The 1153433-nt window shown below is 40.8% G+C and overlaps 13 protein-coding genes, 13 long non-coding RNA genes and 1 other non-coding gene across 97 annotated transcripts; 13 read left to right on the top strand and 14 right to left on the bottom strand.

Moving 5' to 3' along the window:
• Positions 1–809: 809 nt before the first annotated feature.
• Positions 810–899, bottom strand: TRNAY-GUA (transfer RNA tyrosine (anticodon GUA)). Its single transcript is given in 2 exon segments — positions 810–845; positions 863–899. It is a non-coding gene; the product is annotated as a tRNA-Tyr (tRNA).
• An 8896-nt stretch (positions 900–9795) lies between these two features.
• On the bottom strand, positions 9796–11085 carry LOC137479249 (uncharacterized). Of its 2 annotated transcripts, XR_011002090.1 has the most exons (3): positions 10955–11059; positions 10228–10389; positions 9796–10114 (listed from the first exon to the last, which is right to left on the bottom strand). It is a non-coding gene; the product is annotated as an uncharacterized lncRNA (long non-coding RNA). The 2 variants fall into 2 exon arrangements; XR_011002087.1 differs by having other exon boundaries at positions 10228–11085.
• Positions 11086–50194: 39109 nt separating this feature from the next.
• JARID2 (jumonji and AT-rich interaction domain containing 2) lies at positions 50195–261548 on the top strand. Of its 12 annotated transcripts, none has more exons than XM_068182904.1 (18): positions 50195–50345; positions 142103–142238; positions 171138–171279; positions 201880–202049; positions 216175–216351; positions 225806–226035; positions 233875–234892; positions 238857–239359; positions 244351–244443; positions 244880–244998; positions 245131–245201; positions 246041–246155; positions 249428–249533; positions 250302–250484; positions 255373–255503; positions 257561–257744; positions 258779–258886; positions 259613–261548. In XM_068182904.1, the coding sequence occupies exons 5-18, from the start codon at positions 216198–216200 to the stop codon at positions 259787–259789; spliced, it is 3192 nt and encodes a 1063-aa protein (XP_068039005.1). In that variant the 5' UTR covers positions 50195–50345; positions 142103–142238; positions 171138–171279; positions 201880–202049; positions 216175–216197; the 3' UTR covers positions 259790–261548. The 12 variants fall into 12 exon arrangements, with proteins under 12 accessions (XP_068039005.1, XP_068037379.1, XP_068035814.1 ...); XM_068181278.1 differs by lacking the exon at positions 50195–50345 and adding an exon at positions 50583–50606; XM_068179713.1 differs by lacking the exon at positions 50195–50345 and adding an exon at positions 50931–51607.
• On the bottom strand, positions 156597–160109 carry LOC137469550 (uncharacterized). Its single transcript, XR_010996592.1, has 2 exons — positions 157283–160109; positions 156597–156759 (listed from the first exon to the last, which is right to left on the bottom strand). It is a non-coding gene; the product is annotated as an uncharacterized lncRNA (long non-coding RNA).
• Positions 259901–324955, bottom strand: DTNBP1 (dystrobrevin binding protein 1). Of its 4 annotated transcripts, none has more exons than XM_068179714.1 (11): positions 324812–324955; positions 321995–322045; positions 318991–319041; positions 318229–318289; positions 315522–315669; positions 309095–309227; positions 297493–297515; positions 267487–267642; positions 265489–265632; positions 261844–263118; positions 259901–260424 (listed from the first exon to the last, which is right to left on the bottom strand). In XM_068179714.1, the coding sequence occupies exons 1-10, from the start codon at positions 324865–324867 to the stop codon at positions 262871–262873; spliced, it is 1071 nt and encodes a 356-aa protein (XP_068035815.1). In that variant the 5' UTR covers positions 324868–324955; the 3' UTR covers positions 259901–260424; positions 261844–262870. The 4 variants fall into 4 exon arrangements, with proteins under 4 accessions (XP_068035815.1, XP_068035901.1, XP_068036058.1 ...); XM_068179800.1 differs by having other exon boundaries at positions 315522–315654; XM_068179957.1 differs by lacking the exon at positions 324812–324955 and adding an exon at positions 324652–324685 and having other exon boundaries at positions 321995–322047.
• A 45253-nt stretch (positions 324956–370208) lies between these two features.
• LOC137469272 (uncharacterized) lies at positions 370209–378370 on the top strand. 3 transcript variants are annotated; one of them, XR_010996436.1, is made up of 4 exons: positions 370209–370370; positions 373073–373299; positions 374734–374794; positions 375294–378367. It is a non-coding gene; the product is annotated as an uncharacterized lncRNA (long non-coding RNA). The 3 variants fall into 3 exon arrangements; XR_010996450.1 differs by lacking the exon at positions 370209–370370 and having other exon boundaries at positions 372566–373437; positions 375294–378370; XR_010996433.1 differs by lacking the exon at positions 370209–370370 and having other exon boundaries at positions 372566–373299; positions 375294–378369.
• Positions 378371–419351: 40981 nt separating this feature from the next.
• Positions 419352–430375, bottom strand: LOC137479247 (uncharacterized). The gene is made up of 5 exons (XR_011002083.1): positions 430261–430375; positions 428152–428281; positions 422227–422407; positions 420419–420511; positions 419352–419996 (listed from the first exon to the last, which is right to left on the bottom strand). It is a non-coding gene; the product is annotated as an uncharacterized lncRNA (long non-coding RNA).
• A 1506-nt stretch (positions 430376–431881) lies between these two features.
• Positions 431882–442950, top strand: LOC137479239 (uncharacterized). Its single transcript, XR_011002079.1, has 3 exons — positions 431882–432885; positions 440952–441061; positions 442765–442950. It is a non-coding gene; the product is annotated as an uncharacterized lncRNA (long non-coding RNA).
• Positions 442951–473976: 31026 nt separating this feature from the next.
• On the top strand, positions 473977–490402 carry MYLIP (myosin regulatory light chain interacting protein). Its single transcript, XM_068177462.1, has 7 exons — positions 473977–474197; positions 475169–475359; positions 485190–485375; positions 486105–486302; positions 486641–486805; positions 488250–488670; positions 489017–490402. The coding sequence occupies exons 1-7, from the start codon at positions 474111–474113 to the stop codon at positions 489104–489106; spliced, it is 1338 nt and encodes a 445-aa protein (XP_068033563.1). The 5' UTR covers positions 473977–474110; the 3' UTR covers positions 489107–490402.
• Positions 490403–525909: 35507 nt separating this feature from the next.
• On the top strand, positions 525910–568171 carry GMPR (guanosine monophosphate reductase). 6 transcript variants are annotated; one of them, XM_068180441.1, is made up of 9 exons: positions 525934–526352; positions 530295–530414; positions 531073–531156; positions 532772–532945; positions 540600–540681; positions 543573–543679; positions 549201–549243; positions 555375–555534; positions 562158–562345. In XM_068180441.1, exons 1-9 carry the CDS (start codon positions 526266–526268, stop codon positions 562180–562182), a joined length of 882 nt encoding a protein of 293 aa, XP_068036542.1. In that variant the 5' UTR covers positions 525934–526265; the 3' UTR covers positions 562183–562345. The 6 variants fall into 6 exon arrangements, with proteins under 6 accessions (XP_068036466.1, XP_068036542.1, XP_068036181.1 ...); XM_068180080.1 differs by lacking the exon at positions 562158–562345 and adding an exon at positions 563292–568171 and having other exon boundaries at positions 525937–526352; XM_068180163.1 differs by lacking the exons at positions 525934–526352; positions 562158–562345 and adding exons at positions 527166–527201; positions 563292–568171.
• Positions 535223–538394, bottom strand: LOC137469230 (uncharacterized). Its single transcript, XR_010996419.1, has 2 exons — positions 536552–538394; positions 535223–536221 (listed from the first exon to the last, which is right to left on the bottom strand). It is a non-coding gene; the product is annotated as an uncharacterized lncRNA (long non-coding RNA).
• A 185-nt stretch (positions 568172–568356) lies between the features above and the next one.
• ATXN1 (ataxin 1) lies at positions 568357–880371 on the bottom strand. 33 transcript variants are annotated; one of them, XM_068190009.1, is made up of 14 exons: positions 878999–880371; positions 878825–878911; positions 814111–814249; positions 813131–813195; positions 798158–798222; positions 790604–790733; positions 790101–790381; positions 783540–783658; positions 761637–761735; positions 729990–730112; positions 715678–715817; positions 660428–660551; positions 584338–586378; positions 568357–576922 (listed from the first exon to the last, which is right to left on the bottom strand). In XM_068190009.1, exons 13-14 carry the CDS (start codon positions 586216–586218, stop codon positions 576392–576394), a joined length of 2412 nt encoding a protein of 803 aa, XP_068046110.1. In that variant the 5' UTR covers positions 586219–586378; positions 660428–660551; positions 715678–715817; positions 729990–730112; positions 761637–761735; positions 783540–783658; positions 790101–790381; positions 790604–790733; positions 798158–798222; positions 813131–813195; positions 814111–814249; positions 878825–878911; positions 878999–880371; the 3' UTR covers positions 568357–576391. The 33 variants fall into 33 exon arrangements, with proteins under 33 accessions (XP_068046110.1, XP_068043893.1, XP_068045345.1 ...); XM_068187792.1 differs by lacking the exons at positions 878825–878911; positions 878999–880371 and adding exons at positions 802216–802272; positions 803697–803759 and having other exon boundaries at positions 814111–814197; XM_068189244.1 differs by lacking the exons at positions 878825–878911; positions 878999–880371 and adding an exon at positions 679809–679914 and having other exon boundaries at positions 814111–814197.
• LOC137469521 (uncharacterized) lies at positions 666708–672580 on the top strand. The gene is made up of 2 exons (XR_010996572.1): positions 666708–667642; positions 669178–672580. It is a non-coding gene; the product is annotated as an uncharacterized lncRNA (long non-coding RNA).
• A 3912-nt stretch (positions 880372–884283) lies between the features above and the next one.
• Positions 884284–885748, top strand: LOC137469483 (uncharacterized). Its single transcript, XR_010996560.1, has 2 exons — positions 884284–884976; positions 885014–885748. It is a non-coding gene; the product is annotated as an uncharacterized lncRNA (long non-coding RNA).
• Positions 885749–886235: 487 nt separating this feature from the next.
• Positions 886236–908652, bottom strand: LOC137469133 (uncharacterized). 4 transcript variants are annotated; one of them, XR_010996400.1, is made up of 5 exons: positions 907436–908652; positions 891363–892350; positions 889408–889486; positions 888600–888752; positions 886236–888146 (listed from the first exon to the last, which is right to left on the bottom strand). It is a non-coding gene; the product is annotated as an uncharacterized lncRNA (long non-coding RNA). The 4 variants fall into 4 exon arrangements; XR_010996388.1 differs by having other exon boundaries at positions 891363–892315; positions 907436–908651; XR_010996367.1 differs by lacking the exon at positions 891363–892350 and having other exon boundaries at positions 907436–908633.
• STMND1 (stathmin domain containing 1) lies at positions 900088–907594 on the top strand. Its single transcript, XM_068203716.1, is given in 6 exon segments — positions 900088–901783; positions 901785–901838; positions 905689–905811; positions 906325–906379; positions 906382–906488; positions 906491–907594. Coding segments are annotated over 6 exon segments (537 nt in total). The 5' UTR covers positions 900088–901672; the 3' UTR covers positions 906578–907594.
• An 11524-nt stretch (positions 908653–920176) lies between the features above and the next one.
• Positions 920177–939148, bottom strand: LOC137469397 (uncharacterized). Of its 3 annotated transcripts, none has more exons than XR_010996515.1 (3): positions 938418–939148; positions 935992–936046; positions 920177–922413 (listed from the first exon to the last, which is right to left on the bottom strand). It is a non-coding gene; the product is annotated as an uncharacterized lncRNA (long non-coding RNA). The 3 variants fall into 3 exon arrangements; XR_010996490.1 differs by having other exon boundaries at positions 920177–922316; XR_010996530.1 differs by lacking the exon at positions 920177–922413 and adding an exon at positions 930907–932678.
• On the top strand, positions 935215–946778 carry RBM24 (RNA binding motif protein 24). Of its 2 annotated transcripts, XM_068181091.1 has the most exons (5): positions 935215–936419; positions 936960–937083; positions 938188–938242; positions 943772–943823; positions 944666–946778. In XM_068181091.1, exons 1-5 carry the CDS (start codon positions 936252–936254, stop codon positions 944819–944821), a joined length of 555 nt encoding a protein of 184 aa, XP_068037192.1. In that variant the 5' UTR covers positions 935215–936251; the 3' UTR covers positions 944822–946778. The 2 variants fall into 2 exon arrangements, with proteins under 2 accessions (XP_068037192.1, XP_068037109.1); XM_068181008.1 differs by lacking the exon at positions 943772–943823 and having other exon boundaries at positions 935413–936419.
• On the bottom strand, positions 939595–968684 carry LOC137469354 (uncharacterized). Its single transcript, XR_010996468.1, has 2 exons — positions 967817–968684; positions 939595–952946 (listed from the first exon to the last, which is right to left on the bottom strand). It is a non-coding gene; the product is annotated as an uncharacterized lncRNA (long non-coding RNA).
• Positions 968685–974585: 5901 nt separating this feature from the next.
• CAP2 (cyclase associated actin cytoskeleton regulatory protein 2) lies at positions 974586–1043314 on the top strand. Of its 2 annotated transcripts, XM_068199565.1 has the most exons (14): positions 974586–974900; positions 980693–980802; positions 986592–986716; positions 990314–990414; positions 1007428–1007505; positions 1020221–1020364; positions 1020578–1020663; positions 1022368–1022473; positions 1034610–1034799; positions 1035648–1035823; positions 1037045–1037168; positions 1037392–1037474; positions 1040025–1040165; positions 1041748–1043314. In XM_068199565.1, the coding sequence occupies exons 3-14, from the start codon at positions 986593–986595 to the stop codon at positions 1041829–1041831; spliced, it is 1437 nt and encodes a 478-aa protein (XP_068055666.1). In that variant the 5' UTR covers positions 974586–974900; positions 980693–980802; position 986592; the 3' UTR covers positions 1041832–1043314. The 2 variants fall into 2 exon arrangements, with proteins under 2 accessions (XP_068055666.1, XP_068055665.1); XM_068199564.1 differs by lacking the exon at positions 980693–980802 and having other exon boundaries at positions 974589–974900.
• Positions 1022517–1033992, bottom strand: LOC137479234 (uncharacterized). Its single transcript, XR_011002073.1, has 2 exons — positions 1033947–1033992; positions 1022517–1022754 (listed from the first exon to the last, which is right to left on the bottom strand). It is a non-coding gene; the product is annotated as an uncharacterized lncRNA (long non-coding RNA).
• LOC137479233 (uncharacterized) lies at positions 1040032–1041754 on the bottom strand. Its single transcript, XR_011002068.1, has 2 exons — positions 1040997–1041754; positions 1040032–1040956 (listed from the first exon to the last, which is right to left on the bottom strand). It is a non-coding gene; the product is annotated as an uncharacterized lncRNA (long non-coding RNA).
• Positions 1043315–1049964: 6650 nt separating the features above from the next.
• On the top strand, positions 1049965–1059477 carry FAM8A1 (family with sequence similarity 8 member A1). Its single transcript, XM_068178163.1, has 5 exons — positions 1049965–1050754; positions 1055147–1055267; positions 1057531–1057654; positions 1057878–1058017; positions 1058334–1059477. The coding sequence occupies exons 1-5, from the start codon at positions 1049980–1049982 to the stop codon at positions 1058476–1058478; spliced, it is 1305 nt and encodes a 434-aa protein (XP_068034264.1). The 5' UTR covers positions 1049965–1049979; the 3' UTR covers positions 1058479–1059477.
• A 2114-nt stretch (positions 1059478–1061591) lies between these two features.
• Positions 1061592–1105817, bottom strand: NUP153 (nucleoporin 153). Of its 3 annotated transcripts, none has more exons than XM_068190008.1 (22): positions 1105513–1105817; positions 1088958–1089174; positions 1086503–1086751; positions 1085085–1085224; positions 1084874–1085002; positions 1082989–1083105; positions 1082817–1082861; positions 1082666–1082719; positions 1079842–1079985; positions 1079053–1079105; positions 1076405–1076543; positions 1074702–1074836; positions 1074227–1074319; positions 1073907–1073997; positions 1073489–1073608; positions 1071260–1071874; positions 1069642–1069836; positions 1068303–1069145; positions 1067362–1067721; positions 1065460–1065732; positions 1063219–1063378; positions 1061592–1062757 (listed from the first exon to the last, which is right to left on the bottom strand). In XM_068190008.1, exons 1-22 carry the CDS (start codon positions 1105612–1105614, stop codon positions 1062673–1062675), a joined length of 4359 nt encoding a protein of 1452 aa, XP_068046109.1. In that variant the 5' UTR covers positions 1105615–1105817; the 3' UTR covers positions 1061592–1062672. The 3 variants fall into 3 exon arrangements, with proteins under 3 accessions (XP_068046109.1, XP_068038580.1, XP_068053791.1); XM_068182479.1 differs by having other exon boundaries at positions 1074702–1074839; positions 1105513–1105816; XM_068197690.1 differs by lacking the exon at positions 1079842–1079985 and having other exon boundaries at positions 1074702–1074839; positions 1105513–1105816.
• A 2288-nt stretch (positions 1105818–1108105) lies between these two features.
• Positions 1108106–1120818, bottom strand: LOC137468644 (tRNA selenocysteine 1-associated protein 1-like). 5 transcript variants are annotated; one of them, XM_068180619.1, is made up of 9 exons: positions 1118183–1118269; positions 1117072–1117148; positions 1116839–1116972; positions 1116119–1116250; positions 1115096–1115215; positions 1112791–1112986; positions 1112189–1112234; positions 1111452–1111622; positions 1108106–1108318 (listed from the first exon to the last, which is right to left on the bottom strand). In XM_068180619.1, the coding sequence occupies exons 2-8, from the start codon at positions 1117099–1117101 to the stop codon at positions 1111486–1111488; spliced, it is 795 nt and encodes a 264-aa protein (XP_068036720.1). In that variant the 5' UTR covers positions 1117102–1117148; positions 1118183–1118269; the 3' UTR covers positions 1108106–1108318; positions 1111452–1111485. The 5 variants fall into 5 exon arrangements, with proteins under 5 accessions (XP_068036720.1, XP_068036888.1, XP_068036793.1 ...); XM_068180787.1 differs by lacking the exons at positions 1108106–1108318; positions 1115096–1115215 and adding exons at positions 1119662–1119822; positions 1120681–1120818 and having other exon boundaries at positions 1111220–1111622; positions 1118183–1118263; XM_068180692.1 differs by lacking the exons at positions 1108106–1108318; positions 1117072–1117148 and adding exons at positions 1119662–1119822; positions 1120681–1120818 and having other exon boundaries at positions 1111220–1111622; positions 1118183–1118263.
• Positions 1120819–1120892: 74 nt separating this feature from the next.
• PAK1IP1 (PAK1 interacting protein 1) lies at positions 1120893–1129114 on the top strand. 2 transcript variants are annotated; one of them, XM_068179510.1, is made up of 10 exons: positions 1120893–1121019; positions 1122311–1122473; positions 1124345–1124465; positions 1124555–1124629; positions 1125243–1125295; positions 1125722–1125867; positions 1125958–1126055; positions 1126736–1126835; positions 1128016–1128142; positions 1128753–1129114. In XM_068179510.1, the coding sequence occupies exons 1-10, from the start codon at positions 1120957–1120959 to the stop codon at positions 1128911–1128913; spliced, it is 1107 nt and encodes a 368-aa protein (XP_068035611.1). In that variant the 5' UTR covers positions 1120893–1120956; the 3' UTR covers positions 1128914–1129114. The 2 variants fall into 2 exon arrangements, with proteins under 2 accessions (XP_068035611.1, XP_068035693.1); XM_068179592.1 differs by lacking the exon at positions 1120893–1121019 and adding an exon at positions 1121501–1121661.
• Positions 1129115–1131966: 2852 nt separating this feature from the next.
• LOC137468928 (transmembrane protein 14C-like) lies at positions 1131967–1137892 on the top strand. Of its 3 annotated transcripts, none has more exons than XM_068181360.1 (5): positions 1131967–1132106; positions 1132537–1132620; positions 1135076–1135177; positions 1137049–1137136; positions 1137320–1137892. In XM_068181360.1, the coding sequence occupies exons 2-5, from the start codon at positions 1132545–1132547 to the stop codon at positions 1137375–1137377; spliced, it is 324 nt and encodes a 107-aa protein (XP_068037461.1). In that variant the 5' UTR covers positions 1131967–1132106; positions 1132537–1132544; the 3' UTR covers positions 1137378–1137892. The 3 variants fall into 3 exon arrangements, with proteins under 3 accessions (XP_068037461.1, XP_068037380.1, XP_068037302.1); XM_068181279.1 differs by lacking the exon at positions 1131967–1132106 and adding an exon at positions 1132297–1132423; XM_068181201.1 differs by lacking the exon at positions 1131967–1132106 and adding an exon at positions 1132325–1132427.
• The last annotated feature ends 15541 nt before the right edge of the window (positions 1137893–1153433 follow it).

Genomic DNA, 1153433 nt, shown 5'->3' with positions numbered 1-1153433 from the left:
AACAGGTAGCAGTGCCCTGTTTTCTATTCTCTGAAAGTTTCTGTATGAATGAGTCCTTAAATCCCTTCTTAACCTGGCCTCTGGTGTCCTTTCTTAGCGCTCTTTCTTAACCATTTCCTTTGTACCAGCCCCAACCTTTACAATTCTCCATTGAAATGGACAGTCTTTGGAAATTATATACGTCAGGACAGCGTGCCCAGTGGTATTCACAACCCTTTCAGAAGGCCGATGATTATTGTCACATGTAGCCACTGTCTCAGACAGGTATCAGGACCTGAATTATCTCAGTGTTCCCATTTATCTTCCCCAGCTCTCTTAGCTCCCCACTGCCCCACTCAAAGCCTCAGAACTTCAAGATGAAAGAATGAGACAGGAAAAGGGGTGAAACCAGCAACAAGGGTGCTCCAGTAACTGGACCTAACCCCATTTTCCACACTCCAGTCAGGTAAAAGAGGCTTTGCAAGTTCTGCACCATGTGTCTGCTCCAATTCTTGAGGGTCTGTAGGTTTTGAAGCCCCTGCAGGAACAGAATCTCTTATGATGGCCATCAACTGATTAGCTAGATTTCACTGAATATTCTGAGTAGGAAGGGACTCACAAGGATCACTGAGTCCAGCTCCTGAATGAGTGGTTCATAGAGAGGTGACAATGGTCACAGCACCACAGTTGTAACAATCAACTGAATTAGACAAGGAAAATAGACTAAATTTCTCACAGGGTATAGAGTGGTTGGAAGGGGATGTTCTGCAAAGTTGTAAACTCTGGGAAAAAAGTGAAAGACAAAACTGAAAACAAACCTCAAAAATCTTTCCTTTGAGCCGGAGTTGAACCAGCGACCTAAGGATTACTTTTCAGAGGCAGCCTACAGTCCTCCGCTCTACCAGCTGAGCTATCAAAGGAAGGTAAAGGATTGCCAAGAATGAGTCAAGACTACATCAACAATAGCCTTAGGCTCTCATGGGCCTCCATATGTATTGCTTTTCACAGCAGCAAAACAGTATCCAAAAAAAGTCACAAAGCTCACTCTCCTGCAAAACTGGATTTTGGTTACAAAACTGCCAGTTTCCTTTGCCAAATAGTTCACAGCTCTTGTAAGACTGTTGGTGGTGGTAGCATTAAGGTTGGAGATCTTCTCATGACCCATATAAAATCTGTCTACGGCCTGACAAAGAAATTTACCCACTCTTTGGTGACCTTGCCACATTTCCTAAGTTGAACCAGAAAGAGAGGGAGACCTCCCCTCCACACAATTCTCCCCAACAGTTCTCCAGCCAAATCCAATAACAAAATAGCAAATGAAACAGTTAACACCTCCCCAGCAGCTTCTATAGTGAATGTAGAGGAACAGAAAAGAAGGACAGAAAGGAATAACTACTGTGGTTTCAATTCAAATCCCACCAACTCCTTCAGTGCATCTAAGACCCCTCGAACACAGATGAGGTTGCAATGTCTGGCATTGCAACCAGTGGCCTCCCCAGCCCCTGGGCCTGGAAGGCTGAACCCTTTGTGAATCATCTGAGCGCTGCAGCTGTGGCAATTGAAAGCAAACTACACTCTTTTTGAATTATAGTGATTCACCAGCATTTGTCTGTCTGAGCAGCAGGGTGGGGCACAAAGCTGTGAGCAGACACCCTGTTTGCCGAAACCATGCCATCCTACTTGTGATGGGAATGTGTGCAGCAGCGTTACCTCAGTGCCCTACAGCATATCCATCCTTAACCCATGCTTACCTCCACCTCTTCCTTGTGACTCAACCCCAAACACCGGGCTGTTGCAGAAAGTATGTAGCCAGCAGGCTGGGGGAAGTGATTATTCCTACATAATCAGTGTTTATGAGCTTGAATTGGGAACGCTGTTGCCCACCTTGGCTCCTCGGTATAAGGCAAGCATGGACATCATGGAGCAAGTCCAGTGGAGGGGCACCAAGATGGTGAGGGGGCTGGAGCACAGGGTGGAGGAGGGAAGGCAGAGAGAGCTGGCCCCATTCAGCCTGCAGAAGAGATGGATGAAGGGGGATCATCCTGCAGTCTGCAACTCCCAAATGGGAGAGTATGGGGAAGGCAGGGTCAGGCTCTGCTTGGAGGTGCACAGGGAGAGGTTATAGGCAAAAGATGCCACCAGAGAAATCTTGCTGAGATACAAAGGGAGAAAAATACCATGAAAATAAAAAATTTCACCATTGCAAAGTCTGTGCAGAGGATGGAATTTCCAAAGCTTGACTTACACAGCCTTGAGTAATGTGCCCTAATTTTAGTCTACCCTGCCTGGAGCAAGAGGTTGGACCAGATGCTCTTCAGAGGTCTTTAGCAAACGAACACAACAGTGATGTCCATGTGAGGAGGCTGACCCCTCAGAGCAGATGGACTCACAGCAAAACTATCACTGTGTACATCTCTGTTTAGAAAATACAGCTTTGTCTTAACAACCAAACATGCACACACATTGTATTTATTTTCATACTAACAAACATCTTAATGCTCCTTCACTGCTAAAACCAACACACATCTCCAAACAAACTCAATGAGATGTCTTCCCGGTTTTGTTCCTGGGAATATAGGAAGGTCAGGAAATATTTAACTTATCTACAAGGTACTGTTGCAGCTTCTCAGAGGCCTAATCCTGGGACCTGTGATGTGTCATGACAGTCACCCACCAGCAACATATCGGCTGGTGCCGTAAAGAAAAGCATATGGTAGAGACAAAGAGAAAAGTGAACTGCTGTTTGCCTGAAGGGGCAACATTTGCACTCTCTGGGGTCAAATGGCCTAGGTGGAAAGAGGACTCCTATGAAAGAATGTGGGGTTAATCTTGCCCTGGAAAAAGAATGGCACAACAGATAACAAGGACCCAAGCTCCTAAATCAGAGCAGATAGCATAGCCCCAGGGATCTAATCTTTTCCAGTTTGCAATCCCTACAGCATTTTCAAGGGATACTTCAGGCTCCTTTCAAGCCAATTTAAACCCGTTGTCATGAGTTGCCTTATCTGAGTTACCTTTCACAGACCCCTTAAAAATAATCCACTGATTCTCACCAACACATTCAAGGACCCCAAACCTGAAAACTAATGCTCTACCCAGTTTCAGTCTTTGGCACTAACATCTAATCCAAGGTAACAAACACAGACATTTTAGGGCTAGTATCGCCATCTCCTCGCTGTCAGAAGTTGTTACTGGTGAAGATAACCCTAAACAATTTGCACTCTCCTGTAAGAAATCAGTAGTGGTTATAGTCAAGATAAAAATTCAAATGGATCAGATAAAAAGTAGATGCTGTTACTATCTATGCATGAACAAATGGGATGCAGAAACCACAGTGTTGCCTTGACAATAAAAAGCATTGGAGATGTCTTTTTGTGCAACTTGCTAGCAGTGATATATGGGTGATTTGTGAAAGATATTCTAAACTACAAATGTACCCTTCAGGGCAGCTTTTCAAAGTAGATATTCCTAGGAAAAATTAATTAATTTTTTCTTGATTTTTTTTTTTACTTGGTAAGCTTTGAATGCTTAACAGAATTAAAATTTGGCATGGAGTCCATGAAAGATCTCTGATTATTTCGATTCTTTTAACTGATTAAATGAAGATACCAAGCTTTGAAAACCATGTGACTGAAGCCCTGAGCTATATAAAGGGAACAGCTCACCTGTTTCATGTGGTGTAGAATAAGATGAAAGGAAAGGATGTAGCTTGAAAGCAGGATGGAGAACAGCCAGAGGTAAAGCTACTAATAGCTGGACTGTATAATTACACTTGGTAATGCTGTGTGTTTTGTTAAGCTCAGATTTGCATATGATGGTCTCCAGTGTTTTGTATACTTACAGAGTGACTTTCTAAGGTGGCCTTAAATGGTTTAAAGGTTTTTTGTTTGGGTGTTTTTTTGGGGGTTTTTTTGTTTGTTTTTTTTTTTTTTCCCAGTGAAAAGATTTTTTAAATCTGATTTATTCTGAGGCACTTACAGGAATTGTTTTCTCTTCTTTTGAGGTGGAAATATGCACATGCTCTGAATAGGAGCATTAGGCTGGACTTGCAATAAATTTGTGAAATCTCTGCATTCACTTTATTCCTGTCTGGTGTGTACTGCATGCCAGCAGTTTACTTCTGTGGTTTCTGCACAACCAGCTAGGGATGATCTCAGGGTATCTCAATTTGGCAGCATTGTGCTGTTACTCCTACCAGAGAAGAGGAGGTTTTCCTAAAGACTGCTACTCACAGCAACTTGAATTGAGTCTGAAGCATCAGGGAAACAATCATCTCCCTCTGGTCTACCTGTTAAAATTCAAGATAGAAATCTATTTGGGCCAGGGACTACCTTGGTACTTAAAGGCTGAATAGCAACTGGCACAACAGACCCCCAGCCTTGTCTGATGCCCCCAGGCTCTGTTGTGATGTAAATAATATGTAGGGCTTCTTGGGCCAGCTTCAGAGACAACTCTAATAATGCCAGTGTGAATGAATGCCAAGGGACAGGAAGGTGGGAATGAAGAAAGAAAAGAATTTGGACAGTACATGAAGGTTTCATATAAAGGTAGTTTGATTGCATCCCCACAGTGTGGGCTGCATTTCAGAAACTCACAGTTTATAGGACATTACTTACAGCTACCCGTTTTTGCTGCGCTCAGAGGATCCATTTAATATTTCTGATGCTGCTCTGTTACCAGCAAGACATTCAGAGAGAAGTATCCTTTGGGTATTCAACACCTGAGCTGTGTATGCTGAATTTTGCTACATAACAACCTTATAGGTCTGTGGTGGTTCTTAATAAAAATAAAATATTCTCTTATCAGACAAAATTTTAATTCCATTTTCTTCCTATGTATGGTCAGTTCCATAAGCAATTAATGCACAAAAGTTGAAGTCCCAGGGCAGTACCCAGAAACAGATCCAGATTGCACAACCCAGTAGGGGTGATACAAGTACCTGAGAGCTCACCCCATCAGCAGGCATGGAAAGAAGTACCCTCCATGTAGTTATCAAACTCTTCTTCAACATGTTAAACATTCAGCCATGTTAAGTCGAGTTACAATATGCAGTGAGCAGCATTCCTCTCTCCCACAAAGGGTTCTAAGTCTTGCCCTTCTCCTGGTGAAAGACAAGACTAATAATGAGTGAGCTTTTCTTCGATGATGATCACTCCAGAAAGTTTTGATTCTTGGGTGGCAATTAACCACAGCTGGGACGTGACATTACACAGATACAATGTACTAACTCCTAGCTGCTGCAATTGTAAATCAGAGTCTCACCCCTGTGTAGGTTGGCTTAGTTTCCATACAACAAGTACCACAGTGCACTTTTTGTTTGTTTATTTGTTTGTTTAAGCAGTTTTTCCCTCTGTGTGTCCTTACTGCTTTACCATAACAGTTGTAAAGGATGTGGCCTCACTGGAAGCTTTAGTGGCAGCAAAATAATGCATCACCTGAGGGAGGGCAGTAGTGCAGAGTACAAAAGTGGCACTATTTGGGGCACGGGAGAGCCCCCCCACCTCCTGTGACTACTTCCCTTCAGGTGGCCATGCTTCCATCCAGCCACTTCCCTTTCCCTGCTCATCAGGCCTCTCAAAGTATAAAAGCCCTAATGAAAATGAAACATGCCTGTCATATATAACGAGGAAAGGCTCAACTGCTGGCAAAAAAATAGTGTGAAATTACAGTATCAGTGTGAGAGGGAGAGATATGAGCCCTCAGTCCCCAGGAGAGAATTTGAAAGTGCATAATTTTCTCCATTCACAAGTGGCATTTAAGGGGCAGCTTTTGGAAGCTGAGAGGAAAACCCAGAAGAAAAAGAGCATTTACAAGGGGAGTGAATATTTCTGTCCTAAATATTTAGGACCTTTTTTGATATTTAGGCTTGGTTTAGCACTGGGAGATGTGCATGCACAGCCCTGATGAACTGGTGTGGTTCCTAATGTGTTTTTCTACCCACAGCTAATGCTTTATCTAACCTTTCTGAAGACTCAAACCCAAATACTTAAAAAAAAGGAAAAAAAAAGTATTTGGCTGTTTTTTCTCTTCATGGAAGAATTTAGCAGTTCTGAGTAAGGAGAAGACTTGCTTGTGTCAGGTCTGGTTGTGGTAGGGGATATGTGTTTCTCACACTCATAAAAATATGATTTATTTTTAAAGAGCACTTTAATATAGCATAACAATATTACCACACATCTTGCTTAAGCAAAGAATTTTTCTAATTTATATTCAGTGCCAGATAGAGTGACTATAAATTGAGTTACTGTACCTTAAATTTCTGGCTTGGCTTTCGTGATAGGAAGTTAATTAGACAAACTCTGACCATGTCTTCTTGATCCAAATCCGCATTACTTGGACATATGAAAATTACCAGCTGCATGAGAGCTCATGTTTCTGGAAGGAACTGTACTTAAAGGATGAATAACAGGTAAAGGAGTGGAGAAAGATGGCCACTGTGGGGCCCAAACCAGTGAAGCAGCAGCATTTAAGCTTTTTTCCAGCTAAACTTTAACACCTCACAGTGCAGCCAGAATATGTTAGACGCATGTCTGAGGCAAGATTGCTGGCTCAGACCACATGTAAAACAAAGCTCTAAACACAGTTTGACTTTTTCAGGTTATTCTTAATTTTGGAGAACAGCAAATTGGAGCCAACTGCACACACTAATCCTGATGGAGCAGACCATACATCTCATAGCCCATGAGGTTACTGACCTCCTTGACTCTGGCAAACTCTGCTGGGCCATAACAGGCCTGGACCTACTAGGATTCAGCAGGCCAGGCAACAGCAGTTTCAAACCTGGGCTTCACCTTTGGCATCAGAAGCAAAACCTTTGATCAGTGTTTTCTGATGCCTCTTTTGCAAGGATCAGAATTTCTGGGAAATTATTCTTGAGAACTACTGTGATCTTTAAAAAAAAAAAATCTGTGGTGTTCCCACTTCCTTGTCAGGAGTTGGGTTACAAACTATGCTCAGATAATATATGGTCCTGTTTTCTGGTATTCCTACCTTCCTACATGTCAGAGCCAAACATTCCAGATATCACTAAGCATCAAACAAGGAGTAGGGCAGTATTAATATCAAATTTAATTTCAGGTCCTTTCTGAAAGATATGAGCAAACTTCAAAAAGTAAGAATAAACACCTAAAGTAACGGTTACATCCCTACAAGCTGTATAATGCTTCCCTTTTCTTAGCTTAGGCTTGGATACAGCACTAAGAAAGGCGCTGGGCTAAGGGATCTTATTGCTACTACTTTGTGTGTGTTATTTGTACTGCTACAGGACACTGGGACCCCAAATGGGGATGAGGGTCCCATTGAACTAGGCACTATAAAAACAAACACCACACAGACAGTTCTCTGCCCCTGGGAGCTAATACTTGGCCATTTCTCTGCAGCATCTGGGAATAGGGCAGGGCACAAGGAAGTGTATTAGGGTATACAGCATATATGCTGCAATGTTATATCATAACATTGCAGCATATATGGACTGCAAATAATCTTATTTCTGTAACCCTTGTCCTTTCTTATCCTACTGCCTCTCTTCTGTTTGTTAGTCTGTCTTACCATCTCAGTTTAAATTTAGTTTGTGAGCTTCTTGGGCAAAACTCTGTGTCTTTTCATTTTTAATGTTTATTGTGGGGTTTTTTCCCTTTTATATGGTTTTGAGACACAAAAATAATATGCATTATTGAAAACACGAAAGAAAACTTCCTTCCCTCCCTAAGAAAATAAATGGATATGATCAATTCAAATGTGCCTCTCAGAAGCGTTATGATTTTATACCTCTATAGAGCCTAATGTAAAGCCTGTGGAACAATGAGTAACACAACTGGTATGGCAATACAAATAAAGAAATCTGGTCTACATGTATATACACACCAAGTACTTCTCCAGATGATATGCAGACAAAGGAGGTATAGCCGCAAAATAATTCCTACTGGTTAAATACAAAAAAAAGCTGCTGCTACACTGCATTGTGATTGATAAATTTGCAGGACCCCATAAAGATAAGGCAATGTGACAGAGTCAAGGGAATACAATCTCAGCATCTCCAGGATCTGGAATGAAATGTGGACATTTTCCCACCTCTGTGGCCATTCCTTCCAGGCCAGCCTCATGCCTGCAGCATCCTCTTCCCTGCCTACAGCCACAGCAGCTTCAGTCTCACTTGTACCAAGGGACTATTTCTTGGGCAAGGGAGGCGTTGGGGCATTGGCAGTTTCTAACATTCCCTAGGGAAGGGACTGCTTGGCAGAAGAGGCTGTAAGGCAATAGCTACAGCAGCGCAGTGGGCCCAACAGCTCTGCCTCTGTCTCTCCAGAATCTTACATAACTTCTGCATGCCCTAGAAGAGGAAAAGAAAGAGGCATTTGTTAAAAGCTTGTTTAAAAGGCTGTGCTGAAGAACTATAAACAATATGGTGTGTTAGTTTACAGGGACGGAGTAAGGAAGAGGGTACAGACAGTTTAATGGTGCTACTCACCCCTGCTTCCCCTCCAGGCCACACGTATCCACTCGACTGCCATCTCTAAATACACCGACTCACCGCTGGCTTGCAAACCTCAAATTTACTCTGTCCAAGGCAGCGGAGAGTGTGATATAGTCTCCAAAGGGCCCAAGGCTTCCCTCAGACTTCACTCTGCTTCTTCTCACAAGCAGCAGGGAAAGGTTTGGAGCTTTGGAGGTGTATTTGCCAGCAGTACAGACCTTGTGAGCGTGGCCTGTCCCAGCCCGAGCCCCGCACGCCATTGGAGCAGGAGATCAAGGGAGCCCCTTCACATTTCCACAGTCAAGGCTGTGAACTATTTGGATTAGATGAGGAATTTCAAGTGGAAACCATCAGAATGTGTGTGAGCGCCTGTGCGAAGCTGAACTATGTTTAAAGAAATCAAATGGCTTCTTAAGAGTACCTCTGCAAGGTCCCATTCTAAAAGGGGGCATAAGTAACTCTCGTTTTTCCTGCCACTGCTAACTTAAATGGGATCATGGGGCGGGGAGGTCCTGAAAGCAGAAAATCAGGAAAAACCCATGACAGCAACTGTATGAATAAATTGGCAAGATACGCTGTAAATAGCTCTGATGCTGAACAAAAATAAAACAAAAAAAAAATCATATTGCAGCCATTTTAAGATTTCTGCTTCCTTCTTCACCCCTGCCACTAAGCAGACTTCTTCAACACCTGACAAGAAGAATTCAGAGGGATGCTTGCCAAGTGTTTTCTGACCCAAATCCTAGAGGTATCCTCCATCTGCAGCAACAGACAGCTTGCTGTGGTCTGTCATTACCTTCTGTTTGGTTTTCAACACCAGCTACCCTAGTTAATGAAAGAAGATGCAACCACCAAAGAAATTGAACAAACTTTAGCAGCATTTCTGGGAAGCTTAGAGGAAGACTTCTCTAATCTTGAATAGACCAGAATGCAAGACAATAATGGCTGAGGCATGCGTATGTAAGTGCATTGCTAATAGCAGTATTAGGAAAACAGGCCACATAATGCTAGGTAAAGAGGATTTAAGGACAAGAAATGAAAGGCAGAGCTAACCATTCAGTTTCTGTCACAACATCTCACCTACTTACTTGGCCTCTATCTGCAGGCAATAAATGTCATAGCTTGAAAGAGCCAGGCTGTCAGAAATATTTTTTTCCTGCAAGACTGAGACCCAGCTACACATCCACAAAGTTCTTCTATGCAAATGTTTGCATGTGGCCGTTCACATCTAAGGTTTGTAGCAATGCATGGTATTTAGCAAAATGCCATTCCCCTAAAAGGCAGCATATTTTTATTCTTATAATTTTGCATGGAAATTAAAATGAACATATTTTAACATGGGAAAAGAAAACACTTTTCCCCCCAGCTAGGCACTGCTGCCTTACTGTACTGTACTGCTGCTGCTGATGGTGGCCTGATATTTTTCTCTGCATATTCAGAAACAATTCAAATGTAACAAACGCCCATTTACCTACCACATAAACACAGAGGTACTTACAATGCTTGTCTTTGATAAACCATTCTCCCCTTTGAGGATCCATTAGACCCAACATGAATGAAGCCTAAAAAGCTACTTAAAGCTTTTGGAGAATTCTCTAGATTTCCAGCTTCACATTTCAGTTACAGTGATGTTTGCATTAAGATGCTTGTCTGAGTTCTGCCCTGCAGGATTCAGAAGAAGAAAAATGTTCCATTTGTATTGAACACAACCGGTAGGTATTTAGCTATTTTTTGTGTATTATGACAGTACCATCTGGCATTCATCTGCTGTATACCTCAGGAGAATGTCCCCTTCCTACTTGCCTGTATGACGCTGGACAAAATGACAGAGTACACCAAAGGTTAATTTCCTGTAATGCGGTCTCTTGGCTTATCTTGAGTAAGACAGTAGCTCCTTTATATTCCTAACTTTGCATTTCACATGTTCTCCTGCCTGCCTGGAAAAACGGGTCATAGGAGATTCTTATGGGTCAGACACCTCCTAATGTGAAGCCAGGGTAATCCTAACAAACTTAGTAACAATAATCTATAAGGCCAGTTGGCACTGCACATGCAGAAGGAAATGTGACATTGAAATGGAAACTTGCCCAGTTAGGTTTGTTCTGTTCCACTGGAAAGCTTTGTACAGTGGAAGCATAAACAAACCACTGCTTTTAGAAGTCATGGTTCACCTGCTGACTCAAACACTCATGTCTGTCAGCCAGCATGAGAGAGGCCAAGGGGACTATCTGTTTGGGCTTCTCTTTTGGTTTAAGCCTAATTTATCTTGTCAGTTCCAAGATCTCCATTCCTTTCTTGAAAGGACTATAAAAGAAGTTTGGCTTAGCTGTGTCCTCCAATTATTTGATTATTTTTAAGCTAACTAACAAGAACTTCTCGTGGACTAGTTCAGATTGCCTAGTTCAGCTCCTGAGTAACTCTTAAAGCTATTTTCATCCTAGCCCCTTCCTCAAACGGCACTTCCTTCATCCCTTTGAGGATATATACTTTAATACTCCCAACCTGCTTCTTGCAAACAGCCTTTTCAAGAGAAACAAGCCAGTCTTGAGCAATTAAGACCTATAGATCTCCCTTCACTTCCTTCAAAGCCATTGTGGAGGTGCAGCTGAAACCCATTAAGTTCAATTGAGCCCAAATGGCCCATAAGTCATATGGAAACTTCCTCTGGGCTTTTAACAAAGAGCCTTGCTTTAAATTCCAAATTACAAACAAATTCAGTGTGTTCAGCTTTCACTTAAAACATAAAAATTAAAGAAAACATACAGAGGAAAAGTTGCATCAAATCACAGAAAGCATTATAAGAAAACACAAGCAGCTCTTCTTGTTCTGAAGTTGCATTCTTCAGTAAGAAATGTCATATTAATTCAAGGCAATATTTTCTTTAGTCTGGACTGCGAGCATGCTTCCTCAGTGTGTGACTAAGAAAAACTGGTGGAATTCTTGACCCTATTCTCTTCTCTGACTTTACCTAACAATGGCTAAAAAATATATATTTTCACATTATTTGATGTGTATATATGGATAATTATACTTTATTGTATATAGCTACCAGACTAATCTCAAGTTCCTCTAAAATAAGTAGATAATAAACATTTATAGACTATATATACTCAACATTAAGTATTGCTTTATTGTGAGTCAGTTTTTTATCAAGTTGACAAATTTATTAATGTGGCTTTATATTAGAACTCTCAATATGTCTAATATTAGGGATCAGTATATGTACTGCAGGATCATAAGTCAGCTAAAGACTGAAAAGATACAGGCAGATACTGAACTTGAAAATTATACAGCAAAATTGTTCCATAATACATCTTTATTCAGACCCCCCCATGGGACTGGCATGCTGTAAAAGCCTTAAAAGAGCCTCTACTTGAGGGTTAATTTCACCCTAAGGGCTCTAGGAATAACTGGAGGCCCAGATCTTTATGGCTTTGTATCAATTAATGTTTTTTACATTCTTTTTAACAAGAACTTGATGAAAAATATCCTGCTCTACCTATTCCATTTGGCACCCAAGTTACAAGTCATTAGAAGCGTCTGAATCAGTTTTAAAAGTGCTACTTTGTAAGTGGCGTGATATTTTCTGAAGGTAAGGGCTCTGAGAATGGAGACACGCACATGCTCCCGAGGCACGTGAAATTGAACCGAAAAGCAGCAGCGGCTTTTGCTTTCAGGGCTAATCAGGACCGTGCCAAGCACTGCTGCAAAATGTAAGGGCTTGGCCGCGGCTTCCCGTACAGATCCAGCGCCTTTGTCACGGTGGGGCAACGCTCCCCACAGCGGGAGCAGGGCTCCACTATCCATCACCCGATGGACTCTGCACCACCGTGGTAGGTGGGTCAGCGCACTGACACACGGACTTTGCCTCCTCCCCATATCCCTGTGGCAAATCCTTTCAGCCGGCTTTGCACAGACGCTCTGGCAAGGGCAGTTAAGACTGTGACAATTAAACAGCGAGCTCTGTTTCTCCCATCCCTTCTCCTGCTCCTCTCCTTCCCCTCTAGCCCCCTCTCCCAAACTCCTCACGCTGCTCCCTCTGTGACAGCCCAGCACCACTTCAACTCACTGAACTCAGCAAGAGCAAACACTCGAGCAGAGCCTCCTTCGACAAGCAAGAGGGATGACAGTGCAAGGAAGGTACGGCTGCGAAGCCAGGAGTGGAGAAAGGAGGAGGAGAACTGAATTGTGGCAACAATCTGCTTCATGGACCCACATCTGAAAGGCATCAAGTCTGTTAAATTAGCAAGAGAAAAGGACAGCTGAAACGTGTCAGCCTGCATCTAAGAAAAAAAATAGAAAATAGGTCAGCATAGTATATTTTTATATACATAATGAACTATGTATAGTGTATTATATATATTTATATATGTAGCAGCTTTACTTACACTCCATTCCTTTCTCAACATCTCCCAGAATTCATTGGTATTTAAATCTCACTCCTGACACAGTGATAACAGAAACTACAGAACTTCTAAGATGGCTACTGAGGTCTGGAAATATTAAACAGACAACCCACTTCACAACAATTAATTAAGTACAACTTATTAGGAAAGTTTTACGGGTGCTAGAAAGTGGGAAGGAGATGAACAACCGAAAACCTAGAAAGGAAAAATTATGCTGAAAAATGATACTTGCTTGAAAGAAGTATATTCTCTGGTTTATGTTTTTTCAATTGTCCCGAACTGCATATTCCACTGGAACACTATAAATCAGAAGAATTGTGGACAGAGCATGTTGAATTTTGAGTAAGAGGGAAAAGGAGAGGGGATTCATTCACTCTCTGCTGATTCCCCACTGTCAAGCAATAGCAAATCAGGACTGCCTGAGAAAATAAGCGTGTTGAAACCTCCTCTTCTGGTGGATAAAAGTTATCTGAGGGCAAATTCGCCCCCATAGCTATAATGGGGTTACCCTAAGCTTCACAACCCTGAAAATGGCAAGAATTAAAGTAATAATAAAATCCCCCGAAAAACAAAAGCCGATATTCAAGCCATGTGGAAGGAAATAGTCCAGTATGATTCAACTGATGTTTGAGGGAAAAGACAGGAAACCTCAGGATGGGTCTGCAGCATTAAACACACCAACAACATCAAATGCAGAGATGCCTGTAGAGCCAACACATCCCCATCTCAAGCCCAGCTCTGACCCAATTTGTCTTGGGCTGGCCCAAATATAGAAAAACACAGGCACCTGCCAGTCACTGTCAGGATACTTTTGTTTACAAGCTAATTCATGAGTGCTTTCCGTAACACTGTTTTTTTTTTTTTGTTTTTGTTTTTGGTTTGTTTTTTTTGGTTTTTTTTTTTTTTTTGTTTTTTGGTTTTTTTTGGGTTTTTTTCTGAACAAAACCCATGACTTCTAATTTAAAAGGGGATTTTAAAATGGTTGTTATTCACAGGGATTTATGGATGTTTCCCAGGGAGTTTCAAAAGCCTGGACTTTCTTCCCACAACTCCTAGGAAATGCAGTTAAAAGTCTCCCATAGGTCGTTAGTTCAGCGTGTTTGGACTGGTAGTGCGGGACAATCACCTGGCAACCTCTCTCCCAAGGAACAATCACCTGGCAGCCTCCATCCCAACACCTGCGTGGGGCAGAACCCTTACAGATGCTATCCAAGGCTGCGCCCAAAACTATTCCCCAATGTGGTTGGAACCAGCATTAACTTGGACAACAGCTACGTGACATTTCCATTTCTGCATGTTGCTAATTTATAGAGAAACAGGATATGACTGGAGGCCAACAGAACAAAGTGGGAAAGAGTGGGGGGATGCTCACTTAGGGAAATGAACTTAGGATATTTCTTAAGCCAAAAGCACTTTGAGGGCACCATTCTTTTTAACCTAAGCATTATTTTGCATTAATCCCGATTTAGCCACTGAGATTTTCAGCTCCAACTGGTTACAGTAAATAATGTCCTGGAAAGCCCTGGGTGAGGCTTTCTTACCCACCCATCTCACACGGGACTCACTTCCAAGAGGTCTTTAAATGTCAGCCCTTGAGTGATGGGTTTCATACACCAGAGCCTGTTGCCTTGCATAATTTGAAGGGAGACCTTACGTGTTTTACTTTCCAGCTCTTCTATTCACCCTGAACACTGCCTTCAGTGATAAAGTTAAAAAAACCCCACCCTTGCTTGTTATCCTGACAATATTTAATTCTGACAGCACATTCAGTATGCTTCATGAAATATGCAACCCTGTGACTAATGAGGTATTTGCACGTAAGAGCCATATACAGTAAATTGCAGGGCAATAAAAGTAAAGGAAAACCATGATCTGATCAGCCAGCTGTTAAAATGATGCAAAGTCTGCCTTATTAAATACGTTATGCTATACCCAGATGCTGACTAGAACTCAGCCATGGCTCCCTCAGTAACGCTTCACCTTAAAAAAACTATAGGTCTCCATTTCTATTACCACACATTAGCTTTCTGCTTTTCAAATACTGATGGAAGTTCACCTCTCTGCTGTCTCCCTCCTTTCAACTCATCATGTAAGGAAGCACTATTTTGATTTTATGCGTGAGATGGAGTCTGCTCCAGTGCTAAGCATCCTATCAGCATATGACCAACTAGCAAAGCTGACATTTTTGCCATGATTATCCACGAAAAGTGTTTCCTACCTCTGATTTACAAGAGCCCTATTCATGAGAAATGATTAATAGCTCACTAGTGCTGCCAAAAAGCACATAAATCTAGACATCCTCTATGCTCCTGACATGCCACTCATCTTGTAGATATGTTCAGATCTCTCTCTTCCTCTCTCCCGCTTATCTATATCTGATCCCCAATGGGCACATGCTCATGCTGATTAGGCAATACAGTTGCTGACTGGGACAATTTTAGGCTTATATTACTGATGGCACCCAATTAGAGGCTACAGAAAGTAGTGTCCTTCCTGGCTTGTACTAGACAACCATGATTAAGTGTTAAATGCCTTCTAAATTAACAGGCAGTATCACCCATGTGTCTGTTACAACTTATCAGGGTAAGAAACCAGCTCCACTGCCAAGTTTTCTCTGTTCCCAGTTAAGTCTCCCAGGCTGTAGAGTAACAGAACTGAGAAGAAGGCAAGCATCACCTGACTCAGCTGATGTTTAACTTACTCAACAAGGTTTCACACTCTTGGCATTAAACACGCCTCCAAGCGCCCCACTCAGATGTGATAGATGTAAACAAGCACTGTCTGAACCAGGGCCCACGGTATCATTCTCCATCCCCTCACTACCCCATCCCCTGGCCTAATAAAAGCTATTTCACAGTTCTTGAGCATCCTTCTTCTGAAGATCCTAGAGTGTTTTGCAATTACTAAAAAACGTGCCTACCCATTTTATTCCATAATTTCAGCAGGGCTCCTAGCACAACAAGACACACACACGCACATAACACACACAAAAAGCAGCTCATTGTGCCTAGTGTGTGAAGAGACTATCAAGGTTGCAGTGCTTTCGCTACGTGTATCCACTATGATACAAGCCTTTAATTGTTCAATCATGTTCGGCTTTACAAATAATACAGAGTACAACATGCCTTTTCCTCACTGACTTTGGTGAAGGCAGGTTACAGCTTGCTGCTGGGTTTTATTTCCTTATTCACAATGTTCACTGTGGTTGCAATCCAGTGAATTTTTTATTTAAGATGTTAGCATCACACCTCAGAACCATGCAGAGCTCCCACTGACATCTCTGGAAACCCCAGCTATTATCCCAGCTCTACTACTACTAGTACTACTACTACTACTACTACTACTACTTATTATTATTATTATTATTGTTATTATTAGTATTATTATTATTATAAAAAACAATTTTATTATTTTAAAAAATATAAAATAGCCCATTTTCTCCTAGGTGTGTTTTAATAAGATTACTGGCAGCCATGTTCTTCTCAGTTTTTTCCTTCTTAACTTCCTCATGTATAATTCATCTTTTGAGTGTGCCCACCCTGAATTTTGCTGGATCACACATTTTCAACAGATCCTATTTGCAGTCATTGGGTTTTAGTACTGCACAAACTACTTCTCAAGTAAATACCAGGAAAGAATTGCAGCAATGCAAATGGATGTCTTGTTTAGTTGGGCAGTCTTTACAAATGTAAATGCTGCTCCATTCTCCATACACCTGATCTCCAAGCTATCTGGTCCTTTTCCTACATAACAAATGCATTTTTATCAAAGTTTCTGAACTGCTTCTTTAAAGAGAGAAGAGAGGCCTCTGTTATTTTCATACCTGTGCCAAGGATTATCAAGTTATTTGTGTTGCTTCTCTGGCCATTGCATCTGAAATCTTTCAGAAGCGGAATATTTTGTCACTCAAAATAATTTGCTGTGACCTGGTGGCAGACCTGTATGCTGCCAGGCTGTTTGTGCACCTGTAGCCACAGGCTACATCCCTGAGAAGGAAGCAGATGATGACATGAACAGGTGTTCATTGCAGCTGTATTTTGTGCAATCCTGTTTGCAAAGTATATAACTGCACAAAGTTAAAAAAAAAAAAAAAAAAACAAAAAAACCACCACACAAACAACAGAAACAACAGCAGAACAGCAGCCATTTTTGTTGCTCAGCATGTCCAAGCCTCCCTGGCCAGTGAGTCAAAAGAGCCAAAGAGCCTTGACTCTCCCCTTTCTCCTAAGCCATGCTTGCATCTTCTTACCTGACATTTCTTCTGCTGCATTTGGAACAGGTCTCTGAATTCTGCTTAGCTTTCACTTTGCTTTATTATTGCCTTCCTACAAGCAGCTAAAGACATGTTTAAATATTCCTATCATTTAGCCTGAAGGAAAACTCTTTAGCACATTTAACATCTCTACCCAGAACCCAGACTTTCCATAGAAATAAGAACCATCTGATGGCAGCCACTAACACTTTAAAAAAATCATCTTCTAAAAGAACAGCTACATGCAATGTAAACAGAGAATTCTTCTATACAACAACATAACTTGCTGCCCCAAGTGCAAAAGGAGATGTTTAAAACTGTAAGTTAAAAATAGTGAAGGGTATTTTTCACTCTCATTTCTGTGAGGTGTGCAAAGCAGACCAGTAAGGACAAGGTACTAATATTATCATCTTCCAAAAGGCACAATCAAGGCAAATGGAAACTGTGATGAAAAGCCCATCTACTGGGTATATACCCACCTCTCAGCTTTCCAGATAGCACAAAACCTTTCTTCTTTACAACGGTGCTGAATAACCTAGAATTGAATACAACAAACACAGACTCATCTCAAAAGCTTTCCATGTGTTTTTTTACCTCTCCATATATTTTCTTGACCATTTCACTGGGAGAACAACACACAAACTTCTCTAAGGTAACACCCTTTGGTAGTGCACGTAGGAAACGTTATCTCTTGGGGTTGGCTGCGCTATCTAATTAGGAATCTCCTGACAGCTCATCTTCACTAAGTTTCATAATTATGTGAGTGAGCCTCAGCGATGATCTTCACTCAGCAGTTCCATGGAAGCTTTCTCAGTAGACACCATTTATTCTATTTATTTTACTGTCATGCTTATTTCACCATTTGCAGTACTCAGAATAGTTTTCAGATACCCTTTTTCCATAAAAGATGTTGTTTGTTGCTTTGGGGACTCATACTGAAAGCAGAGCAGAGAGGAATAAATGACATTTGGGGTATTTCATTACAGCCATAACCTCAAAAGGAGGAGGAAAAAAAGAGAGGTGTTTAAAATAACTTTTGTTCCTCTCATTCACAAAAACATACTGACAAGTTACATATTTGTATTCTGGCAGTAGACAACATATTTACAAGAGTTCTTCTGCCTGTCTCCTTTTGTATCATAAAATGCTCTTACTCAAGGTTCAGACTATTTCAAGGATTGTTCAATTCAGACTTATTCTATGGCTAACAAATGCATGATTTAACCAAGGAATGCTGAGGAGTAAGAATAGGAATCAACACTCAGGTTGACCTTATCCTCCTTTGGCAGGTGCTGTACTTCCACAGACACAAATACAGAGCTAGAACGACTCTCAGGAAAAGGGGAAAAAAAAAAAAGAGAAGGAAATTATTTTCATGGATCATTTACCCTAACTTTCCAAACTCATTTCCTATGTATTCATGAAAATAAGTATAACACAGCATTTAAATTCAAATTAATGACATAAAGAACCATGATACACTGAAGTTTCTTATGGCACCGTGCATGTTCTGGATGCTGTTTTGGTCCTTCTTAAATCAAAAGAGCAATCTGTCTAGCTGAAGTTTATGATGCCATTTTGTGAGTAAAGAAATTAATGGATATTAGCACCCAGTAAGACTTGAAGTGTAGGAAGCAACTTTCTCTGCTGTTCATTTTTCAAAAGCATGTGTTTAATCCTCAAACACTTAATGGGAGCAGTGAATACTCTCATCTGCTTGGCATAGCGAAATGATACCAAATAAATCGTGACATGTTTTGGGAGAATTTTATCACTAAATATTATGCATACACAGTCTTGATCCTTACACATTTTGATGAAGAAAAGCTCAAATGGGTAACATAAAAGGATTTTTTTCCCTAAGCTAAGAGAATCTTGCATGACCTAAGCTCCATTTTCTTTACTTAAATAAAGAAACTGAAAATCCACATCATGATCTTTCTGAATAAATTAATGCTAATTAAGTAAGGAAAGTAAAAGTTGTGTGGTTCTAGCACCAGAAAAATCAAAGCACATCCCATTATTTAGCTAATACAAGCAATTTTGTTAAACAAACTATACCTTTGTTCTGTAAATATTGGAAGTAAGGCTTTGGACAGATGTTCCCTGCTGTATACAGACATGCTAGGGAAAGGTTAGAGCCCCAGCTGTTGATCATCACTTCTTTGCAGAGGTTACTGCCCCCTCACATTTGTTGGGAGAACTTGCTTATAGAGACACTCCCGCAGCCATTTGAAGTTAAAGTGAGGGGCACTACTATTTAGACAGTGTAAGCTAACTAGCATGGTTGCTGAAAGAGTTCGTGCCTAACTGTACCTTTAAACTTCCAGTGTTCACAAGACTGCAAGTTCTCACAACTTCTTGTCAGGGCAGAAGCTTTTCTCACCTTTTTGTGTAGCACCAGAGATCAAATCCCTAATGCCATGCTTGTATATTTAACCTTAAGTACCTCCTAATTAAACACTGACAATCAGTCCTGTTTCTCCTCCATCCTTCTGCTTTGATTAGATTTCAAATCACTTTTGCAAGTCTGTGCTCTTCCAAACAACAATTAAAATCTGTGTTATTTCACTGCGAGGGCATCCTGCAGACCTGTTTGAAACGTGTAAGGATACACCATCTCAGGATACACAAAAAGCAGCTCTGATGCAGCGATATTGGGATGCACCAGGCTATGGGCAGAATACACTATGTTAGACATGCTATGATGCTCTAGACAAGCGCCTCACCTTTCTCCACTATTTTCTCACCTACAAAATAGTGAAACTTTTGCAGTGTTCTTTGAAATGAGTGAAAAGTGCTATGTGTCTGTGTATGATAACTGTTGTTAAGAATATAGATCCACTATTCTTTGGCTAGTTAAAAAAAGAAAATGCATCATTCAAGAATTTAATAAACAAAAAATAATAACAGTATGTGAATAGTTATGATGTTAGTATAAAGCAAGGTTTATTTTCTCACTCTTTTAAAAGTAATATGTATCCATGAGTAAATTCCAACATATCACCAATTAAGTGATGCATTGAATTTACAACTGGTTCTTGAGGGATTTTTTTCTGGTTTTTCTGTTTTTTTCATTCCTGGCATCCTAGGATATTGATTAAGCTGCAGAAAGTAGCATTCACAGCACACTATTTATGTGATGGTGTCCATATCCAAGTGAAATTACTATATCTAACACCTTTTGCCAAGAAAAAAATATTATTTTGCTGACAAAACAGAACTTATGCAAGGCTTTAAAAACAGAATTTTCTGCTTCTTTCCTTCAATGTAGAGTTACTTTATTTTCGTGCATTTGTCTACCTCCTCTACTGCTTGAGGTACAGATAATACCAAGTAGCAAGTACGCCAATAACCATATTAAAAGAACATTACAGATACAAAGTCAATCATTCAAAACTTAGAACCTTACAAGATTTCCCAGACAATTGCATTTCAGACCCCTTGGCGTACACATTACATACAGGATTGTGGATGACATGACTATTTTTCTCAAAGCCATTTCCACTATTCAGTGAACAGACTAGATGCTAATTATTACATACAGGGAATGTTTAGGGTTTTTTTTGTTTGTTTGTTTTGGTGGTTTTTTTTGTTTGTTTGTTTTTTCCCTTACTGTTCTCCATGAAACACCAGAAATTCAGATATTTACTGAGCTGTACCCAAGACTTGCTACAAAGGCAGACTTCTGAATGTCTGTTGACTTTTCTGTCATGCTATCCTCGCACTACTCGAGTGTTTTGCAACCAAGAAGTCACCTATATATGATTCTGTGAATAGGATGAGCTCCCCTTCATTTTCACAGGTGAAAAGATCATATCATGACAACTGGAGAACATATAGGTATTAAGTAGTTTTCCTTAAGTCTCCACAATTGAATTACTTTCCACCACATCCCTTCTATGTTTTAACAGTTCTCAAATTCTTCTTGCACATGTGCTGTGACATTTGGAAAGCTGGAACCGTGACACCATTGGGACACATTGCTTCTACCTCCCAAGTACTGAATTCTTTCTCCAAATCATTGGTTATACATTTATTTTTAAGAAAAGCAAAAAAGCAACACATTTATCTTGAACTCGTTCTCAAGAGAAAAAAAACATACATTTTTTGGAAGCTTTAGATATTCCTCCAGATGCAGTCTCCAGTCTGTACATTTTCAGTCTAAATAATATACATTTGACAAATCTATAAGCAACTGAAAACTGGGTCTTGTGATGAAAACTGTCAAGCAAGCTTAACTATAGGTGGCATTCACAGCTTCACCTATAATTGGTATCTCCTTCTGGTAATCTAGACGAGGCCTCAGCACAACAGCTCTCTGCATATCCACACAAAAGACTGAGACTGTGCTAAGAGGTCTCATTCATTCCTCTGATGATCTGAAACAGGCATCAAATGATTTTTCTCATGCAATCACTGTTCACAGCTTCAGCAGAGTACCTGAATATAGCACAGAGGCACAAATGAGCATCTAAAGCACAAATGAGTATCTAAACCCCCTTCTTGACATTCCTACATAGGAACAGTAAGCTGGTGAATTATTACCACATAAGGAAGCCAGAATGGAAAACTTTACTTTCAGATAAACCACTTCTAACTGGCTTGGAAGAAATACATGACTGTGATCCAGCCAGTTCTTACCCTGGTGAGTCATGGCTACATCTGTCCTGATATGGCCAGCAGTATCTTCTCATGGTCGACACTATTCCATAAAGGAAAAGATAAGAATGGAAAAGGTCTTGTCCCTAATAAACCTGGCTCTGTGTCATTGTAAGGAGCACCTTAAAATGTGACTGGCATCTGCATTCCCCTTTGTATTACTCTGCTAGTGTTTCTAGAGCCAGCTTTTCTCAAGCTCAGTTTTTATGTGTGTCTATGGACTACAGGAGTAAATCATTGCTCTATCACAGCTCATTTACTCAATGTACTACAACGTATGTAGTCCCATAAAGGGCTAAGAAATCCTTGAACATTTGAAACCCTGTAGTATACTACTCTACTTAGCAGAATCACTAAATAATAGTAAAATACAATCTGTCATTAACTGAATAATTGTTTTATTTCCCCCCCGTGGAAGTTGAAGGAAGCATATAAACAGTTCATGTTGTTTTATGGAAATGAAAACTAACACATTCAACTAACTAGGGGGTGGTTTCCCCCTTTTTTAAATCAGAAAAATATTTTTCAGCACGTATTTACGTTTTCAAGATTGTCTTGACATCTGTTCTTAAAAAGCACAATGAAAGGCTTTTAACTACAAACACTGATAAAATATGGTAATGCTCTGTTTTTCCCTGCTGCAGAACTGCCAAGTAATAAGGATTTGCATGACTAAGCTTCTATTACGCTGACATATGCAAAACCGAGGAACAATCAGTCTTTCTGGTTTGACAACATTTAGAAGGCAAACACTCCTTTTACTCTCCTCTAGGACATGTTGGGCCCCAGACAAGATGAACAGCATTATTCAACCAAATCAATTTTTAAATGGACCTTTAAATGCTGAGTTCTCTTAAGCAGAGACACTTGGATAGCAACTTTATTATGTAAGCTAAAGGGCACTAGGGGTTTGACTGACACTTGCAAACACAGAGAATTTCATTTGACATGCCTCTACATATGTCTCTGCCACACCGTCCAGAATCTGCTTCCTAGACCTTAAATAAATGTTCAGTTAAGCTTCTTGAAACACCTTTGCAAAACTCCTGAATCTGTGATCAGTATATTGGAAAACAATATCCAGCTAAAGGATAAAAATGTTAATAAATATTTCCAAACTAAGGTGCCTAAGGTTGTTTTCACACCAGTAACTTCCATTGGCCAACTTTCCTTTGGAAACAGCATCTGCAGGTCCAATTGACTTGAAGTGACTGTCAGGTGCTCAGTTGCCCAGAAGAATATGATTTATTGGTCTAATTTAAAAAGGTTGTCCTCTTAAAGAATTAAATTTCTCCCTATTTACTCGCTACCTTCCATTGTACTATACAGTATATCACAACTTATATTTCAACAAAAATCACAACAACTTGCAAATAAAATGTAGTTCCAGGCTAAGGTACTCAGGGATAGTGAGGTACCATTTATTTTCTAGACATCTAGGCCTACCACAACTTTCAGCATACATCTCCTTGAATGGCAATGTATCAGTGTGTATCTCCAGCCTACCTAAAGTGTCTAGATACCACACACAAAATAAGACACATCCTTACCATTTCTACTAAAAAAAAAGATGGTGTATTTCTGAAGATAAAACTGTCAGCTGCAACACATCCACAAGCTGACTAACGGGGTACAACTATTATGCCAATTCTTACTATAACTATCTCCCAGACAGGGTGAATAGCCTGTGGAAGTCCATGAGAAAGAAGCATTTCCATACTTCCATAGGATGCCCACATTTGTAAAGATGCAGAAAGAGAGCTAGAATTCAACACACATCAATCTCAGCCTCCTGCAAGGAATTCAATGGACTTTGAATGGTGAGTCCAGCTTGGCCAGCAATTACAATTTTAACAAATAGATACTGAAAGTTACTAGAATTGTGATTAAAACGGGGAAGTGGGAGGAAGAGGCCACTATCACAGATCCTGAATGCATCACTCTTGTCACTGCACCTTTGACATCTCATTGCTGCCTTCTGGATAAACTTTCATTAATGGTAATCACCAGCAGTCATCTTCAGCTTAGTTTTGCACATAATGAAGCTTAAATCATTGTGTTATCTGCCTCTTTCCATCTGTTTACCTCCTCCTACTCCCTCCTCCTCCCTCCCCCAACCTCCCTCACAGAAAACTTTCTGAGCTGTTGGCCAAACCAAATCAGTGATTGCATTTTGTACATACCACTGATAGCACTGATACTGTCAGAGCAGAACAGGTGGAAATGCCCTGATGAAAAGACACTATCTCCTAGTGACCTGTTGGTGGTCACTTGGGACAAAAGAAAGATTGAGATGACTGACATGAGGAACAGAAAACAAATTTAATAATTATACAGTAAGGAAGTAAGCCTGTCTTTCTTACATAACTATATATGTACATACAAAATTAGGATACTTTTCTGCTTACTGTTTTTTCAGCAACTCACCAAGTATTATCACATGGCAAGAATTATAATTTCCATTAAAACTCATCAGTAGGCAGCAAGTGTCCTGAAGAAGATGTACATTTCCTTCCTTTCTCTTTTTTTCCCTTCCAGAACCACTCTCCTCAAGCAGGGAGTCTTTTTTACTAGAATTTAAGCTGAGAAATGACACACTCACAATCACAGGAAAATCAGATAAATAAGTGTATGGAATTAACACCTGATTTAACTATTTGGAAATGCTGTCCTCCTGATTAATGCCTCCTTTGGATTATCTGATGAATGCTGCAGTTAACTAACTCTCCTTTGATCCTCCTACTGGGAAATATAGAAAGGATAAGATGATGGGGGTGGATAATTACACTCAAGAAGATGAGAGTATCTGATCCATACTAGGAATACTAAACTCAAGTAGTTCCTTCTCAAGACTCCTGCTGCAAACTAGAGATGCCAGTGTGAAGCCGTTTAGCCAGTTTCAAATTGGTAGATGTGCTCATATTCTTGCGACATCTGGCATATGGTGAATGCATTGAGACCTGTGAAAAAAAAAACAGTGATTCATGGTTAATCATTCAGAAAACAGCCAGAGATTCACGGTAACCCTGTATTTCTGGAAAAGTACAACTACACCCCAATTTTTTATCTGTTTTATGAGACAAAAACTGCAGGCGGGGTTGAGAACAGAATCTGAATCCTGATCTGTTTTACAGAATTCTGGGGAGTGAACTGTGTAGATTCAAGGAGTGACCTCACAGTTGGGAGATTGGTATGAACTGTGCACTTTTCAATGATGGGCTCAGCCTTGCACAAGCAGGATGACCCTGGGTTGAGCTAGATCTCTTCTAATGGCTGAATTCTAATCACCTAGTTTGACAAAATTTCTTTTTACAAGACAGGCACACTCCACGTGAGCCTACTCCAGGAAAATATTGATTTGTCATTGCATAAGGAATATTTTAGGTAACTTTTTAATCAAAAACTTGCCATTTCACTCTACTGCCTGTGATTTTCCATAGTTAAATCTCAGGGTCTGAATCCTCACTTTGATCTCCAACAGAAAGGCATGTTAATTACTTGTCTTGTTTAAAATCACTGCAGTGCTGCTCCAAGCTTAGCAGGAGAGATGCTCATATTCAGCCATGCCTGCTACTTTCTTTCTTTTTTTCTTTCTTTCTTTCTTCCTGTCTCATCACCTCTGCTTAGCATCAGAAGCGAGCCAAAGTGAAGGCTGACCCTGTGGAAGAAGCGGACCTCATGAAAGACACGGAAGGGATAGGCACAGCACCTAGAGGATAGGTGGACTGAGGAGGGAGTTGAGCAGGTCTTTGGTGAGCTGAGAACATGTAGAGGCCAGTATGAAGAGCAAGGATGTGAAAGCATGCATAGCTGTGTAGTGGGAGGCCAAAGTAGGTGAAGGATGAGCCAAAATGTCCATTCCTGGACCTCTGAAGCAGAGAACCTGCCCTGCACTGAGTAACACAGACCAGTGCTCCAGGCCCTAGGCTGTTCCCTCTGTCCTGCAAAAGCAGAACACTTCAGCATCAAATTATCAGTGCAGCCAAGGAACAGCTGGCAGGATGCCCTTGGGAGCAAATGCAATAGCACCTGGGACTCTCCTCATCAGGTGCTGTCCCTGCCATGGGAAGAAATTAACTCCTAAGAGACTGCATGTCCACATGCAGCAGATAGAAAATGTACAGCTAAGCATTATAAAGTCTTGGATCAAGCTGGGTAAACCCTCATGAATTCTGGGCAATCTGTGGATTTGAAACCAAACTTCACTGGGCCCTGGCTCAGTTCTGCTGTAAATCAAAATGGGGAAGCATCACCAATGGATAAACAACATCATAAATCCTGTTGTTTGGCTCCTCTTTACATTGCAGCACAATGCATGTGGTGCCCCAGTCACTGAATAAAAATGTACCCCAAAAAAAGGGTAATAATCTTTAAAATTGTACTCCTCTCTGTTCATCATTTACATTAATAACACACTCAATACGCCAGCAGACAGAGCTTTCTTGAAGTAGAGAAGACCTAAGTCTGTTTTCAACAAATTAAAGCATGCCAATAAATTAAGGTATCCTATTGGGGCCAGCTGTAAACTTCATCCAGGCCAGCAAAAGTGCTAGTAACCAGGAGTAAATTCAGGGTCTATGTGAGGAGCACTGCCTGCATTTTTTTGTACTTTGTTAACAATGCAAAATATAGATGTTTTTATTTAAACATATTTTCCAAAGAATATGGGAAACAGTGGAAAATCAATAGATAAATTATGTGATAGGGAAGAAGTTTACACTTAGATCTGTTAGTTACACTGCACCTCCAGATTCCCTGGAAAATGTAAAAAGCAGGCGAGTTACATGGGGCAAGACAGGAAGGAGCATATAAGCCTGGGTTTGTTCAAAAGTGCTTCCACAAAAGAAACAGCTATATAGCTATCCAATCCAACTTTACATCTGTTTCCAATTTCATTGTCTTCTGTGTCTTTGATGAAAACCCAATTTTTCCCAAAAGGAATTGCAGCACAGTTGAGTAAAGAAAGGTCTATTGATAAATCTAATGCATCTTTTACAGAGTGTGATGCTTCAGGGGTTTGGTGGTGGTGGGGAGAAGGGTTTTGTCTCATAATGTTTTGCTGCATCTCTAAAGCTCCCTTTACATGTCACCACCTTCTAACCTAAGAGGCAATCTATTTCAAGCAAGACTGAACTGCCTCCTTTTTTTTATTAGGATCCCTAGGCATCTTAGACACTCGCCTCTATCTAAGCAGACAGTCTGAGATTTTTTTTTTAGCTCACATTTTTAAGCAATGTGCAGCAGCACAGTTTCAAATCCACTTGACTCTAACACATCCTTTTGACACCCACTCCAAAGAGAGCAGTAAAAAAATAATAATACATCAACAATAAATAATGCTTAATTTATCCTGTTTCTTTCATAGAAGCTCAAGAAAATTACTTATCCTGCTAAGAGCACTGCTCAGATAGTTCTTACAGTAATGCTAGCCCTAGCTATGGGCTAGTTCACATTCCAGCTACTTGTATTAAATTCTTGACCCTTTCAAAATTAACGAAATCAACAGGGACAAGACACACTGCTCATGTTTCAAGGGACACAAAAACTTTGGGGTCTTGTCTGTCATCAGCCCACTATTTTCTGCTCTGCAGCCTTGTTGTCAAAAACAGTCCCCCGGGTACGCAGGACACATAGCTTTTCAGGGGGACATGAAAGGTACTATAAATTGCTATCCAACACAATTGAGCCTGAAATCTGACTTGTATAAGGATGCAAAATTCCACTGAAGTCAGAGGGCCTGTGCTTATTAATGTCAAGGCTTCATTTCACCCATTAAAAAGTGAACTGTCAGCTCAGCTATGCTCTGTGAACTCTTGTGGGATTTCCTGCCTTCTTAAGTTACGCATTTCCAGTTGCTTGGAGTCCCATTAAATGTACGAATTTAAAATAAATGCATTTCTAGGGACACAGGATAGTCTGCCTAGATTACATGATGTTTCCAATGTAAAAAAAAAAAACACACAGAAATATAATGCATTTAGTGTAAGAGCACACCTATCCTCCTAACAAATGTGTGCACAGGAAAGGTGGAGTATTCCTACATGAGACAGGAAGGTCAGGTCACCTATAGGACAAAGGCCTTAGTGCTGATCTGGACTTTTTTGCAGAGTCAGTACCAGTTAACATGATGCTTAGACAGACAAAAAAAAAAAAAAAAAAAAACAAACCCAAAACAAAAAAACAAAACCGACCACCCAAACCAAATAACCCCCTGCAAAAAAAAAAAAAAAAACCCAAAAAAAACCAAACCCAAACCAAACCAACAACAAAAACAAGCAAACAAACCCCCCCGCCAAAAAAAAAAAAAAACAAACCCCAAAAAACCCAGCCCAATAACTTTTTCCCTTCCTACAGCCAAAATGCAATAGAAGAGCTAATTTACTTAACATAGTTTCTTATTTCAGCACCTGTCTGGGGGTCTGTGGAAGCATTGGGACTGGGTAATCCACCGAATGATCTTCAATCAGGCAGTAATATTAGGTGCTAATAGCTCTGATAAAGGGGTTGTTTAACCCAACTGTTAACACAAATGCGTGCCTGCCACAACGACTATTTCAACAATGCATTTGCCACTCATATTAATTAAAACTAACTCCTTGCAGGCCACAGAACGCAGAGAGTAAACCCACACGGAAAATATCTAGATTCTACTATGACAAATCACATTAAAGAAAAAAAAAAAAAGAAAATTATCCTAAGGCAATGAAATTTGTCTCAGAAAATGTACCCTCTTGGAAATACTCAAACTATAAATCCATGGCAAAGCTCAAAAAGCCTTTAACAGAGTCTTCTGAATGTATAACTATACATCTTTGGCTCTGTCCTGTGACTTCATAGAAGTAATTAAAAGCTTCTTGCAACTCAAACAAAAAGCACTGAGCCTTCCTAAAGGTCCTGAGGAGACTGTCATTTATGTGTCATTTAGACGACTGTCCAAGGCTAGAGTGGTTTAAGTGAAGCAGCAGAGTTAAGTCTCCTAGATAGGTTAGCGGTATTTTATATTTTTCTATTTCTATAGAGAGCTTAAATAAATTTTAAAAATATGTTTATAAAGCTATGAAAGGGTAAATTCTTAACTCTCTGCATACAAATTTCACGTATAAAACTTATAACAAGTTCATCTGGAAAAATCTTAGTTAGGATTATATAAATGATGGTTTATTCTTTAGAAATATTTAGTCTTGAGAAAAGTGTTTATCTATCCAAAAGTCACAAAATACTAACAGGAATATGCAACTTAAGGGCTCCAGAATTCAAATGAATTCCCAAGGATATTTTGGTTGAGGTAAAATGCATCCAAGTTAACTCCTCAACTCGTTTTCTTCTGCAGTCTGCTCCGATCAATGTGAATGTACAGCCCCAAAGCTGTACTCAGCTGTGATAACATTTGCCAGGACCTGTAGGAGCCATAACCTGGGAGGACAGAAGAGTATTATGAAAAACCGCGCTCCAGAAATCTGTGCCATGCTCAAGCACTCCTTTATTAAAATGGGAGCAGCGGACATAAGCTTCCAATATTGATGTGTTAAAGTTTTCTTGCTAGCAGATCAGTGTCAAGCTATGTGTATCTGTCTCCGGGGCAAAGAAGATTAAAAGCCATCTGGACTTAATCCTGGGCAATCTGCTCTAGGTGACCCATCTTGAACAGGTAGCTTAGACAAGATGACTATCAGAGACCACTTCCAGCCTCAATCTTCCAGTCATGAAACTAAAAGGAAAAAAAAAAAACAACTCCATTAACACCTACTCAACTATCTCACTGAGAAGTTAACAGGAAAGGAGTACTAGCTTTTTTTTGAAGGTGATGCTGCAGTGTTTGTGGAACTCTCTTCACTTTCAGCAGTTAGTAAGGAATGTGAGAAAGCTTTCCTTTACAGGATTTTTGCAAACCATTAGCATTATCTAAATGCAGTTTTGTTAAGTGAATTATTTATTAACTGATACTCTCATTGATTCACACAGGGAACTCCCACAAAACCAATCAATTGGGCTTCTGAATGCAAATCAATAGCAAGTATTTAAAGGCATATTCTTCCTTTGATGCACATAGGAAATCCCTATGAAACAATGTAGGAAGGATACAAAGGCTTATCTTGCTAAAAATTATGCGAGATAAAGACAACTTTTTAGTATGTCTGTTTTGATGCTGCTGTCAGGCTTTGTTTTTAACCGCATTTACATTATGCATTACTGAAAGTTAGCCTGGACTCTGTTGCAGCTTTCTCACAAAATATAATTTGTTCTCTGACTGGCATTAACAAGTTCTTCTACAGTTTATTTGAAAGTACATTTATTCTGGAATCACACCTCATTTAATAAAAAAGAGTATCTGTTACGGGATTTAAACATAATCTCTATTCTGAAATAAAACATCCGTACAAGACACTGTTGTGCAAAATAGTTTGTCCCATAATAGCTGTGTCACTTAGTTTCAGCATTTGGATATGTTCTGAGCTTAGCTGGGCAGAATTTTAAATTTGCATAAACAGAAAGCCAGGCTTTATTGTTTTATTAAGATTTACAAGCCAATCACTTCCTGGTTCTTAGTAAATTTACAGCCCAATATTCAACGGACTGTAAATTGCTAAATAGACTTATGTTAGCCAGGTACTGGTTTGAGCTATTTTATTGTTTGTAAGGCAGATTCATTTTGTTCTGGAGTAGATTTTTTCCTCAAACAAAATGCATTAAAGGTATTGGAATTGAGAAATAAAAGAATCCTTGTATCTGTCAATTATCCTGTGCAAATGTTGATGCTTTATGGAAGTAACTTGTGTTAGAAATGCTGCTGTCATACATTAGAAAGAAATAGTACTGTAGAAACTTAAAAAGCATCCAAATTTTCCAGAGTAGTTTGACTCAAGAGGTGTCAAATTACGTTGCACTTTTTCTTGATACCAGCACAATGCTGGTGAATCATGGCTATAATCAATCACGTGACCACAATTCTCTGTCTTGATAAAATATTTCAAATAACAAAGAACAGACAGCTGCTAATCACCATGGCAGAAGGTTTTAGACAAAGGGCATTTCTTTCACAGTTATCTGAACTATGGCACTTAAACTGCCCATTTTCTTTGTCACTTTATCCTTAACTTGATCAGCATTCCACATCCTGCCCAGAATCTGTATGGAGCCCAGCAATAGATAGATCGAAAACATTAAATGAAAATCCATTTAATTTAATGCAATAAGAGTGGCTTTGGGTGGAGGCTTTGCATCCAGTAATTTATTCTCTCCCCACATGTAAGACTTTGCTGTTTAGAACAAGAATCTCTCGGGTATCTCCTCATTTTCCACAATTGTTGTTAATGAGTGAACTGCCATCCTCACATAGACATCAGCATCAGTAAATATGATCACAGATCATCTTTTTCAATAAATATATCCATTCTACTGCCCCCACCAAAAAAGGGGTGCAACATTATGAGATGGTTGGAACACTTCCTATGAGGAAAGGGTAAGAGAGTTGGGATTGTTCAGGCAGGAGAAGAAAAGGCTCCAGGGAAACGTTATTGTGGTCGTTCAGTACCTACAGGAGGCCTATAGAAAAGAATGGGAAAAAACTTTTTATCACAGCCTGTTGTGACAGGTCAAGTTTGGGGATGATGTTTTTAAACTGAAAGTTTTAGATTAGAAAATGAAGTTTTTGGTTGGGTTTTTTGTCTTATTTTTGTTTTGTTTTGGTTTTTTTGGTTTTTTTTTTTATGATGAAGGCAGTGAAAAACTGGGACAAGTTGCCCAGAGAAGGTGGTGGATGCCCCATCTCTGGAAACACGGGAAGCCAGGCTGGATGGGGCGCTGAGCAACCTGATCCAGTTGAAGATGTCACTGCTTATTGCAGGGGGATTGGACTACATGACTCTTGAAGGCCCCTTCCAACCCAAACCCAAAATACGATCTTGGCCGATGAAAATGCAGACACACACGGAGAACTTGTTTAAAACAGCATTCATATTCTCCTGGGATCACCAGTGAATTAGCCCTCTCTTTAGACTGGCACAACCCACAATCCCTTGTTCCTTCCTCTGTGGCACAGAGCAGCCTGCTAAGGCCATCTGGACAATTTTGCTGAACTTTGGCTAGTGAAGAAACTTACTTACCATGCTGACCTTCCTTGTTGCCTTATGCTTATGCTATATACTATTGATCCTAAGCTTTCTAAAGGATTCTCAGAAATTACTTTTGCCCACACAGAGAAAGTGTCAGGTCAGATTGTCTCTGTACCCTTCTGGAATAAACAGTGTACTTATAATCAACAACAAAACCCAAACTGCAAGACTGACTCTTATCTTTTTCTGTCAGTATAAATATTTTCTGGGGATATCATCCATATCTCTTTGTTTTAATGGCATGTTTCAACATTGTGGTAGAGATGGAAGTAGTCCTCTTTGGCAACTGGAAGTTACTTTGTTTAGAAAGATCCGTATTTGATTTTGTTTTACAAAGAAAAGGCACTATTTAATGGCACTGAGTCCTCATTTTAAGGGATCCTCTGTTTCACAGATTATTGACCTGTTAGAAATTTCTATCTGATGGTGAAGAAGGCAGAGACCCATTGTGGGAAGATGGGAACACATTGGAGATTTCCTATTTGTAGCATGAGCCTCTGTACAATGACTTTCAGATTACAAACTGAAGAAGGTATTAAGGGGAAAAAAAGCTTCTTTGGAAGTGAACAAAAGTGATGCAAATTTCTTTTACTAAGATTCTCCACATGCTTGTGCATACCACATTATGGCATTACATCCCAGAAACTGATTAGAAGCAAGGAAAAAGGTATACAACTTGTCACAAGCAAGTATATCCATAAAAAGAAAGAGAAGGAAGAAAACTTGACTGGTCAACTTAGAGTCCTGTTTCTGGATTCTGCAAGCAGGAGCACTGACAGAAAATTTCTAATAGAATGATTTCCCATCAAAACATTCTGGACAGAGACTAAGGATGACAGGCTTCCTGGTTCTGGCTTGACATTATCTTGCCAGGTGGGCAACTGGCGGCTGCATTTCATGTATTAAAGTTATGAGGAATGCTAGGTGTGTAAATGGTTGCATTTTTAGCAGTTGATGCATTACAGAATGTAACAATAGACAAAGTTATTCCAGAGTGTGCTTTTCCCCAGCTCACATTGAAAACCTTTGCCGAAGTCCAGCTTTTCCTTTTTCTTAGTCATATGCATGTCTTCTCAAAAGAAAAGTTCCATTGACTGCAACAATTGGAAATTACACCAGTAATTTCATGTTGTGAAAGGAAACATTTCCAATCCTGCTAAATTCCGTTGTCTTTGTGACTTCCTGGGCTTTTATCCCTCTAGCTAAGGGAGTCCCAAAGGTTCAGGGGGAGACAAAGGCGAGGTGCTCATGGTCAAGCACTGCCATTGTGCTAACAACTCTAAGGTAACAAATGAATGCCTTATCTTAACTCATGGTTTCCTTGGGAGAGTTGGCTGTATGGGTGGCTCCTTTTCCAAGGAGGCCTCAGTCAAGTTAAATCAACATATTCTTAGAATTAACATAACATCTATTAATTAGATGTTAGTTAACATCTAGGTAAACACGAGATATTCTTACATTATTCCTACACTTCAGTAGATGATTCTGCCTTTTGTAGTAAAAAACCCGGACTCCTACAGTGTGAATGAGAGAGGTGCTGCACTCATGATCTAAGCAGGCCCATCTACCCATATCCTCCTTTCATTTCCAAGATGTGATTTTCATATCTCTGTATACAAATGCATGTGTAAATAGGTATTACAAACACGTAAAGGTTGTGGTGAAAGTTGTCATGTTATTTTTATAAGAGTATATTATGAAAGTAATTTTTTTTCTCATCCTAGCGAAGAAAAAATATACATACATATATGGGTCAGCATCTTAGCACAATTCAGCTGCTCTCCACCACTCCTTTGTTATTTGTTTCAATGAAAGATAAATTATGAGATCCTTGTATGTATTTTGAAAAAAAAAGAAGACTATAAATATTTGACACAAAAATTATACCTACAATGATACTGCGTGGTAACTGGAGATTTTGATTTTGAAGTTCTCTAGTTATTTCATACTGCAAGATATTTGTGCCAAATGTGTATCCCGACTGTGGCAGTAATTCTGAAATTTTTAGTTATTTGTTGATGAGAAAGAGTCTATCTGTAGCCTAATTTTGTATTCCTGCTGATGACAGTAGCTATATTCTCAAAAATACACTGATAAATATTACAGCATTGTTTGTTTCATCAGAATGTAAGTGCAAATGAAACATGTGGATCGTTTAGAGATAAATGTAATTATTCCTGAAGAAGGCTGATTTCTGTTTTAGCACTTTTCTGAGATCTCAGCTTGTTGTAAGACTCCGCAAGATCAGGGTCTTTGCCCTGCCTCTCCCTTCTCTTTTACGGTGTGACTGCCTTATACAAAGTGATATTCGTATGCCAGAAGGTAGTATGTGTATGCAGCAGTTACCCGGACCTGACAAGTACTGTAGTGTATTTCTTCTGAAAATTGCCCAAGGTGGGGTTATTTCGCCTGCTTTGACAAATTCTAGGAGCACTATCAGCATTACGCTGTCACATCTACCTTAGGTTCATCAGCATCTTATTACCGATGCTGTTGTTTTCAACTCTAAATACATTATGGAGAATGCAAGGAAGCATACAAACAAACCTATCTTAGCAATCATTTTAAAAACAAAGCCTTAAGCAATGACACTTTGCAATAGCCTTGAGTGAGGTTTTTTTTTTTTTTTTTAATAGCTGTGTTCTAATTCTTCAGAGAACAGAAAGGGGAGCTTTGAAAAGGTGCTAATAGACCATGAATTTGCAGCAGAGTGTAGTTCACAGCTAACTAAGCACACTCCCTTTTCTCCCTTTGGAGAAAAAATGAGGGCAGCACAGAAGTGAATTAAAAATCATGCTGACAGTCCCAGCAACAACCAGGGCAGTAGCAGCTTATAAGATCAGCCTTGTTTGGCAGGGTGCCCGTCACACCATGACCTAAGAGGGCCAGGGCAGGAGGATATCTCATGCCTTGTAAAAAGAGGATGGCGTGGGGTGCCGGGGAGAGGGATGGGTGCACAACAAACATCTTTTAGGCCTATGTTGAATTAACTTGTTTTACAGAACACTGACAGCAAACTTCTATGTCTTTTCACTTTGCTTGGAGAGTTATATAATTTATTTTATACTCTAGACAAATATTCTCTCTGGATCAGCTGTCCTACTGGGAGAGATTACTATCGCAATGCCCCTCCTCCTGCCCAGGGGTATTGTCCCCTCCAATCACCCAGAGATGCTCATGTGCCTTCTCCAAACACAGCCGAGGTTCCATGACAGTCTAATCCGATGTAAGCTGCGGCTGCCACAGTCCCTCCTTCCCCAGCTGCTGCCCTTTCCTGTGCCAACAGGGATTCTTGTCTGGTCTCACACTGAACTGGTTCAGAGAAGACAGAACGAACTTTTAAAAAATCTTAACACTGCCGTGTTAGTTCAGCTCCCCGTGGAGTCAGACAAGCACCAGCGCTGGTGCAATACATGGGGTGGGGATATGGATGATTCAAAGCCAGGCAGCCACTGCTCCGATTTGGATCAGCTTACACCATCTTGGAACCACACTCCAAGAGGAGCCACCCAAAGCCTGCTATTTAATCTGCTTGTGATGATCTAGCTCTTTCTGCCTGACCCAAGTGTGTGAGTGGTCCTAAAAGGAGCTTCCTCATCACATCAGAAAGGGTGGGCAGCCTCTCCTTGCTACCAGCAGCCCTTTCCTCAGACACACCTGCACACAGGGTTTTGTGTGATCCCTGAAGCCCACAGGGAGTTCCTGCATTTCCTGTGGCAGGACAGGCACTGATGGGCAGTCCTCTGTGTTAAATCAGGAGAAGCTCATGTCAGGGTCAAAGCCAACCTCCAAAGAGCCCTCCATCCAGGGCATTCTGGGCAGCTGCAATGAACCACCAGGATCCACGCCTATTGTTACAGATTATTTGAATGTACAGATGCCAAGGAAAAATGGTAGAGACACACCAAAGTCTCTCTGGATTATAAATTGATATTTTTTTTCTTTTTTCTCCCTTTCTGAAGTTTACAATTTTTAAAATCAGATCTTGAGTAATAAGGCAGTAAGCAAAGTGGTTTCAAACTCCTGACTTTTTGCACACATAATTGCATCTTATGTGTGCGTGCTGGTGAGGAACATGCAATAGCAAACAACAAACACATACTTAAGACAGTTTTACTATCTCCAAAGGTCACCTGTTTCTTTACAGTAGTAGCTGTAGAACAGTTTAGAGCCAAAACTCTGGAGGGCAAAATGAAGGATACAAAAATTAACCACTAGAGAGGAGAATATCCCACAAGATATATTGTGCCTTTACTTGAAAGGTGAGTTTAATTGCCAACTCTTTCATGGTCTTCCCCCACCACCTTAGTTTGATGAATATTTAGTTATGCTGTACCCACATTCATCTGTGAAGAGTACATTGTCTAAAGTACCGTGGTGATAGACAATTGTAAATGAAGATGCTCAGACAGTAGAGCGATGAGGACTATACAAAGTCATCAAGAGAGAAAAAGCCCCTAACTTCCAGAAATGAGAGAGGATGGACTGGGAAAAGACCATGAGCTTCTGAGGAAACAAAGGGAGGAATCAGTTAAGTTAGAAGAAAACCCTGAATCCACCTTTTAGATACCAGACCTGGTACTGGGAAGCATGTCTATACCTACAGCTTCCCAGCCTGTGATATTTTACTTACAGCAGGGCATCTGAATGGGTGCGTGATGTAGCTTGGGAAAGGAGCAGGAGTAACATTGCTCAGATTTCAAATTGCACGATGCAGGAAAATTTCTTAATAGTCTGAAACTACTGCAACACTTTCTGGGAGCGGGGGGAGTGGGGAGGGAAGTGAATAGAAAACATACAGGGAACGGAAAGAAGGTAAGTTCAGTAAGGCAAAAATTCTAACCTATATGGTTGCAGAACGGTGTGATGGTCTGAAGACACTGGAACTCAAATTTACTTACTTTTAAAGTAGGTAAAACTGTTCAGCTTATTGTCAAACACTCACCTGTTTATTGCCAATTGCTTGATTGTCAGATGCTAATTTGCACCCTAAATATCTTTGGGTTGAGATCACTGCCCTGTTCCGGAGGTAATCATGTGGCCAGCAGAGAACTATCCCTTAGGTGCAGTTCATTTGTAACACAATGGAGATTTGCATGCTATGTATTGAGAGAAGGACTCCAAACTGTAGCAACGCTCAGCCAAGAATGTTACCTGTGCCCTCCCCCCTACCCTTCCCCTCGAAAAAAACTCCATGGATCCAGTTCTGCTTTTTCACTGATTCTCAGGAGAAATATAAAGATGTTCTCTGCCAGTTGCAGATGTGTTCTATTTTTTCCTACATCAGATTATGAATCACTCTAAACAATGAGGAAAGGCTATTCATCCCAAATGGGGAAGATCTCACACACTATGTGATGATAAAGCATTTCACCCATTTGCAATAAAAAAAAGGAGAAAACACTACCCACAGAACTGCAACATCACATCATCTGCACTTTGCTGAATGTTCACAGGACAACATTGGAAGTCATTGAAGTGTCAGATAGTGATTTGATCATGTGTCAGGCCTCCCACTAATAAATGATTCATCTTTCTCAGTAATGACACCTCAAAGAAAGAAGAAAGAAATTAATAAACTTTAAAGTGAGAAGTACTCTACTGATATTATACTTCCCAAGTAAACAGAAGCTTATGCACATACAAAGAATGTGTGCATCAATAGAATTTAACCTTCCATTTATCTGAAATATACTTTTCAGTTTTAAAAGTGAATCTCTTACAGAATTAAAAAAAATACCATGGAATTCTCTGTGTATTATACCACCACAATACAAATGGAACAAAAATTGTTCAATTTACAAATATGAGATTTCACAGAGCACACTACCCAGAGCTGTGTACTGATACAGGATTTGGGAAGAAATCTTTTCTAGTTTACATATAAGGGATTAATAGTACACTGGTGACAATAAAACAGCCCCAACCTCTTAATTCTTTTACAGCTGTAAAAGAACTCAAATTCCTCTTGAAGGTGATGAGGAACTTACTTTTGACTCAAATGAAAATGGGACTGGGAAGAAAATCTGTCATTTTAATAGGAAATTGCATAATAATTATTTGATGCTTCATAAAGCCAGAACATCTTCCATTGATGACAGTAGCTCTTCTGGATGAGCAGGACTAACTAGAAAACCAAACATAAGTCTCCCAGAAGACATGAACTTAAATACAAACCCAGACTGGGCAATGTACTTAACAAGATACTACCATTATTGCTTGGTTTGCTACAACACTGAAGTTTGGAAAGTCACACACTGAGTTTCTCAGGCTTTTTTGTTTTCTATTTTAACAAAATGCAATAGATACACAGAACACTCAAATTTCCACGTTCTTTGTAAAAAATAAATAGTTAGGGGAAGAAAGTGATCCTAAAAGTATCATAGCTGGAAGAAAAAAAAAAAAGCTGTAACATGAATTTAAACCTTATAAAGCATTAAAGAATTCACATGTGAGAGAGACCTAACAAATGACCCCTCTGTAGGAAAAAAGAGAAAATTGTAATTCACTATGAAACCATGCAGCACCAACCTACAGAAGACCAGGCTTTGCTGGTTCTGCCACTAATAGAGCTCTTTTGACTGTAGGAGATTTTTTTTTCCCTCGTCAAAACAGCATCTATTATAAACAAAACACTTCAATCAGTAGACTCAAAGCTGGATAGCATACAGATACAGAATTTATCCACTTGATTCCTCTCTCCTGGAGCGGGGAAAAGAATTAGACGAAGATGATAAAGTTTGGACTTGGACTTGGAGACCCATTCTCAGCAGAAATAATTAGGCTGGTAGGAAAACTGCTGGGGACAGAAAAAAGCCACAGACTTCTAAGGTCTCACATCCTACCTAAGCAAGTACTTATTTCTTTGTCTCACTCTGAATATGTATACCAGAGTAAGCAATATGATGAATAGAGTTCTTAAAAGCAGTAATACAGAAAGGCAAATTATTCTTTGCTGTTACCCCACCTCTGTTCTGGTAGAATTAATCTGGGCATTCAGGGTAAAGATGATGTCCAGTTTCTCCATCAGTTTGATTTAGCATGACCTCTTCACTGCCAGCAGAGAAATGTGAAAGATGGCAATGAACATTTGTATGTAAGAAAATTTACATGGCTGTGGGGCAGGATGCCTGGATGATCAAAAAGCAAAGAAAATACTAAATACTTAAAACACTTCACCATGAAATAATTTTCTTCCCTTTCCCCCACCCTCCCCCCCATGTTAAATCAGGTAGAAAAGTGTGATAATATTAAGGCTTAATCCAATTTAAATAAATTATTTTCTTGTAAATGTTAAAACAATCATTACATGCATCATTTACCCCCTCTTCTGCCCATAGTCTTAAATTATGCTCCATTATATTCAGATGGAAAAAATATGCAGAAAATGTTTCTTAAATATTGGAAATTTTGTTGTTGATTATACTCAGAGGTAAAAGTCATTAAGGAGTTCTAGCAAAAAAAAAAAATCTTAAAAAGCATTATGAGTTTTTGTGTAGCAAACTTAATTAAGAAATTTCTTTGCTAGGTAACCAACAATATTTTATTACAAGCTTAAGGTATAAAATCATTATAGTTCTCTGTCGTGCTTGGCAGCAAAGAAAAAACACATGCAAAGAACAATCTTGTTCCTACAATTAATTACAAATGTACAAATGAGTGATATATCAGGCCCTGTCTACACTGCACAGTCGTGCATTTATAACGATTTCACCATACACAGTTATTAAATTCATGCTTTGCATCTACAGTAGCTAGATACCACATCAGAGCCACGGGTAATTATGTTTATTCATGCACAGCTACCACCAGCCAGAACTGTATGTATGTGTCAGTCCATTTTAGCAAAATCTACATCAAATAACCAGTAGTGCAGGTCTCTTCAGATAGCTTTTTTTCCTTTTGAAGCAGGCAGACTACAAGCAAGATAGGAGAAGGCAAATCAGAGAAGAATAGGTGGCAAAGACCAGGTGGTGACATCCAGCAGGCTTCAGCCACGGCCATTCTGGGTCAGTTGATATGGTGACAATCAGGCAACTCAGAATCCCTTAGCAACCCATCCTGTTTATCTCACAAATCCTTACTGTCCCAAAAAGGGTCTGCTACAGAAGAGGTGAGAAATTCTCTCCCCACCGGCAACATAAATGGCTGAGGAGGAAACACCAGGGTGCTGGGAAGTGCCTGGCTGCTGGTGGGGACCTCCACCTGTGGTCTGAGGATTGCCAGTGGAAGAGCCCTGCAGGAAGGCTTCTGCAGCACAGCAACCTGCAGCACACAGGACAATGAACAACGGGACACCAATGAATTATCCTCAGTAGAGAAGTCCATCCTAGACCCTCCCCTCATAAAATTTCAGTTGATCCGGCTGAGCTACTGGATCACAGTGCGGTGCCAAGTCTGGGTGTCCAACAAGAACAGAATACAGATAGCTACAGAAGAAAGCAGTTCAGAGTGTGTTCATTTAAAGACTGAGCCAAGTCACAAACCAAGCAGAAATCCCTGCTGTGACTACGAGGACACAGCACCTACACACACTTTAGACACAGACCTAACCACATTGCTCAAGGCTTTTAACACTGATCTCACAGGCAGGATTTGAAAATCACCACTCTTGCTATTCTCTTCCAAGGCTAGCAAAGGATATTTTGCTTTAACCTCAAGCCTTCCATTCATGTTTCTCCCTAGGAACATTTGTTTCACTCGGCTGTCCAAAGTCAGTCCTAGCCAGAAAACTGAATAACATCAGTCTCACTGAGAAGTGTGTCAACAAACCCAAACCACTGCAGCTCTGAGCATGTTAACTCACCAGACAGATTACTGGTTTATACAGGGAATTCCAGTCTTTGACTCACTGGTCCATAACAGTCTTCCCACGCCATTCCCTCATCCAGATAATTCAATTCCCTCATCCAGAATGGTTTGCTAAGAAAGCCCGAGATTATTTGTGTTACGTTCCATGCAGAGAAACTACAACATAAAAACATATAATTATATAGTGATGAGATGCTCCAGTTCCAAAAGCCATAAATTCTGAATAAGATTAGCTTGGGTTTAAAATTCATCTTCCTAGGCTCACAAGAGGAGCCATCTCATATCCCAAATAGGCAAGTTGACATATTAGTTTATGTAACCATATGTAAGGCACACACTTACTAGAAAGGGCTACTAGGGCTGTTGCCCACACTTTTTGTGACAGCTGCAGGTGTAGTATTCTCCTGTCAGCTGATGAAAGAAGAGTATAGAAACTCAATATGACAAATAGGTTTTTTTAAAAATTTACTGGCAGTTTCAAAACTTTTAATTAATGAACACAACTGACTGGGTACATGCATGGTGCAAAGCTGGCAAAACTGTCATTAATGAACACAACTGACTGGGTACATGCATGGTGCAAAAGCTTGGCTACTAGAGGCAGACTGGGCTTTCTGCATTAATTTACCATCTCAGGTTAATTTACTTCCAAGAGTAAAAAAATCATACCTTTTAGTGGTATAAATGAGCACATCCAGACCCCTCTAATTCATCAGCTAGACTGCCAGAAGCACTCAGATTGGCTTGTTCAAAGCTAGCTTTGGTGCCCCATCAATCTGGAGTACAGATCTAACCTCTTGTTATCAGAAATGCCACAGGTGGAGCAACTCCCACATCCCTGTCCCCCCTGCAGAGATGCAGGGAGTGATGACTACAGCAGATCCATCAGAGTTCAAGTGGAAGAGGGAAGAATGGAGGTACCAGGACATTGCCCACAAAGATCTGCAAAGCTGCCTGTGTACTTGTGATCCTAGGGAAGCAATAACCTGATAGTGCTCTATCCTGCTCTCTTGGCAATACACAGCTTCAAAAAACATGTTTCTATTGTTACCAGATATTCACTTCAATAAACAAACTTTAATACAACAAACAATTGAAAAGAAAGGCCAAGTCCTCTCACACAGCATTCCTCACAAGCCAATTATGGAGAACCACTCTCCTGGGCCAATGAGCAATCTCTTCCCAAGCCAGGCGCTGAGCAGGAGTGGAGCCTGCTGCAGCTGCTAGGCAGGAAGGGTTGGGCCCACTGGGGCTTTGAAATGAAACAAACAGCTTGTTTGGCAGATAGCTATTTCTTCATGGACTGGTCAGCAGGAGGGATCATGGAAGCTGGCTGGCTGCTGGTGTGTTGCATCCACGTCAGTGAAGAAGGCAAGTATTCAGTTGTACCCAAATCCCTTAAGAATTACAGTGATGTGTGACCGACACTTGGTTGGGCTATCTATTCTCTATTGTTGTTGTTGCTGGTATTTAAAACCTAAGTCAGCTTTTACCATGACTCACTAGTACACAATATCCTTAATCTACAAACACTCAAGGATGATAATTCAGCTTTATTACCCATATTCCCTGAACCCACATTTCATAAAGCATAAGTACACTCAAGAAAGAATGATTCCTAAAATAGCCAGGCATGTACATTTCTACCTTCTCTTCAGGAAAGCAGTTCAAAAACATAGTCCCTTGTAACACTTAAAATTGCTAACCTGAGCCTCTTGATAACAGCGGGCGGTATCTTAAGAAACAGCTGGGGTTTTATCTTAGCCTCTCACACCAAGTTACTACATACCATCAACCCTGCTTACACAGGCACTGAACTGACAGAAGACATGGCATGAACCAAACAGGGCACAAATTCCATCTCAAATCAGCAGAAGACTCAAACTGCACATCCAAAGCCAGCACATATTACAAATTCAATAAAAACAGAGACCACCACTGAAGTTATTAAACTGTCTATCACAAACAAGAAGTATATATACCCCAGTTTTTGGGCAATAAAAGCTATTCCTAAGAACAAGCAAGCTGTTCTCATACTTCATTTCCTACACTCTGCTTAATGATTTCATGGTGTTGACTCTGTGCATTGCAGAGGTACCTCAAAAACTGTCAAAAATCAAAAGCAATTGAGAGCACCCAGCACTTTGTAGGATCAGGCCTTTTCTATACTGTTACTGAATGGTCTGATAACCTTCCTTATGACTACAGCAACTTGCTGCTTCTGGCTTTTCAGTAGGAGCTATCACTTTGTGCATTACTTGATTAGTTACAAACATAGCCTTTTATTAAAAACGCAGCTTCCACCATGCTCAAAATTAATTATACTTGGCTATTACACAAATGATGCTTCAAACATCTGAAATTTACTGTCAGTTACAAGGTAAAATTATGGCTAATTTTTGGCTAGTAAATTGGATGCCAGCAGCACAGACCCTGCCAGCACTGGAGCCAAACTCAACGCCTGATTCACCATTTTTCCATGCTATTCATTGGCTGGAATCAGCTCTGGGCAACTGAGCTGGGTGTTTTTCCCAACAGGAAAATTGAGTGTGTACTGTGCTTGGGAGGAGCATCAATACCATGCAGATGGGCTTCAGCATGCAGCATCTCATCTCAGAGCCCTATGTAGAGCCCTCTCTCTCTTTGCAAATTAAACCCTGGAAGACAGGCTCTGCCCAGACAGCTGATGTGCAGACAGGAAAAGCAGACATGCAAATGACAGATTTATGGAATGGTACTGGCCGAACTGGGAGTCTCTAGAGCCTCCGGTCCACCCTGGAGCACCAAAACCTCTGCTGCCTCTTCCCTTCCTCCCACAAAATCACCAGATTCAACTTCTACAGCAAAACCAGCCTTTGCCCCTTTCCATCTATCTACTCCCTGCCCTGTTCCCCAGTCCTTCTTCTTTCTCACAACCTACCTGCTTCTGCACTCCAGTCCCACCCTCTACTTTCTTCTCTCAATTCTTCTCCCATTCACATGCCACTTTTCACCAATAAAATGCAAGGCAGTCATCTTTTCCTCCCCTGCTCCAGCACTGCCCCATGTGTCTTTTGGCCACAGAGAGGATCTCCCCTTGCCCATCAACATTGTCCTCTGATCACAACTTTGAGAATATTAGTCCCACAAGCCTGATCTTCCCCATGGCTCAAAGTAAGCATCATAAGGCTGAGGGAGAGAAGGGGGGAGGAAGACAGACTTTCAAACGAGCACAGAGAAGTAAGAAGAGGAGGAAGAAGGATGGAGTGCTTCTCTCCACCCCCTCTTCCTTTCACTAAGACACCCCTGTTCCCCTTCTTCCTCTTAGAGCCCTTATCTCCATGTAAAAGCCTCTTACTTCAATTTAATGAAATGGTTTAAACTACTAACTCAGCTACAACAGTTTGCATTCATGCAAAAATAGAGTTTATGCAGCAACTTACACAAACAAAATCAGAAGTTCAAATCAATTTGACAATTTTTGTTCAAGCTTGTGTACTTCTGAGGATTTTGTTCCAGCTTCTGTGCCTCGGGGGTTACTGTCCCACAATGCTACATCTCAACAGATGTGGGGCAATTGCACAAACTGCAGTAAATGCTGAACAATGTGACAAGGACAAGCAACCTTACATTGCTAGCTGTAAAAAGGAGTGAAATAAAATTCAAATAAAAGAAAAGCTGACAAAGTACTAAAGTACTAAATTCAATAGAGAACAGGCAGACAAAGAGCCAAATGAAGAGATTTGTGGTGCTTTTTCTGTGGTGCTTGCTCCCAGAATATCATGACAGTCCACAAGTGATGTTTCGATCAGTTCTATGTGCTAAAGGAATGTATTAATTCCATTTTATAGTCTGTAAACTGAGGCAGTCAGAAAATAAGATCTGAAGAGTCTCAAAATACCTAAAATCCAGGTCTTGCTAGCATTAAGCACTGCATATTCTGTATTCAAAGGATACAGCTTCCAGCAGCCTTTGGTACAGATGCACATGTGTAGTCCTAAGGGAACCCATAAAATGAGGAACGATGCAAGAGCTACAACAGGAACACTTTAGCAACCATACACATACTTATTTCCCCATCTCCTCTTCTATGTTTTCAAGTGGGAGAACAAAGTAGCCTGCACACTAGGAGATTTGGATCCAAGAGCTATGATAGTCACAAGCCACAGCTCATCACCCACCTGACAACTGTAGCTATTTATGTACAAATTAGTAGTGCTGACCTGGCCACTATTAAAAGATTGATGTAAATGGCTTACCCAGCATCACACTCCTTGGCAGAGGATCAACTTCTCCAAAGCAACATTCAGCTGCCTTAACAATGAGATTATGTCTTCCCTTCTTACAGTCACAGGAACACAGGAGGGTAAGAGTTCAACAGACAACACTCTCTCTCCTTCAGTATGTACTCTAATTCATCCCCAGAGTAGACTCAATGCACAAATAAAACCCAATCATTCTATGGGTGGGGGGGGGGGGGTGGGGGAAGGTATGTAATCTATTTTAAGATTATTACAAAGCAATATATAGATGTATGGATAGAATTAATACTGCATAAGCATTTCCTCAGTTCTGGCATTTCATAATTTTTCAGTGTTTAACTTAGCCACTTTAATATCCTTTCACTCTGACCATCTGTGTAGTGTCTGCCTGCACGTGCATGTATGGCCGATTCAAGGATCCTGGAGATGCCAGGCACCATGTCTCAATCACCCAGAGGACTTTAAATCATGTGCATAAATCCATGGTGCGTGAATCCACCCTCTATGCATGTGATGTAGAATCTACTACACATGTAGAGCCTAAGTGCATGCTGGAAGCTGCCTGTTGGGAAACCCTTAGACCCAGATGCAGAGGCAACACCTTGCATGTTCACCAGCTCTCTGTGTTGCACGGTCATTATGTCTGCATTTTACGTAAATATATAACAAACACATATATTTACACATATATTTAACCAGTAAAAGAGGTTGGGGGGAAGTGGCCAACCTGATTACCGGTAACTGGCTACTCGCATCTCTATTTCCCCATGGGAACAAATAAAAGAAAGTTCCACTTCCCTCTTCCCCAAGGGATTCATTCACTGCAGTAGCTGGTTTTCTCTTAAGTAAGTATTGCAATGCTATTTTTAATATTCTACTCCAATATTACTGCAATGTATTACAGAGCTTTAAAGATCACAAAAAAAACCAATAAGGCAGACTATGAATACAGGGCAGCTAGGATGTAAAGCATGACAGGAAGTGGAGGGGAACACCAATTAGGAAATGTGGAAACCAGAATGTTGGGACTAGGCATCAACTCAAGCCAGTGGCAAGGGATCTATAGGCAGAGGCCTCTCTCTGATGGCCTCCACATCCCTTTTAGTTGCTAGAAGGAAGAGCTGTCTGCCTGTGGTAAAGTTCCATCTTCCCAAACATGAAAAAAAAAATGCTATACATAAATGCTGTCATTGTTTGTTGCATAAAAAGCTACTCTGTAGGAATGTGTATTGATTTGACAAACCTGGGGGTCCACTTTTAGTCTCTTTACCTACTCCACCAAGCTTCCAAGAAGTGATTCAAACCTCAAAAAAAAAAAAAAAAAACCCTGAGAATTCCCCACACATCTCTGCACATGCCAACCAGATTCTAGGGCTAGAAGTTCTGTCTCTAGCAGCAAAAAGCAGCAAAAAGCAGCAAAAAGCTACCAACCCACTCTCATCCTTCTCAATGTAAAAAAACATTTTGCTTTTATCCACACAAGATAGAAGGTCTCAGAATTCAAAGCTGCATCACTTTCAATTGCAGAAAACCTGTTCAACACTAGAGAATTCAATCTTGTCTTTTCTGAGGCATAATTCAGGTAAACATGAGTTAAAGAAAAGGTATCCAGAAGTGATCTTTATGAACTGGTAAGCAGCCATCTGTTCACAAAGAATCACAACCTGCCCCCAAGTCAGGGCTCTTTTATGGCCGAACTTGTCTGGCATCATGCCCTTTGTTTGCCGACTGGTGAACTGTGGCTCACAAATTCACCCCATGTTCGTTCTGCCTTCCCTGTACTGCTTGTGCCTATTGTTTTATCTGTTTGACCAATAAGAAGAGATAAGAACAAAAAAACTTTGAAAATTATATAATTTTCCTTATGAACTACATGTTCTTTTTTATTAATTTTGACCTGTGTTGGCCAGCACCCATGGAAGGACCTTCCACATTAACTTACTAAAACTCTTGCCCCAGAATTCTGAGGACACCACAAACCAATCTGCACATATATCTGCCTTCCAAGTCGAAAAGTGCTAAAAACAGTAGTTCCTAATTGAAAAAAAAAAAAAAAAAAAAAAAAAAAGAGAAAAAGAGTCATAGGTAAGTCAGCCATGATGAATATTCTTTTGCTATAACCTCAGAGGGATTTTATCTTCATTGAGATGCAAACTAGGCAAATATGTAAACTCTAGTAGCTGGAGAGGTATCACCAAGGTTCCTTTTGAATGAAGTTTCCTTTCAGTTTTCACTGAATTGTGTGCTGGAAAGTTATATTATATGCTAGAAAGTGACCATGTTTCACCTCTTGGTCAGAGATAACTGCACCTAGGATGCTTAGTATGCACAAGTCCAAATGAACAATGTATAAAATGTGTTATGCTCATGCAAAGAAATATTCCACAATATCCTCACCCCCCCAAAAACCAATCCTAAACAAACCATGCTTCCCACACAAAACAAAAAACCCCAACAAACCCAAAGAAACAAAAAATCCCCAAATTGTTTTTGTACAATAGTAATAGACCACTGAACTTATTGGAAAGGTTGACAGTGGACAGTGAATAAAAACTAGTTGTAGAAGACATAAATCCAGTTTGGTAGCTCCTTTGCAAATGTGTGTCATTCCTGTAAAAATATTATTTACAATGAAGAAATGAATGAGATGGAAACAAGGAAAGAAAGGATCAAGGAATCTCTATCCTGCTAACAGTAGCCACTTCTCAAACATCTTCAAGCAGAGTTATAGTTGGAAGTGACCATGATTAAAGTCACAATGAAACTAGAAAAAAAGTGATCAAATGTAATTGCAAACACCGACATGAATAGCACTTAGCCTATGATACTAAATGCTGTTGTACCAGCATTTAATTAATTTTGCAAATCAGTCCAGCATCAGTATTTAAAAGGTCAGTCCCCAAAATGTACACAGGCCAGAACTGAAAGGCAAGACCCACGGTGGATACACGATACCCAGCATGTGCACAATACAATGCTCTGTGTAACAGAGCACAAATGTAAATAGAGCCACGGATCTATGGGAAAGGTTTCTGCCACCCAGCCTCGAGAAGAAAATTCATTAGTTTGCACTGACAGTAAGCTCTTGTTCAACACATGGCACAAAAGCCAGTAGCAAACATAGCAACACCGAGACTTTTAAGACTACTCAGGAAGTAATCTCCAAAGTAAGGGGTGGGGGAATAGTTGGGTTTGCTACCTTATGCCATCTGAGAAAAGCCAGGTAGGTTTTCAATGAAAACCTTTTGCTCAGTCGTTGACTCAGAAATACATGAATAGCTATCTTTGTCTCTTCTGGCTTTCCAAAATGTCTCCTGGAGAAGCACACACTCCTTGCTACTAATTGAAGAAAAGCCAAGACAAAAGCACTTTCTTCTGAGGATGTCCTAGACCTTCATGCTGCATAAACACCTTAATAAAAATAAGTGAGGGCAGGAAGTTAAACACTCCTATGAGCAATATGTGTATTTCCAATTTCAAGGAATAAAAACCTCACTTTAGACTTACTCTTAAGAAGGAATATATATTTTCCTAAAACAGGTTTCAAAAGACTAACCTGATCACAAGTAGTATATTATCATAAAAGCTTTGATTCTGGATGAGGCCAAGCACAGACCATTTTATACCCCAATTTTTATTAAGCAAGATTAGGAAAAGAGTCCTGAAGCAATTAGCAATCAACATGAAGAAGTTAAGGGAAACTAGAGAAATTATGACATAACTTTATTTCTTCCATGTAGCATCTTAAACATTATTTGCATTGTATTTCTAAGACACAGGGAGAACATGATGGTCACTTATTTACATAAGTGAGGAAGGATGGTCTCATGGTGAAGACTCAAGGCTAAGTACTAGTGAGTGAGGTTCTGGCAAGTTCTGCGTCCTGTTCTCCTGTCTTTGAACACTGCCACTCAAGAATCTTGCACAAAAATTTTCAATCCTATGGGGCAGATATAATATGCTCCAGAAGGGAACTGAACATAAAAACTGCATGTGGAAGACAATGTAAAGCCCCTAAAGCATCACCCAAGTGTAGTCATTAGCATAGAAGTACACCAGCTCATAGTTTATGGTGAGTCCTACAGAAAAGCACAAACACAAACTGGGTACAGTGATGCCTCACACCAAGGGAGAGGATTCATGACTCTTTCCTCCCTTTCCCTAGAGAAGATGTAATTATAGAATCATAGAATATTAGGGGTTGGAAGAAACCTTAAAGATCACCTAGTTAAAGCTCCTGCTGTCCTGGGAAAGGACAATTCCCACTAGATCAGGATGCTCAAAGGCCTTCTCCAACCTGGCTTTGAAAAATATGGAATCTCCACAGAATATTTTCTTTTCCAGGCTGAACAGCCCCAAACATTCCCAGCCTGTCTTCCCTGTAGGGAAGATGCTTTAGTTCCTTTACCAACTTCGTGACCCTCCTCTCTGCTTGCTCCAGCACCTTAACCCACCATTAAGGAACTGCTGGGCTTTTGGTGGAGGAGGACATTTCATTTCCGTAACAGTTTACTTTCTTTTTGTTTTAATGAAAGAAAAAATACATTTGAAATTAATCGAGAATTGGAACTTCGGGATTTCGCACCGACACCGGGTCGAGCGGCAGAGCCTCCCGGGGATGGGGCAGCAGGCGCTGGCCAGCCCCGGGCGAGGACGGGCCGCTGCTCCTGGGAAGCAGGACTTAAAAGCACACCTCCATGCGCACAGAAAGGTTATTCCCGGGCGCGCCGGGCCACCGGCCCGGGTCCCGCGGGGCAGCCCCGGCGCAGGAGGCGCGACCTCGGACACCTTGGAGACACCGAGCGGGCCCCGCACGGCGCAGCCCAGCCCGCAGCGTGTCCCGAGCTGACACCGCCCGCCCGGCAGGCAGGCAGGCAGGCAGTTCCTCCGCCCGTCTGTCTGTCCAGCAGACCCAGACCGCCGCCTCCTCGGCGGGCGCTGCACACAGACACGAAGTTTTCGGGCCGCCACTTCCCAGCCCAACCCAGACACATTAATCTCCGTGCTCTCCCCGCAGCCTCCCGCGGCGCCTGCCTGCCTCCCTACGCCCTGTCAGCGATTCCCAATAAACTTCCCCGTCGCCCTTCTCCTCCTCCCTCTCCTCTCGTACCTCTCCCCCGGCCTCTGCCCCCCCGTCCCCAGCCTCTACCACCGAGCGCCGCGGAGGGGGGGACGTTGGGGGAGACAAGCGGGAGGGGGGAACCAACATGGGGGGGGGGGGGGGGGGTTGGGGAAGGACGAGCGTGACGAAGGGGGTTCCTGGCCCAGCAGCCAATCGGCCGCCGGGCGCGCGGCGCACGCCGGGAGGTGTAGTTCTCCGCCGTTCGCCATTTTGTGGCGAGGGAACTACAACTTTCCCCACGAGCAAGGACAATTCTTGGGGCCTGCGCGGCCAAACGTGATTTTCAGGTGGTGCCAGCGCGGCGGGCCCCCTGTGCGTGTCGAAGCCGGGGGAGGCGCGGCGGGCGCAAGGACGGAGCGGAAGGACAGCCCTTGGCAGGCGGGAGGAGAGAGGAGGCTGCAGCGGGGCGGGGAGGGGGGCAGGGCACGGCGACAGAGCGTGCTGCGCTCTTGAGGGACCGTCGTCAAACTCCCCTCTCGGGTTTCGGCGTAGGGCTCGCGGCGACCTTGGCTGCCGGCTGGCCACGCTTAAATGCCGAGAGAAGGGAGGTGGGAAGAGGGCTGGGGGGTGGGAGAGGGAAGCGCATGACGCTTGACCCGCATGGAGTGTTTAGCGAGGCCTGTTGCATGAGCTGAGCGCGGCGAGGGGCCGGGCGCTGCGGTTGCTGCCCCGGTTGGGAATTAAGGGCGAGCCCTAGGCGCTGTATGCATGTATGTGTGCGTGCCGTGTGTCCGTGTGTGTATATATATACACACGCATACATACATATATATATATGTGTGTGTGTATATATATATATATAGATACATACACATACACACGCGCGCGCGCACACACGCACGCAGACATAGATATTAACAACAGAGGAGGGGAAAAGAAAAAAAAAAAAGAGCCAGGTCCATTTAAAGTTGCTGGCGGAGAGCTGTTCTCATTGGTTAGGGGGGGAGCTGGAGGAGCGGAGACACACACGGTGCGTGCAGCCCTCGCTGCCGCCGCCGCTGCTGCCGCCGGAGCCGCCACCGCTGCTGGAGTTGTCCCTGCCGCTTTCCCTGCTGCAGCGGCACAAACGTGACTTCCAACGTCCCGATTATTTATCTTCTCCTCCCGGCCCCTTTCCTCCTCCAAGATGTAACTACAGCTCTGACACTAAGGACCTGCAGATCGCTTAGGCGGCTTGAGAAAGAGAAAAGGGGATATCAAGGGCGTCGTTTTTTGTGTTTAGGGGGAAATTTTCCACTATAATGCTTCACTAAAGTGATTTTTTTTTTTTTTGTTTCCTTCGCATTCGTCTTTTTTTTTTTTTTTTTTTTTCTGTCCCCCATTTCTCGGATTTATTGCTAGGAGAATCACATTGTGAGGAAAGAAAGTCGGATTACAAGATACCACTACAAACAACCCCTTCCTCCCTGGATTTTTTCGGTATTTTTAATTTTTTTTTTTTATTGTCTCGGCTTTAATTCATGAAGCAATTGTCCCCTTTTGCAATCAGAATTTGGATACCAGAATGAGCAAAGAAAGACCCAAGAGGAATATAATTCAAAAGAAATACGTAAGTGGTCATAACATACATCGTTTGACTCCCAGTTTTAGGAAATGGCAGTGAATGTCAAGTTTATAGCTAATCTTGCAGCCCTAAGGCTTTGGGAACAAATGTGATGCTGAATTTGATTTTTCTGTGGTGTGGTGGGGGAGTTTCAGAGGCCCCTTTTAATGGGGAAGCCTGCTATCCAGTTCGGTTATAAAACCAGATTTGTGTAGCGATTCCTCCAGTGAATAAATGTATTGACCTCAAATGACACAATCATAATCTAGTTTTAGATGAAACGCGAGGAGCTGGGGGGGCTGCCACGATAGTGTCACCGAACTGCATTTTCAAGCGGTTTTCTTAATTCTGTGCTTTTGCATGCTAAAATATGTTTGTTGTTGGGTTTTTTGTTTTGTTTTTTTTTTTTTTTTTTTTTTTTTTTTGGGGGGGGGGGGGGTTGGTGGTTTTTGTTTTGGCTCTTTTTTTTTTTTTTTTCTTTTTTTTTTTAAATTATCTACGTGTGTCTATCCCCGTCTGGTGAAGCGGCGGCGGTGGCTGTTGGAAGCCTTTTAAGTTGAAACCGAGTGTCTGGTTATGGCGAGCTGGTTTCTCGCAGTACCACATCCCCTTCTCCTGTGTGCGATCTTCGGCTGCTCTGCCTTGCGATAGACACCGGAGCAGCCGCGGATCGCCTTACGGGCAGCGCGTTCCTCGGGATTGACTGAAATAATGAGGAAAATGTTTTAAAAATAATTCATTATGATGGCTCGAAAATTTGGGCTAATCCAGCGCAGCCTGGGCTGTATTTCTGCCTCTCTTTATTCAGCCGCTTAACCAATCCCTCCTAATTGTCTAATCCTTTAAACATATAAATGTGGATGGGTAGTTGGGATTTTTGTTCGTGCTCCAGTTACGTTTTGATTGGCACAGGACAGTTTTTCCTTACGTTTGGAAAAGCGGAGGGGATTATCCATATATGCAGTAGAGCGAATAATGATTTTTATCTCCATGTTTAAACAAAACACAACACCAAAATTTGGGGGGCGGATATGGGGGGAAATATATACAAATCCTCGCTTTTGGGCGTGTTTGGTGCGAGGCTTTAGAAGTTGTAGTTTATATCGCGTCTTGTCGTCTGCGCCGATTTCCTTCAGCGGAGGGGTGTCCCTTGGCAGGGAGGGTGACCTTCGGGACACTTTGCCTCGGTATTCTATAGATTTGGTAAAAACTGCAGTTGACTCTAGCTGACTGCCGCTATCGATTGCTCGCCCCGCTGCAGCGCTGCCCGGGGGAGGTGGTGGAACGATGTGTGTGTGGTTTTGGGGATGAAGGGGGGGGGGGCTGCGCGCTATGTCGAAGCTGCCCCGCTCCTCCTTTCCACCCCCCCTCTAAATTTCCGAATTAAAATACATCCGCATTGCAGAGGAGAGGGGAGCCCGGGGCCGGCGAGTTTAAAGTATGGCATCGAAACGGGAACGGCGGGTGGAAAGTCTGGCGAAACACGCGAGGCGTCCACGTTTCCCAGGCAGGCAGACAAAAGCGGGGTGGGGGAGGAAGGAAACCGCGGTGTTATTAATTAAAGAAGGGGGAAGGCGAGAGGAAAAGAGGGAGAGATCACCCCAAAGCCCGGCTCCCTCCGGGCTCCCCAAGGGCGAACAATGCGGCACCGCTCCAGCACCGCCGGGCAGGGGCCGAGAGCGCGACTCCCGGGGGAGGAAGGCAGGGGAGACGAGGGCGGACAATGTGCAGGGGTGCTCGCTCTCCCGCTCACAACTTCGCGGCGGCGCTTTTATTTAACCCTTCTCCCCACTCTCGGCTTTTCCCCCCCAGCCCCTCCCCATTTTCATTCCTTGCAGGGGGCGGCGGTTCCGGCGGGGCGGGCTGGCGGCGGCGGCGGCAGCAACAGGTTGCCGGGGCTGTGACGGAGCCCGCGGGCCGCTGGCCACGCCGCCGCCCGGCCAGGTTCGCCCCGCTCCCCGTGACGTCACAAAGGGACGGGCCTGCGCGCCGCGGAACCTTCGGCGCCCCCCCAGCACCGCGCCCCCTCCCCTCCGTGACGTCAGAGCCGAGGCGGGGCGGGGGCGGGAGGAGCCCCCGGGGCAGCGCTCGGGGGCGCCGCGGGGGAGGGAGGCAGGGACGGAGCGAGGGGGCGGCCCGGGCCAGGTGAGCAGGTGCGGGACCGCCCTGCCGCCTTCGGGGTGGGAGGAGAGCTCCGGTCACGTCGCTCTGTGGCGACACGCGTGTTGGCACGTCTCCTGCCCGTGACCTTCGGGCGCTACGGCAGCCCGGTGGAGCGCGCCGCCGCCTCCTCCTCGCCGGTGCCAGCACACGCTTCGCCTGCACCTGGAACAATGCTCCCGGTGTCGGGCCCTGTTGCCCACCTCTAGTTCCTGGTTCCCCTAGGCCGGAGGTGATGCTCTGCCGAGAGGAGCGAGGGCAGAGCTGCCGCACGGGCACCAAGTTCGTGGCCCCGCTCCTCTCATGCCACTGCGAGCTGTCACAGAATCATAGAATCACAGAACGGTTTGGGCTGGAAGGGGACCTTGAAGATCACCTAGTTCCAACCCCCTGCCGTGGGCAGGGACACCCTCCACTAGTTCAGGTTGCTCAGAGCCCCGTCCAACCTCTGCTTAGATTGGCCTTGTGTCAGGAGTGGAGCCTGTTCAGGCTGCTGCTTCTGCTATTTTTTTCTTTTCAGCATTTGCAGAATGAATTCTGAAAACAAGAAGGTAGTGAGAACAATGGAGTAAAGCCTCCGTATTGTGGGCTGCCGTCGCAGGGCTTGGCTCCCTGCTCCCTAAGTGCTCGCAATTGAAAGTTTTCTTAAACTTAGGGAGGGAGCGTTATCTTTTGCGATTGGTAACCCAGGAATGAGGAAATCTGTGTATGCATCTTTTCTTCCTGTGGTTTAAAAACGCTATCACTTAATTTTTAGAAGATCCATGGCTGACTCATACAACTCTTTCTTCTCACTTTACCCTCCTCCTTCTCAAACATCTTCACATATCAAATATTGCCTTTTGGCTCCAGCCTCACAAAACTGACAGCTTTGTAAAGCATACACCAAGAAGCCAGACTGCCTTCAGTATGCGTTTGGAATTAATAGTTCTTGATTCAAAAGCTTTGATGCCTTGAACGTAATTTCACAGGTGCATTTTTCTGACCGTTTTTGTGATGCTCCAACAGCAAATCTTCTGTTCTTGCTAGCTTAAGTCTCAGAGTATCAGACCTGGATTACTGCCTTAAAATACCTGCATGGTTCTGCCACGGTAGCAGATGGTGAAGTGTAATTAAGGGGTAATGTCACTGTGGTCACCTCGTGTGATTTGTTTCCTTGTCCTTGCAGAAGTAAAAGTGCTGTAGTCTGCCATGAGGTGACACGCTTCACCTACGGATGGCCTGGTAAGCCCATCAGACAGAGGGCCAGCAAGGCCTGGCCAGGATTGGCATGCTGCAGACATCTAAGAGCTCCTGTGCCTGCTGCAGCCTTTGATACAGTACTTCTTGTTTGAATGTGCTTGATGTGGGCTCAGGGAGTTTTGGGGAGAATGGTAACTCTGCAGCGCCACCACCTTCTTCTGCATCAGGGGCATTTGTGCAGGAGCCTGACCCTGGGCACTCCAGGGCTTCAGCTGGAGCTGCCTGCCCTGCTTCTTCTCCTGTGAGCGGTTGCCATTTCTTTCCCCCATCTCCACAACTGATGACAGGCTCTAAGTTTGACCACTTCCTACAAGAAATAATGTAAATAGGCTGCTGGCAGCAGAGATAGTATTCAGTGTAAGTTGCATATTCGTTCTCATCACCTTTTGGGGCTTTATTCTGTTGAGTCTATTTCACACTTGCAATAACAATTCCAGCAGCATAGCTGCTCAAGTCTTTCTTTTCCAGTAGGAAAAACTTAAAAGATGCTAGCTGCACTCGAGAGCTACTTTTGGGTTCCTCTTAACCTTCTTCTGGTCTCTTGAAACTACAGCATTATGTTGTATGTGGCTATAGGATAGTACATAAGTAGAAACTAATAATTAAAATACTTTTTTCTTTAAAATAATATTTTGCTATCAACAGATGCTTTGCCCTGAGATACTAATAGACTCCTGCTCACTCTGATGGTCTGCAAGCCAGGAGCAGTAAGATGCTGCCCAGAGTGAATTAGAGTGAATCAAGGCCCCTGTGAAGAGTTTCTAATGTTCATTAAGCACTTTCACCTTCCCTTGTGAGGCCTACTAAGCCAGCATTAAAAACATATTACCCCTTCCTTTTCTGTAGTAATAGCTAATGTTATGCATATGCTAAAGTGTGGTATAAACGTCAGCTGATTCTGTAAGGCAGTAGCATTCCCTTTATTTTATTGTTTGATGAAAAAGAAGAAGTCTAAATTACTTGCCTGAAGCTACATGCTGTAACAGCAGCAGAGTTGGAACTAATCTGTATTTCTGCTGCCTTCTCCAGTATTCTATCCTGTATCTTACAGGCTGTTGCTACAAGGCATGGCATTTACATTATAAGAGACTACTTTATGTACTTTCAACTTTCTTCAAAATTTTCTCCCTCCCCAGTTACGATCTAGACTGTTAGATTAACGTTATATTCTTAACATAATAAAGAAGGCATTTCAGTATGGATGCTTCTACTTTTTTTAAGACCTGTTCATACCCTACAGCTGATAGAGACCAGTTGATACTGTGATGACTCAGCTGTGGGAGTATTACATAAAGTAGGTCAATTTTAAAATCTCATAGTCTGAAGCTAAAGAGAATCCACGTTAAAATTTATGTTTTGTTTATACACATTACTGTTATTTCCTGGCTTGAACCTAAGTGAAAGCTCTTGAGGAGGCGGGACATGTTTTTGGGGGTTGATTTGGGGTTTGCTTTTGCCCATTTTTATTGTATAGTGACTGAATTCAATCAACTTGATGGTAGGGGAAAGACCAGCTGCTTTCATTTCTAAAGTTTCCAGTTTGCAGCAGTCAAGTGAAAGAAAGGCTTTAAAGGCAATTTTAAAGTAGGGAAAGGAAAAGTAGAGACGCGTTTATTTTTTTTTTTTTTATTACAAGCACCCAGCTTTTGTGTGATCTAGCAGATGTGGAATTTGCAGAGGAATACTCGATTCTTCAAAATCCAAATTTGCATTTAAACCATTCTGGTTTCTCCCCCGTAGTCTTTTGCATGGCTTGCTTCCCAACTATAAATGTAAACCAAGTGTAAATGATGCATTGTTTGCCTTAGTGGGCAGACAGTCTGAAAACAATAGTGCTGATGGATTTGACTGCCTCTGTGTAAGATTAACGGGACAGACATTAAAATTCAAGTCTATTAATGCAAATTTCAGTGTTGCCAAACCTGAACTTCCCTTAAGTGTTTCATGGTGCTGATGGCTCTAAATTTCCCTACCCCACAGGCCAAAACTTCAGCTGGACAGTTTTAAACCTCTTGTTAGGACTTTAGAGAAAAGGGTAAAGTGTACCTGGAGTTTAATGTTCACATTGAATGATGGGACATGGTACACACAGACTTGTTGTACTTAATCACCATTTTTTATTTAAAGCATTTTTAACGGGTAGGAAGCCGCCAGTAAACTTAAAATCTGTAAATCACTTGTAAAATTCATGTCTAGTGTGTGAGGATTACTTGGCACTGAAATTCAGATACAGGAAATAATATGATTGCCAAAATCTATTTGGTGTTCTCTTAGATCTTTGATGGGTTGGTTGTTTTGCTGGCTCATTACTGCTGGGAGTATTGAATGCAATCCTTCTTGGTTTTTAACAGGCAGGTTTTATTTGGGAGCTCTTGGTTTTCATTTGGAAGGGTGAGTTTATTTCAGTCAGTCACAAAAACATTTCCTCAATGAAGCAGTAGGTAGAAGGCTTAAAACCATTTGCTGTTTCACTTGCTCGGGTTTCACACTTTCCCTTGTGTAATGACATCCTGCTCTGAAGTTGTTCCTTCAGTAATCTGACAGAGGCCTGGTATTTCCAGTGTGGGCTGTGGGAAAGGGATAAACCCTTTAATTATAGCAGTGAAGTCTTGTTTGAAAATAGGCTAGCTCTCCTCCCCTCTGCGTGTCCTGTCTTTTTGTCTGACTCTTCCCTATGCAGAAAAGGGATCTGAAGCTGTAAAATGCTGCTGTTGAAGTTGCTCTACAAGGGTGGCTGGCCATGATGAGTGGCAAAGCTGAGCAGTGGCTGGGAGCATTGCCACACCGAGCACTGTGTCTCCAGGCTTGGGATCACGGCTCCTTGGTCTGTGAGGAGATGGATGCTGGGAGTGCACCCCATCTGCTCCCGTGCCAAATTTATTGGCTTAATTTATGCTTCTGCAGGAAGCCATTCGGAGTGACCAGCTTGGCCAAGTACAGAAGCAGGGAAAGAGACACAGGTGGGAATCATTTTTTCACTGGTACACATAGGGAAAAGATGTAAAGCTGCTTCAGCATTTGTGCAGCAAATGTCTCATCCTGGACTAGTGTTTGATGCGTCACAAACAATGTCCCCTATTTTAATCTGAGGGACAAAAATCTCCTTTTACTGGGCATAAAAATGGGATTGTGTGATTAAAAATACACTGAAGATGAAGCGAGAAAGCTAAACTAAGGTCTCTGTATACTTTCTGCATCTAGGTCAGGCCTTTATAGCTCGTGTAGTTTCTGGTCAGGTTCAGTTTTGTGCCTGTAGAATTGCTACAGACGGAATTGGACATTTTGACACTGCTAAAATCAGTTCAGCAGAAATGTGATGATGCCCCCAGAAGTGTTCATAATTGCATCACTTGAGGGGCATGATTTAATCCTTTCTAAATGTCTCTCCTCTGTAATCTCCTTCATCTTTTCTGCATGGCTTCTTGCCATCTTTTCTGCCAGGTTATTCCCTTGATTTGCTCTGCAAAAAAGACATCCTTGGATCTGTGACTGAGAAGAAATGCAAATAATAGGAAGTTGAGAAACTGTGGCCTGCTGCTGTACTCCAGGAGGTTTTGTGGTATTTGAGTCCCTGGTGCTCTGCTTTCAGTTCTTTAAGCTTGCCTTTCTGGTCTGACATCTTTTGGATGACGTGATAGTTGCAGGAGATTAGCGTATTTTGGCACACACATGCTATGATGACTGGCTAACGATATTTACAGCGTTCAAAAATAAACCATGGGAGCTCATTCTGACATAATCTACTAATCTTAGTTTTGCACTTTGATACTGTGTTGTCTGAGCCAAGTTAGGATAACTATATTTTGCAAGCAATTCATTTTTAGCTTTGCTTGCAGATGAGTGTTGAGGCAGTGCATGCTTTTCAATTAAAAATGATGGGAGTGAATTTGGAGAAATTATCAGCTCTTTCAACTATATGCTTATTCTGTGCCTATTTTTGAAACAGTTTTATGTGCGTGGGTAAGGGATACATGCTCCACAATATTTCTGGATATGTTGTGTACTGGCATTTTGATGAGGTTATTTTTTTCCTTCACTGCCCACAAGAATGGGATCGTCTTCTCTGCCCTTTCCCACATTTGTATGTTATGGGGAGGACTTTCTTTTCTCTTTGAGGATTGTACTTTATAATTTTTCTGAATAACAAAAAAATCTATTACCGCCTTGGGTAAACTTTAGTCTTGTGCTAGGCATCTTGCTACTTATGCTGCATTTGGGGGAGTCCAGCCAAGAAAGTAAGCTTTTGAGGCTCCCAGGTGGCAGGAAATCAATTTGCCCCGGACCTTGACAACTCCATTTAAGCAGCTAAATTATAATATTCTAGCCCCATTTTGGAATGGCCTGCATGTTTAAGAATTGCAGTGAGGAACTTGGTGATGTAAAGCCTGTGAATCAAGTCAATGGCGATGTACAAATATTTTTTCAGGTTGCTACTATTGAAGTGGACAGAAACCATGAGTCTTGGAAAGGAGTCTGTTCAGTCTCTCACTCTTCGAGATACTTATCATTATTTTTATTAGTTGTTATATTTAGCATATAGTTTCCTGTGCTGTTCTAAAACTAGAAGTCTTTATGTTCACATAGTTCATTGCATTTAGATTTTTACGGTGCTGCAGGCTACCACCTCTTGTTTATAGTTATTTTTCTTTTTATAAGGTACCTATTAGACAGACTGAGAGTGACTTAGAGAAGGGATATGTTTCCTTCTTTCTCGCCTTTTTTATTTGATGGGTATTACTTTCAGCCACTTTGTCCTACAGTTCTTTTTGGTACACTGAAGTTGTAAGCCAAATCTCTCAGCTGCAGCATGTATGTTAAAACCTCCAAAACACAAATTTTCAACCATGCACATAATGCCAGATGAATTAGCTTCTGAACTCATCTTGGGCTGAAAAAACCCTAAAATACAACCTACTTTTGTTTTGATTTCAGCCCTAGAAAACTTGATTCAGACTTTTGAGTTCATAAAACTCAAAGCCAAGTGAAAAGAACGCTTTCTGTTACTGCTTTTTAAGTTGACTGGTAACTAAGCTGGTGTTATATGAGGTTCCTTTTTGGGTAGGTTCCAGGTGACCAGCCTTAATTTGAGTGTATTTCATATGTGGATGACCTATATGGACACCTGAGATGTGGTTTTCTGATTGATAGTCACTTTTTTACCCCCTCCTGAAGTTTAGTGATAATGATGATAGTTCTCATGGCCTGTTGCCACCTTGCAGACTGGCAAAAGCTTTTCAAACTTCAGATTAAGGTTCCAGCAGCAGCAGCAGAAAGACTGCCTTCTTGTTACAATGTTGTTTGGATATAGTAGAGCTTTTAATAAGTTATTAGAAGAAGTACTACTCCGACTAACTTCTGCTTTATAGCCACAACGGAAAGGTACATTCTCTGTCTCAGAAAGCCAATGTTAATTTTTTTGTTGTAGTTATTCAGTTTATAATGGAGACATATTAACATCACTTTGTAAGACAAGCAACTTCATGTAACTTAAAAGCTGGACTTGTGGCATGTTATAGGAACTGTAACTTGTGAATTATTTATAATTTAGAAGAAATAATGGTTATCCTAATGGCAAATAATTTTGAAGCAGTTTTTTTTTCCAAATCTGTATTGCCTTGAACCAGTAAAACAACAAAATAAGAAGTAGTTGTCAAGAGAAGCTGTCCTTTCCTGTTCTACTCTTTTTCCTGATCTATGGTTGGATGTCCTGTGTTCCACTTAAGTTTTTTGCCTTCAGTAACAGCGTTTTGAATGTGGAGACCAGTGAGGTGCCTAGTGCTGTGATTCTGTGGTTACTCTGAGCCTGCATTGCACTGGAAGAAGTGGTTCAGCCTTCCCTCTGGCTGCTTGTTCCCTTTCTCTTCTGCAGGCTGAAGTGTGCCCGTGATCACTCCCACCGTACACTGGGGACTTTGCAGGTAAAAACTGAACTGACAAAATGTGGTTGATTTTTAATGTGGATTCATTTAATATTGCAGTTTGTGATGTAGCTGGAAAAATACTTGGTCTTGGGAAAATGTTACAGGGACACCCAGTAAAGTGGCAAGGGAGGGGTAGGATTGTATCTGTTACCAATAGAGTGAGTTTAAATGGACTGCGAAATTATGACTAAATAGGAGTCAAGATACATGTTTTATTTCATAGCAAGCAAAATTAGCTGTCCTTTTCTGTTTTAAGGGTTGTTAAGATTTAGACTTTGCTGTACTGCCTTACTGCTGGAAGCATGATGAATATTAAACAACATTCAAACAAAGTTAGGCCTCACAGGTGAAAATGAAGCTAAAGGTATTTGTGCCCATGGCGATGGCAGTGCTATAATCATTTCAAAGTGCTAAAATCAGTTAAAATAGAATCTAAAATGTTCTGCTGTTACACACTACGCTTGCTTAGGTAGGATTTGAACAATTTTGTATTTCAACAAGAGAAATAAAAAGAGGAAGAAAAGAAAATTAAGATAGCTGTGCTACTGGAGGCTAAGTTCTGCTGCTAAATGTGGTAGAAGAACTGCTGCTCTTTTTCAGCCACACACACCCATCCCATATGCAAGAGCTCTGCTGTGGAATTGAAGCCAGTGTACTGTTCTATTTTCTGCATCTCAGGATAAGAACCTGCTTACATAAGGGAAGTCATCCAGAGATTTCCCATGGCTTTATTTGTTTTATTTTGTACCACTGAATAATAAGTTCAGATAACTTCTCATGTTAAAACTACTCATGTCTATTGAATGTGCACACGAACTGAAGTACTGATGTATTTTTGCCCTGGGTTCCCAAGTAGTGTGAGAAGGCCAAACCATGTCAAATCAAAAAGCTACAAAAACCAAGACTTCCTTTAATTATAGAAACAGCAGGATGTGGCATCACATGCTTTTTTCTCACCATTGAAGCCAGCAGTGGTGACCCTATGAATCATTCCTTCATGGTATGGTGCTTTGGCCGTATCAATACAGCCAAAGAGCTGCATGTGAAATAGGGTCACTGAAATTATGAGACTTAAAGAGTAGTTATTCCCAGGCTCTTTTTTCTTCCACCTTCTCATCTTGAAGTGGTCTGGTTTCAGTGCAAGCCTGCAGAACTTTTTAGTGGCACAGTTAAGGGAGCAGCAAGGCACAAGGACCTCTTTTGCTTTGCTGTGGATTAAAAAGACGTGGAATTGGCACTCTCAGTTTCGATCAAGCAAGGCACTGAAGCACGTGCCAGTCTCAAATGTATGGATACTCTTACTGACGTCAATTGAAGTACTTGGAGCTTATGAGTTAAGCACATGTCGAAACGCTTTTCAGGGCTTGAGATTTTGTTGTTTCTGTGTAAGAGTGTGTGCAAGTATTTGCAGGCAGGAATGTTAGTTTTCTAAAAGGTTGATAGCCATTTAATGGTTTTAATGGCTTTACTAAATGTAATACTGCCTGTTTTGGGGTTTTTTTTTCTGAAATGTTTCAGGTTTTTTTTTTTTTTTTTCTTTTTCAGCCTCTTAATGTTTTATTTAATGGTAATAACTGTTATTTTTCTTTACTTAGTCTTCATTATAGTGTGCATGTGTGCATAGTGCTGGCATTTTTACAGTTCACTCTCCCCTGTGTTCTTGTCTTCTACTGCTGTGCTTTTCTCTCTCATTTCTGTGTAATCCTGACTGAGGTCCTCTATCCACTTTGTCCTTGTCAAAGGAAATCAGGTCTTGAAAAGTTCCTGCCATCTCTTTGCAAGAAAGCAAAATGGACTATCATTGCAGTATTATTTTCTTTTCCTGAAAGCTGGACAGGGAGAGGAGGCAAGGTTCATGCAGCTCATTTGGGGGACCAGATCCATAGGAAACACTTTGGAAGGGGAGGGATTGTACTGTTAATACTTGTATCTCAAGCCTGTGTGCAGAATTTGAGAGTTGTTTATAGAAAATACTGGCTGTGTGTTTGTTTTGCAAGGCTTAACAAACTGTTAATGCACAAATACTGTGGAGGAAAGTAGAACGTGGCTCTGCTCATTCCTTTTTACAGTCCTTTTATGAACATTTGGGAAATCAAATCCTGCTGATGTGAGCATTCAGGGAAAGCTAATTTCATATTTCGTGTATATTAAAGACTTTTATTTATAAGCCATTAATATTCATGTTCTTTGAGTCAAGAGCAGCATTTTGTGACACAGCTGACCAATGATAAAAGCCATTGCACAGTTTCCATTATTGAAAGGGGGTCTGCAATCTTCGTTTGAGTAAGATCGCCCAAAATAACTAATGATGGTCAGATTTCTTGCAGCCTGGGTGACAGATATATATATATATATATATATATAGATATAGATATAGATATATATATAGATATATAGATATATAAAAATTATTTCTGGACCCTGTTGCCTTTGAGAGCAGGAATATGATTTGAAATATGCTATGAAAAATATGATATCCGAAAGTCTTCTGGGTAATATAATTTCTTGATCTCATACTTAGTATTACATTACATACTACTTGAGCTGGCTCCTGTGAAAGCTGGTTATCTAAAGATAAGAAATGCAAAAGATGGAAATGTGTATATCATGTACGTAATTATGTGTGTCCCCATATCTCCCCTCCCTGGCATACTTTTTTATATACTTGTTGATTCCTTTTCCTTCCTTGGTGTTTATTGCTTGCACTCTACAAGCATGACTGCAGCTTCATCTCGGGCTTTGTTGGGAGCAGTACATTCAGCTCTGGAGAGCTAACCTGCCCTCCAGCACAGTTCATGAAATCAAGGCTAGTATAATGTCAGAAAAATGGCCAAGATATTTATCAGTGGTTGGAGTCCTGTTCATGTGGTGGAGGGCTTGTCCTGAGTTCCTGGTCCTGAGGTCCTACCACTGTCCTGTCTTCAGCCATCTTTGTGGTATTTTTGCTGCTTTTACTTGTGTTGTGGTCATGTCTTCAGAAGGTCAGCTACAGCTTGTCTGATGGACATGATAGTGTAGGAGGGAAATGCTTCTCCATCTTTTACAATGGAAGAATATATATGAGCACACTATGGTGTTGCCTTTGGAATAGAACTTTGAAGGTATCTGTTCAGTCATGCTTTTGAAGGTGTTCTGAAATTCCTCCCAACCATCCTCTGTACAGGTGATTTATCGCTATTCTTCTGTTCTCATATAGCAGTAAATTGCATCTTGGCTGAAACGTTATCCTTTCTTCTTAAAAGACTTCATGGTGCTGTACTGCTTCTTCCTTAATTTCATACTCTCCAAATGTCCAGGTATTTTTTCCCCACAAGAGAAGACCCAGTATTTTAGTCAGGAACCCATGTTTTACAGAGCTGAAGCAATGCAGTGTAGCACTTCCGCTTTAAAAGGTCACTCCTCTGTAGAAGAATGCCATTAGGAGAGTTTCAGCTGGTTTCCAAATTTCTAATCCATTAACTTTCTCAGTAATTAGATCATCTTCAATAAAAGCAAAGATCTGCACGTGATCTAGGGGATTTAATACATAGTTTAAATTCAACATATGTGAATAATGTTAAGCCTGTGCATAAACTAGTCTAGTTAAGGAGAACAAAATAATAGGTGATCTCTTGAGGCAATCCTTTGAAACAAGAAGTAGTATCTTATAAATTTTTAAGTACGTAAGAAGAAAGATTGAATAGCTGTCATTATTTAAGACAAAGACTGTAAGAACAATGCTAATACTGGTTGACTGATCTACCATTCAGCTTAGAAAGTAGGACAACATCTAGTAAGGGAAATCTTGCTTATAGTGGACTTCTTATCAGGGCTCCTAATCCTGTCACAGATAAGAGAATATAAAACTGTCAGAAATGGGGTTTTAAATCTGCATCTCCCAGGTTGCTGTAACTTGCATGGCTGCTTGCTTTTTTTTTTTTTTTTTTTTTTCTTTTTCTTTCCCCCCTTTTTGTAAATTGGTTTGATTGTTTATGCAGGAAGTCCCTAGAGAGAAACCAAGAGAATTTCCACAGTGATGTGGCCTTTAGGTTCTTGCAAGTGTCTGTTCTCAGGGTTACCTATCTCAAAACTTTGTCTTCTTACATTGATGTATTTCATATTTGGTTCATGCCACAGCATGAGAAAGTTCTCTGGAGCAAAGTGTAATGCTATATTGCCTCATTTCATACATTTTTCCAGTGCCTGGCATGTCTTAATGCCCATTGAAGTAAACTTGCACAGTTATTGTGTTGGCAGGATTGGTAATCTTACAGCTCTTGTTGTAGAAGATTCATGTGTCTGGCTCTTCCTGGACTAGGTTGTAGAGCTGCTTTATTGTCACTTCTGAAAAGTGGTTCCGCGCACCTTTTCTCAGTACAGTGAATCTCCTTGTTATTGTCAGTTTTTGACTTTCTCATGTGGAAGACCAATGCAAATATTACCAGGGTTTATTAACAGCCTACCTTTGGATGAGTATTACTGTTGTGATAAAAATGATAGGAGGTTGGTTGCTCATTGATTTGTGCTTTTTGGCCATTTTCCAGGGTGAAACTAACGTCATTACGCAAGAGTTTCAGAACACTGCAGAGTTGTTCATTTATATCCTTTGACTGTTATCGAGCTGACAGCTTGCCTTTGCAGGGTCATACGTTCAAAAGCTACCAATCGGATCTTGCTTCATTTAGCCAAATGTGGCACAGACTCTAAAGTGCATTTCATCCCTGATATCCCACCACCCTTTTTTTTTTACCTCCTTAACTTTTTTACCTTTTGCTCTCTATTCCTTTTTCCTCAGTTCCTCCTACTAAAAATAAAAATGATCTGGGAACAGAGGCAATGCCACAAATAAAGCGAATTAGGTTTTTTGTTGTTGCTGCCTGTAATTTTGGTTTCTCTTAATAAGACTTTAGTTTCTCTGGTTAGATAGTTCTGCGTTGTGGAGAAATGCATGTGTTTCAAAAATGGTAAATGGAAGATATTTTACATCTTGCTATTTTTGCTAACCATACTCTGACCTCTAAGTTGTCTGCTTATTTCCAAATTGTTCCCCGTGACTTTTTCCTCCTCTTGCTTCATCAGTGCTCTTTTCTCTTTGGGTACCTTTCCTTGGTAAGTCTGTATGAAGTTGGCACTGGAGAGTATATGCACTCAGCTGAGTAATCCTCTAGATGAAGGAGAAATGGGGGGGAAGACAAACCACGTGTAACACCCACCTATGTACTACTTGAAATCAGAAAGTGTATTTTTGTTGTGGGACCCAGAGAAATGGCTTCCTCACACTGAGCAGTTGTGAGGACAGGCATAAAATTTTTTCATGTCAGTCGGGTAGCACCTTAAATTCTTCTAAGTGTTTAATACAAATTAGCTTCGGTTTTTTAATGTCTTTATGCATACCTGAAAAACAGATGGTTTTGTAGTTCAGTCTTTAAAAAGTGTTCTTAATAACTAAGTGAGATGAGTTGAATAGTCCATTTTACAAAGTAGGCAACTTTTATATTGGTTTTTCTGGCCTCTTAAATACAATGTTAAATGCAATGGAAGAATAGAGTTTCAATTTTGAACAAATGTATTCTGTCTGTGAAAACGTTTTATGTTAATTACTTTCAAATTTTTTTACTGAGTTATTCTTGACTCTTTTTTCATTATATATTTATGTCCTTGTAAAGTGGAAAAATGCTACCTAAGTATTACTGCTTTAGTCCTGAAAGAAACTCTTAAGATTTCTGTTAGATGAAAGCAAGCATATGTCCATTTCCTCTAATATTTTGTTTCAAATTCCTTCTCATTTCAAGGCTGGTAATTTTGATAGTTATTTGAAATTCACACATATGTTTATACATTTATTTTATAAAAGTTTGTAATGTATTTTATACTTTAATGTGGATTATTTCTTAATTTTTGCCTTGTTTCCTGCTTAAGTAGTATTCTGTAATTACCTGATTCACTCTGGTTGTGGGTAAATGAAACTATGAAATTTGTTGTCAATTAGCAATCAATGTGGTATCCATATTTTTAAATGTTATAAATTGCCTATTAAAGCTAATTTTCCAGGGCATCTCTATCTCCGTTCCTAATGTAATGCAGAATATTTTACAATAATGCCTAGGTTAACAATGATAGTCTTGCTGTATTGTGCAAAAAAGGCTTCTGTGCAGACCCAGCTGGGTTTCAGGCTTAATTCATTGCTCTATGGTGGGATCACCACAGCTGCTGTGGGGCCTTTACAAATGCAAAAAAGCTGTCAGTGTTTGTTTCATCAGATGCATAAATGATGAGGCCAAGTTGAGGAATCCATTCCAGCGCGCGGTGTTCATGCTGGAGGCATTATTGTTTATAGAATTAGTTTCTTAATGCTTTAAAATACGTGGTGCGTGTTTTACCTTAGAGCAAAATATTTTAGGAGTAAGATGGTTTAAGGATCCTCTGCAATTTAGTCCTTGCTTCTAATAGCGTTTGCCCTGACTTGTGTAAATGTGCATCTGAATTACTGCTCTGTACCTGCCTTGGTCACGAGTAATTCAGTTCTCCTGTCTTGCACATCTTTTTTGCTAGTACTTTGATTATCGTAAGGAGTCACAATTAAATAACTGCACAGCTTTAACACAGATTTTTGTCCCCCCCTTAGCTGTCAGTCACAGGAGTTGTGCTGTCTCCTATGGTCACCAGAAGTCAGTGTACTTCTTTTGGCTGTCAAGGCTTGAGCGAGGTTCCTTCCAGCCAATTAGCAAGTAAAGATGATTGGTTTCAGAGAGGGCTGCTTAAGAATGCAAAGCATGCCTCTGTGCTGGGGCCGAGCACACAGTTCCTCTACCAATTCTCCTTTCCTTTGCTTGCGGCTCCAGGAATGTAACATGAAGTAGGGCTTTTACTTACATGATGCCAGACTGGCTTTTGGGAGGCAAGGGTGACAGGGTTCGGGTCTTAAATTGTTTTTCTGTGGGAGCACTCATGTGATGTTTCAGCCTTTGTTGCAGTCTGTTGGCTGCGTGCGAGGTTTCATTAGGGCACGCCACCTTTCCCATATCATGTAACTCCACCGATAACAGGCATTGCAGGAATTTTAACTAACGCGCCGTTTAAGCCGTTGTCGCTATGATTTTATTAAATGTGCTTGCAGCGTGGAATTTTGCTAATGCTGTAGAGTGATCTGTTATGCAAATTGAATGTAAGAATGGGCTAGTGGGGATTTGTTGTCTGTATGTTGGAGACCTGTCTTGTGCATTTGGAAATGAAAGGAGCTAAATAGTCTTGATGCAGACTGCAGCTGAAATGTTCAGGCAGCCTTTGCTTTCCTGCTTGGGGGTGTGATATTGTCACCCCAGAGGCCAAATTCAGTTTGTAGGGAAGGGTGATGCTGCAAGCATTCTTGCTGCTGGTACATGCTGGCCATGTATGGATGAGCTGAACAACATGAATGCAGGATACCTTAGGCACAGTCGTATACAAATTAGATATGAAATTTATTCTGGCTGGTCGACATGGCGAGTCAAAGCTGTGTTCTTGCTTAAGCTCTTCTGCCATAATGCAGGCAGATTCCTCTGCTGGAGCGAATGATGTTTAGTTCAGTGCACGACTGGTGGTATCCATGTTTGTTGGCTAAATTGTTGGCCTGTAGCTAAAGCAGCACTTTTCCAGGTGTCATGTGTGACAGGGTACTCTTGAGTCCTGCCAGGTGAAGTGGGAAGGCAGGGAGTTCAGCTTCTTTTCTGGATTTGCTGCTTCACTGAGGCACATGTGTTGCTGTAACCCCAGCAGACAAGAGAGAGTCACCTCCTCCCTGCGCTGCTCTTGTGGCCTCTATTATCTCTCGGCTCAGGCTCAAAAGGTGACCAGCCTTCTCATGCTGTTCCAGGGAGCAGGTTGTTTGCAGCTTTCCTTCTGTCAGCACTTTGTAGCTAGAAAAGCAGCAGCAGCCTAAAGAAATCCCTACCTGGCAGACGGTGCCCTATGTCCCTCCCTTCCCTGCTCCTCATTCACAGTCGCCTAAGCGTTGCCATTTATTTCCCTTGGAGTCTCTATTTTATTATTTGCTGCTGCCTGGGGGACTGGCAGCAGTGTGGGAGGGCTGCCCTGGGGGTGCTGAGCTGGGGTGTAGCGGCAGCAGGTGCTTAGGCAGGACCTGGAAGAGCTGTGCCGGCAGTGCTGGCTCTGTCCCCATGGCCCATAGATCGAGGGAAGAAAGGCAGTGGGCTTTGACTGCGGCTAAAGTATCCTCAGCATAGTGCTTTCTCTAAACAGTGGTGGAAATGCACTGAATGTTTTTTAAAGAGGCTCTTTTCGGCAAAAGCAAAACTTCCTTGCAAAGGTATGTCCTTTTTTTAATGTGTAGGCCCTTAGGCCTTGCTTGGCCTCATGATGCAGTAGTTTGGCTGTGAAATGTGGACAGAAATACAGTGAACACACATTGGGCATTTGTATTTTGGGGGCATGGTGCATTTGCGAGCAGCCTTTGGTGATTCCTGCACGGGAAAGGCTGAGCTGGGAAGCTGCTTTTTTGGTGTGGGCACGGTGTGCTGAATGGGCAGCTACTCTTATCCCCCCATCGTAGAAATGTTCTTTTTTGAGAGACAGGGAGTATTGTCATGCAGAAGAAGGTGTTGCAGCACCAGGAGGTGGGGTTTGTACCCATGATGTGGCTGCTCCTGTGCCCCATCCCTGCACCGAGCAGACCAAAGTCACAGTCGTGCAGGGATGCAAATTCTGTGCTGTGGGTGACCCTAGTGAGAGGCCAGATTCCGTCCTGCATGCTGCAAGTACTCTGAGGAGACGGGAGTCCTGCAAATTTGTCTCCTAAGGTCTTCCTCCCGTTTTCCTCTGATTCCCTGGTGTTCTTTAGGTCATGTGTCAGAAAGAAGGAAATTATTATTAAATTCAAAAGGGGGAAGGAGCAGAAGGGGAATGTGACTTTTTCCTCTTTTCCCAGGGCAGGCTTGTTAGCGACCTACACTGCTTGTTCCAGGAGCAGCTGCTTCTGCATCCCTGTCTACCACAGCATCCTTCCTTCAGCTCTGAGTCCCGTCTGACCCTTGAGTTCAAGCTTAGAGATAGAGCTGCTTTATGGGAATATTTTAGAAGTTAAACCAAATTATGTACAGTATAATTCTTGTTTTCTTTTTTTCATGTATTTTAAAAACAAGCATTGTTGTAGAACCAGGCTTTAGGAAAACGCAATTTTTGAGCCAAATCATCTTTGTGGTTTCCTGTTGCCCTTTGGGTTGCTGGTAACATGCCAGGTCATGTTGGTAAAGAAAACACTTTAGTAGTTGCGTAAAAACTTGGATACATTTAGCTGTGTTGAAAAATGCAGTAGTAATGTTTTAGATGTAATAAGCATTTTTTTTTAAATCTTATTAAGTTTGCTCCCCCTACTCTTATGTGTTAAGCCACTAATGAGGAAGTAATGGAAACTGGGATTCCAGTTTTTTTATTTTGACTCATAAATGCATTGGCTTTGGAAATAGTCTTGCAGTGCTAATGGGAATGTTTGCTCTACCAGTATCAGGAATGTATTTCATGATAGGAGGCTGTGTGAAGCAATTGTCTCCTTCCTGGTGAATTGGCTCTTGATGGAGATTCAGAAGAGCTTATTTTAATTAGGCTTTGTTGGAAAACATGGCTCAATGTACTAACTGAGGTAGCTGCTAGTGGCCCGTGGACTTTTCACAGTGTTAATGCAAAATTCCAGGATACTTGCTGTTAGGGCATGATTCTTCTAATACTGTTTGTATGAGAAAAAGACAATTGTTCAGTGATAACATCGTATTTTGTATTAGGAAATGAAAAAAAGGATCACATGGTTAAAATCAGTATTTCAGAATGTTCTGCTGGGAAGTTGGATTTTGGAAGAGGAATGTGGAGGTAATGTGCTGTTGCTAACAAAGCACCTAGGCTTTGGAAGCAACACATTTGCCTTTGGAAAGCAGTGGTGAGTACTGAAAACCCTGACACGCGCTCTCTGTGGAGACACGGCTTCTCTCTCTCTTGATACCCAGCCTCGCTGGCGTGCTGAGCTTTTCCTGTGGCAATTGTAAAGCAGGGGAGAGCTGCTTTCGTGCTTCGGTTGGCAGAAGGCATGTTAATATGTGGCTGCCCTGTCTGCTTTTCTTTTAAATAGATTAGCTGTCGTTCAAGGCTGAGGGAAGTGCAAAACAAACTCTGAAAATATTTCAGATACTTCCACCGCTTTAATTAAAAGCGGTGGAAGTGGAGAATTAGAGCTGCTTCTGTGTTAGGATGGCTTATTCAAACATGCAGCTTAACCAGTTAGACTGCAAGGTGGAAAATGCTAGAGACTGTGTATCTGAATTAAGCAATTTTAATTTGGTCTTTCATCTCTGTCATTACCGAGGGATATCCTGCAGGCTGGTTTAATGAACTCAATCTAGAGGTGTGCAGAGGCACATCTCTTTGCTTGACAGCAGCAAGATGGCATGCTATGACTGGCAGACATATCTTCAGCTTGTGTAATTGTCTGCTCTTGTCATATGATGACAAATGGAGCGATGATCATATTAAACAACAAAAAAGTTCAAAGTAACACGAAGGCTCTGAATAAACTCTTGGAATCAAAGAGATTCTCACATGACAGCATGTCAGTAGAGGTATTTTTAGCCTGAATTAATGCAGCTATAGGAAACTCCCCTCCCCCAGAGAAGTATTACGATGTGAAGTTAAATGTCAGTCAGAATTTTTAGGTTAAATTCTCCACTTCCTACAGGTGTGGGTGCTTGTCTTGTTAGCGCTCTGTCTGTTGCACACACAGGCAAGGAGAAAAGTGTCTCAGGTCAGGAGTTTAAAAAAATAAATAAAGTAGTAACTGGAGTTTGTCTGTAGACTGACAAAGCTGAGTTTTTTTGAATTAGTGTCTTCCAAATTCAGATGCTATAAGGATGAGATCATGCAGAAAAAATTCATCAGGAACTGAGCATAGTTAGGAGTTCTGGCAATTATGTTAGAGGATAATGTAAATTCCCTTCTTCCCCTTGTATTTATCCAGTTTTTCATCCCATCCTGGGTGAAAGCTAATGCACTTCTGTGCATTAGAGTACGAGGTTTTAGGTTTTGCAGAAGAAACTGTCTTTCTGATAAAGTCTGAAGTCAAGTATCATTTTTCCTTTTGTGACTAAGAGGATTCTGCAGAGGGGAACTACCATTCTGAAAAACCAGGGAAGTTGATTTAAAACAAAATGCAGTATTAGAGCATTAGGAAACAGGACCTAAGGGGACAGAAGCTTCTCTGTGTGGCTCTATCCCCCACCCCCCGCCACCCCCCGCCCCCTTTTCCCAATAGAACTGGGACTGAATGTAGTTAACCACAGTGGAAAATGAGTGATACAGATTTTCAATTTTATTCAATTATTGGTGCTTATAGGTTTTCACTTTGGTTGGTATCTCTGTCACAGTTTTAATTAACCTTTCCTCCCCCCCCCCCCCCCCCTTTTTTTTTCCTTCCCCCCAAATATTTTTTTCTTCTGACAGGGAAAGAACCAATTTCAGCATTTAAAAAAACACATATGCTCCCACACATGGCCAGATTAAAAATTTCCTCCTCTGAATGCTTTATTCTTAAACATCATAGAAAATTGCTTTACTTCTGGATTGCCATTCTTGTGTGGTATCCCAGCCCTATAAGCACATTTTAAACGATGTTTTCCAAAAAGGCTTTTTTAGCAGCTGCCCTGGAGCTGGGTTTTGTTGCCAGGGTGGATGTGGGGAAGTACAGAGTGCCCAGCCCAGAATTCAGCAGTACTTATGTCAGAATGGGTCTGAAATACATCCTTTTTTCTTACGTGTAAAAGCCTTTTTCATTTGCTAGTTGAATCAGTAAAGTATCAGGAAAATGTTTTGTCTTTGTGATATCTGAAATATCCTTAGTTTAGTTTTGAATTAGGAAATTTTTACCATGGTGGTCCTGTTGTGGTTTAATTGTAATGAAAATAGAGCTTTGCACATGTAGGCCTCAATTCTCAATTTCATCAATAAAGTAATCTTAGTCAAAAGAATGCCTGCGTAAAAATAGCCCTGTAGAACTCAACAGTTAAACCTTGTGTGAAATATGTCATTTAACGAAATCTCTGTGTGTCAAGTCTATTAACTGCATTGACAGAGCTACTTTTTATTAGCTGTTTTATTCTTAACATCATGCGATTTCCACCTCCTGCAGAAACTGCACATAGCTACTGCTTTGGTGCATGTATGAGTAAGGGCATATTTCTATCAAGAAAATGTGCAACGTTAAAAAGCTCGGGTATAATTCTGTTCATGGTTTTGGATGCCATTTTCTTTTCCATTTATGAAAATGTGCCAGTAGAGTATTTTCCCATACAGATGAGACAGAAAAGGAGTAGTAATCTTTTTTGACTAGTACTCATTTAAGCATTGAATAAGCATGAATCTTAAGAGTTGTTGCAGGAAAACCAGTTGTACTTGCAGTCTGCAGAGCTGCACAAAAATCATTTTACTGTTTTTGTACTTGTATGTTTAGATGTAAGGAGCCATGGAGAGCTGTCAAATATGGACTCTACATTGCTGCCAAAGCTTCCTTCTGAGTATAAACATACCTTAAGAAGATGTACTGCTTTAACCAACCCTATTCTCCTTCTAGTAGAGATAGAAATTCAAGGGTAGAGTTGATGTAGCTTTAAAAAGGAATAAAGCTAATTGGGCCTATTTGCTTGTTTTATGGCTTGAAAAATAGGCAGTAGATTAATCAGAGGTGCGATTCAACATCTGGACTGTTCATGCAAAGATGACAGGGAAGATGGAGATAGATTGTAGAGGGCTTTTAAGTGTGAAACAGCAGAGAAAAGGGAATTAGTCGAGAAATGCAAAGATAGAAGTGACCAAGCCAACACAGTAGTTATAAAAATGATTTCTGTGAAATATTCTGATGGGATTCATCACTGCAGAGTAAAAGAATATTGCAGTAATGGGGGAAGAAAAGAGTGAGAGTCTTTCACAAAGCGTTTTGGCACTGAGGAAGATTTGTGTCTTTGTGACATTTTGCAGGAAGAATTGGCAAGATTTGTCCCTGATAGAGCACTAGTGCCTGCAGAGGGGTGTGAAACACTTGATAGCCATATTGTATTTTGAGTGACGGTTAGTCAGGCAGCAAGTAGCAGCCTTTTACAAAACTATTCATGCAGTTGTGTACAGAAAGGTGGGGGCTGGTTCTCAGTCTCTTAAACAGTAAGGGGAAGAGACTGTCGACTCTTGAAACATCTGTCTTCATTTCGACTACAAAAAGTAAATGTTTGGAAGTGATACAGGCAGCATCTTTGGGAGGACTAGAAAATAGCCTGTTTATTGTGGTAAATAGACTTACATCTCAATGACCATTTCCATGTTGGTTTTAATCTGAGATTCCTTTATATGCAAACTGATGGCTTATATGTGGTGGATGCTATTGTTGACTGGCTTGCCAGCATGCAGTCAAATGCTTGATTAGCACCAGTCATCAGCAACTTCTGTAATTGCCATGGGTTGAGTAAAATTATTACTTGGTATCTTTAAGTTGAGCAGAATAAATCTGGGTTTAGCTGTGCTGGAAAGGATGCATCTTCTCTGATCAGCCTCTCCTTTCCCCTATTTCTGTTACTAGTAGAGTATGTGTGAGTGGATCTTGCTGATCCTGAAGCCGTGTATGTGGACCAGGGTGATGACAGTATTTGGTGGAAAATCCATTTTGTAGGCAGCTTTGCTTAATCAGAATCTCAGTAGCTGGTATGAAGTGGCAGGATTAGTCCTTGCTGTAGCCTACAGTGGAGAGGTTTAGTGCCTGGAGGATGTAAGCAGTACAGCCTAAATGCTTCTGCTACCTACACCAGTGTCATTTATAGAATTTTGAACTGTATACTAAGGAAGAATAAAGTGAATGTAAATGTATTATTGCTCCTATTATAACACTTCAGTAGGATAAAAAGAGAGGGAAAAACTTCAATAGCTCTGATGATAGCCTGCCAGAATAAATGTTGGCTCAGAAGCAACTGTGGTAATGTAGCTTTTTTTCTCAATCCATTTGAGTTAAATGAGAGTGGGGCCAAGCTGAGAAATTAGTTTCTAAGTAGTGCTGGCTCTGATGCTTCCAGGGCGCTCCAGATCTGCCATTTCCCTGTCTTTTCCATTCCTCCCCTGGTCTTAGCATAGCTCAGTGGGTCAGGTCAGGGCTCATCAGCACCAAGAGGGTTTATGCTGTGCATGACACTGAAGGGAATAAGTGGTATCTGAGCAGGTGTGATTTTGCATTTAAATGTGAAGCTTACTAGTAGCATGGTAAAATAATTTTAATTTTAAAAATATATGGTGTGAAGAATGCAGATTGGCATGGGTGTCTGATTCTTTGGTATCTGACTCTGGCTTTCCTTCTGAGTTCATGGGCACGAGTTCAACTTACATCTGGTCTTGCAGCTAAGACAGTCGTCTGCTTTTAAGCCTGTATGAATAGAGGAGTTGTTTATAGGCAGCTTCTAAAATACATGGGGAAAAGGCCATTTTTAGAATTCTAAATTTGAAATGCATATAGATGTGACTTAAAATCTTAGCCATTTTGTCTCTTTTGGGATTAGAGGGAGAGAAACACCTGTAATAAAGGCAGAGGGCTGACTTCAGACTATGGAAAGATATTCTCACTGCTTGTGCCTGTGGTGATGGCTTTACCCTCACTGGGCTGGAAGTTTGCCGCTGCTTTTCAGTTCCTTTAAACTTATGGCCCAGGAGGTCTGGGCTAGTCTTAAAAAATGTTTAGTGCCAGTTTTCCTATGTCATAGGTTTTAGGTAGGGGAGGGTGTATTTGGATGAAGAAACTTTCCTCAAGAGGTTGTCAGATATGAAGGTAAACGTGAGACTGTTTGGTTTTGGGTTAAACATTGTGATTGTTCTGGCAAATGCTCTGGTTGTCTCTCTTTTTACTTAGCAACCAAAAGACACTTTGGACATCAACCAGTTACAAACCCAAGCATCTGATTAGAAACAAAAATTGTAGTAGGCCTTTTAAGGGTAGACCCATAGATGTTGCATTGGGCTTGACCTGATCCTGGCTAGAAATAAAATGCCAACAGAAATTCCAAAGATGGCTTTGATCTTGCATCCGTGTTTGAAAATGATGTCATTTCCTAATGTGTAAGCATAGTAAAGCTGCAAGAACCACAGGTGTTGTACTCCTGCTTCATTGTAGATTCGGTGCACCTTTCTGTCTTAATCCCACTCAAACTTCAGGTAATTGGGAGGTGAGATCTTCATCTGATAGAAGCTGGCAATTGAATTTTAATGGATCTCTGCTGAGTACATTCCTCCTCATTGGATTCTTTGCTTTTAGTTCCCTGTACCAGTTTATATACCCAATGCTGCAACATAATTTTGCAGGGGAGGGAGGAGAAGAATAAGAAAGGAAGAGGCAGCTGAGATGCACATGCATTAAAAAATACCACTTATATTATGGGTTATTTAAGTTGAAGGATACTAAGTAAACATAGAAAATTAGATCATTTACCTTAGCATCGCAGAATATTGCTGTTAAAGATTTAGTTGTAGCAGAGATGATTTGTTGGAGCTGTGCTGTGGTGGCATTGTTTAATTTATATATGCTCCTTCCTAATAAAATGTGTCAGTACAATTGTATGTTGGTTTGGTTTCCTGCCTCTCTCTTTACAGAATTCTAGTTGGAGACAGGATTACAGTCTTGGGAACCTCTGTTTTGCACATGTCTGTGCACTGCTCACGAAGAAACAATCACTGTAACTCATAAATATGTGCACTCATCCTCCAAAGACATATAAAACATGTTTGAGCTATAAGGCTATACAAACACGGAGCAATGCTGATGACGACATGCAAACCACAAGGGGGAAGCTTGACTGGCTCGATCTTTTTAGAACCTGGAAATGTTTGCATAGCCTTGTTGTTTGGCTGCGTTTCTTCCTTCATAGATAGATGGGTAGGTGGGTATCAAAGACTTGAGTGAAAGGCTTTCTTCAGCTGTGTGATATATTAAATCCCATCCTATTGTCCAACTTTTTAGCCTAAAGTCTGATTTTCTAGTTTCTTTCCCTTTGCTTCTTACAGTTGCAAAAAAACCCCAAATGTAATGACCCAAGGACCAGAACACAGAATCTGATTCTTGGTGTGCAGCAGTTCTCTTGTTGGACAGTGTATCAGAGGAGCTGTGTAGCCTGGAAGAGATGCCTCTGTATTCTGTAGTGCAAGGCCCATGCAACTTTATAATCAGTGCATTCCTGCACCAGAAGCAGTTTCAGGAATGTTGGATCATGTGTGGAGTGAAGCTGGACATGATTATGGCCAGGAAATTATTGCTGTGTTGTAAGGAAGACACTGAATGAGTTGCTGTTTAAAAAAAAAAAAAAAAAAGTATTTTCTTTCCTTTTATGTAATTTACTTTCTCAGATTCACTTTCTCGGGACAAAAGAGAGGGAAAGTTGTTCTAGTGTCTTTTATACCTTTTCGTTCTATTTTGCATGTTAAAACAATTTGCTAATACTTCAATTGCCAACAGCTTTTTTAAAATTTTGTTTGTTTTTTTTTCCCCCCCTACCCTCTCCCATGACTACAGTAGAAATTTTACTTTTAAAGTGCTATTTTCCCTACCTGATGATTCTGGTCTTCTGGTGGTGATGGAAAAATTGATTTTGCATAGCCATGGGTTCACACAAGTCCAATACAGCAGGAAATACCACTTTAAAATTTTATAAATTTGGGATTGTGCATCTTGAAGTTGAGGGGTGTGGCGGGTCCAAGGACTAGACTGTTTTTTGGACAAAATATGGGTTATTGAGGCAGAATGTGATTTGACTGTTGTTTCTACGACCTGTCAGAAATGACATATATGTAGGTGCTAGTATGTTATCAATTAATGTATGATTAAATAGAGGATTTGAGAGCATATGTTTAATTATGTGTGATTTCCTGTGGTAAGGATGCCAAAATTCATGTTGCTTACAACAGGCAGATGGAGTTAAGGTTGGTCCTGACTATGTCTAAGATATGAGCCTCTTTCTCAGAAAAATAAAACTGTGGCTATTTCCAAACAGCTACTGGTGCCTGGCTCTGCAATGGGTAGAAAAAGAGGCTTTAAAAAGAATTCCACCATGTGCTGTACGATGAGGCATGACAAGTGTCGTGGGTTGACAAAAATAGTTTATGCGGTTTTGTGACGTGTAAAGGCAGGATGATTTTGTTTTCTGTGAGTTTGGAACAGCACTTGGATCTGTTTGTCCTTTCTTGCAGGAGTCTTGCAGGAGAGTGTGACTGTGTCTTTAATTTCCCCTGAGTGACTGCCAGAAATTACTTGTGTAGCACTCCAGCACGGGAGCTGCCCCTCTAACCCACTTCCTTGCTCTGCCAGCCTGTATCGAGTGTTGTCTGTCTTGGCTTTCCAAAGGAGATGCAGTGGCAGCGATGCCTGAACCACAGTTCACCTCTCTTCTCAGTGACCACAAGGCTTCTTGGATGATGGACTGGACCTAAGTGGGCTGTGCTGTCAGCTTTGGTGTTTGTCTTATAATGATATTTCATAGAGTATTTATTATGTTGTTCTGTCCCATCTTGTATTTATGAACGGAGATGAAGCATTGCTTGCATGCTTCACTTGACAGACCTCTTGAATGTCTTAAAATTGATCGCAGATTCATTTGGAAGTGGTTTTGCTTTCGACCATGTGCATCCTGATCTGGTATGGGGTAAAGACATCTCATTAATTTTTGCTGAGGATGTTATGTGGCTTTTTATTTCTGTAAGTGTTGAAAGGGAGAGCAGAGACAAAATAGCACAAAAAATGCCAGAACTAGTGAACTGGAGTTGTGAGAAAAGTTATTGACATTTGCTGTGTGCATTTAACTCTTTTGGTTGACTTTCTATGGATGTAATTGAGCATTATGTGGGGTTTTCTTTCTGTGGGGCCTGTACCATAACAAAACTTTTCCTGTTGGCACCTAGCACTACTGAGTACCTGCTCCTTACTGACAGAACACTGGGTTCCATCCCTGCCAGGCTTGTACCTAAAGATCTCAGAGCATGGCTGTTCATGCATGCGGCATTTGTAAAATCAGGTTTGGGTTAAAAAAGCCATGTTGCAATGGCTTTGCTAACACCTTACTTCGATTTAAAGACAAACATGTTTAAAAGGAAAATATGCTTTATTGTAACAGCTGGATTTGAAAAAAAAATTACATATATGTTTTGTTTCTCCCTATACTGTGAAATGTGGACTAAGTTTGGGTGCAAGCCTGTGTTGGGGAAAATTTTGCTTGGTGTCACATCCTGTAAATTCAGTCTAGAGAGTTTCTTAAGCAAATAATGGGTAGATTTAAGCGACTAAAACTCTATGTGCTGTTGAACTGAGGCCTATTGATCTTAAAATACAAAGAATTAATTCCGCAGTCTCTAAAAAGAAGTACAACATTTGCTCTACTTTCCAACTTGGCAGCTAAATGAAGGTGGTGCAGTCAAAAGGAAGTGGCTACGAATAGATGAAGCATATTGGTTGTGACTCTGCCAAAGGTGGCCAGCTGTATTGCTATTTTCAGCTAATTCTATGCACTTAATCAGAGTTTTTGCGTAAATTAAAGACTAAAGGTATATTTAGTGATCATTAGGCCCTCCTCTGTAGAAAAGCTTGTTCTGTGGATTAATAATGGGGATGACAGAGAAACAGAAGGTAGCCAGCTAACCATTATTGTCTCTTTTCCTATGCTAAAATACATCAGGCCTCTGTGATCCTTATAGGTTTTAATTTGTACTTTCATATAAATGCCACTTTAGGTACAGTCATATCATGCAGATTCTTGACTTTTTCACTTTGGTGGGATGATTTCAGAGAGAGTGAGCCATAGACAGCACTGTACAAAAGCTTCTGTGAAAACTCCTGCTACCACATGAGCTAAATTGAGCTAAATACCCTGTAAGTAAACCTTTCAGTCTGGGTTTTCCAACTCTGTCTGGAATGAAGGGTGCCTCAGGTCAAAAGGCTGCTGGTCATGCTCCTGGTTTCACAAGGTTTTGGAAATACACTTTGCAAAGCTGTTACTGAGGGAAAAAATAGAATAGAAACCAAATATACAGGTTTCTCATCTATATATGCAATATTTTAACGTTTCTCAGAGACTTAGAGGAATTAAAAAGGCAAGCAAAAAGCGGTGGATTTGAGTTTATAAGGGCTAGTAGGAAAGTGTACATAGAGCATTTATATACTAAAAAATATTAAGTCACTAAAAATAATTAGAATTAGTCAATAGGCATTCCTACAGTAATTGCTGTCTGTTTTGTTCGGTTTTGGTTTTTTTCTCTTGTTTCATGCCCTTATCTTTGCCTTGAATTCCCTGAAGGGATACTTTTCCGATGTCCTGAGTCTGGAATGTACCCTGTCGGTTTTGAGCCCTACAAACTTTTGGGTATTGTCAGACACAGCAAGACATCTTGAAATGCTCTGAAAAAGATTCATCTTACATCACAAGATAGCAGATTCCTTGTAAGTGTGAGCAAGGCAGCAACCACAGCATGTTGGCACCAGTGGGGGTGGTTCGGGGCACACTAAGCCAGCAGAATGAACTAACACCTCTTTGGCAGTGCCTTTGCATCACTCCTGCTGCTCTGCAGTGGATGGGCTGTCCTTAGCGTTGGGGTCTGCTTTTGACTTCATTCCTGCAAGAGCATGTAAAAAAAGGAAACTACCTCCCCCGTGCAGCAGCACAATAAATATCCTGGAAGGTCTCAGTCCATAAAACCTGTTATAATACTGCAATTTATGATTATGTTGTTATTTGTCAAGAAGACCATGAACAAATCTTTTGTAAAGGAATGCAAGGCACTAAATAGGGAAACTCAAAGGCGCCGATGCATTTCAGAAGGAATTTTTTAGGAGGTTCGTATTGATCGCCTTGCACCAGAAGTTGAAATGGGTGATCTGTGGTGTGCTGGAAGCGTGACTGAGAGCATTTGCGCTCTGCTGATTTATTCTGCAGAGGTGCAGGTTTGGTTAGCATGGCCTTAGCGCTGCTACAAGCAGTTGTGCTGTGCTACCTTCTTAAAAAGAAATCTGTAGTCCTCAAGATTGCTCCGTGGACTCAGTGGGGCTGGAGAGATGGCCCATGTGTTGTGGGACAGGACTGTGAGAATGGTTTGACCTGTGAGTGTTTGTGCATTGATGCCCAGTGAGGCTGTCATTTGCTAAACAAACACACATCTCTCACCCACATTTTCGATTACAGATAACATCCCTTGAGGAAATACAGGCTTTCAACAGCCCTGCCAGGAGAATGAATGTTGTTGGGGTAGTATCGGGTAAACCTTTGCAGAACAGATGTGCTGAACTACTTAGAATCAGTGTATCAGTGTATTAAAACTGCATGTATATTCATTTGAACTTATCATGTTATTGTGTCATACTAGAATTGTGTGTTAAGATAGTTTGGCATTCTCTAATAGTTGATTAGCAAAGTCTTTTCCTCGCATCAAAAATATTTTTCCAGTTGGATCACCTTCTGTTTTTTTGTTAGCTTGTGTTTTGATCTTGAGAGACAAAATAGCTGTTTGCACACAGCAAAATAGCTGGATATGGTTTCTTGAAATGTGTGCTTAGAGGGTGGTGTATCTGTCTCCCTGAAGTATTTCCTGAGGTTAAAGCATACTGATAACAAAACTACTCTTGACCTGGGCAAGGCAGAGTCTGTGGACAAAGTCGTGTGGAGCCGAGGTGGCTCAGGGACGAACATCCTTCTGCGAGGCGGCACTTGAAGCAAATGGCCGAATAGGAGAAGATGGGTTTTCTTCCCTTGCTGCAGCAACTGGAACTGAAATTAATTTTAAACTGCTCCCTTGCCTTTCAAATGTGTGATGTGGCTGCCTTACTTGGAAGATCTGAGAAAGCAGGCTTTAGAAAACAAAAAGCATTGTTCCCTGTAACGAACCGTCAATTGGTCCGTCATGGTTTTCAGTTGTATTCGTGATTACCCTTGTGAAAGAGATTAAAATACTTCTCTTTTATTATCAGCAAAGTGAATTCCCCTGCTGCCCGTTGCTAACAAAGCCTGCCTGGCCCAGCTCTGCTCTGCCTTGGGCTTCCCTTCTATTCCCCACGTGCTTATTCCTGTTCGGACTGGTGTATATGTGACAAGATCTGCTCAAATTCAGTATCTTCGTGGTGGGTTTAAATTTGCAGATTTCTCACTACTTCTAGATTCTGTAATTGTATGGAGTCCTTAAGAAGAATTTTGCTTCTGTATTTATGAATATTTTTTGAGCATTCTTCATATTAGTTAAAGCCACAGAGCATATCAGTGAAACCAAGTCCTGAAATGCATTTTATGGTTTTGGGTTTTTTTGTGGTTTTGGTTTGTTTGTTTTGTTGTTGTTGCTGTTGTTAATGCATTTCTTCTATCTACTCTATGAACATAACTCTGGTCAGGAATGCTTATTGTTTCATATTTGGGTCTGTCTTTTGGTTGTCTAAAGAGGCTCTTTTTGGTGTTGTGGTACAGTAGTTGACTGGGTTTTATCACATGTGTATTTCTCATCTACCACCTCTATTTTATACCTGCAAATCAATTTGAAGACAAAATACAGACCTATTGTCGCTTTTAAAATTATTTGACATACTTACTGCCTATGGTGTAAGTTTATTCCCAAACTGCAGAACTGATGTGCGTAGCTTATTGAAAACAAGGACTGTGCACATTTTGCCTCACTGATTAATTTGTAATTGATCCAGGAATCCTGCATTTGAACAACCTGTTTTGAAGAGATGCTGGCTGCATTTCTCCTGCATAGAACCATAAACTCCTAATCAGGAGACCCAGCATGATGCTCTCCTTAACTGTGTGCAGTCAGAAAAGTTACAACAGCATTTAAAATACAGATAGCTTGGTTTGATGCTTTCCTGTTTCAAGTTAGGGACAAAATTTATGAACCATATATGGGGTGGAGGGGCCTGCCTGTCCCTGTCCCTATTGGGGGTCAGAGGGATGATGTCGGGGGATGCAAGGTTCTCCCAGCTCCTGGTGGAGGTGTTACCCCAGCATCATGTCAGCACCTGGGAATCTGGCAGTGCCTTCTGTAATTAACAGCATAAGGTCCACATTCTCTGCTTGGGAGGATTTTGAGGAGAGGTTAATGCTGCCCAGGCCTGTAACCTTACTGCTAATGAACTGTTTGCAGTAACACAACAAGCAGTTTAAGTGTGTGGGTTCAGCAAGCAAAGCGCAGTGTAAAGTTTTATGTAATTAGTGTTAATGTTTGGTACAAAACACCCCATCGACAGTATCAACTGACTTATCTCATTATAAGCTATAGCTGTTTCATGAATCTAATAAAACATGAATTTTTAAGACAGGGTAGTGAGAGAGGAAAGCATGAAATTAGATTAGAGCCTATAAACATAAACTCTGGCTTCTCTGCCCCTGTCCAAAGTAGCATTTAGGCTTGTCTTTTACAGCAAGCATTGGCTTTATATTTGAGCAGTAAGGGCCAGGATACTGTCATTCTGGGAAAGTCCTTCTATCAGTCCCTTACAGAGAGAAGCGTTTTTCCAATTTCCTTTACTGAGATCGGGAGTTTCTGACTCAGCTGTAGTGAAAGGTTTAACCGAGCTCTTACTTAGTGTTATGAAATACTGAGAATCCTGCTCTGGAAGAATAAGCGTTGTTCCGATCTCCTCTGCTTCCATAACACGTTTCCATGATATACACTATGGCTGTGTGGTCGCTGTCTCTGTCTTCTTCCTCTTGTATTGGAAGGCAAAAGGGTCATCTGTGGAAAGAGGGGGGAAATGATAAGTGCTGAGAACTGCAGCGGTAAGAACCAAACAACCTTGGTTTGTGGAAGGATAAGGAAAGTCCAGAAGTCCTAAATTGCTCCTGGCACAGCAGTGGCTTTGGCAGGGTGAGGGATGGGCTGCAGCGTGAACCTGAGCTGCATGATGTCATTCAAGCTGGTGGTGAAAGGGGTGACTTCCAGGTGGCAGCCAGGCAGGACTGAGTTGTTGGGAACACTTGTTAATTTCCTGACTCTAGTGAAATTTAAAATCCTTCTTGAAACAATACTTAAAAAAAATTGTATTTTTTTATTTAGAAAGTGAATAAAACTTCAGGGAGATTAAGCACATTCCTGGAAGAAATGGAGTAACTTCTTAAATCTGGAACATGAAATAAAACCAATGTTAGGGCACAGGGTTGGTAAGCAGGAGGAAGGGCTGGGGCTGGTTTCTGCACCCATCAGAGCCTTTAAACAAGGCAAGAATGAACATGCTGTAGAGTTATAGGATGTCTGAGGTTACCTGCTGTGAAAGAGCAGATTAGCATGCTGTGGTATTTTGTTTGAGGTTTCAAGAAATTATCATATCCGGATAGCAAATCCTTGTATAGAAATATACTGCTGTTTCTTCCTGAGATAGTTTCCTTTATCCTGAGGCATTTTATCCTCCCCAAGATGGAGTTCACTGAAACTGTCTTCATTCAGAAAGTGAAGACATTTATGGTATGATATTTTTTTTGAAGCAGCCCCATAGTCTGTAAATGTAATGTTTTCACAACAGGAGGACTGACAGATGACTAACTGGATTTTCCTTTTGCTTTTTACAACATTTCATAAATGCTGAATAATTTCCATAGTATGAATTGTTTTCATACTGGTGAGGAGTTCAAGTGGAAAAATGCCAGGTATTGGTAACCTACCTGGTATGCATAGTGCCTCAAAATATCTTCAGTTTATATGTAATATAAATACTGTAGGCCAGTCATCATCTTGACGGTCCTGGCTGTCCTTTCTGTCACGCAAATACCTGCAAACACTCTCTTAATTCCTACAACCCCACATGTCTTCAGTGTGGAACTGGACGCAGTAACCTCCACGTTTATCCTACCTTACTCCAAAGTGCCGTGAGAAGGACTTGCCCCTTCAAACCCAGCATGACAATGTACTTGAGCTGGGATGATGCCTTTAGCTCCGTAGTTTATTATGAAATAAACTTCTCTTGCTTATTTAGGAAAAAAAAAGTTTTCTAAATTTTGCATAGAGATCTATATGAATTACAGATTATTTTTTAAGTTTTGCTGAAGTTCTTTGTTATAGTCTTCAACAGAATGATTCATTGTTTTATTCATGATACATCATCTATACAGAAATGTCTTGATTGCATTTCATAAGCCCAGTAAATTGGCCTCACAATGGGAGAGAGTTAGTTTCTCCTCATTAGAGATGTAGACCCTCACCAGCTGAGGCATTTTTGTTATTGCATCAGCAGCAGCATTGCAGTGGCATGGTAGCGCTCTGTGTTACGTGTGGAGAACATGTAGAGAAACTTTCATTTTCTCCTCTGCCAGTACTTGGCTAGGGGGAATAACAGAGTTTGCCACATGTTGCTAGTAGTTGCTAGCTAGCTTTTGTGCTCAGTGCTTTTCTCCTGTGGGTGTAGGTAGTCTTGGAGGATGCTGACAGTCAAAAAAATGCTCCTAGGGTAGTTTACCCATAGTAACTGAAGGTGGAAATACAAACACAAGGCACAGTTGTAGCTGGTCGAGCATCATCCCGGCAGTGTTTTGTAGAGGTAAGGGAAGGACTGTATGTGCACATCTATTTGTTTGCTTTATAGCATTTAGGTTTTCTAAACGTGTTACGATGAGAAGATTAAATATGTTAAGTTTGGGGTTTGCTTTTTGTTTTAATTCCAAAAGCTTATGTTACTGAGTGAAAGTTAAATAAGTTACTGTGTTTTGGAATATTTGTTAGGCCTTATATGTACTGTAGAGCCTCCAGGGTTTTAGGAGTAAGCTACTTTCCAGGACCTCTGATGACATCCAGATAATACATGATATTGGCCAGAGGTAAAGCTGCTTCTTTTTAATAAACTGTTGCAAATTTCCACTACTTGCCTTGGAGAAAACCTGTCTTTTGGGAAATGGAAATTTATTTGGGACTTACTCCAAGATAAGGTTATGTTCAAACCTTGAGTCTGGAACGAAACACAGACAAGAAGAATATAATTGTAATGAGTACAAGATGCCTGCAAAGTGCTGCTCTGAGTTCATCAGTAAATGAACTATCCCGACCCCAAGAGCAGTATTTGGTGGTTTTGGCTCCGTTGAACGTCTGTGTGGGACCGGCAGGTTTTCTGATGGATAAATGTGGTGAAGTGGCTGAGGGCAGGAGCCAGGGAGGGTGCACAGGTGAGAGGGAGAGTTTGGCTGCTGTTGGGGAAGATGTGATGATTTGATGTATTTTGCTGCTATGAAAATGGGTGGTGTAGGTCAGATGAATCAATTGGTTTGGTCCACAGAGGTGTCTGGTGAGACCAGAGCCAGCAGAGAAGGAGAGGTGGGATGTGTGGCATGACTCTGGGACTCTCAGTGGAAGAGGAAGCAAAGAGAGGAAAAGGCTAAGAGCGAGCAGAGGAGTGAACCTCCCCATTTGGCAGCAGGGTGTTACAGCCTTGAGGAGCTTCATATTAGGGCTTTTTCCAAGCCTGAAGTCTGTTTGCTTATCAGGTCCCCCAGTTTAAGGGTGCTCACTGGGTTTGGTAGACAGCACATGGTTGTTTCCTTGCATGCCAGCTCTTCCTGAAATCCTTGCTACATCCTGCAGCCTGAAGGGCAGGAGGGGAAAGAATGCCATGGGAGCACTAGCCATTTCCAGTTGTTGGTAGGAAAGGATAAGCAGATTTAGGACAGGGGGGAGAGTAAAGCAAATTTTTTGTTGTCGCCTGCTCGCATTAATGAGAGGGATTGTGAGGTGCTTGTGTATGAGTTTAGATTTTGCTAAGCCAACTGATCTGTAAAAGCAGAGAGTAAATCCATTTTCCCCCCACTACTTTAGTAATTGGCAGAAGGCAGAAAGTCATTGTTGACTGAGAATAAACAGATTTCAGGCATTCCTAGACTGAGAAACCTGCTTAGCTTTCTAAAATCGGTCTCCCTGGTGCTCTGCTAAAAGCTTAATTGGCTGACATTTTGTATGTAAGAGATTTGCTCTGCTGGCCTAAATTGAGTTATTTTGTGTAAATGTTTTTGTGGGGTTTATAAAATACTCTCCTCTGACCATACGTGTGTGTAAACTCTGGACTGTTTCTTTTGAAAGAGTAATAACGAGTACTAGATGTTGTGGCTTTGGCATACAGGGGATAATTTAACATGGAATTCAGTTTACACTTCCAGTTAACCTTGTGAGGGATAAATATCTGCTTTTTTCCCCCTGCAAAACCAGCTGCTAAGACACAGTCTTCCTGTAATTACGAAAAATGATGGCTGTGGTGGTCATGCCAAATATTAGGGATGGATAGCCACTCTTTCCTTTCTTAACTGTGTCAGTGCTGCAGCTTCATCATAACAGGTACAACACAAAGCTTTGCAAGCACTTGAATCCTCTACAAGTTGAGAGATCTCATTAGGAAGGAGTTAATGTTGTAGCAGGGCCGCTCTTGCTGCATGTCTCTGGCTTCAGCAGTGACCAAACTGTCTCCTCCTCTCTTCCTTATAGTGCTCGAAAGTCATCTCGCACACTTCCTTGCTCTGTTTTTAGTACATTGTAATTAGTATTTTCATTCAAGCTTTAAAATTCCTTGGAGATTTGCCTAGGAGAGGGCTGTGCACTTTTAACCCAGCTGCAGAAAAGGGATCTGCATCGTATTAACCGTGAAATTTGCAGGTCAGCGTTGGAATTTCAATATTTGGTGTTTATAACTTGCTGCCTGGTTTGGTCTTTTTTATTTCGCATTAATTTCCACCTCTTGTGCTCCCAAATGTGACTGTTTCTCTCCTTTTAAAATATTTTTTTCCCATTGGAATCAAGTGCTTACTCCATCCAAGTATTTGATGAACTTTCTTGGCAGGGATCAGCAGAGCCGCAGAGTTGCTACTTGGGGCTTTCTTTGTTGGAGATCTGGAATGAGTTTAAACATTAAAGTTTGTTTAGTTTTGGGTATGACAAAGGCTCCCCTTGAACCTTTTTTTTTGCATGCTGTTAGTACAGTAAACATGTGTAGTACAATAAACACCTCCACCCCCGATTTAGGTGTCCAGCAGTTCATGCTGGGGGTGGATAAGCCTAATTTCTTAGGGTAACAGGGCATGTACAGTAGCTTTGTTTCTGTCGTCTTGCTCTGAAAACTTGTCTTCCAGTTCCTAACCAGAAGAGGATTAGGAGTATTTTGAATAATTTGCTGATGGTATTTTTTTAACATGGAAGTGATCTAGAGTGATCCTGAACTGGTGGCCCTGTGAGCAGAAAGACAGGCAAAGCTCAGCAGTTGTCTTTGTGTTGCAATGTGCCCGTGCCTCAGGCCCAGAGGCTGGGAGAGCTGGCAGGGATGGAGGAAAAAATGTCATTGCTGCAGCCAGATGAGCAGAAGATCTTTGGGAGCAAAGGCCATGCAGCCAGGGAAGAATCCCACTCTTCCCATACTGCAACCCCGGCTCAGTTCTCCCTTTCTGTTCCCCTGCTATTAAACTTTGACTGGATTTTATTCTATTCAGATGTCCTGGTCAGAGGGATTGGAAACAAAAGGCATGGTTGAAATGCCAAAGATTGAGACTATTTGAGGAAAATGTAATTAAATTGTTGAAGGTGCCAGCTGTGTGAAAGAGGGCTGGTTGAGTCAGGGAGGCTGGGCTGCGGTGCAGCCCCAGGGGAAGGAGGGTGACCCAGGGGAAGGGGAGGAAAGGCTCTGGTGCATCATCTGTGAGGGGGAAGGAAGAGCTTCAGCCAAAGGTTGTTTCGCTGCAAGTTGTGGTTGTGTGTGTATTAAGAAGGTGGCTACAACAGGCACTTTCAATAAACATTTAATGGAGGGTATTCACTCTCTCTGTGTGTTGGTCTGTGCCCTAGCAGGCTGTGCTGGTCTCCCACGCCTTCAGCTGCATCTCAGCCTCTAAGTGATACAGCCTATCTCTGTGACTCAGTTGTGTCAGGAAATGCTTGGTGTTGCAATGTGAAGGAAAAAAGGAATCCTGAACACAGTTCTTCCTTGTCTGCCACAGGAGCACCAAGAGAACATCTGAGAATTTTTTTGTGGGGCGCTGCTTTTCCTGCTTTGTTGTAGAACAGTCCTGTAGTGCCTACCCTGCATGGCAGCCACCTCTGGAGTAGGTGCTTGTGAACCTTGTGAATTTGTGGATGCCGTCACTTAGATCAGGAAGTAACACATGTGCCTAAAACAGTTAATATTCTGGGGTGCATGCTGTATTATTCACTCCAAAAGGTTAGTAATTGGAAATACAGTTTTTGAAGTTAAATGGTATGGTCTGAGCCAGACCGATAGCTTACTTATGCATAAAGGACTGTTGTGCTTCCTCCTTCTTCCTAATCAGCTTCCAGTTGCTGGCTTCTGCTTTGCCCTTTGTACCATATGAACCTTTCATCTGTTTGCAGAGCAAACATCATCAATTTTCTGATTTGTTAGACACCCAATCAAAAAAAAAAAAAAAAAAAAAAAAAAAAGAGATGAGGGAGGAGTGGGAATGGAGAGGAGGGTGTCAGACTGGCCAGCAAGGGCAGGAGCTTGCTCAATCACATTGTCTGACCACACCCTTGGACAAACACTGGCTCTCTGGCTGCCAGAAATCATCCATTGGCCTTTCACTGTAAAGGCAGCAGAGCCCTTCTGAAAAGCAGTGGGCACATGGGCTGACTGGAAGCAGGGAATGCTACCAAAGTGAAACTCTACCTTGCTTTGACACTGATGCACGGCTGTGTGCACAGACGTGATTTTACCCAGTTTTCCTTTCCAGACTCTTATGATGAGCTGTGGCCTTGTTACAGCTTCAGGGACTGGGCATCAAACCCAACAACCTGGATGAGCCAGAGGTGTGAAGGTGAAATCTGTCCCAAATTTACCATTGCTCTGTAGGGGTTACAAAGATGAGAAGTATATAGTAGAGAATATCATCAACCTGATGTAGTAGAGAATATAATTTATTCTAGAACTGATAGATATTTCCCATCAACACTAGATATGCTTTATATTATGGAAATAATGCCAAAGTCTGAAGACTAAACTATGTTCTTCCTGTAAAAAATACAACATTTCATATTGTTTCCTAGAGCATATTTTGACAAGGGTTATGTTCAGTGACAGCAAATAGGACTAGACAGGGTCATACACTGAGCTGATCAGTGACGGGCCTGAGAAAGTGCTGTTGAATCTTTGACAGCCTTTCCATGTCAGGAATTGGTTGACCTAAGTGCAGGCTGGGGAAGAGTCTAAGGGAAGGCTTCAGGACTGACCTAACCGGTTGCTAATGTGGTGTTACTGTAGTTGTTAGAAGGGCTTCCTTTGTATCAGAAAGTACAGCTTGTGTAGGTACATTTTGATAACATGCTACTTAAGAAAATGAGTGAGCTGGGATTTTGCCAATGTGAGCAGGCTTATTTTCTTGATAAGCTCCTAGAAGCAGTAACTGCATAAAAAAGAGAAAAACAGGAAAAGTTTATAGCAGAAGAAAGTTTTTACTCCATTCACATGATGTTGAGGAGCTTCTAAAAACTTTATTCTTCGATTTTTTTTTCCCATTGCTTTACAAAGCTTGTGTTGCATTGTGTTGCTTTTGAGACCAGTATAAACCCACTGTAAGTGCTCTGGTGCCCATTTTATGGTAGGCAGACCCATCAGCTGGGCAGCCTGAGGTTGGTATTTGCAGCAGGGACTTTGCTTATTTGGGAGGGATGGCAACAGTAGACGGAAATTGCAGAATAATTCAGGTGAGCTTAAGTGTGTGGGTCGAGGTGTCTATACTTTGGTGCTGAGGGCCCAGCAGGAGTGGACTTTTCCAGACAAGATGTATAGGGACAGCAGTTTACCAGCTGTCCTGGAGGGCTTTTTGGTTGTGATGGTCGTGGTGGGAATGGTGGGTGCCAGGAACAGGCCACCCACCGCCACAGCAAATTACCTGGCTTGCAGCCTGCTCCTAGCTCTTTACAAGAGATACCCAGGGCAAGGGAGCAGCCAAAAAAGTAAGAGATTGAATTATTCTGGCAGCATGATTTTACCTTGGCTGGCTGGTACTCCGAGAGATCTGTGGATGGGTGGAAACTTATACCTGAAAAAAAAAAAAAAAAATTGTGGTTTATGTGCCGCCACCTAAGTGATGCTTCCAGCACATCCACATGTGTAGGTTTGGTGGGGTGGTTGGGCATGGTGAGCTGAGTGGCTCCTCATCACCAAAGTAAGGCCTTATAACCTGCCAGAGAGAGGACTCAGTAGGGATGAGGATTAACTGTGGAGTTCTTGTTTGGTTTATAATTTTGAACTGAATGGTTTCTGCCAGCTCCTCCCTTCAGAGCGTTCAAAACTTTGTTCTTATGCAATGTCTGCCATGAAAAGATATTCAAGGGTTTTGCGGACATTTACATCCTTCTTCCACAAATGTTATCAGGCAGGAAGGAGGGGGACCATGTTTCTGTAAATAAGTAGTCCTTCAGCAGCTTGCTAGGAGTTGTATGGAAACAAGGCAAGAACTTTTCCTGGACGTGCTTCTTGCTCCTGGGTTTTTCATGCATGACCTTCTCCTCCAGCAGTCCTCTTAGGTGGCCCACTTACACCCGTAGTTCTCTTCTGGGCAGAGTCAGCTGGCCGCGTATGCTGGCTTTTGAAATACAAGGTGTTTTCCTTCTTGCACAATTGACAAGCCATGTTGCAAGTACCAGACCTGTCATGGCAGTCCTGCTCTCCCCACCCTGTTCAGCATGCACTGAGGTGGAGGATGCTTGGAGGAAATACTTTCTGTTCACTCAATGCCATGTATTAATCATAAGTGGCGATGTCACAGTAGCTAACAAATTAGATGCATCCTCCTTCTGCTTCCTCCATGGTTCCTGGAATAGCCTCTGAATGGTGTCTTGTCTCAAAGTGCGGTAAATCAGCCCGGAACAAAGGCGTTATGAACAGGACTACCCACAGATGTCATGGGAAGAAACGAAAAATTGTAAGGCTTTACTTTTGTGCTATTGTCACAGAACTTCTTCTTTTTCCCTTTTCTTCGTAAATGATTCAAAGCTCTGAGGAGGGTAACATCCTCTTTTTAAAACCTGCTGTCAAAACAGAAAGGAAATGTACAATGCAAACAAAAAACCAAATTCTGTTTAGGTAACAATGACCTGTCTAAGTTGTCCACAGTGTGTGGTCCAGAGAGCCGAAGTAGCTTCTGTTTAATTTATAATATGTATGTGTTCTGCAGAGTACATCAGGAAAAAGGAAAAGGGAAAAAAAAAAAAAAAAAGAAAAAAACACCCTTCTGGAAGAGGGGGGATTAGAAGCAAACTGACAGACTGTTTATTACGCAGCGTATAACTTACCAAATGGCTTCATTTTTCTTAGTGGTCCAGACTTGTCACTTCCATTTGGCAAACTCCAACGCTGCAAATTCTGAAAGCAGCTATTATTGGCTTCTGCCCGAACTGTGCTCAGCTCATATAAATTTGGTGTCTGATCTTTTATATTGAGATTAATAAATATTTATATAAGCAGACCAAATATTGCCAGGCCTTTCCTACAAAATGTGAATTTGAATGCACTGTTAGATTTTCAGGTGATTGCTTAAATATGTATAATTTAGCTTCACACATTTATACCTTCTTTTTCCTGCCTCAGTACCTCTCTGTTCTGCAGTGCTATATGTAAAATGTGTAGCCAAACATATAGGCACAAACATATAGGACTGTTATTAGATAATCGTGTTAAGGATGTGCAAAACTGCATGGTTTAATGTGGAGGAGAACAGACAAAGTAACTCTTGTTCAGCACAGCATGTGCCTTTTTCTTAGTTAGGACCATTACTCTGCTATATTAGCTGTACTAAGAGTTTATATTGTCTTGTCTGTATGCAACTTGGACAATCCTGCAGAATAGGTCTAAAGCGCTTTCTTTTAATTTGAATTCATCTTCTCTTTTTGATTGTTTCTTTACACAGACCAGCCATCACACACCATGGTGTCATCATTTTACCAAAAAGCATGTGCAGAAAAAACTTCCAGGTTGCTCTTGAAGGGGTATTGTGCTTTTTGGGTTGCTCTCATGCTCTGTCACTTCCAATTCTCAGATTTAGTATTGGCTCCCCTCATTTTATGTGTGCAGAAGCACCTGGGAAGTAACTGGAATACTACCTGACAGCCATCTATGCAGCCAAGCATGGGGCTTTTTTTTCCAAGGGTATTTGGTGTGGCAGGCTGGAAAAATGCCCTGTGTGGAGCCTGCTGCCTCTCTGGCCAGTCAGTCCTGTCTCCTGCAGCCCACCCCAGTGGCCTGTCCAGTCCTTCTCCTCACCAGAGATGTTTACCACTGCTTGGTTTAGAAAAGGGAAGGTATGTGTGAAAGACGCGTGTGTTGGCAGAGAAACAGGGAAAAATACTCTGGATCTTCAGAGGTCATTGAGTATTGAACTGCATTTTGCTTACAGTTTTCTTATGCCTTCCAGGAGGTTGCAATTAACCCTGTGCCCTTTGCCATTAACCTCCTAAGGCCATTCCACTCATTCCCATCTGTTTCTTCCTGTGCTTGTTCATTGAGTATTGGGCAAATGCAGGGTTGGAGACACTGTTCTTGGAAAGACTGTGTGCCTCATTTGCTCTGTAGAGCACCTCAGGTTGGAGTTTGGGAGCGGAGGTTGGGAAGGGAACACATGCACTATCCTACCTTTCCCAGGCTCCCGTCCAGGAGGTATTACACTTTGTCTTGATGGAGGTTTCAGCAGGTGGTGAATCACATCATTGCTTAATACCTTAGAAGCTGAAATTTTCTGCTGCCAGTTTTCAGGCATCTGTCAACCTAGTTGATTGATTCATCTGTCCTGCATAACAGCTGGAGATATTTATATGATTTTCCCCCATATTACTATCAGAATTAGCAGGGAGATTCAGAGTGTACTGAGAAAATTAATAATTTGCTATTATTTTTTTATTTCTTGCTTTTAAGATACCTGTCCCATTGCCTGATAAAGGAATTTATCTGTAACACCAGTTTGCTCTTTATTCATAGTTTTCCTCTGTGGTTATCCCCTGTTGCTTGTGAATTTTCAAAGATTTTCTTTTGAAGTCCAGGAATGCTTTTATTTTAAAAATGCTCTGAAGAGCTCAGAAAGGCTGAACCTTATGGTCCATATTCATAGGCTATTGAAACTTGTCCCTTATACCTTATATAGAAAGACTTTATTTTGATCTTCTGCACACCATTCTCTCTTGAATCCGATGATTATGGAGTCATATTTGGCTTTTTCCTTTAGTTTTTTTCCGGGGCGGGGGGGGGGGGGGGGGAAGAGCTGATGAACAACAACAAAAAATAGTCCCCAAAACATCAAGTCACACAGATTTTTCATTACTTTTGCTTCAGAAAATTGTGGTAGGAACATATATGTGTATTGAAACCTCTCAAATATTTTATGATAGTGGGTGGGATATGGAGCCTTCAGTGAAGGCATTCATACTCCTACTCCTTCATCAGTCACCAGTGGAAGGGGAAAAATAAGCACACAGCTGTAGATTAAACTCTTCTTTCCTAGTTCCTGCAGCTTTAGTCCCACAGGATAGGCTGCTGTTCTGCACTCTGTAAATCACCAGGAGCCTTTTAGGGAGCACGAGCCCTCACATTTTGTGTGTACTTGAAACACAAATCCGCTCTCCAAATTTTCGACAAGGTTTCTTTGTGTATTGCAGAGAAACAAAGGGCATAATTTAATTTTTCTGTAGATGCTGCCAATTTTCTTTTTCTGTACATGCTACCTTAAGGGCAGATTTAGAGGGAAGGCATTTTGGCATCAGTCGGTGTGGGTCAGCGAACCTTTCCATCGATTTACAAGTTCTGACAAAACCTGCTTTTCAGACAGTGCTTTTGATGCACTCCAGGGCTCTGGTAAAGTGGATTTCATTCTGTCTGGCCATTTCTGTCATTAGATGAACCTGTTGGGAGAAAGAGGTTTTTCTGTTGCTTCAGGACAAAATGCAAAACTGGCTTCTTTAATTTGTCCCTGTAGATAACGCGGAAGTTCAAACTGATCCAGGACATTTCTTCCATTTTTATTTCTTCAGTTCTGGGTGAGCATGGTGTCTTTGCAAAGCAGGATTTACATAATCTGGATATTTGGACAGATGTCAATTTTTTTAGAATGTAACTTTAAAGAATGGGAATAACAGAATGTTCTTTACTCTATTTCAGAGCTAAAAATATTTATTACATTTTTTTTGTTTGGTTGGTTTTTTGTTTCTTTTTTTGTTTGGTTTTTTTGGGGTTTTTTTTTTTTAATCAGAATATTTAATCTTTTGGTTGGCAGTGCTCCTGGCATTACTGGAGACAATTTGATCAAATGCATGTTCAGTCTAGGTCAGAAAAGAGTTTTGTGCAGCATAACAGCTGTTACCCGCCATTTATTCACTGAATACAGGAGACTGATGTGCTTTATTGGGCCAGCACAGCTCTCGATTGCAATGTCCTTTAAGTTACTTTCCACAGAATTTGATTTAAAATATGCATAACTAATAAAAGAGCTCTTGGAACAGGGTACGTATTTAAAACCCCATTATAATTTATGTTTCTGGTTGGAATGAAAGCACCTGGCTTGTTTATTATGACCCATTACTGGCTGCTCCTGTTAAAGACATTCCCTCAGTGGTGGGTATGATGTGAAAGACCAGGGAATCAACTATGGGAGGAGTGGAAAAAGTTTTGAATTCTGTACTCTGAGTCCTGATCTCTTTTGCTAATGCTTGTTGCAAAGGGAGGCTGCAGTGTGCTTACAGAGGATTTGATTCTGTACAAGTATCTTCACGGGTTTCTGTATAATTTTGAATTTCTGTTAACTAATGTGCTACTACTGGAGAAACCATCTTTTGCCATTTGGAGAAACTGTATGGACATTACCTTTTTTTCTTGTGGTACGAGTAATAGCATTAGGACAGACTTACCCCCTTTTTTCCATCTATTTCTAGTTGTGCTGACTGGATACGTACTCATTTTAAAATCCTCTTGCACTGGAAACATCCATGTTTTGCAACAATTCAGAAACAAATATCCCTGCTCTTGCACTTCTGTGTCTTAGCATGTTCTGTGTCTTTGGGACCAGAACATGGCCTTTCCACTGCTGTAACTGGGAGCAGCATTGGTGTAGCTAAGCTTGGTACAGAAATCCAGAACTTTGGAGCAGATGCATTGGTCATTGCTTGGCTGTCTGGCTGCCCAGGCAGCCCACTCTTAATTCTACCACTCAAGCTGGAAAATACTTACCTTTTGCGAAAACTACGTCTTTGGCCATAATAACAACTCACACCCCCGTCTCTGACATGTGCTCCCCGTGCAGGTCTGGTGCCTGGAGTGGCAGTAGCTGCCCTGGGCAAGGCTGCTCTGCAGTTCTGGTGTCAATTAAAAGTCATAGGTAACACAGACAGGGTGGATGCAGGGCATGGTGTGCAGTGGCTGTGGAGGTGGTGGTGGGCAGAGCAGGAGTGCATATTGTCATGGGAGAGCTGTATGGACCTTTTCACTTCATTGTGAATCGGAGGAAAAGAAAAAAGTAGCAATTCTCATACCAAGATGGTGTCATCATCATCCCAAGACAGAGCTGTGCTTTCAGTTGCTTTTAGGAAATCTGGGCCCTTGCTGGTGCAGGTGGATTTGAGGAAGAAGTGTGTGGGTTTGAGAGCTGGATTTGGCTTAGTCTCAATCTTTAAACTTTCTGTTTTAAATTTAAAATACTGACCTTCAATAATCAGCCTTTTAGGCTTGTTTTCTTGAACTAATGGAAAGAATAAATTGTTAAAGCAAATTTAAAAGAAGACGAGGACCATTCACATTAGCCAGACACAGTGCTTCTTTCTCTGCTGACTTTAAAAGCAATGCTTTCCTTTCCCATTATAGAGCTGGATTTGTAGCAGTTGGCTCCAAGTTTCTATTGTATTCCTTTTAATTTTTAAGCAATTTGTTTTCACCACAAGTCTGTTTCTGGAGCAGCTTGCATGGCAGAGTGGGAGATTTTTTTAATGGAAAGGTATGAGCAGTGCTTTCTACATGCTGTGAGGTGTGGAAATATAATTACTGGTGTTCAGACCGGAGGAAGTGGAAGCACGGAGCCATTCTGTGTGAGGTTGGCCAGGAGAGCCAGCACAGGCTTGGATGAGAAACATCAGCACCCAGTGCCCCTCTCAAGCACTTGGGAAAGGCTTGGCATGTCATGCTGGGCTGGCTGCCTTGGTGGGAAGACAGAAGGAATACAAAGGTGACTAGGACAGAGTACATTTGATCAGAAATTACTATTGTTCAGAATCAATGGCATCATTTATTTAATGCATTATTTCAGTTCATTCTGGGTCCCATTTTCTTTTTGCAAAGGCACACAGAGGAAGTTTGTAGATGTGCAAGATTGCATCGTTGCTACTTCAAACCAAATTTACCCGAACACAAAGGCGTCACCCCATTTTTAAAAATCCGTGTACATAGGATTTCTCATGTTCAAACAGTTACTAACTTTAATGCTGAGAAACCTCAGCCTGAAAGGAAACCTTTTTATAGTCACCATGTGAAGGAGTATAAATAGATCTGTATATTGAAGGGCTCTTTCATCCCCTGTCTGGAGCAGCCAGGACAGCGGCTGCTTGTGCTGTGGAGCTGGTGGGTTTTCAGATTCCTTGGAATCTGCAGAAGCAGATTAAGAGAAAAGTAGTTGGTGCTTTAAAGTACAATGCAGTATATAAGTTTTCAGATGCCTGCTTCCTTCTTCCCCAACATTTTTTTTTTGGTAGTTTAATGAACAAGTCCCACACTTTCAACAAATTCATCTCCATTGTCCTTTTTGTGTTTTGCCTTTTTTTAGTGGAAACTGTGACTCATAAAATATTTTAATCCCTGTTACTGAGCATCATTAAAATGAAGATTGTTCCCCAACAGTGTGTTTTTGATTTAAGAACTCTTCGTGCTGTGAGTGCTCTCTGCATTGAAGAATGACATGTAATAAGTTGATGAAATTAGAAGTTTTATAAGACATAGTAGTCATAACTTTTTCTTATGTAAAGTAACATACTTTGTGATTTTTAATTCTCTTTGCCTTTATACGCACATGCGCATCTTGCTTGACAATATATGAAACACATTAAACTACTAGTTAAGGTAGAGAAGGGGATCAGAAAAACAAATTACACGTCTGAAAAGTAAGATTGTCTTTCGGAAAGTGCCCAATGCTTACAAGCAGATAGGATGAGAAAAATGTATTTCGGGAGGACCGTGGGGATGCTGCTTAGTCCCTCTGCCTAACATACTCTTGTTAAAAGGTGACAGATGAGCACTGAGCTCTTATATATGTTCAGTGCAGGGATCATGGGCTGGGAGGGGGTCGGTGGCTTTGGTGCCATATCCCAGCCTTTGGCCAGAAGCCTGTGTTGGGCTGGCCCTGCCTTTGGGCACAGGTTTGTGTTCTTGGTTGTGGGATTCCCTGCTTTACAGGAGACAGCAGAGGAAGAGGAGTGTGGAGTGCACATGGCTTGTTAACACCTGCATGCTGTATTTTGAGAAATTTCTTCCACTGTTTCTTCCAGGGGACTACTTAGCATATGCGTATCTTCCCTTCCCTTCCCTTCCCTTCCCTTCCCTTCCCTTCCCTTCCCTTCCCTTCCCTTCCCTTCCCTTCCCTTCCCTTCCCTTCCCTTCCCTTCCCTTCCCTTCCCTTCCCTTCCCTTCCCTTCCCTTCCCTTCCCTTCCCTTCCCTTCCCTTCCCTTCCCTTCCCTTCCCTTCCCTTCCCTTCCCTTCCCTTCCCTTCCCTTCCCTTCCCTTCCCCTCCCCTCCCCTCCCCTCCCCTCCCCTCTCCGTCATGTCATTTAACAGTGACAGGAATAACAGTGGCCCTAAATTTTTAAATACAGGTTGTGAAAGAAAGAAAACAAAAACACAAAAAAGGAGAGGAGGAAAGAAAGTGCAAATAAAGCAGATGCTTGCAACATCCTGTGCACTTACCCAACACTTAATTTTTAAAGGGCTTTTTCCTTACACATAAATGCCTCTTCCCTTAAAGAGAACTACTTTAGAAGCTGCACACTCACAAATACTGGACACATCACTGGGAAATGAAGATAGACCATAAAATGCATAACAGCATAAATCCTTCAAGTTGGTAATTAAAAAAATGGCAGGCAATTTTTTTTTTTACCTTTTCATGCACTACCATTTTGCATAGTTAAGATGGAGAAATTTTTCTTAATTTCTTTTAAATTTCTCTGTGTCGGACTCCTTGGCTCACCATGGCTATAAACTCATAAAGGGTAGAGGTTTCACTTAGAAACCATCCAATTTAAAAGGGAGCTGGGCGGGGAGGTAGGAAACAATGCTGAGTGGGATGCTTAAATTGCTCAGGATGTTGTAAATAGAGCTGCTGCCTTTTGATCTTGTGAACGGCTGCAGAGATGCCTTTGCTTTGACCAAAGGATGTTGGAAGCAAGTGTCAAGAAATCACCCACCTTCCATCCTGTTTTCCATGGTTGTTACTTGGCTTAGGGCTGGTGTTATTAAGGAGGTGTAAGGAAGCAGCTCAGACAAGGCTTCCCTTTAGGGTCTTGTTGCGGCTGGAGAATTAGAGAGCGTGTTTGTTTTGTTCAGATGTTTTATGGCAGCCCGTTGTTGCTTGCTGCCTGCTCAGGCTGGCTACTGGCTCTCATTAGGTGTAACATGAGGCTGCTGCTTAGGAAGGAAAAAAGAGATGAAAGCTCCTGCGTAACTGGTGAGAGAGCCTGAATGAAAAGTTAATACTGGGAGATTGCCCGTATGTTGTGCAGAGAAGAAAGTAACTGGCATGTAAAGACCTTGCATAGCTGAACTGGAGAACACTTATGTGTGTGTGTGTGTGTATATATATATATATATATATATATATAAAACAAAATATAATACATGCACAGAATTATTTTTTTAAAGAAATACTTTCAATTTCCCCCTTTCTTTAAAATAAGGATTTAGATGTAGGCAGTGTTTCAAAGATGTAAATTGGCTGAAGCCTGAGAGACAGAGGCATCTCTAGCTTTTGGTGAAGAAATTTAGTGGTGAACAAAGAGGACCCTGTCTCAGCATGCTGCTGCCTGCTGTGCACTGGGGAGGCAGAAGTGGCTTTCTAATGTCACCCATACATACAGCCTTGCCCTGTGCAGAAACTGTGGCTTTCTCACTCTCACGGCTCAGTCCTTTCTTCTTCAGCTCCTTGTCCCACTGGGGGAGAGCACCATCAATAAACAAAAGGACCTCTGCTGCTGGATGGTTACCTGCCTCATGTCACAGCAGTTTGAAACCACAGCCCGTGCCTTCTCTGAGAAGGGAAGGCAGCCAATTTTGATTGAACCAGATTCAGCTGGGGACAAGTGGCTTCTCAAAATGCAGTGCTGCAATCATTCAAAGATGCTTTTAATTGTCATAAATTAGAATTGCTGTCTCTTGCCTTATACAGCACAATGTCAGTGCTGGTAGATGGACAATTAGTTGTTTGGATGTTTTTTATATACAAGACATTTCCTGCATTATTTAGACAACTGCATATGGGGAAATTAGTTTATGAAAAACCACCTCTTCCTGTGGAGATAATATCATGTCTTTACGGCAAATATAGTAAACTGGTTTCTTAAACATTCCTGGTTATTTACAGAAGCAATCTTTCCAAGTATCAGGGAGGTTGTAAACTAGAAGAGCTGGTGTTAACCTGCACTGAATCCCAGTGAAGTTGGGGACAGAAAATATTTTCAAGCTTTTAGTAGAAAGATACATATTGTATGTGAATAATTGCATTCTAATAATAATAATAATGGATTTTGCAAGCTAACTGTATTTTAACTTGTCTGGGGTCCCTTATGGTGTGGTTCATAAACAAGATGAAACTATGTGGCTAATAACTTGAAATGTTTCCTACTTTGATCTAATCAGATGCCTGTCTCGAGCTGGTGGTTTAGATCTTCATCTGAGGAGAGGAGGATGTCGGAAATAAGTCCTCTGGAGTGTTTCTCTCTTGGCAATTAGCCACAGGAGCTCCATTATTACTTTTCGCCTGGATCAAATGAGGTCAATGGCATGAGCTTCCTGCATGAGATCTTTCTTAGAAGCAGCAGCAGATGGTAACTGTGAACATCTCCATCCTGCAGGTCTGTGTCTGTACAGCAGCCACAGGATCAGTCTAGAACCTTGGAGGGAGGGGTAGGAAAAGCAGACAAATGACTGTGGGGCCTCTGAGGAAAACAGCAGTTTGACAGTATTGCTCTGCCTTAAGATAAATAGTCACACCTTTCAGAAAGTTCTGATGATGATGGGAAAAGAACAAGACTTGCATGAGTGAGAGACATGCTCACTTCAGGATTTAAGATCACAGTAGCAACTACCTGAAATTCAACTTAATTTGTACTGTGCCATTTTAAAGGAAAACTGCTTCAATATTGATTAAAAAATAAATGTGTTAAAAACAGTGCCTCCATGCCTGTATGCAAATATACAAATATAAGTTTCTTTTTCTTCTACCTCACGATGAATTTCCACTATATTTTTATAAATTAAAAAAAAATAGGTCTGCAATATTAATGGTGAATTTGTGTATAGAATATTCCCTTGAAGTGTCTGTAGGAGTTCCCGTAGCACCAGTGTCCTGGTGAGGGATCGTGGTCAGATGAATAAGCCACTGTCATCTTTGGCAAATGTATTTGTTCAGTTCTAGTAGTGGTATAATTCATTCTAGTGGTGTAATTCTTCTATCTCTCTAGAATAAACAGTAGAAATACAAAAATTGTATATTTGATAATGAACTACTGAAGGAACAGATTTAACCCTGTGACCTATCATGCAGTTTCTGCTATGCAGTATAATTAAGTTGCTTGTCAAGTGAGGAAACAGTCTTATTTAAAAATAATACTCAAATCTGTAAATACCTTTTGTGATAGTAAACAGTGAACTTCATGAGTATGTCTACAAATAATTTGATTTGTTGAGGGTTTTTTGGGGTTTTTTGGGTATTTTTGTAGAAGATCCTGATTGAACTTGAGTGAGTCCATCCATTGAGTCCTTCCCTCCCAAATTTAAGTGCATTTAATGACAAAAGTGAGTTGAGTATTTTAACTTCAAAAGCCAGAGTTTTTTAGTTGTGTGGTTCTTTCTGGAGCTGGGACATACTAGTCAGAGTTCTCTTCTGACCCCCGTCACTGTCTTCACTAAATGCAGCTGGAGACAGGCATTTGGATTTGGATTCCAGCATATCCTCTAACTTGGTACATTCCCATCCAGTTAGATTGCATAAATGGCTTTATTGGCCTTTATTCCTTCTCTTCCCAAAGAGAGATGTGCCCTGCTGCAGTGGCTCAGGAGTGGATCCTGGAGTTTCTCTTAAGTGCAACAGATGTGCCTCGGGATGTAGGAGAGGATAGCAAAGAAAGATAGGGTTTAACTGAGAGAATTCCTCAGACCTGGCACCCAGCCTTGCACCTTGGTACACGCTAACCAGGTTTTTCTGGGCAGAGGCAAAATCGCTTAGTGGGAATACAGTTTTCAGCAGTTTGTGTGGTATTTGTGTGGATGTTTTTAGAATCTTCTGGATCCCAAAACTATTCACTTGTGTGGGGAAATCAGCATTACCTGATCTTGTGGTTGTAGAGGAAAGTTTGGAAAATGTCAACTCTGTGGCTGAACAAAATGGGGGAAAAACAACACACACACACACAGAGAAAAGCCCAGAATATTTTCAGTTTTTTGGTCTTTGTGAAATCTGGAGATACAGTATTAGTTTGTGAACCTTGTCCATAGTTAAGGAATCCTTTGCACGGGGTAACTGGTGTAATGAAACAACATTGAAAAAAGATAGGTGGAGAAATCCGCCTGAGAAGAGAAATGTACAATAATATCTCAGGCAATAAAATGACTTCAGTCTTTCAGTATGCTGATTCTGGTGGCTAAAGATAATCTAACACTTGTTGCTGAGGAGTGTGGTTTTCTGATGAGCCGATTTTAAGAAATGAGGATATGAAATACTTAGAGGATATTGTCTTCTGTCTCTGAAAGGAAAGATACCATCTCACTCATATAGGCTGGTTGAAATTTTAATTAAACTCAAGCCAAAAAGCATTGCTGAATAGACGAAAGCAAATTCATTTAGAGAGTGAAGAGACTGAGGTTGAGGGATTTCTATATGAGAAAGATAAGGAAACATTATTTAATATGTTTATGCCGTGTCTATAGTCGAAATATTTCTATGCCAAAATCTTTTAGCAAAAACTGGGTTTCAGTTGGGATGTCCTTGTCAGGGATGTAGGATGCAAAAGAGTCGGAAGGCAGGAAAGGAACATGGTCACTACAGGAAGAAAAATACTCGTGAAGGGAAGAAGAATAATTGTCTCTCCTCCTGTCATGCCTTGTTTTCCTCCTGCTCCTTCAGCTGACTGAGTTGGCAGACATGTACAAGCAAATGCTTTTTAATTTTTGTTTTGGTAATCCCTCCTCCCCACCCACAGCTTTCTGTCACAGATGGTTCCTGCCTCTGATTGCTACTGCAAGGCAGGCTCTGGGAGGGGAGTGCAGTGGTTGGCACTGGCCAGGCTCGGTGGAGCACAGGATGGAGTGTGGTGGCGTGGTGGCTGCGGGGAGCAGTGCCTCCAGTTAGGCATTAGAGGGATAACTGACAGCATGCCTGCTCCAGTACAAAGAACAACGTTTAGGCATGGTTGCGATGATGTGTTGAAGTAAACTGTGTTATGATTATACTGCTGCATTCTTGGCAGGCTTACCGTAAACCATAGTGTGCTTTTTGGTGTGTACGTGGTTTTTTTTTTCCTTTCGTATGGGTAAGCAGATTAGTTAATGCCTGCCTTTAATGAGTGTAGGCTTTCATCCTTAATGCTGGGGTTAAACTGCATTCAAGCTGTCTATAGCCTGTGAAGGTCACACTACCATTTTGATTTCCTCTCCCTATGTTATGAACCTCCTCTTGCAGGAGCGGGTGCAGAAGGGTCACGCAGCCCTGATGCAAAAGCTGAGCCTGACCCCACTCCTCCAAAACCACCCTGTCCCCTTCATTGTACTTACCTGTATGTCATTAAATACTTGGCGATAAAGGCACCAACTCAGAAGTAGGACATGCATTTCTCTCCTCACTTTAAGATCTTGTGGGTTGGCTTTAACAGGCAGCCAACTCCCACCTTGGCATGTCTGAGTGAAATCGATTGCCGTGAAATAGGCTTCTGCTCCAAGGTTTTGTGCTCAGGAGGACACTACTTGCTTCAGCTTATCCATATTTACATATGCCCAGCCTGGACTAGGCTACCTTTCCTCTTCCCTCCCCTGTCACAGCATTGCTGCTGTCTCACCCACTGGCTGCCTGAGCATCCACCATCTGGTCCTAAAAACCAAATGAGAGCGGTGTGTTGTTTTAATTATTTTCTACTTGTGTGGTCAGGAGGTTATTTGGTCTGGTGAGCTCTACTTCAGGCGGGCCCTTGCTCTCATTAATACCACCTTGCATACATCCTGCACAAGTACAGGATGGTTGAGTTATCCACTTGTGTGGCCGGCTCTTGATACAACACAGTGGCCAGTATTTACAATTGTGGGAGGAAGCTGTTAGATGTGGATTATCCTGTATTTTTCTCCAGTGATGGTAATTATCTACACAAATTTCAATTTAATCCCAGGACTGAAGTCTCGCTAAAAATTTACACATAAAAATTATCCAGAAATAAATTTGGCTCATTTAGATTTTGAAATTGTATTTCTTAAAGAGCTTCTTTTCTGATTTGGAGGAATTATGCACAAGTCTTTGTAAAACACAACAGGCTTATGAAAAGGTGTAAAACTTGATGGAAGAAGAGAGTATAAGCTACAAATAAGAAAAATAGTTTTGTCAGCTTCTCGGTCAAGGGATCATTTTTCACTTGAACAGACAAAGCAAATGCAGCTGAACACTGAAGCTGGAAATGCCTCTACACGATGTTCAGCATGACTTTTAAGTTTTTATGCATCCATGATAGAGCCCTGTGGTAAAGACAGTCCATCAGACAGTCACAGCAGGCAAACTCCTACCTCCAAATCTACACAGATAAATGGCAGATTCAAAAATACTTTCACTGTCTAATTATTGATACATACTTCACTGCAGCAGCTTGGTATGGTGCAGAAACAGGGCTGGACAGTGTTTTGTTTCAGTCTGGTTCCCATTGTGTTTCTTGATTTCAGAAAAACAAACCCTAAGGGGATGTAGCTGGAGGAAAACAGTGGTAATTAGGGGCACTGTGCACTGAATTTGGCTGGGACTGTTGAAGCTGGCTTTACTTCCAGCTGCTGCTGCAGCAGAGACAGCTCCTTTCATTCATGCTGGGGATCATAAAGGACTTGTTGCACCTTGAGAGCAAGAATAGCTGCTCACGTTGTCGCAAGATTAAGCTGACATGCCTCCAAGTCACTGCAGGGCTTCTGAGTCACTGTTTAGATGGTATGTTTAGTGAAGGCCCTTTCAAAATGAATAAGTCCCTCTGGATGTGTCCATGAGAGTTCAGTATTGTCAAGTTACAGTTTGAAATGGTGGAGATTTCTTTTATCTCTTGGGAAGCTAAATAGCTCAAATTCCTGGGGCTTTGTAAATGAAGATAATGTAATTTTTTATATTTACTTTCATTTTTTATTTAATAGCAGAGGTCTTCTCAAATATGCTGTTCATATGTCCCAGTCCCATATTCAGAAATATGGAGGGGGGGGGGAAGTGAAAAGAATGCAACATCTTTACATGTAAAAAGGAATGTTCTCCACGTCATCAGCATGTACAGAGCCCTTGGACATTTTGTGGTTGATGATAGGACACAAAGGAAATTCAGACTTCTGCATCTGAGTTAGGCAGCCTGGGTTTCACAGTGAGCTAATACACAGCTACTCCTGCGAGAACTGTGTGAATGGTGTAATGCGCAAATCTGTGTTACAAGGAAACTCCAAAACATGTTCTCAGTAAATTAATTAGGAGGTTTAGTGTAGGCTTCAGCATGCATTTCAGAAAAAAACCCCACCCATCCAAAAGTGTTTGTGGTTTCTGAGTTCTCTCACACCGCCTCTGCAGATCCCTGTGATGCAAACCAGGTTTTGGTGAATTAATCTTCCTTCTGTCCATGTGTTCGCCACCTCACTCAGAAACAGGGCACAGCTGGGGAAGAGGGGCTGTGCCTGAAGGGAATGATGAGTAAATAGGGTGGGGGTCATGAATAATCGTTATTTCCCACAGAATAATTCAGGTGTGGTTTTGGATGAAAAGGGTATTTCTTGGCAATTCTTTAGTTGATAAAAATCATATATGTATCGTTATGTTAAGGGTCCTCATCTGTGTTTTTGTTTGTTGGTTCGGTCTTTTTGTTTGGGATTTGTTTTAGGACATTTTTAGGTGGGATTTTTGTTATTTGTTTGGAATACTGCAACTTGAACACATGCTTCCTGTTGTGCAATTTTTCACTGAACTCATGAGAAGCTACCTCCTGCCATTTCCCTTTGAAACCGATATAATTGACAAATCTTTCTCCAGTTTTCTTCTACCAGCGTAATTTTTAACTTTTCTGTTTTTTCTGTGCAAGAGGCTGCAAGATATGTTATTTTAAAAAGCGTAGGCTAATTTTAAAAGGCCTTGGATTGTCTCATTTTGAGAGAACTCTTCCTTACAACTTGTTCATAACCTTGTATATAGGCTCCAGACTTCTGACTTCAGTAGCTGGTACAAGGGTATACTGATTGGAAGGAGAAGAACTTTGAAAGAAGTATTTTGAGTATTTCAGAAATAACCTTATGTATGGTGCTAGATAATTGTTAAATGGGAAAATTTTGTGTCCTCAATAAATTCCTCTTTTAAAATAAAAATATTTGATACATCTGACATATAAATCCTGTGTGTTGTTTTGTCCAAACAAGGCAAATGTTTCCACTTTTCAGGTATTTTAAAAGAAAACTGTGAAAACAGCACGGATTATCTCATCTTACTATACCAGAAGATATTTTTAGTATTTCTTGAAATATTGCTCGTTTGTTTTCTTGTATCTTTCCAGATGGACTAAAAATACTGTTTTACATTTTCAACAGTTTGCTACTGACCGAGTAGTGTAGTATCACAACAGCTGATCTGCAGGTTTAGCCTCCAGTGAAAATCATTACATTTTGAAAGTAAACATTTTGCTATCCTTAAACCTTAATTTTGACGTCAGATTTCAGCTCTGAAAATATTGTACCAACTGTAGTTAAGTTAAATAGTGAAGACCTGGGCATTCAGAAAAGGTAGTATGAATTACTAATTTCTTTTCTTTAATTGGGAAATATTTATTCCTGGCTTCCCTGAAGCATCATTGCTGGATGCACTGCAGTTTGAAATTGTGAACGTTGTGCTTGACATGGAACATAGCCCTGAAAATACAAATTTTATAAGGGGAATATTGGCAGAACACAAACTTTATTAATACTTGTGGTTAGTCTGCTCTAGTGTTTAAAATCCCTAGTTTCCATGTTACTTTGTAAATACAGCTTTGCTTAGTTCGTGTGAAGAGTGACCCTTTGTGACTTTTGGATTTCACTCAGGCTTTTTAGTCCTAAGGAAAACTTGGGGACATTTTCTAAGATTTGAGATGAGAAGTGCTGGTTTTGCCTTGTCCAAGGAGAATTTGGATGTATAGTAAGACAGCCCTAAAATATCGTTTCTTTTTAACCTCTTCAATAAGTAGAGACAACATTTGCAAGTCAGTCTTGGCAGGAGACAAGGCGCTTAAACACTTGACACTTGAATTCATCTCTGTTGAGAAAGTATTACATGTTTTAAAAGGTACAGCTTGTCATTAAGGTGCTGTGTTCTGGTTGTAAATACTGTCTGGAGCACAGGTAGGGAGATGGTTTGGCTGCGCTGGTCCGTGGTGGAAGAGTCTTGCAATGCTCTGGCAGCTCCTGCATCACTAAGAGCGGAGTCGTGGGTAGGCCAACTCATTCCAGAGCAAGAGGTTAGTAAGGGCTCATGCCCAGGGCATCTGAGGTGATGTCTTTCACTCTTTATTGGATATGAGTGAATTGACATGCCTGTATTTCTCTGTGCTGTAAGTCAGCAAGTAAATTGAACTCTTGGTGATACTAATCCCAGTTGATGGCAGAATGTTGGGGATACTGTTGCCTTTGCTCTCACTCAAATATTGTGCTTTCTGTTCTGCCAGAGGATGCCTTTGGTGTAAGGTCAAGCCCACAACTTATCTTTTAAGTCCTCCTTCCCTTCAGGGTATCATCAGGCATTCAATTTACAAATCCTCTAAATCTTCTGAGGCGTTTTCCTATGTGCACTTTAAAAAGTTTACGTAATCTCAGTGAAGAGCTGCTTCTGTTAAGCTGGCACACCTTATATTTGATTAAACTTTTGCTTTGTGCTTGAAGGACAGCTTGGCTCGCTTCACAAATCCACTGGGTTTCCCTGTTGGAGACACAACAGTCAACTAGAGTGATTTTTTTTTTCCCCATCTGATTTATGGTTTGGGGGAAAAGGAATTGCAATGTATGTGCTGGAGAGGGCAGGTCATGCCTTCTGTCTCCAGCTGATTGCAGAAAGTAATTTTGGCAGAGCATTTGGTAACATCTGCCATTTGACATGTCGTCAGTGTTTCCTATTTTCACTTTGCATTATTTTGCCTTTTTACTTAGTGAAACACTTTATGCCTAGTAATCCTTACATTAGAAACCCAGGTCACTTTTGGTACAGTTTTACATCCTTGGAGCAATCTCTACATCAGTTCATATCTCAGTATTTACCTGCAGGTACATTCCTTCTGACTGCAAAATGGTTTGGCTTCTTTCTTCTGTCTCTCTCTCATGGACTCTGCAGGGGCTGCATCTCTCCAGCATGGGTTTTCCCCCCATCTTTCTTGTGACTTGGAGATTTGGCAGTTGTCTCTAGTTGCTTTACCAAGTCCTATTCAGGCTGCAGTTTTTGTGTTAAAGGTCTGGGATTTTATGAGCTAATAAGTGGTGATGTTAACTGCTGGATCAGGAGGTGGCTAGGGGATGGTGCTTCCCTCACTGACTTGCTGAAACCCGAGGCAGAAACTCTAGAGCTTCATTCCTGTGAGTGCAGAAGTCCATGCTGAACAGTAAAGGCTTTGGGGTCAGTATCGAATTTGTACAGCTCGGTCTCACTTAAATGTGGTTTATTTTATGTAGACTGCAATGCCACTCCATTTTGTTGTCCCTTTCCATGAAGTTTGTGTTGAAGTGCCAGTGGTTTGGCCCACCCCTTCTTCCAGTTAGGCAGTGAAAGAGCTCCTCCATATTGTCTTATGGCATTGCAAAAGTAAAGCAACTTGTGTTTGGTCCCTGCACTGTCTGGTGAAGCACTGGCCTAGAGGGACTGAAATCCAGGACAATCTACAGTTTTTTTGTATGTTCTGTGTTTTAATATAGAAGAAGATAATGGAAATACATTAGGACCAACATGTCTTCTTTTGTGCATTGACTTCATAAATTATTTTTGAGGTGATATCCTTTGAAATTCATATTAGAAATGATTTTTGACCTTTTGGAAACTAAAGTTTGACATGCAGTTAGGAGGAATTTATTCACCACTGAATAATTTTAAAATTGTGTGTTACATTTTTGATTCTCATGGCAAAGAAATCTGCTTGTTTTGTGCGACCACAGTTGGAAAAGTTCGAGTTTAAAATCTGGATAGATATTTTAATTCCTGCTCTGCTGTTGATGAAAATGTTGATAGCAGGCTGTAGTTGTTATTTCATAATCTGAAAGAGTGCCTGTTGAGCAGATAACTGTATGTATATACAGGCATTTGTAGAGAGATGTTTTCAGACAAATCTGCACATGCTTCTTCTTTGTCAGCTTTTTCTCAACAGTTACGTGGTTCTGCAACCCGTATCCAGCCTCCCAGATTTCTTCTTTTGACAGGATGCCCCTGCAGGATGGGTCAGCTGGAAGAATGCTGCCTGCCCCACATACTCCAGCTCTAGATTTTCCCATGTGCTGCTTTCCCTTCATGATTGCAGGTTATGAAAGCCGAGGCCTTGAAAAAACACTGCTTCCTCTTTGGCAGTTCGGTACTGGAAAATTGACCTAGAAAACATCTGCCTGCTGCTGGAGATAAAATAAGCAGAGGCAGCATAGAGGTGCTGTATGAGTTGATTGGAATTTCATTTTGGTTGGGGCATGGATGGGGGAATCAAAGGGAAGAGGTGCAAGGATTGTGGTGTAGGATTTGGGATGTGATAGATGCTAGCTTGAGATCTGCTTCTCTCCTCCTCACTGGCAGTTTGTCCTCCTTCCTGTGTTACAGTCAGCATTTGGCTACAGATAAATGTAGTAATATTTCAGTGGAGAGCAGGAGTGCCCCTGTCACCAAAAACCTGCTTTTTGATCAGCTTAAGTGAAGCATGAAACCATAACCATAAGTTTTAGCATCCCTGGAAGCTTTCTTTCCAAAGGTGTTTATGTAAATGAATGAATTAATGGGGGAAAAAAAACCCAGCTGCAAGCAACAATTGTAAACAAGTGGATTTTAAGCTTGTTGATTTCTGGAAGGCTGTTTCGTATTTTGTTCTATTCATCAGTGGAGGTGGCTAGTTTGAACTGATAGAGAGGACTTGATAAGAGCTAAGGACACTCATAAAAGAGGGGGCAAACAATGCATAAATATGCTGCATCCTCATCCCTCTTAAATTTATCCATGAATATTTGGGAATTGGTATGTACTCAGTGACAGGACCTAATTGGGCTAGTGTTAATGTGACCCAAAGAACAAAGCTTGTGTGTTGGTGAAGTTCTTTAAAGATGGATTATTTATATTCACATTGCAGCCAGGTGAGTGTTTTCTACTGATACTCTTCAGTAATGTGAGGTTCGTGTTATCTAGAGGTCCAGACTGTAAAGAATCTAGGAGTTACAGGGGGTTTTATGTCTGATCTGCAGGATGTTGTAGATCTCTTGTTTTTACATTTCACTGATAGCATTGCTGGCAAAGGAAGGGCTTTTTTGTATGTGTTATAATTTTGGGGTTCCCTCTGCCCCCATTTTTTTTTAACTGATATTGAAAATGGTGTTTCATCTGGCCCTTTAAATGATGGCATTTGGGAGTCAAGCTTTATGCCTTGTTTTTAGTTTGTCCCTCCAATATTGAGCAGATGTTTCTAAGAGTTAATGTCGCCTCTCAGTTATCTCTGACAGAAGTAGAGTCTGCTCTCCATCACAGAGTTTAGACTAATGCACATTGATCTTGGCAGGGAGAACACAGGCTCCTTGAGCTCACTAGGCAGTACAGGCCTGCAAATTATTGTATTAACAAGCCAATTAATAAGCAAGAAATTGATGTGAACCCTGAGGCAGTATTTACTGATACTATATTCTTAGGTTTTGAAAAATAGATGTTGCTTTAATACATAACATGAAGCATTCTTCATGCCTTTAAGGTTCAAGTGGGGAAAAGCTTTTAATATTTCTTTTCAAACCAAACTCCTTTTGACAGTTGTCACTGCCAAAAATTGCTCTCCCTGTGCTTTTCCTCCTCTCTCAGCTCTGCATGTTTTTCCAAGGAAGCAAGTGGAGGAGATAAGATCATTTACCTGCTAAGTGGAGTGGTATAATGGGCTATTTCTCTGCAGCTTAACTACTTGCTGCCGTTTAATAGACTTGTATAGGTTTAATTTTGCCTCTTTACAGATGCAGCACAGGCAGCTGCATAGAGGTTTCCAGGTGTGCAGAGGGTGAGCGCATTTAGATCAGTTGCCCTTTGGGAAGCAGAGTCCATCCCATGGCATAGCTGGGATAGGCAGAGGGATTTCTTTCTCTCTGGCTTGAGACATAACAATACTTGGGTGGAAGAGAGAGCAAAATACCAGATTTGGGGTTGAGTTCATTTATGTTTCTCATCAGTGACTTTGTACACTTCAGGAATGTGTTGCGTTGATCTAATCTGGTTTTCATTCAGTAGCTCAAAGCCTCCTCTGTGCTCTTCATTTCTTGATGGGCACTGTGCATCTGTAAGAAGTAAAACTCAAGTTGTGCTGCACCTTGAATTAAGACTATTCTCTGTAAATGGCTCATATGCCTCAGAAAAATTTGATCCTCAGCATTAAGGAAGCAAATGTAAATCTCACACACTTCAGAAATAAATCACCTGAGTTTATAAATGAGGTTCATTTCTACAGTCTTGGTAACTAGGTTTTACAGAGTTATTTAAAGTTGTAATATTAGTCTTTAGGCTCTATAGGTTGTTACATACCTGTCCAAAGGAAATTTACATTTGTTTGCAGTTGGCTGAGATTTTCATTGTTTTAACCTGCTATCCCAAAATTTTGTATGCCCAATTTAGTCAATTACTTTTCTAAGGAATAAGGTATAATTTTACTCTGAGAAAGAGTGATGTGCAGATGATTACTTTAATATTTTTTCTCTTTTGAGACCAAACCAAAGTGACAAGGCAGGAGGAATAAGAGCACTCTGTCTTGTGTGTTGCAACTGTGACTCTTCTATCACCTTGCCATCGAGCAGTGTTTGCAAGATGGGTTTGGGTTTTTTTCTGGAAGGTTTCATGTGGAAAGCCACACTCTTGGCACATGCATCTCTCCAGGCTGATTCTGCCTTCAAAGCACTGCAGAAATGCCACATTCAGAAAGGTTCCCCCCCCCCGTCAGGATATCACTTGCTGTGCTTCCTCCCTTTTCCCATGGTTCTGGTGGTAAATCGCAAACTCTAAATTAAAGGCAGGTTTTGATGCAAGGAAGTGCCCAGTTGTGTGCGAGGGGCTTTGGTGTCTCCCCAAGGTTAGGTGGGTAACATCCATCTGTCTGTCTGTGTCCATCCAGCCCTGTGTCTGCTGCTTCCCACTTGTGCCCACAAATTACTTCTTGGGCTGCTCTGTGGAACAGAGCATTGCATTGGCCTGGCTTAAAAAGAACCATTGGAAAGAAAAAAGCCCCTCAGAGCAAGAAGTGTTGTGAGGAGGAGGAGGAAAAAAAACCCTGATCTGCAGGTGTGCAGAGAGCTAGCTCCTCTGGCATTACAGTCTGAAGGTGGGCTGGGTTTTCCAATCTCCCTTCCCAGGCTGTGCCTAGAGACAGGGAAGAGTCATCCTAAATAACTTGGGTTTGAGACTAAAAGTCAGCAGTATGTGCTGGACCTCAGCAGAAACATCTTAAATAGAAGGTGGCTTTAAGAATTAATTTTGGAGCCAGCCTAGATGAAAAAGAAGGCAAATATCTTATTGTGCTAAAATGATGGGGAACCACCTTACAGTTAACACCGGTGATAAATATCAGACTGGTTTGTATTAAAAATGCTTTAATCTGATTTGGCCCCATTAATTTTTAAACTAGCAGAGGAGGTCATTAAATCACAAGTCCCTTTTCTGTAACAAATGCTTGCACCTTCGTGTTCCCTCTACTTCCATGGATTCTGCTTCTAATTAAAGTGGCAATGTGGTTCATGGCTTGTCAAGCAGATTAATGTGCTTTTCAAATCTGGGTTTTTCTTCTTTTCCCTCTATATTGCTTGTCTTCCTGATGGCTTTTTTGGGAGGGGTGTTGCTACTGCACCTGTATACAAAGCCTACAAAAAGGTTTTGGTTCTTACTGTGTGGGCTTGGGTGAAGCATTGAAGAGCCGGGGGTGGAGAGGCGAGGATCTCGAGAGAAATCTGCTCGTCACAGAATGACACATTCAGTCTCGTTTTCCCTTGCATTTGAGTGACGTGCGTTCTTTTTCCGAGGGCATAGATGCGCCGTGTTCAGAGGTTTTGAAACCCGCAGTCCCTTCCCTCCTGGTTGCATCCTCCCCTGGATGGGACTGTTGTGCTTGCCTTCTCGTGACTGAACTCGAAAGTGGCAGGTCACATCCCATCAGTGATGCAGAATTTGCTGTACCAGGGGCTGAGCTGAACTGGCACCCTGCCAGCAGCCTGAGGGTTGCAGTTAATTTGCATGTAAATTTACATAGGAGTTTAATTGGAGATAAATGCACATGGTTTTTATTTATAGAGCTGTGCAAGTGTATACACAGATTTACTTGAAAAAATTAATGAAAAATACAACATACCAAGCTCACCTGCTTTAAAGCTGAGTGGGATTAACGTTATAAATGGGGCTCAGACCCCATCACATCAACAAGCCCCTGACAGCTTGTGGCCCCTTTGGCCAGGGGCTCTTCATCTGCGAGGCTCCTGCCAGCCTGCAGCCCCATCTCCGCAGTGTGCCTTCCTCCGTCCCTGCTTCCACCAAGAAGGTATGGAGAGACCATAAAGCTTGCTTGTTTCAGAGTGGCTTTGGAGCACACCCTGCTCTTCGTATCTGCAGCAGCCTGTGCTGTTGCTGGATTCTGTGGACATGCAGTTACAAGCTGTAGCCCAGAGACCAAATAAGTGTCTTCCTTCCTCTCCCTCCTGTGTGATATACAGCCCCAGCTGGCTCTGTGGGCAGCTTGCTGGAAGATAAAATTAATTTTTGAGTAATGCACATTGGAAGGAATAATCTGAATGAGACATGCACGTTACTGGGTTATAAATTAACTGTAACAACTGAGGAAAAAAGACGTGGGTATCACGCAGCCCGGCTCTCGCAAACCTTTTCATGTTCTGTTAAAGCGTGACAATAGTCAGGCAGAAATAAAATAAAATAGTGCAGAACAGAATGAAATACAATTATGAAACTTCTCTGTTGTTCTTACAGAATTCGGTGGTCTGATGTCAGCTCTAAAACGGTTTAATTTTGCTCATCTCAGAATACTGACGGAATAAAAAGCTGGCCGGAAATGAATCATGCAATGAATAGAGGGATGGATTTTTTAAAAAAATATTTTAAAGTAGTTGGGGAGGTGGAATTAAAGCAATTGAGATGAAAAGGTAAAATGCTTGCAAAGTGTAGGCAGGTGGATTTAATGAAGGAATGCGTAAGCCACTTACGTATGGGTAGAAATTAAATGGCAGAAGTGTGCAACATAATAAGCAATAGAGAAGTAAATGGAGCACTGCTGTCTTTAACCTTGCTGTGCAATAGGTCCTGCTTCTCTCATGGCTCCACCAAGACTTCTGACATGATCCTTTAACCAGGGCAGGGGCAAATGCCACGCAGTGAGACATTTAAGTCAAATGAAAGGGCCGTGATTGAAATGGTTCAAGGGAATTCTGTTTTCACAGTGAATAATTAAACTGGGAACTGATTGCCTTCTGTGCAGGAACATCCGTGTCTCTTTACAAATCAGCCTTCATCCCCTGCAATGCATTGTTCATTAAAATAGACAAACAAAAGCTCATAAGGCATGTTAAGCCATTTTTTCTAAATCAAGTTCCCTGTTTTGTTGCGGTTTTGTAGGTTTTTTAAAGCTCTATTCTTGGATTTTGTGCTGTCTAAAATGGCTGTGATAACTCCATGATCTTGTGCACTGAGCTGTTAATGGGCAGCAGAAGCTCTCACTGAGAAATTTAGTATGGCTGAGAGTGTGCAGAGGAAAAGGAAGAAGATGAAAATGTTGAGTCTGAAAATGCAGGTCTACTTAATGCTTAAATACATAGATTAGAATCTAAATTATATGAAGGCTTTGACAGTGTAATATGCTTTTAAATGTATTTTTTGAGTTTATGTTTATGGATTTATCAAGTAAATTACCTTAATCTTCATCAGATCACTCTGAAAAATGTTCACTCTGACAATCCACATATGTGACTAATAAGCACATGCAAATCAGTAACAGTATGGACTCTTAGGCTAAGCAGAATTTAATTTGCCAGGTCAGAGCTAAAAAAGAGAGAACAAAGCTCCAGCACAAGAACTGATTTAGGCCAATCTTGCCACTCCTTTCAGGTTTCTGATGCAGGGCTGATGTATCTGTGTGGGTTAGAGCAATGTACAATATCTGATAGCCCAATATAAGGTAGAAACTGCAGAAATCTAATGAGCAAAAACTGAACAAAGCCTTGCCTTCAGGAGAATTTTTAAAAGTGCCATATAAGTTCCAGCAGCAGCTTTATGAAATATTTCTCTGTCACCATGGCCAGTTTGACTCATGTTTAGCTACAGATACCCCCCTCCCTTGCAGTCTTTCTTTTCTTTTAAAATCTCTGAAGTACTTTCCCCAACCCATTCTTCTGTCAACTTTGGTGGGGGAGGGGGGGGTAAGGGAGCAGGAAAATTTGTTCTTTCTAAAGATACTGCTCTGTGTAACCCAATTTAGGAGCACAAACTTTGGCTCTCTGTTGTGTAGCTGACCCCGGTGAGGAGGGACCAGAGTGTCATGGGTCTGCGCTGGCTCTCCTGAAGCTCATGGGGAGACTATGCTGCCCTTACGTGGCTCCAGATCTTAGCCTGGAAATGCAGGCTGCCAGGGTAGTGCCCATGTACTCTGTGTGTGTGTTGTGCCATCCTATCTCAGCGCGGGTGAGGGATGGCAAGACCCTTGGGAAAAAGGATGACCTGTCCTTCTCTGGGAGAAGCAGAGCCAAACAATTCCTTTTGGCGAGCCATCTCTCTCTGTCTCTAGATAGATGTCTTCTGTAGGCAGCCTGGGATGGCTGCCTGCCATTCGTCTGTTTGAATTATGATAGAAATGATTTCTTTTTGTTCTTTCTTTGAGATCCCAGATCATCTGAACGCGTCATGCAAGATGCTTTATGGTTTTGATTTTCAAAGGTGTTTCTTCTTTGGCTTGTGCAATGCTGTGGTTTGCTGGCACTGTGAGATGCCCCTGTGCTGTCAGGACTGGTTTTGTTCTGCTCTGTGAAATATTGACATTCTCGGTGCTGGCTTTTGCTGGTGTTAGCAGGCATTGAAAAAATGCCTGATTAAAGGTTTGCCACATGTTGCTCATCTGCGTGAGTTTTCTTTGTTCTGTGACTTTGGGCAATCCTGTGTATCTGGCAGTATTTCTGGTGTGTGAGAACAGGATCTGTCTGTCTTTCTTGATTCTCTTGGATATGTGTGTGGTTTCTTTAATGTAGTAATTTTATTGAACAATTTTAAATGCAGTTCATACGTGTATATTATATATGTATACTTGTTAAAAAGAAAAAAAAAAAGTAGTAATTCATTCCAGAAGGGGAAAGAAATAGGAAGAGCACATTCAAACTGTGAAATACTGTTTTCCCAAGGGATTTTCATAGCTGTTGAAGTAATTCTTTCTTTGTGTTTTCTCTCTGTATAATGTACATTGCCTTCTTTCTTTTAACTCCAAAATGTAAATTGCTGCCATTATGTTCTGTATTCTATAAGATTCTTGAAACATTTTTCTCGACTTAAATGCTAAGAGCCCCATAGCCTCTAAAGCCTAGCAGAAATTGTGACTATTTCCCCCAACTTTTTAAGCATTATTTTCAGATGCAGTCATTTTTTGGCTTCTTTTGTTCTAAGTACATTTTAGCAACATTAACCACGTAGTGAATTTTCCATCACAGAAGCTTACTGAGAATGAATAAATTTGATAATAATTTAAAAAATTACCCATGGCTGCTCCCTGTTATTTGGTGACTCTAGAAATTCCCTGATAAAGTTCTGCAGTATTTTAACCTCTTCAGGCAGAAATTTTGGTCTTGAAAATTTGTAAAATTGTATAAAGAGCTATTCATCAGTCCATGTTTTGCAAGAAAGATGTAAAGGATCATTCCAGTCTGGTGTTTTATGTCTACTGGAAAAAAAATCCCAAACCCCTCTGCTAAAAAATAAATATTTCTAAGCTTTTCCAGACGTGAGCATCATGTTGCAGCTCTGAGGAAAGTACAACTGGAGTGATAAGAGAAGCAGCTGTGCTGAAAGGAAAATGAAGTAGAAAGGTTTAGCTTCATTAATCAGGGTGAAAGGGTTTTTTTGGACTTGAAAGACACAGTTGACCACTTTCAGGTTGAATGAAAAGTAGTCATCTACAGAGTATATCTCTTTGGGAATGGAAAAATAATCTCAAGTATATGTGTCACAGACAGATGCAATGATGTGAATATTTCAACCAAGTTTTTTTAGAAAACAAAAAAAAATTTAAAAGTGAAAAAAGTATGCATGATCCTAAGGGGTCCCTTTCAGCTGGATATACTTTACAATTCTGTGATCCCCAAGGTTTTTCTAGTAATAAATTGATTATATTTGTCCTGCTTGTTTCATGGGCTGCTAAGTAAAACTAACCCTGTCAAAGAGGGTACATACTGTGGTGCCCCAAATGAGTAACCTTTCTGGTTGGCTGGATCTGGCTGGGGGCTGTAAGCTGTGAATAATTAGATTGTAATTAAAATCTATTTATCACCTTTTCTCTTTCCATCTGATTTAGGCAGTGATGTTAGGTAGATTATTTTGTTCCTTCTGGTGTCAAAAATACAGTGTGCTAGTTGCAAATACTGCAGGCTTTTTAAAATGCTCCCTCCATGCAGTGATAAGAATTCTTTTACCCCTATATATATGTATATATACATATTTTTCTGTATTTTCTGTTTCACAGATGAGTTATGAAAGCATTTGTAAAAATCGAAACTAGCCAGTCTTTTCAGAGGAAATACATTCTCTACTGGGATTTTCCCCAGTACATGCTGTGATCTGGCTTGGGGGACAGTGACGCATCCGTGTGAGAGTCCCAGCCTCCTGGCTGAAACACGGGGTAGTGCCACCGCTTCCCAAGCTGCCTGTTGGGATCTCTGATCCTGCACAGTTACTGACCCCCTGACCAGCTGACAGAAACATTTTGAGTAGGAGTTCCCAGCAGCCTTCTTGTGGCATTATGCACAAAACTCCTGATGGAAGGTAAAGACATTTGAGGATTGATTTGTACTCTTTTTAATAAAGCAGTGTCTGGAGTTACTGAAGCCTTAGGGGAAATTCAGAATACTTCTGGAAGAACCAGACTGATTCCAGATGTCTTTCCTTTTAACCCGGATCTCTAACTGACCATGCTTTTCTGGTTAATTCCTCATAATAAGCTACTACCTAATTTGGTGGATTTGTGAGGAAAGGCCTTGAGAGGAAATGTATCCTTTTTAGAAATACTTGTCTATTTCCAGCAAATAGCCTTATGTAAAGGGTAGGCTTAAAAAAAAAAAAAAGTAAGAAGAGTTAAGTTGTCATAGAAATAAAGCAGTATTCTGGCATCAATTGTCTTTAGAAGTGTAGTGTTGGACAAAGTTTATAGGTCTTGGCTTGTGAGACCTAAGAGTATCTCCTGTGGAACAGCTGAATGAGAGAAAGGATACCATAAAGGGAAATAAGGCCTGAGAAGAAAATGCCAACACTCTCCCCGCCCCCCCATGCAGACAGGAGTTCTGGATCAGCTAAACAAAGAAGAAAAATATGCAAGGGACTCAAAAAAGCACTTTTCAAACTTCCAGGTCTGGTTTTAATCTTTTGCATCCTTCTGTGTTTCCTTGCCAACACCTAGAGGCCTCACAAGTGCTAAAGTGCATGAGATTTCCAGTGGCAGTAATCTTAGTAACGAAATTCACTTGATGAAGTCACACTTGCCAAGGCAAAAAAAAGCTTTAACAGCTTCTCCTGAGCTGAACTCCTCCGTGCCTGTCTTGCTTCTCATGCAGACCTAGGGAAATGCTGCTCTGGGATGTGAACACTGTACAGCCAGATGATAGACATCCTCAGGAATCATTAAGGTGCAGTGTGTAGTAATCAGTGTGCTGTCCTGGATAGGTGTGCAGACTCCTTGGAGCTGCCTGGCTGAGGAGAGAGCTGGCCATACTGCCTTCTGCAACAACTTCTTCTGAATGCAGCATTTGTAACAGGCTGTTTCCTGCCAGTTTGGTTACTGGGCAGATAAAATGCTTTTGATACCCTCTTAATTCATTGCTGCTTTGATTTTTTTTTTTAAGTCAGGTTTATTGCTTCTGAGTAGCAAGTGTATAGTAAGAGGAGTATAATTTTGTCACTTTCCCTGCTTCTCTTCAGCCTGACTTCCTGCTGAACTACTTAAATATAACCACTGTATTTGCTTCTCCTGACTTTATGGCAATGTTATATATGCTTCTCAGTGAAATCCCCAACAGATGAAAATCTCTTTGACATCTGCCTTTGACTTCCAAAAAATCTATCATTTTATACTGTGCATTTTTTGGATGTATATGCCTTCAATTTTACAAAAGTGAAAAGCATCTTCTCCCACCTCCACCCCCAGCCATTAAGGTGATTAATGTGTATGTGGTGCTTGGTGTGTCTGTGAGTTTTTAAATTTTACACCATGTGTAAGGATTTGCGGATGAATTGAAGTGTAACAACACAAAATTTATTCCACTTTGCTTTATGGACTTCTGTTTTTATCTGTCTGTTCTAGCAGTGCCAATGATCATTCAGCAGTAAGATAGTAGAGGACTGTCATAACCACACTGCAGAATCCCTAAATTGATTCTCAACTTCCCAGGCTCCTCCATTGTTCTTAATCATGTTGTTTCCACAGTAAGAAATCTAAATCTCTTTGCTTTGCTATTCACAAGAGCAGGAACATTAATCAGATTTGCAAATATGTGTCTACCTCCATCAGTTTTCTTGCCACTCCTGTGGCTCCAGCTCTTCTTGCATACCTTGGTGCATCTTGAGCATTTCTGTAGCCCATCTGGTTTTCCCATGCTTGTGAGAAGCAGCCTTCGTGCTGCAGCCACTGTGCCAGAGCTGGAGAGTTCCCTGTCTGCACAGAACCGCAGTTCCAAGCAAGCCCTAGATGCAATCATAAAAAAAGTTTTCCCAAACATGAGGTGGATTGCAGGGGCTGATTTACACTTCTGTTTTCATGAGGGGTTGGACTGTTGTGCCTTCATTGCCAAACTAGATTGCATTTGTAATGATGTGTGCCTGTGTAGTAACAGGAAGGTGCGATATTAGCTCAGGTTGGTGTTGCCTGCTCTGGCTTCAGCCTACCAGCAGAGGTGTAAATATGTGAAAGAAATGAAAATGCGTGGAGATGCAGCAGCGTGGGTTTGAGCCTGGCTGAGCAACTGGAATATGAGCCTTCTGGGTGTGCCCAAAACGTGTCATGGTGGTTGGTAGCTAAAACTCAAGCCCGTGCTGTCACATCCTTAATGCCACTTCTACTTAAATTTGTTAAAAACCTTTACAAAATCAGACAGACATAGTGAGGGTCTGTTTCAAAGGTTCTTTTAGTTAGGAGCATGAGGCACTAGTTGATGTTTGCTTGCAGTAAGAGAATTTTTCCATACATATGGGTCTGAAGGGAGCTCATGCTGTATCTAGAAGAGAAATCAACTCTGCTCTCAGCCCCGGCATGGAGGTAAGACTCAGTTCTCAGATTAGATTGGAATGATGATCTGCATTTTCTTACAGGTCAAGTACTTTCCAATATGGAAAGAAAAAAAAGGTTTGCCATGAACTTCTCCAAGTTCTGTCAGGAGTAGCAACATGAAATCAGTTTTAGTACTTCCTTATTTAAAAAAAAAATACCCCAAAAAACCCAAACAATGAAGCCCCCAAAGCTGGTGTTTGTTGGGATCAGCTGAAGCAAAGGGTTGGGAACTGGGGACAGAAGGAAAGGAGATCTTGAAACAGATTATATTTAACTTCTCTCTGCCCTTGATAGATGCCCTCATTTCCTCAGATTTTTTATTTCTCTCTCCAGTCACACTAACCAGTTGATTCCTGATCTTGTTATCCAGCTACTAATATTGCTCAAGGCTGTTAATGCCTAAGCTGTGCTGTTTACCTGTTATGCTGAATTTGGGGGGGAGGAGGTTGGGTTAGGAATTTTTAAGATTATTTGAATAATTTATTCTTGGTAAAAGGATTGGGAAGAGAAGTCTGATTTACAGAAATAAAACCTTATATTTCAGCTAGACATGGTGGTTCTTGATGTAAATTCTCATTCAATAATTAAAAAAAATTATTTATATACTTAAGGTGTACCTTTGGAAACAGTAAGTTTTTACAGAATGGAAAAGACTTGTTTTTAGATAGCTGGCTGTTTGCTTGCTTGAGTTTTTAGTAAATCATTCCTGGTGAATTTGCAGTGTTTGCATTGTTTGTTGTTGAATGTCAAATTGCTAGTATGACTGCTTGAGATGTGGCTCCCTACATTTCCAGTGTTGCAGAAATGAAATCTGTTTGGACCTGTCATAACTGAAAGATGAATCCTGGTTTTGTTACAAAGGCCTTCAGAATTTCCACAGTGCCTATGAGAAGTGAAAATTTATTGAATTGTGGTAGGTGCTGGAAAGCAGGTAATGAGCTCTGCACACCAATTCTGATGTCACTTGTCACTCTTCTGATCAGTGCACTGAAAGCAGCCTCATGTATCCTCCCTTTTGGAGACCACAATTTGATGAAAACCATTTATTTTATATTTCCTTCTAGAAGGTTGTTTTCATCTGTGTTACACACACACATTGTTCAGTTTTGTGTCAGTTGACTTTCTTGGATAATCCTGTTCAGAAACTGTCTTGTCACAACAGCTCTGAAACCTTAAAAAATATGAAAAGTTATATGACTGTGATAGTTGTCAAAAGACAGAAAGAACATCAGATCCCTTATATATAGTATTTATGAACTCCACCTTACAGATGTCCTAGTATTTTGATTTAATTTTCCACTTCATCCAGATTCAAGAATAAGAGCCCTCTCTCTATAACTGACCAGTTTCTTTGACCTCAGCCCTGTGATGCATTTTAAAGTGGATATCATTGTTGTGGTGGATTTTTTTTTTTGTGTGTTCAGTTTATTAAGGACTATATAAGCATAGTCTATCTTAGATAGACTAAGATGCCTCTAATACTTGTACGTTGTCCATAAAGGTGAGTCAGGTGATACAGAATATGCAGGAAACATTGGAAAAAGGAGCACTGGTTCTCAAGTACTTGATTTGTAGGATTAGGTCACCTTACTCATAAACTTAGGGTAATATTTCAAATGTTGTATTCTCCCCTTCTGTTGAGAAGGAAAAGAAAATTGGACTTGACACAAGCTGAAACTAAAATAGCAACAGCCATAGATTACATTTAGACAAGTATACACCAAAAAGATGGTGAAGTTACTGGAAATTTGTGGCTTCCATTCATAAAATTATAAGATCTTTGACTTAGTTTGCAGATATTTGCAAGAGTACAGAGTTGCAGGTATTGTTTGCAGTTGTGCTATTGGATTATTTTGGGCTGGGCCAAGAGTCTGTTCTGTAGGGGAGAGATAATGCTGAGATCAGATGAGCTGATGTAGTTTCATTGGTTTTGTGAGCTTTCTAGCAATTGCATGCTTTTCCTCTCTTCATTTCCTCCTCCTTCTGGAGGTGTAATGCTGGTAGATGCCTGCCAAGCCTTTGGAAGAAAATCTGGGAAAATTATGACAAAGTGTAAGCTGCTTCACAGACATCTTGAATGTTGTTTTCAGTGGAGACTGGAAGTACATGAGCAGAAATCCAGTGTGCTCTGTTAGCAAGGAGGAAAGCTGGTGAAGGGCCTGAGGAGATGACAGCCAGCATGAGGCTGGCTGAATGCATGGAGCAGCAAGGCAAGGATTCCATGAAGGAAGAGGGCGTCATGCGTGGGGAGTAGACTAGCATGCTTCCATCACCGTTCTGCCCTTCACCAGCCAGTTTGTAATCTATCAGCAGATGTCCAGGAGATTGCACACAAGGGTAGGATTTGTAAAGGTAACTCCTACAAGTTGTGTAGCTGAACTGAGGAGCGGGAGGAAGGCTGGTGGCCCTTCCTGGCCAACGGGTGCTGTGTGCTGGCCGGCAGCAAGCACAGTACTGGGGAAGCTGAGCACAGGAGTCCACAGGCAGTCAGATCTCATTAATTCAGCTGCTCACAAAGCAACTTGTTTGAGTAGCTCAGATTTATGTCTGTGAAAACAGTGCGAACGATGAATTTTTACTTGTGTTTCACTTGGTGTGGCAGCTGGGGAAGCTCTTCTGAGAGTATCATCCTGCCTTTTCCCTGATAGTGAATGGGAGAATGCCCATGCTTCCAGAGCAGTATCCAAACCTGATTCTGATAAATGAGTAATTAAACAGCCCCACCATTATTTCTTAAATGCAGCAATTGGACCCTGTAAGATGCTTGGCTAAAATGAAGATGTGGTGGTTCTGTTTGCTAATTGATTTTTTAAACTCCCTTTATTGCCTATGTGTGGCAATAGAGATAAGAGGGAGAGTAGGGAAAACAAAGTACAAATCAAGTGAAGCCATTTTGTCTCCTCCTTTCTGGGCTGGTTTCCCGTGTACCAGTTTGGACTTCTCGGGGGTGGGGGGGCTCTTTTGTGCATAGGGCAAGTTTTTGTGAGCCTGCCTCCCTGACAGCACGAGCCTCAGTGGGATGGGTGCCCTGCTTCTCCTTGCTACATGTGACTGGGCTTGGGAGCAGAGCGGTGGTGGGCTTGGGCAGTGGGGTTGGTTTCTAGCACTGAGACACAGTGGCCTTTCAGACATGGTGGCCCTTGGGACCTCATGCTGCAGAGTTCATGTGGAGGCACACATTTGTTTGAAGGGATAAGCAAGTCTCTGTCCCTGAGAAGTGAAATTTCACTGCCCTGGTCCCAAGGTGATATGGCACCTTGAGTTACTGCTCAAGGAGAAACGTGTCTTTTTCTCTCTTTCATGTAAGAGAAATGCCATAACATAAATTTGAGGGAATTAACCCATTTGAGGTGTTTGAGATGCACTGTAGAGAAAAATGGTGAAAACATTTTCTGCATGGGTCTCCTTCTCAATGTCCCTCTGTGATTTATGTCTTTCCATGCTGGCCCAGGACCACTGCTGTGGCCACAGCCTCACCACATTCTGTACCCAGTCCTGAGGACAGTTTGGTAGCCTTTTCTGTATTCCCATTTCAATGTCCTTCCTTCTGTCCTTCCTTCCTTGGCCGTGGCACTGTACAGTATGAACAAACATAAGCAGTCATGCCGACTACCTCTGGTTGTGCCAGTGTCTGTCATGAACTCATTCCACTGCCTGGGAGGCTGCTGATCCCCCCTGAGCTTGGCCCATTTGCCCCCACTCAGTGTGCAGGGTCCTGTTGTGCAGGTGCCAACGCCTGCAGGCGCAATGGATGGGTCTCTCTCCCTGAGCATCTCCTCCTCACAGTAATTAACGTGTCCAGGATCTTAAAACTGTTTCCTAAATTAAAATAAGATTTATTATGGAAACAGGTCATGGTGCCATCTGCATCATAGATGGTTCTGTGTCCTTGAGTGCTTATCCTAGGCCAGCCATGTTTCTAGTTAGGCATGTCTGCAGTGCAAAGAAAAGGACTAATTTCAGCACGAGCAGACAAGCATGCATTACTTTCTGGAAATTCCACATAAAAACGATTTATTTGTGGGTGAAACTGGACATGGCGTTCAGCAGTGGCGTGCTGTATGCAACTTTGCAGTATTAAATGCTTTGAGGTCTGTGATGCTTAATTTTTTAGACTTAGTTCTGCACACTCAGAGATATGCCGGGGATTTCCCAACACTGCGCTGGCCTTTCACCCAGCGCTGCTTTCCTGCTCTTCCCCTCTCCGTGGGTCTCCACTTACAGCACACTGTACACCAAATGCTGGTTATTGCCCAGAGGTAAAAATTGTTCCTCAGGTTGGTGTCTTGGCATAAAGTGAAGACTCTGGTCAGCCTTCTCTCGCTGCCAGTTTTTTTTTTCCTGTTTCTCTTAACTGTATTTTTAAAATTAGTATTTCATGTTTTTTACCTGACTGAAGAAAAATGTGTGGGGTGTTTTTTTCTTTTTTTTTTTTTTTCTTTCTTTTTTTTTCTTTTTTTTTTTCCCACCAGTAACTGCTTGTTTGTTTGTTTTTCTCCTACTGCCCTTCTCAGTCCTTCTGGAGATGAATTTTGAACTTTTTGTTTTCCCTGTCCATTTTCCAAGTTCCAGTAGTTTTCAGCTCAGAACCTATTCTGCAACATGAATAAGAATGTTTATTATTATAGAAAGTAGGGGTTTTTTGGTGAGAATTTTGTAAGATTGACATCCCTGGCAAGTGTCACAGGCCAGAAACACAGAAAAAAATGCAAATTGAATGATTGCTTTTGAACTTTATGATTTATGTCTTTTTTTATCCTCCTTTTCATTGCCTTGGTCTTTGTATATATTTTTGGTCACAAATCCAAATTTTTACCCAATGAATTTTGCTGTAAATTGCACTAGGTTGTTTAACTTTTAAGTAACTTTCACAGCATTTTGATTTGCTGCCTTTTTCATTTACATTTCAAAATATTTCCAATCTGAAAATCTCTTTCTACCTTCTCATCCTTTTGGCACCATACATTTTTGATGAGGTAGCTGGAGCAAAAAGATCTATAACCTGAGAAGTAAATATTTTCTTATTCCACATTTGAAATGTCCCATGTTTATTGTTGCATGGTGGGGGTTTTCCCCCTGCTATCCAAGACTGGCTGTAGAAGGTAAACACTGGGGGAGCTAAATGAGATTACAGCATCACTTTGGTAACCTTCCTTAGTGAATAGGCAGATGATCTGTCCATTATGCAAGGCACTTAATGTATAGAAGCATCTAAGAAAAAAAGCTACTAGTTCACCACTCAGGGTTCAATTTCAGAATAATAACATTTATTTGTAGGGAAAAAAAGAGTTAGTTCTGCGATGGCAAAGTAGATATTGTGACTCAAAGCATGGTCTTTTTATTAACCTCGGATTTATATGGTTAAGTAATTGTTGTATTAGTAGTGTTTCTTGACTGGTAAGGTGGAAAATAAAAGGACAGATGTCTGTGTACAATGTGCTCCTTGTTTATTTATCTGTAGTAGGCTGGGGCAAGAGAATTGGCCCACTGTCAGGGGGCTGTGAGTGACAGAGAGCTTCAGCTCTGCTGGCTGAGGCTTGAGACCAGCAGCTCATGGGCAACACGTGTCATGTACTTCTTTGTGTATATGTCTGTCTGTCCTTGCCTGCACATAGCAAAAGGTAGGGTAAAGGCTTGTGTGAAAGTGACACGTACTGAATTTCGGTTTTCTTGAATAAACCACTTTACAAAAAATTGTTGCTTCTGACTTTCTGTGGAAGTGGAGCATATTTTTCCAGAACAGAAATGCACATATAATGACTGAATGCATGGCTTGGTGGTAACACATACAGAATGCTTGGAGGTACTGTATTTTTCTTAGTATGATACTGTTCAGATTTTGGAAGTAAGGAAAATTCTTCTAATATATCCTTTTCTACTTCGTTATTCCAATTTCCATAACACTTTAGATTAGAAATGTCATAAATTTGGTCTGAAACTAAAAGCCTGTTACTAAGAAAGGAGAATATTTGTAAAAGGAAAAATATTTAACCTATCTTCTTCCTGGCCATTTTCTTAAACCTGAAGTAAACAAGGTGAAATTCAGTGAATTTCTATTAAGCAGTCTCCTCTGCCTTCGTCACATAGGGAACAGACAATTGATGGTATATTTCCAGCTGGCAGAGCTGTTGAAAGGTAGCATGCAACTTCAATACCTTTTTTATTCCTTTTCAACATATGACTGTGCAAGTCTAGCTAAGTTCATCAGAGAGTAAATATTCCTTCAGTGTGTAAAATAAAGAATAAATCTGCGAGTTGGATTCAGTGAGTAAAGAGATAATTATCATACTACAGATTTTTCTTCAATACTGTGAGTGCTTTAGACACTCAGATTTTTCAAATGTGATGATCAACTTGATATCAACTGTTGGAGTTGATATGAAGTCCCATAAGTTTTTTTTTGTTTTTAGGGTTTTTTTGTGGGGGAGAAGAGGAGGGACGGGATAAGGGGTTTGCGCAGTATTTCCTAAAGCTTGTTTGGAATACCAGGCCATTTAAATCTGTCATCTTTTTAAGAAATAGAAAAAACTTCACCACATTTTGGTGGCTGTTACTTTTTCCACATAAGGTACTTTGAGACTAGTAATGGTGTTTGTATTTGCTGTTGGTTGTGTGTTGATCATGTTTTGCCAAGCATTAACTGCTTGTCTGAGCTTTAGCAGCTTCTCACGGCCTTCCCCTCTTGTGAAATAGAGGGAGGTGATACTCTGACCCAAACAAGTAAGTGACAGACTCTCCTTGCTTCCTCGTGTGACTGGTGGCTGAAATCCTGTTGGTCCAGTACCCCTGGGACTATTTTTGAGCTTGAGGACATTGTAGCATCCTGGGAGCACCTTACAGGGCTAAAGTGACTGCAGCAGTGCTGTGGATGTAAGGTCAGTGGGCACCAGCAGCTTCCCAGATTCTGAGCAGAGACTCTGTGTTGGGAGTACATAGCTCCCAGTGTAGGCTGTGCTGGTTGCATCATATTTTCAGAGCAAGGTGCATTTGTGCAATGCTTTCCCTGGGAGCATTGTTGCCTAGTGTTGCCAGTTAACATCAACCCAAAACAAGCCATGTGACTGCCTGTGGTTTAATTTGGTCACACAACAGAGACAGAAAATCATTGAATTGCTCCTTCCTGACAAGTACTCCTTCAATGGAGTTGGTGTAAATTTAGTCAGTTCACTTTGTTGAGTATCAAGAGCAGTGTGATATGTAAATAAAGCTTTATCAGATGAGATAGATTTAAAATTCCACAGTTGGTGAGGAAGCGTTAGCAGTATAATATAATACAAATATTTACACAGTAACTTCTAAGTCTTCAATAAGTGCTTAATATTTGAAATATGTGTTGTGAAAACATTGACTGATTAAGCCATACCATTGCTGCTACATCTGTATGCAGCGACTTGCAATGGCTAGGATGCAGGAGTCACAGGCAGGAATAGGTCACTCAGCAATGCAAAGGCATTTAAACAAGTTACACTTTTTTTTTTTTTTTAATTTAATTAGGATTCGGCATGATCTGCTCTCCCAAGGCACACATAGCTCCATCCTTGCATCCTGTTGGAGCTGCTGCTCTCAAAGGGTGTTGCATTCATGTAACATGACTGGATGTGATCACGTGCTCAGTGCATCTGAGACTGCTCCAGTCGGAAAACCGAGATACCAAATTTGTGCCTGTCCACAACATGAAGTGTAACCATCACTAGTCTGTTCCTCCTCCTTGTATCTGTCATGGCCTTTTGATAAGGATTTGCAGTGGGCTGAAATTACAGGTGGTTAATCTTTTGCCTGCTCACAGTGTCACAGGAATGGTGCTGGTCTGCTTGTTATACAGGGCAGAGGCTGGTAGCCAAGGAGGTTCCCTCTTTGGGTGGATATATCTGCTTTGCCCAGTCCATCATTGCATTCAGCCTCCAGTTCCACCATTACTCTCGAATGAGCTAACAAAACAGTAGACTCAACAGACTGCAAATTAAAATAAACAGAACCACAGCTCCTAAACTTGCCTGGATGATTCTCTGTTGCCACCCCATTTGCCAAGAGACTGTAAGAGCTGATCCACACCTAAAAATATAGGGCTGCTCTAATCCAGTCTTCATTTTTTTTCCTGCCCTTTTCTGGCTACCCTGTTTTGCCTTCTGCAAGCACAGAGCAAAGCTGAAAACCAGAGTGGTTTGTGTGCTTAAAGTGTGAAGTTTGGGTTGAGTTTATTATCGGTACTGTGGGTAGGGTCAAGTCACAGACTCAATTGCAAATGGTCTTCGTAGCCATCACTGTGGTGTTGCTAGATACAACTGAGCCAATTCCTGCAATGTTTTGGCAGAAATCTGTTTTTGATAAGCCCTGCTCTGTCTAGACACCCATGACAATTTCATTCCACTAAAACTATCCTTTTCCACAGAGAAGCAACAGACAGCTTCCATCAAGCCCACAGTCTTTTCCCTTGGGAGGGCTGAAATGATATGGATGGTCATGCAGGAAATCCAGCCCACATAATGAAGTGCCCCCTCTTTTCCTACAACAGGCTAATGCAAACAACCAACACCTGATGCTGTGTGGGGGAGATGTATATCAGCCTGGGCTTCTGCCCACTCCCTGGGCAGCTGCAGAGGTGCTTGGCTCAGCCTTTGGGAGGGCTGAAGGTAGGTACTGCTGTGTGGGGCACCACAGAGTTATCCCAAAATCTCAACTTTGCATTTACTCCTTCTCTGGTTGCAGAAGTTTCTTCATGTCTGGATCAGCTGTGGTGGTAACATGCAAAGCTAGATTTTGTGAGAGAAAGGTGAAGTAGCAGATGATTTCATCAGAAGCTGATGTTGGGGATGGTGCTGTTGATGGTTAGCAGGCAGGTGATGTGTTGTCAAAATCACCTGCAAAGGTCTTTCTCTGAGGTAAGGCTGTAATTCTTGCCCATCCCTTAGCTTGATGCAGATGAAGGATTGGAGAGTTTGCAGAGAAATGATGCAATTCTTGTACTGCTTACGATGTTTTTGCAAGGCTAAGAGCAAATAATCTTGAAATGAGCTGGCAGGTTTATGATTGGGTTTTATGAGCTTTTACGATGTTTATAATCTGGCATTGAACTTGCAGTTTAAGAGGTGAAAGGTTTAAAGGAACACAGTAGCAAAGGTGTACTGCTGAATTTCTTCTGGGTGTAATTTTAACATACATCTTAGATGCTTCCCTGATGTGGCAGGTTTGTTGAAGTATGGCCTGTACAGTTCATAGTGAGCTTGTCACTGAGTAAAATGGACTCCATCCATATCACATGTTCCACAGAGGGAAGAATTGAATGGAAAATGTGATTTTTGCCTTCCCTAAGGAAGGACTTGGATTTGAGGCAACTGCCTTGTGTGGTGTAAGGCCCCAAAATGCAGCTTTTGCCATTTCCATTTAAATCCCAGCCTCAGAAATACTGTACATTTGCCCATGCCTGCTTCTTTTCTTTGTTGCTTTTCTGCTACCACTAAAAATGTGAAGTCCCCTGCAGTCTTTAAACTGGAATTCCTAAATTATGGCCTTCCTCCATGGTACTTTTGGAGAAAATGAATACTTTTTTCCCTACTCCTTTTCTTGTGATTATGCATCCGCTTCTTTTGATGGACGTGTGCTTCAGAGGTCCTGCTAGCAGATGTTTGCATACGTACAGCACAAGCCTGTTCTTACTTAGCTATCCATTTCTGTTTTCCTGTGTTATCTCATACTGCTCCGCAGGGCTCAGTGAGCAGCAGGTTTGCTGCTGGCTAGCTTTTTGAGGTTTCTCTTATGCACAGTACTGTATTTGTCTCCTGGTTCTTTGATTTGTAGTGTTTTGCCTTTGATTGCTGCAGAAGGTATAAACAAGCCTGTCAAAAGCCTTGTTTAGCGCGCAGATTCTGTGGGGGTGGCTGGCAGCCTCAGACCCTAAAATAGATCTAGCAATGAACTGAACGGCTTAAAACCCTGGGAATTTAATTTGGTCTTTCTTGTTGCTATAATATTGGGACTGCATGAGAATTTCTCTAACAGAACAGAAGGTGAACATGTTGGTATGTGACAGTAATAGAAGAAGGGTCCAGACCTGCTCTCATTGAGATGCTCTTCTGTTATCAGAGGCTGGGCTTGGCCGTGGGTAGCGGCTTGTCTGCTCTAAGTCACCATACCTGCGGAGGGGAGTGCTATATCCTCTGATTTTACAGCTTCCATGGGGACAGTTGTTCTGAAATGCTTCCCTGGATCCTGTTGTAGGATAGTCATTGCAGGAAAACCTAAAGCAGTCTGCCATGGTTTTAGCATCTGTTTTATGCTGGCTTTGTGAAGAAAAAAAAAAGGAGCTGCAAAATCACACAGGGGTTCCTTTTTTCCCCTCTTCTTTTTCATGTAGCACCATGCAGTTAGTAATATCATAGTTGGGATTTTCAGTTGTGGTGGTGAGAAGGTAACAATGATTTGGCTTCAACGTGCTGCAACAGCTGCAGAATTCATTGGAGTTTAGAAGCCTGTGAGTTATAGCTGTGATACCATTTACAACTTTTATGGAAGAGCTCTTAAATTTGTGAAATGTGTTACTTTTTGAAGTGCATTATATTTGTAATTTGAATTCTCTAAAATCCTGTCTGAGGGAAAAAATAGCTTTGAAAATCCCCCTCTACCCTCTAAAAACACAGGGAACTTTTACAAGGCAGGGTATCAAGTCTTTTAAATTGCATGATAGAACACATAGATGGATTTGTAAGTGGCTAAAATGTCAGTTAGTGCACTTAAAAGCTTAATGGGTGTCTTTGATGTACTTCTAATATCTCCAGTAAAGTTTGACTGTTGCCATTGGTCAGGGAGTGGAGGAGGGATGAGGGGATTGAATGCCAACTCAAACAGGTCTCATGGAGCTTGCGAGTGGCAAAGCAGCACTTCGGTGTTGCTCAGTCTGGAATTCGTTGACTTGTTTGCTGGGTAATATTTTGGAAGCCATATGTATTTAATACTGAAGAGTGAGCTTGGAAAAGCCTTAGAGTGTAGGTGGCCTCTGCTTATATAACTTATCTTTGTACAGAAAATTTACTGATATAAGTACACTGACCTGAAAATACATTTAGAGTAGCTTTAGAGTCTCTTCATACTTGCCCTTTAATTGGCTTAGAAGCAAAGAGTATAGGTCTAATTTACATCTCTGAGTTTCAATGGATACTTCCCTCCTAGCTTTAAAGGATATTCTTCCAGTTGGGAACATAAACAAGGACAAAAATATTCTAATAGAAATCTCCCTTTTTGGGCAGTACATCAAGTAAAATCATCGTGTCGTACTTTTAGTGCAATATCAGTGTGTCCGTCCCAGGAGCCTGTGTCAATTCAACTGATTTGGTTCCCCATCAGGCTCACTAAATTTGATTCAGGCACCAGTATCCTGAGGCTTCCCAGCAGTAGGTTCAGCATATTTGACTGTCATTATCCCTCCCTGGGTTAAAAGATTGACCAGGTTGTTTTTTGTTTTTTGTTTTTTGTTTTTTGTTTTTTTTTTTTTTTTTTTTTTTGGTTTTTTGGTTTTTTTTTTGTGTTTTTTTTTTTGTTTTTTTTTTTTTGTTTTGTTTTTTGTTTTTGTTTTTGTTTTTTTGTGTTTTTTTTTTTGTTTTTTGGTGTTTTTTTGTTTTTTGGTTTTTTTTGGTTTTTTTTTGTTTTTTTTTTGTTTTTTTGTTTTTTTTTGTTTTTTCGTTTTTTTGTTTTTTGTTTTTTGTTTTTTTTTTTTTTTTTCATTTGTTTGGTTTTTTTTGGTTTTTTTTTCCCCTTAAATTTTATTTTTAAACCTGATGATTGCCTGAAATGCAGACATCCTGTAGACTGATGTGAAAGGGGAAGAAATCAAGTTAAACATTTCCAAGCTAAGACAAGGGACTCATTGCATCACCCAGACCTGCGTTGGGTCACAAGTATGCAAACTTGCAGGTCCATCACAGTGCAAGTTATTTGTGGGTCGAATTTGCCACAGCCCAGCTTTGGCAATACCACACTCTTCACTGCTAGCCATGGTCTTCTTGCAGGGCTTCCGTGGTGGAGCTACTCATGTAGGCATGAGCTGCTACAGTGCCATCAAAGTGAGTCAGATGAGCCAAAATTTCCTCTTTGGTTCTTTTAAACCAGTGAAACCCATTCATACCGGAAAGGTTTAAAAGGGGGTGAGTACAGAGTCATCCAGCAGGGATATGGTGTCTTTCCCAGATTTTCAAGAGGTCCTCCACTCGCAGCCTCAAGGCTAGAATGCATCAGGTTCCTGGTGGGCACAGCTCTATTAAACAATGTATCTAAACTATATAGCCTTTGGGCTGGTGTACTTATTTCACTGAGGGAGCAATCTGAGTAGTGTGTTTCCAGGTGTACATTTTTGCTTACAGATATGTATATATACACACACACACATACATATACTGCTATAGTCCTAGAAAGCAGATAGATGAGCAAAACCTTTCCTGTGTCATAGGCAAGACTTCAGCATCCAGGTAACACAGTCCTACGAAAGAAATGGTGTAAACATTGACTTCCTGTTGTACATGTGAGGATAGATGCTAAACACATCAACAGTTCTTCAGCTTCTCTAAAATACTGATGCCATTGACCAACCTTTCAGACACTGTGAGACACCAAAAAATTAGATCTCTTTAAATTCCCATCTAAATACTGAAGGCAAATTTATAACACACCAGTTTTATCTTTCTTCCCTACTACCTATACACTATTTTGGCATGCAAAAATGGTTAGTATTTTTCAAGTTGAGGATCAGGCTTTCTAGTTGAGGGTGGAGAAAAGTCTTAATATAATTAGCAATATGCAGCAGGATTGGATTAGCCATAGATATCTGTAGGTCTTACTAGCAGACATTTAAACTGCAGAAAATGTTTTTTCTTGGACTGTATTCATATGACTGCATTCTAGAGCTTGAACACCTTTATAAAAATATGAACTGAATCAAAATGAAATTAATTAGAAAGAATAGATTTGAATTTAATTATCTTGAGCTGCTGAATACTCTTTGCATACATGGTTTTATGTGTCTATCTGAAGTGTATTGGATGGAGAGTTTTAATTGGAACTGGAGACAGAGTAAAAATATTTGGAATATGAAATTTATAAATGGCAGTGATTTTCAGCTAGGTGTATAGACATTTTTGGAGCTTGCTATCTTTCTTGCTTCTCTTTCCCCCCCTTCTTAAGCTACTTTTATGTTCAAATTAATACCAGATCGTGAAAAAGAAGAAATCCTGTTGTGGCTCTTGGTCCTCTGCAGCATGATCAGAGTTGTCAGATCTGCAGCTGCAAGAGATTTTTTTTTACCTTTGTGTGTTTAATGGCTCATACTTCTCTGTTCTTTGACAGTACCATTTAACCGTAAAAGTGTGGGCCTGCGGATGGCACGGGACATGTGGCTGCCTTGACTACTGTCTCAGATGTCAGACATGCCAAGACTCAAAGAGCTGATTTGGCAGCTGCCCAGCAGATTTTTATAAAGGCTCAGTTGGTGGCCAGAAACCTAGGCTGTCAGAGTTGTGTTATGCAATAAATTGTTTTTCAGCAGAAGTTTCTAATCCAATTTCAGCTGTATTTTTTATTTTTTGTACTATGTAATCAAAGATAAATATACATTTTTTCATGGTGTTTCAGAGAAGTGAAGATGTGTAGTGTAAACATCACCCATCAGGTTCGTTTGTTTTTCTTTTAAGAAAAATTTAGACCAGTTCACCGACACAGGAAATGATGCTTAAATTATTTTTGGTTTCTGCCTGGGAGGGATGTATTTGTATACAGCATACCTTTTCAAAGATCATTCAATGTATGTTTAAGGAGGTGTTCCCTTCATTTGAAGAGAGCACCAGGTGAGAACCTATTTATCAAGTCAGAGCTTTTGCTCAGGCATAAATTGTCTACAAATGATGGTCAGACAGAAAATTGTACCTTGTCAGGCTGTGACGTACCTGAATCATTGCAGGCCCTGCCCTTGTAACAGATACCCTGCCACCTCTTTATATTTCTCTTTCACTTCTCTAGAGTACATAATCCATTTCTTAAAAAGTGGGTAAGGTTCATCAGAACACAGTGAGATACTTGGGGCACACAGTAGTTATATTTCAGCAAGGTTGCTTTCATTTCCTGCATACCTGTGATTCCTGAAAATCTGTGATTCCCTCCTTTCTCATGGTTGTCATGTTTCAGTGTCATGATGGGCTTGCACGCCTCCAAGTGTGAGTTGCTGTGCAAAGGGACAATCACTTTTTTCTCTGCCCCAGAAGTAGTCACCATTTGGTCATGTGGTTAGGAATGAGGAAGCTGGTGTGGATGAAGACAGTAATTTTTCTTGTATTGGAATGAGATTTTCCCCCTTCTGATCAAACTGGTCAAATAGGCACTTAAGGGCTAATGCTGGCATTGGGTTTGGAGCAGGTGCATCCAATATGATGCCAGGTGAATTAAGCTGGTTATCAAAACCACTCCCTCAGTCTGAATAATTACATTACACCTCCATACCTGTTTCCACCAGCACACTACCACCCTTGGTTCACGTCAGGTCCCAAAACTCAGATGATTAGGGTGCAAAATTATTGTTTAGATTCCTAATCTGGCCTAAGAAAATCATAGCTGTGGAGTCAGTGCTATCAGTGAGATGGTTCGAGTTGAAGTTGTACTTTAAGTCAATAAATTAGGAAACTTTAGACCTGTCTTTATTCTGGATATTTTTTTTTTTTTTTTTTTTTTGTGTTTATCTTGGCAGACCAGTATGGAAAACAATTGACAGCTTGTAAGCTTTTACTAGTTTCATACTGAGTAATAGTTTTCTAGAGGTGCAGAAACATCTTCAAGGCCTCTTAAGTTTATGTAAAAGAAGCAACTAACATACAAACCAACTGTTCTTAATTATTTCATTATTAGGCCTAAGATAAATTTAGGAACTATATTTTATGCTTCAGTTCTGGGAATGACTTGTATTTGGAGATTTAGACTGTGACTCTTCTACCATAATGTATTTTTGCACAAGCAGGTTGAAGCTCACTGGGCTTAAAAGTGCCCAAGGCCTTTAGTGACCCAAAAACCAGAGCGTTTCTCTCCCATGCTGCTCTTCAGAATTCATCTGAAAGGAGGAAATGCAGTCCCTGGTGCAGCAGAAGGCAGTGAAAGAGTGCAGACCAATAGGAGATTGCAGGGGATGAAAGCTGTAGAAGTGCTAAGGCAGGAAGAAGAGATATTTTTGTTTTCTTCCACTTTTTCTTTGCCATGATAACATTGTTTCTTCAAGTCGAGAGCTGTAATATAATGTGAGTTCTTTGGGGAAGTTTTCTGGAAGGACCAGGGGAAAAAGTAGCTATAATTACCAGATAAACTTAAATGCTGAAACAGAGCCATTAATAAAGGAAATTTCCCCTTTCTTCATGTTAGTTAGCACATTTTTTAAACATGACCTATTTTCCTAAACTAGACAGAACAGATTACATTTTCCAGAAGGCATGAGTCACTCCACTATAAAGTCTCCAAGCTGTATCAATCTTCATCAACTTAAGCCATTCATGAGGTTTTATTTTTTCTCACTGAATATAAGCAGTTTGTTTTAAATGAGAAACTGCTACATCTTCTCTGGATAGTTAAACTTGATTAAAAGGTTAAATATTAAATAAGTGTGAACTTTATTCTGAGAGAAGGGAGTGGAGGGACCTTGATAGTAAGCGGAAGACTACAAGGATATTACTGTGGATATATATGAGTATAACTAGTTTGCACCGTGCTCTGCTTGGCTGTAAGAAGTCCAAGCAGCGTGATAACTGCCAGAAGGAGGCAGATATCTTTACTTATGGAGCTTCAGTTGAATATATTACAGTCTGGTTTCGAATTGTTACCCTGGAAGTTCAAACTTCTGCAAGGAGTTTGTGCCGAGAAGAGCTTCCACTGTCTGGTGGTGGAACAGCCCCCTGGGTCCTGCAGGTTATCAGAGAGGAAGGTTACACTAGGGGCCAGCAGTGGGGTTTCCCTCTGCCATGTGCGATTGGGGTGCTGAGGAGGCTGATGGAACTTTGTGATACCATGGAGACCTCTGCTAATGCAGCAGCAGGGGAAGTATGTGTGTTCATACAGCAGTAAGACTTGGCACTTCCTCATGAGGTTTGCTCTGTGCCATACACATACTGAGAAATTAGGCTTTGTAAATGAGTAAGGTAATTGCTAATAAGTGCTAAGCACGCTTAACAGCAGTAACTCACTCAAGACTGCACGGAAGGATCTCTCTCAGCTTCTGAAGGTGAATCTCAGTTTTCACTAATTCCTCTTTGGTCTGACTTTTAGAGAAAAACAGGTATAACCGTTTTCCATTGATAATATACAGCCAAAAGGCAAAAATCTGTCGCAAGTCTTAATCTAGTAAACAAACATTTCCATCTCGGTTCTTTAGCTGAAAAGTAATTTGTATGATCTATGAAAATGTGTTGTCTGTTTTTCATGCAAAAGACATATTGTTTTAATGTTGCTATAAATGCAGTAAAAACCACCCTTTGAAATAGTTCTCCTTCAAAAATATCCTTGAGGAAAGGGTAGAAACTCGTGGTTTATTTTTCCCATTGCTTCAAAATGACCTTCTTACATCTGCAGGAAAGACTCTCTGGGGGCTGTTGAACCATGAAAGCATATTCATTTAGGGCATTGGGTGCCACAGTGATTTTTAACCAAGTGTTGGATGCAGTGCTGGAAAAAGAAAAAAGAAGGAGCTTGTGTTTTTGTTGTTTTGCTTTTTGCAACCTGGCATGAAGAATAAGGTCAGGAGATGCGTGCTTGGGAAAGACCCAAAGAGAGAGCTGGAAGCATGCCAGCCTCACTGAGTCATAACACACAAATGCTTATAAGTATCTTTGTACCTTACAAAGTCCTGACTTTTCAAATAAAACCATCACTGCTGTAAAAGTATTTACATAAAAATTAAAGCAAATAACATGGAGTGGTGCATGCATTCTCCCTTGCTCCAGTTTTGTTTTACCCTGTGAACTATGGCTCCTGTTTGCTTAAGGCAAGGTTGGGCCAGGCTGAAGAATGCTGTAAGTGCAATGAATGAAGGGAGAAGCCCAAGGGGCTCAGAAGCGCTCATGATTTTAGGATGACATTTCACCTGCCCAGGAGGTGGTGTTAAACCTGCCTCTTGGTTCTGCTTTTAAAAAATTAATATTTGAATATAATTTTGGAAATAGGAAGGCCGTGTGCAGGCCACATGTGTACACCAGGCAGCTGGACTGCAGGGAACAAGCACTTAGGTGTAGGTGAATGGTGAAAGGTACAGGTGGTGCACATTTTGATTTCTTTGCAAATATATACACATTATGTATTGATGTGTGTGTATATATATATCATTATTATATATTGATTAAACATGTATTATGGTTGCTGCAGTTAAGACATAAATGTACAATGTATGGTTCCCTGGAATGGCATAACCAAGAAGGTGGCATGATTTTTTTAATTTTAAATTTTAATTTAAAGGAAATTATACATTTGTGTTTCTTAATTCTGCCACATGGTTTCCCTGGCTGTTTACGTCTGTTAGTTTTATTCTGAGTTTATAGGATAATCTTATTGTCATACTGGGAGGCAGAAATCACCTCGGCTAACCTGCACAGTGAAGATTGTGGGCTTGTGATGATGAACCTACAGTTTAAGATGTTATTCAGTCCTTTTTTTGGTCTGAGTCAATAATGGACAATCCATTAGTTCCCCATAAGTCGTTTCAATGGCTAATTACCTGCACAGTTGCAGAAATTGTTCTTTAATTCTGTCTTACATTTTTCTGAATCCATTTCCAGCTGTTGGACTGTGTTATATACATCTCTGCCAGCCTTGAGAGCCATCTATTAACAAATCTCTCTACTCCCTGTGGAAATATTTAAAGGCAGCAATTGAGTCAGTCCTTCTGAGCTTGTGGTGGGGGTGGCAGGGTGGTGTTGAGAGGTTACATAGATTAAATTCCTCAAGGCTTTCACTTGACTATATTTCTAAACAGTTTTGGATGTGTGTGTGCTTTGCTAGAGTGAGATAACTCTTGCAGTTGGTGGTGGTGTGAGTGCAGAGGAGGCACACGAGCACACAACAACTCTCCTTCCTCTGGGATGACGAAGCAGAGGCGATCTGACCCATGTAATTATGGTTAAATGTATCAGGAGCTGGAGCTGTGGCTCAGCTGTGCTCTGAGTCAGCTGCTCTCCAGCATTCGGCTGCTTTTGTGCCATAGGCTCCAGGGAAGATGCACTTGGCAATTGTGAAACCTTTTTATTGCTTCTGCAATATGGAGCCATGTGAATACAGGTGTTGGCAGCAGCTTAGCCCCTTATTTTGTTGACCTTAGATAGCACACGGTTTTGGAGAACTTGAGGACCTTTTTAGAAGCTGGGTGGTGTGTGCAGAGGAAGCCCACTGCAGAGCAGTGCACGCAGGTCAGTGGGTGCAGCTTGGACACCACTGGGCTGGTGGGGGCTCTGGTGGGGAGAGACTCTCCATGTGCATTTCCAGAGGCAGCACTACTGTCTCATGGGGCAGATGAAGCCAGCATGGTTCATCTGGAGTTTTACAGCTCCAGGAATTGTGTGAAGTTGCTTCAGGGGATGCTGAGGTCTTCGTTCCCACCTTTTGGGCCCCATCTCTTGGCTGGTGGCACTAATGCCCAGGCAGCCCTCAGGCTGGTGGGACCACGTCCTGAATGTTGCTGGCACTAGGGAGACACCTTGGCTGCCAGAAAATTTGGTACCAGGTTGTGCTCGTCCAACATATTGCCTGGGGAGACCCAACACGTGTCCTGGGAAGAGGGAGATGACTCCAGGCGCTTCATAGGAGGGTGGCCTAGACCAGAAGCCGCTGGTGTGCAGTGCCGTGCCTTCCCTTCCACAGGAGGGACTGTGGTGGCCTCCTTCCCTTCCACAGGAGGGGCTGTAGCCAGCTGGTGCCCGGGCACGGGTTCTGTCCTCAGCAGATGCTGATTTAAAGACCAGTTGATCAGCAGGTTTCACCCTGTCACTGTTGAAGCAACGAATGATGCCATGTGCTCCTTGCAGGGAGATGCTGTGACAGAGTGGATTTAATTTCTTTAGGGTTTCATAATTTTTTTAAACTTTTTTTTATTTTCTTGGATTTTTACCAGGGTAAAAGGGCCAGTGAGATCAGGAACCGATGGGTGTTTTTGTGCAGCTTCCATTACAATGCCAGTGAAGGGAGTGAGTTGTGTCCATAACGTGGGCAGGGTTGGAGGTGCTTGGTGCTTATGACTCTTTACTAACTGAGCCTGACTCCCTTAAGGACTTAAGTAGTTCTGTGAGCATGATGTCCCATTGGGCCTTTCGAATGTAAATGAGGGCATCCTCGGTCAAGCTTTGTTAAAATTCGGCTGTAGGCCCTCTCTGTTTAGTGTTGCTTCTGGTTAGGGCTGAAGCTGTGTTGGCAGCAAAATGGTAAGCCAGAGTTGTTTGTGTAAACCTTTGTTGACAAAATAACTGGATGTACTACTCCTTCTAAAATGCTTGCCGAGAGATTTTTTTTTTGTCCGTTTTCTGGTTGCTGTGGGTGTTGGGTTACAAAGTTTGATTTCTTGGCCCAGAGCTGCCTGTACTCTAAAACTCACTGGGCATAGCTCAGCCTTCTTCAAAGTGTAGTAGTTGTCCCTCGTGCGAAATGCACATCCTGCTGCCAAAATGCTGGCTGGTTTCACTGCACTCATTGTGTTGCTTTTTTTGTTTTTGTTTTGGGTTTTGGTTTGGTGTTTTTTTGGTTGTTTTTTTTTTTTTTCCTGTTTTGTTTTTTAACCCCTGCCAAGTAATTTGTCCTAGATTTTTTTGTGGTGGAGTGTGAGGGGTGGAAATATTTTTGATCACAATTCAGCAACTGAATGCAAATATGTCACTAGAGGAGCAAAGAAAAAGCTATCGCTGGTCACCCTAAACTATGGGTTTTTTTTGGAAGTTGACAATGTCCGTCTTTTCTTTGGCACGTGGATGGTCTTAAGCTCTCCTGCCTCCTGGTGGGGATTGCTGATGGGGCTTGTGGAGTTTTCAGTGTGTGGTGACAGTAACAGTACGCTGTGGTACACTTACCACTTAAGGTCTGCCTAGAAATGTTAATCTTTTGCTTTGGCAATGATGTAGCCCCTGAGGAATTGAAGGGCAAGAATGCTCTAATAGTGATTTCCAAAGACCCCAAGACAATTATGGGGCTTATGAAAATATGATGACTTACTTATGCTACTTAAGTATTTTTATCAATTTGCTGACTTAATTTATTTGAGTGCTAAAGGCTTTAGGGAAATACTTTTCCAGGGAGTTAATATTTTAACTAAAGTGAGTACTAAATTTGACGTAGACTAGTATTCCTTTTGATAAATTAGCATTTGTCTCCTAAAAATAAAGTAGAAAACATATGCCCCATGAGCCAAATTCCACTTGGCTTTATGCTAAGATAAATTCAGAATAACTTCATTGTTGTCAATATACAACATCATTATAACACTGCAATTAATGCAAAACACTCAACCAGAAAGAAAATAACCTGAGCCAAGAGACACAAATGAAGGCCAAAATGGCAGCAAGAGAAGTTGGTTCACCAAACTTGCCTCTTCAATTTCTGCATCATTCATTTTAGTGTTTTGTTGGGGTTTTTCCCCTCCTCTTAATTTCCTGGGAGAACACTTCCTGGCTGTAATGAATTTCTCCGTGAGGAATTAATGATAAGGACTTTAACAATTAAGTTTTACCTCCTGCCTAACACCTGGTACATGTCTACTGCTGTTTGCAGAATAAAGGATTAGAGGGACTAATGCTCTGACTTGATAATACTTATGTTTCTGTTCTCTGCCAGAGCTGATCAGGTTGCATTTTCTTACATGGTATTCTTCTTCAGTGGTGTTGTTTTTTTTTTTTTTTTGTTTTTGTTTTTTTTTTTTTTTTTTTTCCCCTTCTTTCAATGAATTAAAAATAGTCTGTGTAGCCTTAGGCTTTGGGGGTTTATTTGGTTTTGTCTGGATTTTTGTTGTGTTTCAGGTGCACGCAACTAACGTCTCCTTTCTGTTTCCATCTCATTCAGGATGACAGTGATGGGATTCCCTGGTCAGAGGAGAGGGTGGTGCGGAAGGTCCTTTATTTATCACTGAAGGAGTTCAAGAATGCACAGAAGCGGCAGCACAGCAATGGCATTAGCGGGAGCCTCAAGGCAGTGAACGGTGAGACACCTCTGTAGTACTGCTGGAAGGACTCAGTCCTTCTTCCACGCTGTAGCAGGGTGGCAGAGCATTGTACCATCTGGCATACACTGTGCCCTTTTGATCTGCACGGAGGAACTTGTTTCTGGAATGCTTGAAATGCCCGGGTAGAAGAATCTGTATGTTTTGGGTTCTGGCTAACTGATTTAGATGGGGATCAGGGTGGAGGGCAATTGGGAGGACTGGGACAGGCTGCCAATCCAGAGAAAAGGAGCCCTTCTAGTCAGTCTGCTTCCTGATGTGCTGAGTATGTCAGCAGAGAAGGTAACCATTTAGAGGTGATTGGCTTCAGTTGCCTTGGGGATGTACACTTGGACAGAATTTATATACTGTCACTTAGATGCAAGAAACTGGCTTGCTAGCATCTGTCCCTGGAGTGATCCAAGTCCACAGGTGAAGTAGCACAGGATCTACATACAGAGTTAAAGGGCTGAGAGGACAGAAGCGCTGTGACATTGGACTCCCCTAGTTTAGTAGCTCACAGAGCAGCTGTTTAAAGGTATTAAAAGGAGATCCAGACAAACTTAGATGACAGGAGCTTGAAAGGAATCGAATTTTATTTCTTTAATGCTCTAGTCAGTTATTATCTGTTGCTTCCCTTTCCCTTAAAGCTTGCTTTAAAAATCTGTGTTATCCTGAGAGGTGAATATAAAGTGTGTCTCTTTCAGATTCACTTAGACCCTTACTTGAAAAGGCTTTGTCATGCTAGCTTGAGTCTTGAAAGTGATGACTAGCAGGATTCAGATTTCTGGGCAGGCTTACAGTTTTCACTCACAAGAGCTTATTTGTTTCTTTATGGAGGTTTATGGCAGCTCCTTTTAGACATGTGCATAACTATACATGTGCTAATGCATTAAAGCAGCAGCTGGGTGCTTGCTTGGTAGGTTATTCATATTTATATGTAGCTTGTGTTGTTGACATGGGGAGTCAGATTCCACTGAGTGTTAATGTCGACAAGGCAAAAAGCTAGGGGATTGGCTGGATAACTAGAGGCAGCATGATAAAGCCACTGTATTGCGTAAGAAAGTGCAAACTCCTTAATGTGATTAAAGAAGACCTCAGACTTCCCAGTTCACTAATAATATCAAATGCTGATCTGATGGGAAGGGGCATCTAGGTTTAAAAGCAAGTCATTTATAAGCTTGGAGGTGTACACAAAACAGCATTGGCTTTTTTCCTTCCAACACCTCTGCATCATTGATCTTCTGTCAAACACAATTTCTCTTGGAAACTTTCTTATTCCATTGTGGGGGTTTTGTTTAGTCAAAGGAAAAAAAGTCCAAAGGCATGAAGCACAGTAATTGTGTGCTAGGAGGCTTTGATGGTGTGCCAGGTTACAGGATGACTGAGGTTTTCATGGTGTTTAGTTTTTCCAAAGGCAGCTTAGATAAAAAGTGAGTTGGCTGGGAATGCTGTGTCAATGCAGGTACCAGACATGGAGTATGCCACTGGCTTCCCCTGGCAGCAGCAGAGCTCACACCTTCAGAGCTTTGCTTCTTCACAGGAATAAATGACCAGTTATTTGAGGGTTGGTTTTTTTTTATTTGAGCCAGAATGATATTCCATGTTGCTCTTTCTGTTTGCTAAATGATTTTTTTAAAGTCCTGTCTTGGCATTGCTCTGTTTCAACATCTCTGTCCAAATGTATTTTTTTAAGCCGTTGATACTTAGAAGAGTGTTTCATTATGCAGAGAAAAATGAGCAAAAGGGAGGAGGATTGATACTGTGCAGTGACATCAAGAAAATCAATTTGAAAATGCAATTTGTTCATTACATTAAAAAAAAAAGTAAAAAATTCAAATCCCTGGGTCTCTATGGACTGGGAAAAAAGCAGGTCATCCTGAGAAATTACTGAGCTAATTTGAATTCAGGGAAATGTGTAGTATTTTAAGGATGAGTCTTAGAACTGAGATTTCATACTGTTGGGAAGAAAAAAATGTTTCCTCGTATGTGTCCTTCGTTCAACTTTAAGGCCACATCCATTGTTTTTTGCTTGTTGTTCCAAAGGGTAGCATGTGGTTAAATACAGTTTTATGTGAGCAACCCACTTTAAATTCATTTATTTATGTGACTGTTGAAAATCAAATATGTCCCCTTTCAGTACCTGGAAAATTTAACCATTTTCAAAAGTGGAAAGGAAAGGTGTGAGGGGGATTCAGGCTCTCTCAACTCCCTGCTCTGTGCAGGAATAGGATTGATCTTGTGTGTTTCTGGTAGCTGAGGGGACTGCAAACAGCTGGGTAGCAGGATTTCATCTTTGTGCCACCATCTGTAGTGCAGAGAGACTTTCTCTGTTCTAGTTTTAGAACTGCCATTCCTTACATTTACTCATTCATAGACTTGCAGTCTGTTTTAGTAGAAGGTATTTATTTGTAGCAATAGAGGAAGGTAAAAGGTACACCTGCTCCTTGCAACTTGTGTCTTTAAGAAGTTTTTATGCATTTGGAGCGGCTGAAGTTTGATCAACATGCTACAAAAGTTCCTTTGCCAGTGTTTGTGAAGCTGCAGCTAAACTTGTATGAAAATGATTGTCAATTGTATTTCATCTGATGAGTTCAGTAGTATCATTAATGATTTGGTAGCTGGAATAATGGTGCCTCTTTGATTGATAGTATGAAAAGCAAATTAATTTTAAATGTGGAAGATGAACCTATTAACAGAAGTCTTTTCTGTATTAACGTTTCTGCAAACTCTGATGTGCTGGTGGTGGCACAGAGACAATTAACTTATGTGCCGCTGAATAATAAAAATTAAATTTAAAATAAATAAAAATTGAAATTACTTCTGGCAGTTTTATGTATGATAATACCATAGCTGTCTCTGTCTCAGTACTAAATCTACTTGTTATCCTGAAAATAACCCTACCATTTTCAGTTTGTGTCTGAAACTGTGTTACTTAAATAGTTCCGATTAAAGGGAAGGGCGAGTGGGTCTATTTTGGTTATAGTATCAGTGGTTACATTGTTTATGTGTTTATGTTGACTCTGAATATTTACAGAGTATAGATCAACACCATACAGTATGCCTTTGTTTATTACATGTTCCTCTTCGGCCCTTGGGAATATAAAATTTGAAGGAGGTGCTTGTGCTGGTTGTCAAGAAACTCTCTGCAGCCCTAAAAGGGATACTGGATCTCTGATTATGGAAACAAGGTCATGAGCTGGAAAAACCCAGTGGGACTTCCTTAGTGATTTTGATTACTGCTGCTTGTCATTTGCGTTAGGATTTTAAGAATAGGGATTGGTGTTCGTAATAGTGATACCAATTTTCAGAGATCCTCATCTAAAAGGAGAACTAAATGCTTTAGGAAATCGTTTTCTTCTTGTACAGCTTAAAATGTGAGATAGGGCTATAAAAAAACAATGAAAGATGTAATAATGGCTTGCATTCTGTTGATGAGAGTAAATCCAGTACCCTCAAAAGACTGTATCATAAATAGCAAACTTTTATGACCTAAGACTTAAAGTTCTGTTTATCAGGACTCGCAATAAAGAAATCTCTGATGCAGAAATTCATTTCTGAATGGAAAAAGCGACAAAGTTTCCTTATTTGTTTAAGATGCTTAGTTATTCTACGGAGATGAGAAACCAGATGTTAGAATTATTCAAGCAGATAGTTTGTTTTCACCAGCTATACTTTGTCCTGGAAAGGTGTCATGGCAGTTTCCAAACATGTCATCTAGGTTAAGCTCACAGCAGGTGTAATCTGTTTGGGAAATCAAATGCATGTGAGGGAGTGCTTTGGTTCAAGGTAGAAGTTGAAGTCTTGTTCATTAAGTAAATAAAGAGAGGAGTAAAAAAATGTAATTTTGCTATTCTGAGACATTTCACCTTACATTTAAGGTTGTTGGAGGAACTTATTTATTTTATAAGTGGAATGGGAACCATGTCAGCACATGAATGGAGGTGGTGGTTGGACCATAAAATCTCTGGTGCCCCTTTCTCCCATCACAGAATCATTTTGGTTGGAAAAGACTTCCAGCCTTTGTCTGATCACTACCTTGTCAGCTAGACCACAGCAGTAAGTACTACGTCCAGTTGTATTTGATCGCCTCCAGGGATGGGGATCGCACCACTTTGTACTGGTCTGTTTCTGCCCTCAGCCATTCCCACATGAAAGTTCATGTGACTTTTGTTGGAGAATTGTTTTTTTCCACAAATGAGGCAGCAGTCTCTGAGACGGTTATTGGTGGGACTGTGGTGCCAGACCCAGTAGCAGCACCAACCTCTTGATTCCTGGGTTCTGCCCATCCCTTGGCTTCCACACTGGCTGTTCAAGCCAGCTGGGGCAAGCAGCAGTGCAGTCTGAAAATAGCTCTTTTTGTAATTGATTAATGCATTTTCAAATGTCTTCTGCTCACTGCATGGGGATTTCTATCCCCCATGAGCCCATGTGAGCTCCCTAGTGAGCCATGTTGAAAGGAAGGTGCCCAGTGATAGGGTGGCATGAGACTGTCTTCACCTGACTTCAGCTTGTTGGTGAAACCTCTTTTCCCTTGCCGTGTAGATGGTACTCCAGGCGTGGCATGAAAATCTCAACAGATGTGGTAGAAATGCCTAAACACTGCTAAGCCGAGTGCTTCAGCTCAGTGCCATGTATTATCTGCCAAAAGCTAGCTAAGAGAGGATGGCAGCAGCTGCCAGCATGGCAACCATGTCTTCCCTTAGACCACGTCTCTTCTCTTTTGACTCCTGTAGACGAAAACACAGCAGCCCTTAGGGAAGTGCTGCTGTTTCAGCTGCGCCTCTGTGTGCCCAGAGTGATGTGGGTCTCCTTCCCTGGCTGGGTCGTTACTCAGCCTTCAGTTTTGAACAAGAAAACAGCCCTCTTCATTCACTGTGATGGTTCAGATATACTGATAACTTCATCTCTCTTATTTCTGAAGGCTGCAATTAAGTACTGCAAGAAGGTTTTATGCTAACGTTTGTCTAGGGAGCTTTTCACTCCATCAGTGATGTGAGATTGCATTTGTTGACAGTGGGTAATGTCTGTCTGTCTCCTAACCTTAATAGAAGATTGTAACTGTGCCAAGGACCCTTGTCTGTAAGTGGATTTAAAAAATGCATTTACAGAAATAGAAATACCTCTTCCAACTCTGCAGTGTTTTCCCTTTACATTCAGAGTAAACCTAGCCTTTTGGGCTAGTTTTAAATTGTGAATAAATATAGATGTTTTCAGCTAAAAGGTTCAGAAAATAAGCATTTGAGCAAATTTGTCATGGCACTCAACATCACTTTCACTTTGGTGCTTGCTGTGAAGTCAATTTAAAGATTAACAAATAAATAACAGGATATTTGAGTTGGGCTTCATTGAAAATTTCTGAATCTCTTTTCCTTTCTTTGTTTTCTAGAATAGAATTATTTTGAGTCTGCCAGGGACTTGCTTGTTCATTGGCTGACACAGGTTCTTCTTTGCTTTTTCCATCATCACTATTTATAAAAAAATTTTACAGGCCAATTTATGCCCTCAGTAATGTCAACTGAATTTGATTATGTCCATCCAAATTGTGCTCCTGTCTTAATAAAATTTCAGTGTTTAGCAAGACTGATAGAGAATTTTCTTTCACAGGACATTCCTTTTCCTCTCAAATGTAACTGAGATGGATATTTATTTAACCTGTGAAACAGAGAAATTGTATAATTAATTTTCTTAAATTTTATTTCATGACCATCTAAAAAGGGCTTCTGTTGCTCCTGAGTGCATTTGTAGGCAAACAAATTCTAAAAATAATCTTGTCTCCTTGCGTATTGCTAATCATAAGTCATAGAAAATTAAAATGGCAATGAAGAATCTGCAGATGCATGTGCATTATCTGTAGCAGACTTATTATAGGCCTAAAATAAATAAGTTGAGGAAAGGTGAGAAAGAGTTAAGCAGTAGCTGGTGAGTCTGGCCCCCCTCCTTTCACCTTGGGCCTTTTGCTGGCTCTGTCATTTTTCTGCCCATGCAGTCCAGCCAGTCCAGAGTACTAACATGGCAGAAAACTAGCCCAGAAAAAATGTATTTTAAAAAATTAATTTTTTTTCTAGTTTAATGAACTACACATGTTCATTAAGAGGCTAGGTGAGCACCATGTGCTCATTTGGTGGAAATGGGGGAGCCGAGTACCTTGACTGAAAGTTGGAGGAAGAGGATATCAAACTTCTCATCCTTTTTGATAGTAGCGAGCTGCCTGACTTGGCATATTCATCTTGTCTAACCACAGCCTTAGGATTGGCACAGTCATCTCGTCTAACCACAACCTCAGATGCTAGAAGGGACAACAGTTGCCAGGAATATGAGTAAAAAAAGATTCATCTTAAAAGTTCATTGAAAAGTGCTTCACAAGTGTAGGTGTTAGGTTTATGTTTCTCTTAAAAACAAAACAAAAATCAACCCATTGCCAGCTGCTCTAAGGAAGTGATTGTCCCACTCTACTCTGCACTACTGCAGCCTCAGCTCAAGTCCTGTGTGCAGCTTTGGATACCACAATATAAGAAATATATAAAGTTGTTAGAGAGTCCAAAGGAAACTACGAAGATGGTGAAGCGCCTTGAGGGGAAGCTGTATGAGGAGCAGCTGAGGTCACTTGGTCTGTTCAGCCTGGAAAAGGGGAGACCTCATTGCAGTCTGCAACTTCCTCATGAGGGGAAGAGCAGGAGCAGACACTGACCTCTTCCTTCTGGAGTCCAGTGACAGGATTCAAGGAAGTGGCCTGAAGATTTGTCAGGGAAGGTTTAGGCTGAATATTTGACCCACAGGGTGGTTGGGCACTGGAACAGGCTCCCAGGGAAGTGATCATAGCACTAAGCCTGACAGAGTTTGAGAAGTGTTTGGACAATGCTTCCAGGAATGGTGCGACTTTTGGGGGATGGTGCTGTGCAGGGCTGAGAGCTGGACTCGATGATCCTCCTGAGTCCCTTTTAACTCAGGATATTCTATGATTCTATCAACTATCTCGAGCACCCCCAAAACCCCACAAACAAATGCACCAAGAAAGCCCACCCAGAAAAAAAAAAAAAAAAAAACCCAAACCCACCAGTTACACAGTGGTGGAATTTGTTGCGTTGGCTCTCCATGAGAAAAAAATTTGATCTGAACATCAACAGAGAAAACAATTTTGTTTCCCTTGACTCAGGGTAATTCTGCATAGCTGCTGCCTTGGGTTTTCTGTATCAGCAGTCTGGAGAACACCCTTGAGTGTGGACAGACAAACTGTTTCATTCTCACTTTATCAACCATAAAATCTCCAGCCTAAATTTGCACCATAGCATCTTTTTGGCTGATATTTACAACCAAAAGAGTGGTGGTGGTTTTACGTCACAGGGTTGCCAAAAACTGTCAAAAATTGTACCTTTTGTCAATTCTAGTTTGCCTGTTTTGGAAATGAGAGTAAGACATACCACTGAATCTGTCATTAAAATAGCATACTCAGTTTTATTAAGAAAATAGGAATGTAATGGGAAATAAAATGAGCATTACAAGTAAGTGCAGAGAAAAGTTTCACTCATACACACAGACCGTGTAATGCAGTTTACTGTAGTGAATCCTAGGGAGCCGTATTTCCTGAAACTGTCTCTGCTTGGCTTTGAATTAGGCCGTTGCTAATTATTTTTATACTACAGCTTTGAGCTTTTAGTGCAAGACTACATTTGTGGAGTGCTTTCAGAGTATTAGAGAGAATATGTTTTCAGCCTTCAAGGGGCTGTCTTGTGTCCTAGAACCTCCACAACGGTTTTTATTGGTGTGGGGGTGTTTTAGAAATGACTTTCTGTTTTAAAGAGTTTGAGAACTATTTGCTCCAGCAGAACATTTCTAAGACCATTAGGCTGTGTTTAATTGGAGCAGGTGTCATGTGTGCTATAAGCCCTATTGTGTCAACCCTGGCAGTAAAGTGGTTTTAGAAGAAAAAGCAGAGATTCTGTAATTGCTGATGGGCACAGTAGCCAATTCAGCAAGTTGCCTGACACAGCTGCCCATGTACCATACACTTCACCTCAAATGCCCTACTGTGTTCAGAGGCCTTGACTTGTTAAGAATATGGGATCACAATCAAAATGGGTTTAGGGATCCTTGTAGTGATGTGGAGTAAACTGCAAGCACCAGTAGATTGGTGTCACGTTATTTTAAGTGTCATTGATCCACATCTGAATGTAGAATTTCTAATGTGAAAAGCAAGAAAAACAGTCCCTTTTTTAGAGCTATGAAACTCTTCAGGAATTAGTCACATTTGTTTCACGGCTCATAACAGCCTGGGAGATTGGTCTGTGCCCTGTGTGCATGCCTCCACATTTCAGTTTGGTTTCATTTGGATCATTTTGCTTTAAAATGTGCAAAAAACTATTCTGAAATAACTGCTCTCGTTAAGTAACTGATGATGATGAGAGGTTCATCACATAGCAGATCCGTTCCAGAGCTTGTGGGTTAATGTCTTCCAAAAAATAAATATAGCCTAGTACGTATACTGTTAAGTCATAGCAGATTGCTTTCCATAATAATAAATGTGCCTCCATTTTTAAATCTTTGTGTGTATGTCTGTGTCTAGCTAGCACAGATTTATTACAAGCAGTTAAGGTGATGTTGTATTCAGAATTAGTTGCATACATGTTTTCAATAACATGCCTTTGATGCCCTTTGTTTCCCAGTTTAAATGAATTTAATACTGGGGGCGTTGTTGATCAAGTCAAAGGTATAGATACAGAAGCCTTGGGCTTAGGGCAAGAAGGGCTAACAGTGACAAGCTTAACTCATAAGTGTTTTTTTCTGATTCCTCTGAAGGAATTTCCCATCTCTGAGTGCTAAAGACGGCTGAATTCCCACCCATATCCATCCTGTTTTCTCACCTTATGAGACTGTTAGTGAGCATTGCAGTCACAGTCAGGACCATGTGATGTTTCAGATCTGTCCACTAAGAGGCTAACTCATTCCAGATAAGCCCTGAACAGACAGCATTCATTTTTTACTTTGCTCAGAATTTCCTGTGCTTTGTTCTGCATCTGTTTGTGAAAGACTGCGTTATCTTTGAAAGCCTTCATCTTGTTTTCTTTATTCAAGCTATACGCTAAAATGGAAAAAAGGGAAGAGCTGGAAGGAGCCCAGCTGGAACAATCTGCCAAAGATCCCTCAGAGGGATGGAGCTGGCAAACTCCTGAAACCTCATCAGCTGACCTCTGGTACAGTTTGGGAAGCCAGGAGATAAGCCACTTTTCCTGCTAAAGGTTTGGCAGCTTCAGCCAGCCATTCCGAGTAATGCCTAAAGACCGCACCAGAATTTAATTGCATTTTTCTCCTCCTTCTTTCATCCCTCACTCAGCTTCTGTAGTGGTTGACCTGAAAAATATTCAGTTCAGCCTCTTCTTAGTCTTTGTGTGCATGTATGTAAACAGATGCAACAGCTAAATTGCATCTTGACATGCTCTCTTCCAGCCAGGTTGTCTCAAAAGCAGCTTCTCCCTAAAATATCTCCCTCAGACATTAGTTTTTGTCTCTGGTGCTGTGAAAGGTGAGAGTGTTCCATGGCCAAATGTTTTTAAAGATGCTCTGCATGCACCCCAGTTTTTTTAAGTTATACCTCCTGTGTATGTGGATGGATTGAAAGAAGCTTAAAAGTGATGAAAATGGCACAGAAGGAGTACAGTTCTTTCCTTTCTTCACAACGTGAGAAATTTCTTTCTGTTCAGGGTGGAAATGCTGTCACAATGTTATCAAGAGTGTGCAATGATAGAAGTGTGTCCTTTCCTATCTATGTATTTTTTCATTGAGAAGAGGCATCTGCGCTGGACTGTCACATTTGCATACAGGTGTATCAGATGGAGGTGGCTGAAGAGGAATTTCATCCCCTTTTGTTTTTTCCTGACCCCTGCTCCCTTGCTGGGATGTTGAGATCTTGTTTCAAAGCCTCAGGCTCTCTCTCAGTCTGTGGCTCCATATGCCAGAAGGAAATTATGAGATTGCATGGAGCCACAAACCTGAGGCTTGGTACGGGATTGGGCTGGGGCTAGGGAGAAGCATGTTCCTGTTACACAGCCTGCATGCAGGACTTAATTTCTCTTCCCTCCTCTTGGTTCCAGTGGTCTAGAAACCACAGGTCCTGTGTCTGTCAAGAAAAATGCTGTTTCTCTTCCAAGGAGAAGATACCTAACCTTTCTCTTTAATGTGACAATCTATTTGATGGGGCAGTAAGCAAATAAGTCTGTTTTGCCAAGATAATAAAATCTGGTGCTTTCTAGAGTAGTTGTTCTGCCTCTTTGCATCTTGGGAGGTCAGGAGCAATTACCTTCAGGTGGAAGTCATGAATAAGGGATAGAAGTTACAGGAATGTGGCTTGAATTCCAGATCTTCCTGAAGCATAGCTTTTTGCTACTCTTCTCCCCCTCCCCAAAATCAATTGAAGATGGCCTTTTGTGCAACAACGAGGTCTGTGGTTAGGGACTAGTTGTCAAGTTTTATTTAGATGGAAACCTGTCCCAGAAGCAGTACCTCATCTCATTGTCCCGCAGGGATGAACTTCAAATGACAGTTTACATTTGCCTGCAACTGACCTTCTCTAATTGAAATGAACAAGGCTGTCTTATCTAAGTAGATAAACACAGCTCATTTGCAATTGTAGATCTAAATGCACTCTTTCATAGATTACCTTGGAACAGTATGACGCTGTCCTTGAATATTTAAAGACTCATTAACAAGAGACCAGAATTGAAGAGTAAATGTTTTTTGTGAAAAAGAGTTTTTTGAACTGCAAACTTATGCTGATCTCTGCTAGGCTAGAGGAACACTGTTTGGTACAAAGTCCCCTTTATGCCAGAATGGAAGGCGCTCCAATAAAACTGGCATGCAAAGTCATGAAGGTTGATTAACATCCACAGCATTACACAGGGTTATATACAAGTACTCTGCTCATAAACTAGAATAAATGGGCCATTAGTCAAGGCATTGCTTAGCACAGAAAACCACCTTTCTTTCTGTTGTGGATCTAGGCTTCTGCCATTAACAGTCTGGAAAGCAGACCTTTTAGAAATAGTTGACTGATTAGAAAAATGGGTTTAAAAACTTCCTGCAAACTTGAATATTGGGGTTTATGGGGAAAGTTTTGCAGACTCTCAGATTCTCTGACATAACTGGATATCAAGATGGTGCTTGATTGCTATCTGGCTGGATCAAAATTATAATTGCTCAGTTATTTTCTATTTAAACCCTTTCAAACAATATTGGACCCACTGGGAATAGTCTTGTGAAAACTAGATTTGCAGGGAAACATAAAAACTCTCTCTCTCTTGTGAGAAAAAGTCTGCTCTTGAGTCTGTGCTTTCCCTCTTCCAGGAGAGATTCTGCCAGGACAGACAAAGGGCTCAGAAATCTTACCAAGGTTTTAGGAAAACAACTTTCAGGGGGGTTTTCTTGTGGCTGATGTCCCTCCTGACCTTTGAGGGATCTCACTGAGCTTTTGGTTGGTGTGTCTGTTTGCTCTAAAGTTGAATGCTGGTCTGCAGCTTGAAGGAGGAAGTTCTTAGTCCCAAGGTTTGGGAGCGGGCAGTAGTGGCAATTTCAGCAGGATTTGGGGAATTCTTGCAGTATGAGGAGGGGGGAGATGCCCTCTCTAAGGGGCAGATTTTGTCCTGATGTGGCCTTTCAAGCACAGAAGATTATTTGGAGGGTAGCACTACTTACACAGGTCCTGCTCTAAAACCACGTGAGGACATGCCAAATGAAAATACGACTTCAGCAGAATTAATTTGCTAAAGTGTAAGAAACTTCTGTTTTAGAAGTGCACACATTTCTCTCTGCCCCTGCCATGCCCACTCCAAAGCTTGCAGCTCAACTGACTGTAGATATTGTTTTGAGGAAAAACTGGGGTATGGCCCTTCTGATTGACACCTCAACACAGAGCTCATGTGAGAACTTAAAGAAATATGCTCTCTTAGTCAGAAACTATAGTAAAGAACAAAGGGAAAGCTGCTGGAACCTCATGGATTGCAAGAGTTTCCCACAATATACATTTTGCCTCTCAAAATTCACTAAAGTACGATCGATGTTTAAGTCTAAACTTAAGTTTAAGTTGCAGTTTTGCTGTACTTACTAACCAGCTATGTGCAGAACCATGCTGCTGGACGCATTTGTGCTGTCTCTAAAAACAGGGCATCCAGAACCTGCGTAGGTCCCTGAAACACTGATGCATGGCTTCCTTCAGAATTACAGAGAAACTGTTCCTGGTCCAAATCTAGCAGCATCTGCTGCCAGTGCCTATCGTGAGAGATATTCCTATTTATACCCCTTGCTCTCCATGAAATGTAGGTCGGGATTTTTAGCTTATGATTGCCCATAGGACAAATAATTTTCAGATACTTCCATGTTAATACCGGACAATTAGGAGTACTCCCTCTCTGTTTATCTGAGCTCTTCATATTTGTTGGCATCTTTTTTTTTCCTTTTTTTATTGGAAGGAGGAAATGGTGTTTTGCTGTTTCTCAATGAACTTTTCCTCTACAGCTACTTTTGTTTTTTATTCTGTCTTTGTCCTCTTATTTTCTGGGCTCCCTTTGAAGTGTGAGGGTCTGTTCCCATGCCATGCCGTGCCAGCAACTCCAGGCTGCTTGCTTCAGGCTCAGTGTTACAGCCATGGAGATTTCATTTTTCTTTTCCCCCACTGCAACTTCTGGGCCATCCAGCCTAATGTGAGAACAGATTGGCCTTAGTATTTGGAGAAAATATCTATAATAAGCACTGGGGACATGCTGGTAGAAAGCATCAGCATGGTATACCAGCTCTGTTGGAATACTGACTGTACATTAATTCTCTAACTTATAATTAACTATATTAAATTCCAATTTTCTGAAAGGAACCATTATCAAATAACACTCTGTTTGAAATCTCAAAGAAACATAAGGAATGAAAGCTTTAGTCCTCTTATGCTTTCATCTTTCAGAAGCAATCCCTATCTCAACATCTTGACCTACATTTTCTTTTTACCCTCTCCAAGAAACATTGTGTGGATTTAATGTCTCAGAAGGGAGGTAAGTTTTTTTTAAAATGCGTGTGTATGTGTTGACATATAAAGTTTGGTAAAAACAATGAGGCTTTCATGTCCCCAATGACTTTTTTTTTTTTTTTTTAAGGCTTGAAAGTATTTTCTATAGTATCTCTGAGGCAGATTTTAGTTTCAGAAAGCAATTAAATGTAGAACGTCCAACCTATTATTTTATGGTCCACTTGCATAAATCTTGCTTCTGCCAAAGCCTTTCCTGATTATAGATGGCAGTGCAAAAATAAATTTGCCTTTCATTCTTTCTTGCATCCTACTCTCCATTTGCATCTAGTCATACATTTTCTTTTTATGATGAAACGGGATGGGTTTTATGTTTGTTAGTTTATTTGTTTTGTGGGGGATCCAGTTTAAAATACTGGATTTGTTCCCATTGGTTTTCACCCTTACTCTGTAGCTGTTTGGTGTTACTAATAAACAGTTTTATATGGGAGTTAGCTTTAACCTGGGCGTCCTGAACGTGCACAGAAGTAAAGGCTGTCAGTGCTGCTTTTCCATTAGACTGGTCCATCGCTCCCTGTTCAAAACGTATTTCCAGTACTCAGGGTGTGCTCAATGCCATCCTCTCTGCTTCATCCCACCACATGGGGTAATGTCCTGTATTCTCCAATTGCAGGATGAATGTTGCTATAGCATTGCCCCATGTGGGAACAGGGAGAATTCTTCTGCCTTTTGTTCAGTGTTTTTTTTTCTTGCGGGGGGTGGGGTGTGCTGGTGGGTGTGGGTGTGTCTGTTCTGTTACCACTCTGAACATGTGAAGTGCTAAATGCTTGCTTAACATTAACACTATTTAATAGTCCTTGAAGCTTGAAAAACATTGTAGGGTGAGAATATTTTAACTCCAGGAACACTGTGTTTGAATTGTTTCAGTTTAATATGTCTCTCTAGCTTTTTATTCACAGGGTACTGTGAATGTACAGAGAGATTTCATTTGTCTTTCTTCCTCCTCCGCTATTGTCACGTCATATTGAAATAGAGTTAGGCAGTGTTTTGACTATCAATAATGCACTTTTGGCCCTAGATCAGGGAATTTTTTTTTATTGTAATGATACAATGGTGAACTTCAGCAGACTCACAGCCTCTCGGGTATATTTTGAAAGCTCATTTACCTCTTTAACATATATTTCTATGCTGTTCCGTTGCATGTACCTCCCACCCCCCTCACTCCCATTTCTCTGATGCTGTACTTAAAACAAGAAATATGCTAATGGATGTTAGCCTTCAATTACACCAATGCATGAAATGAACATTCTGTGTAATGAGTTCTTGGTTGGGGAGGAGGAAACAGTATTCTTTAAAAATTGCAAGATAGTACTTTATCTCCTTTGCTTATTTGGAAAGATAAAATCATTAAATGCACATCAGTGTATAGTCTTGACTATGTAAGTGTGTGTTGATGGTTGTTCTAAGGTTTCTATTAAGTCAGGAAGCAGCTAATGCTGTTTCACTTCCTCTTCTGATGCCCTGAAACCTGAGCAAAAAAAGCTGTTTAATAGCAGCAGAATGTTTTGTGGTGGTGGAATTTAACTCCTCTGGGGGCTGGTTTGTCGGGAAGTCTCCTTAACATTTCAGAAGCCTTCTCTCCAGCATCAGGTTTTCAAGTGGCTGGCCCCCTACCCCAGCTCTCATCTCTTCCCCCTGTGGTTTGCCTGTAGAGCTCACAAAAGGGAGGTGAAAGTAAGGTTAAGCTGCTGGTCTCAAGAGCTGCAAATAGAGATGGAAATTGCTTGGCTTGTGAGGAGCCTTTCCTTAAAGGCTGTTACAGTACTGATGTTTCCTGTGCTGATGCTTCAGAGATCTGCAGAGATTATGCTGGCAAGAATCAGTTGCTGTCCCCGCAGTTAAAACGGGAATGGTCTCCATGTACAGTGTGTCAGGTGGCTGAAGTTGGTTACCGATGCCTTTGGCCTGTGCGCCATGCCTGCAGTGAGATCCTCGGAGCTCAGCTGATGGCTGAGCACAGGATCCTTCTGCTTTATCCCTTCACCGGCTCTCCAGTTGCTGCGGTGCTGGATCTGGTCTGGGAGGGATTTCTCCTAAGCATCTTGCAGCTACAGATTTTTTTCCTGGCGTGTACTTTTCCATTGCACGTTCCCAGCAGATAGGCGGCTGCAGTACATCAGAGAGATGTCCGCCAACCTCTGCCACTGCTGTCAGTGTTGCATGGGAATGGGCTGGAATCCCTACCTTAGGCAAGGGCTCCGTTCTCAAATAGAGGTGAAGTGTCATCGCTGACGTGCGCACCCATAGCAGGACAATTTGTTCATTTTTGTCAGGCTTTTCTATTGCACTTGTGCTTTCAGTTTGCTGCAGTTGGTCTCAATGTTTTACTGTCACGAGCCTCCTCTCCTCTGACAACAGATTACAGGGGACTGAGTGCAACAGCAGAGTAGTTCTTCATCTCAAGCATGGAGTGTACTCCTCTGACCTTTAATTTTAAAAACTGAGGAAATGATACTGCTCACTTGCCTGCCCCTACAAGAAAAAAAAGGGGAAAAAAAGGAAAAAAATCCCTTCCCCTGAGAAGAGAAAAATACAGATATATGACAGATTTCACAGTAAGATAGGTGGATTTTTTTGATTTGTATTTTTTTTAAAGCATCCTGGTTTTGCAAATATGGATGAAATAGGTTTACTTAACTGTCTGGTAAAAAAAAAATCTTTCTGTGAGTACATTGCTGTTTCATGTGTTAGAACCATGTCAAGTGTTTTAAAGAATATATTTTTATAATCAATTTAGTACGATAGAGGAGAAACCAGTGACAAGGAAGAATGCTCCTAAAAGATCAAAGGCTGAGTTCTGTGAGTTTTCCAGGTGATTGAATTTTTATGTTGCTTTACAATACATTGTAGATACTTTCTGTGAAGGAAAGGAAATAAATGCTGGGTTGATGGTATCAAGGGGAAGAGTTCTTTCCCAGGAAAAGCAGCTCTGGTTTTCCCCTGAAGAGAGCTCCCTTTCCCTATTAGCAGCGAGGTGCTGAGCATCATGGATGACATTTAGGGTTACAGGCAGAAGCCTTTGAAACCAACAGCTTAAAAAACATGTTTAAGAATTGCTCAGGCAGCTTTCTCCCCTCCCTCTTTCTGGGATGTCACAGGACCTTATGCTGGCCTGGTTGTCAAGTCTACGTTAAGGCTCTGAACAGACATGTGAGCACTGAGGCTGGCAGGGAATTTGATATCTGGCTGCAGGCAGTGCCGATGCATCCCTGGCGAAGCATCCCAGGCATTGCGGGGAGGCAGCCTCCCTCCCTGCCTGCAGTCCAACCAGACTGCCGTGGCCTCCTGCACCAGGGGAGGGCTGTCTGCCATGGTGCTGAAGAGGCTGGGGTATTATGTTAGAAGTGACTGTGACCTAATTTTTTAAAAGTCAGTGGATATTTAATTGCTGTGAACTCAGAGATCGAAATTCAAGTGCTTAGTAGAATGAGGTGACAGGCCAGAGGAAGGAAAAAAATCTTTGTCAGCAAAAGAGGTTGACAGCTTGTCTCCTGAAGCTGACTGATGGATGATCTGAGAGTTAGGGAGGGCACATTCACTAAAAAGTTATTGAAAATGTGGAGCAAAAGTAATTAAAGTGGTTTAATTCAAATATCTGTTATATGTAACTTGAGTTCATGTAGAATATGTAGCATTTAGCTCAATTAATTTTTCCCAGGACAGGATGAGGACTTTTTCTGTCTTTTTCTTTGAGTGAAAGTTCAGAGTACCTCCAGTGAAGGGAGGGCTGAGTCCATGCTCGTATCTGCTGGCTGCATGGGACAATCACTGTCGCTGCATCGACAGGCTGTGCGTTCTTGCAGCAAGCAGGATCCTCATCACTCATGTTGAGGGGAAAAAAATTTCTATCTGTCTGGAGGGCTGCCCATGCTCCTGGCAAAAGTCATGAAAGGCAAATCCTCAATGACATGCATTAAAATATCAAATGGGACTATGCAATTAGAAGTATGTCATTCAGCGTTTGCTTTTCACAGCTTTTGTCACAGAGGTTCAGAATTAGAGACAATTAAGCAGAGGATAACCTCCCCAAAAGGGCTTTCTGGCAGTTCTCGTCTTTTCCCCATCCTTTTTCTTAGAGCACACTGCTGTGCTGAAGCCTTTCTACTCTTTCAGAATCTGCTGTTTTGTTAACTTTTGAGATGTGTGTAGAAGCCAAGCCATACATTTATGTCTCTGATAATTTTATTTAATTTGGTTTACTTGAGAAAGAAGTAACTTGGGCTCTCTGTTCTTGCTGCTTCCCATTTGCAAATGGAGGAGGGCTGTCCCAGTCCGTCAGAGCAGTGTGGATCCTACCTAAGAGCTACGCTGCATTCTTAGCTTCTGCTGCCAGCACTTCAGGCTTCTCCAAAAACCTGCAGCAGAGGGCTGGCCTGGCCCCTGCCTGCTGCTGCTTTCTTAGGGAAGATGCTGGCTGTCCAGGACACCAGTTCCAGAAATGGGCTTTTCTCCATCTCCATCAGCCCAGATTGTAAGTCTGGCCTGTTTGTGTGATCCCTCACCACAGATCACTGGGAACTGTGCTTCATTAGAGGAAAAGCACGTTGCAAGTAGCAAGTGTTCATCAAAACGCTGCTTTACTGTTGTTCCCAGTTTCATACAGATAGGCAGTTTTCAAATTACACAATCTGTAAGGGTTTCGTAGAAATCCTAACAAATACAGCCAAGCCTTGCTAAGCCTCTGGGTTTTAGTAGCACATTTCTTCCTTTTCAGGCTCACAAGTATTCGTTGTTACTGAGACATTGCGTGTCTTCTTATTTCCCTTGTTGTTTTATTTGCACATTCATAGGTTGTATTTTCTTCCAATTAGCAGGCTCTTCCTTGCTTCACTGTGTTTGCCTTCACCTTCTTTCTTCCTCCTTCTGTTATACTCTGTGGAGACACAATTGCTAATTTTTACTTTCCAGTGTAGAATAGCTGTTGTCTAGAGACATGCTCTTGGCATAGCTTTCTTTCTCATGTTACTTAAAATATCAGAATGTCTTTTTTTAATTTTGTTTTTTCATATTTACTAATCTGTCTAGTCCCTAGGTGCCAAGGTATGGATATTTTTGAAGTGTGAATTTATTGTTCCTTTGTCCATCCATAGCTAGTGGAAGCTTAACTCTGAAACTGGATGAGTCTAAAAGCATAGCCCTGTGATGCTGGGGTAGGGGGAAATAACTTGATTGAAAAATGGGACTGCTGTGTTACATTACAGTTAAGCTAGCTCTGTAAAAGTGCTTCAGGAAGGGAAGGAATTGCCCTCACCTATTGACATGTGTGACAAAGACCTGAAATAGTGATTAGCTTGCTTTACTTAATTCTTATTTAGCAATGTCATCCATGTTCTTTCCCTCACATGGGGGGTATTTGTGAAGGACAAGTAAAAATACTTTGGAAATAGAGTCAGTAACTTTTCTCTAAATAGCTCTCAAATGGATAAAACAAAACAAAAAGGTGGAAAGAACAAAAGGAAGAACAAAACATTTAAAATTTAAAGTATTTATTTCACAGGTATAATGCAGTATTTCTTTACTCTCTCCCATGGGGCATCACCCCAGTGGTTTTCCATTCAGCTGTAAAATTTCCCAGGAAAGGCAGGATAAACAAGACCATGATGGTTTTGGCATAAAAACCAAAGAAGACTTTATTTATGCCTCACTGATAATTTTGTTAATACCTAACAACTTAGACTTTTCTCTCTCTCAGTGGTTATGCTGGTATTTCAGTTGCTGATATTCTTGAACTAAATGGAGAAAAAATATATTTTTTGTGGACCTGCTTGTGTCTTTACCGTCTAATAAAATGCATGTTTAACTCTGTTTCCAGGTTGCATATGAGAGGTGTCTTATAGGATAGATGCAAATCTAAGGGCACTTCACTCAAGAAATGAAACCACTCTGTCCAACACCAAATTCTACGCAAAATCTCACACCACTGAGGGATGTGAATAACACCAGTCCTGTGTCTCAGGCCATGGTTACTGCCTGTACCCCTCCCTGTGTTTCACTGCGGAAGCTGAACTCACCACCTTTATTTTATAGTTGGGTGAGCTGAGGTGCCTGGAGAGGAGGTGGCCTCTCCAGGGGCACCTGCTTGGTGATGGCTGCATCTGGACAGAGTCCAGGTCCCTGCAGCCTAACCAAGCTCTCTTCCTGGTTTTGGTGTTCCTGGTTTTCTGCTGAAGGCTTCATGCCTTTTCCAACTACATATCTGAACATCAGAGCTTGCATTGTAGCTTGCATTTCGAGTCCCCTTATTCCTTTGAAGCTTTCTGACTGCAGTCAAAGGAGGCTGTGGGACTGAGGTGGATTTGAGTTGTGTGTGTCCAATAGTGTGATTCCTTGTCAAAGTACAGGAAGAATATATGATGCTTATTTCCCTGGTGCTAAAAGGGAGTGTTTATGGTACCATAAAATTGACTGTGTTTGTTTGTCAAAACTTAATAGTTTTTACACAGCCTGGCACCAACCTTCCAGAAATGTTACTGCTGTCCCCTTATCATACAGCTCCAGGGGCAATTGGTAGGAGCTCAGTAGCACAGTGGCACAATATAACACACAGTGAGCAGCTGGTAGGGTGGTGATCATCAGCTCTCTTTCCTCTTCTGTGTTCTACTTCATTCAGGACAGCTCTGGCTTTTGGGCTTGAGGACAATTGTTCCTTGGGTTTCCTTTCCCCCAGCCTCCCCTCTGTAAAATTAGGAAAAATACTGGAAAAATCCAAGTGTAGCCATTTGTGATTTTAAGTTATGACTTTGTTGTCTGCATTTGTAGGAAGGGAGTTTAAGAGAGATGAGCTTGTTCCCTCAGATTTTTTTGGGTCAGCATTACTGCTGCTATCTCTTTCACCTGTCAGTGAACACCTACTTCTCTGCTCATCCTGTTTGTTAATCTCGTTCCCTCCCTCATCCGGGCCACACCATCATGGAGCCCAGGCTATGGCCTCCATTCTGCCCCTATAAAATATAAAGTGCCAGAAGAGGTCATGTGTTTACTTGGAGGAATGAGAGGTTCAGAGTTTTCATTGTATCCTTACAAGTGGAGAAATGTCTTTAATCAGAGAAGTGTGTCTTAAAAAAAACCCCAAACCTATAATAACAGAAGTATGGACAAGTATCAGGAGAGGTTTTTCTCTATTTATACAGTGCAGACATTGGGAGGCATTTTTCGGGTGCTTTATTGATTTCTTTTGTTTTAAATTTCTTTTAGGTGCATATTTCATAAATCATACTGGGGTTTGAACTATGTAATATGGCCTGGGGTAGTTTCCTGGCAGAGTTAAATTAGGTTCATTTTTGACTTTTGTATTCCTGTTTCTATGAGTTTAATAGCATCCCAACCTCAATTCGAACACCTCCAGATGAAAACAAAACACCCTAGAAAGTGTTGTGTGGAAACAGCAGAACAGTTAATTTCAATTAACACAGGTAATGGACTAATATGCAGGACACAAAGTCACAAAATGTATTTGATTGCTCAGTAGTGGTTTTGGATGGTGCTGTAATGGGAGTAAGGAGCTTCTTTCAACCTGTATTATTTAATCAGTTCTCTTTGGTGATCTGGTCTTTTGACAGGCTGACAAACACATCTTGTTCTGTAATGTCATTCATGCTTGGCTTCCATAGTAATGATGTATATCTACATATAAAAGCACTCTTCTAGTCAGTTATGAAGCCTGTAGAAGCTATTTGCTAACAGTCTTTGGCATAGTGGTACTGCTTTATGCATATGCTCCGTTATGTACCACAATCAACCTGATGTCCAGTGACTTGTCATCTGAAAAGCCCACGTACTGTTAATTACCATCATGGTGGCAGCACAGAGCATCGTGTGGCATAAACGATGATGGTTTCATGCTGTGGCTTTTTTATTTAAAGGCAGAAAATTGTTGTGGTCTTGCATTACCAAATTAGATTAAAATAGCCTTTATGATAACTATCCTAAAAAAAGTGGACAGGGAATTCATATCTCTTATCCCAGAGAAAAATGTGGTTTGTTTTTAAATTATGTTTCTATCATGAAAACCCCGTTCTTTAGTCTCTGAGACAACCAGAGCATGAAAATAGGCCTTATTTTTGAAGCATGCTGTCTGTTTAATATGTAATATGATACCTTGTCATGCTGTGACAATGTGACAGATGGCATTTGCACTATAAAACTAAATTATCTTTTGTGCATAGCTATACAACAGCTAAATACAGTAACTCAGTACAGTGTGCTGATTAATGCAGACTGCAGATGTTTTAGAGATACCGGTGTGTTTAAACTTAGCATCAAATGATTAATGTATTTATTTAACATGTCTACCAAGATTTTTGTAGTGTTTCAGCACACAGTCTAGTGTGTAAAGGGTGATTTTGGTAGAAGTCACATTTAGGATTACAGACAACGCAATGTAGATTTGTATTGCATTGCAGCTGGTTGTCTGTTACTTACGAAAAATGGTGAAAACTGTTAATTAATTATGCTATGCAAATAAACTTGTATATGAAAATATAGCTTATGAGAAACTGTAGCTCCCTGTAGTTCAAAATTGTATGGGTTGGAAATGACCTCTAAGGTAATCACGTTGAAGTATTAACCCAACACGGCCAAGTCCACCATTAAACCATGTTCCAAAGTGTTACATATATACATCTTTTAAATACCTTCAGGGATGCTCCCTCAACTACTTCCCTGAGCTTGACCAGTGCTTGACCCTCTCTACCATGAAGAATTTTTTCCAAATATCCCTCTAAACATCCCCTGGCGCAACTTGAGGCTATTTCCTTTTGTCATATTGCTTGTTGCCTGGGAGAAGAGACCTACTCCCCCCGGCTTTGCTCTCCTTTCAGGCAATTTAAGCATGCGATAAGGTCACCCCTGAACCCCATTTTTTCCAGGTTCAACAGCCCCAGCTCCTCAGCTGCTCCTCATCTGATCTATGCTCCAGACCCTTCCCCAGCTCCATTTCCCTTCTCTAGACACGTTCCAGCCCCTCAATGTCTTCGTTGTGGTGAGGGGCCCAAAACTGAGCACAGCACTGAAGGTGTGGCCTCACCAGTGCTGAGTACAGGGGTACAATCACTGCTCTGGTCCTGCTGGCCACACTATACACACACAGGTATCATCCTGGCTGATACAGGCCAGGGTGCTGTTGGCTTTTTGGCCACCTGGGCACAGACTAGCTCTTGTTCAGCCAGATGTCAACCAGTGACCCCAGGTTCTTCTCTGCTGGGCAGCTTTCCTGCCTCTCCAGATCCCTCTGCAGAGCCTTTCTACCCTCAGCAGATCAATATTCTGCCCAGCTTGGTGTTGTGTGTGAACTGACTGAGGGTGTCCTCAATCCCCTTGCCCAGGTCATAGGTGAAGATGTTAAACAGGACTGGCCCTAACACTGAGCCCTGGGGAACACCACAGGTGCCCAGTTGCCGGCTGGATGTAGCTATTCACCACCACTCTCTGGGCCCAGCCATCCAGACAGTTTTTAACCCAGCAAAGAGTGCACCTATCCAAGCCTTGAGCAGCCTGTTTCTCCAGCAAAATGTGTGGGAAATGGTGTGAAAGACTATACTAAAGTCTAAGTAGGCAATATCTACAAGATTAAAGGAAAGCAAGAGGTATATGTGAGACACCAGTCTATTGCTGGTTTTGATTTCTGTATAGAGTATGTGTGAAACATTCTGTACCTCTGTGAAAACAGGTGGCCAGAGTAAATATTTAAAGAGATTAAGATAGTGGTTTTTCCCCTCTCTGTACTTTAGGCATAGAATTCATGTTGGTCATCTTCCACGGTGTGGTTATGCTTAAGAGTTTGTCGATGTTCAGGTGGTGCTAAACTTCCAGACCGTGGTGTGGGATGGTTGACCTTCAGACTTTATAACACTGCAGTTAAACCCTTTGCTTTGTAACTTTTGTGTCAGCTCTCCTAAATGGGATGTTGCAGAAAGAAAAAATAACTAATACTTTAAAACAAAACTTTCCTGTACAACTCCCAAGACTGCACAGCGGAAGTTTGAACAGGCATGTTACTTCATAAGGGAACAGAGCTTTAGTTCTATGCCTATACAGTCCCTGCTATTTATTACATGCTCTCATAAGGAACTTTGTCATCCTAGCATGGTGAGAATGCTGTCTTGAGGAAATCCCTTTTTTAACTTACTGTAACTTGTGTTTGTTTTGCTGCTTGCCCTGGAAACTGGACTTTCTACCAGCCCAGAGCGGTTTAGCTTACAGGGATCAGGGAGGAAATGCAGGGAAAGGGTTGCCAGGGGGAAACCAACCCAGAATCTGTTGGCAGTGGAAAGAGAGTGTCCTTGTATAGTCAAGAAACACCCAGGAGCAGAGTTACACATTTCACATATTGTTGAGATCTGCAGGATGGCTCCTCTGGACTGCGGACCCTCTGATGTTATCTGATATAGAAAGCTGTGAATACAGTCATGTTGAAATTGTCTTTGTTTAGGTCATTTAATGGTTTTGATATCTTTGGCTTGTGTTTGTGGGGTGTTGACTGCTGATTTTCCTAACATAATGGCTTTGTGGGTTGCCCCTGACTGTGGAAGCTGACTGGAAATACAATTGAATGCATTTTTTCCCCCTAAGCTTCCTTAGGACTGGGAAACAGTGAGCTAAAATAGGTGTTGCTCTATTGTAAGAACATGGAAATGTTCATGCTGAGATGCCTTGTTGGCATTAGAGTTAAGTGATGTGGAAATAGTGTTTTGGAAACATTGTGAAAGTCTCTTCACCCAACCACTTAGTTAACTAACCACATGATGCTGAAATTTGCTCAGATGCTCTCCTTTGGTTTCCTGATTATTCAGTAACTTTAATAATGAGGAACATACCAGTAATTGCAATCTCATCTGTTTTTAAAACCAACTAATTCCAAACCCTCCCTTACATTTTTGCTATATTCTCTTATGTTGCTGCTTTCTGCTCCTCTCTTCCCCATCAGTTTTCCTTCTGTGCATTTATAGTTAACATCATGTTTTATTATACTGTGTGTTCCCAGGTATTGGGATTTTGCATCACATCTTCAGATGCTCCCAAGACCTGTCCTGCATGTGCCTGTTCATCTCTCCAGATGACCAGAGATGAGTTAGATCATAAGAAGGGTTGAGAAGAATTGTAGATTGCTGCTAAAAGTGTGTGTGTATCACCAATAACAGTAAGGTCAGCAAATGTGTACCAATGTAAATGAAGCCCCACCTGTGCTGGAAAAGTTGTCTTACTTGCTAGGGTCTTGTGAGAAGCAATCCACTTGAGCAATCCCCCATTACAGGGGCCTTGAGTCAGCACAAGGCCCCTGTAATAAGCTAACTTAAGCAGATTTAACTATTATTTACACACTGGTTTTGGTGAGCAGGATGTCACAGTTGCTGGGGTAGGCTCAGCAAGCCCTCTGCTCAGCTAACAACTACAGCCAAGAAGCAAAAGGGGTGGTGAGCTGCAGTTGGGAGCAGGAGGGAGCACGTTGTGTGCAGCTTGTAAAGCCATAATATCCGTATTCTGTGTGGATCACCCTAGAGGGTATGGCTCAGCTCTCATAGCAGAGCCCTTCCTGCATGTGAAAAAACAAACTTGTAGCCACAGACAGATAGGAAAACATTCAGTGTGGAAGGCAAATAAATAGTAGATGATAGAAGTCTCTGTAATAATGACTAGTATGCAGAAAGGGCTTTTGTGCTTTCTCTGGCTTGTAACAGAGTAGGTGAAAAAGTGACATTTGCTGCTTTTTCTCAATACTGAGGAGTGAATTTTTCTTTTTTTTTTTTAAGCAGCCTGTATCTAAAACTGTGATTTGGTATTGCGCTTTTGTGGAAGTTTAAAAACAAATTCAGCAGAACTGAGAAGCTGACATTTATGTGACTAAGATACATTTTAGAGAGGATGTTAAGATCTCCATGGTTTGGTTTTAAGCCACTCTTTTTAATTATTAGGAATTAGTAATAGGCTTTTCTCTGAAGGTGTCTAGCCTTGATCAGTTAGAACCAGAACAGTGTATTAAGGGAACATAGATGTCATTTGATACGTGAGTTCCTGTATTGTGACTTAATTAAATAATTCATTATTACTGACTTAATTAAGGCAGTGTTTACTCAGTGACTCTGAACCATTCAGTGTTTCAGCTCTTTTTAAACTTTGGCAGCAAATACGCACAGCTTCTCTGTATAATATAAATTATTATTTCATGTAAGTAATTTTAATATATGAAATCCTACACTGACTTATAATGCAAGTTGCTGTACTTTCAAATTTAATTTTAATGAGGTTTAGTTTTTTTTTCCCCAAAATCTAATTTTACTTTTAAAACAAACATTTTCTATTACAGAAATAAAGTCTTATTTTTATCAACCCTGATTTATTCTGCCTAGTTATTCAGGTCTGGTGGTTGGTCTTGATTCCAGCTGCCAAGGGAGAAGGCAGTGAGAACTGGGGCTGAGATGAGCCTAGTGGGCAAGGGACAGGCAGCCTCTGCCAGCTCTTCAACAGCTGAGAATGTCATGGGCTTTGACAGGAGCCAGGGCTTGCTGGCATCATGGTTTAGAGGTTGAAAGGCATAACCACAGAAAAGCAGTAGAGGAACTGTTTGTCCCTTTCATTTGATTTGGCTCTTGAGGGCTTGCTGATTCCTTAACTTGTTGCTGAGTGCTCTCAAGTAGCCACCCCTTGGAGTGGTTCAGCTTTCCAGACTATGCAAAAGAGTGTTTTCTCACTCAGCTGCTTTTCTCTCTTTATATACATACACAACTGCAGTACTCAGCTTTTAAGAAATATGAATGCCTGCTGCTTCCTGTAGTGTGGTTGGTTGGTGTTGGAGAGTCAGACCCACATAGGTTGATGCTCCTTAAGTGCACCAAGCAGACCTGTATGTCCTGTCCACTGCACTGATGCCAACTCATTATTGGTGACAGGAGTGCCTGAGTATCACTTGGCAAAGCTGTGGGGTCCCAATCCTGTCCTGGGGCCTCCAGACCTTTTATAGCTCCCAATTGATGCACAGCAGTAAAGAATGTGGCTTATTGCGGTTAGAGATAACAGGAATGGTATTTGAAGGAAAAGGTATCTGGGGGCAAGCTGAATGCATTTGATATAAAAATGATTGAGTGGCAATAAACTTTATAACAGCCAGCTTCAGCATGTACTTTCTCTCCAGTGCTTGAAAGGAGGCTTTGCATTGTGCCTTTCATCACTTCAGAGTGGATTTTGCAATTATGCTGGCCCTGAAAACCTGTAGAACATGACACCCATTCCCAGTATTTATCAGTATCTCTCATTTGTAGTTTTATGCCTCTCTTTTAGGGCACTTGTTTTAGTTGGTTCCAGTGGATGATAGCTAACATCAGTTATCAGCAATATTATTGCGTCTTGGAACGGTGCTGGTTATGGTGAATAATGGTTGGCAAACCAATACTTTTTTTCCTTGAGGAACACAAATCATGCTTGTCTCCCAAGTGAGCTGATGGTTTGGCAGCGTGAAGGGATGAATAAAAATTGCCTTCCAAGTGCATGCAAGTTGACAGGCTGAAAGGTGATTTTCTTGACTCATATACTTCAGGTTCCTGGGTTTTACATATGGCAAGTCTCCAGAACAAATATTGCTTTTGGAAAACTGAATCAAATTCTGCCATAAGAGTTAAGTTACTGAGTGTCAGGCCTCAAATGATATGCTTGATTTAGACTTCTCTGGAGTTCAAAAATTGTAATTTTTATCAGTAGTGGTTTCATGGAAAAATGCAAAGCAAAAGTTGAAACTTTTATAAGAATAAACTCAGGCACTAGGGCTTTTAGAGGGGGTGAGTTCAGCATAGAAATATAATCTGTTCAGTGTTTTTTCAAAGTTTGCCTTCATTTCCTTGGGAATGCTTTGAAGGGGATGCTGTCACCCCACGTCTTATTGGGTTCTTACACTACAAACCCTTTTGTAGTATGTGCTGATACTGAAATTTGTTTTATTTGGTAGGTCACAGTTTGAGATCCCTTTAATGAAAAGGAAATATCAAAAGGATAGAGAGAAAATGTAAATTGAGTCATTTTACTTCTCCCTCATAGTCTTATGCTGGCTAGAAGAGACAGTTGAATGCAAAAATTGGTGTGTAGTTTCAACTTGTGCTTTGTGGGCTGTGTATTAGGAAAAAAATTGAGCTACCAGTTCACTGACTCTTCCCCAGAAGAGAAGTGGAACATGTTTTTGCTCTGTAGGTGGAGTTTTTAAAACAGCACACACAAAATCTGCAGCATGTGGCCCCCACATAGCCCAAGTCAAGAGAAGACTGGTGTAGTTCAGAATTAATATGAGCAAACTTTGATTGGGGGGCAAAAAGAGAGAGATATGATGCAAGCTTTGGATTAGGATTTAAAAATGGGCAATCAGAGCAATTAGATTGGAACTGGGGAGGTTCAGAGCCTGCTGGCAGTCATAATGACAAGTGGGCGGTGAATAAATGGCCTTGTGGGGAAGGAACATTTGGCTTCAGCTGTGGCCCAGCTTCCAGGACTTAGAGACAGCAGCTCATTGGGGGAGGTGTCTTTGCTCTTGCTCTGGTTATGCTTTGGTGTCCCTTTCGAGCTGAGCTTGGTTGAGTGCTTGATTATGCAATGAGTAAGTGCATTGGTGGTGCTGGATGGTGATTTTCCTGAAAACTGGGTTCTGAAATGGTGTGCCACTGATCTAGTGCTGATGGAAATTCTTGAACTGCAATTCTTAGTGTTTTCAGTGCAGTACTCTGGTCAGCCTCACTGCCTGCCTCATCCTGGAAGGGGAAGCACAGCCCCCCCACCCCCCCAGCCACCTTCCTCACCACATTTTCTTTTCTAAGGTGCAATTACAGATACTGAATTGCTAAGGAAGGGAAGTCCTGTCAGCATTTTTCTGAGGAAATACAGCCGTGAAATAAAACTTTCTTATGCCATATCTGAAACCATTTGGGTAGGGAGATGAGAAAGGATTCTCCTCAATTAAATTGCAACTCTTCTGATAATAAGCTCTTATAACATTGAGTAAATAGTAAGCTAATAAAATTGTTTCCTGCCTCTCATCCTAAAGCCTGCTGAAGAATATGTTACTATTTTAATTCTTCCTTAAGTATGAGTGGTTTCATTGCCTATCTGCTGTTGTTTGTAAGAATCACATTATATTGCAGTTGTTTGGTGGCACAGAATACACAAAATTTATTAAACGTTATGCTTGCAGAGGTCCATTGCTATTTTCCATCTGTGTGACTGTGGGACTCTGCTTGCTGTATTACTGCTCAAGGAGAGAAAAGGCACAAAAGGGAAGGCAGCTATGGCCTGTGTACCTTTGCTGCCCTGTGTACTTTTTCTGGCAGTCTGGAGTTACTGTAGGTAGATGAGTGACACTTGGCCAGAAGAATCAAAGTCAGGAAATGGATATTTGATGTTCACTTCTTTGAGATTTAGGATTTTTTTTTCAAAGGATCATAAATGACAGTAGTTGGAAGCACCAGAATGAAGAGGATGTCATATTGAACCAAATGGCAGCTTAATTTATATCAGTCCACAGATAAATGCAAAATACTCTCACCTATGCTAGTCATAGGAATTTTGTAAAACAAGGATTAATTTGACTAAGCTGTGTCCCTGTTTTGAATGTGACAAGATTATAAACACTATTGCAAACACTCATATTATAGTTATTTGAGATTGGTGTGTTAGAGTTGGCCAAATCAGAAACAGGGAAGCTGGCACATTTTTATTGAAGTACCTCTATGCAAAATCAATGTTATCAGTCTATCTCTTTGCAAGACACTTGCTTTGGGCATCAGCTCTCTATTGTAATTGTCACATGTGAATTTTTATAAAATCAATGCAGGCTTTGAATATTGTGTACTCCTTTGTCATGTTTGCAGGACTTCTCACTAATGGCCAATCTAAAGGATTAGGACCAGGATCAGAACAGCTGGAGAATGAGAAGGACGATGCATCGCAAGTGTCTTCAACAAGCAACGATGTTAGTTCTTCAGATTTTGAAGAAGGGCCCTCAAGGAAAAGGTCAGTAGTGAATTATGATTAAAGTAGAGCCTTTCTTCTTTTTCCCTTTTGTCTAAGACTGTTTTTTATGTTATTAGAAGGGTATGGTTGCACCTACTGCCGTACCATAAATGGACTTTCCAGCATGGATTCCTTCTATGAACAGCAAAGATATAGCAAACTTTGCTTCTCCCATTGGTAGAGATGGTTCTTGTTACCGTTTTGGAAAGCATGGAAAAACAGTTGTTATTTTACAGTGGATGAATGCTAATTTAGATGCCTTAAGACTTTCTCCTCTCCTGGCTTTTGCCTCTCAGGCTATGTCAATATGTATGTGTGTGCAATTTCAAGGAAAGCATCACTAAAGTAGTTACTGTTACTGTTGTTATTTTTAGTTTTCAGTGAATTAAACCATGTAAAGTTAAAAAGATAGAAAAGGACAAAACATATACTTCTGAGAAGAGGAACTGCATAGTAATGTGGTGCAGTGGCTATTGGTTGCAAAGAAGTACTTTGAGATACTGCTGCAGCAAGCTGCCTTCTCTTTCCTAGAAGTCACTGAATGTGCAAAATGTGGGTTAAAATCATAGACCTCAAGCCAGTCAATTACAGAAAATATGCTGAGAATGCAGGCGGCTGGGAGTTGTCCTCTCTGTGAAGTAAGAACAAAACCAGGCTGTCTAGAAAATGCCACTTAAAAGAGAGAATCGGAAATGCTTCCTCAACCTTTTTTCCTTCACACTTCTCACATCCTAGTTCCAAACCAAAATGAACTATATAGTAATAATAATAGTAATAATAATAATACCACCACCGGTTATCTTTCAATCAAAAAAGTTTGAATCCCTGTTTTCTGTATGACCTTATAATTCCACTGAGAAGTCTGATGGGGTGAGGAGGACACTCTCCTGTTCCTGTTCCGGTGTTTCCCATCCCTGGTTCCCACAATCTTTTCTGGAATAAACTCAGACTCTAACCAATACGCCCTCTTAGCTCATCAGGCATATCAGAATATTAATTTACATTCTTTTATATTTATATTATTATATATTGATATATAAACATAACATTTATGTTATCTTCCATACTGGTAGAAATTTTGCAAGGCTTATTGCATCCTGCTGCTGCTCAGGGCAAAGATATTTGTGTTCTGATTTTGGGCTTTGTGAGATACAACAGAGGATTGAAAATTATTTCTGCTGAGCTGTTTAGGTGACATCTACTGTTGGTGTGATCCTGGGAGACCATGGTCATTATTTCATGGCCAGCCTCTTGCTTGCACATTGTCTTAAAGAATTTCTGCTTCCCTCTACACTTAGTTTGTCCCCTCATTCCTCAGCTGTGCTGACATAATAACTTGCAGGGTCTCACCATGAGTAGCTTCAAGAAGCTGGTTGAGATTAAAAATAATAGCAAGAAGAAGATTAATTGAGGCTTTTTGACAGGTTTCTACATTTCTAACCTGCATGAAACTTTTATCTCTTGTTCAGAGTATGGTTGTAGGAGCAGCTGCTGGTGCAACCAGGGGGATATCCTCTTCCTCTTTTGGGGCTAGCCAAGTGCAGGAGGGCTTGTCCCTTATGCTGTACCTTCTCCTGCTGCCCTGCACAGTCCAGCTTCAGAAATGAGAAGAGTTTCAATATTACCAGTCTCCAGAAACTGCACTTGAGTACTCTGGATGAAATGTTTTTGGAAGAGTATTTGGTAGGTTTGGGCTGGATGAATTCAGACCCTTGAGAGACAGCTAGGTGGTTCAGACATAGTAATAGGGAGCTCAGTGCCTTTGGTACTTTTCAGATTAAAACCAACAACAAAACCCAGCCCCAACACAGACCCAAGATGAAAACTTCTTCTGGCTTTCATGGAAGGCAAGGCATAATTTCACTACTTCTACAAGCATCATGAACTGTTGAAATAATATTACAGTTGTTACTTCTGTTGCTGTGAAGGAGTTCATTCTTGTTTTGTTTCCATTTACACCCAACACAGACCTTTACCTATTTTTTCTTCCTCCTTGAGGTTCTTCTTTGCAGACAGACCTTTTCTGGGTTCCTTCTCTTAAGCTGCAGTGGAGCATGTTGTGTGTTTTTATGTTGTCTTCTTACTTCCTTTTAGGCTTTTTGTTTTGTTTAGCTGAATATGCAGTGTTTCTTCAATCCAGGTTATCTTGCAATCCCAGAAGGAGTTGTGTCAGGAATATTGGGTAAATAAAAGACGTGCAGGATGATGATGAGGGGGCAAACGGGACTGAAATGGAATCTGTGGGTTGACTGCCTCAGCTTACCAAATTTTGAGAAGTTATGTCCTCCTTGTCTTTGCCCAGGGTTTCTCAAAATCAAACTTTTCAGTTGTCTTTTCAGCTGCATGTATAACTAAAGACACTCTTGTAATAAAATACACCTTTAAAGACTGTAGCTTTAGTACTTGGTGCTAAAGCTTGGTAGCTTGGTACTCTGAACCAACCATTATATGTAAGTTACTATTTTTTTCTTGATAGCTTGTGGGGTTTTATTGGGGTTTTGGTTGTTTGGTTTGGTTTGGGTTTTTTGGTGCATGGCAGGAATGGTTTTTCAGAAGCTTGAACTTGTCATCTTCTAGAGGAATAAGTCACCTGTATTTCACACTCGTGATGGAAAGAGGTGCTAAGCAAATAAGCATAGTGAATATGGGAATCTGTTGTAAAGGGCTCCAGGTTTTTTTTAGTAGTTTAAGACTGTGGTTTGACCTTTCAGTTCTTCAGTGTAGTGGCAGGCTGGTACTGTGGAGGCAATCTTTTCCCAGTTTCTTCTTCCTGCCTCTTCCCAGCTGCTGTGTCTAGCAGTCTTCTGGCCCCTGTCCATCAGTTCAGGGACTAACCTGGCAGCATTTTCTCCCCCTGCGTGGAGCAGGTCACCTTATAGAAAGGGAATAGGGATTCATGCATGTGTGCAGCGTGTGTATGGTTTTAGTTTGCATTTATAATTGATCCAAACTCCTCCAGTTTCAGAGACAATATGTACAAGAGCCTGCATGAGCAGCAAGTGTAAATTCTTGTAGCAAACTGAGTGGAGGGTGAATTTCCTAGCAGTGAACATTGCCTTCTGGTCTCACTGTGCCAATAATCCCTGTTGTAGATTTTGCTTGGGTCAAAACTAGGTAGTGGATGCTCCCAGTGAGTTTCTGGACTTAGCTGTAGATAGGTAGGTGCTGGCAGGCATCTGTGGGGGCGGTAAATCCCTACCAGCCTGGCTGCGGACCAGTGAAGACATCACTGACAAGTATGTCTTATTTCACACAGATATGCCAAACAAAGTAACACAAAAGTAAAACCCCCAGCCAAGCACACCTTAAGGTTTATCAATCTTACTTATTTTCAACTCCTTTTCTAGTAGCATAGCTTGATTGAAGAGCCATAAGAGCACTGTGGTGGAAGAGAGGAGATGGCTGTTACGGTAAAAGTGTGCAGATTTGATATAATGCTACAGATTTTGTTTGGAAGCTCACTTCGATACTTCGTTTGATGGAGCAGGGTTTTTGACTGCGGTGGCCTGACACTGTTAGGCTTCAAATGGTTCCAGTTAGTCAGTGTGTAGTCAGTAAATAATACCTTTGCTGTCTGGGGACTGGAGGAATCTTCTTACACAACCAGGTTTGCATCTGATGTAAAAATTCCCCATCTCCATTTCTTTTTTTACATGTATAATTTTCTACTGTAACAGTATTTGTGGCACTGCAGATTTCAGCTGCTGGTGGTGATGATGGTGAAGAGGAAAAGGAGTACATGTACAGTTTTTCCCCTTCACAGCCTCCAGATAAGGCCAAAAACTGTAAGCCCTTCTTACAGAGTAAATGGAGTTTATGGAGGATTGGTAGTGGCAGTAGTGGTAAGCTCAGTACTTCAGAATACTTACATTTGTTTGAGTTTACTCTCAAAAGGATGGAAAACACTTGCTTTGATCTGAGCTGTGTGTATTACTAGTGGCCAGGTCTGAGGGGGAAGCAACAGGGTCATGCTAAGTAGTAAATATTACTTTCAGCCAGTAAAGGTGAAAAGTGCCAGCATTATTCTAACATGTGGCAAAAGCCAAGCATTCACATGTTGCACCGAATCAGTTGTGCGATGGGTTGCTGTCTAGTTGCCATGTAAATGAGAGAAGTTCCTGGTTTGTTCAATGCTTTGGTGAGAGATGAGCAAAACTGTTGGTATATGGGCTTGATAAACTACCAGATCAGGTAGTCTTCACCATGTAAAGATCACACATTTTTCAAAACCTATGAAGAAAAGGTTATTGCTGAAGGAGGAGTGTAGCTTCCATGTAACTGCATGTTTTTGTTGTGAATCTCCAGTTTCCAACTATGATTCTTAGCTGAGAAAATCAAAGGGTAACGGGCCAAAGGTGTTTGATGTCTGTGCAGGATGCTTGTTCATTTTTATGGGCAACTCCAAAGACTACAACCACTGGCAATTAATAACAGTGTGCAGAGACAGCTGTAGGTTTTCTAGCATTGAGTTGCCCATCTTACCCAGTGTAGTGGTTTTAGTTTATTAATTTGAGATTTTGAGGAAGAGACATGCAGAGCAGACTTGATGTGATAGTATGTTGATTGTTGGTGGTAATAGGCTATAGCTTGCTTCCTGTTACTAATCAGGTGGCTACTCATTTACATGGCCTCCTTCCCAGAAATTCACAGGGGGAATTGCCAAATGCACAAATGCATTTCTCTTTTATTGTAAAGTTGTGTTAATATAGGGCTGTGTGAGGCAGGAAGAGGGTGACTGATTTTGGTAACTGTTAAACTTCAAAGTGGGGATTTTTATAATTTAATGCTAGAATATTCTCTGTCTCAAGGGGAAAAAAGATATTGGCTTAGTTTATGAAAAAATTAGGGTTAGGGAAATTTCCTCAATGGAGTGGATGGACATTGCCCACTGGGCCAAGGGTGTGCAGAGCACCTGGGAGAAGACAGTTTGTCCAGTTCTTTTGCAGGGAAGGCTGTTGGCTGCAGGAGAAAGGAACAACCCACTGGGGAGCAGTAGCATTTTAAGCTGTCACAGCTAGATTGGCCAGAAATTGCTTATTAGGAACCTTCTGAGGCCTTTAATTAATACAGCAGCTTTCTGCTAACGGTCTCAAGCATGTGACAGTCAGAAGTGTGATTGTGCAGTATAGCAAGGCCAACCCATGGGATGTGCTCCTGCTCTTTGCCTTGTGCTGCCACCCTGCTGCCTCCTCCTTTCTCCTGTTTGTCTTTAAAAAAAAAAAAAATTAGATGCCGGTTTAACTCCCTGAACTGGCTCATTGGGGAGCTACAGGAGGGTTAAGGTTTGTCAAATGAAAAGGTGGTGGGAGTATGTGTCCAAGGAGGGGTAGACAAGCATGCTGAACTCCCTTGGCTGGTGGCTGCACAGCTGCTAGGCTGGCAGAACTGTTTTGCACCCTCAGCACAAAAAAAAGCCAGTCAAGGGTAGGAAAGCTTTTGCATATTAGGCAAGCTGCTAATTTAAGTGGTTTCTTTTAGTGATACATCCTTTTCAACTTGATTTGCAAAGGACTTTCTTGCAGTAGAGCTGTCAGAAGGTTGAGGGGACTTAGAGATGGGGGGGGTTTTCCCTCTTTTTATTCCTTTTCTTTTTCTCTTTGTCAAATTGTTTTTATAGTTAATAATGAATCTCTTTAGCACTAGACTTAGCACCTTTCATGCAAGATGTAAAACAAGGTCAATTCTGTTCCCACATTTGTAAGTTTGTGAGGGATTTCTGCTTGGTATTGTAGGTTATGGAGAGAGCAGTGTATTATGACTCGGGTGTGAAAGCAGGAGACTGCTCGTAATATCAAAGTGTTTTTCCAGGACCTTTTTAGTGAATAGTCTTTTCACTAATTGGGGCACTATATAATGTATTTGTGTTCAGCTGTTGCCTGCTACAACACAATGTAAGCCCACTTACCAACCAGGTGCTTCTCTTATTTTTTTCTAATTTCAGTAGGCAGTAAAAATCTGCACTAGTTGTTTGCATATGAAGAACTGCATTAATCCACAATAAAACCAAAATGGCAATGAGATTTATGTGTAATAATTTTTTTAACACCCCCCTGGCCCCCCTTCTGGGAATGCTGATATGATTGGAATATATTTTCAGTGCTGTACATTTATATTTAAATAACAAGCCTTATAAACAAAGCAATAATAGTGCATTGGAGTGGATTTGCAGAGGAATAGTAAAAAGACAGATTACCTGCTTTATAATGCAAGTCAAGACGATCATTGTATATAGTTTGAATAGGAAGAAATGGGGTGATTAATATTCTTTCAGTATTTTCATAAGGAGCAAACAGAAGTTGTGACATGAATTCTTCTATCTGACATGCAAAAGTATAACAAGGTACAATAATCTGGGAACACTTGAACTTTGTGGGTAGGCAGCTATGTAAACAACTTGTTTGAGTAATGATTTAATGATTATGAAGATATGATTTATAGCAACCTGAGACGTGTTATACCATGTCCAATTCCAGTTTATTGTTGTCACCCGCCACCTTCTTTTCAGAAGTCAGACTTGCAGGGAAAGGTCTTCATGACCTTGAGTTTGGACTTATTCACTGAGGGATCAAGGAAGCTTCCAAACCAAATGGGATAGGTGGAGTTGTTTCTGTTGTACTGTCTGTTCTCCTTCAGCTGCCTGATAACCCATCCCTAACTGTAATTGACATAATTCATGTCTCACCCTTGTGTATGACAGGCCAGATGTTGATTGTTTTAATACCAGGGAGAGGTTGCTCTAAAATGATATAGGAAATAGCTGAAAAAGACACTTTTTAAAGCAAATTTGTTTGCCAACGGGAAAGAAATTTTTTTAATGCAAATACACCATTGTTGGTATAAAACTCTAGCCTGATGTTTGTGCTAACATAACTCTTTGCTACATCTGTTGTGGTCCTATGTGCTGTGCAAAGATAATGATACTAAAAAAGAGACTGCCGTTCCAATATTTTAAAGTGGAACTGTGTCCTAATATGCTGAGTTTTAAGAGTATTGGTGGTGGGTTGTTTTGTTTTGTTTTGGTTTTTTTTTTTTGTTTGTTTTTTTTTTTTTTAATACGCTTTTGAAGATTATATTCATACTGTATGCTGGTTTGGCATACACTGAACTATAGAATATCCTGTTCAGTATTTATTCCAGAGCAGGAATATATGTGGCTGATATGGACAATATATAGGTGATAGGAATATATTCCCAACATGTTCCTTGCAAATGACAGCATAAATGTGGGCTACTGCTGATTCACCAAAACTGACAGCAGTGTGGGTTTTAATGTTTTTTACAGGTTAGATCAAGATTCCAGGTAAGGATGTGGGTCTTGAGACTCTCAGATGGATGACAGAGGCTTGGAGTTGTATGAATACTGCTCAGAAATAGGTCAGTCCATGTCACCAGCATCTCAGATTGGGATTGCAGGAGTTTTCTAAGTCTGGACTGAATTTGAGGAATATAAATCTCCATATTGTAAATATCTCCTCTAGCATCATGTCAGGTCTCTTGTATTGGGTAGAATAATAACAGGAATTTTACAAATGTCACCTAGCCTATGCTTGTGTGGTGCTTTTCCTTTCTCTTCTTCCATTGTTGCATCCAGTAGCACAGAATTTCCTGAGGGAAACTAATTGTTTTTTTCTTCTTAGCCTGAGCATTTGTATATTTAGTTTTTTTAGCAGTATGTTTATTGTTAAGTAATTTGTACAGTAATGGTCATGTCAGCATTATGTTTTGATTTTATGCTTTTTTTCTTTGCTTTTCTCTCTTGGTATTTGTTCTTGGCTCTGATTAAATAAACTAAAGCTTAAGGGACCTTTGACCATGTGGAAAATTATTTGGAAGTTTCATATTTTTTTCCAGTTGTATTACAGTCGATTTTCTTTGGTAGCATCCTTCTTTCAGCTTTCAGACAAGTTCTCCCCTGAGTTTCATAGTTGTAGTTACTATGGAGATATCTGTCCATTCTTCCTTTTCTCCTCCCTTGCCCTTCTCCTTTCCTAGGAGCTCCTGCAGCTGTTATTTATCTTTTCAATAAAGTAAGTAGACTTTGTACAGACTTTTGTTTCTAATATCTCTTCTGTTGGAACATGTCATTTGCCTGTAATGCTTTCATTTTCATGAAATCCTGTAGGTATTTGTTTATATAGATGAAAAATCTGGCATATGAGTAGGAAGTGAGGAGGTCCCTAGTTAAAAGGGTCACTTCTGGAGCTATTATCTGATTTGATCTTTCTTCACAGTTGAAGAGCTGTTCAATGAAGTCACAATTCTGTAAAATGAATTAACTGGTAACATTTGTGTGTATGTATGCTGAGTGTCAAGGACAGCTTTTAGAATTCATTTATTTTAAATGGCAGCTTTTGGAATTTAATATAAACATATTCTGGTGCAAGCTGAAATTTCTCGGGTGAAGAAATGAAAACTTGAGACAACACATCGTTAGCCTTTTAAGTCAGAGAGACTTTTCTTTGCACCTCATCATAATTTGATAGTTCTTTATATACAGCTTTATATATTCCAGCTTAACAGAGAAACACGGATGTTTGGGTAGTCGGCTATTCTGCAACAGATATTTTCCTTTGCATGTGTGCTGCTGTATTTCTAAACCCCTTCTCTTGGGAAAGCATTGTTTCATTTGCTGTCTGTGGTTTGATATCACTACTTTGCTGAATGACTTAGATTTGAAATGGGCTCTCCAACCAAGAAGTTATACCACAACTGCCTGTTTGAGCAGACATCCCACCTAGAAAGGCAGTGTAGTTGCACTGCTCTTTTGATGGATGTGTTTCTTATGGTAGCTGTATCTTCAGAGGTTTGTGCTGGGTCTGGCGTGGTTTGTCACCTGGCCAAAGCAAAGGTAGGTGGTTTTCTGCAGGGTCCTTGGAACTGGTATTGAACAGATTCCCTGGGCACCATAGGGAGCACAGCAGAGGTGGCGTTGGGGAAAAACATGAACAGGAGCAACATCAGTCCTTCTGAGGGGTGGCTGGGTACCCTGATCAACTCAGCCTTCCAGGATAACATTGCTTTCAGTTTTATCCTAAACAGGCAAGCAATGTTTCCTTTGGCCATTCCTATTCCTTGTGAGGCAAGGGAGAGACTTTGAAACCCTTTACTTTTCGTCTCCTGTGCTCTTTTATTATGCTTTAGATTATTCCTGGCCTGCTGACAATTTGTTCTGCAAGTTGTCAAGCAAAATGTGCATTTTAAAATAAATTACTCTAAAATTTTAATCAACTCTTTTTTTAGAAGGGAGTCTTGTGTTTTTCTTTTGCATACGTCTAGTTCACAGTTAGAGTAAGCAGCTGGGACTTTCTTGATTACTTCTATTTTTAGTGACATCTTCTTTACACCTGCACATTGAAAATCATGAGATTTTCTAACAGAGATTGAGAAATCTTTCAGCCTCCCTGATTCTTAAGTCAGAAGCCTGAAATCAAACTGGCCCTTTAATTGCAGTGTCTTGATGGGGTTGGACTTCATATGTTTTTCTTACACTAGAAAAATTGACCACTATTGATTTTCCTTGAAAGTTAGTTGTCCCACCTGGTTAATTTGTAACAGACCAAGAAGACAAACTAGGTGTGGCACAATTTCTGAGACTCACTTTCACATCTCTAGGCCTGTGAACTTCTCTCATTGCCTGAAAATTAAAGTATTAAGTAATACCTAGGCGAATGTTACTGTGCAATCAAGGTTTGATTTTTACCCATTTTATTTCATTTCTCTTACATAGAAACCCTGCTGTTAAATTCACTTTTGATACATGTGCTATATGCCATCTCAGATTAAGAGTATTTAATTCCTTCTAGTTTCCAGATGGACTGCAAAATAAACTTTAAAAGGTGAATCAGATGAGAAATGGAAAAAGAGGGGAAATAGCATTTAAGTAAAGGTCACACACTTCTTATCAGAAGAATCAATTTAAGCAATTCAGAAAAAAAAAAAAAACCAAAACAGTTTGGTTTTTCCTTGAAGCTTTTGGTTGCAGGACCCTCCTAAAACATAAACTCAAACATTTGTTCTTCTTTGGGCAGTACAACCCACAGTATCTCTAGGTAGCCTAGGTATCAGGTAGCCTTGTGTTCAGACTCTTGTCTGGACTTGCACAGTACTTAATGGCTCTATGTCTCTTCCATCTTCCAAGTATAATTGGCAGAGTTTGAGCAGTTAAAGATTGGAGTAATAGTTTATTATTTTCAAGGGCAATTATAAGTAAATTATATTATTTATATCTGTTTTGAATATGTGTCTATTTTGGGCTTTATTTATTGCTCTTCCTTTTTCTGGTATTAAATTAACATAGATATTCATAAATAAACAAAAAATAAATTCTCTCCCCAAAGGAGGATTTTGAGAGTGCCTTATCAGCAAAATTGCATTCAAATCCATTTTTAAATAACACGAGTTAATTCCTGCATCCACTGAAAGTGCTTATTTATTATTGATTTCAGTGGATTGGACATTTTCCTAAGATGTCTGCAGGCTGAAGAAAGCTATAAATTAAGTGTCTGTGGTTTTGACTGCACTTGGACTACCCCTTCGAAGAGTCTTGTTTATTTTCCTTTACAATTATCATACCCTGTGTATGCCTGCTGGAGTTTTACACCACAGAAGGAGCCATCAGGAAGTGATGCCGTGTACCCTCTGCCATGTACTAGCCCAAGCTCTTACCTGGCTCACGTCATCTTGCTGCCGCTGCTCAAGGTGGTCAGTGTGAAGTCTGAGAAACTGTTCATTGACTGGATGGCTGCTGGCCTGGGTTTCACACTTGCTGGGTGCTTGATTGTTTCAGTGGCAGAGGAAGGTGTCCTCTTCACCCACAGGATTGCTTGTTTGAAGCCTTCTGTGCAGAAGTCTGCGTTGGAGGTCCTGCATTGCATCTTTTGCCCCGAAGCTGTAGCTGTGCAAGGTTACTAATTCAGTGGGACCACAAAGAGAATATTCCATTCATAGTAAAAAATGGAATAACCTCTCCTTTACACTTTTTTCCAGTGTTATGGGGTAATTCACTAAAATTATCTCAATATTTTATAATAAAATTACCCCATTGTATCCTAAGCCATCCTGTGTTCCTCTTATTTCAACTCATAGAAACTTTTCAATATGGAACTTTACTCCAAATTATGGTCATTATTTTCAGCTTCTTAGTTGCATCTTCTTGAGCACTGGTTCCCAGCCCCTTACTTTGAAACTGATTAGTTTCAGGAAACAGCAGCTTTTGTTGTTTGGTGTGGGTGTGTGTGTGATTCCATGGTGTTACCTGCTGTCTGTAGTTCAAGGCTTCAGATTGATTTGCTTCTCTATCAGGCTTTTACGTGCAATTCAAAGCCCTCTGCCAGCTTGGGGATGCAGCTGTATGCTAATTTCCCAGTTTGAACAAAACACTCATAGGTCACTACCAAAGTACTTGGTCTTCTTGATACAGAGGGAGGAAGTTTCTGGGCTGGGATGGGTGAGAAAGACAGTCTGGGTCTGTTGCTGTTTCTTGTTTCTTCTCAGCTCTGGGAGATGAAGTTTCTTTTCCTGAGATGGAGCTCTGATGTTAGAAATGCAGCTCTGTCAGATCATTATTTCTAATTTTTAACATGAAAAAGGCAAGTTGAAAGGGAATTTGTCACAGCTTCTTGTTACTCTGTCTTCAAAAAGGAAGTGTGAATGTAATCTTCACATACCATATCTCCATATAACGATTTTTAAAGGTCCTTTAGTCTGAAGTAGTGTTTGACATGAGGACAGGCAACAGTATTTCAGTATCTGGGCAGATTTCCAGACCCTGATAGGAGGTGCTTGTTCTGACCTATCCTTTCTTTGGGTCTTCTTTTTCCCCAAGATTTCTCACTGCTCTGGGGACATGTCTTTTACAACTTGATATTCCCAGCTTAAAAAGCAAACTGACAAAATTTTCTTTAAGTTGAGACTTGAGGACACACACACATTCAGGAATATTTTTTTCCCATCTCAACCAGAATATTCTATTGAGTTAGACACCTTTCTGGGGGAGGAGAGGGGAGCACAAAATTATGGAGAGCATTCTAGCAAGATGCTTCAAGGAAGTAGATCAAGAAGGCAGGTGCTGAAGACGTAGGGCAGTGTTATTCATGATTCCAAATAAAATATAAGAAGAAGAAAGTCTTCTCTTGCCTTCCTGGACGCCCCACACCCTCCCACCTGAGTTACTAATAAGGGTAGCAGAATCCCACTTTGCTTTTCTCACTCAGGTTCATCTTTTTTAACATAGTGTGAAGAATGTTTTGCTCTTCTGAGGTAACCTTTTCTCACAGTTTGCTGGTTTTTGTATGAAAAGCACAGAACCCTTAAGTCCTTAAAACAGAAATCCATTGTCTGTTTGTGTACTTCTTCACTGATCATTAGTCAGTCCAGGATGCATGAATTAGTTGTTGACTTTCTGCTTTGTTTTCTTCCTTGTTGGTTCTTTACCCTGCTGTTTCTCTGGACCATCCCAACCTTTTCTACTGAAGTGTTTTTCTGCTAGGTTTTATTCAATGTGGTTTCCCAATATGAGCCTTAATGAAAACAAATGTTTACAGCATTTTTCTGAGCATTAGGTGAGCTGCTATCTTTAATTACGAAGGGCTTGGAGATGGAGGAGGAAACCCACTTATTGGCAACAAAGGGCCCTAGGACTGTTTGTGCTTGGCTCATTCATCTCCCTCTGCTTCGCAGACAAGTGAGACTTTCTGAGCATTTGACTACAGTTTATTCTATCAATTAAAAAAGAACAAAACAAAACCTGTCTCTTACACTGCTTAAATACCTATTAAGCCCATGAACGGAATACTAATTTCAGTGGTTCTGTATAATGAGCTCTAAATTTCTGAGTCATGTCCACCATGGAACCTCTTAACAAGGATATGGAAAACCCCACAAAAGAAAAAATATAATGTCAGTCTCAGTTCCTTAATTATTTTGATGAGTGTAGAAATGAAAAGCTCCAAAGCATTGTGTCACAGTGGTTATTTTCCAGATTGAATATATCAGGGAGGATTTATGAAGATTTTCTGCTCTGTTACTGGGGTGGATGAAACACAGACCAAGAAGGTCTGAGCACTGGCAATACGCAATGCCAACAGCACACCTCATCAGCTGACGAGCCCTTGGAAGTTCTTAAGTGGGATGAGATATGAGATTAGATGGAGTTTTGTGTTTGTTTTCTTTTTGCCCTCCCCTCCCTCTGTTTGAATGCCAGCACATATAAATCACGGTGCTTAGCTGGTGCAGAAGGCGGGTGTCGCAGTGCGGAGCAATGCTCTACCAGCTCGATAGGAAGGCAGAGGTGCCTGTGTGCCTGAGGTGCATGTGTGAGAGTCCTTTACCTCTGGATGGGTGTTGCCTTGAGTTCCTGTGGATTTTAATTAGGCAATGCAGAGATGCTGGGCACTACCTGCATTTCAAAACATAGATGTTACTTGAATGTCATTTATTCTTCCTTTTAATACACCTACAGACAACTTGGTTCAGCTGCACAATCCCTGTAGAGGAGGCTGCTGAGTGCACAGTGACAGCTTGTATGCTCCCTGTGCATCACAGAAAGTGCTCTGCTCATTCCTCTGGAAAATGTTGTTATATAATGCAGCACAGTGCTTTGCTGTGTCTGCTGGGGGATCAGCCCTCTATTAGGAGGGTTGCGTTGTCAAGTTGGGTGTTTTAAGGATAGAATTCAGCATTACTTAATGATATGTGAAATGTAACTTAATGCATTTATCACTGCTTTAAATTTTCTGGCCTTGCACAATGAACATCCCACAGTGGGAGCTTCATTTTCTCCTTAGACTGTATTATTTGTAATATTGGCAACTGTGCTCATTTATACTAGGGAGAGAAAAATAAAGGCAGGGAACCTTGAGAAATGCCAACTAATAAAAAATAAGACAGTTGTGTTTTCTAATAAACAATGAACATAGTAAAACTGGTGATGCTACAGGCATCTTGTGTTATTGATGAAAACAAACTGCTTACTGACATCTGTAGCAACCAGCCCTTGAGTGGTGGCATCCCAGAGCCCCTCAGTGCCATGTGGTAGGCAGAATTGCTGGAATTCACAGTGTGAGACTTCAAGGTTTTGAAGGAGTTTGATTTATTTGGTTTTCCCCCTCAGGCTTTATTTTTCGTTGCAGATTTATATTTCTTATACAACAGGAAATATAAATAAGATAAATATAATAAATAATATAACTAAGAATAAGGGAATGGCCACTCTTTTCTTGGAGATGATGTGAAAAGCCGTAGGTATTTCTTTTGGACAGCCGATTACTTTAGCCTTCTGAAGTCCCCATTGTTAACAAGTATAATCCATCAGTACTGCTCTGGAATAGCATTTCACATGCTGTAGACTCTTCACTGCTTCTCCTGAAGAATTCCTTCTCTCTGCTGCATCCCACCACCTGACACAGAAACGACACATTTCTGCAGAGGACATTGTGAATGTCCTCTGCTTCACGAGCAAATTCACTTAAGTACCACAGCTTCTGCATCAAGTTGCTCTTAGCATGAGGAAACTTGGGTTCAGCATATATAGCTGCTGTAACCCTGCTGTATTATGAAGCTGATTATTTACATTTTCCTATTTATAATGCTACTTGTGCAGTATTTGTACATTGATCCCGCCCCCCCCCCCCCCCCCCGAGTTCTTTCTGAGATTGCGTAAATTGAGGTGCCATAGTTTTTATTCATATTTCTTGTCTAGAAACATGTAAGTCAATGGAGGGGAGAGTACCACCTTGTTCTGTAGTAGAATTCAAATGATTTATTTAACGATAAACCCTTTTGACGCATCTCACTTTTCACAGCATCTCTCTAGATGGGGGAGGTCGATGTTCTGGGTCAGCTGTAGCTGTTCCAAAGACAGATCCTTGAGCATGATTTTCCTCCATTAAGTGGAATGCAGAACATTAAAACCTTGCCAGGAAATACTTTTAGAGAATTCTCTCTTATCTGCTGAGAGAGGGGTGTAGAGGAAGAGCTGCCTTGGCTTGTTGTTTGTTCACTGACTCAGGGAACCTCATGGCCACTGTGGTGGGAATTGACACCACACATCATCCCTGCTGCATTTGGCTTGTAGAAGATGATAAGGCTCAGTATTCTTCTTTTCCTTCGTCCTCCTCCCCCCTCCCCCTTTCTGGTTTTCCCCCTAAAACCTCCTTTCTTCAGGGAAATGATTGTATAGTCATTAATTTAACACTCCAGTGCTGAGCGAATGTGTGAGCTACAACAGCTGCTTTGCTTTGCATCTGTACTTTGAGGGTGTTGGCATTCCACTGGTTTCTTTTGGATTTAGAAAACCTTCCTTAAAGGGCTAAAGCCTGAAATGATCTGAAACTCTTGAGTTCTCTCAGACTCATATTTTGTAGGTATTATGGTGTTTGGCTCACCAATTGTGGTAGCATGGGTTCCTAAATCTGGAGGACTGTTTAGTTTAGATTTTTGATTGCTTTTAAAGCCTTTCTTTTCCCTTGGAGGAGGGGAAAGGTATGTAAAATACAGTTAATTATGACAGTTTATTATCTCATTAAATTTTGAAATACTTTCTGCTAAGCTTATTATAGTAATCTAAAAATCAGCTATTCATATTTCTGATGTTTGTCTCCAATCATGGCTTTTCACTGCAGATAACATGCATATGTATATGTATGTATAAAACATTGAATAAGTAAAACTTACCTATATAGTTTAATTTTATGTAGCTTAAAGCATTGTTAACCACACCAGTCATGTCAGGCTGTCTAAGGTCACTCAAGGAAGAGAGATACTGTTAGTGACCCAGTTATTTCCAGTGTAGCTTCTGATCTTGCAGATTTATGTAACAATGATGCATGGAAGTGCTGGAACACATTTGAAGCTGCCTGGCTACGAGGAGTCCCTTGTGGGTAGGGAGAGAGCCCAGGAGAAGGCACAAAAATATAGATTAGCATGTTTGGCAAAATTCTTACTGAGATTTTGAACCCTGTATTAGATCAGGGATGTCTCTGTTTGGTATGGTTTTAATATTGCCCATATAGAAAATGGGAAATTGGAGTCATTACCTTTTCCAAAGTATAGAATTTGAATATTTGGAGATGGAATTGCAGCTTAAATTTCTTCTAAAGGCAAAATCTCCCTCTGTCTGCAGTAGGAAACCACCACAGAAAATAGCAGGTTGTAGGGTAGGTTGGCTAGAATCTGGTATAGCTTTAAAGGGGATTTTTGATTTCCTGATCCCGAATCATTCAAGTCTTAGTGGTGATGCTTTGCTGAGATTTTTAGACAGCTTATCTTAAGATAAATTAGGATGCAGCTTTTAAATTAATGAAGTTAAACTGGCACAAGAGGCTGTATGGACAGGCTGTCTTTTTGATTTATCTGTCAACAACGCACAGGTTTAACCTACTCTTAATCCATAGCAGTCCACATGGATTTGAACTGATTTAACAAAAATTCAATTGGGGCAGTCTTGTGTTGCCAGCAAGGCCTCAGGAGAAGCATCTCTGGTTCTGCCTTTTGGCATTGTCTTCCCTTGGTAATGGTGTGATAAAAGATGCATTTATTTTATTTGTTGACTTTGTTGACTTAATTCTCACCTTCAAGCTAGTAAGATATCCTCGGTGCTAAGGGCAGTCACTCACATCACCCGTTGTGGTTGCATTTGTTTGTTATTTTGAACAGTATCCCAAGCTACTGAGCCCATATTCAATATAATTTTAAACCAAGAAAATACTCGAGGGGTTTGTGAAATCCTCCACATATTTGTTTACCTCTGGCTCAGTGGTTGGCTGGGTGTGAAAAGGATTGTGTGTTTTGTCAGATTTCTGCAGTTTTCTAATCAGGCATGTTGTGGCTGCATTGCCATTTTCTCCTTAGTCATCTGGTCCTTACAGGATTCCCATTTTTTTTTTGGTCAACTTCCACTTTTCCTGAACATACCAACAGAATGCTTTACTTTCTCAATTGCTCCTGCCCATACTGCGTTGCTTTCTCTTGCTGCCCAAGCGTTCTTTCCAATTTCGCTGTTTCGTTCTTGGTGTGGAGTTTTGCATGGCATTCTCACCAGTTAATCTGACAGGTGTCTTTGACAGCTATGTGAACTGGTGTCGAGTTAATCAAAAGTTCACTGGTGGTCCCAGCTGAAGTATTTGCCAATTTCTTGCCACTCCTGTGTGGGAGCACTCTTGCCATGACCTTTTGTATGGCCATGTGGCAAACTGACCTCAAGCCCTCATCTGATTCAAGCAGGCATGGGTGTGCACATACTGTTTTTCATAGGATTTTATTCCTTCTGCCTGCCCTTTTTTAGTCAATGTTTAATTTCAGCCTGGAAAAGGGATAGAAAAGTTATTTGCCTGAGGACTGCCAGTTGATCAGTGACCAAATATTGGCTCAATGCAGTTGAGGAGAAAGAGAAGGTGCCAGGAAGCATCCCAGGATTTTGGGGGTTTTCAGACAGATTTACTGTGCTTAGTTGTCACTCCAGTGATTTATCATGGTCAGTGACCACACCTCAGGGACACTTCCAGAGGAGCAAAGTGCCAGCCAGTGGACTTCGCCCATGGGGCACCCATAAAGTGCTCACTGCACTTTCATGCAGTGTCACTGTCAGTGTAGAGAGCATCTGGTATGCCACCCTTTCCATTCTATTCTAAATGTTTGTAAGCTGAGACTTTGCTTGTGATTATACAGGGAAAAGTAGTGGGTGATCTGCTCAGGGGGACAGAAGTGATGGAAATCAGACCTTTTCATTACTTCAAAAAAAAAAAAAAAACCTCTTAAAAAACTCCCAAGGTTATCAAGTAAAAAAGCCCACCCAAAATTGTCTTCCTTGCTTGTCTTGGTGGAAACTAGGCTCCTTGTTGCACATTTTCTGTCAAAATTTTACAGTTCAGTAGCTAATGTGTTTCTTAGTCAGCTTAGGGTGATCTTAATGTGAGCTGCTAGTGGAAAAGGGAGCCCTGCTCTTCCCTCTAGTGTGTTTGTACCACCTCTTTTGTGCCAGCACCAGCGCTTCTGTGCTTATGAAACCCAACCTGAAAAAGGAAAAAGACCCAACCTAGAAATTAATTTTCAGCTTGACGGACTTCCTCAGCCAGCTGATTATAGGGTCTCAGGAGCTCTAGGGCTGGCATTAGCAGGAACGTGTGGCTGGAGGTGAAGGGAAGAATATATACCACACCTTTTTTCTGAAGCAGCCTCTCAGTTTTAACCAAACTGAACCCACTCATTCAGGGGGGTAGGATGGAGGTGAGTCAATGCAGCAGTAGCTGCTGCAGAAGGGTGTGGTCCCACTCCCTTTGTCCTCCCCAATCTCGGACTGTGCCCTCCCATTACTTCCTGGTCAGAGTGCACAATGGGATGCAGAACCAGAAGGAACATGACTTTCTCTTTCCACTATCATCAAAGCTCCAATTTTATCTGAGTTGTATCATCAAATTAGTTGTCCTGCTGCTCATGTACCACCGTGTATTCTAAAAGTAAAATTAAGGAGGGTGTTAGGGAAAAAGCACTGATAAATCTCACTCTTCTGTGAACAAAGTCTCCTCAGAGGAACTGTATTTTGTCACTTCCCAGAGAGATGTGTGGTGTGTACGCACAATTAGTGTGTGTCTGTGAGGGTTTTTTACTGTGATTACCTGGTACTAAAATGAACTCGATATGCACCATATCTTTTTACTGGAGTCTCCAGGGGCAGGGGAATGTGACACATGTGACAAGAAGCAAGAGAGTATTGAATACTTACTACTGCAGGTAAAGAAATAGAGTCTGCAGGAAAGGTAATAGATTGTGGTGGCACAGGAATTGTTACCATAGTTTCCATTCATATAATTAGTTCCCAACTACTTCTTCTGGCATTCAGGAGGGAGAGAAAGACAGCATGCTCTGGCAGTCCAACCAGCCCCCTCTCATAGGATTTAGCATCTATGTAAAGAAGGGGTTTGAGGTGAATGGCCCCTTTCCTTTTCAGGACAGTTTGACTGGTAGCAGGATGTGGCATGGTTTGAAAGAAGGCATGAACAGAGTTACTGGGACAATTGACTGCGTCTGCCTGATTGACTTGCAAGAATGGGCTGTTTGACTCCTGGGGAGGAAGCCTAAAGAGGGTTGTGGTTTGCTTCCAAGAGAAACTCAATGCAAAACAATACAATGATGAAGGAAAAGAGGCGAAAAAGTAGAGACAGCACCTGCTAAAGTTGGTATTTTATCTTCAGTTATATAAGAATAGCATAGATTTAACGTAATGGAATTCAGTATTATATAAGAATAGCATAGTATTAACATAATGGAATATACCGATTCTTATTTTATTTTCTTCTCCTGATAGCTCACTTGCATGTTTCTGTTTAGTAATCCTTTTTGGCAAGACAGTGAATGTGACTGATGAGTGTTCCATGCAAAAGTGATCACTTTGCTGCTTATCAGAATAAAGTCTGTGCAGCAGATACAGGATGTCTTGTGTCTCTATTTTCTTGCTGTGTGTCTAAACGTTGTAGTTTTTACAAGAGAAATGTTGAGATCCTGGTAATAGCCAGATGGTAGAGGAGCATTCTAAAGGCTGTCCCTGTGGGAAGTGCAGATACATGGTTTCAGGTGTGGTTAAATTGCAAGCTGCAACCCCTCTGCAAGAGGTTAAAATGCCCACAACCTATTGACTTTTATCACTTCCTGCCAGTAGATGGAAAATTTTATTCAAATGTTAGGGATTAATGCAGGGCTTAATTGACCAGGAAGTTTCTCAGCCATTCAGATGATGGCTAGAATGATCCATACACTGTTATTTCTGACATTTCTGCCAGAAGTAATCTGTGGCTTTCTGGCTAGTGCAAGTTGCTTTTAGGGCGAAGGTGAGCGATTGCTAGAGTTGAGGTATGCGTGTTTTTCTGAGATTGGAAAACAAGAATGAAATTATCTGTAAAACAACTTTTTTTTAAAGCACAGTTGTGGAGAAAAGGCTGCTCAAAATGAAAAGAGAATTTTCCTGCAGTTGCATGGCTTTGATCTTGCATCCTCTTGAGTTTTAGCAGCTGGTCAGATTACTAGGGAGGGAGCTGCTGCTATGTTTGGTATTATTTGGTTTATCATAGGGAACAAAGAGCAGCCCTGAATTGATCAGAGACCAGGGGTTTGGGTAGTGCCCAGGCATCTCATGAGCAAGGAAGTGGGAAGCTCTGTCATCTGAACTGTGCTGGTTTTGTTTAATGCCTCCTGCTTGGGAACTGGGAACTGAACAGGTTTTGCAGATGTCCCTCAGATGTCTGACAACACTGAAAATAATACTAGAAAAATAACGAAGCTGCACAGTGTGTTGTGCTAGAAGTAATTTTGACTTCTCTGTAATTAAATAGAGGGCAGTGCTCAAGTTTTCTCAAAATGGACAAGTTTTAACATTCTATAGGCTGTCTTCCATAGGATGGGAAATCTTTTTGTAGGGGTCAAAAACACTTTTGAAAATGATCCAAGCCTGCGTTGGTAATAAACAATAACAAAGTTAACAAAGTTGCCTGCAATTCCACACAGACAGCAGCATGGTGTTGCAGGGAAGTGATGGAAGGGGAGACCATTTTGTGCCCTTAGGCTTTCCCACACTGGCTTTACCTGAATATCAGAAGACACGTGAAGGTTGCATCATTCTTCCACCTTCAATGAGTGCCGGCAGCAGGACCTTGACAGGTTCCTTGCCAGTAGGTGGAGATTGTGCAAGTGAACTGGAAATTGCATCTTCTTTCCAGTGAGGAAGATGCCTATTAGCCCGGAGTTCAACCTTATTTACTTCCAGCACAAGGGACAGGGTTTAATGTGAAAAAATAACTTTGTTCTTGTGGTTTTCTTCTTGAAAAGAAGTTTGTAGACATAGTACACGCTCAGACATCTGGTAGTGATTATTAGAAACCAAGCAAATGTAAATGAGTTCCCTAATTCCTTTTTTTTGATGCTGTGGTTTTGCATTTTAACTTTCTAGCATGTGGTGATGCTCTTCTCTGTGCAGCAGCACAGCATAAAATGGCAGACCTGGCCTAAATTTACTCCTTGATGATGTTCTTCTTGCTTTCTGGTGCAGCATGGTGGTTCTGGCTCAAGCTGAAAAGTAGGCATCTTGGGTCACACTGCTAGAACAGAGGGGCAGCCCTCATTTCTGATGCAGGAACCAGAAACCCTAGTCTCCATCTGCCAAGTACTTTTATAGGTAGCTGTGCTCCACTGTGCTTGGTAGGCAGCTTGCAGAGTGCTCTGGTGAAGAGAACCAAGTAGCAGCCTGAGATGAGGAGTGGTGCAGAAAAGGAATGCCTCCAGAACATGGGTGTCGGAGCAGAAGTAAGCTGTGTACAGGTGCGAGCGTGGGGAGGAGTCAGAAGTTGTTGCAGCTTTTATGGTACTGCTGAAGTCAGTGCTCATCAGCTGGTGCTGGGCACTGCTTCACACCATAGCTTAGTCCTAAAGAGTCAAATATCATAAGCTAGGGTGCAATCTCTGTAGTATGCATAGCCCAAAGAATAGCAGGGAAAGAGATGTATCCAGGACGCAGCCCCCTCCAAAATGGACTTCTGGAATACATGCTTGTTCCCTGAATGAGGCTGGTTTTGCATTCCTGTGCACCTTTGTAGCTTCTGGGCATATTTGAGCTGGCTCAGCTGAATGCTGTTGGCTGTGGTATTGAGGGTATCAGCAATAACCAGGACTTTGGGAGGAGCATTTTAGGACTCACAGTCTACAACATTGTTGTAAGATTGATTTCCATGTAGACTGATGAATTTGAAGGCTTTATGCAGTGTGCAGTATGGAACAGTGTAGACACTGCTGGAGTACAACTTGGAGCAGTCAAAGGTTGAAGTACCAGTGCTTATGTTCTTAGACTAGAAATGAAGCCACTCCAGAATGGGAATTTTTAAGAACTGTGTTGCAGGACAAAGGAAGGGTGGCACCACCTGTCTCCAGCATTCAGAAGGATCTCTTCTGCCATCTATTGCCATGTACAGCTCACCACATGTCTGTATGGAGAGCAAAAATTTTTGTCCAGTCTCAGGTGTCGTAGCCCTGGAGAAAGTAGATTTAAGAGTCATTGTCTTTCTGATTGTCCAGATCCCACACTCACTTATAGAGGAATAAGGCTTTGGCCCCAGATTTGTGGAGAAGTCTCTAGGACAGTTGCTATAGTGTGATCTGATGACAAAGGCTGTAAGAAAAACGCTTTTTGAGAGCTTCATTCAGCTGCCATATCCTGATTTGATCACACTCCCACTGCTGCTTCTCTCTGGACAGCAGCACTTGCCACAGCCCCTGGCACATAGGACAAGTGAAAGGGTTTGAGTATTTGACGGTCATTAATGTATTTCAATCTAAATCAGCCTTTATCCAGCTGCTAGAGTCTGAGCTGGAAGCATGTAATTGTTGAGATATGTGAAGGTGGATGTGTGGCTTTGTAATTCTGTTGTGCTGGAGTTGCACCTTTGTGACTCAAAGTTAAGATCTGGTTTAAGCACGATGAGAGGTTGTGACCCTGCCTACAGTGCTGCAGTGATGCAAATTGGATGCAATAAGCATGGACTGTTCTTGCATCAAGTCCAGTATAAACCAGTTGCAGCAGTAAGGTGAGAGTGGACCCATTCTCCTGCAATTTTGACTAATTATGCTTTTGTTTTTTTGGATCATTTCTTGTTGCTCTTTGCTTCCCTGTATCCTGAAGGCCATGAAGGGCACTCAAGTTCACTGGGAAATCCTACTGCCCCATAAGAATAGTGTCAAAATTCCCTGACCACTGTGGATGTTTCAGGGCAAAAACCCAGGTCATTTAGTACCTAGTGTGATTTAGCCCTTTCAAGGTTGTCTAGACCACTGAAACACCTGCACTTCCTGGATCCACCGGTGAAACCTGAATGCAATGTTAGTTTTCTACAGCTTCTGTAAACTGTCTAGTATGGGCCTCAGCCTAGCAGGCAAGCTCTCCGTACCTATGTCATTGTGACTGCTTATATAGGCAATGTTGAATATGTACAAGGCTCATTATGGCTGGAGTTGTCCAGTTCCTCCTAACACAGTTAAAGTGGTTGGGGGATGGTAACAGGGCCCAGCATCTTCTAAGGACTCCCACTTTGCCCAATGCTATTTTTGTGTTGTTTGAACAGCCAGCTGTTTCCCTTAGTAGGTATAAGTGTTTCTACTAAACTGAATGACATGAGGAGGGTTTAGAGACTGCAGGTATCTTCTTGTAATCAGTGAGCGTTGCCAGGAAAAACAGGCGGTTCCAGAATTAATGATAACTGGAGCAGTTTTTAGCAAAAAAAAAGTTTGTGTCTAGCTGTACTTTGAACTACTCATGAAGCATATGGGGTAGCTCAATTATTGTTCATTTAAATGCCATTCCCAAACACCTTTCTGTTGTTAACATGAGAGGAGGTTCTCAGAAACCAACTGTTTCCCATTTAAAAAAAAACACACACACACACACAAAAAAAAAATTCTCAAAGGAAAATGTGCATCCATTCATTGTGGCTAAAGTTTTAGATCAAGAAGTGTTTTTTAAAGAAATGTGTCCTGTTAGGCTCAACAATCAAGGACTGAATGGGCTGAATATTGTGCTTCATTGGATCACTAGAAAATTTAAATCTGGTTCAAAGTGGTGTTGTTAATTTAGGCCCAGTTTTGATTTATTGGCCCACAGAAAGTAAAAAAGATTGCGTGAATAAAGGTCTTAGTAAAAATAGCTTCTGAAAATTGTTGCATTCAACCTTTCTTGAATGTTTAATTTACTGAAAAGAAGCTAAGGTTCTTTTAATCATATGACAGGGTTAAGAATTACACTCTTACCTGGTAATACAGGTCTAGACTGTGTCTTGGATTACATTATCTTGCAAATTATTTTGAAGGAGCCATATCTGAGAGTGACCCCATGCTTTCCAACAGTTACCTGTACTTGATATCTGCATGGATGGGAGCAACCAGGTCTCTTAACTTCTAGTCCCTTCCTGGTACACCATCATACCTGGTACACCCCACACCTGGTAACCAGTGTGGGGACACAGATGCCCATTTAATCTCCATTTCCCCTACTGCAGACTTGCTGGCAGTAGTGATGGAGTCGTGTTATCAAATGGGCAACAGATACCACTGATATGGGCAGAAAATACTATCCCAGTCGTTTTGGGGCATGTGGGAGAGGAAATGCAATTCAAGGGACTCCTTCACTCGCTGGCTTTCTTGCTCTTGGTGTGGTGCTGGTGAGTGACCTGACAGGGTAGCTTGGGACATAGTGGTGGCAGAGGTGTGTGAATTCAGATAGAAACACTGCCTAGTGCCATCAGAGCCAACACGTGCACTCAGGTTTGCTCCAAGGACAGCCAACAAGATCTTGTGTTCTGAGGAGAATTTTTTTCCCACTGCATTTTCTTGAGTATCAAAATGTTAACCATCACAGTCTGGGGGGAAAAAAGACTATTTTTCATATAAGTTTTGGCATTATTGTCCTAGAAAACTTGTTGAAGTTTGGAGCCCTGTTCACATGAACTGGTGTTCTTCTAGAAGGTCACTGTTGGAAGGGAATGTCTTTGGCTTACTCTGAAGATTGAAAGGGTAAAATGTAGCTTAGTCATGCTTCCTGCTGGCACAAGATTTCCTTCTTGTCCCATGAAGAAGTTTTTCACAGAAAGAGTGGTCAAATACTGGAATCATCTGCCCAGGGAGGTGGTGGAGTCACCATCCCTGGATGTGTTTAAAAAAAGACTGGATGTGGCACTTGGTGCCATGATCTAGTTGAGGTGTTAGAACATGGGTTGGACTCGATGATCTTAAAGGTCTCTTCCAACCTAGAAAATTCTGTGAAATTCTGTGAAACCTCCAGCAACATGTTTTGCATGGTTATCTCGGACTTGCCTAGAAGTGCCTGTAACATGGTCGACTTTGAGGTGGAAATTACACACTTGATAATCATCTGATTTCCAGCAGACACCTGGCTATTAAAGCCTAAATTACTTTTTAATTTTATTTTTAAATGAGGGCAGAACATTTCTGCAGCCTGTCACATTCAAGCAAGTTTACCTTACTGAACAAAGCTGTGCACACAAGTGAATTTTTCTGTACAGACATGCTGTGTGCCAGACAGAGTGCCACGTTGTATGGTGCAGTTACACAATTTACATACTGTTTATCACCTCCAAGGAGACCGAAAGATGGTGCACTTCAGACCTCATCGAGATCAGGGGCACAGAGCCAAGCAAACCTCAGAGATAAGTTTTTTACCATGCCAGCAAAATGTCACAGCAAGGAAGTAAATAACCCAGGTATTCAGCAGAGGGGAAGCTATAATGATGTTAGCATGGAGTGGTCAGAACAGAATCTGTGAGGTAGAGTGCCCAGCCGTGCCAGAACCGTCCCTTAGTAGTTAAGTGAAAAGCACTTTGCAGTGAGAAGGAAAATGGGAATTAGTCACAAAACTGTACGACTCAAGCAGCTGTTTCAGCTATGGTTCCTATAGTGTTTGGAAACCTAACTCCTGGTCCTGCTGTTATCAAGAAAAAGGATATAACAGGCTACAGAAAAGCAGGAAAAGACAAAAGCGAAAGTGGAGTTCAAGGAGTAAGTGAAAAGTAATGAGACCAAAGAGCAAGGACATATGGTAGCACATACTAAGCAGGAAGTTTGGTGGAAACCTGCAGATTGCTGGAGATTAGAGAAGTTTGCAGAAGATTGTTTTGCAAATCTCTTCCCAGTTGAGATGTTTAGGCATGAGAATAGCCTCTCAAACCCAGAATTTTCTACAAATACATAGGTGTGCATGCAAATATATTATGCATCTGTGCATATTTGGTTTTGTGTATGTTTTGTAGTACTTACGCTTTGTTTTAGCTTAAGAGTTATGGAGTAATAAACTGAAAAGAGTAAGATTTTTGTACTGACATACAACAAAATCTCACACACTGATAGTTTAATACTTGATTTGTGGCTAGCACAACATGCACTGTTATCTAGAATGTTAATGTTTACTAAATTTAACACAGACTGCTACTACTAGCCTGAACTTTGCTTTGTGAAGAAAAGACTGCCTTCGTGTATTAAGTCTTTTTTTTCTAAATGTGAACTTTTTTACAAGCTAAAGGAATGGTGTTAGGATATGCTTTATTAAAAGACATTCTGAAGCACTTTTAGTTAACACAAACTGTAGTGTTTTAATTAACAAGAATGCAATTTGCTTAAAATATTAATTAAAAATAAGTTCTACTCTAAAAAAAAACTTCAAAATTTATAATTTGCAAGAAAGAAATGTTTCGTAGCCTAGTCTGACTTTTTGCAGTCAGGATATTTTTGTTGGGGTGTTTTAGTCTCTGGCTGAAATTTACTTTCTTAGACCTAAAAAGCCAGCTCAGTAGAAGAAAAGCATACTCAAAGGAGCTGAGACTTCCTCAGGCTGAGGCTTTTTTGAACTTTGTGTCATAGGTATGTGTTTAAAGTCTCTCAAAAGAAGTAGAAGGAAAATAATATTCTGTTGAGAGAAGGTGGTTTACTGTTTATTTTTAAGTAGTCTAGATATTTCTGGCTGCACGTTGGGTGTTCGCATGACGTTTACATGTGGGATTATTTTAAGTTCTTTCCTCATCCTTTTCCGTCTTGTGAAGTTTTTTCTGTTTGCGTATTTGTAAGCCTTACACAGTGTGTACCCTTTCAGTGAGGACAAAGTGAGCAATTTATTTGGAGGACGGAAACAGGATTTTTTTTTTTGTTCTTGCTGCTGCTCATGCCAATCTGTCTGTTGTTGCCAAATGCATGCTAAATAGGTCATTCCAGCAGAAACCCTTGCATTAAGTAGCAAAGAGCAAAGTCATGTTGGTGGTGTTGCATTTAAACAATCACAGATTCATTTAGGTTGGAAAAGACCTTTAAAATCATTGACTCCAAACATTAACCCACCACTGCCAAGTCCACCTGTATCCTTAAGTGGCACCTCCATGTGTCTTTTTAAATGCCTCCAGGGATGGTGACTCAGTCACTTCTCTGGGCAGACTATTCTAATGCTTTGCAGCCCTTTCTGTGAAGAAACTTTTCCTAATACCCAATCTAAACATCCCCTGGCACAACATCCCCTGGCACAACTTGAGACCTTGGCACAGACTTGAGTCTTGTCCTGTCACTTGTTATGTGGGAGAATAGACTGACCCCCACCTGGCTACACCTTCCTTTCAGATGGTTGTGGAGAGCAATGAGATTCCCCCTGAGCCTCCTTTTCTCCAGGCTAAACACTCCCAGCTTTCTCACTCACTTCTCCTAGGGCTTGTGCTCCTGACCCTTCACCGGCTCTATTTTAATCTCCACCACTCAATGTCTTTCTCGTGGTGAGGGGCCTAAAACTGAACACAGGATTTGAGGTGTGGCCCCACCAGTGCTGAGTACAGGGGACAATTACTGCCTTGGTCCTGCTGGCCACACTGTTTCTCTCTAAATTTTAGATAGGCACCATCATACACTAAGCACTTTTATAATTTCTGTTCTTCCTTGTTCAGAAGTGCTGTGTGAGTACAACTTGATACGCTTTGTCTGATGCAACTGTAGTGAAGGAGGAGGGTACAGTCCTTCTTTGGCAGCCGCTTCACACTTAGATTGGATTAAGTGTAATGTGAAACCATACCTGAAATAATTGGTTTTATGCTGCTAGAGGTTTTCGTGGGGACGTACAAGTTTATTAAGGCACATACATGCATTCACAAGGAAGCAGTTTTAGTTGCTGCCAATGTTTTGAAATGTGTGTGTTTTTTCTTTGCTGGCCCACTGTTGAAACTGGTCATGCTTACATAAATCTGAAGCAAGGGCTACTCAAGAACATGTCTTTTGCTTCCTAATCTTGATTCCTCATCCCCGTATGCTGTAGCTACGGAACAGTTTATTTCTTGCTCGCATCTCACTCTGTATGCACTCTCAGGCACTGAAGTAGAAGCCTGTGGAGCACATTCGTATCCATGCAAGGAGCAGTAGTTGCAGAAACCTAAAGGATGCTGCAGTTGTAAAAGAGTTCCTTCATTTACTAGTGTTTATAAATTGAGTCAGTGATATTTGCACCCTGTAACTGCTTGTGGTTTTAATAAAAGATGGATATTTCATAAGGGGGCCTGATTTTGTGTAACTGGTGAGGTCAAACTGGGCAGATGGAAGTACAGCCATCTTTCAACTCTGGTTTGAGAGGAGAAGTATCTTGGACACATACGACCATATAGCAACAAGTCTCCACAGCCTCCCTGGGAGAAGCAGCGCTCATGGCTGAGGGAATACCTGGAATTTTCTCTATCCTTGCTGAAATCTAGGGCCTCCATGGGGTAGTGAAGAGCCTGTGATGCTGCCAGGCCAGGCTCCGTAGGGATTTTTTTTGTCCCAGAAAAGAACGTTAGCAGTAAGTGTACTTTGGGTTCCCGAATTCATTTCACACCTATGCCAAACTTGCAAGTCATTCTCTAATCCTGTTTCAGTGCTCTGGAGACTGATAATAGGGATACTGCAAACCAGCATGGAAGATTACTGCTGCAAAGGGTTAATTTTGAACCACAAAACAGGCTTAATCTTTACTTTGTGGTGTGGTACTCCTTACTTATCACTGATCACATGAGATTGGAGCAGGTACAGAGATGCAGAGAGTGGGTGGGTTTATGTTTTTAACAGCCTGGCTGATGAAGCACATCAATGGGAAAAAAATTGCTGTGCAGAAAGCCAGGATGCTCGCTAACCTTTATAGTCTGCTTTTTGCCGAGAGAGCATATGTTTTGTGCAGAACAGAAGCCAACACAAAGCATTTTTCTCTGGCTGCATGTATGGTTTTGGTGATAGAAATGTAGTTGCTTGAAATTAAAATACCATTCATCCTGCGCAGGAGTCCTTAGTCTGCTTGAAGAGATGGGGCTTTGCAAAACAATCTGAGTAATTTTTTGGAGATATAGGCATATCTGTACGAGACCTTCATTCTGGAAAGATAATTGTTCATAGATACGAGGAAATCTATGTGCTAAATAGTCTTTTAGTTCCAGTTCACAAATTATAAGCACCATGATAAAAAAAAAATGTAAACAGTGGGTTATATTTGCCATGGAGGAGATAAAAAAAAACAGTAGGAATGGCTGGTATGTTTTGTTGTTCAGGGTAATGGGGATTGGATAGTGAGGATAAGGACAATTTTATACATAGTTTAGGGAGAAAACTGCTGAAAGTTACTTTTGCTCTCTGTTGTCATTAGGGGACATGTATATTCATACAAACACTGCTGGGATTTTCAAATTTTTTTTTTTATCTTAGTGACAGGATTGCAGAAGTTTTAAATATAGTAACAAACCTCTTGTTACCCAAATATTTAAGGTTAATACCCGTGAAAAACAAGAGGTTTGCCAATTATGTGTTTCATCCTCACTGAATGATAATTGTGCTTTCCTTAAGTCACAACAGTCAAGGTTACCATGGAGTGACAAGACCTGGGCTTCCCTTCAGTGTTATTTAATATGTTTCACTTTGACATTATGTAAATGCTCTGCTATTAGGGAATAAAATTACATAAAATTGCATCCTTTCTCAACAAGGTTTTAAGTTCTTCTGTAGCTTCTCTCCTTTTTGAAGCTGTAATAAAGATCATGATTAGAATCCCAGTTGCTTAAGTGAGAAATTAACATGTTCTTATATGGGGAACTGAGCCAGGTTCCCAGTGAGACCCCCTCCGGGTATCTGTCCTGCCCCAAAATGCTTTCCCTAATAACAATTTATGTTCTAGACATATTAAAGAAAATCATATTCATTGCTACATAGCAGTTAATCAGAGCCTTCAGATAGGCTTGAAATAATTTGCAGCCAAGTGCCAAAATCACCTGCAGCCGCTCATTTCCTGCAGCCGTATCTGGGCATGTTTTAAAACTAATCAGAGAGTGTCAGTCCATTGCCCACTACAGGACTGAACAAATTCATTCCACGCATGTCTTTCAATCTTACAAATTTATCCCAAATCCTGCTTAACCCCACTGCTGACTTCCTTGCTTACTGTCTTCTGGGCTGTGGCCAAGCAAACAAAAATCTAAATCTAAAGGTTTTGACCTGATGTTTTCCCTGTCAAAAATATCTTCTCCTAAAGGTTTTATTTTTTTAGGACTGGGTACAAATATATATACCTTTTCTATTAATATATATTTTACTATGAAAATAAGATTCTAGCGGATTGGAATAAATTAAAACCTTAATGGGGCTAAAATAAACCTAATTTGTAATTTAATTAAAAACAGAAAGCAATGAGCACTAACACTTAAAAAAAAAAAGACATTTTCATGGTGCAAAATACAGATTTAATTTCCAAATAAATGAATGGTAAACTGTAATTGTATCATGTGCAAGAAGACACTCAGAACATATGAAACAGTAGTCACATATTTTGCAGTCAAGATGTTCCCTTTCTGATTTTCCAAATTGTAGCAGAAGATACCAAAGGGTAAAACAAATAAAATACTGTCTTCATTATTGACCCAGTTAGGGATTTGGTATTGATGGGAGATGGATTCAGATCTCTCGCTCTCGCTCTCTCTCCCTCTCTCTCCCCCCACCTCTTATATGGTGAATTTTTATGTTTTCACACATCCAGCAAGTTCTGCCTAACATGTTTTTGATGTGCTCTTGTTTCCACAGGCCAAGGCTGCAAGCACAAAGGAAGTTTGCTCAGTCCCAGCCAAACAGTCCCAGCACAACTCCAATAAAGATAGTGGAGCCGTTGTTACCCCCTCCTGCCACTCAGATTTCTGACCTCTCCAAAAGGAAGCCCAAGACAGAAGATTTTCTCACTTTCCTCTGTCTTCGAGGTAGGTATCTGGCAGCAGCTCTGGGGCACAGTCTCATTCACAGAAGGAGCTGTAGCACTGCACACCAAGCAGCAGCCAGACAGATGTACTGGAGCTGCACTTGAAAGTATTGTGTGCATTTCAGCTCTCAGCAATTTGACTGTATCTGCAGCAGGAGCATTCGAGTTCACGGTTCTAAAGATCATAAAATGAGGCTGGTAATAGTGCAAAAAGAAATTTCTTTTATGCTTGGCTCTCTGTTACCCTGAATGGGTTTTTGTCTAGCCCTCTTAAGTCCTCCCCATCCTCCTTTGTTTTGTCTGACTATAAACTGAAGAAGTGCTTAACTTGCCTGAGTACTTGTTCCTGCAAGAGGAGAAATCTGCTTGGAAATTCCCCTTCTCTACCTACTCACTGTCCTTTATTGTTCAATCTGAGCGAGGCTTTTCATCTGACAGTGGGTGGAGGGGTTGCCATTGTTCTTGTCTGCCTCAGGAACTGGATTGTTCCTGTGGTGATAATTAAAACGGGTGAGCACCTCCTCTCAGCAATCCAAGTACAAAGGAGGCATTTGAAACTGTGGAGTGCAATACTTGAATTACCTCGCAGTAACAGGTGCTTGAGCCTGGCCGGAGCTGTGTGGTGTGTCAGGGATCCATGGGCTGTGTGTCTGCAAGCCTGCATGTCAGACTTGGGGGGCCTGAGTGTGAGGTACAGCTCACTGTCTAGACTAAGCTACAGAAGGAGATGTTACTCGAGTGGTCATTTTTCTTAAGACTTTCCATGGCCCTGTGTCCCAAGTCATGTGCTGAAGATAGCACCTTTCAGTTAAATCCCCAACTGTCATGTTATTGCTTGCTGTATGTTTCTCTGCAGGTGTGTCCCCAGTCTCATTAGTCTGTGCTGGAATGAGGCCTCTTTCTGTTGGTTTGTCCCATTACCTGCTGAAAGGGCGTGCATTTACAGAAGGAGCTGGTCTGCAAAAGTCTTACCTAGTGGGTTGAATCTTTCAGAGCTTGCTTTGAGTTCCCCTTTCTTAGGTCTCTGCTGCATCGGTGGACAGCAGTGATCAACACCACCCATAGCTTCCTGCTTGAGGCTTTCTCACTTTAGTGTGAAAGTGTGGTTTGATTTCTTTTTCCTTCTGTAAGATTTTAGGCTAGTAGTTCCTTCAGACTGGTTGCTAATTTATCCATCTTATTTCACATCCAGTATGGAGCCTCCATCCTGTTGGGACCTCTGGTAAAGTGGGTGGGTGGAGGGGATAGCAGAGTTGCTAGCTTGTGTGTTTGTTTAAAGGATGGAGAGGAGAAGAATCTAATGGAGTTTAAAGTGGCATTACGGTCCTCTGAAATTTAATCTGTGGAAATGTATTTCTAATTTAGTGTGCCGTGAGGTTGATCAGTCTGTTGGCAGCGTGTCACTGCTGTGATCTGGGCCAACTGCCACAGTTGTTGGTGGGAAGAGTCAGATGGGGTTTGCGTGTGTCTGTGTGTGAGCACACATGGCTGCATTCACACACTCGTTTCCACTGCTTGCTAACCAAGCATGTGTTATTTATAGCTTTGAAGGCACTTGCACTTACAGAAAGGCAACCTGTGTGGGGGTGTCACTTATCTCCACTTTTATTTCTTACTCTCTTAGCAGTCTCTTAGTGTTCTGGTTTAACAATGCAAATGAGAAGCACGGGTACTTTAGTCCTATTCCAGTGCTTCATGTTGTTGTTGTTGTTGTTTGGGTTTTTTTGGTTTTGTTTCTGGTGGTTTTTTTTTTTTGTTTGTTTTTTTTTTTTTTTTAACATCAATGGGTGTTTAGCTCTTGCACCTGTAATTTTCTCCTTTGTTATTCATCCGTGGCATAATTGATGTTTTGTACTGTCAATTAAGAACTTGCAATTCATTCCTAATTCCTTCAGTATGCAGGAGAACTGGAACATTTCTGACAACGCATGAATTCAGACTGCAAGATCACAATTACAATTATGTTAAAAACCACAAGGGAGAGTCTGCTCTGAGTTTCACACATGGCATGTTCTTGGTCTACTTAAACAGTCTGAAGAAAAACTGTGAAAGGGAAAGCTGTCAGCTTTGTGTTTCAGCACCCCCACAAGCTTATTACTGCATCACCCCTGTATAAAACATGAAAAGAGCCAGTTAAAAAGAGGCAGGAGAATCTTCTTGGACATCTGCTACCTGGATGCTTCTCTGTGGAGGAGCAGGAGAGTGCTGTGACTTGGAGGGAGGAGTTGGTTGTTCAGATTTGTATTAGCATGGTTCTGACTTTGGTGCCTGAAATGCTGCATCCTTCAAGGGGCTCTGGCTGCCTCAGGTTGTGTTCATTTGGCTGCTGGGAATGTTTAGCAGGTGGTTGTCTCTTTTGATGAGTCCATTTCAAAAGAAGGAGATGGAAGCTGGTAGGGAGTTCATGTAGCAGCGTGCTGGTACATCCAGCTCCAGAAAGATCCCACAAGTGACTCTCCAGGGCACTGGCTCGCTTAGTTTGGTCCTACTCATCTGGTGCTGCCTAGTGAGCTTGGAGAGGGAAGAGCCAGAAGCTTACTAAGACCCTGCATAGGGAAGGAAGACTTGGAATTTTTTGGAAGGGGTTATTTTGATTTGGAACCTCCATGCTTTTATTTATTGAAGTGTTGAGGGTTTCAGAATTGTTTGCATGGTGGAACAGGTGGTTGTTCTGACTTCTGTCCAGCTGTATGTGTCCAGCGTTGGCTCTTTGTGCTTTCACTGTGAAATGCAACATGCAATTGCATGGAAATAAGAGCACACTCAAAGGGTTGAACTTCAACACTTCAAAAATCTTAAGCCTAGTAGTGATAAGATCCAGGACAGTAAATCCCTGTATTTGTTTAATTTAAAAAAAAAAAAGACTATCTGAGGTCCTAGTCCTTCAAATTGATCTGGTGATATAACCCCTGGATTCATGATCAAAGCCTTTTTTTGGGCAAAAGGAGTCTTTCCCAGGATTGGTGGGAATGCAGCTCAGTGGTCTTCTCTGCCCTTGTCCCACCACACCCAGCAGAAGTGTCAGAAGCACAGCGTAAATTTGTCACACCATAGAATCATGAATCACTAAGGGTGGAAAACACCTTCAAGATCACAAAGTCCAACCTTAGACTGAATTCCACCATGAATTCACATGTCAGTATGTACTTGAATTTTCTGTTTTTAAACAGAGATTCTGTTTTTAAACAGAATTTTCTGTTTTTAAGCATCCTGTCACCACTACATCTTCACTCTTCATTGTTCTTGAGGGGTTTATTTGAGTGGGAGCTGAATTCTGTCAGTGAAGGAGCAATACTATCATGATACAGTGTGGAAGAAAGGCCCTTGACATGCATAAGATCCCATACTTAGGAGAAGTCCCATTTACCTGTTCTGCTGTGTGTAAGAAAATCTAATGATTCAAATAATTTTAACTCCCCCCATCTCCATTAGCACCCTGTAATTTCAAAGGGAAATAATTTAACCAAGATGACCTGTTTGGTTTCATTATCCAAAACACAAAGGCTTTAGACATATTTTAATTAGTTTGTTTTTCAAACTCTTGATTTGATAATACACTGTACTAATTACTTCCTAAAAGGTAAGTGGAGCATGATGAAAAAGCTGTAACAGTTGATGAATATCTGAGACCTGGAATACATTTCTAGACTGACCAAACTTGGCAAGCCTCCTTTGCTTTCTATTATTTTAAAATCCTCCTTTTAAAAAGGCTAGTGGTTTTTCAAATTTTATTAAATTGTGACCTAGAATTTTCAACACAAGGAGGGGAATAGTACAGATATCTCCGGAGTGTTTGTCTGCAGTGTTCTTATCTTTAAATAGCTTCTTTGAAGAAGCCTGTATGCCCTTTGCCAGAGGCGTAATTAGTATCTTTCAGCAGCGTGTAGATATGAGTGTGTCATCTCCGTGTGGTTGTACAACAGCTCTCACTTTTACTGTGTTTTCTGTCTCTGATCATATTTTTCTTAATAGCTTCTGTTAGACTGCATTTAAGTTACCTCTGCTCTCTGTAATTATTTACAGGTTAAAATATTGTGAGTCAAATACCAGGCTAAAGGAAGGAGAAACAACTCCCTGTGAGCAATAGATCTTTGGCAAAAGGTGATAACAGGAAGGCTGTGATTAGGAGAGTACATTTTAAGAAGTTTTCCCATTATTAATTTTCTAATTAAGCTGAGCCTCTGGGAGTTACATGCTAGAGAATTTCAGGGATTCCAAAATAAAAATGGTTTAATTGAGATCTCAGAAACTGAGTTTTCAGGCTCTTCTATTCTGCAAAATGTGTGATTGTTTTTTTTTCCTTGAGTGCTGTGCTGACTTAATAATCTGGTGATTTATTACAATTGGGCAAAATCAAAACAGAAAGTTTCACTATATGAAATATTTGTCTGAAATGTGCATGTTTGTCTGAAGTTCAGTAACTTCTATCTTTTAGTGCAGTGTGCTCCTAAAGAGGCTTTTTATTCTTTTAAACACCTGTATTTGAGTGGTAAAAAGGGTCAGGGGCCTTTGATCTGAGTCTTCTGAGTCCTGACAGGAGAAGTTGACTGTGTCAGTTCATGCCTGCAGAGATCTCCGATTACAATGGAAGAGCCCCCAAAACCAAAATTTGGGAGTTCTTAATCTTGGACATGTTAGAAAACAACTGTTAATTTGCCCATCTTTTCAGTAAGGCAAAAAGGTATGTTTGCCTTGTTAGTTTGGTGTCAGTAGGCTCTGTAGACCAACATGTGCTGTACTTGGAGAGCTGCTGCCTTGCATCAGTCACATTCTTGAAGTACCAGCCATTGGCACTGTGGAGATTTGCTCACCGCATCAGAGTAAGCAGATTGAATAGCACAGCAACTTGATTAGGTTGGAAGCAAAGCAATGAAATGCTAACACTGTCCAAAAGTATGAGCTTCTTTGCAGTCTGGGTTAGTTTTTATAATTCCAAAATAATATTAAAACATGCAGACATAGAATAATTTGTTTAAAAGACGGGAAGAAAATTTTTTATTGATTTTGTTATTATATCATTTAGTATTTGAAACTAAAATGTTAGGATGGATTGAAAATTCAGGAATAAACTTTAGGGTGTTGAATTTCAAATGCACAAACCATTTAATAAAAATAAGTTTGCATTTAGTAATTGTAACCTCAAAATTTCTAAGTTCTGTTTTAAAGTTAGGGGTAACATTGAAATGTAGAATATAAGCTATTTCTCATTTATGCAACCATTTAGGCCACCTATGGAATATGAGCTACTAAGCAACTCATGTGGTAGTTTAGGACAAGAGCAATTTAATCAGTATTGGCAGGGAGAAATGGTTACACAGTCTCAGAGTGAACAACACTTGGTGAAGTGCAGAGAGAGAAGAGAGCCTGGTGACCACCACCATGGCATTGTTCCTTCCCAGGAGAACAGAGTGCTGCTGGAGTGCCAAAATTCCAGGCATCCAGTGAAAGGTGCAATTTCATGTTTGCGTGTGCCTACTGGGAGATTTAAGAAATGGGAAGAGGTGCTGAAGAAAGATAGAGTATCCTCTGTGTAGTACTACAGCTGACGGAAAGTTTTCTTGCTCTTCCAGTTTTTGGACCCTTGCTGATGTTAATGATTCCAATATCTACCCCTGCAAAAAGCTACAGGATGCAGTTAACTGATTGAAATGGAAGACTAATCTTGAGGTTTAGCTCTTGTATTTGCCAGACTCAGTCCGAGTCCCTCGGTGAGCTGCTTAGTTTTTTGTAAAATGAGGATAGATATTTAACTCTGTATATAGGCGTCAACATAGCTGGATATTGATTGTGGATGAGCTACTGGCATAAAATATGAGTGCTGTGATGGCAGTAGCAATTCAAAGCATTGCTGCCCAGGGGGGCAATGTAAACTGTTCTGGCAACAGCAATTCCTTCCCTTCATCCCAGCCAAAAACCTCTGAGCCTGCTTCTGTAACCCATGAATATACCATAGCTTCAGTGTTATCCAAATGACTGATGCTGTGCTAGGGGTGGGAGCCAGGATCTCCTGGGTCCCATCCCTAGCCTGGCACAGCCTGGCAGCTTGTTGGGAATGTCATCACAGTGGTTTGAAACTTCCATACTAGTTTTGTTCTTGGTGGGAGGGAACATAAAGTTGGGGGTTGAAGTACACCTGCAAAGGCTTGGTTTTGAGGTTCATTTTAAAATCCAGTCAGGCTGGTGGAGTTAAATTGCTTTGAGATTGTCAGATACGAATTGTAGATGTAAGAAGCACTCCTTTGGGTTTTTTTTTAATTTTGAGTACTCTGTTATTCTGGAGTGTTTTGCTAAGTTTGGAAAGTAGACCTTTTATTTTTTTCCTGCAGACTCCTGCATTTCCCCACCCTTGCTCCATTTCCATAGAAAAGGAAAAATTTTCTTCAAGATTTTGGGTTTAGCTCTACTACTTCAAAGAACAGACTGAGAAGAGAATGTGGGTTATGTTGCTACACTAGTCCATAAATTACCTGTAACACCAGGCACCTTGTGATTCATACAATGGCAGCAGAGGGAGGAGCTGGGGCTCAGTTTTACTTCTGTATTTGAGATGGCCTTTTCCTCCCTCTCGCTCAGGCACCGGGGAGCTCCCTCTGGGACCATTCCTGCAGGTGGAGTCAGACAAGTGAAGTGCAATTGCTCTTTCCTATAGAGTTTATGCAGTTTGTGCTCCTTTAGCCTGGCTTGGTAAAACAACCATAAGGTGCAGGCATAAATTTTTAAATATTTGCACTTCAGGCATTTGGCATTGTCCTGCCAAAACATAATATGGGGGACATATAATAAATGAGAAGCAGCCCCTAAATGTTAAGCATTGAGATGCCAGCACATCGGGAGCATTTGAGAGGCAAGGTTTTCCACCTGCTTACAGCCGCAAAATGGGCCTGTGTGTCAGGGAAGAAGCCAAACCTCTGGACGTGGCTCACTGAGGGGCTTGGCAAGCTGTGTGCTTTTTTGGGGCAGGCTGAAGTCCTGCATATCTTGACCTGCCCTGTGTGTAAATCATTCTAATGTTTTAAATGGTTTTAAGATTTTTCCAAAGCACATCTGGGTTGTGTTTAATTGTTAGGAGGGAAAAAAACAGAGGAGCTAGAGGGGGAGTTGGTGTAAATAATTCATGGAGAAGAATCCTCCAATTTTGCAGAAACCACAGCCCAAATTACAGAGAAGGCTTTTGGACTGAGATGATTTTTGTTGTGGTTGTAACATACCAGGGTTTGAATCCTGTCCAGATGAAAACATTTGGTTTGTACTTCAGTAAATACTGCAGAAACACTGCCAGCTAATTCTGAAGAGTAATGAAAATAGTATTTTTGGCAAAGAACATGCACTTTCCATACTTCTGATTCCACTCTTCAGATCCAAATTCAGAGGGTTTTTAAAACATGTTTAGCTAGTCCAAGACAAAAGTTAATGTAATTTAATGAGAAACAAAACATAACTGTAATTTAGGAGAGAGAACTACACATTTGTAAAAAAAAAAAAAAAAAGTAATATCCTCATTAGTCAAATAAAATGGGTGAAAAAGAGTATAGTTTATTCTATTAATCAGGCACTTGCTGCTGAGGTCAACACATCTGTATGTAGAGGCTGCAAAAGCATCAATTCTGCCTACTGTTTGTAGCGAGCCTGAATTTTGCACATGCAAAGGGTGACATCTTTCCTAGAAAATTGCTAAAAGCATCACCATAACTTAAACCCCCTATATTTTACTTTGTACTTATTGTTGTATAAGCACCAAATTATTGTAAAAGAGGGCATGAAATACATTTGTCATTCTTTCATATGGGTTAGGCCACACTTAGTGTTGTAGTTCTGGTAATCATTTTTTCCTATATAGTTAGGCTTTCTTTTGTGTTGCTCTTACAATAGGAGGGAAAACAAAATACTCGAGAGAATTTCAGTAATGAAACTGAAGATACTGATGGAAGCAGTTGCCAAACATACTTCAAATCTAATTTTTTAAAAGAGCTGACTGTCCTCCCTTTCTGTAATAATTCATAGCTCATAACTTTGATGAGTGATTTTTAAAAAAACAACTCATCATTAAGGATTTTTCAAAATTTGCTCCATGCAGTAGTATCTGATACTAGAAACTCTCGTAGTGGTGAGGAGAGGGTACCTGGGGTTGTGTCGGCTGTCCGAACTTCCTGTGTGGCTTGCAACCCCTAATCAGACATGGAAATTTTTTAGGCTTTCAAAATCTCACTGTGAGGTCTAGCTTTGTGATTTGGCCTTTCCCCTAGTGTTTTGGAGGAGGGGGAGAAGGCTGGGAAGTTCCCTCCAGGTTGCTGCCTGACTTTGGTCATGGCTTTTCTGCTCTCAACTGTGAGACTTGTTAAGCAGGAAGAGGTGAGTGGTGCATGTCTGGAAGAGGGCAGCAGGTTGACTGCACTATCAGATGGATGCCTTGTATTGAGCCAGCCTTAGCTGCAATGTCCTTTCCACTTTATTGTATTTGTTACTATTTCATGTCTGTAATCCCTTCCGGATCTCCTTTCTTCCATTGCTCCCACAGCTTGTGTCCATCTGCTAGCGCACCTCTCACCACTCAGCTTTTTCCAGCCCCAGCACATCTGGGTTCCTTCCTTCTGCTCTGCTGCTGCTGCACTTCACAGCTTTTCTTACAGCTTACTCCTTCTACCCTGGCTTCTCTTTCCTTCCCCATATATTGCAATTGCCCCATCCAGATCTTTGGTGACAGCATATTCTTTTATGCAAATATTTCTGCAAAAGAAATCAGCTGTCTCGCGAGGGAGGGGAGGGAAAGCATTTAGGAATCGTGTGCTTAGACATCATCAGGACACAATGTAAAATGTGCAGCACCTACACAAGATTGGAAACATACTGCATTTAATGTTTTGTTTAATAACAAAAAGTGATAAATTATGCTACACATTCAGTAAGAAAAAGTGTGCATAGAAATGTTCGAAATCTTTTCTTGCGAGCTTGTAACATTACATTACAGCTACAGCATTTGTTAATGGACTTTAATTTCCTTAGTCTGGGATTTTAATCTGAATCAGTTCCCTGATCCAATTCACCAGGTGGCCCCACAAAAAAATTACACTGCCACAGTTGAGGAGGTGGCACAGGTATAATAAGAAGAGGCCAGATGGAGGTAGATGCTCTGTAGGCCATTTTTGATGCCAAGAAAAATGTCCACCCAGCCACCAACACTCTAGATGGTTCCTTGCATGAAATGTCTTCTATAATGAGTGGTAAGAAGTCAAATCTAATTTCTAGGCTGCCATCAGATTTGCTGAGTGAGCAGGCTTTTCAGGCACCTGCTAATGGGGTGGGTGGCAGGCTGGGTTTCTCGAGGTGGAGGGCTGCTCATGTGCTTTCCCCAGGCTCTGAAGGGCTGCTCCCTGCTCTGCCCCTTCATCTGCTCCAGTGCCCATGGTAGCAGCTGCCTGCATGATGTGGGGGCTCCCAGCACAGAAGGAGACTTGTAAAACTGAATACAGCCACAGGCTCTTGTAACTCTCACTCACTCACTCTCTCTCTCTCTCTCTCTCTCTCTCTCTTTCTCTTAGATTTTTCTGCTGTTTTCTTGGGGATGGAAAGTGAGGAAGTGGGGAATTGTATACCTAGAGTGTTGAGACCTGGCAGGCACCATGTCCCAGGCACAGATGTTGCCCTTTATTAGTGGCATTGCTGCTCTTCTTTTTTGCTGTTGGTTATTATTTCCAATGTCACTCTTTATATTACCCTTGGTAGGCTTTGAGAATCACACTTTGGTGCTGGGGAGGGCAAGAGGAAGAGGAGGGATGATTGCTCATCTTTATTTACTCTTACTGCCTGGCTGGGAAATATGTGCAAGAGGGAGCCAGCAGAGCTGCCCTAAGGGTTTTTGTTGCTGAGTGTGTCCATAAAGAGATAAACATGCAGAATAGTGATCTGTGAATTTTACATATAAAGAAAGCCCCTACAACCCCGTGTTCTGTGAATGTGTGTGTACAGATGTGTCTGGTGAGCCTGCAGTTTTCCTTATTCTCAATGCCATTTTGGAGGGCTTTTATCATCGTGTTGTCACACATAATTTTCATGGTAAATATCTGTTACACATGGAGTAACCTGAGAGTAACAACTCTCAACAAAATCCGTCTGTAAGGAAAACCACCATGATCTTAACTTGCAGTGAAGACCAGACAGATTTTTGAGGAAGGAAGGGCAGTATATTTTATTTGACTAACTGATACAGCTGGAAAAAAAACAAATAGCTCTTGAGCGCACGTTCTTCTTCAGATTTCTAATGGTCTAGAACGTTTATAGCTACAGTAATGCTTCTTAATATTGTTTAGATAAATCAGTAGCTTTGAGTAACAAATGGGGTCCCCTGTAGAGGTAGGCTATGGCATCACATACACATCCCTATCTGATCTCAGAGAGAATGAGGGATATTTAGGACAGGAATCATTATTACACGATATTGAAAAAGGTGGGTGATTACATAGCTTCCACTCTTCAGAGTTCAGTCTCATTCATATGAGTTTCGTTATTTCATCAGTCATGAGAAGTCTGAGTATTATTTCCACAAGAGGAGGCTTAGGGGAGGGTGCTTAGCTCTTTGCTTGGGGTACACCAACAGTGCACATAAACCTCTCTCACGTTAGGTGTTGTTTAATAAGCATAATTGTCATTCTATCAGCTTGAATGAAAGCACAGTGTACTTACAGGCATGTTTTCTCTTCAGTTTGCTCATAAAGGGAATTCGCAGTGTCTTGAGCTTGGCCAGCCTGTTTCAGTATTTTAAACCAGTGTTTTCTCAGCCTTTTGGATATGTTTAGCTACATAGGCTTAAAGCGAAAGTGTTTTTTACCAGTTCATCACTTATATGTAAACAAATTATTTGAGGCTGTTCCAGAACTGAAATAGTATTATAAAAGATGAGGATAAATATAGTTCCAATATAAAAATTAAGCAAGAAAACCCAGAGCTTTTAAATTTCTTTCAGAGTCTTCCATCCATAACAATGCTTAAGTAGAACAAAAATGTGCAAGTCCAGACTTTTTTTTCTTTCTTTCTATTTGGCAAGTCAAGTTTAATAAATATGTAAAAAAAGCTGGAGGGAAGGAGGGGAGGAGACCCAGACTGAACGCCAGCTTTTCTCCAAGGTCTCATATTGCAGAGCACTTAGATCAATAAAGTGAACGTTAGCAGGACTCTCCTGTATTATTGGATGTTGCTAGTCTAATTTCTCTGGAAATGTACTCCCCAAACAGTCCCAGCTGTCCCAGGAATGCAGTTTAACCATTGTTGTTCATAGTTCTTCATTGGAAAGAATTAAAAACTGTCATTCTGACAAGAGATTTATGCACTGAGATTACAGTGATTGAATACCAGGAGTTAGGTGAAGTTTGTGCCTGCTCTCAAACTTGAGTAAGACTCTTCCTCCTTTCTAAAGAGACTGACACAGTACTGTGTTTTATTCTCTGCTTTAAGAAGAAAGAAAAAAAAATTGCTACTGTAATAACAACATTTGCATTGCAGATGATACATTTTTGTTGGTTGCTGTTTAAAGCAGCTGCCAAAAAAGCTCAGAGATGGGGAATTCTAACGAAGATGAAGCTGAGAGAACAGACACTATATCTAGACTCCTATTTTAGTGTCTCAGAAGGATCAATTTTCTGACTATTTCTTTAATTATAATAGGTGGCTTTCAGTCTGTGTTTGAATCTAATTTTGAGGGTTCCAAACAGTAAGGTTCTTTTACGCCATCATTTGTCAATGCACAATGGTGTCAGATGGTGTCAGACTTCTGATTCTGACATGGATGGACTTGCATCCAGTTTCTGAATCCATACTACACATTTAGGTACCTAGATGGAAGAAAAAGACAATTTATTTTTCAGGCAGCACTGTCCTAGGAGTAATTATTTTAGAGTCTTCTAGTTAGTTGCTGTTGAGACTTAAAACTTTCCTACGAGCAGAAGAATTAATGTACCTCTCAGCACCTCTTACCTACTATGTTTGATTGCTTAGACTGTGCCAGAAAGTTCTGGGCTTGCATAAAAAATGTGAAGGTTTTTTGTTTCGGTAAGTTGCTACAGCTTCCATGCCGTGAAATGTGTCAGCAGTCTTAATTTGATCATTAGTCTATATAAATATGAAAGCTGTGGCGTGCAAAGGCCCTTTTCCCTAGAATAACCATATGTGTCCATACGTTTCTGTCTAGGTTGGATGGAAAAATGCATGATTTCAGGGGGCAAGAATCATCATGTCCTCAGTGCTGCTGTAGTGTTTATCCTGGCTGCCCCAGGGCTACCACTCACACATAGCACAGGATACTGGTGAGGAGTTTCTCTCTGCTTCTCCCCAAGGCAGCCACAGTTCCTGAGGGGCTGTTACAGAGGCCAAAAGCCAACATCTTTACAGGTGGGGGCTAAGCCTTCAGTGAGATGGAGAAGAGAATTTGAAGGGTCAGTTTTCAGTAAGAAGACTCATGGATTGAGATAAAGGCAGTTTATTAGGCAAAGCAAAGCTGCAAGCAAAGTGAAGCAAGGAATTTATTTGCTACTCACTTTTGGCAGGCAGGTGTTTAACCATCCCCAGGATGAAGGGCTCCATTGCATAAAATGGTTACCCAGGAATACAAATGGTGTAATACTGAATGTCCCCACCTTCCTCCTCCACCTTCCCCCAGCTCTTTTTGCTGAGAACAGTCCTATGGTCTGGAATATCCCTTTGGCCAGTTATCCTGTCTGTGCCCCATCTAGCTCCTTGTGCACCCCAGCCTGCTTGCTGGTAGAGCAGCATGAAAAACAGGGGCAAAAAATGCTCTGACACTGTGCAAGCACTTCTCAGCAATGGCTAAAACATCCCAGTGTTATGAACCCTGCTTCCAGCACAAATCCAAAACATAGCCTTGTTCCAGCTACTATGAAGAAAATTAACTCCATCCCAATCAAAACCAGTATATTTAAGAATGGATGATTCATTGCAGAAACAGCCTATCCCAGTTTTTGTGCCGTATTTAGGTAATTCATTGATTAAAAAGTAATTTTTATAGTTATAAGAGTATTTTGTACAACCCTGGTGGAAGCAGAAAATATGCAGTCAAAAAAATAAGCTATAGTTAGTTGTTGGCAGTGGCAACACCAACAGCTCAAAAGCAAACCAAACACAGAATTGCAGTTCTGAAGAGCTTGAAGCTAAGCTTCCTAAGGAAGCACCAGTCAAATAGCCACTACCTTGTGTTGGTCTCTAGCCCAGTTCTCTTTGACCTTTTGTTTATTTAGCTGCAGGAAAATAAATGAAGTTGCTATTATCCAAGTGTTTTAACTATACTTTTTCCCCTTTCTTTAAAAGAAATTTTTCTTTAAGAATATCTAGAAGGCTCCTAGGGCACCTGTCCTTCCAGGAGATGGACAGGAGACTCATGTTGAAGTAGAAAGTGATACTGAGCTCATGGGAAGGTGCTCATTAGTTGTCAGTAGTATTTGTACATTTAAAAATCATGGGAGCATCATGGGAAGTAATCAAGAGATGAGAAGCAACATCCTCAAGAGGAGCACACAGGGAATCAGACCTTTCCTCTTTTTTCTTCTTTGCCAGGAATCCTCCATGAAAATAAGCTTTGGAATGTCTTGTCTATTTCTTAGTGCAGAACTCTGCAAAATATTGTGTACCTCTACAAAATACTGTAGAGGTCTGCAAAGTATTGTGAACTTTAAATGCTTTACTGTAATGATAATTTAGAAATATCACTGCAGTGCAGACTGGTCTTTTGCTCTTTTTTCTTCTGTTTGGAAAAGCCATAAGCTTCTAGTTGTGTGTTAAGATTTCAGCAAGGCACTTGAGCACACATTTGAAATTAAGCATGTGCATTAGTCCTTTTCTGAACACACAGAGTTATTAATTAGGGCTTATAGCAAGACTGTCTGAAGTATGAACAGAATGTGCTTGAGGGAGGGGAGAACCCTGCTTTTCAAGACCATGCATATCCTGTTGGTAAAAACTAATAAATAAAAACCCTCTAGTTAGTCATGCACAGGTCTGACCTCCCAGCTCCGAGTCCCGCTCTCCCCTTGCTGTGGAGGACACTGAAGTAGGTTACGATCGATACGGTTAGTGCAGTAAGTGAATGTAATGATGCTAATGAGCCATTTCTTTATAATGATCAGGTTCTCCAGCCCTGCCCAGCAACATGGTATATTTTGGAAGCTCTCAGGATGATGAGGATGAAGAAGAGGAGGAGGAGGAGACAGAGGACACAAAAACAGCCACAAACAATGCTTCATCATCATGCCAGTCAACCCCTAGGAAAGGAAAAACGCATAAACATGTACCAAATGGGCAAGGTAGGTCCTAAGTAGTGCTGTTCTCCTGCACCCCTAGTAAAGAAATCTTTGAGCTGAATGTGCTCAATCCTTGTCCGTCCTTCTAGGTCTGATTGAAGAAGTGGTGGAGTAAGGTGCAGTTTCAGCATCTTGTGCTTTAACCTCTTTCCTCTGACAGTCTGAACTCTGTGGCAGAACTACTGCAGGGCTGGAATTATACACACGCATATACACACACATATATGTATATACTGACATGGGGGGCAGTTTCTTCTCCATGTAACAAACAATAGGACCAGAGGAAATGGCCTCAAGTTACACCAGGAAAGGTTTAAATTGGGCATTAAGGAGAATTTCTTCACTGAAAGGGTTGTCAAGTCTGCCCAGGGAAGTGGTTGAGTCTCTATCCCTGAAGGTATTTAAAAGTCATGTAGATGTGGCACTTAGGGACGTGTTTTAGTGGTGGATTTGGCTATGTTAGCTTTATGGTTGGATTCAATGATCTTAAAGGTCTTTTCCAACCTAAAAAAATCCTGTGATTCTATGAGATGTATTTATCTAGGTACACAGATACACATGTATAGACACAGCCACACTCTCTGGCTTTTTTGAGATTGATGTTTAATTTAGAATGACCTTATTTTATCAAAGTTAAATATAAGCATTCATAAGTGTTATCAAAACACATGCCAGGGCAACACTTGATTCCTCTCATGCAGTATTGAGACCATACTTGCAGTAGGTTGATACCACATTCATATTGTTAATTGAAAAGTTTTATGGAAGAAACTTTTTCAAGTCAGTTATTTCTCTGCAAATCAGCAAAAGCTGCATTAATTGCACAGTAATTGTGTCACACTGTCCTTGTGCTGTATCTTGAAAAATTGATCCATTTATATTGCAACATTACCTACAGTATAATGGAAGATTTAAAGCCATGCTGAAAATTTCTTGAGCCTGCTGTAATGCTCCCCAGCTAGCATCTTGTGTGATGTGGTTCTTGTTCCAGCAGGACCTCTTGTTTCATAATTGTGCTATCTCTGCCTGACATAATTTCAAAATGTAGCCTATACGCTCTGTTCCCTTCCTCACTATTAGTTTTCCATGAGAATCTTTCTTTCTGGTGACTGCCTCTTCAGCTCTTCTGCTTTTAGTAGGAGGACTGTGAGGAAGGTCTCTTCACAGTGCACTTTTTGAGAGGTGACCTGTGCCTGCTCTGTTTGTTCTTTCATGCTACCTTGCTCCAAAGAAGAGATTAGTAGATCCCAGTTACTTCACTGTGCTGATCCTCATCTCTGCCTTTCAAAAGGAAATTTGCTATAAAGGATGCCTTTGTTATATATGCCAAAATTTTTTTCATGACTGCATCTGAATCTGTTTTTATTGCACACCCAAGCTCAAAAACTCACTTTTTGTGAATGATTTGTGGATAATTGTAAGGGGATGTTATGCCTAATAGCATTTCAACTGTCAGCTGTGACCAGGAGCTTTAATGCTTTACCAGCCATAGATCAAAACTTGGCACTTAAGATTGATTTCTAAGTAATCCCCCCAAAATAAGAGGCACAAAACTCTGCATATGGAAAATGAGGCTGCACGTAACAGAACTGCTCCCTTAGAGTTTTAAATGTGATATATCACTGCAAAAGGAGCTGAATGTGTTCTATGAGAATGTCCCAGATGGCAGCCACTTAGAAATTAGCTCAAAACCAGAGACACCTGAAATCTTAATTGGGGGTAAGTAAAGGCAAACATAATGAGCCATATAATGGCTTCATAGTCTTTATCAATATAGATCAGAGAGAGTGTAAATGAAGCTGCTGCTTTAATAGAGCTGCAAAAGACCTTTATAAAATACATAGGAGACAATGTGAGATGTTTTGACAAAGGTGAAGAAACAGGAATTCCCAGAGCAGGCAGCTGCTTCTTCTTCGTCATTGTAATTTCTTTTTTTTTTTCTTCCTTTTTTTTTTTTTTTTTTTTTTTTTTTTTAATTAAAATTTCCTTACCCAGGGGTATTCCCATTCTTCAGTGTCTGTTATGTTGGTTGACAGCCAGTAGTATTTTTGTTTCATGTGAATAAAGTAGGTTCTGGTTCCTCTGTGTCTGTTTTAAATGAGACCACACACAAAGGCAGACCAGGGACGGGTGCAGCAAATGAACTTAATCTAGCGTGAGAGTCTATTTTTAATGAATTAAAGTCTTTTGTTTTTAATATACAATGTCTAGTCAAGCACTTTGGACCTGAAAATGCTAAGCATTTGCTATGACATAAACAACAAAAGTTCAGAGCTTGATTAATGTCATTAGACAGTGTCAAATGATTGCTTTCTGCTCAGTGGGGGCCAACAATTTTTCTGGGCAAAGTCATTTGTCAGTATCCTCTTCTGACGTCAATATGGGGTATTATTAAGGTTGCACACCAAACTATTTGTTATAACTGAGCCTGTTGAGCCACCTTTTGGAGAGCTAACTCAGTCGAGAATGCCTGAGTGTGAATGGGAAGCACGTATAGCACGTGGCATAGCTTGCTGCACAAGATGAAATCATTAGCTCAACTGACTTGTTGCCTTCCAACCTTACTGCTTACACAGATACATTTAAAGCATCAAATTGTTATGTTTTCACCCTCCTTTCATAGTGCTGCTGATGTGCTGCACACACATCCATCTGTAAGAGAGCAAAGTGAAATGTTTGACAGGAGAAGTGTAAATCCCTTGCATTTATGGGAGTCTGTAAAAGGGAGTGTGCAAGTCTTTCCAGGGAGATACTTGGTCTAAATTGCATCTCCCCACTGCTCAGAGGAAATTCCAAGTTGTAGGTAAGAGGGTAGGCTTAGGTCTTTGTTCCTTTAAACCTAATTCTTTGAATTCCTCGCAACTAAATAAATTCTAGTTTGATTTCATTCTGTGGCACAATGGAAGGTTTTCTCTGCAGGCTCCTGAAGAAAAATGTTTTCAGGTGCCAAGTGTTTTGCTAGGCAGGCTGTGATAGAGAGCTGGAAAGGTGGAGCTGGGGATTTGTTGGGTTATCGGTCCCATCTCAGGAGCAAAGGAGGATAGGCATTACTCTACTTGAAAGGGCTTGTGGGCTGGAAAAGTGCCTCAGGAGGAGCAGCACACACAGATACAATTGTGTACACAACTTAGACATTGCATACAGCAGGCTACAGTTCCTCTAATAATGGTTGGCTAATTTTCTCAGGAAGAATGATTGAGGAATTAGATATCTCTCGCACCAGCACAGCAGCTCAAGGGCAGAGAGGAGTGCACATCTGGGCCAGCATACCTGGGAATGTCCTGTTGCCTCTGGATGCCAGAGACATCAATTAAATTCTAATTTACTTTTAGGAAAACAGAATTAACCATCATTATTTGTAACCAAACTTCTTCATGAAGGGTGAGTCTGATGTCCTTAGCAGAAGTAAACCAGCTTCAGTGTGCCAGCAAAACCTACAGGGTCAGAAATGATTGCTGGATCATGCTGTGGTTTGTTAGCAGGACAAGATAAAAACTGCTCTGCATGCCTTTTTCCTGAAATAAGCAGGGGAGAAAATGGTATAAATGTGGGGGTTTTTTCTTAATGTTTTTTTTCCCCCCCTCTCTTGGGGCCCAAATTTCAAAACAGACCTGGCAGTCGTGCATAGTAAGCAAGCAATGCTAGAAACAGTATACTTTGCTTCAGTGCTGTCCTACTCGCTTACCAGAAACACAAAATGTTTCACTTCTCAATTTGCAATGCATAATTTAGCAAGAGTAATTTCCTTACATGTGTAGTAGTACAAAGATGATGCAGGAAAGGATTGTAGATAGCTTTTTTTCTTATTTCAGGGTATAGTTCAATGCAGCATTTGTGTATCTTGGGCATGAATGTCATATCTTTTACATACATTAATGTTTGGGTGTGCTGTGAGAAAATTCTGATGTATGGTTGCAGTTCTTTATTTAGTTTTGGTTTTAACTAAATTTAGTATTTGTGGGTAGGTACACGAGACAGAGCCTTAGGCTTGTACATAATTTTTAGTGAAACTAATTGTGAAGAGGTAAACATTGACAAGAAAAATATATTTTAAAGAATGAGAAAATTTCAGGCAGAGTGCTGCAATAGTTAATGGGTATGCAATTATTTTGATGATTTACAGCCTTTTGTTGAAAGACCATGGAACCAGTAATTGTTGCAATAAACATTTTTGCACATTTAATTTTCCTGCAAAAATATGTAACACAAAAATTACCCGGTTTGCAGTAATTTGCATGCTTAAATATGCAAATCAGGCACAACACATTTGGGGATTTGCGGATTTTCAGTAGCGAGATGTATGACCTGTGGAGAAGAATAGGGGAGCTGGAAGTTGCTCAAAAAAAAAAAAAAAAAATTGAATTGTTATCCTGGTGCGAGACTCGTGATAACAGACAGACACTTCTTGTATGGACTTGCTGCTTAGTGAGTGACCCTTTTGATGTTGTTTGTGTTGTAATGGTTAGGTGAGAGTAATGAATTTGTGCTGAGACGAGACACTTGGTATTGAATTTTTGCAAGCGGTGGTGCAGTGTCTCATACCAATAACGCTTCTCCCGGTGGCCCAATATATTCCTGCGCATGCAGGGCTTGAGCTGTGTTATTGATGGTGTCAAAAAACGAATTCAGTGTTACCCCTCTGCCATGGTTCCCCTGTTTGACTCCTGCTAGCATGCAGCTATGGAAATTTTTGTGCTATGTTGCCCACTGATAAATTGAGTGGCGTTGCATTAGGGCTTGGGAAGTGCGGAAACAGCAATACCACATGTTTTCATATGATGTGGTGTCAGCCTTTTCTTCTGAAGTACACCTTTGCTCCTGACTCTGAGTAGGCAGAGCATGTTGGGGGGCTCCAGAAGACAGCTTCTATCCCTGGAAATGATTTATGGAAGTCAGAACATAGCCAACATTTAAGGAAAACGATTGGCAGTATTAAAATACTGTGTTTTATGGAAGTATAAGGTTGTTTTAGTTCCTCTGGGAAGGGAAAAGAATTATTGCCTGGGTCCTTTAATGCAGTTTGAGAGCCACGTAAATGTTTTCGCAGTGACTTAGAACTGAATTAAAGCCAGAGCATGAATGTTTTTGTACAGTAAGAGATACTCCATGCCAGAAAGTTGATTAATACATCATCTCTTCCCAAACGTGATGTATGTAACAACATGAGGCTTGCACTGGAATAGCTGGCTCGGGTTCACAATATTGGCAAGGTTCCCTTTTCTCCTTCTAAAAACAAAACTTCTCCCTTTCACTTCTATCTCCCCTCTGTTTTCTGGATGGTTTTATGAATGCGCAATCACTTGCTTTATGCGGTGCAAGCTCTGCAACATGCAGCACGTGTTTATGTGTATGGTCCATGCCTTCATCTCCCAGCCACTGGCACAGAGCAAAAGGGTTCTGTACTCTGCAGTCTATATTAAACCTCCCCAGTTATCTCAAGTATAAAGCATATCAGATGCAGGAATAACCTCCAGGAGGGCTCGGGAATTAAAGCTTTGTCCATCGAGTCAATAGCTGACTGAACCCAGTCCAGTAATTCTGCTGCCTCCACAGTGAAAGCCTGATTATTGTGCATATTATAAATTAGCTTCTGAATGGCTGGCTGGCTGTATCCTGTGAAGTGTTTGTGTGCAAATTAATTTGTAGGAATACTTCCGAAAATTGCTGAAAACACATTATGTTTATCGCCCACTACAGTGTCAATTCCTGTAGTAAATGCTTAGTTAATCTGTAGTAATTGAGCACATCTGTGGCTTTACTTGACCAAAAATTTTTTTTAGATGTTATTATAGCTGCACCTAATAGAGGCACAATTTGCACAGTTTGCATTGGTTTATATAGGGATTCTTTATCACAGTTTCAAATGAGATACCTCAGAGTCCCATTATGGCATCCTGGGTGAATACTGGTGCCTGGGGTCTAGTTCCCCTGATGCAGGAAGCACTATGATGCATCTGTAGGGATCACGCCTGCCATAAGGTTTTGCCCTGCTGCCATAAATTATATCAGTGGTTGAAAAGCCCCAGTGCTTGTGAGTTTTGAATGTAGTGGTTCAGTTTCTTTGCATTTGATCATCTCTGCTAACCAAAAGACCCACAAGTATTTCACTGTGGGACTCTTATTGTTTCAATTTAATAATAGTAATAGCTTTGGAGGACACAGCATTTGGAGAATAAGCATTCAAATAGACACAAGTATAATGATAACATTTATTCTGTCTGGAGTGTCTGAACACTAATAATTTACTTACACTTTTAATTACTTGTTAGTAGTGCTTCTTACCTTTAACTAAAAGCTGTTCTGGAAATATAGAGCAAGCTAGCATAAAAAAACATAATACAAGACTACACATAATTTCTGCTTCAGGAAAGCAAGTTTCACCACTCATGTAAGTTGGACTTGGTTTTTTATCTTTCTATCTTTTAGTGAAATTATTGCTTCAAGGGTGAAACCTTTATTGACTACTCTTTAGCAAGGAACCAAAGTGAATGGGAATAGAACATTGGATATTGGCATGTCACACTTATTTCTAAAATGGGAGATTTTCCTGGAACAATCTGTCGGGGTTCATAAAGCACAACATACACCTTTCCTGATTTTCTGAGTGCATCAGAAATATTTAGGAGCTGGCAGACATGAAGGAGAATGCCATTTGCTGCATAAAAAGGCACAAAAGAATTAGTAATCATTTCATTGTTTAATCAAATTTGGTCTCACTAATATTTATTGCAGAGGTTTTTGGGGTTATTGTTTTCTTTCCTTTGAGAAGAGGGTGTTGCTGGCTCATGATCAGTTACTCTTCAACAACAAGATTTTGAGGGGTGGGGGGAGGTCTTTTTTTGATGATACATTTTTTTCTCTGAACTGTCTTACTAGGTGTTGGGGCCAGAGTTTAATTATGTATTGTACTAAATAAATTTATTTTGTAAATAACTGGCTTCAACACTTTAAGTGAGATTGGAGGAAAATCAGTCTTGCAGATTTTTTCCGCCCCTAAATGCTTGGCTTGCAATAGCATTTTGTAATTAATCAAGTTAATATTTAGATAGTTGCTCACATAATATGTTTCTGTGAATTTTTCAGAACTTACTATTGCAGAAAGGTTTCATAGCTGGATATAAAATAGCTGGATATAACAGTAATCTAGGTGTTACAAGAAACAAATACTGATTTTTATATAAAGTGATACCATCTATTGTTTAACTAGAAGACAGTGTGGTAAAAACTGTTTTGCATCTACATCTCCCTTTTTTGTGTTTTCAGACACTAGCTTTTTAAGCTTTTCCTGTGAGACCGAACATTTTTTTTTCCTCCTCTATCTTTCTTCCCCCTTTCAAGAATCTTACAAATTAAGACAAAAGATAATTACTCAGAGGGTAAAACTGGCAGTGTTCCCACGACACTTAAATTTAATGAGCTGTTGCATATAAAATATACCTTGTCTCTCTCTTTTTTTTTTTTGTGAACCCGAGAAGTGCACAATTTGACTTTTTGGCTGTGTTTTCTGTTTCAGTAATCTCCAATTTTTAAAGTGGCAACTGATTACAGAAAATTAATCTCTCTGACTAGAATGTTTCTGTAGGAGCAGACCAGTATATACAATTTGTTCCCTTCAAAGGAAGATATCACTCTAAATGATTAAATACATATTAACAAAGCTGCCTTTGGTTGTTTGTGCTATGTCTTATTAAAAATAAATAGTCGTGCTTTGTGCATCTGTAGCGCCTTCTATCTGATGTGAGAATTCCTTACAAAGGAGGATGAATGTATTGTCATGAACTTCCTGAGTGGGGTTGGCAATTACTATCAGTTCCATCACTGAAAATGAGACACAAAGGGTTACACGATTTTCACAGAATCACTGAGAAATCCTTGGCTGGCTGGGGCAGCTCCTGAGCTCAGGAGTGACAGAACCATGGGGAAGTTTGTGGTGACTCTGACTGCTGACAGTTTTTCTCTCATTCTTACTCCATTTATGCAAGTTGGAAGGGAGAGAGGAGGAAAAGCAATTGCAGTTTTTTCTTTTTTGAGTAATCTGCTTATGACTGACTGAATATGATAAGGGAACTGAAAATATGATAAGTGACCTGAAAATCAAATTTGTCAATAGCTTGCTGCGTTTCCGGCTGCAGGAAGCTGGATAGCTGCTTGGGAAGGTTTGGAGGTAGAGTCTGCTCAAAAGCAGCTTAGCTGCCCCTCTTCTGTCCAGCAGGATCGTTTGGTTTTTGTTACTACTCTTACTGTTGCTCCTACTGTTAATACTCTACATCTGTAGAGACAGCTAAGCTTCACAGTTTAGATAAGAAGATATGTGTTTTAGGAATATCAACTGTAGTGACAAAAGAAGGCTTTCATTTCACAAGAAAACAGTAACTTCGTGCATTTAGTTACTATTCCTTAACAGATGGTGTGTGTTGTGTGTAATAAATCAGATTTTCACATAGTTGTGCTATCAAGTATTTATGAAGTTTCTTGTTTGCATTCTTGTTTGCATCCTAAACCGTGTCAAAGAAAGACAGGGGTAGAAATCAAGAGTAGAATGCAGAAGGGCATTTGCCATTGTGGAGGTTGGATGACAAGTCTTGGGGACCTCTGTCAAGTGCTCCACTGAAGAGGGTGCATCACTGACATGAATTCAGTGCATTTTTGATTAACAGAGAAATGTGATATGATTTTTTTGTTTGCTTTAGATTCAGCTTTTCATGTTCCCTGACAACAGAAGAGCAGTGACTTTTCTTAAATAAATTCAGGAGAGAGACAGAACAAAACTTGTTTGTATACATTCACATAATATTTATTGTACAGAAAATAAAGATGTCTGTTCCACACTTTCTTATCCCTTAATTTAAAGGTTACAGTGGTCAGCATAGGTCCCAGTGTTACTTCATGTCACATGTTCCAAAATGGTTTTAGTATTTTCCTTTTTTTTGCAGAAGTACCATTTTCTATTTGCAGCTTGTCTGCTATAGGCAAACTGCTGTCAGTTTGATTCGGCAGTTTGGGTATTGATGAAAACAAAACATGCTTTTTCATGGAACGTTTCATTTCTTCTACATTGGTATAAAAATATATTTTTTTCTGTTTAGGTTATGTTTAGAATTCCCTTACTGCAAGAGCAAAAAAATATAATTAAAACTGTCATAAGTAAAAATCCAACTCATAATTCTAAATCTAGGTCAATCAAAATAGTAATATACCTTGTATGTTTTAATTTGGATATTGAAGATAATGTGTGCTAACAAGCAGAGGAAATACTTTAGTAAATCTGTTCATCTGAAGAAATATGCAAAATAATGCTATTTCTAGATTGATTTAACTTTAGATGTAAGAAGGCATTCACTAAATATCCAACACTGAGAGCAGAGAAAATTGTGATGTTTTGAATGAAGTGTTTGGTCTTGCATACTTTTTCTTTTTTTTTTTTCCCCCTTAATAACCTGATTTTCTCTCTTCTCAGTTTTCAATGGGTCCAGCAAATCATCGAAGGAGAAAGAACCTGCTCAGAAACACAAAAGCAAAGAGGCCACCCCAGGGAAGGAGAGGAACAGCGAACATAAGGCTGAGAGTCGAAAAGACCAGGCTGCTGCTAATCACCACGCTACTACAAACACTGGCTCCTCTACGAAAGGGCTCACGGCTAACAACCACCACACTCTTCACAGATCGGCTCAGGACTTAAGGAAACAGGTAATAAGTTGTACTCTGCTGTGGACACATGGGAAACAAAGGCTTTTAAGGTTCCAAGCTCCTTTTTCCACTGCTTGGTGTAGATCAAACATGGCCATCCTTAAAAGCATCCTCGGGAGCAGCAGGGAGTTAATTTCCGATGATTTAAAAAAAAGGAAAAAAGAAAAATATATACATGGGAAGTCAGTATGATAAAGAGTGCTTTGCAGCCCTGTCTTTTTATTATCTGGTATATTCATATGAAAGAGTAAAGTTCACATTGCTGTTCATGAAACCTTTCTGAGTGGGACTCTGTGCTGGCAGTGCCAAGGCTGGCAGCACATGGAAGAAGGAGCTGGTCTGTGTGGCTTGTCTCAGGGGCTCACTGGTGCTCTGGAGAGCCTGACATTGCACTCAGGTGCCTTGGTTTGCACATGGGCAGCACAAACCTCAGAGTCTGGGAAAAATGTTTCATCTGATGCATAACAAGATGCTGCAAAATATTGCCTCCTTCACAATGGAGGTACCTGTTGGGAGACATTTTAGAGTTCCATATTACTTGGTTGAAAGCTAGCAAAAAAATTCAGCAAGAGCTTTGTTTCAACCTAACTTGAATTCAGGTGTAAAAGTTTAGCATATCATTTGTGCTTGTGATTGTCCTTACTCAGGCTGGGGCTGGGTTAGCAAAGTACCTGCACCAGGGCAGTGCAGTACGGAACACTTGCTGCACTTAAACCTTTTTTGGGGTGAGGTGGTTTGGTGGTGGGTGGTTTGTTTGGTTTTTTTCCTTTTTTTTTTTTTCTTTTTTTCTTTTTTTTTCATTTTTTGGTGTTGGTTGGTTGTTTTTTGTTGGTTTTTTGGTGGGTTTTTGTTTTGTTTTCAGGGTTTTTTTTGTTGTTTTGTTTGTTATGGTTTGGGTTTTTTTGTTGGTTGGTTGCTTGTTTTGCAGTGATGAATTCTCAATGAGCTGATTGGAGACAGTCTTTACTTGCTGACATGGAAAGATTTTTCTTCTAAGTAGGCTGACCTAGTCTTCAGTGGAGGTGGAATTGCCGTCTTGCAGAGGGCTGTCAAGGCCTTTAAATGGCACCTCTAAGTCACAGGCTTGGAAATTAAAAATGGCAAAAAGAAAAGCAGTGGTGCTCTTGCTGAGGAAATCTTTACTGCTGTGTGTTTCAGTGGTGGTTTAAGTTCTCCTGAAATGCCTCCACCAACTTTGTATTACATTCTAAATCAGATTTGAGACCCTGAAGGCTATTTACAGTGTGTCTGTACCTCTGTAAGACTTCAATTCTTTATTCCACCATAGCAGTTTGCACTTATCTAAGCATCAGTGTGAATGTCTGCCTTCTTTTGCATCCTTTTGGATTTCTTTTTTGTGATTACCAGTATCTTATGGTACTTGCTGTGACATGCTCTGTCATAAGCTCATGGTGTTGAACAAATTTCCCAAAATTAAAGAATGCAGTTCTTAATTCTTTTAACCTAATGGAACGCCTGTGTGAAATGCTTTAAAGTTGTATCATGAGAGTTTGGTTGGTTAAAACTTTTGTGAAAGTCAACTGCTGCCACTTCTGAAAGTAGTTTTGAAAGAAAAAGAGAAGGATAGAAAAATTTTGTCCACAATCCAAGTGGTATTGGTATTGCTTCGTAGAGTGTTAAATGTTTTTGATTGTGCGACACACAATAGAGAAAAATTTAAAGCCATGCAGTACAACCAGCAATCACACTACATGGACACATCAGCAAGGGTGGTCCCCAGGCTTCAGAAAATTGGGGGTGGGAGGGGGTGGTTTAAATCAAGATGGATGTGTGTTTTCTCTTTTTTTTTTCTTCCTAAGAAACTGGTAGGCACCTAAATTTTCTTCTGCAACCCTCAGTAGCATAAGTACTTTGTTACGAATCTTAATGAAAAGATGACTCTTGCTAATTAAATGTGGATTATATGTTTTGCCTGACACAAAGCCTTAGTTTTGTACAGGACCCTAGACTTAGTAGTTATGGGACATTGCTAAATTTCTTGCTGTTGTCCTGAGTCTTTGACTTGTTCAGTATTTTCCAAAAGGAGATTTTTCTCCCAGGATGCCAGCCACATGTTCTTCTTTCTTCCACTATATTTTTGCTCCTTGATCACTGCATTTGCATGGTTTATTTTTGTGTGGGTTTTTTTGGTTTTGTTTTTGTTAAGTCTTACAGAAAATAAAGACAGAACACTAGAAATTACCAGAGATTTTCTTTTTTCCCTCTCTTTTTCTTTTGTTTTGTTTTTCTTTTTCTGGTGTGTCCTTGCACTTGTCACAGGTTCCTTATCTCTTTTGCTTTCTCCTTTGCCATCTTCCAGTGTGTTCCTACTTCAGAGGACTGTGAGCAAAGGAAATGTAGTTCTATGGGGCCCTCTCTTGGCCTAATAGCGTATTCTACCTCTGCACAACTCATAAGCACAGAACTATTTTTATGAATGAATTCAAGATCAGTCACATAACTTTGATTTATCTGGGGCCAAAACTGTTGTCAGTGCTGCTAATGTTGCTCTTATCACTGTGGTTGCTATCTAGCAGGTTGGGGTTTTTTGTGTATGGTTTTGGAGGCTGAATCCTAGGTGCTATGCAGAGGTGTGTATGCAGACCAGTTCAAATCTAACAAACCAATTGCTGCAAGACAGTGCTGGTCCCAGGTTTTTTAAATAAAGACAAGAAAATTTAAAATTTATCATGCCATGTTTTACTGCAGGGCAAGTGTTCAGTAAAGAAGAGTCATCTGAAGATGATTATATGTCAGCAAAACTAGGAACATAGCTGAAAAGCAAAGATGAGATTATTCATATCCCTAGTTTCACCTTTGGCTCAAGACTTTGGATCATGTACGGCTAATGTCAGTCACTTTATTCCTACTAGGTGACACACCTAGTGGATGAATGAAAGACTGTGGATGTTGTCCCCCTGGACTTCAGTAAAGCCTTTGACACCACCACCCACACAATTCTCCCAGAGAAACAGGCTGCTCAAGGCTTGGATGGGTGTTAGCTAGGTTAAAAACTGTCTGGATGGCTGGGCCCAGAGAGTGGTGGTGAATGGAGTTACATCCAGTTGGCAGCATGGAACCCATGGTGTTCCCCAGGGCTCAGTGTTGGGGCCAGTCCTGTTTAACATCTTCACCTATGACCTGGGCAAGGGGATTGAGGACACCTTCAGTCAGTTCACACACAACACCATCAGGAGCAGGAGTATTGATCTGCTGAGGGTAGAAGAGCTCTGCAGAGGGATCTGGAGAGGCAGGAAAGCTGCCCAGGAGGAAAAAGACCTGGGGTTGCTAGTTGACAGTGGCTTAACAACAGCCAGCAGTGCCCAGGTGGCCCAATGGCCAGTGGCATCACGGCCTGTATCGGCAACAGTGTGGCCAGCAGGAGCAGGGCAGTGACTGTCCCCCTGTACTCAGCACTGGTGAGGCCACATGTATCGAATACTGGGTTCGGTTTTGCGACCCTCACCACAAAACATTGAGGGGCTGGGGCGTGTCCAGAGAGGGGGAGTGGAGCTGGGGAAGGGTCTGGAGCACAAGTCTGATGAGGAGCAGCTGAGGGAACTGGGGCTGTTGAACCTGGAGAAAATGGAGTTCAGGGGTGACCATATCGCATTCTACAAATGCCTGAAAGGAGGGTTGTAGCCAGGTGGGGATCAACCTCTTCCTCTCGATGACAAGAAATAGGACCAGAGAAAATTGCCTCAAGTTGCACCAAGGTAGATTTAGACTGGGTATTAGGATAAATTTCTTTGCTGAAAATGGCAGGGGTCAGGTATGAGAACGGCCTGCCCAGGGAAGTGATTGACTCACCATACCTGGAGGTATTTAAGAGACCTCTTGGTGTGGCACTTAAGGACATGATTTAGTGGTAGACTTGGCAGTGCTGGATTAATGGTTAGACTCCATTATAAGTTTGAATAAAAATTTGAAATATTGTGCTTACCATCTAGGATTGGAGGTTCTGTCTTAAAGCTGATGGTGCTCATGACATGTTTTGCTTTGAATAGAAGCTGTGAGGATATTTGCCTTTTTCCCATGAGCACTTTACTGTGTTCTGTTCTCAGCCCCTGTGTTACAAGTGTCACAAGCCCTTGCTGCAGGAGTGCCCCAGGTGGCCCTTCAGACTTCTGGTCACAACTTCCTCAGAAAAAATCATCAGCAGGCTGGAGTGACAAGTTGCCTCCATGCAGCCAGTTACTGCTCACACTGAGGTTTTGTCTTGATTATACCTCACAGCACAGTAATACAGCTCTAGCCTCCTGAAATCTTCTGAAAACCTCCTGTAGAGGAGACTCCACAATGTTCCTTGACAGCTTCTTTCCGTGTTTTCCTTTTCTACTAATGAGCAAGTTTTCCTAGTTGTGCCTCAGATCATTGTAGACATTTAACGAGATTTTTTTCCTCCTGATTTTCCCAGTGAACACAGAGAGAGCATTTACTGTCTCTTTTCAGAGGAGCTCCTTCTGCATCAGATACCTGTTACAGAGTTGTCCCATAGTGATCTCTTTCAGAGTAAGACCAGCTCTCTTGGCATTTCAGCAACAGTCTTATTTTCCAAATGTCTGAGCACTTTGTGTGCTTTTAGACTTGCTCCTCTATCTAAATTTTTCTCAGTGTGGCCTCAGTGCTGGGTCCAGCTCTCCTTAGGAAAGCCTGTGCTCCTACTCTTTGCTTTCAACATCCTTAATAATAGGTCTCAGAAAGTGATTTGTGCACTTTGTATTGCCTTTGCATTTTGCAGCTCACTGCAGTCCCCAAATGTTATTCTTCCCCTACGTGTATGTGATTTGTGCCTCCTAAATATAGCACCTCCTCTTATTGTAGAAATGTTCTGAAATAGGTTCTTCAAGAGTGCCTTTGACTTTGATCTTGTCCTGTGAGTGATTACAGCCTCTTCCTTCCAGGTGTGTTTCACTGTTTTACAATCATGAAAATACTCGGTAGAACCAAGGCAAAGCCAAGTCCCTGCAAAAATACACATGAAGTGCCCCTCCCAGGACAACAGTAAACTATAACAATGAAAACTTTTCTTGAGGATGACTTTATTTAGTCCCTTGTGATGCCACTTTAGAGTAATTACGTCTGGGATGTGTCTCAGGAGTTTGATGTAATATCCCAGGGGACAGTGACCGGAATCCTGCTGCAGCAGAGGTGCTTCTTTACCTGCTCAGCCAGGTGACTGTCAGAAGATGAATAAATTTGATTGATTTGCTATTTTGGCAAAAAAACTGAGTAGATTTTGTTGTTTTGTTTTTAACATTACCTTGTAATAATTTGTGTGGTTGCAAATGAACTGTTTGATGATTTGTTCCAGAATTATTCTAGGATTGGAAATTAGGTAGGCTCTCTGGTCTGCCCCCAGCATATTTCCAGGAGCCATGCACTAAGTCATTCACGTACCTTCTACCTTACTGGGGTTGCTATCCTACCCTTTTTGCTGAATGGATTATGTTCTGTACCTGATAAATATTCAGTCAGTGGCACTTCTGGTGAAGGTTAATGCAAAAGAAGCAGGAACACTTTAGTCAGGCTATTTGTTCTCCTTCCTTGTGTGCTGCTTTATCTCTTCCATTGTTTGTTATCTTGTATTTTTAAGGTATTTATAATTTTTTTCTGTTTTAGTTTCTTGCTAACTGAAGTTTCTTTAGCTCCTTGGCCTTTCTGATTTTAATATGTGCCTTTTCTTTTCCTATATAGTTGCCCTTAGTCACATAATTGTAACATAATTGTGTTACCACTTTTTACTGTGATCATTTTCTAATTTTCCAGTCATTAGAGAACTTTGTGAACAGCCATAATGGCATGTGCTTTATGCCTTTCCTTTGAGTGGAAATTGCTTCAGTTTGGATTTTTTCAGGTGGATTTTTCTTTGCTTTTGTTTTGTTTCTGGGAGCTTTTTGTTATTTTTTTTAAGTCTGCTGTCCTTTCTCTACTGTTATCACATCTTAGAGATAAAAACCCATTTCATGATCACTGTCACCTAGATTACCTTCCCCTTCCAGTTCTCAATCAATTCTTCTTTATTAGTCTAGGTGAAATCTGTAATCAATGTTCCTAGCTATTTGTAAATCCAGGGATGTTCAACGCTTGTTGTGACTGCTGCAGGCAAGAGGTAGTGTCTCAGCAGCTCTTTACCCATGTCTGTTATGCAGCATGAAAAAGTGTTGTAAAAGTTAAATCCAGGCCTGCATTTCAAATATGGAGTACTGCTTAAATTTCTAGGGAAATGGGTAAATGTATTTCTGTTTGCAAGTGTTTGCTTTCCAGACGATACCTCATACATCTTTGAAAAGCTCAAGGTAAAACCTCATGTCATCAGTTAACTGGATTTTCCTTAAGTGTTTCTACCTTTGCAAGCACAGAAAGGACAAGAATATGGATGATTTTTAAAAGATCATTACTCCTGCTCCAGTTTCTGGAGTACAGAGAAGAAAATGTGCATAAACACACTCACAAACACACATGTGTATGTGTGTGTTTGCAGAATCCTCAGGTTCCAGTTCCCCTTCCACAAGTCACTCCTTTCAAAACCATAGCACAGTATTTTCAGCTTCTATTTGGTCCCTATTTTCTATCATCCTTATTATATAAGAGACTGCAGTTTTTGCATTTATTTGAGAGAAGCTCCCATATTTATTGATTTGGCAAGGATTTCAAAATCCCACAGGAGAAAGTATTAACACTCTGCAGGAAACGGTTTTACTCACCTGAGTGCTGATCAGGGGTGATTGTACCGTATGCTTTCACTTCAAGCACTTTTATCAATGTTTCTGGCTTCTGGATGTGTTTTTCTGTGCTGACAGTTATTTAAGGAGGCAAGGAGTCAGTGTTTAAAGTTTTGTAAATGCTGAAATTTGTTTGAGTTTTGAACTTCGTTTTATTAGTAGTGTGGTTTAGCTTTGGCAGTGCTGAGCTGTCTCAATTCCCTTTGTAAATGGGGATTGCTTTTGATCCTTAACGCATCTTGTAGTTAAAATACAAATTCTAGTCTCATAACTGGGTTTAAATGTCTAACAGAAAGCAGCAGAGTCCAGCAATTCTAAGCTGCATTGACACAATATGATCTAATAGAATACGTGTCAGCAACATTGCCCAGATACCAAACTTTAAAAAAAATCCATTGGACTACTGTATACATTTTTTTATTTAAAAATAGCAACTTCAGCAACAGCATGCTGCCCAAGATTTAATATGTATGACAGACTGGATCCTTCATGGCCATGCTGATCTATGGGGTGCATAATGTGTTCCACATCTCTTTTTATATGTATGCATGAATAGAAGGTAAATTGATTTGAATCTCAGTGTGTTTTTTGCAAATGTGCAGATGCTAGTTAGAGTAGATAATATATGATGCCTATTTTGTCTGCTAAGAAGTGGTGAAATGTGTGTGCATGTAAAGAAAGTTGGGTGGGGGGGGAGAGAGAGAGTTTTGAGGGACAGAAAAAGAAGTAATGAAGGTATTTGTTTGTAAATCAGACTGTCTGTGTTTTGTAATCCCATAACAGTTTTCTGGTAGATAAGGATGGGGTAATGCAAGCAAGTGACCTCACCCTTCCTAATGTCAGGGGCTTTGTACCCTCTGAAAGCAAGACTGGGGGCTTTCTGGTAAATTTAAAAAAAAAAAAAAAATTATTTGATTATTATCAGTGCCTAGTCCCTTCTCTTGCCTGTGTAAACCATTATATGAAGATTGTATGATGAGGCCAGGAGTCAGGACTGCAGAATATGGTTGTCCAGCAAATGGGAAACTGGGGCTGAGTGGTCACATTATTAATTTACTTTTCTGTTTTGTGCTTCCTTCCTTCTCCTCCTCCTACAACACTTCTGGCATTTCAGGTTTCTAAAGTCAACGGGGTCGCTCGAATGTCATCTCCGAGTGCAAATGCAGCCAGTGCCAAAAAGATGAGAGAAGTCAGACCTTCACCGTCCAAAACTGTGAAGTACACTGCAACAGTGACAAAGGGAACTGTCACATACACCAAAGCCAAGAAAGAACTGGTCAAGGAAACCAAACTAAATCACCACAAACCCAGTTCACCTGTCAACCACACAATCTCAGGGAAAATAGAAAGTAGCAATGCAAAAACCCGCAAACAGGTGCTATCCCTTGGAGCATCCAAGTCTAACAATACCGCTGTTAATGGTGTAAAAGTCAATGGCAAGTTGAACCAAAAGACATGCACTAAGGAGGTGGGGAGACAGTTAAGGGAGGGGCTGCGCAACTCGAAGAGGAGGCTGGAAGAGACGAATCACATAGACAAAATACAGTCGCCCACCAAGAGAATGAAAGGGGCCGTCAACTTGGCAGAAGCTGTCAGCAAAAAGGCAGCAGTAGAAAAGCCTTTGCTGAATGGACATCTTAGAAAGGAAGTGCCAGAGAAGAGTTTGGAAAGAAATAGGCCGAAAAGAGCCACTGCTGGAAAGAGTACGCCAGGGAAACAAGCACATGGCAAAACTGAAAATGCCTCCTGTGAAAATCGTTCTACCTCTCAAGCGGAGTCCTTGCACAAGCCACAAGACTCAATGGGAAAGCACGAAAAGGGCAGTAGTAAGTCTGGGTGGGGGATGCTGGGGGAGATTCCCATCCTTAGGCCCTCCACCAAGGAATTTCATGACCCACTGATATACATTGAGTCAGTCCGAGCTCAGGTAGAGAAGTATGGGATGTGCAGGGTGATTCCTCCTCCAGACTGGAGACCTGAGTGCAAGCTAAACGATGAAATGCGGTTTGTGACACAGATTCAGCACATACACAAGCTAGGCAGGCGCTGGGGACCCAACGTGCAACGGCTGGCCTGTATCAAGAAGCACCTCAAATCTCAGGGCATTACCATGGATGAACTCCCACTCATAGGTAAGGGCTGTGATTCCTTGGCTTTTGGCCGCTGCTTGTAAGTGTCCATATATGACTTTATGCTCTGTTTGCCTTTATGCTTAACCAAACCCCTGTTCAGTTAACACTGCAGAGCTCTGAGTCTCTCTTTTTCCATTGCCAGGCACAATGCAGGTAGGTTGTCAGGGAGCTTTCCAGGTCAACTTTATATCGCCATTTTCATCCCTGTTTGACCCAGGGGAAAAAGAAACCACTCCGTGGGACCTTGGTCTGCAGATTTCAGAATCTTCTTCTTTCCCTGCTGTTTATTTATGTGGGTAGTATGACTGTGTATAGCGATAGCCTTGTTTTAAAAGGTTGTTTCAGTATATTTTTCAGACCTTTCCAAAGATGTTGTCCTAACAGGTTGCAATGCTGCCAGGCTTTAATACATTTTTTCTCCCCGCCTCTTCCTTTAAAAACATTTAACCAAAGGGGAAAGAAAATATCTCAGAACTGACTTGTGTTTGGGTACTCAGACACTTAAAATCACAAATTTGCAGTGACCTGCTGACATTTAACAACCATTAAGTGTCAAGAATAGGCAGTAAAACGTAGTTGATTGCAAAATGCAAGTTTCATTATTTCTCCCAGCAGGTGTCTGCCAGGGCTAATGCCTGAGTGAGAATCACTTATTTAACAGAATTCTTGGTTTATGGTCTGCTGTCAGATATGACACGTGACAAAAATGTGACAATAGTTTGTAAAAACATGACAACAGCAGCATACAAATGAACTATTGGATGAGCTACCTCCATCTCTACTGCCTTTGCAGACGCTGCATTGTAAAAAACCTGTGGTTTTAATTTTTGTAAGTTCTTCCCTTTGTTTTTGAGGTGTTTTGAGATACAAGCTAACACGACCTGCATGTTGCAACTCAAGGCTAGAGTTTTGCCTTTGAGGCATTATCCGACCCGAGGCAGCTTTCAGCACTGGTTGGATTAAAGGACACACTTTTCTGTTTAAGCTATTCACAACACTTCCTTCCCCCGCCTCCTCCTTTTTAAACTTCGTTTTATATCACATATGGTAAGTGAGGGAAAATGCATAAAAGCATACAAAATGATTGCAGACTTTGCAGTGAGCTGATGCAGGGCACAGCAGAGAAATAGCAGAATTTCAAGAAGGAGGAACGATGGGTTAGCACTTTGTTGCAATAGCCATGCAAAAACGTTCAAGGAAATCTGAAAATTAAAATCACTCAAGCAGCAATAAATGAACATTTTGTATGCCTAATGTATGCAATGGTTGTATGCTAATGGAAAAGAATAATGAATTACATTTACATTGGCAAGAGAGGGGAGAAAATGTGCAAGACAGCTCGATTAACGCTCCTGGAACAATGTTAACTTTTTAATGAAATACCTTAACTCGGCATTAAGATGGCATTACTGTTAATTATTTGTATTATTTAAGCTTGAAGAGCCTAATGAATAGGCAAGGATTTTATTCTGCTGGGTGCCATATAACCAGAGCAAGCAGTGGTCTCTTACAAATTTGCATCCTATGTATCCTTTCTGCAGTTAATTTCCTACCTATCCTGTGTTTAAAATCAAAAACAAAATGGAGAAAAGCTGGAGATCATCATTGCACAAAGAGGAAAAATCTGTTGGTTCTATCAGGAAGCATATAAAATAATCTGTGGTGATAAATGCACGCTTATTTAAGTAGACATGCATACCTAGCCCTTCTCTCCAGGCCAAATCACATTTCCATGGAAGTAAGCGAGACTTTTGCCAATGACTTGTGTAGTGCCAGCATTTGGTATTAAATGCATACCTGAAGAATTAAAATTTTCTTTTTTAAAATGAGCTTGCTCACTAAGCAATTTAAAAGTATTCCTAACTTAGGGAAATTAAGGCAATTAAAAATAAATAAAGTTAAGCACTGCTTCTGCATAACGTGCCAAATTTCCTATTTAACCCATTTTGCTATAGGTGCTTTTAAAGAACTCCTTGTTCTTGTTGTTTTTGTTGGGTTTTTCCCTTCTTTTTTTTTTTTTTTTCCTTCAGTCTTTTAGGGAGAGTTTAAGCAGCAAGCATAGGTCAATCCTGGTAAACATCAGTCTGAGATATAAATGCTTCCAAAAGTTATGACTGTGTGAAATGGAATTATAATTGAGAGCATTTTGCAAACCTTAGCTGTAGGCTCTGGTTGAATGAAGTGCTACTTGAACTCTAATATTGCAGAGTGATTATGAGTGATCATTCCATGATGCAGGAGAAAATTGAATTTTCAACAGTGCTGAAACTAGGATCTTAAACTGAGCATGTGATGGAGAAAACATATAATGGTAAATCTGGGCCACACTTCTTTCCAAGTTTGGGAGTATGTTACCCAACTTTATGCAGATTACCAAATCTGTTGGCAAGGAAAACCATCTCCTGAGTTACACCTTCAGCTTATTTGTGGCCTGCACATAGAAACCAGTGACCAAAAATGTAACAGAAACCATCTTGATAGTTACGTTTATATTATGTTATATATGGAAGATTAAAGAGGAAAGAAAGAAAACTTTCCAAACTAATTTTGTTTTTTCTCCCAATGGTGTTTACTTTTTCTCAGCTTCAAGACATTTTTAAAATCTCCCCCACCCTTTTCCCAAATGTACTAAATAGGATAAATCTGTTACCTTGTGGTCCTGCCTCCACCCATATCATATTCTACTCAAAGCCTTATGCTTGGTTTTGTCTGCAGCCAAATACCTTTGTCTTGTGTTGTGTGGGCCGTATAAATGCAGCACAGGGTGGTTTGAAAAAAGTAACACAGCAAGATGATATGAGTTAAGATGATGTAGCTGTGCATCCTACAGTAAATATTTACAATAATGCTGCTTCTTGCCCTCCTCTGTTGCAGTAGCATTTCTGAGTGCTCTGAAATGGTTATGGCATGATGATTCTTTACTCTTCTCAAAGACAAAGGCAAAGGGGAGACAGTGTGGCGGCAGAGATGTTGACGCTGGTTTCCTATTAATTCTCTTTCTTTTCTTGAACAGCGCCCTGTTGAATTCTAGGTGGTCTTTGGGCTGTTTCTTCGCTCTTTCCACTGATGATTTATTTCTGTGCTTTCAGAGTATCTATGATGTTTCTTTTATTGTTCCTCATCCATTTGGCTGCTTTTTTTATGCTGCAGTTTGGTTTTTTTTTTTGTTTTGTGTTTTTTTTTTTTTTTTTTTTTTTTTTTTTTGACTGGGGTGTGAAATGTGCTAGTCATCTTAAAACATACAAAACCAGAATGGAGTATAAAATATGGATAGCCTCAGACTGGAAGAATAATGTGTCTGGAACTTTTTATGCAGTTGCAGGCTCCAACCCCAAACAACCTCTTGCCTCCTTTTGGTTTTTATATGGATTTTATTACTTGTAGTGAAATTAATATTGTGCTCCTTTTAAATACTGCATTCAAGGTGTTGTGCAGATATTAGATAATTATTTCACCTCCAGAAAGGATAGATACTTGTCTTTCTGATGACCAATACCCCAGCTTGACACTGGTTTTGTTTATTCCTGGTATGAAACAGATGTGGGTCTGGTGGTGGGTGAGGGTGTGTGGGCTTTTATAGAGATGGGCAACCCTCATCTGCCCAGCCACTGTGTAATGAGCAGGGCACAGATGCATGTCAAGGAGATAGCTTGGGGTGCTCTGAGAAAAGAAGAGCATGAAACTCAAGAAGGAGAGCAAACTGAATCGTAGGGAAGGCTGCTGCCAGTGGCAGAATACGGCCTGTGAATGACTTAAGCTGGCAAAAGAGTGGTGTGTGCCTCTCTTTAGCAGGAGGCGTACAAGAGAGGGACATTGCTGCTCTGGTGCCCAGGTGCCTGGAGCTGTCACGTCCCCTGTGTGCCCAGCTTGGTAGCACATTTGACATGAGCTGCCCACAGCTAATCTAATCTACTCCTGTGTTTCCTTTTCACTTCCTCTGCTGCCTGGCACATGTGGACCCCAGGAGGCTGCGAGCTCGACCTGGCCTGCTTCGTCCAGCTGATCAACGAGATGGGGGGGATGCAGCAAGTGACTGACCTCAAGAAATGGAACAAGCTGGCAGACATGCTGCGCATCCCCAAAACTGCACAGGACAGGCTGGCCAAGCTACAAGAAGCCTATTGCCAGTACTTGCTCTCCTATGACTCCCTCTCCCCTGAGGAGCACAAGAAACTGGAGAAGGAGGTCTTGCTGGAAAAGGAAATCTTGGAGAAGAGGAAAGGACCTTTGGAGGGACATTCAGAGAATGCCTACAAGTTCCATTCCTTGCCCCGGTTTGAGCCCAAAAATGGACTCATCAATGGTGTGGTTCACAAAAATGGCTTCCGCAACAAGTTAAAAGAGGTCGATGTCCCACTGAAGACGGGCAGGCGGCGGCTCTTTGCTCAGGAAAAGGAGACCACGAAGGAGGACGAGGAAGATGAGGAGGAGGGAGTTCTTAGCGACTTACACAAGTGTATATACAAGGTAATGAGGCTGGCTCTGCCCAGTCTCTTCTGTAGAGCCAGTGATGCTGTTGTGTGGGTGGTGTCTGGGTGCACACCCAGCTGGCTGAGGGGAGCTGATGGGTTGCAGTGGCATCCCTGAGGCAGCAGTTGTCATGGTTCTCATGGCCAGGCAGTCTGGTGGCTATGTCCTGATATGCCATATGCCTGGTTCTTGCAGGATGTCTGGAAAAGCTGGGAGGCATTATTGTCATAACAAGATGCACTGGGCTCTGCCCCCTTTAATCTCCTTGCGAGAGGCTCCCTGAATACCTCTGCCCAATTATCCTTGCAGACACAGATTTTATTTTCATTTTCTAGTGACATTTAAAGCAATGTTCTGCTTTCTCATTCCTGCTTCTTGCAAATCTCTTGTTGAGTGAAGTAGTGCTGCACATCAAAACGAACATCACTAGAAATACTACTGCATTTAGAAAGGGCAAATTGAAATGCAGACAATATTTTCATCCACAATGCCAGACTTTGCTCAGCACTAACAGTCACATATCAAGTACATCCATTTACAAAGGAATGCTGACTCTTTCACTGTATTTTATTTGGCAGTCTCCTGCTCTGGAGCAGGACTTGGCACTGCAGCTCACAGTGCAATTTTGAGTTGAGTTGAATGGCGTAGCCGCACTCTGAGAGAAATACAGCCTTGAGTGTCCGTGCCCAGTAAAGAAATATGCTGTTCTTCCCCTTCCAATCTCACTTCCATCACCAGGAAATGAAGCCAGATATCCCAAAATGACTTATTGTTAAGCTATTTAAGGACTGCGTGAGCTCACAACTTGGGCTTTAAAAGCTTGTTTCAGTTTTATTTTGCAGCCTGTTATGATTTGTCAGCCCAAACATTCTTTTTACTGGGGACTCTGGCCTCAATCCCACCTTTGAATAGCAATCTCTTTGCCATGCTGCCCTTGGAGAGAAGCTTATCTAATGACAGCATTGTGAATTTGTGAATAGTGAAGTGGCATTTCTGTGCTTAATATCCTGTGCTTAATGATGGTTAAATGAAAAACTTGATAAACCTTACCCTGACTGCTGCATGAACAACCTCAAACTTAGTGGGGGAATGCCTTTTTCTTTTTTCCAGTGCAAGTCCCACTTTAAAGTTCAGTAGATACAAACTCACTTAAAAAGCAAGACTGAGATTTGTAAGAACTATCCCAATTGGATTTAGGAAGTAAAAAAAAGCAAGCATGCAAAGTGCTTGCTCTGTCTGAGTCTGACAATACCAGGTAGAAATACTTCTGTCCTGAGCACAGAGGCTGTTAGAGAGAAGCATCACTGTGCCCATGGGCTGGGGCTCTCCCCACCCACCAAAGCAGCTGCAGCGCATGGAGCCACTCAGAGAATGGCTTGGGTTGTCCACTGTGGTACCTGCAGCTGGGGCTTGCCTGTTTTGATCCCATCCCACATTCTCTGTAGTGCTGGGGGCTGCTGTCACAGACGATGGACTGGGGAGAAGGTGGGGGAAGAAAATCTCTGGTGGATTACTGGAGACATCACTGCTGTGGAGTGCCCTGTGGGATACCTGGTCAGCCTGAGTGCAGAGAGAGGAATGAAACTTGATTTTCACAGCACTCAGGGTGAAGCCCTGTAGGAGGAATGGTACACTAGTACTGGTTATGTCACTTAGAGCAAGCCTCAAGACACAGAAATTAGGCATCAAGCTTGATGCACCAGGGTAGTCCACAAGATGTAAAATTGCTGTAGTTCATCACTAGGCTTTAAAAGACTGAGGGAATGTGGTGCTGGCATCAGTTGTAAGCAGAGAGTGCTTTGTGGCATTTAATGAAACAAGGCTTTTAATCCCGTGTGTGTGGATGGGGGAGGGTTCTCTACCTAATAACATGTTCCTGAGAAAATTTGAATTTCATGAACAGAACCTGCCCTTATATTACAATTTCCACATATGATGGGATTGTAATGGTTTCTTTTTAAAGCACATTGCTAATTCTAATTAAACACGAGAAACACACATAAAACAAACAAAAAAACCCACAACAAACCCATGTCTGTGAAAAATGCCCAGATCAATATCTTGAGGGCTGGAGGGAGCACATCATAATCATATGGCTGTAGTCCAGTTTGGGCCACAAAGTCTGTTCTTCAGACTATGAAGAGGCCATACATTTAGGATTTCTCACAAGTCAGCACATGCTTGAGCTGTTTTTAGCATGAGACATCCAGTCTTCCAGGAGCAGTTACCACCATATCACATGTCAGGATTAGAGTAAATCTCCTTTGTGCTAGGCTGACTTTCTTCCAGGACTCCCAAATTATTTTCAGTGTCTCTCCTTCCCAGGCTGTGAGGCCTGCTGTGCTTTTAAGCATGTGCTGCAGGCTGCTGTGCTTGCTTGCTTTACTCCTAAATAAGTGGTTTTTCTACCTGTCCATTAAAATGTTGTAATTTCTAAGTGTGTGAAGTAAACTGCTCACATCAAAGCAGGATCTGATACAAGATTTTTCACACTTCTTTCCCCAGTTTTAGCTCTGAAAATATTTTAAAAATCTTTACTGGTGCTGACTGAAAGCAGCATTTGTTTCCATACAGAACAAACTGAAGGCATATTAGTAGACTCATTAGAGGGACACACAGAAGAAATCACAATGCAAGTTTTGCCAGCCCTTCCATAAAAAGTCATGGAAATCCTGTGCTGAGCTCTCTTCACCCAGAGACCTGGCATTTTCATACTCCACTTAATAGGAGCTCCTCCTTTACACCTGTGGCTATTGTGAGATCTCTGGTTTCAGCTCATATTTATGTTTGCTTTAATCTCTTTACCATTCATAGCTTTGCAGTGTCCTTCTCTCTGCCTTCCCTCCAGGCTTGGTGGTGGTGGTGATGCTCCCCCTGGGTTGGCCCCTGCATCAGATGTGAGAAGAATCAGGGGAGGAAATAGGAATCTCTTTTCTTAAACCTTCCTTTATTCTTGTCACAGCAACAAAGACTCTGCTTTGTAGCTTGAAGCTCCTAGGACAGTTGTGAAACTGCTGAGATACTTTTCAGGGTGTTGGAAGGGGTATTTTGCTCCCCTGCAATTAATTTTGTGTTCTGCTCCATTAAAGCATTTAAAATTATTTTCTGTGTTGTCATCAGAAAATGTTACAAGATTCCTCAGATCAAAGAAAACAACCAAACAGCACAGACAACCCTCAGCCATTTAATTTGTTCTACAGCTTTTAGGAGACTAAAAAGACACCAAGTTCTTGGCAGAGGAAGAAATGGTTATATGCAATTTTAAAGGGTGAAACTGTTCCAGTTTTCCACTTTCTTTTTTCTTGCTTGCTATATACTTCTACTTTATTTCTTGTCTATTTGAAAAATGGAAAGACATGGCTAATCTTGGAATATGAGGCCTTAATTTTGTTTTTCTCAGTAAGATGAGAGGAAGAGGCAAGTGACTGAGAGGAGGCAGCTGCTGCAGTGTTGGGTTTGCCCCCGGTGGCGGCTGTGCCCGAGCACGGTGACTTGGTGCGGGCCCTGCGCTTTACGAGAGGTTTTGTTGTAAAAGGCTGCCACAATAAACCATTCACGAGGGCAATAAAAGATGAAGGAAATTGCTTATTGGATCGCAGAGAATCCAGCTCTGAAGTTTATGGGAATCAGAGTGCCCCAGGCCCTGGGCATTTCACAAACTTTTTTTGCTAAAGCTAATTATGCAGCATTCAATTCAAAAAGTGACAATGTTACAACCATATGAGCACAGTGATAGACTTGGCCTGTGGGGGAAAGCAGCTTTTATAGTTCTTTCTAGTTTACTCTTGGACATCGTTATTAAATAAATTAAACACAAGAAAAGGCTGAGGTGGTTTGGCAGATCTGTTTCATAACTGAAAAACTAGAAAGGTAGCAGTCCAAATAAAACTCATTTATGTAGAGTTTTTAAGTGTCTGGTTGCTCAGATGAGCAGTCTGGGGGCACAGTGGGAAGGAGCAGTGGATCTGGTGAGGGAGCAAAGACGTTTTGTACTCCCCATTTGCAGGGTGCTGCTGGTCTCTGCCTGCAGCAGCGCCCTCAGCCCTCATGTTGTGCCTGCCAGTTCTTGTGGCATGCAGCTTCCCAGCGTCCTCCTTCTGCCCTGGAGCAGAGGAGGCAACAGAGGTGTTCCTGTCCGGGTACATCACAATGTCAGGGCTGAAGGGAACATGTGGGTTCTCATGCTCTTGCCTCCAAAGCCATCAGACAATGCTTCCCAGAGCTTCTGGTGGGTGTAGGTATGCAGGAAAGCAGGTGCCTAGAAACTTTGGGTTAACTCAAGCAGAAAACCAAGTCAGAGCCTTTTCTTGTACAGCTCCTGCAGCAGTGCCAAGAATGAAAGCACTTATTCAGCAATTTTACTGTGTTTTCCTTTTCCTAACTTTGTAATAACAGGTCTTGGTTCCTTCACATTTGAAATGCTTTTATTGAATTGAGCATAACTAGTTTTTGAAAGCAAGTCATTACAGTAATCCTGGCAAACTCTGCTTTTTGTGACACTCTTCCACCATATACAATATTTGATGCTGAGCATTTCTGTGAATTTTCTAAGTCTTTTTTCACCTGCTCCTTGTACATAAAGAGCCTGGCCGTGTGGTCCCTGGATAATGTATTGGATAATGTAAATTACTGTGTATTACTGGATAATGTAAATTTTGACTGGCTGCCTACTGGATTCGTTGCAACCTGTCATAGGAAGCTGGGCCATGTCCATCCTCAGTATTTATCAGACATCGAGTGTTGTGCTGGACAAAGCAGTGTTCCTTCTGGGAACATTCAGTTGCCTTTTCTCATGGTGGGTTTGGGAAGTTCATGTGATTGAATTTCTGTATCTTCTGAGGTATTTTCTCATGCCTCTTCCGGAGACTTCATTCTCTTTCCCTCTGTTGACACCTGGGATTGAGCCTGTAAGGAAAAGAGTGAGGACCTGGAGGAATGTAAGCGTGTTTTTTCATTTTCACTTTTAATTTTATTTAATTTTTCCACAGGGTAGGTCTGTTTCTTTAACAACCTTCTACCGAACAGCAAGAAACATCATGAACATGTGCTTTACAAAGGAGCCTACAGTAGCTGAAGTAGAGGTGAGGCCAGCACAAGGGGTGGTAAAAGTTTTTGTTTCAGGGCACTGAGTATGGGGATTCAGGATAGTTGATTTTCGAGCATTTCTCTAAAGAGTTTAAGGCTGTCTAGTTTAGAATTTTTTAGAAATGGTCAAATAGACACAGTGCTGATTCTTCCTTTTTAAAATTTATGAACATTTTTAATGAAGGTATTGATGAACTGAGGAAGAGAAAGAATTCTTAATCTGACATGTGCTGAAATACAAAAAACAAGAGAATCTAAATTTTGCCTGCCTTATTGTGACTTTCGATTATTTATATTCTTATTTTTAAGCAATATTTTATGTTGAATTACACTGAGGTCATGAAAGCCTTGTAAATTTCTGAGGTTTATATTTTACTGAGAGATACCTTGTTCAGCGAATTTAAAATGCATTACTGCTTTCTCTTACCACAGCAAGAATACTGGCGGATAGTGGAACAGAAAGATTGCCATGTAGCAGTGCATTGTGGAAAAGTAGATACCAACACCCATGGGAGTGGTTTTCCTGTGGGAAAATCTGAACCATTTTCAAGGTAAGATCCCCAAATCTATCCTCCTTGTTGCCTCACTCCTGAGCAGAGCCCAGCAGGGCAGCTTGGCACTGGGAGTGTTGGTACTGGCAGTGTGCACTGACTGTGTCTGCCTCTGTGTCACCCCGTAAACAGGCATGGGTGGAACCTCACAGTCCTTCCTAATAATACAGGATCCATCCTGCGACATCTTGGTGCTGTGCCTGGTAAGCAAGTCCCTCCTCTGTGTTTTCAGCCAGTGTCAGTGTCCTCTCAACATGGTGCTGTGGGCACCAAATGCTTCTCCCTCTTCCTGGTCCCCCTGTTCCCCAGATGACCGGGCAGACGTGCAGTTATATGTAGCAGGTGCTATTTAAAGGGGTGAAGGCAGCTGTGCACATAAAGGATTAATGAACAGTTGAGACCCTATTCCTGGGAGGAACCAGTTGTACCTGCAGTATCCCTTGCTGTTCTTGCCAGGCTGTCAGTGTTCTTGTGTGTCAGGACAGAGCTGTGCTACTTCCACACTTGCAAAATGTAGTCTGTAGCACTGGGAAAAGCAGCATGCACATTTTCTAAACGAATTGACACAAACTCTCCAGCTGCCTATACACCATTGCAGTTTAGTGGTAAGAAGCATTGGAAGCACAGTGGAATCTCCTGTTAAGATCAGGTGTGGACCCTGAAGAAACCAGCTGGGGAGCAGAATACCTGTTGAAAAGTTACATGTATGCTTGACAACATGAAGTGACCTCCTCTGATCAATGGCAGTGAACTTAAATTACGGGTATTTGTAAATTCTCCTAAGAATAAAAGTTTTATACACATACTAGAAAACAAACATGTTCAAGGGCACTGCAGTTGGCTGGTAGATATTTTCTTAGTGGAAAATGCTGAATTCGTTAAATTACTCCCTGGGAATTATTTAGTCTGATAGGAAGACTTAGAACTTCAAGGGTCAGCTAACAAGGAGAATAAGATTTTTTATTTAAATGCCCTCTCAAACTGTCTTTTACTGAACAAACTGAAGCTACTCAAAACTCATTTTTCAATCTCTTTGTTTTAGGAGTGACAATTCCTTGGCTAAATATTGGCATGGTCTTTTCTACCTCATGCTGGTCTCGAGACCAAAATCACCTTCCATACATTGACTACTTACATACTGGTGCTGATTGCATTTGGTAGGTATTCCCGTGGTTTTTCTTCACTTTCCCTGCAGTGGCTGCCTGTAGGCTGGTGTTAGTAGCAAATTGTGTAGTACCTTTGCATGAGGGAATTTCACCTAGAGGGTCCGGTGTGTGTGTGTGTTGGGGGGGTTTCCAGTTTTAATGGGAAAATGTGGTACAAACTTAGGAGATGAAAACTTCTTTCCTGGAAGAAAAGTTTCACTTGGTTTTCCATGGTCTATTCTGGTGTCCCCATGCTGGCAGTGGCATCACGGACTGCTCTTTATGTACATGCAAAGTGTGTTCTCACACATTTGTCAGATGCTGCTGATGTCAGGGGTGCTGATCCAGCTGTCACTGGGAAAGCACATGGCCCAACAAAAAGCATTTTGAGATCTGAAGAAAACCATTAAAGCAGGATCTCTTCTCTCCCTAAATGTGTTAAGTTGAAGAGATGTTCTGTATGTGATCCTTTCAAGGGGCAAAGGTGTAACTGGTGGATTATGCTGCAGACCTGGGAGTTTGTCAGTTTCTGTCATGGGCATTTCATGACTCTTCTCCCTGTACTGTGAATCAGGAATCTGTAATCTTTTATAATAGTATACTGTCAGGACAGATCACTGAGCAAACGACGTTGTCCTCAACCTTAGATGAGTCCGTTTCTCTCTAAAACATTAATCTAGTCTTAAATGACAGTAAATTCCAAACAGAAGGTATTCAAGAATTCCCTAATTAAGTTCTGAGGCCACTCTTCATGCTGTGTGTCAAAACATGTGACTCTTGGGACTGAACAAGCTTGCATGCAGACAGCTCAAATTTTAGGAAAGACTACTGTTCCTGTTTTTCAAATCCAAGAAGAATTAAAGTAAAGAAGCCATTTGCTTTATCTTGATGGACTTATACAGATGATTACATAGCTTAAGGCATCTTTGTGATGATAGCCTTGATGAAACAGGCAGAGTAGGCAGGAATAACTCATAGGAAGGAAGTGAAACTCCTCTGTCTGTTGAAGCTATTCTTCAGCAAGGCTGGCTGCCAGCCTGAAGTGTCAGGCGAGTATTCATTAGCTCATTACAACTTTTAATAGTGCAATAAAGCACCCAACTGTGTTGGGAGAAGATGAATTTAATATCTGCGGGTCTGGCGCAGAGTAGTCCTGATAGCGTTGCCTTCAGTCACTGCTTTGGGGGGAACAAAGTGGCCAGTGGGCTCCAAACATCTCCTTCCTCTTGCCAAGTCCCTCCACAACTCAGAAATCTTCTTCTCCAAGGACAGATCCCTGTGCTACTCAAACTACTTCACTTACCTGCAGATTGTACAGCTCACTCTCTGATCTCTCAGGTTTTACCTCTTGGAGATTAGACAGGGGAGAACTCAATTTGCATGCAGGGCAGAGGTCAGTGACCTAACCTTTTTATTCTGGAGGGATCCTCAGTGCCCATTAAAAAAGAGAGAAGGAAATCCTCTTCTGCCAAGACATTCAGAAGTCTACACTGGCTGCTCACTTCCCATTTTTATAGGTACATCAGGAATTGCAGATGACTGCAATTGCAGCATACACCAGTTGCAAAGGATCTCATTCCCCTCTATGCCCCAGGTACTCAGTTCCATGCTGCCCTTCCTCTTCACACAACCTTCACTTGCATTTTCCTGTTCCTGTCTTGTGAGGGACTGTGTGCTTGAATCTTCTGTCTGTTCCAGCCACATTTTCTGACTCTGAAAGAGAAGAGTGGGTTCTGGCATGATCTGGGTTCAAAATTAAAATATTTTCATCCCTGTAACTAGAGTGATACACCACACCTGGGGAGCTGTACTGAAGCTGTCACTGTTAGCAACAAAGTATTTGAGACATGGCATACTTTTAAAATTGCTGTTCGGACTTGATCCTTACTTGATCCAAGATTAGGTTCTACTTCACCTCTCTATAACCCTGGGAGTTCTTAGCAAGGTCCTGACCATTGTTAATATATATGTAAGGAGTTGGTCTTTGTACAGTTGGGCAACCAGCTCAATAAAACTCTTACTGTTGCTGCAATTAGCCACAGCAGATAATGTCATGTCTTCTGCCTCTTGGCTTGAAGATGAACAAACACAAATCAAAGTCATCATCAGTAGAGTGAACGGTGAGGAGGTGTTCAGATCATAGGAAGTGCAGCTTCCTACAGACTCTTTAGTCAGGCTAACCCTGTGCGGTGCACATGGAGTTAGTTCATGTTATTAGCAAGTACTCTGACAAGGTGTGTAAGGCCAGCAGAACACTTAATGAAGTTGCTGGAGAGATCAGATGAATGTAAGACTGTACCAGTTCCCCAAAATCTTTCCAGCTTCATTGTCTTATTCCAAGTTTGGAAAAATGCCTCTGTGTGTGTTTCTGGTGTGGGGGCAAATGGACTCCAGGTTGAGGTCTCATTGCCTAAAGAGAAAGGGTAAGTCATAGTAAAGCTGGAGATGCTTTTGACTTGCCTGAGCATCACCCCTCGGATAGGCTGCAGGCAAGAGCAGTGACCAGTTGTCACCCTATCGCCTCCCTGCATCCAGAAAAACAGCAGTTCTCTGGATGCATGGCTCTAAGACTCGAAGACTGCTGTGTTACTTCTTGTCATTCTGCTGAGGGGGGAGCAGTGCTGGCAGTGAGCACAAGAAGACTGCTGCTTCCTTGGCTTCTAAGGAGAGGAGGATGTGCAACTTGGCAGATTCCCAGCAGAGTTTGAAACCTCTCCTGCCACTTTGGCTGCTCTTAGTCAGGTCTTTTGTTGCAAGGGAGAGGAGGGATGTGGGATTTGCTAAGTAAGCAAGGCAAGAAAATCTTAAACAACTTCATGCACTAAGAGTAGAGGAAATTTGTGATTTCTTGACTGTTACAAACAGAAAATGTTACTAAATGTGAATATCCTTTGGTTGATAATAAGTACAGTCTTTTATGGTAAAGATAACAACATATATTGGTGCTCACAAGATGCAAGCTTTTGCCCATATTAGCTGCTTTGGTGCTGTTAAAATGACCATCAATCTATTGCTGGTTTCTCTCCTCTGACTCTACAGAGGACTGAGTTTTTACATTTCTGTTCTGGGGATTTTGTGTCTTCTGATACTTACTGAACATGATCAGACTGAGTCTGAATAAACAACTTCCCTCAGTGTTTTACCAAAAGAACTGTGTTTGACACCCTGTGTTGAATTTCTTTCTTCTAATCAATGTGCTGGTCTGAATTGTCTCTTACTGTGTAGCTGTGGACCGTTATTTACTCCACAGTAAATCTTTCTCTTTTGCTCTGACAAAACAACAGGTATTGCATTCCTGCTGCAGAGGAGAACAAACTTGATGATGTGGTACATACCCTGCTGCAAGCCAATGGCACTCCAGGGCTGGAAATGCTTGAAAGTAATGTCATGGTAGGTTAACACTGGGAGATGTTCCCATTTGAGAATCTTAGGCTAATCAGGAGGCTGGTTGGTTGGGGATTTATTCTGGTTTTGTTTTACACTGCAGCAGGGGCTACTTTCTGTGTGCAGTGTTTACCCACACGGTATTTTTCTAACAAGGCTGTTATTATGTATTAATGTAAAAACAAACGTCTAAGTGCAATAAATGTCCATTTTTAATACTGTCTATAGTGTATTTAGCCTCACAAAGGGTGTGGGATTTAATCACTTCATCTGCCATGACTGACATTTTGATGCCAGCATGGATAGGAGAAATCTAATAATTAAGTATTTTTGCCTCCTTTGTTTATCTTTTGGATAACAATTTATTTTTAGTGCATTTAAGTACAAATTGGGGACCGCATAACAAAACACCCTCCCTTGGCTACTCACGTTAACATCTCACAGCAGTGCAGTAGCACAATGGATTTAATGCCAAGTTGGAAAAGATCAGATGGAAAGCTGAACGATCCGCATTGCTTTCTGTAGGAGCAGACCATGTTCTGTCCTTGGGCACGTGGGAGTTTAAACTGTTGGTCTGAGGAGAGGCATTTCTGCAATTGTCATTCCAAACGCTGAGTTTCGGCACGTGCAGAATGGGAGAGGGAAAGCTACCGGAGCGGAGCTGTTTGCAGAGCCCAGCTTTGCTCCACGAGCAGGAGCGTGTGGCAGCACCCAGCCAGGAAGAAAGTTCCCACTGACTGCTTTTCTCTTTTTTTTTTTCCTCTTTCTTTCCAGATCTCCCCAGAGGTCTTGTGTAAGGAGGGGATCAGGGTGCACCGTACTGTACAGCAAAGCGGGCAGTTTGTTGTCTGTTTTCCTGGATCCTTTGTGTCCAAAGTATGTTGTGGCTATAGTGTTTCCGAATCGGTGCACTTTGCTACCACCCAGTGGACAAGTATGGGCTTTAAAACAGCCAAGGTAAGTTGAGAAAAGGAGTTAAACTGGATTCACAGCCCTGCCATCTATAAGAACAGCAGACATTCCAGGATTGGTAGCATTATGAGAGTAGTGCTACTACGTCTGTTTTTCTGGACTAATAAAGAAACAAAAGAAAGGATAAAATTCTGCAAAGCATAAGATGATCCAGTGTTGTCAGAAAAGTGACTGAGTTGTTAACTGACAGTTAAAGACTTGTGTATATATAAAAAAATTCAGAAGATTGTTGTGCCTGCAGACCGGTTTGCAAGGAAGCTTTTCAAAAATCCCTTCAGAGTTAATGATTATACATTGTATTATGCTTACTAATTTTTATTTTTAGGTGATGTTTTCTAGAACCCTTAGAATCTCAGGTGCAAATATCTGAATAACTGTGCTTGTTAGCTCCTATGGTAGGCAGAGTCAGTTAATACTCACAGCTGTATTGCTTGTTTTTCTCTGCCCCTTCATTCAGGAAAAGCTGTTGATCAGGGCAGTTTCAGTTTTAATTGACTTGAAAATCCTTAGGTTCACTGACCAGTCCATCCAATACTAGATGTAAATAAATAACCTTCCCATTCCCTTCTCACACAACTGACCAAGGCAGGTTGCCTGCAGAAACAGGTGTTTTGTCCAGTCATCATTATTCTGGCTACATTTCTGTGTTCTTGGACAAAGAATATACATCACTAATTGTGTTCCTAACCTTCTGAAATACACTCTGGGTTACAGATACTATTTTGGTAGTGTTTTATAGCTAAGCCACTAGTAAACTGTCCTTTACAGCTTCAGACCAAGTTACTAAGTAATTAACTATAATATGTCCACAGTTAGGGATTGCTTCTTTAGGGTAAATGGAATTCTTCCAGCCTGGTTATACTAACTGTATATTATCTTAGTTTGAAATAAAATGTTATTTTATTACATATTTATTTTGGGGGAAGGTGGGAATTGTGTATATCTATAAGTAAGGCATAAGAATCCTGAGCTAACCTTTCCTGTCTGAACGTACATGATTATATTAACTCCATGTGCTGTATTTATCTCTCTACTGAACACTTGTTTGATATCGTGAAAATGCTACTCCTGTAAGAGACAGAAATCACTATGCAGTAATTAAACAGCTCTTGGTGCCTCAAATTTTGAAGAACAGTTTCTTTTGATTAATTTTTAAGAGCTTTGCACTGGGTAAATATAAGATGGCTGAAAATCCAGCAGATTACAGTCTGTGATAACCTACCTTGGAAATTGAAGTCACAGCTCTCACAAACTTTACAAGAACCACAGATAACTTTTGAAACATCTACTGTGTTGTTCTTTTATTTTTTTTCCCTTCCCTTTCTGTCCTCAAACTCTTATGTTCTTAATTCCCTTTAATTTCGGAAATTATTCTTTGGTTCCTCCACTTTGCTAAGGCACGTTGCCATCTTTGCCACAATGCTGGCCAGGATTGTGCTTTCCAGAGGTGGTGAGACGTTGTGTGTAATGGGCGAGATTCCCCCTCTGGACTGTTAAATGAACTCTCTGATAAACAACTGTACCTTCTGTCTGTTCGTTCTCCACAGCAATACTGACAGTTTTTAGCATTTGATAAATTAACTTTGTTTTCATCCTGTGATACTGTGACCTGATTTTTTTATAGTGACACTCTTTATATTACTCTTTATATTACTAAAATGATGTTGTTTCATTTCTGTATTGAATGACTGCTCAATCTCCTTTAATACATGCAACAATGAAATTCTGCATCAGAAATTGCATTGATTTCAGTCTTACAAGCACTTTAGAAAAATTGTTGGAATAAAAGTGTTAATATAAACACCTGTGTAAAGGGACAGTCAGGTTTAAACTAGACCATATTTGGAACAAGGTTGCTGGTTTTAAAAAGCACCCTAAGAGCTCTTGAAATTTTAAGGTAAGGATAAGAAGAAGATTTAGAGTTGTGGTGGAAGAGTGTGTGTTTGTAGTGGCAAAGGGATAACTCCATAGCTTCAAATAAGGCATTGGGCAAAGTCAGTGAAACTCATTTAGGAAACCTAAGTATAGAATGTTGGACTAAATAAAGGCACTCTGGGTTAGAGGTTTGGAAATAAGAGGGAATGTCTGGTTTTAAAGGAGGGCTTTGGTGCTAGGGCCTACTAGAAATTAGGTGGGAAGAGACTCAGCTGGTATTGTAATACAAGAGGAAGAACTACATAGGAAATATGGAGTTAGTCTTCCAGCTGGAGCAGCACTGCTTCACACACTGGAGAGCTTACAGTCCATAAGCCAGGTTTAACTCTTGATACCAGTGACACAATCCCTGTGCACTGATCTCCCAAATAGAAAAGTTGTGGTATTAGCACAGTACTCCCTGGCCATCCATGGAAAGTGCTGGCAGGGGCTGGACACATATTTCCCCATCTCCAGTTTAAATTGGGGTGAAGAACATGCCTTTAAAATGCCACAGGTTTCCCACTCCTTGGCTTCTGTCACAGAGCTGTCCCATCCTGAGCACATGGGGCTCCTTCAGATGAAACCAAAGGGAAAGTGCTCCTACAGAAGTGTACCTGATGTCCTCACTAGAAAAGAGCTGTACTGTGGTGGAGAGTGGAGATTAAGATCCTTGGAAGAGCAGTAAAATGTAAAATAACCACTGCTGTGGAACTAAATGTACCAAAAAAATGAGAACAGGGCAACCACCATGGTGGCTTTTGCAGCAAGGTCATGGCGTCCAGCCCTAGAAACTTTTGAAAGTAGGTAAGGACAAGAGTTGCAGCTGAGAGAGTCGGTGAGCATTTTTAGAAGAAAAGGCTCATAAATAAATTGAAAGGTGCATTTCACACACCAAAACAAAAACTGATTTAAAGAAAAGCAGAGGATGGGTCAGTTTTTATCATGAATGTAGGAGGTCTCTTTCTGCATTCCTCAGGAGTTTGTACTAGCACAGTTTAATGTATCCATAAATAACCTAGGAAGGGAAGTTCATAGCAAAACAAATCCTTCATGCTGAGGGTATTAATGGTAATGGCAGCAAAAATTAAAGCTATGAAGTGTGACAGAAAGATTTCATGATACTGAGTGATGCAAGTGAGAAAATGGAAGATGAAGTTCACTGTTGATAAATGTTAAATTTAAATTTTAAAACATAATAAAAATGTGACAGATACAGAGATGGGCTCTGAATGATGGGCTCTTGCTACTGAGAAAAGAGGTCTTTGGATTCCTATGGAGCTGTCAGTCAAGTGCTCTGGAGTGGCATAACAAAAATATATTGAATGTTAAGAATTAGAAGGAGAGAATAGATAACAAAGCAGAAACTGCTCTGGCACTGTGTAGTCTCAGTGGTTTGTGCAATTCAGAGCCCCTAATTACAGAAGGAATGTAGAGGAACTAGAAAAAGCACAGCGGAGATCAATGGTTAAAATTATTAATTAGCCTCTGCATTAAATGCAAGAGTACTACTCAGCCTGGAAAATGAATGACCAAGAGATGTATGAGAGCAAGAGAGATCACAAGTGCTAGGCTGATGATAATTATAATGTGAATGTTCACTGACTTTCGTGACATTGAAAAATGTGTCACTAAAAGAAATAATCAGGGAGCAGTACAAGTCTGTTGTAAAATACTTACCTGTGTATTTCAATACTGTATGGAAGAGAAAAATGTACATAGGTTCAGAAATTCAGATAAATGAAGAGATACAATACAGCAAGTTGTACTAAACCCTGCTCGGGCTCAGGGTGTCCCTGAGCTGTCACCCAACTGGAGCTGACCTTGCTTTCTTGTCCAGCCACCCGCCGTGGCCTTATATTCTGGCTGTGTGTGTTGCCTATGCAGGATTTTTCCCTGGATTGGAATCTGTTCTTGTGTACACAGCCTCAGACTAAGCAAACTTAACATGGAAAAATTTTACCATACCACTCCTAACAGTGCAGCTGTTCCAACCACACACAGGGTCTAGCAGAGCAAATAGCTTCTGAAGAATACTTTTCTTACCTCTGAACCTCTTTTGAACCCTTTTTGGTCAGCAAAGGCTGCTGTTCCATTTTATGTGATAGTTACCACTTGAATGCACACAATTGGTGCTATTAAAAATTATTAGTTTTATTATACATTCATTGTTTGTGAAAAAGAAATACCCAGAGCATATAATTACAGTTATAGAACAGGGTAAAAAAAATTGAAGTAAAAAATAAAATCTTTGGAGTTGTGTGTGCTGAGGAGGTATTTGGCAGGTTTAACCACTAACCAGAAATGTCACCCTCACATTACAGTCCAGTGTTAGCTCATTTGAACTCCCTGACTCTACATACGCCAAAACAGACCTCTGTAGGTACTGGGAAAGTGCTGCACTTTTCCCACCTGCACATTACATCAAAGAATTTGCCTACTTAAAATTATCAAAAGGGTTTCAGCTACCAAAATAATTCAGTTTGTATTGAGTGAAAAACATAACTTTAAAAGCTTTCACAGAGAGGAATGTGTAACAGGCAGAACTGAACCCCCGTCTCTTGTCTGTTGTCTCTTTTCCCTGGCATCTGCCTGTTCTGCTGGGTTTTTTTATGTTTTAAAAGATGTGAAATAACACTAGTTCTGGGTTTCAAGCAGGTCATATGTATAGATCTTACACTGTTTGTACTCTGAGCCATCCAGTATTACTGAGCTTGAATAATGGTGTTGCTCCTCTTGGCCTCCATAGGAAAAAATTTTAGGGAGAGTATTTTGAGGTGCTTGGAACATAAACATTTAATTGGAGCTATGGAAAGATTTTACTTGTGGTTGTTTTAAAAGGCTACTTTTTGCTTCAGTTTATTAGTATCAATAGTTTAATTAACTGACACTAATTATTGGTAACATTTTATTTTCAAATTTGTTCAGAAACTAATGTGACATATTTCTCCTGTCCCAGGAAATGAAGCGGCGCCGTATAGCCAAACCATTTTCAATGGAAAAGTTGCTTTATCAGATTGCAACAGCAGAAGCAAAAAAAGAAAACGGACCGACTCTGAGTACGATATCATCACTCCTGGGAGAGCTCAGGTAATGAACTGGGGGTCTGCTTACCTCTTTTGTTTACATTGACAGACTCCAGAGGTGGATGACGTGACGTAAGTAACCCTTTCAGACACACTTTGTCCCTACTTATCTTAAGCCAAAGCCCAGCAGATGTACCTGAAGACAGGTACACATAGAAGAAGCAGCTTCCTTGGTTGTAGCTGATGTGACAGTGCCCATGGTTAGGATGTCTTAACTCTAAGAATTCCCTACTTTAGGCACCTTAAAAAAAGGAAGCTGCAGTTTACACTGGGTTTTTATTTTGTTAATTCTTGGTGCTGAGAGTTGAGATTTCCTGATGCATTATGTGAACTATGTGGTGCCAAGTGGTTAAACACCTTCCTTAAGTTTTTCAGCCTCTTGGCATCAGTAGTCACTGTCAATCCATGTCTGTAGTGGGTTTTGCACCAGGAACCCTTGTCTTCAGTATCAAGACTGTTATACTACAGGTGCAAAAGGTCCTTTGTATACAGAAAGTTATCTTGGTTTTAAATAGTGAGTAAGAGAGCAGTTGTGCATGCATGGTAACACATCTGGCATTAGAACTCCAGCGTTTTAAAGAGTAAAAGCTTCCACTCCTTTTTCTCTCCAGTATTAAGGACACACGTTCAGGATTTCTCTTAAGATAGGTGAGAAAATAAAATATAATGTTGCCTGGCTTCCTGTGTAATGATCTTCTCTTTTGTTCCCCACCATGTAGTTGCTACCTATCTTTCAAGTTTGTGACAACTGATACTCGAGATGTCAAGAAAGTTTTGATGAATGGAGTCTACAAACTGTATTTAACTAACTAGCATGTTCATTTGGAAAAATTCCAGTGACATATTGAAGGGGAAAACGGCCCATGTGTTGTTTAGTGTTCAGAAAGAAATGCAGAGGTGTGCAGACTGCTTTACCTGCAGGTGGCTCCCCTGTGGGAATAACCACTTTCAAGAGCCTTTTCTAACCCCTTGAAGAGGAAGTCTGCAAGTACAAAAGGCGAAACAAATGTTGGTGCTTGCTCTTAGACCACCACATCGACCTTTATCAGAGTGGTTCTCAAACTTGTTCTTATGCATAGGTTGGAATTCACAGGAGGATATGGATCCTTCCTGTGGCTGGTTATAGGAAACAAAAGCCCAGACAACAAAAAATTTAAAGGCAAAAAAAAAAAAGGGCCATCTGAAGTGGAGCACTGTACCATATTTTTTTCCTTTGTTTTGTTTTGCTTGTTTGTTGCGTCTCTTGCTGCCTCTTCTCCTGATATGCCTTGGTTGCTCAGTTTGCCCGTGCCATTTGCTTAGCTTGGCTCTCCACTCATCTTCAGCTGTTTCTGGTGGTGCACTTTTTTATCCTCCCCTTCCATCTGCTCGGCTCACTCTACACTTGCTGTCTTCCACTCAGCTCCCACCCAACTTGCTCTCCTAAAGCTGTAGAGTTCAGCACAGGAGGTATTGTCCGCCTTAGAGATGCCACGGGTGAAGGGCGGCCAGAGGGCTTGGTGGTTGTCCTTTATTGACATCTCCTTCTTTTTCCCTGGGTGTACAGCAAGATCTTCGTCTTTTGGCATAGTCACTTGCCCTGCTCCCCCTTTCCTGCCTGAAGCACCTTATGGCAGCAGGTCCTTGGTTCATCTCTGCCTCCTGATGAAGGGGCTGTTACTCCTGACAGCCACGGCTCCTCTTCCTCAAGGTGGCTTTTGGCAACTTCAGGAATGACAGTCATGTTAACCACAGCTCCCGACTCTCCACATGGCTCGAGCAACCATCGACCTCCAGGAAGTCCTCGGCAGTCCCCACTTCTCTTTGGAGCAGTTTGAGAACCATTGGCTTGATACAGAGGTCGCTGTTAAAATCCGGAGATAGCTTTTGCAATTGGGCAACGTTTCCTGGGCGCTGGCTGTGTCTGCCATGCTTAGGGAATGGCACCAACCTCCCAACAACACTCAGGGCTTTGCTGTGTGGAGCTCAGGTTTCAGTGATGAACGGGGTAAAGGGGTGACTGTATGTGGCTCTGTGGTGGCTGGAGGCAGTGCCAGTGTCTGATTGTGCCCCCGTTCACAGGGACACGGAGCTGAGGCAGCGGCGGCAGCTGTACGAGGCCGGTCTCCATTCCTCGGCGCGCTACGGCAGCCACGACAGCAGCAGCACCAGCGTGGATGGCAAGAAAAAGCCTCGAAAGTGGTTGCAGTTAGAAACGTCAGAGAGGAGATGTCAGATTTGTCAGCACCTGTGCTACCTTTCCATGGTGGGTACAATCCTTTGCCACTCCTGGGGTACTGTGCCCCTCCTCTAGCATTCCAGGGATCTATAGGCATTTAAGAGACAGCAGATGGCCACGGTGCCATGTCCTGCACTCCATGCAAGACACAGAGGTGTTGATGTGGCATTTACTGCCCTGGCCAGTGGTGACAGAAGACAACGGTGTCAGCTGGCTTCCCACCCTGCCAGAAGGGATGAACCAGTGCCCTCAGACACCTAAGAGATGTTTGCACTGCACTAGGAGGGCTAACAAACACACCTGCAGGTTGCCAGCAGCAGTAAGTTGTGACAGAGCAGGTCTCAGGATGAGCTACAGCTCAGACTCATGTCAAGAGCCTCAGGCATGCAGCCCCAGCCTGTGCTGAGACAGTGTCCCTTCAAGCCAAGTTGCAGGGGAGACGTATCCCATCCATCAAGCTGTTGGCCAGCCTGTCCAAAAACAGCACATAAACTTCCTCTCTGTTAAGGGGAAATGCCTACTGGCTTTTGAAGGTGTGCTGACCACTGCAGTGACACCTCCAGGCTTAGAGCTTTATGCAGAACACCTACAAACACAGCAATGTCATTAAAAATACCAGAAGCCACTCCCACAAGCTTATATACCATTTTAATCCCAAGAACATGTAAACATAATGCAGTGCATGCGAGTCTGTATTTAGTCCTTTTGATTTGGGAGGTCTTTTTCTCTGTCATCTTTTGGGGATTTTTTTGGTTATAGATGTTAGATTTTTAATGGAAATTAAATGGAACTGCATATAATCAGATATAGCTGCTTCCCTCCCTAGGATAAAATATGCTGAGTTTATACATGTCTTTAGACCACTTTTTAAGTAGCAGTAGTCTGAAGTAACTTTAAAATGAGTTTATTTGAAAAAAAAACCAAAATACTAACCAGAACCTCTTCATTCTGGTCCATTTGCTCTGGAATAATGGCCATAATTGAGTACTGTGTGGAGAACAGACCTACAATTTGGGGTTTAACTGAACTTCTTCCCCTCCCCTCCCTGCTCTTTCATGTAGGTTGTACAGGAGAATGAAAATGTTGTCTTCTGCTTGGAGTGTGCCCTGCGGCACGTGGAGAAGCAAAAGTCGTGCCGGGGGCTGAAGATGATGTACCGCTACGATGAGGTGAGCGTGACACCGCCTCGGGGCCAGGGTACCCAAAACTTGGGAGGACACTTAACTCTGCCTTTGTCCTACTGAGGCCTCAGGAAAGTGGTCTTGGGTTTGGGGGTTAGTCTTGGTTTTGTTTTTGATGTGGGAAGAAGGTGCTTTATTATGATTTAAGTGAAAAAAAACCAAAGGGAACATGATGACACAGATGAAACCTGAAGCACAAATTCCATGAATATGTGCCACAGAACATAAGAAGCCACTTAATGCTTTGGGATGGAACATGAGGCTTTGTTTTCTCTGGTTATGTTATGGTAACTTCTGTACTTTGGAATACTTTCCCTCTGTTGGTAAGCGGAAGTTCAGTGGACTTATTCCAGTCCAGCATGAGCATCCTTTGGGCAGACTTGCAGAGCATGTGCAGATGAGAGGTGCAGTAATGACTCCAAGCAAATGTGATGATGAATAAACTCAGAACTCAAGATGGGGACTTAGGACTGTGCCTGGGTACTGGGCTGAGGCTCCATGTCTTTAGCTGTGAGAGGACTTGGCCCCAAAGGTTAGGGGCAGAGCAGTGGGAGAAATTACATGGCAGCTCTCGGAGAGCAGCACTGGGTACAAGCAGCCTTTTAAGATGGGGCTTCCCAGCATTTCTGAGCACTCCACTGCACTCCTGTTTAAGTGACTCTGGAGGAAGAGCAGATACTAATTTGTGTTTTGTTTTTCCCACTTCCTGAACAGGAACAAATAATCAGTCTTGTCAATCAAATCTGTGGAAAAGTATCTGGTAAAAATGGCAGCATTGAGAACTGTATCAGCAAGCCTACACCAAAAAGAGGACCTCGTAAGAGAGCGACAGTGGACGTGCCATCATCCAGGCTTTCATCCTCCAGTTCATCCAAAAGTGCTTCAAGTTAATCCTGAAGATGCCAACACTCTCATTTTGTCAATTTATATATATTTTTTGTAATTACTATACCATAGTTTGGAGTACTTGCTGTAGAATACAAGCTGTCTTTGCACTAGCTCTAAAGAAGATTTTCTTCTGGTTTTAGAGAACTAATTTTGTTTTAGCATTAAACTGTTGAATTTTTTTTTTTTTGTACTTAGAGTAGATAGATACAGCAGTCTGATTTTTTTAAACTGCCGTATGTTCACTGTTTTAAAACCGGCAAGGGGCTGATAAAATATTAATTTGTATTGTCCCTATGGCTGAAAAAATAAAAAGCCTTTTTGGTAACTGTGAAAAAAAGGCTTTTAACCCATTTTTTGAATAGGTTAAAGTTTGATGTGTTTTATAATTTGTTCTCCGGTCATGTGAGCAGATTTTTCTAGAGAGAAAAGGGATAGGAGACAAAAACTTGAAAGAAATTGCTTTACTTTGGCTGTCTTTTATTCTGTCACAGCAAGATGAGTTTTGTAATTTTTTAAATTGGAGAATACACACTTTCTTTGGGAGGTAATGGCAGCTGAAGATGGACTTTGTTTCCTAACTGTAGGCAAAAGGAGGAGATTTGGAGTATGTTCTCTTTTACCAGCACATCACTATGCATCTGTTTTGAGGGGGAAAAAATTAAAAAAAAAAAAAAATTTAAAAAAAAAAAAAACTTTAAAAAAAGGAGGAAAAAAGACTGCCTGCCTTGAGGAGTTATGTGAGGGAAAACTGTGCCTGATTTCATTAGGAAATCCATTCTGTTATTTTTTGGTGCTGTTGGCTACTTTATCAAAAACCCTTCAATAGCATCCTTAAAAAAAACGGAGATAAAGAAAAAAAGTGATTGAAGCCATAAGTGCTTCTTTTGTCATAGACGTGCAATCTTTCTAACATTCCATTTCCATTCCACTGCTGTTTTTTACACCTTTACACAGTCAAGCATTAATTTTGTTTTGAATTTGTTTCATTATATGATCACATTTAGAGCCACTAGCAAGTCTGCATATTTCTTTTGAATGTGAAAATGCATTTGCTTTCATCTTGTCTATTTTTTCTCTTCATGTTGTAACAAAAAAAAAATCACACCTTTTGTACATATGCCTGTAAATTTTTTTAAATACTTGAGCCTTTTCTTGGGGTGGGGGGAGGGATGGCAGAGAGACAAGATGAAGAAAAGCCTTACGTTTCACTTTCTTCATCGGTTGGATTGGATGCTTACAGGGTTTTTCTTGTAACATTTATAAGTGCTGCTTACATCACTGAACAACAACAAAAAATAATAATGGAGTAGCTGTTGCCCTTTTCTGGTTGTGTGTACAGTATGTGTGGAATAAAAAAGGGAAAATGTTTTCACAAACTGTTTTGTTTCGTAATTGAATTCAACAATACCGTAGCTACCCATATTGCACTGAGCTTGCCAGTGGTGACTGTCAGGAAAGTCCTATAATACAATTTGTTGATTGTTGTTGCAGAAGACTGAACTGTTTTGGAATATTTAACAATAACATAAACAGAGTCAAGTGTTTTCAAATGTGGTTGTCTGGTTTTTATGGCCTTGCTGTGTACTTTTCCCTCTTGACAGTAAACTTCTGACTATGGCTTACAGTTTGACATTTAATTTATTAGCGCTGCTCTGCTCTCTTTCCTTGTTAGGAAAGACTACATGTTGTTTATTGCCAGTTTTTTGTTTACTTTCCAGGTTTGTACTACGAGGTTTAATAAAAAAAACAAAACTTTTTTGGACATTTTGTCTGTCTTCTGGAAAGCAAGAGAGTAAAGGAAGAAAATTTAAAAGATAAATTTCTTTCAACAGCTGCCTTGTTGAATAGTAAATCTCTAATTGTAGGTAGGGAGCTTCCAGCCTTCATTTCCCAGACAGGGATCAGCAAACACTTTGTCAGCTAACAAGAGAATCCTTAAGGAAACTGGCCAATGCCCATCTGGCAAGCAGCAAGGAGACAGCCCCCTTCCTAGCCATTGGCTTTGTCAGGGCAGGTCTTTGGAAGGGATCTGTATCACAGCTCATCCTTTTACTTACACTGGTTCTGATTACATTCCTTCCCTCCGTGCAGAAGAGCAAGAGCCAGGAGCCTTCGCAAAGGAGAGCAGATCCCTGAAAATAGAGCATGAGACTTGACAAGCAACAGGCGTTAGACATGGTCAGACCTCAAGTTCAGAGAGAAAAACGACTGCAGACAAAATGGGAATGAGATGATGCCTATAGGTTCTGAAGTTTCTAAAACATGTGCACCTAATAATTAACTCAGGTTTATCTCCCTAGTATAGTCAAACAGATGTTATCATGGAAAAATACATTACATTGGTGCTCCTAATAACCATTTTTTCCCCTGAGTTAGGCTCCTCTGTTCACTTGTTATGGATAAAATACCTGGGTAATCAAGTAAAAGACATGGTTGGGATAGAAATTCTTTATTTTATCTTGAAAGAGGAGTAAGTACACAGTGCTAAGATACCTGCTCCACAAGGAGTGTAACATTTCCATATGCATCTCTCCTCCTTCTGGGGTTCTTATTTTTTCCTTAACACCTATAACTAAGTTGGTCCTGAATAAGAAATGTGAGAACAGTAGACGCTGCTGCGTTAGTAGACAAAGGCAGGAGGCAGATAGTAGGTAGTAAAGAGTAGAAAATAACTTTTCATTTTGGTTTGGATCCTAAATCTTCAGTTGCAGCAGCTGAAAACATGCAAGGAACAATTTTGGTTCAGAATTAAACATCAACTCTTAAGTACTTCCAATCAGCCATTTAAAGGTTAGTGGTCAAAGTAACTTCTACCTTTCCCCTTAAATTCTCTTATACATAGTATATACAACAGTTTTACTGCTCCCCTGAGCCCCAAGACCACTGATAAAGTGTGTGTGCTTTAGGCATATATTTTTTTTTTAAAACCGACCTCCACGTGACTGGCAATTTTGTAAAAAGGCAGTATTACTAAGTAAAAAGATCTGGCTGTTACGCTTGGTTAGCATATTGTTACACAGGCAAGCTCTTCATTCACTTGTTCATTCATTCAGAAGTCATTCTTAAAGGATATGGTTTTAAGATTCAAATAGTTTGAGAGTCACTTTCATCACTGCCATCTGCAGCAGCCTTTCTCTCAGTTACAGCAGCAAGGGCAGTGTCCACTTGAACCTCCTCTTCATCTGACTGAACAACAGGGGACTCTCCTTCGCTCGCATCCTGGCTGGCGGAGTCGGTGCAGGTTGAGGACAGGGAACAGAGCTTTTGGCGTAACTCTGACTGGCTCGGCACCTGGAGACTGATCTCATTGACGTAGGTGTTGGAGTCAGGCCCTGAGAGTTGGGAAAACAACAACAGCAACAGCAGTCAAGCTCTGGCTCAGCAAGGGGATTGAGAAGTCAATGCATTAACATCAGCTCAGCACTGGTTAAGGAGTCACTTTCAGACTGTTTTCCTTCTTTTGCAGGACACCAAGAGGAAAACCTCCGAATAAACTCAGTGTAACACAACTACACAAATTGGAAATATAAAACCAAACAAACAACTAGGAAACAGGTAATAACAATCATCACCAATTTTGACTAAAAATGAACATGCAAAAGCAAACCAAATTTAATTCAGCATGAATGCAATCCTTTGGTAGAGCTGTGCCACAGCTCAAGAGCACAGGAGTGGGATTTTGAGACTCTGCTTCCTCCATATCCTGTGCAAAAAAGACTTTTAAGCAAGTTGAGTGTAACAGTATTTGCTTGCAGTTTGAAAGTTCAGGTTTCACAATTAGATCCTCTTCCCTGGGCAGTTCCTGACAGCAATAAAGTTAAAATAAGGAAACATCTAAACATTTTCTATGTGATCTGCCAAAGAAAGCCCTTTTTTCCTTCTCTCCTCTATATGGACAACAAGTGTTCTCCACAGTCAGAGCAGCCAGCTTCAGATGATGAGTATAGTGAGAAAATTCTCTTAAAAATTTTATTAAAAAGTTTTTCAGAAGGGTCAGATGGATATGAGCTACACCTTACCTCTGCTCAGACTGTTTGCAGAGCAGTTCAAACCACACTGTCTATGCCTGCTCCTCAAGTACCTGAGTTACATTTTAACATTAGAAATTTTAGAGAACCTGCCTTTTGTGGTGTGCACCAGCATGCATTAGATCAATTCAGACAACACACAGAGGAGGAGTTTTCAGAAGTGATAGACCTAATTCAATTTTGCAGTTTAACTTACTGCCATGAAATGTTGTGAAGCCAATGTCCATAAGCTGGCAATGTTTGTAGCAAGGCAAATTTGAAAACATTTCAATGTGTTGAGCTGATTCTCATTTTTACCAGTTATTTTAATAACTTACCTGTATTTTGTGGTGTTCAGCCCAATTGTCAAACAAACCTTGCCCTGACAACCTAGTTCTCCACTGACAGCAAAATAGTTACCCTTAAGCCAATCTCATTCTTCTGAGACTGAAGACTATTGCATATTTGGTTTGATACTGGGCTGCCAAGTTCTTAAAACAAGCACAAAAATCCCTTAATCAGAGGGAAATAGTATGTCTGGAACCACAAAAGCAAGATTCACGAGACTTACACTGCAGTAAGGTTGCAGTGCTGGAACATTATTACAGCACAGATACATTATATTGCCATGTATGTCCACATTTAGACACTGTATATGTATGCTGTAATATTTATATTACAGCATAAAAGAATGGGTTTTTTTTCAAAAGCTAATGTATGTATCTACTTAGTTTAAAAACTAGTTTCTGCCCTTCCTTAGATAATCCAGGTGAGAGTGTTTGCTGTTAAGACACGAAGCTTGGTCCAACATCTGCCAAACAGCCAGCAAAGGGAAAACAGTCCTAGATTCTGCAATTACTGGCAAGCTCAAATGATGATCAGCTCTAATAATGCATGAAGTGGATGCCAATCCAAAACCACCCATGTCAATTCAGTTTTTGCAATGAAACACAAAAACCTAAACCTTTAGTAGTCAGGTATGCCTTGACCATTTATGTTCACAGCAGCTGTTCATCACCTTTACATAGGGAGTACTGTAAGTACTTCCATAAAAATATTTCAATCTGTATTTTCAGAAGAAATCAAAAGGACCTTTAAAGGAGCTTCATCATCTCCCACAAGAAAAGTAATTTTGGCTCTTTTGAGGAAAGGCATATTAGCACTTAAGTTTTTAACTAGGAAAATACCTCCATGATAGGCAAAAGATCCGGGATTGAGACACTAATTCTCAGTGAATACATGAACTGCTGAATTGAACCTTGTCTCTCAGTATCTCTCACTGAAGATATTGCATTACACAACTGGTCCAACTCTGACAAGCAACATTCTGGACAAGCTCTAAGCAATCAGTATTAATAAAAAAAGCCAAACACTGCAAGCTTTCTGTTGATGTTTGTCAAAATGTCCTCTATTAACTCTATATAGGGAAAAATGCCCCTCAAACCAGTATGCAACACACCGCCTACCCAGACTGTGATGAATACAACAGGGAGCTGCAGTAAGACAAATGAAATTGTCTGGAAATATCACATAGTTTTGCAGCAACTCCCTTGTACAGCAACTAAATGTTAAAGTTTTGAGAAGCACTAATGAAGAACAGTCAATCTGCATCAAGTGTGATGTTTTATGATAACATCGCCCATTACAAATGAGAGCAGTTCTGGTGGTTTATCACTGTCACTACAAGTACCATACCCAGCATGGGAGAGAGCACATTATTGTCTTCGCTTCCTGAGTTTAAAAAGACATCGAGTGCTTCCTGGTCAGACATGTCCATTAGGTCCATCTGCTCCAGCATGTCCACGTTCACCTCCATGGAAGACATACTTCCAATCGGTTCTGCAGGAGAAACAGCACAATGAGCAAACTGACAATCAGCTACATGAGGTTTTTGCCTACCAAGGCTCCAGAGGCTGCTCTAATCATCTGCAGCAGCAATAATTAAACTTAGGAATGGAAGGAGCCCACCCACAGGAGCTGCTCAGCAGCAACCTCAGCCCAAATCCAAGAGCACTCTGTGCAATCTTTGTTGTGAAAGTAACATCCATTACTGCTTTTGTAAACCAAAACATTTTTAGCAGCAGTATTTATAGCAATAACCTTCTCAGAAATAAGCTGAGATGGGACTCAGGCGCAAGGATTGAAACTTTCCATTTTGGAACACTCCTTTTCAATTTTCTCAACCAGAAGTCTTTTTAGAGAAAAACAAACACATTTAAGCACACAGTCACTAAATGTCAATATACAAGAGACACAGAAATTCATAAACCAGGATTAATGTTAAAAGAAAGCAGCTGTTCTTCTCTCAGTTAATCTAAAATTACAGCAGTCTCTAAAACCCAGGCTCATGCCCAGTATCTTCTCTCAGCATGGGTATTTTCACATTACTAATTACTCGAGCATATTACTTATTACTGTCAATACAGTACTGACAATTTGCAAGGGAAGTAATTACTTGGATGAGCATCTTCTTCCTTGAACTGCAAAACATGCAAACAGGAAACAAGTAAGTTCAGGGCCACTCAGATTTAAGTCCAGCTGCTGCATAATATCAAATTATTACAACAAACAGTTTACTTGTTTATCTAAATGTAACAATTAAATTATTGAAAGCCTTCATAGGTGAACTGAGATGAAATTCTGTAATTTGATTGGGGGAATTTTTTTCAAATATGCTACAGATCCAAATCTTTCATTAAAACAGTTTCTTTGATACGCTTGGGCTCCACATTATCCTAAAAAGCTGAAGTTCCAAATGTTAGGCAGCTTAACACTCTAACAGAGCTGTGTGTCCAGTACCAGCCCATGACAATGTCCACTTTTAGTCTAAAAGACAACATATTACAGAAAGCAGGGGACTCAAACGCAGTTCCTCCCCTGACCATGAATTTAGATTTACATATCCCACCTCTCCTTAGCCACCCATACAGAGCATCTTGCGGATGAGTATTTATAGTTCTACTGCAGAGAAATGGAAACCTTGGATTGTATTCCCCACTCTGACATTACAAATTATAGCAGAACTGCACTTGGAGCAAGGACAGAATATCTACATTTTTTCCTGCCACATGAATGCTTAATTTCCCACTGACTTCCTTACCAGTCCAACAATCCCTACATTTTGGCCTAACAGATGGAAACCTCCCACACAGAATTCCCTGTAATCTCTGGCATTCTTTTGCTTTAACCAGTCCAAAGATGCCAGACTATGCCATTTCATAATAAGGAGAGCACTTAATGTGACTTCCTGTGTCCTAATCACACCCAGTGGGAATAGCTGCCACCCGGGAACTGCTCAGAAATGCTGCATTTTCTCTGCACTTCATAAAATTTTCTGAGGCATCTCCCTGGCAAATGACATTCCCAGGCTTTGGAACTCCAGTGGACAAAGCAGCTGCCTCCATCCATATTTTTACATAGATGCACTCTTCAGCTGCAGAGAAAAATGCTGTTCCATATGTAGTTCAGTGCTCTGCATTTCCTCAGACAAGGAGCAGAGCCTGACTAGTCTTCTAAGGTATCCAGTACCCCTGGGATGCAAAGTTTGTTTGAAAGGCTTATCTGAAGTTCCAGTTCTACTGGGGAAGAATTTGGACATTTTTGCTGTGCTTCCTCTATAAGAACTTCTGGCTCTGCCCACTCAACAATGCTCTCCAAGCTGGAAGTTTGTGCAAAAGCGATTTTACAACTTGCCTCTCCTCTCTGCTATCTGCAAGTAGCCTGTGGAAAGGTATTGCTCCATGTCCTGCTGGAAGGCTTCTTCAAAGAACTTCTGGCGCTCCTTTAGCTTCATCTGCTGGGTGTGCTCCATGTCCAAAACCTTCTGTGCATGTTCAGCATCGAGTTCAGCTGAGCATAAAACAAATAGACAAATCACATATTGCAAGTGTATCCCCCCCTCTCAGAATTTAAAACCTACAGAACCAGTTCAATAAATTCTGACAGACTGTTACTGCAATAAAAGGAGCTCTCTGTGCTTTGCAACTGTATTTTAAACCAGGATGGGAATACCATATTAGGCAGCATAACCTTCACATTAAAGTGATGTCAGAACCATTTATCTTGAGGCAAGATGCAAATTTCCTGAGCTGTATAAACAGAAACACCTGAGAGCACTGTCCATCAGCAACTGGGATTTTAGAATTCTGCCAAAAACACCTGAGGTAATGATGCTTCTGCAGTCATACGCACCTAATGCACACAAAAGCAACACTTTTCGTTTGAATACTGCTGCACATTTCCACCACAATGCAGGTGGTGAGATACATATATGTACTTATGTGTACATACATATAAATACACATAGATAACGTGTGTGTGTGCATGTGTGCCTGAGATTCTGGCTTTGCCAGTCGCCAGACAGAATGGAAAAACTCCTTGAAGAATCCTACATATACATGCAGCAAAGGGAATATTAGACAGAATTAAGAAATGCTAGACAGAATATCATTAGAGGAACTCCTTCCCCTCTGTTTTGCTCTACACTGGACAGAGGGGAAAAGAATTGTGCTGTTTATTGCAGAATAACATCTTCTACAGTAAAAATATGTAGTTGCTATTGAAGCACTGACTGCAGCCAGACTGTTAGAACATGCTTCAGAACAATTGCTTTTAGTAGGAATATATAACCTGGAACCCTTTTCCCAGAGTTCTCTGTTCACTTTTCTGGTGTCATGAGTGCTCTGCTTACAAAAAAAAAGGAATTTTCCAGCTGAGCTACTGATGGAAGGGACAGGGGTTGCGAGAAGAGCTGCTGGTCTGTTCTGTCCTGCCCATTAGGGAAAGCTCCAGCAAATACCACTGGGTGAAAAATGCCCAAGCTTTCACATGCCAGACAGACACAGCGGGAATATGGCATCCATATGGATAAATGCTGAGGGAGTGTAAGGCTTTCTAGGACAAGCATTGTGTCAGTCTTCCAGGAAAAATGTTACGTTAATGATATTCTATGACACGGACATTCATTAAAAGCATTTACTATTATGGAGATTGTTGCCCAAATGCAGAACATGTTTTATTAAACTAGGCAAAACATCAGAGAGCAGTTAATTCACTCTGTTGCCTGCATCAAGGTCACAGATCATACACAGAAGCAACTGAATTGTGGCTGATGCCAAAAGAAGCCAGCAAACTGGACTGACACACCAGATATTCATTAAAATATCAGTGAATAAGCAGAAATCTCTTTCTTAAAGGAGATTTCAGAAGTAAAAACATCAGTGTATAAAAGGAATGCATCTTTCCTGAAGACAACATGTCTTTATTATCAATTACATTGTGGTGTACGATGACTCCATGTGCCTTGGAGCAACTCCTTTACTGCAGTCCTCAATGATGAGCAATTATTAATAACATTATCTATGATGCAGAAATGCTATTCAATTATAATAATAAAAGCCAATGGCTCTCACTGACAATAAGAATTTTCTGTCTCTCTTATAATACGTTCTGACAGTTTTGCACTCTAGATTGGTAATTTGGGTTATTTTTAACCTCAAAACAGACATGGCATCCAAGTGACATAAGACTGATACAATCTCTTTCTTGACATTGAGCTCTTTGTTTTTAACTTTTGCCTAAAATGTCCTGTAAACTGTTGAAATTGTCACTGGCCAGAGCTGAATGCCAACAGCTGCCTGCTGTGCTGGCATGTTCCACAGCAAACTGTAAACTACATGAGCTGAAGAGCTGTCACAGACTTGTTCTCCAAAGTCAGATAGAGAGTTAACATCTAGAACCTTGCTGCACGATTTCACGCCCTGCCAGGTGTAGTAAGAGGTGCTTGGCTAAGCAAAACCAAACTGCTGCATTTGGGTTTTCTGTTTGTTGTCAGAAATGCTAAGGATGGGAGGTGAAGCCAACCATCAAATATGAAACCAAAGAAAACAGGTGCATTGTTTCTTTCACAGAGCTACTCAGAATTACATTTTCCCTAAGCCAAGTGTAGTTTATAAAACACTGAATAGACACAGAAGCAAAGGAGTTCCAAGAAAGACAAGAGTATCATCCATATGCCATCATATACTGCTCATACAAATTACTCCCAGGATGCAAACTGAGACCTGGCACACTTAAAATACTATTGCATTTTTCCTTTCACCCTAAAATTGTACTTTTCAATTAGCAATGAAAATTTCTCTATCACACTGTGCACAGAAAAGAAAAAAAGACTACACAGAAAATGTTAATGCAAAATTAGACGCAGACATACATGAGTTGCCACAATATAACCCAAATAAAAGATGACTAATTCCCCACCAGCTATGACTTTTAAGAGAGCAGACACTAAAACTAGGCAATTTTTTTTTCTAAAAAAGTGAACACTTGAGTGCTGAGGCACAGCCTTCTGCACCATGCCCAGGAACAGCCCCACAGCTCATCTTGCTCGCCTCAGAGTAGAACCCACAGCCTGACACCCCTGCCCGGTATCTTCAGTGTTTTAACCAGACACCAGGAGAATCCAAACTCCAAACGAACAAATGACAATAGCTTGTAACCATATACCTCAAGTGTAGAGGACACCATTTCCTGGTATCACTCCTAGACCTGGCTGATACTTCTTACAAATAAAAATTCTTCTGCCGCAGTACCTGAAGTTTCCATGCAACCAACAAAGTGACCATTTAATGCTTTAAACTAAAACATTTTCCAGCTATGCACAACAGATTTCCCAAGTAAGTTGGAAGACTGACTAAAAAAAAAACAAAAAACAAAAAAAAATCAGCAACAGAAAACACTGTCTGTTTACATGACTAGCACATCCCTTAGTCCCAACATGAAAGATGTCAAGTTGTCCAAATGGATGGCTTTTTGGTGCTTTTATACACAACCAATTTACTTCCCTTCAATTAATTTATTATGTAACTACTTTAAATTTCATGTGACATAGAACCCATAAATGCATCTGGTCTATAGAGAGAAACACAAAAAAATGCCCCTTTTTCCTCCCTCGACAGTTCATTTGCTTTTTGTAGACTCGTCCAACCAGACCATAAAATGCATACACATATTCTTTGTGGGTTTTTTTTGCTTTTTCTACAGATATCAAACATTCAAGCAGTCCTTCACTGAACTCACTGCTGGTTTTTGATGTTCCTCCTGCACTGGGAGAGCTTGAAACTGGACACGGCACGAAGACACACTGGGTAGAGGATAATCCCTTCCCTTGAACTCTTGGCCACGTTCCCGTTCACACGGCCCAGGGTGCTGTGGCCTTCCCTGCTGCCAGATGTGCTGCAGGCTGGCACCCAGCTCGCTGCCCATGGGACCCCCAGGGCTTTTCCACAGAGCCAGGGTCATCTCCAAGCTTGGTACCAGAGCCCTCCATCTCTCCTCCCCTGGGATAGAGCTCTGGCTTCTGGTCCCATCCCGCAGGTAGGGAATGACCCACAAAGCACCACTCTCCCACCCAGCCGGTCATTTGTCCACCCTGCTGTGCATCCATCCAGAGTGTAACATCATCACTCGGCTGCGGGAGCACTGTGTGAGATTGTCAAAACCTATCAGTGGGCTGGCTACTCACTGAACGACCAAAATTCTTCAAAAATCAGAACAGTAAAATCATACAAGCAGACAATGGAAGGCAGACAGCCAAGCAGCTTTCTGAGTGCATTATGACTTAGCAACTTATACTGCAAACTGCCTCGTTACAGACCTCTTCAACTAAAAATATCAAAGGAAGACAAGACACCAGGGAGTGCTTCAAAGGATGCAGTTTCCCTCAAAAATGTTTAAATTATTCTTGACAGAGTTTAGAATATATGTTGATGCTATAAGGGAGGAGGTGCAGAGCACTCTGGCACTATAGTTTGCTGACAGGTGGGGAGAGTGTGTCGGCAAAACTTGGGGAAAAAAGTAGAATAAGTGATCTAGGAGCACACAGTCCTTCTTCCACAGAAGTGTGAAAGGGAAACAACTGAAAACAAGTCCTAGGTGTTTTTAAACTCTTATTTAACATTCTCTTTACAAAATAATTTGGTTTTACTAAAGATATATTAAAATAATTACAATAAAAAATTAAGTTCTGATTCACTAGAATGTGAAGTCAGTATTTCACTCAATGACAGAAAGATCATCTGTGTTTGAAAAAAAGCCCACTGTTCCAAATGAGATTTACTGTCTGCCAACTCTCAAAAGCCTGCACTTGCATGAAGAAATGTTTTACTAAAAGTAAGATTATCAAAAAAATCAGTCATTAAAAATGACTGTACGTACTTCTTGATAATACCTAACTAGGGTTTTTATAGATTGTATCAGAATACGAAAACTCCAAGTAGCCCACAATCTAGTCGAGAAGAAAAGCAGAGGTTTTACCAGTGCAGAAAGATAATTTTTAACATTTCCCAGCAAGCAGTTTCAACAAGTTGGCTTACCTTAAAAATTCTCTTTAAACAAAAAAAAAAGCTTACTTGAAATCCTTGGAATACAAAGGATAAGCTTAAATAAATATCAGAACAAACAACAGAAAATAGGTGCCTGTGTGCAGCAGGATTCCAGTTACTAATGCAGCACCTGGAGGAAGAGGCAGCTTCCAACCAATGTGACAGGAAACAGCTTGGGAAAAGGTTTCCACAGAACTCCAAACTTTATCTGGCTACCAGGAAATCATCATAGTTAAGAGACACTAAAAATATGCTCCTCCAAATAGCAAATGCACAAATTCAGTCCTAAAAATGTAAATACATCTAGGATTTAAAAAAAAAAAAAATTCTCACATTTGTGATTAAAAATACACCAGGCTGAGGGGACTGCTCTGCAAGGTGGCTCACAGCATCATAATGGAGTCTCATTTTAGAACTATATTTGCTGCAGTTCAGAAATTTTTGCCCAGTTCATTTGTCACTAAAAACATCCCAAAACTTGAGTGCATTTGCCTATTTCTCAATTTTTAAAAAAATTTAGGAGCAGACAAAATTTTATGCCTGCAAATGTGGTAAGCAGGAACAAATTTAGAATAGTTTTAACTATAGTCAAAATCACCACGGATATACTGTTCTATGGCAGATTAAGGGTGGGGTTTTTCCACACTTGCTTCACGTCTTGCAAAACATGGAAATGTTACAGCAAAAGCTTTGGAAAGGGATTCTCTCCTTCAGGCACATGCCTGACTCCTCCTGGGTTAACAAATCTGCAATCCACCATCTCCCAACTTTTCTGGTACAACGTCCTTTATGGTCATTGGTGTTCATTGACCACATGTGTCTTTCTAGAAGACGGAATTTAGCAACGTGACTTCAGTGGGATGTGAGTACCACAAGGCTTCCTCAGCTTACACCAGGACAGGCTCTGTCAGCAAGAGGGTCTTCTACCTCCCTGATTTATCCTTTAGTCAGATTCCTACCCAAGTGAAAGAGAATAAAAAGTGACTTGCAAGGGAAGGAGGGAACGTAGCATTATGACCCTTGTTTCCTGCCTCCCTATAAACCCACCATCTAAAGTATGTAAGAACAATAATTCAGTTAGTGAGCTGCAAAGTATGTGTTTCCACTATAAATAAACCTGACAGTGTCATATGTACCTTCAGTACATTTAAGTTTATTTGTGAAGATGATCTGGCTTTAAAATTTAGCCACACACTGTTGAAAAATCCCATAGATTACAGAAATTACAGAAACTGTACCTGAAAACAGCTCAAATGATTCAGCACAATTCTACTGTAAATAAATAAATAAATGCAGTATTTAATGCATATGTTCTCCAGTTACTGCTTTTTCAGCCTTACCTCAAAAATACTAATTTTCAAATGGAAAAATTAATCGACAGCAAATCTAAACTCAAAGTACTTAAAATACAAACCACAGCACTGCAGCATTTTATTCATGTTTCCAAAGGTCCATGAAACTGTCCCAAATAAGATTAATAACATCCCATTGTCCGAGTACAAATTGATCTATCGAACAATTTAATGACTATTTTCCATTCCAAAAAGATAACCAGTCTTGCTTTGGAATTAGGAGGCTTTCAAAGACAGGCAAGTAGCTTCTGCTGCTACAAGAATAGTGCTAGTCTTAACCTTTGCACAGCTGTGAGCTATTTGCCTTCTAGATCAAATTATGTGCATGTGCAGACACGTAAATTAATGATGAGATACTGTTCTGCTGTCACAACACATTGTGCACAGGTTGAAAACACGGGTTCCACGACATGGCAAATCAGCTGGCAGGTATCAGCTTTTACTTGTCCTTAAGTCCTGCTGCAGTGGAACTACTTTTCACCTAAACTCAACCCATTTCAGACATCCAGAATAACACCACTGCATGCTGAACTAAATCTTGCCCCAGAAAGTGAAGGCAAAACAATGTTTGCCTTCTTTCCCAATAACTGAAACAAAATAAGGGTTTTACTCCTAAAACTGCTTTCAGAACAACCAGCTTTCTGACTGAACATGCAATCTCTACCTCTCTCTTTGGAGGGAGGGGTAGAGCCTGTCGAACCATCCTAGAGGTCTTCAGAGCCAAAAGGAATGAGCTGCAGATTTATAGTCTCAATACAGTTCAGCCTAACCTCACTTTACATTGGCAGTGAAATATTTTAGACCTGAGGAGGGATTTTGTTTTGTTTTGGAAGATAGATTTCAATACAAGTCTTAGGTTAACATGACCAATAACTGCTTAATCAGAACAGGAGAAAAAAAAAAAAAAAAAAAAAAGAATGTATACTACCTTATACAAAACAATCACATAACTATTTGAAAGAGAATTTGATTTTTTCACATGCTTGGTAAAGCATTCTATATTTATTATGTAGACTATATTTGGTAACAGATCATAGAAACATATCACAGAATCATAGAATGAATTCTACATAAAATGATTGAGCTGGAAGGGACCTCAGACACCATGTAGTTCCAATGCTCTGCCATGACCTTCCACTAGACCAGGTTACTCAGAGCTCCATCCAACCTGGCCTTGAACACTTCCACAGAATAGGCATTTGCAACTTTCCTGGGCAACCTGTTCCAGTATCTCACCACCATTGCAGTAAAGAATTTTTCCTAAAAAAAAATCTAAACCTACTCTCTTTCAGTTTGGATCCATTGCTCCTTGTCCTGTCACTACATGCTCTTGTAAAAAGTCAATCCTCATCTTTCTTGACTTGTCTTTCCTGCAGGCTCCCTCCAGGTTCTGGAAGGCCACAATTAGGTCACCCCAAAAGCTCTCTCTTTTCCCAGCTGCACAATCCCAATTCTGTCTTTTCTATTAGAGGAGGTGCTCCATCTCTCTACTCTTGGTGGCCACATCTGGACTTGCAATTAATTTCTTTCTTTCTTTCCTTTCTTCCTTTCTATTTTAAGCTAATTCACAGGTGAGAAACTGTACAAATTAAACTAAATATTCACATAGTCAAAACTGCAGGATCACCAGTGAAGTAACACTCCCACAGGTAGAAGAATCCTTATTTGTTTATGCCAAAATTTCATAGTAATATTTTCATAGTAATATTTTAAAAATACCGTAAGCCAATCATTTTATCAGCAGTGCACACAACATGCTTGAAATATTTATTTTTTCTTGACAATTCAGTGTATTTCTCATTAAATTTCTGTCAAAACATTTTCTCCAATGCAAGCAAAAAATCTGCTATTCATTCATGCAATTAATGCTGAGCTTATTTCTTAGAAATAGAACCATTAGATTACAAATCTAGTCCAGTTCAACACTGTTTGATTAACATCCCAAATGAATCACACTACAGATTTTCTTTAGAAATCCTAGTGATGAGCAAACACTTTTGTTTGATATCATTAGTGAAACAATATCTGAAATTCCCTCTAACAAATCCGCACCCAGGAGCATCCAAACACAAGGGGACTTATTTGCTCACAGACAGCTATTAGAGATGTGTTATTAGCTGAGGAATTTTAAATTACATGCAGTCTTCCACATTCATTACACATGCAGAATGAGTTATGACAGACCAGATTATTTTAAAAATCTGTATTTATTCTCCAATGCAAAGAAAAGATGCTATCATTCTTTTTAAAAAAGGAACACGTACCAGTGTTATTTGCTAGTAAAGCAAATTTGCAATATTAGAAATGGCATGTCTTTTCCATACTTTTTGTAACACCGTAAGACAGATCTCTTCAAGCTACGTTATAATAGTCTCTTATAAAAGTGTTTTTCAACCAATGGGTTGCTTTTAAATTCAGCCAATTGGACAGAAACAATTATATAGGCACAATAAAAGGAAGACAACCAAAACAAAAATTGTACTACATTTCAAACAGAACAATCTGGCTATGCATAAAGCGATACTTTCAGAATATACTATATTTTCACAGTTAAAATTCCTCATTTTCTGTTATGGAAAGGCATTATATAGCAAAAAACAGGGCATCTGACATTAAGTGCAGAAACATACACAGTGTGTTTTTTTCACTGAACATTTTTATCTTTAAAATTAAAATGTGAAAAACAGTTTAGTTAGCACATGGGGTGTGATTCAGAGGTAAGGCAATATTCAGTGTGTCAGTTCTAAGGAAAGGACATTGAGTTTTAAATTTTTAATGAATCCTTTTAAGCTTTCTCCTATGCATCTAGTTTTCATATACTCACAGCCAATTTCACTTTCTTCTTCATTTTTTACAGACTATTAAATGGTCTATAGCTGAGAAATAACAGACCATAACAAAAAAAGCAGCCCTGACAGAACTTCCGACTTGCAAAATATTAGCCGTCATTAAATAGATCAATTAAAAGAAAAAATTTCTTTTGATAAACTTGAAAAAATATTTGAGATAAATCTTTTGAAGGAGAAAAAAAAAAGTCTTGAAAGATGATCTGCTCCCACTGGCTTGCTGACTTATTTCTGTGCCATCTTCCAAAGCGTTCAAACTTGCAACACTAAAGGTCATCTTTATCTCCAGCGCCAAAGCCCTTCCATATTTTTACTGCCAATCCAGAACAGTTTCTGCAACTTTGACATCTGTTTGCTTTCTAAAGGATTTAAGGGCAAACCTTGAGGAGCAAACCATACAACATGGGCACACAGGAAGAAAATCAAAACCCTTCCTTCTTCACAGTTTGTAAATTACGACAGGAAAGTGCATGGCTGCGTTCACTTTCTTCTTTTGTTCAATCCTGAAGAATGATCTAAATCTCCCAGGATTTCATGTGGTAGCCAACGTTTGCTACTAATAAGAAGGGAAGCTACCAGGTCTCAACATACGAGTAGTTTTCAGATTTTTCCTCTGACACGCGAGTTTTACCATGATTTGTCTTTAAAGACAACCAGTCAAAACTAGTGCATCAATGTTGGCAAAGTGAAGGCAGACTACTATTCAACCAAACAATAAACCTGATTTTTTTGTACTAGATCAAACTGGCACTGCCACACTTAGGAAGCACTGGTGTCTGGGAACAAAAACAATTCTTCTAGATCCAACAGTTATGAAAAAAAAACTCTTCCAGAGGTGTGTGTTTGACTGTTTTTATGGAGTATCAGCTATCATGTGTCCTCCCGAAGCTGGCACAGAAGTGACATCAGGTGTAAAACCAACAGCCACCCCATTGTCAGGTCCAGCTAAAGCCACAACTGCAACCGTGTTCACTCAAAACTATTTTTGCTGTTTAGTCATTAATTCATCAATGGCAGCACTAGGCACTACTCAACAATGTAACTTTAAACTTGTGCTTATTCTGGTTTAGCTTGCAGTAACATAAATTGATTATAAAATTTGCTAATCAAATCAAACTGATTTAAAGAAGCACGTTATTAATATTTCAAGGACTGGAGTAGGCTGGTTTAAAGGTAGTACAAAAACTAGCAGGTCTTTTCTCACGTGTGCCTTATCTAAGATCGTAACATCATTAGGTTAATAGATTATTTTGAATAAATAATTTAATACATCGAAATAAACAGACTACTGGAAATAATCAGAGTAATTTATTAGGATTAAATACATCTAGACAAGTTCCACTGGTTAACATAACTAACCAGGTCACCTGTACCCTCCAAGGAAGAGCACACTTAATAGCTAAGACTTTTGTCTTATTTGATGTTCAGATTTACACCTACTTTTCATTGGGAGGAATTGTTACCACTAAAGCAGGACAAAAATTCCTAGGTCTCTCAGTTGCTTGACCTGACATCTCAATGAATATATGCAACAAAAAGAGAGACATCCATGAAGCAAGGGAAAGGGCGGAGCAGGTGGGTGATGTTACTGATGCTTCAGTGGAGCATTAAACACAAGAAATATGAAAGGGAAGGAGATACAAAGGAAGAGAAATTATGATGGGGCAGAGGGAGAGGAATAGGGCAACTGACAAATTGTTCAAAAGAGATAATAAATGAGATATGATCCTTCATCCTGAATTTCTCCAGGCTGGTAGAGATTAAACAGGTTGTGGGGAGAAAAAACAATACTAACTGGGAGGAAGAAATTTAAAAGAGGCAGAGAAGGCTTTGCCTTATCGAAACCAAACACCACAAACAAAAAGCCAGTACAATAAAACTGACCCTACTGAAGCTTCTCTGACAGACAAAATCCCAAGAGGCAGCAGGAACAATTGGGTTTGAGTGAGGAAGCACATCCTGCTTTGTGACCATCAGTGACTAAACCCTATGCCTACAGTGAAAACGACCTGACAGACGACACCTAGGACACAGTATCTTATTTGAGCAAACAAGGAAAATCCACCTAAAGGATGCAGACAAAGTGACAGTGAGGAGTGAATAAAAAGCAGAAATTCAGGAAGCTGATAAAAGCACTTACAAGGGGGAAGGGAAAAAAGAAGGGAGCTGACTGAAGAGGGAAGTCAGTGTAATTAGGACTGTGAAACCTGTAAAATACACTTCCTGTGAGATTATTCTTTTCAATATACACAGCTGTATGAAATCTCTCTCTCAGCTTTTCCTCCCCTCACCTTCTTTTCTTCCAGCACAGGGATGCCACACAAGTCTTCAACATCTCCTGCCACACCTTGGGACAGCAAGCACTGACTTGTGCCTGTGCTGCAATACAGTATAAAATGAGGCATTCATTTCCCCGACATCTGTGTCAATCAACTTCTGCCATTTGTAAGCACTTTAAGAACATTCACCTTCAGGCCAGCTAAAAATACAGAACACATAATTTATAATATTTTCCTTAACTCCTGAATATGTATAAGGCCTTGCTAACCTAATTTTTGATTTTGTTCTTCAGAGTAATTTAGCACTAATTAGTCACAAGTACCTTAAACCTCACAAAATGCCTGCACATTTTCTCCACAGGGCAAACATGCAGCTGATCTCTGAAAAAGTTAAATTTCCTAACTCTCACTCTCTTTCTCTAAACAGCAGCTCTCTACTAGGTATCATTATCCACAGCACAAAAATCACACATTAAATCTCTCCAACAGATACAGCCACCATACCTGGACCAATTCAAAGAGCCCCTACTGCATACTGATTCCAAAATAGGAAGTGGAAATGCTAATTTGTGAAGCATTAGAATAAACTATAAGCAGAAGTGTACTGATCCTACTCAGTGACCAATTTTTCCTCTTTCACATCTAAGCTGGAATAATGTGCTGCTTGAAATCTGAATATCAACTAATTTTAGAGGAGGGTATCATTAGAACACAGTATGACCTTTATTAAATATGAATTATTAGTTCACAACACATTTGGCATGACAGTGAGAAAAAAGCATTGCCTTCAGGCCAGCATTATATCTGCCCTGTTTCCTTCTCTTTCTTCCTGTCATCCTACATCTGCTTTGTCAGCCCCAACAGTGTCCAACTTCCATGGCAAAAGATATTTGCTGCCTCCTTTTAAAGTAACCAGAAGTATTTTTATTCGTTACTAACACAGAAATAAAATTACAAATTTTAAGACCTAGGCTTTCAAGCGCTTTAGGCAGAATATTTCTCATCTCTTCACTGCTGCTGTAGATTACAACAGATGACACAACATTTGATTTCACTGGCTTCATGCAGGGAAAATTTCATCCACACTCATTAAGACCAAAATTTATTTTTTAAGTAAAAGATAAAGCTTAATGGAAGTGGGTTACAAACAACATCAGAGGGTCTGAACATTTGATGCCCAGAGACTTTGGAATGCCTTTTAAAACACAAAAGAGACGGGCAAAGTGGGTTAAGTGAAGAGAATTTAAAGAAAAAACTCCTCACAAGACTAACACTGAAACCATGTAATCTGTCCTGGGGCTTGGGTGACAACAAAACCAGCAGAATATGACAAACAAAGACTGTGAGGTCTTTCAAGACAAGGACAAATACACCAGGAACAGCATCTGGCAAATCACCTCAGTATCAGTTTCTAAACATACCTGAAATTATAAACAAAGCTTGAGATGGGAATGGGAATGAACCAAGAACATTCCTGTTCCGTTGGAACACATTTTCTCTCTAGGATGGAATGAATACTATACCAAGGTGTCCAGCAAGCACTGAACTTCAACCTACAGATGTTCTCTTATAAACTATTAAATCTGTTTCCAACAGTGACTATCCAAGGCTAATGAGAACTGAAGCATGCATAAGGAATCAAAGTAACATCATTATTATAATTTCATGCTCTATAAAACTGTAGATATTTGGTTAAAAAGCCTTCTCTTTTGAAACATCCTTGCTGGTATTATTAATTCTAAACTATTTTTCATCTGAGCCTTATCTATTAAACAAGTTCCCTTGACAATATGTGTATTTCTATATACATCAAACAGTGCCTGCATCAGAGACAGATCTAATCATAACAAGACTAAAATCTTGGTAAAGAAGGAAGAAAATAAAGCCCTGGCACTTGATAATACATCAATGCTGTATTTTTGAAATAAGACTGGTAAATACAGAATCATAGAATTGTTAAGGTTGGAAAAGGCCTCTAAGATCTTCAAGTCTAACCATCAACCCAGCACCACCACCGTGTTCGCCACTAAACCAAGTTCTCAAGTGCCATATCCACGTTTTTGAGTGCTTCCAGGAATGCATTCACAAACATGTGGAAGATGACTGAACCTCTTCCCTGGGCAGTCTGTTCCAATGCTTGACAACACTTTCCACAAATAAACTTTCCCAACATCTAATTTAAACCTCTCCGCTGCTACAACTTGAGGCCATTTCCTTTTCTCTTGTCAGTTGTTACCTGGCAGTAGAAACTGACTCCCACCTCACCACAACCTCCTTTCAGGCAGTTGTGGGGAGCAATAAGGTCCCCCAAGCCTCTTTTTCTCCAGGCTAAATACAAGTGCATTGTACCCAATATAGTACAAATAATTTCATATATGAACATATGAAGTATTAAAGGGCTAGAATAAATTGCATTTTGATGAAGAAGTCTGCAAGGTAGAAGCTTCCATTTACTATTCAAAATAGGTCAGACATTATATACTTGCATACTGCTATTATAATCCATTTTTAAAAGTGAAAACAGTAATCACATCAGTAGCTATTAAAGTCTGATGGCCTGCTTTTTCTAATACCTGTCTAATGCTTTCTAAATAGCAAACTGAATGAGGATACTCAGCCTAGGGAAAAAACAGTAATAAAAAAGACTGGAAGAGATTTCATTTTATAAGCATGTATACTATGCATATAGAAAATAAACCAAAAAATGTTATTCTTAAACCTGCAAGTTAAAATGAAGAACATAAATTTACAGTAAGGCAGCCTATAATAATATAGATCACATCTGATGATTTTCTATTTGGAAAGATCCCATTTCAAAGTCTCATTTACGGAACACGTTAACTTCTTTTTTAAATATTCTTTAAAAGTGCTAAACAGTCAACCATACTTCACTCTTCACTTTCATTAACCTATGGGTTTGAGAGCAAGGCAGCCAACTAGTTAAATCAGCAGTACTGGAAGTATAATGTGCACCCACTGAGTCACCAAGGTTATATAAACTGACACAGCAAATTAATACCACTGCTTCCCTGCCTCCCAAAATACAAACCACTCAGCTATTCAGCCATTACAAATGATATATGTGATTCAGTGCTAAGAGAGCAACTGTCAGAGCCCAGAAACTGAGCTACCTGCTCGTTCAAGAAGAGATCTGGGGGTCATATCCAAGGTGTGTTAAGCACAAGGACGTGCCATTGGCACCTGCACTGCCCCCACTTCACCCATCTGAGGATGAACGAGGAAGCCAAGACTTCGCATATCATTCCCAGATATATGTGGAGTGATGAAAGTCCTGTAGGAAATCAGTTCTCAGGTGTTTCACAGACTGGATTGCACCTACCCAAGAGGTAACAGGGCAAAAGAACACTATGAAGTAGCTCAACTATAAAATATGGAAGAGCTATTATCAGAAGTACTCTGAAAAATACTTCTGTAGGTACACACACTTTTTGAATCTCAGAATTTAACAGTGTCTGTATGAACTTGGAGCCTCCAGAAGCATAAGACTCTTAAAAGAAACAAAATACTTGTTCAAAATAGCCTTAAAAAAGTCATAGCACAAAGAATTCTTAAAATAGAAGCTTGCAAAGTACATTATATTGTCAGAGCAAATCTGTCTCCATCCCGCCAAAGATGCTGGCGCGGTGATCCGCATGTAACTCCACCTATCTTCCAAGGCAAAAACTGTCTTAGTACCACTGCTTGTGGGCTTTAATGCAAAGTTCTGGCAATCATCCAGAACTCGAGAAGGGAGGGAAAGCAGCCTTTCAAATTTTCTTTTTAGGTCATGACATAAGAGATCACACTAATGGCCACTAATGCTCCATTTACAAATGCAGAGGGAAGTCAGCAACTTGTACTTAAAGAAAAAAGGAAGGCACTTCTAAAAAAAAATGCTACATTGTACAGCAACTTCATACTTACACAAATTATCTAATACTTTCCCCAGAGTTCAGTAAAACATAAACCAGAAAATATCACATACTACATGGAATTGAAAATCAAGGGTGAACCAGAGCATTTTTGTCCACAGCAAATAGGCAATCCTAAGAAACAGTGATGTTTTTAAACTGAAGTTTTTAAAAAAATGAAGAAAAACCCAAACATTTTAATAAAATTTTATCCTGTCCCCTATGCTTAGAACATGAAAAGGTATGCATGTTCATCACTGAAATGATCAGACTAAATTTGAGATCAGCTCACTTTTGATGTTAGTTAGTGGTATTTAGAGCTTCTATCTTCTATGAAGAAATCCCAGTTGTACTGGTGCTCAAAATGTGGTTAAGACTTCAAGCAATGATAAAAACAAAAACCTTCCCCACTCTTTTCTCAGTCTTGTCCTTTTAAGTGAAGTTAATGGTTCCATACAATTCTTTGGCTTTATACAGAACTCTTTACAGGAGCCTTTGCCAGCAAGACAGATGCCACACTGCCTTCTATATCAAAATAGCAACTAAGAATGATAAGTGAGGACATCACTGGAACATGGATCCAATTAGCAGAATATGGCAAAATTGTCATTTATATAACAAAGTTTCACAGGTTAGTCATCGATGACTAAATTTATACCACAGAGCTATTAATTCTCACTCTCTGTAGACAGAAGAACAGCAGATTACAAGAATCAGAAAACCAACAGACTTCAGTAGAATCACAGAATGACTGGGGTTGGAAGGGACCTCTGGAGATCATCCGGGCCAACCCCTTGCCAAGGCGGGGTCACCTAGAACAGATGACTTAGTAACATATCCAGGTAGTTTTGAGTATCTTCAGAGAGGGAGACTCCACAACCTCCCTGGGCAGCATATTCCAATGCTCTGCCACCTTCAGTGTAAAGAAGTTCTTCCTCATTTTGAGGTGGAACTGCCTGTGTTTCAGTTCATGGCCATTGCTCCTCATCCTGTCACTGGGCACCACTGAAAAGAGTCCGGCACCATCCTCTGGGCACCTGTCTTCAAGATATTTGTATGCATTAAAGAGGTCTTCTCTCAGTCTTTTCTCCAGACTAAACAGGCCCAGCTCCCTCAGTCTTTCCTCATAAGAGAGATGCTCCAGACCTCTATCTTTGTGATCATCCATTGGATCCTCTCCAGGAGCTGACTGTCTTTCTTCTTCTGAGGAGCCCAGACTGGACACAGAACTCCAGATGTATTGTTTGAAACTCCTGTATTCCTCTTTCCTAGTAACTTGGCAACTATGGTAGGGCAGAAAGCAACTGATGCCAGACATAATAAAAAATTGAGCAGTATCACAATATAGGCAGACAGTACTTTCATGCCTATTGGATTTAAGAAAGCCTCTTTGCTAAATTAATACTGGAACAATTTATACAATTAACAAGTAGCTGGTGGCATACTAGTTACTATGAAACAACCTCCCCAGCTCTCCCCAGTCCATCTCACCCTGGCCTTTCAGAAATTTTTCTTTTTCCTGATATTAACTCCTTCAATATGTTTACATGTAGAAGTCTCCATGTACCCTGTTCTGTCAAGCAAGCCAAGTCTCCTAGCATTCTGTGAAATAAGCTCTCTTCTTATAACTCAATTGTTTCTCTAACACCCCATTTGCAGCTGTCCACTGGAAATCTCATGATTGATCCATCCCTGAATGTTATTTACCCTGTTCACAGTTGAATAAATCCTAATAGTTCATTTCTCAAAAGAGACTTCGTAACTGAGATTGTTTTCCTCCTAAATCATTCTCACTCAATAACCCGTCACTTGCCGAACTTTTTGGTTTGCTATTTATTTGTCTGTGCTAGATAAAATCTTTTCTATTTTCTCTTCTGTTCTAGAGTTAGTCCACAACTCCTTCACATACCAAATTAGTTTTCACTCCATGGATTTTATTAGACTGAATAATCACTAGTATGCAGGATAAAACTTCATTGGTACAAAAGCACCCTGAACTCTACACAGGAACAGAGCATGCATGAGAAAGAGAGACAGATGTATCTCTGCCAGACTTCCACCCTGCAACTAGTGGACATATTCACACCCATTATGGCTTCCCAAATGTGCTGAAAATCAAGGACTTGGCTTTCTATTCTGTCAGCTTTCCTACAGGTTTGCATCGGAAACACACTCAATTGTAATAAGAACCAGACACTTAATGACTGGCAGCACAACCCTCTAAATATGTGCCAACAAGCAAAAAGGAGAAAAATACATATGTCACCAAAACCCATAATGTGGATAGATTGCTTCCAGTCACACAGTTTTGTGGAGACAGAAGCTGAAGCCGCAGGCCCTGCTTGGCGACCCTTGCTCTCCATCAAGAGACAGAAACTACCCTGCACCTAAGAGTAACCACATGGACAATGGTGCTCTTTAAAATAAAGGCTTAGGACATTGTATCAGCAAAATGGCAATTCCCACATCACTGGTGACCTGCAAACCCTGAACCTATCAAGTACCACTAGTTTCACTTCCTACCCTTGTAAACATACAAGGTAACTGAAAATAAATTGTGTGGTGTTCAGTGTTGTCTTCTCCACGAGGCACGGGCTTCCAGTTTAATGTTCAATAACCAGAGAGAATAAACCTATGAGGATTTAAGATTATGATCAAGGGAAAACCCTCCTGAGCCAATGGAAATGCTGGTGTGCAAGGTCTGGAGTGATTACATAATCATCTAATTAAGACAGAAATTTATTCCTATAAATGGCACCATTCCCGTTTGATTTAAAATGAGACACAGCCAACTACATTTTGATCAAGTCTCACTTATGCAACATCAAAATAGCACTAGCTGTCTTCTACGTAAAAGGAAAAAAAGGGCTGAGTGACATCTCCACAAGATTCTTATTTCACCCTAATTCACAGAGTAACCCAAGTGATTAAAAATGAAACAATGTGTAAGTCAAAACTGCCTCTTAACCTCTTTTGGTGTTAACTCACACACTCTATTAGAAATATGCAATCTAGAAATATTATATACATAAAAAAATGTGTTGCTGATTTTTAAAACTGGCTCACATTTTAAATATCTATTTTTATTGCACAATATTTCACCCGTGAAAGCAGATACATCCCGAAAAAAGACACCACACAAGCTATAATACCCAAGACTTATGTTTGTACAGTTTCAGCTCCACTGCCTTGATACAATTTCACATGACATACCTAACACTCAAATAAAATGGACAGAATAGTTTACCAAAATATCCACATTTTTGTTCCATTTACTGAAAAGAGAAGAGAAGCATTCAGAATTCCTACATGCTCACATGCACACAGCCATCCACACACATCATTAGAACCTGAGCAGAACAAGTAGTTTAATGGCACACTGCTGGGAAAGGCGGGGCTCAGATTTATGTAAGAACATGCTATATGGAAGGAATAAATTATTTCTACTGCAGCTTTTAAAACAATTCTACTATTTTTGAACACTGTAAGAAAAGAAAGAATACTCTCATTATAAAACTGTCCAAAAATTCATTTTCACCATGATAAAGTAACAGGCAGCAAGAGCCTACAGCATTTGGTCTTTCAGCATCCCCAAAAACACTACAGCTGGTCTTGTTAGAGAGTTTAAAAGTAGGTATATGAGTATTTTTTAACCTGTCATTAACCATAGCCTACATAGGTGGTAAGCAAAGAGATTATCAATAAATATGTCTTCCATTACTTTTTTTCTGTCACAAAGCAAGAGATGAAAATGTGATTAAAAAAATTAGAATAATCCTGGTTACCATAGAGGTGTTAACCTTTCCAATATTAATGTTCATACTAAGGCTTCTACTTTCTGCTACCTCTTCCCAGAAGTACTTGGAGTAATATTGCTAAGGCTTACATTTCAAACTATTCTCCAATCTCATATTCTAGTCCTTATATAATTTCAAGGTTGGCCCCCACCCCCCACACAAAAAAGCTGTTCTACTGTCCAAGATATGATGGTAAATAGGGAAAAAAATAAATACTTGCAGCTGTGCCCCTCTTTGCCCTTACTTCCACTGCAAGCACAAACAAAGAACAAGTAAACAAGAACAAGTAAAGAGGGATAACTTTTGCCAATATACACCAAATAGTTAAGAATACAAAATGGATTACCAGCAGTGTGTGTATATATATATATATATATATATATAGCTTGCAATACTGCACAATTTTGAGTGCACAGTGGTCACACCGCATTTAGCAAAACAGAGGGTAAATTTTCCCATCTTTAAGTAAGCAATCAATTGATCTGACTAGACTTATGGAAAACAAGTATTTTTACAAGTTAAGTATTTCTAGTCAACAGAAATGTAAAGAGTTCTCCCACATCAGATTAATTGCTTAAAACAAAATATTCAACTTTAAATAATTATTCAATGCAAATATCAACTTCAGTGGTCAAAATTACAACTTGTAGGTAGAGCCTTGATAAAGGCATGCTCCAACAGGTTATTAAAATAGCAAATAGCTCCCTTTACTCTTATCTTTTAGTCCTGGACATCCACTGAAAAAAAAATCCACGTGAATGGTAACAGAAAAAAACTCTTCCAGTGGTTATGTAAAAGAATATAAAAAGAATCAGAGTAGAAATCTACATTTTATTTCTACTTCAATTAGTGCACAGTTCAAAACACCATTACTTACAAATTACCAGCATAAAAATGTTATTGGTTGCATGATTAAGAACATGGTTTTATATGATAAAGGGGGCTTATATGGATGTAAATAGCATTAGCTGCTTCATTAAAAATATACCTTTAAAATGTACTTATTGTTTTATTTACCTAAAGGAAATTAGCATGACTATCTATGCTAACATTCACTGCTTTATTTTTTTATTCTTGGTTTTATCTTCAGTTAATTCTCTGTCTCCTCTCATCATCTGGTGCCACCCCACCCTTAGACACGCCTGCTTGAATTTTAGCTAACAAGATATCTGCGTATTTGTATTCTTTTACTAATTCTGATTAATATTACCTTGACAATAATGCCAAGCGACAGACAAAAGCAAAGCAATAAACAAAAGCCCTGAAAAAACAGACATTAAGTCACCATTTCTTTCCAATTTGCTAAATCAAGTTGATAATTAACCTGTCATTTACAGCACACCCTTTGCAAATCAGGCAATGGTGGTAGCTGAGGAAATTAATAAAGCTAACTTTAATTTCATTTTGCATTTTACATTAGCTTGGCAAGTTAAGGTGACAAATAACAAAGATGATAATAAAGTTCCACCTACGTGAATTCTTCTGAGTATTCTCAGTGCCTCCCGGAGATGACATGGCAGTAAGAAATAAGTAAAAAGAAACCCAGCACTGGTCAAGTGAAAGCTCCAGTTACCAAGCAGCCCCAGTGATGTGCATCTTCACTGATGCAGAACAAAGACCTTTGCCGAAGGCTGCTTTTTCAAAGCAGTGGTACCGCGGCGGGCAGTTTCCGATGGGCCACTCGCACGCAGATGCAGCTGCACACACATGGATACTTCAACTCAGCGCCTCCCCAGAACCTGAGCACAAGCTCCCAGCAGCTGGGCTCCACCAGAAACGCAGGCATGTATTTGGGAAGATACCACACGCTGCTGAACCAAGGGGTGCTGTGGAGACTGAAATCTTCCCAGCGGGATATAATCTGATGACACGCAGCTACAGCATGTGTTTATTTGGCAGAGAGCTGGAAGCGTCTGCAAATGATTCAGGAGCAAGGGGAAAGGTACAGAAGGGTTCTGAATTCTTTTTTTAATTAGGCACTGTTCACAAGGCTCACCCCTTCAAGTGCCTTTCCTTAATATGGCTTAGCTCAGATACCCCACAAACCAGATTACATACTATTCTTACTTCACACATAAAATATTAAAAGCCTTGGATGTGATTTTAAAATAAATTAGATATATAATACAGAAAATACAGTTTTCAGTGTTCTATGCTACATTTTAATCAAAAACTGAAAAAAAAAAAAGGTTATGCAGTTGAGAAAAAAAATACAGCAACAGCATATGACTGAGAATCTTTGGCTCTGCTGATGCTGCAGTTACACAACAGTGTATTTATGTTCAAAAACTGTAAGGCATTCCTTAGAATTGGGAACACTGGCACACGTTGCCTCTTCAGTTTAGGAGGGTGCACAGTGTTGCCAGAAACCAGGCTAGCCATAGCAATTCCTTTCTTTTACTTAAAAAGATCACATTTAGCAAACCTTCTCTGTGACAATTATCAAAATACAGAGTAGGGACAAAAGGCAATTATATTACAAATACTTCTTCAATCAACACCATTCAAAAGAAAAATATCCAGAATGTTTGGCCTACAAAACTTGGGTTTAACTGGTGGAAATAACACTAAAAATACCAATGTGAAAGATTAAAAGAATAATAATAATTGTGAGATAATCCGGCTTCAGTCTGGACTTCAGTAATTAAAGGATGAATTCAAGTTAGAGCTGCAGACAGAACCGACTTCTATTTTTTTCTACATCAGTCATTTAAGCATTAGAGAAAATTAAAATATTACACCTTTAAATATTTTCTGTTCTACATAAACTGAGTATGAGAGGACTTATGTTCCCATGAAATTGTTTCCTATTATCTACACAGTTTGCTCTTCACCCTGGCAATGGCTGAAGAAAATCCCTATTGTTACCCTGGCCTCCTCCATTCCTCACAAAACCAGGATTCTGCAAGGCTGATTCCAGCACAGAGTAAACTTCCACCACAGCCAACAGGAGCTGCATCTGCACACCCATGAGGCATCTTATTTTAAGCTACAGTGATGCCAAATTTGTCGTGATACATCTGACCTCTGAAAGGGCTTTTGACTTAATGCAATACTAGATTACAAAGAGAGTAGGAATCAAGGAAAAAAGAGAGAACTACATAAATGTATCACTATTAAAATCTGTTGCCCCCTCAAAACGCAATGCAAAGACAAAATGAGAGGGCATATGGGTGTCTCATGAAATAAAATCCTCGAGATTCTCCAAAAATATATGTAGATAAAGCAGAATTTAATAGAAAGGAAGGCTCCTGCTCTTCACTCTTATCCAGTCAGAATTACCATTAGAAAAACCCTGATAAGCACAAGGTTTCAGAAGTACCAGTAAAGTCAGCTCTCTATGGGTTATGCTAATTCATTGTCTGAATAGTACTTTCAGGTGACAGCCATCATCCAAAATCCTGAAATCTAGTTGAGCATGGAGGCTACAAACCGCACTATCACATCTGCAACACAGAAAGTTACATTACAGCCAAACAAACAAACAAACAAAAACATACCACCCAAAACAAACAAACAACACAAAAAACAAACAAACAAGAAAAAAGGCATTTAAAGCATTAAACCAGAACTGGTTTAGGACAGAAGTAATAAAACCAAAACTTATCTTTGGTCAGCCAAACTACAACAGGACACACCATTTATTCCAAGGAAATCTATCTAGTTTGCCCATAAATAGTCTGGTCTCTCTATAGCAGCCTTTTGAAACTTCCTTTAGAAACTCTAGTCCCTGTTTACAGCTTTGAAAATTCAGGCCTTTTTCCAATATATAACCACCTTAGTAATGAATGCCATTTTATCACTAAGATCCGCCCAAGGCTGTATTGACACTACCAAAAAAAGATTTTTGTTTTCACCTCACCATTTGAAAACTATTAAAAAATGAGTGAAAGGAAATAATTCCTCATCATATCAAATTATTAATAGCGGGGTTTTTCACTCTGGAGAAAAGATGACTTTGGAAAGACCTCACTGTGGCCTTAAGGGAGCTTATAAAAAGGAGGGAGAGGGACTTTTTTATGGGCAGATAGTGACAGGACAAGGGGCAATGTATTTAAAATGAAAGAGTGCAGGTTTAGATTAGATGTTAGGAAGAAATTCTTTACTTACTGCCAGTGGGTGGTGAGGTACTAGCACGGGTTGGCCAGAGAGGTTGTGGATGCCTCATCCCTGTAAGTTTTCAAGGCCAGGTTGGATGGGGCTCTGAGAAACCTGGTTTAGTGAATGGCACCCTAGCCATAGCAGGGGGATTGGAAATAGATGATCTTCAAAGTCCCTTTCAGCCCAAACCATTATATATTGAGTTAGTTGACAATGCAGCCTCTTTTGGGCAAAGCACCATGAAAATGGGCTTTCTGATGTAGTAATCAAAGGTAGAATTGTAGATAATTTTATTTCTACAGCTGAAATATGCCAAACCTCCCCTACTTTTCTTCTTCCATTGAAATGTAAATTCTATTTATTGTATAGAAAATATTATATGTCCTGAAGACTTGATGCTTATTAATATATTAGATAAATTTCTTTCCAGTCATATGCAAAATAAATACGTACACAAGATATTATCCACTGTAGTTTGCTTCACTCCCAGTCTTAATACTTAATCCATCAAATGTTTTGATCCCTTGGCAAAGGCAGCTAATACATTTTCAATTACACCTCATGCTCAATTTGTGTTGCCAATTGAGAACAAGGTCACATTCAGAGGGTCAGCGAGAGGCAATCAATTGCCTTTGTGTATTATCCCAGGAAACTGAGTTTCCCCTGTTCCTGGGTATGCATTCATAGATAGGACAAGTTCTTAAAGTATGCCATTAAGTTTGGTAACTCAGCCAAACAGAATCAGATGTGTGCAACTCAGCACCATCCAGCTGTGGGCTACAGAAATGTACATCTGAAAGCTCGTACATATATTTCAGTGTTGGCAATATCTGCCCATATGTATAAAGATTCAATTATTTACTGGGGAGGACTGAAACCAGTGAAAGACCAAGAGTGAAGCACCCTTAAATTCCTCTGTTTAAAAGGATTTTAAAACAAAATCACTATTTTTTAAAAGTTATTTGATTTTAAGGCCACACCATTTCAAGGAAGGCAAAAAAGGAGCAAAAATAGAAGATAAAAGCTAGATACAGACCTAGAAACTGTAAAAATGTTAAACAGATGCAAGAGTCTGCAAACTTGAAAACATAAAAAGTAAAATCAAAAGCAAGGTAGCTGTAAGGACACTTCAGAATCTTGTCTCCTCCTCCATCTGTCTCATCCTATTACACTAAAATGGAAGACTTAAAGTAGTTAAACCTTATTTGCCTTTCACTAAAGGTTTGACCAGAAGTGCCCAAGACTCAAGTCTTTCTGTTCCCTAGAGAATGGTTATCATATCTAAGAGTCTTGGTCCATTCTTGCTACAAACAACACAGAAGCTAGTAAAGAAGCTAGTAACACAGTATTAACTAAAAATCTACCAGGATATTTTCACCTCATAGCAAAATAATGAGGAAAAGCCCTGATATCTGAATATCAACCTGCAATTCTAATCCCATTTTAACTTTATTAAAAAAGAATTAAGCAATCCTCTCCCAATTGTTTTCTGGTGTGACAAAGCAAGAGTTGTCTGTGCTACAAGGTTTAAATATTGAAATTTTGGACCACAGAAATGTTAAAGCAATTGAACTCCATGTGGCTGGAATTAATTTCTACCACAATGTCACCTTACTCTTGCTCAGAAGAAACATACAGGATTATGTGCTCAAAATGACAGCTCAACTTCAAGAGTAGCTACGTCATTGAATTTATGAGCTTTGTCAACCACGAGCTGTAAAGACCTCCACTGCATATTATTCATGCACCTGGAAGGCAATATGAAACGTAGGAAAAAGGAGTTTTATTTTGACAGCCATCAGAACACAGCACAATAAAGAGGATCCCTAGACTGGATGAAAAAAAAACCAAAAAAAACCAGTTTGACATACTATTTGTTACAGTGAGTAGATTTCAAAAAAATGGCAAACAAAGAGATGGAGTCAACAGACTGCTCCAAATATTGTGTGTTCTTAGAGGAGGGAACAGCAAAAATCTGGAAATTAAAGTTTGGATATAAACATATTTAAGCTCCTGATAAAAGGACTGAAAAACTGCAATTCCAACAGCAGCATCTTAGATGCATGAATAGGGATGGCAAAAAATATGCGTATCAAATGTGACCCAATGACTTAACCTTGAAGGCAAAAGCAAGAAAAAACACCTTTTTACTTCACAGGTCAGTTTCCCAAGGAATATTTTGATAAAGCTCTTAAAACTTATCAGGCCTTGTTTGGAAGAGACCTCTGATTCAAAAGGCTGAAAACATATTTTGTTGTATTGTAAAGAGAAGTGCTGAAAATGGTCATATGACCTGTTTCCCTGAGCTTGAATCAAACTAATCCTGTTAAAGCTTAGAAATATGCATGACTCAGTAGCCAAAGCCATGCGTGTATTTGCCCTTGCAAAGTTGCTGCCACCTTTCATTGTCCAAAAGTGCTGTGTTGCTGATCTCCAAACAGCCTCTAGTGCTTTAGTTCTCTTTCCAGAAATGAACTCAAAATATTGCATCCTGAACTTTTTATTAAAAGGGACTTTTGCAAGCAATTTTGAAATCTAACATGTATATTTCCTATTTGGATAAATTAGAAGTAAACTCAACAGCATATGTTATTACCGTTGTGCAATTCTACTACTTTTAAAACGTTTTTTTTTTTTTTTTTTTTTCTTTTTTCCCCTACTTTCTCACAGCTGATTACCTACCCCATTATCTGCTCCACTCTTCCATCTTCTAATGAGATTAATAGTATTCTGTAACTATTTACTATACAGTCCTGGTTGCTCTGGAACTAAAGGGATGTTAACTCAAAAAAGAAAAAAATAGATTTAAAAATGGTATGATGTGCCTAGAAGGATGATGGAATGATTTGAAATCTCAGTGCAGTCCTAAATGCACTAGGTTTCAAGTATCAGGAGCAAATAACCACATATGTGCTATCAAATTTCCAGTTTCTCAGCTGTAAAATGAAAATGATACCTTCCGAAATGATGCAAGAGCACAACCCCTCAAATACTAAAATCAAAACCACACACAAATATGAACTAAACTAAACTCTACTATTGCAAGAAATTGCCAAGATTCAGAACAGAACACTTTTTTCTGGCATCTTTCTGAGTGACAGCCAAGACAGGACAGCACAGAGCATAAGCCAGTTTTCCTACAAGCAGTACTCCCAAGACTGAAATTGGTGCAAGCTAGAAAGAAACTTGCAGGCTACTCCATATGGCACACCAATGTTTTCCAATTCATAAAACCATCATCTTTTATAGCAAAGACCTCGGTAACATAAAGTACTAAAAAAAAGATAAGGAACTGGACAACCTTTGAGATATTCTGTCCTCATACTTCACATACACAAATGCCAGTGCTGCAGCAGTGTTGACAAAGACATCACATACTCATGCCCTGCCTACTTCGGAGAGAGTTGTTTAACACAAAAAAGCAGGAAAGCTTGTAACTTTCACTTTCTCAGCATCACAGATTATTAAATAATAATCAATTTCAATGACTCTGTAATAGAAAACCCTTGTGATTGAAAGAAGAGAGACTGGAAAGGTTTGTCCTGCTCCTGCACACTGTGGGTGCAGCAAACAACAAAGAAGAAGGTCTGGTCCTGTAAAAGTAAGTCTTAAAGCAAAAGGAGGACTAGTAAAATCTATTCCTCACAATGAAATAGAGTACAATCTGCAATACCAACATGAAAACGGCAGAAAAAAAATTCTAAAACACTGACAAATACAAAAATAATTCATAATTTCTTAAAGTAGTATTACAGTCTTATTTATTCTTATGCTTCTTAAAAGGTACTAACTTCAATGAGCAAGAGAGTTAGTCGATTCTCAAAACTTTTCAATGCTGCAACCTGGCATATATACATTCCTTGTTAGGGCCCCTTCTGGATCACCCCTTGTATCTTCAAAAAATATACTTAAAAGATCAATGAATTGCCACTTTGTACCTTGGCACACACAGTGGGAAGTTGTAAATGAAACCAGGAACAATTCCATTTCTCAGTTGTGTAGATTTTGCTTCAATATTAAAATAAATAAATACTAGGTATATATAAGGGCACTGAACATGTTTTTAAGGTTACAGACATTTGAAGAATTCACAAATTTACAGACTACCCCTATGCACCTATTTGTATTTACACATCCACAAAACTCCAGGGAAGTAAAGTTTTAAAACCGATCTGAGAGGTCTGTGAAGCTATTCAGCGGCCTTGTGAGTCACATCTGCACTCTCAGGGTCAGAGTCAACATAAAAGTTGCATTTTTTTCTGTATTCATTGTGCAATTGATGGGATGCATCACAGCATTCAAGTTTCTAGTGCTATGCTAATTTGAATCTCAGAGTAGACCATTCAGTTTCTTAACTCCCGTAAAACTCACTTTCTATACTGAGCAAGGTATAAGAATTCATCACTGGTGAAAGTCAAAGTTACATCTGGACACTGAAAAAAGTGCATACAACTCTCTTTTAACCCTTCTAGAAAACATATAGAAGGATTTTTTTTGGTGGTACTTTAATTTCTGCATATTCAGAAAGAATGATCTTGTATCTTTATGAAAGATATTTTTATGCAAGACATTTACCATCCTTATATCCTGGAAGCTATTACTTTTTAGCATATGGTATTCAAATTCACAAGTAACAAGTTACTATTATTAAAAAATGGCATTTTGGGTTTTTCCACTGGAACAGATTTTTATGTACAATGATTTCAAGTGCAAATGCATTAAAAGATGCTAGTGTATAGAAAGATATTTTAAACAGATCTTTTTTAGACCCTGCAATAGTTAGTTAATGAACAGAATGCTGAGGAGAACATTTCACTCTGGACAGTTATGCAAAGATAAATTAGTTGAGGATATAGTCTATACTTGCAATATTAAAACATAAAGAACCATCTACTCAACTACTTAACATGTTTCAGTTGGAACCAACTTTTCCCATCTTATTTTGCTTTTTAGATTATAGTGTTAGGCTGTTAACTTGGAACACACTGCTTGCCCTTGCTGCTGCCTTTTTCCTTCCTCAGTGACAGGATTCCTATAGACATCCACAGAGTGATCTCAGTATGCTTCATCAACCAGAACTAAGCCAACCAAATGACAGATCATTTCTGGCAAAATCTAGTGAGCCCTGGAAGCAGCTCAAACCAGAAAACCCAAGTAGGAGCCCCGAGTTAGATTGGGCAAAGTTGTCCTAGAACTGAAACATCTGCCTTTATGTAAAGAATCCTTCACAACTAGGAATCTCCTACTCTCCCTATTTCCAGCTGATGAAAGATAAGCCAGATACTAACGTAAGTTCCAAAAGGCCAGAAAAAGACTGACTGAAGCCAATATAACGAATACCTCTACTTCATAATCCAGGTTGACAACTAAAATTCCAAGATCTGAGAACTTAGTAAGTCAGAAACCCAAGAATATTTCTTCCAAGCATGTATTTTCAATCAATTGTGCACCTGGATTTTCAGTTGTTTAATCCCAATCTCCTGGGAAATGTCAGACAAAAGAGTGAAAGTTGTTGCCAAAATCAAAACACTGAATATATTGTTTATTTTAAACTTTCTTGTTGACATCATCTAGAAAGGAATTAGACTTGCTTGACAAGACCATTCTTGAAATTTTCTTAGCTATTACTCCCCTTCTCATCTGTCAGGTACAAGCTTGTCCACCAGTTCACTGTACAAAAACCCACACAAATTAGGCTGACAGATGATACATTTTCCATGATGCATCCCTCTATGCTTATCTAGCCTTCTCCTGGCTACTAAGACCAGTCTTTCATAACCAGTACTGGAAATCTGTATCCATTACAGAACCAGTTGCTTAGGTTGGTATACATTTCAAGGTCAACACACAGCTAGCATGATCCTCTTCCATCAAAATAATTGTCTTTGTAAAATACTTACTGTCAAGTAATGTTAAAGTCTCTATTGAAACAACAAGGGGCATAGAGAGAAATTACTTTGGAAAGCACTCTTCTGGCTTCCAGAAACTCACTTAAAACACCCGATCAATACAAACAAAAAGCCAGGATTCACTGTTCTCACAAGCACCAGGTACCACCTGGTAGCTGCCTTGCTTTGGATCAGAAGGAGCCTGGCATTACCTTCCATTTTGTATTGAGTTGGTCTATGTTGAAAGCTGACGAATCAATCAACAAAAGGGTTGGTTTGGTAAGTTACAGAAAAAGTGACATTTTACATAATCTGTGTTGATTATCTGTTACTGTAACTGTTATTTTCCTTTTGCTGCATCACAAAGATGAGATAGTCATGAACTGAGAAGGCAAAGGAATGCAGCTGATAGAAATTTCCATCCCTCCTTTCAATTTCAAGAGACAATTGATTGACATAAGTCAAGGCACCCAACTTCATTCTCATAAATACTAGTCACAAACCCACAGTCACATCCTATCCAAAGAAAGACATAATAGCAATTCTCAAGCTGATCAAACATTAACGTCAGTAGGTAGAGTAAGCCCCAATTTAGGATTTACTGAAAATGGGACTGTGTTCCATCTGTGTACCAGAGACAAAGCAATAGTACATGACAGAGTTTCCAGCCATTACATCATATATTGGACAAATATTTGTATGTATCATCAAGTATCTCCAACAAGTTGAACTATAAAAATTAAATTTGCATAATACTGTGAAAATTCCCTGGAAACAGACAGACAAAACCCTAACATGTAACAGCCTGCAACACACGCCAAAAATATATCAGTGCTGAAAAAGACATCAACTAGTTGAAGACAAAGCCCTTAAAAATTGAACACCAAAGAAAAGGCTTGAATTAGGTAAGGGAATATCTGAAACCTAGATAAGACAGTAAAATATCTGCGTTCTCCCTACACTTATGACTCTCTCAAAGAAAACAGTAGCAAGAAGAGGTAAAATGAAAAACACAGCCTGCTGGGTCAACATAAAATTAACACTGTCAAATGTAGAAGGGCAAAGTTCCTTCCTAGTTTCACTTAATACACAAATTACCATAACTCTTACAAACATTTAAGTAGAAAATAAAAATAGAATTTACCTTTGAATGTCTCCAGTTCCTTCCTGTTGGAGAAGAGCAGAATTTAAAAAATAATTAGAAATACCAGGTGTAGAACTACAGGATTTATTTTACACGCTTTAAGATTCACTAAAAGACAAAAATCAAAGAATTTGACTGTCACCATATATAAGGGTAATATTACTACATGTGTTTATCTAAAGCAAACAAAATCAACCTGTTTACAAATTAGGCCACCATCTCTTTATAAAAATGTACAATTATACAAATATTGCACATTTATATCTAGCTACATAATTTCCAGATACACTGCTCCAAAAATAACCAACACTTCTTAAGGCTTTAGTTACTAAAGCATCCTTTGCTTAGAGAGATTTTCCAATTTACAGCACAGTGAATAACAAATTGTGTCCCATTTTCATCAATGCTATTCAAACAAATCTTGGCAACAATTAAGCAGAAAAAATTGACAATATCACTCAGTTAAAACAGAAAGATAGGCAAAGAGACATACAGGGACATTCCTCAGAGGAGAGGATTTTCAAGTATGGAATATGACAGATAACCCACAGTACTCATGCACCAGAAAGCTAAGAAATTAAGAAAAAGATAGTAATATCATTTTTGCCTTCATATAAGGCAACTTTCCACTTTTAGTGGATATGCAATTGTGAATGCAGAGGCTATAAAATGAACAGAAATATCTTCTCTGTTTTAACAAAATTGCAAAATGCTCCAATTGTCATTACTACAAGGTAGTGATTCATCATAAATTTAAAGGCTAAAGAAGAATCAATGTAATAACTGAGATAAGGCAGAATGCTGGCCTTAAAAAAACACTCATTTACATCAAACATTTTTTCAGTCTGTGCCTCGCAGAATGCCTAGTTAAATTCTGAATTCTGAAGCAAGTGTGACTGTAAGAAAAAAAAATTAAAGACTGAATTCACAATTGTCCAGATAAATTATTCTATTCTCTATCCACTAACTAAAGCACTCTTCAGTCACCTACCAGAGACACTGTTTCATATACAAATGCTATACCATAGTAAATCCCTTTACCCCTTAACAGATTCAGCAATTCAGCATATATTCTTGCATCAAGTACAGACAAAACTCACTCAAAGTTGAAACAATTTATTCTCTAAGCAGCCCAAAGTATTCTAAAAGAAGCAAGAGAATGCATTTACCTCCACATTTTCAGAGAACATCCCACTTTTGCCACCAAATGTTAAATACAAGTTTTTGAAAGAATGGGTGCTTTACCAGGAAATAAGCTGGAGTGTGATTCACAGTAAAGAATTCTATTAGTTGCAACTTCCTGTGAGTATCTATTTCCTTTCCTGCTTCTCCTCCATCCCTTTCCCAAGGGATGTTTCTAGTTTCTCCCTTTTGTACCAGAGAAAAAAGCTACTTTACAATACCTGTGATTTGCAGGCTCATACCCCAAAAAAATCTTCCTACTCTGTATACTCTAAAATAGAGTTACAAAATTCTTAAAGTTACAAAATTCTCACAAGCTGCCCTCATTTTTTAATCATGGCAGAGTAGTTGAGGAAACAACAATTACAGGAAATGCTTGTTTTCCATGGACTGAAACAAAATGTTACTGGAGGAAACATCTTGTGAAAGTAAGAGGGGAAAAACTACATTACTTGCACCTAAAATCAGGAGATTTACTTGTCTACAAAAGGAAAGATGAAACAATTACTGCCATTGTGTTGAAAGAGGCTAGTAAACAAGATGGCAATACAGTAACCAAATGGCAATCACTCATTTTGTCTAATCCCCCAGAATTTTCCTTTTCAAAATCCATCAATATTTTTAGGGTTGAGATGCACTAAGATATTGTCCCTATATCCATATACATCATTACCATTCATTAATAAAGTTGGAAATTAGTATCTGACAAAAACTTTTTTCCCTCTGAAAAGTTAAAAGTATCTGTGATTAGCATACAGTAAAAATACAGATTTGAAATTTAAGGATCTGTACTTCCTAGTATCCTCATACAAATTCAGACCCAAAGACTGAAGATTTTATATTTTATATGGCATGAATTAATCATATCTTTTGGTTTCTCACAAGACTTTCAATAAAACTTCTATTTAGAAATATATAATAAAGCACATGCTTATTGAAACCATGTTCAGCATCAGCAGCATGGAAGATTTTTCTTAATTTATTAAGTCAAATTATCCAAATAAAAACTTGGAAGTTTAAAAATTTTAATCTTTAATCTCATTTATCAGCAGCTTTGGTAAGAACATGACACTAAACTGTGTAGTGGAAAGGAAACTGACTTGTGATGACATTGGAAAAACAAACGACTTAAAAGTATATCAGTACATTTTCTAGTTGGGTAATTAAGACCTGGCACTGATGTACAGAGAATAATGTATAATAGAGTATTACACTTCTCCCCTTTACAAGTAAATAAATGTTTTTGTATTTACTGATAAACTGACAGAAGGAAGATACCTCCTATGTCTTCTCTAAGAGTCTAGAGTCAAAAAGCCATCTGCAGAATACACTGAATACACTTCTCTAAGAGTCTAGAGACAAAAAGTCATCGGCAGAATACACTGACATTAAAAATTGAACTTCATATTCGGAATACAGACTATGTAAAGAAACAGCAATTTGTGAGAGTAAATAAAATGAAAAGGATTAAATTGAAAGCAGTTTTCGAAAAGTGGCCTTCAAAGCAAGGTTAAAAGACAAGCAGGAGGAAACATGTAAGGCAATTGAAGCACTCCATAGGGAAATGCTCCTGGATTTTAAAGAGTTTTCATGCAAATGAACATTCATGCACTTCACAGATGGATGAGATAACCCTTTCCACTACTATTAGAAGGAAAATACACACCTGCCTTGCATCTGGCCTCGCTACACATGAAGGCTCTTGGAGCCCAGTGCAAGCTGCTCAGCATCTGTCCAGGATTAAAGGAGCTCCCATGCTGAGTCCAACCACTGATCAATACAACTACCTGGCATCTAACTATATGCTATTCAGCTACTAAATTTTAGGTTACTGACAAAAAACCTGGCTAGTTACTCATATAAGAATACATTTTACCTTTTAATAGTTAACAGTAAGCTTTCAGAAGAAAGGACTGAATCAGGAGGCACATTATAATATAAATAGCTCTTTTCAGTGAAAGTTCAGCACCTCTGAGCCAGAAAAAAAGTCTAAAATAACAGACTAAAGTCTAACATAATCAGACTATAAAGGCATGGAGTCACTTCGAAAGTAATCTTGTTCTGTATGCAGAGCAATTTACAAATCCCAGATTCTTTCCTGAGAGGCAAGAGGCTGTACAGGCTCCACTGACACTGAAATTATGTCCATGAAAACTATCTGGCCACAGATATAGGCAACAGTGTTAATCCCTGCCTTTCCAGTTGCTTGTTTTCATGAAATAAATGAATATGGGGGAGGGGGCATTTAATTACTTTGTGAAATTCTGTACACGTTAAACTCATTTACCAGTTTTTAAGATACCTGGAATGTTCTAATGATGATGTTGTCAGTGGTCTCCACTTCCTCATCTACAGAAAAGTTAAGATTCAGGGTTTGTGGTGAGAAAATGTAATTGTGGAGACAACAGGTGAAACATACCATCTACAATATATAACTTGTCCCACAGGGTAACTGACATGACCAGTTAGAGTTAGAATCTAGTTAGAAGGCAGATACAAATTCCCAAGGACCTTCCCATACCCCTCAGGTTTTTCATTGCATTGTTGGATTAACCCTGCTCTAGCCACTGAGCAGAAAAAAAAACAACTAGCAAGACTGCTGGTATCACTGACAAACAAAAATAAATCTAGAAATCAGAATATGGGAGAACCCAGAGGCATAACTATCCTGCATTAAGTTACTGAGATCAAAGGGAATCTAATTTGTTCAGCAACAGTAAGAAAAAAAATCTCAGGTTCTACTGTATCTTGCAAAAGGCTGTAACATTAAGATCAATTTCCTAAGTGTAACTAAACATCAAGGAAGCCAGTTAAATACCTAGGAGACTACAGAAATAACACATTCCTTCAAAGATGCCACCAGCCAGAATTGACAGAATTTCGTACTTGATCTTCAAGAAGAAAATAAGCAGATAAGAAGGCAATAAAGTCCTAAATTAATGTCAGGAACAATTTTATAACACAAGCTCTGAAACTAACAGTCAGTAAACTCCCACTACTAGACTCATATATAAACAAAAGGCAGTATCAAGACAGCATATGAATACTAAAAATTGAGGATTAAATTTGAAAGATTTTACAATTATGCATGTTAATAAATGTTGAGCTCTAAATACTAGTAACAAAAAACATATTTAAAGAAAGTATAGATGCTTATCAGCAAATTAATCTAAAAAAAATTATGGCACCTAACACGATCCAACCCAGAAACTGAGAAATGCTGCATTTCCTCTGCTATGTCTGGTACAGTTAAGTTTTCAAAATTATGGATTAAAAAAAAAAAAGTCCTTCCATAAAAAAGTGGATTTAAAATTTCCTTTCAAGCTTTAGTAAGCTAAAAGGCCATGAGATCTCTCCTCTGGGACTTTCCTCTGAATTTCATCAGAAGTAAAAGCCAAAAAACGGAGAACTCAAAACCTATGCCACTTGTACGGTGCACAGAAATAATTCAAGTACTTTTTTTTTTGTAGTTAGGATTAGTACTTTTGTCAATCCTGACACAAAACTGTTTTCCCCGTCCCTGAGATTGGTTGAGCACCCCTTGGAGATACTTAGGCCAATTACTACTTTGAAACAGACTTCAGACTGAAGCAATGAAAAGCCTTTAAGTACTGAAAAATTAGTAAAAACCAACACTATTACTAAACTACTATTGGAATTGAACTGCAGGCAAGGGTTTCTATTCATCTGACAAAACACTGAAGACAGGTCAGGATTCTCCATCATCAAAAGTGATATTTCAACCACTAAAAGAGAAGAGCAGAGAACACATTTCAATAATATCGCAAAGGAGATTTTTTTGCTTCCATACTCATGCAGATACAGAAGTAGCTGGAGTCTGTTTCCAACACAACTTCTATGTTAAGTTCAATGCAGAAGATGGAACTGATTGAAGCAAATTTTTGCAACAGCAATCACAAACATTAACTAATAATCAAGTTAATAAATACAACCAGAAACAAGCACTCCCCTAATATACTCAGCAGTTCCAGGGCACAGTGAAAGCATTTCTGTTTCGATGTTTCAAAAAAAACCCAATAAATCTTAAAAACATGGGAAGCCAACTTTCAGGCACTATCATTCAAAAGAACAGTAAAAAATAAGGGAGATGGCCTTAAAATCACAAGAAAATGGTAGAAGTGAAATCATGAAAGGCAAGTTTTGTCCTCTGATAAGAGACTGACACAGGCCACTTACCATTAGAACCACTCCAAACTGGAATCTGAAATGTGGAAAAAATGCTTAGCTCCCTCTAAAAGTTCATGCCTTCAGGTGTAGGATTTTGCACAGGACACTAGTTACTAATGCTTTTGCTTTCATCCTGTTGTTATTCAAAAAACCCAACAGTTTTTACTTTTTTTTTTCATTTTGTCCTAGTATGCAACATCACTGGATCACTAAAACATACATGTATCAACACAGTTTGATCAACACAACCAAAATTTTATGAACCAAAGTTTAAAGCTGAAATTTGAGAATAGAAAATTAAGAGAAGCTACAATTTGAGAAATTAGAAAGAATGCAAGAGAAGGTGAAGTTTAAGAGAAGGTACAAACAATCCACCATCAAAGGTCACGCCCACCATCAACTCCACCATTTTTTCCTAGAAAGAAAAGGAGTTCCTGCAAATCTGTTTTTGCTAAACAGCCATACAAGAAACTGCAGACCTTCTTTTAACCTGGCCATCAACTTCCATAGCAAAAAAATGACAGTATTCAATACTGGCCAAGCTTTATTCAGTAAGCAACATATGGCAAAACCCCAATTCACAGAAACAAGTAAAAGCAGCTTGTGACTCCATGTACAATCTTCACCTAAAATGCTGAATGTGGTTCCATGCAGCATGAATGCAATTGTGCCAGAGAGAAGTTACAACTTTTATCTCCTCAGGCATCCTCAACACATCCCTTTGATGTAGGAACGTGAAATCTCCCTCACAGAAGCGTTGTCAATGAACGCATTTAATACTTTTTTTTAAACTACTTTTAAATGAATTCGTTTTCAGCGTAAGTGGAAAGGAGTTATTAAAGATCTCAGGAAATAATCCAGAGCAAAGAAACACAGAATTTATCAGGAGACACAGCACAAAGAATGAATTTTAATGTGGTAATGACAAGCATCTAAGTCCTGTTCTTCTGCCACTAGCCACAATGAATTAATTACACATATAAATAATGCATTTTCGAAGAGAGGGAGGGTACAAAATTATGATTAAGGCAGTCCTAAACCATCTGTTCCTATTATTGCTACAGTAAGTCTGGACAAAGAATGCCTGGTATTAACAGCTTGACAGGATTTGCAGATTATGCCCACTAACGAACACCACATAAAGGTAGAGCTAAATTATGCAGGATTGACATAATGTTTAAACATTTTCTAGATAACATTATTAAAAGGTGCTGTAGGATACAGAGGATCCAACACAAACATTCAGTCTTTAACCACTAGTCACAAAAGCCAAAGAAAAAAGTCTTTTATTTGCCTATTTGAAAGAAAACAAAACTATAAGGAGAAGGTAAGCAGTAAATCTCTTTGTAACAATGTCATTGGCTCTCTGTATCAAGCAAAGATCACCAGAGAAAGGGCGAAATTAACTTAAAAGTGACATAAATTATACCGTACATTCACACTTTGCAAATAAGAGAAAAAACTGCCAAAACCCCTGCAATCTTCAAATCTGCTGTGTGTTCAGTCTTGCCCAATGTTTCCAAATACTGGGAGCACTGAGGGGAGTAAAATTCACTAATAATGAAGCAGCATACTCCTTTGGGCTTTTGGCATATGCAGAATACTGTAATGCAAGAGTTCTTGTAAACAAAAGAAAGTTCAGAGCCTTCAAACTACAAAAAAAATGAAGCAAAATTATCCATTAAACTCTTCCAAAGCTTGTGCAAGTCTCTTCAGGATCAATAGGAATTTTCATTCCATGTGTCTGCCCAAAGAAGTGCAACAACTGATGGCAATAAAATTAATTCCAGCCAGTTATCACCCTGAAAACACGTGTTGCTGATTGTTCTATAGTCAAACTCATGAAACAGCATAGAAAACTTCTTTGCAATGTGAGTGCAGAAACTGATACAATGTCTAATGAAAACTCAAAGCCAGCCACCCAGTGCACAGTGAAATCTCCAAAAGATAATAAAAGTTCTGCATCCAATCTTGCAAAAATGTTTATTTAGGTATCCACTTACACAGAGGTATAGCAGCTCCAAATCTATACCACTAGGAGATTGATCCAAAAGAGTATGGCATGAAAATTTACACTGGTGAAAACTTTGATGAGGACTATGAAACATGTCACTGAGGTCTCAGAAATAATTCACAGTACACTTAAGGTCAGAAGGAAAAATATACTTGTTCGAAACATTTGCAACAAAGGGGCATATACACTTTTTTACATATAAAAAGTAAATTTTATAAATTACATGTAGAGCTTGAAAGGGTTATGAAGGCAAAATTTAAATGTATCACTGCCAGGTGGGAGGGAATCACCACTGAGGATGCTGCACAGTACAGAGTACTGTCCCAGCCTGTCACTTGAGATATACTATGGGATCTAAACAAGAGCTACAGATATGAAGTTCTTTTGTATCTACTTTTCAAATGTTTATGTTGCTGAGGCCTCAGATAAGTCACCGTATCTACATTCAACAGCTCTTACTGCTCCTTTTGTTCCCAAATCAATTAAAAAGAGGGATAAAGTCTACAGAAGAAAACAACAGTAACTAAGACATTTTCTCACACACATCTCTAATCTACACAGTGCAATTGCCATACACCCTTCTGAATGAGAAAGTAAATCAAGCATTCTTCTCCTCCAGACGCACTAAAGCACCATCATGGCATGGCAATGCATCCAACAAAAACTATGACAAGCTGTCCAACTCCTCACCTACTGCACTAATTATGAAAGCATGGGGTTACACTACAAGTAAACCTCTAAAATTCAAAAATTATGAATAAACACAAATTTAAAGAACTTATTTTTTCTTCAAGTAAAGCATTTGCTTAAATAACATCAAAAAGGAAAGAACAGTAGTCCCACTAAGGTTTGTATTTTAGATGTTTACATTTGTTTTCCTTCTATGTCAGTTTTCAAAGCTGACAAATACTGAAAAACAGAGCGGGTTCTTAAAAAAGACATCCTAAAAAATTATCATTCAGATAATTATGTTTTCAGTCAAATTACATACAGTAAAATCTATTCACTCATCTCCAGTGACAAGGACCTGGCTATTCCCAATGTATTCCTACAAAATGCTGCATTTGGGCAGCTCCTTTTAATTAACACAACAATCAGGAGCTGCTATTTTTCAAAATGTGGTGATCTCTCTGAAATGGATACAAATGGTACTACAAACTTCATGGCAAGTACAGCTTCAGGACAGAAACATTTTATCTTACACCACAAGGCTGCCACTCAGGGCACATTAATAGATGACACAAAAGTGAGCTTCCTAAAGGACACTGTGCACTTGGGAAAGCAAAAATTGCTACATGAGACGAAGGAGACACAAAGTTTTCTGCAATCAGAATATCCACGGTAGGAGAATGAAGGAAAGGGAAGAAGAATTGTGTTTGATTGAAAGAAGACAGAAAACAAAATTACACGGTTTAATGCTAACATACATCCTAACGACTGCAGAGAGATTAACCAGAGAAAACAAGGGTGGAATCTAGACTTCATACAACAGTACTGCTACTCCGATCAATGGATTTAAACACAAAAAAGAGAATATTAAAATTCCAGAGATAAGCTCACACAAAAAAAAAAACACCAAAAAAAACCAAACAAACAAACAAAAAAAAAACCCACCAAACCAATCCCCCCAAATACCAGGCTTTTAAATAGTTTGGAAAAGTTGCATATTGATGAAATGAAGTTGCTCTATTTAATAGGGAGACCTTTTTCTTAAAATAACTTCCCATAGTTACCATAAGGTGCATTTCATAGGTTTGATGTTAACCTAAAGCACCTTCTTTCTAAGCCTTTCATATAGGATTTTTTCAAAAGATTTGAAATGCATGAGCTTCTAGACTAAGCTCTACAGTGACGTTATAATGAAATTACATTTTGTGACATGCTTAAAATAATCAGAGTTTCTAGTGCTCAAATTCATCTCTGTTTTCATCCCTATATTGTCAAAACACATGAAATATTTTTTTTTCAAACACAAAAGCACTTACTCCCTGAAAATAATTTCTGTACTAAAGAGAGAGCATAGACTCCTGACCCCTTCCTCTCTCCTTGATTCTTTCAGCTTTCAGCTGGTATCACAGTAAAAACCCCAAGCACTAAAAAGACAGGATATGATTCCCAAACATACACCACAAATCACACTCACGTCAAGTTAATCGGCTGCTCGCCCTTCAAGCACCTACACTGGCAAGTGTCCTTCCTGTAATGAGCTAGCAGTTAATGTCTTACCTAAATAAATACAGTGGTAATGATCAACCAGAAATTACCTGCATTTTTCCTGTTTTGTCTAGGTCTGACCAAATGTAATCAGCTTACAATTACACTAAGTAGCTTGCTTAGCATTCTATTTATAAAACTGATTAGATGCTGCTAAGCAGAGCAGGCAATGTTTTAACATTTTATTTTGATACTGAAAGCATTGGCTAGGAGAAAGGGAGCAAGGATGGCAGAGAACAAAAACCATTCAGAAAACTGTAGAAAGATAATTATACGTGGCCAAATCTGTTGCTTTATATACATTTTAAAATTGTGTTATTATAGCATGTATTTAGAATTTTGGAATTATTACTCTTAGACATTTACTTAAATATTATTATTGCTCTTAGATATCTTAGATTACTCAAGTAGGTCTGAACAAGTGAATATTCAAGCCATACTGACTGCTGTTGACTCTTCCTGGAGAGAGAATATGGAAATTCCCTGACCTGCAAAAGAGAAAATCCAGGCTGCAGGAAAATTACAGACCATTGCTGAGGCCCTGGCCTGAGGTTAAGACAACTAAACAGGATGTGAAAAACTAAAGGGGCATAACATGAGAAATTGCCAGATGTGACAGATAACATAATAAGATACTGACAAAAGCCACAGATAGGACTATGAGGGATGACTGGATTTCACAAGTGTTTAAAGAGGAGTTAGGTAAGAAACAGCCAAATTTCACAGAAAATTGAAGGGGGATCTTTAAGGTATTGGAAAACTTTTGGGAGGTAGAACCTGCAACATCAGCATTCCTTCAGTAACTGGATCTGTAACACCACAGAAGCCTAAGATTCCCTACATAATAACTGGGAACCAGTAGGGAAAAAGCAATCGGGGTGAATAGATCTTTTGGGAAGAGACTAGGATTTTATAAAACCATACAAATAGATAAGGAGGATGAACACAGATAAGCTGAGGAAAATGTAGCCAGTGCTGTCTGGCACAGTCTTACCCTCGTTCACCACATCCTCATCAGAATTGTGAAAGAACCACTTGTTCTGATCTTACCAGAAGTATCAACCTTGCTTCCACAATCAAGGAGGCAAGGGGGATGCCAGGGTGCTTCCCCAGACTAACAGCAGGACTCCTGCCTGGACAGATCAACTAACCTGGTTATCCTCATGTCAGCCAACATCCACATCCCCCACCCCTCCCTAACAGGCCATCAGACACTGTCTTTGACAAACTGCTTCAATTCAACTCCTCAATTCCCAATTCATATAATAAATGTAATACTACTTTTTTAATCTCCTTTTATTAGGCTGTTTTTGGCACTGGTGGTAACAAAAATCAAGGAAGTCAACAGTTTCAGTTATTTAAGGGCTTAATATTTTTCTCTTGCCACTTTATCTTTTAGGTAAACGTGAAGCTCACGAGTTCAAAGTTCTAAATTTTCATACATATTGCTGTAAGTTGAAGTCTGATTCCAAGAATTAATGCCCTGCTTTTATAAGTAAGAGAATGGCAGGAGATTAATACCTTTCATACAGAGTAAAAGGTATTTATGGGATTGGATACTGATAGAACTGAAAGGAAAATAGAGGAAAATTCAGTTCCTAACCTGACAGCTACTTGGGGAAAACAAAAAACAAAAACAAAAAAAAAAAAAAAAAAAAAAAAAAAAAAAAAGGAATCCATAAACCAGGGCAAGGGATTAAAAGAAACAACAGTTTATCTCTGTTTATTAACAACAGCCCTTATTTCAATTCTTTGTGGAGAATAATAAACATGACTTAATCTTAACAACGATGTTATGATAATTTTCCAAACACATGTACACTTTGTTCATTACTAAGACATTCAATGAATCTACTACAAATTTGCAACGTCCTATCAAAGACTATTGTTTCTTTAGAAGAGGAAAATAAAAGGGATTACATGATATATTGGGGAGGGGGGGGGTTAATTACAAAATGCTTATATTGTATGCTAATTTATATTTATAACAAGTGTTTTATTTACCTTTTTGTTTTCTTGTAGTTTTCCAGCTGTAATGTCTGCATACATTTGTATCTTTCCAATTCACACTGCTCACATAGTTCCTCAAGACACAACAGATGATTCTCCATTTCCTCAAAGTTTGCCTCTAGCTGGGCTGTAAGAAAGACTTGTATGAATATCAAATAGCATCAATAGACAGCAATTCACCTGAACAGAAATAGGATTTCTTAAAGATAAATAATTAACATGGTGATAATTGCACACATATAAACGGCTCCAAAAGATAAACAAATCTCAGGCGAAATCCCACAGTGAAGAGTGGCAGCAGAGGCACGTTAAAGGGAGATCTCTCTGAGGTTCCCTTGTAGCAAGGTGCTGAACCATTCTATTTGTCCCAGCATTGTGGTGACACAGGCTCCTGGCTTGTATTTGAGGAAGAGAAGCATTCAGGACTCATACTTTTCCTTCTTGAGCAGACTGTTAGTTTAGCACTTCCTACACAGTACCAATCCAAGGAATAAAGCTGTGCTGGCCAAAGGCAGGTCAAATCCTCATTTATTCAAATGAAGCAAAAATAAAGCATATGAGGAGAATTTTAACTTTTGCATGATGCCGTGGCAATATAAAAGAACTTATATTTATGTCTCTAAAGACAGACCCTTTACTGATAGCTAAACATAGAGATTTACCTATTTTACATACACATGTAAATTTTACAATTAAATCTACCTATTTTACATATGCATCTCTTAATCTTGTCTTTAAACATAATTGCTCAGTCTCAACTTCAAACAGATCTTGTCTATGACATGTCCTGAGAAAACTGATCTCATCTCATAGCTCACATTGTTTTGAGTAGAAATTTGGATTAGACAATTCCTGAGGTCCCTCCTCACCTGAATTAACCCATGTGAACCTTGTATCAAAGGATTACTTTCCCTGACAGTGGTTAATGCTAAATTTCATGTCTCTCCTCAGGATTTCACTACTTTCCCAAACCCTAAACAGCTGGTCACTCTGGGATGAAACTGTGTAAACTACAGGAATATTATGCATCTTTCTGCCAGGCCTTCTCCTATACCAGAGAGAAGGTGAATTGCAGGAGCAAGAATAATTCACATTATTACAAATAAATAGCAGCCAGAGTTAAAGTATTTCAGACACTCAAAAACCAGGAAACAGTAAGCTGAAGGCATCAGTCAAATCTTCCATTCCGGCTTGGCCATTCTACTTGAAGCCTATCTTGGACAATAAATAATTTCAACTTCCTTAGCCATTGCTTCATTATAAATAGCCATCCTTGTGGCTCCCATAAAAAAGCAAAAGTTAACACTTCATAAGCAAATTTCCTAGGATGCATATTCGTATGTTCGGCTTCACTTAACACCATTTTTTAGTCCCTAACAAAGAAGATCCACAACAGGAAAGGGAAACATGAATGATCTAATCCGTAAAAAAATCCCTAAATTATTTTTCTGTATACAGATCACTGAGCGGAAGGGGGAGGGATTGGCAAAAACAAACAAACAAAAAAAGGCAGTTGACAATTAATGCAGAAACAAGTCTGAGGGGAAAAATGTTTTCAGTTTCATATCGTGATGTAGAACATTCATCGTTTACCACATACTCAATCTTCTCTCACAAAATTCAGATGTATTCAAAGTGTAATATCTTGATTACAATTATGACTGGTTGGCCCTTTCTCTTTAAGGAATGGACTTCTCTGAGTGCATTAAAATCCAAATACCTGTATTGTGCTAACTTGTTTTTCAGAATAATTGCTCCCTTATTAATTTGCAAAATTCTCAAACACAGCAGGACTGAAAATAATTTACTAAGGTACCTATCAACCACTGGTTTTTCCACTTAAAAACACCCACCACCTGCTTTGCTGTATTTGCGATTGAAATAATATTAAAAAACAACAACAAAGGACAGGAAAATAAAGAGGATAAAGAAAAATGAATTCTAGAGAACTGATTTCTAGCACTTGCATTTGAGCAGCCTCTAGTGGGAATTGCAGAAAACACTATGCTTCTGAAGAACAGGAATGGACACTAGAGATCTCTCCAGGAGGCAACAATCCTGCTTTACTGCAACAGAGGTTTCAGGAGTTTTTTTTCCTTTCTGAAGAGAAAGAAGAATTGCTTTTCACAAGAAAAAGTTGAAGACAAGCTCTGTTGCATCAACTACAGATGAAAATTAACATTTCTCTTACCCAAAAGAGAATATATGCACTGTGCATACAAAGGCACTGCCAAACAAAACTACAGATTTAATCAATTTGAAACTTAGGCTGTAAAAACCCCATCTCCTCTCAATTTTTTCACATTTTAAAAAATATATTTACCTTCAGAATAAGAATTTTCATGTACAGCGATATTTCTACTATTTGGTAGAAATACTATTATTTTATTAGATAGCTGAAAATAAAAGCCTTCTTCTTTGGGTCACATCGCTCCAATTATAGCAGTTTGGGCTGTATTTTTTATATTACCACAAGTATAACAACATTATTTGAAAACTTAATTCTTAGTTTTAATTATTTTGAAGTAATTTTAACGTTTGGTCAAGTGGCATTACATTGCATTATCTTCCATCAGCCTACACTGCTTTCCATAGTTTATCAGCTATCAGGTAATAAAGTGTTTACCTAGAACTCAACAACCACAGATTTTTTTCATCCAGAAAACAATTTCTTTCTAAAGTGTACCTAAGTTAAATTTACCACATAATTTTTCTAACTAAAACCTATGTTATCTGTAGTTCTGTACAAGTACAAAATTTGTTAAAATAGCTAAATCACAACTGTATGTCAGAAAATAGGTTTCCACTAACTTGAGATGTAGCTTTCCTGCACGGTCCCAGCCACTCAAACAACAGAAACCATGCAGTAGTACTAAAGACATTTCTACAAAGCTCATTTATTTTCTGAATAAAAGGCAAAAAGCAGAAAGGATGGAAGCAATTATATCAAAGATACTCCCTCCACCTCTAAGCCACACAGGGGCAGAGATCACTAAAAGCTTAAAATGAGCAGTGAAAAACATACATGAACAGGAAGAGCTCAATTCAGCTGCAACAAAAAAAAAAAAAAAAGAAAAAAAGAAAATACTTTATATAGTTACAGTTCTACTAGTGCTCAATTTTTGCCTGTTTTTACAGAAAGCATCTTAAACCCAGCTAGTATTATACCTCTTACATAAAGTTAAAGCAGCTTCTTTGCTGAAACTACATAGCAAGTACACTAGGATCCTTGTCTTTGTGTATTCAATCCTACCTAATACAACAACCCCCTCTGCTGAAGCGTTGTGCCCTGGAGCCTATGGAGAAAAATTCCCTGTTGAACATAGCTGTCTTTACACAATATTTTTCAAGTTCCCTGGTTTTACATAGATCTTCTCAACATTTTCTCTGATTTTCTCAGTAAAAGATAAATGCAAATTCTAAAAAAATTAGACAAATTCTGCAAAGCTAGAGAATGGCAACTTTCATACTTGATACATAATCTGAAATAAAAAGACTGACCTTTTACTCAAGGTATAAACAAGGATACTTCTAAGCAGTGCAAAAGGTTCTGTTTCCCCAGTGAATTTTCACACCCATCTAGCCCTCACTTCAAAAAAAAAAAAAAACCAACAAAAAACAAAAACAAAAAAACCAAACACCAAACCCTAAGGCTAAGAAGCAAAGGCTTTTATCTCTGTGACTGCATGCCCAGCCTTATTTTCTTCCCAGTCCCACCAGTAAAACATTTTCAACCTATGTTGGATCTGTCACCTATGTACAAGATCAGTGTTTCTGAAACCAGTATCAAGTTGACCTGTAAAGGAAAAAAAAGGGAGAAAAACTGGATTTGGATCAATGTTTGTGTGTATTGATTTGCTGAAATCAAAACCGATGTTCGAGCAAAATGCCACTGCTCAAACATGAAAATATATTTCATACTAAGTATGTCAGATATCAGCGAGAAGATATTTTCTACAACATCTCAACTAAAAGCTGGCTTAAGTGATGACTCTAATTCTGCACCTTGAAAGGGCAGTAACCATCCTTTTCATTTTTACATGAGTCATTTTTTCCTCAAAGTTCTCAGTAGCAGCTACAAGACATTGCATAATACAATAAATTTATCAAATGAAGACACAGACTTTCCACTTCACATGAGGGATGATTTATAATGTGAATACCTAGGCTAAAGAACTTTATAAAATTGCTAATGAAAATGTGTCTTGTAATACATAGCAAAAGCAGAAGAATCTGTACACGAGTCACACCAATTTTAAGCAGGTCACTAAAAAGGTTCATTTCCATTATCTGAAATTTCTTTCACCAAAAGCAGCCAGGGTCCCCTACCGACTTTCATAATGAAAGCATTAATAGATTTATTAGAAGCATACCACATCAGAAGAAACAACTACTTTGTTAAAATGATGAAGGTTAGCCAAATTACATCTTGGGTGCATAACCCAGCACTTTGTGATTCTATTTTAACTTTTTTTTCTTTTTTACAGAATATTTTACTCATATTGAAAATTTAGTGTCATCTCTTGGAAAACTGAATACAGTTTATATTTATATGAAGCAGTTAGTTAAGAGCTATAAAAACTAAAAACAATGAGCAGAGTATTGCAGAAAACTTCTGTTAAATCACCTTCACAAGGTTAGATGTTGAATTTGGTACAAATTATATCTCTTCAAATAGACTCCATAAAAATTATTAGAAGAAAAAATAAAACCCAAAACAAATTAAAAAACTGACAGATGCTAGGAGGAATTAATAAGAAACTTTAGATAAATTATTTAAAATCTGACACAAAAGGTAAATCTAGAAGGTTTGGTTAAAATCTCAGAACCTTAGCAGTACACCTCAAAATTCATTAGTTTCCCTGAGCAGGGATCTGAATGCTTCCTAAAATCCTACTTTTGCAGTATCAACAAATTACATAGAGACATACCTATCCAAGAAATTCTACAATCGGAGTGACATTAATTCTAGTTCATAAAACTGTATTAGGAATCAGAAAGTAGCCCCAATTCATCAGGATTTACAGCATTTGCAGCATTATGAACTATAAAGGCAATTCAATTATCTTTCTATTCTATGGTTTATCTTAGGGCTACCAGTGGACTGCACGATAATATTAAACCCAGTATTTTAATAAATCACTATTTGAACTTTTATTTCCTTAGAATTTTTTTTTCAAACAGCCAGTATTAAATGTTTAATGCAGATGATAAAGCCTTATTAAACAATATGGTATAAGAAAATCATAATAAAAAGTAGAATACATTCCCTGGTTCAGGAATAAATAGCAAAGTTATTATCAGCCTACCCAGGAACAAAAGCTGATTTGTGCATGTCCACTGACCACAGCAGAATGAGAAATTAGCCCTTGAAGACAGAAAAGAACCCTCCTTTTCTTCACATTGTGTCAGCACACAAATCCAGCCCACCCCACAAAAACACAGAGCTGCAATCACATGAGGAATTTCTGCATACTTCCCAGCTGTTGTAAGAAAGAGAAGTGCAGGCACAGTCCCTGGGGAACTCAGCTACCTAAAAATCCATGTGCAGACAGCAGTTTTTCAAAGCTTTAATTTGATACACCCTGTATAAATTTTCATGGAAGCATCAAGAGATACACTGTGGACAGACAGGGTTGCAGCTTGTCAAATGCTGCCTGCCCATTTCAAGGCTCAGCAATAGCACACATTTTCAGAGACTAAGTCTCCAACATTTTTTCTTAATTTAATTTTCAACAGTGGATCAACAGTTTTGTATGAGAGGTTCCAAAATTAGTCCACCAAAGCATTCATCTTTTCATCTTTTAAATAAAATGAACAGGTTAATCTTTGGTAAAATTTTAAAAATTGCAACCCACCTAACAAACATGAGGTGTTTGCTAATCTTAATAGGCAGCATTAATATTCACCTATAGAAAAGCTGGGTATCACTTCAAAATATCTTAACCCTGTACATTAATTCAAACTATGGAAGTTACCTTTGGAACCAACAATTATTCAAAACCAAAGGTTTCTGCCTTGAAAGTGTCCCTAGCCAGATAAATTTCCCCCCATCCCACCCCAAAGAGTAAGTTCAAACATTATTATGTAAAATTACACAGACTCCAAAAGAAGCAGCTATATACACGAGTGTTCATACTATCAAAAAACTTAATTTAATAAGACTTCAAAAATAGCATTTTTCACCTGTTCAAACATTTGTCAATTTTTTTTTTCAAATAACAACATATACAAAATTTCAACTGCTGGGAGAGCAACCACTGCTACTTGTCGATCTTTTTTAAAAAACAGTTTGTTTAAGAACTACAGTTTTACCACAGAAAGCAAAATCAAATTTTATCATCACAACATTCACAACAGCTGAACTTCAGTCTAATCCTCTGTACTGATCTGAATACTTGTGAAGTCTATCAGAACTTACCTAGGCTTGCCGTGAGGCATTCCAGATCTGCTAAGAACCCAGGTATTTGCTGAAGCTGATCCTGCAGTTCCACCAGACTGCTCCTTTTCTTCTCCCAGTGTGCAGAAAGCATCACAACTTCACTGTCGACCAGCTGCAACAAACAGGTCTTTAATTGCAAACTTACATACCTGTTCATGAGCATCTTAACTGATTTTTACAATTAATACATTTGGAAACGTAGGTCAGCACAGCAACCCTACAGCACTGCCACTCGTGTACTCCTCAAGTAAATAAACAACATGCTCAAAAATCCCCTGTAGTATGGAATATTTATATCAAAATGCACTGAACAAAAATATGGCAAAAAGCTATTTCTCAATGTACTAATCAATGCAGGAAGTATTTTATGGATGCTATTAACTGTAAGCAAGATGTACCTGACATTTTGGCAGCTGTGTTGCATTGGTGCACAATAACAACATTGCAGTGCTGCAATTTTGGGCATATTTATATCAATAGTTTAATGTTGCCAGTCATACCCATTTCATCTTAACAATAAAAATGAAAATTCTGCACATGCAAAGTAGTCTAGAAGATAAAGTAAAAGGAATGACATTTTTTAAAAAGTTGCCTTTATAACATTACTGCTCTTCTGCTTTTGTAATAAACTGCAGTAGTGCCAAGTGTTTATGAACACACTTCTACATTACTTCAATTCTTGTTGTTTCATTCTTCTTAACTTTTATTATATAAGATAAGGATACATTGCTTCAAAGTTTCACTTATATTTTCTATGAAAAACACCAGATCAAGAGATCTTGGTTAACAAATGTTTCCATTATATATAATTGAGATGATTCAATTATTGCTTCCCTGCTCTTAATTCCATTACCCATTCTTCCTCTTGCACACAACTACAACCTGTGGCTGTATCTGCATTCTGAATTCCTCAATTTCTATAGTCTTTATAGGCAGAAACTGAAAAAGTCTGAGCAATGGACAAAAGAGCTCTCAAATTTAAAATTCTACCCACTTTATATCAATTATTTCAAAACAACAACTTCTATCTTTTACAAATTCCTCCAGCTACCTAGCCCTGTTAAGAAAACAGACTGTTTCACCAGACAAGTTTTGAAAACTTATACCAAAGCCCAGTGGGAAATGGAGCACTTCAAAAGACCTAACAGTCTTTCTTAAATAAAGGCAGGTCTATTTCTGAGACTGGGATATGGTATTTATATCTGTCAAACAGTACAGCAAACAAAAAAATACCAAAACAAGCCACCATGAGATGGGGACAAACATCACAAACATTTCGGCACTGAGATAACTGAATGCAGCTGAAATGACAATCATCTAAAAGGACAATTTTGTACATGGAACTGGTAGTTAACATCTACCATTTAACATGGTAAGACTCTAAGCTGCAATTAAAGCCTGAAATTTTCCCTTTACTCAACATTTATAAATAAGACAGCACAAGTAAGCAGAAATAGGATACTGGACAAGTGGACCTTTAGGTCTTCTACAATACAGTCAATCTTCTGTGCTTACTGAGTTTTTATTTTCCCCTTTTATAAAAAAAATAACAAACAAAAATCCACAAGAAATACACATACACTGAGTTGTGTGTAAAGCAGATATCTGAATTTAACAGAAAACTTAAGTATTTTTGGACGTTTTTAATTCTCATTTTCCCAAGCAGCCATAACATGTGAAATTAGGTTATATTAGTTTAATATATATGAAACCTAACATTGTTTTCAAAATTACAATTTTTAAAGCAAACTATAACAAGTATTGTAAAATTGTGACCCATCATTTATGAGATTTTCTAGGAAAAAAAAAGAACATTATGAGCAGTAAAACAAGCTAAACTGGCAAGGAGAACTCCATCTCCAGTGCCTGAAGATTTTCACCTTCAGAATGCAGGGAAAAGCAGGGCCATACCATTAGGCAAGAGAAAGAAGAACCTAAGAGACCACCTTTCTTACTACAAATACACAGTGAGTTATTTATCCACTATAAAAAGATACAGAGAAGTCTCTAAGTGAAGAGAAGAGCCAGGAAGGATGCACTCAGCCAAAGTGAAGGGTTCAGCCAGGACAGAGAACCCCACAGCTCAGTCCTTCTTTGCATCATGGCCACCCAGATTACACTGCCTGCCCCTTAACCATAGCTTGAAACCGAAAGTCTGGTGCTGAGTAATGCATCGGCAACACTCACTGGAAGTTTCCTTTCCCTTCATTCCACAAATAAACCACACAACTTGTCACTTTGCTTCCAGGGCAGGAATAGTGAATGAAATTAGGAGAAAGCACAAACACTTCCCAAATCTTTTTGACTAGGTAAGTAATTTTTACTGTCTCTTGTGCACTAGGAGTGGGCAGCAGTGTCAGTGCCACAGCCCTGCCCTGATACAAACCACTAATGTGTCTCAACCCCAAATACATTCTGTACTTTCCCAGGCACCCCCCACTGCTTTTAAAGAGCTACAGCAATAACATGCAACATCATCTTTGCAACTGTTTACATTGCATCATGTTATTTGTTATTTCACATTTGTATTACATTGTTGTTTACATTACTGTGAGAGTGAACAAAGCTGTGTGGATGTTTACCTGAGGGCCAAGGTTAACTCTGTAGGCTGGTACTAAAAAATTTAGTTTAAAATTACTTACACATTTAAAAATATTTCATGCATGGCACTGTTATTTTTTCTTACCTCTCCAGCTTTTGCACAATCTTTGGCTCCTTTATGAAGGGCAGCCCAAGCATCTTCATATCTGAAGAGAAGACAAATTACTATTCTTACTGCACTCTCCTTACAACGGAAATCATGGATGTCACTGTGCTTATATTTACAGGTACTACCAGAAATTACAGCTTAAAAAGCTGTGTAATTCTTTCCAGTACTTACTGGTCTGCCAAGACAAATATACAATGAGAAATAGTGTCTTCTAAAGAAAAAGCGATTCATGTTTTTAAACCTGCTGACATTAAAAGCTAAGTGGACCCAACAATACATACAAGACAACTCACCACCTTAAACATCACTTGGAACTCAACTTAATTAAGAAAATGAAAAAAATTAACAAGATTGTAATCATACATATAGCCCTTGCAAAAAAAAAAAAAAAAAAAAAAAGAGAGACGGAAATAGTATCAAATATGTTTAAGTTATGAACCACAGACTGTGGCTCAGTGCTGGTGCTCGGTGCTTCACCCCTCTGCATTAGGATATGGACTAGAGTCATCTTTTAAATGAAGCTTTTCCTCCAGAACTTCAGTTTCATTAATATGACAGCACTTCAGAATTGGGCAAGCTTTAAACACATCATTTGGTAACCACTCCCACACTACCAACTGCAGAACAACCAAAAGCCTATTAGCAACACTTAGATCTTCTCTAATTTCTTTCTTAAGAAATTAGATTTTTTAATCTAATATAGGAAGCAAACACTAATAAAGAAAAGGAAGGTCATACCTGCTTAGTAATTCCAGTCCAGCAGAAAACTCTGGCAAACACTGAACAGTCCTATAAAGCAAATTACAAATGTACAAAATTGTAAAAGAAAAGAAGGCTGTTAGAAAAAATGTTTGCACACACATCTGACAGATATGCTGAGCACAGAAATGTTTCCTCCTGCTCCTGTTTTCACAAACATTTTGCCAATTTTGGTTTAAAATGCATTATACGGTATATCTTACAAGAATATTCCAAAGATAGGATTGCTTTTTTCCCTTGATGTTTTATGATAGCCTATTCTTACCTCTTTTCAACTGTGTCCATTAAAAACAAGTTTTATTGAATAATATGTAAGTACAGTTAACAAAGATATAGGATGAACATAATTTTAACCTAAAAAAGGGCACAGAACCATTCTGAAAAAAGACTACTACACAAGTTCATGTCCCTCTATACAGATATTCCACTTAATATATTCTACACTAAAAATAAATATTAAGCTAAGGAACCTTTACCAGTTTAATGCTCTAATGATCTCCTATTGGATGCATACACTTCCATTAATAACAGCTTGAAGTATAAAGACCTCTTATTTTAAGTTACAGAAAATTAACAATACAGTACTCTAAGGATGTGAAGATCTTGAGATCATCCAGAATTTGTCAATTGGAAGATCATCCAAATAGACTGTTCTGCACTATCATCCAAACAATCTGAATGGGAAAAAAAAAAAAAACAAAACAAACTACCTTAAATTAAATCTTCTTGTCCTTAAGGCAAGGGAAAAGTGACAGTATCTGTGAGGTGAAAAGGGACTTCAGGAAGTTTCTATTCCAATCCCCTGTTAAAACCAGCTTTGAGATCAAAGCAGCTTACTCAGGAAGCTTTTCTCAGCTTTTCCTGTCTGACCATCTCTTGTTTCAACTTATGCCTATCATCTTTTGAGATCCCACCACACACCAGTTTCCTCAATTACTACTTCATGTGTAATGACAGGCTGCTGCTGCTGGGTCTCCCAGAAGTCACCTATTCTCCAGGCTGAACAACGGCCCATCTCAGCCTTTCCTCATACACAGAGTTCCTGCCCCAACCATTTTGGTGGCCTTCCACTAAATTGCTCCAGAATATTAACACCTTTCTCACACTCGGGACTAAACTGGACAGGATAGTTAGTGGTCTAAGGTGTGCTGAATGCAGAGGACAATCACCTTCCTCATTCCCACTGTCTGGGTATTGTTTACAGCCCCATTAGCTGTTGGCCTTCCCTGCTACAAGGCATGTCCCTGGCTCACATTCCACCTGCTGTCTGCCAAGAACTCCAGGGTCTTTTTAGCAAAGTTACTTCCCAGATAGTCTGCCAATCCCAGTCTGCATACTTTCTTCCCAGGGAAACATGGAATTTGTACCTATTGATTTTCATGAGATACCTCTTGGCACATATGGTCCTAGGGGCTTTTATGGATTGAGTATCTTCAATCACTACTGGTCAGTATCCTTGATCCCTTTCACTAAGCACAAGGTACTGAAGCCACAAAGGCATTAAATAACTCAACAATCTCTACATTTGCTGTAATTTACCCCATTCATCACCAATCCCATGTTTTCTTCCAGCTTTTTATTACCAGTGCAGGGCTAGCTGCTCTTTTTGTTCTTGACATCTCTTGTAAATGTCAGTTCCAGGTGAGCTCTGGCTTTCCTAAGGCTATTCCAGCATGCCAAAGAGGTTATGAAGAGGCATCAAGAAGTTATCCTTGACACCTTGACACCTTCACAGGGCACTTCTTGATTGCATACTGATGGGTTGTCCTTTCAGGAGCTGGAAGCTAAAGGCCTCCACAAGAATGGGGGTTTAATGATACAGAGGATTCCTCAAGCTGTTTGGAGAAAACATCATTCTCTCCTTGGTCAGAGGGTCAGTGACAAACTCCCACTGCAACACCACCCTTCCTGGCCTCTCCTTGGCTCCCATCCATATGCCCTCAGCCATCCTTACAACCAAGCTAAGCTGGGTTTGTCCCTGAACTTTATCAGCAAAGCAGAAGCCACCCCAGCATCCCCCTGTTTCTGATTATTCAATTGGTTCACCCAGTGCTTTTCTCAAAAAGCAATGGATATTTATTACAGTACACCAGAAAAGCCATAATACTATGGACTGGAAACACACTAAGAAGGCAGTTGCTTAAAATAGTTTTAGTCACACCTTCACCCATCCTTAGTTTAGCCTCCATGCCTTGTCCATACAACAGGTCCTCTATTAAAAAAAAAAAATTATCTAAAACATCAGGACTCAGAACTTAGGAGAATTTATTTCAAAAGGTTTATTTTTAGCACTTGGCTTGTTTTTATACCAATTTGTGTCTACACAGTATGTTTTAACAAGAACATGCTTTACACTAAAGCATATCTGAACTGATTTTAAGAAGTACCTCTCACAGATGTCATTTACAGACATCAAGTAGTCTTTCCCTGTAGCTCACACAGGTTGAAAGAATGAGCAAAGAACTAAAATGCAGAGGACTAAAAAATATCCCCAAAACAATGAAAGAAAGAAAACCAAATCAGCACAATTCTCAAAACTTCCTGGAACAGAAAACTGAAGTATTTCATTACACACATATTTTCCACAGTAAAAAGGCCCCTATTTCTGTTTTTACATTAAAAAAAAAAACAACCCTGAGTTACAATTTTAAGACATGAGATTCATAGAGATTGTAAACAATTACATTCCAGTGTACTGCAACCTGAATCTTCATGAGGCACTACAATAACACTGCATATTCATTTAATTTAAGTAGTAATTTATAAACCGATTGACAGCCATTAGAAATTATTTAGGCCTATCAATGAAGGTTGTATTAAGCAAAGCATTTGCTTTTGTTAAGCTTCTCTGTTGTCAAAATAGTATTTTGTAAAATTATATGCAAATGTTCTTGCAATTGATTCATATATATGAGCCACTTCAAATTTTTCCTTAACAATAATATCTTATATTAACGCTATATATTGAGACATTCAGAAGTACCTTTGCCTACTTTTCTTTGCATCTCTTGATTTGTCACCCAAAGTCTTCAACCTACAAATCAAAACATAAATCCATCAGACATTTACAACACCAAAAACAGAGAACTAATTGCTTGAGCACATAATGCATTAAATCCAGTCTATCACAGTTAATTTTGTTTCAGCTTGTTTCACAAATAAATCAAATTTCCCTTAGTTTTGTGGAGACCCTCATATGAATTTATTTCCATTAACACCGCTGCTAAATCTTGGGATTTTTTGCAGAAGGGCATCAGACAAGCCCTTTGTGGTCACAAAAAAGTTGTATTGCCCAGGACAGTAAGAAGTAAATGACACAGACATTAGCAAGATGGAAATGAACTACAAGAGCCAAAGATATCCTCCAGACATGACAGAGAGATCTGTAATCCTGAGTGACCCAGGGACTGAGAAACAACCTAATATAGAGACAGATATGCAGGCTGCTTTGGGGGGTAGTCAAATCACTCCCCTAGTCTTGATCACTGTTTTCCAGGAACTCAAAGAAACATCAAAGCTCTACAGCACACCAGGTGGTTGACATTTTGAGAAAAGACATGCTAAGGCAGGTCTCCACTCCCTCTCAGAGAGCTGTTTATAACAGCCAAACCAAGTAGCAACAACCACAGCACACTGAGGAAGAACCCACTGCTGAGAGAAGCTGTGAAATTTGCCCTTCTCCACTGCCGTGTTCCCCAGTTATGCAGCCCAGCCTGAAACAGCAGCACTTCTGCATCCATTCTGGTTGTTTTTCCTATGCCTGCAAAAGCTTGCTAACCGGTTAATGGGTCAAAATTTATTTTACCCTGCTCACAGGACATGCAGAATTAGACTGCAGACACAAGAAAAAGGCCACAGAAATGGCAAGCAGAGCAAGAAAGGAGGTCACAGAAATGGCTAATAACTCTAAACTGCTCTCTTTAAACCACACAACTCAGATTTAATCTTTTTTCAGCAATACATACATGTTCCCATACTCCTTGGGAAGTGGTATTATTTTCTTAGAAGCCCTGGAAAACCTTCCCCCTCACAATTTCATGAAATTCAACTTGTTCTACTTTGCAAGCATTTATGTGTAGTTAACAAGTTGGCCACAATTTGACACCAAAAATACTTTCTTTGGGTTTTGAGAATTATACAATTTTAAGCTAAAGTCTCAACATCACACAATTACTTCTTTTACCACTTTGGTGGGGTGCAGAACAGAGTAATCCAGAACACCAAGAAATTAGGTCGCACGGTCTAGGAAGGAAGAGGGGGCAAACCAGGTCAGCTTATGTTCTGGCTACATGGGGACACTAAAGGAAAAAAAAAAAAAGCCTTCCACAGCCTCTGCTGCTGTGGTTCTGAGATACAGGTTCCCGATGGCAAAAAAAACCCAAAGAGATTACATCACAGATGAAAATACCACTTAAGAACAAAACACTGGAAAAAGGGCACATTAATGGAGCTGCCAAAATACAAAGATGGACATTATGAAATTAGGGACTGTTCTCAGAACAAAACACTGCAACACCAGGAAGAAAGCAAAATACATGGAAATATACTGACTCCACTGCAGCAAATATGGAAAACACAAATATGGAACCACAGAGTTAAATGACCATCAGATCTGGCATGTTACAACATTTCTGCTGTTCTTTTTCACTATGTTAAAAACACCCTTTTCAAAAGAGCCTTACACTGTACTAAGATATCAACTCCTCTGAGAAGCAAAAGAGAAAGACAGAAATAAAGCAATGCTTTTGTGTGTATCTTTCAGACAGTTTAATATTTAGTTACTGTTTGGTAAGATGAGACAGATAACATGTAAGCAATTTATCTGTTTGACTGGCAGTCTCTTCTATCAGTTTCTCTTGACCCTCATACACAGGTACAAGTAAGTAATGATAAATTGCTTACTTAAGTTTCTGGGGTACACAGACATTCCTCACTATATATAAATATTTCCCACAGGGGTATATAGTGCCAACATTGCCAAAGACTACAGAGTTTTTAAAAGTAATCAATTACAACACAATACTCTCCTATGGCTCACCATGAGCCATCAGCTCTTCAGCACAGGCATGACCTTGTCCTCCGGCCACTCGCTGGCTTCCAGTGACACTCACTTGGGCCACCTGCTTGTACTAAAAACAGCATCGACACGGGGCCTACCCAAATAAACCCTGTGAGACAACGTAGGAAGAATATCTTTCTACTTTTTAGTGCAAGCATGGGGCTGTTCCATCTGCGCTTTTCCCCAAGTAAAATAACTCATCTTCCAAGGAAAAGCAAGTTTCTCCATACACCAAGTGGCGTCCAGAAATGCTCTTTAAGGGATTACACTGATCCATGAAACCTTAAAGGTCGATAACTTCATAAAAAATTCAAGCGCGTCAATTGACCCCATTCACATCTTCTCTCACAACAACGGTCTGTCTGTCCCCCTCTCTCTCTCCTTCCCCTGACCGCAGCTGCTTCCCGGGCACCGCGGCTCCTCCTCCAGCTCCCGAGAGCTGCCCGCGGCGCCGCAGGGCTCGCCAGCCCGCCACCAGCCGCCCAGCCCAGCCGGGGACACGGCGGAATGCAGGACCCTGGAGCCGCGCTTCCAGCACTCGGGAGGGCACCCCGGGTGACAGAGCGGCCCCGGCAGTGGCTCCCGTCTGCGCAATCTCCTCCTCTTCCTCCCTCCCTGTGCCAGTCCACGCCTCCCCGGCCCCCGGTCACCTGCTTTCCCCCCCTGCCCCGGCCGGGCTGCGGGACGCGGGCCCTCTCCCGCTCCCCCCGCCAGCCCCGCGGTGCCGCAGGCGATACCCACCCGGCGGTGAGGTCCTGCTGAACGCTCAGCAGCCGCTCCCGCAGCGTCTCCAGCATCTTCCCGGCCTTTCCCGGCTGCGAAGGCCAGCGCCGGAGGGCGGGGCGCGGGCGGGGCTCGGCTGAGCTCCCGCCCCCGGTGCCGCCTCCCCTCGGCCCGCCCCGTTCCTTCCGCCCCTCCCGGCTCCCTGTGCGTCCTGGCGGAGTTGGAAGCCGGGGTGGGGGTTTGCCTGGGAGAGCCGCGCCTCTCGGTCTGCGTCCTCCGTGGTGCGAGGGTGGAGCTGCGCTTAAAGCCCGGGCGGTATCAAGGACAGATCTTGAGCAGCGTGCGAATCCCTGAAGTTGCGGCTCTTTAGAGGTTATTTTAAAGACCACAGGAAAGCACCTTGGCAGGTTGGGACCCTCCCCAGAGGGATTTTGACTTCAGCGATGGTAGCGTAGGAGTGACCTCCTTAGGGATACAAAGTTGATCAAGCGACTGGAGCATCTCTTTTAGGAGGAAAGGCTCAGGGAGCTGGGCCTGTTCAGTCTTGAGAAGAGGCAACTGAGGAGGGGCCATATAAATGTCTGTAGGTGTCTGAAGGGAGGGTGCCAATAGGATGTAGTCAGGCTCTTCTGGGCGGTGCCAAGCAACAGGACAAGAGGCAGCAGGTGTAAACTGATGCCCGGGAAGTTCCACCAGAATATGAGGAAGAACTTGACTGTGTGGATGACCGAGCACTGGAACAGGTTGCCCAGAGGTTGTGGTTTCCCTGTTTGGAGATATTCAGGATCCATCTGGATGCAGTCCTGTGCCATGTGCTCTGGGATGACTCTGTTTGAGCAGGGAGGTTGGACCAGGTGACCCACTGTGGTTTAGTCCAACCTGACCTATCCTGTGAACTCAGGGAATCAGGTTCTGTGATAGAATCTAAAAAGTACAGAAAGCAAAACCACTGGGTGTCCCTAGGGTTGCCAGGGTCTTGGAGTAAGGGATAGATGATAACCTTTCAAAGTCCTTGCAAAGAAGGTAGTTGAATTGTTTGTCTATGTGTCCCTCCACTGTTTTCTTTGGAGATGGCTTTATAGATTCTAGTGATTCTTACAAACAATGAGCTAAAAGAAAAAAGCCTGTTCTTACAAATAGTAAATAATCCAGTGAAAAGTTCAAATTAGATTTCTAGGTACTGTCTTCTCAAATAATAACTGTTAGGAGTAATTCAGCAAATCTTTCGACAGTTTAAGTGGAATCAAGACCATTTCAGAACAATTGGCCAGTCTTTCTGGGTGGCTGTATTTACAATTACAGTAACAGGAAGACAGTCTCACACCTTGTGTGTTTTCAGTTAATGTTTGAGTGACATGGACCTAGGATTTAGGTGGATCTGGAACTTCCATTTTATTGAGACTTCAACTTTTAGAAAAAACTGAGATTTCAAAGTGAAAATATTTTATTTTCTAACCAATTTAATTTTGGTTGAAAGTTCCAAAAATATGAAGAGAAGAGCACTGAAATAATTTGTTACAAGGAGAATGTATGCAGAGGGCCACTGCTGGATGTGTCATTTGATATTGCAGAAGTATATTCAGGAGTGGTTGGAGGTACTTTGAATCAACTGGAAAACTGACACCATAATCTAACACAGCTTTTAGAAGAGTATATGACCTATAGATTGTTTCTGCTTTGGCTTTTTGAAAAAAAAAAAGTATTGCCCTGTGGCATAAATTCAAATTAAAAGCTAAATGCCTGCTAAAAGAAAAATAGTTGGGTTGATATTCCAAACATTAAAATGGATGCAGCTTGCCTTGAGGTTAGAAAGACAACTCTCATGACAGACTGCATATAAAGTTCTGGAAAAAAAAGTATGACATTTAGAATGTGTTTTTCTCATGCTTGACCTAACAACAATATCTGAAAATAGAGACTTCCTACTTGCCTGGCTAGCTAATTCTTCAGAGAAGGAGGGGCAGGCCTTGAATCAAGCGTTTTCTCATGTATTCACAGACATGCATTGCAAATGCTGACAAAATCTGTGCAATCTGGTCTTATGTAATATATGATGTTACAGGAATTAAAGTGCTCAGAAGACAAGGGAGGGGTTTTAACCTTTAATTTTCAGCTTTCCTTTGAAAAATCATATTAATTTCTTCAGTGTTACATATTTTCAATTTTCTTGTGAATGGTTTTTGTCAGTGGTGGCCCTGCTAATTCACAGTGAATAAGCACTTTTAGACTCCATTGCTTCTTTTACAGTTAGAAAAAACTATTCATAAACTGCTGTACAGTTTTGTTTCACATGTCTGTGTAGGATTTGGGAGAAGAAATGTGTTGAGATAGTATTAACAGTCACTAATTCTAGAAGTACAAGACTGGAAGAAACTTCTAAAAGCACATCCCCTGCTCAAGGGCTGTGATGAATTATAAATACACTGTGTAAACTTTGTTTAATTGGTTCTTCGGAATTTTAAATTAAGGAGATTCTGCAAGCTCCTTATCAGCTCACATGTTTCGCTTCATCTTCTTTTTTGTTTTTAGAGTGAATAGGCCTGGTTTCTTTTTTTTCCCCTTGTAGTCACTTTCCAAACTTCTTATATGTGTTGGTCTGATCTGGATATTCCCCAGTTTGTCCAGAAAGTGCAGAGCTATAGTATTTCCATCACTAAAGCTGAATTGCATGGCTTCATTTTGAACAGAAGTTACATATTTATACTAGTTTATTAATATTTGTGTACATTAGCAATTAATTTAACAAACAGCTCTGAGACAGATCCTTCAGGTGTTAATTCAGCACAGTGTCACTTAAAATTCTGCCAGGGGCTTTGGGTCAAGTTTTCTAGAGATAAAATTAATGCTATATAAATTGTTAGTATCAATGACCTGTTCTGCTCATTTAGTAATTAAGTAGTTCGGGGCTGGTTATTTGATATTAATTCTGACCTGAATTTGAGCTAGAACTTCCTGGTTTATTCTTGTGCTTCTCTGATACAAGCACATGTAGTATCTTCTGCAAATTCGCTGTAACTGGCTGTACTGGTCTGTACAAAAAATGCATAGGCATTCTGTGCTTTGCACATCTATAAAGAACAGTGATATAAGTCAGTAGCAATAAATCTTTAGAGCAAAACACAGAAATGTATTTGACTGTATAACCCTTGTGTCAAATGAAGATTTCTTTTCTAGATCAGCCTCCCTTAGAGGCATAAGCTAGGCTACATTTCTGTAATAGATTTTGCAGTACAAAGTCATCCCTAGTCATGCCTTTCTATAATTCCACCTTTTCCTAGGCTTTAGGGACCCCCATTTAGATTGACTTATAGATTAAGACTGTTCTGAAAGAGTGATACTGCAGACACCAGGCTCATGCCGGTTAAGCTTTTCGGTGAAAGATGATTTTAAACACTTTCCCATTATGCTGATATGATGTGAAATGTAGTTTGTTTAGGTGTCTATCCAGTTTATGTCTTGATCTCTTCTTTTGAGTGCAGTTAGCTTGATAACCTCCAATATGACATTCTCAAACTGACTAGAATTAGTGAACAAAACTCTCAGCCCTTTCAGAATCTCTCAGGTTTGTAGAAGTAATTTTTGTCCTCTTCTGCTTAAGTCTTGCTGATAGTATGGTTTAACAAACTTTATATTTTGTGTGAAAATATAAGACTTTTTTGTTTTAATAATCTGTAGAATATGATTAAAACTCAACTAGTAGATATTATAGCTCTTCAATTCTATACATATTTTGTTTAGCTAGCTGGATTTGCACTGATAGAAAGCTTAAATATTGTTAGAAATACCTGAGACACACTTTAATTCTAAAAATCTGCTACTACCATTGTAATTGATAAAGACTTTATTGAATTAAAGTGTCTAAAGGTCTGATTCAACATTTCTTGCAGAAATTCCACTGCATGCTGAAAAGAAAGGTTGGCACCTATCAAAAAGTTTTATATGCCCAAAATTTCAGCAGGTTTACATTATATCAGTGGAAACTAAATTTAAACATTACATCCTAAGAACCATCTGTCATAGTCTCACTTATCCTGAGGCCTCATCACCATTTCTAGCATCTTCTAAGAGCTTCCTTTTCCAAATTAACCTTTATAGCTTTCTAAGAAGACTTAATTTCTGCTCTTACCTGTACTAACTCTTAGGGTTTAGCTGTGTAATAGTCTCTGCAGCTGACACAAAATGTTTATGTTATATGAATAGAGAATATTTTTTATCTCAATAAAGGAAGTTGTGAGGGAGGGTTTTTTTGGTTTGTGTAGTTGGGATTTTAACTTTTTTCCCTCCCTGTAACTGGTGGAAGAAGAAATGGACAGTAAACATTCCCAATCCTAAAGAGAACTAGAAAAATAATTTCTGCTTACCAAATAAAAATATTCTTAATTCATTTCACACAAGAACAGGCATGGGACCTAATCTTGAGGCTAATATAGGTTCAAAGACCTGGTTTAGATGTTCACTTTTTAATGGACTACCTTTCTGACGGCATGAAATTGAATTGTAATTTTTAAATAATAACCGTATCTTCCTTCAGTTTCACTGTTTCCATGAAAAAGAGTGGGGTGGGGGGGGTGCATTGTAGCAATAGATAAAAATAATGGTGAAATTCCTTGGTGCTCACCTCCCACTCTCCTTACATTGTATCTAGTGAATGAAGACATGATGAATTCCTACCTTTCTGAACTGTAGGGAGAAACTGGGGGTGGAGGGAATCAGTGGCTAAGCAGAGTTAGGAAGCTAAACAGGCATTAGGATCCTCCTTCTGCAGGACCTTAATTGCTGTTGGGGAGAGGACAAGAGCACATACCTTGGGACAGACAGATTCCAAGGGCAGCCAACAGTTATACCTGACTGGATGAGGTGGCAAAACATGTCCTGATGTGATGGGAGTGACCATCTCAACATGGCTGCTGTAACTGTCCTAATTCAGTGGGATGACTTTGTGTTTTCTTAATTTTTAGTCACAGCTGTGTGCAGTCATGGAGATGTTGATAAAAATTTTGCTGTCACCGCTGAAGCTGGCAGACACTGAAAACTATATAGTAAGCGGAATATGGGCTCCTGTTATCTTTCTCTTCATCTTCTTTTCTGCCTTCACTTTTTTCCAGGTCTTTAGTATTTTTACAGAATGAGATTGTGAGCTCTAAGTGTTTCTCCACCAGTGAGCTTGCAAGTGGAAGTTGGGCCTGAAACTGTAATTTCAACTGTTACTGAAGTTTTCTATCATTTTTATGTGCTTTCACTATGAAAGTATTGGAATAGGTTAGCAGTGGTCCCGGATTACTTCAGTTCTTTTTGTCTCTTCCTAAATTAGTTGACTTGACTTTGACATTGTGTAAAAGACCACAAAGCAGGATTTTTTTTTTTCTATCAAAAGAACAACTAATAGGAAGGCTACCTCAAAAATGAGGACTTTATTTGAAACTTTATAATTTGGATTCTCTCAGTATCTTGAAACTTCCGTACAACTAAGTTCCTAAATTTAATAAAACATCAGCCTCCAAAAAGAAAGTGAGGATCATAGCTCCTGCTGGTGAATGTAGTTCAGAGTGTGCTGATTTTTGAGAAAAGGAAAAAGCACTCAGCAGACCAGCCAGTTCCACTAGAGGGCACGGCTGTGCACAGAACAGCAAAATAGAAATGTGACAGTATTTCTTTCACTGCAAGGGCATGTACCACAGATGAGCAAAATTTTACCAGTTATATAAGTACAGTTCATGGCTGATTTCATCTCACAAGGACACCTTAAAAACCGCCACTGGTTTGAGTGGCAGCCAGCTCAAGTGTGTAGTGGCCAGCTGGTATTTGGGGTAGTCTCAGGGTTGTTTACATAAGCTCCTTTCTCCTGGCTAAGCTAGGTGGGGAGGTCTGTGTTACACTGTTTCACTTGGTATTTTAAGGACTGTGTAGATAATCCCATGAACTAAAGTAGACGCCAGAGTCTCGTGTCCCTGCCTCCTAGCAGAATACTGGTTTATACCATTTCCAGTGACTCTCACACTGGCACTTCTGTGGAAATGATCTGAGGGGCTGCACTTGGTAGCAACTGGCTTAAGAAAACATACTTGTGTAGACTGCATAGCTTGTGTAACTAACATTGACCCTGATGCCAAGGAAATGAAAAAGATGTATTAAGCATGAATGAAAGCCATCCAATAGTATTTGGAGTAGTATTAAGTAGTTACATTGTGTCTGCTATTTTTGCTGCATTTGTAATTTTGGGAGAGTAGGCATTGTATGATTAGATGTTCCCCATGGCTATAAAGCATAATTGGTTGGTTTGAGGAAAAAGTCGTGTGTTTTCTGTGTCATTGCAGTGCCAGAAAATACTGGTGTGGCTTTAGGAGCAGGCTTACAGGGACACTGGGGTGGGAAAGAACCTTAGCAGAACCTGTGTGTTGTGGAGGTGTTCTGGGAGGGACCCCCGCTACCACTGCTGTATTCCCAGTCTGCAGTAATAGGCTCTGCTGGAGTCTCTGTGTTGGTGTAAGAAAAGCACAGAAATGCTTATGGCAGAGAAGGGACTGCAAACATGTAGGAAACTGCTGTGAGTGGGTGGGATGTGTCATGAAGCACAAGGGGCTTTTAGTCAAATAAAATATACATTTCCCCAGTGCTTACTGCTCTGTTTAAGTTCTGTGTTACTTCCAGTTTTCTATGAACGTGACCAATTTCTGTTCCCCTGGATGTCAGAAGCATGATTTGAGGGAAGTGGAATGATACCCAGACTGAGATTCTTGAAAGACAAGTGTATTGTGTGTCAGTATTATTGATCCGAGGCAATTAGCTCAGCCAAACCCAATTAGGACACAGTTTTAGTTTTAGGCACACAGACATTAATCACTCATTATCCAAGTGAACTCTAAAGGGAATTACAACAGACTAACAGAATAAAATGGCTGTCCCTTTGCTGTTAATGGAGGAGTTTTCTAGATTTGTATTTGGTAATATACTGATTGTTTCACTGACTTCCTTTTACATTAAATCTGCTTTTGCTTTTTGCACTTTTTTCCATCAACAAGATCTTAGTCATCTGTCATTCTGGCCTTTCTGGTGACAAATATCATCCCATGAGTGATTTTAATGGATTTTTCCCCCTGTTATTTTTTTCCCCTGTTAACTCCTCCCCTTGGTTGCTGCTCTTGCTTAAGGCAATTTTTGTTGAAGCCTTCTGGCTGACTGCCTAGCGTTTGGCTAATAACTCTGCAATTGTCAACTTCATACTGTTTCAGCATTTGAAATCAAATTCTCTTGCCTCATTTTATATGAGTCTGCTGTTTACTAGTTCATTATGCATAGAATCTAATCCACTTATGCTGTAAGTAGCCTGGAGACAGAGCTGGTTTTTTTTTTATCATCATGTTGTATTTTATTTATTGAGCATAATTCAGTTTGAATGAAATGAAGTGAAATAGGCAGAATGGTTCTTGTACTTCTGCAGAACTTTCTTATCACAGTACATTTTGTCAGTTTGATTTATTTTATCTGTCTATTTACAGTTGTTGTGACAACCCAGAGTTGCTTTACTAGCTACAGTAAAAGTATCTCATCCTCTTGGAAAGTACTTCATATTTCAAATTACATAGCTTCAGGCTGGACCTGAGAATTACACAGGCGAGTTTTGATTTAAAGTGTTGTCTGCTGGCTCTCTCTCAGCTTTCTTTTGCTTTTTTTTTTTTTTTTTAGGTATGCTTTTTGCTTGGAAAGTAGCTATCATTGCTGAATATCAAGGTCCATTAGACATAGACAAATATTGTTTATATGAAAAACACTGAGACAAAGATGCCAAATGCTCATATTTAGGTGCCTGATTTATGACATAGGCTTTTGAGATCATTAAAAGTGGGATGTGCCCATTCTGCAACATCTGAAAATAAAAGCATTTCAATACCAAATTTAAACTGCTTTGTTTTGTCATTCTGACCCATTTAATCCAGCACACAAAATGGAAAAACTGGATTGGACCTGTCTGTTGATGCTATACTGCTGTGAGATATAGTATTGACTTTCTGTAGAAAGTCTTCATTGTATGGACTTTCCAGGAATGAGTGAGTGTGAGGTTAATGCTGTTCAGACCAAAGTTCTGACATGGAATGCATGGGAGGCTTAAAGAGCCTTCAGCAAAATATGTGTACTAAAATGAGAAAGAGGAAATACATTGCCTTGAGAGATGCATCTGAAATCATGCCTTTTCCCAGTAGCAGAGTAAGGGAACTCTGTAACATGTAAGGATATTATTTTTATTCTCAGAAGAGTTATAAATGTTATTCATAACCAAAAAGCTTTCCTAGTATATATACTTTAAAGATAGTCCTGGCCTTCAAATGTATCATACGTCCTTTCTATTGGGAAATGACAATAAAAATAAACCTAGAGTATTTCCAGCATGGCCTTGCAACAAGGAATTTTACTTCTTTCAGAAAGTATTTAAGTTCTTTCAGTACAGTGTATCAAACATTGTTACAGTAATTCACATATTCGGCTTTTAACTTTTCAATGTTAATATTGCTATATTTTTGTTTACATAGCAATGATATTCATGTCTAGTAGCCAAACATCCAATTGTTCTCATAGAGCAATTCTGTGCCATTCAGCATGGTTTTATTGTATACATTCATTCTGTATTCAAGCAGTATGACAGGGAGGTACAAGAACTCTGAACTGCTCTCAGGTTTTAACTAAAAACTGCTTTCACTCCAAAGATATGTATTCAAGATCTAGCTTTAAGTCTAGCTTAGAGCCCTTTGCTCTTCCATCTCTGAATCTCTGTTAGCTTCACAAAATATTAAGTTTTTATTTATTCTTTGCCTAGCTATATCCTGCATCCCATAGCTTCCACTAGGAAATTGTTTTTACTGAGTAAGCATTAAACAGATTGTCATGGTTTGACACTGGCACGATGCCAGCGCCCCCATGAAAATGTACTTTTTAAAATAATTGCTGTGAGATGTGATCAGGAACAGAGCAGAGCAGGCCCAAGCTTAGTAACAAAGAACTTTATTAAACTACTACTACTATAAAACCTACAAACACTAAATCCTGGATGAAGACTTTCCAAAACACCCCTCCTCCTCCCACCTAATTTCCAAACAAACTTAACAGTGAGACACCACCCAGGATCCTGATCAAGTTGCCACTCTTCAGATATTCAAATACTCAATCTTTCAAGGGAGACAGGAGTCTCTCCTGTGCCACAGACTCCCCAGGAAACACAATTGCCACCCTTGTGTTTCCATGTCACACATGGCAACCGCCCAGAGAAAAATCTGCCATGGTGACACTCTCCTTTCCATGTCACAGTGCTCTCACCACCGTGCATGGACAGACTGCTCATAGGGCTCCTTTAAGGATGCTTTGCCATGGACCAAAAGAGACAACAGTTCAGTTTCTCATTTTGGGACTACAGTCCCCCCCCATTTCCCCCTGGGGCTGAGGGTCCAAGAACAGAGGTCTTCTTCTCCTCTTCTTCTTCCTTGAAGATAGAGGGCTTCTCCACACCTTCTCCAACTCTCCTCTGTTCTCTCTACTCCTCTGCTGGTAATCACTGAAGCAAGTCTCTTGGCACACCAACGCACCCTCCTAAGTGCAGCTTCTGTCAGGAGAATTTGGTTCGGTCTATGGCTAACAAGAGAAGTCCAGCCACAAGCCACTCCATCATCTCCTTCCAACTCAAGAATTTTTTCTTCCATCATCTCGGATCCCAGACTGTCTCTCTTCTACTTCAAATCAAAAGAGGAGTAATATTTTACAAAGCCTTCATTTCTCAGGAAAGGGTTAAAAGCTCAGACTCCCTGGACGGCTGAAATCTCTGCCCAGCAGCCGATTCCCAAGGCCAAGGCTGGGCGCCTTCCCCACCCCCACCCCCCCTTCTCAGTGCCGGCAAAGTTACAGGTGCTGTCCGGACTCTCTATCTCTTCCCTCTGGGGGGGGGAATGACAAAGGCATCTCCGCTTCTCTCCACCCTTCCGTCCACAGGAGCTGGCTCGGTTCCAGTCCTTCTACCCCTCGGCTCACCTCGACCAGGCCGCATGGCTTCCCCTCCCCCACCCAGCCCCATGGCTGGGCAGGGGAGGTCTGCACAGCACCTTGACCGGAACCAAAGAGAGTGAGCTCTTGGGAGTTCTTGCTTTTAACCCCCTGTGTTCTCAGAGGCGTATTCCTATCTTCAGTGGTCACTTCAGGTGCCAATATCCAAACTTGACCACTGATTGGTTTGACTCAACTTCCTGAAAAAATCACTTCCATGTCAAACCACGACACAGATCTAAATGCTGCTGTTCATATTGGCACTGTCTGTACATATTAAAAAGACTTTGCTCACTTCTGCCTTGATGTTGTAAAATCACCCTATGTGTTTAAACAGTATGTTGAACAGGAAGAAAATATATTTTATGGCTATAATTGTATGTGGTGGGTACTGAGCCAAGAATGTGACCTTGTGGCAAAGGAGGTTATTGGAACCCTGTACTGCTGTAGGAGGATGCACAGCAGGTCAAAGGAGGTGATCTGTCCCCTCTTTTTAGCAGTAGTGAGGCCACACCTGGAGTACTGGGTCCAGTTCTGGGCTCCCCAGTACAGGGGAGATATGGCCATACGGAAAGAGTCCAGTGAACAGCCACAGAAATTATCAGGGAACTGAGGAATCCTCCCAGTGGAGAAAGGCTGAGAGAGCTGGGGCGCTTTCACCTAGAAAAGATAAAGTTCATGGAAGATGTTATCAAGATCTTAACAGGTATCAAATACCTGAAGGGAGACTGAGAAGAGCCAGGGTCTTTTCACTGGTGCCCAGTGACAGGACCAATGGCAACAGGCACAAACTGAAACATGGAACATTCCCTCTGAACATCAGGAAACGCTTTTTCACTGCAAGAGTGGCCAAACACTGGCAAAGGTTGCCCAGAGAGTCATTGGACTCTCCCTCCTTGGAGATACTCAAAAGCCATCTGGACATGGTCCTGGGCAACTTGCTCTAGGTGACCCTGCTTGGGTAGGGGAGTTTGGGCCAGGTGGACTCCAGAGGTCCCTGCCAAAACCAACCCTTCTGTGATTCTCTGATGACTGTAAAATCTCGTTTTCTTGGAACACCATACTAAGTTTTCAGTTTATAACTGTTTATTGATTCATCGGTACTTCCTTCTTACTCATTCATATAACTTTTGGAGGTAACCTGTACACTGCAGACACAGATCTTTGAAAATAGAGGTTTCCTTAAATTTTATGGGGAAGGCTGAGCTAAAATGTTGATTCTTTGATTCTTGCTATAATGAGTTTACTGTGTTGCTTTAATCAGCCAGTGGTATGTTTTTTGCTTCCAATTAATCATCAGTATCTAAGAGTGATTCAGTAATTTCAAATTAGCTCATTTGATACTGAGAGTTCTAGAGATGCTTTCTGAATATCAGTAAATGAAGATTCAACTAAATACAAACATACAAGATTTAAATATTCAGCAGTTACTTATGGAATTGTTGTATAATTAGAAATCAGGTCGCATCAAGATTCTTAGCTTTATATATTTATGTTAGTCCAGCAACTCATTTCAGCCTGAGGTTCCCTGCACTTTTTTTACTCTGACAATTCTAAATATGAGCAGGAAAAAGATGTCATATACGTAATGTTTTATATATGTTGGTATGCATGTGTGTGCATTTATGATTTCATGCAATGGCTGTAATACTTCCATTTTTGCAGTAACAGAGGAAAATATTAGATATCTAATTTGTATCAGACAATTTTATTTTTTTACAAAAGTTACTTTATTTTGAATAGACCATTGTGTGTCTTCAAATTATCAGCTAGGCTGAAGAACAGACACTAAAAAATGAAAAGCAATCCAGCTTTTTTAAACTGAAATTTAGTTAAAAAACTAGATTTTTCTATTGAGTTCGTATGATTTCAGTTTACATACAGGTATTGATGATTCCATTAGTCCATTCTGTCATTACCAGAATAAGAACGCATCACCTTTATTCTCCTGTTAGAAAATCCTTTTCAACGGCTCTCACTTTACATTTCCTTCACACTGTAGAAGAGAACAACTTGGTTTTTATGCTATTCACAAATGAAACATAGGCTGTCATAAAATGCATCTTATTATAAATATATCATCACTTAAAGAAATACAGACTAAAAGGCAGAATCCATATGTCTTTCGCATAAGAGATTCATACATTCCTTTATTCAAGAAAAAATGTGCAGTTTTAAGATACCAAAGATAAGTTGTTCCGTGAGCAGTGGAATTAATGAAGTTTTTAAAACTATGTTCGTCTTCCACATTCCTTGGTCCTTCTCATTCTCAGTGCTCAAGTACTTCTTCCAGCTCCTTCTCATGTCTTTTGCCAGTTTGGCTGAAAATGTGGCAACATATGCCGCTGCTGAAATAAGCATGTGCCGATTGCCTGTTCATTATATCCATGGTGATTGGCCAACTGGCTGATCTGCAACTGGCTTCTCCTTAGTGGGAGCACTAATTTCAATCCATCTCCAGCAATCAGTTTTCACAAAATATATGGGAATTTGCTGTCTTAGAGTACTGTGTATCTCTCTGAAGTTTGAAATGTTCAGTGGAGTCACAGGTTTAGGAAGGGGAGACCTTGAAGTACAGTGCCTTGTGATCTTCCTTCTTCACTTCCTTGGGAAAACAGGTCCAAAGTTACTGTCCCATAATCACATCTCTGAAAAAAAAAGAATCTCAAAGTCTGTCAAAGATAATAAAGTTTTCAGAATTGTTAGATCTAGGTAAAATTACTCAAGGCAACAGAATGTCTTTTAATTTTGTAGTGTCATTGGAGGGAGAACCATTTGCAGGAGGTTAAATGAATGTAACTTAATGGAATATTTTAAAATTTTAAAAGTTTTTAAATACTATTATGTTATCTCTTCCAGAACAAGTGAAAGATTAATCCTGATGCAGGAAAGCAAAATGCTCTAGATTGTAAAATGACTCTATAGCTATAGCTGTAAGAGGACTTTTGTAGTTTCATGAGGTTAAAAACACAGGTGGTGGACAATAAGATCTACTGAAATACAGGCACAAGCAGATTCTTCCATTTTTATGAACAGAACTCTTTTCTTTAAGGATGCCATGATCTGAAATATCAAAGTAGTACACTTTTTTGTCTAAAGCCAGCTTGCATCTAGAGTCTTTATATCCCTAAGGCAGGATTATTATTTTCACAGTACAGCATCTGTGTTAAATGATATCAAGGCACTACATTCCAGACATTGCAGAAGGATTTCTCACTGCCTCAGTGGCCTAGAAGTCCAAAGCTCACAGACTTCAGACATGGAAGCCCTCGTCATCTTCCCTGGAGCATGGGAGCTGTCTAACAGAAAGTCATCAGCCTGAAGAGTCTGACAGGTGAACAAGGTTCCTGCTGAGCAATTTCAGTGAGTAGATGCATTCTTCCATCAATTATCTTCTGTCAAATTGGCATTTATAATTTGAAACCTGTTTTTCAAGAATTTTTCAAGCCAGCTCTTGCAAAAAGAAAGAGTGGAGTTGAATATTAATATTCATTAATTTGCTTATTTGTTGTGGTGCCTTCTTTTAAGAAATGAATTTTTCATTTCCTCCTCTTCATTCAGCTTACAGCTTGGTTAAGTTCATTCCATTTATCAACTGTTAAAAGTTATTTGACATAAGAAACAATATTCTCAAATGAATAAATTTATTTTATTGCCTATAAACTGTAGCAGTGATCTGTGGCATACTGAAACAGGACTCCCTGTTGATAGTGGGAAAATTACGCTTTGTCTTGCCTAAAGACTTCTTTCATCAAAGCAATATTAAGGTGCAGTAACTATTACAAAAGCTTTTAAGAAACACATTGGAGCTGAAGTAACAGATTCCTGCTGATTTTTGGGATTAAAGAGGTTTAATCATGTGTTTCTGTGGTGGGTTAATTGTAGATAAGGACCAAATTTCTACACAGCTTCTCTCTTACTCCAGACTCCTCAGCAGGACAGAGGGAGAAAATAAGAACAACAGGCACAGGAAAGTTCATGAGTCAAGATAAAGGCAGGAAATTTACTTACCATTTACTGTTATGGGCAAAATACTCTTGGTGAAAATTAATTTAATTTATTCCCAATTAAAATATATTTGGCTAGTGAGAAAGAAATGTTACAACACCTTTCCTCCCCATTTCCCATGGTGAGCTTCACTCCCTTATACCAAACTCCTCTGCCCTGTCCTGGAGGGACATAGGTAAGGATGGGTGTGTGCATTACAGCCAGTATACAGTTATTTCTCCTTGCCATTCATCAAATCATAGAATCATAGAGTAGTTTGGGTTAGAAAGGACCTTTAGAGGTCATCTGCTCTAGTTCCCATGCAATGAGCAGGGACATTTTCAAATTGCTCAGAGCCCCATCCAACCTGACCTTGAATATTTCCATTTGCCACCTCTCTGGGCAACCTGTTACAGTGTCTCACCCTCATAGTAAAGAATTACTTCTGTGTACCTAATCTTAAGCTCTATTTTAGTTTAAAATCAGTACCTTTTGTACTATCCCAACAGGCCCTGCTAATAACTTTACACCAAATACAGTTTTTTATTCTCTTCCTTCCTCTGATACTTAAATACTGGTAATTGAACAGTATGTAAGAATAGTAACTTCATCAGAATAATCTCAGTGTTACACAGGATATTGCCAAGACTGAATTTTTAACATTACAGGTTGACACTCACAACTGACATAAAGAGGATTCCTAGTTCCTGGTCTCTCCTTCTCTGTGAGAACTTAATGTGAGATTCCTTTTTAAAGATGAAACCCAACCACAAGCTGTGGTCAGTTCCCTGCTCTACCAGTTCATGTCTTTAGCAAGTTTAAAACCAACTGATTAGTCATTATGTAAGTGATCCCTTTCCCTCCCACTCAAAGAATTCTTTGAGGAGTTCAGGGAGATTACACGCTCGCAATCACAGACATAGCTGTCTTCAAGAACTGTGATAGTGAAAACCCATCAGACCACTGCTTGCTTCTGAGAGATTTGATAAACTGTACTTTCCCCCAACCCACTTTGCTGTTTGATACTGGTCATATCCTGGATTTGTACATGCAGTGGGAGCTTATGTTCTTCTAAACTTCCCAGCTTATTACAGGTTGCAGGAAAAGGCTATGGGCTTTCTGGGCAGAGATGAGCTGTTCAGTGCGCCAGTGCAGTAGTGGCACCTAAAAAGCCACATGCCCTTGCCACGCAGGCCACCCCATGTCATAATTGACATCCTGACTGTCCTGCTTAATACAAAAAAGAACAGCTGAAAAAGGCCAGATAGGTAGTTATTAACTAAACCTGAACTTTCTATCTAAATGAAGAAACAATCTCACTGGACTCCAAAACTAAATTATTCCCTCTTCTTTTGAAAAACGTGCAATTTGTAATGCCTATTTTTCATGAATTTCATCTTTGTTAATAAGATCTATAATTATAAAGCAGGAAGGCATAACGAGATTGGCTGATTATAATGCAGGGAGCATAGATGAGTATTTCTAATTCCCCAGAGGATGAATCTTTCTGGTGATGGTGCTAGCATGCTTAGAACTGCTAAACTGCTGTTTCTAAACATCTTTATTTTGAAAGAATTGTGTTTCAAGAGATTAAATTAGTTTGGAATGCTCAGCAGCTTTTATTGTAGCTGCCATTTGCTTTCTTTTTGTCTTAATTTCTGTCTCTAACAGAAGTACCACAGTCTAGTAACAGAGACTCTTGGTGGAATATCTGTGGTACAGCTCCCTCCTATGGCTGTAATCTGTGGACCAAATTCTGCACTTATTTAATGCTGTCACTATTTAGATTTGTTTTAATATGGTGGTTTATTTGAATAAGGAAGGCATTGATGGGTGACCTGAAGCAAATTTTTCATTTCTCTCTGTCTTAATATGAAATTTCTGAGAAATTGAGATTACGTTCCATATCTTCAGTCTCTTTCACTTAGGATTCCCAGAATGTATCCCAGGTGCTTTCAGCTGAAGATTGGGAAAAAGAGCAACGTCTTGTAGAGTGGATGTTGTCCTCAGCTCTGAACTGATGTCCAGCTGATGGGAAGTTGGCAACCTACTGCTCTCACCCGGCTCCTTAAGGTAGATACTGCGTGCAAATTCACTTCCTTGCCCATCTCCTTAGCAATGTGCTAACATTCAAATGAGTATATAGTATCTATAGCTTATCTAAGAGCTGCTGTTTTTCCTATTCTAAGCACTGCCTAATTTATTCTTCCTTGCTCCTTATTGCTGTATGGAGGTCTTTGCATTTTAACGTTAAAAAAAGTTGTCCGTGAAGTTTTGAAGGGCTGACTGGTACGATGACGAACTAAAACAGATGGCTGTACTTGCAGAGTGGAAGATGCCAAGTACACAGCATGCAAAACTCCATGATCAGTGGACTTCTCAGTAAGCAGAATTTGGAAAGACTGTCAGCCGCAGGTTGGGGAGAGGTTAATGATGTCAGACCTCACAGGGTAAGGTTGTATCTCAGGGTAGCAGATCAAAGAAATCAAAAATATAATGTATTTCCATGTTTTATCTGTCACCACCTACTAAAGTTAAGACTGCTCAGGTAGCTTCAAGAAAGCAGCCTCAAAGCAAGCAAACTCAGGAACTGCTTTAAAAGGAAAGAGAATATCTAGGACATTGCCTCTCTCCATTCTAAAGGCATAGGGTAAAGTGCTTTCCTCTCCCAAGAGTGTTATCAATATGTGTGTTGATTCCTCTGGGCTTAGCGGGTAGATGCTGAAACATCAATTAGTGTGGACAGTTCAGAGCAGGGCCGCACTATCAGATGGTGTACAACGCTGACACTTTCACTTGTAATTTTACCCACATGATTGTTAAAAGGATCTGTTTTTACATGAATAAGGAAGGCAATGATTAGCCTTTTAATATGGAATTTATTCTATCCCATGATTTAGGTCAATTTTCCCAACTCCCAATAATCAGTAGACTTTTTACCTGATGATCTCACACTCAAAACAGAAAACAAAAAGAAAGAATGAGAAGGAAGTATTACATTTACTACAAGCCAAGGTGTGGCTGCAGATGATGTGGCAGTTTTACAATACAAAGAGAATTTTTCAATTAAACATCCAGGTTAAATTATCCTAGGAGGATTGTAAAAAGGAAGATGAGAGTGAAGAGAGACAACAAGATTAAGAGGTGGGGGGGAAATATAAAATGTGTGAATTAGGGATATTACAAAGAAAGCATCTTCTTCAAACCATTCAGCAGTATACAGGAATATCCCTACTGCAACATCTTCTGAGGGTGTTTCCTATTTCCATCTGAGGAGGAACTTGTACAGCTAAGTGTGAGAGAGGATAGGATTAGAAAAGAGAACATGATCATAATCCAGGTATTAGTGCCTTCATAATACAGAACAAAAGGAGTGTTTCAGTCCCATAAACAATTAGAGGAGTAAGAAGGAAAATAATATAAAATATACTTTCTGTTTCAGATAAGATCAACAGAGAGATAAAGAGTTCACAAGGTTATTATAGTGGTTTTCTGTTAGTCCCATACAGAGACAAAGGCTGCAGTGTGATTGCATCTCTGACTAGAAACATAGAATTACAAAGTCATAGAATCTTGCAGTATTCTGAGTTGGAAGGGACTCACAAGGATCATGAAAGTCCAGGTCCTGGATTACAAACTTGAAAATCCACGGACATAGAGTAAATAATAGACACAGACAAAATAAACACTGTTAAACTTAGAGAAAACCTGAAAAAGAGCTTTATCTGGGGATTGGAAGAGCATCTAAATAAATGTTTATTTTTTCTTTGTGTGATACATCCTTTCTGAACTAATGAATTAGCATGATTTAAAAGCAGGTGTAGCAGTATTTCAAAATCTTGGCCATTATATTGAGAGAATAGCCTTCATAGAGAGTTTGCCAGCTTGAAATTTAGGCAGTGCAAGAACATGTGAAGGTTTGGCTAGTACACTTTTCTTCATATGTCATTGTAAATAGTGCTCTTTAGACTCCTGTATTTCACATCAGGAGTTTTTTTCTCCTTGTTTTGTTGGAGTTACAGAGAGAGAGCAACTGCCAAGGGTAAATAGAAAATAGCACTCCAAATTTCATAAAATTAAGTGTCCTAGAAGCTGTGAACACTTTCACTTTTAATTTTACCCACATGATTGTTCAAAGGATCTATTTTTACATAAATAAGGAAGGCAATGATTAACCTTTTAAAATGGAGTTTCTTCTATCTCATGTTTTAGGTCAATTTTCCCAACTCCCAGTAATCAATAATGTTTTTTCAAGTTTCTGTGGAGACATGGATACCATCCACTTGTTTAATCTAGACTACTAATGTTTTTCCCTACCCTAGAAAAATTGTAAAGCAAAATAATTTTAGAAGCTTATTGTAAATTGGACACTATCATTTAATAGCAGTAGAAAAAAGAAAAAAAAATTAAAATATCTGAAATTACTGCAATTTCAGCAGTTTTAAAATGACAGCTGGGTATATTCTAACCTGCAAGCATGGGAATCAGGTCTCTTTCTCTTGCAAGATTTCACTGTCCTTTACAGATTTCTTTCAAAAAAGGAACAGGAGTCAAGTTCATGGAAATACTTCAGTGTTTGTGGTGTTTCACTGGGTATGTGAGCTGCAATGCAGAATTCCAAGCTGCATGGCAGCTTGGTTTACATGGCAATGAGATAACAGAGCTGAGTTGAAAATAATTGCTTGGATCTTTTAGCCTTGCAAAACAGAAGGACTAGAAATATTACAACCTGCTGAACTCTTTGACAGAGAGATTAGAATTGTGACAGTAACAATCAGGACAAAGAGCTTTGAATAAAACTCTAAAATAGTGAAACACCTTTCCTGCTCAGCGCAGCATGAGGCTGAAGTCCCTGAGCAGCTGCTGTGTTCTCCCAGAATATAGGCAGAGAACAACCGTCCAGGAATATTCCTGGAGTGCATTGGCCTGAGTGGCACTGGGCATTCTGAAGACTCTAATGTGGCTACTTTCAGCTCCAAGTTGATTATCTCTCTATGCCATAACCTCACATTGTGTGCACACAAATCCTAAGGAAAGCAGTTTTTCTACACTGTAATTTCTGTTGGGGGAAGTAGGAAGAACATGTACAATCTAGTTGATTTTACTTCAAGTGTTTGCCAAGTCAATGTTTGTGTTTTGATTGAATTGATAAGTTGCATTGGATGAAGCTAAAATAGTGAGGACAAAGGCTTGTTCTAGGGAAAGATATCTTTTTCTCATTCTACTAAAAACACATATGCTATTTCTAGAAGTTTGTAGAATTTAATACTTACAGAGTTACTTTTCTCTTTGCAAAGTGCATAAGTTTCAGGGTTGCTTTATATATTTAACAGTATTTTGAGCGAGGTTGGGTTTTTGCTTTTCTACGATCTGTGCACCAAAGAAACTACTTTTGGGTGGCTTCACACCAGTGGACTGTTTGTGACATAAAGCAGTATTATAGCTGTTTTGGAGAAGATGATATTGCTATTGACAGTGTATTAGGGATTCCTTTCTTTTGTTTTGTCTACCTCTTCTTCCCTACCTCAGTCCTTCAGGGCTTTTTTCACTTATTGTCTCCTGGCTTTAATGAATTTCTTCCTAGAAGGTGCATTCATTTATCTGGGTTTCATCACTAAAAGCAGTTGTCGAACCCAATACTGAAGCCTTCGACGCCAAAGATTCTGTGTGTCTTCAAAACTGCAAAGTGTTTGATACAAAAGGAGGAAGGGGTAATAGCACTTCTTTGGGAGAGGAGTAAATATGAAGAAGTATGCCCATGGTAGAGTCAGTCTGGGAACTGGTGTTGGACTGTTTTGGTACATCTAAGTTTCCCATTTCATGTCTACTTCACCAGCCTTTCTATCAGCTGTTAGAGTTGGGGGAAGTATGGGCAAAGTTCTTCAAACAAACACAGCAACACGGGAAAAAATGGTTCAAATCTCCTAAAAGGATTCTTTAGACAACAAAAATTTCTGTTGGTGGAAGCTCATGAATGCACCAAGTGATCTTTAAATAATAGCAGCTCCACTGATTGAGCTAAATCATATTATGTTAATATCCATGTTACTAGGGATAGAGTACTACATCCAAAGACTGAAAGTGTTCACTGAGAACTGATTATTCTCCCTTTTACAAGAGAAATACATTTCTTTTGTAATAAGGTACAAATCCTGATTTCCATGGGTTTATTCCATCTTTTATTTTATTACAGTTTACAAAACTGTCCAGACTTTCTTATAGATTAAGATTCCATGCGTCGTTTTCTGCATAAGCTGATTCTACTCAGCTGGCTTTGACTCTATGTCAAAATTTTCTGACAAAGTATTGCATGTCAAGGAGCTTTGAAAAGTCATGAGACTAAAGACATTTTGTAATATCTTCATGTGTGTAAAATGTATTTGATGGAATCAAATAAAGCTACTTTTTTAAATTCTTTCTAGCCTCTAGTAAAAGTTTCACCATCTGTTACAGCTTCACAAAATTCTCATAAAATATCCATGATGACAAATTACTTCATATACATAATGGACTTGTGATTTCTTTCACTGAACTTGTCTTTTTAGAGCTCCTAAATGAATTACTAAGCTTGCTACAAAATAAAGTGGTAGTGAAATATAAATTCAAAAAACCCAGCTAAGTGTATCTTTCCATGAGTGACATTAGTCTTTAAAATGAAATACAGTGAGCACTACAATTTTTTAAATTACTTCCCCTCTGTAGGGGCTTATTAACTAATTATATATTAATATTTGCAGGATGATCAAGTTTTATGTAGTTTTCTAACTTCCTGAAGATACATTTGATTGACATAATTGGGCTTTTGGTTACAGAACAGCATCTGCTTCCCATCTCAATTATATCAGTGTAAATCCAGAGAAATGTATGTTTTTTCAGTTTAGACACTTGCCTGTGAAAATATTCCAGAAACACTTTAATGTTTTATTTTAGTCCAGAACAAGTAAGAGCTTTTACTATTATTGTTACTACATAAGAAGTACTTCTTGTTAAAAGGTAATAGGCAAACAAAAAGAGAAATGGAGAAAAATGTCATTAGCTTCTGAGAGGTGTAAAATACTGTACAAAGTATTATATAGGAGTAGAATGGGGATGAAGGTATGGGGCAAAACACAGCTATATATTTCTTTTTCAAAGTTCTTTTATCAGGGTGTGTACACTTAAGCAGTGTTTTACTGTAATTCTACCTTTGTTTTCCCTCATTGCATCTCATAGTTTTAACAATGAGATCAGTCTGGCAAGAATGCATATTTAACATGAAGCAAAAAATGGAGATAGAATGAAATACAATATCAAGATTGGCAATTTTGTTGCCTGACTTCCTACATCAGTCCTTAGAGAACACCTTTACAAGAATTAGTGCTATGTCCGGATGTTGTTGCATTTTAATTCCATTTAACATGCCAATTCAAATGCCCTTTAATAACACTTTAGCAAGAACTGTATTTATAATGCAGTTTGCTCTCTTTGAGGTTTTCCCTACATATAGTAATTTGATACATTGGCTGAAAGCTTCATTTATTTCAGAAACTAAAAAATGGGTACAATCTTCAATTTATTTTTGGAAAAGTACTTGTTTGATGATTTCATAAAAGGCATTTCTCCTGTCTTCTTGCCAGAGGCAGGCAAAGTTTATGCAAATGGTAATTTGAATGCTGGCTGTGATTTAATAACAGGGGGATGGTCTCAACTTAGAGTGAAATAACTGGAAGGCATTAGTAATATAACAATTTACAAAAAAGAAATGCCAGTTATTACTGTGTTCTTGCCTGAAGGAATTAAATGTGGTTAATATTTTATAGATAGAATTAGTCTTTATTCTGCCTATCATAATTAAAAAACAAACAAATCTCAGCAATCTAACAATTATAGTTTTAAATCGATAACCTGGTTTGGCTTTGGGTTCTAGAAATGCTTCCCACCTGGTGTACAATCGTCTTCAGACACTGTATGCCTGTCTGTCTGTCTCAGATGGTCCTTCTGAGTCTCCAAAAAATGAAGGAAAAGCCAACTGTCAACACACAAGCCTTTACCAAGTGCCTGCTAGGGCAGCTTTTTCTGCTGAATAACCAGAAATTACTTATCTATGCTGCTTTCTAATGTTTTTTGCTCTCTTTCCTTAAAACCAGCACAAAATAAAGTTTCTGCAAATACCCACTCTGTTTAACAACAGGATCAAGGCAAGAATTAATTAAGAATAATTAGGCCAACTCAAGGCATAGTAGAGACACACGTTCACTCATTAGAAAATGAACTTTTTAGTCAGGCACTGGATATCAGCTTGCTGGCAGGAATGGAGAGATCTCATAAATGCACAAGTGATTATCTCTGTAGCATCACAAAGTATCACCATGTTACATGGTAGTATAAATTCCTGAAGGATAATAGCTATATATTTTTCTGAACTAAGTGGCACAGTATAATATTACACCTCCAGAGAGAAAAGTGGCATTAAAGTGGACTGCTTTATTGAGAGGTGATTACTCAGTAGTTGTTATGTTTGTTTCTGGTTCTGGTTTGAATGCTCCATTTGGTCAGATAATTTTCTGGCCTTATCAACAAAGGAGCAAAACTACAAAACTTTCCCACATTGGCTGGGATTAATGGAGATGAAACCCAAATCCTGTCTATGCTTTCTGGGTCAAAATTGAGATTGTACATAACGACTGCAAGTTATTCCAGCCACCAGTGAGCACTGACCCTTGGAAACAGGTTACATATAAACCCGATGTACATACTGCAGGGTGTCAAGTCAGCACCCTCCACTTGGCTGTTTAAATCTGCTCCTGCTGCACATCACTGTTTGCTAATGTGTCATGTTTTGGCCTCTTCATACCAGATTCGTGAAGAAAAGAGCTTATGGCAGCACTTTAGTAGTAAAAATGCAGCCATGTATTGTAAGGTAGGCAGTGTAATAACAGCTTCCCAGAATTACATTACCAGTGGAGCTGTAACAAAAAACATCAGCTGACTGAAGGGAATGCAAAGCAGGACAGATTTTTTTTTTTTCCAGTTTGCTCCATTTGTTCCTAGATGCTGTTTTGGATTGTTTTGTCCAGATGCATGTTCTTCTATTATTTTCTGCAATCAAGCAGTTCACTGAACTCTTTTGTCAAGGCGACAGATTGTGTTGTGAAGTTCTTTTAGGGTAATATCACAATCATCTTGCCAAATGACCTCCCTCTGATGCTGTGCTTGCTTGTATCCTAAATGCCCACACATAATAGCCTTTTCCTCCTGGCTGTAATAATAAGAAACTCCCTTGTTATGAGATACTGCACTTGTGTTTATTCACGCCATCAGCTTTACTCCCTTTTCCACGCATCCATCAAAAAATACTGTGTTTACTTTTTTTACATATGTGTCAATAGAATTCTCTGGATTTTTTCCCCAGAGACTAAGGTCTGCATCAATAAAATTTCCAGAATCTTGTGGGTCTTATCTTCAATGTAATTTGTTTGCCATGTAACCTAAATAATGTTCCTGATATGCTTGCAGGAATCTGAGCCTGCATTTCTGTGTTCATTTTAGGGGAGCCAAGAGCATAGCTCTGAGGTTTCAATATAGTTTAAGATTCAGGTTTTATGTGACTGATTTTTCTTTCAACTGAGGTACTTCTAATTTCACAGAGCAGAGAATCAGGCCTCGAAGCTAGGGACTGCCTCCAAATGCAACTGCTTTATATTGTAGAAACCATAAAAGATATATAGTAAATACTGCACCAAAGTGCAGTTTTAGGATAGAGCTGCAATGGAGAATAATTCTTTCTATGTGGTTTTTACTTTACATGTACTTTTTGTTTGTGATAGAACAATTGTTGCATTTCTTGACAAAAATGTGTACTGCTCTTCTTTATTGTGTAGACACTACCTGTGGCCTATCTCTCTCTTGCCTAAGCAAATTACATAGTAGTGGGTTACCTTTTATTTATGTCAACCTTCACCACTCTGACAATGTTAGGGGTCTAAGATAGTTTAAACAATTATACAAATATTTGAGTATTCAAATTCTGGTCTGTGCAGTTGCAGCAACTCATGCATATAAATTAGCTGGTATTAGTAGTAATACACTTTGTTGATGTCATCACCATGGCCTCTTAAATAAGGCCTTACATGTCTTCTGATAAAGAACTTGTTTTTTTCTTTAAAGAAAGGAACAATGGAGAAATATCTGCACCTAATTTTCCCTGGTCTGTTCTCTAACTGCTGTTTTTATTCCTTGTTACCACTGTTTCTCTAAATCAGGTTTTTCATAGTGTAGCACGTGAACCTTCTGCTGCTGATAAGAAAGCATTGGCCATTTCACAGTTGGGTGATTATTTATCACTGTCAAGAAGTCTGGGAGAAATGGCATCTCGTGTAGAAAGGAGTACCTAGTCTCCGTTACTTTATACACAGGAACGTCTTTCAGCAATTCTTATGTTTCTCAGTAATATGGGATGGTCTTTAAGAGTCATGTGCTTGCATGTTGTGAATGTACCAGTTTCCATTGCGAAGGTGGTTACTCATGGCAGATTTTGGCTGACACCTCAGTCAGAGCTTGAGCTATGTCCTCTCATACCTCCTCTTTGCAGTGTCCTGTATCTGTCCTGTGAGTGGAAGCTACCCCAGGCACCTTCCCCATCCTCCCTGCTCAGAACAGGGATCAGCTGGCTTCTCCATTAGTACTATCCCTTGGTCATTCCCAATATTTTCCCTTATGCATCACCCTTTATAAGCCAGTTTTCTCTGACCCTTCTAAACCATGAAACAAACCACGTGCACATCCCTGCAGCCAGTGCAGTTTCCTGAGGGTAGGACCTATTTCAACCTAATGACTTCAGCAAGTGTATTTCAAAGTGCTTTCAAAGGAACTTTTTAAGTCTGACTTTAAGTTTGGTCTCACATAATGAATTATCTCAGGCATTCTCCTATCCTACACACAGTAGGGGTGTGTGTGTATATGTTGTGGCAGAAACATGCTCCTGCAGTGACTTCCAGGAATTCGTTTCACACATGAAGTTGTCCAGCACTGAGCAGTTGTGTCTGTATCCTGTATGTCAAAAGATATAATGGACAGTTATCAGCAGCCTGTTACTGTCAGTGACAAGCTTCTGTTAAACAACAAGAAGTTTATTGTGAAAGCATCCTCTAGGAATTTGTATTTGTCTGGTGACTGGTACTTAGCCAAACCAGTCACATCTGTTATTGTTCATTGCAATGCTAGGTGTCTCTGTAAAGCAACGTAATTTAAGATGAAATATAGTAACCTAATGAAACTCCAGCAGTATTTGTTTTTCAACAAATTCTTGCACATTAGGATTAGAAGCAACATGTGTCAAAATATATATGTAAGGTTCTGAAGCACATCATCAATTTATTGATAAAGCAAATGATTCAAATGTGCTCTGCTGTAATGGTAGTATACATGGGAACTGAAACAATTTAGAAGTTGGAAGTCTTGTATATGGCACTGCCATAATAGTCTTTTGGTGTGAGTGAACATCACCTGGGGAGACAAAGCTAGTACCAGCCTTTCCTGGTGAGAGATAAATACAGCATCACTGGATGGTTAAGATCAGGGAAATCTGGTCCAGCATCCTCACTCAAGCAGGACTACATAGAGCCACTTGCACAGAACCATATCCTTGTGGCTTTTGAATATCTCCGAGGAGGGAAAGCCCACACCTTCCCTGGCAGCCTGTTCCAATTTTTAGCACGTGGTGGAGACTGTCACAGCAAGGGTGTGATGCAAGAAAGAAAGTCTTTTAAATACTTACAAAACCCCTCTCAACTCTATGGAAGCAGTTCTAATTGCTTGCTTGAAACACAGGAGAAAATATCTCTTTTTAAAGTAATGATTTTTCTAACTTTGACTTGCAACTTTTGGCAGTGTGGAGATGGTACCAAATCAAACCTCAGTCCTACCAGATGAGCCCTATTGCTGCAAAACCATTGCTTGTCATTGATGGGGAAGTATTTTTTTCTAGCTGCAATGTGTTTCCAATTTTTCTACCTGTGAAAATGCCTTTTGTGCCTTTTGAAGATTTCTGTATAACCTCACAGGGAATATTCTTTGGGCAAGCCTGTTAAACTTAACAGTAATCCAATCAATAGGAAAACTGCAACAACTGTACAGGGACAAGAATTATTGTTTTATAAAGAAATAAAAAATAATATTTTTTAGGTATAATATGAATCTTTATGCAGCAAATCAGTCAATCATATTTCTGGTTCTTCCCAGTATATCAAAGCCTCCCTTTCTTTCCTCTTCCTAGGTAACTTCAGGAAAATAGACACCTCTATGAAACAGGCCAAATGCACATCCCTGTAGTTGGTGTAGTTTCCTAAGGGTAAAACCCATTTCATCCTAATGACTTCAGAAAGTTATTTCTGCTAAAGAACTGGAAAATATTCTTTCCTCTCAACTAGCAGAACAGAATGATTCATTTTGATATCTATAATTCCAGCTGCTCTCATCACCAATCTACTTAGAAAAGGAGTCCTGAATCTGTTATGGTGGATTAAATTACTTTGTCTATGCCATAATTTTGAGGAGGGCTTGTGTTCCCAAAGCATCTAAAGTGCAGTTGCAAATGCCACACCACTCACACAACTCTGCTGGAAGGGACCTCTGTTCCTAAACAGCCTTATTTGCCATTTTGGTTTTGGAGTGAAACACAGCAGCTGCTATAGAGTGGATACGGATTATTGACAAAATAATTACCAGATATTTGAAAGGCATTTTTTCCCCCAGAAGATGTGGAGAACTTGGGGAATTGTTATTATTTATTTACCGCAGAGTAAGTTTCAGCGCTGGTTTGACAAAGTGTATCAGGCATACCTGTATATGTGGGCTTCTGCCCCTGGTTTTCTTGTGAAATAAATCATACCATCTTATTTCTGTGTCTCAATTTTTCAGCTCTGTGTGGGTCATTTATATAATGCTATGGTGTTTGACATGAATAGCAGTTTTCCTTCTCCTGTTAAATTGAGGTTAACAGTACTGCCATTTATGCTGTAAATTATAGACCCTATGTAGCATTTTTGTGTGCCTAGAACAGATGGGAGTTTGCTTTCAAAACTCTTACAAATTGTTTGTTTACATTATGTTTCCATCCCTTTATCTCAGTAATAGTAGTACTTCCAGAATTTCATTTTTGTGCTGCAGGCTGTTTCCACCCGTCCTCTCTCTGTTTCTGAGAAACTGTTAGGCTGAGGTGAGTAGTCTGAAGGTATGTGCTAGAAAGATAGGATACTTCCATTTTGGAAACGTATTAAAGAATCTTCATGATGTTCTCCAGTGTCTAGGAACTTGGGATTGTATAACTTGGATAGATACATGCACTTGGTATAACCCATTGCTACAGGAGGGTAGCAGTAACAGGATCGTGGTATTCTTATCTCTCCTTAGTCTTGTTTCACCACTTTCTTCCCCCATTCCATTAGGATTGTGGTTTAATGTACCCATCTGTTCTGCATTCACTCATTCCCATGACCCAAATACAAATAGTTAGAAATAGTGAAGTAGAAAATTCTCAGCCAATAAATGATCTGAGGAAGTGCAATGACTTTTCAAAAGTACCTTCTGGTCTAAATATTATGAGATTGTTTGCATTCTTAATTTTTGACTTCCTGATTGTGTCAATGGCCGTTCATTTGGAGGACCAAGGGCAGATGTCCTCTAGCATGTTTTGTCTTTCTGTGTGGAATATCCCTACCATCTTTGTTCACATGTTTGCTTTCCTATTCTTCTCTCCTGTTTTAGTCCCTGCCATAAGGAGATGGAGAGAAAACTTGCATTTCACTTGCCATTCACAACATGGAAACCAGATGAAGAGAATACTTGCAAAAAGTAGTCAATAACCAGCACCCTTCCCTAAGCTAAAATATATTTTGAACCATTCTGAAGGGTGGAAGAAATGTAAAAGAAAAAAGTCTCACCATTTGCCAGCCTCTCTGGCCATTGGATTTTTGTAAGTTCCAAAAGCTGGGAAAGTCTAAAATATATAGGTACCTGCCTGCAGGAAATTCAACAATCACTTAATTGTTTTTTCTTCTGAAAACAAAGCCATGAAAAACAAGAAACTTTCTAAAAAGTTCCAGCTCTTTTCATGGACATGTATTTCATCCAAATAAATCAAAATACCCTGAAATGCCTTCTGGCGTATGATGTATTGTGTTATAATATGATAGATTTGCAAGCAGAAGAAAAAACACATGATGGTGTGAATGATAAGAAGTGAGCCTACTGAGCCTCTCTTCAGTAGAGATTACCCTGCATAGTGGAATGGCTGTCTCTCTGTTGAGCACTTCCAGACACCAAACAGTCCATATTTGTCAGTGTCCATAGTGGCGTGTTGATCAGTACTCTCTGTGAGCCACAATTCTCCCAGCAGGGATGTGAAATCATGTATCTCTGGGAGCAAGAGTGGGAGTAGATGGGAGAACAGACCTGAAATGGCAAGTAAAAATTATTATTTTGAGCTCACCTATTAAAAATTGTGTCCCTGGAAATGGTAATTGATGACAGTGAATTAAGAGAACTTTAAACTAAAACCAAACATGAGCACTTGAAACGCGGTCTGGGCATTTTGCAAGTGCTAACAGAAAGTCCTCATCTAGAAGACTTGTTCTGAACTTAATTATGTATGCAAACATGCACAGATCTTTGTTAAACCTTATTAAATCAGTCTCTTAGTCTTTCTTCTATAAAAGAAAAGACTACAGGGTAAAGATACTCCCAGTGGATACACATAATTCCTATAAAAATAAAAAATGAAAGTGAAATCACATGGTTTAGGTTCTTTGTATATTTCTGCTATGCTCTCTGTGGCAAAACTGCATAACTTTGCCTCAAAGTTTTTGTGGCATCTCAGAAAACCCTGATCTACAAATGTGAATTCTCTTTGCTATTCAAATCTGTATTAAATTACAGACTCCATTTTGTATACTAAGCATTAATTGCACATATTACAGCTTCGCCTTTATGGATGTAGGCTGGGAATGCCAAGATAAATTTATATGCTCTGCAGAAGCCCATCAGTGAATCTGTTGGGCCTTGAAAATTAAATATTCAAATGAGAGTAGACAAAATACAGGCTATTGCTAGAGGGAAATCACTTTTTGAAGTCTGTATTTTACATGGCCGAGAATCATCATGAAAGAAAGCTGTGAGAAAGGGTAAGGGAGGCTATCTGATTTAAGGGTGGAAAATTTATGATTGAAATGGCCTTTTAGAAGAGGAATTGGATCCTGAGAAATAACTGCTTGGGAAGGAAATGGAGACTCAGGGGATTTCACTTTCTGCAGAACAGTTTCCCCACTTTCCTCACTCCTTCCTCAAGCTCCTTTCTCATGCTGTGTGATCCATACTCTTCTCCCTCCTTCCTCAAGTCTTGTTCACTTGCAGATTGTAGAAACATAATTCATCTGTGTTTCTATGACAATAAATATTGTCTTGAGAAGAAAATGAGCAAAACAAGTTAAGAAAAGTTTTTGTCAGTTGCCAAATAGACTTTTCCCACAGTCACAGGCACTTTCTGTCAGCCCACAGCTGCAGGTGGTTTTGCTGTACCCAGTCCTGTGTGTGCTTTGAGCTACATGGTATGAAACACTGCTAAATGCATAGTTATTTTCTACCTGAAAAGAACATAACATGAAAAGACAAACTTTATGTGATGGTAATGTGTGTTACATATTTGATTGAAACTCAAACATTGTATGTACTGCTGAGCAACATAATCTAGTGGAAGCTGTCCCTTCCCATAGCAGGGGACTTGGAACAAGGATGGTCCTTAAGGTCTCTTCCAACCTTGCCCATTTTATGACTCTGAGACTCCGTTACCAAACTGGGGAGCAAACAATTTTTAAACTTCTTTTAAATTTTTTATATTATAAGAAAGACATCATTGTCATCCAATAGAGAGAAAAGAGGTGTGTGGGAATGTATTCATAAAATAGTGCCTCTCACTTTTTCAGGTTATTGACCAAAAGTTAGTAGACTAGCTATTTGCTGCCACAGACTCACATCATTCATGTGTCAACCACCGCCATATCACAGGGTGATATGGCAAACTAAGACTAGAAGAAAAATATATTTATCTCTTTTGTCTAAAGCATTTCAAAAAAGCTTGTCTAAAAGCATTATCTAAATCATAGCTATCTCATTTATCTAAAGCAAGGTGAGTAGGGATTATTTTCTTTCATTTTGAGAAAAATTTACAGTAGTCTTCAGGACCTGTTAGGTTTTATTCTCTTGCCTATCATTTTTCCACACTGCACATACATTGATGTCTGCTTTTCCTTTTCCCTGCTTTTTGCTCAGCTGTCTGACCTTATTGTCTCTATTAAGTATGCTGTGGCCTGGTTTCTTTTTTTTTTTCCTGCTTTAATTTTCTTATCTTCCCTCTCCCGCTTCCTTCTCTGAGAACGTATTCCTGAAAGATTACTGCCAGTGAGTATGACCTAGAATAGTAGTACTTAGTGTATCAGTTACTATGCTACAGGCATGATTAAATCCAGTAAAATATAAATGCAGTTATCAAAAATTTTTGTAATTCTTAAGCTTTCTATGAAAAAATTAAATTGGATTAATTAATTCAGAAACTAGTGAGTAAAATTCTATTTCCATGTCAATTTGAGTGTGGGCAAAAGCAGTGTGTACACTTTCTCTGGGATGGTACTTTCAGTCTGTGCAATTTACTGACATATTGGGATTGACCATGAATTTGTCAGCGTGCAGCAGGTACCAGTGGCTACCTAAGGGATACAACTGATCTTTTCCATCTTAAACATTGGATTGTCATTTGCTTTTTGTCCTTTGTCTCTGCAAAGACACCACTTGTGAGGCTGTGTTCAGTAGGAATTGGAGTTGCACCTACAGTAAATTTACCAGTAGCTCATGAAATTAAGCAGAGAGCTCATATAATGACTTCAGAAGTCTTACTCATTTAACTTGGTAAAAATATCTTGCTTTTACATGAAATGAGTTCTACCCTTCACATGATCCAAATACTTGAAAGAAGACATTAATTTGGTATGTTTTAAAGCAGTTGATTCATTGATTCTATTGTTCAGTCATGATATGCAGTCTTTCTTTTCAGCTCGTAACTTTGTTATAGGTAAGACTGATTTATTGGCAGACCACAGGATTACTATTGTGCTCTGTTTACAGAAAATGTCATAAATAATACAGCCTGAAATGTCCCTCACACATACAGAGGACTATAAATTACACAAAGTCTTTGTGTAAGGGCATTCTACAGTGAGCTAATGAAAGCGTTCAGGCATAAAGCTGATAACACAATGAAAAAAAATTAAAAGATACAGCATAGTGTGAAAATCTATGCTTTTGATTGAGATTTGAAAAGAGAGAATGAATTGATGAAGCAGAGAGAAAGAGGCAATCTGTTTCAGATGGCAGGTTACAGATGAGAAGGTGTTTACAGCAAGCGCAGTAAGTGTGAAGGAACAGAAAGACGTCTGGCTCTAAACTGCAAAAGAAATAGAAGAGGGAAAAGAAGTGTGGTGAACTAGAGAAAATCCATGGGTTTGGAAAGTAAGAACAAGAGAAGGCATCTGTCTGGTTCGTATACTGCATGGAAAGCTGAGCTGAGCCAGACTTGAAGAATCAAAGTAGTAGTGAAGAAAAGAATAGGAGATAGGGTAAGTCTGCAAAGGGACTATTGCAAAGGAATGACATTCAAAGGTGTGCTTGTGGGGCAATGATATGCAGGCTCATGCACTGGAAATTGAATGCTGTCACGTGTTGTGCTATTGCACATCAACAGCAAAAGGCTGCCTAGTCTGTTCTTTCAAATATCTTTCTAACCACACAGGCAACTGAGTAGAATATTTTCTTATTGTCCGGGAACATCCTGGCTGGGGAGACTGACCAGCACAGAACTTATTCACTGTATGTAAGGTGCAGTTGTCTGTGAGTAATAACCAGTTGTAGGTAGAGAGCCCTGCTCTGCCACTGTTCTTTTCCTTCCTCACATTGGATGCTGCCCTTGCAGCATGCAGTGGAGCACCCCTCCTCCACTGGTGCAATGAAGTGCCTATATAAGCACCTGGATGGGTGCAGTGATGTGTTTTCTATCTCTTAAACTGTCTCCTAAGAAAGGACTAGGGTTAAGAGCTGGGATACCTGGAAGAGGGAGGCAGTAGAATGCAAGATTCGGGATTTTCACTAAGGGAGTAAAACCTCTCCCCAACAGAGCAGCAGGGCAGTTGCACACCACACCAAGTCATGCCATGATCACAGAGTCATAGAATAGCTTGAGTTGGAAGGGACTTTAGAGACCGTCTAATTCACCCTGCTGTCATGGGCAAGGACACCTCCCACTAGAACAGGTTGCTCAAAGTCCCATCCAGCCTGACTCTGAACACTTCCAGCAATGAGTCATTTGCAACTTCTCTGGACAACCTGTTCCAGTGCCTCACCACCCTCATAGTAAGCAGCTTCTATCTTATGTCTAATACAAACCCACTCTCCTTCAGTTTGAAGCCATTGCACCTGTCTGTACCTGCTCTTTTAAGTAATCTCTCTCCATCCTTCTCATATACTCCCTTCAGGCACTGGAAGGCCGCAATTCTCTTTTCCAGGCTGAACAATCCCAATTCTCTCAGTCTTTCCTTGTAGGAGAGATGCTCCACCCCTCTAAACAATAAGGTGGCCTCCTCTGGACTCATTCCAACAGGTCCATGTCCTTCCTGTGCTAGGACCCCAGAGCTGGATGCAGCACTGCAGGTGGGGTCTCACCAGAGCAGAGCAGAGGGGCAGAATCCCCTCACTCACCCTGCTGCCCACACTGTTTTTGCTGCAGCTCAGGACACAATCAGTTTTGTGGGCTGGAAGCCACACACTGCTGACTCGTGTCCAGCCTCTCATCCAACACTATATTTTTAGGCAATATATTTGCAGAAGTTGGTTCCTGCAGGACAGTGAAGGAATTAGTGCTGTCTGAAAATATTCTATGTTTATGAACCTTTAGCAAAGAAAGTTATGATCCTTTTCAAGAAGAATGACTTAATCTGTGTTAAAAAAAGAAAAAAAAAAAAAGAAAAAAAGAGAAAAAGAGAAACGCAAACTGAAAGTTCCTGCTAGCACAGCCACATGGACTGGAACAGATTTCCATAGAAGTGTGTTATTTCTGGATGTGAGTACTGTGTTTTTGAATAAAATGTTGAAAAACAGTATGGGTATGCTCCTTGTGCACATTTCCAGAAAGATAAAACTGATTACAAAAAAACTAGCTCAAATAATAAGTAGTTAAAAATTTTAAGGGAATCATAGAGGCCAAGCAGAACCAATCAGTCAGTCAATTACAAATAAATGAAAGCAGACACATAAGAAATCATTTATGTCATGTTCTCTCTGGAAGTCAAAACCACTTCATTCATAATGGAATGAGACTCCACTTAAGCACAACTCCTAGTCTGATCCTGGTTTGGCTTTTTTTTCCCCCTAAAGATCTCATTTACAGCCCTTTTTTCAATTTTTTTTCCCAACAATTATTAAAATTTTAAATTCAGAAAAATTGTATTACTGGATGTCTCAGTATTTTTTTCCTAAACTTCAGTGAACACATAAGAAATAGAAGGGTCGTTGTAACACAGATTAATTAGAATATTTTTCGGCTGTGGTCTTTCTTGTTCCAATAAAAGAAGATTGTCATGCAAAAGTCAGTAGAATAGAAATGTACCATTGACACCCGTTCTTTCTGACAACTGCAGGTTTCCCCTACAATAGGGACTCATGGCAACAAGGGAGGTAGTAGAACAACTTCTATTTGCAAACTTTGCACAACTCCTAAAAGCAAAAAAAGCCTGTAAATCAAATCTGTTCCATATTTTATGCAACAGCCAGCAGTCTCTGTTCGCCTATAAACCAGTAAATGGAGCAGTTGGAGAATAGTTCTCTCAGGTACTGCCACCTTACTAGATGGTAACAGCACTTCATTGTTCAGGTTCCCATAATAAATATTCATGCTTTTATGGGTTCCTGTATCTGAAAAACCTGGTGAGGTATGCAGTCTTTTTTATTTATTTCATTTTCTTAGGAAAAAATGTTTTGAGATTGGCAGATGAGTAATTGTGGCCTCTATCAGCCTGACACCTTTGTGAAGCTGGTGGCTAAAGAATAGATCCATAAAGCTATCATCCTGCACATTTGGAGTTTTTTAGTAAAATTAGCTGGCAGATGGCTCATTCACTTAACTTAAACAGAGGGTTTCTTCAGGTACCTCTACCATTATGAGTCTTTTTTGTACCTTACAGTTCTGGTCATGAGGTAAATGGAAGCCTTTGCATTGAAATCGTGCATAAGTTTTGGGTGAGGCAGAGTCAATTAACATTTATATATATAGAAAGCTTTAAAGACTTATGTGTGATAGAGAATATGTCTGTGGAAAACAAAGATTATACGTTTGGATGGAGGCTAGAAACAGTATGCTCCTTAACAGGGAGTGTGCTGTGGGATTTCAACACTTAAGAGTTCTATAAAAGGCACAAAATTTAACTGCTCACTGATTATATGCTGCACTTGAAACAGCAAACAAACATTAGAATGGGAAAAATATGCTCTGTAAGTAGGCAGTAGTGACTTTCTCGCTGAGGCTGCTACTGTATAGCAGAAAGAAAGAAAATAAGCTTTCATTTTAATAACTATTTGAAGTTTTGGTTTAAATGGATGAAGTTTCCTGCTAAGCAGCTCATATTATTTTTCTTTTCATCCTTGGTTGCCTGACAGATGAATTTGGATCCAAACAAGAGCTGAAGAAAGAAACCTGAAATATTGCAATTCTGACTGGCAGGGTCAATTACACTGTCTTGATCTGAAGAACTGAGAAAGTTCCATGAAAAAAAGTTGTAGGTCTAAGAAGGTGGCCATGATATAGATGCCATCCTGTTTGTGTACTGCCATAAATTGCTTCCCTCCATGGGACCAGGCATATGAGTCTCTGTATAGATACACTAACATTTCCAGGAAATCTCTCTAACTTGTTGTTTCAGGTGGAAGTGACACATATTTGGCCAAGGTACTGCGTTAAAAGTGCCAGGCATCAGCCATCCTGTGGGAGACTGACAGCACTGCAGGAGATAAAAAGACCTATTCAGCTGAAAGCACAGCCCAGTTCAGACTGTTCATGCATAAGCTTCGTATGGTATATGCCTCTGGGATGAGAAAAGATAGAGTCATGGAAGTTGTACTGTCCTCAGGCACCCCAGGAATTCAGTTGAATAGGCAAGATTTAAGTAGGAAGCCAAACCTGCTGCAGTGGTTTGTCATCTAATCTATAACTGGGGTTTACTCTGTGTATATGAAATGTGGCAACTATTTACAGGAACAGAACTTGTTTGCTGGCTCTCCTCTACCTTCTTCTCTTGGCAGGCATTAGCCTGGTGCAGTGACCAGTGTATTTTCTCCATTCTCTTCTGCAAGGAAGAAGATTTTTGTGTGTGCTATCCATGTACATGTTTGGATGTCTGGCTGTAAAGGGAAAGAACACCAAATATCTGCATGCTTATAAAAAGTGATTTTTTACCTCTCTTGTTTTTCAGCTCCCTAAGGTGAGTCCTCTTATGCGATGCTGGCAGTGCTACTTTTTTGCCTACGGAGGTACCACACCTGCCCATGCTGGATTGGTACTGATCATTCAGGCAGCAGAGGTGCCTCTGTGTTGTGATGGACTGTCCTGTCAATATGCAGATCTTTTGCTCTGGGCTTTTTCTGTTATGTGTGGTATTACCTCATTTCACAGCAGTTTTATATTTAATAGGGGATGGTTCTCAGAAAAAGGGGGTATGTTGAAGGTACAGCAACTCTCACAATAGGTAAAGCATTGAAATTGCAGTGAGTGCTCATTAATAAGACACAACTTGCAAAGTCATAATGATAATAGAAACGGCAGTGGCAATGTCCTGGGTCAGTGCTTTATGTGCATATGTTTCAAATTCATGCAAGGAATCCTATTAGAGCTTTAAAATAATTTGCTTTGCCTCAGCAAGTTTTTGTGCTCATTTAAACCCCTGGTTTATCATTATGAAGTGTGTTAACATTCCCATGTCCAGTGCTTATTTCTATCCTGAGAGAAATAAACAAATAATACTTTGCAAATGAGTTTCTTGGGAAAGGAGGATAAGCAGCAGCAGGGTATCATTTGCACTCAGAGCTGATTGCTTTAAAAAGCTTCTCAGGAGTTCAAAAGGTTAAAAAACAGACTTGGTGAACATGTGCATTTTACTTGTATTTTCCTTTTTTTGCTCAGAATGGATTTACAGAGCTGTCTTTTGACAGGCATGAGGCAGTGCCAGTTACTCAAGTCTTGGATGAAAGAGGAGAAAGCACTAAGTTGTATTTGCACAGTAATTCTGAGAGACTGCTAGCCTCAAGTGTGGGCTGCTCCCTGCTGCTGCTACTATATATACCCCATAAAAGACTGGTTTAAAGTGTAATGAAACCACAGTGGGAAAAGATGTTTTCCTTTTCCACAAGTATTTGGAAACAAATAAGCATCTTTTGAAACAGTAATATCTCCCCTGGCAAAAGATAGGCATGCAACTGCCCACAGCAAAGGTTCATGTAAGGCCATTTAGAAATGGGCATTACAGAAGTGAATGGAGCTCAGAGGGTGTTGTTGGAGTGGAAAGGTACGTGGAAGTAATGGAAGAAGAAAGTGGGAGTTCGTTGAGCGTGTGATCTTGAACCAAGAACATTGTGCTGTGGGGCCTTGGAATGGCGAAAAGAGATGTCTCTTGCTGTGCATTGTGTGTGAATGGTGTATTCAGGAAACAGAACTTTGTCAATAAGGAGGAATGCACCAGAGGTATTTTGTTCCAGCTCTGATTTATTCTCCTGAAGTAACTAATGTCTAATATGGAAATGCTTTTCATTTTCACTGAACAGTAAGATTCAGAAATTATTTCCTTCTGAACGTTTACTGCCCCTGGATACAATTAGAATTCAGACTTAATTTCTCCTAATCACCTACTGTCATTTGCAATTCTTTTTGGAAAAGTACATATTGATTTTTATAGAGTAGGGACAGTCAGTTGAGGACTTAGACAAAGACCATCACATTTCATGTGATGTAATCCACTTTTCAAGTGGAAAGACTAGTATATAATTTGACAGTGTTTTAATAGTGAAATTAACTGAATATGCAAATGTTGAAAACTGCTCAGTCAAACCAGTTCTTAATATCTTGGAGCCTGTTTCTTGTGATTTAAATAGAAGTGGCTTGGCTTTTCAAATAGCTCAATACTTGCATCACCCCTTGGCTTAATAAGCACATATTCTATGACATGATCACAGCACAACTCATTTATAAATCTGTCATGATAACATCCATGGAATTTGCTTGTTATAGAAATGTGTTGTGGCAGCAGGTGATGGAAAGATTATAAAAATGTATTATAGCTAGAGATTTGAATCACCATCAGGTTTCATACTAAAACTGCCTTGTAGGAGGTACTGCAATTCTGAACAAAGACTGTGCAATTTATAAATGGAAACTTTTACACTACAGCACTTTCTTCATGCATGGTTAGCCTTCTTTAGAAGAAAAAAAAAAAAAGATAGAATGATGCAATGCTAACACTTATGAGTAATGCATGACTGATGATCTCCTAAAGGCAATGAGAGAGAAAATTACCTCCTTCTCACATTTAAGGACACTATTAGAAGACTCAATGAGTTCAAAGCTCAGGAAATTATGTTAAGAGGACTGAATTAGGCTTTAAAAAAATCAGGATAAATTATTTTCTCAGCAGTTCCGGGCTAGGATTTCTTTTAATGTACTGTAAGAGAAGAATATTTTGACACACTCTTACATGGTTCTCTTAAAAAGTATCTGTCACTACATTTGTGATTTACTCTCACAGGTACAATTCTCTTCATGTACTAAATGTGCTGCAATCTGCAACCACTCAAATGAATAAATTTTAAATGCTATGTATGTCCTAGTACCTCAGAGCAGGAAGTAAAAGGATCCTTCTTTTGGCTGGGTAGGTAATATGGTACACTGGGAAAGAACAGAAGGAGAGAACACCATTTAAAACACAAGGAGTGTTTTCTCCTGCAGGGTTTGTGAGTGAGACTTAGCATCAGCTAGCAATGTACACTTCTACTGCTAGAGACAGGGAGAAGGAAAATGGTGCTAAAGAGATTTAAGGATACTTTTTTCTCTTTTTTTTTTTTTTTTTTTTATTTTTTGCCTTGTACCTTCTGTAATTAACTCTCTCATGGCATTGCTGTAGTATCTGTCAGGAGCCAGTGAGAGGTGTGCTGCAGCTGATCAGAGGAACATGAGACTGGATCTGTCCTGTCAGAATCCTACTGGGGTATGGCAGCTCCTTTTGAACTAGTTTCAGAAGATAACAAGACTTACAGTGTCCCTCTATGTGTCTGTCTGATCTGAGCCTGCTGACTTTAGTGGGACTTGCCTGATTTATTAAAAATTTGGAAGAGGTAGTTGCCTCAAATGCATTATGCTCTACACTGTTTTCAGCAGGCAGAGAAGAGGCAGTTTGAGCAGCCTTGTGAAACGAGTGCCCACTGTAACAGGACTCCACCCTTATGAGGCACAGGGGAGTCTATAAGAGGCAGTCTATATGTTGCAGGCACCTCAAATGGGAAGACTATCAGCTGGAACTGACCCTGTGTGAGGTGTTAGCAAATCCAGTCACAAGAGACATCCTTACAAAGTCAGGTTTCATAGTTCTTGTCACTTCTGAATTTTGTAAAAACATCTGTTCTCAGATGGACAAAACGTAAGATCTTGATTCCAAACGTGGCATGTTTCAACACAGCTTTTAAATCAGGGGGACATTTCACTACTTACAAAATGCAAAATATGTCTTGTGTGAGGTTCTAACCAAAATCCCCTATGGGAGTGGCCTCCAAGAATGACACAATTTATATCAGCATTCATTAATGTTATGCTGCAAAAATCTTTATGTTCAAAACATGAATACCTTTTTAATTTAAAGTGGATCACAGTGTAACATGCCTCTATCCTATAACAATGTCTTAATGCGGGTTTTTAGATGTATTTCTTGGGATATTGGAACAATTTTGTGACTTTTGCTATCGAGTAAGAGAGCAAAATTATTTCTGATCTACCTCCAGACAGGAGGGTAATTGGCAATTTTCCTATTGCAGGACCTTTATTTGCTGTAATAGAGAAATGTAACACTAAAATTCCACGTTATCCCCTTAATAGAGCAGTTTATTACAAATGAGCAGAAATGGTAAATTAATATTTTCTGTCTGGCTAAAAGAGCTGAGGTTGTTTAGCCCAGAGAAGAGAAGGCTCTGGAGAAACCACATTGCCTTATACAAAATGCGGAGAGTGACTTTTTACACAGGCAGGTAGCATTAGGACAAGGGGAAATGGTTTTAAACTAAAAGAGGAGAGACTGAAAAGAGATCACCGTGAGGGTGGTGAGGCACCACAACATGTTGCACAGAGAAGTTATGGATACTCCAGTTTAAGGCCAGGCTGGATGGGACTCTGAGCAATTCAGTCTGGTGGAAGGGTTCCTGTCCATGGCAGGGTGGTTGGAACTAGATGGTCTTTAAGGTCCCTTCCAATCCAAGCCATTCTATGATTCCATGATTCTCTGATTAATAATAGACCATCTAATTTACTTCTGTCTGTACCAGCTTTAAGGGGTTAAAAGCAACACTTGAGAGGCAAGGGAAGTAAATAAATTAACATTATCTTTTTGTTGCCTTTTGAGCAACTTAATACATGTCCCATTATTTGGCTTAACATCTTCCCTTTGAGCTCTTGAGATTACTTCACCAACTCAGACAAATTATCTGCATTTTAATAGTCACTTAGAAATGACATGCGAATTAATTCTCTGCAGTCTTGGTCAAGACTAATGCTTTCCTAACACCACAGCATTGTAAAATAATATGAATTTCAAGGAGTTTCTTGAATATACCAGACAGGGTTAACATTCCTGTTTTCCCTTTGCTGTATGGAAATAGATGGGTTTTTCTAAACACTAAAAGTATCCATTCTTTTTCAGACTGTCAATATCAAGATATATAAAAGTGATAAATTAAAAAAAAATAACAGTGATGTATCCCTGTTAAAATTGCTCTCTTATTACATTTCCTCAATTGCTCTCATAAAATAGCAGTTGCCTCACAGCTACCATCACAGAAGGACAGAAACTACCCTTCATTGCAAGTGCAGCAGACAGGAAAATGGCATTGGCTGTGTCTAGATTAACTGAGCCAGAGGCAGTTCTCAGCTCATTTGTATTAAGCTGCTAGACATTTTGTGATGTCCATGAGAGACTCCTTTCCTGTCCTCCTTCAGATTTGTGGTTTATCTGTGAAGGAAACAGGTGTGTAGGTGTGAAGGGTCACATTTGCTGCTTGAATGAAGCCTGCTGGTGGGACAGTCCAGGAGCATGTTTTTGATAAACAATTTAAATTTAACCAGTATCTACATACCTTCATATAGCTGAATATGCCAGTAAAAGCATTATGCTTCCACATGAACAGGCTTACTGAAATTTTGGTTTAAAAAGCTTAACACAAACCATTAAAGTGCTGGCTTCATCATAATTAAAAACTAATCAGGCCCATCACTGCTGAAACATCAGTTTCTCTTGTTTGTATACAGAGTACATCATTAATTTATTTAAATGTCAGCAACAGACTTCATCAAGGTTCCCTTAACTTCATCCTACATCTCTATACATGATGTGAAGTTATTGCTGCCAACCACTTCAGTTGGTTCAGCACAGTGTAATTCAGACATGGTCTTGGTCACATCCTTTGAAGTCTTTGATGCTCAAGTGTCACAGACTGTTCACTGGTGGCTTAACACTTTTATACCAGGAGTGCTTTTTCAGGATATTTACAGCTTTGCTGCCCACTGGGACTGAGAATCGCATCCTCTTCTATTCTGCCACAACTTACTTCCCTGGCTTCCTAGATTATTTGAAATTTCATGAGTGCCTGATGGTTGTTTTGTTGAAAGGAATTTTTTGACACAAACTACATTTTAGATAAAAGATGCAGATCATACAATTAGCATGAGAAGAAAAAAAGTCCCCGAAAGCATCAGATCCTTAAAAATGTAGGAAATTGAGTGTATTAACGTTAACTTCTGCATAATGAGATATACTTGATGTGTTGAATTAATGCATTAGCCTTTCACCCTAGAAACCTGTGTTCAAAACCAGAATCAAGCAGAAATTAATTTGATAACCTGATACAATTCTCTTTTGAACATTAACTGACCTTATACAAGTCACAGCACAGTCTGATCTGCCTGGATGCTAAAGAGCAGGCAACTGAAACAGCATGGAACACAGCTAACTCTCTTCTGAGCACCTACAGAGCAGTCAGGCCCTGTTGGTCCAATGCTTTCCCTTCAGTAAAGTTGTTGCTGCTGTAGGTTTTCCCATTGTTCAGCCAACTTCTGTGCTGCCAGTATATGTGAGTTGAAAATATGCCCCTATGGTTTTGCAATGTTAAAGCAATAGTTTGCTACTTAGATTCCATTTAATTAAGACACAAAGAAAAGTCATCTTGGCTAATTATTTTAAGATTACACGCTCTGAAGGAAAGAGATAGTGAAGCACACAACTTCAGTGGCCAAACATATATAAGCTGTGAAAAGAGGAGCTTTATTAGGGTTGCTGTTTTTCATCACTGTGCTCCATTACATTATGTCAAAATCAAATTGCATTAGGCTAGCAGAGCACCAGATGACATGCACATTCAATCAGGCCTTTCTAAAGCATGCTCCCATTTTATTATGTGCATTGTAGGCAGTACTTAAATATTAACTGAGCACAAATTACACTTAGAAGCATTTTAAAAATAACTCTTGATGCATTCTTTTTCACGCTTTTAACAGCCTGAGGCTTTGGGTAAGGACAGGAGACAACTACCCAAAGTGCTCAGTTTCTCAACTATGCTGAACCAGTAAGAATCAGCAAGAATTCGGTACAAAATCCTTATTGTTCAAGTCCTTAAACTATAAAGACATTGGGACAGTTAATTGTAAGCAGCTAATTCAGGTTTAGACCTTCAGACACAGGTATATTTTTTTTTAAATCCCAAACACAGATATTTTAATTTGCATGACAGCAGTGTACATTTATGTGAGCTAACGATGAATAGTCCTTCTCCTTTTAATATATAATCTCTCTGAAAATATGTCTGCATACTTGTGCAATTGTACAAGTTGTAAGAGGTATTCCTGGATTTGCATGATACTTGCCAGCCTGACTGTCAGAGCAGCACCTATCTTGGATCTGCTGTAAACTGGAGCCATGGAAGTGTGAGCTTGCTTTTCTTTCACTGATGAATCTCTTGAGTTATGTTTTGTTCTTACCCACTGAAGTGCATTGTCTACCCCCAGGTGAGGCTGGGAGGAAAAAACTCCCAAACACACAGTGTGTTTCTGTTGTATTTGGTGTGCTTGTGGCACTCTGGCATCCATCCTTGTATCACAAAACAGAGATCCATATTCTTCCTTCCCACCTTGTAGTGGGGGACCCTTCCTGAAATGTTAGACTCCCTTTTGGTAGCCGGCAGTTTAGGCAGCTCAGTGGCACAGGTTTAACATGGGAAGTGGAAGGTGCTCCACAACTCTTACACAATGCGGACGTTTACTGTGGAGTTGAAGGAAATATGGTTGAGATCCTGGCACTGAAGGAGAGCTACACACCAGAGCTCTCATTTCCTGAGCAAGGTCAAGGACTTATGGGCAATCAGTTAGGGAGACACTGTCTCTCATTATGACACAAGTGAGTTTTGTGAAGTACTTAACCTAAGAAGAGGGATGAAGTACTTAAACATAGAGCTCTAAGACACCTGACCTGGAGAGAATGAGAGTCCACATGCAACTTCTAATGCCTCGCCTATTCTCTTCAGTGTGCTGCAGTTGTGTTCCCAATTTTAGTAGTACCTATGGTATTCTTCTGTGTTTTGCCTTCAGACTTAAGGTATCCTTCCCATAAAAAAGCTACAAAACTTTGTCTCATCTACAAGTGGCTCAAGTCATCTCCATAGACTATAACCCACCTTTTGCAACAGGGTAATGCAATATTGAAGCTGCAACCCAGCAGTAAGCACATCATAGCCATTTCAGCAAGCTCATTTTTCTCATCATGCCTCTGTGTGGGAAGCTGTGGTGCAGCAGTGTGGAATGTCATGCAGGTATGATGTGTTCCCTATCTTGCCTTCCAAGCCACTTTTTTTTGGTCTTTCATTCTTAAAAAGGGATGTTGGAGCTGCCTCCTGAAGTGATGGCATTGCTGTGGTCAAAGAGCAATCATTAGTTCATGTCAGTGTAATGCCAGATGCTGCTAGAAGTTAAAATCCAGCCTTCCTCTAATGTCAGTTTATTCTGAAGCGAACATCTGTACATCTGTAATAAGGAAACATTTTCCCATGAAACATTTTCCTATGAATCTTGGCATTTCACTTCTTTACACTTCTATTATTCTTGACTAAGAAATGCAACAGGAGGATTCCAGAGGCTACCCAGTGGAATAAACAACAGCCTTTATAAATGCAAAGACGATAAATAGGCAGGTTGATAAGAGCTGGGTATCTGTCAATTTAAATGGCATTCAGCAAGTGAACTTTTAATTGAGATGAAGTATTGTGGCACAATGTATTCAATTTATTACTTTTCATTAACTTTCATGTGACCTATTTCTCTATCTCTTGACAGGTTCATCCTTCTGAGAACTTCACAGACAAAATGATATTTTCCTTTTCTGTCTGCTCAACTGTAATCTCAGTTTGAAGCATTGCTTAGCATTCAATGCTAAAAGAAATAATGCCAAAGGCATTAAACAGTGCCTCATACTCCCCCTCCTGTTGTTTAATTTTCCTCATGGTTTTTTTACCTTACTTGTCTTATAGTCTGGAAAAAAATATTTGGTGAGGAATCTTCATGGTTTTCTTTTTTGGCCTATTAAAATGAGACAAATGTTTTGCAGTTCTTAATCTCATGAAAGAACAGGAAACAAGAAATGCTAGAAACTATGGTTAACCTTAATCCTTAAACAAATTACAGGCACATGTTAAAGAAGTGATTACTAATTATGAATCATAGTCACCAACTTTTGCATTCATAGGAGTATTTTTATCTTCAGTTTCTCTCTGTGTTTACTTGATTTCTACTATAAAGGCAGCAAGAATGCAATTTCAGTGGTTTTGAGTGTAAATACAGATTTCTCTTAGATCTTACTATGTTCTTGCTGAATTTCATTTTCCTGAAGTGAGTGGGGATACTGATATGAATTCTGCCTGGTGAAAATCCGTTCCAGTTTCAGCTAAATAGTGGTTACTCTGTACCTCCAGTTTTTAAATTCTAAATTATTTCAAGTCCTACTTTAAAAACTAGTGATACAATAACAGAGAGTTTATGAGCATGTTAGTTCCTGGGGACACTAGCATCCAGATAAAATGAGTTGAGACAACTAAAATCCAACTAGGCAGCATCAGGAAAAGGATCTATACATCCATGAGGAAAGGGAGAAAACAAAGGTCTTTCCTTTCTAACCCATGTACCCAAATCCAATATTGAAGGTGCTTATGATCAGTGTAAGTTTAAAGCCAGTTTTGAAGAAGTGGCGACTAAATATTTTTAGATGTTCATACTAGTTTACAGAATTTATAGGATAATTAACATTCACATAAGACATGTTTCTTGTAAGAAATAAGTATCTGTTAAGAAAAAATGTCACTAGAATGTTGTAAAAATATTTTTAGAAATTTGAAGCATGAAAAATTTAAATGGTCATTTATGTGTAGGAATATAGTAATTATTTACTGCTGAGAGTTATACCTGGAAAGTATAAATGCAGATTTGGCTAAGCATGAAAATAATTTCTAGTGTATGATCAATTAGAAAAGTTATCTGATTGCGTTCAACTTGCTTAAATAGTTTTATAATTTGGTGAAAACATTTGTTTAGTTTAACTCAGTAATACTTGTTTAAATCTGCTCCAGTGTCCCATCCAGAAAATAGCACACCTACTTTAGGCAGCATCCCTTCTATATAAACCTGAGATTGCTGTAAATTGTTGTCCAGATGCTCATTAAGAGACAGACAGGTTGTTTACCTTGGGTTGGATAGTTCCCAAGAGCTAACATGAGGATTAACACTGGTACGTCAAATAATGGAGAGTGAATTCCCAGCCTCTAACATGCTCTGCATGAAAGACTATCTGCATCCTCTGTAACCTCTTAATCTGCAACCCAGGAAGTCATCAATTTAAATTCCTGTCTTGAAATAAGCCAACAAATACTGACATTTGCTTGCTATTTGATTTATGCTTATATTTACTTAGCTTTTTTTTCCTGAAAATCCCCTCTTCTTTCCCAAGTCACATAATATAGCAGCTCTTGGGAACAAAAAAATCACATGCAATTTTCTTACTCCAACAACTTTGCTTGGTTTTGTTGTAGTGTTACTTATTTTATTCTGAGTTGTAAAAGGAATAAGGCTGAATGGTAACACTTTGATTTCTTGAGAAGAGGGTCAGAGCCTAATGGGTTCGTTCCTGTCTCCACACTAGAGCACGTGGTGTAGGTAAGGTGTTATTGGAACGAACATAGGACCTTAATTTCTCATAAGAGTTTAGAAGTGCTGTGGGAATGGAGCACCTTTGAATGCCCAAGAAGAATTTGGTTCTTGCCCCTGAGCTGCTGTGTAGCAGGGAGCAAATGGGAGCTTGATTTGCTGTATTGTCAAGGCAGAGAGGCTGGTATTAAGAATGATCCTGTGGGAAGAAGCTGGTAGTCCATTAAAACACCAAACTATTAATTTTTCAGGAAAACACAGATTCAAGTTAAATGATTTCTCATGGATATTTTTGCTCCTCTGAGGCCTGTAACCCCTTCACTGAAAAGGCAACATCCAAAACACCCTATTAGATCATACCTAGATCTAAATGGCAAAAAAGATCACAGCCTTTTCTTCTAGAATAAAAGCCTGAGCAGGCATTTATGCAAGCTTTGTTACTGAGTTTCTTATTTCATAATTTGTTAACTCCAAGGCAAACAAAACTGAAGTGGGATCATAGAGGCATAGAACCCCAAATGTTATTTCACAGTGATATATACATTGTGTTATTGCATGCATTGATAGGTGTTACACATGAATTGTTTCCCTCTGTTTGGATTGTGTTCTATGCAGATTAGAATATAATTTCTCAGACAATTCAAGTTCCTAATTATTGTGCTCATTATTCCAATTTATTTAGTTGTGCTTAAACATCTACCAAAATCATGAAGTATGAGACAAATTGAAATTTACTGCTAATTAATTTTAAAGACAAGAGAACTACCTAACATAATCTCAAAGTAAACCTTTATAGTAGAGCTGTGGCAATCTGATTAAATAGCTAGTGAATTCTCTTTTGCTATCATTAACATATTTGTAATTAAATAACAAAATTTCATCTCCCACCTTCTCCAATTGACTTATAGAGTTGAATACCCCTGGCTTGAAAGCACCTTTGAAATTCAGGTCTTCTTCACAAGAGTCCTACAAATGCTTGTATTTTGCCACTACCTCTCACACAATTCCTACTCCAGTTACCATCTGTAGCTATCACACCATGTCAACAATGCGTGCTTTCTCACCAGCTGTGAAAAGTATTACTATTCATGTTCTTTATCTTCTTAATTACATCTTGCCCTTCTCCTTCTCTGCCTCAGGTATCGTAAGTATTAATCACTTCACAGTCACCTGTGCCAATGTGAGCTTGGCTGTCCACTTACCTCACTATCATCAACAAAAAAAAAAAATGCACTGATTACATATTTTAAAGCAGACTGTCTCACTGACTTTTCACTATGACACTGTTTTTTTTCAAATATCTGCAAACCAATCTCAATCTTCTGATCTTCTGTTCTTTTCCTCTCCTCAGGCATCTTTTGCTGTATTAATTTGTCCAGTAGGTATATTATTTATAAACTGACTTGTAGTCTCTCTGAAACAGTTTTTTATTTAATCTCCGGACTCATCTCATTAAACTTGTATCACATTTTCTTCTTTTGGAAAGAACCATAATTCCCTCTGTTTTTCACTGAAATATTGCTGGAAAGCCTTCAGTTTGTGCTCTTTTCCCATAGCAGAGTGATTCCAAGATGGTTAAATTTAGGAAAAAAAGCAGAAAGAGACTTTTCTGAGCTACCTAAGCTGTTGCAATTTGGTGACAGCATTAGAAGTAGGCAGAGGTGACAGCATGACTCATTTCATTTTACCGAGTACTGATGCAGCACCGGAGAGATGAGATCTACCTATTAAACAGAATTGGCTGGAGTCTGCTTTTAGGGTAGGAGTGTTGGTTTCTTATCTTTACTGCCCCCAGGAGGCTTGAAATTATTCAGAGCAGATAGAGTGTTTACCTGGCAGTTCTCACACAAGCATGCTGATCTTTGGCAGAAAATGATCTGGGGGTGCAGGTCGACAGACGGCTGAAGAAGATCCAGCATGTGCCCATGTGTCCAAGAAGGCCATTGTCATCCTGGCCTGTACCAGCAATAGTGTGGCCAGCAGGACCAGGGCAGTGATTGTCCCTCTGTACTCAGCACTGATGAGGCCACACCTCAAATGCTGTGTTCAGTTCTGGGCCCCTCACCACAAGAAAGACATTGAGGGGCTGGAGCCTGTTCAGAGAAGGGGAACAGTGCTGGGGAAGGGTCTGGAGCACAAGTCTGATGAGGAGCAGCTGAGGGAGCTGGGGGTGTTTATCCTGGAGAAAAGGAGGCTCAAGGGGGGGCCTTATCATTCTCTACAATCACTTGAAAGGAGGGTGTAGTGAGCTGGGGGTCTCTTCTCCCAGGTAACAAGTGACAGAGAGGAAATGGCCTCAAGTTGTGCAAAAGTATGTTTAGATTAGATATCAGGAAAAAATTTCATCATGGGAAGGGTGGTCAAGCATAGGAACAAGATGCCCAGGGAAATGATGGAGTCACCATCCCTGGAGGTATAAAAAGGACATGTAGATTTGGCACTTGGGGACACTGGACAAGTCCAGTGGTGGACTTGGCAGTGCTGGGTTAATGATTGAACTCAATGATCTTAGAGAGATTTTCCAGCCTTAAAAATTTTATGGTTCTTTATCCCTATTACTGTGTTAACATTAGTAAACAGTACCCTAGGTATTGCTAAGGACTATCACTTCTCTAGCTTTTCTTTTGCTGCTCAACTTTTAACAGAATGTATTTTATCAGCTTTCTGGAAACCTTCTATACCTAACAGTGTTGCTGCAATATTCCTGCTAGGTCAAGAAGAGAGCATTGCACTTCAAGGGTAAAATGAACACTTAAAAGTCTGTTGGGGGATAGCAATGAGAATAAGCACAAGTCTACAACACATGACCTTCAAAGAAAGACCAAGTGAATTGGTATTTCTGAGAGCAAGCAACAGAATACTGAACACACTTGAATTAACTTCAGGAGCATAAAAGGCTGCTTCAGAAAGAAAAAGGATGATCTGTTCTCTGTCCATGGTGATTAAGTAAAGGAATACTGAGCTAAAGCTGCAGCAAGAAGATTTGCTCTAAGTCCTAGTGTGAACTTGGCATACATAAGAAATCAATTATCACCTGCTCTCTATTGGCTCAGCCATTCTAGCCAGGTTCTTTAGGGTCTGTAGGCTGGTTCTGTGAAACACATTACTATAGCAGTTATTTTTTATTATTTCAATTTTGAAAATTCTTTGACCTTTTAATCCAATTATGACCCTGTTTTATTACGTGTCCTATAAACACAAAAATAGTCTCTGCCCTGAAGTGACAACTCAGAGTGTTGAAAACCACTACCTTTGATGTGTTGCTTTGTGGTAGGACTTAAAAAACACCAGACATAACTTAAGCTCCTCTGTGCAAGACAGAGTGTACAGACCTGACCAGCACAGCTATCCAAGGGTATTACAGCTAAAAAGCCTTCTGCTCTGGAATGCTATGGAACATGGTCTCTTCAGGTTCTCAAGCACTATTGCTAATGATAGAGCAGTATAATTGCAGTAGTTGGTCATCCTATTTTAGGCTTTATTTTACATAAAGTGTTAAATTAAGTGATGCTTTACTTTGGAAGACCCTGTGAAAAATAGATTGGTTACAACATAATTCATGCAACAAGAATAAGTCGCCACTCTGTTGCCACTCAGAATGGAAAAGATGCAAAATTTAAAACTACACAAACCCACTCATAACTTTAGTAGCTTCTTCAGATGCTTCTCACCATTTCTTGACATCTGCTTGGTTATGTTTCTACAGTGTTCAAGACTCACAGTGAAAATTATTTTTGTTTCAAGGGAGAAATTTTAATCTGGATAAGTTTTATTTTTATAAATAAGGAATTTTATTATATAGATGATTGAACAGGGTTACCAAGTGCTTCAGCTAAGAAACTGAGTGAAGAATAGTATTAAGTCATCGTTGTTGAGATATTAAAACAAAAATTATTGTCATCATGCTTTCCACTTATACAGCATCTCTCATTTAAGTCTTGTAATGCTGAAAAAAAATATTCTACAAGTCCTGCAAGAATACAGAGACACCAAATATAGTCTTACTTGAAGAGAACTTGCAAAGACAGAACAGAGAGAAATTCTTACTCACGTTCTTAAGAGCGAGGAATACAAGATCCAGTAAGAAGGTTTCTTGCTTGTATTCCTAAATTCCCATTTTTCTGACTTTTCTTACAGAATGATGGTTGCTGTTCTACTACTTCATGAAACTATCTAAAACATATAACATTCCTTCTATCCAGCTTGGTAGAGAGGATTTGTAATGTGCTGTATAAGTGTAGAGAAATAAAATAATTTGTTTCCAAAGTCAAGTGTATTTACCATGAGGAGAAGAGCTACTTCTTTAAAGTTTGGTATTAGAAAAGATAAAAAAGTCATCGAACTATGGACTAAAATTTCTTCCCCATTGCAGGCTTTTATTATCTAACCCACTCCCAAATGATTCCTGTGCCAGAACAATCTGTGTCTTGAAAGTAAGTTTCAAGGATACTTTTGCAAAATATGGATGCATTTCAATTCTGAAGACCTGAAAGTCGTGGGTTATATTTACAATACATATGCTGTATGCAGAAGATTGAGTGAGGAAATAACAGGCTTTCTGCTTCATTTATTCTGAGAAAGAAACTAATTTCTGCTGTAAATCTGTTTTTGTATGACTGATGTTTAAATTGACTAGTGCTCAAAGAGAAATACATGTCATTTGCTCCTGACATTAACTCAGTTTGATTTTAGAATGAAGTAAATGCTTGATTTTTAACTGCAACAAACAAGTGCTTAACGAGCAAAATAATGAAAAAAACTGTTTCTAGATTTCAAGTTTAAGCTAGTTTGACTGCAATTGCTAAGAAAGCGGTGACTCAACTTTGAAGATTTTTAGTTTGTCTTTGCACTTATAAGGTGTCAATATTGATGCAGATGATTTTGTCACAGGCCTTTACACTAGGATAGAAACTGCTTTTATTCCATTTGCAGATAAAACAGTGCTAAGAGAGACCACAGAGACCTAAGAGGGTAGATGAGAATTTGGAGAAGTCGTGACAAAACACTGAGTGACATGAAAGTGTGGGATGTGTTTGAGTAAGGATGAGTAAAGGTTCTGTTCTTACACAAGAAGAATCAGCTACACAAGCACAGGATAGATTTCAACATTAGTAACAGCTCTTCAAAAAAGGACCTGGCAGATGTAGCAGATCACAAGCTGAACATGAGGCAAGAGTTGCAAAAAAAGGAAAATGCTCTAGTACAGTGTTCAAGGAGCCTGCCTGGGAAGGCACATCAGCTGCTCTTTCTGATCTACTCCACACTCAGGGCCTGGGAGGTGGAATAGGCTCTCTACTGAGATTGCTTTTGGTTCTTTTCTGTGATTCAGGATGTCATTTTACCTGAATGGTTTTATGGGTTCTTCATTACAGTGGTAGAGGTATGTTATGGCCAACATTTTCAAATGTAGGTATTTAATCTGAGGTGTGTATGTAACAATGTTCTCATCAGCCACTTGCATGGTTTAATTCTCACAGCTTGTTTTTAAGTTTTGCACATGCTGTGGGTAGAGAAGAACATAAATACCAACATGACTTCAGTTCCCTGACTGACTGCAGCAGATGCTCCAATACAGATTCCTGAGATCCTAAATTGAGCAGTGATAGGATAATCTGCTACTAATACCTAGTAGCTAAGATTGGCTTAAAATCTAAAGCATGCAGTTTAGTGTTTCTTCCAGCTTCTGTATTGATAGCAATAATTTAAATTCCAAATGGTTTTGTTATCCTTTTAAATGTTCAGTCACTTCTTGTGTCATTTTCTGAACTGTAGCCACAGTCTCCGCAGTTCAATTGCATGTGGTGTGAAAAATAGTTCTAATAGTTTTTAGAAGTGTCCAGAAGAACTAGTGAATACTTTTGTGGTGGTTGTTAACATTGACAATCTTAACAAAACTATACAGCTGCCATGAAAACCTCTCAGGAGCAGACTGAATTTTCTAGAAACAAGCAGCCCCACCTCATAGCAGCCAGTAAGCCAGAGGCTAACATGGTCATCTAAATTAACACTGCACGAAAACCTGGATTTCGTACTTCCCAGGTGTATTTCATAGTTGCTGGCAGTCCATTTAAAAACCAACAGCAGATGTTCCACAGTGCATTGCATATTCATTGTGGTAGGGATGACTTCTACATCATGGCATTTGTGGAACTGGGTTGGAGTATGTGAGGCAAAGGCTTGGGTCTTAGGTGCAAGCCACATGCCAGAAATGAATTTTCTGTTTGATAGGTGAGCACCTGGGCACTCAATATCTTAGCATTTCTAGATGGCTTTCTCTGTTAAGTGTTGCCCTTTTTTTTCTGTCAGGGGAATTACGAAACTTGAACTCATGTAAGAATTTTTTTTTGCCTTTTGCAACAAAAACCTGGTTTTTAAATCAATAAATGCAATTGTTTTGCCTGTCAGTGGTAGGATATAGTACACCACTCCAGATGTTGTTGCACACTTTGTTTTATGTTAAGTTTCTGTACTGTGGTTCACTCCCTATTCCCATTTCTCTTTTTTTTCCGTTTTCCCCCTCTACTCTAGCCTTTCCTTGCATGAAGATGGGAAGCCACCATCTTCCATGGAACTTGCCAGCAAGTCCCATTCTCAAAGGCTTGAGTTGACTGGTGTCAGCAGAGGAAGCTGCTCACCTCCCCCACCCTCTCATATATATTAGACTGCATTTTGCAAAACTGGAGTTCATTTCCCACCTTGCCATCTACCAGAAGGCCCAGGGCTGTAGTATTTTTCCCTTTCATTTCCATCCTATGTTGGTACAAGGATGCCACTACAAGCAGCTATTGAAGAGACATTCTGGTTTCCCCCCCACCCTCAGCTCCCTCCTCTCCTAAGCACACAAGCAGGTTTTAAGAGATAAATGTAATTTGTTTTTTCTCTCGAGAGGCTGGGGAAAGCACTCCTGTGATCTGTTGAGCAGCTGAGATATAAAGGTGCCATACAGCTGGAGGGAAGTGGTGTGAGTGTTCTCGTCACCTGACCTGCATTTTACAATTCTCAGCACCCAACATGTGCCTAACACATTGAGCTCTGCTGACAGGCTGTTTCCCTTTCAAATGGAAAAATATGACCCCACTAGTGAGCACTGCTCTCTGAAATTCCAACCTTAGAGCAATGAGATCCTTCTTGTTCTCCTCTAGGTCTTTTCTCAGAGGGATATAAAAACCTCTGTGCTGAAACAGTTTTAGAAAGGTTAGTTCTGCTTTCAGAATGCCTTACCTTTTCTCCTGTGCCTGACTACTTCCATTAAAGTGTCAGACAGGTTGGGAAAAGCCACTTGTGCAGTCAGAATAGGGGTAAGTCTCAAAAAAATGGTTTGGTCTGGCTCAAGCTTATGACAGATGCTGTAGCAACACTCATAAATCTGATGTTATTGGCTGTCCTTTGCTAGAATCATGTGGTTCATACCATCATCCCTTGTCGCTGGAGAGTTCAGAAGAATGCTTTATCATTTTGTAAAACATTAACATAAGCCTATTAAAATGCAAAAGCATCACATTAATATGGGGTAAATCACCTAGTCTGGAGCCTTTAAGGCATGTTGTGAATTATTAAATACCATGATAGATTTAGCCAGCACAACACAGCAAGCCTCTGATTAGCCCCAGGATAAATTTTGAGAGGTCATTAAGATCAATATATTCCTTTAAATATACCTTCTGTGTGTGAGTGTATGTGAAAGTGAAAAAAAACAAGAAAAAAGAAAAGGAAAACTGTAGGCTTGCGAAGGACAATCAAAGAGATCTCAGTCTTACAGGTTGTAATAAAACATGGCTGATACTAGACCCAGCTGACATAGCCTGGAGGCAAAACCACCTCTTGTGTTGTCCTGCTTATAGCAACAATTAGGAGGATGGAGTTTCCAGTGAGAAACATGGTCATGAACCCCTGATAGCTGGGTGTCAGAGACAGTTTGTCAAATACCAGGTAAATAAACAAACCTGATTGCAGTGGAGCTGTTCAAACAAAATGGAAAGCAAACACACTTTCAGCAATATCCAACTATGTGCATAAGTCTCATGCACATAAATCTGTTCAGTATTTGTAGAGGAAGAAAACCCATACAAACAAAATAAACCTACGTAGTGTCTTTGTATGTTCAGCTGATTGGGTTTTTTTTCTTCTTTAATCACAAATTATGTCAAGTGCTGTCTTTCAGTCTCTAATTAGAAATATCACCAACTGGGGTGAGCCCTTACCCCTGTTAATCTGACCAGGAGGTGCATTATGAATAATTTTGTCTGTATATTGCCTGTCCTGCTTGTTTCTAGCACAGAAAGGAATGCTGTACCCACAAATGTCTTTGATCAGGTATAGGACCTTCTTGCTTCTGCATGTGTAATCAACTTCTGCTGTTAATGTTCCTCTGGGAGCTGGTGAATGAGTAGCATGTGTAATTTCTTCATTAGCATGCCTGTTTACTCCCAACTGTGCTTTGAAGTAGATTGGGGCAGGCTTCCCACCCGGCAATGCTGTTCCTGGACTGGATCCACCACAGTGGTAAGTGCCAACCTTATGAAACTTAGGTAACCTATAGTTGTTTATATATGTTTTGACCTCTGTCCAGCATCAAAGAGGAATGTATTGACTTTCTTTTGAGAGCTCGAGAGCACACTCCTAGCAATAGTGCATTGGAGGTTACCACATGCAGATCCACTGCAGAGTGTTCAAATTCCCTTTAGGATGGTTTGTGTGCACTGCTGGGTTCAGTGCACAGAGGTGAGATCCTTGCCACAGCTCCTTTCCTGCCCTCCCTCATGTGAAAATGTAGCATATTGGTAAGGTATATATTGATTTTTAAATTGCCAGAGGACCAAATGCATGTAATACTTTTACACAGATTTTCTGAGGCAGCTTTAATGTGCAAGTATAGTGAAAGGTCATGACAAATAGAGTATATATGTATATATATAAAGAAAGGCTGTTCTTTGGCTCTTGACCCACACCTCTGACACTTCTTTCCAAAAGAATTAGGGAAGATGGAGGACCTGCTAAGCTGCCAGGAAAATTTTAAAACTTACCATTTTGAAATGGGTTTCACATGAACACCTATTTTCTTATGCCTTCTTCTTCTCTGCTCACTTTCAGAACTTTATGGCAAAACACATTTCTCAAAAGAGCTCCTCCTCCAAAGCACTTGTATCTTTTTTTTGGTGTTCCTCCAAATTTTCTAGTAGCCACAAAGCTCTCTGTGATGCTTTTCCTCGAAAAGGCTTTACCTTCACTGACACTGTCTGCATCTGTTACAGTATCATCAAACTTGTAAGAATGCGGCCCTGAAAGATTTTAAGCTAGTTTCTAACTGTGCTCCTGAGACACTGGAACAACATGACTGGGTTTTTATGGTGTAAATTACAGAACTGACATGAAATCAGATGAGTTTATTAAAACAGAGTGAATCACTGATGACATTTAAGTCTAATTAAGTCAGGCTACCCAGCTTAATGATTTTGTTCCTGAGGAGGTAACTGTTTGGGAATTCATAATGTTTAACACAGATCTTCTGGAATAGGGTATTGTACCTAGGGGTGCCATTATCAGGGTCTGTAATAGCAAATGGTTTCACTTCAAATGCTGTGCCAAGGAAAATCACAGTGAAATTTATCCCAGTTTTTTGATAATCCTATCCCAAAATGTAGTCATGGTTGAATAAAAAGCAGGGGGTCAGAGCAGGGCAAACAGTGTTCACAATGGGGTTAAGATGGTTAAAGCAAAAAAGGTAGTTGTCATTCTCACCTATGAGAGTGCCCTGTAGTTTTATATCCAAAAAAAGACAGAAGTGAATCATTTCTTTTGGTCTCAATACCAAAAGTACCCCAAATTAGGGGAAAGCTGCTAAATGCTGACCCTCACAGTGGTGTCCTCCACACATTTAAAAAAAAAATTTCTTGTTAAATGCTCATGAGTGCCCTAGTTGACTTTTCTTATTTCTTTACTGGGCTGCAGCATTTCTGTCTCTATGCAGGCAAGACACGCTTGTAATTAATTTTGATTTGCAGTCTTCGCCTGCAGCTTAATAGTTCAAGGATATTTTGTTGTGTAAACTAGATACTGTTCCTCTGACATAACTGCTGTTGTACAGACAAGCTTCATTGAAATTAAGCCCTAGACCCCTTCCTTCAGCACTAAGATGACTGGCTGCTTGCTCTTGAAGCACTTGAATAGAAAATTATGCTTATTTCTTCAGCAGAGTGTGTTTAAACAGCCCTGTTATCACTGATGGCAAGCAAAGCTCAAAGGGGCTGGTACAACCCTGTATGCCATATCTGCACCTTCTGGGGCTTCCAGAAGTCACATCTTCATCTACATACTGGAGGGATAGATTGCATATAGAGCTTTTTTCCCCCGATACTCTGCAGTCAGGACAAAGTCACAACTTGATGACAACAAGGACCTTGACCCAGGTCCTCTGGAGGTAGCTGTTTGCTTTGGGGGTTTGTTTTCTAATTTTTTGTGTGGATTTTGCTGATGACAATATATGTAGCAGAAAGCAGAACTATGGATCTTGGCATTTTAAATGGTTTTTGATGATTGCACAGAACAAGAACTATATCTCATCAAAGGGCACCCTTTGCAAGTCCTTGGCTTACTGAAGTTCTTCATTGAGTCCTCTTGGCTAACATATGGCAAGGTGTTCTGAGGGCTTTGAAATGCTTTCTGGCAATGTTGTCTTCTAACCACAGATTTCTGTGTAGGGAGATTGGGCATTTTTATGTTCCTCAGTTCAAATATTTAAAATCTGTCATAAGGACTGCAGAGAGTAACAGTTCAGAGTTACAATTATGTGGATGAAACACATATGCATTTTTGCACACCATTTTATTTGCAAGGTTATCTTCTTTCCTATTTTGATTTGAACAGCATCACTGACTCAATTTACTCCTTATTACTACAGCTGTGTTGGAAGAAGCAATAGGCACTGGACTCCGAAACATCAAGTGATGTACTCAGTACTTTACTATTGAGTTCTTATTAGGCAATAGTGACCCATGTATAAAAACAAAACAAAACAACAAAAAACCCCAACCCAAAATCTGAGAAACAGGCAAAACAATTCCACATGCAGATAAATAAATAAGTAATAAACCTAGTTTCATTTCACTGCATCTGCAGTATATGAATACAGCTATCACATTTCTTGCTTCGTGGAGAGTTGTCATCTGTTGTGTCCTTGCTTCACTGTAAAGTTGTACTGGATCTGCCAAAGCATATATGCAATATTAAACACCACATGCAATGGATTCGTGCACAGCAAATGTTATGTAAACTGTTAAGATAATTTTAAGTCCTAATTTATGTCACTGCGCAAATCTCCTCTGTTTGTTTCTCCAGCTAACTTTACCACTCACACAGTTCATTTATTGTTTCAACTGGGAACTTAGGAACTACAGTCCTTTTCTAAAGTCAGCAGGGCATTCCTAAATGGACCTTGCTCAGAAGATTGGACATTTATTTAATTGTAGTGCATATCATTTACATGTTATATTGCCTGTAAATGCTGTTCCACTGCTAGATTTTGTCCCACACAGAGAAACATAAAATAAAGGGTAATCTGGCTTGATAGGCCAGGAGAGAGGTATATCCATGAGTGGCTAATATAGAAATAGCGAAATGTGTTTACACAGAGAGCTATTCTGGCCAACTGCCAAGAGTCCAAGCAGTACACTAGATTTATATAGATTTTTGCAATCTAGAATAAATGTTGCTGATATTACCAAATTTATTGTGAGTGGAAATAAAAGTATGAATACCACTGCAATGAAAAGCTGAATATTATTTGTTTTCCTTTCCTTGTAGATACAGCAGCTGTTTGCTGTTTCATTGGGAGTTCTTAGTTTCACATTACCCTTAGCATCTAGCAAGCTAGGTGCCTTGGACACTACTTGCTTGCATGGCTCTGAAGGGTATATAAAATACTGTGATCTGGTTTCTTCCTTTTTTTTTCATGCAAATTCTGTTAAAGTGTTTTCATTTTCTAAAAACTATTCTAAGAAAGAAGTTGCAGTGCTCTTCAGGATTCATCATGCTGCAGGGACTAGCCTGGTAGTCATGTTCAGAAAAATCATATGATAATACAGGATGTCTCAGCCCAGCCTCTGCTCAAAGCAGGGCCAGCTGAAGGATCAGTACAGATTGCTCAGGGATTTAACAAGCTGAATGTTGGAAAACTCCAAGGCTGAAGACTGCAAAACCTTTGTGACCAGCATGTTACCCATTGTTCCTATGGGGAAAATAGCTTTTCTTTATAGCCAGTCTGGAACTCTCTTGTTTCCATTTATGCCTTTTTCCTCTTGTAATCCTCATTTTCTGCTATTAGTTATTACTCTTGAGCACTTTTTCCTAAACAGTGAAGCCTGGGAAATCTTGTTTGAGAGGACTGAGGCAAAGAAGACATTGATTAATGCAGCCATGTTTGGGCTTGCTGTCACATATCCCATGTAACAAAGATCCCAACAGTTTCCCTGTTTGTTTTTTTATACTAAGGGTTCTTGTCACCCTTGATACCCCCTACAGGTGTCAGCTTTGAGTAAATTTTAGCTTTGCTAGTGTTGTCCTTGCATGCGCAGAAAACATTTCTAAATTCATTCTTCATAGCCTGTCCCTGCTTCCACCTCCTATACACTGCCATTTCACATTGAAGCTTCATCTCAAGCTCCCTGCTTCCCTTTTACTTCTATGAAAGTGTACATTCCTTTGTAGCCTTCAGGTCAAATGTACAGATTCAGAGGGCTCTCCATGATTAAAGCATAATAATTGTCTTGTACAGTCCAGTGTCTATTGTTAGGCATTTCGGGAAATCATTCATTTTTGTTAAGAGTGTACAGCAAATGCATGTTCTTCAGTAAAGGTTATATACCTGTATTTTCCTGTCTCCTATTGCCCTTCTTTTTAAGATGAAAGAATGTTTATGCTCAAAACTGACTTAAGTGTGTTGTATAAAGTGAGAATGCTATCTGTGGAAAGAAAAAGGGGAAATAGTGTAGCATAATAAAAAAATCTAACTCTTAGTCTTGAAATGCATATTAATTTCTTCAGGCCACTTGCCAGTATTTTTTTTTTGCCTTGTCTAACTGCTCTGAGGAAAAGCAGTAGTTATCCTTTTTTGATAATTAGAGAAGCAAGTAGTTCTGCCCAGGGAGACACAAAAAGAGTGTATTTCTCTTGTGTTTTGAAGGCAAGTGCATGCTCACTTTGCTCACACTGCAACACCCTAGCAGTTGTACAGATCCAGTAGTGGGGCACTGAACTCAGGGTGTGTCGTGCTGAGAAATGAATGAGTTCTGCTTGACTTGGAGTAAGAAGAGTGAACTTCTATTTGCTTGCAGAATGCCATGTAGAAATGAACACTCAGGTGAAAGCTGTGGGGTTTATTATGATCCTCAGACTACTTGTAGTGTTGATCTGAACCGTAGGGTTGATCTGTGAAAAAAATAAAAATATATCTGCAAACCTTCTCTCTCTGATCTTCCTATTAAGCAAACTAATAATTTGAGACTAAAGGAATTGCTAGTATGGAATTGCTAGTTGCTAGTATGGTTAATATAACCTTCCTCTTTTCTGAAAGCAAATCCCAGTGTCCTGTCTCAGTTCCTTCTCTGTGAGAATTAACCTTGGAGCTGCTGAAGTGAGAGAATTCTATAAAGGACTAGGATAAATGCTGATAAAACTGGCAGTTTTGAAAAGAGGAACAATTGCCCATTATTTTGGGGAGTAAAGTATAAATAATTTCTTTACTCTTCACTGTGATAGTCTCATTGAAATTGAGTCACTTGACTATGTGTAAGTACTGCATGTGGTCTATGTCTAGAATAATGGAGAGCTCAGATATCCATCTCATTTTTAGGATCTTATATATAGATTAATCTATCTTTTAACAAATGCTTTCTAAATAGTATGAAATGCCCCTGGGGGTGGAAGAGAGAGAAAGAAAATCTTCCTAAAACTCAAGAAGAGAGGAAGTTATTGCATGCTTAATTACAGTTATGTAATATTTCTCTATGTCAACTGCATGATCTGGGGAGAGAAGGAACTGAAAACTACTTTGTAGATGGACATTCCCTTTTAATTTACACATTCCTTAAAATTTCTCACAGAAGATACATATTCTGTACAGAAAATCTGAACTTATTGATTCTTGCTTTTACAGACTCCTTAGAAGTAATCCATGTATCCCCTGGGGTCCAGAAACCACAGGTTGAAGTATCTGATTATAAGTATAATTATAGTATAGTATAAGTATAATTATATAAGTATAATTACCAGATTCCTCAGTTGTTGATTTCAGCCAAAGTGGCATCTGCTAGGCACTGCCCTGTAGATTCCTTCAAAGAAGCCTTTTACATTATCAAACATGGAATTAATCTAACAAGTATGTTAACTTATCTTTTGATTGCATCTAATACTGATGCTTATGTCCTTTGAGCACATGCTAACTCTTGTTAAAGTCTGTGAAATGGAAAGGAAGAGATGAACCATGCAGCCTCTCAGGTATGATGCCAGAAAACAATATATTTAGTCTTATCTCTGGAAAATACAGCCTTGTAGGCTGCCTTATTTTTGACAACTTCCCCCTTTTTCTATTTTAAATTCATAGTTGCATCCACATGGTATCCCCTTTACTAAGAAGCCAGATTATGTTTGAACATCAGAGATGTCATCTTTTGCCGATAAACTCATCTGAATATAGGTGCCTAATTGTGTCTTAGCTGACAGTTCATTATCAAAATTTTCAGTGGTCACCAGCTCCTTGTATGTTTTCCTTTATTTGTCCATTCAGATACACCCTATAAGTTAAGGATATGTCTAGTGTCCCTGCAGCTCCTGGTCTCCTTATCCCCTGCTCCTTCTTTTGCTTTCACAAGTGCTCAATTACTTATTTAGGTTTCACTTTGTAATTTTCTCCTTTGTACTTGAGTGATGTACATGCAACTACAGGTTGTATCTTGCTTCTGCTTCTTCCAACAAAGAACGTCTTGAAAGGGCACTCAGGAGCCAGAGGGACTGTCTGTACTGAATTATTTCCAAGAGACTTTTCAAATGTTTCCCAAGCAGAAGTCCCAATGCTCCCACCAAGTTCCCCTCTGAAACTTTCATTTCTTTTCCTAAGCTGCCTTGTTGTCATTCTTCCTCCAAATGTTACTGATTACAAGAAAAAGATGGAAAGGCTCTCACAAGCTTTTCTCATCAACTCACCTTATTTTCTCCTGATAGCTTTTGTTCCTGGTCTTTTTCTTGTTTTTTTTTTCTTCCTCAGTGATGCGTGACAGCATGACTGAACTACTTCCTCCCCTTCCTTCATCCATTTGGTGGCTTCTTCTATTCATGCCCTAAACACATTTTAATGTTCTATGTCCTTAAACTTTTATAAGTCTTGTCGTTATAATCCTACTCTTTTTCATCCTGAGTGTCATGCATTTGATGATAACCTCCAACCTTTTCCCACCTTCTACACACCCTCATTATTCCATACTGCTATGTCAGAAATGCAGCTCCTACAACAACCTTCTGCCTGACAATCAAAATGTGTTTTTACTTTATTGAATCTTCTGTCTCTCCCTTCCAAGATGAAATGCTTCATCCCAACACCTCATCAAGCCAAATCTCTGTCTTTGGCTCCTTTTGTGCAGTCATCAGTGCCAACCCCATTGCTCTGTTCTCTTTCCTTCACTCTTGGTGGCTGCTGTTGTCTCCCAGCACGTGCATACCTCTTTCTTCTCATTCAAATTCTTCCTCAAAGCACATTTTATCAGAGTTGTTGTCACTATCCTATCTTCACCATTCTAGTATTATTTACAGGCCCTTTAATGATAAGAGAAAAAGTGGAAAGCAAAACCAAACCCAACATGAACATTGTAAGTTGTCACTTTCTCTGCACCTTCAAAAGAGTCTTTTGACATCTGTTGTTCTTCAGGATAAAGTAGGACAGTGTTTGTCTTGTAGAGCACCACAAACACTACTGGTACCTAACAAATGTTGTTAATAACTGTAACTGGTCCTTTCTTCTGAGCAGTCACTCAGAATTGTCTATGTACAGGGGTTGTATAATCAGGCTGCTGTCTCAAGGGGCCTGCTGCCAGTATCTCCATGTCCCTTGTGAGCAGCAGAGCATTACTATGTATTAATAATGAGCTATGAGATGCTTGAGATTTTCATCTCCTTGCTAACGAGAAAAAGCCAAAGTAAATGTATGTAAGAGATCCTTGTCTGAAGCAAAGACAAGATGACATTTTCATGAAGTTCTAAAATTCTCTTTAGACTCTTTCTTTGTATTGTGTAAGAAGCTGCTGTGACAATACACAGTCAATGTGGTTGAGAAACAAAGGGGTCACTTATGTGGGAATCCTATTTCCTGAGTTACTCATACTGTCAGTGGGAACCACAGTAACTCGCTGGCTGAAGAAGTGGGAGTCTGCTACCAGCTTCAGCAGAAGGAGAGTTTGGTCTGCAACTTCCCATTTCAAAAGCTGCTCAAGAAAAATGTTAAAACCTTTGAAAAACATGGATCCTTTGCTGAACAAAATAGATTACAGAGAGTGCCCAGAGAACTCAGTGGCTTTCATAAATGTGTTCAGCTGCAAGAGAGACCAGATCATTCAGTGGTTTCCCTCTCTCAGCATAAACTGGGAATTTGTTGGATGGCTTATATGAAGACTGAGTCTTTATTTTGCATCTGAATTCCATGGCAGAAAAATGTTTGGCCATGCTTCAACTCAATGTAGATTTTTAAGAGACTTGCAAATATCTTTTCCCACATCAGCCTGTAGTATGTAAGAGCAGCACCTCCCAGGTGCAGTTCAGAACAAGAGTGTAATAGCAATGTAACAACCTATTACAGTGGAATATGGATACAATAGGATCAAATTAACTTCTAGCAAGTGGGAACACTTACAAAGAGTTTCTGAAAGTCCACTTCAGCTACACTAAGATCTTTATTCTTTAGTAAGAATACTGTTAAATTACAAAACTCCCTTCATCTCAAACAAGGAGTTCTCTCTCCAGCTGGTGGGGATTTTTTTGTTGGTGGGATTTTTTTGTTTGTTTTTTTTTCTTTTCAAGAGAAGGGGATGAGTGAGAGGAGTAGTTGAAGTTTCTTTTTCCCCTGAGTACTGTTACCAGCTATTCACACACTTGAGCTTATAAAAAAGGCTCATTTTTCCACAGTCTGCACTCTCTTTTCCCAAAGATTTAAAACAGAGCAGTGCCAGAAACATTAGAAGCCTCCTTTCTGTGAGACTGCACGTTTTGTTTAGCAAAACAGATTTCTGAACAGATTAGGAGTACATTTCTGGGGTTTTAAAAGCAGAGAATATCTCATCTGAACGTGACTCCTCCACGTTGCTGTTGTGGTCACTTGTAGCAAAGGAAAATATTCAGTTTTAGTGGCACTTCTTGACTGTTCCATACAAATCTGAACAGCCATACACAGTTTGGGGAAGCTCTTAGCATGCAGCTTGTTGATGCTGTCTGCAGTTCACGTTGGCAGGGTTCCCAGGAGAGGTTATCACTGCTTTGATCATATATGGAATATCTCATTTCAAAGTGAAGGACAAACCGAAATTTCTACTTCTAATGGTAACGACTACTCCACTACCAAATGGAGAAAATAATTTCTTTTTTGCAGTGATTTTTTACTTTGTAAAGGAAGCGATACCCTGATACTTAGGTCTGCAAGTGAGTTTTCTCGTCTGTTGCACAGGAAACCTCTTGGGACATTGAACATGAGCCTTTGCCAATAGGTATTAGCATGCTTTGCTTCCCTCTCTTAGGCAACTATTTCCATTAGATCTTAATACTTTAGGCAAGAGAGAGAAAGCAAGAGAGCCAGTGTGAGAGAGCAAATTCCTCTTGAATAACACAGCTTGTTTACAAACCTTCCACAGCCTGAACTAAGCCAACGGGAGGTCTCTAAATTAGCTATTGGAAAGGCATTTCAGGAGGGTTTGTGTGCTGGAATGGAATTGATAATAAAAGTTTCTTGTCTGTACCCTGTGAGCTGATTAGCTCAGGAAGAGTACACACAGTGTTACAATTAGCATTCAAAGCCTATTCATCTGTACACTGGCACAGAGAACAGTCTCTGTGGGAGGCTTAACTGGGAGAATTATTCCTTCTTCTGTGGTGTTTATAGTTAGTTGAGCTTTAAAGGATCCAAAGCCTTTGAAGAGACTTGGTCTTCAGGAAATCATTGAAGATGCTAGAAGCTGAGGTGGTTAGGAATTGTCAGGTCTCAGAGGGGCTGCTATATTGCTCTCTATCAAGCTTGGCATTTTGCACTACGAAAACATTGTTTAATCAGTAACACATCTAAAGTAATGTCAGTAGTCAGGATTCAGTAGCTAAGACAATGGAACGTGTTTTATGTGACTTCTTTCTGCAATGTTGCAGTTGCTAGTACAAATGTGGAAAACCACAAAAAATTGAATAAATTAGTAGTCCTATAGCAGTATAGTTGTGCCTGTTTTTCAGGTATAATAATAGGCCCTGCATTTAAAGAAGAAATTAAAATTTAAATAAATGGGGCTGAAATACCATGGAGTACCACAAGCATGTGATTTCCTAACATGGGATGTTGCATTAACAGTGCTCTTGCATGCAGGTTTATCCAAACAAGGCCAAAGTCTGAACTTCCTTCTCACCCTTCTGTAACTGTCAATACCAGCAAAGATTGACAGAAATCCAAAGGATACTTACATTGTTTTCACTCAACCAAATGCTACATTGGGAATCCCAGACTCCCCTATCCCTGTGTAATGTGCGCAAAACAAGCTACCTTCAGGTCTCATCTGTGGGCAGGTGTGGGGGACTGCCAGTCCTGCCGGATGCAAGTTTTCATTTTTGTCCATGTGTCCTAAGAGCAAAGGTTTTCAAGGACAGCATCTCCATGTGAGAAGGGCTGTGGGCCAGGTCAGTGCTTTGCAAGCTTCCCCTCAACGAAAGGAATGAAGAAAAGCCTTAATGCTCTGGGGGGAAGCTGACCTCAAAATTCTCCTAAGTTCCCCAAGTCAATTTGGATTTTGTTGCCTTTTAGCTTCCAAAAGGTCTTTGTGTCTGTTTTGTTACCTCTGAGGTTATTTGCCCTCCAGCTACTAATTTGCTGTCACGTGGCAGGAGCCTGAGTGCTCTAAACACCTGTCCCAAGGGTTGAGAATCCATTCAGGCTGTTCCTGACACCAGGCAGATGTGGGAGCTAGGAAGGTTGCTTGTGCAGCCAGCTTGGCTTTCTACTCTTTGCAAGATTGCACCTTACCTGCCTTTCTTCCCACTAATGCCTCTCTGAATACATCATTATGTATTAACAGGATGGTACCCTCTTTGATAGTCTTCCAGGCTCCAACTGCTTTTAGCATTCAGAAATGCACTCTGAGCTTAGTCTCAACTCCTTCCTCGTTAGCCTGCTTCTGCATCTCAGCATCTGCTGAGATCAAGTAATTCCCTTCCTTCATTTATATTTATATTTTGAAGGTATTTATAGATTCAAGCTATGGCCCCACGAGTTTTCTTTTCTCTAGGTTATATTTATAGATCTTTGATAAGCATCCCCTAGTATTTTGTTCTTATCTTCCAATGCTTATGTGTTGATTGTAAGCAGTTGCTTTGCTGTCTTCCCCCCTCCCCCCACATGATTTTACTCTGCATTATTCCAAATGTGGTGATGCTAGGTCTCATTTTAATGTAACTATATTAATTGAAAATGAGGCAGCCCCAGTAGCTCTAATACATAATCCTTCAACAATCCAGCCCTGCAAAATATTCTTAAACGGTTACTATTTTCATACCTTCTAGAAGATCGTTGCTGTTTCTTGTGTTGCTTGGGATAGGGACTGTCTCTAGCTGTCTTTACAGTACTCAGTGCAGTGGATTTCCTCTTGCCTCTGGATTCCTTCTCTTGTTCTCTAATGTGAGATAATAGAAACAAAGGCAGCAATGACTGAAGAGTGAAGAATCACCAGAATCTCACCAGCTCAGCTTTTGTAAAACACTTAATTTTCACACTGAACATTCCCAAACTGCTGTAACTGTAAGAGAGTTAGAATTGAAGGTGATAATGATATGGACTGGTGCAGATTTCCCTGAACCATACGCAAAATCGGCAATCTAGGCTCATAAATTAAGTTCAATAGCTGTGAAAGTGCCTTGAATTATTTAGCTTACTTGTCCAGTGAGAACTGAAAATTATTAAACTCTTGCCAAATGATGTATGTACAATTTTTTCACAGCACATTTTTCCTTGTGTACAGATGGCATATTTTTAAATAAACATGGTCTGGCATCCTTCTGCCCTCAGATTCATTTTGAGTCTTTTTATAGATTTTTCTTCCATTTCCTCCAAATAACTTTGCTCTAATTTTGCCTCCAAGTTTCAGAGAGAACCTTGTTTGTATCTTCATGAGTATTCTGACCTTAAAATATCTTGACTTAAGAATTTGTCTGTGTGATAATGCAAGCTAGATTCAAGAAAGAAGAATATGATTTTCCTCTTAGTTTACTGTTTTTTTAACTTCTTGGAACAAATGAAAACTTAACTTGTTCTGAAACAACTGGGGATTTAGTTTACATCTGCCTGGGATTTCCTCTGGTGAGAAGGCATTTTCTTAAACAAGTAATTATCAAAAGGGAGACACTGCTGTAATTTCAAATAGTGGTAGATAACAGGAATTTTGTTACACAGTCTTACTGATTTTAGGAATGCCCTTCTCTCTTTATCACTTAGTAGCTCTTGATAATGGTTGAAAAAATTGATATTTACATGGACCTTACAGAATCTAGGAGATGTATAGCATATTAGAAGTATCCTGTTTTCTTAAGCACGTTTTTCAAAGGTTACCCTAGCCCAGAGTAACAAAGCTTAATACATGCTTGTTGAAAGGTTTGTTTGGTTTTCTTTTCTATTACCTCAAAAAGTTTAACCTTTTAAGTAAGTCAAAAAAATATATTCAGCATCAACATATCTCATGGGTTTATCCAGAATATTTCAGAACAGAGTAAAAGCACTTGTCACAGCAGAGGGGAGGATGGCACAGTGATTCTAACAGTGTGCTGTTGAGCCTGGACATCCTGTGCTGTTTTCACTTTTTGTGCTGTCTTGTGTCTCTGAGTGAGGGCTTGGGTTAGAAAGCCATAAAAGTCCAATGGGGTGGAATAACTGAAAGCTTGGAGACTCAAAACCTGTAATTTCAGTGACTAGTACACCTAGTACTCATAAGATTAAGTTACACTTTATAGGAGAACATTTCTGTGACAGACTCTTTACACATTTTACATGTATATTTTATAGTAGGGTGAGCAATTTCCCAATTTTGTCATCTAAGGCTGCATTTTAAAAGAGTCTCCTCTTATGTGTGCAAGAATGTAATGGCCATAGAACCCCATTTGCAAATAGGTCATTGCTGGCAAACCTGGAGGATGTTTGATGCATTTTAATTCTGTTAGTAGGAGCAATAACCTAATGATGGTAAATAAGATCATTCCTAGATGAGGAAATGAGGGATTATTTGCCTAATAAACCATTTGTATAAGGAAATGCTTATTCAAGGTTAAAAATGTTTCCAAACTTCAGCAAAAATCTTGGCATAAAAGCCTCCAATCTGCTGTCACTTTATCTTCACAAATCTAGGATGCTGCTGTAAGGTTAAAGTGTGGAGATGCTGTGTGAGCTGGTCTGCAGTACCATCAGTACCATAATCTCTGCTTACTTCTGTAGCTAAAAAAACAAAAGCCCCTTTTCTCCCCAGTTAGTTGTTGAGAAACAGTAACCTATTAAGTGTGCTATCACTAAGGGATTTCCAAAAGAGCATTATACTAGTGACTGTAAAAGCCACATGTGGCAGACTGAAAAAACACATAAATCCCCTTGTTTTATGCTGCTACAGCTTTGACAGGGCCCCCTCTTGGAACGGTTGCTCCTAAGATGCATTAATTATAGCACTTAAGTTCCGATGTTCAGTGGAAGAGAGGCATGAACTGACCTTTCCAGACGGAAAAGGTTAATGTTGAAACACACCGGTTTCAGCAATCTATCTTCTCAAAGTAACCCCAGAGTTTATGGTTTGCTTAACTATACAGTGTTGCTGTTCCCTTGAAAAATAACTTTCTTTCTGAAGTGATCTATGTAGCCAAACCAGTGTTCCCACTTATAAACTGAATTTTAATTGCCTGCTAGCTCTCTCGTATGTCTCTGTCACCTGAGAGCATGGAGCAGATGTTTAAATGCATCTGCATCCTAGGTGCTGCTGTGGTGGCAGCCAGAGAGATGTTCTCATAAAATCTTCACGGTAGTTCTTGTCTACAGTCATTCTGGGAGGGGCCTGACAACAGTGCCATGCTTCAGGAGATGGCTATAAGTGGGATAATGGGATGTCCTTATCCACTTGGCATCAGTTGTTTAAGTTACTCCACTTACATAACAGTGATGGTAATCAGACAACCATGTCACATCAGAAATGTTAATTGGGTGTTGAGTAGTAAATCTGAGCAAAGGAGAACTCGGGATCAGTATTAGGATCAATTCTTTACCGGGAATTTTTGGAGTAGACCATCTATGGAGAAACCATGGAGATTTCATTGCTTCAGTTACCTGAAGTGACTAGACAGGGCTCTGGAGCAACGTAGAAATTTATTTTCTATTGAGAATTCAGAAGCATCAGATGTATTATCTTACCTAACAGCTTGTGTCTCTGCTTGATATCCTCTGAATCTTTCTTTCCCAGGAAGATTGACAGCCTTCTATGGGGAAAGAGGACTTTGTGACTGCCAAACCCTTGGAAGTGCCCCTCCTGGCTGCTCTGTTCTGCATAAAGCAAGACCCGCATTTGCAGTTCCTCTTGCTCTGGCTCCAGGTAACCCAGCCTCCTCCTCCTTTCCAAATGGGAGTATAATGGGCATGTGTGGGATAGGTGAAGTACAGACACTACACCAGTTCCACATGTTCAGCTGAAATGCCAATACAAGTGTATTTCATTAAATGCTTGCGATGCTCTATGGCCTGAAAGATCATTGCTCCATTCATTGCTTTGCCTTGCCTTGCTCTAAATGAATGGGACTAATGATGCTTCCAACTCCTTCCATCAGGAGTTTATTTTGCAGTTTAACAAAGTGCCAGGACATCCCTCCTGATACTGTCTGACTTACATTTTTCATTGCTCAACTTCATCCAATTAATTTTACTTTAAAAATAAATATTTTATAGTTTTGTGTTTTTACATGCTCTGAATATTTTTAGGTTGTTCTTGTAATCCCCAAGTAGCCATTACTGGGAAATATTTTGTTCTTCTTTTTTTGGAAACTACATGCTGCATTTAATTGTAAGCTTGTGACTACCATGAAGATAATAAAAAGTCATTTAATTTAGAACTGATTGGAAATTATAGTCATGGGGCAGGAAGCCAACAGGAACAGTAGGCCAAATTCAGTAAAGTTTTTAGGTCATTAGTTTTCAACGAAATAAATGCTGGCATTGGTGTGAGGCTGGGACTCTATGAGAGAGTTAAAACCCTACATTAGGAGACAGGACCCCAAATGCTTTGCTGGACAGAAGACTTTGTATTTCTATATATTGAAAGTATGTCAGAGCAGGAAGCCCTGACTGCAGCGTATATGGGGACAGACATTTTCGCTCAGGGCTCTGGGGGATCACAACTATGCATCATGGGGTGTAGGCTGGTTCTGTATCTATTTCCTCAACTTTAGGTCAATGACCTTAAGAAAGTTTGAAAAAGCTTTGGCAACAGACTGAGGAGACAGGAGGCAAAAGGGTGCCCTGATCTGCCCAGGCCTACAGCAGTTCAGGGAAGGAGGACTGTCACAGAAGACAGCTTTCAACAAAAAGTAACATTAATTAGCTTTGTGTTTTATTGCTTATGTGTGTGTAAGTGGCATTGCAACAGTAGACATGTCTACACCACTACTTCTGTTAAAAGACTTTATTATATGCCTAGGAAATTGAAGAGGTGAAAATCTCCTTTTTGAAGCTGCTAAAAGGAAAATTGCCAGCCTGAAAACAACCTGGCAACCTGGCTTGCAAACCAAGAGGCCTACAGCTTACAGAAAGTGCCAGGAAAGCTTTTCAAAAGGAGCAAAGTGGTGTGGCACTACACAATGGCAGGAGGGCTTGGTGTTGTGCAAGAGATTTCCAAACACTATGATAGTGTGAAGTACATCCTAGCACAGACAGACATATTATCCAAGCCAGGCTGAGCCATTGGTCTAGAAGGCAAAGGAGGTTCTGAAATAACCAGAGCCTTCAAAGCAGTTTGTAGGAGGTGGTGCATGCCTCAAAAATTACAGACTTTAAAGCACTTTAAACCAGCCTTTTAAAAAGCTGGAAAAACAGTATAGTATTCACAATTGTGTTATCTGCAACATTAATTCTCATACCCAATGCTTCTATATTACCATTCCTACACAGGCAGGATCCATCATCCCTTGTACTATATGCAAAACACCTATCTATCGAAACAATATGGCAAGACTGCCTTGTGTGACTGTTCCTGCAAATGCAGGAACAGTTTATACTGACATCTTATCTGTCAATTTGGTCTGTTTCACAGCAGAAATGACACAAAGGACTTTATGTATGGTCAGATCCTCCACCCGTGGTGCCAATCAACACAGCAATACACACAGATTTTGCCTTTGGATAGATCTTCAAATCAGGAGATCCCATGGAAAATCTTCAGGACTGTTTGAAAATCCCATCTCTAGAGCTCTGGTGTTGAGTAGTCTAATGCTTGCTTGTGTTGCTGTCCAGAAGTTCAGACAGTCACCTGGTCAGCGTTCAGTCAACACGGTGTTAGTCGGCTATCTCTCCATTCCAGAGAGACTGGGGAGTTCCTGTCTCAGCCTGCCTGACTAGCTGCTCTTTCAGGAGCCAGGCAGCTGAGGGATGATGCTGCCTGGCTGGTGGTGCTGGGACTGATCAGCTCTGCCATACACTGGAAGGTGTAAAGGGAGGCAGCAAGGTTGGCAGCATGGTCACACACCCCTGGGGCAATGGAGGCCAGAGTGCTGCCCCATTCCTCCTAGGGCAGAGCGGCTCTAGCTAGGGGAATCCAGGGAGAACCAGGTTTCCTCTCACTATTGCCCAGGCCAGCACAGTCATCATACTCAGACGTGGCTGCTCCAAGTGAAGCAATGTTGGTGCATACCTTTGGAAACATGGGAGGAGCAAAGGACCAAGTGTCATGGCCTGGGAAAGCAAATAGGTTGATGGCCACATCATCTAGGGCAGGCAGTGATGCAAGGGAAGATGTCAAGGAGAAAGTTGGCCAAGTGCAGGGGTACAGAGTGCCTGGCAGAGGTCCCTGAGCTGACCCAAACTGTGTGCCAAGAGACCTTGCTCACAGAGCCACTGGTGCAGTGAAGAGCCTAGGCATAGTCCCAGGGGCATCCTCTAGTGCATGGAGGACCATGTGGTCAGTGCTGACAGAAGCATCTTTTCCCTCTCCCTCTTTGCAAGGTTTTCAGAAATCTGGCCAGACCAGAACTCAAACAACATTAGGGCTCTTAAGGGCTTTTGAGTACAATTTCACTGTTTATTGGCATTATTTTCATTACTTCTGGAGATTAACCATAGGGAGAGTCTTCTGTTCAACTGTCCTGTGTAATTCCTTGCAGGCCAAACTGAATTTTAAAAACTGGATGGCATTTCAAGTATTGCTATTTAAAATAGATTTTCTTTTCCTATTTTTTTTAAGATTCCTGCTTTTCAAAACCCTTTTTCATTTGACATTTTACAAAAATAACATTTTCATGAGAAATGTTCATTTTCAATGAGCCTGGTCAGATGACACAAGCTTTCCATCAAATGCAGTAATTTTAAGATGAGACAGAGAATGTGGAGAAAAACAACACATGAAGATTAGAAACAGTAAATTAGAAAAACAAAATATTTTGTTCTCAAAACCAGCCAAATATTTTTAAAGAAGTCTATGCTTGGTTTGTTCCTTTCATTTTAATGAACATGTGACAAGTATGTTTTTATCCTCTTTTCAGGTTCTCTGATAACCAGGATTGGCAGGGTACTGGAAAGGATATGCCCCTGCTGCTTGGACTTCTCCTGTCTGGCATTTCATGCCCTGAAACACTGTAATTTAGATACCCGCCTTCCATTGTCACTGCTGCAACACCTCTAATTTCAACCATAGTTTAAAGTGCTTTAGTAGCTCTCTTGGTGCTATTAAAATTCCTGAAGATGCAAACATACTAGAAGCTTGTCCATAAAGGAAAAGGTGCTTGATTTAACTCTTTCTAATAAGAGAACATTTGTAATTAGAAAACTCAAGAAAATTATGATGTGCCACTTCAGGACATGCAAAAGATACCAAACAATGCCTATTTTAGGACTCTGCATAGCCCAACCACTGGGATTTAGGAAATAGCATGCTGCTGCATTGGATGTTGTGGTTGGTCCCCTTTGCTGTCTCTACTTTAACATTTTAATTTTTTACTGTTGTTACATCAGGAGTTCTTCACCCAAACCAGAATTTCTCACTACGTAAGCTATACAGAAACAATTACTGTGCCAAGTGCTGGCAGTGTCCCAAGGTTTTCTGCTATGTCAGGACATCAGCCCTCTTCTTCTTGAAAAGACCTAAAATTAAATGCATTTCCTCATTATTAACTTAGTTCTATGAGAGCTGGCAGCACTGACCAGAGTGGTCTTTCTGTATTAAACCTTTCAACATTTTTGTGATCTTTTTATTTGGTGCTGCAAGGTGCATTTTTCTTTGCTCTGATTCTTGTGCTTAAAACCTGTTTCTGTAACTGAGTGTATATGAAACATTTTTCCTTCTTTCATTTTCGTGGTTTGGCAGTGAACAAGCAAATGCTTTGTGTCATTGGCTAAACTTAAATAGTATTTTATTGTCAGAAGTTAAATGGGAATGCCCAGAACATGAAAAGAAACAAGCATTTTACTTTTTTGAGCAGAATTAGAAATAATATAACAAATATGCATCCTTCTGCATTAATGGGATTTAACACGAGTATGATTGGTCAAATGATAATATAGAATGGAAATCCTGTATAATGGCACAAGTTCCTTGGAACGATTTCTTTGCTGGGCCTTTGCATCTTTTTTAGCTGGTCATTCTGATGGAAAACACACCCTTTCTACTTACATAAGTATCTTCCCAGCAGATCTTTTCTTGCTTCAATGGCAATAACAACTTCTTTCTGTTCCAGTCTCTGGAACTCTTGAGGGTATTATTTTCCCACAAGATCAGTGAGTTAAATTGCCTGCCATGACACATCTGAACATTATTCCATTCCCAAAGAGCAAGAATGAAGCACTTCTCATAGAAGTAGCAATCCTTTAAGGGTACTTGAAGTTGCATCTTTTGGACCACTACTTATGGAAAAATTGTCCCAGGGATTTTTGCTGTTTGAGTATTTTTTAGTTATTTTTCATTTCATTTTGTCTTGCATCTTTGGATAAACTGCTGACATTTCTCCAAGCCTGACCAGAACTATATTGAAGATGATATGCAACCAGCCTTTTATTAAAACTTAAAATATGACCATCAGGAGGTCAGACACTGAAGAACTGTATTTCTCTCAGCTTTTCTAATTAATTACATAATGGACAGATTGAATTGCTAAACTGTCTGAAGTGGCTGTTATGTGTTTTCCTGGGGTTTCTTTTAGCAACGGAAGATAAAAAGTTACATGACTACAGAAAAAAAAGAAGTGGAAAAAAATTTGAATTGAGACTTATAAATTGTTTCTTCAGAAGTAATAGTGACTCATACTTTTATTTCTTTTACAGGGGATAAATCGGAGGTGTTTTGGCTAAGAAACAACTCTTCCCTGGAGGGAAAAAAGGCCAAAAGCCAATTCACAGAAAGACAGGTTGAATACTAAAACTCAAGATGACAATCTGACAGCCACTTGGCATCTGCTCTCAGATGGCAGCCAGCTGGCTTCTCACAACAGTATATGCACCAGCAACATTGTTAGGAAGAGCTTGCTGAGAAAGGCAAGGCAGTCCCTGCTTCGACGTGACACCTCCTGTGAGGCTCCTCTTGTGCAGAGCCTGGTGGGTTGGTGCATCACAGCGGGGCTGCTCTGGCACTGCTGCCTTTCCCCACAACATGTGCACTCTCTGGCATCTGTAAGGAATTAGCAAATTACTGATGGGGGCTAATCACTATTAACCACCTGATTTTCTGGGCTTCATCCTGCTAATATGCAAGGGTTTATAGCTTTATGCAAGGCAGGGCCAACCATTTGATTCAAAGGACAACGTGACTGTGGGGTGAAGGCTTCAGAATGTTTTCTCTGTGGACTTGGAATTACTTTTGTTTGCACAGTGCCTTGCAGAAGATGAACCTACCTATTGTTTTGATTCATAGTGGTAGTATGGCTTTGATTAGATATTTTGTTGGGAGACAGCAAAATTTTCCATTCTTGTTCTGCTCTAGAACATGTTGAAAAACCTGTAGGTTGAAAAACTGTTGTCAGACAAAGCTGTCAAGCTCTGATCTGTCATGGGGACATCTTGCACCCCTATTATCAGGCCCCACTGACTGCAGTGCTGAAAATGTGCTAATGCTGGTGGTGTGTACTTCACTTGATGTGTAAGCCATTGTTCCCAGCAGGGATAAAAATAAGGGCAGGGAGAAATGCCTGCATCTACAAACAAGGACAGTACTGCATCAAGAATGGACCCGAGGAGTCTGAACAGCTGCCAAATGTGTATTAACTTCAGGTCTTTTTCTCTGTCCTGTCTGCACTAGCTTTTTCAAGTGCTCTTGTTTTTGCTGTGAGAATTCCTGTTCTATCTCTGGTTTACTGATAGCTGTCACAGACACACAATCCATCATCTTAAGTATTTGCATGATCATGAATTCAATGCACAACACTGAGAGCTTTCCACTTCTGGCAATTAACTTGAGATAAATAAAAGTGGTAAGAGGAGGTATTAAGTTACCCACCTGCAGAAAACTGGCTCTGGGCTGAGTGCTCTTGACAGATGAGTGCATCTGAGGAAGTGCTAATTGCAATGTATTCCTTAATGGTTTTTCGTTGATGCACAAAAGATTGAGAAAATGGGAAGAAAATAAAAATGCCTCTGTCTTTTGAGTCACAATGGAAAATATAGAGGAATTGGACTGTCAGATAAAGAATATGCTAAGAACAGGGGAACAAGTAGAGGATTGGTGCCATGAATAGAAATCTCCGTCTGTGCTCTGGCCATGGTCCAGACCATATGACATAGTTTACCTGATACAGTGCCCATTTGGATCATTTATATAACATCATAGGTGCTATGAGTAATGCAGGAAGATGCTCTGTGTGACCTGAGAGTCTCATGTTGAGAGTGAGACAGACACAATACAAAGGTTCATTTTTATGTATACACAGGAAAAAGCAGCACTGGATCAGATGAGGAACAAAGCTCAGGTAAAGAAGCAAGTGCTGATCTTGGCCATAAAAATGGCATGAGAAAAGACAAAGGATTGCTAGGTGGAGACAAAGTGCTGTGAAGTAATGGAGCCAAGGGTGAGGAGTGAGAGTGCAACAGAAAGAATGCTGAGATTAGACAGAGCTATGTGTCTTTAGGAAATGAAGTTACAAAGACTGTGAACTTGGAAGAAAATAGGAAAGTGGGTTATAGGAGTGAGGGCCTGTAATATGCATGTATAGTATGCAGCTGCTTAAGCAGAAAATCTGACTTGATATCCAGTATTTTCAAAGGCATGAGTAAAAATCAGAGGCAGGATAAAGGCTAAAGTGTCTGGCGTAGATGCAGCCAGTGCAGTGAATACCTGACATGATGGGAGCCATGTGAACTGGTTGGCACTGCTAACCCACTTTGCGTGAGTCGGCTTGGGATGAAGCAGAGTTCATCAGGTAGGAGGGAAATGCAATGTGGTGGCATCCCCATGGCCATAACTAATGGGAGTGGAGAGAAATCCATACCCCCACGCTTATCCTGCACCCTCTGTCCCCAAAAAGACCATCAAGTGCACCTCTTGTCTATAACACTAGACCTCTCAAAAGTGAGAGGAACAACACCAGATTGGAAATATATCCAGATTTAACTGCAACAGAGCGGCATTTAGCCCTCTAAACCGAATGATTCCCTGAAGGACAGTATCACAATTGTGCAATTTCCCACCCTTAAAAGGGAAAATGCATGCCATATGATACAGAAGGCACAGCAGCGAGGATAGATGTGATCTGCTGGAGACAATTGCTGTAAACCTGTACTATCTCTTCTCCATGTTACATTGCAGTAATTATTTTTTTCTCCATAGAGAAACCGTAAAAAAATCAAAGAACAACCAAAGGTTTTTTGCCAAAGGTAGAACAGATCCTTCGGCTCTTCAAATGCTACCCCTTTGGAGAAGGGAAAAATGCAGCCAGGATTGCATGTGGAATATCTGGGGGAACAGCACAAATGTTCACAACAACCTCTGACCTGCTGCACAGAATCTGCCCCATGCAGATCAGGAATGATGATTACAACACAGACCTGTATCAGCTGAGCACAGCATGTTCAAAAGTCTCATTTACAGCATTATTTGGGTCAGTAGAAACCAGGAAGGAAATGGTTACGTGAATGTTTCTTCTCTGTATTGTTTACAGGATACACAGGGAAATTTTTGGCTTCATATTTGGGTAGTTCAAAAGGCAGAGCCAGCATAGTTGAGAAGAAGAATTGGCAGTACTGAATTTGGCCATAGCAAAGGCAGATTTCAGTGTTGACTGCCAGAGATTACGTCTTTGTTCATCCTTTCAGTGGCAGCTCTGACAGGCTCCCACATCAAATCTCTCCAGCTCAGGCCAGCAGAGCTATTCTGGCAGGGTTTATCCGCTTACATAAGTAGGAAAGAGATGAGATGCGACCTTGACTGGCATAACTGAGTTGGGAGCACCCTCCAGTTCCGAAGCAGTTTTCTTGGCAGAACCGTGCAGTTACCTGGATGACCTGGTTTGTTTTGTGAGTCTTTTAATACCTCTATTTTGGCTGTACTGTGGGCTGCCTGCACAGACCTGCCCATGGCTCTCAAGTCTGGATTTAGTGGCCATTTTAGCCTGACTGGAGTTTCCTGGAGTGGGACAGCACAAAATATTGTTTCTCTACTGCATGTATTTGTATGGTGGCAGTGGAAATGCTACAGGGTGTCAGATGGATAAAATTTTCTGTTATAAGGAGCAGAGATATTCCAGTAACCCGTATCACCATCCTATTCTTATACAATGTACTTTGACAGAAAGTACAAAACATCTTTTGGACTAGGATTGATGAAGGAAGGGCCAGCATCATTCAAACAATATTGGATTTAGATTTTCAAAAATCAGGATAAACTATTCTTCCAGTGGCCTAATCCTATTTGCTTCATTAAAGGCCTGCTGCATTGCAGGGAACTGCAATTCAGGGGATAAAATTCTTCAAACAGAAGAAAATGGCTTTAGCCTTTTGTGTGTGAGAAAGAGGGCAAAGAAAAGATTATGGAAGAAAAATTATGACCCGTTTGTTTTGAACCATTTAAACAGCTCTAGGCACAGGCTGTATTTTTCAGTATTTTCAACATTTTTTTAATGCACTACAATAGAACTTGTAAGCAACTGATATAATTGGATGCTTTTATTTCTGTAACAGGGTCGTTTGCTAATTATTTATTCCGTGTTTTTAACACAAAATTATGGATCAGTAAAATAACAAATTGAGCACAGGTCTGAAGAATTCTAGGTTATTCTCCTGACTTCTACTCCATCCTTTCCATCTAATCAGACTTGGAGAAGCAGACAATAGAGAAAAGGTGGAATGCCAGCTGGAAAGAACTGCTAATGGCCTCTTGCCTGGGAACAGTCAATTGTTAAGCTCTCTCCTGGGATGGGCACTGATTAGTGACAGTCCTTGTGAACTGAGCCTGGTCTGTTCTTGAGATGCATCTAAATCAATGTGAATTTAAATCAGAACTTGAGGATCTCCAGAACAGAGAGTTGGGAATTTGCTTCATCAGTCCTTTTAAACTAACTCTAGGCTATGGTTGTCATCCACAGCTAAGAATCCTGAGTTGATCATGAGGAAAATACAACAATCAAAATCCTACTTAATCTAATATACCTGAAGTTAGGTCAAGTTCCTTTGATACCTCTCAGCAGAAGAAGACCAGAGCACAATCCAATGTTGCACTTTGACTGTTTTTCATAATTATTTGTTATAACTGTTTGTTCATAATTATTTGTCAGTCATGGCCATCATTGAAGCCAAACAAGGTCCTTTATAATCATGAAATATTTCAGCTTATTCATCATCTCTGTGTGTTTCAACTACAGTTTACCACCACTGGGCTCTGAATCCAAGCAGTTGCAATGACTACAGATGCACTGAAAGTTGCCAGGGAAAGTGGGAGAAGGAATTGAGCCTCAACACAGACTTATTTTTAAAATTTAATCCATTAAAGAGTGACAAATGACCTCATATCTTTTTTCTTGGCCAATTCTTTTCCTCTGAGATGAAAAAATAAAACAAATGTTGTGCAAGAACTATTGTATTTTCCAGTTTAACTTCTATTTTCGGTTAGTCAGGGAGGCAGATGCATGTGGTCTGACAGGAGGCATTAAGCTCAGTGAACATTTTTCAGTTCAAAAGCTTCACCCCTCCTTTAAGCAAAATATTTCAAGAAGAGGAGAGTGAGCAATTACCTGCTGCAGAAAACTTAGCAAATGTTTTTGATACTCATGGCACCATTTTTCCGGCACATCAAAGAAAAATATCACTCTTCATTAAATATATCAATTAACTTATCACAGGATCTAATTGATATTTCGATTCCAGCAAATAACACACTTGCTTTTTTTTTTTTCTCCAGCTGCACAATATCTGACAGCTCACTGAGCAGTCAATGTTGTGGAGAAATCATGATCAGTTTTGTAAAGTCTGTCAATCATTCAAATATTCAAATTCTCTTTAGACAGAAAAAGTCTCTGAATTATATTAGATATTGTGAGTTTCAGTCTCAGGCAAAGCCAGAAATACATGAGAAAAATAAACACTTGAACAAAAAATTTCTAACTAGTTTATATGTATTTTGAGCTCGGAAAAAGATAATTCAATTGATTGATTCATTTTTAGAAATGGTTATCACTTTTTCAGCAGGAGCTTCAGGATTTCGATGTGAGCAGAAGCAAGATCTTGTTCCTGTGTATGGGCTTCAAGTGGGAGTTTAGCCTGGAGTAGACAAGGCTGAAGGACACTGCTTTTTAAAGGGTGGGAGAGGAAGAAACCAGAACAGATTAGATCTTATTCCAGGACTTTGAGCCTACATGTTGATTGCCCTGTGACAAAAAGGGTGACAACTACTGTGGAAAATGGTCTGACATTTGCTTCAATTCCTGTAATTCAGTGTTATTTCTATGCAGGCCTGGTGCTGGTGTCTCTGCAAAAGTAAAGCAAGAAATCCACTTAGATGAAAGGTAACCTGACAAAGTATTTGATTGAGGCTCAAGAGACCTGGATTGATTTCCAGAGCTTTCACCTGTACACATTCCTCCCAAATTCACATTCTTAACTTTGCTATCACGAGTGGATGATATGTGATAGAGTCAATGTTTGTGTGGTGACAGGTCTTTAAAAATACAGAACAGCAAAACAGCACCACCTCCAGAATCTAAAATTAATCTCACTATGTCATAGAAAGGTTGCATAAATAGCAGGTTTTTTCTAGGTTTGCATATTTTGTATTAAATAAGGACTGATTTTTTTTTCAATTCATTTACATCTGAGTTATCCCAGCTTGAACTGCACCGAGAAATGTCTTTGTCACAGGTCAAATTAATGTTCTCCTGGGAACATGGCTGAGTCCCAAACAGAAGGCACAGTGCTGATTCTACAGTGAGAGTCATTGCTCTTGAAAGGTGGTGGATGGTGAAGATGAGGCAAATACACTTGCATTTGAACTTCAGACAACAGCTCACATTTTGCAAGGGAAGTTTTTAGAACATGTTATTTTATTTAGTCTGTTCTCTGTGGAAAATATTGTAAAGAAAAAATGTAACTTATCTCCCTAGGTGATTTAAGGTCTTAATTCTGATCTTTTTTCTTTATTTTTCTTAAAATCTGGAAGGATTAACTTTAAGGGTTTAATTTTAGTCTAAAGTCTTTCAAATCAACTTGTAAGTCTGTGAAATGACAACCACCGTTTTTGTAAAATTTTCTTTCCACTTTGTCAAAGCACATTTTTTCTTACATTCTTTTCTTTAGTATATACACCATTAATGTAGTCAAATCATCTCACTGGCTTTAAAGATTCCCTGTCTTCATGGTCCTACTAAACTTTAAGAATCACAGGTCCCAGCTGAAAAGAGTATCCTCCATTTGTTCTTGTGCCTTTCTTTGTCCTAATTCTGTCCTTTGTTTTCTCCCCAGAAAGCTCCAGGCTTGATTCAATTACCATTTGCAGAACTGCTAGAATTGATGAAATACGATAATAAAAATAGTAGATTGCTAGTGCAGGGAAGCTCCTTATGTTTGACATCAGGTGACAGTGGAAAGCCCTCACCCCTGTTCAGCTCTGCATTCCACCTCCCAAAACACTTCTCCTTTGGAGAAGAAGGGCCACATTATTCTGCTCTGGTACTTTGCACCAAAACTGGGTATCTCATTCTGATGTTGCTCATTCTGTGCCCCTCTCCCCCTCCTCACATTTCCTTTGGGCAGTGGCCTGCTGCTACTGCCTGTGTCCTTCAGGCTGAAGGCTGGTGTCCCTCAGACCCAGTGCCTGGGGACCTTCCCCTGCCCCAGAACCCTTCACTCCACATCAGTGGGTGGTAGTGGCCCAGGGTTTTGGCAGAAACTCAGGTTTTTGGAGACCCAAAGCCAATGATGAAGATGCCATCTATAGTTAAAATGTTGGGTAGTAACCAGAGCTGGTGAGCAAACTGGACTGTATTCAGCCTGTGTGAAACGTGGCTGATGAGAGTCATGGACATAGGCTGGGATCCCTGATTGCAGTGGAGTCTGGGGGAGCAACAAAGACTCTGATGGCCTTCAGGACAGGGACTTGGGAGCAGCCAAGGGGCGGAAATGCAATATCTGCAAAGGCCCTGCTGCCAGGGCTGGGGGAAGCCCTAAGCAGTTCTTCAGAGCTGCCTTTGTGATCTGGATGTTCATCTTGAGACCTACTTAATGAGGCTAAGCTAGGAATTGTTTTGACTGAGTGTCTGAGCTGGAATTCTTTGGATAAAATTTTTGTTTTTCTGTGCAGCCACTCAGAAGCTTGATTATTCCACTAGAGACATTTTGAGACCAATCCCGTGAACATATTTTGAGCTTATTAAAAGCCTGTCTTAAAACTGGCGCATACAAGCAGCAATCAATGAAAACTTGGCACTGCTACACTGAACCACATTGTGCTGGCCATAATATTGATGTTTGCTGAATATTTACAGCATTAAAGCAACCGCTCATTTAAAAGAAACAAGTTGGAAAGAGCTTACACTGAAAGCAGTAAGTAAATTATATCAAATACCATATGAATTTTGATGCAGCATAAGTAAATCATTAAAGCCAGCTAGGGCTGTTTTGATAAAAGATCTGTCTGAGAAGTTCTGCATAAAAGATAGTGGATTAATGTACATTTTGGTAGCATAACCTTTTTTTCTTCCCCCTTCCCAAAGATGTTGTTTCCAGAAGGTTAAGTGATTCAGAACTGTGTTGAGCAATTGCACACAAGAGGTTAATTTGGTTTTGTGACATGAGTGCTACATTTCACCTCATGGATGGATTCATGTCTGTGTCTAGAATGTCATTTGACTGCTGTGTGTCAAAAAACATATTCTTCTTTGGCCAGAAGAATAAATTTGTGCTCAAGAAAAGATGGCTTTTCTTGATTGGCAAAGGCTCAATGTGTTCTTGGGAACAGAGTGGAGAGAAAACCTTTTCTCCTGCTCTGATAACAGTAATAAATTGTAGGATAGTTGAAAAATGCAATTTTTTTTTGTTTGTTTTGTAGAAAAATAAACATAAAACATTTCTGCAATATTTTTATTATTTTACATATATTTCCAGCTAGGCAAAGCAAAACATCCTTTAAAAGTCTTGTTTTATTTTAGTCTTGAAAGGAAACTCACCTGAAATTGAAAACATTGAAAATGTTACAGTCAGCACTGAAAACTTCTGTTTCAAAATGCTTTTTGTATGCACATGTCAAGTGCACTAAAATCAGCAAATAACTGAGCTCCATGTATGTACCTAGGATAGAGTATCAGCTTTCCCAGATGGAGAAATGAAAGGCATAGAGCAAATGAACAACTTTCTTGGGATCATACAGTCAGTCAGTGGCAGAGTCTGGCCTTCAGAATATTCAAGCCCTTGTTTCAACCATTTCACAGAGAATCAGTCTAAGGCTAACATTGTTTTTTTCAGGAGTCATATTGAAAAACACTGTTTCTCCTAAGTTTGTCTGATGGCTATCTGCTATGTATGATGCACAAAAAGTATAGTCAGAGGGTAATTTATAAAGAACTTCAAGGCACAGACAACAGGAAATCTCCCACCATGGCAAGGACCTTAGTGTAGGCTTGTGCAGCGATCTCATTAAAGCCAGTCCATGCTCCAGCCTCCAAAAATACCAGATTGAGTTGATAATTTTTCTCAGTCTCAGGAGTTCCATGCAATTTGTACTAAAATCTTAATGGAATATTTAGGCATTTATGTAGTCGTAGTATGTAACTTTTTCATATTGTTTCTTCTGGATTCCATTTTAAGTGACCTGGAGAGATGGAAGATAATCCCTGCCTGTGGAGTAGTGAGGTTCAGTTCACTCACTCCTGGGTGAAATATTCCCCTGCTTATGTCTTGGCAGATGGGAAGGACCAGCCTATGGAATACCAGACTAAGCATGGGGAGGTAAGGGAGAAGAAGCTGGGTTCATTTCACTCGCTAATCAAGAATAACCACAAAGTTCAAAATTACTACATTAGTCAGTGCCATGACAGCGTAACAAACATGCATTGTAAGGTAGTTAAATAAAATATTTAAGGGAATGCACCTGGCAGTGGCATTTGGACCCACAAGGATGGGAAAGTTGGAAATGCACAGATAAATGGATTCTTCCAGCCTTTGTTCTAGGATTCAGAGTAATAACAGCAATAGCTGACAGTGGGTTTTCTTCACAGCAGGAGGTATCCATTTGGTTCTTACAGCTACTGACAATTCTTCGGTGATTTTTGTTGTTATATTTTTTCTAATCCTATTTGAGTACCTGTTTTTTATGAGATTAATGGCTCACAGTCTGTGAGACACTTATTTAAGATGCAGGAAGAGGGCTGTGTCTGGTAGACACATCTGTGCTCTGCAGTCTAAAATTGCCTCCTGTTGTGAGAGAGAGAGAGATAGAAAGAAATTACTAAAGTATACTTGAGCTGCTAACAAGCTACTTTGTAACCTTGTCCCTGGACTTTACTAGTTGCCATTAAAAAAAACAACTTTTACTGAGCTGTTGTTGGATTGAATTGTGATATTTTCTTTTCTAAGTGGGGCTGTCAAAAGCTATATGGTTTAAGAACTCTTGTTTTCTCTTAAACGATGCTACACCTGCAATGGAATAATTCTGCTATCCATTGAGGTCTGTTAAACTGCATTAGAAACCTTTCTAATGGCAAACTATTTTCCAGGGAAGCTAATTAATATTTGAATTTATTTCCCCTGGAAGTGAGACACTGACAGCAGTGACTGAAAACAAGCATTGTATCAGGCAGGTATTGTGATGGGCTTGCTCTCTTTCAGTCATACCTCGTGTGTTTTTATGGAAGGCATAGAGCCATGGCACCTAATGCTGCCCTGTGATTTCTTGAATGGCTGTGATCTGCATTTTGAAGAACTGGTTCTGACAGCTTGCAGGGTCTCCTGGAACTTCACGTTCCCAAAGCAAACTCAGTGTTATGAAAGAACACTGTAGCAGACATATGTACAGTAAGGTCCAGCTGCACAATGCCTAATTCCTGATGAAATCTGTAATGGACGTGGAACTAAATGTTCCTTCAGAGCTGGGCCCGCATGGCAAAGAATGAATCATAGGATCATAGGATCATCAAGGTTGGAAGAGACTTTTAAGATGATGCAGTCCAACTGTCCACCCAGCACTACTACTCTTACCCCTAAACCACTAAACCATCACCCAGTGCCACATGAAGATGCCTCTTAAACACCTTGAGGGATTGTGATTCCACTGCCCTCCTGGGCAACATATTCCGTGCCTGTTATGCATCCTAACAGTAATTTTTGGTTTTTTTAATATCCAATCTGAATCTCCCCTGTCTCAGTTTAAGGCCATTTCCCCTGGTCCTCTCACTGCAGGAGCAGTAGACAGACTGGCCCTCACCTCATTACAACCTCCTTTCACATGGTCGTAATGAGCAATGAGCTCCCCTCAACTTCCTTTTCTCCAGGCTAAACAAACCCAGTTCCTTAGCCATTCCTCATAAGGCATGTTCTCTAGTCTTTTCACAAACTTTGTTGCCCTTCTCTGGACTCATTCCAGCACCTCAATGTCCTGTCTAAAGTGAGGGACAGAACTCAAACAGTATTCAATGTGTGGTCTCATCAGTGCCAAGTACAGGGGGATGATCACCAGCTCTGGTCCTGCTGGACACACTATTCCTGATACAAACCAGGATGCCATTGTCCTTCTCTGCCACCTGGACACATGCTGGATCATATTAAGCCAGCTGTCAACCAGCACCCCCAAGTCTCTTGCTGCTGAACAGGTCTTGAGCCACTCATCCCACAGCCTGTGTCATTGCATGGGGTTGTGTGTCCCAAGTGCAGGACCCGGCACTTTGCCTTGTTGAACCTCCTGCAGTTGTCCTCAGTCCACTGACCAAGTCTGTCCAGGTCTCTCTGTAGTGTGTTTCTATCCTTGAGCAGAACAACACTTGCACCCAACTTCGTGTTGTCTGCAAATTTACTGAGGGTGCACTTGATCCCCAAATCCAGATCATCATTTAAACAGGACCAACCTCAAAGATGAGCCTTAGGGAACACCACTGGTGACCAGCTGCCAGCTGGATGTAACTCCATTCACCACCACTCCCTGGGCCCAGCCACCCAACCAGTTTTTTACCCATCAAGAAAAGAGGAAATAGGCTGGGTATGGGGGAGCTGCTCTATCTGTGCTTGTTCATTAGCTCCCAATCCATGTTTTTCAGACTGCAAGCCACAAAAAATAAAGCAAAATCTTTATCATACCTATTTCACCATATTCTGCACCTGCAAAGGGCTGTGAAATGGGAGGATTGGGGGATTTTTGCTTTTTCCAGCTCATTTCAGACTGAAGTCGCTGCTGTGTTGTGGTGCAAGGTAGGGATCCCTTGGCTGTCTCAGAGAGCAGCCGCTGTCCAGCCTCTGTGGTATGGCACCATGGCTGCAGTAGAAGTCTACTAAATTAGATGTGACCCTCTTGATGAATGCTCATTTTCATCATCTGCCAGAACCACTGGCAGCAGATCATCAGGATATCAGTCCCATCTGCAGTGATGCACAGGATTTGCAGAGAGCTTTTCCAGCTACCATACTGACTTATAGACTTACTCTGATGAATGGGCCCATCTGTTCCTTTCCAGAAAGCAGGCACAGATTATTAAGACTGCACCATACCCACAGATTTCAGAAGAAAAGGAGCCAGCTCTCAAACTTGTGCTACTAGGCCATTGCTGAGATGTGAATAAATGAAAATGAAGGAATGTCCTGAACACCCTGGGATCTATATTTTCTCTTCTTACAGTCAAATGGCTTCACAACTCTCTGTAAAAAGCAACTTGGTTTACTCTCTGAGATCAGTATAAATATGACACATCTGATGCTTCATGCTATTCTCAACACACATGCACTGGTGCTGCCCTCTGATAACGTTTTCTGGATGTCACAGTGGGACTGCCAAAGTATTACCACAGCACACTGATGAAAGTTCAATAATCCAGCACGTAGGCCTGGATATATGCCTGTATTTGAAAGAGAATAGCAAAATAGGTGCAGATGTATTTATTTTTAACGGTGTTTAATTTGATCTGGTCACAGGCATATGCAGTTAATACACATAACCAAAACAGGATCCAAGTTACCGAATACTCCAGATTACTGAAGAAGAGAAAAGAAAACTTGTTAACAAGGAGGGAGAATGCATAAATATTGTTGAGGAGAAAAACAGAGCTTTACATTGAAGTCTACTAGCAGATGACCTGCCCCATAAAGCGCTAGAAACCCATGAAAGAGAGCTGATGGTGGCAGTGATTAATTGAATACCAGCCCAACAGCAGAGGAGGTAGTTCTCTTGGTCAGGCAGAATTTCCCAATCTGGCATGAGCAGCCTCGTGAGCAGAGCCTTAGCAGTTCATTTCTCACTGCAGGGTTTTCAGAATTCATATGCTGACCAGCTGTTCATATTGCATAACCTCCCAGGCACCTGGGGATGTTGGTTTGGTCAGAAGAGTAAGATCAACACAGTGATATCCAAATACTGAAAAAAAGTTTCTGGAGTGGGTAACTTGGACCCTAACCTCTCTCCCCACTTCTAACATTTTTAGTTGAATATCCCAAGGAACATTTTTTCCCCCAAAGAGACCACATTTTATTATAGTTGACTTATACCTGGCAAATGTTTCGCCCCTTCCAAGCAGTGTTTTTCCAATTGTTCTTTTGTTGATTGCAAAAGCACCAGCAAGATATGGCAATCTACTGAGTGGATGAATACAGCCTGATAAGCTCCAGCATTTTGATTATGTAGGATGAAGAAGGGTTTAAGAGGTAGCTGACTAATCAGCAAGGAACAAACCTTCCAAGTTTTCTGAGCACAAAAGCCCTGTTGTAGTCTGAAGGAAACCAAATGCTTCCAGGGTAGGTTCCAAGTGGGATGGAAGGGGAAGAGTGGGAAACTTTCCTTTTTGGGGTACATACAATTTCTTCTTTTACATTCGTAATACAATTGGGGTAATTGAACTGGATGAGTGCTCTGTTTTCCTCCATAATGATCCCATTCCTACACTGAGATAAACTACAGGCTTTAGGTCTCATAGTTAGTCCCCTTGGAAACCAGATTATTTCCTTTTAAATTAGAGCACACCAATTATCCTCTAAATAGTTTCGATTATTGTTCGTAACCACATAGCAACAAAGGATGCATTATCCACTCCATCATGTACAGTTGAGTTTCACCCTGAAAGGATACTGGCAGATGTGTGTGAAGGACTGATGCAATGACCTCCTTCAGCCACATATTTGAGCAGCACAGAAACAGTGATGAGAGGTGTCTTTGGTATATCAGCATAGTGGTTACACATAACTGGATTTTCTGTTTATGTATCCGCTCAGAGTTGCTGGTGGAGAAACAAATAACTCTTACTGATACTGATGGCTGATATATTAAAAAATGCTTTATTTGGTGTTAGGTCCCATACTGTGGGGCATCTCAGAAGATATTAAAAGTATCTCAGGAGTTACTAATTATTTCATTTGCGAAGGTATTCATTACGTCAGGCGCTATAGATATAAGTGGGAAATACAGCCCTACCTCAGAGACTGACAGCCTAATGCCTAAACATTTCTGTCTTGTATGCTTTTCAGTGCAAAAACATGAATGCAAGGATCAAACACATTGAATTTTATCTTTCATGGGAAGACTTTCAGTCTTCCATATAAAATGCACCCTTTTTAAAGGTGTTCTCCCTTCCTCTGGAAGACTCTTTGGAGATGAAGCAACACAGCAGAGATGGAATCAGCTTACAAGAGTGTAACTGTGTTTTCTTCTCTCATTACCTGCTTCAAGGTGTTTAATCTGCCTTGCAATGGCTAAGATAACACTGAATTACTAAGAAAAGATCCAGTGGGTCTGTGTAAAGCTGCACCCTATTATACCTTGGCCAGCAGACAGTGAAGTCTGAGCTCCAATTTGGCAATGCTGTCTCTTCCCTCTTTCTTTAAGCCATAGAATCATAGAAGGGTTTGTGTTGGAAGGGACCTTAAAGATCATGACTCCATCCCTGCTGTCATGGGCAGGGGCACCTTCAAGCACTATGAGCTTCATAAAACACTTGTTGAATTCAGTGATGCTTTTGCTGAGCTAATCTTTTGCCATTGAAGTTGTGGTGCCAATAATTTGTGCTGGGGGGTGGGAAAAAGGAGTTCCTCAGTTGCTAAAAACAGAGTCCTGAAAGCTTCCTGCAGAGCTTGTGAAAAAAAACCATTGAGTGTTCATCTCCAGGAATAACCATATGTAACAAATTTCTCTCTCTCTGGGCTACTTATTTCTGGTAAGACATAATTACCAGTTCTGACTGCTGTCAGCAGTGCAGCGAGTGTCTTCGCCCCTGCCCCCAATCCTTTACTGTTCGCTTTCTGTGGTGGACAAGCTGTATGGAGCTCGATCACTTACTCTCACAAATGGTCTTTATTTGCACAGAATAGATTGTTTCCCTGCACTGTCATTTTCATATTCAGCAGATGATTAACTTGTCTGGCTGCTTTTCTGACCCCTATGAGCCTCCTCTCCTCCAGGTGAACTGCCGCAGCTGCCACGTGAAAGCAGCCTGCTAATCTCCATCAAAAGAGCTCAATTAGGGAAATGTGGTTAAAATGGCAAATGCAGAAGTGAGAGAGAATGTGTTTGTGTGAGAATATGACATTATACATCAGAGGCCTACAAAAGACTGAGGTGATAATTGCCTGTCTAAAAACCTGGCAAATATTTTAATGAAGCCTGTGCCTCACTCGGTGACAAGTATTGCTCGTTGATTCCTTTCAGCCGTGATCCCTTGGCTCCTTTCCTACAGTCATTTGAAACCTAGCTAACCTGAGAATGAAGGGGCAGATCATTCCAGTAAGCATTAATTACCTGCAAGGAATACCTGGGTATTCTGTTAGCCAAACTTGGTGCACTCCTTTTAGCCTTGCACACTTCTTAAGAGCAGTTAGAGGTGTTTTTAAAACACTAATGACTTTATTCTCCTTGAGATGTGTTGATTTTTCTTACAGTCCCCTCTCCTGTTTTTCAAGGTACTGTAAATGTCCCCAGGGTAATTGTGAACTGACTAGAAGTGCTTGATATTGAGCTCTTCCCCTTTAATTACCATCGAAAATCTCGACCTACATTCTGAAACTGTTTTCCTCTATACACATGTGGCAACCTGCATTTTTGCCCAATAGACAAATTCAGAGGAGCATCTCACCTCTTTGGAGCACATCAACCGGCACTCAGTCCAAACATGTATCTTGAGACATAAAAAGTTGTCTGGATTAAATAAAATTTTCGTTTAAAAATGAGAAAGGGAAAATGGTTTTAAGAGGGGTGGTGAAAGTACTGTGACTCCTAGAGAGAATACCTATTTTCTAATTAATTAAGCAAACTATTCTGCTTTTGAACTCTTCACATTGGAAAGCACTGTTTCGGATAGCATTCTGTAATATATAAATAATTTTGCTCCAGAAAGGATAATTCGAGTGTTTGGTTATAGACTTTTCAGTGGCTGCTGCTCAGAAAATGCTGCTCTAAGACAACAGCCTTCACCTGTCCTGAATCCCATAGTTGTTTCTTCTTCTTTCGGCAGAAAACATACTGTCAACTTGTGTCACATGGACCTTATTATCCAAATTTGCTCCTCTATCAGTAGTCATAAGACTTTCCAAGGTCTTGAATTCTTTATCTTTTTCCCTCTCAGCAAGAATGGATAAATTGGGTATTTCTTAGATAGTGTAGGACATGAAAGACATCCTTGGTAGTGCAGAGGGAGATTACGCTTTGTCTGCTTAGGAAATCTTTTAAGTGGATGCCTGTCTTGCAGCCTAAAAATCACTCATGACATTCCCTGAGCACACTGCAGCGGAAAAAGAGCAAGGCAAGGATGTGTAATTTTCTCATGCTTGTTGGTCAGAAGTCTGTTAGCAGGGCCACGTGATGGTCAAATTCCATTTGGATGTTAGGATTGCACTATGGTTTAGGTAAACAGATGCACATGGATAACTAAGGGGCTTTCTTAGTTAGATACACTGAAAATGCTGATGGGCACAGAGCAAAGTTATATTAACTTAAATGTTAACTATCAAACATTTAGCTCTATCTAATTTGTATGCACAAATTTCCAACAAAGTCAAATTGGTTTAGCAAGACCCTTGTCTCATTAAAATTAATTTTTTCAAGACATCTTTTTTTTGTTTCAAAATAATGTTTGACTTAGACATGTATAATGGGGAGTAAAAACCACCTAGAAAAAAAAGCTATAGAAAATATAAAACTAAAAAGTCTTTAAGTACAAAACATTTTTCTGGGGAATGAAAAAAAGCTTTTCAGGTCTATTTAGAATTCTGTTATATTCAACCTTTCCTGTTCAAACACAATACAACTTTCTTTAGTGAATGAGCAGAACTAAGAAACCTGTGCTAGTGCTGTGTGAAAAGGTTTGAGGTGGATTGAAATAGTTTCTCTTAAATGCTGAAATCAATCTAATCACGTCAGAATGGGAGGATATTCTGGCTAATTTACATTGCTTTCTTTTATCTAGCCTGACTCAAGTTAGTTAGATGCTCCTCTGTTGGTCAGGTGCAAGTTGCTTTGGATCAATTGATTTAAAGATCAAAATAATGTTTGCTCTTACTTCTTTTTTTAGGTTATGAAACAACTTCTTCCTTTCTCTTGCAAGACTTTGATCCAGAAGTTTCTTTTTTTCCTACTAAGACTAATTCTAATTAATTCTCCTTTTCATCTTAGCCTGTCAGTTCAGTAGTCTGAGCACAGAGAGAGAGCTTTATGAAATGTCTAACAGATTTAGCATCTTAAATCTGAATATTTCTTGAAGAACTACAAAAAGAAAAGCTTTTCATAGCAAGTATTTTGTTTTACCTCCAGGTGAGCTATTTCACAGATCCCAGATACCTAATAGGCCCTTTGTATCTTTCACTTCATTTGCTCTCCTGGTGGTCTGATAAATGTACAAATGGTAAAATAAAACAGAAGCAGTTTTTTATATTTCAAGTAGGATAATGTGGGAACAGAACAAGACAAGAGATTGATGAATGAGGTAATACAAGCTGTTCATGAAATTTCAAATGCAGCTGAAGCCAGGGAAAACAGCACAACTTTGTACATGATGTGCATTACTTTCAGTGTTCTGAGGCATATTTCTAAGATTTACCTGAGCATCTCAATTATGTAGCATGAGAAAAGTTGCTTTCTAGAAGAGTAATTTATGTGGACAGACATTATTATTCATTTTGAATATTTGTTTTGGTCTGCAATATCCCTTTGTCTTCTATTGGTTCCACTTGGATATTTATTTTCAATTTAAATAATTTCTAGCTTCAGACAAGTTATGACTTATGCTGTCATGTTTTGTAGCTAAGAAAGTAGTTGACAAACTGTGTAAAACCTCTCCAATAAGAGGTTACCATGACAGAAATCATGTATGAGGAGACAAAAAGCACACTGCAAGGTTTTGAGTGCCATCTCTGGGGTGCAAGTAAAGCCTGCTACTGAGCAAATTGCTCTGCCAGCGTAAACATCATCCCTCTTCCGTCTTCTGTGAAGTGCCTCTGAAGTCTTAGAATTGTTCTGGTGCATTGTAGAGTTTTCCTGACCCTGTGCAAAAGAAGCAGTGTTGAAGGGACTTCAAGAAGAAGGCTGGTCTTGTGTCATCACAAGATAATGTCAGCTATATTTATGTATATTTAGGTCACTAACTTCATCTAGGACTTCAGTACCCCCAGAAAAGACAATCTCAAAAGCTATCAAAGGAAAGTTACTCCTGTGCTAGTGTGTTGCTGCTAGAAAGTTCATTTTACTAGTGTCTGACCTGATTCTTCCTTCCATTTAAACACATTATGTCTTGTCCCATCTGACAATAAAGAAAAGAAGCTGCTTCTTTTGCAGCAGTCTTTAATGTATTTTGAAGTTATGATGTTCCCTTTTCATCTTTTCACGTCAAGAATGAAAAGCCCCAAGATAACCTTTTCTTTCTTTTTGCCCCAAATACCAAACTGTATTCATTCACTGAAGCCTTCTTCCAGTTGCCACGTGCTTGTTGAAGTTCTCACATTTGTGGCTGCAAATTCACATAAACGTGATAGAGACTTCAGACAAAATAAGCCTCACCTGAAAACCACTGTCAGCTGAATGCAGACTTTTCAGAAGCTCCAGTCTGAGACTTTAGTTCTGTTTCTCTCTGGAAACCATCTGTACTTCAAGAGTTTACTGAAGTGTTGATTTCTTCCAGCAGGTACCCCACCTCAGGCAACAGCATCTCAGATATTCAAAAAGAGAGCTCTTGCACTATGAGGCAGTCTAGTGTCCTTCAGCTCTAACAATGTGATCCCTTCTCATCACAGAAATTTCAGGAAAATGTCAGAGAGTTTGATTTTTTAATCCCAAAAGGGCACTACTATGTAAAATATCTTTTGGAGAACAGGGAATAAATTTCATTTTTTGAAAGTTTAAGGTGTAAGTGGCTGACCCCTGGGAAATAAAGTGTACTGCTTCGCTTGCTGCTTTAATGAAGGTCCTCTGCCAGAGAACACAAAGTTCTTTATGGAGTTTGTTTTGTAATATTGACTTACTTACCTGGGCTGGCAAGGAGCTCATATCTCTTCCTCAAAAGTCACATTAACTGCTTCACTGCTGCCCAGCGTGAGGTGATGCTGATGCTGTAATTTGCAGCAGTAAGACAGGTAGGGGGTTGGCCCAGCTACTATCTCTCCTTGCTGCTAGCCAGGAAACTCAAAGACCTGCTACTGTCCTGCCTCCATGATCCCACCTTCCTGGGCTGCACAACTTGTCCTTAGTTACAGATCCTGGCCATCAGATCAATTCCTATGAATGTGTGTTATCCCCGATACACAGCTATTGCAAATGAAAAATATACAGACCAGATTGAGCACCTATTACACTTCTGCTCAATACTGTATAACAAGATTGATGACTCCTTCAGCTCCCAGTCCTGCTCCTACAGAAGTCAATGCATTCATTGCCAATATGAACAGGAGCAGCTCCCTATTTTGATAAAACACAACCCCCACCAATGTACCTCCCTCTATTCCTTGTTCCCAAGGACGGCCTCAGTGCCCTTGCAGGCTGTCACACTTCCCTAAGTAAGCATGAACTTAATGCCCGCTGCAAGGAGGAAAACACACAAGTGCAGAGCCACAGGCAGTAAGATGTTGCCAAAGTGTTCAGGCTGGGCTGCAGACTGGAACAGAGTGCTTTGCTGAGCCTGTTTGTGCATGCACTGAGCTAACCTATCTGTTAATTGCTTTGACCTGTTTGTTTACTTCCTGCTCGGGAGTCTCAGAATTTGCTGCACTCAAAATGACTTCTGGATTGCAGCACTGCACAAACATTGACTTAACCTTTTCCGTTACTCTGTGTCAATATTTCCAGTCTATTCATATGCATGTGCTATTGCACTGGATAAACCAGGATTGTGTTCAAAACTAATGCTCTTTTATTTATCTGGAGGTATCGTATTGTGCAGGTACACAAAGCACCCACATGAATGTCTTTAATAAAAAGCTTAACCCTTATCAAACAAATAACACGTACCCATGGAGCACTGGGCCAGAACAACTCCAGTTTAGGAAGCTTTTCTGGTCCTGTCAGTGCTCTCCTCACAACCAGAGCAGCAGGTACAGGCAGTGCCCTGTTTCCCAGCAGCAGCAAGCCAGAAAAGAGGAAGACACTTCCAGTGAGTTCTTTTTGGACATGACCTTCACCCTTGGGTTATACAATTAGATGACCATTCAAAGGACACCCTAAAATTGACCACTGAGCGTTCTGGGAACACGAACACCAGCAGTGAGCAGTGCAACCAGAACTATTAAGATCAATAGAGTGTTCAGGCCCTTACAGCAGCATTTTGTGTGTGTTATGTGATAGAGGAGCAGAATGGAAAATGAAAGTCAGTTAGAAATACTTAATTTTTTATTTGAGATGACAAAACCAATTATTTTATTGCTGATACCCAGCATTGCTGTTTATTCTGCTTAACTCTGCATACCTAACTTATTACTTAAGAGATGTATTTCTCAAAGGGCCCTTTTATGAAGCACTTTTGGAACTCTTGCATCTAAAGGGGACTTTGTAAAAACAAACTTTGATCCAACTTGTTTGATCTAAAAGCCAACCAAGATGAAGAGCTGTTTGTGCACTGCCTTTTTGAATAATTCTTTTCTTAAGTAGTGAAAGGTTCGACACAGTTCAAACTAATCATAGCATTTCTTTTCCATGGGTGATAATTAGAAATTTTCCTATTTGTAAGTTATGTGGTTCTCTCCTATGCAATATTTGCCTGATTAGCCTTTAAATCAAACTTTAAACTCTACCATTTTGCAACTATGTAGAGTTTTGTTTTTCTTTTAATGAGATAATATTAACATTTGTTTTAACTTTTAATATTTTCTTAACTTCTATAGCCAAGCAGGCGTACTCCACTACCCAAAGCCAGGTGTGGCCATAGGAGTGCATGCCCAAGAGATGCAAAGAATAAAAATCACTAAAACCCCCCTTGTATTCAGATTCTCAAACACACTGTAAGGAAACCACAGGAAGGGCGAGGGCTTGGGGATGGTTTTCCACAGAATAAGTCTTGTTTTACCAAACATACCTGTTGGACTAGGTAGAAATGGGAATTTGGAGAGAATCCTCACTTTACTTTTTGTTCCTCCACCAAAAAACTGAACTGCCTAGGCACATAGGCAGAAGCTGAATTTTCTCCAGTGATCAGACAGAATATATCTAGACAGATGACAACAAGCAGTACTTGTGACATGATTCATGTCCACCCACCTGCAAATTAAATAGGCCTAGCACCTAAAATCAGTGAAAATATTTTATTTTATTAGTTAGTATAGAAATTTATCATCGTCTTTTCTCGTTAGCTCCCAGAAAAGGTGTGCAACTGATCTCTTCTTTTTTTTAATCTTTCTTACACATTTTGCAAAATATTTTATTCTGTACACTGGTTCTCAGTATTGAAACAAAATTGGTTTAGGTCTGAAAAGAATGAGTTAGGACCTGCCTTGAGGGGAGATTTTATTTCAGCTTATGGGTTTGTGGATGTAGGATGGACAAACTAAGCAGCATCTCAGAGTATTTTTGCAGTCTCTGTGACTGAACAAGAAGCATATTTCACCACTCTAAACCTAGTTCTTGTACAGTCTTATTCAGCCAAAGAAGCATTTGGGACCCTAAAGTAGGACAGTTTTTTGGTAAGACTGTTGCAAGTTGGAAATTGGTAGCTGAAATCAGACACAAATTGTTTGTCTTTGCCCAGACATCCAATTGAGGAAGTTTAAATGCAGTTTCCCTTTGTTTAAAAAGTAAAACACATTAATCAAGCCTTTTACTTAAATCTTCCAGCTTTCTCTGAGAAACGTTATCCCTTTCAATGAGCCTCAGGCATTCCCACTTGACTCAGGTTAATGTGTTTGGTCTCTATAGAAACAGCAGCAGATCCCACATGTAACTTGGAAAGGTCATCTCACTTTTGTACAAAAGCTCACATTGTCTCTTCCTTCTGTTTCATAAAACAGCAGTAAAAGGAAGCAAAAGGCAATGCACTGTACTCATCCAGAGTCTCAGGGCTCTTCTGCTCTTGCAGACGCTGATGAAAGACCAGGCCCTTCAGTGCTTGTGCTTGCTGACCATCCTGGGTCAAAAGGAAACATGAGCTTTTAAATACAAACTAAATAATACCATTGAGTTGGCAGGAAATTCAAACTCTCCTGAACTGTCTGGGAGCCAGCAAAGCTAATGAGCTGTACCATTTCCAAATGGGCTGTTGGTAACACCATCTGAGAGCTTGTGTACATACAGAGTTGTGCAGGTTTGCCTCAAAGCATAATTCAAAATGGATTTAATTAAACAAGAGAAAAAATAATATGGAAACTTAAATAGATATCAAGCAAGCTTATGTCAATTTGATTAAGGAAGCAGTTTAAACCGAAGCACAATAATCTCTTAAATAGAGCAGAGCTGTCTTTTATCAAGGGTTTTCTATTGCTTTAGCTGCTCGTGGTTTAAAAAGCAATTGAAATTAAAGGCAGACTACAAGTCAGTTCCCAACCTCACCATCATGTCTGTTAGTACAAATGGTGAAAATTTTGGGACATGGTGATCAGTGAGAGACAAAGAAGAATGTTTGGTGGTATCAAAGAAACATACCTGTAAAGAGAGAGCCTTTTCATAGGAAAATGGAGTACTGGAAAGAAAAAAAAAAAAACTTCCTGAATTTCGTACAGTTTGAGAGCACTTTTTTTTTTGTGCTCCAATGTTCAGTTACACAACTTTTAGTGCAAGGAGTATTGTTCTTTGGAGGGAGAAATGTAGGTGAGAGAGCTCTGCTTTATGTGCAGAGACATTTCACAAACAAGTCCTGTGCAAGCAAAGTGGTGATTAGTCAGGAGGGTAACTCCAGGCTACAGCCACAACCAGACAGTCCTGGGCCGTCCCAGCCAGCCCACCACTCCCATTCATGTTCCTCTCTGAGGCTTGTGGGTTACAGGGTTCATGCAAACACCATCCACGTTCTTTCGCTCTGCCTTCCTTATGCAGCTGCTTTCTGCACTCTGGTATTCAGGGCAAAAGTGAAGCTTTTATTGAATGCTTTGGTTGTGTGGCTGAGGGTGACTGTGCTCCCCTTAAAGCAGTCACATAAAATAGGATGTGTGCTTAATGCATAAAAGGCTAACAACGAGATCAGCTCTGTATTTGATAACAACTCAGACTTTTTTTTGTGCAAAGTTCCAATGGCTGTGTACTGCCAGCAAGTCACTGGCTTTCATTATCTGCCCAGAGGAAGGAGCAGCTGCATGGAGACAGAACCACTCCTGGGACCTGGGCGCACAGCAAGTGACTCTGGCTGATGCACATCTTCAGCTCCTATTATATTATTTGCTGGCTTTATAGGTTGTGCAACATTAGTCTTACTTTGCATTTCAACCCAGACTTCTTGCAAAAGGATGCTGCTGGAGTCTAGCCAGCCAAGTCCCTTCAAAAGAAATTTGCTTAGAAGTCTATAGTTATAATGTAAATTCATCTTCAATTTCTCTCAAACCCATTAATGTCTTAAAAAAGTATTGTTTATATGAAAGCAGAGAATATCACAGGGTATCTTTCGACTTTCTGGCTCCCTCCCTGCTGCCCAGAGAGGGCAACAAATTGAACTAGGACTCCACAGAGACTGGCTGCAGTCACAAATGTGAATGGTACCTAGCTCAAAAGGTTGCTAAGTGCAGGTGAGACCTTCAGATGCCACTGTAGCACTTACTGCTGTAAATCAAAGCAACAAGAAGTGCTTCAGAAGCAGAGTTCATAAGGGGCTATGCTCTTAAGCCAGATTTAACATACTCTTTCCATTAATTTTCACAAGAACTGAGAACACACATCTCTGAGGGCCTAATTTGGAGCTAAATGGAAGTTCCCCATATTTTTCAATGCAGATACCGCAGTGCATGAGATTTGGTGGCATCTTGATAAAGCTATGTTGGTAGCAACATGTACCATTTTAATCTAGTATTTCTCAAGTTAGACCTGAGGGGCGTCATGCACTCATAAGACACATTTGTCTAATCCTGGAGTCAACTTGATTATTTTCAGTAAGTGCTCTACTAAAAAAAGCATCAGATATACTAGGGAGATATGACACTGCTCCTCAGTTATCTTCACCATCACAATAAAACTCCTGTCTTTATACTGAGTTATTCCTTATATTCCTATTAATTGAACCTCCGTCTTGTTGAACACTCTCCACCGTTTTCTCCTAACTTAGAAAAAAGTGCTTTTTTTGCAGTTACTCTAGCTCAGCCTGTGCCCAGATAAATAAATGCCTTGTGTGCATCTGCAGACATGTCCAGGTTGTCAGTTCTTTTTCCAGTCACCTGGAGCTGATGTCCTGGAAGATACATATTCTTTGCCCCAGATATTTCTAAGATGGGAATAATCAGACATTGTGTAACAGGAATCCAAGTCTGCTCCAAGCAGTATGTTCCAAGCTAGAAGGATTTTATTTCTCTTTGAGGAGCTCTGCTTGCACAATGTAAAGTAAATAGCTGTTCTCATCTGTGAAGATTTAGCAGGAGAGGGGAAAGGAGAAATGCCAGCTCTGTCTGTAAGACATTATTGCACTTGGAGTACCTGCAATAAATTTTTAACCTTTTCCAGCTTCCCTGGGGATGGGCAGGTATTCAAAAATATCAGCACCCTCATCCTAAACCTTCACTTTGCAAACCAAAATAAATGAGATGTTTAGCAAACCACTGATAGAGAAATCATAATGTTCTCTTTTACTAGACAAATAACATATTTTATTAAACAAACAGTAGAGAGATTATCGCTTTCTGCATGAGTGAGAGTTTAATGTGAAGGACTATCTGATTTTACCAAGAGATGAAATTTCCCATTAATTCCATTTTTATTTAAAATTAATACCCACAGAAGTCTGTGATGTCTGAGGCAGGTTTTAATCAAGCATATTTTGAACACCAAGTAGCTTGTGAGCCCAGCAGCAGTACTGCTGCAGAGCTGCCTGTCTGTATTCTCCTCATTTCTTGAAAAGGTCTGTGCCCCTGTCAAGACACGGTACCATGGTGGGTGCTCAGATCAGCTCTGAAGTGAGTTGGCTCAGGCCCTGAGTGTGGTGTCACACTGCCGGGTGTTGCTCACAGACAGACACAGCCAGAGAGCGCAGGGATGGGAACAGGTCACGATGTGTACCAGCCCACGGGATGCTGTGAAGGCTTGGACGTCCTGCAGTGAACTTCAGCTCTTTAAGCATAGAAGGTGCTCCTTCATTTGACTCCAGTACTACCTACGCCCAGTTTGGCACGTGTGTGACACGAGAGCTAAAGGGGCAGGAAGAGATTTTGCTTGTAGTAAAAGCTTATAGAGAAAGGCAAAAAATACAGGATGAGAGAAGTCACTGCTGCAGGCTGTTAGCAGTGCCCAAGAAGACGCATTAGAAACGTAGATGAGCTCAAACTAGGACTGACAGTCACAGGTTGGAGGAGAGAAGGACAGAGAAGGTTAGAAATCTGCCTAAATATCACCTAGCCATGACACGTTACCAATCCCTCAGCTCTGGAAATGGCCACGTAAAACCTAATGTAGACACCTCTAAGCAAGTGTCTGACCAGCAAGATTCCTTCAATGCTGGTACCTGAATCCTGACTATTTTTTGCACTAATCTCCCTTACTTTCTTCTTGCATGTGCGTTTTAGATCACTTGTTAATAACAAGTCCTTTAGAAAGCTTTCAGGGTGAAAAGTAATATATTGCATCTTTCCAAATCTAAATTTGATATACAGTAGACCTTAAAAATTTTAGAATTTAGAAGTTATATGTACATATATTATCTAGCTAGCTAGCTAGCTAGCTATCTTTCTCAGGCTCAGTGGGGACCTTATATCTCTCTATAACTAGTGTAAAGAATGTTTTGTAGTTAAGTAGGGGTCAGTCTCTTCTCCCAGGTAGCAAGTGACAGGACCAGAAGAAGTGGCCTGAAGTTGTGCCAGGGGAGGTGTAGATTAGATATGAGGAAAAAATTCTTCCCAGAAAGGATGGTCAGGCATTGGAATAGGCTGCCCAGAGAAGTGATGGAATCACCATCCCTGGAAGGTTTCAGAACGCATGTGGATGTGGCACTTGGGAACTTACTTTGTTGGTGAGCAGGGTGGCGCAGGGTTAACAGACTCCTAGGAGTCTTTTCCAGCCTTAATGATTGTATGATTATATTTTATTATTTATTTGTATTAGAAATCTCAAAATCTAAATTGCTGTCTAAGCTATTGCTACTTTATTAACATGCAGCACAAGCAAACCTCAAAGAACTCCAACAATATTTTTAAGGCCCTAGTTTGTCAAATTAAATCTTCAAGCAAGATCTCTGGATAAACACATGCTTAGCAAGCATGTACCCAGCCGAGTCTGGGCCTGACCTGCTGTGCCATGCTAATTATTGCCAAATGGGCAGGGTGTGCTGGTGCTTGCCACTGCAAGAGTCTGCAAGAAACTTTCCCTCCAAAAGCTGTCACTGCCTCCAGCAAGCGAAAACCAGTCTTTCAGTTCCCTAAGCTCCAACTCTACATCTCTGTGCGGCCGTGTTTGCAACCCAGAAGGAATGAAGAGGGAGGGAGCAGCTGCCTGAGATAAAATAGTAATGCAAGGTACACCTGGCCCAAACTGATCTGCAGAGATCTGACTTATAAGAAGTCAGAAGCAGGGAACTGCGGCGCAAAATTGGCACTGATGTCACTAGGGTATATTTATAATAAATTATTCTGAAACATATGTAGTATAAAATTAAGAATGTGTGTAACTCCACACTCAGTTTCTGTCTTAACAATGTTTTGTGCTCTGTCTCACTGTCAAGGGAGGCCAGCTGCACTTGCAAATTAGTGTTAATTTTGAAATGCAGCTGTCATATGCAGTGGGTCAGAGTAATGAAAAGGGTTTTAATAGAAATCGAAATTAGTTAAATCAGAGTCTCACAAGCAATTTTTCCACAAGAGGAACAAATTACTAATATCTCCTTTGTTTTTTTCCAGTACTTCAACATTCCAATATCATGTCAGTCACCTTATTTGCATTTTGGCATATTTTGTGGATTATTCAGTATTCAGTTGTGGATCCTTCAGAGTCAGTGCAGTGTATTCTCTGAATGCATATTATTGATAGCTCCACAATCAGTATTCTGCATTCATAACGTGGAAGGAATTAACTGATTTTATGTGCTTATGACATTCAGAGTAAAATATCTGAAAGATATTAGAGTAGATAACATCATTGTATGCATGCATAATAACATGTATCCAAAAATTAAAAATTATAGGGAAAATAAACACTGCTAGACTCAGAGTACTTTCCCACCAGCAACAAACTAACCAAACTTTAATAACATTTGTGGGTTTTTTTAATAGAGTCTCATTATGGAATATATTTTCTGCAGCCTTTTGTTTCTCACTCCCTAGGCAGCAATGCTGCTGAATATCATATTCTTTGATATATTGCTTGACTTTCACAATCCATGTAATCCCAGAGGAGTCAGTGGGACTACTCATAGACTTAAACAGAGGGAGATGAAGGATAGAAGACTTAGATTGTCTCTCTGAAAAGGGCTCATCATGACTCTTTGAAATGGCCAAAATCTATGGAGCATAACAGAAATGTGCTCTTGAGAAAGGAAAAGCTATAAAGCTCAATTTGGTCCTGATACATGCAAGCCCTTTGGAAATGAATGGCAAAATTGATGCTGACCAAAGAAGAGGGGATCTCCCTCCCTGACTCTGGTGGTAGCACGAGGAGCTACCAATTTATGTCCCCTGGGGGAACATACATTTTTGTCAGTGGTCTTTGTGAGAGCAAATCCAGAATACAAAAGTGATTATCTAGTTGAGATTAATTTCAGATCTAATCAGCTGGGTTTCCACATGGTGGAAATCCCTGGATGTTTCCTGGGTTTGTCCCCCTGCAATCAGATTATTATTTGAAGTTCTATCCATCACAATTGATTTGTTCTGTAATGCATTAAATTGGTGTGATATGTAATCTCCTAACATCTTCTGATGCTTCTTTCCACAGCGCCGCTTCAGTCACTAAACAGTGCCTTGATGCGAAGGTGTTAGACAAAGTAAAATGTGATGTATTTGCTAGTTGCAGGCAAATAAGGAGAGAATCCTAAGATAGGAATTGACAAACAATGTAGGTTTATTAAGTGCCAGAAGTATTGACAGAGTGTGTCAAACTTCACAATTTTTTGGACCTTTGAGTCTCCTTGCCCTCTGCCTCTAGAAACCTGTTATCTATTCAAAAGGTATTATCTTTTAGCATTTCAGGGGTTTTAGTATTCATTATCAGACAGTGATTGATTTTTTGATATTGATATTCTGCTGGAAAAGATGCAAAACACAAAAAATCCCCAACCCTGCGTCATGTGAATTGTGTCAGACAGGAAACCAATTGTTGGACCTGAAATTTCCTGTTTGAATAATAATTTTGTGCTCTCTCCTGATGGTAGTCAGATTTACTGAAATAGCCACATAATGAATCATGAAACAACATCAAGCAATGAAGGTGTGAAAGCCTTCACTCAATTGTGTTTTAAGTTCTATGCGTTTCATTCCAGCTGGAGTGGAACAGAGTAGTGGACTTGAGCAGAAGTATCTATTAATTTTTACAGCTGGTTTGACTTTGGCGCTATAAACCATATTTTCTTCTGCCCAGTATTGGTAAAATAAGAAGTATCTCCTTTCATACTTGTTGAATAGGAAAAGCAGAAAAAGTGAGCTACTTTATTGAGATAACTAAGGGTCTGCATTGCCTTTTAATGAGACTCATAATAGTGATCCACAGAAGCAGGGCTGTGTTGGAGGCTGCAGGATGGAATGTCTATTTCATTTTAAGGCCTATATTAAATGAAGCAGAAAGGTCAATATAACACCCAGATTTCTCACCTGCAGTAGCAGAGAAGAGATTTTTGTAGAATAATGGTTGTAAAGCAATAAGTCCTAGGAAATGTTGTGTTCTTCTGTGGAAACAGACACTTGAATTCATTGACATAAAACAGTGTGGAAGTCAAGAATTTAGTAGGATTAAAAACCGAACAGAGGCACATCTTACACAACCAGCCACTGGTGCCATTAATCATGGTAGTGAATCAAGGTTTGACCTTCCATCTTCAGCCTCTGAAGCTGAATTTTAAACTTGAAATGGAAGAAGGGAAAGTATTTCAGCATCTTCTGCAACAGCCAGACCTGTCTGCAGTGAGAGGCAGCTACAGATGGAGCTGGACCTGTTGTGAGAAATGGCTCCTAATAACTTTTCATCTTTTATATATCATGCCATTTTACTGACCCTCTGGTCCATTCATGGTTTAAAAAGAGGCTAAATTCAGAATATTAAGAAATGGATATTACAAGATCACAGTTAAAGATGCAGCTTTTTGTGCAGCAGTCTCTGGGCTCAGCTTTGGAAGCTTTTTAACTTTCCTGTGACAAGATCCAAGATCATCAGGGAATGCTTGAGAACTTCTAAAGAAATTTAAGGTACTTGCTGCTACCAGGCAAGGACAAGGTAAAGAAGCTGCTCTAGCAGCTTCAGTGAGCATGATCAGCTGCCTTTGTTAGCTGCCCCCAGCTGGAGAGGGCCAAGCAGCCGTTTTAGCTGGTGCTCAGCTAAAAAATATAGGAGTGCAGCTCCCAGAGCACAGCTAATAGCTAGAGCACTTTATAGAAAAGGGGAGAAAGAAGAGGGATTCAGGTCAATTTTTCTGCTGCAAGAGTCTCAGACATGAGACAGAGCACAGAGTGGTTTCCTTGGCAAGCTATCCATGCCCAGGTAGAAGGACAGAGAGTAAGTTGCAAATGGTGGATGCAGCCCTGCAAGTGTATTAAGCTGCAGGGAATGCTTGGAGTCTCTTTCTGAGGCCAGGAGAGATGGCCCTCTGTCCTGCAGGAGCTGGGCTGCCAAGTGGAGGAGTTACAGGAGAACAGAGAAGAGGAAAGCGAGGTAGAGAGGATCTTCTCTGAAATGAACAGTTTGAAGAGCTGAATCCCATCTGCAACAGCAGGGGAGATGCTGTTCTCCCCTGGTATGAAGGTAAGTGCAACCTCCAGAGAAGGTGAAGATTGGAAGTCAGTGACTTCTGATGCCAAGAGAAAGGCTTCTGCCCCACTTGAGGGCTTGCCTCTGCAAAACAGGTTTACTGCCTTCAAATTTTGAAGAGGGTCACGGGTATGTTGTCAACACAACTGATGACATGTGTGGTGATATGCATGTTACCTCTGTTAAAGGTATCCAGAAGCACTAACCTTTCAAAAGAGGTGAGTAGCTTTCTCTGTCAGAGCCTGCTTTATGCTAGAGCATAAAGCTGGGACAGCTGAATCTCTCTTGCTGGCTTTTCTCTTGTTCTCTTGTGCCATGGGCTAGAATGGAACAAAGCTGTAAATGATGGAAATATCAGTTTTCACTCAATTGCTCTGGATGGAATTTCTCTGCGCTCTGCCAGTTACCATTGGAATAACTTACATATCCTTCAAAATCAGCATTGAAAAAAAGGCTTCCTAGAACTACAAAGCATCCTCACTTCAAATGTGAAGTATTTGGACAATGTAACAGTGATATTTTTTGCTTTGTATGGCAGGGCAAGAATGTTGGTGCATATTTTGTTGTTCAGGGTTTTTTTTACCCCTAAGCTGAGGTTTCTCCTGTTTATTTGCTTTAAAGGTGCTTTGTGAATTGGCAAAAGATCTTACGAATGTTCTACATATTTTTATTCTTGTTTTAAATGCCTCCAATTTTCTTTCCATGTTCAAGGCACTGTACAGTTCCAGTGATTTCATTCATGCTGAAAAAAAATTTCCATTCACTGTTTACAAGAAACATTTACTTAGATGAGTAGTTTGAAGGTTTTATTGGTAAACAAGAGTTTAATGGATAAATCTACCTATTCCCCCAGGATAAATACTTGGAGTATGAGGCTATTGCTACAACATATTTTAGATCTTCAGTGTCAGTCATGCGTACAAAAAGGGCCATGTGATCCGTCTCTTTACACAACCTGCATTTCCTTAGGAAATACTGACATTAGGACATGTCCTGTCATTAGTGGCCAGTCTCGACCACCCTGACTAACCTGCGTGCTTACACCACTTCTTTCAGTCTCTGAGATATACTGAAATATAATTTGAAATCTAATGGCTTAACTGTGCTCAGAAAACGTGATGCAAACAGAGATTCTCCTAGGAGTACAATACATCAAAGAAACATTTCACTTGAGTGTCCTTCAGATAGTTGATTTTTCAGCAGAAATCCTGTGCTATTACAGTTCAGCTGTAGAATTTCTTTTGTTCAGCTCTGTCACTTAATACGGTACTAACACATCTTGAATTGGCAAACCAGATGAGTAATGCAGAAACTCTATCCACGTATGGTTCTTTCAATTCACAGAATCAAATGTTTCTAAAAACCCATCTTTTCTCCCCAGCATAAATATTCCCAAGCATCACCTGATTTCCTCATAATGACAACAGTTGTCTCTAATTTCTGCTCAATTTGTTTATTCCTACCATGATTGTCCTAAACATTGTTTCCAAAAATGAAGGAGAGCAAGTATTTTAAGAATATTCAGGTTTTATTGTGGTGGAAATTTAACAACTGTAAGGACCCGCAGCATCACTTAAATCAAAGATTAAATTACTGGTTTTATGAAGTTGTAAATTTTGTAAACAACCTACTTGGGGATGACAAATGTCTGTTCTTCATATATCAGACACATAAGACACTGCCGAGTGTGGGTCATTAAGCTAAAGAAGAAATGAAAAGGTCTGATTCTTCATGTGTTGAAGTCCCATGGGTGCAAGTTCAATAAGAACAGTACTACCTTCTTTGGTTCCTTAGATATTGTTAATCTATATTTAAAACCTGTGTTTTAATTAAACTTGAAATTTAATTTGCTTTAACATCTGTGTAAAACAGATTAAAATTAATAAAGTCTGACCCCCTTATGGGTTGCCATGAATGAATAATTACTCTTCAGCAGCACAGGACAGATTGTACTGGACTTTTTGGCACAAGTTAACGGTAAGAAGTCAAAGGAAGTCCAGGAAGTACCAGAAATCTTGAACTGCATTAGAAGTTTAGGTTTTCAGTTTCTCTTTATGTAAATTGAAAAAGCATGTGCTAGATTTTGTCACTGATAATAATTATGGAAAATTACCTGCATAAATTGAATATAGGAATATTCTAATTTGGAGCTTGAAACTGACTGCCAAAAAATTAGTTCCTACGGATGGTGCTCTTAAATAATAATGCTAATTCGGGTAACACCACCTGGTCTAAATTCAAAATGAAGAAATGTCTTCCTAAATCCTTTCAGTGCCTTTAGGAAGCTACCACTGCTGGCTACAACTGTTTCTTACCGTTCCAAGTGTATTCAAAGGCTGAAGTCTCATTTAGTCTCAGCTGAAAAAGGAACCACCTACAAAGAGACACATGGTGGTATTTTGGCTGCAGATACTGGCAGTGTAATTAATTGAAAGCACCTCAAAGGAAAATCCTGAAGTAAAATAGCTTTTTTTTTTTTGACTGGGGAAATAAAATTCATGTAGACTTACGTGAACCTCTAGTTCTTCAAAGACTGGTACTCACATTGATTGCTAAAGAATTTCCTTGTACAGATATTTTCCAGAACGTGGACTTCTATGTGGTAAAGGTGAAGGCCTGATGTTTGAGGCATCCCTGCCTAACCCAGTGCTGCTCTGCATGGAAGGGAACTTAGTCTTTCAGGGCAGGGGCATGTGGCAAGTTCTGAAGCTGACAGCATCCCAGCTTGTGCCTCTGAAACAGCATCTGAGCGCTCCCCTGGAGCAGGGTCAGCCATCCACCCCTCCCGCTCCAGGGCCAGGGCATGCAGGGGTACCAAGCCATGGACAGGGGCCGTGGGATGCACCTGGGCCTCCCTGTGGACCGCACCAGCTGCAGCCTGCTGGACTTGAGCAAGACCTGACTATGGCCATCCCTGCCAGCAAAGCAGCACTGTGAGCACAGTGGGGTTTTGTTGCTGCAGGCCCCCAGCTGGGTAATAATTAGCATTGACTCTATGATTGCAGCAGGCTGATCAATTGCTTTATTATATCCTCTTATACTATATTATACTATACTTATTAAGAAACTCAGTAACCCTTCCAGCCAGTCCGATACAGCTTTGATCTAATTGGTCAATCCATCCAAACACCATCCAGTGTCCAATTAAGAAATCACCCTTTTGTAAACAAATTTCCATAACACATTCCACATGTGCACAACAATAGGTGCAACAAGTGGGGATATGACTTGTTTCTCATTCTTTTCTCTGATCTTCTCACAGCCTTCTCCCAGCACGCCTGGGAAAGTCTGTGCCTGCTCTCTGTGGCCAGAGAGCTGCTGCCACAGGGTTTCAATAGCTCACCACAGCAGCTGAAGTGCTGGAGAACTGAGATCTCTCTCTGCAGCAGGTGCTGCTACTTGATCCTTCAGTTGTTTTCTGCTCACACGCTGACCCTGACTAAAACGTAGCAGATTGTGCAGTTCAATGAGGCTGTAATGAAATGCAGTGGGATTGCAGGTCGGCTGCTTTCTGCTACAATAGTGTTGTTTAATGGGCTCAGATTTATCATTATCCTTGGCTGGCACAGCTCTAATTGGCAAAGCCCATGGCCATTTGCTAAAAGGAGGGCTGATATGGAGGTGCTTTTGCTTCTTTATAGCCCTCAATCTCCAAATGCACTATTTCTTCATGTTTTACCTGGGCAAATAATCTGTCTCAACACCCTTTGTGTCCTGGAGAGGGGAGCAGTGAGAGAATTAATTCCTTCAATGCTAGAAGCTTCTGGATAGATTTATCCAGAAAATAGGACTTTTTTAGCATAAGGAAGAGAAGGTATGGAGGAAGATTCATCACCGTGTACCCCTACCTCACATGAGGGCACAGAGGAGACCAAGTCAGACCTGATTGATCCATGTGGATCCCTCACAGCTCAGCTTATTCTGTGACTCTCTTGAAGGTGCCCAGTGATAGCAGAGGCAGCAGACACAAATCAAGGGAAATGGATGTCAGACGTGAGGAAAACTCCTCCTGAGGGAGATCCCATACTGGCGTGGGTGCCCATGGAGGTACAGCCTCTGCTGAATGCTTTGGAGGATGCAGCCCTGTGCAACTTGACCTCACTCAGCTGGTTTCTCCCAGCCTAAATTCCTCTGTGGAGTCTTCAGTGTGACGCTGCTAAATGGATATCTGGGTGTTTCTTGTGTTCAGTAACACACCTTTTGTTATTCCACCTAGCACAGCCCAACCTTCCCCTGTCTGTATTTTCACTCGGAGCAGTGGAGGAATGAAGCACTGTGAAACAGGCTTCTCTGAAGTTTCTAGTAATGCAGGATGTCAGTCTGTTTATAGCAATATCTGTAGCTTGGGAGACCTTTGATTACTTCATTTCGGAGTTTATATATCTCTTCATGTGATCTGTCTCCCATACTCAGTGTAATGATCCCCGTTGCACTGCATTTATTAGCATGTAGTGCCTATTTTCCAGAGACAAGCAACAGCATAAATTCATTTATCACAACTGGTGTGATTAAAATAAATGCCAGACCAGATGTTGAAGGTTAGTCAGGGATAACCTGTTTCGAAGGAGGGAGAAAGCAAATGCTGACCTGGCCCCAGTGTGTCAGACTGCACACCATGACTGAATAAACCTGACCTGGCAAGATCTGTTTCTCTAGTCAAAGCCAAAGGGTCGTGTGAAGGGGAGGATCTGTGGCTCACATGGGGTCTAACACCCAGCAGCCTCAGCACTGGTCTTGGTGTGACACTGAATTTTGCTGCCTTATACTGAAACTTCTCTTATTTGTATTTTCTCCCATCCTAAAGCTATTTGAAACTTTTTTTCTGCCAAAACAGATATGTATTATACATGACACACAGCACAAAGCTCTTTCCTTTTAATTTTCAAGGAGTCTGTTAGTGCCAAAACATAAAATGCTTAAGAAGAAGGAGGAAAACTGGGGTAAGTGATATTTGGCAGGATCCACATGTTCCATTTGTTTGTGCAACAATCTCTGTGCTGACTTACAGCTTCAGAGGCAGCTGTGTAAATACAGAGCTGTGATGGCTGAGGGAGCCAAGAGACAAGCTGTGGAAAAAAACCCGATAAAACCAGATATGTTCTGGATGCCACAGGGTAAGGCAGAGTTAAGCTATGCCACAGACATCTCAGACATCTTACTCTGATGCCACAATACCTTCAGTATTCTTTTTTGGAACACCTTTCCTGTTACCCTATTACTGCTGGGGTGTCTGTTGTGGTTTTGTTTCTCACTTGCCTCTTTTTTGTTTTTTTTTTTGTTTTTTTTTTTTTTAAGGACTTGAAATTAAAGTGTCATTATGCAAGAGACTCAAACCACTCCTGCAAACATTAAGAAGACTTTCTGATGCAGTCTGCCAAACCCTGCTTTGCCAACTGACCTTTGTGCTCCTGAGCACAAGGGCCAGGAAACCTTGAAGGTATCAGCTTGTGGTGTTTGCTGGCTCCTTATAGGTTGGATTTACTCATTTGTTTTGTGAAGCAGTCCTAGGAACTTAAAACTTATGCATTTTATAAGTGCTGGAGCTGTTGCCACCCAGTCCCTGTGGGAGCTGACCTTCCCCAGATAAGGCCAGCACAAGCATTTTCTTACTTGATGCTAATGCCTGCAGCCTGCTGAGCAAGTTAAGCCTTGGCAGGCTCTCTAATTTCTTTTTGCTTCTGATAAAGCAGCAAAAAGATCATGGGCATAAAGAGGCAGTCTGGATTAGAAAATGTTATCTATTGGATTTTTAAATTGCAAATATTCATCTGTAAAGCATATTAATTTCTGCATAAGTTTTCCAGAATTAAGAAATTATATGAAGCAACACTATTCAGCAATGTTGTGAGACAGTTTACAGGTAAATGATGCACCCAAGCAATTAATCTAACTCTCGGTTTTCAGAACAATGTTTTTATCTTTTTTGATCAGGGTGTTACCTTTGTCTTTTTTACAGACATTCTTGTGACTTCTCTGCATTGATTTTTAGCTTACCAGAGAACACAAAACTTTCTCTTGTCCACCATGTTAGATAATGCCTCTGCTGATTACACTTTTAAATTATTCTATAACAGTGTATATGATATTAATTCATCCTATGATTCTCAGTTCTTCCATGTCTGCTACACTTCATAAAATCCTTCTCCATCCTAGCTCTCCCTAAACCACTGGTCTAATGGGCAGATGCAGTGGCATTTAACTTGGTGCTGTAGTTCAAAAGCTCAGCATGAATGTCTTAAATAGGCTGCAAACTATGGGAACATTCAGTTTCTCTTTTGATGCTTGCAAATTTCACCCTTTTTTCTAATTTTGGAATAAAATTGATCTAAATATATGTAGAAATCCCCAGTTGGACTGGTTTTGTCTTGTTTTGGACAGAAGGAAAAACTTTTGCTCATCATAGGGAAAAGTAAAGGCAGTTCTCATGACAATTTGAACTGTTTACCATCAAAAATTTAAGGAAAATCCCTTCATGAAAAAGGTGTTGCTACGTTATGTAGTAAAGGGGAGTTTGTTTGCTTATCTGCCTTTGCAAGGAACATTTAAATGGTATTACTTGTCTTTTAGCAGCACAACTGTAATTTCTTCATTCCCATGTTGTATAAAAATTTTGATTAATTTTTTCCATGCTTGGTGCAAGTTTGTTTTTTTCCTCAAATCAACGATCATGAATCATAAAATACTGTGAGAAAAAAATTTATGTTAATCAGCTGATGGAGTTAAGCAAACATATATCCTCTGACTTCTTCCCTTCAGGTCAGGATTCTATTTGGATTATAGGAACTGCTCCTCATTCCCTTTCCAGGGATATCTCTGCTCACACTGCAGGGTGAGCCTGTGTTTCAATCGACTCTCCCTGCAGAGTTCAGGAAAAAAATGAGTCAGAGGGAGAAACTGCTTTCTAACTAGAAAGAAATAAAATGAATTATCTTTTCTATTTCTCTTCCAAGGAGGACAGTCTTTTCTTGTGACAACCCTCTGGAGCTGTGTGAATTGAGATGGGACAGGACATTTCTCTGTATTAAATCAAATAGCTGTTTGCCTTAGCAAATCAATCTATAAAGCATCTCTAAAGCAGTTTACTAGGCCCTGATCCTACACTGTTGATTTATTTCAGTAAAAGAAGTGAACCTTAAGGACATGCTTCTATGTCGAGTTACTTTGAGGAAAAAACAAATCTGTTGAATTGTTGGATAACTCCAAGTGCAGACCTACAGGATAAAGCTTTTGATGATTTGGTTCCAAACAGCTAAATAGAAGTGCTGATAGCAGGTTTCCTGGTGGATGCAATAAAAACCCAGTCACAACATTCTGCTTTGAATTTGGAGAGAGGACAGGCCCAAATACAAGGTAATAGCCTGTAAATGGGCATAGTTTATCTTTCCACAGAGCCACTGATAGTTAACATCCAGCATTTCAAAAATATTTTGCTCTTAGATTTAAAAGTGGTTTTTACTCCCATTTTTTAGCCGAGGAAACTGAGGCATGTTGAATTTTAGTAACTGGTTGATATCAGAAACCTGGAAAAGGGCAGATTCAAAAATAACAGCTGGGTCTGGAGAGCAGTAACCTAATCACAGAATAATGTTGTCTTAGAGCTAAAAGCCTGGAGGAAAAAGCTGAAATGTCTTTCTTCTCAACTCTGTCTCTACCCATGTCTGCATGTCAGAGTCACTGAGCTGAAAAAATATGAATGTTGCAGTACAGCATGAATGAACTAAGTTGTCTCCTGAGCAGTGAGTGCATTTCCCAGCTGGGTAGGACATTGCAAAGCTTTGAGGAGTTTCCAGCACCATTTCACTGAAGCAAAATCCTCTTGAGGATGCCCTGGTTGAATGTTGCTTTTATTTTTCTTTTTCTGTGTCTGAGGGACATAACAATCTCCTGTTTTTAGCACAGCCTTTGCTAGAGCCTGTGTCAGGATGCATAAACAGATGTCCTGGTTCAACAGGAGGTGTTTTCAGAGCTTCAAGAGCTCTGTCTGCAAGTGGGAAGGGTATTCAACAACTTACATGGTTGTCTTTATTAGCTGAACAGGAACATTTGCTAAAACCAATAGGAAAAAAAAAATTGCAACAAAAGGCAGATAAAATCAATGCCAGTGTGATGAGACAGCTGCTGTTTCCACATCATATTGGTCCTTGCTTTGCTAATTAAAAAAAAAAAAAAACAAAAAACCCAAAGTTGAAACAGAACCACCCATCACACTAAAACTGCACCCCCTGATCCCTCTGCAGCCCTGACATTTCTAACTAACTGAACTTTGCACCAAGTAATCAGAGTTTGCCTCCTGCCTCAAGGCTCCAGCGGAGGATACGGTGAACCTTGCTGTGCTTTGAGATGGCTCCCAGCTTCTTCTCCAGCTGCATTTTGACATGAAATGGAGATGGTCAGATTGCCTTCTGGTGCCTGTCTGGGCCAGTAACCACTGCTGGTGGCTGGTTTCTCCGGCAATATTCAGAGGTGATGTGCAAAGGGAAAGGAGCTAACTGTTTGACAAGGGACAGCTTTATTTACAGACTGCTGCCAGGCTAAAATCAGTTGAACTGCTTGAAATGATGTGCATTGGTTTGTAAAAAGAGTTGGAAAGCCGTGACACTGATTGACAGTGAAAAGCCTATAAAGCAGCACACATCAATGGAGTAATTGACTGCTTCCCTCACATAAATTATTTTTCTCCTTGCCATACTCTTCGTGCACTTGAGCAAGCTGTGCTTCATACTGATGGAACATAGCAAACTTAAATAATTTTCTGTAAGCTGTGTAAGACCTGAGACAGAGCTTGAGTGAGAGGGTCTTTAAAGATTTTATTAGTAATACTAATAATAATAATTTAGTGAAAAAGACACTGTCTTTTAAACTGTACAAGGAGAAAAGCTTCCCTTACAGAAATTCAATCAAGTAAGAGGGCAGGACAGTGCTGACTTTGCAGATCTAATGCACCCATCTCCTTGTATCCATCTGCTTGCTCCAGTCCCAGAGCTGCTGGATAGCTTGCTTAGCATCACTTCCTTGAGTGTTGTTCAGTTGTTTCCAGGGATCTGGCATTTGAATTTTGGAAAGGTGAAAGCGCTTTTGTTGAGCTCCTGCTCGCCTTGGTTGTTAATAATGATTTTTCCAGCGAGTGTTGGCTTTGCTCCCCTTATAGGGAGGATCAGGTTTTCTTAAAAACCCAGCAGGAGTCTGTGCAACATTTATATCTGAAGCAAGCATACATGCAGGGCACCTGCTGTGCAGCTGGGGCACTGCCCTCCAGCCAGGCAGAATTAACCTGCACTGCAAGATTAAAGGATAACCTTGAGCTTGGCAAGGACCTCAGAAAAGCAGAATTCTTCTCTCAGAACAACACCCTGCAATAAACAGAGATAAGTCTGAGCCACAGCACCAGGTCTGGAGCCAAGTTGTGAAGTTTGGCCTGCTCAGAGGCAGGGCTTCTTCATAAACCTCTCCACAACAGAAAACTTTGAGGTTTCTCGTTCACTCTTCTGGATTCATAATCCCAGGCATTCTGTTGTTGAGTGTGTTCATCTGGTTGTTTTTCCTTGATCTGTTGCAAGCTAAGGGGCAATGTGGGGTTTGGATTTTTTATTCAGCATTGCTACCTTCATATGCTATTCTTATTGGCTTACTCAAGATTTTGTGAGCTCCTGTCATCACAAAATGTAAGGAGGCTGTTGCATACCAGCTATGCAGCTACACTGTGGGATCAAAAGAAAGGAGCCTGGTCCCTGTGAAACATGTGCGAATAAAGCCTTTCTTAAGTATAAGTATCTTTGGGTGCTTTCCTAGATTCTTTCCATAACCACCATTGGGTTGTACAAGGCAAGGAGGTGGAAGTGTTCTCCCTTTGGAAACTTTTCCATGCAGGGACAGGAGCTTGCACCAAGGAAGAAGGCAAAGAGCAGGCAGTGCAAGTGTCCTGCTGGGAGTTTCCCTCTGCTCCCTGTCTCTTGGTTTCTGCTCTTCAGTGGGATACAGGACTCACAGTTGGCAAAGATGCAAAAAAAAACTAGCATCAAGGACAAGCTGCCAAAGCTGACTGCTGGTGTCTGGTACTTCAGTAGGGCATGTGATTGATGAAGGTGCCTCTCCTCTGTGTCCAAAGGGCTGAAGAGGATGTAACAGATCCATTTGCTCAGTGTGAAGACGAGTTCAATGACATGTCTCGAGGGATCACACTAAATTGATACTGCAGAAGATAATTGTGTGGCAGTTTATCACAGGAGATGCTGGGATAATCAGGATTTCAAAGGCCTTTAAATCATGGTTTGCAGCCTAGCTGTATTTATAAGAAATTCCTGTGGATTTTGCTTGGCTGTGAGATCCCATGGAGGAGCAGTCAGTTTCTGTCCAGTTCCATGCCCCACCTCATTAGAAATGATGAAGTACTGACTTGGCTGCAGGCAGCAGGCTCTCTTGCTTTCAAATCCCCATCTGAAATTTCACCGACGGTTAAAACTATCAAGTGTTTAAGTGAGCCTTGATATGTCTCTTCCATTCACAACTTCCTTCTCCTTTCCTTTGTCACTTATTCCCTCTATGCTTTCTTCTCCTTAAGCAAATCAGGAAACACTGTCTTCATTTCCTGTGCGATTCCCTCCCATGTTATGCTGGTTTCTGCAAGTGGAAAAACAGAGCAGCAAAACCTTATTTTTTAGAAAAGGAAAATAACTTCTGAGTGGGGCTCCTGGTTGCAGGGTACAAGTCCAGATTTGCTGGGAAATTTTAAGCAAAAAGTCCTGGGTGATGCTTAGCATGCTTTTCAAACCAACCTTTCCTAGCTAGATCCCAAGGTGGAACACCATGGGAGACACCAAATCTCTGAGACACACCTGATTTTGTTGCCATTAAATGATGTTGTTTTTCATTCTTTCTGTCAGCAAATTGACTCAAATCCCTCAGCCACAAGTTAGGACTCAAAAGGATTTTTAGTAAATTAATCCATGTAGCCAATAAAACACCTCCAATATATCCTAGGTGTTATCCCTGATCCACTTGGATGCTTCCTGCACCAGTATATTACTCCTTCTGTTTTCTATGTCATCCTGTTGGTATTTTTTAAATTCCTGCCCTAGTCATGCACAGATGCAAATTTCTACATTAGGCTTCCAGACCTGTATTAGCATATGTCAAATTTGTCACAGTGACCTGGACCCTGGGAGCCCAGAGTTTTGCAGACTGAGAGAGCTGGGACTGTGTCTGTCTGGAACATTGATCCAGGACCTTAGAAATCTTCTTTTCTCAGGATGACTTTTTTCCTAATGTAGATGATGAGGTGTGCATACCCATATATGAAGAGAATGGCAAACACAAACGTTAGTGCAGTTAGCAGCTGCTTTCATACAAGTGTATTTAGCATGTGCAGCTTGGAGGTTTCCCTCCTGCTTACAAACCTGTCATTCCCACTGGGCTCATATATTTTAACACTGATTAACTACAGGTACCTTATGTGACTTTCTCTTCAGTCAATTATCTCCCAGTTCCTGAATTAAGATATGATAAATTTACAACTATCATATTTTTCCTGTAAGAACAAGGAATACTGGAGAAAAAATTGCACAAATATTTTTTTACCCTTTTGATATACATAAGTCAGTCATAAGTCAGTCTGTTGAAATGAATGAACCCCTCTCTGTTAAATTCTGTCAAGATGTAAGGCATTAATAGTGTTATTTGAAATCCATAAAATAAATAAGTTCTCAAACTCAGGACCCAGCTGCATCAACATAAAAAGCTGTTGTACTTCATATGTCTTGCTATCATTTAGGCTTTTCTAAAAGTGGATTCAGTAATTGTTTCCTGCTTTCAAATAATATGGTTGAACTGTGAATTTCAAATAGGCCAAATTTAGCAATTCACTAATAAGACAATGCCAAGAACTCTGTATTTCAAACCCTCAGTTGCAGGAATGAAGCTGGAGTCAGAAATGCTTTGCACACTTTCATAGTCTTGTAGCTCCCATCTGTGTATGTGTAAAGCTTAGATTTGCAAAACACCCTGTTAAAAGCAGGGTTTCGGAGGTTCAAGAATCAAACACATATAAGGGAAGAAATGGCAAAATTAAGGCAGTCTTTTGCAGGTATTATTTGCTATCCACACCTTTCTTGCTGATGTATATATGTTCTAGTACAGTCTTTAAAGATACCACCTATTCTTTTTTTTTTTTTTTTTTTTGGCCTAAGCTTTCTCTGGGAGTTAATTAGGGTTGTATAGTGAAGGAGAATAATAATAAAAAAAACCAAACAGGGGCCCTGCCTAAAAAATTCTGAAGATATGGAAGTCCATAGAAAAATATTTTCATGAACCACAGAATCAATAAAAAACTGTTTTCCCATGGTTTCCAGTCATTCATTCCTTAAACTCCTTCCCCTACTTCTGTAACTTCCCTATTTGCCTAAGCAAATGTCTGCATTTTGTGTCTGAGCCCATGCCAGGTCCCCAGCTCTACCCAAGTGTGCCAAATCTGAAGAGTATTTATTGTCTTTGACATCACTGACTTTCTGTGAAGTGTTGAAACTGCCCAGCAGGTTCATATGTTGTTAAGGCAGAGAGGCAAGTGGGTGAGTGGATGGATGGATATATGGATGGATGGATGGATGGATGGATGGATGGATGGATGGATGGATGGATGGATGGAGGCTTTGACTGACCTCAATTTTATTAACCTTTTCAATCATCTGTAAAAGATAAATATTATCCAAAATAAGTCAGTTTTGCCTATACAACAGATTCCTGTGAGGTAAGAAATTTGAGTCAAGTTTTTCATAGACAGTTGCATATTTGTACTCTTGATTTTTCTGAGTGCCTTTTTTAAGGAAACTGGCATGTGGAAGTGCTACAGCATTTTATTTGCAATCAATGGAACAGCATAATGTTAAGTAGTCACAAAGCACCAGACCTATAAAATCTGAAATTAGGCCAGAACATGCTGGTGATTCATCAAGATATTGTAAGGATGACTGCCAGGGATAACCCCTGAGTAAATTTATAATGTCCCTTTTACTAGAGCATGGCTGGTGATGTTGAGACCTTGGAGCTTTATGCTAAGCAAGAATAAAGCAGTCTATTGAATAGCTGCTCACTCATTCACTTCTGTCTGGACATGTTCCAGATGAGGTATGTTCCTATAAGTAAAATAATTTGTCATTGTAGCTGAAGATAGCACCATTTTGAACACAAGGCAATTATCTCCCACAGGCGTGGTATGAATGGAAGAGGGGAGAAGCAAGAGGCTGGACAGTCTTAATTCAATATTCAAAATCAAAGTATTTCATTTGCAACTGAAACAAAAGTTCTTAACCAACAAACATTGTTCTTATATGTATAAGAACAAATATAAAGTGAATATTGTCCAAAAGCTTGTTTCTTGTGGCCCCTACTATTAAAGTCTTGCAGCAAGCAATCTATATTTAACTTCCAAACAGTGCAAATTTTGAAAGGCAGCTGTCAAAAGTCCCCAGAGCTGGGGAGAAAGGAGGGAGCAGGAAGGGGGAGCCATGATCTAATAAGTCACATTTTGTCTACAAAAGACCAGTCCTGTACTGACCAAAAAAAGAAAAAAAAAAATGTCCCAACAGAAATCCCAAAACAACAAACCCTAAAAGACTTCATCATTTTACAAAAAATGGGCATTTTTTTTTATATCTCACCATCCAAACCAGAAGCATTTTCATCCTTAAAAGTTTGCTTTTGCTCTAGTTTGTCTCTTTTTTACTGTGGCACTGAGGCTGGACAGAACACTGACTTTTTTGTTGTTTTTTTTAAATCAAATGTTATGAGTAGTTTACTCACTGTGAGATGTCCATAAATACAAGATATGCCAGCAGGTCCCGAGATGACAAAATAAAAAAGGATTTTCAAATTATGGTTCTGTCCTCCAGAACCATTTAAAACACATTTTAAAGACAAATAGACAAATCTTAGATTTAAAATGAGGCCTTTTTTCATGCTGGCAAGCTCATTAACAAAGAAAAAAAGATATTGTTTGCTGTCTAACTGACCATGGCACCCAATAGAAAGAAAAAATTAATGCCAGCTGAAAACTTGAGTCCAGCACATTCAGAGACAGCTAAAAGAGTGATACTTCCTAACCGTTTCAATTACTGTAGGATTAGTGTTGAGGATTTTCACATCAGTTGAGCTCCAGTTTCTCCTGTCAAAAATCACTGATTCTCTTCTCTGCATCCTTTGTGGTACAAATGATGACAAGGATTATATGGATATCTAACAACTTCAGTAAGATCTGACATAGTTTGGTGATCTACCCACACAGAGAAACTGGTCTGTCCCTTTCCCAATGTATTTGTGAGGCAGGAGAATTATCAATTCCCTTTAAAAAGAGCAAGTTGAAACAGAGCTGATTTGCAAATTTCCTCTCAGAAAGCCATGAGTACATGTCTATGGTCATATGAGTCATTTCCAGCAAACCTGGAACAGCTGGAATAAGAAAACAGAAACAGGGATCATATGACTCACCCTCCTGTCAACTCAGAGAAAAAAAACAGAGGTAAAGTTCACAAGCTCCAAAAAGTAAGAAAATTGCAAGAGTTGTATTTGTAAGCCTGCTCTTTGTCCTCTTGGTAGCAGAAATAATGGGGACTGAGAAAGATTAGGAGTTTATAAACTTTATTACTGGTGTTGATAGTGTCAAAAAGTTACTGACAAAGAATTTTCAGTATAAATTTTAGAAGGAGAAAATATCAGCAGTATGCAGAGCCAAATAAAACAAGTCATCCATCAAACTGCAAAAATCCCATGTCCTCATCCTTTACCCTTTAAACAATGTTTTCTTCCTTTGCTGATTTATTTTGCTTTTGCAGACTGACTCCTGTACTTTGTTGTGGAATTTTACTCTTCCCCTAAAAAAAGACAGCAGTAATCTAGCAGGCATCAGGATCCAGGATGACCCTACAGATGTACACGCAAGTCCTGTGTGTGACAGAGGAACCTTTAACCTGGTACTGCTGACTGTGTGTGCTACACCTCCTATATTTATAAACAGAGATGAAAACAAAGGGATCCATCTGGTCCTGTTGGATCAGATGCTGTTGGAGGGAGCAAGAAAATGGGCGCAGAGGGTTAACCATGAACTCTACATTGATGATATCAAGAACCACAGCAGCTTTAAGGTAAATAATTTCCTTTCATGCCCCCATGCTGGTTTGTATCTGCACAAGCAGTTGTTGTCTTCATGTGGGTGCAAATGAGGAACCCTTGGTGGATCAGCCTGTCTTGCATTGGGCTCCTCTGAGCTGGCAGTGTGACAAACAGCAGAGTTCAAAGTACAGCTCTTTCAGAGGTCAGTGGCTTGAATCAGTTGTTGGCCTAGCCAGCTTTTCATATTGACACTCCTCGAGAAAAGAGAGAAGATTCCCCTGAACTTTGAAGTCTGGTAAAAGACACGTGCCAGGCAGTGGATTATACAAGGAAGCATTCATGTCAATTGATTTGGACTCTGGGATAAGATAGCGAGGCAGTCAGAACGAAATAAGGCTCCTTTCTGAAAGATTGGCTTATCAATGTAGTTATTTTGCCTACAAGTAATTCCAGCTGATTATTTTGTTTACAAAGTTGTTTTGCAGAGAGCAGTCCTTATCCACAGTAGTAAGGCAGAGATCAGTCACAATTGCAGGTGCAGTGATTTGAGTTATGAATACAGTACTACATCACAAGACTGAGTTTAGGTCCTTGTCTGAGGGCTGGATCAGAGGCTGTAAGAGTCTGTATTAACTACATCCAAAAGTATCATGGCCTTTCTTAAGCTGTTGGGAAAGGCCACCAAAGAGCACTGATTTTATGAAAAGCCTATATAAAACAGGATCTAGGATCAAAGTCAAAGAAAGTCATCTGACCTAATAGCTACTGCAATTGATTCAATACTCCCTGCATACTGGCCCTCTACAAAAGGAGTTTTCATTGTGGACTATGACATACGTTGAAAGTGAGTCCTATCCAAAATAATTTTATCCAGCCTCAGCTAAATAATACTGAGGCATTAAAGGCAATAAAGGCAATGCTGAGGCAAAACAAGGCAATGCAAAGAGTAGTTTGGCAGTTTCAGTTTGAGCCCAGCATCTGTTGATTTGGAGCCACACAGGAAAAAAACCCTTCATATAACCTGTTGCTTGTAGGATGAACAAACAATCAAGAAGAAACGTGATTATTAAGGAATATGGCAAAACCTGGGGAAGTAAGCTGCTCATTGCTGAACAAATGGGTGGAGAGTACACAAAGATACCTAGCAGCATTTCTTGGACACACAAAGTAAGATTACGAAGAAAAAATGAAGAAAGTTAATTCTTAAAGATAATATTCAGGGTAGAATATTTTGGGGTTTTCCTTCAGTTTCTTAAGCCTTGGAGATCCAAAATGATGTACAGGAATGTACATCTTAGTAACTGTAGTTTGCAAAAGGATTTTATTGGGTTTTGCTTTTACCCACTAACTTTGTGTCCAATACTTTAATGGCTGTTTACATTCAGCTATAATCAACATGAATTTTCCCTTTAAAGATTATCTGCTTTAAGAGAAACACTGGGATGACTTTGACAGGAGCAAGGCTTATTGATTATCTTCCACACCCACACCCACTCTTACACCTGTACATGGCAAGAATTCAGGCCATGTATTTCCCAAGGCATCCTGGAGGCCACCTTGGAGTGCCACCAGGGCAGTTTGCTACCATGAAATTGCCCCATTAAAACCATTAAACAACTACACTGCTACACTGTGACCACGGTAGTCTAATGGATGTCAGCAAGTATTTCATTTACTGCTTTGTTCAGAGACAGTGGCAATCTGGACATGCTCAGTTTCATAATCTGCTGCATTTGTAACTACTAGCTTTAAATTAGTTTCATACTGAAAATCACCAAGAAAAATTCTTTCAGCTTCCCCAGCACTTGTTTTTAGCAGCAGAAATCACAATGAGAACATAGATTTTGTCATTGTGCATAAATCCTAAGTGTATCAGGGAGTCTCTGGCCTGGGATGTGTTTTTTTTGCCAAGTCTTGAGGAATGGGTTGAGAGTCTGTACCATGAAAAGAAAAGTTTTGAGGATAAATCTTTCTTCTAAGGTGTTAGTTAGTGGTCCTCTGACAAGAAGCAAGGAGTTAAAGAGACGTTTCAATGACCAAGTGTCTTCAACCTGTCACGGGCTCTAAAGAGAGAGGCAAATCAAATACTTGTGAATACTGTTCAATACCAAGGCACACAGCCACCAAGGACATGAATATTCAGGGAATGTGATCTTACTTCTTCAGAGTTCATGCAGGCTCTCAGTGAGATCCATACTTTGTATTTAATTCCTAATGCTTTATATTTCAAGCTGAATACTAACTTCAAGAATCAGAAGAAAGTGAAGAGAAGTTCATGGAAGAAGAATAATTACATAGTTTTGAATAAAGCAACTTCAAAGGAATTTTTAACTGAAGAACATATTTGTTTGGTATGACATTTTAAGCTGCTGGTTTTACCCACACTTTACAAATGCAAAAAAAAAAAAATTGCAAGTGCAACATTGTCTGTGTCTTTATATATTATATATGTGTACATACTGAAGGATGTACATCTACATGTGCCTATATGTGTGCATATACTCATGTCACTGAAGAATATGAATATCCAGTATATGTTCCAGTGTTTTGAGGGTACAAACTACACAACATAATAGTTATGCATAAGCAGGAGCAATTTCACTTGTTCTGTCATTTGTGCTGAATAATTGTTGATAGATGCATTAATACAGTGTCTATAGTTGAGACACAAAATTTTTGCTTATCATTTTCCATTTCATTTTTACATTACCCTACCAATTAATTTACTCTTCGCCTCTCAAACCTAGAGTAGCAGTGCACAAGAGCTGCTACTCTAATGCTCCTTATTTCGCTATCGTAGGTATTTGTTCTAAACTAAGTTTTCAGATCATTTGTACAAGTAAACTAAGACAACATACAGACACACTTTATAGTGGGCAAAAAGTGTTATGATGTGCATCAAGCCAAGCAGATGCAAAACTGTTCTGGCTACAGAAAGGGGTAACTCGGGTTTCCTTGGGAAAACATCCTGCCATTCCTCCATGCTGTCCCCTTTAAAAGAATTGCTGACAACGGCGGAGTTGTTGCAATTAGCACAATCGTTATGAGGTGACATTTATGAAGGGTCAGGTCCTGAGAAGGAGCTCTGATACCAGGCAGGGATAAGCTTTCAAAATTTTCATGAACTGCACTTGGCAATGTGTGAACTGGACTGCCTACAGTGTATTCCACTTGCCATGTTTGGCAGGGTGATGAAGATGGAAGGGGAACTGTGATAATGATTTGAACTTAGCAGTCTCCCGGGGTGAGCAGGAGAACCTACAGAGAAAACAAATGGTTTCTGAAGTATCAGAATTGTTCTGTCGGTGACTTGAGTTCAAAGGACACGGAAAAATTCTTCACACACATCTGTAAATGCAAATAAGGACAATCTGTGTCTAAATTAGATGTTCTCCCCACCCCTGCCCAGTATTTTTTCAAGAAGCATAAACAAAAAGCCCCTGACATATGGCAACTGTCATGTCTGAGCTTGAATTTTTGTTTCCCTTTGTACTTTGAAAGGTTTAAACCAGCTCTGCACATTTTTCACTAACAAATGACTCCTACAGCCCTGCCGCTCTGCCACAATCCATCGGTTTCGTGGGGTGCTGAACAAATACATACATTTGTTCTTGTCATAAATTCACTGTGCAGTTTGCCTTCTTTCTGTAATGTTCTCCAGGAGACCTGTACACTCACTTCCAGACAGTGATCTACAAGCACAACAGAGCTTTGAGGGCCTGCTGGAGCCACACTACTGTTTAATTGCACAATTGTTGATCAATGTTATTCCACCATATGCTTCTCTCTTTTCCCCCAAGCAGGTGTAAGTAATCATCAACACACCTGTAAGCAGTGTTCCCTAGAAGAGCTACCACGTATTTCTTCTGCAATAAAGGAGCCAGGCTGACTGATGATATGCATTATGGTGTCACCTCCAGCATAAATACTATAGGAGAGGTGAGCACAAAGAGCTACAGAAGGGAAGGGAAATTAAATGTAGAAAAACCTTGGGCAATACCTGGCAGAGAAACAGCATGACAGAAAATAAGGTTAGAGAGTTACAGGTGAAATTCAAGCTAGCAATGTGATGCCAAACCCAGGAAATGGCATGTAAATGTCATGAAAAAACATGGAGATAATTACTGTGCTCTACTCCTCCTGTAGGGGCCTCTGGAGGCTGGAGATGTGTGCTGGTTTAGGTGTGGGCCAGCTTAGGTCACCACGTTCTAAGGAGGCTGTGAGAGAGAACAGCAGAAACCAGAGGTTCAGAAAATAGGAACAATGAATAGAGGGTCAAACAACTGGCTAGTTTTGGTCCTATCCAAGAAAATTCAAGTTTGATGTATGTCTTCTAATATAAAAAGGGCTATAGATAATGGATCAATAAAACTGTTGCTGTGTAATTGTCACTCTGCTAAGGAAAATGGCAAAATAAGATTAGTTAATTTGCAACAAAAGAGAGCTAAATAACCAACTTTGGAGGTTTATTTTTGGGTCTAGTTTAGAAGGTACATTGATTTAGGCTGAAAATTAGAAGACTTTGCCTTATAGTAAGAGCAATGAAGTCCTTCAATAACCTTCCTCTACGAATAATGGTGATAAAATGATAAAGCTTACTATTTTCAAGTTGTATTTTAAATCCATTCTTTTTTCCCCCACCCTGCTACATGGCCTTTGCAAAGAGCAAAAAAGAAGTCTTATTTAACTCTTCCAAAAAGATAAAGACATAATAGAACAGATATAACTCAAAGTGCTGTATCAAACCAGAGTGCTGATTTTACATAATTGTTTATCTTTCTATTTAGATATGTATATGAACAAAGTCTCTTCTAACCATACATACATAGGCCACACAAATCTATGGGCAGTGTTTGTCCCACAGACAACAGGTAGATTATGCCTTTTTATGTGTTGTCAAGTATTCCTATGGAATTGCATATTCTACAATTCTGTTTTATGCAAACTGGAAGTTGACATTAAAACAGAAAACATTTTTTCTAATGCAACCTTAGATTTTTATCCCTTATGAAGCCGTTGGCTGATTGATAAAGACTTACCACATTTCATCTATGCTGAAATCTCACAGCCACACAGTATTAAAATTATAGAGTTATAAAATTTTCCTTCCATCTCTCCTTTGCCCCTTTGGCTGTTGCCATGTATTGCTGTCCCACAGTGCTTCAGTCCAATGTAACATTTTGTAGGGAGTCACATTTCCAGGTCCTTTATAGCACAATCCAGGGTCTATACCACATATGTGGTCTTTAAGAACCTGCTGGAAAGTTGGGAAGTATCTCCAAAAATAAAACAAGGATGCTTTCTTCCACTGAATGTCTAACCTACCTGCTAGCAGCTGTGTTTAAAGTGCCGTCTCTGGCTGGCCCATGCTGAATATTTAAAGGCAATAGCAGCACTTACAGTTCGAGGTTGAGGCATGCCATGTGAGCTTTGTATGCCACAGATTAAGACCCTGGAGGAAGGTAAAGGACTTTGCTGGTTTTTGCCATCTGTCCCTGGAAGGTGTCCAGCCAGGAAAAACACTCCTGTGCTGGTGCTCCAAACTCCACAGAGGAGGTATCACAAAAGAGTAGGCGTGACAGTGATTGCATGATTATTTTGAAATAATTTAAGTAACAGTTGCTGCTGAAAGAGATGGTTGCTACCCACCCCTCTGCTCCATGATGTGCTTTGCCCAGGACTCCTTGCATTCCCACTCACATTCATATATTCTCATGCAAATGAGATCAGGGGGCTGCTCTGCCAGAAACTCCAGAAAAACCCCCAGAGTTTCCAGACAGATCACTTTTTGCTCTCCCTCACACATTAATGCAATGCCAGTGCAAAGCTGGGAGCAGCAACATCTCCTATGGTGCCAGGGGAGTGTGAGATCACACATTTCAGCTGCCGTCTGCATCTAGACTGGCTGAAAAATGCCATGAAAATGCAGCCTAGTGTGTCTGCTGGTATGCCTCAGGTTATTTGGATGAACATGGCAGACACACTTAAGGAAGCTTGAGCTGCTTCTGGTTCATCTGCAGAAAGAAAAGTAGTCTTGTCTCCTTTAGAGAACAAGTGTAGGCAGCACTTCTGTGGAGCACCACAAGGCTGCAGGGCCAGGAAAACTCACTGATGTCCCAGAACACAGGTCTGGTGGGTACCATCACATGCTTCTGGCAGGCACATAGTTTATGAAATATGTAATACATATAGAAATATGTATGCATAAAAATTGAAGCTAAAATATATTTCTGTGATTTGCCTTCTAAAGTAATTCATTCTGCTTTACTGTATAAATTAATAATATGATTTCTACTTTCAGAGGAAGGGAATTTCTAGAGGCAAAAGGTTCTCTCTGATTCATTATTTCTGTCTTTGTTATCACATTTTGATGATAGAAAAGGGAAGAAAGGAAATTACAAACTGAATGGCCTCATGAAATTATAAACTATAAATGAGGAATCCAATCTGCAGTATGTGATAGGACACCTTGCCAAATTGCTCTCCCAATCTTTTACTATATTTCTTGGATATTGTGTGCAGTTTTGGTCACCACAGTACATGAAGGACATTAAGCTGTTAGAGAGCGTCCAAAGGAGGGCCATGAGGATGGTGAAGGGCCTTGAAGGGAAGCTGTGTGAGGAACAGCTGAGGTCACTTGGTCTGTTCAGCCTGGAGGAGACTGAGGGGAGACCTCATTGCAGTTACAACTTCCTTGTGATGGGAAAAGAAGGGGCAGGCACTGCCCCTTCTGTTCTGATCTGTTCTCTGTGGTGACCAGTGACAGGACATGAGGGAATGGCCTGAATTTGTGTCAGGAAAAGTTTAGGTAGGATATTAAGAAAAAGGTTCTCCCCAGAGTGAATCACATCGTGTGACTCATGGGGACAGTGCTGTGCTGGGTTAAGAACTGGAATCAATGATCCTTGTAGGTCCCTTCTAACCCAGCACATTCTGTGATTCTGTAAATAGCATCTCCTTTCCAAGACAGGAAGCTAGAAGTAATGCTACTTCTGTTTTATGAAATGACTGAGTACCTTCTTAGTTCCACTGGAGTATTAGGTAGTGTGATAGGTGAATTCCTAGTTCTATTGTAACATATTCTCTTCCTTTTTTGTCTCCTTAAGCTTTGCAGGAGGCCTTTAAACCACCATGAGTAATAAGGAATTTTCTAAAGAAAATTGTTCTTGACATGTTTTTCTTTGTAAATAGGTGTGGTATTCTGCTTAGTCTGGCATGGATATTTGCTTTTTTGGTGTTGCTGCAGTTTGTTATGCTCAGAGGTGAGCAGCCTGCTGTAAACTCAGCTCTGTCCTCCAGGCAACTCCACAGATTTCTACATGGCTTATTCCTTCCCTGTATTTCTATTACAGTTACATGGAGTGAGACTTCTTCTGCTTGACTGCAAGAAAAATAAGTCAGCCTCCAGTCTTCCTCCTTTCCCAGACCAAAGCTTCTGCAAGTAACTGAAAATGGATAATTGTTTTCAAAGGCATTACTTTAAGCTGAAGATCGGTTGCGTGATTGGGCTTTGAGAATTATCACACTATTCTTGATGAGAGGGTGGAAACTTCTCTTTGATAGAAGTGTATATATCTCTAAATATAATATAGGTACCAGCAAAGCTGATTTTGAAATTACCTTTTAAATAAGCAAAAGGCAAATGCCATTTACAAACAACAAAACAAATCTATTTCTCCAGTATCTAACCCACTTGCACAGTGATAGATACTATTGTTGAAATAACTGAGTGTAATGAGAAGTATCTATGTAATGCGTCTATCTGGAAAACACACTATTTTAAAAGTGGAACACCAGTCTGTTCTATGGTCTCAGGTTCTGTCCTCTGATTTATCTTGATTTTTGAGGTTTTTGTATGCATGCACAAAATCCAAATACAATTCAGCTTAAGGTGCTGAATGTTGTCTCTTTGGGGATTACATGAATGACACATCTTTTCAGTCAATAACTAAATACCTATTTAAATTTTCTTTTGGGCTTGGAAAACACCAGTCAAGGTAAACACAGGGCATTCATTCTTTCCTGTCAGTTTTGCTACTTCTCCCATCTCCAGTCTCATACACAAAATGTGAAGGTTAAAATCCTGTAAACTTGGGGTTTCCAAAAGCACAGGTGAGACTACAGGAAATTTATATGTGGCTTCAATGTGTTACAGAAATGCCAGTTGAAGGCACCTCTGGAAATCCCCTCAAAGCAGAATTACTGCCAGTCATGGCCTTGCCTGGCCGAAGTCTTAACATCTCCAAGGACAGTGGTTCCACTATGTCTCTGTATTTCCCCTAATGCCTAAACTAAACTGACTTGGCAGGTGCCTCTTCCAACATTGTCCATAATTACCAAGAAGAGTTTGGCTCCATCATCTTTGTAACTGACCTTCAACTGATTGTAGGCTGCTGTTCCTCTTGTTTGAAAAATCTCTCTGTAACTCCTGTGGAGAGCTGTGACTCTCTTTTATCTGCACTAGAGCTCTGCTATCATGCCAGCACCTAACACAACTGCAGTTTCTGTACGTTGGTAAATTAAATGCTACCCGAGGCTTGGAATAACTTGGCACTGAGTGGAGCACTGCCTGTATTCAGGAGGTTTGGGACTGATTGTTTGTACACCTTCCACAGCATGCTAACTACTAAAGAAACAAACACAGACATATAATTCCTGATCTTAAGTACTCACTAATTTGGAAACAGATTCTGGTTTGTTTTGACAAATGACCAAATGTGAGCGGTACTGGAAGATTTTCTTGCACCCTAATTGAAAAATTTGAGCTTGTTAGCTCTAAATAAGACTATGATCCAGCTTTTACAAAATGATTTTAAGCAGAAAAGCTGGATCCTTAACTCAGTTCATTTGGCTCTACCCCAGACACCTGAGCTTAGTGTTTAGAAGTTCATCAGAATCTTTTCACAAGCACCTGAGTGGGCTTTAGACTCAGAGAAGAACATTGATTTTCTTATAGAGTAGTGCAATAACTTAATATTTGGGCTTTTGAAAACTTTAGGGAGACTCTGATAAAATTCAAACCTTTAAAAGAAAAATGATTAAGCGTCACCCCAGAGGCAGAACTCACCTGTAACAGCAAATAGGTGGTATACAAAAAGAATGCCAGTTGGACACAGTAGTGTGTAATATGGCAGAATAGTACAATGGACACATTACCTGACACAATTTGTTTAGAACTGTATTTTCAGAAAAATATTTTTCCATCTGACTTGCAACCACTTTTCTACAAGGATAGTGTTGATGCTGTTGGTTTGGGGTCTTTGTGTTGTGGATTGTTTTCATTTGATAACCTTTAGCTCTATTCAAATATAGGAGTTTATGAAAAAAAAAATTAAATCTGGATGAATAAGAAGGTCTACATGTTTGACAGTTCAAGCCCTGAATCTACAGAATCTAAACTTCATTTATTGCAGGATCAATTCCTCAAGCACAACCTCACTGGAACTCTGAGTTTCACTGTAAGAGTTTTGAGCAGATTTCATTGTCACCACAAAGCTCTAATCCTCTTGCATTTTATTTTACGAAAAATCAGTTGTGACTTCCTTTAAAATATCTGACAGATTGTTTTTTATAGCTAGAGAAGCAGACTGTCTTCTTTGCCTTGAGGTTGTGAAGACAGAATAATTTTACACTATCTAGATTACAAAAGAAAAATGAAAATTGCTTCTTCTAGCTCTTTTCTTTGTAAACCCATCCAAAGAAATATTTTCTTTTCATTCTCAGTAACATTCACACACACACATATATTTATATGTACAGTTAAAAGTTAAAATCATCTTACCCTGTCAGGTTTCTTTGTTTAGCTTTCATACCTTTCATATTACCAACAAACCTTTATCCACCTTCACGGTGCTTTGTTATCATAAGTTTGGGGGTTTTTTAATGAGCTGTGGCCCTATAAGCTTCAGGGAATGTTGCTTATTATGACTATGCTTTGTTCTTCATTTTGTTTAGAAATTCACCTACACTCTAGTCAACAGAAATTTTCTTTGCAAACAAAAAAAAATGTTCAATAAAGTACAAATTTACATCTGTATGAAAAATGACACCTTGCTTCTCTCTGGCTTTTGTAATCATTAAAGTAGCAAAAAGTGGCTGATTCAGACATAAAAATTAAACATGTCCCCAGATTCATATTTGGAGTTTTCACATTTGTATTAGAATATATTCATTATAAGACCTGTACTCAGTTCACTAAAATAAGGTTAATTTCCTGATCAAGGAATTATTCTCAATGTATAGCCCTTCAAATCATATTTCTGTTCATTTGCAATGACAATTGTAGGATTAGACTTCCAAGCAAATGTATCATTGAATGTTTATGAATAGAGAATATAATTAGGTAATTTATAAGCAAAAATCAGGAAAATTAATAAACCATACTATGACAGAGAAAAAAAAAGAGCAGTTATTCCATCTTCTCTCCTTTTTTAGATTAGATTTGTGCTCTTAAGGATCCTGTGCTGCTTTTTATAAAAACAGGGTTTGATTTTACTGGCCAAATTCCAGCTGCATTGTGCCTAACTAATTGCTTCTTGTGTTCTTAATTAGAAAAATCATTCCTGAGTTTCCAGCCTTGCCTGATTTACTTTTATAGTGTCCTTAATTCAGTATAAACCTGGGATAGCCTTCACCAGGAGGTGATTGATCTTTGAGGGCAGATGATGGCACACTTAGCTGTGCTGAGCATGTCACATATCAGTTGCAATGTAATATCAGTTATTGCTTCTCAATATCCAGCAAAGCAACGCTCCCCTCCTATCACTAGATTTGATCAGTTCTGTGGAAATCATCCGAAGCAAAATCCTCCTTTCCGTGCTTCAGACACGCATGCAAATGGGAGACGAGTGAATCCTTTTATTTCAAGATCAAGAGCAGCAGTGAATCACCAGGGCTGGCTGGGTTACCCAGAGCCCTCCCATCTCTTTGTCCAGCACTGCAGAACTTGGATCTTCTGAGAAGGAGAGACAGATGGCATCTGAGTGCTCAGTACTGCAGAGGAAGCTTTCTTGTGTCCTCTTCATGCAGTGCAGCCAGCTCTGCCTGTGTATCCTTTATGTCTTCCTCTTCACCTTTCAGTCTTTCCAAGAGCCAGCCATGGAAATTAATTGAATCGGCATATGTTAGGCTTAGCAGCTTGCTGACCCCAAAATGAAATGCTTTATGGTTTGTTAAATTCAACCAATCTACTTGGAAGTTGATGCTGTTACTCCTGTAGCTCTCTTTTCTCTACTTACTAGGTTTGATACTCCTGTATGTATGAAATGCTCAAGTGCCAGCAGACATTATGTTTGAGTTATGTAGTGTGAGTCCAACACAGAAATAGAATTTTAAAAAATTGCAGGTATTTATTTTGAAATGTGGTTTTAAAAGGTACGAAGTTCCTATTTAGGCAGCTAGTCGTGGGAAAGGTTTGATGGGAGGGTGGAATGGAGAGACCTAACCGGCGGCTGCTGCACAGCAGCTGCTGTCACTGCTGCCCTTTGGCTAATTCAGGGGAACTCTAAGGAAAGATAGACTTTTAGAGGTCATTTAAAAGGTGGGAGGGAAGGATATACAGCTGAGAATGTATGTGGGTTTTAATGAAAGCTTAGCCAGTGATTTATTTGTGTTTTGAGTTCAGGAAAGGCAGTTGATCTATCTGTGCCTCAGTTCTTTTTCAATTAAATTGGGGTAAAAATACAATTCCTTTTTCAGAAAGACACTGAGAGTTGGTGTATAACACTTTTTGGCCGTATTTCCATGGCAGCTGATCAGACATGAGGTCTCTTTTTTTCAGACTTGCTACCTGCAGAGAAAGCCTGTGCAGTACCAAAGGCAGCACTGAGGCTGTGACATGGAAATGTCAAAGTTTTCAAGTCCCTGAAATGAGAGATGCTGCAGTACTAAGCAGTGTGAATTTCTCAGGTGAATCACCCTTCCTCCTCTTCACCCACTACTGCTTTATGAATCACATTGTACTGCAAGACAGTACTGTGCTATTTATCCTTCCTTCCTTCCTTGCAATTCCCCCCTCCCACCTCTGCTTTGGCGTCCCCACTTTACCATGTTTTATTGTCACTGTGGAGAGAGTAACACTGACCTTTTCTATTCTGCTCTGCATTCTTTTTCTCCTCCTCAGTTCATTTACTTCAGCAATAAAATTATATGACTCTAGACAAGAGTTATTTTCATCTGCTTGGAGGCAGTTTGAAAAGGCTTGGGTAAATAGAGATCTGGCAAAGTACCCCAAAGAGATTCTAAGGGATTGCTTCACAGGCTTCCAAATCAGACCCATTCTTTCAAAACTGGATGTTTTCCATGAGGTAATTGGGTCCAACTGTCAGTAAGAATCAAAAGTGCTTCCATTTTGACCTATTGCTGGAGGTTATTCCATGTCAGATGTGATGAATCTATGGTACATGGTATTCTATGTGATATGTTGCATAACAGAATCTGCATTTATTTAGCACCATGTTCAAATGAATAATGTATTAATACAACGCTAATTTTGAGAAATTAGTAGGGCCATGATACATCTGAGGGCTTTTTTTCTGAACCTACCTTTTCTTCCTTAAGTGTCCCATCCAAGTGGATTTTTGGTAAATGCAACTTGTCCCTGGATTTCTATCTGCAACAAGCAAGATTTTGTAGGTAAGGCACTGAAATCAGGAGGGTGCCCTGTTTGTGCTGGTAGCCATGGGAGTATGGACAGAAAGGAGAAGGACAGCAGGAGCAGCAGCTAACTGGCAACAGCTGGAGGAGACTTCGTGGGTGTGACAAATACTGAAGGCTCCCAGGGAACCAGGGCCTGAGGCAGAGGTGTGAGACATCCAATAAATGGAGACCTCCAAGGCTGGAGGAGCAAGGAGATCTCAGCAAAAAGGAGGTGGGTTGGTGTGGAGAGTGAGGAGCTGCAGCACATGTTTGTGAGAAAGGCAGGAAAGGAGGAGGTTCGCAGTAACAGATTGGGGTGCATTGACTTGGGACAAAAGAGTGAGGACTTGCAACTTTGGAGAAGGAAAGGAGAAGGGAATGGGGATGTGATGGGAGGAGTGGGGTGCACAGCATTTGCTAGTCAGAAGTCCCTGAGGTCACTTCAGGGCAGTCTGTGTCCTTCCCACCTTGTACAGCGGGCACAGGCATGGAAGCACAGATATGAATGGTGCTGCTTCCCACTCACGCCTTTAGGGCTGCTGTGGAGACATTCCCCTCTCTCCCCTGCTCCACTTCTTTAGCTTTTGGAAATGTGATAACTCAAAATAAACACTTTAAATTTAAGTAATCCAAAACACTGGGGTAAATCGTTCGTATCCTAGTATTATCTGACATATCCTGTATATTTAATGTGAAAAGTCAATACTCAAAAGTTTACTTTCAACAAGCATAGTATTTTATTTGATATATGTTGGAACTTCCCTTCCTCTCATTAATCCATTGCATCTATTTTTCACCCTGATGAAAAACAAGCGCAGATGTAGCAACCTTCCAGTACCTAAATGGGGTCTGTAGGAAGGATGGGGAGGCACTCTTTGTCAGGGAGTGTAGTGATAGGATGAGGTGGAACTGTTTTAAACTGCAAGAGGGTGGATTTAGTTATTAGTAAGAAATTCTTTACTGTGAGGGTGGCAATGCACTGGAACAGGTTGCTCAGAGAGGCTGTGGATGCCCCATCCCTGGAAGTGTTCAAGGCCAGATTGGATGGGGCTCTGAGCAGCTTGATCTAGTGAAAGGTGTCCCTGTTCAGGGACTGGAATGAGATGACCTTTAAGGTCCATTTGAACTCAAACAATTCCATGATTCAGTGACTACACAAATATCTTTGTAATGTATTCTAGCAAACTTTTCCTATATGAAAAATTGCTGCACTGTAAATTCAGCGCTGGAGTGCATCTAAAGTACTATCAGTCAGATGTTTATCTCAGTAACAGCGCTGTATCGCATTAGCAATGCTCCGTAAGTACATTGTTGTAACTGAAATTACAATTTAGCTCACAACAAGAATAGAAACATTTTATACATTAAAGACTGAAAAAAGGCCTTAATATAAATTCTTAATCCTCTTGTGCTCATCTCTAAATACTTAAGTAATCTAGCTTTAGTATTTACTTTCTTCAACTTATAGAAAGGGGGAGAAATGAAAAACAGAACGATATTTCTTTAAAGAAACCTGAATAAAACTGAAATGTTCTGGGTCAGCTTTGCAGCTTGTGAAAAATCAATGTTGCTTCAATTACTCTGTTGACTTCAGTGTACTGGTGTTGATTTACAGTAGTAGGGAGCTACACAATGATTAATAACAAATATACCTTGGACTTTCATAGCAATTTCTATCTTGAGACTCTTAATTGCTTGTCAAACTCTCTCTTTGTCTTACACTTAGTGAAGATGAAATGTTGTATTCAGGAGTTCATAAACACTTTCCGTTTAAGACAATTACATATTTATTCAGATTAATGTCTCATTAAGAATTCTTATTTAATTTTCTTATTTTTATGTACATGATTTAAACAAGATAAATGCCTGGAGGCAGTTGAAATTGTTGTTAGGGAGTGGTCTTTTCAAGAGGTGTAAAACCTTTTTGAAAACTCAAACACAGCTTTCAGTCCTGCTGTCATATTGCAGACAAGTTAAGTAAATGTCTTGAATCTAAAGTCTTGGGAAGATGCCATAAAAACTATCATCCCTTGAGGTGATCCAGGTTATGTACTACTGCTCACTCTGTGTTCCCTTCAGTTTGCTGCAAAATCCACAGATGTGGTCTAGACATTACTTTCCTCAAGGAGATTTTTTTATCTTGTCCCCATCAAGCTTTTCTTAGGTTTATTTTTGCAGGACTTGATATCACTTTATTCACTCTTCAGTGATTTTTAAAATTAACTGTAATGCATTAGAGACTCTAGTTAACTTTTCATGGCTATTTAAGATAAGAGGGTATAAGGATGATCCTTTGTAATACCTGTGTAGGGATCATAGATAACTACACTTGTCATGATTGATGTACAAAATCCTCCAGCTAGTAACATTAAAGCTCCCAAAGGATGCCCTATAGAAAACAGGGGCTGGCAAAGATGTCTGTCTGGTGATGTCCTACAAATAAACAGCACAGTCTTTCCTTACTACTGGTTGGACCTGGAGGTATGCAGTTGCAACAAGCCAGATTCAGGATATTTTCCTCTACCATATAACTTCCTAAATTCTTGTAGTCTTTTTACTTAATTCTGCTTTACTTAATCCTAGTGAAATGATGAAAAGCCCTTTGGTCTATAAATACTACTGAAGATAAAATATTTATTTATCCTTCAGATCTTCTTTCTCATTATTGGCCCTCTGTCCTTTCACATTGAGGTGTATTCACCTCCAGACTTGGCCCATATTGAGATTATCTAGAGCCATGACAGTGAAAAATCCTGATGAATCTGCTGGATAACAAAGAGCAACAACCCACATTATATCAACAGGGTTGAAGAACTTGGAATCTGTTCCAAGCATCTGTAAAGCACTTTGTACTCTCCAGGACCAGAAACAGTGATAAGTTTTACTAAAAACTTCATCAAATTCCCAAATATTGGACTCTAATACTGTGTTTTATATGTTTATAGGTGCCCATGATTCAAGAACAAATTTCTGGTTTAAATGGGTGATTTGATAGGTTAGTGATACCCATTTAAAATATCTCCTATATTCAGACTGATGCCAACCCACTTCAATACACAATGAAAACAATATCATAGAGTACTTAATCATACCTATTGCACAAATATGAGAAGTGGAACCTGGATCTCCCATCTGTTGAAGCACCTAAAGCATTAGAACTCTGATTCATGCTGAAGATGACAAAATATTTTAGTACTTTAAATAACAAAGAACAATAGTATCAGGTACTTTTAAATCTGCAGATTGTACTGCATGTCAAATTCCTAGCAAGTAATTCAAATTTGAAAAGCATAAAAGATTCATTGACATGTTAACTGAAATTGTTTCAAAGAAAACCTTATTTTCTTCAATAACTGTCTGCAAGATGTAGGCACAAAACTTCACACTCAAAATCCCTCACCCCCTGTTCAATAATTAAGTGTTGATTATGACTGATGCAAAACTTCAAAAATTGTAATTGCATATGTAAGCTAGAGTAACTAGGCATTATTTCTATATCTTTTAGAGCACAGAGAGTAATTTAATGGAACTCTACATAACTTTCAATAAAATCACATCCTGGTTTAGTACCACTATTTGCAGTTTGTTTCTTAACATTGGAACATTTTTGTTTTGTTTTGTAAATTAGTCTTCGTGGATTAGCACAGCCATCTGGCTAAAGTGCTTTAGGAATCTGCTTTGCAGAGTGCACCCTACAATATTGTTTCTTTTTGATTTTGGTTATTAGTTATGGCTGAATGTAGACTAATGACATCAGGAACTGGCATGCTGGGGTTGAGACAGACTTCAAAGTCTATGACTTTTATGTTTTGGACCTTTCTTTGGATTTGCTTTGAAGAATATATTTGGATTTATAATATCAATGTTTTGGAAAACGCACTGTTTCTGAACAACTGTGGTTTTCAAGAAGCTGGGACATGAGCCAGCTGCAAGTGGATGCTGAGATTATTCAGAGACTTATGGCAGATGGGGATGATCAGTCAGAGTCAGATGCTGAATGAAGCAGGGCTCTGTCAGATATTTGGCTCTGAATGCTTTTTTAACTGCAGAATGTGATACCAGGAGTAGTGGTACAAATGAAGAAAATAACCTCAGCAATGGGATGGAGCAATTAAAATCTCTGCAGGAGAGGTACAGTGCAAAGGACAACCAGGGAAGGTTAAATGAGTGGATGACAGCAAAACCAGGATGTTTGGTCAGAAAGTAGCTTTTTTTTGGGTAATAGTATTGCGCTATTTTAATAGCTTCCAGTTAGCTCAAGCAGAAAAAGGTAACTGTAAAACTTTAAAGAAACATACCAGGAAAAATACATTTTTGAGCATTTAGGACTACTCAGACTGTCTAAACTTGGTCTTATGAATTAGGTAACTACATTAGAGGGATAGTTTTCATATGCTATTAATGAAGAGAGAGAGAAAGGGAAGGGCTGAAAGAAGGAAGCTCCTTAAACAATAATTCAAAATCCAGTTTAAATGCTGCAGTTCTCCTAGTAAAGAATTCTTCTGTGTCTTCACTCAGTTTACAAGTACAACAGACAGGATAAAACTAGTCCATGACACAACTACACGGATTTGATAAGAAGAAATTATTTTGTCCTGAAGAGCAGCTGTAGAGAATAGACAATTCTCAGATAACACAGTTCTGATAAAAGAAGCTTGAAGCAGAAAGACATGTGGAGGTCAAAGTAAGTCTGCAAAAAACCAGCACATGCTGTGGTAAATAACACAAGCTGAGCTTGGCTTGTTAGTCATAACATAAGACAGAGGAATTTCAGTGAACATATCACTGCAACAACAATTTACTGGTACTAGCAGATCATGCTGGTGTAAATACAGTGAAACAGCACCAAAACCAGAACCCTCAGTTTTGAAAAAAAAATCCCCACCATAGCAAAAGCCAATACTTGCAGTAGAAGATGGAGACCTGACAGTAAATGGGATACTTCTGTGTCTCTTGTAATTGGACAAAGATGTACAAGGCAGTATGGTGTTCCAAAAAGTACTGGAGCAATGAAGAAAACACTACCAGCAGTTCAAGAAGCTACTTTAAGCCCCTACCTCTGTCTCCATGCAGCATGTTAATCTGCAGAAGTATAATATTCAAAGTACCCATTACTGAATTTAAAATTATTATAGAAACATTGAATTATTTGGGTTGGAAGGGACCCTAAAGGTCATCAAGTTCCAACACCCCTGTCGTGAGCAGGAACACCTTTCACTTGACCAGATTTCTCAGCATCCCATCCAAACTGCCTAATGCAATCCCCTCTGACTGCCCCCCTGAACTGTTATGCTAGCTCAGTCTTGGGGGACAGCCGAGGAGCAGAGCTTTAGAAGCCAGGAGAGAGAGACTCAGTTTCCATGTGTTTATTTTCTGGGGAGAAGGAGGAAAAAGAGACCGAACAATGGTGGAGTGGGTTTTTATCTGGGTTCTGGGGGGCTGGGGCCATCTGGCCTCTGGCCAATAGGTTCCCTCTAGGGTTTAAGGGTCATTCTAACATTCCTATCTGTGGGGTCTGCTGCAGGGTGATACCATTCCTTAAAGAACTGCAACACCTGTCCTTGAACATTTCCAGAGATGGGGCATCCACACCTTCTCTGGGCAACCTGTGCCAGTGCCACACCACCCTCACAGCACTGGTTTGTTTTTTAGTATCTAATCTAACAGCTCCCTTCTTTCATTTTAAAGCCACTCCCCCTTGTCCTATCACCACCTGCTTTTGTAAATAATCTCTCTCCATCTTTCTTCTAGGCTACCCTTAGGTATTGGAAGGCCACAGCTTGGTCATGCCAGAGCCTTTTCTACTATTTGCTCAAATCAATAGGATGATCTCAATTGAAGTTCATGGGAATAGAACAACTGAGGAAGAGATCAAGGATATCTTCCAAGGCAAAAGGAAGATCTCTGCAGAGTAGTGTGGGAAGGGTTACGGCTGGACCCCAGCAAAAGCCCATGATAAACCATATGCTAAAATATTGTCTGAAATTATTTTTCATCAGGAAGTGATGGGGAAAATAGAGGGGATAACTCTTCACATTTAAAGATGAAACTAAATATTCCACTTCACATAGCAAAAAAATAAGTATATATAAAAGAAAGAAATTTCTACTGTTCCTGCTCTGAAGAGGAAGAAAGGAAGAAATTTTAGATGAAATTATGTCAAATATTTTTCTCTTCTTTTTGTATCTGCAGGGTTCTGTTGGGTTCTGTTGGCAAAACAGAACACTTAAAAACAGAACATTGTATACTTAAAGACCTGTGTTATAAGATGTTCCCCACACACTGCCACATCTGTTTTGTTTGGCACGAGGTGCTTCACCAGAAAGTGTCATGGTTTGTTTTTGATGTAGAGTAAGAACGTTTGTATAGAGGTTGGCTTTGATCTAAGAGAGATCATCTGAAAAGTGTCTCATAAAAACTGGGGTAGCAACAAGATTACTGGGCCAAAGCTGAGCAAACACAAATATCAATCCATAATAATGGAATTAGCATGCTATAATTAACAAATGTCACAACATGTATAGAAATTCCCTGAGGTACTGGTCTTCACTGGTAATTCTGTCCAACAGAGAAGGGGTGCAAGTATTCACTGGAAAAGCTGTAGAACTCGTGCCTAATCCAGTTTGCCTGCACAAGCAGTCTGAGGATAGTGCTCTGCCAAGCAACCTGCACTGCAATATGCCTGGAACAGAAAGTTAAAGGGAATTTATGACACTGAATTATAGAGTCTTTCTTATGAGAAATGGCCATGGATAGTTCAAGAAGGTTGTAAACACACTCCTCTTACAATTGCATAGTCAAACTCAGAGGCTGATAACTTATTTGTCACCAGCAAAGACTGATAGACATGCATGAATGAATCAACATGGAGCCTGTGGCCTCAGTTCCTGGAGGTAAACAAACTCACAAAAAGCAATAAAGGAAACCGAACACTGAGCCTGGGTTCCTAAGTAAACAAGGTACATGTATCGCTGTCTCTGCTGACTCCTAATCTAGTAACTTTTGAAACTGTGGACCAGTCTGAGCTAAGTCTGACAGAGAGGCAGCTGTCTCGAAGACACCAAATTATTATATAAGCTTTGTGAAACTGGATACCTGTGCAAAGAAGAGAGAATCATCTGTCTCTACAGTGAGGAAAGATTGCAGCACAAACTCAGCCTGTATTAGACACCAGAGAAACCACAAGAGGAACATTATGAATGCTCCAGTAAAAGGAAAAGCTTCAGTGAGAGGCAGCAAGTTATTAAGCAGCTGGGAATCCAACCACAATACAAATCCATAGTCTTTATTAGTTTTGATGCTCATGGAAATAGTTGTTGTTTATGAGAGACCAGCACTCACTGAAACCTCCCTTTAGTGACTTCCTGCCATAGCCAAAAGCAGTTTCACAAACAGATGATTTTTTTTTCACCTACCAAAATATAATTTGTCAATAGAATACAAAACTGGGAATGGTTTGATGTTAAAGAAAAACAACAGACCAAAACAAAATCACAAACTTTTTGAACATCTAATAAGGGATAGCAGAACAGGGTTGAGGGCTGTGTTACCTACATGGTAACAGTTTAAAAAGGGAACTGGGTTCTTACAAAATGTAGGTTTTGACTCACAGAGTTCCTGCTGAGAATGAGTTCCCACAACAGTAATTAAACTAATGCACAGGACAACATATTTCCAGTCACCAGCTAAGTGGAAGACCTCAGTAATAAGAGCAATGTGATACTAAAAGGCACAGGGTTTGTGATTCCAAAGACACTATGGGGGAAAAAAACTTCTAAAAACTATCTAGAGGTCGTTTAAGGATTTAAAAATCTATGGGAAAAGACAGCTTCTTCTCTACTAGGCTTAAATGAATGTTGACAATAAAGTAGTTGTTAGAGCTCTGTGAAAAATACAGAGCAAGTCAAGTGAAAGAGCCCATGTTGATGGCACATGAAAAATAGGTTTCCTCAAGGAAGAGATACACTCCTCTGCTCTTTCATGGGCATATCACTCTACTTTTTTCTGGTTTGGTTTAATTTTCTCTTCAGTCAAAAATATTAATTAACATAAAGATGATCTTCTTTGTAAATAAAATTTCTGAACATGTAAGACCTGCAGAAACAGGGAGATGTGCTGAAAGAGTTAAGCATGCAGTCTTTCATAGCTACAAGTCTTTCTTTTCTTTCAATTTTTGTGAGAGCTACCAGGAGCAAACATAATATTTTAGCCAAGTGAGTCTGCAAGCAGCTGCTGTATAATGGATGTTGAACTAAATTTTAGAAATTGCAAAGAATCGTCATTTCTCAAAAACTTTTTTTTTCTCATTAGAATAATTTGTATACAGCTAGAAGAGTAAGAGGAATCATAAACCAGACATTTTCTCTTTAACCTTGGCCTATGTAATTGGTGTTTACAGAGAACGGGCTCTGACTTTAACGACTTGCACATGACTCACACAGACTGCAACAAAACATATCGTAATTCTTTCAGAGCAATACAGTTTTCCTACAAAAAATGCAGATGCAATAACTGTCTATGGAAATTATTGTTTTCTTGCCACGCTGTAGACACACAAAGTGGCTTCTGAGAATAGGGATAATTTTTCTGACTTCTACTTTTGCCGCATATATTTTATAGAAAACTCTATAATTTGCTTTTTGTTATCTTCACAGCTTTGATCAACTGCAAATCAACCATAACTTCAAGATATTTTCATATAGGATACCCATTTTTACATATCTAGTCTGTATTCTGAGAACTGTGAATGGGTGGTTTTTGGTTTGTTTGTAAAGTTAAAAGTACAATTCTGGGCCACTTTTCTTCATTTTTTTTTAAAGTCTGACCAGTGCTTTCACTTGTGACATCAGAGGTTATCAGGATATTTTGCTTTCGACAGATAGGCATTCTCACTCACCAAGCATGAAATCAAATTAAAAAGAAGGCAAATGCAGAAAAAAAAATGAAAGTCTCTTTTAAGTTTTTGAGGATCCTGAATAAAGAAGTGATGTTGTCTGTGAAGTATTGCATTCAATTGTGTGTTTAGTGGTTACTGTACAGAGCTCTCCCCAAAGAGTTTCCAGTTGCCTTTTTCATATCATTTTCTTAATATTTTCAATTTTATCCCCTTTCTTTCTCCAGTCTTTCAAAACCAAAGGGAAACAAATTCTAAATATCTTCTTTCATTATCAAGGACATAACTTTTTCATTGCATTTCTTCCTATACCTAAACTAGTTTATGTCATTTTTCTGTTATGTCTATTTTTCTCTCCTTTGCACTGCCTTGGTTCCCCAGATCTTTAGCTCACTACTGAGTGCTCAAGCTACTTTCCAATTTCCCAAATTGCACCAGGAAAACAATCTCTTTCTCCTCCTACAAAATGCACCTCCTCAAACCCTCATGGTTTTTTTCTCTTTGCTGATGTTTTCATGCTCCACAGTAGACGCCTCCTGTACCAGAGAAGCATGGCATTGCCCTTCAGCTGCACATGAGGCTATTGGAGCCTTTCACATATATCAAACTATGTATCCTTAAATATGTATGACATTTGTGACTTCTGTTTTGATTATTTACTATACTAGTTTAATCAAACAATTTATCAAATTATTTCTACCAACTGTTAGCAGTTTTGTTATCTGCTGTAAAAGCAACCACAGTTAACTTTGGGGGTGGAGGTGGGGGTGTTCTATGAATAAAATATCTTTCTTCATGAGCTTATTAAAAACATTTGCAATAAGCAGTCTACCTAACCAGATCACAGCCTTGAGAAAATGGTTACTGTTTTTCCTTGTGATTCAAGAGTACACTGAGCAAATGTCAGTTTGGTGAGCTGATTCAGGCGAACAAATTCATTCACAGTGAGTATCATGAGCTTTGCCTCTTGTCTATCAAGTTCCCGATCCTGCTAAAATTGTGTCATGTAACTGTGAGACAAATGTGTCAGCAAATTGATTGTCACACTTCATCTATTTCTTCAAACTGGCCATGTTTTCATTGAGTTCATTAAACAATTGGTATCACCCCTTGGAGTAACAATTACAATGCAAGACAAGTAAAGCTCTCACTCTCAGTAATAATCAAGGTATATATGCAAGTATATACATATATATAAGTATGCATAGACCTGTCTATATATCTTTAGCAGGAACTGATATTTTGTCTTTATCTAAATTATAAGACACCTTTTTTTCCTTTCTTTTTTTCTTCCCCCCCATTAAGTGTTCTGTCTTTGGTATAAGTACACAGGCAAAAAGCTAATCCATGAGCTAATTTCCCTTCAGGATTTGAAAGAAGCCATTTCCTACTCCATACCTCATCACAGAAAAACACTATGTGCTGCCAGTGTGGCAGAATTTTGTGTCACTTGGATCTTCCCTTATTTGTAGAAGTGATAAGTACTGGATCTGTCAAGTGACAAAATCATTGGCTGTGACCTAAATTCTCCCTAAAACATGGTATGAAGAGGAAACCCACACACATAGCTTTAACTTCTCAATCCTACTCTATCTGCAGTTGCTTGCCGTGACCTTTCCTAGGAAAGGATAAGCTTATTCACAGAAAAGAATAATCACATCTGCAAAATGTTTGTTCCCATTTTATGGCAGAGTTGTAAGTTTCTGACTTTTCTTAATTTTCTCAGGGTATTTCCACTTTAATTTGCTCATTGTAATTCCACTGGAATTACCACAACTTGGTATCTGTTCCTCTTCTACTCACAACAAATTCCATGCAGGCTTTGAGCCCTAAAAAGGAACTTTTGATATATTGTTGGATTAGACTTCTGCTTTTGTTAAAAATAATGAGCAACACTTGAAAATTATGAAAGTATTAATCCCTCCAATTAGTTTATGAACTCTTTACTGTGATCATGAGAGCTCTAGACCTCTATTCTAATTATGAAATGAGAACACTGAAGCTACTGAGATACTCTAGTTTGAAGAGATTGTAAGATAAAAAAGACTAACAGTGGTGAGTTATGTTGTTTCTAAAAGCAACCATATTTGCTTCTGTTTTGTTGGCAATCTTGTTGGCTGACATTTAGAACAAAACGTAATTGTTTTGACTGCAAATACTTGCAATTGAAAGATAATAGTCCATGAAAATGCCTTCCTGAAAAATATGCTTATAAAATTGTGCAATCAGAGTGCTTTTGTGCTCATGTGCCTTTGTTTCAGACATTCAATGCCTAAATACTGGGACATCAATTCATAGAGACTGTATTTTTTGGAGTAAATCAGTTGATTGCTACAAAATGCTATCTTCTCAAACAAGCTGTTTTAATAATAACACTTGGGGGACACAATATTTAACAACAAACAGTGTTCCTCAATGTGTATCAGAAGCCAGATATATGATAGCCCAAGTATTTCTTATCTATCCTTTTTAGGCTATAAGCAAATTCTGTATTCAATTGCTTATAAGAATGGTGTGAATTAAACTTATACAAGGATATTAGGGCATAGACTAAAATAATATAATAAAATACTTTGAAGATACTAAACATTAAAAAAATATTGCTAGGTTAAAGAAAACTCATAAATTTCTGTAAATTCTAAGCGAAATAAAAATATAAACTAAATTGATAATGGTAACTATATTATTTTCTTTTCCTCAGAATTAGTATTTCAAACAAGGGGAATTCCAAGCAGGGGAATACCTACTGTTAAATTTTTGGCATAAAATAGCCACTTCCCTTTCTGACTTTTGTGAAAGATTCATTGGCTAGTTTTTTTTTTTTTAAACCTTGATGTGACACTTTTGATCTGCACATGGATTCATGAAATATGTAGCTCTAAAATCAGAAGGACAGACCATTATTACATGGCAGCAGAATTAGAAATCATTCCTTTTGTCTAAACAAAATTCTGGAGGAATTCAACTCACATAATTCCTGTGTTTCTGCAATCATATAACCAGTGTGACATCATCTGAACTCTGTGTACTCTCAGAAGCCTAAATTTGTCATAAAAGGAGAATTTAATTTCTTGGTTTTGTAATATAATACCACTGCTATTAATAATTTTATTAGCTTAAGCTATGTCAGTGTGGTAGAGTTAATGTTTCTGTAGAATGTCATACTAAGATTGCTGATGGTACAAAATGCAACAAGGAAAAGAAGAAAAACAGGCAATGAGAGGACTATTTTTGTAAATAATTTAAAATCATTGTAGTTTAGTTTGTTGAATACTTATGGAATTTTCAAAGACACAAATTCAGAAGTTTAAAAAATGTTACAATTAAAACAATTGTTGTCATTAGTATTCACTTTGCTTGTATATGTGCCTTTTCATACATGTTTTTGATTGCCCAGACAGATACTTAGAAAGTGAAGATGGATCTGAGCTCAGGATGTGCAGGGTCTGTGAAATGAGGAAAATGTACATGGATAAAAAATCAACCTAAAAATAAAAAAAATATTTAAAAAAGGCAAGAAAACCAGAAAAAGAAGTAGAAGAATTAATTATGAGAGTTTACATTATTTTACTATTTTATATTATCCATTATCATATGCTTTATTATCAAGCTTTAATAACACTGTTAAGTTTGTTTCAGTTTTTCTGCCAGTGATGATATTTTGCATTTTCTTCAGACAAAAAACTGATTCATTTGCAGGAGAGAAATTAGTGCAGGCAAAGTTAGGTCAAATGCACTGATCAACTCAACTAAAAATAGAGAAATATGTATTTTCTCAGGTCTCTTTGTTAGCTGTTATTTGTAATAAAAGCACATTACAAAAGTTATATTGGTTGATGGACAGAGTTAAAAACAGAAGAGTTATACTACAAGATTTATAAAATCAATGTTTGACAGGTCTGATACACCAGAATAAAAAAGTCTTTTTAAAGGCTTTTTTATTATCATTACATTCTTTTTCCACTTTGTGGAACTGACTATTATTATGACAATGTAAAACCTTCTGAGATACAGGTAAATTTTTTATATTGTGGTTATCAATTATTTGACACATAGAAAAATAGCTATTATACAAGTCTTTCTTCATATTTTAATCTGTTCAAATTCCAGCTCATTTTTCTGAATGTCTTGGCAGTTCTGAAGGTGGCGTGAGGAAGGGCAAACAGCTTTGATATATGAGCTTACAGTGACAGTAGTAGGAACAAATGTTGCTGAGAATTCCATTTGTGAAAGCTTTGATTCCAGACCACAAGAGCACATTTTAACAACGTGAAAATAATCAATGATGACTCCATTTTATAAGCATTAAAGGAAGCAAAATGCTCAGAAATGGAATCAATGACCCAGAAAACCAACTGAAATTCGACGGTGATTTGATGTTTAGAGCTTCTGAAAAAGTGCAGACTGAGGAATTTCTTTCTGATAGCAATTATAAAATAATTAGTTATTAAACTGAGTTAATAGATTTCATGAGCAGATGATATATGTCCCAACAACAAGAACAGAATTTCTACAGTAAGTCTGGTCTTCAGCTGGGAAAGTTTTGGACTGTGAAATGCAATTCAAGATAAAATTATTTATCTAATACAAAAAAGTCCCTGAATTACCAATCAGTGGAAGCTGGGAGAGGATTATGGGGAGTAAGAATAAGAATTTCTTCTTTTACTCTTTGATACAACATGAGGTATTTGCCTTGGGCACTTTGCAACATATAGACATCAGTAAGTACCTCTTGTATGTTACACGTCATCTACCACTGGACAAAATTCCCAAGAAAAAGGATTCAGGGCTACGTGAATCCTTGGTCTGATCTGGCAGGATAGTGGTTATGTTTGTAAAACATCCCAGACCAGTTTTTTCAAAACTCCTGGGGATGACCACCAAATAATGCTTCATAAAACAATCAGTTTACAGCCTGTTAGCTGCAGAAAATCTCAGCACTTTATTCCGTATTCATTATTTTGGTAAAGGAGAACCAGCACTGTGGGAATGTCAATCATTGACACACTCTTTTTTTCCACAGAAGCCAATTATACACTGTGGACAGTGCAGAGCAGAGGATTTTTTTTTCAAAAACTTCAGGCAAAGGCATGATGTATGTGCAAACACTAAAAGAATATTTTAGGTAGGAAAAAAAATGGTTTTGTGTTTGTGGATGGACTATGGTGTTTCCCTTAAGCAACCATCACTGTCAGAATAGCTTCTCAGTTTTATACTTCTGTCCATGCTTCAGTTAGATCATCATTCACGTGAGTGATGCACATTTGCAACACGACCAACAGTATTGACAGTGACAAGAAGGAGGACAGACACTACTGTTGTGTTCATGCACAAAGCAATTTTACCCCAGGAGGAGACAGCAGAAAAGACTGACTACAGTCATATGATCCTGCTCAGTTTCATTTCAAATCATGTTAAACTGCATTTGTGCTGACCTGGTCTGTGGTTGCTCAATTTGATACAGAATACCAAGAGACATCAGAAAAGGAAAAAAAAAAAAAAAAAAAAGGAAAGCAGGACTAAAATAGCAATGGCATGATATGTGCTTTTCAGTTCTTTTCTCTAAGGATTTGTGTTAGTGGAAAATACCTATTTCAGCAGCCTGACAGAGGCAAGACTGCTGCCACTCCACATCCCCAGCTCCAACCTGTAATGAGGCTGAACATTATTCAGCCTCAATATTCCCAGCTGATACAGAGACCATATGCATACAGCACAAAATACACAAATATACACTGCTGACTATACAGATCATGTAAAGACATTTTTGGCACCAAGAGCTGAGGTAATGCAGCACTTCATTCATGCCTTTAATATGACTGCCACAAATGAACAGCAAAGATAAATGACAGGAACTTCTAAATACTTGATGAAACTTCATCCTGAGCACTGGCAGCAACTGAGCATTTTGAACCTTTTACCCTGGCTTTCTGTGGAAGTAAAAAATCCTGAATTTGATCAGAGTCAATACCATGGACAAGAAGCAACGACTGAGGATCTTTTCTAAGATCTTGCATAAACATTTGGGTAAAGAGACCACAGCTACACTACTGAATTCCTCACAAGATGGACTATCATGACAATAGGTTGGAGGAAACCACCTGGGAAGCCTTGAGTATAAAAATCTGTACAAGAGGCATGAGTGTTCTTTGGAAACTATGGTCAATCTTGACATGATGGAAACTAAATTCAAAGGTCTAGAAATTATTTCCCTTCTTCTAGCAATTAGACTTTTCACAGAATTTCCATTCAAGTGTCAAAGACAAGGAGGCACTATAACTATTTGAAGCAGGATGTGACAAATAATTAACCTTATAGACAGATTACATTTAGGAAAAATGATCAACTAGTGTTAGGCAAAGAAATGTAACTATATAAATATATATAAGGTGAATCACTTATACTCAAACTGACACCATAGTTGACCCACCATAGAGATCTATGTCATACAGCACACATCATTTTGTGAAATACAGCACTGAGATGACATGTTGATAAACATTGCTCTTTTATGATACACAAAAGGTGAACATCTATGCTATGAGCAGTTTGACAGTGTAGCTCACTGAGTGTTGATAATTCATCAAAGACACCAGGCAGAAGACTCTAAGTTATTTCAGCTTTTTCTCTCAGACAGTGCCCAAAGGGTTGCAGCAGGCACTTGTCACATGAGCTGTCTCCTGTGTGCAAAAGGGCTTGGTCCTTTACTCTCTCCTGTACAGCATGAATAAAATATCACAGAGAGTCTGCAAAATGAAATGTATTTCTGTGACAGCACTGTCCAGATTACACCCTCCAAAAGAAATGCTTGTTTTACACAGGGTTTAACCAATCTACGCAATTTACTGCCACAAGCTATTTTTGTGGCTTTCAGTTTAGCAGATTTCAAAGCAGGATAACACTTTTACAGACGTAATAAGAACACCTGCATTTACATTAAGTCAGATAAAAGGAAAACACAGGATGGATATTAATACATAGAGAAAGGGTAAGTTTCTCTTTGTCTGGACAACACCCAGCATAAAGTGAACTGATTTCTGCTACACAAGAAAAATGGATAAAAAGGTAAAGGCTAATCTATCAGGTACAGGCCAGCTTTAAGTGCTTAGTGTTAGAGAAAATATACAAGCCCATTATTATCTCACAATTATATCAACATTTCTTTCACCTTCCTCTGTAACATCTCATATGAGCTGCTGTCAGGGAGAGGATATCAGAACACTAATGACATGAGTCATTGTGGCAGTTTTGGTGTTTCTTCTTCATAACACATCTAGGACATTTTTGATTATGACAGAAATATCAAAATCACACAAAATACCACAATTCCACAATATATAGAAGTAAAACTAAAATAGAACTAAAATCTAATTTCCCGTCTCCACTCCAACAAAAAATAAACAAGAAGTGAGAACTACAGGCTTTTTTCCCATACTAAAATATTTTGTAATTTTTTGTTAGTAGCTAATCCCTTTATAATTAAGCTTCTCTCAAAGAGTTTGGGTTTTTTCCACCAAAAAAAACACAGAGCTGAGATGCAATTAATTTTGCAATTTTGTTCATCTTTCTTTCGTATTACTTCCTTTTTTCTACCCTCCACTCTATGAGTCTGGTCCTTTAAGACTCTAAGTTCTTCAAATTAAACACTCTAGACCTGAGCATAAAAATCTGAGCTAGGAAGTGTGCAGGTGAAATGTAGCACCACTCAGGTTTGGCATCTCATGTCCTTACTCGTATTTGTCTCCTACTGTTCTTCCTCGTTCAGAACTGAGAGGTCTTCTAGAGCTCACATGAACAAAATGGATCAAGCTCCATATACCATGTGTGCAAGAGTTCCCAGCAGAATAAGCATCTGCTCTGAGCATTTTTTTATTAAAAACTGAAAATACTAACAACCCCGACATGCATAGCAGAAATTGTGAAACAGAAGCAAGTGACCCATACACATGTGAACAAGCTAATATTCAGCCCTGTGGTGACCTTGCATTAGTGCTGTGGTTTGTTCTTCTTCCTATTATTCTTCACTCTCTTTTTAGATCCCCATTTCGTCTCACAGCTACTTGTTCAGCTACTTTGTTTGCACACAGGAGACAGCTCGTGTGACAAGTGCCTGCTGCAACCCTTTGGGCACTGTCTGAGAGAAAAAGCTGAAATGACTTACAGTCTTCTGCCTGGTGACAGCCTACTTGTTCCTCACCACTGCACTGCTCAGTACGTCTTTGATCTACACTTCTGTTGGGCAACACACACAGCATGCATTTTGTACTTAGTCCTCCCTGTTGTTTCAATTGACATTGTTAAAGCAGCCATAAACTACTTTATGCACCTTGGGTATGCATGAGACGCATACTTCCAAGGGCTCGCCTGGTGCAAGTGTTCTTCCCCTGGTTAGGAATCACCTGTGAGATTCATATCTACAGAGTTCAGTGAGTGCAAAATCTCCACCATCCCTTGGCATGGTGATGCATGGAGGTTGTGACAGGGCTTGACCAGTCGTTCTTCAAATTTCCATGTTTTCCAGGGTTTTGCATTCTGCATAACACAGAGTTGAGGAGGGCAAAGAGAGTATGGGAGTGAGAACATCAATTTGGATTTTATCTTCTATTAACAGAAATGAGTGTTTGAAAGCTGAGACATGAGCCAGGGCTCAGGGGACCTTATCACTTTCTACAGTGACCTGAAAGGAGAGCGCAGCCAGGTGGGGAGCAGCCTATTCTGCCAGGCAACCTGCGACAGGACAAGAGGACACAGTCTCAAGCTGCACCAGGGGAAGTTTAGTTTGGAAATTAGAAATAATTTCTTCACAGAAAAGGTGATTAGACACTGGAATGGGCTGCCCAGAGAGGTGGTGGAGACACCGTCTCCACAGGTGTTTAAGGAAGGACATGACATGGCACTCAGTGCCATGGTCTAGTTGACACGGTGGTGATGCATCATAGGTTGGACGCGAGGATCTCAAAGGTCTTTTCCAACCTAACCGATGCTGTGATTCTGTGAAGGCAATGTTTGTTTGTCACACAACCCATGGCTGCCCTCTCTCACAGGTATCACATATTGTCCCTGCCCAGCAGGCTTGGCCTCCACCTGCACTTGACAGAGCACACCTTGCTTTGATTTAAGCGGATACAACGCCGGGTGACCAGCTCCGGGCAGTGGCGGCTGAGGGCGGCTGAGGGAGCCCGGCCAGCGGCCCCAGCGCGCCGCGACCCCGCGGGCACGGCGGGGGGCGCCACAGAGCGAGCACAGCACACGCCCGCGCGGCCATGGCGGCGTTGATTGGCGGCGGCGGCGGCCCGCAGCCATGAGAGACGGCTTCTGATTGGTCCGCAGGTGCGGACCCGGGCGGGGCGGGGCGGCGGAGGGTACATAAGGAGGGACCGGCGCTGGCGGCGCGCAGGCGGTGAGGGGTGCGGGACGGGCGCTGCGGGGTCCGGGCGTGGACGGCGGCGGGCGACGCGCGCGGGGCTCAGCCCGTGGCGACAGCGGCGGCGGCCGCTCCGGGTGTCCGTGGAGGCAGCACAGAACCGGCTGTCCCCAACCATGCTGTGCTATGTGACCAGGCCGGACGCGGTGGTGATGGAGGTGGAGGTAGAGGCAAAAGCCAACGGCGAGGACTGCCTCAACCAGGTGAGGGGCTTCCCGCCGCCCGCCCGCCGGGCGCCGGCGCTCGGGGCCGGGCTGTGACGAGCGCAGCGGTGCCCACGGGGCAGCACCGGGCGCCGGTGCCCGGCGGCCGCGCTGCTCCCCTGCCAGCCCGCCGCCCTCTCCCCGCGGCGGGGCCCGGGCGCCAGGCGAGGGGCGGCGGTGGCGCGGGGCTGGGCCGTGCGGGGGCGGCCGCGGCGGTGGGGGCGGGGAGCGCCGCAGCGTCCCCGCTTCCCTTACGCTTTGGGTTTTTTATTTTCCGTATTTTTCTTTTTTTCCCAACCCCTTCTCCATGTTAAATGCAGAAGGTGCTGCATCCCACGCCACGGGGCTCTCCGGCCCTTCTCCCGTGGGAAGCGCAGGCCCGGGCCTCGCCACGGAATCCCGCTGGAAGTGTCCCTGGGGAGGGAACAGGAGTGGGGCCAGAGGCGGGGGATGTAGCACCCACTGCATTCAGACCTCCGCATCGGGGGCCGAGCGGGCTGGAGCTGCCGTCCAGGTGTATTCTCGCCTTTCTGTCACCACCGCCTTGCTGTGGCTGCTGTGGGGATGCTGGGGGAGACAGACGAGCCGTCCGGTCTGCTGGTGGCACCTAAATAAAACTTGTGGGTTTGCTCCTCTGTGCCCAGCAAGTGCTAATGTCTGTGATGCTGAGTATCAGATATTCTACTCTTGTGGAAATCGTTGATCCTCTGAAGTGCCTGTCCTGGGGGTGAAATTTGACTGTGGAAGCCCACGTGTATTTTGGCTAGTGGGAAAATTCCTAGTTCGTGCATAGTGCTTTTTTCTGGGCTGTTTTGTATGCGACCTAAAATCTAAGTGATTAAACCTTTGTATGAAGGTGCTAACAGCAGGATTATATGTGTGGTTTTAAGTGAGCAGTCTGAAAGACCACTTCAGAAGTTCTTTTTCATTGTCATGTTGTAGCCTGATTGTAAAGAATCTTATTCTTTCAGGTTTGCAGAAGGTTGGGGATTATAGAAGTTGATTATTTTGGACTGCAGTTCACTGGCAGCAAAGGGGAGAATCTATGGCTGAATTTGAGGAACAGGATCTCCCAGCAGATGGATGGTTTAGCCCCTTATCGATTGAAATTGAGAGTCAAGTTTTTTGTTGAGCCACATCTTATCTTACAGGAACAGACAAGGTAAGTAAATATGGTTGTAAGCACATTTAATTTAATACTTTGTTTTCAGTTCCTGTAACTTACAAAAGTGATTGCACACTGTTTTTATTTCTTTTATCATATAGTAATTTTGTTTGACTTTTCTGTGTAGTTTTAAACTCTTAGTCTTTTTGAAATTTCATTATTGCTTTTTTTTTTTTTTTTTAGAAAAAATGTAATTAAATTGGCAACATTAAACCTCATGTAGCTGCCAGTAAGTAATGAGTGTGAGTAATTTTTGGAGCACTTAGTGCTGGAACTGGAAGAAACTAAGCTACCAGTAGCAAACTTTTTATATGGTATTTGTGTGTCCGATAGTAACCTCTGTTCTGTGGTGTTACTCTAGGTCATTCTGAACTACTAGTACAGAAAGGCAGGAAACAATTCCTCCCACAGTGCAAAAAAAACTTGCTGAATTCCTTTTTGTCTGGTATTATGTTACAGTAACTTTCATATAGCTACAGGCCCTTAGAGGCTACAAAAGAAACAGCTGTCTGGCTGCTTCTGTGGCAAGTCCTCTTAACTAAATTGTCATACTGTTATTAAAGCAGAAGAAATGGTCTTCTAAGATTAGTAGGGAACACTTGCTTTTACTCCTTGAGTTTGATTACCACATGAGTTGCAACAGAATTATCTTTAAAGAATGCTGTACACATGTGTATTTAATGCTGACCTTCCATCTACTTTTTCCTGTTAGTTTTGGATAGTACAGTTAATATGAATGGGGCCAGTTGAAATCTAGTGTCTGTATGATAATGCCAAAACCCATTTTCACTACTCACCTGAATTTGTTACTCTCATTAACTTAGTACTTTCAGAATTAAGATCTTGAGCACAACATGGTGCTTTTGCATAGAATGTCTGAAGAATTTGGTCAGAGGCTGAAGGTCTGATTTGATGTTTATTTCACAGGAAAAAGGTTTTGAGTTTACTTTTTGATCTAATGTGTAGGGGACAGGCTTTTGGGAAGCAGTGGTTCCAGCTCATCAATATGGTTGAAGTTTTCAGAATGCTATGGTGGTAGACCACATGGTTGTCCTGGATAATAGTTTCACTTAGGTAAATGCATTTAAACTGAATTCCAGTTCTGATGTACTTTTATTTAGGAAATAATTTCTGCTATCCATGACATATGGTAGAGTATTTTTCCTTAAAGAAACTCTTATTTAAATATTCTTGGTAAGTATAAAACCAAATAACAAATGAGATTTACGTTGAACAAAAGGAGCCAGACAATTTCATACCTGATGAGGCAGAAGAGATTACCCTGAGCATGTTGGGTGTGTCTCCGCTCACAAGGCAAATCAGGGAGAAAATCTGAGGAAACCTCAAAGTGGCATTTTTATGCTATCATTGATAAATGCTTGTTCAACTTCACAAGGCTTTTACAGATGTCTGTGTCCCTGCCTTCAGCACTGTCAGTGCAAGACCTGGCAGGAGGTGGAAGTTAATAGAGAGGTTGAACTGGTGAAACATGCCCCAAGGGCCTCAAATACTGGCTTGTGTAGCTAAAATGTAACAGAGTTTATACACCTACATCAAAGAAGCAAGTATTTCTCCACTGTAAAGATGATTTAAAAGGATGTAGGTGGGGCAAGCTTTCTTTTATGTATTAAGACTGTTCTGAAACTAACATTTTTAACAAACAATTTAAAAATTAATCCAAGCTTAAGCATCAGAAGAGATATATTAAAACCAAATATAAGTTGTATGTCAAGTTGTAATAACTGCCTTTTAGTTGTGTAAGCCCAGTAGTCCACATGTAGCAGACCTAGAATTCCAGAGCCTGTGGTAAATGTCTGTTCTCCTGGATTGTTGACACTGGGTTTTAGTAGAGTGGCTTTTTTTCCTACTGAAATCTTCTTGAGGATTTACATATACATGTAACTGTGAATTCATACTTAGTTTGTGTGTAAACATCAAGGAAATGATTAAAAACTTGTAAACCTGTTGCCAAACTTAAAAATCAATAGGTATATCATAGAATTGCAAGGATTAGCTGTACAGTTAAAGCTGACACATTGTTTCATATTTGTCTGCAAAGTCTTGATGGAGAAAGTGATGGGTATCCTTAGTTTCCTTTAGTTGTTGTGCCCATATTTGAGGTATGGGGTGTTTCTGGCAGAGCTGTTGTCTTGTCCTGTGTGTCAAGAACACTGGGGAAGTTTTCCAGTCTTCTGCTTGCACCTTCTGATCCTATTTTTATATATAAATTAGATACATGTTGAGACTGCTTTTGAAATCTGAGAAGCTACAGGTAATTCTAAATTTTGTTGATGAGCTTCATCATTATTATAATGGCAAGCGCCGTGACTGAGTTACCAGTTTTTTTTCTGTGTACTTGGGAAACTTTGCCAGCCCCAGTTGCAGTGCTTCATTAGAGACCCTTGCCTTGCCGTTCAGTTTAAAACTCAGGTGTGTGTTTGTTTGCAGCAATTTAATGTTCACATGCTGTGAAACCAATCTGGCAACAGAATGTTGACCTCTGCTTCTGTTACCTTTAATCAGCCCAGAGCAAGATTACAGCCAATTTTAATATTCTTATACAAGGCAACCTTCTTGCACAGAGCACAAAGACAGAACAGGTTATAATTGTACCTCTGACCACTGTGGCAACAAGCCACATTCACTAAGTGCTTTGGGAATCTGAGAATTGTGTGGGGAAACCCTTTCTACTGCACTTTTTTTACAGGGTTAAAAGCAGTTTATTTCTATTCTTCTTTGGATCGCAACTTTTAGGCTTATTTGACTACCTGGTACTGAATTGCACCACATGATTTCATAGTTTAGAATTGTTTTCAATGGAATAAAAGTGCTTCAGTGCAAGAATGAAATTCAATCTGCTGCTGTCAGAGATTTACAAACAGGTCTGAGATGTGAACAGTGTGGCTTTAGAGGAGTTTAAAGAGCAAGCTCTAAGTTTTCTTTATCATGGGAAGTCATATTGCTTGAAAAGGATTATCTCTTTGCTTAAAGACACATGTGATGGTCCAAGATCGAGATCATAACGCTGGCTTGTGTCTTGTTCATTTTTACTCTTTCCTGTATTTCTTTGATAGGTCGTGCAACAGTTGGGGAGGTGGGGGGAAGCAAGCCTGCTTTTCACTTCTTTACTGAATGACTTGTGGGTGGTTCATGTATCAAATGTTGTGAAGTGTTGAATTGCAGTTAGGAGCTAAGGCTTAGAGAAAGGATTATACTTCGCAAATCGGATTTTTCAGGAGACTTTTTGCCGGGGGTGGGCCGGGAGGAGGTGCCCAGGAGCGGTGCGGCCCAGGCGGTCCCGTCATGCCGGGTATCCGAGGGCAGTGATCGGCAGTGGCCGCGGCCCGGCGGCGCTGGGGCTCAGCCTGAGAGCCAGCTTCGGTTTGGGATATCGCAACCCCTGCCCATGGCAGAGAGCTCCGAGCATCGGCCACAGCCTGGTGTGGAACGTGGAGCAGAGGAGTCTTGAAACTTCACCCACCTTTTACCGGGAAGAGTGTTTGCAGAGCTGCCCAAGAGACCAATGGTGCCTGGCAGCAGTCTGGGAGAATGATGGGTTTAGGTTTTAAATTCAGCATTATTTGTCTTGTTTGGCACGACTAAAAAAACAAATATTCACACATAAGCCACAAAATATGTCAAATTCTAGTGAGCCACACAATATCATGAAGCATTCAAAAAAGCTGCATTTTGCCAACCTTGAAAGTGGCAATTATTGTTTTTGAGATTGTTAAAAAGTTGTGTGATGTTTGCCAGTATTTGAATTACACTTATAAAGTACACTTTTTTGCTGTGTTGTCCAGTGGTATTGATGAACTAGTTGAAATTAAGAATGACCTTAAATCTGTTGAGGAGTCAGATACATGCAGTAGGTAACAGGATGGTTTTCTTGCTTTTTATCCTATAACATTGGGTAGCCAGTGCAGCAGTGATGTGGCCTTTGTTACAAGGCAATGGAAGTGTGTATGACTGGCACTGGGGTGAGTTTAATGGATCTGTTGTCTAAGCCAGAGTTAAACTGCAGTTGGTAACCTTTTATCCACTCTGCTATGAGCAAGGAAGAACAAAGATAGTGAGGAGCATTAAAAAAGCAAAAAACGTTGCTTTTTAAATGTAGGGTGGCCTTGTCTGCTTTTAAAATCAGAATTCTATAGATTTAGAAGTCTTTATCAGTATATTTTTAGGGAGAACAATCATGCCTCTTAATTTTTATTTTAGACTACTGAGCGGTAAATGTACTCCACAGTAGGTAAGAGCCTTAACCTGTGGTACAGGATCATGCCCCAAAGAGAACAGGTAGTTCCTTGGGAAGTATGCCAAGATTCTTGCCCATAGTCTGGCAAGAGAATGAGATTTTTTTTTGGCTATGCTTCTAGGGGTCATTAGTCATATGCAGACACCTCTTTGGTAAAGTATTGTCACTTCTTCCACTGACAGCTAAGTTTAGAGCTTAAAATTTTTAGCTACCTATTTGTTCTGTTTCCCTTGCCTTGATTTAAAAAAAATAGTAGAAACTACTAGTAGTAGTGCAGAGCCTTGATTCCTAATGCACGTAATTGTCTTCAATGAGTTACAAAAGAAAATATGATGATGTGCTACATGTACTTTTTGTGGAGTTCTTACTGCCAGTTCATGGGGATGAACACTAAGTGATTTGCCCTCTCTTAGAATTCCATTGTAGTGAAGTTCTGATGTCTCTTTCTAGTACTAATGTTCAGTATCATCAGCCTGCATAAATTGCTTCAGAGGGAGGCAAAAAGCAATTAATGTGATTGATATCTGGGTCTGTGGCTTTGGTTTGATAGCTATACTTTTTTGTGAAATGGACCATCTGCTGAAATCTCCTCGCAACCTCCCTTTCTACAGTTTTTGTATCGAATTGTTTACATCCAACTGCAGTATATTAATCACACCACATTTTACTGAGTGCTTTGTATGTACATAAGTCTTAAATTATATGCAGAACATGGATCCAAAAATAAGGATGCAAAATGAATATAAAATCGCAGTGCAGCTAATGCTTGAAGAAAATCTGTGATCCTGTTCTAATTGTGAAACTGCCCTTTGTTCTTTTGGAAAAGAAGAAATCTGTCTGGACAGTGACTGATGGAGTGTAGCTTTGGCAAACTTAATGTGTTGCCCTCTAGTCAGTATTCTTATGTAGTGTTTTGGGCTACCAAACTCAGAGGAAATGTTCCACAATTGAATACACAGGTATGTCTAGGTAGCATGGGGTTCAGAGGGGAAGAAAAGGCTGTTTTGGGTTACAGAGACTGTCTTTCATACTGATGCTATCACGTGTAGAGAACTTGGGCTACAAGCGCAGTGGGAAGTTCTGTTTGTCCTTAAAGTTGCCACTAGTTGATCAATGTCCCAAAATGTCTGGCAGGTGTTAAGATAACTAGGAGTCACAACAATTAATGGGCAAAGTTCAGCGTTGTGAAGATTTAAAGACTAAATGAAGCCTTGGCAAGGGTAGTATAAAGCTGCAGAACGTGCAAAGAGAATGTGGGGGCTGGGACAAGGTCAGACATACCTTTTGTCTGACTTCACTTACTTCTCAAATTTGTAACATGCAATATTAATGTGTCAAGTGCAACTGAAGTGTGAATGATGCAGAAACAAAATCATTTAGTTTCTTATATGGTGGATCAACTTTAGATTTTGTACCAGCAATGTTGGAAATGCAACCTTTAGGGACCGTAAAAACAGTCCAGTTTTTAGTTTTAACAGTTCATTGTTCTAAAACTAGCTAGGTAAAAATTCCATTGTCTAAAATACTAGTGCTGAAATAATATCTTGAAAAAAATGTATCCTCTTATTGTACGACCTGACTATATTTAGAGGTGAGCAAAGTCTTAATTTTATTTTTTAATCATATCTAAAGGTTCCAAGAGAGAGGAGGGGTGGAGGATTGTGTATGAAGTGATTAGGTCACAATCTAATTTAGAAAAACGTACATAAATCCTTTATTGTAACTAATAGTATCTGTGATATGAGCGGGTTTTCTACAGGTTTTCTGTTGGGTCCTTTAGAATTTGCAGAAATAGATAAGGAACTACATCAAAGATCCTAATGCTTTAGTTTTGCTTGACTCTATTCAGCAAGAAAATCACATTCTTAGGCCTTTTTCTTGAAGGATCAAAAGATTTTGTCTGCGGCTCCCTTCCTCAGTCTTGCTCTCTCCCTCCCTTGCTGCCCCTTCTCCTTAACTTCATCCCTACCCTGCCTTCCCCTAAACAAAACTCCAGGATTATCCAACATAGCCACAACCACGTGTCAGCCAAGATGGCTCCAGCCACATGGCATGGCACCATCTTCTGCTTTCTCTTTCCCTAAATCCCTTTCTTCTCTTTCTCCCCCATTCTCCGCCCCTTCCCTGTCTCTCATAAACCAACTCCCCCTTCAGCTCCTAATTCCCACCTTTCGCTCGGGGAAGAAGCTGAGAAACCAAAACCCAAAGCTAAAATAATTTTGTAATACCAGTTTTAACAGCCTTGTATATTTAGTTGAATTGTAAATTGTACTTCATTATCTCCTTTTCCTGTTATTCCAAGAGCAGGATGACATACTTCTCGGCAATCCATACCCCTTTTTTCCATATTTTGGGTAGTTCACCAGGGGCAAACCACTCAAAGGTGCAGGGTACCCCGAAAAGATTTTTCTTTTGCAGAGTCCCTGGCTCCCTGTAACCTCCGCAGTTCCCAATCCCTATCCACTTGTTCTAGCTGAAAAGAGCTTGTCAGCTAGAACTTTTATCCTAAAACCCTCTAACCTTTTTATCATTCTTATCCCATACCTGTCTTATCTTCATTTCCCTCCCGTCCCCATGAAGTAGTTTTTACAATTATGCTTTTCTAGTTTAAGTGTGTGTTCATATTGCAGATTGTCTGTCCTGTTACCAGTTTTAGAAAGCAGGGGCCTGTCAGGTCACAAGGGTAGATGCAACAAGAAACAGTTTTCAATTGTTTCTTGAATAGCGAGGGTTCAGATAGTATTAGACTGCTGAACCAGAATCGCTTTTGGGTTTATGCTGTCCTCAGTAGGTTCTGAGGGTGACTGATAACCTAAAATGGTGACTGGGAAAGTATTTTGCAATTTTTTGTGGTGAATAACCCCTACCTCTATCTTCCCATGGGCCTTGGAGATCCGGGTGGGAGGGAAGATAATGGAGGGGGGGATGACCTAAAACAGGGGGTCTTCTGGATTAAACTGTTTGGAAGGTGAAAGCAGTGGTAAAGGTCAGATCCAAGGGTAAGGATCTGAGGCCACAAACCTGTGTGGAGTCTGGGAGGCTCCAGGTGTTTTCCTGTCTCTGAGAGGGGGAGCAGAAGTCGATGCCATGGCCTAAAACTGGGGGTTGTGGTGGTTCAAAAAGCCAGTTGGAAAAGGTAAGACACCATTGGGCCAGTCATTCACTGTCCTCTTATGGGTGCAGTTTAGGTTATTTAGGTGCAGATGGACTGAATTTGCATAAAGTTACTTTGCAATAACCGTCCTTTCTATGTGCTGTTTGTTCTATTTATCAAAAAAATGCCAAGTTGCGGAGTTTTGTGAGATGTTTTCCCTTACATGATGTGAGCCAGTTATGGGAAGTTACTGCACATTCGCTGATGTGATGCTACTTCACATTGTGCCTTAAACTTATTTGTCTTCCTATGCCATTACTGGCTTTGTGGTAACGGAATGTGTTAAGCCATGCATCTGCTGTATCTGTTTCTGTAATTCATCTGTATTTGCAGGAGCAATATTTTGGTTTTCAGCTCCCCTTGAGGTGTCCATAAGGTCTTCTCAGCCAGAAGAGAACTCTTGACTTTACGTTGTGTAGTCAGTGCTGTCATATGAAAAAAACCCTGAAGATACAAGAATTTAGGTGTGGTAGTTGTAAATGTGTTTTAGCTAATGAGAAAAAAAAAAGTCTAATCTTTCTTTGAAATGCTGTAATTAGTACTTTAAATGACTGGAAATCCTGTTCTGGTATTGTCAGAGGATCAAGAGTGCATAAGAATGTCTTTATTTTATGAAATGTTGATTGGAGTTAGGGAAAGGCCTACTTTTTGAATGTATTTTGGCTCTGCTGTTTTTGTAATTTATACTGAATTCTTTCGATTTATGTGTTGAGCACAAAAAAGAGTCTGTACAACAAAATAATTTTAAAAGGCCACAGATATGCCTTTCTGGGGCCCAAGCCTAAAGAGCTGTTACTCTGCAAGGTAGGAGAAACACATGGGAGCAGAGGTTTGACTCTCTCTCAAAGAAAAAGAGCCTAAAGAAGGCATAACCTGCTGACAGTGGAGACAACTGTCTGAAGTTCTGGTCCTCCTGCCACCTCAGGTTGTGTCCTGCACAGTGTGAGGACACTGGCTTCCACCAGACCCCCCTCTAGAAGTGCTGAAGAGTGTAGGTTGATGTTTATACTTGAGAGTGATGTGATTAAGCACTTGCATCACAACTAGCATGATGCTCTAACATAACAAATGGTTTGCATAGGGAAGTGTTAGAGCTGTGAATTCTTGCAGGAAGTGGACTGTAGGAAAGCTTACAGGATAATTTAATACCAGCTCTTGTTTTGTCCTGATTCAAAAAGTTGTGGATATGAGGTATCTTTTGGTTGGTATCTTCTTAGCTGCAACATTTACCAATAGAGCTAAGAAAGAACACAGCTTTTGCAAGTTCGGTAATTGCTCATAATGCTGAAAAAAGTCCTGTTTGCCTTGTGGTACTGAGGAATTATAGAATGCTACAACGGAATATATGTAAGATATTCAAAATTCCAATTGGAAGGAAAGCTCATCACTTATTAGCATCTTCAACTTCAGTGATGAGAGATTAAATACAGAGCTTCAGTAAAGCTTTTCTTAAAAGTAGATTAGATTTCATTTTAGAAGAGTAAATGTCCTGTTCCTGTGGAAGCCAAGACACATCCCTGTGGGTGCTAGGCTTCATTTATTGAAAGATTTTTTTCAGTGATACATAATTTTCCCATCTGGCTTCCATAAATATGTTGAGCCTTAAATGGTAAGAAATTTATATTGTGTCCCCTGAAGGGAAACAAGGATGATCTATAGAAGTTAGGCTGACCCATAGGGGATAATGACATGCTGCTGTTAATGTTGGTAAAAATGTTGATTTGTCTGTCAAGTAACCTATTAGATAATTAAGAACAGCTTTTTGAATTTTCAGCAAGCTGTCAAACCTGCCTTGGTCTCAAGTGCAAAGGTTGGTCTGACGAATGCTTACACCATAGCTGTTTTTCTATTTCATTCCCTAATGCCTTTTCAGGTATTTCAAGTTACTCTGTTAATCATGTTCCTGGCAAAAACACCATGGCTGTAGTGGCAGGGCATTTCCACTGTGTAGAGAGAGTATGGCTTCCCCTTTTGCAAAACAGAAGTATGTATGTTTTGAGATGCTCTTCCCAAATTTGCTTTTGTGAAATGAAGAATAACTTGTAAATCGCAACAAAAATGTAAACATGGGAAACTAATTGAAATCTTTCATTGATATTTTACTCACTAAATTGAAATAACTAAGTGGCCTTAGGAGTTAAAGCAGTTCTTATTCTTGAGATACGCAGGAGGGTGGCGAAGTGCTCTTTTCTTTTAGTAGTGATTTTAGATGCCATCTTCAGTTGTAGCTTCATGTTTAAGAGTAAGTAAAGAATAAGATGGAGGCCCTTTTCTTTCCCTTGTGCCAGACTTCATCTGCTTGGTACATTCATTGCAAATTTTTGATTACCAAACATAACTGAGATGTTACTTGTTACATGTCTTGATTACAGATATCATGTAACAATTTGTGTAAGCAAATGTTTGGTTGTGTTGCAGGCATATGTTTTTCTTGCATATAAAAGAAGATCTTCTTGCTGGTAATCTTCAGTGTTCTTCAGAGCATGCAATTGAACTTAGTGCATTGTTGGCACAGATGAAGTTTGGAGATTATAACCAGAACACTGCCAAGTACAATTATGAAGAGTTGTGTGCAAAAGAGCTCACCACTACCATTTTGGAGAGGTAAAAAGCACAATGATCTAGTTTCCTTTTTGGAGACCGACAGCAGAAGATTTTGTTAGGCATTTAATTGCTGGTAATATAGTGTAAACCAGTAATTCAACAATAATAGCTTTGGAGATCAAAATCTCCAGCCTGAATGTTTGATGTTCTGATTTCAATTAAATTTTTAAACTCAGTTATGAGGTGTTTTTTTTTGGTTTTGTTTTTTTTTCTAATGAAAACATGGGGAAATGCAGACATTTAAGTACCTGGAGCAGGGTATTTAAATTGTAAGTATGTCTTAGACCTAAGGAATTTATCTGGCTTAGTACCCTTACTCTGAAAAGTAAACAGAATTCTGAAACATCTTCATAGCTCAATTCCTGAATATTAGGAAACAATCAGTGTGTCATACTTTTCTGTAGTGTTTTCTTTAACTATGAACTTAGTGGTAGCTCAGAGAAATATGTTGGGGGTGGTGGTGTTATTTGGAAAGCCTTGATTATATGTAGCTTTTTGATTTCTAAGCAAATGCACAGTATTTCCCCCTTGATATTCTCAGGATGTTTTGGTAATTCTCAACTATTTCCAGTTCATAATTGCTGGAAATCTATAGACAGATAAAGCAGGTCAGGAGCATTTACTAATCTGTTTAACTAGGTCATCTAAAAACCCATGTTAAAACAAGCTGCTGACAGTAACAGCAGATACTTGAATTATTTCACCTATCCTTAATCTTTTTATCAACAGCATTATTACAAAGCACAAGGAGCTAGAAGGTCTAAGTCAAGCATCTGCTGAATACCAGATTCTACAGATTGTTACAACACTGGAGAACTATGGGGTGGAGTGGCACTCGGTGAGAGATAGTGAAGGGCAAAAACTCCTTATTGGTGTTGGACCTGAAGGCATATCCATCTGCAAAGATGACTTCAGTCCAATCAACAGGTATGTGTTTCCTGGAACCATTGGCATGATCAATTTTTCAAAAATATGGAGCACACCTCTAGTTGTCACATAAATACACAAAATTGCTCTGAGAATTACTATAAGTGACTATTGGGGTATAGGGTCTGAGGGAAGTACCCGCTTGTAATCAAGATAAACAAATGACCTTTATTACCTTGATTTTTATATATATTTTTGAGGCAGCATCTTCAACCAGCATTGCTGACTACCATCAGAAATCATTGTAACTTCTGGTAAAAATGCACTGTAATAGTTTGTGGAAAATGCCCTAATCCTTAACAACTAAATAACCTTTCTTTTTTGACATTAATTTATAGGATTGCTTATCCTGTTGTTCAAATGGCAACTCAGTCTGGAAAGAATGTATATCTGACTGTTACCAAGGAGTCTGGTAATAGTGTAGTTCTCTTGTTTAAGATGATCAGTACAAGGGCAGCAAGTGGACTCTACAGAGCAATTACAGAGACACATGCATTTTACAGGTCAGTATTGCCCCTAGAGTCATGTGCTGCTGCTCTTCTCCAGTGTTTGATCTGAGTGCTTAAGCAGTCAGCAGTCTGACTGCACTTTGGAAATGCTTTGCAAAATTCCATTGTATTTGCAGCCTTTCTTTTCCTCTGAAGTCCAGAAGCTGAACAGGTTTTTGCTGCTTTCCATTTTGTGGGGTGGGAATAACAATAAAAATAAGCAAAATTTTCCCACTGTGAATAACAGCATTTCAGAGTATAAACTTTTTATGTTCCTTGATACTTAAGCAATACGTACATTTTTTGTTCCTACGTTAGAGACAGTGAAAGCAGTGGGGAAGATCCTGTCATTCAGAATGTGTAGATCCTTTATTTGGATCCTTCAATTGTTACGGTATCTGCATGCTACCTTCCCATCCCATATATTTAAACCTTCTTACAGGTCCTCTCTCTTTGCTCACATGCTCGAGATTTTGCTTCATGCCAGCAGCTATCCACTGTCTCTGTCCTGTTCTTTGAGGGTGGGGTGCTATACTCATTTGTTGGTGGGCAACTTTTCAACCCCCTTTCATTCCTACTGTGGTGTCCAACACTGATCAGCAAGACTAGCTGTCAAACACACTTAGCAGTGTTTTCTTAAAATTAACTACCACATACTAGTTTAAATTACTTCTTGATCTTTGTATCTGCTTATAATTTTCTGTCCTTCACAGTTTGATTTTAATTTAAGCAGAATTTTAGTTTGGCAATAGCATTTGGCCATAAGCTTAGATCTTGAACCTTAGGCCCTGGGAGACTGTAGTCCTTCTGTTTTGTTTGTGTTTTCCTTCCTGTGTTGCCTAGAGAAGTGATATGCCTTAATAGGCTTCTGAAGATTCAACTGAATCACTGAAATCTGTGACAAGCATGGTTAGGGTAGCTGAAATGCACAGTGGCAAATACAAATGCCTTAATTCTCTACACTCCATTCACACTGGCTCCCTTTAGAATGACATCATATGTGGTAGCACAATAATACTGGCATATAAACTACTTGGTGGAAATTGGGTTAAAAACATTACTTGACTCTATGATAAAATTGAGAGCCAAAGACTCTTAACTGGAATTCTTTAGGGCAGCATTTGGAAATGCCATGCAAAAAGGTGTTGCCAGGCTGAACTGTGGATTAAGCAACTGTTTGCTGTTTGTTAGCATAATTCTTTTAAGTCCCTTCCATAGGCTGATTCCATTTTACCAGACACTTCACATTTTGAAGATGTAAAGTAATTGTCACTTTCCATTTTATACTTTTCAAAGGAGAATTTTCATGCAAAGATTATTGAAGAGCTTAAATATTACCTCAGACTGTTTAATTTGCTTTAATTTTAGTGCTGTTACTTCAGCTTTGGGAACAAATGACTGTAGGATTGTTCTACTGGTATTAACTAACCAAGTTTGCATTTGTCCTATTGCTTTATAGGTGTGACACTGTCACCAGTGCTGTCATGATGCAGTATAGTCGAGACTTAAAGGGTCACCTAGCATCTTTATTTCTGAATGAAAACATTAATCTTGGTAAAAAATATGTATTTGATATTAAAAGAACATCAAAAGAAGTTTATGATCATGCAAGGCGAGCTCTTTATAATGCTGGCATTGTGGATCTTGTTTCAAGAAGTGATCAAACCCCACCAAGTTCCCCTCTTAAGTCTTCAGAAAGCAGCATGAACTGTGACAACTGTGAGGGTCTCAGCTGCCAACAAACAAAAGCCCTGCAAGAGAAGCTGCGCAAGCTGAAGGAGTCCATGCTTTGTATGGTGTGTTGTGAAGAAGAGATAAATTCAACCTTTTGTCCCTGTGGCCACACAGTTTGCTGCAAGTCCTGTGCTTCCCAGTTACAGGTAAATGCAGTGCCCTTAAGCTGCGAGTTACCAGTTTGTGTGGAAGGTTTGAATTTTTTATATTTGATGGTGATGGATTAATATGTTTGTGTTGATGTTCTAGTAAAACTAATAAGATTTTGTTTGTGGCAAACTCATTTCAGAGAGCATTCTGTCTAAATGATGTGCTAAACATAGTTTGTGGTGAGGCTAAGAATGAGCTGCACACCTCTTGCTTCTCACCATATGCTGTCTTAAATATGGGATGATGGAAAAAGTGCTGTTATTGTGTATGTGAAGTCTGCAGGAAGTGCATACACTCTCAAAATACAAAGTAAACTAATTTCCCAATGTTTTTCCTTTCCAGTCGTGTCCTGTTTGCAGATCTTGTGTAGAGCATGTCCAGCACGTGTACTTGCCAACCCACACCAGTCTTCTCAATCTGACTGTGATATGATCTACGTACACACTTCAAATGCATCATGTGCTCTTCAAACTGCACTAATAAGAAATGCAGCCATTGATTTTGAAAGAAGGCAATCACTCTGGCACCTATCCACGATCAAAAGCAAAAAAAATACTGCATTTTTTAACATAAATATTCTTTGTTCAGCATGTCTAAAATGGTTTGGGACATCTTCTGAGAGTAGAGGTGTAATTGACTCATGTTCTTTCAAGAATGATCCCTAAGTTTGTAGCACAGCAGTGTTGCCACAAAGCTTGGTAACCCTGGAGAAATGTGGTGTAGACATGCAAATGTACCTGGTGAAAGCAATGCAGCCTTTTCTTTTATATGCTCTAAATCCTTTTTAGCACTGTTGTACTGTTTATTTTAATAGTAAGACTTGCTTTTACACGTAACAGTTTAGTAAGGCTCATAGCTTCTGCTTTTAGTAAAATGCGTTGAAGAGGAGAGATCTCTTTTTAAAAAATTAGTTCTTAAACTGAAGTTACAAGGCTTCACTAAGCACCTGTGCTTAACTCAGAATTCTGTTAAATAGAAAACAATTCTGAGAGTATAGCTTTGGAAAGGGAGGACAAGATTGTTAATCTTCAGGTGTTGAGGGTGAGTCCGGAAAGTCTTGTGGTTGCTAGTGTCCTGTGGAAGCACTGCTATGGCAGTTCATTCACAGCTCTCAGTGGGCAGGGTACTCCCAAGTTTCCCACAGTCCACTTCTAGCTGGTGGTCTTGGAAGCTGCAGGGAACTGCCCTTCAAGTTGGCTTTATTTTTGGTGACCGATTTTAAACTATTAAACATGCACCATTAATCTTTAACGGTTTTGTCTAATTTTAAATGCTTTCTTCAGTTAGCATCTTTAGCAGGAAATTACCTACCCAATAAAATGTTTTTCATTTCCACCCCCTACTTGGGCATTTTGGGCTCTGGTTTCCCAGTGTCTTCTCCAGGGTACAGAGAGAACTGGAGACCGTGTTTGGGTGCAATACTGGCTTAATCAAAGCTAGAAAAGTACACTGTCACTTTACTGAAATTCTCTGACTATACTTTTCATATTGCCTTAATGTAGCAGTAATGTGTGTTTATGCATCTGTTTCTTTGCACAGACATTTTGTCAAAATATTAAAACTCTACTTTTTTATGACACATTAGCATATAAACCTTACTCTAAGAGGGTATTTATTTTTTCACTTTGTAAAGAAAATTTTGTTTCCTCATGAAGCAAGAGCTTTGTCCTATATTGTAGGCAGCTTCTGTCTTTTTTATATTCAGATTAATAAAGGACTTTAAAAATCTTTGTATTATTGCTAAGACTGATTTTGTTCTGAAATTCACCTGAGGCATTACTGAACTGAAAACACAACGTAGTATTTTCATATTCACAGGCTTGAATATTTTGTCACGTTTGAGGTAATGAGGTTTTCTCAAGTGCATGCAAAGGAGGAAAGAAAACTGACATTTGTTACAGACAGTGAACTTTAAAACAGCTGACATATTCAAACTGTAGCATAGCCTTCCAAATTGACCTTGTGAAGAATATTTTCTACAGTAAATTGTCCCAAATCTGAGGCAATATACCTGTAGGTATATTACAGGGGAATGAGAGAAATTAAAGAATGCAGCTTGAGAGTAGAGGGTTGGAGTTTCAGTAGTCCTGTCAAGCAAGTTCTTAATTACAGATATGTTGGTGTCTTTTTTGATTGGAGCTATTCAGACTTGCTAACTCCTTTTACATTGTTGGAGAGATGGTGCTTCAGCACTTCCAGGGCTTTGCTCTGCCATGAAAAGGAAGGAGTGGGTGTACAAGTGTGTTCAGAGAAGACTGTATCCAGCTATTGTACCAGCATACAGTGGTGCTTGAGCAAACATTCTTTGTGTCCCAAGATTACAACCAAATTATGTTAGTAACATCTAATCCATTATTTTATGGCAGCTGTCTGAAATGGATTGTAAATTAACATAAATAGATGTTAATGCAGGAATCTGATTTAAAGTATACAACATGATCAAGCTGTTAAAATAGTCAAGCTTGAACTCTAGGTCCTTGTAATTAAATTGACTGTGTAATTAGACCTTGCTAATAAAAATAATTTCAGTAGTTAAGAACTCTAATCAAGGTAAGGTTTGAAACTGGTTATATGGCAGTGGTGGAATTTGGCCAAATCCTATGACTTCTGTAAGCATACCCTGTTTCGTGTTAGAAAGCTGTGCAGGGCACCAATCCAAGCTGTGAGGTCTTGAGTGCAGGCAGGAGCCTGGCCTGGTGCAGGCTGTGCCTGAAGCTGCTGGGAACCTGGTTCTGTATTGGCAAAGAAGAGTGTGCAGCAACAAGTGAAGGCTGATGGACTTTGGCAGTTAGGAGGGGTCTCCAATAGGTGGGGGTTTGTGCTTTTTTTAATGAAATGATGTTATCTGTTCTGAGAATTGAGCAGCAGTCCACCTCTGCAACACTGTAAATCACTACAAAAGCCTCACTTGGTTTATATGTAAGAAAAAAAGTAATGTAAATCAATGCAAGGATAGCTTTGCTTTGTTCACACACTTCTTTCTTCAGAAGCTTTGCTTGAAATGTCGTTGATCATGCTCTGCTAGGAAAGTTTTGCTTAACCATCCAACACTGCTGTGACTTGGGTTGCTCAATGTATGTAGGTTGAGCACACTTTATTACAAGGAGTACCTGTGTCTTGTCTACGTGAGCTGCCAAGTGCTGTGAAGAGTGTAAAGGAAACAATAGGAAATACTGAACTCCACATGCCACTTAGTCATACTGCAGAAAAAGTCAGGTCTTGTTTGCTGAAATGCTGTTCTTTTCTCTAAAGATGCTTTGAATGTTGCAATGGATGGCAGAGGGAAAAAAAACCACCCCAAACTCCCAAACTAGAAAAGAACAGCACAGCTTGTGGGAGTAACTGGAGTGTGTGTCCTTTATGCTTCTTCCTCAGGAGCACTGATCACATAGCTTTATTTGGTATCTCACACTTAAGTCAGCTCCCGTACCAGTATCTTCTACCCAAAGCTGGTACAGCTTGGCAAGAAAACTCATGGAACATTCAGTTTTTATTTATCTTCAGAATTGCAAAGCAGCTGTTGTAATCCCATTGGCTGTGTGCAATGTCACTTTAAAGTGCTATAGTCTCAAATTTCCCCTACAACTACCTAAATGGGAAAAACTCACCTTGGGAGAAAACATGACTTGCTGTGTCGATTTGAGCCAGAGCCTTGCTAGTGCCATGCACTTCCTGAGGGCAGAACAGCATTTAAGAGCAGCCCTGTGGGGAGAGGGTTACATGCTGGAGATCTGGAGAAGATAAAGTACTAAAGTAATTGCACTTCAGTGTTATTAATAAATAAGACAGGGCTGTGAAGTTCCAGACTTCCACCGGTATCTCCCTGGCTTTCATCCTCTCTTGCTGCACCAAGGTCTCTGTTTATGGAGAGCTCAGTTGGCAAGGGGCTCTAAAGGCAGAATGTTGAGATGTTCAAAGCTACAACTGCTATAAAGGCACAGCTCCATCCTCCAGCTCATAGTTGCTCATTTCAAGCTACATACAAAATGTTCAAATGCTAAAGAACTGTAGAATGAAGGCTTCTGTATTTTTAAATTATTTTGATTTCTTCCCCAAGTGCCATAAAAGCATGTACACAGCAGCATTCATATATGTGGAGATTTATTTCCTTGCTAAATCAGCAGTGTTGCCTTCCTAGGAGAATGCCCTTGGGGGAAAATTCTCATCTGTCAGCCTACGCTGTTTCATTTCGCAGCAGCACACTGGCATGTTGATCAAAGACGGGGGAAATAACAGCTCAGATTTCCTGTGTATGCTTTTGAACAACAAACTCCATGGAGTGTTAAAATTATGAATTGACAAATTTAAGTTTCAGTAATGCCTGGTCAAACATCCTTCTGGAATCACCACCACCATTTTCAGTGAAAGAATTCTGTAGTGCCAGGCAAATGCTTCAATCACTTTGCACCCTTGGATTCAGCCAGCTGGAGCCTGTTAAAACAGAACATAGGAACTGACAAATAGGTTTAAAAAGTAAAACTGTGGAGGGGAAAAAGTCCACAACCTGGGGTACACTGCTAGAAGAAGAAAGGTGGACCTTCCAAGGCAGGGCCTGAGCACAGTTTTGCTGGAGGACGCTTGGGTGGAGGCTCCCACTATGGGGTCCAGGGCTGTGGCTTCCCCTGGGACAGGTGGCCTGGCAGGAGCACCACTGACCCCTAGTAAGAAGGGCTGGGTGGGATGCAGACTGGGAGAGGCAGGAGAGGGCCGGGCAGGAGATACGGCATGCTGGGGCAGGCAAGCCACTGCCAGGCCAGTAATTCCCCAGGGAAACACCCACTGGAGCATTCTCCAAACAGGCCACAGCCAGACCTCCCTGTCTGCAAAGAGCCCTGAGCATCATGCGACTGCAAAGGTAAACCACCAGCTGGAACCCCATGATTCAAAATTACCTTCAACAGTACTGGGTGGTAAAAGCTACCATGGTTTCTGGGTCTTCTGGTTTCCTCCAAGGGGTAGTGTGAGCTAGGAAGAGGCACCAGGAGGAATGTTGAGGAGGGACTCTCAGAGCCCTGGCTAAAGGAGTCACTGGTTGGTGCAGTAGTAGGAAAATGCTAATTGTGACAACTCTGAAAACTCTCCCCATGCGAGAGTGGGACACAAGGGATCCAAAAGACTGAATAGGGCTGGTACTCCTGGGTGCTCAGGGATGGTGAGCAGGGTTCAGCATGACCTCTGGTTCATGCCAGAATAGGGGACTTTTGGGGGCTGGACAGCAGCGAACTTTCAAAGCACTCATGCACATGCCAAGTTCCTGAAAGAAAAAGGTCAAGCAAATAAACCATACCAGCTTTCCCAGAGTTTACCAACAGGTCACTTGCTGATTTCTCATCTACTGAAAGAATTCATTTCAGCTGCTTGGAGGCTGGGCTGGGTGGGGAATCAATCTGGTCCTGAAAGTTGATGCCTTTCTCTGCCTTCACTTTGCCTCTCTCCTGAGTGACCTGATTTAACATATTTGCTAACCCTTCCTTATTCTTGAAGACTCTTCTGTTCTCTTACCAGTAATTTCTGGAATCCAGGCTCTGAAGCCAGCCCTTCTTCATCTAGCAGTTCTCATAAACTCTCCTCCAGGAAACAATCTGACTTGCTTTGGCCAATCCTGTCCAGTAAAGATGACACACAGAGCACTCCTACCTCTTTCTGTGCCTTGTCAGGAGTGCAAAGGGCACCATCTCTGGCAGCAAGAAAAAAGGAAGTCAGTGTAAAATAATCTTTCCTCTCACTGGAGTGTCTAAATAAGACTGTTTGTCTGTAGTTGCCCTGTTAGGATCACTTAGTGGTTCCAATGGGAATAACAAGGTGTGCGTGTGTGAAGAGGTTTGCCAGCTCTGCTTTATCCAGTAGTTTGTGTCTGGCTTCTCTGCTTCTTCAAATCAAGCCAATGCAGGTAACAAGAGCCAGTAACATGGCAACTTTTTACATAAACAGGCTTGCCAGAGCCAGATCTTCCTCTCTCCTGCCAGAATGCTGTTTGTCTGAGGAATCCATGCATCTGGCACCAAATTCCAATCATAGCACTAAAACTGCGGGAATTACAGAGACATTGGCACCTCATCTGAAGAGACAGTACTTGTTTTCCTTGTTTAGAACCATAAATAGTCAATAGAGGACTCATTCAAGCAGTATTGATGATTGAAATAAACCAGGCACAGAGACACAGCCAAAAATCGGACTTGCGCTGCAAAGCCAAACCAACTCTTGCTTCAGAAGCTGAAGTTCCAAAAGGGCAATGCAAAAAGCAAACTGGCCCTGAAAGTACAATGACACACTGGGTGTCCGTGTGTGATCTTCAAACTGCTTGCCTAGGTCACTGTTTGAACTGGAATTTTTTAAAAATGCCTTCAGCTCTGCTGTGGTTTGAGCAGCTGGCTTCCTCCTTCCCCTCTCCAAGACCCACAAAGTGAAGCAATACTGGAGTGGCCTGAGAGCACCCTGCCTGAGCAACCCACAGACAACACCATGTGTACTCTTCAAGTGCAGGTGCAGGGTCTTTATATTTAGCACACTGGAAGTGGTGCTTTACAACCTTGTCAGGAGAGCTCTCCAACCCTGGGGGAGACAAGCATTTGAACCTCCCTTGGTGACAAAGAAGTAAATGACAACAGTTGTTCTATTCCCTGGGTGAAAAATGCCTCTGCTACAAAAGGAGAAAAAGGCTTTCTGTGTAGGAAAGAGACAGAGGCAGAGAAAAAAGATTAGTTTCTGTTTTTAAGAATAATTGCTTCTTCTTGGATAAGACTGGTAGGAATAAAAGGTGTGGAAAAACTTTGAAAGGAAAAAAAGAGACAGAAATGTGCTGTCACAATGGATCCTGTTACCCAAAGGATCATGATGCTGGGTAGGTTCCCAACTGTGCAAGTTCTGGTATTTCCCCCTCAAATCCTGTTCCTACCTGAAGAGTTTCCCTCAAAATTGCCATGTTCTCTAAGCCAAGGTCATGGAATCACAGAATTGTGTAATTGCTGGGTTGCAAGGGACGTTAAGAACCATTTTGTTCTGACCCCATCTGCCATGAGCAGGGACACCTTACACTTGATCAGATTACTCAGAGCCCCATCCAACCTGGCCTTGAACAATTCCAGGGATGGGGCATCCACAGCTTCTCTGGGCACCCCGTCCCTGTGCCTCACCATCCTCACAGTAAGGAATTTCTTCAAAATATCTGAGCTAAACCTGTCTTCTTTCCATTTAAAGCCATTTCCCCTTGTCTTATCATTGCATTCCTTTCGTAAAAGTCCCTCTCCAGCTCTCTTGTAGGCTCCCTTTAGGCACTCTAAGGTGCTCCAAGGTGTCCCTGGAGCCTTCTCTTCTCCTGGCTGTATAACTCCAGCTCTCTCAGCCTATCTGTGTGGGAGAGGTGCTCCAACCCTCTCAGCATCTTTGTGCCCCCCTCATGGTCATTATTTCATGGTCATGGATTGCAAACAGTAGCTCTTCTCTCTGGCAGAGAGTTCTGTAGTGATGGAAAGAGGCAGACTACCACCAGAAACCGAGCACAGTCTAGTGACTGTAAAATCAGCAGCACAGCTCTTGCTGAAAATCATGTCCTTGAGTGGGAGTGGAACATGGGACTGTGGAAAAAGAAACTAACAAGGGTAAGGAACAAGTGACAAGAAGAAAAAGGGAAACTCCCCCAAAACTGAATACCTTGCAGTGGTTTCTAATAATAAATTGCACCATATTGTGTTTCTTTTCTCACTCTTGGCTATGCAAATGTTAAATTAACAACCCCAAACTGCTAAACCCTTCTTTATCTAATACCAGTCACAAAGAAACAACATTGTTTTGGTGTAGATACAACGCTCATGTCTAATCCTCAGCTGAGTGTTGTCTTCCTGGATTTCTTCTAAAAACTCGAGTCCTTTAGGATTGCACTGGGGCACCTTTGTCCTTGGAGCCTTTCCTTGCAAAGCCTGTTTGTGAAAAGGATACAGCACTGTTGTATGAAATATTCTGCAGCTTTGCCACCACCTTACTGGATACCTACCAGTAAATATTACCCATGTGCAAGGTGATATTTCAGTCTCTTAGGACTATTTTCCGATTCCCCCACATGGTTGCAAACTCCCTTTTCTACATTCAGTGCATCCCTATCAAAATACATTTATCTGAAGGTTAATTTCTGTGGGGAAATCTTAGTGAAAGGATACTTTCATGAAAAATGTCTTAAAATGTAATGTTCTGGCTTCAGTATGGTATTCTGCCCTCCACAGCCACCAGCTGCTTTACTTGTAATCTCCTTGTTCTCCTTTCCTCCACAAAACACTTCCCTGCTTATCACTCCTGGCTCAGTCTCATGTTTCCGAGTGTCCTTTTCTGCACTCTGTGTTGCTTGGATCCAAATTCCAGAAGCATGCCACCTTCATCCACTCTATATCAGCTTCTGCCTGCACGCTGCTGTATTCTTCACTACATAGCAGTATTTCCCTCACTCTTAATTCAAGCCAAATCCCCAAATCCCTACAGTCACCTACTGCATTTTGGTTCTTCCTGCAAATTGCCTGTCTCCTCTGATTTTTTGCCTTTTTTGCAAAGGACATCGATGCATTTTTTAAAACATGAGATGGCACAGTGTGGGTACTTGGATCTCTGATGAACTGAATATTAAAGAAGAAAAAGACAGCTGGCCTTCCAGATGTGTAGTCCAAAACTGGTGATGCTACTAATATCTTTCTGAAGAAAAAGCCAAACAGGCACCTAAAGTACAGTCAGTTACTCTGGGATTTTCCCAGTGATGTTTTTGAATCTACAAAGGCTTTGAGACGAAACATGTCTCTAGCTAACTCATCTAAGATGAGAAAGAATTTACAGCAATGTTTCCTGAACAGTCTCCAATAAACCAGAGTTGCTAATTGTTTATTCCTCCTAAGCCTTTGTTTCTCTCTGCTGTCAGTGACTCAGCCTGCAGCAGACTCTAGACTGGATTTTTCAGTTCTTATCCATCTGCCTAACAGTTTTTTGTGATACTTGTATTTCCTCTTAGCAATATTCTTATAAGGTAAGAGAGTTTGACTCAAATATAGGCCCAAGGCCAGTGTTTGAGCTCTGTAGACTTTGTTCAGGGCTTTTATCTGTAAGAGACATTAAAGCAAAACCAGATCAACCTCTAGCTAGGGAGCGCAACGTTGAGACTGTCACCTAGATCAGGATCTCAGCTGTGCAGAGACATGGGCATGTCTCCTGTTTTTGCTAAATAGAAAGACATGTTGACACTCATTCTTTCCCTCTGGCTTTTAATTTGAAGAATAAGGTAATTAACACCTTGGAATTTCCATCCTCTGGAAAATACTGTGCCCTCCTACAAAAGCTAGGCCTTTCTGTTAAAAGAGAATGCTCACGGTGGGCAAGTTAACTGTGTTTCTTCCCTCGTGATCGTTTCTCTGACAAGTGAACATTTTCTCCAGAGCTGCTTAGGGCTAAGGGAGGTGAGCCATATGTCTCATTTTACTGTAGGAGTATTTACATGGACATTAATTAGCATGAGATATCAATTATTCTCTGAACTTTGTTTCCCTTATCCCACCAAACCATACTTTCCCTTCGATGCTGCTATGCATTGACAGATTCCCAGTTCCTTCAAAGTGATATTAACCCAACTGGTCTGTGTATAGGGGTACATCTGAGGTCCTGTATCATGGTGACAGTGACATGAGAGGATCTTCATCTCAAAAATTAAGGACTGATCCAATTATATCTTTGTCTGGATATGGCCCCTGCTGGCATTTTCATTGGCACAAATGCAATGTAAGGCCAAACTGCCAGAGGGAGTAGCTAACAGGGATGGAATATAGCAGCCTCTACTGCTCCACGTGGATTGTCAGGCTTCTTCAGCTGTGCAATGGGGTTAGAGAAATAAATGGCTTGGGTTTATGAAAACTAAGCCTCTCTGGTTGCTCATGGGCTCCCTCTTGGGTTGCCTCTTGTGGCTGCTGCCTGGGTAAAGTTTCAATGAGGATCATCATGTCCTGGAGCAAAAGTCCTCCTTTACCTCCTGGCAAGCTTGTGGTGGGAAGGGAGTACTGGGAAATGGCAGGGAAAGGATGTGAAGCCCTTTAGCCAGAGAAAGGCAAAAGCCCACAAGATATGAGTGCTCTGGGTCAGTGTGGGGAATGTGTTGTGGGAGATGTACTCTAAATCATGGTCCCAAAGCTCAGGAAAAATGTTCCAGATGAAGAAGAACACAGGGACACCTTGTGCATGTATCTCTGCTGTTGCTGATGCTACACCTTTGGTTTTAAAACACTGTACAGCTACTCTTACAATAACACTGGAGTGATTCCACCAGGTCTCTTTCCTTTTAAAAGAAAATTATTTAAAAATTATAAAATGCATTTGACATCTTTGATTGCATCCCAGATCACCAGTCTAATGAACTAGAAGTCTGAACAAAAGCTCAAGGAAACCAAAAGAAATTCTGTATTACTTGAAGACAACTGCCCAGAAAATGGAACAGGCACCAAGGAATAAGTGAGATGGAAAGAATCTGATCCTCTTCATTAAACTGCTCACTCTTCAACAACAGATGGTGTGTTTGCAAATGTTTGCTGTTAAGGAAGTCAGGGCCCTGGACCAAAGAGAAAATATAAGCCACATTTAAGTACTTGCATATGTTGACTTTTGGAATCATTTTCAGCCAGATATAATGTCAGACATCTATACACTGACCCCTCAGTTTTGTCTGCCTGTGCTTTCATTTGTCTGTCATTATGTTTGTCCTGTGACCCCACATGGCAGCAAAATGTTCAGTATTGTTTTACCATAAATAGCAAACAAGCTCAGACAACTACTTAAAGAAAAGAGACCTGCAGCCCATGGAAGGCTTTGTATAGCAGAAATGTTTTAATATAGGCAGGCAGCAACAATTATTATGTCTGCCTATAACACTATTCAAATAACTGTGCCAATTTGCATCACTTAGAATTGATTTTACTGTGTTGCCTGTCTGTTTCAGATTGATGGAGGTTTTTTTAAATCTCAACCAAAATTTTCTAAGAATGACACGAAGTAAAAATATGTTGTTTTGCAATCCTAAAAGATCTTGTTTACGCAAAACCCTTGTGTGTGTGCGATCCAAATCATATAGATGCATGAATTCACATATATATTTGCATCTCTGCATATATATATATATATATACACACACACACACACACATATATATATATACATGCATTTTATTCTGTTGTGGTTATTTTTCTTTCTACCCTGCCTCCCTCAAATGGCTCTGACTTGGAGAACATGCTAGCATCAGGGAGGGAGGAGAAAACTGGCTTTATGCTTAAAGCAGCAAGTCTCAGGGCTGGAGAGCTGGATTTGAATTCTGCTTTTTTATGGAGCTCCCACACCCTGCCAGCCATGTGATGTAGGATATTTTTCCCTGGTTGTTAAAATACACTTACAATGCAGATGGTTGTCCTGAACCTGCAGGGCAGCTTTTGTACTCTCCCATGAGTACCTGAAGCAGAAGAGCCCTGTGCTGCCTGGCACTTCCATCTCACAGCACCCCTACAACTTCTTCTGACCCCAGACCCTACAGTGCAGGCAGGCAGTGCCAAGGGGGAGAGAAATTGCCTTTTGTAACTGGATTTTTAACCAGAGCTGACCAAAGTCAGATTACATCTAAAGCAGTGCTGTAACCACTGGGCTGTTTGATTTAAGCATGTATGTTAAAATTAATTACACACACCCCCACCCCACACCCCCTCAGTACATTTTGTCTTATCTTTGCATTAGGCATTTTTTCCATAGATTTTCTGCTGAGTGCATCAGATTCTTCTGTCTATGCCACAATGGATTGAAATTAGTCTCAGATGCAAGGAAACATTCTCACTTCCACTCCACACACATCTCATACACAAGCCCTCCCAAGAAATGGAGACAATGTGCTTGTCACTGATTCCCTCAGGTTCTGCCAAGACCACACCAGCAGAGCTTGTAGCTCCTCTTCCAAGGTAAGCAGCACAGCAGGTCAAAAAGTGTTGCTTCCCCAGAAGGGATGTGGGGCTTTGCTTCATTGAGCTGAGCTCCCTCTACAAAAGCACCACAGCCTGAAACCCACCACTGGTGTTAGGGGTGGTAGTGGGCAAAATTGTCCTTCCTGGTTATTTTAGCAAGGCTGCATTAGTACAATTTACTCCAGAGATTGGATAATATACAACCTGCTATCATCATCAAAACACTTCTTTTTTTCTTTTTCTTTTTCTTTTTTTTAAATACTAGGTGAATCCCAAAGGCAATCCTGAAAGAGTAAAAAAAAATCAGCCATGTACTGTCCTTACTTGAAGCAGTAAATTCATTTACATTAAAATACAGTATTAAATCTCATTCTTCTATTCCACTGTGAAGCAACGGGAGACTTATAAGCAGGATTTTTCTAAGATTTTTTGAAACAGCTTCACAGCCTTACCCCTGTCACTGATACTGTCAAATTGGCATACTGTATATCTTGAAATGCTGTGCATTGCGCAGTCATAAATCCCACATGGATTTATCCAGCGGGCTTAGTGTCATTAGCCCCTGTTACAGACACGCTGCAGTGCTGAATGAGCGCATAACTTGACAGAGGTCATCCAAGGTAGCAAAGATCTCACAAGGGAGCAGAGATTTCATAACAGCCTCTCATTTTCTGAGCGCTGCTGGGAAGGCAGCCTGGATGTGATGCGCTCTCGCTTATCATTTCCTTTTGCCTTCAACTCTTTCCATTGAGAATGCATCTGTGCATCATAAAAAAAAAAAAAAAAAACCAAACAAAACAAAAAACCCCAAACATTTATCAGGCATTTTGTTGTCTGTTTTCTGACCCCAAAAAAGCTACCTGTCATTTTCCAGAGTCACTGCCAAATCTCAACATGGCTTTTATTTTAATATTCGTTGTAATTGTGTTAACATGTTCGCTGAGTGAGCACTCCTAGCCGGTGCTGACCGCTTGGAATTCGAAATTAGCACAGTAATTATATTTCACAGGCTACTGGTCCATGGGAAATTTCACCTTGGTTGTGAATTTGCATGTTCTGAAATAGGTTGGAGAAGCAGATGGCTTTGAAAGAAGAAGCAAAATAAAAGGGACTGGAAGTCAAGACTCTTGTTTTGTTTATTAGATTAAGCCCTTTACAACAGGGTGAGTGCTCACATCCAGTTAGGTGGTTTACTAGCACTGAGTGAATCATCAAGAGTGTCTCTGGAATTTTCCTGGAGGGTATTTTCTGGGTAGCTTCCAGAAGTATTTATGCACAGTGCATCTGGAAGCACGGGCTTGTTATTCACTGCAGTTCCATCAGGGAGTTGGAAAAGAGCAGCAGTTGGATGAGCCTGACATCTAAGAGTCTAAGGGCAGAGGATAAACAGTTTTCTATTACCGTGATTTTGAGGCTGTAATTAAATATAGGCATTGCCAACTGCAAGATCTGTTAGATAACTGAGTAAGCATATCTCTGGGGAAGCAACCTTGGCCTGAGGTATTTTTCTCACTTCTGTGGACACAAGAAATATCAACATCTCTATTCAAGACCTTCTTTGATTATAATTTCAATCCCAGTAATTAAAGGCAGTCTCAATAAACTAAAGTCCCTCAAGGAATGGGAACAGAAGCCCACTCTGTCCCTCCAGTATATCATCACACTATGATATTTTCCCACATATTATGGCAGGGTGAAAAATAAATAAAAACACTGCAGAGACACACAACCTAATCTGCAAGTGCTTTCATGCCATGTGTTGTCTGGGTTTGCCTCTTTCTGGGTTTCTGTTTTTTTCTTTTATCTGCTTTCCTTCCTACGTATTCACAAACACTTCATTTATTTCTCAGTTTAATAACATCAACAAAAAAGGAAGGGAATCATGTTAATGACCAGCTTTATTTTTGGAAGAAGCCAACAGTCATGTATAGCCAACTTGCATATGAAGTCTCTTGCTCAGCGAAGAGGCAGTGCCATCTGGAAACCTGTCATGCTGCCTCTTTACATTTCGTCTCCACCATGAAACGTATCTGCAAAACCATCCTGTGGCCACAGTCTATCTGCAGATACAGCTGCACCACCAGTCACGGATGCCTGAGCAGAACCAGTGGGCTCCTGATGTGAAGATGCAAGTCCTTTCAACTTATGCCAAAGGAGAATTTCTGCTGGCTTTTGGCTGAACCCAGGCCATGCTTATTAGGTGGCTCACCATGGACAGTACAGCATATCAAAATTAAGGATTTTAGTTTCTTATGTGATAAATTTACCTGGCTATGCCAATATTTTAATATTCTCTTTTTTTTTTCCTCAGAGTCTGCAGATGAAAAACAATACTCAGACTTTTCCTGATTGTTGTGCTCCTACCTGGATGTGACAGACAGAACTCACATGAACCATGTGAGTGTACAGAAGTTCCTATGAAAAGCCTAACCCAATAATTGAGTTTTGTTTATCAGCAAACAGAAAGCAATTAGTAATAACACTATTTTCTTCTCAGGAAATGAGATCTCCCTTTTAAGTCGACTACCTGAAACTGGTCTGAATGCAACATTTAGAGATCTCTGCCCATCAATAGCACCTCAGACAAACCTAAGCTCAGGCAAAAGGGCTCAGCCCAAAGGACTCTGTCAGCTTTCCATTACTTGGAAGAAACTTATAAAAGAGAGGCAGAGTGACATTTATATGGAGAAGGAGTGATAGAATAAGGGGAAATGGTTTTAAATGAAAAGAGGAGAGATTTAGATTAGATGTTTGGAAGAAATTCTTTACTGTGAGAGTGGTGAGGCACTGCCACAGGTTGCCTGGAGAAGCTGTGGATGTCCCATCCCTGGAAGTGCTCAAGCCCAAGATGGATGGGGGTCTGAGCAACCTGGGCTAGTGGAATGTGTCCCTGCCTGTAACAGGGAATTGGAACGAGATGGTCTCTAAGGTCCCTTCCAACCCAAGCCATTCTAGAATTCCATGATTCTGTGAAAAGCCAGAGGCTTTTGTGTGGGGTGGTCTCTCTGTGCTCTAATTTTATCCTTAGCATTGCAAAAATCAAGACTTGATTGTTTATTTATGACATTCAAATCAAGTGCACATTGAGATGGAAATGGCGGATTATTTTAATAAATATATCAATAATCCTTGTTAGTAAAACCTTATGTCTTGCTTTGCCTGACAATGTACTCACATTGTCTGTTTTCTTATTTTGTTATTTTGATTCCCATTTGATTTATATATAGAAAAAATAGTGTATAAATGTGCAAAGAGTGTATCCATGTCAAATAATTTAATCATGAGGTTGATATGAACTGCAGAACAATGAGATGCCTTGAGTAATTAATCTTATCATCAGCCTTGAAGTATGGCTAAAAAAATCTTACAAAATTCAGAACAAAAGTTATCTAGGAAAAATGTGACTTACTGCTGTCAGCAAAACCATGTAAAGGAAATCTAAAAGGACAAGAAAAAAGGAAGAAAAAAATAAAAGATGTTTTATGTTGCATCTCAGGTTCTTCTGCCATCGTGATTGTTTTCAGTGGACAGTAACGACACTGTTCCTAAATATTTCACATTTTTTCATACAGCAGAAAGGCAAATAAGACCATAATAATTATTCATGCTGGACAATCATTTCAGTATATTTAAGTGTTATAGCTAAAGCAGATCAGAAAAAAAAAATAGCCATGTTTTTTGTCCTTTTCTTGGAGTCTGTTTTTAATGGACAGTATTCCAGCCCAGTGATCTCACCTACAGAACCAGCTTGTTGGAGACAATCCATCACAGCCCCAGCATCCCAAGCCCTGATGAGTGGTTGTCATCTCATGAGAACGTAACAAGACCGGAGGGTCTGAAGCCATACTTACTTCTGGGAACGAAGAGAAGAGGCTTAAAATGAGACTACCCTGAAAGATACTTGGATGCTTTGACTGTATTAAAAAGCTAGCCCTTGTACATTTCCTTGAGAAATGAAGAAGAAATGGAAGAAAGACAATTTCCAGAAATTTGTATTTTAAGGATTTGTGCAATCTGGGATGATTCTACACCCATGGCAGGGCCTGCTGGTGTTGTCACCCAGAGTTTTGCTACAGGTCCAGAGATCTGGCTCAAAACTCATGCCATCCCATATGGACTAGCTACAATCAGTTTCTTTAGGTGGTAAATCAGAAGCAGCTCATCTTGATGTATCCTACCTCTAGCTGTCAGCTGCAGAAACTAGCTCACTGTGACCACCTGGCCTGATGTGTCACCAGTGTGCACCGTGTGCCTTCTCAGGGCTGTCTGTGCTCAGAGTAATGGCAGGAAGACAGAATGAGGAGAAGCTGTGATGCACGAAGCACAAAGAAATCATATAGCATATAAAAGCAGCTAAGATAGCAAATAAATCACCCAGTCTCCTACTGCAGAGTTAGAGAAACACTGAGGATCTGTAGCATACCCAGTGCACTGCTCAGCTCATGAGGAGTGCTCTGGCCCCATAAAGTATTTGAGGAATGGAGTATGTGCAAAACACAAACCAATAAATGCTTTCCCAAGAGAAATCCGATGCTTAACATAGGCAAAGTAACAACAAATAGGAGCTGCTTGCACTCTGTTCCTCAAAGTTGGAGCTACCCTTACCAAATAGATTAGACTGCAAAGCAGGTAGGTGAAGAAGTGGCAAAATCATGGTTTATTGACAGATAAGAAGGCAGGGACACAGTCAGGCACCTTTGCTCCTGACAGGCATCAGAGTTTAAACCACATCAACCTCTTAATTCCCCAGAATTCCGCCCCGGCAAGGTTGGCATCAGTGCTCTGTAAAGGCAAGGCCATGGCTGACCAGGCCTCTCTCTTCAGCAGCAAAATTTCCAGGGCTCCTAGCCCAGATTTTACAGGCTTCCCTGCATAGCACTAACAGTGCTAACTGCTAATTTATTTATAACAAATTCCCAATTTATTTTTGGCTCTCAAATGCCATCAAGGAAGAGGGAATCAGTCAGTCAGCAAGACTGACACACAGCAAGTATCTCCAGGGAAGAGAGTGATCTGTACCATTGCTATTGACTTCACTTGGCAGTCTAGGCTGCTTTTTTCCCTTCTGTCTTTTGCACAAGTTGCATCTAGAGCTTGAATTCATCTGGTTTAATGCAGGGTGCCATCTGATCACCCTCAGGCAAGTGCTTTGAAGCTCTCTGATGGACGGGTCGTAGGTCCAGAGCCTCAACTGAGAGCTGGGGCACGTGTGATGCCAATCTGGAGTACAGCTTTTGGTGCAGTTTCTTTCAGAGCCTAGATCCTATGTGCCAAGCAATTTTGTGGACCAGAAATGAGAATGAGCAGGGGGTTCATTTCAACACTATGTTACTCTACCAAATCCAAGTGCAACTGTAGATGCAGCCACAGATAAGGCATTTCATGTTACTAACTATACCTACTAACCATGTTTGTGACCACATTGTTCAACCGTGCCCATCTGAAACAAGAGGAAATGACAAAAAAAGGACTCTGATAAAGGACTGTGCTCTTTGGAGGTGTCTTTATGTTCCCTAGATACAATCTGTGATATGGGTGATTTGGAAATATTGTGGAGAAGCCTGAAGAAGTAAAATCTAGAAAAAATATGGAAATTACCCTAGTAGTAAAGCATTCGAGAATCTCTCCAGAGCCCTTTGTAGTTAATGAGTATTAATGGATTTTGTGAATTTCATAGTATTTTAGTCTGCAGCCTGTTAGAGAGAAGGGCTTGCTCTAGAGGGAGTTAGGGCAAGAGTTAGAGACAAGTGAACAGAATATTCCCTTCCTTTGCAAAACTCATCAAGGCATTTTACAGTCACCTGCTCCCAAAAAACAAAGGTATTTTCTCAGATAGGATGTGGACCAAAGAGGCATATCCAACTGCCACCTTCTTAAAATAAAGCTATAATCTGCTTCTCACATTAGTCCAGAAGAACAAGCAAGTCACCTACCTTCTTCTGTTTGAGAGGGTCCAGAATCCATAGGAGCTGAGGTGCTAAGGAAATTAAAAAGCCTTTGAAAGTATTTTTTGTCATCACAGAATTTATACACTCAGGCTCTAAACTGATTCAAGAGAAACTGTGCTCTCCAGTTTTATTTAGCAGGTCTAGGATATTATGAGTCATTTCACTCACTCCTTATTCCCTGACCCAAGTCTGAAAATAAATATTTCTTCAGCTCTCCATTCCAACAGAATACTCAGAAGTGCCACAGAACTTTCCAGAGACTTCTATCTGTATTTCTGAGCAGTGGTTTCTATAGGGAAGAGCAGGTCTATTGTCCTCTGCTGTTTATTTTATTCTTTGTTCTCACTACAGCTGGCCATACTCTGAAATGGGTTGCAGAAATCTTCCCAAAAATTCCAATCCTAAAAACTTCCATGTATATTTAGCCCAAAATTTCTCAAATTCTTGTTGAAAAGCTGAAAAAGACAGAAACAAAAGAGTAGAAAATAATGTTACCTTTAGTAGATGAACACAAAGTTTTCACTTGACAAATCATTTGGTTTTGAGATTCTTTACAACCTCTGAATAAAATCTATCAATAATCAGCTGCTTTCTCCTTAAATAAATCCTGCTGGTGTTTTAAAAATATTTATTGATTTAACAAGAAGCTCTCTTTTAAATTACTATTTTGTCTGAGTCTTTCATCACATTTTTCCTTGAATTCCATTCCAGAATAGCAGTTGGGTGAGCAGTATATTTCCATTTTTTTTTTTCTGAGGTAGGCTCTTACTTATTTTATTCCCCATGGGAATTCAGAAATTTTTGAACATAAAAAGTTTGTTTCTAGAAACACCAGTTTTCAAAACCAGTGGTTCCTCACCTGGCTTCTTAAGTGTCCAAATAGCTGGTTTCTCACCTGGCTGTTTCCCCATGCAGCTCTTTTTGAAAGAGGGGAAAGTGCCTGTCTGGGAAACAGAAGAAGAGGGCAGGTATTGCACAAAGAGCTCTGAGATTCTGTTCAAGAATAACAGGACACAGATAAATTCTCAAAATCTCCATCTTTCTCACCACAGAGAAAATCCTGTTCCCTTCTGAGTTATTTATTAGAGATTCTCTGTACAAAGGCCCCCTAATGGCTAACTGACCTCTGCAAAAAGGCAATTTATCTTGTAGAAGGGTTTTGTCCATCTTGCTGTGTTAGCTTGGGGCCTCAGTTCTGCTAAGCCCAAGATCCCTGATGCCCATGCTGCTTCACCTGTTGGCTTATTGCCTGTATCTAGACTGTGGCCTTTCCAGGCAGAAGCACAGGTATCAAACACTCCTGCTCCTATATTACTGAAGAACACTATTATAATTCAAATGTTTCCTCTGGATCTAAAAGCCAACAATACTGATCAGGGACAATTTGGGGCAAGAGGTCTGAATGAAGCAGGGGAGGCTACACTGGCACTCTGTGGGAGCTCTGCTGTTCTATGGCTGCTCATTGAAACAGATGAGAACATGCAATGCTCACTCACTGCCTTTGATCTTTCGTTGCAGGTAATTTATATGAGTGTTTCTGGCCTTTGTGTGCTCCTGAGCATGACACTGATGGGCAAAGGAGCTCAGAATTCAGGTTGGCTGTTTATGCTACTGAAGTAAAGAAAGCTCTAAAAAAGGCTCCAGGTAAAACCATGTATGTTCCAGCATGTGGAAATTGGGCAAGGATGAATGGCTGAAATCAATGACCTTTATAACTAATTTCCAAAGCTCAGCAGTTTCTGCTGAGTTTTGTTTAGAACAGACTGTGACAGGCAGGAGTTTGGGCAGGAGTGAGCCCTAGGTCAAGGCTGTAGTGAACACCACTCAAATCCTATATCCTTGCACCAACCCTAGCCAGATCAGGTCCGGGTACTCATTGCTGGGTCCTGACTCTCCACCCAGAATTTCACCTCCATCCTTCCACAGCAAATAAATATACTTTTGTGACATTCCAGAGCCGAAAATACCCATTTTAGAGCCAAATTCCTGAGTGCTTATGTCCTTTTTCTTCAGAGGGCCTAGCATTGCCTTCCCTTATGAAGGCAATTATGCTTTGGAAAATGAATATATAAAGCTGGGCCTGTTGTGGTTTATATCTACTGAGCAACTTTGCAGAATTGCTGCTGGCATGGTGCTGAACTTGATAGTTCTGGCTTTGCCCTAATCTGTCCTTTTATTTTATGACAACTATTTCTTCAATTATTTATTATTTCTTCAATTGTTTACTAGATTCACCCCATTTGGACGTTATAACAAGCTTTCAGGCAATTGCTATCTCTTATTATATGTTTGTAAAATCAACCCCTCAGCTGAACCACTGTCTTTAAAAACTATCACAAAGTCAATAGGAGTGATCATCATGGAAACTCCAGTGGTAAATCCAGTTAATGAGCTTTAATGCCTCCTGAAACCTACAATTCTGTGTGCTTGGGTTGCACAGAGCTACCTTCATCAAGAGAGTTTTAATGTACCCACCCTGGCAGAGTTTTCTTCCCAACACAGCAGCCACCTGACTTTTCCTGTCAGGATACACCCTACTGGTATCCAGCAACATCTCCTGAGTTGCACTCGACATCAGCTGCCTGGGAACTAGCAAAATTGCATCGTCCTAATCCTCAAAGCTTGCTTGAACAGATTTGCTGGCATCATGCCTGTGCTGGAGGACAGGAACTCTTAAAATCACATAATTTTTTTGGCTCATTGAAGTCATTCTGTTGCCCTGTTTTTCCATTGCCATTCAGCCTGATTTGCAAGCAATTTTCTCAATGGAGTACTTCACAGAGGTTGGGAGTATGCTGTGCTCAATACTGCATTCTAGCCATAAGCCACATTGGTGTTGGTTTATTTTCTGGCACTGTCATCTTGCGAGTAACGCTTACCTTCCCAGGTTTTGGCACAAAACGCTTCCTACTTAGTCATCAGATGCCCAGAGAAACTTATTTCATTCAAACAGATTCTCTTCTTTTTTTTTTTTTTTTGTAGCTCACTTTCAGGATTTGTTTCTGCTTGTTAATGCAAGCCTCCAAGCATGCTGCTGCTGTGCATTTTTAAACACTTACCCAAATGTCATCTCTATTATTTCCAAACTCTCAGACTCTTTGGGGATAGCTTAGATGCAAATGAGCTGTCAAAGAAAGATTACTTGAAACAACATTCAGAATGACAAAAGGCTTACAGACTGCATGCACAGCACACAGCTTCCAGCTTCCCAGTTAGCCATTATTTGCCAAAATCAAGGGTTTATACACAGTCCAAAAAAACATTCAGCTTTGTTACAATGGGGCACAGTTATTTTCCATTGAAAAATTTAAACCTCTTAGATCTAGGAAAACTCTGATTTCCATAGCTTCTCAGATGTTGCTCAGCTACTCACTCAACCCACACATTTTTTGTACCTAAAAATTCACTTTAGAGCCTGTCTGTCCTCCAATAGGTAGAGCTATTTCTCCCTGTCACACACTTATTTGGGGATTTTGCAGAGGTGGATAAAAAAACCCAAAACCCACACTCACTTTACCCTGCACAGCAGCCTGAGAAACAGCGAGTGTTGCTCTGCCAGAACAAACCAGGACCCCTCTTCCAAAATCAAGGCCCACATCCATGGCTACACATGTTGTGATTCTTGGGGCTGTCCTGTGCAGGACCAGGACTTTGGTAGTCTTGTGGATTCCTTCCAACTCAGACCATTCAGTGATTCTGAGATCCAAGAGGCTTCATGAGGAGATGCAATGCAGTCACTGAGAGCAAAGACAAAATTATTTGTGAAGCCCAGCTTTCTAACTGCAGATGGCACCCCTGATTCTGCTGAGGTGACACACATTTTGCTGAAGAGCTGATTTCTTCAGCAAGAAATAAGACAGCCCCAGAGACTGAGGGATTTAAACCAAATCCTGACCTGTTTTAACACTGTCTCAGTGTAACACATGAGAGATAGACACACTCGTGCACTCATTAAAATGGGACAGCAAGTCAAATTCATCTCTCATACAACTACTGACATCAACAGAAGGCCCAGTGTTTGAACAGCAGCTGTCGCAATTTGTTCTCTGAATAATATTTAGCCAAGATTAAACCTAGATAGAGATAACAGGTATTTTGCAGATATTCTGGTTTTACAATGAGCATTGAGCAAGTCCTAAAGAGACAAGATAAGCTTCATTCTGATTTCCTGTGTCCACTGAGAACTCTTTCCTCTCACACTGGCACTGGTTCAAATTATGCTTTTTTCAGCAAGATAGTAAAATACAGTTTTAAAAGGAAATACATACATTGCACTTTTCATCTCAAGAGCCTGCAAAGTGCAGCTGGGCGTTAATTAATCAGCACAACATCTCTGCAAGTTAAAGGAATATTTTTATCCCCTGTGTGGAAACTGAGGCACCAGGAAGTAGAGTATCCTACAAAGGGTCAAAAAGAAGTTCATCACTAGAGAAAAGAATTTGCCGAATTGGTGATAACTCTGGGCTAAGAAATACTCTGTGTAATTGAAGTAGATGAGTTCTGTGTTTTTCATGGTTTATTCCTTCTGAGAGAGTTCATTGCCCACAAACTGCTGAGCCAAGAACTATTCAGTATGTCATGCCCTGTTGGTCCTCAGCCCAAATCACTGCAGTCTGTAACCCTTGCAAGCACATTTTTTACCCTTATGGCATGTGACATTCAGGTTGAAAGCAGCCATGACCTTGGCCCACAGTATCTTCAGAGATAACACCAAAGAAAGGGTGCAGCAGGCTCGAATTTACATGCCACACACTGTTGTCTTAACGGTAAGTATTACTCCTTGGAGAAAAGAGAGTCATGTGTCAACCACTGATGCTGCTGTTCCCAGCACATGGAAGAGTATTGTTTTTATATGTATGCCACCATCTTTGAATGTGTGTAATAGGTAAGCACTTACTATTTCCAAGACTATGGATTCCTTTACATGTTCACAATATAGGGCTAGACTAGAGTGTACAGCAGAATTGTCCCTCTGCCTGGCACCTTGCTTTGGAATCTGCCTCTCATTCTGAGCAGTGTCTTCCTACCGGTTCCTCGTGCCTTTACATCTACACCTCCCGACTCAGGCTGAAATTGCTTTATCCTCTTATTTTATTCTGCATTTGTCCAGGGGTATGCCAGGGATGGGATCCTTGGAACCAGAACCATTGTTAGCCTTGCTGTCAACAGCAAAGCATCCTGAGATCATGAGGAGGGGATGGGAACTGCATTTCCCTGATTGCACCATGTGCCACAAAAGCCTCTCCTGGGGCAGAACTAGCTGGGGAAGGGGGAGCACAGAGCAGTTACAGTCCTCTCAACTTGCCTGGTTAAATTTTCTCCCTTAAGAATGATTCACGCTGACCTAGAAAACGTAACAGAAATGGATATGTCGGTTACCAGGTTACCGCTGTGCCTTGCAAAATCATGGCAAACTCTTTCCTAAGGGATGAACTTTCACTCCATCCCCCAAGTGATACTGTCCTCTGAAGCACTGGGGTTACTGCAGTTTAAGTGGATTTAGTCGCAGTACAGTTGACACTGCCTATAGGGTAGAAAAGGCGTCTGTGGAAATAACAAGACCCTTCTGCATAAAATGCAAAAAAGATTTCTGCAGGAGCTTAAGCTACATATGTCCAGCTGAGCATTGGCGAAAAGTCACAGTGGGATCACAGCACCCCAGAAACCTCTCTAGCCATATCACCAAATCTACAAATAACATTTTCATGTGTTGTGTTGAACAGAATAGCAGAATTTTATCTTTCAAAACAGAGAAAATGTACTGGGCTCCACAGTAGTGATTATTACTGATTGTAGTATCTGCTTGTCACCAGTTTAGAAGGCTCTGCCTCTATTCCCAGACAACTCAAAACAACAGCTAGGAGGATTGTGAAGATTGCCTATTTGCTTACAAAGTAGTGACAAGTATGAGACGTAAAAGGGATGTTACAAATCTATGCACTGCTGCTTTGTCCATTGCCAGGACACCTAACCTTTTGTCCTTTATCTGTCTTTTTCTAGGGGTCTATGTTCAAAAGCACTGCAGCATGGCAGAAGTAGAATACTTGAGAACTAGCAAAATAAAGAGAGGGAAAATTTTTTGATCTCAAATAAATAACACTAGAGCTGCAACACTGGATATATTTTTCTTTCCATACTTACATCAATTCTTAAAAGGGTTTTTCTAACTAAACTGCATTTGTTCCAGAACTTCAACCATTGTGCTACAGACTTAGGAGATCACATGGCATAATTTAGGCATCCCTCTCTACAGAGTATAGCAGTTCCTATGATGGTGATAGGAAAAAAGTACAAAAAAGGCTGAACACTGGCCAGGAAGGGCTTTATAGCCTAGTATTGCAAAGAGTAATTTGTGGCATTGTTTTATTTGCTTTTATTCAGTTAATTTGTGTTAGCAAAAAAAAAAAAAAGCCAGGTCTGCAGGAGGTGGAGCAGCATCCAATTAAGTGACTTAACCACATTATTAGTTGGACAAAGCAAACACTTTTCACCTGAAATGGCATGTATCTCTCCAGTGAGCCTGGAGAGGTTAGGGGTCTGAGCTTTAAGGCTGTAATACTTCTGCTTTCAGGGCTGCTGAGTATGAAAATGATAGAAATCATCTGTGTGTGGGAAACATGGCAGCAAGACATAGTACATGTCAGCTCAAAATCTGGCTTTGTTTTGTTTTGGTCTGGGTTTTTGGTGGGCAGGGGGTTTTGTGTGTTGTTTAGGTTTCTTTCTCAGATGCATCTAAAAGTAGCATTTCACATCCTTAAACCCTATCTGAGGCACCAAGCACTGAAAAAAATGCATAGATATAAAAAAAAAAATTGTATTTCTTAAAACTGCTGGATATTTTTTCTCAGCACCGTTATTTTGGTTATGACTCAGAAGTTTGACTCATAAGGCAACTTGGCATTTTGTTCACCAGAACACTTCTCATGCTTTGGGCAATGCCTGTACAATTATTTGGGAGCTGATTTAGGTGGAGTGAGTACACTGAGTCCTGCAAATAGCACAGCCGGCAGTGCCCCAGATGTATTCAAAGCACTCACACCATGGTTAAGAAGAGCTGAAACTGGAGTATTTGCAGGTGAACTGGCCTGTGGCATGCCTGGCCTTGCACATGCCCAATCTGTGCACAGGTTACTTGTAGGACCTTGGCCCTGCATGTATGATCAGGCTGTTTCCTTGAAGACTGCATGCTTGCATGCAAACAGCAGAGATGAGCAGTAAATCCAGGCAAGGCCATCGGGTCAGACTTGCGTTTCCCAGCAGAGCCTGTATTTCATGACTTGAAATGCTGTCCTTCACCAGGGAAAAAGGGTGTACTTGTGTTGTCTGTGCTGAAAGACATCTGAGGTAACACTAGCACACCAACTCTGGGCTTTGCAGATGCTCAGCACATCTCAAAACCAGGCACTTTATTTTAGTGCTTGTATACAACTGCCTTAGGGGTCTCATTTCAGAAATGCCATTTGCAAATTCAGCTCTAAATATTTTATCATGTCTATTCCCCTCAGAAGGAGCTGCGCAGATTAAACACAAAACGCTTGTAGAGTCCTCAGATAAGATGTACCACTGACACAGAACGTATTGTTAATCATGATTAATTATTATTATTCTACTGGCTGACAGGCATCTGACTGACGGATGCTCTCTAATCCCTATTCTCTCCCCAGATTTTCTTCCTAATTAGTGTCCTCTAGAACCTTGTAATCACATGCCACGCAAATGAACTGCATGTTATTCAGCCAAACAGATGACAGTGGATTGGGTGACTTCCTCTGTCGCCAGCAGGCTGGAAGGAAAGAAGCGCGGAGGCGCTACACGGTGTAAATGCTTCTTTTCCCCGTCGGGAACAGGGAACGGCAGCCGCGGGCACCGGGCGGGGGTGCAGCGCCCTCTGCAGGCTGCGCCGGCACCGCCACCAACCCGGGCACCGCTTCCACCGCGCCGAACGGCGGGGCTCGGGGATTCCGGGAATACATCGCTTCCCTCTGTGTTGCTAACACTCTATATTCATCGAAAAAAACTCCAACAAACACCTAAAAAAACCCCCACAAACAAACAGAATACGGAAGATGCGGTATCACCACTGTCCAGCGGGAATCCTTTGGAAATGGCCTTGAGTTGCGCCAGGGGAAGTTTAGGTAGGATATCACCTAAAAAAAAATTCTTTTCTGAAAGGGTTGTCAAGGAACAGGCTGCCCAGTGAAATGGTTGAGACACCGTCCCTGGAAGTATTTAAAAGACGTGTAGATGTGACACTTAGGGACACGGTTTAGTGCCAGGCTTAATGGTTGTTCTGAATGATCGTGAAGATCTTTTCCAATGTAAATGATACCATGAGTCTATGAAATACATTCAAGCACAAGGCAAAGCCAAACACAAAGGCCAGCTCTCAGCTTGTCCAGCTGTGGTGCAAAGGTGGCTGTCTGGTTTGATGCTCCCTGAGCCACGAGTCCTCTGCCCATGAGTAGGGGTCTGTGCACCCCTACCTCTCAAACCCTCCCAAGCCATGCTAAACAAAGTTCCAGACCTACATCCAGCCAGACTGAAGGGCTCACAGTGATTACTAGGATGGCCAGCATGGTGCAGAGAGCAGATACTGTGCCTGCCAGAAAGGTTGGGTTTAATCACTTGGTCTAGCTGCAGAAATTAGTGAGAATTGAAGAGACGTTTGCAAGTAAGAGGAGACAAAATTCTAGACACGCTATAATTGGCAAAACTAAATGAGAACAAGGAGTGAGCTAAGATCTCCTTCACCTGATTAAATGATGCCTGGAAGTGTTTCAACGACACAGTAGGAATTTTTAAGTACCAGCCATATATACTTGTCAAGATTTGCTTCATGACAAAAAACATTGCCAAGATTTCTGATCTGCCTGCCACTGAAACAAGATTTGACTCATTCAAAGGCGCTCAATAAACTATAAATATAAGGTCTATATCTTTCAGAAGAGTTACACCAGCTAAGGTTTAGCCTGTATTTCCAAGGAGTCCTATTCTATCCTTTGAATATCTATCAGTTCCTAAAAATTTCCTCAATCTGTAGGCTTGGTGTTTGTGATGTAGAGCTTTTTTATATCTGTACTCTGTGTATGTCCCTATCTTTCTTTATATGTAAACCCACATTACATTGCAGTATCAGCGGCATAGATGGAAGGCTCCACCAAAAGCTAGACAAAGCTTTGAATGTATTTTCCCTCCAGACAAGTCCACCACTACACATCCTGTTACAGGCCACTGCTGGGCAGAAAAGACAGTGGCAAGGCCCTTCCTGGAAGGGGCTGTTGCATGGAATGGCTCATTGAAAGCCAGGGGCAGCTGAGTGTGTCGTGGCATTTTTCCTGCCCTCCAGTATGCACTCCTCATGGCAGCAAGGGCACAGTGTCCTTCTCCAGCATGGTAAGGGGAGTCTCTGTCACCACTTCAAAAAAAGTGGGTACAAACCCCACCATCCCTCCAGTACCCTTCTCTTCTGCCACCCAACTCGACTCCCATGTTTATCTGATCAATTGTTTTGATTTTTTTATTTTATTTAAACCACATATGAGCCACCAAATTTAAACCTAGGGACGACTATTTTTCATAGTCTAGAATGGCATGGGACACAAAGATGCTGTGGCCTCCCTCCATAGCGCTGTCTTTCAAGAGGGAATTAATATTGTACCCTGCTTCCCTCTTCCACCTCATAGTCGTACGCAGCTCTGCTCAGCCAAGATTCAGAAACAGACTTATTAAATAAGAAAATGATCATCAACATTTTACCACTTTTTCTCCAGACTTCCTGCTAGTAGGCAACTAAAAGGACTCAGGGTGGGTGCATATGAGCGGGGATCTTAACATTGCATGAGCAGAAACTGGCTTTCATAAAAAGACTTGATGGCCCAATAATTGATACAGTCTCTTAATACATACACTCACTTGATAGCAATTAGATCTGTAGTCTAAGCATTTCTGGACTTTTTGCCAGGAAAGAATTGGGAAATTAACAAAGGCAAATTAATTATTTGTCCCTGTGGTTTCTGATGTAAGAATACAGATGTTCTTTCTCAGCATAATTCATTTTTAATGTCTCCCAAAGCTCAGCTCAGCTATATGCTTATGTTCTTCATATGCCAAGCTTCTGTTCTGATTAAATATCAAATGGTTTTTAAATATCAAAATGGTTCTGTATTTCCAAGCTCTGTTAAGAGCTGTAGGGAAAGAAAAACAAGGACTCCTTTGATCATACACACATGAGTTTTATATTATGACACCACCACTGCTTCCTATGGATATAGTCCAAATTTACACTTAGGGAAGTGAGGGAAGCTAGATTGTGTGCCATGATCTATACCAGCCTACTACACTGCAGCCCAAATGGTGGCTTGGGAAAGTAATAAGAAGTAAAGAAAGATGTCATTTTATTAAATTGGACACAGTGATTCAAGTGAATAATTTTCAAAGATCACAAATCTGAACCTTTATAGACATTTATTTATTCCTGTATTTTCCTTCACACAACAGCATAGCCCCACATACCTTAACAAACTCCAAAAGACTCGTTTGCCTGACCTGAAAGGGACACTGCAGGTCATCATTTTTCTTGACAAGTTCTTGCTCTGGTGAGCAATACATTACCTACCACCTGACAGCAGGGTGTCAGCAGGAAAAGTAGCCTGCAGTAGCCTGCAGTTGAATGCAATAGGGTTCAGGAACATGAGAGCAAAATAACTGAGCTAAAATAATGAGGAATGAAAAAGAGGGAGTGTGAGGAAGTCCCCCTCCATGTTCTGCTTTCACCATTAGAGCTCTCAAAGGCCAATTGTGCAGCCTTGGGTGGTGTCAGGGCAGCACCAGAGAAGGAGCAGGGAGTGGCAGTGTTGGCACAGCTGGGAGCGGCCGCCTGCTCAGCTGTATTTACCCTGGGACACTGCAGCTCTAAAACACTGGGGTCAATAGAGGGGAGGGCAGGGAAGGCAATGGCCCTGTAGTGTAACAAGGCTTATTATTCCCTTTCCCACGGAGCTGGGCAGAAGGGCTCAGAAAAGCAGTGGTGTTCTGCTTCTCTCTGAGAAGAGAATGAGGTGCTGCTCAGGTGGCTTGGAGAGGCTGATTATTGCTTTCCTACAGTGATCTGCCTAAAGAGGATAGAGCCTTTGCCACCTAAATACAGGGGATGGATGGATGGATGGATGGATGGATGGATGGATGGATGGATGGATGGATGGAGAGGAAGGAAGGGAGGAAGGAAGGAAAGGAGGAAGGGAGGGAGTGAGTGAGTCCCAGTAACTATCCCTATGCTGGTCCTCTTTGCTCATGATACATGATCAGCACAGACTTAACAACGTACTGAAGGTGAATTGACACGGGAAATAGGACCTGAACGAGATCTGGAGGATTAGATCAAAGCAAGGAAACTCTAATGGAATTGTAAGAGAAGCTACTGAGGACGATAAGAAGAGGCATTTGGTAGTAGGAGAGTCAACTGTGTGCCTGGAGAATAGCCATCCTTTTGTAAGGATGGAGCTAACAGAACTGATTATGACTGTGCCTGAAGCAAATGTTCATGGTATTACTGAGATGCTTGACAATTTAGTCAGGGGAGCTTAAGATGAAAGGAAAAGTTATTAGTACTGGGTGTGCTGCAGAAAAAAAAAGGGAATGAACAGTATTTAATATTTGTATCACACCTTTCATCCTGAAGGATCTCAAAGCACTCCACAAACCACACATGGAAGTGACTTCTGCTTCTACTGAATATGGACAACAGGGTGAAACATGCCAACTCCTTTAACATCAGAAACCAGCACTGCTACACAGCAGCTTAGGAAAAAAGTAAGCGGTAGGTACAAATCAAAATGCAAATAATAATTTTCTAGGCAAAGATGTGAACGAATAGACTAAAAGAAGGCAATATTTTCAAAAGGCTTCATTATACAAATGAAAAACTACTGTAATCAGGGTCCATGCCTTACTGCCTCTGGGTGCTGCATATCCAGCACCAAATAATGTTCTTGCTCCATTGATTTCCCTGTAGAGCCACTACATATGAGACTATGTAGACTATCCAAGTAGGTAAGTGATCTTGAGTTTAGCCCCTTGTTCTACTACCAAAACAAAATCACTTAAATTCCTTCAAATTTTATTGACAGAATGCATATATCTATTTACCACTACTAAGGATGTTATTTCATTTGGATAATAATTTTTTAAACACATGTATTTTCAGGAAGGTGAAAAGAACTAAAAAAGGTCTGCTTTCTTCCTAAAAAGGAGGAGGGCAGTTAATGAGACTTGATCAATCAGCTCCACATCATATTTTTCCTATTTGATTACTTAAAGAACATGGTTACCCAAACCATGCTAGATTTAAGCTAACAGCAGCTACAGAGGTGCAGCTACTGTGGCCTCACATGCTAATAATATTCACTTTTTAAACAGCCTTGCAAAACTAGAGCATATTTTACAAGCTCAGGCATTAAATTTTCCCCTTCCGTTTTATCATAATGATATACGAGAATATTTAGCGGGGTTTTATTTGCTGTGGGAAAGGGAAGCAGCATTTTCTAGGTCATTTTAAGAATATCTTTAACTCTAGCCAGTTAGGAATCATGGGTAAAAAAGGCATAGTGGTGACAACCGAGTTGATGTTAATCATAATCCATATGTAGGTGTCTTTATGAAAAAAGTGTGTGACAGCTGATAAATTCAACAGCTTTTATCTACATCACATTAAATGCCTAAACTGCAATAAAGGACCAAGCCAATCTTGTTTTCTACAACCCCATGATAACATCCAAATTAACACAAGGTTTGCAGAGGCAAAGCTCCCCGGCCCAAGAGTACAAGGTATTCAGACTTGTATGACATGTCATTCTACACACAAAGGCATAAAACAATCATTCTAATTAAGATTAAAAAAGAAAAATTACAGGTTTATGTATTAATCGCAATGATTAAAGAAAATGCTAGAAATAGTTAAAACACTTTGTAACATGAGCATGGCTTTTTTTCTGCCTGTAGATGGTGCAGTAGGGCAGCAAAGTTGTTTAGTTTTTCCAAAGATTAAATTGGATTTGAAAGCTATTCATTACCAGATGTTCACAGTTCAGAAGCATTTCTCCAGCTTAAAATTTGTAGCACCATTTCCACCCAACATAAAAATGTCAAGGAAAGCCCCGAAAATGAAGAAAATCCTGTTTGGTTATATAATGGGTGGGGGCTTTTTAAATTAAAGTTGTGCTTTTAATTTATTTCCTATAGCAATGGCAGTGTGCTTATTCAAACAGACTTTGGGCACCAAGCCCAAAAAACCCACAACTGCCAGAATTAGAATAAGTAACGTCCTGACCTCTCTCCATAAGAAGGAAATGGACTTTCAGAATCTTAGTCTGACTTATGCAGAACAGACTGAGCAAATCAATGGTGTTAATTGCAAGAGAAATAGATATTATTTTGTTCTCTGTGTTAAGCACCTTGGTCCTGAGTAACACAAACTCAGCGATAAGCCTACAACAGCACTAATTCCACATGCAACAGATTTAAATGAAGAAAGCAGCACATTGATCAAGGTATTACATTAAAAATAAAGAGGCAAACAGCAATATTAGTATTTGCACTGCCTCAGCAATGCTGTGACTGCTCTGTCACATACTGTAAAATCAGCTGCTGGTGAGAGAAATATTTATGCAAAATTTTTTCTTGAATTCGGTATTTTCCTCTATTTACATGAGCAGGTTGAATTGACAATGGATTCTCGGGAGTTTCTGGGCTAGAAGTAATGGAAGAAGTTCAGGTGCAAGCTTGTTTCCAAGCTGGAGTGCAAACACTGAAGAAGGAGAGGGTATGGCCAGCCCAAGCTGAGTCTGGCTTGTAAAATGGTGAAATTCTGTTGTGCTGTATGGCAGTAGGTGATTTGCTAGCAAAAAAAATCATCAGCTGGTATACAGGCAACACCAAAAGTTTCTTTTTCCTGAGTGCTTCACTGCCCTAATCCTTCTGCTATTATGCATTCTTGCTTTGCTTTACTTATTTGTAAATTTAATTATTTACTGAGGCAGTTTTGCTACCTCACTGGGGTTGCTATTTGGTCTAGTATATTTTGGAAAAGCCTGGTAAATCAACCTATGTCCAGCCAAGACAAAAGACATTCACCCCCTCAATCTGAAGTGGTGAAGCCAAGTAGCCAGGCTGTCTGATGACTTTTAAGGAAAACAGATGCAAAAACATGGGCTCAGCCTACTTCTCGCAGCAGTGGTATTAATGCAAAATCAACATTTGTCTCTGATGAGTTTACTCTCCAGCCTATTTCTCCCAGCAGTGCTGTTAAGTAGCGATGAGTCCACTGAGGTCAGTGGCTTTTACTGCTATAAAGCCAGTATAAAATCACAATCAGAGTTATCAATGTATAACTTGAATAGGACTTTGCTTCATCCTTAAATTTTTCTCTCCATGCCTTTTCCTTATGTAAATGAGATTTACTAATTTGACTATCAAATGACCACCAAATAAACTATGTAATTATCAGATTTTGTAAAGGCCCTTGAGATCTTGCAGAGGAAGATACTGTGCAATGACAAAGTGATGTATGGAACCACTGAATCACAGAGTGGCTGAGGTTGGTAGGGACCTTTCAAGATCACGTAGCCTACCCTCACAGAAAAAAAAAAAAAAAGTGGTTTCTAATGTTCAGATAGAGTTTCTTGTCTTTCAGCTTGTGACCATTTCTCTTGTTCTACCAGTGGGTAGAGGATGCTAAGGAGAGGATTGCTCCTTATGTAAAGCTATGTAGCAGCAACAGAACACCTGCTATATCCTGTGAGATGACTTCATATTTCCACAGAGAGAATCTCACTGCCTTTTACAGTATGTAGAACTGTAGTTCTGTAATGAACAGACGTATCAGTTCACAATGGATAGTATACATCAGATTTTGACCATGTAAAAAAAATCTACAAACAACTTCCATGCCAGTAAAGTCCAATAGTAAACCAAACTGGACCTGAGCATGGATCCAGCTACAAGTTCTACAATGAAATAGTCCACACTCTTTAATTAGAATCACACTCCTTGAACAACCTGGACAGCTACCACTCCTCCAGGTAGTCTGAGGACAGTTCAGGGAACAGCATCAAACTGTTTCCAATATGCAGTTTCAGTGAGACCCCTTGAAGCTCACATATGGCATCTAAATGGCTACATGAGAGCCACACTCTAGCTCTTGCCTTGCAGGGACAGATAGGCGTGGTCCACTTTACTTATCAGCACAGACAGACTCTAAGCATATTTCATAAGCCAAGGAAGGTCAGAGTTGCATTAATTACAGATTGCTGGGATTACTTACAATTAACATTTCAAACCTGCTGAAATCAAGTGGGAATGGATACTGTCACTTACTCCTAAGTAAACTGTACCTTGAATGAGAAGTTGTCCTACTGACTTCAGTGTGGCCTGGGATTTAGCTGCTGATTAGTGACTAAAATTATTTTTCCTCTAATACCTTTGAATTTAAATGAAAATACTTATGGCACACAAGTTTCTTTGTAACAAGTGATCTCCATGCATGTAGTTGAAGTCTGCTTGGCACACTTAACAAAAGGCAGAGATGTCAGCCCCACTCCTCCCATTTCTGGTGGCTAACAAGGTCAGCAAAAGCCTTAATGTAGATGCTGTAATAATACTGATAGTTCAGAGAAACACCCTTATCTCCCCTACAAATGGAAATCTGCTTGCATTTGCAGGGTTTGCTGAGTTATGTTTCTTGATCCATCCACTGGGAAATGCTATCCAGTGTAGACAAGGCCCGAACTCAAACAGAACAATAAAAGGGATTTACATTTCTCATAAGAAAAACAAGGTTCTTTCCTCAAATGTACTGTTTCTCCTTAAGAGTGAAAGATACTCATCACATGTCCTGCAGCATGTTGTTCTTTCCAGATAGGGATTTTGCTGGGAAGTTGTGACACACAGTTTGCAGGAGCACTTGCCAGCTGAGCAATGCTTTCACTAGTGCTCACCACACTCCTTAAACAGGCACACTAATTATGTTACAGGCTGTCTGTATGGAGCTACATGAGGCTATAGTATTTTCCTAGGAACCAAAGCAAGGAAGTCAGCCTGTGCCTTCAGTTGTGTAAGCTGTATATCTTCTGTAACCAGAATTTCTCTTGACAAATAATGACAACATTATTAAGCATTCACCCCAGAGGTGTTTCAGGGGCTCATGAGTGCTCATACTTTCAGGTTGTCACTGAATGCTTCTTTCAGTGCCAAGGAGTTACTGAGGAAGTGTTCTTATTTAAATAAGAAAAATAGTAGGCATTGATAAAAAGAAGTGTTTTTAATGCCATATACAATTAACCTGGTACACCACAAATAGCTTGCCTCCAGCTGTACTTAATTTCACCGATCACAACCTTTGAGGGCAAAGTTCAGTCAGTTTTCAATCCACTTCAATATCCTTTTTAGCTAGTCCACACCTCATCAGTTTGCCTACTAAAACGTTTCTTGGAATCTGTCAAAAGCCTAAGTCAAAATAAACAGATCAATTGTTTTTTCTCATCCGCTGAACAAGTAATTTCATCTTAGAAATGAGCTGAGCATGATTTTATTATCATAAATTCATGCCAACTAGCTTCAGTCTTTCTTGTCCTTCATTCATTTGAAAATGATTTCCAGGATTATTTGCTCCACCACCTTCTCAGGCACTGAAGTGAAGCTGACTAGCCCAGATCTTCCTTCCTTCTTGCTCTTCTCAAAGACAGGACTGATATTTGCTTTTTCTAGTCCTCAGAACATGCCCTCCCAATCTGATCCTGCTCTTACGAGGCTGTCTTCACTACTCTTGATTTTCTGATGCATCTCAGGGGCCTAGGAATCCTGAGAAAAATCTTACCAGGGAAGACCAAGGTGAGGATGCCAATGAGTACCTCAGGCTCTTCCACGTCCTTTGTTACCAGGTCAGATTTGTGAACTAATTTATACTATTACATACAGCAGTATTTAAAATTACAATAGCAGGATGAAAACCACAAGCTCAACAATCTTAGCTAATTATAGGCTTTAGATACAGTAGTAACTATTTGCATTATAATGATTACTTTTCCCTCTTCTCAAAAACACCATGTTTAGAAAACTTTTAGAAGACCAATTGGCATTGGTCTTTTCAGCTACAGTGGCTGAGCAGTTCTGAGTGCACTGTTCCATCTGCTTTTAAATATAACTATAAAACAAAGAAGTAGAGAAAAAAAGAACCCTGAAGGAAAGTAACAAATCATTTACATATGCTAAATTTGAAATCAGTGATGGCTCATTTACACTTGAAGACTAAACTGCATACAGCCTGGATGAACAGCTCTTCTTTCCATAGCAGAAAGACATAATATGGGATCAATTATGGCAGGTATATAAAGAGGAATAACAAAGATACATAAGAGGTGATCTTCATTTCTGGCTATGATATTAATGTGATTATTGATCACATTAATGGGATCCCATGGAATAATCATGGGATTATTGTCCCCTCTAGTGTCCATACTTCAGAAAGGACAATGAAAAAACCAGAGGTGGTTCAACAAGAAAACATAATTTTGATTACAGAAAATACATATTGAAGTAAGGAACTAGAGAATTTCCAACTTTGTAAACTTTAAAGAACCCTCAAGCTGATCTGAGACGCCTGACTAATCTGTTGGTGTGTGTACATGGGGAATTAATGGATATTAGCAGATACTGTGATCTGCAGGAAAATATCACTGTGAGCTCTGTGAGTGGAGACTTAAGCACTGGGAATTGTGAACAGCATCAGACATGCATTTTCTGTGGCTTACACATATCACTGCTAGCCCCAATCTCCTACTCTTCAAAACAGTGCTGACCTTTTGAATTCACAATGCAATGCAGTGGCTTCTTTCTTTCATCTCAGCATCACATGCCTGCCATGAGGGCAAATGGAAGACCTGGTGCCAGGCACAGACAAATTGCATTTGTTTTTTTCCATTCTCAGTCCTCTGCTACAGATATGCCAGTTCCACAGGACCCATTCTCATCAGTACTCTTATTACTTAACAGTAAATAGTGGCATAAATGTCTCTCTGAAAAATATGTTTTAGTAGTTCCTTTATATTGTGGAGAAAACGCCAAATGAATGACCTCTGTTACGCAGATCAAACAAATTATAGAGTAATTTTTCCTGAATATCTCCAAGGGAAATATCCACAACAGCAAGGTTCTCCTGGAACATCATCTGGAGTTCCAAAGTCCGAGATTCAAGGTCTCTCCACCTGGACAATCAAAACTGCAAACTCTCAAACACTCTGCCTTCTGTGTAAAGCCCTGGGCTCATGCTTGGTCATACTGGATCATCTAGGACACTCAAGCAAAGAGGTGCAAAAGCTCTGTGGGAAGGCAGGGTGTTGACCAAACATATGCAACTTTCAGATAAAGGAGAGAGTGCTACCTCCTCCTGCAATGTGTCTGAGTAAGTGTCCCAGGCTTCAGTTTCCAGTCACTAAAAATGCTTAGCTCATGTGTCTTCCAAAGTCCCAATTTAACAACCAACTGACTTCATAATTAAATAGACTTTAAGACTTAAGACTCCTGTGGAAGTCATCTCATGTGGTACCTGGTAACCCTGTATTGATCCCTCTGGCAGCAGATGTAGATGGATTCAGCTTGTGCAATCCTGCTGCTCTTAGTGGTTTTTGACTTGTGTGTGAAACTGTGGCTAGCACCATTGAAATTGGAGGTAATAGTCACAAATCAGGCTCCTGTATGCCGAGAGGAAAAAAAAATAAAACCCAAAAAAACAAACAATCTCCCCCCCCCAAAAAAAAAAAAAAAAAAAACACACAAATCCCAACTATACACAAAAACTCCCTGTTGCTTCTCTAAGTGCAGTGAAGAAGGAAATTCCCGAGGCAGCTGCAGGTGGCTGGTGCTGTGACCACTCTCCTGTGACCAACCAGCTGCACATTTCTCAACGTCTGTAACGCCAAAACCACAGTCCGGCTCTCTGCTGTGCTCTGCAGAGCCATGGGGAGCCCAGCTCTGCCTCAGTATTACCGAATGCCGGGCAGGGACGGGGCCGGGTTTGGGCTCGGAGCGGAGCGCCCCGGGAAGAGGGATTCCCACGACAGCCCAGCTACACCAAGTGCTGTCTTTTTGATATGGCTGGAGGGACGGCATTTGGGCCGTGCTGCAACAGCCCTAATGGCGTTGGGGAACGCCGCAAATCTCCCCTCGGGGCGGTGGAAGGTAGAGGGAGCCAGGCCAACATTCAGCATCGCAGCGGCCGCCCGGCACGGCCGGGCTCCCGCACCCGGTACCAGCGGCGGCGGGGACCGCTCGATCACATGGAGGCGCCATTTCCTATGCCCTTGCTTTGCCCTTAAAGCCGCCGCGGTGCCACCGGTGCCTCGCCCCGCACGGGGCGGTTGTGGACGGGCGATGCGTCCCCGTCTGCCCCCACCACACACTGCCCGGCGGAGAGGCGGGGTGGCTGCGGCGGGGGACGGGGCAGAGGCTCGGCTAAAAACAGCCCTCGCCTAATAAAGCGATGGGGCCCGGTGCCCGCGCCCTATAAATACGCTCGGTGCGCGGCCGGCGGGCTTTGGCCGGCTCGGCTCGGCTCTGCAGGCGGGGCCGTGCAGTCAGCACAGCAGGGCCGCCACTGCTCCGCCTCCGCTGCCAGGGCAGCCCCGGCACCCCAGCGAGATGCCCCGGGTAGACGCAGATCTCAAACTGGACTTTAAAGATGTCCTGGTCAGACCTAAAAGGAGCAGCCTCAAAAGCCGAGCAGAGGTGGGGGCATCCAAACCCAGCATGCTTTTCCTCCCCCTTCTCAACGCTTAACTTCCTTAACCCGCCTTCCCCCGCGCTTTATTTTTATTCCCCGGTCTCGCGCAGCAATGCCCTCCCCGATCGAGACGCCCTTTGCGTGCCAGGGGGATGCCGCTGCTCCCGGGAGGGAAGGACGGGGCCGGGTTTGCGGAGTCCGCGGCGTGTCCCCCTCACGGCCCCAGGGGAGCCGGCGGTGGCCGGTGCCGCGCTGGCCTCCCTCGCTCGTCAAGCTGAAATATAAGGGGGCAGTGAGGACTTGCTTTCTCCTAACAGGTGCCTATGCGGCGCTGAGCGGGGCCTGACCTCCGGTTTCGGAGGGGGCGGCGGCGGCGAACCAAGAGCGCTGCAGGCCCGGGGTGTCCGGTTACCCGCTCCGCAGCTTGGGCCGGTAGAAGTCGGTGATGACACCGGACAGGCAGCATTGCCCTCAGCCTTGGGGGCTGTGGGCGGTGCTGGTACCGAGGAACTTATGTGCTCTTAAAAAAAAAAAAAAAAAAAAAATTGTAATAAAAACCCCGCGAAAACGCTGGGGAGAGCTCAGTGCGCAGGGTGCCCGGGGCTGGGACCCCATCATGGGGCTACTAAGGGAAGTCACATCAAACCTGGGGCGATGGATGTGTTTCACCCTCACCCGTGTGACCTGCTTGTGTAGAGCCCTGGAGTCCCCCGGGGCCCTGTGCCTGCTGGCCACTGTTAGCCGGAGCAGTTCTGTGGTTCTCTCTCATCAGGGATCGGGATCTTTCCCGGGGAAATCAATCCCATAAGGATCGATTGCATCCACAAAAAAAGATGGCTGCCTCAGGATCGAAGGTGCCTTCTCGTTTACCCCACATAACCCCAAGGTTAACAAAGGATTTAGTTTGACTAAAGAAGGAATTATGTTATGTTGGTGGATGAAAAGAGGATTAAGATTTTCTCTAGGGGACATGGAGTTGTAAGAGAGAGAGAGACTGAGGTAGAAAGGGAAAGTGTAACAGGGAGGCTGTGTTTACCATGGGCCTATGGCCAGTGATTTTGAGGGCAGCAACTAGGCAAAACTTCTTTGCCATCATAAGGTGTGAGAGGCCCTCTCAGTAGAAAGTTGACCTCTGGCAAGTAATTTTTAATTAATGATGAACAGTGTCCCAGCCAAGTAACTCCTCATTGTGTGCAATTACTGTACATAAAGCCCGTGGGCACTTTCGAGCCATTTACTTGGGGACCTATGGATCCCTCCTTAAAATTCACTGTGCCGGCCTGGCAAACAGGTGGAGCTGTGCTCCACTGAGTGGCAGGCACATGGCTCCTTCAAGTGCGGTGTTTTGTATATTTAGCAGGGTGCAGGCTGTGGAAGGAAGGGAAGGGAAAACGATAGGAGGAAGATCAGCTGATATGGCAGGATTGTAACGGGTGGCTCTGATGAACTGTTAAAACACTGCAGATGAGAAAAAGTGCGTGTCATGAGGGGGTCAGTGAAAACCGATGAAGGTTAAGAAATTGGACACCATCACTGAGGCTGTGGCAACAGGGATAAACAGAGTCTGTGAGAGCCAGATCTGAAATGGACAGCCCCAGTCTGCTTCAAAACAAGAATATAAATAAATAGTTCTGGCAGAGGAACAGAGGCAGCATACTACAGTGCCTGTTACCCAGCAAGCTGCTGCTTTGAAGCTTATATCAGGAAGCGTCTGCTTCTCTGGTGTGAAGCCTCGTGTTGCACAAGGATAGCTTTTTATGCAGTGACTGGAGTTAAGTCAGCTTCCTAGAGAGGCAGTTTGTGATGTTTGCAGATCTTCCTGTAGGTTTGCTATGTTGGTACTTGTTTCTGATTCCTTGCATTGTCTTCATTTTCCATGCTTGCCTTCTCTTTTTGAAAAGATATCAGAAAATGTGATGCTTGAATTCAAATATTAAAATTGGTCAGAGCAAGGGTGCAAGTGGGAGCAGCATTATCTGTATGTGGGGTCTTGGTACTCACATAGCCTGTTATTGCCTTGGCTGGGCTTACTCATGCACTCTATCCATTGCAAGTTCAACAGACAAGTGTCCTGTAGGAAGTTGTTAATTTAAATGTCTTAAATTTTTAAAATTTAAGTAAGTCCACAAGAGCAGCACAATTTGCTAAAACAGGTATAGAGAATGGCAGCCAGCATGATCAGCATTGTTGACTGATTTCCACATGAGGAAAAATGTAAACATACCAGGATAATTCAGTATGGAGAAGAAGCAGCTGTGGAGGATATACTAAAAGTGCATAAAGTGAGGAGCAGAATGGAAAAGGCGAAACTGAATAGTGGCTGTTGATTGTCTCTCATAAAACAAGAAAAAGCTCTTACCAGGCAAATGTATTTACCAGGCAAAAGTCATAGTTTTCATGCAACATATTATTTGTCTTATTGCTATGGGATTTTGGAGGGGCTTAAAGATGTGAAAGACTAAAAAAAATAGAAGGCAAGTTCTTGCCTTGTCTTGTGTCTATTTTGCAGTATCTTGGTGTCTTTTCTGAAACGTAACTCTTCTCCTTTTTGAAGTTCCTTTGAAAGAGATGTTTTTTCTTTGTAAAACCGCAGGACAGTGGTTCTGGTGCTGGCATCTGTGTGGAATTGGTTGTGCGATACTTTTGTGTCCCCTGCCCCCCTTGGTTCTAGTTAATACATTGTGTTAAGAGGGAGTAAAGTAAGTTAGATTTTCATACTTGTTTCATACCTATCTTCATACTATTTTCTGTTAGCTGCAGCTGAAGACTGTTTTGTCATCCATGATGGCTGGAGAATTAGACCTCTGATAGTAAATGGGAAGAAAGGGGAGTCTCCATTAAGATATATCTTAGCTTGTTCATGAAAGTGACCCTTCACTTACAAGCTTATAGGAGAACCTGATTCACAGTTTATCAGTAAGGCACCAAGATATTCTCTTACACAAATCATTAATAAATCCCTTACAATATTAATCAGAATCTAGCCTGCAATTTGGAAGTGCTCAAAATGTGTTTTAGTTGAATAGTAAGAAATCCTGTATTTTTCCTGTTGCTTTCTTTCTTGTGATGGATTTCAGTTTAGTTCAGATCTCCAAATGTTATTGAAAGGTGCAGTAAGGATTAGTGAAAACTGAAAGAGCCTTCATTTTCGCTAGTGACTAAATTAATATCTTAAGAGTTGTGCATTTCTTTTTTTTTTTTTTTCCCTTCTGAGCGTTTTTCCCCTAGGTAGGAAAGTCCTAGGTAGGCCAGTGGGAACTGATCTAATTTGATAATACCTCTTGCAGATGTAAGGAAAAAAATGCCTGGTGTTACTGTGATCATTTGGAGGTGCTGAAGAAGGAATAACTTTGAAGGTGAAGGCGGAAACAGTTTTAAGATATTAACTTAGAAACTAGCAGCTTCTTGGTTTAGCAAAGCAAGGTATGGTTGTTCATATTGTATGGCAGGAGTGCTGGTAACTGTGACCAAAAGAGCATACTTTATTATATTGTCATTTACCTTGAAGACAGGAACAAAGTCCTCTATGCCCTGGAGATGGAGGGAGTTGCAATTCTGACTTCTTTGGAGTTAGGACTTCAACTTGAGTTTCTCAGGCAGCCATACAAACAGCTGAGATTACTTCTGTATACAATAACCCAGAGTCCTCATTATCCTTTCTTTCCAAGCCCTTCTGCCTTTTTCCTTTTAGTTTTTAAATTTTATTTTGGTATTTTTTCTTAAGTAAGAGCTCTATTTAATGCAGAAAACATTCTTTTAATTTTTTTCTTGTTTGGAAGGCAGAATTGTGAAAAAAAAATTAATGATGTAATAGTGGAACAAAAGGAACAGGAAATGTGAGAAAAACGGAGAAGCTGTGTCTAAACATGCTGTATCTGAAATCTGTGGCAAAACTCGCGTAAGATTACGATCAGTTACTTAAAAGAATGCATGTCTGTTCACTGCAGGTTGACCTCATGCGCACCTTCACCTTCCGTAACTCCAAGCAGACATACACAGGAATTCCCATTATAGTGGCAAACATGGACACTGTGGGGACATTTGAAATGGCTGTGGTTATGGCAAAAGTAAGTCTCAACTCATTTCTGCAACAGTTGGGGAGCTGCTGGGTGACAGTGAGCAGTCTCTGTTGATTTTTAGCTAAGTTTCTGGGAGAACAGGGGAACATGAGTTTAAAACTCCAGAATAAGAAAAAGCAGGTATGCTTTTACAACTACACAGTTACCACAAACAGGGCTCCTGATGTAAGGAAATTTCTGTGGTGATGCTTCCATATTGGGATGCTTCCATCTTGGATGTAGCTCAGCTTCAGGTGGAGCTTCTAGAGCTTAGTTTTTGAGGTGCTCACTGCCAGAAAAAAAATTAGTTTTAGAGCTTAGTTTTTGAGGTGCTCCCTGCCAGAAAAAAATTAGCTGACCAAGTTTTGAAAGTGTAGGTTATGGAATAGGGCTGCAGCACTTTCTAAGTTAATGAGCCTCTGTCACATTCAAAATACTGACATTAGCTTAATGAAACATATCGTAAACCTGATCCTGAAAGGTTGGCTAAGTATGCCAAGTTGCTTTTGAAGAGCTGTTTATAGTTGCCTGGTCTATTATTCACTGTTACTGTTTCTTCCAAGAAGGATGAGCCTATACTTAAAAGGGGGTTTTCTAATGCCTTATTTTGCAGCTGAGAGAAAAATTACTGAGACATTAATATCAGTTCTCTTGGTTTTTTTGCTAGCATGCAATGTTCACTGCAATTCACAAGCATTATTCTCTGGAAGAATGGAAACTGTTTGCTGCCAATCACCCAGAATGCCTTGAGGTACATTTTTCTACTGTAAATTGTTACGGTTTATTGCTTTGCTCTGAACTCACATACACTGGAGTCTCTAGGGAATACTGTTGTCAAGTGAGGTTTTGGGGAATGAAGATATTTGCTGTTCTTAAATTCATCAAGGGAAGTGGCTTGTTCTGATTTAAAAGAACAGCTATGTGAGTCTATTACGAAAGTGCTTATATTTAGATGCAAAAATGCAAAGTTTGTATATGCCTGGAATGGAAACAGAGAAGTATCCTAAAGGAGGAAATACTTAGGAGTGGGTATGAGTGCTGTGCTTCTGTTGCTGTTGCAAGCTGTGGTAGTTCACCAATGTGAGTAATTTCAAGTAACCCAACCACAGGCTGACCCTGCCTACCCTTGTGCCAGGCAAAGTCTTTGCTATCAGATGTGCAAGTGGATCTGGAGTCTGCAGGCTGGAAGGGCCTAGGTGCTGGGCCCAGGCAGGGATGAGCACTGAAAGTTGTCAGAGCTTATGTGTTTGCTGACCTTCTTGCACCAGAGCTCACTTTGTGCTATTCCTGGCTGTGCTATCCCACTTGTTCACAGGGTCATAGCCTGAGCCATTATATTTAGTATATTTAAACATTGAATGTCTTTGTGAATGTGACTTTGTCACATTCAGACTTCTTTTCTTCTGTCAGGCCCCTGTACCAGTAGAGGCACTGTAAGTGTGCTTGGCCATCTCCCCTTCCTGCTCAAAGTTCAGTGCAGTTTTTGATCTTTCTCTGTATAGAAAAGAATACAACATCACTGTATTGTATCTTTACCTGTGGCACATTTCAGAATTTATAAAGGTTATAGATTACATAGTCATCTGAAAGTGAGCCTAGCGCTTTGGCCAGTCAGGATTACTTACATGCTACCATAGGGTAGAAAGTGGTCCCAGGAATGTCCTGTGCCTGAACACTTCCAAACTTAGCTTATTTGTGGTACATAATGACTGGAATAGGATCTCCTATTCCTATAGTGATTAAATCCTGAGTTGCTCATTGACCTTGGATTTCTGCAGAGGTTTTGTAGGCCAACAACTATGAAAACTATTTTGCTTTTGGAAGGAACTCATTGGAAGACAAAGGAAGAAGCAGTCTGCTTGTTTTCAATGGTAGCTGACCCTGCTTGAGAAAGGGGATTGGGCTACAAAATCTCCCAAGGACCCTTCCCAACAAAATTCTGTGATTCTGTAGATCACATGAGTGCTTGGTAAACTTAAAGACCCAGATTTTACTCTCTTGACAGTGCCCCAAATTTCGCCTCTCTAACTTCCTGGAAAATATACCAAGTTAGGGCTTCATCTGTGTTCATGTTAATATGAGTATGTCTGAATCTTGATTGCTATCAGATGATTATATATGCCTGTGACAATCCACTTGTGAATGAATGCTAGAATGCTAATTTCCCTCTCTTTTATATCATTTAAACTCAACAGAAATAGCCCACTGATTTTCCCAGGAAGGTATTTCATATTACACAGTGTGATTTTTTACTAGTTACCAGCACAAGTCCTGCCAAGACTATGCAGGAAAAGACATACAAATTGTATGTGTTTGTTTCAGTTTTTGCAACCTACTCCTCTGTTTTGTTCTCTCTGGTTTTTTAGCATGTAGCAGCAAGCTCAGGTAGTGGACAAGATGATTTGAAAAAGTTAACAAGTATTCTAGAGGCCATTCCAGCTATCAAGTACATCTGCCTGGATGTGGCAAACGGCTATTCAGAACATTTTGTGGAGTTTGTGAAGTCCGTCCGTGCCCTGTTCCCACATCACACCATTATGGTAAGTGTGTAGAAAGAGTGGAGGGTGTGTGAATTCCATCCAGGAACAGGACCCAGAGTTTGACTGGTAGGCATCAGAAGCTAGAAAAGGAAGGGAAGCAAGGAAGGATGATGGCATGGAGAACTGGGTGGATCCAGTTATTTTCCTACTCGTGTCCTCCTTCCCACACTAGATGAGATCTCTAATCATTAAGCGTATAGGTTTATTTTGGGGATTCCAAGCAGAAGTTTGCTGTGGGAATGTGCCAACATTTCTGACCAGCTGGGGCCAATGATTGTTAGATCACTGTTAAGACAGCTCAGTGCAGACCGATCCTTGCCTGTGATAAGAATGAGAGGGATGTTGGGCAGTTGCGAACAGCATTATCAGGGGGCAAAATGGTCAGTGCTGGGGCTTTTCATGGTGATTTCTGTGATAACTATCCCATCTCAGAGTGCTAGTTCCATGCTTCCTTGAGCCCTTTTGCACCAAGAATAGGGTGTTTATATGGACATGAAACTCCTAGCAGAAGAACGCTACTGCTGCTTTCCCAGGGCTCTTGAAGAAGAGTGTCTGAATTGTTTCCATGAGAATAGCAGAAATCCTCAAACAAGCAAGATCTGTAATGAGGTTACCAGCCTTTCTTCAAGCCAGTGCAGCAAAAAATCGTAGTTAGGCAACACTTGCCTGCTTTCCCATGCCACAGATAAAACTTCATGCATGTAAAGTAAATGTGAAGTAAGAATGTTCTTAAATGTGCATTCTCCCTTGGCTCAATAGATAATAACATGTTGAAGCAGCTCAAAAGAGGATGCATTCCTTTCTCCCATGTCGGAGGAAGGCAGTGTTTTTGCTTTGGAATGATGGAAAACTGAAGTGAGCTGGAATGCTTGTTGGATTCTGGATTATCATAGGCCGATGAATAGGCATTCTTCAATGGCTGCCAGAAGAGGTGGGAGCCATTTTGGTACGGTCATATTTCCCATGGCTTTGGAGAGAGAGATTTCGGAACTGCGAAATGATAAATGTGGGTCTTCTGAGCTTTCTGCTTCATGTTCACTGCAGTGAAGGAAGAAGCTGTTTCCTTGCTTTGAATCTGAAGTATTGTCCCTAGTGACATGATTACTCCAGTGTCTTTGAAGAGTAGTGGGAGGGAGCTTAAATCACATAGTTAAAGCCAAAGATCATCTCTGTCAGGAGTGGAAAGAAAATTGTGTGTCATGCCCTCCTCCACCTCCCCACAGATTGCTGACTTGCTGACTGAGGAGGGAACTCAACCAAGATGAATTCCCCAGAAGGCAGAGAAGGTCAATGTCAAAGTCAGATATCAAGCCCAGATTTTAGTCCGGGGTTCTCAGGCCAGTCTCATCCACCTTCCACATCTGTTCAACTGCCTTCCTAGTGTCTCTGCTTTTGTGGCTAAGGTTACTGTTACTTCAGGTCTCAGTGTCCTGACAGCACCACCTGCTTGAGCACATTTACATCCCTGACCTATTCAGTTGCCTTCTCTGATTGTAGCTCCTTTCCTGGAACATGGCTTAATGTGGCTTCTGTTTTTCATCTCAGCAGAGCAATAATTTCCACTCCTAACAGCATGCTAACAAACTTGGGGTGTTCAAAAACCTTCTGTTTTCCAAGGCCTCCAGAGTCTGTTCAGACCCTGCAGGTCTCTGATTCAACTAGACACCCACCTCTACCCTCCTTCCAAATTAATTCATGTTCTGTGCCAAAATGGCCTTTTGAAGCTGTTCCTGGCTGAAATGCAGGAGCTGGTCTAGGCTCCTTTTAATGGTAATCTGGAAGACATGTCCTGCTGCTACCTGTTCTGACTGCTTTGGTGTGTCTGTGCTATGCTTGCAGTATGTTCTCTGCTGTTGGGGCTTTCAAACAAAAGGGTTAGCAGTTAAATAGTAGGTATAAAAATAAAGAAGCTTTCTCATAGCTGAAAGTGATCTCCAGGACCTTGTTTGCTTTCCTCAGCATGACTATTCATTCCACAGTCAGCTGTAGTGGAATACATAACAGTAACCCAACCCTGGATCTCAGGGAATGTGTGTTCCCAGGGGCCATGTAATGGGTTCAGCTCTTAGGCTGAAAGGGGATATGCAAAGCAGCTGTGGTTAATGTAGTACTTTCTATGGCCAATACTCCCCTGCAGATGGAGTATGTCTCTTGTGTAACAACCTTTCAAATGCATGTTTCTGTCTTTTTAAATACTTACTTTTGTAATCACATTCCCTTATTTTCTTCTGCCTTGTTCTGACACAAGGTTTTTTTTCATTACTGCATTTTGTATTAATTTACAAAGAAGATCAGTTTCTCCATGGAACACAAAGGGTGGGGAAGACAAACAGGGACACAAAGGTACAACATGACTTGTCTTAAATCACTCATCAGGTTGGGAATGGGGGAAGAAGGAACATTTAATTCTTTTGAGGTCCCACAAGTGCCTCTCAGAAGATCCTGAGGAGGATCACCCATTGGGGTGTTTTGCTGTTGTGCAGGATTATGTGCATCAATTGTACATCAATAGACTTGAGCTTGCTTGCTCAAGTCTAAAGAAAACCTTTAGTCAGCATATATGATGGAGGATCAGAGCTTTTATATTACAGGTTGCATAGTCCTTATTTATTAGTTTAATTGTAGACTTTAGGGGTATTCCATCACCCTGAAAGTCTTTTTACAAGCTAAGTTATCTTTGCCAGCAAGCTTTGCCAAGTTTTTATCTTGAATTTTTCTTTTCATGCTATTCCTCTGTTCGTTATAGATGAGTAACCCTGAGAGGAGCAGGGAGAGTGGCAGGAAGAAGACTGAGGCAGGAGCACACTTGAAGATACAGTAGCACCCACAAGATGTGGGCCAGAGGAGGAGACAAGAGGAATTGCAAAGCAGAAGCAGAGGGAAACAGCAGGAGCCAGAAATTGTTGCTCCTCCTTGGAGTCAGTAGCAGAGCTTTTCTGGGCCTTGGAGGCAGAATGGAGGCAGGATTCAGTCAGAGAAAGCCATGCAGACTACTCCCAGTTCATCCCTGGAACACACACCAGAGTAAATTCAGTTGTGGCATGTCTACCAGGGCTGATGTCTCAGAACAGGGGCCAGGCAGGATCCCAGGATAGGAGAGAGTGATGCTGCTGAGCCTGTCTCTGGTCAGGCACAGTACTGAGTGCAAGCACTGGGTATGGCTCAGCCTTGCAAAGGGCATCTCCATCTCATGGTTAAGCATCTCTTTCTTTCGTGGGTGGGAAGTGTCCTTAGGCCATCTTCCTGATAATGCGGAGGCACAGATTGTGCTTTCCTCTAGGATACAAGAAGAAAGTTTGAGAACTGTTGTCATAGACACTTCTCCCCAGCTCGATCCATTGCCATTTGCCAGCAGCTTTCAATCAGTGCAGCAGTGTTCCTGTCTTAGGCAGTATAAGTTGGTATTTATAGCAGGCTTTCATGAGGCACAGTATCAAATGCCTGACTGAAATTCAGAGGCACTGCCCTATGTGTTCATTAATTTTGTATCTCTGTCAGAGAAGCTGTACTCTTTATAATCCTGTTAGGTAAAATCTTGATCTCAATAAAGTCAGTAGGGAAGCAGCATTTGACTTTTCTGAGGCCAGGATTTTCCTCAGGACTGACCCACAGTTCAGTCATCCTGCGCAGTGCTGGAATGACCCAGGGTGGTGTTCACTTGAAACTTCATACTGAGTGATGGTACATCACAATACTTGCACCAATTGCTTTGTTCCCTGACTACTTGTGTAAAGACACTACAAAGTGTATTGTCTGTAGTGACTTCACAGTGCACGTTCCAATTGTGTTCTATTCTTTTAAGTTAATTTTAAGAGAGTTTAATTTCTGTAGGCTCAGTCTTTCTATATTGATCTTTTCAGATTTTTTTTTTTAAGTTGAAGTGTTCTGGCTTTACCATACCAGTGAGGACTTCAAAAACCTTTTGCCTTAATTCAGCTGTCTTACTGGTATCAGTGTTAAGGCAAGCATTGGTTTCAGTAAAGCAGAGTTCAGGTGGATGTGAGTAAACTGATTTCCCTTCAGCTGTCGTACTGGGGTATCTTCACATACAGATAACTGTGCCTCTCTCATAGTGGTTTTTTTTGTGCTCTCTGAGGTCTGCAAAAGGTACCTAAAAGAAGCAAGCCTCTCATTGCCAGGTTGAAGTTTGCTATGTAGAGCTCTACATCTTTCTTGAAAATTTGTTAAGGATCTTCAGATTAAGAAAGACCAAAATCAGTGATGTGTGTACATGCATTCCAGGAAAAAATGTATGCTGGGGACATAAGTGCTTTTCCCTGCTAGGATGAGCATTTTGAACCAACATATGCAGTTCCAACATTTTCTAGCAGTAACTTAACAGTAAACGTCTGGTTAACATTTCTGAAGAGACAGTTTGACAACTCACTATGCTCTGCTAATAAGAAGACACTACTGTTTAAGTTAAATACATATTTGATCCCAAATCTCATGGAACCACTGACTCGAATTCCTATTTATGAATCTTTTGAATGTGTTCCAGTGTTTCACTAAGTTGTACTGTGGTGTGTGTCGTACAGCACAGGTGGTCATCTGCCTTCCAGAAGTAAACTGCTTCCTTCATGTCCTAAGTGGCACGCTTAGTCATCAGCCCACCTTGGAATGTACAGCACTTAGTACAACAAATTACCACTGAGCAGAAAGGAAGCAGCACTTAGCTGAAACACTGTGCCTGTTATATATTTTTTATTTCCTGATTGTTCTATTTTATTTTATTTTTAGTCAATATCATGCTCTTTTGAGCAGAGTTAAATGGTCCTATATCATAGACCACAAATTGCTGCTTGATATTGTCATTATCTTTATAAGTGCTTCAGGTGGTGGCTTGTCAGCTGTTTCAAGCTAATAAAAGGAGGAAGCAAAATTCAGTAAAAACAAATAAATGGTGAAATAGGAGTCAGAAATCCGTAAGTGGAGAACAGGCCTTGCCCAATATTCCGTGAGTACCCTTCTGCTGACTTCAGCAGTAGTCACATTTGAATAAAAGCTATACTAAGTAAGGACTTCAGAATTTGCCTCCTCCTTCGCCCATGTCAGTACTGCTACAAGCACTTGCTAAGTCCTGCAGTATCAGTATGTAAGAGGTTTTCTGAACATCTCTAGATCTAAATTCAGATCTCCAGAAATCAATAGCCTGTCCTTAGTACAAGTGCAAAACAGGTTATGTGGAAAACTGGAGATTTATTGTTTACAGTTTTCCTAGTTACGAATGTTCTCTAGACATGAGACAAGCCACAGAGCTGAGATACAAACCAAACTTGGTTTGTAATTGTCCAAGAGTACTGAAGGAGCTACAAATGTTATAGCAGGACCCCTGTCATCACCTATCAAAGATATTGGGAGTGTTGGGAGGTTCCTGCTGACAGAAGGTGAAACAGTGTTATTCCAGTTTACAAGAGGGGTGTGAGGGAAGACCTGGGAAACTAAATAGAAAGGCCCATATGGGGCATTGGCCACCTCTGTAGGAAGCTTGTTTCCAGGGTTTTCCATGCTCTCGCTGAAGAACTGTTTATTCATGTCAGGTCTGAACCTCCCTGAGGGACACAATTTCGAGCCATTCATATGCATCCTGTCACTGGATCCCAGTGAGAGCTTAGCACCTCCCTCTCCACTTCCTCTCCTCTGGAAGCTGTAGTGAGCAATGAGGTCACCCATGGCCACCTTCTCTCCAAGCTAGATGAACCCAGGGCCATGGCCACTCCCCACAGTACCTGCCTTTCAGTCGCATCACCAGCTTTCCTACCTTCTTCTGGCACATTCGAAGACCTTCACATCCTTCTTAAATTGTGGGCTGCACTTTATAGGATTGCATTCCTGTACAATGTTCCCTCAGAGTATGGGAATGCATTTAGTACAGTTGTAGTGAGTCAGTTCAGTATGTGCTATGTCAGCATTCATTTGCTTTGTGCAGCCCTTTGCAGAGAGGAAAGCGTGGTCTGAAAATGCACTGGCTAACAGTTTGTTTTCAAATGTAACTCAAAGCATAGGTTTTAGCTCATAAATCTCCTTTGAAAAGGATTCAAATGTCATTTGAAATCCTTGCTCTTTGAAGACTGTCTTTTCCCTGAGACAATCATCTGGACAGAGGACACTCCTGGCAAGGGAATTAATCTCTAGCCTCACTCTGACTGCTGATCCATCAGATGCACAATTGGACACATGCAAGGGCCTGTCTTGTCACACTGAGCTTGCATCAAAATGTTTATTTAACTAAATAGAATAGACTGGCAGCTCTCTGCACTTACTGCACCAGTTTTGCAAACCAATTACCAAGTGTGTGCTAGAAGGTTGTTTTGTAGTTTCTTTTATTTAAAAGTATTGGTGATTTTTCATCACACTGGCATTCTCTGCATTCACAGCATCCATGAACCAGAAAAATCTGTATCTTGTGGTATGTTACTATAGGCCACATACCCAGCTGAGTCTCTAACAGCAGAGGCCCCCCACCTCAATAAAGCACATGTGAAAAACATTACTCTAGGAATAGGTAGCACAGTATCAGGGGAAGTTCAATAAGTTTCTGCTACAATTTGGAGTAGGTAAATATTCCTGGAGGCATGAGTAGATCGCAAGATGACTGTGAGCCACCAGTGTGACACAGGCAAATGCATTCTTGTGTGTCAGGCAAGATATTTCCACAGAAAAGGCAAGTGTTGAGCAAAGCCTTGGTGAGAACTCACCTGTACCACTCTGGATAGTTCTCATTCCTCAGGTTCAAGAAAGATCCATCTGGTAAGACTTCAAGGAAGTCTGGTATAAGGTAAACAAAGACTAAGCAATTGATTTGGGATGTGGAGAGCCAATAGAAGAAGTTTTCTGGAAGCAAGACAAAGGCTGAGAGAGCTGTCTTCACTTTCAGCGAAGATAATGTAGTCAAAAGGAGGAAAAGAGCTATTGAAGTGCAAGAAAAAATACGGTGAAGAGCACAAACCAATTCAGAACTTCTTTCAATGAAGATGTTACCCTAAACAGCATGCTCTCTGTATCTCTGCAAAGGTCATACAGGGGGAACCAAACCCCTGTTTTTAACCAGTGCACCACCAAATGTATGTATATGGTGTGAATGCTCAGATTTATATAGTCTGTATGCACATACCAATTTTGGCACCAATGCACAAATTTAGAAGAATAGTACCTTACTTTCAGTAGGCAAAATCCTAAAGGAAGAATATATTTTCCAGTGTTTTAAACAAGACCTGAACTTCTTCCTACGAAGCAAGTTGGGCAAAAGGCATGGAGGTCTCTAGGCTGTTTAGGAGAGATTGTAGGGCAGGAGAGGTGGATAAGTTCACTGTATATAAGAGTGAAGAATAGCCCCTGTGCTTAGGGATGATGTAGTTGAGAGCCTATGGGTGATGATTAGGGGGATGGATGACAAAGCAGATCTCTTGATGGAATGCTAAGGATCAGGATTTATTGGACTACTTGTTAAATTCATTGGACTGGAGAATTTACCTGTATGACTGGTTTAGTCTCAGTGGCACATCTAAGGAACAGTATGGTGAACTATATACTTCCATACGCTGCATAGTTTTACTTCTAAAGGCTCTGGATCAAACTTTACATTATAATTTTTAGTCTTTACTGCAGTAGTCTTGGAATCTCCTGTACATGTGATACTGTTCTTTCTTTCCAGGCAGGCAATGTGGTGACAGGAGAGATGGTAGAAGAACTTATTATTTCTGGAGCAGATATTATTAAAGTGGGTATTGGACCAGGTAAGTCAAATAAGGGTGGCTTTTGGTACCATTGGTAGAGGATAGAGGAGTTGTCCGCATGGACCAAGTGTATAATGCTGTTTCCCTGCCTGTTAGAATGCCAAGACCCACTCAGGTCAATAAAGTACCAGGGAACTTGCACACAGTGTAAAAATGTGGGAGGTAGATGGTGGGTGCTGCTGCCTAATATCTGTTCCAAATAAACCTCTCCTGTAGAAAAGCAAGTTGGGTAAACATTCAGACAACACAGTCAGATGCACACTCACCGCAGCTAGCTCAGCAAGAGAGGCAAGAAAGGCTCTTTTTGCAAGGTTTTATTCCAGCAAAGTCACATGAAACTGAAGGTAACCCAGTGAGAAATAGGGCAATGCAGGCAGCTTAAGAAGGGGAAGGGGTGGGGGGCAGAGCTAAGGGCTGGGCATGGCGCAGCCACTAGGGGTATCCAACAAATGAGGGAACAGGGAAAGAAGAAATGAGGGGAAGTCCATATGAGTCTTGTCTTTTTCCCCAAGGCGGACTACTTTATGGTAGTCACTGCTGTTGCCAAGACAGGGGACTTTGGAATTTACTGAGAGCAGAGAGTTCATGGGATACTACAGCAGTGTGTTTAAATCCACATACTGGTGGATTGGGTGCCAGTTTTCATACTGAACAGTGTTGCGTATTGCACCTTCAGTCAGTGAAGATAGTTGTTATTGGAAGCACTGGGCTGCCCGAGTTCCTGACATTATCACTGATAACGTGTGTTGTGTTTGGGAACACTTTTCTAGCCTGTTGAAAAGAGGATGAATCATCCGAGCTAAAGCTCAAAGGATACTGTGTCCAGGTGTCCACCTCTATCAAGGAAAGACGGGTTTCTGAATACCTTTATGATTTGTGTTCTGTTAAGCTGAGGTTATCCCTGTCAATGTCTTCAGAGATGAAATGGTGTCAATTGTGAAATATGGATAACTTTGCCTCTATCTGTTACTATTACCTGGGAGCTAAAATTTACATTAATGCACTTACATGCTATCTATCACTCTAACATTTCCACGGATAAAAGAGGACCCTGACCTTCTTAGAGTGTTTTCCCTATCTTCCCTTTCCTAGTATTGTTGTCTGGCATACCCTGCCATAATCTTTCTTTGTTCCCCCCTCCCCCCCGCCACCTTCCTTGTGCCTTCCTTCACATGTTCCTTCTCTTGCTATTTTCTTCTTAGACTGCAGCTGGAGTCATCATATGTGGGCTAGATTTTAAAGTGGCTAACACAAATGCCTCTGACAGTGTAGCTGTGATCAGCCAGTGCAGTGGAGGCAGATTGTTTACTCTGCAGTGCCAGATAGTTATGGTCCATGAATGGATAACTGGAGCAGAGAAAATGATGTAATAAACATTGCAGTTGTGCCCAGGAAGATACCAAACAATAAATACTACAAAAAAAGATGAAGAATCAACAACAGTGATTTCATAGTGTAATTGTCATGGGCAAATTCAGATTTAAAAGAAAAATAATTATAGTTTTTTGCCTCAAACATGGAAATATGGGTAAATGCTGTATAGTCCTCCCTGGAGAACTTCCTGAACAGATCTGTGCAAGTTGACCTTGCAAACCCACAAGTAACAAATGTTTCTCCCTCAGGTCTTGAGGCTCTTTTCCAGATAATGATCCATCTTGTGAAAAATGGCAGTGATTTATTATATAGCATTACATACACTATGAAGTACAAGCCCTGTGGAACTTAAATTAATACTAATTTTCTTACTAGTTTGCAAGAATTCTTCTCCGTGTTTTCACTTTGTCAGTTCTTTGAAGGATCTTTGGTAACTTTTGCTTTACTGGTAGCTTGAGCATACCTGGATATCAGCTGAGTGAAGGGATCCAGATTTCACTACATTTTGGTTTAGAATCTGTTTTGAAATTCTTATTATCATGCAGAACTTTTATGTCTGTAACCTAAATTGTAGGACCTAGACTGGGAAAAAGCAGTCCTCATTTTGATTCTTAAAGTGAGGGAACAAAATAGAGAAGATATTCCAAAAAGTCCAATAGCCCTGTATATATATATATATATATATATATATATATATATTAGTCTTTACTGCGGTAATCTTGGAATCTCCTGTACATGTGATACTGTTCTATCTTTTCTTCTCTATTATATATAGATACATAGATATATACAGATATATGCATACCTTTATTTTTATCTATATGTACGTGCATGCACAATGTATGGGTATAAATAATAGAGTTTAATGAGTAGATATACTTCCTATATTTCCCTTGTTATTGTACTGTACAGCTTTCAGATGATTACTTATCTCACTTTTTAAATGCTATGTGCTGATTTTTTTATATTCCCCAAAATTGCCATCAGCCAAATATTCCTGCCTTCAGTATTAAACAAAAGATGGGAAAATTGTTACAAAAAAAACCCAAACAGATTTTATCAGATAATTATTTCTTTAAACATGCTGAAAAGAGATAGAAATATTTATTAGAAGAAATAGTCAATTAGAATTAGAAGAAATTAATGCTACTGCTGAGTCTTGCAGGTTGTGATTCGGGTCATTTTGTCTCTTCCCTTCAAGCATCTCAATCAGATTTGCTTTCTTGTGATGCAGTAATTTTCTCAGTAATGCTGAGAAGCATTACTGATGGGAGCTAAACTGGGACTAACCCTGGAGGAGAAAGGGGAGACATTAGTCTCCTCAGCCACAGCTCCCATGCAGTGGCATGAGAGCATTTCAGAACTCAAGTTCCTATGTGCTCCTTTTATCTGTGAGAAGCCAGCATTGGCAATAGAGATTTCTTGGGAGAAAAATAATGCTGGTAGAAACACATTTTTTCTGTATCATTTCTGTCTTCCTAATGGGCTGTGTTTATTCTTCTGGTTCTCTTGTCTAGGTTCTGTGTGTACTACCCGGATTAAGACAGGGGTGGGCTATCCACAGCTAAGTGCTGTTATTGAGTGTGCAGACTCAGCACATGGCTTGAAAGGACATATCATCTCTGTAAGTAACTATCATCCACTCTCAGATTCCTACTGTGCAAATTGTTGTGGAACAGGAGAATCAAACAGTCTAGTACCCTGCATGTTAAAGCCTGTCCTTCTGTCATCCCCAGTTGACTCTTGTATCATTTCCTAGGACAGTCAGTGGAGATCCAGATGTAAAGAAACCAGCTCTCTAACATTAAAAAGATGTGGGCACCTCACTCCTGTTTATGCCTTTTGAAATCTGCTTCTTCCTTAGTGGAGTAAGCTGTTTTGTAAACAGAATAGGAAGCTTGATAGTGTTTTCACTATAGAAGCAAACAGTAATTCCTATTAAAGACTTCTGAAAAAGGGGTGGAATGTAAACATGACTTTCCTCAGAGTGTGACTGAGGGGCAGGCAGGCAGTAGTGGGGAGTACCAGGTAAAATGATGTGAGCCCATGATGTGAGTTGGATAGATTCAGAGAGCATCCTCACAAAGCTCTCTGCACGGGGCAGGAGTGTTTGAGGTGGCTGGTTTGAGCACAGCTGGCACGTGAGCCACTTAGGTTCTCACTAAACTCTGGGGAAATAACAAGCCTGTGGAGGAAAAAGCATCTGTCTGTATTGCCTGCTAATGGCAGTTTCCACTCTTGTCAGCAAGACCAGATTCACCTCACAGAGAGAGAGTAAACTGGTAAGTATGGCCCCAGACTGAGTTAGAGTGCAGTCTGCAGCACCCAAAGGTCCTGTGTGCTTGGGCACACACAGGCAGTCAGCGTGTCCTGGCCATGTCAGGCTGGCGCAGGCTCTGCAGGCTGCCTGTGAGGCAGCTGCTCCTGGGGAGGGCACAGGGGCTCACCTGTGTGTTGTGCTCATGGCCAGCAGCCTCCCTCTACTGCCCTAGGAGAGACCACACACTGGATTTTAGATCTGGTGCCAAGTGAAATCACTAGAAGGCCCTGGTTTCTTTGACCCAGTTGGGACTAGTATCAACATGAGAAAGGAGTGTTGTGTTGTGTTGCTGAGGAGGGAGGTGAGAGGAAAACAAACTGATTGGGGATGGGCAAAGGGTTTGACTGGACCTCTTGGAGTATAATGGAGCAGGAACATGTGTTACAGTCAGATCTCTCTTGCTCTTTATTGTTAATGAGTATGCAGTCTCTCCTCTCTGTGGCTCCTCTATATGAATTTTGCAGAAAAAAAAAGAGAAGCAGTCTGTGATTTTTATGACTTGGGCAGTATTGCAAATGTTTTTGTCTATAACAGACAGTAGAACGTGTGCAATAGAGCACAAAAGCCTCACTCATTACTGTGAAGGCTGGATAAGTATAGGTGTCATCCTGGCAGTGGTGCTCAGAGACCCATCCTAGTTTTGCAATAATCATTTTCTGCTAACAGCCCTCAGAAGAATGCTGTTATCCTGATTTTACAAGAAAACAGGGAGTGTATATTCAGACTGTTGAAAAATTAGATGGTTCTGTACTGTATCTCCTTTCCTGCTTTGGGAATGGATCAGTTCTTGACTTGCTCAGGTTTCAGTGATCCTGCACCTATCAGCCCCCTGTTGGGGGAATGTAGGGGGGCAATTTGATACCTGTCTGCTACCAATATCTGGACTAAGAGAAATACCTTCAGCTGCAGTTGGGGTCTCTCCATCACTTCAGCTCAATTGTGTCCCCTAATCTAAGAAGAGTAAAGCAAGGGTAAGGACATTATGCCTGAATTCTGGAGCATTCAAATGGGTATTGTTGTATTTATTAGGGAAAGAAATGGTTGGACTGCATGGTTGTTGCCAGAGTTCTGGCAAGAATATAATGGAAGAGAGGTATCCTCATGACAGAAAAACACCATATGGCAGCAATTCTAAGTATAGAATGGGGTTTGGTGGCAACAAGTATATGTGGCATCCCTCAGAATGTCTCACTGCTGTCTTTCTGCAGATTGAAGAAGGGGCACACCCTACCTGAGCCAAAAAAAAATCCCTACAGGCAGAGTATTACCACAGCTATCTGTGTCAATTCCCCAGGAGAAAATGTGTCCAGCAATTGTTGTTATGTTGATATGAAAGTAGCAGGAAGGATGTGAAAAGATTCAAAGCCTACCAGCTAGCTTCATGTAGATTGTGGCTAATGGTGTGATAGGGCTTAGTCCCTTGGGGTACTTTCTTGTATCCACTTCTGTCTTGTTCAGTACCTTCATCAAATTAACTCCTCATTCTTGTTATGTTGGTACAATTTCCATATGAAGGAAAAGCAGTCTCACTCTCAGAATGAGAAAGTGGTGGTGCTGAGCACAGTATGGGCACTGCAGAGAACACAGCATGACCGAACCCTGATCTTCAGGAGCTCTGCTAGGGTGGGAGCACAAACTGGGATTTTAAACATTCCTAATACTGAAGTTACCATGTATGATTTTTGGAACTGATTGGTTGACAGTGATGGTGACAATTTTCAGGCAAACATGATAGTCCAAGTGAACACCTGGTGTCTGTCTAGTCATTTACGCAGAGAAGTAGGAGGTAAAATTGTACCAGTTACTTTCCTCATGCTAAATTATCTGTAAGACTAAAAGCTCACCTCAGAAATGAATCTTTCATGACTCACTGAAAGCAGAGAGGAAACCCTCCATGAGATACAGGCATGGTTTCTGTCCCATGCTGTTTGTCTGGGAGCCAGTAGTCTCAGTTTTCATTCTTGCTAATCCATTGGCCTTGAGAAAGTGCTGCAGTGAGTTACAGTGGAGGGGACCTGCTGGAGATTTCTTTTAGGTCAGAGAACTCCTCTGCTGGACAGAGGCAGTCACGTATTCTAGTAAGCCAGCAATGAGGGGAATGGAAAGCAGCCCTGCATGTGTCCTCTCTCATGTGGCTATCATTTGACAGAGATCCCTGCTTCCCCTTCTCCCTGCCTGGGTGATAGGTCACCAGCATTTAGTGAAAAGAATGACTAAGGGCTTCTTCACCCAGCTAGTGCCATACTGTCCTCTTTCCCACACAGAAATATACCTGGTATACGTAGTTCAGAATAAAGCACCTTATGTATTGTTTTTACTGCTGTATATGCCACATACTTTATATATCTTCTGCATAATAAATAGCTATCTGTTTGCTGATACTGTAGAAAGCACTGGTTGTGCAGTTTATTGTAAAGGTTGCTTGAAACATAAATCAGAGTTATAAGCTCATTATAAATTGCATTTATAATGTTCAACCAGTGTATACTGGTTTTCCATGTTGTATTTTTTTTCTTACTTGGGCTAAATTTTGTTGCTGTAAGATGGCTTATCTATATGGAGAACAAGACTGGGGACAAAACCATTACTTCAGTCACATTAAAGTAATTCTGTTGGGAAAGCTGCTTTCCCCCCATCCTTCTTCCTAGCACCCACTTGGCTCAGAATCGTGCTGTATACAGGTTCCATGAACATAACCCTTTCCAGTAGTCTTACTTTGATGTTATGCCACTATGCCACTTCTCCTAAACTCAGAGGAAGATTTTTACAGATAAATTTCCCCAGGGTTCTGAGGTAGAGGCTGAGCCTGCAGCAAACTCTGTAACTGAAGCCCAGCTATCTACAAGTCATTTTGAACCCAGGGTCCAAAACAGGGTCCTATTTGGACAAGCTGAATTTCAAGGGTAAGCTTCCAATGCAGTGCAGCAGCAGAACAGTCTTACTTTGTAAACAGAGTGCCTGTTTGTTCACATGTAATGAAGTGCTTTACTGCATATGGCTTTATTATATAGCATCTTCTGACATAACTGCTTAGTATGTTCCCTTTTTGTTTCCCTTTCTGTGAATCACTAAATTTACCTGCTTATGTGAAGTAACTGAAGACATGTACAGATAAAGAAGGACTGTGAATCATCATTGTCAGTTCCTTTTATCTTAAATGGTAACCCATGAGCTTTTGGGCAAGTCTCTTAAGCTGCTCAGCATTTTTTAATTTGGTAACATTCAAAGTGCTATCTTTTGAAGCCGGTGATTAATGGTTACACAGCAAGGCCCCCATCCTCATGGTGCCTCTGAAAGTATAAAACCTTCATCACTGCCCCTACTGGGTTAGTTATAAAAGTCAGATACTGAGCCACCCAAAACCAAATGACTGCGACCCACCTACCAGAGAGCATTCAAAGCCAATGTCTCTCAGATAGTAAGTCCTAAAACTGTTCTTTGAAGATTATTAGACTCTTCTTTCTACTGTGGCTCTTCTTCCCCTGACACATGCACTCACACCCTCCTCCAAGCTATGACAGACTTGTTAAAGGGAAAGAATTGCACAAGCAGAGCCATTAAAAGGAGAGAGGGATTCAGCTGTCAGCCCAGCACTCTTTCCTGGAGCTGACAGCAAGGGTGTCTAAGCTCAACAAAAGGCATAATGTGCTAGAGGTTATCAGCAAATGGAATAAAAGCCTTTAAAGTTCTACCAGGCACTGTTTGCAGTGGGGTGCCCTTTGAAAAGCCACTCACTTTTGGATCCACCTGCTCAGTTTGTGTCTGAATCCTTTTCTGGGCACACAGAATTTCTAACCCCCAGCCCCGCTGCCAGCTGCCCATCAAAGGCAGCTCTGATGTGGCTGATGGAGGGGGTGTCTGGCTGTGCTTGGCCGCAGGTCACGCACAGCCACACATTTCTGCCAACAGGGAGGTGAAACAGCATGAGGTAGTCGGCCAGTCTGGGGGTAGCTTCAAAAGCAGGAAAGATGTTGGCAGTCTGCAATGGATCCAGATCATCAAAGGAATGGGGAGCTCTCCTGGTACAATGACTGTGTAGACTAAAGGATCTTTTATCTGGTGCTCAGACCTTTACAAATCCTAAAGAACCATAGCACATGATGACCTCTGCTGTGTGCCATTCCTTTTTTACAGCTCTATCACACATACGCAACCTCCCTCCCCTCTGCTGAGCCCCCTTCATCAGCCACTGCATTGCACTGCAACTGAAATGTGTTGGTCTAAAATGCTAAAAGTCCAGAGTGCTGTTGCTTCCTTACCAAGACCATAGCAAACAGTAAGGAGTAGGATGAAAGGCTCATTTTCACTTACTAAAAATTGTATTAACTGGGTTTGTTAGAGATTATCAGATAAAAATCTAACATAACTGGTGGTTATATTCCCTCTTCCCTCCCACTGTGACCTTTTAATATATTGTAAACTGCTGAGAAATTGTTTTTAAATGTCTTCAGTGGTTTAAGGTAGAGGCTTGTGTACCACAAGTACATCTGCATCACACAGCCTTACATTAAAATAGCAGGGGATGATTCAGATCATCAGAGGAGGTTTTGTTTTCTGGTTTCTGGGATTTGGAAACTTGCAGTCAGGAATTTGCATTGCTGCTGTTACCAGTGGTATTACCAGTAGACTGTACAATAGAGTAGGTGAGCCTCAAGGAGGTAAGCAGTGGAAAGGATTATTTGGATTCTGTGAAAATATAGCCAAGGTGATACATCCCAAGTGCACAGTCAGCTCTCTTGACATGCTGTTCTTCAGCAGGGGCCACAGTGCTGCAGGTCCCTGAGTGACCTTGCTGCCACTCACTTGTTGTCTTTTCTTTGTGCAGGACGGAGGATGCAACTGCCCAGGAGATGTCGCCAAAGCGTTTGGTAAGAAGAGTGTGTTGTGACACCCCCTCGTATCTCCAGCGCCCCTGGCAGCAGGGATGCAGGAATCGGTGTGACCCTGAATGTCTAATCAGTTAGCAGGACGTTAAGTTAGTCCCTGCAGCTGACTCCAGTGAAATTAATGCACCAGGCATGAATTTGCTCTTTGGCACAGACAGTCCAAATTCTGCCATGCAAACATAGAGTGGTCAAAGTGGTATTTAGAAATTATCTGCCAGGTGTGTATGAGATAGACCTGCTGGGAGAGTAATACAAAGAAAATTGATAAGGGTTTCTTCTGAGTAGGGTTCAGAGATGGCTGTAACATTGCCAGATCTGGCTGACTTGAACCTTGAGTGGAAGAAGAGCTGGTGGAATGCATGTTGGACAGAAGACCAAAACAAAAAGGCAGGCCAGATCCCTGGAGATGTTCTTGGGATCAGCTGTCCACTTGAAGAGATGAGATTTTATTTATTCTGTATCCCCTAGAGCTAGGCAGATGTCTGAAGCATCTAAGTTAATTATTAACAGATTTTGCTTTCATGTAAGCTCAGTGAATTGCACCAGCTCTTGGTGATAGAATAGAGGATTTAATCTGTGAGTATGGTCTGTTGGGCATGAGAGTTATGTTGATATGAGGGGGTCAAACTGATGATTGTCACTTAGCCATAACCTTGTTACAGCAGCATTTGGGATGCAGGCGCTAAACGCATCCTGAGATGACAAGAGATTTAAAGGTATTTCCTCACTTCCCAAAATACCAGACTCTTTGGAGGTGTCAAGTAGGGTAATGCCTGGAATACAGTGGGACGGCACAGTCTCTCACTGGGATTTCAGGGTGGTATGAAAACAAGACATAGTGCATTATGATAAAGAATGTCTGCTTTGCATGAAGCTTTACAAGTATGGAGAGTAGAGGCAGGCCTAAATTCAGATTACAGGCTTGCCAAGAAAACTCTAGGCCTGGAACTCAACTCCTGGAAATGTTGAAACCAAAATCTGTCTTCTAGTTTGCAGACAGCTACAGTGTGGAGACAGGTCAGATGACAAGGAAGACTTAATTAGAGAATTCTAAGGACAGCTGTGGAGTGATTGCTACCAGCAAGGAATGTGCTTGGTCATAGGATTTCATATAACCCTTGTGTTACCCAGTGGTGATGTGATGCAGATACTTCCAGCTGGGTGATTCTAACATAGCTGAACAGCAGCATCCACCCTCTTAGACAAGATTGTGTTAAAAAATGCTCAACCTCTCCTTGGCCCTCACTCTGACATAGTGCCTGCAGTGAGGTCTTTATTTTGCCTTTCTCTGGCTCCACAGCTCACCAAGTTCTTACTGGTGGTGTGGTCCTTGGGAGCTTGTGAACTGAAACTGACTTCACTGTATCCCTGGCTGTCTGCACAGAAACCGGGCCTGTGGAAAAGGTCTTTCTTCAACAAGAGCATTTCCAGAAGTTAGAACAACAGGAAGCAACTTCACAGTGTTTCAAGTGCTTTTCTTAGTAGTGTTTATTATAAGTCTGAAAGATCCCTGTAGTCTCTTTGGGCTACCTGAACCTGCTTGAAACCTGTGAAGAGACACCTTCGCGCTTTGCTGTTCATCAAGACGTGCTGGGATTCACAATGGCATATGTCTGAAGGCTGCCACGGGATTATCCCTTGGACAGAGGAGCATCAGAAAGCTGACATTTTCCAGGCAGTAGTTGAACTTTTGATAGTAGCCCAGACAGATCAGTGTGACTGTGTGTCACAGCTACAGAGCTGGAAATGATGGAGATGACCCTGAGGCAATAATCTTACTGTATCTGGTTATGTACACTTGAGGTAGACACACTGTGAACATCTGACAAGCTGGACCCAGATGTGCCTTTGTCAAAGGTATGTGGTAAAATAAGTTTTGAGATAACTTTATTACTATCAGTGTTTATTGAATGCTGCTGAAGTGATTGGCTGTCTGAGCCTCATAGAATGTAGCCACCATGCCCAACATTTACAAGTCAAAGCCTTGATACTGAATTGTGTGGCACAGACCTCTGTGCTTGAGTTACGTGAATATATTGGATAGCAGAGACCAGGTGATAAAACACCCAGATCTACAATTTCATCTAGGAATGAAGGCCTGGACAAAGCATGGACAAGAGACAAGAAGAGGACTTTGGTTAAAGTAATTGTGCTATCTCTTTCTGGTGGATCACTGTAAAATCTTCATGGGATGGGATGATTCCCTATAAAGCAGTGACAGAGCATCTATTTGAATTACGGGAAGTGTGAGGGAGTCCCAGATGTGAAGACAAGCAGTGGCAAATGCCTAAAGGTGTGACTGAAGGAGCCAAGTTCGTGGAAACAGAAGGAGTTGGATTAAGTGATAGAATTGTGAAGAACGAATAAATATACATTGAGAAGCTTTAAGGTGCACCTGTGACTTGGTGTCAGGACTCAGGGGCAGATCAGGCATTTTGACAGAGGGAAAACAAGGCAGAAGCCTATTTAAAAATGCAAGGAACAGGGGGGCACTGAAGATGAGGAACGGAAATGCTGGGAGAAACATACTTTGGGAGAGACTGCTGGAACCCGATATGCATTCAGTAAACTGAAGATGTCACTGCCGTCTGGGTATTAGAGATGATAATGAAAAATATGTTGGTTGATAGGAAAGAAAATAGCTGTTTTGATGCAGGAATGAGAGAAAGCATGAAAGAAATTTCTGCTGGGCTCTCAAATGTTCATACAACTGAACCCTTGGAAAGGCTGATAACATGAACACATTTCTCAGAATGCTCCAGGGAGGCACTACTGTCTCCTTTTTTAATGATGAGAAGTCAAAGCACAGAAATACTAAGTTCAATTGCCTGAGGTCACATATATTTTCTGACACAGCCAAGAAAGAATGTGCCTTTTGAATCCTATGCCAGAATCTTTAACACATTACTGCTGTTCCTTACAGCAGTGGTGAGAAGAGATGCAGGAGCAGGGAAGGAAAAGGAAGGAAAAATCATATTGAAAAGTCAACTGGGGACATATGCTAGTTCCAAATTATACTAGATCACACTGGGTTTTTTTCCTGTTTTCAACAGCTGTGTGTGTACCTACTGCTGCAAAGGCTTCCTGGCTCAGCTGGAGTACAGGTGAATGTTAATTCCAGGGTAAGCTCTGGTCCAGGCAAACTTAGGCTGCATCTGCCTGGAGGGCTGCCCAGCTCACAAATCCAGGCCGACTCCAGCTGAATTTGTGCAGAGCCAAATCTGGTTATCAGTGACTTTGTATAATCAGGCATACAAAAGACATCTGAGGAACTCTCTCCAGATCCAGCAGAACTGTGTGAGTGCTGCAAGCTTGGGCTGGCGTCAGCACTGCTATTCTGTAATGGCTTGAAAGAGGAGGCACTGTGAAATGTGAATGAGCAAAATCAGTCCAGATACAGCATAGGCCTCAAGGGGAATGTCAGTGCTTGAAAGTGGCATTGTGTAAAACCAGGATGAGTCTGGCCAGCTCTGGCTGAGCTACTGGGGTGCTTGTGTGCAACATACCCCAGCACGTCCTGTGTTATCTAGGGGGTTGTTGCCAGGTGTTCCCAGTCCCCTACAACCTAAAATAATGGCATGCTGTCAATCTGTACTTGAAAACAAAAGACTGCAGATGGATGTTGCAAACATCACCAGTGCTTCTGGTGGTTATACAAGAAAAACATGCATAAGTTAAAGACCATGATAAAAACTACAACATCCTGGTCAGATATTAACTAATGGAAACAATGGATCAGACTTGAAACTTTCAGGTATGTTTGCAACACGGAAGCATAGTGGAAGGTTCTGGAGAACATTGGAGAAGTATATTTAATATGGGCTTGTCATTTCTGGAGCAGCAGGGCAGCAAGCATGTGTCATTTCAATGTTTAGACGTGCTGCATCTGCTGTAACATAGCTACTCTCTTCTGGAATAGCTTGATGAATTATGTTGTGGTTTGCAAAAGTTAGTCAAGTTGGATGAGTTTCAATCCTGTAATTCAAACATATTTGCTTCCCTCCCAAAAATATGCAGCCAAAAGGAAAATAATAAATAGATACAGAAGTGCATAGGAACCAAAATTCTGTGAATCTGAAGTGTAGTTTTCATGTGCCTTTTGCATTATTAATTTGAAGGCTGTAAGACCCACAACCAAAAATGGCACTAGAATTGGGGGTCAGGAGATACTACTGACATGGCAGAGTCCAGAATGTCTTTTGGCAGACTTTTGACTTGTTTAAACGCTCTCTTTGCAGCCTTGACCTCAAATCTCTCCCTCCTTCCTCATGTTTTCTTCCACCCATGAAGAAGACATAAAGTAGATTTCCCAGAGTGCTTAGTTTTTGCAAGGATGGAGCAAGGTTGTGCTACGTAGCAACAGGAATTTGCCACCAGTAATTAAAAGATGAGTATTCCCTTTGTTTTTGGCAGGTTAATAGTAGTAGCAGACATGAGTCAAACCAAGACTTTAAAACTCAGCCATCTGAAACAAGAAAGCTCAGGAGAAATCTGCCAGGTAGCTGACATGATAGGACACCTGAATGAGTGCCTGGCTATAAATATTGCTTGTGATGTGCTTTGCACAAGCTTCATTTTTAGTATCCCTTTACCATGGACACAGTGTTCCTTTCAAGCAGCCACCAGGCAAAGGGAGGTGAGGTCAGCAGAGCAGCTGGGTAGCTGGGTACTCTGCCCCCAGGCACTGCTGCCAACTCTGCTCTTTGGCAAAGCGTTGGAGGGAGGAACTGGCACACTTCACCCTTGTCACGTGTTCTAAAATCAAAATATTCCTAACTTCAGGTTTGGTAGAAGCTGAGCCTATTTGACAGGGATTTCACTCACTTTTCAGATTTCAAGGTTTGGTGCTATTGTTTGGATAGTGACAGAGATCAGAGCAAATCCTAATGCCAGACTTACCTAGTCTGGGATCTCCCCAGAGTTCGGATTTGTTCTTAGGAGAATGGGTGTAGTTCAAGTTCATCTGCTTTCTGTGAAGTGTGGTTTATAGCTCAGTTCTTCTGCCAGTTCTGGGAAGAAGCTGAGCAGAGGGGAGGCTTGTTCTGACACATACACATTGAAGAAGCAGTGAATATGAACAGGAATATGCTTTGTTTCAGGCTTGGGTCACCACAGGCTCATAAAAGACTAAAAGCCAAACTTTTTCAAGCAAGACTAGATATGCCAAAATATCGCAGGAGGAGCTGCTGGTGGAATAGTTCCAGCCCAGCTGGAAATATTGGAGATCACAGTAGAAAATTAAGGATGATTCCAAAAACCTTCTTCCTGATCTTACTCCCAGCAGAGCTGATTTCATGATTTACAAAGCCAGAGGAGATAGACAGACTGAACAGTCATGACTGAGTATTCAGTGTTGCTGTTCAGTATCTGGAACATATTTAGGAGTTGTAGCTATGGGTTAGACTTCCTATGTGGTGTTTGCTGAGAACCATAGAACCCAGGAGTGATGGTCCTTGGCCCAGAATTTTTAAACTGAAACCAAATGCAAACCCATCCAGACCTCTTTGATTAGGAATCATCCAGAACAATACTGAACACATACAGCTGATGGACTTGAAAAATCCATAATTTCAGTGGAAAATCTGAATCAATAATTTTATGTCATTGTTGGGAGGATTACATTACATCCATGAGTCTGCTTTTCTTCAGGGTACATTCCTACTCACCACCTGTGGCCTAGAAAACTCTTGAAGTAGGAACCATCCGCTTCTCTGTACAGCATTGAGCTCAACAGCTCCCAGCCTTGTGTTTAGGACTTCAGATTACTGCAGTCATAGTTAATAAGGAATCATGCTCAGATACTATTATGAAGTAAAGGGTTGAAACTGAATTTGAAAATAAAAGACTGTGGGGTAGAGTAGAATAATCTATATCTTTGTCATTGTAACAGAAAAGGTTTTTTTCCATTTAAAGTACCAGAGAAATACAATTCAGTCAGTGTCAGTTCTACAGTAAAGCTTTTCTTCCAAGTTTGCTGTGACTATTACAGGAGGGGACTCCATGCCAAACTATTAAATGCTGGCTATTGTTTCTGGAGATCACTGTGTCCTTGCTTTGGATTTCACCTTCTTCTCCTTTCCCTGCTGTCTTACATGTCCCTTTGCTGATCACAGGAGCTGGTGCTGACTTTGTCATGATTGGAGGAATGTTTGCAGGCCATGACCAGAGTGCTGGAGACATTATAGAAAGGAATGGCAAGAAGGTGAAACTATTCTATGGAATGAGCTCTGATACAGCCATGAAGAAGCATGCAGGAGGGGTCGCTGAATACAGGTATGAATTCCACACAGGAGCAATTGCAGTGTGAGCCATCCATTCAGGATGCATGGATGGATGTTCCCAACTTTAGGAGCAGAATTGTGCAGAAGGAAACAGGCCTATGCTGCTACTCCCATTGAAGCAGCTGTTGCCTATACTTTTGACAGCAGATCTGAGGGAGGAATGACATCCAGAGGGAGACAGGCATCAAGAGCTGGGGTTGGCTAGCTGAGAGCGGTGATATTCACTCATTTGCAGTTAGTGTGGTGTGCTGCACCACTTGTGTGGTGTGGGAAGTCATTAGGCATTCTCTGACATACTGCTCCTTCAGGATGTGTATGAACTAAATGCTGGAACATGACATACCAGGCTGCAGTTTCTGTCCCTCTGCTTGTCCACATTGGGTGCCTTCTTGGTGTAGGGATTCCCAGCCAACCCACATGCTCCCTTCTGCTTGCAGAGAGTGGGTGCTGATGAACTGGTGAAGCTCAGCTGGGGTTTCTCCAGTACGGAGATGAGGGCCCAGGACCTCCGAAGCACTCTGTCACCAGCAGCAGCTCTGGGACTCCCTTCTACATTTGTTGGGTAGTCTTCAGACGCAGCAGAAGCCTGCTGTACAGTTTTCCCACCTCTCTTTTGGTAGCAGAGTACCAGAGTAGTCTCAAATAATGCAGAATGCAGAAGCTTAGTTTTTGAGCTAAATCCTCAGGGGAGAGGAAAGGAAGACAGATTTTGCAAAGAAATCTGTTGACCATTGCTATTTTACTCTGGAAAGTGCTGAGAATTTTGACTTTTTGGAAAAGCAGATGGCATCAGAAAACCTGTCTTTTCTCTTATGAGTGACAGTCTTAGTCAGTACTCTTGGACAACATGTTCTTGCATACTTCATTAGAGAGTGACTCTTGTCTTACAGTAAACACTGCTTTATTGAGGGCTCCCTTTTGATTCTTCTCTGCTGGCATAGATTCAGGCTCTGGTCCCATGTGGTAAACTGCTGTTTGCAAGAGTCTCAGTACACCTGCAGTTCCAGACGGACACTTTTGATTGATAGTTTTTGTTGGCCTCATCTGTTACAACCACTCCAGCATACAGGTTTTTCCCAACATGTCCAGCTGCTACCATGGGTAAGAATTGCAGCTCTGTGAAGGTGACAGCACAGAATATAAAGCAGAATGGGGTCCACAAAACAATATGGAATTCATGCTTTGACACAGAGACAAGCTGATAGATAGCAATCCCAGATGCCAAGCTAGACAGAAGGATCATGGATCCCACCTCCTGTTCTCCACACCAGCATTGACTCCTGTGGTGGAGTCTGCACCATAAAATTGTGTACTCGTTCACATAGCACTTGTGCAAAGTGTAAAGTGGTGAAACTCAGCCTCCATCAGAGCATTTACAACCATCTCCTTTGGCCTAGATTGTGGCATCACAGAATCATTTGGGTTGGAAGGGACCTTCAAGGCTCATCTAGTCCAACGTCCCTATAATGAGTAGGGGCATCTTCAACTAGATGAGTTTGCTCAGAGCCCTGTCCAACTTGGCCTAGAGTGTTTCCAGGCATGGGGCATCCACCAAGTCTCTGGGCAACCTGTTCAGTGTTTTTGCTTTAAAACACAACTGTTTATTTGCAGAAGAAAGAGCTGCACATGATGCCATCTGCATCTGAGACAAGCTGAAGTGATGCACCAGACAGATGTGGTTGCATATCTCTGAGCTTTGATTCACTTTGGGCTCATACGCCACTCCCCAAAAGCAGTGCACAGTCTGGGGGCTCTTTTTTCTTTTTTTGCCCTCCAGCAAGTCTGCTTGTCATCAAAACCTCTGAACAAATGGTCTGAGTGGACAGCACTAATAAGTGTCTCATAATATAAAAGTGGCCACTGCCAATTGCACAGTAGTGCTGGCAACCTTTTACCTGAATGATCATTTCCTGTCCTGTGCTACTCTGTGCTTGAGTCAGCTGGAGTATGGGAAAGGCCTGATGCTGCCTAGGCATGTAGTTAATGGCAGGTCCCTGAGAGATCACTGAGCAGCCCAAGTGTGCTGTGTGGATCTCAGTGCAGCACAGTCGTTAGGGCCTGGCCTCCACAGAGCTGTGAAAGTTGTAGGAAGAGTTTGAGAAAGCTAGCTGTACCAGGAGGACAAAGGACTACGGCAGCTCTTAAATTCTGTTCCACCTAGTTAGGTGTGTGTGATCTGGCAACAAACTTTATTGCCAGCAGGAGAACTAATTGACACTGGTCCCTCTTAAAAATGATATAAAGTGCAAGTATTCTGTCTTGTAGGAGCAAAGGATGTACAGAAAGGTGCTGTATTTGGCTCAGTCTAGACAGACCTTTTGAAGATATTATGAGCAATGCTATACAAATTTGACTTGATCCATACCTGTATTTTGATCTGTATCCTCGATTTGAGAACTCCTTGGGGTTCTGAAACTTTCTCAGCAGCAAGGGAGCAGGAGCACAATCTGAGATTTTTAGTCCCTGTTGAGATACTGCATTTCTGTGCCACTAACAGGTAGCATAGAAGTAGTTTCCCAGTCTACTGCTAGATACAGCAGCTCCAGACACTAAATTTGTGAGCCTTGGCTCTTAACTAGGAAAGTGCTGATGCTCATCTTCGCTTTACAGCCATGACACTGAGCTGGCTACCTGTACCAGCCTTGGGCTCAATCTTCCTCGGCCTGTCCCAGCACGAGTGTCACTGTGGTTTAAAAATAGCAGTTGCTAAATTGAGCATTGTAAATGTGCTGGGCATTGAAGGGGGATTTGAAACAGCACAAGGTTTTCTTTCAGTCACTCTTATAGTAAAAGTTACAGAAAGTTTAATCACTTCCTAGTTTAGCTGATGGCAAGCTTGAACCAAAAGGGTTCTTAGTCAGCATTTTAAATGCTGGCTACCCCAAACTTGACCCAAACAGGTCAAGTCAGTGGGCCTCCTTTATATGCATTTAAAAAGCCCAGCTGTAAGTCTGTATTGGTGACCCAAATAAGCTGTTTTGTCTTTAAAAGGGCCTGAACACTCACAGTGTGTTATTTGAGCAGTGGGGAGCTCAGTGTGCTCAGTCCCCTGCAGAATCAAACTGCTTGTCATTTAAACTTCATCTTCTCAAAATTACACGTGTTGGCTGGAGAACCTGAGCCTGCAGCAGTTACATTAAAACTGACAGATAAGGTGAGATGGCTGTGGCAGGGAATAAAGTCACGAGAGTAATTGTTTTTATAATGAATATGTCAAGTTGATCCCATTTAATCTGTGTACTCACTTTCATTAATCTTATGTCATTTATATATTGGCTTATTTTTACATTTTCACCTCCATCCATGAGGAATATGGATCAGAGCTGGGGATTTCTGAAAGGCAATTTTTATGTTTCTTTTGTGAGAGAAGAGAAATAAGGCAAGCAGGGACTGAGTATGCATGCAGTATTGTTCAGTATGCATGCAGTATTTGAGCCAATTTGTTTTTGTTAACCCTTTTGAAATTTCATGGGTTTTGTGTGAACACTGCAGTTCTATTGTGGCCACTCAGCAATTCACAGCTGCTACTAAGCTGGGTTCAGGCACTTTATATTAACTGCAGGGTGAAATTTTGGCCACAGAGAAGAATAGCACCAACGATTGGCTGCTGCTTACCATCTTGTGTATCCCAAATGATAGCCTGGAAGACCTGCCCCCAGTTCCTCCATTTCTTATATGCCCCACTGAAAAGATTGTTCCATGCCAGGGCAACTTGACCCCTTTATTCTGACCCATATTTTGCTGGGCTGACAGAGCACCATCACATGTGCTTCATCCCATGCAGCCTGCCAGGATTCCCACCCACCACACCCATCCCTCCATGCAGCAGCCTTCAGCTGGCCAGGAGGGGCACCACAGACCAGGCCCTGTGCAAAAAGTCTGAAGCAAATAATTCTCCCTTTCTATTCAGTGGCTGGCAAGAGTCAGAGTTACTGCTGAGAGCATCTGAGCACACCTTTCCCAGCCACTGGGAGCCTCAATAGCTCTGTCATCACCTTTCTTTCTGAGAAGGGGTTACTTTTGGGTCATAACTCCAGGAGAGATGTCAGAACAGCAAAACCCTCAGCAGTTCCTGCTGACTTGCTTATGCAGCTCTCTGCCAAGTGTGCCAGCTTTAGTGACAGCCCATGTAATCCATTGTCATGGTTTATCCCAGCAGGCAGCTAAACACCACACAGGCACTCACTTACTCCACGCCCCAGTGGGATGGGAGAGAGAATTGGGAAAAAACAGCAAAATTCATGGGTTGAGATAAAGACAGTTTAGTAGGACAGAAGAAGAAGGGATAATAACAACAGCAATAATAATATACAAAACAAGGTATACACAATTTTTCATCTCTTGTTAGCCAATGCCTAGGCAGTTCCTGAGCAGTGGCCCCAGCCAGCCTTCCCCCTTGGTTTATATACTGAGCATGTTGCCATACGGTGTGGAGTGTCCCTTTGGCCATTATGGGTCAGCCGTCCTGGTTGTGTCCCATCCCAACTTCTTGTGCCCCCCAGCCTACTTGCTGGTGGGATGGTGTGAGGAAGAGGAAAGTCCTTGACTTGCAGTAACCACAGATTGGCAATAACTAAAACTGGTGTGTTGTGAACACTGAGGGCTGTCCACAGGACACCGTCCCTTTACAGCTGTCCCAGTTCTGGCATGAGTCACACAGGGACTACACTCCCTTTGGGAGTGCACACCTTTGGCATGGACCACCTCCTTTCAAGGGTGCCTCTAGCTGCACATCTCCTCAGGTGTGTCCAGGTGTGTTTCCTCTCCCAGTGGCCACTGCTATTTCATAAATACCCTTGAGGAGAGGTGTCATGTGCTCCTCTGACTCGCTGAAAGTTTGGTGGCTCACACCATTTTTGGAACCAGGTGGAACATTTCTGGAATGATGCAGGTCATGGCCTTCTCCCACACAGGTCACACTGGCCCCCCATGTCACCTGAACCCTATCGTGTTTGCCCAGCACAGCACCCATGTGGGTGCTAGTGGAAGTCATAACATTGGGCACTCATGAATGTACTAACAGGGTGTTTGGACATAAATAATTTGGGCATGCATGCATAAACCGATTGGATGGTTATGCAAAAATTATTGGCCATTCATGCATGAATTAATTGGGCACTCTTGCATTAATTTATTCAGTGCTCATGCATGAACTAATCTGGCACTCACACAAGAACACAGCAAGCCCAGCAATTTATGGCCACTCCTCGGGAAGGCACTTATTGGGGAGCTCTTAGAAAGTTAATCCAATATGAACTATTTGGACATCACAGTCTTAATGTACCTAAGTTAAAAACTCCATTTTGCCTCCCTGTGGACCAGCCACTAGGGATTAATACTGTAGCAGTACACTTACTAAATGTCTCTCCTCCATCCTGAGCACTGTGTTAAAGGGTGGTTAACATTTGGTTATATACTAATATGGATAGAGATCCCATCCCAGGCCAGACTACAGCAGTTAATAGTGTACCAGTGTGTGCATACGTGTAGTAAAATTCCACCCACGCTTCCCTGGGAACCAGATGACTCCTCAGCTCAAGTCTGAGCAACATGTTTTCTCTTAAAAACCCCTTTCCTCTGGGGACAAGACTGTTGGGGTTAATGTTAGCACAGCTTGAGTATATATTCATCAGAAACTTCATCCCCTTATCCCTGTGGACAAGGCTGTGGAGCTAATCTCTCACCTCTCTTCTAGCGTGTTTTCCCCAGTACAGTATCTGCAGGTTACTCCTCGATCAAGAGGACATCCCACCAGCTCATCAGCTGACACTTTGAGGAGCAATAGCAAGTGTTTATTTGTCAGAGCTTTGAGGCTGTGTCATTAGGTGTTCACCACTTTTGTAGATCTTAGTTTCCAAAGTCTAAAGTGGCACAAGCCACAAGCTTCAGCTTCCTAACATCACCGTAGCCACTGCAGGAACATCTCCCAGGGACAGTGGCTGTGACCATGACCCATTCCTGTAATTTTTCACTGAAAAAAGGACCACCAAGTGTTCATGCTCATAGGAACAACATGCAACTTATGACCCACAGGATGCTCAAGCATTAACAGGGAATTTACTTTTGAACTGATGGTGCATTAGTGCATCAGCTAATTGACCTCTCATGCATGAACTGAATGGGTGGCCATGCACGAATACAGTAAACCCTGCACTCCTTGCCCAGAACAGCATGCAGAGCTATTCAGCTGGCAGGATGTGGTAGAATTTGCACTGGTTTCTGCAAATCCCAGACATGGCACTGTCTCTCACAATCTCACAGGAAGCTCCCTGGAGTCTGAGCTCAACCTCCTAACTTTGACTGGAAGAGATGGGCATGGCCAGAAGCAAGGAACGGTGACATGAGTGTCACTTCATGGGTCCAGCCTTTTTCTTCTGGCGCTGGAGCTGAAAATAAAAGCCTGGGAACTCCCAGCAGTGCAGGCCATACAGCAGACCCCTAAGCCCTGTGCAGTCTGTGAGATGCCAGTGGCACATCCATCTTCCATTGACCACTCACTGCAGTGTTTATTTAAGAGTTTCAAGAAAGAGTCAATTACTCATCAGATGTAGGGAGATTAATCATGGCTCTTTACTCACATGGCATATCAACACTTGGCCTTTATTGTCTCCCTAGGGCTGTGACCTCACATTTAAACTAACAGGATGAAATATAGCCAGGCTCACACTGAAGTACCTCCACATAGCAGCTGTTGCCGTTGTTAATGATTCACAAATGCAGCCCACAAACAGGCATGCCCTTTCTTGTACTATCCCCTGGAAACTTTTTTAAGGAAGAAGCAAATAAAGCCACACTTAGAACAATGACAGACTGCTGCCATGATTTCTGCGTCCATTCTGTAGGGCAGAAGGAAAGCGTCTCCTCTTCCCTCCACATCTGTCTTAGACCCTCCCTTTCCAAGGCTTGCTTTCCCAGAAGAGCCAGTGTGCCAGGCAAAAAAAGCTTACTGTAAAGTATAGTGGGATCAGCTTCTGATTAAGGGTCTCTGCTACAGAAGGGATTGCTGAACATGGGGTTGGAGAAAGCTGGAGGAGGAGTGTAAGTTATTTGCCTGGATTCTTCCATCTTCTTCCATCTTCATATGTACTTTTTGGGAGCAGTGCAGTCTGTGCTGGCATGCACCAGCACTTGACAGTATTCACAGCACTGGTATTTTTCTGGCCTTTTGCCTGGCACTGAATTGTGCTAGATCACCTTTTAGCTTCAAGGGACAGCTGTGCAGCAGGTTTCTGTAACAGGTTTCCCACTCTCTGTGAGCTCTGGAGAATCACAATGGTAGGAGACAGCCAGAGCACTTCCATCTGTGTCTGATCAGTAATGCAGGACAGAGCCCAGGAGCTGTGAAGCCTCTGTAGAGCTGTGCTGGGTGGAGCACAACAGCTCCAACATTTCTCTGAGTCTGGCTATTCCTTAAGCTTTAAAGCTTGCAGTTCTCACAGTCAAATTTACTTTTCAATAAAGCTGTAAGTTCCACTTGCTTGTAGGCAGATGGTCGAGGGGAGGAAGGGGCAGATCTGTAAATAAACTCATGGGATATTGCAGCATCTACAAGATCTGTCTGCTTCTACTTCTCATTGTTGGTGGTGAGTGGATTTGAGGCATTTCAGTGCTTGAGAGCACCAAGCAGCAAGCAGTAAAGCTGGGGGCACATTTGTAAACTGCAGCCTGTGGAGTTAAGCTCCACATGGCTCCATTATACACACTCATGTTTTGCATCCAGATGAATGCAGTGACTGATCTCTTCTCCAGGGCTTCGGAGGGCAAGACTGTGGAGGTACCATACAAAGGGGATGTGGAACACACCATCCTGGACATCCTCGGGGGGCTGCGCTCCACCTGCACCTACGTGGGAGCTGCCAAACTCAAGGAACTGAGCAAGAGAACGACGTTCATCCGGGTCACCCAGCAGCACAACGAGGTCTTCTCCTAGCCTAAGCCTGGGGGGCTGGAGGGAGGGCTGGGGAAGAAGAGCAGGAAGGGCTGTTCTTTGCTTTCTCCTCCATGTTGTGTTAGTGGCAAACTTCCCTCTCTCTCAGAATGCCAGTGTCATAGCCATTGGCTATGGCTGGGATTTGGAAGGGAAAGGTAATGCACATTAACACAGTGCCATTGATTCAAAATGCAATAGCCTCATATTTTATCATTGTGCCTATTTAATGTTTTAATCATTTATTCACCTGTTTTTTCCCCCCTCTGATAAACAGCTGCTGAAACCTCAGTTAACAAGGAATTGGCTTGTATAGACATGGCTGTTAACACCTACACACATTTGCACATTCCCTTTTCTAAGACTGACCTGTCAGCTACCACCACTTTCTGGCAGTGCACCTTTCAGAAATTGCAGGCTGGGAGAAAAAAAAGATGCAAGGAATTGCATAGAGAAATTAAAAAATCAAATTCTCTTCATCTTTTTTATGGCTAAAGAATGGATGTTATGGCACAGCTGCCAGCCTGCAAAGTGTCAGAGGTGGATGGTAGATGAGGCCTGGCTGCTGGTAACATGTGATGCTAAAAATGCCAGATCTCTGTCACTTTCAGTTCACAGGGCTGATGTTGCTGTTCTTACTTAAACCTCCCTATTCAATGGACTTATCCCTTCAGAGAAGTGGGCACTGAATGTAGCAAAACCGTGCTGGCTCCCCTGCCCCCATGTGAGGAGATCATTCAGGCGATCACTTTTCAGAGCTTGCCTGCTTTATCATAAGTGCAGTTATTGAATTACCTGGGGTCCTTCTTTTACCTGCTCTCTGGGAACAGGTTTTTAGGACATTGAAACTCAGCAACCCTGTAACCCTGACAAGGGGAGATGATTCTTTGTAGCCCTCCCTGTTCCCTTGCCTGCTCATATCCATTTAGCAAAGATGTAAAAACGCTGTGCATTGTCTATGGCCAGGTGGAGAAGGCCAGAGGGATCAAATTGCCTTCTGGTTATGTGGTACCACTCCTTTGCAGTCCTTGACATCATGTAAAGCAAGAGAGAGCTTTTGGCAGAACAGCCTGGTTGATTGCAAGACACTGTCAGGCTGAGATGGAGTTAAAGCATTTGCTCTAAAGGCAGTAGTGAATGTTTGAGACTCTGGGTAACACCTCAGTAAAGTGTAATGGCCTGGTAATTAATTGATAAATCACAATGAAAATTTCTTTGGAAATACACGTTGCATCCACATGAATACCATAGTAGCTTAATATGATAAATGAAGTAAAAGTGAGCACCAATGAATTAATAATGCTTGGCCACTTACTTTAAACTGCTGCTGAAATCATAATGCGGCTAATGTTACTTCAGTACTTCAGACTCTTAATTTCCCCTCCTGTAGACATCTGTGAAAAGAGGCAGGCTTCCTTTGAAAAGCAAAAAAGTCATCTGTAGGAAAAGGAATAGCAAAGAGAAACTCTAGAATTAAACTCATACGCTGGACTGCTCAAAAAGCCAATCACAAGGACTGGTACAATTGACCATGCTGAGAAGCAAATCCAGGCCACGAGCTGATCCCTGGTGATTTTTAAGTGTGTTGTGCACCTTAGAAAAAGCAGAGGGTATCTTCTGAATTGCCTGGTATTTTAAAAGTCTTGCATTTAACATGTAGAATGTACTTCTTAATTGTGGGATGACCTCTTCCTCTGCTTTGGAAGAGGATGAGGGCCTTGATGTGAGCACAGGTTGTGCTTGTGCTGGCTGCAAGGACCATTTGTCTTGCCCACGTATCATAAAGGAATGTGAATGCAGAAGAGAATCAGGCCCTGTGAATCCAGGCCCTGATCTCTGTTCCCTCCAGCCTGGAAGCATCATGTTAAGAGAATGCCAGGCTTCTCCACCACAGAAAGGTGGCATGGGCCACCTACTGCTCTCAGCTGCACTAGGCCCAGAGCAGGGGGTGTGACCTCTCTGCATCAGTACAGCTGTGGGACAACACTGCTCCTCTATTTATGTGATGTAAAGGGGAAGCAAATGGACACCTCTGTCAGGAGTGGGGCTGGATCACCACGGCCCAGGCCTGACCACAGGTGTGTCTCTACACTGGTGCCTTCACATGTGGGAAGTGCAGCACTCTGCTGGTATCATGCCCACTCTCACTAGCGCTTTTCTACTTTTTTTAGCTACATTTCTAAGTGGAATTTAAGAAATACATATGCATATAAGGAAAAAAAATATATTTGTAAACATTTCTTTTAAAAAATCATGCACGCACCAAACCAATAAGCTTCATGATGGCCTCAGAACAGTTTATTTCCCAAAGGGCAGTGCTGGGAGCAAGGGGAGGCTTCCTCCCTACAGGTGTGGCAAACTCTTCCACCTCCTTTCCTTCCCTTCCCCTCCTGCACATCAGTGACTAACACGAAAGGGGCAGGCTGTTCTTAAGCTGTCCCTGGAATTCTTCAGGCTGTGAATGACATTGATGTCATGAATGGTGACTGATAAAGTTTTGATGTTAGGTGTTTAGGTGTTTGGTTTTCTGAATAGCAGGTCTTACCATTGTTTGATAAGCAGCATGTTTTCTTTCATTTTCTTCTCTCCAAAAGTGAGCAGGAGAAAGAGATGAGATGCAGAAAGGCTGAACGGGTGGCATGTCTGCATCTCACCCAGTTATATGTGAATTTTGTTCAGGAATAACCCTTAGCTATGTCAGTGCTTATCATTGACAATGTACATGTGCAGCTCTGAGACAGGCTGGAAAATACAAAAAAAAAAGTAGCGCTTGAGTCCCCCTTTAACACCTCTTCCTGTGCTGCAGTCATTGTCCTGATCTTCACTTAGCTCCAGGTTCTGTACCCTGCTCAAGCCTGCTGCCACTCCCACAAGGAACTGAGGAACGCACTTTGTCTGGCAGGATGGTCCAAGTCAAGACCACAACCACTGACAAATGCCATGTGCCATTTGTGGATCTACCTCACTTGCACATCTAACTGGGTTCTTTGTTACTTGGTGTCCTTTTGTGGGAAATGACGTTTGTAAGTGCTTAATAATGCTTAATGTTGAGTAATTCTGCATAACCAGGTCTTCTTTAACCCTACGCCCCAACCCCATCCTGTCCAGAGGAATGCTGTGATTGTGACAGCCTGTACTGTAGGCCAGGGCCATGCTTTCTTCCCAAAGCCAGGCAATTACTGAGCTCCCAAGCACAGTGTTGAGGTTCCCACTGGCTCCACAGGGGTGCAGCTTAACATACCAAAGACCTACAAGTGGGAAGCAACATTACGTCATTAAGCAATCCCTGCTAAGCATGTCTGCCTGTGGCTTCTTGAAACATTAGGACACCTCTAACACCCCTGGTGTTCCCAGTGCTGCTCTGGGGCTGCCTTGCTGCAGCACATTTTACAGGGTGGGCTCCTGCCCACAGAGCCTGGTTACCAGAACTTGGGAAGGAGGGGCTCGTCACAGGAGCGGCCTTGCTCACTCCCCAGTGACTGTGTGGTGGCTGTGAGGAGTGTGTTGTGCATGTGGACACTTCCTTGTAGATGTGAGCAGTTGCTAAAGGGATGGGCCTTGAGCCAGCATCCTGACAGGTGCAAAACAAACCACGACGGTCTCCATTCTCTGAGAGAAACACATTCCCATCTGCTCATTGGAACAGCCAGTCCCCATTGGCCATGGGGCAGGGGCTTCAGCTGTGCTTTGGTGCAGCTTTCTTCTCCCTTAGGGTATGGTGGGGTTGAATGTGGGATGAGGACACCCTGTAAATATAGAGAGTTGTAAGCAGGACCAGAAGAAACCTCTGTTTGCCTTTGGGTGAGCCTTTCCCATATAAAATGTGCCTGTCTCTTCTTTCAGCTAGTCAATAGCAAGGGTAGAAAGGATGGGCCTAAGGAAGAAACGTGGCAGCTGTTGGCCAAGCCCCACTGTGTTGGGACAGGTGATTTCAGTCAAGGACATGATGAGAGTTTGAAGCTTTTCAGAACCAAGCACTCCCTGCTTTCTACCTGTTGAACTCCACTCTCGTGACAGACTTGTTGCTGCAGCTTTCTCCTCCTGTATGTACAGTGTCTACCCATCACCATCTCACGTTCCGCACCAGGGGATGGTGCTGTTTAGTTGCTAATATCAGTTTTACACCAAAACTTCTCTTTTGGAGCCAGGAGGGCTTTTGCAACTAGCGCCAGATTTGGCTTTGTGTAGAAGAGAGGCGGAAAAAAAAGCCAAGGCCCAAGAACAGGAGTTTTCTCTCCACAGCAGCCAAGGCCGGCAAGTGGGAGAGGGCCAGCCCTTCCCTGCGGGCTGGGAGCTGCCAGGGGCAGCAGGGTTGAAGCATGTCTCGAGTAGATGCTGGCACAGCTCTGCACTCAGGACAGACTACCCCCTGCATCCTTAGCTTCGTTTGTCACCCAGATGCTTAAGCGAGCCCTCCCCAACATTTATTTGACCCAGTGTTAGCTGGCTAAAGTTTTCATACATAAATCAACAGTTTGGAGTCTAGAACTCCCTGGCGTTGCCTGTGATAACTGTGAAGCGCTTCTGTGTGATTGGCCAAAAAGCTGATGGGCTTTCAGTGCTTTGCTGCCCTGCTCAACCCTGCTGAGATGGTGATGAGAGCACTGCCCCCCTTCCCTCTGCTGTGGCATTCCCATGTGCGTGGCCCAATCATCCCAACTGTTCCCAAGTTTTTGTTATGCAATAAAGAGCTTCACCCTGATAGGCTGCAGAGCGTTTTATGGCCATGGGTGGGAGGGTACAGGCACCTTTGGGCAAAGAAAAGCCAATGCTCTCAAATGCATTACCAGGGTGGGGCTGGGGGAGGATGGGTCAGGGAATTAAATTGGGTAAATTATGTTCCTAGGAATGCTCTCTCCCCTTCAGTCATAAAAGACAAAACACGCATTTGCAATTGGCACTGTTATTTTATTAGTACGAGTATACTGAAACAATAAACTTGTACTGGTATACAGACAATTTCTTTAAAACAATTTTGTTCAAATTTTGAATCAAACATTGTTTTATTATAATAATGAAATAATTTCTACCTAGAAAACCTGCAAGCACCATCAAAGAAAGGGACCATAAAATTCAATAAACAGACGCGAGTGTATCCTACAAATAGACACACCACCATTAGAAAATAGAATATGAATTCTTCCATTTTTTTTAATATTTGTTTTAAAAAAGCTAGTGCAAGTACAATATTTTACACTGGAATTACAGAGAGTATGCACGCATATGGAAAAAAGTTCTCCTGTCACAATAAAAGCTCTTAACTATGTCTGTATGCACTTAAAATCTTCTCCTCTTTTCAATAAGGTGCAAAACGTTATTCCCTCCCTATTTTCTCCTTTGTACTGGCCATGTCAGCTCAATTTCTCCCCAACACAAAGCTGTGATATCCCTTTTACTGGGCCTACACTAGGAACTACACTGGAAGTGTGATTTGCAACAACCCTCATTAGTAATACTAGACAATTAAAAAAAAAATTACTTTAAAAACTACTGATGTTGAATGGCTGGACCTGACCCTGGCTCAGCCAAGCGCCGCTGCCAGCTGCTGCTGGGAATGGTGACATAGCTAGTACAAAATGGATTTCAGTAGCTCACCCAAACTGAAAAAGGTTGGGAAATTCCCCCACCCCCACTTTTGTAACACTGCGAAAAGAACAGTGTTCAACAAGTTAATACATTATAAAAAAAAAAAAAGCAAATACATACATTAGTGAGTTTCAACATTAGCTGACTGTCGTGAAGAGTTGCATCTATGCCTTACCAGATTAGTAACTTCGCAAAGCGCCTGGCCGTCCGAGCCACCTGCAGCCACCCCTGGCCCGTTTTTGCCCTCAGCTGCCCAGATCCAAACCCGGTGGACTGGAACAAGAATTCTGCAGAGCTTGTTCAACGGGGAGAGTATCTGGGTCCTGGAAATTTAAAGCAAATGCCAGGGTGGAATCCCCTTGCCAGCAGGTGTGAAGGGACAGACCCGCTCTGCCAGCGGAGCCAGTGGCTCCACCCTGGCTGAGGATCTGGGCCCTGAAGTTTCTGCCCTCACCAATCCCGTGGTACAGCAAGGACAGCTTCAACAAGTGACTCCGCTCGCTGCAAACAACACTTCCAATGCACACCTACTGCGTGGTCGAGGGAAAGGGCTCAGGAGCTTTAACTGCTCAAAACAGAAACTAACAAAAAAGAAACAACCTTGGATGAAGCCTCCATAAAATCCTCAGTGGAAGACTTGCGTCCTTTCAGCTAACAACAAGAAAAAACCTACGGAATCCTTAGAGACGGTTATTGTATAAATACTACCTGTTGGCTGAATGCACTTCACCGTAACACAACTGGGGCTGGTTTCTGAGCGCCAAGGGGTCACTTACACAGGCCAAGCATTCCCACCCCCTGTGCCTGCAGGAGCCAAAGCTTGGGTCACCTCTGGGGAGGGGGATGGGAGCAGCCTGAAACTGTGCCCTCTCCACCCTGCCTCCAGCTGCCAGCTGCCCAGGTCAATCTTTGGACAGGAAAAGGATCCTCTCTTCAGAAACTGTTTCGGGATCTTCTCCTTTTGGCTTTTGAAAAACATCAGTCTTGCCATTGCTCAAGACCGCCACCAGAACCGTGTGAGCAGCTGCTCCTGGTGCTCTGGCAGCGGCGGTGGGAGAGCCAGGCAGTGACAGAGGCTGTAAGGCCGGGCCACCTCGGATACCATTCTGCTGCTAGTGCTGGGCAAGGATACCTTGTTACAAGTACTTCTAGCTCAGGGTTGTACTCTTTGGATTTCATCTGGACCAGGAAGTGCTGAAAAAATGTGGAACAGCATCCCCAGAGAGAGAAAAAAATGGGACCAAAAGGCCTCAGGTGGAAACTACGCAGGTTGTGCTCAGCCGGCAGCAGTTCTCAACCCGAGGGCTGCCAGCACCAGCAGGGTCCCCACAGTCGGGCCAGCCGGGCCTTGCCTGCCCAGGGCACGGCCAAGGCCTCCCTTGAAACCAGCCTTGACCTCCGGGCTGCCAGGGGCTCCCTCAGCACAGGCGGAAGAGACTTAAAGCCAAAATACAACTGGAGAGTGAGACTCTCGTTTTGCACAGTATCCACCCTTCGAAGTGCCGGGTAGCTGCACTCAGGATTTGCTGCTCCAAGGTGTATTTTCAGCACAGGAATAAACAGTGTGACTCCATTCCCCAGAAATGGGACCCATGTAATATGAACAGAAAATTAAGCACAGTTGTTCTTTAAGAGCCTTTTAAGTAATAATTCTTCCTGGCCAGAGCCAATACAAATCAGATCATCTAGACATGACATTTTCTATATACAAAAAACATGTAACTTTCAACCTTACTCTGCTTTTGTATTTAAAAACTTTTTTTTTTTTTTTACAAACAAGGTATGAAACTCACTGTTCAAACAGAGCCATCTCTTTTTCAAACACTGAATGAATCATTCCAACATTCATTTTTCTTTTGTGCAATTTTTTAAAACATTACCTGTACTCCTCAATGTGAGTGCTTCAAAAAAAGTTTCTATTTTTAATAAGCTTCTCAAATTAGGTTTACATCAAAAAATATTTCCACAAGGTATAGTGCTACAAGAAAAGATCCTATCAGTAAAGGTAACACATCTGAAGCGAGGTCGTCTATGTAAAAGAAATTGAACTCTGGAGTAGAGGTGTGCAACGTGTTTGGAATTTCCCTATGGGCACAAAGCAAGGCTGTCCTCAGGACAGGGAATCAAGTGGACATTTAGGCATACACGTAAAAAAAATGCACACATAACTTCTTTGTGTGCAAACAGACACTTCTGCCTGGGGGTGTGTGTCCACATATGCATATCTGCATCAATAAATTCTCATTTTGCTATGTATTACAAGATTTGGGAGAGTGGGAGGGCTGGAAAAACCAGAGAAAAGGAAATTACTGCCTCCACTCTGGTGGTGTGTTCCCCTTGCTTTTCACATCAGCACTGGCAGAGCCCACAGTGGACTCTGCTGCTACCTGTGATGATGGGGAGGGAAGAAATGGAAACTACGAGTGCATATCCCATTCTGCCATTTGTCAAGTTTCTGGGACAGCAGAAGTGCTTCAGTGGGCCAAATCCCCTCCACCTGCCCAAGGCTTCTGCCCTGGTCAACCCTGACATTTTTCCAGCTGCCCAGTTAAGGTCAAGATCCGGCCCTGATTGAACCACACTCAATTTCACAAAGATTTATACATGAGCTTTACAGCAAGCCCCTGAGCAGCTTTTGCTGGCCAGCCCAGACCTCCCATGGGCACATGTATAAATGTTTGCAGAACTGGGTCCCATGAAACGCAGAGCATTGCACCAAGAGCCACTCTGAAACAACACTATTAGTGTTTAAAAAGATTGAGAATTTGCTCTCCTTGACACAGGCTTTTTTTTTTTTAAGCAGTTGCAAGAATTAACAGAAATTCACCATTTCTTTTTTACTACTGGCAACACACTTTAAAGTAATACAAATCTCTGCAGAGAGTGTATTTTTGTGGTAACCAACAGCTACAGTTCATGCTGAGCCTGCTGCTTTTGTATTGCAATCTGAATGAGATCTACGAAGTTTAAACCATGAGATGCAGGAAATCCAAACTTGTCTGTAACATTGTACATCCCTACTCCGGAGCAGTAAAAGTGCTGCTTCTGGTCACATCAGTGTACCACACATACACCAGCCCCATCCCTGAGTAAAAGGTGTGAAAGGTTTCTAAATGTTCCTTGATTTAAGGGAAACAAGAGTAGTGATGTCACTTCCCCATGCTGAGAAAATGACGGGATCGATGGGAACAAAGCGACAGTGGGACAAAGGAATTAAAGGAATGAAAAAAAGAACGTGTGTCCCTCCCCTTCTCCCAAGGTCTGCATCTCTGAGGGAAAGCAAGCCTAAGGGCAAGGTACAAAATGGTAAAATAGGTCAACAGCGACTCCGATTTGGGTCTCGACCAGACGACTGGAGGTAAGTGACATCAAACTCAAATTCCCCACGATGTGGCCCAGACAAACTGAAACAATGCCTAAGTTAGACGCTATAAGGAACAGTCACTTTATATATAGAGATATATAGATAGATAGATAGATTGATTGATAGATAGACAGACAGACAAATAGATTTTTTTTTAGAAATCCCTATAAAGAGGTTCTTGTTTTATTTTTCTTTGCCCTGACTAATTTCTTGGTGATTGTATGCATTTCATTGTAAACTAAAGAGGCCTGCTACAAAAGGAAGGAAACAAACAGACAATAAGAAAACTGCTGTTAGTTACTGTTGCAAAGCGGCCGCCATGCAGAGCAGAGGCAGAGCCTCCTCCTTCGGCTACACCTCAGCATCCCCATGCTTTCGAGTGGTGTTTTGCACCTGTCCTGGGGAATCCACGGCACTCCCGGGCCTGGGGCTGCACCGCAAGGGATGCTCAGTGCCAGAGGGAAAGGCAAAGCTCCACCTTGCAAAGGACTTGGCCCCAGTGGGAGCCAGCTCCTGTGTGCATGTGTCCAGGCGGAAGGTGGCACTCGGCCATATGGTTGAGTGTGAGTGTCACCCTCTGCCTGGATGCCATGTAGAAATGAACACATCTCTTTTTTTGCCTTTTTTTTTTCTTCCTGGATCTCTTTAAACAACAAATACAATAAAGGGTTTGTGTTTCCCAGCACAAGGGATCTTCTACCCTTAATATGGTATGAGTTTTTGGAGGGGGGAGGACAGGGAGGGACTTATTAATGGTGGGGGGGGGGATCAGGGAGAAAGGTAGAAAGAATTAATTAAAGAGAGACATAACCAGGGGAAATCAGAAGTGGGTATGAGATCTAGCTAACACCACACAGGTGAGTCTAAGTTGGCACGTAAAGTATTGCACATCCTACAAAAGCTAAAGCATGGAAGGGGACAATTGTTTGGAAAGAACCAGTTATTTCAGAATTCCTCAGTATGAAATACAAGCACAGAACTAATACATTCCTATTGCTCCAAATGTATTTTATTATTATTTTTTTTTAGTGTTAGTTGAATAGATCCAGTCAGTTTAATAGCCCCTGCTTTCTTATTGACCACAAATGTGTATGCGTATGGTTTTACTTGAGATTTCTTCTTTTCTAAATACATATGAAGTACAGAAATAGTGGTAAGACTGTGAACTAAAATCTGTAATTCTTTCTATTCCTTAACCATCAAAGCTTAAAAAAAACCCAGGAAACAAAACGAAACAATAAATTGCAAGTGCCCTGAGCAGAGTATATGGAAGATTAAGCAACTTCTCTGAGCAGAAATATTAACAAATAAGCACTAACTAAGCTGTGTGATTGTGAGAAGAAACCCACTCAGCTATTTGGTAGCCCGCCGAGAGGTTAATAAAATTCAAGGAAATTCAAAAAAAGTTTCAAGCTATTTTAAACATATTTCAACTTTTTGGTGCACCCCAGAATATGGTATAAAAACAATTAGGTCTGGTGTGAGCTAAATTTCAAGTAACAAGTAACAGGAGTCAAAGATGGGGTTTGGGGTTAACATTTCTTCTCTCAAAGAAAAGCACTGTATTTCAGGGGAGAGGGAAAACAAGACTTTAAATTATTTTGTTCACTTTAGGTTACTGTTTTTCTAATGACGCACTTTTGATTTCCTGTTCTCCCTATGAGCACAGGTTTTTCAAAACTACCTGAAGGATGTGAACTTGCCAACCAAAAATGACGACACGAACGCGTGCTCACAGAGGGCCTGAGTGCAATCCCACTGAAATTCCACTGGCACCTCCCCGAGGCTTGTGCAGGAGGTTGGGTGCACAGCACCTCAGAGGATCTGGCCCTACCTGGGGAAAGAAAAGACTGAACGCGTGAATCCCCCTGCTCCTACTTGGTTTGTACCAAACTCCTGAAATGTCGCCTTTCCAATAGAAAACAATGCAATTAAAATAACAAATAATAATAATAATAATAATAAAAATAAAATAACAATAGGTTTGTTTTCAAAACAAACAAACACCTTGCTTACTTATAGAAATGTTTTTTTTTCTGGAAAACTCTCTCAGCAAGTCTGAAGAAAAATTCTCAGAGGTGTCCTGGTAGGACCTGGTTCTGTGTGGCCGATAAGGTAGAAAGACCGAAAATGAACTCTGAAAGGAACGTAACCCTATGAAATGGCCTAGAGCGTAGGCAGGTTAGTGAGTAATTGCTACATTTGTTTATGCTCTTTCAGACCCCCCCCACCCCACAACATTATTAGGTAAAAACTGCAGGAATACCACACAAATGATAAACTCAAGATGTGCAAATTGCAAGATTCTTTAAAGTCCATCTTTTTCAAAAACACTGGACAATGATTTTTCCTCTTTCCTTTTTCCTTTCTCTTTTTTTTTTTTTATTATGTCAGCTCGCATATGCCTTTACCTCTTTCTCAAGCATTAAAGTTTAAAAAGTGCCTCCTATTAAGTAGTCCTTTGTGGACAATGACTGTCACATACTAGTTCAATAATTCACATTCATCCCTTTGAAACCACATTAAAACTTTCAGCATCTTGCCTGTGAGGAAACTTTACATAGTTGCATGTAGTTACAGTGTTGAAGAGATTTGTTTGTTTGTTGTTGCTGCTTTCCGAGCAGGTTAAAGTGATATACAGTACATACTGAGTGTTAGACCAGGATGCTCAGCAATAAAGTGTGAACAGCATTTTAAGTGCTTAAAGACATTCTAGGTTCATCTTCAACAGCGGATTCCTGTATCACACACCGCAATTTGAAAAAAGTGGCACCAGTTGTCCATAACCATGAACTAAAACCAGTACTAGAGTTAAAGACAAAGATTTGCAACTTAACTGCAAACGATGGATGCCTGTGATCTCAAAGGGGCAGTCTGCATCTACCTTGTGGAAGCAAATGTCAATGGCGTAACCCGGTCGATTTGTCTAACACTGCACAGAAACAGGAGTGAGCCTGAGCCAGGCACATCCACAGAGCCAGAGGCCTCCTCGCACACCCACGCACACCCACACCACACTCACACACACACCGCCCCCCCGCCCTCAAGGGAACCCCTGCATGGCGACCGGCGCGAGGGTCTGTACAGCCTCGCCGTCGCTGACTCCGGGCAATGGAACTGCACTAGCAAGCAGAAAGGAAATGTGGTGTGGCAGTTTGCTTTAGGAATAAAAATCAGTGCAGTCAGACCCCATGGGGGAAAAATATATATACACATATACACACACACAAATATATATATATATATATATATATATATATATATATACACACATATATGCATATACATATATATATACACATATATATATACACATATATATATATATATATATATATATAGCAGAGCCTTGAGTAAGAGTTGGCTTGTTGAAAACATCAGAGACTGTCTGATCCTTTTCAGTAAGACACCCAAGGGTTGTGTCCTCAGCATCCACCTGGGGTGAGGAAACCTCATTTACTAACCCGCCAGAGAGCGGAAGTCCCGCCCTGGGGGCTGGCACGCATCCACACACACACACGCACATGCACCCCATGTTTGACACACACCTCTGCTACAGTTCCCTTCTCCTCACCTCCCCCCCAAAAAGCTAGAACAGGAACCAGAACAACAAAACAAACACAAAAAAAAAAAAAACAGCGACGAAAAGGAAAGAAAATCACAGCTGGACCCTGTCCTACACGAGGTGTTAGAAAACAGGAGCCATGACAACACATTCATTTCCACTAAGGGTGTGTGAAGCAGATACTGCCCCTTCTGTAGCTCTCAATTAACCTAGTCACTGACAAACACTTGTGGAAAAACATATGCACCAGTCTCCTGCATAATACCAGCTGCAACTATAACAACAAGGTTATAACATAAACCTAAAATAAGATGATAACATGTAAATACTGGGTTATTTAGTCTACAGTACAGTAATCTGGATAAAAATGACAAGGGATAGCCTAATTTCCTTTCCCCAAACAACTTTTACTTTCCTACATTGGATCGACCTTCAATGCAAATCTTAACCTCCTGAGGAATAAAAGAAGGCTTGGGAAGAGTCAAAGGTGGCTCCTCTTCTGACTTCTCTAGTTTTCGTGTTTCGGGGGCTGACCACCTCCTCTTCCTTGTTGCTGGGGGCTTGCTGGGTTCTGTTTTGGTGAGCAAAGGTGCTGCAGGCAATCCTATTTTGTCCGGAAACTTCAGTTCACCATTCTCAGCTAACATCTGTGCGCTTCCCTGATTAATCCCATTTTCCTGCTCCGCATACCTGTGTCTACTTCCAGCTAGACTGTCATTCTTTGAATGCTTCAGCAAGATACTAGCTGAGTCCATGGGCTGGCCCTTTTTAATAGAGCCGTTCTTCAGGTTCTTGAGTGTGAGCGATATGCAGACGTCCCCCACTGAGAGTTTGGAGCATGGCAAATCAAAGAGCTGGTTGGTTCTTTCAGGGCAGCAGGATGACCAGCCTTGTCCAAATACAAAAAAAGGGTATTCTACCAAGACTTCCACGCTGACCTGCAGAAAGAGACAGGACAACATAGGGAGACAGAGGGAGAGAGAGGGGAGAGCATGAGATCACTCCATGAGCCCTCACACATGTGCAGTGCTTGCCACAGTGGAGAGGGATAAAGCTGGAATTGCAAAGGCGATGTTCAGTTTCTGCAAAATCAGAATATTGGTCGCCAGACTTTACGCCAGCCCTTTCACCCAGCTCTTAATACCTTCTCTGAGCTCAGTATTTCATAGCACAAACTTCAGCAGGAATCAAGCTTTACCTTTATCCAGCCACTCAGACAGGTATAAGAGTTAAAACAGCTTCAGTGTCTGGCCAACTGTTTCCCCTTGTGGTACCTAGAACCTGTAATCCAAATCTAAAGACCCTTTCCAACCAGAGGATGGCTCAAGAGAAGCTCTCAGTTCTTACATACGATTTCCTAAATGATCACAGGAATGTAATCCTGACCTCTGTTCGAACAAGCACTCACTGAGCAGCGTGAAAGGGTGAAGGTATTCTGATTGCCAGGGGAAAGCCACGAGCACATACAGAGCATTATTGTAGCCATTATGAGCAGCAAGTGAGAGACTGCCTTCCCCCAGCAGTCCATTATCAGTCCAGTTTCTTGCCTTCTCACACCTGGTCTTCCACTCTCCTGCACAGTTTACCTCCTGCACTTCCTTAGGGAGGTGGTTGTCCCTCCTCCTCCTCCTGCGGTTCCTGTACTGTGTCTCCTTTTCTGTACCATGTCCCCTTTCCCTCTGCTTCACCCTACTTTAAAGACACATCTGTTTAGGAATCCTACCTAACCATATTGTGGGGAGCTGCCATGGCCAGAACAGACAAACAGCAGGTTCCCCCTGCTCCTTGACCTTGCAAATGCTGGGCCTTGAGGTCCCTATGTGATAAAAAACACCTGATAAAAACATGATAAAAATGCCCACTTATCTTTGCACGTGGTAGCAGTCCAGCACTCACTGCAGACTCAAACACTTGATGTGGACTCATGTGATTCTCAACCCATGGGGCTGACACCTCCCCCTCCCCATAACACTACAAAGAGAGCAGGAAATTCTGACTAATACTTCTTTAGAACTTGGCACGTGTTTTTAACTGCTGCATGTCACACCAGTGATGTCTGCCACTGTAAGAGACTGGCTTGTGGTGAAAATAGATACCCACTGCTCTGCTCCCATGGTCCTCATGTCTCTGGAGCTCTTCTCAGGCATGGGGGCAGGATCCCACTCTGATGGTGTAACCCTTATTTGGTAGGGGCAAAAGGGTAGGAGATCAGCTGAATACGTGTGCTCACCTCATTTCTGAGCCATTCAGCAGGCATAGACTATAACAGCTGCCTGGAGAGTCTTCCCTCTCCAGGACCACTTAAGAACATCACAGCAAGCTTGTGAAATTGCCTCTCACCTCTGGGAATGAGTAACGCTGTTACACCCAGCATGGCTTTGCACCATTAAAAATGCATTTCGACACAGAAGCAGTTTGAGATGCACACTGCACTCCAGTGTTCCAACACATATGTTCGTAATGTTAAGTGAGAACCTTGGGATGAAGTTGCACAGTCTGTCTCACAGAAGAGGCTGGACTCTATGGAAGCACTGCCCCCAGCAGCCCTACCCCTTCTCTGCTAGTAATGCCACTCCCACAGCTGCCCTTCCTGCAAGCAAGGCTCCTGGTAGCGCCTCTCACACCCCACCAGCTCCACAGCCCTTCTGGGCAAGAAGACTTCCTCAGGAATGTCTGACAGGTCAGAGACAGATGTTCCAGAACAAGGAAACCAATGATTCCCACTGGATGTTGACGGTGCCTCTGACTACGTGCATGCCATGCACTAGCAGCCAACTCCTGTTTATGGAAGGGTTGAAAAAATTCAACCCTTCTGTTGGAAAAAACCTAATTGAGTCTATAAATATATGCCATGCACTTCCGCAACTAGGCCAGCGGATAACACTGCATCCATTATCCTGCCGCTCCGCCTGCCCAACACAGTAAGCCACTGTACAAGGAATTTCAAAAGGATCAGTTTAGAGGTGTAAGATACTACATCAATTTTTGTCATCTTAAACCTTTTCCAAACAGAACTATTTGCCAAAAGTCAAACTACGCACACTGCAATAGTGGAAAGGGACCTTACTTGAGCCCTGGTTTAAGCTTGAACTATATGGATAAAGTGGGGTGAGGTAACCATGAAAGCTCCATCCCTTCATGTCACTGGATAGAAACACTCCAGCAACAGGATTTGCAGAAATATTTGCCCAGAGCTTGGGATCCTATTCTATACATATGCATCTCAATTTAACTGGAGTCTAATCAGGAGAAGTACTGAGTATCCAGCATCTCCCATGGACTTACATGGAAACTGCTGTCTGCACAAGAACTGTAGGCGGTCTCCAGGCATGGATCATCTGGTGGACACAGCTTTCTCCTTTATATTGTTTTTTCTCACCTCCTTCTTTCTTCCTGCTTGCCTGCTGCATTTTTTCCCTTTCCTTTTCTACTTTTCCATCCTTATCAAAAGCTATTTGTATTTGTGGGAATCATACTTGGTTGTGTGCATCATCCTCACCAACACACAAGTTCTTCTTGATGTCAACACACTTCCACCACACATTATGGTTTGTTTTTTTTTTTTTCATGTAGTATCCCAAACACTTGCCTGAAGGGTTGATCACTGAAACACTTGCTCGAATTGGTGGTGGTGATCATGAACAACACCAAAGATGGTGGAATGCTAGAATCCTCACGATCTGGTCACACTGTGCATGTACCACTTTTGACTTGAAATGAGTTCCCTCATGGATTATCAAGCCCTGTTTTAGCTCTCTGCTTCTGGATTCAGCTAAGGAGGGATTTGAGGGAACCATCCTCTAAAAACAAGTTTAAGACCTTTCAAGTGTGAAAGTTCAGTTAAAAACATCCCCACAAAATTTTTTCTGATCACTGCATTAAAACACAAACCCCTTTATTTTAAAAGCTTCTCCCTGACCCCCTAGTATTTTGCCACAATTATTATAGGAGAGAAGGAAATTTGGAACTTTTCTACCTACTAGTAAGAGGATAAAGTAAGAAACAAACATGTTGGTTCCTCTCAAAGCATACTGAGGCTCTATTGCAAGTTACATTTATATTTCTATTTGTTAACACTGACTAGTGAAAGCAGCCAAAACTCTTCAGTGCAGCCACTGAAAACTGAAACTTTCTATAACCCTTTGTAATTTTTATTTCTCAGCCAAACTCAGTAGGCAAGACAGGCTTTACACAGCTTAAGAAATCTCAGCTGGAGCTGGAATACAGATACAAGGGGCTGAAAGATCTGATGCCCAGGAAACACCCTTCCCATCATTTAGAAACACAACTTTAGTCTTGGGCCTCACTGCTGCAACCACAATAACAAGCACAAAAGCAAAAGGTGCCAATGAAAGTGGTTAATGTGAACAGTATTATAATAAATGTAAACATACATTTTCCAATTAAGTGTTTTTCTCCATAATGTTATTAAAATGTGATGAAACTAGGAGTGGCAGGTTGGAAACAAAGAGAAGGAAGCAGTTCTGGAAACAATGTGCAATTAAGCAGCAGAGCTCTCCACTGAAGGCCTTGCTTTGGGTGCTGAAAGGCTCCTTGGGCCCAAAAAACAACTGGGTGGATTCACAGAAGAGAAGCTCTCCTCACAGAGAGAAGCCTCTGCAGTGCCATGTACACAACCTTCCCCATTCAGAAACTTCAGAACTTGTAACGTTCCCCCTGCACTCTGATGCCTTCACAAGAGTGGATTTCCTGTAAGAGATTTCTGGGGCGGTAGGCAGCACCTTGGGCCACGGAACCACTCTCCAGAACATGCTCTGATTGGGCACCCCCCCAGGGCTGCATCTACCCCAATTCAGTCCACTGTTACTATAGCAAAGGCAGGCAGGGCTGGAACATCAGGGGCTCCTGCTCTGTGCAGTCACGCAATCCTGTAATTTCTCAAGAGAAGCCGCCTCTTGTCCAGCAGACCGTAGGATGCCGCCTTTATCACGTGAGCTGTGTCATCTGCTGCACTCCCAGAACTCAGTAACATGAGGACAGACCACAGCCACCCATCACCTGGAGACAAAAGGACTTACTGTCCTGTGACCAGGGGACACAGAGATCACATGAGGGGAAGGCTGGGAGAGATCTCCATCTGCAGCAGTGAACTGAGTCAACATCACTTTCTGTGTCTGTTACGGTGTCAAAGAAAATGAAAAGAGGAGCTCAAAGAAAAAGTAACCATTTGTGTGTGCACTGAAAGATATAAGGGGAAAACTGAACTAGATTATGGTCTAAAATCATATGCACTAAACTAAACTAGTTAGGGCTACTAACTGCATGCTCTAATGGGACTTACCCATCTCTAGTGCTTATGATTCCAGTTTTGTTTTGTTGTTTGTTGTTGTTTTGCTTTTTTTTAAGGAAAATTAAGAACTGTATGTTTATGTTTTCCATTTAATCTATACTTTAGAAATTATTAGAAACTGAAGTGTAGCATTTCAGAGAACTTGTTTTGCATAGTCTGTGTGCTTTGACCTTAACATCAAGGGAGGTGAATTACTGGCTTCTGTGTTCTCCTGGCAGCAAAAGGATGGACAGGTAATAATGATGAAATGCTTATTACAAAAATAATATGAGGAATTCCAAAAACATGTAGATCCATGGGTCAATATGAATGCACCTTGAATGCAGAGGAGTAGCATCTGGACTTTGGGTTCTGACTCATTTGATACTTACTTGACTTGTTCATCCAGAGCCGGATGCTGTGAAATGGAAACCTAGCATCCTTCCAGGGGTAAAGACACTTCAGTTATTTCACTTATTAATAAGGCCTTCAGGTGTGTTGATTTTCCTCTAGGTTTCTACACCTGGAAGAGGGATGGATTATCCAGGTGACTGGAGGACTGGAAAAGGAGGGAAGATGATCCCTTTCTGCCTAAGTGCTGTGCTGGGGAGGGCAGGCTGTGGGCTTGCAGTGACACAACACAAGAGCAGCTGCCTGGTGCCTCCCTGTTTACATTACAGTGGTATATGTTCAGCTGAAAATAACCTCCTACCTCTGTCCCTCAACTGGTGAGAAAATTAGCTAGTATTTGCACAGAGCTTGAAAATACAGATTCATCAATATTATAATGATCCCTGGGAGGAGTAAGTGAGTAAGCCAAAGCTAATGATAACAACCCTATTTTTGTATGGCACTTACTCTTTACAAGTAACACTCCCTTGGTAATACCACTTGAAAAGCTCCCTCCTTGCAGAAGCACGTATGCAAGTGAAACTCAATTGTAATGAAATACTTTGTGGAGCTGCACTACACACGCAGCTCTATCCCCCTGCACTCCAGAGTCAAGAGCTCTATTTCAGCCCAGCAGCACCACAGTGCCGGTGCTCAGAGCAGCTCGACCAAGTACTGCTCTTTCACTAAGAAGACTAAACTTCTTCACACAGGCAATTTTCTCAGGACTGTTGCAACCTGCAAATAAGGCTGAATACTTCCAGAATGCCACAGCAGGCTAAGGGTGAGGTCATAGAGACTTCCAGCACGTAGAAATGCACTCTGTCTCTCTCTCTCTCTCTCTCTCTCTTTCTCTTTCTCTCCCCCCTCCCCAAGGCAAAGGAAAACCAGCAGTTGTCCTTGCATAGCTGATCTGGGAAGAGACCCAAGTCCTGGAATCTGCAGGAAACCTAAATTAAACCCCCGTTTCTAATCATATCTCTACATGACTTGCCCTCCATTCTGGAAGCATCCCTAGTGGGAAACACGGCTGGGGAGTATTTCGGCTGCGATGATGTCAGCCTGCTCCCGACAGGCTTCTCTGTTAGGTGACACTTTGCTGGGTGAGACCCGTGTGCAAGGCTCTGGATTTGCACAGCCTCGGACTTGCTCCCTGTCTGCCAGAGGATGGCACTCCACCCTCTGCAAAAGAGCAGCTCTTCCCAGGACCGCAGTCCATTGCCTGCCTTGACAGGGCTGTGACCGAGACATGACACAAAGGCTACTTGCTCGTTTGTACCTCTTCTGTGCAGACACTGATGGCCTGGCTGCAGGCAGAGAAATGTGAGCAAGATGAAAATTGCAGAGTGGAGATTGCTAGTTTTGAAATCTCATTATTCAAGGCACCACAGCAAATTATAGTAACTGGTCCTGATGCAAGGACAGTTCCTCTAACCATGACTCCTGAGATGCGCCAAAATACAGTTAAACAGAGGGGAAAAAATCAAGTCTCTATACTGAAAGCACCAGAGGCTTGACTTTAATCAGCTGTGCAGATGCAGGCACATACATGAACAAACCTACACAGGGAATCCGCCTGTTTGACTTGAGAAGGAGGACATGCCACACACAGTGTATGTACACTTGGGGAAGGACAGGCCACAGGCTGCTGAGACTGTAAGAAGTTTTCTGTGTGATCTGCTCCTCAGTACCATCACTGTTTGCTTTTCTCCTCCAAACCATCAGCCTGAGGTGTGTTACTACCTGTGTCCATTCTCCTTCTCTCTCATTCTGCTTCTCCAGCACTGAGGCTGCAGCATCAGAGGTGCAGATGGCGGAGTTCAAGCACTCACACCAAAACAAAAAGATTTGCAACAGGATTATCTAAACTGAGTACCTCTAGGAAGCCAAATGCTACACAGTACATCTGAACTTTTCAGCATCAACCAACAGAATCTAAATTGCTTAGAAAATGGACAGCATCAGGATAACACTTTCAAATCAATATGCACTCGTTCTCAACCTAAAAACACCTCTGGAAAGTTTTAAGTTTTCTTCCTGCTTTGCAAACAGAGAAACAAAGGTCAGAAGCACAGCCTGCCCAGACACCTAGATGGTTTTTCCTTCCAAATTGCACTTGACCACAGAGTTTACATGAACCATGCAATGTTAAAACCACCTTCAAGTGAAGCCTCAGAAAAACTCTGTAGTGCAATTCCATAACTTATGTGGCATGAGAACCATTCCCAGGCAGCTCCAAGCTTTTAAGACGTGGAAATTCACTGCTTTGTGCCCTACCTATTTCTTTAGGGTAGGTTTTGATCTGATTCTATCATGACCTTTCTGGTGTGAATGGTAAAAATCACCTATCAAAATGAAAAATGTAACCTTTCATACTCCTTAAATTATCTGGTATTTTAATCAAAATCCACGAAAATCACATAAGTCTTCCTGTGAGTTCTCCAGCTATAAAAGAGACCCATTTGATATCCAAGAGTCTACATTTATCACCAGTGCGACCTGATGACTCCCCCAGCACAGTGAGGGGGCTGATTTTTGGCCTACAGTTTGAATCACAGATGGATGAAGAACCAAGCCCAAGTGGATCCAAAGCAAGTGAGCTGTGATGTGGCCTGGGGCGCCAGAGCACGCATCCCAGTCCAACCCCCCCAGCCCATCATGTGTTGCCATTACCTGTGCTCGATGCTCCCCCACCGCAAACTGTATGACGGCGATGCCTGGGCTATGGCTGTCTTCGATCCTCTCCACAGTGCTGGAGTCTATTTTCAGGTCGTTGCTAATTTCCGCGCTCTGTATGAAGTCTTCTGTTTTCAAGTCCTCTACTTTCTTCAGCTCCCCGTTGGCCAGCTGGATGATCGACCCCTTCATGAAGTAAGGGGGCAGCGTGGGGGGTGCAGCGGCAGGGGAGGCAATGGACTGCACCACGGGCAGGTGGATCTGCGCCTGCACCATGGTGGCCTGGTAGGCAGGCTGGGTGGTGAGGGGCTCTGCACTGAAGTTCTCATTCTTGGGGACGGCGGTGGTGACGAACGTGTGAGGCACTGCTGCAAACTGAGGAGACGATGTGACGATCGCAGGCGTGACTCCCGACGGCTCGACATCCGCGCTGCCGACCGGTATCAGCAGGGACTGGGTGCCCGGGATCACCAGGTGCTGTGGCAGGCTGCTGGGGTAGCCGATGGCTGGCTGCTGGCCGCTCAGGTAGCCAATCACCGGCGGCTGGGTCCCAGTGTAGAAAGCTGTCGCCGGCAGCCCCACAGGGAGTTGCTCGGAGGCGCTGTGGGTGGTCTGAATGACAGTGTGAGGGGACAGCGTGGCCACCGCCTTCACCCCCTCGTGGCCCAGAGCCTGTTGCGGAGACAAGGCATAGGACCGGTGGGTTGGCTTTCCTAAGTGCAAACTTCCCTTGTCGTTGAGGGCTGAAGGAGAGGTCTCACGGTTGGCGGCCTGCTGCACCTCCATGTCTGCCGTGGGCGTGCTGCTGTTGGGGACCACCATGACAGAGGCTCGGACACCTGAGGAATCCCGCACACCGTAGTCGGCGGGGTTCGAGTGGACCACCACGTGCCTGGTCTCATAATGATGGGGACCTGGTTTATTGCCTGCTTTGACTAGACCTATGTCGGCAGAAGGTGAAATGCCATACCTCCGGCTCTTCTCTATCTCGCCATTCAGTACCTCCTTGGCCTGCATCGCCTGCAGCCGGCTGCTCTCGGGTTTCTTGGGGGGATCCCTGGTGACAAAGTGGCCCCCCGAGTCAGTGTACTGCACCACCACTTGGGAGGAAGGGCCAAGGGTGAGGGTGTGCGGGATCACTGTCTGATGTGGGTGCAGGGGGACTGGGATGGTTGGAGGAGAGACATTTCTGACAGTGCTCTGAGAAGAGCTGGAAATGTGGACGTACTGGTTCTGCTGGGTGGGTGGAGGAGACCCAGCAGCGATCAGTCCTGGCGTCCTGACCAGGTGTGGCTCAACTTTGTGCCCCTGCTGGCTTAAGCCGCTCATGCTGGCCAGCAAAGTGGAATAAGCCTCCAGCTGGGAGCGCTGGGATGGAGTGGTTGCAACGGCTGTGGCAGCTGCCACGGCGCCGGTCGCAGAGTTGGCTGTTGGGGAAATCAGCTGTGAGGGGATGAAACCGGTGTACGATCCACTGTACTGGGGCCCGACAAACTGGAAGGTGTGCTGCAGGTGAGTGTACTGCACGGGGGAAACGGGGGTCCCTGACTGGGAGAGGGCGGGCGAATACACCGTGGGAAGAGTGGTAGAGGCTGGAACGGACCTGGGCGCACTTGGCGGGGAATAGTCCATCCCCGCAGACAGTGACTTGTGCAAACCCTGCTGCAAGCCTGCCTCCACCGAGGAGGTGCCCCCGGGCCGGTGCCGGCCCCCCAGGCAGCCCTGGCCACTGGGTGTGCTGGGGAGCCATGCCAGGTTATCTGCACGGTGGTTTTCGTTTGGCAGGACCGGCTTCACCTCCGAAGGCAGGCTGGTGGCAGGGATTTCTCGCTTCTTAGGTGGCAGGCATTCATTGCTCCGCTCTTGGTTGGATTTCATCTTTCGCCGTCCCCCCTCCACTGTGCTTGCTTCACTGTCTGGCTGGCTCTGATTTCAGTCTGATAAACGGAAAGTCACATTTGATTTCTGCAGGGGATCCAGTGACTTCATGAGGAATCATCTCCCTGTGAACACGATCTTCCGACAGCTCCTCTGGATTCTGCAACGAAAGGGTGGGCAAGGGAGACAGGAGTCATATTGTCAGCAATGAGAAATGAAAACAAATAAGCAGACACCCTAAATCAGCAAACAGGAAAAAGACCTCTGGAAAAAAAAATGGTAAGGCATTGCCACTCTCACATCGAGGAGCAGTTGACAGCTAGCTATGCTGCAAACAGCAGAAAAATCCTGGGCATGTCTGCTAATGCATCAGGAAAACATTAAAACATTTAGGCATATCAGAAACAACCTGGCCATAACTTGGCACATTTAGCAGCAGCCGTTTATTTCCCAAGGCGTATTCTCCTTCCTCTACGAAAACCCTCCATATCTCTATGGTGGCTGCTTTGTTCTTCCAGCCTCTTCTTCCCCTGCAAGGACGACTGCCTTCACCCTAACGTGCCCTAAAAAAAACATGGGAGCACAGCAGGGAGCCCTGAAGAACAGGCACACACAAAATACTGTTAGCAACAAGTCACTGAATGGTGCAAAGAGAAGGTGGTGTCTCACTCCTAAACCCTTGAAACCCAGAGACACTGGCAGGGTGACTTCACGTGACACCATGCAGGGCTGTGGAGGCAGCAGCTGCCTCCTGTCCCCACTCCACACCACAGCTCATTAGAGGGACACGTGTGCTTCATCTCCCAGTCTGGCAATGAACCTCAGCCATGCGAGCTATTTACAGCAGCAGCCCAGAGCCAGGGATGAATCTGAGCCAGGTTTTTGATGTCTGGTGGGGTTTTTTTGACCCAGTGCTTTGAACTCCCTCTGCTACTGATGCCTCACATTCAGGTGTCCAGGCAGGACTCTGCTGGGAGGAACTCTCTGTCACATGCAGGTAAGCCAGAGCCAGGTGCTGGCACCATAGCAATCTCTGGCAGGATCCAACCCCACTCTTTTCATAGCCACTGCTGCACCACAGAGGCTGTTGATACCACAGTCATGGCCATGGCCACAGGTCCATGAGTTTGACTCAGGTGTCCTTAGCCTTGGGGACACCTGCCTGGAGCTGCTCGGAAAAGCGTGTTTGAGTTTCCTGATCCAAATCATGAGCCCCCACCACTGTAAAAACTCCGGTTTCATATTGGGCTGATTTTGCTGTTGATGCTTTCTGCATCACCCATTTCATCCAAAGGTAACAAAGTCTTCCTAACTCTTCTATTACCTGCTAAAGAAAATATTGTAACTGTAATGTGTTTTACATTTACTCTCTTCCTGAAATCTTGCCTTGCCTAATCAACCTTCATGAAGAGTGAAACTTTTCCTCAGCCACTGTCCAGCCACCACCTGTCATCTGCATTTCTGGCTGTTTTGAAAGTTGCTCAAGAATGGGTGATGAGAAGCCGCATACTTCGCATGAGTGGCAGCTCAACAGGAAAAGCACACATTACATTTAAGAAGAATAGAAAGAAAGAATTGAGAGTGGATGTGAAAGAAGATGGAAATAGGATACAGCCCACTTTGAAGGGAATGCTGAGCAGCAGTAATGATACTTATCTTATGGCAAGTAATATTCCTTTGGGGGATTTCTTTCCCTGCTGCCTCACTTCTAATGAACAATAAGCCTGATGTTTATATGTGTATGAAGTACTTTGGAGACACACTAGACTCAGATTAAACCTATCTTTAAAAGCACTCTTTACGTTTATGGTCCTCCAAGCTGCTGTAAGCCTGCAGGAAAAGTCCAAACCTTCTAATGGTTTGATAAAATCAGTCTTAAGTTAATTACTCCATTCTTTAAATATTGATAAACAGTAATGAAACACCAACAGCTAGAGCTGGGAAAGGGAGGTTTCAGGGTAGATTCCCTGGCTTTGAGGAGATAGGGAAGATGAAAGAACTCAGGGCAGCTTCAGATGTGCAAGGGCCAGTGACACCCAGGGCGCAGCAGCCCAGGCACTATCCTGACCTGCCCTGGTCTGTCAGAGCCATCACCTTGGCACCACGACTGCGGTGACGAGGGCAGCCAGGAGACAGGGCCCCTGCTAGATCAGCACGGGCCTTCTACTCCTCCTAACAGTTGCTCAGCGTGTCTTGGCAACAGCTAAAATTATTATATTACACATGACTTACAGATTTTTCTTTTTAAGTTCGACTAAAAATAAAACTGCCGAGCTCACATTTGCGCAGTCATCCTGGGTTAACTTTAGCTCTCTCTAGCCTTCTGCCCCAGGCAGTCAGCTTGGGTAGGGAAGTCAGCAGATCCTGGCCAAGGCAGCTGCCCGGGGGGGGGCATCCTCAGCATGGGGTGCTTATCCTGCTCCCCTTGCCACGGGGAGCTTGTGCTGGGCTTGGACCATTCTCCAATCTCTTCTGGAACATGAGCTGCAAATCCAGAATTTAAATACACTCCCACGGGGAAAAGCTGGGAGCAGAGGCAGAGGGCTGGCTTCTCTGCCTGAAACAGAGCAGGGAGCTTGTACATGGGTCTGAATGACGACAGGCTCTTTTGCTGTGATGGGTAACCAGGCTCCCCAAAAACAGTGGTTCCAAAAGTTCAAGGCATCTGGGTTCAGCTTCTCTGCATCGAAAGTAGTACTATGAAGCTCTATGAAATAGGGTGAAGTTTCATTATGCAGGAGCTGAAGCAAAGATTTTATTCTGCTAAATAGCATTGAACCACTGAGGTTTGGGTGGCCTCCAATGTCAAAGCTAACATCCTTCAAAAATACCAAGTACTAACTCTTTTGGGTCGTGTATTTTATTTTTTTTTTGGTGTAAATCTTTCAGATGGCTGAGTTCATCTTTACCAGTAGCAAAAGGACTGCCCAAAATCTCCTGGAGAACACAGGAGAAATGAATAAATTTAATGGAGACAAGGGAAGAGACAGCCATAGAGCCGTGAATACTGCCCCACTTTTCAAAGCCCAGGCACTTCACAGTGAGCCTTTGAGCTCTTAACAGACATTAGGACTGGATTTGCAAAAAAATGGAAATATGCAGCGTAAAACAGCCTACTTCTACATCAAGACCTAAAAGTAAAACAGTAACTTTTCAGCAGTGTTCAAGCTCCAGCAACAGCAAAGATAAGACAGGACTGATGTTGCTTGGGAAGCAATGAAAGGGAGACAACCCAAACAAGAGAGTCTCAAAGGCAAGAGGTACAAGACCTGGTTAAACAGTTTTTTGCTGGCTGTCCTAGAAAGATGAGTGCCTGCCTCCTGTGGTGTGCTACAGGGTTTGTTATTTGCATGCTTTTTTTTTTTTTTTTTTTTTTTTAAATTCATGACATTTTTGCAACTCTGGAGCATTCCTTTAACTTTAGAGCCATCAATCACGATTTGTAGATATGCAAACGAGCAGGAAACACCAGGTGATTTTTTGCTCCTCTGTGTGTCACAAGTTCGTGCGTGCGTGCGTGCATGCAGGCATGTGTAATTATGGCTGGGAAGGTAAAAGGGACAAAGAGATCAGGGAGAGCAGCTGGACTTTGGTATCTCTGGCAGTGAGTACACATGGAACATTGCTAAACTGTCTGGACAGCCAGTGTCCACTGGCAGTCTGCCCACACTCAAATTCCTGGAAAGGCTTAAGGCAGAAAAATAATCACTTGGAGGAGTCACCATCTGGGCTTGCTCTGGTCCCAGAGGGATTGCTCACTGGAGCTCGGGATGTGCATTTTTATGCAAAACTCCAGCGTCTCTTTGCAAGGCACTTTAAATCTCACTATGCTCCCCAAAACAACATTTTTCTACTTATTTCATCTAATAAATTTAAAACACAGGAGAGGATATTGGGTTATAGCTTCAGATGCTGACCTCCTTTATTTAACTGGAGTTCACTGCAGCAAAGTTAAAACCAGCAATGCAAGCATCCAAACACAGCGACATGCTGTATCCCACCACCCAGGACTGAGCCTTGGGGTGCAGAGAAGTTGGGGCCAGAACCACAAAACACAGCAGCACCTGGCTATGCAAACGGTGGGACTTTCACTGCCTTGAAAAATTAAACACTTTCTCTGTCCCATGGTGCAGCTAACATTTTTTGGGTCTCTAAACCTCCTTCAAAAATCTGGTCCCTCCATCCTCCTCTGGTCCCTGACCTTTCAGCAGCTGCCAGCAAGCTCACACCATCACGTGCCGGCAGGAGGAAGGACTGGTGCAAGAAGCAAACACGCAAGGTGGGGGAAGTCGCCAGTTTCCAACTTCAGGGATATTCAATTAAACCAGTCACTTATTGTCAAAAGGCTCCTTTCATCGCAAATCCCAAAACCACACAGAGTACTGTGACTTTTCCACTTTCCAGCTCCAGGTATGACCAGCAAACTCTCACATTTACCCCTGCACTAGAAAAACTGCGTCTCTCCTCCCGCAGACACTGTTGCCTTGCCTGGCACGTAGATGTTAATGCAACATTCGCAGAGTCGAGCCTGATACGCGTCTCTTTATGCCTGGGGTGTTACCGGGCAGATGCAGCAGCGCAGTCTGATGCTCCCGCCTCAAAGCACCCGCCCGTCCTATCCCGAGTGAGTAATTTCGGCAGCGCTGGAAATGAGTGAGAAGGGGAGGCACTTGGGCCCACCTCTCCCCTCCCCTCCAAGGAGGCTGGCATCTTGCAGGATCCCATTCAGAGAGACGAAAAGACAGACACACTGCAGAGGGCTCCGCAGCTGCATTCTGCCTCTCAGATCCGCACGCCAGCTTTCTCCCCCCGCTCTACAGCCCGCCCGCTGCCAGCTACATATTCATGGTTGTAACTGCTACCGATTCCATTAGCCCTGCCATGTGCAGCTCAGCGCAGACCAACAATAGCTATAGGAGTTTATTGTCCAACCCGACCAATTTTACAGCTCCCTGGCAGAATTCCCAGGAGTGCCAACTGCAGAGATCCATAAATAAGGAACATGAAAACCTCTAATAAAATTTGAAATTCTCCTCCCAAAATGAAAGGATTCCTGATCAACACCGCATCTGCAAGACAGATTGTCCAGTGCAGTGTTAGCTCTTATTACACTTCTGGGAATCTGCCATAGCAGATTGCTACAGGTTTTGGCACAGTGAGCAGCGGTTCTGCACATCCTTCCTCTCCCCAGGCAGATCAAACAGACTTCACACAAGACAAAAAGCAAGTGATATGGGCAAAGCTCAGTGAGCACATCGCCAGATGTGAGATGCCCAAAGACTCAACATTCCCATTAATTTAATGAAGGTATGTAGGTACCAGAGTTGAGAGAGGAACGTTTAGGAGGAAAAAACAGTGTAAGGCATATTCCCAAAAGGACGGAAAGATGATGGAGTCCCAAGACAGCCATTCATGAGCACAGGTGATACAAACTGATTATTAGAAAGCTACTCCACGGGTTAACTGTTTCTGCTACTTACCCTGAATTCTGAGGCTAAGGAGAGATGTGCATGTCCTAAGCAAGGCACATGCCATCTGTGCTACTGTGGTTAGACTGTGCTTAGTTAATTAACACTTTGTTATTATGCCTGGTAGGTGCTCATGAACTGCACAGGAACATGGTGCTAAAATTATCTTTGGTTTTAGTTAAGCTAACTGCTGAATGAAGAGTTAGAATTTCGCAGAAGTTTGCAGGTTTCTGCCATCAGATCATCTGGATGCCATCACTTCATTCTGCAACAGGAGAGATGTCCTTATTTTCAGCATCTGTAGAAGTCACTCCGTGCTCTAGGTGTGCAGCAGACCTTTCTGTCCTTTCTGTGCACACACACAGCAGTGCAGCTACACGTAAGCCTTGCAGGACTGTGAGTACTATGGGCGATTTAAACGGATTCACAGCTGCCTACATCCTCTGTTTATACAGAAAAAAGCTTTTAGCAAAGGTCATCCCTCCTCTTCCAGCATGCTTTGCAGAGAGGTGGTACCAGAGCATGCAGTACAAGATGCCAGGGAGCCTGAAAGCAAGGAACCATTCCCTCCAAGAGTCGCAAGCTGACCCCATGTCAGGGCTGACACTGGAGGGCTATGTTGGCCATCATGCCACCCTCCCAGCCCACCCCACAGCAGGACCCTCACTCCCTGGCACGGAAACCCCTCCCTTGCAGTGCCAAACCTGGGCTCTCAGATGTCAGGAGTCAGGCCCAGCTTCTTGCCTCTGAAACATACAATACTGGTTCACAAATAAAAGACTTATTAAAATTATAAAGGTGAAGGGCATTATTATTATTACTTCTTTTAACTTGCCCCTCTGCTGTGTGAGGCCTTTCAGGCTTAGGGTCTCTAGCTTTTTCCTGCAGCCCACAAGATCAGAAACTTATTAGTTTGGCTAAAAGTGGAATTTCCCTTCTCATCATTTAACACCAGGAAATGGAGTTTTGTGAAATAGCATCAGATATCCACAGATAAAAATGCATTGCTGATTACAGGGAGGTTTTTCTGAGGGTGAAATGCTGAACTCCAGAGCCTTCTGCCTCTATGGGGGAAAGGGTCTAACTGCTAAGTGAGCCCGGAGCAAAGCCATTTGAGTGTGCACAGCTTGATGCCAGCTTTCTCTCTCAGCTGCACAGCAGAAAGTGCACCTCGGCTGACCCTATGAGAAGCAGCTCCATCTGCAGCCGCAAAGGTAAGTTCTGGGGCTGCTCAACCTGGGGTCTCAACTCAGGCTGACTGCCAGCTGCATAGTCCCACATGGCTGGCACTCACTCCAGCAGCTTGATGATTTACCACCATGCCATACTGATGCCTTTACAGCCTGACAGAGGCCTGCCAACCCGTCCAAACCCCTCTGCTCCCCAAGCCTCGGAGTCAGCTGTGCTAGGACATGAGGGCCACCAACGCAAGATGCTCAGAAGTCAGCATTCCACTACACACATACCCAGAGTCTGCGCTGGCAGCATGGAAGCCATGGAGCAAACGCACGTAAGTTAAAGTGCTCTTTCAACCCCACCAAAACCAGGACAGAAAGGGGGATCCCACCTATGCCCCTCCACAAGTGGCCAGCGCAGCATCCAACCTTTTATCTCCTGCTTTGCAGCGACTGCTGCCAGAGCAGGACATCTGACAGTGCTCAGTGACACCCTTTACTCTCACACCCATCCCTAGAGGCACTTCTGCAGATTAAATGAGTGAATAAAGTTCATTTATAAACAAGTCTAATACAGAAATTACTTTGTTGATGTTTTTCATTTATCTAAAATGTGCCTACAATGTGGCTACAATGGGAGCTGCCTACACAATTTTCCATTGAAAATTTCACGAGTGACTATAAACGTAGCAACACCCACTCGCCACTCATTTTAACTTGTGACAGAAACTGTCATGCCTGTATGAACACATTTGTACTGCAGATATGTCACACAGGTCTCCTTCCATGTGTCTGAAAATGCTCGCTAACATTCTTTCCATCTTCTGCAAAACAAATTAAGAGAGACGCCTGGCTTCGCTGCCAGGAGACTTGAATAAGACCCCCACGAAAAATCACAGAAACTGGGGGCGTTTCACCCCTTTAAAGATCCAGCCAGAAACACCAGCAAGCAGCAGCCAACTCGGAGCAGCCATTTCACAGATAAGCACAGGCGCTCATGGGGAGGAGTTTGCCTTTAAGCCTGGCTGATAAGGGGACAGTGTGAGAGCACGGCTTTTGGGGAAGATTTGGAAAGGTCATCTGCATGCTCAGTGCCTTTCCTTGGAAGTCTTCCCTGCAGACTGCTTCTCTGGTAGATTCCACGTGCCAGCAAATTAGACTATAATTAGTCCATCTGTAAAGTGTGAAACATGAACTGATGTTAAATTCCCCTTGAAATGGATTCCAACACCTTGCCTTCTCCCAGACTTCATTCAGCAAAGCTTTAACTTGAAGCCATTTTGCACTGGCCCTTGCTCACTGCCTCAGCGCACACTTGGTGCCCTCCCAAATCAGGATGACTGACCATCAATGACAAAACAGAAAGGCCAGCAGCTCATGCTGGTCTCAAGGCACACAGCATTTACCCTCAGTGCTGCAGACAGAGATTGAGTTAAACATCCCCCTCAGACACCTTTTTTTTCTCTAAAATTTTTTTCTTCTTCATCCCAGTCAGCTACATTTGGGTATGGCCTGCAGCATCACCACTCATCCTGCACACACCCTCATGCTGACCATCTCAGCACAGGCAGTGTCGTAGGGGTCAGTGCATGTAAGGATACACACGAGCAAGAAAAAAAAAAACAGATCAACTCTTCTGCATCTTCTCTCTTTCTGGAACGCCTCCCCAGGCCTTGCAGCCCACAAAACCAAGTGACTAGCTACTCTCCCTGACTCAGTGAGTAGGGAACCTCCCTCCTGCTTAATGGGGAGCAAGCAGATAAAATGGGCACAAAGCCCAAATCCATCACCAGTGTCACTTGACTGAGGCCAGCATGGCAAGGCTGAGACTGCCCCAACTGTTCTGATTAGGCAACACAGAAAACAATCAAAAGAAAATGAAATAATGCAGGATTATACAAACATAGCAGGTTCCACAGTCACAAGCTCCAGTTGCAATTAAAAAACCCACCCATTCCAACTAAGAATGCAAATCATCATCATTGCTCTCAGGCAGGGAATGTTGACAAATGAAGGCGGTGTGCTAACAGGCAGTGCCAGTACTCTTAATTTAAGTATGTGAGAAACAAAGGTATGTACCATCCGGGGCTGCCAGAAAGAACTTGCCTTAAACAACAATCAAAAAGAACTCTGAGGATTTTAAAATTGCTTTTTTTTAAACAAAAAAACAGATACAAGAAAACTTTTTGCTCTATTTTTCTCAGCCAGGTGAAGAAAAAACAAGAAAACAAACAAAAAAAAAATCACACAGCTCCCATCAAGGTTATTTATACACAAATTTTGAACTCAGGAACTAAAAACATTCCTGCATAGAACCTGTGGGTCCAGTGAATCACAGCTTGGAAACCTGAATGGATCTTTTGTAAAAGTCACCGAGCCACGAACATGCTTTCTCACCGCTGCGATCACTTCTGTGAAAGCACCTTACCCATCTGCCCCTGGAAATCCACGGCACAAAACAAGTGGCTCCCGACACCAGTGAAATGGACAAGAGGTTGACTAGCTACCTGCAGCTGGTTTCAATCGGAGAGCCGAGTAATTATTGCAGCCCTCTCCTGTGGCTCATATGGAGCGCAGCATGGAGCTATAAAGCGTTATGCAAGTCTAATGTGCTGCCAGATCTCTTTGAGCAGGCAGCAGCCAAGTCACTCCCTCCCACCATTGGCTCAGCTTCATTAACTTAATCAGGTATTCATTCATTCATTCACTCACTCATTCAAAAAAAAAAAAAAAATACTCTAAAGCTGGCAAATAGCCAGTGCCATGCATGCATGGAGCATGCTCACATCAGCCACTGGGGCTGGAAGAAGAAGGATAATCTAACATTCCTCAAGCTCTGAACAGGGCTTTAGCTTTGCACGCAGCCCAGGCACAAGCACATCTTTGCCACGGCCTCCCCAAGAGCACAAAGGGCTTGGGAGCTTGTGCTGAGGTCAGACACTGGCGCTGGAGACCGCGGAATCGAGAGCAGCCCTGTAAGTCAGTGCAGCCAGCAGGAAGATGAGTAGAGAACTTCCCCAGAGCAATGACTAATTAAGCAATTTGATTATTTAGGGGGGGGGGGAAAGGAATTGTGGCAGGATTGACACAACTCATTTTGTTGCAAGGTTGCTCCCCCCATTTCTTTTGCACTTACAACATACGTTGCACAGCTTAGTCCAGACAGAAGGGACCAAAGCAGAACAGAAATAGGGTTAAAAAAAAACAAAACAGAAAAAAGAAGGGAAGCATCACTCAGTTAATGTTAAAAGCAATTGCGAATGGAAGTCTGTTTGACCCCTGTATTTATAAATGTAAGACTTCCTACAGTCATGCAGCACTCAAACATTGAATACAGCCCCCTTCCTTGCACAGTTCTTGCACTTATTTTTCTTACTCTTTGCATTTAAGTCTGCAAAGAACGTTATTACTTCCCTCTAGCTGTCATCAGAATGACTTTCACTGCATTTTTTTTCCAGCACACTACAAGAAAGCTGCTTCATAACTATTCCAAAAAACAGGCCTTGAGAGTCAGCTCTGACTTTACTGTGAAGAGCTTCACACAAGGAGCCAGGCTGGACACTCAGGAAAGGGGAAAGGTGTTGCATTTCCCTAAGTGGAAGCTGAGCAACAGCATGGAAGCAGTCAGCATCTCTCCCCCCTTACCTCATTCTGCCCTGTGTGAAAAAAGTACCAGATGGCAGATTACTCTGAACAAGTCCATAAAAGTCACTTGAAAATATAAAGCACTTTGGAATTTTTCAAAATAGTGTTTATGGTAATATAATGTTAACAATATATCCTGGTGCAAATCTTCAGCCACAGACCTGGCTGACATGGCTCAAGAGCATCTACACTTCCCACCTTCCCCCAGTGATGCAGATCAGATGTTGTAACCCTCCATGCTCTGTTATCATGGAGAGCACAAATATTTTCTGTAGGAACTTTAAGTACCTCTTCTATAAATAGACTAAAAGTCACTATTTCTCTTCAGATAAAAAAAAAAAAAACAAACCTGAAATTTTCTATGGCCACCACCACAAACCATGATACAAATGGCAAATTAGACAAAGACTTTCAAAAAGGGTTATTATTGTAAGGCAAAAGCTTAGCTAAAGGTCTGCAGTTCAGATGCACTTAGCAAAAGCATTTAAAAGACCCCAAACCAAAACCTGTTACTCTGATCCTGACTCCACTCCTGACCATAGCACAGAAGCCCATGGTTAACTCGAAGATCCCTTCCTGAAGCTCTCTGTAGGTGGATGGTGAGCACCCAAGCAGACAAGCAAACACACAGCTATTGACACATCCAAGGGCTACAAGTGAGATTTACACATTGCAGCTCATCAGCAAGTGAACAGAGAGGTATGCCTAAATATCACTTCTTTGCTACATGACAGCACCATGGGTTTGCTGACTGTAAGAGAAAAACTACTCAGCATGCTTTTACTGCATTAATGAAATTAAAAAAGAGAAAGAGATGCAAAGGTGTTTGAAGGCAACCTCCTTCTTAGTCCTTGGCCTCTTGCACTCCAGAATGTGCAGGACACCGGCCAAGCAGTCTCGAAGTACTCTACATTGAAATCAGCCTCCTTCCCTGGAAGTTCAGTCTTGGGCTAAGGGCCTTTCAATTATCTAAGCTCTTAAGCACTGTGGCTCTTTCGTGTTACCTTTGCCCCCATCTCTCACCCTTCTCCAAATGGAGTCCAAAGCTTGGAGGCTCCTTCTTTTCACTTCACCTCCCTTCTCCTGCAGCCCTGACACAATTCAAGACACATTCAAAAGACAGTACAAACCCTTCCTCCTCTGCCCAGGCCTAACTTCCCCTGTTCTGCTTGAACAAAAAAACTCAAGCCTTCTTCACTGCAGTCACCTCCTTTCCTGGCATCAGGGCATCAAAGCACCTGAAATTCCTCCTCCTGAGCCTCTCTTCCATGCATCATGCTCCATACATGGGAGCACGTAGCAAGGTGTGGTTTCTGACACCAGAAGTAGCTACACAGTTTTAAAGCAGGCTATCAGAAGAAGGTCAGGAACATAAAGGAGCAGGAGAAGAAAACCAGCCTGGGAACACTGAGAATTTTATCCCAAATGATTCAAACTTCAGCAGAAGTTGTAGTTTGGTCTAGATAAATAAAAGGGATGTGGTTTGAGCAATTCTGGTTCTTTATATGAATAATTTCACTGCTCCCTCTGAAATAATCATTAGAAGAGTGTGAGGTTTCATGATTCAAGATAGGAGAATGAGAAGGCAGTATTTCAGCACTGTGAAATGAGGCTTGCGTGTCTAACCACACTACCAGCTCAGAGTTCACTTCTCACAAGTGCCAAGTATATTTTCCATTCCATACTTCTGCAAGCCCTAGTTCTGTCTGTTGTCATCACTCATGGGGATTTACCTAATCCCTGAAACGGCAAAAAAACATCATCTTTTTTGCTGGAGAAACAGAATCATGTCTCAAGAACACTGAAAAATTCAAATTGTCTGTATCATTTATTGTAGCTCCATTCATCCACCCTGTGTTGACAGTATTAATACAAATGAAGCCCTTAACAAAATGCTGAACTGCAGTCCAGTGTATTAGTGGTATTTCTTAGAGATTTCCACTCACTTTTGCTGTTTCTCTGCTCACATTCCTCACACTTCAGCATACTCAAGCAGCTGCCTGTTTATGCAAAGCCTGAAAGAGAAATGTTGATTCCCTTCTTCATCAAAGCTGGTGACTTTAGTTCTATCCACTGGTTTGAACTAGAAAGTAGGACAAAGGCAATCAAAAGTTAGTGGTTCATTTGTAGTCTATTATCTTGCACCTCAGCTACAAAGGGAGACTCCACAACTTTCTAAGCACAGAAATTCATCTTTCCAAAGTTTTACTTTAAACACTAGTGAACCACTATGCTGACCTTTAAAATCCATGATATCACATTATATATAGCTGGTACAACTTGCTGTACAGCTCTGTTCATACACAAATAAATGACGGTGGAGTTACAGATTTTTTTGGCACTCCTTGGACCCATGCTAGCAAATCCAGCTCAGAACTGTGTGTCCTCTACTGACAGAGCTCTCCTACCAACTACAGCCTTTTGCACAGGGCCCAGCAGACCCGTGTTAGCCCTTTTGTGGTGACAGACACGTCCCACCGAGGTTTGCCAAGGAGCTTCAATGGGTACTACCTACAGGGCTCTGAAGTGCTACCCCCTGCCTGGGGGCTAAGGCAATACCCACTATAAAAACTTCTTCTCTATCCAAGGACACCTCGCTAATGACCAGATTTCAGTTTCCACATCAGTTAAGGAGCTCTCAGAAGCACTCCAACTAAATTAGGGGAAATAAAGAGATTCAGCCTGGGATCTGCGTGCTCAAAACCTTCATGCACTCTTCTTCAAGCCAGAATTTAAGTGCTGTTCTCCCAGAGAAGAAAATATTTAAAATAGGCTCAGATCCTCCCATTGCAAAGCAGAACCCAATGGGGAAGCTTTCTAGGGAGAGGACAGCTCCTGGGGGAGTCCCTTGCAAAACACTGCCTCATCTCACCAAGATGTTCACTCCAACCAGGACAAACACTGACATGACAGTCAGGCAGGTCTGATCATGGAGGCACCCTGTGCCTGGCTTGAGAGTTTCAGAAGCAATAGCTGCGTACAGATGTGATGCATCCCACTGCTCCACAACATCCCCTGCAGCCCCAACTGCGTTACACACCATTGCCATTCCTACAGCAAAAAGGAAATCTAATTTTTTCTTGGTTTTATTTATGCCTGTTTAGTTATGGACCAAATGATTCTCCAGCTTCTGATCTGTTTACCACTTTCTCTCTCTGCCTACTGTTTCTTCTGAATGTGTAATGATTTTACATCTGTTAATCTGGTTTGGTTTCTTTTTCATATGTGGTTAGTGACTTGCAGACTCCTTATGGTAAATATGAAGTAAAATGCTGTTTCTTCTGCCTTTTGTTCTTGTGCTTATGGATGAATTACATATTTTCTTAGAAACATGAAATAACTACTGCAGTGAGTGACAGATAATCACTTTGGTACAATGAACAAGATATAAAAATATGGAATGATCATGAGATCATACAATCAGGATGACTAAAACAACATTAATTGGTCAGAATTTGTTCAGCTCCTAAGGAGAAAAAAATCTTGACAACACTCTGCTGTAAGGTTAGTGAAACTAAAACCGAAATAAGGTACACAAGTCACTGTTGCCCTTTGGCTAAAATTAAGTAGGAACTAATGGTGTCTAATAAAAAAGTGAGGAATTTTTCAAGGAAAAATTACATTAGGAAATGTTTGTTTTCAAATCTGAATCTGTTGGAAACAAAAATGTTTGAATACATTTACAGTTGGAAAAAACTGCTGGAATTTCTTTATAAATATCTTCCCAGTAATATTAAAAATTTTAAAACCTATTTGTTGGTTCCAAAACTAAATGTTTTAAACATTTAATGAAGGTGTAATTAAAAAATGCTGCAACTACAACAGAAATTTAGTTTAAAATGAAGCCACCCTCTAGCTTGAATACAGGACTATAGGCTTTGCTGTATTGTTTTGTAAAATATTTCCACCTATTACCTGATTATCACTTTATCTCAGTTTTTAAAGTTTTCCTCCCGTTAGACCAAGAAATGTTTTTCTGAGATCGTGGAAATTCTCATGGGCTGAAATAGCATTTCCTCTTATCTCTGATTTCTAATTAGATTTAAATCTTTCCTAGCTGGGGCAAGACCCACCAAAGTATTTTGAAACATTGCCAGGTTGCATAACTATCTATATGTCTGTCTATCTATCTGTCTGAAAATTCACATTGTTGCTCTTGCCTGGCAAAAACCATGAGCTACACTGGAAAAGGAGTCTTTCTGTGACAGTATCATTCAGCTCACCTCCCAAAAGTTCAATTCTTCCTGCAAAAATCTTTCCTTTCAGTTCAAATTGCTGCCAAAACAGCACAGTATTCTCTCTGATGTACAGCCACGTTGAGCTAACAGCTACCACACTGGATTAATGAGAGGGAAAAGAAGAAAGAGAGGGAAGCCTGTCTGGTAAATTGGGGTTGAAGGAGCTGCAGCATCTCAGAAGCTGGTCCGTTCCGTTCAGTGGGGAAGGAAGGAGGGAGATGTCTCTTACACATGTGTTGCCTCAGCTGCTGTGGAAAGCTGACTGCATGACTAACACAAGGGGCACCACAGAATGAGTTTATGATAATCTCTAAATAATAATCTTATAATAGTGGGGGATAATAATCTCCCATGGGCTGCATTGCTACAACTCTATCACCGAAACCTTGTGCGATTCCAGTTCACTAGTGGGCTGCCGGCAAAGATGGGAATATTCTTGTTACACCTATCCACTGAAAGTGGATGGTGAAAGTGTTGGAAGACTCTCAAAAATTAGATTTTAGCAGGTAATTTTGTTAGCTATGATTTGTACAGCTGAAACCACTCCAATGAGGAGCTGCAAAGGTGGGGGTAACATAACTGTGTTGTCTGCACCATTCAGGTCAAGGCCTTGCCCAGGACCCCTGCAGAGCCCCATGGCAGCTGCTACCCCAAGTGTGAGAGCTCAAGGGGAGCAAAGCACTCTGAAAACACTGCAAGCCACAGCACAGCCACACTGTACCAGCACATAATGGCTCTTCCATGCAGTTGCTCTGCCTACATCCATCAAAACTCCACACGTGTCACAGATAAATTACCAGCTGACAGAAAACCAGCAAAAAACCACCTGCATACCACCTACAGCACAGACCTAATGCTCCAGTTAGACTAGGTGCCTCCTCATACAGCTTACTTCATTTAGGCAAGTATTTCCAGTGGAACATGCAGACAAATCAGCCCTGGGATCACCAGCAGCAGCTGCTGCTTTCTGCATGCAAAGTGTTGAGCAGATCAACAGAAATGAGCTGCTGCTCCCATCAGAATCTCAAAGATGTGGATGACAACGCTGGTTAATTAAAAGACACAGGATCAGACTGGAGGAAAATTGTTGCTCAGCAGCTTAGACTGAAAATCAAGCTGGTCTGACAAGAAATAGGAGCTTTACCAATTTTCAGTCTGTGGTCAAGTAGTTTTTCTACGGCTCTGGTGTAAAATTATTTCCCCCCACACACTGTTCTTTTCTGAACTACTGTTATAGCATTTTTCTTCATGCTCCTCATCTTAGCATTTCTGTCATTCTTGCTTTCTCTTAAATGTTAGTTTCTGTCCTTGCTTCAATATCAGTTAAAATGCCACTATCACTAACAGCATGAGACTGAGTCAGAACTGAGACTGCGCACTCATTCACTTTTAACTCTAGGAAAGAATTACTAAAAGCCAAAAAAAGTACTGTGAATTACATGCCCTCTCACTGATGCCCAGAACAGAAGGACTGCACTAGTACAGTATGTGTACAATCGCTATGAAGTGTTTATTGTGTCACACTCTTAATAAAGATTTTTCACTCTGTCCTGTCTTTTCCCACCCCCCAACTTTAAGGCTAAAGAAAAAACACAGAGAGTGTTGGCAGACTGATATGGGCATTAAATCATATTTCAGCATGTTCTTAAGGATGAGTTTTTTCTCATCATTCCCATTTTAACAACATAAAGCAGTGGTGAAGAAGCCTTCCTGAGGGGGCTTTCTCGTACCCTTGCCAGGGGGGCGGGAGGGATTTATTCTGTTCACATTCACTGCAAAGAAGCCACATTTCACAGGCAGGTCAGTACAAAATTTCTGTAAAACCTCAAACTACTGATCTCAAACAAGTGTTAAACAATCTTAAACATGCATGTGAATTGCCATTTGGTTTGGATTTAATGTCACACATTGTAATCTTTAAAAAGAAGAGCTGATGCAGGACAACCTCTCTGTTTTCTTCACTTCCTACCTGCAGAATGTGGCCTGAAGACATTGGACACAGAGAAGGTAACACAGTCAGGATCATTCTGACTGTGTGGTATCCACATTCAGGATAATAAAACGAATAGAACAGTTTTTCATAGTTATTACCTGAAGTTTTGCTTCTTTACTTCTTTAGAATTTGTTTATGACTATGGGAACAAGATCAGTCCTTCCTTGTATTAGAAATTTATTAAGAAGCCAAATCACAATTAAATGAGCAGATACAAACTCCCTCCATAAGCATGGGTTATATTCATGCAGTGGCAGTACTTGCAAAACATGTAAGACGAAGCCTGTCCTGTGCCATCATAAAGAAAAATCCAATGAAGATGAAGAGTCTTTAAAAATCAGTTACAGGAGATTATCTAATTACCATTATATTTAAAAGTACATGGCTTTAATAATTTTCTGTTATCATCAAACTACTAGCATTAAAAGAAAATGGGAAATTGGCTCTAATGCCAATTGATAATGCGAAGGACAGGTTCTGCCCTCTGGGTCTTTGGTTTGGAGCCAGCTCAGGTTGAAAGTGAAAGTCATTCCTGCTGGGTACCTCTCTGAAGTGAGCTGGTGTTCTGAGGCTTGGTCCAGTTCCACATACATAGAACAAAACCCATCACCACAACAACTGGCTGTGCTGGAGATGGAAATTCTTGAAAACATCCTGTCTCTGCCTTTTTGTTAGTATGCAAATAGATCCTAGCCTGGAACAAGGATATTTATACAGGAATATTTATGCCAAAGTAAATCTCACCAACAGTAACTGTATGAAACTTGCGTGCATTTTATATCGCTTTAAAACTAGAACGATTTGCCTTGCAGTAACAGGGTTGTTTTTACCCCTGTGCAACCCCGTTACTTTGGCGAGGGGCAGCAAACCCAGGGACCACAAGGTCTGCCAAGATTTCAGTAACACTGATGGCCGAATGTGCACCTCAGTGTTATTGCTGCTCATTTTTAAAACGCCTGAGCAAGGCTCAGTTTCAAGGTGCATCCTGGGTCAGGCTGAATCTAGAGGACCTACACTGGCTGAAGAGTTTACAGTAGGTTTGTGATGCCCAGAGGGTCACCTTAAATCCAGCTAAACAAGCAGTCAAATCCAGTTAAACTAACACAGGTGCAGGTCAATAAAAAGCTGAACAACTCTTCTTTTTTTGGAGGCTGGATACTGCAAAGTGTAAACCAACACCCTATCCCTCAGGACCGCTCCTTTCCTGGCAGAGGCTTCAGCACATTAACAGGGCAGCACAGCTTGCATTGTAGTTGCTGTGCCGGCTCCATGGATTAATGGAGACTTTGTCCTCTGGGGCTGTCAGCCCCAAACCTTTCAGGAGAAATGAAACCTCCGAGAGGAAAAAAAAAAAAAAGAAGAGAACCAGTAGTGGAATTACAAATAAGTGTCTTTCTGACTTTCAAATGAGACATGAAGCATCTTCATTTACAATTTAATAATTCAGTAAGCACTTTATTGGAAGAGACTATCTAATGGGTTAATTTGCAAATGTCATTTATCTTTACTCATTGGGGATGACTTTCTATAATTCACTCGAGGCTGCAACACTCATAGATTAATTCATCACCCTCTAACTTGAGAAGATAAAAGCCTAACAAGCTCTAACCTGCTACACAGACTATATTTAAGCAGTACAGGATAATGATAAATATCTCCCATAAAATGTGTTCTCTTCACACTTCCTGCAAAAACTGCTGAGCGAGCCAGCTGGCGAGATGGAGCCGACGGCCCTTGCTCACAGCCCCACCATCCACACGTGGTGAAACTGGAGTGCTCCCTTCCCCAGCATCGCCCTCATCCCCGGTTGTCCACTGGCCTCCAGAAGTGAGCACAACTTTCTCCCCTGCTGACGGTTTCTGTGGCCCTGTCCACACCCCAGCAGTGACTCTCCTCATGCCTGGCAGGCAGGCAGGCAGGAAAAAGCTGCTGGGGCCCACGTGTGCAGGTTGGTTTCCATTAAATGTGCCCCTCTTCCCAGGCCGGACTAAGCACTTTGCAGAACAAAATGAAGAGTGGGTGTCTCCCCAGCAGAGAGGAATGACTATTGTAGGCAGAGCGGGGAAGCAGGAACCGGGAAGAAGGCAGATCAAGCAGCAGCACAGGCCATTGCAGGGCCCGGATGCAAACTGAATCACTTCTCGCTTCCTTCTTTCGTGTACAAGTGGTGGATGCTGATAAGCATTCAGGGACCTCATGCTCTGACGCACTCCTGCGTCCCGAAGCCAGAGGAGGTCCAGGCCAGTCCGTGCATCGTCCCCTCCTGACCAGATGTTACTCCAGCGCTTTCCAGGACTGCTTTTAACATCACAAAGATTTAACTGCAGCCAAGTACAATGACCTCCAGCTGGAGCTGGCCTTCCTGCCCAGGGCCTGTAGCCTAAGTGACCTAAGCACAGCACCAGGATGTTAACCTAGCTCATCACCCCATGTGGGAACAATCTTGCATCTCCAAGCAATGCTGATACTCAGCATCCTTCCAACACCACCAAGTCCTCTCCTCATTTGCGTCATTGTGTTAAACACACACCGATCACTCGGTTTGGAGAACTGAGAGCAGAGCAAAGAGCCAGCCTTTCCAATGTGCTGAAGAGGAATCCTTGGCTACAACTGCATTTCCCAGCCATCAGACCCTGGACGTGTGCCACTGGGAACTGGAAGGGTAAACCACTGTGATTAAAAATTCTAGTTTCCTTCTAGAGACACACTTCCTCATCTATCTAATGCAAGAAAAGAAGCCATACTCCCAGCCACCTGGCCATTTTAATGGCCTGAACACATCCACCATAAGATTTTCAAAACAGCCCCTTAGAGTAAAGGTCATTTATTTTGTTGTGTTAAAAGCCCTGTAGGTCTTTACTAAGCCTGACTGTGTGGGAGCTGCAGAAGTTTCACTATCCTCTTCTAGGGATTTATCTTCTTCCAGGCCAGCCAAGATCAAAGTCTGATCTAGAAAAAAAAAGAACTCCCACTGGCCTTGCCGTGGGCCTCCATGCTTTAATGAAGTCCTGTCACCACAGCTGGCTGTGTACAATGCCTTCACATTTATGCTTTCCTCTCTCCCATGAGTTCGGATAGCATCAGCTTAGAAACAATACAATCAGATTAAACCAATTTAATCATTTCCTGCCAATTCTACCTACATTTTATTTAGACCATGTATTTGGATTCCCAAAGGTATTTCTTTTCAGATTATCATGATCTCACTGTAGTTACTGTAGTTACATACCATTGACCAACCACTTTTTTCCCAAAATGTCTTTGCAGAGGTGAATTCAGTTTTTCAGCAATGACAGAAACACGACTAAATACTTGCTGCACAGATAAGCCAGTAGCACAATTTTTTGGTCTAAATTTTAAATCACAAAGAGATGCAATAAGAAAGGAATGAAGGTATATGAATACATTCAATGAAGAAGAAATCCTTAGTACCGCTCATGTATCTATTTCCATTTTCTGATTTCAAATTACAAACTACTGAGACAAGGAACTTTTTTACCAATTCTACTAAGAGCTTTCTTTAAAGCTGAAAGGAGACGCAGGGTCACAAGTTTATGAACCCAGTGCATTTTCCCTGCAGCCTTATGTTGCATCAGTTTTGGTTTCCTTTTCTTGTTCTATCCATTCAGACCATAAGAATTTGGTGCAATGATCATACTTCACAACACCTCTAGCAAAACAAAGTGAACCCCCTTCTTGGTCACTTCATTAAGTGCTCACACAACAATACCTCATTGGTTTCCCAGGCTGCTGGCAGTGGGTAACACCCGGTACCTCACAGAAAGGCAAAAACTCTGAAAGCAATAATAATAATGCAACTAGGCACCCATAAACAGTGTAGAGCAACAGAAAAACAGACTTCATTGACCTCTACAGTTTCTACTCCTGACTGCTGAGTTGCATTGCTTTCATGAGTGGCAGCTGCTCCAGCACCACTTAAGATCCGAGCATGATCACAATGGGGCTGCAGTGTGTAACGTACACACAACTCCTGCTGAGGGGAAGGCACTTATTCCTGCTTATAACCTTTTTTTTTACATCTGTCATTTCTGTGGAATCATTTGCCTTATGCTACTGAACACATTGCACTTGGGAGTGGTGAGACAGAGACCCAAGTTCAAACCCTTTTTCCAGTTCTTCCTGATTTGCAGTGAAGAGCAGACACACAGACACACTGGGACACTGACCAGAAGCTGCAGTCGGTCACCTTCCATAACTAAGCTCCCGTTCTCCCTCCTCCTCCTCCCAGCTTTGTGGGATTTGGAAACATGTATGAAATCCTGCCCCCAGAGGAAGGAAAGGTAAAACCTCTGTTAAATTTGTCAAGTTCAGGATTTTATCACGTGCCAACTGGCTATCTCCACCAATATTTCTTTGTGAATGGAAGTCATCTGATGACACCCTGGGAGGTTTTACCCCCAGAAAAAGCTTTTCTTACACAGCATCAAGACATTACCAGCTGCCAGGCCACAAATATGGAGAATGTAATACTTCTACATATAAACTACACCTCTGTATCTTATGATCAGGATGCCACAAATGTTGGTCCTAGGAATAATATAACAGATGGAAATCCACTGTCCAAAAGAAAACTGTATGGAATATGTTATCTTACAGAGAGTAACTTCAACTTATGTGTGGGAAACAACTGTATGAGGAAGAAAGTCTGTGTGTTAATAGCACAAGCAGGGGACAGTAACTTCTGTGCATCTTTAAAACTGTTCAAAACATGGTTATATCCGTGTTTCACAGCACTGGTTATGTTTGTTCCCTATATATGGCATAATTTACCACTACTTAATCTTTGGTGGAAAAGTAAACAAAACCTTGCACAGCCACACCACCTCTTAAACTGCTCCACCCTGTCTTTTAAAAAAATTATTATTTCTTTTTTTAACAACCCTAAGCAAAACTCAAAGGAATTTTTCTAGGGGAGTTTGTCAGGAGTTGGGTAGATTCATATGATAAAAATGCAGTTGTCCTCAAAACTTGTATAAACAAATCTATAAAAGTAAATAGCAGCCCTTAGAAGTATAAACACGCAACTTTAATTTTTACATAGTTTCCTTATCTAGCAATGATTTTTTTTTTCCTTGGTAGATACCTTTGCCAGTGCCAAAACACAATATTTTTAATACAGATCCAGTCACTGGGTAGCTCTCTGCACAAAATCGTTGACCGAGTGACTTTAGCTCATTTGAGTAGCAAAGCCAGTGTTTCTCTAGGTATGGACCTAAATTGCAGTCGAGTGCCTATTAATGTGAAACCATGGAAAACCAGTCTGTTTAAAGTCCAACTACTGAGTACATTAAGTAACTTTGTTGGGAAGGCAGGCTTACATTCTCTGATGAACTGGACCACTGAGACTCCAGACATGGTTGCTGCTGTGCCAAGCCACAGCCTTCTGATGGTAGGGGGTGGGGCATGGCAAAAATAGCATTGAAACGGGCAGAGACTCTGAATCCAGTGCTTTGCAGTGAGCTCGCTCCAATGAACTTGTTAACCAATCTCTTGGACAACCAAGCAACTTAATGCAAGCAGCAGCCCAACTAAGGTACACTGCGCATTACTAGAGCAACAAAGTGACACACCTGTTTCCTGGGAAGCCTGAGAGGTTGCGACTGGTGCATGTTGCAACTTTGCTGGAAAGAGTACATTTTGGTTTTTGTTGGGATTTTTTTCTTTCTGGGGTTTTTTTTGTTTGTTTGTTTTGTCATTGTTGTCAGGTATTTTTTAAGTGAAGAAACATATGCAACAAATACTTATTTTCCTTAATTACTTCATATGATGCAGTCCTGTAGATTGGGTTTTCAGAGAAAACCAACCTTTCAAGAGAAAGGGCAGAACTGAACAAAAATGTTTACAGAACCTTGGTGTCTCTAAGGGATAGTTTTTGCTTTATTTTCTGGTATTTGCTATTGATTTTTATCTTGTCACGCATGTGTCCATTTTCCTTTAATTTAACCCCTGCACTTGAAATAATTTCTCCTGGGAAGGTATGACTCAGTCGTTAGACTGTGGACGCTCAAATCCTGTTTCCAACTCTCCATTTGCTCACAGGGCAACATGTGAGCGTATCTTTAAATCACAAGAAATCTATTCCAAATTTTAATGACTTAACCTCATTGTGCCCCAGCAGAGTAAGAACTCTTTTTATAATTTTCACTTCACAGATGGGAACAAATACTTTGAGTTCTTTAGGGGATGGTGCAAACTGGCACTGGCAGCAGGCTGCATTAAAAGGTCACACTGAAAACTGTTGTGCTGAGGAAAAGGCACGTATTCTTTTTGAAACACCACCAAAACAGGCTGAGGGGATAGGAAGGAATTGGGGTGTGGACAGCTGGAAGCTGCTACCATTTCAGTTACCAGCAGTGAATTTCAGTGATTACCCTCATCACTATTCTATTTAATGTTCTTGCAAGCCTTTCAGTGGCCTGGCATGACCCATCCAGGAAAGGAAAAAAAAAAAAATAGAACCACCACCAAACCAGAAAAAAAACAAAAAACATACCTTCATGCAAAGTAACAGAGTTAATTTTTATCCATCATCAAAAGTCATCTTTTAAAAGAAGTGTTCCCTTGCACATCATTCTGTGTCATTATTCAACGGACTTTAACAGGAAAACTAGGTATTTTAAACCCCTAAAACAATAATTTCTGATATTCTGTTTTCTCGTAATAATACTGATGATGATGTCACTGAAAACTCACTCAGTAGAAAACTCTAGCAGTTTCTGATTCAATCAATACTTTCAGGGCAGTGTTGTCTTTCAGATTCATTAGCAACAGATTTTACTCCTGAACCTTGTCCCCTGATGTTTTTGAAATTACCCCAATCGCATGGGTTATCTCTCCAGTCCTGGCAAATCATTCCAGCTTTGGTTTGTTTTAACGCTGCTTTTCCTTCATCTTCCACTTCAGGTTCACTGTCCTTATGTCACCCCAAAGAGCAACCAAAGGATGAAGAGGGATTCTTGGGGAGAACAGAGATAAAACAGGAGGATAAAGGCAAGAAACTATTTGTCTGCAATCCTGTTAGCGGGGAAAATACTTTACAAGGCTACCTTGTGGGGAACATGCCTTGCCCATAGCAAAAAAGCCTCCATGTAGCTGCTTTGTAAAATTCCAAAGTATAAAACACATCTTTGAAGCCAAATTAATGATCCACAGCACGTTGGAAATTCTTCTGACACTTCCGTAGACATAACGTTCTTTCACCCTTTTGACTTTCAGCTGAGCCTCAGGAACAGACCTGCTCAGATTGATAAAACTCGGAAATAGAAAACACCAGCAGGGATTGCCACAATGGAAAACACAATGAGGAATACAGGGCATATATTTGTGCCCACAGCTATCCTTTCAAAGTTACTCCAGGCTGAACATTTTGGGATATAAAGGATGTATTCTGTGCCCATTCTAATGGGCACACGAGTTAAGAATGGGAATGACAAAGAATGTAATTCTCTTTATCTGGTTTCTTAATTCTTTCTCTTGGGTTTACCTGGTTAATTTCCCTTTTGTTTAGCAGTAAAGTTTTCATTAGTATAATTCAGTCTGTGGAAAACAAAAAGACGATCTGCATTTATAAATTGCTAAACACTATCATCAAAACTTTCTGTAAGGCCCAGACTATTACCTTAAAACAATGGAATTTCTGTAGGTCAAATCTTGTCCCTCCTAGTAAAAATTAAAGAAAAACAAACAAACCAAACAAACAAACCAAACAAAACCAACCAAACAAAAAGGCTAAGAGAGACTGTTTAGGGACATGAGAGTTCTCAGCCCTTCAGGAGAAGCCCCTAATTACAAGTGAAATCATGAGTCTCTCAGGAAATGTATAGATCCTGGAGAAAACCTCCACTCCTTCAGCCTGTTGTCTGCCCTCCACTGACCATGCCTTTCCCTTTGTGCACCTCTGCAAGGACCAGGCTGTCGTTGATGGCACTGCCAATAGGTACACCATAAATTCCTGTGTGAAATTATCCAAAACTCTATGCATTAGTGGGTGGAATGTACCAAGCAACTTCCTCTCAGTTTCTTCACATCTTTCCTGGCCCAGTATGCTAAATAGACAGAGCTCCAAATATTGCTGTCTTGTAGGAAGATGTTGGCTGCATATCCTACTCCCTTTTCCATCTAGCCCCTTTCAAGTGCTCTGATGCCCTTAAGTGGTGAATCACATCCAGGAGGCATGTATGAGGCTCCTTCCCAGCTGATGTGTTTCAGAGAGAAATGGCTTTCCAGTTTACAGCTACTGCTAAGGTGCCCAGGTTAAACACATGGGACATTGCTTCTCTTCTTTTCTGCAAGGTCAGCCCACACCTCTCTAGGGACTCTGGACTGCTCTGCAAAAAGGGAATCCATGAAGGATCACATATGTGAAACCTGAATCTAAGAGCATCTGAGACCCAAAGGGTACTATGAGGCCCAAAAGCCACTGAAGGAGGACATGCAAACTGCTTAGATGTACTGAGGGTTTCTTTCAGTGCCTGTTTATATCAGGCAAAGTTTGGTTCATGTTGTTTCACATAATGCAGACAAGGGCAGCCTTTGTGCCCTTGAGTTACTTGTCTGGTAAGTGAGGAGCTGATCATTTTTAAACAATAGCAGAGGAACTTTAATTAAAATCCATTTCTAGCCTATAAAATGGGAGTGACTGCAACAGTGGCTTCAGACTTGCAGATCAGGCACCTGTGGGACAAAATATATTTATCAGTGCAGCACCTTGCAGGGGAGTGCTGTACATACCACAAGACAAATGCTGACCTCAGTTGCTAGGAGACTTTTCATTTACCTTATCACAAATGCCAGATTTAGACTAAAACAGGTGACAACCTCAGCTCCTTGATCTGCCCTCCTTCTTGGGCTGCACACATTAATCCAGTGAAAGGACTTGCCATGTCTGGATGTCTGGATAATTTCCCTCTGGTAGCCCCTTTTGGCCTAATAAAAACCATCCCCTCTCTCCTCAACACATGCTGGAGTCTGCAGAAAGCAGTAAAGCATCACTGCAGTGCTCTGTGACCCTGAGCAACCTCAACAGGTGTCTTGCTCTTGTGGAAAACACATGTTGCTCTGTCACTATTAATACACGGGAGTGTGAACGGCATATGCACGTTTGTTTGCGTGGGGAGCATAAATTACGGAGGTCCCAGGTTTGCAGTCATCAACTCTTGAAGCTACAGAGCTGTTTCTGGGGACAGCTGAGGTGCAGGACCACAGGCACTTGGGGTAAGTGAGGAGTGAAGCTCCGAGGGTCAGGCAGTCACAGGGAGTGTTCAAGGGCAGACCCAGCACATTGGGCAGCTGAAAGTCTCAATGCTCTGGTGATCAAGAGGGTTCACAGTTCAGGGAAGAAAATGAATTAATTGTGTTGCCTCCAGACTGCCTGGCTGAAGTCGTCCCTCTGTCGATCACCTCCCCCATCACCACAAGGACAAGATGCTCACTCCCCTCACTATTCAGTACAAGACAGGAACTGTTTATTGTTTCAGATTTAAGAATTCAAAATAGCAAGTCAAATTGATTTCCTGAGAACTGAGATGAAGAGAAGTACTGTCAAGCACTCCCTCTACTCATCATTGAGCGATGAGTAGCAAAGGCATATCTTGCAGAGCTAACAGTCGTGGGGTGACATGTCCCAACAACTGTATTTTTCCTCTGGATAGTTCTGGATCCACACATAGCAGAAAAATAAGGCCTATTTCTGTAGCAAGGAAAAAGCAGCACAGATTATGAACCCATGGAAAAAAATCAGGTTCATGCACAAGGCACAGAACCTTTCATCTTTTAACTTGACCATAGCTGTCACTTCCAAGCCATACTAAGTGGGAAAAGGGGAGAGATGATGGCTGTAAAATGCTCTATGCTCATTTATCTCAGGACTTCCCAGTTTAATGTACAGATAGAAGAGACTATGTTCCTGGAACCTTTCCCTCTTGGCTGGAAAATCTCTAGAAGGTGAAAAAGTCTTGGCTAAGCAGTGCAGAATGCAAATGGAAAACACGAGGCAAGCAGCACTGTTTTTTTCCCCTTGAATTCACATAGCTGTGCTACAAACCCGTCCCTGCTCTAAATTACTGATGCAAGAGAGAGATAACCAGACAACATACACATGCGCCCCACACACCAAGTGTTTGGGGACTAGAGAAAGCTGGCATTCTCTAAATTCATGGAGAAAACAATGATAAAGCAAACAAATATTTTTTTTTAATCCCAGTGCTGACAGCTAAAGGGATAGAAGACTAACTTTTTATTGCCCCAGAGGGGTCATGCCTGTGCATGATGGAACTGTGGCCATTAGCAACAGAGAATAGATGTAGGAAGTGTTACCACCCATGACATCCTTTGCAGCCACTGGGGAGTCCAGACCTCACACACGGATAACATTTTTTCCTGCAAAGTGCACTGGTGAAGAAAGCATTCCCACACCCCTGCTCATTGTTCCCCTTCCCTTTGCAAAGGGATAGTTCATAGTGCTTCAAGAAAACAAGGCAAAAATCAGCCTTGACCATAACCTCCCACCAGTGAGGCAGCGCAAATATCACTGGTCCTCATGCAAGGAGTCAGTGAAATTAGGTCTTTGTGCAGCTAACTGGTCCTTGGCTAATGAGACCACCTTCACACTCTCAGGACAGTACTTAATATCCCACCTCACCTTTTGTGTCCTCTAGCCAGGTCCCTTCCCCTTGGGCTCACATTGCTGATATGGTCAGTGAGTAATCTAAGGCTCACTGTGCCTGAAGTCCATGCAGAAGATCAGGGAAAATCTCTGCTGTCTTCTACTGCACCAGACTTCTTCCAGATTTGCCTCCCTCTCACCTGTTTCCTATCCAAAACTCACCTCCCAAAGCCCAGCAGAGAGCAAATCTATGGCTGTACCTACCCATCCTGCTGCATGGAGGTGCAATTGCCCAATGCTGTCCCTCTCACTGTGGCTGTACAGGCCAAGGCGGGCCTGGGAGGGCGCAGCTCAAGCTGCTCCTCACCTGAGGTGGCACAAAACCAATTTTTTATTTTCTAAAGCACAGATAACGATCAAGCAAAACCAAAAGGGAATTCAGCTTTTACAGGTCTTTGGAAAAATAACTATTAGAGCAAAGAAGGCAGGAACTTGATGTTGCTGGAGCAGGGCTCCCTGCTTCTCTACCAGCAGGCAGCCTGCCCTGCCTTCTCAGCCTGCTGCACAGAGGCAGTGTGGTCTACAAGCCCCAGAGTCACCGTTTGACCGTGTGTGGCATCCAGCAGCAGACTGATTCACAACCACATCTGTACCTGCTTCCCACAAGAAGATCCAGAATGTAATTTGCAGGGACAGCACAGGTCTTGGGACAGCTGCACAGCACTGCTTCCCTGCTCCATTTTCCTGATGCCCTCTGCCTATTGGCCTCTCTTCTTAGCCACCTTTAAGCAAAGGCAATGAAACAAAGCAAAGAATCCAGAAACACTTGGACCAGGATATAATCTTTAAGGGCACATTAATGGCATTGCAATGGAAAGAGGCAACAGCTGTGTCTTTCTCACCATTCAGCTCGCTACAGCTTACTCCCTGCTTTCGCACAATTGATTTGTTTGAAAGAAAATTTTATCACAAAAGCATTCATTCAATTCAACTATCCACAGAGGCCTCTGAAAACATGCATCACAGGTCCCATTCTCAGACTCATAATGATCAGCTCAGTCCCCTGCAGCCTCAAATCCCTAATTTAAAATGCACCTTTGGATCCCAGTACAGCATTACAGAGCTGACAAAGCAGCAATTAAAGAAAAAATATTTTAAAAGGTAGGAATGGTGAGGGAATAATGAGAGATAGAATTGTCAGAGCCTTGTGTTAACTAAGGACACCAGAGAAGTATGGCTGATCCAGCCTCCTCACCACTTAATGTGAATAAACAGCTTACGAGTGGGAGAGGCTGAAAGGGGAGCAGCCTCCTTCTCTGTCACGGGAGAGGGAATGTGATGATCACCAAGTGCCAAAAAAGCTCTTATTTGTGAAACCCATGAAGGGAAGGAGCCTGCTGCTCCTCCCCACAGCTTCCAAGCGGCGATTGTGAGCTCCTGGAGCACAGTGTCGCTCTTCGCACCATCACGTGGCAAGTCTCACACCATCTTCTCAACATAGAAACACAACCGGGTTAAAAGACAAAAGCTTTGTGAGTTGTCGCTGTTTCTTATGTACAATCAAAGTTCTTGTACTTCTGTTTTCAGAAAAACAGCCTTAAACCTAAATCAGTGCATCCAGCCTTTCCCAGAGCCACATGGACAGGCCTTCATACCCTCAGAAAACACATCACAGAATTCCCACACCACCGCAGAGCAGCTCCTCTCCCACAACCGGCATGGATGCACAGCGAAGTCTGAGCTCTCCTGGCACAGAGCTTCCCTCTGGCCACTGGCCAGCCATGCGCAGTCTGTGAGCAAGGGCTCCATAGCCTTGGATGTACAGCAAACCCCTGGAAGGAAGGGCTGACCGACCATACCCTTTACGCCGCTCACCTAATGGCTGGTGTCACTTAAATTAAAACACTGACCATTAAGTTTGGTCCCTGGCAGGCTGCAGAGATGCAAGGCAGAATTTTTCAGTTATCTGAGAAGCAAAATAAACAGCAGTCTTGCCCTCACACTCCTCTTGCCAACAAAGCCTAACCACGGAGCAGAAAGGACAAAACCCAAGCACAGAAGAAATATGACGGAGTGTAACGTTTTCCCTCCAGCATTCGAAGGGCTGGCTCTTCCCTTGCAGAAGTGCCACTGTCATCAAGCTCTCCATGGCACAAACACATGCACAGCCATGCATCTGCAATATAAAGGCCTGTACCTAACAGCTACAGGAAAGGACCACACTGCTGTCCCTAGAGGTTTCCCTAAAAAGACAGTTTTACAAAGACTGGACACCAGAAAATGGCTTTGCCAGTTCAGCAGAACAATTTCTATTGCCTAGCTTTCACAATCAGCTTTCTTCTCAGAGAAGTGCCTTGGAGAAGCCTCCAAACGACTCCTGAAGGATAGCTTTGAGGTAAACTTGCAGTGCTTCTCATGAAAACAAAGTGAAATTAAACATATGACAATAGTACAAATACCTTATGCTAAATGGCTCCCAAACAGAAAAATCCAAGCTTTCCCAAGAAGGGTTCAAGATTAGACTGGGCTCTAGATCTGAAGACTTTAATAGCTTCCCTCTGTGTTAGTGTGAGCATAGAGCTTCATGGTCACTCAGCTCAGCCCTCCCACCATGTTACTGGCCTGTGAATACAGCCCTCCTTTAGGCTGGCATCAACCGCCCCAGCTTCTGTAAACAAACTTATCGCCTGTTTAGAAGTAAAACAGAAGGGAAATGGGCCAGGAAATTATCCAATATGGTTCTGAATGAGGATTTCAAGTAGCAGAGACCTCAGGAGTCCTATAGTTACCACTGCTGGAAAACAATTCCCAGCTAACAAAGACATAAAAAGACTCACCCAAGTAGGAGAAGGTCTGCAAAGCCAAGGAACTAGAAGAAGCCATGAAAGAAAATACATTATTAAGGAAAACGAAAAAATCAAAGCAAGAACACCAAAGGAGGAAGAAATAAGTCTCCAGGATTAGCAGAGAAAAATACAGATTTAAGAAAGATCCATTATGTGAGTACAGCTTTATAAAAGCTTACAACACCGCGACTTTTAAAAATAGCTTTATTTCTATTGCCACAGTACCACCACAACCTGCATCAAATAAAGTTACAATTCGTCAAGGAGCTGAATGCTCTGCCTTTAATGGGATTTCATGGTGCTCAGTAACTTGCAGGATTAGGTCCCTACCACAAAGCACTAAATTGTCTAAGAAAACACACAAGAGGAAATGACAGTAAAACAAACCTGGAGAGTTACACTGTGCACAATCTTTTACATATAACTTAACTCTATCAGCTGTTACAGTAACAGATACATTCAATATCCCAAGCTGGAATTCTTATGTTGATGCCGGGTACTGAATGCTTTTAAAATGCACTATCTTCCTTAGCTGTTTCATGCTAGACTACAGCAAACAACCCAGCTTTCTACTGTGTGCTTTGGTGGGGGGGGGGGGAGTTACTCTTTTTTTCAGTGACTTACTGCTTGTGGAAGTCATTGATGACAACAGTTGGATTACTTCCTATCCCAAATCATCCCTTAGCAATCACCACCTTGCAAAGCCTGCACGTCCAAAGCACTGATTACTCAGTATTGCTCTGGGGCAATACTGTAAGGTTGCAGTTACATTCCTTGTTCCTTGGGCCACACTCACATTTAAATGTGTTGTTAAATCTGGGACTGTCATCTTTTTAAGAATAAATGCTTGTGACTGAGTGAGACAGGCTGTGGGATGACCACAGCAGGCTCCCATGGTCCTGCCTCTTCCAGGACACAAGGAGGGGAATGGCATGGCCCATGCCCCTGTGCAGCATCTCTTCATGGAGGCTGCAGCCATGAGGGGATGGCAGACACCGAGCTGTGCCAGGCAGCACAGATGAGCAAACCCAGGATGGATATTCATGAGGGACTCCACCCCTGAGTGAACAACAGAGGGTCTGAAGATAAGCACCCATGGGCACTGACATTTGACATACCTAGAAGTTTCAGGAGTTTCTTTTGGTGACTAGGGCAACGTTCTACATAATTTTTTGCAAGTAAAGCACACTGGCACTCCAGGAGCAGGGATATGCCATCAAGAACATTCTTATCCTCCCCTTTCTTTCAAGGGTCAGGTTAGAGAGGCAATTTACACAAAAGTAGCATCACACTTTTCTTAACTATAGTTTTCCATTGTGTCTTCAGGTTACATGGTAACAACATGATAACAGAGGCAGGGATTTATACTATAAATATTCACCTGGAGAAACAACTAAGTGTGCAGTTTGCACAAACCCAGGTGAAGAGATGCCAGCAGGTAAGAAAATGCCTACAGAACCATCACTCGGTGGTTGCTGCAAAAGGCGGTGAGGCTCTGGGTGTAGGTATTGCTGATGGCAGAGTGTAAGGGTGATAGGAACAGCCTCCCCTGCAAAACAAAACAACACAACAAAAAAACCCCAAAAAAAAACCCAAAAGAACAACAAAAAAGAGCTGCTTGCAAGAGAAAAGACAGTCACTTGCAGTAGAAGAAAAGACCCTGCAGGTTGCTTCCTGCTGCTGAGTAGCCTGCCCCATATTCAAGCAAAGCCTACAGTCCCATTAAGTGAGGACTGTGAAGCCAAGCTGAGTTTGAACTCACCGGCAGTAAGATTGTGCAAACAAGCACAACAGCCTGGTAGTCTTTCGTCTGAGAGTGTTTGTCAAGGATGACAATCCCTGCTCAAGGGACATGAGATCAGAACTGAAAAGGGTGCTTGTAGGTCAGGTTTAAACCTCCAGAGCCTGTGGGTGGGTGAACAAAGAAGGGGTGGGCACATATGTAAAAATAAGAGACCGCAAGACACCTGGTTTCTCAATATTGCTACTAGCCTATTCCTTCCAACACCATTAATAGCATGCCAGACTTCACAGAAACAAAAGCAAGCAGCCAGGCTCTTCCTCCCTCAAACAATAAAATAGAATAGTAAATCAGAGGCAAAGACTGATTCAATTAGCTCAAGATCTTTTTTGATAAAGATTACTCAAATAAGCCACATACGGAAGCTCTCCACATTTACAACATTTCTGCACCATTATTTGTAATAACATGACACCTCACTTTCCAGAAGGTGCCACACTGGATACTAATAGCACACTTATTATTAGATTTTCTGCATGGTTACATAAGCCTGCAAAAGGGGAAAAATGTAAATGATTCAAGAAGATATTCTTCTTGTGGTTCTCATGAAGTCTTTAGTATCTGAAGATTGAAGACAATCCCTCCTGGCAAGAAACAATCAATTTTTATGCTTCATTAAAAGAGTTCTTTTAGTACTTTTAACAAAATGCTCAAAGGCAAGTCAAGCAAAGAATATATATATATTTTAAATCTAAACATTCTGCGCTAAATTTTACTCTCAGATCTTCTGAACTCTTTTTTTAAAATTAAAATGAAGCTGTGCATGCAACTTTTTGTTTATTTTTTCCATGCAACCTAACTGTGATCTGAGGACATTTTACCCTGTCTAAACCCAAATGCACAAGTGTGCAAGAATTTCAAAAAAGGACATAATAAGGACAAAAAGCAGGGGAGGTACGAACTACCTCTGGGAACACTGAAGCAATAAGACTTTCACCATAATAGAAGGTAATAAATCAATATCAGCCCCACCAACTTACCCATGTCAATACTCTGGCAGTAGGTGCTCAAGAACCTGTCCACCTCAGTTCATGACCAAGAGCACTTCTGCTCTGTTATTCAGGAACGCACAGGTGATAGCAGTGATCTCTTACGTGCATGATGACTTGTACAATCCCCAGGGGACCTTTTCCTCGAAATCAGCATCAGTCCCAAAGTCCATCTCTGTACCCACTGGATCTAAGCCTGCTGGTCTCCCACTGGAAATACTGTCTAACATGACACACACCCAAAGGAATGGTGGGCTAAGCCATGCTATTAACCAAATTTATCTGGTATGACTTTACAGGTCCTTCAGCCACACCACAACACTACACAGAGCACCCTACAATGCAGCAGATGCAGGACGGGTTTACTACACACTACAACATCTGTCCTTACCTATCAATGGGCAGAATGCTAATTTAAGTGTCATGTTGTCTCATACTTCACCGCTGTGCAAATGGCACATAAATGCTGCTGTCACTGGTGCATAGGGTTTGCTCGCAGATAAGTGCAATAAATCTAACACAAGGTCAGAGGGCTGCCTGACAAGTAGCTGCAAGCAGAAGTCACTGTTCTTCTCTGTTTAAACATAAATGGTCTCTAGTAAACTTAATTTTTGGAGGACTCAGCGCTCTTGCCTTAATGCATATGGAGGAGTCCCCAGCCTGAGGCAAGCCTCTGGCAGGAGCAGGGAATGAGGTGGACATCACCCAGACAGGAGAAGGTTTTGCCATTGCACTGCCAGATCTAACGGCTCTCTAGATCATGAAGACAGCTCTGCAGTTATCTCACCTCGTTTCTGGCAAACATGGTACTCCCACAACTCATATGCAAAGACATACAGTGCCTTCTGAGATGCTCATTGAATTGCCCATGAGAGTGACATTTTAGGGTACTGTATTACTGTACCTTCCTCTACTGAAAAAAACCCAGGAATTAGGAAAGAAAAAATCAAGTACTGAGAAATTGCTACACCTTTACAGACAGAGTAAAATGTGGCAAGGGTATTTTAGATCCTCCATCCAGGTCCATCCACGGTACAGGAGGCCAAATTCAACCTAGTTTCCTTACCTAAACTACAGCTGGTAGTAGCCATTTTCTGTCTGTACACCCCTGATAAGATGACCCTGATAAGCAAGCCAGGATGCCAAAGGGTGCTTGTAAGAAGCAACCATTACATTTTGGAGAAGCAAAACCATGACACGAACTTGGGGGTTCTACCCTGTGATCTCTGTTTGCAAGAAACAAAATGATTTTGTGTACTGACAGTCCTCAAATTCCCTGATGAATTTTCATAACTCTGTGAATTCAGCATTTTAACAAAGGCCTTTTCTGTCCTGCAGTACTCCATGAAGGGCCTACAGGTAGCTTTGAACAAACATCAGAATACATCTGCATCCCTGCTCAGTTCATTGCCAAAAATATACTTTGTGTGACCATCTATTACTTAAGTTAGGCTTCTAAATCCATTTTTAGGAACCTGAAAAAATATTTGATTTTCAGATGTGCCAGGCAGCTGTATCTACTTGTTACTCATAGAGAGGATGCAGTTGTTCAGCACCTTTGAGTGCTGAACAACTTTATTTTGGTCGCTAACTTCAATCACCCGTAGAACAGCAGAGTCAAGTGAGATTTGAATCCTTTTCAGCGTCACGCTTTTTATCACAAGCAAGTGATAAAGCTGCCTGTATTAGCGAACACAAAACCAAGCAGCTTCTTGGAGCCACTTGTACCAGCAACATCCCACATTTAAGTAATTCCATTCAAGTGTAAATGAGGTGCATTGCAATTTCAGGATTATTTACTACATTTGTTTAGTACAATCACTTTGCAGGATGCCTTAAAGTGCTTTATTTGCAGAGCTGCAAAAATTGCCCCTAGGAATATGGATACAAGGTGTTGCATTTTATTTTTTTGGAAACACTGAAAAATCTGAATAGAACAACAAAAAAAAGCCACAGAAACACGTTTGGAAACCTGAAAGAACGGTATAATATTCTTTTGAAAATGCAGCTCTCAAACCAGAAGGAAAAATGCTTGCTTGTCCCTCATGCAAGTGGAAGCTACCTGTATTTATGGAGGTATAGAAAGCAAAACAAGACAAAAAAAGAGAGGACTAATCTGTAATGTCTTGACTAACTTAATATACCAAGATAGAATTTGTAAGCAGATTATTTTATTAATTATTTACAGTCTTGCCTGAAGAGGATGTAGCTTTTTGTGTGTGTCTGCACATTTGGATTTTTTATACATTTATAACTGCTGATGTGAAGAGTTTTGTTCTTTGCCTCAGAAGAAATGATCTGTTCTGCCTTCATTTACACTGATCTAACTCTAAAATCCAACAGTTATATTGCTGTAAAATTACTATTATCAAGGGGAAGAACATTCTAAAATTATCCCTTCAGCAGAGAGCACGAAGCCTGCAACTCTCAGTGCTTTCAACACCATTTTATCGGGACTGTGATCTCGGCACGGCTGGTAATGCAGGCAGCCGAAGCCATGAAAGGGAGCTTTGTGCCCAGCTACACACCAGGCCATGTAAGACTTCCAGCTTTTTGACTGCCCAACGGGGATGTTGCTCTTAGTAACACAGCAAGATTGATTAGGTACAATAAAAAAAAGCACATTTGGAAAGACAGCGGTGAAATAAAGTTCCTCCTCTATGAAAGCTGCTACAGTACATGCAAGCAAAAATTTGCCGAGTAGTCAAAAAAAAGCAAAATGCTCAAATATTTCAGATACTCAGCTAGTAAGGATATTCAGAGATTTGTTTATAATGGGAAAAATCTCAGCCCTGTCTGATGCAGAATGAATGCAGCATGATGTCTCTGGTGAAGCCCGCACAAACCTACAACTGTATCTCCAGCGTATCATCCCATGTAGGAACACCCAGCTACTCTCACTATAATTGTGACATTTGCCTTCAAGACCTTATTCTGACTTCTGCCAGTACTTTACTCCCATGGGTGTAGGCTGGCCAGCAGAAAGAGATCTTCCCTGGACAGATGCCCTCCTTCAGAAGGCTCTAGCAGACACATCCCAGAGAGGATGCCAGGAAGCAGAAATGATTGAAGTGAAGCAGCCTCCTCTCTGATAATACCTGTCTGATTTCTTCCGCTTTGGGGCTGTTTCAGGGGATCTAGGCTAAGAACACAGCTTTTTCCTAGGAAGACAAGTGTAGAGGGGGGCAGTCCTGTTGGCCAGCTGAAAACCACAGAGGCAGCTCCTTCACAGGGTGCTCCCAGGGCAGAAGGAAGAGATTAGGACCAACATTTCTGTTGTATGCTGTATGAATCCTGCATACTCAACAACATTTTGTGGACTTTCCTATCACAGATCCCTGAACCAGGTGATATGAACCTGGATCCACAGACATGTGTAAAATTTACCCTGATGTATTGCACTGTAGTAAAAATTTCACCAACAAATATGCTAGTTGAAAAAGACTTCAAACCTATCAGCTAATCTTTTCCCAAGATTATTAAGAATGAATAACACAGCACTGAAGTTTTACTCATCTGTCAAAAAGTATGATTGCCCAAAGTATGGGCAGGTGATGAGCACTGTACACCACAACTGGTACACAGAGGGCTTCCTAACTCCAAACAAGTAGATGTCCCCCTGCTACCTCCATTCTACTTCTCCGTGCAAAGGCCAAACATGGCACAGTCCTTCCTTTCTCCGGGCTCTTGCCAACTCTTCAAACCGGGCAGGCAGCTGCCTGCCACGGGTAGCAAGAAGAAAGATGTGAGATTGTGATGATTCAGTGCTCACAGTGCTCTCCTGGCCTACAGGATGGCTTTTAAATTACCTCCTTCCACATTTCATTGTTCCATGGCATCTTCATGGGGTTCAAGTTAGATTTTGGGCTGGGTAACCCTCTTTCTCCCTTGAACTTTTGCCCATCCTCTATAGTCCTCATCCACGTGCCTATTTCTTATCATTTATATAGCTACCCATGAAGAGATAATGAAACTGTATACACAAAGAAATGCAGATTGGATCAGCTTTGCTGCAAATCCCTGCAGACACAAGCCCAGATAGTCTCTCCCCGTGCTACAAAGTTTGCAGAGCTGCTTTAAATATCTCTTCTCTTCAGAACACAGATTGGCTTGTCGAGGTGGTATATACACATTACTCTGTATACTCTGTATGTGTGAACATATGTTTGATAGCTAGATCACTCTATTCCAATACATAAAACCGTGTATACACTTGTTCTTTTAAAACCTCGCTGCTGCTGACTTTCGTAGAGGTTCCCTCCAGGAATCTCACTCCTTTCTGCCCTTTCTGCCTGGGAAGGTTTACTTCCAGCCATCAGCAGGACTTTCAGGCTGGCTCCAGAGCAGAGCAACGATGCTGCGAGCATCAGCCAGAGGGGGCTGCGAGAGTGTGTTGTGAGATGCAACTGCCTTGAAGAGCCGAGGCTGCCGACTGTGCTAGAGGCTTTTCTCGCTTGCGTAAACCATTTCTTGAAATAATAATGCCTAAAATAGTACAGCAAGTCTTCAGGTTCCTTGCTTTTTTATGCATGCAAAATTAGGCAGCCAGGATTGGAGATGTACATCTGCATGCTGCCTGGCTATTAGCGCTGGATACCTGAGTCTAAGACTGTGTGCAAAAGCGGTTGGATCCTGGTACCACCAAACTCATGGAGATGGTGCTGTGTGTGTTTGATCCCCAAGCAGTTTGTTAGCAGGGTCTCTGTCGTTCAGCATTTTCTTACACAGATAGATGCTAATGGTAAAGAAAGGGGCCAGACTTCTTGGGATAATGCACTTGATGGTGAGAAAAAATGTTTCCATGGAGCTTTACAGAAAAACAAAAATTGCTGCCCTTTATCTGATATGCACACATTTCATACTTGCAATATGTCTAAAGTGATTTTATGACTAAATCCTGGGAAAAATGCAAAGAATGCTTGGCTAGAAGCATACTTTTCCAGTAAAAACACAACATGGCTTATTAAATGCAGCACTTAGAGAAGGCTATTCAACATGAAGTGCATTTTTTTTAGCTCAAGACCGAAAACATGTGTTCAGATATAGGTTTTCTTTGGCTTCAGGCACCAATTTGACTGACTACATTAGAGGGGTCTCCAAACCCTTTTAGTGTACACTAGCTTCAGTACAAACGAAGTGTTATTCTATTAAACATGCCACGGTACTGCAGCTGAAGGCAAGGTTAAAACCTCCTGACTTTTTCAGAATATATTAAGCAGAAATAATGGAAACAAAAAGCTCCATTAGGTACCTCATTAAGATTTTTGTAGTTGCTGATCAGCAACCTTGTTATGGCAACACTTTTCAAAGTCACTGCAAGAAATGTTAATTGTGGCAATGGCGGGTGGGGACAGTGCACAATGAACTGCGGGAACAGTACTATTAGTGTTACCGTGAGAACAGATTATGCCATTTCCATTCTATCTTTGAATTCTGGTGGGTGTAGGGTGATGTGACTCTGAATGATGTCAGATTACCCAGCCTACATTTTTCTTGGAAAGAAGCTCCTTCCTCCACTTCTCTAGCGGCAGGGCTTGTAAATACTGCGCTTAGGAAATCGCAGCTTCATCAGAGTCTGAAACGATCCCCAGGCTATCTGGAACTTTTTTAGCTGGACCACTGGAAGGTGTAAGCTGATTGAACACCTGGGAATACCAGAACATGCTCACTTGGGCTTGTGAAATGGTGAGAAGTGATAGCAAGGGGCAGTTTTCTGCACTAATCCCCAGGAAACGGGACTTCACTCTCCTCAATGTGGGCTGAAATCCAGACGATCTCAACCACATTTGTAAGCGGGCCACAATGTCACTCCTCTTCTCTCCCATTAAAAAACTAATTGTAAAAGCTTTTGTCTCTGATCTGCAGCTAACAAACCGGCAATTCTGCACAAAGGGGAAGAGTGCAACTCAGTCCAACACGCCTGAAGGGTACTCGATCTCCACAGCGTGCAACTATAACACATGCAACTGCCCAGAATACAACCGGGCAGGAAATGCAATCAAACGCTGGGTTTTGCTGCGAAACAGATGTGGACTGGCACACCTCCGCCCCCCGCTCCCTGCCCCAGTATCCCCGAAAGGCCGTGCAGCAGAGGGGTGCCCCGGGACACGCCGCCGTGCAGGCCCGCTCACCCGGCACCGGGCGCTAACCCGCGGCGGTGCAGCAGGCAGACGTCTCCCGGGCGGCTCCGCTAAACGCAGGAGGAACGAGCAAATTTCCTCCCTCCCTGCTCCAGCACATGCACAGAGGCTGCAGGACAGGCGGCCAAACCGTGAGGATTACTCAGTTTACATTGGAGCCAAAGATAACTGATTTTAAACTGCACTCAGGGGTAAAACATGCTCACTCCTTCTCAGTCCTGAGGCACTTTTCCCAATCACGTGGATAGGTCATGCTGGCGCTGGCTTTGTTCAACCAGGTGATATATATTTTTTTTTATTTTTCCTTATGAGGGGGTGTGGACTGTGCTCCTGTGAGAGAATGGATTGGGACAGATTGTTTATTACTCTTTTTTGTTGTGCTGCCCACAGGTGGGGAGGCAGAGATTCTGGTCTGGTTCAGTCTGTCACAATATACCAAAAGCCTGAGTTTTACTCACTTTGGGAGCACATATGAGGGTGGGCATGCTCCTTGCCCTCCCCCTTCTACTGGAAAGCAGCTCTAATAACTCTCAAACCCGTAAAAAACACCTGGAAAAAGACCCAGAATCAAGTCCAAAAAGAAACAGACATCAAACTCTGCTGATTTCTGCTGTTGCTGAACTTGGGCAGGACTGAGCTGGGATGAACTACACACATCATCTCCTTTTCTGTGAAAATCACTTGCACAGCACTACTCTCCCCTTCATAATGCATCACACAATGCTCGTAGTGATACTAAAAGGGGAGATCTGCTGAAGCCACAGCTACGAGATGGTGCCTACATTAATCATTTCACCTCCAGCTTTTTAAATGCTTGAAAAATCCCCTTCTCACAATGGAAAAAAGCCCCCTCTCATATGTTCAGAAGCATTTGTTTCTTTTCTGAAGTAAACACAGGAATTGAATTGTTCTTTTTCCTACAGAAAGATATGATGTAGGGTTTTTTCACTTTGTCACTGGGTTAAGACAAAAAGAAAAATACATAAAAAACCACATCTGAAATCCATAAATTTCAAACTTTCTATTTTAACACCTTTTCAACATGCACTGAAGCTTTAAAAATTAACTCTGAAACTTACTGAAAAAGAATAAAACCAGAAAGTAATTCTCAGGTTTGATGATACTTAACTCACACATACACTCTTACACAAGAACACATACAGACTTTTCTATTAGAAAAAAGTCATTCATACAGGGAAAGACATCTGTCCCCAGGTGTGCACAGAAATCCCAATTACACTACTAGAAGGTGGAAGGATGGAGAGACCAGCTAAAGCAGTCTTCAGTACACACCTGTGTCAGGAAACACTGAAGAACTCCTCAGCTCATCCCAAAATTGTGAACACCCAAATGTGATGAAAGTAAAAGTAACATCACCTTGAGACGAGTCTGCTGGTAATTACAGATGAGTTAATATGTGCACATGTAACAGGCAAAGACTTTGTCATACAGTGTTTTTATTCATCTTGAGGCTGATGTGCATGGTTCTCCCTCCGCTGCACACTTCTACCCCTCATGATCATCCTTCGGCTCCTTCTGTTTCCGCTTCATTCTCCTGTAACCTTTCGGTGCCTGCTCTTTACTCCTGAAATACACTTACCACTGAGCCATTTATATCTCATCCAAGATGCTCGTCTCACACTTGGCACACCTGATGAGCCCTAAAGGCAGCTGCTGCCATGTGAGGCTGATTTGCTCTACACTTAGTGCCACCTCATCCATATCAGTGTCCCATTTACCTTGACAATTACAACCCAGACCCACTGATGCGCCACCCGCAAATGTCAGGACGAGCTCTGAGCTGTGTGTTCCTCACTTCCTCTGCCTCTTAGATCTGCGAGAGAATCTCTGAATATTCTGCTGACCTGCTGAAATTTTTCTGGTGCTTCTTAATTTTTGTGTGCTTAAGCCAGGTCTATAAACCAATCCTTTGCACACTATGGTTTGTTAGCAAAGCATAAGCAATTTTTCTCCAAGCATCTTTCGCGCTCTTTTATTGTTATCTATTTTAAATAACTTTCAGCTGAGAAGAATGTCAGACTGCTCTGGAGACCAAGGTATTTCAGAGAAAGGAGCCTAGCACAACTCCCTTCCTCTATGAAGAGTTAATGGTGAGCTCTCTATTCTCTTCAAAACTGCATCTTCTTTCAGGCTGCCTTAATTGTTGAAAAATCCCTGTTCACCAAACTGATGTACTGCTGGGCAGGTACAATACCTCACCTGTCCACACAAATCCCTTTGAAGGGCAGGACTCAAATCCCTAGATCAAGCAAGATGAGTTACACTGGTAGAGAGGTTGCTCTCTACTTCCATACAGCCCCATACCTCCACGGACGATGAACAGAGGCAGTCCTAGACAATGTGCCTATGTAGAAAGGCTTCAGCAGAGAGACACAGGGAGCCAGAAAATACAAACTCCTCTGCTGCTGGCCAGGGCCAGGTGGAGCCTTCCCAGCAGTCAGTCCAAGCAGACACACCAGCAAATTGTCCCTGGCTGAATTGTGCCCACACAGCCAAGACAGCTGGTAAGAGTGAGCACCTCACTTCTCACTCCCCCTCTGGGGGAGGACAAGACTCTCTGTTTAGCCCTTGAAGGGGAAAAAATCAGGATCTTGGCCTTCCAGTTCTGCTGTCAGCAATGCTGAAATAATCTAATTCCATAGGAAGAAGAAAGTGGCACTAGAGGAGCAAGAAGGGCAGCAGTAACAGGTAACTACTATCCCACAACCCTTCAAAACCACTCCTTCCAGTTAAATATTTCACCACCTGAGAAACTAGTTTCACTGAGGAAACAAAAGTCTTGTCATACCCTAAAAAATTCACTCATTCAGAGGCAAATAGGTTGGCTTCCGAAGACAAAGTTAAGCATGAGCCACAGAAACGGCTGCTGAGGAAGGCAGCAGTGCAGTTGAGTCATTAGGTTAAAATGAGTACACCAAAGGATGGGCAAGAGAGGCATTTCACAGAATATTCTGTTGTGGTTTAACTTCAGCTGGCAACTAAGCATCAGAGCTGCTTGCTTTCCTTCCTCTGGTGGGATAGGGGAGGAAATTGGAAGGATAAAAGTGAGAAAACTTGTGGGTTGAGATAAAGACAGCTTCACAGGTAAAGCAAAAGCCATACACACAAGCCAAATGAAACAAGGAATTCATTCACCACTTCCCATCAGCAGGCATGTGTTCAGCCAGGAAAGGAGGGCTCCATCATACGTAACAGTGACTTGGAAAGACAAACGCCATCACTCTGAACGTCCCTCCTTTCCTCCTTTTCCCCCCAGCTTTATATGCTGAGCATGATGCCATATGGTCTGGAATATCCTTGGGTCAGCTGGGATCAGCTGTCCTGATTGTGTCACCTCCAGCTCCTTGTGCACCACCAGCCCACTCACTGGTGGGATGGTGTGAGGAGCAGAAAAGGCCCTGACACAGTGCAAGCCCTGGTCAGGAGTAATGAAAACATCCCTGTGTTACCGACCCTGTGTTCAGCACAAGTCCAAAACACAGCTCCATATGAGCCTCTGCGAAGAAATTTAACTCTATCCCAGCCAAAACCAGCACAATTCTTCTGAGATCTAACTGTAATGACAGACAGGATCATTTAGAAAATATCTCAGAATCCGAGTCCAGCAGGTCTGCCTACAGAAAACTTCAAAGATGATATAGAGAGGACCATACTTTCTGTTGAATTCTACAGGACTTTGCAGAAACACAGCTCCTGTTTCTATCATTCTTTACCACTGTTGAGATTCAGCTGCTTCTTGACTGTAAAATGAAATTTAAAAAACAAATAAAAGGGAAAGAACACCTCATACCTATGGCCAAAAAATCACTACTTTCCTTGCAGATCTCAAGCATGGCCTTTAATTCAAAAGGTTCACAACCATTTTGAACCACCTTTGTTTTCTACAAGCATACATTTAGGAAGATACAATGCTGTCTGAGAGATGACCCGGACTGCTCCTTTGAAACAGGCTTACAAACAATGAAAACAACAAAAGCACATTAACAAGCAGAAGCATGGTTCATTATTTGTAGGCATTACTCAAGTGTTGACAAACGCTGATAAAAAAATAAGTAAATCAGGCAACCAAAGCCCAGTGTATTACTAAGTGACAAAACAAACCTTGAAAACCTTGATCTGCAGGCAAAGCCTATTTTTGGGTTGTTGAATGCAGGCAGCCAGCCAGCCGCAGAAGATGATGTGCACAATGACCAGCTGCTACACTGGTTCATCACCATCCCACAATTTGATTAAATATAGTCCAAAGCAGTCATTTAATATAGGAGAAATAAAGTCATTAAAATAGAATATGGTTTTCAGGATCGATACTTCCTGCCAAGGAAATAAAGGTTTTTGACAACACCTTGATATATATTTCTGTCTTGCACCCTGTCTGTGTTCTGGTATTTCACTGGCAACAGGAAATAATTAACCTTGCTTTTCTGAGACTTGGAGAAGTACAAAACCCAGCTGTAGCATCCAAACCTGTATGAAGTCACACAAATCCTCTCAGCACTGAAACACCAGGCGGCTGCAGATGCAGGATGCTGACAGCCTGGTCCACAAACTGTAGCAGAGCTCTGCATTGGGAGCACCATGCAGGAATGTGTGCCCGCTCCCTGACCTTCTTCTCAGGGAGTATCTGAGAATGCAATCTGTGCAAGCTTCAGGTGAAGAGCCATCTCAGCCACAGACCTTCCACTCCCTAAAACTTCATAGCACAGACTTGAGCTGAAGGAAGTGAAAGGTTTTTCTCCTAATATTCTCCATGGATTGGCAAAGAGAATAAAGAATCAGCAAACCCAAAATCCCGCAGCGGCCTGGGGATGGGGAGATAAACATTTCCACGCCATTCTTTTAAAGAGAACCTAATGGCAAGTAAAAGCTGTGAAGTACATTGTGCTACAAATGTAAGTGACAGAAAAAAACTCACTAGGCTTATTAATAAAAAAATTAAGTCCCTAGTTTTCATCATACATATTGCAGCTTTCTAGCCATGCACTGGAAAATTACCTTTATGGCCAAGAAAACAAGGGACATAACTATGGAGACCAAGCCCCTACATGAAAAGTGGAATTTAAGAACTCATGACTTGCTTGGATACAGCAGAAAAGTGAATGAGGAAAACAGGCCTGTTCTGCTCAGTCATTCTCACTTGTAATGGCTGTATGCAGCTTGCCAACAGCTCTTCCTCAGCCCTGGAGAACAGCCTGATGAGCCCGTTCCAAGTGAAGTATAAAAAAGTTTATCACTAGGTAGTTTTACAGTAAGGCAACATCTGCTCTCTTTCATTCGTTTTTTTGGGGTTTTGTACAACAAGCAGAAACAGTTGCAGGGCAGGAAGCTGAACAGAGAGGGATTTTTGTGTTTCCACAAGGAAATCCCTATTCAAATATATGTTAAAATACAGTGCTCTTAGAAATCCCCATGTGATTTCCAGACATTGTCAGTGTTGGCACCGCCCACAGATGCACAGGGAGGAGGGAGAGATGCCTCAAAGGTGATGCCCAATGCAGGACCTCTCCTGTGCCTTTTTTCGGTGTAGATCAAATGACTCGAGTGACGTGGCTTCTACCCCTTCCCACTGGGGACTATTCCACAGTCTAACAGATCTTACTAGATGGAAGTGTTTCTGGATTTCAGCCTACATTTTCTGCACTAAAATTTATCCCACTACTCCTAGTAATAGGACCACCCAAAACAGTTTTTCAAATTCAGATATTTACAACCCCTCACGCGCAGCACGGGTAGTTTTAACATCACTCTGCACCTTCACCCTCTTTGTCTCTCAGACAAACCACATTTATTTAATTCTTAATCTTTGTTCTCTCTAGTCCATTAGTCACTTTTGTTGCAGCTGTCTGAATTCCCTGCAATTTGCTAAAGTCTTTCTGGTAATGAAAGACATACACACATATGAACTTTGTATCTCTTAAAGTGCTGCCTGATATGCATGCACACAGCAAGGCACCAGACATTTTCCAAATTCATTATTTTTATAGAAAGAGCTTAACTTCTTTCAGACAGAAAGCAAAAGGCATTTGTCTTTTTAAGTCCCCTCACAGAGGTGGAAAAGTCACACACTGTACTTTTATTTCAGATAAGAAACTGTCTGACTCCCAACTGCTTTCCACAATTGCTCATTGCACCTTGCAAAAGCCGCGTATTTATCAATGCCTACCTCTTCCAATTCTTTAAGGAATTTCACATTAAAACTTTATGTTCTGGTTCTCAGAAATCATTTGTCTCACCTTCAGGAACAGTTCAGTGACAGCTGCTTAACAGCAGCCTCTACCCATCCCTCACTCTCTCCTTTGCCTACTTTTTGCTAAAAAAATGGTCAGGGAGAGAGATCACAGATATGAATAGAGAAATCCAACTACATGTTGGTGATGAACAACAGAACAATGAAGAGAAGGCATAATTTCCTTTGGGATCCAGAGTAAAACTCCTGCCACCCTGATGAGGAAGTGCATCTGTGCTCCACCAGATATCCTGGGCTGATTTTGGGCAAGTATATCACTGACCTCTGTGCATCTGCTACCTTCTACCAAAATGGACTTTCATATAGAACATATTAAAGCATTTAACCCTGAATACTTTAAAGGCTATTCAGTAACTACCAACCATTGCAGAAGGTTAACTTTCTAGCTATAGTTTGGGGAGATATACAATAAAGACCTTGATTTTGTTCAGATTTGACTTCATGTGATATTAAGTTCTAATTAATTGTAGCAAGAAGAGGAAAAAAATGGTAAAAGAGTGCATATGACATTCAAATGCACTTTAAAACGAACATTCATTGACTGCAAGGCAGGGAAGAGGGAGAGAAGTCTTTGCAGATTGATGCCACTTACCTGCAGGCAAGTTCTTTACTCTAGTAAGACAATTAGAGTGAGTATCTAGCATTAGAAGTAATTTTATTTCTTGCATTTGCCTAGGGCCTTTTATAATAGAAAGTTGCAAAAAAAGCCAAAACCCAAAACATGCTCAAATAGCTACGGAAAACCTATTTCCCCTTTTTAGTGTATTTGTAGGCTTACACTATCCAATACACATTAGGAAGACACAAAAAACTCTGCTCTACTCACTTGTTTCATACCAACAAAACATGTACATGCATAAAGAGAAACTCTTAAAGTCATTATGACATTATTTGTACCCTGAAGCAAGTCATAATTTGTATGCACCCTGCCAAGTACTTTCTGTCAAAGCTAAAGTAATTATTGAGAAGTATGAAAGCAGGTGTCACTTCTGGCAAGTTGTAAGATGGCTTCATATTCTCAGTTGCAATGGGATAAAAACGATCCCTTAAAAGAGCATAGCAGGCTATTACTTTACATCCAGTATATATGTGAAACATAACAGTTGCTGCCAGTACTTTTTTTTCCCCTTATCTTTGGTATTTAATTAAAGATTCGAGCTCCTAAAAGACAAAACCTAAAAATATGTGCAAAATCAATCCCATTTTGCATAATTTCTATTTAGTTTCATAACCAACTGTCAAGCCATCTGACCCTCATTTGCATGTGCTACAAGGCAGGCAGCCGAGCTCGCTTCCACCGCAGCAAGACACAGACTTTGTCCCCGCTCACTCCCACGTACGAACCTCCGGGTTCTCAGATGAATCCCTGCTACACTTCAGGACAGAGGGGACAGCAATTGTTATGATTATGGGGCCAAAACCTTTCCAACTTGGGTGCCTAAATTTAACCGCCTAACTCCATCTTTAGGCATCTGAATGGGCTGCCAGTGTTTCAAACACAAGCCCAGCATATCCTACTTGTTTCTGTCAAACTTGCCAAAAAGAACATCTGCCTTTAATTAATTCCGAGAGCTGCAGGTATGTAGGGCCTTTGAAAGCCATCCCACTTGCTTCAGTCCCTAAATATAAATCCAGGTGCCTACCTCTAGGCAGTCAACCTTTAAAATGCTGAAAAAGAAAAAAAGTAGTCTTATTAAATAAATAATATAAAAAACCCCACACACAGATAGTCTCAAGGCTTTTGGAGTCTTATTCCATACTTGACGCATGACGTGATATAAAAGAAAGCACATCTGATTTTGTCAGAGAGTAGCACTTCATGCTGTAACTGGAGTATGTACATTGCTAGTAATTAACATAATTATAGTAAGGAAAGACATTCTGGGAAACTTTCTTCAAAAGCTGCTCCTCTTCCTCGGATAAGCAACCAAGCAAACCAACCCCTCAAAGTAGTTGTATTTATGCTAACAGTTTAGGGAAATTGCAAATTTACTAGTGTAATTATTATGCAAGTTTATTTTATTTTTTCTTTCATTCAGCCAGACACCCACATTCTTGACAGTGTAGAACTTGAAAAGATTTCTTTTTTATTTAAAAACTGCAAACAGAAGAAAAATACAGGCTACCACCTGCCTCTGCAAATCTTTCACATGTGCATTTGTGCGTCTGAGCACGAAGCAACTATCCTGTTAAGAATAATATTAAAACATGGCAGCAATTTTCCACTCTACAACAGGGCACTAACTCAAAAGGCAACATGACAACACACGTCTGCACGTGTATAAAATGCTGTTCTCCATCAGGGAGCATGAATGCTTTGCTGTAAGACCAGAGATGTTCTCCCTGAGGCTGATCAGAGAAGTTCCCGGCTCCAGAACCAAGTGCTGTTGGACTCAGCGAAGAGACTCACTGCTCTGGGGCTGTCCTATTTCTATTCAGGACATGCTAGGTAAGGTGCACACATGTATGTGCCTTCCTTATGAGCATGCAGGATCACATCTTTGCTTTGGATTAAGAAAAAATGGCACAAACCAGGTCTACAATACGAACACAACATGCAGTTAGTCCATACCTGTGAGGGGGAAAGGCTCATACTGCCACAGGTGAATCCACATCATTTCAGACACTGTACTATATCATGAACTGAGCCACCAAAAGCACAAAATCCTCAGAACAAATAAAAAAAGTCATCATTATTACTGTTGTTAGTATTTTATTTTTTTTTTAAAGCCTCAGATTCCAAGCAGGTTCAGTCTCTAGGTGGGAAGGGAAAGGGGAAAGAAATATGCCCGGGGAAATACATTTACGGAAGTTCTACATGAGCCTCATGTAACTACGAGGGATAGAACAGTACTCCACAAAGGTCTTGTTTCTGCCACGACCAGGATGACACTTGGCCCAGCCCTGCCTCCAGCATCCTGAAGAAGCTGCAATTTGCTCTTATCATTGCTGTAATTTCAAAACTTCTCCCACAGTGACCACGTGGGCCACCACCTCTCTGCCACACCACATTCCCAGAGCTGGTGCTGCCCCAGGCCTCAGTGTGCAAGCTCTCCACAACTGGGATGGCACTGGAGGATTTATCCCATCGATCTTCAGTTTGCAAACACTGTTTCCCAAACAGTAGGCACAGGCATACAGGCAATCACCACCTCCTCTTCACCCACAGGAGCCCCAGCAGGCTGCAGCCAAGCTCACTTTCTGGCCATGCCATGGCAGGCTAATCCCCACACCTGCTCCAGCGGCTCGCTGAAAATGAGTTTTTAATCTTTGCAGACTGGCAGCTGTTCCCCTCACCCATCAACAGCAGCCCCATCTTGCTGCCACTCACATCAAGGCAGGGGATAAATGCCAAAACTGCTGCCCAGCCACTGCCGCCGGGTGCAGCCGCAGAGAAACCTGAGCTGGTGAAGCAGCCAAAGCTGTCGAGCTCCCGAAGCACACCAAGGAGATGCTCCTTCTGTGCCTCCTCGAGCTGTGTCTCGCTACCTCGCATTGTGCATGCAGCAGTGGGAGCTGGGTACAAAGTGTATCTACCACGTTCCCTCTGCATACTGCAACAGCATCTGCCTTGCACTCCCACCCTGCCCTTCCCACAGCACGCATGGCCTGCCAGAAGCATAAGGGGGCTACAAGGGTTGTGTAGGGGTAAGAGACTTTGGTCTTCCTCTGATACATCAAGCAGCTGCTTGACATGATGCACGTCAGAGATTTGTGCATGGGATGATGTCTGCCCAAGTGTGGAGGGGAGAATCCATCTCACCACTAGGGACGCCTCCTTCCCTTGCTTCAGTCTGGACCTACAGCTACAGCTGTTATGCTTTGTGGGGATAGCAGTACAGCACAATTAGATACTCTGCAACCTTATCAAATAAGCTCTTTATGGGCATGCACACGTGTCGGACAAAGGGATGTAGGTGGCCCACCTTGCTCAGGAGGAGGCAGCTGAGATGCTGGCCAGGTGCTCTGCCCTGGCTCATCTCTACCACCAAGAGCCAGCTCACTACTCCTTATAGTGCTCCCGTACAGCTCTGCAGCCTGCAGTGCAGCTCTGTCCAGAGACCAGCCAAGGGGCTGGCAGTGCCCACCTGGGTGAATTTCAAGGATTCACATAGGAAGGCAGGAGAGCAGCCACCTACACACACCCTGCTCCTCCCATGGCTCCTCTGGGAGCTGGCCTGAAATAACACTACTACTCTTTTTTTTTTTTTTTTTTTGACATTCCCAAATGGAGGAAACAGAAAGAGCAGCCAAGCAATAGGAAGAACCAGAGAAGGCCATCACATATTTATTTGCCATAAATTATGCTTAGGAGAGCAATAGGCCCAACAAGCTATTAATCACCAAAGCAGGTTTTTGCTGTGTGTCAGAACATTGCACTACACTTCAATAGAAACATTAACTGGACACTGGAGGGAGAGAGGTCTCTTTTGCTCTTCCCCTTCAACCCCTCTCCAATTTCATCATCACTCAAGTGTCTCACATTGTCTTAGATTGCCTCTAAGGAAAATAAGGGAAATATTTTTTTTAGTGCACAGGACAGGATGATACTCTAGGACTTAGGAGGAAAACCACTCACTACCCAACACAAATGTGCTTCTGCTAAGAAATTTCTTTGCTAAATTTTTGGATGAAGCACGCAAAATCAAACATATGCACACCTCCTCAGTACCTCGTCTGAGGTAACACACTGGCAGTGAGATTTGCTAATGCAAACCCATGTGCTCTGGGTCCTGGCAGTACAGGCTTAGAGCTGCAGCTCCTGGTGCTGGCCTCTGAAGACCTGTAATTCTGTTTAGAAGGCAGCAGGACTCTGAAAAAGTCTTGCACATTATTCCTGAATGGTTTCCTTGATGAGAAATCTTCACACATAATGAGACAAACAAATGCTTCTAAAAGTGTCACACTCACAGGCTGTTCCTGGGAAGATGTGTTGCTCCTGTGAGACCAGGCTGATGGCGACAGCCCAGATACATAGAGCTGGGCTCTGCCATTAAAAGTGAGGGGACAGCACTTACTTGAAGGAAAGCATTCTCCAACAAGGTTTGGGATGGAAACAGGGCTGCATTTTGTAGGTGGAGAGGCAGTAACACTTTCAGAAGAAGCGTTGATATCTGCAACTGAAATAAACCCAGCCAGTGAAGATGATTTGAAAGCCTTGACACCTAAAGCACAGACACCTAAATGTGATCTTCTGGGTGCTTCTGTTGCTGCCCTGGCTTCTCACACCACAGGCTTGTGTCACACAGCCCTGCAACCAAAACATGTGTGTTTTGTGCTGCAGTATCCTGTCACACAGGGACAGCCGCGAGAAATGCCCTGTTTGCAGGGAGACTGAGCAGCATCACCTTTCTTCCTTCTAGTGTCAGTAAGAAACAGCAGAAAGCTGCCAATGGAACAAGGATATCACCCTTACAGAGATGAAAAAAAAAATCACAGGCATGACCCTATTTTCCCTGCACCTTACCACCCCGGAAACACTCTTTGAAGGGGTTAGTCCACCCACTGCAGTATTTCTGCTAATGACTCACAAAATCCCACATGAGTCCGATGCCATTTGCTTGATAAAACCAGCTGCCAAAATGAAACTATACATTTGGTGCTCAAAAAAATGGGGAGAGAGAAAAAAAAAAAAACCAAACATAAAACCAACAAGATAAACCCCTACTAGTTGTTATTAGTAGTGAAGTGGTGGAACATGAAATTCAGAGTGCGTGGTGCAAGAACAAGGGTGAAGGCTGCACACAGACCCTCTGTAGACAGGGGTATGAAAGGACTCTGCTACAAAGAATTTGCCTTCTTCTGTGTTGCAGCTTACACAGATATTCACATAATTTCTTGCATGTGGACAGCAAATGCAGCACTGGTTTGAAGAATGATGTGATGGTCTGTGTGGTAAGGATAAGAAAAGAAAACTTTCAATGTGTATCTAATGTAGCCAAACTGTTCTCAAATGCACTCAAAGGACTCTGAATGAAATCAATGACAAAATTCAGACAGGACTTCACAGCGCTCTTTCTTCCTCTCATTTAAAAATATAAATTAAATTACTCTCAAGAATCTTAGGCGATTCAGGAGCATGAAACATATTGGAGCACCACAGTGTTCACTCACCATTGCAAAACATTAACTAAACTTGCTCTGAAAAATCTTTTGACTATTTCTAGAGAAGCCAAGGGGAAAAAAAAGACAAAAGACAAAAAGAAGACGCTTGCTGGGCTGTTGGGTTTTTTGGTTGGCTTTTTTTTTTTTTTTTTTTTTTTTTTTTTTTTGGCAGACTTTATTTGCAAGCAGCCAAACTCCCTTCTGCTTCTGAAAGGCAGACTAACAGAGCACTGAGGTCAGAGGAAGAGGGTACTTAAGGTTGTGCTTGAATTAGGGACAGACTTTTACCAGGTGCTTTGACCGAAACATACTGAACTCCAGCTCAAGCCCTGCCCTACAAAGAAATGCTGCTTAAATACTGCCTTAAAGAGAGATATTTCTATCAGGCTGTTCCTGAGCAACCCTAGTAGGACTCCAGCTCAAACCCTACTCCAGGTTAAAGGCTGATATTTCATTCACTTCAAGGGATGCAGGGTCATGGCACAGGAAATTAAAACACCCTGCACTTCTTTTGAGTGCTCAGCATCCCTCAGGATGGAGCTGTCACACAGCTCCCAAAGAACTAGAAAAGGATGCTGCAGCAAATTCACTCTTGTGACAAGTAAAGCCTGTACAGAATTTTTAATTTGGTCCATTTTCACAGCAGAAAAGAGATAAAGTTTGTGTTCAAATAGGTGGCTGGAGAGAGCATGCTGCATGTGAAGGCCAATGCCAAAAATTCCAATTAATTTCATTTAGGCATTTAGGGTTTTAGTTGTTTTTTTTTTTTTAATTGGACAAATGAAAAGAATTCCTGAAGTGAACCAAAACTTACATAAGGAAAAATGCAGGAAAGGTAATTTCAGAGGAAAGGTAATTTCAGAGGTACCTTATAGCAACACCTAAAAAGCATGCATGTCTCTCCCAACATAGAACAGACTGCAAAGGGCACCAAGAGTCCGTTTGCACGTCATTCTCCCTAAAATAGCTTTAATATCACCAGAAACCTCAAGCGTACTCCCACCTTCCTTCTCAGCTGGGCAGAACAACAGGTCTTAAGAGCTACAATTGGTTCAGTGAACTCAAAGGCTGTGGAACTGCACCGTCAGCTGCCTGCAGCATGTCGTCCTCCCCCGTATATTGCTCTAATGATCTGAGCACAAGAACTCTGTGTCACCTCCAAGTCCTGACATTTCCTCAAGCAAAGAGTAACAAAGAATGAAGTAAGACAGCAGAAGGGAGTTACTCTGGAAAGCTGAGCAGCACCAAACAAAACTGCTAATGTTTTTTTGGCAAAGCAAAAGATTTGTGTAACACTTTTTCCTCCTACTAAATGCATTTACTCTTAAAAATCGATTTCCTCTGACACTATTTATTGCTGCACATTACTCGGTGGCTCCAAGAAACTGCATGGAAAATCACAACGTTACGCTTGTTAAATTGACCCTACAGGGTCACACCACCAGTGCATGCATCATCCCAAGAGGCAAGCCTGCCAAAGTCATGCTGTGTATATCATCACTAAACCCAAGACAAAATGCAAATGTGGCTGTATCATAGCTGATTTGCATAGCTTTCCATTAGGTTTGTACAACCTTTTTTGCAAAATGCCAATTTACTTCACTTTCCTACAGCTTATTACCAGTGTGAGGTACTCACAGCTTTTATGCAAGGCAGACTTAGTGGTTAAAACATTAAAAGAGATAATTAAATGCCTTTTGGAAATAGAACATAGCCTTCAACTTAATGACACACGGCACAGAACTTTGACTGGGACACAGAAATGTTAACGCCCTTTTTCAAAGGTGCAGACACACTCCTCCTCTCTTACATGCAAGAGCTGCACAGCTTTTTCTGCTTTTTATCTGATCTGCAAAAGCAGAACTATTTGCTTGCAAACTATGAAGGGCCTGAATCCAGTTACTGAGTACACATTTCACTCACACTGATATCAGAATGGATGGCTGCCAGTTTAGTGTCTTGGCTGGCGTTCAAACACGCTGATTGCTAAGCCTCCTTGGATTCTGCGTTCATGATTAAAAAAAAAAATTAAAAAAGAGAGAGAGGGAAGGAAAAAATCCCCAAACACAAAACAAACCCTCCACAAACATTTCTGACATGCTATTGGGCTAATTTTCCCTCTCTCCTCTTTTGTAAGCTCAGTCTCTGGAAGCAAATGCAGGTAAGTAGCACTTTCTGTCAAGAGAAGCAAACAGAGAGTTTGGACTTTATCTCCAAAGCTATGGTACAACGATCATTAGATCCTCCCGAGCCAAGAAATTTTCACACATGTAGCAGGGGCCAGCCCTCATTAAAGTCAGCAGCACAGAAAAAGATCTGTTTACACTTCTGTATCCTCACTTGAAAAAACGGAGAAAAAAGCAAGAGAATGAAGAGCTTGAAATGCTCTGAGACTGATGTCACAGCCGAGTCACAGGCAACAGAAAGGTTCTTTGCCTTACACAGACATATATTTTCCTTCTTTTTTCTTCATTATTTACTACCAAAATCGACCAGGTTGAAAGGCAAGCCAAGAACTCCTCAAAGACCCTGTTCTGAGCTCCCAAAGACCCCACCTCTGGGCACACTGCTTGGCATGGCTGGTGCTGTGCAAGCCCTGCTTTCTCTGGCACGGCAGCAGACGCTGTAGATCAGACTGTTCAGACATTTCAATTGAACTTGACAGGTGTTTGTTAATAGACTCTACAATACATTTGGGAAGGGCCACCTGGAATTGTAAAATACTTTATTACAACAGTTTAACAAGCCCAGAGCACACAGTTCAGCGTATTATTTTGTAAGGCTCTAAATGTAAGTGACCAAAATCTGAACTGTGTGGCAATACACTTGTAGCCTATAACTAACCCAATTAATGGCAAATGCAGTCATACAGTATCTATACAACTGGAGCTGATCCTGACAGGTCAGTCTGGGAGCCTTTCTGCTCCTTGCAGAATCTGTCATCCATGTATTAGCACAATTCCCAGAAACCAGGTATATCTATTTGGTGATAACTCTTTGGACTAATTATTAAAAAATTCAATTGATGCTAATTTGCCTGCGGGGGGGGAGGGGAGGGGGAAGCATAAAATTAACTTGACACATTTATTTAACTTTTTTCAGTATTATTATTGCTTAAAAGTTATGACAGCATTGTGCCAGAGGCCCCAGTCAGGATTGGAATCCTACTGTGCTTGGCATCCCACTGCATGTGGGTGAATTTCCTCCCAGCACAATTTTGAGGAAAAGGCCCCGTCCCTGGGTAGTGGTTTGACCAAACTGTTATGCAACTGTTTGCCCTGAAGACAGGGAGCAAGGTCATGGAAATAAAAGCCACAAGTGATGTAGGTGAATTAAGGCACTACATCATACCATGCACTGGCAGCCCTCACCAAAAAGATTCATATTTTTGAAGAAAGTGGCTGTTGAGTCACTTTGGTTTTTACTATTAAACACATCAACACAAGCAAGCCCTCTTCTCTACTGCTGTGTTTGCTTGCTTCTATCTTATAAACATGACCCTCATCCAGTGAATGAAAAAAATCCCACATGACCTATCCCAAAAAGATACATGTCAGTAACTGATCTGGGGAATTGCCAGAATTTAACCTCTCATTTTAGATACACAATGCGCAACAACACATTTTTTCCTTGCAGTGAACTTTGAAGTACCCTTTGAAGGATATCTGCCTGAGAGAAGCAGCTAGCTGTTCCACTTGCCTTCATTTCTGGATGTACAAATGCCAAGCCTGAAAGGTCACCATTTGGACAATCATAACAACTGATTGTCCCTATCTAAGTTGGCCTTTTTATTTATATTCTATATGCTTAACCTCATTGAACAACTGTACTGGTCAGACTATATTATCAAATTAATCAACATGCTATCATCATGTTAACTGAAACAAATTCAAATATTTTACAATATTTAATCAGAAGTAAAGAAAATGGGAGCTTTTCTGAGTTGGGCCTTAAAATTAAACTACTCAGAGTACTAGCCAGTACTAAGTACACTAAAGAGTGAAAAAAGAATTGCTGAGAAAGGGAATGGTGCCTTCAGGAGTCATTAGAAGACTGTCAGAATGAGGAAAATATTAGCATCAGAAGACCATCTCCTCCTCTGGCTCTTTGGCAGTGTTTTAGAAACAAGCCTTCCATACTGTATGCTTTTAGTGTTTGCTGGGGCTAAAGGGCACCACACAAAAGTCAGCACGGTCTAACTTTCAAGAAGCCTCAGAGGCCCCTTAGCTCAGGGGCAGGGGAAATGTCAGCAAGCACACTCCGCTCCTCAATCTTCCTCACACCCCAAAAAGAGCTGAGATTAGCCCATACAAGCAAAGAAAAAATAGAAACATTAGAAAAATATTCATTTGAGTGGACTGTCATAACAGCCTTATTTTAGGTCTGCATTTCAGCTGGGGTAAAAGCATGCACACTCACCTTTAAGGCTGCTGCTCCTCCACAGCTAATTGTCTCTCTGTGCCCAAACACTACCAAGACTTTGGAGCACATTTAAAACAAACTCACACACTGGTGTAGTAGATGGAGTTAAGTCTTCTCCAGGACTGCAGGGGCTTATTTCAAAATGTGAGTTTGGTTAATGAGTCTTCTGCTAACCTTCTACTTTCCTCTGCTTCTCTTTCTGTTGAAGATCATTGGAGGTATTTCAGGGTTCAATTAAATATGTCAAACCTTTTACATGCAGCTATGCTTTAGACACACAAAAATTCAGTGTATTTTGCATATCACTCCTGAAACAAACTGGCAGCCCACACCAAAAAGACTTCTGTCTGGGAAGAAAGCGACATTTGAGTCACCTTTGTTTTTCTCATTAGATATGAAGACATCAAACATTCCCCTCCTGTCTAATGGCTCCTTTTTTTGCTTCTGTCTTATGAACAGGGCACATATTTCTGTGGTCCTTTAGAGCACTGCCTGCTTGACTCAGCACTGTGACATCTTGTGGTAGGTGTAGACTGTCCCACCCTGATGAAGTGTGCAAGGTTCACACTGCTACTTTATGCTGAAGAAGAGGCTTCTGAACTCTGTCGACTTTTACCCTACAGGCCACACAGTGCCTTTGCCAGAGCTGTGAGTGAGACACCTTTAGTTCGATTATGCAGTGAGACAAACTTCTTGGAAGGGGGAATTTAGTCCTTTTAGCCTTTTACTCCTATTACTGTCTGGTTCTGTCCTTTTTGATTGCCAAAATAACAACAACATCTATTGTTTGACAACAGGCCTTTATCAAGTTTTTAAAAAAATCAAATTAACCTGCTTACTTCAAAGCCATGCTCTCTTAATTTTAGCTGGCACATCATGAAAAAAAGGGTCTAGAACTAACCTCAAACAGTCATCTGGAGAAAAACAACATATTTTCCCATGTCATCACCACTATAACACATACTAACCACAACTATTCAGCCTGTCAATTTTCAGTTTATATTATGATAACTTTACCTAAAAGCATTTCATGGTTCAAAAACAGTAAGTGCAATGCCAAGGAAACATTTGCTGAACTGACGAACATGGCAGCATTGGTGTGAGGAATATGCTTTCTGCAAAATGGGAAGCAGAGTAAAAAAGAGATTTCACTGGGAACAATGGACTTTTCAGAACTTTCCCAAAACAGTGCTTCAGATTGGCTTAATCCCATAATCTAGGTTTATTTTGGTCCTCGAGGGTGAATTTCCCACAAAAATTCCAAGAACTGTGATGAATGGGGAAAGGAACATATGATTTTTTTTTTTTTACTTGCACTGGTATTTCCACTGTCACACAGAGGAAGGTTTTTCACATCTACTGAGCATTTAAGAGAGGTAAGAAAATATAGATTCATGCGAGTCTGGACAGGGGACTATGTGAAAAGCACAAAACCAATGCATTTTAGAAGGACTTTTGGCTGTACTATCTCCATGATTTGCAAGGACCTAAGCATCATACAATCTTCAGTTACTTTCCTCATTTTATGGAGGACAAAGCAAATCTCTCATAAATGAAGAGGTGTGGTTCAAATTCTGTATTAAAACCCCTCAATTTTGACAATCATATGCCCACACTTAGGCTTCAAAAACATTCTCACATTACAACATTGCTGGTGTCATCACTCCAGAAGCAAATGAGAAATTACTGCATAACTTCTCAGTGATCCAGAGCAAGGAAAGGATTGTTGAAACAGCAACAACTGGAACTGTAGGCTTAGGTTGGGACAGCAAACTAAGTGAAAAAACCTAAACCAAACGAAAACAAACAAAAAACCCTTGAGAAGCCTACAGAAACACTCTGCAGGCTATGCTACTACTCTGTTCCTTGTAGTGATTTGCCCAAAGTTATGCCATGCTGACACCATGCAGGTTTCCATAATAAATTAATTGGTAGCTTTGCTTTTGTGGGCTGCAAGAGCAGCCTAAGCCATTTTGTTTTGTGACTTCCTAAGGTGCAACTTAGATACTCCAGGGCAGCTTTACTCCTAGGGGTGAGCAGGAATGCATTTCCCCTTCTTGGTTTTGGTGGGAGACACACTGAAGGTGAGGCATTCTCCCCAAGGACAACCAATTTCAATGCTGGCTGGACTGTAAATGAGTCTCCTTTAAAGAGCTATTATTAAGCCAGGCATTGTTCCCTGTTCCTCACTTTTTATGAATTAGGAAGGATGCGTGTTCCTGTGTGTCCTCTCTAGACAGACCTTCTGCCTGGAAAGAAGTAAGCAATAGTGAGAAATGGGTAAGGATGGGGGGAAATGGGTAGAACCCTGCAAGGGAGCTTTCATTTATGGCAGAAGTGAGTGGTTATCTGTCTGCAGTGCCCCACACCCAAGTCTTACAGTCTGAAACAGAAGTTCGAGCAGACCTTCCATGAACTCACAATGAGTCTGAGATAGACCACATCCAGTGCTCAAAAACACACAGCTGAGCCCCTCCACTGCTCCTACAGCAATTCCTGTCACTGAATGTACTGCTGACAAAGCCAGGACTGTGTGGTGCCCAGGCACAGCTGCTATTAGCTGTATCTGCCCCTCATCTCATGGAAGCTTTAAGGGAGCCACTAGGTGAAAAGCAGTAGCACTGCAAGTTGTGTCCACCCACTCAATGAACTAACAGCCATTTTTTATCTAAGTATTGCAGCTCAGCAGTTGTACTATGGAATCCCACAAAGTACAAGACTTCCTTAATTTAGAAAAACTGCATACTACATCAACTACTGAAAATTTTGGTGTGCAGCAGAAAATGTTTTGAGTCAACAGTCTGAAAAGTATATTTTTGTTTGATTTTACAGCATGTTTGATGTTTTCAAGATGAGACTTAAGGAAATGTAGTATCAGATTTCAGATCGGAAATCTTCTCTGTTAAATCTTTTATTATTTTCAGACTATGCAATATGCTTTAGTTGATTTTTTAAAAAAATAAAATCAAAAAACCATGTCTCACCGTTGAGGCTTTATCATATTCACAGTACTTACACGTATACCTAACTTTCAATCAGTCAAGCCAACTGCAATCAAAAGGACAAGAGAGTGTTAAAAAGTAAGTGTGCCCTGAAGTGTTGTCCTGAACAAGAATTAGACACAACTATGTATTAGGTGTCTCTAAAATAGGTCTTTCATGTCTAAAAAGTACAGATCACAATATACGTTGTGTATCAAAGGGTAGGCAAGAGCTACATGTCTTGAGGAAGAAAATTGAACAGAGAAGAACTGAAAGCCTCTGGGCATAAGATGTGATTGTTTTATTAGAAGGAAGATTATCACATAGAGGCCAAGGATAAAGTTGAAACTTGAAAGGAATATGAGTCAGGGAAGCTGTTCCAGATGGCAGAGCCATGTGGGATGTGACTACACCATCTACTGTGGAAATAAAAAGGAAGAAATGAAAACTTAGTGTGGCAAGAGCATATAGGACTGACAGTAAAATAAGAAAGAACTGAGAGCAGTAGAAGGAAATTAAAGGCAGAGTTATGAAATGAGTCCTTCAGAAATTCTGAAGTGCAGCAACACCACTTCAATCAGCCAATACAAAAAAGGCTCAGTCACACTGCTTCAGATAAACCCAAACATCTCAGAGTTTCTGTGCCTGTCCAGAGCACATTTTCTCTGGTTTTTGGTTTGACATATCATGTGGGCAGTTTCTCAGGAGAATCTCCAAGCATGCACTGAAGGAACAGTCAATTACCAGTATCCACTTACTGCTGATTCCACCCCTAGTGTTATAGCCAACATCACAAGTGAGTTAGACAGAATTATGTAAGAAGGTGTCTTCGGCAACTTAAGGGGATTTTTAAAAAGTGAAAGCTGAATGTTATAAGACTTGTTAACAAGTCCTTGAGGGAAGTGGAGGAAGCCATGAGATCTAGACACTGGGAACTTAATAAGGCAAACATCTTAAAAATGCATTGCAGTGACCTGTCCCATCCTGGCAGGAAAACAAACATGGCGAGAAGCACATAAACTGGTCTTCTGCACCTCTTGCTTCAATGCAAACAGGAGGTACAAGAAAATAAAGCAAAAATAATAATAGACAAAGATTTGAAACAGATTCAGACACTATTTGCAGGTTGTAAATTCCCTTTGATTCAAAGATGGGATTTTCAGCCAGAAGTTAGAGGTGCCCTTCCTGGACTAATTAGTCTGTTCGCTGTAAAGCAGCCCAGGCTGCTATCCACTATTATCCTAAATTACTGCAAAGATAGGTGGATTTGGAAGCCAAGGTGCACATTGTCTGAAACCTCCATTGTCCACGCAAACATACACATGCACATTATGACTTCTTTGGTTTGAAGCATCCTTTTGTAACATTTATGTACTCAAATACCCAGCCAAAATTTGCTTTGGCTACAAATTTAAAGCCATAGCACTAAGTTCAACTCAAAAGATTCTTATTAAAATGGCAAAGAAGTATGTTACATTTAAATAACACCTGAAAATTATTTCAGAGACACGTCTGATCTTGACTTTCTTTACTGAAAGCCTAACCTTAGGTCTAGCAAGTCAATAAAAAGACTTGGAGGCTTGAAAGCTGACTTTAGGCTACAGTTATTTTTCCATGACTGATGCTTTTCCAATCATGCTCCTTCCTGGTCACGGCTTCTCCATTTCAAAGCAACTGAACTCTTAACCTACCTAAACTAACATTGTTGAAAACAGCTGACCTGAATGAAGGTAGCCTAAGACTCTTGGTCTTCCTATATTTGCATTTGTGGAAGCCACAGGGTCTGTGGTCAGCTGGCTGTTTACCTGTCCCCTCTTCCCACTGAAAGGTTGTTTCTACAAACATTCCTTATTAAAAAAAAAAAAAAAAAAAAAAAAAAAAAACCAAAAAAAAAAAAAAAAAAAACCCACCAAAAACCAACAAAAAACACCACCACACCAACAATCTGGAAATCTCTCTTCCAAAGGATAAACTTGTTCTTCCAGGACACAAGATTAATCTGATTGCTTTAACCTCCCCTGGCTTTATCTGGGTGTGTAAATGAGACATCTCACTGCTACAGCCATGTACGTCAGCCCGCCAGACACAAAGCAGAGCTAAAAACCAACCTGCAACTCTTGCATATCTTTCACACTTATTCTTTCAGCCTTGAGGATATTTTCTTGGTTAGTCAACTTTATATCTATCTATTGCATATACAGTATTATTTAAAAACAGCACTCGAGCATACAAGATAAACATGTGCCCCACTGAGTTACTAAACAAGAGAATAAATTTGCGTCCCTGTGAATTTACTACTGCCATGTAGCTGCCTCCAATGTACAGAACAATAGAAAACCAGAGTGCTGTGCCAAGTAAGTGAGAGGGCTCATGCAGAAAAAGGCCAGTGCTCTAGAGGCACAAACAGAACTGTGCAAGGGAGAATCTTAGCAGTCACTGAAAACAGGGACTGCTAGACATTAAATGTGTATATTGAGGACAAAGAGAGAATTTTCTTTTCATGAGAACAGGAAGGCTCTTGCATGTGGTATACATGGGGGGAAGCTGCACAGTTACAAGGTAAGAGGGCAGATCTCAATTTGCATTCACTGCAGAAGCTAAATGTGAGCAGCATGAAGGGGATGGAGCACAAGAGCTTTGACAAAGGTTCTGAAAGAATCTGGAAAGATTCAGAGCTCCTTGGGGCAGAGGAACCCAGCATTGTACAGAAGAGTGAAAACATCCCAGGAACATGGAAAGTGATGTTTCAAGCAGCCAGAAACAAGAACACCTCCAGGATTTTGAATGGCAAATTCAGCCAGAGCCCTTCTATCAACACATCCCAAAGAACAAAGAGTAGGATTTGTCCTCTGTCATCCCTCTGCATTTATCCATCTCTGCACCATCTTCACTCTGGTGTCCTTCAACAGCCCAGCCTTGCTCCACATCCTGCCATGCTGGCCTGGCACCTGGGCAAGGGATGCCACAGCCCTTTGGATGCAGAAGTGGGACTCACTGCCGGCCACCATCAAGGAGAGCTACCAAGAGCAGAGCTTGGCTGTCTCTTTCCTCTCAATGTCAGCAGTAGCTCATGCCTCTCACCTCCACAGCCTGTTGAATTTAGCAACAACAACAAAAATAATTGTAGGAATTTAACTGTCTTTGAGACTTTTGCTCCTGCAGGATTTGGTGGGAATTAGCCAAGACAGTGTTGGGGAGGGAAGGGGTGGGGAGGGGATGGGAGGGGAGGGGACAATCACACAGATAGTCATCATCACCACCACCTACACCTCATGACCTTGGAATCCAGACTAAAAACACGCAGGCTCTCGAGCAGAAATACTCATGAAAACATTTCATAATGCTTTAGCAAGGAGTGATATCAGTATCATTATCTGCATTTTATGGCTGCAGCACTGACTGGTCATGACATGCCTCAAGTCACCCATCAGATAACTGTTCCTTCTGGTTCTGCCACTGTGTCTCCTGACTGCAAGTCAGTGCCCTACCAGTGGAGTCATCCCAAACCACAGGCTGCACAGGAGGACGGGGCTGCTGGAGTTAATATATTAGTATCTAACGCCAGCTATTCCATTTGAAGACAGGACAGAGAAAAAAAAAAAAAAAAAAGATATAATAAAAACCATGAAATGCAATTCTTTGTCCAAAAGGCAAGACTGGCCTTTAACAGGTTCAGTGCACTTGAATTGTAGATGCATTTAATGAAAAGGTAACATAAGACAAAACTGACTGTGTGCTTAAATTAAGAACCAAAGCAGTATCTCAAAGAAGACTGAACAAGAGAGAAGATAGGATCTGAAACTCCAGCTTTCTGATCAGGTGTCTTCTCAAACACCTGGGGCCCCCACTCTTAAAAAACCCATAATGTTTCCTCTGCTCTTCAAATCCAGCCATGCATAGCACTATTAAACCAAACTTTACCAAAGCTTAATTTCTACCATTTTCCTTTGTTGCCTTTGCATGTAAAAGGATAAAGTAATTGGTAGTTGCTCAAGAATAATTTAAATTATTCCTTATTTATTAAAAAAAAGTCCCTTATTTTATCCCTTAGGTTTCAAATTCTTCATATCAGAATTAATTCTTACAAAGGAAAGAATGTTCCTATCATTATAAGATGAATCTAAAAACAATTAGAAAATAAGAAGACAGGAATTATTGCATTTACTTTTTACTGCAAGAAGTGATATGAAAGTGCAGCATTAATAGTTTGTTTATTTCTCTAATTGCATATCCTTCTCTGTATCTCCTCCTTTCTTACTGTTTTCAGGTAAAGATACAATTTCTTCCCCATTCCACCATAAAACTGGAGTCAAGTAATGCCCAGCAAGTATTGATGTTTGCCATCAGTCTCCTACCTGCTGTCAGCTTGTTTGACATCTGTGGGCAGGAAATGCCTCAAACTGCATTCCATGAAGTGTCCCATACTGCTGCTATGAGTAGTCTTAAGACTGATGGTCCTCACAGGTAATTGCATTTCTAGTGACAACCACTGTCTGAGATGAAAGGTTTTATAGTGTTTATTTTGAGTTGCTGCATCACTACCACTACAAGTTATTGCATATTAATGCAATGTCAAAAGAAGTACCATGTTGTGATGTCAGGACACAGCCTTGCCCTCATTTTGTAACCTCTCCTCTATCAAGGTATCAAATTCTACTTCCTGGACCACCTTTGAACTGGATTAAAATAAATCAAGTGAAAGGATGCTGTCAGAAAGGAAAGACTTAAGAACATATGGGAACAGTTCCCCAGATGAATGCTCCTCTCCCTCTGCTACAAACATGTCCATATGCACTCTGATCAGGCAGGTAGGCTGGGTTAGAGCCACATGTAGCATCTTAGAGGGTCACACACTGTTTAGATAAGGCAGTGGTCTGACTAAGAGCCATGAGAAAACCTCCCACAGTCTCTGTTCCAGTAAGATGGTTTACAGACAAACAATCATCAATCTGCAACTCCTCATCCCCCACACCATCTTCGCCAAAACAGAAATGAAAAGTACAAAAAAAAAAAAAACCCATAGAACCAGAAGAGACACTTTAATATGACAAATCTTTTCTAAACCAAATCACTCGGGTTTTCCAGCACAATACAGGCACTGCGACCAAACCCATCTGAGTGCAATTTCAGTTTCAGCTACACTGATAATGTCAGCTTTGCACAACCACGATCACAGTTTGTTGTGCTCTTCGCAACATTTTGAAGTCCTGAAGGAACATGTAAATAGAAATGCCTTCACTGAGCTTAAGTACATTGTCATAAGCCTTAAAATGCCAATCATAATTCAATTACAGACCATTTATCCTATTTCAATAGCTTTCCCAAAGAAGCAATCACCAGTGCTTGACACGTTACCTTTAGCACTGGTCTCATCAGAAAAGCAGGTTTGTGTTGGCATGGTGGTTTCCCTCTTTGACCAAGGATAAACACCATTCCCTACTGCTTCAATGCTCCAGCCCTGACATGCCAGACAGCCTTAAGAACATGCAGAAATTAACAAGCAGGCTCAGGGCTCAAGCTTGTAAGAGAAAAAGCAGCTACTTCAGGTCTACACAATGGGGGCCATGGGGTGCAAACACTGGCATTCATCCCCTGCCACTAGTAGTCCAGTGCTCTTTCTCCTGCTGCTCCCCACTTCCAATTTCAGTGCAGTCATTTCAGTGAACAAAGCTCTTCCTGCTCTTTCCAACCATTTTTATGCATTTAATTGGTGCAGATCTGGGAGCAAAATGAAAACTGCCAGTCCCAACCTGACCAAGGAGCAGCATTAAATCTGGAATTCTGATTGAGATGTCCTGTTACAATACTCCTGGCAAGCTCTTACTAGGCAGCTTGACTGAAACCAGTAACTAAGTCATGATTGAAAACATGATTTAAATATCTGCACCGCAGTGAAAAATTATGTACACACTGATTTCATGTGTGGTTTATACAAAACAGACTTCCTCTAGAAAATGCAGAGTACAGCTCATTCTGAATCTACTCTGTCTTACACATGCGCCAGGGGGTGCAGAGCCAGCACACATCCGTTTGCAGGAACAAAACACATCCCTCTAGTACTAGACACACTGAGCCAGTGTTTACACACTGATCTGCTAATAAGGAGACCCAGGAATTCCAGAACACGGGATTTATATTTATTGCTATTCTACATTGCCACAGAATGTGCCAAGTTTGGGCACTTTAAATGATGAGGGCTGCTATTGCACATTCCCTTATCAGTCTTTCACACAACTACGTTACTGAAGCATCCTGATAAGAATGTCTAAAATGTCTGCTATGTTTTAAAAGAGCAAACTCTTCCTTTTCAACTCTGGCCCAGCCATTTTAGTCAACAAAGCTCTTTCTAGTTTTTCAAAACACTTTCTACTCACTTAATAGTTGAGATCATACTGTCTTAGAAACTGCACCTCCCCAAAATAATACAGCACAGCTATTTATTTGTGGCTTGATGTGGTATTTCGAGGACTACTATTTCACAAGATGGAATGACACATGAGCATCCATCTTTTGACGAGATCCAAGCTCTGATCACACTTCAGAACATCACACACAGAACATTAACGCACTTTTTAAACTACGTAAATCAGGAAACTGTGTAGCTAAAAGGACCAACTTGCCAAACCCAGCATATGTTTTTGCACTTGCTTTTCCATTCCCAGGCTCACTCAGATCAATGTATATATAGATAGGCATACGTGTATGTGTGTATACATACGCATTTGTTCTCAACCGCATCTCCCAGGAAAGTGCCAGTCAGAGGAAGAACAGCCAGGGAGTAAAAAGCCACATCTACTATAATGAGTGAAAACAGTTTTATTTGTAGTCATTTTGGGATTGTCAAGGTCTTCTTTGATTGTTTCTTCTAAAACCTGTCTTCTGTAAGCTTACTCAAAGTCTTTGAAAAAATATTTGATAGAAAACTTAGCTGGTATTGAATGTTAAAATAGCAAATTATGAAAGTCACCGTCCCTGCACTCATTTCATTCTGCAAGAATCCCACCTGGGAAGGAAGAAGGGAGAGGTGGAGTGGGAAAAGAACAGCTAATTAGCAAGGTTTCACAATCTAATTCAACATGCCAGCCCATTTTTCTGTTAGTCCTGCACATATAAACAGGATGAAAAGCAGAAAGTCTAAGCTTTTCACACTTTTATTCCTCAGTTTCACAATTTCTGGTTGTCTGCCTTGGTACTTCTGTCCCCTCACACAATGCCCCCAACTCCCTCAGTGCTTCAGAGCACCACCTCCAGAACCAGGAAAGTCATTCACATGGCAATAGAATGAACAGGATTGAAGACACCCAGCAGGATGTGTTTTTTTTCTGAGAGCAACGAGGCTACAGGCTATGAGCTGCTCAAGATCTTCCCTACCACTTAGTACCTTCACTGCAGTGCCAGCAAGCCACCCAAGGCTGAGTGATGCTTGACAGCACGTACAGTAAAACTGCAGGGAATACCTGTGCTGGCCGGAGAGCCGCTGGCACAGACTGGTGGGATTGTGCCGAGCGGGCTCAGGCATTCCGAGGGTACACTGCAGGGCAAGGCTGTACAGACACACTTGTTGGACTCTCACCAGCAGCACCCTGCTCAGTCTAATTAGCATAGCCAGAGAATATGTAAGGAGAGAAGCAGGGCTAATTAGCCTGAGCAAAGCACCTTGTCAGCTTGGAAATCTCTGCAAAGGGCTTGGATGCACAAATAGATGCACCCATCGTGACTGAGCCTTTCTTACTCCCTGCAGTCAGCAGGTATTTCATTATGCCCAAGAACTACTTACTGCTGAAGCAACGTGTCTTGTCATGTGAGAGCAGAGTGGGGTGATTCCTCAGTTCTTAATGCTGCTTTTTTGAAGCAAAGAACTGCAGGGATCTTATATATCAATGTATGATATATATATATTTCTCCCATTGCATGTGCTTAGACAGATACTCAACAGCATTCCTTTGCATGATCTTTTTCAAGGGAAGACGATCCCCTTATGGTTGCTGTGTATTTGTTTATTTCTATTTCCTTGTATAGCATTCTAGGTAGTTGAAAAGGAAAAGGAAGAACACAATGCTGAGAATAGTTTCACTACTTCACTGTACCTTCCCCCTCTCAAAATACTCTCCAGATGGAAAGAGTTTATTTGGAAGTAGGCAAGCAGAAGGCTGACTGAAGAAAAGTGATAATTACATTAGAATAATAACAAGAAAACCCAGAGCTAATGAAGCCTGACAGCTTCATTTAATTTGAGAAGAGACTTCACCCTATAATGAAGATATATAAAGCTCTACAGCCCTTTCTACGGATGCCATCAGGAGCAGCAGGACTGCTTACTAAGCCAAATCCCTTCAGCTGAACTGGTTTGACTGGTCAATGATAGCAAGAAGGAAGTGCTTGTACTTATATCTCCTTGATGCTCTGCAGGCTATCCCTCAGGTTGAATACAGTTATACCAATGTTTTAATGATTCTGATAAAAGTAAAAAGGATGCTGGTGATTTGCACTGTGGAATTAACGGACCTGTCTTAACTCACAAATAAGTTATGAGGACCTTCCCACTTCAAAAGGCAGCAATACATGACTGAGTGACTAAGAAACATAATTTTGTCAAAAAAAAAAAAACCACAAACAAACAAAAAACTACAAACAAACAAAAAACCAAAAAAATATTCCTTTTAAACAACACAAAATATGCCCAAAAGATTTTAACTGTGAATATGAAAAGTGTCAGCTCCTCTAAAGCTCTTCCTGTTGCTCCACCCTGAGTGTCAAGCTCCCTTTTACTTCACCACAGGTTCATGTTACCTGAAGTTTCTTTTTGTCAGCTCTTTGCATCAGAAATGACAAATCAAGCTGTTGAGAAGACAAGTTTTATCTGCCAGAGAGACAAACTCCTGGGAGCTGAAGGCTTAAAGCACAATTTGTGCACTGCCTCCACTAAGGACACTTTTGCAGCAAGGAATCTCCACAGCTCTGTTTACAAACATACCCCTGTTTGGGAAGCCGACCCACATTTTGCCCAGCTTATTTCAACTGACACAGCTTTTGTAATGTTTTATCACGATTCACTGCAGTCCAAATGCTGGAAGTGAGACCAAGGGAATTTATAAATCACCACCCCAATTCTGACTGAAGATTGCCTGGCACAGTAAATCACAAATAGTGTTCCTCCCCTCATCTAATGCAGCCCTCACTCTCCAAACAGATTTCTTCTATTACTAGTGCAATAACTTGGTAATAAGTTGCACTACTGCAATAAACTTTATTTGCCATATTAGGGAGGGTTTTTCTTTTCTTCAAAGAGCTGCCAGGAAAACTCATTAGAAATAAATAAAAAACAGTATCTCTGGTTTCCTTAGTCTGTCTCTAGTTCTAACACCTCAACAGGAAAAGAAGCTAAAGGCAATCCTGTCAACTTGCTTATCTTCTTCCTCTTGACCCTTGTGCCATGAGGTACCTCTGAAACATTTATCAGTGTCTGTAGCTGGAAACAGCAAAGCTGATTAACAACAAGAAACATAAAACTCACTGAGAGGAAACCTGATAGCATTAATACAGCCAGTTTGAATAAAAGTATCTGATAGTCCTCCCCAAAATATGCATCCAGGGTCAACATGCCTAGCAGGCTGCAAACAAACCTGAAATAAATATGAATGAACAAGTTGTTCAGAATAATATTCTGTTAGAAAGGGCTCATGATTCCTTTTAACTAACCTAGCACCATCAGCAGCTTTTCCTTTTGAATGCACAATCCAAACAAAAAATGGGAAAAAACCTCCTCTCTAGGAGAGCTTAATTTATATTCTCTTCATGCTGCTACCACAAACATTATCAGCTTTGAGAGAAGCATTGGCAGGTTATGAGATACTGTTAGGGTCATCGTGGGTGCAGCAAACCAGCTCACCAGTGATGCTAAGAAAGTGAAGCACAAGAAAGCGGCAGTGAAACACAAGAAGGGTAAGAAAAGTGGAAAAAAAATCTCACAGGCATGAGACACCTGTGTTTTGATCAGCTTCACCCAGAAACAACCTGCAAATAGTAAGGCAGCTTTCATGCCACACTATAAACCTGTGAAGGCTGGGCTTGGTTCCCAATGCTTCTTCTTGGTTTCACTGGAAGTCTCTTGGACCAAGCAGAGTTGCCAACAAGGATCAGAAATTTCTCCAGCTGGCACCACCAAGTTAAAGAGAAGGAACCATAAGCTACAGTGCCGAACTACAGGAGATGCTTTTTGTGGTCTCGTGGACCACACTGGTATTGTGATCATTAACAAAGGCATTATTCACCTGCCTGCCTTGCTGCATTTACTCACTCCAGTGCACTGTGCACTAGGACTGCCTGGACTTCTCTAATGCCAAATCATGAAACAAAGCTGACAGCAAAAAGCTGGGGCAGCAGTTAAAGTGACTGCCAAAGAGAAATCTGTTTGCTCAGGCAAAAGCTGTTCTCAGTCCAAACATGGGAGTCATAATCTTACAGCCATTTGCTTGTAAGACAATGAAGGGAAGGCAGAGCAGACTGGGAAACTACAGCGAGCCACGGTAGAGAAGAGAACAATCTTTGTGCCCAGATTTCTTTGCTCTGCAGGGTAAGTTTTACAAAGCTGACAACCAGTAGCAACATGTAGTGGCCTCAGGCGTAATGCCTGCCTATCAAAGACTTGGATTTTAGTCCTAGAGAAATTACAGCTTCTCACTTCTCTGGAACCTATACTGGACAAGAAGAAAGCAAGAGAGTAATGAATGACCTAACTAAAAATTATTTTAATACATGGATTGCATACTATAAGCCATAAACTCAGGATTGCAGGGAGAACTGGGAGAAGCTATGGAGAAAGAAAACATCATGTATTGACAGGAACACCATAGCCACAGAAGACAAAAGACAACCAGATGGAGATGCCATGACAGCAGAGTCATCTACTGAAGTGGTAGGGGCTGGCACACTGAATGGAAAGTATGGGTCCAGCAGATAAGCCCTGGAGACTAAAGAGGAAGCTCAGCAGTTCAGGCTGGAAAAGACAGTGAGGAAAAAGCGAAATCATTAGTTGAAGAGCCAGCCAGCAGGAATGTGGAGAAGAGAAAGGTAAAGATAAATCCAAGGAAGCTCATAGATGTGAATAAAAAAGCTGTTTGGTCCTCTGGAGCACTGGTGGCTTACAGCTTCATTGCTGCATGTCCTTCTGCAGGACTTGAAGCTTCTCTGTTGGGTGGCAGGTGCAAGCAGGCACGGCCCAGCTCTCACCTGCTGTCCCTAGGTGTCCATACACTGATCATATGGGGGATCCCCCAACAACAAAACAGCTCAGCTGCTGCCAGCTGCCAAAGCCAGTTTACCACCCATGCAAGTCTGAGGATGGCTGTGGCTTCAAGGCCGAAAGAGGGGGCTGAGCTGACCTGATGCATAGAAACACCCACTACCACCACCACCACCACCACTCACTTTGCATCTGCACAGGCACACCTGCCCTGCAGGATTTCTACAGCATCCATTTTAATCCAGTGTTCAACAGCTAAAGTAAACTGCCAAACTGAAGGCCCAGAGTTATGGTCAGAGACTTTTTTTGAAGCCCCACAAGATACTCAAACTGTTTCAGCTCCCTCTCCCAAACGACAGCCTTGAGCTGTTCTCGCCTGGCTGCCGGAAGCCTGTGACGTGAAATAAAAGCCAGGAAATATGACTTTCTAAATAAACATTTATTTGGTGAGAAATACTTCTAATTTTTTTGGCAGAGAAAAGGCAGAAACCTGAAGCCCTATGTATAGCATGCCTGCAGAGAGCAATTTCTATTTAAAGGGAAGCTGCAGCTGTCTGTAGCTCTTAATGAAGAATAATGCCTAGGAATAAATTACTGCTGTTTCTGAGAGACATTTCTCAAATTAAAGCGATTCTTCCCTTTTTCCCTCTCACTATAAATACCAAGTGACATGTACTGGGCTGTTGTTTGGAAGAACGGACACATGCAGCTCTGCTCTTTTCTCAGCAGCCTGGTAATTTCCATAGAAAACCATGGAGTGATTTAGCATACGGATACCAAAGCAACACAAAAGCAGAGACATCCAGAATCATTAAGTCTGCATGTGTCAAAGCTTCCCGTAGCTCTTCCAGAAACCAGGCATCACTTCCAACCACGCCACAAACCCGGCGTTGAGGCTCCAGGCATGGGAGATGGCCGCTTGCAGAAAACCACCATGAAAGGCTTGCTAACCTTCAATTTCCATCACTTGCACAAGCCTCCTCCCCGAGGGGCTGCTGCAGCAGCAGGACAGGCAGGCAGAGAAGGTGATGCTCTGGGGAGAGGGTGTGCCTGGGCTGCAGCCAGCCTGGCCAGGCGGCTCAGGAAGCAGCACTGACATCAGCTCCAGGAGCTGTCGCTCCCAGACCCGTCATGGCTCCACGTGCCAGGAAAAACAGCCGGCAGCCGGGGGGGAGTACATAGGAGATCGGACCAAGGGTAAAGGAAGCAAGGAGGGCTAAGGAACAGAAAAAGAAGGCAGAAGCTCAAAAATGGGATGGAACTGGGGCTAAGCCATGTGCAGCCATGGTCCCCCAAGACCCTCTTCAGAGTCAGCCCTTACAGCAGCAGGTTCCCGCTGAAGGCAGGGCATGGAAAGCCTGTCTGGGCTAGAAATCGAGATGTTTACTATCCTACCATCTGCAGTTTGCCCAAAATAACAGTTATAGATATGAGATCAACTAAACACATTTCTGTTATTGACACATACTGGATTTAGAGATTTATTTTCCATTTCCCACAAACCGTGCCAGAGGTTTTCACATAAGCACAGAAAAAAAAATAATGTGAAGAAATGCCTGCGAGTGAGGAACATGAAGAGTTTATTCATTGCTCCTGTTAGAATGTGTTTGTGCTTGTGTGGCTAGCACTCCAAAAAAGCTGTGGCATATGTTTTCAGGATGGGGAAAAAAAAAAAAAAAAACAAAAAAAACCCTCAGGATACCTACATCTTACCAGAACATTACAAAACCATATGCTAGAATACACAAGGTACCCTCTGGCAAGAGCAAAAGAGCTTTGTCTTGCTTCATTTTTACCCTTACTAAAATAAATGTTCCTCCTTAATGAACCCTCCTGACATCCCTTTTTCTCTCTCAGAAGTGGAATATGGACTTGATTTGTAAAAGCACTGCTATTCCAGAAATGCTTTTCATCCAAATGAAGAGAGCAGGAAAAAGGAAGCGAGAAATTTGTACTGTTTAGTAAACAGGCAGTTTCTAGGTGGATACAAGACACTGGTCTCAATTTACTGCACCCCTCCCTCCTCACACCCCCCTTCCTCTGAAATTTGCCTGGGTGGCAGAAGGAGGCAGCAGAAGGGAAAAGAACAGCTACCACTTGCAGTGGGAAAGGTTTGATCATTTTCCTCACATCTTAACACGACGACACCCTGCAAACAGGGAAGAGAGAGCAATATTTTTCAATAAAATCACTGTATGCCAGTATTTCCTTTCAGGAGAAACACTGTACCTCCTCACCTCTGGTATTCTTGTCTCCCTAAGAGGTTAAAGGAAAGAGGAGAGGAGAAGCCTAGCTGACTGCCTCCTTCTTGCAGCAGTGTCCTCCAAGCAGAAGCCAGGTGATGAAATACAGTCTCAAGGAACTGCTAAAAAGCTCTCCATCACCTACAAATGATTCCTCAAAAGGAACCAGTCCTGGATGCCAGGGTAAAAGCAGTTCTCAAGAACACTTTTTCCCATCCGTACCTAGTGAGAAGAGTGCTGCTTTTTCTGCACTAATCCAGGCTTCCTGAGTATAATCAGGGTTTTGGCACCACAGTAGCAGAACATCACACTGTGCTTTAAGTGGGCTGATTTTAAACTGTCGAGGAGAGGGCAGAACGTAATGATCACACTGAAGGCATCTTCAACAGATATTCCATCCCCTGCAATGGCTGATGATTGCCTCTTTCAGTTTATCTGGCAGATCTGGCACACCACACACCTTGCAGGACCCAGGGGATGCTCTTCTTCACATGAGGTGGTGCTGCTGTTGCAACCAGTGAAGGTGATTGCAATATATCAAACAAACATCCCCTATTATCCCAACAGCTTTGAATGCTGGGATGTTTTTATTATTATTATTATTATTATTATTATTATTATTATTATTATTATTATTTAAGGCTGTCCTCTCCTGTTCTAGGATGCCAGCATGCAAAGTAAGTTCTCATGGTTTTAAAGAAGCCTTTCGAAGTGTGGGAATAAGCTGATATGGCCACGCCTGCTTGGGTACATGGACAGTGAGAAGCTCCACATCTCAGAGGCCCCTTATTCATCTTAATGAGCTACTAACTTGGCAGCTTAGTGGTAATTAGAGTAAGTAAAAATTCCAAATGTTGGCTTTGTTAACTATTTCACTGTAGATCAAAGCAGGTGGGAATGGCAAGAGATGACAAAAAATTTTCATTGTCTCCTCTAATATTTATTTTGCAGCTGGTTCTTGGGAAAAAAGCACCACTGAGACTGTCTCAATCTGCTTCCTGAAGCCTGAACCCAAAGGGAAAAGCGGACCAAAGGAGGGAGCTAGAAGGCATGCCAGAAAATATATTTATATTTACTACATTAATGGAAAGTGCACAAACTAGTGTGGTTGAACTGGAAGAATCTGCAGCTTGTTTTATCACTGCTAACATCTTGAAGGACCACTGCATACTCTAGGCATAAGAATTAAATACTAACTTGCCTCACTTGGAAATTCCCATGCTTCTTTCTTAAGGAAAAAAAAAAAAAAAGGATTATTCTAAAACCTGGCAGGCAGAGAACTCTTGTTTTCATCTTTTTGTAAGAATGTTTACATTTGATCTGCATGTTTGCCCATTTCAACCCAGAAAAGCAGTGAGCTTCATAAGAAAAAAGAATGAACATAAAAATATTAATGCTTTCTCTTTAGCCATCCCTCATGGGATGTATTTTCTTTTATTAATACCACAGCTGAATCAAGGTCTCAGTTGAGTGACTGTGTTTCCCTTGGAAAGGTGTGCTACTCCAGTTCCCATGAACACAAACCTCTAAGAGGAGCATTTGTACTGGAAATACTCAAACTAATATAACAAACTGACCAACAGGAGTTCGGAATACCAGAAATAACTACAGAAATAACTACATTTGCATTCCTCTACTTTGAAGGTAGTCGAATCATTTCAACCATTGTGCAAGCAAGCATAAAACTCCAGAATCTGACCTGTAGATTCATGAACTGTTATCCATAGTATTTTTCATTCTTGTTAGGTTACACAGTCACATGGCCTTCCAATGCAGGCTCATATATTTAACTAAAAAGCAATAGCAGTATGACAAATAACTGCAGCAGTCCAAGGAAAAGAAGCCCACCATCTTTCCTTAGACAACACTAGTCTTCCCTTAAACCCATTAAAAGAAAAAAAAATTAAGAGGGAGAGAAATTCAACTCTTTGGTGCTCAGTGCACCATGGGGAAGAGACCAAACAGTACAGGGCAGATACTATCTCCCAAAAGACACAATTGGAAGTATTTGTCATCACTGCTAGGAACTCACAACATTCACTTTGTTCTTCTTCAGGGAATTCTGGATTATCCTTTAGCATGAAGATTTTTCAGAAGCTGCTGGATTGATCACAGGTCCTCACTGGCTTTCCTCTTTCAAATAAAGTAAGGTAGAGCTGTAAAACAAAAGCAAAACCAAGTAAGAAAGGAAAGCAAGGAACAAAAATAGGAAAATCCATAGATCTGCTTAACAAAAGAATAATTGACTCCTACATCTCCTTGAAGCAAATGCATTTTTAATGAGCTCCCAAGATGGAGATTCCAGAACAGAGTGAGTGTATGGCAAGCGCTGATCTAAGATAGGAAGAGTCATTTGCTCTGTAGTTATTATTACACAAAATTAAAACCCAGTTCAGAATTGCTGAAGCAGATACATAATTAAAATAATTATTGGATACTTCTGTTGCTGTAACAAGAGAAACAAAAAACTACTTGGAATTGCTGTTTATAAGTGCATCTGCAAACAAAGTCCACAATGTGCAGAGAGATCCACACAAGAAGATTTTTGTTCTCAATGAACTCCTCTAGAAGAATGCAAACACCTATCTATTTCCATGGTTATCTGCAATATTATAATAGAGGAGTACTGAATCCAAAAATACATACACACACGCTCTTGCTGTTCCTCAGTAGGAAGTATTTTTCATACTTGAGATTTTTAATATTGTGTGGTTCTTTCATTCATTTTTTGGACAAAATTTAACTGTGGACCAACTCTTAATTTTATTTTTTTTTTACCTACTACACAAAGTATCAGACTGTCCTCAGCCTTTTTATTGGGATAGGAGGAAATTGCTGGGTTTCATTTTTATGTGAACCCCACACAGAATACTTAAAATGAAGTGTATATTCCCACAGGCCCCACATTGAACATTTTTTTCCTTGAGCCATGTTCCCATGGTCTCCTCGTGCTTCCCAAATTCTTAGTGTCACTTTGTGCCACCAACATTTCCTACCTCCGTAAATATTTCACATGTCACTTCAGATTTGTGCACATGGATCCTGTTATGGTAGAATAATATGTGTTATCCCTTATGGTAGAATCCATGTCCTCGAATCCAAAAGATGTGCAGGACCAAACTCTACACCTTAGCAGACTGTGCAAACTCTCTTCACTTGTGGGAGGAAACAAGGCAATCCAGAAAATTATTCATTTGACCTATCAAGCATCTGGTTTAGGACAGAGTGATTCACTCTCTAGAAAGGTCTGGTTGTCTCCATAAAGTGAGTCTAGACACTGAGCTCATATTAGATGGCTACATATGAATGCAGATGAATCTCACATTATGTGAAGGCAGGAAACAAGTCAGACAGATGGACAAGTGCAGTTCATGGATGAACAGCAGAGGGAAGACAATGCAGTGATAAAATATGTTGCTATTCAAAAGATGTTTACACCTATGACTGGTTTAGTTGAACATACAAAGCAACATCAACAAAACCTTCCAAAGTCCAAAGCAGTATCTGCCCAGCTGATCCAGTTTTGGTGTAAGATTACTCCTGGATTTACTGTCTCAGGCTCAACCCTCATGGAGCAGCATCTGTAATCCTGCATCCAGCTGGCTGGGACTTGGGCAGGCACCTGGCAATGGTGATGCTGGTGACCACTAGTCTCAAGGTACATGTGTCTTTGTCCTTCACCTGATGAACTGTAGCAATGCAAGATACCTGTTACAAAAATCTTCCCAGTTTAAGACACAGCAGTTTCTTCGGAACTACAACTCCTTTGTGACAGAGGCACTTCTACCTCAAGAGCCTTCAGATACCCAGGCCCTGCTATACTTCCAAGACTTTGGTCAGCAACTTCTCTCTTCTACTGAAGTGGGACTCCGCTGCTTATCTGACAGAGACACACCATCAGACATGGTCTCACAAGATTTTTAACTTTAGAAAGCAGACCAAAGAGAGAAAAATAACACAGACCTTAAAAAAGAAAAAAAACAAAACAAAAACAAAAACAAAACAAAAACAAAAACTTGAAACCTTGCTTAAAATCAAACCAATTTATTTTCAAGCCATTTATTTTTTTCTTTCAATAATGAGACTCTCACAATTTAAAAACCTCCATCTCAGCTCGAAATACTCAAACCATTTTGCTTCTAAGTGTTAAAATGAAAGATTTCAGCATTTGCTAATTATTTATGGGTTTTTTTTCCCCAATAATTTGGCAACCCTCAAAATTGCAATTTTTAATCCTTATCTCTTGTCATTTAGCATTCGGGGGAATCTTCAAATAGAGTCCAAATGACTATGAGAAAATATTTAACTTTTCCAACAAAAATAGATGGCTTCCAATTATTTTTAGTAAGAGCAGAGAAGTTTACTCCTTGCAAACTCCTGCTTGGATAGACTCCTGTGAGCCTCCCTGAAGAGTCAGCTGTGTGTGACCCTGGGCTGACACCCACCACACTCAGTGACTAAGTCCTTCCACTAACTTCAACAATTGGGTTTAGAATTTTGATTCTGTTCAAGTTAGCAAGGCTCCAACTGCCCAAACCAGGGCTTTGATCACTGAATAAGGAGCGAGGCTGCTTGCTGGCCGTGCAGTGACCTTGCTGTCAGCCTGGAACATGTCTTGCAGACCCCAGCGCAGGGACACAGGAACAGGCCACAAGCAGCACCTGTACAACACAGCGCAGCGGTGGTACTCTGGGGCAGATGCTTTCTCCATGCACTCACATTTCACAGGAAAGATGACATGAAGCAAGGTAGCTTACACCTCAGGCAAAAAAAGGGGCAAGAGACCTTGTGTTTACCAGGGTGCCTTTGTACCATGCACACAGCCAGTTGTTATGGAGCAGATTATGTACTATAAATTCACAAACTAGTTTAATTTGCTACAACTTGCTCACTTGACCTTACCCACAGGCACTTCACTCTGTGAGGGCCAAGTCATGTCTGCTTATAAATGTTCCCAGGCACTTTTATGCTTAAGATTTAAAGATAGCATAGCACAAAATTCAGGATGCATGGAGAGATGCTGCTTCTTGAAGCACAACTCTCACTTGAAGAGCAGAGCATTCAGTCCCTAACTGGGACAATCTTTTTGCTATTCAGATCTGATGGGCTCTGATGACGTGCTCTTCATGGAACATGTAAAGCAGCCATAACTTGGAGGGACCAGCAGACAAAGCTGGTTCGCAGTGCAATTAGGTCCTAACCAGACTTTGTGACTGAAGTTTCAACATGATCAACAAATCATTATCATGTACACGGTTACCGATCACATCTCTGCTATAAATGGGAAGCGTTACCAAGGAAGCTGTTTTTCATGGTCCCACAGCATTATGGTTACTCAAATATCACAGCATAGCCCTGTCTTAGAGAGCTAAAAAGGACACTGTGCTGACAGAGTAGAAGTGTAATTGAGACATGAACAGATCTCAATTCAAAGAACATGGAAGTACTTCTCAGGAGTATTTTGAGACTAAAATTGGACCCCAGGGCAATCAGCAAATAAGGACTGTAGTACAAGCAAGCAACTGCAAATTGGCAAAACCTGAAAACCAGAAGTTGGCTACAGGCAATATCCTGTATTTATTCCAAGAAAAGGTCATGCTCTCCCATTTTGCTTTGAAGATCAGGCAGTGAGAGAATACCGTTTTACTAGTCCTTTCCTGCAGGCTTTTAACTGTCATCCCTTGCTCGCTTGCATGACATAATTTGGTTTCCCTAATTCACAAATCAGCATAAGCTATTAAAACTGTTTAAGAGACAGCAGCCTTGTGCCCAAGTTGTTTCGTTGTTCGCTATTATCCCTCAACTAATCCTTCAACTCAAATAAAACCATAATTCATTTCCTGCTTTATTCTCCCTCTACATGAAATAGTTTTAGGCAGGTTGAATCCTGCCTCACCGCAAATGGGAAAGGCAAGGTTTTATCTTCCTGGAGCATGCATGATTTCAATTACCTAATATGTGTATCATCTATCATGTCAGGAAAAAACTTCTAAATTATTTTCAACAGGTTTAGCTGACTTTACACAATGAGAAAAGATTCTAATGGAAATTTAAAAAAACCCAAAAAAAAAAAAACCAACCAAAAAACAAACAAACAAACAAAAACCCCAAAACCACAAAACAACCAAGAATTTACTATCTTTTAGATTGCAAGTAAGAAAGCTTCTCTACATCAGCCATGCCAAACTTTGCCCATCTGAAAGTCTTCTAACATTTTGTCCAGTGTGTAAAAGCTGCTGCTGATGTTCTGCTAGTGTAAAAATTACTTAAATGCCAATTATGCCTACTTTAATACTATGGTGAAGCAATATCACCTTAGGGCAATAGAGGTTTTGTTTGCATAGAACAGGAAGGCATCACTATGATTTCTGTTTAGCATCCATTCCTCATCTGAAGGTTGATCCTCCAAGGCTTTGTCATGTAAACAAATATCTCCCATGGCTTTGCATGTGGTCCACAGTGAAATGCCCAACTTCACAAGACGTTACACCCCCTTTGTGCAGGGTGAATAACTGTATCTGGGTGCATGGGAACAGTAAATCAAGTTGTTAGCACTTTGCATATCCTGCAGGTCCTAAACCAGAAAAACAGGATGCAGATCATGGTGCTCAGACAAGGAAGCAATCCATCCTGCCCCACAATTTGTAGCAGAGGGAAGAACATTTATGTTGCCTTCTCCAGCCCTGTGAACATAGAACATCCCAGCCCAGCACATCTTTCCTGTGTGAAAAGGATCTCCAAGCATACTCAAAAGGAAAATGCAGGACAGGAACATCTACCTGTGAACAGCACAGAGACAGGAGCAGCATGTGAGGCTGAAAGGACAAGGCTGCAGCTCCAGTGCAGGAGCCACTATTGAAGATGGCCACTGATTGTGCACAACTAACGTTAGCTGCGAGTCATCTAGAAATCGGTGTCCCAAGAATTAATCTAAAGACCATCATTCATCATTGCTTCACCCACAGGAGGTATTTTTCACGACTTAAGTCTCAGGTAAACCACCCCTCATTTTAGCATCAGCCTATGCAAAAAGACTGAGAGCTTTTGGCCATACTTACTGCACTCATCTGCCCTTCCAAACCTCTTCATCTGGAAACCATGGAAGTAACTTTGCCCTCAGAGCTGTCTCCACTGCTCTTGTTACCCATTCCCTAACCTCAACACCTCTGAACAAGTGATTGGAAAACAGATGAAGGTTCATCACTGCAGTTGCACTTGGGAAAAAATGCAGAACAGCTCAAATTCACACTCTCCATTTACATGATGCCTAATAACAATACAAACACAAATCTAACTAGGATCTCAGAGACATCACTTTTACACAAATAACATCAATCACAACCATACTCCTTATTTGTACTTCACTAACACCTAGTTTTTCCAAAAAAGTATGAGGTTAGACTGTGCTTAGCCTTGTGCTTCACTTAGTGGGCTCAGTTTCCAAGATCCACCTGTTTTTCCCCCAGAAAGAGAGTGCAGCATATGGTATTAAAATAGCAAGTCAAGAGGTGGGCTGTGGGTGCAACACACAATGCCACCAGGTGAAAACTAAGAGGAGCTTGTTCAGGTTGTTTTGTCTAAGCAAGAACAGTGCAGACAGTGCAGAACCACAAGAAAAAAAATACCTCACAAATATCTCCTATCAGATGTCAATGATGTACTTCTTAATAAAAATCCATCACCTAATTCACATCAGCACCCTCTATCTGCCACTTTTTTATGTCTATCAAAGCAGGAATATTGGTGGCCATGGGAGGGGGTGGGGAAAATTTCAACACAGATCTACATTTCACTTAGGATGCCAACTTCCTTCATTCTCATACAGACGTTTAAAGTAAAAACAACTCTGTTGCCTGCATGCTTGTAACACAGTCATTTCTACAGGTCTTCTGAGCAGAAGAGATTGAGAAAAGAATGCAAACGGTCCATAATAATTCAGGCAGAGAGCCAGTAATGTTGAACAGATATAAGCAATAAAAATAACCACTCTGGATGCTTCTGTTACATGACATAAATATTTCTCTTTTTCTTTTATGGAAGCTATTATGCAAAAAATGCAGCTCAGCCCTGACTGGAGACAATGAGCCTCCTGCATATTTGAAGAACTGCAGCACCCTATTAACTTGCTATAGATGAGAGCAAGCTCAAGGGCCTTCATGACATGTACAGACACCTTTCATACGATGGCCACAGTTCTCCTGCCAAGATGGTGTTGAAAGGAGAATCCAAATGATGTGAGTTGCAAACAGTAACAGTGCCAAAAGCAATGGCTGAGATTCTGTTTAACTGCAGTTATTTTAAGTAGCCAGAGACAAAACTTCCTGAAGAAGATTGTTAATGCTACAACCCAGAAAACCAGAAAAGAGGCTTGATCTCTAGTGACAGCAGTGATTCCACGAGATGCCCATACTACCAACACCCTGGTGCCGGTAAGATTTGAATTTGGGCCATGGCCTTTGCCTCACTGGGTTCAGCCACAGGTGCCCAGAGCTACTCATCTGCTACTTACACAGAGTTTTCAGGGAGCAGCTTCCCTGTCTCCTGTACCTGTGCAGCATGCAGGGCTGAGGAGGACCCGACTTACACCAGCTGCCAGGCTGGAGGGACACACATGGCGCAGACACAAACAATGCTACCACGTGAGCTTGGCTTCCTTACGAGGCCAGCTCAAAACGCACACTTAACCTTCTCCCCACTTCCAGTGCTGCCACGTCTTCTGTGCTGATGCAACATGATACGGAGCTGGAAAACAAAGGCACTATTGACTTTTTTTGCAGGATTAAGATGACTATGCTGGCTTACAACAAAGATTTCAACAATTTCAACACCAAGTGCTAAGTAACAGGAACACGGCTTGGCAGTAATTCCAGAGATTACCTGTTGAAACATTAATGACAAACATCTTTTGATGTGGGCTGCTTTATGTGGTGCAAAAGGCAGCGTCGTAATTATGCATTTCCTTTCTATGAATGTAGTATTTAACAGTAAAGCATTCCTGGGGGGGCTGCACACGTGTATGTTTGTGCACGTGTGTGTGTGTGTGTGTGTGTGTGTGAGAGAGAGACAGGAAATACTCCACAGCTGAGCCTGCAATTTACCAGGGTGGCTGCACGTAGTAAATCTGCAAGAGGGGAGCTCAGCCGTTTCATTCATCCTGCAGCAAGCAGAGGTCTAAAACAATTGCCACGCTCAAGACAAATGTCAGTGTGAGTCATACCAGCCGGAGCGCAAACATGTTTGCTGTCGGGTGAGTCAGAATATCACATCATGAATTCACAAATCCTCCTATAAATAATAATTTCTGAAATTGTTGCATTTCTTTAATACAATGGAATTTTAAGTACGATGCCGAATCTATAAAGGCTTTCCTGACTACAAATAAAATGATTTTTCTCCTATTCCCTTTTGCTTCTTATGGCGTCTATCTGCCTACAGTAGTAAGTTGTCTACGGTACCTGAAGTGGTAATTGCATTGATTCACACTCAGGAAAATGCAAGCATGGCTCAAAATAGGTCCAAACGAGAGACAGACCCCATCCCCCTAAAAAAAGAAAAAAAAAAAACAACTCAATATAAGCAGTAGGACCTCTCACTTACTGGATATGCTTTCTACATATTTTCTGATGTCGTAATTCTGACAAGCTTTAGCATGTTCAGCATTCAGAGAAAAAGAACGTCATGCTGGCATGAGACACAGAGTAGCTGAGAAAAGGAGTGAGAAATTCTGGAGAAGTGGTGAGAGAGGCCAGGGCAGCATGGTGCATGTGAGCAAGGAGGAACTGTGCCTGCACTGTGCTCCACAGTGTGTGCACCCACAGCTAAACCACCGTCCCTGCTTCAGGGAGTTTTCAGCCTTAATACAGCGTGCACAGACCATTCCTCCCCACAAATACCACATACCTGGTAATAAAATTAATGCACTGTAATAATTGGCAATGATTATCCTTGACTGCCTCTAATTCAGGCAAGTATCTGAATCAGAAGTTATGCAAGTGCCTTTTGAAATAGGGCTGAACTCCAGGATATGATCAAATTTATGCAAGAGGGTCCCGATAAAGATATGTGTCGTGTCTGTGAGCAAGGGGGGTGGGGGGGAAGTGTTTTGGGTAAGGTTTTTTTGAGGGGGGTGTTATTTCTAACTTGATTTTCAGTTGGGAATTTATTCTCATCTTACATGAAAGGGAATTCATACACATACAAATCTCCTTACCTCAAATCAAGATTGCTTTCGTCTAATTGTTTTGTGGAATAACCACTCAGAAGTTCATTTTTGTTATCTTTCTAAAGCAAAATAAAAGGCCTTTTAGAAAAATTTTATTGCTAAAACAATGAAAATCTCCTGGGAATGACTTTGTTATGGAAATCAAGTGACAGTTTCTTTTATCTAGCCAAGCAGCAAGTCTGCATTTATAAAAGGCATTCTATGCACGAAGTACAGTGAGTAGGAGGACATGAAAATGCTATTTTTAAACTAGATTTCAGCGTTCCTCCCATACAGATTTCCTGAATAATAACAGCAACAACAATAATGATAATTAATAATGCCAAAATGGACTATCATCTTAAAGGTGAGTGGCATGTGAGAAAGCAAATTGTAGTTAAGGACTTGTAAGATTTAGGGACAAATGTAAGGTTCTTTCAAATAAACTGGCATTGTGCCATGAATTTTACAGGATTTGAGATTTGCCCCTAAATTTCATACTGCAAATTTTTGTCAAATAAGGTAATAAAATAAAATTATGTGCAGCTTATGCTGCATGTCTACCATTTGTTTTCTTGCAGCAATTGTTATTTTCAGAAACACCACTAAATGAGAAGTTAACTGTGGAGCTGATGCTATCACTGTTTTGGGTAAGTGACCATGGCAGCTTTTGGAGCTGGGGAAGAAAGGGGAAAAAACCCTGAGAAAATCCAGGGCCAAGCAATGTTTTCAACTGCAACAAGAATAAGGGTACAATGAGGACTTTGACTCAAAGCTTTAAAGAAGACCCTGTAAAGATCCTCTTCTGCTTTGCTGACCTCTGGACCTGTCTCTCAGGACACTCACAGAGCAAAGACATTGAATTAACAAATACAGAAAAAGTGTGGGTCAAATCCTTCATCTCTGGCAGGAATACCTGTCTCCACCATGCTTGGAGTGCAATTTTCTGAGGGCAGAAGTTAGCCACGATTACCAGAAGATTGTTACTCAATTGTGCTCTTGTCTACCAGTGGTAATTAGAACAACCAAGAACACAAAAAACAGTAAGAAAAATGAACGAAAGTGCACAGGCAGTAACAAAACGCTGAGGTGCAACATTCAACCCGCTGGAGCGCTGGCACTTGAGAGTAACCCCACCACTAGGAAGCCCCCATTTCCCATGAGATGATAGCAAGGCAGAGAAATCACACATGCTGTCTGTCCCTCTCTTGCACTCAGCAGCTCTAACAGAGACACACGTTGTAGTCTGGCACTGACTCATGTTTCAAACTTGGGAGCACCCCCCAAGACACATGCCTGCACACAACCCCTGCTCATCCCCTGGCTCGTGCTGGTGCCATGCGGCACCAACCTTGTCCAAGTGATTTTCATCCATGTTTTTAATCAAGTGCAAACCCCTCAAAAGCACTAGCATGAAACGTGGAGAAGCAGTCTTGGCATGCTACCAACCCAGTGAAAAATCTGCCACCTACCTAAATCAGGTATTCTGATTTCTGTTTCTGAAAAATATTATTTAAAGACCATTCAGCGCATGTTTGGAGGCACTTCCACTCCCTCACTCTCCTACAAGACAAATCTTCATTTCGTTAACCTTTATTTGCCTTTTAAACAGTAAAATGTAAGTCTGTTAAACCACAGAGTTCCAATTTGATATTTTGGTCATCTCCATCTGCTTAATGGGAAACGTGCAGTGGTAAGAGAGTCAAAAAAAAGGTATGACTGGAATAAGTTAGTGCCATTTTCCTTTTTTGTCCACTGCTTGCTGCCAAACATGCTTGCTGGTGGTCACTTGCCTCGCTCACTGCCAGCAAGTGCTCAGCTGGGCACGTCACCAATATTTAACCCTCAATAAAATTAAATCACAATAATACTTTGCACTCATTTAGGGTTTTACATGCCACAAACACTGTGAAAAAATTAACTGCACGCTTTGTAACACCCCTGCAAGGTAAATTGAGTATTGTTATTCATACCTTATGCAAAAGAGAATTTCACTGGAGATGGGATAATTGACCTGCCCAAAGCTATGCAACACAGGTGTTCCTGTTTCCTGGTTCTCTTTCTATGCCAACAGACCAGTTTCAGCCTTTTCTGAAATTCAGAGTGAGTTCTGTCTTTATTTCTGCATCTTTCTACCGCTGAGGGAAAGCAGGGAGCAGGTTTCTGTACCCAGTGGTATGAGTGGTACATGGGTGCTATGAGAGTGGTTCCTAGCTGCATTGCCTGTGGTGGACCAGAATCAACAGGATTGCAGCACTGCTGTTTCTATTTTCCTATGGTAAGCGAGGATTAGCCGCAGAAAATTATTTGATCTATATTTGGTCTACAATAATTTACTAATAATCTGATAAAAGGATCATTAGAAGCCTTTTTCACAAAAGACTGGCAAATTTTAGCTTATCTGGATGTCTTCTAGTACTACAAAGAGGACAGTAGAGGACTTGGCAGTATACCACACAGTGCTCCTCATACTCCCTCTCTCTTCCCTTCAACAGTAAAAAAGGGTAGGACTAAACAAATAAAGGTTGCAGGGCAGGAGCAGTGCCCACTGCCTGCTCCTGTGGGCTGCAGCCACTCCTGCTCACTGTCACACGGCAGAAAACGCCATACTGGGCTTGCCTTCAGCCAGCACTGGCCTATTGGATGGACCTGAACTGAGGTGGAAACCCTCACAATGTCACAGGCTGGACAACAGATTAATGTAGTCAGAGATCCTGTTACAACACCAGCTGTTCCTCCTGCACCACGACCAACAGCCACAGTGTGGGTGAGACCCAACCATGCTTACTGCATTAGAAATTAAAGGGGTTTTACTTGTAAAAGATCTGATTGCTTATGTGCAGTGACACAATTAAAGCAGAAATGTTAACTACCAGCCCTATGGATGCAATTATCCCAGTAAAAGAAGGTTTTTACTGGCAAAGCTCATCCCCGTTCACAGACCAAGCAAGCCCTACCTTTGATCAAAGCAGCTAAGACTGGAAAAGTACTTGAACACACTGATCAGCTCCTGAGCTAGGACAAGGCTTAAGTAGTGTATCTCTCACAACCTCTCACTTTTAACCACGTTTGGTTGGGTCAGGGCCAACTTGGTGTAACCAGATCCTCAGCCCAAGCTGCAGGTTTTGATTGCCCTGAAACTGTAGCACCAGCCAAAGCCTCTTTAGCTATCACACCTAAGAGCACTACCACCCCTGCAGATCAGCAGATGAGCTCCATAGTTTAAATGGATTAGCTGTGCTGAACAACCCTGCTACATCCACTTCCCCTGCTCAGCGCTTGAGCTTCAGTCACCGGTGGTCTTTTATACAGCTGCTCCAGGGGATTTTTCTGCAGAGGACAGAGCTGGGCTAAGGAGAAGCTTATGCTGTCCCCAGGCTATAGGAGAAAGACAAGCTTGGAAGTTGGGCTCAGTGGGCACCTCTAGGAGCTCAGTGAGCTAGCAGTGTTCTTTGAAGATCACCCCCTCCCACAGTCTCTCTGGCACCAGAGTTTGGGGTTGGCTTCCCACTACATTGTGTGACTAGGATGAAAAATATAAGCCTAACACACCACACACCAGGACTTCTTATGAAAAATCCTCAGCAGTAGCACACAGCAGAGCAGTGAATAAACCACCACAGTAACAAGTTGCCCTCCTTATACCACCGATCTTAGTCTGGGAGGAACAGCCTCTGCCATGTCTCAGCAGCTACAAACATCTGTTCCTGTAAACGCCACAATTTCCCATGTACACCATATCCTTCTCTTAGCCACTCCTCCCAAAGGCAGCAGGCAGAAATGCTGCTACCATAGCATAATCAGTGTGAAGTTGTAACAGTGTGAGGGAATGTAGCAATTCATGGAAAATGTCTTCGACCAAAAGACAATTAGCAATGAGTCTAAATGCAGCAGCAGAAGGGAGTGGTTTCCTAACAAAACAAACCCTGTTTAAAAAAAAAAAAAAAAAAAAAAAAAAAAAAAAAAAAAAAAAAAAAACAACAACACTCTAAATACTTGCTTTCTGCAAACAAGCAGCATTTGCAGGACATTGAAAGCATGTGGAAAAAAATACCTCTGTGAAGCTTTCTGTAAAGATTATTCTTTACAGACACATTTGGCAGCCCTTTCTGCTCTGTCTCCTAATGCTATTGAGTACAACTATGTTAAGTCAATAAACAAAGCCACTCAAAGGGGTTTTTTTGAGGTTTTCTAGGCCAAGAGAGGAAGTAGTGCAATAGGAAAGTTTTCAGAAGTAGGAGTTGTGCCTGCCTTGCTTCTAATTTTAGTGAAACTGTCAACCTCTGTGTTGTGTTTCAAGACTTTACAATTCAAAATCATTCCCTCTGTGCTTTGAATTGCTATACTTTTAAGCTAACTACTTCTGAAAGTGCTGTTTAAGAAATGACATCTTCAACCACATTTAACATTGAGAATAAATCTAAATTTGCAAAGTGTCATTGGGTCCTTGCAAAAGTGTAGTTTTTTTATTGTACTTGACAGCCAATCTCTTGGAAAGTATCCGTGCAGAAATTTAGTTTAAATTACTTCATATCAAGACATTTAAGAGAAAATGGGAGGTTGCTATAAGTTAAAAATAATTACGCTCTTTTTACCTTAGATTAAAAAATCACCAACATTCATGCAGCAAACAGCATCAAAGCCCATCAGTAACCTTACAACCTAACTCTGTGCAGGCATGTATTAATTGTATTTCAGAATCATCTCTAAACACACGTGGCTAAAACAGTTGAAGAAGGCTGACTTGCTTTCTCCCTTGTAAACCAACAAAAGTGGAAGCAGGTTCAGGAACTATGGTGAGAATTACAGACCCTAACTGCCTATGGAAGGATGTTCTCTGCCAAACTGCAGGGAGCTAAGGGAGCCTTGCACTTTCCAAGTGCTCCTGCACACATTTGAATATCAGGGTAATTAGGAGGCCACGCTCCTTTCATGCTGTCATGAAACACAGAATATTTATGTTGCTTCAGCTTTAATGATTTTAAAATATGGAAGATCATTTCAGTAGAGTCAAATCAGAATCAGTAATGCTCAGATATATTTACACTCTGTTGCTCAGTGTGGTAAAACTAATTCAAGGTAAAGGTTTACTGCTAAATTCTTGGGGAGACCAAATAGGCAAGTAAGCAGCTCAGAACGTGCAGGCTCAGTCAGCTCAGTCAGGAGGAGCTCTTTGCTACTCAGTGTGACAGTGCCCAGCACAAGGAAGCCCCATGACTCTAGTTCACAAGTAATACTTTCACCAAGTAGAAAATGATACTGTACCTTGTGGAGCTGAACAACTTTGAAGTATTATCTCGAGTCTGCCAAAGCTGTTCCAGATGCCAGGCTCCAATTAAAGCGTATCTGTTTTTCATATCCTTCTCCCAGACTGCCGTCTCCCCGGTTTAGAGGAGGACAGCACAATATTTAACCTGGAGAACCCTCCATAGCATTTGGAAATCACACTGATCACTTTGCAAGGAAGTCCCACCCCACTCTTTGCTCACCACATAATGGATGCTTGGCTGGACCAAGCTGAGGCGCTGCAAACAAGCTCCTGCATTGGCACTGGTTATTTCTGCACTTGAGAAGGAGGGGTATGTGGCCTTCCCTCTGCATTCTGCTCATCATCATTTCTCCATGCATGGATATGATTCCTCCTCACCTCTTCCCAAACAAACAAACAAACAAACCAACAAAAAAAAAAAAAAAAAACAAAAAACAGAAAACCACCAAAAACAACTACCCCACCTCCACAAAACAAAAACCATAACCAGACAAGAGCAATGATGGCAGAGAGCCTTCTACTCCAAACTCCAGCACCAGCTCAGGCAAGAAGTGAGGAAACATAGCCCTGTCACAAGGGAAACATCTGAACTATTGCAAACAACAGCAACACTTTTGACTTCACCAGAAAGTGCCCAACCCAATACTACTTTCCAAGTGGAAAGGCTGTTGTCCACTTACCATGCAGACTCCAGCAGAGCTAGATCACCTTCTGAAATATCCCTTGTCTGCCACAGCAGCCCAGCAACCACTGCCATCTAATCATTCCCATAGCACACTAATCCCTTCCTGGCTTGGCACAAGGTGAGTACAAAGTTTTTGCTAATCTTGCATTTATAGCAATTTCCCCCTCCCCGTCACACCGTGTGAATCATCCCTGTTTCCAAGCATCAAAGAGTTAATGGAATAAAGAACCACCCTACCATGTGCTTCACTCAAGGGTAAGTGGACTGGCCAGCTACCAAAGCAGATTGTTAAAGACTGCACTGAACTCCTGATATTTTTTCTCTCAACTGCAATAACCTAAGGATTGAATGTGGACAGAAATGTAAACCTAGACCACATCTGCTGATAAAGCAAAGTCTTTGTACTTGAGCAACTGCCATTAACTGTACACAAAATACTTAAATTTCATTAATTCTTCTACATTCAAAAGCTGACCTGCCGTCTCCCCGAGGCAGCCAATGTGAACTGCAGGCTCAGCAGAATTGCACATTAAAGACAGAAGGGAAACAGATTATAATACAAAATCAGACTGCTAGGAAAGTGAATAATTTGTGCAACTGTTAAACACTCGCAGCATTTTGGGCACACTTTACCACAGCAGATTACAACACAGCTCTGGTGGTTCTCTTCTGAAAGGCAGTGGAACATGTAACAGATTTGTGTTATTTGCCCCTTTCATCACAGGCACAAACAAAACTGGTGCCTTCAGGACTCTGTCATATTCCACTATTAAACTTTTCTTTTGAATTAATTGAAGGTACTCTACTATTTGAAGATTTCTACCTTCCCATAATTGCATTAATAGCTTGGAGCAGAGTGTACGTGCATATGCAAAACATTTCTTACCAAATATCTCTCAGGGAACTTCAGATGTGCATCTTTGCCATAAGCATTCACGCCTCTTCTCATAAAATAGCTTTGATACAGTATACTAATTCTAACTTATTTTTGGTAAGATACTTCCACCTTGCATTCATACCTGTCAGACACGGAATGTGGAGTTCCCTGGGTTAACTATTAGCAAACCATTTGAAGGTTTCTCCATTGCCCATCAGTTATAATCAGCTAGGACCTACCTAATAGGAGTCCATCTCTAGAGAGTTTCATTTTGAATGGCATAAATTACCTTGGGCCAGCTTATTTCCATGTTGATTCATGCTCTGCTCTGCTGTGACCTCTAAGGAGAACAATTCAGGGACTCATCTGTCCCAAAGCCATTTGTCTCCTGTTTTGGATTCCTTCTTATTTGAAGTCTACCATAACTGACCTATAGGCATGAAATCCACTCAGGAATGTGACTGGTGACCCTTTCTACAGTCTGTATTAACATGATTATTTACATGATCATTATTAACAAGAGGAAAATATTTTCATTTGCTAGCAAATTCAGTTTTCACATCTATGATCAACACAATCATGTCTACAAATAGCTGTTTACTCTTACATGCTGGGCTTGGAGGCACAAAACATGATGTATTCCTTAGCTGTCCCCATGGCATCTATACCTAATACTACAATCTCAAATTATGCAGAAGTCTGTGGTAACCCAGTCTGTTTTCAGTTATCCAATATATTTTTAGTTCATGAATAGTTTAATTAAAAAAAAAGGGGGGGGAGGGGGAGCTTATGATAAAAATTCATACCCAGATTTCAAAGACCTAACAGTGTTGGAAGGTGCACAGTAGATCATGCTCAGACTACTTCATGCAAAAATATCAATTAAGAATTTTTGGTGCTTCCACTCAGGGTTGCTTAAATTTGTGATTCATGTGGGAAGGCACTGCTAACAACAACAACAACCACAACAACAACAACAGTCTCTGCAACAAAAATGTAGAAACTAGAGTGGAATCTTTGGATTGAGAAGTACAGTGACTTTGCACAGGAATTGCACACACCCCATCTACTGGCTTTTCAGAAGACTGAGAATTTTAACAGCAGCAAGGCGAGTTTACCTTGCATTGGAATTATTTACTAACCAATGTCTGTGAGGTTAGTGCTTGATGAAGGTACAGAATACCATCACCTATACCAGAAGAGCCACAAAGCAATCCAGAACTGACAAAACTGTTCAGAGCCTACAGTGGTAGAAATACAGGTCACAGGCTAAAAAAAAGTAACCCGAATCATCACAGCACCTTGTACGTTGTGACAGAATCCTAATAAAGAATCAGAGAAAATGTTCCAGCTAATAAAGGTATTGGTTTTGCTGAGTGCCTGCTGTGAGGCCTGCCTTGCTGCCTTTAGGAGCAAGGGCAGGGGTAACATCCAGCAGAACAGATATAGGCAGCAAACATTCACCCATAGCTGAGACTTCAGTCAGTGCTGCTGTTGTGCCACTTCTGCAGCACCCAGGGAGCACAGCCATTGTAATTTTTAATTCAAGAAAGTTGCATGCCACATCATTAGAGGAATTCACAACAAACTTTAGTCACTGAGTCAGAAATGGAACTCAAGTTACACTCTGTCAATCAGGATGTTTGATCATGGCAAATCAAATTATCTGCTCGCCTCTGCTGAAAGCTTCCCAAAGCCTGTGTAATCTCCCACTCCTCTAGCAGTCTGCAGTGCCTTCATAGCAGATGGTGAAAGTACTGAGAGCAAATCCAGCGCTAACAGCTGCTGGGAACACTGATAGTTTTGCCATTGGAGTGTCAAATTGTGACACTTCTTTTCCCAGTGAATTAGTAAAGTTAATTTATCCACACTGCCACACCAATGTTACCAGTCAGTGTCTGCCTGTTCATTTTTAACTCCATAGTTGCAGGCAAGGGCTCACAGAAGTGGCCAACAGCCACCACAATGTCAATCTATAGTCTTAGGAGACTAAATGCATTTAAGTCTTGTCAATACACTTGTCAATAAGTTTATATGAAACTTGCATCAACAGGTTGGCTGTTTCTGACAGTTGTGTGAAATATATGGTGGTCCATGATATTCATTAGGGGCATTTTCAATGCCTCTTCACTTTTCACCCTGGATTTCAAATGAGTTTCTTTAGGAAGCATTTAGTACTAATATGCCAGTGCCCTGTCACACAGATGCGTAATGGACGTGATTTCTAGTAAAAGCCAAAATCACAGAAATTTTATTTGCATATAGTGTCAGAGATGTTTTGAAAACAGACTTTTCAGTTATCTATGAAGTTTGGAGGAACTCAGTGTTACAGAAAGAAAATTATGTTTTTCCTTCACTTGCTACTGTCCTCGTCACAGACAAAAGCCTGCTCTTGCATCCAGTGTGACTTCAGCAGAGTGGACTGGGTTCAGAGCAATGTCATGCATTAAATGTCCAGTTTTCAAACAACAGATCAAGTTTTGTTTTAAAATGCTGTCTTTACTCAGAGCATTTTAAACCAACTGTTTGATAAGAGGCTACCACTGCTGCTCACCCTTTCTTTTCATTTTCTGTGCAAAAGTTGTGAAGGTACAGTACTGTTTTAAGATGTACACCAGCCAAGAAGAGTACAGTGATGTAAAACTGGCATTTGTGTTTTGTCAGTACCAGCAAAGGTGTGTCTGCACAAAGCTGTGATAACTGTCAGCAGCTTAAAGCAATTTAGAGCTTTGCTTGTTTTGTGTGCCAGGCAATCTTAAAGAGCTGCAGAACTCTCTCTTCTAAGCATTAAGATCTCTGTAACTTCAACTATATAAATGTCCCAAATTAAACCAGCATATTCATCAATTTCTAGGAATACACCACAGTTTGGATGACACATTATTCCAGTGCTCAGTTTCTTCTGGACCTGAAGGCATCCTAGAGGTCTTAAAACTCAGCCTTTCTTCAGCTCCAGCTGGAGTCAGACCAGGCATTCAGTGCTGGCAGCAGATCCACTGCAGAGCCAGACCACTTTAAGCCAAGAGCCGGGGAGGTGTTTTTAGGAACCCTTGCAGAAGGCACCTCTGCCAACAAGGTTCAACGAGGTTTCTGCTGGTGACTTGAGAAGACATATTGAATGTCAACTGGCATGTTTATCTTCTTTAAACACTGAGCTTCCTTTCTAATATCTAATAGGTCAGCTTACTAGTTTAATACTAATGGAAACTGATCAAAAGACCCTAGATTATTTGGTTGGCTTACCTTAAAAACTTTTCCTGCTTCAGTTTCCATGCAAAATATATCAAAATAGTATTCCTATGAATGGAGAGCATATTGACTAGTCATTTAAGGAGATGACGAAAACTACCTTTAGCACTGGGTTGTGGATAAAAATGCCAAAAACTGCCCAGAACAACTGAAGGACCCGCTCCACAAATTTTCACAAGGACTGCTTTGGAAAATAAAACCTAGAGTAGCATACTATATAAGGCCATTTGAAAATTCTATTCCTTATCTACAAAAGTTCTCAATTGCCATCATGGTTCATTTGTTTAGGGACAAAAGTAGCAGGCAAACTTGCATAAAAAAGGAACAAGTAAACACTGGCATTCTAAGCATTCTCTGTAAGCGAAGATAAACAGCAGTGGTCAAGTGAAAACTGACCAGCTCTCTTTCCATACCACCGGCTGGGAACAACCTGGATCAAGGCTATCAACCCATTTAAATGCAGAAATGCTTTCATGATTTCAAGGCAGAACAAATATTTCTTTTTGTCTGCACACTTTTTAGAAGACATGAACAGTAACTTCAGAACAGAACATAGATGCCTGTTAACAAAGCCAATAACAATTACTGCTATGTCTAAGAATCAACAAAAAAACCACCAGTGTATTCCAAAGGCATTTGCTCACAAAGCAAACTCACTCCACACAAGCCTCAGCACAGAAACGTGATAGTATCTCATGATTTATGTTCTCTCAGCAGGTTGTACCGGGTCCTCCAGATTCCATGCTTGCCTCTGAAAGCAATTCAGTTTCTAGCACTTCTGGGAGCGACAAAAGCTCTCACTATGAAAACCTGCATGCTGCACTTGTGCTGAGTCTGCAGCTTGGCAGACTGAAACAAAACCACCACAAGAGGTGTGAACTTCCCCCCTTAACTCATCTGAGAGCATTAGTATGTGAAGGGCCATCTCTAAACTTTGAAGCTTTTTCCAAATCATGTCTTTGTCCAGTGCCCAAAGAGCCAGCTGCCGCTGTGATTTGGAGAACATTTGCAAAGCCCCTCTCAGCCTGGAAAGAAAAATCTCTTTTCTCATCAGCCTGCACACAGGAAACTCTACAAGTTCAGCTAATGTGAACTATTCTAACTGCTCACAAGACAGAGTACCCTTACTTACATAAGAGCATGTCCAGACACCTCGATGAAACCTGGGTCTTGCTGTGCTATGCACTGTACAAACACCTGCTCCATGGAGTTTACAACTTGCACAGAGTAAACTGTACCTAAGGGAAGACAAGGGCAAGAAGCACATGTAGAGAAGTAATCAACAGGCATTTCACACAACTAGTGTGTGAATTCTGCTTGTGAATTATTATAGTACAGGAATGCTGCCTGATCAAAAAATAGATCTGTGATATGTCCCCGGTTGAATAAAACAAACAGAATAGCAATGAAGTCAAACTATTAAACATCCTGGCCCCAGCAACAAAAGCCCCAGTGCTGTTCAAAAAACAAGACTGCCTGGACAAGGCCCAACATCTTTTACCATCTCAAGACAGAAAAAAGCCAAAGCCATTTCCCATCACTGCTCTAATTCTACCCAAACTGCAGAAGAACGACCTTGTGAAGCCAGAGCCAGAGCACTGAGCTGGTGTGACAAACACGGCAGCGGGGTACACGGTGGGCGTGTGCCAACGGGCAGCCTGAGTACAGAGGGAGGGCAGCTCCTTCCAGGCAGGGTGGTGACGGACACCCACCTCTTGCTTACAGCAAGACACGCTGGCCTGAGACCTCAGCCAAGGGCAGTTACTCAGGGATTGCCCTTACACATGGAGTTCACATGGCATTTACTCTGTGTCAAATGAACTTGCCAAGACCAACATTTTTTCACATCGACTTATTTTTGCACCTTAGACTCAGCATGTTTGGTTTTCAGAGTTAATCCTCATAACTCCAAATGAAATCAGCTGGAGTGATGCCTACTCAGCACTCAGATTTCTGTATTTTTATTTTTTACTTATCAGTGTACCTGTATTTTTTACTTATCAGTGTACCTGTTACTGTATAACCTTACTGTTATACAGTAAGACCCCCCCAGTTCTATGCAATTAATTTATTTCAGATTGTGTCATTTTCAAAATCATTTAAGCCTAGTTATGAGAGTTAACCTGGCTTTGTTTCCTTCAGACAACATCTGTGGTTTCATAACTTTAGTTTTTTTGTACCTTTCGCTCACCTGTTACAAAGCAAGACTTACAAATTCAGAGAAATTATTTATCAGGGAGATCTGCAAAAAATGACCAACTGTGATTTGCTACCTGATTTAGAAGAACATTTCCCACTCTCATCTCCTTCACTTAAAGTTGCAATCATCTCTAAGAACCAGAGGTAAGTGCTTTTGGAGACAGAAATGTGCTTAAAGGTACATAATGGCAAGAGTGTAAGATGCTTCAATGTCCTCTAAGCCTTCTTTAAAGTGCTTAACGTCTTAGGATAAAAACTATAAGCAACTGTGAGCTTGGTCACAAATAGTTCATTAAACATACAAACATATACAGACATGTCAGAAATGCTAAGCCAGGAGCTAAAAGGCAAGGAAATACCAGAAATGTGGCCAATATGTAACATTTTATTCTTAATTTTGTGATCACACAGGGCTTTTTTCCCACAGGAAATGGTGCCATTTATGGTATAGTAAAGCTATTACTCTAGCTTTCGGTATTACTGAATAAGCAATCCTCAGTTTGCTTCATTCTCAGTATTAAAAATGGCCCTAAATGCTATGCTTCAAAGACAGAACAACTATTTCCTTCTAGGTTATTTTCTGGCTGTCACCATATTACCTAACTGCCTGATTTACTAAAATTAGCACATGTTCACAACACCCTGGTGAGGAGGGTTTTTTCCCCCATCACAGAGACAGAGAGACTGAAACTGTGGACAAAGGTCCCTTCCAAACCTAGCTATGCTGCTTGATGAGATTTTCCTCCCACTCATGTGCTCAGCACCAGCTGCCCCTCTTCCTGTGCTGACTGTCTCCCTTTAGAAGTGCTAGCAGTCTGGTGTAAAAGCATTTTGTAATCCGTTATGGTGAAAATAAACTGGAGCAGCTACAAACTACTCTTTAGGCTCTTTTATGCTAACCCTGTTTTGCCTCCAACCAGCACTCATCAAAGAGGGTCCTATCCAAGGGGAGGTGCAGTGAGCACGTGGGAAGCTTGTGCTGACAGAGACAGACCCAAAAGAGGGCACCTGCACTGGTCAAAATCATTACCAGGGCTGAAACTTTTAAACGAAAACAGACCTCTTCTATTGGAGTAACAGAGACAACTGCAAGCTATCAAGGATCTCATGTGAACCAAAGCTGTAGCATTAAGACACCCAGTCTGCATACACAGATACATGCTGACAGCACAGGGACAGCTAGATTAAGGTGTGAGAGCAGGTGGAAAGAGATGCATTCACAAGAGGTGCTACTGCCAGCAACACACTTGTTGCATCCTCTTGACGGAGATTGCTTCTCCACCACTGAGCTGCTCAAACAAACTGTATGAACGCTCTTAATCTCCTTCAAGTGTGAAGTTAGACACATTGAACAGCAGCAGTTTAAGTTAAACTGTACATTTTCACACCAGGATTTTTTGTACTGATGCAGAGGGACAGGATTGCATGAGTCAGTCTGTAGTCTCAGTGGGGCTATGAGGCTGCATGAAGCACTTGGGCTATAACAAACAGCCACAGGTGAAATGATCCTGTATCTTCACACCAGACAGGACAAGCAGCATCCAAATGCAGCCTCAGGAATCACATAACTTCATACCAATGTACAGAACAGAGATTTCCCTTTCCTGTTGCTTAAGTTCTCTGCTTCCCTTCTCAGACTCTACACTGGCTTCCTCTCGATTCCTCAGCTTAATCCCAATCACATCATACAATCCACCCCTGACAGTCACACCAGCTCCAAAATGCTGTCCCCACACTTGGTGCTTTTGGCCTTAACTGCCCCTCCATCTCCTGGTTCAGGTAGTGCCATGTTCCTCACTACCACTCCTGAGCACATCCTCCATAGCTTGTGTTCTCACTCCATCCTTACCTTCTGCCGCACCCTGTCTGGGCAAACAACAGCTTTGCTGAAAACATGGGACAACAATCTCCTTTCTTTTGCCTCCTAGGACCACAGCATTCAGGAGACAGATGTAGAAATATCAAAGCAAGTTCTTCAGCTCTAGAATACAGCATACTCAATGCTACCTAACGAGCTCCTGCTGTGTGGGTACAAAATGAGAGATATTAGCGTTTATATACTGACTGATTATGGACAAGTTTTGCTGCAAATAACAAGGCAAATCCCTAATATTGGGGCAACTCTACAGCCCAATTTCAATATTCACCCCCAAATGTGAAGGTGCTACACAGATATTCAAATGAAACAGATGACCTATTTTTTAAAAAGGTACAAAAATGCAGAGTTTTGTATCTTGTTCTCAAGACAACCTGAATCATTCATGCTGAAATATCAAAAGAAAGAAAAATCAACACTAAACTGCCACTGCTTTTGGAAAAAAAGTCAGTTTAAAAGGTTATCCTGGAAAAATTCTGAATGTTGTGCAATGCTGATTGCAGGCAGTTCAACCTGCTTTTCTTACATTACTTGCAATTTCCTACAGCTATTACTGAGAAAGTCCCTCAAACAAATCCATGATGTAGAATAAAAATGAAAGATTATAGACTCCAGTGATGTCTGGACATATCTCAACAGAACTACAGACTATACTAAAGATGCCTATTAGCAAGGCAATAGATCGCTAACACAGAAGACAAGACAACACTGCGTGCAGTGAATTTTTGACTCAGATATGCAAGAGACAGTGTCACAGTAACAGCCTATTTACAAAAATTAGGAGGAAATGTTGATTGGTTTCTATAGACACAAACATTGATATTGACACTTGAATCAAGCCACTGGTCTTATGTCTGAAAGCAAGGTAAATCTATGATCACAGTAGTTCAACAGACAAAGAAAGATGGCAAGAACATCTTGTTGATACATTACTTTCACCATCTAAGAGTCAGGTGATTTGGCTACAAAAAAGCAAATAAAATTTCTTTAAACCAAACATTTATTTCTTTCATGTAGCTTTTCAGCAGATGACTCTAATGTGAAAGTTTGTGGTTTTTGCTCCAGCAGCCGGGTGGGCTGGATTCTGATCCACTATGCAAATGACTCAAGTGTTTTTCATTTTCTAGGGTGCCAGCTACACTCCTGAACCCACTGCAAAGGGAACCACCACGGCTGCTGAGCCTCACAAGAAAAGAGCAACTGGGTATGAAACGTTTTTTCCTCAAAGATTACTTCCACCCAGTTTTATGGCATGACAGAGAGGAGTTGTGAAGTCACTGTCTCCTTGAGTAACTCTTTTGAAAAAGGCAAAAGGTCTAACTTTCTAATTTTATTGAAAGAGAGGCAGGCAGTAAGATTCTACCAGGCAACATTCCAGATCTGGGCTTTGCAGAGCATCTTTTCAATGCTGATGCTAAACCTCTCAGATTTTAAGGAAGATGTATGAACAGAGAAAGAAAAAACCCTGCAAAATAGGTCCTGCTTAGGTGGGATGCCTCCCTTTGTTGGATTGGACCTTCCTATAAGGATAAACTTGACTTGCACGCCTTGATGCTTCCTACTTATTCTCCTCCCCAAAATGAGAGGTTAAGCATGGGTTTGCAGGGGTGATTTAAAAAACAGAAGTCTTAAGGAGCAGCAGGCAGGCAGCCTCCAAATGCAGGGGTGGAGAGAAGCTACAGATGGGCTGATCTCTCAGGCGCTTCACTGGAAACTAGGGAGCTGGGAACAGGTCTTCAAAGGGACTTAAAGCACTGCTGAGACCTTCTGAAAACCTCCTAAGATAAAAGTCAGGCATCTAACCTCATCACACTGGATGACACAAACTCTGTCCTGTTCAGGTGTCTTCAAACATCACAAACCCCACATATTTCTAGCAGTACATATAGAAACTGACTTTTAAATGCCTATAATAATCTACATCTACACTGGGAGAGTCTGAAGCGTTACTGCCATATCTTCGTAACAATGATGAGAGCTGTAGCAAAAAGAAAGCCTGTGTGTTTTTTTTATCACATATAGACAGAGCTCTAAGTTGCTGACTTTTGTATTAACTTGGACTTCTGGGCTCTCAACAATCTGAATCAAAAAAACAAGCTCTGCAAACATCATCTTGTCATCTGCATTCATCTATTACTTAGTTCTATTATGTGGACCAAGTTGAACTTTTTTTTTCCACTGAACAGGTAAATATATATAGGGAAAATGCATGTATCAGTATGAGGCTTTCATGGCAATCCTAAAGAGTCAAGCAATACCAAAGAAGCAGCAAGGAAAATTGAAACCTTCCTCCAAGTAGAAATTAAATGAAACTAAGCCAAAGAAAGAGTGTTCTACTATTCCTCATGGTGAGTGCTCTGGCTGGAGAGCTCCTTTCCTCCATCTGGTGAATGTATCTTGACTAGAGAAAGAGTAACACAGTACAAGAGAATGTAGCTGCAACCTGGTGTGAGTGCCAGGCTGAGCAAAGGGTTCAGCCAAATCCTCTCATTTTCAAGCGGAACTGCTGCAAGAAGAAGCATACCACATCCAAATATATACTTATTTTCTGCAAATGTGTAACTGCCCAGATCACAAGAAAAGACAGAGATGTGTACAGCCTGATATTTATTTCATGGGGCATACAGGAGTCAATTTTGATTCATGTGAATTTTGGATACCCGATCTAATAACATGCACATCCCTTAGTGTCAGGAACTGAAGTCAGAGGTTGAGGCAGGTAACCAGTAACAACTCAGTCTCCATGTTTTAAAAATCATCCTGATTTTCCTTTGAGTCTTCCAGGAAAATCAGATACACAGATCTCTCATCCTCACAATTCATCACTCTCTAGACTACGCAACAAGTCCCCGTAATGTTCCACTTTGGCTAGGAGAGCAGTGAACAGATGTGGAAAGAAATTAATTCACTTCATTCACTTTCTTGCCCTGAATTTCTTCAGGGCAAGAAAATAAACCAGAATTAAATGGACTGTGTCCAGACCTCTTCACAGTTTTATAAAGAAGAATGTTAGGAAGCAGAGGATACATGCTTTGATTTCAGAGACCCAGTTCCCCAACTGCAATATGAAAAATGTGGTCTAGCAAGGGGTGTGAGGAAGATTTCCATCACCATAATTCACCATATAGTGCTTTGGTGCAAACCTACATGACTTTTTCTAGGTTGAAGAGCTATAGCAACTTAAATCAGATAAGAAAATGTCTCCCTGTATCTAAAGAAACACAATTATTTAAGGTTCAGATGGTTATGGACTTGCCACAACAAACACCCTAAAATATCAGTAAGTTTGGAACAGGACATCTCAAGGGACAGCCTACCCAGCATGTCTGAAAAACTTACAGGGCACAGGAGCAAAGGGCTCTGAAGAAAAGGGAGGTTTCCTGGAGAAAGCGTGAGTGAGCATCTGGAAACAGCATCCTTGAGCTTGAGATCACACCGGATGCAGTACAGTGGAGGCTTGGGCTCTTCCCCTCTCCCAGATAACCTGGAGCAACCTTGAACAAGAAGTCTTGTCTCTACTCATACATAGAAGACAAGTGAGAAAAGCCATGTACAAGCTCCCTGTGCAGAAAAAACAGCCCAGGGTTTAATCTCCACTTCCATGCTGTGAAACAGCTTTTAAAAGCTGTAGAGAGGAGAGAGATTTGAGACAAATGGCTTGATTTATTACCCATGACTTTGCTAGAGGTTTGGGGTTTTTTCGACACCCTAGTCAGCAAAGAGAGAGAAAAACAGTTAACGTGAAGAGTCATCTGAAGGTCTAAATCTCCTGACAAGTGCTATCTAAACTTGTAGGGCAAGGCAGTAGCTGACAGAGAAATGAGAAAATAAAAAAGGAATTTGCATCAAGTGAAAGCGTCATGGACAAGCACTGTCACTTCATTTTGTTTTTAAACAACGAAACAATTTGACTAAGTGCAGAAGCAAAATGCAGGGGGTGTGCTGCAGGTTAAACAGTTGGACTTTGGGAGCTGATACACAGACTGAAGTCTGCTCCAGAGCCCCAGGGCAAATTTCACTCTCTGAAGCAGTACTATAGTGGGAGAAAGTGTTCAGTGATGTGCCACTGTCTCTGAATGTATAAAGGCTCCAAATCAAGGATATGAGTTAGCTGAGGTAACTGAGCTGTGACCACGCTGAACAAATGGGAGCAGGGAGAGCAAATGAATGACAAAAGAATGAAAGAGCAAAATTTTAAAAATGGGGAAAAGGATTCAAGCAGAAGGGTGACCTATAGAATAGAACAGTTGCAAATTATTTGGCAAATGTATGAAGTCAACCCTAAGCATCACTGATCTCTTATGAGCCTGTCCTTCAGCCTTTCTGTACCTCACGTGCAATATGATGCCAGCAGCAGCCAGTAGCAGTAAGAACAGCTGTAGGAGTTGTGCCCAGGTAGAGGAACTCCTCCACTTAGTGAGAGAACTCAAGGAGGAGCAGATTGAGGAGCATCAGTGAGAGAGACAGAATACTGAAACTGCACCCTACTTACCTTCCCTGGGACAGGCCCAGCAGGCAGACACATGATACAGAAGATTCCCTGGCCTCTCTCCGACTGGCTGAACACAGTCACATTAGAGACAGGGGCAATGGTGGCACAGCATGCATGTTCTCTCTGTGACTGCCCCACCTTCCCAGGTGCCCTGGTATAACTGGCATGGGGCTATCCAAGTGGAACCAAACAACAACAAGGATGATAATGGTTCATCTGTTGGGGCCAGTTCTGTTTAATGTCTTCATCGATGATCTGGACAAGGGGATTGAATGCACCCTCAGTCAGTTTGCAGATGACACCAAGTTGGGTGGGAGTATTAATCTGCTGGAGGGTAGGAAGGCTCTGCAGAGGGATCTGGACAGGCTGAATCAATGGGCTGAAGCCAGTTTTATAAGGGTCAACAAGCAAAGTGCCAGATCCATCAAGTCACAACAACCCCATGCAATGTTACAGGCCCGGGACAAAGTGGCTGGAAAGCTGCCCAGTGGAAAAGGACCTGGGGCTGCTGGCCAGCAGCTGGCTGAATATGGGCCAGTGTGTGCCCAGGTGTGCCCTGGTGCCCAATAAATGCAATGGCATCCTGGTCTGTATCAGCAGTGGTGTGGCCAGCAGGACCAAGGCAGTGATTGTCCCCCTGGACTCCTGGCCCCCATGTGAGGCCACACCTCAGACCCTGTGTTCAGTTTTGGGCCTCTCACCACAAGAAAGACATTGAGGGGCTGGAACATCCAGAGAATGGAAACAGAGCTGGGGAAGGGTCTGGAGCACAGGTCTGATGAGACTGGAAACTGGAGTTGTTTAGTCTGGAGAAAAGGAGGCTCAGGGGGGACCTTATCACTCTCTACAACTGCCTGAAAGGAGGCTGTAGCCAGGTGGGGGCTGACCTCTTCTCCCAGGTAACATGTGACAGGACAAGGAAAAGGCATCAAGCTGTGCCAGGGGAGTTTTAGACTGGATATTAGGAAAAATTTCTTCATGGAAAGAATTACGAAGCATGGTAGCAATCTGCATAGGGAAGTGGTTGAGTCACCATCCCCAGAGGTATTTAAAAACCACACAGATGTGGTACTTAAGAACATGGTTTAGTGGTGGACTAGGTTAGGTTAACAGTTGGACTCAATGATTTTAAAGGTCCTTTCCAACAGTAACAATTCTGTTACTCTAAACATGAGGGAGGGCAGTTGCCCAGCTCATGCAAAGCTGTGGTAATGAAACCACAGAGGAGAGCAGATCTCATGGATCAGTGAAGAAGGGTTCCCCACACGACTGGAACCTCTACCTGCCAAAGAAAGCTAAGTTTTGAAGTGGTTGCACCCCTTTACAGAAGCTTGCTAAAAAATGAAGACCTATGCTTAATCCCTGAGAGAGAGTGTTTATGAGAGGTTTTCTGGTTCATTTGGCATTATGGAATTAAAGTAATTTCCTCCTTTTCATGAATTTCTCACTTTTAAACTATCCACATCTACACTTATTGCCCATTTAGAAAAGAAATACTACTGAAGGGACCACATCCATCAGAGTTCTTATTTCATTCCTCTGAAACCTGAAATTCTCACTAAGACACAGCACAAAGGATTTCCAAGCACAAGGTCCTTTGAACATAAAGAACCAGATATCTTAACCTGCTTTCAGCAGACTATAAGGTCTTACAAACTAGGAGTACCCTGGACATTCAACATTATTATATTAAGCAAATACTGTGGGAAAACAGAAGACCTGAAAAGTCCATAAAACAGGGAAGGGTATCTCAGCAATAGAAAGTACATGGTCATAGAACTCAGAAAAATAAATTCTTGCCTGCAATATTCATTAGTTTCAAACACAAGCTATCAGAGAAGTCTGGCTCAGAGAAAAGGGGAAAATACAGATTCTGACTGAGCTATGCCTCTATGATTTCCTAAGATCAATTCATTGCAGTCATTAATTGGATATCACTCCTTTGTTGTCTTCTTTATTAGGTCACAAATCCATGCAAATTATTAATTTCTTCCACTACTTTTAGTAATGATCTGCTTGAGAAGTTGTCTTTGCTAAGTTCTTCAGTTTAATACTTATCTGGCAAATGTGCCAGTTGACTAAGAAGAGAGGAACAAAAGAATAAAAAAAATTCTGACACAAACCAGCAAATGTTAAGCCAGAAGAACATTAGTCGTTAAGAAGAAAATACCAACAGTAGAACCAAAAATAGTTCTTCAACCATTTGTCTTTTCAAACCTGTTTTTTCTTCTTAGGATCCATGCTTCTCATAACTGAATGTCTGTTAGGCTTGTACTGGGGTCTCTCAAAACCTCTTTCCACTCATAGAAAAATATGTCTTTTTCCCTACCACGTTATTAAAAGCCATAGCAAGTAGTTTTATTTCTTTTATTTCCATGACTCTCTTGAGTTCTGCTTACTGTTTATCTAGGTGCAAAAGCTGGTAGTCAATGCTTGTCACTTTTTTATTAAGTATTCAGATGAAAAGTGATGCTACCTCTTACTCAAATGTAAGTTTATGCCATCTCTCCTTAGAACTAGGGAGGAACTAGACTTTCCCATTGGTAAAACTCTGCTGTATTATTCTTCTCCCATCTACCAGAATTTCTCCTATCACATACACCTTTACTTTTTCTTTAAATGTGTGACTGGCTATCAAACCAAGTATTTTCCTTAGGCTCACAGAAGTCAGGTTTTATGCTAGCCTAATGTAAATTGAAATTATGGCCAAAGCAAAAAAGCAACAAAACCATCAAAAGTCACCTGTCAAAATAGGAATATGTAACTGCTGGTAAAAATCAAGATATGCTGTATCTTTTGTGACATGCTGGAATTTTGTTGTAGTTGTTCCTGCCCAAAAATTAACAGATGACAGTTTAGTTTTAAAACAAAGGCATTTTATAATCAGTGGACCATCTATGCTACTCAACCATCTGATCTGTCTCAAGGTCGCTCTCTTCAGTAACTGGGTAAGAATTACATCATCTGTCCTACTATAGGATGCCAATTACATCATTGATCAATACCTGAGATCTTAGTGTGACCAACAAATTCATGTTAGGGATGAGTTACAACTGGGCAGATACCACAAAATGAAAGTCCTGATTGCTTCAATACACACCCCCATTAAGACTAAATTATAAAACTATCAACTCTCTTATTTGTAGTACCACGCAAGCTGAGAGCTAAGCAATGATGGGGTTGGGAAGGTGCCACAGTGGCATGCCTTTTGCAAAGGCAGAGAAGACCATCTTTGCTTTGAAATGCTTACAGCAGCCTGAAGTGATAAGAGCAATGGAGGGTGGAGGAAAGATGTGTAAGCAGATGGCAGCAGACCACGTTATTTTTAAGCCTTTAGTGGCGATGCAGTTTGAGGTAGTCACATGTTCATCTTCAACAGCAATAAGCTATTTTAGTTCCCTCTTGCATTGAAACAGACCTGGAGCAAGCAAGCAGCAAGCTCCTGTGTCTTAGCGGAAGATGTGTGCACTTCTGTCTTCTGCTCCCCTGCAGCTGGTTGGGCAGTGAAACGTAGGGTTCTGCATTCCATGGGAAAAGATCAGCTGAGTGAAAGGAGCATGAAGGAAGGTCTGCAGGAAGTGGATAAAGATGATCCAGTTAAGAGTGAAGTTGAGTAGAGAAGGCTCAGGGAAGAGAGGAAAGCTGGACCAAACAACAAATCAGCTTAGGGTAGAGATTTATATGCAGTTTGGACTCACAGTTTGTCTTCTGGCTGCTTTTGCCACTGTGCATCTTCTGGCTCAAATCTCCAAGAAGGAATCTCCCTTACAGGAATCTGTTGAAGAGGAGGAGCTTGCTTTGCTCACCTTTGCTCATGCAGGGCTCAAGCAGCCCTCAGAACCAGGGTAACCTGAGCAGAGCCCCACTAAAATGTTTCAGCAAATACCTACAGTAAGATTCAACAGAGGGTGGTAACTCACCCGTGGGGGTGGATGTATAATATACAGCAGTGCCTGGAGGCACTGACCTACTTGGCTTCTGTACTGGCTTACAGTGAATGACAGCTCCCATCTCAAATACAAGAAGCAATACATGGAATAGGAGGAGTCCCAGGGAGAGAGAATACTAAGCCAACATTTTCACCCCTGGATACACTAAATTAGGTACCAATCCATATTTTGGGACCTAAATAGCTGGCCTCCTTCACAGTAGTGCTGTGTGCACCCAGAGGCCCTTTAAAATGAAGTAGAGGGTTGCAGGAGACTTGCCTGCTCTGAAAATCAGGCTGGGACTAACCAGATTTGATAGCTCTGACCTTAACAGATATAGCTGTGAAACACAGACAAGACTAGCACCAGCAGGGAAAAAATAGAGATTTCTAAAACACAAACGCTGAATCTTGCAAATACATACACTGTAGCTAAATGTCCTGTAGCACCTCTAAGGGCAAAAACTGACTTTTAAAATATGGGCTTTTAAAACATTTGATTTTGCAGGCTATAGGTTGCCTAAAGGACAGACAACCTCCTCTGTCTTCTACTGTCAGATACACACAGTGGATATTCAGTGCCTATCACTCTGTCTTCTCCCTATAAATACAGAGATACAGTGTGGATGTCTTTAACACAAGAAGTCAGTAAAAGCATGACATCAGAGAAGACAGCACAATGAACTCACCTTAAAGAAGAAGATTTTATTTCAGGTTAGGGCAAGGTACTTAATAGCTGTGTTTTTCTGATAGGGCCTATTCTTATATATCTCTCACCAAGAGGCAGGCAAACTGCCTGGAGTTTGGAGTAAATGGCTTTGGAGTAAATAGCAAGGTAAGATTTGCCTCTGTGGGGCTCATTACAGGCTAAGGGCATTAGACCCTCTCTTGTAACAAATCCTTGGTGTATTTGCAATAAAAAAAAAAAAAAAACTTTCAAAATTTTGTTTAAAGTACTTAAAGTTCAGTGTTCAAAGCCTCAGATCACATTTGCAGCAGATTTAATAGGGCTGGCCTCCAGAAGGTACTACTCTACCCTTGCATACTAAAGAATAATTACACACAGAAAGGATAATTCTGCCATCCCTTGTACCAGGTTTATGCTGAAATAAGTCCACTGATGAAAGAAATTAAGAAGGCATGAGACTGCAATAATCTAGTACTGTATCAGGCCATAAGAAAATATAATCTGCTTCATCAAAAATGTAGCTGACTCAAGAGACTTCTTTTCCATGTTTCCTACATAGAGACACTCCTTTTTTCACAAAAGGAATTTTTGAAAAAGCAATGCCTGTAGGGTTCCAGGTTAATCACAAAGTTAAGGGCAAATTCCTCACAGGTAACAGGAAATTAAAAGACAATAGGGAAATAACTTGTCCATACAGCTTTCCATACAGATTTTCAAGCAGATAAATATGAAGTTAAATAAAAACTTAAATGCTGCTTCAGTTTCATGACTGCTAACTCTTCATCCCTGTCCCAGAACCCAACTGTGTTCTATGGAAAAAGAAACATGTCAGTGCAGCTCATTTCACCTGCAGTGAAAAGTAATTTATTGTGCCTAACTGTGAAAAGTAAATTGGTGTCATCATCTAGGAGTTTGTATCTCACAAGAATTGTTTCTGTAATTTGCCCTTCTTTTGAAAAGAACTAAGATTAGAATAACTATGTAAAAGCCTGCAACTAATATTAAGTTAAGCTTGAATGCATCAAAAGTTGCTAGATGATAAAGGCTGGAAAGAGATGTATGTGTGGCACAAAAAGAAGTACAATATGGTTATGAAAAACCTATTTCTTAATTACAAGTGAGACACCTTAGTCTCAGATAATACAAAAAAGTCCAAGAAATTTTTTTTTTCTCTCAAAATATGTTTCTGGATAGCCAGTTTGTTAATTTAAGAAATAATGAAGGAAAGGCTCAAAGAACTGATCATTATTTCTTCTGTGTTACTGAAAGGCAATCTGCATGAGCATAACTGAGGGGGAATAAACTGAGAATTAAACCTTTATCCTGAAGCACCTCACCACTGGATACCCTTAAACACACTTAAAAATACCATCATTTTTCCTAGCAACATGGATGATGATAGCAATTGTATTTTGCCACTGGAGCATTAGCTAGTACAATTTATGAAAACTCAAAAGAATAGCATAGGACACGGGTTAGAACAGGAGTTGCATACAATGCTGAATGCTCACACTCCTTTACAAGCCCCTTGACTGCACAAGAGGGACCGAAGGTGAGACCTTTCCAACAACCAACAACTGGTTTATGTCTGCTGTGGCAGATCTCTTCACTATGCAGCTGCTCAGTTTCCAGAGAGGTAAGATATAAACCCCTGAGGTCTTATTAGCACATCAACAAGAATAAACTCCAATCTTTTCACTGCTGAAGTATTATATACAACAACAGAGACTCCTGCTTCTCAAATCCAGTGCCAGCATCTTCCAATACACTTGCTTTCTGCTCTCTACCCTCTCACTCTTTCCTATCTGACGTTTTCATTTACCTTGTACACACTTCACTGATGCTCCGGCTCCCACCTACACTATCTTCTCAACCCAAGTCTCAACGTGTAGCTCCTTCCCATGTTACTCAGCTTTCCTATTTATCTTCCCATCACTGGTAACCATCCCACTGCTCCTTCCCTAGGCCGATCATCTGTTTTTAAAAACGGGTCCTAAGATATTTTTTTTACCCTAATACAAAAAACTCAAAAAACCTTTATAGGAATCCATGGAACTGATAACAGATCAAAGCACTGCCTTTGCCTTTCCTTCCTTTAGAAGGAAGGACATGAAAAATATCATCAAAGGCACAGTCAAATTTATAAAAACTAATTGGAATCAGAAAAAAAACCCTCAGAACAGATGGTTTGACACCCTATCTCATCCAGCTAAGTACTGGACTCACAGAACCTCACTATATTACATGATTTCAGAAAGAAGGCAACTTTATCAGCATAAAACTAGGAGATCTTCAGGCTGTGCTGCTCAGAATGGAGCATGGAAAACAAAACCCAGCTGACTCTCACTAGCAGCTTTTCCACACAAAAGTGGAAGGGATTTAAACCCCACAGTGTAAGGGAAAGAAGCACAGACTGATCAAACATAATGCCCCCAAATGAGTCTGAAAGTTGGCAGCAACAACACAACTACAGAGAATTTGGGGCTTCTTGGATCTTGACTGCATCAAGCTGTTAAGAGGAAAACTTTTCTCCTTCCTTAGTTGTGAAGTACGACAAAGCAGTAGGAGGCAGCTGTGCTTTCTGACTTAACCTTGGTTAAAGAAAAACGCTACAAATCAGAGCCAGGGGAACTGCTCTCTGTGGATGCATTTTCCATTGAGGCTGGGGAGTTGGGCTCCTCTGGCCACCACTTTCACATGATTACATCTCCACAAACTGCAATCTCCTTTCCCTGGATAACCTTCATCACCAAATGCTGAACACACTGATGAAGCTGACGAACAGTAAAGTGGCGTAGCAGCTTAACAAACGGCTGATACAGCAAGTGTGTTGCATCACTTCAGTGACAGCAGCTTAAAGCATGAAAATTACTCTTTTGACCCTTTATCCTCTCCCTCCTCTATCAAATGGGCACCTTCCACCTGCCAATATGGCAAGAGTGACTTTTGAAAGGAAGGACCTCGGGCAAACCAGAATTGCACACTGGCAGCAGTGAGCAGGAAAGAAATTTGCCTTGCAAAATAGCTGGGCCTCCTAAGTCCCAATTGTGGCAGGGCACAGACAGAAATATTACAACCAGCTTCAACAGCACAGAAAGATGTATCATGCAGGCTGCTCTAACGGCAACAAGAAACTCACATACAGTCAAATAATGTTGCAAGAACCTTTGTGCAACAGGTAGGGGATTGGAGAAGGCCATTTTTTTATTAAAGAGAAAGCAGGGAAACAAAGGTGAACAAAGCAGAATCCTCTGTCAGAAAAGACTGATGCTCACTGATTCAGGAAAGGAGTATCTGTATCCATGTTGCACACAGAGGATGCCCAGTTTCGGGATCCAGTCTGCTCTCATCAACAGCTCTTTATAGCTGCCAACAACAGACTGCAGCAGAAGCAGGGCTTGTGCTTTCTGGCAGTGAAAGCTGAACCAGGGGTATATTCAAACAGATACTGATGCTACATACTCTCAGTTGTATTCTTAAACAGCAGAAACTGTAGTAGTAAAAACTTGATAAGCATACACAAATGAAGTCAGAGTATTTCTGCGTGCAATTAATAATGATTTATTTGAACATACTCTGTTAGCATTCCCATTTTCTGCTTCCTGAAATTCCAGTTAATGAGGGCCAACCCTCAATCTGAAAATGTTTTATTTTATATGTTGAACAAAAGCAACAAAAAAAAATGTTATTATCTAAACCAAAAGAATGTTCTGACAAAAAATTTCTTTGCAATTTTTGAGCAAAACAAATGACTTAAAAAGAGAGGCTGGGCAAACCAGATTAAATAAGAAAAGCACTTAAGAACTTGGAAGCAAAACAGTTTTTATTTAATAAGCATATAAGTGGTGTTTCTGCCATCACTGCTATTGGTCTTCTGCTTTCTCCTCTTCAATGTCTGCAACTTATGATCTCAGAAAACAAGCAAAAGTTTAAAGTGTCTCTGAAACAAATGAGTGAGGAAATAAACATGTCTTGTTTGTGATAAATTTGCTACACATATTTTTGAATCTACAGTTTGCCTGTCTAAAAACATTTCCAATAGCTCTTTTGCACTTAGGAGGAATAAAATCCACTTTCATTTTCCCTTATATTTCAAGTGCTTAGGTATGAGAAAACCCAGGTTACTTCTTGAAACAGTTTTGTTCAAATTAGGAGAAGGTGAGGTTGGTGACATTGAATGGGTTTCACATGACATAACTGCTGAAACACTTAATCTGTCTTCCAGAAAACACTTCATGCCATTACTAAAGGTAGACCCTCTGCACCAGATCATGGTGAATATACCATACCTGTGCACTGTTCTTTATAGTCCAACAACAGCACACTGTTGTGAAAGCAACTGATCATAATGGCCTTCAAGTCATAAGCATGCCCAGAAACTGAGGAGGAAGCTGTTTTAATCAATATAGGCTTTCACAGTGAGATTTCTAAGCACTGCATTTTGACACGGTAGAAAAATCTGTAGCTATTTCAAATACTTTTGGAATACCTTTCCCTTACATCAGTCAAAAGGGCCAGCTATAAATAGTCCTGCTGTACAAGCATGTTCCTTTCATAATACTCTAAGTGCTTTGATACGATGCTGGTTGTTATTTCAGACCCTAAGACAGGTTTGTTAAAATTTGCCCAAATATCACATACAGGAACATGCAAAAGATGAAGGAGCCATGCTACAAATAGAGCAACTGCAGAGGCTACGGCCCTGCCCACATACACTCTAGTGTATTTTTACACAAAGCCTAGCACTGCATCATGTGGGTGCCAGCTATAGCTTGTACTGTGCTGCCAACCAAACAGGATCCAAAAACAGATAACAAGGAAAATTCTAGGGCAGTTTCTGTGTACTAAGAGGAACAGATTTTGTTGGGTTTTTAAGAATCACCATTGTAATGCTTTACACAGACACTGAAAGCATGGATGCAGACAAGCATCAGTCAGAAATTATTTCAAACTCATCAGTCTGACTTATTCTCCCCTCCTTTCAGGCTTTCTGAACTTTGAGAAACACCACCTGGCTGTTCTCATCATGCCAAAACGAACGATGTTCTCTGCCACTTGGACTTACCAAAGTAAACTTTTAGATATTCACACAAGAAGACCAAAGACAAAACAAAAAATGCTACACAATCTTGTGGAACAAAAACATCTGAATTGCTTGCAATTTAAAGCCTTGACTCTCTATTTCATTAAACAATAACCAGAGTTTATCTCAGAATAGAAAATTACAGCTTGAGCTGCACATCCACAGCTAAACCCAAGCTGTAGCCTTGTTCAATTATTTACTTTTGTAGGGGTTTGAAAGAGTCAACAGTTCTGCGATCCTGCAAACATTTTCACCCTTTATTTCCCTTTATTCTAGCTGAATGACGATGCTCTGTAGTAACATTCTGCTTGGCAGAGATACAGAAGAACTAGAAGTCTCTTCACGTTGCCCAATGAGTATGCAGTGGAATCACCTCAAGAGCAACGTGACAAACGCCTCCCAGTTTCCCTGTGGCTGCTGGTGCCACCCCTGCAGCAGCCAGTACCCAGCTGAGCTCACAGTGACCCCGGGCTCCTCTGAGTGCCACCAGCGCAGCTGTGGTGCCAGCTGGCACCTGACAAAACGTAGGAACATGAAAACTAAAACGAGGGTTTGAGAGGAGCAGGCCGTGCTCACAAGGCAGCTGGTCTGTGGTTGGCTCTGAGTAAACTAAGGATCAGAGCATGGGGTCATGCTAGAGGAGACCATCTCAGCAGCAAGAAATGCTTCAGATGCAAAGCTTTGAATTATAAAAGATACAGCAGATCCATGGGGAAAAAAAGAACACCCAGGCAAACTTCAGATTTTTAACATTCTATGTGCAGATCTTTACTACATTATTTACGTGCATGTTCATTACTAGGAAGCGAATTACAAGGTGTGCCAGAGATTATTAATCCCCTCAATAATATAATTCCATAGCCCTTCAGATCCTGAAGTACCACATGCAGTACTACTCCTTAGTAGTAGTAAGGAGTACTACTACTTGTAACTCCCATGTTGTAGTACAAAATGGAGGATGGTGAAGGGAAAGGAACACATAGCACTTTCACAGCAGCTGTGGGTTACAGGCCAAAGAAACAGCTTTGGGGAAACAGGGAGGGGAATCCATCTCCTCTCCACAGCCTGCATCCCAGGTAGTCTCTGAGGAAACTTGACCTCACTCTTCCACTATATCACTTTGATCACATACATGGAACAGGCTGATACCTTCCTCACTGCAGCCCAGCAAACAACACCGTCTTTCAGGCCAGCCAAAAATAATGACCCCTCAAGTGAGTCATAGAGCATATTGCCATTTATTATCTAAGACAGTTGCTTAAATAGTGCTGCTACACTGGGAATTCAGTTAACTCACCCCACAGACTGGATTTCAACAATATTTAAGCTGCTAGATTTCCATCAAAGGCTTAAAAGACTTGGTGATCTTTCATTTATTTTTAGTTTTTAAAACCATAGAAGAAATGTCACTTAACAAAATTTATGGCTGGCCCAATGGCAAGTCTGGTGTTGGATTGTAAGATTCCTGCCAAACCCTACTTCTTTAAAAAAGTAAATTTAAAGAAAAAATAAGACACGGCAAAGTAAGAACATTCCTATCAGAAATGACAAGTAACTTCCTTTTTTCCAGAGATCAGGCTTACCATGTTTTTATGTGTACTGAATAGTCTGAGTTTTTTAATTGGAAAGATATCAGACAAACTTTCTTGGTCCTTGTTTTTTCTGTTTTCCACCAATTTTTCCTTCTGCTTCTCACTGATTTTTAAAGACTGTGGCTGATAAATACTATCATTTTCAGCTAGTAGCTCAGTCCTAATCAGGTCATATCCCAGTTCACCGCCTGGGGTTATACCCAACAAGCAACACTGATCCAGCAGAGCCATCATCTTCTCTTGGTTGCCATAGATACTCTTTGGTGACCTTCTGACACATTTACTTGGCTGGCAAACAGAAACTGTCATCACATCAAATGCTGGTCCCTCTTCTTCTCATTGTTATTAATATCACTCTTTTTTATTAGTGGCACCAAGATCATTGCACATATTTTCACTCACTGAGATCGCTGTACAGCTTCACAGCGAGATCTGAACTGCCTGTAACGTGCCTCCTGCAACTGCTTCAGCAACTGAAACCACTCATACTAACCCAAAACACACACCAAACCCTCTTAGAAGACATTGTGCCAGTGGAAGGCTCCAAACTAGAAATACAATTCTGAGACCAAACCCAATCACAAAGAGTTTTATTAAGTTTGGGATTTATTACGGAAGTGCTTCAAATTTCTTTCCTAAATTATTCTTCCCAGCAGGCTTTCTTTTATACTGCCTTTCCTTCTAAGGCATTTTAAGATCTTTATTTTAAGATCTTTATTTTTGCTGTAATCTGAGGAACAAAAGAGGTCAACTAATACCTTTATTTGGTTTGTACAGTTGGAGAACATCTGGATCCAAAAATGACAGCAAAAGAAGAAAAATTTCAAAAAATCCCACAAAACTTACTTTAAGAAATCAAGGGTTTACTTTTCCTAAGAATATTCAAGTTGGAATAAAGGAAACTACAGAATATCAGAGTTTTCCATAGAATAAGTGATTCAATTTTCAATCATGGAAAAAGAACTATATTTAGAAAGGCAAATACATTACTTTTTCTTCTGGTAAATTTAGCGTAATTGGGAGAACCAGATGGCCACATATCTATGGAGTACTTATCTCCATCATCCTGATGTAGAAACATTAAAAAGGAAAAAATCCTACATGTCTTGAGAGTAGCCTCTGCAGACCACATAATAACAAATGAGATCATTATGTACAGCCTCCAACCAAATGGTCTTTTTACTTTCATCAATTTATGTATGCTGTGGAATGTCAAGTTGTTATATTTTGTGTTTAAAAAGGCTTGAAGCACTATCCTTCTAATTTAGCCCAAAGGTAATACAATTATAAACTTCTACTCCCAATAAATAATCACTAGGACACTTCAGTTATCACAGAATTTGAAAACACTGCTGTTATGAAACATTGGTTTACTATTTAAGTGTAAGTGAAGAATGAAAAGCACAACTCCAAATCTCAATCTGAAAAAAGGAACGCACCCACCCAAGCATCACTGATGCACAGAGCAAAAAAAGCACCCCAGCAAAAAGAAAACTGTAATACCACTTTAACATTCCCCAGTAAAGAAAACTTCCTAGACAAGTTGTGTTGGCAGCTCCACAGCATCCTTTCCCAGAGTTTCACTTATGCAAGTCGATGGCATTGAAAAGCACGTTTACAACCATTGCTCAGTATTAAACAGGTCTTTAAACTGCAGAAAAGAGGAAGGATGATGCAGTGCCAAGACTCCTTGGGTGGGACTTGGGAGATCCAGCCTCAGCTCTCTGCCATGCTGCGCTTTGGCCATGAGCCTACCTCCAGACTCGACTCTGCAATCTGAGCAGTGGAGGCACCACACCTTCCCCATCTGCGGGGAGCACAGTCGGGACAGACACAGGGAGGCCTGAGAGAATTCAGGCTGGTTTTGACGTGCTGCATGCAGGCTCCCTACGTGCTGGGCTCTGGGAGCGTATCCTGCATTGCTGTGTTCTGCTTTCACCAATCAGATCAGTAAAACTGGAGGAATTGGAAGGAAGTGAGTAACTTCGACTTTGACAAGCACAATGAAATTCTGCCAGCCTTTCCACTTGAAAAATTACTGATTTAGACACACTCCAAAAATAATAGCAGTTCTGTTCTGACTCCATGGCTATAGCTATGGTAACATTTTCAATACTACCATGTTTCTAAAATACAATCAATGATTAGTAAAAAGTTTTCTTAGAATACCTTTGAGGTGAAATCTAATGTTCGGTTTTCATAGACTGCAAACAAATGTGATCAGTGCTGACATGAAAAGCATTTGAACTGTGCAAAAACTGTTTTCTTCTATAAGCAGTAACAGAAAAGCACCATACAGGACTTGGTCTAGCTGATTACAAACTATTTCAAGCACTGTCTCTACGCATTGTGTTAAAAATAATTTAATGGTTTTTTTTTTAACACAGAATTGAAAAACATGATGACAACTGAAGAACCATTCGAAACACAGGCTCTGGTTTTAAACTATGTTCATGTCAGGGAGGCTCTTGAGCACATAATCTAATAGTACTTTTCTTTTCCCCTCTCCAAAAAAATCTTGAATATAGAATGTCCTACAATGACACATCCCTCAAAGGATTTCCCTCCTGCTTGCCCACAAACTGTCCAGCCCCCACAAAGCTGAACGGATTGCATGTCAGCCCAACTAATTAATTCAAGCTTACAAATAGCTACCCAATCACTGAAGGCTATATACCTACACAGTGTTTTCCCACACAAATTTTACTTGTGTATTTTATGTTTAGACAGCCTAATATATTAATCAGTATGAAAAGAGGAAGAAGGCAAAATAAACTGTATGACTTAAGCCTGCTTCAAGATCATATTACTTGCCTCAAGAGTGTAAAGTGGTCTTTATGTGTATGAAGATCAAACCCTGTGGGTTGGTCTAACCAAAAATATTGGTAGGTTTGACTTCAGCAGTTACAGTCACCAAGAAGGAAAACATATTTATAGATATAGTCTCAAAGAACAAATAGTTCTTCAATCAGTAGAGGTCTCATTCTAGAAGACACTGAATATGCACTGAACTCTTTAAGCTCTGATTAATTCTCCCAAGAACACTACTTGACCAGACTTTAAACACAGAAACAGTCTGAGGATGATTTCAAATTATAGTGGTTTTACTCTGCCCTCCTCCTTTTTTTTTCCCTTTCTTTTTTCTTCACAGTTCACATACATTTGCTCACTTCACTGAATTGAGGCTTACAGCAAGAAAACACAGTCATAAAACCCAGTTGTCTTTAATTGCTAGTAACATCACAATTACAGCCAGGAAAAAAAAAAAAAACCACTACTGAAAACTCAATATATTTTTATCTACACATATGTGTCTACAAACAACTTCTTCGACACCAGATATGCCATGCATTCTGTACCCACCACTGCAGCTTCAACCATGAACTTATCTCTGCTTAACCCTTTCAAACACAAATAAGTTATACTAACGAAGAAAACAAAACCAAAACCCAGAAATCAACCTCCCTGTGGTTTTCCTAACCAAACTACAGCATCTTTCTTCTGAAGGGGAAACCTCAGTATTTGTGGACCTGTGAATTGGTTTTGGTGCTTCTGTAGCTAATTCAAACATTTCCCCATGCACATCACCCAAGCTGTGGCAGACCAGGTGTGCCTGTGGCCAGAGTCAGTGTAGGGAGCATCTTCCCGACAAGCCCAGACACCCTCTACACAAACCATGTGCAGCTCAATTAACTAAGAGGGGCCTTTGGCACACATTTGGAGAAGCCTCTGAACTCCTGTCTTTGTGACACAGCATGTGAAGTGCTGTACCACATGCACACTGTAAACTTGACACCAAAGCTGGCTGGAAAATATCCACCAGCATTACTCTTAGCTCCACGTTCCCACGGTCAGCAATCTCTCCTAGCTGAAGCCACATGCCCCTTCTCAGCAAGATGTGACACCTCACCCAAAGTATCAGCCTGTAAGGAGAAGGATGAGCATCAGCAAGCCAGGAGCGAATTTTTTGGGTAGGTGTTGCGGGTTTTTTGCTTGTTTGTTTGGTTTTGGGGGGTGGGGTGAGGGGTGGTGTTAAGCCAGTTCTATATTATAATGATAAAGCAACAGCACCAATGTTGGTGAGGCCAGTAAAAAATGGTGTTGTCAGCTTTGGTGCTTCCCTTATAGGAGGATGAGAGTATCTTAACTGAATGTCCAAAATATTAAATCTACTTTCAGTAATGGACAGAAAATGATACTTAACCAGAAGGCCTAAGTAACAGCTCTGTATCTCAATCACAGGCCCAGCACAAGCAGCCTCAACTCACAGTACCTGTAGCATGTACTATCAGTACCTTGCAGATCTGGAGAGCTGAGGCGTCACTCCCACCCTCTCCCTCAGCAGATGGTCAGTTTGTCAACAGAGAACAATTCTGCTAGGAAATTAAGAGATTAGCAACTCATTTCCATCGAATCACTGGACAATAATAATAAAAAGGGGTCCACTTTAAAGAGGCTTACTTACACAAGCAAAAACTGGGGTAACACACATAATTTCAGAGGTGTAACAGAAAAAAGGAGATTTGTCCTTTAGCTATAATCAGTGAAGACCAAACACAGTCTTGCAGTTCTGCATGGAAAGGTCCCAACCACTGGGGAGGAGGTCTTCAGTCAGTGCCACCCACTTCAGTGACAGATGAGTTAGGCTGACAGAGTGCCCATGTCTCGAACTTTCTCATATAAAGGATAAATATAAACAGTCACATAGAGCAGATGGACAGTCAGACATCTATTAGAAGCTCCACAGATAACTCTCTGGCACTATCATCCACATAAAACAGATACTGAAGAAATTTTATACACAATAGTTCTCGAGCTCAGATATTCTAACGCAGTTAAGATCCAAATAATATGCTTTTTAAGTTACACAGATGATTGCCCATTTATTTTGTAAGAGAAAGCTAAGTGCATTCAACAACACACTTCTTGAACCATTAACAAAGCAGAATTCACTTTTTTTTTCTCATTTTTAGTACACACACAGAGAAGGAATTAATAACTTTTAGGAACCAGAGCAATACTGGAGCTTGTTAAATAAAGATCCATTTATTTTCAAAGTATTGCTCTTGCTAAAATTTAGCAAAAATACTGTACTTTCTGACTGCTTCTCACAACAGTCACTGTAGCAGCGCAAAGCTGGGCAGAGGCAGCTGAACTGACAGAAGTTGCAACCTCTGGCACTGTGCTTTTTAGCATGGCATTTTGAACTGGCAATGGAAATGAAACCATTTTAAAGCACATTTCACTGAGGAGCTCCCAACTAAAAGGTTGTAATCGCAGATTTTTACAGATGTTCCAACCTGCTTCACTCCCACTATTGTTCTAAATACTGAGTACACACCCTCCACTCCACACACACTCACACGCAGACACACGTGCACGCTCACATGCACTCAGTGTCACACCATGTACTTCACTTCTAATAGTAAACCTGACAGAAAGGAATTTTATTTTTATACTTTCACACCTCCCACTCCTAATTAATGTCAATCAGCATCTTCTGCATACTACAGAAGTACACACTGCAAATATACATGGCCTTATCTGGGCTCTGTGCAGGGCAGGGGCAAAAATTTCCATTCTTGCGTGAAATTGAGTAGGCTCTGTGTGATGGATTCACACAGGAAGGATCTGGAGATGCTCAAACCTCCTTTAATGACCCTCCTGAGGGGTCAATTAAAATGCTGTGACTTTTGGGGGGGACGTTTCTGTTGGTTGGTTTGTGCTTTTCACCCCACAGCTATGAATAGGAAGCAATTCTCCAGTTCAGAAGAGTTGTTGCAGACTTCCCGAGGTGCAAGAGGGCTCAGGGACTTGCCAGTATGTCCTGACAGCTGCCAGGAACAGTGGCAGCAGTGGGAGGGACAGCAAAGGAATTTTGCCAGTGACTTAAGTAGAGCCAGTCCACATTGTTTGGACATCCATGGACCAGAGCCAGACCATTAAAAGCACTGATGGTTACGGGGTAGGCACCTCTACTTGCACTCCCCAGCTGTCCCAATAACCACTGCAATAGCAGAACTGAGGGTGGGAAAATCTTGCTCCCCAAACCCAAAGCAGACAAACTTGGTTTCCCAGCACACACACCACTCACTTCTTTTTATAGAATGCTTTTCTCTCGAATGCAAAAGTAAATCCAGCTCAGATGATTTCCCTGTCTTAACTTTTGTACAAGAGGAAGACAGAAAGCTAAAAAAAGAAAATTAGACACTTCATGAAATCCGTGATTAAGACACAGAAACTATCAAGACAGATGGGCTGAAACATTCAGGGAGCTTCAGTTCAACAACCCATGTTTTTTCAGAGATCTACAGTACGCTATTGTCTTCTCCACTTAGAGATTTTAAATTCCATTTTTCATTGCAGTAATTTAACACCATTTCTAAACTTGGAGTACACTTATTGGGTAGTCCAAAATAAACCCCAATATTTACTCAACTAGCACATGGCCCTAGAACCTAGCTACACGGTTTTTCCCCCCCCTTCACTTTATTTTTTGGGTGCAGGCAATGGTCACAGCCGCTCGCTTGTGAGCTTGCTGGGGAGGCAGAGCAGGGTGACTGCAGATGTGGGGAAAGTAAGGGGCAGCACCCAGCTGCAGCTCTTTCTGCTCTGCTGCAGGCTTGGCTCCAGTCTGTGCTCCGCGGGAGGAGCTGCTCTCACTCTCCTCAGCGGGGTATTGCCATGCACACAGAAATACGAGGCCAGCCACGCAGAGAACTCCCTCTGACAAACGTCTGTCCCAAGGGCGACAAGCAGATGCCAATACTCCATACTCTGAAATGAGGGGCCAAATGCTTCTAGCAAGGGTGATCTGCCCCTCCACAAGCTCCTTGCTCACAGCAAGGACTCAGGCTAGTTCATCCTGCCACAGGACCCCTTCTTCCCTCAAAAATTAAGTCCTCTTTTCTGTGCAGTGTGCAAAGCAGTCACTCACCCAGGGAAAAAAAAAAAAAAAATGGGGGGGGGGTTAGGTAGAAGAAGAAGGGAAAAAATAAAAAAGGAAATCTGTGACTCTGTTCTTGGCAAAAGCCAGTGACCAGCAACAACTGCAGAAAGCTGACTCACTTTTTTTCCCTTCCACCTGGCGAGTGGCTGCCCCGATCCATTCAGCAGAAAGCCTCTTTTCACTGAAACTGGCATAAATCTGGAGTAATTCCCTCCATTTCAATGGAGCTGCTCAGGATTTATGGCAGCATGACACAACCAGCAGAATCCTGTTTACTGAGAGCTACAAGCCCAGGTTTTCCTGCAGGAGACGGTGCTGCTTTGCTCTTCAGGCCGCAATGCTGACCATGCAACAGCACTAATGCCATGGCTTCTTCTATTTTGCCTGATGCTGTCATCTCCAGCAGATTCTTTTCAAACAGGACCTTTCGAGAAATCACCCTCTTTCACACACTGCAGAAGAATTTTGATGATCTATGACCAGAACATTTATTAGCTTGAATTAATTATTTTTTCAGATTTTTTCCCAAATTTCAATTAATGCTTTAATTTGGTTTAGCAAAGATTTATAAAATTATTATTTTTTAACATCTCACTGGGCTGTGTGAAACAAGAGTTCAAAAGACAGCAGAAATATCTTCTGTGCAGATGATGTGTGAATAAGTAAGGGATGAGATCAAGATTTAAGGAATATCAATCAGCTTTATCAGACAATAACCTACTCTATTTATGTTCTCAGCTTAAGAAAAAGCATTGCTAGTGGATTTATGCATGCACTGGAAGCCTTTTGTAAGCAGAAAAGCTACCTGATACTACCCCCAGCATGAAATGCAGTAGCAAGCAGAATAAAAAAATGGCAAATGAACACAACCCCCAACCTTTGAAACAGGGCTATTCCAACAAAAGAGAGCTTCAGCTTTACAGTAAACACATCACCTATGTAAAAAAAAAGGCATTCACACATATACCAAGGCACTGACAGGGTGTTTCTAAAAAAATGCAATGAGTCTTGTCTGCCCTAAGTACATTTACAACATTTAAGCACGGGATGTAGCTGCCTAGAAACAGCAGTGCTCATGTCATCCTTTCAATATGGGGAACACAGTGTGCTATACAAATATTAATTTAGCCTGAACAACCAGTGAGGTATGCAAATATTACTCCCAGCTTCAACTGGGACTGATTTGAGCACAGAGGAACAGCAAGGGGGATTTTTAGCAGTGCTTCAGAAAGCCAGCTCACAGCCAGGGAGAGCTGGAATCTACAAGTTCTTTCAGTAGCCCTGCCCCGATCAGCTTCCTAGACCTGCCTGTTCTCTTCAGGTGACCCAGATGAGCAAACATTTTCTGTATCCCGACTGGTTATGCTGCCAAATTCAACAAGGCAGCTGTGCAGACATGAGCACACTGTGTAGCACCTCCCAGGTCCTGGTTTTGACATGGTTCAAGAAAAGCCACCACAGTCACTTAACTGGCAAGAGGAACTGTAAGAGACTCCTGCTGGTTACCACTACTGTCCAAAAAGCACTGCTGGTGTAAAAGCAGAGAAAAGCAGCAGGAGCTTCAGCAGCTGACACTGGCTTCTTGTTTACTGGGTAAGCTGCAGAACCCCTGGGGCTCAACTGATGAGGACAGGGCCACAGCAGAAGTCCATCAGGTCTTGCTGTGTATTTTGCCTTTTTAAAGTTCCACCTCTAATCCAAAGGGAAGAAAGAAACATTTGTGAAGTCAAGCAGACAAGAAAAGGAGAGCTGAAACAATGCAGATCTAAGTGACCTGGAAAGAATGATCTCCTGCACCATTTTTTTCTACCACTCCACAGAACAGCAGCAGAGGAAAGTGAAAGGCAAAGAATTGGGTATCTCAAGGACAGGGCATATAGAATTGCAGCTGAACACAATACCTTTAGACCAGGAGCCCAAAGAAAGCAATTCTCACAGCAGCCATGACACTGAAGACTATTCAACCCTCTTTCTCAAGAGACTTGGTGTTAGCTTTTTACAACTCTGGCAAGTAAGTGAATTAATATTTTAATAGAAAATGCTTCATATAAACATGAAATAGATTTTTTAATATTTTATTTAAAATCTTGTGATATCTGTCTCAGACTGATCTTTTGAGGGAAAGTTTCAGGGAAAAAATCAGCCATTTTGGAGAGAGCAGGCAAGTAAGTATATATCACTGTTAAATTTACTTCTGTTGCTGCTGCTGTTGTTGTTGTTGCTAATTTACTGAGATAAAAAAATGTCTTCAGGCCTTGGAGAAAGTGTAAAAATTTGGATGAAGTATTATGCTGATCAGAGATGTGTTCTTAGCTATCCCAGTGAAAAAATAACCTATATTTGGTTAATTTTTAATCTTGGGGGTGGGAGGCCAGCAGCTGAATCTTCAGACCTTTCAGCAATGTAAACTTCACACCCCAGGCTTTGACACAGCTCCACATGGGCCATGGCATCTATGGAAGGGTCTGTCTGCATAGCGTTCGCTGCAGAAGAAAAGACTGAGCTCTAAGCAGTTTTTGGACTTTTGAAGTCAAGAAACCACAGTTAGTAAAGAAAGACACTGTACTTCAATGTACTATTCTTTACCTGAATATGTACAGAAACAAGGCAGAGATGCAGAAAAGTGAAGAAACAGTTAAAGCTTCTTGCTAGTTTGATTTTTTTTTTTAAGAAAGTAAATCCATACAAGCAAAGTGCATAAAGTGCAAGCACTTAAAATATCCCCACCACAGAACTTACCAGGATAAAAAATTTCTGGTAACCCAGCGTGCCAGCATAGAAGATTCATGGTCTGCTATTCTCTAAAGCATCCTTCTCTTTCAGGAGCAGCACTCAGAGAGGGTGACACAATGCCAAGTTGCTCTCCCTGTATTCCAAGGCACCTCCACTCGAATGCCCCTAAATCCCATTTCTTCCTTGTCAGAAATCTTTGTTAACAAATTTCCCTTTCCTTTTCCTTTCCTTTTTCAGTTTATTTTGTGAACTGTGCTTGTCTTTTTTTGTTTGTAAACAAAGAAACAAACAAAAAGCCAGAATGTAGCAAGGCTCTGCCAGAACTCAATTAATAAATAACAAGCATCGAGTGTTTTTGATCTTTTCCTTCTGTCTGAGCCTCACAAACTGACAGTAAAACAGTGTATGACCCTTTACAGAACTATTTTGCTATCATATTACATCCTCACTGGATATTAGGAACACAAATTTGACATTTTGAATGGGAATAGCCCATCCAATTTGGTTCAGTGTTATCCACCAGCAAGTCCAGAGCCAGCTGCAAGCCAGCAGAGCAGGATTTGCAAAGCATCCATGTAGTCACACAGCAAACCCCAGCACAGCCTGCACTAACTCTGTCAAGCACTCTGCGTTATACAGGTGTGACTAACACTATTTTGTTGGGCTTTTTGCAAGACATAAGTGGAGCTTAAGTTCAAGCAATTCCTCAGGATGTATGAATCCAAAGGCATGGGAAAAGCAGGAAAGGAGAGGAGTAAAGACATCCTATCCTGTTGCTACATCTGGAAGGATAGGGATGCAAGAAGTTACTTCCATATTCAAAACTGGAAAATGGGAAAAACAGGAATAAGAGGCGGTTAAAGAACGAAAAGAGGCTGAGACCTGTTGAAAAACTGTGTTTGGTCATCTGGAAAAAAATAAAAAAAGGATGGCTAGAGAACACATTTTGCCACAGAGACAGCGAGGGAACAGAGAAATACACATACAGAGACAACTACATGAGCAGTTTCCAGCATTGTGTTTAAAAATAGTGGCCAGGAAGACAGATTCTCATTCCATCTTTGTTGGCATAACTTTACTTGACAGGAATATGCTAAATTTTTTACCAGCCATAGATCTGCATCCTTCATTTATAAAGAGACAAACCCAGTATTAATAACACCTTTCTGTGTCCTGGTGTTTATGAGCACACCATCTGTTTGCATTTGGAAAATGCCCACCATACATGCTAAATTGTCAAAGATACATGAAGTGGGCGAAAAGTTAAGATTTCCATGACTTCAGACCTAATTTGACTAATATCAGCACCAAGTGATCTCCATCCAAAGCATAAACATACTCCTTATAAACTGCTTAAAGGCCAGTATTCTAAAGGCACAACTGTTCATGTGTTGTAATCTCTCTAATGAATAAAATTCAGCTGCATCCACAAAGAAAAGTCATGTTTGTTAACATATCACTGAAAGGAAGCAAATAATGGCTCACAATACTAAGAAACCTGATGAAAATAGAAGGTAAATTACCCTTTGAATAATTTTGCATGATCCATAAGTTTTAGTGAGCTACAGGGAATACAAACTCAATCATTCAATTTTGCTCTCTTGCAGATACTTTCATTTTTATATGTATACATATATGCTTTTTAAATGCACATTTACTCTCTTTTTCAAACTGTTTAAACTGCTTTGGGTGCACAGGAGAGACTGGGTTTGAACTCTTGGATGAACCACATGAACAGACTTTCTCAAAAAAAGCATGTGGATAATAAAATAAACAAAACGAAACAAAAAAGAAGATAATTTTCCTTCCCTGTCTCTTTAAGATACTGCTGCTTTTCAGCGACACAGTGAATGCTTCATTCAAATAACAGAACATGGATTTCTCTTAGTAACTGCAGCTATAATTGTAGCAACTGCTTATACTGCTTCCATCCTATTAGTGTTACAATTGTCCAAATCAGAACACTCAACTAAATTGCCCTCATTTCTTACAAGCATTTTTTTTTTTTTGTAACAGTAAAAAACCCAAACGCCTTCAGAATGTTCCCCCTTTCTTCTGTTACCTTCTTTTGCTTCTTTGGCACCAAGAGGATGAAAAAACAACACTGCTTTCTCTGCCTTCAATATTTGGCAGCCCTTTCTTAAACAAAAACACTCTGATTCAGTGGATGCTCTGCCCACTATTACAGATAACATGCCTTTTCCAAAAGTGAGTCTCTTAAGGACAGTGTGGGGTAGCTTTATTTGCAGTCATTCACCAAGTGGTATCCCATTTAGCATCTAGTAAGAACCAGCTCTTAGCATCTTCCTCTGCTGTATATGGCATTTGCATGCATATTATGCAAAACAGTGATGAAAATAAATGGCCTGGGTTGTAGTATTTACTCATCCACAGAGTACCTATCTTTCATGTATTCTCACTATGATGAAAAGGCACAGGCATGAAGAGTCAATGTCTGCATGGAAATAGCATGTTGGGCACAGTGGAGGCACTAAGAAACCCAACTTTACTGACTCTTACATTGACAAGATTAAAAAACTCCTGCATTGTCAAAATGCTAGACAAATTGTATCACTTAAAGCAGTTACTACTCCTAGGATTCAGTATGCTTCACTGGAAAGCAATTTTTTAGTAGCATTATTAAGGTATCACACCATTATTTATTCTCACTTGGTTTTCAACTTTAAGTGTTTTTGCCTGCTGTATATCCTTTTTTGGCTCTAAGGAAGGGTGGCCCAATAATAATTAAATAAAAAAAAAAAAACAAACCCACCACAAAATATAACTGCTTTGATTTACAGGGTCAGAGGAAGAGCTTTGAAATGTCCAATAAATCCAAACACTATTTCCAGTCTTCCTTCTCGTTCACTCACTATTCTGCATACTTTCCTTTTTACCCTTGAATAACATATGGATAAGCCAAACATATCCCACTTATTTGCTCATTACATAACCCATTCCTGCTATATTATCATTCCATACTTCAACAACTGTGCACGTTCTTGTTACCCCATCACAATAAACCATCAGAACCAGGAAACAGACTTCAGTGTGAGGGTCTCTCATTTTGGCAGGTTTAAGAAAGACAGGAAAAGGGGAAGAGGGGGGAAAAAGAGCAGAGGAGAACAGGAGGGAAAGACAAGAGCAGGGCTTAGCCTTTCACATGGGAAGGTAGGACAGAAGACAACCTTTGCTTCTCAGCAAATCTCCTGAGATCCGTGTCTGCAACAAGCCATGTGCCTGAGCACTAGTATGGGGTGCTGAGTACCAGCTGCTCCCACTGCAGCAAAGCAGGTCACTGCCTCACTCAGGACTGAGCTCCTGCATCACAGACCATCGCACTCGTGGCTGGCCTCAGCACAAGACTGGCACCAGTTGTGTTCTACAGGGGCTTCCATGTCCCTTGGTCACACCATTGCATGCAGACCCTCACCTACAGCGTGACAGGGAGGTGACCACAGAGACACTGTGGAAAACATCATGTCAGCTCTTTGACCCTGACACAAAGGTCAAACACAGAGGCAATACAGAAGCCATTGTTTTAGTGATACAATGCTAAGAAAGTCTAGGAAAAGTATAAACTTCATCACCTAATTAATGAAACTAAACTCATGTAATCTTCCCTCTCAAAAAACTCTGAAGGAGCACCAATTACCTTCAGTCACTTAAATGAAGAAAGTTCTCTATGGTGCTACTTTTCAATTCTCACAAAATACTCCTGGAAGTTTTTTGAGCATTATGGGAACACCTGAGTACACGTTAAAATGCACATTTAACAAGCCTGGTTCTTCTCTCACTGAAATCAGCTGCCCTTAATTTGAACAGCAGGAGGCCTGAGCCTTTTCCACTGCCATGTTCCTTATCAGAGCTCTATAAATGTCACATCTTTATTTTATTAGTGAAAGACATATTTTATAGATTAACAATAAAAGCATTCTTGTATGCGAGTTTTCTAGCCCCTGTTGAGACTCTGAATTCTTGAAGGTCAAATAAAGAGTCCATAGGAAGGGGGAGAAGAAAATGCTCTGCAATATCCTTTTAAAGAGCCTCCACAGCAAAGAGAGAATAAATAGCTGATTTGTTACATGGCTTTGAGGGCAGCCACAAATGCTAAGACCACAGGTAAATGAACCTGGTCATGAAAGGAGCAGCAGCTCATCCAGTAATGTATCTACATTAGTTAACTTTCTTTGTGATTCAAGTCCAAGACTTTGCATTGTTCTATTTCCGCCTATTCCTCTGCTCTGGATTCCCTTTGTGACACTTTTATCAATGGAAAATCGAGGGAGGGATTTCCAGCTGGGAGCCCAACAAAAAAACAGGAGGTTCAATCTGGTTTTCTAACTTGCGCGGCAAGAACCATTTCAGCACTAGTAATAAAAGCAAAACTACACAAAGGAAAAAAAAAAAGGAAAAAAAATACATGACCTGAAATTATTTTAGCATCATAAATACTTCACTGCTCTTTATTTTGCAGTGTGGTTAGTGTCACACATTGGCACAATAATTTGCTAGCTTAAACAGAGCTCCTTGCAAATAACAGATTTATATTAAGGGCTGCTGTCATCTAGAATTCCATGGAAATGCAAAGAAAAAGATAACAGTCCCATTGGTCAGATGTACTCTTTGTTATGCCCTTGCAATTTTGACAGATTTATAGCTGCAGTGTCATAATATTAAAAAGTCTGACTGTGTCCTCTGTGAGTGGTGAGGAAAATACACACAAACAACAAGGGAAGGCAAGCAGCACAGTGGGAGCCACGCAAAATGGATTGTGCACAGGGACATCCCCATGGCCACACCTGCGGGTGTCATTACAGCAGCCATGGCGCTGCCACAACCACAACCAGTCGGGTGCTTAGTTTACTTGTAACCTGAGAAGGTGGCTTTGAAAATGAGATCATTTGTACTAAGAGGATTTTCAAGGTAATTTTCAGGGATAGATTTGGTATCATTTAATACCAGAAAAGACTCATAATCATATTTTTAAACATTACAGCAGTACAGACCATTCATCTTGGGAGGCACCTGGTATAGTAACAACAGAGTAACAACTCCCATACATTTATGTGAGCACCATTTAACACAGACAACACGCTTGTTGAAGTCCAGAGCTATTTTCATACACCACCAAGGAGCTCCAGCCACGACCACCTTCTCAAACAAAGGAAGAAATGTCTCAAGGCTTTCAATAGTCAATTATCCAACCACAGGAGACTCTGCTAGTGTCCTAAAGACAAGTAAAATCTCTTTCTCTTGTTCATGTGTAGCCTGTAAGAGCTCTGCTGAGAGAAGTATCTTTAGATATAAATCTTACTCATTCAATAAGAAATGGAGGAAGCTATCATCACCTCAGTTGCACAAGCTTGTCAAAGCTGCAACAGGACAAGAAGAGAAAAGCTGAAAATAAAATACAAAGGTAGAGAATCAGATGCAAAGGCTGTCTTCTTAAAGACAGAGAATACTTAAACGTGTGCCTTAAAAAAAAATTGGCAGTCACCATAATCAAATAGCCTGAAAGTTCAGAAGGCACCTGAGAGAGCATTGTATGATACTCAAATTCTCTTCTATTTTTTGGTCTGTTGGAAGAATATTTTCAAAAGGTCACATGGATTTCAGGTACCCAAACCATAACAAACTGTAAACTAGGAGACCTTGAGAACTGATTGCTAGCATTCTCTGAATTTGTACCACAGACCTGTTACAGGGAACAAGAGTTTGGGGAGAATTACATACCAAATACCTGCCCTGTATGTACCCCCATCAAGAGAACATGCCAAGCAAGAAGGGATAAAGTACTTGGAACATTTTTTATGAGACTGGTGAGGAAGTGTCTTCATTCCTAGTGCCACAAAACCCAAAGCTTTTTAAACAGGCTACTATTTAAACCCAGTTTTACATTGAGCTTTTTATGTCCTCCCTAAGTCAATAGATAAACTTCAAAAATGACCAGGCAAACCCACAGATCTGGGTTATGTCTCCAGCTCCAACCATTTACTTTCTTGTTTTCCACAACATACAGAGCAATTCTCATTTAGTAGATGAATGTGTAAAAGCTCAGTAGACAGCTAAAAAAGTTCCTAAACCAAAAATAATCGACAGGCCAAACTAAGTGTGGAAAAAATTAATACAACTTGTGTGAAGTCAAATGAAGTAACTGAAGGAAGTCTACGTGATCCCAGCAGACACAATCTATACCACATCACAGACAAACCAAATAGAAGGAAACATCCTTGAAAATATTCAGCTATTTGGAGTTTTTTCAGCTCCAAATCCAGACAGCAGTACATGAGTAGGTTACATTAACTAAATCCATCAAGGAAATTTCCTTATAATTTCTGATCACTGTCCAGGGTCTGGTTTTTCACTGTGGCCAATCTCTGAGAAAGACATCAGAAAAGCAAAAAACCCCACACAACACTAAAACAAACAAATAAACAACAACAAAACAAAACCCCACAAAACAAAGGGAAATTACCACACCCACAACTCAGACCTAATAATTACGAACCAAAAAGGGCAGTGAGGGAAGAAATCACTTCCCATCCCTGCAGTTAAGGTCAAAGTTGTCTAGTACTAGATTTGAAAATAATTAATATGAGACCAACCAGATAAACAGCCTTACAGGGTCTTTTTAATTTATTAAATATATTTTGCTTTAATCACATTAATTTTTCAGAAATGTACAATAATCTTTGTGGTTTAAAATTACTTTGTATTCATTTTTTAATGGAGAGTATTTTTATTCATCTAATACATTATCCTTTCAAGAAAATTATCATACTTGACTGCAAGTACTTAACGGGGCACTAATTAATACTCCTCATTTAAAACTCCTTTGAGAAATGAGGTCAGAAACCTGGTTTAACACAGAAGACACTTCTCAGAGGCTAAAGGGGGAAGGGACACAAACGGCACTTGTCACCCTTCCACTCGGAGGACATCCCCTTTGAACTCTGAAGCCCAGCCCGTCAGCGATCGCTCTGGCCGAGCCAGAGCCGATGCTAAGCCCCTGAGCAGCAGCTGGCCCGGCAGCACGTCCCACTGCTCTGCACCTGGTGGACGACAAGAAGGAATTCTCGCACTTCTTGTGTAACGGGGTGAGTTTTACTTCGCCCGCTCCCGTCAGCCTGCGGCAGGCAAGCTGCCCGCCTGTCCCCGGGAGCACGGCTGAAGGGTTTGCTCTCCTACAGCCCGGGGCTGAAGCCACTCGTTCCCGTGCCGTAACACAAGGACGGGCAGCTCCACCTCCCTGCGCGCAGAGTCCCTGGCTGAGCCTCGGCACCCTGCCAAGGCTTCAGCAGCGGCTGTGCCCCGCCAGGAACGCCGGCAGGAAAACGCGGCTTACAAACACCTCCCAGAGCTGTTTCGGACTCGGGGAACTGCTGCAGGGTTAAAGGGCCAAAGCGGAGACCAAGCGCAAGCGTTTCTGAAGCTCTCAGGAAATCTGCAGACACTCACCCACGGACTTCACATTTGGGTTCGCTCCGCATTGTCTACTAATTGCAATTATCTAAGAGCGGCTCCACGATGGGAGGAGGGGAGGAGAAGAAGGCTTCCTTTTGGCACAGCTTCTTCAGAGTTCAAAGGACACATATGGCCTGCAAACACAGTGCAGGGAATAATGTAAAATTAAAGGAGGGATGAGATGAAAATGAGAACGCAGTAGGGACAAGCACTGTTCTGGATCTGCTTGACTGGAATTTTAAATACAGAAACAGGAGGGAAAAGATCAACAAAAGCCCCACACTTATTTTAATTCCACATCTGAACAGAAGGAGGGATCAACGGGAGGGGGCCCACATATGAAGGGAAGACCTCTGGGGAGCAGAACCTGAGCACTTCTGCAGGGGGCAGAGACCCCAAGCCCTACGGCCTCAGCCCTGCAGCAGGACCCAGAGGACTGCCCAGAGAGCAGGGCTGGAAGCTGCCAGAGATACAAGGGCTTCGGGAAATGTACAACCAACACCTCCAAAGAGACAGGATGGGTTCATTTCAGAATAAACACATGTACAGTACCAAACCTGCAGGGAAGGACAGCCTGTCTACCCAGAGAGTAAAGCAAGGAAAAATAAAGAGTCCAAATAGCGCAGGTCCCAATTTCCCTTGCAGCGCTTGTCTGGCCACACAGAGAGCCACACAAAAGTCAGCAAGCTGCTAGATGGTGCCTGTGTCCATGCCAAAGGCTGACACCTGCTTATGGCCTTTGCTTTGTTATGGCAGAAACCAAAGCCTGCTCTTCTCACTGCAGGGCATATCAAGCACAAAAATAAATAAACAAAACAAAACAAAACAAAAAAATCCACACCAATTCTCGGTTGTAATTTCTACATAATTATTGCACAACAACCACCCATAATGAGAGAATGAATTTATAACCACACACAAGCTATATTTACCAATGGACTGGTTACAAAGCAAAACAGCAGGAAACCACAATGTGTGTCTTCATCTTAGCTCCTCGGCAGTGGTGCAGAGCAAGGCTGCCCATGCAGCAGGGTAGGCTGGGCAGGTCAAACCCAGGCACACCCACCAAAGAGGAGCACAGCCTTATGGGGACAGAACCTGGACCGAGCAGGGCACAAAGATGCTGCCCAATAGTCAAGGGAAGCTATGTAGAGGTGCAGCTAGAAAGACTTGTTTGTCCTCATGGTTAAACAGATGGCCACACCAAGAAAACTAAGGGAGTCTTGCCTCCCAATTATCCCAGCTTCCAGAAATTTTGATACCTAGGCAGAATTAAAAAAAGAAAAAAAAAAAAAAAAAAAAAAAACCTAACAAAGAAAACCAATTTAAAAACCACCCCACAACTGGAAATACAGCTCCCTGTGAACAGTCAGGATCCAAGAGATGAACCCATCCCTGCCCCTTGAAATGAACAGCTACTCGCAAAAAGCACTTTGTGACCTTCTCCCATCAGCTATTCAACAGTTGGCCCCACAGCAAAATGGGCACAATTCAACCCAAACTAGGACAGTGGGACTGTGCCACAACAGGAGGTCTGACAAGGTCAGCAGCTGAGCCCCAGAGGACAGCTTTTCATCAGCTGGGGAGAGTTGATTTGGGTCTGCCTACCAGACACCATAAACTGCTGAGCTCAGGGGACCTTCACCCCTTCAACACTGCTTTTCAGGCAAATTTGGCCAAAACTGCCTCACAACTTTGGAAGTTACTGGGCCAATGCACTTAAGGAAAGGCGGGCAGCACACTCACAAGAGCCCCATTTCCTCAGGGTGACCTCATACAAGCAGATAGCATCCCTGCTGCCAACAGTACACCCTTGACCACCTTGTCCCAGCTGCTCCTCCTCACCTCCCTCTGTGCCAGTACAAACCCTCACACTTTCCAGGCCAGCATGAAAATGATGGTGAGTTAGATCCAGGAACAGATCCTGCTGAAAACTTACCTTTTTTTTTTTTTTTTTTTTTTTTTTTTTTTTTTTTTTTTTTTTTTTTTTTTAGTGATTATTTTTAACTTGGATCCTTTCCCAGACCCGGCTCAGATCATGACTACACAACGCTTATGTCAGCACAAGGAAGCCATCTAATGAGCACCCATGAGGGGGGCAGGATTGCTGCCATTGCTATCCTCTCCACCTTAATGAGCTTGTAAAACAACAGCCCATAGACAGCAGGTTAAAAAGTCACAGAGCTTCAGTAAATTGAGAATGGCACATTAAAAAAAAAAAAACAAAAAAAACCCAAAACTCATACACACCAGTTACCTAGCTACTGCCATGCCAAGCTGCCAAAACACAGCAAAAGCACAGGGCCCTCCACTGAGGAAAAGCAACCCTGCACTCAGCTCCACCAAAACCCCAATGCAGAAGGGCTCCTGTCACACATCCATGGAAAATCTTGGTCTTTACTACTTCCTAAATAGGACACGCAAAGAAAACCCACACCATGTAAACCACTGGTATCTCAAAATGACCTTTCTCTTATCTTTTTGGCTAGGCATGCTCTCTCTGCCCTGCTCTGTCCCCAGAGAGACACCAAACAGCCCAGCCCCAACTCAACGAGGAAGCATAAAAGCAAAAGAGAAGGTGAACAGATCAAACAATTCTCCTTCCTCGTGACCTGTGGGTGCAAACCCATGACAACAAATTGTGTAACCTTAAACACATGTTAAGATGGAGACAAAAATCCATTATTATTGCTTCTGGTGTTTATGCTGACCAGTGCATTATTACTGCTCTGGTGGTAATCAGCAAATCTGTCATGAAAAGAAAGAATGTGTTGGGTTTGTTATCGATCCTTATAATTCCTGTCTGAGAATAATCACACCATCTTGAAATATAGCCCAAAAGAGCACTGTTACTCTGGAACTGAACTGCTTTTGGAAGATGAGTAAAAAGCAGTTACATGCTCTTAGATATCTTCTTGAGGTTGCAGACAATTATTCCTGGCTTTACAGACACATTTTCTGATCTTTTAAGTATTCTCTTTCCCCTATAGCTGAAAGAGCCACACATAAAGAAAAATCTGGCTATCCCAAGAAATCATGTAACTGACTATACAGAGAGGGCTGTCAAGTAGGCACAAAATAAACTAACTGAAACAATATGATTTTTTCCCCCTCCAATATCCTTCATTTATAGTCACTGTCGGTGTGACAACCAATAACAGTAAGTGGAATGATTTCATGCAGCACTTTCTATATTGAGATATTCTATATCCCCTTGTGCAGCAGACAGTTTCTATCACTTACTTTGTATTAGCGCAACAGATAAGGCATCTCAAATAAAACCTGGAGTGGTAATCATTCCCTCAAACCAGAGTTTAAATCCAGACTAACAGACTGTGACTATTGCCAGATCACCTCTTTCTCCTCAGTGAAGTCTGGACATCACCAGTGGATGGGGAGGCAGAAGCACAAGCCTCTGATGGCATCCAAAACTGCCCCCAAAAATGCATATGAAAACACATATTCCAAGCATGGCTAGAATAACAGTAGCAAACAAAACATATGATGCTAATCCAAGTGTTACAACAAATTGTCCATTGTAGCTGGAAAACAGAGAAACAGCCCTGAAAAGGGATCAGAACAATACTGACTTAAAAATTGTTAAGTGTTCTTGTTAAGTGTACATTCTAGCATATTCATAAAGCATTTTTTTGAAGGTAGGAAAAAGTATGACAAAACAGGTTAACAAACTAAATATAAATAGTAAGGAAAAATCAAAGATATAACCCAGAAGAAAGCCGAGCTAAGAAAGACACAAATATTTTGTGTGCATACGTGTGTGAAATTTAATATAATTCCTAATTCTTGGTATATTGGATAACACCTGTCTGTTTTCCAGACCTCAGTTTCAGAAGTTTACCACTTTTTTCACACATGGTTTCAGAAGGACTGTGGTCTCTTTAACACTGAAGTTGTGTCCTCCATCCCACACATGCTCCCACTAACTCCAACCAGCCTAAAGTTAACTATAAATACAATGGAAAGTCAAATACAAAGGTAGCTTGTTGCCTAATTTTTCCCTTTTTTTTTCTGATGTGGTATTAGGCTATTCATAATAAATATAAAATACTTTTTTTTTTTAATTAACAGGTAGGACAAACAAAGGCTCTAATATTTACAAGCCTAATTGATACAAAACACTAGATATGTGTTCTAGGTCTCTGTTTTTCAGATCTTTACTACCAAATTCTGACTTCTTCTCATTCCATTAATGCTTTCAACAGGTTATTAAACAGCACAGTCTTGCTAATTTACAGTAATGTTTAGGATACCTACTCTAAATTTATGGAAGAATTCAATAAATTGATCAATCAACAAAAAGAAACAGAAAAGTGACAAAACACATTTTGTTCTATTACTGTGGCAATTCTAAATGGTGTTTTAATTATTCATATAAATATCTCTAATGCATTAGTAAATGTGATGTATTGCACACCTACTTTTTTTTTCTTTTTAATTCTTGGGTCCCAATTCAGGAATGTGGTTCCTTGCAGAAATACAAAGAAGGTCTCTGAATACTTTTTTTAGTATTTGATTCTAAGTAGTCAGATGCTGTCCTGCTTTGGATCCACAATACCACAAGATTACTTACTCCACAGCACTCTCTGCTGAGAGCAGATCCATAGACAAAGTCACATAATGTCACACAGCATTGTAACATACCACACAACACAACCACAGGGCAGAAGCACCTCTCCATCGCTCCTGCCGTAGCCAACAATCAAATTTCCAGAACTGCAACTTGAAAGGGGAGGCAATCGTGTATATTAACATTCCACTGAGAAAACTAGGATGAAGCAATGAGCTAGTGAATATCTTTGGGAAGACATGTCAGGGTCTAAATTCTGGGCCTGCCTAGCCAAGCCCCTCATCCTTTTTCATTGACATATAAAATTCTGTGCACCTTCTGTACCCGGCACCCCAGGCAATGCCATTCTCACTCATTCACAGCCACGCTCACTCTGCCTACCCAGTAGCTACACTGAAGTAGTAACTACCATCCTTGTCCCAGGAGAGACACCACCAGCGCAAAGAAAGCTGCAAAGCCTGTGAGTGAGACTGCGTAGAGGTGAAATTTTTCAAATTATGATAATGACCTTCAGAAGAGAGTGCACAGAGCTGCAGAGATATGGTCCCTTTTTATGTTAGAAGGAACACAAAGGGTTGACTAACCTCTACTGCTTATTTTATGTTATAATCTCACCCCTCCCTTATTTAGCAACTTCCTCCTTAAGCCCTGGCATCTCTTCTCCATTTCCCTCACAATCTTGGGGCCTTTTCCTCCCGAGATTATTATCTACTGAAGTTCCTCCTCCCTGACCACTACCCACATCCCAATCTTTGTTCCAGCTCCCTACAGCACTCAGTGTCTGGACAGACTTCACATTCACTCCAGATTTATTGCTCTCCTGTTCTTCAAAGCTTGTGAAGCAGGTTTCCATTCAGGTGCCTTCGCCTGCCAGGATGGGGAGCAGTGCAGGGAAACTGAAAAGAGCTCATGAGCACCAGGTGAGCAGGCCTTTGCAACTGAAACCCAAGGCAGAAATGCACACCATGTGTCTTATTTAGTTCAAAGCCGAAATGTTTCTGTCTAGGATGTCTGTTTGTATCTCAAGTCACAAAGAAGCCATTAGTACCAATAATGTGTCATTACGGGGGTGTCAGCAGAGACTCCACAGCTAAGGTTAATTTGAGATGCATAATTTAAAGCAGAAATAAAATCCCTCCATTTCACACTTTAATGACTCAATTCAAATCATTCTTCAAATTTGACACAGCAGCTCTTAAGGGGACACTTGCATTTTTTTCTTGTCCTTTTTTTTTCTATCCAATTTTAAGTAAAATACTTATCTATTGCAGAGTAAAATACACAGATCTTCCATTTACAACCACTTTAACCTGTCTTCCCCCTCACATTTCTTTTCAGCAGTTTCATACTTCACACATTCACTCTGACACATTAGAATATGCATGATACAGACCACTTCCGCAAGTTAAAAAAAACCAAACCTGTTCAGAGTTAAAATTTCACTCATCGCAACCTCAGGGATTTTGCCAAGAACAGCTGACAACACTGTTTATCTTAAACATACCACATCACTTAGGTAACAGTAGTACCCCCACAATTCTTTGTCCTTAGTATTACTACTCTCAGCATCCTGCTAAAATACATTAAATACATAACCCTTGGTTTTCAAACTGAGGCAAAGACACAAGGATCATGCAGTTCAACAAGTGCTTTAAGCTGGTCCAAGTCTCCCATATCACTGACAATTTGTTCTGTCAGGCTACTTCCCTGAGAACAGCTGATAAAACACAGAAATAATTAAGCAAAAACTCATCACAACATAATGAAGCAACATGATAGTGACATCTTCATGCTGCTGAAGATGCAACACCTCTGTATCAGACATCTCCTGCCTGTTGCTGTGGATTCTTCAATAAAGCTCATGTATTATTACAAAAATGCATAGAAACATAGAGTGATTTTTGTCATCCGACACAACTCTGTTTTGTTCTGGACTTTCAAGAAATCACAGTTCAAGCACACAGACATTCTTTGGAGAGCTGCCCTCAATGCTAAAAATGGCAGTGGAATTGCACAAGGCAGGGGGGAGGGAAGAAAATTCCAAGAAAACTTTGACTCATCCATTGTAATTCCTCAGGTTTTTGGAGCAGAGAATAGAATGCCGTCAAGCTAAAACTGACAGAGCTAATTTCTGATTTCTAAGTGATGTCAATACTTCACAAATCCACAAGTGCTGGGAAAATTTTTCTCTGCAAAATTCTAAGAATTACTCTTAAAATTTGTTGGGTTGTGGGGGGGAACCCAGAACTAAAAGAGGTACTTGAAATTAAACTCCTACGTAGGTGTGGTTTTGAATACTGAGAGTATTAAGCTTCACAGCTTTTTGCTATCTGTGACTCAGACTTGCTGCCACAGGTGTCAAGTGATCAGGGACTTAACTGGAGCTCTGCAGAAACCTGCTGCTTTGTGAATATTTTTTAAACTATATGTTAAAAAATTCACCCTCAAAGACAGACAAAAAGCAAGCTTTTCCACTCAGTACAGACCTGAATCTTTCCAGTCACCAGATTTTACTGTCCTGTCACCTTTCACCTAGAAAAGCAGATTTTTCCAGTTTTCCGTTGTTTAATTCTTCAGGTTTCAGAACCACATCATGTCCACCACGGTTTTCAGAACAACACAATGTCAAGCAAATCTAACAGGCAAAACATCTTCAGTAGTTCTGAGAATAACACGTCTACTCTGGCACGCCAACACACTATTTTTAATTGAAGCTCATTAAAGATGTAATAGAAGGAAAATTATATTCACTTCCAGCACTGTTCCATCAATGCAGTGAGATAATCATGCTGCTGTACCATACATAAAGCAATATTTATGAGTAGTGGTTTAGGTAATTTAATGGAAAGGCAGAAAGCAATGATTCATTCCTTGTTCTCTCTGTTGCTGAAAAATGACTTTTGCCAATTGCAGGGCCCAAGCAGGCATACAGAGAGATTGGTTTCAAATGCTAGTAAAACTGAGACCTGGAAAATGAAAAGAGACAAGTCAGTTGAAATGCAGAACAAAAGGAAAAAAATCTGGATTACAGATGAGAATTACTTTACAGAGCAGCATACAAATGTAGGCCTCTGAAGTAATTTAAACCAAATGCTGATTAAGACTGAAGTCATTTAGTGAGTCAGCACAGTAACAGGACACTAAAATTACATGTGAGAAAAGTGCAATCCTTTTTGTATAGCACACTCTATTTTATTCCAAATTTACCCGAAAACAAATTAATTGTATCCTTTGTGTTGTACCTTCTTCGTTTCCTTTGGAATCAACCTCTACCTTCCAGAAATAAACAAATTTTGTGCAGGCTGACTAGTTGTGAGCTCTGATGTCTAGGACTTGAATTTCCCTTTCCAAAAAGTTTCATCTCCAGACCATGACCACATTAATAAACAATCATTGGCATGAACACTACTGACCCTCTTCCAAGATATGATTACTTTCCTCTGAATTTTTTTTTAATTACAGTTAAAACCAAAGCTGCAGAGAATCATGAAAGATTCTGCCTCCCAGATTCTGCCATCCAGAGGTTTCAATCACCTACAGCTTGGTACAGATGGGGACTTCAGTGCTAAATATGCCCACCATCAGTCAAAGAAAGGTTTTGCTTTCTATCTGCCTCAAATATTTTTAAAACCATAATGGTTTTTAAACTTAAAAAGCAATCTTCATCTCATTCTTGCCTCATATTTAAAAAAAAATGTAATTCTGTGAAAGCCACAACAATTGCTTTTTCAACAGAGACTGCCACTCTCTGAAGTGCTTTCTCAAGAGAGATTTGTGTGGACATACGTGGGTAGAAATGAATACTCCAAAAACATCCACAATAGATAACAAGTAGCATCTAGAAACAACAAAAAGAAACCAAACCAAACCAAAAAAGAAACAAACAAAAAAAATCCCCAAAACAACAACAAAAAAAAGTACTTCAAATGCAGCCCAAATTGGAACAAATGCCTACAGTAGCATCAGCACAGGAAGAGCAAAATGTTATTGTACATTACTGGCCTGCAGCCCACAATTACAAAAAATACTGCAGTATTCCACAGTAACAGCATAAAATATTATCATTTCAAACAAGCAGCTGCAGCAGCCTGCCCACAGCAGCCACATTGCAGAGAGCCAGGGGAGGAGAGGGCTGCCAAAGGACTCCCAACTGCAGAGGGGGAGTGGGCCAAGGGTTGGTGAACCCTTGGGACGCCTTCTCCTGACACCCACAGCTCTATCAGGGCACAAAGAACCACTGCTCAGCAGCAAAATGCTCCCACATGGGCTCCAGCTGCTGAGCCCTCCAGCAGAAGGGAATCATGATGCTCACTCAGCACTCTCCCTCTTGCTGTAGTGTGCCTTCTGCCAAATTTTCATTTTCACATTGTCTTGGATTCAATAAAATCTCCCCCATCCCAGCTCCCCTGCACTAATGTCTGTTTTACCCAGCCCCCGGTAACACCCAGCCAATAGGTTTTAACAGTGGCCTAGCCAGGAGCTCCCAAAGCAGAGATTGGGCAAACACTGCCATTATGATGGCTTCCATTCACCTCCCCAGACAGTGAGCAGCTGTTCCACTACAGGTCAGCAAAAGGGCAGACAACACACACACACACACGTTTATCAGCAATGTTCATGTTGACTGCTGTACCCAAGGATGGCCAGCACCACCACAGCAAACAAAAAAAATCCCAAAAAGCAACAGGTATGTCCATCTGCTCACTGGCATGCACGGCACACTAATGAATAGCCCTAAGTTAGCATCTGTAGGAATAACACCTACCACATTTTGGTTCTGCATGGATCATAAAAAAAGACCATCTAAGAAGCCACATATTTTCTGCAAATTTAATGCACTTGCAGAACAAGCAAGCAGAGGAAAAGCAAAACAGAAACCCAAACTAATGCACTACCCCTGTTTCAGCTGAGATGGAGTTAATTTTCTTCCTAGTAGCTTGTAAGTTTTGTAGATTTTGGATTTAGCATGAGAATAATGTTAATAACACACTCATGTTTTAGTAGCTCCATAATCAAGGATTTATCCTAAATCAAGGACTTTCCATTTTCCCATGGTCTGCCAGCAAGGAGGTACACAAAGAAGCTGGGAGGGAGCATGACCAGGACAGCTGGCCCAAACTGGCCAAAGGGATATTCCATACAATAGAGCATCCTGCTCCATCTGCCAGCTGGAGGAGCTGTCCAGGAGGGGCTGATGGCTGCTCGGGGACAGGCTGGGTATCAGACAGCAGGTAGTGAGCAACTGTGCTGTGTATCACTTGTCTTCCTTAGGCTTTATTTCTCTTCTGGTTGCCTCCCTTTTCATTACATCATCATTACCACTACTATTGTTATTATTGTTGCTGTTGTTATGTAATTAAACTGTTCTTATCTCACCACATGAGTTTTACTTACTTTTTTTCCCAATTCCCTTACCCCTCCCACTCTGGGGGTATGGGGAATGAGTGGCTGCATAGTACTTGGTTGTCATCTGGGGTCAAGCCATGACACTCATGCTTCCTATACAGCCTGCAAATAGTACAGATTCTCCAGACAAAACTGCAAAACCTGAGCTTTGCCTCAGCTACCAATGCTGCCTCAGGTATTTGGCCTCTCCCCACTGTCCAACGAGCCTGAAGTTAAGTTTGAAATACACAAATAGTGTTGGTGCACCTTTTCGAGATATTCAAATCATGATGAAAACTGTTTCTCATGCAGCCAACCAGAGATATGATGTTTTCAGGAGGAAGCAAACTAACTGCCATACCTAAATATTTCCCAGTTCACCTGCACGTCTCATCTTTCCCACACCAGATTTTCTCTGTCAAATACAAAGGAGGCTGTAGTGTATGTATGTGCAATATATATGCAATAAACTGCAGTAATATATGCACTAGATTGAAATACTGCATTTTTGTATCCTCATAAGCAATTCATTGGATGAAGGATTCAAAGTCCCACAGGGAGTACTGCAAATACACATTAAGTCTCTGGGTGCTGGATTTGACTCTCTGACATATGTAACAGATGTGTAAAGTAACACATAACCAGATGCCTCTCTAGTGCATGCACAGCTAGAGACTGAAAAGCCCTAAAGTGTTGTGTCCAAGGGCAAAAGAAAAGGGAGAGACTAAAAACAGAACCACATATCTAGCAAGAAAAGAAAAATTTGGACCTTATGGATTTCTTGTCTACAATGCCGAAATTTTTCATGTCTGTAATTCAGCTATGGTATCTCAAGAGAGGACTTTTCAGGAGGTGGGAGTCCAGCCACTGTGGTCTGATTTGCTCCATGCCAGGGTGATTAAACCATTTATTGATGTCCTTGAAATTTCAGGATCTTACTTCCAAAGTCTCCATTGTGATTTCAAAGACCTCCATCCAGAAGAGCAGTCTAACTCCTTAGAAGAAAAAAACACTCAGAAAAAAAAAAGCATATGGCTGTATAACAGTCACCACCAGAGAGGCCTTTCTCCTTCCCCCGAGTTGGTGTGTCCTGGCCGCAGTGGCTAGGAGAAAATACCTGCTGTGCTTTTGCAAAAACCTTCTAAGGCAGAGGAGAATGGTGGGTGAGAAAAAGTCAAAAACTTGTTTAAAAGCTTGAGTTTAAAATTTCTGGCTACTCCCATTTCATGAAGTAACTTAAAACCACTCTCTGCTAGAAACTGTGTGAACCACTGACTTCAGATCTGGATCCTGCTTTTTGCAAAGCTGCTGGTGGGCTTGGATCCAAGGCTTTGGTTCAAGCTCTTATGTACTCCATACTGAAATTACTTATTCCATACGTCCTTTATAGTAAATAGCCTCACAGTGAGGAAGGACAGTATCGGCACAGTTCATTTTTACATCACTCTTTTGAAAGTTTAGGGAAAGCACTGGAAACATTACCGCTTTTGAATATTTTGCCTTACATGGTTTACAGGCAGCATAGTGAATGGCTGTGCAAGCTTCACCCATTTTCCTGGGACATGCAGTGTGACAGTGTGAGTCCCTGGCAGTGCTCACCAGAGCTGAGCAGAAGGGGCATGGTGGCACTGGCACAGCCACGTCTCGCCACATTGCTGCCCTGCACTGTGCCACTGCACTCTCCTGCCTCCCTGCAGTGAAGGTCTCTGTTCTCTGTCCCCACTGCCTCCTCTTTACAAAGGCTCACACACACATACTGAAACAAAAGAATAATTCCATTATGTGCCTGGCAGCCTGTGCACTTTCCTTCTGATTCACAATAGTGGCGCCCCATTGAAAAGATCCATATACAGAGGTGGGGAAAAAAAAATCTTAAGTCTCTAGCAAGCACACATATTATCAAAGCCTCATTTCCACTTAACACGAGTTGCTTTGGGATCTAATGCAGCTGATTTGAGGGGAAAATATAAACAAACAAACAAAGTCTTCTTCCATTAGCCAGGGCAGGGGGTGGGGAAATCGAACCAGTGCCATCTTTGCTGAAGAGCTCCACAAAACTAATGGTTCAGGAGAGCTGAGGAGCATGGTCAGGGGACAATTTGTGACTGATCACTGCCATCTGAACGTGGCATGCTGACAGCTGAACGAAGAGCAAAACAAAAAAGGCATGTGTTTCATCTGGGCAGGCTCGGTCCCCTGTGTTCACTCCCAGTGAAAAACACAAAGCAGGAGAGAGTCAGTCTTTCTGCCTGCTCAGCTCAGCACCCACATAACTCCCTGGCATATACCACAGGACCTTCTCCATGCACACAAATGGACACACACATTATTTCTTCACATGCTGAAAAAACTAAGAAAGGAGAAGGACAGCAGGACAATTTAATATGGATCTTCTGGCACAAAAGAGGTTTCCTCCAATACTCTGACAATGAGCTCCTGCACTTTCTGATACAAAGAAAGATAAAAACAACCTCAACGATTTTCTGAGTGTAACATAGAGCTGATAAAATTATTATAAAGGCCACACAGATGCTACAAAATACCTTTTCCTGAACTTCAACGTGAGCTTTCGCAGAAAGCAACAAGAAGGCAATTGTGAAAGGAAAATCATGCGCCGTATCCTGGCCTGACATCAATGAAAAGAAGGCAGCAGTAAAAACATTTTGATTTATGCTCCACAGAACAAAGAAGGAATGCTTGCCTCCAAGAGAGTGGGATGGACAGAAAGCAAAGGTGGGCTGAGGGTGATCACACAACGGAGCACATCTCTCTCACTGGTTTGGCCAAAACTGTCACCTGTACCTGAAACAGGGCTTGCCCCAGAGAGCAAGGCATTTCCCACCCTCAGCCTTCAAACAGGTTTGCGTTAATACCTCATTTCACAACTACAAAAACTGCCTCAAACTCCTGCTGAAAGAGTTCTGTATTCCTCCTGTTTGGGCTCACAGTCCCTAGTGCAAGACCTGCACATAAAAAGAAGTTGGCTACACTGATTTGAAAAAATTCTGACCTGTTCAGAAAAATCAGTACAAATACCTACAGGACCACTACAATATCCCAAGCAATGGTTCCTGTCCACTGACCAGAAAGGAAATATTTAGCTCCCTGCAGTGGGCCTGTTGATTTCAAAAGAAACTTAATAGTTCTGTTCCTACAAAGCAAATACAGAGCAATCACCAGGGTTCGGCTATGCTCTCCTCTCTTCTGAAATCTGGTAAGCAACATATGTCTGCAAATTCCACTTGCCAAAAGGTTTTGATTCTCTGCACATTTGTGGGAACATATACCCTGCTTCTTCCAGGTTGTATGTGTCCTTTTGATTCTGCAGATTCCTTACAGCAGTTTTGTCTCTTTCAGCACAACTGTGTGGCAGAACAGAGTAAATAACTTAAAATTTTTATTTAAGGAAGATGCTGGTGTTTTTTAGTATTCATTTATGCAACATTTTCATTGGTTAAAAGTTTTACAACTGTAGCATTTTCTCCTTACTAGATTCAGGTTTGATTCTTTTGTAATGAGAAATGAAAACAAAACAAAACAAAAAAAGACAACTAGAGGGAAAAGGTGAGCTTCTCCTTGTGCCTTGTCATTGTCTTTATTTAAAAACTTAACTCTGACAACACAATTCAACCTCAGTCAGGGAACTTTTAGTTCAGCTGCTATTCAAATATCCAAGTGCAATTTGCAACTCTAGTTATGAAAGGGGACATTATTTTCTTTATACATTTAACTCCATTTCTTCAAAGGCACAGTGATGAAGCAATTAAGGCAGATGTATTGTTAAAGCTGGTGTAGAATTCACAGGCTTTGCTAAGAGGTTTGGTATTTCAATGAGGTGTTTAAACATAAAAATGAGAACTATGTATTTAATATAAAAATATCACTTAAGAATGCTGCAAAATCAGATTACTCATGACATTATCACCAACAGTAAGACATTAGTATATGTATTTTTCTGGCTGTGTATTGTATGCTTTTCAGTAGCTTTCTTCAATAGTTCCCATATGATATAGTTTCCAAACTAGGAAATATTTAGGCTCATGCCTAACTTTCAGGGAGAATAGCCTCATTGATTTAAACAGGGTTTAACCCTTATAAATGTCGGAATGATTGCCAGTTTGTGGGACTGGAACTCATGGGACCCATTTTCAAAAAGATGCGTGCATTACGTATTTTTACTGCTATTTCTGGGTTTGCCATTACAGTTCCCTCCCTCCCTCTCCTGCCTGTTTTTATTGCCTTCAACAACAATATCATGACACTCTGAGGTAAATAATGATTAATTTTATTACAAACTAACTGTAACTTATGACAAGACCCTCTAATCACTTACCTCAAATCAAGAGTGTTTCAAGATGCAATTGTTACTCTCCTTTTGTCTCCCCTCTCACAGGAGATGTTGCAGACTTTTTTTTCTGGTATTTTGTATTAAAACTCTTTCCCTGTGCTCCAGGATCTTAAACAAAAACAAAAAAGAAGAAACACTCAGAATGAAAATGTCATTTCAAGCAATTGGTGGGTGGCTCAGGGGAAATCCCTGACCTTTTTTGAATGTATGTTTCATTATCTAAAGTAAGTGTGGTAACTTCCTCCAGCAGCAGCTCTTCTGTGAGCTGTACTTTAAAAAAAATTTTTAAAAGACCCAAGTGAACAAAAAAAAATACAACACTGGTTTAGACCACTCAAAAACACGGCATTTTAAAAATCCGTAAGATAGCACACTACAAAGTATTCATTTAAAGTACAATCCATAATATACCAGACTCCATAATTTTATGACGGCGAAAACGGAAGAAAACCCAGAACACATACCAGAAGAAAAATCATTATGTAAAGTATTAAACTGCTACACAGTTTTATTACTGCTATCACGTTATTATCACTAATAAAACATATACAGCCCTCTCCCTCAGTCTTCACTGAGTTCCTGTAGTATTTCTGTAGTAGCAGCGTGGGGGAAGTAGTAGCCGTGCTGGAGAAGCAATGCAGCATTAGCACAACAAAACCCAGCCCAGCTGTCGGGAGAGGAAGGAAGGGAGGAGGAGCGACGAAGTAGATGAGTAAGAGTAACTGGCAGGTCTCTAATACAATCAATTTTGACATTCTCTACCATCACCAAAAAAGGTCTGAAGGGTTTTGAATTTTCAGCGAGTGCTGCTCCCAAGAACAGCTTCTCACCGCCCCGTTTCACCCTCCTCCCTCTCCTGTACCTGCAGCAAGGCTTGGCCAAGGGCCAGCTGAGTACGTAAGACTCCGAACCAGGCTCTGTCAGCAGGAAGACACTGCCAGCCAGTGCAGAGTTCACGTTCCCTCTGAGAGCGTGGTCCTGCATTTGCATGGCCTCTCTGGATTACAAGCATCCCAGCTATTTCTCTATGAATCATTTTTAGGACCAACCACCACATTCATTTTTGCTCTGTAAAAAGCCTGAAAGAAACTGTTCCCAGGGTTACACCTGTGGCTACTCCCACTGAAGCCAACAAATTTACACAACATGAACGCATGAGTATTTGACCTTGTGTGCATGTAAGCCAGGACACTTCGATTTTCTTCCTTGGCTAGAACAGACAGAATAATCTGAATCATTTTCCCCTTGCTTTTAATTAAGAAATTAAGGAAAATATTCACAGCCTTCTGTGGCTTTATATACCTCAAAAAAGACAACTTTTGTTCCAAAAGCGGTCAAAAATTCAAAAAGTACAGCTTTCTACACCACAGCATATTCCCCCACACACCCTAGAGGAAAACAACCCAAAACTTGAAGCAGACCACAACACACAAATAAGGGGGACCTTGACACCTGTACGAAGGCTGTGCCTATGTCTCCTCTCCCCAGAGCTCCTTATTGTACAAAATACTCTGCTTAAATTAGCCTGGAGCCCTACTCCACCATGCTTATTCAGGCTGACGTGGTCCTGCCTCTTCCTTCAAGGAGCCTGTTCTCACTCAACACCAGTCAAGGCTGCAACAGCCAAGCCTACCACTTGCAGAAGTGGACAAAGCCCTCTAAATCTGTGACACACATCCAGAGAAGGCTGCAAGTTCAAAGTGAAATGAGGACCGTCTGTCCATGACTCGTGCCACCTAGAAACCATTCTTCATTTAAGAAAAAGTGTTAAAGGGATTATCTTACAGAGCGTCACCCTGCCAAATCAAGTAGGTCCTGCCTCTCATTTTTTTCCTGAACTCAAATACAAGGTGGCCAAAGATCAAAATCAGCATAAAATCCTCCTGTTCTCACTTTACATACTTACATTTTTAATGCTCTGTTTAAAGAGTCAAATAAAACTGTGTGATGGACAGATTCCCAGGTATCCTCTAGGCTTTTCTGCATGACCTATGGGCAAATACTATGTGACACTTCCTGAAAGGCTGAAATAGCTCTGAATGACACTTGAGCTTCTATAGTACAACTACAGCATGAGTGTTTGGCTCTTAATGCACACTGTCACTTAACCCAAAATTTCCCCCTGCCCCTGCCTCTACAACAAAAATAAGAGTATTCCCCCATCTCAGAGGGCTGATGGAAGTAACACAACACCTATGCTGATTTAGTGGACAATCTGGAAACAAGGAGAAACTTATAGAAAGTTACAGATCTCTTAACTCAGGCTGAAACTTCACATACCCAGAAAAAGACCCTGCAAACCAAAATAAGGAGTGAGTCATCAGCCTGTCCCTCTGAAACCATTTTGCTGGCTAGTCATTTCACTAGTACAACTCTCTTCTCCAGGCTGCTCCCAGCAAGCGTGGGGGACACTGAATGGATTCACTGTATTCACACAACAGCTTTACAGCTGCTGAAAAAAGGCCTATTGTAGGCCTGCATTTCACTATCTCAAGTAGCATACATAAAGTTGCTGTACAGCTTCCATTACCCATCTGATCCTTACAGAAACAGGAGCAATAAATCAGGGTTTGTCAAAAGAAAATTGATTTAACTGTGATGGAGGAAATAGTCTGGTTTTCAAAAAAAAAAAACCAGAAGTAACAATTCATATATCAGAAACTAAAACACTAAAACTTCAGCATGACAAAAATACTTTAAACTCATTCTGCCCTCCTTGTTTTTTGTTACAACATAGTATGTGAGCCAAATTCAAATTTCACCATCAGAAAGGAGCATCAGGCCTGCCATGCATATGTATTCTTCCTGCAGTCATGAGGTGCACATGGCTTGCACCTCCATGCATTTATAATATTTTCTCAGTAACCGAAATAGTATCAAAACCAACAGTGAACTCTTAAAAACATAATTGGTGGGTCACATTTTACAAAGACTCATTCAATAGCCAGATAATCCTGGACTTTGCAAAACATGTGAGTAGATCTGACAGCCCCTTCGTAGTGTCTGTGGAGTCAGGGAAAAACGACAATCCTGAATTAGGCACCTTCTTCCCAGCATTCGACTACTCCACTCTCCCCCTTCTGGAGAAATGAATGTAGCTTCAAACAAATTAAAGGAATATTTTGTCAGCTCCTTCACTCTTCAAAGTGCAATAAATGAGGCGGTGCTTGGCTTCTCTAGCTCCCAGCAGAGGCAGGTCTGAAGTACAAATCCTCCTTCCTCCTCCCATACACACAGCATTAACCCTGCCAGCTGCAAAGACACCGAATTCAGCCAGGGCTATCCAACAGCCTGTCCCAGCATGCACTACTAGTTACCCCCAAGAATTAAATGATGGTTCATCAGCACACATCTCCTCAAAACACAGCACTCCTCAAAACACAGCATTTCTCTCAAAAGCAATGAGATTGGACAAAAGTTACAGGATCAATTTATCTGGCTTCAGAGCCACAAGAACACAACAGGTGCTGTCTCAAAGGCAGAAATATTTTGCTTTTCAGTGAGAACTGAGACAGGCACTACCCCTTGCTTTGCCAGCTTGGGACTTTGAGAAAATACCAAGAGAGTAGCAACCTGATAAAATACCAGCAGTAGGATGCCTCTTTTCCCCTAGTCTTCCTTCATTTCACAGTGGGGCCTCTCTCAAAAGGCTGATGGAGCTGAATGGACTGAGATGATTTTCCATTCTAGGTAAACGGCACATTCGCTATGTTAGCATGACTTGACTGTGATCAAAACGGATGAAAAACCACAGCAATGGAAACAAAGACTCAAGTAAAGACATAAATTAAACCTCAAGACAAGCTACAGAGAAAGACTCCTCTTTATTTCTGGATTTGGGCAGGCTTGCCTACCTCCAAGACTGGGGAGCAGACAGGACTGCCAGCCTCCCTTGCCATCCCCAGGGCAAGCGGTTCTGGGGTGGGCCTGGGCAAAAGTATTACCATTGCATGTGACAGGACAGAGCTGAGGCCAGTTGAGAACAGTGAATAGCTAAAATATGATCTCATTTTGGAATGAGCTAGGAGGGATGAAGAATTGACAGTACCAGGCTCTCTGCACACCTCTCGCCATGGGGACAGGAACTCTTTCCCCAAATCTCACAGGAATAGACCTACTACTCTCCCTTGCCTCTGCTGAGGGTCTGGCAGGCTCAGGCACATGTTCCTACATGCTATTTACTCTTTTTCTTGCCTTCTGCTAATAAGCACACACACCCCATGAATTCCCCTCTTTTCTTAACAGCTGAAGTGACTTTATTGCATGATTTTTGGACTAGAACTACCAGCCTACGCTCACTGCCCCCATGCTTTGATGCCACCTGTTTATCATTACAAGGTGACACAGAGCCATGCTCTCTCCCACTTACCCTGAGGCATGTCATGTCTTTCCAAGTCATAAAGCCCCAGTCTCATCAGTTGCTGACCTCAGGCTCTCCCCGGCACCCTAAGTGCCTCCTTTATCCCAGCATGAAGGTCTGAGAGAGACAGACTGCATCACAAGTCAGTGGCTTCATCCCTTGGCAGCAACCCTGACATTTGACTGCCTGTGCTCAGAGGCACAGCCCTCCTTGGCTCACAACCTCTGAAAACAAGGAATGCCAGTGGTTGCAGAGCTGAATACCCTCCACCCGCTCTGGCCAAGCTGCTCTGAACAGTAACATACATCCCTCTGTAAAAGTTCAGCCTGTGGCCCACAGAAAGCAGCAGGCAGGCATGCCTCTGCTAAAGAGCACGTACAGTTTAGAAAGAGATGTTAAGAAAATGAAATATGGTGTGATATTCAATGTGCAGATACATTCTGGGTCCTTCAAAGGAAGGGCTCTAGAAAAACAATAGAAATTCCATGTTGTTTGGAACAGATGGGCCTCGTATTTTTTTTTCTATTGCCTTCTGCTTTACTTACTCATCTCACCTACCTTCTAGCTATATGAGGTTGTTTTTTGCGATCTAGTTGCTTGCTGCTATATAGAAAGATCTGAACAATCAACATTCCTTATACAATCATGTATCTCCAGTGACAGAGTACAGGAGACATTCAGGACATTTCAGAAGAAACCTGTGATGGCCTTTGTTGCAGGAAACTTTGGAGGCCTTACCATAAGCTGTTTTTAGAATAGAAATTTGACTAAGCCACAAGCAGCTCAGCATCACTGTGGTTTGGTCTTACTTTTTGAGAGTAGGACTATGCCAGCAGCTAAAATCTTCCAGGCAGAAGAAGAAATGTCACCTGCCTGAATTCAGTGAGTTGGTTGGCTACAAAGATTGGTTGGTTTTTTTGTAGTCAAACCTACTCTTTTAATCAAGAAGAGATGGGAAACTGAGAAAGACAAAGCTTTTCTGTAAGTCTACTTTCAAACTTGTCTTTTGTAAAAAAACCCTGAAGCGCTGTACTCCTACTTCTGTCACCTCTACTTCTTCCTTTCCTTCAGCACAAGCCATAACATGAGCATTTCAGCAAATACCAGGTCTGGTTTTTTGCTCCCTGTGTTGCCAACTGTCAGATCCAGAAAGCAGGACTGTCACATCTGCCAGACCAGCTCCCACACCTACTGTCTCAGATAACATCATGTATTTTCCAAGTCATGCTAGCAATAATATGACATTACACATCCCCTTCCCTGCCTCAGGACACACACCAAAAAGAGGCCGTACACCTTTAAATAAAGGATGCCCAGCCAGTGTCTTCAGATGGCCGAGAGCCTCAGCTGAGTGCAGTGTCTGTCTGAGCACTCTCTGTGACTGAAGGTTACAAGCACTGTCCCCACATGAGCACATGCTCACATCAGCAGGTCAAGTACCAGCCACTAGACACAAGTCATTACTGGTTAAGCATCTAATGTGCACTTGGCATTGTATAAGCTCCTTAAAGAAGATATGATCCTTTCAGTAGAAGATTTCTTCTTTCTAACTTCTCAAAACAGCCTTCCTTCTCAGAAGCCTACTCACATCAACCTTCCCCTTTCAGTAATAATTACAAAGAAAAGGGAAGAAAGAACAAAAAGAAAGAAAAATTATTAAACCTGTTTCACTAACTGGCACAACTATACACAATCAGATCACTGAAATATGCCTTTCTTTCCATGCCTTCATCCCACTACATCCCTATAGGGCAAAGCTACCTTCTGTTTTTGTTAGATCAGGCATGCAGCTTTTGAAGCAAGTCTCCAGGAAATCCATCCTGCCTGGGCTTTCAGTTGTACTGTGGGGTGGTCTTGCAGCCCATGAACAAATCCCTCTTGGCAGGAATTAACTAGAAGCATCATGTTCCCCAGAGTGAGCAGCCAGCAGCAGCAGACAGCTCAGAAGTAAAAGCAACCCCAAAACATGCCCGGTGCAAACCTCAGCATCCCAGCACAGTTCTCACAGATACTCTCTCCAGTCGGTCCACAATACTTTTTAATGTAGGCATAATCATAAAAATCAAATATTCTGCTGTCACTCATCTTATGCCACCAAAAAAAAGATGTTATTATTATATTCTATTCTAATATTGCAACAGTGTAATACTGACAAGCAGCAAGAGCATCTTGAAGTGAACAATGTAAAGAATAGATCAAAGTAGTTTCGGCTACAATAACTAACCTAATTTATGTAGTTTTACAATGAGCTCTTCTACTTTTTAAATTATCTTCTCTTTGTCCTACACCAAAATAGTAAGAAAACAGTTACAGAAGGGAAAAAGTAAAACAAACTGGATAAAAAGACCAAGAAAAGTACTACCTTTAAGCCCCATGAAAGATAATACTACTACCATTAAATCCCTGAAATATTAGGCATAATAATATGAAACATTAGGCATAAAAATAAAAATTTAGGCATCAGTTCTAAAAATTGCCAGCAGAAAATTTTAGGCAGTCGTGCTTTTTTAATATATTGTCCTCTGAGCTTATGTCAAATGTCCTCTGTTTTCTGTCCTCACTTTTGTTCTCTTTGAAAATGTCATTAAATAGACCCTCAAAATCTTAACACTTATCATAACTAATTAAATTAATAAGACAGTCATCACATCTTTTTTCAGAGCATGAAAGGCCAAGAATTCTATGACATGACGTCTAGCTTTACTTTTTGCCACCCATTAAAGAGTATCTGCTGAGTCTATGGAGGTTTTCAGGCCAGTGGCTAAAAACCACCTGTACACAATCCCCCATACTCGTTTCTTTTCCTCATAAGCTGTTTGTCCCAAGCAGTAGCAAGAGCATAACCCTGTTAGAGTTTCACGGGAAGCTGCTAAAAAATGCCTTGTGATAGAAACTTCCTTGTGTTCCAGGCGCAGGAAACCAACCAAACCTCACCGATTCATCTGTTAACTTTTGTTAAACTGTTCTGGACCCACAGCAGATTTGTGAGCAAGAGTGACATTGACCACCATGCTGAGAGCCTGGCGGAGGCCAAGTGACATGCTCTCCTAGTACTCAAATCCTTCTTGAAAGCCTCTCTCTTCCTTCTCACACCTTCCACGCAGGAGACAACTCTAAGGTCACTGCAAGCAGGACGCCCAAGCACAGAGGAAGTGTTTGTAAAATCCACAGTCTCAACTTCACCACCACTGTCCATTTTCATGAATTAAAAAGGCTAAGTCAGTATGGGAAGCTGGACCCTGTCACAACTCTTACCATGCTGTTTGTCCTTTCCCTCCAAAGTAATGCAAATCTGTGTTAAGTTTCCTGCAAAGGTAATTGTTTTTATGCATTAAACCAGCCAGGGACATGGTTTCTAACATGGTTAATTTTTAACAGCACAGCTTTGGGCCTAACTCCTTGTCCTGCATTTTCAAGAGCTGTCTGAGAAAGTTTGGGACCTTTAATGCGTGATCTCTGTGTTTAAACTGCATTCCCTGATAACTCTATGCATGGGACAGAACAAGTGGGTTGGACTCTAGCCTCCCAGCTCAACTGCACTGACCAGCATCATGTTCCATCTGTCACATAGCCCTGGTCACATCACCTTGTCCATCTGAACCAGGCTCCACTTGACTCATAAAGAATATGTGAAATGAGTGAAGGTACTGTTAGTTTAGAGTAAGCTGAACACTTAAAATCTGACATTTACCAATACAGCATGAGTAAAGTAAAAGGATGTTAAAAGACCAAGCAGTCCCATACACAGTGGAGTCCATGAAGGCTGGTTCCTGTAGCTTTGCCTCCACATGATCCCATGCACAGTGAGATGCACGCTCTGAGCAAAGCTAATTCTGAGCAATGGCTCATCCCATTGCACTCTCACATTTCTGGTAACACAAGTGAGCCTTTTCTCCAGAAAGGTCACCCACTTCTGTCGTTGTTCTATATCCAAATCCTTGTTCCACAAAACTGCTCAGAGCTCAGTCTTCCTGTTAAATTTAGCTGGAGCTGGCCAGTGGACTCCAACCTTACTGCAGAGACTCAGGAAGATAGGAAGATAGTGTACTCTACAAGGAAAACAAACTAAAATAGTCACCTTGGCCTGAGAAAAATGATGCTGAGCTGGTAAGAAAGCTAAACCAATGGATCTGATGTTAAAACTCGAAACTGCAGTGCCAGTTCTGTAACATTCATCAGTGACAAAATAAAGCATCATCTTGCCCAGGGAGGTTTATTTTACTTAGGCTGGTTTGAAACACAGCTTTACTTGTACTTACTGTGAACTGCATTCTGTTTATGAATAATATTAGGTCTATCTTCTGGGAAATTAAATTGTAATCTGTCCTCTGTTCCATTTCTTTAACACATTCCGTTTGCTACTGTAACTTATTTGTGATTTACCAAATTCCAATTACAGAAAGTAGGACACCATTTTGTTCCTATGCAAGACAGGAAAAGTACAGATAACAGATTTAAATCTGCTTCAAATGACAGAGGACAAGTAGATGTCTGGGGTTTTTGAGGAGAGGTGAGATAATGAAAGGGTTTTTCCCCTGGAGGATCAAAACAAACTATTTTTCCTTTACATTATTCATAATATAAGACAGATACCATTAGAAACAAAGTTAAGTTTATGGAATATTCACAATGTTGCATATAGCTACATATGTCTTATTCATTTTGGTGAACAGAATTCGTAACCAGAAAAATTATTTACAGCCTAATTTATTTTGGATATTGTACCTCTTTACATACATATACATGTACTAATGTGGGCTGCAGTGCAGTCTAATCTCTCCAGCATTTATTCATACCTAGGACAAAACTGCTTTCAACCTGCATATATTTGTCACAACAAAGACAGCACTCAACAGTTTCATTTTCTGGCACCACCGTGTGTCAATTTTAACATTATTCTGTCTTTTCCAACAATTCCTTGACTTTACACAGAGGGTTTCTCCTTGGTGTCTAGAGCTAGTAACTGTAGATAGCTATACCACCACATAACTTTCCTGTCACCACTGTCCTGGAGAAAATGAAAGTAACCCTTCAGCCAGTCTCTGCAGGATGAGCGATATTTGCAAGGAAACCAGCTGTGCGACTTTCTTTCAAATAGGCTGAAACAGACAACAACCTGCTTTCAGTAGCTGGTATATTACTAAAAAAAGGACAATGATCATTACATAATTGCTTTAAAACAAGTTTAAAAAGCTACAAACACACCTCCTTATACTAGTCCCCTGACTCTTATGCTAACATACATGTGCCTCAACATATAGGTATATATTTGAAATGCCGTCTGCACTAGATTAATCAATTCAAGGCTCAAAAAAAAATTAAAGAGATTTTGAAAGTCAGCAAGGACGATTATGCTCCTTTAGGTTTATGATAATCATATGACAGGACATAAAACCTCAGGTTAGAATCCCCCCCAGAGTGGGAAACAACCCTTCATTTCATGCAAGTGAGTAGCATCAAGCTCAGAAATTTGCTCTGTAGTATTTTCAGAAAGACATCTAAACTCTACAGAAATATTTCATCCACCTGTGAATGCACTACTTTCCTAGGCCATTTCACAGTTATTACTGGGATCTTCTCTTTACTATTAAAAACAAACCGTTCTTCATTGTGAAAGAGCGAACTGTTCCCCCTGCTCCCCCAAGTTCCAGTGAGCATGATTGTCACCAAGCACTGACACATTTGTATTAGAGAAAAAATGTTTCATTAAAGAAAAAAATCCTTCACTCTAACTTCAGTATATTTTCAGGAGTGCTTTCCACATATGTTAAAAAGTTACTTAAATTAGCATCTGCTATTTAAAATTTGTGCCTTTGAAAAATATCAGCAGCTGATCAGCACACAAAACCATGACATTCTCTTTTTTTGCATCTTTTTGGAGCACTGAAGACTGGTATGCATAAAACAAATAGAAATGGAATCCCTCCACATCCCATTGACATTATGAGCCACTCAATAGAAGTGGGAAAAGACTTATGATTTGGGGGTTTTCCTACATCATAAGATTTTGCAGCAAACTCTCCAGAATAAGCCAAGGAGGCTCTTTCAGGTCCCAAAACATTTATGTGCTTAACTTTAGGGGCTCCGGAAGTGAGCAGAACTACTCAGATTTACAAGTTAAACACCCAGCCAGCCAGAACTGTAATCCAAGCCAGTCAGCAGTACCACTGTTAACTGTCTGGAGGAGCTGAATTTGTTCCCTCTGTCCCACAGCTTTCACTTTCTTTTTATTTCCAGAAGCAAGATGAAAGATAAAAGGGCCTTCTGCTATTTGTACTAATCACCTGTTAGTCACAGGAGTCTGAAAGGCAAACTGACACATCCACTCATTTTTACTGTTTCCAGTATTAACAGCATTATTTCTCCAGGACTGTGAAGCAGCTGCCAATGATTACTAGAATTTGGCATGTAGAAGCTCATGTATATGAAAAAAACACGATCAAACAATATGCAGCTCATTAAAGAAAGTTCATAACTCTGTTCCCTGCCCTAATACTTTGTTTTTATCTCCTGGAAATATTTACCACACCACCTGATTAGGCTGAGCTGCTTATGTATTTTGAAAATACAAATTATGCCATCAGTCATTCATGGCATGACAGTAAACGTGCAATTATGCAACTCAGCAAGCTCCCGCAGTGCACCAAGGCAGGCACAACCCAGCCCTGAGTGCCAGCACAGCACAACCAGACTACCCTACCTTTATTGATCTTAAACAAAAACTTGGGCAATAAAACAGCCCACACTCTGAAGAACAAAGCTGGGACTGGCTCTAACACATTCACCAGAGTGATCAGAGCCATGTCTTTCGAGTCTGCATCTGCAGGCAAGGTGAGAGGGAAGCACTTGCAGAGGAAGGAGTGACTGCACACTTTCCTAGATGTGTAACAAATCTACTTTAATATTCATTTCCCAGAGTTGGACTTTTGTGATAAGAAGTTAATGGACCTCAATCCTATGTCAAAACCCACTGTCATTCTTTCTTCTCTCTCTCCTCCAATTTTCTTTTATGGTCCTCTATGTTAGGATTCAGTCCTTCACATACATGCAGAACAGTACATCCAGGGTGTCACCCTTGGCTTGCAGGAGTAGGATCCAACTCTTTTGGACTGACAGCTCAACAGAATTTGCCATATGACCACCAGGACTGACAGGTAGCTTAAGAACCTTGGAAAATCTACCCTTCAGCTTTTACTTTGGTCTTCCTTTCTACCTCTCCTATCACACTTAAAGCCCCTCTCTACACAAAACTGGCAATAATATTTACAGTGAGCTAGAAGGCAGAAAAGTAAGAAATTATACTGCATGTATAAAATTCGTGCTGCTGTATTTATTTCCAGTTCCATGTCTCTATCATAGCACAATTAAAACTCCCCAGTGCTAAACAGCTGGTTTCCTCTCTGTTGATGTGATACACTATCTTGACTCACATGATACTGGATTCACCCAAGGCTAATACTCATTCAGAAAGCTAGCACAAATGCCATGTCCCATTTAAAATCCAAATGAGGTTTTAAAAGATCAGCCCACTTCTACATAAACCTCACTCCTTCAGAGCTGAGATCATCATCTGAGCAAGACTTTCCACCCTCAGAAGTCCCAGCCAGTGGTCAGTTTGACTGGCATGATACAGGTAGCTGCAGAGGACTGATCTCTGCATCTCCTCATGATGTAGAAAGGAAGAAGCGATTGGTCCCGCACAGATCTGCACGGCACCAGAGAGCTATTTATACAGCTCTAGCGGGCTGAAACTCTGCACAGAAACTGCAGCCATCTCTTCAGCTTTCAAATCGAAGAGGGGTGGATGTCTCTAATTCTGATTCCCATGGTGTTCCCTGCAAAAATGACAATCATTTTAATTTTGCGTGGGGTAGAGCTGCTGGCATGTTTCGCACGTCTTTCCCTACACCAGCTTCGAGATTCTTACACCTCAAGGATTATCAGCTTTGTCACTGGGTATTAGATTCCACATCTGCGATTTGTAATATGGCCACCCTAATTAAATTGAGGGTAACACTTCCCCACTAAGTTCAGTAGGCATTGCAGCTTTCTTTTTTTTTTTTTTTTCTTTAGCATATGACAATAATAAAACAATTTAAAAAAAGGTAATTTAGAGTCATACTATACCCAACTGTCATTTGTAAGACTTTACTGTATCATTAGTCAGAGCTTCTGGTGACAATATAACCCACAAGGCTGAAACTTGAGTGGTTTATACATGTCATCAAAGCCTTAAAAGATAAAAATGCCACCTTAGAAAGTGGGAGTATTTAATTTTTTATAATACTTTTGTACTAGCATAAAGTATTCACTTAATTTAAATCAGTGACTTCTTTTCTTAAGGTATTTGTATCTGTTTGATCTTTTACAAATATCTAATTCTTTTTTTCAGATCTAATAGTGCTGAGTACTTTGAAGACAATTTGCCAGGGTTTATTAATTAGAATTCCTACAAACATTTGGAGGTTGGGTTTGGCGAGGGGTTTTGGGTTGGGGGCGGGGGGAGTTGGTATCGTGTGTTTTGTTGTTTGTTTTGCTGGGGTTTTCTTCCTCCCCTCCAAACCAGGAGGTTTGCATTGCAAATGCAAAATTCCAATCACCTCCCCCAGATACCAAATTCTTTTCATGAAGTGGCAGATTAGTTATGTTACTTGGTAACAGCTGTATGGTGTAGTGGCTGCTACTAGGTCTGTACAAACACATGTCCACAGACTAGAAAATAAAACCAGACAAATTCTCAGCTAATGTAGAAAGGCTAAATTCCAATGAAAATTAGCTGTGAAGGAATGCTGTGACTCAAACTCATCACAGCCATAGCTGTGGACATTACAACAAGTTACACAGAACTGATTATTACATACCAGAACTTGATTACTGACTTTCCTAGTACTGAAAATGCTCATAAAAATGGAATGTTATAAGAACATTAAAACATTTTTTAAAAGTAATTGAAATTAAATATGGACAAATCAGTTAATTTTATCACAATTTTCCATTAGCTCATGTTGCTCGACTGCAGTTTCAATGTATTTATGGACACAGACATATGCACACACACATACACACACACAATTTGGGGAAGTGGAGGAAAAGGAAAAAAATCGGTTTTATGAACAATCAAAGAAGTAGAAATTAAAGAACAGACTCAGCAGACCAATGAAGCACATGATTGATTTCCATTATCTTCAGTAGAGCTTGACTACAGTTAAAGTGCTTTGATGAATGAGGGTCCCCAAAACACAGTGCTCCTCAACCCAATTATCTGACCATGGCTTTATGTGAAACAAAACACTTGAAAGCAATTAAAGGTATGGAAATGCTCAGGTTTAGCAAATGAAAGCCTTGTAGGAATTCTATTAGTTAGGAAAAAACCCATAGTGGCTTCCTAAATTTTCATCACCTCTAGCAGCTTTTGAATAATGCAATGGTCTTTCTGGCAGCTCCATAAAACCGTATGTAATCTGCACAAGAAGTTCTACAATGTCTCAGCACTTCCTCGGGACTTGGAGCAGTAGGGTAGCCTTGCAACACAAGCAGAGATTAATCATTTTCTAATGCACAGTAATAAATAATGTATCCCCAATAGCACATAAATTAAAGCTGTAATTTCATTCCAGTTCTGTGATGACATCAGAAGCCCAAGATGGAATTTCAGCCTCGTTATGACCAGTCAGGATACACATTATTCCTAAAATTATGATCTGAGAGTTTATAATGAACTGAGGAGTTCTGAAGGCATTACCAAAAAAAGAAGGATATGTAATTACAAGAAGAAAATAAAATTATCAAGTCAGATATTGTTTGCAGAACTTGCTAAAGTAAGCAGTAAATCTCATCCCTCAAAAGCCCACTCAGCGTATTTATAGCAAGGCAAGCAAAGATCACTACTACTATCAAAAAACTGAAAGTTGTTCTAGTACCACAGGGCAATGCCTCCACCACAGCAAGCAGTAAGAAACTACATGCTGAAGTTCAGGTTTTATATTACAGAGTCCTTAAAATGCTGGATATATGTCCTCCTACAACCATACACAGCATTTCCCTCACAAGTCAAACAGGTATTGTACAGGTGCACAACAGGCATAAAATATCAGGATAAAGTCACAGTATATCTCAAATCCACATTCCTATCTGACAAGGAAGCTACTGAGCAAAACAAAATACTCATGATGAGAAGCTGTATCCTTCTGATGAAAATGTGTGTGTGTATATATATATATATATATATATATATATATATATATATATATATATATATGTACACATACACACAGATAATACAGTGTTAAGGGTCTCAAAAATTTTCATGAATAACATGGCTCTAATATTTCTCCTGCAGATAATTTCAAGAAATCTTACGAAAACTCAAAAGACATTTTACAAGTCTAACAACAAGCATTTTAATGCAAATAAGGTTTGAAGTATGAAGACCAAGAGCCAAAATAACCATCTATATAGAGTTAACTGTTATATTCACCCTGACTTTTGCTACCAATTGCCATGATTTTTAGCAAATCCCACAAGATTTCAAGGATGTCTGGAGCCAGCTTTCTTTCAGAGACAAGAAGAAAATAACTTTCTGACCGTCTTACACAAACAAGGCATGAAATTTCACAGGATCATTCACGGCCTGGAGTGGTTCCACATTCTGAACTTCTTTGCATGGTATTATTCACAGATTTATCTTATCCCCCCTCCCTCCCACCACATTCTTGATAATGTGAGACTCATAAATCATGCTCACTGTCTCTTGCTCTCTCTCCCCACCCCACTTCACTTAGGTTTGTAGCTTATAGAGCTGTTAAAAAAAAAAAAAAGGAGGAGAAATGTGAAGATTATGAAAAAAGTCAAATGAATTGGTGCAGAAAGTTGATTTTGAAAAGCTGAAAATGTTTAAGTTTAGAGTAACAGTTTTTGAATATCTTATACTTCCCCACAAGTCACTATATTATTTGTTCCCTCCAACTTTTCCTCTTCCCACTTCCCATTTCTATAATGGTAAAGTGTTCAAAACTGAATACCTGAACTTATATTTTCTATACTCATATTTGAGCACCTTAACTGCAATGTTCTCATATTCAAGGGGCCACTCACCCAGAGAAGCCTACTAATTTTTCTGTTCTCTTTTAATCTCTCTGATAACCAGCAAAATTTTAAATCTGCATATAAATATTTACGTGCCTACATCTGCATTTAAGGACACATTTTCCACAGACCTATTTTCTCCCTTTTTGCCTTCCCTGACTATTCACACAAACCGAAAAAAGTACCAAAAATCATGAGGAAAGGACAAGGAAACCAAGACAGTTGTCTAAAGCTCCTTGCCTCCATGCTTTCTCCACAAGAAGCGTATCATCACCTCTAAATAGCAACCTGAAACCTACTCAAGAGACTTACGTAAGTCATGAGTCAAGAACTAAAGCAGTAAGTGTCAAAACATTCAAAGACACAGTACCCTCTGCTCCTAGTAGTAAAGGAGTAACTGCTGAGAATATGCAAAGATGATCATTGCACTGGAGAAAAACAGCAGTAAAAACTTGTCAGAGATCGACAGAATCACAGAATGGTTTGGGTTGGAAGGGACATTTAAAGAGCTATTCCAAACCCTCCCTTGCCACGTGCCGAGACATCTTCCCTGGATTATGTTGCTGAAAGCCGACCACTCAAAAATCAACCACTCAAACTGAGCTACAGGCTTCAGCAACAGTACTACGCTGCTAGAAACCCTCTGACCTAGTGTGATCTTGGAGGCCTATTATGTCTCAAAGAACAATGTCAGCTCTCACAAAAGTGTAAACATAATGCCCAATGCATGCCTCCACCTGCCTTTTACTGAAGACTCAGAGAGAGAGACAGTTTTCTATGGAATCTCTTAGACAGTAGGTTAGTTGCTCATGAAGTATTGCTCACAGGGAATGGCAATCCAACACAGGGACTAAAAGGTGACCCTGTAAATAAATGTCAGCTGCAAAATCAAATACCTCTCCTGAACAAACACTGGTATATTGACAGTGTAAACAAAATACAGAGAAGAGAAACAATTCCCCAATGAAAAAGAAAGAAGGAAAAAAACCTAGAGAGAATGTGGGAGGGAAGGGCACATGGCAAACTTAGGTCACTGTAACTCCAACCGATGCAGGCTCTTCCCATTCTCATCACCATACCCCATCTGTGCCTAAGTATAAATGGAAGGGTTACACATCATGTTCTCTTTCTTCATGCAAATATCATTTTCACTTACATGTATTCTGAGGACTATGTAACTTATCAATTCAGAAATTAATCTAAAATTATGCTTCTGTAATAGATACCACATTAATTTACAGTCTTAATTCACTAGTCATACAAACACATACAACAACTGTTGCTCAGAATGCTTTTCTCCTATCTAGGAATTATCTTACACTTGCACTCTAAAGGCATTTGTAAAAAAAACCTGTAAAATCTGAGCACTAGCCTATTAATTGGTCTTCTTTCCCTCATTGTTAGATCAACACACAACACAAGACACGTGGCCAAGGATTCAGAAGCAGTGAAAATTTCAGTGCTTGCAACCCAGCGAGAGAAGCAGGACTGCAAAACTGTGTAGGTACAAGAAGAAAGAAGAAGTACAATTGAAAGAGTCTCTATTTCTGACACAGCACATCTCAGAAGAAACACCGGCACCTGTCACAATTAACTGTGCGGTGAGGACTTCCCTACTGACACAGTACCCAGAGATGAGGCTTTTTCATCACACAGAATTTCAATTTGCCTCCTGGAAAAAGGAAGGAGAAGGACTGAAGGGTTTTTTCACAATGTTTTAAAATTATTTAACTCCCCTAACTGAAGAAGACTCATTACCATTAACTTACTGCATTGTTGCAATACAGGCATTAAGAATTCAAAAGCAGAAGCTCTTGCTGCTTATCCAAATATTGGTGCTGATTTGTTCCTGACAAAATATAGGACAAAAGAACATACTGCTAATGCATACCGTGTTAATTATTCTGCGGTGCCATATAGTAACCCTGATGGAAGTTCAAAGGAGTTGTGACAGATCCGGATGGAAACAGTAGTATATATAGTTTAAATTTGCATTCAGTCATTTGCAGCTATAACATGGGAGAATTGAGTTGCGAGGCTGCACTGCTGCCTAAATGATCTCACATTATACTACCAGATTAAATACTCCTGTGAGATAAAACACTGTAGAAGGCTGAAGTTCAGAAAATCTGTTTCAACCCTGTTTTGTAAACCCCAGTACAGCTCCAACTCTCTGTTATTGATACCAATTCAATGGACCACATTTACATTGCAAATCCACGCCAGGCTTAAAAAGTCAACCAGTTACTGCACAACACTGAGAGCAATGGAGGGCCTGCAGACACTTACAGACAACACATTGCCAAAAAAAGCTTTAATTTAGAGGAAAAAGTACTGGCCTCTGGAGTTGTAAGAACCACCCAGAGATAGGAACTGGGAGTACACAAATAAGCAGAAGCAATTCTATGAGCCTACACAAAGCGATTTCCAAAACTCATCCTCCCACATCTTTACCAAAAAGCAGCCAGGTGAGCTGAGCAGCAGCAGCAAGTTGCTGTCTGTGACCCCTATAGCGCCCTGAAACTGGGCAAAACTCTGCTCCCTGCTCAGCCCAGCTACCCAGGACATCCATGCCCGGCCTACAGCCCATGGGACACAATGTTAACCCCCAAAATGCCCAACCCAGCTTGTCACCCACTCAAGCACAGACCCTCTGGCATCCTTTGCCCCTGGAAAAACACAGCAGATGCTGCCTCACCCCAGGGCACATTTGGCTCCCACAAGCTCACAGCAAGTTGTGGGTTGCAGTACAAGAGGGTTTTGATGCTGAACCTCTCTGAACATAGCAGATCCCACAGCAAACTCCACCTGTCAAGGAAAACCCAGGTTCAAACCACTGCAGCCCACACTTGCCGAGCTGACACAATGCACCCCTGAAGACAGACACAACTAAATTATCAGTGGTACATATAAGCCTTCTCAGTAAAAACAGATCTGTATGAATTTACAACATACAGCCTTATGTTTAGATGCTGAAGTTTTGTTACCTCCCCCACACTCCCTGAAATAAATATATTTTTAAAAATTTCTGTTGACTTTTTTCAATCATTAATCACATTATACTAATAAATATTCTGACAGTGACATTGTTTAAACAACTTCTTCTCCACCCAAAATCCAGTGGCAAAATCCACATGTAAGCTGACCATCGCATAACCCTGCTTTTGAATGCTAATTGAAATCCACTTCCCCAGCCAGCACAGTAAAGAGCTACTCTTTGAGAGGGGGAGTGCAGAAAAGAAGTAAGAGAGGGGCCTTTGAGAGGAAATAAAAATAGGATCCCTTGATCCCACCAAGACATGGCCCAGACATTCTCCCTGTGGGGGAAGACAATGTTTCTTACAGCAGTAAGAGTTTTTAAAACATTTTCATCTCTTTTTTTCCCCCTGTGCAACTCTGCTTCCTGAAGAATGCTTTATATAAAAGACATGACATTTGGCAACCCAGCTCTGCTGCTTTGAGAAATTCTTTGGCAAGCACCCTACGTGCTGACTGCATTAAGCACATCAGTTTATTTATTTATTTATCTAGGCAGAAGTCAGAAGGAGCAAGCCATACAATTCATGCACAGCACAGTATCACTTCATCCAAAAAAAAATGGGAGACTAGTTCGGGAAGGAGGAGCTGGAGTTTCTCCTTTTGAGAAACCTCATCATGAGAGCAAAAATGGTTCTCCAGCCTCCAAGTGTTGTTGCCGTTCTGAAGCATACACAGTGATTCTCAGATCTCAAGGCATTTAGGGAACATCAATTAATTAATTAATTAAGACTGGATTCCACATCAAAGGCAGGTATCATTACACATCTATTTTGCACATGGGTAAAACGAGCCGCAAAGTGATCCTAAGCCTGTCCCGAGGCAGGAAGCACTGCCTTGTTCCTGCTGAAGGAAAGCTGCCCTGCAGTATTGAGCAGGAGAGCTCAGCACACTGCAGACCCACACTTCCCCCTCACATCACAAGGAAAAACAGAAAATAGAGGTATTTCTACACGCCACCATCCTCCCAAGGGTGTAGCCTGTGTCTGTGAGGCACAAGAACCCCTGCCCATAAGCAACGATTTCCTTTGCTCCACATGGTGTGCCCATGACGTACCTCAGCACCATTAGCAGCAGGTCAGGGACAGCACCGTGTATATATAACCATGGTCACAGGCTTGGAAAAGCAAAATCTCTGAGGGTCAAGGACTCCACTGAGCAATGCCTATCTCCTGTCAGATGCCACGGGCCCTACATTCGTTGTTTGGAATTATGGACTGTATTAGCTTAGGCTTATAAGAGAACAAGATGCTCCTCAGAAACAATGGAATATTTTTGCTTGTGATCACCATTAGCCCCATTTATTTACACCATGGAGCAATATAGCTTGGTAACACACTGCCAGCAACAGCAAATTCACAAAATCATGAAGTTTTCAAGCTAAACAGGAAGGAGATATGGGAACTGGAGAGGACATGACACACCTGCCCAGAGACAGAAGCTGGCCATTCCACAAGCTTGGAAAGGTAAAGCTCCTGCACTTACCACATATCCCCTGGTATTTTCAAACAAAACTGCTAGCAGCAAAGGCCCATGTCTATCAAAGGCATTGTTTAGCACACACACTAGAAGAAATGTTGAAATATGGTCTGGTGCCTTCCGCAGGAAGGAGCTACTAAGTCTCTAACCCTGCAGATTGGGTACCAAAAGGACTTTTCTCCATCTCAGAGGGCTGAAATGGGACTAGAAAATCTGCTTGATCAGGTGGTGCTGCTTCAAAGGCTATGTCCACGGGCACAGATAAATCACTTAGCCTCTGCAATAGTTTTAAGCAGCTTGGTCTAAAACAAGTATTAGCTGTTTAACACTGAAAAGTGTTTTCTACACACAAGTCTAAAAGAGACAGATGAGTGTTCTCATCTGTTGCGCGCACCCTGATGTAAAAAAGAAGTCTAACTATGTTCCTAGAAAAGAAAATCTGGCACAGCAATCTAAACCTGCCTGGTGTTTGCTAGAAGAATACGAGGACAATGTTTTTCTTTTAAATAAAAAGTCTCACATTACCGTCCCTTCCTGTTCTAAAACTTCTTCCAAGAATTTCTCTCCTTCATTTCTAGGCCAATTTTTATGATATCCAAGTAGTTATCACAACAGCACTATAAAAGCACAACTCTTGAAGGTTTATTCAGGGCAAACAGACCTCAACCAGACTGCCAGTTTTGGCAGAAGTTTGGCATGACCAAGGACTCAGTACAGTAAGATACAGAACTCAGCATCAGTTAAACTGTACAGCAACCTCTGCCAATCATCTGTCCTCAGTGAAACATGCTCCAGGCTCTCCTTTGAAAAAGATTTAGGGATCTCAGCACTGAAAAGGTCCAAATGCACACAAATCTGTCCACAAAGAAATCACTTGCAAATTTCCCCTCAACTGAAGCAAGGAAATATCAAGCCTTCAGTAGCACACCTCATTCATTCTCTTTAGCCTGGAAACAATGCACTACACTTTAAGTGGGGATTTCAAGCTTGGTGAAGCGAGTTACCAATGCCCACACAGGATACACATCTTGGTCTTCAAGCTGGCTCTGAAAGTATAAGCCAAAAGTAAGCGAGGGAAACCTCAGCACAAGTGGTTTCAAGCTATGATCGCATTAGCTCAACACACAGGCCTGAAAGTGCACACAACATTTGAAGTCAAGGGGTTTTGGATCTGTGTGCATATACTACATGTCAAAACAAAGATGCACACATTGTCCCAATGCAAAATTTCACACCAAAAGATTAATAAACACAGATGTGTTTAAACAGAGGAAACAAAAATATTCTCCACCAAACATATCTGTGACAGCAGCTTAGAGGAACTATCATATTTCAGCACAGACTGGCAATCTCACTAGCCTGAGGTGCACAGTACAGAGATGCCATGAAAGACAAAACTACACAGCCTAAAACTGATGTACAAATATTTTACTTGAGGGGAAGGAAAAGGTTATGACAGAGAGAAAAGACTTGGAGGTACAGGGTAGGAAAAGGACACAACACACAGGAGAGGGACAAGACTGGGTTGTTTTTAGCTTAACACTTGCCAAGTGAAAAAGCAAACATGAGTCATAGTAAAGGTAACTCAAAGTGTGATGTGACTGCGATGGAGAGCTGAGCAGACCACACTGCATGAGTCAGTAGCACAGATAAAGGGTGATAAGAAGCAGCAGATGGGACATGTCTTTACTAAAACAACCCTGCAGGACACAGGCCTTCTTTGCTCTAATGAAACAGTCATGCCAAGCTGCCACACGCTGCCTCGTACGCTTGCGATCCTGTGAATCAAAGAACGCCACGCATGGTTAGAAAAGCAGCAGGCAAACAGCTGCCGACAGCCCCACATGCAAAAAAAAAAGCACAGAAAGCAAAGCAACAGCACCGCCCCAACACTCACACACCCTGACGAGCGCCTGGGACACCACCCTCCAAACCACTCAGGCGGCGGGGTGGGGAGGAAGAGAGAAGGGGAAGGAAGCTGTCGCTGGGATCATGGCATTCAACCTGGCCGTCAGCCAGCTTTGCCGTTCCTGCTAGCCAGACTTGGCTTTCCTGGTGGGTGCCGAGGGCAGGCGGCTGCAGGATCCCTCGGCCTCGTTCTGCCTCCCCTGCAGGCACCTGCAGAGCCCGGAGGCAGCTGCAGCTGGTCAGCTCTTACGTGTCTCAGCAAGCCGAAAGGGCAGCTGGGGCTACTTGCAGAGCTACAACTCCAGTGGACCTGCAGCTCAGGTGGCTTTGCAAAACTCAGCTTTAAAGCTCCATCATTTTTTTCAGGGCTGTTTTGCTGCAAGAGCAGAACATTTTAGCCCCATGTTCTTGGGTAGCAGAAGCCATACACTCATATGCAAGGCCACGTTACCTGCAAAATGCAAATGCTGCCCTGGCCACAAAAACAACCTGCAGTGGTGGTTCCTCACTCTCAGGATCCCTCCACTTCTGAACCTGGTCAGGAAAGATGAAGGTCCTCTGTCACAAGCTCAAATGAGGATAGAGACATAAGGCAAAGCTCAAATCACCTTTCATCTCACTTCTTGGATGAGGTAAAATTATACTCTGCCTGTAAGGGGCAAGATGGAAAGTAAAATACTCTATATTTAGACACAAGATCCCGCTTCATCAGGTTCATCTAATTTCTAAGAAACAAACTTTGGCAAAGGTCTGCAGCTGAAGAGGATGAAACATGACTTGTTTAATTTTCTTTTAGTGCAGCTCATAGCATGACTACCATACATCTAAGGAAATCTGCTTTAGCCACATAGACACACCAGCTGTTTTATTTGGGATAGTCCCTATATTTTAGCAATATATATAGAAAGAGAGATAAAGTTTGCTTTCCTCCAATCTGTCCTGCCAAAATAAGCATGTTACGCCCAAGCATTTCAATGGAGCTAGAAGGTGTGTCTATTCCCCCTGCTCCAAACATCCTAATTTATAGATTTCAAAATTTGACAGGTATGCTGAGGAAGAGCAGTTGCTGAGCCTAACACACTCTGCACAGCAACAGATCTGTTGTAACAGATTACAGGCAGAGAGAGAGACGGGAAAGTGTTGTACTTTCCTTCTTTACACAAGTCCTTGCTTTCAAATGCAGCTTTTTTGGAGATGACGATAGCAAGGGTTTGTCTAAAATAAAGCTGGACTGAGAGCCAAGGCTCATTGCAGCCCCACAGACAGCAGAGCTTGGCTCTGCACTTGGTCATACACTTTTCTAACCCAAGTGTGTATATTCCAAGAAGTAGGTAGAGGAACTGCTCCCCTACAGTGATCAGGAACATTAGTGAAGGGGGAGGGTGGTCAGCCTGTGTGAAAAACAGTAAAGTTAGTTTTGATTTCCTGACAGTTTAAATCTTATCTTAGAGGCTTCATTAGCTGATATTTTCTGGCCTGCGTGCAGTGGAGCTCCTTTTGTTACTCACTCACAGAAGGTCCCCATCAGCTACCTGCAGTTAAGTGTCTGTGCTCCTGGAATCCACCCTGCCCTGCCCACCATTCGCAGGCTGTAGCAGCCAGTGAATCAGTCTGCAACCACAAATTGCTCTGTGGCCTTCCCCTAGTAAGTCTACAAACAAACATACTCCTGATTATAGCATCCACTAGCAAGCTGTTTAAAAAAATAAAAAAAAAAAACAACCCCAAAACCAAAACAACAACCAAGCAAACACAAAGAACCCCAAAAGATAAAATGCACAGGATTCATGGAAGCTGATGCACAATTTTTCCCCCAGTCTGATCTTTCCATTACCCCTTGAAGGTGTTTGGCCATGCAGAAACACCCTCATGTTCATTTTACTGCTGGGTTTCACACTTACTGATTTTCTTTGAACTCATGATGCAAGTGCCCCTATTTCTTCTGCAGATGATTCCTGAAATCACTGTGCAATTTGCATGTGGACATACAGTGTCAACTGACCTGAACACAATTAGTGACAAACTGTGATCAGAACTCAGATGCAGACCCAGTGCGGACTTCCTTGACCTCAGCCTGGAGACAGTGTTGCACTTACATAAATCCCAGCACAGGGCTCTCAGGCCACCAGAGCAGGCCACCAGTGCTAAATAGTGACAAATGGATGACAAAACATGACTGATAGTTCTGCAAAAAGGTTTCTCATCTCCCAGCCACAGCCCCTGTCAATACATACACTTCTGAGCATCACCTTTCAAAAGGACCCATCAGCTGCACTCATCCCTCTAAGCTGAGCTCCAAGAAACAGTTAGGCAAGGGTGACACCCTGCATCAGAGGCAGCTGAGGATGGGCATCAAACTAGGAGAGAAGAAGGGAAAGGTACATATGAGGGAGCACAAAGCTTATGATGCTAAGAGTTAACCAGCACACTACATGCCAGGAGCAGCAACTTCTTCCCATGCATGGATTCTGATCAGGAGCAATGCTGGGAAGAGTGCACAGCCAAAGTTATGGCCAAGGGAGATGGAAGAGGGGCAATCACCCAATACTCCACCCATGCCCATCTCTGAAGATTTATCTCAGAGATGATCATTGATTCCTTCCTCAGTTTCCAAGAACTAGCTTTTCTATACACACTAGAGAAAGAAAATTAGTTTTTCTGGTATCTTTCCTTCCAGCTCGTGTTTGCAAAGCTCTCCAAGAAGAAAACTGCCAGACTCCACAAGTGATCAGTGTTATCACACTTGATCCATATGTGCCTTGAGCTTGCTGCCACCCATGGGACCAACAGCCACCACTGCCTTTTGCTGGAAGAGATTAGGTAGCATATCAGAAAACAAAATTACTAACTTTATTCCTAAAATCTCTCAACAGTCTTCAGTCTCAGTTCCTCATTTACAGCTGGATGAATTCGAAAGACAGAGTCACTTTTGCAAGATCCAAGAATGTGACTGGGAACACAACAGCAAAGACTCAAGCTCTGCTCCTCTCCTAAGTCTGCTAGACAACCCTCTTCTCCCCCTCTGGGCACAGTGCAGATCGGTCACTACCTTCTGCATACAGGCTAATATACATAAGTGATTTCTTTTTCATGCATTTATGTATGTAAATTAAGACTTATTCTAAACCAGGTTATGACAGTGTATATTACATTCAAATGTGGTATCTATTGAAACTGTTCAAATTCAGGGTTGTTATTTGTGCAACATCACAAAGAAAATCAAACCTCAAAACTGCTATCAGTTAATGACTACACTTCTTAAACCAGGCCTGGCAGACAGCCTGCAGCAGCAGTCTTCTAGCAGGCTGGAGAGGGTATCTGTCATGTCGTGCATTTAGCAAGCTGAATTATGCAGCTGATTCAAACAAAAGAAAGAAACTGGAAATTGTAGATGTAAGGAAATAGGAGTTAAGAAATTATTTTAACAGCAGTTATATGCAAGAGTTCAACATCTATGATTCCCAAAACTCTTATCTAAGATACTGTGACCAAAAAAACCAAATTTGACTTAATTACTGGAATTAACAGTTCCTTTTTAAAATTACTTAATTTTAATGCAAAACAAGTTGAATTTTTTTTCTCTTCTTCCCTCCTATTTTTCACCTCCTATTTTGAGGAAGCATTTAGTTGCATGACAGAAATGTTTCAGAATCTCCTTTTTGGGCATTTGTGCTGAACACTTATTTTAATGTGAATATATCCTGATATAAGTTGCATGAAAAAATCGAATCTAGTCAACAGTGAACAGAAAGCACACCACTGATTTAAAAAAAGATAGAAAAATTAGAGGCCCACAGAAATCTATGTTGGAGCAGATTAGTGGTAACACTAATGCAGATGTGGTAGAACATCTGTAGAAATACAATGTAGTACAAGTTTAAAAAAAGATATATGAAATTATTTCAAGTACTGAAAGCATACTCTTCTTTAAGGACTTTAACTAAAAAGAGTAAATGCAAAGCAAGATTTAGAAGCTGGTGATTCTGTAAAGTTCTCCTGATTGCTGATTTTAGTCACAATTGAAATCAGTTTAAATCCCCTGAAGAACCTCCACAGGAAGAGCAGTGCTGATTTCTTTCTTATGAGATGGACACTCAAGATCATGAAGAACGTTAGTTTTCTGATGCAAAGCAGATACACCGAGACAGAGACAAGTGCACACTGCTATTCCATATTTAAAAAGGCAAGAGACCAAAATATATACACATATGTGCACGTGTGAATACGTGTCCTCATTTTGTTATCACACTCGATCAGGACACAGACTAGCATAACAGCAGACTAGGAAGAGGAAGCTCTTGCAAAGAGGTAATGAGCAGCAATTCCTGGGTGCTCAGGGCAACTCTTCCAGGAGCAGGAGCACCAGGAATGGCTCAGCAGCAGATCTCTTGCCGTAGGCACGGCCAAGGACATGAACACACGGTGATGTCTGACTGCCTGGGGTTAGTGTGGATACTGCCAGGATTACTATAAACCTTGCTAAATCCATGCTGGGCACATGGTGACTGCACCATCCTCTGCCAGTGCTCCTAGGCCCAGGATGAGGGTGACAGAACATCCCTCAGGACTGTCAAGCCAGAGGCTGCACTGAGCAGGACACAAGGAGCCTGGCTGCTCTCACATGGATGCAAACTGGCCCTCCCAACTCGGGAAACTCTTCTAAGGGTGTCCTGTAGCAACCCCATCGCTCAGCTTGTTCTAATGCATCATAGTACCACATGAGACCTCCTCTTCCCTGTCATGCATAGTGTCAAGAACAGAGGAAACTGTGTTTCAGAAAGAAAAGTTCATTTTTGTTCTATAGCAGAAATGGATTTGAAAGACTTCAGGGGACCTGCAGGAACTTTCAAAGTCATAGAAGGGATCCTCCAGTGAATAAAAAGGAGAGGAAAGTATCCATAGGGACACCACAAGGCATTTCTCAAGGCACTTAATGTAACAAGACAATGGAGAGTAACTCGTGTATAGATAGCAATAAGGTAATTGAAGCTTAGATCTTCTCAGCCTGCTCCCTACTCCACATAAAAGAAGCACCTAAGTGCACAGACATCAAGACTGGAAACACAACATCTTGCTCCAGTTTAGCTCTCATGCCTAAAGTACTGCTGGCTTTACTATGGCCATGCTATGTACAATCAATAACAGGTACTGATAGTGTTTGCACAATATTTCAATAAGCAAAGTCAACTAACATCACTTCCTCTATTTCTGTATAGAGTAAGATATTTACAGGAACAGCCTTCTGAAATGCTCCAATAAAATTAGCTTGCTCAGATTTTTTTTTTTTAACTAGAACAGAGAGCAGAAGGGTATCATCATCACTGGGGTTTGTGCATAAATCAGCTGTCTATTTACCACTGGTATGTTGCAGTAATGAATTGCCACTATCTCTTTAGTTATTTGCTGGGTTATTAGATTACCTAATTACCTAAGTTCACAGAAAAAAAAAATTCTTCATTATTTCCTGGGAAACGACCTTCAGAAGCATATAGACCACCTCCTTTCCCAAAGCAATGCCCAAAATATTCCCGTGGGAGGTTTGTCTGCTTTATAAAAACCTCCAGTGATGATGCTTCCACAGCTTCCTCAAAGGCAAATAACTGCAAGACCAAAATATCCTTATATTTCAAAGCTTTCTTAAATGTTTACCTAAGTCTTGCCACCTTCATATAGAGCCCATTTCTTTTAGACCTAACCCCAAGCAGTCGGGCAGTAAAGTTTATTCTCCTCCTCCCGGCAGGAACCTTCCACATATTTGAACACTACTATCATGTCTGTTACTGGCCTTGTCCCTTGTAGACTAAACAATCCCCATTCTTTCATCTTCTTTCCCAGGTCATGTTTTCCAAATCTTTCATCATTTTTCCTGCCTTCTCCCTGGACACCACCCAGCTGGCTCTTGACTGTGTTGTGCCCCAAACTAGATGTTAAGCCATTTCAAACACTGAATGGCGTGGAGGGGTTATTTCATGCCTTTTCTTTACACACCCTAAAAAAGTGCTTTTTTGAGGAACACGGATGGGAATGGAGAACCCTTGTTCCTAGTATGACTGTATGACACCTACAGTCTCAGGTCTGCGACCTCTTTCCCTCTCAGATGTGCTGTCCTGCGCACATGGACCAGGCCTGGGAGGATTTGAGCTGGGACACTTCCCTATAGGCATGGTCACCAGCTCCAGGGCCAGAACCGAAGCGGGCAGGGGATCAAAAAAAAAGCTGCCTGCTCAGCAGAGCACTGGCAGCCCAGGTGCCAGGGGAGAGGAGAGAAGGACGTGTCACAGGCTGGTTTTCTCTGCTTGTCTGGGAACCAGCTGTGATTTTTTACTACCCTATTCAACCAAACCAGGCCAAACGCCTACTCCAACAGAGCCCAACACCAGCTCACAGACCTTCTTCTGCAGAACCACTACTGAGTCAGCCCCATTCTGTCTCATGCAACTGGATATTTCTATCTCTCTACAGCACTTCTATGTTTGTAACCTGGCTGTTCTTCAAGGTTTTTTCCTAGACTATTTTTCCTATTATCCAGGGCAGCTCAAAACTCTAATCCTGCCTTCCAAGAAGCCTGCAGCCCCCCTTCACGTTTCTTATCCTATGTAAAATTAACAATTGCTCTCTCTGCTCCATCAATTATTTCAATAATGAAAACAGTGAGTATTACCAAAGGCAGGACAGACCCCTGGGGAATCTCACTCACTCCAGTCTTGCAGTTAAACAGCAAACCATGAATAACTACTTTGACTAATGCCTGGTGAAATGCTGTGCACCCACATTACAGACCAGTTAACTAGACATCCAGCCTGCCTCAAAGAAAGCCGTGTTAGAAAGCAGCCAGAGCCCCCCATTGAAGAGGGAGTAATTTCAGTCAAACAGAGGGGTCCAATTACACTGTCATAAGCACTGTTGGAAAGTCTTTGCTAAACACTGCCATAAAAATGTAATGCATGCTGATAGGAGAAAAACGAGGGTTGATAACCAAGCTTAGGATGACAGGAAGAACTTCAGTAGAACTGAGACAGCAGGAGCTTCACTTTGCTTCCAGCAAGAGACTTGGAAGAAGCAAACTGAAACACAATATCAAAGTTACAGGAATTTTGTGCCTTCCATCAACTGTTGCTGACTTAGCAGTTAAAGAAGATACTATCACACAGGTGTGGTTTTGTTTGGCTTTTTTTAGTAAAATCAAAATATTTTCTTAGCTCTTCCAGATGTTTTTCCAAAGTGCATTCTTTACTGCTCCCTAACAGCCTATTCTGCTCAAGGATCACAAACAAACCTGACAGATAACAAAGACCATGGTTCCCAAAACCCTGATAAATGTTTTTAATCAACCACTGAAAACATCCCCATCCCCATGCCACCACTAAGAGAAGCAAATGGCAGTGGCTGGTGCCTGAAACAGGGAGAAAGGGTAAGTTCCATGGAAAGTGAAAGGTGAGGCAGCTTTCCAACACTGGTTCCCTCTGCTTGCCAAAATAGCAATGCCCAGCCCACGCCTCACTCCTACTTCTGTGGAAGATGCACTTGCTTCCCAGGAGAGTTTACTCTCGCAATGCAGATGTGCTTTACTGAGGCAATCGCGCTCTGTTGCATAACGGAACACAGAATTCAACAGTGTGTGCTGTTCGGTGCATTTTTAAAATGTACACCACAAGTTACTGTGGAGATCAGCGATGGTGCCAAGACTGTTAACACAATGATTTTAGCAGAGAAGAATACATCATATCCTCCCTACTCCCACGGCTTACTCGCGTCGCAATTTGCAAAATCCTTTTGTACTTGTCAGTAAAATACAAAGTCACACATCTGTGTGACACATCTGTGTGACTTTTGTTTGATCTTTGGTGAGTATGGGTATCGTCACCTTAGGACCTAATACACCTGCACCAGTCGCAGGTGCAGGACAGCTCTGGGAAGAACCTGGCAGGTGACTGCACCAAGGTGCTCAAAAGCTGAACCCTTCACCCCATGTCCTACAAAAGAGGGGTTAAAAAAAAAATTCTCACAAGCAGAACCCAGAACCAATAATTTCCAGTCTCCCCTGTGAACAGAGAGGAACAACACTGCAGATGCTTCCATACTTTGAATAAGACTATACATACATTTAGATTCTTCTCTGTTTCCAGGACTTGCACAATGCCATTCCTCTTCAGAGGAATACAGGTCTTTTCTAAACTATATTATGCATAACCTAGTTTTCCACAGCAGAAAACTCACCACGGGAATACTGTTTGCTTATACCAGAAATGTATCCCAAAATTACAGTAATTTATAGCCTCATTTTCATTGACAAAAGAAATAATACCATTCTCTTCTGACAAAAATCAGTACACTGAAAAAGTAATGAATAAATGTCTATAAACAGGTATCAAATAAAGCAACTGTCAATCACTGCAACAAAACTTTAATTAAATCATATGGTAAGCAAAAAAAAAAAAAAAAGAAGTAAAAGCAAGTCACATAATCTGAAATCAAAATAAAAATCTGTCATGCCAAAGCACAATTCAGAGCAGTAAAATACCATAACTTGTTAAGTGATTGGTCATCTAATTGTTAATTGTAAAGTTCCAAGTTTACAAAGCAAAGACAAACATCCAGATTCAGCAAAGTACATCTGTATTTTAGAAGCATATTTTATGTGACTGAGTTTAAAACTCTGAAACTGTTCATATACACCTCTACCACGATTTTTTTTCAAGAGACAGAAAGTGATCTGCACTGTTCACATTTTATATTACAAATCAAATCCGCATTCAGCCTCAGCTGAATGTATATTTCTGAAGATACATCAGAAAAATACCTGAGGATTAGCCCTAACACAAAAGGATGAGGGAGTTGCTTGCTGTCATCCTGCCAATTTTCCAGAACAGAAGAGTTAGCAAATGAGGCATAAAGGGATATGAGCAAAGAAACTCATACCTGAAAAAAAAATGCAGAAATATCAGGTGTGCAAGAAAATGATAGTAAGTAGTATCAGGGCAAATCACAGGAACTGCTGACTAGCTGAAATTCCTTCTGGCCTCAGCTGGAAGTACTTAGCACCCTTAAGGCTAGTTAAACTTATAAGCCATCCTAAATTGATGCTACAAATTAAATTTGAATATTCAGCACTAAACTTTTTTACATCTCTGACCTTTTATTGGAATCAAGGTAAGGCAGCAGCACTAACTGAACCCCTTTACATTAAAGAAAATCCTCCTGAGTGCCTCCCTATCTGTTACTGTAAAATTAATACAGTCCTCTCTCTTTTATTTCTTATAGTGATGGTGGTAGCAACATCAAATATACCTATATATACAGCTATTGCTGTAGGGGAAAACCCAAAAAGTTTCCATTTTGGTCTCTGAAAAATCTCTCATTACTGCAGCTGGATGGCTTTCTGGGTAAAAGACAACGTGGGGGCACTGTGTGTGGGTGTGCACGCACACACACATGCAGGGCCAGCGCTGAAGAGAGAGGCGCACACTCGATAGGGCACATCTCTGAACAGGAATGCAGCAAGCAGCCCCAGCTGGGCAGAGGGACAGTCACGTTGTGGTAGGGTTTGAGTCAGCTGCACACTTCTGTATCTGCCAAAGTGGGCTGACAGGTTTCATTTGGCAAAGACTACTTCTGGGGGAGGGGGAAAGCCAAGGTGGGGATGAGGAGTTTCACACCTGCCTGGGGACACCTTATAAGCGACTATAATTATTCTGATACATAGGATTTAAAAACTTTAAAGAAAATAAATTAATGAATTAACTGGAAAAAAAGGTTTAACTTACTGAATAAGACACCACTTTAAGAGGTTTCCCCACTTTCCCTGCTCTAAAGCACTTCAGAAAAATTCAGCCACTGAGCTACTGCTTTTCTTGACCTTTTCACTGAAAGAGAGGAGAGTAAAAACAGGAAAGAGCTAAAATGATATGCATTAAAGATTCTTCATGTTAGGAAAGTCTTTTGAGTCAATGTTGCAAATTCACTCTGTGTCAGATTTGCCAATATACTGCTTGCTAAAGGCTATCTATTGAGAGCAGCAGCAGTCAAAGCAGGCGTGTTGCTCTCAGCTGTTGCAGCAACACCGTACACACCGTATGATGCAGCTATGTAGCATTTGCATCTGGTGCTGGTTTTCCACATCCAAAAGTTCACTTCATGTCTTTTGATTAATTTATAATGCCCTGAGCCCCAGGCAGATTTGCTCTGCTGATTTTCCTTTTCTTAAAAATAATACAAATAAACATGGAAATAAATCTATTGTCTGAGGAACCCTTCCACTAATTTTGTTCTTTGATGGTTTGGTTGATTTACTATGGTGAGAAATCAAGAGTGAAGTGAATCGTAGCTTAATACTGAGTGTGGTTAATCTTTCCTTTGCATAATGCTGGTACACTATGGCCCAAATACCAGAGATTTATTTGATGTGTACATGCTTTCAAGCATTACTAAACAAGTTGCAGCCCATTATGAAAGAAGAGCAGATCCAAACAGTTGTGAAGCTCTTTATGCACTAGATTGGCATTGGCAGTGCAATATACTTACATCTGCATGTGTAGTAGCTTTAAAACTCTGGGCACTATTTCATGACAAAACATCATTTTTCAAACTGTAACTAAAAATATGGCTGAGATCACTTCCCATGACCTGATACACTGTTGTCTGAATCACAACAAAACTAAGCAAGAAGCACAGTCTTCTTTTTCTCTTTTTGTTCTTTTAGTTGCTTTTATTCCTCGTAACATAACCAAAATGGGGAAGGACTTATACTAGAGCCTCAGAAATGTACAAACACATTCATTCCCATGAAAAAAACACAAAGCGTCTCTCACTTCTCATTTCTTACTCTTCCATTACTTTGAAGAAGATGTTATAGAACACACAGAAGTACTCTATGAAACATTATAGTTTCTTACTTTACTAGACCTATCAAATAAATTACAATCCTACATTCTATAACTAAAACATTCTTCTTGTTCATGTACAAATTAAAACAAATTTGTTTCTTTAGAAGCTGGTCTTAAGAGTAAAGCATTAACTTAAAAATTAATTTTAATAATGAAGTTTCATGCAATGGTACAGTGGAAGAACTTGGAGTGCACAGAATTTACTTGCATGTGGCAATGTCTCCTGGATAAAAGACCCAGTGTGGGTCTACATTATTTTAACACACACAGGCAAAACCCACCCAAGCTGTGATGGTAGGTATCAATAAGTCATTCTCGCAATATGGTGTATTTTTCCTCCCTAGGAGAAGAATCATGATCCCATACTCAGCCACCAGCTTTAGAGTGTGGTAGCTAATTCCTTGCACTCTCACATACCTATGTAATTTTCAGCAAATCTCACAGTGTTTATACTGACCCCCCACATAGGCTACAACTGTACACCAGCTGTCACTGCCCTAGATTTTATCCTGTCCTGGGCTGAACACTGACTTAGGATGACTCAGAAACAGTTGCCTCTGTTTTTTCCCCTGCTTAATAAATAAAGAAGCCACAACAGAGACAGAGAGAAATTCAGAGCTGGAGGCAGGAAGGACTGCTCAGACAGCAGTTCCAAAATCTCGTCTGTATAGGTGTAGAAAACATACACTCCTGGAGCAAAGTCTTCCGATAAAGCCTCAAATCTTGGTGGCAACTTTCAAATGGACACAAAAGTATATGCCTACAAAGGAGGTGCTGTGAGAACAAACACATCAGTGACTGAGAGACGCCAGGATACCACAAAAAAGTAACACAGTAAGAAGAGAGGATGCCAATGTCTCAGATAAGCAGTTATGGCCATGTTTACTTAAAACTGTTCTGCTGAGCTGTTCCCGTTTTAGGCAGAAAACTTTGATTTAAGGAAGAGACTTGCAGTTCTCTCTTCATATTTTTTTCCCTTCAAAGCATGAAAGAACTTCCTTTTTCAAAACCAATTTAACAAAGTTTACATCCAAACCCTCTCAGTCCCAAAAATGTCAGATCTGAGCTCTATTAAAAGCAGCAGTTAGTGCAGCCAAACGCTCCACAGTACATTTAATAGACCATAATATTTCCAATACCTTACTGCCTGAAGTCTGTGATCTGGAAAACCAGCCAAGCACACCCACCCAAGAGCAATGACTGCTACAGGGAAAACTCTTATCACCCTGTGGTCCTCTATCACCACTGGCATGAACAGACCAGGGACTCTCCAGCTGCAGACAGCGAGCATACAGACCACCTCTCTGGCAAGAGAAAGCCTGAAGGAAGCAGACAAATTAGAAATGAAAGTTGTGCCAAGCATGTATGCATAGAGCTACTGTTTCAAACTTCAGGTCCTGCAGTTTTATGGATGTGTTTTATTACTTGATTTTATTGGACCCTTCTTCTCCTAGCCTACTGCTTCCTTCATATCACTTACAGTTCCTCCCATCCGTTTCTGCCTCACATCCTTCAGGCTGGAAGACTGCCCAGATCAGCTTCCCTAGTTCAGCCACTAACTCCCTTGACGCCAGTGAGGACCAGCGTAGGCATCTGCCCTGAGCTCAGGTATGAGCACCCTGCACACCCAGCAGTACTTTCCCCTAGCTGGCCCAAAGGATGCTCGGGACAAGCATTTTGATGCAGATTTCACAGTTGCCCGCTGTGACACTGGAAAATACAGTTCATGCAGTCTCCTGACAAAACCCCACACCGCCTGTTCTTCCATATAAGGCATAGGTGCAGGAAAGTAAAATAGCTTTTCTAGTAAGTTATGCAGAGAGAAGCGGCTTCCTGGTACCCATTACAGCTGACTGGGAGCTAAAATGATACTAATTACACTGCTTAGTTGAACTCCAGCAAGGTTCCATGAGTCCCAGCACAAAGAGTTCTGCCTGAGCAAAACCCGCCATCAGGCCCCTGCATGCAACCACGTGGGGGCAAGGCCCATGCCAGGCGTACCCAGTCTGGCATGACCTGCTGCTCCTCTGTCACCAATGGCACAGGGCAGGAGCAAGGCTGTCCCCATCTGAGCAAGAATTTACTCCTAAATCAGGTTTCCTAAGCATCAAACCTGCTGCTGAGGAGCATTTTCCACTCTTGCCAGCCTGACTGCTCAAGATGAAGCAAAGGTTTGGGTGACTGCAGCTCATTCCATGTTATCACACAAGTGGGTTGATGTGGATTCGCAATGAAGCGTAAGAGGCAGCACACTCAGATATGAGCCAGACTGAACTTTTAGGAATGGTTTCTCCTATTTCAGGCCCATACCATTTCACCTACCAGGGATGCAGTGGAATTTTTAAAGAGCAGTCAGAAATAGTGCAAGAAAAGGGGAAAAAATTATTATTTGCCTATATCTCAATAATGAAATGAAGCATTTTTCACTTCCATGTTTCAGTACCTCAAAAATAGGAAGGGGAGTGTTATCATTTACTACAAGGTATGAGAAATGAATGGATTCTGACAAGTACCAACAGTAACACTTTATTCCCTTTCATAACAGAAACAAACAGAAATCGTTTTACTCCACAGGATGAGTTTTCCAGCAGGCTTTCAAGTTCTCTGAAAACAGCCATAACTATAACACTGCTCTCAGAATGTTTGCTAACTTTATCAAACATGCTCTCTGTTAAACATTAATTTTAATATAGATTCACTTAGCTATCCTATTGTACTTTCAAAGTCAGCTCATTTAACTACTTTATTAGATCAATAAAGAATTTTGGATATCAACAACTGCACATATAGTCAAAGAGAAAAACAGAAGTGCTAATTGACTCAAAATGGACAGGGGAAAAAACAGGGAAATTACATAAAAATTGAAGAGTAAAATTAGTATTCTAAAAAACAATTGGCATCCCAAAAAAAAAAACCTCATGTGACCTCTCTTCATCTGCAGAAAGGCCAAGCAAGTTTTCAGTCTTCTCCCACTTGCAAGGTTTTCCCAATAAAAGGGAAGCCCATAGAATGACTGCACTAGCTTAGCTTTCCTGAGTCTCTGCTCTTCAGAGGCAGGCTCCAAGTTAACAGGTTCACAGATCACAGTCACTGGTCACTGCTGCCACCACAGAGTACAAACTAAAAACCACCATTACATTGCAAACCAACACTATGCCACTCACAACCTCCAGCAAGGGCTGCAGCAGCCTTTAGGAACATTCCCACCTTTTATGCACACTCAATTCAACACTTGTATCCAGTTATCCCTAAGGTGCAAGGTTCCAAAAGGATAGAAAAATTTAGGTAATAGACATTATGCAACATTTGAGTTGTATTTAAACAAACTCCAGGCTAAGCAATTAATTGCCTTTTTATATTCCAGGTCTCCTGAAACTGTGCAGAAAGTAAGCAGGTTCACAGGCAGCCCCCACATTCCTCATTCGACCCCATACCTCAGCTGCACCACTGCCATGGAGCACCCACAAGCATATGCTCTCAGGATAAACCTGACCCTGCAGCAGCACATAGCAGGAGAAAAAAAAAAAAAACATGAGGAGCAGCTGCTGCAGGGACAGGTGGGAAAAATTAAAATCTGGTCACCTGCACCCAGGCAGTTCCCCATCTCTGAACAGCACACAGGCAGGTGAGGCCTTAGCTTTCACAGTTTGAGATGAAAGAGCCCCTGCATTCCCATGATCCACTCCTGGAGGCTCCAAAATGTCCCCCCAGGAAGGACATCTCCCAGGTTTGAAACCCATACTCTCAAGGGTTCACATGTAACTATATAGTTCTGACCAGAGGAATGAGCAATTTATTTCTCCTTAGCCAAGTGATGCCAGGAAAAATTATCTCTGGATTGAACTGCATGAAGCTCTCTGGTCCTTCCCGTGTCTCTTCTGAGCTCTTCCTCAGTTTTTCCAAAAGGCAGGGTAATGAACTGCACTCGAGGGGGCACAGCACTGAGGTACACAGGCTTTGGTACTTCACACATATTAATCAAAAGGACAGCAAAAATGGTAAAAAAAATTTCTGGGTCACAGTCCTGACTATTAAAAATATTTTAGAGATTTTAAAATCACTAGCTACGAAATTCATACTACAAATGGCTAAAGATTCGGCTTTGAAAGCAAATATTTAATAATAATTTAGAACAGGAAGGTTGTGGACAGAAATACCTCACGGTATTTCCAGAAATGACAAGTATTTTAACATGCAAATTCACAAATTCTGAAGCATACTGAATTTGAATAGCTACTGTACATCCTGGCCATATACCATATTGCTAGCAAATACCACAGTGCAAAATGTTTTTTTTAAGACTACCTATACCCCCATTTACACTTTAGAATGCAGTTTAAACAACAGTACAAAAAGCATATTATATATGGCATGTTTTGGAGGTGTTACCATATGCGCTGTCAATAATCTATGGATTCATAGGGCCCCAATGCACAATAACACATTGGTCACTCACAGCTCCATGGAAGATTATTCCATTCACTTTAACAATTAGCTGATGTTTAGGCTTATGTTACAATTTTTCAGCCACATTTTTATGTTGGTCAGTTCAAACAAACAACTGCTGGAGTTCAGGGTTTTTTTTATTGTTGCTATTTCTTTAAAGGTATAATCCTAATTTCATTAATTTGCACTAACATCAAGGAAGCAGGTTCAGACACTAAATCAGAAGATAAATATTATCTTAACAATTTACTTCTATGCTCCTTTGAGCAAGTATAAATTTTTTTAAGTTAATTTGACCTATTTTTGTACCACTGGCAGTAGAAGTAGATGATATGCTGAGAAACAGTTGAAGAAATAGAGGAAATACACGATGTAAAAAAAGTAATTTGCTTCAGTATGATTACTCCCATTTTGGGCTGTGTTTCTGGGCAGTTCAAAATCAAGACACTTTTCTAAATTTTGGCATGGGGAAAAGGCAGTAAAATAGATCTATATAATCATCTGCAGCAGCAACCCATATTATAACAGGCCAAAGTCTCAGAAGTATTTTGTTGGTTTCTATTTAGAACAGAGGTCTGAATAGTCAGGTGAATAGCTGGCCACAGAATAAAATGTCATTGACTAGTTACAGCCTAACCTAAGGTATAGGAGGTTCACCTTCCACTCTGTAGCTCTAGAGGCACCCATACAATCACCAGCATTTGTGCCTGGGCAAAATGTCTTCAAAATAACACACTGGAATGCTTCCAAGATAACATTTTCCATTCCCTCTGTACTTGCTGTGAATCACCTTACAAACTGCACAGCCCTGGAGAGTAACATCTCCAATGCATTACTTATCTTAGTCCAGGTCTACTTTGTGAAAATGAGATTGTGCCTAAGGAATTTAACAACTCACTGGGGCAGGCTAAAATGCCATTGGCATCACCGAGGAGTCAGGAGTCTGCCTGCTTTGTACATGGCAGCAGGGGATTTGCATTTCTTAATACAAGTGCTGTTGTTCCACCCTTTTTATAGGAATACCAACAACTGCCAGGGATCTGTGATTCCCCAACAGGCAAAAGCCCCCTGCAGAAGGTACCTCAGAGGGGTTGTTACCGTGTTGGTTACTCCCACTGAGACACAAAGGCTTTGCCATCATTCCAGCAAACTGTTCAACATTTCCTCCTGCCTATAGTGGCAACACACAGCTAAAGGGAGCTACTTACACTTGGCAAAGCAGAATGATGCTACTTCCACATAAATATGTTGCAGCACCTACAACTACAAGTATATAAACATTTCAGAAGGTAAAGTGTACTTTGCTTTAGGTTGGTTGGTTTTTAAATACATACCTATCTTTTTAATTTGTCTGGTAAGCAGTTTGTGCAGAAAGAAGCACTGTACAGTGCAAAAGTATGCTAAAAATTCCATTTGCATTCTAAAGATAAAAATTACCATTAATCACATCTGAAAATGAGAGAGTCTGAAAGCACAAGATATATTTTTGAAGGGAAAAAGTCGTCACAGCTACCAAAATACTTTCAGAAGGGAGGCTGACAAACTTTTCCTTCCTGTCCCAAAAAATAAAATGCCTTTAACTAGTCTGCATATAGCTAAACAGCTAAAATCAAACTGGTGCAACCTATACTACCAGTACAAAGCCAAAAAGGTAATCTACATACTCCACTGACAAGGAATTTTGGAAAGCAATGTAGCTATCAGCACTACAACCAGCTAAGTGACTTATCAAATCATCTATATAACAACAACTGCCAAAAGCCTCTAAGAGGTTTATCAACAGTGGGGCACATCCACACCAGCACTGCACTGTAGAGAGCGACAGAACAGAAACATTCCTACTCCTTCCGTGGCCTTGGCTTGGGCTGGCCTCTTCTGCTTGCAAAATGTCACCAGCTCTTCACCAGTCTTTAATTTGTATCCTCTCTGAAAGACGTTGTGAACGCAAAGAGGGGACAGACCGTGGGCTCCATCATATAGGTAGGCTGAAACTTGCACATGAAGGGCTGTGTTCTCCTGGTCTCAGCACACATAACTTCAAAAATCGATCATGCCATAACAAATTTATAGTAAGGGATTGTGCACACACTCATGTGCCCACAGATGTGGGAGAGCAAGCTTGCCTGTTTAAGAAAAAGGGACTGTCAGCACTATTTTATGTTTAGAAAAGAAAGGCCTCTCTTTAATAAAGCAACCTGTTGCCAAATCTCAATTTTACAGATGATAACTTACAGCGCATCTCAAGCAAGTTTGAGACTGGTCACTAAAGAGTGTACATGCCCATGTGTCTTTTCTTGAGCCCACATCCACTCATGTATTTGTACAAGTGAATCCAAAATACTTCATAGCCCTGTACTCCACCTTATTTTAAATAGTCTCCATCAAAATGCAAGTGGGGGAGGAAGGGGAAAGTTAGAAATGGCAAAGACATCTCTTTACTTCCAACTTTCCCTGCAGAGATATTACCAAAACAGGATATAAAATGTCTAATCCTGAAAGGTAATTTTGTCACAGTTTTCACAAGGCCTTTTTTTCAAGGTATATGAAGAGCTTTATAACTTTTCTGTCTTTATCTGATCAAAATACTATCCTTCCTCCTGCAGCCCTGGCATTCTTTGTGGTGAACTGTTTCAGTATCAATATTAATATTCAAATGTCAAGTTTGTCACACTACATTTCCTGTATTATTTAAAGCATTCAGAACAATTATTGTCTATGAAATATGAAACAGTAAATTTTTGCTATCTGCTTAAAATTTCAGCAGCCCTATCTGGGACAGAAGAGCACTTACATTAGTCACATGGCATTTTACTTAGAAATGTAGCATTCAGCTTTTCTAGCATACTTCTGCATTTCCCCAAATTGTCTTTCGTTGTTTCTAGCAAAGCTATACATTCGTTCTTTTTCTGGAGTACAACTGAGCCCTAAATGTCAATCAAATGTATAGTATTTAGAATTTCAGACATATATTCCCTAACAGATAGTGACTTTTACATATAGTGAAACCTTGACCTTTGTGGGGTTCGGGAGGCTTTTTTTTAATATTCATAGAATAGTAATTCTGTCTTTCATCGTTTCTACTGCTCTTAAAAAAAATTTACTCTTTTTTTTTCCTGTTTCAGTACTTAGTTGAATCTCTTTCTTTTGTAATTACCTAGACTGTGGTCACACATCTTTGGCTATAAGGGGTATTTTTACTGTAATATGTAGGTGTCTTCAAAAGCAACATATTTTAGAGCTGCACAGCTGAGAATGCACCGAACTGTCACTCCTTTATACCGAGTTGCCAAAGTTCTGGAGAAACTTTCATATAATAGCACCAACTTAAAATAATGAATGCATAATAATCCACATACAGCAAGGTGCATGCTAATTAGATACATTTTTCTCCTTGTCAAAGAACAGCTTCATGAGGAAAGCATAAAAACCACACTGAGCCTTCTATTAACAGGGAACACTTTAGGCTATATATCAAAATGAAATATCTCAAATAGCTTAAGAAAAGCTTTATTTTCAGTGTACAGTTTGATGATGCCATAAAGAACTTTGGTACCATTGCACAAGTCAGTTATGTCCTCCATTCTCCCCTCCAAAAGTGGAGAGTGATTGCAGAACATGCATGCATCTTTCAGTCTTAATTCAGTCCAAGTTTGAGCCAAAGGGGTCTGATCCTAACACTCCAAATGTCAACAGGAGGAACGCCAGTGGGAATGGGGCCTAAGACAACATTTCTACAGTAGTCAACAACACTGAGTTATATAAATACTTCCTAATATATCAATACTGACTGGTCATCAACATTTCCATTATAATCTTTGTACCTGGAGATGGCTGTATGTTGGATGCTATCCATACTTCTCTCCAGCCAGCTGAAATGAATTGATTTTGAGTGATACAAGGCCCTCCCTCTCCTCCAGAGACCTGCAGACAACTAACAGAACCATCATTTTTCACACAAATCAACAGGATCCTACCGTCCTAGGCTGAATTCCAGTTTACCTGCTTAGATACAATGTACTTTTGCAGGGTTATAAAAGGAAGCTTTGTTTTTGTTTCAGGAAATCAAAGGCTACCAGATTTTTCATGTAGTATGTCATGATGTCAAATAATCAGAGTTAGAAATACAACAGTTAGGTGTGAACAACAGCTTCTGAATATGTGCCGTGCAATTCTTCGTCACTTTGTTTACAGTGCATTGAGAATAATAAATTTAGTAATAAACAGTATGCTCTTGAAAAAAAATGCCAGGGGTATTACTAGCATCACAAGCAGTATTCTTCCCACTCCTATCAAAAAAGCCATCCTTGAATTTGATCTCCTTGCACTCAAAAGAATGGCTGTTTGTCTACAGAGCCTTAGCACTATTATGACCAAACTCATTATTTTAAAGTGCTTGGAGAACCTTGGGCAAAACAGAAGACATAAGAAACCCAAGGTCCTTTGGAGAATATGAAACTTGGACGAATGTTAATTAATTCACATTCACAAGGTATGTTGAAGCTGTTCCAAAAAAGCATTATGGCATATTTTGAGAAAAAATACTAGAAGCAAAACACAAAACTTGGCTTAGTTTAACCAACCTATCAACACAACTTCATGAATCTTTCTAAAATGAATCTGAGTCTTTTCTCTCCTTCCTACTCCTGGAATGATGCTAATATTAGGCCCACCAAACTGCACCGATCAAGAATTAGCTCTAGAAGTAATTTTTATTTCTGAAAAAAAATAAATTATTAAGGGAACTGGTTTTTAAGAGCAGTGTGGGTAAAATGTGAGTGCAACTGCTTCATGCATTAGTTAAGAGGTTTAGCTGAAGGAATGGGCATACATGTTACCCTCAGTTTTTAACAGTGAAACATGCTTGTTCCTTCATTTGCCCTTCCAGTACTTCTCTGTGTATACGCATTCATCTTCAAGCCTTCCCTGGACCAGAAGCTGAATGATGGCGATGGACAGGTATTTGCAAAGTGGTCCTATCACTGCCCCCCTGAAACTCATCAACTCCACCATGTAAGATATAAGCCTGCTGAGGAGAACTTGCTGTGAGACTGCAGAGCACTCTGCTCTGCAGAGCCTGGGCCAGAAACAGCATGATGGACACCAGTAACACAGCACTAACCAGGTGAGGTGGGGTGAACTCTGAGTGGAGGCTTATAGCACGCCCTTTCTTCACAGCCAAGGTGTTTCAGTGGTTTTTTCTAAGGCGCAAACACGCAGAGTATGTGCATTTATCTTGACAGGTTAGCAGCTTTGCTCTCAGTAGTAACCACAATTTCTTTTGAAGTTTTTAGCTGAAGTTAAGAGACGACCCAGGTCAGTACTCACACATCACACACCACAGCTTTCCTCAAACACAAGAAGAAAAACCCAGCAACAAAAAGCCCAGCTACAGAGTAAACACCACTTACACACACCACAAAAGCTCTTATTTTCCATGCCCATCCAAGACCACAGATTGTCCTAAGACTGAATACTGGCTCTCCATAAATGACCTCTGAGCCTATCCGAGCGTCTCAGCTCCCTGCCAACCTGCCGGCTCCCAACAACAGGGCATTGCACATAACAGAACTGCCCTCAGCCAGCTACAGCAATGCACTCAGCATCCAGACAGCGGCTTCTTTTCATTCCATACCTTCTTGTACAGGCCTTTGTAAAATACACACACAGAATCTTTACTAGTGTGGAGGGAAATCAGTGGCTACAACTGCAAAGCGCCGTGTTGCTAGCCAGAGACGAAGAGCACACAATCCAATGCTGAATGACTGCCAGCAAAGAGGAGTCCCAGCTTAAGGCCTCAAAAGCACTTGGAAAGCTGTTGCCTGGCTGATTATGTCCCCATGAAAGGGTAAGGCTCCAGAGCAGCGTGCACAGCAGATTAGAGGCAGGGCTCCCAGCAGTGCTGGCAGGAGCTGCAGAGCTGAGCTGACACACGTACTCTGCAAGTGCACCCTGGTGCGTACTCGCACAGCAGCATGAGAGAGAGTAATACCCATGAGCGGTCAGGCTGCAGTCCCCGGGCAGCCACCAGAAATACCTGCTCAACTCCCTCTGAAATGAACTGGTCGTTAAGAAAATTTAAACATCAAGTGAAGGATGTGGTAAAACTTCAATTAAAAAAAAAAATAGTAAGGGCAGTGTCTCTGAAAAAAGGGACAATTTGGCATTTGCAGTGTGTACAAGATGTCTTCATGCACTTTCCTGATTCCTTGCCAGTAACTATTCAAAAAAGACCACTTAACAAGCAAACAGGTCTTCAGTACAACAAATAATAAAAAAGAGAGCAAAGCTTGTGCTATTTAAATATCATGAAACATTCTGCTAATCATGCACAGATGGAAGTACAGACGCTTCTGCCAGACGCCTTGTTCAGAAACTTTGCTCTATTTTTAATTATTTGATGCACAGAGGACCTGTTTGCTGATTAAAAGGGCACTGCCTTTAAAAGCACTCCATCAATATGGAGTCTAGCGTTGTTTTTAAAAGAGGACTTTAAAAGTAGTAACTCATACCTCCAAGCTCCCTGCACCAGTTTTTATAACCTTATAACCATGAGGTTGGGGGCTTTTTCAGATGTTTTTCTCACATCGAGAAACTGCCTACATACAGGAAAAGTAAAACTAAATATACTCAAGCTATTGTTAAATTCACTGGCTAAATCAATTTGGAAAACGTGTATTTTCCTCTGATATCCCTTAGTCTGTATCTTTTTGTTGTTACTTATAACAAGAACAGTTATCAATTTCCAGCTAGAAGTTATTTTTGATAGTTTTCTGTTTAGTCAAAAGTCTCCTTTTTGAGAAAACATACCAACTCCAGAATTATCAACCAAAATAATTATTATGTTGTTTGGGTTTTTTTAAAATCTACTATAACCACAATATCATTGCAATAGTCAGTTCATGGCAAAAGCATGCTGACACACACACACAAAAAAAATTTAAAAACCCCTCTTACATATTTCCACTTCACACCTGAAGTGAACTTCACTCATTCGGTGGGTGCTTCATTCTTGTACCTCTCCATAGCAGTCCAGGAATTGTTCCCTCTCTGAAGAACCTCACTCAAATTGCATACTATGTCACTTTTATTTTCTTTTTCTGAATGGAGTGCTTTTCAAAAATTCTTTTTTGATTTAACTTACATTTCACAACCTATTACTATAGAACTTTATCACTGGATCAGAGTCACAGTATGAGAAGTGATGATAAAGAAGCCCAAAGAAAAGTGCTCAAGCTGCTACTTTTGACCCATCACTATGACACATGAAAATGGTACTACATTTTTTTAAATTTACATTAACAATTTGAAATATTGCTGTTCATACAGTAAAAGAATCCTTTGATTAGAAGATCACATGATATGATAATAAAGTAATAGGTTCTCCATTATTTTATGAGCAAGTGACCCAGGCTCATGCTCAGGTACAGAGAAAATAATTGAGTTTTGGTTTTGTGGTTTTTCATTGCTGGTGTTTTTTAAACAATGCCAGCATGTAACATTTTACAAACAAATATATGCTACTGATTTGTCAGAGATCAGCTGACAAGCCTAAAAAGCAAGATGTCTGCTGAAGAGACATTGCAGCTGGAAACCAGGGACGACTGGCAGGACACACAGACAGAGAATCCAATGTTCAGCCAGGGAAACAGGCACCCACAGAGAAGCTTCAGAGAAGAAATAATGGTCTTTTCCCATGAGGAGAAGCAGAAGGCTGTATGGAGTGGAAAGCTTGTCCAGGCAGATCATTGGGGTTGCAAAGCTCAGAATCCAGCTATGACTAACTAGGAAGGAAGAGAGGTAGATGAAACAACATTCAAATTTGCATTTCTGCAGAAAACTACTGAGGTATTGAAACACTCTAAGCAGAAGGGCATTTTAGACACATAGAAACACACAGAGAATTCAAACAGAAGAAAGGGTCTACACAAAATCTAAGTATTGTGCCGATAACAAACCCAGTGAGGGAAAGGTGTACAAGTAGGTCAGATATGCAGCAGTAAGAACTGCTGAGCACAGGAGAATCTTGGTAGAGAAGGCGATGAGGAGAAAAACTAATTGGCCAGCAACAAGAGAAAAAAGTCTGGAAATAGTTAAAACAGGACAAAGGATTAAAAGGCAAAACACTGTTTGGGCTATGTAAAGAAAGATTAGTCTTATTCACCAATACATCCACCTGAAGCACAGGAAGGAAAGAAGACTGATGACATTTGACTGAGCAACAACTTTCAGTCTTTCAGTCCCTCTCCACTTGAAGGAAAAGCCAAGTGACTGCTCTACGCCCACCAAAGAAACAGTGTCTGATCAGCAATGCTGACCTGTGTGTGTCAGCTCTGAGCCCAGAGGCTCAGACACACGCCAAAGGCCCCAGACTCTATCACACCACATTTACACCCACATGGCTCCACTGAAAACCACCCAAGTAAGAAACAGAGGTGGGAACCCAACCCCTTATTTCACCACAGCCTTTGGCTGAGCACCTCGGTGCGTTGCACAACACGCACCCTTCATGTTAAATAAGAGCAGCATAAAACCACTGGTTGCTGCAGCCCAGCTTGCACAGCACTGCTGGTTTCATGAAGACACCCTGACTGAGCTGTATAAACAGCACCAAACACTGCAGCCAGCCAGCTGACAGCTCAGATGAATGTACTTCATAGCAGAGCTGCACACATAGCAGAAGTGTGTCTTAGTTTGCATTTCTCCCATTCTATACAGCCAACATGACATTCACCAAGTTTGATTCCTTAGGTAACAGGGCTGTACTCGACTGCTGATGTTTAATGTATTTCAGATGCTTACCTTCTACCCACCTCAATTTTCCTTAGGGCTCTTTCTCACTGTATGCCAACAGATAACATCAGGATAGTAACCTCATGTAACAAATGCCATACTTTCACTGAGGAATTACTTTAATTTGCTCAGTCGCTACACATTGTATTCCCTCTGAATCTGCCACCGAGGTGCAATCAAACAAACCAGTGGTGACAAACAAATGTCAGGACTCATCCGTGCTGGTTGTGTCACTCTCACATCTGAAGACCAGCCACCAAGAATGAGTTCTCTGTCATCTTGCGCAAATATGGAAAAAAATGCAGACTTTCACTCTTTCAGTTCTTCAAGTATTGCAGCATCACATCTGTTTTATGACACTTTCTAATGTATTTGTGAGCTATCCAAACACCATATAGTATATTTTTAAACTATAGATTATTGTACTGTAAGCTCCACCATCACCCTCTTTCCCTATAAAACAGGACACATGTGTTACACGTACTCATATGTCACTTACCTCCCCCCAGTTTAATTAATCAGCTATGAATTTCACAAAGGAAGTGATTTCCAAGACTACAGAAAGAGATCCAAGAGATCTGCCAAACCACAGCAGAGATCCAAGAAAGTTTAGCAAGAGTGGCAAGAAGGAAATGTGAAACTTGACCCCGATTCAAAGAGGAAGCAGACAAGTCCTAAACAAAGAGGTGCAGCAGCTTCTCAGCTCTGGAAACAAGGACATGCAAACACAAATCGTATGACCAGACCAACCAGGTCATCCTTAGCTAGTCCATCAGCAAGTGTTACCTACAGAAGAGTGATGTTAACAGGACAGGTGGTGGGAAAAAGGAAAAGAGAATCCAGAGGAAAGAAACAGAGTATCTAGGATGTATCAGACTCTCCTAATAATAAAGTAGAGGGAAGGGACCATTTTATTTGGTGCCAGGGAGAGAACAGAAGTGGTCAACAGGGAAACCTCCACCATATGTTAGTGACTTGAGTTTTCTTTGTTTTCAACCTGAGGGCAAATTTTAATGCATTAGCATGTAATTAAAATCTTGTGTTAACTGAAGATCATGGTCACAACATTCATATGTTAATGTTTTACTTGCATAACTATTGATAGAAATAGTATTGGCATGTATCCACATGTCTGGGGCCAAACACTTTAAAGTTCAATCTTAGACATCTCTGAAGCAGGCAGATGAAAATCTGTCTAAATCAACATCTAATAACTCTTTGGCTGCCTCTGGAAAATAAATATGATACCACAGCTCAGGATGCAGGTCCATCCACAAAAGCTGTAATAGTTTGTAGAAGGATTTGTCAAGGGACAAGTCCTGTCAGTGTAAGCAAACCTTTCATATCACAGGTGAGGCATCCTAAGAAAGTCATATTTCTTTTCTGATTCTTACAGAGGATTTCTATTTTCAGCAATGCCTATATAGCACTACTTGAGACAATTTGAGTCATTAAAATATTAAATAGAATGAAAAATAGGTTTTAAAAAATTGAAAAATGGTTCAATGACCTTCTGTGATATTTTGACTCCTTGTGTTATTATGCTATTTAAAATGCTTATTCACTGCATTTTATAAAATATCAAATTATATTTGTTTTTTCTTCTTGCATCTTTGCTTCCAAAACATGATATATTCTTTAAAAAATCCAAAAAGGAAAATGGGACTTATTTTTGTAATAATTTTTTAAAATAATCTCCCAAACTACTTTCTATCTGTCTGTATATTTGCTGTAATTGTGTTCATATTTGAATTCTGTACTTCAAGCCATCTTTGATCAACTTGATTAATATTCTCTTCAAAAATTTTATAGCTGGTGTACTTCACGAACACAATTAAAGTAAATTAATCTGTTCTGAATTATATGTTTCATAAAACTTCTGTTCCTCTGATTAATTTTACAAAAACACATGTAACTATGTACAAATGATTTTTTTCTCATTGATAAAACAATCCTGTTACACAGCTTCCAGTACTGGGCAAGAGATATCATTGTGAATATCTAATAAATCAGCAAGCTTGATGATGCAATGTCATTGAGCTAATACACAAAATACTGTATTTTTATTTCAGTTAAGGAAAAATATAGCCCAATTCTCAGCTTATAGCACTGCCTCAGCTACAATGAAAATCTTCAGGTATCAGTATCAGTAGAATATTGCCACCATCTAGTCAAAGTGACTGTAGATTATGCACAAACCTTTCTCCACTGAAACCAGTAAAAAAAATTTATTCAAATTCAATAGCATGGTTGAATTTCAGAGACACTGGGACTGAACAGGACCCATTTGACTCCTGATCTGCAAGAGAGACTCACTTTGACCTTACCATGACTGTCATGAGCAGGCTGATGTCATTTCACCCCATAAATCCCCTCGCCTGGTGCTGTAGCTAAGCACTGCTGAACTTAGGTACCCTCTAGAAACACTGTGATGCTGTAATTAGCAGTGAGACTTCTAATGCATTCCCCAGCCAGGAACAAGGGTTGCTGTGGCCACTGGAGTAAAAGAATGTGAAAAGGAAGTGGAGAAGAATGAACAAGACAGGTAACAGCAGAGAAAACACAGTAAAAACTTACTAAAGTATCTCATATTAAAAGAACACAAGAACCACCAGGAGTTGGCTAAACTGTTAAATAGGTATTACAATAAACAGTGTTTTTTCAAAAAAATAATTCATTAAATTGATTATTTCAGTGGAGAAGATCAATGATACATAGAAGGTACATCTCTGACATAAGCTTCTGCTTCTGAGCTTCTAAATTACAACAGGTTTGGTGCTTGGGGTTTTTTTGAGAAACTACGTATTTAAACATTCTGCTTGCAGTGCAACAGAAACGTAAACCCTTCCTTTATTTTTTGGCAGATGCTGTGCATCACTCACATTCAACTTATCGTTAACTGTGAACTGTTCATGTATCTTAGTGTGATTTCAATGCTCCTATGGCAAGGCTAAACAGCATTTCAGAAACAACGATATCCCCAGGCCCACACTGTAGTTTCTGAAGCACAGATTAAGCACGGTATTCTGCTCAACAAGCTCATCACTGTTAAGTAACTCATCAGAAAATAAAGAGGGAATTATCAAATGGGAATTGCCAAGTAATTAGTTCTCTGAAGCAGATGACATACAACTGTTAAAGGGAGGGGCTTCCCTGCTAGTCATATGTCAAAGTAGAGCCTCCTAATCTGTAAATAAAAATGCAGTACATATGATTAGTGTGATGGGTTTTTAACTGCTAGTGGTACATGGAGAATAAAGTTACAACTTCTTCTACCGTAATAACCTACTAGGATTTTTTTTCCCCTTGATTATATTGAATTTTCAAACCATTCTGGATCTACTTGCTGTCAGACTACCTTGGGAAAGCTATGAATACAGCACAGTACCAAGCAGCAAATGTGTTCAGGGGCTACGGAAGAGGGAAAATGCATTCATTATTATATACATTTGAAAATATCACTTTCTAGTCAGCTGCTACACATGCCACTGAAAAGGAGCCACACCAATGAGAAAATATTCAGTAGCACAAGATTTCTGAGCACAGTAAAGGAGGATTAAGTCTACTTTTTGTAATTATCCTTCTCCATTAAAGCCTGACTTTCTTTCAAGTAGCTGGCCTCACAGAAATTCACAACCACACTCCAATACAAGTGAGGAACATTCAGACATTTGTACTTTTTATAGAGCAAGGAGTGACTCAATAAATCCTGAAGTCAGGTTTACAGCTAGTTCCAAAATAAGTAACTGATGACAGAATAAAGAGGCAATTATCAAATTTAGGGTTTGCCTCTATCATAGTGTCTCAACATGAGAAACCCCTCAGCCAACACATTTAAATCCAGATGCTGCCACCTGGGCTAATTTCAGACCAAAATTATACCGCTGGTAATGAGGGCTAACTTTCTTTCAAAAGCACAGCTCTGGTTTCAAGGCAAGGCAAACCCCACCAGCACAGCCCTGCCCAACACACACAATCAAGGGCGGGGGCAGCAGGAGGGCACACACAGATGCTCAGGCTTGCATGCCACTGCACATCACATCCAGATGCCTCACCACTTCTCAGCCCCCAGCACATGGAAGTTCTCCATCTACTCATACTCACACTAACATCCAAAAGCCCACACTTTTAAAGGAATGCTAAGAAGTTACAGTTCATGAGACAGCAAATCTCATTCCATTTGCAAATGTACCTTTTTAAAACACCAAGTTGGAAGGTGAATCAGATCTCGGATAGTGCCTTATATCACATTATGAATGTCAGCCTTGTGTTTTTATGTAGGCATACCACTACACCCCATGCCATTTACACTTCAGACCATGTTATGAAACTTTCTATCAGTCAGACAAGCAGGCCTTCTGTATCTGCAGTAGGGACAACAGAGGAAAAACATGAAAGGTTATGGCTGAGGTGAGGGAACCACAAAGCCTCATTTTTAAGACATCTGTCAGCATTCACATCACTTCATTTAATTTACCTTTTAGTTGCTCACACATAAACAATTAAAAACTATAATTATTCCTAATTACTATCCAGTTATACCTAGTTCACAGCTCCATTTCACTAGTGCTGTTAACACATTAGAAGTCTCCATTGCCTACCTTCTTTTAGCCCTATAGATATTGTAGACCTTCATAAAAAGCATGAGGGAAGAAATAAAACCAGCTATAAAAGGACACTGATATGAAAACCAAAAAGCTACCACTGCACACAGTAATATAGAGACAGATTAGTTCTTTTTATGTTCACTACTAAGTATTTTAAAAGGGCAGACTGTTGCCTGTTTAGAGAGATCACTAGCCAGAAGTCTGCATAAAAGAGAAATTATGTCTTATGTAAAAAATAAGCTATAGTAGGTAGTATACAGACATACTTACTGAAAATTCAGCCAAAAAAATTTCTTACAAACAGGCTGCAGCTGTAAATTCATCCCAGTACTATGATTAATAAATATCAAGTGACTCGAGAACAGGAAAGATTAAAAAGAACTCTGTAATTGTTAAAATGTCCAGTATCTCATGTAAAATGCTCTCAAGACAACTGTATAAAAGAAAGCATTGAGTCATTTGCCTACGTGGAAGGAGGCAGTGCATGCTCTGAACAAATAACAATAACTCTATGTTTTGGAGAGCAGACTAAAATTAACTAAAAATAAAAAAAAAAAAGAAAGGAAGAAAGAAAAGCTGTATCTATTTATTTATTTTTGCTTTACTTTTACTAACACCAATGTCCTTATCCAGGCAAGATGCTTAGCTGGCTCTGCAGAAAATGCTGCTTGAATTAGAAGGGTAAGCACACCTGGAGAGCTGACACACAACAAAGATGTTACCCACTGAAGCCACACAATTCCTCACATGAGTGAAGCCATGAATGCACATGTAGGGACATTAGGCCTCAAGTGTAGCTTCTGAGATCCATTTTGGATGCCTTCAAATGTGTCCTATGTTCCATCCCTCTGACAGACTCCAGGGTCATAACCCAGGTCTGCCTAAAATGGAGCAGGGCAGTTGCCACCTTCACCCCAAAACAAATGCAAAGGCCAGAAAGATGATGCGTGTGAGTATGAAATGCTCTGTGGCTGCTCCCTGCACAGTGCCAGGTCATGTTTCTTTCACATGTTACTACTGTGAGCTCCTGCCTGTTTCCTCCAGTAACAGAGAGAAGTTTGTAAGCAGGCAGTGTCTATCCCAATAACTGTTATTTCACTTATTTAGTTATACAGTGGGCCTGATTTTGATTGTTCCATAGAAAAAAATGAGAACTAATAAGGTCAACAGAGGTATCCCCAATTCAGTAACTAAAATGTCCAACAAGAAGTTAAACCAAATCTAACCTAATCTAAGGTCCACAAATAAAATACTATACTTCAAGCTGAGCTGGTATAGGAAAAACAGCATTTTAGTACTATACTCCTGTCATGCCTCTGCGTCAGACTTAACTAGGTTACATTTTTTATTCAAAATGTTTGTTTAACATTGAATATATTATATCTCATGTAATTGCAGAAAATACCAGATGCTAAAATATCCAAGGTGACTTAGATTGTGGGTAACACAATCTGATTATTCATAGGACTTGAGTAATGCCCTATAAACAACTACTTCTTCTAATTAAGAGATATAAGTTTTTCCAGCAGTAATCACTTTTTCATATAAACACATTTTTATACAACCCAAGTTAATCTTAAAAAATAAAAAATTAAATGCTTTGTGGAAATGATAACATCATAACAAAAAACTTTCTTCTATTTGATGTCCCAAGTCAATAGCTGCAACCAATTTGGTTTTCTTCCAAAATGGAAAGACAAAGTGTGTCAGCACATGGGCACTTTGTGTGGTTTTTTACTCTCAAGAAACTCTTATTGCTCTGAAGTTACAGCGGTTACCACTCACCCCCACCATTCAAGCTCATTTGGAAATTTTAACAGGCCTGTCCTTGCATGCAACTACTTGCCTAGGCAACTTCCCTCTAAAACACAGCACCATTCCCCACAGTCACAACAAAATGTAAATGATGCACTGCATACTTTTCTATGACATGCGGTATACATTAAGAAGTTATTCTGCAACAGGGACTTTCTGATCAGCCCTGCATAAGTAAGAACACTATTGTAATTAAGCTTTCAGAATTGTAAATTTAAAAAAGAAACCCTTTGGTTTTCTGCAAGCAATCACTATATTTAATTTTCTTTTATTTAAAGACAGGCAATTTTATTATGACCCTTTATCTTTTTTTTTCTTAAAGTATTAGCAGCATTGCCAATCCCAAGCACTTAAAAATCATAGAAGAGGTCCAAAAAAACCAGGCTGGCTTAATGACAATCAGATTAAAGAAATAAAATAAAAATTTATGTTCTTTTTATTGGCAGTATGATTGTTGAGTCTTGGGACTTGGTCTTTTCAAGTTATTTTCCACAACCATATGGGAAGGAGAGAGAGAGAAAAGGGATAGCAGCAGACTGATACATGTGCACTTTTACATCTTGTCTGGCAATGGCATTTCAGGGAGGAAAATCAGAAGAACTGAAAGCATTCCTCAAAATAGAGCAAAAGACACACAGATACATCAGTAATGACTAATTATCCTGGGAACTATTCTAATGCTAGACAAAGTTTGATGCACAGAAGAAACTCAAGACAGTGGGAAAGCCAAGTAGGCAACAAGCAACAGGAATCCTAAAAATTATCATAGAAGTGAAGGAAGGATTTATACAATTTTACACGTGGCATTTTATAACAAGAATCAAAGTCTGCCAACTTTTCCATTCATACTAACATGTTCCAGTAACTGAATATACTCTGACCTCAGGTGAGCATAAAACCACCCATCTGGAACACACCTGTTCTGTAAGTCACAGAACTGAGTCACCAGAGTTAAACGAATTTTTCTGAGCAGAATTTCTCAAGGACCTCTACTGCCAGGCAAGGGAAGTACAAATCTATCACAGGTAGGCAATCATACAGTTACCAGGAAGGTGTGCACTTTGCCTAAAGCCCAGAGCAGACAGTGTACACTTGCTGAAGGAAATAAAAAGCATTGCATTCTCACCTTATTGGCAGTGCATAACTGTACGGTGAAGAAAAAATGACGGTGGTTGCTGTCCTACAGGGTCAAGAATAAATTCACAGCTTGTATTGCTTGCCCATCTGGCTTGGCCTGCGATGTGACTGTTGATCCAGGAGTTGAGGAGATGGAAACCAAAATAAAGAGAAACAAAAACACAGTTAAGAGTCAACATTTACAGTCATTTACAACACACTAAGAGATCCCAATGAAGACTGGGAGAGACTGCTTTTACTATTACTCAAGCACAAATAAACCATATATTTAATTCTGCAGACAGAGCTCATACAGTAGAGAGCAGAGCCCATTTATTCAGAGTGCTCTTTTCCTAAATGTGATCTTAATGAGGTGAAGAATCATAAGCAAGTGGAGATGACTGTCTTCGCTGCCAACAGAATACATTTTATTTGAGAAGCAGTAGCATTCTGAAAAGATAGCGCTGCAATTACTACTACTAGGTGAAAAATAATCACTTATTGGAATGTGACTTTACCTTGTACACTATTTTGTCATTAAAGGTGGCATGCTAAACTTGATGCCTATTACTGTAAATTCCCAAAATAATATAAACAAAGTAAAACTTCAACAATGTGGTTTTTTTAATTTTTTCTGTAATTTCGCTCAGCAAAATCATGAAGAGCCAGCACTGAACTTCTGCTGACATCACCTATTAAACAAAATACATTTGAGGTTTTCACTTGGAATCTCACCAAATATTTTTATCATTCTTGGTACAATTAAAGGATTTAGTGGGACTATTTCTCCCTCACTGAGAATCATTTCTGTTGTTTCAGTTTATGAGCATGCTTACTTGCTCCTATTTAGGGGAGGATTTACATGCATACTTAACTCTAGATAGGTTCTTTAATCAATCCTCATTCAGCAAAACCCTCACTGGGACATCTACTAAACTAACTTTGCAGACTGGGACCAATGCACACATACAGATTTGCATGTGTTGTACAACCACTTCAGACTACAGTTTTGAGAGGAAAAAAAAGCCATGAAGCATTACATTCTAAACACATGCACTGAGATCAAAAAGGAGTTACAGTCATGGATCTATTTTTTGTCTTTCTGTAAAAATCAGGAATCTACAAAGTTTCTTACATCTTAAAATGTTAGTCATGTATCACCGCAGCCAAAACCATGTAAAAATCTTCAACTTTCTCATATGAAGAATGTGAACCACTGAATAAGACTTCAAAATACAGTGCCTTTGACTGAATACCTATTTATTTATTTATCTATCACATTTGGAGTCTTGCTTAAAAGTAAAATGAAAGGATGAGGACAGGATTTTCACTTTGCAAAGCTTAGGCTATTCAAGTCACTGGAATACAGCAAGTCAGTTCTTTGCAATGAAATATTTACCTGTGCCAAGCCTGCCATACTTCTCTTTCTTGTTCTAATTATATCTTTATCTGTTAACGCAGAGTTGGTTACAGCAGTCTCAGAAGAGACCTACAACTAAATCTGTTACCTGCACTCTCTGAATTGTACACACCGTACCTGTACAGTTCTCCAGAACAACTAAATCACTCACAACCTGTGTGGTTATAGCTGAGGCTGTCACACAGCTCGACTTCTCTCAAGCATCACCAGCGGCAGCTGCCTCACACGCTGGAGTAGGTTTGCAGCCAGCCAGTGCTTCAGACCATCTCTGCAATCCTGACAAGCACTTCCTTTACAGCCTGCCACACTTTTTTTATTGCATTTCCCCCTCAATTAGTACACCACAACAAAAGCAGTGTGCTATGAACAATGACAACGATAATCCTGACTGTCATCTGCTAAGATGTGCTGCTAAACCTCAGCAAGGGGAAAAATTAGGCCTTGATTTTGTTTTACTAGCCACGTTACTGAGACAATTACTTTAAAATTCTAATGTTTAAATCCTTAGTTGCTTTTCAGGTGACTGCATTCAAGCGTCTATTTTCTTAATTAATGGGAAACTAGGCCACTGGATCTATTACATAAAAATTTTTGTTAAGTGAAATTCCATGTCTCTTGCAAATGTCTTTTAAAACAAAACTAGTTTTTTCAACCTTTCTAAATAGATTCAATTAGGCTAGAAAACCAAAGTTGCACTGTTTATTTTTCAGAAAAGTTTTTTTAACTATGTATATATGGCCTTTTTGAAAATAATTACTTTCTAACACTCTTAGTCACACAGGTAATTTGTCTTACAATAAAATATGTATAAGCAGTGCAGCACACAAAGGCTCACACTACAGGAGTTGTCCTGCTCATGACTATTCCACTCTCTCCAGCCAGTCCTCCTAACAAGCTCTTCTATTTCAAGACACCCCCTCAGAATGGAGGTGGCCACACCGAGCAGAGGATATTCTCTCCTAGCCAGAAGGGCAAGTTAGTTGAGGCACTGAGAAGTTGCACTTCAGTGCAGGAAATTGCCTGCAAATACCCTGTCCCCTCACTCCTCCAAGAAGAAAAGCTCCTGCTCAGCAGGTAGGCTGAGACCAGCAAACTCATCACATCAAACCAAAGACCGCCACTGCCTGTCACCACAACAGCTGAACCATCAACAGGCATTTCTCATTGCCTCCTCCTCCAGCTCCAGTGCTTTACCATCAGAGTGATTAAAATATCTATTTTACTGAGATATTTCTGGATTGCTTTATGTTCCAACCCAGTACTACAAACACTCAGGAGCTGGGGGTGCTGATGATTTCTCATCACTGAGACACAAAATCCTCCAGGCCAAGTTCAATATTAGTCTCAGTGCACCCAAGATTAGTGACTGGAGTAGGGGTGTTACCCACTTCTGTAGATACTTAATGCAGCTCCTTAATCAGGCAAAAATCCTATTTAAGCCCACGGTGCTTTTTGCCATGAAAAGCAATATAGAGAAAATAACAGTGATACGCAGCAGATCACTTTCTGAGCTCGGTTACTCTACTACATGCCTGGATTAAATCCAATAAATGGAGTTATTTGAGATATACACCCATATAAGTGGCTCACAATCCCATCCCCTGGAGTTGCTCCAGATTTATGACATTAGAACACAGTGCCAAATTTAATGCTTTTAAAAAATTATACCTACATTTATGGAAGAGTGGCTTAAAAGAGTGATGTTCAAACAATGAGAATGAAGACAAATATACATTGCTTGGTGAAACGTGTTTTTAAAAGCAACATGCAGTTCAAAGCTAATTATATTACGTATCCTTTGACACTATTATAAACTGTGTCAGAAAGTCTCCTGCTCCATGGCTATAATATATTGATGAGCACAAATGCAAAAAATATCCCCATACTAGAAACAAAGTGTTTACGGAGGCAAAAAATTGTTTTTATCATGAGAAACTGCAGTCAGCTTTCACCTAACACACAAAAGGGCCTAGACGTTGCTAAGAACTATGAGGGGGCTTTAACAAACCCAGAGTGACAATACTGACATCAAGTATCACCAATTTTCATCGTACCAGCCACAGGGTGTAAAGTCCAGTACAGGAGTGGAGAATAACAAGCCTGTGGCCTATGATGAGAAAGCTGTAATGGGAACTGTTAGCAAACACCGCTACAGCCACCAAACAGTTAAACCAGAAAGGGGGGGGGGGGAGGAAGGGAAAAAAAAAAAAAAAAAAAACCCTGAAGAAACTTTCGTGCAGGCTTGTATAAGCCAAAAGCATTTTTACAAACTACCACACCTTCATTAACTTGCTAATAATACACGCAAGTGGAACTGACGATTTGGCTGACCTGCTAAGCGCGCCACGTACGGCCAATCTGCGTGACACTCCAGTGGGCAAAGAAGACCCTTCCCGAGAAGTTCGGCCATTAGGAACCCACCACCGGCATCTTTCAATTTTCGGAAAGCCCGAGGCAGTGGCCGCGCCGGCCGTACGCCACCAAGGCGGCACACGCAGGGCTGGCGGTAGCCCGCTGGGTCGCCCGCCAGCCACACACGCACCTGGCTGGCCGGTGAACACGGTGAATCCCGTCTGTTACCATGGCAGCCTGATCTAATTACATGACTGATCAGGGCTGGAGTAAGCGCGCTGAAAGCCTGCACCGCTGACATGTCGCTACATGATGAGAGAGACAGACAGACAGCCGAGCACAGAGAAAAACCTATCGACCTCTGCCTTATGTAAAAAGTGAGGCGATTACAGCCACCCTTTCAAAATAGCTGCTACCCGTAAAATACCGGGCCAGTTTTACGAACAAATTAGGTGCAGTAACGTACAATTACTACTATTATCCTGCAGCATCACAAAAATAACTACGGCGCAATATTTTCCCTGGCCATTCTCAATTTCCCTCTCCCCCATTCATAACCCTTGCTCCACATGATAAAACTGCACCGTCTCTATCACTCGAACAGAAATAGATTAACACGAAGCCGGGATTTTCTTTTAGGGGACGGTTTCATTCGAAACTGAAATTAAAAGTCCTTGACTTATCAGTATGTCAGGAGAGTAACTCACTATGCCCGACCGTATCTGACGCGTGAAGTAACCATTACTGCATAAAATACATAACCATGAGCGTTAAAGGTTAAAGTGTAAGCCGCGTTACAAAATACGAATTTCTTTACCATATGAAAGGGAAAAGGTATCCGGCAAAGGTCATTTACCTGCACGCCCTTCCCGTTCAGTACACAGAAATAATTTGTAAAGAGGAAGGTTTTACAAACCTAGATTTCTTCGTCTGGTCGTAAAAGAAATGCCTAAAAATTTTCCCCAGTTCTATCTGGAGTTCGGGCTCATAGGGGAGAGATGCTGCTCAGAGGAGTCCCTATTACACAGCATACGGTAAACAAAATAAAAATAGCCTGTCGTTCTCGTTGTCTACACAGTGCATTATATAACGGGCTTCCGACTTGTTTTCTTTTCTATTATTACTCTTCAGTAATTCCTCCTCTTCAATAACATGTAAATCGCTCCCAATTCTGTCATTTTATTATTATCGCTATTACTATTACAGTAGGAGCTAACGCTTTTCCAGCACGCTTTAATTTAGACTTTAATATTCTCAGGAATCACATTGACGGATTCAGCACCCACAACCGTATACGGGGTCATTTATTTGTTTTTCTACCGGTAAATTACGATGCCTTAGGGTAAAAAAAAAAAATTTAAAAAAAAAAAAAAAAAAAAACCACCAAAAATCAAACCACCAACAACCAACCCCAAACCCCCGCAATCCAACCACCCCCACCCGACCCACGCAAACCCGGAGGCAGCGGGGGATCCGTGAGCGGCAGGACGGCAGCGGCCGCCACGGGAGACGAGCGGAGCCCCGGGGCGGCGGCGGCGGGGAACCCCTGTCCCGCTTCTCCTCGGGAAGCCGCCGGCCGGACCCCACAGCCGCGGGCGGGCAGCGGGGCGGCGGCGCCCCGCCGCCCTCCTTCCCCCATCCCTCCCGCCCCGTCCCTCCCGGCAGTACCGGGTGGCGTCTGCAGCCGGCCTGGGCCCTGAGTGAAGCGAAGCGGGGCTGCTGCCGGGCACATCCCAGCGCCAGCGCCGCCTCCCCCGCCGCCGCCGCCGCCGCCTCCTCCTCGCTTCATTCACCCTCCGGCAGCCGCCCAGCCTCGTACTACATACGCCGTGCGGTGGCGGCGACCGGCCCTGCCGGCGACCGGCCCCGCGCTGCGCCCCGCCGGGTCCGCCCGGCGTACGAGCCCCGCACGGCCCCCCCGCACCGCACCGCACCGCGCCGGCCGTGCACGCACACACACGGCACCGCACCCCCCGCCCGCACATACACACACACGACACGACACGACACGGCACGGCACGGCAACCCACACACACACCCGGCACCGCAACCCTGCACACACGCACCGGCACCGCACGCACACGCACAAACATAAACCGGAGCCCCCACGCTCGCACACACACACTGCACACTCACACAGCCCAAACACACACACACTATACACACATTATACACACACTATACACACACCGGCACCGCACACCGCCCCCCCGCACACACGAGCACACGCGCAGTCTCACACACCCCGAGGCCGCCGCACCGGGGGCAGCCGCGACTCGCAAAATGTCCACCGTCCCCGCGGCCACCCACACCCCGCCCGGGCCGGGGGGAAGCGGGAGGGACGGAGGGAAGGAGAGGGGGGGGTGAAGAAGGAGGAAGGAGCGGGGCGGGGGGGCAGGGCTGTACGAGCGGCTCCCGCCGCGGGGCCGCCCCGGCCCCCCGCTTCTTCCCGTGTCCCGCATCCCCACTCTGCTCCCTGCGCGACGTCCTCGGCCATTTCGCGGCCGCCCCCCTCTCCCTCCCTGCCTCCCTTTCCCTCCCTGCCTCCCTCTCCCCTCAGGGCCGGGCCCGCGGCGGCAGCGCCTGCGGGCCGGGCCGGGCCGTGGCGGGCCGGGGGCAGCCGCAGCGAGGCGGGCTGCAGCCCCGTGGCGGGGTGGGCAGCGCGCTCCCCTGCCCCCTTAGCCCCGTGTTTTTCCAGCTGGAAACCGCCGGCGGTTTGCAGTCTAAACAAGGGAAGAAGCCGGGGGCGGCTGGGGGGGGGGGAGGCAGAAAGCAGAGGAGGAAAAAAAAGCCACTTACTGTAAAGTGTCAGTGGAGGTGGGGTTGGCGGGGGTGGGGGGGTCAGAGAGAGACTCGCACACAAATGTCTTCCTAGCTGATCACGGGGCTTGGGTCTGCTTTTTTTTTGTTTGGCTTTTTTCCTTCCCCCTGCAGTGACACAGGTCCGGGATGTCTCCACCACTGTAGTAGAAATGATGTCTGCGGTACAGCGCTCGCTCCCTCTCCGCTCTCCAGCATGTAAATGGGTAATAGAAGCCAAATATGGAGCAGTTGGCTGCCTCTGCAACAGCTCAAGGATCCTACTTCATGCAAAAGGCGGGGGGGGTGGGGGGGGAGGGAAGAGGGGGGAGAGAAGGGAGGAGGAGGAGGCAAGGCAACACTCTGGCAGTCGGCCAAGAGAGCCACACAGATTATTGCATACGCACGGCACCGCCGGGCCAAGGCGGCCTTTAACCCTTTGCGGGCCGCCGCACGCTGCCCGGAGGCGCGAAGGGGGGCTGGGGGCTCGCCTCGACACTTACCTCCTCCTTCCCCTTGTAACACTTCAAAGGCCAGGCTGGCTCTCTACGGTGGGATTAATCCCTGCGCACGCCAGTCTTCCAGAGAAGTCCCCGCTCCAGTAGCAGGCTGCGTCGCGGGGCTCTCAAATCACTTTGCAGGCGGAAAGAAATGAGATGGGGAGGGGAAAAAGGAAAAGAAAAAAAAAAAAAAACAAACCCCAACCCCGAACCTATATTGTTTAAGGGGGAAGAAACAGACAGCTAGCGATGTGTGCTGTCCTTCAGAAAAGGCAGGGAATGCTGGTTTAAAGGATGCATGAAAATCGGTTGCTCAGTCAAGGCTGGTCTGTCTCTCTAAGGGAGGAAATAAAACTGTGCTGGAAACCAGGGAATGCTCTGAAGCAGCCTCTGCGAGAGTCAGAAGAGGGTGATTTTATTTAAGATGCCATATTGCATTTTGCTGTGGCGAACTGTGAAGTGATTTAGAGCAAGAGCCTGCATCCCACTCCCTTTTTCTGAATTAGTTTTATTTATCCGGATCCTTGGCATATGCTTGAGTTGCTTTGTAGAAAGTACCTTCCACTTCATTCAGACCAAAGAGACTCTGACTCATACCGTCACTGAACTACAAGACAGGCAGGGCTGAACCACGCATGTTTGGGTACTAACTCCCTCTGGATTCCTCAGCACTGGTTTCATCAAAGATCCCTTTGCATCACTCCCAGTCGTCTGCGGACCACTGTGAGCCACTCCCGAACTCCCCCCCCACCCCCTGCCAACTATGGCAACTTACACTCCCCTGGCACTCCAGCATCAGTGTGTTACTTTCTTACTTCCCTCAACGCAGATGTCTGCAAGTGCCATAAACTAGAGTGATGGGCAAGTAACAAGCACAGATGCAAAACAGAGACCAGAGACTTCCTTCTGGACTGTCTCAGTCTGGTATTCATGTTAAAAAAAATTTAAACAACCCCCCCACACACATCCCCAAAAATCAACTTACCAAGCTAGGTACAACTTAAAGAAATAAAACAAATTATGAAAGCAATTAATAGGACAAATACAGGCAAAGGATAGTGGGATGCTATGCTTGCATGCAACCCAACAGTGGCCCATAAGAAGCCATTCACTCTCTGCTTTGGCATCAGGACAAGAAGTAGAGCACAGAGGCCCCTCCCCACACCAAGGACATTGCAAAAAAATGTTGCATAAATACCAAAGGCTATTACATGCCAGCTCCAAGGAGCTGGACGCTGTGGGGTCCCAGGCCCCAGAAAGGCCTGAGATGTACACTCCATGAAACATGGCCATCCAGATCAAGCTGTTTATTGCAGCTTGTACCAATTTGCCATGACAATAAGCTCCAAGGTACCAGGTTTCTAGTAGGTATATCTCCTCTGTGTCCGTTTTATATTAGCATTAGGTTTTAGCTGCATATTAAATCTAGCATTAAGACTCTAGATGCAAAGTACCCTAGGACTCAGCTTGCCATTATGCAGATCAGCAAAGGAGTCCCTTCTATAAAAAACTGTACTGGCTTACTGTAATTGCTAAAGAACGTACTAATAACATTGTAAGCTGCAGCGTTCTGCATTTAAGAGTTGATACTGTAAGACAGACTAGCTTTAGGAAACATAAGGCTCTTTTACCACAGCATCTCCTGTATCTTTAGTTTGGGTTCACTATGAAAATCGACATGATTTTCTGTTCTAGCAGTAATCTGGAGACAGAAGCAGCAACAGGCCAAGATATCTTGACAAACATGCCACTCAGTACTACGAGAGAGTGAATCTAAAGCAGCAAAGCAGACAGCAAAATTGTATTCACCCAGCTAATGTAAGGTTCATTGATTTAATAAAAGGAACCAAGGGGAAGAGACAAAGACTGGAGATTACTGAAAATCAAGTGAAAGCCCTGGAGAAACTGAAAACCCATCATCAAGGTTCAATTCAGAGTACAAGGCATTCTGTCTGCCACCTTTTTTATTCCAGTAGTACAGAGTGTTACCTCAGGAGAAAGGAATCTTTCCTTCTCAAACATTCACCTTGCCAAGAGGTGTGGCACACTCAGAGAAAGAGAAGCCACATTCATGCTGAAGCAAGCTTTGGGCAACTTTCCCTTCTGCAGCAGGCTCATGTAAGAGGTTTGTGTGTTCCTCCACTCTGTGGCTACAGTGTTTGCCTCAGGACCCTCATTTTTTGCCACACTGTATACTCTAGGCTTTTACATCTTTGTCTATGTTTCTGCCTCAGAGTAGAAAAGAGACCCCCACAATGTAAGTGCATTGTAAGTTAAAGCAATAGTGCTTTCCTGAGCCAGCAGGCACTTAACCCATGGCTCTGGGAAGTGCCACAACTGCCACCAGCCACATCAGGCTCATAAGCCACTCTCACCTCTGTTCTGACTTGATACATGTTGATTGCATTAACAGAAGAGGGATGAGGGGACTATGCCTCTACGAACATGGCCTAACACACAGGATATGCAACCATGTCACAGGATGTGCCTCAGCAACTCCCCTGCCAAGGGCCTGCACTGGGCCTCAATATATTCCCTGCACAAAGGATTCCACAAAACATCAGGTGCTGATGAAGGCAAGTGAGTGGGACACAACAACCCACATAGACCCAAGTGTTTTCCTTTACTGCTGGTGATGTGCTGAAACTGATAGGACTCCCAGGAGAATATAATCTGACCAAAAGATACTAAACAACTTGGCATGCAAGATGCACACTGTCTAGAAGAAACTGTTTTTCAATTCACTAGTTGTAATGTGCCATCTACGCAGCATGTTTTACTACAATTAATAGTGCTTATAAAAATGGGAGAATAGGAGGCGTAGTAAGTTGGATATTTTTTTAACACTAGTATTCAGGGAAATGCAGTGATTGACAGTGTATTGAGTGTGAAAAGTAATCTCACAATTATTGATCCTTACAGTTCAAATCTTCAATCTGTCATAAAATGACATTGTTGGTCTCATTACAGCCTCTAGTGGACAGTAGTAATCCACCTCACAGACCTGTCATACCATTTGCTCAAACGACAGGCGTTATCAAGGCAGAGGTTACTCTGAGAGAACATGAACATTCTTATTCACCAGCAAAAAGGATTTTTGAATACAATCAAAGGTTTGCTGTCACTGCTCGTAAGGTGCCTCGCTTTACTCTTCAGGTATAGCATTGGCTTGTAAATAAACAGAGAACTTCTGCTATTCATTTCAGCTTCTGACAGCTTTCATAAAACTAAATTAATCTCAAATATTTTTATAACAGAAAATATTGGTTGCCATGTTTTTGGCTTAAATAAGATGTTTTTAATCCAACTCAGAATCCGCTGACTGTCCAATTCACCTCCTATCTATTTACAGCTCTCTCACATTCAGATAATTTTTGCTAATGCAGTTATTTTTGCTATTATTTCAGACACGTGCAGCTGATATAAGGTATTTTTACAGCTTTAATAAATGAGAAACTATAATTTGGAGTACAGCTGGCTAATTAAGGTAAGCTTTCCTCAGGAAAGTTAAAAACGTACACGATCTGAACAAGAATGTGTTTGGACTATATCTTTAAGTGTCACTTGTGTGAACATAAAAAAATATTACTAATATCTTTAATTTTTGTGTATTCACTTAGAAATTAGTGTATTCCCTGTCATAACAGAGCTGTTGATTATGTTCTCCAGAACTCTGTGATTGTCTTCAGATGCAAGGAAATTAGATTGGTAGACACAGATAGCCAATGCTGTCTCTTTAAAGCCACAAGTATCTCATGCAAATTAACATTTATTGAAAGGAGAGTAAAGCATTCATGAAAACTAAGCAAGTATGTAGTACTACACTGTGACTGAAAGAGAAAAATCTTACAGTCTCAAATGGTGGTCCTTTGCAAGTGAATTCAAAGGAAAGGCTGCCATTAATTTTTTTGTTGTTGTTTTATTACACTGTGGCTAGGTAAAGGTTGTAGGGCGATGAAGAAATCATTATTTGTCATGCCTTACAGTTTAGGTAATGGGATATTTAGGTTAAAAATGTTTACCTTATCACTGTCTTGATTTTTTAAAAGAAGCAATCAAGTTCTCTTTAAATAACAATAGCTTCAATGGCTTTAAAGTAACAATAGGTCCTTAGATGGAGATCTGAAATGAGATGCTGTCTTTTTGTTGTTGCTTTTTTAAAACTGGGCAATGCAATTCATCGGGGAATTAAGAAAACTTAGGACTCTTGTAAAATCTCAAAATTGAGTCCAATTTAGTCTTTTGAATATGAGGTCAGTCAGTTACAGGTCACTGCTCTGAAGGGAAGACCTGTTAACCTACCAGTGACCACATCAGGATGGACCACAGCCACAGTTAGCCCCATAAGCTGTGGCAACCAGTGGAAAATAAAAGTACTCAGCCCTTCTCTAGGGGTGCTTAACTGGTCTAGGCATCTATCAAGTAATAACTACTATGACCCGTTAGGTGCTTTATGGCCAGTGCTCTTCAGCCATCTGAGGTCTCAATCTGTGTCCTGGCCTCCATGTATCTCCCCTGGCACTGCAGCTATCCATATGGCTGGTGTGAGCAGAAGGGCCAAGCACAAATGGAAACTAAACTCTGTCTTATTCCTGGAAGTGATCATTTCATCTTGGGGTTAAAGTACACCAGCAGAACACAGAGGGGAAGCTCAACTCTGCAGAAATGCTTTGTTTCCAGGGATGTCAAGGCAGTGCTGTTAACAAGGATTAACATTCAACCAACACTCAGGAGAATTTGCCAGCCTCTGTCTGGTAGAGGGCTCTCAGGTGCTAGCACGGAGCAGCCAGTGACCATATGCCCTTGTAAGAGACACATGTTGTCCCATCCCTTTAAATCATACCTGGTACAGAGACTTATCTGGGAGTTCACTTACCAGGATTTTTCCAGTATCTTAAGGGTGTTGTGGTCTAGACATATTAGATTAGCATCTACTCTGTAAACACCTAGGGTTGGGAAATATCTCTTGACCTTTCTTAAAAAGTCTTACCCACATATAAGGCACTGTGGTTTCCAAAACCCGTTAGTCCCTCTGATCAATATACAAGTTTTGATATGTGCCATGAGTTTTTATGAGAGGAGGGGAATGGGCTAGAATGGATTGGTTACCTGTTTGAACAGACATAGAAATTGAAAACATGGATTTTTGACTCCTAAATCCTTTAATGGCCCCAACTGAGCTGTCTATTGAACAAATCCTTCCTACCTCATGAATAATCGACCTACCAGACCTGCAGAGCCACTGTGCTCAATCCTGCTGCCAAGTCTGCTCTTTTTGTTCACATGCTGAAAATCTTTATGTTTTGTTGAGAAAATGCGCACCTTATAATGAAAGCTATTTTCTACTCTCACTGTCTCTACCTCTTCACAAAATATGATACACATGGGCCTTGCACCCAAAGCTGTCGTGCAAATTCAGAAGTCTGGTTTACCAAATTCATCCAATATAGGTAAGTTTGGGCTCATGCCTTGGTTTCAAGACAGTGAGAAGCGCAAGCTGCTTAATGTTCAAGACCAAAGTTATTTTGTATCTATATCTTCTTCAAAAAGAAAACTAGTAACTAAGACAGTATTAACCAAAAAGACAGTAATGGTTGTGAAATACAGGCATCATCTACATAGGAAAGAGCTGTATTTCTTTGTTTTCAAAAGGTATCATATAGCAAAAAACTGCAGTCATCAGATGCACATGAATGAAGACTTTGAACAGTTCCTAAACATCAAACAGAAAGTGAAATGGGATAATTTTGGTATGAAATAATTGCTATATTCCCTTATATTTGACTCATAATTGGAAAATCACCAGGCAGAGATGGACAACAGTCATGACAGTGTTTTGTCTGGAGGGTAGGAATTCCTCAGCCTTGCAAGGTTTTGACCAACAACCTAAGTGATCATGGTAAACATTTACCTTTACCTTCAATTTATCCAATTACAAACTGACAGGGTATTTTTCATGTTTTTTTGCAAGGTGACAGAACCCTAAAACTCCAAAGTTAAAAAAAAAAGTGTCCTGGGAAAAGTGACAGGAGGCCTGAGGTAGGATATGACATTAAATCAGAGTTATTTCAGCTTGTGCAGACCATTTTATAACTAGACTGGCATCACTTTGACTTCTTACTGCACAGAGGCAGCATCTTTCCCTCAGAGATCTGCCAGATCCTCATGTTCTCTCTTTACCCTTCAGCAGAGGCCTTTCTACTAATGACAAAAAGGGTTCTCATATTGACTGAGATGTCATATCATGTCTCTCTCTTTCCCCTTACCCAGTTTTTCCACAGAAGAGCTCCCATTTATACCTGTCTTACTCTGCTTGATCTGTCCTTGGTCTGCTCTCATATCATTCTCATATGATATTATCAATTTATTTACATTTAAGGTAATGAAAGATACCCATTCAAAGCTCTAGAAGCCCTTAGACATAGCAATTACAAGCAAAACACAACAGTGTAAAAGAAGTTTTATCAAAAGGAACTTACCTGGGCAACCAGGTAGACCAGAAACACCTGCCTGCTGAAAGCTCATCTCTAGTCTTCTCCTAAAGTGAGTGGGGTTTTGCCTCAGGGCCTCTTCAAAGATCATAAAATTCAAACTCTTGTGAAATGTACTTTCTATCACATGGATAGATTTTCTCATGCATGGACTGTTTTGTCATGGTGTCAAGTATAGCCAAGAGAATGGAGTGGACACCTTGCGGGCAGGACCATCTCATGACCAGCTTTCCTACTCAAGAGACCCTAGTTCTGAAACGTTTCCCACTACAGAGTTTTCACAGTTTATACTCTCACAGAATCACAGAATCATTAAGGTTGGAAAAGACTTTTAAGATCATCAAGTCCGAATCATCAGCCCAGCACTACCACCATGTTCACCATTAAACCATGTCCTCAGTGTTATAGCCATACATTTTTTGAACACTTTCCAAGAATAGTGACTGCACCACTTCCCTTGGCAGTCCGTTACAATTCTTTTCAACCCTTTCTGTAAAAAAAAAAAATCTCTCCTAATATCCAATTCTAACCTCCCCTGGTGCAACTTGAGGTCATTTCCTCGTGTCTTGGGAATCCTCTCATGTTCTTTGTGCAAGAGGACATAAGAATGGCCACACAGTGGCCATAGGACAACAGTGATCATAAGCAGATACTTAGGGAGACAATGGCATTATATACTACTTTATCCACGTACTATCTATCCAGCCTCCCACTGTTTTCAGCTTAAGGAACTTCCTGAGCAGAATGTGGTTTCTGCCCATTTAGTGACCCTCAATGGATTTATCTCTCAAAATTTTTAGCCTTCTCCATGGCCATCTGTAAATTGTAGGCATGTGCTATGTCACATTGCACAGGTCACATCCCTGATGCAAGAAGAATCTCCTCATTCTGCCTGCTTCATTCAGTGTTCCTAGCACTTGCACTGAGACAGGGAATGGCCAGTCTCTACCCTTACTCTCAATGCTGCACAGGTCTTTGCAGCCCTCTATCATATTCCCCCTTCCAAGCTGGAAAGCTTGTTACCAAAACCAGTCAAGGGCTTCACTGCTTCTGCTGCAATTCTTACCTGGTTTTGAGTCCCTCTGGCTTGGTCTTAGTCCTGAGACATCTGCACTCTCTCTGTTCTTCTGCCTGTAGAAAAGTGATAGTAAAAATTGTCCTTTTATTCCATGGAACAGTGGTGACACAGTGAAGTACAAGTATTATTACTGTAAAAGCAATACAGAATGCTCTCTTTTCCCAAGGCTTAGCCAAGGACTCGGAAAAGCAACAATTCCATGTATCAAGGACAAGAGAAAACAGTAGTAATGTAAACAAAAATAAACCCATGGTTCTATCTACATTTTTTTCATACTTGTTTAGCAACATATGCTGACTAAAACCCTTCCCATTTCATAAACTATCTTTGTCAACCAGTCCATTCCTGTGTAAAAAATCAGAACTGATGGGACATCCTCCCACCAAACTCAGATTATTTCACACACTTATATGCACAACAGGTCTGAAAAATATAACATGCTACAAAAGTGGGACTGCCATATGGTTTTCCTGCCATTTAATCTGTTTCTCCCCTTTCCATGATAGATCTCATTTCTTAGGACATAGGTATTAAGTAATTTCCCTTAATTGGACCATCTTCAGCTAGGCGTGTAAACTTGGTGTCTAATTTAAGGTGCACAAGTTGTCCCGTTGTCTTAATGGTTCTGAATCATACATTTAAACTGAGCTTTGTGCTTGAGGGTACAGCCTCATGAACATGTTTTAGTGAGGCATTCAAGGGTGTGGATTTACGGGACACCAGCTACCCTGCAATAACTGCACAGATGAACACCCTTTGCCTGCTGGTAAAGGCAAAGAAAGTTAGCCCAGAGAGAGTCTCAGCCAAGATCACTTCTGGCTTCTACAATTGCCCTTCCTGCTATTCCCTGAATGCTGCTCCTTTTGCAGTAAACATGACAACTCCATACAGAAGTACCACCACCTCCCTCTTCTCCATAGTGATCCATCTCCAGACACAGCTCAAAGCATACTTTTTCTTAATACACCCCAAAATCTTGCAAACTGAAGTCCTATTTAAGGGACCTTGCCACCCTTGCTGTGTTACAACTTCAGCCTCTTTTTTCTTTCATGTTTATAAGATAAGATACATTCTTTACAGAGTCTTCATCATGTATCATATATACATAAGTCATCTAATTCTTGAGCCCTCCTGTTTCCTCCTGCTGGTTAAAAACGCATAGCAGGGGGGAGCAGGGGGTGGGAAAGGGCAAGCAATTTCTCAAACAACTCTGAGTCAAACCAGGTACCCACTTTGGGAGGAGGCAGCAGAGGGGACAGACCTTGTGACTACTGAATACCAGTGGCTGCTGCCCCCAAGGGTATTTCTGAGAGCCTATAGGTATTGTTACACAATGTATATATTTCACAGGGTCCTGAGCAGAGTTTGTCTGCTGTACAAAAATTCCTGCATAGTTTATCATCTGGGCAAGCATGCCAGCATCACTGTTGTCTCTCCTTAGAGTCTCTTCAGAGTATCAGAGGTTCCCAGGAACATTCCCAGAAGCTTTTATCTCAGCATGAATCACTGCCAAGTTGAAGAGTTTCTTTGAGTCCCATGTAGCAATCATGCTGAAAATTGCAGAAGAGGAGCTTGCAGGCTCTACAACTGTCCCTAAAAGGCTCATCTTGTACAGGAGTCATTGTCTAGCCTCCAAAAACATTTATCTGAACTAAGACACGTTTATCTCAACCTTGCACACATTTAAGGTCTCGCCAATGAGATCACAAAATCTCCTTGTAGCTAGAAATAAAAATTTTTCCTTTGGTGATTTTCTAAAATATTTTTTATTTTAGATTCTAATAATCCCTCAGATCCCTAAATGTGGATCAGCACCCCTTTCCTGTTCAAACTAGATGCTCTAGTCAGTTATAAAAGGCCAAGTTTCCTCCCCAGGCAGTTTACAGCATACGCACACAGGTTATGCTGTCTGCAGTAAATGATGCAGTGAAGTACTCCATTATGTGACTTATCTCTCAGAACAGCTACCTCCTGAGAAAAGACTGCAGTTTTGAGGCCAGTTGACTTTTCAGAAATGGCAAACAATCGGTTGGACAAAAAGGTAGGTTTCTCCAAAGGTGAAAAAACAGTGTCTTCTTATTTCAACCTACAAAAATTATAATTTTCTGATAACAAAATGAAAGAACAACTTCCAACAATGACCAAGCGCTTTTACTCTTGTAGAACCTGCTTCTCCCTTTTTATTTTGCTTTCTGAGGATTTGCCTTTGACATGTTCATATTTTTAATGCTTCTTAGTAGCCAAAATGTTAAATGGATGACTTAAGTTCCAGTATATTGCTTCCTCTGAATCTGTTATTCTTGTAGTGGCACTCTCCCTTAGTAGAATATTGAACTAGTGTAGTTTATGGTCACCAGTTTCTAGATTCCCTCTAGTGCTCAAATCTTCAATCAACAGAAAGAGAAGTGTGAAGAATTTGCCAGCTTGAAATCCCTGATATCTGCACAACAGACCGAAAATTGGTTTTTAATTATTTCAAGACTTCAAACTCTGAATATATGGCTGTATAATTAAAATCTGGATTTTAAAAATATACTGAAAATACATTTACCCTTCAAATGTTTCACCTGCTAGTTATTCTACTTCAAACTCTTCAACTCCACAGTGTTACTATTTTGTTTTCTTTGATGTTTGCTCCTTTTAAGCTAACCCCAAAGAATTTCACTCTCACCCACCTTGGGTTATCAAGCTGTGCTTTGTTAGCACTGTAACTATTTATGATACACAAGTCTCTTCTGTCCTTCCCAATATTTAGGAATTAATACCTTATATGCATTGATTAATAGCCCTTCTTTTTTGATATTCTTTTTTGGAGAGTTAGGAATGACCATCATCATCTCCATCACTTGGTAACACTGCTCGTGGTCTGATGTATAAGGGTGGTTGGTATGTAAATACCCTCCTTAATCGTCATCATTTGTTTCAAAGATAAAACAAACAAAACAATAACAAAACCTCCTTTCTTTTGCATGCTGGAAACACATGCCATTAATATTAATTAATTTATTTATTTAAACTTGGTTAAAGCATTTGCTCTTAGGCTGGGAATGTGACTGCCAAGTTTCCTGCCTGCAATTTGTTACGGCTCACTAGTAAACTCCTGAAAATAGGAATTTGAAATGGAAATAGTGACAGGCCTTTTAACTACACTATAATAAGCAGGGTGTTTTATCCTGCATACTGTATGTCGTTACACAATGGCAGCCTATCATAATATGCACGGAAAACAAACAGGGTCTCTTTAGATCACTCTTCTGGCTAAAACTGGGCAGACAGAGGAAGCAAAACAGGCTAGAAAGACAAAAGACTAGAAGGTCAAGAACACCACACCCAGACCTAAGCCCTTCTGTTACACAGTGGAGCACAGGGATCTTAGAGAACTTGCACTTGAATAAATTGACTTTGATCAGCTTGCCATAAAAAAAGAGGTGTAGCCTGCTATATTGCTAAAGGAGGTAAAGAAGGAAACTTGCCCATAGTCTTAAGCGGCAAAGTAATGTACCCAGACCCACCCTGTCATGCAGAGCAAAGCTCCAAAAAGTATGTTCCTTGCAAATGTTTCTCATCTGCTTGTAATAGTACGTTTCATGTAATTCTGCACATATAAAACACAAGAACATTAAAGCTGATTTGCACAGTAGTTTTCAGTGACTGCTGTAAAGTGTAATTTTTCAGAGTTTCTGAACATCCAGAATCCTAAAAAGTTGCCTGAGTTTCTTCAGATCCACACCTGTGTAAATTATAGCAGTACTGCACCTTTGTGAAAACAGAACAGTGCTATTGCTTTTTACGAGGTATTTGGCAACCAATTGAATCATATGTGCAGAACAGAACAGCAGAGTACCTGGGACTTGAACAGAGCACTTCTGCTTTGTAGAACACATGTTTAAACACCGTATATTGAAGTGCCACATTGCATCTATTTTTAATAATTGAGTTTACTTGCATTTGGGCACTGTACCAGCTACTCAGCAAGTCCAGGAGATTAATGTAAAAGCCCCTCTGCATTTAGAAAGTATAGTCACTCTAGATTTACATCTGCTTACTTTGAGGGTGGCTGACTGCTGATCCTGATGTCTTTGAGCAACAGATGGTTTTCTGAGCTGCATTGATAATGAAAATAATATCATTTACCTCCCAACATTGAAATAAAGAGGCAGGAAAAAAGAAAAAGCAATATAATCACTTTCTACAAATAGTATACCTTAGTACACAGCAGGATAAGAGATGGGGTAGGCCCAGTCAAAACTCAAGGAATAGTATTAGAAATTCACATGAGGACAAACTTGCATAAAAAAAACCATCCTGATCTGGACTGTGAAAGTATTGGCCCCTGTAATGTTAGAATTTATAGCTTTAATCTTCTTAAGAGCTGCATGGCTCTTCTCACATGCAGGGAAAACAGATTTGATGTTTGTGAGATTAAAACTACTGAACTGAACTTTGCTTGTTATTGGCCAGAAGCACTTGGAAACCTAATAAAGCATTCCATTAAAATCTTGGCATTTTAGTAACACAAAAGAAGTAGGCTTCTCAAAATATGATTCCAAGGCAAAAGGACACTTTGGGGCCGGGAGTAAGATTGTGGAATTTGGATTTTAACAAAGTTTGTAATGACTTTAAAATAGATCAAAGGAAATATGGGGTAGAGTGGAACATAAGCACTTGATGTAAATAGCAATGTCCAATTCTTTGTTGTTTAAACTTTATTAGATTTGAAGACACTTTTTCATGTTCTTTTAAAGCTCATACTTTGTTGAGTCTATGAGTAGCTGAAAAAAGTGCAACACATGTCACTGACTGGCTGTGTAGTCTCTAACAGGTAATGTAAGGCCTGATTTCACAAAATTTTGAGGATCCACAACCACAGCTGAGATCAACTTGGGCTACTCATATTCTGGGCTTTAGATGATCAGCTTTATTCTGAAATAAAGAGCTCCATTAAAGCTGGCTAGACCACAATTTTAGGTGCACAGGAAGCCCACAGTGAACACGTATGCACTTGTCATCAGTATACAGTTTGATTTGATCTATGAAGTCACAACTAATATTTCTGTAGAGCGAGGGATAATACTTGTGGTGATGGCATGAACTGAGTTCAAAGCATGACTGATCAAGGGTTAGGATCTTATCAGCAGTGGTAAAACCTTGTACAGTACCATTTGCCTAGTGCCAGCTGCACTGTTGAGAACCCTTGCTTGCCTTCACCAAGGTACAGTGAAGAGAAGCCTCATACACTACGGCTTTTACTGTTTTGCTCTCTGCAGGCAAACAAACAGGCAGAAATAAGGACATGTAATCAAATTTAAAAGAAGTAAAGCTTCATAACCAGCCCTAAATACAACAAGTCTCTTGCTAGGGTTGATTGACAAGGTTTGGGGTTTTGTCACAAGGCAAACAGCATTAATTCCAACGCACTATGAAATTACTTTGTCCTATCTGTACCGACAAAGCCAACCATGAAAACGATGCTAAAATTTGCATGTGTATGGTTACAGCTAAATCAGATCTTCTACATTCATTCTACTTACAGAATCAGGAAGTATGTCGGCTATCTTCCAGAAAACTTGTGGTTAAAACACTGGGAAACCTGTGGGGATGATGAGGTAACAATCAAATCCCTACAAACAAATTTTAGCCCAGATTTTACCCCACAGAGAGAACCAGTGTTGAACCTGGATTACACAGCTGGTGTGAGTGAGTCCTACACAAGCTCAACCCATTGTAGGTGACCACACTAAGAATTCACTTAGGCAATTCTCTTTTCTGCCCTTTCAAAAGAAATTCCCCTTTACACAGCTGAACATTACTGGGTGCTCATAAACTGGCTGCTAACATGGCCGGTATGCTTCATTTTTTGTGGCACTAACATATGAAGAGCTATCTACTGTAACAGATGCTCTTTGACAGTGCGAAATAACAGCACTCAGACTTAAACTGTAAGTTATAAACAATCCCTCTCTAACTACAAAATGAATACACAGAATGGGGAGCCTTGTCAACTAAGATATTAGTAAATCAGGTTGAGGAAGACAAATAATTCACTAAAGCTAAAGTAACTAAAATTTTATTTAGTTAACATTACTGTCATTAGAGTTCTCCTGTTCTTTGCCATAACTGGTAGATACGAAAAAGAGTAATTATAAACAACACATAGTAAAATCAGTTACATGTTTTCTTGCTATGGAAAAGCTACATAAAATGGTTCTGTTCTTCCTTTTTATTAATTTCTATCAGTAGAAAAGATGCTATATAAATGCTTACTAGTGGTATGTGCTTGGCACATCAAGACAGCCCTTTCCCAAGGGATTTCATAATTATTTTTTCTCCACCAAACCACAGACAGGACTGTGAATTAAAAGTGACCTTGATGGCATGGTGGTGCAATTGCCATGTATTTGATTATAAACTTATAGGTACTAATGCCGAGGAGTGGTGTTACAACACAAGCTGAAAATGAATTCAAGCATAGCTTTCTTCACAGAATGTCCCTGGTAACCTGGCTGCAAAAAGCATTCAATGCACAAAGATATTTTTTTTTTAAACCTTTAAAAAAGAAAGCATTCCTTTTTTTCCTCCCCATCTCTTCATGACATCCCAGTGCTAAGCTCTCCAGAAGGATGTGTTCAGGGATAATACACTAGATTACAAGGACTGTAGCTACATCTGGAGTACCTGTGCTATCTCAGATATAAAACTCCTTCAGAAAGGACATGGAGAACTTGGAGGAAACATGGGTAAACGAATGGGCACAGCGATTCCTGCCCTATAGTGGAAGCCTCTCAGGAATTCCTGAACACCATGGCAGGGATGGTGAGCACAAAGCTGGCCTCCCCAAATGCATGCAACTTCCCATCACCTGTTGAGGGGTAAAATGAGCTGGTAGTTCATTGTTTCCTTCAGCATGCACCTGGAGAAATTTTTGTGTCACTCAGTTCAGGATCAGGCTTGCCAGGCCCAATTCTTACTGCTCTAGAAGAAACAGGTATGGCCAAGAAAAGACCCTGTAGGCAGGATTTAATACACTTGCATTTCATGGGATTCCTGGATAGGAGTCTCAAACCCTGCAGAATGACACATTCAGCCTGGTTTCATCTCATGCACTTGCACTGCCTGCATCTCCTATGATACCTGGAGCTAGGGTACCTTATCTACGTCTCGACAGCATATGTTAAAGAAGCAGGACTAGCTGAACATCTCCCTCTCCTCTGAGAGCCAAATTTGCCTTCTTTCTCCTTCACAGATTATGTAGGGAAGCAGGCACCAACCCCACCAGTTTTGCAGATGCTGGCTCAGAGTACACGCAGAGGTATATTTTGGGTGCTTAAAGAGCTTCACGGCATTGAAAGAGTGAGCACAGAAAATGCAAAAGGATGGGGCCTGCCTTCCAAATCCTGACAAAAGGGTGTATGCACACACTGAGGAAAGAGGCTCCCTCTGTTGCACAGAGCTGGCTTCATGGCTCTTTCCCATCTCTCTAGAGATCCAGGGTATTTGTATGCAAGTTAAGAGGACAGCAGCAAACTAGTCAGCATGCAGGGGGACTTGGTGGTCTCATGGAAGATTGCTTTAGGTAACATAGCAAAAGGACCTCCCAATGTGGGCTCTGACTCAGCCACAGTTTGGATGGTGGAAAAGCCTTTCAGTCCCCACTTGATATAGCTGACCAATCTCATCTTAATGCACAAAACAAACTCACTGTACAAATATGCCATGATGGGCAGTTTGTGCCCATGATGCAAGCTATACCCAAACAAGCAAAAGGGTCATAAAATAAGGATTAAAGTTCAACAAGAAAGCTGATAACGAAGAAGCCAACCCAGACTATGCCCTATTCTAGCCAACGTTATGTTATCTTCTAATTTTAGAACAGCTGACAGTTTTTCCCAGACCAGAAGTTGACAAGAGGCTGAGCAATGCCAGTGTCATTAAATCTTTGTTTTCAGGCGCAGTGTTGTCTCCACACTGCAAGAAGTTGTTTCAGCATGTGAAATTTTGCAGGAAGGCACACACTGACGCTGGATGCCCATACAGGGTGCTGTGTAATATGTTGAAACCATCTGGCATTTTGTGGTTTTGCTGTATCAGTCAGACGCACTGTCTGGAAACACAGGGCTCAAAACCAGAGTCCTTAATTCAGGTCAGATACCTACAGATGCTGGTGGTCGTTTGGCCAGACTGAAAGTTGCCAAATAAAGCACTTAATTAGGTGGCTGAAGTTTATGATGGATTCTAAGGGCAGCCAAGCTAGAAGCCTATTATTGCTTAAGAACTCTTAGTAACTGTAATTACTATGGCATGTTTGATAGAATACACGGTCTTCACAAAATGCTCCAAAATAGCATTTTAAAGACATGTCTTGTTGCTGTTATGCTTAGTACCTTCTGACTAAGGAATAGGCCTGATGATGTGGATCCCAGTGTGAAGCTTACTGAAAACTACCACTAAAATTAATAGACCATAGTTATAGAAGAGTATTTTGTATAGAATTGCCTTCTCTGGAGTGTGAACAACGTTGCTGAAAGCAGGCTCTGGGTTACATTATTCCTGTGATCCAAATTTTTTTAACCAGCTGATGTCACTAGGGAGATTTAAAGTCTTTATAATTACTGCTCAAGGCCTAGAGGAAGGGGGGAGGAAAGACAATGCAATTATGTTTCTTATGTTGATTTAGAGAGCAACCTGTAGTGGTCTGTTAACTTGCTTCATCTATCAGGAAAAGCAAATCAGTTCTGTATCCCGTCAGTTTTATGAGTGCAGCTCATTTTGCTTTCCCAGTTAAGCAGGGAAGAAAGTGGCCTTTTGTCACAAACAATTGCTTCCTGCAATGCTGCAGAATAAGATGTAAAATAGGCAAAGGGCTTTGGATACAGCTTCCAACGTCCTAGAAGAAGCAAAATTTCTTTCTTTCATCTTCCCTCAGAGAAGGAATTCAGGTTATGCTCTGCACTAAATTAAAGTGTTCTGCTCAGTTATGTACATGTACAGCTTTGAAAACTGTTCCTGCTTCTAGGTCAAGGGCTCTCCCTGTGGCCGGGTGCCAGCTTTATCCCTGGACTCCCATAATCCCTTGAAATAAATCAACTTTCCATTGAAATCCTCTCCCAGTTCCACTTCAGACTAAAATGTGCTATCTGTTGCATGATGCTCTTTTATACTTTTGTGGAAACAAAAAAAAGAGAAACAACGTGGCCACTGTGGACTGGAAACAGTTCTACGTAACCCGCATTGTGTATATTAAAGTCTGTCTTTGTATGTTGCACTAACCCAAGATTTCAGTGTTTATTATTAGAACTAAGAAAAATACCTTTGACCAAAAGAATAATTCGACTGACTGAAAAGGATCCCAGCTTGTGTTCGTGTGTGCGTGTGTATCCCATTACTACTCTGCTCACGTGGACTGAAGTATGTGGATGCATTATACTACCTCCCTGGGCAGATGAAGCCCTCAGATATTTTTTCTCTTTCCTCTCCTTTTTTTTTTTCTTTTCCCCCCTAATATCAATTTTCTTCTCTGTGTGTTACAAATGAACCCGAATACATTCACACGTTCCTGTCGAAGACTAAAAGCTGTCACTTCATTTCAGGGAACCAGGCAGCTTTAAACTCAGCTGCAAGAAAGCCCAGATGCTACTACATCTCCAGGGGAAACTTATCTACTCAGAAATGGCAAAACTTCTGAACAATAATAACAAAATACAGCTTGAAGATGCTGATGCCATTCTCCTGTCGGTGCTGAGGTCAGTACTTTGGAGAGTGGGTGCCAGTCAGAAATTGCAGCACTCACAAGACTGACATTTCTGAAAAGCTCTGCTTCTCCCCAAATCTCAGTAACTTTAAATGGTCTGCCAGTTAAATCAGAACAGCTTGGTATAAAGCCTCCAATTTTCTGACAACCTTTATATTCTCTTGGCTCCTACAAGGCCCTAAAGCTGATCGTGTATAATCCTGAACTGAATATAAAATAAATATGAAAACCTGTCACAATTGTAATGTTTTCCAAAGGATATTTCAATAAATAAAAAGAGCTGCATTTTTGACACACAAATGCTCCATATAAAAATCACAGTTAGTTCTTTAAAATGAAGTTACACAATGCAGTGCCAGACTCTGCCCTCTGAAGTTCCCCCTGAGTGCTGGGGAGCAGCTACATCCCCATGACCTGGCTGGCCCTGAAGGTCTCCTGCTCCTTTTCCCCTGCACAGTGGCTGTGCGAATCAGGACTGACACCAGCCCGAGCCAACCCAGCCCCTGAGGAAACCTTCAGCACAGGAGCCTAGGGGGAGGTACCCAGGTTTCCGCCAAGCTGGGACACAGCCCATGGTGTGGCCAGCTAAATCTAGCACTGGCAATAGCTTCCATGCTTGTGGTGCAAATAGAGCCTGAGCAAATCGTGACCTAGAGCTCACCCAGCCTCCATGTCCTTGAAATATGTTGCCTAAGAAAATAACAATTGTTTGCGGAAAGCTCTTCCGCTAAGCCTGCGTTATTTAGCTAGCTACATTAAATGTGTGCCAAGGTGTGGGCTATAAGCTGGAGTGTCCACAGCACTACAGCACGGAAATGAGTTTAAATCACTGACAAACTAGAGCTGATGTCAGGCTCTACTGGCTTCACAGACCTCAGAAACATTTGCAGGTCCAGAACACAGCTATAAGGCCAGACAGAGACATGTAGGTCTAGTAAAGTAGGACCCAAACACAGCAACCTTGTCAATGGACATAGGTGCATTTTGAGTGAAGCTGTGACTAAACTAGCAAAGGATCTGAATACCACTTTGCAGGAAATTTGGAAGACACATCCTGCAAGTCCTGGGATGGTAGCTCACTGTTAAAATCACAAGCTATGTTTGCACAGTACCATTCGCATGGTTGGGAGGGAAGGAATGGAGGCAAGACAAGGCATTTCAAACAGGGAAAATCTGTGTTGTCACTCACAAGGTTTCCAGGTTTGTCTGCAGAGTTCTTTCAATGTGCAGGTTTTAAATGTTACACACCTGTGTCTCATAATCTCCTCCTGGGACCGGGTACAGGCAATTGCACTGGATATAAAACCACAGTTAATTATACACATAGAGCTTTAATTTTAGGTCAGACTTGGTGAAACTATCTGGTTTTCTCCTAGAAGCCCTCAGTGGACAGTTTCTTCACTTAGCTCTGCCACCTTCGGGCCTTCTTTTTAAGTGAGGAGTGCAGCTGAATGCAAGAATTCAAAGCAAAACTCAGCTGAAACCATTATGTTTCATCTGGTTACATGTCAAAACCTCAAACCTTGTGTACACAGGGCTCAAATTATAAACCCATCAGGCCCAACCCCAGAGCTGGACCCAGGTTTGCCTGGAGAGCCCCCGCAAATCTTTTAGAGAAGCTGATACAAGTTTTGAGTTCATAATGACTTGAAAACCCAAAGTGGCCAGGAGACTTTTCCAAGGTCAAACAGTGAGCTAGAGGGGGAGCTAAGAAGAGAACCACAGCCCTGGCCACTTCACACACTGCTACCAACAGAGGTAGAAACTCACTCTGCTTGAACTTCTTACTGCATAGACTTTGCCAAACCACTCAAAATAACCACTTTTTTGCCTGTTAATTGTTTTATTAAGTCACATGGCAATGAATGACTAAAAACTACATCATCTCTCTAAGGATTCAGCTGTGGAAAAAGCATACATTTAGCTGCAGGGTAGTTATTACTGCATAGCTTTGATTTTGCTACACAATGCACACCCTGTTTATGGAAATGCTTACACACTGCTCCAGGTGAAATCATCATCACTTACAGGTATACTCTGAAGCTAAAGGAATGACCTCAGATCCACTCATCTAGACCCCAAATGAGCCCTGTCCACTTATCTGAGTCTCCACAGTGTTCCAACCAAGATGTTGGTTAATGTCCCTTTGGACATTTTTGAATGCCACCCAAATCTCTGCATCTATAACATGAAAATAGAACTTCAAGGTGAGAAAAAACAATTGCAGTTATAATACCTGTCCCTCCTACTGGCTCCTCCATGGCACATGTCTCACTGGGGAGCACTGGGATAATTTCAAGTTCACAGCACAGCATAATGTAATAATCCCTTTCGAATCTACAACATCATGCAGTGGTCACTTATTTGCTGCTCTGCTTGTATTCTACCAAAACTTTAAGACTCTTGGCAATACAGCAAGCAACTACTTCAGGGTGGAGGCTTAATGCTGAAGTACCATCAGGGCTGAGGATTGCTACATATTGCTTTCTAATAGTCCCTGCTGTTTGACACCTGGAGTGGCAGTAAGGAGCTCTGGAACTGTATCCAGAGTTCTCTACCAATAATTGAAAATACTTCTACAATATGGGAGAAAGAGAATGGGGATCAGGGTTCAAGGTTTAGGTCTGTTTAAGGTCTTGGAAACATTTCTGTGGGGTGAAGGGTCAGCATTTTAAAAGTGAAGTATGACTTATATGCACAAGTAAAAACATGAGATTGCAATACATACCTTTTCCAATTCAGATTAATTAGGAGTTTACTGTACTCCCAGCTAGTTTTGCTTGCAGACAATTTCTTTTTTTGAGCTCAGCAGCCAGCACCATATCTAGGGCTAAGCTTTCCCACCATATCATTCCAATAATAAAAGAATTTTTCTGGCTTCCTGTTAAACCATGCACTGATTACAAAATTCTTTTGCTTATTTAAGGCCAGATTCAATAAAAATCCTGTCCAGCTTCTGCATCATGGAAGGCCACAAAAGCCCTGAAATATTTTTGTTTTGAAGCCTGTGTGGGCTTCCATGGTTTGGATGCTGGGTTACTGTTCCAGTGAATGTGGTCCTCATAAAGCTTTTCAAGGTCCTGCTCCATATGGACCTAGTGATTTCTCTTTATTCTCTCCAGTGTGGATTACAATCTACTTCAGAGAATCTCTGATTTATGCCTCTAGCTACAGGCTAAATCCTAGAGGAATAAGTCCTTTTTCATATCAGGTCACATCCTCTGCAGAACACTGACAGAGAAATTCAAGTTTCTGAAAAGCAAGTACCATTTACAAAAATCTGGTTTTTTTTTTTTTTTTATGCTTAAAGTGAATGGTAAAATCTAAAAGGAAATTCAATAAACTACTCATTATCTATCTATATTCATATGACTAAGCTACACGTGGAATGTAGCTTTTATCCTCCATAAAAATGTACAGATGTTCTATAGAAAACTGTATGAACAAACTTTAACCTCACGACTGCTATTATTTTGTAATAAAGGCTTACAGCATAATGTGAGCTTTTTTTAGAATGTAAGTTCCATGTGAGTAGCGTGTTGTTAATTTAATATTAATGCAATGCATCAGGAAGAAGTCTGCACAGAATCTCAAAGACAGAGCATCACAGCGTTGCAGACAGGAGATTTGTGTTGTGGATTTTATTTGTTTCAGCACTCAGAATAAAATTCATTGACCAGGATTCCCATTGCCACAGGGCAGTGGATTCATCTACCGATGTTTTCACATGCCTTGGCATCAGGATTTTGCTGCAGCATTCCTGCTACTGTTCCTGAGAATCATGTGGTTAAGTCACCTTGTACTGCACAGAAAATTTACCTCTCACTGTCAAGTGCATGTGAATGAGCTTCTTTTTTGGGAACAGCAAAAGGCAAAAAGAATCTGAATAAACTTTTGAATTTCTTTTGCTGAACCATCTTTCAGGTAGCAGGTGCAAAGACTTTCACTAAACATGCAGATTGCAAATGCAGTGCCTGCTTTGCATGCAACACAAATGAATTAAAGCAGGGAACAGGACAGAAATCCAGTTTCACCCATAGTTTTCCTTTCTCAGTGCCTGAACCCTCTCCCTTGCAGCATCTGCCATTCAGATTATATATCTTGTATTCCTTTGAGGAGTCAGTTCACTGTCTCATCTCCAAATGCATTGGTGAAGTAATTTATGACTCCCATTATTATAATCGCTTAGCAGCTCCCAAGCATGTAAAAATAGCAACAATAATTTCTCCCACTTTTCCTTCCTTAGCACCCCATAGGAGAAAGAGCTTGATTAAATCTGTAAGGGTTACACTTGCACTTGTGTGTTTCTGTAACTTACAGAGGAAGTTTGACATTTTAGGAAAGTGATGATGTCTACAGACATCTTATGCATTGCAGGAATTCCTCAGTCTAGATAAAACTTCTGGGAAGGTCCTGTGTCCAGAAGCTTCCTTCTTTTACTTGACAATTTCATTGCTTCTGTGAAAGGCACTCATGTGCTATCATGATCATAAAGGATGGCCCAATCTCAGAAACAAAGAAGGCCATTTCCTTCAAAGCCTTCCAGGATCAAGTTTGAAAACCTACCCAGGACTCCATGCAATGAAGCAGAACCTCCATGCATAGCAGGGAGGGAAAAAATGGGGAGATGTTTATGAACAGACCCACGGCAACGTGTGCATGGTAAACTGACAGTCTGCTCCCATTTGTTCCAGTTTTCCAAGCATGTGATTGCAAATGTAGTTATCATTTTATGTGGACCATCGCAGCTGCGCTGCATTCATCAGAGCAAAGAAAACAGTCTGGTCCTTGTGAAATGGATATGGAGTTTTCCTATTTCTGTGCATATTCTGTAGGCAAATACTAAAGCCCAAAAGTTCACAGAGGTGCTATAAATGTCTAACAAAGGCCCTCAGCACCTGGAATAGTTAGGAAAGGAAGAATTTCAAAGCACTCCTCTGCTTCTACAGTCATCATCTAGGTCTAAACAGCCAGGAAAAAGTATCCTGGTTTTTCTAAAGGCATAATTTTAAATCCATTTTGGTTAAACCAGTGTAGAAGACATAGGCATTCTCATATTTCAGTGCAAAACCATGTCTGGTTTGGTTTAAGCTTAAATCTTTTAGGAATTGATTGTGTATTTGCAAATAAGATGGTTTTTAGCTAGCATGGTCAATTTGATTTACATGTCATTTTCAAACAACACTGATACAGCTGCTTAACACAACTGATACCTTTGACTTGTCTGGTTCACTTCTGGCCACTTGCTCTGCAGTGCAATGTCAGCTTCAGGTACCTACTGAGATAATTAGGAGAAGGCAGTAATTATGCTTGCAATAATGAATATGAAAACTTAGATAACATCTACAGAAATGCAGGCACTATAATTCACCATGTGATCTCCTCAGCTCTCCAATGGTTTCACATGTGTATGGAAGAAGCCTTGTCAGCTTCCAGAGATGAGGAGTTTGGAAACAGGAAGACAACTGCTCTTTGTAACTCCTCTAGGTCCACCTTAGGAGAAGGAAGAGAATGCTTTCAAGGAGTTTCCTCTGATATGCACAGTTCCTCCATACATGTTAGCAGCATTTGATGGGCTACAGTATCAAATATCAAGAGCGATCCAATAAAAAATTATGCACTACCCGTTTTTCACTGGCAAAAGTTACAAGGGTAGTAACAGGACCCTGTGGAACCCTGAAACTTCAGTAATGGGTATCAAGTTACTGACTGCCTCACAGCTGATGCTAGAGATTAATTTTTGTCAACTTGATTAGCAGAGGACAGCTAAAGTTTGGGAGGTAGCTGTAGTATCTCACTCTTTGAAAGACTGATCCATGAATGAAGCTTACCAGGCCACACATTGGCTGGAAGATTAGATGGAAGATTCAAGTCAAAGGGGACTATCACAGCCTCCATTTACTGAAGCCCCAAATACCTCATTTCCATGTCCATTTGCTCAAACCTGGAAAGACTGTGTTACTTTTCTTCTCCTAATTTAGCTTGAGTGCCTGGGATGTTTCAGCAGAGGCTGTGAAACAAAACACCTCATACAAAAGATGTGACAAGGTGAGTAGTGTCAGCTGAGGTATATAAAGCAGTATTAAGCTACTTCTGCAATGTCAGATGAGTAGACATCTGGCAGTGGCAAGGTACACTGCAGTACTTTGCATCCATGTCTGTGTCAGGCAATATTTCTAACACTGGTACTCACTGACTGTCTTGCAGATTTTCTGCTCAAGCATTTTGTGCAGAACTAGGAGGAGACAGAAGAGCAGGAGCTGAAGGCTGAGAAGCCTGGCAGTAGATGTATTTCTGTCTCCCTGATCTTTTCTGTTATTCCAAAAAGTTTTCTAAAACAATAGGCAACACAACAGAATTGTCGGGTTGGCCTGCTTTGTACCACTCCAACCACATGCTTTTTACAATATGCTCCTTCAACAGAATGGCTGATTGCTTAAACAGCAAAGCACGCTGAGCATTAGATATTTCTGTCAGATTACTGAGACTTATCAGGTGGGAAGGATTTTCCTCCTCCCCGCATCAGTGACCATTTGTTCCTTTGAAATTAATTTGAAAAACATTCTGAGGAGAAGTATTTCCCAAGCAGTTGATGCTCCTATCTGCTACAACCTGTGCTCCCTTTGGGCTAGGCTGAAAATGCTTCTCCTTCTCCTGTTACAGGGATCAGAACTGAACCCCTGCCTTGGCTGCAGTTTCCCCTGCTTGCCATCACACCTTGCACAGTCACACTAAATGATGAAAGTGACAAGGACACCACACATTTCTCTGAGTTCCATCCCTGCTTTTTTAGATGAGGAACACTGCCACATCCCCCATTAAGCTCCACATATGCTATTAAAAGAAAACGACCATCACTAAAAACAACCCGGTGCCTTCTATGCTACAAACTCATGGGCAAACTATTAATCTATTAAAAATTTTCATTAAATAATTGCTCCCAGCTGAGGCTTACGAAAGGCCCTGCCAGGCCAAAATGTCAGCTCATTTATGGGATTTATTATTACAACTGTCAGGCCAGAAGGGTTTGCTGCAGCAGATCCATCAGGCATGCTCGGACAGGAGCTCCTGCCTTTGGGCCAGCTGCTTCAAAAACAGAACCGACAAATGTCAGATGTCAAGTTCTCATTTCAGGTCCTACCTCTTCCCTTTCAATCACCATGGATCAATGGATCAGTTGAGCTGTTTAACAACTGGTAAAGACCACCTCAGACAGGGTAAGCATCAGTGGTTGTTCAGCTTTTAGAGCTGAGAGAGGTCTTTGTCTCAGCTTTCTCTATTTTTAAAGTACTAAAGCATGGCTTCAAGGGCTTGTGACTCAATCGGCAGGGGAGGGGCAAGCTGGAGGATGAGGTGTACTTTCCTCAAGGTGGTGGCTGCTCACTATAGCCATGTGCTTCGGGAAAGGTGGCTGAGGGCATCTGTAAGCTGCAGGTCTGTTCAGGAGTCACAGGCTAAAGCTGGTGCAAAGAGAGGATTGCACTTGGGTTTCATAATGGAGCTCATGGAAGTCAGTGAAAGTTGAACTGCAGCCAAGGTGGAGAGCCATGTAGAACAGATGTCTTTAAAAAGGATAAAACAAACAAACAAAAAAATACTAAGAGTCTGAGTTAGAACTCTTGTTCCACGTTAAATCTGTAAAAAGCCCCAAAGTGCTCTATAGTGGCTGTCCCAAACACTTAAATTCCACATGTATAAAGTAAAACACATTTGCATTGCTAATTTATTAAAGGACTTCTTGACCCAAAGTCAAATACTAGCACAAGTCTTCTGCCTGGAAAAGCTCTGATAAGTGTGCTCTTTAACTCTCTCGGTGAACGTTCAGTAATGCTCCTTTTAAAAGTACATATGCTTCTTCTCATGTCTGATGCTAATTATCTTATCAGATAACAGGCAGCCCTGTGCTGAGTAGGTATGTAATATATTAGCCTTGGGGAGGGTATTTAAAAAAAAAAAAAGCCTTATCTTTCAAGTAGATTTGAAACTGTGTATGATCTTTCTGAGTCTGTGGAAACTTTCCTCTGCAGCACAGATTTTATATAAGGGAGTCATTGAAGAAAAAAAAAAAAGTCCCAGACCCATACAGCTTTCAGACTGCAATTCTCCAGGTTGTTCCTTTCTGTGGAATTTTCTCCTCTATAAGTATTTTGGAATGACATACAGGTTAAATTGTTCATCTGGCAGGGAAAGCAGCTTTGGTAATTGTAAGTTTACATTACACTATAAACAATCGGATTAGAGTAAACAGATGACCCGTATAAATAAAATGTCACCGCTTAGTTCTCCTTTGTGACTTGTATTCTGATACCACTACTACTGCTTTTACTACAACTACTACTACTACTACTAGGCTTCAGCTGACAGCTCAGCCTGAAACCCTTTATTCATCTTTATTACTACTTCAGCTGTTTTGAGAGCAAAAAGGCATGGAGGACTTATTGGCCAGAGGCTCTCTAACGTAGCAGGCCTGCCCGGGAAATCAATATGCCGCACTCAAAGAGCACAAAGATGGATTGTGAAGCCGGGGCTGGCGAAGGAACGCGGGCTGCATCTGGAAGGACACGGAGACAGCCAGTTCTGCTCCGCCAGAAGCCTCCCAGACCGCGCATGTTTGCACACCAACCTCGTGGCACCCTTCCAAGACAATTTGTGAACCTTGGTTCACACCATTTTCAAAGTAGGTCATACGCAGTAATCTCAGCCGAGGAGAGATACCCTGTCAGCAGCAGCGGCTGCGAGGAGGGCGATAGCTGCGACCAATGAGCGAGCTGGTGCAAGCGGGGAGCCGGGAGCTCGCAGGGCGCCGGGGCTGGGGCCAGCTGCAGCCAAGGGGCTCGCCGGGCTCACACGGCTGACGGGCGGGCTCCCACACACCCAGCCTCTAGTCATTTATAGCTGTACAGGCACCCGCTGTTCTCCTGGACACAGCCACCGGCACGGCTTAAACATTAACCCGAATGAAAATACAGTAGGAGAAGAGATCTAACCTTTACTGCGCTCTGTTTTCCTGACAGCAAGAATCACAGCTGATTCTGAACCAGGGGATTTAAATTTACTACGAGCTTTGGATTATTGCTTCCTAATGTGCTTCAGTCACCTGCCCCTGCTCTGACAGTCAAAACACAGCCTTGAAGGTAGCTGTGTTGACAGAGAGGATTCCTAAAGCACTTACAGTTTCCTGCATTTTCCTGTATCCCATGCTTAAGCTGTTTTAGGGCCATGGAATTAAGAATGGGCACATTTAAAGGTGTATTTTTGAAAAATGGTGTCCAGGAAAATAAATGCAGAAATGAGCATTCATATTCGTTTTCACACTACAACAATATAAAGACCATAGAGAATTACCAGTTTCAAGCAGCAGCACAGAACTTCCCAGGCATAGGAAGTGCTGGGAACGCTTTGCCTTTAAACACAGCCTGCACACCATCAGAGATGACTTGATGCTAGAAAGCTAAAGGATTGCCTGAAGAGTGCCACAGTGTTATGCAATTCATTTTTTTTTTTTTAACGGGTTAATTTTTAAACAGGCTCAGTTTAACCTTGTTTCTGGTCAATAGTTACATGAATCTGAATGAAAATATGCTCTCTGGAGAAATCCACTCCAATATAACAGGCATGCATCATTTTTAGCACTGAAATCAACACTGAAACAGCAGAGCTGGACAAACATTGCTTTTTTTGAATCTGGCAAGTAAGAGGAATGACTTTCCTCCATTTAAAAAGCTGTGCTCTTTCCTTTTTCTTTCCCTGTGATGTGTCAGACTAGAAATCTTAAACAAAAAGGAGAGATTTCTGAAGGTACCGTACTCTTTGCAAAGAGAGAGGGGAGAGACAGTCCCTTGAAAACCAGCAAAAAGGCTGATGTTCCATGCAAGAAAGAGTGCACAAAATGACTGTCTGCTCCACTGGAAGTGACCTACCTGGTCAATAGCTTGTCCAGGGAATTGTAAGACATGCAGAAACATGCCACGATGTGCTACTGTTATCAGCTAAAAGGGTGCTGTAATGACTTTCTATGCAAATATACAGAAAAATCCATAAATCTGAGAAGGGTTATCACTCAGGACATCATCAAGGGAACAATTTATTCTCTAACATGGGATGTGATACTTTCCTGCCAAAATTGCATTGCTTGTTTGTTATCACTAAGCTTTGAAAAAAAAGTAACCAACAGAAATCCCTTCTGCTGCTGCCTCTGGAAAATAAAATCCCTTTTAAGTAAAACTGTAATAAAGAAAACCCCCAGACACTTCACTATTTTTTCCAAAATGACAAATAACTCTAGCTGTAGTTACAAATGGTCTCAGTATTGTATAATTTTGGGTCATGTGAGTTTTATTACTTTTCAGACTAGCCCAGCCAGCTGCTGGCAGTTGTCATTTTAGGGCTGAGAGCAAACTACTTCGAAAACAAATTTGTTCAGAAATCTTTTTAAAGTGATACAGGAAAAAATCCTTTGTGTTTTTCCTTTTAGCTTGGATGTAACCTCTTTTTTTCTTCAGTCTTTGAAAGGAATGAGTCTCCAATGCTAAACAGGTCACAGAGTAATTAGGCATCCACCTGAAAATTAAACACACATTCAAAAGCTTAACTAACAGCATTTACTAATTCATAACAAGTATATGTCACTCAGTTTTTTCATGGTTGATCATTAGGATGTAAGCAAAACCAGATCACATCAAACCCAGAGAACAAACGCTGTAATCTTTCAGCAGGGTTAAAAGGAAAGATACAACAGCAAGATGATGCTGTGTTGATGGAGCTGATCCAATACTGCAGGGCAACCACAGCAAGTCCTATGTGTTTGAAATCTTTGTGTTAAGGGGGGGATGGTCTCTGGGGCTACTCAGAGAAAAATCAGTCCCGAGGCCTGGCCAAGGTCCTGTGCTTGGACAGGTCAGCAGAGTAATTTCATGTCTGGGCCACCCTGAGATCAAACCTGAATGGCTACTTTCAATGTTGTAAACTCCTGTCTGAATTGAAAAGACAGGCAAAAACTTTGGCAAACCCTTTTATGTTCAGTGCAGAGCCAAATTTACTATCTGTGACATGCACATCTTCTTGCTCTGGTGTCACTAATTATTTTTTATTAGCATTCTATGTTTTCCCTCACCTTTCATAGCACAGGTTTGGCAGCAGCATTTCAGATGCACAAAAGGAATCGAATCTACATTTCCTTTACAGAGTGAAGGTGTTTGAGTTAGTAACATCTCTTTTACAGATTTCCTTGGTGGTAAAAAACATTTTTCTTTGAGAGAGGAATGCACAAAGCTGGCAGAGATCAAAGGCCCAGTGAAGAAGTTGAAAGGACCTCAGCATGGTCTTTGCAGGGGTGCACAGTGGCACAGAAGAACTGTGAGCTAACATAGCTGGTTTATACATGACCTGCCTGCCTCCAGCTGAGCACTTGCTGTGACCGAGTTTGGGAATTTTTTGGAACAAGTGCTGCAGAACTCCAGTAAACTGGCACTGGCTGAGGGAGATCTTGGCCAATGCTAAGACTGAAGATGGATTAAAGGTGACTTCAGTCAACCTTTGCTTCCTTATGCCAAGTTCTCTAAGATCAGCACAGGTAAGACTGAGTGCTAAGCTATTATTTATTGCCTCTTGGATCTGCTGCTGCAGTAGGTTTGAAGACTAGCATGACCTGGCTCTTCCCAATTACCTTTGCACTTGGCAAAAGCTGTGGCCTCACAGTGTTCCAGATACCCACTGTGTCAGGGATAGGAACCCCCTACACCACTTCCCAGACAATTTTTAAACCGAGCTAAAGCTTTTCTCCCATTAAAGTATTTTTAATATGGTTTCTGGACTGCTCTAGTTAGGCTTGGAGGATTTCACGTGGTCTCTTCTGGCTATGATCAGCAGATAGCTAGACCGGAGTAGGGTAGAGCTAAAAAATGGGATTGTTACTAGTGCATGTTCAGTGGCACACACATACTGACATGCTAGAGAAGGGTTTCCATGTCAGTACTGACTGATGCACCTGCAGAAGTGCTACTGAGGGTTCACTGGGGCCTCACAGTTCATGGTGGCCAGAAAGAACAGTCTCTACCAAGCCAGGTGGTTGAAAGTGTGCATAATGAAATTGTAGAGTACAATTTTGTTCTGTTCACCTCTTTTTCCTCTCTTGAGTTGCCTCAACTCTGCTATTGGGAGCACTGGAATAAGGCTGGTGTAGGAATGCTAGGGAAGTCAATGGATTTATACTGCTATAACTAGAAGCAGAAGGTAGCTTAGAGGCTCAAAGATCTAAGCTTGTGTGTTACCCCGACCGTTTCTGACCAAAGTGCTTAGCTGACCGCCACTGGATTATCATGTGTTTCACACTTCCTGCACTCACAATGTCAGCTCTCTCGGGAGCCAAAGAGCTGCTCCTGCACCCCATTCATTCATGACAGGTAGCACAATTGCTGGCTCAGCCTGAAGATCTCCATGACCCAGGGCCATGAGCATACCAGGGCTTTTAACACAGTGACTTGCATCACCTCAGCTTAGCACCACCCAAGTAAATGTAACCCTTCAGTTCAAAGCACATGACGTTTTTCTTGTGTTGGCATCAAACAAAATAGCACGCTAATCCTTCTGCTATTAGTCAAATGGGGCTTAAAAATCCACTCATATGCTTTGCAGTTGCAAGATTTCCCTGGCAAGTATGTACACTGGTCTCAGTCATGGATCCTCACATAATCTAAGCTTCTGTTAAGAAAAAGAGAAAACAAACTTCAAGGCAACAAAAACTGCCTTTCCAAGCTTAAACTGAGTGCAAACTGTAACAACACTGGCTTCCTGAATCACAGAGAAATAACTTCAGTGGTTGTTCTGCTCCTCCATCCCAGTGCTACCAGCCAGCACCTACTGATGGAGATTACCAAGATCCCAGCCTATTCTCCAGCAGGGCCCAATGCTGTGCAGGGAAAACCCAACAACCCCCTAAGGTGAAGCTTAAAAAAGCTAGTAATGCGGACAGGAATGGGCGCTGGAATGATTCACAAGAGAGAAAGATCCTGAAGGAAGGATGCTGAAGGAAAAGATGAGTAACAGAAATAGCTTGCTTGCTTCATCTTCCAGAGAAGCAAGGAGGAGGACAAGGGATGCTGAAATGAGAACACTACTTCTTTTTTCCTCCCGTGACTATCAGGAAGTTGACAGGAAAAAAAAGGAGCTGCTCTGCTTCAACAGCAAAAAATGAGAGTTTCCCACTGAACAAGTACTCACTAGCTATAAAGGAGGAACTGCATCTCCAAGCAGGCTCCTACAGTAACTTCCTTGCAGAAATCCCCCAGATCCCAAATGCTGGTTCACTCATCTTCATCTACTGTGTTTACCCACATCAGACTCGTTGGTATGTTTCTCGAGCACAATTTTTTAATATAAAATCATACCAATTCTCTTTTATTTTCTTCAGTGAAATGGTGAACATCAGCCTGGTGATTACTTTTAATTTTACCATGTTATTTTTTAAGAGAGCAAATATTGTAATAATAAAATACTTGTTGGGATGTGTTATTATATTTCTGTCATAACCTGAATACCACATATGTTGCTAATTCAGAGTTCTCTTCTCTTGACCACTGTCTCATCCATGTGGTAAAGTCAACAGGAAAGGCATATGCCTGCTAATATCTCATCAGTGGTCAGAGGGACTCACACAATCATTAAAACTGAGACTTTTCTCAATGTAAATAGCACAATTTTTTTTTTGGCAAGCCATTTGATTTGGCTTAAGCCACATAATGCAGAGTTCTGCCCATCTGTCCTACTTAATTATAATGATTGCAGAACCTAAATTTGCTTCCAAACATCCTTAATTAATATTATACTACAAACTGGGTGGGTAAGGGGAAGAACTCCTCTGATTCCTAAAAACTCCCAATCAAACCAAAATAAGGTCTGGAAGATTTTACATTATTTTTTCAGTGTCACTGCTAGAGACTTAAGAATCACAGAATGTGCCCCGTGGTCTTTGATAATTTCATATAATAAGCAAACATTGTTTGTTGGCAAACAATTTGGTAAAACATCTTAGCTTGCATTTTTCTCTGTGCCAATGTACAGAAGATTTGTTCCACCCAGGAAAATTTACATCACAGGATATATATGCCCTGAATACTCTATGTAAATAGAAAATATTGACCAAAGGGCAACAAATATCTGATTTCAGCTGTAAGTAATATCATTTTAGATAGATTACATTTGGTTAATTTCAATTGCTCTATCAAGTCGCAGGCAGGGGGAGAAAAGCCATCTAGTGGACAAAAACGTAATTATATCCCAGAAAATATTTTCAGGCGCAAAGCTTTTACTGGGGAACTGGTTTTTAATTTTGTTATTCATCTGCAGTATTGCTTATCTAGGAATACTCTAGAAGACTCCGGGAAATGAGGGTTTGCTGGAGGGCAGCAGCAGAGATCTCTAAACCCAGGTTTTTGGCAGATTTTTTGACTAGCAATTGTCACAAAACATAGAAGACGTTTTGTCCCTCCTATCCCTTGCAGAGAATTAATCAGCATATTTCTTACAACTTGCGAGGGTCATTAGTCAGTTGAATATCTTATCACTAGATGCAACACTATGTGCCAAACAGACTGGCATTGCCACAGGGTTTAAATAACTGAGCTAATGTTTAAACTTTTGTCCCCTCTGATCCCTGAAAAATAATGAGAAGAGAGACTTTGTGACTTTGTAAACAGATGAGCCAAAGGGCACCCAGAACAGCCTTTTACTAAAATTATCTTTGAGATTCTCTGGGACACAAGATCAGGGAGGGCTGGGGAGTGTGAGGCAGAGCAGCTGAACCACCCCCCTCACAAACCTGCACGTGCGACTCATTCAGCATCTGACGTAAAAAGCAAGCAGAAGGGAACAAGAACTTGCATCCCAATATTACTTACAACACCCTCTGGCCTTTGCTGAAATGCAGACAACCATGGTTGTAGTGCTCTGTGCCAGGAGTTAAGTAGCTGAATGTATCCCAAGCAGACAGGCTGAGCTGTGCACTGCTCTCAGTTTTCCATTTATGCCAGGGAGAACAAGGGGGTAAACACGGGGGTAAACACAGCAGCCTTTTTATTTTTGCATCATTTTCACAGACCTGGCCCCCAAATTCATCCTCTTCTGCCACAAAGTTCAGAGTGCTCAGCTAGGCACTTTCAGCTAATCTTGAAGAGCAGATAAGGATCAGTCATGCTCAGGCAGGCCAAAGCACTGAAGCCAAAGTATAATTTCTGTGGGATTACAACAACCCAAACCACCATCATCAGAGACTATACTGTGATGATGCAATCAAACATCTGTAACTCCTGCTGCTCCCAGCAATATACTGAAGTGGGATTAATGACTTGCCATTTAGTAACTGCTCTGCTGCTGGAACAACAGGTTTTGTTCCCTCTCCTGTATCCCTTTTGTTTGAAGTAATAGGTAACAGGTATTTTGTGCTCCCAGTAACAACAACAACAAAAAAATTTACAAAAATCTCTGAATTAACTTTTGAAATAGTTGGTTTCAGGAGCATCCCATGCAATGATTTCCACCTGAGACATCTTTTCAGGGGCATGAATTTACCCAGCTTTTTCAATTGACCCTGCAAACACATGCTTAGACATACCACATAAGCAGCAGGCATCTCCTTATATCACTGCTCTATTTGCCTCAGCATGAGGACAACTTAAAGCATTACTTCGGATAGCGCCCCCATTTGCTGTGCTCAGACAACCCTTGTGTTACTGAGTTGTAACACAAGAGAAATTAAACTTCTGCGCTACCTTGCACAGACCTTCTCTGCAGTCTCTTATTCATCTCCATCCTAATGAATCACAGCCTTTTCTCTCTCTTTTCATAATAACCAAATAAGGATTTCAGGGTCTGGCCCATTCACTACATTCTGTGTTTTAATACAGACAAGAATGGAATACAAAATACTGCCAAAAGTTTAGCAGCAGGGGCAACCTTTTTGCTATTTTCATGTCTACAGTTCCCAATTCAACAATGCCGACTTGCTGCTCTGCACAACCGCAAGGCCAGGAATTCATAAACAATAATAATAATCACTGTCCAACAAGGCCTCCCCAGCCATGCATAAGTGCAGGACTGGCACAGAGGAGAAAAATGCTGCTTTGCGCCTTTGCAAAGCTTGCAATATAAACTTTGCACTGTCAGTTTAAAACTTTGGCATCTGTGTCTGCAAATGGGGAGGAACCCATTTTCAGATACTTGTGAAATATAAACTTCAGCTGTTGCCAAGCTCAGAGATAGATTTGCTCCTTTTTATTTTTAAAAGTTTCCTGAATATGTGAAAAAACCCACAAAGACATTTTAGAGACGTGTAGCTATGAAAAATGTACATCATTCTGGGTTTTTTTTAAGGAGCATTCTCAATCACTGTAATTATTCCTTGAGAATGCTTTTTAAAACAAACAGAACCACGGCTATTTTTCACAACAAACCCCTAAAACAGCTCTAGAGCTTTCTGTGGAATTTAACAAAAAAATTGCCTTTCAGCTAAGAACAGTAAAAATAGATCAAAAACCAATTAGCTGGCCCACATGGCAGAAGACAGGTGTGCTTTGGATGTGGTATTTATACAGAATCAGGATAAGCATTTTTTTACTTTTAGAGATTCCTGAAGACTGTAAATATCACAAACCTCTTCTTGCCAATGCCCATCCCAACCATTTAAAACACCGGCCACTCAAAGAATAACCTTAGGATGCAGCCTAAAACATTTCATCTTGCCTCCTACCAGGTTATAAAAGTGAATTAACATGAAAAGCAGCAGACTGATGAGTGAATTATGGTAATAACGAACCTTCAAAAGCAAAAACAAGTAAACTCCTTTGGAAACTGCAGCTGGAGAGAAGGCTGGGAACACCGAAACCAATTACGACTGCTTTGGTGTTACACCTGTTTAAATGAATGCCAAATCCAGTACAGAATTATTTACATTATGTTATTAACAAAGGGACATATGAGTAATGGGAAAATAGAAATGGTTTATGCAAAACAGGCTCTACTGAAACCATCTAAGAACTTCAGGTATTTGTGTCAGAAAGCAAGGCTGTGGTCATACCTGTGGCACTGACTGCCCTTGAGTGAGGCAAGGAGGCTCCTGCTCCCTCTCTAGCTGCTGGTCACTGTCCCCGAGCTGCCTGATTGATGCAAAATAAATACTCACGTAATTGCCCCTTATGCAATTCAGTCAATGATCTTCCCACTTTTCAATACTTTGAGGTTATTTTCTAAAACTATACTGCTCAACCAGAAGCAGATTTACGGACAAGAAACTGTGCCAGGAAATCAAAGAGGGACAGTCTTCTGCAAACACTTGGCAGGTGACAAGCAAATAGGAAGAGGCTGAGAGCATTGACTCCTTCCCCAGACTACAGTCTTACTACAAAAGGAGATCAGGTGCATACAGGCCCTTCCCCTCCTTCCAGCTCCTGAGGATTCACGTAGCTACATACAAGATGGTTCCCCACTGTGTAAGACACTTCACGTATTAAGGCATGTGACAGACAAAAAAAAGAATATTTCTAAAGAAACCAAATACAAGTTTGGGAGCTGGACTGAAGAAGCCTGGCAAACCTGCCCAGGCCCAGGGATACCCATGAAGTCCAGGTTCCAGCTCCCTCTCCATGGCATTTCTTCTTCCATATCCTGCCTTCCTCCCACCTTTGAGATCTAGTTCAGTTCCTGATGGTTTGGGCAGGTGACCACTGAAAATGATTGACCACTTGCAGGAGCAGGTTTCCAAACCCAAGCTGCCCTTCTCACTAATCTCATCCTCTCATTGAAAAATGCCAGGCCATCTCAGGCAGATGGCTGTGGTCAGGCTTCCCCAACAGTGGCCTGAAGCTAAAATCCCCTTTCTCTCAATTCATCCTTTTACGATGCATCTACTTTAACTAGTTAAGAAATGGCTCCTCAAGCCAGTAGAAAAATCAAGTTGTCTCTTTTACTTCCAGCAAGCACATCTGATGATTTTGACATGGTGATAACTATTGTCCATTCTTGTCATAGCCAGGACACACATAACTCACTTTGATTGTTTAACTCAGCAATATGACAGAAAAAGACATCTCTCTCTTTTATACCAAAGAAACCTTACAAAAGGGCTTATTCTGTACAAAGAAGATGGTACATTAAGATCAGCAACACAATTTTTCACAAATCAAGTTTCACTAGAGCAGTAAAATAAAGTGTCTCTCTTCCATTCCCGTACCTAACACAAGCACTACACAGACAAGAGAACAGGACTTTCACAACGAACTGGACAGCCTACTGCACCCCATCAAAGCTTTGGGGAAATCAAGAATGGAAATAAACATTGTATAACAAGCTGCACAGCACATAACCAAAAAAAAAAAAAAGGCAGAACTCAATGTTATATTCAATGCACATCTCAGAACACTTTGCCAGATCCTTGCTGTCTCCTGAAGAAACGCTCATTCCAAGAATGGCTGAACACCACAGAGTGACCATGGGCTCCGACAGAAGTCTGTGAATCTGTTCCCAAGAAGCTCCCGACTGTGCTTCAAAAGCCAAGATGACTGCCATTTAAGGTTCTCCAGGGCTGAAAGAACTTACACATAAGATTTTCCTCTCACAACCAGAACACCAGGACCCAGAAAGAGTTCCAGCTGATTTTCCAAGCAGTGAGTGACTGACTTTCTCAAATACAGCTGCTTTCTTCATTAAGAGACTAAAAATAGCTCTGCTCCTAGCAGGCTGACTTCCTTTTAAGCCTTCTGCCATATCCATGTGTGTATTTCATTCAGTTTCTGCATGTCTGTGCCACTGTAATTCTATTTCAGCCTTTAAGTACATTCAAGAAATTTTTTCATTTCCCTCTCCCATATTCACTCCAGATGTCCTGAACTGTCCAAAACTGTTTCATGTTAGTAGAATTTGTAGGGTTATTCTGGCATTCACACCGCTCCCATCTGCTTCAATATTTTCAGGAAAGATCAACTTTCTTCCGCAACTGTTAAAGAATATGGACAACGAGTTCATGGTTTTAAAACATCCATTATTAATGGTAGATGTTTTGCTTGTACCTTGTACAGTAAGAATAATTGAACACTGCCATATCAGGCTTTCACTTTTTCCTCTTGGAGAGATGCTGGAGTGAGAAACCAGAGGAACTGGATGATATCCCATGTCTTACAGAATATATTGCAGCAGCAGTAAACACTCCATGACGCTGCATCAGCACACAAGAACCTCACTGTGAAAAGCCACACTGAAGTGAGGTGGTGGAGGTTGTGGGAGCATACTGCAGTGCTCCTTTCAGTCCCAATTCCAGATCAAGGGGAACTGGGCACATCCACTCTCTTGCTTGTAGCTCACATGGTGGACATGAAAATCAAAGTGCAAGAGGGATTGTAGGAAGGGAGGAACCAGGGCAGGGATATACCCCCGACTCCTCTTAATGTGATATTAGCATATGCTTGGATCCATATAGCTCCAGAGGCTTCAAGATTACCTGGCCAGTAAAATCTGTGGTGTATTCAGTCTTAAGTGAAAATGCCCAATGTTGGACAAATGGTGTATTAAAAATGTGACTGACACACCCACCAGAGCTAGACAGCATCAGATACATTTGCTTCTACCCCAGGAAGACTTCAACCTTGAACTTTTCAGTGCAATTCTCTACATCACTTGACAACAAACAGTAAACTTTCTAATCATGGGACTACTGTTTCAAACAATCTAAACAAGTTTAGTTTAACTCCTAAAATTCTAACCTGAGGTATATTTGCATTTCCATAGGTTTGGTAATAAATATGATGTGTTTCACTGAATCTGTCCAGGTCGAAGCTGGGAAGCAATAGGGATCCTAGCACTCAGGATATTTCTAGATAAAAAGTATTTGCATAAGCATTATGAAACTTTGGTAACATGCCTGTCCTTAATTTTCTTGCAAGTGTAGGTGTGTTATCTAATAAACTTAAAGATGTACAATCTTTCTAATACAGGTAAGCTGCTTGCAAAATTTTTATTCTAGGAAAGATAATTAAAAGAAAACTCCAGGTCCTTTTTTTTTAAATCTGAGGTTTCAGTGATGTGACTTGCTACCCATGTCTGAGACTACAAAGCTATCCACAAACCTTTCTAACCCTACTTCTGCAAGACTTGAGGTTGTTCGTAACCTCACGCTCTTGAGTCAAAAGTTGTCCTATGAATGGTATTGCTTTGGATTTTTTGAAGAGGAAACAGAGAAGGGAAATGTACTGATACCCAGACAGCATTATTTAAAATAAAAAACAATAAATGGTGCATCTCCTTCCTCAAATATGTACTAAATAGGTCCCTTCAGAGTAAATAGTCTTAGCCATTTTCCATGATGCTAAAAATTGAGGTTTCATCTCTCCTTTCTGTCTAAATAGGAAATAGTAACTGACAAGAATGCCAATGCAAGTAGAAAGCAAATTAATCCAGCCATGTTTTGCTGTGAACGATGTTGCTGCACTCCTATGATAAACCCAACCAGGAGCAAAATTTGGCTTGCTCTATCTTCCCCCTCCAAATGTTTCACTCTGACCATACAACTGTTCTATTTTCTGGTTAAACATTACATAGAGTGTGTTCATTTCTGTTTCAGCTAATTTAGCTATGCTAAATGCAAATGCTTCCTGTACTTATGAATACAATCTGTTCATAGTGAATAGTTTTGAAGATTTGGATGAGTTAAAACAGCAACAGTATCCATGTGGGACCAATCTTCCCTGGACAACTCTTATGCTTTGATTCATAAATTCTTTCCATAGGAAATATCTGTGGAAAATCTCCAACACATCCAGAAATGCACAACTCAGTTTTGTGAGTTATTACAGGTTCTTAATACTTACTGCTTCTCCCTTTATTTCTTGCCCTTATAACAACATTGGCTCTTGGGTTCACGTGACCCCTTTTATGCTTATTTTCCATTATCATAGAATGTGTATTTAATAACTGCAACAACATCCGTCATTAGTACGACCACACGAAATCTATTAAAAAGCTCTTCCAATTCTTGAAACAATCTGATATCTGCATCTGATGGGTATCTTAAGGCACCTCCTCACCTGCTGTTATCATTCTGCATGTTTGACTTACAGCTTGGAATTAAGACCCAGTTTCTGAATCATGAAAAAAAGCATACCATTCTCTGGTTTACAATACAGAATTTAAGGAAATCTTGAAAAAAAACTCAGCTTTGGGAGATGTAGGGGTGACAGTGGTGAAGCACAATGGAAAACCTGCAAGTGAACGTCTAAGGCCCGTGGTATTCACAATCCACAAAAGATGAAGCAGAAAAGCGAAGAGGGGGATTATGGTTGCTAGGATGTCAGAATGTGCCCAGTTTGTCACAGATATCAGAAGCTGAAGGATGTTTTTCCTCTTCGGCAGTTCACTTTGGAAGAAAGAACCCTGTACTCAGTTGTCTGGAGTGCAGAGCTTGAACATACTGGTTTGTTCTTCTCTCATCTCTGGCAATTTGTCATGGATCTCTGCCAGAGGAGTTCAGCTCTTTATACCAGATTCTGCAGACTCCTCAGGAAGTCCCTCTCCATCCAGCAACTGGTGTAGCAGTACCAAGTGTTGCCTTAACATGAGAAGTTCTCCTGTAGTTGAGTCTATTTTTATCAATCCTCTTTGTGATATGGTCCCATCAATGGAGTCTAACTTTTTCCTAAATTAAAATATATAGTAATTATAAGAACTTCAGGCAAAAATCTGAAATTGCAGCTAGCCAAGAAGTTAGAAGAAGAAACTAGCATTTCTGGTCCACATGGGTCCAGGACTAAAGTTTTTAGGTCCTGGTGGCACTACTTGTCAGTCAGAGAAAAGAGCAAAAATTTAAGACCCTTTCACAAAGCATTTGTCTTCTCATGTTTGCATCTGACAGACTCCAGTTGATATAGAATTTCCTCTCTATTTTTTATTTTCTGTCTTCTTCGAATGGTGTCTCTCCCTCATGATTCCAATGCTCAAGACTCAGGCAGGTTCAGGGGTATAAATAAATGCTGAAGGTCTCATTTCTGAGCAGCGTTTCTCTCATTCCTTGTATAATTCTTGACTGGCCATTCCACTCCAGGTTTGACCAATAACTGCAAACACCATCAGATTTCTCACCTCCCAGACCAAGACATGACCATAGCTCAGTCTTCTTCTCAGTAGGAATGCTGTGGCAGCAGAATTCTTTGGGTAAGCGTTCTGTGGCTTTCTTTTAAAAAACAAATTAGTCATATGTAGAGTATGTCTAGAGTGGAGAAAAGCCAAAGATAGAAGTCCTTTTACAGACCTAGTTATGCCAGCTAAAGATGATGATCTTCCCAGCTGCTTCTCACCCTTGCCAGAGGTTACAGCAAGCTGACCTGCTAGGGAGAGACTGTGCTTCAGGCAAAATGAGTGAAGTTGGCTGAAAATGTTTAAATATTTAGTCTTTGTTCACTCAGGTTCTTTTCTGATGTGAACAGGTTTAAGTGGTCTCTATGAAGCTGAGCCACAGGTCCAGGGGATAGTAACTCTAGTGTGGGTAATAAGTCTCCAGTATAAAGAGGGATATTTGTAGTAACCTTTTCAGCAGGGAGTATGCAAGTCAGAATGTATTTCCACAGTTCTGCACTAACATAAATATTCTCTATCATCAGTATTGTACTAGCAGTATATACATCAGTATTATCCTAACAGTTTAAGCAACTTCATCTTCACATTTGCAGGCCTGGACCTCCTGAGAGACTTATACTATCCCAATATCTGCTGGAGGGACAACACATCAGGAAAATAAGCAATATAGGAGGATTTCTAGGGAGCACAAATGACAAGAGCCAATGACAAGAAATTTTCTGCTGCTCATGTCCACCAACAAGGAGAGATTCATTGGGAATGTGAAGATCAAGGTCAGCCTTGGCTGAAAAGATTATGAGATGGGGGAGAATCTGCCCTCCAGATTTTCAGGATCCTGAGGGCAGAAAGGAGTGCAAAAATCATGCTCAAAACACTGGGCACTTCAGGAGAGTAGACTTTGGCCACTTTGAAAATCTGCTTGGAAGAGTCCCATGAGATGAGGCATTGGAGGGAAGAGAGGCCTAAGAAAGCAGGATAATATTAAAAGATCATCTATCTCCTCCAAAATCAAAAGAGGTCCATTCCAACAATTAAAAAAAATGTCAGGAAGCCTGTATGGATGAAAGAATAGCTCCTAGACCAACTCAAGCAAAAAAATGAAGCATGCAGAGGGGGGAGGATAAACTGGGAGGAATATGGAGACATTGTCTGAGCACCCAAGAACAAAGTTAGTTACACCGAAGCCCAAATGTAACTGAATCTGGTGAAGGATATCAAAAGACAATAAGAAGGGCTTCTATAAGTGCATGTGTGACAAAAGGAGGGCTAGGGAAAATGTGAGCCTATTATTCAGCAAGACTGGGAACCTGGTGACACAGGATACGGAAAAGGCCAAAGTACCGAACACTGCCTTAATCTTGTAGCAGGACTGGCCTTCTGGAGTCCCAGGTCCTAGAGACTGTGGAGAAAGGCTGGAACAAACCTTTCCACAAGGGTGGAAATACACGCTTAGCAAAGAAGAATCAGGTCAGGGAATACTTAAGCAAACTAGACATATAAACTGTTCCACTGACTCTCAGTAGATCCTAAATAGTTTAGTACAGTACTAGTAGCTTGGGTTTCAAGGGCAAAGGAAACTGTTAAGAAATGTCAAAGTTTACCTTCCATTAAGCTTGCCAGTTTGTAAACATGAAAGAAAACACACATGGCATTTGACTGTGCCCTGATACTTGGTGATCAGGCCAAGCAAAAAGCAGGTATGACAAGTGTTCTCATTTAAGTTGTAGTCATTACCTCATGCTTCATCCCTTCTGTTGATAGCAACCTTGTCTCACAGCCAAACAACGACCAGCATAAGCATAAACAAAATCGATCATTCTCCTTCTTATAGTACAAAAACATACATAATAAAACCCATCAATTCCCACAGAGATACACTTTAAAACAGTTAAGTTGCCACTACAAAAGAGACATAAAACAAAAATAGGCTAATAGCATCTAAAGGTATTCTGTTGAGATGTTGGAAGCAATAAATGGGTTTGTTTGGCTTTTTGAGTTACAGTTTGCAGACACATCTCTACAAGATTATCATTGTGAGTTACTGTTGTGTATGTTTAATGGATTTTCCTCCTCTCTGGTACTGCAGGTTCCTAGTCTGGAGTTTTGCTTCTTGCCAGATCCAATCAGCTAATACTATGTTTTATAGTATTTACTTGTTAGCTACTAAATTTTGGATTCTCAGGCCAAGGAATGAAGGAGTGAGTGCTACACATTTGATTATGTTAAAACTGTCACTATTTTCATCTGTTTGTGCTAGATATATTTGCCTTGTGAAAGCCAAGAGGCTTACACTTCTCCTGCATCTCAGATAAATATTTTATATCCTTATTTAGATGCAATTTAAAGTAGAGCTGACTGTGTTGTCCTAACTTTACGTACTAATGCTTTCTTAGTAGCTCTTACACAGCTTCTATTAGCCTTTAGCCACCCTAGGGTCCTATCTTAAAAACCTCTTTCATGTAAATAAACATTATTGAATGCTAATGCATGTGAATTCTTCCTCACCCACTGATTATCTTAATTGACAGGGACATTATGAAAAAAATCTGAAACACCACCTTTGAATAGCTCCTGTTTTTATTATTTTTTTTTAATTCTCTGCCACTCCTGTTGAATATATGGCTGTGGCCTTACAGGATCTATGAACAGTTTAGTGATAAGCACCTTTCATTTTCATCAAACTAGACGTTCAGTGTCATCAAGACAGTGAATTAGTAAGGTATCTTTGCTATGGCTCAGCTTAACCACTCCTAAAAGGAAGCTCTCAAAATGCAATCACTGACCTGAACTAAGATTTGGGATAGCACAGTGATGAACATCAGACACAGTAATCTTCTGTGTAAGTTTCCTGCAGAGAGGTCACAAAATCATGCTTAATTTGGGAAAGACAATTTGTATTGCACCATAAATTTAAATAAATAAAACCCACATAATCAAAAAAGCAGTTCAGTGATATATTCTCTGTTTAACAATGCCACTACCAAAGAAAACCAAGAAAGTCTGATTTGCAGTTTTATGAGAAGTATGAAAATCTATAAAGTCAATAAACAGAGCTTTTGTGTGGTGCAAGGAACCGCTGGAAAAATTAATGTGCAGGTAAAGGATGAAATTTCTGCCAGGAATCAAGCAGCTTTTAGCCTAGACTGCAGATGAGCAGCACAGCGATAGTTTGATGTGGTTCTACTGAAGTAACCAAAGACAGCACTGTGAAAATTATATCCATCTTAAGAGTCTCAGTTCCTCTTTGTACTGCTTGTCTCTCAGAAGCACGTATTAAAGTACCGCAAAATGCAACACATGACACCAATCAGCTTCAAACATCTGTTGTGTAGCACATGGAAAAGCACGTTACAGAATTTCTAAGGAAAGCTGCCTTGTAAATTCGCAGGAAAGCTTTACTGCTTCTCTTCTGCAGGGAATTCAATTAAAACTAAATTTTTTAAAATTAGGAAAAGTCTGTATGGAAAGCAGGAAATAGCAGAACTTTGCACACACACACAGACACACACTTCCCTGCCCCATGCCCTCTACAACACAGGAGTATTTACATTCCACGGCCAACAGCAACCAGCTGCCTTTCCCACTGCCCCATCAATCACCCGACAGAGTCTGACGAGGATATTTCAATGACTGCTTTGAGAACACAGAATCCAGGAGCGCTTCCCAGCTCTTTGCTGTCCACGCTGTCGGCGGCTGTCAGCGCATGAATTCAGACAAAGCGTGGCTCCTCCCGCCGAGCCTCGCTCTCAGAGCCCACGGGAAGGCGATTCGGGCCCGCGGTGGGAAGGGCTGGGAGCCGCGGTGCCGGGAGCCGGCAAGAGCGCGGCCGCGGGCGCTGGCAGTGAGCTGCAGCTCTACTACGGGTTTCACCAGTCATGGGGGTCAAGTTACAGCGTGATTCAGATGTGTGGGGCAAAGCAGACCCAGGGTATGTTGTAAGCCGGCTAAGACTGGAAAGGTGATCAGCCTTGTCACCGCTACAAATTGAAACCATGATGTAAGGGGAGCAGGGACGGCTGCATTATTAATCAATGACAGGACAGCATCTGCCGAGCAGACAAACCCTACCAGTCACAGTCACGCTCTCTGCCGGCCTTATCGCTGGAGGTAAGCCAGCCAGAGGGTATAATCCCTTCTGACATTGCTTCCCTGCTCAGATTTCCAGGGCAGGCCCTAAACACAAGCAAAGCAGATGACAGTTCTAGGCAGCCTGTCTTTCTCGAAGGCGCTTGATAGGACATTTGCAAATTCCCAGCTCACGGGGTGGGCCGGGCCGAGGGCAGCACAGCTGGGTCCGGGGCTGACCTCGTGGCTCCCCTCGGCCAGAGCCAGCGCTCCCCGCTGGCCGTGCAGGTCCCTGCCTGCCACTCTCTGAATCCACACTGGTTATGAGATGTCTGAACTAAACTTTCATATCCATGCCATGTGTAATGCAGCAATTTATTTCCCGATAAGTATTTGATATTTATATAACTGCAGACGAGAGAGGAGGGGGAAAAACCCCTCTATCCGAAATAGCTTTATAGATGAGTCGTCTCATTGTTTAACAAGCTTTTCATTGTTTTTAATTTTCATTTCTCTCCATGGTTCAGGGCACTTTGAAAAAAAAAAATAAAATCTATTCAGTAGTTTCCCACTCATAATTCAAGGAAGAGAGTAATGTATTATAATAGAGATAATTAGCTTTGACTGAAAATAATAAGCTTGGCACCAAATATCCCCCACTACTGCACAGAATAACCATTTATTGTCTTATACTCTCCATCATGCCTAATTACTGCAACAGTAATTACTAACCTGTTGAAAGAACAAAAGAAAATGCAACTAGCTCTGCACTGAAATAAGGAGAACATTGCTGATTCTAATAGGAAGCTCTTGGTTGCCCACTCTTAGAACAACACACTCACCATTTAGACCCTTTATCAACACATATGCCTGAAAGCTCCAGAAAAGGAAACACATCCACAAATAGTCCGAGTACAGTTGTTAGGTCCCACCCATTTAAGCCAAATGTCTCTTCCTTTGGACTGAAGGAACAGCACTGATGTTTGGATTTCTGGGAAGTTAAGAAGGCAGTGCCTGTCCCAGGCTGTGTGCTGCAACATTCAAACATCCATATGCTGGACAGATTTGCTTGCCTACTCTTCTGACCCATGAAACCTCTACCTGGCTGTTATTCTGTCTTGTCTCAACAGATAGACTGCCAATCATGCCAAAGAAAGACAATTAACAAACAAAATTAACAAATTATTATGTTCAAAGAATAACGTGTTTACATGGCCTGAAGTATAATTTTTATCTGCAGAAATCTGTGTTCATGACAGCATATCTCCCTAGTTCAACTACATCCCACTGTTGCTTCCGCTTAAATTCAGTCTTGGAGCTTCACCTGTGACAGCTGAGTAAGCCTTGGAAAAAAGCAGCGAGTGGCAACACCAGCCCCTTTTGCTGCTCAAGGTCATAAGAGAATCTGTATTTGGGAGAGTGTGTACAGCCACCTAAGAAAGTAGAGGGAAGTGTCATTAGTGTCCTTATGTCCTGTTCCATTCCGGTCCCTGAATAGGACCTATGCCTCTCTCTGTCTTTGTCAATGAAACTTGAAGAAAACTGGTGCCTTCCACATACCATCAGTACTTTTCAAAACCCACACTGCCACAGTTGTTGTGCTCATTGAATTCAGGAACTGGAACAAAGCCACACAACATATGTGAGCATTCACAGCTAATCAGCCCAGCTGAAATTTTAGATATTGAATATTCTCTGGGAAACTGTTCGCAATCAATCCACAAATGTAAACAACACAACCTCCCACCTCCAAAAACCTCAACAAGTTATAAAGTAATTCACAGCATAAATACAACTAAAAAATACAACCTAGAAAACCTCTGAAACAGTTATCTGAAGCACTCAACAAGCATGATTTAGACATAGACTCAATTAATGAGACTGGTTTAACTCAGAAGAAATTGGGGGCTTTTTTTGAGTTCTTGATGTCTTTGCCCCCTGCATTTTGAAGCATTAGAGTTTCAGAGCTTTTTCAGCAGAATCACGGGGACTAAAAATTGCTTTCCCCCCCTTAATTTTTATTAATTGTTTTTTTTTTCCCATGGTCTCACAATCCCAGATGGTACAAGCTTTAAGGAAAATGCAACAAAACCTCCAAGAATCACATCTAATAATTGTGTTTTCTTCTTTCACTGGATATGCACTGCTAGAAGGCATTCAAATAATTGGGAGGACACTCCCAGAATTATAGGAATACCAACAAATGCAGAAGCCATAACACCTGATTATCCCACTGAGAGAGAGTGGGATATAAATAAAGGGAAGATTTCATAGTCTAATGGCTGTATCATTGGTGGGTTTGGTGTAGTAGAACAGGATAAAATCACCAATGTTTTTTACAGCCTTTACTTGGCTACAAACACCACATCAATATACTTTTAATAAAAATATACACATTTTTCCTCCCCCAAACCCCGCTACCTAAATGTAATTTGACACCAAGTTTTAAGATGTCATCAGTGAATTTAAGACATACTTATAGCAGGATTAGAGCATTGCAGCTACTTAAGTTGTAAATGAGAATTTAAAATATCAGTAATATTTTCTTGATGAAACATCTGATCATTACCTAACAGTTAAAAGATACAAAAAAAGAGAAAGCTTATGGCATTTACCATTTAGAATTACACAAAATCAAGACAAGGCATCAAAAGCCAATGAAGTTCCATTTTATCCCATATGAAGATGTTCAGTTATGGACTCATTTGGCATGCCACCATAACTTTCCCCTACTAGCTGAAAAAAAACGGAAAAAACATAATAGCTTCAAGTGGGTTATTCAAAAATTTCCAGGTTTTCCACCTTGCTGATTAATTTTGTGTTTAACCACTTGACTGTATTTCTAAGTTATTTTCCAAGCCACCCTTCTCTGCAACTCACAATACATTGTCTAATGGGATCTAAAAAGAAGAAAAGAAAAAAACCCCAAAAAAATCCCCCACCAAACAATTGTTAAGTTATAGGCATTGCTCCATCCAGAGAGTGTTTCTATGGGCTTGCAAAGACAACAGGTTTTTCGTATGTGTAGGATTTATACAGTGTGACTTGGTACTCTTCCGGAAGCTTGCTTTCACACACTCCAACCTTGTTTGCTTTATCCTGCATGAGTCACAGTGAAAAAGCACACTTGGGAAAAATATCCAAAGAAAACATGAGCAAACTAGTTAGCTGGAAGTAGGACAGGCCTATGCCAAAACCAGAGACACAAACATGTCCGAACTTTGAGAATAAAAACTTTAACTTCATATATATTCCCCATGTCTACAGTAGGTCTCAGAAGATTAATTTGTGTAATTAGTTCTACTTGTAATTATTCTGTTTGGTCACTAGTGCCTTTTGGCTGTTTGGAAGCTTTCAGGAAGGGAAGTGGTTTCTGGAGACAAAGAAAAATGGAGCATAACTCATTCTGTTTGGAATTGCTGCTTTCCTTACTAACAAATATTTCTTTAAGCACTTTTAAGAATCTCACCATCCTGATTCCCAGACATACTCAAAAGACGTCAGAAAAGTGATTCTGACCTACCTCTATGCACATATAAATCTGACTTTTTATTGAACAGACTCTGTATGACTCAAGATGATAAACTTATTAAAAAATCTTCAGTTTTGCATGCATCCAAACTTTTGGTCAAATCTAAAAGAAAAAGCTACAAAATACAGATTTTGCTTTCAATGCAAGTGCTCTCTGCATCTGACGATCTTTTGCCTGAATTTTCTCTTCAAGACTCATACCAGTATGTCTGTTAAAAATCTGACAGAAGCTCTTTTTGTTAGAATAGGTGGGTTATCTGATTATCTAACGCAAACACAGTTTTTACAAACATTCTATTGTAGAGCATGAGCCACAAACACAGTGTATGTTATAAACTTGTTCTTATATAGAAAGAACTGATATCTTTCCACTCTGAACAGATATTTTGACTTCGTCACAAATTGTCTTTTCCCCTTCAGATGCCTTCATTAAGGATATAGGCTCGGCTGCCAAGAGAAATATATTACAAAGAACTTCTCAAAGTTATAAATGCCTATACAGCTGATTCAACAGGACCTACAGACATGGGTATCAAGAATAATGCATGCGTCCTTATAGGTAGAAATGAAAGTTCTCACATTCTAAGTTAATACAGATCCTTTTTCAGAAAATTTCTGTATCTAGGCTCTTCATTTATTTTGGAATGTCTTTAAAATTTCACCCTCTTCTGGCTTTACAACTTATCCCACATGAATAATGTAATGACTGTACAACATGGCTGGACATGTCTCCAGCATTTTATGTGCATTCTTTTACAAAAACTTTATATGTGGTCAGAGGTATTGTAAAACTCTCTGAACAAAGCCATCAGCTGGTCTGAAACTTAGTAAAAATAAAATAAAATAAAATAAAATAAAACCAACAACAACAACAACAACTAAGTGAATTAATATTCACCTCTGTAAATTCTCTGGCACGTACAAGTAGTGCTCTACAGTCTTTCTCTACCAGGTAGATCCTCTCAGTATGCGTAATTTGTCTTTGACAAAGCTTGGGTGTTGTTTGGCCACCTGATCTATATTGACTCACTCTCTTACTCTGCTGTAGGAAAGGTCAAACATCAGTGTCCTTGGTCAGGTATTCAGACTGTTGCATCTTTCTTGACTTAATGCTGCAGCCTGACCGATGCCTTTTGCTTTAAGTGCTGGCATTTTTAAACCAAAATCTGAACAGGAACTGATCAGTATGTAATGAAACAATGCCATTGGTTTCTCCAAAGAGCAGCATACAGGTTTATTCCATTCTGCTTTGCTGTTTTAACCACAAAGTATTGAAATTTTTTCTGGAAACACCAAAGGAAAACAATTGTTGCTAGAAATACTCAGCCCACATATCTACTGGATTATGAAAATGCTACCTCTTCTGTAATCCACATAGGACTCACAGGCTCCTTCTTCCTCCTAGTACTGCAATCATCTCATCCTACTTTCTGTTGCAGTCTCTTTTTGCCAGATAGGTCTACTTAACCAAAGTCTTGAAATCATTGCTTGCTCCTTGGCACCAAAAGCAACTCCCACACAGAATGCCCCAGGGCTTAACATCAACATTATATAGATATAACAAGGTCTTTACATTTCCCTGCTCTAAACAATACCACCGTGGTCTGACACAAGGACAAGGGCTTCCATTGCCCTCTGTGAAGAACATTTAATGCTATCCCTTCCTCCTCCAAATGAGAAATCATGTGTTGTTTGATGTCTGACTGGTCATGCCCTAAAGCAAACACATCTTCCTCGATTAACATGCATGTATCAGCCAAGAAAGCCTGGCTTCTGTCACTGGCACTCCTTGGCTTCCAAGTGTCCTGATGAATCATCTTTCTTATTTCACATTTTATGGTTCTACAGCTCCTTCAGCTTTAGTTGTCAGTTCAGACATAAGGTCAGCTCTGCACAAAATGACCAAAACTCCTGTGTCCATCAAGTTCACTGACAGACTTTAAAAAACTCACATACCTGGGTCCTTTTCTCAGTTACCAACTAACTTTCACATTTATGGGTTTGCCTCATCCAAACCAGATAACAAACCACCCTTCCCTTCCCTGCCCCCCGCAGCCCAAATCACTATAAAGAATGTAATATCTGATTACAAGGCTGTAAGTTTCCACAGTTCAGTGTACACAGTATCTTTGTTCAAAGCCTGGGCTGCTGTGGCCCAGAAAGGGAATTAATACCTCTTTTCCCATGACAGAGTGGTTGCTTCAGGCTACACTAAACACAGCTGAGTAGTGTAGCTTGCAATGAATAAATAACTTCAGTGCTGCCAGTCCTATAACTTTCCCATATAGAAACATTCCAGAAAAAACTGTTGTTTATCTCCTACATACCTCCAAGATGGTATTTGTATCACAGTTGTGCCAGAATATCCCAGTTCTACACCAACAGGCCCTGTTGCTCCGCAGACATTTTTACAGTTACATGAAGAGTAGTTGGATTTAGAGTCTTAATAGATACTAAGAACTGACTGCATAAAGGAAGCACAAAGCAGAGAGAAGGACTCTGGGACCCAGAGGTGGGGGAGCTATAGCTGGTTTGGTGCACAAAGTGTATGACTTTTCCATAGGTATCCTTACAGCTGAAGTTTCTGGAGCTAGATATTATGTGTGCAGCATTCTTGAAAACTCAGAACTGTTATAATAACAGGGATAAAAATTTAGTCTACATCTCTCTGTCAGTGGGTCTTAAGCTCCAGCATGCCTAAGGCTTCTCTGAAAACAAAAATACTGAGTCCAAGACATGTGAATATGTTGGAAAACTTTTCAGTGAGATCAGCAGATTCAGACGAAATCAGCTAAAATTCCCACACACAGCTTCTGGCCAGAATGATACCCACCTTGCCTTGGCTATATTTGCTTTCCTGTACTTTCATGATGTAGGTGAAAGGGAACAAAGAGTGTGCTATAGCCTCCTTTCCTGCCGCCTCACCACCTTTCCCAAGTTTCATTCAGAGGGGGAATACCGCTGTATCCAGCAGAAACAGGACCACATGCCTGGAGAGACAGCAGCCTGAAGCATAGCTCACCTTCAGTCTGTGCCCATGCCTGTAGTGTGCTAATCCACAGCCCACCCAGAAAGTTCTTAATGAAACCACTTTAACCCCAAACCCTGCCTGTCCCTTTCTGAGCCAAGTATAAATACTGGCTTCAAAAAGGGCTTGTTTGTCCCATGAACGCAAGTGAACAGCTTCACAAACAGGCCCATCTGGAACTGAGAATGCTGAAACATTGTTTTTGTACTTCTTGATCTCCAGAGTATCTGGGACTTCTGATGCACCAAGAAATAAACTTGGTATTTTAAGCAGCCTTTTAACCCACTGGCTAGATGGGGCAGGGTGGGAAAAGGGGGTCAAAATGGAAGCTGCCTAATGACAAAATCTGTGAGCTCTGACCTTCTGTCTGAAGATGAAAGCTGAGTTGGATGATTTTTCTATAGATGGCATTAAGACAGCTTTTAAGGCTACTCTGCTTGAACTCTTGGTTGCACTTCGGTATTGTAAACAACTGCCGGAAGGGGAGTTAAGTGTGTGGAAGTCCAAAGAAGTAAGAAGTGTTTTCAGCGGTGGAGAATATTGATTGTAGTGAGAAACCATTTATGCCCTGAAGGGCCATCAGCTGTCACTATTCCCCTGGCTCCAGACCCATATTTAGGTGTCTAATATGAGTTAATTAACATATTCATTAATAGGTGGGTGGAGCGGTGTCAGTCTCAACAGATAGGGAACACTGACATCAAAATACACTAATTAACATAATTTGAACCTGTCTAAACGCACAATTGATAGCAAACACAGAAACTGCAGCATCATGGCAGACAACTGGCATAAAATCTATTCAATTTGATGTGCTTCCAATGCGTGGCCAGAAACAAGCAAGTAGTATTACCTGACGTGGTCAGTTTAATGAATAATTGGCACATAGGAACAGCAGATAATCGATGAAAGGCTTATTCCATTTTGAACTCACAGTCCCCTGAAACAGTTTAAATCTTATCTAAGGCAGTTCTGGATGATCTTTATATCCTCAGAAGCATCTGTGGATAGCTCATGGCAATGCTTTCAACAGGCTTAATACATATTATATAACACTGCATCATTTGAATCAACTTCAGGTTTCCTGCATTCAATCTTTTCTTCATGTGATTAGAAAAAAATGAATAGTTCCAATTCACAATTTCATATCATTTGTTAATTCAGCAGCAAAAAGCTGAAATTCAGTTGTAGACATGGCCTAAATTCAGAGAGATTCCAAGTACTCGGCTCAGAGATAGATCAACCTCTTTCATGCTGCTGAGCTCCCAATTGACTGATAATGCCTGAGGAACAGCAGGTCTTGCTAGATCATTTTATTACAGCAGATACTGCATGATTTGATATTGGAAGTCCAGTGTAAAGATGTACACTTAAAAATAAATTTAAAAAGATTTAAAAATTAAATAATTTTGTCCAAAACTAGCAATTAAAAACCTGCTAGCACTGGATATTGTGAGGGAGCAGTGCAAAGGAAAAGAGAGAGAAAATGGGTCTAAAGTGAGATCCTAGCAAACGGGAATGAAATCTCACTTGCTGGCATGCACTTCAGTAAACAGGTTGCATACTATACTCTGCTTCCCCACCACATTCCAATTCAAACGCAGCTCACATACGGAGTGTGAATGTTCTTGTTCAAATCCCATAAGGTTTTTATTTCCTTTGCTTATTGACAAAACAGTAAAAACACTGTGTTGAACAATTTTGCTACAAGAAAACAGCAGTTTGTCAGAACGACTGAATAAGGCATCCCACAATTGAAAAAAACACAATGTTATTAGGCAGTGGAATGTAACAGACGAGTTCATTATATGGATACTGAGAGATTTCATTATTTTCTCTGAAAAGGTAGCATTTATACAAGTTATACGGTATTACAGGCATACGAAAATTACTTAAAAAGGAAGCAGAGAATGATGTTGAGAGGTTAAGTGGGGTATTCCCCTTTATCTCCTCAGACAATACAAAGCAAGCTGATACTCAAGGAAACTGAAAGGCAGTGAATTTACCAACAACAAAAGGAATTTTTTTATTCAGTGCATGATAAATAAGCTAGGAAACCTGCAGTCTTGAGACATTATTAAAGCCAAGAGCTTATCAAGATTGAAAATGAGATTTTTGTATATGCACACAATAGGAAACTGGCAGTAGCTCAGAGAGGTAGGTTCTTTGAAAATTTCTGACAAGACCTAGAAGCTAAAGTTCCACCTTCAAAACTGATTTAAGCACATAGCAATTACACCCGCATGAATGAACCCTGCTTTTGTAATTGTCTTCATCAATCAAGGCTGCACTGGTGCTAAGAGCCTCTTAACTCAAACTCACCCTACTCTCGTCTGGCCTCTCTAAGTGGCAAACGAGGCTTGCATTCATCTGCTCCTGGTTTCCTGTGAAGCTATAATTTGTGGTGACTACACCTGTTGCAGCCTCAGGGGGCATGACCGAGGTGGTTATTCACTGGTAAATTCTTCTCCAAGATACAAGTTCTAGACTCCTATAGAGGCCAGAAAAAAAAAAAAACCAACTGTGGTTGAAGACAGAACTTGGCCTCCCATGTGCACTGGCAGTCAGCTCTGCATGTATTAAAGGCTTTAAAGGCCATTCTGGATTCCTGCTTTCATTTTTAAAATACTTTGACAGATAAGGGCAAAATATTACCTTGCACAAAATTATAATAAAGTGAGATGAAACATGAATTAGGTACGAAATTCAGCAAGCAACAAATTCAGCCAATGAATGTAGCTTGGATTGTTGCAAATTATATGCAAATGTATGCTGAGCCCATCAGGCAGTTTCATCTAGCAACGGGTATCCTACTTCAGCGAAGTATTGACAAAACTGTTACTTACGCTTATCCCATTTATAAAATACCCAAGCACTTAGGACAATTCATTTCTCTGCCTAAGGACAGGAGACTCCTTACTTGGGAGCATCCCTTTGCCACTAACCTACCGTCTGTTGCCACTATGCTGGGTACCCTCAAACTCTCCTCTATTTTGTGTGAATAGACTTTCACTAGCAGAGGAGAGCCCTGACCATCAGCTTGCTTTAGTCTCTCACCACTTCAATTCTCTGCCTCTGCTCTAAGTAGCACAATCCAAAGCTCTAGTGAAGGCTCTTGTTTTAGCTATTTGTAAACATTTAACTGCTTTTTGGGCTAAAGGGCACACAGAATGACAGCTTAGCCAGTGGCCAGAGGATGTGTGTTTAAGGTTCTGTTCTTGCTCCACTAAAGGTTGTTTATGTAAATTTGACAAAGATAACAAATGTACCAATTCATCTAGCAATGCCTAATAGCATGGTAGAATTGGTAAAAAGCTAGGAATTCAAAGCCTTTTACAGAATGGAGGGAAATCTGAAATTCAGTCTGTGATGCGATCCCGACTTGGACAAAGCTTTGAGGTTGATGTACATATGTTTTCTCCTGCAGCAAGATCCCTAACAAAGCCAAAACAAATTTCAACTGAAAAAAAGCATATTTTTTGAGATCACAAACTACAAAAGTTTTTTAAACAGAGAAAACTCACAGCAACTTATTTATCTCCCACAGCCAGTCCACTGTGCACATACAGGGAGGTCCTTGTTTACACTTAATGCTGGGACTTGCACTTTTCCAGACCTAAGATTTCATAATGGGAGCTCAGAGTGTGGTATCCCTAGAGAATACTGTTAAGTTCACTACTTGCCTGAATCAGTATCGTGTAGTTAGGGTCAAACAAAACGTGTCCTTGTGCTGTTGCTGTAGGAATGGATGTGTGTTCCCTTGCAATTGGTCATAAAAGAACTTGCTTTCCTATTACAGAGCCTCATATCCAGAAATAGGAAGAGGTTTCTTGCTGTAACTACCGATTCCCTTGGAAACATCAGCTGGGTCAAAAGGGAAGTGTTTAAGGATAGTAATAAAAAAGCCTCTCTCCCTCATGTTTTTTTGAATAACTGTACCATAATTTTCATCTAAGGAGAGGAAATTACCTTTATTCCTCCATACTCATTACAGTAAGTTCTCAACCATATGTGAAGTGTATCTTCGGTTCATCCATCATACAGTTTACAGAGATAAAAAGAAAACTCATCTTCACAAAAAGGCAGAAACAGCGGTAAGATGACAGAGATGTTCCTCTGCGAGCATTAGTTTGGGGTCGCCTTCTCACCACTAAAAAGGGAATTGTCACTGAACTTACAGAAAGAATTAGTCCACACAGCTAATGTACTATCAGTTTCCATCTGAGCACCATGAACAGTAACTTTTTTATGTAGACAACCCCAATGCAAAGAAAATTCTCTGATCATCCCTTGAACAACTAGAAAAAGGGAGTTTATTTACCCAACTAAGAAGCCACTGGCTCTGCTAAAGTCAAAGCTGAGACATATCTCTTTGTGCTGAGAGGGCTGGGGACCTTTTCTCTGTGTGACTCTAGAAAACAGATTAACACTACTTATTCGTATCCCAGTGCTTTTAATGGGTTTGATCAACTGATGTTTATGCATTGCTTTGAGGATGTAAATATTCTTTTGAAAGTTTATATCCATATCTTTTGGCAGACTATTTTCAGGACTGAGATAACTTCAAAATAGCTATATGACATTCAATGCAAGAAGGCTAGAGAAAAGTCAATGAGATTATCTGCTGAGTGTACACATAAGGACAGTAAGTTGTTTAGACATAGGTATTTATGAGACAGATCCCTGTTTTCTGCTAAGAATTACAACAATGTTTTGGCAAAATATGGAGATTTGCCAGAAAGGATAACAGTAATATGTATTGTTTGGCATTTTTATAATTTGCCTCCCACCCCCAAAACATGCTTGCCTTGACTGACTAACCTCTAATCTACATTTATATTGTTGTATCGTTATCTATTATGCATTACATGCACACAAAGCCAAGTCTCTGATCACACAGAGATGCTATTTAGAGTACACAAAACTTCCCTGGAGGGTTTCCATTTAGAGAGAGAAGCAGATTATCTTAAGTCTCATGCAATGGTAAAAATACAAAAGGCTCAGCTATTTCCACTGCAGAGTATCAATGTCATTCATGTGTCCCTATTTTAATATATTCAAGTACAGCAGCAGTCCTCCATGAAAAACTGGGTACAGGTTTCCAAGAACATCAGGTAGGAAATAGCTTTTGTTCTCTCTCCTGCTGTTGTCCAATTTATAGTTCAGGAAAGAACTTCAGACCAAAATTTACCATAGTCTGTTATTCAACTCACCTGCAGCTACTACAATTAGTGACTTCAGAAGGCTACATGCTGCCTTTCATTTTCAGCATGCTTGGTCTGCACAGAGGGATAAAAAAGGGGCAATGTAATCAAACAATACCATAATAATTGTACAGAGCAAAATAAAGGGGAGAAATGCTATTAAAAGAAAAGAATGTAAAAACTAATTTTTTCCATGCAAACTCATGCTGCTTACCAATGCCCCTCACAACAGAACAGCAAATCATAAGTAAACACAGGTAAGAGAGTCATGCTGAAACACTTGGGTTTCGGCAAGGGATGGGCAGCAAAAGGGAAATGTGTGTGGGTGAGAGTTTCTGAACGCTGCTGGGTCTTATCCTTTGACACTTAATATTGGGTCATTTGTGGGAACACACTTGGACTTTGGGTTCTCCCTACAGATTAGATGGGAGTCACTCCAAGGGGAGCTTGTTCCAGTAAGGACAACACTTAGATTTAAGTACATCTGTATATAGCCAGCTAGAGGCCCAACTCTTGAGACTGCAGGGTTCAAATTCATTCCTCTGGGACTCCATTAGTATCGCTGGCATGACCCAAAGATATTTCTTATGGGAAAAAAAAAAAAAAAAGAGTTAACTAGTTTGCCTTAACAGCCTTAAAAGATATACCACACAAGCCTTCTCTTTTGCATTTTCATTGGGTACTACTTGCTTTTCTTCAAGGAGGTTGCATCCACTTAGACATGAAATGTGAAACTGATCCTCTCCTATAACAGATTCATAAGATGATGAATAAATAAGCATATTCATTGATCTCTATTGGTCAGACTCTTACCAAAAGAGGTACCAGAGGTAACCTGAATGAGGTTACCATGCCTTATTTAGGTGCTGACATTAAAGCAAGTATGTTAGTCCAACTGGCTAGAATAGAATCTCTGCCTCACAATAATTTCCAAGTTGTGACCATCTTTGCTAGCAGTTCTGCTGGAGGTCAAAGGCTGATGACACCAGACTAGGAGTGGTCAGATAGCACAAAACTGGCCCAATATAAATTTGCAGATAGGATGAGCTAAAGTAAACAAACGACTGAATGATCTTCTCACCCCTCTAACTGATTCCTTCCCAGTTAAAGCAAAACACTTATGTCCACATAAAAAGCCAGGAGAACCAAAATGTTCAGTTAAAGGTCCTGTACCCATATATTTATAAAAGAGCAAGTGGTTTATGTGTTTTTCTCAACACTGGCAACGGGAGGGAGCAACTAGAAGCCTTATTTCTCCCAGCCCTGTTGAAACATCTTGTACTTTACTGAGCTTATGGGTATAAATAAGCAAGTAAGAAGAGAGAGGTCTATGCAAAAGGAGTGTTTCACTTCTGCCGCATCACCAGCCTTGTCCCAACAAGGTCCATGTCCCCTAAGTCAGAAGAGTACATTTTGTCATCTCAGTTTGTGTGGACAGTGCAGCCATAATAATTGGTCTGTACATGAACATATGCCAAACGATAGGGGTATGTTCTTACATACAGACAAATAGGAAAGGGAAAAAAAGGTATTTTGGGAGGTTAAAGGGCAGTGCTGAGTGTTGCAATCATATATCCTATGACTGGCAATCAGCAACACAGAAAATTCGATTTTCTGTAATGTAGAGTGACACTGGCTCCTAATGCTCTGCAAACAAAAAAGGCTTGTGACTCTTCAGCATAATGGTTCACCTTCTGCAATAAAATGGGGACTACTTCTTTCCCTCAAGGCCCAACATTTAATTAATGCTTAATTTCTGGCTGCCTGTTACTCCTTACAATATCATCCACATCAAAGTCCACATGCCTTCGCTTCTCTCTAGTCAACCTACCTTCCATCAGGAAGAAAGGACACCTTAGGACACTCACTAGGGCTACAGTCCTATGGTATGCTGGAAAGGCAGTCTGTTGCTCACACATTTTATGGCTTCTCCATGGCCTGGAAGGAAAGGCAGGGCAGGGTGCTCTGACCTATGAAGAATATCCCCCCATTTGGTCTCTATTCCAACTGACTGGAAGGATGTCTGGGTCTTGGATCCTTATCCCTGCCTGCAGAGAGTCACAGGGGATGAGAAGCTTGCTGTTTGCAGCCCTGCCAAAGGAGGTATACAGCTGCAGGAAACACTGACATGCCTTTAGAAATGGCCCAGTGCAGCTAAGGTTCTGAGACTTTCTTTAATGTACACAGCTTTTGATATTTTTAGATGTTTAAATTAGCATCATACAGCAGCTGGCATGAACCCAGCCTCTTCTAGTTTTGCTGGTATCTGCTCATATTTCTGCTAAGAGATTCTCTCAGTAACAGAGCCACAAAGCAGGACACAGTCATCACACCTACATGAAGACCTTAATCCCCACCAGGCCCTGGCTGCACCCCTCTGTGCTGATACCTTGCACACTATCATGTCTTTCTGGAACGTCACCTTGGTGGAGTGGCTTGGAGATGCTGGGCCTGATCAGATAATTTTGGAGGTATTTTTTTAATGGGGAAGTAGAACCTTGATGTAAAGTGGAGAGTGTGCTGGTACAACAACACCAGAAAAGTGTACTTTGGAGGGGTTCTCTTCCATCTCTAGAGACTTTCTCACTGGTATGAGGAGGTAGTGAAAGGCTGCCAATAACCTGTATTTGTGCTAAAGAACAAGTGGCAGGACAGTTTATCATAAAACCTACAAACAATTTCTCCATTTCCTTCTCCCCATTTTCCTTCATTCTCATCCTCTTTACACCCCCGTGAAAAGGAGGTTTTCCCAACATTTCAGACATACAAATCATAAAAGATTACTCATGAATCACATAATTCCTCTTAATTCCTGGAAACCAGGTATAGTTGGGAAGAAAACCCTGACATTTGGATTTCAGATGTCGTATCTTGAACATACCAGAATTTTTTCTCTTCTTGTTTAAAAAACCAAGAGACAGAACAAATGTTAGAGATCCAATTCTCTGCTGCACAGCTGTATAAAAAGGGGCTAATATGTTACTGGCTTAGAATACTCAGTATAAAATGATGGAAAAAGAAACACCTGGTACCTAATGGGATGTTACAAGCTTCTATTTGCAATGAAAGTACACAAATGTAAGAGGAAAATGGACTCATGCAGCCTAAAGCCAGGAAAATCCAATGAGCAAGGATTGATCTTTGGGCCTTCAACATCAATAGGACTATTCATGCACTTAAATACACATATGTATTTTAGCACCTGGCTGAATTAAAGCCTCAGATAGCAAATCAGGAGATGGCTGCTTGTTTTCAGCCTGCAGAAAAGCCAACCCTTTTTCAGAACTGCACTGATTACCCTAGTTTATAATCTCCTTAATATCACAAGTTCCACAAAGATACATTTTGTTCCCTAGAGTTCCTCGGAAATCAGCTAAACATATGGACTGCTTGCTTACACCTACTACAGAAGGCTGAGTATTGAGGATTTATATATTTTAGTCTATGTGGTGTAAATATGTATAAATTTATATTGTGTTAATTTATGGCATACACTACAGAAGGTTTTGCGTGAGCTACATTGCATTCCTTCCCACGTTTCTGCTGAAATATTCATCTTCGGGTCTTTTTCTCCATGTTTTCCTTAGTCTCGCCACAGATGTTTGGGCAGCTTGTGTTAGAAGGGAGTGTGCCTTAGAAGTACATTTAGGAATTTAGGTGATGAGAATACCAAACTCAAGTGTGTGGCTACAGCCTGATGGGGTTAATAGGCCTGATGAACACTCACCAGTGTCTCGGACCTGCCTTCTGATACCCAGGCAAGCATCACAACTCAGCTTGTGAATTAGCACCACTGAGGCAGACACCCAGCGCACAGAGAACTCCAGGACTGCCAAACAAGTGCCTGACAAACATTGCATTCACACACAAAACATGGATACATAAAGCTGCCGTGCCAAAGGAAGGACTGATTTGCGCAAGAACAGGCACCTGTGTATCAACAAACTGCACTCAGCATCAGCACCAGCAGTTCCTCCCATCTGCCTGCACACAGCTCTCCAGAATGAACATGTATTCATGTGTCCCAATCACTCTGAAATCGATAGGACTCTTGCTGTTGGATCAACAAGAGCAAGGTCAAGCCACTGGGCCGAGAGACAGCTCTTATCTCCCCCTGAGCCCTTATCGCAATTCTATCAACACAGTCTTTGTGTACAAGGACTGGCAGTAACCCAGAAGTCCCAGTGCCAAAATGCGGCACCTTTAAGAGCCTGCTGCCTGTCCTAATATCCAGCAAGAGATATGAATTCATACAGAAAACTTAATTAAAGCATGACCTAATCAACAAAAGTGGGGCCCAACACACCGTTTATTTGCTTAGCATTCCAGTTGTGCATCAACACATTGCATTTCACTAACTTACTGGAATATTAAAATGCACAACTACATAAATAGTACCAGAGGGAGTTACCTGAATAAATAGATCATACACAGCCAAATAAATATTTCAGCTCTTACAGAGTCCCAAATGCAACACTTACTACAAAGTCACAGAGAGGAATGAGTAAGAGGATGTGTCTGCAAATATTTTCTCAGACACAGTTGTGAACTACTTTGAATTTTGACCCTTTTCCCCATTCACTGTCCAAAAGCATTTCTATGTTCTGTATTAATGACAATGCACTGCAAGATCTGGATCCAAGGTCCAGTGCTGCTTCAGATGTCTGGCTAATCCTGGGGAAGTTAATTTCTCCTTTGAGGTCCTCTGGGAAAGATGCAGTTACAGATATTTTTCTCCAGTCCTCTTTGCTTTTCTTGTCTATCTAGGATCAGGACAGGTTTTAGAAGGTATTCTGATGGCTAAAGTTGCAACCAGTGCTCTTGCCAATCCCACTAGTCATCTCATTTTGTCCTTCAGAACAGCAAGCATATCCTATCCCCAAGTGTCTGCAGGTCCTCACCAGATCTGGCCCTGTGCTCTGGGATGGTGAATGCCCATCAACACGTACATTACTTAATACAGGACTGCTGGTATTTCACAGGGTGATGGTAGAAGAATAAAAGATACAGTAGTAAAGATTTCAGTAGAGTTTAATTTAATTTTTCAGGATAGCTTTTCCATTACTACTGTTACAGCTACACTGCGCAATAGCAGATGCACCAAAAATGCTGAAAAAGCATTTTTGCACAGAGTGGGTGAATAATTCTAATTTAGCAGGCAAAATTAACGCCAATTCAATGAGGGTACAGATTACATTACCCTTTTATGTTGTTGTACGAAGGTTTTAAGAGACCCTACATTTTGCTGGTTTTATTTTATAAACAGGCCAACTTAAACCTCACGTGTAAAATAATCCACAGCGAAAACCACAACTCTCAAACTACTGCCACACTTCTACCTCACCCTTGTTTGCCCAACTCTTTCCCAACCTATTACCCTGGCCCTTCTTGTCTCTCATGCTGAAAGGAACTCACAGTGGAGTCTAAAGTTGCTGAATTCAGGGAAAAGTCATCAGGGCTGAGCATGGAAATAAGTGCTCCCTGGTCCTACTACATGCTCCTGCCTAACTGACTCTCTCTCCAACACCAAAAAGCTACACAGCACTGGGAAGATGCCATTTGGCCCTCTTTTCCTAGAGCAACAGAGCCACATTCTAAGGTAGGTCCTCAGAGATGAAATAGACAGTAATACAGTTTGGAGTTCTCATGTGGCTGATTTTCCGATTCTTCTACTTTCCTCCCCCTTTCTTCATTCTTCTAGGAATTAAATACTGACTGAAAGATTTAAAACAACAGAAGTTAATAATCATCCTATCATGCATGAGAAAAAACAGAACACACTCAGTGAGTGTTGATGGTTTCAATACTTCAGTAGGCTGAAATGTTTTCAGAGAATGTTTCAGTGAATTTAGGTAAATGGGAAAAATTGTTAAGAAAAAACCCCAAAACAATAAAATTCAAAAAAGCAAAATCTGATCTTGGATAATTAACAGCAGAAACAGGCCTAAATTGAAATAAATTATTCAGTGCAAGTACTTCAGACAGCTCTTAAGAATAACACATGGATTCATGGCACTCTTTAGGGGACTTTGTGCCTATAAACTAATTAATAGATTTGACTTCTCCATATGTAGTTTTTCCATCTGTAACAGATAAAGTATGGATAGGTTTCTTCATGTAACAGGAAAAATTAAAACTGAAGTTATTTTTGTAAGTTGTAGAATATTCTCTAACTTATTCAGAACGCAAATGTGTGAAATACCATGACAGAATGGAAATTGATTTTGTAAAATGTGAGAGTGAACGACCATGCTCTGAAACATGTGGTGCAAAGTCAGAGACAGGGCGCTCGGCTTCCTTCCCCTCCAACCACCAACCAGGCGTGTCACAACCCAAACGGCGGAGCAAAGGCAGAAGGGCACCTAATAACTGACTCCTTGCTACAGCCAGTGAGACAGACAGCCACATCAGAAACATTTCCATTCCAAAGCTGAAAGGCCCCAAGTTTTTGCCATCCCAATGCATTGCACAGTGCTGTTTTGCTTAAGCCTTTGCAAGCCCCTTGGACCCTTTGGTTTAATCAACACAGAAGCTGCTCCAGTTACTCCTTGGAACAGCTACCATGCTGTGCATGTAGGAAAATGCTGTACAGCTTCCTAGGGCAAGCAGAGCTGGCATGCAGGAGCTTGTCCAGACTTTTCAACTGGTTAGAAATCTGTCTGCAGCTATTCCATCCAGCCCAGGATGTGAACATTGCTAGAACTTGGCTGAGAAATAGCTCACTTCTGTTTTTGCAGATACCTCGCATTTCACAGGATTAACCTTGACACTTGGATTTCAGAGGCAGCTTCCAAAGTTTTAGCCAAACTAATGTACATCTGTCAGGGTCACCCATGCACATTAACTGAATCTCATCTGTGAGGACAGAAAGTCTCTCCCATGCTTTCTTCTCTCTGCCTGGAGGGCTGGCCAGTGTGGGAAGTTGCCATTCACACACATATTATCATATCTATTTATTTGCAAAGGTTACTTAAAATGGAGTGTATTAGCAGAAAGTGTCACAGTCTTACATTTCAATATTTCAAAAGCAAGAATTGTTGTACAGCCAAGTCACCATCAACATTCATAAAACCCACAAACCTATTCAGAGGTTCAGAAACATGGGCAGTTGTTTTATCTGACATCTTTTCTCCTAACATGTGTCATGATTCCCATCAACAAGCTGTCCAACAGTGGTGTCATGCCCAGCCACTACCTGTGCCTAGAATTAACACCTCTTAGTCACCTCCCCTCTTCTTATCCCACATCCATCTCCAGCCCATACCTCATCAACCAGCAGCCCAAACATCTGGCCATTTTCACTAGAAACAGCCTCTTATCCAGCCTAATTCCCACAGCTCGATGCCCAGCCATGTTCCTGCCCTAGTCTCTAAATGCAACATCAGATCTCATTATTGACTTTAAGGAGAGCATCAAGAAGAGTTTCCTCCATTTCATCTTCATCTAAGAAGACATTCATCTTCTCTTGATGAATACAGACAACAAGCCCTGACATTTACCTTTAATTATCATGAATAATTGCAAACTTTTGGAGAAAACCTGGAGTTTCATCCAATCTAAGTCAGGCCTAAACCCAAACTAAATACTCCTTAACATTTTTGGAGGCTGTATTCAGATGCAGGGGTTTGGTTTCATTTGTCCTGTAAACTGATTCTGCACCCAAGAGTGCTAAGATATGTTTTTCTTTTTATTCTACCATTTTTCCTCCGATTTCACTCATTACAAAGCACTCTCTGCAGAGTTGCCTTGTTGTCTCATTTGGGTCAGTCAGAAATACAAAAAATCAACAATCAACATATCTACTTATTTCTCTTTTTTGTGTTGGGGTTTGATTGTGGTCTGTTGTTTTTTCTGCAAGCCAATGTGTCTTTTTAACAGCTGGCATTCATATGTTCCTATCCTTTCTTTGTAGTTATGTGCGTCTTCCCTTTGTAATTTTTAACATGCTTTTCTCCTTAGCAGGCTAAGAAAAGAGTCTTATATGCAAGAGATCCAAATTTGTGAGAGAAAAAGAAGACTAGGAGAACATTTCAAAACGAAAAGCAAAGTAGCAAAAGATCCTATTGTCTCTACCATCAGTCCCCAGCCATTTAACAGGGTGCTCCATATGCAGAATTGCCACAGTCTTTCACGCTAACTATACATCCCAAGAATAAATTCATTTGGCAACTAATAAATCTTTCCATTGTTTCATTTACATTCCTGCTTAAGGAAACAAAACTTTCCCTGGCAGTCTCTCTGATTCGTATTTAGTACACCAGTTACAGAAGAAGACTGAACAAAGCTGGTTGTCTGTGACCGCTCCTCCAGGTGCTGGCACTCTCATGGCTGAGGTGAGGGCAAATGGGGGCAAACAGGAATCCCGTCTTCTCAGCACTCATCCTGTGTAGGCTGCTCTTATCGTGAAGTCACTGTGCATCAAGGTGAAAGCTGCTCAACAAAACCACCAGCTTCTCCCAACACCACAGGTATATCTCATCTCCACTTACAGCTCTGCAGTTAGTAAACACCTGCTTTGATATCAAATACTTTGTTGTTTGTAAATGTGCAGCCAGTTTGGTTGGAATGCAAATGAACCCAGTCCAAGACCCCATTTCCAGCCTCGGGCACTACTCACTGGCCATGCTGGGGTGGGGGGGAAGGAAAAATAAAAGAAAACCTGTTCTCTCAGGGGACTGAGCTTGTTTTCTATACAGTAGTTTCGCAGAGGTGAATCTTTCACTAACCTGGTTGGCTGACAGAAATTGTACTGGGAACAACAGGAGGCTTGTCAGACTGTTCCAGCATACAAATGAACATAACAGGCGGGTAGCAATAATCTCACCTAAAGATAAAATTATGATCTTCAGTCATTGAGAAAGATGATAACTTAACCACAGGATGTATAGCAATTAGCTTCCTCAGCAGCCTACAGAAGCAATATATACAAATTACAATATAATCTTCCGCAATTTGAAACCATTTAGGATCTTTAGCATCATATACGTGGATCAATTTAAATCTTTAAGTTGCTATCATCTTTCCTTCTTACTCAGAGATAAATATCTCCTTATTTTCTAGTGAAACACAGTAGATGTTTTCATGTGGCCTAACTGTATTCATTTCTTTCTTCAAGTTAACTGGTTGAACTGTTACGAGCTCCCCAGGACTGTGGTCGCAAAGCACAAGGAGCGCTGGCCGTGGCAATACCTGTGTTGGATTGCCCCCAGTGGCAAGGAACTGTAAAAGACTTTGGCAAACAGAGAGAAATGAAAATTTCTGATTGAGAAATAGGTCTGCTGGTGGGAGGAAAATAAATACACAAATAACTCTCTGCATGTGGAAATCTTTAAGCTTTCATCCATTTCTAGGAAACTGGAATGGGAGGAGCAATGCCTCCTACTCCTAAAGACATCTGCACTGTGGGGATACAGGGAAACTACTGTAGCACAAGCAAGGTTTTGGCAAATTAAAGCTTGTCAGAATCACACTGAGCTTCCCGTTGGTCTGGGTCTACTTATACTTTCATTACAATTCTGTGTTTCTTTCTGCTATTCCCCTCTGGACATATAATACTTAAAAACTAGCACAAAAACTTGATTCTCTGCAGTGTACAAAGTAGCCAAAGTATTTCTTTCTATGGTCTTCTTCTTCCTCCTGCCTTGTTTTTGACTTAGCATCTGGCAAAACTGGAAAAACCCTGGGACATAAAAAAATCCCTTAACTGTGAGTAAGCCTCATTATTATGTCTTTCTTTATAAAATGGCCTGTCTGATTAATGGCTGTTTGCATGGAAAATTCTCTCCTCTCCTTTGCTCTCTCCTGCAATTGTTTTGCATTTTAGTGTCTTCTTTGGCAAGGGAGAAAAGCTAGATGCTTGGTTAAATCATGGCCCCTTTCTGAGATCTGTGGGACTTTTGTTGTTCATTTCCATGGCACCAAGATTTCACCCTTATTCTTAACAAGTACAGCTTCCAACAGTGGCCTACCACACCACTTAAAGTCTCTGCAGCAAATGACCTGGCCCAAAGTTGCCATTTAAAATACCAGCAATTTTGCAAAAGACTGTTTAATTCATTAGGCTTTCTCCAGTCTGTCAGATGTAGCCTTGTTCAGATGAATCCAGTAAGCTGTGTTTTTTCATGCTCTCTTGCCTTTTAAGTGACAAAAACTTTGCAGACTGAGAACTTACCCCAAACAATTCTAAAAATTAAAAATCCTCCACAACTGAAATCTGAAGCTTCAGGGTTTTTTTTAGAGGGACTGAATCTTTGCCATTGAAAAATGTCTATTTAAAATCTAGGCCAGGAGAATATCACTCTTTTACAAATCAGTCTTACTTAAGTTTATAGCAACCAGTAACAGACCTGCAAACATTTATGTATTTGGCAATTACAGGCAGCTGTCTGGACACTCAGCCAATGGAATTAAACATTTGAGAGACTGTGATTCTATGATATAATCTGGTTATGAAGCTAATTATACCTCTTGTCATTGTTAACAATGTATGATAATAAAGACAAAAATCTTGGTTCTGCTAGTCAAATTTCAGAGAGGTATAGACAGGGAGAAGGAAAGGAAAGAAAATAAAAGAAATCCAAACAACTTTCTGCTCATTTAAGAAATTACTACCTGAGTCCAGAAGAAAAAAAAAAAAAAGAAAATAAAGGAAAGTGATATCCAGCAAGAACACTGAAGTTCCCCTAAAATGCTAAAGGAGATGATACATGGATAAAAAGGTATACAAGTCTATTTTCAATTAATCTGTCAATAATCATGTAAAGTTGAAACTTCCAGGAAACTACCATGGGAAAAAAAACTATGAAATAAAATCTTGAACATAACACACAGCTCCAGCTTTGCAAGTAAGGCGATACATTCCAGCACACCATGCAGATGCCAAGTGTTCTCCCAGACAAAAGCACATCTCTTTTGAGAATCAGAAGTCTTTTTTAGAAGCAACAACTGGATTCACTACCCCTTGTGATCTGTAGTCTCCTAGTTCCATATGTGCAGCAGATAATACAAAGCAAATTATAAGCCTTCCATATTTTCCATGGTGTTGCTTAGTTCGTATGCTCAACCCTTCAGTGCTGATTTTAAACTTTTTTGGAATGAGGATTAATTTCTCAAATTATTACACCATAAAATTGTGCATGCCCTGAAAGCTATGGCTTATTTTAATAATAAAATTTAAAAACAAACAAACAAACAAACAAACAAACAAAAACAACCACTATCAAACATATTTCTAAAGCAGTAATTGAATTTTTGATTTTTTTCTGACAAAAATAAACCCCAAAGTCAAGGAATCTGTTTCTTGCAAGACTGAAATTTTAAACAAGTCTAAATTTTTTCAAGATCATAAGTTACTGCACTCATGGGAAAAATTCAGTGACCTTACTATAAAGAAAAACTTGATTATTTCTATTTGTAGAGAAAATTGAGAGCCAGGAGTAATTAACAGCAAAACAAGTGACTTTTTAACACATACATAGACATACAATTCTGAAAAATTTATTAGAACAAGGAAAAGCTCATTATTTTAGAGCTTTTGTTCAGCAACTACAAAATGAAGGACAAAGAAGTAGCTACAGAGAGATTCTTTCATGGTTTCAGAATGAATATTCTATGCTGCCCGCAAAGACTGTGCAGTCATGCCACAAAATTTACCTGGCTGCCCTGACTCACAAATCCTTATGGCAAAGGGTAAGGATAGTGACATGGGTTGCTCCTACTGTTACTTTAGTATAGCATGTTTTATTTATTCTTGATTTATCTGAAAGTGACCTGGACATTCAGCTTGACTTCTACATGTCCCATAAATGAGAAAGGCACTTAAGTTTCTCTTGGTATAATTATCCTTATCACCAATAATTTCTTCTAGCCCAGGGCAGATGGACAGTAGAAATAGGAAGGAGACCAGATTATTCCAAATAATGCTACTTCCTCAGTTTTTCATATTGATACTACTGCTAATGTTTTCTTTCCAAAGCCACAGGAGAAGCTAGTAACTGCGAAGAATAAAATGAAAACTGCACTTAGAAATGGTATCCTCTTCTGATGAGAAACCAGTCGGCCCATATAAACTGTACTTGTGTCTTTGAATTTAAAATGTGACTGTACTCAGTCTCCAGAAAGCATAATTGAATTTGTAATTCACAAATCAAAAGGGGAAAAAATGGTATGTTAATGTTCCAACCACTAACAACCCCTGTCAGTGTTTTAAATCTGGAAACTGCTATTCTTTTAAGCAAGACTACTGGTTTTGGAAGCAATACAGGTAGACTGTACTTAAACTAAATTGTCTATGATTCATATTCTGTTCACTCAGAAATTCAACATAAATGTTAGAAACTTTAGGGAAAACAGGGCATGCTCAAGTATGCTTATGATGATCAGGTTTTAGAAAAGAAAAGTTGCATGTGCACCTCAGCCACTTTCACACCCTCAAGACAACAAAGACTAGTAGTGCTGGCAGTAACTTCTAATGAGCATTAAAAGTGTGACAGAAGATAAATCAATATTTTTTTCTATGAATAATAATCTTATCCTCTGACCATAGAAATGTGAGCTGTCAACAGCTGGGCACATATATAGCCTTGAAAATGCCATTCTCTTTCATGCTTGCAAACCAAAACAATAAATAATTTCACTAAGATCATTTTCTGTCTTCTGCTTGTTCCTACAAATAAAGAAAGGCATGGGCCTATCCAATTTTCAAACAAAAACAAAACAAGATTATTTGGGGATTTAACAACAATAATTTAATTTGTATTAACCATGGCATAACATAAACATTTTCCTCAAAGATGAAGCAAAAACAGCTTACATATATTTTCCATGTGTGGGGGTTTTTTTGTGTCTATGAGCTGCTGAGACTGCTTTCATTAAAGCAAATTCAAAAAACCCACTTCCCATTTGAATCAGAGTTTCATATTGAAACTGCAGGATTCCTCATTTAATGGTTTACTTGTTGTTTGAATTAATATGGATGTTTACAAAGGTGGGCCAACTAGGAAAACAGAGTAAGAGGACAGGGAATATATTAAAAAACAGAAGAAGGGAAAAGTGAGACTGAATCAGTATAGTGCCAGAGCAAAGAGATACAACATGAGAACGTGTACTTTTTTTCCCCCCTTTTTCCATCAAAATCAATTTGTGACATGCTTCCATGCCCTATGAAGTAAACACAAGCTTTGAGGCAGGACTGTGAGAACAATCTTGCTTAGAGCCACTGTTAGAAAGTGATAAAAGACAAAGTGCATGAGTTTCAGCTGTGGTGGCTGGTCTTGTCAGTGTACATAGTTCAAAAATCTGCGTTAGTGAAGCCAAGTGTTTTCTTAAAATGTCCTTGCAGTTGATACTGCAGCTTTTTTGTCTATGAGCTACATGGCGGGCATCCTCTTGGAAAGATGGTAGGGTAGGTGGGAAACTGGGTGGTAACGCTGGTGCTGCAAAACAAGCTAAAACAAGCTACTTATTGTAGCTGGGTCACCAGGACCAATAGTGTTCCTCATGAGGTGATACTGACAGACCTGTGAGATCGTCAAAAAAACCCCAAAAAAAACAGCAGGAGGGTACAGAGATCAGATATGGCACCCAGACCACGGGCTTGGCATCCCTGCATACAGAGCTGAATGGCAGCTCTAGACTCCATTCTATCCCATCCTAAAGCTGTAATGAGCTCAATATGTCAAGACTTCTGTTGTAGATGCCCAATGTTTGCTGGACATCCAGGAGATTAAGGCACTTTTGAAAATGTGTCAGTCAGGATCTTTTAGTAGCCAGTCTTTTTCTTTGTCTTAGGTATGAGCTTGGTACAATTGTTACCTCTGAATGCTCCTCCCATTGCAATATAAATCATTCTACTGACTCAATTTAATAGGATCTGAACTTGCTGCTGTTTTCTGCCAAGAAAGCAGAATCTTTCAGCTTTCTGTGCACAGGAACAGAGATGTTAAAATTAGCCACAAGCAGTATATTGCTCCCTGAGTACAGGAGAAAGGTACTGCAATTTGCTGCACAAAGGCAATTAGTTAAAACATGAATCCAAAAGTAACAAATTTAAAGGAAGTGTTCTCTGGTTTGCTAAGACAACTATCATGCACACAGACATCACACAAATAGCAAAATGTGTCTGTTCAAGTTTTGTTTGAGAACCCCTGTGAGGTCACAGCAGATAGCACTGTTACTTATTTCAGCATCTTACAACCAGCACTGAGATGCTTTTTAAGCTGTGAGGCAGAGCACATAGAATCCCAGGTCACTTTCTATGTCTCTTATTGTTTCTGCTGATGGAGTAGTCATTTCAGCTGTTACTGCTTCAGTTAATCCCTGTCCCATCTCCGAGGCCATTGGAGGAGTTGAGTAATTTCCACCAGTGCAGCAGGTTCTAGCAATCGTTAAAGAATGAGGAGGTAGAGAAGAAGACACTCTCAGAGTTCCTGCTCAGTTGGACTCTTCTCAAACTAACTGTGAGACATAGCTGCAAAAGCAAACCTTACAATATCCCAAATAGGTTGTTTCTGCTTCCCATTCCTAGGCCAGCAGAGGCACCTGAGGTATGACATTCACGTGTTTTACCATGCTGGGGATTGGGGACAGACTGTGAAATGGGAAGTGTGTAGTGAGGACACTGACTCCTATCCCCATGTGCTAGTTCAACTTGCTAATCTGCAGAAAAATGAGCCCAGCTAAAAAGAAGAGGCCAGAAAGGTGCTGAGGGCCAGAGCTCACATGAAGACAGCTTGGTGTAGCCAGGATGGGGGTGGTGGAAAGTAGCAGAGGGAAGGCTAGGAGTGCGGACTTCCCATTGTGGATAGGCATGCTGGTAAGGTTGGCACAGACATTAACAAAACTGTAGCAGTGGTGTGTGCAAAGTCCCAAGGGTTCTTTCTCTCTCCCTCTCCAACTGAAAGCAGCAGATATTTTTCAAATGTAAAAGATATAGAATCATGAGCAGAAGCAGAATTTATCAGGATTGGTAAGAGCTTTTTGTCTTCCTTACAGACAAATAGCTCTGTGAGCAGCAGATCCCATGAGCACTTGCATCTCAGGGCTTCCTTTCACCATGAGCACTCAAAGGTCTGATAGGCTCTGGGTTCTGGGTCCTGCAGCCTGGAAACCTTCCTGCTGCCTTCTCCCTGACCACCTGCTTTCAAGAACTTAAGACACTTAATAAACCCTATGCCACTGTCAAACTTGGTTGAAACATTCTATGAGATCATAAAAGATTAGATTCACCATATGGAAGGAGAGATTAACAATTAGTACAGTCTGTCCTAATGCATAATGACTTTTTCATTAGGAAGCAGGTATAACAAAACTATATAAACACATTGCTGCTCTATTAACAACCACTTACAGGCCAACTTATGCTTCTGGTTATATAGCTGTAAGCACAAAACCACTCTGATTCACCACTTAACTTCAGTGACAGTGAGGAATAACCTGAAGAACCAACCCAGACTGACATATACACACCACCTAAGTACTGCAGTCCTCTGACTAGAAGGCGAGAGTGCATGTTTATCAGAAACAATGTGGGCAGCACATATGAAATCTTTGAATGACTCCTCACTTGTGTCTCACAAATTAAAACATTTGAAATAGCAGGTTAGAATTAGAAGTACAGTATGGCATGCCTTAATTTTCCATTTTTAGTAGCAGAAGTATTTATACATATCTTGGAAAAAAAAGATATGTATAGATATCCTATACATATCTTACTCTGCTGTCTGAGGTACAGCATTTGCACAGGACATTCCTAATCTAACAAACATCACAAAGTGAACAAAGCAAAATGAATTTCCTTTGTTACTGACTACTGCTACATTATAATAAACAAATTTTAAATCTGAGTTCATTTTGTACAGCCATTGTTCTATGCCTACTTTTGTATTCTATTGGATTAGAACAGATTAATTTGTTTGAGTTTTCTTCCTAGACACTTTTCATGTCCTGGCTCAGTAACAAGGCTCCATTCTAAAAAAAAGAACAAAGTCTCAACATCTTCTATAATTTTCTCCTTCATGCTACAGTTGCTTTTAAAAAAATTTAAATATTAACAAGTTTAATATTTGGACTTATACTAGCTGGCAAAGCAAATTTCTCAGTAAATGACAACACTTCTTCAGATAGTTGTCTTCAGCCCATTTTTTAACACTTTATACCACTGCATTGCCACAGGCCTCAGATCATTTATTCTAGCTAGTTGGCTGAATTCTTGCTTCTACCTCTGTATTGACAATTCTGACAGGAAAACCTCTGTTACTGCCAATGAAAAGAACAAGATGTGACAAAGTTGAAAAAAAAGCTTTAAGAGCCCTCTCCTGAGATGACAGACTGCACCTCCACTTGCCCTGAAAGCCACCTTGCTTGTCAGGCAGCGCTAATGTCTCCTATGAAAGCAGGGAAACCAGTCCCAGACATGTAGCTTTTCCTAATTGCAAACTGGGAGAACTTGTGCTGTCGCACCCGGCAGGTACTCAGCTGCTAGGACAAACCGGCACCTTCTCCTTGTCTGACCGGAGGGCTCCTAAGAACACTCCCCCAGGCAGCCTGCTCATCTTCTGTCCTTAATCAAGTGGGTTGCTGGCTTTTCGTTTCACCAGCTGGAAGCCAGCAGGCAAATCATGGGAAGCTTCCTCCACAGCAAGTCCCAGTTTGTGTTGTTCCAGTCCTAGGCTGGGCTGTAGCAGGAAGAGGGAAATGGCTGAAACTCTGTATTTAAGGAGCACAGGGATGGGTTCCCCTCCATGCCACCTCAGGCAAACTATCTATCCTACCTTCCAGCCTGCAGACTAAAGATGACTGCTTTTATCTGCTGTTTCCATCACAACACTCTTCCAATGATCACCAAGACCTGGTGCAATGAGGCCATGCTGTTGTTTGGAGTCTCTCTTTTATCTACCCTTATACAGGCAACAATAACAACTGGAAGCAAAGACATTCTTATGCTGGGTCACTTTAAAACCTGCGCACTGAATATAAGCATTCTCCAGTAGATTCAGTGGGATTTCCTGCAGCACATACAGCAGTGCACTTTTACCCATGGTAAGTGGCATTTGAACTTGCCTGGTTTTCATGAAGATCAATCTGATTCCTTCCTAATAACAAAAGAGTCATCTTGAATGACAGGTATTAGCTGATAAATTAATTAATAATACTGATAGAAATTTTGGGAAATAATATTCTAGGATAGCAACACAAATAAAACTGGATAAACAGACACAGAGAAAAGTGAGTGACTTGCCTAGAAATGTGTTTTTACAGTATTTAATGGTAGCAAGTGTTATTCTGATACAGGGCAAAGAAATAAAATTATAAGAATTACACACTAAGCCTAGAAAACACAACAACCGTGTCCTGTTACCATTTCTTAAAGTCATTAGCTCCTTTCCCTGTGAAAAGTAACACTGAAAACTCCCCACACTCTAGCACAGTAATGGCAGCAATTCCTTGGCATACTGTTCATGGATCGCTGTCAACTTTCTGAATGCACTCTGGGCTACCACATTGCCATGCAACACCAACCTTTTAAGGCAGCATGGCTTTGCAAGCCGCTAGCGATCTGTGAAGCATAGCTGAGAATCACTGCTCTTGATAATGTGGACTTCAGCAAATCTCAAGTGGACTAATGACAGGGCTGCCTACACCCAAGGTCAAATTGTTCTGCTGGCAACAATTTTGGTATTTGATTTCTAAAGCTGAGGCAAGTGTAATGATGACGAATCCAGTACTTCTTCACTTAGAGGTTATTCACTTAAATACCAAATCACTAACTTCAGCTGTAACTCCTGGGATTTGACTTGGTGGAGTCTGGAGTATCTTGCTGTAGCAGTAGCAGCCTTGAGGAAAGCAATGAGACTCATCCTAAGCCTTCTCCTCGAATCAGATTGCACAGTAACAAGGAATTCCTGGCACTGTGGTACAGTAAACAGTTCTCTTATGTCCAGGATATAACACTGGAACAGATGATAATAAATAAACCACTTCAACAGGGCTGTGGAAAATGATCCATGATATATTGTAGCGTAGCAAATGTCATCTCAGAACAGGCTTGTCTGGATGCCTACAGGAGAGCACCAACTGTCTGGCTCAAATTTGCAGCCTAGTCCTGGTACAACACTGAGCAGATTGGTGACTAATTCCACACAGCAGTTCCCTACCTACGGAGCGCTCTTTCCAGCTATTAGTGTCACAGCGTATCAAACAGGCTGTCACAAACCTGTTTATCACCCTTTCCCAAACTCCAGCAGGTATCCAGCAGCAGCTATTCAGAATGGATCTATGCATACAGTAAGTGATAGCTCTCTGGTAAACTGGAGCAGTGCATCTCATTCAGGACAGAATTACAGCCCTCACGTATCCTGAGATCGCCACAGATACATGGGATTAGAAGTGCAGCTTGTTACATTAAAAGTCTCCCTTCACAATCCCTTTAAGAGAAGCTCACAAAAGCCATCTCCAGCCTGGTGAGACCATGTTTCTTTCTACAGGCAGTGGAAAAGTGACCCTGATGGAGAACAAGGTCATCCAGAACAGAAGCCCAACCTAACCATTCCAGAGGCCTTCTCTCTATTCACTGCTATGGAGCCTTTGCAAATACTCCCTCAATTTTATGCTGTCAGCTCCTAAGACTTTATCTCAGAGTATTTGATGCTTCTCTTGAAGGCCTTTTTCCTTGAGTCATTTAGTTTTCCAATAATATCATATGTTTGGTAAAATACATAGGCCTGGCTTTTGTGGAGAAAACTTGAAAGTGTGAAGTCCAGAGATTAAAAAACAAAACAAAACAAAACAAAACAAAACAAACAAAAAAAAAAAAAAAAAAAAAAAAAAAAAAAAAAAAAAAAAAAGGGGAGAAACCAAAAGGCGAAATAAAACAAACAAGAAATTACCTCAGCTTTTTTTAAAGCCAAGCTCATGACATGTCATGCCTTTACAGTAGCAATACTAACTTTGTTTTACTGCAATAGTCTAAGAAATAATTTGAAATTTGCAAATGGAATACTTACATTTGCCTTGTATCTTTTTCCAAATATTTTTTTTATTTTTCCAAAATTTTTCAATTTTTAAATTTTTTTTATAAATAAAGTTTATAAATAAAAATTTGGCTTTCGCAAATTCCCGCATTTATTAGAATTTCATTTTATTTGTCATTTTAAGACAAAATTAGCTTTTGACAGCAGATTAGGAAAAACTCTGCCTCCCTTTAATATCTGCACATGTAAGAATTGTAATCAGTTTTGCCAAAACATTATGAGCATTGCCAGTGACTGACAATCACAGTTGCTTTAAGTAAAAGGGACTTCCAAAAGGTGTAAAGCTCTGTTCATTCTCAACAAGCATCCAGTAAAATGACCATTTCAGAAACCATTTCCTTATCTTTAAGGTCATGTCTAAAATTCTGGATGTTGCTCAGAGAAAGAAGCTGTCTTAAGTACATGCTGCCTTGTTACCTGATGATTTACCCAACATGATACGAATATTTTAGGTCAGTTCCTATTTTCCTTCACCTGCATAATATTAATGGAATTCCTCTTGTATTCTTCTATGATCACTAGACGAAAAGAGGGAAGTGCTCCAACAATTGAGAATCATTCACTTTTCCAAAGGAAGGATGATTCAATACCTGAAGTTTACCCTACAACCACTACATTTGAGGTGAAGAGGATTTTATTTTTATTTCACTGTTGGAGCTCTTTGAACTACCTCAGACTGGATTTTTAAAAGTTAATGCACATAGCTATTTAACACCCATGTTCTCTGATAAGAGTGAATTAATGGAATTCATATTTAGTTCTTGGAAGAAATTTCTCCAGGGGATCCCCCATACTTACTACAGGCTGGCATTCAGCCAGTAGCAGCAACTTGCACAGCACGTGAACAAGTCTTCAGCTCATGATCTGCAGGCAAGGAATTGGCACATCTGGGAATGCCGTATCTTGCCCAGGCAGGCAAGTTCTAGACTTTCTCTTACAATCTCCTCTTTGTCTGGCGGAGCTTCAGGTTACAACAGCAAGAGTTTTCTGACTTTCTGTAGCATCACAGGAGGGGAGCAAAGGAATAACCAGTACAAACAGGAATTTGTGATCTGTTTTCCTGACTCCATGTGCTCTGTATCTTAAATGTTGTGCAACAAAGTACCCCTAGGACATGGGACCACAGGACATAGAGGAGATGAGGATGTAACACAAGGTCTCTCTTTTGCCCTGTATTTTTCACATATAACTTCTGTAGTATTTTGAGAAATAAAAATACCCATTTTATTTGACATCCTCTGTGGACCACAGAAGTCTGTTCTGCATACCAGTGGTTACTTCTATTAGAAAATTACTCAACACACATTCAGTCTAGATTTCCTTACATTAAGCTACTGATGTTTCTCTTAGTTCCAACCTCTGGTTCATACAATTCACAGCCTTCTGGTTTTTGGCATTAAAATCTGAAGATGATTAGCAGAGCATTGATGTAATCAACTTTCAGCTATTCAAAATGTATACAGGGACATTTTGTTTTCTGTTACTTTTTCTAGACTTATTGTTATGGTGAATAGCATTCTTTATTTACCCTCGAAAGGAGGATGAAGAGTCTCCCAAGGGGAAGAAACAACTTCCTAATACAAAAATAAAGCACCAGAGAATACAGGCCTGGCCCATGTATAAACAGATAGACAAGACATGTAAAAAACAATGGCAAAATGCTTTTTCCCTTGGTAACTAAAGGTCACAAGCAGTGGTGTTTACTACTCCAGTTTTTCCCAATTTCCAAGGGGAAAACAGAGGAAACTTTTATCTCCAGTCAAGTCCCCAAACACATAATTTGATCTTATTGTATTACCTGACCCCTACAGTAGTCTGTGACCCATAATACAGTTTCCGTGCACCTATACACACTCACAGCAGCAAGTCCTTGTGGATTGTCATGTAATTAATTTACCCATATACCATAACCTAAACTGGTATTCTTCATACCACTGACCTACATACATAAAACTGACATACAAATACATAGAGAAAGATCTCAAGTAACTGGTAAATACTTGGTCTGCTTAGCCACAGTGGGCTTGGGAGTGCCACAGCTGTAGGACTGTCTGTATGCAAATAAAAAGATGCCTGAAAGGTTAAAGTGTGTATATACTATGTCAAACAGCCCTGCTATGAATGGCAGCTCCACGTATGTGGGAATATGAGTTTCAAGATAAGGCTATAATCCCAGTAGGGGAGTCTTCCAAATGGGCAGAGTCACTTAAGCAGCTGGCTTCAAGGGTGGTATTTGGTTCAAGATTAAGGCACTTAATATGTAGTCAGTGTACGAATTCCTACTAGTGAAAGGAGACCTACTCAATAGAGTCAATGAAACTTATAGAACTATTCTGCTGACAGCTGAAAAGTGTCTGCTCCAAGGTAAATTAAAGCATGTGATTTCATAAACTCCACTGATTTAACTTCCATTGACTACAATAGGAACTGAACAGGAACAAGACTTTGGTTCTAGACATTTATACATAAGTGTCTACAGTTACAGTAGTTCTCTAAAAACCTCATCTAGAGTTTTGATCTGGGACAAAATTCTGCTCCAAATGGCAGGAGGAACTCCACATGACTAGATGACTTGCAGAACCAAAGGCTGTGTTAGGATTGTGAGACTTAACATTTGGATGCACACAGTGAACAAAACCTCTAGGATCATCGATTAACAACTTGCTGCAGATGTTGGCTGCACCACTCCAAGAGACATAAACATTGAAAGCTGCTTGCTTCCAGAAGACTCTGGTAAAGAGGCACTCACATGAGTGACTTTATTTAAAGCAGTGTTCTGAACATTTCCACAATTGCTAGGTTTGGCCATGCTGACTTAGACTGACAGTCTGGTCAAACATGGATCAAGAGTCCCATGGATGCCTTCAGATGCAGGCAGCTGTGGGAATGCAATACTGGGTACTCAAGTCTAGTGAACTACTGGAGGCAGCCTCAAGGACAACATTCCTTTTACCTCCACTACAGCAGCACTGTGTAGGCCTGCAATGTGTGAACACCATTTCTGCACCTTGCTCACAGCTGCACCTACACCTCCTGCTCTGTGACAATAACAGTGGTTCTGACCAGAGGTCCCAGATGCTGAATTCACAGTGCTAGCTTCAGTCCCACTGAAGCACCAGGATCAATATCTAAAGCATCAGGGTAATCTAGGGATAACTGGATCTAGAAACATACAGAAAAAGATCAGAAGATGTATCTGAATTAACTGGTTCCTCCTCTTCCTTTCCTTGCCAATCCCCTTCTTGCATGAGAATATGTCATCAGCCTCATAATTAAAACACCCACATCCCTATTACCATAAGAAAAAAAGCAAGGTAGATGCCCTTTATGTGCCCTTTCCAAGTCCTCTGCACATTTCATGCTACTCCCCTAAACATAATGGGCCAGAGTTAACCTGTTTCCTCACCTGACAACTTTGTGACAACTCTCAGCAGACACCGTCTGCAAAAGCCTTTTCCCTGCAACACAGCAGAGCCAGCCTGCAACAGATCTATTCATAGAGCAAGAGAGAAAAACCTTCTCAGGATTGGAGGCTCCTAGGTGAGCAGCGACAGTAACTGATCCAAATGTTTCCCTTGTATTATATGATCAGCAAGAATGCGTGTTTTCATTTCAATTTTCACCTTTTGGTTTTCTGCATCTGGTAAATACTGGCAAAGTAAATGTTAAGATGTCAGCTCTCTCTCCTAAGAAGTGATTGACAGTCCCTGAGTGTTCTGGGCTTTTTATAACCAATGTGACTGACAGCTTTTAAGTGGAAGCACTTCGTGCAAGTTTCAAATGTTAGTTGTCTGCACGAATAACACGGAATATTGGCTTTTCTTGTATCTATCTAATGGCATTTCCTCCTGTGCCAGCAGCTACTCTAAACCCTCAGTTGTTAAAGAGGGGGAAAAAAGTCTGTGTTCTCTGCTCTGCACATTTCCAAAGCTCTCAGCGTAACAAAAGGCAGAATAAACCAATGCCTGTACTTTAATTTCTTGCATTTCAAAGCAGTGCAGTAAATAATTTCTCTTTGTATCAGGCTTAGCTAAAAATGATGGTGTCTTGTACAGTAATATTTCTATTTTATTATTTTCAAGCACTCTGCACCAGAAACAGTTTCAAGTCAGTGCACCCAATCAAAGTGCTAGCAACCATGCTATTGAGTCCAGGATATCTCTTGCCCTGCCCCTCTAATAACTAAGAAAAACAGATACACTAAATATTAGACAAAAAATTTAATGTACATACCAGAAATGTACATACTGCTTCTCAAACAAATGTACCAAAATTAGCATCTTGTACAATTCTGCATTTGAAGTCCAAGTATAGATAAAAGTCAAAATAGGGAATTTAGTGCATGAGAAATTGTTTGATTAAAGGCACCTATTTTTAGTTTGCAACAGGCAAGCAATTTAAGTGTTGTTAATAAGCACATTTCTACTGTGAGAGTAACTTGTAGAAATGCTGCTGGCCCTTCTACCTAGCAAGGAGACTAAAGGTTTGAATAGTGTTCATTTACTGAAAAAGTTTCCCAGAATGGATTTGAAGTAGAAGGAATTGAAGGACAACTTGTTTTTCAAAGCTACAGAAATATCCATCATTTCATGTATACTTCTACACTGAAGGACTTTAATTTTGTAATTTTTCTACACTGTGTAACTCTGGAAATGTTTTCAATGTGAGCACTTCAGTGTGAATTAATCAAAAAACATCTTGTGCTTTCTGAAAAAAGTAAGAGGATAGAGGCTTTATATAAAGGTAGGCCACTCAAGATTAAAAAGCCCATTACCACAGAAAAATCAAAGAGTGAGATCCCTTTGTCCTTAGCCATCAAGATGAAGATCAGGTGAAGGTGCACTCCCTTGATTCTTCCACTTTCCAACACTCAGTGCTCAGCACCCCTATCACCCCTATCCAAAAGTCTGCCTGACAGCAGGGCAAGCACAGGCTGAGCCACAGCCAGCAAGACAGAGTCGCACTGTCCCTAGTGCGACTACAGTGTGACTGACACAGCCCTGAAGCTCACGTGGATGATGCAGGGTACGTACGAGAGAAACCTGCTCTTCAGTTCCCTCACAATTTCTCTTTGCTGAAATGCACCTCTGCCTAGAAATAACCTTGGGGGCCCCGGAAAGTGAAGCTGCAGAGTTAGTGAAAACAGTAAAACACTATTTAGATTTTGCCATGCCATCACAAGAATACTGTTGGGATATGGAATGAACCTTTCCAAACCTGTAAACAATGCATTCTTCTTAGCGGAGAGCCTCTGGCTTCCTATAAAAGAGAAATCAGTTGTATACTACGTGATATTCACCTCACTTTCATGGCTAAGGTGCAAGATTTTTATAGTTACCTTTTCTTGTTCGGTTACATGACTTCAGTAGTTCTTTTAAAGGAAACTAAGAAGCCATCATTCCTTAACTGTACAACATAACCTACTCAGAGACTAATATGATTTCCTCTTCAGCTTCTCATTTTTCTCAACTTTAATGCAGCTGTGCAAGACTCTCCCCTCTCCAAAGGGCAGACAATAATCAGGTTAGGTTGGTATCTTTTTGACACTGACCTTAAAGTTCACTTAATTTTTTCTCCTATCCTCCCCCACCAGCCTTTCTTAAGTCCTTTCCAATACATTTGTTACTGTTGAATACACCTAAAAATAGAAAATGGACACAGATTAATAATTTTACCTCAAAATTTATCAGCATGCAAAATAAATTACTGCTCAGCAAATGTAAAAGGATACTTTAATCTTTAGTATCAAAAGATGCATTCATTCATTTGCTTTCTTTTTATACAGAAAAAAATTTATCCTGGTAAAAATTAGAAAAGAGAATACTAATTTTGTTTTCCTTAAAGAAAACAAGTGAAGTCACTTAATCCTCCTAAGATAAAAGCTTCTCTAAGTTTTGGAGAGCAGTGCTTTATTTATACTGGTTTTAGGTACTATAAACAGTTAAGAATTTTTGTGTTCCCTCTGAGTAATTGACTTAAACATGCGCAGCAACATCGATTAATCTAAGCCACATTATCTCCTGGAAATGTTTTCTTTATGTCTTTCAGGCTGCAAATTACAGCCAAAACAGAGCTAGTGGAAGTTCTACAGAACTACAAGTTATTTTCTCAAATTTCTAAAACCTCCTGCTCCCCACAAACAAGTGGTAGTAAAAGAGAAAGAAGTATGTCTGCACTTGAATGGTTTAAAAAAAATGGAAAGGGAAAATTTTCCCATGGATATAAGTGTTTCAAGTTTCTACATCAAGTAATTTGAATTTAGAATACTTTTAAGTTCCTTCCTCCTCAAACTGTTCACTTCATCACTAATATGCACCACCTGCATTTTTAAAGGCTGGAAACCCAGGATTAGATCTGACAGCATTCATTTGCTAAAGTAACACATTCATATATTTTACTTGTTATATTAGCTAAAATTTAGCTAGCAATGATTTATTCCCAAACACTGCACTTGGCATCTGCTAGACACATTGAGTACTGCCAAGGTTAGCTACACAGGAGTTTTCCCTAACTCCAATCTTCCTTCCAGGAGAATATTACTAAAATGAGGAATCCATACATTGTATTGGGCATATGATGATTACAACACAATCGGTAAATAAGATGCTCTACTGAGATTTCTTCATTATCCCTCCCGTAAAATAAAGAAGCCATAGAAAATACATAATGAGAAAAAGAAAAGATAATTCTAGATTTTCACAGAATTCTTCAACTTACTGTAACAAAACTTCAGTTACAGGAAAGTCAGTGAGCTGGTCAGTAGCAAAGTATGAATTCCTGAGCCATCAAATGGGAGAAGATAAAAGCTTTTCAAGCCCAGCGATGCTGGTTTCTAAAGCTGAGACTTTCACCTTTATTTAATGAAGCTGGAAGAACAGGTTCCAGCTACTGCACTCAGTAAGAAGAGAACATCCAAAGAGATGTGGTATAAATAAACATGGTGTGAATAAATTTGTCCTTGTTTTGTGGTGTAGCCATGTACTGCTGCAAAGGATGGTTCAATACACCCCCAAGTATGTGACTTTGGAGGAATGAAGGTTTATAGACCTGGTTTCTGTCGGGTACCCTGAATAGAGCATGTTATCATTTAGTTTTGTTCTGGTTTTTAATTATGAAATTCCCTTCAGTCTTCAGAGCAGGTTTTGCCTGGTGTAATCCAGTATTGTTCACAGACAGTGACATTTCTGCGTGACAGCGGGGTTACGCAAACACTCTGTGTCCTTCCTGACTCAGCGAGGAATATGTTGGTAGGGCTGGAATAAGTCGGCCTGTTTGGAACTGCTCAGGGACCACGGAATTACATGAAGAATGTCTTCAGTGACTCAGAGATGTTGTGCTTGCAGAAGTAGCTGGACTAACCTTTCTTTGGTGAATGTCTGGTGATGTGCTTAAGGTGCAGTAGGGATTAGGGAAAATAATCTTAAATTGACAAGGGATGATCTGGAAAGTTCAGTAACAAACACTGGCAGTTTACAACCTTAACAGGAAAGATTTTTTTTTCCCCAACCAGCTATGTTATTTATAAGAGAGAGAACATATATATAATTCAAAAAGGTATTAAAAAGCTAGGATTTCAAACCATTGAGGTTTTTTTTTTAAATGTTCCTGCTTCCCTATTCTCTTCTCTTCTCTTCTACATATCCCAGATCTGTCATAGCTGTAAAAAAGGAAATAAGAATAAAAAAGTTCCTATCCTTTGGGAAAAAATTGAGTTAGTGTAATGCAATATTCTCTAGCTAGCCGTCAACAGCCATAACTGCTTAGCTGTAACAGCTTCCTGTTCCATTTTTCGAGGAACTCATTCTTGAGCTGACATATTCTAGTGACGATGCCTATGCTCAGGGCCTCTAGAACCTAGTTTTAAAGTGGTAGACATTACATTTTGACAGGCCTATGAATTATATACAATTCGACCCCATGAACTGGATGTAGTGATTATTACAAGGCCAAGCTGTCTCTGTAGAGTTACATTTTCTTTAATATGCATCTCCATTGAAGATCAAGGGTTTTTTTTAAAAAGAATACTCCTGGGGAGCTCTCAATCCCATGGTGATATGAATAAGACTAGGTACACACTTCCAAGTTACAGCTCAAAGAGGCCTGCAAGTCACATAAGTTATTACTGCACTTGGCTCACATCTTCAAATTTACGTTCAAAACTGTAAATGCTAGGAACAATCTTTGTTAATTTATTTTTCTTGTTGCTAGTGCCATGGCAGAGGATCCAAGAACATGGAACATACGTCTGTTAGCAGGACCTATCTTACCAGAGGCTAGCTAGCTTTTATTTCCTAGGCACCCGAGTTGGTCTAGTAAAAGACATCAGAACCAAAGAGCTTCCACCAGAAAATGATGTAAAAAAGGTGGCCTATTTTAGCACAATACCACAGCAGAGGGATAAGAACAGAGCCAGTAGGGAAGGACAGAGTTAACCAAACCCCATCTAAGACTGTCAGAAGATAATCATGTGCTGTTCTGGATTAGCACGAAGACCCGCAGTTTCACTAGGTAAAAGGCTAAGGAAAGTTGGGTCAGAACAAATGTGGTCAATTAGGTAACAGAAAATGGCTCCGTGGCCTGAGTGTGGACAGGAAGAAACTTTAACTGAAAATGCCTTCTTTGGTTAGACAGACTAACTGGTGTTTAGAAACCAAGCTAAGGAAGCACTTTGGTCTCAGCTTAACATTGTCCCTGTGGGTAGCCCCATTTGTTTATTTTGCCTTGAACCTTCCAACATCCCCTCTGCACAAATCATCTGGTCTACAAACTCTTGGGCACTGTCCTCTCTTCAACCACAGCTTTCCGGCTCCTTCACAAAACTCCAGGCCTATTATATTTCAACCTGCTTGTCATAAAGCCTAACAAGCTCTTTCAATAGCTTCCTAACACTTGAGAGTTACTGAGCTTTTAATGCTTCCTCAGCCTTACTTAAAAGAGGCTGGTATTGGAAAACCTAATATATTCAATGTGACAGGGCTGGGTTTACAAATATACTTGTCTGGTTTCTATTGACATTTAAAAACAATGTTAGTGACAAAAATGTAATTATTCCTAAATTATGGAAACAAGGAGCCAGGCATACTGAATGAACTTTTTTTGAACCTCTATTCATTTCACTTCAGATTCTGGCAGAGGGCTCTGCTGGTTTCTATTTTATCCTAACCAGTTTATCCATGTTCCAGACTTTATATGTTCTCTGGCTGTAAAGCCTTCCTGTGGCATTTGCCCATTGCCGCAGAATTGTGCTGGAGAAATCCAGCTCAGCTCTGAAAAATAAGAGAATTTTATTGTGCTCACATGTACAGATAAAATCAAGAACATGCTCACTCTCCATCGTGTTTCAGTCTGCCTCAAATTACAATTCTGAGAGGTGTGAACTACCTCATCAATTTCAGCTGGGGCTGGAAGGATTCCCCTCTTCCAATCTTTAGTCTACTGATTTGCACTGTGTCACGGAAATTCATCATTTTTGCTACAGAATTGTTTTACTGCAGTCTATTGCTTTGTTTCTTTTCTCCTGACTTTGCTAAAATCCACCTACACAACTGCCTCCTCCTTTCCAATTGCAGTGGGCACAAATTGAAATACAGGGAACTCCATTTAAATGCCCTTTTGAGATAAAACTTTTACTGCAGGTATGACTGGACACTGGCACAGGCTGCCCAGAGAGGATGTGGAGTCTCCATGGTTGAAGTTACAAAGAACACAACTGGATAAGGTACCTGAGCAGAGCTGAGCACTGGGTGTGGACTATTTCCAGTGGTCCCTTTTATCCCAGCTGTTTTGCAACTGGGTGAATTTCCCTAATGAGGAAGATGTTTGCTGTATTTTAGCATTTGTTCTGCCCGCATGGTTCCAAAGTCCTCCCCAGCAACCACCCAGGGACCTAATGAGCCTATAGAAGTCAACTCACAGGTGTCAGCTTACCAATCCATACACTGTCCTACTGCAGCTAGAAAATGATACATCAGCAAAGCCCTAGAAAGAAATTTTCCTGACCAAATGGAAGGGTGCTAAGTGTTCATCAGAACTGCCTGGGTAGGAAGTGGAGAGCTGCCTTGATGAATACTTGCCATCTCTCCAGCTGAATGAATTCACATAGAGGAGAAAAACACTAAAGGAACAAAGATGAGTTTTGGTGCAGAAAGATGAGAGGACACTCACGGATGTAGAAGAGGTGATGCTTTGGCAAGGAATTTATGAGTCAATGAGCTGTGTACATACCATGACCTCCACAAACAGCTGTGTTGACTGAATTAATTTCTGGTTCTTCCTACCTCTCAGTACAGCAAAGCAATGCTGAGACTTGTGTAAAATAACAGAGCACTTCATTGCCCACTTTCAGCTGCACAATGCCCAGTCTTCAATCCATTTATTCCACCACTATTACATTTTGCCTTAAACTATGGTGGGCTTTTGCTTGAACGGATTTAGCCATATCAAATTTAAGTAGTTAGTATCAGCTACTCATCCAGGTTCCCTTTAGAACATATCAAAACAGGCAGATGTCTCAGAAAATCAAGATTTCACTTCCCAGAGTATCTGAAACAGGTGAAAGAAAGAGAGGTTCAGAGAAGGTTGTTGTGCATCTAGGTTTCAGTGGAGAACAACTTTAAGGTACCACAAATCAGTTCACTTCCTTCCTAGTTCATGGCACTCACCTTGTCATTGTCACAACACTACAAACAAACAAACAAACAAACAAAGCATTCCAATGTTAGTTAACTACCACAAGAAATATTTTTAAGCTACCCCTCAACACTGGTCATCTGATGTGGGGCAATGCAAACTGAAAAGCCTGCTAGCAACTAAATATTTTAGTCCAGCTGCAAGGAGCCCAAACAAACGGTCTGGTATCTCCTGCTGGCTGCAGCTGGTAAAATGAGAGTAAAGGCTGGTCACCACATTTTCTGTCACTGTCTAAGAAGCAGCAGGTAGGGATCAGAAAGTACTTTAGAGTCACCACCAGGAGCTTCACAATGGACCAAAGAAAATCCAAGATATACTTCATTAACAACTGGAAATGAACCAGGGGTGGGAGTGGTGAAAATCAGTCTTCAAAACCATTAAGAAATGAAAGCTACCTGTGAGATACCGTGACAGCAAAAGTTCCAAAATTGAATGAAGCATGAAAATTGCTTTGGAAGAGTAGGACACAGGTGGGAGTCAGAAATCTTTTTGCCTAATTTTGTCTCTGATGCACTGAAATGACTTTGGCAGATCTTTTATACCCTTTATGCCTCTGTATCCACATCTGTAATTCAGATCACAGCTAACCTGGTAACGTTTACCTCACAAGGACATAGAAAGGCTTGAAAGTTGAGATCCACAATGTGGCTTAGGAAACACAATTATTTAAAAAAATGAGCACTTGGGAGATGATCAATAACAGTGCTGAACAGTATTATAAAATCAGGAAGGGCAGACTCAGGTGCTCAAACAGCTGGAACTGAAGAAGTGTGTCCTCAGCTTAATTGCTTCATGGAGACTGGGACCTCTGTTCACTTCCAGAAGCACACACATTGGCTGCCGGCTATATTGTGCTACTAATCAATGCCTAAACACAAAACAAACAACAACAAAACCAAACTGCCCAATCCTCACACAGCTGTGACTTCTTGCACCTATACCACAAAGGTCCAACACTATCTCTCTTTCGTGGGAACAAGTGTCCTGAAAGTAATTAATCCATAGCGTAATGAACTGCAAGAGTAGCAAACTGCAAACTGCCCACAGACACTCAGACGACAGCACAGGCAGAAATTCAGCCCTACAAGATGTGGCCTCACTGAGCAAGCCATTTGCTGAAGGTGATACAAGGAAATGCTGCAGGATTAATTTACATTCCTACCCCTCTTCAAACATCAATCTGCATACAAAACAAACAAAAAAAAAAACAAAAAAAAAACCCAAACCAAGCCAAAAAAAAAAAAAACCAAACCAAACCAAGCCAAAAAAAAAAAAAAAGGTAATTGAGTTACCATAATGAAACACTGTCATGTGAGCTGATACGTAATAGTGTCCTTAAACTAGACAAGAAGACTCATTTCCTTAAAGACTCGGTTTAAATGCATTCGTGTTAACTAATGACAGCAGGAATTTCATCCCATTTACAACAGGCTGTTTTCTCAACCTGTAAAAAGCTGATGTAGTTAAGCCATGGGAAACTGAAGAAAGTTACTGGAATTAGTGAGAGTGCATATGTTTCTGGGTTTCTAGGAAGGCTGAAGTATGAGAAATTCACAAATGTGTGGAAACTTTTGATAGCATTCCAGTTGAAACAAACTTGCAACAAACCCTGTGGAGAGGTTCATTCAACAGGATGAGCTAAGCAAGAAAACAGTCATTCTGGCTAGTTGCACGGATATTAGCAGCAGCTGTGAACTCAGTAAACAGCCCTGTTTTCTGGTTGTCAAAGAGCTGCTAAAGCAGATGTGAAATGCATCAAAAATAGGTCACAAACAGAAAACATGCAAGGGAATGCATCAATATGAGGGTGACCTGGAAATAAGTAATGCTGGAACATCTTGGTAGTGTTTATAACCCTGAAGTGTACACAGCTTCAGAGCAGCACCCAACAATAGGCTGCTTCATGGGGTTCTTATGACAGGACCTTCCAGAGATGGCACTGTCTGTGTGAGTAAAGGTGAGACACTCTCAGGAGCTGAAGCGTCAGACACAAGAAAAGGTACTGAATTGCACTATGCTTTCCTTTGAATTCAGTTTTCTCAAAGAGGCTTTCATTCCTGTCCTTCTCCTCACCCCCAATCCCAAATGCTATAATTAACTCAGACTGAGGTATCATAATGAGCCAAGCATGGAATTTGCCACTACAAACAGATTACAAACTCACTTTGTCTGATAGGCAGCCCTCATGCAATAGTCATTCCTCCAGGGACTGGAATCATCGCCAGCGTGGTAATTACATCCCCCCCTTTTTTCCTTTCCCTTTTTAAAAGCCCATAGAACCCATTCCTTGTAATTCCCTCATATGGCGACCCACTCAGATCTACTTCTAGGACTCTTGCAGTACTTAAAACACTGAAGTTCCTTCACTATCAGATATATAAAGGAACAAGATTAAACTCTAAAGGGCAGGTTAAGAAAGAAAATGTACTTGGGCTATAACAGGACTGAACAAGGCATTAACGTGTCCCATCATTCCCCTGGCAAGCCTCTGTGGCCTTCACAGTGCAGGTGTGGGATCATCTTTGGCCAAGTGCCTTCAACAAGCTGACTCCAAGCACTGTAGCCTGAAGCAGGCTCAAATACTTCCCACAGTCTGCAGGCAAGGACAGACACTTTCCTTTATCTGATTGCTTTTACTTCCATTACCATGCCAGGTTTTACCCCTCAAAAACCTAAAGACATTGCATCATAAGCATTAATACAGTAAGACTAATCAGATAAAAAAAAAAAATAAACAAACAAAACAAGGCTGTTGATATATTCCATACATGGTAAGGTCAATTCTTATGTTTAACTGGGAACGCAGGTCTTAGGTAAGTATTCAGCAACTAAATCCCTTAAGTAGCAATGGCTCTGAAACAGCATTTAACACAGAAACACTGAAGAGATTTCATGCTATTAATGTTTTAGACCAGCAACCAAGCTTCCAGAACTTGTCTTTCTCTCCTTCAGAGGAAGGGAGGAGGAAAAAGAAAACCCACTCATATCCAACTTAAAAGAAACCCTTTGTGGCTTGCATTCATATGGAAGCCTTTGTTGAAACAAATGTTCATTTTAGCATGGACTTCTTAGAGACCAGAGTCTAGAGTGAAATGTGGTAATTGACAACAAGGTGAAAAATGGCAAGATAAACATAATAAACATTATTATCAACAGTTATGTGACAGTGATCCAAGGTCCCTTTTTTTTTTTTAAGCTAGTCAGCTTTTATTATTATCATTCATCTAAGCAATAACTTAAAAGTAGTCATACTTCCTGAAGCTAGCAGTGTGAATCCTGGAGGCTGAAGCATGCTGCTGCACTCTGCTCTTTTGAAGAACGGTTTTCTAGAAAAGGAGCCTACAGAGGGAGAACAGAAAGCTATTACTTTCCTACAAGGACATAAAAGGATTGTTTCATTCTTTCAGAAGAAATTGGGCTACATACTTATACTCAGTTCTTGGCCAGCTTGTTCCCTCCCCTCCTCATGGGGCAGCACATTATACACATTTGGCTGCTGCTCTCCAAGTGCTCCAAGTGCTTTCATTCCAGCGGTGATGTGATTTTGTGAAGCAGCTTGGGTGGGTAGGGAAAGCAGCAGATTTAAACTTTGCTGACAAACCATTTAAGAACACACTTTCTGTCTCTACAGGTTGCAGTTCATGGGTAAGCTCTCACTTCCAAAAGCAGAGCAATAAGCATTTTTACCAACTAAGTATCATGCAGACAAATCAGATGGTAACTATTTCAGAAAAAGTTGGCCTAAGTTCCGTTTACACAATGCTTTCCAAATGTTCCATATGTGCAGAATAAAGATAAAAACCCTGATCTTTTTCGTCTGAACTTGTCTACTTGGTTTACTTTTCCTTTCTGGCCTAAACAGAACTTTTATTTATATGACTTCTGATTTAATGCAGCAAACGTAAATAAATCCCAATGAAAGAACTGTCAGCTGACAAGGTTTGGCTCAGAATTTGGGGCTTCTAACACTTGAACTCTATTTTCTCAAGTTGCTTGGAGATGCACTTGGACTGGACTGAAAACAAATTCCATAAACTTCTTCCTTGAATTTTTATTGACTTAGTGACATAGAAATCCTTCCTCAAAGAGAACTCATAAACTGTTTGCCATCAAATGCTGTTACAGTCAGGCACTGAGTTACCTTTTGTGCTGTAATCTGTTGATAGAATGTTTAAAGCAGTGCTTCCCCCAAGATTTCCACTAGCTGCAGCATGTTTTGAAAATCTGAAATGGCTTACTTCAACTTGCCTGCAATGATCTGTGTTTGTCTAGTAGGAAGTGTAAGGAAGTGAATGATTAATTACACTCTTCCCAGTAATTTAGAAGTGCTGATGAATGCCAGAAAACATTGTAATGAGTACTGAAAAAACCCCAAAGGCAATACATTGGAAGCCTTATTGTTGCTTTCAACAGACACAAAATAATTAAGTTTGCTAATGAGACATCACCTTTTAAAAAATAAGTAACAATAGGTACATTTCATGCTGTCCATATTTTTGTGCAAAAATCACAAGCTGAGCACATACAACTGCAGCCAACAATTGTTCATCATCACAACCTAGCAGCTTAATCTCAAAATTAGCAATGTACATAGACATACACACAGTAGGATAATTTCTCTTCAGTAGACATCTTTCAGTCTGCCATTCACTAACCAGCTCTGTGCTTCAAGTGCATTCTGTGGCGAAACAAGCAGAAAATATTTCTGTGTTTCACTGTCATGTCAAACTAGGAGATCATGTAAGGTATTTTATTCTGTAATTGCATTCATGTAATCTTTTGCACATCAGAAGGGAAAGTTTCCATTCTGGAAAATAAAACACACTACATAGTTCACTCAATTATTTGGAAAGCATTCTAAGCTGTTAATTACATACATCAAGAATTTGTACAGGATTGGTCAAGTTGAGATTTTTCTCTGAAACAACTCAAAGACATTTTGTTGCTCTATTCACGCTGTATTATTTTCAACACCATATTTTATATAATTAGTTAGCTTAATAACTGTACAAGGTCTCATATCTTTACTTAATCGTGTAATTCTTTACTGTGAGGGTGGTGAGGCAGTGGAACAGGTTGCCCAGAAAACCTGTGGATGCCCCATCCCTGGCAGTGTTCAAGGCCAAGCTGGATGAGGCTTTGAGCAGCCTGGTCTAGTGAGAAGTGTCCCTGTCCATGGCAGCGGGGCTGGAACGAGAGGATCTTTAAGGTCCCCTTCCAACACAAACCATTCTATGACCCAATGTGGTTTGCAGATTTCCACGAATTTGAACGAACTGAGTTTTAGAGTTTATGCTTCAGAGAGGTAACAGGAAAACTGGAAAGTCGGAGCCTCAGAAGCCACCCCCCTCCCCCCATATATACAGATATTTTTATCTTTCTTATCCCTCTTGATTACTTACTATGATGTTGTGGTCGAGGAACACATACAGGTAAAAAATGAGCCTGACATTATCAGGAAACAATTCTCTATGGGAATTATCCAGCATCCATTCCTTTTTGTTTCTATGCTTGCTAAAATAAGATACAGAAACCCAAAGTAAAGCACAAGGTATAAGTAATGACGGAATATAACAGGCAGATGGGTCGCTACTCTGAATGTCTATAAAGATAAGAGATTTTTATAAGTTGCAGAGGAAGAAGATCAAGTGTCGTGCCTGCTGGGTTACACAGCAACATGCCACAGGAAAAAAAAATCATCCAAACATCTGGGAGGCTACAAACATCAAGGCAGGGCTTGGCATGTATCAAAAGGACACGCTAAATAAAATTCCAAGATGTATGGAGACACTTCCAATGTGCTTTAGGGAAAGTGCCTTAATTCTGTACATGAATCACCAGCCATCCAAAGAGTATCCCGGACACAGAGCACAGAGTGATCAGAGACGCTGGCGGTGCCCTCCTGGGCAGGACCAGCCCAGGCCCGACGGCAGAGGGATGGCAGAGGTGGCCAAAGCAGCACAAAATACCAGCAGGGGATCCAAAGAGAAAGCACAGTTACGGGCTGTGTGCATGTTCCTGCGTGAGCCCTTTCACGCACGTGGAGGCAACACGTGGCCAGTTGTGCACAGTGCTTTGTGCTGCACCTGCTGCAGAGCGCTCACAGCCACAGAACTGGGGGGGAAATTCCCATTATACCCTCAGGGGACAGAACCGAAAGCACATTTTTAACTGCCCCTGGAAACGTTTAACCCAGCCTGGGAGGTTGAAGAGGCAGATGCGAATTGTCTTCCCATTCCCTCCGGCTTCAGCAACAGTCTAGTGCCAATGTCCTTCCCTACGGCGCATCCTTAAGAGTTCCCCAGGGAACAAAGGGCTCGGCCTGAGCTGAAGCCCAGCTAGCAAACAAGGTCCACCCTCCCAGAGAGAACGAGTACGCAGGGTAGCCAAGAGCAGGAGGAACCAACAAGTGACAGATCATTTGTAGCTCTCAGCCTCCCCTTCTCAGCACTTAGAAATTTACACAGACTGCTTGTTCTGCCCCAAAAGAGCAGAAGACACTTGTCAGAGCACCCTTAAGTGCAGTTACAACCCAACTAACAACCTCACCATACCCCTGTGCAAGACAAGGGTGACCTTCAAGGCAGACACACCAATTTCATATCCACTAACCCCGAGTGAGTGAATTTAGTCGCCCTCACAGCACATGGATGCTTCTGCTTTGTGAGAGACATGATCAGTGGAATCGACTGAAGGATCTCTAAGAGGATTCTGAATCCTCAGTCTGGACAGTGGGGGAACAACCAGGAGCAACCCACTGGGACCCAAGGCTCACACTACTTATGTGCAAAGTGAATTCTAAAGAAGCATATCAAAGTTATGTGATGTTATAACCTTTGCTAGGAGAAATCCTGCTGAAACTTCAATTAATGCAGGAAAAAAATAAATCCAGAATTTCCTTTCTGTCATGCTAAAGACACTGAACAGAAACAACCTTGTCCAAGCCCTAAGCAATGCTTCATGGCACATGGTGGACAGAGATTCACTTAAATTAATAGATAAGTAGTATTGTTACCATTAAGTAGTAGTAGTAGTATTACTGTTAAGTTACTTAACAGTTACTTGAAATCAGGTGACTGAGGAAGAGGCTTTATCTAGGAATAAAAGCTCAGCTGTTTTTTTTTTTTTTCCTTCAATACAAAACACTGCTGTAAGGATTCCAGCCTGGAAAAAAAAAAAAAACCCTACACTGTAATAAACGTAGAAATGCTCCCAAAGATTTCATAAGTCCACGCTGCAGGCATTCAAGAGTAAATGTGATCACTACATACTATGTTGGCAACTACGTGATACTTGCATTCACTCCAGTGTGGCAAACTGTGGAATGTGTGACTAAATGGGAGAGAATACAGAGAGGGCTGAAAGGGTTGGGAAAACAATAATGAAGAGGAAACGTTAAAGTACTTTTTTTGTTTAGTTAAAGAAAGAAAAAATGAGAGACAGTAATAGGTTTCCAAAGTGTAAAAAGTTGGGCTTTTAGACACTAAAAGATTGCGCATGACCCTTTGTACACATATTACCACAAACACAATTTTCAGTAGAGAGAATTAAGTATTACAAGGAGAGCCTTTCCAGCTCTAGGGAGAACCCAGTAGAACCCAGGGGATCGTGGTATCCTCCTCGTTGGAGGAGCTTAGAAACTCATCTGTCAAGAGAGTTTAAGTGCAGATCCTGCCGAAAAGCTGGCGACGTACAGGTTGACCTCCTGAAGGGCACTCCAGGCTTGCCTTTCAGCCGCCCTTCGCATCTCGCAGCCGTCAGGGCGGCAGCCAGCGCCCGGCTCCTCACCGCCCCCGTCCAGCGGTGCGGCCTCTCGCGCGGCCGGAACCGGGAACCGGCCGGCACTGGGAGCCCGCGCGCCCGTTCCGCTCGCGCCGCTGCGCTCCCTCTCGCCGGTATTTGTCCCCAGTGCCCCCGGAACGAGCGGCAGCGCACGGCCGGATCCCCGCAAGCAGCGGCGCGGGTGGACCTCGGGGCCACCGACGAACAGGGGATGCCACACGGGGCGCTGCTCCCCGCTACCGTGCTGAGAGCAGATTAAAACAGACCAGAAAAAAAAAAAAAAAAAAAAAAAAAAGGGGGGGGGAAGAGGGGGGGCCCTGTGTGGCAGGGAGCCCTGAGAGCCGGGGCCTGCGGCGCGAGGGGCAGCTCTGGGTGGGCGGCGGGAGCTGCGCGCCCCCTGGCGGTCGCGGCGCGGAAGGCGCCCCCTGGCGAGACACGCGGCGCGGAAGGGCACGCGACCGGCCGCGAGACCCGGCGTGCGACAAGCCACGAGCATCAGCGCGAGACCGGGCACGCGCACCTGAGCGCGAGAGCGCACGAGACCAGCCACGAGATCTGGCCGCGCGACACGGCACGAGCTTCGCCCACGCGACAGGGCACGCGACCTTCCGCGAGAAATACCACGTGGCAGGGCACGCGCAACTTCGCGAGATCCGGGCACGCGGCAGGGCACGCGAACTTGCGCGACAAATACCACGCGGCAGGGCACGCGACCTTCCGCGACAAATACCACGCGGCAGGGCACACGCAACTGCGCGAGACCCGGGCACGCGACCTTCCGCGAGAAATACCACGTGGCAGGGCACGCGCAACTGCGCGAGACAGGGCCACGCGACAGGGCACGCGACCTTCCGCGAGAAATACCACGCGGCAGGGCACGCGCACCTGTTACTAGCCCTACATGGACAGAAAGGAACACATACCCCCCCCTCCCCCCCCCAAAAAAAAAAAAAAAAAAAACAAAAAACAAACCCCAAACACCAAACTTCAGTCTAACTGATAGTGGGGTATTGCAGATTTACTAACCGAAGTCCCACTAATGTCAGTGTGACAGAGAAATGGCAGAGCTATCTTGGAATCAAGTGCCCTACAGCATTCCTGAAGTTTTCCGTAAATGATAAAATAGCTGTCAACTTCTCAATGCTTAGAGACCTCAGCATTTTTTAACAGAGGTGCTGATTCCTGCAGAGTAGATTGAAGTCCCATTACAACAGTCTTTCTTCTCTTATTTACATTTAGCATCTCCTTCAGAAATCATCCTAGGTCTCCAGAAGTCCATGGATCCCTGGTTAAATAATTTCTCAGACACAAGTATATGCTTCATAGCCTAGAAAACCTAGCACAACCAGGCAGGCAGCCAGAATCTGTCTTCAGACTTTTCTTTGACTGGCATGACTTAACAGCATCCCTTTTATTTATTTATATGAGGTACTCTTGTGACAGAATGGGGAAGATATACACAGAGATGTTAAGTATCTGTTCAGCTTTTCCCCATCATCTGTATCATGCTGGCACAACGCCTTGCAGAAAGCACTGGAGCCTATCCATTTGAAGCCTTGGCTAGGAGTGGATTGCCAGTCAGGGCAGAACGCACTGCCAGTGTGTTCCTGTATTTCTCATAGGTGATGCTCAGGGGATGCCATACTGTGATCCTATAAGCAAATCCTTAGGATGTCATGCATGCTACTCATATATATTTGAATTAATGCATCAGTATTTATGCCTGTGTGCCTGAATATGAAACGCAGACAGGTATGTGTAGTACTTACCGAAGTACCTCCCCCTGAGGAGAGGTATAAACAGGTAATTTACTGAAACAATTTAAAAGTTCATACATGTCTCTGAGGCTGCTCACTCAAGGACCGTGCTCTGAGAAGCAAGTGTGCAGACTGGAGTGCACACTCCTCATTCTAACTGCAGTCCAGTCTGTGCTTGTGCTCACTCCAGTGCCCTGCAGAATTCTTCATTCTCCTGCTTCACAGGCACCTATTGAAACTATTTCCAAACTCTAGTGACAAGGAACTGGCAGAGAAGGAAGGCACAGACAGACCAGGTAGTTCTGTGTTCTTCACAATACAGAACAGCAGCTGGTGGAATTTTTTTCTCCCACACAGAATAATTGCTGTGATGGAATTAAAATATGACTTCCTACATATGAAGCAAGCAAGTATGAGTTAGGAAGAGAGCACTGCAGAAAGACAAAAGCAGTAGAATGAAAGACAAGATCATGGGAAATCCTTCTCGAACAAATGGAGAGAAAAGCAGCCCAGACATTTGTGAACTCCGGAAGAAACAAGTGTGTGGCAGGGACTAACCCAGTTTCCCGCTCTCTGCCATAACACCTCATAGTAGGGTGACTAAAGCAACCAAGGAAAAAAAAAAACTCTTTAGCATGGCATGAAATTATGCTGTGCTCATTTTTCTCTTTGTTTTCAGTTTGTAATTAGCAGTTCATTGTGTGCTCTGCTAGAATCACAGTGTTTCATTTTCAGCACAGAGTGACTCAGGCAAGCAGCACCTCTGAATAGCAAGCTGAGTACCACAGACAAACTCCTGGGTGCTCAGGGGCACCAGGCAATACTCCCCATCTCACTGATGGTGTCAAGTGTGCAGACACAGATAGGTTTTCCTCTGTGGGGTGTTAGCCAAAACCCTCTTCTCCTCCAGCCCTTGAGAAGGAATGACACAGCTCCCAGGCTACTGTCACCACAGATACTTTGCCTGCCATCTAATTTTCTGGAAACAAACAAAAGTTAACTTTGCCTTCCTCTGGGTGAAGAATGGGGTGTGAGGCACACACACACATTAAATACCTTGTTTAAAATCTGATCCTTTGCCACAAGAACATTTTTAATGGTGTTTTGTGTCAGACACCACCACCATAGACTGCTTCCTCTGTACCCTGGGAAACATTTGCCCCCAGTTTTCAGGCAACCAGCCTGTCCCTCAGCTATCGGTCTGCTCCAAAGCTTCAAGATAGTGATAGAAAGAGGAAAAAACCCAACAAAAACCAACACCTCTAACTCTCTCACGCTGATTTTAGTACACATTATGCTAGCTGGTAGACTAGGCTTTTGTACCAGAGGAGATTACCCAGGATCTGCAGTAGCACAGACAAGGATGTGCATGTGTTCTGCTGCCTATAAATAGGCTCTCCACTTAACAAAAACACAACCCAAACAGCCAGCTGTTAACAACTAGACCACAGAGTCTAGGCAGCAATTGCTGCTTGCTGAATAAATCTGTGCAACCTACTCATGCTTCAATTGGCAAATGATGTACAGATTAATGTTTGATGAGAGGTGATAATATTAACATGATCTCTGAAGAAGCAGGAGTGAAATATGCTAAGCATGAAAACAAGCTTTGAACTGCTGCTCAGCAGGGCTGCAAGTGGGGCTTTCCAGAAGCAAGCATTTTTAACTCACAGCTTGCCACTGGCAGGTTTGGCAAGAACAGTGGGGACTGTCAAAGAGAGGAAGGCCATCCCCACCCCTAGGGGATCATCTTTGGCTTGAGGCTTGCCTCTCTCACAGGTTTCTTTGGTGATCAGTTGCCCAGGTCTGTACTAGAGATTCAGCAATACCCTGGAATAGCTACAGGAGTATTCCAAGAATGAATGTACTGAAGACAGGACAAGCCCAACTCTTCTCCTAGCCCTAGATTGCAGGGCAGACAGGAATGCAGACAAAAGTTTGCATTATGCTAAGCTCAGCTGAGTCTGACAGTTTTACAGGAACGAACCCTCAAAGCTATACTGCGGGTACTCTGCAAGAAAAGTAGAGTTTGATTGGGTCGTGGGAGAGACAGTGCTTCCAGAAAACACTTTCTCCTTGGTGCAGACTACTTGCTAGCCATCCAGAACCTTAGTGCCATTCCAAGTCTAATGTGTTGATCTGACTAAGGCAGGACAGAGATTCACAAGGCCAACCCGGTCTGATTTCCTAATTAAAAAAAAAAAAACAGTCAAAGAAAACACCCTACCACCAAAAACCAAACAAACCAACAACTTCAAAACCAACTCCATTCCTTCAGTAAAACGTCTAAAGCCTGTCTTAAGGCTGATTTTGATGATAATTTGGTCCAAAAGGCTGAGCAAGATGACCCCCACAACTGGGCTGGGGCCCCCTTATACAGAACACAGTCCTTCTGCAAAGGCTGTGCCATGACAAACTGGTAGTTGACACACACAGGCTTCGTTTCAGTTCTGTGGCTGAGCTGGAGTTGAAGCTGTTGATTCATCTGGCTTGTATCACCTATGCCAAAAGGTCTGCACTCCTGGCAGGCAAGCCTACTTTTAAGTGTTTGAACAGCCACACAACAGAGGTCCCCTCATCACATGAAACAGCTTGGACACCAGAATATCCATGTAAATAAAATACAGCATAACTGTACCAATGTCTTGCTCTTCCTTTTTTTTTTTTTTTCTTTTTTTTTTTTAATTAGTGTGAGTAACAAGAAGGAAAATCTTTACAGCTCAGTTATTTAAGCCCTGAGATATTTTCCATTAAGTATGCCACTATGGATTCCAGATGCAGGCCAGGCTTAGACTGCAACAACTTCACAGACTTCAGAAGCAAGACTCCGCTTTAGGTAAGCAAAGCACAATTATGCTGAGCATTTGACGACATCAACTATTACAGAAACAATCCAGAAAAATTCATATACATCCAGAATGACCCAACAAAAAACTTAAAAATCCCTTAAACAGGCACTGCTGAATTTAGTCATGGTAAATCCAAATTGCACCCTCTTCTTTCTCCACCTTGCTTTCAGCCAGAGGTTACTGCTTCTGTAATAGGAGTGGAAAAATACTGCTCTTTTATGTAGTCTTCACAGGCAGCTTATGACAAGAATATAAGAGGCTGTATGCAAGAATATAAGGCTATAAAAGATTACAGCAAACCCTGCCAGTTCTTACCTGTCAGAGTTCTTAGAGAAAACTACTAAGGCCACACTTTTAAATTTATTTTAGCACTATTATTTTACAGGCTGTCATAAAGTTTATGAAGGACAGAGTGCTTAGTCTTTCACCACCTAGCATGGACACACGCTGACTAAGGGCAAACTGTGTTGTAAAGGTTTGCATAAAACTACAAACTGCCTTAAAAGCTTGAAATTCTTTTAAGAGGAAGCTAAATAAAAGTCAATATATCTTAGAAGAAAAGCATGGGGATAGGGGAGGTGATTGATGGTGGAAGGCCAGAGGGCACTTTTTACTTCTTTTTGGCTGTGAGGCTCTCACCTGGGAACTGGTTTTGGCATCTAAAGATATTTTTTCCAGAGTGCACATCAGCTAACAGTCAGTTCTATAACAGGCCGAGTGTGAAACACCTTGAGAAGCTGACATTGTATCAACAAGCCATATGTTCTCCTTTAATGGCCACAATGGGAGTCCCTTTTAAACAACAGGATAAATTATCATGGATATTGAAAGGCTGAACAATTACTTAATTTACTCTGAAGAGAAACATTACTAGTACCATTATGTTGGTCATATGTTAAACTACGTACAGCACTGAAGATCTATGGTGACAGATAATACTAACCAAATCACAGTCCCAAATGGTCTGAAATCCATTTGCAATATTCCTCTGCAAGAATGCAAGTTTCAGAGCTCAAAACATGATTGACTTTATTGATATTTTTCATCTTTTTTAAGTGAATACAACTGAAAATTCTTTTTCACAAATGCACAACAAAATATAATTTCTACTCCCACTATGCATTGTTATAAATGCACCAGTACAAATTGCTAAAACGTTCCCAGCAAGGCTTTTATAAAATTCATAAAGGCTGGTTCTTCACAGGTCTTCAAACTGCATTGAAATCATTAATTTTCAAATGTTTTTCTGTGTATATTTCAGTTTTGAAAAAAAACCCACAGGTAAACAGAGTAAGCTGCAATTATGCTTTGCTTTTACAATAACGCTAGCACTTCTAATCAGGAAAATGCAGATATTGGATGCTCTTGCCAAGTTTTAACAGTTTTACATTTTACTTATCTATTCTCTGATAACTACTGAAATAACGTTCTTTAGTAACTCACTCACCAAATTCCACATGCTATCACCCTCAACAAGAGCATTTCCTTGGGCACACTAACTTCTTTTTTGCAATAATGAAGCTAGTCTGGAGAGAAAAAATACACAAATGCACACTAGGAAAAGGCATAAAAATTCCAACAAACATCAGCCATGCAATTTTTTTTAAAAAAATGAGCAATTGAAATACAGGGCGCAAGATTTCTACTGTGTGTTTGCATTTCGCTTTTTCCATTTACTGCGGAAACACTGTTCTGTTGCACTCACATAGCTCTTCACCCATTACACTTGCAAAACCCAAAGCCATTTGTAGAGGGAAATCAGCAGAGCAGCTGTCAACAGAAGAGTAAATGTGATGGTCCTGGTGTCAGCACCCAAGCAAAATACTGACTTTGGAACTCCAGCAACCTGACAAGACTGTGTAATGTCACTGCAACCTTTTGTTGTAAGGTTTCACATTAGGATTTAATCTCCAATTGATCACACATGTCAGAAAAGCGTGGGATTGTTGTTAGTGCTTAGGAATGCAGCACACATCTCGAGCACAGAGAGAGGGCAGTACCCCGTCAGAATCTGTTAAATCTTCTTGAAAGGGGTTTGAGCAGGAGTAAAGATGCAAGTCTTTTACTGTCTCTACACAGGGGACATTTTCCATTCTGACTACCAGCTACTACATCTCAGGGCCCACTCTTCTGGGCACCTGACAGAAACAGCCCAGGCTTTGCATTGTAATGTTTATTCCTAAAGCTGGAATTTCTAGCATTTGCAGTTACAGGGCATAGCTTTATGAGCTCTTCTCCAATGAAACAAATTTTTTTTGTTTAGTTTTAGACTGCTCCCCAGCACAACCTTGCTGACTTCTTTCAAAAAAGCATGAAGCTGTGTCTGTGCTCCTCTGGTGGTACTAGTTTGTCATCAGTCCTCACTTAATAAATTAGCAAAGTCATCCATGAAGCGAGCTGAGGAAGCAGCATCATCCTATGCTCTCTTGTGCAATGCTGCAGTGCACTACTAAAAATAGCTGCTGCCTTTCACTCCAGAGATGGAAGCTTCCTAAGAACAAGGCATTTCTGTACTCGGGGTACACGCACAATATGCAGCACACTGATATATCACCACTTGTCCATATGTAAAGTGAATAGATTTGCAATATTTCCCCAAACAGAAAATTGTCCCAGCCACACAGCAAGAATGTTTCTAGTAAACACTCTTCGGCCTCCGCCCCACAGGCTTGAGCAGTTGCATTTTAACTCATGTTTTTTTAATTTTATTTCCACAACTGCCAAAGCAGTTCCATGTTTCTGCTAATCTTTTTTGAAATAGAAGAAAGTTAAAAATGTTTCAGGAGAAATTTTGGAACATCTTCAGATTTTTTTTAAAAAAAAACATATTTTGTTTAAGTAGAAGCAAACAACAAGTTTTTGATCTCATCTCTCACATACAAATCTGGACCATTCCACTTTTAGATGGAAAAACGGAATCAATCTTTGTCTATCCTCTGGGCAAGGATAGGCAAAGCATTAAAGCTACTCACTCAGAAGAGGGCAGAAGCTGGAGGGATGTTCTCTGAGCAAAGGGAAAGGATGCGCTGAATCAAGGGAGAGAAGTAGTGATCACAAAGGGTTCAAATATGGATACAGGACTATGAACCAGTTACAGATAAAAGAGCCTGGGAGTCTGAAGGAATTTGCTATTGAGCAGAGGAACAAAGCTGTAGCACAGCTTCCTTAGAAGCTCTGACAATTTTGCATCAAACACCTGCAAAAATGGTATTTGACCACTGTGCCAAAAGGACATCTCTGATGTGTGGCTCCCAGGAAGGACAGACTGCATTTGGCAAAGCAGTAAGCCATGCTCTGTCCCATGCTTCTGCCAGACACAGGAGATGAGTGCTGGCTCCACCTCACTGCACAGCCAGTCTCCCAGCAGCACAGAAATGCCACCAGGAACTAGTAGCTCCTTACCTCACCATTTCTGCCTGCCAAGAAAGCATGAGAGCCCAGTGCTTTGCCTGCTCAAATTCAGGAAAAAAGGTGTTTGAAGAGCTTTGCTCAGCACAGCTAGCATTCTGTGAACAGTGGCAGAGCTCTAATTAACTGCACAGACTTCATCTCAGCAAAATGTTTTAAAAGACATTTTAAAAGTACATGAATACTTCCAGTTAATCCATAAGGCAAAGAGCTGAATCACAGACTCTGACAAGGCAGTCCCTGGAAAGCAGATAGATATGTCATACACTCCATTTCTCATTCCAGGAGCATCTCAAGTCCAATGTGTAGCAAGCAGCTCTATATGTATATAAGCTGAAAGGAGAATGCCAGTTTCCAGCACCCATGAGGAATGTTCAAATCTGGAGTCTAATTAACTTCACAAATCTCCTTTACCCTGAGTGTAGGAAAGTTACAAAGGAAGATTGACTTGACTGCATGCCAGACATGTAGATTCCAAACAATGGCATTTCCCCTGAGCTCTTCCATGAAGCCCAAACTGCAGTCAGGACAAGCAAGGACACCAGCTCACCCAGGCTTCAGGGCTGTCCACCAACTTGGGTCACTTCAGAGCCAGGTGGTGCTCTTTTGGGACAGCACTTCTCCAGGAGCAGAGCTGTCCTGTCCCACAAAAGGAGCTCTAGCATCACTTCACAACAGAGCAAGGCTGATGCCTAGAACATTCCTAGTCCATTCCAGCAACTACAAGTGCTTGAGATCACAGGCCAATTTCATTCCCTTCAGAGTAACTTGCCCCTAACTACAGTCTTATCCTAGTGATGAGCAGAATCTCAAGGTGAAGCTATCTATACATCCACACTTCTTTCTCCATTAGCACAGCATCTCATGTAGCTTGTACCCAGGATTGGAGAAATATTGCCAAGAGATCCTCTTGTTACATATCCTTCCGACTACACACGTGGGCACATCTGCAGGTTGGGCAGAAAAGCGATTGAGAGCAACCCTGCAGAGAAAGGCTTGGAGGTAATGGTTGATGAAAAACTCGCATGAGCGCAGTGTGTGCTCCCAGCCCAGAAACCCAATGGAATCCTGGGCTGCATCCAAAGCAGCATGGCCAGCAGGGTGAGGGAGGGGATTCTGCCCCTCTGCTCTGGTGAGGACCCTACCAAGAGTGCTGCATCCAGCTCTGGGATCCCCAAAATAAGAAGGACATGGAACTGTTGGAGCAAGTCCACAAAGTTGATAAGAGGACTGCCCTATGAAGACTGAGAACATTGGGGGTGTTCAGCCTGGGAACAGAAGGTTGTGTGGATACCTCAAAGAAACCTTCCAGTGTTTGAAGTGGATCTACAGGGAAGCCAAGGAGGGACTCTTTATCAGGAACTGTGATAGGACAAGGACTAATGGGTACAAATTGAAAGAGGAGGAATTTAGATTAGAGATTAGGAGGAAATTCTTTACTGTGAGGATGGCAAGACCCTGGAACAAATTACCCAGATAAACTGTGGATGCCCCAACCCTGACAGTGTTTGAGGCCAGGTTAGATAAGGCCTTGGGCAACCTGGTCTAGTCCCTGTCCATGGCAGGGGTATTTGGACTAAATGATCTTTAAGGACCCCTCCAAACCTTAACATTCTGTGACTCTAAGAGCATTCCCTATTCTGACAGGGCTTTGGTTTGCCCCTGTGTAGGGGTTGCACTTCCAGGTTTCGGTATTCCATAGGAAAGTGTATTTCAGCTTAGTTCAACATCTTTCCTATATGTCAGCCTTTTCTTAAACTATTCCATGTTCATGAGAAACTTGCAACTCCAAAGAGAACACTTTAAGCACCCCGACTCCTAGTAGCAGTTCAAGCAGGGTTTCAGTGCTATTCACTTGAATAGCATTCAGTCAGTCAGGGAAGCTGAAACAATAACATATGTGAAACAGCTTGAATCTTAAGGATATGATCCATACAGAATTAGTTAACAGAATTTTTTTTCTTTAAACCCACACACTCACCATAACATTTATTTAGTAAATCTGAATAAGAACTGAATTCAAGAGAACACAATCTGCATGTGAACATTCTGTGAAGAGAAAGAATGAATTCCATGAATCAATAATTTGGTTCAATTGTCTTGGTTCTGTTTACTATTTATGCTATGTTTGATGAGTCTTAAGTTATTAATGTTGGACATCCTCTGTTTTAAATCTCTGTATAAGGCTCTGAGTGAACATGGCCTGTGTTTACTTTGACTTCAAAGATAATTCAGCATCTGCAAAATAGTTTTCCAGACTGAGATGGACTTTATTAGCTCTGCTGCCATAAGTTCAGAAATAAAAATATCTCTGCATCATGCCAATATGAGGCAAGAGGCCCTTCATTCAGTATCTTTTATTTTGAAAACAATACTTTTTATATTATGCTGATATAATACATAGTATTGTAGTTAACATTAGCATAATAATTACATATGTGTTATTACCATTACAATGTTGTTGTGTTCATTTTTATTATTGACAGAGTTGCCTGAAATATCTACTGTTTACAACATTTGTTCTAGCTAAAGAGATTTGGTAGCATTTGCTAATCAACTGCAACCACTTCCCACCCATAAAACTGATGCAAATAAGGGAAGAAAACAGCTAGAGGGTTCCAAAGACATAAACACTTTTACTTATAACTCTGTAAAGAGAAATCCCTCTCTCTCTCCATATGGCTTTCTCTTGGCTCTTAAATCATCTTTTCATTGGCTTCCAGCTGGCTGTCTCACTATCATGACCAACTTGTTATGCCAAAGTCAGGCTCAGAAAGATGAGAGCTGCAGAGTGGCATGACTGGATGCAGCAGTTTTTACTAGGGGCAAGTCTAGCATAAAGGGTGCATAGCAGGGTCACTTCACTTGCCTCAGCCAAGCAGGCACTGCTGTGTTCCCAAAACACAGCAGCAGGTCTATGTTCACACTTTTTAGTAGCAGGAGTGAAGAGCAACTACTACAATTGAAGCTACAGGGAAATTCTGCAGGCAGAAGTGTAATTACCTGAGTGGGAATTCTGGCAGAAAACCCAGACCTCTTTCTCTCCTTAAATAGAAACAAATACTGTGCAGTCACCATGGAGAGATTACGTACAGCATTTGGATCACATACAGCACTGAAATACAGCACACACACACAAGAGAGCAAGCCATGGAGCTGGTTTAGCAAAGCACAACCAAGCCGGGTCTCCACTGACTACAGCCACCATTTTAGCCATCATCCCAGTCTTACAAATATTAAGCTATCTGTTAAAATTCACACTCTGCATTAAAGGTCAGCTCTGCAAGCTGTTTAGTCCACCTGGGAGTACCTAGAGCCTGACATGACATGAATGAGACAGAGATGGAAGCACTCACAAAATGATCTACTGCCACCCAGGTAAGATTTTAAATTAAGAATAGAAGAAAACCGCAGGGAAAGAAACATCATGTAGTGCCTGTGTGTGAAGGCTTATTTGGATTTAGCTAAGCAGCCAGTCGCTGAAGTGCAGCAGTTCTTGTACAATCTATAGAGGCTTTGACTTTAGTTGCAAAAATTCTTAGTTTTGGTCCATGTCCAGCACCTTTGATTTCCAGTCATCCTATGCCTCCAAGTCTACCCTCTCATCTCTCTCTCTAACCTTCCTTCTGCTCATTCCACAAGCCAGCTCATTTTTTGCCTACTGCCCCCAACAGCCTCCAGATTCAATCCCAGCTTCAGCCTCCCTCTCCAGGGCAGGAATTTTCCCCCTCTACTCCATCACCCACGTCCCCAGGCTTCCTCCTTGAGGCTGTGATAGCACCTCAGGGGGAGTCACCAGAGCACAGGGAAAATGAGCACCTTTTTTTTTCTTCAAGCACAGTATGGGCTGCAGTTTTGCAGTCTTTTTGGCTTCAAACTCCCCTCCAAATGACTACTCATGCTCACCAGTAGTCAGGGCACTTCCTCTTTAGCCACCTGACTATTCAGTCCTGTTTTCAAAGAGAAATATGGCTACTGAGAGTCCCTGAAAAATCCACCATCACTTTCTATTGTTCAAAGTCAGCAGGACTGTTACCAGACTAAGAATCTCAGAAATTTGTCTCTCCCTTTCAAATCAGCCAACCTTTGCTTTGTTAATAACTGCAGTCAGCTTCCAAACTTCAGAAGAATGTTTTTTATCTGCATACATGTCAGGGTGGTGATACTAAATGGGAAATTGTTCGCTTAGCAGGACTGGCAAAGCCTTGCTGTGTATCAGAAATGCCATTCCGTGGAGAGTACTTTTCTCCGCTCTCTGCAGCAGCTCACTAATTTAGGTGCATAAATCAGAGACAGCTGATAAGGTCAGGGATACCAAGATGTCCTGCCTCCCATTTAGTTTTCCCAAGCATTCTGCAAGCCATCAAACAGCTTCAGATTTGGAAGTTTTAAAAACAACTCTGCTCATTTTAAAATAATCATACATTTCAATTTCCTCCACATACCACTAGCAATTATAGAAACAGCTTTCTGATTTTTGTAGTGATTATTCCCCAGCATGCACATCCCCATGACTGGCTTTTGTTTTCATTCTCACAAGACAAAGCATGGAGAGACCTGCACTTTTTTCCCCCCTGCCCACCATTACTGGCCTTCTGACAGCTTCTCTTTCTCTCCAGTTTTCATGTTGACCTTCACATAGGCTCCATTCCATGGGTTTTCTTAAAAGGAAATATCTTAATTTGTATTTATGAAAATCTGCTATTTTTTTCATATAGCACACATCTTGCTGCCTTGACTGTACTGAAACTTGCTTATTTTTTAAGGCTACATATTAACGAAAAGCTGCTAAAATGAGAGAAAGGATTTTCTTTCGTCAGTCAGCATCAGCATGAGAGCAGTCTGCTCTTGAAAGCCTCTAGCTCCAATTGTTCAGAAACATACTGTTCACCATGTCAGTTGAATCATGTGCATCAGATATTAAAAGTTCAGGCTCTAAGTGCACAAATCCTGTTCAGATCTAAGAAAGTTCTTTGCCATAAATATTAATGAGGACCAATTTCATGCCACTTGTTACATCCCATGTACACTTACTTCTTTAAACTATCACTTGTCTTGTCTTTTATGTGCCAATAATCAATTTGTAAAGCATAAATCATAAAGCTTACCTAGGTTTTGATTATGCTACAGCCTATGATTTTGCATTTAATCAATTTTCTTACTTTGATAAGTGACATTATTTCCATTTTATCATCTTATCTGTGTTTGAAGGAACAAATAAAAGTCATCTCTTTAAAATTTCATCTATTATTTACTTAAAACCAAGTTTTAGAACTGCACCATCATAGTAAGCATTTAACCAGAAAGGCAAACAAGAAGCTCAACTTGTACATCCTATTCTGCCCTACATCAAGCATCAATCACATTTCAGCATTACCACATGCAATCTGCAAACATCTGCTAAAGAGAGAAAACAGAACAGCAGCAACAACAAAGTACCCACACACCAAAAGGTTACTTGACTTGCATTCTGTGTGAATTCAGACTGAGAACAAGAGTCAAGTCCCTGTTGATCAGGGATGAGAAAAGAACAAGATGTCTTGGAAGACAGCTGTTTCTCAAGAGACAGCAGGTGCACATTTGAGGGCACCTTGCAACGCCAGGATGCCGGCACAGGTAGGTACAGCCACACATGTGCTCCGAGCTCGGTAGAGGCACTGGCTAGAGAGAACATGGAAGCCCCGCAGGAACTTTAAGGCAGTGCTTTGCACAGTCAGGCAGGACACACTGGGGCAGGGAAGATCACTTCAGGCTCCCTGCCATGCAAATGAGGTTGTTCAGCTTCCCAAGCAGAGCATCTGAGAGTTTGGACTGGAGACAAGAGGAATGCAAAAGGCTGCCTGCAGCCAGCCAGCCAGAGCGATCACTTAGGCTGGAGTCACACTGTCTCAGCAGTGAGGTTCATTTGATTCTGAAAGTCCACTGGACTTACTATTTAAAAGAGACATTAGTCATATAAACATCTCTGTTTCTCATAAATACACAGAAAATATGACAAGTTTTAAAGAAATGTTGCCACTACAAGTCAGAGTAAGGTCATAAAGTGACATTTATTTGTTACCAGGGTCCCAGGAAGTTAAAAAAAAAATCCTCATTGTTATTAACAGCTACTTGAGCTTTTGCTCCCCTTCAAAGGGTTTTGAATCCTTAGTTCATACAAAGAGTCTGTTTCATGTAAGTATTTGGGGGAAAGAAATTCTCTTTATTCTAACTATAACTAGCTTATGATATCAGCACAAGTGACCCAAGACATGATCTTCAACTGACAGCACTGACTTAACATTTATCTGCTGTCTTTTATAACAACCTCTGGAAAGCATAAATTATGGCTGCTTTTTTCTTTTTTTAAATCTCCTACAGACATCTACTTCTAAGGATGTGAACAGACTCAAACAGTAATCAAGAAATTGTACAATGATCTCAAAGGATGCTTAAAACATTTTCCCTAGCCTGTCCCTGTCTCCCAATGACATTTTTTCCCATTTAGAAGCTTGCCTTACTGCCTGAAATTCCAGATTTATAACTGATCTTCTTCCATAGCTAATGGAAGTATACTTAATTAATTAAAGTATACTTAACAAATTCAACCAGACATTGAAATATGTGTATTTTACATGACAGTATCTTATTCATCCATCAGCTTGAGTTCCCACAGGAGGTTCACTAACACCCTGAATGCCCCATAGAGGCTTGGTACTCCAAGACCAGCATCCCAGCTCCACAGATGAAACATACTCTCATCTTCTGAGAGGACTGTCTGGACAAGGACAATGATGTCTGTATGCCAGGACGTAAGTAGAAAGCTTTCTGTGGAGTTATTTATTGTAGTAACAGGCCCTGGCAACAGTTAGACTCCATGGTGATAACAAATAACCAGGCTCTCAAGGAAGAGAATTGGGCATTCCTACTCCCTGGATTTGCAGCAAGGAGCAGATGGTCACAATTTCACCGTGGGCTACAATATTTCTATCTAGGCTGCCGCGGCAGAGCTGCATTCTGAGGGGCTACAGAACAACCAGAGAGTGAAGAGCCAGGTGGTGACCTCTTCCCCACCGACTCTGTCAGACGTACGTATGTTAGATGTCTTAGCACATGAGTGTACCAGGAGGACATGGGCACACAGAAACATGGTTTTGATGATGTTAGGGGCAGCTCTGGCTTTGCCTGATGTTAAGGGAGCTCTTAAGGAGAAGGGCTATCACTCACTCAGTTTAACACAATCCTCCTGCTACAGGGGAAGCAGATTCACCATTTGGCCACATGCATGATCTGATTTCACAGCACCTGAAAAGTTGATTTTCACAGTTTGTCCCACTTGCCTCGTTAAAGATACAATTATAGACACTTATCTCCCACACCAGTGATGAATTACAACACTGCAGCAAGGTGGATTTTGCCTCAAAAAGTTATTTTGAAGCAGGGGGCTTGTATATATGTAAATATTATGTATGCAAGATATATATGTGAAGCCACTTTGCGAAGCTTACAAAGTTCAGTTGGCTTAAGCCCAAACATACAGAGAAGAGACAAATTACATCTAGGCTCTAATCCTCCATTATTAGGAGGTTCAAAACTATTGCTTAGAAGGTGCACAGGCTAACACCTTAGCAAGTGCTAATTTAAAACTCAGTTTTAAATTTCTAACCAATGTTCTGCACACAGAAGGCACTTAAAGTACTGAAAAAATACTCCAACAGAGTTAAATGGATTATAGCCACATTTAAGCTTAAAGTTATGCTTTGTTTTGAAAATGGAAAATGAAAAACAAATTTTGAAATTGTCCAAGAGACCTTCACTCACGATCCACCTGTGACAGAACATGGATAAGGTATCAGGAATGACTCTGTCTTCCACTGTACTCTGAACCTCACAGTTTTATAGGACTACTCTAGATAGCTCCTTACATGTTTAGAAGCCCAAGGAGCTTTTCTCATTTGTTTCTTCATCTTGCTGTAGAGTAGAAATGACAGCACTGATGGAACACAGACAGACCCTCACAGGTTGGGACAGTTTGACTAAAAGGGACTTCAAAGGATGGAGCCAAACTTGAAGATGAGACAAGTGAGGAAATCTTCCCCAAGGAGCCACCATGAAGATTTACTTCTTTTCAGATAACCCAAGCACAGGTTAACAATAACTGAAGTTCGTAGCAGCTTCACAAACACAGACCTAGGAGGAAATAATCTTGAAGGTCTATTGCTACAGCCAACTTCCACACTAGGAGTCATTCATGCTGTGGCACCACACAGACTGAGCTCTTAGCACTGGTTTAAAACCATGCCATAGTAACAGAGTAGCTGATGATTATGTTCTTCAGCATGACTCAACCCTCCCCACCAGAAGAGAAAGCAGGGCTGATACTTTTCTTGGCAGATGACTGGAACAGACTAAGAGAACAAACTCAGCCTTGTCCCCAGGAGTAGCTCCCTCTTACAGTACATTGGGAAGGGAGGTTGCCTACAGGAGGGATCTCAGTCTGGTGTTACAATGAGCCAGTTTTTACCACAGCCAATACAATGCCCTGACAGGCAGCAGGTAGAGACAGTGAGTAAATACCCTGTTATTTCTTCACATTTGCAACCAGAGGTTGCAAGGTCAGTTACAATAAAAAAAAAAAAAAAAAAAACAAAAAAAAAAAAACCAACCAACCAAAAAAAAAAAAAAACCAAAAACCACAAAAATAACAACACAAAACTCCAAAAATCATCATGACAACAATCAAATGCTTGCAAGGAATTTTTTCTTTTTCTTTCAAATGCAATTGAGCACTCAAACCCAAAGTTTTCTATAATCTTAGGATACCATTGCAGTAAGAATTGCTAATGGAAAAGCAGCACCATTTTTTGGTTTATTTGAGCCCCCTAATTTCAAAGTTTAACTGTTGTAGTTTTCAAGTGCTGCGAACATCTTACATTTCACAAACACGCTATATGGAGTATCTACAGTGGTTGTTTACTCTTTATAATAAACAAAAGTTGTAATAAAGTATTTCAAACAGAAAACAAAAATAGTAATTAGTGGTATTTGCTAATCATTAAAAAAGACTTAACTCCCAATACCACAGAAGGACGTGATAAAAGGATTTCATTTCATATTGAACAAAATTATTTGCTTGCTCTGGTTTCATTTAATTTTAACCTCCCTTTCCTCCCACTTTCTAAAGGATAACTTCACAGGAAATTTCTAAACAGAAAGTTTTGAGATCATGCTTCAATCTTTTTTTTCAACACCAAAAAAAGACATACCATACCAAGATACTTCAACTACATTTTTCTCCTGAATGGATTAGTAAAACCAATACAAATTCACATCACTTGTCAGCATTGCCCACTCATCCTGCTTTTATTTTTTGTCAGGATGCATTCTGCTGTATACTGGCTTCTGACATTTGCATGTTCTGACTGACAGCTGAACCCCAGTGCTTTTCAGGTAACTGGTTCGGTTATTTTAGGAGCAGTACAGAGTCAGCTATGGGGTGGCAGATGTTCTGTATTTTTGTTTTACAACTGAAATATAAAACAACATTGTCATACTCGCTCTGCTTATGAAGACTGGCAGATGTAAAATATCTGCAATTTTGATTTGGTCCAAGCATTTTTTCATACAAGAGCTCTCCCTTCTGCCAACAGAGATTGGGCAGATGGTAGAACTGTCAGCTGAGGGCTTCAAAACACGATGTGTCTTGGCCTTAAAGTTGCTCCTTGTTTATTCATGTCTAATATGCGGAAACTAAATAGACACTCAGAAGAGTTATCAAATAACTTGGTTTTTAGTCCTAATGCTGTCTATAAATATATAATTGTTGAAATGCTTACGATCAGACTCAAACGTAGCAATGTTGTTACAACAAAATCACATACCACAAAAACGCAGCAAAGTTTGGGTTTATTTAACAGACAAACATAGTGATCTTTACAACATGGCTCATTAGTAGGCTTGTACTACACCATCCTCGCCTGGCTTTCTCCAACCAGATCAGAAAACCCTTAGGAATTCAAACTATCAAGAGCTTCTATGGACCCTCTTTGGGAACATGCAGAAAAATTGGCTTCACAGGTTTTCAGCATAAGCGTCCATGCTTTCCAGAACGTACCCCTCTGGGTGTGACTGGACTAGGCACCTGCATCATTCTTCAAGCCACTAAAACATTTACTGTAAACTTTAAGCAGTGAAGAGAGGCTCCAGCTGGCCTTCTCCACTGGACAGTTTCAGTCTATGCAACCTCTTAAACAAAAACTCTGGCACTGGAAATACATCATGAAGCTTTGCTTGAAAGCCAAGTGCTCTACAAGATTTGAGTTTTAATGTTTACATCTTTTGAAGACACACCGCTCACCAATGAGTTCATCAGTAAATCATCATCCTTAGAGGAAGCAGAGAGGCAAAAATCATCATTCTTAAGGAGCTGAGGATGTCATAACCAAGAGTCAAAGTACCACTGCCAGAACTGTAGAAGCATATGAGAACAAGGTAAGTGTCACATGAGACAGGACTCCTGCTACAGGTCTGACTCTGCTGTCAGAGATGCAGCAGAGATGCAGCTTTTGCACACTAAAAGCATCATCACACATTCATCCTCTACGGCTTTTAGAAGCAAGTTGTTTACTGCATTGTAGGAGTGTTAATACAACCAAAGTTGGCAATAGTTTCCAGTTGTTTACAGTTTCTGGGCTTGTTTCAAAGGTGGACAAAGGAAATAACAGTACTAATAACTTGCTCTTTGAAAAACTCACTGGAAGTGCATGCCAGTAAGGGATGATACAAGTTTCTTTCTCAGGCCCATGAAACTAGAAGAAATGCTGCTATCAGGACTTAAATTGACACTTAAATTAAGACATCAGAAATCTCAAATAGCAACACTTCTGAGAAATCTACAACTCATATTTGATCTCAACCTAAGAAACCATTACAAAATTGATTTTTAAAAAAAATTATGGAACTGATATTTGACTAAGAAGCTAGTGTCCATTTTCTTTGCATTCTGAATGATAATCTGTGGTTTATTTTGGCTTCTGAACTCAAGTTTTTTATTTTGTTGTCAAGCATTGTGTTGAGGATCAGATGCCTCTCCTAGATAGGTTTTTGAGTACAGATGTCAGGAAAGAGAAGGCCTGCAGGACATCTGTAAGCAGTTTAACACCTTTATGGATATGCATTGTTCAAAGCATGATCCCACCACCGCTTAAACACAGCAGCAATTCAAACTTAAACCCAGGATGATTCTGAGTAGCTTTATAATTTGAGGGAAGCCATTCACACATCTCTACCCTCAGCCACTTGCATTATTGAAAAGAAAAATCAAACAGAAACTTTCATATTCTGTGATTCTGCAATAAGAAGGACTAAACAAGCAAGGGCTGCATTACAGTCTGGCCACCAGTGCTGCCTAATGCATCTCCTATTACCAGCACTTTGGAAAATGGGGATAGAGGGTCTCCAAGTAGAGCTTCTCTATAGCCTTTACTTACTTCAGACAGATTTTTGAGTATCCAAGAGGGCTGGACCCTCTGTGGCTAAATTTAGGTAACATACTGCAGGCAGGTTTTTGTATTTTTCCCCTTCATAACAGAGGCAAGTGTCTGCTCTTTTTCTCCTATTGTATTAAAAAGCTGCCTGGTATTAAATTACACAGACTCTTTTATTGACAGAAATTCAGTCTTTGCTATTTCTCCTCAGAGAATTTCTTTTCTCCCAACAGGAAGAAAGTGCTTTTTTCAGTCTTAAAATGAGTACAGCTTTAAAAACGAACTTCATATTTTTTGCTAACAAAGCCAACTTTTCCAAGCAATACTTTATATTTGAGCTGGGCCCACTGCTGGGTAGCCTACAAGTGAAAACATAAATCTGTCACTAGCTGTTAACTATTAGCTCTCCCTTAGCAGCAATAGAAAATAGCCTGTGCTACCTTCCATGAGAATAACATACTCCATTAAAGCTCAAATCCAGCAGATTTCCTATGAATAGACAGATTAAATGCATCAAACACACACACAGTAGAAAAGGTGTAGTACCTAGACATATAGCAAATTACAACATGCCACTGTGAATTTTGCTCGTTAACACACAGGTAAATTCATATCCATAGCTTTGAAGCTGACCAGGAATAATCATGAATTTATGCCAAGTTTCATTCTAGCACTACCTTCAATGAAGAAATGAACCCATGGCCCTCATAACACTGTAAAAGATGAGTACAACCAGGTTTGACATTATTTTTACAGTAATATTGGGGAGAGAACCTTGCTAGAGCTTTCCCTTCCTGTGCATAGTTCTGCTTCACATAAGTATCTCCATCCCTTAAGCCTTGGCAGCATTACCCATCTTCTCCAGATTTCCTGCCACAGCCAACACTCTGAAACAGCCACATTAGCTTTGGTCTTCTGACAATCCCTTACTTTATCCTGAACAAAGGAACTCAAAGCAGTAAAGGTTAGGGTGCCTTGTTACACTTTTTTCTAAGCATTACTGCTCTAAAGGAGAAGCAGCTTTGAGAGCAACATTTTATGGATCTAGCATAACAAAGCCGAGCCATACATAATATGTATGGAGGACAAATCAACCGCTACAATTTTCACAGTGATTCTTATTAAAAATGCTAGCAGAAACAGAGCTTTCACTTAAAGCACAAGTATCTAGTCTTCTTTCCATTATTACATTTTAGCACCTGCTGGAAGTTGGGGGCAAGGGGAACCTCTTTAACCCTTTATTGCTTCAAAGAGATTGCATATCATGAGATATCTCAAATTGGAAGAGATCCATAAAAATCATTAAGTCAAACTTCTTGCTTTTTGTGGGACTACCAAAAACTGGACCACATTAGTGTGGTGTGCCATTCAGATGCTTCTTGAACCCTGAGTGTCCTAGTGCCATGACCACTTCCCTGGGGTGCCTGGTCCAATGCCTGACCAGCCCCTCAACAAGGAATCTTTTTCTAATTCCTAAAGTATCGTAGTGATGTCAAATGTGAAAGTGTTTAATTCTCACCTCTGAGAAGTTTAATGTAACTCTTAATAGTCACCCCTTCTCCCAGGAAGTGGCAGGAGTTGAATTACAGGCAGAACAGGATGCTGCAGTGCTCTAACAGCTGTAGGATGTCATCTAACAAGTACCTTTCTTCCAAGACTCCTTTTAAAGGCACTCCTACATGTGCAAGCTTTTGGAGGGTAAGCAAAAGCAGCAAAAGCTGTCATTTCAAATGGAATGGTCTGTGGGAATTTTATCTTCTTATCATGAGTTATCATTTACAAGGAATGTGCTCAGGTTATTTTAGTGTTTCTTTTGCTCTTAGCTTTCAGTGTGGGTTCATTGAAGCTACGAGGACTCTTGAGCTCCAAAACTGTTTAGCTCAAAGACAAGTTCTTTTCTTAGCTTGTATAGACACAGAACAATCTGGAAAGCAATTGTCTTGGGTAAGGAATAACATGGTCAGTATGCAACACCTTTGTGCTTTCACTGGAATGGTCTTTCTTATTAAATAGAAGAGTTTCTGGTTTGTTTTTTTTTTTACCACTTTTTATTCATTTTTATGATGATTGAACATTGCTTTGTTCAGACTTTTTGTGTCATCTGCATTCAGAATGTCTCCTTTGTATATCAGTTTTCTTCCTACTGATTCATGCTCTACCTTCATCTCACTTCATGAGTCATCTTCTATACTATTTGCAGCACTTAACACTTCTGGCAGTGAGGCCTGGCTTCTAGAGTTATTTATGGCAATAAAAGGCTGAGGAGCAGATAACTCAGGAAACTTGTAACAGGATAGTGATTACCTCAACCCTAGGTCCTCAGTGTGGGTTTAACACTGCTAAACCTCACATAGAAAATGGCAGAATTCAGCCTCCTGGCTAATCACATAATCACCACATCTTTCAGGACTAAGTGCTGCCCTCAGCAGCAGGGCTGTAGGATTGGGCTGCTCATTTGTATGCAGTAGAGACCAGTGTTATGATTACTAAGCTTTAACAAAACCATTCTTAAATCTCTTCAGCAGTAATAAAGTAACTTCTCTAAATCCTCAGGACCTCATTACCAAATCCCCACGTCTGCTGGGTGTACAGCAACATTGCAAGCTCCACAGACACATCACTCACCAGCAAAGGGGAATTCTCACTGCAGACAACACTCCCTCATGAGTGAGCACTGAGGTTATTAGCACATCATTACTTCTAGGCTTTCACTGCTATTGGAGTCCATCACCTCCATGCATGAAAAAAAAAAAAAAACCAAAAAACCAAAACAAACAACAAAGCAGAAGGCAAGCAGCAAACTGTCACCCCAACAACAAAATACACCCTGCTGAAAGCTTTTAATGTCTCTATAGAGAGATGCCCTGGGAAAGACACCCAAGAAACCCCCAGCTAGGCTGGAAAAAAAAATTGGAAATGAGAAAGTGAGCGATTTTACAGTGAAGGACATGAAGCCTTCTACTGAAGCAAAGAAACAAGTCATCTAATTCTGCTGTGCATTTTTCCAATGTTTGCTTTATCACCTGAAACCCTCTACTTTTTTATAAATCAAGTTAATGCAGATAGTTTATGTACAACCTACTACCAACATATGATTAACTGCAGTACAGTGGGTCTTATATTCATCTCAGAGATGTTGCAGTTCTAGGGTTTTTTTGCTGAAAGCCTGGAAGATTACTCTAAAAATATTAACAAGAGAGGAAAGTTCTGGAGCATCTTTTTTTTTTTTGTTCCTATAGCAAAAGATTCACAGTCCATGGACAACAGAACAAATTCAATAAATTCAGTGATAACTGGAGTAATCTTCTGATCACATTTGGGGTAGAAAGACAAAGAACTGCTGCATGTTTTTGACAAATACCTACTTCCATCCCTCGTTACAGAGCATTGCACATTTTGTTGTTTTGTTCTAGGTTAGGGAAGAGGAACTGAACAAAATGCCACAACACATCACATCATTTTCCCCCCCAGAAACTGCTCACTGAACCACAAAAAAAAACCAGACTGAAAAGGACTGCCTAGGTTTTGAAAGTCAGGGAGGTACAGACACCCTCAGCCCTCACCTTTAGATGCTGAGCCAGGGCTGCTGCTGAAGAAAATAACTGCAGTAGACAGAACAAACAATTATACTGAGGAGGACACTGTCACTGAGTCTTGGTAACTTACAGCTGCATCAATGAAGCAATCTGGGTCTGTCTTGCAAATATAAAGAACTCCTCTGTTCTCTGCAAATGTCTTTTTTGAGGGCATAAATAAATGTTTTATCACAGGGCACAGCTGAGTTTTGCTGCTGCCTATCTCACCTGGGAAAAGGTATCTAATCTGTGTGTAACAACACACTAATTAGAAGAAACAAGTGAGAAGAACCAGGAAGAGGCAAATTAGTAACGAGCCAGTCACTAAATTCAAGCACATACACATTATCATGATTTTATCAAATTTAACTTACTATCATTATATTATTAAATTTATCCAGCTTCTTTAATGGCTCCATGAAAAGATTCCCTTTTCCTAGGGAAAGGCTGGAAACATTGTATACACACAAGAAGACATAAAAGCAGGAGCACACAGGGAAAAAGTTGTGACCAGCGGGGATTTGGGGCAGTAGAAAAAGATGGTGGGACCCTAAGAATTTTAACTTACTGTGCAGAGAGACTGGCAGAGAGGTGAGACCTTCAGACAATAAGGTGACAACAGGCCTCAAGAACATCTATTTGACAAGCATTGAGCATATGAGGGAAAGACAGAACAAGTACCAAAATTATAATGCAGAAAACAACTAATGGGCTGAGATATACAGAGCACAGGTGAGTTGCAAGGAGATGACTCTTTCTGTTGCAGAGTTGTGTGTCTGGTCAGTCTCTTGACTTTGCAATCCTCTATGCCCTACCTCGAATGGACATAAAACATTTACTATAGTCAGCTCTTACAAAACCCAAGTAAAGCAATTATGCCATTTGTAGTCTCCCTGCTATCAGCCCTGCCACCATCTCCTGGTCCATGCCCACTTTCAATTGGGCCACTGGCTCTGCCCACCTCCCTGCTTCAGCAATCTCACACCATGCTCACCTCTGCTCCTAACCTGGCTTTTTACTTTCTTACCTTCAGCTACAGGTGACACATTCTTCCTTTCCACTTTCCCAGCCAAGGAAATCCAGCTGCAGCACAGGACCACTCTTCTCTCAAATCACAGGCCAAGCACTGCAGAACAGATTAAAAGATAGCCTCGATTTTTGCAGCTTTGTGGCAGTTTTCCTATCACTCTTAGGAATAAAAAAAGCTTTCTTGCTTTTTCCTCTCTTGACAGACTTGTACTAAATCACTAAGGGGAGGAGCAAGAGATCATCTCGTTTCCTAAGCAGCTGGGATCCCACCTGAGAAGCTGAGAAAGGCAGCCCATTAGATAGAGCCTACTCTTTCAGCCCACCTCCAGGTCTGGTCCAGTTGGCATGTTTTGCAAAAAAATTGTATTAGCAGAAAAGAAGAAAAACTGAAAATCACCCTGTGTTGCCTGGGAAGAACAATGGAGAAACAGGAAAGTGAGAAAAAAACCTTTAGAAAATAGAGAAACTTTACTCAGCTGGTTCAAAATTTTCCAACAACCTGACAAATAGGAAAAGTAAGAGACCTGAGGATACATTCTCACTACACAGTTAACCCAAGCTGTGCCTTGAATTTTGTTTCTTAGGTACATTTAGCTAAGGCTACCTGGCCAGGTGTGGAATAAAAACTGTTGTATGCATATACACACATCCATACAGACTGATCCACTGAGTTAGAGTAATTTGCCTGTGCTGGCAATGAAGTTATTCAAGTGCTAATAGTCTCCCAGTGCCTTGTCATGGTTTCAGAAGGGCAAATGATCACCTGTTTGCAGCCAATGCCATTTCTTCCATTATTTCCTGGGCAAGAATTTATTTTACCTCTCTGCAGCACAAAGCCCCATAAACCCCTGACGATACAGAGAGGAAAGCACAGCACCAGGAAAGGTGCCTTTTTGTAGCAGGACTACTCATGTGGTTCTGCCTGGCTCATCTGTGTGTCACACGTGATTGTTAATCTCTCAAATCAACTATGCAGCAAAGATACCTTGGAGAAAGCAATGAGAAGTGTAGGACTAATAGCAGGCTACCTCAGATAAACTTCCTAGAATCAAAGACTTGAGATGAAGCTGAGGCACAGTGTAGTTCAACTGCTGGGCTGAGAAGTCATGCTGTCTAGCTTGTCAGCTTTACTTGGGGAGGGCACAAATCTGTTTCAGAAGTAAAACACTCAATTTTTCATCCTGTGCACATCCAAGGACTTAAGCCTAGAGCAGGTAACTTTTCCATGTGCATCTTTTAGGGCAGGGTGCGTGTTAAAGGTAAGTAGCCTGGTACATGCTTTGTGAAAGGGTTGTTGTGTTGTCTGCCTGACCCCATTAGATCAGGGGAGTAACATTCTGAGTCTTTCTAGGATTCTTTTTGGAAGAGGCTGAACACTGTGTGGAAGGCAAATTCAGAAAAAAAAAACCCCACGGATTTCTCCTTTTACAATCTTCACAAGTTTAATTTTTGCCTTTATTAGGAGGATCTGCCGAAACCCACAATTTCATGCTTTTTAACACAATAAGCTTCTGAGTCTCTTCCTGCAATAGAAGATACAAACTCTTGGCTGGGCACACAGTTTAAATATTTTCTGGATTTAGAAATAATTTTAAAATAAAGACCAAATGTCTCTGTTGAGTAAACTAATTTCTGTGTTATTAATAAGAGAAGCAGTTAAAGCCTGCCTTATTGAATTGTGTATTTAATTGAACACTGATCTAACTCCCACTGAAAACCATCCATGTCTTTCCATTACTTTCAGTGGACATTGGACTTGTCTCTTGATGCTTAAGAGAATACCTAAGCAGGGAGAACTAAGTTACATTTCTGAGCAAAGAAACAGCTTGCTGTTTTGACTTAGATTAAAGGAACAGTACATTGTGAATATTCCTGGGTATAAAATTACACTGAGACGTAGCTGACAACTGCAGGGCTCCTCGCCATGGCTATCTGCACAAAAAAAAAAAAGCAGGACAGCAAATAGGTGCCAGGTATCTGCTTTTAAAATGCCTTCAAGTATTAGATTTCCTCCTGTTTGACTGCTGTGTCTCTTACCAAAACCCTCAGGACACAGTTCAACAGCTCCCATGACTAAGCTCCACAGATGTGTGTCACAGTCACATTTGCACTACTCCCTGTCCTTTGACAGGTTGAAAAGGCACCAGCAAAGCAATAAAAGCCCACAACACCATAACAACTGTGGAGGAGAGCACTGGTCTCCCTGTCAGTGGCAATCTCTCTCTGCTAGCCATGCATGGAGAGAGACACACAAGTCTAGGCAAAGGTGACTTGAGAAAAGGCATCTTAGGAGGTCAGCCCAGCCAGGGCTTGCTCTCCTCAGACATAACCATCATGGAACTGTTTCCGTAGCAGCAATTTGCCTGAATTTAATCCCTTGATCTTCACCAGAGGGCAGCCAACTTTCTGAGACTGAACTTGAACTGGCTGAGCAACCAGGTGAACAGAGTCGGAGTTAGAGGTGTTTGAGTGCATCAGCACCACTGGTGCAGGCCAGAGGATTCCTTCTCCTGCTATGTGGGGACAACCCCGCAGTCTCTTCTCTAAACCACGGACGCCCTGTGAGGGGCAGCGAGCCCTTACCTCAGGTAATGTGTGTGGGGAGGCCTTTTGGAGCACGATGAAGACACGATGCTGTAACACGTAGTCAAGCTCCTCTGAGCACACAGGCTTGAGCGTGGCTTGCTGCTCCTGCCCTGGGATTTTCCCTGGAATTCCAACACAAAGTGCCCGCGGCAGGGGCCACCCTGCCCTGTGGAACTCTGTCCCAGCGCAGCTCCCCGCCCCAGCACTGCCACTGGGGAGGTCAGGTGTTTATTCCTGCCTTTTAGTTTTTTTTTTTTCCCCTGAGCTTCTGAACAGGAAGGGAGAATATTCCGTGCGTGCTGTATTTATGCCGCCGTCCCTTTTAAGTCAGTTTCCTAAGATACCCAGCTAAAAGAAAGATGTGAATAACTTCGTTCACGCTGTCACCAGGAAGAAAAACGGGAGAAAAAATAGAGTTCCAAGAATACAGAAAGACAGGTTCAAGGGAAGTAAAATTATGTATGTACTATCAGTTTGCTTTTTCTCTTACTCCTGCCACAGGAAGCAATGCCAGCCATCCTCCTCAGAGATTTTTCCTACAAGAGTCACCTCTATCAAAGGGAAATGTTCTGTGTGATGCTGAACAAAGGAAGGAAAAGAAATACTCAAAATAATCAGTGGATCAGGGACCGGTTCTGATTTTTTGTGGGGTTGCATCTGCCTGAAGGAAAGGCAGTAGCCAGAATCCTGTGCTGGTGGGAGCTCGCAGGGCCAGGCTCCTTTGCCTGAGGCTGACACTCGTGTTTGTCCATAGAGCTCATTCCTGGGCAAATGCGAGTGCTGCTGGAGGTCCCTGTGGACCATGGTCAGAGTTCCTCCCTTCAGGAGTCTGTGTTTCTTCTCCCCTCATACTAATTTTGTCTCTTTCTTTTCCTTCCTCATTTTGTTCCTCTATTCCTCTGATACTGTTCCTCATGACCCAGTTTGCCTTCTCGCCAGCATGCAGAGTCACTAGGCTTTTTCCTGTCCTTGCTGCACTGCAGTTCTTTATACGCTGAACAAGAATGTTCCATTTAAAATATCAGTCCTTGTTGCTGGACCACCAAAATCCTCCAATTTCAAAACAATGCCTGAACAGCTTGGACAAATGTTTTTCTCACAAAAAGCAAGACACGGTTGACCACTATGCCCTACATCTTCAGTGAGACACAAAATACACATCTAGACCACATTCTCAAATAAGCCCCTAATATTTGACAGGCAGGAGTAGCTGGCAGGAACTGAGATGTCTCCAATTTTGAGGCATTTGAACTCAACATCCAAATGGTTTTATGTTGCATAAGTCTGTTTTATAAACAGCCTGTAGTGCTGAGACAGTGTGCTGCAGCAGCTCTTGGGAGCTCTCCCTTGTGAAGCCACACTGTTTCCTAAATTACTCTGTTCTCACTTTTAATATTATCGAGAATGATGAAACTAAATTTGGTCCTTGGAGCTTCGCATTAGCTGCCTGTCTCTGTCAGTGCACTTCAGACCAAGCCAAAATACTGAATGGTGGGAGCACAGTTGTGCTGAACAATGCGATGCTTTGGCATGAGTTCAAGAAGCTTAATGACAGAAAGGGTCAGTAAATAATGTCATTACTTCCTATATATACAGAACTTTACATTTAATTACAGACTGTAGTACCAAGGGTACAGAAGGATTGTAAATGGAAAAAAAAAAAAAAAAACAGGAGCCTTCAACCTCCCTTTGTTTTTCAGTGTTACCTTTACATTTCAAAAACAATTCATCCTCTTTTCAACTTCTGTCAGAAATGCTGGTTTCCTTTGAGGAGCCAGAGGTACTTATTTCAGGCAGCATAACAAGAGAAACCATGTTTTCCCAGCACAGAGTCAGCAAGCACTGAAAAGAGACTTCAGTAACTGTAGAAGTAACTACTGAAAATATCCCAATCGGTGTAAGACTCCTACATATAAATGTGCAGGGAAGGTGTGGGAGCAGCGGGCATAGCGAAAGGGCAGGATTAATGAGGTGGGAGGGCTGGATACCAGGGTGCTTTAGGATAGAAAAGTCCCTCCCAGAATGGCAGTAACAAAATTATTTCCCTCATCCTTTTGAAAAACAAAGCAAAGCAAAACAAAACACTAAGTTTTGGTAAAACAAAGAGGCAACTTTACTTTGCAAAGTAAAGCCAGTATCAGTCACACACAGCAGGAACTCAATTTAGCACAGTGAATTCCCTCTCTTCTCCTGTTGACTTGCAGATTAGGAAGGCACAGGATAAAGAGATCCTGTCAGGGATATTAATGGAGCTCTCCTGCAAAGATACCATACATAAGCTCTGGTCACAGTCTCTCCTTACCATGAAGCAGCCAGCTCTGGAGATGTGTTGCCAGCTGACTGACACTATCTCAGAGAGGATGAGGACAGAGACAAGCTAGAATGTCCTACCCGAGTGTGTGACCCCTGTGTGCCCTCACTCACAGCTACCCCATTAACCCTTCTGCCTGGGATTTAATTCTGTGGCGTGATTTGTTCTGAAATAGAGACCTGACTGATCTATACATAACAGAATAAACTTGCCCGCTATCATCACTTTTCCACTCCCCTTAAATTCAGTTTTCTCTTGTTCCTTTCATGTTTTGTTTTTAACAGACCATCTTTTATTTTTAATATTTGAACATCTCTGGCATGTGCTAGATCTGTTCTTCCTCCCTGGCAGGTTTAGCATAAGAATTGTTTTGCTTTGGAGGAAAGTGGGGAAAGAAAATGAATAAGGTAAACATAAACAATTTCAGAAAAATATTTGCAAAGACAGCACTGGGAAAATTCCTTCTCCTCCACATGACAGCATTTAGTGTGCTGTGGCAATATGTAGTGACTGCCTATTGCAGTATGATGATATGACTGCTTCCATTATTTTCATTCTGTTTTTATTCTGGAAGATACTAAAGCCAGCTAGTGATATGGAAAGTAATGGCTATTGGTGACGGCACCTCTGAGAGCTGCTTAGACTAGAGTCACACTTAAAAATCAAAAGAGTAAGATCCTACTGCAGAAAGTCCTGCTGGCACTAAAAACTACCTTCTGAAGTGGTACTCTCACTTAGTTGTGAGAGCCCCTACCTTTCCTGTTACACACCCTGGATGCCTAGAGCTAAAACCATGAGCTATTAGAGTTGGAATTACTGAGCCAAAGCTCTCAGCCTGGGACTACAAGGGATCACGATCCTCAGTAAAACACTGTGCTACACTGTGACTTCCTCTACGGTGGGAAATTAAACATGCCTGGGGTCAAGTGGCATGGAATGCCAACATATATCCTATTAAATGGTCCTTGATCCAGAGTATCCTCTGAATTGTGCCTGGGAGCTGTTGGGACAGTGCTAGCTGGCCAATGTAACAACTGCCAGAGGCTGTTCTGACAATTGAACTCATGACAAGTTTGTTTATCTTCAGAAATCTTCCTTGACACTTTCAATTACTAGAGTGGGCACAACCTGTCTGAAACAATGTTTCCCTCACATTTCTGACCAGTGTACTATTCCTTCCTCTATACTCAATAAAATGTGTCTTTGACTATACTACCAAAATATAATTATCCCACGATTTAATACTTACCTGGTAGAAACAAGCTACTTTAGCTAATAAACAGTCATGTTAAATATGAAACTCATTAACCTGTACCCAGTCTGCTTGTCACAAATACTGTGTTTTTATCACCAGCTCTAGCAATTGATAAGTCTCATGCTTTACCATATTCCTTTTTCCTTAAGAGTTCCTGGAAGATCGCCGCTTTGCAAAGGCAGTTCAAACATTCTTTGTGAGCACTTGGTGGCTGACAGGCAAAAAGAAAAGAAAAAAAATAGAAAAAAGAGAAAACTTTCTGATGGACAGCACTCATGAGCTAGGAAGTCAGTGGGCTACAAGTGCTCTCCAGCATATCCATAACTAAGCTGCTCCTATGCATATCCATATCAGCCTTCAAAAGAAAAAGATATTTCACGATCCTACAGAGTACTGAAAACAAGCACTAGATGGAGCAGTGGGTAAACTTCTGGACTCTCTCCCTGCTTTTATTCAATCCATGAAGTTACCAGATAGCCCTCTTGGACTCTGAGCTGACAAGCTGATGCCAGGTCAGTAGTTTGTGAAGACACAAGTGTGCCTTGGGTAGGGCTGAAACATTAGGCCATATTACATGACTCTTTGGATTCAGGGCAATTAACACTGATGTGTAACTGGTGGCCACATTCCTAGATATACTCTTAGATGTTTGTACATTCTACTTTGTCTAACAGTTTTGACTAATATGTATCCTTTTTGAAGATTTTCACTAAGGATCTAAAAGTCCACAGTATCCCATTTATCACTTGATTGCTGAGGATGTCAGTCAACAAAATTAAAACCAGACCTTTCTTTTTAATTATGGGTAGCGCATTATACCTTGTCTGCCTTACAAAAATATCACAGCTTTTTCATAGCTGAGAGTCCACAAAGACTCTGGTCTTCCTTGGTGTTTAAAGATTCCCAATACAGGGTGTCCCTAACATTAGAAAACTCAAAATGTATATGAAGGGGGAGAAATTTTCACAAGGCATCTGGTGCGGGTTTCAGGCATTTTCCCAGTTGGAGAAGAAGTTTTCTTGGTGGAGAGGAAAAAACACATTGTTAGGAAACAGCCTCATGATTCTTAGGGTAACTTGGAGGGAAAGGGCAATGCTGAAATGAATGGCTTTTAAGCATTTGGGAATGCCAGTGTGGACTTCAGCTTTCTTTAAAGTACCAGAAATAGAAAAGGGGAGGGAATATTTTCACCTCTTCTCTTGACAAAAACAATCTTTGCAATGTCAACCAACAGCTAGTGCTGAGCTTATCACTACCTCCACTCTGCCCTGCTCTCCCATCTCAGTAACCTGTTCTGGCTTCTGAAACTCACACCCTTTGGAACTGAGTGAATAATGGACTTTTCACTTCAGGCTCTCTCAAATAAAAGAAAAAAAAAGTCCTGTGGGTTGCATATGGAGTTGTTAAATCGAGCTTCAAGATGCTACATTTGAAAATTAAGTGTAAAAATGAAAGAGGATCACTTCTAAAATGAAAAAATTAAAGAGGATTGTTTTGAAAATAACAATTGTTTTAAGGCCTTACCCTTCCTTGGTTTTCTGCCCTCTGGACTGTTTATCAAAACCTGCCAATTTCATAGCAAACAACTTCAGTTTTCCAGAAACAGCTTACAGCTTGGTTAGAAGAACTGAAAAATAAGTTTATTTTACTCATGTAAACCTGGCATTTAGCTGAATTCAAGCATTGACAGGCCAATGGTTGTTGTTTAGCTGCAACACCAATTATTTTACTTTTTAAGACTCGATGTAGCATCATGCTACATCTCTCAATAGCCCCAGAAGCACCTTTCGAGAGGCATCAGTGACTTTTGCAGCAAGGGAGAGCCCAGCCCAGCCCAGCCCACACAACAGTAATTATTGCTTTGTTCACCTTGCTCCCCTTCAGTCACTGGTAACAAGAATTGATGCCCAGACAGCAAAGTGTGGTCAAACAGCTCATTGTCATCTCCTCCAGCACAGGTACCACAGGCAGTCACTGAGGAGGATGGAGCACTGGAAACAGGAGATTGCCTCTTTTATCTGTGCCTGAAGCTCCTCCTGATTCAAGGTGTGATGGCAGAACATGTCAACACATAACAACATCCTTATTTTCAGTGTATACAAGATGTCAGCATTAAAACCTCGGCCTGAGAAAGCTTTAAAATAAGCAAAAGAATGCTAAATTACACCTTAAAACCCTACTCCAGAGAAATGCAAAATGACAGTACTAACCTGAGCCAAAAGCACTTGGTGTTGGAAGGAAAACCCAAGCAAGAGTGGTTAAACTGACAGAAAAAATACCTCATTTTATGCAAATATGAATGACAATATTGATCAAGAACAAGAACATCACTGTCACATAATGGGGAAAAGTAATTTGCACATGGCAATATCTGCTGGCAGTATTGCTGTAAATAATTACTCTGAGGTTCAATTTAGTAATGATCATCACTGAGACATTTTAAAGAAAAGAGTATAGGATGATAGCAGAGAAAAGTTTTGTTTGTTACTTTAGTAATAATTATTTGTATAATGCCTTATTAGTCATCATTTGTATTTGTGTAGAGGACTTCATTACAAAAGTCACTCTACAGAGAGGCCTAATTGATTCTATAGAGAGAACCACACTGATTTTGAAGGTTTGCACAATAAATATTACATCACTTGCACTTGCTCTTCTGTTGGCTGTAAGGACAGAAATCCTCTTTCTACCACATACTCTCTCTGCAAAATTGTAGACCCAGATGTAAACAGAGCTATGCTAAAACAGTGAGTACACACACCATACTCTGCATTTGCCTAAAATATACATATTATTGCAGTATACTCCTATTTCAAATGACAGTTGGTCTGAATTATGATAAAGTACTTTAACTAAAGATTTTACCATTTATAAACATTTCTTGAACTTGAAAGCCATGCACTTATTCAGCAGCATGTTGTTCCACTTAATGAGATAATGAAGAGTAGGAGCAAAAACAGGCTACCTGCACTTTTTGGCATCCTATGTAGCACTGTCATCAAAGTGATGCTGTGGCAAGAGGAACAGCTCAAGCATATCACTAAGCCCTGAAACAAGCTAAGCTGTTATGTGAAAGTTCCTATGAAGCCCCAGTGACTGTTAAATTACTGAATGTGAATTGACTGAAAATGCAGTATTTACAACAACTCCTTTGCAAAAGACTGAAGTTTTGTTCACTACTAGATGTCTCAAGCAATAATAAAATCAAAGCACAAAATCCCTATGCAACAGCAGATTAAAGAGAACGAAGAGAGCGTATAGTATTACGGAAAAATAAAATTAAGGATAATCTTGTATTAAGTGTTTGGAATCAGTCTTCATCCAGAAAGAAAGTCCTACAATAAGTACCTATGGATTCATCTTCTGGTAATATGAAATGTCACTGGTTTTCCCACAGTGTCACTATGACCCTCTGTGCAGTGGAGTCAAAATTATTTGGCTCATTGCTGTGAACTCTCTGTTCTGTTATTGTCAGGAGACAGCACTCCTTTTCTGCCAAAAAGCTGGGATGTGTGCAAAGCAGGAAGACTTGGGCCTTGCCCTTTCCCCCTTGCCTGTTGCCCCTTCCCATCCCCTTCCCCTCCCCTCTCCATCCCTTTTCTTCTCCCTCCCTTTCTGTGCTTTGCTTGGGACAACAAAACACCTGTTTTATTGGTGTGATCCTGGAGAACTTGGATTAAAGGTCTATCAATTTATACCCAGTGTACATATATATAGTATACGTATATTTGTATACACAGCATTTCATATCAGCCAGTTTCACGTGATTATGGGAGAGTATTTTGCTTGCTGGTACAGTATATATTTTATTTAATAAGAGGAACATAGGTATTGCTGTTTTTCCTGGATGCCTCTTGGGAACTTTCTTTGACATCTAAAGCCTTTTTCTGGCAACCAGTTTGTTCTCTAACAACAGCAGGTTGGGAGCTGTGATAGATCCCATTTAGTCTTTTGAGAAACAACTAAATTCTGTGAGTTAACTTGTCTTCTTTTACCATCTAAGGAATATTGGCAGGCTGCAACAATTTTCCTCTGTTAGCCCTTGAAATGATTCTTCATGCTTTTGTCACATAATTAAAATTAGATTATTGCAACTCCCTGCTGGCTGGCCTCAGAGCTTTGTAAACACACCAGCTGGCCCCTAGGTTTGTAGTGACAGGGATGCTGTAAGCATATTCTTTCTTTGTCCTCTCTTCTCTCATCTGTGTTGAAATCACTGCACTTGCTAACTGCCAGCAGAATGTATTGGGTTATTGCTTTCTAAGGGCAGTGAACATAATGTTAAAGACATTATGTGCCAAAGTCTCTCTCAAGCTTTGCTTGAAAGAGCCTGGATACAGGAGCTTTCAATCTATTTTCTCTTTGTTGGTGAAGTCTCTTTTTGCTGAAAAGAAGAGAAAGAAGGGGGAGGGAATGGAGGAGCACAGGCTCTCCTAACACAGCATTCAAATAGAAAATGCATACAGCTACACAATTTCAAAAGCAGGGGCTGACTTTCATTGACCAGTGTGTAAATACCATGGACATTATGCAGTTACTTCTCCTATGACAAAATTACTCCCTTCCACCCCAAAACATGAAAGCCATTTTGAAATAACAGCACTCCTACTAGAGCCAGGCTTTCTGAGTTCAGTAGGCAGCATTCCTGGCTGGCTTATTTTTATGTCACATTTGCTTATGGACCGTTACTCCCACATTCACATCCAGCCAGTTCCGTCTTATAAATCTTGCATGGAACATCGCGACTGTGTGAGATTTGCCTGATGAGCTTGTAGGGATATCATATTAAAGTTCTCAAGGGTCTGCATGACTAATTGTTAATGAGAGAACAATGAAGGGATAATGGTGCTTTAAAAGTAAGTAATACTAATGGCATAGTTTGTGTTTGGATGTGATTGCGCATCTTGCTGTCACATGTAGAGATCATCTCTTAGTGCTCTCTGGTTTTATGAGCCCATAACCTCAACTCTATAATCAGATAGTCAGTAAGCACTTATTCTGCTTTAAGAGAATTATCACAGTGAAGAAGCACACATAGGCAGTAAAGCTGGCTGTATTGAACTCTGCAGAACTATCAGAGCCTCGCCACTGAAGCCAAGAGTACACTTGTTTGGGTTAAGTTTTTACACAGTCTTGGCCAGCCAGTGCTATCAAACAGTGACTATGGCTGCAGAACCACAGGAGTAATACTGTAGAATACCAACATTCCCCTTATTTGTGCTTCACCTTATCTCTCATATTAATGATTTATGTTTCAGCATGGTCACCTCTGTGCCCAATCACTTTTTCTGTGCTATCTATTCCTTTGGACACCAATATTTAGTCATGCATTGCTGTTACTAGCCAGGGGCTTGATTTTAAATCCCTTGGATAGATTTCCAGAATGACTCCCCCATCCAGCTGAAAGCATAAGCACTGTGGGTCTTTGGCAGCTTTGCAAATCAAGACTGCAGCTCCTAGAAGAAGTCTGAAAACAGTTGATTCTTACACTCAGCTTCCTGCCACAGTGCAGTTTGTGACTGCTGGCAGCCACAACATAACATAAGCTCCGTTTCTTTTCTCCCCTGCCTCATTGGGGCTTTTGCTGACATAAATACGTTACCATGGGTGAGCAAGTGCACAACACCATGGCTAATGCAGAGAACATCCTCTCCTATGACTGAGATGGCATTTGCCATGCTCTGCTGCCTTCCCAGTGCAAACATCTCCGCTGGGGACCTCACCACTGCAGTGCTGGCATGCCACTGCCTTTGAGCAGGGACAGTGCCAACCTCCCAGACAGCCGTAAGCATGCGAAGCCAAGACACCATGTATCAGGGCCTGTGCATGTGTCAAGGACAGGTTTCCCAGCCTGAAATGTCAAAGCAACTGTTTTTTCCCTCAGGAGGTACATTTGTCTCTATGGTGAAGAAAATGTATTATCACAAGTGTTGCCTTTGAGCTCAGAGCTGGATAAAGACCAAACAGACACTGAATCCAGCAAAATTTCAGCATCCCCCTCTTTTCATCCTCTGACAACTTTTTTCTTCCAAGAACCAATCTGCTTCCAAAAGGAGAGAACTGACCAACACACTCCTTGCTTCCAGACATTACATGACAACTGCTTGGAAAGCAACACTTGAATTTTGTTCTATTGAGGACTAGTCTCAAGTCTAGTGCCCTTGTTAGACAAACTGGGACTCCACTTCTCGGGAGCCTGTGCCCCCAAATATTGGCATAGATAAATGGCCTCTAAATGGGCTCTTCATTTTGCTCCTAGCATTACAGACCCCACACAGAGACACAACCCCTAGTTTCAGACCTGGGGGCTTGCAGAGGGCTGTGCAGTGATCCTATTGTTGCTGAGTCCAAAAGGAATGAAGGGGTGACTGATTCCAGTATGCTGGCAAGCCAGCTAGGACTCCTGCTCCTGACCTCACACCAGCTTCCTTCTGGGTGTCAGCTGCTGACTGAGTTACTCACTGGTGAGAGCCAAAGGAGCCAGGACCCACAGGGTATTTCACTATTCAAACATCTTGCAATGCTGCAGAAATGCAGGCTTGTGGAATAAAACAGACAGTTAAGCAGAAGATGGATACTTCATCACTTTCCCAAAATGGGCAAGCAGAAAATCTCTAGTTGCCTTTCACAAGTCATTTCATGTTATTTCTCCTGTGTTGCTCTGATGTTTTTGTTTCAAAGAGAGAGAGTGATACGGAGTTTTGTTTCTTTCTTTATTTTTAATTAGCATCTCTGGGCAGCGACCCAATCAAAGCCTCGTCTCCCTAATAGAAGCCTGTCTGACCCCAACTTGCATGTTCCAATTTTCATTCACAGGCAAAAATTATCTGTTGTCCAAGTATTTTTACTCTGTCATAATCAAAATACAAATTGTAGCTTAACTTAAAATAGACATGTCAGAAACACTTGACATGACCTGCATACCTGTCAACAAGTGATAATCAAATTTCCTTGCCATACTAAAGTTGGGCAGAAGGCATTTATTAAAAAAAAAAAACAGTCCAACATATCTGGTTTCCATATAATATTGAATTTCTGAGACACAATGAGAGTTTTTCTTTTATGCAAAGGAGTCTAAAAGGAGTACAAGCAGTTAAAGGGATGTCTGCTGAAGCTGGGACAAGGGTAAAACTCTTTGAAACAACTTACATGCAGCATTACTGAAACTTAAAGAGCAGAGGTGGAATTGTTTTTCTGCTTTTTCTGTTTATTGATTATGTAAATACAGTTTCCCTTGTATAAATACTTAGCTTCTCAAATTCTCTCTGAAAATCAAACAGCAGCAGGGCTAGAAAAGCAGGGAACTCAATTGTAAAACTGGCATTATGGTGTATTTGTGAAAGTTGAGAGCACAAATAGTAGTGCATTTTTAATGAAAGTAAAACCCAAACTGACACTGTGTCTTAAAAAATTATTGGGGAAAAAAATGACACAGTGCCAAAAGGAAACTTCCTACAGAGAAGTTCTGGGTTTTTTTTAAATGTGGTGATAACATGGCAATGTTTACCAGAAAAAGACAAAGGTGTAAGGAAAGAGAAATTATTCCACCTCTTTTCTACATAAACTTCTTCTGGAAGTGTTTGCCAGAAACAAAAAGCACACCCCAGGAATACAAAGAGGCCTGTACATTACATGGTTAAAATTATCAATGTCTCACTAACTTGTGATCCAGACTAAGCAGGGCATTAAAAAATCCAAAAGAGCACAGCTTCTTCTATTCCTGAAGAGACTGAAAGGGTACACTGACATAACAGTTTCCAACAGCTGTGATAACAGCCTGCGCAGGGTCATGCTGGAGCTGATGGACAACAGCCCCTTGCACACAGAGCACTGGAGCCTTGCTTCGCGGGGCTGCCTGTTGCCAGGCTCAGCTCTGGTTACCCTGTACTGTATATCACAGACTAATCCTTCTGTACTTGTCTGAGTCCTCCTCCGAGGGTTCTCCCTCATCTCCTTTTCTGGTTTTGCCAAGGCAGAGGAATGCCTGTCCCTGCCTCCTTTACTGGATTTTGCCTGTTTCAGCTTCTGACGCAAAATGGCCCTTCCTTGCCCAGAGGTGTTGTGAGATGTGTAGAAGAGGGCTTTTCCTTTCCACGCTAATTGCATGGGTTTGGGATGTAAAAGTTCCAAACCTCTACTAAATAGAGCATCAGGACAAAATCATCTCTTTTTCATGACATCACTGCTCTAAGACAGAAACTTACTGGGTTAAAATCTGAGACACGTCTTATTTATTTGAACAATCTCCCACAAGTTCAATGAAACTGTACTGAGAGGAAACTACAGTGGGGACTGCTGAACAGAAAAGCTCACAATTATCAACTAATTATCTCAGGAAATCTACTGCTGTGGGAGACACTGTTGCCCTTGATCCCATGAGACAGAAGGACCAGGACTCAGCAAGCTTTGGCACTCTTTGCTAGACTTAACCCCAGCACTGGGATGACTGCTGTTCCTCCCTGAAAAGCCACTCCATGGAAGAGGATCACAGTAACACATCCCAGAATACTTCAGCAGGGTAAAATGGAGGGCAAGCTGCCCACAAACACACATGGTTTTTAAAGAAAATAGATACCAGGCCTCCTTAGCTGATGAATATTCCAAAATAAACATCATAGGAAGAGACCTTTCTCCTGTCCAGCAGAACAGCTTCAGGAGGGACATTTGCAGATCAGGTGTTGCCATGGGATGCTTTCAGATACAGTCTCAGGATGTCTTGACTGTTTCCTGTGGGTTCACAGAGCAGGTGAAAGACTGAATTCTGAAGATCTTGTCCTCTCTTTATATGTAGTCTGAGGGACCTGGAGTCTGATTCTTCACAAGTCTAAAAAAATTGCAAATATCATGTAATTTCTGGCAGAAGGAAGTGTGACTGGCACCCCAGGGAGACTGAGGAGCATTAAAAACTAAAACACAAACCTGACTTTTTTTGCAAAGATGCCACCTGGATTCTGACAAAAACAGATTTGCAATGCAAATTTGCATATTTTAGGAAAGTCTGAGTGCAGAAGGCTAGAAAAGTGTCAAATGTCTGATACAAACTATGTTCTGAAAATATGTGAAAGTAGTATGGATAAATATGATGTCAGAGGCGTTAACTAGTTTTCTGATTATTTGTCTTTGCAGATGTCAATTTGTGTCAGTGTAATTTTACAGCTGCTTCTGGAATTCTCCATTTCTGTTCCTCCAGGTTTAGCTGTCCCTTGCAATCCTTTTGCTCTGGACTACATTGCAATGACCTCTGTTGTGCCAAATGGGGAGAGAACCAGTTTGGTTTTTATCCCCTCCTGTAAAGCATGCCATGCTTTACAGGAAGGGATAAAACCTACAAAAAGCAGAAAGAATTGTAAACTTTTAACCTTTTCCTCTTTCTCACACAAACTGACTGTGATTGCACTTAAAAGCCAAAATTAACATGTGAGAATACAGAGTCAAAGGATGTGGAATTCATATTCTAAGCAAACAATGAAGAGTAGCTACAAGACTTTTGGCACTTGAGTATGATGAAGCTTTCAAGAGTGTTTCCTTTTGAAGGGATCTGAACTATTGGAGATTACACATGCTGCATAATCAACCTGCACACTTACAGAAAAATTCCCTTTTAGGCAATTGTAAAATGCATGTGTTTCAACCACTTCCCTGGCACTAATACAAACAAAAATAAGGAGAAGAGGGCTGCAAAGGACAAGTAACAGAGGCCGAGGATTAGTGGAAGGAACATGAAACCATGAAAGGTGTATATGCCCATATTTTCTCTAATGCTCACAGCAACTACTGAGTAGGCAAATGGCCACTCCTAGTATGACTAATGGTGTAACTACTTAAGGACTTATTTCTACTGAAGTTTATGAAAGTTAAATCAAAACAAACCACACAGTTTAAAATAGAAATGTGCACTATTTGCTGTGAGCTGCAGCAGACTATTCCAGCCCATGTATGATTTTAAGCACATGCATAGTTCTTTGGAAAGAGATGCAGTGCTTAAACCATTGTGCTCACTTTGACTGCTTTGCTTAAGTGGGGTCTCCATCTGACCATACTGAGCTGCACATCCAAAGTCTTTGCAACTTTACTTTGTAGCCATTAGTTTTGGCCCCACGGGAAGCTATTTATAAATATCTGAAATAATTAAATCAGATCTGTACAGCAGAAAAAGGAATCAACGAAATATGGTCACTATGGCAACAAATATTTTCTGGATGTAATTTTGCTTCTAATCAGCAATGGCGTCCCCATGTTCCTTACAATGGCAAAAGTTGTCAGGCTTTTCTTGTTTGCCTGTTTGTATTAAATGTGTTCTTACAGAGTAAAACAGTAATTGTAACATTCAAGTATTTTAGACAAAGGTCCTTTTCAGAAGTATTTTACACTAGTTTAAAAAAATAGGAACTTGAAAAAGGAATCTGTTGTTTTCCCATCTTCTTATTGCTCTCCTGCCTCCCTGACACAGAGCGAGCCTCTGCTACACTAAGAAATTTCATAGGCTCCAACTCTGCATTCAGATATAAAAGTGATCTCTTCACCACCAACAACAGCTGAAAGCAAGGGTAGAAGAAAATGATACCACAAACCAAACTGCGGTTTTCAACAGGCAGTGCTGGCTGATTCTTTTGTCAATATTAAACAAAAACAGAAAATAAAAGGTCCTCCCACTAAACCAGATCCCATCTACAAAATATTCTTCTGGCCATGTCAATCACAAAAGTTAGTCCCTACATGCAGTACATGCTGGAAATGTCCAGGTCATGTCCTGGTCATGTACATAGTCTCTGAACTCACTAACATGGCCACAGCCTCCTTGGAGTTTTGCAAATTTCATGCTTTGTGGATTGAGTCTTTGATAGGTTGCAGGTTTCTCAGAGGGCTTTGTGAATTTGTCTACACTTTGGTGGAGCTCAAAAACACTAAGGAGTTGTCTGGGCTTGCTTTCTCTTTTGTTGTTGTTTTTTTTTTTTTTGGTTGTTTTTTTTTTTTCCTTGAGTATATAAAACAACATTTCAAAAATAGTTTCAAACACCCAACTTGTCCGTTCCCAAATGGGAGGGCATTTCCAGGACAGGTCTGTATTTCCTCTCTGGTTTTACATTCCTGTTTTTTTTATAATCAGTGGCTTCAAAGGTATGCAGTCAATCCACCTACTTTTTTCCTTCACTTAAAAGCTAACAATCCATTGGCAGTGTCAACCAACTGCAGCAAAGGAGCTCAGTCCTCAGAGATTGTCAAGATTGTACAAGTTTCATGAAAACAGTTCTCTGGTAGAGAGAAGTGATCTTTTCCATGCCATGACTGCCAGAAAAGTTTGTTCACTGTCTTGTCAGCTATGCAAGAATCTGTGCTAGCACAATGGCAAGAGGCAAAAAAGTACCCAGGCTTCTGATTGCCCCACTCAAGCGAAAAGGTTCAGTGGGAGGTGACACCTTTTTTAGACACCGATATAAATCATGACTCTTCATGAAATTAGCCTTTGAACTCCCAGTGTACCTGACCTTGCCAATCTTAGACGATTAAATTATTAATATTGATCTTTAAGTGTCTCTTCACAGTTACCTGTGTTAACTCAGATGGGAAGTTTTAGATTTAGGTCACTCACCAGTGTAGATTTATTCATTTATTTATTTATGATAATTATCATGTGATATTTTGGAGAAGAGAAATCTATTTATGCAAGAGAGACATTAGGTTTGTAAAGCTCAAGCCACATTCTCTACACAACCAAAACAGCAGCAAAGGCAAACAGAGATGCCAGAGTAAAGGCTCAGCAAGCCTCTGACTTGCAAAATTTCGGGGTTGCTTTTCTTCTCTTTCATCAATGAAGGAAATTCACACTAGCAAAAGAGCTATAGCTGAAATAAAGTATTTAGAAAATCAGCAACAAAATACTTAGAGCTGACATGATCTCTAGCCTCCAAGCCCCTCCTGACACAACTCACCTTCTGGATACAGCAAAGAGAGCAAAGGAAACTGATGACCCCTCACCCACATCAGCACCCACGGCAGCAGTATGAGCGCATTAGGCAGGTTGCTCTGGGAATATACAGCTGGATTTTTGGCATGATATTTATCTTCTTTACTCATACAGTGTCTTAAAGGAAATATTCCTAGTAAAATTAAATGCTACTAGACTTGTCTTATATTAAAGAATGTCTTCATGTCCCCCTGTGCATGGGTGAGGAATTCATAAAATCTGAGGTCCTTTATGTTTGCATTGAGAGGGCTACCCACACCCTCAACGTGGCTGTTTGACAGTGGGATGACAACTGCCATGCAGGGTTATCTGACATTTGTTTTCTAATGCACATGCTGTTTCAAAAAGAATAATGTAAATAAATGCAAAGGAATCCTGAGGACAGAAAAATATTAAAAAAAAAACTACTTAATGAAAAGCCCATACATTGATCTGTATTGTTTCAGTGACCATATATATATATGTTAATTCTTCTAAGCCTCATTTGCCTAACAACATGGAAACTGCCAGCATTTTAAGAGCTGCTATCAGATAACTTGAAATGACATTAGACAGACCATCCAAACAGCACACAGACTCTAGTGACAGTTTCCTTGGATCTGATCTGAGGTGAAGCATAGTTTTGCTACATGTAGACTTTAAGGTTGCTGGAAACCACCTGAGTCCCTAAGCTTCTGTGGTAAGAGAAGTTCACAATATATTGCAAGGTGGAGCTCTGAGAAATATCACGTGTTGGGGACTGATCTGAAATTTTTATTTATACCCTTGCCAGTCCAGGGGGTTGTTTTTCTCTGCTTCTACATTCTCATACTTTGCTGTCAATTCTTAATCAGTGAGATGAGAAAACTGTTACATAATTCTTGAATTTCACTTTTAGGACTGTTTTCATGATGCATCCAGGGTCACAGCAGTACAGAGAATCCCCAAGCCAGAACTCCCTGTGCTACACACTAACTCAAAACAGCCACAGAGTCAGGCCGTATTGATCTCAACCACAGAGATACTCTGAGATCTTGGAAAAAACTTGTGAATGTACTGAACTCATTAAAAGGAACTCTATGATTTTCTAGGGTCTTTTCACATGTTTCAGAAGATGCCTATTAGGATGACAGCACAGACAAAACTAGTAAACTTACAAAGGATGCCTTTACAGAAGACAGAGGAGAATAGAACAAATCCTCGAGAACAAACAGTATTTCTAGTACACAACTGTGCATCCTTTCACAAAGATTTCCTCCATTTATATAAGATTATGAATGTATTTTCCCATCCCCTGCATATAATGTCAAATTTAAATTACTCTTCTTACTCACTAGTATTTCTCATGAACTTCTAATCTGGTTGCATTTAGGGTCTCTATTTTTTTCAAGCCAGCTGCCTTCCCTCCACCCCTCCATTTTAATAAAACCTGTTAACACGCTTGAGAGTCAAACATGAACAAAAATCTCCCATTCCCTCCAAAGTATGGCATTCATGAAGATGTCATGAATAAATAAACATTCTCTAGTGTTCTGTTTCTTTTGTCTAGCTTATTGGTGTTGAGAAACCCTGTTCTTCATTTATTTATGTTGGTATTTTATTTCCTTATTGAGTTTCAAAGATGAAAAGAGAAAAATAAGTACCAAGGAAATAGCTGATAGACTGAAATGACCAAAAATTTTCCCAGGGAGGTTTAAAAAAATATGCTTTAATATAAAGATGTTGTTGTCTCATTATTTCATTTCATATACCTGCTTTTAATATGGAATGCATGACATTCTGTGTATGAGAGTAGACAGCAAGCTAGTATAATAAAAGCAATGTGCAGGAATGCAGTTGCTTTTAATTCTGATTTAATGATATTGCATTCTAGGCCCCTAAATGTTGTGCTTTGAAGTTAGGCAATCCTGCCTAGTTCAGCCTTATTAAAACGGTAGAATATGTACAGAACAGACAGCAAGTCAGTTTTGCACAAATCCAGTGAGGTCCCATGCCCTTGCCCGCAGTAGATGCAATATCCTTACCTTTTCCCAAATTCCCTAGGGACACAGTGCACGGCAACATACTTGCAGCTCCCAGTGAAAAGACAATGTGCAGGATCAAGTCAGCAAGTGGGCTGATCTCTTTATGTCACCTCGTACTTCATAACAGATCTTGGTAAATTGAGCAAATATCAGAAAAATTATTGCTCAGACTCTTAATTTTAAAATTAATTGATAAACCTCAGTGAAAATTAACAGATTTTGACAAATCTAATGGGGTAGGCAAGATGCTTATCTTAGGTCGCAAAATACAGTCTACCTTTCGTGCCTTAAAAAATCCAAACAGTATAACTGATTCTTATATGCAATTAATATGAAATTCTAATTGTTTCATGTTGCCTGGGTCCATTTTTCAAAGCCACAAAAATTCTTTGGTAGAATTAAATCCAATTTGATCTGTGAACATGGCTTACCAAAGGACAGTGTAGTATCTTTTCTACAGCACTGTTAACACACTCACAGTTGTATTTTCTCAGCAAAAGTCCTTTCTAGAGGTGAAAATGGAGGCATTAGAGCACAACATGCTTTCTGTGTCCCACTTCATAACCTCACACCTTATATGAACTGTGAAACTTAAGACTAAGGGACAAACATGACAAACCAGCCAAACAGTACTATTTTTATTCTCATGACAAAGCCTGAGTTTGGTTGGTTGTGTTTTTTTACTTCTTTTTAAAGGCAAAAGTCATGTCTTTTCCAACTGAGGACAATAAAGGCTGTAAGAATGCTTAGAAACCACACATTATCTTACTGGGTTGCAGCAATAAGTATGTAGATGCTACACTGATGAACCCCCCGCTACTCAAGCGGTAACATGCTCAATCTTCCACTATCCTGCAAAACAAAACAATAAAAAAACCAACTTGCTGCATGGTTTTGAAGCTGTAGCCCTTGGGGCTAGAATCTTACAGGTTAAACTTACAGGTAAATTTTTGACAGAATTTGACTTTCAAATTTGTAGGGTAAATATAGAAAGCAATGGTGAGTCAGTGCAGGCAGAGCTCCTCCCTTCTGAGTCACTTCTGCTTGGATATCACAGGAAGACGGGAGCAGTGCTGTATGCCTGCAGGTGTCACCTTACCAAGGGATCGTACTACAGAGATCCTGACCTTTTGGCAGGGTGAAGAAAGCCTCTATGATCTTTTGCAGACAGAGGGTTATTCCACTTTAGTGTTTGGGCCAAATTCTAACTTACCTCGTTTCTACCTACCAAAAAAAGAAAACAGGAAAAAAAAAATCTCTGAACCAGCAAAGATAATGTGCTCTGACAGTCCTTGAAGAAGAGGAATGCTGTGTTACAGAGGAGCGCTATCTGTACCACAGCAGCAGGTGGTGAGACTCAGCACAGGGTAGTAAATCTCTCCAAGGTCCTTCTGGAATGAAGGCATTGAACGACCATCACATGCTGCTATTTTTTTTTTATACAAATCACATCTAATCCAACAAGTGGAACCACCTAAAAGCTATTGTTATATTGCAGCTATTTTTAGTTGAAGAAACCAAGACTGCAAAGTAAACTCGATAGTAAGAAGCTCAGACTAAAAATACTTGACAGCAACATTATATCTTTGGATCAGAAAACATGGTTGAGCTAGTAAACAAGCTACATTCTCCTATAAAACAACTCATGAGCACAGCCTGGGTGAGAGTGGCAATACACTGTCTATCCAGAGAGAGGACAGCACATAAATGGGATGACCTCCAGGTAAAATCCATCTTCCCTCCTAAATCCTCTCTTCAGCCCTCGCAAAGAAAGTCTCAAGCTCTAGTCTGATTGTCCAAGTCACAACATGAAGAACTCCTCCACATCCCTAGCAAAAGATGCTGTGAGAAGAAGATGGAGCACAAATATAATTCATCTGCATTTCCTCTACGTGTCTTTGGGCCCCAGATACCTCCAAAGGAAAGGAGAGGACAGTTCTCTGGAGCAGTTCTCTCTCTTCTTCGCTCATGCTATGATTAGCAGACATGCCTGGGTGAGTGCTGAGGAACACTGAAACCTCTCTTTTCCTCTTAATGAAAAAGTAGTCAAGGGAACATTTTGGACTGTACTTTAATTGCTTCAGCAGTGAGGTGAAAGCAAATTTTCTTGCAAAATCAGTTTCCCCAGTACAAGCAATACAAGAAGAACTAAGTCCTTAAAAAAAAAAAAAAAAAAAAAAAAAAAAAAAAAAAAAAAAAAAAAAAAGGGTTGAGTTGAACTTGACAAATGAGGATGTGGTATTTTCTGGCCATAAATTAGAATCTTCCAGCTCTCTGACAGGAAAGCGCAAGTCATTCCTCTGGAGGGCTGAGAGTGCACGAGGCCACTTTCATGGCTATTCCTGAATCACAGTTGCGGTACTACGGCATTCATGTCTTCAGTTTCTCACTAAGGACTAAGGGGCTCAAGCATGTTTGAATGAGCTCTTCTCTGCATTTCTATCCCTGTATCCACATTTCATTTCTACTAACCTACTTCTGCTAAGAGATGTGCAGCATTCTATGAGGCTGATGTCTGGCATACAGCTTGTCGACTGCCAGTTTAATCCCTTGTAATAATAACTGGCGAGGGTTTAGTGGCTGTCTTTCACCAGCATCCCCATATTTTTTTCATTTTTTGTGTTTTTTTCCTGCTTATTTGACTGCAGGTCAGATGCAACCTGATGAAATTTGGTTTAATTTCTTTGCTTTTAGCAGTGCTCCACCAGTTTAGACTGATTGAGAATTTTTTCTCAACAGTAGTCTTTGTACCAGACTTCTTGTTTTGCATACAAAATACAAGCAAGAAATGAGTTACATGTTTTATCAGTCCAGGCTACACGTATGTGGCTCAGCAGACAAGTCCAAGCACTGGTTTTCCCATTGGGTACTATGGTGGGGTGGGTGTACAACATTTTAAAGATGCACAGGAGTGTGCTTAGCAGGCAGTCATTCAGCTATCATGCCACACAGAACACCAATGGGATTTTGCAGATGTGTTAAATGTCTGTCTCTTCATTGCCTGTGATCAGGACAGGTAAGCATGAGACTCAGGTGTTTCACACTCCAATTTCTAAGTTTTAGCTAGTCTGCAAATCCCAATTTATTGCTTCCCTGACACAATTGCCTTGCTTATTGTCAACATTAAAAATCATTGTTCTAACCCTGAGTGTGTCACATGGTGAGTGTGAGAGCTTTGTGATTTTTCAGGTTCAGCCTATGGCATTAGTGCTCCCTCCGTTACAGCATCATAGGACAACTTCAGTTCATGCCAGGCACCAGCCTCATTCTACCTTCTGACCTATTCTAGCACTGGCCAGCACTGTTCAGTATAGCACTCATGACTTGGTATTCATAAACCCTCTTTCCCTTTGGTTTTTTTCCTAACATATCTTTTCCTCATGTTCCCCTACCAACATGACATGCATTGTAACTTTTATGGATGCATTCAACCTCTGGTTTCACTCATCATTCAACCCTGCTTCCCCTAGCATGCCTATTATTTTCCTACAGATAGGCAATGTGTCTTTAATCTACAGTTTCACAAGCTTTGAATTTTGTTTGCCGGATCGCTGAAATTCTGTGTCACCTCTTCCACTGCCCTTTAAAGGGAAAAATATTCCCATCAGAAACTTTACCTGGTGGTTGACATTTGGTGATTTACTTGGGAATAAGGACATTTTCATAGTTGAAGTTCATGTGTCTTGGAGCTCAGATACTGTAATAAAAGGGACTTTGGAATACGGCAATATTAATAGGCTTCGGGGGAAAAAAGAATCCTATGATGAAATCTGTTATAATGGGTACACTATCAGGAGAGAGGTGGTGGAAGCTTCCTCAGTTAGGAAATTTTTAGCAGAAATTCACAATTCAAGAACTTATCCTAGATAAAGACTGTAGATCAGCAAGAAGAGTGAGAAGATGATGAGGCTTCCAAGTTTCTCTCACTGTGATCTGTTGGAACATGAGTGTGCTACCTATTTTATGCTTCCCTAGGCAAAATCAAACTATCACCCGTGTAGCACACACTGAGCAGAGCAGAGGTTAGACATTCTGCTCTTCTCTGTAATGGGATGTGGTTGGTGGAAGTGCACAGATTAGCAGACAAAGCTGTGCCTAATGTTATTAGCCGAATGCTTTCACAGAGCTATGGCATTATGGAACTTCAGCAGAAATGTCTCACTGACCAAACTGATGGTCTTAATAGGTTAACAGAGAAAGAGTTGCTTTTATTTTTAGCTCTGCACAATAAATCATAGTGGTTTAGGCCCCATGCATTCTAATAATAGTGCTAGCAAATAAAATGTGCATGTAAATATATGTATACGATATATATGTATATAGAGATTCCAGCTACATTTAATTGATGGTGCAGGGAATGTTCTGAAGACCACTATTATTTACTGAAATAAAGCACTAGCAAGAATGACTGGTGTGCAATATAATCACGGGTCTTTGTTGTTTCCAGAAACCTAATGAATGAACACACAACATCCATTGGTTTCCAACATGACAGGCATATGGTGCTCATAAATAAATAAAAGGCATGATATTACAGTTACGCTGATACCACTGAGTGGCAACATTTGGTAAACTGGAAAGCTGTCTATTCTATCCTACCGTGACAGCAAAATCACAAAATCTCTGACTAAAACCAATTAATTGTGACTGATAGTTTTTGGGGTTTCCTCCCATTAAGCCGTGTTACTAGGTTCCAAATGAAACCCTAGATCACTTTCTCATTTATAGCTTCAGATATATATTTTAAAACAATTAAAATTACATAGAAGGTAATTGGCAGCTACAATACACTTCAGCAACAATACCTCCATACCTAGCAGAGATTAGCAGAGATATAAAAGACTGCATCAGGATCTGGGTGCCTATGTTCTACTTTGATTTAAAACTGAGATCCTGAAAAGGCCAAAATAGCTGCCTACAGGAACAATCCTGCTCTTTTACAGTGATCTACTGTTTGTGGTACTTACCAAAACATGGGTAACCCTGGTTCAATTTCCAAATTTCCATGAGTTTAGGAACCTCAGTTTCACATCTCTCCCAGGAATGCTCTACCTAGACAGTCCTCTTCCACATGTTCTCACTTCTTGCCCAGACTGCCACACTTTACCAGTGGCATCATTCCTGCAAAATTTGCAGCATATAGGAATACATTTCTTTCTGCTACACTTGCATTCTGAAGCCACAACCAGATCCCTAGCAATAAGTATCAGCTGATCCATCTCAAAACACCAAAATACACCAAAATACATATTATCTCAAGCAACTGGGAAAATTACACTGGTGAAGTTGTCCACAGTTGTTCTTTAGCACAATAGATGCTATACAGTCCATGCCTTTAAATCTTAAAATCCATTAGTCTGACTGCAAACTTAGCCAGACATCCATCATGGCCAGGTAAACACTATCCCATCAACTCAAGCTAACTCAGGATAATCCTCATCTGAATTCATCCAGATTCATCAGTTTTCTGTGGTACCTACAGTTTCTGCAGATAAGCCTCGCTCTTCAAGCTTTGCAGAAACCTAGCCCTAGCACACAGACACAAGTCCAAATCAGTCCAGAACATTTTCACAATGGGTGAATCAGAAAGAACTCCCTTCCTAGGCTGTACATGGTAACCTCCTTTGGGTTAAGACTAGCCCAAAATGCGGAGTTAAAAATGGTATAGGAGAGAAGCATACAATATATTCCTGATCACTAAAGTGTTCAAATGGTCTTTAATTAATTTCTATTTGATAGAGGTCACCTTTCTCTTTGGGTAAACCTTAAGTGATGATTAAGACTGAGATATGGTTGGAAAATAATATTTTTATTTCTGAGCGCTGCTGGAGGAGTAGATAGCCTGGTGCTAGTAGAATCATATCAGCCACAGTTAGGTCATAAGATTATGCATCCAGGAGCTGGAGGCCTGTGTTGAGTTTTTCACAGGTTACGCCATGCAAAAATAAAGGCTTGTGTTGACAGTGAATGGACTAGAGGAAGTTGCAAATGATGAGGTATCACTTCTCTTGGATTTAGGTCAGGATTCCTAGGAATCCTAAGGCTGGAAAATCATACCCTAGATTCTGTCAGGACCACCAAAGCAGAAAAAGGTCTGAAGCTAGAAGGGATGTAAGGTAAAACTGAATTTTGAGGAATAATCCTTCAATAGTAGGGGTTGTTTTACTGTGATGGTGTTAGTGATACAGTTCAGTTATAGGAAGGAATGGACTAGAGAACTGTATTTATTCCTGAATTTTACTGGGATTGCCATCTTAAATTGAGGGTGCTAATACAGTAGTAGGACTGTTGTAGCATAGCTTACAGGATATATTTTGATCTGTTAATGGCCACCTTCACTTCTGGTTTTACAGAAGAGGATGTGTTAGCCTGTCAGAGTAGGTTGAAAACTGTACTGCAGATATTTTGAATTAGCAGTATGAACAAGGGCTGCATGATAAGCCCTACCTAAATGCAAGAAGTTTGTATTTTATTGAAACATAGGTGTGGAAAGTTAGGGTTTTTTCTGAAAAAAAAAAAAAAAAAAAAAAAAAAAACCCACAGGATTTTTTTCTGAATCCTGGAAGACCTGCTGTTGCTGGTAGACCAAAAAGATAGATTTTGGGGTTTGGGTCTGTCAATGTCACCAGTCTTCCACTTGGGCTGAAAAAGGTGAAATCCTAAATACATGTGCAAGTATTTCTGGAACAGCCAAATGTTGCTGTTCTGGCCTTAATACAGGAGTTTGTGTAATGACTGGAAAGCCAGGCTAATTCACCCTTCGTGCAGACACCACAAGACACTCAGGAGTGCTGGGCAGAGCAAGGGAAAGGAAACATGATGGGGTGGACTACATTTGGATTCAGATGAACTTTTTGAAGTTCATCTTCCAGGTCCACAGGGGTCTGAGAAGTTAAATTCACTACTAAGTCGGCTGTGTGCTGCAGGGCTCCATTGAGCGCTGACACCCTTAGCTGGGCTACTGTTTAACTTCAGGTCACTGGGCTAGAGTTTAAAGTTACGATTAGCCCTTGGAGTGTCAGGTTTAACACAATGTTCCAGGCCAACAGGGAGAGTCAAGCTGGAAGACATTAGGGGACAGAGTTAGCTGACCTAACCGAATTCAGGTGAACGTTAAGGGCTTGTCATAATTTCACTTGAAAAGCAACATTTATGTCTCATCTTGCGGGCGCTGCTAGATTTCACTTGAGTTAATCTTAACATGTTAAATCAAATTTAATCTGGAGAGTCTGAAGGGTCAAGTAGGGTTTAGTGACAGCATGGATTAGGATTGGTATAGGTATAGGCCATTAGAACTAGGGTAACTACTGATGAAAAAATCAAATGGATCTAAGGTTAGATATCAGCAAACAGGGCCTGAGTTTAGGGCTAAGTACTCTCATTATAGTTAATGTTTGGTACCAGAAGGGCTGAAGAACTTTGTGAAAGTCTGTCCCACAAGTGATGATGCAAGTGCTCTTTTATCTAAGTGAGAGAGTCTTCATAGGGAAAAGCCTAGCAGACAGAAGAAGAAGGTGAAAGAGGAAAAAGAGACACACAGTAATTATCAAGACTTTGGGACTGCAAGAGAATGGTTTAGAAGTCTATACACATATGCGCATCTGTTTTCCCCAATCTTTAACCTTCCTCCCATCCTTCCGGTCTCCCTGTGAGTCTCCCTTCCCCCCAACTCCCACAGTCCTCTGTCTCTTCATGTCTCACAGACATTCCTTTCTTTATGTTTCTCTTCATCCTTCCCAGTCCCAACATTGGGCAGAGGCAGCAAGAGAAGACGAAAAACAAGGGAAATAGCTTTACCATTTTTTTTTCATCTTGTGACCAAACCAACAGCAACCACCAGCACCACCACAATAAAAATGGATGTGTTGCAGCACCGTAGTTTTGCCAGCCTGGAGAGAGCAGTACGTGAAGGTTGCAGAGGTTTGACCACAAGCCTTCGGGGAGGGATCGAAGCATTTGAGCACCGCCAGCAGCCAGTGAGCCGGCTGTGCCCGCGGGCTCTCTGGCCGGTCGGGCACCGCTGACCCCAGCGGACCCTGTCTCCTGGCACTTGCTGTTTGCAGCAAACCTGCCTCGAAGGGCACCGGCCGTCCCCCGAGGGGCACCTCTGAGGCCGCCCCTTCGCCTGGCGGCCCCGAGGCCCGGCTGCCGCCGCACGGGGGGCATCCAGCTGTTGTCAACAGCTGTGTGTCAGCCCCGGCCGCGCCGCGGCCGAGCACGGGGTCCGCCCCGCCGCCGTCCCCGCCCCTGCGAGGAGGAGGAGGAGGAGGAACCGAGAGTGACCGACCCGGTGGCTTTTAGGGGGGAGGCCACTCAGTTGTTAGAGCCAGGGCCCTGCACTCCTCTTCCAGCTGCTGTTTCTGCTTGTTTCCAGCACTACGGCCGCCAGGCTGGCTGCTGCCCGGCCTCCCCTCCTCCTTTTGCCGGTACCTACCTCAAAACCGCCCGAGGCTGCGAGGCTCCGCTCTTGAAGGAGGAGGAAGCTGGGTCTGAAAAGGCAGAAGGGAATTGCATTGTAGCTGGGTGGCGGGGGGAAAACGGGGGGCGGGGGAAGAGAGGAGGGAGAAAAAAAAATAAAGAGGAAAAAAAGAGCGGGGCTGAGTCTGGAAGCGGGTCTCGCCGCCCAGGACCCGCACGCCCCGGCGGCCACGCGTGGGTGCAGATCGCGGCGCGGCGCGCAGGGCCGGGCTGAAGATGCACACGACGCAGAAGGACACCACTTACACCAAGATCTTCGTCGGGGGCTTGCCCTACCACACCACCGACTCCAGCCTGCGCAAGTACTTCGAGGTCTTCGGGGACATCGAGGAGGCGGTGGTCATCACCGACCGGCAGACGGGCAAGTCCCGGGGATACGGCTTTGTAAGTGCCGGGGCTCGGGGCAGGGCGGTGGGCGGCTGCGGCGGGGCATCGCGGGGAAACTTCCGCGGGGGCCGCTGTGAGAGCTCGGGGACCGGGAGGGGCTGCCGAGCGTCCAGCTTTTTGCTTTTCTCCTTTTTTTTTTTTTTTTTTTTCTTTTTATTTTTCTCTCTCCCAGCTGGGGAGTTTGGATAGAGGCGGGGGGGGGTGGGGGTGGGGGATTACTGAATAAGGAGATTGAGGGGGGGAATTGCCCAATTCCTCGCACACTGCCGGCGCGCCTGTTGCTCGCTGATACGGCCGCTGCGGGGTTTATCTGCCGGCGGCCGAGCTCGGCCCGCGCCCTCCGCCCTGCGCCCGCCGCGGCTCCCGGCGCTGCGCTCCGCTCCGCTCCGCTCCGCGCCGCTCGGCGGGCGGGCCCGGGCCGGGGTCCGGCCGGGGGCCCCTCGGCGCCGCCCGCGGGTACGGCCGGGTCGCTGCTATGGGCGGGAGGCTTCTCCTTCCCCGCGGAAAGGGATCTAATGCGCGGCGTCGCCCGTTAAGGTCACCATGGCTGACAGAGCTGCTGCTGAAAGGGCTTGTAAGGACCCCAACCCCATCATCGATGGCAGGAAAGCCAACGTGAACCTGGCGTACCTGGGTGCCAAGCCGCGGATAATGCAGCCAGGTGAGGAAGCAGTCCCGAATGGCTTTTCTCTCCGTACCTCAGGTTTCTGAAGAGAGTAAAACTTCAAAAAAAGGTAGTGCTGCCCTCCACCTTCCTGAAGTACGCACACAGTTGGGCGTGCTTTGGTTTTGATTTTTAAATGCAGCATGTGGTAATTTTCTGGCTATTTTGCACATGTGCCTTATTTAAAAAACAAAAGCAAACAGAGATAAAATATCTGGAGTTCCCCAGGAAGACTTCCACAGCTCAAACACTTCATTGGTTATTCCTGCTGCTGGGAATGTGGTGGCGCTGACCATTTACAGTATCATTGCAGGGTAAGATTGGCCTAGGAGTGAATCGCTTCCAATGTGTGCGGTCTTATTAACACAAACATCAAATATCTTAATACAAACTTCTCAAGCAGATGGGAGCTATTATGCAGATTTTAAAATGAAATGGCTTTTCCTAAGACCACTTCTGAGACAATCTGATGTCCTAGCCACTTCCCAGACTGCTGGGATTCTTTATAGCAAGAGTGAGAGGAGAGTGGAGTGTGTGCACATTTGTGCTCTAAAGGAGGTAATTCTGAATTCCCTCATGTTTAGCCTGATGAACACTTGTGTGAGTAATTAAGTGTCCGCCAAGAAAAGACAGGGTTTCTGCTAGGGTGTCTGGAGAGCAGAAATGAAGTTGGGATTTGACCCCCTATGCTAAGCCCTGATGAGTAGGGGTGACTTAAATTTTAAGTCTGTAGAAATTGCACAAATATACTGATGAACTGATGAATGGAAAGTACCATCCAGTCATTCAGATGCTAAAGTTAGGGATCCAAATGGAGCACTAGATAAAATGTGAACAAAAACTCTGTACTTGTTTGGAAAAAGTAATTTTCCTAAACATCTCTAGGAAAGTGTGTGCTTTACTGGTTTGAGTTCTCTCTGTGTGTATGGACTGATATATTTTGCTTTTTAATTTTTGGTTCTACAGCCTTTCAGTTGTTGTTACTGCAGGCTGTTAGTAAAGGCTCTTACTCTGCGTTTTTTGTGTGTGTGTATATATCTAGCATAAATAAGTGGCCAAAAAAACACCCATACAGAGAATGTGATGTGTTTTTGTTGGTAGGTTTTGCCTTTGGTGTCCAGCAGCTTCATCCAGCTCTCATACAGAGGCCTTTCGGGTAAGTCTCAATGGGACCGCAAACAGGGGAGGAAATAAATCTTTTTAAAAAAAAAAAAAAAAAAAAAGGAAAGAAACGTGTGATCGTTGAAGGCCTCTTGCAGTAGCATCCTTAAAGCTGGCCAGCAATGCTGAAGCTCTCAGATTTATAAATGTATACTCATAAATGCGCTCACCTTGTCGGTCATGTTCTAAATGCCACAGCTGAGTCAAGTTGTGTGGGACGTGGCCCTTCCGACTAAGCAGTCCAGTCCCACATGACCCTATGATAAAACAAGGAGGTATGACTTGATGCAAGATTGCTGTGCCCCATTTCTCTTTTTTTCAGCTTGACTCAATGTTATTTATCTCTTTCTAATCTGACAGGGATCGTTTACAGTTAAGATAACTGATCAGAAGGATATGATGATAAGAGGTGGAATAGTTCTGTTTGGAATTAAACTCTGTAACCAGTAGACTCAAACACAAACAAGCTAAAATGGTGATTAACGATGCATGTATGTTTTTTCATATAGTCAATAGACCTCCGTGTGCTTTTTTTTTTATTTATTACAGTAATGAAGTGGTGTTGATAGCTAAACTGTGTGCTTTTATTTAATTGAAAGAGCTGTAGTGAAAGTTTTTTGGGGGAATCTTTTTTAATTTTGGTTTTGTTGTTGAGGAGTGACTTTGCCATGGGGAGCAAAGGGCCTTCTTTTTCCTTGCTTTCAAGCTGTAGCCTGTGACTTTTTTAACCATATTTTGTAGTGAGTGCTAAATTGTGTGATTTCTTGATTTTTAAGTAAATCAACATATTGCTTGCATGTTCATAATTTTTGGGAGGTTTGTTCTTGGGAAGGGTGTGGAGCTCCTTATTAACGATGTGCGTCCATTTGGGCTTTCTAATTTGAGGGGACTTTTTCTTCAATCTGTCTTTAATATTAAGAGCATTTCTCCTGAATTTGAGTATAAACTATTCCTAAGTGGATCTAACTCTTGCTTTTTATAGGCATATCATTAGGAGGTGAAGTCTGCTTTAAGCTTTCCATAGTGTCATTTCACTAATGCACAGTGACTGAGAAACTCATTGCGAAATAGTGCGTTTTGCTAATTAATGCATAATCTAACAATAAAGTAGGGAAAATGTGTCACAAATGTATTTTATTTGGTTAGAATGGCTTTAGAATATCATACTTACCTGTTATTAAGCAACAACAGCTTCTCAGTAATTTAATTTCTCATAATGAAAGGAAACAGTTCCTATCCTGAAAACGACAGGAAAAAGTTTTTCCTAGAACCTTCATGTAATTTTAAAAGAGTTTGTTGATTCTTCTGAGAGTGGGAGAGTGGGGAGGCCGTAAAAACATTTTTCTGTTTTCCTACCTTGTTGTGATCATCCTCTACTGTATTTTGCTTGCTTCTTTGAAGTGTGAGATGACAATGTGTATGCAGTGATCAGTTTATGATGCCTGCACTAAGGCAGGCAGGAGGCAGAACACCTCCTCTCCAGAGCTGTTAAAACACTTGTTGAAAAGGGAACTACTGAATTGTGCAGGGATCAGCTGTGGAAAGACTGAGTCTTTGCTGAGCACAACAGAAAAGGAGGAGCTGTGGCAGTCCCTTGCTTAAAGGACTCTGCAAATGTAGGAGTCTTTCTTGCTTTCCTTACCCAAAGCCATGAATAGATGACATAAACCATGTTTAAGTCAGGGAAACCCTTCCAGCAAGTTGAATGAGGTTGGATTTCTAATGCATTGCACATAAATCTGAAAGAATGTTGGTCGCAGAGTCATGTATATATGAAATTGGTAATTTTTCATCCTTGGCTGTTGCATTTCTTTCACAATGTGTACACAACAGAGATTACCAACCCTTCTTCCTCCTCAAAATTTCCAGTGACCTGTACCTTTATCTAAAGTATGTGGTTCAGATTAAGGAGAACAGCATTCATTAGGATGAATGAACATCTTCATTCACTTCATTGACAGTAAGAGAGGAAGTTTCAGTGCTTATTTGAATCTCCTTCTGTTGAAGAGTTCACTTTTGCTGTGTGGTCTGCATTGAAAAACATGGTCACCCTAAAGCCTTTGTTTTCCCTGTGCAGTTGCACTTTGGAAGTACATTTCTGTAATATGCTGTGTGAAACAGGCTGTAGTGGTGATGTACTGCCATTACTCAGCTAATCCATATACAAAAGCTTCAGATGTTTTGTGGTTGAGTTTTGGGTTTTTTTCCTAACAGTGCAAATTAGTGAGGTGCTGCCATATTTTGGTACTGTCAGCTGTGTTTTAGAATCACAGAATCATAGAATGGCCTGGGTTGGAAGGGACCTTAAAGATCATGTTGTTCCAACCCTTGCCATGGACAAGGACTCCTTTCCCTAGACCATGTTGCTCAGAGCTCCATTCAGCCTGGCCTTGAACACTTTCAGAGGTGGGGCATCCACAACATAACGTTTCACATCTATCAAATAATAAACTTAAAATAATTTGATTACATTACATTACTTTTAATGAGAAGATGCAGAAGTTCAATATTCTGACTTAAGTACAACACTGTTATGGTAGAGCGAGACAGAAACTAGATTAGCTTCAATGCATGATGCATTTAAAATGCAGGGAATTCAGTGCTGCAGAATAACATTTCTTCCTGCTTTTTACATTCAGCATCTATCTTACTATTAGTGTGTTTCATAGAAAGCTGTTTGATCACAGGACTGGTGATTTATACAGCTTTGTTTTCAGGACTGTGTATTAAAATACTATCTCTGAATTCAACAGGAGTTTATGGAGGGGGAATATGACTTTGCTTCCCAAGATAGCTTTACTTGTTTTGCTAATGTAATTTTTACTTTAATATTGGTGGGAAAATTCAGGGTTATTCAGAGGTGTTGCTAAACGACGTAACTGGTGTGGACATTTTATTATTTTCTGTCTAAAACCTGTACTTATATCAAAATTAAAACTTAACCACTGTTTTCAGTACGAGCAGAGTTAAATCCAAAGTTACTAAGCCCATTATCAAATGGTCAGCTGATACGACATGCTTGATATCTTCCAAGAGTTAGGCAAATCTGCCTTTCTTGAGAGAGAAGGAAAAGCCCCCTCTTGATTTTGTGGTCAAAAGACTTGTATAATACTAGATTACAGATAGTCTGAAAAGAGGGAATGAAGCTGGAAAAGTCAGAAGTTAGCCTGCTATTACATCCTTTTAGTGGCTATCAGATAAAAGGAAACGTAGTAAGGGTCTTGTATGTTTAATGTTTATGTAACCTATTTCTGTTAAAAGAAGAGCTGTTCATTGGTCGAAATCTACTCTTTAATTATGCTTACAAAAGCAAACAATGCCATAAAAGGGCCAAAGCAAAACATTTTGTTTAAAGTTAAATACCTAGTTTTGTGAGAATGTAATGCTGAGAGTTAAAGATGCACTACTCCTGCTGAATTTCTATATGCCACAGCTCTCTGCATTAGTCTTAAAAGTCTTCTTTGAAATTATTGTTCACTTTATTGTTGGCTATAGGATTATTTTTGAGGTCTTCAGTTAGACATAAATATTCTGTTATAACAACAAAGAAAGTCTTAAGGCACGTGGCAGGGATGTAGGTCATTGAATTTTGAGTATCTCAAAGCTACAGTTGCTGCTAAAGTTAAATACGGCTTCTATTTTCCTTTATTGCAAAAGCATAAAAGAGTAAATACACATTCCAAAATAAAAACTACTGCCAGGAAAGAGAGCTTAAATCCTGTCAGTTTCTCACACTATCACTCTGAAAAGTAAACCAGAAGCTTTTATTTAAAATTAAGGATACTAAGGATTGCTAGTGTAACTGGGAATTGCTTTTTCAGCCTTTGACCTGGCAGAGCATGAAAAGCAGTTGGGTTCTGAATGGCTGAGCTCTTCATGTCCTGGCCTCTGCAGTAGGTAGAAATTTACTTTGGCCATATAAAGCCATTTTACTTGACTGAAAACAGTTGTAGCATGACAGATGATCAAAAATAGCCCCACTGCAGCTTATGCTGTCAATCATCATGTGTTAAATGGCATGGTGGAGAAGAGCCTGCACAGGGTTTATGTTTATTGTAGGGTAAGATGTGGCAAACAGATAATGTTTCATAACTTCACCACCTGTTAGTTTCTTGGCTTAAATAAACCAAGTCACAAGAGCTTAAGTGGAAGCACATGTATCTTTCTGTCTTGTTCAAGGATATGGCCGAGTGTCCAAGTATCTTCAGAAAATCTTAGAAACCTCAGTTCAAGGCAACACAAGCAGCCTGATAAGCTTGCTTACCGTCTCTTTTGTTAGAATTACTCTCTTCCACAAGTGCTGAATATAAAGATTCCTTTGACGTGGTGTTAAATGGACTCTTCGTGATGCAAACTTCAGATTTGTTTTTATACTTTTTTCCCTAAATGCTTGAGAAATATGGTGCTATGTTTACTAGAATTGTGCTTGGTTGGTGACCAATACAAAATGCTTGCTTATGCTCATCCATATGGAGAGCTCAGGTAATGATATGTATTTAAATGCACAGAGCCAGCTTAAGTATGCTTCAAATGCACTTCTGGCTAATCACTTCATAAATTAGGTGAGTGTTAAAAACCCAACTTATGGTTTCGTTTTATGTTTTCTTTCCCTTCCCAATCCCTCCCTATTTGTTACTCTTTTTTTTTTTTCCCTTCCCACAATAGGAAATGAATTTCATTTACATGTTGGGTTTTTACGATTGCGGTGTTCATGTCTTAAACATGGCAACTGAACATTTCTCTCTGCTAATACTCCTATTCAAGCAACTGAGCTCTTTTTTTCTGAAAAAGAAAACTAAGCTGTTTTAAAGTCTATCACTTACTTTAAACTATGTTTTGCTATGATTCCAGTTGACAGTGTCCCCTCTGATTGCAAATGTTTCTTTGTTGACCACGTAAATACGTCTTAAAGCTATTTTAAAAATTAAATTAAAAAATCCCCCAACAAACCCTTTCTATGAAATCTTGAATTTGGAGAATAGAGGACACTTTTTACTACTGCAGCTTTCATCTGTGCTTAAAGTGTGTTCAAAGGTTGGTGCAGTCTTTAGAGGTGTCTGTAAAAGTAAAGAAATTTCAGTATAAAAAGCAGTGAATCTGTACAAGAAGTTTTTCATGCATTTATAGAGATTCACTGGCTGGGAAGGAGTTGCATATATGAAGGACTTCTCTTTGGAAATCGAGATGCAAGACAGGGTTATGAATGTAAAATGAGAATTATACAGAGTATTTTTTTTAAATCATATTATATGATAAAATCCAGCCATGACATTAACATGTATGTATACTTGTGTGCTAAGACAAGGACATGACCAGTTTTTAAAACTAAAGGGCTAAGTAAACAAGCCAAGAAAGCAAATGATATGACTTGGACAAGATGGGAAAGTGTTTACTCATCTATTCAGAATGGTTCTTTCTTAAACTGTAAATTTGTGGGTTTTTTGCTTTTATTAAGCACCAGATCTATTTAGACTCAACCTTATGCCCACCTCCCAAAAAACTCTATGCTGTATGTCTTGCATAGAAATAAACAAGCTGGCACAAAACAGGACATCAGTGACCTGATAATCAAACAGGTTTGACTCTTGTGTCCTTACGAACTTTTATAAAAGTGTGATGCACATGTACTTAGGAGTCACTGTTATGGATTTTAATAGCATCTATGTAGCTTCCCCTCAATGGCCTCTTGTGACGGAGTGAGCTGCACTATCGTTCGTTTGGAAAGTGTGATTCTTGCTGTGTTTACCACACTTGTGAACTGTATTTAAACTCCTTTGTCGCCTGTGTTGGTTTTTTTCTTATTTTTAATAAGGGTGACTGAGGTTGCAGAGAAATTAATGTGTGCTGAGTCTGCATAGCAACTTAAGTAGGGTTGCCACAATACACTCTTAACACGCCTCCCTGGGAGGACTTGACATAAAGTCAGAGTTCAACCATTTTGTTGCCTTACTGGCTGTTGTCAAACTCATTATAGCGATGCTGTCAAACTGCTCAGTTCCTAATAATAAAAGTATTGCAGGAAGTAATTTTACTAAGAGTCGAATAGTTAAGAGAGAAGAGGGATAATAAAAATGACTTACAGGTGATTTGAAAAACAAGTACTGCAATTTTCCAGATGCAATAATCAAGCTTAGTCCTTCAGTAATGCTGGTCCTTCTAAAGATTTGAATGGCATTAAAGAAATTATCCTCAAGGAACACTGAACACCCTGACTTAACTCAGCTATAACGCTGTGCTTTGGAGCGATGCATGGCTTCGGGCCAGTGAACTGATAATTGGTCCATTGAGTCAAGTTATTGTGGCAACCCTATGCACATAACAACAACTAAATTGAGTTTGTTTTAGTTCGGAGTATGGATATGACACTTAGGCGCTGACTCGCCTACCAATTCTAACTCCCTCTCCCATCTTTCAACAGGATACCTGCTCACTATGTCTATCCACAGGCTTTTGTGCAGCCCGGAGTGGTAATTCCCCATGTGCAGCCCGCAGCAGCCGCTGCTTCCACCACGCCCTACATCGACTACACCGGAGCGGCGTACGCGCAGTACTCGGCGGCGGCGGCCGCCTATGAGCAGTATCCGTACGCTGCCTCGCCAGCTGCTGCCGCCGGCTACGTGGCAGCTGGGGGCTACGGCTACGCCGTGCAGCAGCCCCTCACTGCAGCAGCGCCCGGCACGGCCGCGGCGGCCGCAGCGGCTTTCGGCCAGTACCAGCCGCAACAGCTGCAGACAGACCGCATGCAATAGCAGATGGACTCCTGAAGGAAGCTTGCGCGCTCTCTTCCTCTTCTCGGCCTTCCAGCATAAGTAGTTAACAGAGACAATTCATAGTGACTAAGGAGCTTTAAGGAAAGCGATGCTGTTGCGAAACTAAAGATTTTTATTCCACTGTCTTCATACAGTATGCATCCAAATCTTGTTGTTAGAGGGGAAGGGTAGTGCGGCATGTCTAGTTTCAAGTATCAAGCCAGAAGAAAATGGGGGGAAAAATACTGTACTGTCATGAAAGAGTGGCAGGAGTAGCAATGGGACTTCATATTTTCAAATGAACAAAAAAGAACCAAAAAAAAGCAAAGATGTACTTTCTACAGTATCAGGGAAGCAAAACTGCCTTTTATAAGTAAGATAATGGTATCTGAAAAGTTTGAACCAGGGAAAAAACTTGAGTCAGCAATATGTAACCTTTATTCATTTAAGAGGAAACAAGCTTAAAGCACTGATTGTCCTTTCTAGCTTTCAGAAGTTGTCTTTATGAGACAGGACCTTGTCACTGTCTCACTGATGGGCACCGAACAACCCAAGGAAGATGGCCGGCTAGTAAGATGGCGGACAGGCACCAAAGTTATTTTCTTCTCTGTCCTCTGGATGAGTGGAACTATGGAGCAAGTGATGTGGAAGTAAGGGGTGCAACAGCTGTAGAGACAATCAATAACACAGACAGTTCTGGACAGAACACATCACTTGTGCTCATGTGATGAGCTTGTCACATCCTAATCCCTCACCCCATCCCGTTTCACTTTTGGGAAACTTTAACTGCTGGTGTCAGCTATTCTGATTCTAAAATAGGATCAGCCCTTTACTACAACAGCCTTCTCTTTCTATTTATTGCATCTATTCATTACTTGTGAATAAAGGCAAGAAGAAGCCTAATTAATTAAAACCTATTAAGAACTGTTTTAAGGGAATTTTCTTTTCTGAAAACATTTGTACAATTTTAATATCTATTTCAGGATTATATTTAAAGTATTTATTAGCAAACATACAGTACACAAGGCAACTTTTTGTTACCAAGACTGCAGTTCCTGAAGGGTTAATGGTATGTGATGTATACTGTGCCTTAATTGTTATGCTATTTAAAAAGAAATATTTATTTTGAAAGTTTTACTATGCTGCGCTCTAAAGAAAGGAACTTTAGATGTGACACTGTAAAATTATGTATTCATCTCATGGTATAAATTATTTAGTAGGCTTAGATGTAGCATATTAAATATTAACCTAATTAACTAAGGATGTTGACTTGGATTTATTTAAATTCAGTATGTGCACTGTATGAGGGTACTCTTAAATTAACACTTTTTTAGGTTTTTACATAAAATATTGCTAGTTCATTCTTTTTCCCTCTACTAGTTATTCATGTAGACCTCTCAAATACATTAGTGCCGTTTTCTCACTCATCTGTATGTAGACTGACTATTTTTCCATTTGCTAGAAAATGCTGCTTTACATTGTCCTGTGAAACTACAATACTTGCAATTTTTATTCTTGACCGAAATGGAATTTAATATTTTACACTGTATTGGATTTTTTTATACTTGAACAATTTCATACAAGGGAAGACAGGATAGCATTTTTATGGACTTTATCCAATGTCACTGGATTTATTTGAAGTATTCTGAATACTAGCCAGTGTTACAATGTAGACATGACTCTCATGTGCATATTATTTATTCAGTATGTATATTGCTTTACAACATTTCAGATCTCTTAATCTATTCACTTGTATTAAAACAATAAAAAAATGTTGTCTCATCCTGTCTAGTGTTGTTCTTGCCAAATTTTCTTAGATCTTGTTTAGTTAAAACTAGAGGGGCAATCTTTTATATAGTTTTCTGGGTCTGTGGGGTGAATAGCAGCAAGTACACTGACTTGAAATACACAGATTGATGAGAACTGTATTACATGGAGGAACTTCTGTTAAGGAGATCCATTCTGAGGCTTGTCATAAAATAATTCAGAATGGAAGGGACTTTGGAAGGTCAGAGGTCCCTTATGTCTTTGTCCAGTCAGATCTTAAAAAATCCCCACGTGGAGACTGAACAACATCGGGTAATTTATTCCACTACCTAATTATTCCTATTGTGTAATTTTTTTTCTCCCTTCTATCTAACCAGCGCCTCCCTTGCTCGTTACAGCCTTAGTCTCTCATAGTTTGGCAGAAAGCCCAGCCCCATCTTCTTGATAATCTTCTCTTAGGAACTGGAAAATTGCTGCTCTCTTCCATAGGCTGAACAAACCCCAATGCTTCACCCTCTCCTCACAATTCTCATGCTTCAACCTCCAGCCATCCTGCTGACCCTTCAGTGGAGTCATTCAAGTCTGCCAGGAGCTTGTACTGGGAGCCTCTAGACTGGACCCACTATGACAGCTGTGGTCTAATGAGTGCTGAGTAAAACAGAATAATCAATCTCCTTGATCTGCCATCTGTGCTCCTGTTGATACAGTCTGATGCACTTTCACTGCTGCCAGAGTTTACCACTGACTCCTGTTCAGCCTGCACCAAGCCTCCCATGTCCTTTTCAGCAAAGCAGCTAACCAAACCATGGCGGTTAGTCCACCTGAGAAAAAGAGTGCTCTTTTTGTCCTGACTGAACTCCATGATATTCCTGTTGGCCTAGTCCTCTGGCAAGTATAAATGCCCCTGAATGGCAGGCCTGAACTCTAGCATATCAAGTACAACCTTCTGTAAGTATAATCAGTCCACAGACCTCACTATACTGCATCCCATCTCTTCCTCCAAGTCATTCATAAAAGTATCAGACCAGCCAGATGCCAAAGAAACTCCAGTGTAACTAGTGGAGACAGAGCATAAGCCCTTTTGACTAATGATTCAGTTAGGTTTTTGCCTAACTATCCATTTGAACTTGGATACAAGGATTCTGTGGGAGACTACATGGAAAGCCTTGCTAAACTCAAGGTAGGCAACATTGTCTGCTTTCCTCTCATTGACAGATGAAGTCACCTCATCACAAGAGACAATTAAGTTGGTCTGGTGTGATTTATCCTTGTAAATTCATGCTGGCTGTTCCAAATCACCACATTCTCCTTCATGCACCTGGAAACTTCTGCCAAGATGGCTTGTTCCATGATTGTTCAGTATTTCCCTAGATTGTCCTGCATGCCCTTTTTCTGAAGATGGGTGCATCATCTGCTTTTCTGCAGTCACAGAAGACCTCCCCAGTCTCCATGACCTTTCAGTGACGATAGTAAGAAACCTCAGAATGACAACACCCTTGGGTGCAGCCCATCAGGTCTAATGGGTTTATGTGGACTGAGCTTCCTCAAGAGGTCCCTGAATCAATCTCCTTCCACACCTGGCAGTTTTTTGGTCCTTGAGCCCTTCCTACAAGCAAAGTGATGTTACTAAAAACCTAAAGGTCAGGACACCTTTTTGCATATAGTAATTTAACAGGGAAGCAGTGAAGTAGCTGCTCAGATCCAGCTGACAATGAATTTGCAATTTTTAGGACTACTTAACATTTCAGTGTCAGTCCAAGCCACTAATGACCAAAAGGAGTTGCCACCTGATGTCTGAAAGAAGGTTGTGTGAAATGCATGGCAGTGTTACCCAGTTATTTGAGGAATGGGGGGATGTTCATACAATATTCATACTGGAATTCATCACTGCAGCTGTCACTCTTATTGTGACTTCAGCAGAAGCACAAGCTTGACTGCAGAATTTGAGCTGCTCTTTCATTCACAAAAAGGGTCTTTTTCATCTGCAAAAGAAGGGAGCAGTGAAATTGAAGTGATAGAAAAGATTTTTCCTGGTCTTGGGGTCAGACTTCATTTCACCACGGACGATTATGAAACTCCAGAACTGGAACATTCACTAACATCCTGGCCTGATGCTGTCATAGTTCTTAACAAATGCTTCAAGCCTGGCTGCTGAGAAGCGTTGCTGAACTGCCCTTTGCAATCTGACCTGAAGATCTTCAACCTTGCAGGGCACACTGTTGTGCTCTTTCTGCTAAGAAGCATGTAAACACCCAGCAGGGAGGTGAATAGGAAACAATAAATGCCATTTTCTACTCTGTTCTATTTCTTTACCCTGGTCTTGCTCCAAGGAGCTTGCCTAGAAGACAAGTATCAAGTAAGAATCAAAATCAGAAGTCCCTCTGAGAGAAAGGCAGAGCACACCGGTGGCACACTAACCTTCTCTTTGATACAGGATGAAGACAGCATCCTTTCCCTACTGATGCATGCCCCTTACAATGTCCTTGGGTCTTCCCCTGCCTCTGCCTGGAGGTGACAGACACAGGGAGGGGTGTGTCTGTCCCCCCCCCAGGGAAGGGTGTGACAGAGAATGCTTGCTGCCCTGGAGGGATCTATCTTATGGTAAGCCACAACAGAATAAAAGTTTATGACTCAGCTTATAAAGGTCAATTGCATGCTGGCTCTAATTTGACAGAATAAATAACATCAGCAAAAATGTAAATGTGTGAGCTCCACTAGCGAGCTTAGCTTTGGGCACACAACATGAACACTAATGCTTGCTTTTGATAAATGAGTAGCTGAACAGACCTTTGTACATAAAATAAACCTCAGTAACACCTCACATACATGAAATGTGAACAGTTCATATTACCAGGACCAAAATAAAATAACTGAGAAATAGCAGCACATAATTATGAAATATGTGTACACTCAGAAAAAATATTAGCATTTTACTTGAGAGATGGCATATATGCAAAAAACTGCTCACAATAAAATCTCTAGTTGAGTTTCCAAAACCTTCAAAAGAGTTTCTATACCAAAAAGTGACCAGTACTGAGTTTCTTGCAGAGGGAGGAAGAAGCTGAACTAGGAAACATTGCTAAGGAATGTGTAGATTAAATAATGTGTAATACCTTGAAAAGTTACATGGATGACCTGGCTGCTAAAATTGCAGTTTTTCCTAGTATAGTTGTTTTCCTATTAACTAGTGAACATAACTTGGCATTGCTAGACTTCATTGATTCTACTTGTTCTCGGGTTTTTCAAACACATAGAAGGACTATATTAGGATGAAAATAATGATGCAACCACTCAAAGCACCTCTTAGTCTTGTTCATCAGATGCTTACCCATTTTAAACTGAGCAATTCCGTAGCTATGCTCAAACCCTTGTGAGAAAAATCATTCTATTTTGAACCTATGTTTCAGTTCTAAAGAGCCTGCATATATTTAAAAATAACATGGTTATGTGTGAATATACAAAAAACTTACTATGACTGATGATTGGGCTTCGGGGGCTTATTTACAGATACTTTTATCTCTCCAAAATGCAGTACTATGAGAAAAAAAAAAAAAAAAGATTGACATAGTGTCAAAGAATAAGGAGAAAACTACAACCATGACTGCATTCAGATGTGCATATAGAACAATTATCAGCTTTTCTCTTTTCCTAAAGAAAATTAGCTCTGGAATGTTTCCCAGTTCCATGTGCCAATTTTGCTGAGATAAACCATGAATTTGGGCTAACTTACACTATCATAATTTTTGACCTAAACAGTCTGGGAATAGAGAAGAATCCACCAAAGTCTGTTTCATCACCAAGCATCTGAAAGTCAAAAGGTGCTATCCAAATTAATTGGTGAGAGGTTTCTGACATACATATAATCCTTAGCTCAGTATCCTCATGTTAATCTTTGGACCAGACTTCACTGTGCCTCCTGCTTCTTCTCTGTTCTCTACATGTGGCTGTTGTGGGTGATTTGTTCCCCAGTCCTTTATAGGGCAAGGGCTCTTGCAGCTGCCCAGTCACTTCCTTCTTAAGACAAACTCGGTAAAATAAAAAAACCCCATTGGCTTTCACCTCAAAATTTACAAAATCTGGAAAAGTCTTTACAAAATAGCTCTTTTTATCTGCAGCTCATCTTCTTCTGAATTTGACGACTCCATTTGAACCTGAGGAAAAGATGTCAAAATACCAAAACCAACAGAGCTGGGTCATAAGCAAAGCTCAGTGAATCCATCACCTGTCATTAGGCTGTTAAAAGAGTTTTTACATTGCACTTGCAAGGACATGAATCAGTCTTTACAACACACTTGAAGAACAGAACACATTTTAATCCAGCAATGCAGGTAAGGGATTTTGCCACCCTGTGAAAAACTTGGACTTTTGTTGTTGTTGTTGTTGTTGATGTTTTTTGGATTTGTAGTGATGACAAAAATAAGCTAAAGTTTAAAAGCCTGCAGTAAATAAAACTGTCTCCCAGAATAATAAAACTGGATAATCTTAAAAACATTTTATATTAAACTTCCCTATTTTTTAATAATAATAAATTGCTTAAAAGCAAAATATCCCTGCACTTAGAAGTAGAAATAAGAAGAGTAGATTATTTTTGTTTTTTCCTGACAAGAATCAGTTAGGAAATTGAAAGGCTTTCAACAAACACACCACTGCATATTCCAACTGCTACAAAGGGAAGGCTGATTATTTGCTCAAGGCTGTGGATACTATGATGTTGTCAAAAATTAGGATTCCCTGGCTACTTGTTCAAACTGCTGGAATTCATCTCCTGATTTGATCACTAGTAATATTTCTCAATGAAGATAGAAATAATGGAAGTGTAGAGGAAAAGCTTGTTTTCACTGAGGGTAGGTGGACAATTTAGGAATCACAGAATCATTTTGGTTAGGTAAAGAATTTTAATCAAGTTTAACCATACTGTTTTATGCAGACAAGTAAACACAGGGAACAACAACCCAAGCATGACAAAGCTGAAACACAAGTTTTTTTTTCATATAATGGCCAAAGCTTTTTTAAGTGATGGACACACTCTCAATTAAAACATAATTTCTTCATCACAACAGCAATGAAGGACCTTAAACGTGGCCTGCTCTCTTTGTCCAGCATGCTCTCTTCCTAGCCTTGGAAGATGGTAAGAAGCACATTAGTGGAATAAGGAATGTTCACAATTTCTTTTTCAATACATGGTTATGGAGTAGTGTGCATTCCTTTATATGAATTTATGTTTTGAGCACTATTTAAGGAGAATCTGTTCTTCATTAACCAAGGCTTAGGCATCACAGTATGTAAGTTCATGCATCAATCTTTCTTGATTTTCATCAGTATTAGCTTTTTTTCCATTAGAGAACTGCTTTACTGACTAAAATCTTTTCTCCTTTTCTGTAAGGTGAATCCTTTCACTAGCCTAAGTGCCATCATCATTTATACTGGTTTTCTTGTTAAGAGAGAGTGAAGAGATCTCCAGGCTTTATTCTTCTGTAAATGTCACCAGTTCCATGTACACTACTGTGTCTTGAAACTGGTTTTCCTCTGACCTTATCAAGAAGGGCTGTCTACTCTAACAACAACTGGGATCTTGCCAAAAGAAATCAGAATCTGATATAGAGTTCTGAGAGCAGCAGCTGAGTGTGAAAACAGAAGCATGTCCACCAGCCTTCAGAGGGCTGGTGTCAGCGGGGAGCTGCCCCTGACGTGGCTGCAGTAGGTCAGCTGAGCGAGCGCCTGAGAAGGGCACACCACAGCTGAAAGGCTTTCTTTGCGTGGATGCATCAGTTTAGCTTAGCAAAGGCCAGTCAAAGGGCAAAGAAAGCAGCACTGTAGTGTCTTTCTGGGGAAGATGGTCTTGGTGCCCACTAGAACTTCAAGAATGAAGCTGGCTTCAAAGACCTTGTTTCTTGTCTTCAATAGAATGCAAAAAACCATATGGACCGCCTTAGCCAGATCCCAACAACAGTAGTGGTGCCTGCCAGCAATTCTCTAAGAATACAGGTTGGCAGAGATACAAACAGTGTGTGGAGGAGCCTCAAGGAATCTGGCTTTCCTAAATGCAGGGAATGGCAGTATTAGGCAGAAGCAGGCACTGTCTCTATTGCATTTAAGATAAAGTTTATTTGAAATGTGGCTACACTGTATTAATGACCCCTTGTTTCAGTAGGACAGCTGGGTTGCTGACTGCCACAGCCATTGCTGCAGAGAAAATAGAATAGCAAGCCTTAGGCACAATCACATGAGCTTAATATCCAGCCAAGGCCCAGACTGGAAACAGAATGCATGAATATGCCCTGAGAGAACTGCAGGAGACCAGAAAGTTTTGCTCCAAAGGGGTAAAAACTAATCTGCTTGGTGGTGGTGAGAGTACAAGTAATTGCAAACATTAAATGATTTTAATGGATTCTCAACATTTATTGTAGTGTTTAATGCGATTATGAAGATACTATGTTTGTCTGGAGATCAAAAACTGGATGAGAACAAGGGTAGTTATTGCCTATTTGCTGACCTCTGAGGACAAAACCATAAATATGCCATGAAAACAAATTGTTTCTTGGTGGGATGTTCTTCAATCTAAGCAGGTTTACCTACAAAGTCTCAGGTTCTGTTAGCCATACAGGTAAAAGATCTAATGACACTGACTTTTAATTCCTAATTCAGCAATTATCTCAAGAAAAGAACTTTTTAACTGCACTGCTCACTTATCCTGCTATTCAGAAGATTACTGGTGTTTGCAAGTCTGTCTGGCTACCCCAGAGAACAACTCATGAGGAACTCGTTTTTGAGCAGAGCAAGAAGCATGCAAACCCTTCAAGCAGCTTTGTGTTCTACAAGGTAATGATCGGCTCTTAGATTTATAGAATGGGAACAACTCTTAACACCTATGTGAGTTTAGTGGAAGAGCAATTGTGCTGTTCAATTTGATGAGCTAGAAAGAAGAAAAGGGCAGGAACATGTTCATGTTTGTGACGAAGAGTCCTCTTCAGATAATGACTTGGTGTAGATGAGAGGAGGGGAAAAAGAAATATTTAAGCGATGCTCAGTTTATTTCCCAGAGTCTGAAGCAAATCATCAGTGGTAAAATTTCACATGTTGTTCTCATTTTTGAGGAACGGTAGAAAGCACCTCACCCTGGGATTGTTTGAGAAATGATGTTTTGAGGAAGATCACTGCCTCAAAGAGCACAATGTGTGGAAGCCATGCCAACTACGAAATGGACGTATCATGATCCATTCAAATGGAGCTGCCTAAGCACATCCCTAATTTGTAGATCTCACAGCAGCTTTTCTGGATATACAGGTTCATGTTCCTGCTGCAGGAGATCCAGCAAATTCAGTCTCTCCACCACTGCCTCATTTTAATTAAAAATATAACTGACCAAACAGTTTTTCCTTCTGCAACTGGAATCCTGCTTTCTCAAATTCTACAGCTACATGACCCTGGGAAGCTTTCCTGGGGGGAAATTCTCCTAAGTCACAAGGTGGTGCAAGCTACTGAGAAAGACCTTCTTAAACTACAGGCTGGAAAATAGGATGTAGAGAAGGGTGATTTCAACTACCAAAAGCAATGCATTGAAAAAGCTAACTGGACAGTGCCTCCCCCATTATTTCTCAAATCCACTATCTCACTTCTTTTCAGATACGTGCATCTATGCTCATTTCTCAATTTACTTTTTTTTTTTTTTTTTTAAGCAGAAGCCATCTATATTTACACCAGAATGTAGAATAATGACTCGTGGAAAAAATAAAATTAATCATGGAAAAAATAAAAAAGGGAAGATGAAATTTCTTATTCCAAGAGAATTATTTACATAAGAATAAAACATGCAACCCTATATCTTATATGCAGAATATCTTGCAAGTTTATGCTTTTGTTTAATTGTTCCTGTTAGAGGTATATAATCTCAAAGGCTTCCAAAAAAATAGATCTTATTTTAAAAGACACAATCAAAGGCTTTCAGGTGACTAAAAATTTAATTTAAATGCTTTCTTTGAAAACAATTAATTTGCACTATGTTTTTTACTCACTCCAAGTATTTTTCTCTTTGCCAGACAAGCATAACTTTCCACTACTGGAAAAGGGAAAGTGCTTCCTGTGCTTTCTGTCTCATTTAATATTTTACCATATTGGATTGTAATCCTTTAACCTGACATTATTATTTTCTTTAATTAAAATTTTTAGTATAAGCTGCATAATGAATTATAGTTCAGCAATAAGTGGTAATAATTCAGATGCCTTTAAAAAAGGCTCATTCTAGTATATTTTAATATGCAGTTTTATACTCTCTCCCCCTTTCAATTTGGTCTATTATTTTATTACTCCATGAGTCTATTTTCATGCCCTTCAAAATTGCTGTTGCTCTTCCTGGACACAACAGTGTGCTTCAGGCAGCATGAAAGATATCAAGAATTTGATGCCTGATTATGGTTTTGTTGTTGTAAAATAATTATTAACTATCTCCATCCTCTTTAACTTGCTTTGCATCCTTCTCTCAGTCTGCTATTTTTTCTTCTCTCAGGCTTCAAGCTGAGACTATGCTCTCTAACATTTTATAGTTCATTGGAGGTCATTAGCAAACAGCTTCAGAGAAGCTAGACAGCATGTTTGCTCTTTTCATGTTGCTGCATTTCAGTTTTTGATGGGACAGAATCTATTAAGATCTTCTCCTGTATTATTTTTCTCACATAAGCTCTTTGTTCCTTATGATCTATGGGCAAAAAGTACATGCATACTCTTGCTTGCTTTCACAGCTGAAAAACAGCAGACAAAGGTAAAGAACATACTATTGTATCAGATATTGGCATATGTCTTTCCATCATTGATGCACACACCTTGACTAGATTCAAATATGTGATCACATAAAAGTAAATTAAAATTCTATGTATGCTAAAACACATACAAAAATACACTTGCAAGTGTAAACCATAAAACCTTGAAAATCTGTGCAGTTTTAAAGCTTACTTTCCAACGTCACCATGTTCTCACTACAAACTTGGTTTAGACCCTGCCGCATTCTAGAGGCAGCTCACCAGGCCTGCCGAGCCTGCCAACTCCTCCAGCTAGACCTCTGTAATACAAAGCCATCTAAATCTTACAGGTCCTACCCAGAATGACACTTGGAGCTACTAAAATCTACCACTACCTGTGTATTTCCTTCAAAGAAAATTATGTTCCACCAAGAGGTTGTCATGTTCAGAATAACAGGCAGGGAAAGTCTTACTAAGATGACGAAACAGAAAAAGAAGCAGTTAAAATATTGGCCTAAGAGACTATAAACAAATGAACAGTATTGTTCAGAAATACTGATTTTCTGTGGAGGAAATAACAGGTCAATAGGAAGAAGAGGCAGCAGAAAAGGACACTTGCAGATTCTGGAGAAAGATTTGTGAAAACAAGGGGAACTTAGGAGAGCAGAGAGGAAAAAAAAAACCCAAGTAATTAATTTACTGATTCAATAGTCAGCAGAATTTGCATATCCATTCCTATTTCAGAGGCTTTGAAATTTTGTTTTTCTCCAGCTGTTTTTCTTATCATTTTGGCATGTTTTCTTATCACATGCAGCCGTTTAGCTCTCAGATGCTCTTGCTAACACACTGCTGGCACCTTTCAGCTGCTCCCAGGCCTTCTCTTTTAAATCCCCCAGCTGCCTCTCTTACCCCTCATAACATGACTGGCCTACCCAATTTTTAAAAAATTGTTTCCAGCTGCCACATTTGTTGCTCTAGATATTTTCCATTCTCTCCCCCAGAATATGGTATTTTGGAGTGTTTCTCTGGGCTGATGGGATGACAGCAGATTTCCAAAGCCTATTTCTACCCTAATAGGAATCTCATTTGAGTATTTTTTATATTTTCATGCACCAAACTGAAATTTTAATTTTTTGCTGTTAGTGAATGCTGGGAAGCTGAGAGGAAGAGGAGAGCATGATGCTAAATCACCAAATTGGTAAAAATACAATGATCTATGACTAGATAATCAAATCTCAACTCTTGCTGTTCCACAGATCTCATGTATCTTGGTTCTCCCTTCTCTTAGAACCTGTCAAATCTCCCACACTGTATGCAACACCTCTGAAATTTAGAAGAAATTTCAGGTCATTTCAGCTTACAATTTGGAATCACTAGCCCAACAGCATCTCAAATCCTTAAACAACTCCTGCAGACTGCAGCCTGGAACTGACATGGAAAAGGCTCTATGTATATTTAAGAAACATAGTTTGGTACATGTGAATCCTTTGACTTTCATGGTAAAGAAAAAAAACTTTATACACAGGTTCCTCTTAACTGCATAAGAGACTGTTTAGACACACCTGGTGGTGATTCTCATGCATTCTTTTGCACTTTAGAAAGCAGGTAATGCTTTCATGTAGAATGGTTTGTGAAATTTTGTCCCAAACTTCTATGGTTATAGGAAATTCTAATTTCCATCTAGTTAAATGTTCTCAAAAATAAATTTCAAAGCTATTTGCCTACCTTTTTTCCACATTCGGGCAAAAGTAAAATGAAATCTGGTCATATGAGGAACTTAGAAATTATGAAATCCTGACTGGAGTTTAACAATGCTATTTGAATAAACATGGTTGAATGCTCAGAAAAAAAATCATAATTTTAAAAACCCCAAAGATCTTATCTGCATATAATTTAAGTTTCTATGTGATTCCCTCAGGGCTGTTCCTTTTTATTCAAGACCTTCTCTTATCCAGACAGAAGCTCAGATTTAGCCATGGGAGAGGCCTTGGTGAAGAATCTTTGTGCAACAGGTGCCCACTGTACCCAGATGAGCCAGGACAAAATGTGTTGGCTTCCGGCACTTGTTTTAAATAGGTCATGAACTCAGAAAATCCATTAATAAACATTGCACCAGGCTGTAGAACAAGGCACGTTTGGTGGTGTCTGAGAAAGGAACCCTCCTCTACCACTGTGGAGGAAGGATCCTCTGCTCATCTTCTTCCATTGTCCTCTCCTCATAGCACAGTTCTGCAGTTTAATTCTAACTGGAGACTAACTGGGCAAAACCAGGACACACAGGAAGAAGAAAAGGAATTCTGGATCTGTGTGCTCATTCTAAAACTCTTAGAGGGAGAAAGGAACTGTATTATGAGGCCTTAAAAAACACTAAGGGGGGCTTGCAGCTTGATCTTAAGAACCAGTTAGGTCACTAGAATGGTCAGTAGAGAAACAACCATAGAATTGGCAGGTTCAAGCAGAGGAGAGGTCGGAAGAGAGGTTTTTAACTGAATCACAGACATTTTCATACAGTCTGAAAAAAGTTTCCCTCTGAAAGGGTCTATTGGTGTTCTCTACAGCACACTGAAATTATGGACAGCTTTCCAGATACCTTCAGAGAACTTTGTGTTATGTCTTGTGGTCTTGTCTTCAAATTAGATGGTTTTAATAAACTGCATTAACAGGCGTTTTTAAAAACACCTCAAAAGTCATAAGAGCTGTGATATCTTTGCAAGACAAGATTGTTACCAGACCTGAGAACAAAAATCCCACGTTCCTTCCCAGTTTGGTTTTTAATGCTTGCAAAATGCTTCTCTACTAGAAAGAGAATGAATTTGCAAGTCAGCTCATGAAAGAAAGGAGAACCAAATTCAACAATTAACTAGGTGTCCTGGTTTAGGACCATCACCTAGCACACACAGTTCTCCACTCCTGCCAAGTACTATCAATACTCTAAAAAGAACCCTATTAATAAGAAATGATGTTATTTGGAATAGACAAAGTTGGGGTTGCCTAGTTCCAAAGAAACTAAATATGCTGACCATGACACAGCACTCTGAACTTTCCACATGAGATCACTACATATCTTTGACAGTGAGAAATGAGAATAGGATTACATATTCAGTATACAAAACACAGAATCACTTTCTATATCTAGGCTGCATCAAGTTAAATGGCAAGAATGGGTTTAAGTACTTTCCTTCTTAAAAAAAATCAAATAGTATATACATCCTCCTGTTCCTGTAATTAATTAGACAAGCATCAGCAGATAATGCTAAATCCTATGATTCTCTAACTTACATTGTATCAGCACTGAATACTGTAGTCCAATGAAAAGCAGAAAAATAGAAACAAATTGAGAGTCATCCCTGAAGGCTTAACTTTACTTGAGAAAAAATCCCCCTAGTCCTGCTCTGCGGTCAAGAGACAGACACATAAATCCTCTGAATTACTGTCAGAAGGATCCTCTTTCTCCTGCTTGTGAAAGGATGCAAAGGGGACTAGCTCACCTAAGGTAAAGTTTGCTTTTGTAGTGTTATTTTCTCAAAGTAAAAGATTTTCTGCTGATTTTTTTGTTTTGTTTTCAAATAGAAATAGAAGACAGTGATTGCCTAGCTTTGCCTCTCTCATTAATACTGAATTAAATCCTAAAGACAGTTCCTAGAGACAATCACAAAAGCAATATAAAAACACAATAAATTATGAATGTATTGTATCAACAGCAACTCTACTGCTAACTCACTACCAGGTTGATAGATATGATATCAAAAAGTGGTGTCTCCAGTACACAGTTCTTAAAAGAAAAAAAAAAGTCAAAGAGGGATACAAAATGGAAGGAACACATAGCACTACACTTTTCATCATTTGAAATTTTGTAAGTACATAATCCAATTAAATGTTCTTTTATGAGGGCAGATGGAAGTGCACAGTGATCTCCAAGTGCTTGGTGAAAACTATATTTTCGATTTGGTTGTTTTCAAATCTCCTAGTAAATCTAGTGTCAGCATGTAGTTAACAGAGCTGACACAGTGGAGATGCTGTACATCATTTACATTACATGTGATATGTATTCCCATGTAGCTTCTGCAAATGAACATTTGTAATTCTCTACAGGCCACAGAGTGTAAGTTAAGAACAGATGCCACAGACTTGAATCCCTATCATCAAACACTCAGGTATGAAAGAATTAACCAAATATAGTAAAAAAATATCACATAATTGCATACTGAATTTATCTCACGTATGCTGTGGAATACCAGTATGTAACACATTCACTTTATGCATACAACATAATGTATGCATAAAGTGAATGTGTTTTTTAGATATTGGTTATTTTCTTCTGATCAACAAATCGTTTTACTGCTGACACAAAGTTGCCTGTTTTCACTTACACACATACAGCCAAACAAGTTGGGTAAAAGTCAAAAGTCTTTTCTACATAGCGTTTTTCTGAACATTTCTGCTTTGTTTTGTTGCTCAGTGCATCAGCTATGTTTAGTCACTTCTGCTTCCTGCGGTGTGAACACACACGCATGCATGCATCTGTGTGTGGACTGAAACCAGACAACATGCAGAACAACTAAGGTGTGCTTGCCAGGTAACTAGCACAGGTGGAATGGTACAAAGCTGCAAACACAAAAGCCTCAGATGACTGTGTGCGTGAATTTCAAATAAACTCAGTGTCCATGGGCCAGGTTTTGTCCTTATGTAGATTAACTGAGTTTATCTTGTGACGTATTGTTGTGGCTGTTGTTCAAAAAAAAAAATCAAACAAAAACCCTGCTAGAAAAATACAGCCTTTTTTTTTAACAGTAAAAAGAGAAGGGTGGATTATACAAGTTATTTTGAAATATTTGGGCTGGAATTATTGTGATCATAATGGCCATTTACCAAGCCAAGATAGTCAATCAATAAGTGTATCTATTTGTTAAATGACTTCTCTTCAAACAAAAGAAAGTAGAAGGCATTTAATGAATAACTAGTCATAGCAAACTCATAACTTTTAAAAGATGGGCTAAGAAGTTGTGAAAAAGTGTAAAAAGTTGTGGCATATAAGCAAAATTATGATAGAAAGATTCATTTCTTCACAAAGCTGTGTCAGAATTTCAGAACTGATTAGGGACATGTAATAAAGTCCAACATTCCCTCAATTACTGAAACAGTGATTGTATTAATTTGAGCATTATCTTACACATTACCACTACTATCCCTCCTCTTTTTTTGGACAGCATCACAAGTGTAGTGTCAGTAGTTAGAACTTGCAGAGCCAACCAAATGTTTGCCGTTACAACACATTCATGGAGCTTGTAATGGCCAATCCCACCTTATCCTGTACAACACCAGCCAAAATAGCCAATGGTGCTGCCAAACTCAAATTATGTCACTATGTCCTCCTGATAATACAAAAGGACAGATTCCCACGAATTCAGATCTGTCATTCTTCTGAAACAGATGGAACCGGATTGGAAAATTATCATAAACGTTGATTTGAGTCAATTGAGCCCACTGAATCATAAAAAACCTGAACAGCCAAGTGACATATATTCCCCAACCTTTTGCCATAGACAGGAACAAACTGTCTTTATTCACTGCACATACAGTTACTGGTATGCAGGTTTGATGACAAGCTATTCCTTAGAGCACCTAACAAATTCCAGGTGAGTATGTTTGTGCTGAGCTGCAACACTGCAGAGCTATCTGAACCCAGACCCTGCAGCAGCAACAGGTATCACTGTAACTCTCAAGTGCAAGTTATTCTTATAAAGCCCAGTGCAAAGTTTAGCCACTGAGCTTTTGATCCACAGGATCTGGCCTGTGACTTGCACAGGAATTTGACATATTCATACTTTGCTATAAGTACCTTGACTGAGGCTTCTGAAGTTAATAAAATTAAAAAAAGAGGTAACATATCTGACTGATATCAGTCCACAATTCACTGATTCCTGTCCACACCTCAGAGTTCCCACTTCCCAGTGTCATATCTGTGTCCAGCATCTGAATTCTAGGTCTATTAGGAAGTCTGTGTGGGCATGACTGGACAATGACCTAAAAATATTCAATATAGAAGCCACTTTTGATTGGCATGTATTTTTGCTACACCAGTCACTTAAATGAAGTTTTAAATCCTTAGCAGCATACACATTCCTGGTTTCAGATTATATTTCAGTGAAATAACTGCATGGACTGGGTCAGATGTGCAGTGGCTATAAACCAGCAGATCTCTGAGCTTCCTGTAAGGTCTGGAGACCTAAAGAACTGAGCATTTAACCTAAAGTGTACTAGGTAGAAATAGAGCCCCTCCTAAAATATTAATGGAAACATTTACTGAATTTGTCTCCAAAGATAGACTGGCTGATTTATACTACCTGAACACACAGTTCTTGCCTTAAACAGGTACCCTAATCTAAGATGCAAATGAACACTGTTAAAGGAATATAGGAAAAATATTATACTGGAGAGATTCAATACAGTAAAATCTTCAGCTTGCATAGCCTTTTCAGTATTAAGGCCCATTTCTCACAAAAACAGAATTTGAAGAAAGAGGGGAAAAGATCACCTATTTGTCATGGTTCAAATTTAATCTTCATTCAAAATTAAAAAGCTCCACAACACTGTCAAAGTAAAGCTGCCACCCCAAGTCACCTTCAACTGTCAAAACATTTCTATGACTCTGTTTAAAACAACTGGTAATAGCCTCTCCAGATGTCGTATTCTTAAAATGATCCCCTAAAATAAAGGAATTAAACCCCTGTGTTTAAAAGGTCATTGGCATAGGAAACAATGAATTAACAATAATGAGGTGTCAATAGCAGTAATGAGGTAATTTTTTGATCCCAAGCTGTCCAAATAGTTGGAAGATAATTCCCTAATGTGCCAGATAAGTTCCATTCCTCTCAACTTTGAGAGAACAAAGCATAAAAATAGGAGTGAGGTTTGTAGAAAAACACATCCTATGAATGAGTCTAGGAAATCATTAAAACTGCAATAAATTGGAAATAACACATATGGAACCACAGGATGGATTTTAAGTTCTTTCAACACAAAGTTTACTTCCCTTTACTGAAATTGCTCTCAATTCATATGAAACTTCATTTGACACACATATTGTGCCTCAGACAACAAAAAGCAGTAGCTTGGCCAAGTTTCCTAACAGATCTGTGGATAAGACAACAAAGCTTTAGTCTACAGGGAAAAGCAGTTGACAAGTCTGCCTGTGGCTCACTGACCTTTGTTTCAGAAAAGGTCACTGCAAAGTCAGGTTCCTGAACTTCCCAGGGATTCTGCAGCTCTAAAGCTAGGGATCTTTTAGACTACAGCATCATGATAGCCTAAAGAAGCGTGAATTAAGAAACCCTTTTTTTAAATTCCCACAAAACCTTTTCAGAAATACAGGAGCAATCAGGAGTGATACCAGTCCAGTTCTTGGTTATCAGCAACCAAGACATTGCTGAAAAGTGCTGTAAGAACACACAAAACCAGCGGCACATAGGTGAAAGGCTGAAGGTTGCTGTGTCTGTGTGAGGAGCTCTGATTGTCTTTTGTTTGCCCTGAGCACAATTATGAGAGTTTAGCTTACAGTGCTATCAAGCTGGATCTTCTTGTTACATTCAATGCAATGAAAAAACAACAACAAAAAAAGGGAGTAAATTTTTTTCCTCAATTATTTTCAGTGGAAGAATAGAACTTTGTGCACTTTTGGCTGCAGGAATTAAGTTAAAAGCCATGGCAGATTATAACTGATTTGCTAAAGGAGCAAATAGAAACCCACAGCATTTTCAGCAAGAGAATGACAGACTGAAACAGGTTTAACACTGATGTTAGGTTAAATCTTAAATCAGGCATGTGCAAAGCCTTTTGGTTTTTCAGGGTGTGGCTCACACATGGAATGAACAAATCAGTTTTTAAAGAGGTGACACCTCCATAATTAGAATGATTATTTTAAAGAATCATAGAATAACTCAGATATGGAATTATAGATGCTATTAAAAAATTATCCTATTATTATTAGTTCCAAAGGAGCAGTAGCTGCTGACACTGCTGAATTTTGTGATCATTCTTCTACATTAAATCACTAATTTTCTAAAAAGTGAGTTTCTTTTCTCTACTTTATGTATTCTATATCCTTATCTTGAGTTTCCTTTCTAAAAGATGCATCAAATAAATTGTTAAGTAAGACAGAAGAAGCTGTATGAAACTACTCTTGCTGAAATTAAAAAGCCTTTGCTTTCTTTGGAAAAAAAATATAATTTAGGGGCCAGTGCATTAGATGACCTCAAGAGGTCCCTTCCAACATAAAAAATTCTGGGATTCTCTGATAGATATTTTTATGTATTATTTTTTCTATACCTCATAAATTGAATAAACTTTCTATTTTATTCTACTTATAAATTTTAGTTAATATTAAATGTATTTTCATTATATGTTATGCAATTCTATGCATTGTATTTTACATATTCTATCATGCAAATAAAACAAAATAAAATTAAACAAGAGCTAATGTGGCCATTTTTCTTTAAATAAAGTTACAAACTAAAGAAGTACTGGCAAAAAAATAGAGAGAAAAACAGACGTTTCTGTGTTCTTGATGGAGTATTTTAACAGCACAGTCTCCAGTTCAACGTGTAGAGTGACAACAAAGGAGCAGCCACTATGACTATTAGTACTGCAATTCCTTACACAAACAGATCACTCTATGTGTCTATACATATATATACATACACACACACATGACAAACCAGTCCCAGTAGAACACTGGTTCATTTCTATTGATAATTCTGCAAGCAGTCACACCTTTCCTTCCACCTATCCTGAAGGTCATGAATTTGCATTTAGTGGGGGGATGGATGTGTATTTCCAGCACCCAAAATTTTTGAAAGAGGGACAGTGCAACAGCTTTCCAGCCAAGTATTAACGCCAGGCTGCATCCACCGCTGCTGGATAGAAACTGAGTAGTCACGGCCTTCGCAGGTGGAGCGTGGGAGGTGAAATCCACTGTCAGTGAATGAGGTTGCTGGGCAAGATGCACACTCACACTCCCACACAGCAGCTGCTACTGCTGTTCCAGTCAATAGCCCCACCATCTGAAGGAGAGAGACTTTTTAAAAGGTGAGCTGATTCAACTGCACAAGGGTTTAAGGTCATTTTTACTAATTATTGCCTGAATTATAACTATCTTCTATTAAATAATGGTAACTACTCAAGCAGACTTCGGCTGTAACAGGAGTGGACCCCTAAGAACTGCCACCCGCTCTCTCAAATCAATTACTGAACTTGTGCTGACTTCAATCACCCTGGAACAAACAGACCTTTAAACCTGAGGCTCTCTCTCAAACAAAAATGGACTAAAGACAGCAGGTGTTCTGCTCAGAAAGGCTCCAGTATGAACTTCCAACTACTAAAAACAGCCTCTGGACACATACAGATGCACTGCCCATCATCCATCAAGTCTCTCTACTGAAATGTATTTTTGTAGAAGACCTAAACACCTCTGAGGAGCTGAGCTTTTGCTCATCATTCTCCTCCTGAAGAGTATCAGGAAACATGAATTAATTAGTGTATTTTCACCTATACTAAGGGGGTCTAATGCTTGTTATTTGTTGTCACTGAGCCAAGAGTCAGAAATGTGACGCTGTAACTTTTGAGTTTTGGTTATACTCTTGAAAATTAGTATTTGCATTTCAGAAAATGAAAACATTTAAAAGATAGAGATTGATGTTATATAACTGACATCCAAAATGCCAACAGGAAAGTGGAAAATGTAGTAACAAATATCAAAATAACTAGTAATACCAAAACAACAATTGTCCCTTCTATTCTGCTTTTCTTCATTGACCAGTAACTTACCACAGAAGATACACATGCAACCTTTAGGCTGGGGATCTGTATCACACTATAATCAGTATAATCAATCTCCAGGAACTCCCATATGTGCAGCACATCAGGTTCTCTACCAAATTTGTTCAATAACACTAAAATTAACATTTTAAGGAAGATATGTTATGAATAGCACAGGGATTCCTGGAAAAGCCGCACTTCAGGAAAGATTTAAACTTCTTAAATTTTATAACATTAGTGCTGATTAATCACTATAAATACTGATGAATGACTTTGGAAAGGGATATTATATTATATTATATTATATTATATTATATTATATTATATATTATTATATTATTATATTATATTATATTATATTATATTATATTATATTATATTATATTTATTATATTGTTTTTCAGCACAGTTGATGGTGTAGATGACCCTGTGGTTCCAAGAATGTTAAGGGGACCATCTTATCTTTTGTTTCCCCACAAGATTTCACTCCAGTGTTACTATGACACATTTTATTTTCTTTTTATTAAGTGCTTTGCAGAAGAACTCTGCAATTCACTCCCTGCTGCTGCTGACCCTGAGGCCCCCAGTATAGCCCCTAACTTTGCTGACCTCTAAGGTCCGTGCACAAGAGGTGACAGAAGCCACAGACAAACCACTGAACCACGCTGAGGCAGCCAAGCACAGGTAAGCAGAGCAGGTTTAGCTGATTATTACAGGCTGAATGAAGCTGGTGGCTGGATGAGGCTGACATTTCAGGATTGGTTTGCTCAGATACATGAACAACCTCTTGTAAGCCATGGCACAGATGAGTGCCTACTGGTTTGACTTCGTAAATACATTCCTCATGCAATACCCAACTATTTGCATTAAAACTATTTAACCTTTTATAAATACCACAACATACAGTTTTGATGCTTCAAACACACTTTACTCAATCTGCAGTGCCTGAGTCTATCTTACAGTGGGAAAATGAGTTGGAGATGTCCCAGCTCAGCAGCTGGGCAGTAGAGGTAGATGACCTCCTACAGATCAGAGGAACAAGATAGACCTGAACTTCACTGGGAAAGGTTGCTTGCTAATCTGATGTGCACATCAAATAAACAATAGTAATCTAATAACAAGCACCTGTAGACCACAGATTGTCTATGAAGGTGCTTCTAGATTTTTTCCTTTGCATCTAAACTATTTATATTTCAGCCTAATGGGATATATAGGAACTTGGATTAAAAGTTATTTTATCAACTATTTGTTTCACAAATATTATAAATTACATACTAGTCACAGTTTCATTTATATTGTACTCCAAGTATTTATTTTTTCCCTTCAAAACCTACATATATGGTTAGCCTTATCATCTCCAGGTTAAGTATCAAATCATCATATTTATTGTTTATGCTTTTTTTCATACTCTATGATAAGTCAGTTAGAATAGTGGAAATCTGTATATAATGAATAGTATTGTTCCAGAAGTACTGATACAACTGAATTAGAATCAAAACTGAAGTCCTTATTTATACCAAGGTTTCATATATTTTTACTGTTCGTGGTCTAATTCATAAATCAGCCTTAGAGTGTTGTTTGCCTTTCTTTTCCTTTATGAAGATACTAGAATGGCACATCTGATGAGGGATTAAAAGAGAACTCTAAGATAAATTATTCATGAGAGCAAACAATATTCTTTTCTAAAGAAAATGATAGCTTTTAGAAACACAGTGCAATATATGCAAAGCCTTTGTAAATACAGGGAAGCAAGAAAATAAGAATGAAATAAATGACTGGTTTTGAAACAAAAATATTATTTCTGATACCTACATGGTTGGCCTACGTTTATTCAAGGAAAACATTCATTCAGACATGTAGGGTGAAATGCTGACCCTATCAGCCAGCAACAAAACACTAACTTGAGGAGAAACAGGATTTCATCCTATCAGTGTGAAATATTTATAGTTCCTCCAATCCATTTTAGGTATTAAAATTAAGTATATTTTGTTACTTTTCTTTCTGTTTTGTTACTTTACTTTGCTCCTCCTCCCTTATTGAGAAAAAAAAAGGTAATGTGGCTATTTGGACTAGATGATAATTTGTAGGTCCTTTCCAACTGAAATATTCTATTCTATTCTATTCTATTCTATTCTATTCTATTCTATTCTATTCTATTCTATTCCATGGCTTGATTCATCCTAAAACCTTTTTTGGCTTTATATTTCCAAAGTAACACTTTCTTTATTTGACACAGGAAATCGTTCTGCCACAGATGTATGGGGAAATCATGTATTGAGAAAGATTTCAGAAGAGGGGCCTAATCTTAAAAAGCTTCCAAAATATTGTAAAATAAAAAGATGCCACTCCACTTGCTATGAACAATATAAAAGCTGGAGTAAATGACTGTGCTACGCTCTGTGTTGCTGTGCCTGATCAGCTCTGCATCCCTAATCTAGGTAGTCATAAATTGCAAAATAATAATTTAGGCTGACAAAACTGCATAATATTATAATTAATGTACTGTACCTAGGGATCCTTGCCAGCAGTTTCATTTTGTAGAAGGATATAAAACTGAGATATCCTGAAGCTTCAAGTTCTTGGTTGAGGGAGAGGTTCAAAGAGCAGAAGAAAACTCACATTGATGTTGTGCCTGGCATTCTGCACGGGGAAAAGCATAAATCACTTCAGATTCTTTCAAGAACTGGGTAAAATGTTTCAAAGACTCGCATTCAAAACTCATGGGTTTGCCCCCTCTATATTAGGGTAGTAGGTGAATTTACAGAAGATACCTGTCAATAGCTAAATTGTTTCTTACAGGACAAGACCAAGCATGGTGGCTATGTAGAGGTAAAGGTCTTTATTTACTGCCTAAGTGAACTGATCTAAAAGGGACTAAGTGCTTTTCTTGCTTTCCCCTCACCCACATAGTGCAAAGGAGCTTGGAGATGGACAAAACCAACTAGGTACAGTGTTGGGAGAAGGAGGTAGCATATGCCACCTGGCAGCTTATTAACTGTTGTGGAAGAACAGAGGAATTCTGTCTCTAAGGGGCTTTTTCTTTGATTTACTTGGCCTCTAATGACCACAACTGGGGTTATACTACTTAGGAACCACTGTTTAAATAAGGGCATAGTCTATTTAAATGCTTGGAACAACACCAAATTTATATCTTTCAAAATACACATTGGTTATCTGCCCACATTGCTATTTCATTATATCATACAAAGTGTTCTCTCTGTAAAGAAATCTTATTAAATTATCAATTTATGTGATTTTATCACAAATATTTCACAATTAGGTGTTTTCTTTGAAGCACCATTCCCTAGAATCAGGTAATTCTGTATTTTAAACAAACAAAAAAAAAGTTTCAAGCCCAGTGGTTTGCACAGTAAATTTTGAATTAAAAAAAAGAATTTCAAATATCCCCAGCTTTTCAGGAAAAAGAAATCTTATTTTCTGTGCATCTGGATTTTTCAGTACCTCTGCTGCACCAGCTGTCAGGGCTTTCCTATGCAACAAGAATATTGATCTTGGGTAATCATTTTTAAATTTTCCCAGGAAAAAGTTTAGACCTGAATCTAAGCTTTCTACCTCTAGCAGATAGAAAAATAAAATGAACTACTGTCGGAACCCAGAATGTCCCCTGGACACTCTTGGATCTTCCGGGCCCAGGTCAGAAGCATTTGAGACCCTGGAATGCAGCCACAGACCCCTGTGGCTTTGAACCTGATCCATGGAACAATTTACCAACCTTGCAGGAAGAACAAGAAATCACAAAAGTTTAGATATTGCAGTAGAAGTAGTCACAAAGTGAAAGGAAGAGGTTTTGAGAGTTGTACAGGGGGGGTTTTAGGCCTTGTACAGAGGGGTCTGAGTTTTGTACATGGGGGGTCAGTAGTTCTAAGATGGAGGGACTTGGGTGTGCCCTGTCCTCTTTCCTTCTTCTTCCTAACCTCCATGTTCTTGGTGATGTTGGCACTCACTGATTGGTTTAGAGTAGAAAGTCACTGTTCAATATAGTGATGGGCATTGGGGAAAAACTATAAACATCTAACACGTAATGTATGATATAAAAGAGGGCACCAGCCCCCTGGGCGTTGGAGTGTGCCCTTGTCTGACTGCTGAACGGACCGCAGCAGCTCAGGGAGAAAATATTTTAGATAACATACAATAAACTACCTTGAGACCCGACAACTGAAGACTACTAAGTCTTTCTTTGGAGACACGGGTTGGAGAAGAGACTTTTCCACCTTTCCAGCTTACCCCAACCAGGGGTGAGTTCCTACAACTGGCCTCCCTGGGAGGGCAGTGGCGAGAAGCCAATTAGCCAGATGACCTCCACCTTTCTGGGCCACCCCAACCAGGGGGTGAGGCCTGACAACACAACAACGTTCCTACAAACTACAACCTGGATTTACTGGGAAAGAAAAGGATGTCATGTCAGAACCTCCCCAGCAACAAGCAAAACTGACTTTGACTGATCACTAAATGAGGGATTTTAACAACCAGTAGAACATGAAGAAGACTGATGCATTTTACTGATGATGTAGACACAGCAAGTCTTGACAAGCTCTGATCACGACAGTGATGCCATCATACACACAGTGATGAAAGAAACACAGCAGCAGACAACAAGGAAAAAAATGTCACCTCCTAAGAAAAAAATGCAGCTGCAAGAATACACAAATTAAAACACCAGACTTCCATGCCTGACCCATTTGCACATTCTGAAAGTGACTGGAGCTTCAGAGATGGTGGGACACATGAGTCAAAGAAGGTGTGGCTTGAAGATGACCATTAAACACTTTATTTGGTTTTGACTTCCAGCAGTGTTTGGGTACACTTGCATTTTCCTCTGTTGCAGATGGATTTACAAGCACTGGCAAAGACTAGGCTGAGGGCATGGACATTTAACTAGCTGCAATTATCCTACAAAGATGCTTCATAGCTCACATCTGGGTCTGGAACAGTGAGCTAGCATCATGGTAAAGTTGTCCTGAAACTCTACCAAAGCAGAACTGTGCATTCAACTACTAAGCTGGAAGCAGTAGCTTGCTTTGTTTAATTTTGTTGGGGCACTAGAGAATACTGCCAGTCTCTCTTAAAGAATCTTCTGCATATCAGATTGAAAGGAAGGTGAAAACAGAACCAGGAAGCTTAAACAGAAATGCTAATATTCTAAAATGGGAAAACTAACACTGATCAATGAGTAAGACTTTGTTTTTCCTTTAGACTACTGCATTCATAGGTTTGATACACAGCAACAGAGTTCAAGGGGGCACAATAACACTACACTCACATACTTAGAAGATTTGCTCATCAAAGTTTGACTGAGCAAATTTGAAGTTCCTTGCAAATTTCTGCCTGTAATTAAATGAAAACCACAAAACTTCACTTGAAACCCATATCAAAATGCAGCAGTGTATAAAATAGGTTGTTTAGCAAAAACACAACACGAGCCTGTACCCCCTGATCATCAATAGACAGGGCAATGTAAATACTTAGCAGAGCTGAGGCCCAAGCCTACCATATCCACTGAGGAACTTTCCCAAAACCTCTACAGAACTGAATTAAACCACACAAAGTAGTCACAAAGACTAGTGTTTTTGAGATCAGAACCGTTTCCCCTTGGAATCAGCAAAGCCCTTAAACGTATACTGAATTATAAACAAGTGAGTAATTCCATCCCTATGTGACAAGCTGCTAAAATACAATGGAATGCTTAAGTGCTCTGCTACACGGGGATGCCATTACTCACACACTTAATGATAAGCGCGTGCTTATTACTTAACTTTTTATGTTGCCATGTCTAAAAAGAAGCATGCAACTAATTAATGTACAATTATGAGAGCCCACACCCCCAGAGCTTACTGCATAAAAAAGAATACAGAGAAGAGATAAAAAAGCAGTAGAGTGACAGCTATAAAATGAAATGTAATTTGAATCTGCCTGCATATTTTACAGGTGAACAGTTTGAATGATGACAGATTTCACCCCAGTTTGAAAGAGGAAAAGTCGTCCACTTCTTTGGCAGAATCTTGTCTTTATTTTTTCTTGTGTGTTTTGAGACTTGTCTGTACAAGATAACCACAAGATAAAGGGCTCTTCAGGGATACATTTTGTTAATTAGCTATATGCTGTTTTTCAAATTTTGTAAACTAAACAGCAGATTTGGCAAGCAAAAGCCATCTTGACATGTCCTAAATGCACTCCAATATTATTTAAGCACACATAGCAAATCACACTACCAAGATTTTCACATGATATTCCAATTTCTTTTCACAAAAGTAAGTGCATCTGCAATTTTAATCCATATTTTCTGCATTGCCCCAGCAAAGATAGACTGCATGAAATTAAGGCAAGAAGCAACAATATTTGTGCTTTTCTCCAAAGTTGTCTATGAATCATTTAGGTGCAACTTTCACCAATAGAGAAATTTTATAATCATATACATTGAAAGTCCATTTTCAACACAGACTAGGTAAGTAACAATCAACATTTTTAAGTCTTCTTCTGTGGAAAAAGCATGTATGCAAATAAAAGATGCACCAGAGTATTTTCTTCTAAGTAGGTTACAATGCTGTCATTCTACAGAGATTTTGATAGACTATCTCTACGGCTTCTGATGTGTACTTTGGGATCCCTGCACAACTTTGGAAATACACTCTTCTATAAAAGGGAATAAAACATGTCAGCCTTGGCACAGATTGTCCGCAGCAGCAAAGTTAGTAAGTAAAATGAAAAAGAATCATGAAGTTGTATTAAATCCAATCTACTACACTCCATGAGCATCTATATTTTAACTGGAGCATCTATATTTATCTTGCAGGATAGCTTCCTGCAAGAGGGCTATTACTACACCTCTTGCTTAAGACAAGCGCCTCAAAATTTCAAAAGGACTATGGCCTAAGTTAGAATTTTAAGTCTTCTTTGGAATGTTTTGATCTGGAAGTTGGTGACCCTGTCCTCACTAAAAAAGTACATAGATAAAAATCTTTAACTGTTAATGTTTCAATTACAGGCATCAATGTATTTTCTGTATATCTGAATGTATTGTTAGATTGAAGGCAAAATGGCCAGCCCCAAGGCCTGATGTTCCAGTCATTCCTTGCTCAGTGTTTCACTTGATGCCAATTCCAATACCACTTTCAAAACTTATTCTTTAATGCTGTCAAAGCCTTTTTCCTGATGGGAGAGAACAAAGGCATTTCATCCAGACAATTTTTCTGCACATACAATATTTTGAAAAATCCAAAATTTGCACATCTCTCATTTTCTTCTCTTTAGGGGGATGTTGTTCAGCCTGAATTGAAAATTCTGAAGTTCTTTAGTAGAACTGCCCTTTCATATTATCTTTATTTATTACAGAAAACACATGGCTTTCTTCTCTAGCATTTTTGGGCACTACATCTTATATTTTTGCTTGCCATTGGGTTTCCTGCCTTTTATGAGGTCACTTTACAGTTACTGAATCTCCTTTTTTTTCTCTTCTTACTAAATTTATTACTTTTTGATGCTCCTTTTATTTCAGACTAAGCCTTTTAGGTTTGCCACAACTCTCCTAGAGATAAGAAGAAATAACTTGACTGTTTTGTAAAGAAAGCACTAGAAGACAGGAGCGAAGATGGATTACAGACATGTTTTAGACATGTAGGGCATATGGTCATTTGGTAGCCTCATAAAACTTTCCATAGAAGAGAAATGCCTCATAGTTTCTCCTTTTCTGTGTGCCTATTATGTAAAAGGATGATGTGAAGTGCTCAACTGAGCTCTTACAATAAGAGCTTATAAAAGTTTTCATCACTTAACTACAATACATTTTCTCAAATTAAATTGACATTCTACAGAAACTCTATTGCATTTATTATCCTAAACTTTCAACTTATCATGCTGACACTACACAAGTCTTGAATTTTTTTTTTCCTCTGAGTTGTAAGAAATACAGACCTGGAGCTTTACTCTAAGTGTAGTAGTATCACTGTTTTTTAATCCTTCTGGGTTTTCCTTCCAGAAGGTTATCTTCTGGGCTTGTATCTAATTTCTCTTGAGTAGTTGCTGTGTTCTGTGCATTTTTTTAATCAGGTTTTCAATTCCATACTACCTTTACCCTTTTGGAAGGTTTGGCAAGACCCTCTGGTGTAAAACATGTGCTGTTCTGTTGATTTCATCTGGCTGCTTGTATATGCCAAGGAGAACTAGTTCGTTTCACTTCATACGGGGAAACTGTGCCAGTGATTTTTTTGCAATTTCCAATGCCAATTACATTGTCTGCATTACTGAGTTTGGATCCCGGACAGATCCTTGCAGTCTGCTTGCTTTTGATTAACACCGACTTTAGGCATGTGAGGTTTGTGAGCTGCTATTAACCATGGCATTCTTGTTAAGATATGACTTTCCTCAGCCCACATTTAACTGCTGCACAATTAAAACAAATCCCTATGTTCTATGTTTTATAGTACTGTTGTCAGACCATCAGAAATGAAACATAAATTCTTCTAAAATAAGCTGTATATATGACAGAAAAATGTGCCACCGTTTTTTGCATGACCACATAGTTGACTTGAAAAATATATTGACTTCAAAAAATATACGTGTTTCTTTTTATTACAGCCATCTAATGATTTTTTTTTTTCCATTCAAGAGCAGACTGTTTCTCTAGAGGCTGTGGTCTTCTCCCACGATTTCTGCGCAGAAAGCCAACTCATTTGCCACGAGCACGTGAAGCAGATTTCAGGTGAATGTCCCTTGGGACCACGTGGTGACAAGCACCACACAACTGCAGAACACTCACGCTTCCATTTGGCACGGGGTACAGACTGGTGCGAAGCCTGAAGAGCCCAACAAATGAGGCCTAAGCACCAGGGTTTGCACACTGAAGTCCTGATTTCATGGCCACAGTGAATGACGGCAGCAGCCCCGCCATGGGCCCAGCTACAGCTGTGGTCAGGCTGACACAGTTTAGTCCAGCCCAGAGCAGGCACTGAAGTATCCAGGTGTACATGAGGCTGCCCTCGACCTTCCCTGCCATGTGAGGTGAGGCGTCTGATGCTTTCCATACAGGCCTTACTCTTCTTTCCCACTGTGGACCAGACCACAAGGTGTCTTGTGGGGTGCTCACTTCCAACCCTCTCAAGCTGTGCCTGACGGGCAAAAGCAGGGCCACCAGATATCAGCGGCCATGGGTGCCCTCCACCCTGGGTTGCCTGCAGTCGCCCCTGCTCCTCCGTGATGCTCCACCGCTGCCATTTCCCCGCAGATTCCCAGTCGCTGCCGTGAGACACCTCTCCCTCTCCCTCTCTCTCCATTTTCACACTCCACCCACTTTTTGCTTTCTTTCTCCATCTCTGCCACCGTCTCTCTCCCTTTCTGGACTTGTCTTTATTTGGCACTCCCGGAAGCTGCTGGGCATTGCGCTCCCTGCCTGCCCGGGCAGCTGATGTGACTGACTGACACCGGCTCCCGCTGAGGAGGAGGAGGAGAAGGAGGAGGAAGAGGAGGAGGAGGAAGGAGAGCAGCGGCGAGGCGAGGGAGGGGGGGAGCGAGTGACCGACCGCGGATTTTCATTGCAGAGAGGAGGGGGGAAAAAAGGCTACGCGGGTCGTCGAAACAGGTAACTCAAGAGCAGGCGGCGGCAGGAGGGGCGGGATGCCGGGAGCGGCCCGACCCCCCTGGTCCCGGGCAGCGCGGCCGGGGCCGCGGGTGCGCTCCCGCCGGTGGCTGCGGCAGGAGCAGCCGCAGCCGACATCTTGGGGATGAGGGAAAGTGATGTGGGGACGACTCCGGGCTCGGCCGGGGGCGGCAGAGTTATTCCTTGGGCGGGCAGTGCGCTGGAGGTATCTGGGTCAGGGACCCGCGCTGCCCCGCGACTTCCCTCCTGTTACCTGCGCTGGGCTGCGCACGGAAAACCTCCCCCTCCCTGCCTCCCTCCCTTCCCCCGGGTGTTAAGTGGGAAGGGAGTGATCTGGGCTGAGAGGGGAGAGACCGGAGCGAAATGCCGCGGCACGGGAGGCTCCTCTTTGAGGTCGAAGCCGGATCTCCTCCGCCAAGCCCCCCGTCAGCGCCGGGAGCGACTCCGGGGGTGCTTTCGGCTGTGCCCCAGCCCCCGTCCCGGGTCCCGGCAGCCGACGGGTTATTAAAAATGCCCTCGGCTTGTTTGTGCAGACCTGGCTGTCAAGGGGTGCCGGTCTTGAACTGTCTTAATCAGCGTAAGATGATCTAATTCTGAGGCAGGCGGCTGTAGTGCTGGTGGGTGTTGGGGCGCCAAGCCCTTGGATCCCCCCGCCCTTGGAGCCGGAGGTGTGCTTGTGGTGGAGGTGGCAAAAAAGCCTACAGGTTTAGCGCAGAAGAAAGGGTTAAATAGCATCTGTGGGTGAGCGACCTAAAGGCATAACACATACTTTTGCATAAAAACATATAAAGGATACTTCAAATACAAGGTGGCTTTCAGAGGGAGCAAGAGGAAGGCAGAAATGAAGACCCGTGAAGCCGAGGTCCTGCATTTTGCAGTAACTTGACATCAGGAGTGCTCCCCCAGAGACGTAGCCAGCACAAAGCCGAGAAGAACTTGTTGTGACCTCACCTGAAAATGTGCAGTCTGTCCTTTGCTTTGAGGATTGCTGTACATTAGTATCTTGGCATTACAGCGTCAACAGTGAGGATTGTTATTAAGTAGAATTCAGATTTTGTAATGTGTAGGGGCAGTCTTAAAAAACAAAGACCATCTGGAGAGGAAAGCTTTCTTTATATACCTTACCTAAGTGCCTAAATGTGTTTGTTTCTGAGTGATGGAAAATACCCCCTTCACAGAGGCCAGTCCATTAGGAAATAGTTGGAAGGGATCTGTTTAGCAGGGGATCTGAGTGGGATAAACCTGCAGATTTTATAAATTTGTTTCTAAGCCAGGCAAAAGTGGCAGTGGTTTATGGACTACCATGTTTCATTGTTTTATGAAATTGTAATCAGCAAACTTCATCCTACTTCAGAAATTAACTTGAAAAAATTATTTAGAATAGTAAAGTGGTAGATGGAATGAGTTGGAGCTCAATACAGTACTCTCAAATCTGGTCTTTTAAGACATTACTGTGAGTCAGATACTCTTAATTTTTGTGCAACTTTTATCCTAGCATTTCCTTTTAATTACTTATGCAGATGATAATTACTTATGCAGTTGATGCAGTCAACTTTTTTCTGTTTTTATGCATTTTCGGTACCAGGATTTCATAACACTGGCTCTATTTTGAGCAAGGTTGCACAAGAACAAAGGCAATCTACCTTCTGTAACAAAGCCAGGCACATACAACAATATGGTCTTTTTGGTCTTGGGCTTAAGAAAAATGCAAGTGTTCTGAATACTCCTATGATTCCTTTGTGTCTTTCCCCTTGAATGCTGCTGAGATGTGGAAAATGGACAGACACAACTCCGAACTTAATGAATAAAATATGTTTTCTCAATTAAATAAAAATGAAGAGGATGTGCATTATTTACTACTACAGTAGAACCAACCTCTGACATGTTTTCATTATTCTTTGTCAGCTGTGGCTCTCACTTCAATGGAGAAAAGTTCTTAGTATACCATAAGGAGCAAGGGTACTAAGATTACATATATTAAATTCCCTCCCATCATTAGATATTCTGATCCCACTGCATAATTTTTATTAACCATGCAAAATACATTGGGCACCCTAAGCTAAAAAAAAAAAAAAGTCATTAAAATTCACTCAGGTCCAAAAATTCATGGTAATCTGAATTAGCAAGTACTGGAAAAATAGAGTGAGTAGGGAGGGCTGGAAACCAAGCAACTTGTATTCAACTCAGCCTCGATGTTGATTTGCAACATCACCTGAACAAAATCACATAATCTAGGCTTTAATCTGTGGCCTGTCAGTGGTCAGTGGCAATAAGGTTGCAATTGGTTTGAACTCTAGGGAGAGAAATTATGAACTGCCAAATACCTTCAAGAATATTCTTAGTAGTTCTGTACGAGTTCTAACATCACGTGCAACAGCAGCAAACTCAATAGCTGCAGTTGGCTGCCTACTGGAACATCTGACTACCTGAAAGAGAACATTCTGTGCTTATTGGGGTAAAACCAAAGAAACACCTATAATAGATAAGGCATACATTTTTGTAGTTATTCTTCTGCTTTATTATGAACTGGTTAAAGGATTTTGCCTGATAAAGTATCCCTGATATACATAAATAATTTTAATTCCTTTTTCTAAAACTTGAAGTGCATCTTTTGAAGTAGAGGGGACAGATGGGAACTTGTAATTTTCATGTGGTACAGAGTCCACTCCAGTTGCTTACATAATACAAAATACTTCAAACTCTAAAGATTCGGCTCTTCTTCAGAATGTCACTGCTAATGACTATACCAGAATAGCAACACCTTTACTAAGCACTGTATGCTGAAGTGACAAAAGCATGCATGAGCACAGCTGCATCTGTGGCAATGATTATGCTGATTCAGATGCTTCATCAAGAGTAGGGAGTTTGGGGCTTCTTAAATTTGTGTGACCTCTGTCACCATTTAGCAAGACTTTGTGGCATAGACACCACTACAGTCTACACACATACTGCCTACTGCTGTCTTAATTTCACCTGTGTTCTTAAGATATTCTGTCAGTTTCAGGGACTTTTTGTTACTTAAAAGATCCCATTGAGACCACTTTCCTGAGTATATGCTAATGGGAATTGCTTTGTCTGACCCACAGTTTTTCGGGGAACAGCAAGCCAAAGAGGTTGCTTGTAGAATTCCAAATACCAGTAGTAGTATGCTGGGAATTAAAGCCTTAATGCTTTTGTGGGCTATATAAGAAAATGAAACAGGGAAATGCTCAATTACATAATTAAATAGTGGCACATTTTTCCAAGAAGATCTGCTCAGATCCAAGCTTTAGGCTATGTTTTGTATTCGTTTAAATATTTAATTGATTGCTCTTTGGAAGGAATGCAAAGAATCATTTACATTTCTGTGTGTAATCTCTCACTGTCTAGAAACAGCAGATTAATTCACCTAGCAGCTCTGGGTCCTCTAAAGCAATAGCCATCCTCAGAAAGGCTGGCTTTTACAAGCCTCTAGGGTAGGTCCAGTTTGATTTCTCTGAGTTTCACAAGATCTCGCACTGAAATAGAGGAGGGATAAATCGTTAAATGTCTGAGATCTTGGATGTGAGCAGGTTGCATGGATTATCATTAAAGCTTAGGACCTCTTAAGTAGTACCAAGTTATATCAGGAAATAGAAGGGTCTTTTTTAGTAGCAGCTGGCCCATTTCATCCTGAATCAGAAGCAAAGGCACAAATTGCAATGCCAGCAATATTGCAAAATCAGTGGGATGAGTTTTAGAATGGGAGATGCATGAAGACCTTAAGTTTTTGTGACTAAAGATCCCAGTTGAGCTGCAGAGCAGAGGAAGGACTCATATGGCAAAAAGTTTGCTTAAGCCCTGCTGGCTGCTGCTGTGCTGGAGGAAGAGCCACTGGATAAAGGCTGAGGGGAGCAGCCATGATGAGCCTGAGACCTTCAGACACAGATTGCAGCAGGATGTTCTGGTAAGAACAGGAACACTTGCTAACATGGCTGAAATCAAGCCCAGCTATTCAGGCTTCAACATAGTATGGATATGCATGAGAAGTAGGGTGTGGAAGCTTTGTGAAAGGCCATCAGCACAGCAGTCAAAACTGTTACAAACCTTGGTACTGAATAAATCTAGTCTTATCTTCAGAAGTAATTTCACAGTTTCTGTTTTTAGAGCTTGCAATACCTTTCACTTAGTTTTAACTTCCTCCTTTGTTTTTTTCCTTTCACATCCCAGAAGTACTGAAACATTTGTACTTTGTGGAATTTACCCTTCCAGAGAGTTCAAATTCAATTTGTTTGGAGCCATGGCATAAAGGATCTTACTGTTCAGGTATTTTGAGCTGAACTGAAGCACTTGAATAAAATCAATGCCTACATACAGTATTTTCTCGGTTCAGCAAGGCAGTCTGCTTATATACAGTAATTGGACTTGTGACAGGTAATTAAATGGCTTGTAAGGCCTTTAGCATGCTTGATTACATGAAGAGCCTGACATTAATATATAGTAAATGAGGTGGCTAAGAACACTGCATTTCTGATGATTGGACAGATACTAAAACTCAATACACTTCATTGGAGGGAGAGAAGAAAATAAAACCAAGACAAACGACTATGAGCAGTGGTGACATGAAAAGTGAGCATAAAAGGAATAGGAGAATGTACTTAGAAACTGGGTTGCCTTGGTTATTTTAAGTCAATCAATGCTTATACAAACTGTCAGGCAGTCTTGACTTCTTCAGTATATCATTAAATAATGAACTCGCTCTTTGTGATCACAAAATTCATGACAGTCAGAATTAATTATTCAGCAAGGGATAGAAGCTCTTCACAGAACTTCCCAATAATTAGAAAGTGAACTGATAGTCAAGGAGATACTAAGCACATACATGAACACATGTCATATTTTAAAGAATTCATATTAAATTATCAGAGGCCTAACTGCAGTCCATGTTATTATTACATTGACTTGTAGACATACAGCTTGATGTGTGCAGTTACTCACCCATATTATGGGACTAAACTGGGATGTGATAAGAAATCTAAAATGCATCAACAGTCTCAGAGGTATTTGTCAAAACAGTGATTGTTTTACAACGCAAGTTTTATGATTTTTCTGAACAATGGGATGAAAAAAGGGCTCTGTTCTTTTTCAACGTGTTTTTGTAGACAGCAGCCTGATTACTAGGAGAGGGAGAGAAGCAGAGGAGGAGCCAGAGTGCAAACAGAAAATTATGCTTTGTGGTACCAACAGCATAAGGCCAGACAAAGGAAAACACTTGGGTTAAATGGGAGAGGTTCAACATGAACTTGCTTTTACTTCTTCTATGCAAATGTTTTTTTGCTTATAAAAAGTAGCCCTTTAAAAACACAGAGGTTATGCCAAAGAAAAGTCCACACACAAGATAATTGATGTAGCGCACTCTTATGCACCGCCATAAGAGACTCATTCATAGCATAGCAGTGGGTTTAACACACAGAGTGAGCTACAGAGAGAAATATTTTATGGTGATTATATTAGAGTCAGCCAAGGCTTCAGATCAGCTTAATAGTCAAAATGGCATATCCATCCACAAAAAGCAGAAGTCATGCAGACATTTTTGTCTTTTTGCTATTTCAGGTATAACTGTCCATCTTAACAAAAAAAAGGTCAAAATTCTAATACTGTTTGATATACAAAACTAACTATTTTAACTAGGTTTAAAAATTGAATAATTCTCTATACTTAAGAATGAATTGCTCTCAAATGAGCTTGTAGTAGATCTAGGGGCAAAACATTAAAAAAGGCTCTGATTTGAAATTCAAATCGTTCTTCTCACACAGGGCCTTACTTAGAGGTCTTCTGGTTTAATCCAAATTGACATCAGTTTGAGAAGACTCTGTTTACATTCCTCCCCTACAGCTAATGGAAAACAAAACACAAACCATACAAGGTAATGTTCCTTTTGGTCTACCAACACATACTTTCTTCTCACCACTGTTCCCTTTGCATTCTCGGCCCAGAATCTTTTACGATAGCAACCCAAAAAATTGCAAGTGCTCCTCCTTACCACTCAGCCAGTACTGAGTTGCTTCCAAGCTCTGTCTGGGAATGAGCAACTCCTGTGACCCCAAGCCAGTGGGTTGTTACTGTCTGAACAAGAATGGAGTGCAGCAGGAATTTGGGTCCCTTGCCAAAGGTGGCAAAGAGACTGCCTGCTCCAAACAGCTTGGATTTGTAGGTGTTTGAATGATGATATAGGAAAAAGAGCCATTTCAGACCAGGCTGTCTGTGTTTTTGTCAGAAATGAAGTGCTGTAAGATGCTTTTGTAATTTGAGGGGATATTCAGGAATGTATTTCTCCTCCCTTGATGTTTGTTGACATAAATTGTACAGAGGAATTCTCAGAGGACACAGTGCTTCGGATCTATAAAATGTTCCTGACTGGCTCTCTGATAGTACCAGCTGACAATCTGGGGGGTTGTGTGTTTTATTTCATATCTTAGCAGCAATTTATTAAAAGATTAAGAGAGAAAGGACATGTGCAAGGTGCTGTACTTCCAAGGCAGTGCAACAATGGTAAATACAATTAAAATTCCACATTACTGCCTATATTCTGGTTTAGGCATCTGCCCTTTTTTTGGCATAGTGAGGAAATCCAAATCTGACATGTAGGATATCAGATGATGTGCACGAGTAAGACCTGGCATCAATTTTCAGATGCTAGATGAATTTGGAAGAACTGGTACTGAGTGGGGGCAGGGGAGGAAAGCAAATAAATCAACAGGTAATTTCTTTTCCTTTCAAATTAATAGAGTGCTAGGAAGTAAAACAAACTGTGGAACTTTGTACTCTGTTTCTTGCTGGTGTTTGTGAGAATCATTTAATACTTTACAAGGTAGCACCATTCCTTTGTTCTAAACCCCATTTTTACATGCCTGATATGTCATCATAAGTTTTTTCCCCCTTATGCTACTGTACTGCTTTTCCCTGTGCATTCATTACAACTTGTTTCTTCTTGAGGATGGAGCAATATTGTCCTCTGTTGTAAGTCACATACAATAGTAACAGGAATAGTACGTGTGTGTTTTGATTTAGAGTTTGCTGTTTGGGATCAGTATATCAGGAAATTCTAGTCTACAGCCAAGTTTTTTTTCCCTTGATAATAGATAAATGGTGCTTTGAGACAGGTGGGGAGGAAAGCAGTGATCTCCCAAGACCTGTCTAAAAGAAGAAGTCCACTCTTTGAGTTTCAGCATACTTTGTTCTACCTGGCTTTGGCTTTACTTCCTTTGTGGAAGAAATGGCAGATAGTACTACTACTACATGCCTTTAGCACTCCCAAAAAAGATACCACTAACAGTAAACAGGGCAGAGCTGTGGATCATCTGTCTTGATTTTGTGCCCAAGAGATGGTTACCAATGTTAGTTTTTAAATGATTTGTCAGTAGATGTGTGTTAACACCTTTCCTGACTCCTAGGTGACCTTATTTTCAGTTAAGGACAGTGTTGTTCTTCACCAGGAGAGCAGCTGGATAAGGATTACATGAGAGTTGAAGCACTGTTATTTTTAACTCTTTATAGGTGGTCAGCATCAACTCTGGGAAAAGATACATGGTTAACCCTGATAATCACTTCAAGATCAAATCTTTAATTAAATCTTGACAGGTGAGATAGTCTGTCTTGATGTAAAAACATGCTTTATGAGAGTGGAAGCATGCCATAGACATATTTACATCCTCTTTTCTTTAATGTGCAGAGATTTAATTTGACACTGTAAGTAGACCAATCTTATTATTTATTTATAATATAAGCTCTGATGCTATATCATAGAAGATAGTACCTTCACAGAGTCAAGCTGTGCCATTTGTGTTCTGATTCCTTTTGAGCTATGGCTTTGTGGTATCTCTTTGACCATGCAGAGTGCAGTGTAGAATAAGTAATCAGACAAACAGCTGAATATAGGCCAAGAAGATGCTGAAGTGTGTCATAACACGAGCCAAATATGTAAATTCCAATATATAGGCAAAGATGTCAGTGTTTAGATTGAGAATGGATGAAGAGAGTTTTCATGCTATTGTTCAGTGGATGTTTAGAACAGTAACTTTTAATTCCTGTGTTGTTTGTAAGGTAGATAACACTGTGTTGTTTAATGATAAAGCGAGGTGTAAAATTAGTATATGTAAAACTGATTGCTCTTTTAGTGTTATGGACAGTAATCACAAAAGTGTTTTTGCACTTTATTCATACATGACAAGCATAACTGTGTGTATTCTTTTGTGCATGATGTGCATGTACATATATGTATATAAATAGATGCAAATACGCTGTACATTATATAAATGTGCAGATAAAAAGGTAGCTAGACATAGTGTAAACATGATGATTATTAAGTGTAATAGTCTATATAAAAAGAATAGAAACCTGACATCCCTAATATTAGGGTAAAAATGGTTTCTACTTCTGTTTAAAGACTCTAGCAATATATTATTCTATGATTGCTGGTGATGCCTGCTTTTGGAAGAACAACATTATAGTTCTCCAGTTAATGGGACTAGAATAAAACAGTGAAGAATACAGTGAGTAAAAGACTATGTTGTAGCAGGAAAGTATTGCATAAAAAGATCCTTCAGGTATTTGAGCTGGTATTTGAGCTGTTCTTAGTGTCTTACAGAAGGTCATTTATTGGGTAGTACATTATAAATCTGCTCATTTGTGAGACTCCTCAGACCTCCTGGTGTGTGGACTCAAATGATTGAGTTTGGAATCAAACAATTGGATTCTTTCATACGCAAAATCAGGCTGAAGAGGCCAAAACGTAACAGGTCTTCCATAGAAGTTTGTGCACAATTTTTGTGACATTTGATGACATCATCAAGGAAAATTTTAAGGCAAATGAGAAAAACCCCAACCAACCAGACTGTATCTTCACATAAAGAAAAATAGGTTCTATACTAAAAATATATTTTAAAGTACTGATGAAATTAGTTGATTGTATGCTGTGTTATGTATTAGTATGCTTTGTTACACCATCCAGATTTTAGAATGGTTGAAAACAGAACTTCTAAAATAGACACCATTTTAGGCTTTTATGTAGTAGGGTAAAATGTGAACAGAATGTACTCGTAATATTTTTTAGGATTAACAGTGCTTTGTTTTAAGAAAATTTTTAATATTCTCATAAATGTTTGAATATTTCAGAAACTCCCCTGATACATTCATCTCATTCCTGCCAAGATATTTGTAACCTTACAAAAAATTTAAGGTGTGTTTTTTTTTAAGTGAATTGATTTTTCAAACAGAATAGTGTGCATTTTGCAGTATAAAGAAAGTACATTGCCAGTGGGTCAAGAGAGGTGATCCCACCCCTCTGCTCAGCCCTGGTGAGGTCACACCTGGACCGCTATGTCCAGTTTTGGGCTCCTCAGCACAAGGGAGACATGGAGCACCTGGAGCAGGTCCAGTGGAGGGATGCAAAGCTGACCAAGCAACTGGAGCATCTCTTTCATGAGGAAAGGCTGAGGGAGCTGGGTCTTTTCAGTCTCAAGAAGAGGCAACTGAGGGGGGACCTCATCAATGTCTATCAGCATCTGAAGGGAGGGTGCCAAGAGGACAGATCCCGGTTCTTCTCAGTGGTGCCCAGCAACAGCCCAAGAGGCAATAGGCAGCAGCCAATGCCCAGAAATTCCACCTAAATATGAGGAAGAACTTCTTTATTGGGCAGGTGACCGAGTACTGGAACTTGTTGCCCAAAGGGGTTGTGGAATCCCCTTCACTGGTTTTATTCAGGAACCATCTGGATGCAATCCTGTGCCATGTGCTCTGGGATGACTGCTTGAGCAGGAAGGTTGGACCTGATGACCCCTCTGAGGTCCCTTCCAACCTGACCCATTCTGTGATAAGACAAGAGATCCCCTCTGAATTTTTACACTTTTCGTATGCATGCTGTCTTATGTCATCCTCTGTTGGGGGTTTGATTTTGTATTTAATATCAGTAGGAAAACCCCATAAATTCCAGACAACTTCCTCACAAGAATAGTTCTCTCAAGGGTTTAATGCTGTAAAATCTTCTGCTTCACTTTTAGGTCAAACACAAACCTCATTACATTTATAAAGTCTGAAGGTCCCACCCTGTTTGAAAGGCAGCATGACTCAGAGCACAAGAGCTTTGCACGTGTTTCCACAGTCCTAGTAGCTAATTTCCTCTCATGCTTAAATTTTTAGAAGAAAAATATTATTATATTTTATTAACAAGAATTAGTAGTACTTGTTTGTAAATGAAAACATTTCTTTCCATGGTACTTTACTTGTTAATTATAATATTTAGGCATTCTGCACTGGCTGTGGAGACACGGAAGCAGCAATGTTTGGTTTGGTTGGTGAGTGTTGCATAGTGGTGCAGTTTATTGGAATCTGCTATAACTCTTTAATATCTCTGCAATACTAGTAGGCTGTTCTTTAGGAGCTAATACATTTACACTTTTGTTCCATGTCTGCCTAACCGTTCTCGTCTCCGAGCCATACAGGAATCATCCTGTGGCTGTAGTGGAAGAACACTACAGGATGATGGCCCTAGAGAGCCTCTGACTCCCTACTTGCCCCAGCTGGAGATGTGCATTCCCCTGTTGCTCCTGCTTTTGCACATCCTGGTGCTGGGCAGGGGATGCAGCCTAGTGTGAGGGCTGGGCTGGAACTGGCCACAGGGATCATGTTAATCAAGAGCCATCATCATCACAAACACCCCTTGCCGAATGTCACTTATCAGGATCAAACACTCACAACCTTAAGTGGGGAACATGTACATTAAACTCGCTCTGTTAAATGATAGGGGATTTAAACATAGCTTTGCCTTTGCTTATATAACTCTTTCTCACTCTGCATGGTATATAGCACTTTTTTCCCAAGAGATTGGCCAATGTTCAAAAATGTCAATGCCTACACCGCCTCACATGTAAGAGAGCAGATAATCACATTGTGAGGAAAGAAGGCAATGTGTGAGTTGTTAAAAATGTAACCTAATTTCTATTTAATCTTAAATCAAAAGTACTGCAGCAGTACTGCACAAGCAGGCCTCTGGATTTTTTTTTTCTATCCAAATGTTAATTAGCATTTGATTTTAAAAGCTTGGGAAGCACTGGTTCATGTTGGGTACTTCTGTAAGAAAAAAAGTGATGGTGAATCATATAAGAAAAATAAACAGAAGACCTTCTTCGATTTTTGTGTAGTCTTCACTCAAGTGACTGGGTCCTACTACAAAGTATAAAAGACAGAGGCAAATTTCAGAAGGAACCTTTTCAAAAATCAGAGACTATTAATTGGGTCTGTGTTTTAGTTTCTTTAAATGCTGACTCAAATCATTGTAGGCATAAGATTTTACCAGTTACTTCTATGACTATTCCAGTCATCTCATTATCTGGTTGAGAGCATATATACGCATTTTGTCATGAGCTGTTCACGTGCAGGCTGTTAAAAGCTACACTAGCAGTGGTTGGAACCTGCTACTTAGAAGGAAGAACCAGAGCCCAGAGCCGAGTACTGATCTGATTCCCTGCTGACAAAGAAGCAAGCTACCCTTTGTCAGCTGCTTCACTGCAACTGATTATGTGCCAGAAAGACAGTGCTTTAAAAATGAGAGTTTTACCATAAAAGAAAAAGCCACAAGATGAACAGAACTGCAGCATGAAGAGAGGACTTTACTGAGAGGGGTCTAACACTGTTTCTATCTATAATGATTTTTTTCAGAATGGCAGAGACTCATGGCTTGATGGAGAGATTGGAGAAAGCGGTGACTCGACTTGAATCATTGTTTTCAGATTCACACAGATCTGGTGGAATGGAGTGTGATGGCATCAATGGACTCAATGGAAGTAAGTATGTTATTTTGAAGTACCATCTCTCTGTTATTAAAAAATTGCAAATAATGTATATGTTTGTTTTCTAAGAGGGAATGCGATCCCACCTCTTACAAATTCTGTATCAAAGAAAAGTAATATTTTTAAAAATTTATTTAGAAGTGCCATGTGACAAGCTTAGTAGCATGTACAATTCTAAACTAATATGGTCTAGAAAACTGATGATATTACTGTTTCTTAACTATACTGTCCATGTCTCAAACTTTATTACTCTTTCCATTTTAGCAATTATATTTACAACTTAGATCATTGTAAAGAACTCCTCAGGTGAAAATGTCTGCTTGAGTCCACTTAGCAGAAGAAATGAGACATCCCCTAAATGTACAGCATAAATATTCCTATAGAAGTCACCAATATAAACACTGTTGATTTGCCAGCTCTCTCTGAATTTCACAGTGCAGACCCACTTAATTTGTTGAGCATCCTTAATCAAACATGAGTTTGTTCGGAAGCATTTGCTTACTAAAGACTGCTATACATCCATGGCCTTCATTGTTATCTCTTGAGCTCTCTGTTCTCAAGTGGCTCTCCAAAGCACTACAGTGGAGAATATACCAAAAAAAGCCTATTCTTTGTCTAGTCATATCATGTCATCAAATCACATTTTTTCGTGCGTTAATTTTTGTGGTACCTGAAAGTTATAGGCTAAATAACTTTACATATGTGGTACTTCTAAATATGATGGAATAGAAGTGCTCTTTCCTTTCTTCAAAACTTGTTTTTTCATACAGAACCCCAACATACATCTCTTTATTAGCTTCATGTTTTTTTGCTTTCTGTATTCCTTGCCCTTTCTTGCATTCTCCAGAGAAGAGCGCATCCCGGGCATGAACTCTGCTGCTGTACAGAAACTGCAGGATACATGGAAAGTTGCAGGCAGCTTCTTTTGCTGACACAGCAACAAGTGGAGTGTGTGAGCTGCTGGTATTGTCCCCTATGCCAGCCGACACATGCGAGGAACATTCCCTGCACTCTTGTGTGCCCTGGGTCTGCACAATGGCAGCTGCTGTGGAGCAGCTGACTGAGAGCAGTGTGTTTCTGTGGCAGGAAAGGAGCATCTTCCATCACGCTTCCATAGCTGATGAGTTCCAGTCACAGAAAGCTTCAGTAAAAAAGTACTTGCAGTCCAGAGAAAACCTAGGCAGCTAGCAAACTGTAGCAAAGTCAGGGAGAAATACGATCCTTGTACAAACTGACAAATCAATCACCACTAGGAATTGTGCAATTCTCAAGGAATTCAGTTATGTAATGAGTCCATTTAGGTGAATCTGTATTTATCCAGAGCACAGTATTGCAGAACTAGGGCTGCTTTCAGAACAGGAGATAAGTAACCATGCCAGGTACTTCCATGTACTGCTTATATTCTTGACCTGACCTAAGAGCACAGTCCGGTGAAAAGATTCCCCCACCCAGGGAACCAGAGCCTGAATGCCCCAACAGATCCCTAGAAGAAACCAGCTGAGAAGCCTTGTTGAAGTACGATTATAAAACACACCCGCTGGGAGACTGCTGTAAGAAGCTGAGATGAGCAGCACCATGGGGTGCTTGCCAGGCTGCATGGCGTCTCCAGGCAGAGCTGTCTCACACAAGGACTCAGGAATTAGCTTTTGCTGGTGCATTTGGGAAAGTCTTCAGTTTGTGTGACTGGTACGCCTGCAGTGCCCCGAACACCACTCCGTGTGCCTGTGTCACTGTGCCTATGCAGAGGTTCATGTACCCGCCACAGCCACTGCAAAGGAAACGGTCTTACAGGTCTCTTCTTTCTTTTTCTCCTTCAAAACTGACACTCAAGCCAAACTGTGACCTTTTAAAAATCTCCAACTGAAATGGAGGTATATTTCTTTCTTCAACCATGACCTCCATCCCCTAAAAGACCATTCCATAACTAGAATTTAAAAAAAAAACAACCTTGGCTTTTCAATTAATACATTTTCAGAAACAGGATGGGAGATCTGTACCTTTACTGTTTTCCTAAATGGCATTACAATAGCAGAATTGCAAATAAATCATTCCGTTGCTGTGCACAGCCCACAGCAAATTCTAGTAAATGCTCCTGGGAGTGAGCTGCATTGAATAGAAAAAAATAGCATAGCTGCTTTCTAGCTCTGCATAGGAGAATTTGGTGAACTGTTATGTAAAACTCTGCTCTAAAAGGAAAACGTTACAATGATTCTTTTGGAAACATACACAGATTTTGAAAAAGAACTTAAATGGGCTTTTGAAAGCGTCTCCACAGCTAAAACCTTTTGTGCATTAGGTCATTTTTTTACACACAAGGGTTTACACACAAACACTTAATATGAAAGAAAGCCCAGAAATTCCTCAGAATTGTAGGTGAATGGCATCAAGAGAAGAAAAGGAGCCTTGAAATCCCACCTAGCTGACTAACTACATTTTCTTTTCCACACAGGCCACTGCAAACTCCAGTTGCCAGAGCCTGTCTTTTATTCTGTCATGGAGCCAAATGACCCTAGTGGAATAAAGAGAGCTTTCATAACTATGAATTTGGACACAATTGTTATATAGTGCCAAAAGATTAAAGCAAATTCTCTGGGGAAAGACTGGTACCTCTTCAGAGCAATCCTCAGGCATTATTAATGAGGGAGAGAGGCAGGGAAGAATTTTTGCCTTGCTCTCTCAGATCCTACATATGTCATAGATTCATATATGTGTCATTCATGCTGGATCTGGCAAAGGTTCTGGGGTATAGACAAGACATGAGGGAGTAAAGGGAGGGTTGGAAAGCATCCAAGGCAAGATTTTTTTTGCTATCTTAACAGGTACCACATAGTGCCATGTAGAAGCCAGGTGCTTAAGAAACTGAAGCCGATCTGCATTTTCTGATTGTTCACTTAATCAGGAAACTGCTCTGTGTACCATATAGAAAATAGCAGCTTTATACCTCTTTTGTAATGTATAGCATATATACAGTCAATGGGATATGTCGTGTGGAAGACTTGTTTGAGCTTTATCCAGTGACAGTTTTGCAAGGTGAGACAACAAAATGAGGGGATTACAAAGCCATATCTCGCTGCATAAATCTACTGTCAACCCATTCCAAAGACTCTCTTACTGGAAATGGAATTGGTTGCTATTAAAAGCCACCAAACATCACAGAGATCATCAGGAATGAAGTAGTATAAAAATAGTTGTTAAGTACAGTGCAGGTTCTTTTTAGGGGATAATCTTTGGTTAAAGTACAATAGGGGAAATTTGTTAAGAGAATTAGACTTCTCAGGTCACTCCTTTGAAGGGCTGAGAGATGCTTGTTTTAGCACATGTTATTTTAAGACAAAAGAGACTTCCCATTACATTATGCACAGGAAATTCTCTTACAGGTTCCTATTCAAGTTCTAGCAAGAGCAGGATTTTTTTCTCTTCTTTCTATCTAGGACAAAAATAATTTTACTTCATTTTTCACTGATTTCATAAATCAGAAATGAAGTTACAGCAATCTCCTAATTTTCTATGATACACTTCCTCCATCTGCTACACGTCCTGTGCATTATATACTTTATTAACCCATTATAATCGAATGTTCCTCCTCTACAGGCATAGCACCATATGTGGAAGCCTTTGATAGGCTGCTGAATGGAAGTGTTGCTGAGTTTCTCAGGTACAGCAAGATTCTTGAAGGTGATGTGAAGACACATGTAAGTATTTACTCAGATTTTCCCATGATGATGGAAGTGTACAAGTCTTAGAGTCTGTGTGATCAGCCTTGATTTCTGAGTAGAGGAGTGTAATAGCAGAACAAACTCTTAAGTTATTAATTCTTGTAGTAGAGATAGCACACTGAGTACAGTTGGTTCAGGAATGGCACAAGGTTGTATGGATTCATAAGAGATTGCTTGCCTTCTACAGCACCAAAGCTGAGCACCACAGAATGCAAAATATATAAATATTCTCAGTCACAAGCAATTTGAATAGTTTTGTTGGCTGCTGAGCTCTTTGCAGGACAGGAACACAGTTAAGAACATGTGCTAACAATTTAGTAGCAAACAACAGGTGGGCCCAAGCAATGATATCCCTGTGGTTTTTTTTTCTGAGTATGTGTATCATCATTCCAATTAATATAGAAATATTGTTCTGGTTGTTTTTATTACTCACATCTCTAATTTGTAACAATGTAGCAAACTAAAAATGATTCAGCCATTTGAGTGACCTTTTGTTAAAAACATAAGCTGTAGCAAGGAAGTACTATGGTATCATTTTCATGATGACAATACTTTCTAACCTTACAATCTTAACCTTGTGATTAGAACTTGTTTGTGTCATTTTATTTTTCTAAGCTGGTCTTCCCTAAAATGGGTAGTGATAGAATTGACCAGAGATGGACTCATTTTACCAACAGCTTACCAATATAGATTTTGGAAAAAACAAAAAAACATCCCACACACAAGAGAGCTGGGGTCAGTGCAAGCTGGATCTGAAGGAGTGTGAAGCTTTTGACTTTTCTAGTAGATCCATGCCATCAGGCCTTCCTCTGTGTGTATGGTTGATTGCTGCTGCTGCTGTACATAACAAACACTGTAGCCAGAAAAAGATGCAGTCCTACAAGCTAGAGATTCATGTTGCAAGGCCAACATAAATATTCTTCAGGACAGCCAAAGCAACCAGTCTACTTACAGAGAAAGATGACAATTATTCTGTGATCTATGTTTTTTTCTGTGGTGTTACATATTCTGGTTTGTAGGACAGAGTTTCTGACCTAGTTAGGCCTGGAAAATAGGAGGGAGTAAGGAGACCAGGCAAGCCTAGACAGTCTTTGTTTTTCTAAGGAAATGCTGCACTCCCTTTTTATTTGAAAAAGCCTAGACAATTATACTGTAAGCTACAATATATGTACTTTGTTCTTCAGAGAGACTAGGGGAAAATAAATAAATGAGGGTTGGAGCGTTGGAGGAAGAATTATGAACCTAACTGAACAGAGAATTGCTCCCTGGAAAGGATCGATTCTAGCTTGGTTTTTATATTCACTAGATATCATTATTTTGCAGTTGATTTCTCAACAGCTTAGATTTGAGTGATATAAAAACAGTCTTATTACCAATACTAAGCAGGGAAAGGGATTGCATTTAGCATTCTAAATTGCTAAACCCTTTTAAATAGTGTTTTTAATATACACTATCTGTAAATGTTTAAATTATTAAATCAGTAAGTGTATTAATTTATGCATTTGTAACTATTTCATACTCATAACTGAGTCCATATAAAAGATTATTAATAATTTGTCAGCCAAGTCTTTGGACAGTCCCTAGCATATTGTTGTTGATAGTGTAATGCAAGCTGTGATATGGAGTATTTGCTAGTGCTATGAGCTTAGACATTGCATTAGCTTTCTTTACATAAAGAAACTGGTGATTCTGATTGCAGCCTACTAAATATTCTGAAATCTTAGATTCTACATTTACAACGTGGAGCAGACTGTGGTTGCCTTATGCTCATGCTTATCACTGAAGCAACATCTGTGCTTTACCTTAACAAGTGGAACAAAGAGTATTTTTCTTCTGGGTGTCCTATAGACCATGTGTCCTCAGCATTATACTTGCAGCTGCTGTCTCTTTCACATAATGAGCTGAAGGGAAGGTTGTATTTTATTTCAAAAAACACCTGTTGCCTTGAAAAACCTCACATACCTGACAGACCAGAATGGTAATATGAGAGAAAGAGAGACTTCATATTATACTAAAGAAATGAGGGATTTAACATGATGTGTTTCATGCTGATGGCTGTAATGATTGTGTGGTTTGTATGCCTGGCAAAAGGAAGAATTCAGACACAACTGGAATCTGTTGGGGAGCCTTGTTGCTATTTTTTCATCATGCTGTACTCTAAAAAGTCTGTTAAAAGAGAACAAAACAAACCACAAAAACAAGAACTAATAGCTAGCTTCTGGCTGTCTTAAACACAGCAGCACAGTGGGTTTTACAAAGATTAGTTTGTCAGAGTTCTTCTTAGGCTCAATCTTGAGAGCAACATATTTCTCCTTCAAATTACAGTACATATTGGGGTGAATCTCTGAGGTCAACTGCAGTGAAAAAATGAACCACTTTTTAAAAGTCAGGGAGAATGGTTAGGCTTTTACATACTCTATTTAAAACAAATTACCCTGAACAGCTAAGATAAGATCTTTTCCCTGTTTTATCACTGTGGAATAAAGATCTGGTGATTATATGGATATTTCTATGAAATGCAAAGTCCCCTACAGGCACAGATTTTATGAAACCACTTTCTGCTGTCCATGTTATAACTGTAGAGCATGTGAAGTCAATGAAAGAGTGAACGTGGCCAGGACTGCTACCAAGCAGCTGTCTTTGGCCTGACATACCAGTGTCTCAGAGGCTGTCACCAACCATTACATGCTGTAACAGCCCTGAAGCTGACTCACCATGTGTGCCAACACCAAAAACTGTCCTTCTGTCAGAATGAGGGAAATTCAAAATCGGTATAAAACAGATTGTGACTCTACAGCATAGGCCATCAATCCAGCACTGCAGAAAATGTGTTAAGGATGACAAAGAGCTGCTTGTGGAAGACATAAGTCTACCTTTAGATTGTGTCCTAGTGAGGAAGCTGGGTTCAAGCAGGTTTGATGGGCTCTTCACCTTGGCAAAGCAAAGAAAGCAAGACTTTAGAAGGCTGAGAAGCAGGTTTTTGTAATGTGTTTATTATGAATTTCTTCACATTATTTTTGTTTATGTGCTGTCTCAAGTGGTGGAGTATTTTGGCTTGAATTTGAGTAATGTACCAGATGAGACATCAAGATAGGAAGAGAATGTACTGGTTCCACAAAAGAAGGATAGATAACCTCACATTTCCATATTTTAGTATTTTATGTGGTACAGAGCAGAGCATAATTGCAGCCTTCTGTCAAACACATAAGCTAATACTTTTCTTTTTAAAAACTGTTTATTTGTAAAAATCTTTCAACCTCCCAACCCCACCAGTTGAAAGAACCAGATTGTCTCTGTGATTCATTTATGTTCCCTTTTCTCTCATCCAAGCTATTTATCTTGGAATGAAAAACTATGAAAATATGGATGCCTTTTCCCTCCTTTCTTCCATCAACTTCCAGCTGCTGAAATATGGAGCTCAAAACAAAAGCTGAAGGAGCTTGGAGCATTCAGAAATGCAGTTGCTCCTTATTCTGCAGCAAGCAGAAATTCAGTTGCTCCTTATTGGAAGAGAATTTTGATGCAATCCATTACATGTATGACTGCATGAACAAGGTAGCACCGAGAAGTAATTCACAGCACATTATCCAATCTGCAGGAGTTCTCTGTGTGCATGCACTTGTTCCTTGTCATGGTGAGCAGAGAAAGCAATGTGCAGCCCATAAATGTCGTATGCACATACCCAGAGAATTTATTTTCTTTATCCATTACATGAAAGCAGTGACATTCTTCTCTTCTTCCCAGAAAGTCCACGTAAATATAGAGAGCTGAAAGCAGGAGATTTATGAGATATGTATGGACTTTGCAAAGTGCCACTCTGGTTTGGACTATCAGTGAAGTTAAAAAATCCTACTGCCTCGTTTTGTTTTTTTTTTTTTTCAAAAGAGCAGTTATGACATGTGAAATAGCTGCATGTTGTCTTTTCATGTGAGAGATGCTGAAGAATGAATCAATGATGTTCATAGCCCTGAACTTTGAGCAGGCTGTGCTGCTGTCTGTGCTGCACCAAAAAAAACCCACTTTTGCACTTTATCTTAGCTAATCTAAATGCAGACTATCAAACCCATTATTTGACTGATTCCTCATTCATAAGGCAATTTGCTTACAGGGCAACAGAATGCACAAGTGTACTCTCGTGTTCATCTTTTGTGCTGAGAGGCTGTGCGGTTTTAGGCATTGTGTTGAAAGTTGAATTAGAGCTCAGAGAGGAGGATGATGTCAACATGCCCAAAAGAGAAGCTTGCTGTCAGGCTGCCTTTGCATTTCTGTGAGAGGTATTTTCTGCTACATGGAATAAACACCAAACCAAGGTGCTACTGCGGGACTGGGAAAAATGGAATATATAAAAAAAAAATAAAAAGACAGATATTTTTGACAGCATACAAAGTGCACTCAACTGAGAGAAGGAGTCTTAGAGTGTAGAAAATGGTAGTGCTGTCCACCAAAAGGGAAAATAAAATCATCAGCCTTGGAAATCTGTCAGTGTTAAAGTTGATTTTGTAATGCTAATTCAGCTGTGTTTCTCACCCTATATATGTACTACAAAATACTTATAATATGAGCAATAAAGAACGTTCACTTTAATAGGAGAAGAAAGATGGAAATGCAATATATACAATTTAGCCGAGAGGCTAATTTAGGGGTTAGTTTAGGAAAATCTGACTTTTCTAGGAATTTTACAACTTTTGATTGCTCTGTTCTAAAGGACAACTTCCCATATGGCCTAGGGATTGAATCTGGCTTTCAAAACAAGCAGGATTTATTGAAGCAGGAGCATGTGGTGTGCAGACATGCTTGCACCTGTTGGACTGTAAGACCTGTTTGGGAATAAAGATGGCTCCTGAGCATGAAGGACCTATCCATTCCAAGTCTAGAACACCACCCTCTGAAAGAGTGGGAGTTTTTCCAACAATTTTGATGGGCTGTAAGTTTCTTGACACTGACATTGCAGTAAATAACACTTGTTTTTCTTATTATTTAAAAAGGCAAGGAAGAGATAAAAGTCAAACAAGTATTGAAAAATAAATGCCACAGTGGCCAGTACTAAGCTTTTAGTTGTGTATTGCTGGCATGAGAAACATGCGCCTGTAAATTTAGGGGGGATAGCGGTGGGAATATAGAATGAGAACATTCCATATGTCATTTAGTCAGAAACATAAGAAATCAGAAACACAAACATTCAAGGCTGTTAGGAGTTACTGACAACCTGTTTTCATGGGGTTTCTTTGCATATGGAGTAGTTCCTGACTTAATCCATAAGCAGTTGCTTTCAAAGTAGTGCAGTTGATCAGGGACCATTACAGCCCATTTTAGACCAAGGTCTAAAACTATTGCCCCCTAAAAAGGATTTTATGTGTATATGGTTACTCAGTACAATGGGATTTTCTGATCTCCCAAAGATGCTAGAAAAAGGTATCAACAATTTGTGTGGGAAACTTTATATGCAGTGTGAAAACAAAGAAAAATCCATCATGTTTGCCCAAGAAAAGTTAGATAAGTTGCTCTTATGAAAAAAGTCTGATTGTGAAGGGTTCTTTGATTGACCAGATGAATTCAGAATAATATTCAGCGTTCAGACTAGATATAAGGTCCATATTTTACCAATCAATTTACTTAATGAATGGAGCAATTAATCAAGGCATACATTGCATTTTTGGCCATTTGAAGTCAAAGTCAGAACCAATCATATGCTTCAGCTCATGCTAATTTTGCTATCCCTATAAAATGTTTTCATTGAAGCCCTTTAAGAGAATATTTGAGTCAACTGGCAGGAAACCAGTTTTTCTTGGTCATTTTCCAGGAGAAGCGATGTACAGACTAGAGGCATAAGAGTTCCACAAGTTGAAAACCACTGCGTCAGCTTAACCAAAAATCATAAGGTGATAAAAAAAGATAAAAGAGCGAGCTAAATCACAGATGGCTTTAGAGCATGAACCACCTACACTCACAGCCACAAATACCGTGTGAGAGTGTCTCCACGAGCCTGTTGCAAAGCCATTGCCTAGGACACTTGTTGTTGTAAAGTCAGGAGAAAACTTATTAGGGAGGCTTGGATATATGGAGTAGGCACAGAGCCAGGGTCCATGAGGAAGCCTTGGTAGGGTAATCAGACTTTTACTTTTCTCTCTGTTTCAAAGCAGTACAGTATCTAGAGAGCATAGGTGACAGTCATCTCAGGCACTCAGAGTCGCAACAGTGAAGTGTGTGGTACTCACAACAGTAATTTCTAGTGAACAATTGCCAAGTTACACTTTCTTGATCCATCAGAAAAACGAGGACAGCATCCTTGCTATTCTCATCAGCATGAACCCCTTGTGACTGAAATTTTTTTTTTACTGATGCTCATAGTTTTTATTTCTCTGGTGGAAATATGAGTTGGAGTAGTAACATCATTTAAACCCTTTTGTTTCAATCTGAGAAATGCAAAATGTTTTCCCCCCCCTTTTTTTTTTTCCTGTTTTGGGACAAATGCTTGAATGATGTCATTTGTTGCTACAGGCTATGAGTAAGTCTTTTATTAATTTTCGGTTTCATTCTTTCTGAAGAGCACATGTACACTCTTTTCACTCATCTGCCTCCCTATCCCTGACCTGCTTTTATTTTGCTAGTTGGTTGCAACTGTTTTGAGTGTATAGAAATGCTGGGCTTGGAAACTGAGAAGGCTATTCATTGTCATCAGCAAAAACAACAAACAGTGAGCTCAGAATCTGGCTCTTCAGTCAGTTTCTAGTAAAAAGGAGTTCAGTGAATAATAAGAATTAAGCCACAAGGGAAACCAGTGTGCAGTTTGAATGTTGTTTTAAATAAGCTGGGAGTGCTGTCAGGAGTGATGAGGGTATAATGTGGCCACAAACGTGCACTGCCTCTTTTTATCCAGTATGAATTGCATGATCAATATGGTCAGATTTCTGAATGTTGAAGAGTTCATTAGCATAGATTAAACCATGTCACTGTCACTGCTAACTTCTTTTAGTCTACTGACACCCATAAATGGAACTATGTATTTCCACAATTAATCTGCACTGCAAAGCAGTTTAAATACTGGTGCAGAGTTTCATAAGTTTAATTATGTGTTTTATCCCAGAGATACCGTAAAAAGATTCATTAAGCATCTTTATGTAGAACTTTGAGGCTAAAATATTTCTTTCTTGTTGCTTTAATTCATGTTCTGTTTTAAAAAACACCTTAGTTCTGATCTGCTTTTTAATCACATTTTCACCTTTCAGAGAGCCTAAGGTTCCCTCTCCAGGTACATGTAGGCTTTTGTTATTTAGCACCTCTGAAAAGGAAAACAGGGTTCAGTTGGGAAGAAATACTAAAATATTACTATAGATGTCTGAGCTTTAAGTTTTGAATTAACTTCCAGGTTAGCAAATTTTGGTTGGGCGCCTGGGATTCTTTCAGGGTGATGAAAGTGGAAGTGAGTTTACAGGGAGACAAGTTCTGGCACTTTAGCCTTTGAGTTGCTTTCAGAGAGCTCAATGGGACTACTTGCAGAGTGAGGTGGCAATGTCACCGGTTGTCTTGAAGTGCATGAGAGGCAGGACATACAAAAAAAAAAGTCTTTTCTATATAAGAACCTATTTGTCCAAGCTTTCTCTCTAAAGGTAGTAGAATTTCTTAGAAATCAGTGGGTCTCCAGTCTTTATCAGGCAACTTGTCAGACAAAGTCAAGACATCAGTTTTTCAGAAGGCTGCTCAGCAATAACTGCTAGAAGAATATTTATGAAGTAAAACCTCAAGAAGTGCTATAACCTTTTTAATTTACAGAGAGAAGCATCTGAACTTCCTAGAACTTGAATATGTTAAATCAGGGACACATCTAAGCCCTGTGAAATTTTAAAGTCTTTTCTGAAATACCCTTTGTATGGATTTGGACCTTTACTGAGAAGGGCTTCTGACAGAATGGCTGGTGATAGAGAGTGGGGGTGCTTAGCAGCAGCCTCAGGGCCAAAGCAGCCCATCAGAGAAATAAAGAGTGTCTGCAACCAGTGCAGTAAAAGCGTGCTTGTGCAGATCACAATGAGACCTGCAGGCCCCGAGATCTCTGTGGTTCTCTGATGTGCTGGTTTAAAACATGTGTTCCATGGAGGAAATATAGGTTTTCTTTTCCTCAGGAAAATGAGGTCTTTCCCCAAATAGTTCCTCAACACTGGCAACCAGGTCCTCCAAAGAACTCTGAGCTCAGATGTTCATGGGAAAGGAAAAAGGCACTTGAATTTAAAAAAATTGTTGATCTTGGTAATAACAAAATTTAGACTTCATTACTTCAGTGCATTGTATGCAGTTTCTGTTTACTTAAAGAAGTAATACACTTTTTCAGAGATGCATAATGTAGCTCCAGGTAACAGGAGAAACTAGAGGCTTCAATGGGCTGTGAAACTTTAATGTACCCCGCTTTCTGTTCTTCAGTGAAATCCTGAACTGAGCTGGTTTCCTTTTGCCATCACTCTTGGAGAAAGCTGCTTGATTTTTTGTAGGCTAGTCAGGATGAAGAGCTGTAAGAGCTCTCAGGAAGACTGTGACCAACTTCCTGTGCAGGTTGGGGTGCTTCCTGTCTACTCTCCCTAATACAGATTACCAAAAAAAAATACCATTTTGTCATGGCATAATCTTTGACATGTGATACAAAGAATGTTCATGTAATGTTTAAATGTATTCCCCCTGGAAAAGCCTTCTACCTCAGGAGTCCTGGGTTATTTAACAAAATGGAGGCAGGTCAAATCTCGCTTATCACTGATTGCTGTTACTCATACCCTAATGCTAATAAAATACAGTATTGACAGTCTTTGATTATTAGAAACTCCAGCCAACAATGGTGGCCTGGTATTTTAGTGATGAAAAGAAGCCATTTGTTCTTAGGTGGTTTTATGCTTGCTTTTAAAATGTTTGGCTCTTTTTATCTGTTGTTTGTTTCTATGGTAATCACTAATGACATATTACAGAGACAGAAAATGACAGCATAAATCCTGCAGAGCTGACAGGCAATTTTGTGGCTGTGTCTGGTCTATAGAGAAGCACCAGGGACCAGGTGCTTACATCTTGATCAGGTGCTTCAATAAGACAATAGCACCCTTTACTTCTACTGATGTGGAGGCCTTTAAACGTAGATCCATGGCTGTATGCTGTGCAGTGAGATGGCTTAGAAATCTCCATCAGGTGACTTGGTCCTTTGCAAAAGTCTGCAATGGAAATGGCAAACTTGAATTCTTGAACATTTTTAAACCTGCTCAGAAAAGAAAGGTGTTGTAAAACCACCAACACTTCAGTCTGTAAATAGACCACATTTTGATAAATAGTGGACTTTTTATTTTTGCACACAATTCTCAGTATTTTTCTATGCTGAATCTTCTGGAATCCCTAACTATCAGTACATTACATCTGTTTTGGAACTTCTCTGTAAAAGTTGAAATGGACAGAGGTCAAGAGAGTCATAGATTTTTGGCTGTTGTCAAAGAGATAAATGAAGAATTTGTGAATCTGGAAGATAAGAAAGCAGCCTGAGCTTTAGGACAGCATCAGCTAGTCAATAGCCTTGGTCTGGCCTTGTTCTTCCTCTCTTATGGGTGACGAAGGTTATTTAAGATGTTTTTGGAGAATATGATCTCCTATAGCTTCACTTGGAAATAATAAGTAGCTTGCAATGGCCCTAAAGCAAAATATTTATATCAGTTTGAAGCAGTGACAGATGAACAAAATAAATTACTGTTTCTGCTACTAATATTAATAATTAATTACTTAACAAAGCTGACATTTAAATAGTATTCATTATCTTTTAAACTTAATAGTCCCTTGAAATCAATCAGAAAAACACATGTCATTCAAAACTGAAAGTTTAGAGGAAATTGTGGGACACTGTGGCAAACTTTATTGGTGCAAATGGTGCAGAATATGTATATTCTTTACCCAAGGCAATAATACTGAAATGAATGCAAAAACAGCTGTTGTAGCTTTAAATATTGCTTCACTCCAGTTCATCTATACACTTCATGTTTGAAATGGAAAAATAAAATGGCAGCAACAATCTACCCCAAATGATTCTATCCATCTTACATCATTAATTAGCACTGAGAGATCTTAAAGAACAGTATGGTTTGAACTCCACCAGAAGTAAGAGCTCTGAGTGGCTTAAGTCAATGTGAAGTTTACAAAAAATTAAAGTTAATATGAGATATGGATGCTACTCTGAAACAAGTAATACTGTGCACAGTTACATGATGCAGTGTTTAATACGCTGGCAGATACAAACATCCAGAGATACCAGTACCAATACAATTGATAGCACTGATTGGTACTGTGCAGGCAGTAGCAATGCTGAGAAATTTTAACAAAAATTCTTTAATATAGACATAGCCATAAAGGCTGAAAAACACCAAAAACCTCAGTTTAAGGGACAGCTAATTGGTGGTAGTCAATGTATCTGTCTGAAAGTAGAAAATACCTCAGGTGGTGTCTGGTTCTGTGAAAACCAATGGCAAATCTCCCACTGACTTTAATTTTGACTTGAATTTCAACTCTGTTTTCTGTATGGACCAGTGAGAGAAAGGTCTCGGTGTTTTTCTTTTTTACTTTTCATTTTCCAGAGTAAAAAGAGCTCTGTTTGGAGAACTGCCAGTGACTTTTTAAGGCTTGGTCCAGTTTTTAAAAATCTCTATCAGCCAATTAGCTGTTCAAAATAAATACCGTCTCTTTCGCTAACCTGGGTTGTTTCTATAGCAGCCCCAGCTTAACTTAAACTGTTCTTTTTCCATTTCTTTCCTCTCCCTTCAAGCCAGCAGCAGCTTTACCACTTCACTTTGAAGAGGCTTTTGAAAGCAAAATGTAAAAGACAAACTGAGTCCCTTCCTCTGGTAGTGCTGTCCCTCTTAGAGAAGGGCTGGGGTCAGTGAAGCTCCAGCTGTAGTTTTCATTTGCTGAAATGAAAACTACAGTCAGTCATTGTGTCTTTTGCTAGATACAAAGGACCCATAATTATTTCTGCCAAAAACACATTTTGAACTCAGGACCACTAAATCCCATTTCGCCCTTGTGTCCTCTTTACTGTCTAGAACTGTATTTTGATTTGCTAATTATCTCTGTTAATGACAGCATGTATATATAAGCAGATGTGTAATATTCTCCAGCAACAGAAGTCCAGTAGGTTCTGATGTTTATACTGTGCTTTTAAATGCTATGATTTTGAGGAAATACGGTATTAAATACAATAACATTTGACAAATTCAATATTATAAGGTCAGTAGGATAATTTTCTTGACTAAAATTTCATTAGGAAATGTTACGTTTGTTTCTCTTATTTCTATTTAGTTTTATTTTTTTTCAACTAGTGAATTGACATGTAACTTGAGATCTGAGTGCATGTGCCTGTTTGTTCTTATAGCTTGCTTGGCACATAAATAATATTTATCTTTATTGGTACTTGCAGAGTGAAGGTCAACTTAGATTGAACAGAACATTTAAAATGGGAAAGAGGCAGATCCATGTGCTCTGGAGAACTGAACCTCAGCAAAGCAAACTGGAAATTTTAGCTTCAAGTCCATTGCATCTACATCTACTCAGTTTGATACAGTGCAAGTCTGAGTAGAATTTGTACTCGTGCTCCTTCAAATGGGTCAGCGGCATTGTCTTCATTAGACATCTCTCAGAGCCTCTGGCAATTTTTCAAGCAGTGGCTTCTGACAAATATCAGAAGTTGACATTATGTTATGACAGAGAAGGTTAAACCAGTTGCTGTTTAAAAAATTCTTTCTAAATACATATGATTCCTCCTTTAACCTCGGCAGGCTTAACTGAGAAGAGGCCACAGTCCATGCTGTTACTGCAGTGGCGACAAAGATCACTCACTGTGGTCAGCCATAGGTTTCCACAGCATGGAACTGGGCTGTCATGGCACACATGTCAAACTTCAGCTCTTCCAGCCATACCAGTCACCTGAGTCAGCTGTCAAACAGACCTGAGGTGAAGGATTAAGATACATTATTCCACACTTTACCAGTGGGGAAAATGGGGTGGTGCATGGAACGCCACATGGTCTTGGAATTCAGGTCCAAAGTCACAGCCGTCTCCTCCAATCTCTAGAACAAATTGCTAAAACCAAAGTAGGAAATGCTATGAGGAATTTGCTTCCTTCAAAAATTCACCTCATCTGAGGAATCTGTCTGATGATTGATGTGTCTGTGTGTAATCCCAAGAATGCCAAAAGGATTACCCAAAGTTTTCAGATGTCAATTTTCTGTTGCTCCGAAACATGTCCATTTTTGTCTGCAGATAGATGTGTGCAAGTTGGTGGTGTACTCTACTCTGATAAATTTACTCACGATTCCTATACTATTTTTGATACTCAAGCTTCATTCCTATAATTGAATATAACTGAAAGAGTTTCAGCTGATTTGTTCTGTAGCAGTCTTGTCTGAGCCACGTAAGATGTTGAGAAAGATCCCCTCTGGTGTGTTTTCACTCATTAGTCTTTGCTGGTTTTGGTGGGGGGTCTCATGAAAGAGTCACCTCCCTCCAAAACTGTAGTGCTGGCTGCTTAGTTACACAGCCTGGCTGCTGAGCACAAGGAGGTAGCAATGAAGTGTCACATTTGAAAGACTACACGAAAGAAGTGGAATGGTGATAGACTGAACTAATGCATTCGTAATGAGAAGAAGCTCTTCTGTTGCTTTGAAGGGATGCAGGGAAAGAAGTATGGCGTGCTCAGAAGCAATAAAACCCTGAAAGCTGTTTTTAATGCTGTTGCAGAAAGAAGGAAGTCACTGTGGCAGAATTCTTATAAAATTCTCTTGTAAAATGCACATACTGTGTTAGCATGTTCATTTTATTAAGATTTACATTGAAAGGTGAAAGATCTGGCTGCTCAGATCCCTACACAGTTAAAAGCTTTTGGGAGTGGATAAATTTTGGGCACATAGCACAAGCCTTGCAATCAAGATAAAGTCTACTGACAACTGAATGTTTCAAACATCTTGTAATAAATTTTGGATAATAGAAAAATGCAAGAAGCCACCATTTAAATGTAGCCCAGCTAACTCAAAAGAGTGCTACCTATTGCTTGTGTGCACTCAATAGCACAAGATTTCTTAAAGACAGTTCCAAGACATTTTGAGAAAGTGGCCTTGGCCACATTCTGCACTAGAGCAGGAGAAGTAATACAGTTCTGGAGGAGAAGTGACTCCTGATTCCACATCCAACAATAGTTTTCACACACATATGAGGCATAGTCGAGGAATGTCAGTCTTTTGGGAACATCAGTGTGTATCATCCAATGGTCTGTCTCCAGCTCTGACCAAATTCCAGTGCTTCATCAACAATGAGACAAGAAACCAGTTGTTACTTTGCACTCAGAGTGGAGAAAAAAATCCTCTCCAGCCTCCATAGTGACCACCGGGATCCCAGAAGTGTGTATTTAATGCAGTGTAGACAAAGTGCCAGACAGACATATTTTTCAAACCTCATTGATGTTACAGCTCAGTATGTGTTCAAGAACTCAATAAACAATCTTAACTTTCTGTATCTAAGGACTCTTTTCTCATGTTTATGAGCTGTTTGATCAGTATTTAAAGCTCTGTCTTAAAATAATGCTGCCTCTTTGGAGTTTGAAAGATCCCTTCTGAATTTCACTTTTTGCATTGATGGAAAACTTATAAATTTGAGACCACATTTACTCATGGCCCAGTTTTCAGACCTGTGATTATGTGCTGACACTACCATTTTCTTCATTTTCTACTATTTGCATTGTCTGTGAGAAAGAATTATCATACTCCTCAGGCACTTTATTGCTATGAAAAATAAGTGAAACTCAAATTTTATCTTCATGTGACTGATACTCATTGCTTTAAAAATCCAAGTAGCTTGTCTTAGCATGAACTCTGATTTAATCTCATCTTTTTTTTAACACAGGTGACTCTGTTAATTCTGTGCACACAATTCCAGGGGAGGGTCTCTCTAATGTTACTAACACTTCTGTAGATCTACTAAAAATACTTTGCCACATCCTTTGTAGAACTGCATACATTCTTTTCACAAAGCCACCTTCCTGGCTTTTATACTTGTACTTTCCAGTCTTCAGCATTTCCATTTAATCAGTTCCATATTTACACCCAGAACTATGCACAGTTTTAAAGAGGAACCAGGAGGATTGCTAAATTTTATCCAGTTCATATTATCTGTGCCAACAAAATTATCTTACTCATCTTAAGTGATGAGTGAGTCCTTCTTGACTGTGTTAAAACCTCCTAAACTTGGGTTGCCCAAGAATGTTATGAGTGCACACCTAATTCTTGCTTTTATGACACTAAGGAACATATTGATTGCTCCTAAAATTAATCCCTGAGAAACACAACTAGCAACTTTCCTCATCTCAAGTACCACCATATGTAATATACCTTATTATTGCCTCTGCTTATCCAGCTTCTTATCCAACTGAAGAATTTTAAATCTAATTTGTGCCATTTCCACTCAAAGCATGAGCTTCCCGTGAGGACCCACAATAAGCATTTTATATGATACCCAGATATACTAGATCTGACACATTATCCTTGTCTAAGAAATAAAGTAATAATTTCAACCAGAAGTAATCCCATTGTAATTTCTCCTGCTTTTCCTTTTCATGTGTTTTAATTACTTGTTTCAAATCTGGTTTAAATGTTCATGGTGCTGAAGTCAAGCTAGCAGTCATGATATCACTTGACATAACTTCCCTCCCTGTTCTTGGGAATATTTGCCCAATCCATCATTGCATATTTCTGTCATCTAGTACTATCTCCAAATAATATATATTTAAAATCTTTTCTACTTGTGCTTCCATCTGCCAGTGTCCTCAGTAGTCTAGAAAAAAGATAATATGGACCCAGTGATTCTGTCACTGAGCTGCAGATATTTGACTTCCCTTTCAAATAATGTAATTCCCATTGATTTGCCATCATTCTCCTTGGCTACCCTTTCAATATCTTTATGTACATCAACTTCCTTGAAATTAAGGAAGAGCATGTTATTCAGCAACAGATAATCCATACATCAAAAATAATGTAGATATACCAAACTTGCCCTTCAGAGCAGTGTCAGGGCTTCGCTTCATCGCTTTGTTTCTTTGTTGTTCCAGTAGCTAAAAAATAAGTCTTTGTTTTACTTTCCCATACAAGGTACAGTTCAAAAAGGCCTTTATCCATCATTCCTTCACTGTATGTGTTACGGTGCCTGAAAAGTTCTGCTTGATAATCCAGGCCTCCTCTCACTCTATGAGGGTTTTGTACCTATTCTTAATACATTGCTGTCATTATTTGTTCATTTAGAGACTCTTAACCCTTTCCTACAATTTCTCTCTCCTGCCCAGTGCACACAGATTCTCAATTCTCAATGTACATTCTCAATGTACATTCTCAATGTAAATCCATCATTTCCTTCATTCAAATCATTAAGTTCCTCAGACCAACCATCTTCTTTGATTGATTTTTCTAAAAGTTTGCTGTATACCAAGCCTTAGTTACAGATTTATTTTTATCCTTCTTGCAATCTAAGAAGCACTGAATTCATTCATAATCACTTCCTCCTCAGGAATATCAGTTTTTTCTCAGCTGTTTTACAAGGTTCTCCTCACACACACAACCCCCCCCAAGTTTAAAATAACCCACACGTTGTTGTTTTATGAATTTCTGTACCAAAAAAAAAGTCATCTGAAATGTCTAAGAATATCTAAACCTTGCTATTATTGATGGTATTTATGTCTCTGGCTAGAAAATTTAGGTTTCCCTTATTATTTATTTCTTTATCTATTTACAGAAATGATTATACCCTTCGAAATCTCAGCCTGTCAGACCATATTATCCCTTTCTCCCCAAATACTGTCCAAGCTAGGTCTCTTTTACCATCTTCCTTGCAGTGACTTTCATCCTAACAGATTATGTTTTATTCATGCCATCACATTTTAAGATGAATAAACACAATTTAGCTGTTTTACTTTGCTACAACATCAAATTTCCTGACTTTTATGTATTTTAAGTTGCATCCACATGGGTCTGCATATATAATTACTTTGTTTTCTTTTTAGATTTAAAAAACCCCAAGGAAAAATGGCGTGCACTTCCCCACCCTTTCACAAAGTGATTATAAATGTACCTATTCATATTAGGTTAACAGCATTTGGTTTGGCTTGGTTTGTATTTAGCAATATATACTAGTTATGAATAATTCTTTTCTATACCAGTAATGCTTTTTCCTAGTCACTACTCCTCCACCTGTATGAGGTAGAGGTGATACTGGAATACTCATTCAAATCAGTGTATATCAATAAGAATGTACAGAAAATGTATAGGGTTCAAATAAATGAAAAAGACCAGAAATTTGAACATTAGTAAACACCCATGAGTGTAGAGATTTGCCACCCATCCAAACTGGTGACGTGAAAGCATGCTGTCAGGTACAGCTTTAACCCAAATGCTAGAGGTCTGTGAGTAGAAAACTGCCCCAAAACCTTCAGCCACCGTCTCTCATGGCCATCAAATGTGCCCACAGATCACGGGCAAGGAATGAATTACAGCATAGTCCCTCAGCAAATGTGCCAAGCTCAACTTAACCTCAACATCACCACAGCCTAAGCTGCAGTTCAACACAAAGCTTGCAGATTGCTGTTCCCAGTGGTGATAAGTTCTTGCCATGCACTTGGGTATAAGCATCACCATTAAAATGTCTAGACGTACTCTGAAGTGTTAAAATTAAGTCCTCCTGTGACTAAACGTAGGAATTAGAACTAAAAACCTGCTTATCAACTCATTTTATTTCCTGTCTGAAGAAGATAGGGAATTTAACCATAGGTGTAAAAAAAAAATTTATAGCTAAGCTAGTGCTTTAATAAATTTCTTCCAGTCAGTGGCTGTGATTTAGATGAGAAGCAGCAAGGAAAATTTGAGCTGTCACACTTGACTTTCAGCTGCCACGAAGAGGCATTGGAGGTTACAGGCTAAGGTTTAATTTATATTCCTCCTTTTGTTACAGGCAGAGATGGTACGTGCTGCTTTCCAAGCGCAGAGATCTTTCTTGCTGTTAGCATCTCAATGTCAAGAGCCTCAAGAGGTAAGGAAAGTGACCTGGAGCTTCAAGAGGCAGTGTACGAAAAAGTCGGTGTTGCCATATGCCATTTGCAGGATGCAAATGATCCTGCATTTGCTTTGTTTGTTCCTTTATTTATACAGTGCACTTGGGGGCTTGCTTTCACTTCTATAAGTATGGTGCTGTAATAATCAGAAAGCCATGGTCTGGGGTTAAGAACCTTTTCTGTACTAATGCATATAAGATCATTGAAGAAAACAAAGGAGCTGTCCACTTTTCATTTGTAAGTGGGATCTGTCTTTCTCTGGAAGCTGGAAGTGCCATGGAATAGAATGGCTATTTGCCAGCCCCCCAGGGATGCTATGTGGTAGACACTGAAGTCAGGGTATAAGCTAGTGAGAGAAAAAAAAATATTAGCACATGCACTCAGTATTCCCAAAACTGAGGTCCAGGTTAGGCCAATTCTGGAAGGAAGGCAAAGCATTTTGTCAAGAAAATGAAAAATAAACTTTTATCAAGTTGATTTATATACTTGTTTCAGTGGGAACTACTTAAATCCTCCCCTCACTAGAAAGCTCAGGGAAGCTGTGGAGTTGTTATGAATCTCATTTGTAGTTTCTAGAAGGCTCAGGGCCAATAGCACTTTATCATTCCTGGGAATAGTAATCAGTTAGCTCTTTTGTGGGACCACCCTTGAACCTTTCTCCTTGGAATATGCAGAGAATGAAGTCTTCCCTTGCACAGTGTCATCATGGCCTTCAGTTCTGCCTTTCTCCACTAGTTTCCTGCTCCAAAGTGCATTAAAATCCATTTTTGCAAATCAGAACTCTCTGCACATGGTATAATTTATTGAAGTTCTGCTGTCACTATTGTTCTTAGAGACACAAATTAGAACTTTTTCTAATCAGAATGTTTTAATGGCAAGGGGACTCAAGGAAAAGGAAAAAAAAAAAAGCCTGTAGCTATTCAGTGGTAGACTTCAGAGTTCCAAGCAAGAAGGGATCAGTTGTTTTTCCAGCTGTCCCTGATCTCCAGGAGTAAAAGTGGGTCATGGCTCACAGAGAAGAGGCAAAATTCCCATTGGTACAGGCCTCGAGCAGTCATTATATTGGCTGTGAATACAATTGCACCCAGTGGCCCACAAAATTCTACATGTTCATAGGTAAAATATTCCCCAGTGACCAGTATCTGGTGGCCCGTAATGTAATCCAATGTTCTGAAGTGTTGGGATTGTCCCAGCTCTGGTACAAGAATAAGCTTTGGGTCCTGGTTTGGCCTCCTGTGCTGACATGCTATCAGTAGGATTTTCTCTGCTTTTCCAGTGAGAATGGCAATGGCAATGGCTTCTCTCTACTCCTACCCTTACAACTTTCTGACCTCAAGTCAGAGGTCAAGTTTGAGATTTTTCAACTGTAAAGTTTAGAAATCTTTATTGAAAAATGTCAAAAAACATGCTAAAAAAACCAAACAACAGAGTAAAGGAAAAATAAATTCTCCAGCAATCTAGAATGATGGTTACAGAAGCATTAAGAAAAGCAGCAAATAATAAAAACCTTGTCATAAACATCACCAGAGCTGGCCATCCATATGTCTTAGTTGCACATTATCAGGCTTGCATAGATTTCTTCAGCTTGTTGAAGTACACTTTTATCATTTAACTATCCTTTAGCACAGAGGAAGTGCCACATGATGTGTGTACACATCATTCCAAAGTTAAAATACCAGGAATATTACAGACTAAAGTTTCTTTTTATCAGTGAGAGCAAACCCAGTCCAGTTACTTAAGTTTTTTTTTTAAAGACTGTTAGCTACACATTTTTATAGACATGAAAACACATATTGTTGTCCATTCTTTTTCTCTTCTTTACATATTTTTTTTTACACAGACACACTCAATTATACTATGGACAGATGTGAAAATAATTGAAGGCTGCCTATTCTTTACAAATTGAATATTTTTTTCCCCACTGCAGAGATTGATGGTTCCAGGCATTAGGTTTTTTATATCTCCATCACAACGAGGAAAAAAATTTCTATTATAATGTCACATTGGTTAAGCATTTTGAAAAAACTAGTAATCACCAGCTAAGGCAGGAGAAGGAAAGAAATAGGCGTCCTGGGCCTGCTCCCCCAGGACCTTATTGCTGTGATGTCTCAGCTCTGGTTGTATTTATAGCCTAGAGCCATGGAGTCAGTGTGGAATCCAAACAGGAAAGCTGATCATTAGTATATCAGAATGCACAGAGTAGAGAAAAGCAAATGAAGATGACAGCATATCTATAAATGCAAGAGAAAAGAGAGTAATTCTGTCATTCAGCTGTCTAGACTGTTTGCTTTATAATGTAAAGCTGTGAATGAGCCAGCGAGTTGCGATTATGGCATAGGAGCTTTGTAGACATTCAGAGACAGCAGTGTGGAGACTGAGGGGATTTACTGAGTTCCTGTCAGGTTGGGATGTCATACATGGTGCCTTAAAAAAAAAAAAAAAAGGGGAGGGGAAATTGAGCTGGAAAAATAAATTAGCTCAGCTCTTGCAGCTTACAAACTAATGAATAAGGAATTCAAACAAAAAGAAAGCTCCTATATCTATGATAATCCTTGAATATATTTGTGCTCAGCAAAGAGAGAAACGTATATAATCAAAAAGTGGTATTTTTTTCTCTCTGAAAATGGTGAAGTCCTAGAATTCGTTTCACTCTTTAATTCATTCTATGAGTCACTAGCAAACATTTTCAAACAGCCAAGATTGCTAAAAGTTGCTTTTGTAGAGTTTTGCTTCTTGTCAATAATGTTATTTTTTTTTCATTTGGAATCTGTTCCAGTGCACAGCCTTTATCATCTGAATATGTGAAAATAGTAGGAGCCAGGAAGGTAATTCCAGCTGGCATACCAATCTAGCATCAACTGCAATAAATTACTTTGCAGAGAGCATGTTCTGTTACTTTTTATGGTCATGTTCTATATTTGTATGTGCAGTGGAAGAGATCACATGACAAAACCACCAGTTGATATTCCTGTTTGTGTATGTCCCAGCTAATGGCTGTTAGATACAGGCTCATTCAGCAAGATGGGATTTTTCAGTCCATCTACTTATTAGAAATTATTATCTGATGCAAAACTTCAAACATTAAAACAAAAAAATGTCTGTTATAAATTGTTTACTACTATAAATAGTATAAGAGAATATATGAGTTTATAAGAGAATGCAGAGAAGATGGGAAAATAAATTAGAATATTGCTGTAATCCGTGAGAAGTTGTTTAAAAAGATATTTTGAGACCATATGTTTGCATGTTGCTTGGGCTATTCAGAAGACAGGTTTTAGCATAAACCTTCATAAAACATTCTCAAACAGTTTGGATTTGATTTTCTATTTCCCACAGTCTAAGCCAAATACAATTCTGACTGAAATGTGGTTTTTATTTCATTGCATAATAATTTTAAAAGTTATTAGTGTTCCTGAGCAAATTTATCTGTTTAACAACTTTTTTTAATTTGCGATCCTGAATACTGATCACTGCTCAAAGTCACTACATTAAATTCTTTGTGAATGGTGACTCATATACTGCCTTCTCTTTATGAGTTGTTATATTTCACTTTAAAAGTTCAAACACTTTAAAGAGTTGTTTGAGGGCTTGAGGAATCCATTGTTCCTGTGCTGAGAACAAATTAATGAGACTATTATTTTTGTGAATCAATATAAGCATATGCAGGATGAGTGTGTTCGTGGTAAGAAGTACTACAAACAGATTTAAATGACAGATGCAGTTCAGACTATAAATGATTACGTAATTTCTCATTAGAGAAGAATGCTGAGTTCATATGACTGCCAAAGCTCATGGATTTATTCCTAACATTGTGCAGACAAACATTCCAATTAAATACCTAGTTTAAATATCCAGATCCTGCACATAGGTGGGAGGAGAGGGGTGGAAAAAAGCGAGAGGTAAAGGAGAGCTTTCCCTTTTTTTCCTAGAAAAGGGAGACCTCACCTCACAGAAACCAAAGAAACTGTATTTGAATTTGGACTTAGAGCCATGAGAACAAGCCCTTCTGTTTTTATTTTTTATAGCCAAGCGAAAAGAAAAAAAAATCTATTGTAGGATTAGAATAGTTGTGGCAAAATCTTTGAATAAAGGACCCATTCTCAGGATTTTTATGTAGAAATCAAAAGATGAAGATTCACAGTTCCCTACTCTCTGTCAGTGTGGGATTGCTCATTTTCTTCTCTTTCTATTTTAAAGTACTTCAATAACAGGACTCCTGGGACTTATTATTCTGCATTCTAGCAGGGTTTGTTTTCTAATTACCCTGACTTGCTTATGTAATTCCATTTCCCCCTACTTTTCCTCATGCTTACTGGGATAACCCTTACTGTTTTCCAAAAATACAAACAGTAGGATACTTCTCACCTTGTTAATTTATTACATTCTTATGCAAAAGAGTTTAGCTGAGTTTTGGTGCCATTCTCTCAGCTCGTTCACTCCTGCTAACCTGCTCCTCTGCGTCTGGAAATAGCTTAAGGAAGAATTTAGTTCAATCCTTTTAAGGTCCTCAGGCCTCAAACTCAGAGAAGGTGCCAAGAGTGACAGGAGCCTGAGAGTCCTGAGCTCGAAAGGGAACCCCTTCCCCCGGTGCTGTTCTCTGAAATCTTGCCAAACTGTTGGCATACTTCTGTTATCTGCAAGCCTACAACTGCATGTGACACGTGGTCACAGCCGCAGGGATGGACCAACAGTTTCCAGTCACAAACCCACTGCAGTGCAGAGGTCACAGGCTCATTTTTGGATATTGTTGCAAGCTCTTACTCTGTTTCACATCCAGATCACCCCTGACAACTGTTACCTCATAATTCTGTCTCAAAATCACTCATCTGCATTTTATCAGCCTCAAATTCATTATCTTTTCAGTTCATAGAATCGTTTAGGTTGGAAAAGATCTTTAAGGTCATCAATCATAAGCCCAGCACTGCCAACTCCACCACTAAACCATGTCTCTAAGCACCACGTTTACACGTCTTTGAAATACCTTCAGGGATGGTGGTTCAACCACTTTCCTGGCCCGGTTGTTCCAGTACTTGACAACACTTTCAGTGAAGAAATTTATCCTAAACTCCAATCTAAACATCCTCTGTTGCATCTTGAGGCCATTTTCTTTTGTCCTGTCAGTTGTTACCTGTATGTAGAAACTGACCCCCACCTCACCACAACTTCCTTTCAGGCAGTGGTAGAGAGCAATAAGGTGTCTCTAAGCCTCCTTTTCTCCAGGCTAAACACCCCCAGGTCCTTAATTGGCCCCTCATACGACTTGCTCTCTAGATCCTTCACGAGCTTCATTGCCCTTCTCTGGACACACTCCAGCCCCTCAGTGTCTTTCTTTTAGTTAACTTCTCTAGGAATCCTTGTCCCATTTCACTTTCTTCACATGTGTTTGCCAAAACACCCAGGTCAATAAAAGGTGGATGCATATGAGATTCACTTCTGCCCCAGGGGCAGTGCACTCAGCAGTAGGAAGGCCTAGAGACAACTAGGAATCATGGGAATGCAGAAAGGCCATGATAAGTGCAGCTTCACCCAGCTTGTACAGAATAGAGGCAGAGATTCTCATCAGTGGCAGCTCTAGACTGACTCACACCAACATCCCCCAGCACAGACTTGCCAGCAATTCACATTCTGTGCAAGAATCAGGCTTCAGTAACCAAAGGTTCCTTGCACTTCTGACCTCCTGTGTACCTGTATACTCTCGATCCTCATTTGACATGCTAAGCAATTCTAGGGATCTGCAAACCTTTACTGGAATTCTGCTGTTTGTAACATAATGTCCAAAAATCACCAGGATAGTTTTCAGTCCCTGTAGCAATGTTCATATTCCAACTGTGCCATGTGAGACCCTACTGAGCTAAGCTGATAGGACACTCCCTCTCCCATTAAGTACCACGTTCTTTATTTCTGCTAAGCACAAATCCAAACTAGTACTCTCGTTTCTCTGTGTTACACAATTCTTTCCTGGGATTTATGCACATAACCTTCTAAAAAGGAAATCACTAGGGGTACAGATGACTGAAAAGCAGGTCTTTTTGATTCACAGGTTAGTTAACTATTTTCTTTTTTCTAATTTTACTTCGGTCTACATCTACATTTGTGATTTCCAAAGTTATGTCAGTTCCAGGACTGCTCAATGAACTGAGCAGTCTTACAGTTTGGCCAAGGATGGAAACCTGCAACATCTAGTATCTCTTTCCTGGAACATGCCCCATGAAAAGTGATTGCTCTTAGCAAAGATTCATAGGATCTCCAATGTTGTGAACAAAGTAACTGTGGCTTAGCAGAATCTCCTTGCTACCTGGAATGCCCTGGACCCCACTGACATGAACTATAATCACAGCAGCAGGATTGAGGAGTAGTACATCAAAAAGTTGAAATCAGTTTATTAGTATAATTGTTCTTGTTGATTAATTGCGGGGTGTTGCCTGTGTTCCTAAAGCAGGAGGATCCTTTCTTGTTGAAAATACTGCCCACAGAATGCTGCAGTGGACAAGAATACAACACACAGAACATTCGAGTCAATTTAAAAACCGGCCAGTCCCAGCCAAAGGCAGTGGGTGTGATTCTGCACTGCTGTAAACTGATGCATGCAGGTTGTATCAGGCCCTGGATTTCTCTACTGGTTAGAAACGATTTGTCTTTCACATTCATATCCACTTGCCTTGCCTCAGAGTTTACATTTAAAAATAAACCCACAAATGACTAAAGTAGTAATTTGTCATGTGGGGGTTACAGTTTGGTATTCCCTGGTTTTTCCCCACAAAGGACAAAACTGCTACAGCTGATATTGGCTGTTAGATTGAGAATTTTTGTGCTCTCTAAGAGGAATAAAAGCCAAATACCAATTAAGTCACTTTGGAAGCACACAAATGTGTCTAAGCTTCTGTGCTGATGAAGCTGACCAGACAGTTATGCAGATTTGTCTCTCTGTGTCATAGTCCTGCTGCTGCACAGCAGAGAGTTGAAGTGGCAAAACCTGTACTGTTGACCAATGCATCAAATACTTGTTATACCACTATGTTGAAGATTTACATTCTAAGAAAACTAGGCCATAATAAATTAATGTAGTTAAGTAGAAAGAGAGGTTTGAACCCTGAAAATACCAGAATACTAGAGGGACATAAATGTAGTGATCTCAGAGAAAAATCTCACTTATGGTCTCTACAACAGTCAGAAAATAGTTGCAGAGAAAACATTGGATTAAGGTGCAGTAGGGTAAAAAATTTATATTTTATATGTACTTAAATAAATAGGTTATTTCTCAGCTGAATATGAACACTGATTCCATCCAGTCTATGAATAAAGAGTTAAAGAAAAAACATAGGCCTTTCTTAAACTGCATACCTACCAAAAAAAAGTACAAACTTAAAGTCTTCTTTACAGATTTTGAAAATACAAAAAAAAAAAAAAAAGGAAATGACAGTTAATCAAAAACTATTTCAGTTCTAGAATCACAGCCATTCATAGCTGAAATGCATCTCACTGGTGATCTTATTCCTGTAGACACAGGATGGGCTTCTGCTCATCAGCTTTAAACTGTCAAGGTAGGAATGTTGTGTAAGGTGTTTTTCTAGGCTCTCTTAACAGTAATGGCCAGCACCTGTAGAGTCCACTTCATCACATCTATTAATGTCTTCTAACATATAGTCATCTAATATCTATTAATACCTGCAAATAATTCCTCAGGGATATTTCTTTCTTCATTTACAGTAAAGGGAAACAAGTCTCAGCTGAGAGCAGATGCTTGCCTGTTAAATTGTTAGAACTGAGTGTGGTGGTTGCTATCCATGACATCTTTCATCTGTTGAAAGGATGAAATGCGGGATGGGACTGTACTAGGCTGTTTGCAGAGATAATGGCTGTGTCTACGTTTAGTGTTTTAGCTCACTGTGGGACTGTATTTCTCCTTCAAATCAGCCCCATTTACTATGTTGTGTTTCACATTATAGAGCAGCTTAAGGTGCAACTTTCTGATGAAGTTAAGTGGAAGATACATTCCCAGGCAGCATCTAAACCACAATTTACAGCTAGTCCCAAATTGCCCCCCCTTGCATGTATACTGTGTATGTTGGAGCCTCAGCACCAACCGTTTTGCTCTGCAGAACCATTCCTATTAGGCTGCACTGCTTGCCAACACATACAAAGACACCTGATTCAGATAAACTCCATGTTTCAAACTTGCCTCTTAAAAATACAAAGTATGATGGAGATTTTATATAAGTATGAAGGAGAAACTAACAGAACTGTACACCATGGAATAAAGGTTGTACTCACGCTGTTCAGGCTGCAGCTGACTGAAAGGAAGGGGCCGTTGATTCCAAATTCTCTGAGTTTTCTGTTGCTACTCCTTTGCCATGCCCTCATTTTGCATAACTTAAAAGGGTATTTATTCTCTTGACATGTTTTTTTCATAATAAGTCAGGTTGATTTAAACACTGTAATAGTGAGTTGAATTGTGAATTGTCATAACATAACATAACTCATCAACATAAAAATCCTTCGGTAAACAATCTCACCCCTCAAAACCATGTAAGATTAGCTTAAAAATACAGAAGATCTTTAAGACTATATTTTTTATTTAGCTGCTGTGTTTTGTGCCTTTATGATTGATGCTGGCAGGTTTCTGGACAACAGTGGTCCTGAGAAAATACCCATTTTCCCAAATTAAAGCTGAGATTTTCAAGTAATCACTGGCTCAAGCAGCCAAAATTTAAGCAAGCCGTTCAGTTTACAGGCAGATTTCAAACAACACAAAACCCAAAACTTTGGCCATTCTCCTGAACTGAGTGTCCCTGTGTGCCAGTCCTATTAAGCCTGTCACCTGGGGAATTTCTTGTGTGGGTAATGCAAATATGTGAAGGAGAAGAAAGTCTGTGTAGTGTGTTCTGTTGGAATACTGCTATTCCAGGCCATTTTATGAGACTGGGCTGAGACTGTTAAGTCTCTGAAGCCAAGGCCTAAGGCAGTTCTTGTTGCATGCTGGAAGTTTTTTGGAACGTTTTGGCTAATCATGGCAATAGCCTTACTACTCTTGATTTTCTAATAAGAATTATAAAATATTATAAGCTGGCTGGTTTCCTAGTTATTTGTGTTTAAAGTGACAAGTTTTAATCATTATTTTAAAAGGAAAAAAGGATACTGGGAATTACTTCTGATATTTGTCAGTTGTGCCCCTGTCGCATTTTTAAGCATTTCAGCAAAACTGATATTGTAATAGGAATGGTGTTTATAAAGAGACTCTTAAATTTCTGTTAAACAACTGTGCTGGGTCTTAAATGACAAGAAATTTTATCTAGCACATGCCAAAGGCATGCTGAAGATTTTTCCAACAGTTCTGATTCATCTTCTGGAATTCAGTTTTCTTAGAGATACAATATAGACAATAATTTTATTAAGTTAGCTGTTTTAATATTCATTGCAATAAAGAGATTATTCTTCTAGAACCCTCAGCACAACTGTTTCTGCATTGTAAAGCCAAACAAGACTGATTACTGCCAGAATTAATAAACCTTTCTATACCCATATGCCATATACACAGTAATTCATCTGCAGTTTAATCACTAACTAAAAATTTAGAACTGAGACAGAACTCAGTTCAGTGATTCCTTGCAGGCTGTGTTCCTGTGTCAAACCCTTACACAGAAACCTGGAATACAAGAAGCTTCCACAAACACGCACATTTTGTGCAGCCATTGCAGAACAGGATGAGTGCAGAGTGTTCTGCTCTGCCAAGACCTCTCACACAGGACAGAGCTGAGCAAAGCCTCAAGCCCACTCTGGTGTCACTGCAGTGCCAAGGGAATGATTACTCTGAGAAACTTTCCTTAGCAATACGTATTTAATCTTCAAAACTTGCACAGGTTCTGTGAAATTAAATAAATCCACTACATTTTTATAAACATTTCTTATAAATATGTAATCTTTAGATAAAGTCCTGTGTTCTGAGGGACAGAAATAATCTCTGTGCCACTGACAGAAGATCCTCAGAAAAGTGGCTGAGAGCTTTTCTAGAAGGAGTAGGAGGAGGTGTGGGTCACTGTATGTCATTCAGAAAAATGTTTGACCTTAATTTTGCCTTCTTATCTATAGAAATCAAAGTATTCTACAAAATAAAACAGCCATGTTAACACCATTTAATATCTAGGAAATCAAAGCATAGAAAGCTAACCCAGCTTTCCTGAAACCTGATGACAGTTTGGTGGGAGAGCTGCAAAGAGAACTCCCATTTAAGGACTCCCACTTCTGGGCACTATCCACTGAAATGTGCTGCCTCCCAGTGCTGTCTAGATATACCAGGCATCTGTGGAGCTGTATTTTTAGGACTGATATTCTCTTTGTCTGGAACTGGGCCATGAAGATTCACAGTAAGCTCAGGACTGTAAATATCCCTCAGACTTTATGGGAGGAAAACTGGCATAATATCAAAGCAGAACAAGCACTTTCTTAAATTTCAGGTTTGTTAACTGCTGTCATAATTGAAAGATTTCCCTGAAAAATAAGAAAATACCCAAGAAAATACCAGCTGCAGCATGTTGTAAACAAGCAAAAATTAGAAAAGAGAATTTCTGCAGACTTTATTATGTTATGGCAACAAGGTCATGTTTTAAGAACTACAAATCATGGGGGTTTCAGGGCTTTTTCAGACTTAATGACTTGTGCTGGTCATTAAGTTATCAGCAAAAAATATTTTCATTTCACAGTAATACTGTAAATATTTGTTTTCTCCCAAGCCATTTTGTTGTAGGGGAAGACCACATATCCCCTTGTATTTCCAATGTATAGGCCTTTCTCAGAATTACTCTACCACTAAAATGTTCATGCTCTGTAGGTGGATCAAAATACTTTTCAAAGTGCACAACCTCTTTTTGACATGTTTTTGAAGTGCCTTTGACCTTTGTTGATCCATAGCAAACATGCTTATTCTAAGGTGACATAAAATTCTCTAATGCTGAAGTCTTCTGGAAAGGTGAAAAGAAAAACCTTAAGATGACAGAGATCATGCAGGACATATGTGCCCATCATTTTGTGTGTGTCATGGCAGTCCTCAAGATCATGAGGATTAGTTGTCTCCAACAAGCACATCACAAATAGTCCTGGAAAAGGTGAGAAAAATTGCAGAGTTCTGCTACATCCTGAATGATTTCCAAGTGTAGTGCCAGGGAGAATCAGAATAGTGCACTGTCTTTTGTGGGACACTGGTGAGCATACTATGGTGAGGTTTGGTGAGCGTGCTTGTGCAATATTATAAGGTTGTTTTAGATGTTGGTGAACCCAATGGGAAGAATGATGATGTCTGACTTATTTCAGAAGGCTGAATGAATTCTTTATTATAATTATGCTATGATACATTAATATACTATATAAAAGAGGATACTAAAAACTACATGCTACTCTCTCTAACTATCTTATCTAACTCACTCACAACTCCTGACCCTGTTCTCCAGAATCCAGACAGGTGGATCTCATTGGCCATCAGGCCCAAACAATCCACTGTGATTCAACCAGGCATTCGCTCTAGGTAAACAATTCTCCAAACACATTCCACAAGAGAAAAACAAGGAGCAGAAATAGAAATTGTTTTCTCTTTCACTTCTCTCTGTGCACCTTTATAAAAATCCTGAGAGAGAGAGAAATGTGCTTGCCACATAGGGTTGCAATGTACAGCAGTTGTTTTGCCTGTAAACTGATGACTCCATGTCCCTCAATCTGCTCTTTTCTGAGTGGAAGAATTCTTCCCAGTGAATTAGTACTGTAAATTAGTTTTTCTGAGACACTGGACCAGTGTGATTAGCATTCACTTTGCACAGAAAAGAGCTTGGATAGCTTCTGCATTCATTTTGCTTTTCTCTTCGCTCCAGACACTATTCCTTCCACTCAGCAGTCATTCCCTTGGATACCATTTGTTTCTGATTAACCCAGGAGAACTTCCCCAAACCATGGCTTGCAGGCAGCATATTTCCCATGAAATCCTCCCTCATTACTTGCAGCCAAAACATTAAATGTACCAAGAAGGAAAGGTAAAATTGATCTTGCCTACAGTGTGTTACTTTCTCAGTCTTGTTGCCAGATGATAACAGGCAACTAACAAGTAGTTTGTGTTTCTTGGGAAAAACAACTTGGTTAATAACATGAAAAACTCAAGCATCTGAAGAAGTTCCAGAGATACCAGATGAAAATCACAATCATTCTGCTAACTCTGAGCTATGGGGTTGATATGGGTCTTAATCTGGGCAGTATGTGAAAATGTTGCTAGTGCTGAGAACAATTTTTACTACAACACGTTATTAATACTTAATGTCTGTGCATTTTATCACTGTGACTATAGGAGGGTAATTAAACTGTTGCTGTAATGTAGAAATTTATGATGACCTTTCTTTATGGATGTTAAATCAGTAGGCAAGGAGGACAGTATTAAACCACATGGTGCTTTTGGACCACCCACTGTTAATAGAAGTCTCCTTTTCTTTTTTCTTTTTTCCTTTCCCTTTTCCTTTTCCCTCTCCTCTCCTCTCCTCTCCTCTCCTCTCCTCTCCTCTCCTCTCCTCTCCTCTCCTCTCCTCTCCTCTCCTCTCCTCTCCTCTCCTCTCCTCTCCTCTCCTCTCCTCTCCTCTCCTCTCCTCTCCTCTCCTCTCCTCTCCTCTCCTCTCCTCTCCTCTCCTCTCCTCTCCTCTCCTCTCCCCTCTTCCCTTTTTTCAGAATGAGGTGGCTATGCTTCTCAAGCCAATATCAGAGAAGATTCAGGAAATCCAGAACTTCAGAGAAAGGAACAGAGGAAGTAAAATGTTCAACCACCTCTCAGCTGTCAGTGAAAGCATCCCTGCCCTTGGGTGGATAGCAGTGGTGAGTGACACACGGTATGGTTGGGAGGGCTGTTAATAAGCTTCTGGATGGTGCAGCCCAGGATAGTTCCAAATGCAGTCTCATCTATATAGTTCTTCAGTCTACTACACCCAAGAAGGTAATAAACCTAGTATGTCAGGGGAGGTGTCTGACTAATGTTTTACTTCCTTTCTCCTTCTGTTGTTTCCTGCTACCATGGGGTGATGGTCCTAGTCTCCTAAACCAGGCCCTTATGTCAAGGAGATGAATGATGCTGCTACCTTTTATACTAACAGGGTATTAAAGGACTACAAGAACAGGTATGTTGCCAAGCTCCAGTATCGACTAGCCAGAGAACAGAGCATTAACCATACCAGCAGGGTTCACAGTGCTATCACGGGAAGTATTTTGTAAACTAAAAAGCATTTGATGAAACCTTCTTGCAGTAGTATAGTTTCCCCTCCTCACCTCTGACCTGCAGCATGCTGCAGTGAGAATGGCAGCAGCATTAGCAGTGCTGGTTTTCACTCTCTGCGCATTTTAAGATTATTTTTAATTTTTCTGGCATTTCAGCATCATGGAGCTTATATGCAAACGCCTATTTACATAACAAGGTGTGGCTAGCTGGCTGCTGCGCATCCTCCTCTCATTTGTGCTCTCATACTGTTGCTGTTCTTGCTCTTGGCTTGAAAATATGTATTTACATGGTAGATTATATATACAGATTCAAATTCCATAGTTCCTAATTTGATTTTTCTCTGTACCACTTCACTATTCTCAAAGAGCACAAGGAATACACAAAAAAGTTCCATGAATGATATCTGTGAACTGATGGAGAAAGGATGCCCGCTTTGAAAAGTCATGTATACATCCTGTTGACTTGATGCTTTTGAAGGCCAGATTTTGGCTCTTGATTTTTATATCCCAATGAAGAATGATACTTGCTATTGAATTTTTCCTCTTTAGTGAGGAAAAGGTTTTAAATATTAAAACCTTTCACATGTATTTATGTTTCTTGTATACATATAAATATAAATTATATGCTATATATAGTATGTTATTTTATATATATTATATATTATATCTTATTCTTAAAGCCTGAGTTTACCTACTGAAGGTAGTAACTGATGCAGGGGTAACTGATGATTTTTACAATGTAGCACCAGTATTTACACTGGAGAAAAAAAATGTCTCCTGTAATGGTATAAATGGAGTACATTATTTAGGTATTCTTCCTTTAATGAGGAATTCTTTCATGTTTTTCACTTTATCAGACCACAGTGTCTTCCAAAGTATGGAAGGCCTTGACTTCAGTAGGCTTTGGATTAAACCTGTTGACCCAGGTCCTCCACATTATTAAGGATAAAATTCCAAAGGAAATAAATAGAAGATAGACACACAAATCCTTGTAAGCCATCACTATTCACTAATAATTTGTTATAACTATGGACTTCATCTTAGAAGCAGTTTCTCTCTCCATATTTCCTGGTTTCATTTATGAGTCTCATTGAAGGAATAATGATAAAGATTCTAAAGCCAACTTGTGACTTGTACTTTAAAAATTCTTCATGTATAAATATTTTAGTCTGATGACTGTAACATGACCCAGTATTGCCCTGGCCACATTGAAACATGGCAGCCAGGATATCTTACAGAATCCATGGATATTTAATTTTCTAAAGTTCAGCACCCTGAAACTTTGTCTGGGTACCTGCTGCACAGCTCAATGTGCCTTTAGTGCTTTTTCAGTGGACTTTGAGCCTGAGAAGAATGGTGACACACACTTCTAGCAGGAAGCACTCTCTGCTAGAGGCATCCTTTGCTCATGTTTGTCCTCTAGAAGGATCTAGATCTTTCCAATGTAGTAGCTTCAGTCTTTGCAGCACTGGGCTGGTTGGCTACCTGCTAACTGTTTTGTCCATGGCTTTAAGGCAGTCATTGGGTTTTACCTGCTTTAAGCAAGAGCAGCACTTCTGTCTGTTTTTAAGTACATTCACACATAAATATTGCCTCTGTTTCTACAGTGACACACGCCATGTTGATTGGGTGAAGTCATATCTGAACATTTGGTCTGAGCTTCAAGCTTATATCAAAGAGCATCACACCACAGGTCTCACCTGGAGTAAAACTGTAAGTACTTTTTCTTTCTTCAAGAAGAACCATAAAAAGCCAGTAACCTGTTTGTCTTTTAATGTGGGTCATTAGCTCAGGAAAAATAAATATCTATGCCAGGAACAGAAGTCACGGTCCATGGATTTCCCAACCAAGCCAGTAAACGTTTGAAATATAGTTTGAGATGTTCAGGCTATTGTGGTACAGGTTTGGAGGAAGAAAAAATAATTACTTGGGATTATTATAGCCATAATCCTCATCTGCAGTTGGTAAAGAGAGGCAGACACAGTTCTCCGTGCCTGTAGAAGGTAGGAACAAGTCAAAATGCAAAAAACTGAAGGACATGTCAGACTAAAGGAAAACTGAGGGAGCATGTCATGGAAAGAAGAAGGATGGTGGGAAGAATCTGAACAAAGACAGATTTAATAACAGGGAAGATAAAGACAAGGGATACATAACTTCATAGATGGATAGCTTTATAAAATTATTATTTTTGACATACAAAAATAGCTTCTGGAAACAGAGTAAATTTAACTGCATACCTAATTATTTATGCTCCTTATATAACCTGCTTCTGTGTGTTACATCTGAGATAATAGCAATGAATATTTTTCTCTAAGAGAGGTATAAATATGAAAAATTAATTTTGTGTTGGGTATAAATGTGAGAGTTTATATCCACCGTCTACATTGATACGGTGTTCTATTTTACTTTAATAATGTGCTCATGTTTATTACCAGATTAGGATAACTGCTGAAATATATTTAAAAAGTAATCAGCCTACTCTTTACTGATACCATCTCCTAAACCTACCATATACTTGCACATGCAGTCTTTCACACCAAATTTATAATTTCTTAGGTGTACACAAATACCATTATTTTTAAGTGAATGAGTACTCAGAGGACTAATACAGGTCACCATTTAGTTCTCAAAACTAACAATTTTAAACACTTGGGAACATAGGGAAGTGAAGTAGAACTTTCAGATTAATGGCCTTCCAATCGAAACCATTCTATGATTCTGTGAAATGTAGCTTAACATGGAATAAGAGCTGCAAGACCCTTCCTGTGAAGACAGGCCAAGAGAGTTGGGATTTTTTCAGCCTGGAGAAGAGAAAGGTTTGTAGAGATCTTTTTGCGACCTTGCAATATATAAATTGGGCTTGTGAGAAAGACATTACCAAGGCTTGTAATGACAGGACAGGACAGGGGGCAATAGTTTTAAATTTAAAGACTGAATATAAAGAAGAAATTCTTTATTTTGAGGGTGATGAGACACTGAACAGGTTGCCCAAAGAAGCTGTGGATGCCCCATCCCTGGAAGTGTTCAAGGCCAGGTTGGGTGGGACTCTGATCCACGTGGTCTGTGAAGGGTGTACTTGCCCATGGCACAGGGCTGGAACTAGATAATCTTCAAGGTCCCTTCCAATCCAAACCTTTCCCTGATTCTATGATACCTGGAAAAGTTGCTTTCTCTCCCCCTCAATGGAAGTTGTAACCATGTAGGAGAATGTAGGTTACTTGTGCTCAGCAACAGACTGCAGCTTTCTCTTCATATCCTTCATGAGACATCGTACAAGGCCTTTCAGTTCTCAAGTATTTGAGTGCAAGTTCAAACACGGGAGAGAGCCGTGATCTGCATGTACATCTTAGTCTGAAGCAATGCAAAAATGTTCGAACGTGATAAATTAGATGACTCTAATTATTAGCTACATTTTAGGTTTCTATAGTAAAATTTAAATATTAAACATGATTCCTTTCTTTAGTACAAAATTTCACACTTGGTACATCCTGCCCTGTTATGATCAGTTAATGTGAGAAGACCTAATGATTTTTAAATTATTGTTACATAAGGAAAAGGAATTGTAATACCCCATTAGCTGAATTAGCCTGAGAATCTGGGACAAAATTCCTTCTGTTAATACAGAAAAAGAATAATCTTGACCTTTAATAGAACTTCACAAATATGGAAATAGTGTTATAAGGTAAAGGTTTGTTACAGCCATTTGATTAAACAGGAGGAGCTCACAGTGCTGGTGAGTACTGGTAGCCTTACTCAGAAGGGTAGCTGTTGCAGATTATGTTTGACTGATCCTAAAACCAGTACCTCAGCCATTGTGCCTTTATATTTCTCTGTCTTCAGCTGTCCAAGAAATTGCTGAAATCTAGGTGTGAGTTGTTTATTTATATTAAGCATAGTTTCCTGCCAACAGTGTTCATTCCATCATGAGTGATGAGCCCATGACTGCATGTGAAGTACTGATTTCACTTCACTTTGGATATTACTCATATCTGGAAGTTGTCTTGGAAGTATGCTTCATTTAAATGATTCTTTATGTGATACGAGTCTGAAAAATTAAATTGTAGACTCATTTTTATGGATTTATAGTTTTTCAAGTTTTACTAAATGTGTGTATAAGAAAATTAGAATCCAGTAAGTTAGCAGGTTCTTTAAATCGCTTAAATGTTATTTAAATATTTCTATGAAGCTTGGTAACAAATACATTCCGGAAAGTAATGAGTTGCTCAAGTGATAATTTCATTTTTGTTATACATATTAAAATGTATAACAATGAGAATGGAAGTCACAGATTCACATTGTGTGAAGTTAAGCATAAAGGTCTGCGGAATCAGGGTCTAGACAAAAAATGTGATATATATAAAGGCTGTAGATATATTCCAGACACAGTTGTTAATCATTGCACACAGCAGCTTCCACTTACATGCATAAAAGGAAAAAAGGAAAAAGCAGCAGTTTGGCAAGGTGTTAACAAAGTGGAACATTTATGAAAGGTAGACATTGGTGTAAGAAAGGTATTTTATTATAGAGGGAGAGAGAAAGAGAGAAATCTCTTGGGGCATATAAGTACAGATTTCAAAGTGTATTATACCAATAATTTACCCTTCATGTCTGCAAAAGTCAACAAAGCAATGCATGAAGTTTCTATAAAAAGCTCTTAAGTAGCACATTTGGATATTTCTAACGAGAGTGAAGAGTCAGGAAGAATATTAACTACTTCCTCTCTCCCAGCTGTATTGTTAGTGCTTGAACTCCAATACAACCCCAGGAGCATAAGCTTAGATCAGAGGATTTCCTATGCTTGGGTTTCCAAAAAGGGGACAGGATATTTGAGTTGGCGCTTGGCCCCTTAAGCTATGGGTGCTGTATACTGTGGTGTGCACATTTGTGTCCGTGCAATATCCCAAAGCTGTGCCAATTCCAGCCCCCCATACCCTTCCATCAAGCTGCACAGGGCAGCTGCAGCCAGCCTTGGGACAGATCACTAGTACATACAGGAAAATGTTCCTGGCTCTGGCAGCAGGCACACAGGCAGATACTTCAGAGGAAAGAGAAAGAAATGTCTGAATAAATTAGAAGACAGACACACAAACAGGTGCAAAGGGTTAAAATAATGTCCAAGCAGTCACATCTGACAATAACAGTTATCTCTTACCTGCTTTATAAAAAGTTTGTGATAAAAACAGATATTCATGGATTTTTGGATCTAACACAGTTCTGTCTTATGTTGATTCTGCCAAGATGTGAGACAATATTTTACTTATTAAGGACACCCTGTTGAAAGGTGTGTGACTGTGTGAGGAGAAAGCCAAGGAAATAGTGAAGAATATAGTGTATTTAAGAATACGCTTAGAAGGAAATAGTGTGGTTAAGGACCTTTAGACTTTTGTGCATCTGAACCTTTTTTGCTCCTCATATGGAATGGTGGTACAGAACCGGACTGGACTGTGTAAATTGGCATTTCAAGGCCGATGGATGGTTAGGATATTTGATGGTACTCTGCTCATAGAACAAAAGTACATATCTAATGTATGTTTGTGAGCAGGATTGTCCCAGAGAGTAAAAAGTTCTATGTATTTTCAACAAAATCTAAAATAGTCATTTTCATTCGTTGATTGTGCCTATGGCAGAGAAAATATGCTTGTCAGTGCAAGTCAGATGGATCTACAGTATTTCCTTAAAAGTGTAATTTTGTAGTTCATTATATTGGATGTAAAGTGACCTCCTGCCTCCTACACCCTGTACTGAGTGGCCATTTACTGTACTCACTACATCTCAATTTAGGCATCTTGACAATGGGGACAATAAGCAATTACCAGCCTAATGGAGATTTGTTTTAATTTGCTACCAGATATGACATTCTTAGATGTCAGTGAGTCTTTGGAAAAAGCCATTGTTACAATGAAGTATTATAAGTGCCCACGGTAGCATTTTACCTATGAAGTAATTGTCATTTTTGCTTGCTACATTTTGCTTTGCTTTCTGTCTTTAACAAGCAATCCACAGCTGTAATAGTGACCTGTCCTTTTTCAGTTCTTTCTGATAAAGAGCAAGTGCCTTTTTTTCCTTTTTATTTTCTTAAGAAGGGATTCTCTTAAAGAACAGCATTCTGTTCTTTCTACCCTCCACTTCTTTTTGGTGATGCAAATAAATGAACAGCTGTAATATAAGCTCACAAGAATGCTTAATGAAAAGTTTGTTTGCTACAGGCCTGCATGAGTAATCTGGGGGAAGTGAATCTTCTGCTCCTATTTCTGCAAGTTAACCTTGCAGCAAGAAAACAACCAGTAATAATAAGACTGCTGTAGTTCTCCATATCTCAAATAAGTGTTAATACACAATTTTTTCTCAAAGATAATTATCTTGATTGTTTCAGTTGCAGGTGGATCTGTACTTAATATTTTGTTCTTTGTATACAATAGTAATTTAGGATAGATTTTACCAGCAGAATACAGAATTTCACTCAAGTAATGAGTGAAATCCTCTCCTCCTTTACAAATCAAAACAACTTAGGATAAAGTCTGCACATCTTTAAAAGCAGTTGAGATTTATTTAAATCCTGTTTCTATTGAAGCCAGTATCTTTAAATCTTTTTTTTTCCTGAAAGAGCATTTTTAAAAACATTTATTACTCCTTAGATAGTACTCTAAAACATTTTTTAAAACCTGAAGTTCTCCACAAGCTCCACACTGAGAAGTACCATCATAATTCCTACATTAGCCTTATTGAATGCAATTATCCTAGTTGCAGTGCAGACTTGGGCATTTTATTCTAGTCTAAAATAATTACCTCCAGACATTTTCTTATAAATTGGCCCTGCCTCTCTCCTGTTCTATCAAAACATTTTCCTGTAATACATCATCTCTGTACATATTGACGTGAACAAGCTGCAAAAGACCAACTTCTGCAGGCAAAAGCCTCCTATTATATGTCCAGTATCTCTTCTATGCTGTGTTTAGTTTGACCTACTTATCAAGCAGCCATCGTCTGAGCCACTTCACTAAAGCTAAAGGTCAAAACTGTAGTGCCAAATTCCAGCCACAGCCATGACTGCAATCCCAGAGGCCTTATTCAAATAGAAGTAAGGGCAGCATAGATATACCAGTTTAGATGCCTGTATCTTGGATAAGACATAGACATTTCCACAGTGCTCAGTTTTTCTCAGTGATAACTTTTTCTGTATACCTTCCATTCCTTTCTCTATCCTTCCCCATCCCTATTCCCTATTCTCTTGTATTTCTTTGTTGAAAAAATTGCATCCTTTACTTGCAACTATTTCTTTCTCAGAGAATAGGCAGTGTTCTGGTTTTTGGTACAGGATCAATTAAAAAACTGGCTATCCTGGCACCTCTGCAATAGTAGAGTAGTCACCTCTTTGGTGGAGACTGCATAAATCACATCCCTGTCCCTTTAAAAGAAAGTATTTTTACTCTCTTATTCCAACAGTGGCTGAAAATATTTGTCTTTACTGTATATCAATTGTATTCTCTTAACCTTGACCAAGCACCATTCAGACATTAAGATATGTTAAGAGAAAACCTGGGTGAGGCATGCAGCCTATTCCAGTGGAAAAGGGAGAAGAAGTACAAAATTGAAAGTATGAAAAATAGAGAGAAAAGGAAAGGTACATCTATTAAAACTTTACTATCTTGCTAAAGGGATTGGTCTTTTTAACCAATTTTTTCCATAAGTAAACAATGGTTGAATCTGCCTGTTGAAGCACATTACTTGTTGGCAATTACATTATCATACAGTCCTCAAGTGATTTAGAAGACCATGGCTGTATAAAACATTTCTGGTTGGGTAACTCTGAATATGTAAGCATCATTTTAAATCCTGAACAGGTGATGAATGGCAAAAGTATATTACAGGGGGCTGCAAAGCTTGAAAACTCTGCAGATAAATAATTCTGCTGAGACACAGTAACAAGAAAAGAACCTAACCTGGTTTTTGTTGTTTTGTGTTTTAATTGACAAAATTACAGGTGCTGTAAGTCAGCTGTTTCATCCGGTAAATTGCAGTTCTCTGGGCAGCATAACTCCTTGCAGACAGGTGGCTTAAATAGAGTAGGTAATGGAACTGTTGTGCTAAGCTACTTTTACACAAAAAACACCTTAACAAGAGCTCTGTGCCTCTGAGTCACAGTCCACCTGTTCCCAGAGGTTGATATGTGATATTTTGAGCTTCACAATTCTTGTATTTGGCAGTGAATATGTATGGAAAGAACAGTACAGAATTCTATAGTAATTCTAGGTGTGAAACTAGGATTACTAAAAAGGGGGAGAAAACAGGGATATCCTTCCTTTTTTTTGGAGTGGGGGGAGTGGAAAGAATGTATTCCCCATTAGGATTCCTGTTTGTCTGCTGCCATGAAAAGAAGGCTTTTCAGTAAATTAAGTGAGGGATTTCATTATGTCTCTCTAAGCCACCTGTTGCTTCAGCTGCAAATAGATACTTACCTGTTAATAGGAATGACCAATGAAATAGGTACTATATATCATACACACGCAGATATCATTTATTTAAATGCATTACATAGATGCATATAATCTTCTGGCTCAGAGGAAAATCAACCATTGCACTACTAGAAATGCATTGTTCACATTCTCCACAGCAGGTTCCCAGCACAAGAACTTTGTTCCCCTCAGTGTCTGTGCTGCACTGTGTCAGCCGAAAGCTGGATAAACACAGAGGAACATTGCGGGTGTTTGTACAGGGTCTGGTACATAAGCCCCTCATATCCCCAGAGATAGGAGCCTCTGATTGGGGCTCCTTGCTGCTGCAGTTCTACAAATATAGTAACAGTGACATGGAAGGCTAACCCAGGGAGCTGTTCAGCAAGAATAGCTCAGGAAATAGTAACATCTGCGATAAGACATAAAAAGAAATTCTTACTGCCTCTCAGTAGCTGGGTTCAGACCTGAAAACATGTCAAGCTGCATATGGCCACTGAAAATTAGTGACAGTATGTCATCCAGAGCACTTGTGTTACATATGAGCAGCATTTTATTTCTCTAACAAGATTGGCTTTGCCCTGTGCTCCAGGGGAAGGAAGCCTTTAGGAGAAATGTGCTTAACAAGGCCCAGCTTCTCAAAAGCAAAGGGCTTCACTCAGCTCTACTGTAATTTCAAGGGAATTAAATGAGAATTTCAACCAGGCAGCTATCTCAACATAAACGATCATTTCTTTCTTCCAGCGAGCCAGTTAGATGAGAAAAAGAAGTGTATGTCACCCTTCTGTGAGTTGTACAAGATGAAGGTAGAAATATAACGTACTTTGAAGCTGTACCACAATCCTGCAAACCCTTGCACAGTGACATTTATCAGACCCAGCGCTGTGAGCAGCATCAGACACTGTCGCTAAAGGAAGCTTCTCTGCCGCAGTCAATGGGAGGTGCTTGGGCCTCTCTGCAGATAGCTTGGGGTTGTCCAGAAAGGAGCAAACCCTGACCCATTCCTGTCACCCCATTTAGCTGAAGACAGCCCTGAGGGGAAATTTCTGGAATGTTTTATCCCCTACAGAACTCTTAGTACATGGTCACAGGGCCTGCATCTCCTGTTCCTGATAGGATGTTACTCAGAGAATTACATGTTCCTCCATTTCAAAAAGCTCCAGTAACACCAAAGCACATCAGGTTCACTATGATGCAAAACTAACAGGTTAAAAGTTACAGCTTACTTTTGTGTTACATTTTCAGAAAGTAAGGACAACTCTATCTGTTCCCCTGATAATTCTCACTAGGGGCATATTTGTAAATGATGGAAAAATAACCACATGAACATGTTAATGGGAGCAGTCAGCTATCAGTATAACTTGACGTGGTGTCTGCAGACACCACAGCACTGAGAACAGCAGCTGTTGCCGAGGCAAACAGCTGAAATAAAAGAGGAAGAAAGGCAGCTTGCAAACAACCGCCTTCACTGGTCTAAATGGCTCCTAATACTTTTTATTAAAGACACACTCTTGTTAACATCTGCGTGAAGTTAATCTGAAGAGTTGTTTGCAAATAGCAAAGCTGCTAAGCACCTGCTGTTTTAGGATAGATGAACTTTTGTGGGCATGTAACATGCTATTTTATTCCCAGCAGCTCTCACAAACACCACCCTGTACAGAACAGAAATGAATGGACTTTGTGAAGGGAACTTTTGTTGAAATTGGATAGGACTATACACAAGTATTACCAAATACCAGAACAGTTTAAGAGCCTGGTTCAGAAATATTCTAGAGCCTGAGGGTGTAAGTTGTCTTAGAAGAGGAACTGAGGAAAGAAAACTAATTGCCGGTGACTGAGGTTGGTAACTTGAAGGTTCATTTATTAATAGATGTCAAAATGAATTTAAATAAAATCATCCTGGAAGTACTTCACTTGGCTGATTTTTAAGTTGCCCTTTACATCAGTGTGTCTGAGTGCAGCGCAGGTCCCATCTTCCTGGCATGCAGGAAATGCAAGAAGTGAAATGTGTATTCTGCATTTCCAGTTCACTTTTGCACTTTCTGCCCCCTTTTGAGAGTTTCCCTGAGCCACTCTCCCATAAAGAATTTCACCTCATTTGAGTTTTGTTTGATTTCAGTTAGGTACATTAAAATGGCAAAGAAAAGAAGACTGTAGCCAGGGTTAGACTGTACCCTTCTTCCCAGCAGGTCTGTGCACCCTCTCATTAGTGAGACTTGTCTGTCTTTTCCGTGCCATTTTATTTCAATGGGAGATGGTCCTACTGGAGGAGTCTACAGAGCAGTAGATGCAGATGGGAGCAGTTAAACCAGGTACTTTAAAGACCTTTTTTCCTGTGATTTGTCTTTCAATTTTGCCTGGCCTAATTTATTATTAAAATTGTTTGCCGTTTCCAGAATGGCCCTAGATGTTGAAAATAGCATGCTACAATATCAGTTAGCTTGTATAGCTGTAACTCAGGTCTTAAACTAGACAAGATTTTCCATGCAGGAGAAAAGCTCCAGGGTTCAGTCTGTCTTTTATTTCTGTGACTGCACAAAATTAAGAGGAAAAGTGGGAAGGGTGACAGAACCTCAAGTGTCTTTACCTTGTGATAGCTTCTATGTTCTTAATTAGATCTAACTCAAAATCTTTTGTGCTCAGTGGAGATAACCACTGACTTTGGTGGAGGGACCAGGCTTGTAAAGAAAAGAAGAGACAGATGGTCAGCATGAGTGCAATGAGTACATTTTTTTCTTACTTTTGAAACCCACTTAAAAGGACTAGAATGTCTTAGCTGCTCAGGTCAAGAATTAAGATTTTTGAGTAGACTTGTTTTTTCATCAGTACTGCTCTAAAAGGAAAAAAGCTCCTAGTTTCCCAGATTCTTTCCTATATCTTCTCTTTCTTGAAAATAAATATGACAACAATCTCCAGTCATACAAAACCATGTCCAGACTTCACTGATGTGTTTAAAATCCTTCCTTTTATCTGTACTTTGACAAGGAAGTTCTTTCAGAGTTCTGGGAGAGAGATGACCCCCTCCCACAGACAAACCCTTCTGAGTTTTACTTTCATCTCATTACTTGGATATTCCCATACTTTAGTTGCCATTTGGGACACTACCTTTGATACACAACTCAGCAGAATTATTTTAGCCCAGAGTGTCCTGCATTGGTCTGTGATGGCCTTGAGTTTGACACTTGAAGCAAAGAGACTGCCAGAGTGACCTACCTGTGTTATATGCAGAATACCCAGATAGCTTCCAGATTTTCTTTCTCTAATGCACCTTTGCAGCCTTTGCACGGTTTAGATGGTGTTAATTCCAAGTGGATGTGTGAGTCTTACACAAGTTTCTGGAATCACAGCACTGTATTGATAGGCAGGTGGAAGTAGGAGGTATTTTTGAGGAATCAGATGTCAGTCTGGAATTTGGCAAGCAGATTTTCATCTCAGACTAAAAGTTATTAACCACTACCACGGCTGCTATTAATTGCCTTTCATAAAACATACATAATTCATAACTGCATGTTCACACTGTGAATGGTGAGTGCCATTTCTGAGTATCTGAGTGTTTTAAAAAGCCCTGCAAAATGCAATGTTCATAATTCTGGATAACCAGGGCATAGTGGATTCAGTTGCTATGGTTGCAGGCAACAGAAGGGGAAGATCTGTATTGCACCTCAGGCAGCAGTAACTGATTGTACCACTAAATCCACTTACATTCTTTTTTTTTTTTAATTACAATAATTCACAGTTCTGCTGACTCTGCTGCATGTAACTTCACTGGCATTAGGAGAGGCAGGGAACGGGCACTATAAATTGAGGGTCCAGTGAAGAAGTTGTCACCAGCCTAAAACACTGACCTATAATAAGGAAGTATGTAAGCAGAAGCTCTGAGTTAAATGTGTCCATGCAACAATGGAATGTCTCTAAAAGCAGTCGACTTTAGTCCCAGTATATCTTGATAATAAATTATAATTGGTTCCAAAAAGAGAATCATCTCATTTGTTTACATTTGATCAAAAAGATTTAATAATAAGAAGAGAGCTTATTCCCTTAGGAGATCTGGACTTTTATTTTGTTTTTAAAGTATGTCTGAAGACTAAGTAAAAATAGAGCATGTGGATCTCAGCCCTTTTCCTGTTATCAGTTTGGATTAGAGTCCAGAACAAGTTTTACTTTTTAAAGAACAGCTGTAGTTTCCATTCCTGTGAGATGCATGAACCAGATCAATGTTTCAGTTTAGTGGAAAGCAGAAAGATTAGTACCATAAATGGTTAAAAATATCCTCAGAGGCCAGCTAAGCAATATCTGTTTCCAGGATGGATTACCAGGGGTGCACTAACAACCTGTATCTCTTAACAAAGGTAGCCAGTTAGAGGAGTTGTGACTCCATAAGTCACTGTAATTTTCCCATTGTATCTGCCCACATGCTGATATTTGCTGCTGCAATGCACAGTATCTCTGTATCTAGCTGAACTCATCAGAACCAATCTATTTTTCTCAATAGTTCTGTTAAAAGTTCCTTCTGTGCTGCAGAGAGGTAGGATCAGAGTGACACTCAGTGGCAGGATAGTAAAAGTGATTCTCAAATTGTCTCTAACATCTATTATTAGGATATTAGGCTATTCTTATAAAATTTTAGTCAGATTATTAGTATTTTCTGTCTTTTTGATAATATTCTATGTAAGAATTGTAATTCAGACTAAAATATGTGCTTTTGATTATGCAAACTGAAAGATTGTGTTACTTACTTTGCCAAGGCCCCTTTCACTCCTAACTTGTGTGCTGTGATCTCCTGCAACTGAAAAAAGAAGGAAAAAAGAATTTAAGAAATTGAACTAAAAACTCAGAAATTGAATTTCAGAATCAAGAGACGTGAATCACCATAGTTTTATATTCTGTGGTATTTGAATCTTTTACAGATAACTTGAACAGTTCAAATGATAGCATTTTACATCTTGCATACTATTTATTATGTTCCCTATGTATAACTAACAGTTCATGAACCTCTCGGTTATTTATGTTGTACCAAAACATCTTCTTTATCTGGAAAAAAAAAGGAGACATTTTCCTTTTTACATAAGTAAACACTGGAATAAATTATGGCAAAATACTGTTACTGTTAAAGATTTTTAACATCAACCCTTGGAAATGTTTAAGACAAAAATTTTAGGTGGAATCATTCTACAGTGAGGGTAGAGTGTGGGCTGTCAGTCTTTCTAGTTGTGCTTGCTCAGATGCAGGGAAGGATTCATAGCATTATATTCGATTATGAAGCCAGAAATTCTCCTGAGCCTGTGGCTTTCTAGAGTCACCCGAACTCGCAGCATTCAAGGATGTTAATAAATAAGAGCTATTGTGATACAATGTTCCTTAAACACTGTATATAAAATATTTCCCTCTGTCTCAAACAGGGTCCTGTTGCATCCCCCATGTCCATGCGATCTGTTCTAACCAGCGGCTCCTGTCTTTCCCCGCCACCGCCGCCACCGCAGCCCCCGGGACCGCCCCCCATCTTCGATACGGAAACGGCAAAGGACGAAGGAACTGCGTCTCGCTCAGCCCTCTTTGCACAGCTCAACCAGGGAGAGGCAATTACCAAAGGTCAGGAGAAAAGAAATCGAATTGTGATCCAGGAGTCAAACTACAACAAGAGCTGTTACATTATTCACAGCATTTCACAGCTTTCACTGCATTTTTAAGTTACATTCTAGCAGCTCAGATCCTTCTGAGGCTTGCCATGGTCTGATGGAGAAGGCTGCATACCAAAAACTTCCTTTAGAAGCCACAGCACCTAAATAAGTTCAGTATACCTGACATTCATACCATTTAGAGGTATCCTTTTAATTTTAAGGCAGCCAAGTTAGATATCTTCAGCCCACAGTAGCTGGTCAGCCTCTTAAGTTGCAATTGCAATTAAGTTTTATCCCTATTTCTGACTCACATTGAGTGTGCAAACCTGTGTCAAAATGTCTTACATGTCAGGTGAAATAAAGCTTTTTGTATTAATATTGGAAAGTTGTAATTTAAGTATATATCTGTGAATTTAAATACATATGACTGATATATATGCATTTAATGCTGCAAGGATAGATCAAATATTGTCATAAGTTAGAAAAATAAACTCTGTTTTATTGATGGAAAAACTTTATACAACAAGCTCTCAGAACTTGCTACAGACAGAGAGGGATCTAGAAGACATTGTGGGATTTTCTGTTGAACATACTAAGAGCCCATCCACAGTAGAAGAGTTTTTATATGATCTGCTAAAAGTATGTCAGCAGTTGCACTTCAGGTTGTTACCCAGGTAAACCTTGAGGAAATTTAAAAAAAAAAATTCAGAGAAAAACATAACACAACTACAAACAAACTTCTCATGTTTCAATATGAGCACTTTTAGGATTGCAAAATATACTCTCTTTCACAAGTACCCTTTCTTTTTGTTTTTTTAGGGCTTCGACATGTCTCTGATGACCAGAAGACTCACAAGAACCCCAGTCTACGTGCCCAAGGTCCACCTGTTCGTTCTCCAACAAAAAGCCATACTCCAAGTCCTACCTCTCCCAAGAATTCCCCACAGCAGAACCATGCCCCTGTCTTGGAGCTGGAGGGAAAGAAGTGGAGAGTGGTGAGTTCCAGTCACACCTCTGAATTGCACCTTGCTCATTGCAAACCAGGAGGAGCAGTGAAACATCTTGCCTGTCATTAACATGCAACAAAAGAAAGTTGCAACTAAAATGGGCTGAGTCTTCCATTTCTCTGCATTGCTACAGTTCAACTTTTACTATTCTGTAGGATCTTAAGTTAATTCATTTGTCTCTGTGAATCACTTATTAATTCATCTCACTGAAGAATGTCAGAATCAGCATATAAATTCCTTGCAAAATCAGACAATGTCCCAGAAACAAGTCCATTAGAGAACACCAATTAAAATCCCTTTTTGCAGGCCATTCCTGTGAATGAGAGAGAACAGTCACCCCAGACCACTCTCCAGTTTCCCTAGCTAGTGGAATTATACATTCATATTTCATTGCCCTCTCCATGCAAGCATGTCTTCTGTGCTTAAAAGTAGAGGAGTGTTTTCCTTTTGCCCAATCTAGAGATGGAAAAAGGAGATTTTTTTGAAGTTGGGGTGTTAATTTATGTAGGCATATACCAAAGAATCTATGAATGAAAATTGTGTTGTGACTGTGTTGGTTAAGAGAGAACAGAAAGAACATGCAGTTTAGTCATGCAGAAGGTTATATACACAGTCAGTGTATATTACAGTGGAGTCCAGTTTGCATAAGGTGCAGTCACTGTTTGCCTGTGTTAGGTTGTTACGGGTCTACTATTTGGAACTTTCCTTGTGGATCCCTAGGCTTTCCTTGACATCCATGGAGTGTAATTGTTCTTTTAAGCCTAGTGAAAGGAAGTTTCTTTGCCTATTACTCCATTATTGTATATGGTAATGCCTGTATGTGTTCACAATATTATATAACAATTGGGGAATGAAAACTTGCTCTGTTCTTCAGTCTGAATCAGATGGGAGCCAAACAGCAGTTTTGTGAGTGCCTTTTAAAACTGCAGTGAGCATAACATCTTTGCTGCAAACTTAATGGATTTTGTCACTGTGTGTGGTAACTTCTTCAGTTCTGCAGCTCTAAAAGATACAGTGTCATCTAAGGGTCAGTTAGGTGAGATAGCTGGTCACCAAGCAAATTAGGATTTTAAGCCACAGGAAGGATGTTGCTCTGTTGTAACTGAAGATGCAGTGACTCGAGGATAAATTGTACTAAACTCTGTCTGACTGTTAGCTAAAGACTGTTAGTTAAAGACAACCAATTAAATAAACTTTCTTTTGAAACAGGAATATCAAGAGGATAAGAATGACCTGGTCATTAACAACACTGAACTCAAGCAAGTGGCCTATATTTTTAAATGTAACAAATCTACACTTCAGATAAAAGGAAAAATCAACTCAATTACTATTGGTGAGTGGGTAGCTCAGCTGGGCTTCAAATGACAATCTTGAAAAAACTGACTTATGTGATTAATAATGCATCTGAATCATTCCATTCACTTTAATGATTAGTTATGAGAGTAGAGTCACTCAGCTATGCAGTGGAGGACTGGGAATTTTCCTAGTTAATGCAGCAGGTGTGTATGTCTTTGCTTTTGTCTTGCCTTTCTTATTTATGATTGCTTTTATTTTAGACAACTGTAAAAAGTTTGGCCTTGTGTTTGACAATGTTGTGGGAATCGTGGAAGTGATCAACTCCAGGGATATTCAGATTCAGGTAAATATCCAATTGAGAGATGAAGACAGACCTAGAACAAGTGGGGAAGGAAAGGCCCAACATGTAGTTACAAGAGATTTTAAAAACTCACAGCGCACAACAAAAGTAAGAAGTATCTAAATGGATCTTTATATGCTCTAAATTCTGGTGATGTTTTTAAAATATGCTTGTGAAAACTATTTACTATCACTGAACAAACCTCCTGTAGTCCAGTGTCTTCTGGTTCTGGTGAAGCTGAGAGATCTGTACACTGGCAGAACTGTTAATTCTCTCCCTGATCTGCTTGCTTTCATGGTAAGCAACTCCCAGCACTTGAAAGTTCAGTGGTGCTTACAGAAGAAATTCTAACAGTTAGCTAATTGATTTCTTGGTGCACAAGATTTTTTTCTTTTCTTATCATCTCAATGGAAATGTTCAAATAGACTGTCAAAGGACAACTAAATGCTATAACGTAAAAGTAGGTGCTGGGATTTCAAAAAATCTCTCTGGGCAGTGATGTGACACTTTATATAACTAAGTACTGTACTTATTTGCCTTCAAAAAGCTTAATCAGAGATCATCTTCCTTGTTATTCTCATGAAAAGAAAATACATATTTTAAATCTATTATTGCCCTCTCTACTGGGGACACTTGTACTGCTCAAAATATACAGTCTACCTGACATTTACAGCACTTCAGTCATCCTGTTCCAAAGAGGTCTAACTACCTGCTCTAATACTGGGTTGTGTCTGACACACACAGTGTAATCTCAAGAAGGGACTCCAGGACATACTATTTTAAGTGAAAAAGAAATGTTAATTATTATATTAAACTGCCTTTCTTCAAAGTGAGGTCTTTTGCTTAAGAAGATGTGCCTGCTGTATGACATTAAATATAGGCAGTTCTGCTCCATGCTTCAGAAATAATAGTCACAGCCACCACAGGGATTATGAGCAAGATGGGGTTTTATATTTTGAACCTTATGCAAGTGACTGACATTGCTACCAACTGTGCATTATTTTCTGAATTGTAACAATCAGTTTTATTCATGATCACTACGTGTCTTTTTACAGCAGAGGAGGCAGTTAATTAAGGATCCCAGGCACTTATTGGAACATTTTTTAAATAATTGTATTATTTTTAATCATTACCTCTTAAACTATTCATGAAAGCTGAAAAATTTGTACGTAATAAATAGCAAAGCCTCAGCTTGCTAATACTCAAATGAAGTGGAAATACTTTTTATAAGAATCAAAATTCTTAGAATCAAAATTAAGCATGTTCTATGACTATTGCATAAGGCTTCTATGCATGTCATGGAGCAGAGTGGGGATCCACTTAAGAAGGCAGGATCTGGTTATATGCTGTATGCTGCCTGAGTCAGGCAGCTCCCACAGGGCTGGCATATGCCAAGTGCTAAGCACCTCAGTTTTCTCAATAATTTGAAGACCTGAGTTCATAGTGTCCAAATATATGATACATTAATGCAACAGATTTCAGTAAATTAATCCTACAGATTTTGCTATAGTGACTTCAGTGCCATATTGCTTGTCTCTCCTTTATCTCAGTGGTATCTCTTTTCTTGCCAGATGTTTGCAAAAATTTTTAAACACCCCTTCCTTCTGTTCTCCATTGCATAAGAACCCATTTAAGAAGAGGAGCTTTAAGATGCATTGATCCATTGTGTAGCTCAGACTTCAGGATAAGGGTGGGATGCAAGAGGACAGACCACATGGTTTACTGCCACATTTAAGGAACTGAAGTTGAAAGATATTCTTTAATTAAGTAATGGGAGACACTCTCATTAACAAGTACATCTCTGTCACGTGCTGTCACTGTTCTATGGCTTAGGATAATTTCTGGTGTATTGATGTCCAGAGTATAATGCCATCCTTGCTAGAGAGGGCAGGAGCAGGAATTTTTACTGACAAAATGAGTCAGACTGTTAGCCATGAAGAAATCTTTCAATCTGTACAATTGTAAACATGAGATTTCCCTTCCTCACCTCAAGTAAATCTTGTGCTTGCTCTTAAAGAGACGTACGAAAGTTTTAGAGATTTAATTAAATTGATCTTAGTACCTATTTAGAATTGTAGCTTGACTGAAGAGGATAAAAACCCTTTCCTGTTGGATGCTGCAAGAGCTTTGAAGTCTTCAGAGTGTATTACAAATCCCTTGCTGAGTACTACTTTATGCTGGGATCTTTCCTTACTGGGTTGAAGTTGACATGTTTGACTTCTTAGCCAATACTCAATGCTGAACAAGGTGAACACTGCCTAAATATCAGCACAAAAGTATCATTGAAATTAGAGAGAATCAGAGAAGTACTATCATCAAACTGTATATTAAAATCTTGCTGTATATTACAGGTTTGCTGTTGTATATAGGTCTTTGTTATCACCACCAAGAATTTTCAGTGTCCAACAAATCAAATCAAAGCATCACACAGGCAGGTGACACATAGATCACATGCTAGTGGCCAAAATTAGACCTAGAAGGCAGTGAGGATCTTATTAACAGTATCTCTGTTTGCATTTTAAGATTTCATGTTAAGTAGATTTTATTTTGCAGGTGATGGGGAAAGTGCCAACCATTTCTATTAACAAAACAGAAGGCTGCCACATCTACCTCAGTGAGGAGTCATTGGATTGTGAGATTGTGAGTGCCAAGTCATCTGAGATGAACATTCTCATCCCCCAGGATGGTGATTATGTAAGTGAGATATTTTTTTAAATTTCCTTTCTGTTTCATACTAGTCTTGGCAGTTAAGAGCACTTAAGCTGCTAGGAAAGAAACTGATGTAACACATATAATTATGTCACCAAAAAACGATCCAAAACAATTTAATTTCTATGTGCCTGTATCTCAGGAGGAAGAATTCCTTATTTTCTGGGGCACAAAGTAATTTGAGAGATCAGAAATTATGTCCTCTCTTTCCATTCTGATGGATAATGGCTTTATGTCCTATCCATCTGATCTTCTTTTTTTAGTATCTAAACATAATCTCCCAAAGAAATTACCTTCACAGAAGAGCACTTAAGTCTGAAGATGATGAGGCTAAAACTAAGATAAATGTAATGCTACTACAGGTGAAATAATACAGTATAATATACTTGTTTCTAATAAAGCTATTGATACATGGGTAGCAGCTGTAGCACTTTTTACTATTTTCAACATATGTCCTTAAAAGCCACTTTAACTGGTGCATTTTTCCAGTTCCTTTCCCCTTCTAGTAAAATTTTCATACTGTGCACAGTGGCATTTCTAGTAAAGTCACGCTCTGTCACTTCACACACAAGCAGGCAAAGTGTACTCCTAATAGTTCCCTGGTGTCTTCAGCAAAGTACATTTGAAATTGCTATGCATGGCCATAGACAGAACTTAAATTTCTTGTTAGCCTTTTGGGCTGGAATTTAGTACAGGGGTTTAGGCCTTATAAAATAAAATGTGTAATGAGAACTTTTGTGCTTCACATTTCCAAAAGTGACTGCTGCATGCCTTTACTTTAGTTTAGACTTTTACTTTTAAACTGGATGCCTTTACTTTAGACAAGTAAAAAGGGAACAATTTTTAGTGGGCTCATATTAACTTATTTCTTTTTTAAAAAGAGTCCTTTTGTTCAGTATCACCTCAATATCACCATAATATCAGAATTTACTGGCTACCAAAACACCTCTTTGAGGTCTAAACAAAAAACCCTTCTCTTCACATAATTTTTTGTTTACTGGGTACAGAGAAATACTCGACAACATCCCCCATCATTTCACTGAATTTGTAAAATCAAAGGGCACTTTATTTGATGTTATGCTTCATTTTGTGTACCCCACAAAGGATGCTGACTATTTTTAAGTGATTCACGCTTAAAATGACTGGGGGTTTTTATTTTATTTTATTCTTCCATATTACAGTACTGCTTTTGTCCTTAAAATTAGAATCCTGGCTTAATCTCCACATCTAAATCCTCTCTACTGTCTTCCAACCCAGACATCGATGGAATCTGAAGTAATTTCTGACATGAGGCTTATTTACTTAGTTGATGGAGATAATGGTGTGAGAGAAATTACTGCAAAGTCGTACCATACCAAGGCTATTTGAAACTGGGTAGCAATCAGGCTTTTTCCTGTGTGGCATTGTAAAGTAACTTCCTAGGGTAATGAAGAAGGCTTCTCTCTAATCCCGGCATGTCTGAGCTATCAATGCTTTTGCAGTCATGTAGAACTAATAGTATTCCACCAGTTTTCATGAGATATCCCCTGTTTGTTTAACCATCATTGTTGCTTTTGTTTCCTACCAGAAAGAATTTCCAGTTCCTGAACAGTTCAAGACAGCATGGGATGGATCTAAGTTGGTCACTGAACCTGCAGAGATTGTGGGTTGACTTCCTCACGCCATAGAGCACTTGCTGACCGTGGCCAGACTGCAGCCAGCACACACAAAGCAGTAATATAAAGAACTAGAGGTAGCAGGAGTTCATGCTGCTGTCATAGGCCTTCAAGCATTAGCTCTGCATGCTAGGAACAATAACACATCTGGCACCCTTTTGTTAGGTAGCCCTCTCCTGGTTATGTCTCCACACAGTTTGCCTTCACATACAATTTTAATTCTGAATGGGAATGCAATAGGTTAAACACCCCCACCCTCCAATCACATCATTGGTTTGAAATTTTGTATACATTAAGCCAACATACTGCATGATAACACTTTTTTTATCAACTTGCTTCAGTGCATTCCTTTTTGTATTTCTGCTAATCAAAAACAGCATTAAGACTTTAAGGTGTTTATTTTTGCCTATTAAGCAATTCCTGTATGATGCAGTAAAAATGTACCTGTAGAAAGTATGCAGTTTCTTGCAGTTCTGTGGCAATCATAATGTGTTTTGTTTCCAACAAGGAGAAGGACAACTTTCACCACAGCAATACATTTTGATAACTGAAAATGAAAAAAAATCTGGTAGTTTAATTAAAAATATTTTTAATGTGCATATTTAGAAGATCCCACAGTTTTCTGTGAAGTAAGATTTTACTATCGTTCACAGACTTGCTGTTGCCCTCACATTTCTTACAAATTAGTAATTCTTTCTAAGCTAGGGCCTCATCAATGCTAAAACCTTGCAGGAAAATACTTGAAGGTTTTTTGCTCCTTGGATTTTTTTTTCCCTTTTTTTTTTTTGGGTGACACAAACTCTCACTTTTTAAAATTTCACATTTTATCTTGCATCTTATACAGAAAACCAAGGAAGACAGACACATCTGATACCAGCTAGTTTCCCTTGCTAATAAAGTTTCTTTAAAATATTTGTATTGTAACTCACCATGTTCATCCTCAGGTTTTTTCCCCACATTTGTAGGAGCTACTCAGTTTCAAATACGTTCACAAAGCAAAACCATAGATTTATGCCATACTAATTCTGAGCCCAAATAAAGGGGTAATTTCTGGTTTAGCCCTTTGACTCTACTTTACAGTCCCTACACTTTTTTTTTAACACAGGTGGAGTATTGTATACATTTGTACTATTTCAGCACATAGTACAAATAAAACGTAAAAAAAATTAAAAGTAAGTTTATGTTTTTGATCACTTGTAATATTTTGTATCAGTGAAATCACAGTGAGATGCTTGCAGAGCTAGTTACAAGTTAAACTTTGTGCCTAACTTACCTTGAAAGTACATTAACTCTTAAGGGTTTTTAAGTATACCTTTGATTGTAAACCCTATACAATGCAACCAGTAGTGCTCATTCCTTACCATTTTGCTATCTGATGTTTAACACATGTATAATTGCATTTGCTTTAATATATATAATTTTTTCAACAAGTAAACTTCTTATGAAATAAAAAGGAAAATGTACTTGTTTAAAAACAAAGTTGTTCAGAGCTTAACCTATTACACTGTTTGTCCTCTAGGCTTTCTCTTCCTTAAACCAAGTGTCATGCACATAACTTTGGTGACAGCCAGCAAATTGAGCTTTTCATGATTCTCACTTGTAGGTACACCTGTATCTTCCAGGGATTATGTCTAGGGAGATGATCATGATGTAGTGCAAGTTGGTATGATTTGCCTTATATTTTTAGCTTTTCCTGTTGTTTCTCTATACGGCTTCAATCACAAGTGGTCCACTCCATATATCACTTGGATGCCTCATCTCTAAAGAATGGGCATCACATACTTGTCATGATAAAAGGATTGTAGAAGGGTTGTTTATTCCTTAAATCATAATCATAATGTGTTCCACAAAATAATCTCCTTCTGGAGCATTCTGGCATGAGATACTGACTCTTTCTTTCATACAGCATCAAAGAGGGGACAGACAAGGCATTGTGCAGCAGCAGGATGCCACTTACTGCTTTGGAGGTAAGACGCAAACCAAGTATCAAATCCTGATGATAAACAGAGAGCAGCAAGACAGCCCCGAATCACTCACTACACAGGCAAGTTCTTATAGTTCCTCTGAAGGATTTAACTCCCCCATCAAATACAAAGTCTGTGAAGGCTGATCTGATTCTTCTGTAAACATTTGAAGGCAAACTCCATGGTGGGACCTTCACCTTAACATTCACATTAAGTACATTGCTTTGACTGATTTCTTAGCAGAAATAGGTCCTGTGAAGTAACAACGCGTGCCTGACAGTCTGAGCACACCTCAGACCTTTGTCAGAGGGCAGAAGTTTAAAAAAAAAGAAGGCGGCCTTGCATGGACAGACCCAAGGCAATTGCTTCAACTGAAGAAAAGGATACCAAGTCAATGCATGACTAGAAAGCAGAAAAGTAGGAGAGAGACTTCTAAAGTAGATTATATCCAGCACTCTTAGTCAACCACATAACAACAACAACAACAAATCTATAACCACCTTTTGTCAGTTCAGTTTGGTCATCATAAAAAATACTGTCATACATTTCCAGTAGGTTGGACTGTTCTTTCCCTGCAACTTGTCATTAAATTCAAAATTACAAAGGAGTGCTAAATCAACAAAGTTCTGTTTCTGCTTTACATGAATTTGTGTACAAATTAAAAACTCATTTTGTGAAAAATCAAGTTTATCTTAAGAATAGAAATAGCCAACAAACTGCAGAAAGATGATTTGATGAGTCATCTCAACCATGAGCAGTTGCAGCCACCAAGTTTTCAACAGCAAGATTGATCTGTCTTTGATGGTTGATTGCAGCAAGGAATGAACTGCTAAATGCTGAGCATCCCTAAGGTCCAGTTGATCTTTTTTTTTTTACTGCGCATTGTCACACAAGATATACCCCTTGATTTCTGCATTACACTGCACTAATATAGTGGTCATGCCCTAAAATCAGTGCCACTGCCAAAACAGAAAACAGTGAATTTGGTTCATATATTGATATGGAAAAAATGTGTATGGTATAATTAGCCAGTTCTTTTCTATAAACCTGCATGGGTCAAATACTCAGTAGTACAGATGCTGTCAATCTGTACTGTAAAAGGGAAGGTGAGTTTTTAATTTAAGTGTCTAAATAGCTTTTTTCCTATGAAAAGCTTCAATAGATGTCAAAGTTTCTTAAATAGACTAGAGTGCAAAGAGGAGGGAGCCAGGCTCTCTTCAGGGGTGCCCAGTGACAGGACCAGAGACAATGGGCACACACTGAAACACAGGAGATTTCCCTCTGTCCGTCAGGAAACTGTTTTTAGGTGCAAGTGACCAACACTAACACAGGTTGCTCAGAGAGGCGATGGAGTCTCCATCCTTAGAGAATTCAGAAATCCCATGGACATGGTCCTGCACAACCAGCTCTAGGAGGCCCTGCTCGGGCAGCGGCCAGGAGGACTCCAGAGGTCCCTGCCAACCTCAGCCCTTCCGCATTTGTGATTCTCGCTTAGTTGTTCAAAATACTGGTTACTAAGAACCCACGGAAATAAGAAGCATCGAGGTAGTAACTTCAAGTACCCACCAGATGGCAGGAAACAGCCGAGGCCAGGCCTTCGCAAGCTTTTAATGACGACCTTCGCGACTGCAGCGTGTACGAAGGGCGTGAAAGCTGTTTGAAATGGAGCTGGGGAATTCTGCCCTCTAAAAGTCACTGGAAAAACACTTAGTATTACTTTAATCTTGAAATTATCATCTTGTTAAGAGGTAAAAGTTTGAGTGGGATGAACGAGGAAGAATAAAAATAACTACTTGTTACCAATTATTAAATAGATCTTTTGGGTTGGTTTTCCTTTTTTTTTTTTTTCTAACACTGAAAAACATATCTCCATTTAAAAAATGCCTGATTGAAATTAAAAGTAATATTTAACAGAGCCACTGAAGTTAAAGGAGTAAATAATTTCAAATCTGTGTTTGAAAACCAGAAATCTTTTCCATGTGCTAGAGAATTAGGTGCTTGCTAAGTCTTCCCTGCGCCATAGTTATTTTGCAGACAAATAATTTTTGTTCTTACTCTTTCCTGAATCCTCAGCGTATCTGGATCTGCAGAAGTGCCTTCAATGTTACTGCACTATGTGTTCATCACCCTGTGCCTCACATATCTTTCCTAAAGATCAAACATTTGGCCATTTGGAATGCTTCAGGGGCTCAGTTCAGTGTGCACCCTTAGTGTACTCTCTTGATGTGCTGTTCAACTGGGCTCCTTCTAAAATATAGAAGCTTCCAGACAAATTGAGGTAATGTTCAGTCAATTACACAATATGCTAGCAAGCACAGCAGTTACCAAGAACATACAAAGCAGGTTCGGTTTCCCTTCTGGAGGTGATCTGGGCCAAATTGCTATGAAAATATTGCCCAGAAGTAGCTACTGCTCTCTGAAGATGCCTATAAACAGGCCCCTTACTTGTGATAAAATCCCCCTCTTACTAGTTAAAAGTCATAAATAATGGTCCCCAAGGAATGTTCTGACTACCAGAAAACAAAAACCTGCTCTGTCTTTATGGTTGAAATAACCCTGAAAAATCTTTTTGTGTGCCAAAAGTTTTGTAGAAGAACAGAGAACATTCCCTACTCCACCACCCAAAACTCAGTGGTGACTTCCTAGGTTTAACCCTTCTTCCCTAGGTCTCGCTGCATGCTGAGGACCCTACCTGATCACCACTGACCACCAAAGACTCTTACTCTCCAAAGCCATAGTCCTACTGCTGCTTCAACAGAGGCACCACCATATTTCCTTTCTGGGAAGAGAAGGGAATGTGAGAGGGAAGGGAGATAGGTAACCGGTAAGGCTTCCCAGTGCCACGTTCCTGGGAGCTGTTTTGTTGTTACTCTTCCTTCAAACAAGGCCAAGGTAAAAGGCAAATAAAGGTGTTTAAGCACAACTCCTAAACCAGATACCAATAAACAGGCAACCACACAAAAAACTTGTGTACCCTAAGATAAAAGTGGAAAAGCTTCTCAGGTTGTTTTTTTTCTCCAGCTGATTTGCTATGACCTTTTCATCAACTGTGACCACCAGGATTCTGTTTTCTCTGTATTCCACTTGAAGTTTCATTTGTTAGAAAGAAGTTACCTCAGTCAACTGTGTAAGGCTTTAGAGCTAATCTCTCCTTCAAGTTCCATAGACGGATGAGACAGATCAATTTCAGAGTGAAAGGCTAAATTAATTTAATTTGGGAAAAAGTTGTACCATTTTCCACACTAACTGTATAACATTTTACATTATGTAAGTGCATACATATGTTTTTTGGCTCAAGATTCATGTTCTGTATCTGGCTGCTTGCCCCAACAAGGGGGAAGGTTCTCATTCTTTGGTGACTGTGTATAGTTTCAGTGATGAAGAATCTCTTTAACCATTATTTGCATTTAATCTCACTCTGTACATGATCATAAATACCAGGTACAAATGTCTAAATAACATGAATTCTAGCTGCTGGGCCTAATAATAATTAACCACTTTGCAATGACAAGAGCTTGTTGTTGATTAATGTCCAACAACTCTCTTCCAAGAACTCTTTAGAATTTATTATTAGAATATTTCAGCGTGATGCAGGAGATATGATCTGTTATCCCCCAAGCAAAGGAAAGAACTGAACTTCAGTGCTTCGGTGATTTCTCGGTTTTAAATGTGGTTTAAAACCCTTGAAAACAAGATGCTGGAAGGCATATCAAAAATGAGCAAAGGTACAATGTATGTAGCTCTGTACAACAGCCAGATTCACAGCACACCAGTGCTCATTACCTCCTATTGACCATGAAGGATTCCCCACTCAAGTTTGACTGATCAGGTTTTTCAGCATTACCTACACTTAAAGAGCTTAAGGTGAGATTCCAGATTCCCCTTAAACCTTAACTATTATGACACCAGCTTTTAGGTGCTTAACTCCTTCTTTTGATCTAGTTCAAAACATTTCCTCTTGCCTAAATCTCATTTCTAGGGAAGAGGATATTTAACTGCCAAGGCATTCAACTACTTACTTTCATCAGCTGGTACAATGAGCTGCCCACCCACAAGAGAAAGCAATGTAGCAAGGGACTGGTGCTGCAGAAGGCTATAAATACTGCCCTGTGTGGCGATCTGACACAGCAATGAAACAAGACCCTTGGTCATCAAAAGCCTAAGCTGTGAGTTTCTCACTACTGGCAAGCTGTGTTGTCACAGCATCTCTCTCACATGCATCCCAGAATAGAAAAATCTGAATGCTCGCAGAATTTGTTGGTCAGTTGTGGGGTATTTTTTTTAAGCAGAAGAATGGAAAACTAATAACTGAAAAATATGGGCATGAGGAAACATTATATTGTTACCTGTTAGTCCCCTGCTCTCTGCTGTCAGTGATTCTGTTTCACCTTGAATATCCAGAATAATCTCATAGTGAGTTCTAGCTATGGTTATGCCTGTGTAATGCTGCTGCTGGTGAGCCTAAAATTTATATGTGACTGGCAGCATTATATGAAGTGTCCGAGATGTTATAAGATTTATAAGATTTGATCTGGCTTTCAAAACATGTGGCCACAGAGACCAAAAAAAAAAACAAAAAAAAAAAAAAAAAAAAAAACAAAAAAAAAAAAAAAAAAAACAAAAAACCAAAAAAAAACTAGACTAGAAAAACTAGAAAAAAACTAGAAAAAAAAACTAGAAAAACTAGACTAGAAAAAAAAACTAGCTAGACACTATTTGGTCCTGAAGGGTTTGTGGTAAAAAAAAATTAAATAGACTGTAACTCATGAAGGAAGAAGTGAAATATTATAGGGAAAGAAGGCTTGTTACGTTGCACTTATTGTCAGTTTTCCAAAATAGTTTTTCTATTAGGAATTAATACATGGTTTAAAACCATATTTTCCTCTTTACACGTGTCTATCTTCCCTCCTTTCTTCCTTCTTAATCATGCTAAAACTTGCTGTGTTTCCCTAAACATTTACCCATATTGTTTTCACCAAAGTCTGCGTTACAAAACATGCCAGTGTAATTAAAACCATAGCTAGTGCCAGCACCTTACATAACTGCGTTATATTGTACAGGTCACTGTTTGATAATCACTTAGGCAATTCATCTCAGCTTGCTTGTATTAGAGACTCGCTCCACACAAACTTCTGGGACTGAAAGAGTGGAAATTTCTGTTAGATATACAGGAAAAATTCTTTACTGTGAGGGTGGTGAGGCAGTGGAACAGGTTGCCCAGAGAAGCTGTGGATGCCCCATCCCTGGCAGTGTTCAAGGCCAGGTTGGATGGGGTTTGGAGCAACCTGGGCTAGTAGAAGCTGTCCCTGCCCATGGGGCAGGGATCTTTAAGGGTCATTCCAGACCAGGCCATTCTGTAAGTCTATGATTTTATGAAATTACTTCATTTTTTAAAATTAGGTGAGGTTAAAAGGGAAAATAGTTCACCAGGGAGAGGGAGAAACTTCTGGTTTTGTTCAGCTGTGGTGTTAGTTGTCTTCAACACGGGAAACATTCCAGGTTCGCATTACGTATTACTTGTTAATTCAGTATTGAGCTGTATTACACCTCTGTTCAGACAGAACTCTTGGTCTGGTTGAGATGCTTAACAGAACACAGAAACCTTAAAGACTAAAAGTTAGAAGAACTGTGTTTAAACTTGCTGCTGGCTCTTTGTTCAGCATTGAGGGGATCAAGTGCTATGAGGAGCGGCTGAGGGAGCTGAGGGTGTTTGGCGTGGAAGAGGCTCGGGGGGACCTTATCGCTCTCCCTAACTCCCTGAAAGGAGGCTGTAGCCAGGTGGGGGTCGGCCTCTGCTCCGGAGAGTTCCAGGTTGGACATTAGGAATAATTTATTCGCAGAGAGGGTGATTAGACATTGGAATGGGCCGCCCAGGGAGGTGGTGGGGTTACCGTGCCTGGAGGTGTTTAAGGAAAGCCTGGAGAGGGCACTCAGTGCCCTGGTCTAGTTGACACGGTAATATTCAGTCATAGGTTGGACTCGATTACAGAGGTCTTTTCCAACCTAAATGACTCTGTGCATTGTGGGGGGTTTGTTTTGGGGGTTTTTGTTTCTTGGTTTTGGGTTTGTTTGTGGGGGCTTGTTTGTTTTTGTTTTGGGTGGGTTTTTGTTTGTTTGGTTTTTTTTTTCCTTTTTTTTTTTTTTTTCAGAGGACGAACATGATATGTGACAGGGGAAAAGATGAAAAGGGGAGATAGAAGGAGAAAAAAAATCCCCACAAGATTAGTACAGGAAAATAAACCCGCAGAAGTCGCGCACCCTGAGGAGCTCCGAAGGCCGCTCCGTTCGCACGTCAAGGGCGGCGGCAGCAGCAGCCTCCGCCTCCGCCTCACGCTCGGCCATACCATCTCGTGGCGGGGGCGGGGGGGAGCCTGTTTCTCCCCTCGTCAGGCTCTTCCCCCCCACTCAGCCGTGATAAGTGGGAGAGGCGAGGCGCGCCTCCGGCGCACGCGCGGTGAACGCTTAGTGGCCGCCGCGATGGAGGAGGTGGCGGAGCGCGGCCGGGCTGGCGCTGGGGCGGCGGCGATGGCGGAGGGAGGCAGCGCCGCCGGAGAGGAGGCAGCCAACGCCGCGTCCTCGCCACCGCCGCGCTCTCCTCCGGAGGGCGGCGGGACGAAGCCACTGAGCGCGGCGGAGTACGCGCGGCGCGTACACCAGTGGCTGTGGGACTCGTACTGCGGGTACCTGGGCTGGCAGGGCTGCCCACCCGCCTTCCTCGCCGCCGCCGCGCAGCCGCCCCCGCCCGCCGCCGCTGCCTACTACAGCCCCTTCTACCTCTTCGCTCCGCCGCCAGCACACACGCCCTCCGCCGGGACGGGGCCCCGCGCCCCCGCCGCTGCCACCCCAGCCTGGCCGGGAGCGGCGGGCGCGGTGTCCCCCCTGCCCAGGGCGGCCTCCGGCAGCGCCGCCGGCACCAGCGGCAGCGGCGCCTCCAGGGACACGGGGCGGCCGGCGGGTGAGTGGGGGCCGGGGCCGGGGCTGGGCCTGGGCCTGGGGAGGAAGAGGAGCCTGATGAGAGCCGCAGCTCCGGGAAGCGGGATCTGGAGAGGGAAGCCGGGAGTGTGCGACGTTGGGAGTCGCTGCGCTTCCGTTGGCTGCGGCCCCGGCTATGTGGCTGTGCCTTGTGACACAGGGTGACAGCCCTAATACCGAGGTGGTAAATCCAGAACCTGGTGCATTAGCAGGTTTGGGGAGATAGACTTGCATATACAGCTTCAGAGCTTGTAAAGATGTTTTCGTGCATAGGAAGGAGTTGATTTTTTTTTCCAATGGAACTTATTCTTCTGGTTACAGGCTTTTAGTGCATCTAGCTTTATAAGCAGCCCGTTTGGGTTATGAAATCTAAACTAACTTTGCCTGTTTTAGTGAGCTCTTGGTGCTCAAATAAAATCATTTTGTCGAATCGAAGCAGAGAAGTGAAAACATGCTGACATTGAACAAGCTTAGGCAGTGGGACCCGAGATAAACAAACGTCTGTTGCAGCTGTAAACATTGAAGGCAGTGCACAGCAGCCTTCTGTTTATATTTTTCAGGAATAAAGCAAACTCGCTCTGATCACATGAGAGGTAAAACTTGGAGCAGCAACAACTCCTCACAAGTCGAGGAGTGCCTAGGTCACATTCCTTGAATGCTCGTACCACTGTGAGCAATGGTAGGAAATTGTGGCCGAGAGCACTGCTGGTGGACTTTGGAAAATAGCCAGAGCTCGTTTCTCTCTGCAGGACAAAGTACGACATTGATGATCTGTGACATCATTTATAAGCTTAGTGGCCATATGTGTGTGGAAGATGTATTTTGTTCCTTTTTCCTGATTTTCAAAGGAAGGGAGCCTGAGCTTGCTTCTTTCTTATGAGTTTAGGCAGATGTTTTTTAAACATGGTTAGGAGACAAAATAGTATTTTCTGTAATTATGCCCTGATTCTGTTATAGCTTGGTTATGAGCTGATATTATCAGTCATTAAAGGGAGGGTTGGACAAAGGCTAGGCTGAAATGATTCTTGGAATTTTACCTGGTTTATCAGGAGCTAATTCCATATGTTAAAGGTTATTTAGGGCATGAATAACATTTCATGCTGCTGAACATGGTTATTCTGCATATTGCATACTATTGCAACACACTTGGCCTTCTTGGGGGACTAGGTATGTGATGCAGTGATACAAAAACAAAGACTGTTGTGCTGATGCTTTGGCTTCAGATTGCAGATGGATATATCTGGAACAGCTGAAGTGATTATGGCTCTTTCTTCCCTGCTGTAGATTACTGCCCACACAGCGGCGAGGCAGGGCAGGTCATGTATCTGTCCCTGTGCCAATACAGTTTACAGCCTGTGTGCTTACGTAAGCTGAAATAAGTGACAGCTTATGTTAATGTTGCTGATTTCAAACTGGAATGTCAAAAAGTGGGATTGTTAACTGCCTCTGCCACTTCAGTCTGCCTGCAGGTGTGTGTCAGAGCAGCAAAGTTTAACAGCACCCTGGGCAGTGGCAGGCTCTTTGTGGACAGTCACCATGATTTAAAACACTTCCTTGCCTGGTCCCTCCCTGCCTTACTGCAGGAGATTACTGCTCATCTTCTGGGAACAGTAGGGCAAAAGGTGCATCCAGGCCCCAGCTGCATTGTGGCTGACTGGTGCAAACCCCTCTTAAGCACTATGTGGATGCAATATCCTAGACATTGAATTAGATGGATGTTGCATTTGGCTGTCCTTGCTGAATAAATAGTAACCCTTGGCAGAAGAGTGGATTTCTGATATGACAAACAGCTTGAATCACTGCAATGTCAATCTGCCAGAGTCTAAGGGTTGCCAAAGTTTCTTGATGTGATGGAGTTAACCATAATTTGAATATTTATTTTCCTAGCCCCATGTAGCCTCTTCTTTAGGCGGTCATTTAATTTAATTTATTCAATAGTTAATAAATCAGTCTCTCTGCCACCAACTTCAACAAATGTGCTGCTTTTGACAGAGCAAATGAAAGCTGTCACCTGGTGCTGTGTGCTCAAGCCAGGATTGGGAGACTGGCTATGTTCCCTCCTGCCTTAGTTGAAGAATCTCTAATTTGAATTTAACAGAGAACTTGGACAGGCTTTGACAATGCCAGTGGAATCCATTTTAGTATTATATGTTTCGTGGTTTGACACTGGCCCAACGCCAGGTACCCACAAGAGTCGCTCGCTCACCTGCCACAGCTGGGTAAAGGAGGAGAAAAAGAAAAAAAAAACATTAACAAAGGCTTCTTGAGTGAGATAAGGACCAGGAGAAATATTTCAAGGGAAAAACAGGCTCAACTTTAGTTTCAAAATTAAATTTATTACTAACAGAATCAGAGGAGGATAATGAGAAGTAAAATAAGCCTGTAAAACACCATTTCACCCCCAGCCCCTCCCTCCTTCCCACCGACAGTGCAGGGAGAGAGGGTGTGGGGGTTTTGGTCAGTTCATCACCGAGATTTTCTTCTTCCACTGCTCCGGAAGAGGAGTCCTTCCCTTGTGAGACTGGGGACAGTTCTCTGTGAACTTCTCCAGTGTGGATCCATTCTCACGAGAGGCAGCCCTGCCAAAACTGCTGCCATGTGAACTCCCCCCACAGGCAGACAGTCCTCCCAAAACTGCTGCAACGTGGGTCTCTCTTTCCACAGGGTGCAGTCCTCCAAGGACAGGCTGCTCCAGCCTGGAAGCAGGGACCCCCCCTCTCCACTGGGTCTCCCACTGGATCACAGCCTCCTCCAGGCATCCACCCCCTCCAGCATGGGCACTTCCCTGATGGGTTGTAGGTGGATCTGTGCATCCCCTGTGGATCCCCATGGGCTGCAGGGGTACAGCTGCTTCACCATGGTCTCACCATGGCCTGCAGAGGGATCTTGGCTCTGGCACCTGGAGCACCTCCTCCCCTCCTTCTGCCCTGACCTTGGTGCTGCAATGTTGTATATTCTGCTTCATATATTCTCCTCTCCTCCTCTTCTCCAAGTAGAAGCAAAACCCATTAGTTTGTTTTGATTATCTTCTTAAATATGTTGTCACAGAGGTGTTACCAGCCTCCCTCAGTGGCCCAGTTTTGGCCACATCTTTAGAGCCGTCAGCTATTGGCTCTGTCAGACATGGTGGGAAGCTTCAGCAGCTTCTCACAGGAGCCATCTTTGTGCCCCCCTGCTACCTAAAACCAGGCTACTTGATACTATGGATGCAGAGTGATCAGTGCAACAGGTATGAAATGAAGCTGTATAAACCCAGGTATGTTAAATAAGAGCTGGCTTTTACCCGATTTCTGCCTGATTCTTCTTACCCTGTTTAAAAGTGCTGTGGGCTTTTGGCTTGGCTCTCACAGCTCATGGGTCCATGGCTGGCAGCATCAGTCTCAGCAGCTGAACTGGGGAGGCTTATTCTAAATGAAATTTGATGATGATTTTTGAGACTAGAGAGTGGATGGTTTTCTTTCCTCTTTTGTCCTCACTCTGTGTGGGGATAAGTGTTCTCAGAAACAGTAACAAAACCAGTCCCTGTTGCCACAAGTTCCATCTGGTAGTAGAAGGGCATTTCTAAGTGAAGTTTTGATGTGAGTCATTGCATGTTTCATGTGAGAGTCGTGTTTGTCCTTTGGAAAATAGAGGAGTAGCTGGGTCCAGATGAAATTATTTTGCAACACTATTTCTTGGAAATTTTCTAAGACACTCTTTAATGTTTTCTCTGCTTAAATCACCTGAGCAACAAAAGCTTGCGACTCCTTACTTCGTGCCCATTTGCAGGTGGCCAGTTAAATAGGAGAATGTGTTACGTTTTCTGGCTGGGGGTAGAGCAGTATGTTGTGTTTTATTATAAGTAGTGTGTAGAAATCTTTATGTCAAGTATGACTGATGTTTTCATCCATTCCTGTTTGTAGTTGAGTGGAGTTAAAATGGGCTGTGTTTTACTCTGAGGACTGGTACTTGGTACACAAAAGCCTTGGTGCTGAGGGATAAAAAAGTTGTGGTAGGTCTGATTTTCTTTTTGATCTTATCTCTCAGATTTACATAAATCTGTTCTCTATGAGATTACTCTAAACAAAAGAACACAAAAACTGATGCATTTTCAATGTACTTCAGTTCTTTAGCAGGGTATGATTTTGCCTGTGATCCTAATTATGAGAGACTCAGTTCTGAAACAGTTAAAGGTCTTCAAGAAGCTTTGTCTAATTCAACTTAATTCAGATTATTTCTTATGCATACATTTTTAGAAGTTTTCTCAAAGAACGTGTGAGCAGAGCTCTTGATCATGTTCTTTTAGAGAGGTTAATGTGGGTTGTGCTTTAGATGTTAGTATTAACTTTGTGTTAGTGCAGTAAAATCTGGGTAATGTGAACTATTTCTGTTGCAGGTCGGGAGTTCCTTATCCCTTCATTGGCACACAGGTTCATAGCAGAGATGGTGGACTTTTTTATTCTGTTCTTTATAAAGGCAACCATCATTTTAAGTATTATGCACCTCAGTGGAATAAAGTAAGTTGAACAATTTAAAGCTTTCTTAAATACAGCTTTAAGCTTTTCATGCTCTTTGAGGTGTCAGGTTGTATTTATGGTATGTTTTTGCATATGATATAATTAAATAACTGACAGCAGTTGAGGAAAAGCCACCACTAGGCTAACATCATTGTAAATACATTCTGATTTTGGGTCAGCTGATGGAAACACAGAATTTGTACTGGTCTGTAGGCTCAAAAACTCCCTACTAAGGAAAGATTAGACTTGAGCATTTATGGAGGCGGGGGGGAATAGCAAGATTACTAAAAAGTTCTTTATAATTTTCAAAGAAAAAACATTGACAAACTTTTAAAACAGCCTTTAAAATGTAGTAGATATGGCTGGAATTAAGTTAATTTTCTGTATAGCATCTTCTGTGATGCTGTATTTTAGATTTCTGACCTAAACAATGCTAACCCCCACCAAAAATAAAAAAAATATGATCAAGCAGATTAGATATGTATGTACTTTGAAAATACAGCCTGGTTGCTAGGAATGCTGGCACACTGCAGGCTTCACTGGGTGTAAATTGGGTTTCTTAAAAAGTGCAAGTAAGCAATGTGTGTGTCAACCATACATTAGACTGAAAGATTTGCCATTTCACATTTTTGTACACAGATGTAGTAATTTACCTCAAACATTTCCCTTTTTAACTGCTTCTTTAACTGTAGATAACTTACTCCTTAACTCACTTATTCTGCTTTGGGTTGGTGTAATCAAATATTTCAGTCTGATTAAGAGATGAGAGCTTGGTTTAGTCAAAAATTCCACTGCTGTACACACATTTTGGAACGCAGGCTTTCTGCTCAAGAACCATCCCAACGTTGCCTGACTGTAAAGTGATAACAGATATACAGATAACACCTTCTAGACACCTTCACCTGCAGCTTGAAAGGGGTGTGGAAGAGGATCAGATCCAAAACAATAAATACGTCAGTGTAAATGATAGCTGGGTTCTGTTCAGATAAGCAGCAATTAAAATGCAAAACGCTCATTTCTGTTTAGTGGCCATATCCCACCTCATGTAATGTGACAGCTTGTGCTTCCATTTTGCCTTTAGTAGGTGGAGAATGATACAGAGTGTCATTCATACTGGAAAGATGGGGAACAACTATATATATATATATTGCTGCCGTAAAGTAATGAAAGAGTAATTTACAGCATGTTCAATATGAATAGTTTTGTGAGACAGTTGCTTAGAGGGAAGGTCAGAGAAATGTTCTGGGGGTTTTTCTGCTTGAGAGGCATGGTGTGCTCGGGGTTAGGCTGAATTGTCATGGAAAACATAGGTCCTCACAGGCTCAAGACAGACACTTCAGGCCAAAGCTGTATTGAAGGGAAATGCTACACTGTTGAAAGTTGTGCTACACTCTTTTTAATTCCTGGGTTGTTTTGGGTTTTTTCAGTCCTTAAGCCTGAATAAAAAGGAGGGCAAGTAGCACAAATAGTAGATGGACTGTTTCAAAGTGGTTCTGCACAGTTCTATATGAGCCTTAATTAGATGCATGAGTGAAAAATTCTTGCCTTAGTGTGTTGTGAGTATATCCATGCCAGGTATCAGATGAGAATGTTACATGTGTGGAGTTTATCTTACGAAAATACGTCATTAACTCCAAATGGATGCTACGCATAGATCTGTTACGCCAAAAACCATAAGGTTTCAATTGCTTTATGTTTGAATCCTCCTATTGCATACCAAGATGCCTCCAGATGAGTATGGTGAGCTGTAAAGAAGGAGAATGAGGAGCCCTGACGAGAACCCTGATCATGCAGAGGAGGATATAGGGCTCCCCTGATTCCTTAGGGAGACTGCCAACTTCTCTCTTGCATTCGTAAAGAGTGCCCTTTTCTTCTTCCTTTGAGTGTTTGTGTATAAAGATACTTGGAGACTTGGATGCTTTCCATGTATATCAAGTTAGATGATTATGTGCAGAATATGTCTGCCTCCCAAGAAGTGTGAGAATTTTCAGAACAATTCTGCAGCTTACTACCCAGGGACACCATTGTGCAAAAGTGGTAATAAAGAATGATCTTTTCTTAAGGAAAAAGACAAAACAAACTAAGCAGTAACTCAGAATGAAACTGAGTGTTCTGAATTTTAATGGCTTGTTTAGTATCAGAGAGGGCAAGGAGCTTTTGTTACCTTATAATAACAGAATGGAGGGTGTGAATTCTGGTATTAAAGGGGTAACAGTGGTATTGGGAGAAGGATGGTTTTAAAGTTCAGTTTTATTTTGTACAGGGACATCTCTAAATTTGCCATGCATTACATCATAGAAGAAATAGATGAAGATACATCCATGGAAGATTTGCAGAAAATGATGATAGTAGCGCTCATCTACAGGTTATTAGTCTGCTTTTATGAGGTAACTACTCATAAACATTAACTGCTGTAATTAATAGTTGGAGTTGTTGAAGAAACGGTTTTAAAAAATAATGTTATCATTGGCCAGTAAAGTAAATCCTCTTAACAGCATTTTGGATTATGTTGAAGCTTATGACATTCATATAGTTCTGAGGATAACCAAGTTTGGGAGACTTGTCAACAACACGGTGGCATGTGGAATTAAAATAATCTTTCTTTTACAGATAATCTGTATTTGGGGAGCAGGTGGAGCAACCCCAGGGAAATTCTTGCTTGGACTGAGAGTTGTGACATGTGAAACTTCCGTACTTATTGCACCCAGCCGTGTGTTAGTCATTCCATCTTCTAATGTCAGTATGACAACGTAAGTGCTCCTGGCTCAGTCTCGTTGCATTCAGGTTAGCAGTGTCGAGAGAGTGTGATTTGGAAGGAAATTCACTGTTGCTTGGTTGTTGACCTTTGCAATAACTAACTGCAACAGCTATTGTCAGATTCTGTGATCTAAGAATAAAATGGTAATTATTCAGCCACATGGGAGTATTTTTCAGGGTAGGTGGTTAAATCTCCTCTAGAGCTTGACTTCTGTGCTGTTCAAAACTTGGGTGCTAAACTTGGAGGTTAACTACTAATGTAAGCAGAAAAGTGAAACTAAGGCACTGAATGTTCTATTTTGATTTCAGGTCCACAGTACGAGCTTTGATCAAGAATTTTTCTATTGCATCATTTTTTCCTGCGTTCATTACACTGCTGTTTTTCCAGCATAACAGAACAGCCTATGATATTGTAGCAGGAACTATTGTGGTCAGAAGAAATGGAGTCAGATGATACCAAAAAATGAGATTTCCGGACTGGTTCTCAACATCCCCTCCAAACCCCGGTGAATAAAGACCTACCCCAGAACTGAAATTGAGGTGTCTGTTGGAACCTTTTGCCCTAATTAAATAGCAACTGATTCAGAAGCTAAAGAAAATGTATGGTTCCTGTACGATGCCAGCAACTACCTTCAAAGTATTGGAGTTTTCATAGAACGCCAAAGAAGTTTGGGAGAGAAAATACAAATTAAATCCAGGAGTATTAACCTCTGACGAATGAGACAAAACCTGTCTGCTTTAACTGCAAAAAGGAGCTGTTCTGTTTGTCAGTCTGTGGAAAGCCGATCCCTAGGAATATGCCACCTTAAGAAAAATGCTGCTCGTCCAGTTTTGGATGTTGGCAGATAACTAGAAAATGAAGGCAGTTGCCTGTCAAAGGATAAGAGGGAAGAAACCTGCAGTATTAGACAGCAAGGCAAATGATGTTAATAAAATTGCCATGTATGTAGAGAGATCAGCAGTGGTTATCAGTATCTTTTATTATTGCTTCACAGATCATATTTCCTCACCTTTTAAGTATTTTTTCACAACATTGATGTGAATTTTTTTTTGCATGATTATCTCAAGCACTGTCACTTACTTCACTTGTCCAAGCTAATGAAGAAGTGAAACAATAGCTGCTTTTTCCTCTGAGAAGGGTGTGTTACACTGCAGTGTTAGTGATCTGGTGTGTGTAAATAATTCTGGAGCCATCTACAGTACAGACCATGCTAATGAAAGGTAACTTTTTTGCTTCTGTTTGGAGTGAAAGCACTTGTCTATTCCTTACATATAATGCAGAGCAGAAGTCAATGTGTTTCAGGAGCATGCAGAAAACATTAACTGAAATGTGTTATGGGTGTAAATCTGCAGAAGTACAAATACTGGTTATTTTCACTTTATCATTCTAATTGTTTGTATATTCAGAATAACTTAAATACGGAATAAAGAAACCTAATATTTTGCATGACTATATCGCTTTGATGATTCATTTATTGTCATGTTATTAGTATCTAAGGAAATTAATGTAAGCAATATTAATGTTTTACTGAACTCTTGAGTTGGAGTCTGGAACTCTTCAGTCAGTTTTTCCTCTCTTAGGCTTAACATGCCACTCAGTGGCTGAAGTTCTCACCCTGCCTTCAGTTTTGCACAATGGCTTGGTTGACTGTAGAAATGTTTGAGAGCTTGGTTATTGCTCGTCTCCAGCTGTAATAACCTAATCAGTAACATGTTCATATGCTGCAATATTTTCATTGGACTAGTTGTATTCTTCTGTGTGTGCCTGTACTGTGCATGCATTTCAGTTTTCATTTGGAATGATGATTCAGGACTAGAACCTGTGTTTATAGTTACAGAATGACGTTTTGCCATCCATTACGTATCCAGAATGAGGTAATTAACTTTATAGATAACTACTTCTAAATATTTATTTTTGAAGTAAAGGAAAAAAAAGTTGCCTTGGCTAGAACGCTGTTTTTAGAGCCCTTGCTTAATCACATTTTTTGAATACTGGCATGGGTGGTGATCCTACTACTTACATGGACAGCCTCTTCCAATACTTGACAGTTCTTTCCATTGATTTTTTTCCCCCCCCAACATCCAGTCTAAACCGCCTGTCACCAGCCTGAAGCCATTTACCACTTCCTACCTGGGATGAGAGACCAACCTCCCCCCCCACCCCCTTTCAGGCAGTTGTAGAGAATAAGATCACCCCTAAGCCTCCTTTTCTTCAGGCTAAACACCCCCAATTCCCTCAGCTGCTCCTGACAGGACTTGTGCTCCATTCTTTCAAAGACTTAAGCACTGAGGTCAGGCATGGCAATCAGCCTGATGAAAGCTAAAGCTATCAGAACCAACTTAAAAGTCCTTTCTAGGGTAAGTTTTGCCTATTCACAACAGGAACTTTTATTCTCTTTACTGTAGCAGTGACCTAAAAACTAGGATTCAAAAGGAGGGGGATGAGGGAGGAAGGGAAAAGCAACTCTGTTGGCTAAAACTTTATTACTACCAATTCAGGTATAAGGAAAGGTATCTCTTACCCTGTAGAAAAATATCACCCTTACCACAACAGGTAAAGAAAACAATTACAATGCAAGAACACAGAGCCTGTCCATGGAAATACGTATACATTGTGCTGTTGGCCAGCTTTTAGTTTGTCTCTTACGCAAGCTGCATCCCAGATGTGGCTTGTTTCTGCTTGAAGGACAAGTGCTTGGCAGGTGCTTTAGGGCTAAGGGGGAGAAAGTGGAAATCTGTGGCATTTTTCACATGTGGACAGCTGGAAATGGGTAATTGCATATAATCCTTTCATGGCTACAGTAGCATGCTCTGACTGCCTGAATAGCAGTGAGAGAGAGTGTGTAGTTTGAAAGTCAAGTTGCTGAGCATTTTCTGTTTCTAGAAACAGTGACTGGGGCCCTACACCTTTAAAGTGCAGTTGGCCTTTGCCCTCTTGTCATGTCCAGCTTGTGTTTGAAAGGCATTTCACCTCATAGCAGCAACACCTGCAGGAGCGGGGAGCAGTGCTGGGATGCACGTCTGAAGTGCCAGCCAAGGCCCCAGCAGTGCCTCTGAAGACATTTACACCACTGACAGTGATGCTGGTCTCTGCCCTTCTATCTGAGGGAAGAATTCATGTCTGAGTCAGAGACAGACTGCTGTGACTTGGTACAAATTCAGCTGTGGGTCCCCAGATGAACAAGCATTTCCTCTGATTTTACTAGAATAATGTCTGTTCTCCAAGAAATTCCTGTAACTGCTACAGAAGCGACTCCCCCACCCCCTATTACTCATTTCCAGTCTTCAGGTAGAACAGTGGTGAATGTTTAAAAAACATTAGGTTAGGTTTCTTTAACAGCACTACAAAAAATTAACTGCAGTCAGCTGACACATTGATAAGCTGCTCCGAGCTTCAGCCTACAATAAAACTCTCCTTCCTAACAGGAGACTGCTAAATTTAAGATCCTCTAAAATCTATGCAAAAAAGCAGAGGTTGAAGAAAGCATGAGGCATTGCTGAGGCTGAGGGAACCACCTCATACAGTTACAGCTGGGGATGCCTTTACAGAGAGTTAAAATTGCCAGGTAATATTTCGCAGTTTTTATTGATGGCATTTATCCCATGGTTTAACATGTTAATTATACTGTAATAAACATGGCTTTAATATTAAACTTTTCCTTATTATCCAAAGTCACCACAGTCCATTTCAGTAAATATAAAAATATATACTTAATACTTTGTACAATACTGGTTTTTGGTCCAAACAAAAATGGATCAGAAAAGCCAATAAACTTACTTTAAGAATTCCCAATTTTAAAGATTTTCTAAATGGATTTAGGCAACTTTGAATAATGGGATTTACATAAAATCTGAGACAATACTAAACAAAAATGGCTGTAACACACAAAATTAAAATTTCAATTTCACAGATTTGTTATGCCAAAAAAGTACATAGAGAAACAAAATTGTATTTACACATTTAATAATAAAATAACAAGGCGAGACAGGTGATAAAGGGCTGTAAGAATGAAAATATAGAAATAGCATATAATTATTAAATGAAGAACTACAGATCTAACAAGTCCTTAGCATGGATCATCCTTTAATCAGTCTTCCCCTATCAGAAAATTTTAGTGCACAATACACCCAAACTCACTCACTTCACACATACACCAGCACAAACTCAGCATAGAAATCATTCGTTATCAACATTCTCTACTCTATACAGCATCCCTCGCTGATATAATTACAATTTCGAGGCGTCAGTAAACGCAGATGAGCGCACGTAGTGGTGCGGATGAAGAGGTATTGACAAGCCATTCACTGTGCAGGCTCTACTCAGGGCTACAGCCAGACCATGCCAAGTCAGTGAAAGAAGTAACTTGAGACTTTTGCTTGAGAACAGCCTTGTTGCCAACTTTACTTGCTACCAAAAAAAACGTAACAGGGAGAGGGGAGGGAAAGACAGGAAAGCCAAGTTTTATATTCCTTTAGGCAGATCGGACTTCCGACAAGCCAGCATGAGGTACAATCCCAGTAACTGAACAATTCAGGGTAGTAGCTGAACACTTCAGGATAGTAGCCGAACAATTCAGTCAGGGCAGAAGCTGAACAACTGAGGATAGTAGCTGCTTCCAATGTTTTTGATGCTTTACCGATCAGGCGTTTACTTTCTACGTCTAATTGCAGTCTTTATCTTCCGACCAGCAACTGAAGGTCCAGAGGCAGAGAAAACATTTTTCCCATTAGTCCTATTAAAAGAAATTAGTAGTTCAGAGTTTAGGACAGTGTAGCTGAAAATTCAGTAGCAGCACTGAGTAGATATTCCAGAACAACTGTTTCATAGTCTTGTCTCACTAGTTACCAGCTGGCAACAAGCAACAATTGACGAACAGGAGGAAGAGAGTTCCAGAAACCAATTAAATCTCTCTTATTCAGAAGGTAAGCAGCAGCATAATGGCTGGATATGGGTTCTACCTTTCAAGAACAAGACAATCTCACATGTGTTGATGTGTGACATTCCTGACAGCTAGGCTCCTTTACAGATAGCGGTGCTTAGTTAGCCAGTGAGGCTAATAAAAGGAAGGATGCCAAATTTAGTTTCAAACTCCAAGGTTCATCTGAACACCTCATGATTTAACAGCAGTAGAGGCTGAACACTGTCCACTGATACTACCCGAAGCTCAAGGGAAATTCTGATATGGTCTCTTACCCCACTGTAAATGTTAGAGGCTGGGTGAACGAAAATCCTGAAGTGCCAGAAGGTGGTGCAGGAGCTGCTGATGCAGGAGGATTTGCACCAAAAGTGAATACTCCTGGGTTATTTGGAAAGCTGAAATTAGTAGTATTACTTCCAAACTGGAATACAGAACCTGGGAAGATGGGGTGGAAGCAGAAACAAGTAAGAAAGCTGAAATTTGAGTTCATACTTTCCAGCAAAATCCTCATGTTCTTCCCCATTATCTTTAAAGATTATTCTTTTTACAGGTTGCTCAAGATGACAAAGTTGGGGGGCGGTGCATCAGAAATGTTAGATTACTACAGGAACAGTTTACTGAATTCACAGACCATGTAGGTTGGAGAGGACTTTCAAGATCATCGAGTCTAACTCATGCCCTAACACCTCAACTAAACCATGGCACTGAGTGCCACATCAAATCTTTTTATTAACACGTCCAGGGATGGTGACTCCACCACCTCCCCGGGCAGACCATTCCAGTACTTCATCAATCTTTCTGTAAAAAACTTTATCCTAATATCCAACCTATATTTCCCTTGACGCAGCCTGAGACTCTGTTCTCTCTGGTTCTGTCAGTTGCTGTCTGGAGAAAGAGACCAACCCCACCTGACTACAACCGCCTTTCAAGGAGTTGTAGTCTGGTATAAGGTCTGAGACCTCTGAGTCTCCTTTTCTCCAGGTTGAACACCCCCAGCTCCCTCAGTTGTTCCTCACAGGGCTTGTGTTCCAAGACCCTCACCAGCCTCGTTGCTCTCCTTTGGACACACTCAAGCATCTCAACGTCCTTCCCAAACTGAGGGGCCCAGAACTGGACACAGCACTCAAGGTGTGGCCTCACCAGGGACAGGTAGGGGAAGAATGTCCTCGCTGGTCCTGCTGGCCACACTATTCCTGATACTGGCCAGGATGCCATTGGCCTTCTTGGCCACCAGGGCACACTGCTGGCTCATGTTCAGCCGGCTGTCGACCAGCAACCCCAGGTCCCTTTCTGCCTGGGCACTGTCAAGCCACACCGTCCCCAGCCTATAACGCTGCAGGAGGTTATTGTGGCCAAAATGCAGGACATGGCACTTGGACTTACTAAACTTCATCCCACTGGACTCTGCCATCCATCCATTCACATAGATTGAGGAATTTTTGAAGTAATACTGCCGGCACACTGGTAATTAGTTGTTTGCTAGCTTCCATGCCACCATGAAATTTATACCTATGCATACTGAAGTTTATTAATCAAGTCTTAAATTGTAAATTTATATTCAGGTAAACTTTCCTGTGTTCATGCAATGGATCTGGGGACTTTTTTCCTTTAATGTGCCAGCAGTACCTTGTCTGAAAAAACCCCAAACATTCAAATCATCAGAGTAAGCTATTAAATAATACAGAAAAACCAGAGAGAACTTTACCTTTAAAATGCAATCTGATTAATGAAAGATCAACTGAGTAATGTGTTGTGCACTAATCTGCTTGTACTAATCTATGGATTAGTACAAAAATGTCAGCTACTTTTAATGGAGGCTATTTTATAAAACTTCTGAGAGGAAAAAAGGAGGCTTTTCCCTTTCAGTATTTGATGTGCTATCAAATAGACATTCTGGCACTGTTTTTGTTTTTTATTTATTACTACTATGGAACAGGTCTTTCTTAAGTTACAAGGTTCATTCTCTGCCCCTTTCCCATGGCATTTTATACTTCATCAGTATAAAATTAGTATTAAGATCTTTATCTTAATACAGTCTTAACCCATAAATGCTTAAAAAAACCCCAAACAATTCTGACCATATTTTATACAATAAGATGATTAATTCAATTATCAAATAAAAAAATAAAAATTTTGCACTGTGTCTGCTCATTTGTTTTACACAATCTTACCAGTGATTACTCTGTGGTTTTCAACAGTTCCTTTTAATCATTAGGTTTCTAAAGAAAATAAAGCTCAAAATTTAGTTGTAGAATTGCAACCTCCATGTCTGCTAACTCTCTTGTGGAGAAGGCATACTGTGAAGCTGGATACCTGTGGCACATTGTGTCGCCACAGTCAGGACTGGGACATAAATGACAGCCCTATACCCATTATTTTTATGGAGAGCAATTCCTATATTTAAATACATGCACAAGGCTGAAGTTGTCCTTCTCCATATAATTCATGGTGCACTTCATGAAAAATACAATAAAATATATATAATCTTAAAATGGAAGAGGATGGTTGGCACTCACCAGCACTGGGGGTACCAGAGCCAAAAGCTGGCTGATGGGCTGCCTGCTGTCCGAACACAGAGGGCTGAGTGCTGCTTGTCACCGAGCCGAAGGCAGAGGGAGCAGGCTGAGAGCCAGCAGAAAACAACGTTGTCGACAGCGATCCAAAGCTTGGAGCGCTTTGCTGGCCGGAGCCTGGGCTTGGGCCAAATGCTGGTAACTGACTGGCACCAAAAGCCGGGCCAGCAGCAGGCGCTGGAGGCCCAGAGCCAAACAGAAACGAAGACGATGACCCTTGGGGGACAGAGAGGGATGTCAGTATGGGCCCCTTCACTCCCACCCTCAAGAATGAATCCAGAAAAAGCCTCAGGACTGGTAGCTGAATACTCATCTTAATTTCAAACTAATTGTGTGAATATATAAAACAGACACTACCTCAGCCACAAGAGGAATTGCATCTTTTCTTTTAAGCAACATGAGAAACACTGTGTTTATGAGAGAGTCAGACAAAATTAAATCTCAAACGCACTGGTTGCCTCTTCATGTTGTGCAGATAGATTCCTACAGTGTGTTTTAATCTGCATTTACTAAAAGCTGTTTCCACCACACACATGGAATATTAATTCAAAGTGGATTTTTCAGACATGCAAAATAAAGCTCCTGATTTATTAGGACTAGGAGAACATGTATCTTTTCTTTTCAACAACTTCACCCCTCCCTGTTTAAGTGTTTACCATTATCAACTTCTGGAGGCCGTATCAACCTTGCAGTAATCTCAAAATCTTAGTTTAGCAGAGTAATTCTCTACCTATCATCAACAAAGAACCAGCCCAATGGTTGAGCTGCATGGCCAGCAGAAATAATGAAACACACCTGAACAGTGACTCTGAAAGTACATGGCAGATCTGCTATGCCAAAGGAGCATTTTAAATAGCATTACTAATGCTCATGCAACAGGAAATACCCTCTAATTGCACCATTACTTGGAATGGCTGACTTTCTTTCCAAGATGAGATACATGGTAAAACTTAAGTTTCTGAATTTGTGAAGATGTTTGAAATATGGTGTCACTTACAAAATTACACCAAAAGCTACTGATTTGTAAGCAGTTCAAATTGATCTGTTGGTTGTTGTAATTCAGGACTGCTTTATCTGTTTCTGATCCACAAAAAAATGTGCAAATTAAACTTTTGTGACTGAGAAAGTTAGGCTGTCTGGATCAAACTAGAGTAAGTCCCTTACAGATTCAATCTTATTTCCAACATCCTGCATGGCTCACAGGAATACAGATAATTTGGTGTATTTAATCTTGAATCATGCATTTGTACATGCAATTCAGGCAGTGGAGTAACAAACATAAAATATGAAGAAACTCTGCCTTACTGCTGTCTTCTCTAAATTCCTAGAAAATTAACATGCATTGGCCATGCTCCTTAGTAGAAACCAACCCTTAAGCAGCATTAATTGCATAGTGAGGTACTCCATGTATAGATACTTGTGAGGGAAGGACTTGGCAAAGCTTGACATTATTTCCAAGAATTCAGAGTTTTAGGTATAGGAGCGCAAAAGCAGGAAAGTTGTAATTCCTTGACTTCTAAGTGTAAACACTGGACTAACAGTGACTGAAGAAAGAAATTATCATTCTCATGGTGAAAAGCTCCTGTACAAACTGAAATCCAGTAAAGGCTTATCCTTTACGTAAAACAACTGTGGTGCCACTTCATTCCTAAATTGTATTTCCCACACTGAAGAAAAATGAGCCCAAATTAACATTGCTGAACATCAATCCTCGGTATTTTTCTCTACTTCTATGCATTTACCCTGCATGTTTTCCAAAGTAAAATATTCATGGAACAGTATCTCCTTAGTCCACTACAAATGGCAAAAATGAGAAAATGAGAAGAGCAGCTATTTAAAACAGACCTGTTGAATTTGATGTAGTTGTGGCTCCAAAAGTAAATCCTGAATTTGCTGCATTGGTACTGCTCTCTCCTGAACGAAAGAGAAATGGAGTAAGAGTTGAGCCGGTGCTGGAAGATGTGGTTGCTGGTTTGCTCTCTTGAGAGAAGCCAAATGACTGAGATGTTGCAGATTCTGCAGGATTGCCAAAAACAGAGCTGGTCACAGTGTTGCTGGGTTGTCCAAACACAAAGGGAGTGGGAACTGGCTGAGGGTTTGAGGAAGAGAGGGTGCTGCCAAACACGCTGCTGCTGTTGGCTGAAGTGGTGGGTACCACTGCGCTGGAGGAACTGGAGCTCAAGAAGCTGAAGGATGCTCCTTGATCTGAAAGGAAGAAACACAGTTACTACTAAGTCAGACAAATGGAGTTTAACAACCTAGAACTTTTCACACAGCAACCATCACTGAAAAACTTTGATCCTCCACTGCAAACTTTCAACAAATTAAAGGTTACAAAACTGTGCAATATCTGTGAAGTGATTTTTGCACCTTTATAGCAGCAGAGAAACTGCAGCACAGCTGCAAGTAGATGGAAAGAAGATACTCCCTATCTTCTTCCCTTTCACTATAAAAGACAACACTAGTATGAGGCCTCTACACTGCACCATATTACAGATTTTATCACCAACTGAGCTGCTACTACTAAGACAGTACAACTTCTGTGCTTACACAAGCAGTAATACAGGTTCCTTAAGGTGTGGCATTTTTTTTTGGTCTAAACATAGTATTAAAATTCACTGAAATCTACAAAAAAAATTGCCACATATTGCCTACACATCAACCACTCGAACTAAAGACAGGCTGCAGGTAGTATATCAATCCTGTAGATGCTGTCTAGTACAGCCTCAGAGGTATTATTTGATAGACACTAGCAGAGAAGTGAAGGCAAAAGATGCTCTGTTTACCGCAAGTACTAGTTGGTGTTCCAAAGGCAAAAGGTGCCTTTGCCTGCTCACTTTCCTTTTCCGATGGTTTACCAAAACTAAAATTGAATACAGGTTTTGCTGTGCTCTCTTCTTTGGTATGCTCAGCTGTCCCAGATGAAAAGATAGGCTGTGCCTTTAAGTCTTCATTGTCAGCTTTCTTTCCAAATGCTAATGGAGCAGCAGAAGTGACAGGGTCCTGCTTCTCTTCTGCCCTTCCCAAAACAAACTGTGAGGCTGGTGCAGACTCCACACTGCCAAAAGGGAAGCCTCCCTTTGTTGAAACAGTTTCATCCTTTTTCTCATCTGTCTTCTTAAATGGCAAAGCAGGTGATGCTGCATCCTTTTCTGCCACAGTTCCAAAAGTGAAGCCACCGACTCCAGTTTTATTCTCATTAGTACCTACGGAAGAAGTAGAATTTGTAGCAAAACCAAAACCTCCCAAAACTGGTTCCTCTTTCTTTTCCTGCTGTCCCAGACTTGTCGTTCCAAACTGAAATGTTGAAGGAGCCTGACTGCTTGTAGATGGAAGTCCAAAGGTAAAACTGTTACTTTTACTTTCTTTTTTGCTGTCTTCTGATTTAGAGTCTGAGGAAGAAACTCCGAATTTGAAGTTCCCTGAACCAGTAGGAAACTTAAATCCTCCAGTCACAGTGTTAGATGATGCAGATTCGGATGCAATGCCGAACTTAAAGCTACTTTGTTCTCCAAATTTAAAATTTCCTGTACTACCTAATGTTTGAGAAGATTCAGAGGACAATGACGGGACACCGAACGTAAATGATGGCATTGCAGCATTTGTAGACACAGTAGCAGTACCAGAACCTGCAGAAATAAGCAACAATGTCAGGTTTGCAATATATGACGTAATACATGCAGGCTTTAGCTACATGGCTGTGATTCTAGCCTTGAGCTTTTCCCAGAGTCAAAACTGTTCAACAAAACACCCCCTTCACACACACAGACAAGTAAGGAAACTCCACACTTCCTCTCTACACATATCTTTTTGCAATGGTGCTCTTCTGTGCAGCACCTGGCTTGGAAAGGCACACTGCTGAGCTCTCTGAATGACCGTGGCTTTAGTCTAAACTCCAAATGAAGAACACACATAAGGGCTTGAAACAAACAACTATGTCACTGAAACAAGCTTTCCTCTAAAAAACCCAATCCTTTTCTGGAGAATGTGTGTGGAAACATACGCACATAATCTTATTTAAGCAATATTCCTAAACAACAAATGGACAATTTTGCCATACTCAAAAAATCACTGTACTTAAAAAAAAAAAAAATGCACATCCTTGTTCCTCTCAGTAAGCATTACCTTTGAGCTCTGCTTTGGTGCCTGGCTTCTCATTTTTACAAGCTATACATTTTGTGGCTTCTGCTTTGTTTTGGACCAAGCAGACCTCACATTCCCAGCTTCCTTCAGGCATCTTGAATTTGTCTAAATCCAGAACACCTCCAGAAGAAGCAGAAAATGCAGAAACGCTGCTACTGGTCACAGGCACTGAACTCCCTGAGAAAGATGCAAGATAGTTAATCATCCTGCTAAAATCATACACAAACCTTTTAAGAAATGCTCACTAAACTGCAAAGCACACAAATGTAACAGTAAAAAAACATCAAGCTACAAGTTGAGTAGCTTGAGTCAAACACAGACTGAGAATGTAAACAATGGAAACACCTGGCTTCTTCTTTATAATCTATATATGAATTCAAGAACAAATTGAACCAGTGACATTTTAACAGCAACTGCAGTTTATAAAATACAGTCACACAGCTGATTTCAGATGTAAATTACAGGTGCTGCATTGAACTAGAACTACTAAAAGAATACCTGGTGACACGAACTACCGGTAGTCCAAGTTAGCATCACTCGAGTTAATGACCACTGTCAAGTGATGCAAGGGTGAGAATTTACTAAAATGATTCATCAGCAAGTCACAAGGACAGGACACATTCAAACTATACAGTAACAAAAGAAAAAAAGGAACTGAAAGCTTCCAAACCCACAACTCTGTGTTCACCACACTAGCTACAATGCCTTCAACGGCAGCAAAAACCTACTGCTGCTGAGGTGTGAAATCCAACATTTGCCCTCTGACATTTCTCCCCTGTAAAGGAAAAGATGGCCCTTGATGCTGCACCCCAAGAGCAAACTTCAGCTCCACAAGCGTCAAGAGTGAAGCATACATGCCAAGGCACAAAAGCATCACATAATTGCACTCTTCACCTACAATGAACCACTGAGGGTGGCATTCAAGAGAGAGACACAAGATAATTTCTAAAATTCAAAGCAGTATTGTTTCCGAGACAGGAATGGGTCTTCTTTTCCATAGCACATCCAGCGAATTTATGTCCTCCCATTTTACTTGCTTCACTTGTCCCCTTGACAAACATAATGTAACTTTGCAATTCTGAACATATGGCTCTGTTTTAGCACAAGACAACTAGCTAAAGACCACACTGACTTGGAATCTGGCTTCATAGCTCTGCTCAATTCCACACAAATGCTGACTGGAGACATTTTAAGCCATGTTGTGCAAATACTCCTTCTACCTGTGTTTTGAAAGAGGAAAACAAAACCCCAACAAATCCAGTAGTTTTTAGCTCTTTGCAAGGAGTTCATTTTTCCCCCAGTGAAAATGAGTCAATTGGTTTTAAGTTAATCAAGGCATCCATTTTAGTCATCTTTCCTCACTAGCTGTAAAGCAGGGCATATTTCCTTCAGTTCAGCTCTGCACTAACACATTTCACAATCAGTTCAACTCATGTGACAGCCTGGAATCTGGGTTGAGACCTCCCAAGTGCCTGCAACCATTCCTGCAGAGAGCAATTAGTCCATCCTGTCTGGCATACAGCATGCTGCTCAAAATATTTTTTATAAGCAACATATTTTATTCTCTAGACTGAGATTGAAACAGAAAAAAAGAACAAACCTGGTTTCTCAGACTGACAAGCTACACATTTGCTGTCTTCTGCCTTATTTTGTAGAAGGCACACTGAACAGTTCCAAGAGCCTTTTGGCTGTTTAAATTTCTCTCCAAACCCCAGAGTGACTGTTGTGCCAGTGCTGCTGGAGGTGGATGTCACTGTCACCGAGTTGTCCGTGACTACTGGCATTGTGAGAGCAGGCATCACTCCTGTTCCAGGCTTTGGTGTCTCACATGCTATACATTTCGTAGCTTCAGGTTTGTTCTGGACCAGACAGGTATCGCAATCCCATGTGTTGGGTGCCGGTTTAAATTTGTCTTCAAAGCCCAGCGTGCCTGCTGTAGGGACTGCTGTCTTGGAGGAGACACACGGACTCACGCTGATCGTCTGCTTCGTACTCTCAACAGTGGACACTTTAGGAGCTTCACATGTTACACATTTGCCACCTGTGGTTTTGTTCTGCAGACATGGGTCATGTGTGTCAGACTGCCAAAACGAGGATGCTTCTTTAGAGGCATCTTTACTTGCAGAAAAACTACTTATTGCAGGCCTTGTATAGACCACTGTGCTTGTAACAGGCTGTGCAGATGAACAGGAAGGTGATTTCCCAGACATAAAGCCTAGTTTGAAAAAAAGAAAAAGGAGAGGTCTTACTGATGAAGCTGTACCCTGGCTACATGGAAGTTATTTATAACAGTAGACAGCACAAATCTAAACCTAGTGTCAACAGTTACAACTATACATTCCAACTAATTGCAAGAGGAAGCCCATGGAAATCTTATTTAAAGGGATGAAATTTCATATGCTGAGCTGGGACACAACAGAACACTTATTTAAAGCTTGATTTAACTCTTCACTTCCAAGAAAGTTTTAAATACAAATCTCATTTGTATCCGCCACTACACTGGTAGATACAAGTATAAACAAACAGTACTGAAAGCTGATGATCTGTCACCAACTGGAAATAATCCAATTCCATTTTAAGACACCATGCCCAATCAAATCAAATTTCTACAGCTATTTCTGCCATAGCAGATGACTCACATTTACTCAGTAGCTGTACAGCAGTTGGTACTTGGAGCAGCAATCCACACAGTATTCCCCCACAAATACTGAGTAATAATTAAGCAATAAAAATTAAGACAAACACACACATTTTTTTTCCTATGAACTTTGTTCAAAATGCACTGGGCACAGGCTAACTCTTTATTTAAAGGTGCAAACTTTTCAGAAAACACCAATATGGAAACACTAATGAAAATGATATAGCAATACATCTTAAATATCAGCACAGTTTAACTGTAAAGATAAAATAAAGAGTTTCTCTTTTTATTGTTATATTATGGCTGCTTTGGGATTTTTTTTTTTCATATTAGAAGTGGAATCTTCGAACAGTGTGGATTTAGAATCTGATTCTGTTAAACCGATTAAGAAAACTAATACCACTTCACCCACAGGTCTTTCCCTAAACAAAACACACAGTGTATTTCCTCTCACTTAGCTCTTTCCAATATAAAAATAGGCACTGCCTTAAGTTGTACACAGATTTCACAATAAGAAGTCCTGCTGTATCTCAAAGCTTATGGGAAAGATCAAGTTCAATTAAGTCCTTTTTCCTAAAACAAAAAATATCATCTACACACACTTTACTCATCTACACTTTTTACTCAAAAGTTGAAAACAATCACAACGACTTGAAAACTTTTCTTTTTAAAGTGAGACAGCCCACTTCTACTTAATTTTACATCTGAACCCATAGTAACTGTCAACATTTAAGGTCAAAAGATATGCAACTTCTAAAATACCTTTAGGAATGAAATTATCTTTACCATTCTTAATTTCTGGAGATGGTGAAGGTCTGAGAGGAATGTTTGCAATGCATTTTACAAACATTTCCTTTCCAATTACATACAATTTATTTATTTAAACAAAACACTGATTCTTTGACTGATTATTTTTATACTTAAGTTTAAATTACAACCTAACATGTAAAGGAGAAGCAATGCATCCGGTTTGGAGCTGCAGTTTTCCTGTCAGCAATGAAAGTCCCTTACAACAGAAGGGGGCATGAAGCATAACAGTAAGTCTGTATTTATTGCTGACACTGCCTTAACCGTGACAAATTGTCTGGGGTTTTTTTGGTTGCTGTTGTGCTGGGTTTTTTAAAAATCAATGCAGCTATATGCAAGTGTATTCTCTGCAAAATATTTTTTTAAAAGAGTTCATTATCTCACCAGGGCTTTTAAGAATGTCTAACACACTTCCTTGCTTTAAGAACTTAGCAGGTTTGCAGAACCCATCATATTCTTCTTCTTCTTCCTTCTTATCGCTGGTGCTGTTTATAGTGGCACTACCTTTAAAAACAAAACAAAACCCACCTTTTACAAATAAATCCACTGAGAATACATACATGTTTGATAGAAACAAGAATTACCATGTTTCATTCTTCTTAAATTAAATAAGAATCTTCAAAATTTAAACTTATTTACAAGAGTTTATAGTTATAATTTGATTAAAAGCAGACCTGTCACTGAAAACACACTCTGCCTGGAATTTGTAACAAGCTTAGAAATTACACATTAACTATTTAATTTACAAAAAAAACCCGCAAAAATTAGCATTCTATGTTTGAAATGCTACAATTTTTGTTACCTGGACTAAGGATGGATGTCACTGGTGTATCAGTGGATCCAGAAATCTCTGATGACTTTGCGACAGGAACACTAAATGTAAACTTAATTTGCTAGAAAAAAAAGAGGGTATTTTTTTAGAGTCTAAGGATTTTTAATCAAGTTTCACACACAAATAATAATCTGAAATCCAGTCTTCAAACTTTTGGTGGGTGCTGGGTGAAAAATTACAAATCAGAAATCTATATATTTGTTTGCCCCCTTACCTGGGCCAATTCTGCTTTATTGTTCCACAGTATTCTACTAAAGCCTTGAGAAAACGTTGGGATTTATTTTACTTACAGACAAGGGAGGTAGCACTTCCACCTCGGTAGATTTCACAATTGGAGATGAAAATACAAACGTAGGACTGGCAACATTACTTGCTGGTTGTACCTGTATTTTCAAAAGAATTAAAGTTTGTATCTAATAGAAAACCATCCCAGTGAAACAACAGCAGCTACCTGCATTCACTATCTAACAAATATTCTACAGTGAAGTTGGGAAATCTGATGTTTGATATTTCTGATCCACAGCTAAGAGTGGATCAGAAAAGCGAAAGCTTGAAAATGAGTGTATAAGAGTGTATAGACAGAAGAAGCCATATCAAAATATGTTGTCCTCCCCACCCCCCAATCTGAATAAAACCCTGTTTAATTCAACACGTTATAAACTCAGGTTGGTTAGTTTCATGAGCACCACAGAAAAAATTAACATTCAACAAGGAGGATGTGTACTCACCCTGAAAAAGTATTCACAGAATACAGCAAAGATTTACCTTGTTCATTACTGCTTTTGAAACAATGCTGGGTGATGAGGAGACAGCACTACTGGTAGGGAAACTGAAGCTGAATGTCGGCAGCGATGCAGTACTGATGGGCAGGGGTACTTCAGGTAGTGCTTCTTGCTCCTTCTCCTGGGTACAAATTTTAATTTTTGTTAGTTTAATTTTTTCTTTAAAGAAGCTGCAAAATCTTTCACTTTCTTTAGAAAAGTTTTAGATTTTAAAAGTTGTACATTTTAGTTTTTCTTTTTCATGAGACCTACTACTATCCTACCCTGTCCTCCCATTAGTTTCTTAACAAAGTTAAAGGTAACCTATAGACAAAGCAGGTTTTCAAAAGGAATCCTAACCCCCCACGTAAGTCTGCCTTTTTTTTTTTTTTATGGCATCCATCACCTGTCCAGTAAGCATACTGAAAGTAAGCTCAAAATTGTTACCTGAGCAGAAGAGAGAGGGGTGCAAATAAGATTTATTTTTGGTTTTGTCCTTTAGTTAATAAAGATCTAGAAGGACATAACCATTCTAGGATTCTATTATTCCCTTATTTCTTTAATTAAGAGCACAACGTCATGGCAAGTAAGAAAGTGTTCCTCTTGCAAAATTAGGTAGGACAGCTGACAAAGTGTCTGAAGTCACTTGAACTGGGAAAAACAGTATTTTAAGAAGGATGTGTGTTCCTTTAAGTACCAAAACCCCCAAACCAAACCAAAGCACAGAAAGTCAAAAATGAAACCCTGATGAGCGACATACAGGATCATACTCAGGTAAATCTTGTTAGTATCATGTATCAGGATGTAAATTTAAAATTCAGAAATCAGTGTACCTTAAAAACTTCTGCTCTTACCCTTGTCTTTTAAACCCTTTGATTGCCAAGATTAGATTGGTTAGAGTTTAAATGGGAATAGCCAATCTCTTCAGGATTTGGACAGTAGTACCAATGTCTACTCAGAAGTAACTAAGCAGAGATGCACATTGCTACTCCAGACCTTTAATGTACCCCACAGGTTACATATTTCAGAGATCTGATCTGAAGAGTCTATCACACCTTGATATTGAGACCATTTCTGTTACATTCTCCAGTATTTCCTACTTCTTTATTTTTCATCAGCCAGAACACCAAGTTAACCTCTTTAGACTTAGGATCCAGTAGTAGGCAGCTTATGTAACACTCAGGCAAGAAAATAATCCTTGGGATAATAATGACTATCATTGCATTAAATGGAGTTTTCCCATTAAAACAAGGAAAAAAACCCTTCACAATGAGTTTGAGTAAGTGCCAAAAATTGTGAATGATCATTAGCAAACATGCAAAACACTGTCTTCTGCTTCAGTTTCTTGGCCCATACCTTTCTACATGACTTACATATAAAATAACAAAATAAAAAACCCTTTTTTTTTAATACTTGGCTCTTCAGTCATTTCTAAAAACTCTACAAGCCTCTACCAAATTGATTAATTCAACAACTAATAAGAAACTGTATAGTATGAAGAATGTTCAAGATAATACAATGGAAGATTTTAAAAATATAAAACCAAAGTTGAGGCACTTATACAGATAACTAAAACTGGAGCCTGCTCTGAAACCCACAGCAAAACACCCACAAAACTGAAATGGCATTACTGTAAATTACTATGAGGCAATGAAGCTATTTATTTCTGTAATCACAGTAAAATCAATTCATCTGAGAGACCCTTACCATTTGTTGTTTTTGTGCAGGTCTTGATGCACAGTATCGCTCCCTTTCCCTTCTCATCTTGCCACAGGCACTATCCATCCTTTCTCCTGAAGACAGACCATTGGAGGCAGGAGTATCGAGTTTGGGGTAGCTCAAATTGCTGGCACAGAATAAAAATACATAGGTTGAGGAAGAGGATTAAAAACAAAGCAAAAAAAAAGGAAAAAAAAAAACCCAAAGTGTATCAAATAATTGTTTCAAGCTATTATAGCCACTATTAATCCTGGAACTGTCACAAGCTAATTAGAATCAGAAAAAACTATCCCACAAGTTCCTAAATGCTGGTAAACAGCTGGTGTTCTAAACAGCAAAAGATGAATAAGAGCAGCAGTGAGAATAACATACATAAAAAAGTCACAACATCCATAAATGAATGATGACTAAGCCAGAAGACCTGAAATAGAAGAACTGGATTTAGACTTATTTTCTAATGTTTGCTTTTAATAGTCCAGACAGTGGAAATTTTGACTGCCAGTTCTCTGATTCTGTGATGAGCATGTATCTCTGAAGGGACATAAAAGAATAACTAAAAATATATGAGCAGGGGGCGGGCACGTGTGTGCGCACAGGAAACGCTGCCAACAGCTCTTATGGAATTGAGAGGCTTAAAGTCGTGTGGCAAGAAAATATGACAGAAGCTTCATAAGCTGCTCTGGCTTTCCTGAGGCCATCAGCAGAAGCAGCAGAGGTGTTTGGGTGTGCCAACATTCCAGAAGTCTATTTAGACATGAATACAGATCTCTTTTGTAAGGCATACAAAGCCATTTCTCTGTTCATTACAAAAGCCTAGATCTAAACCAGAAAGATTCCCTAATCCAAATGGGCAGGGGAAAGAAAAATCTCAAAACAAACAAATGTGCACCTCCACACACACACAGACAAATCCCCAGCACCACCCCCCCAACAACAAACCAAACCAAACCAAACCCATGTCACATCCCAAAGCAGAAGTGAACTAAGGAATAATAACAATAAGAAGCAGCAGGGCATTATGATGAAGTATCCCTGAAAAAAAATTACAATATCAAGCTTATCCTGCAGCCAATCAATCAGTCATTACAAAAGTACATTGGATGACGCTGTAAGATACCAGGTCAAGTTTCTAGAGGACTGAGGAAAAGAACTGGTCTAAACCTCTCAGATAGTTGCAAACATCTGCTCAGCACTGTAACCACTGACAGGAAACCAGATCCTTAAGGCCATATGCTCAAACTTTTCCCCAGTCCAAAATGACAATCAATTTGAATTATGAAATAAAATCTCATGTCAAAATAAATCTTTATTCAGACAATTATAGCAGGTCTATGATAGCCCATATTCCTCTTTTCTGGTAACACCTGTCAGCTTCTAAGGGGCAAAAACAATTCTGTCTTCAAGCAAGTCAGTCCAATCTACAATTCTGACACTGGCTTAAAAACTAAACAGCCTTTGTTAGGCTAACAGAGATGTACCAAAGAATTGCAGGTTAGTTGCATGAAGAGACTCTGGCCCTTATTAGTGTGTATTCCTACTCCATAATATGACAATCTTTATAAAAGAGTTTAAATAAAAGGACCATCTAGTCCTAAGTCAAAAGTAGAAACACAGCAGTAAAATTTGTGAAACAAATGAAAAGCAGTATCAATTTCCTGGATCTGCCTTCTACATGGAGAAAGGAATTGCACCAAAGAAAACTCAGAACAGCTTGAATACCCACAATTAAAACCTAACGTGTGTTAACACCTCTGCCAAAACTAAAGATGGCTCCTGTAAAGTCAATCTATTGGACTGTAAAACAAAGGGTCAGCTTTGGGTTTTTTTGCAAGCCAAAGAATGCCCAAGGCAATGTAAGAATTGCTTGGAAGATGAACACAGAGCCAAAACATTAGCAGATTCCCTAATATTGTTCTTTGAAAGGCTAGAATCCTCAAAAAAATGCTATATTCTGAACACACAGTGCCTTAATTCATCCAAAAGATTAGTTCCCCAGAAGGGAGAGTCATCAATATTATCTCAAGTCATTCTATGCCAAGCAAGCAGCATAATGCAAGACAATCTCCTCAAGAAGGAATACAATTATTAACTCTCTCAGATTTTTTTTTCAGAGACAAGCTGGCATTTGTCTTCAGATGACTCTAAAGGGCTTCTGTTTTTCATGCAAACTCACAGAGCAGACAAGTGCTTTTGTCATGTAAGGAACATTAAAAAACAATATTCCTCTAGCTTTTTGTATAAATAAATAAACAAATAAATACATAAAATACAAAAACCAAAAACCCAAACAAACAAACAAACAAAACAACACAAAAGCCCCCTAAAAATTCACTATACTCCTGACCGGTAAGATATTTCACATTATAAAAAAACTTTCAGAAAGAAATTGCTGTCCGACAAAGCCTTCATACTCCAAGTAATTATTTAATTACCTGAAACTAACAGCTGCTCCCCTAATGAACACCAAGTTGCACAAGTATTTAAACTCTCTCATAATACAATTTTTTCACTTTTTCTATTCCCTTTTACTGAGAACTCTTGCTGCTCCTCCAAAAGAAGGCAAGTGTGCAGATTGTACTGACAAAGGAGGGGGGCTTTCTTCTTTCACGTGTTTTAAATTAATAGATTTGTCATACCTTTCAGATGATTTTACGGGCTTTTCTGCAGGAAAACTCTCCTCCATCATGTCCTGCAAAATAAGTTTTCTTTATTTCAAGATTTATGTGAAAATATTTATAAACAAAACACAAAGAGAAGACAACCAAACACACATTTTTGTGCTGCTTTGGTTATTTTATTTATACCACTAAATATACCTCATCTGTTTAAGCTTTTTCTGTAAGTACCCTGACTTTCCATTTGATCTCCAGCCCATATATTTAATACCTGGTCATTTTTACATTCAGAATGATACTGGAACCATGGGTCATTTTTTTCTGAAAGTAAATACCAGTATTGTTTTAAGGAAAGTTTATCAGGGACTCCATCAACACCAAAGTGATCAGAATGGGTAATTTAAAAAGTAATCTGAACTGGTAATTGTTAGAAATCTTACTTGGAGCCCGCAGTTCACCTGAAACATTTTATACACAACATCAGCACGTTCCATCAGCTTTCTGAACAGCAGCATATGTAAAGGAAATTTGTGTTTCTCTATTTTAATATTCTTTCACTGCAAAAACCCTGGCCCAAAAGCACACCACCACATTCTGAAAATAAGCACCAGCCATTTAGTATGCCAAAGATACAAATATATTCATAAAACCTCTCAGTATCTCTTTCACAACAGTTCCCACAGTCTTTTCTTAATGCTTACCTCTGGTATACTATTGGTGCCCTTGCAAAAAAGAGCACCTTAGAAGACTGGTTAGACATATTCCAATTTTACAAGAAGCACGCAAATTAGGACATGAAAATTTGCTTACTTGATGGTCCATATCCACCCTTTGGTGAATTTTTCTGGAATTAGTTGATTTCAGAGATGGTTTAAAATACGTGATCCGACTCCCTGTCAGGGAGATTGGCTTTGGTGTCACAAGCTTCTGGACAGGAGGATGCTGTGAATCCACCTTTGAAAGGGAAGCAGCAATCAATTTATCCTTGCACCCACCCAACTAACCACAGCACTGACCGATGATAAAAGTTACAGAACTAGAAACCTCCCTCCAGTCTCAGCACCCAGTGGAAATTATGTGGTAAGCGTTGAAAATATTTAGCTTGCAGAAAGATATCACCAGAAAATCAGTTATAAAATCCAAAAAGCTACAGGAATAGTCAAAGTCTGACTGAATCCTGTGGGGAACTTTGGCAGTTACTTCACAGACAAAATAAACTATACTCCTATAAGCAAAATAACTCATGTTACAATAATATGCTCCCATCCTTTCCACTCCTCTGCCCTCTACATGACTTTTTTTTAACTGACTTAATCCATTGATCAATACTGAAACTGTTAAGCAGAGTTAAAACAGGTCCTATGTTTCTTTTTTTCTACATTTTCTTCCTCTGAAGTTACACTTAAAAAATATATTGTGAAATATTTTTAAAGAAGTCTCATTAATGCATGTTCCAGTGTTTTAGATTTGAATTTGATGCTCTTAAAAGTACTGGTCTGACTTTTCTTGTCAAAGCTTTTTTACAGACAAAGGCAAATTATTAAACAGAAAGCACTGTACATTCTGCAAAACTGGCTTAACTAAATAAGAGAAAGAAGGAAGACCGCAAATGCCCCATGATATATCAAATCATCTGTAGCCTTGGTGATAAGAATAATGAGACTTAGGATGTACCTACTATTTAAATTAGTATCAAGAGATGGTTGTGCCCCAACCCAGGTGCAGAACTGCAAGACCTTCACATGGGCCCACTACTTGTAGAGCTTGTCCTGGTCCTTCGGGATGGCATCCCTCAGATGTGTCAATTGCACCGCTCAGTTTGGTGTCACTTGCAAACTTGCTGAGGGTGCACTCAGTCCCACAATCTCAATGATAAGGATCTGGTATTTGGATTTGTTAAATTTCATCCCACTGATGAGTGCCCAATGCTTCAATCTATCTAGATCCCTCCACAAGGACTCTTGTCCCTCAAGAGAGTCAGCAGCACCTCCCTGTTTCATGCCATCAGCAAACCTGCTAATGGGGCATTCAATTCGTGCCTCCAGATCACTGAGAGGTATTTTGAACAGCACTGGCCCTAGAACTGATCCTGAGGAACAACGCTGGTGACTGTTCACCAGCCAGATGTAGCCAAATTCACGGCAACCTTTTACATCCTGCTGTTCAACCTGCTCATCCCAGAGCTGGACAACTTGCCCAGAAGGATGCAAGGGGGACAGGACCAAAAGCCACACAAAAATCCAGGAAACTACATCTGCCACCTTATCTCCTCATGCCAGGCAGATGACATTATTGTAAAGGGGTATCAAACCAGTGAAACAGGTATGTACAACAACAAAAAAAGTAACTCAGTTACATGTTCAATACACCAAAGGTTATTCTGTCTGGTGTAGATCCTCAAAATAAGAAAAATACCACAAAAAGAAGACCTGTAAATTTTTTGCCTGAGCATCCAACTGTCCTCAAGCATTTGTTCGCTTCACCAGGAAAACACACAACCCACTTCTGGGCACATACAATCCTATCCTCTCTTTTCATCAAGGGCTACCCTTTCTCCCTGACAAATTTTATGAATTCTAGCATTATGAGTAGACAATGTCTCTATTTTTACCCAGTGACAGCTGCATGCAACGTTCACTTTCTGACCAATGTCAGGGTCTACGCTGCAAATCTGGTAGATCTTTTTAAATGCCTCATCACAGGTGTGGTTCTGCATTTTAATGCAGAATCCGTATCAGCACTGTTTTCAATTACTGGGATAATATTTAAGAGGCAGTGAAACACTTACATGCTCTACGTTTAAACATTCTTGTAGTTCACCATATGGCCAAAGACAATACAGAAAATCTGAGATGTTTATAAACTCCTAAGTGGCTGCAGAATTAATTATACTTCTAACCAAGCCAATAGCATACAAACTTTTAAAAACATTCTGTCCACTTCCTCATTACAACAGCAGATTAAAAGTTTGCATTGAAGAAAAATCATTTTTGTTCCTTTGGTTGCTGGAGCTAAAAGTGACCTTTTGTGGTTTCACAATTAAATAACTGTAATACTCCAACATTTTTACACAAATCCAAGGAAATAATGATTTACCACAGAAACAATTCACTGCTACTTAAAAATAGGAATTTAGGAGCATAAATTTACAGAAGTTACAAAATTTAACAATTGTCCAATTTTCTCCTTGCCTTGAGTAGTAATAAAAAATTGAAGTATATATTTTTTGTTTAAAATAAATATGGAAATCTGCACAAGATCTGAACAATCAATCAATATTTTTCTATTTCTTGTTATTTCTGCAAGAGAAAGCTTTCCTGAAACAAGAATGTTATCATGCAACTTAACCCTAAGCTGCAGGCCAAGACAAAACCACTTTGTGTGTTCTAGAGACAATGTTCTTGATATATCAGCACACCACCACAAAAAGACAATAATTCTCCAGAGTAATCTTCACAGTCCTTCATCTAGTGTGGATTGAAAAGACATTTTTAGCAATTTCCACACAGCCTAGGCAGCTATAACTCACACTGAATTTATGTGCGTGCTGTCATTGAGGTCTGTGACATTTCTTTTAAGAGCTGTAAAGCAGAGAAAGTTACCTATCACAGCTTAACATTTTACTAGCTCTTACCTGGTTTTGTCTGGATTGGAAGCTAGTCACATTCAGCACACTCCTGTCCACAGGCTAACAGGGGGAAAAAAGGGCCAAAATTAGAGGACGTTTTTTTCCCCAACAAGAGGGTTCCATCCAACAAAAAACAGGGGGTTTGTTATCAACTTACAGAAGACAGCGGACTAGAAACAGAAGATGGAATCCTTTTAGCATCCTGTTGAAAAAACAGGTGCAATAAATTAAAGCAGACATGACATTAAGTAACATCTTCATCCTATACTGGCACATTCACTATGTTTTTAAAACACATGGAATAAAACATTATAAGGAGCACCACTTACTGCCAAAGGGCTTGACATCTTCTCCAATGTCTGCAAGATGCGCCGTGCTGTGGAACTTGTCACACCATAGGATTGCACGTTTGCTTGTTTAGCTTTCATTTGTCTTTTTATCGGTGGCTGAAAAATTAGCATTGCTGATGTTACGATGCTGGATTCTGAGTTACATACATGTGTGTGTGTATTTCATGCCCTACAGCTACACTGGTGATACAACCAATATCCTCAAAATGACAGTAAAAAATGTACTCACTGAGCATTCAAGGCATGAAGAAAAACATACTCCACTGATTTTACAGAAGTTTAACTGGGGCCCTGCATATCTTGCACATGGGATAAAGCAGGATAAAGCAACAAAAGAAATCCCTAAATGTAAAAGGTCACAAAACAAAGATGTTAGGCTCGTAGGGTCTCTGAAGCAGTGATTAGGAAAACAGAAATGAAGCAAAGGCTTGAGCTGCAGAAAGTACTTTCAGTAACAAAACAGATCTCGGAGTTTAATGATGGCATAAGCATGGCATCTTAAGTCAGAGTATACAATCATCATCATGAATTCCTAGTTCTACTTCTTTCGTTTCCTCCCTTCCCCCAAGACTGCAGCTGACTACAGATCTTTTTTCTGTTTAGAAAGATAAAGATCTGATTTGAACTGTAACAGATATAAAACAATACACTGAAAAAGTCAATGTTGTACCACATGACTGAACATAACTTAAAAAAACCTCAGTTTGACCATTTAAAAAAAAAACAATGTTACACCTCTTATTGTAACCACATCATGCTTCCCACACAACTACGTGAAGACAGGAAGCAGATCACACAACACACAGAACACGCAAGTGAGACTCGCTATACGCAGCAACAAACAAGCTTGTCTCTCCTTTAAAAGCTTAATATTTGCTTCCTCTCTTCAACATAATCCAGAATTTTTGTAAAAAATAAAAATAGCTGACCAAAGAGGACTTCTAGGTTACAGAAATTTTAAATGTTCTCAAGTTTGATTCAACACCAAGTTAGGAAAATCCACAAGGTTCAAGATTTCCCTGAATCAGGAAACTGAGTCCCCTTGTTCCATGGTAGAAAGAGACTGCCAAAATAGGTCCAGCAAACTTATTTTTAGTTCCTTAAAGTTCCTTTTGACTTTTTAGTTTTTTAACAAAGGGCATTCTCACTTAAATTAGAACCAAACCAGATTTTACTGATTTGCTTTTAGATTCAATTCTAAAAGCTACTGAGAGCAGTTAGGATTTTTAATTTGTTGGTTCATTTTAGACCACAAGGAACACCTGGGGACAAGCAGCTCTTCTCAAGAGCCATCTGAATGACAGTAAAATAGAAAGCATCTTTTTGTTTATCGTGATATGCAGCATGTAGGACTGCATGCCTCCCTCTCAGTAACAGAAGTGCAAAGGATGAGCGAATACGCCTTTTGTATACTCCTATATTAAAAATGCACGATACGTTCATAGTTCGAGTGCTTGTGTAAGATCTACAGGCAAGTATCAGGGAGGTAACTTTTGCTGCTATTAACAAAGTTTTCCAAGTTATGTCATCATTGTAACTATTTACAATGTTATTTTACCATAATACAGTCAGAGGCAGACCATGGCAGAAAATGGGAATTTCTGGAAGACATAACAGAGAAAACCCCTAATACAAGAAACTGCCCAACAACTAAGATGCTGCCGTCTTTCTCATGCTTTATGATAAGCATTTCTACATAACGTGTTACACAAGAATTGAAACAAAAATTGTAGGCTGAGTGGGCAAGATAGGAACTGTTGCCACATTTTTCAAGTTAGGTTCCCAGCTCGCAGCTCTTTTGGCCGAGCTCTCCCTTCTGTATTTCAGTTATGTTTTCCCTCACACTTCATTACTGTTCTCATACCTGGTAAGCAGAAATCTGGACTTTTGTCTGTCTCGCTGCTGCAGCTGCACCACCATAAGAGGTCTTTCCGGGGTAAAATGGAGAATCCCCAAGCTGTCTTGTCTTAAAGACAGAAGTGTTTCCAAGTGACTACAGAAAGGTATTATGGTAAGTGGTTAGTAAAACGGCCACACATTCAACTTGACTAAAATTAATACTGTGTACTACTTACAGGAGAGGGAGATCCAAAAGCAGACAAATTGAATGCAGGCTTTTTAGAGCTAGATGCAGGATGCTGTGAGAGGGCATGAGATCTTTCAGCCTCTGGGGACCAGAGCAGTGGTGCTGAAGTATTTTTTGAAACTGTGATATCTGCCAAAATGACAAATGGCATATGTAAATGCCTTGTGTACATAGAGAAATTTAGTATTAAAAATCACACAAACCCTGGCGCTCTCTACAAAAACATCTCACAAAATGAAAAGGGCCCTTAACACTGATTTCTCCAGCACTCTAACCTTCTGAGCTCTTCAAACAGATTAATTTCACATATGGTATGAAACCCAAGTACCAACTCTGAACGTAAAATCTGTTCACAGAACTGCAAATACATGACCTTTCAGTAATCTTCCAAAAGCATTCAGAAGTTAATAGAACATTTCCAATACAACACAATTTTATTTTTTCTTCTTTCATGATAAAGTAAAGGAATTGCATGAACACTGGTGCATCTCTAATGTACGAAGTTTTTCTTATGTTGGTAGAGGGTTGGAAACCACCTTAGCACAGAACGGACCAGGTCTTAAACCTGAAAAATTACCCAAAGGCTGAATTAAGAGACTTAACCACCTATTTTCTGTATGTCTTATGGAGACGTACCAGAAAGTTCCAGCAAACTCAAGTTATACTGCTACGCCCTGGCAACATCTACTCTGAATTGTCAAACAATGATCTCCAGAGAACTGGCTGAGCACACCTCCATCCCCATTTATATGGACAACTGGAAAAATTTCCAAACTTGCTGTTTTGCCCTTTCTCAGTGAGACACCTAGGTCACATTCGACATAAATACAATGTCTTGGGGTTTTGTTTTTTTTTTTACTTAAAAATAGTGTACATTCTTTACTGAATTTGGCAAAAAACAAGGAAGTATCGACAAATTATGCCCTCTACCAAGAACAGCAAAAAAAAAAAAAAAAAAAGGTAGCCCAAACATGTTCAATCAGAATAGTTGCTTTACTGACTCCTGGTAAAAAAAAAAAAAAAATTGAGACTATCTTGTCTTTTTATTTTTCAACCATATTTTCTAATATTTAGCCAGCTCTGAGATATTCTGAGTCACTCCTCTTTCTAGGCAACCAACCCAGCTATCAAGCTACAGAAAGTCATCTTCATCTCCTATTATCCCCATTCAAGATTTAAAGATAATCAAACTAAAATTGTATTTAACAGCACTGACTCTTTAGGATATAATGGACTCATTAATGTATTCCAAGCGTAGTTATATTTAAAAGGTGACAAATAGTAAAAATTAAATTTAATTCTAACATCTAGAGCTGACATGCTCCTACTTTATTTAGTAAGGCAGGGTGGAATATTAAAGAATACAAAGTACTTCATGTTATCAAACAAATCGAGAATATAAGTTACCTTTATCAGATGCTCTAGAGGAGAAGCCACTGGTTGTTGAGATGTTATCGTCATCATGCTGAGAGGTAGAATCTTTTATTTCCTTTACGAGGGACAGCCCAGGACTGCCAATGCCAAGTGTGGAAGATGTGGAGGGCTGACAGTGTGGGACTGCGGAATCCAACACGGTGCAGTTCAAATGGCTCCGGTGAAGGGAGGGCCTTGTTAACACATCCGAGAAGTTCAGTGCAGACCTGCTCGTGGATGGTTCTAAACAAGAACAGCGAGACAATCAGATTCCCTACAGACAAGCTCACAGAAGCCAAAACTGTTTTCTATCAACAGCCATGCTTATTGCCAAGTTCCATGCACAAAAATAGAGAAGCCAAATTTAACTTCCTCACCCAGATAGGGTTGCTTCTGTCTGATTACAACAGCAACACTGCTTGCAATACTAAGCATTAATGTTGTATTAAGAAGTACTTAAGGATGGGATTTTTCTGAATTTCATCAAAATCTAACCCTGCACTCAAGCACTTAAACTGTGTCTTTCGCTAAATCAAACATCTATAAATTCCTTCTCCTTCAGATAATGCTTACAATAAGCTTTCCAAAATTTGAGATTCTATGAAAAGTTATGAACAACTCTTCAATTTTTATCATCTAGTAAAAAAGCTGGTGTTAGTCTGAGTATGTAACAAAAATATGTATTTGCAAAGATTTTTGGGGGTTTATTTGTTCTGGTGTCATCATCCTCCCTTCCAAATTCTACCATATCAGGTCATGCTACAGACAAATTATCTCCTATCCATTAGTTTTTGAGATTTTGGCATAAAGGACAAGTAAGCAACATGGCCTCAGACATGGCCTAAGACAGGCATTTTTTCCCTCATGAAAAGGGTCTGTAAACACTGCCAGCATCCTGCAAGAGGTGGTCTCACAGCTCCAACTTGCCAAATGAACACAATAGCAATTAATGGTCATCTTGCCTGATATCTGTATCTCTACAGTCCCTCCCATGATTTCTGGTATGAACATAATTTTGAGACACTATCATCCTGACATTTGCACTGAAGCTTAAACTAGCTACTTCAATCTTCATAAGCACTGCATTGCTAGTAATTAATTCTCCAAAGCACTGGTAGATTTTTAGGACTGTCTTGTTTGAGACGAAAGAAAGCGTTATCAGACCAAAGGCTGGCCAAGTAAAGGAACACAGGCTCTTGCACATTGGTACCTCAGAGCCAAGAAACAGGCTTTCTAAAACAAAAATACCAGTAACAACAACAAAAAAATTATTAGTTATAGCTAGAAAGATTAACTACAACACAAGCTACTGAAAGTTCTAGTGGGTCCCATCTGCTCCCGATTTCTTAGAGCTAGAAAGTTTGCTGTGCAGCTGTTCTCACTGAAAGGTCCTTTCACAGAATTCTTCAGAAAAGCCAACACATGTTACTCATTGATGAAAACCTTCTCTATTCCTTTATACAAACTTATGCTCAAGCTACAGCTACACAGAGAGCTGCAAAGCTCCTTATTTACAATTAGATAACATTGGTGAGAAAGGTATTTCCTCATTACTTTTCACTCTGCCAACAACAGAAGCAGCTGACTGATCACACAGATGGTTATGTACATGTGCTCACACAATATTTCTCACCTAATTAAAACCCGAGTTCCCAAAACTGCTAATTTAAGAGAAACTCAAATGAGAGCATATGCAAATTCACAGAGTACTACAGAAACAGTGAGAGGCATAGGTATAAAGCACAGATTAATATGATAAAAAAGTTGTAAACTTCTTTGCCTATGATCCAAATAGTTTTCAAAGACCCCAAGCTAGCAATGCCACACAATGTTACAAAATATTTCAAAAATAATAATGTCATAAACAAAGTTCCCCAGATCTCCACTAAACTAACATGGAAATTTAATAAATCGATTGAAGAAGCCCAAAAGAAAAGAAAAAAAAATCAGGACACATGAAGGAATTTTCCTCTGGCATTCTAGGATCTGGTTTTTTGTTTTGAGGACAACAAAACAAATTAATGTTTCTACTACCTTAAGCAATTAGATAAACTTTCATCCCAGATCCTTTAAAAAGAAAATGTAACCCAACACACTTGCAAATGAATGCTAGCAATATTTTGCACTTGGCTACTTGAGTACCTGAAGTTAAACTCATGACTTCCAAGGGTTCTAAGTGAACTTCCAGTATGTTTAAACTTTGAAGCTAAGGCAGTTCTAAAAACTGAGTTACTGAGGTTTTTTCCTTTGCTTTTCCTATGTGTGGGGTTATTTTGGGTTGGGGTTTTTGGCAGGTTGGTCATTTTGGTTTGGGTGTTGCAGGGGTTTTTGTTGTTTGCTTTTTTTCTGTCCAAACGCTCCTTCCAGTCTCCCCTAGAAATATAGATTCAAAACTAGAAATCTGTGAATAAATACAGATGGTCAGAATACTAAATGATATTTCACATACCTTCCGAATTAATTCTTGCTGATTCAGGCGTGACTCTCCCATCAATTACCATGGCATCTTCATTTGTATAATCATGGTGATAGTTTACTGGATTATCTTCCTCGCTTCCAGATTCATTCATATCTACACATTTATCTTCCCTTTTATTGAAATACTTCTGCAACCATCCTGGTACAATGTTTTTCACTGATTCGGTCACTCTGCTAAGGAGTCCCAGCTTGAAAGAAAAATATATAAACACAGTCAAGCAGCATACTCTGGGATGCAACCTTGCACACACCTCCAAGACAGACATTAGATAGCAATATTCAGATGAGTAAGATAAGAGGGTGGTGGATCCTTCATAAAGAACTCCAATACTTCTGGGACGTGCATAACAAAAATACAATTAACACTGATTTATTACTAACCCATCAGTTTCTGCACTTCCCAGTGACCTTGGCAAAACTTCCACATTCTGAAACTACAGCTGAAGTTCACCAAAAGCTTGTCAAGTCACAAGGTCATCAAGAAATTAAATTTCTAAATAACTCCTGATGTATGCACTTTGTTTTGAGGACTTTTCCTTCTGACGCCTTCACTTGAAAAATCATCAAACCCAGAAGCCCAGCAATTATCTACAGCAATAGTGATGAGCAGTAATAGCTACTGAAATCAGTGAACTTGAATATTTCTTTTTCTAATGCTGAACTCCAGGAACAATATGCACCAAAAACCCCACTATTATGCTCTGAATAGTGATGGGATCCTGAAAGAATCTCAGAAGAAACAGCTACAGTTGAACAACAGGCTCCTCACTACAGGACTCTTGAATAGATTCAATTTGACAAAATTTCATTTCATGGTATGTTAAAATTTTCTATCTACAAACCTTAATATTTGGCACTTACTGAATGCATAAAAGCCATTTCAATTTTGACATTTAGCAATTATTTGTAATGCTTACATTCTAGTAAGAAGTATTTATTTAACATTTTTAGGCAGTCACTTGTTCCCCATCATATCCTCAAAAATTTCAACATGCCTTCTTGTCAAATCTCAACCCTGTGCAGCAGAGTGCTTGCAACATGGAGCTCCCCCTCTAATACTGGCTGCAGCCACAGAACCAGCTGCTAACCTCCACAAGCTGAAGAAAGCGCCGAAGCTACCTCCACAATTTCAACATTCGGAAACTGAAAAGCAACAAGAGTGTAAAAAATACTTTTGTTGAACTTCATTGCCAGTTGCTAACACATGCATCAAGGTACTTTGTTATTTTTCTGGGTTTAGGCAACAAAATTTTCTACAAATTCATGTGTAGAGAATTGAGAATATTCTTTGAACATGTAGTAGTTGGTCTAGTAAACAATTCTGAAACAAGAACCCTGTTGTACTCAACCTTCTTTAAAAATTCAGCACACATGGAAGAAAAATCCCGTATCTGTCATTCGCATATTTCATACACAGTAACACAAACACCAACTTACAGGACACCCTTGAATCTGGAGTTAGGAGTGGGGCTGGCAAAGAGGAGAAAAAGAAGGGAGAAAACAAAAGACTTTTCACAGAAAGAAAGTAATCTTAATTTACAATTTGACATTTTTCATAATGATCTGTAATTAAATCTTTTACTTGCACAAAGACAGACTAACTAGCCTGGGACAGATTAAACTAGATAGAATACCACATGAGAAGCACATCTATCAAAATTACCACACTAAGATGCACATTAATATGCCATGCTTAGGGAGTTGCTGCTATTCTACATAAATACTAAGCCTCAGCTTTCCAACATCAAAAACTGTGCAACACCATGGCTCACAAGCAATTCAATGCCTGGCAACAGCAAAGAGGCAGTCTGTAATCTGTTCCCAGCCCCTCATTTTCACCTTTACTTGTCACCTTTCACTATCCCCCTTTAGGGGAGTGAATATTTTGGTGCTATGAATAAAAGCATTATCAAGAACTCAGAGGAATCAAAATCTGCCTAAATAAGCAAATGACAGGACACAAACTGCATCCAAGGCAATTGCTCCTTCCAAAAAGCTAAGCATTACTATATTCAATACTGCTAGAGAATATCTCCATTAGAGAGTAAGACATTACTGGCCATAAAACAGGAGCCAGTATGATTCTCTTGCTGAGGAAATCCTCCCAGGACTGAAAGCTACCTGAGACTCAAGATGGAAGAAGCCACAGGCATCCAGAAGAGTAAACACCCAATCATTAGTAATCCTAATGAGCAACTGGAGAATGTAGCTAGACTAGTAATTAACTAAGATGATGTTTTAGCATCCAGATCTGACACCAGAATGGTTTGACCCTTTTGTGCAAATGGCAGCCTTGCCATTCTCCACATAATCAGCATTCCAAGCTGGGTAACACAGGGTAACATCCCAAACCTACCCATGAGCTGGAACTCAGCACAGCTGTACTGCACAAAGTACTAATGGCCTGTTCCATCTGGCTTAGGCACAGTGACAGACAAGGAGCATAGTTTTATACTCCAGAATAATGCTGACTTAGTGACAAAGCAAGAGAAAGCAAAATACATGTAAAGGCACCTACATTTTCTATAAGCAAAATATATTAAAGGCACTGTGAAAGAACTGTGCAGGCATTATGAATGAGCCATCATCAAAAACAGATCCCATTAAAAAGACACCTTCCCCCTAAAAGTATTCCACATTCCCCAGGTATGCCTATGCAAATACACACAGATGACACACCAAAAAACCCACCAGAATTCCTTCCATCATCACTTATCATCAGCGCTAAAAGCTAATCAATAAGCTCTGTGTCTGGATTCCTGATCAAGTCAGGCAGTTAAGGTACCACTGACCTACACATTTGAACATGCATACTGCTTATTCCTGCCAGAACAATTCAGCAAAATGTCATGCCTCACACTGTCTTTAAAGCTGGCATTTTAATCTTACCCTAACTTGCAGTTTTCTTATTCTTCAACTTCAGCACATGCATTTGAACACTCTTTCCCTCTCGCTGCACATGCAAACAAGCCAACCTTGTCAGCGGTAGAACACTCCCCCTCTACCACTCCTGTGCCACCAGCTCTCCACTTTGTCCATCCCATCTCCTCAGAGAGGAGTCATTAATCCTTCTAGAAGGCTGACATGGATAGTACACATCTCATTGATGCCAAGAGATCTTCAGATATGAAGTACAAAAGACACAGCAACAGACAACTCTAGAAGGCTTATTCTCCAGCAAACTGCTCAGATCCCAATCTTCTCATGCCACAAATATGAACCAGCTTCTTCCAGAATACCTTCATTCAGTACAGCTATTCTGAACATGCTACTGCACAAAAACTGTTCTAGTTCCCAGTCTCAGGTTGGGAGCAGAGGATGTGGCGCTGGCATGCAGTCTAATGTTCATAACTTCTCATTTCTACAGGCCACACAGGTACCAAACTTAATATCATGAAAGGGCAGACTCAGAGGGGCAATCCCAACTGTGTCGCTGCTGTGTGTTTTATTCAGTAAACATGTTTTACTCCTTAACTGACTGATTTCAGAGGTTTGAGCTGCTGTCAGTATCAACTGCTATCACTTCAAATACACTCATCCCAAAAAATATTAGCAGGAAAGCTTAACAAAATGAAAATCCACCAGAAAGATCCAGTAGCTTATGAATAGGTATTTACAACAGTTTTTCAAAATCTGTGCATCATCTCAAGTGTCTGCAGCTCTGCTAGGTCTATCTAAGTCTATGTATACAAACATCATAGCAACAGTAACTACAGTAACAACTACTCCAAGGCATATTGGCTTGACATCATGGAATCACTGAACTATTAAGGCTGGGAAAGACCTCTTAGATCATTGTGTCCAACTGTTACCCAAGAGTCCAAACCTTGTTTGGGCACAATCACTCATTACTGAGCTTCAAGCCCTGCTCCTTAGGTCCCAAGACTCATCTGAAGGGCCATGAGCATTATTTTGAAGGCTTCAAGTCTGATTTGGAAGGCCCAAAGCCTCATTTGTAGAATTTAAACTCTTCACAGAGTACAAAGGCACATCTCCAGGCCCAAACCCTAGCTTCCAAAGCCTCCTATTTAGGATTCAGCCTTTTATCTAATGGGCTCAAAGCCTTCAAAAACCCATTTCCAGCAAGCAGAGCCTCATCTCAAGGTATTGAAGCATCATTTGAGAGCACAAAACCAAAGAAAATCCAACCTCAGGGTTCAGACCCTCCTACTCATCTCCAAAAGCCCATTTCCAGGGCCCAAAGCTCTGTGTTGAAGACTCAAATCCTTCCTTGGAAGATCCAAAGCCTTCTTCTCATAAGATCATGGAATCATTAAGTTTGGAAAACATCTTTAAGATCTTCAAGTCCAACTGTTAATTTCAGCACTACCATCATGTTCACCATTAAACCACATTCTCAAGTGCCAGCTCCAACTGCCCTTCTCTGGACATGCTCTAGCCCCTCAGTGTCTTCCTTGTAGAGAGTGGCCCAAATCTGAACAGAGGGTTGCAGGTGTGACCTCTCAAGTGCTGAGTACAGGGGTACAATCACTGCCCTGGTCCTGCTGGCCACACTATTGCTGATAGAGGGCAGGATGCCACTGGCCTTCTTGGCCACCTGGGCACAGCTGGCTGCTGCTCAGCCACTGCTGTCCAGCACCACCAGGTCCTTTCTGCCATGCAGCTTTCCAGCCACCCTTACCCCAGCCAGTAGCACTATAGAGCGTTGTTGTGACCCAAATTCAGGGCTGGGCACTTCATCTTACTGAACCTCATACAACTGGCCTTAGCCCATCTACCCAGCCTTCCCAGCTCCCTATCTAGAACATTCCTGTCCTCCAGTTGATCAACACTCCTGCCCAACTTGGTGTCATCTGCAAACTGGCTTAGGGTGCAACTGATCCCCTTATCCTGGTCATTGATGAAGATGCTAAAAAGCACTGGCCTCAATACTGAGCCCTGGCAATAACCATTTGTGACTGGTCACCAGCTGGATGCAACCCCATTCACCACCACGCTCTGGGCCCGGCCAGCCACACAGTTTTTTACTCAGCAAAGATCACACCCATTCACACCATAGGAAGCCAGGAGAATGCCATGGGAAATGGTGTCAAAGGCTTTAATAAATTCTAGGTAGATGACATCCAACATCCAGAGCCTTTCCCTCATCCACCAAGTGGGTAACTCTGTCACAGGAGATCAGACTGGTCAAGCAGATCTGCCTTCATAAACCCACGCTGGCTGCAACGCTAAGCAAAAGATATGTAGACAGAAGTATCAGTTAACAAACAGGTGTCATAATTTACTACTTTAAAATACCATTTCTTCAATGGATTTATATAAAGAAAGAAAAATCAGTAGTTTGTGGTCACAGTTTGAATTACAAACTTAAAAGCACACAATAGCTGGCCAAAAATATATTTCTTGGCCAAAAATAGTTACAGAATAAGATAGTTGTTGTTCCAGCTTGTAGGGTCTTTCACACAGCATAGGGCGAGGAAAGTACTGGCAGGAGCACTCAGCAGTGACACATTACTTGAAAACATCCGTTTTGTAACTGAGCTGATTTCAGTCCAGGAGGTTTAAGTATGAAAAAATTGTATAAAAATTATATAACAGTCATACACTTACAGGAATTTGTCAGAGATGCAAAACACACAACTAGATAAAATAGCTGATTTCCACTTCACTGTACACATACCTCTGAAAAGCATCAAATTCTTGCCTCTCAGAGACTTCTTTGCTTCAAATTTCAAAGTTAAAGTTATTAGAACATATGAATCAGTAAGAAAACTTGCCCCTAACAGTGAGAGCAGATCAATCTAACCAATTCCAAACACCAAAAAGGAATTTTCTTGCCCTCCACCCCCCACAGTTAGCTCATGCCAGCTCTGGCACATAGCAGGCTACTCTCCATACTAGCTGAACTCATTAATCTGGCAAAAAGTTTCTCTGCTGGGCCAATGAGTTAAACTGGTTCAGTGCACCAGAACTGGCCTGAGAGAAAGCACGATCAGACAGCCAGAACCAGAGGAACAGGAAATAAAACTTCTCCCTTCCTTCAATCCTCCTGTGTCTGTATTGTCATTAAAAACACTGTCCCATTCTCCTCTTCACCTCACCCTTCCCTTGTGCTGCCACTAGCGCATATAAGCAACCAAATGATGAACTGTAGCAATGCTCTATTAAATAGATCCAAAAATCTGTCTGTAGACTATTACTACCCTTCAGGGTAGTCATAGTGAGGACTACCCCTCAGGGGCATCAGGTTGCTGGTGCAGCTTACCATGTGCCTGCATTGATGCTCATGCAACAGCAGGAATAGAAATGGAAACCTAACATGATTGTCTCTTGCAGCAGCAGAGTTAGACTGGATTAGACTAACTCTACTTTTGCTATTCAGGAAGTGGCTTCAATTTGGATGTAGGACAGCAGAGTTTGATATTTCATTTAGAAAAAAGACAATAAAACTTATGACTTAATATGAACAGTACGTTTCAGGAATGTTATTAATTATGTAACATTTGAAAAACAACAATTTTATTTAAGGCAAGTGGACTAGTTCAGATTTATTCCTGAAAGTCTCGAAGAAGGGATTCTATTACCAGATGCCAGTGTATTACTTTCTTATTGCTTAAGTGAGCCTTATTTTCCTTAGTCTAGATAGCTTTAGAATAAACATTCCAGGGAAATTCAGGTGTTTTCTGGCACTGTTTGCACATCTGTATATATTATTATCACTTACAACGGAGAGCAAAACACCAGTATGTGCTCTGAGAGATAAATCAGTGCCTAACACACTAGGTTAAATCCTTTTGACACCAAATGGTTTTATCTGAAGTTTTGTCCACACCTTCAGTTGACAAAGTGACAACATTACAAAACACACCACAAAGTACAAGGTACCTTTCTTTTTTCCTTTTAGAAAGCACTACACAGGCACTAGCTAACCCTCAGCAGCAATCAGCAATGGGCATTGTAAATTACATTCAGTATCATACTTTGAAATGGAAATCTATCAGCAGTAAAACCAAAAAGTTTAAGATTCATGAGACTATTTTCCCTTACAACTTTACAAGCAGTTTTAAAGTTCTTTCTTTCCCAATTTAAGAAGGAACTCCAAGTAGTTAGTTAGTATTTTTAATTGAAGACTGCTGCAATTCAGCTGCTACAGTGTGTCTCCAGGTAAGTTTCATAAACTGTATTTATAAAGTATCTAGAATTATATTAGTTGAAATGCTGCTCAGAATATCTTTTCTAAAAGGAAACCCTATAGTCCAAACTCACTACTTTTATTTCTGACAATAACCACATGGACATGAAGTTTCAAACCAGAAAGATCAAGAAGTACATTTCCCATGGCAACAGCTGGTCTTTACAAGTTCATTATTACAAGTTATCAGATTTTGCAAACTATAACACATATTTTATATTTAGGATTTAAATACATTATTTATACATAAAATTGTTTCTCTTATTTATAGGTATTCTAGACATATTAAGATCCAATTCACTGCAATATTTCAACATCATCAAACATAACTGATAATGGCAAAGTCTTCCTCTTCCCTGCATTTACAGCCAAGGAGTTAATGCATACAAGGGCTATCAACACATCATACCCTACACTACGAATTTGCTACCTGCTACAATGCACAAGGCTCCCACCAAAAAATTAAACATTTTCAATGTCATTTTGCCTAAAAGCACTCACAAACAAAACATAGTATCATCACACTATGGCACATAGTGGTGAGGACATGCTATGTATTTAAAACACAAAATCGGGCAGCCCAAATTCTGCAACAACTCCTGAAGCAACAGTTAAAAGCCATCTGAGGTCAACTCGCAGCTTGCCAATGTCCATCCCTGTGTCCAGTGCTTCCTAGTGAGGATAAGGCTCAAAGGATTGAAGCATATTTCACAAAACTAAGCTACAAAATCTCACTCCTGACATTTTGGAAAACACAGTTTAAAATTTTAAATATAACACAGTATTAGCAAAAAACAGCAAAATATTCACATCCTCCCCCTGAAGTATCTTTTCTGTCCATGTTAATCTATAAACTGAGCTGACAATACCACATTCCGGTCATTTAGCAAAATCTACAGCCAATCGTGTTGCACTTTCAGTAGGTTATCTAATTCACAATTTTAACAGGTAAATTAAAATCGAGTAACCAAATAATCACATTTAGTTATTTGCTGTGATAATTTTGTACTTCAGCAAAACTCAAAGCTTTCCTACCTTTTAAGTATCATACACAGACATTGTGCCACACACAAAAGTTAAGCCTCACAATTCATCTAACCAGCATAACCTGCAATTATTTAAAACTGGACACATCTAACCCTGGTGCATACACTTCCTGACTAGATTCTAAAATGTAAGAATTAGTACTTAAGAGAAACTAAAGCAATGGCCCTTGGACACAGTTGCTTTAGCTAGAGCAGTGAGGGGTATTATTACATTCTTTGACATTTTAAGGCAATATTATGAAACTGTAAAGCCCAGGTAGCCTCAGCTCTGCTGCAGGGCAGTCATCTTCAGTTGTGAGAGGCAGCAGTGTCTTTTTGGCCATATTTTTTCATCACGCTGCAAATGACAGAACCAAGAGCATCTCACTTTAAACATATAACCAGTATCTTCAGACACTTATCAGCAACATGAAAAATTGCCATTATACATAGAGATTATTTTTTTAGTGACTGAAGGTCACTAAAAAATCATCTACAAATATGTAAATATTCTACATCTCTGTAAAGTAAATTTAGTAACAAATATTGAGGGCTAACATTAGAACACATGCACTGTTATAGATAAATTTAATATGTATCTGGTTGCACCACAGCAATTCCTGAACACAGTTACATTTAAACCAGTTTAAGCCTTGTTTTTATCTGTTTTGCTTAGGATAATTTTAATTACAAATGCACCTGTATTGCAGCCTCACCAATTTCTCATTACTGTAAATATTTCAGTGCCTCACTGTAATTCAGTCTCAAAGAAAATGACAACTGAACAGTTTAGCTCTTTGCTTGGTTTACTTCAGTCTTGGAAGTCACCAGGCCTTGAGTTCTAATAGGGGAAAGAGTCTTGAGACATATCTACTTCAAAAACATTTGATTCAAAATACAATCATAACTAAAAGCAAAGTCAGCCAGCTCCCCAAGACACTCTCACACAACTTCTTCCAAGAGCAGAACCATCAAGAAAACATTAAATAGCCTCAGCAAGGAGAAAGAACATTTTTTACTGGCTCATGTATTTGCAAATTGTGTATGTGCTATTTGCAGCTGTAGGACTCAATGCATGTTGGTATAATCTGTGTTACCACACACATTTAATCCCAGCAAATGGGAATGTAAAGATGAACTCATGTTTAGTTGAAAAAACCACAGTAGTCTCAAGTCAAACCCACCCAAAGATCCTGTACGTAAGTGCAACTTGCATTGATTCACAGAATGTTTTGGATTGGAAGGGACCTTTAGAGGTCATCTAGTCCAAACTTCCCAGCAATGAGCAGAGGCATCTTCAACTAGATCAGGTTGCTCAGAGCCCCATCTAACCTGACCTTGAATGTTCCCAGGGACAGAGCTTCAAACACCCCTCTGGGCAACCTGTTCCAATGTATCATCAGCCTCTTTTAAAAAAATTCTTCCTTACATCCAGGGTGAATCAACCTTTCTTCACTTAAAGGAGCAGAAGTCCCCTTTAGGTTCTCAAAGGTGTTCATAAGGTCTTCCCAGAACCTTCTCTTCTCCAGGCTAAAGAGCCCTAACTCTCTCAGCCTGTCTTCACAGGTGAGGGTCTCCTACTCCCTGACAATTCTTGAGGCCCATCTCTGGCCTCACTCCAACAGGCCCATGTCCTTCCTGTGCTGAGGACCCCAGAGCTGAATTCAATATTCCAGGTGGAGCCTTACCAGAGAGGAGTGGAATAAGAGAATCCCATCCCTCAGCCTGCTGGCCACACTGCTTTGGATGCAGCCCAGGATATGTTTGGCTTTCTGGAAGCACACATTGCCAACTCATATGCAGCCTCTCATCCATCAGCAACCCCAAGTCCTTGGCAGAACTGCTCTCCATCTACTCATGCCCCAGCTTGCATTGATACTGGGGTTGCACCAAGCAAGTGCAGTACAATAAATACTGAATTGATTACACAGAACACGAAAAAGAAAAAAACCACGAGATTTTTACAACTTAATAGCAGAAAAATGGAAAAGTATATCACATGACCTACCACTAAAAAGACAGAAGACATTTTTAAAAATTGGTCTGCAAAACAGCAACCCTAGAAAAAAAAGCCTCTTGGTTACTCTCTTTCTGAGAGCAAGCTCACAATTTACTCTGGAAAAACTGCAACAGTGAGATGGAGGCATTTCCTTCTGCAAGAGACAGTAACCCTGAAGACAGAATTACAGGATGAACCAGCAAAAGGATTACCAACCTAGAGTAACAGTGTCATTTACACTGAAACCATGCCCATGTGTGCTCTGTGGTCCAGCTGCAGCAGCTCGGTCAGAATCACAAACACATAGAGGCTGCATGGCAACCCAGAGATCACCTACTACTACAACCTCCTCCTCAGAGAATGGCCAAAACCAGCAGGTCATCCACAGCTGAGTCCACCTGGGTTTCAAGGCCTCTCTGGGCAGTTCTTCCAACATGCTAGCTAGCCTCACAGTTAAAAAAAAATTCCTATTATATGTAATCAGAATTTCCATTTTGGCATCTTGAGTCCACTGTCCCTTTGTATCGCTATGAATCTCCTAGAAGAGCCTCGCTACACCTTCTCTATAATCTTATTAGTTATTTGCTGCTCTTAATCTGAACACACCCAGTTCTCAAAGCCATCATTATTTTGGTGTCTCTCAACCAGACTCATTCCTATGTTTTCCTTGTCTCTGCTTAAACTGGAGAGGCCAAAACTAGACACAACGGTCCAGATGCAGTCCTAGAAGTGCTGCATGCAGGGGAAAAAACAACTCCCTTAACACCCTTCCCATACACTTACTAATACCTCCCAGTACCCAGCTGGCCTTCTTTACCTCGAGAGCATGCTGCAGACTCACGTTCAACTCGCTGTCAGCAGGTAGGTGGGGTTGTTTTGTTCCAGATGAAGGACTTCACATTTGCCTTCTTGGCAGCCCACTTCTGCCAAGTTCCCTCAATGGCAACCCTATTCTTCATTATACAACAGGGCTGAAGTTCCCAAGGGTTTGGTATTATCTAGGAAACTGCTGAGGACCCATGCCATTCCTTCATCCACAACGTGGAGGGTTAATAAAGACATGGAACAGCATGAGCCTCAAAATCAACCTCTGAGAGCTCTATTAGCAATTGGCTGCCACTGGATCTTTGTACTGCTGGTCACAACCCTTTGAGGTCCATGGTCCTGCTAATATTCCAATCACTTTATGGTCCACCTGACAAGTCTGTATTTCACCAAGTGCACAACAGGAATCACATGGGAGACCATGCTGTGGGCATTGCTCAAGTTCAGGTAAACAACATCCACCGTTTGCCCCACGTCCACTGATCCAGTCATCCCAGTGTATTATGAGTTCATTACATGATACTATGGCAGCTCACCACCTGCACCAGCCTGGAATACTTTTGCTCAAACATTTCTGGGCACACAAAAGAGATTCTGAACTCTGTCCTGCCAAGTTGTTAGAATCAGCAGCAGCTCAGTTTGTCCATGGCAGCGGAGCAAGAACTGGTTCTAATTACTGACTGAAGGAATAAATAACTCAGAGGAAGTGATGTGCTGCCAGCAACCAAAGACAATTTGCAGTGTCCCAGCTAACACAGTCAATTATTTCATCTGCTTTTTTCTTCTCCTAAGATACAACCTAGTAATACTGTTTGTCCTCAACACTTCACAGCCTACAAGACTGTCACGACAACACTTTGAAACAAACCCTAGAATATTAATGAAATGCCACAGCAATCATCATCTACAATTTGTACAAGTGTACAGTACTGCTAGTCTAAATGAAAGAAAACTGTCAATATCTCAGTTTTATAAATTCTTCCCAATTAGGATACATTTTTGCTTACAGTAGCAGTAGAAAGCCAAGTGCCAAATTTAAACACCTATTTTGCCAGTATCATATTGCTGGGACAAAGACAAAACTTCTGATGTTGACTATTAGCCCGTCTTTTAAAACGAATCTTTAAATACATATTAAACATATCTTCAAATCTATCTGTTTTAGCTCAGTGTGCTAGCTTACTACTAAACCAAATCAAGTAGAATTGCATACAGATACAACCACATTAAAGTGTGCTCCAAGGTGCAATCCTGTTGACTGGAGTTAATACAATTTCATTTGTGTAGGTCCGTGTGGACGTTCTTAATAAATATTTTCTTAATTAGTATTTTCCTGTTTAAGGCCTATGAAATATTACCTAGGTTACAATGCTCAATATGATACTCTCAGAACTATTAAGCATCAAAGTTTCAAAATTTCCTGACAAAATAAACCTTGTGGTTTGTAAGATCCCTTCTGCCCACTGCCTGCAGTCACTGCCAAGCAAGGCCTACCTTCAAGACAACAGCAGGCAACAACGCAATGCTTTAGACACCGCTGCATACAGTTTTCAGTTCCCAGTCCCGTAGCTAGTCCCTCTGGGAAGAACCTTACATGACATCTCAAGTGACTTGGTGAAACACACAAATCCAGAGGGGCTTTCATGACCCAGACCTATGAAAGTGGCTTCCAGTGACCTTCTGGTCCCCTTTGTCAGGTTACGTCCGAACTACATCAGCACAAGACCAACTACAATATATGCACAGACTTACCCTGGTTTCATCAAGGAAAACATCTTTGGATTTGGACATCTACATTATAAATATGCACTGGCATATACACACATAGGAAAAAGGGAAAACATCACTCCTCAGCAGAAGTTTTAATCTACAGACATTATCTCTAATATTAAACAGCGCTAAGCTAAAGCTTAACATGAATATAGAAGTTTAAGGGAAGGTTATAAACACTTTTCAGGTAACTCTTTTTTTCTCACGCTTAAATCTGCCTGTATGAGTTTAAATAAAAGTGCAGGAGCATCAAAGTTCTCTGACTCCTTCACTTGAATGCTTAATTCTCAAATTAAAAAACTACCCAGAAAACTTATTTTATTCACTTCTCCTTTAAGTCACACTTAAAATCTCTGAAATCTGTTACCTGGATGAGAAATGGCACTGCTCCAAGTTAAACTAGCAAAAGCACACACACGAAAGCGCAAAATTAAACATAAAATTAACAGTAGGAACATACAAATACTCTTCTAGAAGGAGTTTAATAAGCCAGCAATGCAAACATCCCTCCCATTTAACACATCCGCATCGGTAATTCCCATCATCAGTCTATCCAAATGACCAGGACAAACCAGCACTTAGAAACACCGGGGCCACATCTGGAAGATGAAACTCAGATGCTGGACACAACAGCTCCCTCACTTGGCATGTGCTTAGCTCTCAAAGAAGCTGTAATTTTAACGCAAGCGCCTAAGCTCCTTAAAAAGTGCAGGAGGAGGCAGGATATTTCAGCATGGGATAGCCAAGTAAACAGTGTGCTGAGCACAGCATAACCTAAAGTCAATGCATTCAGTGTGGAGCTGTCAACATTCTACCCCTAGGAAAGCACAGTCAATGGGAAGAATTCTACAATTCTACTCCAAGAACACCCACCAAAGAGATAGAAAAAGGCTTTTTTTGTTCTGATATGTAATTCCCCCACCTCAAATCTTCCTGGTTAGTGGATACTGTCCTTACCTCATGGTGCTGCTACTTTTTGTTTCTTGGTTTAATAATACAGCTGCTGACAGTGCACTTTTTATAAGGCAGGATGGTAGCCCAGAAAGGAAAATACTGTGGTTTAGTTCCTTCACTAGTGGGGAAAATCTACTCATAGCTCCATCTTCCAAGAGAAAATATAAGCTGCAAGTCACATCCTCCAAGCAGCATCTGTTCATCTCTCCTATCTGAGACTGGTTTAAAAAAAGACTCTACAGTTTAAAAAACACACATTCAAATATAATGAAATATGACTCAATCAGGCACCTGGGGAGAAAAGGGCAGGAAATTCTGCACTTTCCATGTTTATTCCAAGAATATATAAAACAAATAACTTCTGAAATCATGGATTACAGGCTGTATGTCTCCACTCTTGGAAAGTAACATCTTCTTATACATCCTCTTCCTGGTTCCATGAATCACGCATTCTTTTTCTGGATAATAACGCATTTTCAGTCAGAAGAACTCAAAGACAACATACAGCTTGGCAACTGGGATATTTGCCCAGAAAGTGGAAGATGTAGGTTGATGCCTCTAGGCAAAAAAAAAAAAATCTGAAGCGGGGTCTACCACATTTTGAACAAATGCTTTAGCTAATCATCTTTGAAAAGCAGCATCATCTCCACTTCCAAATGTCTTCTAAAGCCGTTGCTGCACTTAATGGAAGAGTGACTCTGCAGCACGCTAAGCACCACTGGAGAATTCCCACCTGACCAAGCTCCCTGGGAGACTATGGCAAAACAACAACAACAAGAAAGCATAACAACTTAAGAAAAACACACAACAGGCCTGTTGCAAGCCTGGCATCATGCTACTCAACTTTCATACAAGTGGAAAAGAATCAGATATCCTAAGAACTTTAAAGGTATTAGCAATATGGCATTCAGTGCTTAGGCACCTTCAGAGCTTGGTGATAAAGAGACTGAGTTTTCAGGACTGCAGTCTTGACCTCAAGCACTTAGTTCCAATACAGTACTTCTATGAGCTTCCTTTATTGATAATAGTTAGGGGAGCGGGAGATCATGTCCAGTCTGCACTGAGCACTTCCATGTCTTCTCAAACTCATTACTGAGAGACAACACCAAACCACAGAATACTTTCTGCAGAGTGGATGTTTTATTGAAAATAAAAGTATCAATTAATTCCAGTTCAAGTCAGCTATCTACCCAGAGCACATCTTTTTATGTAACGCAGGTGAGCAAGCTACATAGGATTAAAAAGCTATCCCTTAAACCAACGCACATCTGACACCTATCTGACTATTTACCATTTCTTCCCCAATATATTACTTGTTAATTTGATTGATGTATTTGACTTGCAGCATCCATGCTCTGGGCTGAATCCCACAGATATCCCCCCAAGCACATGTTTGCTTTGCCCCATTGTTAAATAAACCGACTAGAAAACACACAGAGGTAAGAGACAATAGAATAATGAGAAAATCATCTCACCTAATTATTTTAAATTCATGTGTTTTATCAGTTATCTACACAGTATCACCACATGCAGGATATTGCAATTTCAACATTACTGTTGTTCACGTAAAGAGCTTTCTACATTTGCTCTGCAAGTACAGTGATTCTTTGGATGAAGCGTCACCCTGCCCGCTTTACAAGGACAACACTGCTGATCAGTGTGTTATACAAAGGATTAAGTATAGTACTTCCCAAATAATAAGATCTAATTGAGCAACAATTTATGCGTAACATGCCCTCAATTTTGCATATAATATTTAATCTCCTAGCTTATATTACCAATTTAATAATGTAAACGCTTTGGTTTTACAGTCAATTTCAGGTTCACAAATACACGTGAAAGGCATTTCCAGAGCACTGTCTCCAGACATCTTGAAATTCTCTGACAAACAGGAGTTGGGAAGGATCTTTGCTTCTACTCCCTGCAACCACTCTAAATGCCACAGGATCTTTATAATGCAATTTACAAACTGCTTTTTTTCTGTTATCTATCTATTCTGTCCTACAACACAAAGAAGAACAAATGCCTTATGAATTACATTTTGCTTGCACTGCACCAGCACGTTTAGGGACAAGCAAGACACTGAAAAAAACCCTAAGGGTTCTGTAGGCAACATCCCATTAAAAAAAAAAAAAAAAACAAAAAACAAAAAAAACCCCAAAAGAAAACCCCACAATGGAAGATGCCTAACTACCCAGCACCCTCACAGACTCATTTGCAACCTGGAATTTGTCAAGAAAAGCAAATACTGGAAGCGATGCTCTTAAATCTGACGACTAACTCTAACTTGATAACCCAGTTAAGATAAATTTAATCATGATTTAACCGGGCAGCCCAGAGACAAAACGCGCATCCCGTGGAGCGAGCTCCAGCCCGCTCCAACCGCGAGGAGAGGGAATGCGCACCTACCCTTTCCCAGCCGCCTTCTCCTCCTCCTCCTCCTCCTCCCGCCTTTGCTCCTGCCTAGCGGGGGACAGGCAGGAGACAAAGGGGAGGCAAGAATCCCCCCGCATCCCGTCGGCGCCGGAGCGGGGTGAGCGCCCGGAAATCCTACAATCCCCATGGCCCCGGCGGGAAACCCTTCCCTCCTCCCTCTCCACGGGCCGCTCCACCGGGAAACGCCGGCCCGAAGCCGCGCACGTGGGGCTGCGCGGAGAGCTGAGGGGGGAGGGTGGCGGAGGAGAAAGGCGGCTCTGCCGGGTCAGGCCTCCGGGGCGCCTCCTGCCGCCGCTGAGGGGAGCGCCGGGGAAGAAGCGGGTCAGGAGGGGAAGGGGTTCACGGGGCTGACCCGCGACCTCACCTGCTGCTTGCCCCTCGCGTAGGGCGGCTTCGCGGCTCCCAGGTGGTGCCGTCGGGTCCGGATCTTGCCGCCGCCGCCGCCGCCGCTGCCACCCGAGGCCATGATGCGATCCGGCCCGCCGCCGCCGGCGGCCTCGTCCTCCTCCTGCTGGTGCGGCCGCTGTGCTCCGCCGCGGCCCGGCAGCGCTGTCGCTGTCACCGTCCCCGCGGGGACGCGCCCGGCCGGGCCTCTCTTCCCCCGCGCCGCTCCCGCCCGCCACGCGCCACGCGCCGCGCGCGGCCTCTGGTGCGCGCGCGGGGGGCTCCTCCGCGGCCTCCGCCCCGCCCCTACCCGCGCGCGCGCTCGCGCGTCTCTCCGTTCCGCGCGTTCCCTCCGCGATCCCTCCGCCCGCCGCTCCTAGCTCGCGCTCTCACGCCCGGCGGCGGCGCCCCGCGCGCTGTCCGCCCGCCCGCCCGCGGCCCGAGCCGCCGCCGCCGCCGCCGCCGCACCCCCCTGCCCTGCCGGCCAACCACACGGCGGCCGCCCCGGGCCGCGCGCGCGTCACTAGTCCGCGCGGGCGCGTCACGCAAGCGGCGCCGGGCCGATGGCCCGGCCGCTCCCGCGCACGCGCACCGCCCCCGCTCCGCGGGAAGCGGGAGGGGCCGGGCCGGGCCGGCTGCGCGGGAAAAGCGCTCGCTGGGATCTGCCGCGACCCGCAAAGGGGGAAATGTCTGCCCCCGGGTGCAGCTCAGGGACGCCTTGAGGGACTAAGAGCGGAGGTTTGTGCCAGGGTCTCGCCGCGGGTGATTCCACCGCCGCCTCCCCTCTTCCCGCGGCGTTTCACAGAATGACTCAGGTTGAAAGAGACCACAGTGAGTCAGCTGATCCAACCTTCCCGCTCAAGCAGTGTCGTCCCAAAGCACATGGCACAGGATTGCATCCACACAGTTCCTGACTTTCTTTAGTGAGGGAGACCCCACAACCTCTGTGGGCACAGTGTTCCAGTCTGCAGTCATTCGCGCAGTAGATTTTTTCCTCGTATTTAGATGGAATTTCCTGTGCATCGGCTTCTGCCCCTTGACGTGCTGTTTGGCCCCACTGAGCAGAGCCTGCCTCTGTCCTTCTGACACTCTGCCCCCACCGACACAACCTATCCACGCTGAACCTCCCCCAAGGGACAGCGTGAGGGGGATGTTCCCCTTGTCCCTGATGAGGAACAGCATGGAGAACGCAGCAGGACAAACGGCACCGGGAAAAGCTGCACAGGGAAGGACGCAGTGCTCCCCCACCCAGGCTGCCACAAGCGCTTGGGTTTGTGTAAGCAAGAGAAACAGCAGCTGCACGTTTTTCATCGCTCAGTGGTGGCATATGGAAAGGAGGTAGGGGGAAAAGGCCTCAAAAAGTGTCTTTTACTTCCTCAAAACATGAGGAAGAGTGCATTCCTATTACAAAGTTAAAATACATTAAAATGTAGGGTTTTTATCTTACTGAAAGTAAAGTTGAGGAAAATCTATGGCTTCACGTTTTATTTTTAGCATCAACTTGCCATGGGAAGAATGGAGCTGAGCAGTGCAGAAAAAAAGACATTGATCCCAGCACACACCTGAAGAAAGGGTGTGGGGAATTAGGGGGAGCTCAAACAAGGGTGATTCTGAAAGCATATAGAAATGTAAACAGGCAGCAGCTACAGATGAACAGCTGTAAGAAGAAATGGTACTAGGGAATTTTGTGTAGCCTCATCTCTGCTTCATACTGGGTTTTTTGAACTTCATTGGGGTCCTCCTAGCTCTCTTACATGACTTAACTCCTCAGTTTCTTTGTCCCATTTTCATTATCTACAGGAAATAACCATTATCCAATGCCCAGCAGAGTGGAAATACTTTCCAGATATTTCTCCTCATAAACTACACTCTTACTCTCCTGCCTCACAACTGGCAATACAATTTAACATGCAGGGGGATGACTTGCAGTGATAGATGATCCCTATCCTGGAACACGCCTCTTTGAAGTCACCTGCAAGAACCAACTTATTTTGTGTAAACAGCTGATATGCTACACCTGCTGACTAATTTTAGGATGATGGTCTGCTTCTACAATGGGCATGTCAAGATCTACCTCAATATAATTATCAAAATATGAAAAAATAGTATTTTCACCTGCATTTGCAATTAATTTTGTCCAGGAACCAATTACCATGCTAGCTTTCAGCTTAAGAGGAGGGGAAGGAAGGCTAGCATAATGTGTTTCCATTATGGGAAGAGCTGGATTTACAGAGGGGATGGAAATTGCATGTTGGTAACATACATTCATTAGTAACAACGCTGGTTTCTAAAATGGTACCTGTGTGGGGAACTGACATTCTTGTGCTGGTCAGGTAGAAGTTGAACAAATTTAAAACAAGCTTCCCTCTTCATGCATGCTAAGAATATTAAGGTAAGCTGTAAACACGATTTTCTCTTCCACATACATGTAAAATGCAGCTACACTAGACATTTGCTCTGTAAATTCAATTACTGCTTTATTTACTTATTTTACCTATTTAGAACATACGGTTCTAATTTCCACATAGTTTCCATATGGTGACATACCTTTAAAGAAATTCATGACTCAGAAATACTTGTTGATGTAGTCAAACAATGTCTATTGATGTGAGTCACTGAAGTTAAATAAGTGTCATTAAAAATGAGACAAAACAAAAGGCAAAATATATATATATCTCCAGCAGAATGATAGTGATCATCACCATTTGATCAATCTTCCCTGTGAGTTATATCTGCAAGTTACTTTGAGGTAGCACTAGAAAGAAGCTGTTGGTCCAAGAGCATCCCTGCAAAAAGAAACATTCACGGCTTAAGTACCATTTAACCTTTTTTAACACTTCAGTCTTCACTGGTTTTTAGCCTGGTTTTATGTCCCTGTTCGCAGACTGCAGGATCATTAGCCCCTCAAACCATGGTACTAAAGCTTTTCTGTTCAGAGAAGTGGAAAACAAAAACATTACTGTCTTCAAGAAATAAGTGGGTTTTAGGTAAAGGCACTATCTATCACAGCTAGGTACAATGAAGAGTTTATAAAACCAATACTAGATATTCTTAAAAAAAACCCTTTCATCAGACTTAAAAAACCCCACATTATTTCAGCTGAGTAAAACAGACAAAACACAACCAAAGTGAAATAGTGTAGTGTTGAAAACATTGGTCCCAATACTTTTTTTTTAATGTTTCTACTGCAATTAGCTCTTTGTAGAACTGAGAGCAGGCATCTGTATCATGGACATGTTCAGGTCTTTGTGTCGGCTTGCTAATTCAGGCAGTAGCTGGACCAGTGTTGGAAGTTTCCTCAGTTAAAAGTCTCAGCAATGAATGCCAGCAGATCTGATGCACTCACTTTTCCCCAGATTTGTGCTTACATCAATACAGAAGTTTTTTCAGTGTGCATTTACAGTAAAGAACATGCTGCACACAGTATCTTGATTCTATATATGCATTCCTAACTGGTAAGCAGTATAGACTAGAAAGGCTCAGGAGACAGAAAACTGAAAGAGCTATTTAAAACAGTCTCACACAGGCTACAACCAGCAGACTCCCTTCTTCACCTCACTTTTCTTCTGAGCTGACTAAAGAAAATATATTCCTCAACATTTCTCAGGTTTGCACAATTAATGGCCCAACTAACTCTTTCACTACATTTCATAAACAGTATTTTCACTATATGGGTACTTTACAGCCCAGAACAGAAGGTGCATGTCTGAAAACAGTCTCTAATGCAGAGTGTGGAGACCTTGCTAAGATGTAAAATCTGCATAAATATGGCGGCTACAGACTCTGAGGTTTATGTGCTGTGGTGATACAGTGCTGATCAAAGTGAAATCACACAACCACATGGACTCCTTATTACATAATTCACACATGGATCAACCTCCCAAAAGCTAAAAATCAGTGGATACTCTATGGTATTTCTACCAAGCCAACATGCACCCTTAGTATCTGATAACACAATGAAAGGTTTGCACATATTACTTGCTACAGGTAAAGTATGGTGCTAGGTAACACTATGCAAAGCAGGATACACACTTCAAAGCAAGAAGCTTCCAGGTCTGTACCTGGGTTATAATCTTCCAGCTTGTGATGACGGTGCTTGCTAGATACAAAATCCTTTGCCTAGCAACTGGTTTGTACTACCAAGCTCAAGCACCACAACTGTGCACTACAACTGAAGTGACATCAAATCCAGCATGGTTTTGAAAGTTTAACACCCTCACATCCAAATTCAAGGGGCCTGCATGTATTATTATCTTGAGCTTCCTCCCTTCTGCAATCCTGTGAAACAATTCTATACAGACACACAGTTCCCTTCCCCATCGAGATTCTCTTTGCTTCATTTATTCCACTTTCTGTCACATTCCCATTATTAATCTCCCTATTGTGACCCTCCAAAGACTGACCAGTTCACACAAGAGAAACCTTCATGTACAAAATCTCAGTTTTCAGCCACTTGGCAACTAGTTCTCTCCAAAGCAGGGAAACATTCTAAGACTGTGATAGTTGTCTCCTTACCTAAAAGAAGCACTTTTGTTTTCTCTCTTTCTACATATGCAATACACAAAGTTCAGGAAGAATGAAGTTCCTATATCACACCAGAAGACCTTTCCAGTTTAGACCATCTGCATTTCATGGGTGGGACTTAAAAAACAGATCCCAGCTGAAATTAAACTGTGAAAAAGAGGGAGATTCTGGTGAGCAGGTACAAGGGACCTGCTGTACCAAGTCATCACTCTGCAATGCAGTACTAGTTTCACATTTAAGAACAACATATAGGATATGACCACCACTTCAATGTAATTAAGTCATTAAAGAAAAAAACCTGCCATCCTAGCAATTATGGTTTAGACTGCCCCCAAAACACACGTCAGTACCAAAATGCCTTGAGTAGCTTTAGTAGCTTTCACGTGTATTAGCTATATGATAATTTCTACATTTTTCTCTTCAAAAAGTATTCTTTTGTGTCCAGCATGAATTTATTTCATTGAGTACATTAAGTAGTAACAGGAGCTTAAGCTGTCCCTAGGACTGGAAAATACTTTATATCCTTTCAGGGAAGAACAGTTCAGAGGAAGCCACTCAGAAGTTGCTATCTTAAAGTAGAACTTTCTTCATTGCCATCTCCCCTAACCTCTTTTGACTTCAATACTGACAACTGTCATCCTAAAATGTTATAAACCTCATCAATATGAAACATCTGAGCATGAAGACTGGACAAATAACATATGCTTAGGATAGGGTGCAACTTAGTTGAAGAGGATACTGTGATACTTTAAATCCCGATAGGTTTTTTATCCTTCTTTAAACCACAGGGTTTCCTCCAAGGATTTTTATGTGTAAGAACAGGTATTATATTACATTTAGTTTCTTTGCTGTAAAAGGTCAGATGAGAACACTAACAAGAAGGGCAGAAATAAAATTATCAGTAGGTATCATCCTTAGTCTTTGGAATGTTTGCAACTACAGCAGCTCCAAGTTTACTCTTCTGTATGTTGAAACTGTACAGCATGTTAGGATTAAGACCTTGTAAGTTTCCCTAGGTATCTTGGAAGTATGTGAGAGCTAGTTCTTGCTAGTGCTGACACCCATAACAAAGACAGGTGAAATACCCCTACTGCCTCCAGCTAAACTCCACAAGCCAGAAGAGAAGGTGTTTCGCATATGTAAGTAAAATCTCTTGCTGGCCATTTGCAGAAACAAAATTTTATTTACACAGGCAAGTCTATCTTTAGACCCCCATTGAACTCTTTACATTTCTAGAATATTTACATGATTTCAAGATGCTCCAAGTGATGATCAAAACAAAAAAAAGATTACAGAAAATGCCAAAAGCATAGCCAAAAAAAAAAAAACCCAATCTATCATTGTGCTTTAAAAATTATGATCTAGAGTAATGTAGATGAAATGTAATTTTAGCACCTTGGTCATAACGGTCATGCTATATAAAAGACACTTAAATAGCAGAGGGGATGTCAGAAGTGACCGTATCCAGAGGTTGCCAGTGACAATTCATGAGGGCATCATAGAGTTCTTCACTTGTCTCCATAAACTGTCTGTTCATTTCATCAACATCCAAGTACAGCTGTGGATCTGAAAATAAAAGCCTGGTAAGTACAAGTATCAGAACTTGGGAGGTTTGCACATGAAAACCTGAAAGTAAATACCTAATATAGTGTACTTTAGTTAATTTAATGATTTAACACAATAATACACCTAGTGAGATGTTTATTCACGTAGAATTTTAATAAAGCTAACAAGTCCAGCTCCTTTTGGAATTAGTGTAGTCAAATGCTAGGACTGTACTGGTGTTCTCACATAAAACAAAGATTTTGGGATAATTAAAATGTTTGGGCACTACTACAAGATGTCGCTACTAATGAGCTTAACATACAGTAATCTTAACAGAATTGATACAAATATATAGTACCTTCTCCAACAAACCATTCTGGAAGGAGAATGAAGGCAAAGTTACAAGAAGCCTACTGCAAAGCATTGTTAACAGGGTCCCATTCTACTTGACATGGTGTATGCTATTAGCTTTAAAATCCTACTTCATCTTAGCTATAACCCATTCTTTATCCAAGAGTCACTGGTTTGTATTGTTAAAGGGAAGAAGTATGGCTAAATTCAAGATGCAGTGATAGAATTATCATTACCTTCAGTTATTAGGTCATCATTGATTTCAGTCATAGCTGAAGCTTCCTAAAAAAAAAAAAAAGTATTCATATTTAGTTTCAGAAAGCATCACAAATCCAAAGTAATTTTATGCTCCCAAATATTCCCGTCTTCCCACAGCTATATAATAAGCAGGAGCAGGTGGCGTTTGTTGGGGAAGGGTTTCTTGTGGGGTGTTTGTTGATTTTAATGCTTTGGTTGGGGTTTTTTAAGAAAACCATAGTATAGTTCCACTTGAAATGCACTTTTGAAAGCTGTAAGATGATCATATCTAGGTCAGCCAGTTGATCAATTACAACTATTCTTTTCTTTAACCGAAGTACCTCAGAAAAACAGGATGAGAGAAACACTGCAAAAACTTGCTGTCAGAACTGTTATTTGAGATACATGAACAAACACTACTGCATAAATATCTAATTTTACAAGATGCACTCAAGCATTTAAATCCAAAATGTTGAACATTACCTTCACACTTATCTGATTGCATGATTTTAGCTTTAGGACTTTTTTGCTCTGATTTACACAATCCATATGAATTGTTGATTGCGGGTTTTTTTTTAATTAACTGTGTTATTATCTTTACCTCAAAAACAGCTGGAGCCATAACAGCATCTCCTAAAGAGCAGTCTCCAACAGCTTGCATGCTATCATAGGGAGTATAGGAGCTGTAGTTGTAGTCAGCATAAGGATCGTAATTCCACTGTGAATAGTAGTTCTGATAATCTTGATAATAATCATTATAGTTGTATGACTGGTACCGCTGGAATTCTGCTTTCAATCTGAAACATGAGAAGGTATATACAATTAAGAGTTTGAGAACAAACAACTGTAAACCCAGTGCTGAACAATTTCACACACTTCCAAATTTATGAGGAAACTTTCCTAAATAGTTGCCAAGGTTTTATGTTGCAGCACAACACCTCACGTTTATATGAGGAGAGAAAATGTTCACCTTCACCAATGCAAAAAGTAATTATTTCTATGTATTAACTCAAGTTATATTTATCTGTATTCAGTTTGAATACTGTTGGTATTGTTTAAGCAACCTACTGATAAAAAAAACAGATTCATTAAGATTAGAGACCTTTACCAAGCACTGATTTTTTAAAGACACTTGAAATGTTTAATTAGTCCTTCCATCTTTTGTTTTGTTAATGCGAAATCTTGTTATTTCCAGAAAAAAGGGGTAAAGTCAGATTATCTGTTTCAGAGGAGCATCTGACACTGCCTGTCAATTTACCATGTCTACCTTCACCTTTTTAAGTTTTGGTCCATGGACAGTTGCCAAAGCTTAGCTGTCAGGTGAAGTCAGCACTGCCGTTATCCAGAATGAAGCCAAAGCAGCAGGAAAATTACAAAACTTATTAGTTATGAAGACCAAAGGGCCAGGTGATTAGTTTTCACTGCTTTCCCTCTCCTGAGCAGATTTCTCCCAGGGACAACTTCAAGTTCACTAATGACAACTATCAACAAACAAGAGTAGTCTGTTCTAAAACAGAGATACACTACATAAAAAACACTGGGATAAATCAGCTGCACATTCCAAGAAATCCCCTATGCTTAGACATTTCATCACTGATTACATACAAGCGGGACCTCCTGTGTTTGCAGTGTCCAATGTCCCTTTATCTCCACTTTGGTACAGAAAATTCAGATTGGGGCTTTTTACCAAGACCACAAACTGAAGGAGCTAATAAATAATTTCCAATGTAAGTGACTTAATGACAAACTACTCTGAGGGCTGGATTTTTGGATGCTATGAGAGCATAGTACTCAGCCATTCAGAAACAGGTGTAGATTAGTGGTGTGTATTTCAATACTCAACACTACATTTCTGCTTCATTACTGTGAAGCTACACATACATTCTAATAAATATGTATTTTATGGTCTTACTACTCTAGTAAATAAATGATGTTTCACGTCTCAGTCTTCTGCTTCCAACTTCTCTCCTACATCCATCTCTGTAGGAAAGAAACATCTAAAAATACTACTGACACTTCTGGATAGCAGAAGTGAGGGAAAACTTTCATTGGGACCTCATTTTCAGAGCAAGTTAGTGGAAGCAAAACTGGACAGTGAGTGCTCTCTTGGGTAAGGACATTTCTGTTCCAAAGCAATGAGGCACCATTGGCAAAATTATCCAGGGAAGAGAAGCAGGAGCTGTTATTTTTAGCCTTCTAATAGAACACACAAGCTAACCTCATGAATATATACTGAAATTGTTCCATAGACTGTTCTATTTTTCTGTATTCTGGATCACAGTTTATCAAATTTGGTACCAAGTCTCTTAACTGGATTAAATAACTGACTAAGAGAACTTAGCTGGCAGAAAAAAAACCCCCTCTCAAACCCAATCAACTTTCAATTTCCTGCTGCCCTAATCACTTGAGGAGCAGAGAGTAGTATTCTAAACAAACTGTTCAAGCAACATCTTCTTTGGCTTCTCCCCTCTATATTCTGTGTTTTTCCACTAAAGAGCTCCTTCCTCTGCCAGCCTACTTTAACAATGTGCTACCTTGTCTAAGCCAAGGGGAAAGGCCTAGAAGAAGAGCTTGCTAGCATAAAAATAAACACTTGTCCCTCTTACTTCTTCAGACCCAAATATTAAATACTTACAAATACATTCAGCTTCACTACCATAAGCATTAAGGCTGGCCAAAACAGCAGCTAAGCCCAAGTTATACAATCTGGCTAGACTTAAGAGTTGGATTTCCCCAGCAATCCTCAAAGAGGTTGATGGATCCAGGCAGTCAAAACATAATGCTTCTTGATTTTGATTTTGCATCCTGTACAGCCATTATAGCAAAGGCCACAGTCTTCACAAAGGCAGAGCTAAAAGAATCCGAGTATTCAGAATTACTGTATCAATGCACAACTCATTTGTTACCTTTTAGAAATTCCTATGCTCAGCCGGATTCGTTTTCCCCCCAGACCCGGTGCATTCTGGCAGTCTTGCAGTGCCCTCATCTGATCACCTTGCTCACCAAATCTGACAAAGGCATACCCTCTACAATTTTCAAAAGGAAGAAAACAAATTCTAGTATTCATAACAGTTACAAAGCCAATTAATTCAATTTCTGTGTTCATGAAAACAGTAGCTACTATAGCTTCTATTACCTAAGCAACCTCTCTGGCATGTGCACATGCACAGAAGATGCTTCCACAAAATTAAAAACTTGGGCCAGAAGCAAAAGATTTTGTTGATAGCATTAAGATACAACTTGCTGAAAGCCAGCAAAATAGCACATGTTAACTGCTATCTGCGTAAGTAATGAGATTATATATTTCTGCACTTACAGCAGTTCAGTATATTCAATATGTCAGTATTAACCCATTCCTACTACTCTACAGGTCTAACGTTCTCTCTAAATTTGCTCTCTCAGATTTCTTTCTTTTTTTTTTAAGTTTCTTGTATTAGTCCACTACAGCCAGTGTTTTCTGAACAGCAAATTCACTTATCCCTGCTTCATCCTCTGCCTGGCCAGTGTAACTTCTACTAAGCTTTATTTACTAATACTAGTACTTCCATCTCCCAACCCACTAAGATTTACTAGGCCTTACACTTCTCTTCCACACATAAAAAGGGAATTATTTTGTCCTCAGTACTGCACTAAGTGGACACGCTGCTGTAGGTAAGCACAGATGTCCATGCAGAGCTCTCCTTTCTCCCACCATCTAACTGCTTTCATGCAGATATGCATTTGGCTGAATAGAAGCTTAACACATTAGTTAGCTAAAACTAACCATTAAGTTTCAGAACCTCAAGGACCTATGTTGTTAAAAAATAATGTCAGAGAATAATCTCTCTTCCTGCCTCTGAAGAAAATTCAAAACCAGTTCAAATATAAGTTCTTATATATTACTTATAGCAACAAACAAACAAGCATTAACACATTTTCACAGGCATTACCTGGAATATCCCAGCAGGTCTGTTGCTATTTTGCAGTCAATACATGAAGGGTACCTCTTTAGGAAATAGTCATAGAGCTGAAAATCATCTACTTCTGGAGTCAGCTCCCCAACAAATATTGAATAATCTGGTCTTTAAAAAGATAGGAGAACCACCATTAAGTTTGAGAATAACACAGTTCATGTCAGTATTGAAGTCCCTAACATACAAGCAAGTAGTTATTACTGGACAAATAAGGAGACAAAATATGAAGAGAGCATCAACTGCAAAACTGTGCTATGCCATCTCCAATGAACTGCGATGCCATCACTCCAGCAAGTTCTTAATTTCTCTGAGTCCATTCTCCCACTTTTGCAAGCATTTCAACGAAGACCCAAATTTATTAAAGAATCCTTTTAGAAGTTGGTTTTAGAAACTATTATTTGTTGTCTGAAGGGCAGGACACCCAAAAATACCAAGAAAAAATATTGAATTATAGCCAGAATTCAAAAAGAGCTCAAAAAGAGCCAAGACTATTTTGACACCACATCTCAAGCAATTATGAGAGACAAACTAGGAAAGAATCTTCATTATTCAAATGGCAATACAATTCCATAAGCAATATGTATTTTATAGGCACCAGGAATGCCATTTCAGGATTTTTCAAATTGATTACATTCACTAGTCATTAGCAATTTAAATGCAGAGCAGTCAGAGCTGCTCCTTTCTAAAGGTCTTTACCTGGTTGTGTTAGTACTACTAGGGACAAACTCTATTCTTCCTGGTTTTATTTTGTTCTTTTTCTTCCGTTTCTTCTGCGGTGTTCTCCACCAGCTGTAGGCCTGGAGACATTCTCTTTTTTTTGCCATCAAGTCCTGTAGGGAGAAAAAAAAAAATCACCTTTATAGTATTTAGCCTCATTTACATTCCTCCCTCCCACTCCCCATCACCACAGGTGATTTCCCCATATTCACCTTGCCCTTGAAAGAAGCCTGGGGTCCCATTTCTCCCTCCGCCTCCCATGAGGGAAAGCAGCCTCTGGGGAAAACGCCTGGCAAAAATAACAGAGCCAAAGGATTGTATGAACAGCCATATTCCCCTGACTTGTTAAGCTGGCTAAAGGATTGACAGCTTCCTCTGGGAATTAGGGACAAACCAGATAGCCTTTTGATGCTGGCCAATCCTAAATGTTAATTAGCTTCAGGACAGGACCGTGTTCCACTTGAGCTCCAGGATGCAAAACACCCTGCCGCAGCACAATCTGCATGATGAAGAGGTAGGGAAATTGTTACTCTTGCCTAGAGGGGATCTCCACTGTCCCTATCTCCCCTCACCTAGGAATTCTTCTTCTGTGAGATGCCTCTCCTCACTACCAAGCAGTGAGTCACTTTCCCAGGCCAGGAACAACTAGAGGCCGATTAATGGAATTTAAGGAGAAAGCAGACCAAGAACAGGCACTAGCTTGGCTGAGGGAAAACTGAAACCCAGATGCAAGGCCAGGAAGAACGAGGCATAAAAAGGTGCCTCTCAGGGAATTAAAAAAAAAAAAAAAAAAAGGAAAAAAATTTTAAAGAAGAAAAAACAAACAAAAAAACCTAAAACCCCAAGAACCACAGCTCAAAAAGGAAGTGAGTGGGGCAACTACACAAAAGAGGAGGGGAAATAGCCTTGTTAACACCGGTTGCCTCCCTCAATGAAGATGCTGAAGAACAAGGTCTTCCAAAAATAAGAATGATGTTCCATAGCATTTACTTACGCAGGCTTTAATGTTCTTCCTCTATAACATCTCCATATGTGTCTTATACAGAGAGTGTTATGCGCAAGGTCCTTCAGAAGAACTCGCGCTCAAATAATGCAAACTGCAAAGCTTCGTGTAATGCCCCCCAACCTGCTTGACTCGACACAATTAAGTGTCTTGAGGACAGCCACCAATTACCACATTGCCGGAAGAAATCTTAGGACTAAATGAACATCCAACTCAGAGCAAGCTAGCTATATCAGCTTTACATTTATTAGGAATTCTGAGTATGGTTCTGGAATCCATTTAGGCACTGCAAACCTGTATTTCTGACTAAATGATCTTACCTGGCTTGCCATGGTTCAAACTGTCTTCTGTCTTTCTCGACCAGTAAAACTGCACAGGTTCAATTTATTACACTCCTTCAGCTGAAAAAAATGTGGGGGAGGAAAAAGAAGATGAAGGATTTTATCCTCAATATTAATTACTTTCAAATATGTTCACCCCACCACATGCTTTAATGTTATTAATTCAGAACTTTAAAGAATTAAGTTCTGACTTGTCACTGCTAAAACATTGGAGATAAAAAGGATATATGGCCAACAGGATTATGATTAGATGTAATCTTCACTGTCCTGAACTGTAACAGACCACAAAGTTTTCCCACTGTCCAAAGCACTAGAAAATTCCAGGTCTTTTAAGTCCCCTATATCTTACACTTAATTCTGAAATACCTACATATAATAACCCAACAATCCAAAAGATTCTAAAACAGTTAAAAGCAAGGCAAAGGGTAGAGGTTTCAGTATGTTTTGTACAACCTCCCCGGTTTCTTCCCCTTTTAGCCAAATTTAAGTTTACTTGTACCACAAACTATGGAATTGAAAACAAGCAATGGTACTTCCTATGTGCTAAAGAATACGAGAAATAAAAGCAGGATGAGGGCACAGTACAAGCAAAGATGCTCTTTCTCTGCACCTTTTCTCCTCCCTCTCCCCTTTTCCACATACACATTTCACTCATTACCATCAAAACCAAAACCAGCAAATAACATTTTACTGCCATCACGAAACCAGTGGACACACTTTCCTGAAGAGCTATGTATCTTTGTTGATCCCAATAGCCCTTCTTTAGGCTTTTTCCCCTAGTCATCCAACAAATATAATACAGCGCAAAAACCAATTTCATTTGCAAAATACTCTGCATTCACTGACACACACAGGCATTCTTCACCCCTACCAACTTTTTACATCTGGTGTAACTCCTGTGCAGATACTTGACAGCCAAAGTTGTAGTTCCCATTTCCATGGAAGAAATTATGCAATGTTTTATATCTTGGCTGATTAAATCCACAGCCACATAATGCAATAAACAGAGAGCATCTAGAATGCCTTCAAGGCTTGCCTGCAGAGTGGAGCAGTTCAGAGCACTACTTCTGAAAATGGATTAGACTAACTTGACACAGGATAGCCATAAACCCTAATTAGAGCATCCACGCATGGTGCTATTCAGAATAACTACGGACTTCATCCCCACAGCCATTGTGAAGCCAAGAACAGAGCCAAGTACAAACAGGCCTAAAATACTAATAAGGTTTGTGTATGCTACACTGAGCACATGCTAACTGAAAGTAATTGTGTTCATTATGAAGAACTACCAGCAGCAACTTCTTCCTGTTAAGGGTGGTTATCATTAACACAAACATCCACATAACAATGTTCCTCTAACATTAGTTTTCAATAAGAACCATAAACTCCTCCATGTTCTCAACAGTGAAATACTGATTTTTTAATTCACAGCTCCGAAGTACCTTTTTTTAAACTTACCAGTTTTCACTCGTGCAGACCTGATGGAAGATGGCTCGCACGACAGAGCGCCCTTGTTGCAAGAGGCTATCAGGAGGCAAGTGATGCTTCTCAGTCAATTATCACCAACTTTTACGCAAAACCGGTTTTGTATGCCTCCCTGTCCAATGTTCACCTTTTCACTATAAAACAAGAACATTTTAAAAGCAGTTAAAACAGGGTGTACTAATATAATACAATGTTTTACATTTGCTTTAACTGTATCAACAGTTACAGCTAGTTTTCAGTTAAACAGTGGGGCAGCTTCAACCTCCAGAATTCAAACACATCTTCAACTGGATTGCACACACACCATAGCAACTTTTCATTTTATTCCACTTTCTTGCATTACTGCGTTCATACGGGCAAGAAGGTGGGTGAAGCTGTTCGCGACCCCAGTCGTCTGTGCAAACACCGCTCAACCAGGCAGCGGGCAATCCCCCCCCCGCTTCCTTTTGCGCTAATTTCGTTCACACAGCACGCTGGGGCAGGGCACGGGGATGAGGGAGCCTCCCGGAGCTCTTGGGGCCGGCGCGGTGACCCCGGCCGAGCCCAGGCCCGAGCCGTGACGCATTTCTCTAACCGAGCCACTCGGCACGACGGGAAGAGCCCGACCGCAAGTGCGCCCCGCCCGGCCGCGGCCCTCCGCAAACGGCCACACTGGCGCCGGGGCCGCGCTTCCTGCTTATTGTACTACGCGATAAGAAATTAAGTAATGAAAAAATATAAAACGACCCGACGAAATAACAATAAAAGCCAGCGGGGCCCGGGCCGGGGGAGGGGCTGGTTCTCTCGTGCCTCGGCCCAAGCGCCGCCGGGGCCTCCTCGCCCCGCGCGCCCTGAGGGGGGCGGGGGCCCCGCGGAAGGGAAAGGGCCGACCACTCCAGCCCCACCCACCCCGCCTCGTTCCCAATAGATCGGTTCGCGCCCCTTTTCCCCGCGAGCAGCCCCCGATCCCGACCACCGCTCCCCCTCCCCCGCCTCGCGATCCCGGCACTAACGCTTCTCGTCCGCCCCGCCGCCATCACCGCCAGCGCCGCTTCCGCCCCGCGAGGCCCCCCCTGCGCGGGCTGCCCCACGCGCAGCCTGACCCCTCGCCGCTGCCTCCGGCGCTTGCCGCTCCGCGGCGGCTCCCACGGGGCTCTCCTCGCCCGCAGGGAGCGGGCGCTGCCGCACGCCACGCGCGGGGCCAGCGCCCAGCGGCGCAGGCACCGCGGCGGACGGGCGGGCGGCGGAAGAGCCGGCGGGAGCCCCGGGGCGGCGCCGTGCAGTGGCGGATGGAGCTGGTGGCGGGGTGCTACGAGCAGGTGCTGCTGGGGTTCGCCACGCGGCCCGGCCAGGTAACGGGAGTGGGGGGAACGGGGGGGAGGGAAGAAGCACAGAACGGTCTGGATTGGAAGGGACCTTGGAGGCCATCTCGTTCCACTCCTCTGCCACGGGCAGGGACATCTTCCGCGAGACCAGCGTGTTCAGCGCCCCATCCAGTCCGGTCTCGAACGCCTCCAGGGAAGTGTGTGGGGAAAATGCCCGCCCCGCTCTGGAAGCGCGCCCCGGCACTCACCGTCTCGCCCGCCCGCAGACGCCGTTCCGCGCATCGCCGGGGCTCTTAAAGCGCGTTGCGGGGGCGGGGCGGCCTCTCCGCGGCCTCTGCCGCCAGACTCGGCCCCCCCGCTGGCCCGAAGGGCTCCCGGGAGCGGCGGAGCCTCCGGGCTGCGGGCAGCCACGTGGGTGCGGGGGTCCGCGGTGCGAGGTCGCTCCTCCCGACGCGGTGCGGAGGATGGATGGGACGTGGACTGCGGGCTGGGGCCGGGTGGAAGGCGTGTCTCCAGCCTGCCGTGATGGAAAACGAGAGAATCCGCTTCTCTTGCTCTTGGGATTTATCTTTGTGCAGAGACAGCTTCGTCTAAGCGCAGCACTGATTACAAGGGGCGGTTTGCACGCTTAAATCCTTTGGACTAATCTCCTAACAGCATATTAACTCAGTAAGATCCCATGATACTTCCAGCTAAGTATAATTCCTCCTGTACTCGGCACTGGTGAGGCCACACCTCGAGTGCTGTGTTCAGTTCTGGGCCCCTCAATTCAGAAAAAACATTGAGGTGCTGGAGCAGGTCCAGAGAAAGGCAATAGAGCTGCTGAAGGGTCTGGAGTCCTGTGAGGACTGACTGAGGGAGCTGGGGTTGTTTAGTCTGGAGAAAAGGAGGCTGTAGCCAGGTGAGGGTTGGCCTCTTCTCCGAGGCAGCCAGTGACAGGGCAAGAGAACGCGGCCTCACACTGTGCCAGCGGACATTTAGGTTGGGCATTAGGAAGAATTTCTTCATAGAAAGGGTGATTAGACATTGGAATGGGCTGCCCAGGGAGGTAGTGGAGTCACCATCCATGATAGTGTTTAAGGAAAGCCTGGAGGTGGCACTCAGTGCCATGGTCTGGTTGACACGGTGATATTCAGTCATGGGTTGGACATGATGATCCCAGAGGTCTTTTCCAACCTATTTGATTCCGTGATTCTGATTTTTACACATATACTTTTTCAGCTTTTGCTTTTTAAAAAAAAAATTACAGGACAATGAAGTGTGAAGCTTTCTGTGGTAAGCTGGAGAAAGACCTGTTTGTTTTGCATTTCATTTACAGTCGTGGACAATTGTCCCTGATTTTACACATCATGCCCACTCCGCCTCATTATCAGCAGTAGCAGTGAATAACAGATATGTGGTCACTGGGAGTAGAGATGAGACAATCCAAATCTATGACATGAAAAAGAAGATAGAACATGGGGCGTTGCTACAGCACAATGGTAAGGGAGCATTTCTTTGTAAAAAACCTTAATGATAAAATGTTGTAGCTGAAAAACTGTCCCTTGCTAGAAGAAGAAAACTTAATTTTTTTTCTAATAAGACTGTAGTAGTGATGGTGTTGCAGCCATGATGGTGTGATCATATAAACAAGGTAAGCTTTTTATTTTACCAAAATAAAAACAATTATTTTGGTATTAGCTCACAACTATTGCTGCTGCTTTAAAGTATTTGTAGTTTTAACTGGTTAGGAAGTTATGAGCCACAAATGTGCCATTTTTCTTCTATCAGGACGGTTTATCTAGACCATGCCTACTCCCAGCTACTGTCTTTTCCAGTGTTTTTGTTCTGTGACAAGTGTACATGAGCCACACAAAAGAGAGTTTGTGTGTGAGAGCAGGCTGCTGCTGCTGCTGCCAGAGGAGCTAACCTGGTACATTTCCCACTGTATGTGCTGCCTGAATTACAACTGCAAAGTACATGATGGAGTCACATAAGAGTTTGGGTCGGAGAGGATCTTTTAAAGGTCGTCTAGTCCAAGCCCACTGCAGTGAGCAGGGGCATCTTCAACCAGATCAGGTTACGCAGAGCCCCATCCAGTTGGGTCTTGAATGTTTCCAAGGACGGAGTATCAACCACATGTCTGCACAACTGTTCCAGTGTATCACCACTGTCCTTGTGAAAACACTTCTTCCTTACATTTAATCTAAATTTACCCTCTTTAGTCTAAAAACCATTACCCCTTGTCCTATCTCAACAGGCTCTGCTGAAAGGTTTGTCCCTATCTTTTTTCTCAGCCCCCTTCAAGTACTAGAAGGCCACAATAAGGTCTCCCTGCAACCTCTTCCCATCTGAACAATTCCAATTCTTTCAGCCTTTTCTCACAGGAGAGGTGATCCATCTCTCTGGTCATCTTCACGGCCCTTCTCTGGACTTGCTTCAATAGGTCCACGTCATTCTTATGCTGGGGACCTCTTGGAGCTGCAGGCAGTGTTCCAGGTGGGGTCTCAGAAGAGCAGAGCAGAGGGGCAGAATCCCCTTCCTCAACCTCCTGCCCACAGTGCCTTTGATGCAGCCCAGGACACATGTAGCTTTCTGGGCTGGAAGCACACATTTCTGGGTCATGTCCAGCCTCTCATCCCTCAACAAGCCTAAGTCCATCTCAGCAGAGCTGCCCTCAATCTGTCCATCCCCCAACCTGTGCTGATACTGGCTTGCACGGTGCTTTGTGGAGCTTTGAGGTTCCTGTGGCCCACGACTTGAACTTGTTCATGTCCCTTGGGATGGCATCCCATCCCTCACCACTCACAGAGTTTGGTGTCATCTGTAAACTTGCTGAGGGTGCATCCTTTGTCTATATCATTGGTACAGTCATCTGTTAATGGCTGTCCAAATAAATCTGGGTCATTTGTAGCTCAGTATTGATTAACCAAAAATATCCAGGAGCTAGACTGAGTATGGTAGCTGCATTTAACTCATGTATGATACATCTGGTGATAATGGCGAAGAAGCAGCATGTGCAGTAAATTTAGCTGTGTGTCAGGAGCAGGGCTTTGACATGGGAGCATTCGTATCACTGATAGAAGCTCTCTGCCTTGGTGTTTGAGTACTGCTGTGACAGAAGATCAGACCAGATGGAGTTCAGATGTGTGTGGGTAAAGGGTGCCTGATAGAGCATATCAGACTGTTGAATACAGCAAGAAAGTTCGAGGGTTTTTTAAAGAAATACTTAGAAAATAATTTAGATTTTCCCAAGGTTAGGGTAGTAGCTGGCATACCTTGATGCAAGAAGCTTTTCTGTTAAGTTGTACATTCTCTGTTAATTTGTGCAACAACTGTTTGACGTGTACAACATTGTTAATGTTATTTCTAGGCACGATAACTTGTTTGGAGTTCTATGGGACTGCACATCTACTGAGTGGGGCTGAAGATGGACTCATTTGTATCTGGAATACAAAGAGATGGGAATGTCTGAAATCCATTAAGGCACATAAGTAAGTTTCTTAAATCTTCATATTTGCATACATTTTCATGTCTATTTTCCTTGTAAATAATACATGTGACTAATGTTCTGTTTTTTCAGGGGACATGTGACATCTCTTTCTATTCATCCTTCTGGGAAATTAGCTTTGTCAGTTGGAACAGATAAAACATTAAGGTGAGTCAAAACTGATGAAGGAATGCTGAGAATCATAATTCAGTAACTCTTAATAAGCAGCAATTCCATGTTGGGACTAGGCTGTGCAACACTGATAAAACATATTTGTTATCAAATTATTCAAAGATCCATTGGTTTGTCGTTTGAAGTTCTAAGTGCCAGCTGTTCATACCTTCTTGTGAGCTCTGACTCTTCACAAGTCACTTGTAGATGTATAAATATGTTTGCATTTTTGAACACAATTTGCTAAACTTTTAAAAAGTGCCAGGTTTTGTTTAGTGTGATTTTTCACTTGAGTATTTCCATGTTGCTGTAGATATCTGTTTTAGAGCTATAAAATGCTATTTTAATAGCACAGATTTCTATTGGCCTCCTTTTGGGCTCAGTATTGCAAATGGTAGTTTAGAAAATAAATAACACAAGCTCAACATTATAGCAATGCAATATATGGAAGCAAAACATGAAGTCATCGTTTTCTCTTGCATTAAGAAAGCAGAAAAATGCATAGAGAGGCTTAAAAGCTTCCTTTGGGTGCCTCATGACAGCAGTTTGGATTTCAGTTTTGCTGTGCTGTTTTTAACCAGAATGCACATTACCTATTGTTGTGTTTCAGAACTTGGAATCTTGTTGAAGGACGATCAGCCTTCATCAAAAACCTGAAGCAAAGTGAGTTTATCAAACTAAATCCACTAATAAAGTGCAATTTGATAGTTTTATTTTTTGTGTAAAGAAAAGTTGACTGAATTAATAAGTCAGTTAATTGCAAACTTTCACAATGTCTTTTTTACACTTGCAGGCAAGCATATGTAAGCTCATGTCCTTAATAATAATAATAATAATAATTTAGCAAAAGGAAAACATAGTGCCACTAAAGTAAATCCCTGTTTTCCTTGAAATTTGAGGTCAGAGCATTTAGATAAATGTGTTTCAGTTTGTTTGTCTTTACATGATTCTGATAATCAGAAATAAACATTTAAGAGCATAGCTGTTTATTCTAGTTTATTTGATTTTTCACTGAATATTTTCTTAGGTCTAGGTAGAAGCTGCTTCTAAAGATTCTTACTTTTAGATTCTCTGTATCAATGTGTACAGATGCACACATAATTAAATGGTCCCCTGATGGAGAGAAGTATGTGACTGTGATAACAAACAAAGTGGATATCTACAGACTTGACTCAGCTTCAATCACTGGCACCATTACAATAGAGAAGAGGATTTCTTCACTTAGATTTATTACAGTAAGTACAAAACCGAGAGGTGTTGGGAAATTAACTGCTTTGAAACACATGAAATTAATCACACTTGCATTTCTCTTTCCCCATTCCAAGGATTCTGTCCTTGCCATAGCTGGAGATGATGAAATGATTAGGTTCTACAGCTGTGACTCTCAAAACTGCTTGTGTGAATTTAAAGCTCATGAAAACAGGTATTCTATATTTGTTTACTATTTAAATACTTTTGACAATGCTGAGTTCTCTCTGAAGTTCTATGGCAATGTTCAGTATATTTTGCTTTTGTTTTAGTACAGAAAGTGAATATATTTATGTGCTAAATTCCAAACAGACTTGTTTGCTTTTTGTATGAGCACAAGTACTGTGCTGTCCATGCATGTTACAAAAACAATAGGGTACAGAATTAAGAATATTTCTATTCTGAATTTGTGAGTGAGTGAGTTTGTGTTTAACCACTCTTTACTGAATCTGAATCTTTAGAATGCTTCCAAAGAACAAACCAATTTTATTCAGTTCAAACAATAGGAGTGTAATTACGTATTCTCTGTTTTTGAATACCAAATATTTGTCTAAATGTTGCTTTGAATTCATCAAAAAACAAAAGCATTAGCAGTAATGTTACTGATGTGTCTAATAGTGTATGCTTTACAGTACTAAAGAGTTCTGAATTGAATCCAAATAAGCCTAGCAAAGGCAAATGTTCCTAAGGTAAATGACAGCACTCAAAGCAGATCCAAGTTCCTGCCTGTCACTTGGGGGCTTTTTGTTCAAACTGATTTTTTAGACTGTTGCCTATTCATCTTTAATTTGTCTCAGCTTGCTGGTCTGACATGAACTGCAATGCTATAAGATAAAAATGTATTCCTTTTCACAGAATAAAAGTTACTTATAGTTTTGAAAGAGAAGGACAGCATGTTATTGTTACTGCATCCAGTGATGGTTACATTAAAATGTGGAATCTGGATCTTGATAAGGTTGGTGTATTACACTGTTTGTTACATTTAAGAAAACTAACAGAGAACCAGAATTGCAAACACTTTTGTTATAAGAGTTCATTTTAAATCACTGAGGAAGTTTTACATAAAATGTGGATGTCTTGATCTTCTTCCATGTTATGTTCAGTAGAGATGTATATCTATGCGCATGTATTTATGCACTCTTTTTTTTTTTCATCTTGGTAATTTTTTTTTTTTTAACAAACTATAAAATCTGATGATATTATGAGATCTCATCTCCACTTTATGTAAAGTCATGCTTCCCATCAGACCTAGCCCGGCTTATGACTATCTAATCAGTTATATATGTTACGACTGTGCAATTAGTTAAGGATTGTAATGAATTGAATTTCTGTAATGCTGAGGAGAGTTGCTACTCTTTTAAAAACACAAAGTCTATGGTTTGGGCTAGGGAAGGTGGTTGCTGATGTTGGGCAAAGAACTTACCCTTTGGAAAAATTCAAATAAATAAATGTACTGGGTACTTGTATGTCCTGTATTTTCAAACAGTTCTGAGCAGCACAGTTCAACAAGGAATCATGTCTTATCTTAAAAGTTTATTGTGTTTATTGTTTGCTCTTAAAATCAGAAATAGATTTTTACAATTTATTGCCTACAAAGGATTTACTATATTTTATTATAAGTATTGTGCATAGTTTAAACAATTATTTGTCGACGTGTATACACTTCAACTCTGAATTTGCCTGTTTTTAATTTCACCCACTCTGATTATTTTTATACTTCTAAGTGCAAGAGTGATGTTCTTCTTTCCTCTTCACCTTACATTTCTTGTTCCCCTTGTACAGAATTGACAGAGTGATCTTTACCTTTCTGTGTAACATTGTATTTATTTTGATCAAATTCCTTTCCCTGCAGGCAAAGTTTTGTATAAATGTGTGGGCTGCTCTGTCCAGCTCTGAGGGGTAGAATATCCTAATACAGTAGTTTCCAGTGGGTTGATGCTGTTAACACTGCCCATGTGTCTGTGACACTTTATCCCCTGATATCTGTGATAGAATATTTGTATTCCAAGAGCTAAGTGATATAATTGCCTAACAATGAAAGTGGGCAGTAAGGTGCTTTCTCCTTTCAAATACTTCATTAAGTTTAAGGAGAAATAAAATTAAGTTTCAATATTCTTCTTTTATGTTTTCTTCAGATTAAAGATGGGCCATCTTTACTGTGTGAAGTCAATACCAAAGCCAGGCTGACATGTCTTGCAGTATGGCTTGACAGAGCTTCAGAAATGAAAGAAAACTCTGATAAAACTGCAACCTTATGTCAAGGTAACAGAACTTTGTATTTTGAATTGTTAATGTGACTGTGAAATGGAATACACCAAGTGGGAGGCTTCTCCTATATCCACTGGAAAATGTTCTGGTATTTTGAAGATGTGGGGATATGATGCTGGCAAGTGATACAGATACACTTAACAATCTGATAGTGTTTCAAGCCCATATGTTTGTTGGAGAACAGAAGCCTCTTTTCACATTTATTAAAGTTCTCTTTCTGCTTACTGAAATAACCTACTGAGGAAGCTACTGTGAAGCTTCTGAGATAGATACGAAAACAAACAGTTGATAGAACTGCATGTCTTATTTTCCTATAAGCAAAATTTGGTGTGAGGCCACTGTAGCTGGGCAAACTTACGAAGTCTAGCTCATATTTATTTGGGTTTTCTGCTGTTGTTTTCCTGCATCGTAATCTATATACATACTTGATCTTTATGTATTTTAATTTCACAGGCAAAACTAGCATAAGTGCACTTTCCACTGTAAAATAAAAAGCTATTTATAACCCTTTTTTAAAAATGAGATTCAAATAAGTCTCTGTGCCATTTAGGCTACAAAGATTGGACATAAAGGTCAGTGTGAATAATTCCTTGTTTTTTTTCAGAAACAGAAGATGAAAAATCATCAATAGCCAGGATAAACAAAGATTTTTGGACTACTAAAAGGGTTAAAATAGCAAAAAGAAAGAGAAAAATTATTCCAGAGAAACAAAAGCTGGAAGCTCCAATGCAAAAGAAGAAAAAGAAACAGAATAGTTCGGCATGAAGGCAGCTATTTTCTCTCCTGTACAAAAAGTAAATGCTGTGTTGCCCTAGTTTTTATAAGAATCTAAACCCTAACAGGACATAGACCTCTGATCCAATGTGTTGTTTAAATGTAATTAATGTTCTTACCCTAATAAACTGACTGATCATTCTGGAAACTTTCCCTAAGTGAAAAAAGCAAAAATATATTCATAATATGTAATGTTTATATTTTTCTATTACCAATCCCGTACACTTTTTAACTGGCTCTGAAAAAGGAGCTAAAATAATAAAAATAGTTGCATCTGTCTCAGTTACATTTTTATTTCACTTAAATGCATATTAAAAACATGTACACTTTTTAGTGTTGAAAATGTTACTGTTCAGTTTGACTCAAGGTATGGTCTGCCTTTGTTCTGCATTTGTCTTCCTACTGTAAGAAAGAACATGTTAAAAGTACTTAAAATATGATGATCACATCCCCTTCTTACACTCATGGAAAACTGTAATTTCTAATTTTTGATGTGGACTTATACATGGACTTTATAAGCACAATGTTTTACTTTTTTACTGTGTTCATACTTAAATATATCTAAATCTTAAAAAAATCTTTGCACGCATGGTTCACTGAAACATTTTGTTCAAAATATGATACATAATTTTAGGCAGAAGAGTTTATATCAATAAGGTTTTACCTTTTCTTCCCTTTTCCCAATGTATTTTTTCAAGTCCTTGATCTGAGCCATGTTGGTAAAAAAGAATTGTATAACACCTGAAATTTTTGCCATGCTGATTAAATGTCTCATCTTTTGTTTGCACTTAAACAAAAAGTAAATTCTTGACCTTTTAAGTCCGTGGGAACAGGAATTCATCCTAAGCCTTATTACAAATATACAGTGGGAAAAACAAAGTTGAACAAGGTCAAAGAGGTGAACTAACTGCTTCCTTTCTTTATTTTAAGGTCTAAAGCATGTTAATGTTGTTTTCTGCACTACTGGAGTAGTCATTAGTAGTCATTACTATTTCTGTTTTCAAAGAGTAATTGGAATTATGCTTTGTTCTGATTCACATCATCCATACCTCCTTATTTGTGTAGCAAGAGAAAAAGTAGAGAAAATCAGAAAAAAGATTGAGCCAAATCTGGAGACAGGAATGCAGGCTGGTTTAGGGATATAAAACAGAATGTAACTCCAGTTCAGCTCTATGCTCTGACACTGAAACAAAATGAGCATCATCAGTGCTGTTACAGAATTGTTCATGTGGCAGTAGTGGTATTCTCTTGGAAGTTGGTGTCCATATTTACCTTCTGTAACTGTTTTCCTTACTTCGATAAATGGTCAGAGCCCCTTCTTTAGCTATTCAGTATGGTTGATTTAGGCAATCTCAGTTTAATTCAACATTAAAGGGATTAAGTTTGAGCTTATGCAGCTTTTAATTTTAATGATACCCTAAATGTGTTCATAAACACATGCAAATAATATAGGACTTCAAATGGTTTGTTGTCTTGACATAAAGGTGCCAGATTTTTAATTCCTAAGGCTTCTACAGTAAATATAAGACTTAAAAAGCGTAAGATTAAATAAGAGAATTGTGTACAGTGATTTCATTTGTAAAGTCTTATGTCTATTTGATAGTGCTTATCTTATGTCCTTGACAAAATGCCTGCCACTAGTAAACCGGTTTTTATTGTTTGAATTTTTAAATACATGAGCTCATGGACAGTCATCACAATTGCAGAAGCAGGTTTGCAGAAGAACTAGGAAAAAAAATCCAGTCTGCATGTAATTTTAAGATTAAAAAGCAAAAATTCCACAGAAGTGTTCTAAAGTTTGGACTTAGAAGTATTACACATTTGTAAAAATCCAAACCCCCTGTGTAGTAACAAAGAATTATGCATCTCATGAGACTCAGAACAGTTTGTGAACTGGAGACAGAGAAGAACAGTCCTTAGGGGAAAACCCATATTTTTCATACCTTGAGTGAATACTCTGCTACTAATGAGTATATTGCAATTTGTTGTTGTTACATCTTTCTGTACCTCTTCCTTTTCAGCACATTTTCCATTCTAGTTGTCAGGGTCCTGCTTAGAATGGTAGATGGGAGGCAGGAGCGGAGAGAGAGGAGATGTCAGCGGTGACAAAGCTGTCCCTGTCAGAAGGGGTGGGTGTGCATGACACTGGGAGAGTAGATGGAGCCATAGCTGCAAGGAACAACAGCTCAGGGAGCAGCAACTCAGCTGAGCTCCAGCAGCTGTGGATTTCTTCCAGTTTTCCTGCTCCCTCTCTTGGGGAATCCCTGTGCTGGATCACAGAGCAGAGCCCAGTGAAGCTTGAACCTCATAGCGATTACAGAGCTTGAATTAAAGAGGAAATTCCATCCACTATAGCTTAGATACGTGTTGGTTGCGGCACTTTGCACGAAGGGAGGAGATTCCTACTTAAACCACTGAGACCAACAAAGGAATTAAACTGCTCCTCACTTTCTGACCATTATGCTAATTCATAAAGATGGCAAAATTTGAAATGCAACTATGGAAAGCATTTTGCAGAACGTAAAGGCCTCTCATGTTTTATGCCTTCTCTTATGAAGAGGAATTGAACACCCTCAGTTTAGGGATCTGGCTATAGGAGTACTTTTTCTATATGGTGAAACATCCATGGGAAGGAAGTGCACAGACAATTGGAGTAATATCACGGAGGACCATTTATATGAAGAAAATCCATTTCAGCACTCATAAAAGTTTTGCTTTGTAGGCAGTTAGAAACATCTCTACATTTTTCCGGATTAAAAAAAATGCAAAACATTTTCTTTACAAGATGTTTTCCATCTCGCACTGTTGCATAACTTCTACAGCAGAAGACTGCTTTTTCTGTTGGACTAGTTTGGAATTTGGAGGTCTTAGAAATCCTCTGTTTGTTCCGTACAAGAGCTATACTGAAATAACTGATCAAAGCTAGAAGCAGAGTTGTAGCTGCCCAGAGTTGTAGTTCATGCTACACCAAAACCAAGTCCAAATTCTCAGCTGTACCACGAAACCCCAGTTCTGGATGAGGACGGGGATGGATTGGGTGCACACGACTGCAGTTCTGCAGCTTTGCCCCTCCTCACTGAACACGAGCACAAAACGTGGTCTGTACTGAGTCATTTCTAGGCACCGGGCTCGCTCGGGCGCACCCGCCTCCCGCCGTGCCGGGGGATTCCCGGCAGCTCTGCAGGTGGGTGGAAAGACACCAGCGCCTCCTCCTCCGCAACCCCTGGCTGCGGGCCTCACCCTGCCCTGCCTCTTGGCTGAGTTTTTGCTTGGCTTTCGTGCTTGGAGCTTTGCTTTCCTTGCCCAGAACAGCCGGGAAGTGGCAGCTTTGGGCGGTGCGTGACTCCCTCGCCTCCCCTTCCGCCGCCTGCTCCGCCCCGGTTGCTGCGGAGCGGGGCCGCCGCGCGGGGGCAGGCCCGGCAGTGTCCCTGTGCCCCCGGGGCTGCCTTCCCAACAAAGCCGGCTTCATCTCTTGGGCTCGCCTCAGGGCCTAGGCTTTAGGCAGGTCTTGCTTCTGGAAAAGCTTGCCATAGCAAAATGCTTTACTTTTTACATTCTTCCTCCCCTGAAAAAGGTTAAGAGGTGCTGATCTTCACCCCAGTTTTGTCTTCCAGTTTTCAGCATGGCAGTGGACTGGCTCGGCTTTGGCTACGCCGCCCTGGTGACCTCAGGAGGGATCATTGGCTATGCAAAAGCAGGTAGGCTGCCGAAAGGTGCTTCTGTCTCCCTTCGTCTTCCCCCCCCACCCCCTCCTCCCTCTCCCCAGTAACTTGGTGTGTGTGAGCCGGGCAGCTTTTCACGAAAGCCTCCTATCTCGAATTTGACCTGTATGTAAATTTTATCGGTTTGTGCCATGTGCTGATAACTTGCTGCTGGTAGGGTGTGCTGGATTTTGAGTTGAGCCGGTGCTTTGGGCTGATAAGGCCATAATCTGCTTTCTGGTGGGTGCTGATATCTGTGCTGTGCTCTTTGGGTGAACTGGCATAAGTTTGCTTCAGAAAGGCTTTTCCCTTGCTTTTTAAAATACAAGTTTTCTGTATCTTCAAATGACATAAATCACCACTTTTCCTCCTTAAGAGATTTATTCCCATTTTAATCTTTGATGATAACAGTATATATATACTGCAAGCTGCTTTCAGAACTCTTTTCTCCAAGTAGAGCTGAACAGTGCAAATCAGTCCTTAAACTTGTTTCTCTTCTGGGCTCTGCATCATAAGCTTACCCTCTGACCTACTGCTTTAATTTCCTGTCCTTTTTCTGAGTTTGCCCTCCTCCAGACAGAACTGTGGATTCATTCCTGCTGCAACACTGTCTCTTTCAGCTTTGAAAACCCCTAAGCCATCTTAGTTTTTATGATAGGAAGGGGCATTGCTGAAGTCAGTAAGACTCTTACCAGTGCATTTGACTAGATAGATGCTAGTGCCTATTCCAGTCTGTTTTCCATTGGCTTGGATTTATCCTTTGGGTTGTCAGTGCAATTTAGGACAGAAGGGACAATACTGAGAACTTAAGTAACTAACTGCATCTGTATTTCTCCAAGGCTATTATGAAATGATAGGTGTCTTTCTTGTCCTCTGGAACCCAACTGGGAGAACATGGTTATGCTCAGGCAAGGGAATCCAGGTCACAGGATTATTGAAAGGGAACAGAAACTCGTATGGTGACTTCTGGAGAGAAAAAAAAAAAAACAAAACAAAACAAAAACAACCATACAGAGGAGACATTGTATCCTTACTAATAACTTGGAGAAACCAAAAGAGAATGGAACTTCCATGCACAGAGCTAAGCTGATCTAATCTGTTCTTTTACAACCTGATCTATATACCCACACAGACAGGGGGCAGTAATAGCCTTTGGAACAGTATGAGAACATGGGAATCAAAGAGTGAGTGAGTGAGTGATTTATTGATTCATTATTTGATTTTTCGGTCTTCATTTAGCAAGTTCTCTGGGTCCCTGTGTTTTGAGATGAAGGAACTTCTTGAGCTAGAGGTGATGTGGTTGTCCTAGAAGTGTATGTGTCATAGCTACTTAAACAATGCCTTGGGGTAAAATTCAAGGATATGATGGATGTTTCTTGGCTCCCAGGCTTGTGGAAAGCATTGTAGCTACCACAGATTTGTTTTTAACTCACATTCTGTGCAAAGCAGCCACCTAGTAGAGCGTGCACCTTTTCCTTGCACATGTACAAGTATATCAGGTGCTTTCTGTCATCTTTGTTTCTTGCTTTTTATACCAAAAGCAGGATATAAAGCAATATTACAGCAACCTTGTTGATGATTGAAAAATGATTACTTTCTGGAAGCAATATGCAGTCCTCCTTTAACATTGAGAGGAGAGCTTTATCAGCTTAGCTTTTCAATCTTAAGTCTTTGAAAGGTGACCTCAGAAATTGAATGTATAAAGAACCACCTTCAGTAGCATTAAGTCCTTAATTATCCATTAACCTTATGGAGGGCATTCACCACTCACAGTGATAATGCTACTTCATTACTTGATATATTCTATAAACCACCAATTTAGATGTGGTATCTTTTATTTTCTGGTGAGTTGGGATTATCATTTATACTGAGGACTTGATTCAAAGTTTAGGTGCATTCAGGGAACCTTCTTCCAAAGTCTGCAGTTACCTTTGGATCAAATCTCAGGTGTACTTAGGAGAGATGACCTCTCTTGTTCAACTACGCCCTGCTCCTTGGCAATTGTTTGAATACCCTCCTGCCCAATTCCACTCACGTATCCTTTTTTCTGATCTTAAATCCTTACAATTTAGTCCTTCTATTTTACTGCCTCTCAAGAAATTTTTATAATACTGTTTTGAAACAACATGCTTCAGTTTGTGCAAGGAAAACACAAATTCTTTTGTTTTTCTCACCGTTCTTTCAATCATGAATGTATTAATGGCTTTGCTGTTAGAGAACTAAAACTAATTCTGTATGTATCTTACATAAGAATACCTGAAGCTTCTTGGTGCTGATGAGCATGATCTCAATATCTTAAAAACCCCTTCTCTAATCTTCTTTATGTCAATGAATAATGAATGCCCATCTTTTTTTAAATTTTTATAATCTTTTGTGTTTTACAAAGCAGTTAAGCTGCTGACCAAGGTATTCTTTATGTTTCTAAGAAATGCATTGCCTTCTACTTATTCAGGTAGTGTTCCATCACTAGCTGCTGGCCTTTTCTTTGGGAGTTTGGCTGGACTGGGTGCTTATCAGGTCTCACAGAATCCAAATAACATTTGGGTTTCTCTGAGTAAGTAATTTTTAATTTTATTTGAAAAAGATTATATTTACCCTGTGTATTTAAAATGAGTACTTAAAAGTCTTTGCAGAAGAGTTAAGCACAGATAGTGTTAAAAATCTAACTTCAGTCCTGTCCAAACTTTACTGAAGTGGTGGCTGCCAACATGCATCTGTCTCATACTGATGTGTTTGAAGGATCATAGTGCAGGGGAAGTGCTAATAAATGGATTTCTGACCTATTTTTGGCTGGATCCTCCTCTTTGAGCATCCTGCAGGAGGCTGTAACATTTTGGGAAGTGGGATTCCCCTTAAAACTGACCATACCCCTAGGAGAATATTTTATTATCACAGAAAATGGCAGAGACTGTGATTGGCTTATTTTTATAAATGACAAATGTGTGAAATTACAAGGGTGTTGATGCCTGGGGAGATTTAAGAGAGAAGCAAGCTTCAGTAATGCTGTTTCTTCCTTCTCAGAATTGGAGCTTCCCTTCCCCCCACCCCGATTTGAGAAGGTAACTGTGGAGAGTTACTTCTTAGTCAGTGTTTAAAGAGCCACCACTGACTACAGCATTTTTTCTCTGAAGCAGTGATACAGCATCTGGCTCTTTGACATGTGAAAATCAGAAGTGAAAGAGGAAGGCCCAGCATTTCTCTCCAAGTGAGCTTTGTTTACAGGCAATCCACTTCCACACCTACTGGCCAGGCCAAAAGCTGTGTGTGGTCAAGCCTTAATCACTTTACAAAGTGCCGATACAGCAAGCTTAAGAAGTGTGAGGTCAGGTGTTTCTCCCAAATGAGAGAGTCAGATACATTTCTGTAGCTCAGTAGCATATGGAGTCTCTTCCTCTTCATGCCTTAAAGTTTTTGAAGAAGAGGTGTTCTACTGCTGATGAAACAAAATTTCATTGTGAGGTGTGCATCTTTTGAAGACAGGCTACTAATTAGAGCTTGGAGCATTTTAATACTAAAATATTTTTGTTTTATTGTGTGTTAGACTATGGTCCCAGTCTCTTACATATCTCATTAGATGAGATTAATAGGTATCAGTGACAATATTTTGTCTGGTGTTAGGGAGGAAGGATGTCATGGCTTGGACTGAAGATGAACTGGATCCTGCAGGACCAGTCATCACATAGAAGCAATGGTAGAGGATAAGAGTTGTAACAACACGTGTGTAGCTGTTACCACTGGGTAACAGATGCATACTAAGGATAAGGATTTCATCAGTGTATGTTTTCCTTGTAGTTTTTTAGCATTCAGTCTTTATTTGAGATACCATGTTCCAGGGACTGTCCTTTCTGAGTCAGTGAAACTACCTGGCTCCTGTCTCTGTGTCAAGTGGTCAGGGACAATTAACTCTCACCTTGGTTATGCTTAGTATACTTCCCTTTTGAAGACTTTTGAAAACAGAAATTAGTTAATTCTTAGAACATTGCTACAAATAAAACATGATACTACATGTTAGACATGATTACTACGAGTTAGAGAAATGCTCTCTCCCTTTTTTGAGAAGTGAGGGAATTATGTGCACAAGTTTAGTGATTTGCCTCTGTGGGGAAGGAGTGAGTTCTAGAGCAGTGTATCATAGATTATTTCCAGTCTCAAAAAGAGCTCATTTTGAAAAACAAATTTGAGAGGTATGTGCAGAAGCATATGGAGAGCACTGTCTGCTAGAACTTGATATAGAATACTTACTCTTTACAAACTGAGGCATTTTAAAATTTGCACAATTTATTGACTCTCTTAGTCCGTAAAGTGAAGTAACCCTGTTTCCCTTTTTATTTGATGCTGCTACTTCTCTCTGCTCTGTTAGTTTTTAATTATGTTTCTCCCACACATGCATCTCTGCTGACTGGACTGTACAATCTCTCATTTAAGTTACATCTGGAGCACTGACTGCCGTCATGGGAACAAGATTTTACCACTCCAGAAAATTCATGCCTGCAGGGCTAATTGCTGGTGTCAGGTACAATACTTTTTTTTAACCTCATTTGTGTGATTTCTTATTTGCTTAATTAAACTGGGATGGAGTGAATCATATTTTGTGTATTATTTTTGTTCCCATGCATCACTTGGATGAAGTATCTGAAAATGAATTGACAGATTGTTGTTATTATTGTTAAATTATATGTTTTTTTCCCATATACAGTTTGCTAATGGTTGGAAGATTAGCACTGAAGATGTTGGAAAAGCCCCAGGAAAAGTAACTGTTAATTTTACATCTTAGTATTTGGAAAAGGAAACCTCATCATGAAGTTGCATGAATGCAGAAGTGGGAAGATGGAAGAATTTTCCACATCAAGATATTTTTTAATCTTTTTTTGTAAGGGGGAGTAGAATGATGTCACAGATAGTTTATATACAAGGTAGAGCTGTTTGTGTATAGAGAGGAATGGGTCCTGGGTTTGATTTTTCTGGACATGTTTCAATGTATTTTAACACTTCCATGTTTTTATATTCCAAAATATACTTCTGACATGTATGGAGCAGAGAGAAAATATCCTGTAATTAAGAAAATAGCCACAAAGAGGCATCAGGAGTAACTGGCTAAATTCAATAGTGTGTCTCAAACCTTTTACACTGAGTATTATGGTGTGCTTTACCTGTTGCATTCTGAATTGATATACCATGTCTTTATAATGTTCAACAGATCTTGCCTTTTTATTGTGAAATGATGCTAAAATGATGCTTTTCTATAAGTAAAAATTGTTACAAACCTTTATTTGGCCTTTTTTTGGTGCAATTTCTGTGTTTGGGGACAAGGCTATTTTTTTTCACCTTGTTTTCTCAGTGGAAATCTTTGCAGTCGACTGTTAGTATCCAAGTGCTGTCTTTCAGTGATATTTAAAAATCACTTTATAAATGAAGGGACAGAAGATTAAGTTATGGGCCTTCATTAACATTTCATTTTAAAAGTTGGTTGAAAGGAACTTACACTGAGGATTAATTAAGTGAGATTTGTGCTAGGCTAAATGAACAGTCGAATGTGATCTAGACTGTATAACTAGAATAAAATACCCTAACACTATGTAATTCTGATCTTACACGCTTATTTGACAATAGAATGTATCAGCATTTTATTTTTATCTCTTAGGAGAGTGGCTGTGCCTCTTCAGATCTGTATTTACTAGGAAACCCTGGAGTCAGGAGGGTTCCTTGTTCTGCTGTGATGCCTGAGGACTGGAGTGTGGAAGAGGCACAGCTCACATGGGCTGAGCACTGTGATGGAAGGGAGAGGCAAGAAATATGTGGAAGAAAATCCTTTATCAGCTTATTCTTTAGTGATACATAATTATTGATAAATTAGGATTCTTACCAAGTGTAACTCTATTTTAAAGTGATATTTTATGTAGTGACTATTTAGGATTTTACTTTGGGACCTTTATACCACTGATTATATCAGAACCTTGTCAACTGCTTAACATGATAATGGCAAAGCAGGTTTAAATTAACTTACCTCTTACCCACTTTCCATTTCGTAGTGTTTAAAGGAATTGATAAAAAGCGTCTCAAACTTCATAAAGCAGATACCAAACTACATAATCTCTCCATTTTGTTGGTCAATTCAGTGCTTGTATTTCCTTTTCTGAAAATGGCATTTAGTAGTATTGAGTCAGAGTAACATTTCTACTCTTGTGAGTCAATGGTTACTCATATGGTAGTAGACAGGAAGCTATCGTAGTAGAAAGTAGTAATTACAAGCAGATCTATAGATGTTGGGCCAGTTGTGCTGTGTGTTATCATTTCTCTTAGCGAAAGTTATAAAATTAATTCCAGGTTTTTCAATATAATTAATATTGTAACCTTTCTTGTTTCCAGGCACTTAATCTCTAAATAAACTGATCTGTACAGGATGAATCTCCAGGGAGCAACACTGCCATGTTCAAGCATGTCTGAAATTCGAGTCTCCGTTAAATCATAGTCTCTTTTGACTATATTTTAAGCAGAATCTAACAGAAGTTTTGTAATTACCTCTTTATGTATTTAAATCACCCCATGTAATTGAATCAAAAATTCTGTCACTGATACAGAATTTTCTAGAGCCATTCAAGAATTAAATACATAAATATCCTTTCTCCAGACTGCCCTTGCTTTTAGTTTGATTGTTAGCTAATTCTAAAAGATTTCTTTCTTGAGTTTTTTCCCACTGAGAGTGGTCTCCATGTAAATTGTGATAATGACTTTTGCATTAAATCCACTGTGGCTATGCCATGGCTTGAGTGGAACTTCATGTTATGAGTCAGCTTGTACATGGATTTTGGAAAGAATGATTTAGTTATTTTTGGGAAATGAACTGCTAAAATGACTCTTAAATTAAGGCTGCTCTCTTCAAAGCACATTCTGAAAATAAAAATATTAGTTTAATATTTCTTATAGTTTCAGCTGTCAGCGCAAGCTGAAATGAATACTGATTTTTTTAAAAAGCTCCAGGAACAGGAAACTAGTTTTACTATACACATACTGAGTCACCAGGACTCAACAGCTCAGAGTTTAATCACACATCCAGAACATTACAGAATTGCGAGAAGAGAATTTGAGTTGCCAAATCCTTGTTTCCTGGAGTAAGGGCCCAAGTCCTCCATTCCACATCTACTTGCCTGATAGAAGCTGGGTGGCAAGAGGAGATGTCAGGTATTTTACCCCTCTCTTAAGTGGCTTGCTCAGGACCAGAGGAGGGAATTTTCTAATCACTTTGGTAGGTAAGTGATCTCTAGAGAGTAGGAGTTTGCCCTGAATTTTGTAAGGGGTATGTTTAAGCCTGTCTTTGTAATAGCAGTTGCTTACCTTAAGTCCTGAAAAGAGAGGGATGTTGAGCTCCCTTCAGTTCCTGCTCTGGATGGGTTCAAGTTCCCTTCCCAGGGAAGGGCTCCTTGCCTCAGACTGTGGGATATCCTGCAGGGAGAGTGTTGACAGGGGAAGTCATACCACAGCCGAGAAAAGTTTGCAAAGTCCTTGGGATCTGTGGGAAAAGGATCAACTGTTAAATCTTTAAAAGCTAGATAGATAGTAACTGGCAAAAATGCACAAACATCCTGAAGCTGAGCAGTGCAACTCCGATTCCTCTCTGCCCAGAGTGGAAAATCCGTGGGACAACCTAATTTCACCTTTATGTGTACTTCTCACTAACTCCAACGTCTCCAATTCAGGATCTTCCCTCTGGTGTCCCAGTTGCTGACACTGAGGCAGCATCACACACCACATACAGGTTTGGAATGTTACAGAGCACCCAATCAATGAAAATGTGAGCAAATATTTTGGGAGGAGGGTCAAAATATTGGACAATTGAGCGCCTCAGTTATGGCTTAGTCTTTACAGGTACAACACTGAGACCTCTAGTTCAGCAATAATATACTCAGGCTCAATTGCACCCCTGAGTTGAGGTTACTCACACACTGATAGATGTCACAACCTCAGCTGGTCTTCCAATTAACGTGGCATTTGCAGGTAGCAAAAATCTCTTTAATTTAGTACAAATGTGTGGTATAGTGTAAGAATTCAGGCAATGTTACACTAGTAGTATGGGCAACTGTCTTTCACGAGCCAGCAAAGGAGAATGAGAGGAGGATGAAAGATGTTTCGAGTGGAATGGTTTGGAAGGGAAGTAGTCATGTGCTGTCCTACTTTATCCCTTGTTCTAAGAATATGGTACAAGCCTGTTTTAATGCAAAGCGAGTCCCCAAACTCTTGTTCTGCTGCAAGCTTTGAAAGTGCAATTTGCCATGTCCCAGTTCTGTCAGTCATTGTGCTGGGAGCTGTTCGCGCTCTGTCATCACCAGCTGAGGGTCAGTCTGTGCTGAAAGTGATATGGCCTGAAGTATTACACAATTATCCTTTTGTGGTGTTAAAATTGCTGGTTTCTTGGCATTATAGTCATGCTTTCTGACTGCACAGCTTAATCACCTGGAAAAATGGGAGGGGGAAACAGGTCAGTAGAATCTCCAAGCAGTTATGACATGAGGAGGAAAGTCTTTGTTTCTCCAGAATCTCTACAAGTAAAAATGGAAAAATGTTGTGTCAGTAATAGCACAGAAGCATCTGCCCTCATCTCCTTTCCCGCTTCCTTGAAATGCCACGATGGAACAGATCAAAGTGCTTATGCTTTTATGCAATTTCCCCAGCTCAGTCCAGCGCACAAGTGGCTTTGGGTGTTCCCTTTAGTCTTTTTGCGCTTCTCTTCTGAACTCTGAAATGGAGATAATGTTTTCTGTATCCCTTCCCTGTCTATCTTTCACAGTGTGTGGCATAAAACGTTCCCTGCCCCAGGAGCAAGAATTGGTAGCTGGAACTGATAATGGTTTTAGTGCTGGTAGTTCATACAGTGTTTTAATACTCTTTTAGAAAAACCTAATGAGAAAAAATATGGTACAACTAAAGTCTATTTGTCTTATTTCATCAAATGTTAGCATTTGCTAATATATTGTTATTGTATTTTGAGATCCTGTCCTGCAAGCACGGTAACTAAGTGGGATTGAGCCTTAGTGCTACTACTTAGAATTATAGAATATTCTCAGTTGGAGGGGACCCATGAGGATCTTTGAGTACAACTCCTGACTCCACACAGAACAACCTAAAAGTGAAGCAATGTATCTAAGATCATTGTACAAGTGCTTATTGAACAGCAACAGGTTTGGGACTATCACCGCTTCCCTGAGATCTTGTTCCAGTGTTTGGCCTCCCCCTAAATGAAGAACAATCCTCTCCTCCTCTCCTCTCCTCTCCTCTCCTCTCCTCTCCTCTCCTCTCCTCTCCTCTCCTCTCCTCTCCTCTCCTCTCCTCTCCTCTCCTCTCCTCTCCTCTCCTCTCCTCTCCTCTCCTCTCCTCTCCTCTCCTCTCCTCTCCTCTCCTCTCCTCTCCTCTCCTCTCCTCTCCTCTCCTCTCCTCTCCTCTCCTCTCCTCTCCTCTCCTCTCCTCTCCTCTCCTCTCCTCTCCTCTCCTCTCCTCTCCTCTCCTCTCCTCTCCTCTCCTCTCCTCTCCTCTCCTCTCCTCTCCTCTCTCCCTTTTTAAAATCTATTTTTCTTTTATCTCTTTTCCCTTTCCATTTTCCATTTTTCTTTTTCCTTTTTTCTCTTTTTGTGTTTTTCTATTTTTCCTTTTTTTTAGTTCCCCCCCCCCCCCCTTTTTTTTTAGTTTTCCCCTTTATTTTTTTCCGTTCTCTTTTTTTCCCCTTCCCCCTCTTTTTTTTCCATTCCTCCCGCCCCCACCTTTTTGGTATTTTTTCCATTTCTCCTCCGTCTTTGTTTGATTGTTTGTTTGTTTGTTTTGCTGGTTCTATTTCCCCCCTTGCTCGTCTGTCAGGCGGTGGCTGGCTGTGCTGGGAATGCAGAGGTTTTGGCAGCTTTGCAGCGCGCAGAGCCGGGAGAGGGCGGCAGCGCGGCTCCGATGCGGCCGCTGTCAGCCGGGCGAGGAAAACACCCCACCCACCCCGAGACGTGGAGACTAGGATAAATAACAATCAACCTAATTCCAGTTTAGGGTTTGCCCACTTGTCGCTATCTGACCTGGAACACCAAATGCTGGAACACAAATGCTTGGCTCTCTCAGCTGAATAGGTCTTCAGTTCCTTTATTACCTTTGCGCTGGCCTGAGGAATGAAAGGAAACGATCCTGGGGCAAAAGGCTTTTCTCACCAAGCATACTCTGCAATCCAATGGTTGTGCTGCTAAGGAGCTGATAATAATCGCGCGAGGAATGAAAATAAAACCTTTTTGCCACACTTCTTACACCCCCTGAAGGAAATCACTTATCTGTATTGGAAGATCAGCCCAGTCTTTCTCAATTATTTACAGCAAGAAACAAAATCTGCAGGTTGTCAGCCTGATTCACAAGCAAAAGAGATTCAGCAGGACAGGCCTCCTTCTTCACTAAGCACTTTTAGAAAAAAACCATAAGCATTATGGTTCTGTAAGCTGTTGGAATAAATATATGTATAATGAGGGAGAGGGTGTTGGCTAAGTTTCTTTGGATACGTGCTCTTTCAGCAGTGATATAACAATAGAAAATGACTGGGATCAAATTATGTGCTGTTACCTGAAGGCATCCCACCAGTAGGAGAGTTATTGGATGCGCTGAAATTCCTCCTGACCCCTCTGCTCCTCAATAAACCTGCACACAACTTCCTCTGGGGATGGGCCAAGTATTGCTCCATTAGTATGCAGCACCACAGTCAGCAGGGCAAGAAAATACACACCAGGAGGAGAGAAAAGAGATGAAAAGCAGCAGGAACAAAGTAAACGCTTTTAAATTCTGGACGGAAACTTCCCTCCACTGAGATTCTGCAGGTCTGTGGTATCATGACAAGATGTAAAATATTCTGAGGTGAGAAGAAGTCTATTTACTCAAGTTCTGTTTCTCTTTAAAAAATTAAGCCTAGGCTGGCAGGCAGGGAAAAATTTTTGTGATGGGGCTAGGAATCCAAAAATTGTGACAACGGACACGGAGCAACAATCCTAAAATCTTCTGAAAGTTTCATCCATAAAGCTGTTGTGAAAATGATCGTTCTGGTTCTCTGTGTGGTTACATATCCCTGATGTTTAGCAGCGTGCTAGATGCTCCAGTCTGCATTGTTTGTCTTATATGCAGCAATATCTTCAGTTCCCAGACACTACCTCACCTGGCAACCCTGCAGCATTTACATCAGCTTAGGGCCTGTCAGCAGATTTTCTCCTTCATGTGCCACTACTGTCTCATCCCTGCCAAAAATAAAAGGACACTGTGTTCAACTTACATCTATAAATATCATCTATATGAATTTATTTTTATATAAATTCATTTATTTATGTGAAGGACAGTAGATTGTTTAGCATCCAGTTTCTCGGGCAGCACAGAGAGTCACTGATCAACACAGACCCAACTTCAGCTACATCCTCCTTATGGCCAGGTGGGCAATCAACACACACATTCATGCTTCTGCACAGCAACAGACAGTATCATGATTGCACAGGAGTTTTATGTACACTTTTTAAAGCATTTTGTTTGCTTATCTATGGTTTTGCTTTTTACTAGTGATATATACTGAATAACAGTGATAAAAACCAAATAATATTTTCTTCTCTATATCCTATTCCCATACTGTCAAGCAAGCGAATATACCTAGTATTAGAAGGTATTGTGGCTTGCTGAGACAGAGGTGGCAGCAGCCTGCAATTATTCCTGTTCCTCTTAGCTGTCAACCATTAGACTACCAGCTTCTTCAGGGAATAGTGTGTTGCATGGAGGCAGAAAAGATCCACAGATTTTCTTATTATATACTAGATTTACAGAATATATCCCAGAGTGCTCTCTCAGTCCTCATGGATCAGGACTTTCCTCAAGAGTATTCCTTTCACATGAGTGTTAACTTTATGGTGTCACCTATAGATACTCTGCTTTAGTCAGGGCTCTCCATAACAATGCACCAAAAGATGAGGTAAAAGATGATGGGAAATGCATTCAAATCCTCCCTTATCAACCACAACCACGGTGTGGTGCATATGCTAAAAATGCAGCAACGGGAAAGAGGAGAGTTAACTGTTAAAAAACCCATGTTAAGTGGGTTAGCACTAATCTCAATTTTCCTCTCTCTCTCTTTCTTTTTTTTTTTTTTTTTTTTTTTTCCCCAAGAGCAGTGAAGGTTTTGGGGGAGGAAGGGTAAGAGAGGTCAGCCTACTGTTAATTGCATCCTGTTTAGCTGGGTCACTGCAGTTGACCTCATTCAAATCTGTGTTGGGTTGACCCTGGCTGGATGTCAGATGCCCACTGAAGCCACTCTTATCACTCCTTTCTCAGCTGCAAAGGGGAGAGAAAATAAAATGAAAGGATTTAAGGACAAGGAGAGATCACTCACCAATTAACATAATGAGCAGAACAGATTGGATACAGGGAAAATTAATTTGATTTATTACCAATCAAGTCAGAGTAGAATAGTGAGAAGTTAAACTAAATCTTAAAAACACCTTCCAACTTCACTCCTTATTTTCTCCACCTCCTCCCTGCAGTGGCCCAGGCTGATGTGGAATGGGGTTTGAGGTCAGTTCATCACACATTATCTCTGCTGTTCCCTTCTCCTCAGGAAGAGGACTCCTCACACTCATTCCCTGCTACAGTAAGGGTTCTCTCCTATGGGAGGTGGACCTCCATGAACTTCAAAGCAAAGTGAGTCCTTCCCATGGCTGTAGCTCTTCATGAACTCCTCCTGCATGGGTTCCTTCCATAGGGTGCAGTCCTTTATAAACAGACTGCTCCAGCATGGGTCCCCCATGGGGTCCACAAGTCCTGCCAGCAAACCTGCTCCTGGGTGGGCTTCTCTCTCCATGGGTCCCTTGGTCTTGACAGGAGCCTGCTCCAGCACGGACTTCCCAAAGGGTCACAGGCTTCTTCAGGCACATCCACCTGGTCTTTCATGGAGGTGGATCTCTGCTCCTCTGTGGACCTGTATGGGCTGCTGGGGGACAGCTGCTTCACCATGGTCTGCAGGGAAACCTGGGCTCCAGCACCTGAAGCACCTCCCTCGTCTCCTTCACTGACCTGGCTGTCTGCAGGGCTGTTTCTCACATGTTCTCACTCCTCTCTCTAGTTGCAGTTGCTCTTGTGCAGTAACTTATTCCCCCTTCTTATGTACATTATCCAGAGGTGCTATACTGCTGTCTCTGATGGGCTCGACCTGATGATATAGCAAACAGGGCATTGTTCGAGTTCTTTTACCCCATTCCAGGCAGACTATCCTGTTGTGTTCTACCCAATCTTTTGTTTGTTTCCTCAGCTGTTTCCCTACTCACTGATCCATGTCCTTACAATGCATGTAAGCAGAAGATATATTTAAGATGAGATTTTCCTTTATACTTCTGAAATACAGTATCTACAGATTGTATCAATTAGTAAAATAATTGCTTTCTGTCTGGAGTGAATCTTTATAAATGATTAAATACTCTAGAAATATGGCTTCAGATAGAAATCCTGACCCTTCATCATTGCTCACCTCAAAAGTCTTTCTTATATAAGCCTACAACAGAGTGCACAAATGCCAGCAACCTGTCTCTGGTAATAAATGAAATTCAGGTGAAAAAAATCAAATATAATTTATTTCTTTAGAATCATAAAATGATATGGTGGATGCAGCATGGTAGAGCCACGGTAATACTCTATAAGCTTAAAACAACAGTTGATATGGTAAAAACAGTAAAGATTACTTTATTTGGGTTATGGACTCAATGACTCTCAAATACCAATAAGCTTGCTTTTGCCAGCTGTATTGGTTTTGTATGGCTTGGATTTGGAAGCAGGGGGGTCTACAGAGATGGCTTTTGTGAGAAGCTGCTAGAAGTTTCCATCATGTCCAGCAGAGCCAATCACTGGTGCCTCTAAAGATGGATGTGCTGCTGGCCAAGGCTGGGGCGATTACAATGGGTGATAATGCCTCTGTGATAACACATTTAAGAAGAAATCAAAACAAATGTGGTGCAGTTGTAATTTCAACCAGAGAACAGCAGAGTAAGAACATGTGAGAAGAACAACTCTGCAGACAGCAAGGGCAGTGGAGAAGGAGGGGCAGGAGATGTGCCAGGTGCCAGAGCTGAGATTCCTCTGCAGGCCTTGGTGATGACCATGGTGAGGCAGCTGTCACCCTGCAGCCCATGGGGATCCATGAGTGATGCAGAGATCCACCTGCAGCCTGTGGAGGAATCCCACACCAGAGAAGGTGGATGCTCGAGAGGAGGTAGTGACCCCATGTGACATCTGTGGAGAGAGGGGCCCTGCTCCCAGGCTGGAGTTGCCTCTCCTTGGAGGACTGCAGTCCATGGGAGAATGACCCACATTTGAGGTGGACTCACATTGGAGAAGTTAATGGAGAACTGTCTCCTATGGGAGGGACCCCAGAGTGCATCAGGGGAACAACTCCCTGAGCACTGGGAGAAGCCCTGTGTGATGAACAGACCACAACCCCCATTCCCTGTCTCCCTGCGCCACTGGGATAGGAGGTAGAGCTGGAAGGAGAGAAGTGTGGGAGGAAGGTGTTTTTAAGGGTTTGTTTTACTTCTCATTATCCTGATCTGATTTTGTTAGTAATAAATTCACTTCATATCTCTAAGCTGAGCCTGTTTGCTCATGATGGTAATTGATGAGAGATCTCTCCCAGTCCTTATCTCAACCTGTGACCCCTTTGTTAAATGCTCTCTTTGCTGTCCAGCTGCAGAGGGGAGTGAGTGAGCACCTTTGGTGGGTGCCTGGCATCTGGCTAGCATCAATCCCCAACACCAGATTTGATAGCATTTTAGATTTCCATCTGAATTGCTCTATATGCATTACCAAGACTGTGCCTGACTCCAAATGTTAACCCAGTGTAGCTAAAGTGGAATCTGGCTGGTGGGCAGAATGGGCTGGATTTGGAAGTGAAGATGGCAACTTATATCTTTCCCATTCCTGGTACCCCTCCCTTAAGTTATTGTTGCCATTGTTTAGGTAGACAGGCCTCTCTCCCAAAGAAGCAGCAAGGTGATAACCTGCAGAAAACTCTCATGCTCTCCAAACAGTTGTGTTTCCTTTATGTAGTCTCTTACATCTGTAGTTTGGTGCCTTTGGCTGCCCAGATACATAACTAGGACTGCACACATGTGTAAGATTGTGCCCAGCTGGAGCCCTGCCAAGTAAAAAGCCAGGTAAAGGACCCCCTCTCATGGAAATGTAGGAGGGGCCGTGTGAGCTTGCAGTCAAATGCCTCAGCAGGGCACTGAGTGATGGAAAGGAGGAGCTGCAGAGGCAAAGCTCAGTCCCCAAATGTAAGTCTCATGGGACCACCCATTGATTTCTGCACACTGTGACTGAAACCCCACAACTGTGGGCAGTTGCTACTCCAGAGAAAACATCAGTCCTAAAACCATCCCAGGGCAGCAATAGATGGGGACCCCTAGACACCTTCATCATGCTGCTTCCTGGGGGTACCACTCACCCTGGTGTCACCCTGGCCACTTTAGCCACCCCTGCTCAAGACAATGGATATTTTTGGTCCCTGCTCAGAGCAAACACTGTAGATTTAGCCCCTCACAGGGAGGAGGTAGAGCTGACAGCAGTCTGTTCTCTCCATAGTCATTGACTAAAATTAATTAAATGAATACAGATCAATTAGCATTACCATCTTCCTGAAGCCAGCTTTTGTGTGACCTCTCTATGGCTGGGATGTTCTCCATTTCCCTTGGGAAAGTAATGCCTAGGAGTGCATTTCTCCTCCAGAGTGACCTGATGTATTTATTTGGTGAGAGCAAGGGGATTATTTGGAGGAGTGCTTAGGTGAAATAGCTCTGGTAGGCTACATAAAGAACTCTAAAATATCCAGTCCTGAAGCACAGTGAATTTCTTGCAGTACTTCTGACAGCAAACAGGTTTTAAAATGCTCCTGGGTGTTACCCCTCATTATTTTTGCCATCAGTGTGAATGTGCATCACCTGTCCAGGTCAAGGATTTGTCCACCACTTGTGCAGATGAAGGCAGCACAAGTGATGCCTTGTGCAGATGAAGGCAGGTGAGGCAGGGGAGAGCTGTGCACAGGTAGGAAGGGGCTGATGGCTCGCTCCAGGCTGGGGGTGGCTGTGTCACACCCTCCAGGATGGTGAGTGTAGCTGCCATGGGACACCTGACCCATGAGGGAGCAGCCAGTGGACCTCAGCGACCGCAAGAGTGTGGCACCTGTTTGTGGTGCAGACGGGCTTCCTGCCCTGCCTGTAGGCCAGTTTCTGCCAGCTCCACTTGTGGGTTTGAAGTGTTCCCCACAGGCAGCAAATACACAGTTTCAGAAAAATGGAACGAAGGGAGCAAGGGATAAAACCCACTCTGGCTGGTCAGTTCCTGGTAGAGACCTGCCCTGAAAAAGGAACCAGCTAAACCCAACCAGTTGAAATTGCGAAATTCTAAGTCCAGGCTGAGTTGCTTTTTCAGTGTTTGCTGGGATGTTAGGGGGAAGGGGAACCAAGAGAGATCCTGGAGCTACTACTGTCTGGCTCTCAGAAGAAAATACTGATCTAAGCATATTCAATGTAGTTTGTATTTTCCCTAATGTGACCGTATTATATATACAAGGATATACACTATATTTAAGAAAACATATCTCTGAGGAGAATTTAAAAAGTATTTACTTAACAAATCATGTTTGTTTCTCAAGTAAATGTCTGATCTAAGGCAAGGAACCATACATATTTAAACTTGGAAGTTGTTTTTCTATGTCTGATTAACACTGATTTCTAATGTATATTGTGTCACTTCTCCAGCTTGCTGCAATCTGCTTCATAACTTGTAAGGGAAATTTCAGTGCTCTCTACTGAGCTGTGACAGAGACAAAGGAAATTTTAGAGGACAAATGAAGGATGCTCTTGAAAAGCCGGGCTGTTAATTGGTACTCTGCTCTGTATTGATCTCTCTCCTCTGCTCCTGAATTTGACTGAGATTCTGTAACCCCAACTCAGGCACGTTGCCATTAAAGGGTTATTTCTGCATTAAACCAGCAGTATTAAACCCTCAAAGGTTCTCATATCCACCTTCTGAAACACCAGAGATGTCCATCCAGCAGACTTGCTTTCATTCCATTCTCTGCCATAGAAGTCAGGAATTTGCCCATCCAGCTGATCTATTAAAAATTAGCCAGCATTCCCTGAAAAAACCCACCCATATGGCTTGCAAAGCATCACTTGGTCTTTTTGCACTGTTATGCTTCATTCTGCAGAATTGCTGATGGTGTTTTAGCTTCAAGTTTCTTCACATTAATTGCAATGATATTTTTCAGTCTTTTCCTGCCAACCAAGCTGCTGGCTTTTTATCACATGTGTTCCAGAAAGAAGCAGTGCATTGCTGCCTTGCTGTCAGCTGGCTCCCATCTGTTTTGCCATGGAAGGAAGGGTGAGGTGCACAACACAGGACTTCTGCAACTCAGGAGAGAAAAGGTATGAGATACATGAGTTACATAAAAGTAAGGGACATGTAGGAGCTTAAAACCCCACTAACCAAACCCTGGAGGCTCTTTTTATACAATATTGGATAGAGTAAAAAAATTTTCCATCCCTGGACTCACTGCTGGGCTGAGACTGACTCTAGACTTCCACCTTCCTGTGTCTCAGTGTTCCCATAGGTGAATCAGAGATGAAAATGCCAGACTACTTGTCTTGGTTTGGAAAGACAGGTGTCTGCTAAGGAAGGCAGGAGCCTCCCCTGAAATGGAAAAAAAAAATGTTGACCCCCTTCCTCCGAATTGTTATAAGTTTGAAATTAAGGAGGGCTCTCAGGCAAAAATATGGGAGCAGGAATAACAGTTCTTTATTAGGGAGGAAAATAAAAAGATAAAATAAACAATGCAGTGAGCCAAAACAACACTGACAGAGTCAGAATACAACCTGACACCCTATTGGACAGGGTGTTGTCAGCAGTCCAATTGGGAATTATGGCTGCAGTCCTCCTGGAGTGTCAGGTGTGGTTCTGTTGGAGCAGTGATCTTGTAGAAAAGGGTGTAGTCTTCCTGCAGTGGAAGAGGCAGCTGTTCCTCTGGGAAATCCAGGGCCGAAAAAGCTGTGCTCGTGTTCCAGAAACTCAAGATTATATCCAGGTAGAAATGCTTGGCTCCTCCCTCTGGGCAGAGCATCTCACAATGGGATGCTAGAACTTTTATCAGTCATGCAGTGACATTCAATAGGCCATTAACAGCAGATGTCTCCCAGGGGAGAGGATTGGTTTGTGGAAGAGATAAAGAAAACTGCCCAATTAAGAGAAGATAACTGCCACACCTCTAACAGATGGCAATTGAATACATCTTGCCTTGCAATCTAGGACACTCCTATATAAAGTGCTTTGGAACCTGCTGATGAAAAACATCCTTTGTGGTGATGTGTCCTATGGGCACATAAAAATTATTTTTGTGGAGTGTAAAGGCACTAATACATATGTAACAAATAGGTGAAGTTGCAGTCAGAGATAAGTAAAGATCAACAGAGCTCCCACTGTCTTGGCTGAAAAGAGGAACTACATGCAGCCTGTTGGAGCCCAGCCTCCACACCAGATGAATTATGGATACAGGGATGTGCAGGGGGGTCTTTCAACAGGGATAGAGAAGCCTGTTGATATCCGCAGATAAAAGAAGATCCATGTTGAGGGCTGTCACATTTCTCCCTAGGAGATTCTGGTTACAAAAACGCCCACATGTGTGACAAAATGCCTCCTTGGTAGCCCCCTAGTTTCTGGAAGGCCATGGGTGTGTTTTGTACAGATGGTTTTGTGTGCTGGGCACGTGCAGGGCACCAGCAAATTTTGAACCTGTAGTGATGCTGTGCCCACACATGCACAGCCTGTGTTTACTGGGCATCCAGTGGATGCCTGGTCTGCCAGACAACCAAGAAGATGATCCTGGATAAAAGTAAAAACCTAAAAATCAAATGCTGGCTTGGCATAGTGTCCATGCAAAAGCTACAAGAGATACCTAGGCAGCTCATCTGTGGCTCCTCTTCTCCTGCACTTACTTGGCTGTTGGTACCTTCTGGGCTCATTCCTCCACAAGGAAAGTTTTATTATGTGTGTATGAGTTGCCCACCTGAAAAAAACACACTATTTTGGGCTTCACATTCAAGGGAAGAGCTGCATGGCTAAACTTCTGCTGGGAGTTTGGGAGACTTCTGGGCTTCATGAGCTGCTCCTCAGATGGGTGGGCAGAAAGCATTATCGGCAGGGCCATTGCTGTGTGGGCTGATAGTTGCCCCCAGGCAGGTGACCCAGCTCTCTCACAGCCCTTTGGCACCACTGCCAGGCCATCACCACTGGCACTCAACCTGCTCATGAAGGGCATGAATCCTGGTCCTCTCTTTGCCTCTCAGGAGCCTCTGTCATGGCAAAGAGCTGGGTTTTGATTTCTGGGGGGAAGGGTGAAGAGCAATTACCAGGTGTGAGGTTATCTCCAGCTTCTTTGCAGGGAAGTGCTGCAGGGAGCTTCTTGCAGATCAAAGGAAGAGGGATACATCAGGGAGGGGGGCTTACCAAAATACTCTGCAGTCCAGCTCACTGGTTGAAACATTATACAAGGCTCTTTCTGGTGGAGTTGCAGGGAGTCCAGCTTTGTTTGGAAGGAAGGTTTGACAGGACTTGTGTGATAGATAGTGTGGAAAGTTTCCAGGGAGCAATTAAAAAGGGGTAAGGGCGGGCAGACTGTTTAAGCATTTTTTCCATTGCTGTTTGGGTTACTGGAAGACCTACTTGTGAAACTCTGAAGCAACCGTAAATTCCTGGAGAGAGACAAGATGCTCCAAACATTTTGTTCCTGACAAAAACTGTTCTAAGTTTTGCTCCCTGCAAACAAAAAGTGAGTAAATGCCAAACCAGTCATCCAAGTAACTGTACAGTTCAGTGCTTGTTTTGTACCCTTTCTTATGGGCATCTCTTCTAAACAGAGGGAGTTTTTTTCAAATCCTCTTCTTTCCCTGTCTAGCTTGACATTTCTTTAGAACATCTTCATATTCACTTTGTAAGGCAACAAATTCTGCCTCTCTGTTCTATTTTGTCTCTCCCTTTCCCTTGTGTCTTCTGTGAAGAGCACAGAGAAATTTCTTCCACATATTAAGAAGATATTCCTGTACCAGTAATTTCTGTTTTGTCTCAGGCAATCAATCAATCTTGTGTGATTAAAATGTAATGTCTGTATGTGGCTTGTATCTGTTTCTACTGAGAAGATTTTTCTATAGCAATATATTGGGCAAGGCAAAGTTCTTCCAGCCATGAATATGAAATGAAGGTAAAAAAAAATGATCAATTTAAACCAGACTTCCATAAGTCAGTTGAAGGAGCACTAAACAGTTATAGGCAAGAAACTGGCAAGATCACTTTTTGCCATGCAAGCTGAAATTTGATTAATTTGGCAGCTTTTTGACTAGAAATCAGAAGAGAGTTTTGAGAGTCATGAGAGGATATTAGGGATTTTTTTGCCTTTAAAGCTCTTTAAAACACAGCGGTGCTTCTCCTCCCCTGGAGGTTTATGAGCATGCAGAAACTTCTGTATTTAATAAAGAAAGCAAGAACATCAAGAAAGCAAGAAAGACTGAAAATCTTTTCCAGGGGTGGTGGGGCTCAATCTTCATGTGATAACAGACCAGAAAGTGTGTTTTCTGGAAATGAAGTCCTCAGCATCTTGGTTTGCATAGTCCAAATCCACAGTCATGTATCTTGCTTTATCCAGTGCCGAGGTCTAATTTAGAAGCACTCCACAGTGTCAAGCACTGAACATGGCCTGACTGACCCCTCTGGAAATCTCCTTGACCTCCCTTGAGAGG

The sequence above is a fragment of the Anomalospiza imberbis genome, chromosome 1 (genome assembly GCF_031753505.1).
Source record: "Anomalospiza imberbis isolate Cuckoo-Finch-1a 21T00152 chromosome 1, ASM3175350v1, whole genome shotgun sequence".
Classification (NCBI taxonomy): domain Eukaryota; kingdom Metazoa; phylum Chordata; class Aves; order Passeriformes; family Viduidae; genus Anomalospiza; species Anomalospiza imberbis.
Note: the sequence above shows the minus strand (reverse complement) of the source record. Positions and strands in the feature narration are given on the sequence as shown.

Coding starts and splice junctions, on each gene's coding strand:
- FAM8A1 (XM_068178163.1), top strand. CDS start 1,049,980: ATGAAAAGGGGAGATAGAAGGAGAAAAAAAATCCCCACAAGATTAGTA. Junction 1,050,755..1,055,146: donor GGACACGGGGCGGCCGGCGG/GTGAGTGGGGGC, acceptor TTTCTGTTGCAG/GTCGGGAGTTCCTTATCCCT. Junction 1,055,268..1,057,530: donor ATGCACCTCAGTGGAATAAA/GTAAGTTGAACA, acceptor TATTTTGTACAG/GGACATCTCTAAATTTGCCA.
- NUP153 (XM_068182479.1), bottom strand. CDS start 1,105,614: ATGGCCTCGGGTGGCAGCGGCGGCGGCGGCGGCGGCAAGATCCGGACC. Junction 1,074,840..1,076,404: donor CTGCACAAAAACAACAAATG/GTAAGGGTCTCT, acceptor ATTTGTACCCAG/GAGAAGGAGCAAGAAGCACT. Junction 1,074,320..1,074,701: donor CAAAAGCAGTAATGAACAAG/GTAAATCTTTGC, acceptor TTGAAAATACAG/GTACAACCAGCAAGTAATGT.
- PAK1IP1 (XM_068179510.1), top strand. CDS start 1,120,957: ATGGAGCTGGTGGCGGGGTGCTACGAGCAGGTGCTGCTGGGGTTCGCC. Junction 1,124,466..1,124,554: donor AAATCCATTAAGGCACATAA/GTAAGTTTCTTA, acceptor CTGTTTTTTCAG/GGGACATGTGACATCTCTTT. Junction 1,125,868..1,125,957: donor CTTCACTTAGATTTATTACA/GTAAGTACAAAA, acceptor CCCCATTCCAAG/GATTCTGTCCTTGCCATAGC.
- GMPR (XM_068180080.1), top strand. CDS start 526,266: ATGCCCCGGGTAGACGCAGATCTCAAACTGGACTTTAAAGATGTCCTG. Junction 531,157..532,771: donor ATCACCCAGAATGCCTTGAG/GTACATTTTTCT, acceptor CTGGTTTTTTAG/CATGTAGCAGCAAGCTCAGG. Junction 540,682..543,572: donor TAAAGTGGGTATTGGACCAG/GTAAGTCAAATA, acceptor TCTCTTGTCTAG/GTTCTGTGTGTACTACCCGG.
- CAP2 (XM_068199565.1), top strand. CDS start 986,593: ATGGCAGAGACTCATGGCTTGATGGAGAGATTGGAGAAAGCGGTGACT. Junction 986,717..990,313: donor CATCAATGGACTCAATGGAA/GTAAGTATGTTA, acceptor CCTCCTCTACAG/GCATAGCACCATATGTGGAA. Junction 1,020,664..1,022,367: donor TTAAAGGACTACAAGAACAG/GTATGTTGCCAA, acceptor CTGTTTCTACAG/TGACACACGCCATGTTGATT.
- JARID2 (XM_068208947.1), top strand. CDS start 129,616: ATGTATATCAGCCTGGGCTTCTGCCCACTCCCTGGGCAGCTGCAGAGG. Junction 171,280..201,879: donor GAAGGGCCCTCAAGGAAAAG/GTCAGTAGTGAA, acceptor TTGTTTCCACAG/GCCAAGGCTGCAAGCACAAA. Junction 239,360..244,350: donor TACACAAGTGTATATACAAG/GTAATGAGGCTG, acceptor ATTTTTCCACAG/GGTAGGTCTGTTTCTTTAAC.
- ATXN1 (XM_068190009.1), bottom strand. CDS start 586,218: ATGAAATCCAACCAAGAGCGGAGCAATGAATGCCTGCCACCTAAGAAG. Junction 576,923..584,337: donor TGGGGGAGCATCGAGCACAG/GTAATGGCAACA, acceptor CTCTTTCTGCAG/GTCAGCGTGGAAGTCTTGGT.
- RBM24 (XM_068181008.1), top strand. CDS start 936,252: ATGCACACGACGCAGAAGGACACCACTTACACCAAGATCTTCGTCGGG. Junction 936,420..936,959: donor AGTCCCGGGGATACGGCTTT/GTAAGTGCCGGG, acceptor TCGCCCGTTAAG/GTCACCATGGCTGACAGAGC. Junction 938,243..944,665: donor CTCATACAGAGGCCTTTCGG/GTAAGTCTCAAT, acceptor ATCTTTCAACAG/GATACCTGCTCACTATGTCT.
- DTNBP1 (XM_068179714.1), bottom strand. CDS start 324,867: ATGCTGGAGACGCTGCGGGAGCGGCTGCTGAGCGTTCAGCAGGACCTC. Junction 322,046..324,811: donor CAGCAGGACCTCACCGCCGG/GTGGGTATCGCC, acceptor TTTGATTTGTAG/GTTGAAGACTTTGGGTGACA. Junction 265,633..267,486: donor GCAGATAGCAGAGAGGAGAG/GCAAGTTGTAAA, acceptor TTTCTCCTGCAG/AACCGATTGGAAGTATGTCT.
- LOC137468644 (XM_068180619.1), bottom strand. CDS start 1,117,101: ATGGGACCCCAGGCTTCTTTCAAGGGCAAG. Junction 1,112,235..1,112,790: donor TGGCTCCAGCTGTTTTTGAG/GTAAAGATAATA, acceptor TTTTTTTTTTAG/GAAGCTTCAGCTATGACTGA. Junction 1,111,623..1,112,188: donor TGATGACCTAATAACTGAAG/GTAATGATAATT, acceptor TTTTATTTTCAG/ATCCACAGCTGTACTTGGAT.
- LOC137468928 (XM_068181360.1), top strand. CDS start 1,132,545: ATGGCAGTGGACTGGCTCGGCTTTGGCTACGCCGCCCTGGTGACCTCA. Junction 1,132,621..1,135,075: donor CATTGGCTATGCAAAAGCAG/GTAGGCTGCCGA, acceptor CTACTTATTCAG/GTAGTGTTCCATCACTAGCT. Junction 1,135,178..1,137,048: donor TAACATTTGGGTTTCTCTGA/GTAAGTAATTTT, acceptor CTCTCATTTAAG/TTACATCTGGAGCACTGACT.
- MYLIP (XM_068177462.1), top strand. CDS start 474,111: ATGCTGTGCTATGTGACCAGGCCGGACGCGGTGGTGATGGAGGTGGAG. Junction 475,360..485,189: donor ATCTTACAGGAACAGACAAG/GTAAGTAAATAT, acceptor GTTGTGTTGCAG/GCATATGTTTTTCTTGCATA. Junction 488,671..489,016: donor CCTGTGCTTCCCAGTTACAG/GTAAATGCAGTG, acceptor TTTCCTTTCCAG/TCGTGTCCTGTTTGCAGATC.